The sequence below is a fragment of the Phasianus colchicus genome, chromosome 2 (assembly GCF_987193195.1).
Source record: "Phasianus colchicus chromosome 2, bPhaCol1.hap1.1, whole genome shotgun sequence".
NCBI classification, from domain to species: Eukaryota; Metazoa; Chordata; class Aves; order Galliformes; family Phasianidae; genus Phasianus; species Phasianus colchicus.
Window position 1 is genome coordinate 33,519,359 of NC_143437.1, and position 1,153,433 is coordinate 34,672,791.

At 39.6% G+C, this 1,153,433-nt stretch overlaps 16 protein-coding genes and 2 long non-coding RNA genes across 54 annotated transcripts; 9 read left to right on the plus strand and 9 right to left on the minus strand.

Annotated features, from left to right (window-relative positions):
• Positions 1-756: 756 nt before the first annotated feature.
• Positions 757-24,666, plus strand: MEMO1 (mediator of cell motility 1). Of its 2 annotated transcripts, none has more exons than XM_031592993.2 (9): positions 757-937; positions 10,508-10,589; positions 12,142-12,210; positions 14,122-14,234; positions 15,627-15,738; positions 16,213-16,355; positions 17,508-17,584; positions 22,697-22,801; positions 23,989-24,666. In XM_031592993.2, the coding sequence occupies exons 1-9, from the start codon at positions 877-879 to the stop codon at positions 24,118-24,120; spliced, it is 894 nt and encodes a 297-aa protein (XP_031448853.1). In that variant the 5' UTR covers positions 757-876; the 3' UTR covers positions 24,121-24,666. The 2 variants fall into 2 exon arrangements, with proteins under 2 accessions (XP_031448853.1, XP_089991438.1); XM_090135312.1 differs by lacking the exon at positions 757-937 and adding an exon at positions 2,658-2,829.
• Positions 17,817-65,202, minus strand: LOC149918955 (uncharacterized). Its single transcript, XR_016464161.1, has 5 exons — positions 64,479-65,202; positions 63,326-63,419; positions 28,420-28,506; positions 27,661-27,811; positions 17,817-17,880 (listed from the first exon to the last, which is right to left on the minus strand). It is a non-coding gene; the product is annotated as an uncharacterized LOC149918955 (long non-coding RNA).
• Positions 65,203-65,270: 68 nt separating this feature from the next.
• Positions 65,271-85,852, plus strand: SRD5A2 (steroid 5 alpha-reductase 2). Of its 2 annotated transcripts, none has more exons than XM_090135311.1 (5): positions 65,271-65,602; positions 80,324-80,487; positions 83,244-83,345; positions 83,902-84,052; positions 85,073-85,852. In XM_090135311.1, the coding sequence occupies exons 1-5, from the start codon at positions 65,319-65,321 to the stop codon at positions 85,125-85,127; spliced, it is 756 nt and encodes a 251-aa protein (XP_089991437.1). In that variant the 5' UTR covers positions 65,271-65,318; the 3' UTR covers positions 85,128-85,852. The 2 variants fall into 2 exon arrangements, with proteins under 2 accessions (XP_089991437.1, XP_031448841.1); XM_031592981.2 differs by having other exon boundaries at positions 65,272-65,602; positions 84,551-85,852.
• Positions 85,853-102,886: 17,034 nt separating this feature from the next.
• Positions 102,887-157,582, plus strand: AHCTF1 (AT-hook containing transcription factor 1). 6 transcript variants are annotated; one of them, XM_031592889.2, is made up of 36 exons: positions 102,887-103,237; positions 110,743-110,869; positions 111,971-112,224; positions 118,547-118,727; positions 119,465-119,672; positions 120,833-120,949; positions 122,127-122,211; positions 127,061-127,211; positions 129,170-129,302; positions 129,390-129,571; positions 130,020-130,081; positions 130,752-130,880; positions 132,155-132,245; positions 132,330-132,419; positions 132,584-132,724; positions 133,420-133,524; positions 134,267-134,360; positions 135,310-135,433; positions 135,599-135,655; positions 136,801-136,947; positions 137,657-137,844; positions 138,007-138,151; positions 138,242-138,373; positions 139,861-140,008; positions 140,093-140,243; positions 140,785-140,892; positions 141,430-141,625; positions 142,391-142,594; positions 143,869-144,283; positions 145,541-145,643; positions 146,510-146,616; positions 147,228-147,409; positions 151,237-153,076; positions 154,286-154,413; positions 155,392-155,498; positions 156,126-157,582. In XM_031592889.2, the coding sequence occupies exons 2-36, from the start codon at positions 110,749-110,751 to the stop codon at positions 156,316-156,318; spliced, it is 6,819 nt and encodes a 2,272-aa protein (XP_031448749.2). In that variant the 5' UTR covers positions 102,887-103,237; positions 110,743-110,748; the 3' UTR covers positions 156,319-157,582. The 6 variants fall into 6 exon arrangements, with proteins under 6 accessions (XP_031448749.2, XP_089991440.1, XP_031448743.2 ...); XM_090135314.1 differs by having other exon boundaries at positions 103,231-103,274; XM_031592883.2 differs by lacking the exon at positions 102,887-103,237 and adding an exon at positions 103,271-103,389.
• Positions 157,583-159,635: 2,053 nt separating this feature from the next.
• On the plus strand, positions 159,636-179,789 carry LOC116233146 (kinesin-like protein KIF28P). The gene is made up of 20 exons (XM_090136115.1): positions 159,636-159,740; positions 160,508-160,711; positions 161,678-161,713; positions 162,838-163,062; positions 163,345-163,499; positions 163,970-164,081; positions 164,742-164,809; positions 165,559-165,648; positions 167,765-167,875; positions 169,109-169,265; positions 169,830-169,974; positions 171,562-171,680; positions 172,396-172,503; positions 173,940-174,214; positions 175,102-175,236; positions 175,877-176,043; positions 176,438-176,544; positions 177,217-177,367; positions 177,592-177,782; positions 179,628-179,789. The coding sequence occupies exons 1-20, from the start codon at positions 159,636-159,638 to the stop codon at positions 179,787-179,789; spliced, it is 2,823 nt and encodes a 940-aa protein (XP_089992241.1).
• A 33-nt stretch (positions 179,790-179,822) lies between these two features.
• On the minus strand, positions 179,823-189,450 carry SCCPDH (saccharopine dehydrogenase (putative)). Its single transcript, XM_031592926.2, has 12 exons — positions 189,132-189,450; positions 188,924-189,036; positions 188,072-188,152; positions 187,466-187,595; positions 185,958-186,007; positions 185,316-185,446; positions 184,678-184,795; positions 183,100-183,219; positions 182,926-182,982; positions 182,317-182,428; positions 181,446-181,527; positions 179,823-181,012 (listed from the first exon to the last, which is right to left on the minus strand). The coding sequence occupies exons 1-12, from the start codon at positions 189,334-189,336 to the stop codon at positions 180,907-180,909; spliced, it is 1,305 nt and encodes a 434-aa protein (XP_031448786.1). The 5' UTR covers positions 189,337-189,450; the 3' UTR covers positions 179,823-180,906.
• Positions 189,451-189,849: 399 nt separating this feature from the next.
• LOC116228823 (uncharacterized) lies at positions 189,850-226,946 on the plus strand. Of its 3 annotated transcripts, XM_090135321.1 has the most exons (7): positions 189,850-190,032; positions 191,483-191,612; positions 198,468-198,557; positions 205,857-206,007; positions 218,461-218,584; positions 218,813-219,022; positions 225,098-226,946. In XM_090135321.1, the coding sequence occupies exons 1-5, from the start codon at positions 189,997-189,999 to the stop codon at positions 218,558-218,560; spliced, it is 507 nt and encodes a 168-aa protein (XP_089991447.1). In that variant the 5' UTR covers positions 189,850-189,996; the 3' UTR covers positions 218,561-218,584; positions 218,813-219,022; positions 225,098-226,946. The 3 variants fall into 3 exon arrangements, with proteins under 3 accessions (XP_089991447.1, XP_031448827.2, XP_089991445.1); XM_031592967.2 differs by lacking the exon at positions 225,098-226,946 and having other exon boundaries at positions 218,457-218,584; positions 218,813-222,067; XM_090135319.1 differs by lacking the exon at positions 225,098-226,946 and having other exon boundaries at positions 218,813-222,067.
• Positions 207,742-257,930, minus strand: CNST (consortin, connexin sorting protein). 4 transcript variants are annotated; one of them, XM_090135318.1, is made up of 12 exons: positions 257,628-257,764; positions 255,251-255,361; positions 242,994-243,431; positions 235,019-235,224; positions 232,679-232,709; positions 230,058-230,144; positions 229,497-229,611; positions 227,847-227,868; positions 227,573-227,669; positions 222,083-222,963; positions 214,429-214,564; positions 207,742-212,826 (listed from the first exon to the last, which is right to left on the minus strand). In XM_090135318.1, exons 3-12 carry the CDS (start codon positions 243,379-243,381, stop codon positions 212,621-212,623), a joined length of 2,169 nt encoding a protein of 722 aa, XP_089991444.1. In that variant the 5' UTR covers positions 243,382-243,431; positions 255,251-255,361; positions 257,628-257,764; the 3' UTR covers positions 207,742-212,620. The 4 variants fall into 4 exon arrangements, 2 of the variants coding, with proteins under 2 accessions (XP_089991444.1, XP_031448761.2); XR_016464162.1 differs by lacking the exon at positions 255,251-255,361 and having other exon boundaries at positions 207,748-210,166; positions 212,276-212,826; positions 257,628-257,759; XR_004166872.2 differs by lacking the exon at positions 255,251-255,361 and having other exon boundaries at positions 207,750-210,166; positions 212,516-212,826; positions 257,628-257,759.
• A 3-nt stretch (positions 257,931-257,933) lies between these two features.
• Positions 257,934-265,199, plus strand: TFB2M (transcription factor B2, mitochondrial). The gene is made up of 8 exons (XM_031592939.2): positions 257,934-258,228; positions 259,069-259,157; positions 260,037-260,190; positions 260,587-260,735; positions 262,258-262,347; positions 262,915-262,977; positions 263,417-263,568; positions 264,919-265,199. Exons 1-8 carry the CDS (start codon positions 257,934-257,936, stop codon positions 265,103-265,105), a joined length of 1,179 nt encoding a protein of 392 aa, XP_031448799.2. The 3' UTR covers positions 265,106-265,199.
• A 5,270-nt stretch (positions 265,200-270,469) lies between these two features.
• Positions 270,470-642,050, plus strand: SMYD3 (SET and MYND domain containing 3). Of its 4 annotated transcripts, none has more exons than XR_016464163.1 (13): positions 270,470-272,181; positions 308,040-308,103; positions 314,994-315,101; positions 316,200-316,257; positions 321,048-321,184; positions 558,426-558,493; positions 559,828-559,930; positions 567,119-567,229; positions 585,118-585,205; positions 588,574-588,748; positions 625,061-625,169; positions 630,455-635,863; positions 641,329-642,050. XR_016464163.1 is itself a non-coding variant. In XM_031592877.2 (12 exons), exons 1-12 carry the CDS (start codon positions 271,946-271,948, stop codon positions 630,554-630,556), a joined length of 1,359 nt encoding a protein of 452 aa, XP_031448737.2. In that variant the 5' UTR covers positions 270,470-271,945; the 3' UTR covers positions 630,557-642,050. The 4 variants fall into 4 exon arrangements, 2 of the variants coding, with proteins under 2 accessions (XP_031448737.2, XP_089991450.1); XR_016464164.1 differs by having other exon boundaries at positions 630,455-630,659; positions 633,021-642,050; XM_031592877.2 differs by having other exon boundaries at positions 630,455-642,050.
• Positions 642,051-643,965: 1,915 nt separating this feature from the next.
• On the minus strand, positions 643,966-926,332 carry KIF26B (kinesin family member 26B). Of its 2 annotated transcripts, XM_090135322.1 has the most exons (15): positions 925,078-926,332; positions 924,586-924,987; positions 839,107-839,640; positions 812,006-812,172; positions 751,310-751,493; positions 708,790-708,996; positions 707,071-707,164; positions 705,209-705,471; positions 702,303-702,486; positions 697,710-697,869; positions 669,302-669,464; positions 664,728-668,169; positions 652,458-652,660; positions 650,952-651,102; positions 643,966-649,296 (listed from the first exon to the last, which is right to left on the minus strand). In XM_090135322.1, exons 1-15 carry the CDS (start codon positions 925,138-925,140, stop codon positions 649,148-649,150), a joined length of 6,366 nt encoding a protein of 2,121 aa, XP_089991448.1. In that variant the 5' UTR covers positions 925,141-926,332; the 3' UTR covers positions 643,966-649,147. The 2 variants fall into 2 exon arrangements, with proteins under 2 accessions (XP_089991448.1, XP_089991449.1); XM_090135323.1 differs by lacking the exons at positions 924,586-924,987; positions 925,078-926,332 and adding an exon at positions 911,407-912,672.
• Positions 926,333-941,533: 15,201 nt separating this feature from the next.
• DRC8 (dynein regulatory complex subunit 8) lies at positions 941,534-965,668 on the minus strand. 3 transcript variants are annotated; one of them, XR_016464165.1, is made up of 8 exons: positions 965,512-965,668; positions 953,351-953,435; positions 950,346-950,418; positions 945,902-945,981; positions 944,204-944,246; positions 944,036-944,102; positions 942,832-943,287; positions 941,534-941,974 (listed from the first exon to the last, which is right to left on the minus strand). XR_016464165.1 is itself a non-coding variant. In XM_090135325.1 (8 exons), the coding sequence occupies exons 2-8, from the start codon at positions 957,224-957,226 to the stop codon at positions 943,157-943,159; spliced, it is 498 nt and encodes a 165-aa protein (XP_089991451.1). In that variant the 5' UTR covers positions 957,227-957,369; positions 958,386-961,040; the 3' UTR covers positions 941,991-943,156. The 3 variants fall into 3 exon arrangements, 2 of the variants coding, with proteins under 2 accessions (XP_089991451.1, XP_031448727.1); XM_090135325.1 differs by lacking the exons at positions 941,534-941,974; positions 965,512-965,668 and adding exons at positions 957,208-957,369; positions 958,386-961,040 and having other exon boundaries at positions 941,991-943,287; XM_031592867.2 differs by lacking the exon at positions 941,534-941,974 and having other exon boundaries at positions 941,991-943,287.
• Positions 965,669-972,464: 6,796 nt separating this feature from the next.
• Positions 972,465-985,589, minus strand: LOC149918956 (uncharacterized). The gene is made up of 3 exons (XR_016464170.1): positions 984,678-985,589; positions 974,419-974,530; positions 972,465-973,218 (listed from the first exon to the last, which is right to left on the minus strand). It is a non-coding gene; the product is annotated as an uncharacterized LOC149918956 (long non-coding RNA).
• Positions 985,590-985,801: 212 nt separating this feature from the next.
• Positions 985,802-1,030,404, plus strand: HNRNPU (heterogeneous nuclear ribonucleoprotein U). Of its 7 annotated transcripts, none has more exons than XM_090135331.1 (18): positions 985,802-986,773; positions 987,683-987,794; positions 987,926-987,999; positions 990,228-990,367; positions 991,776-991,875; positions 992,932-993,044; positions 993,427-993,690; positions 993,909-994,028; positions 994,480-994,608; positions 994,954-995,122; positions 995,657-995,896; positions 996,379-996,581; positions 997,789-997,860; positions 998,248-1,002,997; positions 1,010,607-1,011,746; positions 1,014,232-1,014,316; positions 1,030,147-1,030,271; positions 1,030,361-1,030,404. In XM_090135331.1, the coding sequence occupies exons 1-14, from the start codon at positions 986,029-986,031 to the stop codon at positions 998,299-998,301; spliced, it is 2,535 nt and encodes an 844-aa protein (XP_089991457.1). In that variant the 5' UTR covers positions 985,802-986,028; the 3' UTR covers positions 998,302-1,002,997; positions 1,010,607-1,011,746; positions 1,014,232-1,014,316; positions 1,030,147-1,030,271; positions 1,030,361-1,030,404. The 7 variants fall into 7 exon arrangements, with proteins under 7 accessions (XP_089991457.1, XP_089991455.1, XP_089991452.1 ...); XM_090135329.1 differs by lacking the exon at positions 1,030,361-1,030,404 and having other exon boundaries at positions 1,010,607-1,011,556; positions 1,011,695-1,011,746; positions 1,030,147-1,030,287; XM_090135326.1 differs by lacking the exon at positions 1,030,361-1,030,404 and having other exon boundaries at positions 1,010,607-1,010,676; positions 1,011,074-1,011,746; positions 1,030,147-1,030,287.
• On the minus strand, positions 1,002,940-1,012,475 carry COX20 (cytochrome c oxidase assembly factor COX20). Of its 3 annotated transcripts, none has more exons than XR_016464169.1 (5): positions 1,012,161-1,012,475; positions 1,010,152-1,010,266; positions 1,009,936-1,009,999; positions 1,009,197-1,009,415; positions 1,002,940-1,003,946 (listed from the first exon to the last, which is right to left on the minus strand). XR_016464169.1 is itself a non-coding variant. In XM_031592832.2 (4 exons), exons 1-4 carry the CDS (start codon positions 1,012,191-1,012,193, stop codon positions 1,009,274-1,009,276), a joined length of 354 nt encoding a protein of 117 aa, XP_031448692.1. In that variant the 5' UTR covers positions 1,012,194-1,012,475; the 3' UTR covers positions 1,008,684-1,009,273. The 3 variants fall into 3 exon arrangements, 1 of the variants encoding a protein (XP_031448692.1); XR_016464168.1 differs by lacking the exon at positions 1,002,940-1,003,946 and adding an exon at positions 1,004,754-1,006,595; XM_031592832.2 differs by lacking the exon at positions 1,002,940-1,003,946 and having other exon boundaries at positions 1,008,684-1,009,415.
• DESI2 (desumoylating isopeptidase 2) lies at positions 1,028,729-1,070,012 on the minus strand. Of its 11 annotated transcripts, none has more exons than XR_016464167.1 (16): positions 1,069,686-1,069,984; positions 1,069,262-1,069,313; positions 1,068,166-1,068,214; positions 1,063,453-1,063,541; positions 1,059,591-1,059,631; positions 1,058,410-1,058,516; positions 1,053,405-1,053,886; positions 1,050,317-1,050,369; positions 1,050,011-1,050,110; positions 1,048,670-1,048,824; positions 1,046,647-1,046,788; positions 1,037,113-1,037,185; positions 1,035,232-1,035,325; positions 1,034,755-1,034,896; positions 1,031,258-1,032,673; positions 1,028,729-1,029,891 (listed from the first exon to the last, which is right to left on the minus strand). XR_016464167.1 is itself a non-coding variant. In XM_090135336.1 (16 exons), exons 7-16 carry the CDS (start codon positions 1,053,444-1,053,446, stop codon positions 1,032,640-1,032,642), a joined length of 942 nt encoding a protein of 313 aa, XP_089991462.1. In that variant the 5' UTR covers positions 1,053,447-1,053,886; positions 1,058,410-1,058,516; positions 1,059,591-1,059,631; positions 1,063,453-1,063,541; positions 1,068,166-1,068,214; positions 1,069,262-1,069,313; positions 1,069,686-1,070,012; the 3' UTR covers positions 1,032,498-1,032,639. The 11 variants fall into 11 exon arrangements, 10 of the variants coding, with proteins under 10 accessions (XP_089991461.1, XP_089991458.1, XP_089991459.1 ...); XM_090135336.1 differs by lacking the exon at positions 1,028,729-1,029,891 and adding an exon at positions 1,033,627-1,033,733 and having other exon boundaries at positions 1,032,498-1,032,673; positions 1,069,686-1,070,012; XM_090135335.1 differs by lacking the exon at positions 1,028,729-1,029,891 and having other exon boundaries at positions 1,030,493-1,032,673; positions 1,053,405-1,053,523.
• Positions 1,070,013-1,070,125: 113 nt separating this feature from the next.
• On the plus strand, positions 1,070,126-1,102,256 carry ADSS2 (adenylosuccinate synthase 2). Its single transcript, XM_031592752.2, has 13 exons — positions 1,070,126-1,070,367; positions 1,081,117-1,081,219; positions 1,083,614-1,083,682; positions 1,084,424-1,084,474; positions 1,087,659-1,087,725; positions 1,090,590-1,090,697; positions 1,090,924-1,091,005; positions 1,092,323-1,092,449; positions 1,094,803-1,094,957; positions 1,095,782-1,095,906; positions 1,096,513-1,096,610; positions 1,101,317-1,101,466; positions 1,102,203-1,102,256. Exons 1-13 carry the CDS (start codon positions 1,070,200-1,070,202, stop codon positions 1,102,253-1,102,255), a joined length of 1,356 nt encoding a protein of 451 aa, XP_031448612.2. The 5' UTR covers positions 1,070,126-1,070,199; the 3' UTR covers position 1,102,256.
• Positions 1,102,257-1,103,616: 1,360 nt separating this feature from the next.
• On the minus strand, positions 1,103,617-1,115,939 carry SPMIP3 (sperm microtubule inner protein 3). The gene is made up of 7 exons (XM_090136116.1): positions 1,115,765-1,115,939; positions 1,109,252-1,109,406; positions 1,108,600-1,108,755; positions 1,107,614-1,107,684; positions 1,107,179-1,107,271; positions 1,106,353-1,106,537; positions 1,103,617-1,104,528 (listed from the first exon to the last, which is right to left on the minus strand). Exons 1-7 carry the CDS (start codon positions 1,115,937-1,115,939, stop codon positions 1,104,425-1,104,427), a joined length of 939 nt encoding a protein of 312 aa, XP_089992242.1. The 3' UTR covers positions 1,103,617-1,104,424.
• Positions 1,115,940-1,153,433: the final 37,494 nt, after the last annotated feature.

A 1,153,433-nucleotide genomic window follows, 5' to 3' on the forward strand; every position in this document is an offset into this window, starting at 1 on the left:
GAGCGGGAGCCACCGACGGCCGGCGCGCTGCTCCCGGCACGGGGCACAACCCGAGGAACGGGAGCGCGCCGCCGCCGGGCGCACGCCGGGACCCCGGGCCGGGACGCAGCCGCCGCGAGCCCCGCGCGTGGCCTGGACGGGGCCTGTGGGCGTGGCTGCCCGCGGCACCGCTCGCCCCCACCCCAGCCCCCACAGCCCCGGCGCGGCCTTCCCCTCATCTGACCCGCGCCCGTAATCTTCCCTTCCACCACGGAGACACGGCCCCGCCAATCAGCGCGGGCAGAAGCGGCAACCACGGCAACGCGGCCGGCCAATCCGCGGGGGGCTCTCGCTCCGGGCCCCGCCCCTTTCCGCCTTCCCCCCGGAGGCGCCGCCGCCGCCGCCGCTCCATTCCGGGCTTGTCAAAGCGGGGGGCGGGCGCGGCCGGGCCGGGCGCCCAATGGCGGCGAGGCTTTTGCTTTCGTGCCCAATGGGGGAGCGGCGCCCGCGCGGCCTTTAGACCACGGCAGCCGAGCCGGGCCAAACCCAGTCGCGGCCGCGTCCCCCTTCTCTCCGCGTCCCCCACCCGCCGGCGCGGAGTTGGCGGCGGCGGCCTCGAGCTTCGTCCCCGCCTCCCCCCCCGGCGCCTCCCGCGGGGCGAGCGCCTGCGGCCGAGCGCGGCCCCGCGGCACCGGCCCGCGCCGCCCCGCCCGCCGCCCCCGGGCGCCCCCCTCCCGCTCGCCGCCCGTCCGCCCGCCCGGAGGCGCCGCCGGCAGCGCCGCCTCCGCCCGCCGGGCCCGGGCCGCGCCGGGGGAGGAGGGGGAGCAGCGCCGCCGCCGCGGCCGGGCCCGTCCCCCACCGGCTCCCCCGAACACCATAGGCGGCTCCGGCACCAAGATGTCCAACCGGGTGCTCTGCCGGGAGGCCAGCCACGCCGGCAGCTGGTACACTGCCTCAGGTAGCGGCGCCGCGGCCCGGGGCGGGGGGCGGGGGCTGAATCAGCACTTTGCGCCGGGGCCGGGGAGCGCGGCGAGCCCCGCCCCGACGGCGCGGACCGGCACGTGGCGGGCGGGGGGTCGCGGCCTTGCGGGGCCCGAGGCCGGCGGCGTGTCGGCGGCCCCCCTCCCGGTCGTGTCACCGTATCGCTGTGTGCCCCTCCCGGCGCTGTGCCCGGGGCCGGCTCGGGGGCCGAGTGCCCTAGGGCTCTTCCTTGGGGCTTAGGGGGCGCGGAGCTTGTGTGCGGGGGCCGGTGCTGGGCTGGGGGAGTAGGAGGAGGCTTCGTTCTCTTCCTGCGGCCCGACTCGTGGCTGCTCCTCCTAAGCTCCTTGTGTGCTAGCGGTTCTATGGAGCGGGCTGCGTGCCTTTTTTAAAAGTGATATTTGTGCGAGAAGAGCAGAAGGGAGGTGGTGCGTTGGAGGGGGGAGCTCCCCACCCTCCCGTCAGAAGACAGAACCCCTCAGGAATGGCTCTGTTTCTATGCACGTGTGCGTGGCGGTACCCTCTGCTGGGTTTTGGAGCTGTGTGGGAATCCCACTTGCGTTTCCACGGCTGTTAGTGAAGTGACACGCAGCAGACAGTCCGCTGCTGGCCCTGGGGATAAAGACCGTTGCAGAAATGTGGGTGAGCGAGAGGTTCTTGTAGAGAACATCTGGGGTGTAGAGATAGGGGAAGGGTGCAGTCGAAGCCCTCTGTGTATTCAGAATCCTGAACTGACATTTATAGAGGACTTCTGGCTTTAAAGAAGCGGTTTCCTCTCTCCTTCACAAAGTAATGAATAAGGTATGAGGCAAAAAACTGGAAAGGAAGTAAAGAAATACGCTGGGGAGGTGATACCGGAAGATGCAGGCTGTGAGATAAGGAGCAGGGCTGTCGGCTGTGGCTGTGTGCTTCCAGACAACAATAGAGAATGATTGTCTTCCTTCTGAGCTTCTTATTGGAGGCACAATGGCTGTGTCCATTGCAAAACTGGCCTCAAACCTGCGTCTGGAGCAAACAGCTTGCATTTAGCTTTCCAGTTCTTTGGAGAGAAAGGCAGTTGCTCTCTAGCAAGCAAACAAGACTGTGTCAAAGGTATTTTTAAATGTGAGGGCATCAGAATGTTAAGACTGGGTGACAACACCATCACATCTGTTTGTGCTTCTCGTCGTTTCATTTATTAATATGGCAGAAAATTGCTTTGCAATGTGGAATTGCTAAAGGACCTTAGCTACATTTTATAGCTTTGATTTTGATGCTGGTTTCGTACCAGGTTGCAAATAAAACAATATCTACTGTTGCATCATAATTAATTCGTGAGGTATAGCTACTGTTTGTTTTTTTTCCCTATGCTAATTCAGCAGGTAGTTCTGTGAGACTGCATCTCTATAGGTCTGTGTGACCAGTTTGGCCAGTAGGACTTGTCTGCAGTGGGACATCCAGAAGCTCTCTGGCTGCGTGTGGCTATTAATGGCTAAGGGTGTAGGGGTAGGGTGGGGTGGCTGCCTGGGCACCTCCCTGCAGGAGAACAACCAAACAAGGATATTAAAGGGAATCATGTTCTAACTAGTTGTGCTGATGGTACTTTTGACAAGTTAAATTATAACTGCTAGTGTGTGCCTTTGGGGTTGTTGGTTAATGTTGCATAGACTGCAAGTTTTGGGTGGTGTTTTTATCTTTTGAGGGGATTTTTTTTTAAATGGAAGAACTTTTTATTAATGTTCCTTTTTGTAGAGCTGTTGTGTGCTGTTTACTCAGGGTATGTGAGGCAGCAGGATAGGAGCTACATGTGGTTAGCTGCCTGGGAACTCATTCTTGAATTCCATTTAGGAGGGTCTATGAAAAGTGAGCAGGAAACAGATGAGGACCAAGAGGGTATGCATTTACCATAGAATTAGAATTGCAATAATTCTTTGCATTCCTGTGATTCTGCAGGAATCAAGTCCTTCTACCTACATCCTTTGTGCTTACCATCCAGGCCCAGAAGGGATTTGATAGGTTAGCATTTAAGCTTCCCATTTCCTGAAAACTGTTCTCTTTCAATAGAGTTGAACTCCCTTGTGCAGAGCAAGCAGGTGCTTTGGGAACCCTTATCCCGCTCCATAGTTAAGATGACTTTTAGCATTCCACATCTGTCCAAAAGGGGCAAGAAGAAATGTGGTTCTTGAAGGGCATGTTCAAAAATTTGTAAGATGTCTGATCTGGGAAGGATTAAGTTAGCTGAGTGGAGGACCCTGAAAGCTGAGGGAGAAGAGGGTGAAGAACTGATCTGAAACAGAGAACAGTATTGTGGCTAATGGATATCCTTGAAAGGATGTCCTTAAAAGGGTTTACAAGAAATACTGTTCATTCTCATTAGAGACCAATCGTTTTTGTAGGGCAGCAATTGCTTCAGCTGAAAATAAACCCTCATTCCCCTTTGTTTTTTTCCAGCTATGGAATATGTACTGCTTGGGTGTTCTGCCTTGGAAAATATAAACATGCGCTGCATTCTAGTGAGAATACATCACCTAATTGTGTGGTGTTAATAAACTTCTCAGAACTGTTGAGACTGGCTGCCTGATTATGTGCATCTAGGCATGCCTACACATTAGTGTGTCATATCTAGCTGTAAGTAAACAACTTTGTTGTTGAGGGAGGGTGATGTCACAGGCAGAAAGCACTGCAACTTTTAGCTGGGGGTTGCTTCATGGTGGTCGTAGCGTTTAACTTCCAAAGTGGTCTCCATCCATACTATGCTATTGTAAAAGAAAACTTAAAAAGCAACTTCCTTAATAAATTTCGGCAGTTGAGTTCTAGATGATGATAATTATGATAGAATTTCACATGTCTTCTAGAATTCTTGGTGCGAGGAAGTCTGTGTTCGTTCCACATCAGTCTATGTAGTATATTAATGGACTTTAGATGTGGACTTGTGGAGCATTTGTCTAATGAGATGTTTGGTCAGACAAGAACAATATTCCGCCTTCAACTTAGCAGCAGCTCTGAAAAAGGGAAGCTCTGCAGGTAAGCTTCGAAAATGTACTGTTGTGTCCATTGCTAATAGTAGGCTACTGATCTAAGTAACTTTTTTTTTGTCACTTCGAGACTTTGATCTGTATGTCTTTTTTTTTTTTTATTGAAAGTCTAAAATAGTATGTGACATGCTGTTGCTTCTCTGGCCTAGCAACCTGATGTATGGTGGCTGCTAAAACTGCATGTGAGAATGAGATGCAGGCATACTAATGTAGACAAAACGATGAACCTGTTGCTCTGCTCTAACAGATAAATATATTTTTCTGAAGTATTATCATTCTGTGGTGAAAAATAGTACACTGATTTATTTTTGGAAGAAAATCCTGCTGGGTTAATTCAATTGCTTAGCATTCAGATCTCTTGAGAAATTGATTTTGATCAGCAGGGAAAAGGAGAAGATTAGGGACAACATGAAACAAAAATCGCATAATTTTCCATGGCTTGAAATGCGGGACAGATGCATTCCTAGATAGAATCATACAGTGGCTTAGGTTGGAAAGGATCTCAAGAATTGTCAGGTTCCAACACCTCTGCCAGAGGCAGTGTTGTAAACCACTGGATCAAGTACTAGATCAGGTTGCACAGGGCCCCAGCCAACCTGGCCAGCTCTGTGGGACATTGATCCATGCAGGCCTGAAATGAGAATAAATATTATTTTTTGTGTATCCAGTTATCTTTCCTCCTTACTTTATGTGTAGCCTGCCATTACTGGTGAGATGTCACAAGGGGTACTTAACACACTTCATTTACTGGCAGCCAGCCTGCCTTGCCTGGCTCCTGGAAGTGCTGATCGAATACTATAGCACTCCTTAATAGAGTGTGTGATAAGTCCTCTTGTCTCAACCTTTCTCCAGTCAGTGGCATGCTGATACGATCAAAACACAAAGGACTTGAGTGAGTTGTTCCAAATCATGTGAGCAAAATCAAATTGACCGTAGAGATGACAATACTGCATAAGCTGAAATTTGTCCTGTAAAATGGGTTTGTCATCGCGTTAGGTACGCTTTATTTCTGTTCTCTGTGACTAAGCCTTGTGATCAGAAGTGCGGCTCTGGTAGCCTGTACCAAATCCTTTGACCTTAATTTCCATACGCTTATTGATGCAAATGTAAGTTGGCATAGTAATCGCTGCATTGACTTGAAAGGCTGTTGCACTTCTGAGCTACTTTGTGTGATGAGCCAAGTAAATGGTCTATGTCTGTATAGATATTTGAGTGGGGGGTAGAACCTTATGGTTGCCTTGTGTTCATTTCTTATCGATATCAGAAAAACGTGTGTACATCAGTTACAGCCATTTCTACTCAGCCATTGTCTTCTTGAACGAATGTCATGTCTTTGCCAGGCCCGCTGCATGTGTTTTGAAGACAAATGTGGCTTCCCACTGACTTCTGGAGCCATGGCATCCTGCTTTCACTCAGCACAGAGCCGCTGCTCAGTGCTTTGCTGAGCCTGAGTGTCTGTAGTGGTAGAAGGGGCCAGAAGTGAATAATGCGAGTGGCTTTGTGAGCTGTTAGACTGTGAATGCAGGTGTGGGAGGGGGCTGAGGGAGTTGATTGCTGTTTCATCCAAGTTTTTTGGTAGTCCATAATCTGGTGTGCCAGGAAGCCTGGTGCGCTCCCATAATTTGGAGTAACTCAGCAAGGTGCATTCATAAACATAATGCAGAAGTAATGCATGTAAACATCGCCATGTTGTTTGTACATGGTCTTGGATAAGTGCGGTGAATCCAGGAGAAAAAGAAAACATAAGGGACAGTGAAATGAGAGGAAATAGTGACCTGATGCTGCTGTACATAGCTCTCTTCACTGATGTCTGCAAGATAATTAATTACTGGCCACAAAGTCTTACTGTTGTGACATTAGCTGGAGCATTTCAGGTGTAGCCAAACACAACTGTTCTTACCTTAAAATCTGTGAACAACTAATTGTACTATCTCAAAAACTCATTATTTGCTTTGCAAGGTTAAATACTGCATGCAATGTTTCTCTCCATTTGATCTTCTTTCTTAGAAATTTTATGGGAAACGTGGATGCATTGTTGCTGGATCTCTTACAAATTAATCATGGAACACAACATTAACATGTGGACTTTACTTTTGCAGTGCAAAATGTTGAATAGTATACTAAACTAACTTTAAATACGCTTCCCTGGCTATTGTTTCTAGCTGGACCTCTTAAACACAGTTGAAATCAAGGTACTCCAAGTAAAGAAAGTAAAGCTTCAACTTTTATGGTGCAAATAAAATTGAAAAAGAGCTTTATATTTGGTGTGCTCCTAAAACTGTCCTGCAAGTATCACCTTGTGAATAATTTCACAAGTTCTGATTACGTTTAGCACGTAAGTGTTTCACATTAGAGTCTAAATCACTTTCTTGGAACTACAAAACAGAAGGTCGTTTGTTTTGTCTCTGAATGGCCTAGCTGGGAAGGATTTCATAAAGTTAAGTAGGTGCGTGTTGGCTGATGTTCTTAATGGATGTAGACAGTGCTTGATTATTTATTTCCCAATGGCTTTCAGTGAAGCAAATTAGAACTGGTAGAATACAGGAAAGCTGGCACGTGCTCGTGGCAACTGCCACCAAAGCAGATTTCAGTGTTGTGGCTTCAGTTTTATTTTCCCTCATTCAAGCATTACCTGCTGTTTAATGTTCTTCTTGCAGTGTGTAAAGTAGGAATTTATGTATCGTAAGTATAATCTTCATTTGTATCTTGATGTTTTCTTTTGCAGTCCTATAATTCGCCTAAGTAAATTTCTGCCTTGCTCTTAGGCTGATTTCAGTGTTTCATCAGTATTCAGTCTTGAAAAAGTCTATATCACAGCAGCGGAGAATGTGCTCATCAATGCAAGCCTTTGAAAATCATTTCCTATTCCTGACAAATTCCGATCTTTGTCAGTACAAAGCCTGTTTTTTATTCAAGAATTTGGCATTTGCTGTTTGAAATAAACACTTTTTTTTTCAAGTGGGACCTGTATTCTTTAAAACAACCGCTATATTTTTCCAATTGTAACTAAGAAGAGAAACTAGTTAGGCTTCTGTCACATTCCAAACTGAAGTCTGCTTGACAGTTGGATTGGTTTAGACTCCCACTAGAAGCTGTGAGGATAGGAGTTCCTCCAGTGTATCATGAAACGGATTTGTGATAGTCCCCAAGGTTTCACTGTTACTGACCTCGGTTTTTCTAACCTGGCACAAGACTAGGGACTTAACAAGTACATCTGCTATAGAATTTATTAGAAGTCCTTCTAAGCTCTGTAGGCTTTCCCATCTATAGGTAAAGATAATGAAAAGATCTAAGGAGTAAGGTGCAGTGAAGAAGAGGTTTGGTTCCCGCAGAACAGCACGTGGCTAGATGGGCAAAAGCTGAAAGTGGAAGTGTAAAAGGTGGGGACAGGGTCTGCATTTCCTCATGGTAAATATCCAGTAACTAGCCATGTTCTGAAAATAAAGCATGGAACATGTTATAAACAGTGTTACTGTCACTGTGCTCCACCACTGCATGTACTGCTGCAGGTGCTATGTATGTGTGACTGAGAGATCAGACAGGTGTCCCATGTACTGCTCACAGTTTTGAGCATTATGCTCTGCCGATAAAAGTGACACCCACTGTAAATAAGACTTCAAATCACCAGCCTGAAAAGAGGTTTTGCACTGGTAATGGTGGCGGCTGTGTCCAGAGCAAGTTTCCAATATATTGTGCTGACCCATGGCATATGAGCACTTTAGTCTCATCCAACAATGTGAGGTTGGCTATGTGGAACATGTGTTGCTTTGGTGCAACTTACAAAGCCTGCACTGTGACAGGTCTAAATAGGGGTGATGAACCAAAGTGTGTGTGCCGTGTGTCTGATTCATGGGGTAAGAGTATTTAACATGGAATGGTTCTTTCCTGCTCACTGCTTTGGATGATGTTGGTTGTAAAAATAAGTGCAGCTTCTAGGCAGGGAACTTGAACCAATTGTGTCTGTAGTTGTCTCTGTACATCTGTCTGCTGGAGACTTGGTCTGTACTCACAATTATTCTTAGTTTGGTGGAATTTCTGCCAGTTTGCTAAACAAAACACATGGATGTGAAATATCCATAGATAATGTCAACGTTCTTTAGTTGCATACTTATATTTATACCTTATTTCAGAGGATTGAAATCCTGTCATAATATTACTTGTTTCAGCAAAGCTCATGGTTTTTGCTTAATCTTTCTTCAGTCAAGGACGGGTCTCATCTTACAGTATTAATGCTGAAGCATGCTGACTGTTCATAGAAGTAGAATCCAACAGACTTTCCGAGCCCTTAAAAAAACAGTTGCTCTATCTGCCAGCTTTCCCAGGCTGGGCATTCTACCTGGTACTGAAGAGGCAGGAACCTCTCTTCCTTCCCACCACTGCAGCACAAGGTTAGACAGGCAACACTGTCAGCTGAGGAGCTGACTGTTTCACTTATCTGGGGACTGTTTGCAAAAGCTTTTTTCTATTTTAACTCACATTCACATATGAAGAAAACTTACGGTGCTATTCATCTCCTATTATATCATCCCATATGGCAGAGCATACCTACTGTGATAATGTGGGTTTATTTATATTGTATATATTCATTTCAAATATTTTGACTTTAGCCTTAAGCGCTGTCATGTTTGATAAACTGGAAGAAAAATCTCTCTGAATGCTTTGAGTTGATGCTAACAGTAGCTTTCTGTCCCTACGTAACGTGGTAACAAGGAAACAACCGTGTTAGAATATCCCCCCTTAAAATATTTGTAAGAACAAGGAGCTGCAGGTAATCCTGTCAGTAATGTGAGTTCCCTTGGGGTACTGAGGTTTATTTAGGTTTTATTTTACTAAAAGGTTTTGGATGGGTATGCGTAGGGGGTTTTTTTTGGTGTTTTTTTTTTCATTTTCCTTTGTGTACTTCCTTTGGAAAAGGACTTGATTACTTACATGTTCTAATGCAAGTGATTTCAAAAAGATGTATTAGTTGATAGGGAAACTTGCACTAGATTTGAGCTAATGATCTCCAAAGTCACCATGTAATTGCATTAAAGGGGGGGAAAAAAAGTCTAAAAGCAAATCTGTTACTCCGTCCTTGAGTAAACACTGATAGAAATTCCATCCCTTGGGTTATGCAGACTTGTTAGTGATTTTATTGCCTGTAGAAAGAGGAGCTGACTGAGCAAACAGGACACCTTACTTCACTGCACTGTAAGAGCAGAAATTTTGGTTTTGGTCCTCTTTGAACAATCATATGAAATTTTAGAAAATTACCAGAAATCCTGCACCTTATCTCTAAACTGTTCAGTGAGTTACCTGATTTGTCTTAATGAAAGATAAATCGTCTTAACTGCCTTCTTAATCAAAAATAGCTGCTGGAGAGGGAATGAAAGAAGGCCAAACACGTTGCATGGCTGGGGGTGAGTCCAAGTCTATCTCAGGCTGCCTGAATGCTCCTGGCACTTCTGCTCTAGTGCTGTACCTAGTCCTTTTTGGAGACAAGGGCGAAGCTGGGGCTGATTCATGGATTGGTTAAGTCTCTGGTTAGTAGATGTTTCAAGGAGTTCTTTCCTAAAGAGCTTTTTTTTTTTTTTTAGAAAGTTCTTGAACGTGTTTTGGGAGAAGTAAAAAGAATTAAAAAAAAAAAAAAAAAAAGCTTTTTTTTTTTTTTAATTTTAAAAGTGTGCTGTAGGAGCAGTAGAACTAAATTGATGTGCGGGTATTTTGGACAGATTCATTGCTTTATAAAGTTACTGTATTGCAGCATGCCACTTGTGCCACATTAAAGTTGTAGGCTGCATCTGAGGCCCTGGAGGTGATCGTAGATTGAGGGAAAGGAGTTGCAGTAAGTGTTCAGCTTCTACATGTAAGAAAATGGCAATCTTTACAACAACAAAGTCCTTTCCCCCCTTACCATCCCCTTCTACAAAAGCTGACATATTGGCAGTGTTTTGTGTAGCTGTATGCAGCTCTTTAGAGCGCCATCAGCATGAGATCTGCTCTGTGGAATATGTAGATAAGTTAATGTCAAGAAGTATATGTACTTGTAGTATATGTATATGATTGGAAGCTGTGTTAGTATTAGCATTGTTTTCAGCTGTCTTTACAGTTTTTCCAGCTTACAGCATGCTTTACGTTGTGCTTTGTATTCTGTCGTATTACCATTGGCTATCATCTCAGTATGTAGGGTAAACCATTTTCCAACATTGTTTTTTCTTGGCATATGTTGTCTTATTACTTCTGAATTCTGTGAATATGATTGCTGGAAGAATAAATAATCTACTGAGCTTCCTTTTGAGATCAGTAGCCATGCTTTCTAATGATGTGCATCTATCCAGACAGCATGTGGATATAGAATAAATTGACTTCAAGGACTGGGAGTGCAAACTTCTCTAGTGCAAACTTGAACATTACAGGCACGTTGGTTTTTACACTTCGTTTTTCTGGACTGAGACATGGGTCTTGAAGTTTAAGATTACTTTAAATGTTGATTATGGAGGTGTTCTAGATATATATGTATATTTTTATGGCTTCAGTATTTTCTTATGTCTTCACAGGACCCCAGCTGAATGCACAACTAGAAGGCTGGCTTTCTCAAGTACAGTCCACAAAGAGACCTGCTAGAGCCATTATTGCACCGTAAGTTTGAAGTCTACTTCAGTGTATATAATATTTGGTTTGCTAAACACATACTTATTCTGAGTGATTTTGGAAAACTGTGGAAGTCTTGACTGTAGCTGAAAGGAATGTCGTGTGGTTTCTAAATAATATTTAGAAAATGAAATGGTAGTAACATAAATCCACAATCATCTTTGTATATGATCAGTTTTGTTTTTGCAGATGGATTGAAGAAATAATCTTTCCCTTGTGATCCACTAAGATAAGAGGTAGAGTGGTAGCCTAAGTTGATGACTGTTTCAATGCAATTATAGCACTGAACACCCATGCGTTTATTTGTTTCTGAAGTCAACAAAGAGAGAACATCTTTGCAAAGCTAAAACTGTATTGAAACATTTTGCAGCAATCAAAAATGGTTTGCTTTTGTTGGGTGTGTTTTTGGAGCTTTTTTTTTTTTGTTCTACAGGAGAAACAAGCATCATCTAATTTATTTAGGTAGAACTAAATTTAATGACAATAGTGAAGGCATGTATATAAGAAAGGTATGTTGATTATTCCAATTTGTTGTGAGTAGGAAGGAAATACTAGAAAATGCACCTTAATTCACTTCCTGTATTTCCTGTTGTATCATAGTGTTAACTTAATGTTAGAAGTATTTCGTAATAGTACTGAATTCATGAAAGAAATTGTCCCAAGTCTGCCATGCTCTTTTCTTGCAGGAATATCTGGAGAAAAGCTTTCTAGTTGCAGCTTAGATAACCTGGATTCTTTCTCCAGAACTGCTGGAGATACTTCTGTGGCCTTGCTGAATTCCTTCATTCACCTATGCCTTTGTTTTGACATCTCTAAAGTGGAATATGGCTAATAAAATTTTTGTGAAGGACAGAGAAACTTGCATCAGAGGGAACCTTTTGAAGGCTCTGTTAACCTTGCTGATTCACTCTGTTTCACTTTTATCCACCTAGTCTGCAGTAGATTTTGAAGTAAAATCCAGGGATAATTTTGAGGATAACTTGCTCCAGATACCATCTGTGTATATGCATCATGCTGCATTCCACTCCCTTCCTTGTGCCCATTTATTCTGTTGCTGAGTGTGGTGTTCATCATTGACCGAATATTTTAATTCTCCTTGCTGTTGTGACACATAGTCTGCTTTTGCCAGATTCTTCTACTGTCCTCCATGTTCAGTTAATGTATCTGGTTAGGAAAGCTTCCTCCTACATTGTATTGCTTCCATGTCTAATGACTGCACTCTCAACATTACTATGAGCTTCTGATAGTACACAGTTGTACAGTATACAGTGGATTTACTATATCTTTTATAAACAATGAAAGGTGCTTTGATTAAGGAGGCCTGCTTAATGCTTACTGCTAGCTCTTTTACAAATACATCATGCGTGCATTCAGTATTAGAATAGTGCTCTTAAGCTGTTCCAGGAGATGGTTTGGGGATTATTCTTGCTATTTCTAGTTTTTAGGGGATAAAAATGCTAATATTTAATAGCAATGTAAATATTATGTGTGTTTTACAAAAATGTTAAACATAGTTAATACTGTTTAACTTGATTTACAGCCATGCAGGATATACCTATTGTGGATCTTGTGCAGCCCATGCTTACAAGCAAGTAGATCCTAATATTACGTAAGTATTAAACTCTTTTTTAGTAATCTTACGATGAGGTCTATGCAGTACTTTGTGTTCTCCTTATATTTTTGGGTTTGTTTTTTTTTTTCTTTTATACATTCGTTTTCTACTTTTTAAATCTCACGGTGCTTGAATGGCTTGAATCTTAGGAGGGAAAAAAAAAGTGATATTGTTGAAGAAGAACATGTAAAGCAGTATTTTCAAAAAATTTGGAGATTTATTGGCAGCTACATTTCTAATAGGGAGATGTTAAAGGTGTTCTTTTAACAAATAATAATATAAAATTTGCTTTACTACTCCGTGTTCCATTGCTTTTCTAAGAGCCTGAGCTATTTTGTATCTTACTGGTCACAGGGTATCTTTGTTCCTATTTTTTTTGTGTGTGGGGGAGATTTTGCTTGTTTTTAAGTATACTGAAGTATTTGATCACAATTCCGCATTGGTTTTTCAGTGCAGGATTATGGGCTGAATGCTACCAGGATTCTCTTCTGCTGTGGAGAAAAAGTAACAATTGCATGTATATAATATTTAAAGTCAGTGAAAGTTATTTGTTGTAATGGTTTTAAATGGATTTGTGTTACTCATGGCACAGGCCCAAAAATAAAACCCCAAAATTAAAAAAAAAAAAAAAAAAAAACACCAACAACAAACAACCCCCACTGTAGTCTGTGTCTGCCTCTAAAAATATGAAGAGATTTTATTCTGGAAAGATATATAGTTCTTGCCTATTTTGACAGCAGCATTTGTTCAATGAGAATTTTAAAACATCTCCAATACTTACTCACTGTATGCATCTTGCAATGCCAGTCTAAAAACTGGCTCTATCAGTTGCTTATGAGATAAATGTCGTACTCCCAAAGACAATGTTAGCATACACTCTAAGCTATTGTAAACAAAGTGAAGATAACTTAGTGTGCCAGAGAACTGGTTTCTCTAAAACTAAATCAAGTTGCATTCCCCATGTTCAGTGATACAGTGAGTTAATTGAACTTTCTGGATCACTTGCTGTTTTATTGCATGGGATGTCTAGAATTCGCTAGAGTGTAATTAATCTTTCAACTGAACTATTGCACATTTGGATTTTTTGTTTGTGTGAGCTCTGTAAACAGCTATAGTATTTTAGTATTGCTTTTCTTTCTCATGCAAGAAAGATGAAAATCTTTTGATGTCTCCACCACTTTAATTCAGTGCAGAAATATCGTGTTATCCTGATTCTGAAAAGCTGAATTTCCTGTAGATTTTTCTAAAGTTCTGTGGCAGGAGAGCTCCTAACAGTTAAGCAAGAGCCAGGAACTGATGACTTCATGAAATATCTTGATGATGAGTGAAAGATGGCAATATCAGCTCAAGCTATGAGCGTGTAGATCCAAATCCCTATTTTTAATGCAACAGCTGGACAAATAGACCATTTGAGAATAGCTTAAAGTGGAATTTGGTAAAACTTGAAGTAAAGGCTCATCAAATCAAGTAAACTATTGAACATCTCCGATCAGACGATAAATCTATAATCCTCATTAGAGAGTGCATACTGTAATCGTTGACTGTGTATAACTGAAGGTTGAGTTAGATTTTCAATTCACTCCTTGGACCAAAGAGCTATAATGTATAATTCTGCCTTCAGATGACTTCAGTCAGTTGCTAGTTGATTAGCGTTGGTATATAATCTGGTTAAGAGGTTTAAAGCTATGTGAAGCATTACTGCACCGGTCTTATGATTGTTTCTGAGTAACTGAGTGAGGCTGGATCAGGGATTGATCAGTGGTCTGATTCATAACAGAATAAAACTCTGCTGTTAACCACCAGGTAACTGCTGTGTGTCAGCATTTTTATTAAACTTGTCACTCTAAACCAAGTCTCTGTACAATTGCTGTTGTCTAAATTCTGGGCCTTTTTTGTTGATTGTTGTAGCCGAAAAATTTTCATTCTTGGGCCTTCCCATCATGTGCCCCTTTCCCGATGTGCACTTTCCAGTGTGGACATTTATAGAACACCTCTGTACGATCTCCGAATTGACCAAAAGAGTAAGTGTGCAATTAAGCTTACTTGCTGTTGACTGCTGGGGCTTTAGAATTAGCTGTGGCAGTGCTGAGGACCCTTGTGGTGTTGGGCACGTCATTGCTTTTTTGTGGCATACAAATGTGAAACTTTTTACTCCAATGAATGGTAACTTCGTGATGATCCTGGGTGGTTGCAGGCAATAATATATTAAGATCATTGTCTTTTGCTCCTACATGTGAACAATTCTCAGTCTTTATTTAAATAATATTTATCAGTATGAGTTTGTGATTGAAGATTTGTGACAAATGTTAAAAAGCACTCACAAAACTAACTAGAGTTACATGAAATTAATAGTCCCTCCGTACACATGCTCCAGCATTCTCTGAAGTATCCTATCTGCAAAAAAACACAGTGCTTTAGTTGGTTTGAGTGTATTTCTAATAAAGGAACAGTAAACTACCTTTATTTGGATGCTCTATTGCATGTGACTGTTTTTTTTACATTGGTGCGGTACCTACAGGACTTGGTGTTAGTCCATGAAAGACTGGTCTTTGAGAGTAAGCTTAAAGATGCAGTGAAGATGTCTGTGATATTCTGAGTTGTGTATGTTTTAAAGCATATCTAAACTATACAGTATCTAATTAGCTATTTAATGGTAATTAGCCAATTTTATGTTGCTATCTCATTATCACTGATTAACCAAGTTAGTTCAGGCTTCCTGCGTGGTGCCTGTTAAAAAAAAAAAAAAAAAAAAAAAAAAAACTTCCTTAGGTGCCAAATATTTCAGGTTTTGCAGAACACATTTATGTAATGGAGGACGAGGCAGTGCTCTACATCAGACTACCCACCGAGTAGGGTTTTCGAACACAGAGATCACTGTTTGCATACCACCAAGTTCGCTTAGGAGAATGAAAGTTAACTTATAAGTGTGGGTTACTTAATCAGATTTTGCTGTCTCTACACTTCATAATTGAGTTAATAGTAAACTGTAGTAGTAGTAGGAATACATCCAGCAATGGCTCAGCTGTTCAACTTAAAATATAATATATATATGATGGTGTAGTTTGAGAAACTAAGAGCTGAAAGACTAGGCAGCTGCATGTATATTTTCTTATGTTCTACTATGCTATGAAGTCTTATTATTAAATCTTGTAGCATAACTGAAAATCTCTATACTAACAAGGTGACTGATTTAACACATCTTTATTCTGTGAATTAAATAGTTTATGACTGGAACGTAATTTTAGTCTTAAATTTATGTAGAAATCAAGTGGTTTATGTTGACAGCTCTTGGAGACAAATAATTTGATTTACTAGGCTTATTTCTGATAATGGTGCACTATATTTTGCTTTATTGTTTGTGTGGGGGGAAGAATGATATAAATATTGATATAACTATTTTTGATTCATTTCAGTTTATGGAGAACTGTGGAAGACCGGAATGTTTGAGCGTATGTCTTTACAGACAGATGAAGATGAACACAGTATTGAAATGCATTTGCCTTATACTGCTAAAGCCATGGAAAGGTACTGGGACTAATTACTTCTTGTACAAGAGTGTACGTGATGTGCGTTAAAATGCAATTGAGACATTTAAGGTACAGAAGGAAGAAGTAATATTCTTTGTAGGGATTTTCCTTCCATAGTTCCCCATCCCTCAACAAAAACCCTGGGGAGAAGGGGTCAGAGACAAGTATTATTTGCTTGGAAGAATAGTCTACATTTGGGCAGTATTTGTATACAGAGATTTTGTTTATTGGTTTCAATGTCTCTTTTCATTTGCCTAGTGTTTCCATTTTGCAGCAAAAATGCTGTTTTGGGGAGGGGTTTGTATTCTGAAACTGAAGTGGTTTCAGGTTTTAAAACAACTTAGGAGTATGATCTTATCAAGTGAACTATAGCTCAAAAACATCCTTTTAAAACATTCTGCAAATTGTTAGCAAGTCCTAAAACACCTTAAGATGTCAGTTAAATTACAGTCTTTTTTCTTTTGCTTACAAGCCATAAGGATGAGTTTACTATTATTCCTGTGTTGGTCGGAGCACTGAGTGAGGCAAAAGAGCAGGAATTTGGAAAACTCTTCAGTAAATACCTAGCTGATCCTAGTAACCTCTTTGTGGTTTCTTCTGACTTTTGCCATTGGGGTAAGTTTCACATCTCTCCATGACAGCAGTATGATTAATATTTTGTATTTACTTCTTAAAAAATGTCTTTCATTAAACATATTTTGATATTTTAACTTTTGGTAAATGTATATCTGAAACTTAAATGTTTGTAAAGCAAAAAAAAAAAAAAAGAGTTGGAGCAGTAGACAAAAACGAAGTGATGATATATTTTTCAGTGTAGCAAAGAAGTGGTGAAGAAATATGGGTTTATAAACATCTTTTCACTTACAATGAAATGTCTAAGTTTCTTGCTCTTTTTTTTTTTTACTCTAAAACATCTCAAAGGATATTGCAAAACTAACTAGTTTACGATTCACTGGACATGACAACATCCCTTTGGAAATAAGTTTTGTATATTTTATTGCTGGGTAAGTTAGCAAATGGAGTATTTATGCCAACTCAGCAGAGTTATCCCTGTTCATGGTGACAGAACTAGATAGATTCCAGAAGCCTTGACATCTGTCATTCTGCTTTAATGCTTTGTTTTCCCTTTACTGTAACAATTGCTGGAAAGGGGGACTGCTTCACAAAGATGTTTTATGTTACACAACAGACCTTCTTCCCTTTTATTCATGGTCATCTTCCGTCACCTTATGTAACCAAGTTCATGTTTTACTCATCTTTGAACTGTGGAATAGGTGGAGCTGTAGAAGAGTGACCTGTGTTCAGCTGTGGCCAATGAGCCATCTAGAACTGTTTAATTGAGTTATCATGGACTTTTTCTTGTAACCCTATTTACAATGGGTATTATTGTGTGAGCAGTAGTAGCTTTACTGCAGGGTTGACCTTTTTTCTGAAGAGGAATAGTGAAAAGAAATGTTACTTTACATGTACACTTATAGAAATTGAATCCAAGGCATTAACAGGCCATTACAAAGTGATACTGCAGTGTCAGTTCTACAGAACAGGTTTTTCTTTTCAAGTACAGCTGCCCTTCTCTTAAATTCTTTTGCTTAGCTTCTGGGCTGCTTCTGTGGTAGCCCTAAAATTTTCACAATGGAGCTAAAAGGTGTAAAGCAAATGAAGAGTACTACTTAGAGATATTACAGTTTCAATTAATTTGTAAGTACTAGGGAGTGTTTTAGCTACAAATTTTCCCTTTTTTATTTTATACATGATTTTTGTTTCAAGGTCAGAGGTTCCGTTACAGTTACTATGATGAATCGCAAGGAGAAATTTATAGATCCATTGAACACCTAGATAAAATGGTAAGTTTTCAGATTTGGTGGAACTAACAAGTTTCTCCTGTACTTTACATTACTTTGAACACGTCGGAAACTTCTCTAACAAAGTGTTACACGTTGGCTATTTTATTGAATGTATACTTTTCCTTTGCTTACCAGAGAAAGAACTTAGCTGTGGTTTTTTACTAATATCTTCTGTTTTACTGAGTGTGCACGATACATTGTGGGTGTAATCTAATAAGCATATTTCATGAGAATACATGCATGTTTACCTTCTTAGAATTCCCCCGGTGAATTCCTGTCCATGCACTTTCTTATGCCTATGAAAAAGAGTAAAAATTATTAAATATTGTGGTAGTTCAGACTTGATAGCTATGATACCTGTGTACTGAAACAGCTTTGTGATCTTCATGATTGTATTAATGGGTTCAGCATCATCCATTATGAAGAAGAAAGGCTGTAGGGGATTGTGCTCTTAAGGTAAACAGAAGTCCCTGTTTCTTGGGGGAGCAGTCTTACCTCTCTTCTACACTGTAACAGTTGATGGGGGGGAAAAATGCTAGACCATGCTATGTGCTAGGTTTGGCAAATGGTTAGAATGTATGTGAAATACACAAGAGATTATAATGCCAACTTTGTTACGTTTTCTTTGCAATCATAGAAGGCAAATATTTCCTTTTAAATAGAAAAAAAAAAAAAAACACTATTTAACTCAGAGTAGAAGTAATTTTCCTGCAAACACAGCTTCAAAATTCAACTAAAAATGTTGGATCATTTCTGTAACTTTGTAAATCTGTTGGAAGAGGCAGCTATTGTTATTTAGGGAGCATTTATTATCTTTTTTCCTCTTGTCTGAAATGAGTAAAATAAGAAATATGTTGGAGAGAGCTCTGGAGTTTTTTCTTTGTGTATCCGTATTGATGTCTTTGGTTTTCACGAATCGTTGCTGGAATAGAAGCAGTAAATTTGCCTTTACTCAATGCCATTTTTACTAATTCCTATTGTCAGTTGAAAGGTTTCTCTGTGTAGAGTCCCAGAACTTGCAGTTCTGCATATTTTTGTAGGAGAAAAGTGCGTTAGCAAACATGGTTTCCTCTTGCTTATTTCTGTGAAGAAGGCTGGACTCTGGAATTTAATTACTTTTGATGAATGTGCTGCTTTGGCCTGTTCTTTTTGTAGTTATTCAGCCAAAAAGAAATGACATTTTTGTAGCTCTGGTGAAATTGATGTCTACTGTACACAGTGTAGTGACTTGAAAAGTGTCTTTGTCTTAATTTTAACTGGAAAACTAACCATGCTTTGTGGCAGTGTATTTCTTTGCCTGTTGGTTCATATCATGCGTATGTGAATACATAATTTCATAATAAGACTCCATGTTCAAACTTGATACAGAGAGATGTTTTTAGCGATTTTAGGGAATTTCTTTCTAGCAGTAGGACGTTAAGCACAGTACCACAAAGATTTGCCTGTTGTATTCTTCCAGCTTTTTGGATGAGTCTATTCAATTTTGTGCCCCATTCAGTTACTACTTTTTTCTTTGCTTGTTTTTATCCCAAGTATTGAATTTTTTTAATGTCATTTGGTGTGCTGAAGAGACTACTGTTATAACTTCTGGGCCTATCCATAGAGAAAATAGTATAAAGTTAGAGACAAAACTGTTTAAAACCAGCAGAGATGTCCCCCTCTGCAATTGCTGATCCAATAAAATTATTGCTAGCTAATTTATGTACTAGCCAGCAAAGCAGCAGACTTTTCCAGACTTTGTAAGCAGGGAAGTATTCTGTGTTGAGATAAAATGACTTTTCTTTAGAAATAGCCTTATGGAAGGACTGTGATCTTAGCTGGACTTCACCTTATGCATGTGTGTGTGACGTTTTCCTAGCTAGTGTATAAACAACCCTAACCATTCTGGGCTTTAGAGCTTTCCCAACCTCTTAATCACTGTGAGAAATTTCATTTACTGTGATTCTGTTAAATACTTGAGACTCAAGCATAAAAGATACAGAGTTGTAAATATTGCTGGGCGAATGTCAATTTCTCCACAGCAGCTCTTAATATGCCCATTCTGTTGCCTTGCAGTGTGATCACTGAAAGGGATACCACACCCTCCTCTTTAACAGGGGTACCTTTGGGAAGAAGCCTCAAATGGAGAGTTGTAATTAAGCAGCGGATGTACAGTACTGTCTTTGTATATCATAACCTGATACTTGCCTGCTTCATAAATAAGAGCAGAGGAGTATTCTGCAATGCATCATTGAAGAATAATTATTCTTTGATTGTGGCTGACCAGAGAATTCAGACTATGCATTCCAACCTTCTCTGCCAGATTGTTCACTTTGTATCTATTTGTAAAACCTTGTACCTCACTTGAGTCAATAGGATTCTGTTACTCTGAGTACTGAAAGGGGAGCTGCTGATGAACAGCCAGCTGTCTTTGTGGAGAAGCAGTGCACAGCATAACTGGCTTTTGAGGTGGTTCTTGCTGACCACTCCAGTGTGTTAGTACCTTCCAGGGAGTTCCAACCTGAGAAGTCTTTTTAGCTTAGGTGTAATGCAAGACTTTCTGCCTGACTGCCCACCTCTTCAGTCTCTGCTGTGCCCAGCCATTAATTTTTCTGTTTATCTCCTAGTCTGAGTGACTCCTGTGTACAAGGAGAACTGGACTGACTAGTGCTGAGACCAAGTTTGTTTCTGCTTCCCTAGGTGTGATAATGGTGGTTAAGTGTGTTTAATTACATTATATACACCGTGCTAGGTTACTGTAGGCGCCATTTATCATGTCTGGTTAACTGATACATGCTGTAATACCTATGTGATAAACTGTAAAACTTTTTTTTGTCATATATTTTAATTCAGCTGAGCAAGGTTTAGAACAGTTACTCCAAATGTTGAAAGTTTCTGACTAGCTTCATACTTGTTTCTAGAACAAACAAAGCACCACCTGATTGAAGTATTTCTTCTGTTTCTCAAATCCATTTTAGATGAAGAACCAAGCTTGGTTCTGCCATAGTTCTTAAATTTGAAAGTTTGGAATGTTCAGTGCTGCTGAATGCTGATAGTGGTTACTACCAGTCTCCAATGGATTGTATCAACTCTGTAACGTATGGAGCTCTGTTAATATTTGCTGGGATGAACTGTGTAGCTCTAAATGCTTGCAGAGCTGATTTGTGCATGGAAATAAGCTTATGAGGCATTCTTATAAATCCTCATTCATTCACTTGAGACATGTTCAAATGCCCATGCACAGTATGTTCTAGTGATTTATGGCTATAAAGTGAGCCTCTTAGGTGAGCAGCCTTTCTTTTAAAGAGTCACGAAATGGTTCATTAATGGATGAAATATGTTCTTCTGAGCTCATTCAGTATGTGGTTCTGCTACCTTTAGTATATTGACATGTACAATTCAGCAGTAAATGCATGATTTGCGTATGTGCTTCTTAAACTTCTTAGAAATGCAGTGGTATCTATAATCATTGCTACTTAGAGAGGAGCTGCCTTTATTTTTGGCATTCATTTAAGTTCTGTAGATCTAGAGTGTGAGTAACAGCTGTGATTACAAGCCAGGGGTCTGAACACCTTCTCTGTGGCACTAGAAGAACTGGGCTCTTGCCAGCATTTAGTCAGTATAGTTTGGTTTTATTTTTCTGTAAAGTTAATCTTTTTATGAAATCATCTTATGTCTGTTTTTAATTAAAATTACACAAAGGTGATGGTTATGGTTGCTGCTTTCTAATCCTCCTGTGATGCTCCTGGGAACCTCCAGCTCCTTCATTCTAGCCTGTGATCCAGTCTGAATAATTAGTATATCTGCCAGATCAGTAGACGCCCTTACAGAGTATTGAAGAGGTTTCACTCCTGGCGTGGAGACTTCAGACAGACTTCTTCATGCATCATGATTTCCGCTTTTATCACTTACGCTTCACAAAATCAGGGGAAATGGTTGGGAAACAGAAACCAAAGAAATCTTTGGAGAAATTATCTCTGTTCTCCCTTTTTAATGTAGCTTTCTAATATGAAACTCCCATTGTTCCCATGCAAAGTGTATGCGTTTCTTCTGGTCTCTGAGGAAAACCTTCCTGCTTCTTCAGCTACAATTAAGAAGCACAGCTATGTGTCTTACTGATTAGTAAGTGTCTGGGGCTCATTTGCCTGGTGAACAGAATTAATCATCTTCAGGGGGAGGAAAAGCAGCAGAGGATGGACTCTGGTATAGCCAAAATAATGAAACTGTGATGAAACCCAGACATCAGTGGTGTTAGACCTGCTTTGAACTACTTTCATCATGTATGATTTGCTGTTTGGGGATAGGAAAAAAGTATGCTGTATGTGTCGTTGCAAGATTTTTTGCCTTTGAGAATGCAAATATTTGCATACGTGGAAGGTTTTGTTTTCCTTGCAAGTGTTGGCTTTTCTAGTAGCCCATGTCATCATGGATCTCACTGTGGTTGGAAAGGAATGTATTAATGTGATGGTCCATTAATGTGGAATATGGAAGCGTGGTCTCCTGGCTCTTAGGGTTCTGTGGTGTCCCAACTTGCCAGTGCTTTAGACATATTCTGGATCTGACTTTTATGCTCTGAGCAGATAGCACTCCTGTGCCCAGATCAACTGCCTTGTTTGTGTGCTTGATATGTCTAGGAAACATCAATCTTGCTGTGTGCTTGATTTGCGTATGTATAATTTGTCTAGAGCTTTTTGACATCCAGAAGTCCCAGGAAAGTGCTGTCTTGGAAGACTGTTAACAGAGAGAAGAGATGGAGGAGAAACTTCTTCCTGCTTTGCTTTTTTAGTAACTGTGTCTGCTTATTGCAGTACAAAATCCTATGAAAGCAGGGATCCTTGGAGGTGGGAGTCAGCTAGTCTATGAGAGAAGCATTTTTAATGTGAACTTCATTGATACCTGTAAGGATAATATTACAGATCTTTGAGTCACTGACAAATTTGGAAGAGTTCCTGCCTTTGTAATTTAAGGGCTGGCGGCAAGAAGGCTGCAAGCTGCAAGCTAGACCCTCACATGCTGAGATACCCTTGATAGAAAGTAGAGCACATGAGGAGTAAAAATCCTCTATGTTTATAAGTAGGTAATTACACAGCTTATGAATGTGTGAAATAATCATTGCTATCAATTCTTTTTCAGGGTATGAACATTATAGAGCAGCTAGATCCTGTATCTTTTAGCAATTACTTGAAGAAATACCATAATACAATATGTGGAAGACATCCTATTGGCGTATTATTAAATGTAAGTAACTTCTGATCTGTTAAAAAACATAATGTTTAGCAACATGTTTGCATTTGTTTTATATGTAATATTGCTGAAATATTCCTGGCAAGTCCTGAATTAATTTGTTTTTTCCAAGCGTTCTCAATTTGGTCTCTAATTTTTTTGTCTTGCTCATAGACAAATATTCCTTACAAAGCCTGAGGTTTTCAATTGCCTGAGGGAGATAAGGTACCATGATCCTTTTGAATTTCAATGAAATAGTCATTCACTTTCTCTTGGCACTTTAAAATAAAATCCATCTCTGTGAAGAAGTATGTTCTTATTCTTCTGAATCAGTACTTACAAATGCACTTTATGTGCATATTCTTTTTCAGTATTGCATTTAGTTAGCTATTGTGAATGCCTTGTGATGTGTGACAACATTGTTTTTGCAAATATGATGCAAGGGCACTTCTGTAAGAATGAGTGCAGTGCACCGTTAACTCATAAATTTATGGCAATTAGAGTTCAGCTTAACTGGTATTTTTTACTTTTTTTTTTTTTTTTGCTTTGATGCAGTGCAGGCATAAACCTGCCTTAACTTACTTGTTTAAATTGGGTCACAGCTGCTTTACTGATGGAGTGCTGTGGATTTATCATAATGCTTGAGTGAATCTCGCTGTATTTTTTTAAATACAACTTAAATCTAAAATATAAGGCATGCTAACCTTTTTACAAGGGAAAACATTATTCCCTGGAAATGTAGTCTTTGTAGAACATCTAGAAGAATCTTTTAAAGTGTGGTCCATAGAAGTTCATATGAGCAATATCAAGACTTGGTGATGCGAGTATCAAAATTCAGTATTATGGCTTAACTGCATAAATATCCAACTCAGCCTCAAATAATGATGAGTTTTGCAATAAGTCTGGGCTAAGCTCTGTTAGTTTGCTTTTGCCGGTTGTCACAAAATGCATTTCTGGTGTGTTCTCTTTCTTCAGTGGAAAAAATGCTGTCTAAGAGGTGTTAATAAATTTTTTATTGTCTGTATTTCTGTATAAATTCCTCATAGAGGGGTAAGTGGTTTGCAAAGGATCTATTTTAAAAGGTTGTTTGGTATTGCTTTATAGAGCTGTATGGATATGTAGTACATTGGGGGGCAAGAGCCCTCAAGGGGCTGGGGAAAGAACTGAGGTCTGATCCTTTTTTTTTTTTTCCCTCTCTCTAGGCTATCAATGAGCTCCAGAAGAATGGAATGAATATGAGCTTTTCATTTTTGAATTACGCTCAATCAAGCCAGTGTCGAAACTGGCAAGACAGCTCAGTGAGTTACGCAGCTGGAGCACTTATGGTTCACTGAACTGCTGAATGCTCAGGGATGGCACCTGCACACATTCTGTATACGGGGTCCCAGCCTAGCCCTTACAAAGATACAGTCCCTGGTCTTTGGGTATACTGAAACCTCAAACTAATAGAACTTTCTTCTTTTCTAGTAGGTGTAGTCCTTCCTTAGTTTCAACTCATTTAAAAATGCTTTCTTGTTTAGGACAATGGAAGGAAAAGTGGTATCAAAACATTTTGTGATTTTTAGGAAAGATAATAGCTGTGAAGGCATGGGTGGCAGACAGTCCTTACAAATGTGACATGTAAAGCATTTACCATATCCTAAATTTGCACTCTTTGCAGACCTGTGCACATGTACTCAGCTTTCAGAATAGTTTTGCAAGTTGTAAATGGGAAAAAAAGGAGTGGAAGCTTTTTAATAAAAGGAAAAAAGGAAAACAACGCATTTATAAATGATCCTGTATTAGAATATAATAAAACTCCAGTATAGTCAGTTACTACCCGTGATGTACAACAGATATCTTCTATTTTAGTTGCTAATAAAGGGCTACACAAACCAAAATAGTCTGATTTAAACTTATTGTTTTGTGTTCTGTACGTGGCTGCTTGTCATTAACATCCTTTATCCTCAGTTCTTTGCTTGAAATTCAGCCATTCTGTAAAATACTTTAGAATGTATTTTATATTCAACAGTTGTTATGCTTATTTCATTTATGGATTTTTTATCTTAAACCTGCACTGAGTTCAGCTATGTGAAAGAATTTTTAAAAACTTGTGTTTTAATTGCTTTACAGAATTATAAAATATCTTTTAATATGATACAAATTTGTATCAGAAATACTTTTAATGGCTTTTTTTTCTTGGTTTGATTATTGTAGGGGAATGAATGCAGTATTTTTTATTTTAGGTGACTTAAACTGAAAACAAGCAGCTTAAAATGATATTTTTTTAGAGTATCTGTGAAGCATTCATAGGCCACAGAAGCCATACAGTGGTATGCTCAAGCAATTATTCCTCAAGGATTTAACTGGGAGGGGAAGGTAAGGTTTCTCTCCTCTGTCCTGCAACCTTCTCTCTTTTTTTTTTTTGGTACTTTCACTGGGGGTTGAGTTCCTTCATGTTCTTTAAACAACAACATATCTTATGAGTTCTTGGAACTTTCTGCCGAAACAATGATATAATTGTTTGAGTTGTTATTATTCCTGAAGGTTTCCTTTTGTTCTAATAAGAAATGCAAAATAGAATGGCAGTTCTGGCTCATTATCTAAATGGAGATTTCATTCACTGATATTTGACCTGTTGTCAAGCCAACTCCTGTTATGTTCAGCTTTCCTGGGTAATGGAGGGGAAATTAAGAATTCAAGTTAGATTATCTTGGAAAGCTGTGGGAATTGCCACATGTAGTTTTCACCTGAAAGCATAGCAAATGTCCCGAGTTTTTGGAAGTGGGGGAGGGGGAACAAAAACCTCACAGCCAGCAACAAAAAATAACCTTTGCAATATTCCTTTTGCAAACATGCCTTGCTTGCACCACTTCTATTTTCCTTATGGCAGTTGACCACCATTTTAATAACAACAGGTGAACGCTCCATTTACAGAATGAACTACTTTGCAGATGTTCAGAATCCATCACAAATGCTGAACTTCCTTGCTTTGTTCTTTTAGTTGCCTTATTGCTCTGCCTTGTTCTTGAAAATTCTCAGCAGCAGACAGGTCAAACAATTTTCAGACTGCTTTTGACACAGCAGCAAGGAGGCTGTGCAAGTAAAACTGAGTTGGTAGCCAGTCTTTATAAATACATGTCTGACTGTGCCTTATTAAAAAAGTAATTTCAGAAGGTTTTTTTGTTTTTAATCTTTATTGAATATGAGTTTTAATTAGGACTCAGGTTTCTTTCAGTCTTAATGCCAAATCCTTAACATCATTACTGAAGCACACAGTTAACTGGAACAGTTAAGCGTGTACTTTCTCCCTAAGGTAAACCTAGTAATAGCTTCTGAATACAAATGCCTAAGTTGCATCTTAGTTCTGTAAGATATTGTTAATAAAACATATCTGGAAGAGCTTCAAGGAAACTGGTCAGCCATTTTGCTCAGTGCAATGTTTTGAAGTATCTTACAGTGAAAGCACTTCACATGTAAACTGTGTAATGTATTTCAAAATAAAGTTTCTAATTAAAATGGGACTTTCTTTGCCTACTAATACCAGCACTGACAGTTCAGAAACCCACTCAGAAGCATTTAAACTCTGTGAAGTATGCTCTAACTGGAAAAAAGATTTATATCTTTTTCAGTATTAACTATTTGTGAAGTCAAATGTGTCAATCTGATTTCAAAGAACTCAGTTTTTTGGGCCTGACTTCTGGTGGGGTTGGAGGGAGCTGACTTGGCCACTCAAGTTTCCTGGTGTGTCTGTTTAAAATGTCAGAAGGAAAAGCAACTAAAAATAACAACAAACTGCTGAAAAGATCTTGCCTGAAGACTGCGGTTTCTGCTGTTAGCTTTACTGCACACGTTGTTTTCACCCAAATCCACTTTAAACATAGCATTTTGAGACAAAGATTATCTGCTTTATGCAATAGTGTGTGTCCACAGACCACCTAGTCATATCTATGGAGGCCTCTCTTTGTACAGGATTATCAGGATTTGACCGCTCTTCTGGTGCAATGAATACATCCAGGGAAGTGATTCATGATTTCAAATTTTGGCTAGAAATATATTTGATTCATGAAAGCGTTGATCAAAATACTCATTTTTTCTGTTTTCATGCTGTTTACTGTAGAGTTTTATGGACTTGTTTTTAAAATATTGTCTTTAGAAGGTCTTTTAAAATATTGTCTACTTATTTTCTGATTCTTCAGCTCCACATTGTTGGCACTGAAATGGAGCGGTACTTCTTCCCCAGCCTACATTTTGGTGTAGATGTACAGTGTGTTGTGTTAAGTGTGATGGGCAGCGAGGGCAGCAAGAGCCTGCTGCTGTCTGATATTGGCACATGCAGACTCCTGGTCCTTTGGTACATGGTCCTTTGGTACATCTTCAGTGGTTGGTGCAAGGTTCTTCTCATTTCATAATGTGTTCTTTCCACTTACTGCCAGAAGAAAAATGTTCTTTCCTGCATCAAGAGAAGCTGTGCCCCTGGTGTGTGATCTGCTGCCGGAAATTGCCCAAACTACTCATAGAATGCTTGTGGAGAATTTGTCTGAAGTCCCTTGCACAGTGACCTTCCCTACTTCTGTGGGAAACTTGCTGAAGTTGAGCCTTTGGCTGGCCTGTGATAGGATCTCGTCATGATGGAGCACTGGATCCAGTTTACTGTCCCTTAGATATGTGGGATGTTTTATGGTTGGGCATACAGTACAGCCAGGTGGCCTCTTCAATAGGTGGTTGCAAAACTTTATAGCTTGGAACTGGTGTGTAGGAATGAGCTGGCTGTAGTCTGTCAGTAATACAAAATGAATTGCATTCTAACTAACTGTGGAGCTTTTTCTTCTCTCAAGATTATTTCTCTTACTTGATTTTATCCAATTCTGAAAACAATTTGTCCATGCACGTACCTGGCATTTCCAGATTCCTGGTGTTGTTTGAGGTTATCTTACTCCAGCATGAGTTGCAAACTTAGCATTTGCCTTTTCCTTGCATGTCTGGGTATCCGTTCGGTCTAAGCACTCCCTAGTGCAAGGTTCATGATGCCTCTCCTGTTACACCCTGGGAATGAAAATGCCATAGTAATGATATAGCTAAATTTAGAGAGATGACTATCAGTTTACTTGCTTGCTTTTTTTTTTTTTTTGAGACTTTTATCTTTTTGAGAATGACAGGGAAAGAAGAGAATAGCCAGCAATGGGAAGAAAATCAGTGCTGTTTCCTTTTTAGTGCCAGCAATGGGAAGAAAATGAGTGCTGTTTCCTTTTTAGTGCCATCAGCTGGTTTACAGTCGGGTCTGGGAGCTGATGTGCTGCTTCAAAGGGCAGAAGTTTTCTGGGGGCATTTTTGTCAAGTTATGCTCATGTTGGTGAAACTCAAGGGTGGCAGTCCTACACTGATACCTTCAGATTACAGGTAAGTAAAGGTGCCTCTGCCTTCGTGTGAAGATGGCAATGGAAACTCCTCACTGCCCCCATGTCACTGAGGTGATGGCGGCTGCATTTGGTGGGTTTAAGAGACAAAAATAATAGTTTCAGCCCTGTGATCTCTATTGCTACAGGTAATAAATACATATTCCCAATGAGCAGTTCTGTCTGCGTTTTTCATTGCTCATGGAAGGAAAATAATGTAATTCCTGTTTAAACAAACAAATCCCAATACGGGGTTACCTGGAGCATGAAATCTGCTGTGAACAAAGCCAGTAGCGACCTTACAGACTTCACTTGTACAGTATCTTCACTGTTTATAGCAAAGACCTATGAGAAAAGAGAATAAAACACTGTGGTAAAAGAGGAATTCTCCCAACCTAAAATCAGTACTTTTCTGCAGTGAATTTCAAATCAATGAAAAATGGCTGAGCTCCGCAAGACCTGAGAACAACAGTACTCTTCCTTGGGTTAAAAGTGCTCATCATATTTTTCTGCTGAACTCTTGCAGCACAGAGGGGAATGCTGGGGCCAAGCAGGCCCTGGGATGTGTTGACTGATATTCAACTGCTGACCTGATTGCTTTCCGTTTGTCTCCATAGGTAATTACAAAGGCTTAGACTGTGAGCCCCAAAGCTTAGCTGAGGTGAGTTGCTGTTGAAGTCCTGTGATTCTAGTAACAAAAAGCATACTTTCCTTCACGATCACAACTCAAGGAGACAATCCTGCCAAAGACAGCAACTGTAAGGGGGACAGCTGGAAGATGCTTACCAGTGTTGTGATACTTTCAGGGAGAAGTGATGCAGAAGTGGGAGAAATGTTCTCAATGGGGCTGAAAGCTGAGTGCTGCTTTCAAGTAGTTCTGAATTAAATGTATGTGGTTAGTGCCCAGTGCTGATTTGTGCTTGTGTTTTCTCTGTCAGGAGAGTTACTTGGGATGCAGAGTGGAACAATGCACTACGTGTGGCCCATGCGTTTCTGAGCCATCTCCACTGTCCAAAGTTCTGGGGTTGTGTGAGAAAATAATTCTAATTAAGTGGAAAGCACGTATTGCAACAGACACAAACATGTACTTTATGGAAATTTCAGGACTATTATTGTGTTCATTTAAGTATGTATTTATATAAGACATAAAGGATGTAAGCAGTTATCTGGGGGGGGTGGCTAACTGTTGCCATCCCACAGAATGCTGGGCAAGGCTGGTGCGTAGGCTGCTCTGTAGGCCTGTAGCTGGAGCTGCTCAAGGGAAATGGGTGCTCCTCTGTCCAGGCTCAGACCTGCTCTGCTTAAAGGCAAGTCTGCTGATCTGCAAGTCTTGAAATCCTGCCATTGCTCCAAGAAGAGATGTGTGACCTTCAGCTTAAACAAAGCCTGTTCTGCTGCAGGCGGAGTTTTGCCTAAGGTCTGTTGAAACTGCTGGGGGCTGGAGCTCCCTTCCTTCACCCCATGATCCTTGTGTGGAAGAACATAGGTGGCTGCTGCCACTGTGACCTCTCCCCCGCCATTTCCACTCCTGTGGCCCACAGGCCACCTTCCTCCGTGCATAATGGGAGGAGCCATCAGGACCAATGGCCTTGTGGCAGCCAGAGCAGATTGTGCATGGGGCTGGGCCCTGGGGCTCAGACAGCTTTCACATCCCTATGATTTTTACAGTAGTAATGCAAATAAACGTGCAGAGAAAGAAGTATAAATTTATTATTATGGACTTGTACGAAAAGGATGAGAAACTTGAAACCACATGGAGTTCTTTAGGCATGTAAAACAGAAGGCTGAAAACCTTCAGTAATAATTGTTGGCCTACAATTGAGCTCGTCAGTGATCTGATTGATGCTGATCACAAAGGGAGGCTTGGGTCCTCAGTACCTCTGTTTTAAAAAGTAGGTGATAAATTATATTAAATTTCGTTTTTGGAAGGAGGGATGGGTGGCCTGGTTGACGCTAGATGTCAGTGTCGGGCTTCTTTGGGCTTCTGTGTGCCTCGAGGGAGAGCAAGCTGCCAGTGGAGAGATGGGGATGTTCTGGTAGAGGTTTGTGATATTTCTGGTCCTTGCTTGTCCATAGAAGTTTATTATTTGCAAAATATCAGAATGTTTCATTTTCTAGTTTGTTCTGAATTTTGTGGCTAAGTCTAAAAGCTCATTTTTTAAGTGTCAATTTACAGTATTTGGGGAAAAAAAAATTGAGGAAAGAAATTACGTTGGAGATTTTCACCTACTGAATTACCTCTGTCACAGTCTACAGTAAAAGCATGGCAACAGCATCTATTACTTACGAATTTCTTATAAGCAATTGTTCAGAGTTGCAGTGATTGTGCAGCTTTGTCTCAGTCTGTGGACGTGAACCCATTTGTGTCTGGCGAATCGTGCATGGATTATTGGGTTTGTCTGGTGCTTCAGGGAAGCTATTTTTCAATTAGGGACTAGGAGGGAGTTCTGACTAAAGGCTGCCTTTCTCCTTGTCCTACGTGTAGTGTGAAGAAAGGCTTCCTGTGAGCTCTGGTGTAAGTGGAGTTAGAGGATGAGGCGTTAAGGATGCCATCTTATCTCTGCAGAATTCAGTGGCAAAGATGTGATGGGGTTTCAGTGGGCTGAGCCCAAGTCCTGAATCTTGCTGGGTACAAATCCTTGTTGAAGCCTGGTTATGGTACGTGGTGCAGGCAGGGCCTGTGAGCATCTATCTCTGCATGGGTACCAACTTCTGCAAAACTCTGAGAAGAACCTCTGAATCTGACTGAGCTCCCACTGACATCAACAGGAGGTGGATCAAACCCCAATGCAGCCATTGTGAGTTGCAGCGAAGGCATGGGCCAGTGCTACTGATGGCTCCTGCAGCTGGATGGAGCTGGGATCAAGGAAAGGCACTCCCGTTGCGTCCAGAGGCAAATGTTTGTGCCAACTGACCCCAGGCATGAATTTCATTTATCTGATCTGCCAGTTGATTTTACAAGATTATTTTGTTAAATAGGAATAGGAGCCAGGAAAAACAACAACAGCAACAACAACAATGCACTGCTAGGTTTAATTTTCTTGACAGATGAGCTTTGAGCTTTCCCATGACTAGGGTTTCTTTTAGCTGCTAAATTCATCTTATCTGAGAGAGAAATCTCAGGCTGGATCTAGCTCATATTTTAAACAAGCAGAACTTCAAAATGAAGTCAGAAGGTGAGATACCAATAATTTGGACTGGAACAGACAAAAAGAAAAGCCGTGTTCACATTTTTTTTTTTTTTTTTCAACTGACTCCAGCTGGAACAGCATTGGGCCAGTGAAGGCACTCTGAAATCCAGGATCCTCCCTTTCTATGGCCAAATTGCCCTTTCTGATGGTGAGCGCCCACCTCCGTGGCACATCATGCTACACCTAGCCCTTTCCAGATGCATGCTGCTGAAAGTCAAGCACGTGCCTTGAGCAGCAGGGAGACTTGTGCACATGTGGTGCTATATCAGAGCTGTGTCCCTGTAACAACAGAGGTTGCTGAGAGAAAACCAGGGCAAAGCTCAGCTTGGCCAAGATGAGTAAGTGAGCTGCACCAGTGCCTGCTGAAAGCAAGGTGGCTGGGCCACCCTGATCTTTGTCATGCTGAGCCCTACAGACTCCTGTCCTAGGAAATTTTGCCACATCTCTGGACAACATATCAAAGTCTTCAGCTGGTCTCATAATAGAGAGCTTTTTCTTGGACAAAGAGATGTAATTTGGTGTGAAACAGCTTGACCATTCCATCATGCCTTGTGAAGACAGTGCCTTCATCGTCTCTGCCCACGCATTTCAAGTACTGGAAGACTGGATGAAACAGCCTGAGCTCTTGCTTCTTTAGGCTGACTGGATGCAGTTACTTCAGTCTTTCTTCATACATCAAGGTCTCCAGCCCCATTTACCACCTCAGTTTTTCAGCGTCCCTCTGGAACATAGGGGATCCAATTGTGAATGCTGTGCCCAGGTGTGATGTGGGATAATGTCATCCTTGCATCTACTGACTGTGCTCTTGATGGTGCAGTGCAGCTGTGTGGTTGTGCAGTCACTGCCATGGGTGATTTTTCACCAAGGGATTTCACAATTCTTTTTATGTGTGGGTTAGGAATAGCTCTCAGGCTCTGCCCCCTGGGACTTTTCAAAGGAGGTTGAAGCTTCTTCAGCTCTCTCATCTACAGATCAGAATAATTGTCTATTGTTTTAACTGCCTTCTTCCCCTTGGCATAGCAGGCAAATACATCACCTCCTGCAGTGTGACTCTAAAAAGAAATTTACAGCGGAGAAAAGACTCCCTTGGAGAGGGGGGGCTGTGCGTCCATTTAATTGATAAATGAGGTGTAATGAAATCTTCAGGTATCTGTTACATGTACACTTCATGAAAGAGATTAAGATGTTTCTAAACTGTTATATAAATGAAACAAAATATTTTTCTAACAATTTCCCTGAGCAACATAGCAGAGACACAAAGCAGAGCCTAATCTTGATTTTATCAGAGTGGATTTTAGCTGGGCATCTGTTCCCCCACCCCTGACGGTGGGTATATAGAGTGGAGAGGAGTGTACTGGTCTTCCTCACAGCCTCTGCACATGGCTGAACACCCGGCGTTTGCCAGGCAGTGCCTCAGTTTCCTTATCCTTAAAAACAGAGGCAGAGGTACTTAGCTCCTTGAAGCACAGCACCTGAGAGAGGAGATGCTTCTGTTGAGGCCAGACTGGTGCCATGGGGGGGAGCATCACGTCTTCTCTTACACTTTGCTGCTGTGTGGTACAAGTTGGTGCGATGCTCGCCCTCCCCGCAACAATAAGGTGCTGTGACTTGCACTAACACCTACACTCCCCAGGAAAGCTATGTAGCTAGTTGTTCCTTTGTCAAGTGTTTTTTCATCCAGAAGCTCATGCCAGGTTCGCACAGTCTGTTGTCCTTTTCCCACTACCTCCTCTTTTTAGCCAGTTTCTCTACTTTGGCAAGACTATTTTGAATGCCTCAGCTTTCTCCTGCATGCCAGCAGACCTCCTGCCCCAGTCACCTGCAAACTCAATAACTGTATTCCATGCTCTCAGCCATGGAGCCCTAATGATTCCATGACCAACTCTGGACATATCTGACAGGGTTGATCACCTGACTCAGCCAACTGCCCTGGCAGGCACACCATGGAGGAAACTGAGCTGTTCTGCAGCCAGAGCACATCTGTTGCTCACATAGGACAACTTCCACTTTTACCCTCTTATAGGAGAAACCTGAAGTGGGTTTCGTATTTGTTCCTCATTAATCTGTGTTTGCCATCACTCATCTGCTTGGCATCTTTTGTGTCATCTGGTTTGTTCTTACAGTGTTTTTCTGGTCACTGAAGCGAAGCCAAGTGATCTCCGGTTGTCTTGCCTGTTCAAGCCCCCTTTATGCAGCGAGGCACTATGCCTGCATCTGGTCAGTGCTGTGACCTTGGTCACGGCTCCCAAATTCTCAGCCTGAGCTAGCTTCTGTCAGTGGTAGAAATGCATATGGTGAATTTTGCATTGAGCACAACCAGTTTGAAAATGTTTAATTTATCTAGATGGTCCCTTAAGATAAATTCAGCTAACGTTTTTCTTTTTTTTTTTTTTTAGCAGCCTGAAAATGGTGGCTGTTCTGTCACCTATCTGACCACACCTGCCCTTTTCAGTGGAAACAGAAAAAAAACAATCATGTTAATCACCATCCTAGCTGACATTGACATCAACAGAAACGGGAAAAACAAAAGTAGAGCAAGCTCTGCATTGCTGATATTATCTAGGGCTGTCTTACGAAGTTAAAGGAAAAGACCTTCCCCCTGTACTCTGCCCTTGTAAGGCCCCACCTGGAGTACCACATCCAGGTCTTCAACTCCAGCACAAGAATGATGTGGAGCTGTTGGAGCAGATTCAGAGGAGAGTCAGAAAAATCAGAGGGTTGGAGCACCTCCCCTATGAAGACAAGCTGAGAGAATTGGGCTTATTTAGCCAGGAAGACCGCACTGTGGCCTTCCAGTATTTGAAGGGACATTATAAGCAGGAGGGGGACCAGCTTTTTCACAGTCTGATAGTGACAGGATAAGGGGGAATGGCTTCAAACAAAAAGATGTTAGGAAGAAATTTTTTACTCAGAGGTCCTGGCTCTGAGCAAAGAGAAACTGTGGGTGCCCCATCCTTAGGGGCACACAAGATCGGGTTGGATGGGGCCCTGGGCAGCCTGAGCTGGTGGTGACAGCCCTGCCCACAGGGGTGTGGGGCTGGGTGGGCTATGAGGTCCCTTCAAATCTATGCCATTCTATGATTTTGGGCTTAAACCTTTCCTGCAATGATCCCTGATTTGCTTACCACTTACCCATATATGTGAGCCGCACAATCTCTTTCTTTCCAAAGTTTTTTGCAGAATTTACAGTGTCATCACAGACTAGTGGCCCTCAGAAATGTCTCTGTGCTGTAAAAATTGGTTAATCATGCAACCATCTCTTTTTTCGAGTTCAGCAAAGTATTATACAAGCAATCATAAATGCTGATCTTTGAAAACAAGAACAGTTTTGCATGCAATTGTTCAACCCATGTACAAAGCAAAAATTTTATTGGAACTCTACAGAATTGTTGTTTTTTTTTTCTAATACTAAGTGGGCCTTTAGTGAGTGTTAATCTCTGACAGATGGCTCCATCCATCTGGCAATACTGAAGTGTGTAAGAGTCTAATTTATATGGAAAACTTATTTAAAATTCGGTATTAATTAGAAACAACTAAAACAACTAATCTTCTCAGCCAGAGTGCACAATGGTGCCAAAACACCACCAATAAATTCCAGTGCCAAGAGGCAGAAGAGAGTTTGCAGACAGAGACGATGGCACAAGCCATTTTTCTCCTTCCATACTCAGGAGATATTTCTTAGGGAAACAAAAAAAAAAAAAAAAAAAGAGAGAAAAAACATTCATGAAGCACAGCATCCCTTGTGGGCAGTTTCACAGAGAACCATAAAATAGAGGTAGAAGGGACCCTTAAAGGTCATCCAGTCCAACTGCCCTGCAATGAACAGGGGCACCTACAGCTGGACCCAGTCTGACCTTGAGTGTCTTCAGGATCAGGGCATCTGGGCTCATGCTGATGGAGGACATCCCTTTGGCCTTGGTGCCTGGCACCGTTGGCAGGGGGCTCCCAGCACAGCTCCCAAAGGGTGGTGTTGCCCACTATCACTGGAGTCCACATCAAGTGAGCAGTTCTGTGCTCATCCAGCCTGATGCAAGGGTCTGAAGCATTTGCAGCTTGGTGTGTCAGGGCATTGGCAACAGGGGGAAGCCAAGCAGAGTGCCGGTGTGGGATCCCGTTCCCGTTGTGACCTATGTGATGATAAGATGGATCCCCTTGGGTTTAGGGGTAGGTGTCTGGGCTTCTTCACCACTCAGATAAACTGAAATGTTATTTGGATGTGGTGTCATGCTTGGAGAGTTAAGGACAACACTAAGCAACTCCTTGGCGATGACAAAATAAACATTTATCTGTTATCTTTTTCTCTTTTGGAACCATAAAATACTCAACCAGAAAAGAAACATGGTTTTTAAATTTATGCTGGAATAAGAAAACATTGTTCCATGTCAGTTCAGAAAAGGTTTTTTCTGTCTGCTGTGGGCCAGATTGCCTTATCTGAAACCACAAAGGGATGAAGATTGAGCACTGTTTCGTGCTGAAGTAAAAATATTATTTTGTCCTGAAGATCAGAACAGACTATTCAGTATTCCTGCAGCATGCAGTTCTAAATTTAGAGTGACAATGCACAAGGTTTTCTCAGCAGTGGTAAATCTTCTACAAAAACACTGTACTAAAAGTAAATCCTGGGACAAGAGAGCTTTGCATTACGAAACTGGTTTCTTTTCGGAGACTTTCCAGTGAGGTTAGCCTTTTAGATCTCTAAGAAAATGTCTTAGATAATAGAAACCTATGCAATAAGATTCTATTAAAATGTATAATTTTATTAAATGTATTTTCTGGTGGTATTTTAATCAAGAAACATCTGACAGCAGAAGCAATATTTATATTTAAACTCACTCATTTTACTTCCTTTTAAATGTTGTATGGCTGTTTCTTACCAGTGTAAGGTACCAGCTGGGGTCACTGAGTCCCATGTGAAGCTTCTCTGGGCAGTGGATGTTTGGGAAAGATCTGGCACGCTTCTCTAGAACTTTAGCACTTAAGCACGGTGTCCTACCTTGAGGACCAGTGGTAACACTTTGTATTTTCAGGACAAAACAACACTCATTTTATCCTTTAAAAGCATAAATATAAAGCAGGCGCTGTGGGTAATGCCTGAATTTTGAATGAGTGGTTTGAACACATGCTCAGGAAATGAGACACAAGGGTTTTGAGCCTTTCTTGGCTGGAGGATGTTCAAACCCACATCAGACACTGAAAGAAGAGGCCTGGCTGTGCAGCCGAGGGATGAGTGAGTGCACTCAGGGCATGGAGTACAGGTCTACTTGAACGTTGCTCTTTAAGCCTTCGGATGCAAAGGGAAAATAATTCAAGGAACACAGACCAGGCCCTTGACAGCTTTCTGAGTCACACATCCTCCCACCTGTCCTCTTTGTGCTTTACAGCAGATGCAGCAAGCTGCTGTTGTGGAATAAAGCTGCTCCAGTACAAACCTGGTGGAAACAAGGCCCTGTTGCTTCATAAGTGAGCGTATGTTACAGGCATTGGTTGCGTGCTCACAGCCTTTGTTGTGCCTTCATCTGTGATCCTTACAGAAGAACTGTGGGTGCTTCATCTCCACTGAGGTAGCTGTGCTGAACCCATCCATGGGGTGGCATGAGGTTTCCCAGACTGGCTGTCAGAGAAGGGAAGTTCATCCTGTAGCTAACAAGAACAAAATCCGAAAGCAGAATTGCCCTTCTGCTGCAGGTATGCTCTGTGGGGCTGAGTAGTTCTGCAATTATTGTAGTACTGGAGGGACTCTGAGAGCCCTGGCATCCACAACCCAGGGGACGGAAGGCAACCTCAGGCTTGAATAAAAGCAATAATTCAGTTTCTAGATGTCAGATGCTAGAGAGAAGCTGGAAATAGTTACTTGGTTTTGATTATAGGGTTCAAGCAAGGCAAAAAGTCACTGGTATTTTCTTAATCCCATTGCCGTAAGCCCAGTTCATTCATACAAAGAGAGAGCCTGATTTGAAATTTTTGGCTGTGTAGTTGGCAGTGCTGTGAATATGACTGGTCTGGCCCAAGATCTGTATTGGCTTGCTCAGTGAGCATGTACTTCATCATGGGCACATTTTAGAAATTACAACACTGAGGTCTATTTGTCCCAGATGTGGCTGCATCTGACCTGCAGGCATTTGTCAGGATTTGTGCTGCAGCACCTGGTGCTACCTATGTTGTCCCTGTCTATGGAAAGAGATGAATGCCCAGGGCAGCATGCACTGCCAAGCTGGCAGTACAGGGTCAATACACAAGTATTTTCAAGCTCAGTTCATTCCTGCACTTGAAGCCCTCCAAAGCCTTTAGAGCCACTGTACAGAGCAATGTGCAGTTATATCTACAGGTACAGGAGATGATGCCCTGTGTTTTCCCCTTGGGCAGGAGCTGTCTCAGGTGGAGTGTAGACTGCACTTCATAGAAATAGTGGTTTTCCCACGACAGCAGGATTTTTGTACTATCTTTAAGCATTGTAAGACTTGATACGCTGAGGCCTTGTGTACAGACATGAGAGAGCAACAGGAACACAGCACTGCTGGCAGAGCCCTCCATACATAGTCCACTCATTCCTCCTGCTCCTTAGCATAAAAAGAGTGGGAAAGATGGTTTTCTCTTCCCCCCCGCTTCTTTCTTCATGTAAAGAAAGTGACGTGATAGAGGTAGTCTGATCATGGATCAGTTGAATTAAAAAAGGAAAGTTTATAAAAACCAAGTGCCTTCTTCCTTTCCTAAAGATAGAAATGGTTTTGGACTTACACATTCATGACTCAAAAACTGAGAAAACAATCAATTTTCTGGCATGTGAAGCTCATTCCTCCTCAAGGAATACCTAAGGCAGGCAAGTAGGTCTCATACCCTGCCATATGCTGTGCCTGTGCTGTTTAATTGGAAGGACTGTGTTGTATGCTGTGATAACTCAAGCTTTCAGCTGCAGAACCCAGCTCTGTGGCTCGGACATAAGCTCAGCCATGGTCAGCTCCAAGTCACATTGAACTAGCCTCCGAACTGTTACCGAGGAGTCCTGAATAACAGGTCGGAGAAGATTTCTCTCCCCCTTGCCATCAGTCTGGTTTAACTCCCTTACAAGGGGATGTTGTACTCTCTAAGCATGGCGTTTGGGGGGGGTCATGACCTTCTCTGAAGTTGTTCTTAAGTGCTTTTGGCACAGTCAGTAAGAAGTGTGATGTTTCCTATCCCCTCCCCTTTGCAATAAAATTGCCAGCTGCAGAGACTAAACCTTTCCCCGAGAACAGCAGAAGGCTGCTCCCAGCCAGGTGCTGAGCTCTTCCCACAAGTCTGCCCTGGTTGCTGCTGGCCATTCCCGGCTCAGAGTGGCAGGCTAAAGGAAGCAGCCCCACGGCACTGGGGAGCCTAAACTCCAGCCCCAGTCAGACCCAAAATGCAGCTGAGCCAGGACTATGTGTGACTGGGGCTCTGCTTGGCACTGCTCCCAGGGCTTATGGTTCCCAGGGCTGCATGCAGCACAGTGAGGTCTGGACTAGGTTCTGTGTCCTGCCACAGGAGTGGGACATCCCTGGTGACAGCCCACAGCCCTCACCTCAGGGAACCCACAGCAAAGCAGCATTCCCTGTTCTCTCCTGAGCAGTGTGTACCTCTCGTGAGGGGGCTATTTATCTGAGTAGTGCTCACACAAGGGGTCATAAAGTATTAAATTAAGTCCCAGGTATTCACACAGGAGCTATGAATAGACCTGGAACCCAAATATAAAGTCTTTAAACTACTAATGTGACATATAATCTACCCATATGTAATATCTCAGCTGTGGTGACACAGAATTGAAAGATGACAGATGCAATACTAATTTTTAAATCAGGAAACAGATCAGCAATCCTGACTTCCACTTAGGGACATGGCACAGAATAGATGCAGTCACACAGACAAACACTGTGCAGAGTAAAGCCATGCTGTTGCTTTGAAGTTTTTGTAAAAGAATTCAATTGCATGGGGCTAAAAGGAAGACCATTTTATGTATTAATAACTGGTTGAGTAATAGAAAACAAAGTTTTGTCAACAGAGAGGAGACATCTAGGGAGATATTATAGTGATTTTCCAGTATCTAAAGGGGAATAAAAACAGGGAGAGGCTCTTCATCAGGGAGTGTAGTGATAGCAAAGAGGGGATGATTTAAATCTTAAAGAAAGGGAACAGATTTAGTTCAGACATTATGAAGGAATTCTCTATTCAGCAGGAGGTGAGGGCCTGGCACTGCCACCCAGATGGTGCCCCATCCCTGGAGTGTTCAAAGCTGGGTTGTATTGGGCCCTGGGCAGCTGAGCTGGTGGGTGGCACTCCTGCCCACGGCAGTGGGCTGGAAATAGGTGAGCTTTGGTATCTCTTCCAACCCAAACTATCCTACATTTCTATGGTTGTAAGATTAATAGAATCCCTCAGAAATCAGTGCTGGGACCCAGGCTCTTCAGCATAGAATCACAGAATGAATTGGGTTGGAAGGGACCTTTGAGATCATCTAGTTCCAAACCCCTGCTACAGGCATGGACACCTCTCTCTAGACCAGGCTGCTCAAAGCCCCACCCAGCCTGGCCTTGAGAACACCTCCAGGGAGGGGGCATCCACAACCTCTCTGGGCAACCTCATGGTATCTCATCACCCTCACGGTAAAGAATTTCTTCCTATTATCTAGTCTAAATCTACCCTCTTCCAGTTTAAAGCCATTTGCACTCATCATCATTTGGCAGCAAATGGATGCCTCAGAGCCTGTCTCTGAGGGGAAGGAGAATCTTAGCTGAGGAACTAGGAGGACTCATTGACAGGTCTTTAAACTAGGTATGAAGGGGGAAGGGAGCAAAATCAGGGCCACTGGGGTTGAGCAGGTCATTCAAGGGTTCGTACTGAACCTGATGGGCGATGACAAGTGAAGTACAAAGAGTACAAAGGACTGGGGCAGGGGGTGTTGGGAATGCTTCTGTTCTAGGGGAACCTAGATCCTCTATAAAGGCGGTGAGATGGAAAGCCCAGCTGAAGTACTTTTATACCAATGCACGCAGCCTGGGAAATAAGCAGGACGAGTTGGAAACCATGATGTGCTTATAAAGTTATGACCTTATTGCTATCACGGAAACATGGTGGGATGATTCCCGTAACTGGAATACCACCATTGAGGGCTATCGGCTCTTTAGAAGAGATAGGCTAGGTAGGAAGGGTGGGGGAGTTGCCCTCTATGTCAAAGAGTGGATAGACTGTGAGGAGCTTCTTCTGAGAAAGTCAGGATCAGGTTGAGAGCCTGTGGGTTAGAATTAGGGATGGGTCTAACAAAGGCCAGCTGGTGATAGGAGTATACTATAGGCCACCTGATCAAGGGGAGACTGTTGACGAGGCTTTCTTGCTTCAGATGCGGGAGGCTTCGTGCTCACGGGCTGTTGTCCTGATGGGGGACTTCAACCATCTGGATATCTCTTGGAAAGACCACACAGCGAGTTGCAAGAAGTCTAGGAGGCTCCTGGAATGTGTTGATGATAACTTTCTGGTCCAGGTGTTGGACAGACCAACCAGAGGTGAAGCATTGCTGGACCTGCTGGACCTCCAGTGCAGAGGAAATCATTAAAGGTGTTAAGGTTGGAGGCTGCCTGGGTTGCAGTGACCACACTCTGGTCGAGTTCATGATCTCGAGGGATGTGGGCCTGGTGAAGAGTGGCGTCAGGACCCTGAACTTTGGGAGAGTGAACTGTAAGCTGTTCAATTGACTGTTGGCTCAGTAAGGACCTGCTGGGCATGCTGAGGGTGAAGAAAGGTGCGTACAAGCTCTGGAAACAAGGGTGTGTCACCTGGGAGGAATACAGGGATGCCGTCTGCATTTGCAGATGTGGGATCAGGAAAGCCAAGCGCAGGCAGAACTGAACTTGGCGAGGGATGTGAAAAACAATAGGAAGACTTTCTACAGGTACATTGGCCAGAATAGACAGGCCAAAGCGAGTGTACCTCCTTTGGTAAATGTAAAAGGAGGACTGGCTTCAATGGACGAAGAGAAGGCTGAGGTACTGAATGAGTTCTTTGCCTCGCTCTTCACTGGCAGCCAGGATTCCAATACTTCTCACATCCCTGAGCCCTGCATCCCTACACCTCTGGGTGGGGACAGGGGTGGCAAATCCCCCCCGCTGTGAGGACAGAGCAGGTCCCAGACCGCCTCATGAGACTGAATGTGTACAAGTCTATGGGGCCGGATGGCGTGCATCCCAGGGGGTCTTGATAGATGAAAAACTTAATATGAGCCAGCAGTGCGCCCTTGCGGCTAGGAAGGCAAATGGTATCCTGGGCTCCATCAAAAGAGGGGTGGCCAGCAGGGACAGGGAGGTGATTGTTCCCCTCTACTCTGCTCTTGTGAGACCCCATCTGGAGTACTGCATCCAAGTGTGGAGCCCCCAGTACAAGAAAGACAGGGAGCTGTTGGAGAGGGTCCAGAGGAGGGCCATGAAGATGATCAGGAGACTGGAGCACCTTCCCTGTGAGGACAGGCTGAGGGAGCTGGGCTTGTTCAGCCTGGAGAAAAGAAGGCTGCGGGGTGACCTCATTGCAGCATTTCAGTACCTAAAGGGAGCCTACAAACAGGAGGGGAATCAGCTCTTTGAAAGGGTTGATAACAGCAGGACAAGGGGAAATGGTTTTAAGTTGAGGGAGGGGAGATTTAGGTTGGATGTCAGGGAGAAGTTATTTACAGAGACAGTGGTGAGGTGCTGGAACAGGCTGCCCAGAGAGGTTGTGGATGCCCCGTCCCTGGACGTGTTCAGGGCCAGATTGGATGGGGCCCTGGGCAGCCTGGTCTAGCATTAAATGAGGAGGTTGGTGGCCCTGCTGTGGCAGGGGGGTTGGAGATTCATGATCCTTGAGGTCCCTTCCAACCCTGGCCATTCTGTGATTCTGTGAACCTGTCACCATATGCCCTCATAAAAAGTCCCTCCTGGGCTTTCCTGTAGGCCCCCTTCAGGTACTGGAAGGCCACTATAAGGTCTCCTCAGAGCCTTCTCTTCTCCAGGCTGAAGAGCTCCACCTTTCTCAGCCTGCCCTCTGATCTTCTTGATGGCCCTCCTCTGGACCTGATCCAACAGCTCCACGTCCTTCTTGTGTTACGAGCCCCAGAACTAGATGCAGTACTCCAGGTAAGCTCTTACAAGAGCACAGTAGAGGAGCAGAATCACCTCCCTCAACCTGCTGGTCACACTTCTCTTGAAAACCAGGATATGGTTGGCCTTCTAGGCTGCAAGAGCACACTGCCAGCTTATGCTGAATCTTTTATCAACTGACAGTCCCAAATCCTTCTCAAGTCTGCTCTCAAGCCATCCTCTTCCCAACATTTATCTATGTTTGGGATTGCCCTGACCCAGATGTAGGACCTTGTACTTGGCCTTGTTGAACTTCATGAAGTTGGCACGGGCCCATGAACGTTTAGGATTAGAAGTGCATGAGCAGTGGGGCAACAACATCTGTTTAGAATAAAAGCTGTTCAGATGGACCATGCCCATCTGATTTCAGACAAGAATTTCAAGACACATGATGATGTAGAAGTAGATTGCTAGAAGCAAAAATGCACAAAGTCATAAAAAGTTCAGAATACAACTGAGATATAACCCAGGTACAAAACAAATAGCAGATACAACCCAGAATTATAAATAGTTCCATCTATGTCATTATCAAGTAAAATAAAATACAAACTCACTTGTAATACCATAAAGCAGTACTATGAAGAACTGCCTGTTGTAAATTATCCTGCCTCTTAAGCTGCAGACAGCTGGCTACATTTGCTGGCTGAAACCCTCTGGCAGAATTTCTTCTTAACATTTAATCTGGACAACTTCACAGGCTCCTATAAAGAAAGGCTGTAAAGGGCATCTGAGACCAGTCAATCCCTCACCCTAAGGTGCTCTTGCACCTTTGCTTCGAAGACCTGCAGCACTGGGTAGCCCACAGGCTCCACTTTATAACCCCCAGTATTGCAATATGTTTCTTAATGTTTATCTCAAATATTCTTTGCAGTAACTCATTCTTATTATTTATTATCCTTCTCATTTTGAAGCAGCTTATTTCTTTCCTTCATATATTTCAGGACACAAAGGAACTTCCTGAATTCTTCAGTCTTCTTTTCCTTTGGCCAGAGAATCCAGTTCATTCGATCTCTCTTCAGGAATTGCATTTTCTAGATCACTAATCATTCATGTTACTCTTCACTGGGCTTTTGCCAGCTACAGAGAGATAAGCCAGAGCAGCACAGGCAATATTCCAGCTGAACTATTACCAAGCACTGTGTAGAGTGGAATGGTCATTTCTTATGTCTTACAATCTATAATCTTGCTATTACAAGAACAGTATTTGCTCTACTTCCAGCAGAACAGCACTGTTGATAGAGTTCAGCTTAAGTTAGTGTCTTAGTCCTCTCAGATTGTTTTTTGGGGAAAGCTTCATACCTTTTTATTGTCAGCTGTGATCTGTGGCTCTGGAGAGCCGTGTACTTTACATTCATTAGCTAATAACATAGCAAATATAGAAGAGATTCCAACGTGACCGCCTCTATTTAACACTGGACCACTAGTGGCTTCCTTGAGGGCTGGTGTGCAGGTTCTGTACTGATCCTTGGTAGGCTGTGTAAACCAGTGATTTGAAATTACTGCCTTTAGTCTTCAGCAAGGGCTACCTTAAAGGGGTTTCTGGAGGACCCTGAGCTTTCTCATGAATCTACATCAGAAAAGTCTGAAAGTGACTCATCCAGCTCATGCTTCCCTAACTTTTATTGAGAGTATCAAATGAGACAGATCTAAGTAAGATTTGGATAGAAACTCAGTGTGAGGAAACTCCTGCTTTTTCCACTTCCACATGACCTATTTCTTTCGCAGAAGGACAGCAAACTAGTTTAACATTATTTATGGTTGGCAAATCTAAGCTGACACTCTTCTTTGTTTGGCAAATACTTGCAACTTGTTCAACAATTTCCATCAGGATTTTTTTTTTTCAAGGACAATTTCCTTCAGTCATTTGATAATTTCCCATCTTCATGCTATGCTTTTTAAAATTACCTATTACATTTTCCATTTTCTCATCTTCAGATCACCTTTTTTGCCAACTGCATTCTTGCAGTGATTGCATTGTCATGAGGTCACTTCTACCAGATCTTCAGTATCTCATGCTGAAGTTTATCAGTTTCGGTCCATTTGAAAACTTTTAAGTATCTGAACAATTTCTAATTTGCCTGAACTGAAAAAGTCTGCTCAGGAAGATGGTGTCATCAGGAATGATGGAGACAGCACACTTGTGAGAAACGATCCCGTTATCACTCTCTGGAAAATGAAACTTTTTCTTACATGCAGCCTAAAATGAGCAAAATGAAAAGGCCAGAAAAGCAATTTCACAATATTCTTAGCCAAGACTCAGTTAAAATAGGCTTTAATAATGAGTTATTGGGATTGACAAGGCCAAGCCCTGTTTCATTTCCTAAGTATTATACAATAATACAACAAAGGAGACAAATGCAGCCTTTACTCCAAAAGCACCTAGAAAAGAGACCAAAGATCACTCAGTTCACAACCACAATGCACCTCCCATCAACAGAAATCAACCTAGTGGAAGAACCACATGTGTTTTAGGCCAAAGCCACATATTTCAGAGAGAAAACCCAACTGAGAACAAAGGAGGAATGATGAGGACTCATAGCCAAACCACATGTACTTTGCAGTCTATTTGCCAAACTCTTCGCCTAACTATAACAGCCAGAGAAGGGACAAAATCCTTCATTGCTTCATTCCCCAGAGGTTCCTCTTTCTCGCCATAAGCCTCAGGACAGAGGCCTGGTAATCACTGAGTGGCAAGACTTTTCCCCAGGTCTCTCTCAGATGGCCTGAGAAAGAGGCCAACAGATCTTGTGAAACTCAAGCGACAAACCACTAATGTTGAGTGACATCCTGGGAATACGACTGCTTGGGTCAGTGGGCAATGTCAAGAGAATCAAATCCTGTCCAGTCCTTGCAGATCCATAGCTGAGATGCTGCAAGAATCTTGATGAGATCTGATGAGCCACAAGTGGATACATATTCTGCAAAATGTAGGTCCAGGAAAAGCCAGTCCCATAAGGGTCTTGACACTGCCGTTTGCCTTCTGTGCCCCACATTCAAGCCCAGAGTGAGGCAGAAAGGACCTGGTGCAGACATTTGGGGGTGCCAGGAGCCAAGCAAGCTTACCCCAAACTTTGTCATCCCACAGCTCCTATCAGATTATTCTTTGCTATTCTGTACTCTTGGTAGTGTTTAAGGTTACATCTCTTGTTAGCCCTCTGGATCCCAGAATTCCACACTGTGGCAAAGATCCAGGGCTGTGTGCTTACAGAACGTGAATATTCACTTTCATACTTCCCAGCACTGCTTAAACAGAGGAAAAGCTATATTGCAAAGCAAATACATCTATTCAGGAGAAATCCCAACAGTACCAAAAGTATGTGTATTGTGTATGCTGAATCTTAGAAAGTTAAGGGAAGAAAAGGTTTGAAAGAAATACAACCTATCAAGTACTAGTTACAACTCTTATCTACAGCTCTGTTAGAGTCAATAAAGACAGACAATAAATTATCTATCCCTGCATTAAAACTTGCTCAATGGACCACAAAGAGAGTGATACTAAAACTCGGTGAATTATATTTTCCTCAGGGTGGAAATGTCACCAACCATGAGCCAAGACTAAATCACTTAGCAGAAAGGATGAAGTTCCAAATGTCTCCTGTTTAACTTCTAGCTAAGAGTGTTTCAAATCACTCCTCCAGAATAAAGAATCAGCCACTAAAGAATTTGCCAAGAGAACAAATTATCTATATAAAAGAAGCACAAACATTAATTAAATATTATAGTGTTCAAAAGAGGAACTCAAAACACCAATAAACAACCTGGAACCACTTCCTGAACAGTAATCAAATCAAGCCAGAGCTGGAAGTTCTACACCACACTTAAGTAAAACATCTCTTCCCTACTCATTAAAACATTAGTTCAATTGTCTTTACTCAAGTGCATCTATGGCACAAAACATAAATCTATCTCCACTTGGCACTTGCACTATAAAAAAGATGAGTCTCTCTGATGAGGCGTACATGCAGAGACCCGCACATTGAATTGCTCTCAAGAGTGATACTTTTACAGAAACTAAAAGGAGCCAACCAGCAAGGCTCAGACTAACTACCAAAACTGTCAATAGGCACTACCCCAGCATCACCATTGGCTCAACATGCACAGCAGCTGTCATTCTCTTCAGTTTGTATCACTTCCAGTTGTCAGGCCCTAGGTACAGAGATATGTCCCAGGACACATCCATCAGACAACAAAAACAAGGTAAAATCCAGAAGCAAGTCTCACCTCTGTTCTATTTTCAGATCCATCCAACCAACCGGCTGAGCTTGTCTTCCTCCGGGCATGTTGTAACCAAAGCACCCTTGACCCCCTGTTCCCAAGTTAAGCCCTGCAACCCCCTGCTGAAGCAGACATCGCTAGGACCATCTGGAAGATGCCTGTCTTTTCTGAACTGAGGAGCAGAGAACCGGGCCCAGATCCTCTGGGTAAAATGGCAGTAGACGTTTATGCATAGGGACCTGCCTCCCTGGCAGGGACCTGCACTTCCTGGCTTCTCTAACCTCATAAGACATTCTCAGTTGGAGCGGGCAAAGAGCTAAGAAACATCAGCGCTGATGTTGCTCCTTCTGGAAACAGATGGCTCTCTCAGACCCCCTGCACAGCTCTGTTTAGCTTTATGGCAGCTGGATCAAATCTCCTCCTTAGGCTACATCTATGAGGAAAACTAATGAGATGCATCTGATGGTATTGCTTTCACCAGACTTAACAAGGTATTGTTATGGTTGTTCCCTGCCACAAAACACATTTGGGCAGGATGTGAACTTTTCTCAGGAAACTCATGACAAACTACTGAGACACCGTAATGCCAACAAAAAAAGTGATGCAGGACAGTCAAACATACATATATTTGCTCTTGCCACCACACAGAGCATCTGAGAAGACAACTGTGTCACCTACAGCAGTGCCAAGGCAAAGCATGCTGCAGGTGGGCAAATGCTTGTCCAAGACATCTATGTGTGGCTGATAGCAGGGTGGAAATCAACCCACAGCTGATTGAGCTGAAGATACATCATTCACTTCATTGCTTCCACACTCCAAAGTGAGACCAGGGGATCCATCACCCACAAGATCCTGAGCTCTAATCTGATAATGCCTCATCTTTGAGGTTTTTTAAAGTTTGAAGCCATGATAATGCTGAGAAAAAATCAATGCACAGGTGTCAATTGTGTAAAAGAATTATCTCTTACAACAGGACCTTGCAATGTTAGGGCTTCCCCAAGGAAAAAGTTTTTCTCTTTCAGAATGATTCCAAAACCTCATTTTAATTGGGGGAAGGAGGGGGGGGGAAGAAAAAGAAGAAGAAAAAAGAAAAAATGTTTTAAAAGTGTGCAGATAACATATACTATCAAGGAATGAATATGAGGAAATTTTTACAGAAAGACATAAGCTCTCATAAGAGAAACAGATAAATCACTGCAGTGCTAGTACAGTGCATGCTTCATATTTCTTTATTTTAAAAAAGGACAAAACATTTTCCATTAGAAGAAGTCATACATTGGGAGTATAATTTTTAATAAAATTATTTTGTTTTGCTTATTTTTGAAGCAGTCTACCCATTCTTTCTCCTCATTAAATATATATATATATTTAAGTCGGATCTGCCTCCAAAAATAGAAGCTCATTTGATATTCTTAATCGCGATATCTTTAAAAAGATAAGGTGATCAGAACATGAGGGCCAGACAAGGTGTAGTAACAGCAGAGTAAGAGTTAAGCGAAATTCTGTCTGCTTCTCCAGTAGTAATAGTGAATGATTCAAAGCAAACATCAAATCTTATCAGACCCATCTACTCCAGTAAAATGAATTCAGGTGACCAATATCCAAAGCTTTCCAGAAGAGATAAAAGCAAAAACAAACTTTAATTAACATGAGAAGAACAGCAGATGTTTGGACTTAAGGAGGGAGGAGGCACAAAGTCTTACAGTGGAAGGGTGACAATTTCTCAGCTATCCTCAAGGTCAGACGGGTGAAGATTTGAGATTGGGTTGTTATGTAAAAATTTGGCTTTTAAATCACTTCTGTCAGCCCTGTGCCCAAGGAAATTGTCATGGAAAAGGTTAGAAAGATTGTTTAGTAATAATAGCTAGTTGGCTAAAGGGTGATTTTCTCAAAGAATTTGTCTGGCTTCCCACAACAAGGAGATCCTAGAAAACAAGGAATTATCCTATTGGAGGCTGGGATGCATGCTGAGCGAGTAGCATGCACCATCTGCATCTGGCCAGCCTCCAAGCCAAATCTCCATCTGAGCAGCATCCTTGCATCACGTCTGAGTTTGAAATCCATATTGCACTACCTCTGTTTCTTGAACAAAGTTTTCAACTTATTCAGACAAAGGATATTGAAAGGAATTTCAGAAAAAGTCTTGATCAGAAAAAAAAGTCTTGATCGTACTGAAGAACCATCACAAGTTGCCCGGTCCAGAGATATCAGCTTCAACTGACTTTAAAGCCCAGCCTGAAGTGATATGGAAAGGGGAACCGCTGCAGAATCTCTCTGACCACAAACAAAGACTGGACATTTCCATCTGGCTGGGTAAACAATGGATATACAAGGGTCAGAAAAATGCGTTTCTCTAAGCAGGTGCCCCAGAGGGGCTGTGATAAAGTACAGGTCAAGGGAAGCTCTAGCCAGCCTGAAAAATAAGGCTTACAGACATATATGGGACCTGCTGTGGGTACATCAGAGCTCAGGATAATTTGTGTATAATTTTTTGAGGATATTTAAGTGGCAAAGGTGCTCTTTGATGTATATGCCTTGCATACATTTTTACTCTGTTATGCTGGAGGAAATAAGTGATGAGCTGTGAGCGCCCATGCACAGGTGGATCCCCAGGAAGGGCAGCTAGGCAAGGGCACTCTGTGACTACTGTGCTACCTGAGAGAGCCTGCATATGGAATTTCACATCCTAAGGAAAGACTGGGAGAAGGCACACCAGAGTTGCAACCAGAGATGAACTATAACAGCACTCCATCTGAGCCTCATGGACTCTCACTGAAAGATGTGTCCTAGTCCAGATTCACAGAGCCTGAGAGGAAAGCAGTATATCTGGAGGTGGAAATGCTCTGCAATCAATCTTTTGGAATCCAATGAGTAATACAAGATCAACTAATGAGATCATCCAGACAGATTTGTGATCAAATTCAGAACTAGAGAAATTCCTGTCCCAAGATAAACTTTTGCATTTTGAATCTCGTTTTCATTCTAACTTTGGATGAAAAGTCAAAATTTAAACAAAGAAAACCTAGAATACAAATTCAGAGGAAAAGACAAAAAGATACCAAAAGATACACCCAGTGACAGGACAAGGGGCAATGGGTACAAAATGGAACACAGGAAGCTCCAACTGAACATGAGAAAAAATTTTACTGTGAGAGTGATGGAGCACTGGAACAGGCTGCCCAGAGAGGCTGTGGAGTCTCCTCTGGAGATAGTCAAAACCTCCCTGGACATTTTCCTGTGCAGCCAGCTGAAGGGAATGTTTAAGCAGCAGGTAGGACCAGGTGATCTCCAGAGGTCCCTTCCAACCCCTACAATTCTGTGATTCTATGTTATGGAAATAACCTTTTAATGGCACATCTGGCATGATAAATTTTGCAGTGTAACAATAAAAGAGAAACTAAAAGAGACAACTGAAAAGAAATTGAGGTTTATGCTGAAATATCCCAATTTTAGGTTAAGCAATTCCACTTTAAATTTTGCATCGGGATTGATACATTCCCATTAAATAAAGAAATTTTAAGGAAATTAATTTCCCATTTCTTTTGAAAACAGTGGAGAAAATCATAGTCTTTAGTTGGAAGTAAGTGATAACAAAGAGTTCTCACCAATCTGAGCTTCAAACTTCCATTGAAAAGTATTGCACAGATTAAATAAACTGTTTGGAGCAATTGATTTGCGTTGAGTAAATCCCTGTTGTTGCCAGCTGAAGCCATAATTTGGATCAGATGTCTGGGCAATTCGCAGCAAGGGGATAGATGGAGAATTGTTGAGATTTGCTTTGAAACACATGATGGGGTGCATTTCAATTGTCAAAACTCCCATAAAGTTGAAGCAGGGTAGGTTCCTGCTGGCTCAATGGTTATGAAAAATAGCTTGCTGCAAAGGATTGGAAAAAAAAGGAGTGGTGAAATGCAAACCAAGTAATATAGCAAAAGCTTGTGCAGGAAGCCTAGTCCTTGAGAGGTATTTTGACACCCAGACTATGAAACTATCTTCAGTGGGATCTGTTGTCCTCATGTTGCTAGCCAGGGCATCTTCAGACCAGCAAGGGTCTTATTTTATAATGGCCCAGAAATGTGCCGTTACTCCCTGAAGCAGCACTGTTCCCATGCTGAAAAGAGAGGCACAAATGGTTAGAGACAGTCTGGAGCCTGCAAATGAGAGACATACAGCCTTTGCTGGAATGTGTGCTGACAGCCGAGCACCACTTGATTTCATAATTGTCTGGGATTTTCCAGAGCACCTCGAGGGGTTAGGTACCCGCACCCCACTGGCACACAGTGGGGCAATGGTGCCATGCTTCAAATATCTCCAGTAGCAATGAGTGAAAAGGGGCAAATTTCAAATCTTTTTTTTTTCCCTTCTGACATGGGCAGCCACGTCAACATAATCCTCATCAAAGTGGTGTAAAACCACACAAAGCAGAGTTTAGGGTAGCTCAGGTGCTCAGACCAGAAGCTCCCGGTGTCCGCTGGCCAGCGCAGAAGGCTGTGGTCATCACATTGTCTCACCATTGTTTGTAGCCCCAGGCCTGCATAGCCCTGGCACTGTGGCAAGCCCGCTGAGGGCCTTGTGAAGAGAGAATTAGAGGGGAAGCACTTGAATTTCGTGAGTCATGGCTTCATGCAACAGTCAGGGAGCTGGAAGGCTCCAGTGCCACCTCCCACAGAGGTAGCCAGAAGAAAATTCTTCTCAGAGCACTGTAAATTCAGAACCAAACAAAAGACATCAAGGCATTCTGTGTTTAAAATCTGCCAGATAGGAATTCTTCCCCAAAGCTTACTTCAGCATCCTACCACACGCATCTTAGAAATCACTGCAAGTAGGAAAAGGAAATCTCTGTGTGGAGGAGGAAGTCCTTCAGCATTTGATTTGTGACTCATGTGAACTTTTCTGCTGCAGCATCCCTTTATGGCAGAACCTTTCTTCTGCGATGAAAAACACAAGAATTGTTTGCATCACTGACAGAAATAGAAATGAAGGACATCAAATCTGGATGTGCACTACTTGGTTCTTACGAAATGAAGACAAAACCTGAAACTTAAATCTCACTAATGAAAAAACAAGTAAAACACAGCAGCTGCTAGATTTACGATGATATATTCTGATTAATCTAGCTCCAAGAAAGAGAAAATGAGTCCACATTTTGAAATTAGTGAACCAACAATAATGTACTCTTATTTTTTAACAGAAAAACATTCCTTGTATTTTTTTGACTTCTTAAAAGCTCACAACATTAAACCAACAGTTTTAGCTGATTGAAGATGTTCACTACAGTACCATATTATAAAGTAGGTTGTCATGGGTTTTAGTCATTTTTTGGCAATATGGAATTAATCTTTACTGATTACTTTTGTGTGTCTTTTTAATAGAGGAGGCTGGCTCAGAACAAAGCTGAGAAGGTTCTCTCCCCTGCCTGAGGAAAAAAAAAAGGAAAAGGAAGAAACATACCTATCTTCTTCTGGTCATCTTTCATTGTTAGATTCAAAGTAAGTTAAAAAAGCCATTTTTTTAATCTAAAAGGACAGGTGAAGAAGAAAGAAAATAAGATAGAATGTTTGAACGAACATGCTAAAATGGAAAGGGCATCAGAAAATGTCATATAGCAGCCGAGCTCAGATAGAGCTGTGCAAATAATTGATTAGCAGCTTTTTCTCTTTCAACAAAATGAAATCTAGGCAAAATAGGAGTTGCTTTTTTTCTCTTTTGAGTGATATATTAGCTTATACTTTGTAGTTTTCAGCTGTTTTACTATAATACTATTTTTTTCAATTTTTAAATGAAATAATTCTTTTGAAATGCCTAACTGACTTACATTAACTGCTTTTTTTTTTTTTTTAATCTTCATTTGCATCTATTTTGTTGTTGATGAACTGAACCTGAAGAATAGTTTCCATATTGCTCTGAACTTCTGGAAGCGACATGATCTGGCATAATTTCTGATGCCAAGATGTTTCAAAACTTGAATTTGCTTGCATAAATATTGCACCCTTCCATTTTCCACAACCCCACGCTGTTGTCATCAAATGCGGTTATCAGTGCTGCTATGATGAGAAATCTGATTTTATCTGCTCTCAGCATGATAGGCTTTTCTGCATGTGGCACTCTGAGAAAAGTGTGTTCTGAGCCACAGCATCAGTGTTTGAAGAATGACCACGAGTTCTAGAAGAGGGAAAGAAAAATGGAAATGTTAGGATGCTGCTTGAAGCATCCTAACATTTGAGAAATTTCTGTTTTGTGTTACCAATGCATATTGTGTTTTAGAAGTTTCTAGAGGCAAATGCTTACTCAGTGGGTGGCATAATCTCTTCCTAGCAGAGTACAGGAGAGAAGGAGAGATGTCTGCTTGGTGTCTGCATCAGCTGGGCAAGCGCATGGAAATGCACTTTCATCTTCAAAAGCAGGCTGCAGCAGCAATTAATGTGCGCCGGTGCTTGTTCATGCATCAGTTCACAAAAAACCTCTAAAACCTTTTATGAAGTTAAGTAGGTTGTTATGGCACATTATCAATTCCAAAGCTGCTGTACATGTGTTGTTAATATGCTATGGTATTTCTAAATGAATATGACCTCCTACGACATTAAAAATTCGACCGTCCGAACCAAAAGACATCCACATGTTTTGTGACGGACGTCTATGTTTCAGTAAACCTTTTAACCAAGAACATATGCCCAACAAACAAAAACATTTTATTGATTTCGTAAATAGCAAGACAATGTCAACTCTAAGCCAAGAAAACAGTTGCACAGCTTATGTGTGTGATAGAGAATGGTAGGTGTATGTCAGAGGCACTGCTGTCCCCATGTCATGGAGCCAGGACCAGTGATCCTCACCTCTCCCTACGGCTCTGTGTGAGATTCACTGCACAGGAGCAGCAGCTAGGGAGGAATGGGCAAGAGGCTGCTATGCTCACATTTCCACCTTCCTTTCATATTCCTTTCCCTGTACAGTCATTGCACAGATATTCCCTTGACAACTTTTCAATCATCCTTCAGGTCTAGTTCTTGTCCCGTTGCATGTTTCTTGTCTTTTAGTCTTTTAGTCATGTTTGGCATCTCCTGGGAACGATACATGAGATCAACAAGCATTTCTGCAGAGGCCATGCCCAGGCAGGGGTTACCAGAACAGAGAAACCACACAGTTACATGGCCTAACAATGTTAGCCAATTGCCAGCATAGATAAAATGTTATTTTCCCCTAATTTTTTTCAGTTTGGGAATTTAATTTCTTTTTGCCATTGCCATTGTGGTGAGCCCCTGAAAATGGAAAGGCTTTTTTCCAGCTAAATCTCCTGGCAAAGTTTCTTTCACCATTGTGTTATGAAATTTAACATTTCTGTGTCAGATGAGTTTTGTTGGAGATGTTCTGATGAAGATGGTTAAATGACATTACCCTCTCATTGTCACAGAGACCTACTGCGGTTCACTGGCTTTGTCACAACACCTGGTGCATTTTAGGGGTGGTTTTATTTCCTACCTATGGTTTCCTTGGGAAGAAGCCAATAGGGAGGCCTTTCTCTGTGGAAAGACTCTCAACAAGTTGTTATGGTAAAATCTGGTCCTCCATAGAGTTCCTACACAAGCTCTTTGATGTGTACCAACAGCATGGTCATGCCAGAACAACGTGACCAGGCAGGCCAATCTGAGTACAGGGTGAGGCCTTGTGGGATGGCTGAGGCTGAACTAAGTGCAGCAGCACTTGCTCAAACTTTGATATACATCCATATCACATTTGTACATATTTTGCTTTTGATTCCTAACAAAATGCCACAGTTCCTTCCACTTATTTTGAGACAAAATATGAGCAAAACTGGGGGATAAAAGGACAATCGCTAAAAGTCTTTCTACAGGAAAAAAAGTAAACCCATAGTTGCTAGAGTATTCCTTTTAGTTTCCTATAAGGTTTCTCATTCCCATTTAAATGCTCCTGTTATGTCATACATGAAGAAAATGAATTTGCATAAATAAAACAAAATAAGCACGGTGGAAAAAGCCCAGCTTATTTCCACTGTTCCAAAAGCTGACATAACCATGCCAACAATAGGCACTCTGCTCAGTGTTGCTGATGCTTCCCTATTTACTTCCTTCTCTATTTTCCCTGTTGCCTGCTTAAGACTGATCAAAAGATCCAGTGAAACATGGAAAACACAGTGAAACACTTCAGAAGACATCACTCAAATGGGAAACAAAATAAATTTCTTTCTGGTCTTGGGAACACCAAAATATTTTAGTTAAAATACTGTAAATTAAAGCAAAATCATTCAAAAATTAATTCTAAGAAAGATACAAGCCTTTTGAAAAATGAAGTGTAGGAAAAATGAATGTATTTTCCTTGAGATAGAATTCACTGAACCATCTTGTTAAAGTGAGAAAAAGCCTCCAAGTTTTAGATCTGGGAGTTTGCATTTGGCAGTAATTTATCCTGGTGACAATCCCTGACAAAATACACTGGAATGTGTCCAATTTCTAAGTGCTGGATGACTTGTGTGTTCTTTAGAAAGCCAAAATTTGCCTGCTAATTCTCCAAACACCTGTCTGTAAGGAGCATGGCATAGTCCCTGCCAGCAGGCTGAATACACTTGGTCTCCACTAACTGATAGAGCAGACTCCATTCCATGACCAAAAACTAAGCAGGATCTTTCCAAATGTTCTTAAGGGTTTTCTAAACATCACTGGTATCTGAGAGCGGAGTGTCTGCCTCCATCTCTCCTCGGGCAGCAGCAGGGTGACGTGGAAAACAGCCTGCTACTTGCAGCACTCATTCATTAGCTCAGCAACCAAGACTCCTTCACTTCTTTGGCTCTGTAGGTCCTAACTGCACCAGTGCCATTGCTGCACCTCCGTTAGATTAGTTCTCGTTTGCTTCTCAGTGCAACCAGAAGCTATCTGCTGGCTACATCTATTGACTAAACTACAGCTGCTATATGCAGTCAGATATCTGGATGGTGACTTAACAGCCACTCTGTGGCTACATCAATGAGAAGCACAAGTTTCTGTCCAGCTCTATCTTACAGCAAGGAAAAAGTATGGCTCATGCTGAGTCAGTGCAGCAAGCCTGCAGGCCAGTCAGCCACTCACTGGTAGACAGTAAACAGTTGGAAATTCAATGGGACTGATGGGTTTTGTATTAAAAGCATAATGTAGAAACATATTCATAATTTCATTTGTCAAATTGCCTCTGTATTTGTAAAAATGCATGATACTTCAACATTTAACACAGGAATTCAGAATTCTTATCTATCAGAAATTACTTTTTTTCTCCCAAATTGTTCTTCATTATGCACTTGTTTAAATGTGAGTTTGAGGAAATTTAATTTTAGTCAATTGGAATACATATTCCAAATGTTAGTACAATAAGACATTTCAAGAGCTTCCATTAAGCTGTAAATAGACATTTGCTAAGGTTTCAAAGTGCTTGAGTCCTGTAAGCTTGCCAATATGTAGAACTTCAAAGTTACCGGACTTGGCATCCAGACTCATGCAAGGAAGATTGCTTCTCTTCTGTCACCAGCACCAAGCAAAATGGCTCTCAGTTTGTTCTTGTTCATTATGTAGGTAAGCAGTGAAGTTATTGCTGTCCTCTAATTTTGCCCAACTCATGTTAATCTTATTGTGATTCCCTTAACAAAAGCCATGAATTTTGATTTTAGCTCTAGTTAATGATAGCAATACTTCTAACTTGAACAACTGCATGTGGCTCTTTAAAAGAATGTCAAATGCCACTTTTCTGAAAGAGACTCCAGATTCAAATACTCCCGAATAGCAAGTCTTTGTCTTCAGATGTGAGGGATATACAACTTAAAGAAAATGTTGCTATAGTGCTCTTAAAGAGGTCATACCTCCCTCATTTCTACTAGTTCTTGCCAAGTCTCATTGTACTGTTGAGATGTGTTGGATTTGGACCAGGCTTGTAAGATCAGTGAGGGAGAGTACAGCTGATGGAGGAATTCTGCAGACCCCACCACCATGATCCCATAGACAGCTTGCAAAGAGGGGCTCTGCTCTGTTTTGCTCAGGTGTTCAAGTAAGCTAAATCATTCCTCTGGGAATGATTGTTGGCAAACTCCACTTCACTGGAAGAAATCTGCTTACAGGGGACAATGTGGCTGTAAAGCATATATTCCAGAGATTTGGGTGATAAAATTTTAAGGGTAATGGAAACAGAGCTTCCTCTCTGCTGTTGCTTTCCACTCACATGGATTTCCTACAAGCCCTTGAGGATTAGTGAAAAGAATCAGGCACTGAAACTTATCCAGGCTTGCAGGATGTAGCTGAGTTGATAGGCTGAAGAAGAAAAGGCTCGTGCAAGTGCAAGGACAAGTAAGAACAATGGCAAACTGTTCCTAAAAAATATCACCTAAGTAAAATAAAAGAATAATGTTTCAATCAACGGTCACAAAATCAGTGTAGCCCATACTGTCTAAGGTCATGCCAGGAATTTGTCAACCTTACGAACTGCACTGTCAGAAATGTTCCTTCACAAACAACTTTGCTTCCTTGCTTAATGCTCCAACGGTCAGGCCATGAAGCACTGCTGGCAATGACAAGATATTGCACTGTTGTTGATGTACATTTCCTTCATTTTAGCCCCGTCTTTTTCTTTAAGCCAGTTGTGCTTAGTACTGTAGTGTCCTGAACACACTCACCTGCTTATAAACCAGGGAACTGTGACTCCACAGAATGCAATAGCTGCCATTTCCTGAAGTGTGGACTGGAGGAAAAAAGTGACTGAGTAGTTTGTTCAAAACTACCTGTGGAATTTCTGGCAGACTGAGAAGTGAATTCAAATCTACCAAGTGTGGGGTGAAATAATACTGAACTATTCCTTCTCTAGCTAAAATTCTATTGTCTGCTCAAGTATATACTTAGGACCAGAGCATAAGGAAACAATGTAAAAAAAACACGTCCTCTGGGTCTCCTCTCAAATTGCACAGAATAAATCCAATACAAAAGGGTAACCAATGACTAGAATAACTTGAAACCTAAGGAAATGCCATATCCAACGTTGCTGAAGTCAGTAGGAATCTTTCCAAGTAATCTCAATGATTTTACAATGAATTCATGGAGGAAGGGAGGAGGCATGTAGCAAATAACGGTTAAGAGTATATAAAATGTGTGATAGGCTGACTAAAATATGAAAACTACAGACACATACATGGCAAAAAGGCCATAGTATTTGGTTACAGCTTACAGTTCAGAAGATGGTATTTTTGGCTACATGTATGTCACCTGGTATCTCTGTAGCGAGCACTCCATACCAGGCACTTTCTTGTCTAGTCTGCAAAGTTATTTAATCATATGTTCAGTATGCTGATGCTCTGTCTCCATGTTACATATCTTTCCTTCCTCACATCTACCCTTTGCAGATGTAGCAGCTATTGCTGCCTGGGCAGTCTGTGACCAACCCTCCTTGCACCTGTCCTCCAGTTCCAGATGGTGGGCAGTAGATCTTTAGGTGTAGAGATAGCAATCTGTATTACCTTTTTCAGATTTTAGAACAAAGGTAACACATGGGTTTGAGTGCCTGGCAGTTAGAGTCAGAATCTGAGTAACAAAAGGCACAACTCAGTGCCATTTTACATGACAGTTTTGCAAGGCTTTACCTACTGCTTATTTGATTGCCAGAAGTGAAAGACAGTAAAAACAATCAAACAATGACTCTCCAGCCAGGCTTTTAGAAGTCACAGGACAGAAACGTAGCATACTTTTACTGGATCAATTCCAATACTACAAGTTAGCCAAAATCTAAACAAATTGACAACAAAATACACCAAGAATAAATTAAAAATACAATCAAGGAAATCAAGTTCCAATGGACCAAATAAAACAAGTTTTTTCTTTCCTGGCTTCTACATTTTGCAGTCTTTACTGTCATCACTGCCCTATTTAAATTAGTTATTTACATGTGGATATGTTACCACAAGCTACCATTTGCATGCAACAATCCACCTGATTATTTGATCACATAACATTTCCCAAATAATCTAATACCATATTATCTTTACTGTTGCTGCAGTAATCAATTTTAATTGAACCATTCAATGCAGTATGTGAAAAGTTGAACTTGAGAGGCTGAAGCCATTGTATTTTATCCAGCTACTCATATACTGAACTTGATAATTATACTGATCTGAAAAATACCTTCTGGAGCAGCCATTCTTAATTTTAGGGATCCACTCTAGGGCCAGTTCCCTTTAATGTTTTCATCAATGACTTGGATGGAGGACATGAATGCATACTAAGTTCGTGGATGACACTAAACTGGGAGGAGCTGTTGCCTCCCTCAAGGGTAGAGAGGCCTTGCAGATAGATTCTGATAAATTGGAGGGCTGGGCAACCACCAACTGCATGAACAAGAGCAGGTGCTGAATTTTGCACCATAAATGGGGCAAGCCTGAATATATATACGGAATAGAAGAGTCAGCAGTGTGCCTTGGCAACCAAAAGGGACAGCTGTATCCTGGAGTGCATCAGGCACAGTCAGTCAAGGTAAGGGAATGTCTCACTCTGCTCTGCAGTGGTGAGGTCTCACCTCAAGCACTGTGTGCAGGTTTGAGTAACACAATGTAAGAAGGACATAAAACTATTAGAGAGTGTCCAAAGAAGGGCTACAAAGAGGGTGAAGGTTCCTCTGTTGGACTCTCTCCGTATGTCCATGTCTCTCTTGTTCTGGGCTGCTCAGACCAAGGCACCACTGAAAAAAGCCTGGTTCTGTTCTTTTTGTACCCTCCACTTAGGAATTTCTATACACTGATGAGAAGCCTTCCAAGTCTTCTCTTCTCCCTGCTGAATAGTTCCAGATTTTTCCTCCTTTCTCCACAGGAGAGATGCTTCAGCCCTCTCATCATTTTCATGACATTTCTCTGGACTCCCTGCAGTACTGGGCAGCTCAGATTTAGACAAAGCAATCCCAGTTTGGACTCACCAATACTGAGAGAAAAGGAAGGATCCCCTCCTTTGACCAACTAGGAAGACTCTTGATGCAGCCCAGGATATCGTTAGTCATCTCTGACACAGATGCAATTTTGAGCTAGCTTACCATAAAGTATTGATTGACAAAACCCTAATAGTACTGTCTTATCACAACTCTGAGGGTTCAAGATACTACAGAATACAAATAGATGATCATGGAGTTATATCCATGACAATAGTCTTGAACATCACATTGAATTGCACCACGAAGTCCAGTGCCTTTCTGTGAATAAAGGCTTGAACTACTTTGACTTATTCCAGACAACATATAGTTTTCTAGCATCTGAGGACTGCTGTGGCTCAAACTTGACCTGTAGGTTCTCCTTAGATATGGAGAGCCATTAGGAGACAGTTTGGATACTGGAATGGCTCAGAGAAGCCAAAAAGGGACTGCAGTCTTCCTGCAGAGTCAATAGTCATAATGAAACAACATTGCCAGCTAGGAAGATGGGTTCTTGGTGAGAAAACTTTCCATGCCTCTAAGTTACACAAAACAATTGCTAGATGTTTAGCAAGCCACAAACCTAAAATATTCATCAAAACTCCTGCTTCTGAACTCATTGACCACTGTAAGAGCTCAGAAATCAAAACCTTTCCAATTTTTATAGTTGAAAACAGACCCTACACAGACAACTGAGGCTTAAATATATAACTTCAGAACCTTTGTACTTTGGGTAGACAATACAACCAACTCTGTATTAGGACAATAGCTTGCTCTGCTCAAGGCCTGTTCTTCCCTGGACTCAGAAGAATCAGCTGAAAGTAGTGGTATGCTCCATGTAAGACCCTGATTTTAACAGAACTGGGCCTAGAACCTGTAGGGAAGGCATCTGCCCTGAAAACCAGCATGGCCTGAGTTTCCACAGGGTGCTCTGCTGGCTTGGGCCACCCACAAGTCATGTGCTGGAACTAACAACAATCTAGAGGCAACCCTGCTGTGGAGCTGCAGGCAGGAAAACACAGCAGCATGGAGGCTGCTCTACCTCACTTACTGCATGACCAGTACATGCAGCACCAGTAGGGGAAAGAAATAACAAGATTCTTTAACAATGCATTTGGCATTGTTAATACCCATCTTAAGTTGTATGCCAACTTTAACCATACAGACTGACATTTTCCAAGTTTGGTGTCTGCTCAAACTTCTTGGAAAATGTCAGCCAATGATTCAACTGTTTCTAAAAGAAAATAGCTAACCATGTTAGAAAAGAAGTGACTTTTTTTTTTTTTTTTTTTTTTTTTTGAGCTACTTTAGCACCCCCAAGCTCTGAAGCACTCGCATGACATTTGACAGAAGGTGGCCTTCGCATCTGGGGCATGCCAAGTGAGAAGTCTTCAAATTACTTGGTTGATGAAGATCAGGAGGTGCATGTTTGAGGTTATAGTGATTTCCCAGGGGAGACTGCCTGCAATGATAATGACCCAGCCTCTGGTGAGCAGAAAGGCTGCAGTTCTCTGCGCTGGGGACTTGGTGCTCACAACAGATACCAGATGAGAAAGATTCACTTGTGCTCCTCAAGCTCCCCCTGCTTTTCATTCTGTGATTTTCTGACTCGAATTCAGTGAGCAAGACAGTTAACTTGAGGGTGTTTCCTAATCTCCTCGTAAAATTAATGAGCTAAAACATTGTAATGCTAATGAACTGGAATAGATTGGGCCTTGAGAGTATAAAGGTGCTTTCCCTCTCTGCTGAAAGAACTGTGTTCTCAGAGATTAGAGTACAAAAAAACAGCCAACATAGTAAGTATATCACCCAATAAAGTAAGAGCAATTAAAGTAGAGAACTGGTGGTCTGGATCTGGTTCTGTGGCAGATTTATATAAATGCCACTCACAAGAAATGGAAATGAAAAGAAAACCAGACTTAAAACATTATGTCTCTCCCATTTGTAGCCGTTTTGATTTATCCCAGTAGTGATGCAAGCATCATATTAAAAACATTTTGCAGCAAAACTGTGTGCACTAGATTCACATTAGTCCTGTAAGAGACTATGTTCCTCCTTTTTCACACATGTTGAGGCAATCTGTCTTCCTGAAGACCTACCTTTACTATATTTTCACCCAAACTCTGTTTCCTTAAATGAGTATTTCTATGCATATGCTAAGTAAGTATATGTAATGAAGAGCATTGAGGGTAGATTACAGATTTTACATGGGGAAGATTTGCTAATGGAGCTCTCGTTGCAAGTTACAAGCACTGACTCTTCCACGTATGAGAACACAAAAATGGGTACTTATTTCTTTCTACCAGGATTTGGTGATAATTTTATAGTTTTCTGAGATTTTCACACTGTCTTCGGCATCATGAATACAAACAAGAGCAGTAGTTAATTTATTAAAATTCACAAGCCAAGTTAATGCATGCTTCTGCTGTTCTAATTGCTTTTATATGCCTGCCTGCACAACTCACAGAACAGTGCTTCAGAAATGTACTTTTATTAACCATACTTAGTTTAGTTCCTACTCTTTCACCACACCATGACTAAAGGAAAATGAAGATTTTGTCTTTCTTTCATGTTTCTAATTTCTCCCACCAGTTCAAGTCTGAAATGCAAAGTGATGGTAATCCAACTTCTTGCATCAAAAGATGACAATTTCTGTCACACAGTAAAAGACTACTTGTGACTAAGAGGGAAAAGTCTGCATCAGCTTATGAACTCTGTGTTCTTTCAGTATTAAAAATGATATGGGGATAGCACAATAGAAAGAACCAGAAGTAAATAAAGTTTCTTATTCACATGGGATACATAGGATGTAAAGCAAATTGCTACAGCAGCTGATGGGTCCCAGTATTTTTCAACTCCAGCCCTGCTGAATTCCAGTCAGCACCAGAAAGAGATTTGTTCAAAATCGCATCAGTGCACACATAAATTCCAGAGATGTAGGGAGCCACCTTGGGCAGCTGTTTATATTATTGCATACTCTTCTGCTCTCATTCACAATTTAATCCATCAGTCCTTGCTACAGGTTATGCGTGTGCAACTGCCAGGACTGCACACCTAGTGTTACTCTACACTCAAGCACCAGGTCCTCTTGGAAAAAGTGACAGATCATCTTTTACTTCCACTGTGCTCTCCTGGTTTACAAGAGCTCTCAGGTAGGAAGCTTCTCTGGGGTACAGAAAGACAATCAAACTGAACTGTGCTGTTCTTACCCAGAGCTACCAGAGCAGGGACACACATAATGCTCTCAGAAGGCACAGCCATGTCAGAAAGGCTTGTGCTTTGGGAACATTACACTCCAGCCAGTCTGGGATTCTGCAGCAGGCCATAATGGCTCTTGAAGACTCCCAGATTCAGGGAAGAGACTGGCAGTAGTACAGAACCACCCTGATTTCCACTTGCAACTTTCTTCCTAAAAGCCTCTTAAATCAACAGACCTCTAGGTTTATAAACAACACAGTTTTTCTTCTCAAAATTTCTACCTCTGACATACCTCATTTTATACATCCTACAATTCAATTCTTCAGAAGAGTTGGGCTTTTCCCTTCAATTAAAAAAAAAAAAAACAAACAAAAAACAAGCCAAGCATTCTGAAGTATTCTCAGGCTAAGAGTGTACGTTGTCCCATGTTTTTTCAAAAAATATTTCCAGTGAAATTTTTACTGCCAAGACATAGAAAGCATTCTGAATAATTTAGTAATTTACTAGAAGAAAAGTCTGAACTGTATGAACTACCTTTTGTAACGTGATTGTGTTGACTTAAGATCATTTCAGGGCAGATTCTTCACCACCTGGTTGGGGACTGGTGAAACAACATCTGTATAGGCACCTGTAGAAAAAATAAACTTCATTTTAAAATTCAGTTTTAATGATGCTATACAACATGCACTCTTTCAGGAGTGTACTTTGCCTTCTCAGATCTATACACAGAATGCTTCTGCAGAACTGCTTTCACCCTCTCATCATAATCCCTGATGCAGAACTTAGTCAAGGAGGAATTGCTGGAGAAGTTCTGTCCAGTAGTTGAATAGGATGGATACTCATTCAGTTTATTTCAAACAATGAATGTAAACACTCTGGTCCTTCACCTAGGGGAACATCTGTCCACGGGAAGGCTTTAGATCTCTGACAATAGGTTTTTCTAGGTTACGATACATTTGATGTTTCATTCCACCTTAGGATGAAATGAATCTTTTCTATGTGAATTGGAGAAGGTTTCTATCTAACTAGCTCACTTTTTAAACATCAGATGAATTCCCACCCCAATGTCTTCCAACATAAATGAAAATCAGGCTCACCCAGCTTGAATCCAACCAACCAAGATCAGAGGACTGCCTGAAGCCACCAGCACTGTGGCATCTGGTCTTTATGCTGTCTCCCCATCATTTTTAGCTTGAATCCAGAGCATACTTTTGAAGTCAATTCCACAAACATACTGAACTACTAGTGAGCTTTGATTTGCTTCATGAGCAGCCTCAAGGTGCATCACTGTTTTGTTTTGTTCTGTTTTTGTTTGTTTGTTAGTTTGTTCGTTCATTTTTTATCAAACTAAGCCAGAAGATACACTCCATGAGTATACATAATGTGTTTCTCTGTTGCTAACGTGCCTTCAATCTATAGGATCAGACCAGAGGTCACTTAGATTCATAGAATCATAGAATCAATATGGTTGGAAAAGACCTCTCAGATTATCAAGTCCAACCACCAACCTATGCCCACCATGCCCACTAACCATATCCCTCAGTGTCACATCCACACATTTTCTGAGCACCTCCAGGGATGATGACTCCACCACCTCTGTGGGCAGCCTCTACCACTGCCTCACCACTTTCTGAGTTTTTCCTAATATCCAACCTGAAGCTCCCTTGGTGCAACTTAAGGTCATTACCTCTCATCAAACGACTGTCATCTGGGAGAAGAGGATGATTCACTTTCAGGTAATTGTACAGAGCAAAGGTCTCCCACGAGCCTCCTCTTCTCCAGAATGAACAATCCCAGTTCCCTCAGCTGCTCCTCATAAGACTCGTGCTCCAGACCCTCCATGACTTTGTTGCTCTAAAGTAGTTCCTTGTATATTATGAGTGTTACGTCCTCATGTCCAACTGTTTTACTATGGATTCATTTCTGTTTTATGTTTGGCACATCTGCACAGCTCTGCTCCAGAGCAGCTTTCTTTTTACACACAGCTGAGAGATGGCAAGTGCCACATTCTCCAGCACCTCCTGAAACAGGCTGAACTAAGCCTCTCGCATCCCACGTTAGCACATAACTGCAGCCAGTACCACTCCTGCTCCATGAGGGTGGCTTCTCCGGTAGTCTGCACGGCGTCCATCCTTTGCTGAGCTGCATCCAAGCGCTTTCTTTACAACGACACGGATGCAAGTGGAATTCACGGTCTTGAGCCGCCGTGCCCGTGCAGTTTGATGTTCCGGCAGTCCTTCTGCGGGAGCTCGACTTCCAAAGCTCACGCTTGCACCGGCCGTGTGAGCGGGAGCCGGTACCCACTCCCGTTACTCCGTAGCTGTCCGCTAGCACCCCGCTCCCCGAGGACGGCGTCAAGGCCGGCTGCGGGCAGCTCCCACGGGGCGCCTGGAAGCGAGGGGCTGCGCCCTCTGACGGGCCCGGGCGATGGGAGGCAGCGCGGCGGGGCGGGGTGACCGCCGCCGCTCTAATAAGACCGGGGCCGGCACCGCTCGACGGCCGGTCTCCTCGGTGCCCCGCGCCCAGCATGCAGTGCTTCCCCAGCCTGGTGCTTGCGCTCAGCTCGCTGCTGGGCGCCCTGGCGTTGCTGCAGCTCTCGCTCTACCTGCGGGTGCCGTCCCGCTACGGCAAGCACGAGGAGCGGCTGTGCCGTCCGCGGGGCCGGCTGCCGGCGCGCTGCGCCTGGTTCGTGCAAGAGCTGCCCTCCTTCCTCGTGCCCGCGCTGCTGCTGGCGCTGCGCAGCCCGCCCCGTCTCGAGCCGCTGGGCTGCCGCCTGCTCTGCTGCCTCTTCTGCTGGCACTACTTCTACAGGTACCGCCGGACGCTCCGCGGGAGGCCGCGAGCACCTGCCCGTCCGTGGGGGCGGAGGGCGGCGTGCGGTGGGCGCGGCGGGGCGGGCGCCGCCGGGAAGGAGCCGGTGCTCGGCGAGGAGGCGATGCTGTCCGCGCTTTCCGGCAGAGAGAGAGAGGTTTCGCTAAGCCGGAGCGAAGTTTGGAACGAAACGAAAGCAAACGTTACGCAAAGAAGCGTGCGAAGCCCTCGGCGCGGGCGGGATGCGCGTGGGGGCGGCCCCGAGGGGAGAACGGCCGCTGCGGTCCCTCTGGCCCGGAGCGGCACCGCAGCGGCGGTTTCTCCCGGTCCGTAAAATTCAGTGCGTGTATACGTCAGAAAGTCCGTCGTGCCTATGTCGGTGAATGCCGTCAAGCTTTGTTCTTGTCATCAAAAAGCAAAGCCGCGACCCTCCGTCGGTGGCAGCGCGGGCAGCGCGGCACGGCCCCGCGGTTGCCGTCGGGTTCTGCAGGCGGCGGAACGCGGTTCCGAAGCGCGCTCAGCGCAGCGCGGCGATGGGCCCTTCTGCAGCTTGGAGCAGCGCCGGCTTTACCTGAGCTCGCGCTTTCGTTCTGCCGCGGATCTTACGCGGCGTATCAATGATTTCCCGCTCACGAAAAAACGGCCTTCTCACAAGCGGCGACCGCCCCGCGTCCCTCTGCACGGCAGGGTGCGGAGCTTCTGCAGCAAAACCTTTCTCTGCAGGTTGTTCTTTTTCTTCTTCGTCGTCTTCTTTTTTTAATCCAAATTCCTATCTCTATATTTTTCTTTCTTTTCCTTCCTAGAATTAAAAAGCACGCAAGGAATAATGGTCCGTAAATGATTCTTTGCAATCCACCCGATTGCGATCTTAGTGCTGAAAGTCTGACTGCGGTATCTCTACAGGTAGTGAGGGATGGAAACAAACAAATATTGGCTGTAGGAAATGCATTTAAACCAGGGGGGAAAAATGGTTTCAAGTGCTCAAATATTTGAGAGATGTATTAGCCATCACCGCTGTTGTCATTTTGTTGCTGTGCTAAACCAGCTGGAGGATGCTACCCGTGGCAGGCACGCTGTGCTCCCAGAAATAGGTGTGTTGCACATCTAGTATAACGCACTCTGCTGTGCCCGTGTGTTTCTGGCTGTTTCAGAAGCAGAGGTAGATGAGCACCGCCAGGCATGTGAAAGACGTGCTGCCTTACCGCTACGCGCCCATCTCTCAGCCAGGCTCTGCTTGCCGTTGTTGCTGCGGGGCTTGGGGCAGAAGCCCCGTGTTTTCCTACGTTTTCTTTCTCAAATAATTTAGGGGCTCTTCTTACCTGCGGCCAGGGAATACTTATTCCCTTATAAAAGTAAAAGCCAAGTCTATACAACAACCTATTTTACTTCTAATATTGCATCTCACTCTGGTGTTATTCTTTACAGCAAACCATTCCGAGATGCTTTCAAACTGATCAATATTTGAAGTGCTGTGTTATGTGTCAGTGCTCCATGGTTGTGTAGAAAAGCAAGAAAAACAGAAAACGAGGAGTTTTTCTGGCTTAGGGCATTTCACCGGTGTATTTGAGGAGAGGTTCAGCGCTTTGATATAACAGCCACAGTTCATCTTTATATTTTTTCAAGTGATTACTAGAAATAAGCAAACAGGTTTTAGATACTTATATCTCATATAATAAAATATACAATTGGTCAATAATAAAGTTACATTAGCACAGTGGAGGTAGCCTACTGCAGTTCTTTTGACTTTAAAACTGTGATGTGAATAATGACGTTCTGCTTTTAGTTATAACTATGTCCCACTAAGCTATTCCTACTTTTCCTACCCATTGCCTGTCGTTTGTGTTTCAGCATTCTTTTATGCTTGTATGAAAATACCCTCTTTTATACAGAGAAAAGTTTCCTCATATATCATTACATATTTTAGTGGCATCCTAGTCTCTGCAGGGAAGCTCTTATCATTCCTAATTTTGTCAGATCTCTTACACCTAACGTGCCAGTTTCAAACAGAAGGATGTTACAGAAGGAATATTACAGAATATCACAGGCTATTACAGTAGCAGAGATTTTTCAGGGCCACTGAGCTGGCCGTTCTGCCTTTCTGTCCATCAGCCCAGCTGTGCTGCCTCAGGAACTCGGGTTGTTTGAAGCTGATATCTGAGTACCTCCCAGTCTCGGTCTGAGAGGTACCAGAAGACAGAAAATCCATCATTTATTCTACAGAGAATCTGCTGTTTCCTCTGGTAGTTTAGTCTTGTGAATTCTTCCGCTATCACTTCATGTGTTTAAAATGTGCTTGAAATTTGACCCCCCCTTGATTTCCTCCAAGTGATGCTTACTGTTTGTTGCTCTGCGCCAATTTAAAGCACCCCGTAGCATGCCACTGTATTTTCTAAGCGTGATAACGTTTACACAGAAATCCGATCATTTTTCAGCCTGCTTGTTACCGAGCTGTCAGGTCCTCCGCCTCGCACTTGTGTGATCCGGATAGCACAGGAGCACGTATCGTATTTCTGACGAATTGGCTGCTGCACACGGTAGGGCGTTTGTGAAGGATTGGGGTGATTTATCTGGTGTCCCGCTGCCAGCTGCAGGGAGCGGACATTACCCCGCCTGACACGCGGTACTCCGTCAGGCACGCAGCCTGTCAGGATAAAGTTACCCTTTCACAAATTTAGGCCTTAAGCCGGCGTAATGAGGGCGTCCCGCTTTCGCACGCGGTGTCCCGGAGCCGCGACGTTCGGAGGAACCGTTCCTAAAGCGGACCGAGCTCCGCCGGCCCTGTCCGTTCCCTCTGCCGCCGCTAGGCTGCAGCCGCCCTCTTCTTGGCGGGCGGGAAAAGGTGCGCGCCGTGCGGCTGCGGGAAGGGCCGGGGCCGGGCTGCGTCTGCCAGGGGAATCCCACATCGCTCCCCTCCTCTTTGCCTGCCGGCCTCGGTTAGCCAGCTCCTCGGTTCCCTCGACGCGTTCTTGATTACCGCAGCTCGGTGGGAATTTAATCGAATCCAAATGGCCCCGTGGCGCTAAAGCAAAAACTCCCATAAAAATCGGAACGTTATCACATCTGGTTTAGGTAAGCTCACAGCTTCGCTTTCGCACGGGTAGGCAGAGGAAAGGAGGGAGAAAGTGAGAAGAGCAGTCAATGCCAAGTCCGCCATCTGCAGCGGTCTCTGGGGAAAGCAGCCGCGAGCAGGAAACGATGAGCGTACAGGAATTGTTTGGCGTGAGCGACTTAGGAAGGATTTTGGGGTGAAACGCAGTTTGTAAAGGGGCTGTGTGGGAAGAGCGGCTGAAGCCCTCAGGTGGCAGGAGGAAGCCTGCTGGCGGCGTTTCCGTTTTGCAGCGCCGCTTCAAGAACCAAGTGGGGAAACAGGAAATAAGGGGACGAGAGGATGGCATCACCGTGGAATTCCGTACAGACCTTAACACTGCATTTCTCTTAGAACCAGAATGGGATAAAATTGGAGAAGAACAAGAGATGTCACCTTCAACAGTAGCAAGGGGAAGGTCTTGTCTCTCTGAGCTACAGAATGTTTTCCTCTGCGAGTACAGAAAAAATAAATTTGCTTTTTGAAGTGCACTCGAGTCAGACTGAAAGGCACTAAGAGGCCCACTCTTTCAGAGACAGCTGGATCCCCATCTCCCTTTGATTGTGGGTGACCCATTTGGTGTGCCTGTACTTGGTTTTCTACAAATCAAGATCTCCTTTAAAAAAATCAGGGAAAGTATTTTGTACTGGTTCATAAGGTCACTACCATTTTCATGCACTCTCTGCTGCCCAGTCCATGAGTTTAACTTTTTGCAAGTCATCTCAGTGAGTTTCAGTAATGCCAACTATATCCTATTTCTTCTCATGAGTGAAAAGACTATTCACTGCTGTCTTCAGTCAGGTTCCTGCATAAGTAGTCAACCAAAAAATCTCTTTGCATGCTTTGCCACAGAAGTGTAAAGTGTTCATGCATCCAGTGCTGGTATTGAGTTTGCTTCATTGCAGTCTCCTCTAGCATTACTAAATACTCTCCTGGTTAGTCCCTCGTAATAGAGCACTAGCTGACTGCCTTCCTTGCTGTTAGTACAAATGGGCTCATTTATATGTTCTTTTTCCACTGGAAAATGGCCTCACATTACAGACACCTGTGGTTGTTGCCCAGCCAGAAGTGTGCCAAAATAAATTTTCCTTTTATCCCTTGGAATGGAAGAAAATAGGTGGAGGAAACTCAGACTTTTGTCTTCCTTCACATCTTTTCAAGATGGCACTCCTGTTATTCAGTACATTTCTACATGATGCAGATTGTTCTGTGCTGTTTTGTCGTTACCATGCAGCTTTACAAACTGTTATGGTTCTGTATTTATAACCAAAGTTTTCTTCCCAGATGGGTACCACTGCATGCCTTTTTCTTGCTCTCTATTCCCTGTCATGCTCACCACTCCCACTGTATTACTAAGGCCTAATTACCATACCTGGCTGTTCAAGGTTTTGTACTCCTGTGTGCTGCCCTGTATTATTATTTAGCATTCCAGGTGATGTTTGCTGTTTTGCAGTCAGTCTGCTGCCCTAAGCTCCATATTCTTAGGGCCTGCTCTGTCCTCTGGAAGGGAAGTATGGTACACACAGAGCAGGCTGCAGAAGCTTTTCCTTTGTTCCGTCCATTACCAGATCCCTGCTGTTGAAATGAGAAGAGTTGTAAAGGGCTGAACTAAGACAGAAAAGAAAAAAAAAAGAGACTAAATTATATACAGGCATTTCAGTAAATGTTTTTACTTTAAAATAACATTGTTTCTACCAAAAAAGGAAATTTTGATCATGGGATGTCAGTGGTATTCCCTTATTAGGGCTGCTCGTTTAAGTCAGAAATAAAATGCAAGGGAAAGGAGCTAAGATTCATTCCATACATGCATTTGTTGAGGACTTTACTGTTTGAAGGTCCTCAAATTCTATTTTTCTGATTTCTTATCATAAAAGAGACAGCCTTTATGAGGGAACGTTGTGTTTTTTTTAATGAGCCACTAAATATAATTTGACAAAAGAAATTTTTCTCAAGTCCCTCTGTGCACTGAAAAGTCTATATACTTAGGTTCTTTCCTAGTTTTTGGGGAAATCAGGTGAAAATAAAAATCTATGAAGCTAACTTTGTAGTATTACCATTATAAACATATCCACGTTCCAGAAACTGCATCTGTTGGACGGCCAGTGATATAACTTATATTCTTGGTATCTCCTTCAAAATTGAAGTCATCACTTCACAGTCACCTCTTATTCGTGCCGTCGATTTTTGGCATTATGCACATTTTGAACAATTATTGTCAAGGATAAAGTGCAGGAAGAGTAAAATTTCATTAAAAATCTCTGAGAAACACCTTGAGAGCTCACTGCAGCCTGTGCAGCATGCAGGCTCCAGTCTGTCACTGGCAAAAATGCACAGCTAATGGTGGCAACTATGTTGAAAAACAGTGTTTTGTAGGTGAGAATTTGCTCTCCTATATAGCGTTACTTTGTTCTTTGTATCTGTTGTATTTTCCATGGAAATAAACAAAAGGCATTACTTTCAGGGAAACTTATATCTATACAGCCCAAAACAATTCCTATTCACTCAATGTGGGCTAGGCAAGCCAAAACGTTGGACACCCATGGGATGGATGTTGATAAGAAAAGAAGAGTTATGAGGAGCAGCTAGGGGAACTGGAGCTGTTTGTTCTAGAGAAAATGAGGCTGAGAGGAGATCTCATCGCTCTCTATGGCTCTACAACTCTCCACAAAGAAGGCTGCATAGAAGAGGGTGCTTGTTTCTTTTCTCAGATGACAGCTGAGACACAACAAGACAGTGGCCTCAAGTTGTGTCCGGGGAAATTTAGATATTAGGAAGAATTTCTTCACTCAGGGAGTGGTTAGGCACTGGAAATGGGCTGCCCAGGTAGGTGGTGGAGTCTTTGTCTTTAAAAATGTGTGGATGTGATGCATGGAAGGGAAGAGGAGATGTGAGAGGGCAGTATCTGTGTAAATCTGGGGAGCAAAGGACACTAACACTGATACTTTCTGTGTAACGAGTGCTTCACATAGCGATTTTATGTGCTAGGAAATCTTGCTAGGAAATCTCGTGTAATACGTACTTTGGAAAAAAGCAAAGATGACTGTGAATCAGAGATAGCTTATGGCAGCTCTTTTTATTACAGGATATTAGAGGATATTAAGTCTTTTGATCATTTTAATGTAAGTGCAAACTTGGGACATAACCTGGCCATTTCCGATTCTGTTCCTCGTTGTGCCTGTACTGCCGTGGATGACCAGAGGTCATAAGGATTCAGAAGCAGTTTGGACTCAGACATTTCAACCAGTGTTCTTCAAGTGAACCTAAGGATTTAGAATTGATAATCATTTTTTTACCATTTTGGAAGTAGAATGACTTTCTGTGTAACAGCTGTAGAAATCGATCAGACTGAACTGCTGTTAGAAGGATATGTTTGAGATTCTGACTTATAATGGCAGGATACTGCCAATAAACAGAGGTATTTAAAATTATTTAAGTTGAATGTGCTCAGTAATCCTCAAGACCCAGGATGCAAGTCTGTGCAAATCTGGGACTTTAGGACATTTCAAAAACTTTCTCTAATTTTTAGACACACAAGTTGGAGTTTCATGCTTTTTGCTCGTGTTTTCCATTTTCAAATTCTATAGTCTATTGGCAAAAATGATTACACTAATAATTTTATACTTACAGTTCTACAAACACAGCATGGGCCCCAAGAGTTCAAGTTCTTTCCTGCTTTGTCATCATAATGATATATTTGGGTCTCTGAATTTTTGTTTTCCTTCATAAATCAAATTCATCCTCGCTGTTTTTGAAATAGTTTGAATTAGAGATTCAACTGAGGACGGAGTTTGGTCGGAAAAGTGGAATGAAGCTTCATGTTTTTAATCAGATTATCCCAAGACATTTGTTTTAACTAAGCTGACAGTGCAAAGCTGTCAAAGATGAAAAATTATTTGAAATGTTGTTATTGTTCAACTAATTGTGTCTTCGAATATGTGCAGAGAAGAAGTCTGCTAAAAAGGCTTGAAATCTTATTTTTCAAGAAAGCACTAGGCTCCAAACCTGGAAAAAATATATAATGTTTCTGGTCATTATGGGTATGAAGAAGAATTTTCTGACATGTGACAAGTCTAAACTGCCGCAGAAGTTTAATTCTGAATCTTTCAGTTTCTCAGAGCATTCCCTTGCATAGTAAGAAATAAGGAAGATGACCCAGTGCTGCGTTTTTGAATCCTATGTGCTGTGGTGAAATGGTCAGAAATCCTTCTGCCATTATCCTGCTGCATGGTGAAAGACAGAAGCATTCTCAGCAAAGGTAGGGCCTTAAACTGTTTTTGACAGGCGCATCTGTAAAACAGAGCTAGAGAAACACTGCATTAGATTATGACCTCAGTTTTCTCACTATTTGTTTTTTTTACAGAATACATAGCTCACAGTCTCAAACTGCTTAATGTAGCTGAATAAACAACCCAGATGTGCCAAGTCTCCGCACTCAGGGGTGAGACTCCCAGATAGAAGCTCTCTGTCATCCTGTGCACTCATATCCGTAGGTCTGTATCTCAGTCTCTCATAGCCCCCCAAAATCTGTCCTGCTCTCTGATCTCCTGTGCTAGACACAGCTGCTGGGGCCTGCTCTCCATAGATGGGAGCAGTAAGCCTGCTGCCCCTGAACACATGCTCGTAGCTCCCCCTGAGTTAACAGTCTCCTTAGCTAAAGATGGAAACTAGAAAACCTCCTGCACCAGATACCACACAAACCAGTCGCATGGGCATTTAGGACAGGGGGAGAGGAAACCAGGAGGCCCTCACTTCCCCTGATATGCACAGATGCCTGATGCTTCTACTGGAAATACTGGACAGTCCCTACTGCAGCAGCTGCGTAGATCAGTGCTGTTATATGTCCTGGTTATGCTAGGGTTTTGTAGTTTATAGTGAACTACGGAGGCTGTGCAAAGCCAACAAAATTCGGAGTTAAATATGTAGTAATGCCTCCTCTTTACTTCCATGGAAACTACAACAGATACAAAGAGCATAATTAAACTATTTGGTAGAGTAAATCCTCAGCTACAAAATGCTATTTTTCAGCATAGTCACTATCAGTAGCTACCAGCCATGAACAAGAGCCTGCATTCTGCCCTTGTAAAAATCTGCATGACTGTCTGGAATGTGGCTTATCTTTCACGTCATTGTCACCACAGTTGAAATGCACCACCCACTGCCTCACTGTGCTCACATCCACTGTTTGGTCTCCAGAAACATTCAGCAAGTGCCAGTGAATGTCAGGGAGTGCAATTTTTTCTGCACAGGGAAATTCAGTAACACACCTTTGCTTCATACACATTTCCATGTCAGATGCCATTCTATCAGACTGCCCCTCTGCTGCCATCTGTCACATAGCAACAGCATGTAATGGAATATTTGCGGGAAGGTTCGACTTCTGCTGTCATACCACCAACATCCACCTCTGAAATTGTAGGCCAAAATAGTAAAATATGTGGCATTACTTTCAGAGCAGCCCTCTAATACAGCACAGTGCATTTTCATGTACAAGTCAATATAAACTACATGAACCCTGTGTCACTGTGGAGTCATTTCCTACCATAGGATCTGGAAAAACTGTTGTAAAGGAGACAAAGACCAGTTTGGGTGCTCAGGAGAAACCATTTTGTTGATAAAGATACTCAGCCATAACTACAAAGGGAGAAGGGCAAACATGAAAGAACTACAATGAAAGAGAGAGAGTGCAGTTGTTGGGTAGCAAGAGACAAAAACGTTAACTAGGTGAACAAAAAAATCTGAGGAACTGAGGAATAAAGAAAGCAAAGAATCTAAAGAAGGACAAAGAAAGGACAAATTCAGGAAGGCTAGAAGAGCAAAATGGAGAAAGATCAGGAGTTTAGGCATAGAAGAGAACAAAGAGAGAATTACTGGAGTGGGAAAAAATCATTAAGGGTATCTTGAAGACTGCTTTCAATGTATCTTGCATTTCTGCTTTCTGAACAGCTATGAAGTCTAGTGTATGTTGGTAGGAGGCAGTCTATTAGACCAGCATGTAGCTTTGGAGATGGTTAGTTTACTAAATGTCTAACTTTCTTTGGCTGTTTCTCAGCCCCATGTGGACTGCTTGTGGAAAATAATTAAGCTTTCTCTTATAAGTGCAGTTGTGAGAGCACAGTTTTTTGCATCCTTCAATTTTGTACCATTTTTTCATGCAGATGTGTCCTTTTGTTCTGCTCATACTCTGAGCCTCTGTGAACTCTTTGAACTCTGCTCCAGAGGAGTAGTGAGCTTTTTGAAGTGCACAGAATAGTGTCTGGTCAAGTTACTCTGGCACATGTTTCATTCTTTTGGCAGACAACCATAGTTTAGCAATAGGAACAAAGTGATTTATCTTCATAAATATCAAGTGGTTATTTCTGGAGAAGAAAAGAGGGAGATACCTTGCTGAAATATATGATTTGGCTGGCTAAGCCTTTGACACGCCATCGCTTAGATAAAACAACAGACATTATTGTAATCTTTAAGTACCGCTGTCCTTTAGATGCCACCAATTAGTAGAGAAAAGCATGAAATATTGTGGTTGGGTACAACCACATCTTGTCACGTTGACCCTAGTCCTGTCCTCCACCACTCATACAATTTTAAATCTGGATAAAGATTAGTTAGGGTTTCAGCTGAGGTAGCTGGCCGGGCATTGAGTTCAGGCTGCAGCCTGAGCAAAAGGTTTTGTTTGTGCTGTGGTTTATTTTGCTCAGCTAATTCCAGATCTCATCACTGCTCCCCAGCTCCCTGTCAGTGACTCCCTCTCACCAAGATAGCTCCAGGTTCCCATTCTCAGTTCCTTGAATTTTCTTCTCAGTGCTTTGGCCTATAAGGATAACATTAGGACAGGGAAGGCCTTTATGAGCTCCAGTGTCCCATAATGATCAAGACTGTGACAATCCGGAATTGCAATTGCAGAATAAATTACAGAGAATTAAGAAAGAGAATCCTAAGGATCGTTCCTGATGGCTGCTTGTGTGGCCCATTCTTAAAAACAATGATGGAAGTTTCTCAGACCCTCCAGCTAGTATTTCCTTCTTTGCAGTAAAGTTTTATACAATTGTACTTTGCTAAAAGGTCTTCTACAGGTTTTTTATTAGTCATGCTAAACAACCTTGAGGCCTTCAGTCTTTCTACGTAGGTCACACTTCCCACATCGCAGCTGTTTTCTCTGGGCTTTGCCTGTGTCTCTCATGAAGTGCAGGGTTCAGCTGCATACAATGTAAGTTCCTACTAGGTCCATGCAAAGAGGAACTAATTTGGGTGCCTCCATTAGCACTTCAGTTTCCACATCACATTTTAACAGTTGCTTTTTTAACATACCCTGACACACTCAGGTCATGCTAAGCTTGCTACCTACCAGTGCTCCTTCCTCCATCCAGCCAGTTCTCCAGCTCACCTTTTATGTTTTGTCAGACTTGCCCAAGAGTTGTTCTTTGCCATTGTCTTCACTGAACCAAACTGATTCTTAAAAACACGAAACCAGTATTTCAGGATTGTTGTTAAATCTATTTCTCACTCTTGATGTGCTCAGTATCACCCAGAGTTGTGCCAGCCACAAACATATTAAAAACAGCCTATTTTTTTATTATTATTTTATTTTTCCCAGACAAGGAGGCTGTTACAAACAAAAGCATTTGGCTTTTTAGACAAATGTTCATCATGTCTTAAGTTGTTGACTCTGGTACTTTGCTGTGTAGTCTCTGTGATTAAACCATGTGTCCATTTGGGACAGTCTTGATTCCAGGAGTGATCTGTACTCAAGCAATAGTTCCTTTGCTTTATTGGCTTCACCTTTGGTGGTATCCTTTGGTTATTAAAGGGCAAAATATTTTGAAAACAATATTTTGTACTTCAAAATGGAAACATTTGAGAAACAAATATATTATTTTAAGTGTACACTGACTGTATCTTGCTGACTGACTGTGACTTGCTGGTGCAGCCTGCTAATGTACCAAGCCCAAGAACTTTGTTCTTGACTTCCCTTTAGAAAATGCATAGTAATTGAAGTGTGGGACTTAGTGCTATACCTGCTAAAGCCAGTAGGAAAGACCAAAACGATTCAACATTTTTCAGTGCCTTTTTTGAACAGTGAAAAGGAAGAAATCTCCTTTGTTGGTTCTAAGTGGCTGTTAAATACTGGAAGATACCAGATTTTTCCAGTGACGGCTTCAGAAATACTGGAAGACAAGGGAAGCAAGGAAAGAATTTGTACATCGGCTTTCAAAATGCTTTTGAAACCTGGCTGCTGTTGTAATGAATTTACAAGAGTGAAAATTTGTTCTTTGGAGTCAAGCCGACCCAGTCCTTCCTCACCAATTAAAAACAAATCCCCATTATTAGGTCCTGTTCTTTTCCTTTCTTTTTTTCAACAATATGTATTTTATTAAGTATAGAACATCTAATAGTTCCTGCATGTAACTATGTGAAAAGAACTCACTTTCATTCCTATGCTGTATATATCCTTCTCACTATGCTAACCATATAACATACCTAAAATTTGTAACAATCGTGTGCTTCTGGGTAGTAGTACATTGCCAGAATGACTGACTTTAGGCTTTTGTAATGCTGGAATTTAGCATTATGTTACCCAGATTCCTTAGATTTTTCTGCAGCCAAATGGATCTTTTTTTCTTTTCTTTTTTCTTTTTTTCTTTTCCATCAATAATTGATAGTAATGTAGAAGCAGCATTTTGTTTTTAGGCACTCACATCAGACAAACATGGTTTTGCAAATTATTGTAGATTTCTTGCTATAATCTCACTTTTTTCACATGAATTGTAAGCAGCTCAGCTTTTCTGATCCAGCACCAAGAATTCAACCTCAACTCTGCATTAAGCTGTGTGGCTGGGAAATAGAACGCTGTTGCTTAACCCCTTTAACTGCAATCCATGGTGTCAGCCTTCCTGAGACAGTTTCACTCTGGAGCTTCACTCATAGCTTTGCTGGTGTTAAACACTTTTCTATTCCGAGGAGTTAACTCCATCTTTTTAACCTGTTTGATTTGTGTGTGTTGTTCTTAGATGAGGCATGAGCCGCAATGAAGCCCTGAAGTTACCTTGCTGGGTTAGAGTAAAGGTCCGTAACAGTCAGTGCCTGCCTTGGCAAAAGTCTTTCAAAAGAAAGTGCAGTAAATGGTGGTCAGCCATCCAGAGGAGATGCTGCCTTCTGCCTCTCTGAATTGGAATGTGATTTATCCCTGAAATATGAGAATGAATAGGCAGTTCAAAGCCCTAGACTTTTTCTCCTCTTTATTAAAGGACTTGCCTTTATTTATAACCTGTGGCTATATCCCTTCTTCTTCCAGTGATGTTTGTGTATTGTATTAAGTATGTTTATTAATTACATTTGAACTTGCTTCCTTTCAGTATCATGAAAACACTTGCACACAGTTATTCAGCTCCCTCAAACAGATTATTTTCTCATATTCACTGTTATATTTTAACTTTAATCTCTGCTTTTAATTCAGCAGCTCCAGTGGTGCAGGATGGAAATCTCTTCCAGGTCTCTTCTTATTTTGCCACTCTGAATCCTTTCCCATTTCTGCTGTCTTTCACTCAGTCAGTGCTGCCCAGGCATCCAATTCTCCATCACCCTTTTTCTCAAGGACTCCCGAAATCCAGACATGGTGCTGTCTGTCTCAGGGTTTCCTCATTCCTTCTCCTGTCCCTCGATCAGATTTGTACCTGCATCCCTTCCCCAGGAAAGGTGAGTGCTTCTACAAGAAGCCTTCATTCAGTCCTGAACCTGCTCCTAAGAGACTGCAAAAAAAGGGTGTTCTTCTGAACAGGCTTCAAGTTGGATGAATTTTCTAAGTGGGCCACGAGTAGCTCAGTGATTATAGATTGAGAACTTTGTTTTAGGTAGAATACTCAGAAATGAACCTGGCACGAAGGGTTTACCATTGTCTTATACAGCTGGACTGTGAGCTTGTCAGTAAAGTGTATATCCTTCTTATTCCTTAAACTATAGTGACTAAAAATTTGTCCAGAGATCTTTGGAGGAACCTGGAAGTAGGATGTTCTGCATGTGGTTTTTCCCTCAGTTCGGGTGAGAGTCTTCACAGTTTTCAAGGGAGCTGGTATACTCCATGTAAGCAGAAATTCGACGCAATTACACATCATTTTCTCTTTGAAACGTGCTAGTCTGGATAAGAAATGACAGAAAAGAAGATGAATAATTTATTATTCATTCATTTTAAAGGAAACTGCTGGCAATGGTTTAGTCAGATGCAGTGCATTTGGCCAGTAAAGATGATAAAGGACAAAAAGATTAGTCATCAATATTGCACACGAAGAAAAAGGTCAAATTTGTCATAGGTCTAAATCCAAAAGGCCAATTTTTGATCTGCTCCTCTGAAGTGGTGGCCTCTGATCCTCTTTTCATTTGCACAGCACAAAATAATCTCAGCAGTGATGCAAACTGTTCCATGTACTATTTAATCCTATCAAACATCCTCATTTTGTTTCAGTTGCTTTATTTGCTTTATCAAAACCCACCAGGAATAGTCCGTGTGCCCACAACTCAAATTGACAAGTGTTGTATTAAAACAGAAATTTCTGGCACTGTTCAGATACAGAGAACTGAGTCTGACCTCCGGATTTATTCAAGCAGATTTCCCTGGAAAAATTGCTTCACAACATGGATTCTTCAATGAAATCCTGATGTGGAATTTCAGAAGTGCTATAAGGTGGAATTTCACTGATGCCAGGATTTCACTCCCTCTACTAAATAAATAAACAAGTAATTGACATCCCTGAGATTGTGCATACACTGTGCACGCAACTTTCTTCTGTCCTGCACACATGGCGTTCATGTTGGATAGACCATGTGATTTTTCCCTCGTTGTACTGCTGGGTGAGCAATCTTTGAAGGGCTTGTAGCCTTTATACTGCTACAGCATATTCTGGAAGCTGAGAGATGCCTCCTCATGCTAGGAATGGTTGAAGCTAGGGCAGGAACTTCTGACAACCTCAGCTAGAGAAGTTGAAAGGTACACACACATACCTGTTTTTGATGAAGAATCTCACTCAAATCCACTGTGTAAATTCCTTTCCAAAAGTCACATTGCATGTTTCTTTTCTCTTCTGTGCAATTTGTTTTCTCCAAGTCTCCCTTTGTGAGTACCCTACTGTACAGCCCTGAACCAGTGATTAAGCACCTGGTGAAGGGGCATGGCCAGCACTGAGAGCAGTCTTGGTGGTGGGGTCAGGAGCATCTCCTGCATATGGAAGCTCCTCCACAGTGCTTGTGGCTCATTTGGGAAATGGGTATTGCAGTTGGCACTGCCCCTGTGTGTAGCAAAGGGCAGCCAAGATCTTAGCATGAACATGCTGTTTGTGGTTCAAGTTCGTCCTGCTACCAGCAAGGGAAAAGGAAGGCAGAGAGACATTCTTGAGGCCACAGCAATTCTGGGTGAGATTTCCAGCTTCCTGTGTTCCATCTCAGAGGACCAGAAAAATGTGGATGTGGGCAGTATTTTTTAATTCACATTTGTTGTTGGTCTTGCTTTGTTACAGTTGTTTTCCATTTCTTAATGTTTACTGACTTTTTCATATTTTTTGTTTTGTTAAGGTTTTTCTTCCTACAGCAGAGAAATTGCAAATACGCTGTTATCATGAAATGTGCTGACTTTGTTTTCTTATCTACCTTAGGACATTTATTTACCCCTTCTTCACTAGAGGCAGGCCTTTCCCGCTGCAATTGCTTTTCTTTGGCACATTATTCTGTATCTATAATGGCTTCCTCCAAGGGTACTACCTGATCTACTGTGCTGAATACCCAACCGATTGGTGCACCGACATCCGATTTACATCAGGTAATTACAGCTGCAGGATTCCCAAGATCTAATCTCCAAGCAATTTGTCAGCGCTTTGAATTACATCCTAATCTTCAGTGAACATGTGAGTCAGATCAGTTGTGATGGAAATCGGCATGAAAGCTGCCTGCTGGCCCAGATAAAGCAACTGAATGTGTGGTGACATTTATTCTTGCTAGGAAGCCACCACTGAAGGATTACGACCTAGGGTATTGGAGCACAGTCTCAAGTCACTAACCTTGCTTTTCTGATGCCACTTGAGAAGGAATGTGCAATTGCTCAGCCAGATGTCCACCAAACAGTGGCCCTGTGCAAGGGTAAACTGTGGCTTTCTCTCTCTGCCAGGGAGGTGTGCACTCAATGCAGCCATTCTGACTGGCAGAGCGCAAAGCCCCAGCATAAATGGGGCTTTAGAGACAAAGGTTTCTTTTTTCTTGCATAGGGCACATGGGCAGATTAGAGATCATGCACGGTCTGGTTGTATGTTAATAAGGTTCGCTTATGTTCTGTAATCTAATAACCTAGCTGAATTTCACCCTGTAAAAGCCCAGGCAGAATAACTGAGCAAGGGCAGCTAGGTGCATTACACAGTTGGTGCTGTGCAGATGATGGTTTTTAAATACAGACACGGAAATAAAATTGAACAGGGAGGTAAGAAGAAATGTTTTGCATATAGCAAGTACAAAATAACCAAGGTACTTTCCATACTCTGTTAAAAACAGTGGATAAAAGTTCAGTCTTAACTCACAGCATCCCATCTTAAAAACCCTGGACATTGTGTAGCAGCAACTCCTATGGCCACCAAAGAACACACTGCATTATTTAATTCTGATAATAAATATACATATATATGTGTGTGATGAGAACAAAGAACTAATGAGAAAACAGTAGTGGCAGTGCTTAAAACATCAAGTTAAAACAATGTATTCCTCTTCTATAACTTCTTCCCAACTTTCTGTTACTACTGGGAGTGCTGAGGTTTTACAAGAGCTTTGTTTTTTGCTCTGCTGTTTAGCACACACCACCTCTACTTGATTCCTGCCTTCCCAATCACTGTCAGATGTGGTTTTCTCAGTGTCTAATGTGGCATGAAATGTAGGGCATGTCACCTGCAGAGTTCCTCAATCTAGTTTTTCAGCTAAACAGAATCTGCTCAATGAATCTCTCTGGCCAGAAACAGTCAGCAGCCTTTAGCAAGTGAGCGGTTGCCCCATGTTCATGCCCACAGCTCTGTCCAAATGGCCTGACTTGTGGTGGACTGAGCAGCCCTGGGTTGTAGGTTCCTCTCCTTGTACTGATGATGTGCTGGATAAGTTTGTGTTCTCTGAGCTTCTCTTTTCACAGGTTTTCTCTTTTCTGTGATGCTGTCCATTCCTGGCCCCTTCCTTCTCCCAACCCTACCTGACCCATCCAATACCTGGCTACCTGATATCTCTGGGGACTGTGAATACATAGGTGCTGCTCAGGCTCCCCCTGGCCTCTCTTGAATGACTGATTTTCTAGATCATTAATGTACCCACTTGTGGGACCCAAGAAAGAACACAGAGGCCTCCCATAGGCAGTAGAAAAGAATTGGCAGCAGCAACCATCCTCACATCTGCTGCTCCAGCTGGTAGCACACAATACCATGAAGCTCTGTTCTTTGGCTGAAAATGGGACATACAGATATACCAGAGCACGATGGCAGAAAGCCCGATGAGCAACCACAGAATCTACAGACCTGTGTGCAGAGATTTTTCTTGACATTTCAGTCTTTCTTTCTATGATAGCCTCTTGGAAGCTATCTTCTCCATGTCCTTCATGAAAATAAAATCTTTATTTGGTTTTGGAACATGCACATGTCTCTGATGCACACATCATTTTTCCCTCCCCTTAGATGTTCAGTGACTACTAAAAAGACAATTAGAGGGCTGGAGCATATCTCCTGCAAAAACAGGCTGAAGGAGCTGTGCTTGTTCCTGGAGAAGAGAAGGCTCCAGGGACACCTCACTGTGGCTATCCAGTGCAATAAGGGAGCTTATAAACAGGAGAGAGGCTGACTTTTTACATGATCTGACAGTGATAGGACAAGGGGGAATTTAAATGAAAATTTCATCAAATAAAATTAAAATTAAATTAAATAACTTAAATTTAAAGAGGAGAGGTTTATATTAGGTGTTAGGAAGAAGTTTTTTACTCAAAGGGCGGTGAGGCCTGGGCACTGCTGCTGAGAAAAGCTGTGATGCCCCATCCCTGGAGGCACTCAAGGCCAGGTTGGATGGGGCCCTGGGCAGCCTGAGCTGGTGGGGGGCAGCCCTGCCCATGCCTGAGAGTTGAGACTGAATGATCTTTAATGTCCCTTCCAAGCCGTTCTACGATTCTATGCTGTTTGGTGACAATGGCCAGGTGAGAAATTTGGCTTTTTCTCACACTAGCTGAAAGTGTTCTGGTTGGCCTCACAGAACAGTCTGCTCAGGGGGGTCATCTCAATGTGCAGAGATGTGTCCACACCGAAGCTCTCCAGGATAGGTGATCTCATACCTGACACAGAGATACATGTTTACCTTATCATTATTCACTCATATTTCCAGGGATCTGCAACATCTCAGTAGCTGTGCATTTTTTGACTAGAGAAAAACCATTCACCCACATCACATTGGGCCTCATATCTGCCTGCTCCAAAGATAAACCTTACATGTTCTTGTATTCCTTGTGCAGGGATAACGGGACAGACCAGGAGCTATCTTTCTAATCCATTTTCCATTTCTCTTTCAAAGGCCTCCTCTTATTTCTTCTGGGAATGGGAATCAACATTCACAGTGATCTCCTGCTGCGCCAGCTGAGAAAACCTGGGGAAGTAACTTACAAGATTCCTCAAGGTATGTTTTTGTCTTAGTGAAAGAGACTGGGTGTAGGTCAGAACTATGAACCTGGAAATGCCCAGTTCTGTAGAGAAGCATGGATGGGGATCCAGGACATTCTGGTTTTGTTGTTGACTCCTGCTGGCTTGCTTTGGATGCTCGTATCTCCTCAACCATCACTGCCTCTGCCCCATTTTTCACCTCCAACACCTACCTTCCTCTTGCTGTGATTAGCTAAGATACAGAACTGAGATCCAGATTTTGTATTCCCCAGAGGTAGTGGAGATGTTAATAACTAACATTTATGTAATTCTAATAATGATTTCCTTAAGTTTTTCCATTTCCAAACGGAAATAAACAATTGTGAAGGTGCTGAAAACCTCTTGGTTAGAATAACCTCTGATTCTTGTACAAGATTCTTTGTAGTTTGTCCTGGCTTCAGGGAAGTCATTTTAAGTTTCTCATATGGTTTCTGAATAAGAAAGGTAGAGTATTCAGTTGCTGACCTTAAGGAAAGAAAAATTCCATGTGCATAAGTTGACATAAAAATTGCATATTTTGTCTTTAATTTCAGGGGGGCTGTTCACTTATGTTTCTGGAGCCAACTACTTTGGAGAAATAGTGGAATGGTTTGGTTTTGCCATTGCTACCTGGTCCCTACCAGCCTTCACCTTTGCCTTTTTCACTCTTTGCTGCATTGGGCCCCGTGCTTACCACCATCACAGGTATCAAAACTCAAACAGCTTCCTGCCTCTTGCTCATGGAACACATTTTACAAAATGCCAGGGAGGGGCAGGGCTGGAATCCAAAATAAAACTGAAATTTAATGCTATATACAAGAAGCATATTAGCCTGTTTGCAACTGGATGAAAGTACAGCAGAGCACTGGAAAAATTGTTAAATGGGACTGATGGTTATTTAAGTAGCTCTACTTATGTCACTACTCCTTCCACATTAAAACATCCTGTCACTGAGCTTGGTAAACACAACTTCTCCTGAGGGTTCCTTGCAGCACTTTGGAATATACGTGCTCCTGTGTGCTGAATACCCGAATTAAATAATAGTGTAAATCTCTTGGGAATGTTCTTTCACAGAATAACATAGAGAGGTTGCAAAGCAAGGTAGATTGGGAGGCATTTTAAGGTACCTCAGCTGAGCTGTATTGAAACTGTGCAGTTTTCTTGCTCATACACACTTTCATTCTCTTGCTTGTTCTCTTTCAGGTACTATCTCAAGACATTTACAGACTACCCAAAATCAAGGAAAGCCTTGATTCCTTTTGTTTTTTAATGACTTGGATATGGATTCTGTATCCTATTTTTATAGGGCTTTTTCCAATTCCTACTTTTAAAGTTAGCTCTGACTATTAGTAACTGTACAAATGATAACCTGGGGTTGTAACAGGCAAGAAAGTTGTACAGAACTGAAGTTCTTGTTTTTAAATACAGGGGAAAGGGCAGACAGTTTTGGGTAGAGGGATTCCCAAGTACTTGCTTGTCTGTGGAGTTCTACCTGTGGAAAATGAGTATGACTAGTATGACTCCACAGACATCATAGAAAGAACACTGGCTAAAATACAGTGCAAAAAAGGAGAAAGTAAGCCCATGACTTAAGAGAAAGTCTTGGGCCACTCCAATCTATAGCCCTTCTGCATCTGCTTCTTCCTGCCCCATGCTGTAGCACATATGCCCTCGTGGCAGTCTCCTTTGTCAAGAAAGTAACTCTACCCTTTATTTTTCATCTAGAAGCAAAGTTAGCTCCCAGAGCCACAACGCAACAAGAGGACACTTGTGGGCATGAGGCTGGGAGCAGTGTGTTGTGGCAAGAGGTAGCATGAACTATGTGGAGGTGCAAGCATCTTGAGCTGCCACAATGTCTGCTTTATTTCCTTGAGTAATACCCTTTTCACTGCTAGACAATTAATATTTACTCACCAGAATTTTTTTTTAAGATGTATGTCATTAAAATAGTTGCAGCAGCATTAGAAGTTTTTCCCTTCTGGCAAATTCAAAGGTCTTTTCAAAATAACATTTTGTTCACTCAAACACACTCAATTTTTATTCATTAAAAAAAAAAAAAAGAACTTGAAATGGTGATGTATAACAACAAAAACAATGAAAATAAAAAGCTCTGGGTTGACGAAAACATTCTCAGACACTGGCAGTACATTTTGTCTAAGAGGAACATTTTCAGATAGTCCTATTAGGAAACGATACACAGATATTATTGAATTTCCACAAGGACACAGTATGTTTTTTCATAATTTTAGAATATAGTTAGGAATTTTCCAGAAAAAAAATGTCATTAACCTTAATAGGAACAGATGTGTTCAGAAAACGGTGATAGTTTTAGTTACCCTTCCCAGCACAAAATCCTGCTAAGAATTATGCTGAATGGCTGAAATGGCTGGGGGGAAAAAAAAAAAAAAAGACCAGACCACATACTAAACATATTATGTGCTGCTAGAGTAACCTGATGGGCTGTATGCAATTTTCTCTGAAACACAATAAAATTTATGTAAAGTACAGAGTTGTGATGGTCTATAATTTATTGTTTACAGAAACAAGCCTCTGTGACATTTCTTACACAGCCCTGCTCACCTTGGCTTCCTTCTTCTGGGCAAACCCTCTCTGTTTTGCTACTGTTGTTAATTGTCATCATATTCTCAGCAGAGTGGCTTTAGGAAGCTGGGTCCCCTTGCACTGATCCCTGTAAAGCACGTGGCAGAGCTGCATGCTTTACCAAAGAGCCATGCAGGTAAAGGCAAGGGAAAGATGAAATAATGCGACAGAAAAATTGTTGTGTCCAGGGCTGCAAGTTACACGTTAGCACCACAAATTATTTTCCTTTGGTTTTCTTCCTTGTGCTTTCCACATGGAGATGCAGAGGGACGTGAGTTCCCCTTGCAGTGTTGGGGAACGAGGTGGCTGGTGGTGGCCAGAGCTCAGCTAGGAGGGAGCAGCCTTGCCTGCTGCCTGTCCTAGGCAGCCCTGAGGCTCTCATTGCAAGCCCCAGTGTCCAGGTGACTCCTACTTGTGCTTCTTCTTCTCCCAAACCTCCAAGTAGTGGAAGAGCAGATAGCCTGCAGGAGCCAGTGTTCCTACCTACTGCCTCCTCTATTTACTTCTTGGGTCTGGAGAGAAAGCAGTGGCCAAGCTCTGCCCCACTTTTGGACCAGAACAGTATTTTGCATAGACTCCTCCATCCCTCTTACCTACACCTGCTGTTAGAATCAAATGGTTCCCTGAATTTATTTTCTCTTGCTCAGTATTGTTGATCTAAAATGTCTTCACCCGTACTCTACTGAGTTCCTGTCACCTTGGCTCAATATTCAACCTACATTTAACTTCGCCTTTCTAGTTCCACTGCACAAGCTTGTCTCATCCATATCAAAGGAAAGTTGATACAAGGCCTACAGGATTTAAATATCCCCATCAGTTAGACTGTTACTGCTGGTTGACCCAGGCCCAGATGTTCACTAGTGATAGGTCCTAGTGGGGGCTATCTGCAGGCACTGGGGTGTGGGCCATGCAAGTCCAGTGCCTTGGCATCAGCCAAGGGGTGATGCTGGGGTGCCCAACACTTTGCCAGAGTAATTCCATCCTCTGTCAAGGGCTGTGAACAGGCAGAGTGGAAAAGGGCTGTGGGCAGGAATAGACTGTGTCATTCTTCTGCCCCACCCCTTGGTGTTTTGGGGGAGCAGAATGGTTGCACGTGCTTTAAGCCATCCGCAAGCAATGGATGATGTTAACTGTGACGGAGAGGAGAGACAACTCTCCCCCACACAGAGTTTCTCAGTGGGGCTGGTGGTTGCCCTGGGGACACCAGCTTGCTGTGCATGAAATGCCATGGGGAGCACACGTGGGGTAACAGTGCTCCCCATTCATTTATTTCATTCTCTACTTTTATAAGGAAAGATAGGATCTGCTTGTCTCTGGGAGAGAAACACAGTGGACATTTTCATATCCTCCTGCTCAAGCTTCTGAAGGTTATGTGCACATATTATGATTTCAGAGTTGACTGTAAAGTATTTTGAATACCGGCACCTTTCTGAATTTCTTTGCAATGCCCTTTCGTTCTGCTAAAAGCTAACACAAGTGTCCTCTGCAGTAACCATTTCAAATAGAATCTCATTCCTTTCCTCCTCCTTTTGCAATAACCTTTCTCTGTTTGTTTTTTTTTTCCCATCATCATTCACATTTAAGTTTTCATTTCTCTTTGAGGAACAATTAAGTTTTTGTGCTGTTCCCCTGGAGAGGACCTTCCTGAGGACAGCTCTGAGTTCGGCAGGGCAGACGTGTCACATGCAGAGCTGATCATCAGCCTTCATCTGTGCTGGCAGCTGATGGGAAAATGAATCCTTTGTCCCCAGGCCTCTTGTTGATTTAATTAGTTTTGTATTGTTCAGATGCTGTCTTCAAAATCTGACTTTCTGCAAACACGCGCTATATCACTGTGTTAAGCTACACAAATGGCTTCACACATATCTGGCATTTTCCTCCATGAAACACATTTTCTGCACCCAAGTGATTAGACAGACCACTCATTGATACCAGAATTTAGATATCTAATCTATTGTGACAGTGGAAAACTGAGTGAAACGCTGCTCACAGGGAGGCAAAGAGGAGAACAATGGCACTTGCCATTTCTTATTCCCATCTCTCTGTGCCACGCACACTTCAACCTTTGACTAGCTTTAGTCCATGCTTCAGATGAGAGGTCACAGAAGACAATAGAAAACTGGCTCCATGCAACATAGAGCATTTGTTGCTATTGTTTTAAAGTGCTTACTTTACATAATACATTTACTCAAATGTCAAACCCCCCAGTTTTGGCCCTTGAATGATCGTCTCCAGGAAAAGTACTTATCTAGGAGCTGTACTGCTCCCAGAACATGAAGCATTTTAGGCTTGGCCAGGAGCTCTGTGCGTTTCAGCTGAAGTACCAACCCACAGTGTGTGCTGGAATCAGAAGGGACTTTCACACATAGGTAGAGTGTTCTAATGGCTTGAACTCAAGGTGTCTTCTTGTACTCTTGATGGTGTCACTGATCCACTGACTATCTTAAGCAAGTTGTTCAATACTTTTTGGTTTGTTTTATTGCTAGTCTCTGGATATGGTCTTGAGGACCAGGATTTATTCTTGTTTCATAAGTTCTGTAGTACTTGACAAAAAAGGCCCAAACTAAGCTGAAGACAGAAGTTAGTGATATAACGCAAGATGCAGCCTGCTGCATATCCTTACGAGACATGGTTATTACAGTATTGTGTACTTTTCTGAAGATATATAAGAAATCCAAGTGGTGTGTTGAGATATACATTAAAGAGATATTCCGGCAAGAAAAAATGCTAAAACATGTCAACTGCTGAACATTAAGATCATTTGCTGACAGCAGAGGGATTACTTGCTTGCATTTAAATCTGTTGTCTAATTAATAAAATCCTTTGTAATGCAAATCACTATAGGGCCTCATTTAAATCTAAGCATAATCCTGGAAGCCTCATGTCCTCTCTTCTGTCACCTCTTGAGTCCTCCTGAATAGGTCTTCCTGCTGTGCTGTGCCCACCTGCCCTTGGGAATGAGCCACAGGCTCCTCTTGCCCCCATGATGCTTGGTTTCACATCTGCTTTCTGTCAGTTTTCTGGTGACTTCTGCAGAGCTCTCGTCCTCTTATTCTTATCCTCCCCCTCCCTAGTATGGAACTGCTGGATCTCAGGATGCTATATCAGAGCAAAGCCTCGTCCTCCTCTTGCCTAGCATGGCTGGGTACCTGCCTGCAGCCCGAAGAGTATGTTTCCTATGATGGAAATTCCAGAAACAACTCCAGTCTCCCTAGCAAGACAGCAGCTCGCAGATGATTTGGGAACTAACCAGGCCCAAGTAGCATCTCTGCCATTTGACAAGAAAGGCCATGTTTCAGATTTCTGCAGGAATCAAAAACCTGCTTTCACTCGTCACAAACTTTGAAAATGTTAAAATAGAGGAAGTGTTTGCACAAACAGGAGAGTGTTTGCAGGGAATTTCTGTATATGTGGAATGCTGGCTCCAGCAGACCTATGGAACAGACAGTTTTAATATACCACCAAATACCTGTTGGAATAAAAAAGCTGGTTTAAAATACACTTGCATCAACAGAGCCTCCTAACATAAACCTGCTTCCTCTGCTGGGAATTCAGAGCCAGCCCTTTGTTGGTAGATTGGGAAGCGTGCATTTCAGCACTGAACGTACTAATCCTGCCTCTTGTGCAGGGGAGTGAGACTGGGTCCTGGCAGCCTTGCACACCAAGAAATGTTTTTAGGGGTGTTAGCTGCGCTATGTCAGGCAGGCAGCCCTCCTATGTGTGACTCAACTTCGACTTCACAGCCAGCGAGATACAGTCAGAGCCCCAGTGGTTATTAATGTACCATAAACACAGCTGTAAACAGCAAAATGTGATGACTATTCCAAAACTGAGATGAATGCTCTGGAACTGTGGTGATGACATTCAACTGGAGTCAAGCTTGGCAACTGATGGTTCACAATACGTCAAATGGCAAGATTGTCCCTGATTTCAGCAAGGCTGTGGCTTCACCCCTATTTTCTCTGTTCAAACGTATTAGTGGCCCGCATTCAGCAATTTTCAACACTGGTCCTATCCAGCATCCAGCTTTGATAGCCACAGCAACTCAGGCAAGCTTTCTTATTCATTCTTCTCCCTTTTCCCTGGTTTCTGACTGAGATGTCATTTCACATGTATTTTCAGAGTTTCCTCTTTCCTTACATCTTGGTCTCTCCATGCATCATCTAAAAGAAGGATCAGCATAAATTCAGTGTGCACCTATTATGCTTTTCCCTTCTTTTTGCTATCACAGTAATGTGTTCCAGTTTGGTTTAGCCACCCACCCAAGTAGAGATGCAGCCCAGCCGAGAGTCCCCTTCTGGCAGGGTGGAGGCCAACCCAACTCCTTCTTCCTACAGCAGGTGGCTCAGCATCCTGGATTGGCAAAACCTCGCTCCATTTTATCCCATTTCATCTGCAAACTTACAGTTCACGCTGTTTGTTGTTGGTTTTTTTTTCTTCTATGTGGCACAGGAAAAATCTCACTGAAGGGTTCCCTCTTTCTCACTCCCTTACAAAAGTTCTGATGTCTTCTGGAATGCATGGTGTGCTCCCTAGGTCTGGACTGGCAAGTCCATCTTCCTTGCTTCAGATTCTCCCTGGGCTGGCAGCCCTATGATTGCTTTGGCTCTGTGGGGTTGATATTCTATCACCTCTTTCTAGGGCTTCCCACTGCTGCCTGTAAACTAAATGGCCAGGCTTCTTCACAGGATCACACTGCCTTAAGAGATGGCACCAAAGTCTGTTGAAAGTGCCTGAACTGACAAACCCTACAACTACATTACCTTGTCCACGTCGCACTGGAGATTCATTGCCGTCCTGTTGATGTGTGATTTTTTTTTTTCCTGAAAACATCTCAAATTTCAGCCCAGTTATGAAGTTATGATAGTGAGCAGGAGGGCAAGATAGAAGAAGTGCAAATGAGCAGGCACAGCAATTGATGCGCAGACCCTGTCTACAAGCCAGGGAGATAACTAATGAGCACGGATGAAGCAGTGGCCACCTATGACACTGCTCAAGCTGGGCTGGAGAGTTGAGGTTTCATTCAGCCTTGGAGAACTGCTCAGCCTTAGCAATTTATCCTCGTGAAAATCAGAATAGCATCCCACATCCAGAGCTGTCCTAGGGAAGCTGTTGTGAGAGTACGCTTACTCTCCTGAGGTGAGGAATGTGTTCTCCCTGCATTACTTGGAGACAGCACTTCTGTACAAAAACCTGCCAACCGGTGATGTCAGGGGAAATGCAGGAAGTAATAAGAAACTGATCAAAGAGTGCAAAGACCTGCACCCAATCCATGCACCCAAGACAGTACATAGACTTGTTTCCACCCCACTTACTTGAGATGAGGGCAGGTAACAGAAGTAATGACACTTTATCCTGAGTGGAAAGGGTGAAAGCAAAGTTGTTTGGGGCCTGTTCCCCTCTGAGGAGCAGAGAATGACTTAGGCAGCCAGACTGAAGAACACCTCACCAAGAGCCCATTTTCTGAGCTGGACCAGCCAAGGGGGATGAAGTCCTGCATATAACCTGCTCTTGACACTGGGTTTGAATCCGTTTGGTATTGTCTTCCATTTTCCCTCATCAGGAAGATGAGTCAGTCACAAGTCACAACAAAGTGTGTTTTGGTAGTGTTTTTGTCCTTTGGTCTGAGGAGATGTTGACAGTCACATTTCCTACTAACTGCAATTTTGCAACTGCTTAATGCAAAGTATTGTCACAAGTTTCTCACAGTGAACATTACGAGCTTCTAACCTCTCGTCCAAATTATTTGATGAAAAAATTGTGATTATTTTATTGCTATAGCCACAAACATTAAATACTGCACAAGTTTTAGGCCAAAAAGCCTAAAAATCCATTTTCTTCAATGAAATAACCATGTCTAAATTGTATCTCTCCATCTGAGAATGTTTTCACACATATAACGAATTAACTATTTCTGGGCAAAACTACTTATTTTCAGTAAATGACTACTATTTTGACTTGCATTAACATTTGCTAATAACACAAGATGAGAGAGAGGAGTAGAGGAACACATGTCTCTACCAGTTGTTGCTTCACTTGTTCCAAAAAACAAGAAGAAGTTATCTGCAGCCATTGAAAAAACATTTTCTTTCTTCCTTTCCAAGCACAAGTTTAACAGCTGTTGCTTCTGGCAAGTGTAATTTTTCCTTGACGCTCATCTCATAGAGAACCTTAAAAAAAAAAAAAAAAAAAAAAAAGCAAACAAAAAAGGTGAAAATTGTGCAAGAAATCAAACTCAGTTCACAAGGTTGGAACACTCATCTATGAAAAAGAACAATCTGGCTGCTTGAAGACATAACCACCCACCTCACAAACCTAGAAGGAAGGGCAAAAGCAAAATAAATGATCACTGCTGGTCACTCTGCAGGATGCTGTTTTGGATTTCTTACGATATCCTTCCTATTGCTTTGTCATCAACCACAATTCTTTCCCCCCTTGACTGCAAGTTGCTTTCTTGATGTATGTATATATTTTATTTGTTATGCATTGAGAGCCAGCAAAATGCCCATCTTGTGACAACTGAACTTGATGGCAGGGCTCCTCTGCACAGCTGCTGGTGGCAGACACTTGCAAGCTCAGTTTGGTCCAGAAATACAACATCTCCTCATCTGAACTGAAATAGATGAAAACACATCATTTTGGTAGCTTGCATAACTTTTACTTTCAATTATTCAACATCATGGGCACAAGTGCAATTTTCTCAGTGGAAGCTCTGTCAAGGCAGCCTGGGTGGTGCAACAACCAGCAACCCCTAGTGTTGTAGCCTCACAGGGCAGCCCAAACCTTCACTGAGCTAACTCAGTCCTCATCACTATCTATCACAGGAAGAAGTCTCTTCTCAGTACAGGGAACCACTCAGCTCTCATTTTTCTTTATTATTTGCAGCCAGGTTCCGATTTCCCTTGGTTAACTGTGGGATTTTAACATGTATATAACCTCTGTAATTTTGTTCTTTGTTCTCTCCTCTTTCTTCTGATGACCTCACCTTTGTCTCCTGGTTTATCTTAGTGGTACACCGTGTTGCATCTTGGTGCTGCCTAAAAACGCTGCAGGGTGTGGTGAAACAATTTGGATCACCTAAGTGCAAAATAGTCTTAAAGGAGATAAACTACAACAAAGGGCTTTGAATTCCCTTATAGAAAATGCAGCAGGTTAACCACAACAGAAACCTTAAGCACATACTTCTAAGTACATGCACAGGGATGAAATTTATCACTCTCTGGGGTTATTCTTGATAACAATAGTTTTTTTTCTTTCCTGGCAGACCTAATAGGCAACACAGACAAAAGCAAATTCTAAACCTAATCCTCCTTTATTGGGAGCTGATTTTGATACATGAAGTGAAAGTCACAGAACAGCTAGGATCTATCACATATTCAAGGGACTAAAATAATCCATGCCACTTTGAGTCAGGTCACATTCACTCAGAAAGGCAGGGGGCTTGGGAGGAGGGCTCCCACTCCCATGGTTTAATTTCAGCTGAGAGAAACTCTGCTAGCATGCATACTATAGCAGTGTCATTTGTCATTCCACCAAAAGTCATGATCTTGATGTGAAAATGACTGGGTAGAATCCAGTGATTTGCTCTCATGCAGAAAGTGAGACTAGAATACTGGATTAGTCTCTTAGGGCTTGAAAATCCTTATACTTCAAAGGCAGGGCCAAATCACATGCTTGTTTTTAGGTAGAATTCTCTGCTGCAATCAGTGGCAAATTTAGACTAGAAGTCAATGATGCCATCTGGCTCTTGGATAGATCCTTGTACGTTGTTAGCTTTGCAAAATTATAGGAAGGTGATGTTAATCATCCAGAAAGAGCAGCTGCTGCTGGAGCTGTTCCTTGGATAAAGTGCTAGTCAGCCAGGGGCTAGCAGCTCCTCCAATGCATATTTAATTCAGCAATATGCATTCTGAGCACATTTCTTAAGAGGCAACAGCCACTGCTAGCAATAAAGACAGAGATCCATCTGCCACCTACCTTGGAGCAAGCCTACTTGAGCATGTGACAGCAGGAACTGCGATACCTGGTCAATGCTTCAAGCTCTTCACTTGGGCTGTGGGGGGAATTTTGGCAAGCCACTTCTTCTTGCAGCTCTTTCCCTTCCAGTTCATCAAGTTGCAAGCACTTTGTGAGGCAGACTGAATATAATCCTGTCCTTGTATGGAGCCTCATGAAACAGGACTCTGATCTTAGCTAGCACATCAAGATAAAACTTGTTGAGTCTAATTTTTTTAGACGAGTACATCCAGAAGGGAGAGGGGCTCAGCACTCCATCCCACAGCAGCAGATAAGCTGAATGGATGAGGAGACCACACAGAAACCTGCAGTCAGATATATTTTTTTATATAGCCAGTGTTACACACAAGCCTCCTCCCTGGGCAGCCCCCATGAGGCCTGGGCAAAGGAGCATAGCACAGCCCAGCATAGGTGATGCAGTGCCCCTGTCTGCTGTCCCAAGCATTGGGCAAAGCACAAACCAACCGGTGAATGCAAGCTGGAGAGCAAAACATAGGGGCTAACATCCAGGACCTTTCTTGGAGCCCCGCTGGGCATCACCCCACACTTGATGGCCAACTGGGGAGACCCTAGAGCTGGTGGCACCTGGATAATATCCAAAGCAGCACTTCCAGAAACACATTTTCTATCTTTCAAATAGTAGAGAGGGAAAAGCTGAAAGGACAATTTATTCACAGTAAATCTTTGTCCCAGCAGCTAATGAACAGATTCAGCAGACTGAGTGATGTCTCCTCCTCCAAATTGCTCACATCAGAGGTCACAGTGGGTCTCTCAAGGGCATTGGCTTTGTGTTCACTGTGTCTGCATCAGGATGCATAGCCTCTATTTTTCAGCACTTGCCGCTCAGATCCCAACAAGGTGCTGATTACTTTCTGCACAGAATCAAGCACCCACTGACAAATGAGGTATGTTAGCACCTCTCGGGAGATGATGGGCATCTGGCAGAATAAAAGCCTGCAGGGTTGAGCTACCCAGACAGCCCACATAGCGATAAATTAGACACTGTACTTGCTGTGCTGGCAAACTTATTTGTATCTCTCACTCAGCAGCACTGCTCAACAGCTGGGTACACTGACCTTAAAGCTTACCTGCACAGGGAAATTACTCATACTCTCAGGCATATTCAGGAATCAGCCTGTTGCAGATAGTTTGAGGAAACACGGATATCCTGTGCTCCCCAGTGTGCTGCGAGGAAGAGCTTGCTTTGTCTGCCGAGGGAGGATGTTGCATGCTTCTTAAAAACCTCTACTTGACAGTCACTTAACATATGACCATGTTCCCTGTGAAAAGGAGCCAGCATGATCTATTTTCTTTCTACATTTGCATTTTCCAGCATTCGGGTTTTTGCTACACAAGTTTGGATTTGATTGCTGCAAGTTTTCTCATTTACACTTTTTGGCATTTTGACCGAAAGTCGCACACGGACACAGTAACTACCCAAGAAAATGCCTAATACCAGCCATCTCAACTTGATTTCTTCCCAGCTCGAGTTGTGCTATATTAGGGCATTCCAAATTTGAACACTGTGTAAACAATCTTACGCATACTGTGTTTGCACTGCAATAATGAACTGCAGACAGCAGAGTGACTTTGGTGCCAATGAGAGGACAAAATCCCACTTAATGATTGGAGTGCTTATTGGAGAAAACATCCGCAGGCTGCTTTGCAGCACCTCAGCACAGCAGTCCACTTCTCAACTTCAGTGTACTGCCTGTAGCTATTGCACTGCATAAATTGAGTGTAAAGATCCATCTGTAGCAAAAATCAAGGGGAAACTATCTTAAAGTTAGATTTTAAGACCTTACTCCTTAGGACTTTCTTTTTGTTTATTTATGTATTTATTTTGCACAAGCCCGTTCTTGTTTTGTTTTAGTGTGAGCAATAATGAGGGTTTGATGGAGCCCTAACAGAGACCAGAAATTCAACATCAAATCCAAATAAATTCTCTTGTTTGGAAAAGCTTGATTTAGGAACTAATGGCCATTGGGATTTACAAGCAAAATCTTGGGCACAAAAACCTGCATGCTTAAACAGGACAATTAATTCAGCCACACTGCACATGTGCTATCCAGGATCTTCTGTTCCTTTCCCATGCATAAGAGAATCCATTGTTTACACCATAAATCCAAACGCTAATTTTCTCAAGCTGTGCAACACAAACTGAGCACTACTGCTGCAATGTGAACATCCACAGCTGAGCTGCGGATCCTTCTGTTGTGTGATCTTCGTGTCACATCAAAAGGTACTTCAGTTATCTAAATGGTGGGGAAGTGAAAGGCTGATGGAGAACTCGAGAACTTCTTGTGCAGTCAGCTGACAGTAAGCTGAAACGAAAGGAACATATGCTGCAAATTATCTGGTACACAGTGCAGCTGCGCTGGCACAGCTAACCCATGCTTTGTTTTGATCTGCCAGTCTCTTCCAACATGTTTCAGCAACCACCTACCTTTACCTGCAAGAACCTGGAAACAGACATAAAAGAAAGTGTAAACGAACGCAGGTCATGAACTTCTCTGTAAGTACTGGGATATATAATTAGAAACTTCTGAGTCTGAGTGAGCTTGCCTTTATTTTATGATCCAAGTAATTGGAAGGTCTCAGAGCAGTCCAACAAGCACAGCACATGAGAGATTCTTGCTTCAGGGAGGTGTAGTTGGCTGCATGTTAAGCAGGGTGCAAGAACAGCAGCTACCCAACCATGATGAACAGCGAGATCCCTCCCAGCATGATTTGTCCCAGCACCTGCTGGCTGCCTGCAAGCAACATGCCTTTCCCCGAGCTTTGCCTGGGTTCCCTCTAATGTCAGAGGAGAGAGCCAGGCACTCCAATCAGAAATTCCTGCTGTCTCCCCTGGGTGGTGAGGGATCCACAAAGCTTCCTGACATGCCACCTCAATGCTTCAGTGACTGGGGAGCTCAGGTGACCTCTGCCATTTCTGGGAGCTGGGGTCATGTAAGGGTGGGCAGTCAGGCTTATGGATCAGTCAGCACAGCTGGAAGAAAACAGGCTGGTGGGCACCCAACCAAGACCCTCATCTGTCAAAAAGGTCGATAAGACCATAATCTAGAGACAATAATCTCTCTCAAATGTGGGGAAGTGAGGTGAGTCCTGAGCAATGTGCTGGAGTCACCTGTCTCCATGCTGAGTTGGGTGCAGTGCAAATCCAGAGGAAATGCTGACCCAGGCAGAAGCAGCTGGGAATACCTCTGGCTGTCAGGAGGTAATGTTTTACACAGAGGACATCAAAATGTGACCACCACATGGCGTGCTGCTCAGTCTTCTGGATCTCAAAAGATCTGCTTTTCTACTTGAACTGAAATGCAGGCACTTCTTTCACACTCTCTTTTCTAATGGCTGCACAATGAGTTAGTAACTGCAGTTCCAGTCACCATTTAATTTCCTCTTTCCCTCAGAAATTCCACAGTGCCTCTTGCTATATTAAATTACTGCCACTCCGGTGGAGAACAGAAGAGATGCTGTGATACTCCTTTTGCTCCATTAAGTTTCTAATCACTTTAGGTTTGATATTCAGAAGCACTAATTAATGATTTGATGTGCAGCAGTAGTAATGCTCTACAATTAAGTTAGTATCATTTTCAAGGAAAAATATAAACTATTTATTCCCAGTGAAAGATATCATAGAATGAAAGGTTGAGAATATCTATAAAATGTAATTAGTAGAATCTCACATTCCAAATCCAAGAAGTTAAATGAAGATGAATCTTAGGACTCATCTTGTTGATAGGATGAAATGTAATGGCTTGAAGTTGTACTAGAGGAGGTTTGGGTTGGGAATTAGAATTTATTCTCAGAAAGAGTGGTGAAACACTGGAATGGGCAGCCCAAGGAGCTGGTGGGGTCACCATCCCTGGAGATGTTCAGGAACTGTGTAGATGTGGCACCGGGGGGGATATGGTTAGTGGGCATGGTGGGAATACATTGTTGATTGGACTAGATGATCTGAGAGGTCTTTTCCAACCTTAATGAGTCTATGATTATATTATCCTATGATCTCCGGAAAAGAAGAAATCAAGAAACTCTCAGTTGAAACAATTACATTCGCAGTTCACAATGATACTCCTCAACCAACCAAACTCCTGTCTGCTATGTCACCGAAGTACCACTGAGGTGTTTTAACATTTAGCTTTAAAGACAGAGGGTATATTAGGTACATACAGAAGGAAAGTTTCCTCCTATGTCATTACTGAAGGGTGGAATTAAATTATATTTAATTCTTGTTTATAAACTTGTCTCTTTGTAATTACATGCTTAGATAAGTATAACATCTCTGAGCATTCCGTGTTTACAGATAATCCTGTGTTTGGAAATAATGACTACATTTCCAAAGCATTTTCTTTTTTATTTCACCTTAAAGTACAGTCTGAACTGTACTTTTAAACAAAGCCTTCTTTATGTGAGGATTTGCTTAATTCTGGTAAAGGTTACTGAAAATTTCAGACTGCAACTCAACTAAGAGCTTGTAGGGAATGGTACTGTCTGCTTTGCTCAGGGGCTTGAAAAAAAATACAACTGAGCACACATCTGCAGCTCACATCCACCTTCACGCTCCTTCCCAGCTCTCCCAGTCTCAGCGTGAGCCTGAAAGGTCTGTGGGCCCTGTTCAGGAGCTGTGGCGCTGCTGCAGATGTGACCTGCTCATTCCCTATACAGCCTTGGCAATTAGATTTGTCAGTCACTGACCTAGCTAAAGAAGATTACCTTTGAAATACAGCTTTTCCAATAGGTTTTGAACAATTTAAACTGCATGCAACCTCACAGACCAAGCAGCCTAACTTTTCCAGCTTGGCCAAACAATTTCAATTTGCAGACAGCCTTAGCTGCTGCTTCTCCCCCTCCCTTCCTTCCCTCTTCATTTGCACAGGATCCTGCTGCTTTCTTCCAGTGTTTCAACGTTGGACCCCTGCTCCCCACCACTGTTTCACGCCCACTCCTACTTATCCCCTGCAATTCTGTGCTCCTGACTTTTCTGTGCCACTGACTTTTAGCCCTCTCGGACAATTTTGTCCCTACCACTCATATTTGCTCCTGGTTCCACCCTCTCTGAGCTCCTAAATTGCCTCCCTCATTTTCTCTCTAATCTCTCACCCTTCACTGGCTCCTCAGCATTTCAGTGAATGCATCTGTTAATCCTCTTTATTGCTTACAAATGCCTCCACTCCCCCCTGCCTCAATAACAGCTCTTCCCACATTTTCTTTCCATCGCCATGCACATCCTTTATCCTCGAGTTGCAGGAAAGGCCAGAAGAGCCCAGAGTCTTCCTGCAGCTCCTGCCCTCTCACCCAGCCTCTGCCCCACGCTCAGCTAACTTTGCTGCTGCTGGACTTTGAGGCCTTCTTTCAACATGGCCTCCCCGATGCTGGTCTCCATGTGAGCATCACTACCAGTCCCAGCCCAAGCGTGGCTACAACAGATCACTTCATCACAGTGCTGCAAGTCAACAGTCAAGTATTCTACAGCTGGGACATTTTAACTCCGAACCTCTCCTGTGTCCTTATTCACACCTGTATAAGCCTTGCAATGTTCGTTCTCTGCAAAAACTTTTGACAGGAAGCTGTGCTACCGCTTTAAACCATGCTTACTACGAGTACAAAAGTGCCTTTCCTGACCCCAACAGATGCAGATTTATCCTGCACATGATCACACTTCTGTGAAGGACACTCCTCTGGTGTTGCCAGGCCTTTCTTTGCATTTTCTTTGCATAAGAGCTGCTGCTCCTCATTTTCAAGATCTTTTGTAATTCATCCCAGCTCCACCTGTCTCACATGTAGCCTCTCACACAGAAAAAACAGCCAGTCTTGCAATCACCCATCAGCCCATGATACAACCACTTTGGGACACTCCCATATATCGCCATACAGCCTTCATGATGCCCTGCAATGTTTGGGAGGAGTTGTTTGCACACACCTGCAAAACCAACACACCTGCAAAATTCTTCCTTTCCTCACTGCCCACAAAAACACTTGACAAGGGTCAGGCTCTTGTGCTGGGCAAACACCGTCCTGCTGGTTCACTGTGCTTCCAATCTGGCCACACACCAGCTCACACACCGTGTCAGGAGCCAGACTGTTCTATGGGTGATCCTGTGTGGAGCCAGGATTTGGACTTGGTGATCCTTGTGGGTCTCACTCAATTCTTCTTAAGATTCCACGCTACTTCCATGCTAGCATGGTGAGGTCCTCATCCACAACCCATGTTACAAATTAATATATTAAAAATAGCGACAGCAACCACTGAAACACGATGGGCATTTGCATGACAACATAAGGAATGGGAGTCTTAACCTTAAGAGAAGCAGCTGTAATTTAGGGATAACGTACGCTGTTCATTGTATAGGAGGCTGTGAGAAAATGTATCTGACACTCCTTTGGTGATCCTGCTACTACCTGGTAGCACTGTGGATTTGTTTATTAATATCTGATGATGCCTACTTTAACATAAAAATGTTTTGACCATGATACAATACCTACATTCCAAGGGATAGCAGTAGACTTGCCCTTTTTCTTTAATACTTACTTTCCACCCTCTCTGTGACTAACAGTGTAACTTTAATTTATGTTGACCATCTTTGTTTTCTATTGTATGTTTTCTCAATAAAATTAAAGGGCAATCTGCAGCTAAATATCTTACCCCCTTAAAGCCCAGACAGATGGAGGGTGAAGAGGCAGTTACCAGAACAGTTTTGGAAATCAGCAAGTGCTTCCTCTCCTGGAAAAGAGGAGGTGAAGAAAGTTGTGGGTGCCTTACTCTAATCATATGCCTGGAGTGGTTGCAAAGATGTCTTTGAGAGTGTTCAGTGGAAGTGTTTCATACAGAGGGTTTTTTTTCTGCTGAATTTTATGTCAAATAAAAGTCTGTCCTTAAAGAAACTCCTGAGGAGTCCTTGCTGTGATGGGGAACAGATGAGTCCTCACAAGAGGCTTTTGTTCTGAAAGAATATACTAGAATCTCAGGTAAGATTATTCAGTGCTGATTACCTGGTTGTTTTTTGTATTTTTTTCAGTCAACCTTTCTGAACATGTTTTCTTCTGTTTAAATATTTATCTCAAAGTTTAGCTGATTTTCTTCAAAATCCATTGTGTATATATTGAACAGGTCTGGAATGCAGGAACTGACTTGTATTCTGATTTTCACGTTTATTGTTTTTAGAGTAGCAAAAAGATAGGTATCGAACTGCTAGAGTGACACTTGATTGCTCTGGTATTTTCCAGACAATTTGTAAAATGTAATGGAAATGATCTCAAACGTGCTGTGTAACAAACCTCTGTGAAGGATACTATGTGAGTTGGAGGAAAAAATAGTTAAAATGCCAAACATCAGAATTTCAGCCTTTTGCTTTTAAAGTTGAAAACAGAATAATTAGTCCATCAGTTTAAACTGACAGATGAAAAAGCATACTAAAGACATTCCCTAGAGTTCAATGAGCTTCACTTAAATTCTGACAGCAACAAAACACTGGAATAAAAGAAATTAGGTGGCTGCCATTTAAGTGTATTAGTGACTGCATTAGGCTCTGTTGAATCTGGGAGGGCTAATGGATTTCTTTTTATTAAGTATAAAAGAAATTGAGCCCTAACGGTAGCTGGTATAAAAGTAGTACCATATAGTGAACAGGCACGTGCAGACTGATTAAAAACTGTCTTTCTGCTGATTGATAGATATTTAAACCCATATGAAGAAGAGAACAAAGCACGTTGCTCTTGGCTACCTTAAGAAAAATGTGGGAGTTGGGGAAGCAATTGATGATTGGGAAGGGGTTTGAACACATCTTCTGTCATCTAATTCTTGCTCACTACAGGAAAGTGGGAGTTCATTCATTCTTTGAACAGGAAGTGCTGCTCAAGAGATGTCTTAATCTACTATCATCTTCTCATCCTAACTGAAACAACATCCAGAACATCTAGGGTCAGGAACTAGAATTTTATAAGTACAGATACTTCCCTCTCCTTGTGTGGCTGATGTTTTACCTCCAAGAGGAGAAATCTGAAAGAGTAAATAAGCATCTCTGCCAATGTGATGGAGACGTAGCTTGTGGTACAAAGTAGATGGGAAGAAGGTCATAAATCAGTTTGGAAAACCAACACAAACAAGCAGCATCATCACAGTTGTAAAGATGAGCTTTATATAATTAAGCACCTCCAGCTGCCTTCACTTCAGTGGTAAATGCGTGTGATAGCCATGGTTTCTATCTGGAAAGGAATGTCCATTTGTGCTACCATTTGGGTATTCATTTAGACTAAAAAACGTATCTAATGTCTAGAATTAATCTATTTTTAAATAACTCCAAGAATTGCTTTTAAAGTTGAGAATTATTTCACTTTTGCTCACTAGAATTATTTCATTTTTGCTCCCTTGCCATGTAGACCTCTGTAATCACGTAAGATAAAACCAATGAATGCAATAAACTACAAACTGAGACTCAGGCACTGCCTGGAAACACGTTTATTTACAAAACTACAGCCCTCTTCTCATGAGCAGTTTGTGTTACTGGCAGTGATTCTGAGCATAAACCTCATTCAGAATTGCTCTAGCGTGGGCTTTAATGCAGAACTGCTGGGGTAGCAGACACTTCACATCCCGGTACCAGCTCGAGTTTCACTACAATTCAGTTGCACCTATACTTCTCGGTGACGCTGCTAACACTGCAGCTGTTGCAGATACAGCTGTGCTGGCGTTAAGTCCACGGCCAGGTGCCAAAGCTCTTAGTACAGAGTTCACCCTCCATGCTCAGCTTGCAGAGCCGGAGGGCCCGGCTCCCGTCGCCGACTGTGGACAGCGGGAGGATGCTCGACTTGGTCTGGAGGTCAGAGAGGCACACACAGGTGGGGCAGCCCCCAGAGCCCGGCTCGGTGCGGCCGCCATGACGGACTCTCCATTAGCGCTCAGGGTGAACTCAGGGACTCTCCATTAGCGCTCAGGGTCGCGCGCACTCAGCAGGCCGTGTTGCCGCGGGTGGGGTCGCTCGTCTTGCGTGCCGCCAGAAAGCTGGGGTTGAGGCAAGTGCCCGAGGCAAAATGGAGGTGGGGAACTACGCTTCCCGGCGTGCCCCGCGGCGGAAGGAAGCGGAAGCAGGGAGCGGAAGTGGCCGTGGAGCGGTACGCCGGGACACGTAGTGCGCAGACGGCCGCTGCCTAGGCCGCGGTTCCGCGAATTTGAAAATTCCCGCGACAGCGGCGGCAGTCATCGCGAGATTTCCGCCCCCCCTCCCAACCTCCGTCCCGCCCCGCCCCCGGCGCGGCGGGTGAGCGAGCGAGGTGGGTGCCGCGCGCGGGGGAGGGGCGCGGAGCCGAGGCGAGTGGGGTGCGCGCGCGGTTGCGCAGGCACGGAGGGCGGCGCGGGCGGGTGGGCCGAACGGGGCAGGCGGAGGCCGCTGTAACCGCTGCGGGAGATGCCGCCGCCCTCATCGGCACGTACGGGGAAAACGGGCCGCGGCGGGCAGGGGGCGGGCGGCGGCGGCGGCGGCGCGGGTTGGAGGCGGAGGTGGCGTTGCCCGCCCCCCGGCGGCAGGTACCGGGCGCTTTCCGGGCGCTAGGCCGCGGCGGGGCGCGGACCTTATGTAATTATGTAAGTGACCCCCGGGCCGCGCCGCACGTGGCCCGGCCGAGGCGGGAGGCGGGCGGTGCGGCCTGGGCAGCGTGTGGGGGCGGCGGCGGCGGGAGGCCGAGGGCGGAGGGGGCGGCCGAGGGCTCTCCTGTGCCCGCTCCGCGCCTCCCGCTTTCGGTGCGTCTCTGAAGAAGCCGGCCCTCCTTTCCCCTTCCCTCGCTTTTCTTTTTTTTTTTTTTTCTTCTTTTTCTTCTTTCCTCTCCCAACATCTCCGCCCCTCTCTCCGGGTGCGATTTCTTAGGAGGAGGTGGGATGTTGGCTCCCTATTGGGAGTAATGGGGGGAGGAGAACCGGCGGCGAAGCGAGCCCCTGGGGGTCGGCCCCTCCCTGACCTACGCCGTCCCCTCGATCTTTGCCACACCAACTTTCCCGGGGTAGTGCTGAGCGCTTTGCGGCCCTGGGTTGGTGCACGAGGCGCACATAACGCTGCTGAGTTGCTGACTTAGGCTAAAGTGACGGGTTTCTTCATAAGCAGTGACTTCAGGGCTGAAGCTTCTGCCTGAGAAGCATGGTGTTGGTCTTTTGGGTCTAATACCTCCTTTCTAGATTGTGTTTAGTAAAATAGTGTGGAATTTAGGGAGTACTGAGTCCTACTCAAGATGTGTGGTGAAATGTGGTGAGTACCATCCATGCAGGTGCTTGCACTAGCCCTGGCTGGCAGCTACTAAGCATTGGGGCACGGTTGTGACCTGCCTAGGCAGGGACAGCTCCTCATACTCTCTGCGTCAGTTTGCCACATTGCACTGATTTACCTAGAGATTGTTCTTCTAACATAGCCAAATGAACTTAATCACGCTTCACTTTATTTTGTGTGTTCTACCTGGAGACTGTTAGCTACAGATCTAGAGAAATGATGGTGATAGGCATTTTCTGGGGTGGTATTGTTTCATCACTTGTACGGTGGACAGAATGCTTAAACTGATATGAGAGAGTCCCCAAAAACCCAGGACTGTTTGCCAACATTGTGGACTCTCGTGCCACAATTCTGTCAGTGCTGCTCTTTGCCAAAAGTGTGTTTGGGAAGTCCTTGCTGGGGAGCATCTCGCCAGCTATCCTCTGGGAGCTGGGCAGGCTAAGCATGCTCTTTGCTGGGCAGTCCTCACCTGCACCTGCCTCGGGAGGAGGGGGAAAAAGTGTGATTTGAGGGCTGACTTTAGGAACTTCTCCTGGCTTAGCAGTGTTAGAGAAGGGACCATTGGACTTGGTTAAGCATTGTCATGTTAGAGAATAGTTGGTTTCCAATAGAATAGAAATGGTTTCCTATGCTTTTTCCTTTTAGAAGGGAAGTCAGATCTGTGGTCTGCATCAGATACAGGATTTTAGCTGTTGGAGGTTGTTGGGACAGAGGGCTGAAACTCTCTTTTTCTCACCTTCTCCTGGGGATCTGTGCTTCTCAGCTTCCCTTAAGCTCCACAGAGCTTGCAGAGCATCCACACGGCCTCTATAAAGCAGGCTTTAGGGATGGATCTGGAGTGTAAGTCTAATGAGGAGCAGCTGGAGGAACTGGGATTGTACAACTGAGCAGCGAAGGCTCAGGGGGGACCTTATCGCTTTCTGCAACGACCTGAAAGGGAGGTTGTTGTGAGGTGGAAGTTGGCCTCTTCTCCCTTATAACTAGCAATAGGGTGGGAGGAAGCGGTCTCAAGTTGTGCCGTGGAGGTTCAGGATGGATATTAGGAAAAACTTTTCAGAAAGGGTGGTAATGCATTGGGACAGGCTGCCCAGGGAGGTCGTGCACTCACTGACCCTGGAGGTGTTCAAGAACTGTGTGGATGTGGCACTGAGGGACGTGGTCAGTGGGCACGGTGGGGATAGGTTGGCGGTTGGACTAGCAGCCTTTTTTGATGTTAATGATTCTGTGAAGTTACCCTGTTTCTAGAATTCTGATATTGACTGTCCCTGTTATACTGGTGGCTTTTTAGACTAAAATTTAGGTTTTTAGTTAAATGTATGGTTTTTACTTAAAACATTAGGGTAAAAATTCTCTCTCTCAGTGATGCTAAATCATTGACTAAATTCTCTTTCTGTGGGAGTAAAACATGGCAAAGTGCTAATTTGCTGAACCTGACTACTGAAGTGCAGGAAGTGTCTTCCTTATTCTACTCCTCCAATATTCTGAGTTGCTTCCTGTTTTTCTGGAGAAAATGTCATGGAAGCAGTCAATGCTAATTCAGAAAATTCTGAAATTGTCATCCTTGTTTGTGGATGTTGTTTATCTCTAAAAAACATAACTAAGGGAGCTGGGCTTGTTCAACCTGGAGAAGAGAAGGCTGCGAGGAGACTTCATTGCAACACTCCAATGTTTAAAAGGGGATTATAAATAGGAGGGGAATTAACTTTTTACAAAGGTAGTCAGTAATAGGACAAGAGGGAATGGTTTTAAGCTCAAGGAGGGAAGGTTTGGATCGGATATCAGGGGAAGTTCCTTACAGAGAGAGCGGTGAGATGCTGGACCAGACTGCCCAGAGAGGTTGTGGTTGCTCTATCTCTGGAGGTATTCAAGACCATGTTGGATGGGGCCTGATCTGGAGGTTTTTGGCCCTGCCCGTGGCAGGTGATTGGAACTCAACGATCTTCCAACCCATTCAATTCTGTGATTCTGTAGCCTTTTTCTTATGTTCTTTGGTTTCTTCCCACTCTTTATCCTTTTTCTATAGGAAATGTGACCAGAGTAATGTTGTGCAGTGTTGTCTGTTCTCTGATTGCCAAGCAACATTTCCTGAAATCCCTTTAGCTTCCACGTGTGGCTGAGTGAAAGATAATGCTTGTTGTCTCCTACCAGCCCCCTTGAACTAGTGGGTCTTTACATGAAACAAGGAGTTACAAGTTGTCTGTTAGTGTCTTTTCTTAAAAGTAAAGACTATTTTGGCTTTCCTTGCAAGCTGAACATATCATTTCACACATGTATGAGCCGGCATAATGGCTTGCTGCCATAAAATGGAGAAGGCTAATTCCCTCTCTCTATTCTTGTTACATTGTCCTGCCTCCTTTCTTGTGCCAGGTTTTGTGCTCACTGAGGGCAGGCCTAGTTAACTCTCTAAACTGACAGAAAACTACCTACTTTTCTAGGTTAGTTTCCAGTCTGCCTAGGGAGTTACCTTGGCTTGTAAAGTCTGCCAGGAGGCATTGCAGTCAGTGCAGGGTAAGCTGCAGGAATATGGGGGAGTTGAACACAATGCAAATGGAGTGATGGGAGGCAGCAGCAAGGCCTCTCTCATGGCGGTGAACCCGCCGCGGTTCATGAAATCACAGCTGTGTGTGACTGACCATGTTTTGAGCTTTTTCTCCAGAAATCAGATAACACTTTGTATTTGAAATCAATTTTTATATACTTCAGTCTTTCAGAACTGATATCCCAGAACTCTGAGTTGGCTCCATGTGGTTCTACTTGAGCATGTAATTTCTCACCTTCTTCTGGAATCTCTTAACTCAAAATCCTGTCATGAGTCTGGGACTTCTGGCTTCAGGAATAGCTCATGGAGTTTCTGAGTCATAAGCAGCCACGGTGAAAGAAGAGTGGTGATTTGGGCGATGTATGCACAGGCCACTTTGGGTGTAGGATGCAGCTGAAAGGTTGGATTCTAGTTTAACTCCTGAACATGCAGCAGGACATTTTACACTAATTTAGTTTCTGATAGACAGGAGGAATGCCTGTCATTGTTTTTGAAGGACCAGAAATGCAGTTATTCTTGAATATATTTCTTTAAAGTCGTTGTCTTGTGCCTTCAGCCTGTCACTGGCTAACCTAGTCACAGGATTCTTGTGAGCAAGTATTCATCTGTTCTGATTTCCCAATAGTTATTGATCTAACTTGGTAGAATAATGCTAGTCAAACATTCTAATAACCAGATCACTCTGCATATTGTTGATAACTCGTTTATGGACTTTATCTTTCTAGTCCTATATGGCTGAGCCAGATATCTAAAAATGTCAAATTACCGTTGGCTTACCAGAGTAAATGTGGGTATGCTTGGTGCCATATGTATCATTTTCTCATGCTTCTATATGCATTTAAAATAGCTGCAGCGTGTTTAAATTTGAAGTTACGGGGATGATCCAGGTGTTGGAGCATTGCTTACGCTGTGTCTCTGGTGGCATTGGGCTGGTAAGTGCCCATGGTGTGTACTGTAGAAAGTACTTATCACACAGGTTTGTTTATCAAATGTCAGTGCTTATTTTTGGAAATGATTTATGGCTTATTCGCTACAATCATGCTCTTTTTTGAATTCCGTGTGTGCTGTTGAAATCAGTGTTCTCCCTCAAAGGATCAACCAGGTGGATGTTTTAAAGTAGGCTGTCTTGGCGTTTTTGAAGTAATGATTAAGAAAATCAGTACTTTTAGTAATGATCTGGATGACGAGGCAGTGTATCCTCAGCAGGTTTGGTGGTGCTCCAAATGGGGAGGTGTGGCTGGTACGCTTGGGTTGTGCCTCTGTCAGAGGGACCTGAGCAGGCTGGAGAAATGTGCTGACAGGAATCTGGTGTGTTCTCTGTTCTCTTTCGATATTTTTTCCATTACTAACTTTTGTTAGAATCAGGAGAGGAAAAAAATAATGCCTTCCCCTAGAGCCAGTAACTTATTTTCAAGAAAACAGTGAATTAGACTGTTGTTGTATGCAGTATACCAGTCCAGGGCTCTGAACACAGATTGTGTGTTTCAGATCCTTTTTTCTTTTCTTTATCTTCTTGTCTTACCTGTTCTTTAAAATAGGTAACAATTACTGACAGGAAAAGAAAAAAAAAAAACCACACAACACACAGATTAATAAGAACACACATTATATCCCAATATATCCTGTTACATGAAAAGCATTTTGAGTAGGTACAGTCTACTTTTCATATCTGTTTTATCTCCTGCTTCCATCTAGTCTGTTAATCTCCTGTGTGTGCTTTGCTGGGTAGTTTGTTCATTATACAGTGTATCCCCACATTACTTCATCAAGCATTTGACTTAATATTATTTTTCTGCTTGGCTGCTTCCTTTTTCTGCTCTTTCAGATGTATCAGCTGGCTGTCTTGTTCTTCCTCTCCTGAAATTTCTTCTCCTGATTATGGTCTCTGGTCATTCTGCCTTTCTTGTTCAGCAGCACAGTATTGCAGAGGCACCTATCAAGGCAGTTGGGCATTGAAGGCATTTAGAAGATACTATCCACCAGCCCAACATCTCTATTTTAGTGTTTGGGATTATGTGTTACTTGTAAAATGCAGTCATTAAATCATTGCAATTGAACTAAGCCAGGCTGTTGATGGAAAGGTGGAGCTCTTTGCTCTCTGGAGCAGCTGTACGCAGTGCAGAAATTTGTTCTGTTTTCATTGATAAATGATGATTAATTATTAAAGAGGGCCTAACAGAAAAGATGGAGGGAGAATTTTTCATGAGGAAGTGTGGTGGGAAATTTAAAATTTAAAAAAAAAAAAGTGTAGGTTTGGACTAGATATAAGGACGAAATCCTTTACTTGGGGTTGTGAGTCACTAGAACTGGTTGCTCAGATAAGCTGTGGGTGCCCCATCCCCAGAGATGCTCATGGCTGTAAAGGACCAACAGGTGGGATGTGACAGTAGCCACATTGGGTGGGACTTTATGCAACCTAGTCGAGGGGAAGGTGTCTGCACGTGGCATGGGGTTGGAACTGAATGATCTTTAAGGTCCCTTCCCCAAACCATTCTATGACTTGCCAAAAGCAAATCCAGCTAACTGACTGCAAATAGGTTGTCCCACTTGGAACTGTCTGTGGAAGCTGGCAGGGTGGTCAGGCTGACTGGCTGCAGCACTGACCTGCAGTACCGGCTTTGCCAGAGGCAGTGGTTGTTCTCGAGGTGTTGCCTTGTTCTTTGTGAAGGACTTTGAATGCTGTTAGGAGGTACAGTAACATATTCTCAGGTGCAGTGTTTGCGACATTAGTTAGGTACAGTAGATTCCAATGCCCAGATTTTAGGGGTTAATACTAACCCACAGAAGGGCAATTCATATAAGTTATGTTTATAAGGCAACATTCCCTTTAATACGTGCATGTTGTTAGCAGAGTCTAGTCTTCAAAACAGGCTGTGACCTGTGCTGTGCAGCAAATAGTTGTTAGCGCATGCTGAACAATAAATCTTTATTTGCTGGACAAAGTATTTGTTGCAGTTAATGCAGTATGCTTTGTGTGCATGTTGAAATAGCTGTCTCTAACAGTTTGTAGTGTGGGATAAGGATTCTGTTTGATGTCTGAGTTAGTGAGTGTGTGTAACAATCAGGAATGGGGTGTACCATTGTCCTTCTGAGACTTCGTGAAGAAAACTGTCATTTGAACAAGATAATCTATTTTGACTTCTGGAAGCTTTTCCAATAAATTACTGAACTTGCAAAATATGTTTGTATGTATTTTGTACTTCCGCATGTGTGGAATATCTCTTATTTAGCCACCTACTTCATCTTGTAAATCCCTTCATCATATTTAAAAAAAAAAACTAAGTCTTGACATACTGAAATGTAAGCTCTGTGCAGTATCTGTGCAAGTGTGGAGGCTGCATAGTAGCTCAAGAAATTTTGTATGATACTGCAAAAGTATGATAGGAACAGGTTAGTAGGAAGGAAATCGAATAAGGAATTTGGGAATTTGAGTACAGAAACAGTGTTTCAGAGTGCTGTGCTTATGTCTTAAGTATATGGAAAGCTATTTTCTAATTGACGAGCTGTAAAAGTGATGTGAAAATATCAACTATATGTTTTTGTGAAGAATTTGAGAATTTAACATTTAATGTTCAAACTGTATATGCAAAATATGAACAAGGCTTATTATGGAATTACTAGAATTGACATTACTGAAATATAAAATAAAGGACAAATGGAAGCTTGTTATGCAAAAGCTTTTTAAATATGATTTTTTTTCAAAATCCTGTCTTATTATCCTGTAGCTGAGTAGACTTGAGCTTGGTTTATTGCTGTTTTCCTACTTATCCTTGCATACTTGTGCATTACTTCTAACTGAAACTTTTCATAGGTAATAGAAAAGGAAATGACTCTCCATTTGCTCTGTTGTAAAGTCAAAAACTGTCCTAAGTGCATTTGCTTTCTTTTTTGAAGATTGTATGCTGTATACAGGTGAAAATTCTGTGAATCTCAGGAATAGTTATGTCTGACACTACTTTGTTTTCACTTTTTTTCATTAACAGTGAAGAATGCAAGACCTAAGAGCTCAGGTAACGAGCAGTCTGCTGCAGTTTCCTGAGGTGACTATTCAGGCACTTGGGGAGGATGAGATAACCCTTGATTTTGTGCTGCGCGGAAAGTTTTCGGCAGGTGAGCATTTTCCTTTAAAATTTGGTCTTCGTATAAAATGATTATTGTCTAGAGGCATTGGGTTATAGTGTCAACTGTGTCAGATTGGTGCTGTTGGGATACATCAGGCTTAGAACAGAAAGGACTATTAAAAATGCTGATGTATGAGCATTAGGTAAGTTTGGAAATTATAACTTGCATTAAAGGCTGAACCAATGCTGTGCTAATAAAATCAGTTACTTAAATATGCTGAATCAGTGAGCACTCCTCAATTTTTAATTGCATTAAAATTTGTCCTTTAGTTAATAGCGTTGTTTCAGGCTGTGTTTATTTGCACCAGCGGTATAACTGTCGTGATACCATGTGAGGAAGTAGTTCTACAATGTAATGAGCAAAAAAAAAAAAAGGATTTTTATTTTCAAAACTGAGTGAAACAGAAGGAGGAGGATAAGACTGTTAAGTGCTGCAGCCATATTTCCAAAGTGTTTAATAGGATGCGGATGAGTATCCAGTAAGAGTTTCTATAGCGGCTAAGCAGATTAGACAGTTCACTTTCTAGGTGATGAAAGTAGAGCTGAGAGCCTATCTGAATTTCTAGGCTTTTTTTTTTTATGGCCTTTTTTTTTTTTTAAGGAAGTAAAATCCTACTACCTTATCATAAGTAGAGTTCTACAAAGGAAAATATGTTTGATTCTTTCTGTAATCAACGCATGTAAAAGTTGTAATCTACTAATGCGTTGATGGCCAAATGCCAAATTCCAAAATCCAAATAGGGGTATATCAGTGAATTGTTTTAGGTCTGATACACTGGAAATATGCTTGAAGACTTGAGTGCCCTTATGTATTCAGATGATTTTCAGCAAAACCAAGCCAAATACAGTGTAAAGACTGTAGATCAATGTATTGCAATTCTTATCTCAGTCAAAATCATTCTTACGTGTAAATGCCAAGTAGCAATGTTGTTAATTTTAAGGTGTATTTCTTGAGAATTTCAAGGGGTAATTTTAAATAATTAGGTTAGTCAGTCTTCTTTTGTTAGATACATCTGTAGAAGGAAAGGGACAGTGTCTTGATTTGTTTTCAGTCTTTTGAAAAATGAACTCGGCTTTCTTGTCTTTACAGGGAGAAATGGCCTGGCGTGGTTGGCATGTGGTCCTCAACTTGAGGTTGTGAACTCTGTGACAGGAGAGAGGCTCTCTGCATATCGTTTCAGTGGAGTAAATGAGCAGCCTCCCACTGTTCGTGTGGTAAAGGAGTTTTCCTGGCAGAAAAGAACTGGGCTCTTGGTTGGATTGGAAGAAGCAGAAGGAAGTGTTCTCTGTCTGTATGACCTTGGAATATCAAGAGTGGTTAAAGCGGTTGTTCTTCCAGGAAGGGTATGTACTTGTTAATCAGAGAAATGAAACTTTTATCTCGCTATGTGCTGCATAATCCTGTTTTGGGTGAAGTTCTAAAATGTCTCTTTGTAGGAGGTGGTTTTTTTTTCTGTATCACATTAACATACTGTCACTGCAGAGTATCCAATAAAAAGAGTCTTGATAATCATATCATGTTGCACGTAGCAGTATCATTATATTTTGAGTTATACTAGTAGTAAAGTAGGTTCTATTCGTTTATTATTAAAAAGAAATCAGATTTTTTTTTCCTGGTAAGAGTGAAAAAAGGGGAAAAAAATGCTTTGAAGTGACTGTAGTAATCATTTCCTAAGTGGCTAATTTCTGTTGCAATTGCTGTCTTTAAAGTGTTTCAGATTTCCATAGCTGTTGTGGTGTAAACGATTTAGACATAGTCACATGAATCTCAAACTAGCAGAGAGGTGATTTTAGATCTGAATATTTATGTTGATCTAGGATAGAAAAAAAGCCTTTACAGGCTTAATTGACAGATTATTCAAAGACTGACTTTCAGTCTGAAGTCCTTATCATAATTTCTGAATTTATGAATTTGGCATATGAGTTTAGGTCCTGTTGAGTAAAAAAGAAAAAAAATCATATTTGACATGCATGGATTGTTTAAAAACACTCAAGATGATCATCAGTTTGATATTTTTTTGGTGAATCATAGAATCACCAAGGTTGGAAGAGACCTTTAAGATCATCCAGTCCAACCATCCACCTATCACCAATATTTCCCACTAAACCATCTCTCTGAATACAACATGCAAATGTTTCTTGAACTCCTCCAGGGTTCGTGACTCAGTCACTTCCCTGGATAGCCTGTTCCAGTGCCTGACTGCCTCTCAGAGAAGTATTTCCAAACATCCAACCTGAATCTCCCCTGGCACAACTTGAGGCCATTCCCTCCAGTCCAATTGCTAGTTAAATGGGAGGACAGGCTGATTCCCTACCTTACCACAAATTCCCTTCTGATAGCTCTAGAGAGCTGTAAGTCACCCCTGAGCCTCTTTTTCTCCAGACTGAGAAATTCCAGTTCCGTCAGCTACTCCTCATAAGACTTATACTCCAGACCCCTCAGGAGCTTTGTTGCCTTTCTCTTTGAACACACTCCAGGGCCTCAATGTCTTTCTTGTAGTGAGGGGCCCAAAACTGAACGCAGTACTCAAGGTGTGGCCTCACTAGTGATGAGTACAGACAGATGATCACTTCCTTGCTGCTGCTAGCAATGCTGTTTCTGGTAGAAGCCAGGACACCACTGGCCTTGGCCACCTGGGCACATTGCTGGCTCATGTTCAGCCAAGCGTCAACCAGTACCCTTCTGATCCATTTCCTCTACACAGTTTTCCAGCCACTGTGCCACAAGTCTATAGCATTCCCTGGGGTTGTTGTGGCCAAAGTGCAAGACTTGGCACTTGGACTTGCTGAACTTCAGCCCAGTGGTCCAGCTTGTCCAATTACTCTGTAGGGCCTTCCTACCCCCAGGCAGATTGACACTTCCTCCCAACTTGGTGTCATCTGCAAACTTACTGAAGGTGCACTCAATGCCCTCATCCCAGTCATCAATAAAGATACTGAATTGGACAAACCCCAATATCAACTTGTGCCCAGTCATCAGCTGGATTTAACTCCTTTCACCACCACTCTCTTCAATCAATGGTTTATAATAGTTCTATATTAAATTACTCCCCTATTTGAATGTTCTAAGTCAGCATCTCACGCTGCTCCCAGGTCCTTTCTTTCCCAGTGATCTTCCTTGAATCTCTAGTGAACACCTTTTGTGTAGGCAATATAGACCGATGTATTGACGATATATTTTTTCCCTGTTCCATGTGGGTCTTTAATCCATGAACTCAAATGATGTAACGTCACCTAATCTCATTTTGTTAATGGAAGTCTAAGTTAATAGGCCATCAAGGTTCACTATGTTTTTATCATATTAGCTAAATCCTTGTTTATTACTCAGCTTAGCATACCATGATTTGATGTGACATGCTTGGATATGGGTAGTTTTATTTTTTTGTACTTCATTTGAAATGCTGTAGTGTCAGCTGTGTGCTGACTAGTGTGTAATCAGTAAGTTGTCTTTATGAAGAATGTCATAGCATTGTTTCAGTTTTGTATCTTAAATCTAAACAGAATAAGCTGTGAATAGGAGGAGGAAAGTAGGTTAAGAGGGATCATTGTAACTTACCTAATCTATGTGTGTGAAAGTCATTTGAAACTGAATATAGTATGAGTTGTATTAGGGAGTTTTTCTGTTGTGTAACAAACTTCAGGAGAAAATGTGAGGAAGCTTTTGGGGAGAAGCTGACTGTTCTGTGATAAAGGTTTGAACTTTGGAGTAAAGCCAAAGCTTATCTGAATTTTTGATATTCTGCCCTGAATGTTTGTGATTACAAGCATGTTTGGTCTGTTCCTTTAATTTCAGTTCCTATCTTTTTGCTATTAGATTAATTAGATTGATGGACAGGGCATGGGTGTTGCTAATTGAAACATTAGATTCTAAGTTGTGAGAGGGAGTAAAGGTAAACAAGAAGAAGATAACATTTGCAGTGGATCACTGTCTGTCTGTTTCACGTTTTGTTATTCTGGAATTATTTCAGCATGTATATAATATATAACTTGATATTTTAATCTACCTAAGTGTTTCTGATTTTTTAACATTGATTGTTTTTAAAAAATGAAATGCACATCTATTAGCATCATTTCTTGCAGTTTGTGTTGTTACTTTAATAATTTAATGAGCACATTAACTTATGGGCTGTCTGGACTGTGAAAATATCTTCTGTAGACAGCTGTAAAGCTTAATTTATAGTACCTCTGGTCAAAGCTGCTGAACTATTAATATAGTATTACAGGGAAGTTATAGCAACTGTGTGACTGCCTTTTAGTGGAAGAGTGGATGTTCACTTGGTCAGAGTAAAGGATTCAAAAATCTTGCAAACTTAGGAAAAAAAAAATTTGCCTTTTCTGTTTTGTGGAGGCATCTCTAATTGCCCTTGGCAAAATGCAGCAGAAAGCTGAAAGCATTAATGCAGTAGTATTTGAATTATATTTCAGTAAAAGCAAATCTAAATTAAAAGCATTAATTAAATTAAATTGTTTTGTAACGCTTGAATGTTTCAGAACCATTGAACAGTATTTTCACAAAATTTCCTGGTTTGTATGAGGCAGAAGGGTAGCATTCAGATTCAGTGAGCTGAGAAGACTTCTCTTTGTTCATTCCCAGAATAAGTTGGCAATGTCTAGGAGGATATGAAAAGCTAGCCCATACAGTAGGGGAAAAATGTTCTGTTTCAGGGATTTTACACAGAAAATTGGAGTGTTAAAACTGGGAAACATTTTTTGAAGGCTCTATGCCAAAATTGGAAAGGGCGTGTTGTGTAATGAAAAAAACAATTGTAAAAGAAAAATTAAAAGTCATGTTTGAATTGTGTTTAATTCTTTAGCAAGGTGTGTACTGTGTTTTGCTCTTATCATGGTCATCAAGACTTGGAAGAGCAAGAATATGAATCATCAAAATGCTTTTGGTGTACTGCTTTGAATAGAGAAGATTGGAAATTTAGTTTCATTCATGGGAGAAATGGAACAAAATGAAGTTATCTAGATAACTGCAGATATTTCTAAGTTTAGAAGTGTTGTGACAAGGATAAAAGATAAATCCTGTAGTAAATTGTCAGGCAGTGGAGTCCTAACAAATATGGGACAGAGGAAAACTTTGGATCTTCAGTTATATTTTCCATCTCTGGAGAAAGAAATGCATGTAGGAAGAGGACTACTTTGATGACTTCTTTCAGTTTGATGTAAAGCTGTTGTTGATGTAAAGTTTCCTGTTTTCATGGACTTGTGTTTTGCAAGATAGTGGAACAGTGTTCTTCTATAGAATTGTTTGAGTTTGAAAGGACTCTTAAAAATCATCTAGCCCAACTCCCCTGCACTGAACAGGGATACCTACAGCTTGATCATGGTGCTCAGAGAGTGATGGAGCCTGACCTTGAATGTCTTGTTGTATAGCTATGGTGCAGGAGTTGTCAGGTGTTTGTATCTCTAGTGTAGGGGTGAGCGTTGTCCTGGGATGTGGTGTGGGTGCTGAAAGGCCTGCCTTCAGTTTAAAGTTGCATGCAGACTGCTGTATGTATAGAGGAACCAGATGGCCTTTGAATATCTGCAAAGAGGGAACTTCACAGCCTGTCTGCTCTGTGCAACCTGTGCTGTTGCTTAGTCATCTGCACAGTAAAAAAAAAAGTTTCCTCTTGTTCAGACAGAGCCTCTTGTGTTCCATTTTTTGCTCATTGCCTGTCGTCCTCTAACTGGGCACACTAAAAAGAGCCTGGCTCCTGACCTCTTTGCATCTTCCCTTCTGGAATTTCTGTACATTGATGAAATTCCCACAGGCCTTCTCTTCTTCACACTGAACAACCCCAGCTCTCAGTGGAGAGGTGTGCCAGTCCTTCAGTGAACTTTGCAGTCCTCTGTTGGTCTCTCTCCAGTATATCTGTGTCTCTCTTGTTCTGAGCTGCCCAGACCTGGGCACAGTAGTAGCAGTGTGGCCTCGTGATGCAGACAAGAAGGGAAGGATTCCCTCCTTTGACCTTCTGGCAACACTCCTAGTGCAGCCCAGGACCTCATAGCCCTTCTTTGTGATAAGGGCACGCTGCTGGCTTGTGGTCAACAAGGTTGTCCATGGTTGTTTGCCAGGGACCTAAGGTCTTTTCTTCAAGGCTTCTGTCCAGATGGCCTACCCCCAAAGTGAATTGTTGCCTGGGATTGCTTCTGATCAGATTGCTTCTCACTGTTGACCTGCCCAAAGTTAGTGCGTTTCTCCTACATATCTCTGTCCCTCTGGATGGCTGCATGACCCTCCAGTACATTTAGACTCTCCTCCCAGTTTTGTGTTGGTGCCAGACTTGCCGAGGGTGTGCTCTGCCCTGTCAACCAGATCAGTAATTACGTTAAAGAGGGTGAGACTCCTGGGATGCATAGGTCGCTCTGAAAGTAATGCTGCCTGTGTATTTCCATGGAAACTGCAACAGATACAAACAGTGCAATAACAGTATTTGATAGAGGAGGTTTTCAGCTACAGAACACTACTTGTCAAGCTAATCATCACCATTAGCTGTGCATTTTTGCCAGCAGTGAATGGGAGTCTGCATGCTGTCCTCGTAAAAATCTGCACCAGCAGAGGTGAACTGCTATTTCCACTGCTGAAACACACCACACACCACCTCACTGTGCTCACATCCACTGTTTGGTCTCCATAAATGTTTCAGCAAACACTGATTAATGTCAGAGGATGCCACTTTTTCTTCATGGAGTAACTCAATCTCTCCTCTGTGCTTCATATACACTTCTGTGTCAGATGCCATTGTGGCAGACTGCCCCTCTACTGCCAGCTGTTACACGGAAACAACATGGAATGGAATACTGTGGGGAAAGTTCATGCTCTTCTGCCAAACAACCAACATTCACCTCTGACATTATGGGCTATCATAATAAAACCAGAGACATTACTTTCGGAGGGGCCCTTGTATATCTCTTGATACCAGCCTCCAACTGGAGTTGATGACACTGATCACCATACCATGGACTTGGCCCTATATCTGGTTTTTAGTCCACCTTAGTCTTTTCTTCCAGCCCAAGTATAAACTGTTTGTGAGAATCTTATAGGAGACAGTGTTGAAGGCTATACTAAAATCTAGGTAGACACTATCCACTGCTTTCTCCTCAGCTACACCTCTAGTCATTTTATCTTAGGGAATCTACATTGTAAATTACTGTAATTCTCTGATTGTGCTGACTTCTCCTGATGATTTTCCTGTTACTAATATCACTGGATGATTTTCAGGATTAACTGCTCATAAAGAAGGCACAGACTGTATCACAGTGTTAATAGGCTGCGAGCACTGGGAGGACTAGTTTTCATTTTATTTTTTTCATTTGTTAAATAAAGTTTCTTACATGCAATTAATCTTAAAAGTTTTCTTAGCATAGGAAATTGGAGAATAGAAATATTCTAAGTTGGAAATAGAATTTGGTAAAGTGTAACAACAGTGCGAACCATTTAAGTTGGAGTTAATTCAATTAACTAACTGTAGGATATCTAGTAGACAGCAGCAGCTTTTTGTGCAGGGTTTTGATATTTTTTTCTTCAAATAATTGAAAACAGTGCTTTGCTTTTAAATATCATGATTGTGCATTTGCTTTCTTTTTTTTTCTGATGCACTAATTGGTGTTTCATTCTTGAGTGTTTTCTAGTTAGCTTGTCAAACAGCTTAAATGTTAACTTGCAATTTTCCTGTAGGTAACTGCTATAGAACCCATAATTAATCATGGAGGAGCCAGTGTGAGCACTCAGCACCTACATCAGAGTCTGCGATGGCTCTTTGGAGTGGCAGCAGTAGTTACAGATGTTGGACATGTACTTCTGGTTGACCTTTGTTTGGATGATTTATCTTGCAGTCAAAATGAAGTAGAAGCATCAGGTAAGCCTGCAGTTTTTCAGCTTGAAATATTCATTTAAATGTAAGAAAACATATGTCTTTCAAGTGAACATTATGTATCCAATTATGAGGATAGTAGCAGGTAGGTGTTTAGGACTACTGATTGCATCTAATGGATTGACATCATGTAGTCCTGAACTCATTAAAGGTGGGTGTGTCTTAATGCTCTTTCTAAAAAACACCCTCCCACTCTGACAGTTCCCTATGTCACTGATTTTTGCCAGTGAGGTATAGAAATTTTACTATTTGAGACAGTGCAGCTACATGATGGGAAGTTGTTAGAGGTGCCATGTTTCTTGGGATTGTTGTTTTGTTTCTGCTAACTAACATGGAAGCCAAATTATCGATAATTTTTTAAAACAGATCCAACTTGTCAAAAATCATGCATGTGGGTGGAAGAAATACCTGGTCTACCTCTACAGGTTGCATACATTTGTGTTATTATAACAGTAGCTTCAGGAGTAGTTGTCATTTCAGATAGTTTCACCAGGTGTCTCACACTTCTGGCGTAGAGAGTTCATGGGAGATTTCTGTGGTTACACTTCTGCCTCGACAGTTCTTTGTTCCTTGATACATATGAAATGGAAATAGTAAATTTGTGTTGCGTAAATGGTTATTTTGCTTGGGACAGTAGGATGAGATTATTTGTATTGTTGATGTTTAACTTGCACACTAACTGGAATAGTACATTATTTTATTACATGATTTTGTGTACGTAGACCTAGAAGTTGTCAGTGGAATTCCTGCTGAAGTTCCACAAAGAAGAGAAGCTGTGACCAGAGAGGGACGACATCTCTGTTTTCAAGTACAGAATCCTTCAGGAACAGCAATATCAACTTTGTGCTACATAAGCAGAAGCAATCTGCTTGTTGTGGGTTTTTCAGATGGCTACCTGTCACTATGGAATATGAAAACTTTGAAGCGGGAGTAAGTAGCCATGCATAAAAGCCTATGTCTGGACTTGTAGGGATCTCAAGTTTTAACTTAAGGAAATATGTTAAAGTGAACTTTTTCAGGGACTGAAATTCTTCAGTGTAATCATGGAATGTTTCATGGAGTGTTTAGAAATTCTCTTCTGAAATAACTCTGAAGTCATACACAGAGCAAGCTGTATATGTTCTCCCCAGTGGAATAGGTTTGTTTTCCTTATGTGCCTTTGAATTGAGAAATTGTGGAACTCTTCTTGGAGTTATTTTAATTGTATGACAGGGCTGATGCTTACATGACAACTCACTTTTAAGAACCAGTTACTGTAGGACATAAATTGTAAGCCTGGGACATGTTAATAACATGGTTACAATATTCTCTGAAGTGTTCAGGATGAAACTAGTGTGAAGTGAAACATCGGTAGCTGATCTGTATCTGCAAATGTTTTTGTTCCTATTTGAACCTTTTCTGAAATAGGAGATTGACCTGATGCAAGTAAAGAGGGCATGTGAGTGAAAGTTTGCTTAGAATGACTGGAGACTAGACTAAGGGATGATGGAAGAATTATGGGATGATTTCAAAGAACAGTCCTGAACTGTTTGACCACTTAGAAAGAGATTTGCTTAAGCAATTCTAAGGTGACCTTAGAAATTATTGGGCACATAAATAGACAGCAGAGGAGTGGTAGCAAGAATAGAAATAAGGTTCTTAACTCTAGAAGAAGAAAGCTTGTCTGCATATTCCAGGTAAAGAAACGAGAAGCTACCTCTGTTTGGCAGTGCTTTGAATTTGTAAAAAGAATTTTAGGTTCTATATTTAAGTAACCTGCAAGAGTGAGAATAATCTCTTGTGTGCCAGTTGAAGTAATTATTTAGGAGAAGCTGGTTTGAAGTATATCAGGCAAGGTAATAAACACGGGTTACTGCATTTGATAGGCAGTAATCTCCTCACTTCTTGACTGTTCTGTAAAAAAAAAAAAAAAAAAAAAAATCAGTCACTTTCTTGACTCAACTGTTTGAATTAGAAGTATGGCTCTATTTTGAGTATCCTCTGCTTTGTGTTTCTTTCTGCAGATAGGTTCTCCATCAAAAGATGTCTCTACTTTTCTGCAAACAGGGCCAATAGACACATCTGGTCTTTTTCTCTCTTTAAACCTATAGGTACCACTCTCAACTTGAAGGAGGAAGGATTCCTGTCTATGCTGTTACTTTCCAAGAACCTGAAAATGATCCTCGGAATTGTTGCTACTTGTGGGCTGTTCAATCTACTCAAGAAAGGTGAATATAAACAAGTATATATTTTATACTTCATTGAATTAAGTTAATATGTATATTTATTTTCTTTATGTATGTGGGAGATTCTCTTTAGTACGGAAGGTGTTAGGTTTACATTGCAGTTTTTTACAGCATTTAACAGATGTGAGAAGGAACTGCTAGTTAAAAGAACCTGACCTCAGAAATCCTTTTATTATAGAACATGTTTCTTCTCTTCTTAGAAGTTTCAAACCAGAAATAAGTCACGCCATGAAGAAACGTTGTCATAGCTGTGTTGCAGACTTGTTCCAGAGTTTGGGGTTTAACTAGGTACATAATACCATTCTACTTAGGCTACTCCAAAAGTAATGCCTCCATGAAAACTTCCACCTGTGAGGTCATAGGCCAGCATAATAAAATAGAGGCATAATTTTAGAGCAGCTTCTATAATTAAGTGCTAGTAGTCATTCGTATTTTGCTCAGTTTCTGAAAGAAGGTGGTACAGTAGTGAATAAGATTGCATTTTTTTGTGCTTGCAGTTGTTATTTTTTTTTCTTAATGAATGCTTCACGATTTGTGTGTGATAAAACAGCCCGTTCCTCCTAATGGAGTAGTATAACTGATTACCTTCTTCCAGTTGTAGCAGCCTTTGGAACCTCCGTGAGTTAGTTCAACTTGCCTGGCAGGACACTGTTGTTGTTCAGTGTAAGAATAAATGCTGTTTGATCAAATACTGGTCAAGCAGAACAGTACGTGGAAGAATTTAGGGTGTGTAAGAGAGGGATTGGAACTTTGTGATGGGGTTAAGGGAGAGATCTCCTTCTTTCAGCATCAACAAGCTATGTGGTCAGCTCAGCTGTTCATAGAATTGCAGTCTCTTAAATCTTGGCATAAAGGAAGTTTGGTTTAAGAAATTCTTCACTGCAGAGGACTATATCCAACAATTTTTAGTCTGAACAAAATATTGAAGCTTTCAGATTGTGTGTTTAGTGTTTGCTATTGAAGCTGTTAGTGTCAAAAGTCCTTTCTGTTTTGGCAGCTAAATGTGACCAATTGTCATATTTAGGGACATGGTGCTTTTCTTTTCTGCTAGAGCATGCTATTAAGAAAACTTTGATCTAGATCTGATTAAAAAAAAAAATGATAATGAGGACTATGAAACAGCTTTCTAATCAAATTTCTTAATTTGTACTTTTTTCAGTGAAGGTGATGTTTTGAGTTTACATCTGTTGCAGTTAGCGTTTGGTGACAGAAAACGCTTGGCATCGGGACAGGTCATGTATGAGGTAAGATGTGTGTGTATGTGAAAACAGAAAAACAGTAATTTTCTCTGAAGGAGTATCAGTGATGTTGACACAGTAAATTTACTATCAAAATTCAGAGATGCCCTGAAACAATAATTTTTTTTCTAAGTCTACTTGGTCATGAACTTTGTCCAGACTTTTTGAAAACAAGTCATATGATTTTAAACACATAGTGTTATGTGTCCCAAGTAAATTCGTCCGCTAAGAGCCTGTATAAACTCAATTCCTAAAGAGGAAACAAGTTCTACAGATAAAATCATTCTTAACCAAAACATCAAATTAATGCCAAGCAGTAAGAGAAGATAAAGCTACGAATAGCTTTGTTTTAGCAAACTGCAGACTTGAATTAAGTTTCTGTCTTCCTTTCTTAGGATACAGTCGTGTATCTTTATTTTCTTCTGATCTTTTCTTGTATATTATTTTTCTTTTTAATTTTGTCAGCTGAACTGTAAAGAAAACACACCTATTGTGTCTTAAGTGTTGGTCCTGGAGCATAGTAGCTATAAAGACTGCTCATTATGCTTGATGGGATTTCCTGTTAAATGTACTCTTAACGTTAGCAGAATGTGAATATAATAAACATTGGTGTGATTTGGTTAAAAGCATATACATAAGTAGTTGAAAATGGCTCCAAAGGTGTTGTGTTTAAAATATAGATGAAGTAGATTGTATGTGAGGTGGCAGTGTTAATTATATCTAATAGATAAGATGAATCTGTATAGTCACTGTGTGTGTATCAAAAACGTTCTTTTAGTACTATGCTTCAAAATCTTTTAAAATCCTTTTATTTAAAAGGAAAATAATCTTTCTCAGAAAATTAATTCTTCCTATTTTGATACTATATGTTTTCTAATTAAACGTTTTCAATGGGCTTGTAATTAAATAGAGTCATTCTTGTGTTATGTATTAGGTTTTATAGGGACTGTGCTCTTCGTGTTTTTTTTTCTTTTTGAACTAAGGCAAAATTTTGAGTTTAAATTCTGACATTTTTGCTTATGTGTAGCAAAGCTCCTTTGTCATTTGTAAATGTTACTTTTGAGTAAAGTTAAGGTGCTTGGAGAAGGTGGTGTTTCTTTAAAATGCGTTATCTCATGGTAACATATAAATATCTTTAAGTGATGCAGTGTGTTCTAAATATGGATGCCATCTCTTTATCTTCAACTGCTTTTTTTATGATATAAATATAGCTTGCTCTAGAGGAACAGAGCACACCTTTATTGAATTTTCAGTTTTAAAAGGGCTTTCATTATAGTTTGCTTCTGCTTTTGTTACAGTGCTCTGAGCACTGTGGCAGGTTGATAGGAGAAATCTTTAATCATTCTCCCTTTTTTAAAATTTGTTTGTTTTTTATCCTCTTTTAAGTTATTTTTAACTGCAGTCCTGACAGTGACGAAGATGGAACCAGATTCTGTGAGCTTTTTTTGGAAAAAAGTTGTCTATATCCATTTCTCTTGTGGCTACTTTGTTCTAGCTCAGTATTGCAGCGTTAGAAAGTGGGACCTTTTACTGCTCAGCATTTCTTTGTCTTCATCATCTTCTGTTCCTGAACAAGATGTGACAAGTGTTAATTTTTACCTCAGAGAACTGAAATGTTTCAGCAGATTTTAAAAATGGATCCTATTAACTAGAAATTTCAGTTAATAACCTTTTTTTTTTAAGTAGTGTGATCAAATACTTTGTGCTTGTGACCTGTGAGAACTGTGGCGTAGTTAATTTAAGACTTGCAACCCTCTGCAGACCTTACGATCAGTGATTCATTCACATGCTTCTTAGAGGTCTCTTTGGATCTGAGATTATTCTACGCCTGTGCTGTTTCTTCTTCTTAGTGAGTTGCAGAAATGTAACCCAAGGTGGTTAAAGAGAGACTTAAACAGCTGGAGCTACTGGAGGGGAAAGATAAGTTCTTCAGCTAGTTTCCAGTTTGAGCCATTTACACGTGTAGCTTGATGTCAAGAATGTTGACATGTATTGCCAAAAAAAAAAATAACTAAAAGATGCATCAGGACAGAATCTGTGCACTGCATTTAATGTCAGGCATACTTTACATGTAGTTGTAGTTTGTTCCCTACTGTTGTTCTCAGGGAATTTCTGAAATTCTCAATACTTAGATCTGCCTGCGCAACCATTTGAGAAAAGTTTTGTGTCCATTTCTAGTGACAGAAAATTTTTAGGTTGTTCCTTTTTGTCTGGCAAAGTTTGAATAAACAGGGATAAAAATACTGTTGACCTTTTGATTGTTGAATAAGGTTTATGGGAATTTGAAAGATTTGTCTGCTGTGTCAGTGCTTTAGTTTCCAGAGGTTAGTCTTGCAGAGAACTATATGAAAAGGATTTGCGTGTAGCGTGATGGTAATTGCTGTTTTCAACATGTTTTAGATAATATGAAATTCTGTTGGATTTATTTAACATCTTTCTACTAATCAGTTGCGATTCTGTATTTTAAATTTTATTCTCTGTAGTATTTCTGTAGCATTGTTCAGCAAGGGGAAATGCAAGGCCCTGCACCTGATCAGAAACAATCCCAGGCACCAGTGCGTGTTGAGGGTAGGCCATCTGGACAGAAGCCTTGAAGAAAATACCTTAGGTCCCTGGCAAACAACGAGCTGACCACAAGCCAGCAGCGTGCCCTTATCACAGAGAAGGGCTATGAGATCCTGGGCTGCACTAGGAATGTTGCCAGAAGGTCAAAGGAGGGAATCCTTCCCTTCTTGTCTGCATCACGAGGCCACACTGCTACTACTGTGCCCAGGTCTGGGCAGCTCAGAGCAAGAGAGACACAGATATACTGGAGAGAGACCAACAGAGGACTGCAAAGTTCACTGAAGGACTGGCACACCTCTCCACTGAGAGTTGGGGTTGTTCAGTGTGGAGAAGAGAAGGCTTGTGGGAATTTTGTCAATGTACAGAAATTCCAGAAGGGAAGATGCAAAGAGGTTCTTTTTAGATGTGCGCAGTGAGAGAACGAGAGGCAATGAGCGAAAAACAGAACACAAGAGGCTCTGTCATAACATAAGGAAACTTTTTTTACTGTGTAGATAAGTAAGCATTGGCACAAATAGCTTCATGCTAGTTTTCCAGGGAGTTCTTTTACTTTTTTCTTACATATCTGCACGTCTATTATTTCCAAAGTTATTTGATAAAATAGAATGGAATGTGCGTGCTTTGGAGTAAACATTAGTGTTTTTTGGTAATGAAATTATAGAACCGCAGAATATCCCAAGCTGGAAGAGACTCGCAAGGATCATTGAGTCAACCTCTGGCTCTTCAAGGGACCACACAATTCAAACCATATTTCTGAGAGTGTTGTGCAAACACTCCTTGAACTCTGGTAGCTTGGGGCCGTGCCCACCATCCTCTGGTGCAGACCCTGTCCTTAACCCTCAGCTGCCCCTCCCCTGACAGCTCCATGCTGTTCCCTCGGCCCGGCTGCTATCACAGAGAGCAGAGCTCAGCGCTGTCCCTCTGCTCCCTGTGAGGAGCTGCATCTGCCAAGAAGCCTCCCCTCAGCTCCTCTGCTCTGGGCTGGAATGCACCAAGGGACCTCAGCTGCTCCTCATACTCCTTGCCCTACAGATGCTTCACCATCTTTGTAGCCCTTCTTTGGATGCTCTGATAGTGTTATGTCCTTCTTATGTTACACCCAACCTGTGCCCAATGCTGGAGGTGAGGTCAGTGTTGGCTCTGGTGCACCCCAAGGTACAGATGGGCTGCCAGGGCACACTGATGCCTCATTTTCAACCTGCTGCCAACCAGAAACCCCAGATCCCTTTCTACATGGCTGCTCCCAACCTCTCATTCTCCTAGTCTGTATCTAGGTCCAGGGTTGCCAAGGTGCAGGTTCCAACACTTACTTACCGTTAATGTTCCTGTGCTTGGTGATTGCCCATTCCTCTAATGTTTTAGAGATCTTGACAAATTAATATCTTTCATAGTAGATGTTTTGAGCCAATGCTGCATTTGGAAAGTCTTTTTCAGTTAGTGTTCAGTTAGAATATGGCAGTATTAGAGGTTCAGTGCAGTTCTGCTGGGGTTTCTGAATATCTCAAAGCAGTTGGCCCATTCTGTAGTAATCTGTAATCTTAGATATATTTTGCACACGTGTCTTCTGTTTTCCTCTTCTGCTGTTAGCTGTGCTCTGTGAAGGAACGAAGGGAGATTTCACTCATTAGTCTCTGAGAAGATATAGCTAGTACAATTTTACTTGGTTAAGATGATTATTAATAAGTAAGAAGTTCTCACTGCTTCTGCAGAGGGATGTGTGTTCAACCTAGTGGTGTGCATATAGGTAATACCTTTCAGAATAACTTTAGCTACTGCAGTGCCACAACTTTTCTGATTTTATGAGTTCTATAATCAAAACAGGGAGCAAAGAGCTTTGCATCTGTATTGCATTATTTGTAGATACATGCATAGGTCTGAAAGAGAATCTTGAGTTTGCAGGACCTGGAGGCATTCAAAGCCAGGATTGTGCCCAGGCAGCCTGATCTGGTGATTGGCAACCCTGCCCACAGCATGGCTGTTGGAACAAGATGATCTTTAAGGTTATTCCAACCTAAACCATTCTGTGACTGTGAAATCTGCTAAACATCTTTTGAACTGAGTCAGGCCACGTTTTGAAAATGGGGAACATCTTCTCAACTTACCGTTCAACAAACCATTGCAGTTTTACACTTTTAAAAATTATCTTGATGGTTAGAAGTAATTTCTGTTTACTGTTGGAAATAATCTCTTGGGAAACAGTACTGTAGTTTGCAACAGTCTTATTTATTTAGGTGTAATGTACATTTTCATCTCAAAATGACCTTTTCTTTCTTCTCTTATTTTTCCACAGGGTTTTGAATACTGTGATGAAAGATACAGTTTAGATCTCACGGGTGGAGCCTTCCCCTTGAGAGGACAGACCAGCAATACTAAATTACTCAGCTGTCAGACCGTAGAAAAATTTCGCAACCATATTGATAGAGAGGACAGTGTTAACGAAGGTTTGTTCTGATGACCATGTTTGGTTATTCTAAAAGGAATGTTTTTGGAATCTGAACAATGAATGCTGTACCCACAATCTGAACGTCAAATATCAGTATAGAGTTGCTTGCGTGGCTTATTTAAAAAGAAAGACGTGTTGCTTGAGTTACATCTAAAAACAGAAATTGACATTGCAGTGAGAAAAATGTATTAAGTATGCAATTTCTGACATGAAGAAACTCATTTCTTAAAAAAAAATGTATATACATCTTTGATGCTTAGCCATTTTTAAAGCTTTTAAGAAGCAACTTGGCAGTTGTATATTGATGCACACTGCTAGTTTTTATTTTTCTGACCTGATGCTGGCATTAAAGGAAGGTTCAGTTAAACGTGTAAAGTAATTTTTAAGTGCAGTGAAAAGAAAACAACTTTTTCCTAAGGGTAGTAAATGTCATCGCTGTTAGCAATAAATACAACAGAGAGTTCCATAATCCCTTTCTTTCTGCGTTTCTTCAGCCAGTTTTTAATTAAACTCTTACATTCAGCTTCACATTCATGATGTATCTTTCTTAACTAAGTATCGATACCTGTAAGTAGCCAAGATGCTTATTATATTAAATTTGAAAGAAATAATTGTATTTGAAACGGAACTTCAGTGTGCCACAACAGTTAATGCCAATGATCTGTTTAAATGAAAAAGTGATTTTTCAGTAATAGAATGCTTATTGTTCTAAAAAAAATAAAATGTATATGCCTGTGGAAGATAATCTTTTTGAGGGAACAGGATGTGCTTTAGACATACTAATCAGGTAAAAATGGTTTGACTTTGAATGCCACAGCTTACTTTTATTCCACGAAGAAGTAAAGACATGTTTAAGTTAATATTTTGATAATGGGAAAGTTAAAGATTTTTTTTAATACAAGAGTGAATTTGCTTTTCTTAACCCTTTGTTAAAATAAGATATCAGTTGATACATGCTTGCATGAATTAGTTAGTATTTGTGATATGTCAGTTACTTACGATTTTTTTCTGGTTATTTTAGAGTTGTATTAGTCTGTTTTAGGCCAGGAGATGAAGACATTGATACGGGCAGCTGCAAGAACATAGAATGGGAGTTCCTTAGGGGAAAAAAAAAATATAGGTTTTGTTTTATGCTTGATGTCATGCTATAAAAATGTATAGTGTGGTAGTTTGCGTAACTCTTTTTGTTCTTCTATCTCTTCAGCTATCACTTCTGCTGGCTACTTTGAACAATGTTTGTTTTTTTTAATGCTTAGGATTGTTGTCTGTATATTTTTTTCTTTTCAGACTTACATCTGTATCTACCTTTCCGTATTTTCTCTAAATCTAATAGATTCCTGTACTTACAAGCTCTTTAGCAATAACTTTCTTTATATGCTGTTAAGAAAAAAAAAACTCATGTCTGTTGTGATGTTGGAAAAATTAAAGGTACATCTCTGGGTTTACAAATTCAGTTATGCCCTGTCCATATCTTAGAGGCTGCTGCAGTGATAAATTTTTGCTTTGTCTTTATTACCCTTCCCCTCCTTCTAATTTACTGGCCTTTACGGATGTCAGATGTTATAAGGAAGACATTTGCATGATGTTGCAGTGCTGTTTCTGTTTATTGTCTTTGATTTAATCCTGAAATGGCAACTTCCATCTGTAATTGTGATGCTAACCTCTATAAGCAATGTGTCAGAATCTAATGAACATCCTTGGGTTTTCTTCACTTGTCATATATTTCTGAGGAGCATTCTAAAATCTTTTAAAGAAGATATTTACAAAAGTAACTGTATGCATATGCGTCTAGCATACTATTTTTTTCTAAAGTATTTATCAAGCTGAGTATCTCAATCAGTTATTAATGTGTGGACTGAGTGATGCAACAGAATTAAACTAAAACAGAAAGTGATACTTCAAAAATATCAGACGTACAATGCTTTCTACAACTAAACAATTTCTTGTCTTTTTCAGTAATATCTCCTGACACCAGTGTATCAGTCTTCAGCTGGCAAGTGAATACATATGGTCAGGGAAAGCCATCTACTTATTTGGGTGTATTTGACATTAACCGCTGGTATCATGCTCAAATGCCAGATTCACTAAGGTAGGCTTTTACTAAGTTGTTTTCAGTGTTCTTACAAATAACTTATGTGAATGTTGATGTTGAACTTACACATTTGCTTCCCTGAAGGCCAGAAGAATTCCTTCATAATTGCCCCTATTTTGCTTTATGGTCTCTGGATGCTGTAACAAGTGTGACTTCTCCAAATCTCATTTTGGATGTTCTGGTACATGAGCGGAGTTTAAGTCGTGGAGTTCCTCCTTCTTATCCACCGCCTGAGCAGTTTTTTAATCCGAGCACCTATAATTTTGGTAGGTATATCACTGCTTTTAATAGAGATAAGTTTCAGAATTGAGGTCAGGTGTCGTTTATTAGTTCTCTTGTTTGTTGTTTGTCATTTTAAAAGCAAACAAACAAACCAAACCAAGACTCAACTATTATCAGTTTACCAACAAAGTAATTAATTTTGTAAAATACACCAGATAGTTTTGGGTTCTGGTGCATTTATAATGTAGCCTGTGAAGTGATGATGGTTATAAAATGAAATGACTTTAAACTGAAGGTTTTCCACACAGCAACACTAGAGAAAAAATTTGTACAAGGAAAATTTGTAAGGATACTTTCAAGAAGTTTATAAGTGACCTGGCAAAAAAAAAAAAAAAAAGCTATTGACTTGTATCTTGCTATGTTAAAAATATAGGCTGGTCTAAAGTGATGTTGAGGGTATAGAATTTTAACAGACATTCCTTGTTTCTGCAGATGGTACGTGCTTGCTGAACTCTGGAGTAGTTCACATGACTTGCACTGGCTTCCAGAAGGAGGTGATCTTTTATCATATCTTCATTGAGAATGTCAAGAAGTGTACATTTTTTAAGTTTTCTGTTGCACTGCTTTCAGTGTAAGAGGATATTTTACGCTCATCCTGCCCATCTACCTGCATAATTGCAACTACATCTTCCCAGTTTTAAGCAAATGTTTATGTTTGAAGTCCACTTTGGGGACTGTAAAACTTCCATTGACTCCTGCTGAGCATAGTAGATCTGGGTGTCTACAGAGTAATACTGTGTTCCTCTAGGAACAAAGAACACAGTTCATCTAGGAACAAGAACAAAAGTGTTGTAGAGGTTAGGGAAAACTGTTGCTTCTTGGTAATGAGTCAGGATATTCATCCATGATTATATTTTTGAAACAGGAAGACAGAGAATAGAGAAAGTGTGTGTGTTTGTATATATATATACACACACACACTTTTAATGGTACAGGCAGATACTTTATAGGTTTTTTATAAACTCTGAGGTTTTTGTCTGTCATCTTAAAGTCTACTTAGTAATACCTAGTCAGATTGCTAACTTAAAGTGTATTACTGATGCAGTCTTTGTGATAGTTTGTCAACATGGTAATTTCTTTTTTTTTTTCAGTGATTATTCAGAATATCATTCAGTGATGGAATAAAAATAATGCTGTCATTTATCTTTGTTATTGCTGTTTCAGACCTTGAATTTTTTAAAGAAGTCTGGTCCTTCAATAAGTGAAGCCATCTGCGATAGCTACAATAGATGTCTTGTAGCTGGCTTGCTATCTCCAAGACTAGTTGATGTCCAGCCATCCAGTCTGAGTCAGGTGAGCACACATCAAGAATCAAGGGGGGAATATATCTTTGTTCTCTTGACACCTTCTTGACACCTTCTGCTTCTTACCTGCTTTATCCTACCACAGCATCTTTGTAGGTTTTTGTTTTGTAGTACAGTAACAGAACTTTCTATCATCTGAAGAGCTTCCTAAGAGAGGGAGCATTTGTGATGTACAGCCCATTTTTATCCAAGCTGTCTAGCTGATCTGCTGCTCATCTAACGGTGGAGCAATTAACGGACAAAGGATAGCATTCCCACTGCCCTCATAGTTCTATCTCTTGGATTCTTCTCCAGATTTGAGGAAGTAACACTGGGACAAAAAAACTCTTCTACACAGTTTAGCAGCTAAAGGAAATTTCTCAGCAAGTTGACATGGCTATTAGACTGTTCCTTTTGCATTGAATTAGAGTTTTGTGTGTCACCAGAAGTATTCTTTGTTCTGTTGCCTTGTTTCAAACAGTTCTGAGAAAAAAAATAGAAATATAACATGTTTATTCTAGTGTATGGAGGTTTCTTTTGAAGTTAGTGACTTTACCTAGCAGAAAGTGTAGTTTTGAATATGTTTGAAACAACCATGGAAATTAGGAGTAAATTCAGTAAAATGATGCAAAGGGTCACTTCACCTGAAAGTATCAGTACACTAGCTGGAATAATTTACCCTTTAATATTCTGTGTCTGAGCATAGCTCTTATCCTCTTAAAGGATTACCACTACTTTGTTGTACAATCTTTGAAGAATTTAAAATGTAAATTTATTACAATGTAAATGTTTCCATTTTTTTCTATAGTTTTTGAAAACTATAACAGTGTTTTGAAATTATAACAGTGTTTTGATGTTGGAACTGCTTCATGTCTTCATAATCTAGAAAGCAGGCTGCCTTCAGTTTCAGTGTTTATCATTTGTTTTGTCCCCATCATACATTCCTGATGGAAAACTTTTGTGCACAAAATGTACAATGGCTATTAGAAGGGGATGTTACTAAAATTAGTTAATTGGAGCTCAGTAAATTAAGTTTATAGCATAGGCACATGCAGATAAAGGTGAGAATTAGCCTTTAGTAAGATGAAGCATCAGAGGACGAGTTAATGTGTTTGTCAAACCAATGAGCCTGTGATTCAAATTAAGGAATGTAGAATTAGTTGAGTTTGTGCTAAATTACTTTTTGGTGTCTGTATGACAGTTTTCATAGAAAGAAACACTTACTGTTGATGTTCAGACATTGAAAGTTTGTAAGATTCTCGTTTTATTTTGCCTTGCTTTTAGGAGGAGCAGTTAGAAGCTGTATTGTCAGCTGCTGTTCAGACAAGTTCTTTAGAACTTCTGACTGGATACATTAAATATTGGACATCTGAAGGTAATAAATACTTACGGTGATTTCGTTCTGTATTCTTGAGCTTGACGTTGTTTGCTCATTCCTTTTTCTTTTTCTTTTTTAAAGAGCAGCCAAGTTCTGCTGCCAGTTTACGGTTTGTTCTTGAGTGGACATGGAACAAAGTGATCTATACGAAAGATGAATTTGACCAAATCTGTGAGTAATACTGCAGGGATTTTGCAAATGTAAAATTACCCTTTCTAAATGAGTGTATTCAACAATTTGCCTCTATGTGATCGTGCACACAGTTCTTCAAATGTACCTTGAAACTTACTTGAAATTGCTCTGTATGCTAATGATTTAATATATATTCTGAAAAGGTGTCCCGCTGTTCGATGGCTCTTGCAACTTCATTGATCCACAAACAATGCAGTCTCTTCAGCACTGCCAGTTACTTTTGAGCAACCTTAGCACAGTCTTAAACTGTTTTCTCACTGAAGCACGAGAGCTTACTGAAAAAGGTTTGTAATAGTATTACTAAATCTTTCATATGTCTTAGTAATCTCTTCATTCAAGATGCTGTTGGAGTTTTTTTGTTTTGATGTTTGGAAGACAGACAGGTTTAGATAGGAGAGAGGCTTAAGTTTGAGTGAGAAATTGTAAATAGCACTTCATATGAATCTGTTCAAGGAAGTGATTTGTTCTGGAGTGTGTGAAAGTATGTAGGGGAAGTTAGATTCAGTAAGCAGATGCATAAGCAACTGGGTTGGAAATAGAACAGTTGAATATGGTGATACTAGAAATTATTCTTTACAGTTCTTAGCTAGCAACTTACTGAGTACAGATACTGCATTATGATTGTAAAGGAAACAGTTGAGTAAGTTGTAAGAATAAGATAATAAAATTTGTACAGTTTCTTTTTTAGTAGCTTGGCATATTGAAAAAATGGAAAAGTTTCTTTGCTGTACTAAAAATCTACCATATGAAAAAGAAATGTTTTACAAGTGTATTCAGTAGTTCAGACTTGATCTTTAGAATATTTTTTAAATTTTATTTTAAACAGTTAGTGAAGGTGGTGCTTTGCAAAGGGTTACTTTTGTTGTGATTGTGTTTTTTTCTTTAACTAAGACAAATTTTTACATATTATTTTTATACTTTCTACTTAGTATGATGAAGGGAGGTTAATTAAAAAATAATTCTTGCATGTATTTTTCAGGTGTTACAGATTTGACAAATAAGCAGGTGGTAACTAGCCTCATTTCTTTGTATGCCCAAGTGGTCATCTGGTTCTGTAGATCCAGTCTCCTACCAGAGGGCTTAGGTAAGCTTTAACTGCAGTACATCTCTAACAGTGATTCCTTGTGAACATGTTTAGCCACATTGTAAATGTTTCTTCACTAACAAGTGGTGTTATTTCAGTGATGGTACATGCTGAAGTTCTGTTGGTGAAATGAATATTTTAATTTTTTTTTGCAAATGTGTAGCATGGAATAATGCAGTTTCTTGCCTTGTATATTCTTTAAGAACAGCAAACAGCAATGAGCTTTTGACTTTAATTTTATTGACCCAAGTAATTCTTTAAGTAGTTGGTATTTTAAACAAACTGCTGTTAAAACATCCCAGCAAACACTGTTCTTACAGTAAAAGCATTATCTGAAGGTGTTGAATTTGTTTATTGCTTGAGGGGAAAAAGCAAAGCATTGGAAATGCTTTTTTATTTGTGTGGGATACAGATTTCATTGTCAGCCTTAATAGTTTCAGAAATGTTCATGTTATATGTTTATTTAAAAAAACAAAACAAAATCCCAGCAAACTTTTGAGGTTTTTTTTTATAATTGTGATCTTTACTGTTGATAATGTTCTGAATTTTACAGTTAATGTAAAATTCAAATGACAGTGGAGACAAGAAGGAATTGTCTTGTGATTTCTGTTTTAGTAAAAACAGAAACAAAGCTGGCTTCTTTCAAAGCTGAAGGCTTGCTTATGTTTCCTGATGTTCAGATGTTATGATCTGTGCAATTTATTAGTTCTTTAATTATCTTTTTTCCCTTGATTGCCTGTAGATGATGATATGCATTTATCTAGACCTTTCTACAATTATCCTCTGATTCAGAGCTACTATACCAGTCATCGACAGAAACTTGAGCGCTTATCAAGGTGAGATTTACTGGGGAACTCTGGAAAACTTCCACTACCAGAAGTGGTAGTAAATCACATTTATATATAAACAATTGTATTTACTGTGCTAAATGCATTTGCCAGCAGTACCCAATTCAGTGATGCGTTTGCTCTATTGAATACAGAGGTTACTTTCCTGTGCTGTAGTCTGTATGTATTTCTCTGCTAATACTGACTTTTAAGTGCATCTTGACTTCTCAAGTAACTTGCATGTAAGGAACATGAACCCACTTCATTTAGTATGGTTTTTTTGTTTGTTTGTTTTGCTTTTGATTGTTGGGAAAATGAGAGGGCAGCATCAGTCAGTAATGCTTGTCTTTGAAGAATGTAATTTTAAGAGTTCAGACATACATAATTGTAATGGTATGTCTCCATGAACATAAATACTGCTTGTGATGATACTGAAATTCACCTGTATGTTCAGCTTTGTGTAAATGAGTTTTTCAGTAACAGAAGTGAAGTGCTAAAAACAAAAGGTGAAATTTCCATCAAGTTATTTCACAGTTGCTATATTGTGACACTCCAATTTTAAGTACGAGATTAACATTAGAAAGAAGTTGTGGTGTTTCACTACTGTTAAATTTCCTCTTTTAGATAGTGTGAGTGATGAGTTTTGGCATTTAATCCGCAGTTTCTTCTGCATTGCAAGTGACGCAGGCAGGAACAGCCTGAAAACTAAAAGTTCATTGCAGATTTTGAATCAGTAGAAGAGCTTTAGGATTTCTATTAAGCTGTAACAATTGAATGCAACTTAATGAACATCTCAACTGTCTCAGAAATTTTCACATGTGTTTCAAGTGATGTTGACACCTCTGTATGTTTGTTGCTTTCTTTTCTTCAGATGTGTGTATTTATTTTGGTGTTTTGGTTGAGGTGTTGGAATTAGTGTTTGACTCTGTCCAAATCCTTGCTACTTTATTTTTTCCAGAGGAAGATGGGGTTCTGACTGCTTGATGATAGATGGAATGGTTTCCCAGTTAGGAGAACAAGCTGAGAAATTGTGGCGGAGGGATGAAGGAGGAACGGGCAAATACCCACCTGCTAGTTTACATGTGAGTGTTATATTCCTTTAAAAACAAAGCAAGAACAACAAAACACAAAAACAACAATAATAAACAATAATAAAGAATCCAAGTATATAATTTATGGAGTGTGGGAAGGTGCTGAGATTTCTTTGGTTGTGTTTTTTTTTGTGAAAAGAAAATTTTTCATTTCAGGCACTGCTGGATCTCTATTTGTTAGAAAACATCGAAGAAAACTACAAGCATGCAATTGTATCCTTTGTAGTTACTTTTTTTACACCTTCAGTATGTGCATGTAAATGCTTTTAAGTGTTTGCTGTGTATTTAATAATATTTTTAAATTTATGCTTCAAGCAGTGTATATGAAAAGATTTTGTTTAGAATTAAGTGGTAATCAGAAACAGTTTTGTTTTTCTGTACTATTGATTTTTTATTTTTCTTTCATACTTTATTGCAAAGTCTTTTCAGAGAAAACAGATACACAATTGTTAAAGTGTTTGTTAAATGTTAAAGATTAAAAAACCCTGGTTTTCCAAAAACTGAAGTAGAACTACTTAAAAGCAGCAATAGCAAATGGCTACATTTTACCATGATGCAATATAAGTGCTGCTTCAGAGCAAAATGAGTTGTAGTAATGCTGTATCACTACCTGTTTTTTTCTGAAATCAGATTGGTTTTTTATTTTTTTCTGTTTTTTCCAGCACTGCTAACAGTGCTTGCTTTTGTTCTGCTCGAATTGCAGGCTCATAGAATAATAAATAGAGAAACAAGATAGGACAGAGATGTTATTTTTAAGCTGCTGAAATACACAGAATTGTTTTGTTGCGTCATCAAACAGAGGGGAGCATAAAAAGGAAAGGTGTTCAAAATTGTTGTACCTCAGAGATCCCTAATTAAAGTATATCCCTAAAAACATCAGAAAGAGAAAATGACCTTACCAGAAAATAATACTGTTTTAATTCTATTTTTTTTTTTTCATTGGGAACTGATACGTGTTGTGAAATTTTACTTTGATTGCATGCACTGGAAATGAGGAAATAACACCAGGGAATTTATAAGCCCTGAGTGCTTAAATGTTTTAAATGTCCAGCTGGTAGCTCCACTGACTGAGGAGGGCTCTCAGTTTATAACTGGGGTTTTTAATTATCTGAAGTTAACCTTTTTGAAAACATTATAAAAATTAAAGAGTATTTCTTTCTGATTATTTACTCAGAATGAGAGGTTTAAATCCTGACTTTCTTTGAATTATAACAGCTTAAAAAGGCAAGACTAACTCATTAACATTTTCTTCTTTCTAACACTTTTGTATTCTTATTTCACTATTATTTTTCTGAATATATTGTGATGAATTCTTGGTCTTACAAATGTATTAGCCTTAATCATGTACTTGATATCAGACAATTTACTTACTGCTGGATATCATGCATTCCTTTCCAAATAAAACAGAAACTTCAATTGACTCCTTCCCAACTGTTTTTGCTATCCCCTGGGGTCTTGTGAAGCTTATTCAAGGCTTTTGGCTTCTGGATCACAATGATTTTGAAGTAAGTATGTTACCGCTTAATTAGGTGTGTGTTACAGTATGGAGCTGTAAACTGTGAAAAGATGTTTTCCTTTTGAAATTGGTGCTTATCTAATAACAGGTGATAAAAGATCAGAAGCTTTTTTTATAACACTGTTAAAATATTTTCAGCAATGAATTGTGGTTTGAAATTCGATTTTAATTACTTTGGGAAGAAATTGATTAAAAAAGAAATGAACTTTAATGATGTCTGAATTTTCAAAGCCATTTATTTCAGTCATTTTAGGCAGAACGACTGACCAATTTTCCCCCAAAAATGATGTTTTAGGTATTTAAAATGCTAAAACTGTTATGATAGCAGTTGTGTTTTAGGCAGAAGATTGTAAAAGTGGCTTTTGAACTTAATTCATGTTGTTTCTGTTGCTGAAGTTTTTTTTGTCATGATGTTAATAAAATCTGTTAACTTTCGAGAATAGCTATAAGGAGTTAAGTTTATATACAGAAACTTGATTAACCTAGAAATGTGTTTTAAAACACTTTGTTCTGTATGGCTGGCTTTTTTGTGTGTAAATGCTTAAAAAGTCTACTTACATTTCCTGTATCAAGTATATCGTTAGTGCTAGTCATTTAAAATTACCTAACAGATTTGCCACTACTTAGGAAGCTTTTGAGTACTTTTATTATGAGTGAATATTATATATCTTAACAAACCTAATTTCTGACTTCTACAGAATTCATTGGCCCTTCTCTTTCATCCAGCTACAATCAAAACTGTGCCATGGCAACATATGAGAATTATTCAATCCCTGATGTGCCAAGGAGAGCATAGGCGAGCCTTAAGATACATGCAGATGATGAAGCCAGCAATGTCAAGCAGTAGTGAAGTGCAGCTCTTCCTCACTGTGTTATTGTCCAATAGGTAAAGAAATATCTCCTACCATGTTAGTATTCAGTTATGATGGGAACGTGCAGAAAAAGTAATATAAATCACTGTCACTTTTAAATTTTCAATACCCAGCAATTTGGGGGCATCTTTTTGATTATATTATTATTATTGTTTACATCTCAAAATTAATTCCAGGTGCATGGTGGAGGCTTGGAGCCTATTGCAGAAACATTCCACTAAGTTAAATGTAGAAGAACTATTAAAACACATGTATGAAATCTGCCAGGAGATGGGACTAATGGAAGACTTACTGAAGCTACCTTTCACAGACACTGAACAAGTGAGTGTGGACAAGAAAGATATCTCAGTCATCTCTTTGAAAAGAGAAGAGACAGAATCGTAATAGTTTTTTGTAATGTGTTTCTCATAGGAGTGTTTGGAGAAATTCTTACAGACCAATGGTGGTATTCAGAACCACGAATTTCTTTTAGTCCACCATCTGCAGCGTGCCAACTATATTCCAGCACTGCAGTTGAATCATTCAATGAAGGTCAATCTTATGGTAAGCATAAAAGTTACCTCCAGGGGCGCAAATTTATTTTACATGTTGCTTTTTTTGATATTACTCCATAAAAATCCTGCTTTGTGGTTTTTTTGTTGTTGTTCAGTGTTTATTACAACATGATTTAAAATACTAGGAATGAATTTCTGAATCTTGAGTAAAAACTGAACCTAAAAGTTGAACAGAATATTTCACTTATCCAAAGCTGCTTTGTGAACTTATAATTGTTACAGACCAATAGACTCCATTTAAGGTAATTCAAATCTGATTAACATATGAAGGTTGCTCTGAAAATGTCGTCTCCTATTTTAGCATGTTGGTCCACAATGTCAGAAATACGTGTTGGTGGCATGGCAGTAGAGGTAGACCCTTCTCAGCAATATTGTTTATGTTTTATTGCCATGTGACAAATGACAGCAGAGGGCCAATGTGACATAATGGCATCTAACATGGGAGTGTGTATGAAGCAAAAGCGTGTCATCAAATCCTTCTCTGCATGAAAAACAACATTTATTTACATTCATCAGTGCTTGCTGAATATTTCTGGAGACCAACCAGTGCAGGTGAACTGAACAGTGAAAACTGAACTGTATGGGCAATGTTTTTCTAGCAGTGACAGCGTCATAGCAACTTTGAAACAGTAGCTTACCTCTGCCGATGCAGAGTTCTGCAGTTGTGGCATGTGGGCTCTAGTTCGTTGCTGGCAAAAAATGCATAGTTACTGGTGGTGACTGTTGAAAAACAATGTTCTGTAGCTGAGAATTTGATCTATCAAACGTTATTATAGAGCTCTTTATATCTGTTGATGTTTCCATGGGAAAAAAAAGTAGGAGGTGTTACTTTTGGAGCAACCTACATCTATCTATCTGTATAGTTATATACTATATTTATCTTTTTTTCTAATATATAACTAAGTTCAATTTCACTAGAGTCATGCATTACAAAAATCAATTTTGACTAACAGTATAGAGCAGAATATTTTTTTTTGCTTAAACATTCATTGAGAAGGGATTTTAACCCCATGAAGAACTCCAGGATTTCTGAAACCATAGTTTTCCAAGGAATCAAGCTTATAAGGTGGTCTTAGAATTTTTAGGTCCTGCATTTGAACACCTCCATCTTTTTGGAAGGTGTGTTTAGATAACATAATTTATATTTGTTTTGTATATTCAGTTATTTTTGGCCTTGATTTTTCTATTGTTATTGTGTTGTTCTGTAAGTTATTTGAAAATGGGAATTGCAGGTAACAGAGCTGCAATCAGGAAAACGTTTGGTAGAGTACAAACACTGTTTTAATTTAAAGATGTAGACTCTGTTGTTAGGCTAGTCTGCCATCCACTTTCCTAAAAATAGGCAGAATTGGTGTTTGCTGATGGATATATTTTAATACCTCTGTAGATGAAGTGTGCTTACTAATTAAAGTAGCGTAGATTCTCTGCAATGAACTTCTTGTAATTAGTTAACTTTTTCCTGTGCTGTTTTATCAGAATGATCGCGATCCTCGTTCGAGAGAGAGAGCAGTTGCCAGAAATTCCATATTAGACCAATATGGCAAGATCCTTCCTAGAGTTCAAAGGAAGCTGGCTCTAGAGAGAGCCAAACCTTACCGTTTGCCTTCATCAGTCTTCAGAGAAGGTAACTTAGGGAGAAAAGTATAATGAACAACTGACCGCCACTCTGATTACACAAGGATAATATTTTTTCCCTTTTCCTTTATAGTCTCAAGACCAAAGCCCTTATCAACAGTAGCAAAACAAGTTAATGCTGGAAATGTGCATACAAGAGCAACTTTCATCAGTGATGTATTATCTAAAATCGGGGAAGTATGGGTAGGAAATGAGCAGAAAAGCAGTTTCTCACAATGTGATAGGTAAGAATCCTTTTAACAAAGTAGTCTTTAGCTACATGTTTGGGTTTAAGAGACAGAAATCTATTTGAATTTTTTTAGTATTTGAGTGGAGAGGTGGGCCTAAGTAAAGCTTACTTTGGCTGCTTTGGATATGCAAAGTACAACATTCAAGATTCAATACGTGATAAGTAGTATTTGGCAAGAAGTTCTTCAGTTAGGACAGTCTTAATTGTGCAAAAACGTATTTTTGCATTATGGTTAAATGTGTTTACAGAATTTAAGATAGATGAAACAAAAACTGCCATCAATCTGTTGGTGTACAGATTTTGATAGATGTGATTGTGTGAACAAATAGTGATCTTTTACCATTTTGTGTCTGTTTTTTTGCATTGTATTAGCCTTTTTACTTTAAAAATAGCAATTGTAAAACAATTTAATGGAGACTAATAGTTGTCAAATGATTTACTTGTAGGTGGCACAGTCGATTCAAGTAAACTTGAATTCAGATATATTTGAACTGTAAGGGGAATGAAAGTAAATTACATTTTCCTTTTTATCCTAGTCCCAGAGTTGCAGAACCACCAGTCATAACACATCCTCTCTCTGATGCAGACTTGCCTGATGCTTTTGTTGGGACACCAATTACAAAATTTTCCCAAAAATGTTCCAGGTATAGTGGATCCACAGAGTGAAGATTTGAAAGATTTGGGGGAGGGAATAAGTATTATGCGGTCTATGTTCTAAATATCAAATGTAATTTCTGTTTTAGGTGCATTTTGTCTTAATAAGTAGCAAGTTAATAATTTTAGTATTACTGAGTTACTATTCACCAGTAGATTTAGTTAGTAATACTACATTTAAAATATCTTCATAACATGATTGCCATGTGTAATTCTCGTGTTTTCAGATTTCTTCATCTCCATATAGTTCTGTGTCCCCTGAAAAATGAATGTAGGGGCACAACTAAGTAGGGAATTTGAAGTGCAGATTAATTCTCTTTTGTCGTGGTACTTGTAAGTGTAAAATTGGATTTCTCTTGCCTCAGAGGCAGTGAGCTAGGAAACCATGCCAATTATTTGGACTGGGGCTTGACACACTGTCCCAGCAGTGAGGATGCATTCGTATATCTTGTCCAATCCATATTCTGATTATTTATTGTCTCAAATTTATTTTTATATTTATGGTTTAAAATGGCATATCTTAACAGATTGCTGGATTTGGTGGTTCGTCCTGTTCCTTCATGTTCTCCAGCACAGAATGAAAGCTGGCAGTCACCATGCTTGCCTTCTACTTCATACATGGAATCCAGCTCATTGAAATCAAACATACATGGTTCCAGCTCACAAAAAAAAATGTCAAGACCTTCAGAGCTGAATTTACTGGAGACTCCTCTTGTGGTTAAGGTTGGTATTTAAAAAGATAAACAGTAACAACCCACAAACCAAAATAAAAACCAAAATAAAAAAAATTTAACCACAGTATTTAACACAAACAGCACTGAATGCAAATTTTGAATTTGCACGCAGTTATTCTTTATAGAGTGCTTTTGGAAAAAGTACATCAGTAAGTCTTGAGAAGGAAATTTAAAACTAGCAATTCTAACTTAATAGCAGTATACATTTTGTCCAATAACTAACGAAGTAGTTATTTTTATGACGGTGGAAAAAAGTAAGTTGAAATTGGACTTTTCAATGTACATACTTACACATGTTCTTTGTAGCATAACCATCTCATTAAGTGCTTCATAGTTCTGTTTGACTTGCCTGCTTGGAACCCAGAGTGTATATGCTTCAGTTTCTTAATCCAGTTAAGTGAGTGGCAGCAGCTGTGGTTATCTGCAGGTTTTTTCTGTGATTCTTTAATTTTTAGAAGAACATTGCAGAAGCTGTAGAACTGGCATCAAGATGACATCATATACAAGAAGACACTGAATTCTTGTTTCTTCAGGAAATTAGTGTAAAAGATAACATTCTATGTCTACATTAAAAAAGAAGGAAAGAAAGCGGCCTTTACCTTTAGAAAAAGAGAAGATAGAGATTATACTTTGTCCTCTCTGCTTTTACAGATTGAGTTTTAGTTGAAACTAATGCTTTTGGCAAGTGAAGTCTTCCCTTTTAAAGAGACAATTGATTTTACAATCATTTTACAAATTTTACTTCTTTTCATAGAGAGCTAAAGTTTTGGTGACATCATCTTCTGCTTCTGGTTTTGCTGGGTTCACTCCTCAGTCTATTCTCAGATCCAGCCTTCGCACCACACCCCTAGCAACTCCTTCAGCATCACCAGGACGGTCTGTTACTCCTCCCCTACGAGCAAAGGAACCTAGAATATCTTTCAGGGATGTGAACTCTAATGCAAAATGGACTGTTGGGGTAAGCTGGTGTAAGACTTCTTTTACTGTTAAAAGTTTTATAGACTTTATATAAAAGAATTTTATATAGATAAAATTTGCCAAAACTTAATATAATAAAATTTTGAATTGCAAATCACATTGCCATATTTGTATTTACTAAAAAAAAAAAAAAAAAAAAAAAAGATTATGCTAGACCTTCAAGTATGTGACATTTCAGGAACAAACTCGTAATAAATATTAGTGTGCTTCAGAGCTTTTACTTCTGTTGATTGGAGCTGTGGTTGTTCTAGATTGTTTGTTAACCGTCCTGTCATACCTCATCATGTACTGATTTGGGAAGAAAGTAACAAGTACAGATTGAGGCAGTCATTCTTAACTGACAAATATTTTGTTAAGCTTTGCAAATGAAGCACCTCTGAAAGCATGTGAAGACTTGAGCTGCATTTACTTTGTCTGGTTTTTTGAGAGAATGTGTTTACTTAAATTACGGTAAGAATTGACTCCTGAGCTTTACTGTTGTGTGTTTTTCAGCCCTAATGTGGTCTTCAGCCCTGAAGTTCTCTTGGTTTGCACCAGGGCTGGTGTTCTTGTAGCTGTTGAGAGTTCATCTGTCTAAAAGCTGCCCCATTCTACTTTTCCCACAATTTCATTCTGTTGGCTTGATTCCCTGATCTAGCTTATCAGGTTGTTTCAGAAGTAGTACCAAAATGAGAGGCATGTGCTAGTATGGATGAGCTTTCCATGCATACATTAACAAATTGTCATTGTAATCTGTATTTTATTATCTTTAATTATACATTTTATTGCCTGCTGTAAATAGCTACTCAGTTATAACAAGAAGTTTTCCTCCTTTATAATGTTTTACTAATAACAGCAGCCAGATTAATTGGCTTGTTTCATGCTACAGGCATACTACACTCTAAAATATACTAGTAACACATATGGGTTGAAAACACAAGCAGTAAAAAAAAAAAAATCTTGTGATGCAATTTCTGGGTAGTTCCCTCTTCTTGAAAACAAAGTAGTGAGTGAACAGGATTGAGATGACATTAGAAGCAATCGCTTAAAAGACTAGTTTGTTCCAGTTCTCCAGAGTTGTGAAAACTCAATAAGCAGTCAAAGGAACAGTCAGTTTTTACTCTTAGCTTTGAAAGCTAAGACAGTGCTAGAGAATGGGCAGTAATTTTGCTTAAGGTGACAGTTTTAAAACTTTTGTTCTTTTTTCTTGCTTTGGCATAAAGCATATATGTATTACTGACTTAACTTTTTTGGGATATTTTGTTTTTAAAAAAGGTAACAGAAGATGAAAAAGCACAGTCTGGAGCTTCATCTGAGCACTGTCGTGGATTGGTGGAGGACAAGTGGTCTGGAAGTAGAGATAAAGCATCCCTCTTTACTCTGAGCAGTCCTGAGGATGATCGTGCTGAAATGGAAGAATCTTTAGAAAGCATTCCTGGAGATGGTCTAGAGAAAATGGATGTCAGTAAAGAAAATAGTAATATCTCTGTAAAATCAGACCAGACTACTTTGGAGTATCATGATGCAAAATCACCTAGTGACTTTGAAGATGATGTCATTTTTATAGCTGCTAAACCAGCTAGTTCTTTCACTGAAGAATCTGCAGATTTTCAAGAACCAGCAAAAGAGAACAATGAAATAATTGAAGATAAACTTTTCCAGGTGGAGCATACAGATTCATCAGAACTAGGTAAAGAAGCTGGTGTGTTTCATCATATAACTTGAAGTTTCCTTATTAATTTTTCAAATGCCTTTGAAATGTTAAATTACTGATGAGTGCAAGACTTGGTTCTGATGAGTGTTGAGAATCTATGTTGCTTGTGGCTGGCATTTCTTGTGTGCGCTTGCTGCTAAGATGCAGTAGTGATTTATGAGTGTTAAAGGGACAGAATTTGAAAACTTGATCTTCTCGCTGTATTGTAAGGGTACATATATATTTTTTTTATATATGTATATCTTTTTAATATACATACATCCTTCATATATATATCTCTTTATAGATAAGAGGTATATCTTTTTAATGGGAAGTTTAGTAAAAGCTAGACTAGATAACTATGACTAGATGAATTTTTACCTCCTTGTTATTGTTCATTTAAATAGTTTCCTTCTGAAAACAAGTCTGCAAGTGTGTCTGCTTTAATTACAGCTGTGTGTATTCAGTCGACTGGCAAACAGCTTTCTAGCCTTTTCCAAGAGTATTTCAGTTGGCCTACAGTATTAACATCTGTCCAGGCTGTTTAGGATGTGTTCATGCAAGCAGATCTGCTGGCAGATTAGAAGGGGTGTAACTCACCAGCTGGTGAGTAGTGACGAATAACTGAGAATGATGGCATTGAAGAATAACCTTGTAAAGAAACCATCACTGCTGGACTGTAGTAGAAATATTCTTGTACAGTTTCAGTGCTGTGGAAGCTTTAGAGGGCAGTCTGCATAGCTCTTGTTTGCCCTGAGCTAGCAGATTATTCCAGCTGTGCATACTATCTGCTGATGTAATTGCTGGATCTTGAGGAAGCATGCAATAGAAATGAGGGGAAGAAAAAAAAAGAAAAATTCTGGAATGGAACCTGTAAGGTAAGAACAGTTGAGTAAGCACTTGAAATGACTTATTTCAACATTGCTGAAATAATTATTCAAAGAGAAATAACAAAACATAACTATTTAACTCTAAAAAGAAAAGATGTTTTTTGAAGTGATTACTTATTAGGTTAGTAATATATCAAGTTTAGTTCGTGATCAAAATACCAATGATTTTGTTGTTTTCCTGACATAAAAAATGCAGCAGACTGTTCTTGTTTTACTGGAAAGTGTTTAGATTTGTGCATTTGACCACTTGCTTGCAGCATCTACTGTTGTGGATGAAATACGTAAAAGGCTCTCTTAAAATCATCAACATTTTAGAGGTAATTACTAAGTGAAACAGTGAAGTCATTCATGTCTGTTTTTCCAGGATTTTTGGAAGAAACAACTCCTGAATGTCCTACCCTTCCCAAGGATGGTAAATTGGTGTTTAAAGTTGCTGAGGCTGTTACTACTTGGACTTCGGGAGAAGAGTAAGTTTACAAAAAGCATCTTTGGTGTTGTACAGCATGTAACTACTGACCTTTCTGTTTAAAATTGTGATGTTTGTATTGGCTTTTCCCTCTGTTATTGTGTATAACAGTTTCTTATTCCTTCGTATCTCTGAATATATATAATTTGGCATGACTGTAGCTCAAACTGACTAGTTGTCAGCTGTCATCCTTCTCAAATAGTTGCAGACCCCAAAGTATTGTGATAAATACTTGCTTCAGCAGACCACGTAAACTTTTTCACACTCTGAGGATTATGGAGTAGATACTGTGAACATACTGCATGAAAAATAAATAACACCTGAGATTCCTGTAACTTCCGCAGGTTTATTTTGGCCTTTGAATTCTTTCTGGCACTATTTTGTACACTTAAGCATTCAAAAAAAGAGACTTTAATTAGCATCTACTTGTTTATGGAAAGTGAAACAGTTTTTCACTTGGAATTGTTTATGAAGACATGAAGAGGGAATGTTAATAATAAAAAGAACCCTTAATTTCATGTGGTTACTTGGACTGGTAAAACTTTTGTTCAGTTTGTTCTAAACATTTGACACAGTAGTTGTTCTTTCTGCAGAAGACAATTATGTAATTAAATTACATTATTAAATTACGTTATTTAATACAACTCTCTTATTATGGAACCAGTGTTAGCTGGAAAATGTTAAGTACCTCATTCACTACATAAAACGAATCACAAATTGGATGTAGGTATGTTGGTCAAGGAATTTTGAGTGTTTCTTTACTCTTTTTGAAACACTGAGAGAATATCCTGTTAAACCTTTTACACATCTGTTCTGAAGCTTTATAATGAATTTCTCTTCTTTATGTTTTTTCTCTTGTTTATAAAGTGAAACAGTCCACGCGGAGCCTAAAATGTCCGCCACATCAGAAGAGAAAGACACAGTGAATGTAAAAAATCCACAACTTTCTGAATTCCCAGAGGCAGACAGTGAATGTACGTATAGTGTGTTGGAGATGTTACATGAGCTAAGGTAGCTAAACTGAAACTAAATGTGCAGTTAGTTCTAACACTGTGTGTCTCACACTGAAATATCATTAAAATTCTTAGTGCTAATTTACATTAACCTGTGTAGACAACACACTCCTCAAAGAAGGTTCTTATAAAAAATATGTAGTCAGTTTTACTGATCTTGAGAAAACTGGTAAAAATATAAAATACTAGAAGGAGACCTTGGAGTTTCCTTTAATGTATAACATTAATTTAAATACTTGCTTCAGCAGTAATTTGTGTGCTATGGGACCTGCTAGTAACCTGAGTTACTATATCAAAACAATAATGTATTTGCAGTATTAAGGCTGTCAGTGTGCTTTTTGGCCACCCTTTCTTCTTTTCTTTTTCTCTACAAATTTGGCAGCTCATTTCCCCTTCTCAATTTTATTTTTATTGTGGGACTGCTTTGTAGATTTGGAGAAAAACGTGTTTTGAATACACTTAGCACAGTGAAGAAATCTACTGATTGTTCACATTCCCTCTGTTGCTTCCTGTTGCTTAAACCCATATGATTTATTTAATGGTTAAGTTAAAATGACATCAATCTCTTTCAGCTGTGATAAGTGTCCTTGACAGTGAGGATGTGATGAGAACCTGTTCAGAAAATCAACCTGAAGAAAGGCTTGTTGATGTACCTGAAGAGCATAACCTAGAAAATGAAGCTGAAGTAAATGCTTCTTTTCCACAAGAGGAAATACATAATTCTAACAATCTTCCTAACACTGAAGAAGTTAATGTAAGTGAATTATTTTCCCATTTTCTACAAAGCAGAAAACAGTAAATTTTAGGACTTTTTTTGTTTTAACAATTGTGAGGCATGCACGTGTGAACATCTTATCTTCTTTAGATGGTTAACTCAAGTTAACCTTACTGTGTAAGGGCAGAGATCATGTTTCACATTTGTGTTTACTGGGTATGTAACACAGAAGCGAAGCCATCAGGATTTGAGCTTTGAGAGCTGTAGTAATTTAAAACAACGTAAAATAAAACCCCATTTTTCTTTTTTTTTATAAGCATATGTTCATTTGACTTACTGTAACTTAAATCAGGTATGTCCACCTAAACCTGCAGGCTTGCATGTGGCCCTGAACAGCTAGTAATGCGGCCTCACAAGATCATACATTTCTAACATTACTGTGTGATTTGTAGTGGTATTTTTCATGATTTGACTGTGCCCAGCTCAAGCATGGACAATGGAATGTTGTGGAAGGGAGGGCACAGTGCAGTGCTGGCTCTGCCTCTCGCACCCATGACACACAGTCAGTAGAATCAAAACCCACACGTTACACATGACATGCACTTGTGCTGCTTGGCGCGCAGAATGCAGTGACTGCCAGTAATAATATTTCAGCCTACCTTGGAACATGTGTGCCTGTGAAGAAGTGTCTGTGTTGTCATTAAGCAGATGTATTTTATTATTAAAATTGGGTTTGTGTTATTTCATAAAGTAGTTTAAGAAGTTCACTGTGGAAAACATAGTAAGAGTAGTCATGCGGTGCTGAAAAATTTTATAATTTAAATGAGTTAAATATGCTTCAAGATGAGAAGTTGTACTATATTGCAAACCATAACAGCATTTGAAATGAAACTTAAATTATGTCAAGCTCTAGTTATGGCAAATAATTTTAAGCATTTTGATACATTGGCTGAACAGAGTCCTGTGAACAGGGAAAATATGCAGCCTTACTTTCTATTTTGATGAAGGAATTTGAGGATAGGTTTCAGGTTTTCAAAAAATTATGATCAGATTTTTTTCTTGTATGTTTGTGACTCCATTTTCAGTCAACGTAAAGACATTACCTGTGAATTTTCAAATGAAACTTACAGGGTTGCAGTCAGACATTCAACTCAAGGAAAAAATGTGATCATGTCTCTAGTACTAGACTATTGTAAGAGATATTAGGGAAAAAATGTCCCTCACTTCACAGTTCTGCCTTATTCATGTCATTGCTTTTTGGCAGTATGTGAATTCGTGAACAACTGTTTTCAAGGATGAAGTACAGGAAGAGTAAAATTAGATCAAAAATCTCATGAGCACCTTGAGAACTCACTAAGAATTGCAGCCACTTCCATTGAACTAGACAACTGATGCATTAGTTTCACAAAAATAAGGTCGAAGATCCCACTAGGTTTATGATTTAGTTGCCCTCTTTTTATGTTTTAATACAAAATATTAAAAATATTATTTAAAAAGCTTTGCTACTTATACACGTTAACTAAATTATATATTTTATATGCTGCCCAAAACAATTCCTCTTCACTCAGTATAGCCAAGGCAAGCCAAAAGATTGGATCCACGTGACTTAAATGTTTCTTAGTTGACTTAACATTACATTTCTCTCTTTATTTTTATGGTAGCAGGAAACGTTGGGAAGGTCAATTTTTCAATCCAGGGTACCATTTGCAAATGATCCAGGGTATCATTTACCAAAATAATAACCTTATTTTCAGAATGATTTAAATGCTTGTCTCTTACTATGATTTTTTTTTATTAGCATAAAATTCACAGTTATGAGTTAATTTCATTGTCAAGATATTTCCAGCTACTTCAAAAAATTTATTTTAAAAAATACATGTTTTAAATATCTAAACTTTGGTTAAATATGAATTTTCAAAGGTCACTCATGGATTGAAAATTAGACTAGAGGTGGCAGTTGTATCAGGTTTTTCCTGCTGTCCTTAGTTAAACTGGGGCTTGAGTTATTTGGATTTGTAGGATGTCTTCTATGTAATATACTGAATCCAGTGATTATTTCCTTTAGGATTATTCTCAGTATTCTCTTACATTTAATCTCAACATAGAAGTTTGAGTATTTCATATGCACCTAGAAGAAAAGAATTTTACAGAACAGGGAACTACAGTAAATGGGATGGAGTTACTTAGAATATGCATGGGTTCACCAGGGGGAGGTCATGCTTGACCAACCTGGTAGCCTTCTATGATGTTGTCACTGGCTGGGTGGATGGGGGGAGAGCAGTGGATGTAGTCTACCTTGATTTCAGCAAGGCATTTGACACTGTCTCCCACGACATCCTTATAACAAAGCTGAGGAAGCGCGGGATAGATGAGTGGACAGTGAGGTGGGTTGAGAACTGGCTGACTGGCAGAGCACAGAGGGTTGTCGTTGGCGGTGCAGAGTCTGGTTGGAGACCTGTAACCAGCGGTGTTCCCCAGGGGTCGGTGCTGGGTCCGGTCTTGTTCAACATCTTCATCAATGACCTTGATGAGGGGATAGTGGCCACCCTCAGCAAGTTTGCTGATGATACAAAGTTGGGAGGATTGGCTGACACACCCGAAGGCTGTGCTGCCATTCAGCGAGACCTGGACAGGCTGGAGAGCTGGGCAGTAAGAAACCAGATGAGGTTTAACAAAAGCAAGTGTAGAGTCTTGCACCTAGGGAGGAATAATTGCATGCACTGGTACAGGTTGGGGGATGACCTGCTGGAGAGGAGCTCTGCAGAGAGGGACCTGGGTGTCCTGGTGGACGATAGGTTGGCCATGAGCCAGCAGTGTGCCCTTGTGGCCAAAAAGGCCAATGGCATTCTGGGGTGCATTAAAAAGAGCGTGGCCAGCAGGTCGAGGGAGGTGATCCTCCCCCTCTACTCTGCCCTGGTAAGGCCTCATCTGGAGTACTGTGTCCAGTTCTGGGCTCCTCAATACAAAAAAAACAGGGATATCTTGGAAAGAGTCGAGCGGAGAGCCACAAAGATGGTGAAGGGCCTGGAGCATCTCCCCTGTGAAGAAAGGCTAAGTGATCTGGTCTGTTTAGCCTTGAGAAGAGAAGACTGAGAGGGGGACCTGATCCAGGTCTATAAATATCTAAGGTGTGGGGGGCAAAGTGGCGAGGCCAGACTGTTTTCTGCAGTGTGCGGAGACAGGACAAGGGGAAATGGCCAGAAGCTGGAGCATAGGAAGTTCCGCACCAATGTGCGCAAGAACTTTTTTACGGTGAGGGTGACGGAGCACTGGAACAGGCTGCCTAGGGAGGTTGTGGAGTCTCCTTCTCTGGAGATATTCAAGACCTGCCTGGACGCCTACCTGTGCGACCTGGTGTAGGGAACCTGCTTTGGCAGGGGGGTTGGACTCGATGATCTCTGGAGGTCCCTTCCAACCCCTACGATTCTGTGATTCTGTGATTCCTTGAAATGCAGGATCAGGTTTGCTGTGATGTTGAGCCAGTCTGACTGAAGGATGAATTGTTATAAGCAAAAGTTATAATCTCAATTTAACCTTTGGGGGCATGATTGTATTTTTACAGTTAGATGCAAAGCGTGATGATTACTGCCAACTGAGTGTACAACTGCTCCATTTGCTTGTGAAGGGTGGCAAATTGTTAGTCGTAAACCAAAATATCAGAAATGAAGCACGTGATTGCCTACACTTAATGTTGTGTGCTCTGTTCCTCAAATGTGTGAACTTTAGTAAAGAATACGTTGTTTCTAACTTTCAGTGGTTGATTTAAAAGGAAAAAACAGCATTTTACTGTCCTTAGTTTCATGTAGCTCAGTTTGCAGTTAATCTGGTAATTAATAATCCATTAACAGACTTTTCTTTAACTTTAGGTTCTTGAAGAAGTTGCAGTCAAGGCACAAACCTCAGAAGAATTACCTGAAACATCTCCATGTAGTGAACTACATCCAACAGGCAATCTTCAATACAACTATGATACTATAGAGCAACAGTTTGCATATGATTTGCCTGATAATAAAGATGGTGAATGCTATGCAGTTGAAGGAGATGGAGAACTTTTTATATCTCAGAGTAATTTTACTTTAGTGTTGGAGGGAGAAGAAGGTGAAGGAGAGATGGGTGACCTTGCATTAGCAGATGCTTCTAAAGCAGCTGTTACAACAACAGATGAAAAACCTGTGAACAGCTTAGGAAGTACTGGAAATGAAGAACATGTTACAAATTCAGTGTCTACTGTAACTAGTGACCAGGAGTCTCAAAATATTGCAGAGTCACTCCCATACGTGCCTGAGCCCATTAAGGTAGCTATTGCTGAGAACTTACTGGATGTAATCAAGGACACAAGAAGTAAAGAATTTACGTCTGAAGTTGTGGAACAGTCTATTCATGAAAGCATAGGCAAAAAGGTAACTAGATTTCGGAAGTCAAAAACTCCCTTAACAGCTGTGTCAGAAGGAGCAGATGATGAAACCAGCATCCATCAAGTAGAGTATGTCGTCACTCCTAGAACACGTGCAAGGAGACAGCTGAGTAGAACTCTAATTATTCCATCAGCAGATGATGAGCAAGTATTGAAGACAGACAAACCAGTTCTGTTTGGACTGTCCCCTCGAAGAAGTACCAGGCAAACAAAAGCATCTGAGACTTCTAGTCTTGTGACAGTAGAAAATACTCAAGATGAGCAAATATCTGTGATCCCTGCCACCCCTAGGAGAAGAGGTAGGAAGCCCAAACAGACTAATCTAGAAAAAGTAGAAAGCAGCCAATCTGATGGGCAAATATTGTCCAGCAGTACACAGTCCATAGCTGTTACTCCAAGACGATTAAGGAGAGTAAAGGAAGCTGCATCTGAACTCTTGGAAGAAGCTAGCGAGGAAGTGTCTCTTGCTGAAGGTACTGTTGTTGCTTCTACTACTTCCAGAAGGACTAGAGGAAAAACCTCAGCAGGAGATCAAGAAACTGGACAGAGTAGCACTGACCATAGGATAAAAATGGCAGTCAGTCCCAGTAGAGGTGTAAGAAAATTAAAAAGCAGTAGTTCACCACTTGTTGAAAATACTGTTATGGATCAAGAGCTACAGCCTAGTGACCAACTTCTTTTACCTGGGCCAACTAAAAGAGGCAGAAGAGTTAAAATGAGTTCTTCAGATGTTTCTGAAAATTCTGAGCTTGATCTGTCAAAATCATCACTTCCTCAAACAGAGTTGAACCTTCCTGTCACTCCCAGAAGAAGTGCTAGAAAGGCAGCACAGAATCTCTCTGCAGGCATGGAATCTGTCTCTGCTCGGGAAGACCTGCCTTCAGGTGGGGAAATGGAAATCCTTGATACTCCTAGGAGAAGAACAAGGAAAGTTGCACAAACTAAACCTGAAAAAACAGATACTATTGAAAAAACGCCTGATCAGCCAAATGAGCAGTTGACCACACCCAGGACTACAATAAGGTCAGGGTTTCGGGGCAGAAAGAGACAATTGCCATCAATATTGGAGGAGAACACGAAGGAAGAAGTCTTCCCTGAAGGAACTGATGGCAGTCCTTTGCTGCTTACGGACATAAACACATCGGGGTATGATGAGACATCGAGAACTGCAACAGATCGTGTTAGAAGAAACAGATCTCGTAAAACCAGCATGCATCAAGATCTGCCTGTTGAGGAAAATGAATCCTTTTTTTTCTCACCTCCTCTCACAAAGCTGACAAAGAAGTTCAAAGGTAGGTGTAACATGTTCATGTGTAAAATACAGTGTATTGCTCAGTTGTAAACAACATACATCATAATTACAAGTACAGCTTTTAGTATTGTACAACTTGTAACTGTACAAAAGTAAAAATTTGGAAAGAGGAAAACGGTGTTTTTACCTGAACTCTGTGCCTGGCTGGCTAGTTGTGGTGGAAAGAAGTGAGTTGAGGCTGAGTTTTGAGCGGAGCAAAGTCTAATTTGAACTTCTTGTCATTAGCTTAATTTCTATCAGATAAGAACACTGGAGGATGTCAGTTAATGTTATTTCCATCTCTTTCCCCCACAGTGGAGAAATAGAAAAGACATACTTCTAAATTATGTTCAATTTTAAGTTAGAACGAGTGCATCTTGTTACAGACTAGACAACTGTTTCTGCAATTGTTGAAATATACTTTGCTAGTGAGTTCTTTATCATAAAATCCTTGGAGTAGGGAGGGATCTCTAAAGGCCACCTAGTCCAACACCGTCTAGTCCTGCAATGAACAGGCACACCTACATTTACATCAAGTTGCTAAGAGCCTGGTCTAGCCTGGTCTTGAGTGCCTACTGGAACAAGGCATCAACCACATCTCTGGGCAGCCTGTTCCAGTTCCTCACCACCTTCACTGTAGAAGACTTCTTCCTTATATCCAGCTTAAATCTTCTCTCTCTAAGTTCAAAACCATTTCCTCTTGTCTTATCACACTACAGACTCTGCTAAAGAGACTGTCCCCTTCCTTCTTGTAGCTCCCCTTTAAATACCAAAGGGCAACTATCAGGTCACCTCTGAGCCTTCTCTTCTTCTTTTATATTAGACTGCATGAATAATTTTGTTTTGAAATGTTAGAATCATAAACTCATGGAATGGTTTGCGTTTGAAGGGACCTTTAAAGTCATCTAGTTCCATGTCCCCTACTATATGCAGGGGCACCCCTCTCCAGACCATGTTACTCAAAGCCCCATCCAGCCTGGCCTAAAACACCTTCTGGATGATGACTCACTTATTCTTGTTCCACGATTCACTATAAAATAATGGATCCAAAGAGGCAGTTAATAGGGAAAAGTACATAGACAGTGAATGTTTGTAAACTTGATTGGGCCCTTTATTTTAGGAAGCTATTGTACTGTTAATTTTCAGCTGTAATTTAACATCGCTTTCCTTTATAGTGTACGTGCATGTTAACAATTTATTGTTGTTTTAGCTGGAAAAGCAGACCAACATGTGCAGGATTTAGACCCAGACTTGTCTTCTCAATTTGTCTTTTCACCTCCTCTATTGAGGTCAAGGAGGAAAAATGTGTCTAGTACTCCCCAAATTGTGGAAGAACCGGTGAGTAAAAGCTGTAGTTGTCACATCTTTTACTTTGCTTCGTATCTCTTTCAAATACTTCTCAGTGCCTTGCCTTTTTCCTTGGAAACAACTAGGATGCTCTGAAAGTAATGCCTCCTACTTATTGCCATGGAAACTACAACATATTCAAATAGCATTATTGTTCAGTTTCTTAGAGCAAATTCACAGCTACAGAACGTTGTTTGTCATCATAGTCACCACTGTTAGCTACACATTACTGCCAGCATTGAGTAAGAGCCTGCGTGCCATGCTTGTAAAAATTTGCACCAGCAGAGGTGACCTGTTGTCATCACTGTTGAAATGTGCCACCCACTGTTTCACTGTGCTTATATCCACTGTTAGATTTCTGGAAACATTCAGCAAGATGAATATCAGTGGGTGCCATTTTTTCCACACGGAGGAATTCTTTGACATGCTTTCACTTCATACGTGCTTTCATGTCAGATGTCATTCTGTCAGACTGTCCCTTTGCTGCCATCTGTCAGATGGCAACAAAATGGAATGGAATATTGGTGGGAAGGTTCACCCTCTACTGACATGCCATCAGCTATCTCTGATGTAGTGGGCCAACATAATAAAACAGGAAACATTACTTTTGCAGCAGCTCTTGTGTACCTAAAAAGAGAACTTTAATAAGCTAAACAAGTTTGTTGTTTTATGAAAACTAGCTACAAAAATTGATTTTGTATCTATGTAGGTTAAGAGCTAATAAGTGTTGCCTTAGCTTTAACAGAGGGTACAGTGACTTTATTTAAATGTAGGTGGTGCGTTACTTGTTAATTTCTGAATTTTAGGATGATTGAATAATTTGATATGGAAAGTTTATTTTTTTCAGAGAAAAACTGTAATGCCTTTATAAATTGTAACTTTATAATAACTTCAGTAAACCTTCATTTGTATTCTTTAGAAGTGTAAGAATGCATTCATGTTAAAAACGTTCTTGTTGCTTTAATGCAGGAGCTTCCAACTAAAGAAGAGGAGGAAATCAAATCCATAGAATCTGTGGGAAAACAAAAATTGAAGAGAGGTAGACCTGCAAGATCGAAAGTGAAGAAAGTAAGCAGGTACGTAATTCTTTTTTGAACACTTATTTCATTATGGTAGTGATTCAGCTGTTAGCCCCTAATTTCATCAACCCCATTTGGTTGTGTAGTTCTGCCTTCACTTTAAGAGCCAGTCCAGCTTGCTGGTCTGATAGGCACGTTTTTCCGCACTTAATGATTTTGTGTTCTAACAGTAATAGAAGAAGGGGATGGATAGTGGTAAAAAGTTACTCCCTGTGGTTACTCGGTGGTGTCCTCTCATATCATCTGATTCCATCTTGAAAACCACACCCGTAAGGTCTTTAGTTCCTCATATAAGGCAGGAAGGGACCAGGGAATAAAGAGAAAACGTCTTGGTTCTGGACCTGTTTTTTTTGCTTTCTTCTGGAAACAATTTATTTGAAGACACTTAACCTCTTAAAAGCCTGCAAAGTCTCTAAAATCTCTTAAGAGTAATGACTGAGATTACATGAAGCAGTCCGGTAAGGAAAGAAAGCAAGAATAAGCTTTTTGATGTACTACTTCTGCTTTAATCCAATCTACAGTGTAGTCTGCATATTAATTTGTTGGTATTTATTTTGTAATTCCACTTTTCTCTACTTAATATTGTTAGTTATAAAGTCAATTTGACTCTTTTTGCATTCGCAGAACCACAAGAAAAGAAGTTTCTTGGTCACCTCCACCAGTGGAAATAAAGTTCATTTCTCCTTTTGGAAGTCCAGTGGATGAAATGAAAAGCAAACAGAAAGAAACCACAGATGTGACAGAGAAGACTGTACGAAAGAACAAAAAAAGACTGTCTAATTTTCCAAAGCCAGTTGTGCGCCGGAAGATGCTGTAACTGTTTTTTAAGTTTGTAATGTACACCACTGTTTATAAAGTCATCAAAATTGTGTGGATTAGTAAAAAGAAAAAATAATCACCTAATTTGGAAGAGATAATTTATATAAATTATTGTAAAATTTCATAAACAAATGGTCTTCAATAAGTAACTCCATATGGAGTATGATTTCCTCAGTCAATGCAGTTTTCTATTTTATATTAAGACTTCATACATTTATATAATATGTAAATACAACCTATTTTAGGAATGTTAAATAAAAATGTATACTTCACAATATGCTTACTGTCCGATAGCTTTTTGAGGGAATAGTGGGTTAAATAGTCTGTATTGTTCAGAAATTTTAATGTTGGTTTACAAGAGTTGGTGATGCTCAAAAGCGAGGCCAAAAGTTTTAAAAAGTTTGTTTAGAACTACTGTACCAGTTAAACATTTGAAACGTGCTAGTTTAAATTTTATAGATGATGTTTGACCTTCTTGAACAAATGATTGGGTTCCCAAATACAAAATGTTAATTCCTTACGTTCATGGTTAAGTTGTACTGTATTGAAGTCAAAATGTAAACAATTGTATTTTACGCTGTGCAATATTTTTTTGTATTTGTCTTAAAGTTTGGGAAAGCTGCTCTTTCGTTTATAAAACCAGATCACATCTCAGATGTTTTGCTATTTTTTACAATTTGTTGTCAGCAAAAAAAGCTGTATAGAAGAGTTGATGCTTACAATAGCATATCAAATTTAGAGGGATATTGCCCACACACAATTTTGGCACAAAATTCAAAATATTTTCATAAGACTAATACAAAAGCAACTATACTTGAAATAGTTACTGTCTAAACGTTTTGCAGTATTTGAAGCCTGCATATCACAACACTGAAGGTACAAAAATGTACAGAAATTACAAATCATATTTTTGAATAACGATCTCATTATCAACCTTAGGCTACAGAGTCAATGTCTCTATGAGGTTTCAGTTTGTAAGAATAGATGAAAAAGACTATTCTTTTAAAACTAGACATGGAAGTACTATTTTGATGTGCAGTCTTTTAGACAATGGATTATTTTTAATGTATGTTAATTTATATATGGATGCAACTTTGAAGACTACAAAATGGTGGAACCTGACATTAAACTTTTCGATTAGTAAAAGCTACTACAGTTACTTTAAGAAATAATTTATTGGTTAACTAACACCTTGTACATAATGAATGAACGTATTAATAATAGACTAAGCGTGTAAAAGAAATTTTTTGGGGGGCCATGACTTTTCTGTCTCAGAACAGGACATTCTAGAGAAGTGGCTGTGTGCTCTCTAATATTTTGCTTCTTGGAAGTATTCATGACTGAATGCTTCTTAAAAAATGCCTAATATTGACAGTGTGAAAGTGGCAGTTCGTGTGAGACCTTTCAGTCAGGTTAGTAATTATTTACTCTGGATATTTTTTTAAATTTGATTTACAGTGTACATATGATTAAAAGAGGACAAGGAGGGGAAGTTATAAGAATATTTTTCAAATATTTTTTAAATGTACATTGTAAGTCCTGCGAGTAGCTCAGAAAATTGGCAAAAGATCAGTATTGTGACAGGGAAAGAAAACCTGAACATTTGCTCTATGTAGCGCACAAAACTATGATGTGCTTGGATTCCTGATCAAATAGAATTGACTGACTTGTTAGTGGAGATTGTTTAGTAACATTTTATGATACTATTTTATATTTAGGGACTATTTTTGTATGAAAATACAATGAATGAGAACACATGAGGTAATTTTAGTAATTTGTAGTAATTTTTAGCCTCTTATTTTATAAGCAGCTCAGCTGAATTACCCTCACTTGGCAGTGCTTTGGCAGAAAAAAGAAAGCAATTGCAATACAAGAAAATTGGCATGAGATTTAATAACTTCCTAAAGACGTCTTCCAGTGATTTTTATTTTATGAGACTTTTAATCCTTTTAAATGTTAAAATGTTTTTCTCCATTTTTATTCAGTTACGTACATTCAATTTACATTTCTTGGAAGCTTAAACTCCCAGATTGCCCAGGGAGTTTAAAAAGAATGGGAGTGTTAGCGTAATAATGAATGAGATTTCAGAACATTGAAGGACATAGAAAGAAATGGAAGCAAAAGCAAGCTCTGGGATTTTTTTGTTAATTATTTTTTTCTAAGAGTCTGAGAAAACAAGAGCTAGCCTAAGAGGATAAAGACTGCAATACAAAGAAAGATGGGTTTATAATGAAATAGAGACAATAGATGTACTTGGTTTATTATGTGCAGCCTCGCAATCAGTATGTGAAGGAAAGAGTGGAAAAGATAATGTCACTTATATAATGGGGAGGAATATCCAGCATGTGTGCAATGTTTTTTTTTAACAATGAGGAGGAACAGAGGAGACTGCGGTTTTAAAAAGACAAAGTGGCTTGTTGTGTGTTGGTGAGCAATAGAGTCATCTGACAGAATTGCAGATGTCTGCAAGTGTATCTTGGGGAAGTAGTGGCTATGGTTCCAGAGGGCTTGGGGAGCCTGTAAAAGAAAGCTGTGGTACAGCATTGCAATGGATGTATGCAGAAGCCCCTAGGGGTGTAGAGAAGCATTCTTCTTAAGAAACTGCACAGCAGGCCTTACTGTAAACAAAATGAAAATTTCCCAGGGACTGTTCTGTGCTGTTTATCACTAAGTAGAGCAATTACAAAGTTTTTCTACAGAAAGGTACGCTGCTTAAGGATTCTTTGTTTTTGTTTGCCGAAAAAATGGCTGGGATTCCTCCTAAAATGGCAGCTAAAAGCTGAAGCTAAAACATGCATCTATACACTTGGGGCCTTGACCCCAAAGAAAATTCCAGTAGAACACTGACTTCCTCAGGGTAATATTCTCACCTCTCAGAAAGCAGAATAAAAAACATGCAATGGCAGATTCTGTGTTCAGGAAACAGAATAGGAGATACTCGTGGAGGGATTTTGAACATGAATAAAGCTACAGGCTGTTGTCAAAAGGGCATTTGTCAGGACGTGCTTTAGTAAAGACGTTTCACTGAGTTATCTCAGGTAATTGATGAAAATATCAGTTTTTTCATTAAAAAAACAGCTAAGGTTGGTGAAAGTATTCAGTTCAAGTTGTAACAAAAGGAGAATTAAAGCAAACCTATATTGCTTTTGACAGCCACTAAATCCAGACTAAAACATGGCTTGAGTAGATGACTGCTTATATTTTGACACAGCAATTATGATTTTGATACAGAGAGAGAAGGATGCAGGAAGTAGGTGTGTGATTTCTATGGACTCCAACAGTACAAGCATCTATGATCCTAGGAATCCAGGGCACATGAAAACCTTCACGTTTGACCTGGCATATTGGTCTCACAGTGGCTTTCTGAAGGATGAGAACGGTATGCTCATCTCAGCAGGATCTAACAGTTATGCAGGCCAGGTAAGACTTTACTCAAGGAGCCAACTAACAGCAGATGTAAGTAATACACAATTGTAAACCAGCCATTTATCTTTGTTATTTTGTTTTCTTTATTTTCATTGCGATTTAACGTTCCAGCTGAGCACTATGTGCAGGTATGGGTTCCGCAATGTAAGAAGGATATAAAACTATCAGAAAACAACCAAAGGAGGGCTATGAAGGTGGTGATGGGGTCTAAGGGCAGAGTGTGTGAGGAGCGGCTGAGGCCTCCGGGTTTGCTCAGCCCAGAGCAGAGGAGCTGACAGGAGGCCTCATGGCAGTTGGAGCTCCTCAAAGGGTTCTGCTCTCTGGTGATGGTGACAGGGCCCAAAGGAACAGCATGGAGCCACGTCAGGGGAGGGACAGGGTGGGAGTTAGGAACAGGTTCTGCACCAGAGGGTGGAGGGCACAGAATGGGCTGCCCAAGGCAGACATAATGTTTGCATTTCTGGTGGTCCAGAGTGGAGCACTCGGGAGTTGAACAGTGATCCTTGTGGATCCTTTCCATCTTGGGATATTCTGTGATTTTACGAATGCATTTGATTGCTATCTCTCTGTCTATCGTTTTGCAGCATTATCTACTTTTTAATTACATTTCTTTTATCCTGGAACTCTATTCTTAGCTGTGTTTGTAAATCCTGACCATTTGTTTAAACTGTTAGTGGGGACCCCCCTACCAAATAGCAGCACTTGTGTGTGGGTTTTCCTGTTCACCTTTGATGGTGATGATGTATTTGACCATTTTTTAGAGAGAAGTCTTTCATGATCTTGGCCAAGGAGTGCTGCAGAGTGCCTGGCAGGGTTACAATGCAACTCTTCTAGCATATGGCCAGACTGGCTCTGGGAAGAGCTACTCCATGATTGGGTATGGTGCAAACAGAGGACTGGTTCCCGGTGTGTGTGAGGAGCTCTGCAAAGCAGTCCAAAGTCAGGAAAAGAACAAGCAGTACCAGGTGAGATTAGCACAAATTGTAATTTATTTCCAAGATCTTTCCAGATTGTACTCTCAAGACTTTAAATTCAGATTAGTAAAATTAGAAACAGTGGGTATATGCAACAAATTCCTACACAAACTTCAGTGAATCCTATACAAATGTTGAATGAGATGTTGAATGAGAAGTTCACAGAATCATAAGGATTGGAGGGACCTCTGAAGATCACCAAGTCCGACTTCCTTGCTAAAGCAGTTCCCTACAGTAGTTGTACAGGAAGACGTCGAGGCAACTCTTGGATATCTCCAGAGAAGGAGACTCCACAGCCTCTCTGGGCTGCCTGTTTCAGTGCTCTTCCACCCTCAAAGTAAAGAAGTTTTTCTTCCTGTCTGTATGGAACTTCCTGTGTACCAGTTTGTGCCTGTTGTCCCTTGTCTTGTCACTGGGCATCACTGAAAAGGGCCTGGCACCATCCACTTGACATGTGCCCTTTAGATATTTGTAAGCATTGATAAGATCCCCTCAGACTTCACCAGTCTGAACAGTCCTAGGTCTCAGCCTTTCGTCAGAAGGGTGATGCTCCAGGCCCTTCATCGTCTTTCTGGCCCTCTGCTAGACTCTAGAAGCTCCCTGTCACCTTGCCAGCTAATAGTTCTGTCAAAAATTAACATTTGATCTTGACTTTTCTACAGATCTTATCTGGATGCTTAATAATATTTATTGAAATGCATCTTGTGATATAGCCTACCTAAGCAAAAGGACTATATATGCAAAGATAAATTAAAAATGCTGGAGAGGAAGCACAGTTGTGATCAAACATTATGTATCTGATAAATAATTGATTGAATTAAAATGATGCAATGGGTTGGGATGAAGGGAGGTTTTGATCCAGGTAACCTGTGTTATTTTTACAATGAGACAAACAAATCTATTCCAAGGATTTTTTTCAAATGCATTTTACCTTTTTGTTACTTCTTATCCTTACAGATTACTTTCAGCATGCTGGAAATCTATAACGAACAGGTAATGATCTCGCTCAGTTCCAGTACTAACAAATCTTAGTTTTCTATGTACATTTTTGTATTTTCTGTGTACTTGGAAAACAAGTATTTTGTTCTCCTTACATGACCCTACTGGGCATGATGACTCATGGATGTGGGCAGTATCTGGGCCTAGCAGCATCTTTTTGCTGCTTGAGCTACATGAGGGTCTGGTAGCCAGATCTTTTCAGATTCATAAGTTATGTTGTTATCCAACTACCAGAAAGGGACAGTGAGAGGTACACTGGGGATATCTCAGACCAAAACGTGGCTGTTCTTTGCAAGAGCCGTTACACTAGGGGGCACATTTCCCCATGCAGTGGTAGTTCAAGGGGGATCGGTGCAGCAAAACCAGCAGTGGTTTGGGCAGAAGGCCTCAGCTGCCACCATAAGCCCTTGCAAGCAGCATCCCTGGCTGCTCTGCACACCACTGCTTTTCTCCTTTATGTATTTGGCTTCTTTTTGAAGGGAAAAAAAAAAAAAAAGTGATTAAGGAGATGAGATTTTTATTTACATTGTTTTCCTTTCTCTCTTCATGTTATCTTTTTGTACTGGCAGACATAGGAGATGTTAGCAATTGCAAATGGGTAACCTGTTGGGAAGGAGGTTGTTTTGGAGATGATGTATGTCTCAGAGGATTGCATTTTTAGCTTTCCTTCTAAGGGTTATGCATTTTTGCCACTTGTTTGTGAATTTTTTCCCCTGAACTGTTCTCCTTATTAGTTTAGGGACATCTGGCCAATTTCAGTCAAATTTGATGCAGTTGACGAGAAAGAGGGAAAAAAAAATGAATACACAGGAGAACAAACAATTCGTTTTGGCAGCTCATGGAATAAGCTTTTATAAACTTCTAATAACAACTAATTAAATAATTTTGCAGACATCTTAAGTCCGCAGATATGAACCTGCAATATAGATTAAACTTTCCTGCAAAGTGGAACTCTTTGGGAATGAGTTTCTAGATGTGGTAAAGCTAAAACAGCTACCACATGGTCAGCTGTATCCTGTCTATTTTTTTAAATTATTCTATCTTTACTAGGAATAATATTATAATATTTTTTTTAATTATTGTAGTAGAATATTTTAACTATAAATCTCTCTCCACAGGTAATAGACTTGCTGTCTAAGACCAGGAAGCCTGGAGGGCTGAAGATTAGAGAAGACCAGCAACAAGGTTTTTATGTGGATGGTTTGAAGTTGGTGCCTTGTGATAATTACACACAGATTGAGAGGTTAATGGATCAGGGGAATAAGATGAGAACAACAGCTACGACCACCATGAATGCCTCCAGCAGTCGATCCCACATGGTTATCACGATCCAATTCAAACAGGTAGCGTGAAGGCACTGCTTCCACTGTGTTTCTTACCTCTGCCACCACAGAGCAAGTGGGTGAGTATGTGTCAGGTTTCCTCTCCCCAGGTTGCTGGGCCAGATATGACTGCAATTTTGACACATGCAGTTCATCACTGCTGCTCTGGAGTTGGCCAACATCGGTAAATAAAACAGCACAATTACTCTGAGAATCTGCACAGGGTATCATTTTCTGTAACTTGATAGTATCCGAAGCACTGATTTGGTGACCTTTCCTTATGTTGATGATGTGTTTTAACAGATTTTCCTAGATGAAGCTATCACTAAACAGTCAGTTATTAATCTGGTGGACCTGGCAGGAAGTGAAAGGCAAAAATCATCAGGATCTGAAAAAGACAGATTGAAGGAAGGAACACGTGTAAATCTAAGCCTAACCACACTAGGGAATGTCATCAGGTAGTCGTCATTTTTTTGTATCCCTGTCTGTGAGGTTGAAAACAAATTTCTATGTATGAAACAACCTGTCTCTCCATTGAGATCTTCCTTGCTGTGTGGTTAATAGAAGTACTTAATGAATAAGCACATAGAAATAAAAATATTTATCTATTTACTTAGTTATTTTTCCTGGCTCCTTGCCCTGTGAGTGCTTTCCATGCAGTGGCAGAGCTGAAGCAGCCTGACAGGACCACTACTCAGTGCACCGTATGTCCAGGCTCATCTGAAACTCTGAACTGAGCCATTCAGAGCAGTTCTTTCAGTATGAAAGTCTAACAATAAATTATTTAAGTTATTAAATAATACTTAAATAAGTTGTTTGGTTTTTTTAGTTTCCATAATGCATCTGCTGCAGTATCTAGTCTATCTGTCTTTTATTTCCAACAGTTGTCTTAATACATGCACTTATGTTGTTCACCCCTTTCCTGTAGTGCTCTGGCTGAGGTAGCAACAGGAAAGAAAGTGCTGCATATCCCGTACAGGGACTCGGTGCTGACTAAACTCTTGCAATCTGCTCTTGGGGGAAACAGCAGGACATTCATGGTAAATTGATTCTATTCAATATTTTTTCCTGATTTCTGAGATCATTGTTTGTACTGTGGACCAGATGTTGCATTCCTAAGTAGGATGAATCTCCATGGGATCTTTGTTTTGTCTCAAGTGAATTGTGTATTCCATCATCTTTGAAGGAATATATACATATGTATATGTATATATTAAAGTACCCTTAAATGATAGGAAAACATGAATAGAAAATTTGCATGTGTAAACATGTTGGCTTTATATGCTCATAGTCTTAAAACAGTTTAACTGAGTTCCTTATAATACTACCTTGCTTAGTTTAGTGATGATGATATGAACAAATTTGAGGACATTCTACAACATTCTTGTACAGGAACTATTAAAGTTTCTCTATTTCTGAGATTGTTGGGTTAAGCCAGAGACAGTAGGATTCTGACGCCTTAGTTGTTGTTGTTTGTTTGTTTTTTAACCACCTATATTTTCTCATCTTTCCTTCTTATTTCTGGCAAAAATGTTAAAGAGAGTACATTTTCAGACAGATTTCTAGGATTCTCCATCTATGTTTCAGGACTTAGTGGTATATTTTCCCATGTGAATCTTTTTCTGATTTTTGGAAGTATTTATAATTACGTAAACATCATTCAAAATCTAAGGACAGTCAATACTTTCGTATGCTTGCAGATTGCAGCCTTGAGTCCAGCAGACATCTGCTATGAAGAAACTTTGTCAACCCTACGATATGCTGAAAGGTGCACTTCTGTAATGTTTTCCTTTCTGATCTTGGTGCAAGTTGCAGTCAGATGGTTGGGCAAAATGGCAGAAGGTACCAATTCTAATTGATCAACAGCTCAGAATGGTGGAGGAGTGAATCTGTGAATAATCTAGAACAGCATTTCAGGAGATTATCTTTCATTCTTATTCACAAATAACACATTTTTAAAACTGAGTTGTGTGACAAAGGAAACTATTTTTTTCCCTGAGTCTCTCTTCTGAAATAGATGGCTCCTGTTCTCCTTTCCTTTCTGAGACTCAGGACTGGAAATCTCTCTTTGCAATCTTTTCAGTTGGACTTTGTCTGCAGCTCAGAGATCTTGCTCCCACAGCAGCCTGGCTGCCAGCAGGTGTCAGGAGTGGGAGATTTATTATTCCCAGTGCCGGTTCAGTTCTGCAAGCAGCTGAATTGCTTTCTGGTGTGCATGTCAGGGTTAGATGGAGAAGTGAAGGTTTGTACTCGGCTGGCAGGGGCAAAACCAGGGTGGTAGCTCTGTGACTGCTGTAGCAGTAGGAGAGAACGTGTCAGATGCTTTCAGCCCAGGGGAAAATTTTCCATCAGATTCTTTTTAACTTCTGAAGTTCCAGAGCTGCATGGGATATTTCTGAACAGGGAAAAAAAACAAAAGAGGGAGAAAAAAAGTCATGTTTACCAAGAAATCTTGTCCCTTGCTGAGACTGTGGTTTTGTTTTTGTTTTGTCTTTTATGTGTTTTCATATTGAAAAGGGCAAAAAAGATCAGGAACAAAGCAGTGGTAAATGCAAGCCCTACCGAAAAGCTTATAAGAGAACTGAAAGCTGAAAATAACAAACTGTTGTCCAGAATGGCTGGGCTTGGGAGCACAGGAAGAGCAATATCCGATGAAGCACATATGTATTTCAGCATAAATACAGCTACAGGTAACAAATACATTTTGAGTTCCCAAAGTGCTAGTGGACCTTTTCAGTAGCCTATGACGTGGAAGCAGTATGGTGGGAAGAAAGCTGACATAGGTCCACAGGTGAATTTCTTAAAAAGTGGATGTCAGAGATCCAGATGGCTTTTGGATGAGGAGGTATGAGATATGGTTTAGTGGCTTGTGGTAGCAAGGGTAATAGGAAGATGGTTGGATTTACATGATCTTGTAGGTCCTTTCCAACCTTTGATTCTATGAATCGGAGGGGCAGAGCGGTCAAAGCACTTATAAAATGCTGACCCCACTGTGCCGGTTCCCAGTAGTTCAAAATCACAAGCTGAGGTGTGGGAAGAGAAGAGGACACAAAGTGTTGGAGGCCTGTATTAACCTTGACTGGAGGATGTGCGTGGTGGTACCAGCCCTCCTCTGTCTGATTAGGACTCTGTGTCCCTGAGATGTGGCACTTGAGAATGGCACGTACCGAACACCTTGTCCTGGATGGGCAGCTCCACAAAGGGGATGCTCTTCTTGCACCCTCAGTTCACCCTCTGCTTTGTTTAGGCAGCCTAACAGCACTGTTGTATTTCTGCCTCTTGATATGTAAGCAGCATTTGATAGTTGTGATATGGGCTTCCCCCCCTCTCCCCCCCCAGACATTATCAAAACAGATGCTGCTTTAAAAATATAATTTAAAAACAAAGTTAGCTCTGCCTTTGAGAAAGAGTCCCTGCCTTCATTTGCATCCCTGGTGCAGGAACATGCCGTTGCTCACAGTCAGACCCCTTATCGGATGTTGATGGTTTGCTCAAGGTGAAAGCCTCAGACAATCTAAATAAGGACACAACAACAACAGGCAGGACTGAAAAGTATTTCAGCTTTAGGGATTATAGCGAGGTGAGAGCGGACAAACATCAGAGCCAAGAGAAGAGATGGAAATGTGCAACTGACTGGTATCTGCAAATTCTTTTGATGAGGTTTCACCTGAGTCGGTTCCTGTGCACACTCTGGGCACAGAATCTTAGTGCTCATCTTCTCGTTAGAAGAAGAGAATGAAGATGGCAGCTTTCATTTCATATTCAGATGGAGAAAGCGAGTCCTGTGCCACCCTAGGAGGCTCTGCAAGGCCAGCCCTCCTCCTGGTGTGCAGCCCTTGTCTCTCATGGGGCTTGCTTTTCCCATGCAGACACCCAGGTTCAAGCTGTCTCTTTTCAGCAGAGCAGCAACTGCTGGCTGAGGGCGAGGGGCAACCACGGAGCACACAGATGACATGGGAGGCTCGGCTGGAGGAGGCCCGGCAGGAGTGGGAGCAGCAGTACTCTGCCATGACGCAGGCCAGTGTCCCAGCATTATGGTTCCAGATGCCTTAAACTCCAGTCTTTTTAATTTGATGTTTTTTCCTGTCTTGTATTCTTTAAGATTTGTTCACACGTTTCAGATAAGTTCACACGCTTCTCTGCCAGCAATGCCCCAACACGACCTTCTTTTTAGCTTGGGAAAACTAGTGACAATTTAGTCCTTGGTTGTGGCTCCACGATATCATATTGAATTTTGCATGAGTTAAGATAACAGAATAGGCTGTCTGCTTCTAACACCAGTGTACATTATAGTTTCTGGCTTTTAGCTTGCAGTTTTAAGGAATCATTACTTAAATAAAACGTGTCAGTGAATGCATTGAGCTATGTCAAGTTAACTCTGACTTGTGTCATTTCAAAGTCCTTGACAAAGAGGACAGAAGATTTTCCTTTTAAAACCAGTTATATTATAAACACCCTGGAACTTGGACACTGTGAATATGTATCAGAATGCAATCTTCTTCGGAGTTTGACATTTGTATCTGGGGGGAATGGGGGAATGTTCTTATGTAAGCTGCTGTATGGTGATGATTTTTCTTGTTAAAAAAAAACAATACACACACACAAAAAAACACAAAATCCAAAACACCAAAAACTGGACCTCTACATGTAATATTAGCTGTTATTTCAAGATTTCAGATGCACCCACTGCAATTATATATTTCTCAATTATTGCACAGGAAAGGTGGATGATGGAAACATTCCCCTATCTCCTGAATATCAACGAAGATCCTCAGCTTTCTTGGGTTCTCAAGCATTTCATTCAGGATGGTAAATTTTTTTTTAAAGTCCCGAAGTCAACATATTAATAGTGTTTTCTGTGCTTTGACTCTGACATAAGACTAGTCACACTAGGTAATTCAGCCATTTGAGTCAAGATTATTTTCTTTATTTCTTAAGCTCTTAGCAACTTTTTTCACTCTTAAGTATGTGTTCCTTTTGAGATCAGAGCAAGCTGGCGAATTTTACTTTGAGAAGTATTTCTATTGCAAAAAAATGCTGTGATGCACCAGAGAAATAAATCATATACAATAGAAAAGTAAGTCATAATATCCAAGTCTGTTGGATGTTGTCCACTTCTTCTCCTAAAAATGTTAATTTGAAAATAGGAGCCCTCATTTTGCAAGCCGATGATCCAACACTAACCACGTTCCTCCTGCCTTCCTCCTTATTGCCTGAGCATCTACTCCTGTGTAGGCTGGTTTTTGCTGGTTTTCCACTGACTTAGGGCTACAGTTCAAAGACATAAGATATGTTATTTGTAGATCTGGTACTCTGTGGCACATGGGGTATTTAGTCTCGATGTGCTTCTCCACCATTTGCTGGTAGTGTACCCTAGGAGTTACTGAGGGCTCCCAGATACATTTGTAATTATTTTTATGCATTGACTCAGAGGCCACATGGAGTGAATCCTTTTTGTTTCTGACAATCGAGTCTTGTCTCTAAAGAGAGAATAACTGACTATATTGTCATATTCAAGTAGTAACACTACAGTGAAAGGCATAGCTCTTCACACTGATGTAAAGAAGAAAAGGTAAAAAGGAATGCAAAAATTTCAACACTGTTTACATTTGGTGTGTAAAGTGCATACAATTTATACTGGAAAAAGCCTCTCTTTTTTTTTTTTTTTAGGTACTTGTGATGTTGGTCAATCAGCCTCAAATGCTATAATCCTAAGAGGTTTGGGGTAAGTACACTAATGTATAGAAAACAAGACGTTTGCTATTGTGATCCTCTTGTTTTTTGGAGTTCTTCAATTTTAACTTTTATTACATTTCCTTAAACAAAATAAAAAGTGCATAAACATGGGATGTGATTATTTTGAACTTTTTATGGGAAGTGAAAAGCTGTAGCATATGACTAATGAGTTTCTTATGTTTCTAGGAACTGCCATTCTTGTAATGGCAAAGACGTGAAGCCAAATTAGCACTTAGCACAAAGCCTCACTGCCTTTTGAGTGGCAGCCCAAACGTATCATCTTTAAAATTATGATTTAGTGTTCTATGATGGTTCTCAAATTAAAAACAAGAGGTGAATCACAAGAAAATTTAACATCTTTCAGCATTTTGGACAAACATGCAACGTTTACAAATGCTGATGGCAAAGTTACCCTAGTGCCAGGGGATAAGTGCAAGGTTGTTGTGAATGGAGTGACCATCACAGGGGAAACAGAACTGCAGCACTCGGTGAGTATCTTCTTTGAACGTTGAATAAACCTCTGAAGGGAAAAAACACAAATCCAAACCAAAGGTTTAGAATGAGCACTGTGTCTTCCAGCAGAATCATGTGTCTAAGGGAAGGTAAATTTTATTTACTTATTTATTTAAAATCAATCCAATGAAGCAGTCTTGCTCTGAAGGAGATCAAAATCTTTGTTCAGCCACAAAATTATTTTTTTGGTACAGATGCAGATAACCTCTGTGCCTTTCTTGTGGAAGTCTTAAGCAATTTCTTCTGTTTTTATCATTAGCCCAAAATCACGTGCACATATCTACATGGTGAACATGACAGACCAGAATCAACAGACATCAAACAAATCTTAGCTGGGTCTATGCTCACCTCAAACACAGGTGTAGTTAATCAGTCCTTGCCGAGTACTTTGTGGAAATAGTAACTATTACTGTGTTCAGTGAAGGTGTAGTCTCTTCTTCTTTCACACAAGGGAGAAATCCACTACTGACCACTGAGTGCAGTGACACTTCACATGTTGTATCCCTGACTTTGGAGCATCCTTTGTCTAAACCTTTCAGGATCGTATTATTTTGGGATCAAACAGCGCTTACCTCTATGTCGGACCACCTGCACAAAGAACAGAGGAGGACCTGAGCAGATATGACTACGATTTCTTTCAGTCTGAGTTGGCAGCAGCAGAAGGTTTCAGTGTGGATAAACTTGGTGAGCATCACTGCTTGTGCATGGGGTGACGTTATTCTGGGGGACTCATGTTTCATCACCTTGGATCGTGTACAGACATCTTCAAAATCTGCCTTGTCCTTCTGCACCTCGCACACTGTTCTTGCTGTGGGCTGGAGATTGTGCAGTGCTTTGCGTGGAAACAGATGTGAGTCACACTAATTGCTTGATAACCATCTACTGCTTACAATAGAAAGAGAAATGTATTCTGTTTAAGTTTCTTTTAAAAGTTTGAATGTTGTTTCATGAAGGCTCGTCTAGTAGCTGTTACTTGTTTATACTGTTGTGTTCCTAAATAGTAATGTGTGCATTTGCCCTTTGTCTCAGAATGAGACTTTCCTGCAAGCCATTTTAATATTTTTAGTCCAGTAAAATGTTTGGTTTGTAAATATGAAATAGGCAATCCTAACATCCAGAGAGTATTTACTGTAGATATTCTGCATTCAGGTACTTATCATTCTTAAAGAAACTGGGGCTGCGTGTTATTTGTAATTGTGTACTAATCTGCCTGACCATTTTGAGTTATTAAGTGGCTCTCAGATTTCTCTCTTAGTTCTCCATCCCCATAGAAGCACGCAGTAGTTGTTCAGCACCAGAGAGCAGTCAGCATAATCATGCTGCTGCCTCCAGACATTTGGCTGAGATGCAACCCAGTGCCTGTGATGAGTGGCTCTGGGAGGGCCGAGGGCACACAGAGGACTTGGTTGAGATCCCTGGTGCTCCATGGTCAGTCCATTGCTGTCAGTCGCACAGTGAGGGGTGCAGTGAATGCTCATCTGATGTAACAAGCTGTTCTGAGGGAAGCTTGTGCCTCATGTTCAGCTGTGTCAACAAAGCTGTAGGTGTTCAGAATGAGCTGAGCCAGTTCTCAAAAATATACCTGCAGCAAAATCCTCTGCCTGAAGACCACTTTCAAATATGATCCCTTGGAGTGTGCCCAGAGCAGTGAAGCTGCTGAGGGTTTGGAGCACAAGGCTTTTGGGGAATGGCTGAGGAAACTGGGCTTGTTCAGTCTGGAGAAGAGGAAGATCAGGGGAGATCTTATTGCTCTCTACAAATGCCTGGAGGGAGGTTGTAGTGGGCAGGGGGCCAGCCTCTTCTCCTAGATAAAACGATAGGACAAGAGGTCTGAAGTTGTTCAGAGGAGGTTCAGGTTGGATATTAGGAAAAACTTCTCAGAAAGAGTGGTGAGGCACTGGAACAGGCTAACTAGGAAAGGTGGTGGAGTCACCATCTCTGGAGGTGTTCAAGAACTGTGGGGCACGGAGAGACATGGGCTAGATGGCATCGTAGGGATGGGTTGGTGGTTGGACTAGATGATCTTAGTGGTCTTTTCAATCCTAATGATTCTGTGATCGGCTTTTCAGTCTGATTCTGGAAGTGAGCTCTCACACTGCCCCTCTCCCTATGGGACATGAGCAGGCTGGATGCTGAATGTCCAGCTTGGAGAAGGACAGTGGCGTTGACCAGGGGCTTCTCATTGCTTTCTGGCTAAGAACAAGTGCCCCTTTAAAGCTGCCTGAAGGGGATGGCAGCCTGCTCACCTCTCCTGTTCATGTCCTCTTGAAGGCACTGTGAGCAGTGGGCAGGACAGAGCAGATCCCAGCGTCCTGGCGGTATTTCATGACTACATCAAACTGATGCCACTGGTGGAGGAGGTGAATCAGATGAGCCAGGAGCTGAGGAAGGTGAGAAAGGCTTCTCCCTGGCTTCTGTGGGTCACACTTATTTTTCATGTTATTGAGCATGAATAGGAAGAACTATAAGAGCATCTCCCTTTGCTTTTGGTCTTCCACTTGCTCCATTCTTTTGCTTTCTCAATCTCCTTCACCACCTCATGGGCAGAGGGGAGACATGGGGTAAATGTGAATCTAGGAGTGCAGGCTGCCAGCAACGTTTCAGGGCCATTATGCTGTATTAATATGCAAACAGTGGCCGATTCTGTGCTTTTTAGAGAACAAGAGGTCAAAGAAGGGAGAATTCCTTGTCATGCTTGTTCTGTAGCTTTGGAATAATGAGATAGATCCAAGGACAATCTAAATGGACAATAATAACTTCTGACCATTTAAACTAATTATGTAGCTTCTGGAGAAGTTTCTTGAAGAAAAATGGAAATACATTGGTTAGGATAAAGATTCTCCTTTCTCTTTGCAACCTCATGGCAGAGTGCTTTGTCAGTACTATATCAGCAGGGGAGGTAAAGGAAGCCTCATTCCAGATGGATTTCAAACATTTGAAATAGCAGGGATGTCCAATCCAAGCACTGCAGAAATTTTGTGGTGAGAATTTCTTCTGTACGTAATCACGTAAATCTCTGATTTTAAATGAAAATATTGAGCCCACTTGCATAACTGAAGGTGTCTTGGGTATGAATGTGCTGGAGAAACTTTTTTTAATTAATAGGACCTCAAATTTGAATTGAAGGTGAAAAATCTGGCCTTATCAGACTCCAGAGGCTATGACCTACAAAAGGAAATAACAGTAAAAGTGACACATGAAACTACACAGCAGGTAAGAAGGCAAAACAAGTCAGCCTGATGTGCTAAGAAAAGGCTTAAAGAGAAAATAAGGAATGTGTGTGCTGCACCCTCATTCTTGTGGAATTCTTGCAGTACTGTGCTGTGCAGCTTTGCTCTTCTACTCTCCCCTCTTTGATGCCCATTTTCTGTACCACCATACATGAATTACTCTCCTCCCAAGTCATTGCTGGATCTATTCACTTCTCAGAAGGAACCCATGTACTGCTTGTTCATGGGACGGCCATTCTCCTGGGTAGCTTGTATCATCTACAGGAGATCCCTGAGGAGTATTAATTCTGTCTTTAAATGGCTGATCTGCCCTGGCATTTCTGTGCACGCTTGGCCACCTTCAAACATTCTGTTGCCAAACTTCTCAACAGGGGTGCTCCTGTTGAAGTGAAACAGGCACATTTGGCGTGGACCAGGGCAGGGAGAACCTATTGGAGAACCTCACAGCGAAGGCACTCACTGCCAAGATCTCATTGGTGGGTCTCTGTAGCCACTGGTGGGCACCAGGTCACATCCTTGTCATTGAAACCTCCTTCAGCTCTGCTGCTCAACTGCAGCTGATCATTGGCTGCTTAGCAACCATGCTTCACCTTTTAAATGATGGAGGAGGGAGTTTTATTAGTCTGTTCTAAAACAAGAGGTTTTTCACAACTGATGGACAAAGAAAAGCAATTTTATATTTTTACTTCACGTGTTTAATAGCACATTTGTAATTGATTACACATTCTAATTCATGAATTGTCAGCTTACCGGAGTATTTGATAATGTAACTTATCCTCATTTTGCCATCATCAATGTCCATTAATCTTTCAAACCATCAAAGCTGCAACGTGTAATGATGTTGCTTTCTTGTGAAAGCATTTCCATAATGTTCTTGCATAAAATTAGCCTCTACCAAGCTTAGGTCATAGAGACGATGCTCTTATTGTGTTCTTTAAAAACATAGTGATGGAACCAGGAAGAGCCTCTAAATCCAAGCAGAGTGATTTATTTAGATTTTCATTAGTATTTCCTTGACTACCTGTTGTAAGAACAAATAATATCTAAGCTGAAAGCGAAGGAAAATAAGACCAAGTGAAAACTCTATTAATGCAGAAGGAGCAGATTAATGAGCAATACTGGGTTGGGCCGAAAGGCAGATGAAAGGTAGTTGTGTTCTAATAAATCTCTGAAATCTCCATTCTACACAATCTATGATCTCTCCTTGGAGCAGAGCCTTAAGCCTCACGCTTCTTTATTGTGGGTGAAAGTTCCATACACATGGCTTTAACAAAGATCTTCTCTTTCCTTTCCTCCATTCTGCTGTGTTTATATGAACTTTGAGGTAGCTTGGTGAGAACAATTTATCGTACATAAATAGGTGGAGGAGTGCCTTGCTATTGTTTGTGTCCATCATTGTCCGAGTCACTTCATCCTTAGGTGTGGGTCTGGTCAAAGGCCAAGTTCGTTAACAGGAAGTTCCTGATGGAGGAGCTTTACCAGCGCTTTCTGGAAGGGGAGAACCCAGCTGTGAATCAGGACAGTGATCCCTTCTGGGACCCAGTGGAGGCTGTCCATGTGGGATCTGCGCATGTTTGGCTGCAGGCACTGGCGTACCGCATGAGGCTGGAGGAACGGGCTGAGCTGCTCAACTCTGAGGGACTGGAAGAGGCTGTCATGCTGATAAACCTGTCTCCGTGTTCTAGTGACGGGAGGTAACCATCCACAGCCTCTGTCCTGGGGTCTGTTGGTCGTTCCTTGTTAAGGGAACTTAGGAAGTCCATCTGCTGAAATGCTTAACTGGAAATAAAAGCTGGAAATGATGAGCAAAATGTGGAAGAGGGAGATAGATCTCACTGGTCTAAGTGAGTGCAGATAGCTCCAGATTCATTAGATAAGATGATGGGCAGTCAATACTAATTTCTGCCTTTGCTGAATTGCTCTCGGGGGTCCCAGGAATTGAGTTTCTCACAATCTCAGCCCTGCTGCCTGACAGCTCTGTCCCTGTTCCCAGATGGAGTTGGCATCTCACAGGGAAGGGATGGGCAGAGCCAGATAGTCCTTCTGCAATGTCTGCAGTGAGGTTGATATGCCAGCACCTAGTCCTTAGGCCCTTTCTTTACACCTGGAAATCTGCAAGCTGGCATATCACACTGAGTTGCTTTTAGTTTAGCTGCACTACAGTCAACACTGAGGCTTTTTCATTTGAGGGAGGAAATAATTATACAGCAAAATACCTTTGGTTTAGTCCTCCTCTGCTTTGAATGGTTCTTGTGTCCATATTGTCCTTCTGGACTTCTTTGTTTTCTCTTTCAAGCACTGCTATTTTGTGTATCATAACATCTGATAATGAAGGTTACATTGCTATTTTGAATATCTGCAGGGGATTAAAAAAAAAACAACAACAACAACATAGCATACCAGCTGTCACATAAACCTGGCATTTTGTTTGCTACTAAGGGATAATTATCCACACGTTCATGTCACATAACAGCAGCTCTCCTTTCTAACCCCAGTGTCCCCTTCCTTTCTGTTATCACCCCGTTTGATGTTGATCGATGACCTGGGTCAGTTACACTGAGCTGTTCCTTTCTGTTGACAGACTCTTCGGGGAGGACGAGATGGTCATTGATCCACTGGAGCTGCTGGAAAGAAGGGTTGATTTCCAGATTCACATTGCAGAGTGCCTTGGAGTCAAATGGCTGCGAGGCGCTGTGGGAAGAGGCATTCAGATCGGGTATTGTGTTGCACCACTTCCCAGCCACATCAGCATAATGCCACTTTGTGCTTTTGGTGAAACTGACAGCACATTTAGCCTTGCTCCTTTGGAAATCATGAGCCCACGTATCTGTTAAGCTTGAGTCTTTGAGCTGCAGTAAGAATTTAACCTTGAATCTATGAAACTACAGAAGATATGTCACGTTGGCCTAAAAATATCAGTCCCATTTTTAAAAACTCTGTGTTGAGCAAGGATTTTCACAGCTTTGTTATCCACAGAGAAATGGGTGGGGTGGAGCTGGAGAAAATGCCCCATGGATTACTGAATAGAATGGGCAGAAAGCTGGAGGTCTCAGGGCAAACAAAGGAGTTATGAATATTTTAAAGCTTTTGTGCATTTTTTGACAGCGTGCCACAGTGCTCCTGTCAACACAATAAGTACTCAACGTTAATAAAGTACGGTGATATTTTCATATGTCCTGTGGGTGCTGAGTGACTGCACAGGGCACTTTATGAAGCAGGAAAGAAGAGCTGACCTTGAAATGCTACAGTAATTTGAGTTGCTGCTCAACTTCTGTGTCTGTTTTAATAGCTGGCCTTTTCAGAGACCAAATTGGGTTTTAATTAATTTTTTTAATGCTTGCATTTTATGTCTTTAGGTATAGAGTTTATGATCTTCCCCGATGCTTATACACAAAGCCTGTCTGGGAAAGCGTCGATCTGAAGATAGAAGAAACAGTCCATTTCTCAGCTCTAAAAGCTTCCTATGAATTTTTGAATTATTTACAGAAAAATGCTTTAATTGTTGATTTATGGGGCCTCCAAGGTATTTTTTTCCAAAATTTTCACTTTTGAAAGTTGTACGTTACGTATTTCATATTCAGTGATGGTTTGGAGATAGAATCAGACCATGCTGTCCATAATTATGGATACAGAACTGTTTGCTTGGTGGATGAACAGCTCAGTTATTCGCGCTTTTCAGTAAAATATTGATTTGGGATATGAAAAATGGTTAGTGGCTTCTGATTTCATTTTAAAATGAGGATGATGCTGACCTCCAGCTTGAAGTTTTAAGAAAAAGGCTCTGCCATTAATTCAAAGTTTAAGAGGAGACTGTTTATTTCCACCTTAAATATTGCATACAGTGTACAATAAGGGCACCAGCAGCAGAGAGCATGTGCTGGCTGAGCCCTGAGCACACTGTCTTTATTCTGCTGCAGAAGGTTGCACGGAGATGGACTCCTCCCTTGATGGCCTTTTGCTCACAGCTGAGGGCACTGTTGTGATTGATAATCCCAAAGATTTGACTGCAAGCAATGCTGGTCTGGTAAGTGTACTTACTGACACCACCTTCTGAGAAACCCACTTGATTTTAATGGGAATATGCTACAAGAAAGGGCTGTAGGGATGCATCTGATTAAGCAGAGCACAGTGCTCTGTTATACATGCTGAGTGTTCCCTGTGTACTGCTCTGGAGAACTGTGTGGGCTGACAGAGCCTGGCAGGGGGCTGAGAGTTACCACACAGCTGAGCTGCTCAGTACACATTTGCTGGAGCACCACAGTGCATCGTTATCTAGTTTTTATGTATTTGTATTTCTCTGTGTATAAATACAGATGTATGTATTTATATATGCAAATACATAAGCACATTCAGAAAGAGATGATAAAGCTAAAGCATTACCCTAGTAGTTGCAGAAATTCTTTTGCCACTTTTTTGCTAGTGAAGTACTATGACAACAGGGCATCAAACATAGACTTTTCAGTTGGAGAAATAATAAATGAATGTTTATTTAAAGGTCTAAGAAAACTAAAAAAATGTCCATCTCAAGCCACTGAAAAATTTGTTTTCAAAATTCAATATCTTGAAGAATGTTCCATTACCCCATTGGAACATCCATTTATCTACATACAAGTATTTTTGATAGACAGAATCAATGAAGATTTGGTGATAATTAATTGAACTGCAGTTTTCTAAACAAAAAAAAACACCACCACAGGATGCAGCTATGGAGGTGCCTGAACTGTACCGGAAACTGCTGCAGATGGAACAAGAGACAGAGCTGCTGAGGGAGCTCAACAGAGCTTTAAGAGAAGAAAATGCTCTCCTTAGAGACAAACTGAAGAAATGGGATGCAGAACACCATGAAAGTCAGTGCCCATCACAAACTGTCTCAGTATTGCATGCTTTTGCTACAGTTCTTCCTTACCAGCACTGCTCCAAGATGTAGGCTGTACAGAAAGTTAATTTATATCTCACTGGCATTTCTTTTCCTCTGACAAAAGAAATTAGCTTGCCACTTTCAATGGCAATAAATTCAGGACTGATTTATCACTTTTAGTTTATTAATAAAAAGTAATCTTTTCTATTTTAGAGAAGAAATCTGAGTCACCTACCAAGGCGATTAAGGTGATGAAGCAGTGTGAGTCATCAAGAGATGCTGAAGAGATGTGCAGCCATCGGACCAGCTGCGATGCAGAGCTTGCCAAGGCCCTTAAGACCTTCTATCAAAACATGAGTGTAGTCAGACAGCAGTTCCTTCAGGTGAAGCATTCCACGCCGCCAGTAAGTCCGTTTATTGCAATAGTTTAAGCATTCCAATTCTAAAGAATTTTGTCTTAAAAACTTCAGGAATTTGAAAATGAAGGTATCACAGTCACAGGATTGTTGAGGTTGTGCTACAGTAGGCTTTCTACTCTGGAGAGAAACTCACTGTTTCCATGTGTTTTGCACAGGACCAGAGGTACTGTCTAGGCCTGCAGACTCTGTAGTCTGACTTGCAGGTTAAAACCAAGAGAGCTGAACAGACTCAAACGGGCATGTTGCTACAGAATTGTTTGCCTACCAGGGAAGCCATGCTGTAACCAAGCCTGTTGTGTATCTACTCAGTGCTTTAGGGCTGTTATGTTGTCATCATCTTGTTCATAAAGTTGCTTCAAATGATGCAGATTGGCTCTTTGACCATGGTTGGCTCACTAGTCAGCAAGTCTTCCAGATTGCTTGACAATGAAGCTATTATTTACTCAAGCTGGCAAGGGGACTTTATGGTGTAATACTGGCTTTCTCAGTATGACCTTTTCGCAAGGGTTGTAACTCTTCCTGTTACTTCTCAACAGCTCCATTTCTTGCCAGTAACACCGTATTGTTCTGATTTTTCCTTCTCTATATAACCTTCAGTTACGCAGGGTAAGAAAATCTTCTAGACTGGTGTATCATTTTACAGTTTTCACTGCTTAAGGTTTTTCTGCACAGAACAAGTTACAAATAGCTAAACACGAGTTTGCTTTGGGCCGTTGAGTATTTAGCCTAAAACGCAGCTCAGAGTTGGAGAGCCATCCCAACTTCCATCAGTCATTTGAGCGAGCTTGTGTTGAGTACTGTAAAAGTCTGCATACGTAAATGCAGGCTAGGACATTTGTAACAACTTTTTAGGCCTTTAGGTTGTTGTGAACTGTTATCGCCCAGGGCAGAAAGCATCAGTGACTTAGAACCTAACCTGAGGAAAAGGCTATTTTTCATGTGATTGTAGGGGGGAAGGGAAAGAAATAAAGCACACACAAACCAATAACTAACTACTACTTTCCTCAATTTAATATTGTAAGTGCAGTAGTTCTGGCATCTGAGTTAGGAGTGGCATGATCTGAACTTTAATCCAACAAATACTTTAGGCCTGACTGTATTAAAGAACCACACAACATGTTTCTTTTGTTAGTAGCTGATCATTATTGCCTCTTACTCTGGCCTAATTCATAGCTTACAGAATCACATTGCAGCTGTGGGGATGATGATCAAAGTTTTTTATCTCATACTAGGAGACTTTAATTATAGAGCAAACGTGTATTTCTTCAGATTTTTTTTTTTTCTGCAACTGAAGAACAAAATTGTGTATCAACAAAGGTAGTAGATGCTTACAGGCTATTCATTTCTAAAACCCACTGTTTAATTTTGGGTTATATAGTAGCAAGGGTGCTTGGTGGTCAGCTCAAGGACAATACATGTTGTCAAGTCACAGGAGCTCTTCTCTGCCTACATTAAAAATATATAGCCCCTAGGTTAAAGTTAGCTATGAAGCTAATACACAGCCCTTCAGATCTAAATGGCTAGTGTCCAACCTTACTCCTTTAGATGCTGCTGCCAAGAGACTGAGAGGTGTAATTCATCTGGCCTGGATAAAGAGCAAAGCTATACTCCCAAGCACATCCTTTCAGCTGTGGTATATGCTATTCTTGGCAAAATAACATGTAATTATGATCCTATTTTAGTTTTTGAACCTGTAGTTTCCTACCATTTGTCTCCTTTTTGCTCAGATACCACCTAAGTTAACCGATGAGACCTTCAGGTATCCTTTGGTGTATAAGTAAAAAAATGACATGAGTGTTGAGCCAACTAATTTCTTTTATTATGTTTTAGCAGGAAGATAATTTGCAGGTACTACGTCTTTTTACAGAGACACAGTCACAAATGATAAGTGATTTTGGCCAACAACTTGAGTCTGCAGTTTATAAACTGAAAAGCGATGTTGCTCTTATAGTTAAGAAGAAGCGAGAATACACAGCATACAGCAAACCTTGAGGATCCCTTTCTAAGAATACATTGAAGTGCACGTGAGTTTTCAGTTTGTCTTTATGTTAAGTTCCGTCTCGAGCATTCTATGTACAGCACAGTCAAGGCAGCTTATTTGCTTATGATGTCACTCATTACAAATCTTTGTAAGATTTCTGAAATACTTCAACAGTGCTCTGATCTCAGCACATTGTATCACTGGGGAAAAAATGCTGTTATATATTATTAAATGTACATATACTAGAAAAAAAATATTTTGCTAGGTGTATTATCATTCAACCACAAAGAATCAGATGTAGACTCATGAATGGTAATTTAATATTTACAAACAAATGTGAAAGTTGTTCCAGCAGCTTAAGTAATTTAAGTAATTTAACTTCTCAGTTACTATACTGACAAGGCCACTACTTAAAACAGTCATACTGTAAATATGTCTTTCTTGATACTGTTTTGTATACTGCACACGTTCTTCTAGAATGACTTGTCAGTTGAAATTGTAATTGGTCTTCAGCTAACTATACTGACAAATTTTGTGCTGTTTTTTAGTATGGCAAGCTAGTAAGGCTGAAAAGTCAACAAACCTTAAGACACCAGTACAGGTCTTTAGAATAATACAGCAAAAAGACAATTCTATTCCTCAAACCTTAAGAGAAAAACAACTACTTTTGACTATGGGTAGTAATGCTTTCAAAGTAGTAACGCCACAAACTAATAGTGCCTATCCCAAACAGACATGAGGAGTAACTAGCGGTTTCCTCTGCTAAGGCACTTGGTATCCAGGGCCTGCCTGCTTTAAATAGTTGGGGTGAGAAGGCTGTGGTTAATTGTGAAGCAGAATGAATTAAGCAGTAACTGAGGCTGCTGTTCTGCAACTTAAGGTGAAAGACATTAAACAAAGTACTAGTACCTAATAAGCCACTGATTTTATATGTTCATGAATTAAGTCAGTATCCTTTAAAGGTTTTCTCACATCAGAAAGTATCACAATTTCAAACTCAAATTTTCACCTGTTTCTGCTGTAAACAACAGCACAATGCAACTATTTTATGAGGAGGCTTTTACAGCCCAATGACCTTTATTGGAATGAGGCGCAGGTAAGATGTTAGGTCACATGGCTGTTCTGATGTCAGACTTCTGGCTGGCTAATAACAGAGAACTCAATACCACGTCTGCTGAGGCGATCAATCAGTTTCGTTTTAGAGAAGGCAGCTCCTGGAGAATACACACCACCTCTGTTAACAACAATCAAAAGAGAAAAACCATTAGTGATACAGTGGCTCAGCGACACCTTTATTTGAAATGTGCTTCCCTATCTAGGAAAGGAAAAGCCATTTTGTCCCAGAGGATGTACAAGAGGAATTGGGCAAGCTTGTTATATTTACAGGTTCATTTATGCATCCACCAAACTCACAGAAATTATTCCTTGACTGAAAATATAGACTGGTTCAAGGGCGTGGCAAAAATATTAATAAAACTATAACTCATCATTTCAAATTGAAACGCAAATGAAGAACTATAATCTCCATTGTCTAGCAAGGATCATGTTTAATAGCATTGCCCTTTGGGTGAGGTAACAAAGCAATCCACAGAGTAATAGGGAATCTGTTTTATCAAAGAGAGTAGCTGTAAGGGAAATCAAGCTGTTCTGCAAAGGAAAGTACTCACTCTTTAGGCAGATGAGCTGAATCTTCCAGAAGAGCAACAGCTGCTTGAACCATTGCAATTGGTGTAGCAACATAGCCAGGCTCTAATGAAAATCAAAAACCAATGTGTTGAAACGTTGATTCACACTTCTAATCTCACGCTTGTATAGGGAATACTAAAGATAATCTCTTTGCCACTCTAAACTGATATCTGTTTAAGAACAAGTTTGTTACCTGGTAATCATTCCAAGAAGCTTTGAGAGTCCTGTAAGAACTAATGCGGACAAGTTCACCAAACACAGGCCTGTGATCACACAAGAACCTTGAGTATCACCTCTGGAGGGTCAGAGGGCTATCCATTTCAGCAAGAGCTCTGCCCATTCTGTGCTTAAATTCAGACCTTTTGGTGTCACACTATTTGCAGTCACTACATATTTTGTTGTTTAAAGTAGCAGTGGTTAGCTAACTCCCTTCTGTCATTGCTGTCTCCAAAACTTGATTTCAGAAACGGCCTGAACACTAGTATGCTGCAGCTAAAAACACCACCATATAACATATGGGTTTTAGATTCATTCACAGGGGACTGGAAATAAGTGTATAGTAAGCCCAGATTCTATGAACCACCTTAAATCACTCTCCCTTTACTATTCCACTCTGGCAAAAATGAGAATTAGTATGATGACAGGCAAAAGAAAAGAGAATGACAAGCAGAAAACACAGTTAGCTTTTTCAAAAAGCAGGTTAAAATGAATGCTGGTATCCAAGATCATATTCTGTAAAGACTTAGTGCATGTTGCAAGCACTTTGTAAGGGCAAAGGGATGGTAGTGGAACCACAGACTTTATCATATGAGGAAATGTGAGCCAAAAGCAGTTAGCTGCTAACATACATACCTGGTCCCTTCACTTGAGTGCAGATCTTTACATTTGGTTTGCCATTCTGCGGATCTTGCCCCTCACTGTAACCCTCTCCAAAAAATGTCATTGTGAAGGAGGTTCCATCCATCTGTAGTAAGACAAGTGGCAAGTCACCAAAACAGTCATGCACTTCTATCAAGCAAACAGAAGTAGTAAAGCACTATAATCCACGCAAGCATGAGGAGCAGTTATTTTGAGTTACTGTTTAAAAGGTACAATTGCATTTACATAATCTGGATATTCTGATCACTTCCACTTTAGTGGAACAGTTATTGCCCTGAAGTCCATTTATTCTCTCATTGCTTTCAGGCTTGATTTTGCTGCAGTCTGTATACTGTGAACTACTCATGTTAATACATCAGAGCCAGCAATATGATCCACTTTTTCCTTACAAGAGCTCTACGTATTTTGATGTCCTACTGCCAGACAACATGACTTTTTGAATAGTCAAAGCTACCTGAACAGGTATACACAGCGTGTATTCAGAAATGATTTATTTCTTTGAGACTATGTGGTGGATGCCAGTTTACAGCTGTACCATTGCCACAAATTTCTTATTAGGTGGGATGGAAAGCAGCCAGTTACCTGTTTCTGGGTTGGTCCTTTCTTTGTGAAACGTCCAGCAGAGAAAAATTCTGGGTACTGCATAATGAGAAGGAAAAGAAAAACAATTAAAAAAAAAAAAACAATAAATTAGAGGCAACAAAAAAACACTCCCACCACTTGATTCTTTAATTCTTTTGCACTTGGAATGCTTACTTTTGTCAGGAGTTTTCTTCCAAAGCTAAATTTCACAAGAAGAAGAAATAAAATGCCAGCAAACATCAGCTTCATAACAGAGCCAAGACCACCTACAGTCACATAAGCACCGTACTGTACCTACAACAGAAATACACCATCAGTGATAGAATTTATATAAGCATTTTTGCATTAATTCCCTTTTAAAGATTCAGTATGCAACTCTTTTTTATTCAACATCTGTTTGAAAAGAACCTTAAACAGCTGTCATAATTCTAAATAATGCTTCACTTCATAATTCTTTATCAGAAGACACTGTAACTACGGTAAAGAAAAGTAGAAAACTTCAAAGAAAGTTGTCTTTTGGTATCTCCTTTCAGGCCTTCCTGAGATCTTCCTTTCAGTCCCATTACGTTTTCGTCTAAGAGAACACAAGGCCTTGTATTGTAATTCTGAACTAGTAACAATAAAACTTTTTTCATTAATAGCTACAAGCCTATTTTTAGAGCACAGTGTCACTTCAATGATTCTGCACAGCTGTTAGACTGTCATTGCTGGTTTCCTCTGAAGGAACCATGGAAAACAAGAACTAAACATCCTGCACACCAGAAACCCAAGCATCAAAGAAGCCTCCAGGTACAAATAAGAAGGATATAACTTCTTTATGACAATATTTACTGCATTATATCAACCTGACTACAGTTATGATGTTTTTAAAATCTCTGTTGATACAACAAAAAGCCTCTGCAGTTACAGAATCAAAAACCTTTATCCTTTCCTAAAAATCAAGAAACTGCCCTTTTAAATATTTCTGTGACCCAAAGCTTCCATTCCTACAAATACACACCCAGAAATCAGAGAGCAGAGAAACTTCAGAAGAGACTCCTACAACACAAGGACATGGAGCTGTTGGATCAGGTCCAGGGAAGGGCCGTGAAGACAGTCAGAGGGGCTGAAGCACCTGCCCTGCAAGGACAGGCTGAGAGAGCTAGGGCTCTTTGGCCTGGAGAAAAGATGGCTCCAAGGAGCCCTTGTAGCAGCCTCCAGGAAAGCTGGGGAGGGGCTTTTTATAAGGGTTTGTGGTGACAGGACAAGGGGCAATTTTTTTTTTAACTGGAAGAGATGGTAGATTTAGACTAGATATTAGGAAGAAATTATTTACTGTGAGAGTGATGAGAGACTGTGGATGCCCACAACCAGAAGGTGGGGCTGGATGGGGCTCTGAGCAACCTGGTCTAGAGGGAGGTGTCCCTGCCTGTAGCAGAGGAGCTGGAACTAAATGACCTTAAAGGTGCCTTGCAACTCAAACCATTCTAGGATTCTATGAAGTGTTTTGTTAACAGCAAAAAAGCAGGCTCATCCAGCAGGATGTTGCGTAGTATGAAAAAGGGCATCCAGAAGAACCTACACATCAGATCAAGCAATTTGACAGAGAGGTCATCAACAGAACAAGTCTCCTTCTTTACAGAAGGAAAAAATCATTTTATCTAGCTACAGAAACTCTATTACACAGATCTCCATAAAGTACTGTTACTATGTCGGGGGAGGATTTGCTGAAAGTTATTATATATACACACTGCAATAGTAACAGTCACTTACTGGTGTTTCCTGCAACTGTGAATGCAAATAGCGCTGCGACCGTTTCACAACAGAAACATCAGATCCCATGAATGGAATTGAATACTGTTTGAACTCCTGACTGTAGAACACAAGTCCTCTGCAAATGGAAAAAACATTCACAAAAAGTGTTCAAGTCTTCACCAAATGGAAAGAAACAAACCATAACAGTGCTACTATTACTGACTTTCCCTCAAGCACTTTTAAAACATGATCTCTTTGCTGAAAGCAAATCAAATCAATGATTCAGATTTATCCTTGGCTCAATTCATAATTCCTTGAACTACAGCCAGGATGGATTTGATAATCAAAATAAATAAGATTCTCATTTATTTTTCCTGTTCTGCTGATCACTTCTGAAATGGAGGTAAGGAAGTTGCCATGTCTCTACAAGTCTCCCAGAATAAGTTAGCTGAGACCCAGAAAATGTTAACATGTTTTTTTACAATCAAATATGAATTCAGACCCTTCAGTTCTACCACACAAACATGTATGTGTGCAGATTTTTTAAAAGTTCTCTCTATATATCTTTTTAATATTTAGTAATATGTTAATAATCTATATCATAAATACTGGAACTGTTAGAAAACAATCTGTTTCACATCATGAACTTCTTATACCTTCTTTTAAGTTTTGCACCAACTACTGGAACAGGGGAATATCCGATCTTCTTTCGAAGTGCCTTCAGGTTGTCTTGATCTGCAAGGCCGTAAACAGCTGACTTCCAGGTCCCATCATGTATGCAAGCACCCTGATAAAGGCCAAGGAACAGTAATTAGTTCAGTAGAGGTTTCAGATATTACTTTAATAATGACCTTGGAATCATTACGTAGTATTAGAAAATTATTATGTGTATGCATTATAATTACATGCACTATGAAAACAACCCAAACACAAAAAGACAGCCAAACACTTTGCCATTTTCTGGCAACACACATGCACCCATTACAGCTTATTTGTGTACGAATCCTTCCCAAGTCTCTGTGCAAATAAATCAACAACAAATACTATTATTTCTTGAAACTGCTTAGTAGAACGAATTTTAGGTAGAGAGCAAGCCCATTGAAACAAATGTTACAAAAGGGTGCTTCCTTGGGATACTTTTATTAGCTTCTAAAGAAAAAAGTTCTTAGACTCGTAAGCAGAGAACTGCCATAGCTCATGTCTTGATGTGCACTAATGCAACAACAGCTACTCATATTAGCTATGCCAATGTTGCTCCAAATACCCCTGAGTTTCCACAAGGGTATAAACCAACTAACCTCAGGTCCAGTTTTCACTGACAGGAAACTTTCAACAGCAGTTAAGGTTCCTGTAAGAGAGGAGAAAACATGAAAGGTAATAATTGGAACATACAGTCATTTCTGTTCACACACCTAGAATATACTCTGGTAGCCTTAAATGGTAGACCAGTAACATCACAAGTTGAAGAGTTACATTGTTATCTCAAAGTAAAATAAACTTTAGGATCTAAAGCTATTTTAGTTAGAAAATATAAAATTTCATACATAAAGTACCTCAGTCACTTCACTTCAGACAATTAATATTGTCATCAGTCATTAAATGCTAGTTGCTTTATCTAATTAATAAGATTGTGTAAATAATAAATGAAAAAAGCAAAAGAATATTTGAAGGCAGAATTAGTTTTCCTCCAGGTTTTGAGATGATGTAGGCTGTGAAAACCTAGATGAACCAATGGGAGTGTGGTAAATGTTACTACAAAAAAAAAAAAAAGTAAATTTAAAAAAAGAAGAAAAATCACACAACATATCCTAAACTAAAGGCTTCTTAGTTGTGATAAACAGCAAAACAACAACTCCATATTTTGTTAAGCTCTACTTTGCTCACCTCCTTCTGAGATTAAAAGAGATAATTTAAATCTAACAGGCAACTGGATAGACAGGTGCTAAAACCAGAAAGTCAAAACAGGATGAGCTAAAAGACATCTTTATTCAAAAAGCATCAAATTTATTCACGCATGCAATTATAAGACTGTGAGCACTCCAGATACTCATTTCCACACCTCTTCCTTCTTCTCTCCCCCAATCAGGTTCTTCTACAGATTAAACTGAAAGTTGATGATACACTCCAATATAAAGCATGTAATAGCAATTTTAATAGTAATGAAAGTAGAACATTTGGACACTCCTACTGGCCCTTCCAACTGAAAGTCTGAGCCAACAAAGAAAGTATCCTCATTTGGGATTAGGATCAAGTACTGTCTGCATAGAGTTAAATCATCTCACACCTTTTCTCAAACATATTTACTCTCTGAGTCCAGGTGCTCTTGACAAAAAAGATATTAGCAGTGCTACCTACTTAGGTCCATATGACAACTACGCAGTGCTGGCAGTAGAGAAACAAAACTTAGGAAACCTGATTACTCACAGATTTGCAATCCCTTCCCCATGTGCACTGTGCCTTCCCACCTCATCCTTACAGCATTCTCACTGCACAAGTGGCAGAGAGCTGAGGATCATCTATGGGTGGATGCCCACACACTCGCAGAGCAGCCCATTCCTGATAGCTGAGGCTCCTGTTCTCTCTGTAAGCAACATGACCTTGAATCCTTCCTCTCCCTTATCACTAATTTCCTTGACTGTAGTGGGAATACGATTTACATTTTATTTTTTATCTATCTACCAAAGTTGAAACCAGTTAACTGGTAAAGGTAGGCAAAAAGCAGATTGAAAGACTTTCCACATAAGCACTGCTGTTTTACTATAATCTGCATGTCTTTTTCAGCCTACAGTCACACTAAATAAATCACCTTTCAAGTTGTCTCTGGTGTACAGCACTCCCATATCAGCTGGTATGGAGTCAAAGCCACAGCTTCCAATGACATACACTTTCTTCTCTGCAGCTTTTTCATTGTATTTCAGGTACATTCCTTCCAGAAACTAAAACACAAGCAGAATAAATACTTTAAGTAGAACCCCAAATTTGGCAATACCCAGTATTAACCACCAGCACTTTACTCTCATATCGTAGCACCCCACAGACTTCACATTATTCAGAAGTATCTTTACAACAGATGCACGTTATTCCTGTTTTATGGTATGAAAATGTTGCAGCAGTGCAAGAAGAAAATGATTGATCCAAAATTCATGCAGGGAATTGTAAGTAGGATTTAAAGCAGAATTCCAACATTTTGGAATTACTGAGAATAAGGTCCTGAGAAGCTCTTATCTAACAGTGATTAAACAAATAATACACATACACATATCCTAAAAAAATCAATGCACCTTAAAGCTGCACACTGGGAGGCAGAATTTGCCCACATATTCACAGACACAGAAACATGGAACACAACAAATGCTTTACTAGATCCACAGATCTAGCTAACACAGAGTAGCATTTTTCCAGGCTCACATACCTGGGGCTCTCCACTGATGTCAATGCAGCTTGCACCATTTTCCACACAAGCTTTCACTACAGGCTCTCCAAAAAATCTATACTAAAGGAGGGAAAAAAACACCACAGGTAACAAAATAAAGCCCACACAACTCACCCCGCTTGTTTTGTCTAAAGTATGTGTAGCTACAACAGAAGTAAACTCAGGTATTGATTTTGCTAAGTGGGGCAAATGTAACAATATTGTCTTGGTGGGGGGAAGGGGGCAGGAAGAGCAGAACAAACTGCATCACTGATAACTGTTATTCCTCCTGAGTTAAGATAAGATCGCCAGAGCCAACTGCACGTATGTTACCTTGGTCTATGCTTTCTGCATCCATGTTATCTGTATGTTATCTGCATACTCTGCGGCTAACAGCTTTCGCAGAGCTGGCCATTACCCAGCCACCAGGCTTCGTACTTTGATCTGCTCAGAGCGAGTTGGTGACATTGTCACTCCAAAGTTTAAAGCGGCCAAGAACTTACACCACAACTCCACGTGCTTCTTCCCTCTCCAGAGCCAGGCTGGATGTGGCTCTGGGCAGCCTGGTCCGGTGCTTGGCGACCCCGCACATAGCAGGGGGGTTGAAACTAGATAATCATTGTGGGTCCTTTTCAACCCAGGCCGTTCTATGTTTCTATGATCCCTCAGCGTTACTTCCAACCTGAACACCACTTACATCACCTAGCATAAACCAGAACTCCTCCCTGGCTTACAACGGCGCCTTTGAACGACGAAAGGAATAAAACCGAACTCTTCAGCGAGAGCTTTCCACGCGTTACAACACCCCAAAGGCTGGCGGGTCACCGTGGCACGGCAGATCCCAGCACTCACCGGGCCCACGCAGTTGAGCACTACCCGGGTCTGCTTCGCCATGGCGGCCAGCGAGGCCGGGTCGCCCACATCGCACAGCAGCACGCCGACCTCCGGACCCAGCGCCGCTTTCCCTGCGTACGGAGACCGCCGTCACATCCCCCGGTCGCCGACCCGGCCGCCGCCCCCCGCCCCGCTTCCCCCCGCGCCACACGGCCGCGGTCCGTACCCAGCCGCTCGGCCGCCCGCTCCAGCACCTCCTGCAGCTTGTTCCGGTTGCGCCCGGCCACGGCCCAGCGCAGGGGGCCGCGCAGCTCCCCGCCGCTCGCCGCCCGCGCCACCTCCTCCACCACGAACTGGCCGGTGAAGCCGCTGGCCCCGAACACCACCAGCTCGTAAAGCCGCTCGGGCGCCTCCCCGCTGCCGGCCGCCATGGCGAGGCGATGAGACGAGACGAGACGGGACGCAACGACGCGCCGCACTGCCGTTCGGCGCCTGGCAGCGGCCGGCACCGCGCGGCCCCGCCCCACGCCCAGCTCGAGGGCGGCCGTTGGCGGCTGGCGCTGCCGCCGTGTGGGCGGCCGCTCCCGCCGTTCTGTGCTCGCGGCCGGCGTTCTGCGCAACGGCCCAGCGCTCCGCTTAACAGCCTTTCAGGTCAGCCCTGGCGATGAGCTGAGAGCTGCTGTTGATCAGAAAGGAAAGCGGAATTACCTACAAGTAAAATGCAGTCGGTTTCCTCCCGAACGACAACAAATAGTTGCCCGGTGAGGCTGTGGATGCTCCCTCCCTGCAGTACCTAAATCAGCCCTGACAGAGGCCTGTGAGCTTAAGACCCACAGTGAGGGAAGCCTCACACCTCTCCCCAGGCCATCTCCTCCAGCGCTGATGGCTGTATCACTGCGAACGCAAACCTGCATCTCCACATCCTCGAAGCTCAGCCCCTGCTGTGATCTTTGGATGGTTCTGTGTGAAGCCAGGAGTTGGACTCAGTGATCCTTATGGGTCCCTTCCAACTCACAATATCCAAGGATTCCTCTTCCCAGAGGACAGACGCTGAGAAAAGATTTCATTCCTGAGGAGTGTATAGGAAGAAAATGCTGCTAAGCTGGAAACTTTCATGCTTTTCCCAGGTTAAAAGCACTTACTTTTTTCATCTTTCCTCACAGCTCGTTTCACACATCTACTTTTCTTCTTGTTTTCCCAACTCCCTGCAGCTGGTTTGCCTTTTTCTTGAAACTTGGTGTCCGTTGCTAAGCCCCATGTTAACTTTCCCAGGTCTAAATTGATTAAAAAGGTGATGTGATGTGCCAGAATGAATCACCATCTCTGCATGCCCAAACATTTGCCTTTTCTCTGTGAGTGTCCCATTGCTGGTGCACATTCAGGTTATTGCCAGTGTTACTCCGAGGCTCTTTCTGCTTTATCTTTTCCCATGTTGGATTTGTGGTGAAGATTGACCTCCTTCCTGAATACATTTTGAGCGTTCCATCTCCCAAGGCATGGGAGATCCTCACTCCGAGCACTGGCTCCACTCCTCGAGTTGTGCTGATGCTGTAGTTTGTAGGCCTACGCTATCAGCTGTGTTGATGAAACAACTCAGTCTAACAAAAAACAAAGGAGAAAAGGGGGGGGAGAACAAAGATGGGTTTTGTGTTCTTTATTAATCCAGATCATTTTGTTGATCTGATTTACAGAGCAGCATGCAAAACCAGTTTCTTGTTTGAGGTCACTGAACATCTCACTGGACGAGCTGGTTTCTCACTATCATCTCGTCCTTCCTACACACTGGGATAACTTCCAACTGTGCTCTTAATACAGCCTTAATTTTTCTCTCCTTCCAATTCTCAAAATAAAGACTATTTTCTTTGAAGACACTGCCTTCAGTCTTCCACTCTTCTCCTTTGCAAAACCTTTGAAAAGAAGTTGCAACAGCAAGAGAGACAGAGATTTTTCCCTATCTTGAAGTAAACAGGGCTGGTTAGGATCCTCAGTGAGCTTTCTTCAGCCTTTTGCTCCAGAAACTTGCTTCACTTTCTCTCTTGCCTTCTCTGTTTCTTCCTTTCCGTCATCCCTCTTTCATCCATCTCATCCCCACTCACCACCAAAAAAAAAAAAAAAACAACCAACCACAACCAAAGCAATTTATAAAGCTGCTATTCTGATTGGATCATTGTGAAGAATCAGGGCTGCACAAGCTTCCTTGAGCCATATGCAGTTAATAAGGCCTGCATTGCACTGTTGGGCAGTGGCTTGGCAATGCAGGCTTGTATGCAGGGCTGAGAACCCTCTCAGGGACTGAAATGTTACACCAAATCAGGTAGAATTACCCTGTTCAGCAAGTCACAACTCTCAAGATGTCCTCTACTCCTTTTGGTGTCAGCTATATTTCTTTAAAACACATCTACTGGAGCAAAATAGTTCATATAGGTTGCAGCTTATGTGAGCAAGAAATCAGACTTCTAGAGCTGCAGGGGGACACCTAAAAACCAATTAGAGGGACACTAAAACACGAGAAAAAACTATTATTTTGCTTGAATAAAATTTCATAATGGTAGCTCCAATTTCTTTTTTTCTTGACAGAGGTGTTTGCCTGGCAAGTGGATGAATCCTTCTGTTTGTAGACAACTGCAGTTTCACTCCAGTACCCTGCCTAAAGAGAAGAACAAAAAGCCAGTTTACAATCCTGACCTTGGAACTGAGAAGTGGGCAGGTAGGTTTCAAAATAGCAAACATCAAGGGAATGTCAAGGCTCTGATTTTACATGGAAGGCTTATAGCAGTCTTGACTAAAGGCAAAGGTTAACCTGTCTCCCTAGTTAGTGTCGCCAACGCAGGATTGCAAAAATGATTCTGTGGGAAAGCTGTGGGATGGCTTACAGTTTACCTGTGTCCAATAAAAAGACAAGAAATGCCAGATCTGCTGCCAGCTTCTGCTCCCCAAGGGAGGTTCCCACCTGGATCAGCTTTAGAAGCTTATAAAAATGAGCTGTTTCGTTTTAAATGTTGCATTTTCAGATTTGAAGGTACTGATTTATTTTTGTTAAACGCTCATGTGCACAGAGATATTTAAAGATTTAAAAGTACTTCAGTTAAAGCCTCTTTAAACCAGACTGCTTCAGTCTAAAATAACTTTGGTCTCTAGAGGGCCCTGCCCATTTCTTTGGGACCAAAAAGACACTTGGGCTCCCATACCAGCTTTATCTTTTCCAATACTTTCAGTAAAAATGGGCATGCCTCCTTCTGCTAGCTTCTGTTCCACCTAGAGCCTATGGCAAGATTTGAGTCTGCAGGCATTTACAACAGCACTTGTGTTTCTCTTCATTTTGTGCCATTGGTGTCCTGAGAAAATCCTTGCTTTCAATATTTATATACTCCTCGTACACCAATCCAGGATTAAATTTCTTTTACTCAGTTATAACTTCAAGATGTTTTGTTTATTAGAGTGGAAAATGAAGATGCTGTTCCACCACTTCAAAAATAAGGTAGCAGAAAGAGTGCAATTGCACAATGCGATAGGAAGGCAATGCTTTTAAAAACCTATTGTTTTAATTGTATCATACCCCAAAAAACAAAATAAGTTCTCTGAGTTGCATCACTGCCAAAGTTACTGCAGGACGCAAGAAAAGTACAGCACACGATTAGGCAGAGGTGTTGGGAAATAAGGCTATCTAATAATGCATGGATAATTCGTTGCAGAGTATGAAAAATTCTGTGGTGAGTCTATGTGGAATAAAAAGGAAAGGCAGGCACCTACCTACCAGCTGCAGTTACTCAGCACTGTAAGCATGGGAGAACAAATGTTCCTGGAACAAAGCCCACGTCTCTCAGTGCTGCAGTGTGTCTTATCCTGAATGTATGCAGAATATGGCTTTATAATCAGATGCTTCAAAAAGCCATACAGAACTTTTGAATATGTGATAAACCAAACCATTTAGAGTGGGAGAACAAATGATAGAATCATAGAATATCTGTGTTGGAAAGGATCCGTAAGGAACACTGAGTGCAACTCCTGAAAAAAAAAGGAAAAACTTGAAATTAAGAACTGCATTTCCTAAATTCCATTCCACAGGGAGTTGCTTTTCACATATTTGGTAATATTTTATTTTCTGATAAGCCAGTTTTATGGAATTAAAGACAAAAAAAAGTGAAGAACACAAAGCAGAATGGGTACAAATATTGAAATTCAGCAATGGGAAGGAAAGGCAAGTACTCTGAAATGCTTCACACTTTTTAAAATTAATGAATATGTGGTATATATACATATATGTATTCAGCCAAGTAATAGTAACTGAGCAAAGTTATTTCTGCCTATTTTACTTATTTCTAAATTCGGAGATTACAAAAGAGCAGATGGGAGTTTATGACACCTGCAAACCCCCTCCTCTTGTTTATAAGTCATGTGTATACGCTTTCCCATTCATACCCAACTCTAAGAAATCTCTTTTAAGAATAAATAAATGCAGACTTAACCCACAGAGGTAGAGCAGAGGTCATTCAACACATCCTGCAGTTGTCAGTTCTCAGTCTGAACCTGAAATGTGTGCAGGAAAGAAAAGACTGATAATCCCACAGTAGTGCAGTCACATACCAGCTTTCTTTTACAGAGACCAAACAGGAAAGCATGGGGGAAGAACACAATTCTCTAATAACACTGAACAACAACAAAACTTGCATCAGAGCACCATATAATACATGTGACCATGTTGTACATTAGAGATAAATAGCTAAGCAATGGTGCTCTTGGTAGGTTTTGCAGGGCTCTGTCCTACCTGACATCTCACCAGCCATTTTGGTGACAACAGTCTGATGTTTGAAATGTGGCCATAAGGTAAGCACTTAAAATACCTCCCTTAGGTGCACAGAAATAATTCACAGGATCATAGAATCTTTTGAGTTGAAAGGGACCTCTAAAGGTCATCTGAAGCTCCCAGAGTTGGACTCCAAATTCGAAGGCAGCTAAGAAATTACAAAGTGAGAAGATTAAGAAAATTCAGGCTGTACTGGAGAAGCAATCTGAGTTTCAGACATTCAGTGGGAGGTTAAAACATGGGAGGTAGTGGTGCTGAGAGAGACAGGAATAAAAGCTTTGCCTGATGAATGGCAAGTGTGGGATGTATTAGCTATGCAGAATCATGAGATCACAGAGAAGGAAATACAACGCTGTCAACGTTTGAAAGTCTAATTTAAAACATTGTGTTCTGGTTCAGCCGCTTCACTACAATGAACATACTAATAAGTTGCAGAGAGTTCCATGAAAATAATCCAGAAAATAATGAATTAGCCAGAAGGATGGAGGCTCCCACTGGGAAAAATCAAAGAGATCCCGTCTATATTATTAAGTTAAAAATAGCTACAGAGGCAGGAAAACGCTTTGCAAATATCTGAGGATGTGACTTCTAGGGACTGTGCACCTGAGCAAATGTGGCTGACACCACTAAATCCTCACAGCAAAAGATTTGGTGGGAGGATAAGGGCAGTGATTTGGTAAGCACCAGTGGATAGGACTCCTGGAACTGCACATGCAAGTATGCAGAGCAGAACACCAGGACATTGACTGCGAGGATGCAATGTGTTATTGCAAAAGTGAGCAGATGGACCACACAGCTCACCTGCTCTTTACCATCTGCAATCTGCAGCAGTGGAGTGAACTGTAAAATTCTCTAGCTACCTTTCCCTCAACTACCTCATGAGTTCAACAACAGGTTCTAAATAGTCTTTAAACTTAACGTTTCTTGTATCTTACTTAAGCCATGTCATTCTAGAGGGAAAAATACGTATTTGCACTAATGAGCTACATCTGCTTGCAGACACAAACATGCAGTTTCTCAGTCACATGCTGTGGTTTACTGGCTTCAGTTGCCTACAGAACTGCTTGGTGGCCAGCCAGGCCTGGTCGCACACCCACGTGCCTCTGTTCAGTGCATTTGAATGCTGTGTCAGTTTTCACACAGAGTACCCACAAATACTTCTTTCAGTTTGTACTCAGTCTGCTTTCATGCAAAGAGGGACTCAGATTGTCCAGTTTTACACACTGGCAGACATCTTCCTTGTAGAAAATATCCTAATAGATTTCTGGTGTTCTGTAATTTTAGAATTTTCCAAAATCTGCAACTCAGAAATACGTCCTACCAAGGAGGTTTTCTGAGAATTGCCACAAGAATGATAAACTATTTGCTTTTGTTTAATCTGTAGAAAACAGAAAGCTAGCCCTCGGACCACTGTCACGCCACAGACTGAGTTTAGATTTAGTAACTGGCACATGTAGCATTTGCTGTGAGATGGAAAGAACGAAAACACAGCATGTAATGCAGAGCCAGCAAATTCTCCTCATTTCATCTAGATGGACAGTTGAGCAGCATGCAGGGCCAGTAAACGGATTTTGAGAAATACTAAAGAACCAAGTAGTCCTTCAGTGCAGGAATACCTGCAGTGAAGCATACTTTGTCATTCTTGACATTCTTCCAACACCCCCAGATGACTGTTTGCAAAGTCTGTGTAGAGCCCAGCATTGGTTTATGTCACAGCGGAGCCTCGCTTACAGAGACAACTCTATCCTCTTTTCTGAATTTCTGACATGGAATCAGTGTGTCCTGAGTGGACTGAGAATCAGTTATTTAAGACTTTATCTCAGCAACACCATCTTATCTTGGCACTTGTAAAAACTTGCTTGACTCATGAAAAATAATGAGCTGAAGATACTGTTTTCTCTGTGCAGCTGAACATATGCAGAGTGGGTAAAGGACAAAGGCCACAGTCCAATATTCTCTCATCCTCTCCTGTAGAGCACGGTGCCTACAATTGCCCTAAGTGGTTTAGATGACTTCTCTAAATTTGTGGTTCCCCAGCAAAGAGACTTTCAAGATGTGGCACACAATTTTCACAAGAGTTTTTTAAAGGAAACAAAAAACAAACATCTTATGTATCTACAGTAGCAGATTCAAAGTCTTCATTGTGCCAGCTCTTATCTGAAGAGGAATAAATATTTCCATGTCAGCAGCTACTGTGTGAGGGGAGGACAGGGTCTACCTGACAGTTGATAACTTGGCCACCAGAGAAGCATATTTATAAAAGTCTTTGCTAATTAGTAACTTCCTGAACATTAGGTAAGTGCTTTCACAACAGCAATTACAGCCAGTCAACAGAACCTCACTGCTACACCTGGTGTTTTCAACTGCTCCTCTCAAACTGCCTGCGGCAGCAAGCCAGGTGGTGCAGCAACCTGCACTTGCGGCTCAGCATGGTAGAAAAAGAAAAGATAAGGGGAAAGGATAAAATGAAGCACAGAGTGTTGGTGAAATCTGATGTACTTTAGGTAAGTGAGTGGCTGACACTGAGGGCATGCAGTAGATGGGCAGAGGCAAAAGATTGGTATCTTGGTGAAGAGAGTTACAAGGACAGGAAGGTAGAAGATCACAGAATCACAGAATGTTGGGGGCAGGAAGGGAGCTCAAAAGATCATCTAGTCCAATCTCTCTGCTGGAGGAAGAACACAGAGGTCAGGTCACACAGATGTGGGGTAGTGCACCAGTTCGTGAGACTGGGACCTGCAGAAATATATGCATCTGGGGATCTGATGAAGGGAAGGAAAACACTAAGAGAGGAGAGGCAGGCAAGGATGGAAACGTACCACTTCTGACCCATCTTTATGATTTGCAAGAAACATATTCTGGTAATATCTACTGGTTCTGGCTCACAAACAAATTAAAATTTGAGACCTCCCTACTCCAGTTCAGTCTTTTACAAGTTATCTGCAACTGAAAGCTCGGTATGCTTTTCATCATACGATGTCTGCCGCTGCCCACACAGAAACCACACCAACACGAAAGGCTTACAATACACAAACAGACTGAGATAGAGCAGCTCCTTGCTAGTCTCAGAAACTGTGTCCGAGCTCCCTCTAGCGAGTTGTATTGTTTTTCTACGCTCAGGGATTGCTACCAGCAGCCATATACTTGCAGACTGAATAGCTAAATTTACATACATGCATATACATATGTATATTTTTTAATAAGCAGACAAAGGGTCTTTGTACCTGTCCAGTACAGTTTCTACTAATTCTACTTCACAAAGCTAAGTTCTTTTTTTCAGAAGTTGCTAGAGAAGTAAAAAGCAGAACAAATACAGTTTTAATGGCTTTAGAAACAAGTTGAGACTAGACTGTTTCCAAAGCTCCTGTAAAAGAAAAGCAGTAGCTTGATGTAACTTCCTACTTTAGATAGCACATATATTTTGTGAAGTAGCATTTCTAGAAGGGGAGGTGAAAGAGGGCTTTCACCATCATGTGTGTGGAACAAGAACTAGAAACAGGGCTGGTGTATAAATCAATTCCCTTGGCATTGTATGGAGCAAGAAAATGGGTAAACCTCTAACTTTTTGTAAAAGTCAAACTGCTCAGTTTTCTGAACTGGTGAATGAATTCTGGAACATGGCCACTGTGAGCCTAAAATGGAAAGACTACTTCTCATTTAAGTGTCGGAATATGAGGTATTTTCCTATTCAGATCTCCTTTACAAACTTTAAAATATTTCAAATTATTCCTTTTTAAAACGCGAGGTTTTAAAAACCAAAACAAGCATTTAATAACATTGTTTCTTTCTGTCTCATTGAAGACGTGGCTGAAGATGTGTTAAGATGGCATTTCTCCACCTACCAGTTTAATTATTTATTCTTGAAATCAGGATGTTTCTGTATGCAAAAAACTTCAGCTACAGAGGCTATGAACTGTTGCTTCAGCTCTTTCACACGTGTACACATGTCTACCTGTGTTTGTCCTCAAAATGGGGAGGGGAAGGGGGAGAATAGGAATATTTTAACCGAAACAACTCTCAGCTATCTAGTGTTCAGTGTAAGCATGATCTCCAGCTCTCCTGCTGTTTTGCAGGGGAGTTGTGCACAGCAAAATTCACCTGGCACTGACTTGGTGCAAGGTTGAGCACGTTGTCTCCTTTGTATCCACTCTTGTAGGCACTACTTTTACAGCAAGCTGTGCGTTGCTGTTACTGTTTCCTTTGGCTTGTTACCAATTCTGCTACACCCGTGGAACCAAGTTTCTTTGCACTATTCAGCCACAACAACCAATTAACTTTGTTCATATACTCATCCTCTTCAGGAGTCCCGTGCCACTAAATAAATCCTTACCTCTGAGATATATGCCACTGACAATATTCTACAGTCCTAGCTCTTCTAGAGCAGAGAAATAATTCCCTTACAGCTCTGTCTGGACTTCTGTTCCAAAGTTCTCAAACCTAGGTGCAAGTTTAGTAGTGGGCACACCAGCAGCCATGAAGTTGATGTGAGCTCAGTGAAAGGCTGTTAGCACATCTGACAGGGGAAAGCCAAGCTGCAAGGGAAGTTAATTTGCCCAAATGAGGAATAGAACAAAGAACTGGAGCTATGCATTTAACAGTACAGAGCAGTAACGTTTCCCTGATCACCGTATCAGGCTCATCACAGGTTCACCCACAGGAGGGTTGTGCATTTGTTTTTACAGAAGATCTCAGGTGGAGATGAAGCACCCAGGGGCTGGGTTAGCAGGAACCACAGCAGTCTCTTCCTCTCCTGTGCAGGTAGCCTGGAGCAGTATGGTCAGATTCCGTATCAGAGGAAGCATGTAATGTTGAAACCATTTGGCCTGGAGCAACGAAAGCACAGAAGAGGTATGAAACCAAGTTAATGACAGCACACCAAGCCCTGTTTAAAAACAACATGCCATTTAAACAAAGTAAAGGCTCTTCAGTGGACCTGAAAACAGAGCGTTGTTCCACTTCATTGTATACCTAACTGCAGTAAGTCCGAGAAGAAGAAAGGTTATCTCTAATGATCACTGGCTTAAGTCTTACAATGGTTCCATGCCCTTGGTAAACACTAAGAGTTCTAATTGTACTTTTTGCTCCCCTTTTTTTTTTTTTTTTTTTTTTTCCATTTCACTAAAAATGATCAATCTTTTCTCTAAGAACTGATAACAAGGTCCAGTAGGTGAACCTGAAGCTGAAACTAGGACATTCTAGCTTAAAAATAACTCATTAGGATTTAGGCATCTAAGTCACCTCTGAAAACAGGCCATAGATACTCACAATTACCAGTTAAAAACAGATGCTAAACTTGCATGTCTGGTTCAAAGAGTATTATAGATAACCTGAAGGTTACTCTCAGACATTAATGAGCTGTATTGGTGAGCATGGATTTTTGCACTGAAAACTTGGAGCAGAGAAATTGCTCAACATCACTTAGATCTGAGGAATGGCCCTGTGCTCTTATCAGTTATTATATATCTATGGTCAGGCCCATGGTGCTGTCCTGCTTTCAATATAAGCAGGAAGGGAATAAAAAAAGAACTCAGTGGAAGGCAACAAAGATGATAAAGGGCCAGGAACATTTCCCTTATGAAGAAAAGCTGAAAGACCTTGGGTCTGTTCAGCCTGGAGAAGACTGAAAGGGGATCTCATCACTGTTTATAAATAACTAAGTGTGAGAATGAAGTCCATGGAGTTGGACTCTTTTTGGTGGTGCACAGCAACAGAACAAGGGACAATGAGCAGAAACTGGAACATGGGAAGTTCCATACCGACACCAAGAGGAATTTCATTACTGTGAGGATGACAGAGCACTGGAACAGGCTGCCCAGAGAGGCTGCAGAGTTGTCTTCTCTGGAGATATTTGAGACCCAGCTGGATGCTTTCCTGTGTGGCTTGCTGTAGAGAACTGCTTTAGCAGGGGATTGGACACAGTGATCTCCAGAGGTCCTTTTCAACCCTTGTGATTCTGTGAAAAATCCAAAGAAGGGCAAAGTGAATGAAAAGTTCTATTTTGGAAACAGAAGTCTGGGAAAATCTTACTGTGCAGAGGTCAACTTCTGTTTTTACATAAAAAAAATCAGAATGCTCATTTGGTTTTGAATTGCTTAAGTCTGTTTAAAACTAAACGTTTCACTCCTTATCAGTGGTCTTTGAGATTATGGTTAGCTTTCGTTGGTCTGAGTTCTCAGTACTCATCCCTCTCAAAGCGTCAACCCATACGTATGTCTCGTTCTCTCTATTGGAGAGGCAGCAGAGATGAGGTAACGAAGGAGTGTGGAAATAACAATTTCTGCCAAAAATAAGACTGAAGATGCAATTAGCCTAAGCGCAATAAGAGGGCACAGCTTTTGTAGCTGGCCTCTTGCTTAAGCCAGATTGTCCCGAAATTTTCACTCCATCTTACTCCAGATCCTTGAAGCCATCCAGCTGTGCCCAGAGGTCACTCCCTCTCGTCCCATCCTCCACTTGTGTTCTCTTCTAATTTGCTCTCTCTTTGCATTCTCTTTGGTGCACCAGGGGGTGCCACATTTAGAGACAGAACATCATCACACACCCTCAAGCCATTACCCATATTCTACATCACACTGCTGATGAACATGGTGGGAGAGAGCAACTCCTCACTTTGATGTGGCAGCAAATCACTAAGGATTCATTCTGATTCTGCACAACTACCTCCAGATGCTGGAAGTTCAACATCTTAGCTGCAAGTAACTATCTAATACTTCTACATGTGTGGCACACATTTCTATCCCTCTTCTGAGGGATAGCATATTTGTATAAAATAAAATAAAGTCAGATTCTAGTAAGAATATACATCCATTAATTGAGACTACCAAAATACTGTCTGGCCTGCGATAAAGCACAAAGTGCTGAAAACACGACACAGAGAGGAAGCCTTCAGCTCTGATCACCGGTGTCCCAGTAACAGCTGATTGCATAAATGTCTGAAACTGCAGCTAACATTTTGTAATTGCTTTGCAGCATTCTGGGTGGCAAAAAGGATATCTCTGAAAATCCTTATAAATAAAGCCCTCAAAGAGCAACTCTCTCATTTGAATCCAAAAGTTGCATCTACAGTGTTTTCCACTTTGTTCCCTCCAACTCCCCTGGGCCTGCTTGCTTTCTCAAGGCTGAGCCAGCTCCCCAAGCAAGCCAGCTGCCTCTCCCCACATCCCCATGGCTCCCTTGGCAGCCAGGCAGAGCAGCCACAAGCTCTGCTGGATAGGGATGCCACAAAGGTCTCCATGGACTCTTTTGCAATACATGCCTGGGAGGGGAAACATGCAGAAATGTTTATGGTGAACATGTTATTGCAGCCCTCATTGTTAATCACTGAGCAGCTCCAGGAATGTTGCTCTGCTGATTTTGCCACCCTAGAAACCTACTGGAGGCACTTCAAGTGTACGTCCAAGAGTCTTCCAAACTTCTAGCCAAGCAGCAACACCTTGGATTTGCACCCAGTACCCAAATACCATCAAACACTGCTGAAATTACCTTAAGTCCACTGGAATACATAACCAGCAACAATTTAGTTTTCCTTACCTACACCAGAGTTTTATGTCAGCTCACCTGTCCAGGAAATTAGTCACACATTGATGGAGCCAGGTGAATTCCCACGATAGGTGGAACCAGAAAAGTCATAGCCATCTCCCTCAGAGCTCTTATTCAAGGAAGGCTGGATCCAGGTCCTCCCCAGAAACCTGCTAGAAGTCAGGTGAACTGCTTTGAGAAACTTTGCGGGAACTGATTGCTCCTCCCAGGACTGCTGAAGTGAGAGCAAGCAAGCAAGAATCAGTCACCTGGAAGGGATGGCAGGACAGGGAGGAGACTACACAGATCACTCAGTTAACTTGCTTTTCTGTCTTCTTCTACTTTTTAAAAAGGACACTCATTCTGCTCAGTGTAGCAAAACCAATTACACAACACAGGTTTCTAATCTCTAATTACAGTGAATGCATTTGCCTCATTATTGCTGGAGGGAAAGAAACATGCAATGAAGCCACAGTATCTGTGGCAACAATGTCATGTGCCATGCTGATCAAAATCTAGTTCACTGCTGAATTTCAGTGTCGCCCTTCCGCATAGTAATTACGCTTTACAATTAAAAAAGACTCACCATTAAGGCTATGTACAAACAAAATATTTTCGTATGAAGCAAGGAACTCAGCAAAACATTATAACATTTATTAATAATCTAGGGCAAATATTTTCAGAAAGTCTCATTATTTTAAGGGCCAAAGGATAAAAATTCTGTGAGAACAAATAGTCTCATATTTTACAACTGGAACTAGGTCAACAACAAACTGAATTACCCAGCCAGCTTGAACAAACAAACTGCAGCAAAATTAAAAGCTGCTATCAAATTAGTCCAGCCTCTCTTGCTAGTCCACCTCAAAGTGAAAAAAAAACCCAAACAACAGTAATATCAGAATGTCATTCTCATGAGAAGGAATTAGGAACTGTCATGTTGCTTTCCACTTTTTGAACTAGAAAGAGAGAAGATTTACTTCAGAACAACAAGACAGAGAAACAGCAGGAAAGTTATAGCAGCAGGGTGTGGAATTCTTTCAGTTTGCTTTTTACTGAAAAAGACTGCTTGAAATAAATTAATGTTGGTGTCAAACCATAGTGATACAAGAGCCACAAGGCATTTTAGCAGTTCTAGGTTGGTGTCTACTCTATTGGGAATGAAATTCCTCTAGAAGACTGCCTTGCAGAAGTAAGAGGGAAAGGATGAACCTTTGTGGTCAGAAAGATGGAGCTTGAGGCTGCTCTTGAGCTGTTATTCCCTGTTGTTATCAGGGAGGTAGGAGCAGGGATAGCAGCCTTTGCTCTCCCTGCTCAGTGGCTCTGCTTTATAGAGATGTAGAATATATAAAAAGTGAAACATATAGAGAAGCCTTGTGGTATCAAGTACAGAAGCCTCATAAACTGCCAAACAGTACGACACCTTGTGCTTTAAGCACTGATTATAATAGTATTAAAAGTAATAACTCCAAGATTAGAAAATTATCAGTAACAAACCCATGCAGGACTTCCTGGGCAAGAACAGCTGTGAGAATATCAAAATCTGGCTTAGCCATAGCTAGGAATGATGTGACAGAGTCAGAAGGCTTTTTCCACTTAGTTATGATGTTTTGGAAGAAAGTAGGCTAACACTCAAAATGTTCTAGTTTGGCTCAGAGTGCAAATCTTGAAGTAATGCAGCTCTGTGGCAGCTTTTCTGAAGAGCACTATTTAATAAAAGGTTGTAATGTCAGTGACTTAATAAGCCTGCTTGTACTTTATGACTTGGGCTTTCAGTACCTATGTATTTTCTTTAATTACACTAGCATATCCTGTTGTCCTTAAGGATTCCTGTTCATGCAGTCACTGGGAAGCTATTCAGTATTCTTTTCACATTTGCTACTCAGTGCATGGATCCAGGTCTCAGATATTAACTGAGTACCTCCTCTCCAACAGGTTCTGCTTATGAAACTGTTCACTTGAAGTGATGCATTAGCACTCATCTTATTGCAGTGCTTGTAGTCCTTCCTGTAACCTTATAAAGGACACAAAGATTAGAATACTTGATCTCTGCCAGTGAGTTTGCTAAATATTTTGAGAGAATGCTGCTCGACAATTTGCATTGAAGTAGTGCAAGTTGTTTCAAATGCAGGTATGGGGTGTTAATTTGCTTGTTTAGAGCTGATTTTGAACTCCCAATATAGTTTCAATGGAAATTTGCAGTAGATCTACATCAAACTGTTCCTGAGGAGAACTCAGAAGGAAGCAAATAAGATTTTAACAATAACATGAAGGCCTGGTATCATTAAAAGGCTAGTCTATCAGTACATTTCATGAAAAAAAAACCAATATTTCCCACAGAAGCAGCAGCAATAGGAGTCTCATTTTTAATTTCTTTTTTCAGAATGAAATATTTGAAATAAACATCCGATGAGAAACAAGAAATAGCTTGAAAAATGAACAGTAGCTACATCCCCCTCTCTCTCCTCATTACGTTTTAAGTAAACTAGCAGCAGTGAGCATTCCTGCACAAGGAAAATTCCAATCATAGAACCTATTTTCATCTATTTACATGACCTATGCATTCCCTCCCCTGAATAAAGTTTTGTTTGTTTAGTTCTGGTTTTGTCTTTAACCATTTACAAGCCCATGCCTTTGGAAATGGAGACAAGTGCTGAAAAGCAGTATCTCAGTTAGGTGAGCTCAGATGAGCATCTCAGCTCATGAAGACTGATTGGATTATTCATCTGCCATGTTCATTTCTGGTTTGCCTGTGTGTGATAGAGATGGACAGCACTACATGCTGGCTCCTCTCCATATATTACTCCCAGCATCTACTGAATTAACATGCATTAACATGCATGAGTCCCAAAATAAGCACACAGCAGTGCCTTACCTGCCTCCTGTGGACCAATTCCTTTAAAGTTTTGCTAAGGGGCAATGATGATATCATTCTATTCTGCCACCACTGGCATACATGCTTAGAAAGAGTTCAGCAAAAGCTGCAACCTCAGCCTTCTGCACAAAAGCCCACCAGAAAATCACGTGTAAATGGGGCAACGCACAGCAGCAGAGGGCAAGATGCCTGAATCTTCCTGTAGTTAGGGCCAGTTTCACAGCTAACATCTGTGATAGTGAAGTGCTGATGGAGGTGGCTGCTCTGGGGCACTGAAACTCACCTCTAGCTCTCTAAAGAAAAACTCAGCTGTCCTTAGTGCGAGCAGAGTGCTAAATATGGCAAAGCTGCAACCTTCAGCAATATCATAAGAAGCAATATAAACCCAACAAAGTGAGAAAAATACAGTCTTTGAAATATAAGATAATATAATTATTTATAAAAATAATTCCATGAGGTTTCACTGATCGTTTTGCATAATAGAGCCCTTAATAAGTTTTGGTTTCAGTCACTAATTTCTTCCTCATTCCAATTTGAAAACATGCTGATTGAAATAATACTGAAGCTGCTCTTTTGCATAATTTATACAGAACTGCTCAAAATTGTTGGTTTCAAAATCTTCAGACCCCAAATATCAAGTACACCAATAGGCAAACACTAGGGGAAAAAGATGTGAAATGTAGGCAAGCAGTCCCCCAGTAGCTTAACCCATAACAGCCAACTATCGCAGACTGATTATTCCCTGCTCCCTCAGCCACTCCTCATAAGACTTGTGCTCCAGACCCCTCACCAGATTCATTGCCCTTCTCTGCCATTTCTTGTAGTGAGGGGCCCAAAACCGAACACAATGCTTGAGGTGCGGCCTCACCAGTGCTGAGTACAGGGGGAAAGCAGCTGACTCCTCTTCTTGTTGCACTTTCAATTTGTGCCTTTTACTCACATAACTCCATGTGTCCTTCAGTGTCAGTTATATTCTATTTCTGAAATCCAATGGAAAGAGATAATCAAACTACAGCTGGACAATAAGCCCAAACTTCTATGGGATGTACAGCATACCTAAAAAAGCAGGACATCTGCCACACTGTATCCCATAGATGGAGTAACTACCCCAGGCCTGTGTGGGTACGAGACCATTCCTGGGACCAACTTGACCTCTGGCTGCAGGGAGCACAGGGAAACACAGGCTGTTCAGCCCATCTTACTGAAAACCCACAGGTCTTCACAGTCAATGCACGGCTGCTGGGGCAAAGGATTCACCTCCCTGGTCACTTCTCACCAGGATGTCACAGCTATGGAAGGTGCCACACAAGGATGAGCAGTGCCAGATAGATTGGGCAGCATGGCCAGGCTGTGCAAGGCTTGCTCTGTAGTGCAAAATTCTTTTGGTTCACTGAAGATATTGTTTCAACGTCCTACTTCATGAGCCAATATGGGTGGTTCTCTGTAATGGGGATGTTTTATAATACATGAGTTACTTATTGCTAATGGCCATCTATTTTGCCATTGTAGGTAAACTGTGGGCTATTACTCTGCAGTGAGTTGGCTTAGGAAAATAATGCCCTATTTATAGAAAAATATGAGATGATACATTCAATGTTTCTTTAAAAAAGGTTAGCCATTGCTTAATTTTCCTCCTTTGCCTTCAGCTAAGGGATAGCTTTAAATTACACAGAAGTTGAAAAGAAAAGAAGGTTAATGAAGGCATTTTGGGGGATGTCAAGAACATTTGAAATTATTTTCATCTTTCTTATTTGCAGACAGTGATGACAACATCCACTTTACGGTCAGAACACTTCTGTGCCTCACCCAAGCTCCATTTCTGCCGGGAGGCAGGATCTGGTGGCCGCTGCCTCTTTCCACATCGCTGCGTTTCTTCACAACTGATTTCCCCTCATGGCACAGTGACAGGTATTGTATGAAGCCCAGTGGAGCTGTGAGACTGTGGTTTGATTTTTTTAACAGATTTCTCAACCGTGCCTGCTCTGCCGAGCATAGTTGCTTTCCTGCTACTCAACAGAGCGCGAGCAGTGAGGGCCGGACAGCAAAGCACACAGCCACCACAGGCAGCTTCAGCCTCTTCTTCTGCCTACAGAAGCTGCAATTACATTGTATTCCCATGTGGTCTCTTGATACAATTTGTTTCAGTTCATGTAAATAGCAACCAGCTATCATGAGTATGGTGATATCAGCTACTAAAAATACACTGAAGTGGATTTACTGCTGCATACTAGAAAGGAAATTCATCTCCTGAATTAATTTAATTCCTTATAATCATTGCAGAATTCATAAGAATATTAAAAACATCTTTAAACAAAGTCCTCAAAGTGTGAAGTCAAAGACAATGTGAATTACAGGGTACTCATTTATCTTCCCTAACCCATGCTGTCCTAGCAGGCAGGAGATCAGAAGCAGGGTTTACAAGCTCTAGGCCTGTTTTGTTTCTGTCTGCTATATGACCTTGTGCAGACCACTGAAATACTCATAGAGAGTCCTGCAAAGAATCTAGTTATATTTTAATGATTACTCTCCCTCTTTCCTCTTCCCTGACTTGAACTGTTGTGGCTTTTTTTTTTTTTTTTTTTTTTTCTTCTATAACATCTGGTTGGAAAAAACCCACAAACATAGAGTGATAGACTCATCTGAGCTGGAAGAGACCCTTAGCAGCCATCTTTTTCAACTCCCCTGCAATGAATAGGGTCACCTACAGCTACATCTGGTTGCTCTGAGCTCCATCCAGCCTCAACTCAAATGTCTCCTAGGATGAAGCATCCACTACCTCTCTGAGCAACCTGTGTCAGTGTCTCACCACCCTTATTATAAAAATCTTCTTCCTTATGACCAATCTAAACCTCCCCTGCTTTAGTCTGAAACCATTTCCCTTTGTCCTATCACAACAGGTCCTGCTAAGAGTCTGTCCCTTTCTTTCTTATAGCCCCCCATTAATGATATGCATAATTATCAGAAATATTTCTCACCCTTTACCAATTTCTTTTTAAAATCTTTTTACATTAGATACCTTTATTACACTTTTTCTGCAGTCATTTAAATATAAAATACTGCCTTTACCTTTGTACAACCTTGAGAAGTTGTTTCCCCTTAATCATTAGCTTCTATTTAAAACCTCAGAACTTTGATTAATCATTAGGAATTCTCAGTGTATGTTTTTTTTTAAAAAAAAAACGATTCTCTCCTTTCAAATCATCTCTTACTTCCTATCTACTGTAAACATTCTGCTAACTTTTATGATGGTAGATGCTGACATTCTATCTAGCTGAAGTTTGCTGCTTGGATCCTTAGTGATTCAAACCTTTTGCTCTCTTTTCAGTGCATCCTTTCCAGAGTGCACTGAATTGAGCTACCTTAGAAAGGCAATGTGAAAGTCTCCTTGCTGCTTCCACATCCCCAGAGGACTCCTGTGGCTTGATTCCCAGTGCAGAATATGTACTGAGCAGCTCAGTGGTGCCCTGTAGGAAACACTGTGTTGCTTCCATGGGAGAGGTAGTAGACATGCCTTTGAAACTTTGGGTGTTTCGGTACAGTCTCTTATTCTTTTTGTTTTACATTTATGTTTTGATTATAGCCTCTTTTCCATTAAAAACAAGTTCAGGATGAACCCAAAGGCAGAATCAGGCCTCTGGCTGAAAATCACTAACATCAGTTCTGTAACATCTCAGCCTTTTTTTTTTAACTTAAAGAAAAAACAAAACAAAACAACAACAACAACAAAAACATTAAAACATTACTTTAAGCTAAATGGAGTTTATACTTTAAGCTTCCTTGGGTAGCTACATGAGAAGTTACCTCACAAGTTCCAATGAATTTCTACAAAAATCTCTCTTCTCTTTTCACATTATAATTATCCCTCTTTCTGGCACTTGAATTTAAAAATACAAAACAAAACCAACATGAATAAAAATGACTCATTTCCTCTTAGGATTTCACTACATTTTCAGCCAGTCTAAGATTCTGGGTGGCCTCATTTGGTGGTGTTGAGGAATGGGGATGCTGCTAAAGGCAGTGCTGTATGCTGCAAACAGGAGGCGGCTGGCTTGGGTTGGGTTGGAGTCAGTTTAGTTTATTTGAACTCAAAGAGCAAACTGGGTTGTGTCCACTAAGCAAGTCACCAGCCCCAGCATTTCTCAAACTTACCATCCAACATCTTTTAGAGCAGTGCAGTAAGGCAACATGTCAGTATTTGTACACATCGCCCTGGATAAACAGTGCTCTGTGTGGAGGCTGGGTTTTCAGTTAGCCAGTAAAAGAAAAGCAAGCCAACCAATCAACTCAAGAAACTTACATCATGCTAAAATCCAAACCAAACCTCATACATTTTATCCTCATCTATTCTCCTGGGTTTGGATTATATAATGAAATTCTCTTTGGAGATGTTGCTCATTTACTTAATTTCATAGATCTTCTCAGTCTTTTCATACATTTAGAAATCACAGTACCCAGAAAGGTTCATATGTTTTCTTTGGGACACTTTTTATTTTATTTTATTTTTGCTACAGTATTTAAATTACAAGCTTGGGTGATGGTTTCAAACACAGTTATTTACTCCTTTTGCTAAAGAAGCTAAATTTGTTACAAATAGTTATTAGTCCTTTCAGATGGTCTTGGCTTTACATTATGGTACAAAATAGGCAAACATATTTTCCTGGGAGGGTAGCATCCCCTTTGGTTATCAAGTGCAATCACACAAGAATTGGACTTCTGACCTACTCCACTCTTTTGATATTTCAAGCTTGCTCTTTACCCACAAGAATCCTTGAACAGGAGTCTCCCCTTTGGTCAGACTACTTCCCACAGTGTGCCACCAGCACTATGTATTTTCCAAGTATGAAAGCAAAATATTAGAAAAACATTTTAAAACATGAGCTGTGTCTAGATTGCAAATGTCTGCTGGCATATCTGGGCTGTGGAAAATGCTTCCTCACTGACACTGCTTGGAACCAGACTGTGGTACAGCACAGCTATGCTACAGCACAGCACTCTTCCTGGTGTACTTCACGTTGCTTGGGGTGAGGGTGCTAATTATACCATCAGAAAGTTCTTTTTGGCTCTGTGCACTGAATACACAGAAAGCCTTGTTGGTTTTGATCTATTGCAAGAATCTCTCTAAAATCATTACACTGAGAGGATAAACTGGAAGATGGGGTTTCTGATGGAGTGCGGCGGGTGGTAAGTGGTCACAGCTTTCACCTTTGAAGGCAAATGATCAACCCAACATCCAGTCATCTTTCTAGAAATGAGTTTTAACTAATATCATGTACTGAACCGTTCCCTGAATTTTCCTACTGACTACAAATGCTTTTACAGTGGTCTGTTTCTCCTTCTGCCTAGCAGAACAACCATCTATCCAGTGAAAACTTAAATGCAAAGGGCTTTACAATGCACAAAAGGGAAGGAAAAAGCTTCTACTCTTTTCTTCCTACTTATAACAGTCTTAGCTGTTGCTCAGTATTACTTGACCACAAACTCCTCAGATGAGGATAACTGTTCAAATCCCCTTTTAGCTTAGATCTCCCTGACCAAGGTTCTGACCCCTGGGGCCACCCAGGTGGAAGCAATGCCACCAGCAATCAAAAGGGAACAGAATACACAGGATAGCCAACACCTGGCCAACCTGCACGCTCTCTGGATTTCAAACAAAGCACATTTTTTATGGTTGATCACCACAAGTCTGATAATGTAGTGCAGACCACGCAAACCATACTGACAATTGTCAGGCAAAGCAAGAATTAGTGCCATCATCTTCTCACAAAGGAATGCCAACAGAAATCAGATCCAGACTCGAGCACTTGGTTGCAACAGCTCAGAAGTGGAGCCTGGCAGCCCATGCGTGTGTGCCCCATCTGCTCCCCCAGATCCTGAGAGATTCTGCAGCAGTGGCACCTGGGCACAGGCCTGGAGGCTGCAGAGATGCTCACACTGCAGTGCAAATACAAGGCAGCTGGGCTACAAGGAACACCTGGCTGCTCATTCTTCCTCCGGTGTGTGCAGGTGAAGCGGTGCCCTACCTTTCCGTGATCTTCTCATTGGCAGTTCTGCTGATATAAGCGAGACTCTGCACAGGGAACACAACACAAAGTTGCCATGCCAGGATTCAGACCACAGATTTTCTCTGAACTACTTATCAAAAATTGCTTTGACTTTAAATAGCTCTACCGTTTTAAATAAAATAATTATTTTTAAATAGTTCTAATTAAACAAACCTAGAAGATCTTTGATCTTCATATCTGATATACCTTTGAATAAATAGTTCTATATATACCTCTTGATTTTTTGGTGAGGAAGTGCACAAAAACTTAAACAGATTTTTAAGCTAAAATCAACAGTTGTCTTTTAGAAATAAACTTAATATCCTGAAACACTCAATGTGAAGTTACAGAAATGCAAAATATATTCTAACTACACAATCACTATAAATATATATTTTAAGTGAATGCATGCTTTTTAATTACTCTGTGAGCAAATTACCAAAAAAGAAAAAAATTAAGATTTTCTTTAAAATAAAAACTAAATAAATACATAAATCAGGACTTAAAATAATAAACTGAACCAGCCAGTAACTCTTTAAAATACAAAAGCATCTCTCCCTTTCTCCCGTAGATCAGTCCAGCTTTACAACAAACAGCTAGTTGCTCTGAGGCAACCAGCTGAAAATACACCAAACTACTGTTCTTAAGCTACATTCTGAAAACAAACGTTGTCATTAATTGGGGCATTTTAAATTTACTGTTTAATGAAGAGCTGCCACACGAGGCTTCCTAAGGTATCAAGTAAGCCTCAGTAGTGAGAACTGAAAAAGAAATCATATGTGCAGTTTGTTTCAGAAGAGTATGGTTTTAACTTATGCTTTAAAATCCCGTTAAGCATAACAAAGCATTAGGAACAATCAAGCTCGCTAGTAGAGGAACAATTGGCTTGCAGATGCCAGAAAGCATAATTGTTTAATGTTATAACTCTGAGCGATGCCTCGAGGATTTCACTTTGTGGTAGTTTACAAAATAAGCTTGACCTGAAGGTGCTGCATTGTACGTTAGTAAGCTGGAAACCATGGAGTGGAGCGAAGTGGACCCCCTGCAAACTGCTGTTTCCTGAGGCGTGAAGGACTCGTCTCATACAAGGCCTGCAGCAGGGCCAGGCCAACAGGCTCTGTGCCAGGACAGCTGCTGTGCTTGGACCACAGCGCAGACCAAGGGCCTACGTCACCAGTTCTGACCTTCACCGTCACGTCGGTGTCTTTCTCATACACCACCCAGGAAGGGCTGAGCACCAGGTGATAGAAACAGCCATTTAAAATGACTCTTTTTACTGATTTAAATTTTGTTTGTAGAGCTGGTAGAAAAAGAGAGCAGATTTTACAAGTCTCAGAACTGGAGGGCAAATAGATGCAAATGTGCTTTATCTGCTGGAACAAGCGCCCTGGACTACCTAGAGGCTGTGGGTCTGCAGCAAGCCTCTGAGCACCTCCTGTTGGATCAGTTTCACTGTACATTAGGAACTCACTGGGTGAGAGGCTGCAACCACACAGTCCAGCGATCCCGTGTGCTCCTCCGGAGTGTAGGGAATCAGACATGAGCCCTAATTGCAATAAGTATTCACAGACAAAGGCAAGGATCATTATTCCCCATTTATGGAGGAGAAACTGAGGCACAAAGTGATTACTGTAAGTCAGTGACATAGCTGGACAGAAATCCCAGCTAGCCTGACACCTACAACCAGGTGCTTTAAAATTGGCCAAAGCCACTCTGCTATTAATGTGAATAATTTACTGAACATCTTGCTCCTTTTTCTGCATTTAGTGAGACCAATTATTTCTTTTTTATCCTCCTCTTTCTAAAACAACACTGGGAGTAAAGTTCCAGGAAACAATGTGAAATCTGCCAGCAGATTTATCCCACACATGACGTTCCCCGTATGCTGTAAGGTGCAGGTCGGCCTGTTATCACTGAATGGGGGCTCCATGAATGCTGCTGCACTCTTCTCACTCCATGCAAATTATTACATGGCTCACCGGGAGAATTAAAATGGAGAAAAATAGTAAGACTTAGAAGAAAAATAATGTTTTCATAAAACACAGACTTATTGCATGATAGTTGGAGGCAACACCTTTGCACAAACAGTTTTAAATCAGAGCTGTTCTTTAACTAAGCTTTCAGAGATTGCTTACACAATGTGTGGCAATGGGAGAGCATATAGAAGAGAGTTAATTTTCTTCTTTCTTCTTCAGTTGCTCAAGCTGTTGAAAAGCTGCTTGTCTAATCTTAAAAGGATGTAGAGAATAACTTGTTATTCTCCCATACCACACTGCTACGCCTTAAGATGTGAACAGTTTGCCACCTGATTGCTGAAAGGGAATTTTTCTCAATTTCTAAGTAACAGTGTAAGTACATCATCAAATGCACATCACCTGCAGGTGGCAAGTGTTACAAAGAACTTGAAATCACAGTTTTTTTTAATAGCCTCTCCAGCAACCAGTGGTGAGCTGTCAGTGTGCTGTCTCAGTCTATTTCAGCTACGAGAAGGCAATCCAGTGCTTAAGTTCTTCCACACGCTGCAATATCTGGGTATAATAGAAATCCATGTTGGCTGCAAAGTCTTTACACACAGGGGATTCCATGTCACCAAAGGTGCAGTACAGTGCAGTTCCTCCGATGCTAAGGAAAACGGTTGCTATGCACAGCAGGATCAGCAAAATACAGGAGCCGCCAGCTACTTCATCTGTGAGCAGAAGAGAAGGTGAATAAGAGACCAGACAAAGCAACATGAATGTGTATGTGCCATAGTTTTATCAGTATTCTGTATCATGACATCATGCAACAGACTATTTGGGTGCAGAGGCACACTGCACTGCGGAGCTGTGTTTCCTGGTTTCTCTAGCAGCCTCACATGAATTCTGACTCTCCAAGAGGAAGATACGCTGGGATTTTCTGCATTTCCCAGGAGCTTCCGTGTGATTTTTACTTCTGGGTGATGGGGGAAGAGCTCTCTGATTTTTTCTGGGAGGCAAGCCATGAAGAGCCTGCTGATACAGACTCAGACTGACCCTCTCCCCTCCGGTTTTATTTTTGATTCATTTTCATTAATTACTCTTAATTACTCTGTATTAATTCACATTCCTTTTAATAAATCTCTATTGTCTTTTTTTCCTTCTTCCTTCCCCCCACTCTTTCTCCCAAGGGGACGGAAGGTGTTTGTGTGATTAACTCTTCAAAATGCGACAGTATGAGAAAACCTGAGATTCCTGAGATTTGTTTCAGAAACCTAAATAATTATGTAGTGCCTTTTCTTCAACCTGTGCCCCTGTCCTTGTTTGTATCGCTTGTGGAGTCAATCCACACTGAAGTATAACAGATTTGAATGAGAGAATGTTGCAAAACAAAAACCTTCCTTCATGGAAATACCTGAAATGAAATGAAAGCTTTGAAAATAAAACAGATGATTTATTCTCATGTTTTGGCTGTAAGGGTGGAGACAAATCCTTCACAGAAGCCCACTAGTGAAGGGTTAGTTTAAATCACTGTTATCTGTGGTAACTCTTTGCAAGACTCTTTATTGCCATGAGCATGCTGCAGCTGTGATGCTGCCACCCTCACTACTTTTCCTTGACAGACTGTTTGCATGAACAACATCTGCCTTTTCTGTTAAATTGAAGAGGCTCTAAGAAAATTTCTGAGCCTCTTTCACCCATCAGGAGGGGAAACGGGGGGAAAAATTGAAGCTTTTTTTTTTTTTTTTTAATTTGATATAAAATGATAATAATGAAAATCAGCTTCCCTTCTGAATCACTAAATCCATATAAAAATAAAAATAATATTAAAAAAGGTAACTACTGAAATTGTATTTCAAATATAAATTATTTCTAAATATTTTCAAGAAAAAAAATGTGACAAGGCAGCAAATGGATTTCACTTTTGGTGTGTGACACATGTAATGAAGTGTTAAAATTCTGCTCAGTTTCTCTAGCAGACTGTACTGAAGTATTATGAAACTACTCCAGCACTGCAGAGCAGAGTTGGACTTCAGTTAAAATGATCCTAGGGCAAAACAGTAAAGTATTGAAGGATTTTGCAATCTAAAGCTCTCAAAAAAAAATGAATAAATGAAAGAAAAGTACTAAATCTCTGAGCCTGAAATGACTCAAGAGCTTTAGAGTGCCTCAGCTATTAGAGACCACTGAAAATAGATAACCTTTTCTCATTTCAACTTTAAAAAAAACAAGGTGCAATGTGCAGTGAATGTTCGCTTAGCTCTTGAGAATCAAAAGTTCAACACCATTTGCATGCTGAGAGCACATGTTATGAGTTAACAGTATTAGAATACCTTGATCGAAAGTGTCTTCCATTTCTTGGAACCGGACTCTTCTCTTTGTTTGCCTTTGCTGGACTTGGGCAATTGTTTTTCCATCCCTGTCATCTCTCTTCTTTAGTATAGACACCAATCCTTCTGCAGGGGCAATCTATCAGGAAAGATTACCAAAAATCATTTGACAGTGATTAGCACAACAGATGTGAGAAATTAAAGCATAAGATCTTCTTAACAAAGGCTTTGAGGAGTAAATGAGAGAAATAGAAAACAAATGGTTTCTACTCTGCTTTTCTTAAACATCACAGTACTTGTGAAACTCTTCTTGAACAAAGAATTTCACAGCATGAAGGAATGCTGCAGTAGCATTCTGCTGTCTAGAAGGTGACTAAGATGACAATGTTTGCTTTGGTCACTATCAAAGTTAAGCATGCAATGAATACTTAGTATGATCTAAACCATACATCAGCTCCTTCATAAGCTCATGTTATTAAATCATGTGGGCTGGGGCAGTGGGCTCCAGTCAAAACCACTCACAATAGAGGACAGTAAGAGGTCAAAGACACCACAGCTGCCTTTCGAAAGACATAATCCTGCAGAGCCTATCAAATACTTATTGTGAGATTAATTTTTCAGCATTGTGATTGGTTGCCCAAGGGAGAAAACAGGCAATAGCAGAGGACAAACAAATAAAAACACCAGGGGAAAAAGAAATCTTTGTGCTTCTGGATAAGTGTCAGCTCCATATTGTTATAAGCTCTCTGGATAAAGCACCAGTTCAAAAATGCTTCTCTGCAGTGATACATTCAATAAGTCATTAACTGTCCTTTCTTACTTCATTTGATTTAGCTGCAATAGTATATACTTTTCTTCCCACAAAGCCATATAAAGATGTTAGATCAAGGAGAAGTTCATAATTTCCTAATGATTATAGGAAGAAAAATAGGAGAAATATTAGAATAAAAATGCATAATGGAGAATTAAGAATGCTGTCATGAACTGGCACTGTGAAGGTCCTCCGCCAAATGAATTAGTACTGATTACCCTGGGTGTTTGACCTTCTAAACGAAGCACAAGAGTTACTATTTTCCCCAACAAAACTTTCATCAATTAAAAATACAAACCAAACCACCTTTCTTTGTAAAACTGTGTCCAGAAAGTAATTTTTCCTATTTATATACCAGGAAATGTTTTTCCTAATTACATATCAGAAAATGTTTTTCCTTGTTACAGCAAATATACCACGCAACTAGATCCTTACAAACAAAAGTACCAGCCAATTTTCTGAAGTCAAAGAAAAGGGAAACAGAAAAAGAAACACTGAGTTGATACAGTAAAAGCAAGGGACAACATTCATGCAAAGGTACACGCTATAGGTACAGAACTATACTTATTACATTCAACTATCCCATCTTTCTTCCATTTCTGCCAAACATGGATGCAACTATACAACAGAAAAGGTCTTCAACAAGCAGAACTTAGGTGAGCAGTATACAGGAACATCTGAGTTTATAGACACTAAAAGTGGATTTGCAGGATACATTACTTGGGTACAATAACCAAAGCTAAAATTGCCATGGTAGCAGTATATGTTGGCTGTGAAGCAGATGCCAATAGGGGGTCACTCAATGAAACCCTGCAACTGGGTTTCCAGGATCATGTGCCAAACATGCTAACATACTGACAGACTGTGCTTTAGCAAACTAAAATGGTTCAAGAACATGCTGATATTTCACAGGTGTAACAATCTACATGCTAATGTTAGCATTCAGTTAAACTAAGTGTAAGAGTCACTGCTTGAGTGCTTCACAATTCTGTTTTAAAGCAGCTACTGTTTTTCTTTCATTACCATGCCCCTTTAATGAGAAAGCACATTGTTTAAAGTTATTACAAATACAATACCTTAAGCAAGGAAGAAAATTTATTGATGAGACAGAGGCTTGACACAAATATCACCTAAGCATTATCTAAAACATAAGTACTACCTAAGAAACACAAACAGAAGCAAATGCTATTCCTTAATCCTACAGTCACCATGCTCTTCTTATCTTGAAATCTTTCTTTTCTGAAAATAAGTCTTATTCATCTCTCCATAAATTTGAGTGATCCCTTTTAAAACCTATTTTGTATATCATTGATAACCTTTGCTACATTCAAAAGTAATCTGTATTCATTTGTGCTACAAGTAAGAAAACATACCACATCTGCAACTGAGTTTGCAACTCACGTATGTAGCAGACATGAGCCAAAAACTCATGGTGAAGAGACAACTTTCCAGACAATACTATAGTTGCAGACAACTGGCTGCCTAACCATCCCATAATCTAACCAATTTATAAGACCATGCAATTACAAGAGTTGTGGAGAACAAAAATGAGTGACTTCGTAACTTAAGGCCCTAACCTTGCTTATGTAATGCATCAATGCAAGCTATGATCAGAGAGATGGTGTGCTGAGCACAAATGGAGAGCACAATCCAATAGGCATTGCCCCAGCTGTGCTATTTGGCATTTAACTGATAAATATGACAATTAAATTTGATGTATCCACTCCGGTGGTATTTTACACCCCTCAGATGTTGACCACAACAACTCACAGAGCTGGTCACTGTGGATACATATTTATATATATATAAATATATATATTTTTTCCCAAAATGCAACTGAGAAGATAAAACTGATCTCTGATGCACTTCCCTTTCAATACTCACTTTCCCTTTTGATCATCTGTGTAAAAGCTTGAGTGGTTTAATGAAACAATGCAAGGAAGTACTTATAAAGTAGTGAAAGTGTGAAAAGAAATTGTTTAAATCAGAATGTGGAAGATTGCTAGGTGGTACCAATGAAGCAGCAGTAACAGCCTGCATGCTTCTCACCGCAAGAAGCGTGCTGGGTTGAAGCTCCTACTGGTGATGTTGAATTAGCTTTGCCGAGCTGCCATGAAAATTTATCAGGTCAACCGGAAAATAAATACTTATGCTTCCATGTTGTGACAAGGATGGGGGACTATGGAGGAGTGCATTAATTTGACTCATTTATTTAGGAGGGCAAGATGACATTATGTCCTTTAAAAGAGTGGATTATTTTAAGCTTCTGTGTATCGCATTGCTTTTATAAAGAGGATCAGTGGCTCCTCTTGAGCCACCCACACAGCACTCTAGCTGCTGCCAGATATGCCTGCTCACATTTGGTTCTGATAGCACTTGGGAACCTCACCTGGGTACAGTGGGGTATTTTTACCCCTGTCCTAAGAGTAGAGTGCAGCAGTCTTTTCCACACACTTCATTTTGTCTTTTGGCTCCTGCTAGTTCTTGTATGACTGTGTCACAGGCTCTGTCTCCTCCATGCTGAAAAGCAGAGGGCTAGGTCTGATGGGATTACCTGGAAATATGTCCCAGCGATTACAGTTATGTAAAAGGCTTGCTACAATGAAGCTCTCACTTCTGCTGCCAGCACCCGTGAACGTTTCAGGATTTACTTCCAAGTGTTAAAGACCTAACTGATACAGCACAGTTTCTCTACTCTAAACATATTCTTTCCCTTAAAAAGAGTGAGCAATGGCTTTTGATTTTGCAACACAATCATTATGGTAATGTTACGCTCCTGACCCAGCAAGAGCCATAGATCACACTTTTAAGGCTCTCTTTGATCAGAATGTCTTTACACCATATGCAGTTCATACCTACATTATTTCATCCACTTTTCACCTGACATGGCATCTAGATTTTCCTTTTGTTCTGCAAAGCAACTACAAAGCTATGCCTCCTATTCAGGGACAGCTTATTCTTAAAATGCAAATACAAATACAAGCATATGGAGTTCTGCACAAAACCATGATTACAGCTTTCTTTCTACCACATTCTCAACTGCAGCTGAAAACTGTCTAACACAAATACCACGTTCTATTTTTCTTATTTTCAGTCATTAAAATATCATTACTTTACTTAGGACTGTCACATAAGAATAGTGCCCATCTCACTACAGATAAAATCTCATTCAATTAAAACAACTTTAAGTAAAATATTTTTTCTTGCACCTTTCATTTAGAAAGACTTCAAAGCAGTATACAAATGGATTACATTACCATCTCCCACTTACTAAACAGCCATAAAAAGCAGCAGAACAGAGATATAGCAGCCATACAAGACTAGAAGGATTCCATGCCGGTGTTTGAGGTAGGAGGAATTGAAATTATATAATGAAAAAATCATTATATAAATTTGAATTTAATGAGGGAAGTGTGGTTAATACAGCTAACCACAAGTCAAGCCTGTGCTTGGCTTGAACTACAAAAGGAAAAATGCAGGCCTGCACCAGGCCATGCTGTGGGCTGTTCTGTGTGGCATAAAAGAGCTACAGGTAACAGACACTAATGAAACATGGATTTTTTTCCTTAATTCCAGGTTAAATAATTAACAACAGATGCTATTGGGCTTTCTATGTAACTGAGAGTAGTTACTCAGCCCTGCTGGCCTCGATAAAACTATTTGAGTGGAGCTTTCGCAACAGCCATCCAAAATCTGCCTGCAGATGATACCAAGCAAACTTAAAACTACAGGACCTGAGCCATACAACTGGATCTCAACAAAGCACTGTCTCCACACTTCATGCAGGTAGGTGAAGGCTTCATTTCTGCACCCAAATCAGCTGCCATTCAGTACATATTCAGTAGATTTTGAAATCTTTGTATACAAAAAGTGCAGTCCAAAGCTACTACTTTATACTGTGGTAAGGAGTCTCAATACTTCTACTTTCTGAAACAATTTCCAAATGATAATTGGCCATTAAGAAAAAAACCAAAATTTTATTCATTTCCCTAATAATCTCGTAGATACAAAGCTCTATTTCATACGACAAAACACACCTTACATTACTAAGGTTACAATTTGTGCGATTTCTGGTGTGCCATTTCATCATGTACTTCTGAAAATCTGTAACTGCCAACTGTTGATATGCTCTTTACTAGGTGTATGAAGGCACTTTCTATATAGCTTCAGTGATTTCCCATCATTTGCACACAAGTTTGCATGGATAGTATTAGTAAAGAAATACCTAGTCCAACTGACTGTAAAATATGTAAAACACTATTTCAGTTTTCAAGTTATTTAAAGCCAGAAAAACAAATTAGCAGATTTTCAATCTTTAATTAATTATTGCAAATAGTAGCCTAAAAGCAAGGGACATAAAGGATCTGAATTACAGAACACTGTGAGACAACTGTGCTCAATATGGGGTAAAAAAAATCCCTTCCGACACAAGTATTTATCATTTCCCATTTACAATAAATCAATTTTACACCCCCATTGAATAATATTGGTCCTACCACATGATTTTTGTACCTAGTTTGTTTCAAAACTGTCTTTATCTTTGCCCTCCATTCTAACTTATTTGTGACAATTTTGTAACTATTTGCTACAGGAAAAGTTTGGTTAAAGTCACACTGATCGACTTTTTTTTTTTTTTTTTTTTTTTTTTAATTGTCATACTGGCACATTTCATTTCATGTAAGGATTTGTTGTTGTGCCTGCTTGTGTCTACACAATGTATTTGTAGTACTTCTTTCATAATTATTGTATGAAAACATTGTAAACTTACTAGATGGCCACAGCCAGAACAACTCAACTTCAAAGGCAGACAAGTAGAACAAGAAAGGAAAAAACGTTATTGTTGGATGCAAAGATCAGTCTGCTTGTGAAAACATCATCAGAATCTTATTTTAGCACTAAAACAAAGTCAGCGTAAGTAAATGGTGGTCATTTCTGAGAGGTGCCATGCTCTGACAGTTCCTGGTGCCTTCCAAGGAAGTTGCAGGTGAACAGCAAGTCTGAAATGCAGCCCCTAGGGTAATGACTGGCAATAAGATTAATTGGGAAAACAAAAATGTATAATGAAACAATACAGGCTACACACCCTGCTACACCTAGCAACTTCAGGCATTGTAAAACAAGCCCAGACATTGCATATTACAAGTTCTAATTGGTGTCAAAATGAATGCATCTTTGCTTCTCCCTGATTTAATCCCCCAGCCCTACATAGTTCAGGTCTCTTCCTAAGAAAGACTGGAAAAGACTCCAACCAGTGACAGCCAACATCATGAGCTACATAGCAAAAATATTTAAAAAAATGCTATGGAAAGACTCAAGGTACTTTTTACCTCTCTAGAGATTCAGTTTTGCCATCAGAGTACTGGCAGTACTAGCAGTAGGACAGTGAACTAGAAATGACACTGGATTCCCTGTAAAGCACTGTCGTCATTGGCCACTGCCCCAATCAATACAAGCATCACTATTCTAACAGTATCAATATGCTCCTTCCTATGCAATCCTTTAAAATGCAAGTGGCTCAAGCATAGCAACTTAAAAATAGCTGCTATAGGGTTAATTTATGATTTTTCTACGTAAAACAATTTTCTCCTTGGAAATAAGTGAACATAAGACAGTGGATCCAGCGCAAAGTTTGATTACCTAAACTAATGTATATGCGGGATCCCACATGTATGTGCTGTGAAGAGCTCATGTACAGCTACCATTGAATCCAAAAAAACTGAAGTAAAACCAGCTTTGTATACAGGACCTTCTGTCCTGGTATGTAACATGCTTCCTGACATCCCACAGAAAGACAAGGTGTCTTAGGGGTGATCAGGATGCCTGATACTGCAAGGGAGAAAAGAAGCTACTTAGTGGGGAAAAAAAAAACCAACAACATAAAATGCTTTGTTTCCAGCTCTGGAGATTTTGCCAAAGATGTAATAACATCAGCATGCATCTCCAGTATTTAGTTCCCCGCTTGGCTGCAGTCTGTGGGTGATTATGGGTCTTGATCTACATGTATTATCTTCTGATCTGTAGAAAAGTACTGTTACTTTTTATTGCCAAGGGATGTTGCACTGTTAAATTCATTAAAAATAGAGACGAACCAGCAAGACACCTTCTTTTGTCTTTCCCCTTCAGCAACTGAAATCACATAATTTCAAAATAATCCCATCTGTACATTTAAAGGGAAAGCTTTTACAGTCCAATATTTGCAATTGCAACAAAACCAGAAGACAAAGTGAAGAAGGCATCACACACTCTCTGACCAAGACATACAGCAATAAAATTTAATATATATATATTCAGAAGAGCACTTCAGCTTGCGAAGCACTTATCCTTGTTGCGGCCCATGGTGAGTTCAGGTTTAGAAGTTCTTCCATAAGTTTGGTTGAACAATAAAACTGCCTGAGCCTGGCAAACTTAGAAGCCCATACATGCATTTATGGAGTTTATTGCATATGCAGCTCTTCTCACCTTTAGTCGGATTGGAAAAGTAAATTTTATTCTTTGAATAGAATAAATCCATGTTATAAATATAGGTATTATGCAGACCTCTCAAATAAAATCATAATTTAACAGGAACTCTCTCCTCTCTCCTAACAGTTTATATTACAAATAAAAATAGAGTTCACACTAATAAGTAAAAATCAATGTGATTTTTAGATGCACAGAGCAGCACTTACCAGAAGGACGCAAACAGAAAAAAGGGAACTTTTCCTCTGAATTAACTCAGAACAAGTAAATACATACAGGTTTCAGATTAAAGAAATTAGAGATATTGAACACATTTTGAAGTAGTCAATACCTAAAATATTTTAATTGAGATAACATGGAGGGTTTTATAGGATTCACAATATTTACCTCAGCAATCTCTATCCTTCTTGCAAGTTCATCAAGAGAAGAAAAGCTGTCATCCAGTGATAAAGCTTCCAGTGAGTTGTAAGATGCTCGTTCAGGTGAAATATCTGGGACAGTGTTAAATTCTTCTTGGTTTGCTAAGTTTGCAAATGATTCTTCAGTGTCTATTATGTTGCCATTTAAAAATCTGAGATAGACATCATCTTGTTCTTCACTTTTTACCTTTTCCTCCTGTCCTGCTGCTCTCTGCATTTCCTTGCATACTTGTGAATGGGCAGTACTCTCATGCTCAGATACTTTACTACTTTCAGAGCATACATTTGAAGCAGTTCTGTCCTGGGAAGATTTTTCATCATCGTCATCATTAGGCCGTTTCTGTTGCTGGTTTAAATCGCTGTTTCCGAAGTGGCCACTAGTGATTTCTGAAGAGCTAGCAACAAGTTTTGATCTGAGAAGATTTTTATCAGCTTGTACATCTTTATCAGTAGAAACCAAATCAGCAGGCATATAATCAGCATCTGTTAAAACCAAGGTGTCTACCATTGGCCTGGGAGAGAATCTCACTTCGGGTTTGCCAGCTGTCTCTTCTATTTTTTCCGCATCCTTAGAGATCTGCTTTTCTCTCAGCAGCAAACTGTTATCTTTGCCAGCATCCCCCGATGATAAACAGCCCGGGGAAGGCCTGCCCACTGTCCCTGTGGACTGGGTGTGTGGCTCCAGTGCTGATTCTGCACTGCAGTGCTGCTCCTCCATGTGGTCCTTTCCTGCAGCTACCAGAAGACTCACTGCCTCCTTCTGCTCCTCAGTTTGCTTTTCACCGCTAGGACGGGTGCTCGGCTGTTGATCTTCTTTCTTTGGTCGGTTGCCAGGACAAGTTTCAGTACCTAAGTGTGACAGGAAAACAGTTGCAGTGTTTTTAGATGATTCAAAGCATCAGCAGAGAGGAGAAAGAGTATACTGTGATTTGATAACGTTGTAATCTAATCCTTAAGATGCGCTCCCATAAAGGACAGGTCTTTGTGCTTCAGGCAAATAAAAATGTTGTAGTCTGAAAAGCTGACTCCTGATTTGACAGTGTTTATGTGCATTCTTACAGGCTGAGCGTACACTTCAGTGTCCACCTGAAAAGAGAGAGAGTCACTCTCATGCTTTCAGAAAAATATGTACTCAAGTGTCTTTCTGAACAGCTAGGTTCCTTCCAAAGCACATTTTAGTGGGAACACATTATGGAGGCCTGAAGCACAAATAAATGCACTTAATAACTACTGAAAGCTGTATTTTGATGCCAATGTATCTACTACTCAGGAAGATCTCATTAGTTCTTTAAGAAAGCTGAAATCATGCTAATTTAATATATTTTAAATTACATTCTTTTAAGTGGATAACGAGCTCCTTTGATTAATCGTAAATTAAAAATCCAGCTATAATATTTTATGTAACACTGTCTAACAAGTTGCTTTTTGGATGCTAGTTTACATATAAAAAATGGGATTCAGCTTATTTACATGTTCATATTTACATTACAAATAGAAACTGATTTCTCTTGTGAAATTTCAGAGAGAACTGAAAGGAACTCTACATAGCTTGTGATTCACCTACCATTGATATGATCTGCTAATGAAGGAATACATGGTTGGTCTGAGTTGTGCATGAAATTACTAGACATTAGCCATTATAAGAATTTCAAAGTCAAATCTTGCCCTTAAGGATTATGAAGAGAGAAAGAGTATTCAGAGCTAACTCCAACAGAAATGACCTTTTTTTCCATACTTTAATAAAAACTAAGTTAAGACTACATTGTAGAGGACTACTGTTACAGTAATAGTAATAGCTCCAAACAAAAAATTCCTACTTCTAAAAAATGCTTGTTTGCATTTTTTTGGGTCACATCCAAAAGCAGAAAGGTCTCATAAATAGATTAACAAAGAGATCAAACACTGCCCTCATTAACAGAATGTGTTTTGACAATGACTGAAGATTTCTACGATAACCTCATCCTCCCCCACCTGTTAAAACATCATTTTAAATCTGAGTGCTTTCCTTCACTTTTTACATGAAATAAGGTCACATTCTTTTGTCTTTTAAGAAATGTTCACATTAATTCATTTTATTGAACGATTTTATTAAATTCCATAGTATCCCCATTTTCAAAGACAATGAAGTACAAGGCAGCATAAAAAAAGACAGGCTGGGGAATTAAAAAAAAGAATATTCAGCCATCTCAAAATGCAGACAAAAATCAGAACGAGATTAACACTTGGAAGGGTATTGAGAACCTGGCTTATGAATGAAGAAATGGCTATGACACAGGGACTTTTTGAAAAATAGGCACAGATGAGTAGATAGCCCAAGGGATTTGTAATGGGATACTGAGCCTCTCACGTATAGGTCATGAGGTCAAACACAGCCTGGATTATTAGGACAAGATTTTGTTACCATCTGTCAATTTTTCCTAGTGAATACATCTATGTTACAATAGGCATCTTTGTTGGCAGTGCCAATTGTAACATCAAAGATTAAATGGAATCAGAAATTAAATCGAACTCATTACAGTGAAAGATGGCCCTTGAGCTCTACAGGCTTGTATTCCTAAGAAATAATAATTGATCCCAGCACCGCTAGCTGCCTACAGAGGTACAAGAATCGAGATGTAATGATCACTGCTACATCCCATGTCAAATTTTCAGCACCTTTTAATATGTTCTTTATACTCATTTCAAAACACTTCCTAAGACAACTCATACCTGCTATATGCTCAAGGCAAGTTAAGACAAATACTCAAAAGACTTAAATTAGAGAAGATGCTTTTCTTACTAAATGAAATGTACCCACCAAAGTGGCAGCAATTTTTATCTGTAAGAGACATAACAAAGGTTCTACAGAAAATTTTCTAGCAGCAAAAGCACTTGCAGCAGATTTTTTTTTTTTTTTTTCTGAACAGAGTTCCTATAAATCTGCCACTTGTTTTGTTCATGGCAGAAACCTGTAGTCACCACTTTTTCATTCTCTTAATACAAGGCTGTCTAGCAGAGAGTGCTGAGAATGCTACCTGTGAAGAATTCACACACCTCCATCCTTGCCTCTCCTCCCTGTGCGCCTTAAGACAACTAATAAGAAGTTTATCCCCACCTTGGAAATTGGGCTATACGTGCACGCACTGCAAACTGGTGCTAAGTGTGCCATTAAACTCATCATTTCTTTAGAGAATGCTTCATGACACATGAACTCGATTACCTTCAGTGAACACCAAGGTCATTGAAGTTTTCAGTTAGAAACCAAATAAATTGATGAATATAGAGTGAATCAGCTCTCGTCCTTTAATATATACACATAGCTTTAATGGGTCAGTCTCTCTGCTGGTAGAATCAAAGATAAAATCTTGCAGAGAGAAAAGAGCAATAGAATATGAATTCACATGAAGGACTGCCTTCAAACCACTTGAGTGTATCCTTTTCCTGTCTAGCTGTAAGTCATATTTTTACTAGCAGTTCAGTAGCTCACCCTTCATTTTGGAAGATACATTTCTATGTAGAAAGTAGGAAAACAAAAACAAAACAAAACAAGATTCATTCTGAGGTAGGAAAAAAGCCCACAAAAGCAGATGGTAAGCATTTTAAGTTTGCAATGAGAAGGCCCATGCACTTGGGCCAATGCTGAAGAGGTTAGTTTAAATATTATAAACAGTAGAGTTGTAGTAGCATAGGATTCTGCTGGAGTTCAGACAAAATTATGAATTATGAAATGCAAATATTGCTTCTACTCCTTATCACTGGAGCACTGTACAATTCAACCACAGTTTGGCTATTTTTTTATGCAGCACTCAGTGAAATATACAAATCCAGAGTTATGGATCATCTCTGTTCATTTTCTGCACTAAGTTCATACTGGTAACCTCCTTACACAAATCCTAACTGTGACAAAAGCCCCATGCTGCTGACATATGGACACTGCGAGGGGCAGCATGACCACTGTTTTTATTAAAAGATGCACTGCCTTAACAAATCAAGAGATCAGCCAGGGTAAGGAGTCGCCTCCTCAAGAACATAGTAACCTTGTGAGAGGTGTCTCTTGTAAGTCCTATGTGTTTAATCTTGAGTTACACTTGAAATATTCTTAACTTTGTATTGAAAAAGTATTTAGCACTGCTAGAACAGCTTTCTATTGATATACATAATTTTATTAATTTTCAAACATTTCACAGGAACCCAAAGATTTTGATGTTTTGAAAACACTTACAAAGGAAGTCCATTTATACCATCAATTAATTACACATTAATTTTAATATGCCTAGATGCTGTGATTTAACAATGAAACAAAATGGTACTTAACTTACAAGTTTCAAAAGTTCAGAACTTTTGCTCTCCAGAAAGCTGTTGTTCCCACTTGGAACAAAATCAATGACCAAATTGCAAGTGTCTAATGTTTTTCCATGTTCTTTCAACCATCCAAAACTAAAAAAGCATTCAGTGCTTTTGATCTGCTTTCTGAGTTGTAGAGAATGTTTGTTCTGTATTTTGTTTTTAGTTTGGTTTTATGAACAAAGACAGAGAAGGGGCAATATAGTGGTTATCGTAGAAGAGGATGAAGATGAAGAGAATCCACATATTTAGAGAATTGCCATTAACTCCAAATTCTACAGACCTTTCTGGATTCAGGATGAAATACACTTGTAGAATAGTTTACGTTGAAGGGGACCTCTGGATGTTACCTAGGTCAACTCTCATCTTGTGAGAAGTTACAGCTGTTTTTGAGGAAATGTCCTCAGTTTAGGCCATTTTTGGCAACTTGAATACAGCATTAAAAAAAACATTTTAAGCTGAGATAGAAGATGAAGTGTAGCATAGTAGTCAAACAATGCTCTTTTCCTCTCTGTCTCCGCTGTAACTTTACTAATTTTCAGTAAATTTACTGTAAATTTACTAATTTTCAGTGATTCCAACACCTTACACAAATAAAGCAGCTGCTGCCCCAAGGCAGGAGGAGGAAAATGAAACTGACATAAAAGCATGTACTGAAAAAAATTAGCTGAAGTATAGCTTGTTCTTCTAGACTAAAAAGCTCCTTAATTTTCTGTTCTGTTTACAGAAAGATGTGGCTTATAATCAGTATATTATACTGAAATAAAAAAATTTTCTAATACTTTTAAATATATCAAATGGCCACAATTCAGAACATTTATCATTGTTTATGTATCTTATCTTTAGTTTGACACAAATTTTAGCTTAGGGAGGCTGCTATAAATGCACATTCATCTACAAAAACCTTTTCTGATAGAGGCCAGAATTACTTTACTACACTTCTGAATATCAATGACTAATTAAAATTGCATAGTATGTCCATTGTGCAATTGTAGTGAAAAAATATGAAAAAATGAATCAATTTGTGGTAATCCAAAAGTAGCTTCAAATGAAATAGCTTTATATAGTATTCATATGAATACATCATTACAAGATATTATTTCAAACAAATGCATGTACATACATACACACATACCTGATTTGAAAGCAGCAGCTTCTCTTTCCTTTAAATGCTCTGATCCTATTAACTTGAGCAAACAACTGCTTTCTGATGTATTTTCTGCGACTCCTGGCTGTAAAATATGACGGTATTTCCTTTAATATTGGAGCTTAAACAGGAATACTATGACTTTTTGAAACATTCATGCTTCAAACAATTTCTATACTAAACTGAAAAAACTAAAATAATGTTAAAAAAGCATTTATTAGCAACCTTCAGTAAAGCAGAAGTTACAGAAATGGCTGCTTACCTTATTTTTGGGTGCCTGCGGCCTGTGGCAATAAAGAAAAAAAGGCATAAATTACATTACTCAACAACAGCATTCTTCATAACAAATGTCATTGAAATCAGTGGCGTGCAGTGACAGGACAAGGGGTAACAGGCAAAAACTGCAACAGGAAGTTCCATACAAATAAGAGGAAGAACTTTTTACTGGGAGAGTGCACTGGAACAGGCTGCTCAGAGTCTCCTCTGGAGGTGTTCAAGACTCATCATGATGCCTTCCTGCGCAACCTGCTTTAGCCATGATCTTCAGAGATACCTCCTAACCTTGTAGTTCTGTGATATTGTCATCTAAATTCCTGTACAACTTTATGCTAAAGGAGAACATTATCTATTAAAAAAATGTAAGGGCGCAATATCTTCTAGTATAAAAACATTGATCGCTATAACAGATGTCGAGGAAAGAAAAAAAAACAACACCTCATCCTTATTTCTGTCCTCCTAGACTGTTTACACTGGGACCTATTTCCTGGGTATTGTATGATATAGGAGCTCCCACTGGTTCCACTGGGATTCACGGGTGTGTGTCAGCACTGTTAATCGTGAGGACTTTGCAAACTGTGTAAACATTCATGCACAGCGTGTAAATTACAAAAACAAAAAGCTCATATTTTCCAAGACCCTGGCTTAAAGTATCATTTTAATTTCAAAATAAATTGATCTTAAAGCATTGAAAACAAATATGAAGCAAGAAAAGCAAATAGACTTTTGCCTGGAGATGTTGGAAAAGTGATAATATTAAATATGGAGAACTAATCATGACAAATGAACACAATCCTTAATTTTTTCTCAAGTTGCAGGCTTCCTCAGGACTAGGAATGACTTTACATAAATGAATTTTTGTATGTAGAAGTGAAGCTGCTTGGAAAAAATTAGAAGGAGAAAGCTAAGTAATGTTTAACAAGGCAACAATTCATTGCCCAGGGAGGTGCTGCAAGTAGCAGCACATAAATCGTAATAGTCTTGTGTCCTAATTTTTGTGTGAGCTTGCAAGGTCACGTATAATGAAACGTAGGTTGAGGAACCCTGCAGGCACTCAGAGTAACCTTGCAGAAGCAGCAGCTGTGGCAGTAAACTTGCCATGCTAGAGCTGCCTCTTCCTCTTGTGGAAATGCAGGCTTTCTGTAAATTCCTTCCCAAACAAAAGTAAATAACCTCAGCCTGGGTTCTGACGGACGGCCTGGGAGTTTTCCAATTTCTGCAACATCACTCAGGAAAAAAATGTGGAAGATAAACCATATTCCAGGAACAACAGTATCCAGACTGACTAAGCCCATGCAAATATATCTGAAGAAGTTCTCTCTCCCCATCTGATTGAGAGTACCTTTTGGCTGGTCATTCTTCAGTGGTAGTTAGTATCATTTTTTTCTGTCCTTTAAACTCAAGATCTAGCAGGTAGGACATTCACCAGTGAAATATCAGATCTTTCCCTGGGTCAATTGGACCCAGGGATTGGGTATAATCTCTTATGTGCTTATATTATCAAATTCACTGAAAGCAATGGGATGCAGATTTTATTTAAAATGGTTTTAAACAACCATTTTAAAACACACTGTAATAGTAAGCAGACAACAGCTACACTAATGTGTTAGCACTAAAGAAGTAACATTATACTTACTGTTGATGTGAAGAACAAACTTTAGTAAGCTTTTCCAACTCTTCACTACTCAATTCTTTAGCTGAATTCCTCAATGTTCTATCTGGACTAGAGACTGCTGCTTTCCATTTTCTTTCTGAATTAAATCCAAATATCCAAACTATTACAGAAGTAATATTTGCTTATCATAAAACATGCATATTAAACTAATTCATGGAAAAAAATTATCAACTACTCCACTGTCACGCTCTACAATCTTGTTTCAGACTGTGTAAAAAGGATCATATTTTGCCATAACATGCTTTATTTACATCACATCAGATTGAAACTTGAAGTAAAAATACACCCCCAAAAGCTATGGGGCTTATAGATAATAAATAAATTATTTGCACTTTTTTCATGAACCATGCACGAAGGGGTCCAAAGAAGGAATATTCTTCTCATAACAAACTAGAGTAATCTGGGTATAAATGTATTTCTGCTTTTTATTGGCTTTAAGCTTGCAAAACAAACACTCTGTTCTTTACAAAGGCAAAACAAGTGAACTCTTCCTACTATCATATTAGTTTAGCCTGTACTTACCCCACTGCTCCTGTATAGAAGAAAGATTTGCAAGCAGTTGTTCATGATACAATCGTTCAAGCTGAATGAACTTTATTGCCTTCTCATCTTAAAGGCTGGTTAAAGAAAAATGCACACTCATGCGGCCATGCTACTATTTCTTTATTTTTGACATCATATTTGAATGGAAAATTGTTATGTACCTGAAACATCATTAAGTCAGACTGAACAATAATTAGCATCCGGATCTCTGTGCAAGGGAGAAAATGAATAGAGCAAATAAGAACAAAGATAAGTTCCAAAAATGAAAGCTCTATTCTTTTCAGGAGTTACCCCTTTACATGTCTTGTAGCCAATGGAAGATTTTCTAGAAAAGAGATGAGCAACACAGAACTGTGCTGACTGTAAGGTAAATCAAAGCTCTTGGAAGTGAAAAGCAAAACAATGATACAAATGCTAGTACATATCTCTCAAGAAATACAATTTTGTGTCAGTAAACATAACTAACTGAAAATACAACTCCTTTTACTCATCAGCTGGAGATTCAACACTGTTGGACAGCCATAACACCTTTTTTCTTTTTTGTAAAGCTTCTGCTTCATTTTTTTCTCCATGAAGAACTCTTTCTCTCCCTTAGGGTTATCATCATATTTGTACAACTATCAGTGTATCTTTATAATCTGTAATAGTGAGGGTATTTCTAGCTCCATCAAACTCGAGTTATTTGTTGTTCTGCTTAAGGCCACATTTATCAGCTATTTCAAATTTAATTATACAGTGCAATGAGTATAGAAGTATTCTGAACAAACTTATTAACAATATAGAAAAAATAATTTCCATTATTCATTTTAATTAAAATATTGAAGTAATTATAAAAATATAAGAGGTATTTGTAATTTTTGTTAGGCTCACGCACCATATAAATGGCATGGCTTATAAACAACAATATTAACAGAAAGAATATTCCTTGCCCTCGAGAATTCTGTTACTGGGAACAGAAATAGAGATCAGAAAGATAGCCTTAGAGGATCACAGCAACAACCCTGAATTATTGTTAAATATGCAGTTCTACACTGGATGAATTAAAATACCCATCATGGATAATTAACACAATGTAACATGATCAAGTAAGTTCTTTATTAACCTTAGGAAACTGACGGCTGCAAGTACAGGGGAGATTTCCTTCATAAATATGTATTATACTGTGGTGTTGAATTCCACGTCAGGTATATATTGCACTTTAAATATATCCTTTGATCAGGTATAAATATAAGGCTCCTCCACTAAAGCAATTTCTATGACAGAGAAACTGTATTTCATCATAGAATGGCCTCAGAAGGACCTCAAAGACCACCTAGTTTCAATTCCCCTGCCATGGGCAGGGTTGCCAACCACTAGACCAGGCTGCCCAGAGCCATTTCTGTCATACTGATGGATGTTTTTTAAGATTCAGTGTATTTTTCCATGAATAGCCATAATGTTCCTGCAGAATTTTTCTATTCTGTAATTTGTACTATAAATTTTTGTTTTCTTTTTTTTTTTCCTTCTTGTGATGGATGCTTTTGAAGACAATGATGGGTAATTTCACATATTACCTTTAAAACATTGCTACAGCTGTTGCCCTGTTTTTATACCATTGCTAAATATAATTTGGCAAGATTTAAAGATACATTACTGTGTTTCTTTTGCTTTGTTATTTAATCATTATAATTGCTCACATGCTTCGTATTTTTTTACAAATTACATAATAAATAATGTGTATGCACAGACTTTGTTAAATTCATGACACACCTTAGTGAATCATATACACATGAAGGGCTTACAACTTTCCTCTTCTTTTTACAGCCTGAACATTTTTCTTCAAAAGCAAACAGAGAAATAGCTAGTCCAGATTTAAAATATATATATACTTCAAGGTTTAATATAATTATTAACTCCCAGAATTACTGAAATGTCTTAATTGTTACCAGTTTGACTATTCAAATTTATTGACTAACCTTGTTTACATTATCTAGGAATAAATCAAACTAATCACTTGGCTGTTCCCAGAGGCAGTCAACCCCAGTTTCCTGTGACAGTTTTTCAAACTACTTTGGCATGACTTTGAATAATTAGCACTTGACAAAGAACACGTTGCTGTTGCATGCAGGTTACTGATCTCCCTTAGCACAACATGCTTGGTATTTTTATTCTAATTGAGACACTAATCGTTCACAGTCTAGTCAACCACTGTGATAATCTTGTTCTTACTATGACAGTGCCCTGTTTGATATAACAGAACATAAATCCTATCTAGATTGGACATATTTTCAGTTATTAGAACATTGAAAAAAACTTTTTTTATCCTATAAAACAGATGTCCTTTAAAAACATTTACTTTCTTCCTCATTTCTGCACAACTATAAACAACTTTATCAGCACAGTTTCTGAAAGTGGACTTATTACTTAAATTATATTCCAGCTGTCTGATTAGGGAGGAACTGCTAACATACTGTATATTCACTCATGGGTAAATTATGGCTCTTTGTTTCTTTTTAACCCTGACCCACAACCTGTGAGTCACCGCCAAAGTATGTATTTTCTGTTTTATCATGTCAGATTATTTTAATACCACATAACAAATTTTACAGGTAAAAGGATACATTCCTCCTCTTGAAAATAGGTCTCAGCTATCTGAAAAGGAAAAAAAAAAAGCAGGAAAATTAGTATTCCTTCATTTTTATGAGAGTGGCAGGGATATAATTTGAACTTTTCATTATAGCTTTAAATGTCTGCTTTGCAGATTCATATTTAGTTTTGAGAGAATAGAAATATTTAGACTAAATGCATGTACTCTTATTCTAAGAAAGATGCTTAAAGAGAATATCAAACAAAGATATCGTAAGTTTACCTGCACAAACAAATTTGCTCAAATATATGTTGGGTTTTGTCTTGTTACAACCACATTTATTTCAGCAATTTTTAAAAATGATTATATTAGAAAGTTACAAGATGACAGAAGCACTGTGTTTAATGATAAATGAGTTTTATTTCTATTACTGATCACGATGTAACATCATTGTCAAGCTCTCCTAAGCATTACAGTGCAATGTGATAAAATGGAGAAGTAGAGGCTTCCTGGCTAATGATAAAACAACAATCTCTGGATCAAAGATACTGAAAGTAACACCTACAGCAAGATCAGAGATATACCAGCAAGCTTCCTGTTTATATCCCATTTACAACATTTCAGATTTTAAGCATTTGAAATTCATGAGATAAACATGAGAGAAATGAATTTCTTCTTTTTTTTTTTTTTTTGTTACTCCCAGTTCACCAGCAGAATCCAGACAATAGCACTGCAGGAACCTTCTTTCACTTTCTTTCATGAAGCTATTCTTCTCTGTTAAAAAGATCTAAAAACTCTCTGCTTCTTATGTCATTTCCCAAAGCATAGCACCTTGGAATCTGAAGCTCTTTCAGAAAAGAACGGGTCATATAGTTCAGCCAGACAGCAGCTGTTTGATTAGAATTGTTGCTGTTATGACAGAACAAAGGTGAGTCTTTTCCTCCTAAAACTGACATTTCTATAATTAAAACGGGGTTTGTAACAGGACAGCTCTACCAAAGAAGACCATCCTTCCCCTCTGACAAATGGTCTTAGAAATTTACAGCATGAAAAACTTATTTGTGCTTGCCAGAAAAGTAGGTAGACTTTTCTTAGAAATCAGAAGAATAGTGATGTGCTTATTGGTAAATGCAATATAAACCTCAGAAGTAAAAACATGTTTTTCAAACATCCCAATACAAATTGCTTGATATGTCTTTGGAAGAAAGAGAATGTGTTTGGTTGACATGTTTGAATACGGAAACCCAGACTGTGCTTTCAGTTCTGTCACAGTTTCTGTGTGACTTTGAAAAGGTTGTTTGCCTTAGGGTTTGGCTTCCTCACGTATGAAGCTGTGAACAGATTTCATCTCCACTGCGGTCAATGACACTCCTTCATGTTTGTCAAGAGTTTTGAAATTCTTGCCCTAACGGTATTGTTTTCCAAAGTAGACCTTTGTACTGACTCATAGATAAACACCAAATCTGACATGGCTGTAAGTACAAATGGTTAACCTTAATGCTAAGCTTCAAATAAATTAAGGAACGGTAAGAAATAATTTCACTTAAAACACAAATCTTAAAAAAACACCAACAAAACGAACAAAAACAAAAAACCCCTCCTATGTTAAATGTGAAGCATCTATAACTTGTGATGTGAAAAAGAAGCCTCTCCTAACATCATCTCTCATCTCTATCAAAAGAGAATAAGAATGCAGGTTTGCCATCATAGTGAAAATATTTAAAATATTACAGTGGTCCAATTTTCCACAATAAGGATAATGTAACTAAGTCAAGTCAGACACTACCATGTCTCTATAGCCTATGAGTCACTTCAGCCAAACAAAAAGTCTTCCAGCCCACTGTTAGTCCAACACAACAGAACTATGCATTAATAGTGCATTGAGTCCTAGCCACATACTTTTCAAAGTGTGCTTTTCAAATTACACAGTATTTCCTTCAGTAGTGCAGATGTGGTGACCGTGCTAGAAAAAGTATATACTAAGGAACCTTGAATCTTAGCATTCACACATGAAGTTCAAGCTAGAAAGAAGTCTGCAACAGCAAAAACAATTTCAGGTACAAAATGTGATTTAGACATCAGCTATCTTGCTTTTCTGTGTCCTAGATATTCCACTAGTGTCCTATATATCATGCAAAGCCTGTCTTTAAGAGTTTCCTTCAACAGCAGAATGTACTTCTGAGACAGTTTATAATTGAATATATATATATTAGAGTGGACATATTTGCCTTCATCCTCTGTTAAACAGCAAAACTTGAAAATACACTGTCCAGATATGAATACTGACATATGTTGAATCAATGCATCTTTTTCCTACTGAGAAAAAGTCTCAATCACAAAGTTGTGTGCAGCAATCCAGAATCATAGGAAGTACCTGATGGAGACACAGGGGCAGTGTCTTTGAATCCATCTGCTCAACCTCTTCACGGAGCAAAGAGAAAAGGGACTGCAACGTTTGTTTTTGTTCTTTTTGGTGAGAATTTTCATTTGCTTCAACAGCACCTTCAGAATGCACAGAATCTGTATGTGTAACAAGAGTATTTTCCTCCTTGATTGCTGTGGTTCCCACTGAAGGAACTCCTTTAAAAAGAACAAGTACTTAGGTTAGGATTCAAAAAAAATATGCTGAGCTGCATTTTTAGGAAATTTCAATACAAAAGCTGTGAATAAAATCTTATTATCTTAAATAATAGTCCTATGAGTAAATAAAATATTGGTCTTGTCAAAATTAGTTGCAATTGGTCTGTCTCAATGTCAGCTCACCTACCTGGAAAGACACAGTGACACAGATCAGCTATTTTTGTACACTACTAACTGGGACTTAACTTTAACTTGGCATGAAAAAAAAAAAATCACCTAGCTTAAACTTAGAGTGATTAAAAAGAGACCAGGAAACCAAACTGAAGTGTTGTTGCTGATGTTATCTTCAGCAGCTAAAATCAATACTTAGGATCTCAGACCCAAGACACCAAATTTCTGTTTTAAAACAGGTGAAAAGTTTTGCTCTGAATGGACTGAAAGAAGAAAAGAAAGAACAGTGAGTTCCTGAAAGGCAGGGAGTGCTTTGTGTTGAATAAGTACTCTACTTCCAGGAAAGAGCTTTGTTGGCTTGCTGAGACAAATGCCTGGAGAATGCACTGAATGGCTATGTCATGTAGGCTCTTGGCTGGTGTCTTCATGCCTGCTAAGGAGCTTGTAAAGGGAGAAGTCCAGGGAAGGAAGGGCTCCTGCTGAGAAGGTGAATTCAATCTGTTCTTTGGATGACAACACAGTGTCTCCTCACAGTGATGAATTTAAAGGATAGAAGGAAGCAGATGATGTGGGAATTCTGCTGTGGGACACAGACACTAGCAAGGATTGTACTGCTCAGTGAAAACAAAAATATCCCTCTATAGCAAGATTGTTTGGGAGTCCAGGAGATGAGCCAGTAATGATGATCCCCTTTGGCACCAACAACATAAGGAATTTAATGAACAGAATTTCTGTCTAGGCAGGAAACCAGTACCTTTCAATCCATTGTTGCCTATCTACCACTTTTACAGAAGTAAAAAAGGAAGGTAGTGTATGTGGCAGTGTATGTGAAGTATAATGTAAAGCGTGACAGCACAAAAATATTGCAGGAAAAAAATTCAGGGCATAAATTCTATATTTTATTTTAGAAATGCAAAGTTACCAGTGCCTTGGAGGAAAGGTTCTTGAAGGACTGGAAGCAATAGTAGGGCTTGATGGTCACTTTTCAGAATGGAGAAAAGTCAGTGATGGGATACTCATGGACCATTTTTACTGAGTATCTTCATTTCCTTCTCCAAGTCAAAGATGGCCAATGAAATCACAAACTGCACAAATGACGAAGGTCTTTGGGGCAGTCAAATAGTGCATGAATGGTGACAAACTCCAGAAGGACATCAAGAACTTGAGCTGACAAAAAGGTGGCTGATGAGCTGCAGTGTAGTAAAAGCAAACTATTGCCTGTACAATTCCAATTTCAAAACCGGATAATAAAATTCAGGAAAGATCTTAGTGTCATTGGGTAGCTCTGTGGAATCATTAGAAATTGAGCATGTGCCAAAAAAAAAAAAAACAATAAAAGTTGGGCATGACCAGACAGACTGTTGAGAACTAAACTGAGGATACAATTTTCTGACTTGGAATGCTGACTTTTTGGCAGTGCACAGTTCCAGTCTCTTCTCAAGACAGATACAGAGGTTTACAGCAAATACAGAGACAAGCTCAGAGCAAATCAGTAGTAATGTTTCACGAGGAAAAACTATTATGTTTGGACTCTGTGTCTTAGAGAAAAGAAGCTGAATGGGGATACCTAACTTGTCAGGTAGAGGAGGCAGAACAAACTGAGTGGACTGTACATCAACCTTGCACTGGTTAAGCCAGCACAAGATACTTCTAATGGGAGTTTAAAGTGCCTGCCAGCAACTATAAATCAACAATTGCAGTAGGTTGAAAAGGAGAAATTGATAATGAAAAGGTTCATAAATGGGTACTAAAGTGAGTAGGCAGAGGCTTACCCACTAATATCCATAATACAACTGTAGAACATGCAGAAGTACGTGGAACAGACTGCAGAAAATGGTCAGTCTTGCATACACTCCCTAAATAGCATCTCCCATTAGCTCTATCAGAGACAAGGCACTGGATTAAGTGGACTGGCAGGCCAGTTCTGATTTGTTAAATATCTCCTCCTGTAAGAATCAGAAAAAGGTTCAGGAACTGATTACACCACAAAATGAGACTAAGACTGTGCCATAAGTTTTGCTACAACACAGCTTCTAAGGGGTATGAAGAGATAGGATCTCTTGCAGACACATTTATACTATCATAAAGCTCTGTGAAATGCTTTCATTGGTAAGTTTGTTCCTTTAAGTGAACCAGTTTTAGCACAAAGCTTGGCTTTATTTTTGCAAAGCTGGCTATTTCACCATTACAGAACATACTGTATTAGTAAAGAATAGGTGCGTACCCAGTCCTAAAACAATTGATTTCTCAATTCATGAACAAACTTATTTTTCTATAATAACAAAATGTATTTGATATCTTTAGAGAGGACAGAATTTTACAAAATTACAAAGTTTAGATATTTGTTAAAATATCAGCATTATTTCAAATGTGACATTGCAGTAAGTGAATAATGTCCATGTTAGGAATGAAGTATGGCGTGGCCTAAAGTGAAAGTTAAAATTAGTTATTAAAGATTACAGTCAGCCAAGACTGACACTGCTTTTTCCATATAGAAGTGCATCTTGTTCTTAGAAAGCAGTACACTCTGCCCAAGAGTTTCTGAAAAGAGCAAATTCCATTTTGGAAGAAACTGTGAAACACATCATCAGTTTGAAGAAAAAAAAAAGCAAAAAACCACCCCAGAAATATTGCTATTTCTCAGAAAACACATTCTGAGTGTTGCTGCAGGAAAAACTGTATCCTACTGAGTAAGGAAATGCCCAACACTGTACATAAGAACTGATAGCAGTAGAGTGTAATAAAGGAATAAAAAAATAAAAAATGAAAAGAAAAACACAAAAGCTCCACCAACCTTCCCCGCAAAAACCCAGTGACAGCACCATGACTATTTTTAGTCCCAGCAAATATGCATGTGAAATTAAAGACTTCTTGAAATTAAATTAATTAGACAAAATACAAAAAGCAATTTTCACAGATGAGACAAATTCAAATACACTGAGACTTGTGCAACAAACCAGTATAAACTCAAACTATGGTAAGCATGTTCTTCCCAAACTACACCCATCTCTGAGAACTCATCAGCTAAAAGCAGGACACAGGGGGGCACCATGTCAAGCTAAGCCCTTCCCAACAGTAAGCCCCATTTTCTGTAACCATTTTGATTCTGTTGTTCCTGCAGCTCAAGCACTCAGTATATTCCAAATTCCTTTGTGTTCAATGCAACTGAAACTCTACAGTGATGATCCAGGTTTAAGATTTAGAGCTTAAGAAAGGCACTGAATGTCCATGGAGGGCTCCATCATTCTATTTTTGATTATTTATAAACTCTTCATTGTAAACTATCCAGGTCAGGAGTCCTAACAATCTCTGTGGGTGGCTATTTTTGCAGGGCTTATTGCCAGACAAAATATGGGTGTAATTTAACATTGCTTTTTCATTATTAATGTATGCTTCTGCTTTTCCAATATTTATTCATGCTTGCTATGGGCCAAATGCAACAAGAGACATAACTGGGTGCAAGGTACACCAGGTGTTTTTAGATAGAATGAAGGCTATATTTAAGAAGTGATGCATACATTTTTTCAGCACATGGTCATGAAACACAAAAAGAGGACACAGATGTTTTAGCAAATCTATCTCAGGAGAAAAAAGTAGCTTTAAAGTGCACTTTAATAAGCAGTTAATAATCAGCTGTCACATCAAAACATGAAACATGCTCAATAGCAACTACCACAAAACCCCTTCAGTTTAATGTAGTTATGGTACTTTTTCTACTACATAGTTAGACACTGCATATTGTTCCTGCATATAGTTGAGCTGCCACTCATTTGGAATCCAATTCTGCCCTTGATTTACTACACTGGATTTAAAACAATGCATCAGAGTCATTCAGGTTAATTCTACCTTGCTTTAATTTAAATACAAGACAATATTTGCGCCTTAGTAACAACATAACCAAGAACATTTCCTGAGGCTGCAACATTTAGTAACATTATTTTATCATAAAGGTGTTATGGGCTAAGATCCCTCTTCACTTACTTATTCTCCGTGTTCTTAAAAAGAGGACAAAACACCATTTTCTCTTGGAATCCAATCTTAATATGCAAAGCAGTTGTTTTTTGGTATTCTTTTAATTGTTTCCTAAAGACAGGTGTCTTATGTATATGTCTGATACTTTAAGAAGCAAAGATGGAAGGTTTCTTCACTTTGCAAAACATAGATATTAAAAAAAAAAAAAAAAAGAAGAAGAAGAAGAAATATTTCATTTCAAATATTTCATTTTAAAGTCTTTTTTCAGACAGGCATTTTGTAAGGGAACAGATCATTAATGATCTAACTATAGGTGAGTGAGCTCAAAATCATGTTTATCATGACAAACAAGTAAAATGACACTGCATGGCCCTTCCTACAATTGGACCACTTCATATTCACATATTTCATTTGCTGTAATCCCAAACCCATCCAAACCACTTCACTTTCTCCCCCATCTTTATACTACTTCGTGAAATAAATTGAATAATTACAGGAAAAGAGTGAGTTGCAGAATTTAACGCTGGGAAAAATGACCAAATGCAAGACACCATGTTATGCTATACTACATTAATGATACAATATGCAGTTACCAATTATGTCAGGGCTGATCTTCTGGAAAATTTTATTTTTTTTTTTAAGACAACAGGGACACTTTAAGATCCACATTTACAAAAACAAATTGAAGCAAATCACACTTCATAAATGACCGTTCTATTGCACTAGAGCTACCACGATTCAGCATAAGGAACCTAAGAATTATTCAATGATCAAAATTTAAATTTGTCAATTTAAAGTTACATCGCATCTTTCATCATCAGTGGCCTCCTAAAACAAGCTTTTTATTCATAACTAATACTAATATCCAAACAAATGTGATAAAAAAATCAGGACCTAGAAGCAATAAACTTGTCAATTCACTGTTTACTGCTGCATTAAGACAACAGAAAGAGGCTGCTTCTTTATACAGTACATAGTAAGGTTTGGAACTCCAAGGCACTAATGTGGACTCAAATAACAACTGCAAGTCAGGTGATAAATTCACTGTAAGCTGTTAATACTATCAATTCTCACTTGGGGAAGTCCTGAATGGGTACAGAATCACCAAAATTGGAAAAGACCTCCAAGACCATCTAGTCCAACTGTCCATCTACCACCACCAATATTTCCCCACTACACCATGTCCATGGCTTAGTCTCTTTGTTTTCTCCTGATGCTCTTTCTTAGCCGCCCTCTACTGATTGCTTTCAGTGACAGAATATTCTAGAAGGTGGATATTCAAAAAGCTAGAGTAATTTTTCATTTTGCATCTCAGTCTGTTGAGTGGAGAAGCTAGGATAATTCTTGCTCCTACACACTGCAAACAGAAATGTAATAATCAAATAGCTGTAACTATTTTTGCTTTGTAAGAAAATATTTAGAGAGTTTCAAACACACTGCAAATGGAAATATGTGCTCTTGTAAAATAAAAACGTATGTTCAGAGAGGAAGATTGACTTCTCTAATGATCACCAACTTGCTGCTCGGAAAACGTCCTGAATAAATGAAAGGTGGTTTTCCATATTCCACTTTCACTGCTTTAGTTACAAGCAAGTGACCTGATACAGACAACAAGTTTTTAAGCCAAAAATCACATTCTTCAGAATAATAATGTTTAACAGCAACCACAATAGGTTTGTTTTTATTGAAATAGAGATCTCTTCTGTATCAGTGAGTCAAAGCCAATTCATCCATGACCTCTCAATAGCTAAAAATAAAATTTTTTTTAAAAATATCACCATAATGCATGCCCTGCAAGTATTAACTTTGGGATTCCAACTTACTTGTGTGACTGTCTGCTGTCACCCATTCAGTGATCTTCCTTTCTGATTATTCTTTCCCTGAGGTGGCATAAAGCACAGAAAGCTAGTTTGGTTCTTGTATGTAGAGGGATACTCAGGAATTGGTTAAAATAGCTGATGGCAAAAATTAAAAAGGAAGGTTCTCACCAAAATAAAAATATTTGCAACATCAAGAAACTGCGACATAGTCATTGTGCTATGTGAAACCAGGAGAACCATCATGTGATGATAACTAGAAAGCTTAATGTACATTATCTGATAGTCAGTGGGAAACGTAATTTTGTTACTACTGTAACAGTCTAAGTATTAAGTGTTTTTTCATAGAGATTCACTTTTTATTCCCAGCCAGACTCTTAAATAAAAGCTTTGCAAGCAGGATATTCTACTCTATTGTATTCTGCATCTCCAGGTGTTTTTTTTTCAGGAAATTTTCTGTATTTCAGCTTTCTGCTTTTTATCTTAGGAGTGCCACCTACTATGCATAGCTGCTTTTGCAGTATTTTGCATCAGATGACTGCATTTATCAGCAAGAGTAGAGAATAATGGAAACAGAATGCATGTAAAATATAGCTTTCAGTGTTCAGGTAAATTTCTCCTTTTCATCCTCCCATCACACTTCATGTATTTCTGTCCACATATCTGCATTACATTTTTTTTTTTTTTAAATTTCCCTGCTGCTACCAATTACTTCATCCAATCTCTTGTTTTATTTTCTTCTCTTTTTAAAAATCAAATCTACACTTGAAAGATATACTCACTGATGTTCTGCATCACTTAATGAGCAATTCTCCTCACAATGACATATTTCGGTATCCTCTTATCTTTTCTAGAAAAAATAATTTTTCTCTTCTAGATCTTGCCTGTATGTAAAAGACATGGAACACAAAACTTCCTTTTCATTGCTCCACGTATTTTGCAATCCTTTCAGATCATCATTTTTCAGAATTAGGCCATAAAAACACAAGTCATTTGTAAAACTGTACTCTATTATTTTTATTCTTCCTAATTCCCCATCTTTTCAGCCTTTAGAAGGAAAAAAAAAAAGAAAAAAAGCAAGAGTGACTCAATTGTTCCAAGTAACTCTCAAAGATACTGATGGGATGAAACACACTGAATTTAATTAATGTATTTGTACAACAATGTCACATAAGCTTTATGATCTGTGGCACAAACCTAATATGCATGTTGATGCAGACAAATCCTACTCCTTTGAAAAGGAAGAAACATCTCAAAAACGGACATGTAATAAACTTTTACATATTCCTTCCCCAATTCAGATGCAAAAAATCTAAAGGGGAAGTAACAGCAAAACATACTTAAACAACTCATTACTTGAAATGCACATCCTAAGACTACATACCAAGCTTTAAATTCTGACAGCAACAGGTCTAGACATTATTCGTACCAAGATTTAAAATCTTGACTCTGTATCCAGACACCAAAATCTTGCACTTGAGCACTTCAGCAATAACATAATGCCTGAATTTCTGGCCACTCGGATTTGGAAGTCAGCCCAATTTCCATACTGAAAGTCTGTACTTGCTTGACTTACCCTTCCATGATGTGCTTCATTTGTTATAGAGCTGATTAATTAAAATACATACAATTAAAACATCTAGAATTGAATCTGATTTAGTAATTTTGAAGTAGAAAGAAAAAGCTAAATGAATTTTAAAAATAGTTAGTATGGCACATAAAATCTATCTTTAGTACTAGTTCACAGATTAAAACTATAGATTTATTTTTTTAAGTAAACAGAAAAGAAATATATTTTTAAGAAAGTACCTTTAGATTTTTTACTGGAGCTTCTTTTGCTTCTTGGACTTCTTTTTCCACCTGGCTGTTTTTCTGTGATAGGCTTTTCCTCCAGCTGAGGGTCCACATGGACATTCACAGATCTCCTCTCAGTCTCACTTTCCTTACAGCCTGGGGTACAGTCTCCACTGTCCATATTCTCATTATTATTGATGCTGTCCTGCTCACCTTCATCCTGTCTTCCCATAGCAATTCTACTACTGGTCAAAACTTCATTCCCATCGTTGTCAAGTTGATTTTCATTTTCGTCAGCTGAAGAAACCAAATGAGAGGTCAAACATTCAACCCTATAGTCAGCAGGAAGACTGTCCTTTGAGTCTATTTGTAGATCATTTGGTGGAAATTCTCTGTCGTCCATCAGAGCGTTACTTGTTGAACCACTTAATCCCCTTCCAGATATTTTTAGACCTAAAATACAAAACCAGAAGAAGCATTTATAAATGCTACTATAATTAAGCTCATGCTTAATTCCAGTCAATAAAGAATCACATTAGCAAAGTGATATAGTTTAAAGGTATGGGGAAATTCTTTCAAACAGCAACCCATTGCCCTGCTGGAAGTTTTGTAAAGCAAAGCTGACTACACACAACAATGATCTATAAATTTGTATTTTCATGCAATTATTATTGGTTCCAGTTACGTGACTAATAGCATAGCTGATCTTCACAGCAGTGCTCGGTTTATAACTGAAGTAACAAAAAACCAAAAAGATAAACAAAAAGTATCTCCTCCACTTAAATCCATGGGCAAAATAAAAACATTCTTATTGCATAAGATCACGGTTTGTCTGAAATAAAAATAAACCAGGAAGAAACAAAAGCCAAATAATTTTCATTTCTGTCACTCATGGCACCACACCAAACATGTAGATAGGTTAATTCTTTTACAAGATCTAGATGCAAATAGAATCTGTTTATTGACTCAGATTGTCAGTTTATTTTCAAGAGAACATTCAACGTGTCTTCAGTATACACACAAGCAGATGGTTTGCTAATAAAAAAAAAAAAATAATCCACCACCTACTCTCAACAGGGGTCAATTTTCCCTTTTAGTGAACATGCAGCTCTAATCAATGCTGCAATTAAGCACACAGTTACAAGAAAAAAGCATAACCCTCAGTAGCAGAGTTATGTGATACTTACAGAGGACTTTATTATTTGGTTTCCTCAGCTTTTAGAAGCATAGAAATACTGTTGGTTTAACTTAGCAATCTTATAGATGAAATGCAGCTCTGTTACATACAGCTCATTAGATTTATCTCAAATATTTTAAAAATTAAAGCAAAAAAATGGCTAGCACTGTTGTAGCATGGAAGAGCTTTGACAAGGTTCATAAGTTAGCTTCCTAACCTTTCCTTCAAAGGAAAAAGCATTTTAGGAAAACTGTTTCACCGAATTCTTAGATATTGTGTTCTGGAATATACAACTGGAATAACTAAAATGCACATTTACTAAATATGCAATATATTGTTTCATTTTATTTGCTAGAAGAATTCAAATTGCAGAATAAAAATGAAAAAATGCCAGGGAGAATAAATAAGCATTCCTCTGTAACCTTTGTAGTCGCTTATAAGACTACAAAAAGAAAACATCATTCTCATCTTAGAGAAGACAAGGAGAAGGATCCAGCTACAGGCTGCTCAACCTCCCTCAATCCCTGTAAGATGATGTAGAAGGTAATCCCAGAAATCGTTTTCAAAGCACAAGAAACAAAATCATTTTCTTGTAGCACAAGAAGGTCAAAAAGAGTATTCAGCATGGGCTTGAGATGGCTAAATGGCACTTAATCAACTTGATAGTCTTCTGTAATAATGTGACCAGTTCAGTAGATAAGTGGATACCATTTGCCTTGACTCTGGAAAGGCTTCTGACACTTTCTCCCATAACATCCTTATAGACACAAATAGAAAAACAGGCTAGATAGCCAGTGAGGTGAACTGAAAACTGGCTGAATGTCTGAGCACAGAGCACTGCAATCAGGCAAATGAAGTCCTGTTGCAGGCCAGTGACCAGTGCACACCCAGGAGCTATGAGCCAAGTCAGTACTATTTACCCCTTCATTAATGACCAGGGTTATAAGAAAGTCAATCTACAGTAAGTTTGATGATGATACAGTGGGAGTTGTGCTGCTATTCACAAAGACCTCAACAGGCTGAAAACAGATGGGATGATGGGAACTTAATGAAGTTCTACAAGGGAAAATGCAAAGTCCTGCACGTGGGAAGGAATAACCCATGCACTAGTATAGACTGAGGGTCGCTCAGATGGAAAGTAGCCTGCAAAAATGGCCTCGAGGTCCCTGCAGGCAGCAGTTGATCACCAGCCAGCAAGAAGCCTTTATGGAAAAGATGCCAGCAGCATCTTGGGCTGCATTATGATAAGCAAGTCAAGGGAGGTGATCGTTCCTCTCTACTCAGCACTCGTGAGATACATCTTACTGGGTCCAGTCCTAAGCTCGCCTTTAGCAGAAAAATATGGACATACTGAAGCAGCTCCGGGGCCAAAGAGAGGATTAAGAGTCTGAAGCATCTGTCAGAGGAGGTGAGGCTGAGAGAGCTGTAATTGTTCAGCCTGCAAAGGCTCAGAGAGAATTTATCAACATATATAAATATAAAATGAGGAAGTAAAGGAGATGCGTCAGACTCTTCTCAGAGTCTCTCTCTTTCTCAGAGAAAGGAGAAGAGGCAATTAACACAAGCTAAATATAAGAAACACTAGACATAAAAATTAGTTTCACTAGTAAGGGTGATTGAACACTGGATAGGTGTTACCCAGAAGAGGTTGTGGAGTAGCCATCCTTGGAGATATTCAAAACCAAATTGGACAGAGTCCTAACCAATCCATTCCTCTTTCTTCACTACATCAAGTACTCTGTCCCTCTGTGACTGCCCTCTACACTTGTCCTGACAAATTTGTTAGTATTCCTGAGTTTATTTCTAAAACACTTCCTTCCTAACACAACATAATTTTGTTGTGATAACAGCTGCCAGGAAGTGTGCTAAAATAACTTTTAGTAGTCAACCCCTTATTAGCAGAAGTTTACTTCTCCACTCAGGTATTCTTGGGTCACTCCATCAAATACCGTTCTACTGGTTCAACAGGAGTGGCAAGACATGGGCAGCTACACCTGCCCTTAGATAATACTTCAACCAGCACATGCTCTGTGAAGGTTAGGAATTGGAATGACTGTGTGCCAGGTGCCCATGGTGTTTTCAGAAGGAATGATCTAAGAGTCCCTTGTAAGCACACAGAGGCTGATGAGCCACCAGCAGCTGGGCAATGCAAAAGCAAAGTCAGTACAACTCATTTACTGCTTCCAACCTGAAAAGCTTGTTAGCCATTTCCAGCCATACCTGTCCAACAAAAATTACTGACTTCCCTATAACATATGTGCATCTTAAAAAAAAAAAAAAAAAAAAAAAAAAGCAACAAAACTCAGTCTCCAAGATTAATGAATTGTACACTGAAGTGGGAAAGATGCAAAGTTGTATTTTCCTTTGTAAAACTAACAAGAGAAATGGCTTTCCTCAAGTACCAGAAAGACAAAGGATCTCAAGAGGAGATGCCCATCTGAAGAATGTATCTGTCCATAAGAGGGATGCTTCTTATTCAAGCCCCTTTCTCTTCAAGAGTTAAACATGAAAAGAAGAGCTAAAAGGAGAACAGAACTTAACTATTCCTGTAAGAATCAGAACCAGAATATGTTTGTTATAGACTCCCACACAAAAGTAACATTTATTGATGGTAACTGTTCTAAAACATTTGGGAAAAAACAAAAAAAAGCCCAAACACCACGTTAAACTTGAAAGGTTTAATTCTTACTCTTCCTAGCACATGAAACAGTAATTATTGCTGCCCCACTCAGCTCATGGATTGAATGGTACATCAAATAAAAGAGGTTAGAGTGCACTGCCCAAAGCCAATGAGAAATTAGTTTTATCAGCAATAATTAAAAACCAGGATGTCCTGTGATGTTCTACCACTGTTTTGTATCTATCAGTAGACAACTGCTCTTCCTTTCAACAGCTATCACTGGGAAAACAGAAACATTTAAACAAGGTGTTTCCTATTAGATTGCAAAATGAGGAAAAGATGCTTTTGATAAATGACATTTTATACAGAGGAAGTTAACATTTTGATGGAAAATATTAAGTCATTTCCTTTTAACATGTGGCTAAAATGACAGTTCTCTAGCTGAGACACTGGACAGCCTTTGCAGCCAATGCAGGACAACTTTTTTTGGATTACAGTCTGAAATACAATACTATTCCAAATAAAATCAGCCTTTAAAATCTACTTATTACAAGTCAGGGAAAACCTAAAAAGAGCTAGGTCAAAGAATTTAGATTAGTCCTGCTCTTGAACTTCTGAAGGAATTCCACTTTCTCCTCCTTGCTCAACACATTTCCAAGTTATTTTGCTGTTACTACAAAAATGGAATTAAACCTACTAGTTATTTGAAGTATTTTTAAAGGGCTATTAACATACAGCTACTCTATTTACTGCTTTGCCATTGAAATAAATTGTATGCAAAAACATACTAAGGAAAAAAAAAAGTTTGCTTCTTTGGTCTTTTCCAACCTTGGTGATTCTATGATTCCCAAGTACGTACTTCCTCCCCTTACTGTCTGTCCAGAATTGACTGGAAAGCTGCCTGATGGAAAGGGACCTTGGTGTACTGATGGACAGTCGGCTGAATATGAGCCAGCAGTGTGCCCAGGTGGCCAAGAAGGCCAAAGGCATCCTGGCTTGTATCAGGAATGGTGTGGTGAGCAGGACTAGGGAAGTCATCCTGTCCCTATATTCGGCACTGGTGAGGCCTCACCTTGAGTACTGTGTTCAGTTTTTGGCACCTCAGTACAGAAAGGACATTGAGGTTCTGAAGCAGGTCCAAAGAAGGGCAACAAGGCTGGTGAAGGGCTTGGAAAATATGCCCTATGAGGAGAGACTGAAGGAACTGGGGCTGTTTACCCTGGAAAAGAGGAGGCTGAGGAGAGACCTTATTACTCTTTTTCAATATCTGAAAGGTGCTTATAGAGAGTGGGGTTGGTCTCTTCTCACTGGTGACAGGATGAGGGGAAATGGCCTCAAGTTGTGCCAGGGAAGTTTAGATTGGATATCAGGAAAAACTTCTTTACAGAAAGGGTTGTTAAGCACTGGAATGGGCTCCCCAGGGAGGTGGTTGAGTCACCATCCCTGGATGTGTTTAAAAACCATTTGGATGTGGTGCTCAGGGACATGATTTAGTGGAGGGTTGTTAGAGTTAGGGTAGTATGGTTAGGTTGTGGTTGGACCTGATGATCATTAAAGTCTTTTCCAACCTGAGCCATTCTATGATTCTATGACATAGAAGCTAACAAGGTAGAATCACGCTGACCTCAAATAAAAAGAGAGGATGAATGAAAGTGCTTCATTTCAAACTGTTACACACATTAAGCATATATAATCATGATGACTGTACTACAAATAAAAATAGGATGGAAAATACTTGCCAAGTGGCTAAAAGACAAAATCTAAATTGAAGAAATCAGTTATATGTTTCTTTGAATACAGACAGTACATATATTATAGAAATACCCTGGCACACGCTTCTTATTTAAGTAAATCAACTTCCATTTTAAAGAGGCCATACCCTTCAGTGTTCACTCTCATGTAGTTCCTATAATTCCAACAACTTTTTTAGTTGCTCATTTCTGTGTATGTGTACCGTGACTTCCTTCCATCAATCCTTACTAAGGAAACATTACCGCAAATACGGTAGTTTGGATGAAAAAGATGAAAGATCTGAGGTAAAAGTTCTAGAGGGAAAGGGACAACACAACATGCGGTAAGTTACTCAGCCTAGAAAGGTTGCCATATGAACAAGCAAGCAGGCTGTCTAGAGATGTGGATTCGCCATCTTCTTAAAGAAGAAATTAAGCAAAACTTAATTTTGAGGACAGGAAAAAAAGAGATAGCACCTAGGATTAAGGGAATTTAATTTTCTTTATTGTTGCAAGGCTTTTGTCTCTTGCTTTCATATATATTTATAATTATTTTTAATACAAACATCTTAGCAAGTCCTAGAGGAAAACAAAAATCATTTTGGTTCTGCTAAAAAATGGTATTTTTACAGAGTTAAGGCTTTTGCCTCTTAAAAAAAAAAAAGAAAAAAAGAAAAAAAAAGAAAAAGAAAAGGAGAACATCAGAAAATGTATAGTTTCAAGAATGACAAAATGTAACCTCTTAATCTCTCAAAAGAAAAATAAATGTGATGATCTTTGTGAGTGCCAGCATGGAGATACATTGTAAGACAACACTGAAACGTTACTATCTCATTTCATGTTGACAACAATCTTTCACAAATTAATCTCAACCAATGTGAAGACTAGAACGGCAATACAAAGTGAAATGTGTACTACAAATTATTACTACTGAAAATTAATTTCTGCATGCGTGTGTAACAGAAAAAACTAAGTCAGGTCTTGAATCAGTGACTGAGTACTTGGTGGGAAGGCAGGGCCAACCCAGGGGAACTCAGGTGCATGTAATACCCCTGAGTGACTGGTAGGGGTGGAGCCAGGATCCACCCCTTCTCAGACCTCATTTAAGGGTTGGCAGTGGAGGTGAGGGCATCTCTTGTTGGGGATTCCTGCTTGAGGCTTTCCAAAAGTAAGCAGCTTTATTTCTGTATCTGTGGCTGCTCATTTGGGCTTGTTTGCTGTAGTCAAAGTCTTTGCCACCCTGCTATTATTGCAGGCAGTACTTTCTATCCCGTTACAGCATGTAAGATGATTGATTTTTATTTAATGAACAATTATATTTATTTGTAAAATGAAGATGTAATGAGGGAGAGGAAACAATGCTCATTCTTTTGAGAAAATGAAAGTGTCATTTCTCTACAATTGCTTGCTCTGCATTGTGTTTTATGTACAGTATTTAATGGTTGGAATGCTTCTGTTTCTGAAGAAAGGGGAAAAAAGCATATAAATACTTCAATTTTACAGCCTGACATTCCTGCAGTAAAATACTGCCATGCGGTGAGCACAGGCTCATTAGTGGTTTACCATTTCACAAGATAGCCTTAGGTACAATCCCATTACTGGATAGCCTCTGTCTGAGAGAATCTTATTAACTTCCTTCAGTTGGCACTATGTCCTGACTTGAAATAAGGTACTAGATACAAAAATATCTTCCTATATGTTTTTTGCTTCTATTTCACTGTTTAGGAGGTCTCACACTCTTCAAACATGCTAATTCCAGTATTCTCCAAATTGTACACAAAAGCAGGAGTGGCTTATCTAATATCTGAATTTACAAAATGCCTGAGCATGAGCAGCTTGGTACGTTCTGACATTGAAGTGATACTTTAGGCTGATGATCCTCATGTCTGTACCTGAGAAGATTATAGAGCAGATCCTCCTGGAAACTAGGCTAAGGTATATGCTCAGTGAGAAGGGGATCTAAGACAGCCAGCACAGCTACATCAAGGGAAGATCATGTCTGACCAATCTGTGGCCTTCTGTAATGGAGTGACAGCACTGGTAGACAAAGGAAGAGCAACTGATGTCTACCTGGACTTCTGATGTGGTTCCACACTGCATCCTCATCTCTAAAATAGAAATACATAGTGTAGGGAAGGGGGGAGGTTATTCAGCGCTGTTAGGATGGTCACAGCAAGAGGGCTGTGATCAATGGATCCAGGTAGAAGTCAGTGACAAGTGGTGCTCCTCAGGAGTCTGTCTTGGGTATGGTGCTCTTTAACATCTTTATCAATGACACACTCAGTGGGACTGAGTGCATCATAGGCAAGCTTGTGATAACACCAAGCTGAGTGATACAGTTGATACAATAGAAAGAAGGGATGTCATCTGGAGAGACCTGGACAGGCTTGAAAAGTGGGCAAACATGAACCTAATGAGACTTAAAAAGGCCAAGTGCAAGATACTGTACCAGGGTTGAGGCAATCTTGGGTATCTCTGCAGACTGAGAAGAACTCATTGAGAGCAGCACTGTGAAGAAGTTGGGGGTCCTGGTGGATGGAAATCTGGACATGAGCCAGCAATGTACTCTTGCAGCCTGGAAGTCCAATAGTATCATGGACTGCATCAAAAGATGGCCAGCAGAGAAAGAGGGAGATGACTGTCCTCCTCTACTCTGTTTCCTAACTGGAGTACTGCATCTGGAGCTGGAAGAAAAGGCTCCAGGGAGACCTCATTGTGGCCTCCCAGTACTTGAAGAGAGCTTATAAACAAGAGGAAGGTGGACTTCTTACACTATCTCTTGGTGATAAGACAAGGGGAAGCTTTTCCAAAGTAAAAGAAGGGAGATCAGCTTAGATTTTAGGTAGAAACTTTTTACTCAGAGGGTGGTGAGGCACTGGAACAGGATGCCTATAGAAGCTACCCAGAAGCATTCGAGGCCAGGCTGGATGGTGCCCCGGGCAGCTTGATCTGGTGGGTGGCAGTCCTGCCCATGGCAAGGAGGTTGGAACTAGATGATCTTTAGTTTCTTCCAACCTAAGCCGCTCTATGATCTTTACAGTTTAAAAGAGCTGGGATGATGAGGTTTTGAGAGGAAGTTCTACATGCTATTTTCAACTTCTAAGCTTCCCCGTCATACTGCTTATTCACAGTTTTGGTAAACAATGATAAACATATGCTGCTAGGCATAATCTACTCTTCCAAATGTACTATTACTACAAGAGTATGTCTCAGTCACCAGCCAAATACAAGAGGTTTGTCTGGGAACAAATAATATGTTATTAGAACACGTGAGATTTTCATCCAAACTCTTTCATACAAACAAGCTTCTTCAGTACTTGAGAGAGAAAATCATCCCCTTCAGTGTGTGAAAAGTTTTGGATGTCAGGTTTTACTAGGCTTTATTTATGCATGAGAATAAGGTGGGACCTCACCATTAGCTAGAACGGTGACTAGGGACTTGAAGCATCTCCCTTATGAAAAAAGGCTGAGAAACCTGGAACTGTTCAGTCTGGAGATGACTGAGAGGAGGTCTTATCAGTGCTTACAAATATCTAAAGGGCATAACCTACTGTAAGGAATCTGTTTAACAGGTGTGTTGGACTCGATGATATCCAGAGGTCCCTTCCAACCCCTATGATTCTGTGATTTGATGTGTTAATTTTAACTTGCCTGCAGCAAAACACCCAAACATATTAGGGGTATCAAGGTGGTGGAACACAGTAGGAAGATGGAGAACTCTCATTGCTGCAATTTTAGAAGTCTATACAAACATGTGCAGCTGTTACTGCCTTGGGAAAAATTAATTTCCTTTGAAGTGTTAAAAGCAAAAGTAAAGCACACGATCCTATGATTCTAAAACCATTAAGAAAGAACTTCCAAAATGTACACTTTCAATTTCAATGACATTCCTCAAATAAGCCTAAAAATTTTTCTAACAGATGCTGTAATTGCACATATATACCATATTTTATTTTTAATGCCAAAAGCATTGTGAATCAATCTCAATTTTCCCTACAGTGTAATATTTTTCATAAAAAGAAAATCTGCCCCACAGATAGTGAGAAGTAGTGTTAAAGCTCACGTTATAAGCTTATGTGGTAGTCATTCTGTTTGGAGAGAGGAAGCAGTGTATTGAAACAACAGCAGAAAAAATTATTCCTAAGAAATTTTGTTCCTACAAACCAAGTATGTAACATACCAAATTTATCTATAGAAATATTTAACAACTACATCATTTCTTCTGTATACTTGTTTATAAGTTAGCAAAGCATTTTCAAAGATGTTACAGTTCTACAATAAAAAGATAAATAAATACTAAAGGATTAAAAATAAATCTTTAGCATGACAAACTCCTGAGCAAGACAGCATTGTCACAGTATTCAAACTAAAGACTTATGAGAATATATACGCACAAACCAGGTCTGGTGAATCTGAGAGTGCAGAATATGTTGATGTGTACATATAGGATTCAATGACAAGGAATTTTGAGATAAATAAGCAGTAGATGCACTTATTTGAAGGTTTTATTTCTGTCTGCAAAGGTTTTTAGAGCTGTTTTTTTTTTTTGCATGCACACAAAAACTATTTGCAGTAAACTTAATGCAGATGAAAGATGCCAGATTGATAGCCCTAGGGACTGAGTTTCTCTGTATACAGAGAACAGATATAGCACAGAGCGAGAAAAGTTGTACCCCTGCCAGAATGCCATACAATACACAGCTTATGCAACAGTCTTCACACCACAGAACCCTTTGCCGTGCCACTGAAAATGTTAAAAATACTGCTGCTTAGTGTTCATTATAAGGCAAAATATGATGTGGATGCTGTTATTAACATCTGCAGGGACACAATTCAAGCCATCAGCTCCTTTAAAAATGTTTATTTTTGTGCTGAATGGCTCTGTTGTCAGCTGTGAACTTTGCTGTGAACTGCACTATTTGACAGGCTGAAAAGTCAAACCGAACCGGGTATGAAAACAATTATTAAATAGGGTGTTATTCCAATAGAAAAATACCAAAGAAAAGTGATTTAACAGAGCTTTTTCAAGTAAGTTTATGGTCACATACATGAGTGTGCACCTAGTGCTCAGAATAACTTAATTGCTTCACTTAATTAGTATCTAGGAACTCTCTAGTGATCTGCATAGTTGATCTAGCTCATTTTAAAGGTCAGTAATTCCCCATTAATCAGGTTTTATCTGTTTGTAATGCTATGCAGCATTACAAGCTGGAAGCTACACTGTCACATGTAGCAGGCAAGTTTCTAAGGAACCTTGGACTCTTGCTTCTCTTACTACTAATAATTTGGCTAAGCAGCAAAAAAAAAAAAAAAAAAAAAAATCCAACCCAAAACTGAATCCCTCAAATCCAAGAGCCCAGCTGTTTTTCCACTGTCAACAGATTACACGTAAAATAGCAGTAAGTCAAGCTTTATAAAGCATAGTGGCTCCAAATGTAAAATTACTGAGCTCATTATAAGGAACAAATTTTCATTTAATTGGAAGATTTCCAACACAAAGTTTGTTACCTGTTGGTTGTATCTTAAACCAAATTGTGGCACAGAATTAAATTCTACTGCATCTCCTGGGACCTTTTTTGGTGCATGTATGGTATTGCAATGAAGAGGTGGTGATGACAAGGGAACAAGAGAAAATAATGAGACTACACAACAATTTAAAAATATATATATTCCTATGGCCTATTTCCAAAATTTGGATACTATTTTGCCATTTGATGAGTGCAGATGATTGCAGCACTTCTGAAGATATCTCTTACCACTCATCTATCATTTTCCTTGGTCACCATCAGAGTTACTACAACAAGATTAATGAAACAGACCAGGTAAAGTGCAAATGAAAACAATAATTCTGTGACACTCTGCATCTCAGTAAGGCACAGAGTTATTTCTGTCAATTCAAGCACACAGCAAGTTATTTTCTTTTCACACTACTGAAGCTAATATGATTAGGATTACATCTTACAATTATGCAATGACAAAATGTGTTATGATGAATAAACCAGAAAATTTCTGAAATAAAGCTAGCAAACAATCTGTATTCTGAGCCAAGGAGAGTCAAATGATGAGTATCACTACCAAGATAAGAAAAAGTATGATCATGCAAACTTCCTTAATGTATGTATTATTGTAGTACAAGACAGAAGTTCTACTGAATTTGTACATACAGTGTGGGCATAAGAGTTTGAAAAGCCTGAGATCAATATGTTTATACTATGGCAATTCTCCCCTTCAGAAGTGCTTGTCAATATTTACTGTTGTTGAGTACTAAATATTGACATAGCAAAATAACACTAAGAGACTAACTCTTTAAAACTAAAACAAACAAATTAACAAAAAACCTTGCTTGGAGACAAAAGTAAATGCAAAAGACATTTAGAACCACTGAGAAGAAGAGCATCCGTTTACTGATCTTCTTGACCCACACAAGTAATGAGCTCTTAAGGTTGAAACAGGCTGGAATGCTTCTTATTTGTTCTCTATTTCAAAAAACAATAATTGGGAGGAAACAATTTCAGAGCAACCAACAATAATCTGAAATTACAAAGACATGTGGCCCTATGACGTAAGTCCGTAAATTCAAATATTTGTTTGTGGTAATAACTAGATTAGAAAATATAAGCCATGTGATCAGCTGTTAACTTACAAATAACCCCAACTTGATTGTTCAAATGTCTGTGGGATATACATTAGCGTATTAAACTACTTTCTGCATTGTAATTCTAAACAAGGGATGTACAAAGCTTACCATTTTCCTAAGGATTCAGTGTTTTTTCAAGGGTGACAACTAGGTCAGAAAAAGGTAGTCATGTAGTCCTCTATGCATGCAAGATTTGGTATATTTAAATAGGGTAGACTCCTTTATCAGGGAAAAAAAAAAAAGACAATCATAAATGTATAATGTAGCAATCTGTGGTTAAATGTAGGCAAGTAATATGCTAAGTTAAATGAAAATATGGAGAAAAACAAATAGTTTCTAGTGTGCGAAGAATGTCAGGGCATAGTTTGGGCCTCACTGAGCAAACAGTTGAGAACAACCTCAATGATTCTGACCAGCCCATACGAAGAAGACCCTAATGCTCCCAGGCGATTTGAATCATAAAAACATCTATGTTGGAAAAGACCTTCGAAGTCATCAAGTCCAGTCATCAGCCTGACTTATTGAATCCCAAACCAGGACCCTCAGTGTCACGTCCACTCATCTCTTAAATACCTCCAGGGATGGGGACTCCTGCACCTCCCTGGGCAGTCTTTTCTAATGCCTGGCCACTCTATCTTTGAAGACATTCTTCCTGATACGCAGTCTAACCCTCCCCTGGTGCAACCTGAGGTCACTGACTCATGCCCTATCATTTGTCACCCAAGGAATGAGACCAGCACCCTCCTCACTGTGACCTCCTTTCAGACAGCTGTAGGGGGCTGTGAAGTCTTCAGATTTAAACAGCCCCAGTTCGTTTTGCTGCTCCTTGTTGGTCTTGTTTTCTCATCCCTTCCTCACTACTCTCTGCGCACACTTGAGCAACTCAGTGTCCCTTCTGTAGGACCAAACACAACATCCAAGGTGTGGTCTCACAAGTAATATGTACAAAGGGACAGCTAATTGTCAATAGATATTTCCAAAATTCTTTATTTAGTCTCCTAAGCTATGGCATAGAAAATGATGGTATAGTAGCTACAGTAAGCCATAGCTTACCATGAAACTTCAACAAGAAATGCTGAATTAGGCCATTACTAACCACATTGTCTAGGAAAACCAAGTTCCCTTTGATGTTCTGAAAGACCTACAAATTATAGAATTAACAGACTAATTAGTAAGAGAGGAAAAAAAGCTATTTAAAACACAAAGTCCAGTTTAAAAATGGATCGAAGTCTATCCCATCATCCCGTCCATTTCCCTTAAGGAAAACTATTAAATAGTACTCAGTACAAACAGCAGAGTACAGTAAACCGCAGACTGGAAGAAGTACTGCAGTCAGCAAAGGGTCTGCAGGCTTCACCCATCTCAGCCCAGCTTCTTGGCACACATCTGGCAGACAGGAGATAGGAAAACCACATTTCTGTGTCCCAAGCTCCGTGGGGAGGAGATATGTCAAACAGAATGACGCTTTGTTCAGTAAGTGGATGAGTGTCCATTTCTTATTTTATGAATAGGGAAACGAGATCTGTGAAGACAATCCCTAGGCAGCCTGGTCTAGTGTTAAATGTGGAGGTTGGTGGCCCTGAGTGTGGCAGGAGGGTTGAAGATTCATGATCCTTGTGGTCCCTTCCAACCTGGGCCATTCTGTGATTGTGTGAAGACGGAGAACTTGCACACAACGCACAGCATGTCTATTTGTGAACCACTGATCTGAAGACTGCTCTGTTCTGTGGTCGCAGATCCCTGTCACCTCCTGCACGACCCACATGCAGTGTATCTCTCTCCAGAGCTCCGTGTCTCGTGCGGTCATCCACCTGCCCACAGGTGAAGGCAGGATGCGATGAGTTCCACTCAACACGCACACATTTTTAGGAAAGCATTTGGGAAACCGGCGCAAGGACAGCACCGCTGCCTCCGGATTACCAGCTCCGCTGCTGCCCAGAGCGCGGACAGCGAGCGGGGAGGCCGCTCCGGGCCCGTCCTCAGCAGCGCCTCGGAGCACCTGCTGCGGGATCCGGGCCGACCGCTCAGCTGCGGCCGCGGGGATCAACCTCGTCGGAACGCCGAGGCGAGCTCAAGCGAAAGACGCAGCTCCTGGGACACACACAGATACGCACACACACCGCTCCAGCGCGGCGGGCTGCAGCAGCCCCCCGACCACAGCCGCCCACTGGGAACGGGCCACAGCGATCCTGCAGCCGGCGGGGCCGCCCTGCCCGGCACCGTTCCGGGGGAGGCGCGGGGCTCCGCTGGGCCCCGGGCACCCCCCGCACGCCTCGGCGGCGGCCTCCCCGCTTCCCCTCCCGGCGCCGGGTGGCCGTGCGGGACTCCGCGGTGGCTCCCGCGCCGCCTCCGCCCGCCGGGCGCCGCGCGGGGCGAGACGGCGGCTTCCCCCCGCCCTCGGCGACGCTCGCCCTTCGCTGCTCCCGGGCTGTCTGTCTGTCTGTCTGTCTGCTCCTCCTCCCGGGGACGAACCCCCCCAGCTCACCTCGTCTCGGCTGTGGCTCAGGCGCCCGCTGAGGGCGGCGAGGAGCGGGCGCTCGGCATAGCGCGCTGTGCGTACGTGTGTCGGTGGAGCCGGCGGTCCTCCTTCTCTCTCTCTCTCTCCGTTTCGCTCCGCAGCTGCCGGCCGCGCGGGGCTGCCACCGTAGAGACGACGGCGGCCAGGAGGACCTCTCGCCGACGATAGAGCGGAAGGGCGCTAGAGAGGCCGGCCCGAGGCGGAAGTGACGCTCCCCGTTGCCGCGGAGATCGCGGCCGGGGCTCGGAGCGCGGGCGGCGGCGGCAGGGCGCCATGCGGGCGGGCCGGGCTGTGCCGGGCGCCGCGGGCTGCGGCCGCCTCCTCGCGGCGGGGCTGCGGCCGCTGCTGGGCGGGCCGGGGCCGTGCTGGGCGACGGCGCGGCGGGCCGCGGGGCGGTGGCCGAGCCCGGGCCTGAGTGTGCCGCAGGCGGCCGAGGTGGAGCAGCAGGTCCTGCGGGCCGGCGGCCCCTGCGGCCGCTTCATCGCCCGTCCGCAGCTGGCGCGTACCGTGCAGCGCTGCCTGCAGGCCGGCTCCGGCCCGCAGCCCGTCGTGCTGGAGTGCGCGCCCGGTAAGCCGCCCGCCGCTCCCACCCGAGCCGCCGCTGGGGCTCGGCGCGTCCCGGTGACCTTGCGGGGTCGGTGCGGGCCGCGGAAGGGTTGCGGGGCCCCGCCGCTCCCTGCCCGGTTCCCGTCTGCGGTCCTCTGGCGGGCGGCGGGGGAGGCCGGGCTGCTCGTGCGGTGCGGATGTGGCGTTTGGGTGGTACAGAGCTTCGGGGGGAGCGTGAGTGTTTGCTTGGGGCTCGAGTCGCTGCCGCTAAACACTTCGCTATGGAGTAGGGATTGAATTCGTTCTTTGGGTGATGCGGCAGATCTTGTGGGCTGACGCTGCCTCTGCACAGCCACAGACTGCGAGCCCTTCGCAGATCTCACCCTCTGCAGTTGCCTAATGCTTTTACTCTTTTAAATTTGGTCAGCCCTTTCTTCCCCTTACGGGAGGGGCGTGACGAGCTCCACAGAGTTTTGTGGTGTCCCTGTTCGTTGCAGGGGAGTTGGACTAGATGGCCTTCAGAGGTCCCTTCCAACCCTTACGATTGTATGATTCTCTTCTGCCTGTGTGGATAATGTGCGTGAGGTTTCAAAATGTGTCTCAGTTGGCAAAAGAAAAAGCAGCAGGAAAACTTGAGATAGGCCTGATGTTCCCTCAATGTAATGCAGTGAGTAATTAGAGCAAGGCTGTGTGCAAATGTGTTTTCTAACTATTTTGAAGCACACTTAGGCAATGTGAGTATCTCCTTATGGTGACATGATCCAGGGGCTGTGTTGAGAAAAACACAAGGAAAATCACTTCAAAAAATAATGTGGGGTGTTTTTTGTTTTTTTGTTTTGTTTTGTTTTTTTTGTCCTTTCAGGTCCTGGAGTCTTGACCCGGACTCTGCTCAATGCAGGTGTCAGAGTGGTGGCTCTAGAAAGTCACCCAGTTTTCCTTTCAAAACTACAGGTATGTGTCTGATACGGTATCCTATATCTAAGACCTGAGAGGGAAGTAAGACATGAGCTAAGAAATGCATAGTAACTGTTGGATCAAAAAGGAACTAGCTAGTAATCATTCTTGAAACATCTGAGATGATGCTGAGTATTATTAAGTATTGTTTGGTTTTATACTGCATGTTTAGTAACAGTCTGTTTTATAACCTGTTCTTCTGACATCTTGTGCATGTGTGTACACATTCGAGTTTATTGTCTCCCTGTTCCATATATAAAGTAGAAGCTAATGCGCATCAAAATCATTGTAGCATTGTTTGCTTAGGCAGAATGTCTGCATGTATCTTTCAAAAATTTATGAACATAGTGTTGGTTATTATCTCACAGTATTATTTAATCTGTTGTCCTGCTGTTGGCTGGCAATACTGGAGCTTTGACAACTATTGCCTCTTCACTTTGGCATTGCATGGTTTCAAATGTTCTCAGACACAGAGCCTTAGAATTTGCACTGCATGGATTGTGTTACAATAGAAATGAGGAAGTTAAGACTCTCACCTGTTTTAAAATGTGCACTAAAGTCATATTTTATGCATGATTCTCTGCATATATGAAGATTTCAGTTGTAAATCACTTAAATGTAGTGGTTCGTGCAGATTAATACTTATTACTCGTCTGGGGAGGGTTTTAAAGCTCTAGTTGAGCAGCACAAAAATGCCTTGCGTAATAAAGGAGGTTTTTCTGCCTGTCAGTTATAAGAAGCAGCTCTGAGACCCGACTCTTTCTCACTGGATATTTATTTTCTGTAGAGCGTGAGTAATTTTTTGTCTGAGCTGAGTGTTTGGTAAGGCAGCTTACTGCATTCAGTTTTCTTCAACTGAAACTTAATTTGGTTTAGTCCTTAGAGAATAGCCTGGATGGACAGTTAAAGGTAATTTACGGTGATTTCTTCAGACTGGATCCTTTGGTTACTGGAGCAGTGAAACCACCTGCTGTGTGTTCTGACAAACTTTTTGAAGCCATGGGTATAGCAGCAGTTCCTTGGAGAGCAGGTAGGTGTATACGATCACGTTACAAATACATTTGAAAGGTGCGTAGGCATTTTGGCAAGATCTTTGGGACTTGCTTGAAGTACCTGTCCTGTTTTAATATACTTGTTGGATTTGTGGATGTTGTTTGCTCATTTCCTAATTTTCAGTTTTATTTAGTTATGTTCTTTGTAGCTTCAAAAAATGGCAAGATGAAGTCTCACTTAGTTGTCACGATAAAGATTTAGTCTAATGTCCACAGGGCTTAGCTTTGAATAAAGCTTGAGTTTTATTCGTTCTTGAATGAAGTGAGCAGACAGATCTTTCCTAGTTGTGTTGTAACATACACATTAATATTAATGAGATTGTCCTGTACCTATTGTAAAATTTTAAAGACACTTTTACACACTATTGAAACAGATGTACCTGTGAAAATTTTTGGAATCTTTCCACAAAGAAAGGAGAGGAACACGCTTTGGAGGCTACTTTTTATCCTGTATGAATGCAGTTCCATATACAGATATGGAAGAGTAGAACTCAACATCTTTATAAGTGAAAAAGAGTACAAGGTATGTGCAAGAGATTTTAATGGTAGTAGAGAATAAGCGGTGCTTCAGAGAACACCAAAACATTGCGTAGTCAACCTTTCTGCTAGGGAATTCTTTTTTCTGCCAGAATTTTTTAAATCTTGTCTATTTCCTGCTTGTTCTCTTTATGAATTTATAAGCAAAAAAAAAAAAAAGGAAAGGTCTGTTGTCACTTAACCATAAATCCTTCAAATGTGAAGGTTGGTCCTTGTGAAGGATATGCAGCAGCAACAGGGTTTCTTTTTGTTGTAGCTTCTGAGGTGCTGACAGTCTGTGTTACTTTTGCAACAAGATTTTTTGCAAGTAGCAGCTAATAGTCAATGAAGAGGGAATTCAAAAGACCTCTTGAAGAGGATACAGAATTCCTAAATAGCAAGCTGAATTTCCTGTCCTCTTGAGCCAGCTTTGCATGCAGTACTGCAAAATGTGGCAGTCTGAGGCAAAATGTGAATGATTTGCACACCTTTTTATTTATACACCTTCTTATTTGCATATTCTAAAATGGAGAGTAGCTTTCTGGGTTGTGTGTTCATAATTTGTGTTGTCCCAGTCTTTCAGAACTGTACTTCTAGTTCAAGGCTACTTTTTTCTTTTTATGAAACAGGTTCATAAAGCACTAAACTTTGATTACTTGGGGTAAGGAAAGACTCTGAGGTGTGTAGGCAGTATTCTGTTTAACACCCTACTGGAAAAAAAATTAAGGTCTTGAGTATATTTATCTGCAAAATGACAGATTGGATACTGCTGAAATACCAACCTGTTATCTTTCTAACGGCCACACACCTGAGCAAAGAATTTTGAGTTTCTTAAATGAGTTTTGAGAACCGAAGTAAGAGCAGTGAGAACCTTCTTTTAGTGGGCTCCTTTGGTTCTCTCTTTTTTTTTTTTTTGGTTGTTTATGTGTCAGAGCTCTCTAAATATTTTATAAGAAGTTAAATCTCTTTGTTATGACTTTTTTCTTTGGTTTATCTGAACATAACCATGAGAGTTTTCTTTTTGATTTTGTGTTGGTTTTTTTTTTTTTAACATGTAAAAGTTGTCAAATCTGTGCTGCTGTAATATCAAGAGGATGACTGCAAGCTGCTTAATGGTCAGCTTGGCTTACTGTGTATCCTAATGGGAATATTCTCCTACCACTGTGAATGAACTCAAGCTGTAAACGTCACCTCCATTGAAGTTTTAAAACAAAATATGACCCCTGTTTCTCCTCTGTGAGAAACTTGTCTGTGCCTTGTACAGTACAAGCTGGAAATTCCTACACAGTTCAGTTATCCAAACAATTACTGCAAAGAAATACTTAGACTGCCAGAATGTTTTCTAATCGTGCTTTCTAGTAGGACATACTAAAATAGCACAGATTTGAGGCCTAATGTGACTTCACTTTGAAATTTTAGATTTAACTCTGAAGTTCTTGCCACTTGTTAAAATTATAAGGATCTTTCTTAGATGAAGAAGCAATCTTGTTTTTTGAAATTAAAATGCTCTTGCTTTGTTGTTTTGTTAGGTATTAACAGCAAAGCCTGGGGAACTGAGAATTTACCAAGCACTTTCTGTGCTTTGGCAAGTGGGATGTGACATTCAGCTACTGCACATGGTAAATTTTTTGTACTGACTGAACATGTTTTAATGCTGTAATTGTGTATACAGAAAGGAATTTATACTGTTTTTGCTATTGTAAACTCATTGAAAGCTAATTTGGCTTTTAGATTAGTCTGAGACTACTGAAGACTGGGATATAGAAGAGTCTTTTCAGCCCTGCTGGGTGTTGTGTGAGACTCAGACTGCTTTTCCAGTCTCACAGTCTGCTCTTCATGCCCTCTGTATTTTGACTTCATGCATGCTTTTGCATTCCTGAGCAGTTTTCAGTAGAAATAATATTTTCTGTTTCTCTGCTTCTCATGAAATGAAGGCTTGCTTCTCCTGTTAGTTGAGAAGTACCATACCTTATCAAATGTGTTGGGGAGCTTAAGGACCTATTGTATAGGCACGCACTGCTCTTACACTGTCTTCCTTGAATGTGCTTAAAGCTGATTCTGGAGTGAAGTTGTAGAATAAAGTTTAAAATGAAGTAAATTTCTAATTTGATAGTATTGATGATAAATGTTTTTCTACATTGTCGCAAAGCACTTTAATTCTGTAATGTATTTGCTCCCTCTCTAAGGAACCTTGGTCATCATTTCTAACTAATCTGAAAAATGGGCGACTGGCAATTCCAAAGAGCACGGTAAGAGCATTGTATTGCTTTTTCTTCTTCTAGAGACCCAGCTAAACCACTTTGATATAGGTTAAAAATAACTTTATGACAGATCACACAGATCTCTTTTGATTGCAAAGAGTGTATTTTTTTTAACAAGTGTTCTAGTTAAAAGTCACATGTGGCATGCAGGTGCATCAGAAGTGTTGTCTGTTTCCACTAAGAAAATTAAGTCGTTATTTCTTAAGTCATAGCTTATCTGATTTTTCATTTCCTTTCTTGTAAAGCTATTTTAGTTACACAATGAAACATTATAGCTTTGGCATCCAGTGGAACTACCTTGTTATGACTTGTAAAAGTCTTTCAGAAATGTTACTGCTGGTACAGATGAAGCACTTTATCTAAGATAAAGATGGATGTTGTCTTAAAAGTGAGTTATTTTCAGTGGCTTGTTTCATTTTTCTTGCAGAGGCTGCCAAATGACCATTTGTGTTTGGTACGACTGACTCCCCAGCAAAACCTATTTACAGGGGGCTTGAAGCCTGCTAATTCAGCTACCTTTATTTTCATGGTGAAGCAGTGTCTTACTAAACCCAGGTCTAAACTTACTGATAGATTAAAGTAAGTATGGAAGAAATACAGTTTCTATACACTTTTTTTTTTTTTTAAATTTGTGGCTGAAATAGAACCTCTTTATTAATTATCTATACACAGATTAGAAAATTTCATCTTTCCAGGCCCAAATACACTATTCTGGGTACTATTCCCAGTCTTTGCTCACAATTTTGAGGCTTGGCAAGAAGACAGACAAGTACATAGAGTACAGATTTGCATTAAGCATCTGTTCTTCAAATGTCAGTGAGCTCATAGATGTGCAAGAAATTTTCATTCTGTTTAGACATAAAAAAAAAAAACCCACCAAGATTTTGCAAGTATAAAAATTAAAATGCTGAAGAAGATGTTTAGATTAGCATTGCTTTGGTATTTCTTATAATGAAATTAGCTGAAGGTTACTGAAGGTTGAGTAGGGATGTCCTCAAATGGCTTTCTGTCACTGAATTCAAAAATCAGTTTTTAGGGCTCTTTACCAATTATGCAGCTCTCTAATTATTCCCTTTGATACAACACTGGAGCTTTGCTCTACGGTCACTAGATTTCTGTTCCCATAAGTGAGACATGTTTGCACTCTCTAAAGTATTGAGTTCATCTGCTGATGAAAATAACATGTCTCACTTGTTAGTAGGGGTTTATGGATGTAAGTTTCTAGATAGGTCTTGTGGAGGATAAACAAAAAAGTTAGTAAATTCCAGTAAACTCATTTAGCAAAGACAAGTGCAAAAAGCCATAATGGATTTCCTTCTTAAAGCTCAATGATGTACCTGCTCTCCCCGATGTTTTTCAGCCAGGAAATGAAGCTAATCTTGAAGGCTTTTAATGTGCATCTTCTGTATATTTAGATACCTTTTATTGTCTGGGAAATAATTAATGTGTATGCACATTTTAGAAAAGGTCTCGTTTTCATATAAATGATGTAGAAACAGTTTATAGATCTGTTTATATATAGAAGAAAATACCTGGGAGGTGTAAGCCACATTAGATCATGCTATACCAAGGCACTTCCTTGAAAATGACCTTGGCTTTCATTTCCCAGACATGGAAGAGTAATCCCCTTTTTTTTCTGTAATGCCTGTTACTGATTTAGGCAGATTGAGATAGACATAGGTTGTTGTTTGTTATTCTGTCTGCTGGGTGCTTTATTTGTTATTTGCGTGTTGTCTTAGCAGGAGTTTCTTTCTGTTTGCAGTATGAATTGAAAATAACTTGTGTAATAACATGTTTTATGGGAAGAAATTGTTAACTTCTCAAAGCTGTGGAAGGATGAAATTGATCTTCAGATACTGCTTCTTGCTCTTTAATTTTTCACAGGAATAAGTGCTTCTTTGTGATCATCTTTTGCTTTGTTTGTTTCAGCTCATGGAGCTTGGACAATGCTGACAAATTATTGAAAGCTCTAGAAATTCCAGAATACATCGAAACGGGTAACGTATACCCAGAAGGCTACAAGCGTTTGTTCTGTGCTTTGCAAAACTCTAGTGTGTTCACTGAAAGCTGGTTCCATGATGAGGTCTTGGAAAGTATAAGGAACATAAACTTGTGAATCTAAAGCTGCTGTCTTTTGGAAGATCATCATTGCTTCTGGAAGATTACTGTGATAAGAAATGATTTGAATAAAATCGAGGTATTATTAGCTAGATGGCTTCCTGTCCAAACAGGAAAATAAACTTAACAAGTGATAAGAGCCCTGTGAGATTTACAATTAACTTGGTCACAATCCTATCCAGAATGGACAAACTTTGCATTTTCTCCAGGAGCATATTAGTGACCTGCTGCTGTTGGATGTGCCACTTAACCTGAACTTAGTACTATGTTACTGTGTATTTACAGCACTTGAAAAAAATAACAGACCAAATAGTGATGTGTGTGGTTTGCATTTTAGTGCGTGTGACTGGAATGCTCTTTCACAGATTCCCAAAATACACAGGTCTGTATAACCACTGAATCTCTTCTATCGTATGCTCTGAAAACCTTGCAGTCTAAAATAATATAATATAATAAAGTGGTTAATAAATGCAAGGTAATGACAGCATGGTAAAACATCAACAGAGTTTTGAATAAAATTGTTATATTTATGGTTGGGTAAAACAAAATAGCATTTTTTTTCTTTTGAAAACTTGAAATGGCTGAACACTGGGCAGTCTGTTGTAGTTTACCATTAATGCAAGCACCTGTATAAAGGTGGGCTTTATCTTATTTTTGGTCTGAAATCCAAGTCACCAATTCATTCAGTGTTGTATAAACAGTTGGGAAAAATAATTTTCTTAACTGCAACTTTCGCAATATAAATTTGTTTAATATGTATTATATGTATATAAAATCTTACTTTAAGATGACATGCTATTAAAATTGTCTTTTTAGCCACGCTCTTCCATACTGCAACTTGTTTCTTTTTCCCTTTATTGTTTTGACACATGATTATTCTGTTCTTTTCTGATGGTGTTGACAGGCTGTACTGGCTCTGTTTTCTCCATCCTCTCCTCTGGGAGGCTGAGTGAATAAAATGGTTTTTCAGGTGCTATCTACAGGATTTAGAAAACAATAACCAAAGCAGTGCTAACAGAGAATTGTATTTCTTTAAGTATAGTTGGAAGCATATGTGACAGGCATTCAGCTCTCTTTGGAGCTCTGAAAGTCTTTTTCTCCTGTAACTTCTGATGCAGAAGGAAAACTGATTTCAGGGAGCTTCAGTTCATTCTCCTAGCTAGGCTGCTAGTCACTACTGCATTATTACAATTTCAGGTCTGTGTTCTAAGCTGCTGTCTCGTGTCATGTTCGTATGATGAAACTAATGGGAAGGCTAAAGCTTAATTTGCATTCTGTTTTAGAGCACTATTGCTGTTATGATGTAAATCTTGAAGATCTATGGCTTTTTTCTGGTTAGATATCTTAGTATGTAGTTGAGATAATTTGCATTATGAATTGGCTTTAACGGAAGCAATTCTACCTCTTATCAGTTTCAGTAGATAGTAACTGTCTTATCTACTGGTTAACAGGAATGCAGTGTCTCCTGGGCTGATTTTTATTTTTGTTTCCTTGAATAAAATGTTTGTATCTTACTGCAGCAACATACCAGGGAAAATATTCAGTATGTAAAATATACATAAATAAATTTATGTATATATAAATATATTATATATTATATAATATATAATATATAATATATAATATATTAGATAAATTTATTTAATGTCTTGAACATTAACTGAAAAAAAGAAAATATTCACTTTTTTTTTTTTTTTAAGTGCTGTAGACCAATAGCCTTTACAGAGCCAATGCAGAGGCTCCCAAGATAACAGTAGGAGTCTGTAGGTGTATGGAGTAGTGTGTAACTGGGAACCTTTTTCATCTTGACCACAAATGGGAAATGAAGAGAGCAATGACTGTCATTACAAAAGTGGCTCAAAGAAGTAGAAAAAGTGAAGAATACTGGTGAATTATGACCGAATATGGGGATGTCAATGGATTTGGGTTATTGATGCTATATATTCAGTGATTCCTAGTGTTGGAGGTTTATAGTTTCTGTAGAAAAGTACTGAATGCAAAGTTCTGCTGAAATTTTTAACTGTGCATGAAAGCTTCTCATTTTGTTACAACTTTTAACTAAGCCTGTACTACTTGTGTTCCTTTCATGTTCAATAACAAGCAAGAGTTTTCAGTGATTTGGTCACAAATCCCCTTGACCATTTAGCAATTTATAGGCAATATTTTCACTATTCATTTTTTTGAGATTTCTGTTTTAATGTCTTAAAAGTCTAAACTACTTATTCATATCAAGAGGCTAAATAATGTTTTTGAGCTTTTCAGTGTACACAATAGTCTTGGATTTATTGTTTTCTATATTCTTCTGTGTGAAGATGAAATTTCACTTCTAGTGTCTGTAAAGACAGCGGTGAACGGTTTTCTCACTGAGCTTCTAATGAACTTGTAGAGGGATTATGCAGTTAGGACTCTAAATTTAATACGTAATGAGGGTTATTTCAGCATTTTTTAGACAGCCCAGGCTGCATCCTTTGCTTTGTAGGTATTTTTCATATTTTGCTTGTTAAATACTTGTACTCTTAGAGCATAGGTGGGCTAAGAATACAGAAACTGATCAAGAAAAATGGCACAGGGTAGAGAGGTATTCAAGTACCAGTTGAACTCAAAATCTTCAATGAGCATTACTGCTTAGATTTTGAATGGGGGTGGTAGCTTTCCTATCATGCATGAAGGGATGGCAAAGTTTCCCATTCCTGAAAGTACTTTACTTTGTGATTCATATGCCTGATACAGTGAGTAATAAATAGTATTTTGAAATTTGCACTAACATTGGGAAACGTTGCACAATTTTGTTCTGTTTTATATAGTTTTGCATTACGACACAATTTATATAAATACAAAAGAATAGATTTAAAAGTCACAGTAGTTAACTGTTAGCTTTTGGGGAAGATTTGTTTCTTCCCACATTTTGCTGTCTTTGAATTTGTGATCTTTGAGTTGATGGTTACAACATACATACAGTAGCTAATTGAAAGTCAGTTATTTCCTGTGTTGTGTGAATTTCCTTTATTATTTGTTATTGTTGACTGATCTAATTCTTGAGCTTGTAAAACATGAGACATCTATCAAGTGCAACCATTAAAGTATTGCCTCCGCCCTTCAACTACTAGTTAATAGAGGAGGAGACCAAGGGCTTTCAGCATACCACAGTAAGGCATCAATGTATCTGTTTTTACATTGATTGTAACTTCAAGGGCAGGAAGTCCTTCCTACTGTCCTCCATTTGTGCTGCCCATCTGCCTGTAGAGAAAAATCTCAGAATTGTAATTGCTTAAAGTTTTACTACTTAACTATGTTAAAATCTCAGCACACACAAATTCAGAAAGAAAGAAGCTTAGTTGTAATGCTAGCCAGTTAATGTTGATGTTTGGACTAAGGAGATCAGTCAAGTTGGATTTGATAGTAGCTCATTTTTGATCAAGAAGAAGGTTTTCTGACCTTGTTCTGGTTAACACAGAAGGTGATGTGATAAGGAGTCTGTAAGGTGGAATGTGTATATACTGGTTGCTAGGCTTGTTCAGCATTGGAGATTCTAATTACAGCTTAAACTTGCAGGTGATAATTTAGTGATAGAAAGCATCAACATTCCAGAAATAGGTTGCTGATGTAATTTAAGAAGTGTACATGTGATAGGAAGAACCTGAAGTTTCCTAAGAAGAATGCTGAATTAATTTTTCTGGCACCCTAAACACAATCTATGGGGCTGTAGACTGAAAACTCCATTTAAGTTTTGCAAGCCTTTAATTAACAAAGCTGTCCCTTTCTTCTAAAAAAAACTAAAAAAATAGAGAAAATAGGAATAACAAGTGACTTTTCCAAGGACAGCAAGTCAGTGGCAAGTGCTTATTCACTCATGTTGCATCCTGGTTCAATAGCTATTGCTTCTTTCCTTGTTTGCTGTTTTACAGGTCATTGCTAAAAATAGACACGCGCTATCCTCAGCTGATAGATCACAAGGCAAAGCAACCATAGGAAAGCTAGGTGAAATGTGGAGTAGCTGAAATACAGCAAATGGAACAGCCGATTCCTCATAAAGTAATCAGAACTTTAACACTCAATCTCAGTGATAACGCACTAAGTAGACCTTTAGCATTATCTGCTTACTTAAAACTTCTGTGCAGTGTTTGGAATGATTCATAAACTTGAATGTGTTGTAAGTTATCTTTCCAGGATGGCTGGTCCTAGTAACAGTCCTGCAGAAATGTATTGTCTTGGTCTTTGTTTACTGGGCATTATTTTTATAGTGATGGCAACACCATTAGCAAACACCATTAGCAGTAGCATTCTCCTGTTTTCAGCTGCAGTGTTGTTGACACATGCAAAGACTTACTTTTCTGCTGCAGAATCACACTCTGAAGAGGAAGCCATCAGCCAGTCTGACTTAGCAGTGATTTTGCTTGATTTTGTTTAGATCTCCAGCAAGTGATCCATAAATCAACTCAGGAATATTCAGCCATTTGTATTAGAACAGCTTAAATTACAAAGATCAGGTTTCAAAGGCTTGCAAATGCTGTATGTAGGGTTTTACTAATATTCCATGATTCCTGCCAGAAATTGCAGGACAAAACTATTTTAAGGATCATTTAACACATTCTTCTCTGTAAAAATGGGAGATTACAGTTTTTTTGTGTAACTATGCTGTGAAATATTTTTCATATAAAGTACACTTACAACTTTTGTCTTTTTGCTAGGAAATTATGTGGAGATGAGGTTCAGAAGCTTGTTACTTTATCTGAGGGAAGTGAATGCGTTTGAGGCAGGGAATGTTCAAAGAAAAGTAGAAACACTGTGAAGTTCATAGTAGAGAATCAACAGGTAATCAATCTGCCTGCGAGTAGAATTTATTATGAATTTGTGCTTGAAGTGCTTTTGCAATGAGTTTTTTTTTAATATTACACTTCAGAATAAATTTTTAACTAGTTTGACAACGTTAAACAGAGAAGAGACATCAGCAGGAGATTCTTGTGTTCATAAGAGATCTGTCTGTGCTTACAGGCTTTCAACTAATCTGAATCTTTACTCCATACCTTTAATGATAACTGTTTTTATACTGTTATAACTTAATATTTTTTTATTTGGCTCAAAGAAAATCCAGTTTTCCCTTCCAGTTGAAATGGGAATTGCATATTAATGACTAAATAACAGAATTTTTTTAGCTGCTCATATCACTTCATTACTGCAATTCTTCTTTTAAATTCATGTTATCAAATATACTGTCTTGAGAGGGAATAACGAACTTTTACTACAACGTCTCATCTACAGGTGCTAAGGAAGTGTGACTAATTCAGAAGCATCAGCCACAATTAAGTGGTATGTCCCACAACAGTGTCTCCAGTACATGCCTTGGCAGCAGCAACTGTGCAGAATGTGTCATGCATTTCATACAGTTGTTGGGAAGTCTGACCTGTCTAGCTCAGTGGATAAGTTGGTCTTGTGGGAAGAAAAAAAAAACCCTATAATAATAACAGGGATTAATTCAATTAAATACAGTCAAGTGCTAAATTACCATTTATAGCCACAGTATCATTATGCATTTTAGAAAATACTGACTGTCATTTCCAAAAGCATCCAAGTCGAACAGTCAGTTCTTCCATCACTGCTCTAAGAGCATTGAGTGGCCCTGCACAGGTAACCTATGTGTAAACTGTAGGTACAGACATCCAGAAACAGCTTTTCAGCCTATTCCTACAGATGTTGACATATCCATCAGTGCATCAGTAAAATCATTCATGCTGTGTTTCAGAACTTACCTATACTACAGAATGTCAATTCTCTCATTGTCCTATCAATTGAAATGCAGATCAAAGAAGTTTGCAGGAGTTTATTTCAGTATATGGCTTATGCCAAACTAATGAGAGTCCTGTTCTTTAGTTACTCATCCCTGGGTTTCTGCTACAGTAGCTGCGTTGTGTTACAGGATGTTTGAGTGAGAAATTTCTGGAATTGGAAAACGGGGAAATAATGAAAAATACATCTTGTATATTCAAATTAGCTCTTTCCTGAGTGCTTCCTCTGTAAGACTTGAAGTTCGTTCTTTATTTTAGCTGACCATTCATCTCTTAAGTTTATCCATCCAAGAGGCAGAAAGTCACTTCTGTTACTACTCCTCTTTTGTTATGGGTTTGTGTAATACCTGTTTAGAAACTCCATAAAACAGCACATACAAGGAAACATGGAACTTGAAATAGAGGAAGGAGTAACGCATAAAAGCAGAGGTGATAACTTAATATTGTAATAGTTGTTAAGATCTATTTTTTTTTTCCAGCTTTGCTTGGGAAACTAAAGGTAAACATAGTAATTCCCATTCAGTAAACCACAAATTGCTGTCAATTCTTTTGGTAATGAATTACACCACTGCAGCATTTAAGTGTATTAGTCTGAATAGATACGTTTTTCTGTGGCAATCCTGTGTTTTGATCTACTGTGGTTCTTCACAGTAGCAGTATTTTGTGCATGCTATCACCTCTGAGCACCCCGCTGTAGCTTGAATTAAAACATCTGCAGAGTAAAACAACTGTTACTGAGAAGCAAAGAGTGCATTTTAGAATTGAAAAGCAAAACTGCTAGGCCTATTTCTCAAGAGTTCTTTGGCGAGTCACTCCTTTCCAAAACAGAAGCACTCACTCCCTCCATAGGCACAACGAGGAAGAGCAGATGAAGCTTCTATTCAGCGCATTTCACCTGCGTCATGTAGCGCAGGTGAACTCTTAAATGAACGAAAGCTACATCGACCCAGAGAAAGCGCTGCCCGCTGTCCCCCAGGGCTCCTCAGAACCTCGTGCTGCCAACGTCAGCAGACCGACGAGGAAGCGACCATAGGGCGCCCCTGCCCTCAGTTAAGATGGCGGCGGCAGCGCCGGGTCACGTGGTGGGGGCAGGATCCCCCTCCTCTCGGTGGCGGCGCGGCGGCGGGATGGAGCTGGCTGCGCTGGAGCGCTTTCTCAGCCCGGGCAAGGGCAGCGGACTCCGCTCCCGCCGGCGGGTGCGGCCCGGAGAGCTGCTTTACCGAGCCGAACCCTTCGCCTACGTGGTGACCAAGGAGCAGCTGGGCGGCGTGTGCGAGCAATGCTTCCAGAGGTACGGAACGGGAGCGGGAACGCGGCATCGCCATCGTGTGCTGTCCCGCCTTAATGGGGGCGGGACGGAGGAGTCGCGTGCGTGCGGGTCGCGTGCGTCGGTACCGCCTGCAGTGGGGGCACGGGGCGGGTGTGTGTAAGTGTTCTTCCCACGGGTCCTTAGCTGGGTCAGAGGAGGATTTTAGAAAGGAAAGAAGGAATTTAACCTCGGTAGTCTTTTTGTTTTAATAAGTGTTTGGTTCTCGTCATGCTTACGCGTTCCCAGAACGTCGCTTCCCGTCCTTACGGTACATCTCAGCTGCCCCCTTCTCCCAGAGAATCACTTGCTCGCGTGCTCTCGGGCACGCTGGCATCTGAGCTCAGCGCATTAAGAACAGAAAAAGGCTTCTTACTCAGTTACTGATACATACATCCACACGTAGGTGGTCCTTTTAAGTTTTTTTTTTTTTAAACATATGGAAGTTAGAGAAATGATGATACCTGCTGAAGTGTGAAGTAGAATTGAAGTGTTTCATGGGTCTGGTTTGCATTTAATAAGCAGTGAGATCTTATGAAAGCTAGGTATGAAAAAAGTAGTTAATTGCTTCTTTCCTGCAAGGAAAGGTTGAGGGAACTGGGCTTGTTTAGCTTGTAGAAGAGAAGGCTCCAATTGCAGCCTTCCAGTACTTGAAAGGAGCTTATAAACAGGAGGGGGAACGGCTGTTTACGAGAGTGGATAGTGATAGGACAAGGGGGAATGGTTTTAAAATGAGACGGGAGGTTTAGGTTAGATATTAGGGGGAAGTTTTTCACACAGAAGGTGGTGACGCACTGAAACAGGTTGCCCAAGGAGGTTGTGGATGCCCCATCCCTGGAGGCATTCAAGGCCAGGCTGGATGTGGCTCTGGGCAGCCTGGTCTGGTGGTTGGTGACCCTGCACACAGCAGGGGGATTGGAACTCGATGATCATTGTGGTCCTTTTCAACCCAGGCCATTCTATGATCCTTGCAGGTAACTCATCTTGGGTACAACTTCTACTTTTTATTCTGATCTTTAGGTGGCAGTACAGGAACATGATTTAAAAAAAAAAACAAAAAACAAAAAACAAAACAGTAATGTTTCTTTCTCTTGAAAATGATTTAGCATTTATCAATCTCGTACAATACAATCCTTATACTATGAAGAGTAATTCCATGCTGACTTTTGTCTCTGTTGTGGCTTAACTCGGTAGGTGGCTGAGCACCACACAATCATTCACTCCTTCCCTCCCCTTCCCAGTGGGATTGGGGAGGGAATAACCAAAAAAAGCCAAAGTAGAACTCATGGGTTGAGATAAAACTACCTACTAAGGTAGAGAAAAGGAAAAAGGTAATAGTTATGATGCTTTATAAAAACATTTTAAAAATAAAATAAATATAATATAAATATGTATGTATATATATGTGTGTGTGTATATATTAATATATATATATATAAGTGTATTTAACAAGTGGTGCAGAAGTAATTGCTTACCACCCCCAAACGATGCCCAGCTGACCCCCTGAGCAGTAGAAGAGAGCAAGGTGATCTCCCACCCCTTCAAAACTCTTTCCATGTGATGTCATATGGTATGGAATAACCCTTTGGCCAGTTTAAGTCAGCTGTTCTAATTCTTTTCCCTCCCAGCTCCTTGAGCCCTTCGCTGCAAATGGCCATGGCACTCATCAGCTCTGCTTAGCAACAATTATAAACATCAGTGTGTTATCAGCATTGTTTTTCTCCTAGAACTAAAGCATGATATCGTACCAGACACTCTGAAGAAAGCAGTTCTGTCCCAGTTTGTATTATTATTATGTGTATTGTTAAATACTTATTATATATACAGCATTGCAGCTTTTGGATGTGCGAAGTGCTGAAGATTGATATTGATGTGCAGTGTCTAATTTCATCAGTGTGTGGGGGGAGGCAGCATGATCTGCCCTGGACACGGGGTCACAGACTTGTGTTACTTCTCTGACATGCTTTGTGGCCTTGTCTTGGTCCTTACAGCGTGGGGCTGAGGTGCTGAGCAGAGCATGTCCATCCAGAATGTGTCCTAGGAGCACAGATGACACAGTGTTGCATGGCCATAGGTTTTTGCCAAAGAATATCTGTGGCATGATGGGGTGATGCCTTGCTGCAGATTTTGTGCCATTATAGAAGTCTGGAAAGATTTGGTTGGCCAACATCTTTCCAACATCTTGCTGAGGAAAGTAACAGAAAAGATTCATTCTCTCCTGTTAATCAAAGATTTTCTGTATGGCTTTTTCCATGTCTCTCTTAGGTGGATTCTGTGACATTACTTCTCAATACAGATTTATAGCAGGGGATGGAGTTATGTAAAGAAAGCTCAGTTTCATCTAAAAAAACCCATGGGGTTTCATTGTGATTTCTGTTCTGTTGAACACTGATAAAGATGTTGAGTAACTGGCTAGTTGCCAGTGATCCCTGGAAACTTTTATATAACTTCTCTTTCTTCTGGAAACTGACTGTTAAGACTTTCCCCTTTGTGTCCTTTACCTGGCTACCAGTCTCTAAAAGGACTTCTCCTCCCCCCTGTCCCTGGAACGGAGCTATTTCTTAGCCTTTGCACAATTATGTACTCATCTGTGCATGGATGTCCTCATGAAACTTGAGCAAGCTGTTCCTTCATGGGAGCTGTGCTTGCTTTTCCCTTGCAGGCTTTATTCATCCAATTGATTAATAATATACTTTATTATAGTCTATTGTCTTACTGGGATTAGAAGCCAGGCTTAGATTTACTATAGTCAAGTGGGTGTAATGATGGAAATTTTTAATTTCCTTTGAAAATGGAAGCACTGCAAGCACTGGAATGCTTTATGTGTATATTGAGAGTTCTGCTGTTAATGTCCCATGAGATTATAGGTTGTATCAGAAAACACCAATGTCTTCAACTATCTACCCAAATTTTTAAGTTTAATGGCAAAGACTAATTTGGCCTATTTTTCTTCCACTAGTTGCTATTATTTTTAATATTCCCTTTTGCTTAATCTTATGGCTTATTAGAATCAGCTTTATATAGCTGATCAGACTAGAGGTTCTGTTAAAGTCTGGATATTGCCTATTACTTCTTGATTTAACAAAATAATAAATAATAACAATATAATAAATAATAACAAAATAACAAAATAATAAATAAAGTCAGTACTGGCTTTTAATGTAGGAAGACATAACATTGCCAAGTTTGCTTACGTGCACTGATTTATCATCCCTGTGTTTAATATGTTTGGTTGCTCAGGTTGTTAAATCTTCATGTTGATTTCGAAGATTTTCCTTATCTGAGAAGTGAATGTGGAAGCGGCATCTCTGCTTGGCAAAAGTTCCTTCCTCTGTGTATTTAATTAATCCTTGCTGATTGACTTCTCCCCAAGATGTGTGGTACCCATGGCACTGTGTAGTCTGACCTTTGGATTTTGTATTAAATCCATACCCAGTCTGTTATAGAAGTCAATTTAGGAGGCAAAAAAAAAAAAAGTTTCTGTGATGTATGGTATCATCGCAACAATCCAGCGTGAGAGAACCATGAAGATGATCTGAAGGTGGAAGCACCTCCTCTATGAGGACAGGCTGAGAGAGGTGGAGCTCTTCAGCCTGGTGAAGAGAAGGCTCCCAGGAGACCTGATAGTGGCCTTCCAGTACCTGAAGGGACCTACAGGAAAGGTGGGGAGGGACTTTTTATAAGAGCGTGTAGTGACAGGATGAGGGGAAATGGCTTTAAACTGGAAGAGGGTAGATTTAGATTAGATTTAGATTTTAGGAAGAAATTCTTTACTGTGAGAGAGGTGAGATGCTGGAACAGGTTGCCCAGTGAGGTTGTGAATGCCCCCTCCCTGAAAGCATTCAAGGCTAGAAGAAGATGGAAATTTAGCACATGTGATGCTTTCACTGATGCATGAGGCCATAGCACCTGAGCTGCCTACTAATTTCTCTCTAAAAACTACTTTCACCACTGTTTAATGTAGAGATAGCTTTGAGACTCTGCTAGCTTCTTGAAAACAGACTCTTGGCTCGCCTTGTGATTTTGCTTGCCTCTCTCAGCAACCTTCAGGGTGGCCAGGGAGTTTCTCATGCTCCTGTTAAACATATCCTGTGGGCTGCCTTTTTCTTGTCTTACGGTTTTTTGTTTGGTTTGTTTTTCCACCTCTTAGAGATGTGGTTTGGGAATCTCATTTTGTGTTCTGTTTGCTGTAAACCCTCCTTTCCTTTTGGCAGTGTTTCAGTACTCGCTGCCCACGTCCCTCCCTTCACCTCTAGTTCCAAGGCTGCTGTGATTGCCTTCTGCTGCCATCCTGTCCATAATATAAGAGTAGAAATAGAAAACAGAGAGGTGGTATTAAAAATGTTTGACTAGATCAAACATATATTGCTGTGTCTGTCATTTATGGAATATCAAAATTCAAGCTTAGATGTGCTTTAAAAGTCTGTAAAGATCTTGATGTGATTCTGCAAGTGTAGTTTTCATGCTTATACAGATCTGTAACTTCAAAGCTATATAACAATTGTTGTCTTCTCAAGCAATGGCTGACAATTTCAGTTGCAGCCTTGTATATTCTTCTGAATATACCGTGTGTCTGCTATGGACACCTGATGTTATATTTCATTTCTGCATAGTTCAGCCCATAATATTAGTTTCTTATATAACCTCCTCCATGGGAATGTTCTCTGCCGGTAGTAAATGAGAGCCACCAAAATGAGTCTGTGAATTGAATTATCTTTAGTACTCATTTTCTTATGTTAAACTGTAGAAGTGCAAGTACAAAGTTAAAACTAGTGCTATAAGGGAATACATAAGTGATTAAAATATGGGTAACTTAAGGTGAATGTAATATCTGAGACTGATTTTGTTACTACGTATCTCCTGAGGAGGAGATTTTTTTTTGTCATTTTGCAAAAATTGCTGGTAGTTTTACACTGCATTGGAGAACTTATTTAAATTCTTTAAGAACTCTTAATGATATCTTGCCTGTAGCCACTGGAATTTATTAATAGCTGATGGTTGCATCCATTGTGACTGTACTCCGAAGCCACTGTGTGCTTGTGGCTGCGAAGTGAACAGGGTGATGCTGTTCTGCCTTGAAGCACTTAGAGTAGTGTTCATAACAGCTGCTGTGGTTGTTTTGGGTTATTCAAAATTACATAGGTGAGGCTTACAGAATTTTGACATGACTGCACTTTGGCTGTTCAGGGCTTAAAGCAGGATGTGATTATGGGACTACACGGCGATCTCCCTGATGTGCTGGCTAGAAAGGTCTTATCCTTCATGCTGCATCATCCTTTTGCTTCTCATTTGTCAGCTTTGCTTCTGTCTGATACAGAGAACACTAGTACAGAGAACTGAACTGACATAAGCCATAGCTTACCAAACATACATAAACACATTTCTGTGTCCTTTAATCAAAATGTTGCATGTGGGGGAAAGGAGCCGAAGGGATTGTGGAAGGGGAAGGTCAGGCAGTCACGGCTGATTCTTGTAGTGGTGGCTTACTTTTGGTCTGCTGTAGCTAGAAATAAAAATGAAACCTTAAAAGGGGCAGAAGGGGAATTTTTGAGTTCTTATGGTTATCTGCAAGGGAAGGTGGGCTCTGAGGAATGCAGGACCAGCTGGGTTTTTAGTGTGGGGAGGATTCTTTTGCTTTTTGGCCTAGATCAGCCCTGGCTAACCCAGAGATTTATTCCTTCTATTGTATTGTTTTTTTTCTGTTGTATTGTGTTCTGTTGTGTGTTTTGCTACTCCAGAACTATTTCTTACCATTAGCTTCAGTTTAGTGGAAAAAACAATGCAGAAATTTTGCATTGTTTCTTATTACCAAGGAAATTATTATTTTTGATTAATGTCTTGGCTATATGGGAGTTTCTTTTCTGAGATAATTTTTTTTTTTTTTTTTGTGCCATTGGTTTTACTGATTTCAGAGCCCATGCTTAATCCCTGTGGTCGTAATTCTTAGTGTGTCTCTGTGCTGAATGGAGATCTTAGAGATCAAGATGAATTTTTGTCTCTTGCCTAAGAGCTTCCTGTTGACTGTAGGGCTGGTGCCAAATAGCACAGTTGTTTAAAACCATAATTCCTGTGCTAACTCAAGCAGTAATGCCCTGATCACAAAGTACTGAGCTTTTCAGTTTATTACCTTAACTATTGCCCACCTTCAGCTCAGGGTTAGCTCTGTTACTAGCTTGGTTGCTCAAGCTTAAATGAAATTAAAGACTGAAATTTTCTTGGAAGTAGATAATCTATCTCCTTTGACATTTGTGCATTAGAATAGCTGATCCTGCCATCAGCAGGTAGGAGATAAAACTTCTGGCTTTGCTGGGTAAGGCTTGCCTGGGTGCTTATGTGGGGCTGTGCTCTGCCTGTGTCACTTGGTGCCAGTGAGTGGATGGAGGAGCTGCAGGTGTCCACAAGGACCCTTTAGGTGAGGGTGATATGCAGAAGAGAACACAAGAGTCTTTGGGAAGGAAGACATAGTACAAACATGATCGTTACACCTGTTCTTATAATTCAGAAGCTGAAATGAGTAACGTCTGGCCTATGTAACTGCTGGGAATGTGTGCTAAGTGACCTGAAGAGATGATTTCTATAGTGGGGACATTCTTGCTGGTGGGAAGGATCCCAGCAGAATAATGGAAGTGTAATTCAGATGAGGTTTTTGAAGAAGCATTGCCCTGAAGGAGGAAACATTTGTGTCTTGGTTAAAGCTGGGTGTGAAATAAACTATGTATGCTTCCTCTGTAAAGTCGTTCAGTGGCCAGAAACCTGTTTTTGTTTCCTCATCAAGAAAAGTTTGAAAGCAGCTCATCTTAACGCACATGTTCAAGCTGTAGTGTCATTCTTTTTTGAAGACAAACAAAAAGCAACAGCAGTGTATTTGTCAATCTCAGTGTTTTCCAAATATTACAGCAGGGTGAAACTTCTCTGGAGGCATGCTTCTAGAAATGAAGCTCAGAAGGATGCAGACTACCAGTGTTTAGACAAATTTTGAGAGATAAATTTTACCCTCCCCATTTCATTGCAACTTCCCCTTCCTCACAGTGTCCTCAGTGTTCTTGGGGACCTAAAATATTCTTGTTTCAGAAGTAAGTTCAGATGCTATTTTGCAGGTCATTGTGCTAGGAACCTTTACTAATCATCTCATGGGGTGAGAGAAGTTTGTGCCAGACTCCTGCACTGCAGTGTAATTTTCTTTGAAAAAAAGTGAGATTTTTTGGGATTAAACTCTGGGACAGGTATTGAAAGAATTGGTTGAATGTTGCCATGAGTCTTTGTACTTTATGGAGCTTTCTTTGACTTCTGTGATACACCGACTGCAAGTCCTTCCAACTACTGGAATTATCTTAGTCCAGATTTCTGCAGGAACAAAACCAAACTAAAGATGGAGAAGAAAAATTGAAATGGCACTTTGTCTTCTGTGATTTAAGTTCCTAAATGACTGCGTTTTAACAAATGAGACTGACTACTTGGTTATTTGTGATTGGTATCCACTTGTCATGTTAAAATTGTCTTATTAATTGCTGTTGATTTACAACAGATGGAATAGGTGTGGAAACTTTTTTTTTTAAATATTATGTAAAACTAAACACATGATGACAGATTTAGATAAAGTTATTGTCAGGCATAATACTAGGAAGACAGTTATAATGGCCCTTAGCATCCGCATTATTGGAAGAAGTTAATCTTGCAGTGTTTAATAGAGACCTATCATTTTGTTAGACAGGTGGTCAGTATGCATACTGCTCATATGTGTGTTTTGCTGCCTTTCATGGCCTTTGCTGCTTTGGCAGTCATTTTCATGGAACTACCCTGTTTGACATGGCTAGTAGCTCAGGCAGTTTGGTAGGTTCCAATAAGCCAAAACTACTTCAATTAGATTTTAGGTGAAATGTTCAAAGGAATGCGATGGGCTGAGCATTATATGTAAAATAATTGGAATCCTCTGAAGACATTGTGGAAATTTGGGTAGGGTTGTTTTACTGGACTTACCTTTCTCCTGCAAAATGTGACTAGAAAATCCTATTGCACATATATAAAGTATAACACAGGCTCAGTGAATGCCACCTTACAGGATTCTGGACTAACAAATTCATTTTAAAATTAAATAAATGAATTGAAGATGTGTGTATCTGTGCTGAAATACATGTTCAACTAACATTGCATTGCGTATTGGGATTATCAAGACAAGTTTTATTTTTATTTTATCCCACATCTCAGGGAAGGCTTACCCTTCTTGTTTTTGTTTACCGCCTTTATGGAAATTCATGTTGCAATGCAATGTTCAGTGCCCCTGTGCTTGGTTTTGTATTTTTTATTTGGAGAGGCCATTGTAAGATTTCCCACTTGTAAGGGTTGATGTCATTTTCTTCCCTTTCTGCCACCAGACGAAGCCTTTATAGACAATCTTTAACAGAGCTTGGAGGAAGCGATAAGTGGTAGTGCTCATCTTCTTAATTGATCTTGCTCTTGTGTAAAGCTGAATATATTTTCAGCTGATAGGTATGTTTTAACAGATGCAGGAGGAATGCAACAGATGAGGGATGACCTTGTATTCAGAAATATGTCTGGAAAGTTAGTCTTTGTTTTGTCCCAGGCTTCATATGTGAATTTGAATAAGGTGTTTCATGGCTTATGGATTTGAGAGAGTTGTTTGATGTTTATGACATTCACCTTTATGCTCAGAAACTGCTGATGATTCATACATGAAATAGAAAATATTGTAACTGTGCAAATGTATATTATATCACCATACGGGCAATATGTAATCTGTAGCCCACGTGAGCATCTTAAACAGTGATTATAGGCAACAGAAGGCAAATCTGCTGTAAATTTCTGATACCAGTAGGAAAAAGTCCAAACACCAACTGGTTTATTCATACATTTAGAATTAATGGAGCTTTTTAAAATTGCTAAAATGTGTCCTACTTCTGCCAGAGCTGAAAGCTTTGCTGTGTGAAATTTTATGGCGTGTGCAATTTGCCAGATCAGAACGTCATTGTGCTAGATCATAGGAGGGTTCCTTCCAGTTTCAAAAGCTGTGAAACTTACTTGTCCTTAAGCCAAGGAAAAATGGCATGTGTGGAATGGAAAGAGGTTTAACTGATCCTACGGAAGAATAGAGAAGGGGGCAGAGATCTGAATAAGAACAGACTGAAGGAAATGTCAGTGTGAAGAAGTGTTTACCTGGGATGGGCTCTGGAGGCACAACCTGGGAGCTGATGAAAGGATCTTAAATGTCTCAGGGAAAAACTGATCGAAAGAGAAGAACCTGGAAACTTTTAAACATACTGATCTGCCAGTAATGATACAAAGTACTTACTAAATCAAACGTCAGTGGCTGGAAGCTAAAGCAACAACATATGCGTGGTGTGAAGGGTTTTGAAACATGCTATCTGATTTTTTGCCTGAATGTGTAAAACTTCAGCTGAGGTGTCCTGTACAATCAAGACCGTGCTCAGCCCCTGTATGTAGCTTACGGGAGCACTTGCAAAAACAAAAGGGAAGTGGAAAATACAGCTTTGGAAAGAGATTCCTACTTTCTGCTTGAATTTTCCGAAGCTGAGAAGCTTCTTTCAGAAAGGATAAAGGCATATAAAATGGACATGATTTCTTACTAGAAAAGATCTCTGAGAACTTGTGTGCTGCCTGACGTAGGTGTTGTGTGGGAAGCAGGAAGCTGTGGGCTGATAGCATGAGAATTGGATGTGTAGCTGGGGACACAGAGCTGGGGCTGATTGCGAGGAGCATCAAGTTATGCCTTCTGTTGGCTAAGAGCATGTGGGTATAGCGGTCAGTAGCAATGGATGTCAGTGTTAGCAATGATACTGAATATCCACTTTCAGAGTTGATTTTTTTAGCCTATTCTTTCTGACTGCCAGGAGGAGTTGAATTATTAAAAGACGTATTCTGCCTTTGAACGGGTACCTCGCAGCAGTGTCAGTGTTTTGTGTATGCAAAATACAGAGCTATTTGGCTTTCTCTTTTGAGAGAGCTGTTCTAAGAGTCTGGTCATTTTTTCCCCCGGCTTTCCTTTTTCTATTTGTCTGCTTTGGAACAGATGAAATAATATACAGAACTCCCAAGTGCTTCAGAAATAATTATGGAGCCAAATGCATTGTCCTTAGAGATTGCCGTGGGAGTTGTGACTTGGGGAGTATGTCTGTACAGAACAACTGTACTGTGGAGTTATTAATTTTTAATTTCCTTATCTTCTTTTTAACCTCCCCCCATGGAGCTTTACAAGCTCTAACTGTCTGTGCACACACTAGTTTATGACCCTTGTAGTCAGGGCTGCTTGTGAAGCACACTGTTGGTGCTCGTTCTCCTGTGCTCATCGCAGTTTTAATTAAAAAATTAATTTGTACTGAAGAGTAATATCTGTTTTTTTATTAATCGAAAGATTACACTTTTCTGCTTGATGACACGTGGGATTTTGGCATCCGTTTTTAAAACTGCGTTTGTTGGGACATCTCAATATCAAGCTGCTGTACAGCTGGAAGGGAACAGCATCGTTAAGTATTCATTTTATTTTCCAGCTACAAAGTCACCTGCACTGTGTGTTTTTACCTCTCTCTTATGCAATAAATTCTTTGAGGTATGAAATAGCTTGCCAGTTGTTTGTTCCACACAGAACCTAATGAATGCTTATCCATTTATTGCAGATAATAATGTAACTACAAACTGTAATGCACATGTAAGCTCACTGTGTAGAATTTTTGCCATTAAGACAATATTTAATCAGTCATTGCAGACTTAGCAATGTCATCCTAGACTCTGCAAGTCTCTGCAACAGAAGCTTCCTCCACTGCCAGCCTGCCCCATTCTGGAAGCAGATGGGATTAGAAATTTTTTACAGTTGATAAATATTTCCAGTTTTGTCTCAAGCATTCAGTAGCTTTTAAGTGAGCAAATATTTTTGACTTCATCTCACAATGAGTTCTTTATTAATCGTTCTGGCTAGTGGAAATAAATGACCTCTGGTTTCTCCCAGGCTTGTTCCTGTGAAGTCAAGTTTGTCCTTCATGTGTACACGTTGTGTTTACTGCTGAGGGTGCAAGTTCTCAATTGGGAGGAATAAAATCTCTGTGCATTTACTCCTGCAATTATCTGCTCTCAGGGCTTTTAATGAAGACGGAGCCATGCTCTCTTATGTCTCCTAGAATTAGTAATTATTAGAATTAGTAGAATTACTGATTTCCAAGAAAGTATTTTTTTTGTTCATTTCTGTTCCATTTTTATGCGTGTGTGCTTCTTATGTAATAAAAAAGCTGCATTGGAAGAACAGTATGTTCTTGTAAACTTACTTTGTAGCTGAAATAAAGAGAAAATTGTTTTAATATCCTCTAAATAATTTGGTTCTTATTTTTGAGAAGTTGTTTCCAAACAGCTTAGAAAAAAAAAATAATCATACAATTATTTCTTCTTGATTTTTTATTTTACAGTTATTGATGGTTTAACAAGTAAATATGGTGTATGTTTGTATACGATGGTAAAGTTACTGCTGGTAACATGTACTACAATACAATATGTTGGTAGCAGGCCCTCTAATCAGTTTGCAACTTAATGATATTTATCATGAAACTTTGTGATAATGGCTTCAGTATCAGGCTTCTGGGGGAAACCTTCCTATAGGAATGTCTGCTCGGGTTGTCCTGTCTCAAGTGCAGAATCTCACACTTGCTCATGTGAAACTTCACGTGGTTGGTGGCTGCCCAGCCCTCCAGTCTGTCAGGATCTCTGCAAGTTCTCTCTATCCCTGATGGAGTCAACAGCTCCTCCCACTGCAGTGTTGTCTATAGTTGCTATATTTTACTTTTCCCCCTAAATTTGCATTAGGTACTCAACATTAAGAAAGTAGATAGACTGTAAAAGTCGTAATAGGGAGCTTGGATTTTTTTATTTGCATTTTTAGTTTCACCAATGCTGACTGCAAAGATCAATGCCAGATGGAAAATAGTATTCAGATGGGATGTAACATCATATTGTAAACATAGATAGTGAGCTAGAAGCTAACTCAAGGATGCAAATAGTATATCAATAGAGAAGATTCTGTTAAATAGATCTCACTTTTCTGCCTAGTTTACACCAAATCCACCAAGTATAATTTTGCTTAACTAGTGCATCTTATATATTGAAATGTGGTATGGAAGCAATCCTTTTTCCCTTTGTGTTGGTGACACTGAATATTTATGTATAGCACTCACTTCTGTGGTGTTAAATTATTTGGATATTTTTGATCTTATAAGAATTCTAGGAATCTGCTAATGGACTGTATTTGGGAAGAGAAGAGCATTACACAAGTGTCAGTATATTGTTGTTGCATATTGTATGTTGTGCTTGAGGTATAGTCTGTGTAATAAAGTCCAATTAGTAGACAGATCTTTAGATGCTACTATAGTTCAAGTAGAAGCTGTTACATTTATGGTAGTGCTGTTCTTGATGTAAAGCCTAACATTTTCATAATTGCAAACATATTCATCTATTACCTCAATTGCTGCTTCTATATACATATAAATAGAATTATTATTATAATAAACCTTATGGGTTTTTTTTCCTCATGTGAGCTGGTGACTGATCTATTACTTAGGATTGTAAGACCCAAGAGGTACACAGCACCATCTTTCTGTATGGGTGTTGAGCTTCTCTCAGTGAGTATAGATAGCTGAGTTTTAAAAAGAGAGGAAGAAGACAAAATAATCAACGAAGTCTATGTGCTCACTTAAAAAATACCCGGTAGCAGCAGCAAAAGTGAAAACTACCAAAATTAAACTGTCTTTAGCTTTACTTTTTTTAGGCAGCAGGAATGCGAAAAATAGGGGTTGGTTCCACACACAATTGTAAGTTTGATTGATGTCTTCCATGTATATCAGCTAATCTGGAATTTGAAGTTATACTTTATTTCAGAGATGTTTGCAGTTGCATAGTGAGTTTTATGTTTGTAGCTCTTCTGCTGTGAACACAAGGTCTGATCTTAGAAGGTAGGGAGGTGTATCCATGCCTGTTGGAGTGAATGGGAATTGGACATAAGGTAGAAAAGATGCCTTATTTCATTATTTCATTGGATTTCTCTTTATGACAGGATTTCATCTCAGATTTCATGAAATGAATGCATACACTTGCTGTTTCATTTCCAACAAATGTGGGTAATTAGAAAACCATACTTTAGAGTACCTGAGAATTCAGAACATCTCTTACAGCACTGTGAAATCATGTGAAATCTGCATTCCCAGCAAAGGATAATAAATAATTTAGATCTCCATCTATTGTGCTATTACATTTTTATTTAACCCCTTTGCCTGTTTGCTGTTCCCTGGTAAATTCTTATTTGCAGAAGATCTGAAGCAGTATGCCTGCAGCATTTTTCAGAATCACAGGAGTATTACACAATTTCTTTGCTGAAATTACTTTTGATTAAAGTTTGGACTTGGGAGTTGAATTTTGATGCTTAGAAAATCAAGTTTTAGTGTTAAAGCCTGATTTATGTACAGCATGCATTCAAGGCATGTTAATTTTTCTTGGCTTTTTCATTTTCTTCATTTTTTGTTCTTATGAGTTTTTCTGTAGAACATTTTGTGATACAAGGAAATTTAGACCACTTTTGGTAACAGAAGACACTACAGTGTCTTTCTGACTACCCAAGCATTGTGAGGGTTTCAGTAATGGAAGAGAATAAGCTACAATCATCAGGTACCCTCTGCATATCTTCCATCATGCTCTCAATAATTTTCTCTTGAAACTTTGTCAATCACTTTTTAGCTGAAGTTTTGTTTAAGTGATAACTTTCTCATTGTATAGAAGTACTGTTATGATCTTCTAATAGAGAATATGAAAAAAGCGTTCAATTCCTGCTGGACTGCAGGTAGGATGTTGGCCCACAGTCAGCAGTGGTTGAGGTTGAACCAGGTCCACTTGCTCCTTTGTGGGTTAGTATGAGTGTGGATCAGGTTAATCTTGTCCTTGGTTACAGTGCTTTCTTCAACAGTGCTTTATAGAAGCTAGCTATAGTCTGAAGCTGTGTGTGTGTATGTGTAAGAAATCTGTATTTGCTTTGTGTCGCTACTGGGGCTTGATGCTTTTGGTGATTACCTTACCAGCCAAGAAATGAAACTGCTAATGACAAATAGAATGATGATGAAGAACTGACAACATGAACGTTGAGTTTGGCTCTGAAAAAGCTGTGCAGATTCCACTTTAATTAAAACCAAAGCCTGCTTCATTTTGAAAATGTGGTATGGAACATAAAACTTACATATACGCTTATAATATGGACCTCAAAGGTATCTAAATTGTGGATCTTATTAAAAAAAAAAAAAAATTGGTAGTATTGCAATCTCTTCTGTTCAGTTGTAACAGGTGGTGCTTGAAATCTATAGATATCAGCTGTAGTTGCTGTGAATAACTGAATGTTTTATGTTGTTCATGTCTATGTGAGCATTTCCAAGATAACAGATTTTTGTGAAAAGGTTTTGATGGCTCAGAATTAAAGTTTATAGAGTACAACAGTGGGACAGTTATTTGCTTGCGTGATGTACACTTGTAGAAAAAAAGTGATTAAAAAAAAGTCTATCAGCTATTTTCCTGCCTGTTGACAGATCTCTTGTATGCATGTATTTTAAGGGAGTTGAACGTTACAACAGTTCTGTCTTAACTTCTGCTGAAGTCAGTTCAGTATCATTTCTAGCTATTTTCTCTTCGTGGTTGTCATACAAACTGGATGAAAAAATATTGGTAGGATAGCACAGAGAGGGGTAGAGCTTCCACTGAGCTTCTGTTTTGCATTTCAGGGATATTTTTTACCCCACAGTGACATTCTCCTCAGACTGTTTTCCGTCAAGAAATAAGATACAGCATCATATGTTCTATGGTAACAGGCAACAAATCCTATTCTGTTGAGAAAAGCAAGCAGCAATGTGTGGTAAGAGTACTGGTGTGGTATATATGCAGCTAACCAGCAAGTTAGAAGGGGGAGAGCATTGTTCTCCTTCTATTATCTATATGCTGTAAGTGCAGGAGAAACTAGGCTAAAATAACAAAAGGCCAATCTTGTTCATGAAGCAAATGAAATATAGAAGGGCTGATCCAAAAATATTGCCTCCTATTTTATGATGTTGGCCCACAATGTCAGAGGTGGATGTTGGTGGTAGGGCAGTAGAGGTTGAACCTTCCAGCCAGTATTCTCTTACATTTTGTTGCTGCGTGGCAATTATTTGCTAATATTATTTTTTTAAAACTAGTGTGGCTCCAGAGCAGGTATGCAAAAGACCTGAGTGCTGAGGGCTATGTGAGGCTGGTGTGCTTGCTTGCTGACAACCAAGGGAGCTGGCTGATTTTATCAAGTGCTGGGCATTGCAAGTTCTAGGTGGGCAGCTAGCACTCAAGCTTTTTTGTTTCACCCTGCAACGTTATTTTACAATCAGATGAAAGTCAGATGAAGTCCAATTCTGCAGCTCGTCTTTCAGAAGAACAGCATGAATGTTGCTTTAGTCTCTGTTCATTCACTGATTTCCAGTTGTCTGAAATAGCATCTAGGAACATTTAGCAGGCAGAGCACTCAAAATGAAGATGGACTGCACGCACCAATGCGTGTCCCTCTGCAGCCAGGCTGCATCATCCTGAAATATGCCCAAGCTCTTCTAGGTGGAGTGCAGAAATAGGACCAGGAGTGATGGCCTGTAACTTGAACACAGGAAATTTGGTACTAACATGTGGATGGACTTCATTATGGTAAGGGTGAGGGAGCACTGGAACAGATTGCTCAGAGTGGTTGTGGAGTCTCTTTCTATAGTGATATTCAAGACCCATCTGGATGCCAACCTATGTGACCTATTATAGGGAACCTGCTTTAGGAGGAAAGTTGGACTCAGTCTCTTGAGGTTCTTCCTCTTGTGATTCTGTGAAGTAGCTGCAAGTTTCTGCTGGCCTTCAATGATAACACTCAAAGTATGTATTGCATTAGAGGAATGAAGAAATTACACAAACAATGTAACTGTAGGGAGGCCTAAGGAGACTTTTTTTTTAATTGACTGTGTTAGAAACTTCAGCTAAAGAACTGTGATGTGAGTCATGGCCCAGCAACAGCTGGCAGCCCAGAGGCGAGCTGAGATGAATTCTTGCTTTGTTCAGATATAGTGTGGTTAAAAAGCCAAAGCTTTCCCCTTTTTATCCAGAAACTGCAGGTATAGCTAATGGTAAACAAGAAACATAAAAGAAACCCTGTTTTATTTTGTTAGAGCTTGAACCTTGGTTTTTCAGTCAAATGTTGGACTTGTGCTTCTTGAAGTGCAAATAGTCCTGAACCTGTGCTTTGATTGGTGTTTCCTTTTTACAACTAACTCAGACGTATCTAATGCTGCATGGTTCCTTCTTTCCAAGAATTGATTATGGTATTTTTAAGGTGTTTTTAGGTGTATCTTGTTTTAAACCTACTAGAACTATTATGTTTTTGTCTCCTGTAGAATAATTCAAACCTCTGGAGGTTGGTGGCCCTGCCTGTGGCAGGGTGGTTGGAACTTGATGATCCTTGGGGTCCCTTCCAACCCGAGCCATTCTATGAAACCAATGAAAAATATATGCAAATTTATTCAGAGATTACAGGCAGCCCTGCTGCCCCATGCTATGATTTTACTAGGCTGAACTATGGGAGTTATTCCACTAGAGGGAAGAGATGGATTTGGAGTCCCATGAGTAGTTTTTGGTTCATTAAGATATGTTTAGTTTGAAAGAGTGAAATTTAAACTTTGATACCGAATTTCTTTTGCCATGGAACTGTCACTTCAAATACAGTTCTGCAATAAAAAAAGAGACCTGAGACTGTGTAGTTTCTGATGAAAAGCAATCTGTCATTACAAGTGGAGAAACTTTCAAGGGAGCACTCATCATAGTAGAAAAAAAAATCACCATGTTTTGAGTGAAGCACGTTAATCCGGGGTAATGAAATTATTCAGTTCTAGTATTTCTTTAATTCCTTTCATTAAGAAAACTATATCTGTGAGAACATAATGACTGACTTTATAATCAATGTAATATAGAGTTCTTTCACCGAAGCAAGATTTTTTTCCTTACAAGGCAGGTTTAACCTTGTAATCACTCTAATGGTTATTTAAAATGTGGCAGTGACAATAAGTGACAAATTATGACAGACTCTTTATAGACATTCAGCTACTGCTACTGCCATTGTATAAACTGTCCGAAATAAATTGATATAGGGCACCGGGAAGTCGTAGAACTTGAACAATTTTATATTCTTTTAAAGATTATAATAATGATAGTGTTATAGACACTGGGCAGTTTTTTTACGAAATGATCTCAGCTTATTTTTAGAGGATGTGTTTTTTATCCTGATTAAAATGATCAGCTTTGCAAATATGTTAAATATTTTCTATGCTACGGGCTTGGCAGCTGTGTATTTCCTAAATACGGTTAATAAGCTCCCATAAGTATTCTCTACAAGACAGATTTAAAATAAATATGAGTTGATTTCCCCTACCCCCAGTCTATGGCAACCTTGTGTTTACATGCTGTGAGTGTTGTTTAGAATGATCCAACCCGAATGCTTAATGCAGTGAAGATGCATGAAGATGTCAAAATAAGTAAGGTTTTCTTGTTTTCCAATTCTAATCTCACTCGCATTCAGTCTCACTAAATGTACCTTGCATAGACTAAAAAACATGCTGATGTAAGGACTTCTGTAAGTTCTTCTCTACTTTAGGGCCTGCATACTTTAATTACTTTCATAGATTTTCTTCCAGCTATTTTTTTTTCCTCTCAGAATATGGCTTGCTTTTTGGAATGCACACGTGGGCTTTGTTAATTGCTTGGTTTGCACAAGCAGGTCCAGTGCTGTGATGTGGAGATGTGTTCTGCCAGATCAGGGTGTGTAGAGCCCTTCTGTGTTCCACGCAGTTGCTGGGATGCACAACTTGAAATTGCTGAGAGGAAGCATTAGGTGGAGAAATTAGCCCTGGAGGCTTCTTGGAATGGGGTGGGACAGGTCAGTGGCTGTATGTGCTGCAGCTTTGCTGTGGTGGGTGTAGTTTGGGTGGGCATGATGCGAATGCCTGTAAAGATCATGTACTGAGAGTGGGAGCAAAGGGAGAGAAGCGTTTCATCCAAGAAAAGCTTTTCACAAAGAGCAGTGTCTTTATGTATTGCCAAAGGAAGGAATGAGCTGCAGTACCCTGGTCAGATGTCCTAGAATGGGGTTTGTCTATCTGTCTTTTTTGTATCACCACGAGAAGGCTAAATGTCAAATTCTTGAGATGGGTGTGCTTCTATTTATATGGAAACTGCACATTTTGGTAATAAACTCATCTAAGATTTCTTAAAGAAAAACTCTGAGAATGTGTGGCTTTCTGACCATGAGTCTGTGTTTATCTAAATCTCATTTTTGACATCTTTAATCTAAGTTCTAGATCGGTCTGATAAACTTTGAGAAATGAATTTTGGGTTTGTAAAGCTGCAGTGAAGAAAGCTTTTGTTGCAAGACTCATCTTGGCTCAATGGTCAAGTTAGGGCCGGTAAAGATAAGTACCAGCTTATTGAAGTATGTGGGTTTTTCTGTAACAGTGGGGAGGTAGGTTGCTCTGAACACAATTACAAGGTAGCTAATGCACGTGCTGGGAGAGGGAGGCTTTATGGATTCAAAACAAATCAGTACAGGCGTTCTGCCATCGGATAGGGGAGTCAGCATACGGAAGGCTCTTCCAGTCAGCTCAGGTAGATTTGCATTGCAGGTGCACCGACTTCTCAAAATTCCCTTCAGGTTCTGTGTTAGCTTCTGAATTCCTCCAGAGTTTCTATGTTGGAATCTCTGTTGGTTCATGTGTTTATCTTCATCTTTGAAGTCCGATTATCTGTGTATGGACTTAAATCGTTTCCAAAGTGTGCTGAAATAAAGGATTTTTCCCTAAGCATAAGCGTTCCTAAGCTGACCCATCTTCAGGTCTAAACCTCTATTGTAACTTCCCAAACTTGTAATATTCTAGTAGTTTACTTTCAGTCACTCTTTCATGACCACAAAAAAACAAAAGTATTTTTTTCCCTCTTTGTCCCTTGTGCCACAAGTATGACATTAGGCTAAGTAATTTAATCTGCTAATTTTCTATAAGCTTGTTCTGCTCATCATTTGATAATTATTCCCAGCAGATTTTGTTCCAGCTTTTATAATGATGGAAATAGTTTCTATACCTGAAACTACTTGGATCCTTCTTGGTGGGAGGATCCAAACTATAGAAATTTTGAAGCGAAGTGATAATAAAAAAAGAAATATCCTAAGGTTAATTAATGCCTTTGCTGTGCCAGTGTTCTCTGTTATGAGATGTCTTGTTATTCTTATAAATATTTTATGTTCTTTGGTCAGTTCAAACATCTTGAAATTACAAGCTGAACTGAGTAGTTGAATAGTACTAAATATTTATAGCTCAGTATTGCCTATAACTTTAAGGAAATGAAAAATAATTATTGTGTCCTTGATTGGGACTGCTAGATCTCTGAAGAAGGATTAGCCTGTGAAGCTTGTTAAATTTACTAGTAAACAGCACGTGCTATCTTGTTAAATTCATCAGTTTTGCTCCTACTGGGAAGATTTACATTCTGTAAAAGAGATGCTTCTTGCTGTAGGTGAACTTTAGAACGTTTGGATGCCATAACAGTGTGACTGTTAGTCATTTATGATTTCTTTTGTGTACGGATCTTGGTACTTTTGAAAAGGCCAATATATAGGCAAAACATTTTCCTCTTTCATCTTCCCCATGTTCCTGAAGGACTTCCAGGCTTTTTTTGGTGTATTTTTTTTTTTTTAAATTTAAAACTTCTTTTGTAGCATATGGTATAGAATGGGATGTAGCTGACTTTTTTCCTTTTTCTATTTTTTTAAACAGCCATCTCATAACCTTATCTATTTTATATTCTATTGAGTTAGACTAAAACGAAATGCTTATCCATAAATCAGACTCTCTGTTCTTGATTATTGTGAGCAGCGATGCAGGGACCGATTCTAATAGAATTTGCAGGGAAGAAGTCAATTGAGTTTCTACAGGGGTCATGGAGGATCCATAAACTCCCATGAGGCAGTTATCAAAGATGTAACTGTATGCAATGGAGCAGAACAGAGCTAACTCCTTTTACTTACTGCTTCTTGATTGAACAATTAATTTGACAGTGGTCACCGTGCACTATGCCCTTTTAGAAAGATTTGATTGTACAATCTTATAAGACGTTTATAAGCTTCAAGGTGATTTTAAGTTCACAAGTAATTCTTCCAAAAAACCTGTTGGGCATCAGTGGTCAGAAACTTTTGCTTTCTGCTCAGTGTGCTCTTTCTTAATACTATCACTGTTCAATAAAAAAACAACAAAAGACAGTTATGTGTTTTCTGAATAAGTCTCCATAGGTCTGAGACAGAATGGGGCTTTGGAGAATGGAGACTTAAGGGCTGTACAAGGAACTTGTTGACTCAAACAATAACTAAGCTTAGCAATGGTGAGAATGGAAGAATGGAGCCGTAAGGACCCAAGTTGGAAGCTTGTAAGGTGTACGGAACCTCACTCTGCAGAGGTGGAGTGATGGGCTTATGTTTACCTTCACTTCCTCTCATGTCCCCTCATGGCTTATAAAGATCAGAAAAGGGAGGAGGGTGTCCATGATGACCAGAGACTCATCAGAAATTCCTGAATCTTTTTGATACAAGTAGGGTGCTGCCCTGAAGGGCTGTCCCAGACAACCAGACTATATAATGCGAAACACGCATGTTTACCCAGATAAGACCACAGGCTCCAGACATCACTGGATCCAAGAGTGGTGAACTATACTGTCTTTAAGACTTTCTTTCTCTGTTTTTATTTCTTCTCTTTGTTCTTTGACTTGCTTTTCTTCAGTAGCTGTTGCCTAAATTTGCCATGAAGTAGTAGAAGGAAATAACATCTATGCAAAGTACCCTTATCCATGGTGCTTACTAACTGTTAGAAACTTGCCTAATTTTGCCTCAAAGTAGCCGATTAGTTGTTGTTAGAAAGCCCAATAAATTGCCTTGTATTGTATTGACTCTTAAATAGTGAGGGCTCTATTTGGTGAGTCTTTGGAATCCCACCTTAATTGCAACCTTCTGGGTGAGATGAGGCACCATATTAAATCTTTGTTTTAGTGGGTTGGCTGAGTTGCTGCCAAACGATTTCCTAAAAAAAAGGAGGAAAATCCTTTAATCCTTTGAGAAGAAATAAAACAGGTATATCAATATTGAGATGGCTGTGATTTTTTTTTTTTTTTTTTTTTTTTACAAAAACTACACTATTAATGACTACTTGTTGGTACCAGTGCAAAAAAAAGTTCAACTTATAGTCTAAAGGCACAGCATTTTCCACTTGAAAAATAGTTTGAGAGTTAAAAGAAAAAACTGTCTATTTCTTTTGGGGCTAGTGGCCAGAGTGTCTGTGCCTGCAGCTGATATTTACAGCTGATTAATACTGTATGACTAGAAGATTACCGTAGTAACAATCCCTGTAGCAAAAAAGGAATATAACATAGTTTTTATTCTGTACCATGTAACTCATGCAGAACTCATTAACTCTAAATTTACGGGTGATGATAATGAGTCATATCATTCGGTGTTTGGGTTTTGAGCCAATTTTATCCTGTTAGTCTTGTGTTTACGTGGATAAAGAAGCAGGAGGGCATCAAATTGTGCATCATTTTCAATGGCCGTTTTAAAGGACTGCCTTTGAAATTGTTTTTATAGCTTTTACACATACGCTTTTTCTGGCTAAGTATGGTTGAATGGTAGAAAGGTTCTTACATGCCAGTGAGTTAAAATACCGAATGTGAAAAAATGCAACGAGATCACTTCCAGATCTGGATATATGTAAATAATCTTTGTCTCTTTTTTAAATCATTCTGAGACAGTTTTTGTATTGTGCTTGAGTACTTATTTTAATTTCATTGAAAACTTAGTTGCAGGTCATTTCAGTGCTCGGACAGATAGTGACATCATCAACCTATTTTTTCTGACAAAAGTTTAGGCTCTGTCACACACAGCAGACTCATTGTCAGTTTCTGTGAAATCCTAATCTTCATACAGATTTGAAGGAAAAATAACCAGGAAGACAGCTGGGTGCTTTGTCTGAGACTGGTTTCTCCTCGTTCATCATTTGGACATAGCAGGGCTGCTGGTGTTTTGCTGTGCCAAGGTGCTGCTACTCCCTCCCTCTCCCTTTCCTGTCTGTGTGTTCCCATCCCTTTTGTTGTTGTAGTGCCCATGGCTCTGATGGCTCTGAGCTGTGACCTGCCTGCAGTCTGCTGCCCCTGCTCCTTTCCTCACCTCTTCACTGACCTGCTTTGGGGCTGACTTGCCTACCCTTTTCCACTGCCTTTAAAGTTCTTTGATGCCCGCTGCTATTTAAATGATATTGCTGGACATAGTGACATGGTAATGAACACATCATTGAAATAAGTGGTATAGGAAACTGTGGCTGTCAAGGTTGCTTGATGAGACTTTTATTTCTTTTTTTCTCCTCTCCAATTTTATGTTAATGAATGACAGAGCATCTAAAAAATTAAATGATGAGGGAGGTGTAGTGTAATAGTCTGTGAAATGTATGATGTAATCTATCTTGTTTTCCTTCAAAACAAGTTTATGTGGCCATCTGCTTCATAAACAGGATTAAAAGCCTTGGGTCAGGTTTTGTGACTCTTGAAACTGATGGAGAGGTGAGGTTCAGCCACTTCAATTTGCAGTTGCAGGACCAGGGGCAATTGCTGTTGGTAACACACATCAGGCATCACTGCAATCCCACAGTGGCAGGAGTTGCACCTCCATGAGCTACCATTTAGCTCACCAGGGCTGATGCCTCCAGATTTTTCAGTGAAGGGCTCCTTCTGGCAAGTCAGCATCCTGCTGCCCAGGCCGCAGCTGCTGGGCAAATCCTGGTAAAGCAAGCACTGGGATTTCTGTCTTCCCTCAGTGTCACTGCAACCCTTTGTGTTTTTGTTAACTTCAAGTATATAATCGTAGTATGGTTTGAGTTGAAAGGGACCTCAAAGCCCATCCAGCCCCAACATCCTGCCATGGGCAGGGCTGCCACCCACCAGCTCAGGCTGCCCAGGGCCCCATGCAACTTGGCCTTAAACACCTCCAGGGATGGGGCACCACAGCTTCTCTGGGCAGCAGAGCACCAGGCCCTCTGAGAAAGCAATTTCCTTATGACATCTAACCCGAATCTTCCCTCTTCTAGTTTAAAACCATTCCTCTTGTCCTGTTAGCATCGAATGATGTAAGAACTCGCTCTACACCTATTTTATGAGCTCTCTTCAAGTACTGGAAGACTACAATGAGGTTTCTCCAGAGCCTTCTCTTCTCCAAACTAAACAGTCCCAACTCCCTCAACCTAAGTTTATAGGGTAGATGCTCCAGCCCTTTGATCATCTTTGTGGCCCTCCTCTGGACCCACTTCAACATGTCTTTCTTGTGCTGGGTGACCCAGATCTGGATGCAGGACAGCAAATGGGGCCTCACAGATGCATAGCAGAGGCAGACAAGCAGTGCTTGCTATGAGGTAAGCTGCCCCATGGCTGTAATGCATTCAGCAGCTCTAGTTGAGGTCATAGTGGAGTGGGGGTAGAGCAGATGATGCTGCAGAAGAACTGGAAATGGCTGTAATGTCATTTTATTGTTCATACTATTTTCTATTTTTGAGATTGTTGTATTCAGGACATTTTTTGCTTTAATACTTGAGTGAACCAAAAATTAAGTTGTTGATGCTTTAGTAATTTATTAAATGGTGAAATATTCTGAAAAAGGTTCATTGTGCATGGATTTTTGTTTTCAGAAACTCCTGAATGTACAAAGTTTGAAAAGTTATAATGAAGATATTTAAAAAGCAGAGAAGCTAAACAATATTTTTCAGCAATGAGTGCCATCACAGAACTGAATTTTCCTCCATGAATATTTCTGATCTTCAAAATATATCATCAGACACTTTACAGTGTTTTCTAATGCTACTGTATTCTAAATTCATTTTCAAAATTAGTTCTCTTTTTATACCAGTGAGACTGTCTCATCTTTTTCTGCTGCTAATAGCTCAAGATATATTTTTAACAGCTTTTATGATTTTGAAACTAAGCAAAAGGATGTCTTAAAGCAAAATGCTGAATAATTTCCTGGACGTGGTTGCTGTTGTGGTTTTATGTGATATTGGAGTGGCACAGAACAGCTTTGTGTGTTATAGTTGGTGCTGCTGACCTGCTGACTCCTGTGTCGCAGTATGTCATTGTACACAAAAGGAGTAATGTCTAAATAGTAGTGATGTGCAGCAATTGTCTGTCTCTGTGATCTTAATTCTGAAATGTCTTTTTATTGTTCATTATCATCCATCATCTGGCTGCTCCATCAAGGTTACATTTGGCAACCCTGGCATTCAACCCCTTTGTATGTGAATGTTAAATGCCCAGTTCTTCTATCTGATTAAGGATCTTGTCATCTTTGTTAGAAAGCAGTTATATTCAAAACCAGAAACTGTGATTCTAAGGGAATCTGTTTCTGTTTGCCATAGCCTTTTGTTATTTATTCTCTGTAAACCATTTAGAAGGTGAGTTTGGACTGTCACAGATTACTCTGTAATTAGTGCTCACAGGCAGTATGGTTGGAGCCACATTAGAGGGGAAAATATATATCACTTGTTAAAGGCCACATGACTTGTATTGAAGGACCTAAGTGCAAGCTCCAAGGTGTATTAAATTGCAGTGCTTATCAGTAGCATAAATACTACCGTCGCTTCTCCAACTGCTTAATGTACGACCGTTCCTCAAAGTGAGGCAGTGAAAACGTGTGTTTCATTCACAACAGATTGAGTGTGTGGCAATTATCAGTAAGCCATGTGATGGTGAATCTTATTCCCCAGGTCAGGAAACTAGGAACAGGTACTCTGTGACAGATTGGGAAAGAGCTTTCCAAAATGACCACAGTGCCCATACAAATACACAGTGGAACATCTGTGCAGCCATCAGGCAGTCATTTATACACATTAGTGAGGGCACTGGTTTTGTGCCGCTCCTACAGGGCGTGCAAACACAGCACAACTGTTATTTTGATGGAAGCCTGTCTTGCCAAATTTTGTTATTATGGGATAATATACAAATGAGATGAGATGAAAAGCTTAAAAAGGCTACCTGCGTGTGTGCTTTAGTAATGCGACATGCAAGTATTTCTGCTGGGGTTAGTCCTCTCACTGTGATGATGAGCACAGGATGTTGCAGTGTCTTCACTGGAGGAAACTCACCCAGGTGTATCATTTTCTCTATTACTGCCTTCACCCTATGCTGTCACTGTTGGCAGAAATGTCAAAGACTTCAGTGGTACAAGAAATCCATTGCTGAGCAAGAGGATGGCACTGTGTGGCACTGTAAGTTTTGTCTGTGTTTGAGAACACAACAGTTTGGTTCCCAGAAATTTATGGTTTTCCTCCTTTCACTTAAATAATTTCTGTAGTCGGTGGTTTTACTGCAGCTGTTGACTTACCCAACAAATGGTTTCCTCTATAAATGATTAGATACATGCACCCTAACTATACTTTCATAAATAAAGAATAAAGTTTTTGTCATCTTAGAAACCTAAACAGTTTAACTATAAAATAAATAAATATTTGGGAACTTAATTGATTTCCTCAAGACATAGCTGAGTTGTTGCATTTTGTACGATGAGCAAATTCTAAGAGTTGAAGAGATACAAGAACGAGTAACTTCTTTATAAAAATATGCAGATCCCACACAGGAATGCACATCAGCTGCTTTTTGGTTTATTTCTTCAAAAGAATTCTAGTTAAGCATAATATGACCAATTTGTCTTTTTGAGATTAGTTTGGGGTGCATTTAATGTTATTTTAATGCTCTACATATTAAATGTAATGATGTACTGAATTTAGAAGTTGTTTTTCTTTCCAGTTTTAGAAAATGTTTGCATTTCTTGTTTTTTTTTTTCATTTTCTTTTCAAAGTCAATGTCCTTGACACCTTCTATAGTATGAAAATGTGTTGATAATGAGATCATTCTTCCTTGAGTATTCTACTGAGTTCATGTCTCAGTGGTACTCTTCCCACATGTAGTTTTTTGATATGTGATGGTACTGTTGAGCACATCATCTCTTTGCTGTAAAATAGCCACAGCATATTCTTTTACTGACGTAAAACAATTGACTTGGCAATGCCTAGCTTATTATCTGTTTAATGTTTTCATAGAATATATACTTTGGTTTAGGGTTTTGAGCTTATATATACTTAATGTTAGCAGATAAATGCATATTTATTTATCTTGGCAATATCATTAATTGTTCGGAAGAAGACTTTTATCACCAAATCCCTTAGTTTTTCAGGCAAGCCTAGAGCATCTGTTTGTAATTCTGTCTTGAACACTGCCAACACAAATTAGTATTCCTAGTTCAGTTACAGGCATTTTCAAAGTTCCTGAGTTTTACAAGAATGATTAATACTGAACTAATGGAATAATCCAGGTTTCTACCCCAAGTTTATTGAGGCTTCGTGAACATAAGCTTTCCAGTTTCCCAGTTAGGTAGGTGATGGAATTTCTGCTGTCTCTTTTGGGATGAATCTGCAGATTGTCACCTAAGACATGGTTTACAATGGGGATGCAGAAAAATCATTTAAAAAGTATATGTGCTGGGGCAGGGATTGATTCTTCAGTCCTTGGCCTATTAAACTTTCTTTTTCCTCCAAATTATTATTATTTGTAATGAATTGGGGGGTCAGACTCGGTTCTCCTTCTCCCACAGAAGAAGAGACATTCTCATTTCATTGGTCTGGGACATGGTTCACTTTAGAAATTACTGAAGGCTCATGTTTTTTACACAGGTGCTGCTGGCAGTTCTCTTACTCTGCACAGCACAGTATTGCTGTTAATTTTAACATTATTATTTGCAAGCCATTTCAGTTCTGCTCTATGTTAACAAAACCTGTAGTGTTCTTCTAGTTTTTGCATGTCACAATAAACCTTCATTCTCTCCTTTTACTAACAGGGAAAAATATATTTCTCATTTTCTTGTACCCTACTCTACAAAGTCTCGTTCCATGCTTGTTGAACTGAAACAAGTAATCTGATTTCACTCATGACCCGTTGCTAAAGCTACAGTACGATGATTAAAGGCTCACATTTCATGGCCATGAAGAAAATGAGATTTAACTGAAGATTTATAGTGATGTAAACATAATATTTTCTGGAGCTTAAAAAAAAAAACAAAACACAACAACAACAACAAAAAAAACACATGCACAAAAAAAAACCCAACAGTTTTAGCTGAATAATCATGCTGAGCCAACAGTCAATGCACATCAATTTATAATTCTTCATATTAGCTCAAACCTCCTTGAAGTATCAATTCCTCTTTTAAACGTCTTCCATACCTGTAGCAATGTTCGAAATGACAATGTGTGTGCTGATGTGTTGTGGCTGGGCCACCTCAGTAAGTAAGTAGATGACAATCTCTCATGACAGATATTATGGCTTTACAGTTCCTTCTTTTTTCATCGTTCACTATAAAATAACGTCGTAAGGAAAAAGAGGAGAACCAATGGCTATGTGTATGCATGTTGTATGTTGGAATTCCTGTAATAATAGTTTCAGAATTAAAAAAAAAAAAAACATTCCCTTGATTCTTCCTCTCCAAGTAAAAGCCATGGTCAGTCTTTAAAAGAAGGAGTAATTTGTGAGGGATACCAAATTATTCTGAAACCTCTGTACCTGGAAAAAGTATCTATTATGTAGATGTTGACTACTGTCAGAAATGAAAGACAGGTTGTGAGGGAAGGTTGCCATTTGCAGATATATTTAAGTGTGTGCACATCTTGAAGTGTATCACTTAGTGCTGCTGAGGTTTTTGGATTGAATACCAGTGTTATATGCCCTCCTGGTCTAACTGTTAATTCTTAACAAGGAAGGCTTGTCTTGAGGCTAGTGATTACTTTGTGTTCTAAAATACACTAAAGTACACTCTTGAATTTGATTTTTTTTTTTAAAACTTTTCTCTTGAAGATCAACAAATTTGGAAAACGTGAAAATTATACAGCTGTTCCCTACTGTCAAATTGGTATTTGGGATGGGTGGGGAGTGCATTTGGGCATCTTAGTAGTAGTGCTCTTCAATCTGTCAAATTATGGTTACTTTTTTTTTTTTTTTTTTTTTTTAACAGTGCTCTGTCAAACTATGGTTACTTTTTTTTTTTTCCTGAAAATAACTCGGCCTCACTGTAGTTGTACAGGCATTCCTTTTGACTTTTTATAATCTTGATTAAATGGAAAAGGGAAACTAGAGTGACTAATCATTGCAACTGAAGAAACATCTATTACACTTTTAACCATAGGATGTCACCAGAGTACATAGAGTAGTCTGTGTGATAAAGCGATGTGGAGCTGATTTCTGGCTCTCTTTGACTATTTGTTTTGGAGTATAAGCAATCCAGATGTGCAGAGGCTTTCTGGAATCAGTCATTGCAGCATTTTGGCCAGTTCCACTGTAGAAATCCATTCTGTCCTAAAGGGTTGACTGGAAGTGGGAGTGGAGTTACTGATGTCAGGAGCTATTTTGATAATGTTTTACTAGAAAAGTCTGTAGTGAGATTTTATGATCAATGCAGTTCATTACAAGAATCCTTTGGACACTGCAAGACATCTCATCTCAGATGACCCCTGAGCAGAGAAGAAATTGGATGTTTTCTCTGCGTTCTGTGCCCATACATGGGTCAACATGTTTCTCTTTGTCATCATCTTTCTCTGCTGTATGATATGAAATGTGCTTGCATTTCTTTCTGTTTTCTAGCCTTTTGGGTTCTCCAGCTTATAAGTAAACAGACTTCATGAATGAACTTTGCTGTTGTGTTCTAATATTCTGTGTTTGTATCTTAACTTTTGTGAGTTCTCAACGTACAAGTAAAACCAGGTGAAAAGAAGTTAATTTGGCTTCTATCCTTGCCAAATTTGAAATCTTCAAGAGACCGTATGCCATATTGAGCCCAGCCATAGTGCCATGTTGGTACGAGCTCTTTGCTTGGAGTCCTTCAGTTTTTATTCAGTGCTTTCCAGATTGTGTTCCATTAGGAATGAGAGGATTTTTGGATGTTTTGGTTCATATTTGGAAATGGAAAAGCAAATAAGGGGAATATTTAAATGAGGATTGCGGAGACTCTTAAAAATATAAACATGGGCAAGAGAGAAAAGAGCCAAGAAAGAAAAAAGGCTGGTGAAAGTATTCCTCTATGAGAGGGTCAGAGAAGTTTAAATTTTGCTGAAAATTGTGTGTTCCATGTGTTCCAGAATGCAAATGCTAGCTGGAAGAAAACATTCACAATAATAGTATGATATGTCAAAGTAACAGCTGTTTTTGTGTGTGTGTGTAATGTTGACGTGGGGACAATGCATTTGTCATTTTTGAAAGGGAGTATAGAAGGTGGGATACTTTGTAATATGGCCTCATTGGTTTGTAACCACATATTCAAGAAACAAGGCTTTCAAAGTATTGCATGTCAATTTTTGGGGGGCGAGTTTTTAAGCTGTACATATGATCTTTTAATATTGTGAAATATCGTAGTTTTCCTCAGCGTTTTTCTTTGATTAAAATCCCAGGGTGTAATGGAGGTGCTGTGTGACTGAAGTTAATTTGTTTAAGCCTTAAATTTGGAAAGCATGTTCGCATGCTGTCTGCAGGCAAGCACTAAAAATGGCCTTGATTTGAGGGAAAGTGTCCAGGTAGCTTTGCAGAGCACGTAGGTTTAGGACGCAACCCTAGGCAGTTGTCTACTTTCAGATCCAAACTTTCAGTGCTTTCAGATCCAAACTTTCCTGTAGTTTTGCATCATTGCTCTTAGTTGGGGATAATCACAGTACTTGCATGCAGCTGTCAATTTTGTTTGTGGTAGCATTTATTTTATTCATCAGCTTCACTGGTAGAGTGGTAGCATGTGTGTATGCATGTGTAAAATGTGGAAGGTATTTTATGTTAAAGCTAGTTTATACTCTAGAATAAATAAGGACTCTTATGGGAGATGCTGAATGATTCTCCTGAATTATAGTTTTGGGTAAAGGGGAAGAATGTGGCCTTGTACTACTGAAATTATTTTTGAAGCCTTCTCTTGGTTTTCTGTACTTTTTCTTGTACTTTCTTGCATTGCTTAGGATCAGAGGTAAATGTTGAACAAAGAGATAAAATTCAAAAGTAAATTTATTTCCTGTTCTGGTCCATAGTGTTAGGTGCTTGTTCTTAAAAGTTCCTTCATTTTGTTGGAAAGGATTGCATTTGAAGCTTTTCATCAGTTATCAGCTCATCGTTCAGTTATGAGTTTCTCTTCTTGGTTATAGCAAATTATTGTTTACTCTGCTTTTTCAGCAGCTGTAATTTAAGAAAACTATCTTTTTTTTTTTTTTTTTCCTAGTGCATCTGAAGGAGAATCTGCTACTTGTGGCTTTAGATAGCTTTTCAATTTCAACAAGTGCTCTTGCACCATTCTGTGAGTGTGGTATTTTAACAGATTATATCTTTACAAAATAGCATGAAGTTTTTGAAAAGTAAATGTTTTCTCATCACAATTTAGTGATGCTGCTAATGTTGCATGAACAGAAAGACTAGTTTCTGCATGAAAATAAATGAAAATCTATCCAATGGATGTCTTTCATTTATTGTTTTCCCAGCCTTGCTTCAGCCTTGATTCCTTCAAACTGCCAAAGAAGAAAAAACGAAATCTAACATAAATTTTATAGGAAAACATCACAGCGGAACAAAGAAGTGACTGTAAACTACAACAAAATTTTATTTGGAAATTTACTTGGACCAGTGATTCTTCAGAAGAGTCCAATTATGGGAAATAATAACCAAATCACAGAACTCCCAGTTAGCTGAAGTAATATGACATGGCACATTTATCCCCTACTTACTGTATATTTTTAAACAAAAAAAGAAGGTAGTACACATGTAAAGATGACAGTTGCTAAGATCTGAACAGAACTGAGGCTCATTCTAAGCTGAAGGATCCTCTCTTCCTTCATCTGTCTGAATTCTGGTTTTTGCTTGCAGAACGATCCAGAAACATTTTGAGGTGTTAAATACAAGGTTGAATGTAACAAGAATTTCTGCAAATTGCAGCATTCGGGATGACACATGAGATTTCAGAAGCCAAAACTAAAGCTGTGGGAGGTTTATTTGGTATGCTAAACAAACTGTACTTTTGTGTTACTGGGTGTTTCACGTGAGAGCACAAATGTCTGAACTTTTGCTGCAAGTTTTCTTTCTTTCCTGAGCAATGCAGTACCACTTCTGAAGTGTTTTCAGCTGTAAAGGAGATTATGCTTGTATTTGGAAATATTTTTTTTTCTCATATATAAAATCTCTCTTAGTTTTCACTTGAATAAGTCAGTCTAATGGTTAGCTGTGGTTACTGCCTTTTAATTCTAAATTTTGGACGTTCTAACTACCCCTTGAAATGCCACTTCTCTCAAGTGCTACTCTTAAGTTAGAAAAATAATTCATATGCTTTCTCAACACAGTAAAGCATGCAAGTGGAAAATATGGGGCATTTTTGTATGACTTTGTGGAACATGGATTTCCAACACTTCTTACACATCGTTCTTGTGTATGCTCAAGGGGTGAAGTGGGACCCTACACCTGTGTATGGAGAGGACCAGATGGCAGGGGAACTAACAGCTCCTTGCCTGCCAACCTGCCTGTAATGGCAGAGGACGTCTGGGGCCAGGGGAGAAGAGGAAGGGAAGCTGCTGTGGAGTAGCTTGAGCCATGTGATACTGGTGTCTGGACCTTGGGTAGGTGCTCTTGTTACTTGCCAAGGACTTGGATTTGGGATGTGCAGAAGCTTGGCAGGCCCTGGGCATGTTATCCCCTGCACAAGTCCTCCTGTGGTACCCTTTGCCTTTATCCCCACAGCTGTGCTGTCACTTTTGGTGTGCTGCAGATGCCCTCCAGCATTGCTAGTGCCCACATACGTGAGCAGCTCTGCTGCTATGTGGTGCTCTCCATCTGCTGGGAGGTGGGAAGAAAGGTGGTCACTGCACCACATGTAACCCACTGCTCACAGATCAACCAAGTTAAAAATGCAGTTTGTTGTAAGCATCTTTACTTTTATTATTGGAAGACTAAACTGTGTTAGCAAAATGATGAATGGCATGTTTGCTTGCTGTGGGTATTGATTTCTTTCACTCTGTGATGTGTCCGATATGCACGCACTCAGAGAAATCCAAGTAAGCATCATGCACTTGATGTGTTCGACTGAATAAAAGGCCTAAGAATTTGTTCAGGAAATTAGTTCTACATGATGTGCATGTGAAAGAGCACCTCTTCTATGACACGTATTATAGAGCTGGATTATTAACTGAAAAGCAGTATCAACTACAAAAATGCAGTAGGGAATTCATGTGAGGTTGCCCTTTCATCCTGCAATCTGTGGCAGCATCAGAAGTGTGAATAAACTGTACATCAAGGAGAGGTGAGCACAGCCTGGTAATCAAATACTGTGTTACATCTTGTGCTCATCTGGTGAGCAGTGGCTGAAAGTCAAGTGCCTGCAATCACCAGAGAAGTGTGGATGCATTTCCATTATAAATTAAGTAACCTAATTGTGTTTGCTTGGGTTTCATTGTGTTTTATAATTGTATTAGGCTCTTCCCCAGCAAACAAAAGTGCTTTCATTCACTGGGTTGTTGTTGTTGGATTGTACTTATTAACTGCTCATCTGATGCTTTCAGAAGGGCAAGGTTTTGCATATTGTAAGGGTGCGGGTGTGGTGCTGGTAGCACCCACTGTGCTGGCACTGCCTGGGCAGCCTTTGCAGTCTGTGTCTCAGGTGGGTCACACTGGGTGGAATGCAGTAGATACTGCATTTGACAGTGACTTTGTTTCAGTACTCTGTAATGTTAATAAAATATGCAGGACTGGAATAAAATAGGCAAATAGTCTCATTTTTTAAAAATATCCTAAAATGCATCAATCATATATACACGAATACATGAATCTTATTTTTGAATTCTTTATATTCAGAGTAAGTGTGTTGAATCATGCTTTTTTTTTACATTTAAAATGCCATGTTGCAAGATTCATGGATGCTATAAGTCTAAAGGAATTTCTTTTCATCCAGGAAGGGGAAGACTGGAATTAAAAACAATTGTTTCATCAGTAGCTGTGCTGTTCAGGTCTGTAAGTGGTGTCCTACATCTACTTGTCACTCAGAGGAACCCCAAAAGATGAATGGATTGTTGATTTATTATACAGTGCCAGCAAAGATCAACTTATTCAAGTAATCTGACTGGTACTGTCAGTCTGGGAAAAAAAACCAACAGATTTAGAGTGATAGTCCTTAGATTTCTGTGTATATTTGTTTGTTATTGCAGCATTGTTAACCCTTTGTGCTGAAAGATGCAAGGAATCTAATCCTGTGAAGTACTGAAACTTCAGAGGGTGCAGAAGAAGCTTGGTGCTTTGTGGTGCAAGGTCCATTTCTTTTTTTCTATTTTACAAAATGAATAAGACAGTGTTGGTGGCTTCGTCAGTGGTTACAGTAAATCATGGCATCTTTTGGAAAAAACAGACTGTGGCAAGGTGTGCTTGTAGTTTATTGAGGTTGTCAGATCTAGACTGATGGAAGGATGTGGAATCTGTACGAGACAGTTCTCCAGTACTTATGGGCATCCATTCCTTTAAAATCTGTCTCTAGAAAGTTATAATGACTCTGCTTTGAGAATCTGCCTTCTGCATGCTGATGCTTGGCCTTTTTGGTACTTTAATGTGCATGTCACTGAAATTGCTAATGTTGTATTAGCCAAGCCCTAACTCATTTTGTTTAGGTGGATAGCATTTAGAACAAAAAAAAAGTCTAGTTTTGAAAATGTTTTACTGAGTCATTCTACAGGAAGAGGTGATAAAGGAAAGTTTGATGGAGTCCGCTAGATGTAGAATGGTGGAACTAAAGAAGTTTTCTGGAAAAGGCTGAAAGATCCCTCATGTTGTCTGTGATTCTGTGAAGCTGAATAGAGCAGAACTATGGCAAAGAGCACGGGCACACTTCAGTGTGGCAAACTTAAGGATTACAACTGTGCAGGTGAACAGCTAAGCAGCATACCAGAGCTACCAGAGCTCTATCTCTTTTTCTTTCATTTTTATTTCACAGTTTGGTAGGCAGATTTTTTGGTGATAGCATTGCCTATGATTAATGTGTTGTGAAAAGTTCACTGGCAGACTTACAGGAAGAACAAAGCGACGAGTAAAGAAGTTGAAATTCTTGTCGTGTCATCTTTCAGTAATTCGAAATTTCTAGCTTCAGCAAAGTGTTCATCTGTGCTGTTAATTGCAAAACATCTAGAAAGAATTTGTGGGTCATTTATTAAAAATGAGTCTTTCATGTCTTGATGGAACATGCTGCTTAGCATGGTAGGCAATAGCAGAACATGTGCTTGTATCTGAAATACTTCAAATTTGTATTTCTCTTGGGCCCGGGCATATGTACAGACTGGGAGGAGCAGTCCTTGAGATTTGCCCTGCAGAGAAAGACCTGGGGGTCCTGGTGGATGAAAAACTTAACATGAGCTAGTTCAGTCTGGAGAAGAGAAGGTTGTGGGGTGATCTCATTGCAGCCTTGCAGTACCTAAAGAGAGCCTACAAACAGGAGGGGAGTCAACTTTTTACTGGGGTTGATAATAGCAGGGCAAGGGGAAATGGTTTTAAGTTGAGGCAGGGAAGATTTAGGTTGGATGTCAGGGGAAAGTTCTTTACTATGAGAATGGTAAGGTGCTGGAACAGACTGCCCAGAGAGGTTGTGGATGCCCCATCCCTGGAGGTATCAGCCAGGTTGGATGGGGCCCTGGGCAGCCTGGTCTGGTATTGAATGTGGAGGGTGGCAGGGGGGTTGGAGCTCGATGATCTTTGAAGTCCCTTCCAACCCAAGCCTTTCTATGATTCTATGATATGATTGTCTTGGTAGTCAGCAGGAATGCCTATGAAATATTGTGCAGCAAAATAGTGGTTTTCATACAGTAGCTATTCAAAGACTGTTACTTCTTTGTAATGATCTGTATGTAGTACTTTCTACAGAAAACTGAGGGGAGAGGAACATCAAAATCTTTGTCTCCTTTCTACTGCTCTAGAGTAAATCTTTCTTCTTGAATTCATGTATTTGAGGTGCAAGATGTTCTCTGTGTATGTTTTCACATTTAATGTCTGAAAATTTATAAAACTATAGTGATATTTTATTTTTAATTTGGATAATGTAAACTATGACAGCATCAGAAAATAATGGAGACACTTTTTACCCTTGGATTGTGCTGTGCATCTCTGAAAGTTATCCTTCTAGCTTTCATTAGATTTTCATAGTTTCACCTCTAAATGCATTTTCAGTTTGGTCTTACTGAGCACCACTCTGCTGTGACTTGTCAAATTGAGACTCTATAATAATAAAGTTATAATTTGATGTCCTAACTGCAGTTTGAAAATCAAGTCTTGCTTAACATGCGCTGATGCTGGAAAGAATGCTCAAGACATTTAATAAGCATACAGATGTAATTTATCTAAAAAAGCCAAACTCATTAGGATTATAGCTGTATGACACACCCACACAAAAGTCACATTTGATATCTCTGCTGTTAATTCAGGGTGGCCCCACATATATTAAGTCATATGAGTAATGAAATGTGAAAACAGCTTTGTACGTAATGCATAATTTCTTCTTGGACTGCAATGCATGATAGTTTTTTTTTTATTTCCTTCCAGGTACTTTTTTTTTGTTTGTTTGTTTTTAATATTTGAAAACTGCTAGTTATGTAAGAAGGATAAACATAGAGCTCTACTCATAGTATTTTTTTTTTTCTTAACAGGAATGAACATCTGCACAGATGCTCTCAGTGCAAGGTTGCTAAATACTGTGGTAAATCATGTCAGGTAAGATGAAGAATTACAGCTATAAAGTACTGAAGAAAAACAATCATTTAAATACTTAATTTACAGGGTCTCCATGAATCTTCCACATTGGCACACCTCTATATTTTTTGGTTTGCATTTATGGATAGAGAGTGTATTGCCTTGTTTTATTTTGATTATTCTTACAGTTACGAATATAAGATTATATTATATAAGATAAGATGAAATGTGTGGTGTTTGGCTGTGCTTAGAGGGAGAAGGAGGATTCTGCAGCTTGCTGGTTGCAGACTGGAGGTTCTGAGCCTATTGTGCAGTAAAACCATTTGTATTTCAAGAGTAATTTTTATTGTGGAAAAGTATATATTCTATTTATTTTAAGAGGAAGAAAGAGTTGAGAATTTGCAGATAAGAGGCATTATTGGACAAAATCATATCTTGAAGGATGGTATCAAGAAGATGGAGCCAGGTACTTTGCAGCAATGCATGACAGGAAGATGAGGGACAATGGAAATAAGTTGAAAGAAAAGAGGTTTAGATATGTGATAAGGAAAAACTTCTTGACCCTGAGGACAACCAAAAAATTGGAACAGGCTGACTATGGTGATTATACCATTTGCATCCTTGGAAGTCTTCAGCATCCTACTGGATAAATCACTGAGTGAGATCTGACCACAGAATTAACTTTACTTCGCAACTTGAGAACTCCAGAGATCCCTTCCAATTTGAATTTATCCTATTATTCTGTTGTATGAAACAGCTTGGAAAAGTGTTCAACCCTAAAAGCTTAGCTTTACTTTTTGTCTGATACTGTAACTGAAACTTGTGCGCAGAAGTTGGCAGGACTTAGTATTGAATAGTCACACATGGATAGATGACTGCATAAGGTGTGACTTGGCAGAAAACCAGACACCTGAAATTCAAAGCATGCAGGTTGCCTTAAAACAAAACAAAAAACAAACAAAACAAAATAAAACCAAAAAAAGCCCCTTTAATTTCTGCATAATTTCTCTTAGGTTTGCATGGTTATTTTTGTTTGCTTGTCTAAGTAATGAAAAACGAAGGAAGACAATTAATTGTTAAAAAAGACTAGTAGTGATATTCTAGTCTATTATAGGTATAGGAATTTAACTTTTTAATTCTTTGACCTTCAGGTGGTCCTTTCACACCTCAGGTGTGCCCTGTCCCCTCACACAATGCATTTTTCGTTGATCCTTTACAATATGATGCTAGAGGCAATTTTGCCTTAGTATGATTTGCAGTTTCTCAACATGCCAAAACCCATTCTTGTGGGGTTTAAAACATATGGAGGGGGAAAGGAGGAAGATAAGACATTTTGATTCATTGTACAGCAATTGTGTGCAACGTACATTAGGTGCTTACTGTAGCATCAATAATAGTGCCACAAAGAGATTTATTATAGGAAATCACAAGGAAAATATAACTGAAGAATATGGAAGACCAGAGTTATTTGTAAGGTAACTTTAAAACAAATATGTATCAGGAGAGTAATTGGTAAAGCTTTTGTTGATGACTCTCTAATGTGAAATGAGACACCATGGTCCCTATGCTGGCACCAACCTGCACAAGTGAATTTACAGGGTGTAATGCAATAGCCTCTTCTCACCTATGTGTAATAGCTACAAAACTAGGAAACGGAGTTTTAGCCTTTGGGAAGGCAATTAGGTGAATTTGCTTTGAGGATTCACATTGGATAGCCTCAGGTCATCTTGAATGTTCTTGTTTTTTGCTTCCAACTCTAGGGTTCTTATGCTTTAAGCCACCTTCAGTTTCCCTACCTCCACTGCTGTAGGTATTGATTTCAGGGAGACAGGGCTGGTTCTGCTGTAAGTAATCGGCACTTAACATGCTGTGTATTTACTGTCTCACAGCATCTTGTGCTGTTAATGTTATACAGAATTAATGTGTAATTAATATCACCCAGTCTCTTGGTAACAGATAGCAATTGATAATAGATAGCAATTGAGAACAACTGAAAAAAAAATTCAGTTATCTGGACAAAACAGTGAATTTATTGAGACTGACAATTCTGTGCAAATGATCCGGATAAAACTGAGACAAAGCAGATCTGTTTTCTGTTGAGTCCCCTAGTTCATTTTTCTCTCAATAAGCTGTCTAAAGTGCTGTGTAGCTCTTCTTACAACAGCTGTTAGTGGAGCTCTCCTCAGCCAAGGCGAGGGCTTTGTGCTCTACTTAGGCTCTGTAGCTGCAGTGCAATTCATTAGTATGTGCACTTACAATTGAACTAATTGCTGAACAAAATAAACAGCAGGGTATTGACTCAAATTGTAGTTTGCACATTTAAAAAGTGAATATTGGCAAAACAGGATTATTTTATTTTTGTAAATACAGACCAGCTTAGAAATATTAGTTGTGCTGTTGGATTTACAATTTATACTTAGCTGCAGAATGATTTGATTAATTTTTCACGTGTATTAAATAAATACCACTATACAAAACACTTAACTGAGGCTTAAGACTGTTAGCTTTATGGAATTTTCCAATTAATACAGTTAATGAAATCAGAATTGAAGTACAAATCTGACTTTCAAAAAAGAACCACAATGAAAGACACCAAAAACCCCCTATTAACTGAGTAGCTGAACTGGATTTGGGATAAAGCATACTTCAAAGTTTCAGGTACACTCAGCAGGGAATTTCTATTTGAGGATGGACCAAAATTCATTGCAGGGGAGTTGGGCTATATGGCATTCAGAGGTCTCTTCCAATTCTAAGGATTCTATGATTCTAAAATAAGGCATATTTAAGGCTGAAAATATTTTGTAGAAATCTTTACTTGGTTTCAAGTGTCAAGTGGTTAATAAAGAGTGTCTTTGTGCTAACCTATGGGGAGGAAATACCCTTGAAAAAGATATTTAGCTTCTTGGAACTTAGCTTGAAAAATGTTATCCTTCAAGGAGATGTGTGGGCAGAGCAAGAAGTTCTGAACAAAATATTAGAGGAATTGGAATTTCTAGCTTGTAGAAAATGTTAAAGATGAAAAATTTCAAATGTACAGTGTCAAATTTCAGAATTCCCTGTTATCTCTTAGGCCAGTTGAAGCTGCTTGCTTTCACTTTTAACACTTAGAAAAAAAGAAATATTAGAAATATAGGGCTGGAAAAGATCCTTTGGGCTGATCTTTATGATTGAATTCTCATTTTGGGATCATATAATATACGTATAATAGGCCTTTTGACTATTATGGGTAGGCCTTTTGATTTGAAATGTCTTTTTGAGTTGGACCTCATTTACTTTTGCCCCTTCTCAACACTTCTTTTCTGCAGCTCCTTTCTCACCTGCTTATGCCTTATTTGCCTAATTTCCCAGTGCTGTTTTCTAGCAGTGTTAGTCTGATGGGTATCTCTCCAAACATACGGAGTGACCATGTTTGCTTCTCCTCATAATTGCAGCTGTGATCTCCTAGCACTGTTTATTAATGTGGTGCATCCTACAGTTTGGGAACAAGTGATGTAGATGATAATCCCTGACAAGTGGGACACTTTAGGTAGAATTCAGAATGTGTCATTATGAAAGACTATTGAAATGACTTCATTTAATGCCTACCCGTGCAGCCTGCTTTGGCAGGGGGGTTGGACTCGATGAGGTCCCTTCCAACCTCTACAATTCTGTGATTCTGTGATTTAATTTAAAATAAATAAATAAAAATCCCACTTAATTTTTTTTTTCTTTTTTTTTTTTTTTTTTTGAACTCTAGTCTTCAATTGCTTCCCTTCTTAGCCACTGGTTTGGGAGGAGGTAAAAGGAAGGATTTTGTTTTTGAGATCCTAAATGCAGTGAAGTCCAGTGAAGCGGGGGGCACTGCTCTGCAGTATTTATTTGTCTTCCCTTGCTTCTTTCTGGGAGTGTTCATTTCTAATGGAAAAAGGAATTTGTTGGAAAAACTGGAAGCACATCCCTGACAGGGAGGGAGAAGGGTCAGACCAGGTGACCGTGCCTCTGCATGGCGGTGTCTGTACTCGTGCCATTTAGGGGGTATAAAAACCCTGTCTGAAAGCCAGGACATATGGTGTTCAGAGCTGTGTCACCAAGATAAGCCCACCAGTAAGTGTTGTTAGAGACTGCCTTTAAAAGTAGGGTCACAGGACTTAACAGTAACATGTAGTTCTGTAATTTCTGTTTGTTGTCTGAATAGCCAGAAGAAAGACTTCTGATCTCATCATACTTGATGCATTTGGAGCTTTGCTTCTTCCCTGGTCAGCTGCAAGGAAGTGAGCAGCAGTCCCTGTTCCAGCACCCCTCCTACAGAAGGATCTCACCAATTTCTTCTTGGCATCAGCTTTTGCCAAGCACTGCTTAGAAGAGAGCATCTGCTCTCAGTGTTATTCTCTTAGGGAAATGCATCCCTGAGAAGTGTGGCATATTATGCTGGGTGGTGCTGTATGTTTTGTCTCATTAGGGCTTTATTGGTTGGGTAAGCTATTAATCATTTTGGTGTCACATTCAGCATACTTGAAATTCTGTGCAGAATTTATGTAAGGAATGAAAATTGACAGATAAAGGCTTGCTCCGAAGAACAATTTTAGTTTAAGCAGTAGAAAAATGCTCATGTAATTATATTGCAGAGAATGACATCAGGACATTTACAAGAATGACCTTGTTTCTTCTAGAGAAGAATATTTCTATTCAGCAGTAGATTCTTGGCTTTTATTTGTCAGACAGCATGTGACACTAACTATATTTGGATTAATGCCTTCTTGGTGTCATTTTTTTTCCTTTCTCAAGTTATGGGTATAGGAAAAGAAACCACAAATCTCCCATGCAACTGAGAGAAATAAAAAATACCATTTATTTATTATATGTAAGCCAAAAGTGGGGGAAAACAGAATGAGTGCTACTGATGCTGAAGCCTGGCCACCTGAAATGTTTTCCCTTATAAACACAGCTTAAAAAAAAAAAAAAAATTGCATAATGACCTCTGTAATCTTTATAACTCAAATGTCAGTGTCTGTAGCTGTGATGTGCACTTGTACATATCACAGATGTTCCCTCTTTTTTTTTATTGCTGAATGTATAATTGCTTTGTATTAGACATGTTATCATTTCCTATGTGGCAGTTACCTTGTAGAAGCTGATTTTTTTGTTTCATTTTTTGTTTTCCTCACTGCATTAATCTGTGAGAGAAGTCACCTTCAGAAGCTCTTGGTTGTTCTCTGTTCTTATCACTGTAACTGCTGTTTATTGTTCTGTTTTTTCAATTTGCTTATAAAAATGTCTGAAAAATAGCTCATTGTCTTCAGATCTATACTGTGAATATATGTATATATTAACAATGTAAAGATGTACTGTATTAATGAGATGAGCTTGGAGATTTTGTAAAGTATGAACAGAATTTTGATCTTAGAAAGCCAGAAGTTAGGGGAAAAAAAGGTGATCAGACATTGCCTCTGTCTTCCAGCATGAGTTTTTCTTTGCAGAAGATTCATTGTTGTCTGTCTTCCATACTAGCTTGGAGGAAAAAAAAAAAAGCAAGCATAAAGGAAAAAAGGCATATTTCAGTATACAAGGAGTTTCCCTCCCTCCCCTTTTCATTCCATCTCTTCACCGATGTAGCATTTTTTCTCATTATCAGTGTAGCTGACAGGTGGTCCATGAAACAAAATCACAGAATCGTAGGGGTTGGAAGGGACCTCCAGAGATCATCGAGTCCAACCCCCCTGCCAAAGCAGGATCCCTACACCAGGTCACACAGGTAGGTGTCCAGGCGGGTCTTGAATATCTCCAGAGAAGGAGACTCCACAACCTCCCTGGGCAGCCTGTTCCAGTGCTCCGTCACTCTCACCATAAAGAAGTTCTTGCGCACATTGGTGCGGAACTTCCTATGCTCCAGCTTCTGGCCATTTCCCCTTGTCCTGTCTCCGCACACTGCTGAAAAGAGTCTGGCCTCACCACTCTGCCCCCCACACCTTAGATATTTATAGACCTGGATCAGGTCCCCTTTCAGTCTTCTTTTCTCAAGGCTAAACAAACTCGGTTCACTTAGCCTTTCTTCACAGGGGAGATGCTCCAGGCCCTTCACCATCTTTGTGGCTCTCCGCTGGACTCTTTCCAAGAGATCCCTGTCTTTTTTTGTACTGGGGAGCCCAGAACTGGGCACAGTAATCCAGATGAGGCCTTACCAGGGCAGAGTAGAGGGGGAGGATCACCTCCCTCGACCTCCTGGCCACGTTTTTTTTAATGCACCCCAAAATGCCACTGGCCTTCTTGGCCACAAGGGCACACTGCTGGCTCATGGCCAACCTGTCGTCCACCAGGACACCCTCTCCGCAGAGCTCCTCTCCAGCAAGTCATCCCCCAGCCTGTCCTGGTGCATGCAATTATTCCTCCCTAGATGCAAGACTCTACACTTGCTTTTGTTAAACCTCATTTGGTTAAAATTGCAGGTTCAGGTACATGCAACTATAATAATCTTGATTCCTTTCTCTGTTTTGGTAAATTTTGGTTATGAAAACCACTCCTGATCTCTGCAGTTTGGAGATACTATTGTTAGTCCTCCCAGCTTTGGGTGTTAGTGTCCAACAAGGTGGAGGATCTTTGAGGGTGGTTTATGCCACATAGGAAACTTAATTACTGTGGTAGAGTAGAGCAGCTGTGTTTTGATGATGTGGATGGAATCCAAAGGGCTCTGTGTTCATGATTTATGAGTAAACTCTTGCCTAGAGTGTTGTGTGGGTTGGCAGAACTGGGATAGCAGAGGGAAATGTAGCACCCTTTCTAGTCTTGAGAGTAGGGAGCTCCCTATCTTCTTTCCACAGTGAAACAGTGTGTGTATAAAGGAGTGTGTGTGTATATATGTATATATTATATATATTATAATAATAATACCATTAAGTTTTTCTTTCTCTTCCATTTATTTATTTTTAAATTGATAGAAAGAAGCTTGGCTGGACCACAAGCGGGAGTGCAAGTGCCTTCAGAATGTCAAGCCTAATTTTCCTCCAGATTCTGTCAGACTTGCTGCCAGGATTGTTTTTAAGCTAGTAAGTGACGTACTTTTCGATATATTCAGTGTAGTAGTTTCAGGTTAATACTTTTTCGTTCTACATTTTTAATGTAATTAAAAGCTAGAGAGCTGAAGTGACTGGAATCGCTGAACAAAATTGGACTGCATATTGCATTAAAATATTACTGATTAATTTGCAGAAGTGTGAAAAGGTTCAAGAGAAACTGAAATGGACATAATTAAGCTCAAGAGGTCTGTTTATGAAGTTTTTATTCCTATGGCTGTCATAGCATCCTAAACTTATTTCTGCCTAGAAGGAAAGCACAGAACACACTGTTTGTTGTTTGATATTATCAAAGTTATTGGTGCATCCATCAACTTCAGAGGGAACATTTTTTTTGGTTTTTTATTTATTTTTTTAATATATATGAGTGGTAAAGAGAAGCATGCACTGTTAGCCCTTTCTTTAGAGTGCGTCACATCATCCTTTTAATGTTGGGTTCTCTTAATCTCAGTTAGATATTTTTTTCCTAAATTTTTCTTGAAACTCCTGGGTTTTGACATTCCCACAGCTTGATTAATTTACACAGGCTAAATTTTCTGTTAAATCAATAGGCTGATGGCTGAGATTATAAATCCTTTTTTTTTTTTTTTTTCCCCTGACCCTGCCATGATACTGTTTTTCTTGAATAAAAATGTATTCATTTGTTGGGGTCTGAATGATAGAATGTAGTTTAATATCTTAATTTATACATTGTTGGGAACAGTGTGTGCATGATGGTTTTTAAAGGGCAAATATGTACCTAGAAATGCAGTACATTAATTATAGTCTCATGAAATCTGAGACTACTAACCTCATAAATTGCTTTCAATTACAGTATCAAGAGCCACAATAAATTACTAAGGGCAACCTGCCAAAGTCGAGAAAATATACTAGTAGAAAGTGTCATAACATCAGAAATTAAGTAGTATTTTATGATAGTTTACAGAAAGTATAGATTGACCAGATTTATGTTGATGCAGTTACCCTTACCTAATTATCTTACAGGCATATCACATTGAATAATCAATTTCGTAGAGTGTTTTCAAGATAAAACATGCCATGTAAGTGTTAATTATCTGTTTTTCTCTACAGCTTAGGCAATCAGCATGCCTTTCTGAGAGACTCTACTCTTTTTCTGATCTTCAGTCAAGTAAGTAATTGCTTACTTGCAATAATAAAAAGCTGTATTGCAGGTAATGCTTCTATTTTCTGTTTTACAGAATGGCCATGCTATCCTACTGCAGCCTGCCTTCTGAAAGTCTGCTAACATAGAATAATAGAACATGGCAGGAAAGTCTAAACTAAAGGCAAAACTGACTGTGTTTAAACCTCTGTGGGAAAGAATTTGATATTCAAGGATTGACAGGTTAAAAAAGCCATGTATCGTTCAAGCAAAATTTCCGCCTTATTTAGTCTGAATATTTTTCCTCATTTTGCACTATACATTTTGCTGACACAGCTTTTAAAGTTAACTGAATATCTTCCTTTTTACATACCGCTTCAATACAGAAAAAATTCATTAGTGGTTTTATTTTTTTTTAAATAGTATTACTGTTTAAAGATTCAAAATAACTTCCAGAAAAAGTAAATACATCTAAAAGTTAGACATGATATATGTTTGCTTTGAACATGACTTTTCAATGGAGAAAAAATAGTTCTGTGCTCCCACAAGTTTCAGCTGCTTGAGTAGGAAAGGAGGTTTATTCATCTCTCAGTAAAGCTGATAATTGATATAGGAAGCTTTTTTTTTCTAGATTTTGCAGTACCTTGAAGTTTGAAGACTTACAGAAGAGGAAATGCATCCTTGGTTGAATCCTGTGTCTTGTTTGAAGGGATTTTGTAGAAAATAGCATAAAAGTATTTATTATCTCAATTTTTTTAGTGTTATTCAGAGGTTTGGATTTAATACAATTTGAACTGTCTCTACTGTTTTTCATTTAGAATGGTTCAAAAGAGTGCTGTGGTATGATGGGAAAACTTGTAGTCACTGTCATACTTTTAACAGTTACTGCTGTTATTTCATGACACTTCTTCCTATTTACTGCATATTTTACAGATCATGTTGATAAAGATTTAAGATATACTGTCCTTCAATATTGGTAGAATGTATTTGAAAGTCATTTTTTTTCATTAAAGCTCTAAGTTTATAGGGAAAAGAATTTGATTTAATCCTCTGAGGCAAACAACTTCTCACTAAGTGTCTGTATGACACAGTATTGTTTCAACACTGTAATCCTTTCAAAGTCCAAAAGGTCTGAAAGTTGTTATTGTCACTACCCTGTCCTAGTCTCTTCAAAGTATTACTTTTTCAGTATTACTTGGTATAGTTGGATGATTTCCAATGTGGATTACCTGTATGCTTTTATTCATTTTATGTTCCATCTGATTAAGTAGGAGTTGTGTCTGTGTATATGGTGACTTTCACTAGTTGTGGTTTATCATACAGTTTGTTACTTCCATGGTTTTCCTGGCTTGCTGCATGTTAAGGTAATTCAAATGATGTAGACATCAACTTTGCTTACACTTAACAAGACTCAGCATGCATATAAGTGTTGTGTGTGGTGCAATTGGATGATTTTTTGCTACTTTACTCATATGTGTATCAGATCCGTCAGGCTGTGTAATTAAATCCCAATGCTTGATTTAGAAAACTTTCCATCTGCCTTTTGTGGCATTTTCTCTCCCACACCTCAGTTTTTACCATTAAAAATTTTCTTAGAAAAACACGATTGAAACATTCATGCATTTTTATTTCACTTTGTTTTCTTTTGCCTTGGTTTCATGAGGAGTTGTGAAAACCAGGTCTTGGTTGTTTGGATCCCATGGGACTTTTTGCAGAGATCATCAGCTCTAATGCCCTGAACAGAGTCCAGCTTGAATAATTTGCATTCTGTTCCTGTCTCTCAGAATTCTCCCTGATGTTCCAGTTGGATTTGGTATTCTTTTTCATATCTGTCCTATACTACAGTGTTCATTTAAGCTGTGTTGATTAGATTATGACTGTTCTCTATTCTAGAGGTACTAATATTTGCTAATAGCAAAGCAGATCATGAATGCCTCTTTATCACAATCCATTTTGCAGTATGCGTTAGCTTATAATAAATAACATAAAGACAGTCCAAAACTCACTGCTCTCTTGAAATAACACATTTGAAAGAAAAAGCCTCTTCAGTGTCAAAGGAATATTACACAGCAAGCACAAGTGTATGTTTATAACTTTTTTTTTTTTTAACTTGAGTTTTCCAGTCATCTAAAAGCTTGCTACTTTGCTTGAAGACTCAGTCTTCAAGCTTTTCTATACTGGGGGTTTTGTGTGTTGGAAAGAGCAGTACATACATCTGCGTTTCTGTCCTTGTACATTCATTCAGGTCTGCAAGATCGCCCTCAAATGTCCACGCTGTTAAGATGCAGAGAAGTAGTTAGAAAAAAAGCAAATCCTTCAGTTACGTAGTTTTTGTGCCAGTTAATGTGGAGCTTTATCTCTGTGTTCCTTTGGATGAGTGACACAGACTTTCTGAGGAGCTGAATCTGAGTGCTGTGGGAGAGCTCACCTGTCCTTCCTGACCCGGGTGGAGATCAGTTTTAGGCCATCCATAATATCTGGGGTCCCTGCCTGCTCAGCGCATGGCTGACTAAGCCCAGGTATAGCTTTTAGATAGCGGTGCCTAAACCCTAGAATGGGAGCAGGTCTTGAAGAAAGGGTTAACTCATACTGGAATGGAAAACAAATATAATAGCAGTGTGTAGCATGAAGATGCTCTAATACGGTGTGTTGGTAGGATTGCATCTTTCAGCTAACTAGAATGGTCCGCAGTGGCTCCAAATGAGTTTTCAGGTAAGAAGTCCCATTCCAAACTGGAAGGAAACAGTTGCTGTTCCTTGCTAGCTGGTTCCCCTGCAAGGAGTCTGGTTGGTAGATAGCCATGACTCTTTCTAGTAAACAAGTCAGCACACAGTGCTCTGCCAGAAGGGATTCATGGGAGATAACGAAAGCAGCACATTAATGTGTTGTGTATAAAGTGGAAGCTCCATCATAGTCACTTTCACTGTACTCTGGCATCAAGTGTGACACTCGTGTCATCTACTGAGGACTGCACCATTCTGCCTGCCCTTGTAAATTCAATTACTGAACACCAGTGTAGAGTGAATAAATGTGTCTTCAGGGCACCTGGTGTTTTACATTTCAAGATAAATTTGGATCATTGTTGTAATGTAGAAACGTGGCTCTCGCTGGGTACATCTGCTGAGTGCTGCTTTGGGGGTTCTGCTTATTTTCAGCTGGCACGGCTCATGAGATTGAATTCTGGCTTGAGACCTCAGCTGTGGTTTGCCAGACCAGGATGGTGATACTGTGTGTGTTTCCCAGGCTTATGGCCCAATGAATCCTATGATAAAACTTTTGACTCCCAGTGTGGCTTTCTGTGTGGAATTCAGAGTCCTTGGCTCCATTAAAAAAAAAGTGTCCACCATTTACTTATCTGAAATTCTGCAATCTGAATCTGAATATTGATTCAGGACACTCACACTGACATGGCCTTCATCCTTCACCAACTCTAGCACTGAATTTCGTGCTAACGGTCTCTATCAAACTTTTCCCACTTTTCTTTTTGCTTGAAGATTTGACCTTTCCCACTCTAGCAGCTGTCTTGCAGAACTGTGGTGCACTTGAGGCTGAACTTCTTGCAGTAACTGCTTCTCAGTACCTTCACTGTACCAGACAAGTGCCTTCAAAACTTTTCGTAAAGTTGCTGTGTACATTAAGATGTTTGCTACAGGTCTTTGCAGTGACCCTGCTGTAAGAAGCATCTTCAAGGACTGCATGACTGCTTTGGGAGCAGGCAAAACATGAAGAAGGCCATATGTGAAGAAACTCTGTGCATTGCTTGGATTTGTATCTACAGAACAGCCTGAACCTTCAAGTTCAGGGATGCTGGATGTGATAGAACAGAAGCCTGAGAACTGTAACATTAGCTGGCTGTTTAATCAAACCCAGTGGCATCTGCTTTAACTGCATCCTCTTGTTAAGAGTCATAAGAAGTAGCTTTAAAGAGAATCCTAAATCCTCCCCACGAGATCAGCAGTCTTGGATCTAAAGTATGGGGAAGAACTTTTCTTAGTGAAAGGTTATTTCTGTTCTCAATAAAGATAAATGTTTAAAATGTAATAACAATTCACTATTGTGCAGAGATGAAGTTAATTCATAGTGCACAATTATCCTCTTAGCCTTTTGTTATGGCTGATTCTTGAACCTGTCCATCTTCACATTCTCCATTTAGGCATTTGCTTTGTGCTAACTGGCAGGAAAAGAGAAATGTGAACAAGTTAGTAAGATGACACTGAACTTATCAGGTAGCTGAGTTCCACTTTCCGTGTTATCACTGACCTGATTCATGGGTGATCTCTTCATTAGAAAACACATTGCTGTATTTCTTTCAGGATTCATATCGCAAAGCATGAATAATGGTACTTTATTATTTAATATAGGAGTGATATTTGCTTAATATTCCTTCTTATCCATTCTGATTAGCAGCTGCTGTGTACAAAACTCCCTCTGTCTCTAAAATATTTCTTGTCTGTCAGAATAAAAGTGTTTCTGATGCATCTATGAAGAATATGTTACAAACCTAGATGCCTATTTTTTGTAACTAATGACTTATGTCTGTTTATGCATCTGCTTTATCTATTGGCTTTTGATGTTTAACTCACCATTTTCTTTATATCACTTGGTAGTAGCAAAGCGATAAACTCTTCTTTGCGTTGATAGATAGTTGTCAGGAAAAAAAACAACAAAAAAGATAAATGTTTGCCCTCTGTCAAAATTGCCCTCTGCCAAGATTAATTCTAAAACTGGAAATGTCTAGACTGTACAACTGCCATTGTACATTTTCAAGATGTTGGTGAAAGATTCTGTTTACACCTTGGTATACTTTTCCCTTTAAGATGCTGAACAACTAAGTGAAGAAATGAAAGAGGGCCTCAGGCACCTTGCACATACCTTGCAACTTTATCTGAGAGCAGAGATCCAGGATGCATCTCACTTGCCACCTGCAATTGACTTTTTTCAGATCTTCACAAAAGTAAGTATTAACATGTGATTACTTGACAACTCATAAATTATCCTTTCTTTTTGTTCTTGATTTATTTTTGAGCAGGAGTTCAGCGGATGAATCCGCAGAATGTGATATTTAACCCAGCAAAATCAAACTGTTTTTTTCTTTTTAGTCACTATTTATGAAAAAGCATAGGTTTATATAATTATAACACTTAAAAGTGAAAGTAGCATCCAGTGGGTTTTTTTTCTTTTCACTTTTCAAATTATCATGTTAATGTACTTGGGGAAAAAGAACCAACAAGCACATTGAACTGAAAAACTTAAAAACAAACAAACAAACAAACAAACAAACAAAAAAACCCCCACACAATTGAATAAATCAACCTATGTAATTTTTCTAATGGTAATGGAGAGCATATAGCATCACTCATTGTTCTACAATTTTCTGCGGAATCCTTCGTCTTTTGTTTCTGGATAGGCTTCAGTCTGTTTTGTCATTTAGTAATATGTGCTAATGGGTGTTCATGGCAATGGTGTATCCCACATGGGATATGGGCCATGTCGATCATCTGCTCTAAAATGCTACATGATAAAGTATTTGAAATTCATTTGCACAGTAAGCAAAATGTTTGTTTCATTACTAAATAAATGTAGTTGTTTTTCCCTTATTGTTTTCACTTTAGAAAATTTAACTTGAGCAGTACAAATAGAAGTATGTCATATGGAGAATGCTCAGTTTTAACTCGAGTAATTTTTAAAAATTTCTTATTGTTGAATTCTAGCATAAGATTTAACTCATGCACACTTCAGTAGTTTTACTTAGTGTTTTGTTATGAAAGAATCAAACTCTCTTCATGTTTTACTTCTAGTTCAAATAAGAAAGCCTCTTTACTGAAATTAAGAAATGCAGTTTTTTTAAATCTGTTTGCACACTAGTGGAATCTGCTTTTGCTGTGGGTAAATAGGTGTAATACAGTCAACAATATTGTTTATCTGGAATTTTTGTTAGTGATTGGACTGCTGTGATTTAAGGTTTCAATTTTCCTTGAAAAAATGCGCAGGCTGAACTATACTTACAGGGGAAAAAAAAACATGCAAGAACTAGTCTCTAGTCAGACTCTTTTACTGTCTTAGTTTGGCATACCTGATTTGCCAGATGAATTTCATATGGAATGTGTGCTGTGTGTTAACTGGTTTAGAGTATTTGTACAGATGAAGATAAGGCTGGATATCAGATAATGATCATTGCTTAAGTGGTTCAAGCTGAATTATAACTTGTAAGAATTTGTTTACAGATGTTGTTGCCCTCCATTTAACAATAAGCTTAAGATACTGGCCATGGCTCTTTCATTGATTTCTTTTAGATTGTTATTGAACGTATGAGATGAAATACAATGAGTGATGCTTTGGTAGACTCTCATGAAGATATTAAACACATTGTTATGACCTGTGATAAGTGGTGGTAATTTCAGCTCTTTTTGCTTAGAAATTGATAGAAATTCATTTTTTCTCAGTGAAATTGTTAGATTGAAGTGAGCCAAACAAGATAAGTAGGAAGACAGTATGAATTCTGCACTTTCCCTCAAACCACCTGTGAGTTTTTTGCCTGTGTTCTGGCTCTGGACCTCTCCCCACACTTAATCTCTGCACCAGCCCAACTACAAGAATATTTCCCATCAAAAGAAATTGCAGATTTGTTCTCTGGGACGAAGCAAACTCAGCAAAACTGTTTCTGACAAATGCAGAGAAGAGACAGGGCTGCACAAAGGGGGGAGAAAGTTTTATAGCTCTTCCTTTTAATGAACTATTAGCTCACAACTTCACACACATTCTCAACCACAGGAGAGACATTTGAATTTGGATAATGTGGTGACTTTATAGAAGCAATGTGAGGATTGCTCAGTATGTTGGAGCACTGGTGGAAAAAATATGTAAGATTTTAAATTTTTGATGTGCATGTATGCACAAGCATCTGCCTGTGTGCACATCCTCTTCCCTCCCATGTATTTTACTCAAGTGATGCAAGAGAGGATCAAGGGCAGAATGAAAGGTAGGACTTCATAGCTCCAAATCCCATTCTTCCAAATGAAGAATGGTTAGTTAATGTAGACAACATTTGCCCCATTATGTGAAAACAAAGATGTTTTTAACTCCGTGTATTTTCACTAGAACTTATTGAATGCACTGTGAAGTACCAAGTTTTCAACTTGTTGCTTCTTACTTTTTAAATTCTTTAAATTCAGAGGTGATCAAGTGATTGAAATCCTTTTCTTTCCTTCTCCCTTTGCTCATTTAACAGTTAGCCTGTGTGACAATTTTCCCTAAAAAAGGAAAAAGGTAGGGCAAATGACACAGACTTACTATGCCACAGTTACTTCATATTGCTAATTAAAAAAAAAGAAAAAAGAAAAAAAAAAGTGGCAAATGGAAGGGAAGAACCTGACTCAAACAAGTGAATTTCTTGGGAGGAAGATGTTGACTAAATATTCTATACGTGCAAGTAAAGCAAGCATCTTTCTTGAATTCCCGTTAGGCACAATGCCTTTGGAGACCTCTGATGTCACTGACTAATTGTCAGTGTGGTAATTTACACTGTCCCAATTTGATTGTCCGATGAGTGTTGCATTATATTTATCCCACTTCTATAGAGTGTTTCTTGGGAGATAAGCCGAGTGTCAGTCGAAAAAATCCTCTTTTTTTCCTTCTTTATTCCCCCCCTCCTTTTAGCCCCCAAGCTAAATAGGGTTTGGAATTGTAAGGTCTCTGATAAAAGTCTGATGTGGTCTCTTCTCTGTAGTGTAACTCTCAAAAAAGACCAGCTGTGATGACCACTCTGTGTGGTCGTAGAATAAAGAAATACTACATATACATGATTTCAAGATGTAATCTTGTTTTCCCAACCTCTTCCAACATTCCTTTCAAGTTCAGTAGGTGCCTATTCTATCACTGAACTTTTTTGGATTACTTTTTTCATTGCGTGCCACAAAATAACCCTCATCAGAGGTCATTTTTATTCTGTTTGGTGCTGGATCCTCAAGAAAGAAAATAAACAGACATCAAGATGAGAGAAAATCCGTCCTGCAGTGAGATGACAAAATTCCAGATAGTTATTGGAAGCTCTCCAACCTGATTTAGGTCAAAGGAGTTTTTGGAACCTCTTTTAAAGAGTCCTCAGTTTCTGCTGTCCATTGCTATTGTCTTTGTGGAAAATTAATTGTAGTTTTATTTACTTTCTTGTGATGTTCAGTAGGCTGAGTCCCTTTGAGTGCAATCTTGTGAAAAATCAAAGAAAATTCTGCTATTGCTTTAAGGGGGGACAGAATTTCAGCCCAGTGTATTTTTAGTTTGTGTGGAAAATATCAAGTGAACTGGATGGGAATGTGTTTCAGAAGGGTAATGTACCTTTCCTTTTTAGAGCTTTGCACTGTCCTCACTAGACAATTTGCTCTTATATCAACTTGTCGTTGGAGATGGATTTTTTTTTTCCTTTCTTGCTATCTGATCACTCTTTGGAAGCTCCAGTGTATTTAATGTGCTGTTCATCAAGGTTGTGGCTGTTTTTAAATTCTGATCCTCAGTATTAAACAGACTTATCTACAGTTAATTACATGATAAGCTTTTAACTCCACTGAGACTCTTTCAAACGTCAAGATAAATTTTTGACACCATGGTTTTATGGTCTAATGGTGTTTCCATAACCTTGAGATAAAATCAGTCCTTGTTTTTGTTAGTTTTTCAGCCTTCACTTACACATGTGTGAGGAGGTGGCCTGGAATCCTGTGAGACACTTAATGGATAAAGAATCCTTTTTTTTTTTTTTTTTTTTAATATGTATTTATAGTTCTTTTCATAATAATGCACAGAACTACACAAACTTTTTAAAATGCTGAATGAAATCTGTCCCTAGTATGTTGACTGTAAAACAGAGTGACTCCACTGAGTGAAATCAAACCTGAGAGAAGCTTTTTATTTTTGGGACCAAGTGCAGATTTGGTGGTTTGCACAAAATAACATCTTGTAATACTATGTCACAGTTAACTCTTTATGAACATTTTGAATGCGTCTGAAAACATTTATCAAGTAATAAGAAAAAGGTGAGATTTTGGTGTTGGATAAAATGGGTGGCCATTTTAAAGGTTTTATAATATCAAATCCTCGCATGTATGTGAACAATAAGATATATGCAGCCACTGTTCTGAAATAATAGTACAACAAAATCCAGCCAGTTTAATGAACTATAACATGACAAACTTCTAGAGCAGTTCAGTAATTGTAGAACAGGATGTTTTTGGAAAAAAAGGTTTCTGTGTTTTGATGAATGCCTTGATAAATTTTTGAGAAAGGGACAGCTGGGCTTAAGATCCTCACAAACCCCACAGAGCAATCTCTCATCTTTCTGTTGTACAAAAATTTTTATATGTAAACAGCTTTCTGGGCTTTGTCTTTATTGCATTGGGTTGATAGCGATTAGAGAGAGAAATTCTATTTTTCTGAAATTATTTTCTAGTGGTTCTAAGCTTGCTAATTCTTTTTTCTTACAAACAGATTCTACTTTTAAAGTAAATGAGTTCTGTATGGGAACTGTTAGCTCAAATCCTGAACCAGTGATTAAACACCTGGTGAAAGGGTGTGACCAGCCTTGGGAGCACAGGTGTAAGCAATTCACTTTGTGACCACCTGTGTGGACCCAAAGTCCACCTTTCCCTTAAGTCATTTAAGGGCTGGCTGCCAAAGGGAAAGTATCTCTACTTGCAGATTGCTTCCTTTTGGAGTTTCTAGGAAGTCCTGATCCTCAGAAAGGATAAGTAATTCCTTTGTTATTACTAAATTGTGACCAGTACTGTTCTGGGTGATCCAAAAAGCTCCTTCCATCTAGTTCATTGGAGAGATCGTATGCCTTCACACAGATCAGCTGAGCATGCCTCTTTGTGCACAAGATATGCTGCCCATACCATCTTCTCAGGTATTGTTATGTTGTTTCATTTTTAGATCCGTTCAGAATTGATACAGGTCAGTAATGGAGCAACAACAGGTCTAAATCTCAACAGGTCTATCTCTTCAAAATCTGTTGTTTAGTCATCCTATCAAAGTTTAAACTTATTTTACTTGCACGCTTAAGTTTTCAGTACTTGATTTTTATTTCGCTCAATGTTTTTGAAAGTTTCTTTTCAATGTAGAGGCTATTACTACTATTTAAGGGGATTTTGGTATTGCATCTGTGTAGGCAGAAGAGAACTGGGAATTCACTAGTGTTACTTGATCTTTATAAAGCCTGCATTCTATTTTATGATAATTTGGGTATAATTGTCTCACAGTGATAAAACTGCAAAAAATACGTTGGATCTTTGTATTGCTTTCTGGGATCTTATGGGCATCAGGTACATCGGTTTTCTGAGCAGACCTTTGTAAACAAGATGCATGTGCCTGATCAAGTTTCTTACTTTCAGAAGCTTACTCTTCATTAAGATTAACTGTGTTAGTAATATTTCAACAGAGAAATGAAAGTTATTAGTATCAAGAAAGGAAGTATTGGGATAAAGTTAAGAGTAAAGCTGTGAGTAAGTGAAGAGTTGCTAAAGGCACACAGGTGTAGATGGATTGCTTTCTGATGCCATGTTTGCTAATCTAAGTAGCATTAGCTGCATTTGTTCAGCTTTCATGTGATTAGGAGGACACAGAGTTCTTTTTTCTGGAGATGATAAAAGCGAATGTATGTTTATCCACCTTTTGCTCTTCAGGTAGTTCACATCTATTGTGCATTCCTACTGTTTCATGTGAAACTGTGAGTTTATGTTAAAACTGAGGTCCAGGCCAGTGCTGGCACACTTATTTTTAGGTGTGGCACAGGAAACTTTTGCAAAAGCCTTTTCGTTTTGTTAGTTTCATTTTTTATTAGAATTTCCAATGTAATGTAATCTCCAGAAATCATTATACCTGAAATATGGTTTAAGCTTAGACGCTCAACAGGCAATTACATTTACTTCAATCTTCTTGGCTCTTTCTATTTTCAGTTTTTCAGAGTTGAAGCGGTGTGTTCCAGCTCACTGAAGTGTATCAGAACCTCTTTCCCTGACTATTGTCATCCTTAAGTCAGTTACAAGAGATTTGTGATTAGCTTCTTACCTTAGATATTATGGATTCACTTATTTTTGCTGGTAAAGTTTTGTTTGGTGAAATACGAGTACGGTGTGTCCTCTCTCCCCTGTTCTGCATGTGGTTTTAAGCTATTGAAAGCACTTAGAGCTGCTAAGAACTACCTTTTGATCATCAGAAAAGTTGTGCTCAGTTACTGCCCAAATAATTTCAGGAGAATTTTTCTGTAATCTTTTTCCAGCGTTTTCCATCAGGGCATAACAAAACTCATTCTGACAAACCCTTATTTGTTTTCAGAGGACGTTAATTATCACTTTTCTAAAGTATACCATTGTTTCTTAGGAGCTGTTTTATCTAGCAAACAGGGAATAATCTAAGGTAACTGTCTGCTTTTGCAGTACAAGAAACCAAAGGAAATGGAAAATTCTAAATATATTCGAGGAAGCTAAGCGCTAGTTAATGCAGCATAACTAACTAATTATTTGAATATTGGATTTTATTGTTTACATACTTGAGTGTTTTAAACTCACTTTTTGTGATGATTCAGAAACTGAGGCATACTGCTCCCCTTGAGTATTTGGGCTGTCCTGCAGGAGCCTGGAGAAGCTGCTGTCAGCTGATGGCAAAGCCGTTTAACCTGCAGACTAGAGAACTAGAGAATCCTGAGGACAGGACTACAGAAGTCCATGATGTAGGCTCATTTCTGGCACAGTTTTCTCTGTGTATGTTAACTCAAATGGGGGAAGATTATATCTCGTTTTGTATAGAGGGTGAAGAAAGTTATTCTATGGTGAAGAAATATAGGGAGGTTCTTGGAGCTATTTAAGCATTATTTAATTTGGTTTGCAAGGTCACAGGGTTGTCTGCTTGGTATCCCTTGTTCTCCCATCAATTCAGCTACTACTGAAATATAGGAGTAAACAGGAAATTTGATAGTGACCTTCCTGCTTTTCCTTTGTTTTTGCCTGTGAATTTGGCATGTCTATTAGAAGGCAATAATGCTTGCATAGTGCTTCCGGTAAGGCTCAAGGAGAACTTTCAAATGATCTAGCAGTGAGTCTTCATGGTTTGAGTAGCAGACTAGCGGTCTTTTTAAAGAAGAAGGTGTGGTTGACACAGTGGAAGGAAGGGATGCCATTCGGAGGGACCTCAACAGGCTTGAAAGGTGGGCCCGAGTGAACCTAATGAGGTTCAACACAGCAAAGTGCAAGGTTTTGCACTCAGGCTGGAGGAATCTGAGGCATTTATTCAGAATGGATGGAGCAGTCCTTGAGAGCAGCCCTGCAGAAAAGGACCTGGGTGTCCTGATGGATGAAAAACGTAACATGAGCCAGTAGTGTGCTCTTGCAGCTCGGAAACCAAATGGCATTGTGGGCTCCATGAGAAGAGGGGTGGCCAGCAGGGACAGGGAGGTGATTGTCCCTCTCTACTCTGCTCTTGGGAGGCCCCATCTGGAGTACTGTGTCCAGGTCTGGAGCCCCCAGTACAAAAAAGACAGAGAGCTGTTGGAGGGGGTCTGGAAGAGAGCCACAAAGATGATCAGGGGACTGGAGCACCTCTCCTACGAACACAGGCTGAGGGAGCTGGGCTTGTTCAGCCTGAAGAAAAGAAGGCTGCGGGGTGACCTCATTGCAACCTTTCAGTACCTAAAGGGAGCCTACAAACAGGAGGAGAGCCAACTGTTTGAAAGGGTAGATAACTGCAGGATGAGGGGAAATGGTTGTTTTAAGTTGAGGGAGGGAAGATTTTGGATGGGTGTCAAGGGGAAGTTCTTTACAGAGAGAGTGGTGAGGTGCTGGAACAGGCTGCCCAGAGAGGTGGTGGATGTCCTGTCCCTGAAGGTGTTCAAGGCCAGGTAGGATGAGGCCCTGGGCAGCCTGGTCTAGTATTAAATGAGGAGGTTGGTGGCCCTGCATGTGGCAGGGGGGGTTGGAGCTCAATGATCCTTGAGGTCCCTTCCAACCTGGGCTGTTCTGTGAAAGGTTTGTCTGTCTTTTCAGAAGACCTGTAAAACAGTGAGAGCTAAATCCTGTCCTACCTGCCACAGGCTGTAGCAGGCTGTGCTGCTTGCTTTAATAGTGTAGTGCTGCATAAACATAGGGACAGCAGTAGCAGCAACAGCTATAAGTAGGAGTCTCCATCTTAGGCTGTATCACTCAGTGTTACAGGTGCTAGTATCATCAGAGTTTGGTTACAGTAGGTATTCTTTCTCTAATGGAAGACTGCAGAGGAAGTATAAACTGCTGTACATTAGCTTCAGAAGCAATGCCAAAAAAAAAAATTAAGGGAAAAAAACAGTAAATATGTGAGTAAAATGAAAAGAAATGTTGCAGCAGTACTCCAGATTGAGGATGATGAACAGCCTGAGAACATTCCTCTCTCTCTGCTTCACCAAATAAAAATCATATCTTTATGGGAAGTGATTTTTGTATAACATCCCTTTTCAAGTTTAATTATTTCCTGTTATTTTCCTATTGAGTTATGATTGGAGGAGATATTTCTCCATAGCAATTATCTCAATTTTTATTCACAATAGTTGCATCTAAGAGCAATTGGGTATTGTACCAGAACATGAAACAAGGATTTAGCCATCCCATCCGGGTTGAAGTTAGAGCAACATGGTTACACTTAAAGTATTAACTTTCATTAACAAAGCCTGGTGCTGTGAAACCATAGAATTACTATACTTCAGACTGAGCTTGTGGTATAATTTCTGTTCTCTCATCTAATTGTTGATTGCATCTTCTGTTTTACGTGTTACGTCTAGTATGGCAAACACCAGGTGAAGAAAACATGGTAGAAGAGTTATAAAGCATATACTGTCCAGGTGATATTTGTACTGACTTGGTTTTGTATTGTAGAAGAGAAAACTGGTAGAGAAGAGAGAGGGCCTTTTAAGGAGATTTTTTCAGTTCTGACTAAAAAGCAAAAGCTTCTGTAAAAGTTACTGACATGAGTAGACACTGAGGGGGAGACTGGGGGGTGTGGTGGGGAAAGTGTGTATGCATCTTATTCAGTTGACTATTTTCTCTTAAGCTGAGGTTGGAAGTACTGAGAGAAAAGAATCTAGAGAGCAAAATGGCAGGATAGTATAATGTTTTTTGCATCTCATTTTTTGTCTTCCTCTCTCTGGTTTAGTTTTAGAGCTGTGATAATTCTTTTCACAAATGACAAAAGATCCAGGTGGCCAGGGATTTAATTACCATTATTTTGCCTAATTCTGCTTAGAGTATTCACAAAACATAGTGTTTGAGAAGTTCGTGGTTCCTGACATGTGATATACGTTGGTCTCTTTCCTAATGTTCTTTTGGAAGTGAACTGGAAGCAGCAAAGATTAAAAAACAAAAAAATAAAAAAAAAACACCAAAAAAAAGCATACGTCAGTGGTTGTGCACTGGAGTACATGCACAAAATATGTGGGGTGAGGCACCTTCTGTGCTTAGAAGTCAGCATGGGCGAGGTCATGGGCACATTTAGTAAAGATTTGATTACTAAATGAAAAACATTTAAATTCTCTATCAGCAATTTTAAAAGCCTTTAATTGAGGAGGATAAGCCTGATAACTGCTTGTAAAGCTGTTGGCAGCAAACTGTTCTATCCTTGTCTTTAGGATGACCTGCAGTGGGGTTGCTTAAAGCTTTTTTGCTTGTTTGTTTTGGCTGTGAGCAATGCTGGAATTCTGTGTGGTGGGATTATTAATCAGCTCTGAGACTTGTTTAACATGTTTAATAGATGAAAAGGCTAAAAATTGATTTCCTTCCATAAAGACACTGGAGTAGGTTGATAGTCTGTTGAAGAGTACTTTGATCTTTGAACGTAAGATGGGGAACTAAGAATTTGTGGTGTTGCTATTGACTTACCGTTATCTCAGTTACTTCAGAGTTTCTGTGAAAAACGAGTTTAACTTAGTCCAAATGGTATCCTATAGAACTAAATGGCTGTTATACCCTTAAGCATCATAGAAGGTGAGACATGCTGTTCCATGCAGCTGTTTCAGTGGGTGTCAATTAAATAATAGTTACTGTAGTGGGAATGTTAAGTCATGACCTGAAACATTGATTGAGCACCTGGTAGGAAGGTAGGACCAACCAGGTTGACCAGAAGGGGGTGGAGCCAGGAGCCAGGATCCACCCATTCCCTGACCTCATTTAAGGACTGGCAGTGGAGGTAAGGGGGTATCTTGCTGGAGATCCCCACCTACCTGAGGCCTTCCAAGGGTAAGAAGCTTCTTTCCTTTGTTTTTGTGTCCACAGCTACCATGTTTGAGCATATCCTCACCTGTTGTAGCCTAAGACTTTGCTACTGTGCTGTCATTGCTGTGCTTTCCTTCATGTTACAGCTACATCCAATTGTAATAAATCTGCTCTCTCCCCATCTCCTTCAGTATGTGCAAAAAAACTAGACACGCATTGTTTTCTTAACTCTGTAGTTATGATGAGCTTTTTTTATGCTTGCTATTTCATCAAAACCCCTCCTCAGTTTTGGAAGTTTTTTGGGTACACAGCATGGATTAGTTCAAACGCTTCTCAAGCTGTGAGGATGTTACGTTACGATTTTTGAAAACACCATGTCATTAATCTGGTTGGAATTTTGAGTGGTATGAAGATGGAGAAAGGAGCAGTAGTTGTATTGTAGTCATAACTGCTATGTGATTGATCTCTTATTGTGTATTTTAGTATGGTTGAGCTGCAGTCACAAAGTGGTTGTAGAACTGGCTTGAGATCTCTTATCTTGTACCATCGCAGCTTGAATCTGATGAGGCTAATTTAGCTCTTAGGGATAGCAGTGGGTATAGGTAAACTTTTATTAGTGGTTGGCACCAGATTCTTGGAAGGGAGATGCAAGAACTGAGCAGTCAACAAGTTAATGATTTGTCATGGCTTTTTTCCTTGTGTCTTCCTGCATACACAGCCTGGAAGTTCCTATCCAATGCTCTTCTCAAGTAAATGTTGGAAGCTTAGTTTTGTATAAATGAACATTCTGTCAGTGTTGATTGTAAACAAGTTTCTGTTGGCTGAAGAAGTAGTTTATCTTGAGAATAAAATGATAAAATGAATGATGGATTTTTTTTTCTGGTAGTGGATTTAGACAAATGTCAGATGCAAATCTGAGCATTTGCTGATATTTCCTATAAGATTATGTTTCTTATAGCATTTTAAAATATATTTTAATTGAACTGACTTTTCACACGTTGGACAATCAGCTGGTCATTTTTTGATGCAGTTTGATTGAAAGTCAATGACTCTGAAGATAAGCTCTGGTGGTAAAGCTAATACAGCACTTCAGGTTGTTCCCTGTCAGTTTGCCAACAGTAACACCCTGGACCAACATTTGTACCATCACTTGGGTGACGCAAATAGACTGACACCACAGGAGCAATTCCTGCCCAAGAAAGGAATTCAGCCCATTGACTTAATAATGCACTTGTAGCTGTATGTTAAAATGTGAAAAAGTGTATTTAACCACCTCCTGTAAAACGATGATACATGGATCAACCGCAATTGCTGTGTATGGCTGTAAGATCAGAGAGAGAACTTCTCCAAAACCCCACAAATTGTGTGAATGTAGAGAATCCTTGCCAAACAAATTCAGATGGGTTCGGTAACTCATATATGCCCCCAAAAAGTCAAGTGTGGCTGACGCTCATCTGCTGTGATCCACTGGAATGGCTTTCCTGGGAGCATCATAAGAGCTGGTAGAGTCTGGAACTGTGAGTTGCATGCTTTCAGTGAGATATTTTTCAGCAGTGAAACAGACTGAAGTGTAAGGCAATGAAACAGAAGAAGTGTAAGCATGGACATCTGCTTTCCAAGCATGTATATGTTTTTGAAAGTCTTTATCTGCTAATCAAAAAATTGAACCACAAAAACAACAAAATGAATGTAAATTATGCTGGCAAACCTGCCCATGATAAAAATAAAACAACTGCTCTGTAACTATTTTTAGTACCATCTAAATCTTGTAGCTTCACAAGAAATTACATTTGCAGATTCAATTTTCTTGTCACTCCATTTCACGATGAGAGGGATGAGGGGAATGTGGAGTCTCACAAGAAAGGTACTGAAAGGGAAAATAAATCCAGTGATTAGGGGAGAACGTGTCAGTTGACATTGAGAAAACATTTGAGCACTGGTGTTTCCTGCTAGAGCATCTCTTGATTTTTCTGGGAGAAGAATACAGATATTTCAGGAGTTGGACTGGATGACCTTTAAGGATCCCTTCCAACTCAGACAATTCTATGATTCTACGTTTGAAGAAATTTATCTGAATGTGACTAAAAGCAGGAATGGATGAGGGGCAGGTGGGCTGGTTGGTTTCTTACTCAGTTATCTAGTTTATTGTTTTGTTGTGTTGCATTAGGTATTTGTATTATTCTGTGTATATAAGGGGAACCAACAAGCTGAATATGCTATCAATATCATCACTTTATGGTCATGATATAGGTTTGATGGGTGTGCTGTTGTCATTTGGAAGTAGGAAGATTTCCTTCGGCTAAAGTTTTGCTTTACCAGGATGATTGATAGGCAGAAATAAAATCAAGCTCACTGTTAATACTAGTTTGCTTGATCCAGTAATTTGTATTTATCTAGTTCCAAACTGTTTAACTCCATGCCTCTCTTTTTTTTTTTTTTTTGCTGGAAGACACCATCATCATATAACAGAAAGAGGTCCATTGCAGTACTTGAAACCTCAGGAACAGCTTTAGTATTATTCTTGCTGAAGAAAGCTTTTTTTGTTGAATCCTAATGACTTGCATTCTGAGTCTGTCTGAATTCAGCCAGGTAATACCACTTCTACAGGGATGGTTCATGTGGGAATAGTGGCCATGGGAAAGCATTGTTGCAAGCAAAACGGATCTATAGTTGATACCCTACTGTGGGCTAGAAGGAATTGGAAAGGACAGAAGCAGCAATCTAAAGGTTATCTGAGCAAGGTTATAAATGAGATGTATATAGTTTAAAATAAATGAGAAGAAGAAACTTCGCTACAGCATTCTTCTCTTCTTGCAGTGTTGTTACTAGATACCAGAAAACTGGGAATGGAAGTGGGAAGGAACTGTCCTGTACTGACCATGAGAGCTCCGGCTGGGCACTAAACAGACTTTCTTATCACAATCCTATTAGCAAAATTTGTTTTAAAAAAGGAGTAAGATTTTCACTTCAAGTTTGATGTTCTGCATATGGACATCTTCCCTGCCTTGGTAACTATACCAAAAAGTAAGAGGTTTATGGCGTTCTGAGATGCTGCAGAATATTTCAGATGGCATGTTACAGAGTCAAATCTGAATCTCTTGTTTCTGTGTTCCTGTAACAGTGGAATTATTACATCTGTGATAATTTACATTGGTTAAAATGGTGGAAGAAAAGTCATAAGTGAAGACACCCTCTGGCTCACCATGTACTTGAGAAGCAGGTTAGCAAAGCTATGAAGAGTTGCAGGCAGGTTTCACACAAATAGCAGCTGTCTTTTTTGCGTATGCTGCCCTTGATGCCTGCTGACGGACTGGTGAGTCCAATGGTCTTGGAGTCTCCAGTGGTAGAGACATGGTGTTTAGAAAATCTCTCAGGATGCTGAACAGCTGCTCTTGGGTGCAGAGATAGCTATACTGTCTTCCCAGAGTTCAGGGTAATAACACAGGCACCCAGAAAGTCATCAGGTGTGGGCCTGATCCTGGCCGTGCTCTTTGGCAACTCTGAGCAACCCTCAAGAGTGTTCAGCAGCTGTGTTTCACCAGACCTTCGAGATGGGGAGGAATTGCAGAGACATTGTGGTAGAGCTGTGCTGATGGATGGCAACTCATTTGTGTGTCTGAACTCTGATGTGAACAAGAAAGGCAGAAAAAAGGAAAGACAAGGAGGATAATAACATGAATAGGGGATTTTGTTTGGTGACTTTTCATTTATTTACTCATTTTGGTCCATATGCTTAGGCTTCAAAATACTGTGTAGCCACAGAAGTGTTATGGACTGGCAGGTCTGCACTGACAGCTGTTATCTTGGAATTTGGGCATTTTCCCTCCTCAGAGGTACCATCTGACTGGTCCGATCTGATCTCTACTTCGTTAGTCTTCAGAAAGCTGAGTGGAGTGATGCAAGCCCTTTGATCCTGTCTTTCTAATGCTGTGTTGCTGTTGTATAGTCAGTTGCACATAAGTTGAGAAGTTGAAAGGTAAGGCGTGGGGAAAGAAAATGTCAGGTTTGTTGTGTCTTAAACTGGCATGACAGCTGATCTGCAATTTTTAAACAAATATGGCCTTTGCCTTAGGAAATTCCTAAGGCACAGGTTGGTGGGTGTTGGAATGATGCATTAGTGGGAGGATCCCTCTATATCTGTGCCATAGTTTTTGCGAAGAATCTGACTTGAGTCAGACAGAAATGAGATTCTGTGCTGCACGTGGACCTTTGGTTCCATCTGAAATAGTCATCCTAAAACTGAGAGATGAGTTGCTAATCTGTGACATATTCAAAAATGAAACCTAATGTTTCTACCTTCTTCAAAAATTCCTCATGTATTCTAAAGATCTACTAGTAAAGAATTATTATTTCTCCCTCATTCCCTTTTATTAGTGAACAAAGCAATGAGATCTGACTTTTAAATGATTAGTTTGTTACGCTGATTATGGATCCAGCCCCTTCTTTGCTTGCAAGACCCTAGCTTAATTCCTACTGGGGCACACCTAGATTGGGCTACTTGCTTATCTTTCTTTTTTGCTTCTCTTGCTTTGCAACTCTTGGTGTAGAAAGTGAAATATGTATTTAACTTTCTGAAAGTAATGCCTCCTATTTATTTCCATGGAAACTGCAACAGATACAAAGAGCACAGTAGCACTATTTGATAGAGGAAATTCTCAGCTGCAGAACACTTTTTCACCATAGCCATTACTGTTAGCTGTGTATTTTCCTACAGTGATCAACAAAAGCCATATGTGAGGAGTCAACAGATAATTTTATTTTAAATGATCATTTCTGGTTCCTTATGTTACATTTTAGTACTGTTCTGGAAAAAGTTGATCAGCGCTCAAATGCTTAACAGTTGTCACTGGCCTTGGGGGAGAGGTTGCTTAAGGTGAGAACTATGAGATATTAGTGTTGGAATTTATGATGACGGGGGTAAGAATTAAAACTCTTTGGATTTAAACTTTGCTTTTCAAACAGTTGAAGGGTCACGTGCATGATGGATATGTTCTGAAGGAATGGAATCGTAGTGACCATTGTAAATCTTCATTGTGATAATTTCAGTGGACTGGACTCTATGCTGTCTACATTCATATGAAAAGTCTTTAATAGATATACATATTGATAGCTCAGCTGATTTCAGTGTTTCACTGCAATAGTTTGCATTAGCCACTTCTATGTATTTTTATTTCAGAAACTGGGTATAATGGTTCTTAGCAAAGGTTAATAACCTAGATTTCATGGTCAGTGGGTGGAAATGATCTGCATTTCATTTTTATGAGAGAAAGTAAACAGATTAAGTTCCTTTACTTTTGTAGCTTCCCAGGAATCCATTGCATGTCTGATGCAGTGAGCTTGCCTGTGGCTGACAATACTCAGCTGTTGTCTAAAATACTAGTCAATATTGTTGTATTTATAAACAAGGGAATTACAGGAGAATATGTATATGTTTTTAAGTGAATATGATTTCTCTATGTCAGGGAGGTAGGAACAAGAAGATCTTAAATGTCCCTTCTAGCCCAATCCATTCTATGATTCTACCTCTGTGGTGAGAGGGAGAAACTGAAGGTGAAATGTGTTCATTTATTATTTTTTTAATTTTTCAATTTCCTTCATTTCCTGTAAATAAGAAGTTGAAGAAAGCAAAAGAATTTTGGGGGAAGGAGTACATGGAAAACAATGTCTTCTGTTTTAATATATATTAGGAAACTATTTCCTCCCCCCAGTGAACAGATGAATGCCTTGCTGTATCTCGGTACATCTGAGTGTTTTCATAATTTTTGGAGGACCTTCCATGCTACTGTCTTTATTGGAGCTCAACAGTGTTTTTGTTACTGTATAACAAGGACAGGGATATGTTACTCACCCTGATAGTAAAGTTTTAATTGCTACTTGGGAAGGAATAGGATCACTTACTCTAATTCTTTGCTGATTTTTTTCTTTTTTTAATCAGATAATGAAAAGTTCTGGTCCTTCCAAAATCTCAATTCAGCAGAAATTCGGTTTTTGTTCTCTGTATTCTGAAGCTGTGAAGACTAAGGAAGATAAGGGAAATGATAGTTTTATTTCTGCGTTTAAATGTGTGTTCTGTCTTTTTAGGTCAGTTTCTTTTATTCATCCTTTGAAATGCTTAGTGCTAATGTCTTTTCTTTTTAAAGAGAATTTTGTATTTGTGGTGGATTACCACAGGAAACAGTTCAGACTCAGCATTATGAGTCTTTTCTATGATGCTGACGTGATGATAGAATGATGGCTTAATTTAAAGATAAATTGAAGACAGTAAGAAGGCTGCAGAGTTAAATTGTGACTTTTATATAGCTAATCTGAGGTACCCTAATACTCAGTGTGCATTCCAAATTCCATTTAAAAACTTTGGATTGCCTTACCTTTTTTGTCTAAGGCTAAGCTTCCTAAGTTTCAGTGGATAGTACAAGCAATGCAGACTGTTATGATGGATTTGTTGTGATCAGAGCTTGCAAACTTGAGCAGAGTTTTGATGAGCTTGCTTTCAGAAGTGTTCTAGGCAAGATGAAAGCATTCTTGCTGGTCTCTCATGAAGCAGCAGAAGTGTTCATGAGAAGCAAAGGCTCTTTGTTAGCTGATTGTGTGTGCATGTACTTAAGTTTTTTTCCTCATTCTTGCATTTAGGTGGAAAGCATGGCAGTGGTGGTATCTTAAAGCAGAGGATTGTTTTTGGGCGGGCAATACTGCTTTATGGTGCATACCATTGTGTATAGTTGTTGGTGTAGAGTGCAACAGAAGTTCCCTTCTCCGGTAATTCAGAAGTGAAATTATGCAGATAGAGAGTATGTGTATGAGTAAATAATTGTATCTTCAACCTCACTGTCTCTAAAACATAACAGACAACAGAAACAAAGAGAATAGTATCCCTGAGGAGCTGTCACATGGCTTTCTCACTGTGATCCTGCAGTAGAAGTAGTTCTTAACCTGACAGGATGCTGTCTTAACCTGTCTGTGAAGAGACTAGTAAATATTTTCTGGTTATAGTTCTATTGATGAGTGCTATGATTCCTTTTTGTACGTTTCCTTTGGCTATGTGTAACAAACTGTGCAGTTCTGCATGGGCAGATGTTTTAGGGAGCTGTCTTCTCAGAGTTGCTGAGTCCATGCTAAGTGTGCATTTCACTCAGCTGCTGTTTTTGCTTTTTTCCTTCTCTTGTGTTGTGGTGCAAGAAGCATCAGAAAATCTTGACAAAGCTGTGTCATTAGAAGGCAATGCAAATAATAATGAATAAGCACAATATGAATTATTAAGGGTGAAGTGCAGCATTCCACTACCTCTATGATTTCTATTTAAGAGTGTTTGAAACATTCTTACTTTATGTATGGGTAAGTTCATCAGACTTTCACATTGTTTGGACAAAGTCCTCGTTCTGGTATTGTAGCTTCTTGGTGAATTCAGAACTTAGTTCTTTAATGCTGCAGAACGGATCTTTTGATACGGTGTGATGTGAATGCAAATTCCACATCCTTGTGATTTAAGGCAAGACGACCCTACTTTGGTTGCTGTCTGTTCTGCTGTTTCTTTCCGAATTTGAGTAAGAGAATGTATGCTGCTCTGTTCTCCCTCTCTCTATAGTCCGAGTTCTTTGGGAGGAAACTCCGGTATATCTGGGAGGAGAAAAGTGATGGGATCTCTCTAGCTTATTTCCATATTTATTATTATTATTTTTTTTTGCTGCCAAGTAAATTAGGAAGAATTACAGTAGTTTGTACTGTTAGGTTAAGAGAATTTTAATTAATTGCCCAATTTAAGAATGAAATAATCTAATTTATGTATATTTATAAAGGATTTTTGTGGGTTTATTGATTCATAGGAATGCAGTGAATGGTCTTGATCTAGTAATTGCTTCAAAAATGGCATTGAAATTGTAATAATATTAAATGACTTCTTTGTAAACTTTCAGGTCATGCAAGCTGCTCTTTACTTGCATAACTAGATAAAGATGTTGCCTAAAATGTTTTATTTGGAATGAAGTCAAATGTTCATTCACAAATGAAAACAGTTAAGACTTTTCAAACATATTTAAGTTTTTCCAGTTATTTTGATAGGCAATCATGGGGCTGCGAAAATGCAAGCCTTATTAGGAAGTAAAAAAGCTGCTAACAAAAGGATATTGAATAAATATGTAAAAGCTTATTTTAAGCCTCAAAATTCTGGCTGCATAATAAAAAAAACTTCAGAATTTCTTGGTAGACTTGAGACTGTCAGAAAGAGTAGTTCAAAAATACAATATCCTCATTTCTTGTGGTTGACTGACTAAATATGTGCTGAGGTCATATTTAGAGATAAGTCATCTTTTGATGTTCTTTCCGAAAATCAAATTGTCTGGGAAAGTTCTGCCTTATCATAAATTCATGTCTTTACAGTCTTATTATGCAAACAATTTAATAAAGTAGCTTTTTGACCTGGTGGAAATGGAAATACTTTCTTAAAAACAAGAGGGGATCCTCACTGAGGAATGTTTGTTTGAGATTATTCCTTTTTAAAACCTGAAAAGTAGAAATTCTAGATAAAAATATATATCTATATAGCTTAAATATACTGCATCTTGATGTCGTATCCTTAGGAAAACTTTGATAGGCTCATTGTGATCCCAGCTTCCTTAGTAATTCTAGAGTTTGCCATGGCCTCCTGCGTAAGGGCAAAAATGCAAAGTTGGCAAGGCACTTCTGCTGCGAAGTGATTTCTGGAGGCAATGATATCTCATGGAAAACACTTCATCATTAACTCCTTTTATTTAAAAAAAAAAAAAAGCTTCATTCCTTCAATCTTCTGTGTATGTGTTTACAAAGGAAGGCAATATTTAGTCACAGATCATATACTGCATGGAAAATTCTTCCTGATGGATTTATTAACAACAGAAATGCAGCATTATCTCTTATTACTACTTTGTGAAATGTAATAGTTATCTCTTGCCCAGCTGACTATGATGTGTTCAGCACACCCTCAAAATGATGCTTGCCTTCTTGGCTGTCATTAGCACCCCTAGGTCCCTTTCTGCACGCACTGCTTCTCCAGATGCTCCAGCTGTTCTTACTGCTCTCCTTGGTTGTGCTTCAGAAGATGTGTTGTTTCCACACTTGGATATTCTGAAGCATGCAGTGCAGTCTGTTGTACAAAAACAAACAAACAAAAAAACAACAAAGAAAACTGAAGAAAAACTGAGATGCAGGAGAAAAGTGTTCAAATCTGCCCTTGGCAAACAATTAAGTGTTGTCCTCCCTTCACGTTAAAATTATTTTATTGAAAACAAACAGAAAGAAACCCACAGACCACACAGTGGTCTTAAGTTACCTGAATTAGCTTTATTTCCTTTTATGGATAAAATGTGCATTCTGATTTTTCAGTCTATTACAATCTACATGTAATTTTGTGTATCTAGCAAATGTGATCAATGACATTACATATCAAAGATATGAATGATGGCATGCACTTAGAAGCTTATTTCTAAATTTCAGACAATGAAGTTGAAAAGCATATTTTCAATTAGATCTTGAATCTTGAGAGATTTTAAGTGAAGGTAGATTGTAGAAAGTGCCAATCAGCTACCAAATGAATATTATTTTTAGATACTGATCTAATGTTGTTTAACTATAGCAGAGTGAAACTGACAGTTTTCAATCATCTTGTTACAGAAATAAGAGCATTTTGATCATGAGATGAACTATCAGTGTATTTCCAGTGTACTCCAATCACTACTATGATGTCACTTCAAGACTTTGGTTTTAAGTCTGAAATCATGAAGCAAAAATGCTAATGAGTTCTGTTGTGGGGAAGCTACTTAATCTTTGTCCTGCTGGCAATCCTGACTTATAAATACCTTCACAGTTATTAAATTGTTTCTACTGGGTTTGTGCTATATAAGTGAAGCATCTGGCTTGGCTGTTGAGTTTGTGTAGCTGACCCTGAGATAGCCTTGCAGGCTTCTATCTGAATTCCTATGACTTTGTATGCTGTTGAGTTGTGCTTTTTGTAGGGCCGTACTAATGAGGGGCAAGGCAATACTTAGTGACTTTTTTTTCTTTAACCATGTGCCAATGCCATAAGTGGAAATGAAAATATGCTGACGCTGTCACCTTCACTGCTAAACTAATATGTCTGCGAGTCATTGCCAGCTGGGAAAACAAATTCTCTAAGGGGAAGATTCTGCTATTGTCAGGCAGTGGAAGTGGACACTTGTGGAACTATTTAAGATGGGGCTGATGAAGTAGAACTTCACTAAAGCAAGAGATTGGTACTACCCTGAACTTGCTTTAGAGAGAGAATTTGAAATGCATATACTTCCATTTACAAAGAGAAGTTAAAGTTAGATTTAGTCACGCTGAAGTTAGTGGTAAACATTTAGATATGGTACTTCCACGTTACTGTTGGCTGGTTCTTTTTGTGGAGTAACAATAGTAGGTAATTTTTTCTTTCTGTTTCCCATCCTTTTTACAGTAACTAAAATTTGAAAGGAAAGCAAATCCTCATAAGCAAAATCATATGTGGGAATGGCTATAAACAATAATACATGTGGAGTCCCCATAGCTTAATTTCTGTGTCTGCCTTGGGCCTTATTTGTTAGTGTACCCTCCCATGCCAAGTATAGTAATGAATGCGGGCAAAAATTTATACTAGTAGTTAAAAACCACTAGCTTTGTGTTCCTTCTTGAGTAGAGTGTTTTTGTCAATTGATCACATCTGGCCTTTGACAAGACATACTTGTGTTTGATTACTTAGTTAAGATGTAACGCAGGCACATGCAAGTTTGCTGAGTGTGCTGCGTGGGCAGTTTCCTTACCTCCCATGAAGAGTATGCTGCTTAATAACTTGTTTGATAGAGAATAAAACTGTGGTTTCTGTCAGTGAAGGATTTTACTAAATGATTAATTATTCGTGTGGATTTGCATGCTGTTCTTCTGCTGAAAAATGGTTTTATTGTCTAATATTAGTGTCATGCTTATGAGTATATACAATCATGCATGTTTTTATGAGATGCTGTAAGATGTTAAAAGAAATAGGTGGAATGTACACTTGGTGTGTGTTTTACCTGCAGATGAGGCAATTACTCTGTATAAGAGTGTACGAAGAGAAGAGAGCTATAGAGGATGAAGTTTACTGAAAGATTTGTTGAGCTTGATCTTTGTACTGTTTACACGAGCAATGTCCACAATGGGATACAGGAAAGTCTTAATCAATAATGGCAGCAAAACACATATCTGCAGTATTTCCTTTAATATTTCTCATTATGTTAGTCATGAGAGATTTATGTTCCTGCCTCAGCTGTTTTTTCTGTTCCTTTGCTTGCTATTTCTTAAAAGGAAAGAAGATGCATAACTATGCATAATGACCTAGATGATTAATATTTCTAATGTAACGAAGAAATTTAAATAAGACTTGACAATTTGAGTTATGATGTGCGGCAGAAAGAAGGAAGAAATGCTTTAAGGGTACTGTACTGTTCAGAGACATTCAGAGAGCTCTGCAAATCAATGCTGAGAGTGACGGGCTCATATATCAACTATGACTCTGCACCAGCTTGAATGTAATGAGAACTTCAGTAATATGGCTCTGCTATGGTTGAATGCTGCTGCTTGGTGAAATTTCATGAGCGAGTTAAGAAAGAGCAGGCATCTTCAGCCTGTTCTGTCTTAGCAAGCAGAGGTGGTTTTAAAAATAGTAATACTGCCCTAGAAATAAAAGTTGGATGAATCTATAGACATATGAGAATAAGTATTTGCGTTACATTTCAACTATTTTTTTCTGTCTTTTCTGTAGCATTGAAGAGTTGACACTTCCTTATCAAATAGATTTGAAGGAAAATGTGTAAATGAAGAGATTAAGAAAAGTATTTACAGGCAAATTATGATAAACTGTTCAGATTTGTACAGGAAGGTTACTGGAATTATTCAGTTAGCAGGAGACTTTCAAATAAAATAAGGAAAAAACAACAACACAAAAAATCACCCAAACCAGTAATCCTAAACATCTTCACCATTTCTAGTGCTGCTCTCTTATACCTCTGTTATGTTTAAAAAGTGACATATTTGATCTTGTAGCTAACGTGAAACTTCAAGTAATGTGTCCTTTGAGTCTCAGCTGTTGCTCCCAGATACTCAGGTGGTCGTAAGAAGTCACAGTGGTTTTCTTCTACTTTTTTCTTGTCTAGCGAGTAATATTCTTCCTCTGTCCTCTCTTTTATGTATTTACTCATGGAGTAATCCATATCTGTCCCTTCCACTGCACTACTGCAGTCTGAGATGATCTTGTCAGCCAGAATCAGACGCTAAAAGTTTGTTCGTCAAGTTCAGAAATGGTTAAGTTTCTGATTTTTCATGAACTGAAATAAAAAGCTTTAATTCCAATTTAAAATTAGTTTAATGGTCTACAAAACAACTCTTTAAAGTGATCTTTGAAAACATATCTCAGCATTTGCAAGTTACATTTTTAACTATTTTTCATGTTTTGATTTTCTTTATAATGACATTGACTTAAAATATGTAAAATAAGTTTAATTGCAACATGGGCAGATGGCACTTCAGTATAAAAATGACCTTTGAATCAGAAAATAAATTTTTACAGAAGAATTTTCTGTCTTGCTCTTAGCTTTGAAAATTGAACTATTAGGAATCTGTTTACATTGAATATTGGTCCATGGAAAGATCTGACTTAAAGCAGTAATCCTGAATTGAAAATGTGTAGAAGGTTGAAATAATGTTTCTTTAATTCTCATCTTGTTTGATGATACTAAGGAGTAAATATAGACTGGATCTAGTATGAACATCTTCCAGTGCCAAGAAGGCACTGAGTTACTGCAGTCCCAGTGGTTCCAGGACATGTTACAGTCTCAATTTTTAATGATAATCTTTTCCAGAAATAGAAATGCAGATGAATCTCCTGGAAGACACCTGATTAAATGCTTGTTCCTGCAGAGTAGAACAAATCAATTAAGAGGAGGAAGGAGCTATGTGGCTTATTGGTGCTTGGTCAAGTTGATTTTCAATAACAGAGGTGACATCTGTATGCTGGAATGATAAGCACAGTTCAAAAAAAAAAAACTTGAATGGGCTTTGGCCCTGTTTCAGTAATGCACAGGTAATTAATGGCAGGAGAGAGCAAATGCTTCTCCATTAGACAGCTGCTCAGCATGTTAGATTAAAACATGAGTCACTGAGTAGGACAGAAATAGTCATTGCAGAGGAAGTTGTTGGGCTTTGACAGCTTGGACAAGTTAGGTTGTTAAATGTTCTGAGTAAGAATTCAAAATGAGGAATACTGAATACGTTGTCAAAATACCTTGTTAGTGGAATGAGATGTTTTGTATCCCAGCTTAATATTAATTTTGAAAAGAAGAAAGAAATTAAGTTAACGTTTTGCTTTTAAGGATGACTCCATTCTGCTCATTAGTTGTTTATACCCTTATTCCTTGCTTGGTAGGAAACCATCATTCTCTGATATATGCAAGCGAATGGTACCTGAAATTCAGCCCCCTTGTGTATTTCTCCTGGGAAGTGTATTGAGAGATACATGGACCAGAAATATTACAGTGAGGATTCATTAGTAATAACTTGCATGACCGTACTGCTACTGTTAGGCTCTTGTCATGAATAGCTCTTGCCTGACTATTTTAAAAATGGGTGAGATACTTGATCATTTCACCAGATGCCCAGAGAGGCTCTTCGGAGATATTCAAAAGGCATCTGGATGTGGTCCCCAGCAACTTCCTCCAGGTGGCTCCACTTGAGCAGCAGTTGGACCAGATGGCCTCCAGAGGGTACTGCCACCCTCAATCAGTCTGTGATTCATCTCTTTCTCCTGTACTGGCCTTATTTTTAACTAACACTTGTGTGATCTTGATGATCAAATTTGAGGCTTGTTTTCTTTATTGCTTGTGGTGGAACAAGCTGCACCATCCAGCTATTGGTTGTCCTGCATGGAAGCCTTGTTGATGCTGATGGCAGCATTGGACCTGTAGAAGGAAATTTCCTGTGGCTTGGGATGCCCTCCCAGGGAAACGGGAGTGATGGTTGGCCCTGAGGAGCTCTTCCTATCCATGGTACTTAGTACTGTTCCCAGCAGTTGTCTTCTCATGAGTCACAGCCTTGCTGACCTCTAAACAGGGTTCTTGTGCAAGGTTCTCTAGGGTTTTTAGTGAGAGATGAATGTAACTCTTTCACTGCTTCCACTGATGGAATTAAATGTGCTAAGCCAAGACTCGACATGAATCAAGTTGCACAGAGGAAACTTGTGCAGAGGGACAGAGAGCTGACCTATTCCCATTTGATTTCTTTTAAGAAATGCTGCTAGGGTATGAAAGATTACTGCTTGTCAGGAATCTATCTTCTGTTTCATCAGTGTGCAGTGGTTGATTTCCAGTCCCTCATGCTTTGTGGCAGACTGAGCTGCTGCTGTTGTGACTGCTCAGAAGAAACAAAAGAAAGGAACGTTATCTAGAGTTGTTTTCCAAACATAATTTCACATAAGGACTCCATTATGTTATTTACAGCTTTTATCTTCCGCTATGTGCTTTGCCTTTTAATCGCATCTTGTCCAATTCAGTTCTGGAGATCTGTTTGTTTTATTCAGTCTGGAGAAGAAGATTAATGAGCAATATTTGTGGCGGGTTTTTTCTTTTTTTTCTTCACCTGCTGTGTATGCAGTGCTGCATGCTGCTGCAGTTTGTCTCTTCTTTTTGCATCCTCCAGAAAACTGCCTTTTTTTCCTCCCCTCTCCACCAACATAAATCTTTATAAGCTCATTGATGTCTGCTAGGAGTATTTAGTCTTTCAAAAAGTTTACGTGCATGTTTGTTTATACCTGAGATGCATGTGCAGATGTTTGTGTAAATTTTAAATTAGGTGTGTACAGTATTTAGCATTCAGATACAATAGTTGGCTTTGAATGTGTAAAAATTAATTATGAAGCAGATCGTGCATGTTTTAAAGACAGAGAGCTAAACAAAAACCTATACTGTATTTCTCTTCTTTTCCTACAATAATCGTTGCAATTAAAATTGAAGTTTGCAGAATATTTGTCACACAAACAACTGTTCCTGTAGTTATAATTCAGAAATAATGGCAGCAATTAAATTCCAAACAGCCTTCTGGCAGATGCATCAAAAGAGAAAATGGTCTGGTTCTGTAATGGAGAGTCTGTTGTCCTGTGAGACGAGCCTGAGAATAGATTGTATACATATGGGACTGATATGGAGGTCACGTAGGGAAGACTTTTTAATTTAATTAAAAGCATAATTAATGCTGGGGAGATTCTGTAGTCCTCTGCAGTTGGATTTTATAGACCTGCATTGTTTCCAAGCCAAAAAGTAAGGGAAATTTGACATTTAAAGATGAAAGTATCACTCTTTTTTTTGCCAAGAAACTTATCTGATGGAGAAAAATTAGCAAAATATTAAATGTCAGTTTGCTGGCAAACACAAAATAGGCAATGTAAACCTTTGCTTCTCTCACTGAAAAAAAGCTGAGGGTAAGTATTTTTCTTTTACAGACTGTCTTAGTAAATTCTGTCTCAAGGATTTTCCGTAGTGTTGTATGCCACAGTTCTTGTAAACAGCAGCAGGTTCCAGTGTTTATATGTAGCATTATGCTCAAAGTTATGTTATTAAAACACGTATTTTGAAAATAATGTATTAAGAATGTCGCAAAATAATATTTGCATTTTGAAAATGCACTGTTTCCTGTGAACCATCTGAATAACAGTCGACTGAACTCCATTTTAAGAGAAACAATCGGTCTGTACTGAAGTCAGAGCTTTTTTATTTGATGATTCTTTGTTCTGTCAGCTGTTAATGAGCCTTAGTTGCATTTCTCCAGCAAAGAAAAGGGATTTGTGGCTTTCAATGGTCCGACACCTTAGCTACTGTCATGCTACTGGTTCAGCATTTCTTTTAATTGGCCTGATAGCAAGGAGTTGTCCTTCATAAAGTCACTGTGTCACAAACCTCTGTCTTGCTGGGATGACGTCAATTTATGTGTCATTTGTAAAGTTACTGGGCCAGCAGTTTGTGACACCAATGGCTTATTTCATTATATAGGTGTCTTGAGATAAAGATTTTCTTTTGAATTTTTTCGTTAGAGTAACTCAAATAATGCTTGTTCATTGTCTGTGACTTTTGAAGATGGTGTTTGCATACTTAGCTTTAATGAACGGTAGAAAGTTGTTTTTCTTTTTCCCAAATTCATGAGGGTTATCCTCATTGCTGAAAAAACTGTCGATTATCTTGAAATGAGCTATAAAGACTGATAGTTATCAAGGCTGTTTTAAATAAGTAATCAAGGTTATACCAATGGCTGTATTCTTGAGTGGTTTCTGGCTTAGCATCTTTGACTTGTTAGAGCGATTCTGCAGTAACATCATCTCTTCTTAGATCATGATGATTAAGCCCACCTTCCTGGCACTGAAAGTGTGAATGTCTGTATGTATTAGGCAAAAGGAGAAGTTCCTTGTGGGCTGTTAATTGCTAGAACTGGATAGACCCTTGCCCCATTTGTGCTGTGTTTTCTTCCAGCTCAAGGAAATGATTTTAAGCTTCTTGTTCCAACAGAATAGCATTTTCCTTCTGCGTAATCCCTTCTCAGGATTTCCTGACTATATTTTTCTTGGTTTTCACATTGAAATTTTTCACTGTGTGTTCAAACATAATTTTGTTTAAAATCACAGTGCTCTCCCACTAAAACATTGTGTTAGCTGAAGCTATCATGGTCTCCTCACTTGTGATGTATGGTGGGGTTACCATTTACAAGAAACAAAACTATAGTGTGATTCATGTATAGTAGTTCATCGTCCTTGGGATATTCAGGCAGTGGTGAAGGTCTGTGTAAGAGGTTGCAAAGCCTTAACAGTAGATCAATGTAGGATCTGATCAAAATTGATACATTGGTGTCATATCATTCCTGGTTGGGCTTTCCCACCTCTTCCCTTCTTTCCCACTCTGTATCCTAGTGGTTAAAAATGAGTCTGTATATTCAGTATGTCCCAGGGCTTGTGTCCATACTTCAGAAGGTGAAGTTGATAGAAAATAAAAAATGGCTATCTATAAGTTCAAACTGAAAATTTGTGCAACCAACCACTTTCAATACTTTCAATACAAAGGAACATAGTAGATGTCACATTTACCAAGATTCTGCAGTCTGGCTTGGTCTTTAAACAAACTGTTTGAGGATAATAATTGTTGAATATTTTGTTTAGCTGCAAGATTTTTACTTATTTTTAATTTCAGCGAAACAAGAAAACTGAAATAGAGAGCCAGCCAAAGAAAGTGGGATTTGAGTAAGTGTTTGAAAGTTACGTGATTGCTTCCCAGGATGGAAGAGGCAGTCTGAAATAGAGGTAGCACTTGCAGGACAAGCTTAAATTAGTCAATGGGTTATGAAGAGAAAAGAATGTGTGGCATATAAGAAATGCAGAGAAAAGAATAGTTGGTTGAAGAAGACAGAAAACGAAATAGTAGGTGAAGTGATGAAACTGGGAACGAGCTTAGGAGAAAAACTATATTGTTCCAATGATAAAAGTGGTGGAAATGCAAGGGTTGATCCCTGCTGGTTTCACATGGAAGTGCTGGGATTGCTTAGCAGATTGCTCTGTTAGACCATTATTTTCTAAACCACTTACTCAGTGTACGTGCTATACAGCGCACATTCTGTAAACGTGGTTTGAGTCATGGGAACTCAAATACATTAGTGCATATAGAAGTGCTGTTACAAATATTTAAAAAAATGAAGCTGGGAAGATCTTAAAGCTAAAAAGCACATCTTAGCAAAAAATTAACTTTAGTTGCAAAATTTTAAGACTTTTAAAAATCTATGTGCTTCCTTTGAGCACGCTGTCTTTTATTCCACCTTTCTGAATGAGGACCTCCTGTCCTTTCCTCCTCCTCTCCTCTCTGGCTCTCTCCATCATTTCACAATTTATCTTTGCTGCTCTGAGAACACAACCATCTGGGGCTTGTGGCTTCATGCTGCTTTGGTGTCAAGGTCAAAATCTTTTAATTTTGCAGGTAGAGTGGGTAGCATGACCCCAGGTGCTGCTGCGTGGTGGTTAAATCCTATCAGTGTTCTCCAAATGACAATTCCTTGGGTTTCTGCCTGTCAGCTGCTTTTTTGAGCTCTTCAGTTGTATTTTATCTAATTCTCGACAAAATCATAACATGAGGAAGCAGTAAACACTGTGATAGACTAGGTACTAGTATTTATTTGTTAATTAATAAAGCTGGTGGCATTAAAAACTTACAGATAAGTAAAGAGCTTAACAACATTCTTGGTACGGTCTTCAAATGGGAGAGTGTATTTACAGAAAGTAAAAGCGACATAATACTGGCAATGCAACAGAGATTAGTTTGCCCTGCTTGCTTTAGGAAGCTACTTGTTCTCTCTTTTCTACAGTTTCTTTAACACTTCTTCAGCTGACACTGGAAACATTAGTTACGTTATCCAAGAATTTAAATATATACAAGACATTGCAAAAGGGGAGAATTCTAAATATTTTTGTATATGCAGGGTTAGGGATTTTAGCAAGAAATTGAGACTTCTTGTAGTCAATTGTGTTATGGTAACCCAACAAAATAATTAAGGTTTTTATTCTTTAATGGGCAGAATAACCTATTTGTAACCTCAAAGATGTTTGAGATGTTATTGCCAAAATCTTGCACTCCATCATCCTTATCCCTGATCTCTTCCAAAAGAATGCACGAATCTGACATTTTGCATAGAAAACTTCAGCCAAAACAGATGGATGATGTAGAATTATGAGCTTCTGAGATCAGCTCATAGTTTCAGTGGCCTCAGAACTGTAGTTGCTAAGAACCTTTGCTTCTCTTTTGCTATTACTTGGTAGCAGATGAAGAAAACCTACAGATTTCTTAAAATTGTTTATATACACAGCTTTCTGGTTGATATGCTGTTTGAGCTGGAGACAAGCAGTTTTTTATTCATTGCATACAGGTGAAAATCTCCATTAGGCATTTATATGTTCCAGTAGAGTGAATATTTTGAAAGGTCAGTCAAATTTGCATATGCTGATGTCTTGTGGATAGTCTTGTGAATAACAAACTGTTGCATTTGTGGAAGCTAAACAAACCAGAGGAGGCAAGAGCAGACCTGCAGATGAGCTTTTTCCATTAGTGAGAAAGCAAAAAGAACCCTAATAAAAACTTTTTAGATTAAGTTTGGGTGAAAAGGTAACTGATATTTCAAAGCAAATGCCAGTATTCACAATAATTATCTTACACCTTTTTAACTGTTTTCAGTGACTTGGAGGCACAGCAAAAGATAGGTGCTTAAAAAAACTGGAGTTTTTTAAACTGATAAGACTATTTGCTTAAAGTAATTGAAGTTTTATTGGTTTTAGTCTCTTGCAGACGTAATCTTTCATATTGAAAGTAGATGCGGCGGTCGCCATGCCAAATCAACACTGGATACTAAACTTCTGAGAAAGCTGAAAAAGATCTTTAAAAATAGAATCTGTAGGCATCTGTGAGAAAACAAATCCTGCTACCATATTCAGTGGAGAAGCTGTGTTGACTTAAGATGAATTATTTCTGGTCAAAAATGTTTTTGTGTCTGCTCGGTTTGGAATAAGATAGATTACTTATGCTTTATGTGCAAATTGTGGTTCTACTCAATAGTCTAGACATATGGGCGTTTGTGTTGACTAAGCTATTGTCTCAACTCTGTCAGCAAAAGCTCACATTTTTAATGTGTTGATATTCAAAGTTTCTCAGCATCCTACCTTTCTTACCATCTGTAAAGAAGATTGCTGTGTTTTTTTTTTTTAATAATCATTATCTAATTCATCTTAATTTGGGAAGTTACTTTATCTGAAACTGAGCTGAAGTCTACATATAAATAACCAGCAAGAACTCGATCATAAAGAGAACCAGATGCAGAGGGCCTCTCACATTCCTTATGGCCTCCAAACATGTGGGCTAGTACTTCTGGCTAAACGGACATCACAAATTAGGCTTTCAGTACAAGTTCTGTCATTATACACCACTGCTCTGAACACATAAATAAAATTTACAGGACATCAAATTTAAGTTGCAAATCCTATTTTACAGTATTTTATATGTAGTGAAAAGTACAGAGACATAGTTTATATATAGCATACAGGTTGCAAATAGTACTACTCCAAACGCTCTATTTGCTTAATACTCATGGTTGGTCAAAACCATTGAAACTGTAGTGTTACTTCTGCTAATTTATTTCTGAAAAGTACTGACCCAGTCTTAAAATGTTTCCAATTAAGTGTCTCATTTTTAAATGCTTCAAAATGGCGTAACCAGGTGCTTGTCTGTTTTGGTGTGTCTGCTTTATATATATATATATTTAATTTTTAAAATAACCATAATTAACTCAAGTTTGCTTGATATCCTGAGCAAAAATAAGCTTTCTGAAGAAATACTTTTGAGTGTTTTGGTACAGTGCTTTGCAGGCAGTTTTTGAATGCACTCTTGTAAAGATCTCAGCTACCTAGATAGGAGGTTGTTACCAGCCATATTGGCATGGAAATGAACCAGAGCAGTTCCCTGGGCAGAGATGGTTAACTAAGGCTCAGTGCCGTGCTAATCTTGGATCCTGAGGTGAAGTATTGGCGATGTAATTTTGCACCATCCTTTTAAGGACTAAGGTTTAAGTGCCAGCGATATGCTTAAGCCTGTGCCTTAATTCAACGATGTGAATAGTCAAATGGACTTGCTTCTTCAGCTAGTTGGCTGAAGTAGTGCTTCATGTCACAAGCAGAATTAATCTGTTTATGCAATTCATGAGGTCAGTGGTCTATTTTATGTAAGCCTATCTATTTTTGAGTCTGCGCTTAACAGAAGACCTAAGATGACAAAGCTAGAATACAAGAAATTAAGCTTTTGTTTCTACTATGAAAGGATTTAAAGTTATTTGTATATTCAAAATGTTTAACTTACTGCTATTACTATTAAGCCCTTCAGTATTTTCTTTATTCAGAAGGACAAACAGAGCCAGAAATTTGATGAGTATATTGAGAAATCAATAATGCAAGCTATACTTCTTCTTAACCCATCTTTTACTTGTTGGGTCACTCTTTAATTCTCTGCTTGTTCAAGATTCTTCAGTAGTTCATCTTGCACTATGCTTTTCCCTGTTTCGGCTTTTTCTTTGAACTACAGTAGTTAACTTCAATGTCCTTAACTCATTTCCGTTTAGTGTATTATACGCTGTTCCACTTGAATGCTTAGAAATATAAAACTTTTTCCTGATAGCAGTGAGATTGACACAGCTAGAAGAAATATAAAACTGGTAAAAGCAGTGAACTTGTATTGTGAAATTGAAGGCTTATAGGTTTTGTTGCTTGTCCTCGATTAGTTTGGTCTTAGGTATTGCAAAAACTTCAGAGTATATAGTCTCACAAAAGGAGATTGCTTCTTTATATAGTCTCTGGAAGAATTCTTTTAGGCTACTCAATGTACCAAAGGTAGTACCTGTTCATCAAGGCAGAACTGCTGTCTGATCTTTTCATTGCTTCTGCATGCTTTGCAAACAAGTGACAAATTTTGCTTGTTGCTGTAGTTACACAGTAGTATATGTTTATTCAAACTGCATATGCTCCTGGATATACATATATCCAGCAACACTACAGAGTCTTGTAGTACTATGACCTGAATAATCGTGCAATATTGTATGTGGTGTTGGGTTTATGAGGGCTGATCTGAAAGTAATACCTCCTATTTTATGTTGGCCCGTGACATCAGAAGTGGATGGTGGTGGTATGTTGGTAGAAGCTGAACCTTCCCACTGGTATTCTCCTGCATTTTGTTGCTGTGTGACAGATAATGGCAGAAAGGCATTCTGATAAAATAGTGTCTGACATGAAAGTGCCTATGAAGCAAAGGAGCAGAACTGAATTATTCCATGCAGGAAAAATGCACCCACTGATGTTCATTGACACTTGTTGAATGTTTATGGAGACCAAACAGTAGATGTGAGCATGGTGAGGTGATTGGTGGTGTTTTCCAGCAGTGGTGACAGCAACAGTGGGTCACCTCGCCTGGTGTAGATTTTTACAAGCACAACATGTAGGCTCTTTTTCATTGCTGGGACAGCAAATAGTGGTGCCTGTGTTGAAAAATAGCGTTTTGTTGCTGAGGATTTTCTCTATTCGACAGTGTAATTGTGCTCTTTATGTCTGTTTTAGTTTTCATGGAAATAAATAGGAGGCATAACTGTTGGACTGAGCTATATACATATGTATTGGAGTATCATGTTAGCTCCAAAATTTGGAGTTGAAAATCTCTTGAAAGAGGAAAAATGTACTATTTGTTATTGACTGCCTGAGTAACTCAGTATATTTAGCTGGAGTTGTTTGTTAATTATAGAGCTATGGCTATAAAACTGTATTCTGCATATTTAAAGTAAATGATGGCTTAAAATCAAACTTTTTCAAAGAAATATGAGTTGACAATTTAATAAACTGGCTTTTATTAAAGATTTTTGATGTGCAGGAGTGACTTCCAGTCTTGAAGCAAAATGTGTTACCAATTGAAAATTCCAAGAAATAATAACTAAATTTGTGTATGTGCTTGGACAACTTGCAAAATGGTGGATGGGAATATTTAAACAGAAACGTTATTTTTAAGTTATGTTTTAAGCTTGGCTTTCATTCTGGTGCTGAAGACAGTCAGGATGAAGATACATAACTGGTGTCAGTCATTTCCTGTAGATACTAGAAGCACTACAATTCTGTACCTGACCTGATGTATTATTTTTTTCTTTAAAGATGTTTCTCTTCTAAAAGGTGTAGTGTTGTGGTGGTTTTTCCACTCCTGTTTATGCACTAGTAAAAAGCCTAGATGGTGATTATATCTCTCAAAGAGAATAAATACACTTGAATATATGTACCTGCAAGAGGCACCTGGCTTTCAAGATCTGACTTTCATTTTGAGAGGTCACTAAGATGTTTGATAATGAGATAAGCTAGAATGGGTTATATGGAAATTGATAATAGGGTTAGTTGAAGAATGCATTACTAGCTGTCTACTAAGATGCGGTTAATTTCATCACCTCCTCTTCGCTTCCCCCAGGAAAAAGAAGGATATCATGAACAGGCATACGCAAGTATAGTTGTTATGTGTCAAAAGCTTTCACTCTACCATTTCTGTCTGTTAAAACACTTTGTCTTGCATGGTGAAACTGTGTTTTGAGTTAAAAATACGTGGACTTTTAATGCCAGGAGTGGCTGTTGTCTATCTATTCTGTTTATTTAAACCACGTTAGGCACTGAACTTCATATGGTTGCTTCTGTGTTTATCCTTATAACTTTAATTTTTGTTGCAAGAAATACAATTCTTTTGAGAAGACTGTGTTCCCTTTTAATAAAATAAGGCATTTCAAAACTTGTTTTAAAAGGCTTTATGGTATAAAAATAAGAATGAAATATCTAAAGAAAATACTCATTTAAGGTAAGATTTCTTTTTAGGTCATTCAGGTAATCTCATTTTAACATTTCCCTGAGTGTGTGTTAATTTTGTACCGTCAACCCTAATACTCTTAAATGCTAAATAAAGGCAGGAAATGTTTTTGGACATTGAAATATGCATAACTGGCATATAACAAGTACAAAGCTTGGCTAAAGTCTTTAAGACTTATTTAAAAGTTCAGGTCATGTTTCGTAGCCTTTGTCTCTGAGTGTTACCAGTTCCTGGAGCAATCATTGGTTATCAGGAGTTAGTATCTGCTTTGCATTATATAAAATATGTGCATGTTGATATTGACACTTCATCAATTCCATCTATCCAAATGTTTCAAATATATTCTTGAAGCTTTTCATAATTATACTTTTGTGCACGTGACGCTCAAATGCGTATATAATGCCTTGTCCATGGTTAGTGGGGAGAGTGTCCATGTGTCTGTGATAATCTGTTCTGAGCCTGGTAGGATAAATCAGAACAGAGTAAAAGCCTTCTTCACACAATTGCTGCTGCTGCCTCTGCTTTTCCTAAAAGTGTATCAAAGAGTGTTAGTTTGTGTTGTCTATTAAATTAAAACTTCATCCTTCATATTGCTGTTCTCAATATTTTCTTAGCTTATATAACTTTGCATATTATAATGTCAATTACTTGAAAGGATTAGAAATATTCTGTGAGTAAAGAGGGTAATTTTTTTGATGTCTGAAATGCAGAAAAGCTATGCACTCTGAAAAGCGAGATGGTTCTTAACGCTGTTTTCCCCAACGCTGTTATTCCACTGTACTGTTGCAGAGTAGCTTCATGAATTCATGCTACTCTTTTAAATTATTACACCTAGTGAAGAAGCATTACTTTCTAACTCCTCTGTGATTTACTTCTGCTTTCCTTCTTTCTTTTTATTTTCAGTTCACATCCATTTTTGGTTGTGTTTTTTGAAGAAATATGTGATTTAGTTGATTATGCTCCATATTGACTGTCAAATAATCATTTCTCCTTCCCTGCTAATTGTCACCATGCTTAGAGGAGCAGTTTTCAAAGCTATTCCTATCACTTTCATGAAAATACGTGCATGGATGAGTAGGAAAGAGATGCCCTAGTGTTTTCATTAACAGCCATCCTAATATACCATTACACACAAGGTAATTCAAATAGAGATCACAGAATCACCAAGGTTGGAAAATCCTCCAATATCATTCAGTCCAACCATCTTCCTGCCACCAGAATGTCCCCACTAAGCCATGTCCCTCAGTACCACATCTAAATGTTTATTGAACTCACCAGAGATGGTGACTCAACCACCTCCCTAGGCAGCCCTTTTAAGCACCTGAACACACACTGGGAATTCATTTTTTCCTAATATCTAACCTAAACCTCCCCTGGCACAACTTAAGATTATTCACTATAGTCCTATCACTGGTCACACTGCAGGGAGGGGCTGCTCCCTCCTCACCAAAACCTATTTTCAGGCAGTTATAGAGAGAGAAGGTCTCCCCTGAGCCTCCTCTCCTCCAGACTGAACAATCCCAGCTCCCTCAGCTACTCCTCACAAGACTTGTGGTCCAGACCACTCACCAGCTTTGTTTCCCTTCTCTGGACATGCTTCAGGGCCTCAATGTTTCTTGTGTAATGTGGGGGCCAAAAACTGAACACAGTACTCGAGTGGCCTCACTAGTGCAGAGTATGATCATTTCCCTGCTCCTGCTGGCAATGCTAGTTCTTATACAAGCCACAATGCCACTGGCCTTCCTGACTTCTTGGGCACTCTGCTGGCTCATGTTTAGCTGAGCATAGACCAGCATCCCTAGGTCCATTTCCTCTACGGTCTTCCAGCCACTCTGTCTCAAGCCTGTAGTGTTGCCTGGGGTTGTTGCAGCTGAGATGTTATGAGTGAACACCAAGGAGACAAGGCACTGTGAGTTCTCCTGTTTGCAGATTTATTTTGTCTAATATGCAGTGTTTAGCACCAAAGCACACACACAATGCACATATCTTTATTTTTGTTTTTTTAATAGTGACCTTGCACATTATGGAATTGTGGAAAGGATTAGATGCCATCTATTTTGATTCTTTTTGGATTTTCCTTTCTCTGCTTCCCACAAACTGTAATTTAAGGGACCAGGAACAGTAATAAAGGAAAATAACTGAGGGAGAAACTCAGACCTATCTCAAAAAGCACTTTCATGTCTTGTAGGAAAACATGCCAGTGCTTTCTCAACTTTTGCATGACTTCCCATCATGAATTGTTTTGTTTCCATGGGACACTGAAGCCTGAGCCAGGCCTACAAGAATCATGTTTCCCTTCAAGTATCTATTTCTGATAAAAGTTTGTAATGGAATTCATGTGGGGTGATTTTATTACTCTGTAGCATTCTTATGTGGGCAATCTATGGGAAAAAAAATAATAGATTAGAGGCAAAAATCTCCAAAAAAAAATCTGTCAGTTTAAGTGCTTTTTGTTAGCTCTGTAAGACCAAAAATGTCAATTCTCTTAACCCTTGAGTAATATGACTTCAAAAATGCGGGGCTGTAGCTGTGTTTTATTTCATGTTTATGTGAGATGGTTATGAAGAGCTGTGCCCTTTTAAAGTTGGGGAGAAAGTGCTGACCCTTACATATAAACTTGCTTGGTCACTTAATCTTTTGTGTCTGCTTCCATTTTTCATCTCTGTTCTCTGATTACTCCTTTCTGGGTCATGTCAGAAACTAATTTTGTGAGTTCCTTTGGTTGCAAGGATTTGAACAAGGAGGCCTATTAGCATGCTTTTGGGTGCCATTAAAAAAAATTGTTTCCATCCTTATAAACCTTTTGAAAAAATCCAGATGTTTTCAACAACTACAAGTCACACCAGCAGGGGTCAGTTTAGCACCAATGAAAGCTGGAACTTAAGCACTCTGTACACATGAGGAGCTAGAGCAAATGGAAATATGTATGATCAGACTGCAAATAGATTGTATGTAACTTGGTACCTGTTAAAACCGCCTCTGCTATTGTTACTGGATTTGGAGTCCTTTTCTTAAAAATGAATGGAAAACTAACCTTTATTGTGAAGTTTCTTTATATTTCCCACAATATTTTTGGTACTTTTTTTGTCAGAATACGTGAGTGAATCATAGGATGCTTTACAGGTCAAGTGTGTATTTATTAAAACAGCATAGAAACAATAGAGTAGGGAAAAGAAGAAAAAAAATTCTATGATGACTGACATTTAAACTGTAAAAATGAAGTGTGACGTAGGCATGGGTAAGATTTTAGGTAAAATTTTCAAAGGCAGAAGCACTGTTATGTGCATAGAGAAATCACTACTGCCTTCATTAGGACCACTGGTGAGATTTTGAATTTCTGCTATTTTGCCTGAGATTGTGAGCAACCATAGCCGTTCATGAGAATAAATACACCTAAAATACTAAATCAAAAGGCAGGAGGAAGATGAAATAGGAAAAACAATAAATACGTGTTTCATTAACATCAAGATACTCTCTGTTGGCTTTGTTTTTATGTGCTATCTTGCTTTTCCTTCTGCTTGTGTTCCTTGCCTCTTTGATGCATGCTGTATGGAATGCTGGAATAACTGCGTAAATGCATCAATTTTGAGGCTATTTTATTCCACAGGAAAGTAAATGGTAGCATATCTTGTAGAATTCTTTAACTTCCTTGTTAGTTCGGTAGTGACGTCTGTAGATATTCCTAGCTTGCATTTGATTACTTTTATATAGTACACTTATGAGCAGTTTTTCCTCTTGGGAAGTTTAGAAACCTTGAGTGGAAATTAATAATCATATCATCGGAGGCCAGTAGAGTTGCTAACCTAAACTTATTTACAATAGTATATTTATAATAACAATGATTTAAAAGAAATATGCAAAATGAGTGATGCACAATGCAATTGTGCACTACTTGCTCAGCCAGTCCTTGAGCAGCAGCACCCACCCTGGCTAGAGCTCTTCATAGTTAGATTATTCATTTTATTAAGTGTGATGCCTGTACTGTACGAGACATCCTTTTGGTCAGTCTGTGTCAGCTGTCCTAGTTCTGTCCCCTCCCATCCCCTGATGAAAATTTAACTCTATCCCAGTTGAAATCAGGACACAAATTGAAATGACACTGCAGTAGTGGAAAGTGTTATAACTGTGTTTGCAGCAGCATTAAGTGTAACAGCTTTAGGTCTACCCTTTTTTTTTTTTCTTTGTGAGCTGTATCCTTCTGCTTCTATGCTCCAGATCATGTAACTAAAGCTGGTATTACTGAAATATATCTGTTTAAATAACCCAAGAACTCGAGATCCTAGCTACTGTTTCTATTTGCCTTCATTTATCAGAAATTTGTTACAGTGACTTTGACCTTGAGTGGCACCTAAAGCTAGTGTAAGATTCTCTGTACATTGAGACTTCAGGGACAAAAGTTAATCCATATATACATTTCTGGAAAGAGGCCATGTACTAGAACAGCATTTTACTCACTGCTACCTTTTAAATTACTTTAAGCGTTTTCTGAGTAAAATATAATATTGCTTAAAATGATTTTGTTGACGTTTTGTTTGATGCAAAAATGAAACACAGTGATCTTGGCTATTTTAAGACTAGTTGTATTGCTTTTTAAAAAGCACATTGTCAATTCTCTGCCTCTTGATGGACTTTGTGACAGAATGTTAACTTTTTCAAGTTTATGAGAAAAAACACTGGTTGGTGGATTGCTAATGCTTGCAGTATTTTGTGAGTGTTGAACGCATTTTCTTTACTTTCTGAGTTTAAAGATGAGGTGTCCTGATCTTAAAAAAATAAAATAAAATTAGCCTGAAAAGCAACTAGGGGATGTGCATCTCATGCTTGTCTATTTTGAGCTGCCACAAGTCAGACTTCTTTGCTTTCACCTAATTCTGTTTACCTGTTTGCATTAGCACCTGTGGGTTTTTCTGGTTTTTTAACCTTTGGATAATCAAGGAATATGATTATTGTCAACATAGTTTGATGGGGATGGATCTACATGTCTTGAACATAGGTCATTATTCTTTCCATTTTGTTAAGCCCTTGACCAAATGATTAGAGGTGACTTCCCCTCTCACTCAGTATCTCATCAGCCACTTGCTCTATTATGCACTTGCACTGAGTTAAGATCAGACCACTGGGAGTTCTACAGTACCTGACTTATGTGCTGTCTTCATCATTGCTGAAATCTTAGCAACGACGTTGCTTGCTCTGAAATGTTTGTGGTTCGCCTCTTTTGCAAAGGACAAAAATCTTTCTTAACTGACTGCTGATGTGCTTTTAAGTGAGAAAAGCTTATCCTATTAGGATTATTTTCTTTTCATCTTGTGACATGACAGAGTATTGTAGTGGTTTGCATTTAAACAATTCTAGTAACAAGACTTCTGGACAGTATCTTTTGTGTTTGTGAGTCTAAATGGGCTAAGGTTTGCCAGCATTTGATGTTAAGGTCTCAGTGGAGGACTGTTACGTTTTCTGTGGAGGGGAAGTAGGAAGGAGTACAGAACACCCCAGAGCATCAAGATTATTGAGACTATCAAATTCTTATTCTAACCCATGCTATTACCTTCAGCATCTTGCACTGGGAGTACAAATCCAGTATGTTCCACTCAGTGCTCTGTTGCTATGCAGATGTATATTGTGGTGCCTGCAAGATGCAGAGATGCAGAAAATGGTTCAAGAGGAAAGTATATTGCAAAATTGGCAAAACTCTCAGTGATATGGAAGTAATTTACTATAATCAGCAAGTTTTCTGTAGCAATCACTTGATAATTGTGTACTTTGAGGCTAATAACATATAGTAACAAAGAGCAGGAAACCTCTATGCTTGTAAGTGGTAATGTTTCTGTAAAATGTCTGTAAGCCCTTAGTGCATAAAATACCCCACAGGATGGGAGGTGGTATGTGGGAACTTCTCATTCTATTTATTTTGAAATGGTCTCTAATAAAGTAGGTGGTCTGAGAAACAATTTGCAAGGGACCCTGAAGGTCAAAAGATTCTCAGGAGTTTGGTGTTTCAGTGAAAATCTTGAAAAGGAATTCTTATGTGAAAGAACCGTTAGGATGGTGATATTGTCCCAGAATTTATACTGCTAGGTGAAAGAAATTTTCCACTGAAAAACAGAAGATGATACTCTGCACATCAAAACCAAAGAAACCTCCTGGCCATTGCAGCTCGTAGGCCATTTGCTTACGCCATTGCAGTTGTAAGATGGCTCATTTTAAGTGGCTGATTTCAATGTCTTCTACTGAGTGTGCTTTTGTAAATCAGAGGAACTGTAAAGCAGCAGTAACAATATGTGAACTTTATGACTATTATAAATTCATTTCTCAATCTTCATCAGCTATTTTTAGGCCAAAGAATCCATCTTAACAGGGCCTCCAGAAGCACTAGGAATTGAAGTCCTGCTGTGATCCAGGTCAGAGGAACTTGTACTTTCAATAAGGTCAAACCAATGGTGGATAAGAATGGTTAATCAGGAAGATAATCAAATAGCTAGAGGCCTTTAGTACATGTTCTTGATAGTATATTTAGAATTTTTTTTAAGGATATTGTTTTAAGCATCTACATGTTTTGACCCTGGTGAGAAGAAAGGTTTAAGTGCCCAAGGCCTCTTATATTTTTCCATTTATTTGTTAATCCAGCAAGAGAGGTTATTTTTCTGTACAAATCTTATCAGTTCAGTTTCAAAATCTGTACAAGTAAAAGGTAATCTGGCTGGATTACTTTGTGTAGGGGCTGCATGCATGAAAAGTAGCTGAACTAATCAACAGTTTGGGGTTGATTTCAGAGTAGGGGACTTAAATGAAATTCAAGATAGTTCTATTCCAGAAAAAAATTCTGGTACAAGAAATGAATCAAGATAATGAATTTTTTGAAGTGCTAGGAGTAACATGAGAGTAATAAATGGGGAGAAAGAGAATGGTGTTGACCAACACTTCTGAAAATGAGAGAGTTTTTTCTCAAGTTCAACTAGTTATTTCCTTTTGCTAGATTAGTTTTAACTTAATGTGACTCTCTAATCCAGTTCATTCCATACCTGTTGAAGTGCTTACAGCAGGGCAAAGGAAGGACAGTCAAAGGAACAAGATGGAATTGCTTTTTCTGGTAAGAATCCTTAAATATTCATGAAACTATGGATGAATAAAGCATTTTAGAAAGGTGCATTTACAGCTTTATCCAGAATGCTACTAATTCATTCTGAAACTCCATTAAAGCAAAGGCAGTTTATCTGGATGTTGGTAGGAATGCTGGATTAGGAAACCTTGTCATTTTTTCCAAGTTTCTGCTGCATTCAGATCAAAATATGCTGTCTTGCCAAAGCCATGTTTTGCTGTTCATAAAGGATCAGATCTGTATTATCTCTGGTACAGGATGGTTGTTCAACAACTGGTTTTATAACAGTTTCATTTCCAAGGCAAGAACAAAGTGTTAGAAGTTGTTTCTTTGTACACAGAAGGTGTGTTGTGTGGTGGTTAAACAGATAAAGGCTCTATGGCAAAAAACAAAACAAATTTCTTTGTGATGGAGGAGTAGTCTAAATTGTATTACAGGAAGCCTTCAGAAGAGAATCAATAGGACACTGCGTTATTACAGGCAGAAATTAGAGCAACCTTGTTTTGAGCATTTTTTCATATTATCAAACTAAACAAGGCAAAATCGAATCTTTCTTAGGGGACCTTTGTTACATTGATCATGTAACTTAGTTATTTACCGAACTGGTGTAAATTCATAGGAGAAATCTATGGTTTGGTTAATATTTTATACAACTATAAAAATTAAATAAAAAAGTTTTATTAATAATCATCAATATAAGCATAATTTAACATTCTCTAGGCAGCAGCCTTTGCAGACCAGAGGCAAATCAAAGGTATTGCTAGAATATTTTCTCATACTAGAATTGTATGCTAGTTAATAAGAGAACACACTAAAGTATTATTAACCCTGTAGACAGAAGTCTTCTTAATTCATTCTTATCCCTTCTGTGTTATACCTACTTAGATGTTTCCTATGTGTAAGCAGTAGAAAAATTTGATCTTTTTTTTCCTTTTGAATTCTTTCAGAACAAGCATGAAAGTCTTAAGATAGCCTTCCTGGCAGTGTCAAATCTAAAAGTACCAACTTCTGCCTATCTGGTCATTCTTGAACAACACAATTTGTTTGGGTTAGTTAAACTAGTGGAAAAAATCTTACTTGAACACATCTAGATTTGTTTACAGTTGACGTTAGCTAAATCAATATGAACTACATTACACTCCTTTAATTCAGACCAAATTGTTTTTCTTCAGCTTAATGAATCATTTTAAAACTAATTTCAGTCAGACAGGTGCACTTGAATGATGATGATGTACAGTAGCCTGGATTCAACTTTTTAATGCAGTTGAATTCAGAGGAGAGGTATGTCAGGTAATGGAACTATCCTAATGTTTTTTCATTATGTTTTTGAAGTTGAATTATCAAGTTGTGATTCATTAAAAAAAAAAAAGGCAAGGAAATGAAAAATTATATGTCCATAAATCCTCTGCTACTGGTGATCTGGGATAAAATATTTGTAGCAAGTGAGGGTGCACAGACTGCACTGGCTGATGCTCTTTCAACTTCATTTATGAGCATTATTTTTGTAATGCCATCTCAAAGAAACTTTTAAAAAAGCTTTTGCACTTTAAAGGCATGAAAATTATAAAAATACCTAGCTGTTCTGAAATTTATGAAGGCAGTTGGAAGAAACATTTTCTGTTACTTCTCTTGAAGTTGAGAAATTGGCTTCTTGACTTCTTTTCCTTCTCTACCTCTGGAGGTGCTGCAAAGAGTATGAGAATGGATGTCTGTTTGAATCATAGCAAGAGCAAATTAATTAATTTACGTCTGGTAACCATCTGCAGCGGTCACCAAATTTCAAGAGTGATTAACTCTAGCTACGTTGCTGGAAGAACGTGTGAGGTCTGTCTTAATAGACAGTTATTTGGACTTACTTTCACAAGCAATTGATTTAAGGAGGATGAATGTCTCTTCTGTAAATTAACTCAATCATATGGGTATTATTGATGAATGCATGAATTTCTGCTCCTGCTTTGAAATGTTGAGTTTTCCCTTGCTTTTTGATGGAAGTGCATTTAGGTCACATTATTTGGGGAAATTATTTGTTTTATGCATTTTGAAATTACACTCTGAAATTGAGTGTTCTCTGAAATTGAGAATTAATTTGTTTCATTAGGAGAAGCCCATGACTAATTTCTAGGCCTTCCACGATGTTACATGCTTTTTAAGTTTTCCCCTCTGAAGGTAACAGTAATGATTTTTGTCATGGATATAACTTTAAAGTGGTTTTCTTTCCTCTCATCCTTCATCCACTAACTCAGGAATGTCCTTCAGATTTTACTGCATGTGTTTTGCCATGATAGTCTTTAAGCATTGTTGTTTTTAACAGCTGCTGCATAGAGATTTTTCTCTGCCATTTCTGTCTGTGGTGCAGCTTCCTTAAACTGATAGTTTGGATGGCCATTTTTCTCCCTTATTTTGCATTCATCAACATTGAGTATACTGTGCTATTGCTTTGCCAGTTCATTTAGTGTGCTCTGAAGTGCCTCACTGTATTGTCAGGTTCTGTGCACTGTAATAACTTTCTCATCTGCAACTATTACTGGCATTTTTACTCCCCTTTCTTTCTTTGCTGTTCAAGATCATTGCTAAGTATACTGCTGATGGAGATCTAAATCCTGTCTGTATCATCTGTATTATAAAGGTACCACTGTGGTTCTTTCTACAGCCAATGTATATTTTTTGTAGGTTTAATATTACCTGTGTCAAATCAAAATTTAAAATCCAACAGAATTCACCATGCACCATGCTTATTGGGATGTTTCAATGATGAAATGTGTGGGAAAGCTAAAAGCTATGAGAGAGAATAAAACATGCAGCTTCTTCCTTCCTATTTTAAAAGCACAAAGTAGGTAATTGAAAACTGAGGCCTGAAGATTATAATTCTCTGTAAGTAATTGCTGTGTTGCAGAATAATTTGTTAAAGCTCAGTTAAAGAAAGAAAACAAGAGAGTGAGAATTGCTTTAAACAATGTCAGTTAATGAATTTGAACTTGAGGAATTGTTCTGTTTACTATGCTTAATTTCATGCATCAATTCAAAACCACCTACTTTTTGACGTACCACAATTTCTGAGGCAATTAATGGTGATACCCAGAATTACATTTGTGAATTTAGATGAGAAATAAACTGCTAAGATAGAAGATATGTGAAGCAACAATCAAGACTGTTCTCTTGCTGATATTTCTTGTTTGGGCTGGGGAGAAAGAAAAGTAAAAAGAAACAAAGAAAGATCTCTCAGCCTGACTATCTAAAGATGTGATGATTTTCAGGGGGTTCTGCATGTTGTTTGTAGCCATTTCATAGTTTTGTTTACATTTCATCTCCTTGTTCTAGCATTTGTTGCACTCAGGAAATACTGTTTGTAAATTGTAGATCAATCTGCAACCAAGGCCAAAGCCAGATATGCACAAATGCCCGTGTGTGTTAGCAGTGATTTGAAGCACAGCTCTATGCTGCATGCGTGTTTTGTCCCATTAACTGTGTGGATAACTGCAGGCAGGTATCCACATCCAATAAGCTTCCTTTTAAGTGACAGCTGTGGGGAATATTGCTGCTCTTTTTATCATTAATTAGATTATTTTAGAGATCTGTACTACATTTTCCAGAGAAGGAAGCTGGTATGCACACTGTAAGGAGGAAAAGGGATCACTTGTATCACCTAAGGTCAACTCATACCCTGCTAGCGCTTTTTTTTCACTGTCCTTTCTCTTTCACATTATTTGTATTTCCTTCAGTTTCTTTTTTTCTCCTAATTTTTCTCACTTCATAGAGAATCTGATAAGTATTTGTTAAAATTTACATATTGATAATCTTCCCTAGTTTAGTGAATGTCTTTCTTTTGAAGCTGATGTAGCTTTGATGGGAGAAAAGACACACTATTTTTTAAGTAGCTTTGTTGGTCCTATTGAGATCATATGTTAGATTTCTGGCAGAATGTGGTTTTAAAACTTATATTAGAGCTATTTCTTTAGTCCATTTATTTAAGAATAATCATAAATTAAAACATTAATGCTATGATACACTAAAGGTGAAATATTGACTTCTTCCAAAGGTTGATGATATTAGTATAAAAATTGATTAAATGCTGCCTGTATCAAACTGATCCAGCATTTTGAAATTATATTTCTTATAATTTTCCTTTATTTTTAATGTGATGTTGTTAACTGTATGTTAGCTATTTCAGGGTAGTTACTAAATGATCATTTTTTCATGTGGATGATTTAAACTTAATTTGTTAAATTGCTTAAGACTTGCCTTTGCCTAATGATCTTCAAAGATAGAAATTCTCTGGTTCAGGTCATCGATGCAGATTCTACTGGCATTTCTAATGATAATGTTAAGGAAATTTACAGTTCATTTTGTATTTACATTATTGCTTTCCCTGATGTCTTTTATTTATTTATCTATTTATTTTTGCTAGTCAAGCAATTATAGCGAAAGACATTAGGGTATAGAATGACAGTCTTCTTTTGGAGGAGGATTCAAGTGCATGTCCTCCACTGATGCCATTATGCCATATTAGGTTTTTATAAGTAAAACTTGCATAGATACAATGGAACTCTACAAAATGACTTTTTTCATTTTTTTCACTTTTTGTGTTTTCTTAGGGAAGTGCTGGAGGATTTGAGTTATGATTGGGATATGTAGTACATTGTTTTAACAGAAGTTCATGCTTGGATTGCAGATTTGAGTAATTGGGAGAATGGTGGTATTGCCCAGAGTAGCACAGAGGGAGGCTCTGTTTCAAGGAAAAGAAACAGAACTTTGTTAGAAGTTCTTGACAGAGTAAGTCATAAGATATCACTGAAGAGCTTTTAAGTACCTTTTTCCTCATACATAACATAGGCAAAGATGAGTGGAGTCTTTTTTTTTTTGGTAGCCTTTCTTCCATTTTTTAAAAATTCATAATTGACTACCAGTTTTGCAATGGGCATGCTCTTTGTATGTCACTGAAAATGGCAGACAGTATAATTTTCAAATATCCTATCATTGTATGGCTATGTTAGCTTTTGTCAAAGAGGAGTTGGTATCCAGTTATTTGACTGTTTGAAATTATATATGCCACAATGACTTGTGAAAATGAGGTGACAGGAGTGCTGCTTTCATTGGGAGAATTAATTTTTCAACATCGTAAGTTGCCTGCATGCATGTCTCCAGATGTGTACAGAGATGAGCGTGATTTTCTGAATTTGCTTGTGAAAGAGATTACTGTTTATGTTCATGAATTGGTAGGGCTGTCTACAAGCATCAACAGAGGTGGTAGTTAATGCCAGGAGTGATAGCAGCTATGTTGCAAAGAAAGCTGAGAGCAGTAGCTTATTGGTGTACGAAACATCTGAAACAACAGCACTTCATCCTTAGTGCTCACCTCTGTGATATATAATTTACGTGGGGCTTTCCCTGTGCCTTGTTGGTGACTACAGATAAGCTGATGAGCTTTCACTTTCCATGCCCAGTGTAAGAACTGCTGTGCTTGGGCAAAGCAAAATCTATCTAGACCACTCTTTAGTCTGAAAATACACATTTCAAGGCAAATGCAAAGCTATTTCCTCTGATGTACCTTTCCAGGATGCAGTATGCTATAGTTTGGGTCTTTTCAAACAGTGTTGTTTCTGGAGTGTTTTGTTCACTATGCCTCAACTGACACTTCCCCTTAATTGCCTTTTAGAAAAAGAATATATATGTATCTTTTTGTTTTTTATAGCATCCTACAGCAATGCAGTCTTTAATTGCACTTAATGTGAAGTTTAATTTGGAGTGAGCATTATTCATGATAATCATCTGCCTGTACCTTTTCTAATGCAAGAAAATAAGTGTATGGTCTTTGTTATCTCCATCCCATGAGTCATTTTGCATCATAGCACACTTTTTCTGTGCTTTTTCTGAAGTGAGTCCATTGATCTTGTCTCCCTGTAGAAGTCACTTCATACCTTCCATCTGCAGTATTGCTCTCTTCTGTGATGGTTTCAGTTTTGCTATGTTCCCTTTGAAGCAGGGTGACCACAGCTGCATGTGTTTATCATGTTGACCTTTTTCTGCTTTATATGTTGTCCCATTTGTAGAAACACTTAAGGTTGAATTTGGCATTTTCACCACTGCTTGGTTTTCAACTGATGTCAGACAACTTTAAAGACACAAAAATCTGTTTTTCAATTGGTGTTAGAATTTAAACTCTGAAGCCTACAGTGGTGTGTGCCTTGTGAAGGTTATTTTTTTGGTCAAAGTTGAATTCACCTGCCAGTTTATTTTCTAGTAAATCATTATAAAACTTCAACTCTTCATGGTCCGTTTGGGGCTTGATTATCCTGAGTAATTGCATATTGTCAGTAGACATTGCTAGCTCACCTCCGTTTCAGCAGTGTAGGTTCTGGCACAGATTCCTATGCGACTCCACAGACCCTTTCTCATGTAATGAAAACTGACTGTTTCTCCAGGAGTGTTGTCTTGCAGCCACTTAATTCTCAAGAAGTCTTTTCCTCCTCCTTGATGAAGTCTCAATTCTAAGAGATTTTGATGAAGAACTTAGGAAAAGCCTTTCCTGAAAATTCATATGCTGTCAATGAAATCACTCATCACTCCATAAGTTAAATGATTTTTCTGAAGATGTCTGGTAGATTTGTGAGGTGTCATTTCTTTCCAGCAGGCCTACATTCACTCTTGTCGTATTCAACTCTATATTCATTGTTCTCTTTTTTTTCCCTCTACCATGATTTTCATAGCATAGAAGTAAGCACTTGTAGATGTTGATTTCATGAGTGCCCTTTGAAGTATTTATAAATACTGGTTTCATATTCTGCACCATTTATTTTACTTTTCAATTTTCTGATGTTAAAACAAGAATTAGATCCGTCTCTTCAACGTTCTTGCTGTTTCGTGCATGTGTGTCATTTCTGTAAGCAAAAGTGACTTGTGTGTTCCCTGAACAGCAGCTGTTAGCAGGAGTGTCTTGGCTGCTGATCTCTGCACCGTGGATGCTGTGATGATATCTCAGTGATACAGGGGTTTTGCCAGCACCTTTCTCATGCTTTGCCTCTGTCTATCTGTACCTGCTCTACTGGGGTTGCACTGTTAACAACAACTGTGTTATCAACTGTCCAATGAAGTGTTCCACTTTGAAATTTCCTCCTCTCTGAAATTATTTTGCACTTGAGTCTTTCTCCTTTCTGGTTTATAATGGCCAGTGTCTATGCTGTGTGACTGAAGATTACAACTGGGAACAGGGGAGAAGGGAAAAGAGTTCATAAAATGCTATTGCTGTCAAAGTCTGAGCATTGTCAAATGAAAGCTTATATGAGCTGTAGTCTATGAAGAGCTTAGTATGAAAAGAATCAATTTATGAAGGAGGATGGAGATAAACAGTGCGTTTTACACCTAGCCAAAGTATACTATGAAAAGCTACACTAAGAAATGATAGTTACTAATAAATTATAATGTTTATCTCTTATTAACTATTTTGAACAATAGCCCAAATATTCACTGTCAGGGTTATAAAAAGTTATGAGTCTCCAAAAATGCTGTAAAATATCCTACTGAGCTCTGGCATCTGGCAAACCACAGTAAATCCGTGCTGCTCTAACATCCCCAGGTCAAATCCTGAAGTGGTTCTGGGAGTGGGGACTGCCTCCATGTAAAACCTTCTCAACTGATGCTGCTCATTCAAGGGCTGACCCCAGTATGTTGTTGGTTCAGGATCGATACTGCTTACTTTGAGGTTCCTTGGGTGGTGATAGATTTCCCATAGCTGCAGCGTATTATTTGTGTGAAGCTGGATGCTGTGAAGCTGGTTTTTGTGCTGAACTTCAGCCTGCATGCCTGTCAACTGCGTGTAACTTGCTGCCTGCTGTAAAACGCAGGGTGGTTTTTAGAGGAATTACCAGATCCGATTGACAGCTACAAGGTGGGGTTCTCTCCATGTGATGAAAGCAAAAATCTGTGGATCATCTGGTGGATGTTATTGTGCTCCTGCATAAAATGAGCAGCTAAGTTAGAAATAGTATTTCATTTTGATGTTTAGCCATAGACTAGAGACTTTGGATGAACTGTTACTACGAGAATTGTGGCCAAAAGGCCTCTCCCGCTTTCTGGTGGACGACACTTACTAATCCCTTGTACAGGTATGTTGCAGAGTCCAGTCTGCTCTGTACTGTGTTGTAACAGTATCTCCATCACTGACCACTTGTTCTATGCTGGTGGTGCTAATGCGTCCGGGTGGCGCTCTAAGACTTTTGTCATCTGCTTCTGCTTACAGCTTTTGTGATTACTGAGATTTGATTGCTGCCTCAGTGTGCTATGGGTTCTGCTAAAGATGACAAAGTCTGAGTATTACCATAACGTGTAAAGCTCAGTCTTTTGTTGTGTACTGATGTGGACATGAGCACAAAGATAGAAGAGTCTTAGTTTGATTGGAGAGTCCTCTGCTGGATGGGAGGAAAAAAAAAAAAGTATCTATACCAGTACGTGGTTGATTAACAGCTAATGTATAGAAAACCTGATAAGTCTTAAGTTTTGCAGGCTTTTGTGGTGCTCTTTTGTTGGCAGGGATTTTGTTTGGTTGTTTTTGGTTTGGTGTTTTTTCCCTACTTTGTTTTGACACAATCACCAGCGGAAGACAAACATCAGAATTAGTTCTATGTTTTAAATAGGTAAATTAGAAAAGATAAAAATAACAACATAGGGTAATGTGTGCCCAAATCAAAAGCAGGATCTACTCTGAGGTCAGACTGCATTGCTCAGGGCTTTACTCTGGCCCTGAAACTCTATGGGATGGAGAGACTGTACAGCCTTGCTAAGCAGCCCCTTCTGTAATCCATAATCATAAGTGAGGCTGCCCTTGCAAAGTGTTCTAGCAAGTCTTTTATTTTCTCTTTTATTGCTGAACTGCTGTCTAAATTTAGTTAGTGTAATGCTGCACCAGCTGCTCTGCCTTGGTGAGTTCCGATATGTTTTAATGAAGCTCTATTAACATCATTCTTAATTATGGGTGGGCCATACAAGTCAGGAGTTAAGAAAACTTAATGTTTTCAGTGATGCCAAAAGACATCTATCAGCCACTGTGAGTTACACTTTATATTTCCAGTCCTTACCATGTTTGTGGCAAAGAGATGCAGTCTTGTTTAGTTCTGTTGTGTGCCTGAACTCTACTCTTCTGCAAAGTTAAATTGAAATGAAGTTTAAGGGCTGATCCTCTGCAGAGCAGCTGAACAAGACTAGTGTAAACTAATGGTTTCAGGTAAACATGGGTGCTAAATGATACACCTATGTTTAATTTTTAAACTGATTTAGACCTGCAGACATAAAAAATAAAAAAATAATAGGAAGTAGTGTACTTCCTTGCCTGCAAGAAACTCCTAGCATTTTTTCTTTTGCAAGTTTAAGTGAATTATGCTTTATTTCTCTAGATTGAATACTCTTTCCCTTCCCCTGCCTTTAAAAAAAAAAGTCCCCCCAGAGAAATATACTTTAGAGTATCGTGAAGCTGATGTATATTCAACCAATATATTAAAAAGTGATACTACAGCAGTATTCTGAGTGTATATTGCAATTGGAAATTAGGAACCTTGGAGTCACAGAAATTTAATTACAACATTAGAAAAACGGGGTAGATATAAAACCTCCGAATACCTTCAGTTGGATTTCTAGTGATTTTTATGCTATTAAAAAAAAAAAAACACAGTTGCAGTCAATTTGTTTTTGTTGAATGTACATTAGATTACAATGACTTTTTTAATGTTGCTTTTGGTTGGTGGTGGTTGTTTTTTCTTCTTGTAGCCTCACTTCCAGTCAGAGTTAAGGCTGTGTTTCCCCAGTAGTGTATGCATATAGAGAATACAATAATGTAGATATACTTTTTTAGTGGTGATGACTTTCTGCTTATCAGCGGTCTATGTATTGACCAGGCAGATGGGTCTTTTGGTGTCTGAGTGTGTTTCCCTCATTGCCTCATTCCCAGCCAGTTCCTTTGCTCACTGAAGTCATCTCCTGGATTTTTTTTAAACTAAACTTTTCTTCTCTTTGGTTGCCCCTGTTTCTCAGCATTTTAATCTCACTTATGTCCCGTTCTCCCCATTTCCCTTTTCAAATGCAAATTCAGTGTATTGGCCATGTGTTCTTTGCTTTATCTGTTTTGAGGCTTCTGCTAGTTTTTCATCCCCTAATTCTGTCTTTGGAATTTTGTTCATTTTTTTCCATGGTTTGTGTCCTGTTGGAGCTCACTCAGCAGTGTGACTGTCTTTGCTGTCTGGCTGTTCCTCACCGTGCTCCCACCACACCTCACTGCACCCTATGCTCCCAGCTGTGTTTCCTCATGCCGCACTGGCTGGCACTGCTGCATTTGTACAAATTTAGCAACTGCACCTCACACTGTGTGAGTAGGGGGCAGGACAGCTGTATGCCTCTTACTTTTAGTGAGAGATATAATAGAAGTTTGAGTGTAACAACCATGAAAGGAAGATGCACTTCATAGGTTACCTGTAGGAGCGTCACATTTGTATTCGTTGGTTTTAGTTTTGTTTTATTTGAAGGCCTTTCAAACTGGGAATTAAACCAAGAAAAACTGAATTTGGGATAAATCTTTTTGAATATATAAAAGATTGTGTTGATAATGGGAAGAATTTGCTTGGATGTAACCTTCCTTGTATTTTTATTTCATCTCTCAAGTTTCCTTAAAGTCATCTCAGTCAAAGTGCAAATCAGAACAAGAAATAAGTAACTGATATGTTCAAATGAGCAATGAGTTTTTCTGTAACAGAATAAAAAATGAAATATAACTGGCTAGAAATTTTTTTCTAATAAGGAGGAATAGATTTTAAAGTGCACAATTGTACAGCATGTCATGCAAAATAATTCCATGCTGCTGTGGATTGTGAGATAAGTGAGGACTGAAGTTAAACTGCCTGAAGTCATTTTAATAAACAAAAGCAGAGATAATATGATGAACATTAATGTTAATTTTGCACTTCTCTACATAACCTGGGATAAGTACTTACCAGCACAGGTATGAATCTTATTTATGGAAAAAGAAAAAGGGCTGAAGGTGATGACAGAGTGTGACTGGAATGTGGATGTTCAGCATTAATGCAAGTGGGATAAGAGCACATCAGGTCAGTTTTGAGAGGTTATTCTTGCTGGTTTGTCTTGTGAGATGGAGGAGTTGAGTGAGCACATGGCGGACACTAGAGGGGTGTTTCATTGTCTGAGGGTTTCTCTTGGAGGGGTGTTCAAACTCAAATGGTCTGTAGCAAAGTCGATAGCGGAATGCTGTTAACAGCAGTCATAATAAAAGTGATATACAGCAAATAGTAGTTGGTTGTGAATGAGCGTTTAGAGGAATTAAACTCATTTGGCCTTCGGTAGCAGCTGCAGGATGCCATTAGGATGCTGCTGTGTCATACCAAGGCAGGTCACAGAAGGCAGCACCTGGCTCCTGGTGCTGAGCGTATACATACAACCCTGAGCTGCTGGGGGAAGGTGCAGGCTCCCGTGCAGTCCTGGGAGGCCTTTGGAGGGCAAAGGAGCTTGATGGCCCCATCCTTCAGGCAGTGTGGTCAGCATGGCTGGCTGGGCCTTGCTGTTCTCCTGCACAGCCTCAAGGGAAGGTCTGCAGTCACCAGCACTCTTTGAAATCAAACTGCTTGTTATGTTTTATGTAGTTTGCTATTCTGTAATATAAGAAAACAAATTTGAATTGCTTTCAAATACTAATGTGGAATTGAGAGAAAAGAGGAGGCTTGTGAGACTTAACAAGCTAAACCTTTTTTATTTTCTTCCTCTCATTCTATGCTGCGAGTGCACCTTGAAATGCCATTACCTGCTGTAGTTGAGAACAAGGTAATTTGTAATGTGAAGCAGCTAATTTTTCATTGTGGTTCCACTGGGGCACAGTGCAAAACAATCTGGTATAGCTACAGTGGTAGAGCAATAACCTGAATTCAGAACAGGCACTGTGTCAGTTGCTGTCTCCTCTCACCTTTGGCTGATAATGAAGCTCTTTGCAAAATTACGTTAGGCTTTTAAACATATTTGACATATTCTGCTTTTTCCAAAATATGTAAGCTTATGCAGAAAGAAAAAAAAATGATCTTGGGAAGAAAAGAATGAGTAAAAATGCAAACTATTGTTAGCCAGTGTCTTCCCCAGGTCTAGAAGCCTTGGTTATGTTGAGGAGCCAATTCTGTGTTCAGGACAGAAAAAGAAGCTTTCTGAGTGTTTTTTTTTTCCTGCCATTCTTATAATAAATTGTAGTACATATAAAAGAGCTGGGAAATGCCAACTCTTTTAGGCTGGCAGCGCCATGTGATGAATACATTTAGAAGAATCTAGCTTAGGGCAACTTCGAACAGTACAGTGAGCCTCTGGTGTTCAGAAGCATCAGTACTTTGACAAAGCTGAATTTATTTTGCTTCCTAAAAATAGTAAATTAGATTTTAAGCTCCTTTGTTTCCTCCGTTGTGTTTTGGGTCTCTTCCAGGTCACCTAAATACGAGGGTAAGAGGTAGCAGGCGCTGTGTCCAGCCAGAGAGCTGATGTGGGCATTCTGCTGCTGTTTCTATCGATAGACGATTTCTTACATTCCTCTTGTCTCTCAGCCTGTTATTGTCATGGAACTTCAAGTGTTGAGATGCTGTTCCATTGTTAAATTAAGCTGAAATTGGCCTGAAAAATCAGGAGTTAGATGGAAGCTGTGTGATTGTATAAGAATGTTTTCACATACCCTGGCCACAAAAACCCAGCCCCCAAACAGAAGGAAATAAAAAGCCCAAACTGCCATAAAGGTGATATCTAGTTGTTTCTGTGTGCCTGATCTGTGCATGTAGGTTTAACAATCAAAGTATTACAGTAGATAACAGCACCTGTATCACTGAAGTGCTAGTATTCTGCAGTGGATTTTTTTTCTTATCAGAGCAAATTTTGCTGTATTTTACTGAGTCCTTGAAAAACCTTCAAAGATGAGTAAAAATTTTGTATTTTGCATTGCATCATAACTTCTTCCTTGTGAGACAGCCAACAAACCCATGCTACAGACCTAGATTTTTACCTCCTTTCCATGGATAGCAGGAAAAATATTTTTACTGTGCAATCACAGTCCTTTTATAAGACTACCAGAACTAGCAATTCTGACAATCCTAAGTCGTGTCCTTCCTCAACCACAGTATTTACAAATGATTTACTTATTCAAGGCTTGCCTAGGTGAGTCAAAAACAAGAGCAACTAATTTTTCCTCATAGAGGATTACAGACACTGAAATCTTTCTAATATGGATTCTGCTGTTGTATGGAGCCGATTACTGTTTTGCTGGCATTAATCAAGGTTGCATTATTCCTGATATCATTTGATATGCAAAAGAAACTGAAAGCTCTTAAAAATAAAAGTAATAAGGAAAAGGTAATTTCTTATTCTAAGTTTCATTCAAAAATTTAAATTAAAGTCATGCAAGTTAGCGTGCCTTGAGTGAGAATCTGTCTCATTAATATTAATCTCTGGACTCTAATGAGGATGCTGAGCTCCTATGTAATACTAAAAGGGCACAGGTGTGACAGTCTCAGAGAAGGCAGCAGCCCTAAGTCCCATAGGCTATTAAACTATAAATTGCAAAACCTAATTATTAGGCAGTTTCTGTCTGTTTTTCACAAGTTTATCTGTGAAAAATAAATTCTGATGAAAGTTCACTTATCATATTTCTCTGTAACAGAAGAATATGATGGAGCGATCTGCGATCCCACTGTTTTATCAGTATACAAATTCATACTTCAGATATAAGAATTCCAGAGGATGTCGTCATTTTTCCTTTTTTATTCCATGGATTTAAAGTTTCCTGGACTGCTCTGTTTATGGCACAGTAATGCTGGGTTGGCACTGCACTGCACAGCTCCAAGTTGCAAGCCATTGAACTGAAATGCAACAAGAACTTAGGTGGAGGGCACCCATACCGAGGAAACTGCAGTAAATGAGATGCTTAGATGTGTGTGTACATAGTACAAGTTAGTCTCAGGAAGGAATACTCAGTTCACTGTTACCAGCTGTGCTCAGGTTTGAAGTGGTGAAAGAGAAAATAGACTTTGTGGTTGCTTTCCTGGGCAATGTCAATGAAAGCCACTTGAATACATGCAAACAGAGTATTTAATCTGTTCCTAGACTTTGCAGTGATGGATTCTCTATAAATAAATAAAGACTCAGGAGATTTAGTAAGGTGCTGGAAGAAGGTGATCACAATTTGTCTTGACTAAAAGCTTTGTGGTAGCAATATTCATAAACTGTATGCTAAATGTTATCCCCTCCGCCCTGAAATTAAATATGAAGATTTTTCTTTCCTCCCTTCATTTTTAGGTGTAAATGCTCTTTCGTTACTCTGCCTGCTAGTATAATTGTGTTCATTGCTGGTTCTTAATGAGTTCCTCTGGTGGTGGAACAGAATTGAGGCGGGAAGGCGCTGTTTGTTCAACCTACAAGTAAAATATGATTCTGTTGTCTTGAAAAGAGAATTATTTACATGGTGAACCATACAGATGTCTTGTAAAGGAAAATTACTCTTCCTTCCTGAAAAGCCACTTGATAAATTACAGGCTTCTCTTTACATTTGCTTCTCTCTTAAAGTCTGGAAAATCCTAAATTTATGCAAATATGTAGTACTCTAATCACACAAAACACCTGGAAAAACAGAATAAGTACTCTTAACAGGTTATCTTGATATGCACTTTATTTGTAACAGTTGTTGAAAAGCTCAGGAAGTCCTAGGCAGTTTTTTTTTTTTTACTGGAAAGTTTTCTATGTATTATGCAGCTAATGAATTTTGTGCCTTTTTTGACAGAACCAACCTTTTTGAACGGTTCACTAAATGCTGCACATTAATCTATTACCTATGAACAGGAGAAAGTAATAATAGTAGCACAAGTAAAAGTCAATCTCTAGGTTTGCCAAGACTGGGCTTGGTTTTACAAGTGTTGAACTGCTTGGGGTTTCAGGTAGGGCAGTGATTGAATCCAAACTCCTTATTATTTATCATAACCAATAGTACTGTGAACTGATTTTGAGTTGGAGGCATTGCAGTGTTGCTGTTGGGGAAATACAACACAACTGGTTCCCATGCTACAGATTCCTACTGTCATTCTGTACACAAATATAGAGCGTTCAGCACTGTCTCCTGAAAGATTCTATGCCTTCCTGCCACGTGTTGTTCCTGGATAGCCAAAAAAAAATTCCAGTATGAACTTTTTAATGTGCATTTAAAATATAAAGCTGTTGCTCTATTGTATTTCTGCCTTAAGGTCATCATGTATTTCAAGAAAATGTTGTTTTCGTGACATGCCAGAGCTAAATGCTACTGCAGTGAAGGGCAGATGCACTGCTTTGTTTCCATGCAGAGCTATAGGACAAGTATTTAAAAGCATTTCTCTGAGCTGTGGAGAGAAACAGAAATAAAATATAATGGATTGCTAGTTCATCAAGATTGCTTTTCTTGTGAGCTGGATTTCTGTAATTCAAAAATTAGTGAATAATAGTGAATTTCTGTTAGCATGCCAAGTGTGGGTACCTCCTCTGTCCTTGTTTTGCCATAGCTGTTTGGCTGACATTAGTCAGGTTTATTAGAAAGACAAAGCTTTGTAATCTTTCTGTGTTTCTGTCCTCTTTGGTAGCTTTTACAGCCATTGGCGTGTTCTGAATGACTTTGACAGAAGGGTGGAGGTCCCACAATTCCCATATTTGTGCACACTTCCAGTGATGGAAGTTCGGTGGGGTAGCACCCACTGGAGTAGGAGTCCGTCGCCTGGGAGCTGCCTGTTGCACTAGAGATACAGTGAATCAATGCTGGCAACAGCCTCAAAACTAAACTTTGTACAGACTGTATGGCAGGGAGTGCCTTAGGCTTCCTATTCTCTGAAGAGTAGGGCAGATTTTCTGGATGGGTCATCTTCTCTTGCTCAGTCCACCCATTAACGTATGGGTGTTAGCTTCATTCACAAGGGTCTCCATCATGAAATAAAACTTTGCTACAGTAGTTTCATTGGTGGTCTTATCCTTTGCTGTTCTGTAAAAGGGGACAGGAATAGACAAAACACACCAGGCATGTCAAAAGCTCGGGCTGCGTGTGACCAAGCAGTCCAGCTCACAATGTGGCCTACCCACTTCCCCACTAAGCAGCCCAGCATGGCACCTGGTGTGCACACATTGTTTGGCAACAACCCAACATTGGTGTAATATTAATGTTTTCTGTGCTGAAACCAGAGCAAGGGCAGTACAGTGCATTTCTAACTGAAGTTATGGTGGATAATTTTATATTGGTTTAACACAGTCCTGTGAACAGCAAAAATTATGCAGTTGTTTTCTATTTTGGTAAAGGAACTTGAGAGGTTTCAAGGTTGCTGAAAAATATCACCAATTGTTTTGTATACTTGTAACTCCACTTTCAGTCAGCATAAATACATGACCTGCACGTTTTCAAGTGGAATATATAGAGCTGCAGTCAGATATCCAACTCATAGATCTGATGATTTCTCTTTACCAGACTTCTATGAGCCCTCTCCTACCAGAGAGTATTATCCCTTGTCTCACAATCACTTTTTGATGGGCACATATTTGCGAATAACTGTTTTCAAAGATGAAGCACAGGACAAGTAAAATTTCTTCAAAAGTCTCTAACAAACACCTTGAGAACTCACTAAGAACCACAGCCGCTGCCATTGAACCAGACTGATGCATTAACTTAACAAAAACAAAATATCCCACTAGTTTTTGTTAGTTTGTTGCTCTTTTTTATGTTTTAATTTAAAAAAATGGAACTTAAAACAAGTTTTGTTACTTATATGTTAACTATGTTATATAATTCACAAGTGCTTCATTGAAAGTAATGCCTCCTATCTTATTAGATTGGCCGTGATGTCAGAGGTAGATGATGGTGGTATGGCAGTAGAGGTTGAACCTTCCCACCCATATCCTGTTACATGTTGTTGCCATGCAACAGATGGCAGCAGAGGGGCAGTCTGACAGAATGGCATCTGCCATGGGAGTGTGTATGAAGCAAAGGTGTGTGGCTGAATTCCTTCATGTGGCAAAAATGGGGCTCACTGATGCTTGCTGAGTGTTTCTGAAGACCAGACAATGGATGTGGCTGCAGTGAGGTGATGGGTTATGTTTGCGGGCTCTTGTTCATCACTGACAAAAGTGCAAAGCTAATGATGGTGTCTATGTTGAAAAATAGTGTTTTGTAGCTGAGCGTTTATTAGATGGTGGTGTTATACTCTTTGTATCTGTTTTTGTTTCCATGGAAACAATAGGAGGCATTACTTTTTGAATGACCTACATGTATGTGGTCCAAGACAATTCCTCTTCACTCAGAAGCTGAGGCAAGCCAGAAGGTTGTACAAACCTGTAGTAGACCATATGGTGTTCATTGCTTGCCTTGTGCATCCCTGCTTGTTCATTGATCAGAGCAACTCCATGACTTTGGTCATCCGTGCAGAAATACCCAATGTATTGGGTACCTTTTGGTTCCTTCTCTGCCATAAAGGTCAGTGAAGTTGTCACCATATACTAACTATATACACTAATAACTAAATGTATATACCCTAAAACAGAAAACAGCATTAAAAATTGATTCTTACTTTTTGAAATGTATTTTTTTCTTCAGTAAATATTTCATTTTAATGAGTTTGTAAATAGCTGTTAGGAAAAAAAAAGAATTCTCAAGAGAACAATATCAGATCATTTGTCGGGGAAAAAAAAAAGCTTTAATGCTTGTTAATTACATGTTTTGGAGTCTTCTGTTATTTGCATATCTGTTTAAAGACAAGTCTGTCTCTTTAAGCTTTACTGGAAAATATCATATAGTTTTAATTCCTTTTCTTAAAAAACAAGCAACCCTCCAGACATAGGGCAAGGCAATGAAACCTTAGAAAAAGATGATGAGAAAAAATAAAAATCAGTGCACAGTAAACGGACAAGGAGTGATGTATCTTTGTTTTGTTTACTTGTTCATTGTTTTGACTCAACCTATAGATTCCCCAAATTTTTTGGAAGATCAGGCTGAGGTCTGGATCAACTCAAGTCTTCTTTCAATTGTGAACGATGTATTTAATTCTTAAAAAGCTATCGAAGTAGAGTTTTCAGTTAAATAAGTAGTTATCTGTGTAAGACTTGTTATATTTTGATATATAGTCCACTTGTCCAAGTCAGTTTGATTTTTTTGTCCTTCTGATGAATAGCTAGATATCAACAGATCAACATTCCATATTAGATGTTTATATCAGCCTACAAAAATGTATAGCTTTGGTCTTTATTCATGTCCTTAATGTTATGTTCTGCAGTCGTTATAATAAAAACACAGTGCTTCCTATCTAGACTTAAAAATATCCTCTCAGTGAAGTATTTGCTGCAGAATGATCTTTCTACAGATTTATATTGCTGTGTATAGTTTTAAACAAATATTTAGCTTACAACGATGCCCATTTTGAGAGCTGCTAAACGTTTACTGTTTTGCAGGCCATATGCAGCATTCAGTAATGGAGAGAAATAGAATTTCTAAGTGCTGAAATGTGTACTAGCATATACAAACCAATAACCAGCACAGTGTGATTTGAAGAAATGACTTCCCCCTATACAGTGCATGTTCTTTAAAAAGAGCAACCACTGCTTTCTAGCTCATTGTAATTCATACTGCATCCAGCACTACTGGAAAACTAATGAAAATGCTGGGAGTACAAGGCTTTATTTTACTGTTGAGAATTCTCGGTGGTTACAAAATTATGTTGTGCCTAATTCTCTTGGTATCACATTTTTTAACAGTGATTTTTACTTTCAGCCCAGTGATCCATTTCACGCGTTAACCCCCTAACTACTGAATACACCAAGTAGCACAAAGGAGCTTTCATAACAAAATGCTTTTGCTAGATTAACTGTGAATGAAAAATTTTCTGAATCAGCTAGAAATCTTGTATGCATAGGCTTACTGGCCTGGTAATCTTGGAAGCAGGGGCTTTTAGGTCGGCCTCTAAGATCAAAGTGCTGGGTTATGAGGAAGAGGTGCTAGTGTTTTATCTGTTCATCCAAGACCGCACGATATGAAAGGATGCAACTGTTGCCATAGTGAACTTACATTAATTTGACTAAAAGCCAGTTCTCGCAAAGAAAAAAATCAAAAGCAAAGCAAAACAAAAACAAAGAAACAAAAAAGCAACACAGCAGTAAAGCCAAACCAAACCAGGCTCCTCTCCCCAGTAAACAAACCCAGAAGGATAAACACTTCTTGAATAATTTTGTTTCCCTCCCTTGTAGTAGGGAAGTGTAGGAACTCACTTTACAACTGTCTCTCTCCTTTAATATTTGATTGCCAGCACTGGAAAGTCAGTGAATAGTTCTGGAATCACAGAATCACAGAATCACAGAATCGTAGGGGTTGGAAGGGACCTCCAGAGATCATCGAGTCCAACCCCCCTGCCAAAGCAGGAATTTGAGATATGTTCTGTTTCAAATATAATTTACATTTATTTAAGACTTGTCATTCATGAACCCCTTCATTATCAACTGTATGATAAGAATGAGATCCTCCTTAACGGTCTAGGGAAGGGGGCTGTCTCACTCTGCCCTGAGCTGTGGCCTCACATCAAGCACTGAATGCTGTTTGGGTGTCGTGGTATAAGAACGGCATGAACCTATTAGAGAACTTCCAAAGGAGGGATACAAAGATGAAGATCTGTAGGGCAAGCTGGGTGAGGAGGGCGGGAGTCTGTGTGTGAGAAGGGCTGGAGTCCATGGGTTTGCCAAGGAGCTGAGGGAAAGCCTCATGGTGGTCTCTAGCTTCTCACAGGGAGTGGAGGGGCAGCACTGAGCTCTGATCTCTGTGCCAGTGACAGAGCCTGAAGGAATGGCATGAAGCTGTGTCAGGGGAGGGCAGTGGGGGTTAGGGACAGGTTCTGCACCAGAAGGCAGTGGGCATGGAACAGGCTGCCCGGTGCTGTGGGCACAGCCCTGAACTGTTGGAGTTCAAACAGCATTTGGACAGTGTTCTCAGACACGGGGTTTGAGTTTTCAGTGGTCCTGGGGTTCAACTCATTGGTCTTTGTGGGTCCCTTCCAACTCAGGGTATTCTGTGATTCTAAAATTCTGATGAGTATTAAGAAGATATTAGTAGAATATTATAAATGGTATCTTTGCACATCTTTTGAAGTTTTGGAGGAATTTACTTTCATCTTTGCCTACTTTTTCTTTGTTACTCTTGAGTAATTTAGACTGCATCTGAAGAACTGCGCTATTTCCCTCTCTTCTGTACACAACATACACATATCTGGGTCTGAGATAGGTAACATTACGTGTTCTGGTCTCATTTTCTTGGTGTCTAACTTTAGGCAGACTTTCAGGAGCATGTTGCTATGAAGTAGAAGAAAAATAATTTTTTGTGTTGTTTTAATTGTTATGGTTCAGGTGCTCTGTTAAAAGACTTGCAGTACAGTCAGTCTGCAGTGGTGCTATGTTGTTCATGAAAAATAAAAAAAAATCAACCGACAAGCCTGAATGAATTCTTGTGACTGGAACACGCAGACACAAAAGTGAGGAAACTCATCCATGTGAAGGTCTCTTTCAAAGAGATGCTTTCCTGCTACATAGCAGAAGGATGGCAGCCTTATTTCATGGCTCTTATTTTGCATTAGAGATTCTTAATTTCCTCCTGTTTTAGCACTTGAAAACTTTGAGTTAGATACTGCAGTGCGAACTTAAGCATCTGCTGCCACTTGAGTTGATCTTGAGTTTCGTACTTGGCCTTTGGTTGCTGGTTTCTGACAAGCCCTATGTCTGTTGGATGTGCAAGAACCTACGGTTGTTTCAGATGCATAGAACATCCTGCATGGCACTCAGGTAACTAATCTTCAGACTGCCAGTAACCTGACTAATTCAATTTGGTCTTTCAACTTTTTCTGAGAGACCTTTATAGAATCATAGAATCCTTAGAGTTGGAAGGGACCTCTGAAGACCATCTAGTCCAACATGCCTGCAATAAACAGCTAGATCAGATTGCCCAAGGCCTGAATCAGCCTTACCTTGAAAGTCTCTGGGGACAGGGCATCAACCACATCTCTGGGCTACCTGTTCCAGTGCCTCACCACCCTTACTTGCAAAAAATTTTTTCACTATATCCAATCTAAATCTACCTTCTTTGAGCTTGAAGCCCTTTCGCCTTGTTCTATCATGTTCTATCTACTTTTAATGGCTTTATGTTATTTGGAGGGGATTCTTGTGTTTATTTTGTGTGTGGCTGCAGGGAAGTAGGTAAATTAGATAATTGCTTCTTGCCAACAAAAGGCAGGAAGGCTGATGTTGTCGTAAATTTGTTAAGGAATTGTTTCCCTTATGACTGTATTGTGCAGGCAGGCTTCTCTGTTACTGCTGAAGGTTTGGCTGTGTCAGGGAGCCAGCTGATTTTTTCTTTAGCACCAGATGGGAATGGATATGAGGAATAAGCAACTGTATTTGTGAAAGCCAAAAAAAAAAAAAAAAAAAAAGAGAAGAAAAAAGATTTCCTCTTGCAGCCTGAGTTTATATCTGACAAAAGAAAGAATTTTCTTATTGCTGAAGTCTGCATGCATAGATAAGGTCTATGAAGTGAAAGAATTTGAATATGCTTGGAAAAATGGTCAACCAGAGTTTATTTCCATTTCAGTTCAATTTATTTGAAGCTTATGTCAGGTAAATAACACTTTCTTTCTTTTTTCTTCTCTTTGTTAGAGAAATCAAAGCTATGTCTGCTCAGATGTCCCCTTTCTTCAGGTGCTGTGTTCTGCATTCTCTAAAAGTACATTACTGCACTGAAGTGTTCAGTTTGTGGGTTTTTATTTAAAGCAGTTGGAGTTCTCTACATGTCTTCCTCCCTCATATAAAAATAAAGCTCAATTAGTTAAGGCTGTCCTTAGGGAGGTCTTGTCCAGATAAAACGCTTGTTATCTGCAGCATATATTGAATGAAGCTGAGATTTAATGTTACAGTTAAGCACATGCAATAAAATACAGGTACGATGCAGTGTTTGCTTTTCAGGTACTCCTGATGATAGTCTGTAAGTAATTTGCCTTTCTTACTTGTACAGCACAGTGATTTCATAAGAGAACACATTTCATGTTTTGTCTTTACAAGCCATGGTTTTCAATTTTATGGATTTCTTTTTCCTGCCACTTGCTTTTCAATTACAAAAGGAAGAAAGGAGATCCTGAAATTTCTGCCTTGGGGGAAAGCTTGTTTTGAATGAGCAACTGTAATTCTAAAATAAGTGAGTTCTGTGATTTCTAAAATGATTGTATTGCTCTAGCATTACAGCAGGTTGGTCTTCTACAAAACATAGTTCTACAAAACCTGAGAAGCCCATTGTATAGCACTGTCCCATTCCTTTACATCGCTGCCTTATAATCCAGTAAGCAACTTGCTTATTTACAGAATTAAACGGATTTTGTTATAATAGTGAGTTAGGTATTTACTGAAACAGTTGCTGAAGAAACATCTGATAGCTAAATTGTACTGACTTTATCGCTATTGATTAGCAAGTGTTTATTGTGATATCTATTGACTGTTTTTGTGGAATGGAGCTTTTAAGGGATAATTTTATTTTATAGCATCCTCTGACTACAACAGATAAGACAAAATCTTCTGTATTTAAAATAAGCTCATTCTTTTTTTTTTTGTTGGCTTTTCTAGTGCTGCCATTGCCTTAGTTCATGTAGCTGCAGTAGAAACAATATTTATAGGAGACAGTTCAATCTCTGCCATTAAAGGGAAACCCTTCTAGGTTCTACCACATGAGAAAGCAAGATTGTCATTTTTTTCAAAAGGGGATAAAAGGAGAATAAAGTCATATTCACCAAACAACTCACATGCCTTACAGAAACAACTTAGTAACTACTACTACTTTATAATTTGCAATCTATATTTCCACAATATTAGAGTAATTGGAGGGGCACCTTTTACATCAGTGTTGTACCAGGCTGTTACTAGGTCAGAATCGTCTGCAAAATTTCAGCATTCACTTGAGTACATGGTGATGATGTTGATGAGGAATGTGTTTATTATTAAAGACTTATGTTTATCTTTATGGTTCAAATTATACTTTAAAGATCAAGTAATCCCTCCAAAAAAACCCACAAGGAAGTCAAGAATTTTCTTGGCTCTTTTGGTAGCTTCCTAATTTAGAGGTTACATGGTGTTGTCTTCACAGGTAAGAGGATTCTGAGGATTCAATTCTCATATTCTGTCCTTGTGTTTGGAAGGAAAACTCAAATATAAATGTTAGTTTCCTTTGGTTATGGATGAAAGTTGTATATTGGGTGATAAAATGCAGAGGAGGTATGATCAGTTCCTTGAAAGAGAACAGTAGCAGCAAAGCTCTTGAGCGTTTCCCCCCATCTGTAGCTCTTACAGAGAAAGCAAACCTTGCTAAACCCTATGCATTGGTCAGTCTTCTCCTAGCCTGGGAATTGGTAATGAGAATCCATTTTGCCCTCTAGAAATAGCCAAAGGAGGAGAAATGAGCTGACTGACTGTTGCATGAATGCTGCTTTAAATGCAGACAGCTGTTTAAAGCCTTCTGTTATATAAATTAGGATTGCTGCTTATGGGATCATGTTTTCACAGAATACTTTCTTATAAAAATGCAAGGAGTCTAAAAGCCACATTTTTAGGTAACGTTTAGAAAGAACTGTTATGCTGTTAGGAAAAGAAATGCTATTTCTTTCACAAATACATTTCAGATTTGCAGTGCCTTCTTGCATTCGTTATGTCATTCATTGCATGAGAGTATGAGTTGTAGCAATGTTCTGATCCTGTAAGACAAAAAAAAGAGTGAAAAATAGAGCTTTTTTTTTCCTAACTGGTCCAGAGAAAGAATATTCATTGGTGGGGATTTCTGACAATAAAGGTAAAATGTATCTGTCTCACTGATCTGTCTGCACTTGTGAAATTTGGCTAAGGCAGCATAGTGCTTGATAACTGAATGAGGAGCTTGTCAGGAGAAGCAACTTTTTGGCAGGAAAAATGGAAGCTGAAATGGATTGTTTTCTTCTTTATTAAAAGTTTTTGTGTCATTAATTCAAGACCTTTATGTGATGATCCACATATGTTATGCAGGAAACACTTGCCAAAGCTTACTGGGAACTGTCATAAGCACCACATATGGAGGAATACTACAGTAGTTACTTTCTTAGACTGAGGAGCGTAGAAATATATGCTGTGTATGTTTATGACTGTTCTCAACCAGTAGAAAATTAGATCCTTGTTCTTCTACTTTGTCTATTTTTTACAGACATTGGAATTGGCAGAAATAATTTTTACATTCAAACTTCAACACAATAGACTAGAGGCTATTTGCCATGAAGGGAGATGAAGAAGATGACAGCATAATGTTGGTCAGCTAGCCCTTTTTCCCCTCTGCCATTCTGATTTCATCATTCTTTGATTCTTTCCAAAATTTCAGTCTGCTAGCAGTGTACTATTGTGAGTTCTTTGAGTGCACTGAGATTTTCTTGCTTGCTTTTCCTACGAAGGTTTATTTTCTTCTATCTACCTTGCTGTCTGACTCTCATGTGGCCTTGTTTTCTGTGCTACTAAACATAACAGCTCTTGGGCTATATTTTAGGGATTGTGGTTTGAAATCTTGGAGGACTTTAGAGAGCTGAAAAAATAGTGAAATGTCCAGCAGACTAGAGAATCTTAGAAATAATTGCCTATAAATCATGATAAATGGCTGTTTATCCCAAACCTTATTCTATCTTTTTACCTCTTTAGAATTCTGTAAGAGGAGTGTCGTGGCTGAGTGGAATCAGTCTCTCATTTAAAGTATGCCCTGAAATATTTTTTCTGTTTTGTTGAAGAAGCCTGGGAATTCAGGATTGGTGTTACTTCCCACTTCAAGGCACTTGCTTTGTGTGTCTGTGTGTAGATGGAGATGATGAGTTTATGTAGGTCCTATTCTTGTCACACACACAGAAAGGTTTGCTGTGTGGCTGTTGCTTTGTTTTTTCTGCAGAGGGCAGGTCTGAGGTGGGATAAGCACTGCTTGAGCCAAAGAGGGTCCTGCTCTGGGGAGAAGAGAAGCTGAAGCAGCACAGTGAGGGCAAAGGGAGAAGGTATTTGCAAGCATTTCCACTGTGGAAAGTGGAAGTATTTCCAAAACTCCCTACAAACTGGAAATAAAATAACACACGAATTAACTTGATAAATCTTTCTGCTACCAAACCAGAGTTATTTTGACATTTTAGTTTTTATATTTGTTAGTGTAATGAAAGTAGTAGCTGTTCTTGTTATTCTGGGCCCATCGGTAGAAGCCTACCAGTGATTCATTTACTGTCAGTAACAGAATATTTAGAACATTCATGAATAAGTAAAGTAAAATACACATTACAATAGAATTTGTTTAGAAATATATTATTTTGATTCAAAAGAAAGTACTTTGAATGCAATTTTAAATCAATCAATGATGTTTAGCAGAAGCACAATGCCCTTGAAGATATACTAGAATAGAAAATTGTTTTAAAGGAAATTTTTCAGTCTACTGTAGTAGTAGTTCTTCTTCAGGGATGTTCTTATGGCATATACAAATACATATAGATAGTGAGTCTCTCTGACAGAATTGTGGAAGTCAAGATGTGGTAGGTTAGCATTAGAAAAACAATGATAATGAATAATTATATGTATTGTGCTGTTAATGATGATTTCTACCTTACAGCATAGCAAAGTAAATCAGAAGTCACCAGAAAGAAAAGAGCAAACAAATGAACAAGAAAGACATAGTGAGCCCTCCTCTATCCCTCCTCCTCAGGCATCCTTCTTGGAAATCCTTTCTTGTGTTAGGAAACTAATTATACCAAGGTCACTATCGCATTTCTTTTTAAAGTACTAAATCATGGAGAATCTGTCTCAGTCCAGGTAGCAATTAGCAGTCACCTAGTCACAAGGCTGACACAACCCTGTTAATGGTCTGTTCAGCAAGCCCTTCTGCTTTCATGTGAATGGGAGCAGGCTGTTGCTAGAAGAAAGGTTCCCATTGTTTCCTGATGAGATTCTTGTGGTTTTTCGTCATATGCATGATTTCCCCTGTAGTGTACTGTTCTTTTTTTTTTTTTTTTAATGCCATTTCTTTCTGCTCTACTGCAACAGCTTATTTTCTTGTCCATTGAGTAAGTTCATTCACAGAGCTCATAGTTCAGCATGATGTATGATCTCTTCCCCATCTTTGTGGGCTTACATATATACTCCACCCTTAATACCGCCACTGAGTCTGTGGACTGTATTTGGGTCAAGAAGCTGTGAGCGGGAAGAACAGCCTGTCTGCATGCCTGTCTTTCTGTGACATGTCCAGTGTGCTTTTGGTGCTTCACGATGGCAAACTAATAAGCTTTAATAAATAAATTTAGTCTGTGGCCAACTCACCACCATCTGGGAAGACTCCTCCTAACTCTTAATGCTTTTGGAAAGCCAAAAACTAATTAACTCCATTCTTATTGGAAATAAGTCTCCACAACGGCTACCAGAAATACCTTTAATTATGGCACTTTCTTAAATCAGAACCATGTGCGACTTTTGCTGTTTTATGAAGTCAGCTGTCCTGCAGCAGTTTCTATTTTAATTAGTTTATTGAAATGAAATTTTAAAACTTAGCTTTGCAGCACACTGTTGTAGTTGAGGCTGTTAATCGTAAATGGTTAACTGATGTGTTCCAGTGAGTGTGTTCATTCCTTTCTTTGCTCAAAGACCATAACTGGTTGCTAGGACTCTCCTGCAGTGAAGGATCCTTACAGATCTCTGGGACTGTTCATGCGTGGACAGAAAATCCCAGGTCAGTTTTGGGATTTCCTTAAAATTCTTTAGTGGATTTTCTATAAACACAGCAAAAGAAAACATGAGATAACCTCTCACAGTCGTTTGTGTGTATGTATATATAATTTTTTTTTAACCCAAAAGATAAAAGGAACACTTGAATGAATGAAAATATGAAGTCTTTCATAGATTTTCTTCCCTCTTCATTCTGAGTAGCCCACTTTGAATGTTTAAATATTACTGAAAAGTCTGTGACTGAATTTCACTTTTACAGGGAAACACAGCAGGTGGAGACTGTAGATTAGACATTATCTACATTGAGATGAACTAATTACCTAAATACAGCTATTCATTTTAACAAAACATTATATAACAAATGCATACAATTAATGGTTAAAACTCAGAAGCCTTAATACTGTTGTGTGAACAGAAAACACCAAAGTGCTTCACTATCTTTGATAGTAAAGAAGTGGGGAATAGGAAAGAGTATTACTTGCTTTTAAAAAAAAGGATCAAATAAAATAAATTTAAATCAGACAAATTATTAGTTTATGGGATTCAAATAATATCAGTGTTCTGCTCAGAATTACTTAGTTTGCCTGAATTATATTTCCATCTTATTTTACTCAGTATGCTTTTTAGGTAGATGGCAGTGATATTGACTGCTAGAGAATGCATCAAAGTCTTGACATGTTGAGAAGTCCTCATGAAACCTGTGGCTCAGTGCCTCACCTCTCCTGGGAGCACTGTGGAACATTTTTGCACTATTTAGCATTGGTCCTTTTGAAGCAGGAATTAAGAAAGTGAGAAGAGTCTATATTATTCTGAAGGAATTCAGTGTCGCTGTAGAAGTGCTTGCAGCAGTCCTAAATTTTCTTTGTCTTAAAAGACAGCAATATGTATCTTCTTCCTTAATTCCTTATGGTTTCAGAATCAAACGTTCATGTCTCTTTGTAAATGATTCTCTGGGAATCATTTACAAAGGTACCTGAGGACCTTGAATCGTGGACTACTTTATGACCGTGCTTACTGTTGAAAGCCTGGGTTAGATTGCTGTCTTGTTTTATTCAAAACACTGTTTTGTTTCATTGCATTCGGACCTATAAGTCACAAGCATGTTTTTCAGTGCCCGTGGAGGACTGTTTATGAATCATTAGAAAATTGATTTAAAAGTTTGTGGGGCTTTTAGCATAGAGAGATGATGATGTGTGATTTTTATCAGTGCCAGGCTTGACTGGCTGTTGTATGACTTCTTATGTCTTTTGTGTTATTATACTTATCCATGGCCATAGTACTGTGCAGTGCTCTAATAGCTTATGTGAAATGCTCCATTTTCCTAGTCCAAATTTCACTGTATGAGATAACAGTTAAAAGCAGAATATTGTACATCATTCTGCTGTCAGCCTCGTGGACTTTGAGATGCTCATCACTTCCCTAGATGGCATTTCTTTTTCAAAAGTGGTGCTCACGTTTTATTTGTTTTTATAGATAAATGCATGTAGGACTTCAGTGGAGTTTCTCTCCTCCTCCCATGAGTGGTATGCTTATCTTAAAGTACATAAATAAAACCTCTTTGTTCTGTGGGTTGGTTTGGTTCCCTTTAAGTTATTCCTTTGGGATTTAAAATGTGAAATTTTGCATGTGTATTTTTACAAAAGCATATACTTGTGGTCAGTGAAATTTTTTTCAAAGTGCAGGCATTTTTCATTTTAATTCTGCCATCTGTAAAAATTGATATAATTATATTCAGTCTTGTTTTCCATTTTTGGTCATATCAGCTTTGGGTATCAACTTTATGCCACTACAATGTTTGGCAGGTATTCAAGCCTTAAAATAATTGTCCATCTGTGTAATTTTCAGTGAAACATTAACCATTTGGATATAGAAGCTGTGACATAATGTGAAATAAATTTGACAATATGTAAGATAAGAGAGGAAAATGGGAGGGAACATAATCCAGTAGCATATCAAGTAAGGATGTTCACAAATCTGAATTCAAGATTCATAGAAATGGCAAATTTAATAATCAAGAGCCAAAAAAATCCAGATGGAATTGAAAGAAAACTCTGCACGTTGAAGACAGATGTAACAAACATTTCCTAGCAGAGCTGTACAGGTTAAAAAAAAAAAAAAAAAAAAAGCAAAATCCAGCACAAAAAATATCTGTGTGAAAGGAAAAGTGTGCTTGGTGGTACTGAGCTTGTTACCTGTAGGCAGTCAGTGCTTTCTGATAAACAACCATTTCTGTGCAGTGATTAGGGGAAATCATGCCAACAGAAGCTTTTTCTGTGAACTCTTACCTTGTTATAGGAATGTCAATGTCCTGCTTTTTGTGGTTGCATTTCAGAATGTCACCTCTTTACTCCACTCTATTCAGGATGTACAAAAAAAACCACCAGCTTGAGTCTGGCACAACCACTGCTGCATGCAGCATCTTCATGCACTGCAAGTGGGTGGATGAGACAGCAGCTTCTGTCTTACAGAGACCATTAATGATTTTCTTCCTATCATAACCTGATGTTTCAGGGATTCAGGTAAGATGGCCACTAGGGAAATAGGCATGGGTAAAGATAGAGCAGTGGGGCAGAGTGTGACCAGCTGTGCGTCCCTGCCTGCCCTCTATTTTAGTTCCAAAGCTGCCCAGGTATATGCTTCAACTTCACATTACAGAGTACTTCAGAGTGATTGAAAATCCTTCAATCCAAAAATTCTACCTGTGTCACCACTGATTATTCTGTTTCCTCTGTGTTCCCACTGTGATTTTTGTTTTAATTGGAAATTACATTTATCTAATCATCTCTGCTATACATCTCTGAAATTGAGGTAGGGCTAGAATTGCCAGTTTAGAGTTGTGCCTGCTTTTGTAACAATGGTATAGCCATAGCTTGAGTGTTCCCAGTTCTCACCTCTTTGTCTTAACCGAAAATTGACTGGGATCACAAGCAATTGTCTTGTCCATTTGCAAATAATGCAGAATAATTTTGGAAAAGTATCCTAGGAAAATATCTTCTAGTATGCTAAATTGCCTCTCCAGTAAATTTTATTCTAGTATTAATGTTTTGCATTCAGTCTGGTTCCTGAATTGCTTAGATATGAAACATCTGTAATGTGAATGAGTCATTACTTTGCACGTGTGTGTATGTGATATATAGTCTCATGTAGGACTTGCATCCAAGAAGACCATATGTTCACAGACAGCCAAAGAAAATGGAGTTACTTGCTGGGCCCAGTGACTGATCTTCAGATCTGCAAATCTGTTTATATTCTAACTCCTCTTGTGCTTTGATTAAATAATCTAGAGTGTCTCTCTGAAGGTGTGTGCACATATACGTATATATATACATATATATATGTATATATATAGGTACGTGTATTTATATATGTATAGGAAATGTGTGTGTATGTGTATGCCTACACACACACACATCTTTATTTGTATGTACATATACATATACATCAGTCCCAGCCAGGAGCATCCATGAGCTGAACCACTGCTGCTGGTAAATTCTCTCATGTAAGACACAAGAAATCAAATCCATTTTTGTATGTGTAGGAAAAAAAAAAATCCTGAAGAACTTCACTTATTAACTGAAAAGTAACTTTATCTGTTTACAGGTTAGTAAATTTACTCATTTTTACTAAGCCCTAAATTTCTGAATGTCAAACAACTTTTCCCACTGTTTATTTCTCATTAGCCCTTTTATGAAGATTAACCTGTTGCATGAAGTAATCAGAGGGAAATGTCAAAATGAGTAAATGATGGAGAAGTGAATGAGTACATGTTACAGATGAGTCACCAGAGCTCTGATAAGACAGGAGAAAACGCTGCCCTGCTTCAAACCATTACTGCATTCTGGATGCTTTGAACAGTGTGTCAATTCCATTGACAACTTAAGTAGCTTGACTGCATGCAAAATTTTGCAAGAATAGCACATAGTGAATAGGTGTGTAGTGTACTAATTTAAACATTGCTACCTGATTTTCTCATTTTCATGCCCAGGAAGATAAGTTGTGGACAATAGAGATTACAATGGAGCAATAATTACTGTCATTTTTTGTTGAGATAGTAGATTCTTAAAAAGTTGTTTGAAGAATAATGTGCATAGGTAATTTTTTTCATGATCCATTGAATCCATGGGGCTGGAGAAGACAACAGATCTGCATTATTTTTAGTAGCTTTTCCTGATACTACTTCCTTATTCTTTAAAACATGGTGGGTGGGTGGGTTGTGTGTGTGTGTGTGTGTGTGTGTGTGTGTGTGTACTATTCTATCAGAGGTACTGCATGGGTTTGACATTGAAAGCCAAGCAAATTTTGTGGAGTTCTGTTTCTTACCAGCAGTGATGTTTGACAGCGCAGCCTAGGCAGTTCCCTAGGCGGCTAGAAGCAGTAGGCAGTCTCACAGTGATTAAAACCTCAGGCTTAGCTTGCTATGAAATTTGCCTGCCTTCATTTAGCAGAACTGAGAGTATACAACTGTTTGCTTCGTTACTCATCCCAGCGAGAGTGATGTTTCCCAGAAACTCTAGTTCTCTAAGCTGTCCTCTTTTTCCCACCTCTGCAAGTTGCAAGAATGAGTTGCTTTTCAGTATTTTAAGATGTCTGCGGTGGCAGTGGGACGCTGCCTGAGATGTGAGCTGCATCAGTGGTTACTTCACAGCAATGTGCACAGTCAGGTCATTTTTAAACTTCTTAAATGTACAAAGCTGGTTGGGTTTTGATCAAACAAGCCACGTTCCAGTTTTCCAGGCAATGATGACCTGATTAGAGCTGTAGCATCCACTACCAAAGACTACCCACAAGCTGCCTTCCACTTGCGCAAACAAAATCAATAAATCATGAAGAAGCTTTCGTTTTCAAACAAAGTGAGTTAATAATATAAATCCTCAGATGCCAGATTGTGTAATGCCACTGACAAGCCCTAAAGCCAAATAATGCCTTTCTGTAATGTTGTGATCAGAGCGGAGTAACCTGCCAATTTTAGATATAAAAGTGGCTTTTTTTCTATTTTTACCTTTGTCCAATTACATTCAGGAACCAGATAATACATTTTATCTCTGAAAATCTATACAGCAGTGGCTTTCTCTCAGCATTAGAAACTTCATGTGGGGACTTCTCTGGGTGATCCTTCTGTGAAGAGATTTATTCTGAAACCCATTTGGATGCCAGGTTTCTCAGGTGATTGGAGGTGAATCCTGGACCATCTCCAACCTGTTGCTGTTGCTTTTTAGAAATGTTAAGTGCTACTACAAGCCTTCTGCTGGACTGTGTGCACTTCCTCATCGAGGCTCACTGTGCCCAGCCTGCAACACTGAACCTCCCTTTGCGATGCTTCCTGGAGCAGGCTCTTATCCTGCTTCAGAAGCTATGCTTTGCTGTCTGATTTTTATGATATGCCTTAAGGGCAGAGTGTTCCCATTGTTATGTTTGCTTCTCCTGCATGTTCCCATCAGGGCCACCACTGGAGAGCTGACGCATGAGCTCTCTATGCTTTATGTGCACAGCTGAGAAGCAGTTGGTGTGGGAGGGCACCTGTCTTGATGCTGTCTTTCTGTCATAACAGGGCAATGGTGGCTATAGGGACCACCAGTGAGAAGCTTCCTCCATACCCCACTTTGTGTTAGCTTTGTATGAGGCTGTGCTCTCAAAGCCCAGATTCTGCTTCCCTTCTGGGCTTTGTGTGGCTTTCCTGCACGGGAGCTGTTTTGTTTCCTTCACAGCTGGTGCATTTATACATGCTGAAGAGCCTGCAATTTAATTTTTTCTAATAGATTAAATCTTGCATCACTTAGGTGTCAGCATCTACGTTTTTTTCAAATTTTAATTGCCCTTCATAAAGGGCTGTGAGAAAACATGCTGGGTCATGGTTCAGTTGTTAAAGAAATCAGATATAGGGGGAATGAACATACAAAAAAAAAAAAAACCAACAACAGTTCATAAACAGCTTAATAGTTTATGATAAGTACTGCAATGAAACAATGGAAGATGACAATGCTTATAGAAATAGCTCAGTAGTGTTCTTCCTAGATATAGTTATTCCCTGATTGCAAAATAAAATAATGTCATATAGAAAAGATGGAGGAGACTCCACAGGGAGTAGAAACAGATACTGTGGAAATATTTAGATGACTTTTCGGTGGAAATTGCAAGAGTAACTGTTGTGAAAGTAAACTCGTTTTGTGAAATTATAATCCAATACACCATCTGGGAGTGCGCGTGGTTCCAGCTGAGCAAGAAGTCCTAGTGGCTCAGTGTGATAAATACCAAGTCATTGTAAAATTCCATTTTCCTGATGCTGTTAATTTATTTCTTCTATCGAGGGGAAAAATATACATACGTGTGTGTGTGTGTGTAGCTTTATTTCTGAAAGAAGAGTAGCAGCAGTAGGAAATACAGGAAAATATGTTCTGTGCCTTAAATTTGCTGAAAACATACCATTTGTGAGGGGTGCTAATTAAAGGGCCTTAACAACATTACTCTGCGTGAACTACGTTAATTTAAATGTTGGTCTAGACATGCAAATTTTCATTTATATATTGTAACTGAAGATGACACTTTTGTGTGTCACCAAATTTGTGTGACACCAAAATTGGTTTTCAGCATTTATCAGAGGGCTGGGATCAAGTCTTTACATAAAATTAGTTAGGTTTAAATTAACGTTACAGGAGGAATAAGGTGTTCTGCAAATCAGAAGCTGCTGTCACCATCATTTCTTCTGTATTTGTTGCTCACCAGGTTGAAACCTCTCTCCTTCCCAGCTGAGCAGTGCTGTAGGGTTGCTTGATTCTTGCCCCCTTCCTTTCCTCACACTGACCTGGGGAACAGAGAGCAGGCATGTGGGGGCTCTCCATTGCCCCCCATGGTGCTTTCTGAAGGCTGTGCTGAGTTCTGCCAGTGTAGAAAAGAGGTATTCAATGCTTAGAGGAAAAAAAAAGAGATAAAAGCTAGAGGCTTTGAGTCATACTGGCAATTTGATTTGAATGTCTGAAATCCAGAGATCTGGGTTTGTTTGATCTTACGTTTTCCCAGCAGCGCAACAGGTCCTACTTGCCTGTCGAGTTTTTTTTTTTTAAATAAAACTGGCTTTTTTGATTATTTTTTTTGAGTAAAACATTACTGAAACTGTAAAATATTGATTATATCCACTATTTTTTAATAACTGGGCTTTACTTTCTCGTATTCTTATGGTGGCTGGAACTAGATTAGTGATCAATCTAGCTGCTCTTTTTTTTTTTTTCCTTTAAGGGTCTTTCTAGAATCATCAAGAGCCTTGATTATAGACAGACTGCAAGGCACTTGATAATGGAAAAACACAAAGTAAAATAAATCTGTGCACTTAAGCAGTTCACTACTGTGTCTTGCTCGCATCAGACAAGCTCTTAGGATATTAATGCTGTTAATAACAGATTTTTAATTGCCTGCTAATATTTGGAGATTTATAAATGCCAGGAGAGCTGCAGGTGAGGAAGAATAAGTAATTTGCCATCTGAAAATATTTAATTACAGTGCAGAATTGAGGCAGTGGTTCTCTTTGCATGCAGGGAGGAGTGGAAGTGGGAGCAGCAGCTATAATCTGTGATAGGTCAAGTCATATATGAAGAAAAAGCTTTCATTTGTGAACACTGGGAAGCCCAGGGGGAAGTAATTACTGATGAAAAACAACTTTCTTTCATGTCAATCTCATCGCGAGTTGTCTTTTGTTTTTGAATAAGCATAGCTCTCTTTTTGCTGTTGTCCCCAGAAACCAACAAAAGTGACATGCAATATAATGTAGATTAAGAGGGAATTCAACTGTCAGCTTCGTAAACAGATTAGTACTCATTAAACAAACTTAGGTCTTCAAACTTATTTCTTGTGCAGCTTTGGACTAGATTTCATTTCTGAGCACAGCTGCCAGTCAGTACTGCTCTGAGCCATCACTTGGCAGAGAAAGCTTGCAACTGCAGTGTTGCCACTGAGGCTGTTCTTCCAGGTATGACCCGGTCCTGTTTTCTGCCCACTTGTGCAGCAGATTTCTCTCTGCCTGCAGCAGTCCCCATGCTACAATCTCTCCCCAACCACCACAGTTGTCATGGCTGACTCTTTTGGAAGAGTGAAGACCACTGTCTGTCTGTACTTCGCCATTTTTAGGGCAACGCCTCAGCACTGTTGGGGCTCTTACTCTAAATCACAGTCCATCCTCAGGCAGGAGACAGGAATGTGGTGAAGGCTGGGTACAGAGACAAGTAAATGTTTGCTAACTTCTTTTTCCAGGTCGATAACATTTAGATTTCTGTGTTAGGCAGCTTGCCTGCCGCAGAAGTGTCTGCTTTTCTCCTACATTAGTTCAAAGGACAGAAAGTGTCCTGAGATACGAGCACTACCCTGTGTACCCCTCTGTTTATCTTGTCATTAGTTTGTATCTCAGTAGAGAACTCTCCACCAGCTCAGGGCATTTATGACTTATATATGTTTATGCACGTGGCTTTGGATGGGAAGTACATATATATGATGACGGATGTCTATAGCTGCTGCAGGCCTGTTCTATGCAAAAATTTCCTTAGCATTTTGGAAAACATGGTAGAAAGCATTAGGTGCCAGGCATTCTTGGTCACAAGAAAGATCTGTTTCAGTTTGAAGAGATGATAGAAAAAGTTGTGAATCAGATAAGCAAAATTAATAGGAAGAATTACCTGCACCACTTATTGTACAACTGCTTGTTTTAAACTGCTTTATTCCCTGGCAATTTCCAGAGGCCAGTGCTAGATGGAAGAAGAATCAACAGAGCATTTGTAAAGCGAAGTCATGCTTCAGAAGGTAGTGGATTCCACAGTGGTCTCAGCAAGTGTGCACAAGGGAAGTCTCTCGTTTTAAAGGGTCTCACAGAAATTAAATTCCTGTAAAAACAAGAGAATGAACCATTGGTTGAATGATAAAAACCAGCGGGTGGAGCAGTCAGTTCTGTCCAAGGAGAGGGGGCATCAGTGAAGTCTGACGTGGGTACAATGCAGCACAGCGTACGTACTTGTAAATGATACAGAAAGGAGTGCGTATACTGTAGTAATTATGTAATTGGCTTATAAAATGGTAAATCAGATACAATGGTGAGGAATCTCAAATGATGTGCTGGGGAGGAAAAACAAAACCTCAAAATGAGGTCTTGAAATTGTCAATATGGCAAATATCTTGTAAGAGCATCTTAAAAATTAGCATGTCTAGCTAGCCTGCTGGAAGGGAGATTAGCTCTGTTGTTAACTAACCAAATCTGTGTGAATGGGAGAGGCAGGATTTAGGTCTGAAGATGACTGCAAACCTCTCTACAAACACATAGACGTAGTTCACCCAAATGTAAAGGATGTACCTTTGTTCTGTTGAGGTACACGTTAGTTGGAAATATCCTGCATGTATCTAATGCTGTAATAAAAAGTAGTGCTTGTTTCTTAATACTGCGTTGGTGTTAAGGAGTTTTATTTGGGCTGGGGTGTTCCCCAGTACTGCCAAGGGAGCTGCACAAATAGTGTGTATTTTAGGAGTATGATAATTGGTATCAAGACCATGTCAAACAGAAGTGAAGTCTCCAGTAGCTTTTGGGGAGATCAAAAATCTATCTTGTATCCTACTGGGTTACTGATTTTGTGCAAATTCCTGACCTGGGATAAATGCTGTGTTATGTTAGTTTGCCCTTTAAGCAAACGATCACACAAGTGCAGCAGAAAAATCCAGGAGCTGCTTTTGTTGGAGCTGTGTTTGATCTTGGAGCAAGCAGAGTGCAGGGCAGTAACCTAGGAAGGGCTCTGCAGAGTAAAGCACTGCTGCTTCCTTGTGCTTTTGCAGTTACACTCAAAACAAACTGTAATGGTCTAGGCAGAGGCAGGAAATAATGGATCTGTAGGGATGCGAGGGCTGTTTAAGTATGGTCTTCTATTTGTGGCTTCTCTGCTTGGCTTTGCTCTCACTTGTTCTCACTACTTGTTTAACCACTTGCTGCTGTCAGGTGGAATGCTTGTCTCTGCCTCTGAGACAGAATGGGGCTTGACAGAATGGAGCCTTAAGGGCTGTACAGCGAACTTGTTGACTCAATAACTAAGCTTAACAACAGTGAGAGTGGAAGAATGGAACCTTAAGGACCCAAATTGGAAGCTTTGTGAGATCTATGGAACTTCATTCTGTGGAGGTGGAGTGATGGATGTGTTTGCCTTCACTTCCTTTCATGCCCCTCATGGCTGATAAAGATCAGAAAAGGAGGAGGGTGTTCATGATGACTAGAGACTCCCATCACAAACTCACAAATGTTCTTGACACAAGTGGGGTGCTACCATAAAGGGTGGTCTCAGACCAATCAGGACTGTATAACGTGGAACATACACATTTATCTTTGTCAACTTACTGCCCACTGGTCAAGACTGCAGACTTAAAATGATACTGGATTCAGGACTGGTGAACTATACCTTTCTCTAAAACTCTTCATCTCATCTCTTGTTTCCTCTTCTTCTTCTTTGAAACCTTTTCTTCAGTAGCTGTTGCCTAAATTTGCTGTAAAGTAGTTGGTAAGGAAATAGCACCTATGCCAAGTATCCTTCTCCATGATGTTTACTAATTGTTGTTAGGAAGTTGCCTAGTTTTGCCTCAAAGTAGCTGATTAGTTGTTTGTTCAATGAATTGCCTTGTATTGTACTTCTGGACCATCGTTGTCTGTTGACAGTCTGCTCTGGTGACCCCTGGAGAGCAGGAAGCGCCTTATTTGGTGAGATTCTAAAGATTTGCTGTACTCGCCTCCCACTGCGTGAGATGAGACGCTCTGGTAGATGGCAAAGCTATTTTTTCCCCCTAAGAATTAATATGTAGTGGAGGGTGGGGATGGAAGCGGGAGTTTAAGGAATTGTTGGAATACTCACAGACAACGTGTGCAATGTGGGAGATGAAGAAGTAAGGGCAGCTGCACCAAGTGAAGGAAGTGCTGGTTTGGGTCTGGTGATAGCACCAGATATTTCATGCAGAGGTGCAGACCTGGTAAAACTGTGTGAGGACAGAAGGGAAGAGAGGAAACTTACAGGCACACAGATGGGTTTTGTCAACCCATTTGATCTTTCCTCCTAGCAAAGAGTTGTTTTTGTAGTAAGAGGAGAATGGGACCTTTAATGTCCATTATTTGTCACTAGCAAGTCCCTTTTTTGAGATCTTTGGTAAAAGCCTTGAAAACCAAAATTCTGCTCCTGTTTCCTGTATAAAACAGTTGTACTGGAACTTAGTAAAACCTAATAAAATATATACTCTCCCAGCTTTCTCTACTCCACATTTGATTGATTTGTTCCCTCACTGTTCAACCTGTTTAATATCTCAGATACTCATTTCTTTTTTCCATGTCATCGTGCACTCTACAGTACATATTCTGATGTTCAGCCATTACACATATGATGAATGAACACTGATGTCAGGGACAGTGAAAATCATGGCTGTTAATATCCAAGCAAGTAACAGACCTGTAACCTCTCTAAAGGAGAAGCATCACAGTAACTACAGGAATCAAAACCTTTACAATTTGGCGTTATCTCATGCAATTTGCATTCAGAATGATAATTCAAGTTAATGGCTTCAGTTCCCACGGGGCTGCTGAAATAGATTCTGAAATGAGAGCATAAAAGGGTATAGTAAATAAACTCAATCAGCTGTCAGTGAATATTCCTACATCAAAGTCTCTGAACCTTTTTGTGCTGCATAATTTGACCTTTCTTGGTTGCTCCACTTTTTTCAACTTAGGCAGGCCATGAAATGCAGCACGTTAGATACAAAATAAGTGAATAAATAAAAATACATATACAGCAGTTAATGCAGAAAGTATTAGGAGATCATGGGGATATTCCTGTTAATTTTCAGTGGAATGATAAAACTTGCTTTGCTTCCAGTTGCCATGCAACCTGTCTGTGCTTACAGAGCCCCATCTGCAGTCTGTCTGCAGGGCAGCAGGAGCAGTGACCAAGAACCACCAGTTCAGAGCCGTGCTGTTAAAACATCCCTCTATCACATCCTCTAGGAATGAATAATAATTGTTGGGTTACATGGAGAAAGCACAGCATGCTGTATAAGATAAGCTTGTATTGGCTATGCATGCATTTCTACCTGTTGATTGCAAAGTCCTTTGAATAAAAAAATGTCATTTTCAGCATTCTGCACATGCGTGGAAATGATGCACAGAAAACTTGAGCTTTTCAATGAAAAACTAATGTATCTGCTTGCTGGGGCTGAGAGAGAAGCCCAGCTCTTCATGGCCCCATGCTTAGTGGCTGGTAGCATTTGCAAGGCTGGGTTCTCAGAGTACTTCAGCCTTGGCAACTACGTAGGGTCAGTTTATGGCTCTTCTCATGCAGGAAATGTTGTTCAGTCTCAAAGAATTGTACTAGGGCTTGGAAAAAAGATAACTGGAGTGCTTATGGAAATGTGATTTATGGTTCCATATAAACATCATTTTGAAGACGTGTCTTCCCTCTCTACTGGACTTCAGGCCTGAGAGCCTCCACTGCTTACAAGGCAGCAGCTTAGAGATCCACAGCCCCTCGGCCTCTTGCCACACAGCCTGTGTGGTATGGAGAACATTGATCATCATGGTGAACCCACAGCTATATCAAACAGATGTCCTGGAACAGTAGGAAAGTCTTGTCATTTGTACGTCTTGTCATTTGTACATAACTTGCAGAATGTGCTTGCGTAAGTTTTTCTACTCTTAGAATTTAATTTTTATTTTATTATACAGAAAGAGAGCAGTCTTTCTAAATTACTTGTTCTTCTTCAGTGTGCTAGAATGTGATGGGTTCCTCCAGTCTTGGAAGGCCAAGTGTATGTAAAACCATTTGTTTCTGATGGTCTTTGTTACTGGGCATGCTGGAAGTAGCACTGTATTTTTGTTGTTCTGCAGTGCAGTGGGTGTTGTGATGGCTTCTGGTCTGTGGACACAAATATGGCAAATAAAAAATGGTGAAAGGAGTTCATTTTTCCCACTCTATTTTTAAACTACAAGTATCTAGAATGTGACTTATGAGATCAAATCATTGGAGCAGATACTGAATGGAACTTCCAGGGTATCCTCAGTTGCTGTGAGGAGCACCTGTTTCCACTCCTGGGAGGGAACAGCAGGACTGAGTGCTGGGGGAGAACTGGAGGCAGAGGAGGTCCCCAGATGGATTTAGCTGCAGATATTTCTGGTTCAGTTTGCTGACTTAGTGTATGTCAGGCTTTCTTCCCAACTTTCCTACTGTTGGAGGATATCTGTTTGATATAGCTGTGGGTCCACCATGATGATCAATGTTCTCCATACCACACAGGCTGTGTGGCAAGAGGCCGAGGGCTGTGGATCTCTAAGCTGCTGCCTTGTAAGCAGTGGAGGCTCTCAGGCCTGAAGTCCAGTAGAGAGGGAAGACATCTTCAAAATGATTGGCGTAGAGTTTCATAATGTGCATGTTTTTTAAAAAGTTAGTAACAATGTATGCTATTAAAGGAAAAAATGGTTCTGTCTGGGAATTAAAGTATTTTGAAGTGGAAATTATATCTGGTGATGGGTATTTTTGAAGCTTATACAGATCCAGAGGAAAAGATCTGACCTCTTTAAGTTTATGCAGTAATACCATCTGTATACTGTGTGTATGGTAAGAAGAAATGAATACAGCTGCAGCTTTGCAAGCAGGAAGCATGGTTTGCTAAGCACTCACGTAAGGGCCAGTGCACACTGAATATTAACTTGTCCACCAGGTCATTATCATATACTCAGCAGAACTGACTGTGTAGATATCTTTATGAAGAAAAATGAAAAGTATTTAGTAAGCAGGACTTGCATTTTATTTCTGCAGTTAATAATCCTGACCTTGTTTTTTTGTCCAGTAGTTTTTCGTTTCCTCTGTGTTGTGCAATGTCTGCCTCTTCTGTTTTCAGTGAGGCAGTTTGTGAGGTGTGGTTTAAGTGCTGTATTAATCAGGAAAATTAACTAATGTTCTCCACAATGTAAATTAGAAAATAACCATACACTTAAATTTATGAACCATAATTTTTTTCAAATTGGAATTGAATATATTTCAATTATAAAGCTGAAAAGAATAATTCCATTCTGTCTGAGAGGATCTTTCAGAGCTCGTTTCCTGTCATCCCAACTATTAAAAGTCTATGAAAAGAAATGTCATAATGCCCTCAAGAAAACAGCAGCTCTGAAGTGTGCTTTAATATCAAGGTGGTATAATATAAAATAAATGCTCATACTTCAGCTGCCTGGTATGGAATAACTTTTTAGTTTAATGGAGCAGTGCAATTTTTTGGTCTCAAGGTATATAGTCTCCCTTCAGATGTGTGTGTACACAGATTACGGTTGGGATATTTTCATAAGACATTCAGTGTTTGTAAGGTGAATTTTTTCTTAGAGTTTCAAGTATGTAGAAGGGTACAACTGTCTTCAATAATAAGTCATGAGTATGATGTGCACAGCTGATGTGGTTGACAGCTTTTAAAAGGGAGAAGGGAGACAAAATTTAAGTGAATACAATTTTAATCTTCAGAAAAGAATATATATCTTTTTAGCCTAAGTTGTGGTCATTTTGGCTTCTTTGCAAAGACAGAGCTGAGTGAGAGGCTGCTGTTCCCTAGCAGACCCAGGTACCCGGGTGTCTGCTACCAGTGCAGAAAAATGAAAACGTTAGGAACAAGGAATACTTGCATCCTGGCTTGGATTGTCTGCCAGGCATATGCTTGCTGGCTGCAGCAGGAAGAAAGCACCTTGGACCTGAGCTTGGCATTATGCTGACATCTCAGCAGGCTGCTGTGCTTGGGACACCTTCAAGCCTCCATGCAAACGTGCAGAAGTCTGGAGAGCTGGAAACTATGGCTGCCTCTGTGATTTTGGAAGTGAAAGTGTTATATAAACCCAATTATCTTCTGTTCACACATGCAAGTAGAAATAAGGGTGAACTTACATAGTAGATTTAGATACCCTCAGAGTTAGTGCTATAGGTTTGTATGTTAACTCTCAAAAGTCACAGTTCGGTGTTTTTCAAAGTTATCGTACACCTTAAATTTTGCTGAGGTCAAGTATACCATCTTTCAACACCCAAACTGTTTTGTGCTGTGAAGTGACCAGAATCTTTTGATGAATGTTGTGTTAGAATTAATTTTAATTTTGTTTCTGTAATCCAGCGTAAAATCTTTCTTCTTTCTACGAGTTTACTCAACAGACTAAGTAATGTCACTGGCAGAGAAGCAATGGTGCTCTTTGCCCTGTGTGATCTGCAACATGCAATTATTCCAAGCTGTGATAAGGCAGCTCATCATGTTCCTGACCTGGCATAGAATCACCAAGGATGGAAAAAACTTACAAGACCATTCAGTCAACCATCCACCTATCACCAATAATTCTCACTAAATTCTGTCCCTCAACACAACGTCTAAATGTTCCTTGAACACCTCCAAGATTGGTGACTCGACCACCTCCCTGGGCAGCCCATTCCAGTGCCTGACCACTCTTTAAGAGGAGAAGCATTTCCTAATGTCCAGCCTGGCACAACTTGAAGCCATTCCCTCTAGTCCTATCATTAGTTACAAGAGAGGCAGCCAACCCACACCTCACCACAACCTCCCTTCAGTTTCCAATTTCCATGCTACAGTTTTTAGAAAGCCTATGGACTCCTGGCTTGTGGATGTTTTTGGTAGCTCGTGAGTGATGCTGTTCCTGATTTTTGCAGCTTTAAACAACAGAGACAAAATACATTTTTTCAAGAAAAGTTATTTTTCTTAGAAACTAACTTCTGTATTTTGCTTACATTTGTATTTTGCTTACATTTTTAGAATGCACTAAATACAAAACAGTTTTGATTTGCCACCTGTTATCTATTATTTGTCAGAGGGAATGACAAATATACTTGTCTGAGAGATGCTGAAGTAAGGATTTGCTGCAGCCAGTACCCAAATTGCTTTTGTATACTACAGTGGATAAAAATCTAGACAAAGAATTGAGTATTGATTTTCCTAATCCGTTTTGTGTGTGTTTCAACAAACAATACATACGTTGTTTGTTTGTGCAATATTTGTGCAATACCCATACCAAAAATCTTTGTTACCATATAAACTTTCTTATATATTTCAATTCATATATGCAAAAAAATAAGGATCTCTCATTTTCAAGTATTTACCATTAAATCCTCATTGAATTTGGTCTAGAAAACAATACAGCATTCCTTTATTGTTGTTAGAATTTTATTCATCATCAACAGACTCTAAAGCTGCATCTTAGATTTGCTGAACCCATCACTAAATAATCTTCTGGCATAAGATCTGAATCTCAACTTCCTGCTCTCAGTTACATATGATTTGTTTTCTTCATGCTGTGTCTGGAGTGGTAGGCACCTCTGCAAATGTCCAGTTCTGCTAATGCAGAGTTTTATGGATAGGTTATTTTCCCTCAGTAAAACACCAGAAATTAATACTATATAGTTGTTTTACCTGTTGTTGAAATAACTGTTTTCTAAATATCTGTGAAGTAACTAAGCAGAAAGCATTTATTTTGGTCAGCAGTCAATACATTTTTATATTCCCATAATATATAGACTGGCTGTAACCCAAACTGTAAGTCATGAGTAATTGTGCCTTTTGGGAAAATTCATTTAGAATACCATTTTTCTTTTCTTTCTTTGAAGATGATGGAATCTCAGGAGCCAGGTCAGGTGCTCTGCTGTGCTTACCTGCTCAACATCTGATGGGGGGGCAGTTTAGGCTTAAATCAACTTTCAAGGGAGCTGCCAGAGCCAAATGTGTTTGATCTGGAGCTTGATGAGAGATGGTGTCCAGGCTGCCAGGTGGAGCAGTAAACCCAGCAGGTCTGAACAGAGGTGGGCTGTGTATGGGTAGGTGGGGGAGAACTGCACAGTAAGGGACTGCAAAGGGGCTGCTCACTATGACCCTTCCCATCCCCAGGGAAGGTCTGAAGCTGATGTGAATCCTCAGCTTTGAGGAAATTGAGATTTGCCTTTATATTGTACTTCACAAGTTTATCTTCTTGAGAATAGCACCTCATTGTTCTAAACATGAGAAAAAGCAAGGTGCCAGCAGCTGGGTGTGATGAACACATTTATGCTGCTGATTTAACAGTATGCAGATGGTGTTCTTTGCCAGCTAGCTCGCTGAGCAGCACATGTGAGATGTCTCTCGGCAGAGTGCGAGTCCTCTTGCTGTAATTGTTTCATGCTTTTCATGAGCAGAAATGTAATTTGCTCTGTCTCGTCACGCTTTTTGCCACGTTTCTTTTAATTTCATAGTTGCTTGGAAAGAGGACTTCTAAATGAGTAATGCAAAACCAACTGGTAATAATTTCAAGAAAAAAATTGTGTGGAAGATCCACAATTATTACCTCCCCCCAAAGGCTTAGGGGCTTTGATTTTGGGATGGGTTTTCTTGTTTTTTTTACAGTAAGCAGAAAATGGTGGATTTTTATTTCGATCAAGCCAAAGTTTGAAGACCAGAGGGCTGCAAGCCCACACAGCTCTGACGGGGCCGCAGGTAGCATTGCTCCTGCAAGTGGTGCACAGGTAGTGGCAGAAGTGCTGCTGGCATTTTTCCTTCTCTTCCACTGGAAATGAACAAAGTAGTTCAGTGTCTTCAGGGATCTCATCTCAGCCCTTGTGATGATGGAGCGGTACAACGGGAAAAATTGCAGGTTTCTCTGTCAGATGGTAGCCCTCTGAACTCATACGAGGCTTTGGAATGCTTCACAGGTGAAGAAGTAGCACATTGTGGTTATTAGTGCAAAATTAATAACAATCTTTTCTGTATAACAGAAAAAAGCTGCAGGGAAAGTAGCCCTGTGACTTGCACAGCTATGAGCTGTGTGCCTTTGGGATGCCAGGGGCAGTGTTCTGTCCAGACCTTGATGATCATTCCTCCATCCTTCTGGCTCTTCTTGATCAGAACCAAAGAGCACCAGGGCTGTGTGATGTGGTGCTGTGCTGTGGCAGGGGGGCCCAGACATGATGTTTCCTTTTAATGGTTTTAAACTAAAAGAGGGAACGTTCAGGTTGGATGTTAAGAATAAATTGTTTACTCAGATGGCGGTGAGGCATTGGCCCAGAGAAGCTGTGATGCCATTCCTGGAGGCACTCAAGGCCAGGTTGGATGGGGCTCTGGGCAGCTGAGCTGGTGGGTGGCAGCCCTGCCCACGGCAGGGTGTTGGGGTTGGGTAGGCTGTAAGGTCCCTTCCAACCCAAACCATGCTTTGATTCTATGATGATTCTCAGTCTCTTGTCTGGGGGAGTGGATTCCCACCCTTGATAGACATTTTGGTGACACTTTGTAGCTCTACCAGCATGTGTAGAGCAGGGACTGCAGGGTCATTAAGGGAACTGGCTTTGGTTTGGAGTAACACCTTCAGAGCTGAACGTGGCTGTCATAAGGTATGCACAGTGAATACCTAAAGCTGTGGCAGGATTTTTAGCGCTGTAGCGATAAACAGTGGGGAAAGAAACTCTACTAAATAGCTGTTTTGCTTTTGCAGCTTTTGAAGGAGATGCATGCATCAGCCTATGCTTTGCACTTAAGGCTCTGCCTGCTTGCCTGTTTGAAGTATTTTCCCCGTTTCAAACAGTTTTCATGTGATTGTGTCAGATTCCTTGCCTGAATTTATAAGTCCTGTGCTTTCTGTGTTAATGATCTTAATCCACAATGCTGTCAGTGGTGACATTCTTGCGTGCGTGCGTGTGAGGCAAGCATGTGTGGAATTTGTGAGACCTGTGCACATCCTACATCGAAAAAAGGAGGCAGCCCTGAGTTTAGTGCAGCGTTCTGGATCCTGACAAGATGAAAGGCAACATAAAAATGTAAAATATTGTAATTACTTGAGCAGGATTGTTGCCAAGAGCCTCTCATTGTTCTAGTATGCAGGAACATGTGCTGCTCTCTTAATTTAAAAAGTAATTCAGATAGCTTAATGAAGGTTTATTGGCTCAGGAAGGGAGTGCTTCAGCTAAGAGGGATTTCAGGAGCACCCTTTATTGGTTCTTAAAAAACAACTGAAATCAGGAATGGGAGATTTCATCAAATTTTCTCAAAGGAAAGCATCGTCCACTAATGGCCATGTGATTTGGCCTTGCAAAATTTTTTCTCTACTGTTCATTATAGTGCTTTGCTAAATCTAGTTTTGTGCTGCATTGCATGTTCATTATAAAGAGATCTCTACTAACCTGAAATTCTTGAATATTTTTTTAGATTATCTTCTGCAAAAGTTTACAAACCATAAAAGCATTAAAAAATGAAGCAGGAGTGAGTTGTGTGTAGTAAAGTCAATATGAAGTATGAAAAAATGAGGAGGCTGGATTAAGAAATGCAGATTGAAATACCTTTCAAAAATTTTTGGATTAATAAACTTTAGCTTTGGCTTGTCTTTTAATTTCATACTGTTCTTATCAGCTGTTAAAGCTTACAAGTTTTTGTTGTTTCTGACTTTTACTGTCTAGGAGAAAACATTTTAGGAAAAATACATATCTTCAGGAAATTCACAGTTAAATGGGTAGTCTTACATTGGTGTAGGAGGGGAGAATTTTTGTAACTCCTGCTTGTTTCTGTATTAGCTTCAAGCTTAATGTTGTGAAGCCTGTCCGAAGGGCTCTGCCTGCTCCCAGGCTCTCTTGGGATGCTCACAGGTGGCAAAGCAGCATCCTGTGCTGTGGCATCCCTTCCACTCAGGGACTGCAGCTCTTTGCTTGGCTTTGCGGGCAGCCCATAAGGCAAGTGAGGATGTGGGTATTCCAGTACTGCTACCAGTGCATCACCCATGGTTTAACTAAGGAGGATTGTTTGTGATGGTATTTTCATCTTATATAATTGTAGCCAAATTCTTGTCAGAATTAATACACTATAGAGAGACTTGGCCATAGACCTTGAAAGGGCAATAAAGTTTGGGAAGCAGCATATTAGACTCAATCCCTACTTTTGGCTTCTGTTTGGCAGCCACCAGAGCAAAGGTGGACTCAGAAGGGCACAGTGGGACTACATTGTCACTTTCTTTAGTGTTACCTGAGCTCCACCTATGTCAGCAAGCTAGGACAGCTAGCTTAGTTAATTATTTTTTGTAAGCCTCATGTACCGTCATTTTAGTGATAAAATGGTCAAAATGAGAAACAAGGCATTTGCACCAGCATTGTATAAAATGGACTACAGGAAACAGACCTCTTCCTAGCTCCCACCTGGAATCAAATCTCTTGTTCTGATAAATTACTGTCCTAGAGAGCTGTGGGAGGCTGCATACAGTGGTTTTTGGTGCTGAACATTCATAGATATGTACACACTCACATTACGTGTCTGGCACTGTCAGGATTTCAGTAGTTCTTGGCTTTCACAGAAGTGTTTAACTAAGGTCACATTTCCAAATTGCTGAGGATCAGTGAGAACTCATGCCTGTAAAAAAAAAAACAAAAAACAAAAAACCTGGCTACTCTGAAATGAATTCTTTTTGCTGCCTAAAATAGAACAAATCTAGAATGTGCTTCTTGAAGTGTCTGCAGAGAGTGGGAGAGTTGTGGCCAGGGTGAGAGGGGATAGGCAGCTGCTGGTTGCTCATTTGAAGTATGTGCACTTGAACGAGCCTCAGTCTGTTCAGGAGTGATGACCTCCTAATGTGGCCTATTACACATAGAGTGATGATGATCTGACATGAAAAAAGTGTAAAACTCATGTTTTTAAGGACAAGTCAAATATTACATATTCTTTGTATTGTTTAGACAAATGCACAGCTTGTCTTCCTAGAAGCAAAGCCAATCTTCCTCTAAAACCAGGAGATTTTATGCGAAGTGTTAAGAGAAAACTGCCATTCGGATGTCCACTGAAGTGTCAGACAGTGCTAAAGTTAAGTTTACATATTCTGGCTCCTTGAGTTGTGCTTGTGCTTCTTAGAAGACCTGCATGCAGGAATAGAGGACTAAAGGACTTAGCAGCCACAACCATGACATTTTACCTCAACTTTGTTTGAGTTGAACCAGAAACACGTGGCATTTGATGGTGGATCATTTACTCTAATCTATTCTTCCAGTTCAGACAAATGTAGCAGAGAGGCATTAGAAGTCACTGGCAGTAATTTAGGCAGCATCTCTGATCTGTTCACAAACCTTCCCAAAAGCTTTCTGTGTATGCTGAGTGATAGAATGGGAGCAAAGGATCTCTGGAGCATGCTTAAGACATTGCTTAGAAGGAGGAGAAATTACTCAGGAGGTTTATCTCTGAATTTCCCTTTGAGGAGGTAACACGTAGTTTCTTGAGAGCTGTGTGCGTTCCTCTGTGTGTCTGGACATTAAGACATGGTTATAAAACTGCAGAGCTTAAAGTGAGCAGTATATGTAACAAATTAAAATCAAGTGAACTGATAGTGTTTTAATTTTGTATCTTGGTTCCAGTTTAATAATACCGATTTATTTAAAAATGTAATTGTTAGATGTGGTTCAGTCAGTAATATACTGACTGTAGTAGTAGTATACATATATATATACGCACACTTACATATTTGAAATATTTGTATTTGTGTGCAGTTGTGTTATGGGATCTTTGTTCTTGGAAATGTCTAATGGTTGTGTGGATATGAGCCTGAGCACCATTGTCGAACTTGAATTGCATCCACCTTTGCAGAAGATCAGTTTATATAGGTTCAGTAAGAAGCCAGTCCAAGTGGAGTACTTGAAAGAAAAAAATCCATGGCTATCTCTTTGTTCATACTTACCATATAAAGCTCAAAAAGTGCCTGGGCAGATATGTACCTGAGAGAGCACTAGGAGGAAACATGCTCTGCCTTTGCAGAATTTTACCCTTGCCTCCGTGCAAGCTCAGTTCTCCTTTTAGAGACCAGGTTTGTAGGTTTTCAGTTTGCCCTATGTCAGTCTTACCGAAAATGGCAACCAAAAAAACTCTTCAAACAAAAAGATAGTTTAGTAAGCTGGCAGTAGTTTATTACAGAGCTGGGTGCGTGGAGATCTCTCCACAAAGCATGCACGCCTCAGAGGTAAATCACCCTCATTGTATATTTTTAACAAATGAATCATACAGTTTCCACAAAGTTCCTACCTATCCCCATGGTTGTCATACATAATAAATCCAACACTGCACTTGCATCTGTCAATCAATTCTTGCACGGATCTTTCAGTTTGCTCACATATGGCCTTCATGTTAAGGTACACAGGTTGCTCTTTAGCATCTCCTTGTGTTGTAGATTGATCTTTGGCAGCTCTTTTTCTCTTAGATTGCTTTTTGGCACCTCCCCACAATGTCATCCTAAAGGGCTCTTTTGCATCCATTTGGAGCATCAAGGGGTCTGTTCTCTGAATACTTACTAAATTAAATCTATTAGTATCAGCAGTTCTTTTCAGTAGTAGTGGGCTAATAAAGTACAGTTGTGAAGGGAAGAATCTGGAATGCAGTAGAGTCTCTGTGGTTGGTTGTGTCATTTCCATTCTTCCCAACTAGGCACTGGAACAGGGCAGGTACAAAAATCTCCTTTCCACCCTGCATCAACCTTTTCCTGTTGCCCTTCTTGGCCACCCCAACACCCCAAATGTAATGGGTGTGGAATGCCAGAAGACTTTTGGCTAGCATTGAGGCACACGCTGATTCTAAAGCATGCTATCTTGCATGCTGATCCTGGTAGGACTTATCATGGGGGACTGCTCTGGATCAAGTGACCTTTAATTAGACATTGATTTTCACTTTTCTCATACAAACTGGTATTTACTCAGATTTTCTGCTATGGGATTTCCACAGAAAGGAAAAACAACAGAGCCTTTATTACATTTCTGCAGTGCCTCACCTGATTTAAGATAATAAATGTTAATATTACTGGAATATCTGCTTGCTAGTAATAACAACTGAAAATGTTTCAAGTGTTTTTTCTGTTTGTTTGTTCTGGTCAAGAATATCTTATTAGTGACTTCTAACAAAGGTAAGTATGTGCTGGAGGTACTGTGGAAATCCCAATTGACTTGTGGAAATTCTAACCTTTGATAATTGATGTCAGTAATTTATTTTTCTATTTTGCGTTGAGATTAGCACTTGCAGACAGAGTTAAAATTAATAATTTACATGTGCCAGAGGCACTGGTGGGTTATGATGACAAGGCTTTTAATGACTCTGGTAGATGTGATATTAAGCAAAGCCACTGGAAGTGCCACATGAATATTCATTTTAATGGCATATATTGGAAGGCAAAGGATTGCTACTTGCTTGATGTAGCTGTCTCTTAAAAATTAAATGAGCATATGGTAAACCATAGGCATTTTAAAGGAGCTCCAGATACTTCTATTATATTTGGCAGTATTGGAATTAAATAATAATGATGAGATAAAAGTTTTCCTTTTGTGTGTGGATTTGAAACACTGACTATATCAGTATCATGTGTGTATGATAAGTGGGAAGGGACTGCCCATACCATCTGAAGTTGCTGACAGCTGTTAAAATCAGTCTTGTAACATGTGCAAAAGCATTAATCTTGTTGCTGACTACATCTGTTCTTTGGAAAGAGGACATGTCTTTCCTTTGAGGACAGCTACCTGGCTATAAAAGGCTTGTTTGTAATTGTTATGCAGAACAGTGTGTCATCCCATTACCACAGACTGCAAGCTTGTGATAAGAACTAATTGACTAGCAATTCCTTATTTGCATCACATTTTTGATTCCTAGAAATCAATGAGTAACCTGAAAGTCGTGACATTGTAGAGGTCAGTTTGTGCATATCCAACCCGGCAGACCAGAGTTTGATGAGCTGAAACAGTAATGAGGCTTTTGTACATTTTTTAAACTTTGATGTGCTGAACATCCAGCTAAGTCTGACTGAGAAGCATTCACGTAAAATCTTTTTTTCTATCTCAGAACTGGAGGTGGTATACTCGGGTGTCATCTGCTGACATCAGATGGTGATTTTGGTGCATCTGATGAAGTGTCATGATGCCAAGAAAGCAAATTCAGTTATTTCTGACATTGTTCTATGTTAGCTGAAGGATATAGGATGCTTGTGGCAAACCCAGAAAAAGAAGGTAGTCCACTGATGGAGATAGTCTACTACCAAAACCATGCATGCTAAAAGCACGAGGAATATCTTTTTGTTCCTTCAGAACAACTATATACTTCATACTAAGCAGGATTTGTAATGTGGAAATTAATTTGGTTTTTCAGGTTCTGCTATGTGGTCTGCAGTGTTGTGTGTGAATAATGAACGCTTAAAAACAGGCATTCTGCAGCAAACTTAGAAGCTACAGTTGCTGATCTGAATATAATGCTCTTCACATAGCTATCAAAAATGGTCCTGATACGACACAGAATGTTTTTCTGTGTGACTCATTTCTATAGATTGATTGCATGGAAGAGGGAAGGTCACTAATCGTTTCCAACATCTCTAAATTGTCCATTAGAGCACTCGCTAACAGTGCCAAGTTTTTGAGAGGGTAAGACGTTTTGTTTATCTCAGTTGTTGTTAATACTTTGAATGGAATATTACTGGAAACCAGGAAGGAAAAGAAAGAGGAGCTGGGCTTCTTCAGTCTCAAGAAGAGGAGGTTCCAGGACAGGTATGAACTAAAAGAGGGGAGACTTAGTTTAGATGTCAGCAGGAAATTTTTTAATCAGAGGGTGGTGAGGCTCTGGCACAGCTGCCCAGAGAAGCTGTGGGTGCCCCATCCCTGGAGGCTCACAGGGCTGGGTTAGAATAGGGCCCTGGGCAGCTTGAGCTGGGGGGCAGCCCTGCCCACGGCAGGGTGTTGGGGCTGGATGGGCTTTAAGGACCCTTCCAACCCAAGCCATTTTATCGTTCTATGAAAAGAAAAAAAAAATAATAGAAAGTGGAAGTAAGTAGAAAGATGAGTGCAAATAGAAAGAGGTCAAGGCAGCTACAGATGATTCAGGCTGAGTGACAACAGGAAAAGGAGACCTTTGAAGTCTTTTGCTGGGCTTTTTTTTTTTCTTTAAACACAAGCAGAACAAAAACAAAATGAACCCAGAAAAATATCACCAAATACAAGATGAAACATTGAGGATAAAATAAGGAAAAGAAAGAAACAGAAATGGAAAAAGTGCTGTGGATAATGGTCATATTGTGTTGTAAATAGAAGAAAAGGTTATTCTCTCTCCTAGCACTTTCCTGCCACCCCCCAACAAATGAAGCAAGACACCCAGTTACAGGAAGATTGCCTCAGGAAGAGATTCTAGAGTAAAATCTAAAAGGAAGGAGGTGAAGTAAGGGAAAGCAGAAAACTAATGATAGGCACGTGCAAAAATTCTGTGTAAGGGATTCTATATGATTGCAAAAAAAAAAAAATTATTATTTGAGATATTCTAAATGGTATTGATAGGTAAGGTCTAGGCCTTAATATAGTGCTTGTAGCCTCAGAAACAGCAGATTCCAGATTGCATGAGCTCCAGCATCCTAAATGGCAATGGATGATTTTGTTTTTGCAGTAGAAAAGCATCTCAGAGGTCATGGTGTCCAACTAAGACAAACACTGCATAAATGTATGTGTGTGTATGGTATGGGCTTGGAACATGCCAAAATCAGTCTTTATGTTGTGTAATCATTTTCAACACATCTGTTAAATATGGCTGAGCTGTTAAAGCATATATATATTGAACAATCATGTGAGCATTGCATGTTTGTCAAGTATTTTAATCTGTGGAACAAATGTGGAATTTGCAGCCAGCTTGAACCTAGGTAGCCTTGGGGATTTTTTTTTTTTTTACAAGGTCTGATTTGTTTGTTTGTTTTTTCCCTATTTTCCCTAATTTGGTAAATGTTCTTGTATCCTATCATGCTGCTCCAAAATTTCCTTTTAAGAAGGGAAATTAAGTTTCCAGAATATTTTGGTTAAAGCAAACAACAACCCAAAACTGCTACCTAATTTGATATAGAGCAGTGTTTACATTGTGCAGTATGCACTAAAAGGGGAGGGAAGGATGAAATGTTTTCTGCCTTCAAACAACTTGCTAATGTGCGTACTAGGACAGATCTCTTTGCATCTTGGGCCTTTTCACTTATTGCATTAATATAACTGCAAGTTATATGTTTGTTTCCTATTTAAAAATTTCCTCTTTAGGGAATGAAATATTTCCATATTAGCATGGCAGAAAATTCCTCAAAAGAGTGCTATGGTTTTACGTGCTAATTAGGAAAATCTTTTTAATCCTGTAGACTGAAAAGAGACCAGAATGTTTTCCACATAAGTAGCTAGCCATTATGCACCACGTACCATAGCACAATATAAATAGCCTTTATTTTCCTTCATCCGTGGATTTTTTACAAAAATATGAAATTGTTCTCATTTGTGTGCTACCATAGATCCTTGCAGCAAAGAATTTCTTACGTTTTCTGAACTATGAAAATGAAGATGAGACCTCTTTTTAGCACAGCTGCTGGTTTTCATCAGTTGTCTGCAGAAAAAAGCCCAACAACGCAGTATTCTGTGGATTTTGAATTTAAAAAACAATCATGGAATACTGATTTTTGATTTTTGCTGTGTTTTAAATTCATTTAGAACAAGAAGAGTTGTCGCCATTTTGAGCAGCGAAAAAATCTTAAAATTCTCTTGATGGGAGACATTCTGATACTGCTAGAAATACATTACAAAATGGTGCTTTAAGTAGTCTGGCAAGAAGGTGGAGCATGATATATGTAAATACAGTAGCATTGCAGCTTAAAGTTACAATGCGTTTTATAATCTCTACTATGTTGAGTTGGTGGCATAAGTTATTCTATTCATTCCAGAACAAAAAGCTTCATAAGACAAAACATTTTTGTGAACTTATTCTTGCTGTGGAAAGCATCGTGGTACTTGAAAGTCTGTGGAGGTTAAGCTGTTAGCCCTTCAGGGGCATGGAATCAAGGCTCAAGCCCATGAATACTTTGAGCCAAAGAGTTTCATCATGGCTGCTTCTGTGACATGTGGAAAATCCTCAAAAATTGTGGCCTTGGGGACTAAGACAGAAGAGTCATTTTGTTGGTGCTGCTCCTTTGCAGCACTGCCCCATAGTACCTAAGAGGTTTTACTTAGTAGAGAAGGTGAGCAGCCGTTTGTCATGTGGTGTAAACTTTGCAGTATTTTGTGAGGGCTTAATGGGTAAAAAGTATACAGTATCACCTGCAGTACTGTTCAGCCTTGGATTTCTTTAAGCTGATCTTCACCAATACAGGAGGTTGAGTGAAGAGGCAGAACATGCAACAGCATTGTAGAGGTAGGAGCTAAGGGTCTAAGCTAGGTTTGTAGTGTGAAGCCATCAGTAGCTTCTTTCTTGAGAAGGCAATGTTTTGTTAAGCAGGGTTTCAGAGGAGCTTCTGTCAGCAGAGGAAAGAGGGCACTGGGCTGCCTCATTAATGGATCCAGCTGAGGAAGGCAGTCACCTTTAGTAGCTCCTTCTCAGTGTCCCCACTTTGTTTCTCTGTTTTCCCCTGGTGTGCTGTTAGAAAGAGTCAAGAAAGCCTTTTGCATTGTCTTCATCTGAAATAGAGAAGCCATGCCCCACTTCCCATGGGTAACCTCATTTTTAGCAGCTTCACTAAAGAAAGGCTTTGCCTCGTTCTTTAAGCTGCCAAGGGCCTCATCTGCTCTGTGAATGCTGTAAGAGAGAGAGTTGATCAAACATTTTGAGAGACCAAAGTAGAGATCTTCTGCAGCACCATGCTGATTTTTTTTGTGTAGAAATTGAAGTTCTCTCCTGCCCACTGGAGCTCTCACACTGGTTCAGGAGCGCTTGCTCAGATAACAGTATCAGGAGTTCAGATGTTTCTATGCAATGATGACCTTTTTTAAAAGATACAAAGATACTTTTCATTAGTGTTCCAGACTCTGTCGGTAACTTTTTGTTAAATATTTTGGCAATAAGGTTTTAGGAATGAAAGGATTTGGTTCTTTGGGGCTTTACTCTATTATTCAACCTTGTCAATTTAAGTAGATTTTTCCTTTATTCCAGCTATTTTAAAAGTTGAACAGTTGTTTTTGATTACTGTTCATAAACATACCCAATCTACTGTGTTTCCTCACTGAATAGATTTTGAATTCAAAATGTCCTAAACTATTAGTATTGGAATCATGTAATATCTTATCTCAAATATCCCTTGCTGTAATATGGTAGCTGGTTTCTGTAATACTGAAAGGTTCTGCCTCGTAAATAATGCATATGCGTTAGGCCTCTATTCAGTATTCTGTCTATTGTTTTGTTATCTTTCTTCTTTATGCAGTTCTGATGTAAAATGAAGATGATTTTAGACCTATTCCCCCAGGACAAGAAAACTGTTAGTAAAATTTAATTCTCTTTCCTGCAGAAATTTGAATATAATTCGAATGCATTAAAATTAATCTTAAAAGGCAGCATTCTTTGCCAAAAGGTATCAATAGTCATTTTTGCACTAAGTTAAAGTATTTTGTATGTACTAGTAGTCTGCTGCTATCTTTCAAGAGTCATAAAAAAAAACTTAAGGAATGACTTTCAGAGGTCATTTTACAGTCTCTTAGAATATTGGTATAAAAAGTTTTATTTGTTACAAATACAATTCTTGATGTCTGCATGCCAGTGCACTATCTTCAGTGCTGCAGCATATGTTGAGCAATTGCTTCTTGGGAATAGCAAGGAGGCAGGTTCAGTTTGGATTGGTTTGCCTTGTATTGCTGGCTCTCAAAAATCCATGTAGAGCTTCTGCCAGGTTCTCTGTTTTATAAAGATGAGGGGTCAGCTGAGAGGCACTGTGCTGTTTATTGTGTTATATATATAGTTTTCTGAAAACTTCGACATTTTTTAAGTAAAGAGATCTTCCCCTGAGGCTCAGCTTGGCATACTGTATTTGTTGAAGTAGTTCTTTAAACTGCCCCAAACGTAGTAATACAAAATCATAAAGACATAGAAGTGAAACAGTACTTTAATGGGCTGCGTATAAATGCAGCTCCCTGAATGAAATGGCAATCCTGACAGATTCTCATAGTCCATTATTCACAATTCAGAAGACAGCTTGCTAAATATTTTTAGTTTACAGCATACAAACAAATCATACACTAAAATAATTATATGTCAGACCATATGCCTTGAAAGTATTATTCTGCATAAGGGGCCTTAAAGAGTCTGTATTACTTAATCATTTTGGAAACATGTGTTGTCACTGAAGATGAAATATATGCACAGCAAAGACAAGGACTGTGAATGGTCCCAAATTGATGCATACAACAGTAGTAAATAATCCAGATAGCTGAGTTTATCTACTCAGGTATGCATATCTATCACACTTAGAGCTGTATCAAACTGTTACAGATAAAGCAGTATAATCTTTCTCTCATTGGAGGTAAACACTGACTCAGTTTCCATCAGTTAAAATCTATGATGTGGAAGAATGACTACTTTTAAATTCAGTTTATTTTTGCACAATTAATTATTGGTGCAATACTTGGCAATTTTGCTACTTTGTAGCTGGGTTGAAGTGCCTGTTTTGTCTGAACGTGGTTCAGTCACCAGTAGCGGTGATTTTTCATCACTTGTGAGATTCTTCAGTTTTGCACGCAGTCAGCCATGTAGGCAGAAGAAAAGAGTAGAGCATGGCAGAGAAAGAGTGGAATGAAGAGGTGCAGCTCCCAACATGATGCTGCAGCAGCAGCAGTTTCATCAAGCACAACAAAGCCCTGACTTGATTCAGTCTTAATTTAATCAAACGTGTCTCTTCAGAGTTGAGTGATGGCCCTTCGCTTTGTGTAACGTGAGGTGAGAATTAGCACAAGGCTGTCGTTTGGGTGGGTGCTGGGGTCTGTGTGAAGCAGGAGGAGGGCTGAGCGGGCACATGGGCTGCTCCCAGATCACACAGTGGGTGAGCCGGTGTGCGCTGCCCTGTGGTTTGGTCACACGCTGTGTCTTGTTCAATCAGGCTTTGGAAGACTCTGGAACAGAGGCTAGAAATGGGTCTCTGTTTAGCTCAGCTGTTTCTAACCTCTGAACCTCTCCCTTCTTTTTGATCAACTTCCTCTGAGAATTGCTGTATAGGTCCGTGATCCTAAATTAATCATTCCTGTGGAGGTGAGCCGTCCTTACGCTACAAATAACAAAGCTGCTTCTGGTTTTGTCTTGTGTGATGTCTCACTGCATCCGAGATGTGGAAACCTTTATTGCCTTTATGAAAAAAGCTCAAATATAAAAAAAAAAACAAAACAAAAACTAGGTTTTCTTCCAGCAATTTACCTAAGTTCCTTAACAAACATATTTTCAGTATTATAAATTGCAATCTATTTCCAGCCATATGTAATTAAGAAATTTCCATGACTTGCATAAGTCTTTAAAGGACTTTTATTAGACAATTAAAGAACAGAGGGGAATTTTAAGTATAGATAGGAATCTTATGCATTATACAAATTGGCTCTTCATTTGGTCAAGCATGTGATGCTTAGATCATCAGGTTTCTTAAAGCAAACACAAGATCAGGACTGGCGCAATCCGTACTTGCTTGATCTTGGTTTTATTTTTCAAACAGTGAAATGTAAAATGAATGAGGCCTTTGCCTCCCCTGGGCACCCCAGTTCTGGAGAAAGGATATAAATCTCTCTGATTCACATCTGGGCCAGGCTCAAGTCTGTTTGTTTCATCCAACTGATTTGTGACAGACCATTCCTGCCGTATACCTCATTTCTTTTATCCATCTCATGGAATCCTTTCCCAAGAACAAAGGGTGGAATGGAAACTGAACTGATTTCTTATTCTTACTGTGTAAAAGAGGCGAGGCCCGGTACGCCACTGTTATACAGTGCTTAGCAGGACCCGACTGTGTGAAGATACTGTGTGCATGTTTAGTTCAACTGGTTTTATTGTTACAAACAAAAATATTTTCTAAAAAAAAAAAAAATCCCTACGTTATTCTGAAGCATTAGCAAACCTTTTTTTGCATTTTCTATTTAAATAAGGCATAAAATAAAGAAACAACCAAGATGACCTATTGCTAGTAGAGAATTCATAGCAGGACCTCTGTGAGTCTGGTGAGCTAGCAGAGCATGGAGTTTCCATTACGGAAATTATTTGATGTGAAAGTTTCATCCTGAGGTGTAGATGCAGATACCTTAAATCACAGAAACTAAATACAGAGCAGATTTTATAATATTTAAACTTCTGCTTGTAAAATTGTGCCACTGTTGCTTGTAAATATGCTAAACGCCTCCTGTAGTGTCTTGTAAATATGCTAAGCACCCCCTGTAGTTAGTTCCCCCACTACCGTTATAAATGAGAGCAAAGAAAATGTATTTCTTCCATTATAGCTTCTTTTCCCAGGTGTAAATCTGCTGTTTTGTTTGGCGTTACCAGCTCAGCTGTTTGACTGACAGCTTTCGGAGTTTGCCATAATTGTGAGCTGTGCTCTCAGTCGCTGTGCTTTGGAGTCAGCAGGGAATGGTACTGCATGGTATTTTTTTTTAAAAGAAAGAGCACTGCAGCACCAACATCTTATAAATCTTGAAAGCTTTCTCCCCCTCTTCTTTCCTCTCTTGGTATCTTTCAAATTACTGTAATGGCACAGTTACTTATACATTGCAGCATTGTAGTCTGAGCTGCTGTAGTTATAATTGTCTTAGCACACCTATTATAAGCTTGATTTTTCGGTGTGTTATTGAAAGGTGTTTCTGACAGACTGTCTATCCAGTGCTATTCTGCGCTTGCTTCCTAGTATTAATAACTGTAGCAAAGCAGTCTAGGTAGAAAAAGAGAAAATTATTTTCAGAAAATCCTAGTTAAAAGCAATGTAAGTGAGACTGATATATAAATGCTACATTGGTTTAAAAAAAAAAAAAAATTGCAGAGTAATCCCTGGTCAGCCACAATGGGACAAAGCTGTCTCAGCTGTACATCTGATTTCTGGACCGTGTTTGTGTGCTGCAAAGCCCAGGCGTTGCTGTGGAATTACCTTTCTGCAAGGGCTGCCACATGGCACATTGAGCCTGCTGCCTGCAGCATCCCTGTGCCTCAGTCTGCTGTTGCACCATGGTCCAGCTGTGAGAGCCCTCTCCTGGCTTAGGCACCTGGGAAGAGCCAGTTATTCATGGGATCCTCTGAGGGAGGTTCAGGATAAACACAATAAGCCAGGTTCCTGAGGCTGGTTCCTCAGTTTGCAGAAGGAGGCCTTTCCAAACTCAGCGGTTTTGCTTTTCTTATTTCCCCATTGTTTGGGTGGGCAGCCCAAGAAGTACTTAGTGGGTAGTTTGTGAATCAAGAAGCTAATATTGCTCACTCATTGTGTCCCTTGATTTGCACTGAACAGTGCTAGGTTACTTGGTTAAAGTGGTCATTCGGAAATCATTTATTGTGTAAGAAAACTGGAATATTCCTATTGACTAATGGACTACGTTCAGTAGAGTTTATCTGAAATGATGCCACTTGATGAAGGGCAACACCGGTCATACTTCTGGCCATACTTCTGACTTCTTAACTTAATCATCTTTTTCTTCTTTAAACAGCTGCTATTGTTGTTGAGGTACAGTTTCTGATATTATTTTGACTGCCGTATCTTTATTTAATTGTATTGCTGAAAAATTATTATTTCACCCAAAATTTATTATTTCAGTTTTTTATTTGGCAGGTGTATGATTCTAGGTTTCTGAGCAGACCACCCAGTGTTGCCCTACTGTTCTGTAGGTTCTGCTAAAATGATATTATGTTTCTCTTATGTTCATTAATGTATATGGCATACTTCACATGCCTACATCTTTTCTGGTATTTATTAATTTCTGTGCTAGTTTTCTGCTTTCAGCATAAGCAAATATAATTGTCTTTATATACTTTCAGGTGAAGAATGGCTTACCAAGAAAAAAAAAAATGGTACTGGGCATAAATATCTTCTGAGTATTTTCTAACATCTCTTATTTATTGTGTGGTTAAGAGAGAGGCCCGCCTGGTTTAAGAGCAAACCTGTGCAGAAAACAGATTGGAAAAAGTACAGTGTGTGCCCAGAGAGTTTTCAAAAACACAGCTCTACTTGTTCTGCGAGGAATGAGGAACTGTGAAAGATGTGGTAAAAGCATGTAGAGTGATTTTTTTTTTCTTAAATACCAATAGTGCTAACACATTTAAAATAATGCATACCATTGAAGACCCAAATGCTAAAGGACTGTTAACTGGATGAAATTCTGAATAGGCTACAAAATGTTCAAAAGTACATTTTTAAAGACTTAAGAAACCTTGGGTCTTTTGTCTTTCTGCATCCCTTTTTGTGTGTCATTTGAGATTTCATTTACGTTTTGTACGCTGCGTTGCTTACCTTCAATTTTCTATAAAGTAATTCTATAATGATATGTCAGTAGAAATGAGCTAGATTTATTGCACTTCTGTAACTGATTACCAATAACTTGTTGCGGTACATTATTTCCCCCTGCTTTAAGCTGGTTGTCTCAGAAGATAAAGCATGAAGAGTGCTCTCGCACTTTCTACTTGTACTTCTTCCTGCTTCTGTTAAACATTTCTATTAAATATTTTATTCAACGTTTGGTGCAGTAAATTGGGTGGCTTTTGTAAAATTGGGGACTTTTCCTTTCTAGAGCCTTTAACTTAGTACTGGAGAGATGTTGGCATTACAAAACTGCAATTTTGTGTTATTGGTCTCATTTGGTCTGTTTTCTTGGATATTACTCCATGTACAGCTGTATTTCAGTTTGCCTTCTGAACTCAGTCTGGAGTGGATAGGAAATGCAAGCTCGCTTTCTTGGTATTTTTTCTTCCTATTAATATAAGAAGCAAGAAAATAGCAGAAAGTGGGAAAATTCTGATTTTTCTAAAATGAAGATACTTTTGGAGTTCTTTTTTCAATTCTAGTCAGAGATGAATTCAAGAAAGTGAATGAAGGCTTTTCCCTCTTGTAATACCTTCTATTACAGCTCAAACATGCATAAAAGAGCTATTCTACTAGCTTTTCCCAGTGTGTTGTGACAGGGAACTGTTTAACTGATAATGCAGTTTAAGCAATTTACAACACCTTGACAGCCTTATCCAGTGAGTTCTGACAGTCACTATGCCCTTTCTTTCCTCCAGCTGTACGCTGTAGATCTTTAACAGTGTTCATACCTGACCCTCAGGACTGGCCAAGCAGCAGGCCTAGGAACTGGGCCTTGGGGACAAAGGGGCCATGGGGGGTACAGAGCTCCTAATCTCTCGGTCCCTCCAGTGCTGGAGATACCTACAGTATCCTCAGAGAGAAACATGACTAATGGTAACTGGTTCCCTAAATGTATTAAAAGTAGGCTGCTCTGCTAAGCAGATACTACAAGAATGTACTCATGCAGTTGTATCATTGCTGCTCCAAAAATAACACCTCCCATTTTGTTCTGTTTGTGACAACGGAGGGGGATGTTGGTGGTGTGGTGGTAGAGGCTGAACCTTCCCACCAATATTCTGTTACATGTTGTTGCTGTGTGACAGATGGCAAGAATGGTGTCTGACATGGAAATTGTATGAAACAAAGAGATGGAATCGAATTATTCCAAAATTACACCCATTGACACTCATCGATGCTTGCTGTCCATTTCTGGAGACCAAACAGTGGATGCTAGCATAGTGATGTGATGGCTGATGCCACCACATTCAGCAGTGAGGACAGTGACAGTGGGTCACCCCTGCTGGTGCAAATTTTGACGAACACAGCATATAGGCTCTTGTTCATTGCTGGCAAAAATGCTCGGCTAATGGTGGTGACTGTTGAAAAATGGTGTCTTGTAGCTGAAAATTTTCTCTATTAAATAGTGTTCATGTACTTTTTGTGTCTGTTTTAGTTTCCATGGAAATAAACAGGAGACATTATTTGGGGTTGGTGCCCTCTGTATTATGTGGTATATATTTCATAAAAAAGAAAAGGCACTGGATGTGTCAGAGTTGAAAAGCTCCTTTTTCTTCCCTTCTCATCTCAGCTTTCTGATTAAAACTGTTAAACTTTTTTTTATAAACAGTACTTTTCAGTTCACTCTCAATATTTATTGATTTGTTTGTTTATTTTTGTAACTGGTGAAGATCAGCTCTAGCCTGCTGGTATGATGTTGGTAAATGCATATGAAGATTTTAATTGGCTGCCATACCTGCTGGCAGGGACAGGGTGCTCTGGTGACCTCTTGCTGTCTTGCCCTTGTTATCTTTGAGGAAACTGTGATCACTCTATCTGCCAAGCTTTTTCCATGCATATCAATGTACAGGCTGGCAAGGTGCTGAAGACTCATTCTTTTCCTTCTTTTCCTTCCTATCACATTATTTAGCCTTATTTTTTAATGTAAATTTCTTGGCTTCATGTGTCTCTGCATTTACAGAGGGAAGAAAAGCAATAAATAATTTTTCCTTCACTGCTTTTATTTGCTTTTCTAACTTCTGATACTTTGCCCAGGCCCTGAACCTTATAAAAGTTATGTGCACTGCATCAGGTCTCACTTGTGCTAATGTTTTAGGCACTAAGTTTTCAGTTTTTCTTTGTCAGCAACTGAAGTGCTTTATTCATCTAATTCATGAAAAAAAAAATTATGGGGGATTAAATAAGAAATAGATATGCTGCATTCTTTTAATTTTGAAAGCAAAGTGAGCATGAATTAGCCATTAGAATGAGGAATTGTATGTTGCTGCAAGTCTTTTAGGTCTTTAATTTTGCAAATATTACGTCATTTGCTCTAGACACAAAACCATCTTTACATTTCTATCTCAAGTGACAAATGCAAACACTGCTGCCAGTCCCCTGACCTCTGAAGCTATGTGTGTTTGAGTTATCCAATTCCACTTTACAAAGCAATATGCAGAGTCTGTTGTATTTGGCTGGAATCAGTTCCTGCTTGTAAATTTAAAGCAATAGGTTGCACTTCTGTATTATAATTAAGCATAGAGATGTTTTGCTGAGTTAATGTCCTATATAAAAATCAGACTGTATGGGAACTGCTGAATCACAGCCTGAACCTCTGATTGATCACTTGAGGCAAGCAATGAGTCAGCCCTGGGAGCACAGGTAAAGGCAATCCATGTGTGCTGCTGGAAGGGGTGCAGCCTGGCCCCTAGACCCATTTAAGAGCTGACTACCAGTGGGGAAGGATCTCTTTCTGGAGATCCCTCCTTCAGAGTTTTACAGCAAGCCTGCTTAGCCAAACTCTCTTAATTATGAAATAAACATAACAGCTATACATTCATTGTTTATACACAGACCAAAATTTCAGCTGATGGATTCCAGCGTATCTTTATTAAAATCAATTTGTTTTTCCATAGTACATCACCAACAATAAATTCTCCAGTTTCACTATGAGATAACGAATAATACCAGATTATGATCTCTGTCTGACAAAGTAGAAAAAGAAAAGATCCAGAGGCAGAAAATGAAAACTGGGTGATAACATTAAAGATACAACAGATAAACAGGTGAAGGAACTGTTACATTTGCAGTTAGCATCTAAATAGAAAACTGATAGAAGTATACCAGGAACTGGTAATGTAGAATAAAGAATGAGATAGATATGATGCAAAGGCAGAAATAATATTTGAAATAAATAGAAAATTTTAAATATTCTTTAAGATTTATAGGTGCTGTTTTCATAGAATTGTAGAAGCATAAAATCATTTGAGTTGGAAGGGATCCCTTAAGATCATCTTGTTCAACTCCCCTGCAATGACAGGGACACCTACAGCTGGATCAGGTTCCTCAGAGTCCCGTCCAGCCCAGCCCTGAGTATCTTCAGGAACGGGGCATCCATCTCTCTGGGCAACCTGTGCCAGTGCGTCATCACTCTTATTGTAAAAATCTTCTTTCTTATATCCTATCTAAATCTCCCCTCTTTCAGTTTGAAACCGTTTGTCCTTGTCCTATCCCGTTGTTTTATTCAACGCATAAATGTCTCGTGGTATGCTCTGATCTCAGAGGAGTAGATTTCGTTTAAGTATAAATAAGCTAGGTATGTGTCATGGAGTTAATTAGATCAATCTACGCCTGTGACAGGGGGCAATAGGCCCCTGCCCCTCCCCAACCCCCCTGGCCCCACAAAATGGGAAGGAAGGAAGGGAGGAAAAAAAAAAACAAACAGCGGCAACAATCTATGGAGGAAAACTTATTTTACTAACTATGATATTGGAATGCAAGATAACACGATATAATACAATCTAATTGAAATTGAGACTAATAAATCAAATAAGATAGGAGAGAGAGTCCCCGAGACTGAGCCAAACCTGAAAAGCTTGGAACAACTAGGAAAGCACCCTCCAGCACCCACTGCAAGGCAGTAAGAGACCGCCCCACCTGGAAGGGTCAGATCCCGTGACTTCCGTAATGTGTAGGAACAGGTATCTGGAATTGGAGCATTAACACTTTAATTCCAGTACATGATGTTTTGATGTGGAATACTGAAAACCAAAAAACATAAAAGTATGACAGTATGTATACTTAGAAATCTGTCTCATGGAACATGTTCCCATGTACTCCTTGCACATCAGGCTTTGTATGAATGTATTATAAGAGCAATGAGATCACATGAAAGGACTGAGAAGAAGTACTGTCCGTGCCTGTAAAAATAGCAAGGAAATACTCGAGTAGTAGAGATGAGGAGATTTTCAGCTAAAGGAATAAATTCTGTCCTTCTGACTGGAAATGTTGGACCTTTGTGTTGTGGATCTGCTGCAAAGCAGAGGAGTTGAGCTAGCATAGGGCAGGTTGATGTGCCCCAATTTGATAGGCTGGATGCACACAGGCTTGATTATTTCTTGTGAAATGCATCAAAATCTCTTTCTTTCTTTTTTTAAAGATAGGAGAAATGTTGTGGTTGCAAAACACGTAGCTGCATATTCGCTTACACTTCCCAAGCGTGCGAATGCATGCAGTGAGATGGATGACAGTAATTTTCGCAGCTTAACTTGCCACTTTATCACGAGGAAGCAAATAGCATCCATACGATGTACATGCTATTGCCGAGCATGTTCTTCCTGTAGTATTTGACTGCAGTTAAATCCCATCAAATCTCCTTTACGACTCCTTATATCTCGAGACTCTATTTATGTCAGATTTAGGGTGTGTAATTCACTAGTGGCTGTGTTGAAAGCAATGTGCTCCAGATAGGCGAGCAGCTGCTGACTGCTTCTACAAATGCCATCCTTGGATAGGGATGTAGGCCAGGAACATCTGTGAGAGCAGGAAACCTTGAATTCCTCGTGCTGAAGGAGATGTCTGATTCAAAAAATGGCTTTTCTTTCATAATTACTACTGAAGATTGGAATTTGCTATTTGTTAATCCCATTATGTGAGACCAAATGCTTTGTGGGAGTGTGATTCATACTAGGAAAAATCTATGTTAATATAAGTCTAAGCAAAATCCGTATAACTGATGAGTGAACACAGTTCTTTAGTTGTTGTGAGACCTGCTGGATCCTGGTTTCTTGTAACGGAGGGGGATAGAAATGTTAATGCAAAGTTTTAAATGCAGTGAAAGTGATTAATGATGGACTGAAATACTTGGTTTCATAGCAAAAAGCTGTAGCTTAGCTTTAGACATTTCTATTTCTCCTATGCTCAAAATAATAGTGACCAAAAAATAACCACGGGTGGCTGCCTTGGCTGATGTGAACGTGTACAGCATTAGTGGTATAAAATAACAGGATCCCTTTTAGCCTTGCAGTAGACGTGAGGAAGAGCTGTATTTATTTGTTCTGCTACAGCATCTCTTTTGAGCAAATGTATTCGCTGGGGGAAGGGGAAATTTCTCAAATGGTTAGCCTTTTTCACAAAGACCTAATATCCCACTATCAATGATTTTGAGGAATGTGGGAGTCAATGTATATTACAATATGCTGATATGACTGAAATACGGTTACTATAACAATGTGGTTTTTAGAAATGAAAGCAGTCTTGCTGTGTTTTGAATCTGCAGCAGCCAAAAGCCAACCTAATGATAAACAACAAGCAGTGACAAGTGTTTTAGGAGGATTTATTAACCTGAATTTCTGCTACAAAAGATTTTAGAGCTGTCGTGTGTCTTGATGAGGATAATCTATAGAAAACACATCTCTGCAGTATTATTTGACAAATTGTTTGCTGAGCTGTTTTTTTATTTTATCCTTACATGTGCAATATGTACAGTAATTCAAATTTACATAATCTTTTTTTTTTTCCCCAATACAAAACCAGAACATTTACTATGGAAAGCTCACTAACCTCTGGCTTTGGTGACAAAGAGGTATGACCACTCCAGATGAAATCCCACCCCTTGCTTTCCTTCTGTAGTGCCAGCTCCCCAAGTTTTGCAGCCACTGCCCAAGCATGCTCCCACTAATGTCTCTCAGGCCACACTTCTTGTGTGGCATTGTGGCATGCTCCCCAGGCTGATGTGAACTGTCCTGTCTTACTGTTACGTAACACTATCATTTTGTGGAGACAAAGTTGCAGTGGGCATTGTGGTGATGGGTTGATGGTTGAACTTGATGATCTTGGAGTTTTTTTCCAATCTTAATGATTCCATGGTTGTTTCCTCCGTGGAACACCAAAAGTCTTCTCTTCTTCTACTAATGGAAAATATTTCAAGTATTCAATATAAGATGCGCTATCTTTCCTGTGTCCCACCTATAGGTGAGTGTTGTTTTCCCTCATGATCACATCAGCTTTTAAGGTGTTTTCATCCATCTTCCAAGTATCCAAGAAAGGCCAAGAGTTGCCCCATGTGCTTCACACAGCCTTGCAGCTGCACAGTCTTGCTGGCTGCATGTGGTTTTGGGCTGCGTGTGCATTGAGCACAGGCCAGGAATGTGAGACAGGACACGGGGACTGATTCTGGAGAAGTCATGAAACAGCTGGTGACTTTTGGCTAAAAGGAGATTAGGGGGTGAGGTGGAGGGATAGTTTCCATGTGAAAGGTGAATGCTTAGGAAATACAGGGACAGAAAAATGAAAGGGGGAGGAGGTGGTGCGGACAACCTCTGGATATACTTACACAATCAAATTACAGACAGGTTTGTAAGAAATGAGTTATGAGCGATTCTAGGAAGCACTAATACAATGGAAAGAAAAAGATAATAACGGATTTCTGCATCTGAAGAAATAAACTTTGTTGAACTTGCTTAATTTTGTTTTGAATATTGACAGAAATGCTGTATCATGTGACAGCGGAGCTTCTAAAATGCTTCTGAAAGTGTGTGCCTAATCATCCCTTAATCAGTGGTAATTCATGTAGAAAATCTCAAAGGACTCCTGAAATGAGATCACATAATCTTTTTGGGGTGATGGAGGGTGGGGAATATAGTCTTGGTCAAGAAAAGAGAAGCTGGCATTAAACTATTTTGTGTCATTCTGATTGGGAATTTCAGTGGAAGCTGCGGAATGCCAGCCACATGCCACATCTCTGAGAAACTGCAACTTATCTGTATGCTTCCCTATGTGCTGTGTACTACCATGGCAAGTTCCTGTAATATCCGTATTTTCCAGCTCAAGCACAGCTTGTCTTCAAATATGGATCCAGTTGTAACAGGAGCTTTTATACACTCCACTTGATCTGTCCGGCTTTCATCAAAGAGGCTTTGTTTCAAATGCGTGCATGAGAAAACTTAGGGATCCTTGAAAAGATTTGCACTGTACATAATCTGCACAAGATGGAAGAGAATTTCTTTTTTTTTTTTTTTTTTTTTTTGCAAGGAGGTGGATTTCAGTTGTTGCAAACCAAAGATTTTACTGGTCTGTGGTGGTATCCAGAGCATATTCATCCTTGAGTAATTAGAAATACAAAAGGATAGGATATTTTCTATAGAAATAATATATCCTTAATAGAAAGGATATTTACTGTGGGTTTAAAGTAAAAATTGCATGGAAGTGTGTTAGCTTCATGTTTCTGTTCGTTTTGTTGATCTTTATGCTTCAAGCCAAGACATACATTTAAAAAAAACAACAACAAAACAATAATGAACAACAAAAAGATAAGAAAAACACTAGATAGTAGTAAGTAAACACATTTGCAAGAGCAAAATACAACTTCTTTAAATCAGCTAAAGTCTGGTTTTAACAGCTTTGTCTTTTTAAATATCTTCCATCCATAAAAGAACTAGAATGAACCATAAATACTTTTTTTTTCCCCTCTTATATCTTTTGGGGAGTACTGAAAAATTGCTTTCCTCATTTTTAGAATCAAATAAGGGTAATTTCTTTTGGGTGAAAAAACAGCACATTGTTTCTTGGTTCACCATATGCATTTCTTTTGGTTCGTATTGTTCAGCTGTTATTCTTATGCTAAGAAGCATCAGGTGTAAGTATGACTTTTCACTACACCACCTCTCCCATACTGAGATATTGCATATGCATATTGATCTGGGAACAGACCAAAACCAGCAAACAACCTGGGCTGCTTTGAAGTCACAAATAGAAACTCTGCTCTATACTATGTGCTGCTTTGATGACCAGCCAAAATTTTCATAGAGAGTCTTGATATCTGTGCTTTCCAAAGAGTTGCTGTATGACTGATCCAGAACAAAATTAGGCATGTACATGGAGCTGCTGGCTGCTGCTGAAGACCTGCTGAGCATGAAGCACATCATTTCGGCATCACGCACATCTGTTGTGGCTGTAGAAGGTGGACTCATCCACCACTTAATTAAGCTGTTGTCATGGAAAGTGGTTAGGAGAGCCAGTTCAGCTTTGCTGACGGAAGTAAAAGCTTTGTTTTCTCTCAGTCAGCAGATCTACCTGTGTACATGCGGAGAACAGATTTGCTGCATGATTTAATTCTATTTAAAAATTTTCACAATTGGCTTTTACTACATTTAAGTGGTGGGTTGGGCACTGCTTAAGTCACATGGAATGAACACCCACTGAAAGTTATCTTTGTACCCTGAGAAGTGTCCTGCTGCCATGGTGAACAAAATGGCCGAGGGTTTTGTTGCAGCAGCAGAAATTACAGAATCCTAGAATCACCAAGGTTGGGAAAGACCTCTGAGATCATCCAGTCCAACTGTACACCTACCGCCAATATTTCTCCACTAAACTTTGTTCCTCAGTACCGCATCTAAACATTTCTTGAATGTCACCGGGTTGGTGATTCCATCACCTCCCTGGGCAGCCCCTTCCAGCGCCTGACCACTCTTTCTGAGAAGAATTTTTTCCTGATGTCCAACCTGAATTTCCACGGTGCAACTTGAGGCCATCACCTCTAGTCTATGGCTAGTGAAGGGGAGAGCTCCATTGCTTTAGTTTGGTGAGATCCCCCTTGAGGATCATTACCACATCTGCCTATTCTATTTTTAAGACAGGTAGAGCAGTAATGAATACAGGGGAGAGAGCATGATCTGATACTATTTTTAGTATCCTGACAAAATGAGAAGCAAACTGTTATCAGCCCATTTGGTATGTGTTTTTTGTAGCTATGCAATAAGAGCTAGACAAGCTTGTGGGCTGGTGCAGGGCCAGGAGATAAGTTATCAGGGTCGTTTTTCTATTTATTGATTTCTTTTTGCCCTTCTGCTTAGACTAGCTATATAAAACATCTTCAGCATGCTCTGCTTATCACTTGTGTGTTTTCAGCAATTTGCTCTGTCTTTAGCATCCCATTCTCAGCTGCAATAGGCTGTCATTACTGCCTAATCTCACTTTATTGAGGATTCTCAGATATTATGTGTCCAGTTTCTTGGTTCCCTGTCTTGTACTGAGGGTGTATGGCACACATGCTTGAGAGCTGAGAAGGAAATGTGTGTAACTGATCCCTGCGTGGTGGTAGTAAAAGACAGAGCCAATGACTGACAAGTTTGGCTAACTTTCTTTTTTTCTTGTTTTGTGCAAACGTTTGGGTTTTATGATTCAGAGAAAAGCCTCAAAATATTGTCCAAGTGAACCACTGTGAATCAATAGCCAAAGAACAGGAATTTCAGCTTTATTACTCATAGAAAAATCCTTGTGATTTTTAATGGGTTTCATTACTGGTTTCCTTTTAAAGGAAAATGGAAAAAAATCTGAAATTTTTGATTGCTTAAGTGGTCTGATACTGCAACTGTGGTTTCCTCGTAACCTTTAGGGAACTGGGCAGGTTAGGTCCTGATCTGGCCTCAAAAATGCAGACGCAGACATACAACAGCTGAGAAGTGCTCTGTGAGGGCAGCTCTCCTATCTGCTGTCTGCTCTTTGAAATGAACCCAGGATGTTTCCTGGATCTTTTCTGGGAATTAGTCAAAAACAAGACTGCTCCTGGTGCAGCTTCCAGCCAGGCCAGGCTGAGGTTAAGATGCCTCCTGTCCACATCCCCTTCTGAGTAGTGAAGCAAGCAGTCTGTGGAAGGTTGGGCAGAACAGCAGCTCAGAAACACTGAATATTTTTAAGTAGAAACAGGCTGAGAGGATGTGGGAACTGCATTCTGCTCCTCAACTATGCTCTGGTGTTTGGAAGTAATGGTTATATTACCATTCTTCATTGAGAACCAGTCTAAACTCTCTACCTTCAAGGTCTTTTTTTTTCTTTTTAACATCTGGCTGAGTTTGTGAATATTAGGCAGTACAGGACTAATGAATCACTCATTTTTATCTTTTATTAAATAACATTTGAAGACACGCAATATAGTGAAAATGATGTGAAACTCTGGGTTAAACAGAATACTTCAGTCACACATCGGAACTTAAAGATGGGTTTTTCCTTCTCTTGCTATGCAGAAGTGTTGCAATACAGTTTTACTTTGGCCTAGTCTCAGTGTTCCCCCATAGAATTCACCCTGCAGGGGAAGAAATCTCTGCACGGTGAACGTGAACTCACAGCTCTGTGCTTACAGACCTGTACACACTGCCTACACTGCCTGTGACTGCCTGTGCGTGATGCACATGCAAAACTGAGCTGCAACTGCAGAGCCTCTTGTGAGGTAGCACAGGGACGTTCTGTGCTGAAGAAGCGTGATCAGGAAACAATGACGGCAGCTAAAACGTTGCCTGCGATAGAGAGAACATCATGTGCAATTTAAACACTGGTAGTAGTTCCTGTAAAAAAAAAAAAAATTAAAAAAAAAAATCTACACTCTGTTTTGTAGTCCTGTCTATTGTCCCTGTATTGAGGGAGTGGAAGAAATGATTCAAAAAAAAAAAAAAAATCATGGGGCATATTGAATAGTCTGACTTTACTGTTACACATGGCCAACAGTTCACTGAAATTTGGACTTTATGTTGGGAAAGAAAAGGCAAAGGGAATGTGCAGCACTGTTTGAGATGGGAGGGCAAAGGGAGATTTATGGAATTCTCACCTCCAGGCACCAATGCAGGGAGTTTTTCTGATTATTATACTGGAAATGTTGCCTGGAAGATGGAGGTTGATATTTACTATTAGTACCTATAGTAAAAGATCTAGTGTCTGCAAACTAAAAGTGATGTGATAGTAAAATACCAACAAATGCAAATACTGACAGATACCAACCAAGGAGTTTATAACCAACATTTTATTGGATAGTTTCCCAATTTGTTGTTTTGTATTTCCTTTTGCTCTCTAAATGTTCTGACATGATCTCTTCTGAGACAGGTGATGTGTGTAGCATCAGTAAGTAAAGACAGACATGCAGATGGTTTGGCAGCCCACGGAAACAATTATCCATAGTGCTAACAGCAAATCTGGTTTGCAATTCTGATTTATGCATTGTAAAATAGTAGAAGTTCTTAAGAACAGTTGCATAGTCTGGGAAGTTTCATGTTTGAGAACAACCTGCTCCTGTGTTGCTGAGTGCCTGCAGCTTGGCCAAGTCTGAGGACAAGTATTTGCATTTTGTTTTCACAGTCAGGTTCCTGTTTGTTGTCTGCCAGCTCTGAGTTCTCATTGACTCTCTGCCCTGTTTTTCCTATGATTTCTGAATGTTCTTCGATGGGTTTGTAATTGCTGTCTCTACTTTGATAATAACATCTTGGTGGAGGGCTGTTCCAATTGTTCATGGCTTTGTCACTAATGCACAGAGTGATGATTGAAACAATGATGCTCAGTGCAACGATAGCACAGAGCTCCTTTTCCTATTGACTGCTCCTGTGCACACAGTGGACACCGAGGACCACTATCACTGTCTTTGCTGACCCTGTGAAGAGTCTGACCTGGCCATGGTGAAGCAAGGTGCTGCTACTGGGTCCTTGCTTTGGGCTCCCTCTGTGCATGCTGCTGGGCTGCAGAACTTGAGCTTTCATCTGCTTGTATTTTTATCACTCCAACTGTTGCGAAGTAGGCTGATTAATCATTGTGCCTATAGTATTTTCTCCATCTTTTTACAGGTGTATAAAAGCTAACTAGTTCAATCTTAGTTGAAATTTTTCCCTCCAAATTGCATTACCTCAAAATTATCTTCTCTCCATCAGAGTCCTGTGGACTTTTGAATGTCCTAAAGAAGTATTTTTTTTTTTTTTAGAAGTCATCTGTCAGGCAGCAGGTAACAGTTGAAGGATCCCATATAAATTCTCTTAATGTAATGAGGAGGATGGCATTGATCTGCCTGCAGGCTGGTAGTGCTTGCACTGTGAGGAGAGCTGATCCAAACCAGATGGTATTCTGAAATCCATAGGCAGAGAAAGAACTTCTTGAAGAGGTTTTTGTTATGAATACCTTGTACTTATTATTATATTTTTGCACTTCACAGTCTAGTGTGTATATATATTATTTTAAATTTATTTCTATGAAAATCTGTTGCTTCTTCAGTGCCTTTTGCAGTTTGCAGTGATGGCTGTGGTTTGCTGCCTTGCTGTGAGACAAGACTGGGGGCTGTTCCAAATAGCTGGCAACTGCAGCTATCTGCAAAACAGAGACAGGCAACCTTGCTGCCAGCTGTCTCTGTCTGACAGAATGCCATCTTTGGTTACATGTAAGGAAAGAACGAATAGAAAAATGTGTTGTTTTTTTTTAAACTGAGCTGAAGAATCAAAGTTTTGATAGTTTACATGGTATTTAAAAGGGTTTTACATTAGAGTTCGTGCTTCACTCTTTAACAGATTCAAAGTCTTTGCAGTAATCTTTTCAAAAATAAGGTTGTTATTCTTATTTATGCAATTTACCTATTGGGAACAAAATAATTTACGCCCAAATGCTCTATAATGTAGAAGATGTTCACATAATTATAAAAAAAAAATACAGTCATTGAGAGGTAGGGAGAAGTTAAGATCAACATATATTAAATGTATTTTAAAAATCTAATACATAAACTGTATTTATTACTGTGCAGTTCTGTGTATTAGGACGCAAATGTTTTCTGAGTGCTGGAGTGAATGGGGAATTCAGTTGCATTTAAGAGTTAAGTAGGTTGTTTTAAAATTGGAGAACAAGATTCTTTGTCACTAACCTACATTTAAAAACAGTCATAGACGTTTCAAAGCAATCTGTCCAGAGCAGGAGATCCTGTCTCGTTCATCACATGTTTGCCTGTAAGTGGTGTTTTTCTCCTTAAAGACCAAGGAGTCTGGTGGGAAGGCCCCCCAGGTGTTGCAGTTCCTGGAGTTGCATGAGAAGCCTCAGTCATCATAAGCAATGCAAGTCCACTAGTCAGAAGAGAGATAGAAGTGAACAGACAGAATAAAAATAATAACAGGGGGCTTTAATCATTTCTGTTGTCTTTTCCCCTTTGTTCAGAGACATCGACTCCACTCTGTTGTTCCACGCCATCAGTGTGCTGCCATGCTTGCCTTCTGTTGACAGCTCAATGCAGTACAAGAACTACTGCTTCTCCTACACTTCTCTCTGTTGTCAAAGCAGATGATATATGGTAGAACGACATTTCTTGTTTGAATAAGATGCAGCCCTGCTCCTCTTCCTCAGCCAAAGCCCTGTGCTGCATGACCAGAAAAGCCTCCAGAAATAATGGTGTGTAATGACTGGATTTGTATTTTGTCATTGACCTCACGACTCACTGTGGAGCTAGAGCAGGTCAATTGCTGGCATTTTAAGGAGAGATATAAAACAGCTGAGTAAAGCTGAAGGTTCTAATTAATTACTGCTCAGGAAGGTGACATAAAACCTATGCATTTCCTCCTAGTGCTAAAAGCTGTGAATGATTCCTACTTGTGAGCAGAGCAGCTCTCCTCCCAGCAGAGCTGGAGTGCTAACTGTGCTGTTTTGTACGTCGAGACATTTTTTTCTTCCAATGGATCTGCTCAGCTTAGTAATGAATCAGTAGGCTACATATTTGGGGACTGTTTTTTAAAAGGCAGCCTCATTTTATGTGAGGCAAGAATAAGATGTCGAGGGGTAAACTGTCTGCTTTCCTTTGATCTCTGAAAAGTAATATCATTCGAGATGAGATTCTCCACTCAGGAATCCTTCTTACACTGGGTTGCTTAAGGAATTTGGCTTTTCTGGTTCATCCAAGGATTACCCACATTGTCAGTTTTTATGGAGCTTTTTTGATCCAAATCCTATTCATGAGGGGGAAAAAAAAAGCAACAACAAAATAGCTTGAGGTACGTCTACCCAGGGTATAGACTGATTTTATTATGTGTAAAGATTTAAACTTCAAAAGTCACAATGCTGCCTTTTGTAAGAGGTAGCTGCTTTGGTTAAGCTAAGCCAGAAAAGTGCATGTCTTCCAGTCTGATTAAGAGCCAAAAGATTTTGAAAGTGCTTCGTGTTATACTTGCATGTAGAAGACAGCTGATAGTCTATGCTAACATAAAGTGTGACCAGCAGGTCCAGGGAGGTGATTCTTCCCCTCTACTCTTGTGAGACCCCACCTGCAGTCTACATCCAGTTCTGGAGTCTCCAACACAAGAAGGGCATGGAGCTGTTGGGGCAGGTCCAGAAGAGGGCCACGAAGATGATGAAGGCTGGGGCACCTGCCTTACAAGGACAGGCTGAGAGAGCTGGGGCTGTTCAGCCTGGAGAAGGCTCCAGGGAGACCTTACAGTGGCCTTCCAGTTCCTGAAGGAGGTGTCCCTGCCTATAGCAGGGGGTTGGAACTAGACGACTTTAAAGGTCTCTTCCAATCCAAATCATTCTGTGGTTCTACATATAAACGAGATGCTTGTGCAGGCAAGCTAGGCCTGGGTACCTCTGGCTCCACCACAGTCTATAAGTGTGCCAGGGTACTAGCACAGAAGGATCTTTTTTGCTGCCCTCATGAGGGAGAGGACAGTACTTTTTAACCATTCTACACTTATGCGCTAAGCGTGGAGGAGAGGTTTGTTTGAAGCCTCCTCTATTTCTCAGGGCACCAAGAACTGTCTGGCAGCATGCTGTCACAATTTATTTTCGTCTAAGTCAGAAATCTGCATGCAAAAATTTACTTAGGAGTCTTCCTGCAGACCCTCCAGCGTTTCCTGGGGTTGATAAGGTCTTTATAAGCCTTCACTTCATTTCTTCATTTAACATTCCTATTGGAGTCAGCTTCACAAATATAATCTTTTATGTACTTTTTCTGCAACTCTGTATGTGAGATGGAAATCAAGATGGAAATTGATTCTGTGGAATATTTCAGTAACGCTACTTACACATTTTATTGCTAAGCTTTGTGTACAGGGTTTGATTAGAAGATTTTCAACTAACATAGAATAGAACAGGTATTGCTTTGCTTTAATGATTACAGCAAACAAGTGATCTGGTAGTTCAGCTAGAAGCAATGCTTGAATCCATAGTTGAAAGTTTTTCCATATACAACTTCTTTTAAAAATCTATATTCTGTATTTTCACTTGTGTAGTCTCTACCTTGAGATTTATGGGAAGTGGTGTTTGAAGAAAAATTAGTCATCCATCATTTCTTCTGCCAAATGTGGTAACAAATTATTCAGTGACTTTTAAAAATCCTGGTGATTTAAAAACAGAATTTCCAATATAATTTCTTCAGCGTGTGAAAAATGAGTCAGAATTTGTACCTTTGATCTCATCTGAATGTTCTGTTGTTGTCAGTTAGGCAACATATATATTGCAGAATAGCTGTCAGAGCCAGTTCTCTGGTTCTGCTGCCTGCATAACTTAAGATTTTTCTGTCAAAAATGAAAAGTGTGAAGGGCTCTCTGCCTACAGGTATCAAGGTGCCATTAGCATAAATTTCAAAATTTTGATCTGTCCAAATTCAAACTTGTGCATGATCTAATTGGTTTCCAAACCAAATATTGACCCGAAATCTAATTCTGAAATTTCTCAGTCCATTTTTATTTTACTAAACTGAGGAATTTTGCCACAGGCATCAAGTGAGGAACACTAACTTATTCCAGAAGACGTCAGTAGGTATATCCACTTTAATATTGAAAGTATTTTCCTGAATCAGTGCTGTACTAAGATTGATGTAATCTCTGGACCTACTTTATGACTTTCCTGAATGCTTTGTGACTTAACTGGGTTATGGAGATGTTTGCTTGGGACCTTAAATTCCTTGAATATGTAAAGAGGTTGATTAATAATAGGGCTGCTACAAAATAAGTGTCATAGTAATGCATAGGACCAGCTTCCAATTTAGGTGTGATTACAGGACTCTGATCTATAGAGGAGTGAGGCACAGCTGTACATTATGCCACCTCAGGGTAACGGGGAGGAGAGGGTTTCTTAAGTTCCCAAACTTCATGTTCAGAAGGGAAAACAGTTTTTACCAAGTCATGAAAAGAGATTTAACTCCTCCTTTTCCTGAATTTATACTTGCTTGTGTGTGCACAGCTGTACAGTCTGGGGAGTGAAAGATCTTGCAGTGGCCTCTTGTTGATGGGAAGCACTGGGACAAGTGGTTCTGGATGTCACAAGCCTTTGGCTCTGTGATGGCCAAATTGTGACAGAGCAGGAGCTGAAGCCAGCTCTGTGTCAGCTGGTGCTCAGACAATCAGCTGGTTCCACTGACTGCAGTGGCTAATGAATTCTCATGGAAATCACATAGACAAGTTTTTCAGGCTAGAAATGGCTTGTTGAATTTACCGTAGAACTCCACTAGAAGGGGGTTGAATTTTTACTCATAATAAATAAATTCTGTGCTACATGTTTCATGTATGTTCCTGATAGAAATTATACTGTGGTTAAAAAGCTTCCAATCTTTCACAGCGTGACATTGGTTAGAGAGTTACTAACTCTTCATGCATCCTGCAACCATCCTTCAGTATCATGGAGGACTGCTACTGAAAAACAAAAAACAAAAGGCTTTAAAGTTCAGAGGAGTCTTCTACTGCCATCTGCTATAGGAGTTTTTGATTTGATTTAGTGGAAGAAGAATCCTGAAATCGATGTGAATCGCATAAGCTACCTGTTAGCATCCATTTGTACTTCTACACGTAGGTGTGTGATTTCAGCTTGTTATCTTACCAGATTGCACTTTTTTCTACATATTTGAGCTGACATCCTGGTTTTTTACCTTCTGGTTGGGAAGCTTTTTGCTTGTTGAATGTGTTGGGTTGTTGACTACGGAGCCTTAAAGTAAAATATCAGAATGAAGTACAACAGAACTTGTGTACCTTGAGCATAACAGACCAGAGCATGTGTTTGGGGGGTTTTACCCTAGTCAAAGGCCAGTGTCCAAATATTTGAAATCTTTTGGATCCGTGTGATGTAGACTGTAATGAACCAGAGCGTCAGTTCTGAGTATCTCTGAACTGGGGTCACCTATTTGTGTTTGGTTTTGTTTTTTATTTTTAATTTATCAAATACATGTTTTCTGTATATTTTTCTGAAGTATCATGATACATTTTAGAAGAAAGAGGATCGTTATAACCAATGGAGAGGAAGAGGACAGGATATAATGCAAACACTGAAATCAGCTGTTCTTCATTGTGCAAATGGTAGCATTTCAGAAGAGAGGAGTGGGCATGTTTCAGCTTGACCTAATGCATCTGAAGTGTGAAAGTAATCTGAAATAAGACCCGTTCATCCTCTAAGGATGTTTTATGACGTTACTGAAAACAAAACAGCTTAAAATCTTAGCATTTAACAGAGGAAGATTCTTTCTCACAGACTGGAGCAGTTTATTTCTTTTGATTTGGGTAGTGGAACTGACCACTTGTCTGAGGCGTGTGAAGTGTAAAGGGACAGAGCAGGAAATTGTTTCTTGTTTTGGTGGTGAGTATAAAATAGTTTCAAATAGTCATGGGAAGTGATTAAGGTATCAAATATGAATCTTGCAGAAATGATATGCGTGTATGATGATGTAAAATGGTAAGACTATCAATTACAAGCAAGAATGCAAAGATATAGATTGTAGTTCTGTTGATAAATCTTTCTACAGAATCCTTTATTGCATTCTAGTGCAATCCTGACCTAATGGTTACAACAGAAAAAAATCCTGGAGAATTCAGTAGAGCGTAACTTCCAGCACTCTGTTGAGAGCTATGTGAGAAACCGTCTACAGACTTTTACAGAATTAGAGAATTAACCTTGCTGTTTTTTTCTGATAAAATTTTCACAATGTAGTTGTCTTTTTTTTTTTTAAAGTTTTCTTAATAGTCATGAGTATTTTGATGGCTCTTTTTGTTAAGACTAGAGGCAAATGGCTGGGTTCGCTTAGTGAAATAACTACTTGTTTGTGCTTCTGGACATGAATAATCTAATGCGAACTCTTAGTATTTTACCCTTTGTCACCTTCAATACAGCAAATGCAAAAGAACTGAGATTAGGGAACTTATTATATGAACAAGTCCAACAATTCTGGTTGGATTTTCAGTTTTTAATGCTCTCTTTTATTTCCTTTGAAAATTAACATGTTCAACAATTTGTTCCCTATTGAAATTCTAGTATTTGATAGTTTAGACAGAGACTTTCTGACTTTCTTCTCCTGCAGAATGCAGTTTCTCTTCCTATCCTAGAATCTTTAAAATGCTCAGTTGGCAATTCCTATTACAGTTGCTTATTTGGACCAGGCAAATTGCCGAATAAAAGGTTTGTAAATTATCTGCTTTATATTTGTGCTGTCCTCAAAGGAGTGAAATTTGCTTTGGGGAAAAGCAAAGGACCAAGTAATAACATTTTCTTTTTTAAAGCAGTGCCAGAAACTTAATTTCAGAGAGCTTTTTATTATTAAATTTCCCAGCCTTCCTTTCAAGCACTTTATTAGGAACATGCTCATTTATTTGGGAGCAGGAGTAAAGCACTGAGGAAGGGGGAGATGAAGATGAAAAGCAAGCTCATTAATTCGTATTGTGATCTAAGTGTGCTGTTCATGTTGGCAACAATTTCATTTTTCTAATGCACAGTCATTGTCAAAGACCAATTTTAATATGGAAACCTTAAAGAATTGGGGAAATAGTTTCTTTTGCACTATTTTTTGTTTTTTGAAGATATTTTATACAGAAATGTTTAAGGAATTTGAAATTTTTAAGTGATTTTTTTCTACAACAGGTTAAAAAAGGTAGACCTTTGTTGCTTTATTGGAGGGAACAAGAGAAATCATAGATTTGATTGCTTTAATTATGAACTATATTAAGCTAGAAATGTGAAGGGGAGTCTGAATAGTAGATACAGTGTTAAACGAAATTGATCCTGCTTATGGATTGTGTTCTGCAAATGTTCTTTTGTTCATTTATATCCAAGCCTTAGCAGGTCTTGTCTGGATTTTAAGATTTTGTTTCTAGGCTGCAAAATAAGAGTGTTGTGTTAACATGCAGCAGAAGAGCAGCTCAGCGACTGTATTTTGTTATACAATAAGTGCATAAATTTTCTCTATCAAAGACAGAAGAAAAGCTGTGAGCCCACTTAAAGAAAATACAAAAACCTCAGGTGTGGGGAGAATCCAGAGTGTTGGTCAGTCTCACCCACATATAATTTGAGTCTTGACAGCAAAATACTGATTCTGTGTCAGTGCACTGTTTTGACAATACATATCAAATTCAGGGGTTTCTTTTGGTGGTGCCTGAGGTTGCTGACTGGAAATGAGAATTATTCTTTCCCAGGAAATCTGTAAATTTGGAAATCTTGTATTGTTACAGCTTAAGACCAAGCCTAGCAAGATGAAAATTCTATGATATTCTGGTTTAGGATGAAAGAAGCCTTTCAGCTTTAGTATTTTTTGAAGAAATTAGAACGCTATTTCTGTTTAAATGTTTACCAAACTTATGATTAAATTTTTCAGCAGCGAAACATCTCTCTTCAGAAGCACCTTCCCTATTTGATATTCTGAGGACTGATGGCATGCTCCTGTGAGAAAAGGCCTTGATCTTCTGCTCTTTGAATTTCACTTTCTATCCTTTCTACAGGCTGTGCGTACTGGGCTGTGGTTGAGCTCTAAGCCATCCAGCTATCCTTCTTAGGCAGCTTTTTCTGAAGTGCAAGGTTCTTGTCAAGGAAAATGATGGAATAAATTTCCACTTCCCTTAGCACTCGTTAATGAGTTGTTTCTAGCATCCTGAAAGTAAGACATGAGGAGACCTCTGCAGAATCATGTGCCTCTTTGATGCTTTTAGGACTCGAGATGAGGAACGTTCACTTCTACTCTACTTTTCATTCACTTGCTTTAACTCTTTCTCTAACATAATTGCTGCTGCCTCGTTATATCACTTGTTAAGCCTCCATTACTTGTTTCTGGTTTTGTCTATCACAGGGTTGAGGTTTTTGACTGCGTGATTTGTATTTCACACGCTTCCTATCTCTGAAAGTGAGGAGCAGTCCTTCAGCAATTATTGTGGTGCAAGGCTAAGGGCAGGATTGCTTTACATCTTTGCTCTCTTGTAATGGGAAAGGATTTATCTACCATGGTATCAAGGTGGAAGGAGCAGTGCAAATGATGTAGTTCTTCTAGGTGTGGCACATTGCATTATTTGTAGGCTAGAGAAGTGTGACAGGCAGCACAGATATGAAGGAATACACCATACTGTTTTATAAATTACAAAAATAATAGTAGTCAGCTGAGAGGATGCAGCTGGAGAAAAGCAGAATGGGCACATCTGATTTCCTCTGTTGCAGAAAGCTTATGTGGGGCACAGCATGAGATGAGCTGTCAGCAGTACCTTCAGATGTTGGAGCAATATGCCATTACAGTGTTAGTATGTGACTTGAGAAGCTATTTCACTTTTGCAGGAAACAGAGGGGAAAAAGTTGCTACTGCTCTGCAGAAATGCTAAGGAGATTATTTTTGTTGGATATTTGCTGCAGACAAAAAAAGCTGGATAATAATCTGATGCTAATATGTGGTATAGATAGTGTAATTTTCTTACTGTAAATGCAGCCCTGTTTCATCAGGTTTACTCTTAAAGCCTTTCTATGAACTTTATAAACCCCACCTGATAATTTTGAAGCCTATTTCTGGCCTCATTTTCACTTGAAGGACTTATTATAGAACATGGCTGATACTTTGCATTATAGTTTCAGAGCAGGAACTTCTAAAGGGGCCTTCACCATGGAAAATAATCTTTCTCTGCTCTTCTGAGAATGCATCACCTGATGGGTTTACTCTTTTCATGGCGGTATCATACTGATGACATACGGACATCCTGTATTCCACAAATTTACTGCCTTCTATGTAGCTCATCTAGCTGACAGCTTCGTAGTTATAGCAGAAAGTCTCATTATTAGTTCTAAAGCTTATGATCTTGCACACTACTATTAAATTTCATCCCATTTCTATTACCCCTCCTAACCATCCAGCTCTTTCTGAGCGAAACACCAATCTTCCTGGTACTGACAAGGCATCCAATCATTTAAACTTGGGGAAATTTGTTAGCTTTTATACTTCTTTTTTTTTCCCAGTGTCATTAATACAAGTATTAAATGAGACTGGTCCCAACCAGTCTTTTAGTATTTTTGTTATTAACCAGCCTGGACTGCACCAGTTTCCCTCCACTTGCAGGCCCTGTGCTCCTTCAAAAGGCTATGGCTAGCATGCAGAGAGGAAACTTGCCCAACCCTTGTGCTCCTGTTTCGGTGGGTGCTTTGGGACCAGAGCAGGCTGCCCCATCCTCAAGCACCCCAGCCAGTGGAGGAGTCACACTGGCTGCCACTGGTTAGAGCACATGGTGAGCAGTGCAGACAAAGCAAGGTAGACTTTGTTTCTAGGACAGGTAAAGGGATGCAGCCACTCAGACTTCAGATATTTAAGGCAGAGATGTTTGCATTAGGCAACAAGAAAGTTGTTACAGAATTTGCTTTGATCCAAAAAATAGTTAGATATTGGTCAGCTGAGAGCTGGACTGGAGAACATGACCTGCCATGGTGATTCAGGAGAGACTTAGTTGTAATGCCACTTGCTTTTTCTCTTCCATTTCACTGAGCTGAGGATATGTACTTCTTTTGTTGATATTGTTTAATGTTCTAGCTGCTGTTCAAACACAACTTACTTTCTGAGATGCTGGAGTACTTATTGGAGACAACATATCTCAGCATATCTCCCTAAATACTTGTGTTGAGATCAGGTCTGCAGTTATGAAAAGAATTATTCTGAATGTTGTCTTTTAATCAAATTAATAAAAAAAAAAAGGAAAAGAAAAAAAGTAGATAAATGAGGAATAATCTCCCTGTCACAGTTGAACAATATAAAATATAAGGCACCTGAAAATGACTGAAGATATTTTAACAACTTAGCTGGGCAGCTCCAAATGTACAGGTTTTGTGGGTTGAATTTGTCAGCTTGTAGGTGATGGCGGACACTTTGTCTTTTGGAAGAAACGAATAGCTCAGCATTACAGTATCTGCTGCTGGTATCCATTTCTTTCCTGTTTTCAATGGCCAGAAATGATGTAGAGAGACAATATGCTAAACTCTGTCTTCCATGGGCATTAATTATTATGATTAAAATGCGTTTTATTTTGTTACAATGCTTGTGAACATGTCAAAGTGTAGAGACGTTGTTGATGCTTGTGCTGATACTTAGTACTTTGCTTGTTTACAGCCTTGTACAAACATTAATGAACCAACATAAACAGTCATTTTCATAATGTGGCTTAATATAATACAGTATCGTGAACCTTGCTTCACCTCTGTATACTCAAGGGATTGTAATTTATACCCTTCTGCATGTGTAATGAAGGCTGTACCCAGCATTTACCCTCTCCAATTCATCCATTTCCTGTGGCTTTCCTACAAAAAGGGAGAACAGCTTTGATTTTAGACAGAGCTCCAAAAAGCTCAGTCCATAATTTGGCTGGCTGGCTTCCAAGTTCCTCAGTGGTGCCAGCTTGCTCCAGGCTTCCTCTGGTGCTGTTTCATTGCAGCATTTGCTGGATGGAGTAGGGGACAGGAGTGGTAGTTTCCCCACATCTGGAACTACCACTGGCATTGCACTGGAAGGCATAAAAGCCCACCTGCATTTCCGAAGTGCAGGCCTGCTATGTTGTCTTAAGCACAAGACAGCGTTTTGCATTTGCTTTACTTTTAAAATGCTTAAAATGATCTTTTTGCCTTGAGTTAAAAATATGAGCATCTATTTTGACAGCATGACTTCAAACAGCTGTATTTCAGATGTTAAAAAGTGTGTGCTTTCAGGACTTGCAAGAACTGGGAGCAAGTGAATGTGAAATTAGCAGATTGGAACAAAGATAGTGAAATACTGAAGGGCTCGAGTCAGGTTTGGGTTAGAGCAGAGAGTGCAGAGTGAGGGACAGTTCTTCCAGTTGTTGACAGTGTGCTTATAGAGAGCTGTGAGAAGAAAAAATCTCCTGCTACTTTGCCCACTACTGCAAACTAAGGTGGGGAATTGTCAATTTATTTTACTGCTAAGAGACTACAGATTTCTCCATTGGCTAAATGTGATGAATTGAGCAGAAATTATTTAAGCTTTCATCCTACAGTTTGTTTAGGGGAGACGTGCGCCTGACAGCTGATAGAATTAAACATTTGCAGCTTGAAGGTGTGGATCTTCAACACTTCTGACAAGCAAATGGGAGTTGAATTATTTACGTTACGGAGTGCAGATGTCTGGCTGTTAGTCTGATTGTTCATCATTGCTCAGTGAGCACCTGTGTTCAGATACTGCATCATAAATACTGCAAAATGAATATGTAATTTTATATTCCTTGAATATGACTCTGACTCACAACCACACAATGACGTGCACGACAGCCATATTGTATTAGTTGTCACGTATAGCAGAATGATGACTGAACCCAACTATTCCTGTATATGAGAGATTTCTTTACTTAATAGCCCCTGTGCTAGCAGAGGTAGATAGTATGTAGGTTGCTCTGAAAGTAATGCCTTCTATTTATTTCCATGAAAACAACAACAGATACGTAAAGAACCGGACCTCAGGATTGAAAATAGGAACCCTGCATAACAGTATAAAGCTGATGGTCATCCTTTTGCATACCTTTACCTTGTCGAGGCCACAGGTAGCTTAGGAAGGTGCAGAATAAGAAAGGAAGTGGAGGAAGCATCACAAAGAAGCCCAGAGGTGCACGTGAAGCACTGCTGCCAAGCTCAGGCTTCAGGCCTAGAAGCAATTTGCACGTGTGGGGGCACAGGAGCAGAGCAAACACTTGCCACGCTTCAAACACACACGCTGCTATTGTGTCCTCCAGATAATCCCTGAAACAAGCACTGCATCTTCAGTACCATAAGCCTTTCCTGGTAAGTCAGACCCATTGGTGCCTGCGTGGGCTGGTACCACGAGCTGCCTCAAGGAGAGCCTTTCTCTCCTGCCACCACGAGCTGCCTCAAGGAGAGCCTTTCTCTCCTGCCAAGAGCTGATCTGGGTCTCAGTGCCTTGTGCTGTGTTCAAAGCAACACAACGATGCAGCAGGTGCTATCCAGGGAGCTTGGATGTTGGGGCTGTGCTGATGCCTTTACAGCACTGCTGCTGCTGGGCCAGCACAGTGCTGCCAGCAGGATGCAGGGCCGGTGCTGCTTGCCTGCACGTAGCCATGGCACAGATGGAGCTGGCAGAGGCTGCAGCCTCACTCTGAAGCACAGTGACAGCAGCACTGCGACAAAGCTCTGCTGCAGAGTTGCTAGCAGAAACCACAGTGGAGCACAGCTGCACGTGTTCTGTAATCCCTAAGGAAGACCTGTTCACATAAAGGAGTTCTGTAACAAGCCCAGGTAAATCTGCAGCAATGCATCAACAAAAACATTAATACAGTCAAATTTAAACTGATGGAAGAAGGGCAGAGGGATTTATTTCCAAACTTCAGGAAGACATGTTACCATCAGCCTAAGACTGCTCTAGGGCTATTGCCATTGATCAAGCTTATCAGCAGACAAATGTTCCAAAGGCTCTTCTAGCATCTCAACTAGAAAGGATTGCAGTGTCCAAAATCAGCAGAGAAAACTGCATGATATACACAGAGAGAGGCTGGTAAGGCAGATGTCATCCTGAGATGCTCCAAGGGAAATGGATGCTTTGATCAGCACTGTGCAGGATGGAGTCACCTGTTGCCAGTACTGCCCCTGATCTGCAGATACTAATACAGCCCTGGGATGCAAAATTTCTCTGCAGAGGTTCTTCTGCTTCCTCTGTATAGACGTCAGGTACATCTGTACATGTTTCCACAACATGGTGAATGTCAGCTCCTGCTGAGCACTGTGTCTGCCTTCTTCCATAACTAGAGCACATGGAAGAGAGTATTCTACAGCTTCCAAGCTAAAGACTTGAAGAAACAGAACACATACTATAGATAGGTAGGATTCCATGGAAACTGCAGCAGATACAAAGAGCACAGTAACGTAGATTGATAGAGCAAAACCTATAGAAAGCTGTTTATTCAGCATAGTTACCATTAGCTATGTATTCTTGCCACAGAATGAATGACCGCTTCCAAACCAGACATTTAGGCGTTGACAAAAAGCCAACAGCAAATGGATAAAACACAGTTTTGCTGTCGAAGGCAGGAAATACAAGAAAAAAATGAAGTTACTCAAGCAGTTTAAATCCTGCAAAAGAAATGTAAGGAGTATCTTATGTATGACAACAACAGTAAATTAACAACTAAAGAGACGTGACCTCCTGTATCAAGAAGTGGGTTAGGATTAGGTTTTGGCTTATAATCAAAACAATGAAGACTAATATTGAACTGTTGGAATTAGCAAATTTTGTGATGCTGAATGTGGGAATAGAGTTAGTATATTTCCCAGAATGGAAATGATCACAGTAACTTCAGAGGGGGAAGCATGTATAACAGTGGATGACGTCCATCCCTTCATTCTGAACAAGCTAGCACATGACTGTTTAATATATATATATATATATATGCACGTAGTGCAAATATATTTAATAAAATACTGATTTATGTGTTCTTAATTATTTGTTAGCAGTGGTTTCAGGAAAGGGAGTGGCAAAATTAAAAGTTACCAGCAAGAGAAACAAAGACTTGGATGGCATTGTTCACCAGTCTGAAGAAATTTGCTAATCAAGTCTGGAATAGAAGAACGCCACAATAATTTAGGTTGAAAGGCATCTCCTGGAGTCCATGTAATTAGGTCAGGTTACCCAAGGTTGTGTCCAGTCTGGTCTTGAACAGCTCCAAGGATGGATTTCTACCAGTCTGGACAAGCTGTATCAATATTTAACCATCTTTTGGTAAAGAAAAAAAATTCTTAGATCTAATTGGAATTTCATGTGTTCTAACTTGTCCGTGGCCTATTCTCCTACTGTTGTACACCTCTAAGAACTTAGAGTCCGGCTCTGGCTACTCTGCGGCTTAGGAGAGGAAACAGTTCAAGTTGTCTTGCAGTGGCCATGGACAGAGATAACAAGTGGAGTGAAAACATCAGCTCTGGGGATTTCCAACAGTCTGAAAATAACTGCTCAATAGGTACTGATATATACTGCTCAACCATAATATGAACCACCTACATCAATCACTGGTTAGATGTCATCATAAGAAGGAAAATGTATTCTTGTAATGTACTGGCACAGGAATTTCCAGGGATTCTCCTTAAAGGTGATTTGAATTGTACTAAAGGTAGATGAAATCAGAATGAAACAGGAACAAAGAAGGGACATGAAAAAGGTTGTGGGGAATAGAGAGGAGTAAGACAGCTTTATTTTTTTCAGATAGGTGAAATGAAGACTTTGAAAGGCATCTAACCTTTCTCTTCTAAGTGCATTAGTGCCATCAGTATAAATGGGAAGGGATAAATGAAGACTTTCATGTTGAAAACATTTTTCTAAGTGAGGCTTTTGAGCAGGCTTGGGTAAAAGCAGTTGTAAAAATATGTGAAAGAAGCAGCAATCCTTACTTTGGCATGGGAACTGTACAGTGGTAGCCTTTTACTGAATACATGACTTGTTTTTTCAGGGTAGACATTCTGTTCAGGAGGAGTTAGCCTGGCATTTCAGGACACTTGGTTGCAAGGCAAGGTTGCTCATGGATTTCTATGGAGAGAGTGCAGGATAAAAATATAGTAGCCCACAGCAAGAAACATCTGTGAAAGAAATTGTGTAATGTTTACTTAGTTACCCTGGGACTTTGTGTTTTCCAAGCCAGGTCTGTCTTATCCTTGAGGAGTTGCAGTATCATGACAACATAAAAATAACTATTTTCATAGAATGTAGATTGTTGGTTTTGGTTTTTTTTTTGTTTTTTTTTTTTCTCTAAGAAGTTGTTTAATTTAGCAACATTCTATGCCCTTACAAGCAATTTAAACCACATGATGAAACTGTAAGTTGTGTTAGTGCTTGTTAATCCCGGTAAGATTTTGTTTTAGATACCCTGGTTCTAAAGCAAGCTCAATTAAATTGAATTCCAGCTGAGAGTCAGTTCTGATGTTTCTATTTCTGAAGTCATGATTTTGAAGTTCTCAGTTGTTACAGCATTTTTGTATTTTATATCTAATTTAGAAACTCTTACGTAATATGTGGTGCAAAATTGGATATAGGACTGTGAGAACATGCTGCAAAAGAAAGACATTGAGGTGTAAAATAACAGGTTAGTGATAAATGTATCAAGAGTAACAGAGCAGGATTAGATGGAGCACAGAAATATCAATAAGCAAATGGATGAGTGGCAGTAGGTGACATTGAAGCTTAAATTAAGCAAAACATGGAAATATTAAAGGGATATTTATGACTGTTTTTTTGTTTGGTTTTGAGCAGGAGAGCATTAAGGCGGTTATCAATAGAATAGTTATATTTCTATCATTTAAAAATCAAAAGCAGACAGAATATAACAGTGCTAGTGAGAGGTGGCATGAAGAATGATTTGGAAAGGTATATGATGCTAAAAGAGAAACAGAAGCTGCCTGCTCATAAAGAGGATGTCTGACAGATAATCAAGTGATGTTTGCATCAAGGTCAGTCACTGGCAGTGACTGCAGTGTCTAAGTTTTTAGATAAAAAGTTTTTCCCCTAGATTGATCCTTAGGTGTATTTTCACTGAATTAATGGAACTGTACCCTGGGTTGAATGAGCCCCTGTTGTTTTGATTTAGATCAGATTTTGCCTAGCAAAGCACAGCATTATTGTATTTTGCATCACCGGGAGAATTTCTAATGTGCAAAGGTAAAAATAATGGGATACCTGCTACGTTTCATCTAATCTTTCAGCTTAAACACAGACTTCCAAAACCCAGTCAATGATTTTGCTTCTGGAATTATGTGTTGGGATGCATGATGTTGTCCAAAGAACATACTTGATAAATCCGTACATATTTGCCAACTTCCCGAACAAAACTTTCATCATTTTTATGTAATGTACTTGTGCATATGATCACAGCTACTACTGAACTGTTTCTAATTGCTTTTTCAGCTGGTAACATGTACAAACAAGTGTTTGATGTTTGGAGAAAGGAGTGTTTTTGAAAATGAAATCTGGAGCTGTAGCATTGTTGTACTGGGAAAAGGTGGAAGCAAGCAGATCAACAGCGCTGCAGCTTTCATGTACCTGCTTTCATCTTCACACTGACGACTTTTGACACAAGGGAAGGGAACTTGTTTATAGGGAAGAGACGCACGATTTCTAAAGCTAATTGACTGAGTTTGTATAATCAGAAATAATTCAGCAATACACGTGAGAACTTAGCCAGATTAAACCAGATGCATAATGCAATATATTACTTAAAGATCTGTTGGCAGGAGGAATTTCCTTAACCAGCTTTCCTTCTGAATTTGTGGCCCAAACCTGAAGCCCTTGATCCGGTAAAGCTAAATGCATGATTTTGTTTTGTCTTTGACAAAGAATTATAGAACTTTGCCCTATAAGTTAAAGAGATACAAGGCTTTTTAGTATAAAGAAAAAAGAAGCTCATTATTATGATAAATGTTCTGGTAAGGAGTATACACTGAGATCTACATTTAATTTACAAACAATTTTTTATTTTAAACACTGTTGATCAAGAAAGTCATTAGGCTCGATATCTAAGTTTTCACTCAGTATCAGTATGTGGATAACAGTTGCTGACAGCTTGTAGGTGGAGAGAACAATATGAAAGTTGTTCTTTGGTATAAATACAGTGTGGTTATTCCTCTCTGTGTGTAAGGCTATATGCTTGCCCCTTCTGAACCTCATAAGGTTCATCTCTGCTCAACTTTCCAGCCTGTTGTGTTAAAGGCAGATCAGGAAGACTCCTGGCTTTTTCTAGCAGGTTTTCCTGTCCTCCAGATGTGTTGTAGATTCAACGGATTCAAAGTTTTTCAGTTCCCTGAAGACTCTTACCTCACCCTGTGACATGAGCTGCAGTCTGGTGTGCCACCCTTTAGCATTGCTTGCTGGCTCCTTTCCCAGTCTTCCCAAACTTCCCAAGGTGCTGGATTGAGCATAAGCATTATAAGTAGCCCCTGGGGCCACAGGGGTGTCGGGCATTGGGATGATGTTTGCCCGGAATCAGTGTTGTGGCAGAGCTCTTCACAGAGTGAGGCTGAACCCTTCAGGGCATATTTCTGTTTTTCATGGTGAAATGTCTTTCTGAATACTAATCACCAACTGTTTTAATGTCTGCTGAGGGACTTAGCTCAAGGGGAGCAAAATGATTGCGATAACAGTTTGAAAAGAGTACAAAGGCCACATTTTTAGCAAAGCAGTTGGCTTGTTTTACATTAAACATGCCCTCAAGTTCCATATTTATTTTTAACATATTCCTTCTGCAGCTTTTCATACTCAACAGTGATTTCTCCTTTCTGTATAGCAGCCGCTCAGCTTTCCTTGTCCCAAGCAGAGCTGTCAATCTTAAAGATTAAATTGGCATCATCCTTTCCCCAGGTCCAGCTGTCCTTGGCTTTCTTCAAGTTCTTGTCAGCGCAATCTCCTTATAGTGCACTATATAAATACAGAATATATGTAATTTAAAATCTATACTGGTTTTGTTTCCTTTGGATTGTACCCAGTCTATTACAGTAGTAATTTTTTTTTTTTTTTTTTGCATCCATGGAGGTATTTGTAGTGTATCATAATGTTTTCAACTTTATAGTGCATTAATCTCCTTACGTCACCAAGGGAATTCTGAATATGGGTTTATAGTCAGAAATCTAAAGACTGCCTTTCTTTTGGAACTTTTTTTAGAACATGATTGATAAACAAATTTGGCTTTAAAGAAGAACATAAATAGACCTATATGGGTCTGTTTTGAATTTTGAGCAGAGATGAAATGCAATGAATAAGAATCAGCCTAAGTTAATCAACAAGAATCCTGGAATAATGAATGGCAACACCACTAGGGTGAATGTCTTTCTACTTTTAAGTCTGCATTGCTGATTCTATCTTCACCCCAGTGGGTTTTTTTCCAATTTCTATTTCTTCTCAGAATATGACTTTGGTTTCTGACCTTTTTTTTCTTTTTTTTTTCTTTTTTTCTTTAAACAATTCTTCTATTTTAAATGTTAAAAGTGAAATATGCCAATAGGAAATTGTGACAGATTATATTCCCAGTTGTTTTTCTGGCCCACTAGTCCATGTTATGAAAGGACCTCAATATGAAGGCAGGATGGGTTTGTGAATTTAGTCTTTGAACACTGTGTATGCTGTAGAAATGTAGATTTGGTACATGTGTAGTTTGTAGACATATTCCAAAGATTTGTGTCATATTCATGCTACCTTTTAAAAGAAGTAAGGTATACTTCACATAGCAGTGCCAAAGAGGTTGGAGTATTCAGATAATTTTCTGTGAACTTTGTGTTTAGATGAAGAACCTGTTACCACCATTAACCTCAATCCATTCTATCTCTAAGTACTACAGTAATAGATTGCCCATTTTAATAGGCTGCAGTGTAGTCCATATTTAGAAAAGCTTAATTATAGGATTGTATCAATAAAACATGGGTTGTCTTTTTATTTAACTTCTTGTTTGTGGTTCTATGTCAAATAACGTCAGCCACAAGAATTTCTTTAGTTTTACTAAAACACATTTAGTTCTGAAAAGGAACGTACTAGAGACTGTATATCTGAAGGAGCTTGCATCCTGTGTTACAGAGGATGTGTGGGCAGAAGCAATGCTGAGGCAGAGCAAACAGCTTCTTGTGCACGATCTTGATCTCAGCAGTCTCACCATCACTTTGGGGACAGTGCAATTCAAAATATGTGGCTTTTTTTTTCTTTTTTTTTTTTCTTTTTTTTTCTTCTGAGACTGATCTTTACATAGCCCATATGAGTATTCAACCTGAAACTTGTAATTCATGCTTCTTTTTTTTTTTTTTTTTTTTTTTTTTAAATCTTTGTTCCACTCCATTATTCCATCTAACTCTAGTATTTTGTTTTAAAAATAGGAATGATTACCAAACCAACTAACTGATAGTCACTCTTCTAGGTAGTATACTGTGCTTTTAAGTAACTGTTTGTTTTATTTGTTTTTCAGGTAAGTAGTGCTTACGAACTATTTATCAACAGTTTATGGTAAGTGTATTTTATATTTAGGAAAGACTGAGGTTAAATTTGTGTTTTGTTCTTTAAGGGGGGGATAATATGGAAGTTAGTCATGCTATAAGATTTGTTTCAGGTGCTAGCCTATGCCCCGAGTCCTCACAGATGTGGGTTTACAATGGTTTTCTCCTCATGGTATTACTCATCTATTGTGGGAATAAATAAATATAAGTAAATACTCAAGGCAATATTTAAGGAAGTTGATGAAGGGATGTTTACTTCAAACAAAACAAAGAAATGTTTCTGTTTTACTTCCAACTCCTCTCAACTACAGTAATGTTGGAGATATTTGTAACTAGAATAAATAAGAACCTCACCAGCAAATGCATTACATAAATCTTGATGTCCTTGTAACTTTTTGAAGCCTTGTTGCAAGGACATTTCCTAGACTCTCCTACTTATCCTGTGTCTGTGCTTTGATGAAAATAACATTAATGCTTACTTCTTACCTACCTAATTTAATTAATAGATGTCATTGTGCCTCCTGAAAGATGCTAGAGTCATCATCCTTATTGTCCTGTTGGGGAATGAGTATGGTGAAGAGACTTGTCCCATATTGCTAGCAAGGCTCTGACAGCGCTTAGTATCCTCTGTGGGAGCACATACACTCTAAAATAAAACCGATTTTTCTAACATACATCATTTGTCCCATTAGTTTTAAATCTTAATGTATTTACTTTCTGTCCAAGCAGATTTTGATATTTAATTTGTCCATTTATAGCTTTTTTTTTTACTTCCTAGCCTTTCCAGAGTTAGCTGTTATACTGTTGATATACTATGAGGTATATAACAGCTTTAGTGCTGCAATGTTTGAAATTTAGTAAGTGTACAAGGTATGTTTTTTCTTGTGGAAGCACTGACAGACTCTCAGCATTAGGCACGGTTGCTGTTTGAGCATTTGAAAAAAAAGTTTTAAAAAATGTTTCTGTGTCTTTCCTCCTCATACTTCTAATTTTCTAGAAGGTTGTTGTTGTTGTTATTGTTTCTAGACTACATGCAATTCTTACTTTTTTTGTTCAACATCTTCTTTCTTCTCTTTGTAGGTGCTGTTTCTTGTCCTGGGGCATATTTATTTTGAATTCATATTGTTATCTTCAACTGATCACACAACGCAGTCCTCCTTAGTCACAGAGGCTTTTTCCTTACCATACCGTGACAACACCTGTAAGTTTATGATCCAGTCTGTGTTGATTTTAAACTCTGCTCCTTCAAAGGTGTTTGCAATACCATGGCTGATTTAGATGATTTTGCTTGAATATATTTTCTTGTTTTCTCACAGCATCTTCTCTAGAGGTTTCTTTAACTTGTGTTGCTTTCTTTCTGTCATCTTTTGTAAAGTGTGTTGCCAGAGGTTTATTACTCTATGTCAACTATTATTTTCTTCCAAAAGATTTTTCTAGTGCATACTTCTGCATGTGCATGCAAAAGCAAGGTAGTTGTATTTAAACCAACAGGGATATAAGATGTTTGTGTGTGGACGGATGTAGCAGACCTGGATGCAGAGCTGCATATTCTCTCCAGAGAACAAATCTGAATTCCTTCTGCCCCATGAGACATCATTATCATATTGCGTCCCTATTCTCTCTGTTCTGTGCGAAGTTGTCTGGATTGCTGTAATTTCTGTAATTTAAAGTTTTGACTCCATGTTACAGTACTGGGATGGGGAAATAAGGTGGCAGAATGGTTGCTTTTCATTTGGTTTCTCCTTCGTTCTACCCACTCTGGGGTGGGGAGCTTTCTCAGGAGCTTATCTTCTTTGTCAGTCTCGGCTCACGGTCCAGCTGCAGGGAAAGGCTTCAAGAGGTGGTTTCCTAGGCCTGATGCCTCAGCCATAGTGTCTCTATGTTTACAATGAGTTTTAAAGTATTCAGATGTATCAGGTGATTAGTTGTGACAAATGTGCTGTAGCTCTTCAAAACAATATTCCTTATTGTTGCTGAATATATTTTCTGCAGGTTTTTCAAAATAATCATCATTCAGAATGAGATAAAAATAATGTTTAAAAATTTTCAAGAAATTCCTTGCATCTTGAGCTGTTTTTTGTTGTTGTTGCAAATGATCCCAGCCAAGAGAATACTTTACATGCATAAAAGTTCCCAGAAAAGTAACTAGTGAGTATACTTAAAAAGTTAATGAAAATATTTCTAGAGGTACTCTTATTTCCTTTTAACTAGGAGCTTCTGTGCCGAAGCTGTTAAAAATTACCTCTTCAAACATACTCATAAAGCATTGTCAGCTCTGAAAGTGTTTTTTACTTTCTATTCTGGATAAGTATATTAATTAAGGACAGACATATTAATCAAGAGCATCTCTGTACTGTGACCTGATCACTATTATGTATCTTCCTCGGACAGGCTTTCTGGCTGTGTCAGTGTGGGAGAAGAAAACCAGTCTGTTCTAATTTCTGTTGGCAGCAGGAAGCAGCCACAATCACCTGTCCATTCACCATAAAATTTTGTGCAGTATTTATCTTTCCTGTTTTTCCTTAATATCTATTTTGCTGTTGTATTTTTTTGCTATGGAACAGTATGAATTCTGGTCAGACATTTGGATTCACATTTCCCCAAAAATACTGTCACCATTACTCTTAATACAGTGAGATTGAACATTAATGGAAGTAATGGTCCTGTTTCTTTTGTCCCAGTAGTTTCACAGTACTTCTCTTTTCTATGCAGTCAAGATTATATCTCCTACTGGCTTTATATGGCAGGGATTTACTCTAATATAGTAGCAAAAACCATAAGCAGGTTGTTTCAATAGAAATAATTAAACTGAATCCAACACATTCCATTTCACATCTTATCTAAGTAAAGCAGCTAGATTATTAATATATTAAAATAACCATAAAACACCAGTTCATCTCTGTGTGACTCTCTTTTAATACACAACTGCCACATCCACTGTTATATAATTCTTTCACTACTCTGGTTTCTTCAGTGAAGGAAAGAATAAAAACGGTGGCTGACTTATATATTCATGACTCTGTGTTCTAGATGAGTTACACTGTTACATTTATGTTTGGAAACCATAGTGTTAACTGACATTAAAACATGAACTTCAGTGTATGTGGCCACAAGACTTTGCTAGCTCTAATATTTTAAATAAATTGTATTTGAATGCCATGGTACATCTATTTTTTTTTTTTTTTTCTGGAAGAAAACATAGGATTTCATTAGAGTTTACGTAAAACGCATGTAAACTGTGAAAGACATTTGAACTCATTTATAATAACTTAAAATATACTGACATTTTCTCTCCTGACCTTCCGTGTTTAAATGCAGTGTTTTGTAGGCCACCTTCTCTACTGCTAAGCTTTTCTTGGCAGACTTTTACTAATACCATCAAACTGAAAAAATATCTGTAATAGTCTTGGGGTTTTTCTCAACATTTTTTGCTAGCTGCCTTGATGAGTTTATGTAAGAATTCATATGCAATCTTGAAAGTGTGAAAAGTGCTAACAGCAAAAGTAGATAACCTGCCTTCCTTAACATAGTTTGGTGGGATTGAGACTGCATTTCAACCTTAGTGTTCATATGACATCTTTGTGTGCTTTGTGATTCTTTTTGAAACTTCATGGTTATTCAAAACTTTCAAAATGAACTATGAGTTTGCTTATAGTCTGGACAATCACTAGGAATGAATCTCTCTCAAGCCCCCACTTTCACTAGGCTTTCTGAAAAGTTTGGGAAAAGATATGAGAGCAGAAAAGATATTTTATGTAGCAAGAAGACAAGGCACTAATTTCTAACATCCAAAAATTAAAAATCCTTCTTTCATATAAGACAGTAACTTTTGGAAAGATTGATCTGATAAATGTTTGTAAATATCTAAAGGGAGGTGGGTGGCAAATGGATAAGGCCAGGCTCTTGGTGGTGTAGCGATAGGACAAGGAATCATGGCTTAAAACTTGAACATAGGAAGTTCCATACAAACATGTGGAAGAACTTCTTTATGAGAATGGTGACAGAGTGCTGAAACAGGTTGCCCAGAGAGGCACACCTCACTGTGTGACCCTATTGTAGGGTACCTGCTTTAGTGGGGGGGTCAGACTTGATCTCTTGAGGACCCTTCCAACCCCTTTGATTCTGTGATTCTGTTATTGCCAAAATGGAAGAAAATGATCAGAGGTTTTGTAGTTCAGTAACTGTGGAAATGTAACAAGTTACTAATATTGTTTTAGTTGTTCCAAGTATTTCATTTGGCATCCTTTAAAACTTGTACAGTTTTGACTAGTTTACATATTAAAGCTCATGCCAAGCAGAGATAAGCATGATTGGTTTCCTGAGAGTGACAGGGTCTCAATCTGATATTTTTAAAGTTCCCAGTCACCAGATTAAAGGACGATGTGCCATTTAAAGAACAGCGCTAGTGGCAATTTCTCTGCTCTGTATCATCATTATGTCTTAGGAAGCAGGTCTGAGGGTTCACATCTGGATGCGTGAGAGGATGTTCCCATTTTATAGCATTCACCCTTCTTACTGTCTGCAAGACCTTTCCAAAAGGTTGCAGATTAATGCTAACTTCAGCGGTGACTTCGATGCTGGGTACTTGTCTACAGGCTGGATTGATACTGCCAAGGTGCATTTACTGAGCAGTCAGGTTTTGTTGAATTGTAATGGTGATTAAAATGGCTCATTGGGCCAGATTCACACTAGTAGCTTACAGATGATGTTTTGAAATTCTTTTCCCTTTTATCTTTTTTTTTTTTTCATTTAAAATGTTTTTTTTTCTTTTTCTTTTTTTTTTTTTCTGTCTAATTTCTAACACTTTTGAAACAACAGCCATTTTGTTAACTTCACTTTAAAGCTGAAAGCTTCAGGTTGCAAACTAGAACCAACTGGTGTAATGCCTGCAACATTTAGAGCTCTAGGGTTGCCTGGATTCTGGTGCTGCTCAGGTTTTCTCCTCTGCATCAGTATTGCTCTATCATGTGCATGAGAGCAGTGTAGACTGGATGTGAGTGGGGGTGCTGGTGTCTGTGGTACTCAGCTTGTACCTGATATCCTGTGCCCTTTACTCCATGCCTGTGAGTAACTAATGTGCACAATTTGGCCATCTTTTTGCTGATAAAAATAACAAGTGTCTTGGAAAGAGGATAAGCAAATTGCAGCATAAATGTACTTGGTGATATGGTAAGCTGTGGTGAAACAAAGTTTGACAACAATTCAGTTTTATGTGGAAGGAAAGAATTCAGCATATATATGCTTTACATTTTGGGGGTTTTAGTTGTAATCTTTTCTGGCAACAAAAAATACAAAACCTTTCGCTATGGTGAGTTTCCATGTGGTTATTACTGAGATACATTTATTTGTCAAAACTTAATGGCCTGCAAAAAATTGGAGTGTCTTATCAAGTGCATCTGAATTCATGTTGTAATTTAGACTGGGAGAGCACTTCTGAAGTGAATTCCCCTTTGGTTGATTTTGTTTGAGCAGGAGTCATGAAATGCGTGATCTTGTTGTGTTTTTGATGAAACTCAACTGGAAGATGTGCTCTTGGAGTCCTGAATGCAGTCCAGATGCAACGTAGTTTCAGGCCAAGGCACTGGAGCAGAGCTAGTATGAAGGTTAACCAAAGAAATGCAAATACACTAATGTATTTGTATGTACAGTAGGGATAATGTATTCTCAGCAGTATTTTTTTCTCTATGGAGCTGTTGTTATTTGTCTGTAATACCTGATACATTTATCTAGCCAGTATGACCACATGTCTTAAGGGCCCTTATTACCTTGTCAGTTAGAAGCATCTCTGTTTGGACAAAGATACTGTGTCTATTTTTATACTAACACAGTTCCTGTGTAAGGTCTTAATACTTTTCGTTATCCTTGATACCGATGCAATACCATGAAAATGTGCATCAGTCTTCAGATGAGGAAGATGCCTGCTAGAATATGTCAAATCTGAGTGTTTCTGACCAGTGTTTAAATGGATTCAGACATATTTCCATTGAAAAGCCCAGTTGAACATTTTGTCTGCAAAGATTAATCAGGATCCTCATACTAACAACAGAGATACATGAACATCTTTCTTCAGTTGCAGGATAAGTGCTGTGTGTTGGTTACTCCCAGGGAGTGATCTGTACCTTTTTTACATGTCGTAGAGTATAAGTCCAAAGGAAGAATGACTCTTTGGAGTTTGTGGCTGATGGGTCAACCCTTGCCTCTGTTTCCTCACAGGTGTCATTAATATTCAGAAAAACTGGAGTAGCTGATTGTGTTACATCATTGTTGCTGTTTCTTTGGATTTTTTTTTTTGTTTGTTTGTTTGTTTTAGTAATTTGGAGAATTAAATGAGGCTGCTGTGGGTTTTTAGTGATAGCCTATTCTAGGCACAGTGCAAAGCTTCAACACCTTTCCATATACCAGCTGAGTGTACGCTGACTGACAATGCAATCACTGAGCTCATGACATTCTTGAATGAAGTTGAGCATTACTGAACATTGAGGGAGGATGTCACGAAATTGCCAGTGTGACAAATGTAACCCAGTGTGGTAGTGTTCAGCCACTGGTGAATGAAAGAGAAAAACTGAAAAAAATCATAAGTAAAAAAAGCAGAGGAGATAAATGCACTGTAAAAAAAAACAAAACAAAACAAAAAAAACCAACAAACAACATATATGTGTGTGTGTGTATGCATATAGCCCATAACAAAGATTTTTTTTTTTTAATTAGTAATGCTACAGACAAATTAAAAACCTGTCCCTGAACCATTGTTGTTCACATATGCAATGAAGATGATGAGAATTTAATTACAGCTATAATTATTTCCTCTTACAAATAACAAACTGCTACACAGAGGAGATTGCTGCCATTACCCCATTCATTTGTGTGAAGAGATGAGAGGATGAAGGGGTGAAATGGCTGGACTGAGGTCACTCAGCAGATCCATCCATGTTGAGCAATAGTTCCCATATATGCCTAAATCTCAGGCCAGTGCTCAGTGCTCACAGTATCTAGAAAAAAAAAAACAAACAACCAAGCACCAGCTTATGACCCTGCAAAGTAGAACGGGTCTAGAAGGGTCTTCTCATCAAGCTTCTGGGAGCTGCGGCTGTTCTGGCGACTTCAGCCTATGTAGGCTGCATATGACTGGTTTGTGACAGGGAGGAGGACAACTAGGGTTGGATTCTTCCTTCTTCTCTGATAGGTGGCCACTGCCATCGAGGTGCTACTGGAAGTTATGTGCAGTCATGCAGAATTCATACATGAACAGTCAGCTGGTTTACTTGAGTTACCAGGATGTTCAGAGTTTGATGAGTGGCAGTATTGTTAGCAAGTTGTCCCTCATTACTTTGTAGGTATTAATAAGTTAATTTTATGTTCTTTGATAGTGCCTCATTTAATTTATTTTAAATGGTTGGTGTCAGCTCAGTAAATAGTGGTTCTGATTTAAAAGTGTATTCACAGGTGCTTTACTACATTTGTATCCAAGAGGAATATACTCTGAATCCATTGGATCCAATCACATGTGTGAATTATGTGGATGTGCAGTTATTTTCAGAAGCAGATGTTTCCATCTGCATACTGATGGATTTCTGCAAGATGAAGTAGAGTCTTCTCTATCAAAGACAGAAGCATTGTCACTGTCAAATTCTTTATTTTTGTCGCTCTCCTTCATCTTCTTTTTAAATTTGATTCCAAAGTGAGCAAATGACTTCCAGATGTGGAAGGAGGTGATAAACATCTCCAGGAAGCCCTTGTAACTTTGCATCAGGAACGTGATCCAAAGGTTTCCTTTTGTCAGAGTTAGTGGAAACTGAATAATGTGTGTGTAGCTTACCAAGGAAGTGTCAGGCTTTACATCACTGTTCATGTTAGCCTTACGACTGAAACTATACTCATGACTTGATGGTGGACTATAAGCCAGCTACCAGATCCACACTGATACCTTTAGTCTGGTTATTTTGTAAAGTTCAGAGGTAGGTCACTTTGTTCAGATAGGTGTGTGGAGGGTGAAGGTGAAGTTTGGCTATAAGAAGGCAGCTTTACAGGATTTCCTGACAGATCTGACAACTCTTTTTTTCAGTCCGGGTGACCATTGCTTGGTCTGGTTTCTCATCTGCATTTTCCTTCGCGTCCAGTAGATGGTGATGACATGTTTAAAAACACCACATCGTCCATATTTTGTTCGGAGGAAATACTGTTTTCATAACCATGGTGTACTAGGTTCCAAACATTATATTTAACTGATTCATTTTTACTTTTCTTTAGAAATTGTTCTTAGTTTTAAACTTTTTTCTTTTTATTATGATTCTTATGAATGAATCGAGCTGGTATGGTAGCAGGGTATTTTTCTTCCATAATTTTTTGGCTTAGATTTTGTTAATTGGTTTCACAGGTGCCACTGATTCTGTATTATCTGCAAACCTCTTATGAAATATTATGATAAAGGAGGATGAGCTACGTGATTTAGTAGTCCCTTTACAAATCTTCCTTTTATGACACATTGAAAAGAAAACCAGCTCTTCCTATACTACAAAAGAAGAAAAGATTTTCTCAACTAAAACTTGCAAATGTACGTCTCCTTGTTTCACAGAACTGTAACTTGCAGATGTATGACTCCTGATTTTGCAACCTTGGAGTCAACAAATTTTGGTAACACTGCTTGCTAGAGACAAGCTTTATATATTTACAAGGCATGTCCAGGACCTTAGTGAAGCCATAAACGAGCTGCTCTTGGGAATAGATTCTGACATCGAGCTTTATATAAGTATCCAAAAATACCAGAATTTTGCAAATGCTGGGATTTTCCATGTACTGTTCAACCACATGAAAATGAGACTACATTTTGCAAGGCTTCTCTATAAACCATTCTTTCCATTCTTTAGAAATATTAACTAATAAAAATGAAAACAAAGCAGACAAAAACTAATAGCACTGAGTGCATTGAGAGTGAACTTAAAAGTAGAAATAAGATAGAAATATATCTCCCTGAAATGTCTGTCCATCTGTTTGTTTAGGCTTCTCTAAACTGTATAAAAGCATAATCCCCAGGACATTTAATATAAAATCAGCATTATAGGTTTGCTGGACTCTGATATCTTTTACAGGAGAAGAACATAACCATTGAAACAGATATTTATGTAGACGCACATATATGCACTGTTACAAAGATAAGTATCTTTGACTACATTGACTGCTAGTATTCTTACAAAGCTGTTGAAGTTATTTTTGTAATGTGGCTCTTTTAAAGCCATTCTGAAAACAGGTCCAGTCACCATTATTAATTCCTGTGTAAATTAAACATAATCACTAGGAGAAGAAACCCTTTATTTAGTGAGTTTAAAGCTCATTATACAATTTTGTAGGGGGAAAATTACCATGCCTGTAAATTAACTGCATTTCCTAATGAAATAACTTGGCAATTTTTTTCAGCTTCCTTTGATAGGAATAAGAATTACAGTGGTACTGCAAAGTAGAATCATGCTATTCCTACTGGCAGTTTTCCCAGTTCTAGAAGAAATTATAACTGTGAACACATTTTTGATTCAGATTTATCTCATCTTCTAACAAAAGCATCTTTTGTTCTGGTGTTTTTTCATCTTCTCTTTTCCACCTCTTTTATTAAAGCCTAAATAAAGCCAGCTCCACCAGCCTTGCTTGTGGCTTATGACACACATTCTCTGGGGGGCATGTGGCTTTCTCAAACAATAAAGTATCATTACGCTCCTAATTCCTGAAGATAGTGTATTTTCAAGGGACAAAATAGCAGAACTCACCATGCTCTTTTCCAGCAAAAAATGAGGCTTGCACCTTCCTATCAGGCTTGCAAAGGCAGGCATTTTTACGATAGGTGTTTGTGCTTATCTAGTTTTGTCATTATATTCCGTTTTAGATGGCAGCAAATGGATGAAATTGACGGTGTTTAAGTGCGTTGGATGCAGCCACTACCAACAGGTATGGGAGAAGACAAAGTAATTGTTCTTGAGCAGACTGTCCTCTCCCTCACATGTAAATTAACAAGACAGCACAGTGTAACCCTGCAATGTGCACACAGCTGTCTGTGAAGCCAGTTGTGGCTGTGCATCAGCTGCTGATCCATGGACCTTCTGCAATCTTAAAAATAATTTTAAGAACTCTAAATAATTCTATTTTCCTGAAACTGGTTACACTTTATAATATGAATATTAATTATATATGTAAATAGATTTTTTCTCTCACTTGGGCTAAGAGTAAGTACATTTAGTGACACATGGATTAGAATCCTCAAAGTTCCTTTTTTCCAATACCACTTTGACCAGTTTTCAGTTGTGTAAAATAAGGGTTGAGAATAGTTTAGCTTTGGAAAGTAGCATTAAATCAGACCATACAGGTGTTGTCAGAAGTAGACGCCTTTTTTATTTCTTTACACAATTCTGTTCTATGGTAGCGGCAAGATGCAGTGTTCCTTGGAGTCTTTTGCAGTGTGGTAACATTAGTGAAAAATCAAATGGGTTTCTGTTTCATTTGATCAGGGTGAGACTTTCCGTTATATGTCAGCAGCTAGGAGCCTCTACTGAAATTCTACTGCTGGCCAATGCTTACAGGTTGGGATATTTCAGGAGGCTGAGAACTCTCTCTGGACTTGCTCCTGATCAAGCACAGAAAAGCAAGGCTTTCTCTCACTTATTCCATTTACTTTTTTAGAATTAGTCACATTTGAAATAGGTGACTATCCATACTTTTCAAACTTGTTGGCAGGGCAGAAAAAATCTTATTTCTGTTTGGGATATCGGGATGTAGCTTCCTGAAGTTAGTCAACATAGGTCAGAGTTTGCAGTGCTGGTGTATCTGTACAACTACCACTGTTTTTCAGTGCTCAGCAGTGCTCATCGTGTCTAGAAAGTGAAGTAGTTCTGCTTAGCATTTTGGGCATCTGGAAATGGGCCCCTGAGATAGGGGGCTACTAAAACCCATCTTGTTTGGAAATGTGATGGAGATAAGATGATAAAAATTTCCTAAGAAATTTCCCCAGCTATTTTGGGGAAGGAAAAAAAAAAAAAAAAGAGAACAGGAAAAAGGTAAGGTTGAAGTGAAAAAGGTAAGGTTGAAGTATATATTTTTGACATTGTTGACAAAATTGAAGGTATTTTTGCATTGATTTTAGTCTGAACATACTTCATCTTTTATGAATTGAAAATGAAAATAAGTTCAGCTGTTGTGCAGAGCCAGCAATTAATATTAGTTCTGTGAAAAATACTGCATGTTGCAAAGCAGAGAGATTACAAATCAGCATTAGGGAAGGGACAGGGTGGTCTTAGGTTAACAAAGCTTTAGGATGGAGGGATGGAAGAACAGAAATAAGCAGATTTGAGGTCAAAGGTGCATTATTCCATTGCTACTCTACTAATTAGAGGGAAAAAAAAAAATTAATACTTGCCATAAAATATTTTAAATATGAGAGTCTGTTATTAGGTTCTTCCAGAGTGCAATTAATCACTTGCAGCCACACATGCTCTTTGTATAATGGTGTGCAGTGGTAGCACTTCATCAGAAATGAGTTTAGTAACAAAGGGTCACTTAAGCTGATGCTTTCTCTGAAGAAGGCCTGGAACTGAAAGGGCATTTCTCCCTCATGCTGAGGTGGAAGGAGAAGGAGAAGGGTGGTGAAGGCCTATTTGGAAATTCCCCAGCCCAAGGCATGACTGTTGGTGGGAGCCCCAGGGGTGGTGGGATGAGCTTAGGACAGTGGAATGGCAAGCATGTAGTGCTGCAGCTGGGCCAAACCAGGCCATGTTCCCTTGTGCTCCTGTCAGGGTCCCAGCCATCCCCATTGGGCACTGCTGTCAAATGGTGATGGAAGAACAATCACTGGAGCTGCTTGACGATGCTTGTTCATTCTTGTTGTGCAACTAGATGCTGAATTCAGTCAGGTTCCTATACCAGAACACCAAATTAGGCTGCTGAATTGACCTAGCTGTGTGTTGGCTGTGCCACAAAACTATCGTGGTTTTGCCTTTCATAGGCATCTGAAAAAGAGACTGCAGATCACAGTCAAATTCCTACCAGAAGAATATCTGCTATTATGTAAAAATAAATAAATGTCAAACCTAATAGTAATTTAAAATAGATGCAGGTAACTATAGCTCTTATTCAGTTTTTTTGGCTGTAACATTTATTTTAGCAACGATTGTAAAATATATAGCCCTATCTGTGGATTGTATTGGAGAGGACTAGTGGTTGCTCACTATTATCACTCCCTCAAGGAGAGAGACGCTAATAAATTCCATGTTACTGCCAAGAGATGGAATGAAATGTGAAGTGTGAATAAGGGCAAGAAAGTGACTGGAGTGTTCACTAGGACTTGGGAACTGAGAAACACTTTGACAGTGCTCAGTGGCTCAGCTATTACAGGTTACCCGAGGGAAGCCTAACAAAGCGTTGTACACTGCTTTGCAAGCTCATCATGATCCTCACAGGTAATGCCATGGTCTCTCATGAAGTAAGCAGTAAATGAAAGATGTTTTCCCATGCAGCTAATGGAACTTAAAGCCTCATGCTGCGCCCATCTTCTACTTCTGAGTTACCTTTCTTTTGAAACATATTTCACTGGTATTACAAGAAAACACATCAAACGCTTTAAGTCATGTTTGCAGTAAATGAAGAACAACATATGTTGTGTAGACACACCCCAACATTTTATATTTTACTTCAAGAATTTGTAGCAATTAGCTGTCACTAAAGTCCAAAACTGTCGAACAGGGGGACCAGAGTGTTCTTGATGGGGAGGGAACCTGTCAGTTGCTGAACAAGGATTTATTTTTTTAATCTTAAATATGATTTAATGCTCTGTGAAAAGAATTAAGAATTGCATTTTACACTGAAGCATGCTGTTAATGTGCATATAAAAACCTCAGCAATTTTATTGACAGTTATAAATTCACAGCTGCCACTGATGGTTTTTTTTTTTAGACTCCTTTCCTTTCTCCATCTCTTTGCAGACTGTTGTCATAGCTTGCTATTAGTTAAGGCAGAGCCTTATTTAGCAGAAATGCATTGGACTTCAATTTCACTGTATACATCAGGAAAAAAAGAAAATCAATGTGAAGCCCAGTCTCTGTCTGCTGATGCTAGAGATGACTATCTGTAGAACACAGAAAGGAAAGCAGGCACAGATCATTTTTTTCTTACACTTTCGATGTTAAAAACGACAAAAGCAGGCTACTGCTGGTGGGAGTTATTATGACTGTTATCTTACACTGAGATTGGAGGTTATGTCTGGAGACTGTCACTGTGTGTATCAAATATTTTAAGTACTTCCTATTAATTTATATTCTAGTAAATTGATGGAAGGATGATTATTAACATGCAGTATGTGCATTTGCAGTTTTATCTTTGCATTGCATATGCAACGTGTATGTGTGTAGATGATTCCCATGCACCCAGGGACATGTCTGCGTGTATATATATAAATCATATATATGTTTATATATGTACATATACATCTGTCTAACCTTCTGGTCTATTTATGTGTAAGAACATGGGGGCTAAAAGACTCTAAATTGTGCATCTATGAAAAGTATAAATATCTGAACAAGAAGAGGTGAAGATTATTTTTAATTTTAAACAGGATGTTTGAAAACCACAACGCTCAGCCTGTGGCCTGTTAAAGCTTCATCAGTGAGCTCTTTGTGTGTTACGCTGCAAACACAACTATAGCCACACAATGTGACCTAAAATTGGAGATAACAGCTATTTGCTTGAAGGTTGTGTGTTGCTATTAATTTTTGAACTCAGTGCAGCTTATGTTAAGTTGACTGTTGCTAAGAGAGATCCTTATAAATGCTGTCCGTAAGGAACAGATTTTGTGAATCTTTAAAAATCTTAGAAGTTGTTCTGTTAGTGGAGTCAAATGGACTTGTTTTCTTTCTGTACAAGAAACATATATATTCTTCTAATGATTTATCCTCCAGAAATGTCTCTGATATACGTTCTCCTGTGTAACATGTTAATGGGAATTATTCTTCTTACGAAGAAATTGTGTTTGGTTGTGAATGATGCTCTTCAGTAAAACACTGAGAAAAAATATGAAACTTCAAGAAAATAAGAAGGTAGCAATTTTGCTTTCAAAGAAAAAAAAAGGTCTTCATTTTTTTTCTTAACCCCACTGACATTGCTACTCTGGTCTAATGGAAAGTAGTATTGACTGGCCTTTCCATGAAAGTATGGAGATATTCTTTATGAATCTTCATCAATGAGAAGTTGAAGCTTCCCAATAAATTATTTTCTACCGATATATTTAACAAAACAAACAATCCAATAGACTTTTCTAATGTTATTTCCAGTGTTTATAGTTGATACTCTTCTAATGGGATCCAGGACCTGTGTGTCTTATCTACTAGCATCTACAATATTTTTAATTTAGAATAGTTACATTTTAATTCTGAAGGAATTACGTATAGCTTGCAGTGGACTCTAAAGAAACTGAATTCAATAATTAATTTCAAGGGAATTCTGAACAATTTCTTGTCCAAACTCATTCTATGGTTAGAAAAAGAACTTGGGTTTTCATATATGTTAACTCTGCAGATGTTAGTAGCAAACCTGCTTATGAATTCTTAATAAAAAGAGCTGGAAACTGAATTTCCAGCTGTGCATAAATGTGCATAACTAGACTTGGGAACCCAGTTCTGAACTGGAGCTTGAGAGATGCTGATCTTAGACTCAGCTCTGACACTTGCCAGCTGACCCTGACCTCTTTGTCTCATTTCCTTGAAGTGCTCCAGGATCTCTGTAAAAAGTGTGTTGTTTGTTTTCTATGTAAAATTATCTCCTCAAGATGTTGTAGTTTGCCATAGTCCTTCAGATTTTAAGATAAGTCCGAGATATTACACGCTTGAGATAACTCTAGTGAGAGAGTTTTTATAAACTGTTCTCCATTTTAACTTTCTCCATTCCAGTCATGTTTCTTTCCAAAAAGGAATGTAGAGTTTGATTTTTGAAGGTGAAGGATTTTGAAACTTCTTTTAAAGGTTATTTTCTTTTTTCTTCTAGAAAACGTTTTCATGAAGTTACTTTTTGTAAGGACTTACAAATAACTTAGAGGTGCTAAGACGTTTTCTCATTCTTAAAAAGAAATACAGCACCTAAAAGAAATAAAACCCATGAGAATCAAGACTTTTGGTTTGTTATTAGTTATTTAGGATATGCATGGCAGGGGAAAAGAAATGCAGAGTCAAGTGTTGCACACTATATAAAATACTTTCCTATGCCTAGTAATCTGTGATCCTGTCCCAGTGATGTCTGTTAAATTTTAAGTGAGCTATGCTAAGTATATTGATTAAAACAGCAAAAGAAATTTATATTGTATTTGGAATTTGAATGGTTGATTGTTTTTTATCAAATGTAGTTCAACAATGTAATCTCACTTTACAGAATCACAGAATCACAGAATCACAGAATGACCTGGGTTGGAGGGGACCTCAAGGATCATGTAGTTCCAACCCCCCTGCCTAGCAGGGCCACCAAACATACACCTTTACTAGATCAGGTTGCCCAGAGCCTCGTCCAACCTGGTCTTGAACACCTCCAAGGACGGGGCATCCACAACATCCCTGGGCAGCCTGTTCCAGGACCTAACCACCCTCCTAGTAAAAAACTTCCCCCTAACATCCAACCTAAATCTTCCCTCTTTTAACTTAAAACCATTTCCCCGTGTCCTGCTATTATCAGCCCTTATGAAGAGTTTACTCCCCTCCTGGGAGTAAGTTCCCTTCAGATATTGAAAGGCTGCAATGAGGTCGCCCCGCAACCTTCTCTTCTCCAGGCTGAACAAACCCAAATCCCTCAGCCTGTCCTCATAGGGGAGGTGCTCCAGCCCCCTGATCATCTTCGTGGCCCTCCTCTGGACCCTTTCCAAAATCTCCATGTCTTTTTTGTACTGAGGGCTCCACACCTGAACACAGTACTCCAGATGGGGCCTCACAAGAGCAGAGTAGAGAGGGACAATCACCTCCCTATCCCTGCTGACCACCCCTCTCCTGATGGAGCCCAGGATCCCATTTGCCTTCCGGGCTGCCAGAGCGCACTGCTGGCTCATGTTAAGTTTCTCAGCTATCAGGACCCCTAGGTCTTTCTCTGCCGAGCTGCTCTCAAGGACAACTCCCCCCAGCCTGTACAGGTGCCTGGGGTTCTTCCGGCCCAAGTGCAAAACCTTGCACTTTGCCTTATTGAACCTCCATTGTCTTTAATAAGTTTTTTTCTGACCAGATAGGACTCTGAATTTAGTTCTTCAGCTTTCAAACTGTAATTGTGTTTATGTATTGTAGGGCATTTATGATAATGTTTGCAGAATTCCCAACAATTCCCCGTAATATTCCAAATGGATTTTGATTCTTGCAATGATCACAAAATAGCATAGAAAATTGCTGCAGTAACATTTAGAACAGTTTTATAGTAGTGCTAATAATAAGTGCATCGTGTTCTGGGATTTTTGGGATTTGATCTTTTGGAAAGACTTGTTTCATGCACTCAGTTTCATTCAGTATTTCAAATATGACAAGTTTGGATGGAATTTATGATATTGAATTCTCAATTCTTTACCTGTTTGGTAGAAATAACTTCACCCCAACAGGATTAGTTATGAGCACATCTTCGTCAATGAGGAAATGAATCAAGCCTCTATTTAATCTGTCTGTCAGAGGAATCTGCATATCCCTCTGCACTCTGAACAAATCTTCAATGCATAGTTTGATAAACCAAAAAGAAAGGATATTTTGGGAACCTAATGCCTTAGTTTTTTTTCTGCCTCCTTACTATCCTAGAACCTTAATCTCATAAATGTGCAAGGACCTGACTTACAATGAGGAAATCAGGCAAAGAGAAATGGGGAGCTCTTTGGAAACATTATATGAGAAAGATTTAAATGTTATTATAGCAACCCGCAACTTGAGGTTAATATAGACCAGAAACACTCCTAAACAGTGGTTCTGCCAGTTGAGTGGTAACATGGGACTCATTCCAAGTCCGCAGAAAATACTATGTTCAGGCACTGGGCCATGTGAAGTAATTGTGGTCCCACAGTGAAACATATATTTAACTCTGCCACCTGGCCTTCTGTTCTCATTACTTCCAATTTGTGGTAAAATAGCAGAGCGCTCTTGTGCTTGTGGAGACCAGGAGAAGCTGGTGGCTGTGCACCGTCAAGAACTGTGGTGGCTGATTGCTGGGCTCGCTGTGTTTCTGGGAATGCTGAGGTTCCCCAAGCTGCCTTGGTGCAAACTAGACGGTACTGAAATTAGGTTGTATTTTACATTACTAGCAAGATTTTGCGTCTTCCTCTTCCCGAAGGGGTCACTGTTGGTACAAGCACCAAGTATCTGGCACTTACTCAGCAGTGTGTCTCAGTGGTAACATTGGAGCCCTATAAAATGCCAGGCATCTTTCTGGATGTTTTAAAGTAGTGTGATTCACTGGCTGAGCACCTTGTGTCTCTGAAGATTTATCTTTTGACATGCTCAATTTCTTATACAGAGCCATTTTTAATAATACTATAAATGAATCATTTTTAAAAAAAGCTGTCAAAAGGGATCAGCGCTCTGAAAACAATAATTTCAAAGTCTTTTAAGGGACTAAAGAGCAAAATAACTCTTCCCCCTCCCCCCCCAATTTTTATTTTTCTTTCATTTCCTCTTTATTTGCTCTAACGTTCCCAGAACTTTTAAACCCAGTTAACCAATAGTTCATGCTTTTTAATTCTCCTTTCAGAAACTCAGAAATTCCACAGAAATTGGTCTCAACTTTTAAAATGAGTTTTAGAACTCCCACTCTGTTATTTGAAAATATTTAAAACTCCAAGAGACATCAAATGAACATTTCCCTTTGTTGTTTTTTGCTGTCTTCAAAAAAAAAAAAAACAACAAAAAACCCAAAAACCAAAAGCTCATGCTGAACAATATTTCCGGTATTTAGACAATCAATTTGTAAAGAGTTTTTGAATGGTTTTCCATTAATAATTTCCACAAAACCATAGCAATTTATTGAGTTTAAATTATCCATTTTGCTTGACAAAAAGATGTCATGATGTGATTTGCATGTGAAGTCAGATATTTATTTTGATCTCAGTGCAGGGCTAGCTTTGTTACTACTGATGTTTGAGTAACAAGTGCCGAGAGTTTTAAATGGCAAAGAAGTATTTGAAAGTGGGTAAAGGATTGACATCCATGTATTGCACAATAAATGCCTGTGATCTGTTGGAGACTTTCTTTTCTGCTGTTTATCTTTTCACTAATTAAGGATCCAAGCACAGCGTTTGCATCAAGGCTTATTATTCAAACTTCAGTTTACTGATGGCAACATACTTTCTGAATTTGCAACCAAGCACCTTTACCCTGTTACAGTGGCATGAAGCACGCTTGCCTGTTGGAAAGAGTCTAGGGCTTCCTCAGTGTTTCAGATTTCTTCCGTATTCAACTTCTTTCATTGTTTTCGCTGTTGATTTTCTTCATTTCCTGTACTGCAGCAATTTTTAAGAGAATTGGTTGATTTCTCCATTTGTTAGTTCCCATTTGTTAGTTCAAAGCTAGGGTGTTTGCTGATCAACATAAACTCCTTTTCTTGCGCAACATTTATTAGAATCTCTTCCCTTTTCCTACCTCACTATAAGTGTGCCAGTCACGTTATGAGACTCTCAGGAGGAGCCCCTATAGAAACCTGATCAGTAATAATGAGATTGTATTTGAATTTCATAAAGTAAAGGAGTAACTTTAAAGGAGTAATTTTTCCAGCTGTCTGTTCTGGACCTCTGAAGCAATAAGGTGTGGTTGTTCTCCCAGTTGTAATGTCTGGTACTGCTAAGGGGAGTTCAATGCTGCTGTTCTGGAAACCGCCCTTTAATTAGTTGTAGGCAGTTATTAAATTGCCCTGTGGTTCCCAGCCTGTGTTGACTTCCTCCTGGACTGAGTCTCTAACATTCAATGGTTCATCTATTCCCCACAGCTCTGTCTGAAAAATTGTGTTACCTTCCTATCTGAATGGAGGTCAGTCTGTAAAAGCCTACTGATTAGGTTCATTTCATTTTTATTGTCATAGCCTCCCAAGATTCTCAGCAATGGCTTTAGGAGGAAAAATTTCCATTATCTTTAAGATTATACTCCTGCTTACCTAAAAAGAAGGAGGAACTCATGAGTACAGCAGAGCTTGCTATTTCATTTCTTATGCAGAAATGAGATATATTTAAGTGAGCGTATGATATTTTAAAATTCACATATGTGTATGTTTGTTTGTTTGTTTTCCATCAAAGCATTTTCTTTTTGTCATTATTTCACTGTCTGTTTAAAGAGTCTTGTCTGTACATTTAGGAATAATTTCTTTTTTTTGGGACATGAGTGAATGCTTTGTGTGACAAAGCAGTGAGTTGTGAATTGAGAAGGCATCTTGGGGTTAGACCCTCTTCAAGAGGTAGAAATGCCAGCATCACATTTGCCCTTCTAAAATCTTTTATCAGACATCTAGTTTCAACATATATGTAGAACTTTGCATTACTTCAGGCAGTAGTGGGCAGTTTTAGTCTGAATAAGGGAAACTGCTTGAATTTCTGTTCCATCTTAAAAATGTTTGTAATAAAAATAGGTTTTATATACCCTTGTCTTGTTCTTCAGCCCTGCATTTATTCAGTCGCTTTTTTATTTCATACAACTTACCAGTTTTCTGGAATCGTGAAGAACTTAAAAATCTATTTTACCGTATCTGAGTGCTCTGAAATTTTTTGTACTCCCCTATTCAAAAGGAAAGAACATAACACAGATGAATATTCGCATTCACGCAACATCATACCAGAGTATAATTTAATACTGCTTGGAAGAGTGTTCCTTGGAATCTGACCTTAGAAATAATCTTAAAAGGGTCACAAGGTAACCTTAGAAAACTCAGTCTCATCCTGCAAAACTTTGAAAATTTAGATATTCCCACTATGTAACACGAGGGGTACAAACCTCTAATCTATTGTCTGTTCCACCTACTGGGTCTTTATATGGCATGAATTTGCAAAGGCCAGATCTAAGGAGAAAGTTAAACAAAAAAATTATTTCTAGTTAAGCATGCAACAATTTTTTTGAAAAAAGTACTCCCTACATAACATACTTTTACAAGAAGCGTGTATAAAATATACAGGGTCCCACATACTAAAGCTTGATTGAATTGGCTTAGTTCCAATTTGCAGCATATATTCTTACTTGGTAATACAATACAAAATCTTGTCTGAGGCAAAGAATGCATCTTTCATTTTTATTTTTTATTTTTTGTGAGATACTGTTTATCATAGATGCTAGCCCTAAGCCAGACACATTTATTAAATCTTTTATATTTGCAAATTTTAATTCAAGCTGGGGAAGAAAACTCTGGCAAATCATGAAAAGCTGCTTTAATCTAATGTATTTGTTTGTTACGGTGTTTTTTTTGTTGTTTAACTCTCATTATTTGAACCCATTAACCAAATGACCAAGTGTTTCCAACTCCCAGTTTTAAGATAGATGATGGATGTTCTTGTATTATAGCCATTATTCTGAAAGTGCTGCTTTTTACAAGTTAAGAACTGATACTTTTTGACTGAAAAATAATTGTGCTGGAGGGAAGAGGAAGTTCTATAGAAACATAGAAGGGGCCTTTCAGGACCCTACGGAGGATCTCATGGAACTGATCCCAGTGATGGCCCCTTGCTTACTCTTCCTAGTGACTACCAGGTTCACCTGAATGGCAAAGGGGGCTTCTGGTCTTGTGTGGAAGATGCATAGTTGTAAAGTGGGCTGAAGGGTATCTATTGGGCAGGGATGGAATTTCTGTGATGGGATTTGAAGTTAGTTTATCAGCAACACTTAATTTACATCTAAACTCACGTGCTCAACATACAAATTACCACCAAAGCAAGGAATGCATTTATAAAAGACCTTCCAAGAAATATATTACACTGTGTAAGTTCTTATTTTCTGCCAATATATCAAGTCATAATAGTGGAGACTGTATAAGTCTGTCCAGTAATGTTAAATAAAATGAAGAAAACTGCAGCTCAGTTTACTTCCCAGAACTACAAATACATTACATATCCTACAGGACCACATTAAGAACTGTAATATAATGTATATCCACATGATTTAAATACCCAGTGTGGGTACTTATGTGTATGTGTGCATTAAAGAAAAACCTAATGTAGGAGTTTTATTATGGTGGAAGATGGCAAGTTGAAGCAGATGGCAGTAATTATCCTTTGGAGTCTAGTTTCATTGTATACAACAAAGTTGTAAAAGCCCAAACCACCCGAAGAACATATTGTGTCCTTCCTGGCTACCAAAATCAACAAAAACAACCATTATTATTAGCTGAGATTGTACGTTGGTTTATTTCCAGCAAACACAACCTTCCACCCTACTGTAGAGAAAATGATAGCATGGGCTGTTATTTGAAGAGGAAAGCATTATTCAATCTAAACTATTTCTCACAGTGATTCTTTTGCCTTCAGCTACTTATAGCTACACAAAACTATTGAGAAAATAATGGCAAATGGGCTCTGATGGTAACAGATTGTTGACACCAAGGCTTCAAATGAAGTTTAAGGAAGCAAGCAGGAAGAAACATAACAGGTGAAGATATGCTCTAGTAACACTGCATAGGCAACATATCTGGAGTTCAGTACTCCTTCACCTGAAAGTCACTGCAGTCACACCTGCTGTCTTGAGTGCTAGGGTAAGATATCCAGGTGGTTTCCCTTTTCCTGTACAGGCTAAAGGATTTTCTTGGCCATGAAAACAGCATGTTGGCTGCTGGCTGCTTGTTGGCAGTCGATGATATGCTGTAGTCATATTCACTGCTTTGTGACATTGCTGGTAGTGTCACTGCATTTTATTTTTTATTTTAATTCACATACAGGACTTACTTTGTGGATTTGCTGTTTAGATTAATATTCTTAAATTGAAACAGTTTTTAATTAAAAATATAAAATATAATATTTGAGCTTGATAAAATATTTTGTTTTATGCATTTATAATTAAACACAGGCTAACTTATATAACTATAAGTTTGCTGATTCCCTATAGAACAAAGAATGCAAAACCAAATTGGTTTCTCTTGCAAATTCATCCTTTGTGTTTCATGTTCCAGTACTTTCAAACTCTAGCATCTTACAATAAGCCACTGGAAGCAAGTGTTAACAATGGAAGCCATGTTCTAAAGTAAAAAGCAAATTTTTTTGTCTTTGTTAGAGAATCTCCACAAAAGATGAGTGACTGCCATTGCTTTATACTGGTGTAAGTGAGGCAAGACATAAGTCCTAACAAATATCAACTTGTTACCTTATGGAAGGTACTGAGATACCTTGGAATTAACTGTAGTATTTTTTTGGATGAATATATGCACGTCCTTTCATAAGATTATATTCTGTCCTCTAATTTTTCAATTCACTAAACTCAAAACAATACAGACAATATTTTCTAAACATAGCAGAGTAAAACTTCCCTTTAAAATACCCTTTCATAACAGCACTTAGAATAAATTAATTTAGTTTTATTCTCAATTAAGACTGAATAGTCTCAAGGACAATGCTAGAAAAACGCATGCCATTGTGTTGAAGTGTGGATGGAAAGAAAAGGGAAGTGTTTTTGCAAGAGGCAGTTCTGGGCAGTTCCCACAGAAATGAGAAAGTCTTCTTTTACTTTCTCAAAAGTATCTTACTTGAGGACAAGCAGACATGTTATTCTCAAGTATGTCTATAGAAGAACATAAATTTAATTAGCATGCTGTATGTGTTGCATATTTTTTTGTTACTTAAAGTAACAACTTAAGCTTGCAGACTGTAGATTGCACCTATCCATGTGCTCTAGTTATGGAAGAAGGATGCAGATACAGTGCTCAACAGGAGCTGACATTCACCATGTTGTGGAAACATGTACAGATGTACCTGACGTCCTCTGACAGAGGAAGCAGAAGAACCTCTGCAGTGAAATTTTGCATCCCAGGGCTGTATTAGTATCTGCAGATCAGGGGCAGTACTGGCAACAGGTGACTCCATCCTGCACAGTGCTGATCAAAGCATCCATTTCCCTTGGAGCATCTCAGGATGACATCTGCCTTACCAGCCTCTCTCTGTGTATATCATGCAGTTTTCTCTGCTGATTTTGGACACTGCAATCCTTTCTAGTTGAGATGCTAGAAGAGCCTTTGGAACATCTGTCTACTGGTAAGCTTGATCAATGGCAATAGCCCTAGAGCAGTCTTAGGCTGATGGTAACATGTCTTCCTGAAGTTTGGAAATAAATCCCTCTGCCCTTCTTCCATCAGTTTAAATTTGACTGTATTAATGTTTTTGTTGATGCATTGCTGCAGATTTATGTCAGTCATTTGAGTATGGTGGGAGTGGAACCCAGCATAGGAGTGTTAGCCACAAACCTTGAGGGGATGTGCCTGCTCTTCTGAGATTTCTGGACTTGTTATGTAAACTGGTCTTTCTCAGGGATTACAGAACAAGCACAGCTGTGTTCCACTGTGGTTTCTGCCAGCAGCCATGCCTCAGGACGCTGCAGTGATCCTTGTCACAGCCACAGGGATCCTTGTCAGAGCCAGTGCTGCTGTCACTGTGCTTCAGAGCGAGGCTGCAGCCTCTGCCGGCTCCATCTGTGCCACGGCTACGTGCAGGCAGGCAGCACAGGCCCTGCATCCTGCTGGCAGCCCTGTGCTTGCCCAGCAGCAGCAGCGAGTGCTGGTAAGTCATCAACACAGCCCTAGTGTGTGTGCTCACCAGAAAGCATCCAGGCTCCCTGGATAGCACCTGCTGCATCGCTGTGTTGCTTTGAATACAGCACAAGGCACTGAATCCCAGATCAGCTCTTGGCAGGAGAGAAAGGCTCTCCTTGGGGCAACTCTGCCCACGCAGGCACCAATGGGTCTGACTTGCCAGGAAAGACTTAAGGTACTGAAGATGCAGTGCTTGTTTCAGGGATTACCTGGAGGACACAATAGCAGCGTGTGTGTTTGAAGCGTGGCAAGTGTTTGCTCTGCTCCTGTGCCCCCACACATGCAAATTGCTTCTAGGCCTGAAGCCTGAGCTTGGCAGCAGTGCTTCATGTGCACCTCTGGGCTTCTTTGTGATGCTTCCTCCACCTCCTCTCTTATCCTGCACCTTCCAAAGCTCCCTTTGGCCCTGACAAGGTAAGGGTATATACATTTTTAACTTTGCATTTGTTGTAGTTTTGATGGCAATAGATAGGAGGTATTACTTTCAGAGGAATCCGCTTTCTATCTGCCCCTGCTAGCAGGTGAATTTTTAAGTAAAGAAATCTCTAATATACAGGAATAACTGGGTTCAGCCATCATTCTCCTTTTTATATATTTTATACACAGCAGTGAAGCCCTGGCACAGCTGCCCACAGAAGCTGTGGGTGCCCCATCCCTGGAGGCACACAGATTGGATGGTGCCCTGGGCAGCCGTGCTCATGGCTGGGGTTGAGGCTGGGTGGGCTTTGAGGTCCCTTCAAATCCATGCTGCTCTATGATTATCTTGAATTTTTCAAACCTTGAGAAACTTGAGGAGACAAAAACTGGCGTAATGACTGTTATGCATACACATGACTAGTACTGGATGCCCTTTAAAACTTGCATCTTTCCTTCGGTATATGGCTGATCACAAAGATGATTAAAATTCTCTTTAAGATATATTAAATTCTTATAACTTTGAGTCATGCATCACTGTATCTAGCTGTAAGAACTATTACTAAGTACAAAAGGCTGTCCATTTTTAATGTTGTTAGTGGTAGACATTTGCTTTTCTGTATTGTAGTGTGCCATAAGACATGTTTTATTAAGTTCAAAGCTAAATGTCCATACAGTGTGCTTGCACTGGATAGTTTACAGGAGTTTTGCATGAAGGTATTTTTGCCTAATGAATCACTGGTGTCTTGTGTTTATCCATGCTTCCCTCAGTATTGTCATGCAAAGCTTCAAATCAGGATGGCAAAAAGTCTCTCGAGAATTAGCAACTGGTGTGCAGCCGGCACATTAGCCACAGATTTTGCTGCCTGGAAATGAACAATAAAAGCAATCTTCATAATCGTGATTGCTCAATTTGGCTTTTTCATGCAACTGGAAAAGGTCTTTCTGCTTGATTCTGAGCTAGTATTTCTATATCTCTTGATAATATTTCCGCTTTGGAAATGATTTTTTTTTTTTTTAATAATATACACTATTAGCAGCAGTTGTATGTACGTTACTGTAATTATCATAGGAAAATGAATCCAGCTTTTTTCCCGAAGTCTTCTTTATGTGGAATTAATCTGATTCCTCTTCCAAAGGATACTTTCAGTTTGAACCTCCTCTTTTTCCTTCTGTGAGGACTAATGTAGCCATGTATGCTTAAGCAGCTCTGAGCTAATCCTGTATTCCCTCGCAACAACTTCCTTTTTATTTCCTTATCTTTTTGAGATAATATAAGAGTTTGATCCAAGGCATCATTAGTAGAAAAGACACGATGATTTTATCAGCTGATTAGAGACATCTAATGTATTTGCAGGACATCAGTTACTGCTCAGCAAAGGAAATAGTTCAAAGGAAGAACTGGTGAATCTGGAAAAGGAAAGTATTATCATTGAAGTTAGAGGAATGGTACTTTTCTTAGAAGGATGTAGGCAATTTCCCATGTCCTCTGTGAGGGGTCACAGGTGGAACTGTAGCTTGTCTTTTGGTTTAGGTTTATCCGTGTTTGGAGTAATTTGTGCAGCTTCCAAGACATAGTTACCCTCCGGATTCTCAGGAGGTGATTACATTGGGATTCTCTTTTCCCAGATTGCATTTGTCTTACTTTGCCAGAGAGGTGAGCTGGTGGTTACCGCTATGAATAATACTTAAGGATAACACTCACATATTGTAATTGCATCTCTGTGCCAGTGTGGAAAGTTGCATATCTTGTGGTTTCAAACTTCACAGTGGTAACAAAGATTTTTCTAGTATTATTTGCTTTGATTTCTGTGGAGCCATATTAATTAATGGCTTATATTTCTTCTTTTTCCCCTCTAATTTGCTTGTGTTACTTATTTTCTGGCTCTTGCCAGAACTATTTCCAAACAGCAACATAATTTAGTGGAGGAAATCAGCTCAGCTGGACTATGAAAATGTTATTAAAAGGACTGCTCTCTGCATGCAGTGAATATTTAATCACTGCCTTTATTTTCAGCTTCCATTCTCAATTCAGTGAATTCTGTAGTTTTTAACTTTATAAACGAAGATGAAGATATACTCTTCATTTTCTTTAATGTTCCAAAGAGAGTCTGATTTGAATTTGATACTGAAAACTGTATTTTACTGCTTTGATGGTTGGTTGTGGAGTCATCCAGAGTCTCAGAATTTTCTATTACATTCAGTATTTCTAGATCCAGGAAAATACTGAAACCTTGTTGTTAAATTCAGTGGATAATACCATTGACTTAAGTAATAATAGAATTTAATTTGGATTTACTTATTTATTTGGAGCTAATTAATATACCAGCACAAGTTCATGATAATGTGCAAAAGTGATCCTCTCCTATGAGGACAGGCTGAGGGAGGCGGAGGAGTTAAGCCTGGGGAAGAGAAGGCTTGGGGGAGACTTTCAATATCTGAAGGGAGGCTATAAGAAGTAAGGGGCCAGTCTCTTTAGCAAGATCTTCTGTGATAGGACATGCAGAAATAATTTCAAACTAAAGGAGAGGAGATTTAGATTTGGATATAAGGAAAAAAGTTTTTATAATAAGGTTGGTGAGGCGCTGGAACAGGTTGCCCAGAGAGGTGGTGGCTGCCCCGACCCTGGAGACTTTCAGGGTCAGATTGAACCAATCTCTGAGCAGCCTGATCCAGCGGTAGGTGTCCCTGTTCATTGCAGAAGAGTTGGACTATATGATCTTTCAGACTCCCTTCTACCTCAAACAATTCTTTTCATTAGTGGATTTATGGATTGCTATCAGATAAGATCATTTGATTTAGCATCTTAGAAATTTCAAATTCTGGTAGGCACAGTATAGATTTGGAATATATTTTTGGCACCTACTGTCTCCTCATCTCTTACAAGTGGTATGTATAAGCATGTATATTGGTTTTTTTTTTTAATACTATGGATTTTATTAAAAAGTTATTATAAGAGCTGTCATTCTGCAGTCTGATGGATCTTAATAGTATCAGCATTTACGATGGCCTTTTGTTCATCCATTGCCTAGCAAACTGAACAAGTAACAAATCAGTACTCTGCGTTACAAATGGTGCCTAAATGTTCAAATCCCCAAAACATTTACTGCTTATCATTTAGTATTGGGATTATCTTAACTGAGGTACTCAAACAATCAGTGCACGCTACATTCATCAAAAAGAGTTTTGTAGTGACTTAAACATAAATTATTGAACTGATTCCCACTGATGAACATGGTTTTGTGATTTACCTGGAGACAGCATTGCATGTGTTGGTGAGAGGAATGGCAGCAGACGAATTTCAGTTTCTGCTTGATGATTCCTTTGCTTGACATGACTCTAGTGCTTTACTACTACTTTTTTGGTAATCATTTACAAAAAGTAAATTGGAAGATGCAGATGAGGAAGGGAAAATTAATTATTGAAGCTCCTGCTGAGACATTCTTAGTCTCAACACCAGTTGCAAAAGTTTGCCCGCCCTCACCTGTTTTTGAGATTCAAGACTTGTAAAGTGAATATTTGGTGGCTGCTAAAAATACTACTATAAATGAGGGTACATGGGAAGTGGAATGAGTTTTGTGGATTCTGAGCTAAAGTATGCATAATATATTGGGAAAATTCATAGCTACCTCGGCATCATAATATTTGCAACATGAAAATAGAAGCTGCGGTTTGCTAGGAAACCAGAAGGCTGAATATTGATTTGCTTTTATTATGAACATTTGTGCTTATATCCCTGGATCACCAGTAATTCTGGCAAGTGCTCAGTATTATGAAACTCAATCAATAATTGCTTATTTGTCCCTTCATAATTAATTCAAATTGAGATAACAGAGTTTTGGGATTTCTGTTTTTGTTTTTTCATTTCCATACATCAGTTTGTTTTTTAATTTGACACAATAGAATTAGAATTGATCTTGTTTTGAAAGGATGCTGGTATTACCAACCACTGATGATACTGAAGAATGAAAGTTGTCAATACTGCTTGTAAGTCTCACATGGACCTAATTGGGAGAATAGGATGACTTCTTGCTAAATTAAACCTCAGTAATTTTTATCCATGTTAAAGTTAAAACATTATAGAAAATAACATTTATAAGCTTGAGAACTTTTATGAAAATGTCTTTTGTATCACATCTGAACCATGCAAAACCTGGTAACAAATATTATTCAATCATTTTCTTTACTTTCTCTATTAACATAATTAACATAATACAAGTTGCAGTGTGTATTTCATTCTGTGTATGGAAATATTATATATGCCAAGCTATGTTGATAATGTTGTATAAAGCACTGAATGTGCAAATACATTTGACAGTATCAATCACAGAGTACTTCAGGACTGCAAGGAATCTCTGTATTAGAGTAGATCTCTTGTCCAGAGAACACGAGGCCATATCCCCTCCCAAAGCAACATCAAGGAGATCAGGTCAGCCAGAGATTTGCCCAACTGAGATAATAGCCTCAAAGATAGAGATCCTGCATTTGTAATAATTACATTTTGGAAATGCCATTCAGCTTCGTTTATTTGAACATGGTATTTTGCCGAGGCAAAAAATGATGAAGAAAGTCAGTGCTTGAATTGAGTTAGCACTCAAGAGTAGTACTGTACTCTTTCTTCTTGCTCCTGAGATGGAGCCATGATCTTATGCTACTTTCATGTGTTTAGAGTCCAAAGAATTGTAGAAGTGCTCTTTATTTTTTTTTTCTGGGAAAAAAATGACCGAACTTGTTTTAGGTTCCTGCAAGCATTTTTTTTTGTCACTCCAAAAAAAAGTCTTCACAAACTAGCTCCTTAATGAGAAAGCTTCTGGCATTGCTGGTAGCAATGAGAAAGTGTCTGACTACCTGTAGCACTTTTTGTTAGTTCATTAAAAAGCTCGCCTTCCTAATTATGTTTGCGTGTCTTCCCATAATTTGTACTGACCTCAATAATTAAATGGTTGATAATCTGTCTGCAGAATTGCAGAAGACTTCAATCTTTACATTTGCAATGCCTCTGGCAGTATTTACAGTTATAGAATGGCGTGCTGCATTTCTTACTGGATTTTTAACTGAATATTAGATGCTGTTGCTATTACTGTCTCTACGGATGTTGTTTGTGAAATAAGTGAGGATTGTTTGGGGCTCATAAAGGCATTCTGTCCTCTTGTTCTCTGGTTCTGCCAAAGACAGATCTCATTTATGCTTTAGTTATTTGAAACTGTCAGTTATTTTAAAATGTAGAATCAATGTTATTTTGGGGGGATTTGAAGGGCAATTCTCTTGTGATGCTTGGGTGTCCAAAAGACAATGAGTAAAGCATGTAGTAGGCTCCTGCAACATTACTTCTATAGTTGCAGAGGTGAAGCTTGGAGATTGGTGCTCACCCTCTGAAGGTCAGAGTGCAGATTGAGCTGTGGGACTGGAATTGCTCAGGGCTTACAAAGCTGTTCCAAGTGCACTCACCTGGCTGCTCTTTCATTTGTTCTGTGGAGAGACCAAAACAAAAAAGGTCATTCACTTATATTTTCGTTAGTCCTTTATTTATTCTTTTTTTGTAAGTTGACCTTCAATTTTAGTGTAATTTTACCTTTTCTTTAACACTTCTGTGATTTAAATGCTTTATGTTGGTATTTCTTGCGAGAAATCCCTCCATAAACATTAAATGTAATAGTTTCAGTGCATTGCTTTCTGAATAATTTAAAGCAAATCTAGCTGTCATTAGGTACATTTTGTACATGGTTATCAGTGCAGTGGCTCTCTTGCTAAAAGCTTTCAGATACTCATCCGTGAGTCCTGCTGCCATCAGAGCAGATTTGGTAACAGCATCTCTGGGTCCATGTGTGCCACCCGCTGTAGCTCCCCAGCTTTCCTCTTAATCTTCTCTCAGAGCAATACGGGGTGGTTATCTTTCTAACCATTTAGGTTACATCTTGGAGAGTGAGGTCAGAGCTTTATGCTTGCCTCATCATCATGTGAAATTTTTCAAAACTATACCATTTTAGCACTATATTATATATTCTGTCCCCGGAGGGAACTAAATGGGAGGAAGGAGAAAGGAAGAGAACCACTGTGAGGAAGGCACTTGTTGAGGTTGCAAAGACATATCACAGGCTGTAAGTGTGGTTTCTGACCACCTGTTTAGACAAAGTGATTTCATCTGGGATTTCTGCTGCTGGAATTGTCCCTGTGTGGCTTGGCAACTATTTGCAGCATCCTCTTTAACTTATTTCAGGTTTTGTACATGTTGTGAATAAAAAATAAACCAGAATAAAATAAGTATGGCTGTCTTCCTTTCCAGAAAAACTTGTAACCTATGACTGATTCCCTCAAAACACTACTTTTCTGTGAAGGGGCAACCATATATTGTACATAACACAGAGTAATAATAACACCACTTAGGTAAGGCCTATACATTGAAAAAAAGTATTACAGTTATTAAGGTCTGAGAGATTTGATAGTGTGTAAAACCACGTGGTTTAAAATTTCAGTATTTCAATTTTTTAATCACATCTCATTAGACATTGATTATTCTGATTGAAGAGATGTATCTCCTACTTATTACTTATATTTGTCTATTCATTACATAGTGAACTTTAGTGTTGTACTGAACATTGTCAGGTTATAGTGTCACATGGATGGAAGTGACCATATAGTTTATATATGTAAGAATTTATTGGTCCATAGCAACATTTCCTCCAGCATCCTGAGAGCTCTGCAGCATCACTTGCAGAAGAGTTGAATGAAATTCAGCTTTTATTTCCTATACGCTAATGAAAAATGAACTGTAGAACTTATCAAGCAGCTAACATAACATGATATGTAGACTGATATTAGGTGTAAAAATTTGGTTTGTCAGCTCTAAAATATAAATCAAGTGTCTTGTAAGCAGTTGATCTATGAAAAATATTGCCTACCTCAGTATTTCTCCCAGTATAGTCCTTGCTCTTCAGTTTAGGAGTTTTGGAAACTTGCCTACCTTTTTACTATCACAAAACCAGCGTGAGGAATTAAAATTGGGTGCCAGCAGCATGATAGCATGAAAAGGACTGCCCTTTGAATGATGCTGAGATAGCATGCAGTGGACCATACTTGTTAATGAGTTGAGTCAAGGCTAAAAACAAACTTAAAGGCATTAACTTTTAAAAGCATGTTATGCTGCTTGCGTGAAGGATTTTATTTTATAGTCTAGTGACCTCTAATTTGGCTTCGGATATACTTCAGATCAAGGCTTCAAGGCTTCAGGAAGTAGGCTACTATGGCTTCCATCTATGCCATATTACAGTCTTTTTATAAAATATTTAGAGCCAGTCAAGCTTATTCTTCTAGAAATAGCAATAATATTAAATAAATAGTATTAAAGATAAAATTTTCTGGCACTTCCTACCAATTTTCTGCTATAAATGTCAAACGGAATAAACTTATTTTCCAGCCTTCATAGTTAGTGTTGGTTAAGGTAGAATTAGCTACAGCACTGTCTTGATATATCTAAATTTTAACTGTATGATTTAAGTTCAGGTACATCATTAATGTGTTTTGTTTTTTTTTTCCCAGGAGTCAGCAAGGCAGTTTACTGTAACTAGAAGCAAAAGCTAAAATGTTGGGGTTTGTACATTAAATTGACTTACAGTACTGGATTATGAATCTAGCCCACATTCAATTATCTTTTTATTCTTTTCTCCTTCTTTGGTAAGACTTGCTTCAGTTTACCAGGTGTTGGCTGAGAGACACTGGTGCAGAATTCCCCATGAAAGCTCCAGTTTTGGTGTCCATTGTTCTGCAACATTGTGTGTCCTTTGTGGTCAGTCCCACCAAGAGTGTTATTGTACCAGTTGTTCCAAGTTTTTATAAATTACTTTTTTCTTTCCTGAATTGAATCCAAGGCATTTCAAAAAATTAGTCTCAAGGGCACAGTTGATTTGTACGAGCTTTTCAAAGCAAAAATGGTAATGTGACTAAATTTGGTTGTTCTTCTACGGGAATAGGGCACAAGAAGGATTCTGTGCCTTTGAAAGTCCTCTTTCTCTAAGTTCTCAATATATTTTTTTTTTTGATTGCTTAAATATTGCCCATGAAATATTTGACAATTGTAGTCTTTGATTACATTATGGATTGGGTAAGCTAAGAAAGCATTTTCTTTATTGTTTCTTTGTGTCATCTGATAGCTCAGAACTGACTTCTGAAATGTATTTTGAAGTTCTTCTTGGAGTTTTATGAGATCACATTTGTACATTTAAGTGTTCTGAGGCAAATAATGATCCGATTCCTTTAAAACAATTAGTCTGCTCAAACAGTAATGTTTTTTGTTTTGTCTGTCTGCTATATGCTCAAATACATTCCAGCATTTTATTTATCTTATGGACTTCGTTTTGAATTATAGTATTATGCTGCTAGCTTGTAGGCTTTATTAAACTTTGTACGGTATATCTCTGCTGGTAACAGCTGCTCCTTTTGCTGTGCACCTGGTACTTTTGGAAATTTTTTGTTAACTTTGAATAATGTTTCTGTTCCTGGACATCATTTTAGTGTCAAGTCATTTGTAATTAACTTTCCACACAAATACAAATGAAGAGAAGCTTGAGATGAGATAAAGTTATTGTGAGAAATTCATTCCTGTTGAAACTTCTTTTCTTCATGTCTACATGTAACAAATCATTTCTTTACACTCTGCAAATTTACTGCCATGTGCTTCTCCTGCAAACTCTAACAGGAATGACTCAGAGAAGTTACATGGATTACATTTTAAGAGTAGTCCCTAAAGATTGTTGCCAGAGCAGTCCCTGAAGATAATTGCTTGACAATTGTTTTCAAAACACTACACAGACAAAAGCTGTGAGAAAACCCCTTTACAATGTAGTCAAATTTTTCATGGCGCTAATGGACATGGATAAAACTCTTTAAAAAGGTAGATAATAGCAAGGGGAAATGGTTTTAAGTTGAAGGAGGGAAGATTTAGGTTGGATGTCAGGGGGAAGTTCTTTACTATGGGAGTGGTGAGGTGCTGGAACAGGCTGCCCAGAGAGGCTGTGGATGCCCCGTCCCTGGAGGTGTTCAAGGCCAGATTGGATGGGGTCCTGGGCAGCCTGGTCTACCATTAAATGTGGAGGTTGGTGGCCCTGCATGTGGCAGGGGGGTTGGAGATTCATGGTCCTTGAGGTCCCTTCCAACCCTGGCCGTTCTGTGATTCTGTGGTTTAATAATGGGACTTGGTAAGTCAGGTTGCTGGCAGGACTTGATGATCTTGAAGGTTTTTTCCAACCGAGATGATTCTTTGATTGATTTTGGGTATATATTGCTTGCGCACCTACTCCAGCACAGAACAAAAGAAATCATCATGAGATTGCTACCAGTACTTGTGTAATGTGCCTCATCAAAATAGTGCTTCCTGCTTTAATCAGAGAGTTCAGTCAAAAATTGAAATGAGGGATTTCAAGGATTTGTATATGGGTAGAAACGTGGGTTTTTTTGTTTGTTTGTTTGTTTTTTCTTTTTTGTTTCTTTTCCACCTTAGTATGAAAGAAGTCATCCAACAATTCTAGTGAAAAGATTTACTTCAAACACTGAAACTGAGATATTGTGCTGGGAACAAAAACAGATGACATCAGAATGAATTAAGTAAATGCAATAATGCTTCAATCCATAATAATCTTAAATTAGATATTTTATTAAATGTTAATAACTTTGGGGACTTCATTGGTTTTTACTTAGGTCTTTCAAGTAGGAGTTACTGTGTGTAAAAAGATGCCTGCAATGTAAAGAAGGTGGAATGTGCACCATGGGTTGTTTCTGACTGCTTAAAACCATTTGAGATTTATTAATTTTCTGGATTTGAGTTAATATGGTTCCATGAATAGGCACAAGGCCTGGAGAGTGGGATTAGGAAGGTTTCCAGAGGCTCTGAACTCATGTCAAGCAAAACTGTCATGCCAAGCAGCTAAGTCAACTGCAAAGGGAAAAGCCTTGAAAGTGCTTTATCGGTGCATAATGTTTGTAAATTTTATTCAATTAATTTACAGCTGCAGGGCTCATGAGGCTGAAATTAAAGTTTTGTAAAGTTTTGATAAGGAAGCAGCCAAAAACAAACAAAAAAGTTTGATTAGCTCTGGATGTTTTTTAAACAAGTTGGCAGGGGAACAAAATTTCAAGCGCTGCAAAAAAAAAGATGCATTTAGTCTTAGGAAATACTGTAATCAACTGGACTGGTAGAGGAATGCCTACTAGTACCTCATATAAAGGGCCTGCAGGTGTGCTTGCCATTTCTTTCCCTTCTACTTACAGGTGCCACTAAGAAAAATCATTGTGTCCCAGAGAGAAGCCTTTGGAAGCAAGAGCTATGAAAAACACTTAACAAATAAACCTGCTCAAAATTACTGTTATTTCATTTACAAGATTGAATGGGGTTTACTTTAGGCAATAAATGATAGTGAAAAAGAGCATGTGCCAGAAAACAACCGGAGTACTAAAAGACCCACTTTACCCAAAGTATCAGTGCCTCTTTTGCAGACATGAAGATGACTAGCTCTTGAGTTGACACCAGCTATACTGCCGCTTCTTCACTTGATTTTCTTTTCATGGGAGGAGTAGAGAAACCGCCAACTGCTGCAAGAGCCCTTAAAGTACCCCTTGGGAAGACTGGGGCTGGGGCTGCTGCCCCAAGTGTGAGCTTTTTGCAGATGAGTTAGGAGGAGTGATGTTGCTTGTTTCTGTCTGGCTCTTGTTCCTCATAAGGGATCAGGTCAGACCAGACTTGTGGAAACAAGCCAAAGTTAGGCCATCCCTCTCACGTAGGTCATGGGTCACTCAGGTAGATGTTTCTATTACTTTTAGTCATGTGTCATTTTAAGTTATGTTTGTATTAGTGAAAAAGAACAGTGTTTTTGTTGTTTTCTTCCATGCACATTTTAGACTTGAGATCCCATTTCAAGTATTATTTTTTAAAGTAAGATTAGCAAAGCGGGTTATGCAGAGAGCTCGTTCATTTCCAGTCATTGTGAAGTTTATATTTTACTGGGAACTGCCTGTCGATGTATCTACAATGAAAAGGGGAATTCTGTTAAAACTGAATTTTCACATGGAAATGAATCCTTTTTTCTGAAATATTTTATTTTACTTTAGATGAATCTAAACAAAATTACCCCTGTTTCAGTCAGGTCATGTATAAACAAGAATCTCAGTTTGTTAACAGCATGAGTGGGATAGGTTTGATGCATCCCAGTCATGTCAAAGCTGTGTCAGATGCATTTAGACAAGGCTGGTCTGTCTGGAAACAAGCACTTTAACTTAGAATCTCAGACTGTATTTGGGCAATATGTAAACTGCATTTTCTGAGAACAGAGCAGAATCTCAAGGGAGGAAATGTGGTATCATTGTTGCTTGAGTCTCTCCTGTGCCATTTAGGTACTGTGATTTTGCGGGGGGCCTAAAGACAACAGGAAGTTACTGAAGGTGGTGGCCTTTAGAGGTTTTTTGCGGAGGACGCAGCTGCTGCCCCGCTTTCAGTCACTGCCAGTCATCACCGGTTCACTGGGCTGTTGAGAACTTCTTGCCAAGGTAACTCAGATCATATCCGTACACCAGTGCATTGCTTTCAGAACTTGGATTAGTTTCTGAAATGACAGAAATGATATCAAGTTATGATCTTTTCCTGCAGTGTTGGTCTGGAAGAACTTGAAAGATTCATAGTGGTCAATGTCTCAATGACCTGATGGGGATCAGCAGTGAGTACTATCCCTCAGGGGACAGTACTGGGACTGCTGCTCTTTAACGTCTTCATCAATGACATTCACAGTGAGACTGAGTGCACCCTAGCATGATTCTAAGCTATATGGTTATGTATATGCAATTCAGAGAGACCTAGACAGGTTTGAGCAGTGGGCCCAGGTGAACTTCAGGAGATTCAACAAAGCCAAGTACAAGGTCTTGCACCTGGGTCATTGCAGCTCTTACTATCCGTACAAACTGGGGAATGTGAGGATAGAGAACAGTCCACTTCAAAAGACTTGGGGTACTGGTGAATGGAAAGCTGGACGTGAGCCAGTAGTGTGCTCTCACAACCCAGAAGCAAACTTTATCCCAGTATGCATCAAAAGAAGTGTGGCCAGCAAGTAAAGGAGCCTACAAACAGGAGAGGAATCAACTCTTTGAAAGGGTAGATAACTGCAAGACAAGGGGAAATGGTTTTAAGTTGAGGGAGAGGAGATATAGGTTGGACGTCAGGGGGAAGTTCTTTACAGAGGGAGTGGTGAGGTACTGGAACAGGCTGCCCGGAGAGGTTGTGGATGCCCTGTCCCTGGAGGTGTTCAAGGCCAGGTTGGATGTGGCCCTGGATGTGGTAGGGGGGTTGGAGATTCACGATCCTTGAGGTTCATTTCAACCCTGGCCATTCTGTGATCCTGTCCCTCTACTCTGTGCTGGTGAGGCCTCATCTGGAGTACAGCATCCAGGTATGGAGCCCTTAGTACAAAAGAGATGTAGATCTGTTAGAGTGCATCCAGAGGAGGGCCACAGAAAAGATCCAAGGGGTAGCACACCTCCCCTGTGAGGACAGGCTCAGAGAGATAGGATTGTTTAGCCTGGAGAAGAAAAGCCTCTGGAGAAACCTGATAACAACCTTTCAGTATCTAAAGAGGGGTTGTAAGAAAGAAGAGAATGGACTCTATAGCAAGATCTTCTGTGACAGGGCAAAGAGAAATGGTTTCAATCTAAAGGAGGGGAGATTTAGATTGGGTATAAGGAAGAAGGTGTGGGGTTTTTTTGTTTCTTTTTGTTGTTGGTTTTTTTTTTTTTTTTTTTTTTTTTTTTTTTTTTTTTTTACAATAAGGATGATGAGACACTGGCACAGGTTGCCCAAATGTGGTGGTGGTGAATGACTCATCCCTGGAGACTTTCAAGGTCAGTCTGGACAGGACTCTGAGCAACCTGATGAAACTGTCCCTGTTCATTGCAGGGGAGCGGGACTAGGTGATCTTCTAGGGTCCCTTCCAACTCAAACAGTTCTATGATTTTATGCTTTGTAAGTACAAATTTTGGCATACACTATCTATATTTGACTTTGAACTCATTGTTCATGGTTGGATGCTGCATGTGTTTTGCAATCTCATCTTCGTACATATTTGAAAAGAAGCAAGCCTTCTTTTGTGAAGTAATGCTTCCCAGAGAAAATCTCTCGGCATTCATAGGACTAGAAATGGAAAACAACAAGAACAAAATTAAAAACAAACAAACAAAAAAAAACAGCTTTCAAAAGTACATCCTTCTGATCTTAGAAGTATAGTGGGACTGAGTGTCCAGATTTTCTGGTGTGGTTTGCATGCCTTCCAGTGATGCTTTTCCACTGGGACTGCTTGCTGGTGATAGGCAGCTGGTCTCATGGTTGGAGGTTTTATATACTGTCTCAGAGGACATTTTAAGAAGTTCTACTGACATTTCTTTAATTTTTCCCACGTCCTGTACTCAATTTCATGGTTGTGGTACATGGCATATGGGCGAACATTCATTTGCACTCAACTGTGTAATTTATTTAGATTTCAGAGTGTGTGAATGGTAGTTAAAATTTAAGCAAGTATGTAAAGAAACTTTGTTTCCACAAGACTGCTTCTGGTGTTTCCTTTTGTATAATAGTGATAATCCTCAGGAAGTAAATATATATGTTATTCATTATCTTTGCCATAGCTTGGGTTTTGGCTGCATTTTTAGAAACCTACTTCAGAGAAGCTGGTAATGTTTTTTTCATTCCAGTCTACCTCTGCGGTATGGAATAGATGCACAAAGTCCATAATCTTCAATAGTTTGGCATGGCAGTTTTTCGTTTTATGTACAATTTGCCCTGTTTGATACTGTTTTTCTTTATTTCCTTCTTGAAATCTGTATGTGGATTGGTCCAAAATACTTTAGAACTCGATAGATTACTATCTTAATACTGAATCCTGAGAGTTTTCATACGATGTGACAGCTTACTCATTGCTCTCTTCTGTATGTCACCACTAGGAGCAGAATAAACTAGTGCTATAAAGTTGCCTACTTAAAATCTATTCCTGACTTTATGTGGAGCTGTACGTGAACTGGAGTTAAATGTATGCCATATCAAACTTTGGACAAGATAGAATTTCTTATATGCTAATAATGCTTAAAGTAGAAGCTTTTTCTGAAATCTCTGAAAATATTTGATTCAAGACTGTATATGTATACATACAGATAGCTTCAGCACTTGAAAAATATGCTCTGAAAACTGTATTTCTTTTGGAATCAGTGCAGTAATGTTTTGTATTTCGCTGAAGTAACAAAGTTTTTTAAAAAGTACTCATGACGTATTTACTCCTTAATTAAAGCGTTAATTGTAGATGATTTTTCAGTGTGTTGTGGTCAGCCTGTTAACTTTTGTGTTAAAAAATATTTCCATGTAATATTCGTTAATGATAGGAGAAGAAACATAAAAACTCTGCTGTAACACTCATCTATGATTAAGAATTTCAGAGGATTAGAATAATAGCCTGTTACAGTAAATCTGTGGTTGACTTAAGCCCTCTTATTTTAGAGGGAAGAAAGCCTTGTTTCAGTGTTCAGGAGTAAATTCATGGTACAGAAACTAGTTATTTAATATTATATAATACAGTGATTCTATAAAAAGAATGAAACTTCAAAATTAAAGGTATTTAAAGAAGCCAGTCATGAACCCTCTGAAATACCAGAAGTCATGAGAAAGACTCATAAATAGTGATCTGGTCAGAATTTTAATGAGATCAATTTATAGTCGAAACACTAGAATATAAATCATACTGAAAATATTACGAGATGAAAAATGTTATACGCTTGTACAACGCACCTGCTTTTGACAGTGGTTATAAGATGGCTGACTGGCTCAGAGCTCCCAGGCTCTCTGGTTTACAGTTTGTGTCAGTCTGAAGAGCAGCATGTTTTTGTAGACATACTTTTTTTTTAAACTTTGAGATGCAGGTATGTTTAAACGTGCTGTCTTCGTACAGTCCTATTTGCTCTGCCTTTATCCTTTGATTGTACAGATACTGCAGCTCTCTGTAGGCTCCATGCTGCATTTAGGATTGATTTTCACCTGGCTCTGGCCATGAAACAACTCAGAAACTCAGGGATGTCAAAAAGCTGCTGTTCATTCTAGCCCAGAATTTATGTCCTCAGCTTGTCAGATTTGGCTGGTGCTGTTTTGACTGACAGTGGTGCTTGGAAACATTAGTGACTGTCAAAGTGCTGTCTGAAAAAAAGTGTGTTTGTAAGAAGATATGGAAGTGGACATTGGACAAAGACACTGCTGGCATCTTCATTTGGTCTTAAGAGGTGTAAGAACAGTATCTGATTGAGGCTGTCTTTCAAAGCACACCTGCTCAGTGTGGAGGTGCTCAGTGAGACATTCATTTAAGAAATGTCCTTCTCAAGGGAAAAGAACAAGATAAACAGCCAGGCTGATGTTGTTTCAGGAAAGTGGCTTATTGATTAATCATGACAATTAATACTCTGAAGTAAAATTGCATTGGGATACAAGCAGTATTTTAGAAAGCTGTTCTTCCAAGGGATCTCTGACAGCTGTACTTATTTGTCTTACAGCTAAGATTTCACCCTATTTTGTAACCTGTGCTTAAGGAATATTGAGCTTTTCTTAGGATTTCAGGAAGGAATATTGAGCTTTTCTTAGGATTTCAGGAAGTTACTGTGTTCTGCAGCTATCCTTTTCCTTTTTTTTTTTTTTTTTTTTTTTTTTTTTTTTTTTTTGTGCTTTTACAAAGAATAGGTATCCATTGGTAGTAGATAGTGTAAGAAAGATAAAGCTGCCTGCAAACTTTTGTCTAGAGAAATGTAAATCTCTGTTCGGGGAAGTGTGAACGAAAACAAGTTAAGTCATAGTCAGAGGTGTATTTATGAGTACAGAGATCTTCCTGCTACAGGGGCACTTGACAATAACCAGAGAAGGCATGTGAAGAACCAAACACTGCAAGATTGTTTATATCTCTATGAACACTTCTCTGCCTAAGCAGAAATCTCTAAATTTTCCACCTTTATTCTTCTCCTTGATTTTAAGTAGCTTAATTTAGGATTTCTTATGGCGATTTACTGTGCCTTTATAGTGTAAAAGTTTTAGTCTCTGTTTGCTATGACAGGAGTTTTCCTTACTGAATTATTTTCCTACTTCTGTGCAGCCTTGGCCCTGCCTAAAATGGGAACTAAGGGAGCAGATCTACCGTATATATGTAGCTTCCTCCAAAAGTAATGTCCCCTATTTATTTCCACAGAAATTACAACAAAGAGCACAATGACACTGTTTGCTAGAACAAATTCTCAGCTACAAAACACTATTTTTGAACACAATCACCACCATTAGCTATGCATTTTTGCCAGCAATGAACAAGAGCCTACATGCCACGCTTGTAAAAATCTGCATCAGTGGAGGTGACCTGCTCTTGCCACTGCTGAAATGCATCACCCACCACCTCATTGTGCTCAAATCCACTGTTTGATTTCCATAAATATTCAGCAAATGTTAGTAAATGTCAACAAGTGCCATTTTTTCTACGTGGAGGAATTCAGTGACACACTTTTGCTTCATACACACTTCTATGTCAGGCATGATTTTGCCAGACTGCTCCTCTGCCGCTGTCTGTCACATGGCAATGACACGTAACAGAATATTGCTGGAAAGCTTCAACCTCTACTGCAGTATCACCAACATCTGCTTCTGACACCATGGAACAACGTAATAAAATAGGAGGCATTACTTTTGGAGCAACCCTCATACTTTTCCTTTCTGCCTGCAGTAGTCTTCTGTTCTGCTTCTGTCCTGGAGTAGTAGTTTAGTCTTATAGCGGTTTATGTAGGAAAGAGGGAAGTAAAGATCAACAAAAGCTTTATTAACATTATCCTGTAAGTGATGTAGATTGTTGGCATCTGTATCAGCACTGGAGTTGCATACTGTTGAGAATAAGATCTTTGGCTAAAATCTTTGTCTACCAGCTATAGAGTCACTTGCACTACTTTTTCAGAAATATTAGACAAAAGCTTGACCCTGAAAGGCATTCTGGAATAAGGGTCTGCTTCATAGCAGCACTGACAGCATGCTGCAGAATTTACTTGCATTCAGACACGTTAGGAGAACTTTAAGTTCATTACTGAAAAAAGGCAAGTGAATAATGTTTGGTAGATCTCTCTATCACTAGGTGATCTATGAAATATATTAATTGAAATGATGAATTGGACTTGCCTCCATTTAGTAGTTGGATAAAATAATTCAACATCTGCCAAGACCAGGGACTAAAGCATATAGTTTTTGACAAATCTGTCTTTACACGTGATAGCTCATAGACACGGGGTGGGTGAAGGTGCCTGCAGCATGCTGTTCATGATCTGTTCCTCGGATTGGGACAGTGTGTGCTGAACATCATGTTATTACTGTAACTGACTCAATCAGATTTAAAAGACATAGTAATGGACACGCCAGAAAGAAAGACTGGCATCCAAGAGGTTAATTAGAGCGGGAAAGAGCAATTAAAGGGACTTGGGGAGGCCTTCACAAAACTGTAACTGAGCACTCTTCATTCCAAGGATCTCATTAAACTAGGCATGGGATTTTTTGTTGTTGTTGAAATTGTGAACCTCCCATTCAGCTTAGCTAATCAGCTTTCTGAAAGAGGAGTTATTACAGTACTATAGTTTTTGAAACCTTTTGTTGCTCTCAATATACTACCGTGTATGTTTTATGTGGATATGTTTTGCTTTGCCTCAAAATAAGAGAATAGAAGTGAAAACATCACTTGGATGTGAATGTCATGAGTCTGTTATTTTTATTTGCCCAGCCTATGAGACAAATGAAGATTTAGCTCTTACTTTCAGTAATTGCATCGTTTTATTATGTATATTGTGTGATAATGTGACTACATGTACAGAATACAAATCAATGCCTCAACAGCAAGTAACAGATGGATGGCTTCTGTGAAAGAACTTTGTTGTCCATTTATTGATTGCAGTTAGTTTATGTTAGCAGAGACATACCATAACTACTGGTGCCAAAATAAACATCAGTCTGAATAGTGGTCCAGTGAGAACAGGTTCTTGCTGGTTTACTCAGTAGTGCTGACTGCCAGACTGTCTCATTGGTTGAACTTAAATGGAGTGCAGGGATCCAGAGAGGAAAATGAAGGACCAGATGCTATAAGAAAGCTGATGAACATTACATTTGTATTGATATAAAATGCCTTAGCTATTGTGAAGAAGTAAATTACTTAAATCACAACAAATGAAGTTTGTCAGGAAAAAATAGAAATAAAAATAAGCAGAGGGCAATACTGCTGATTTAACACTGAACAAACAATAAGCAATAGCTTCATCTACCTAGTATGCCATTTGTATTACTTCTGTGAATTACTGTGTCAACAATTTCTATTGTTTTTCCTTTCTAACTCTGGATGAAAGACTCACAGAACTGTAGAAGCACAGTGTGCACAAGAATACTGGCATGCAGAATGAGCAAAACAAAAGCAGAGGAAAAAACGTGTTTCTTTATCTCCCGTACTGTGGTCTATGGTGCTGTGTGCTGTAGTGTCCTCACAGTGATGTGAGGATGAATGATTCTTGAGGTCCTCAGTATCCTTTTAAAGCTATTCACACACGTGAGCATGTGACACGCATCTCCAGATGATGTTGATGGTGTCATTTTGGCTCACTTTGTTTTGTGCCCTGGCCCCAGCTCTCTGATTATCTGATGTCAGTTATCATCTACCCGTCTCTTGGCTCAAGATCTGTTCCTTCCCTCTTAGAGAAAACCCTAGCTGCTGCACTGATATATTGACATATTTTCCACATACCCATGGGGGCCTGCTTTCTACAGAGTAGTGTAAATATAACAAACCTGGAACAGTATGGAAGCAGGCCAAAATATGCCATTTGCTGCCAATTTTTCTTCTATATTGCAAAAGTCATCTAGGAGTATCTACACTATATCCTTACTGTAAACAGCATTGCTATGATTAGGCACAGGAATAAGTGCCCATTTTTCTTAAATGACCCTTCAGTGAAGTACTAATTAAATTTAAGGATTTGAGAATTCGCATAGTGTAATGTGTTTTCTATTACTGACATATGTAATATATTGAAAAAAATACATGAATGGGAGAGGAGAGAGACGCTGTACATTTTAAAAATGAACAAAAGTAGGTTTTATTCCCAAGCAAACTTCTGGATATGAACAAGGAAGAGCCCTGTAGGAAATGTGGCTTTTCCTCTCATGTCAGTGTAGGAGATTTGAGGAGGCCTTACACGTGTTTACTCTTGCCTTTTTGCTTTCGAAGGCCAGCAGGATACCATCACTGCTCAGTTGTGTTTTGGCAGCTGCAGTGGCTGCATTTGCATTCTCACCATTTGGGGAAAATGGCTAATTATAGGGGGGGAAAGAATTGGTGGAAAAGTAAATCAAACTTTTTTTTCCTCTTCTTTTGGCATTTATACCTATTAGCTATTGTAAGTAAATTATCAAGGAAAGTAGGCATATATGGACTTGCCATGACTAACCATATGTACTGGAAAGTGATTGTGGTGAATACAAACAAAAACCATAGCAAGTCAATTCTTTCCCCTTCCCATAGACATGGCTGCTTGTTTAGGCTGAGTCTCTCATTTTCTGGTGAGGATTAGGAAGCTCCAAAACACTACTGAATAGGTGCTCTTCTTTTGTTCCCTTCTTATTGGAGAGCTGAGGACATCCATCAGCCACCTTGGTGCTGTGCCAAGATCATGCACAGAAATAATGAGAGCCACTACTGCTGCAAGCTTATGGAATATACAGTCAGAAATATGGGAGGAAAAAGCAAAGCCCAGACTCTGTGTTTTGCATCCTCACTACATTGGGTTGTGAATTATTCTCATAGCTGGCTGAATTTGACTTAGAAATTGATTGGCATTATGTGTATTCTTGGCCCTTTTTTATCTTCTGATGAGAAAGAAAGAAGCAGCTACTCCATCCTTGAACAGAGATCTTGAATAGGGAAGCCAGAGGCATGCAGCATGTAAAATTGAATGATTATAATAAATAAAACTTGGTACTATTTTTCTGTATGCTTTTGCCACATGCTCTTTCCTGATGCTTTGCCAGCTAATTAGCATCATGTGACAGTAATTTCATTTCTGGGTGATAGCAAAGCTTAATTTGTGCTGTTAATTAACTGCTTCCCATCAATTTTCTCATCTTTGCATGGACAATATATATATATCTATACTATTACTGAATAGAAAAAAAATCTCTCCTAGATAAAGGAAAAAAAAAAAGGCAGTTTATCTGCTCTCAATAATTGTAATGTTTTAGAAGATTTAGACTGGATTATGACACATGTAATTTTAAGTATAAAAGCTAATTCAAATCAATTGTAACTTCTAGAAAAAAACATAAAGGCAGTATGCAACTGAGAGAAGTATTTCCAAATTAATTCCTGGAATCGTTCAAGATGCAATTAAAATGTTCTAAAACATTAAAATATTTTAAGTTGTTTACAAGCAAAAAATATTGGCTCAGAAAAATATTTTTTATTTAATGATTAGCCAGAAAATTTATTTTAAAACATCGAGTTCTGTAAAATATGACCTATTAATGATTTCTAATGGAAATCATCGAGGAGATGGCATAATGCAGTTATTCAGCTAATTCTCTGAAATATAGAATGGTCTGAACGAGATGACAAACTGGATAAGTTTGCTGTGTAGGTATAACACAACTTCAGAGCGCAGACATATCTGCACACTTAATTGCAGGTTTTGATTTATCTGGGCTCATACTTTATTCGTGCTTATGCTTTCTCACAGACACAAATGCAGCTCTTTGTGAATATCTCTATTGTGTAAAGGTTTGCCTTGCTTCTTTGCCATTCAGAAGTGAGGAATTGGGCGCAACTGGTGGATGGAGGAAGGCTGCCAAAGTGGTTTGTGTTAGTAGGATCAGTACAGGCCTTATGGAGACTCCTGCTGAGATGCTACCAGGATAGTTGCTGGAGCCTGTTTATTTTGGGTTGTGTAACTGTGGAAGTTTGTCAGTAGCACTCATGGGTGAGAACCCAGCTTTTGTGCTTTCTTCTCCATGTATGAATTTGCAAAATGGTTATCCACCTCCCAATCTGAGGTGATGCTGATTTCTCTGAAGGATGAAGAATGCTGTCTACAGTTTGCTGTTGCTCAGCTTGCCAGCAGGGTCCCTCCCAGGGAGAAAATGTGCCTCGCCCATCAGATGTCAGAGGGGTACAGAGGCTTGTGCTTGCTTCTTTCCAAGAGTGTACTGGCAGTGTGTGTGGAGAGGATGGCCAGGCCATTCATCCATGTCCTACTGCTTTGAACAGTGTCACCAAGAGTTCACCTGTTCAGAATGGTGAAAGCTCCGCTCTCGATTTCAGATAGCTTTGGACACTGGACTATTAGAGTAAAGTGTGCTTGCTTTTTAAAAGTACACTTGGTATTGCTAGGATCTGCTTCTGATTTTCTCTAACCCAATAAAAGATATATGTAACCAGAATTGTCAGTGTGTGTACACTGCAAATACCAGAGTCAAATAAATAAAGCACAGCAGGCAAACTTGGGAAAAACCAAGGTAAGGTATGTCATTTGGACCAGATTTTGTCTTCCTCATGATGTGAGAATAACTACTTATAATGCAGCTGTTGTATTAGAGTAAGGCAAGTTATTCATAATACCTATTCCATAGGCTCTGAGAAATGTATTGTGATGCCATGGGCAGGGTGCCAGTTCCTTCATAGATGACTAAAAGTGTCCCTGAAAAATCTATCTGAGTCCTGATGACTCCCTGCAGATGATGGAATTTGTGGAACCTGCCCTGAGAGTGGGTGGGAATTCCTGGGTCCTGTGCGTAGCAAATTTGGGATGAATGGTTGGTTGAGGCTGCTTTGTTGCTAGTTTCTATTCACCCAAAACTAAGAAAGATGTGGAGGTTAGGTTTCAATGTCATTTATCCTTCTTTGAAGAGTTATAGGTATTGAATGATGGTAAGCAATAGTAAATGAAATTTGCAGGTGACAAAACAAACAAAAGAAAGTAGTTCTGCACACGATCTGCAGAGCATGTTACGTGATGGAAATTGCTGCAATGGGACACACTGAATATTTAAAGATTACATGAAGTCAAGCTGAGATGTGGCAAATTGAGTATTCAAGAGTATTCTCTTGAAAACTAATAAATGCAGAAAAATGTACTTGGCTTAAGAAAACCTCTAGTTGTAAATGTTTGGAGAACATTTGACAGAAGTATAGTTCTTTATGTATGGCTCTTCCCTGGGCTTTCTCTTACAATCATGAAGAATATAGCTATTCTTGTGCTCTCGTTGAATGCCTTGCCTGCTGGATTGCTCACAAACTTAATTCTGTAGATATTTGCTTGTAGTTTTGTGCATCCAATGATTTCTAGTCCTGAGCAGATGACTGTGTTTTTTTTTCTTCTTTGTTTAAATATGATAATTTCAGAATCTCGTTTCTAGATGAAGTATTGCAGGAAATAAGTAAGAGTTTGGGAGACCTGCTATCTACAAGTATTTTAGAGAAGAAAAGTTTAATAAGAAGAATACAAAAGCAGCAATTGTTTTCACATTCAGAGTAGAAGAGGAAAGCGAGGACACATAGGGCTCAAGGGCTCTTGACACTCCTTTCCTCCCACAAGTATACTTACGCAGTTCTTGCTTGTATACTTGCCACGGTCTTGCCCTCAATATAAAATCAAACAACTAGACTTTGCAAGGGATAATTACACGTAAAGTATTTTTGAAGTATTCTAAGAATTTTCAAAGCTAGTTTGACCATGCAAAAACAAGCAAGCAAAAAAAAAAAATCCAAAAAACTACACCTTAATTTCAGTTTATAGTATCGCAGAATTATATTGGAAATAGCTGAATAGGTAAAACTGGAATTGTTACAGCCTGTGAGCAGCTTACTATTGATTTCACGTTCCCAATACTATGATCTGGTCACTGTAATGATAATTTATATAATTTATTTACCATTTCTATCGGCTTAATTTGACTTATTTTAATATGTTTTTTTAGGAGTTATTTTGCTATGTATTTATCTTGTAGACTGAGCTATCCCAAAAGGCACACACTTTGACTTATCTGGAATCATTTAAAAAACATTTTGATGGTTATTCCCCACCCTTCCTTCCCAAGCATGCCAAATTTTCCCAGTTTGTGATAAACAGGCAAGAGAACCTGTAATGAGTATCATGCCAGTCACTTGTTTTATTTGAATCATCTGCTTTTTAACAATCCAAATGGATAATAAAAACGGAGTCATTCTCCTCTTAATAAAAATGCATTCACATTGTGAAAATAGATGTTAAAATATCCTAACAAAAATCGAATACAATGAAGAATTTATATGATCTTAGTCTTTGCTATATGTTTTGGCTTAAGTTGACAACCAGACTGATTAGGTTTACTTCTAATAGTGAAGATAATATTAAAAGTACCATAGATTAAAAAGTTCTGTAGCCAAAGGTACAGTAAAGAACTTCAGTTATACCTTTCATAGTATTGGACAGTAAACCACGAAAGTATTTGCTATGTCAAGCCCATGGTTGTGTGTCTGAGTTATAAAACATCACTGAAAAGATTACCTGCTTCTTTTTAAAGATATCATCAGGTAGTGGTAGAGCCTCTGCATTTAAGTGTGTTGTTGCAGCAACTCAATTTTGTTTGGCCCTTCTGCTTCCACTTACGTGAATTGTTATGAGTTTGTCAGAGGAAAAAGAGTCACTTCCAGAAGTCACTGCTTGCAGATGGTAATTGGAAAGCACATATAACTTGAGTCTCAGTTGTTGGAACTCATTGTCATAGACGAAGAATGCCCTCAGATTTGCAGGTGTGAATTAATGGTCCCTAAACTTGTGGAGAAGGGAAAGGAGCTTCTCAAAATGGCACTTTTTTTCCTATATATTTTCTGTTGCTGGAGATATCAGCAGCTCTTCTCAGCGAAGTAAGGTAGACTCATACTGCAAGTCTCAGTCTTCTGATAATTGGAAAGCATGAGACTGAAAGATACAAACATTTTCTCCCTGAATGTTGACCAAAGTTGATATTACTCTCCACAGACCTCCTGGGTCATGTGCTTATTTTTCAGTTTTCTTTCTGATCTAATTTCTTCCAAAACTTTATCAATTCTACTCCTAATCTGCTGTGAAATCCTGCTGTTTTGTGTTTGTAGAGCCAGGTGGGTGATACATCCTTTGTGGTCCAGCCTCACATCCTAGGAAATACTTATCCCATAGGCAGATCTATTAGTATCAGTGAGGACATGCTGCAAAAAAACCAAATGACTATTTAGCTATTTCCTGTTTAGTCTTTATCTGATTTAAGTGACATTAAATGTTCAAGGGATGGTTCTTACAGGTTTTACCAGCTTTTACCTATGATCAAGAAGCCAATAAAGGAGTTACATTTTTTCCCGCCTTCTTAACACAAGGAAAGAAATTTTTACATTTTTATGTAAAAACATTTTACATTTTTATGTAAAAACATTTTTACATTTTTATGTTTTTCAAGCAACACATTTTTATGTGTTGCTTGAAAAAAGTGCCAATTCCTCAGTACATTCCATTGTTCATGCTGAAGGGCAATATGTCACAGTTTGCAGATCTATGAAAGCTTAGTCTGCTTTTGAACTTTTGAGGTATGATGGGTTTGGAGGTCACAATGATTTTATCTGAATCATCTGTCATGTGTATCCTGCAGTCACAGGTAAATTTATCTAGTCTAACCTCACACAAGGAAGAAGAGAAAGTAATCTGCTGAAGCTGACATAAAGGGTAGAGATGCAGGGAGTGAGTGATCTTTCCTTTCACTTGCCAGTTGGCTTGATGGAGGACATGTAGCTGTCCGTTTTTCTTGCAGGTCCTTGTAGTGGCCCAAGTGTGGATTAGTGTACTTTGAGTGGATTAATGGATTTGTTCTTTTGGGCTATATCACTTCCTTGCAGCCACTCATGTGGAAAGGAAGAAGTGACTCTTCCATGTTGGTTCATCTGGGTAGGTTGTCATTGCATTCTTCTATGTATATTTTCATCCGGTTATGTTCGTTAAGTGGAACCCCAGTCTTTTTGTACAATGTGTAGAAAAATGTATGTGGCATAGATATTCATGGACATCTGTTGAAATTTGTTGTCTGTAGGAAATCCTGCAGTGTCAATAAATTCTGGAGTATAAATAGATTGTACCCTCCTGGATATGTACTTACTAAGATCAGCTGTAAGTTTGTGAAACATCTTTGTTTATCATATTTCCAAATGATATATTTAATTTATATATACACAGTGGAATCTTAGTTTTTATGGATGTTTATCCCACAGGCTGTTGCAAGCAGATCCCTGTGCTTTTCACAGCTTTTGTTTCTCTGTACAGCTCACTCATGCCTGGGTCTCAGCAAAAGAAATTCTGTAAATGCACAGTGCTTTGACAGCTTATGAACTGTTTATCTTTAGATTTGCATTTTTTGTGTCTGGTTTTTATGGCTCAGATCAAAATGACAGATTCTGTAATTTCATTACCTTTGTGTTCCACAACTTTTATTTGTGCCTGTTCTTAATAGAATAGCACTGGGACCAAAACAGAGATTTGAAAAATCTTTGAAGTTTTGAACATATGGGAGGAAGAATATTCTTGTGACAGAAGACTTTGCTTGAAAGCAAAACAGATAATCTAATGTACAGACAGCATTATGGGCACCAGTCATTTTTAACAGCATGAACAAAGCATCAGTTCTTAAACAAAAACCAAATTCTGTCTTAGATTTGTGCAAACTCTTTGTACTTGTTTTGGCAATGAATGGGCATGGAGTCTCTGTTCAAGACCATGGTGTTTTCCAAGCTTAATTGAATTGTGTTCATTTGGGAGAGTAGAGAGGAGTGAAAGATCTTTGCAGAATCAATTCTTCACAAAGAAAAGCAACTCTTTTACCCAGATTAATGAAAGTGAACATATGTTACTGATTTGCCTATTTTTCTCAAAAGGATAGAATCAAGGAGGAGCAACCCACTCCCATCCACCAATAAGATTTTGGTATATACATATTATCCTAGAACCATCTTCTGAAGTTCCTTGTTGCTTTGTATTTTGTCTAGTTACAAGCAGCAAACTAGATATAAAGTGGCCAAGAATTGCTGCTGGCACAGAATCTAAGCTCTGGATTGCATCCTTTCGAACATGTTTAAATGATACATAGAGAAATGTGCTTCCAATTCAGGTGCACAATACTAATACACATAGTGCAGCAAAGTATGTAACATGAAAAGGAATCCCACAAAAAGTATGGTGTACTTTTAATTCTCCTTGAAATCAGTAATGGGAATTAAAGATCACGCTTGAGGTTGTCTTAATTTTCTTGGAAAATCAGATCCTTAACTCTGTGGTGGGATTGTTATTTCCAAATTTTTGCACTTTGAACTGTGGTTTCCCTGAAAACTAAGACAAATATAATTAATAAAGTATTATATTGTTTTATCAGTAATTGTGGAAGTATGTGTAGTTTAGAAGGGCAGATTTTTATTTTAGAGTTCCTAAATGCAAAGTAATCAAATGATCTTTTTTGTGTTTCTTCTGAAGACATTTTACAGATTACGGATAGACCAAATTGTAAAATCAATTAATTTTACTTCAGTTTGTGTAGGTACAGATGGTTGAGCAAAAACTCCACAGGTAAAGTTTGTTATCGTAATAACCTTCAAAAATAACGCTTCATGGATCAGTACTTAATCCATGAAGCTGATTTATCCAGCCGTTTTCAGTGAGACCAAGTATCCTACATTCACTGTGAAACTTCAGAGAAAACAAGGCTTAAAAGGGGGAATGAGTTAAAAGAAAAAAATTGAAAACAATCCTCGTATTGTTAATATAAGTCATCTGACTGAGGGTAAAATTTTATATTCAGATGTGTCTCAGCTATTGCAGTGAGAGCTCTGTATGTCCAGGAAAATTGTGAATATTTGATTGATGAGTAGTGTTGGCCACAATGTAGTTTTCCATACGAGCTTCTTTTAAATTCAGGAAAAAAATAAGCGTTTTAGTTTTGAGAATGTTAAGGCTGGAAATAGATGCAAAATAGACCCTTATTCTGATCCCATTTCAGATGACATTAAAGCTAACTTTAAAGTCACTGCTTTGGCAGGTGATGTATTTTGAAAAGAGCAGTTTATGAAAAAGAGCTGATATGTTTTCTTATTTTGGTGTTTCTGAAAATAGTTATGTGACATACTGCAATAAAGAATTCAGTTGTTTATTTTCAAATTAAGAAACTAAATGTTATGTATTCTTCTGAACTATGGAAAATTCCCTCTCCGTGTGCTATAGGAAAATCTAGATTACTTGATTGTTATCTCCTAAAAATAAGTAGTTATAAAATCAAGCTGTGATTCATTTAGGATTTAGTGATGTGCAGTGCTTTCTCTTGGTGCTTCCAGCCTCAGCCTCTTCCTGCCTAAAGGATATTATCACTTTTAGAGCATGTAGCTTCTCTTCACCACCTCTAGGGCACTGTATCACCCTAGTAGATATAGACACAATGCAGCGATGGCCATAATTGACCCAAAACACTCATGAAATGGTCTTAATTTTTAACTAAAGGCTACACCTAGAATTGGAAGTGGCCTCCCTTGTACTTTGTGGAAACAGAGTCCATTCCTAATTTCAGTGGAATAATAAGTGGAAAACTTGGAATGATGTAATAATGTTGCCTGTTTGTGGAGGATCACTGGGGTGCAGGGAGTGCTTTCATCCTATTTCAAAAATCCAGGTGGTCCTGTATCACCTGTATTTCACAATCTTTCTTCACATGGCAAATGAAGGTTTGGGTCTTGCTCCCTGACTTTGTGGAAAAGAGTCTTTTTTCTCTTCTCAGGAGCTGAGTTGAGATATGTTCTGTCTTCTAAATCCTCATCTCAGGTCAGTCAGTTAGACAAGCTTCTCAAGAGTGCTCTCCCAAGTTGTATCACTCCCTCCTCCTATGCCTGTCTTCTTGATATATATCCAAAGTAACTTGCTATGCCTCCCAAAGACTGTGTGCTCAAAATAAGTGACGCGACTGCTTGTTATTGAAAACCTGCTGCTTTCCACTCATGTAGGACCAGTACTATGGTGCTACAGTTAGCATCACAGAAACAACTTCCTTTCTTGCCATATATCCTAGAATGTGTTTCTGAGTTCATACACATGTCAATAGATGCACCCTTTCATTTTTACTGGCATACGTACACATAAACGTCCAACAGGGTGGAACTCTGTTTATTTCTAAAAGTCTTATTTGCTACTTGCATAGCAGAAAAATGTACATATGAAGATTCTTTTTCCCCCCAGATAATCACATTTTGGTTTAGTCTGAAAATTCTGTGTTTGTATCTGTGCTTTTTGTTACCGATCTATTCTGACCTCCTGTGCCACTCCACTGTAATGAGATTTAGATGTCTGGAATATTATATTTCAGATATATATTTATTATTTCATAACTATATATTATATGTGTGTATATATATTATATTTCATAATTATTTCAGATAGAACTGATAAAATATATACAGCTTGTAGATTTGACTTCTTAGATCTCTGAATTCTGAGATTTCGCAGCAGTTTTGTCCTCTGACAATCTGCCTTCATGAAGGAAAGTGGAAAGTAAGATAAATTTGAATATTTCAAATTTTAACACTTTTTAAATTCTGACTTGTGTCTGAATACAGAACAAGAATACTCTCATGACTCCTATTGGTCCTGAACGCCCTTTGTGAGCACAGATGTTAACACAGTAAGAATGATCTCCATCAGCTCTGTCTATAAATAGTGGACGGAGGGCAATTTTTCCTCTGCAGAGGGACTCAGAACAGTTAAATGAGGCTTCAGTCATAAATGCTTTTTCACTCCTTTGACTGTTGAGGCTGGTTGTAGATACATTAGCCACATGGATTTAATTTAGCCTCGATGACTGTTCTTTCTGATGGCTTGTCTAATAACTAAGTTCTAGTCATTAGGAAAGATGATATCCAAACAGCATCTCTGTATCTTGGACGATTTGTTCTAAAGATGGGCAAATTAAACAGCATGATGAAGTTCTTTGTAGCTGATTTTTATAGAATTGCATATTTCATAATAGATTTCACTCCCTATTACAGGATTGAAACAGGATATTTTAATGAATATGGGAGAAAGAGAAGTAAGTATTAAAATAAATGTAAGAGAGAAGGGTCTTTCTTGATCTACAGGTCTGTGAAACAAGATATATTTTTTTTCTTATTAGTCTAGATGTACATATAACTTTCATTTGTACAGTAAAAATTGGGAGGTAGAAAAAGTACTCTGATAACTGAAGGAGATGTTTGTGCTGGGAAAACTCTCTAACAGCTAGAAAATCTTCAGGTGGAAGCTGTCCAACATCTTGAAAACTGACCCTGCATGGCCTCATGAACTAAAAGGGGACTTATATGAAATAGCCAGGGCCAGTGTTGGATGCCAAAGGAATGTTAAATATAAAAAGTTAAATTCTTGCAATGTTATGACTACAATTATAAATTGAAATTGGAAAATGCAATACAAATTATCCATAACATGCATATTATACATTATTTTCATAATTTATTACTTTTGGAGCTATGAATGTTTATGTATTATGTTACTAAAGAAAGGCATGCTTTTTCTTATCATTTGTGTGGGTGGTTCAACTCAGTATTTGTATCTGTTATTTCTTACATGAAGATTTATCCATTACATGGAACTTGTAGAATAGAATGTGGATGACACAAAGACTCTGTTTCATATCACTGTAAAATTGAAGTATGTTGCTTTGCATGACATGGTTGTTTTTTGTTGTTTTGTTTTTTAACGTTCTCTCTGATATAGAATGACTTTATTTTAAATGTAACATGACTTACCTTTCTGAGGGTGTTATGGGAACCCCGTGCCTGGGGGCTTCCCTGGAGGGGCGCTGATGCAGGGAATGTGCTTTCTTGCGTGAAAGCCCAACTCATTTGCAAAATTGAGAATGTCATGTGCTCAAACCGCCATTCCTGTGAAAGCGATGCATCACAACGAAAGAACAGTACTTGTGCAGTATTCTTAGGCACAGGTTAATGGGAATATTGTGTCAAACCTTGTAACTTTAGTATGATATGTAAACCAGCAAACATCTTGTGAAACAAAGACATGGAAAGGACTGCAACATTCTACCCTCAGACTGCTGTAGTACGAGATTGTCTCCTACAGCACATACATTTGTGTCTGACCTGGGATTTTATTGTAGTTCTGTGCTTCCCACATATAGACAGGGCAACAGGAAACATTGATACTGACTTGAGATAAAATATTTCAGATTGGCATAAGAAATAAATATGAACTGTTATCACTTTGGGAGTCATAAAATAGGTTTTAATTAGGAGTGCTCATATTAAGCACTTGTTACTTGCTATTTCTGGAGAAAGTATAATGTAAAATATCAGAAATTGTATTTCGTATTTGTAATTAAAAGAGGGAAATGATTTTCCTGCTCTTTCTATGTGTGTGTGTGGATATGTATGTATATGAGGCATGTTTGCAATTCAGTGGCCTTAAGACTTTTTCAGTTGGATAGCACTTTAGTGATGCTTCAACTAAGCCCTGAACTCTATGCTAGTTTTTACTGGGATTATAGCACCAGCAATATTCAAACATTTTGGAGATTTGATTTGATGGTGTTTAGGAGTATTGTAGAGAGCCAGATTTGTATATAATAAGATACTTTTGGGAACGGTGTAGAGACCTTGTGATTCAGTGACCTCTATGTAAGTAAGATCCCATGAAGATCATGTGAAGCTGATCCATAGACTGATAAGGATGCAGATCAGCAGGATTTTAGCTTTTAACGTGCCTCTTTTCTACTATTAAACCTTATATTCTCCTAGTTTCACAGTATTCACAAGAATGAATTACTTTTTTCGGTAATAACAATGCATTTTGATTAAAGACCAGAAAGACAGAAAATGGGACAAGATACATGGATCGTAGGTCTTACTTTTATGAGAATGTTTCTTGCTTAAGAAAGGACCACTTTTATATTTAAAATATTATTCTCTGACAAGGGATTCAGAAGAAGAGATAAATAGATGAGCAGATTTGCCTAAGCAAATGCCATTTTCTCCTGCTCCTGTCACAATAAAATACTGATACTTTTGAATTAAAAAAAAAATAAAAAATGAAAACAGATCCAGAAACATCTTTAAAATGTTTTTATCAGCAATTCAACCTTCACCATTCATTTCTCATCCCTTATACAATTGTAATAATTAAGCAACTCTTTATATATAATAAAATTGCTTTTCCTATAATGTTAATAAATTGGAAAAAAAATCAAGAAATTTACAATATTTCATCTTTTCAGTATAGTTCGTCATTACAAGAGTGATGTATAGGACGATAGCAGTCAGTATACCAAATACATCAGGACAGAAATGGTGAAAATGAGAAAACATCTTAAGCTTTTATTCTTATATTCTAATTAATTCTGCCATAGCATCTAGAGGCTTTGAGTCAGATTTAGTGCTCTGCTTCTCTAGCACTGTAATTCAGTGCTCAGTCCATTACTCAGTCCTTTACATTGTCTTCACTCTCATTCCTACTCTTTATTCTGGAGTTCGCTGTTTATTCTAAGAATTTTGATGTTGGCTCAAAGCAGCATGAAGTACTTTGGGTGTTGTGTAGAAAAGCTTTACAGTAATTTGATGGATTCACTATACGTAATTTGATACTGACGCACAACAGATAAGCTGAGGTACTAGCATTTCAGTTTAGCATGTAATAATTCAATTGAATGTGAATGAAATCAATAATATATTACGATCTCACTGAGACAGATGATTATTAAAGAGTATAATTACACCACTGGGACAAATTCTGGTTAAATTTCCCCAATACTATATGACTCCGTAAATCTGTTCTTAGACCTTTATATACTTTTGTTTATTATTAGAGCAGACAGAAAACCCAGCACTGTGACTCCTGTTGTCGCTGCTAGAAGTCCGTTTACACGGTGGCAACTAACAATCTTGAGGTTCACAAGCTGTTTTTATCGGTTCCGTGAATCATATGTGCAAGAAAAAGTTAAAAATGAATAAGGACCTGAATAATGATCCGTGCCTGCTCTGCAAAACCAAGGCAAGTATGTGCAATGTATTCCAGAACATCCTGTTGCTGTCCATATAGAAAAGAATTTTTCTTTAGTGATAGGACAAGGGGGAATGATTTTAAACTGAGACAGGGGACGTTTTTCACCCAGAGGGTGGTGACACACTAGAAGAGGTTGCCTAAGGAAGATGTGGATGCCCCATCCCTGGAGGCATTCAAGGCCAGGCTGGATGTGGCTCTGGGCAGCCTGGTCTGCTGGTTGGCAACCCTGCACACAGTAGGGGGTTGAAACTCGATGATTATTGTGGTCCTTTTCAACCCAGGCCATTCTATGATTCTATAATTAAATGGGGGGGGGGGGGGGGCTGGACAGATCTCTGAAGTGTACATCTAGAGTTGGTTTGACTAATCCTACCCTTTTATTTTTATTTACTCATGTTAATTTTCTGTGAGTATGTGACTTTGTGAAAAAGAAAAACCCACAAACATTTAGAGGTATTCTTCTGTCTTTGATCTGTAACTCTGGCTTTGATCTCTTTGTGTCTCATAGTCAGTCTGTAAACACTATAAAACCCTCATTCATGAAACTTCTGATGTTACCATTTTTGGCAGTTCCATGGTCTATAGCGTGTAAACAGGCAATGAAAAGTAAGAAATAACAATATTTCCATTACCAAACGTTCAGAAGTCCTGTGGTTTTTTTTTGTTTGGTATGTGTGGGGCTTTTTAATCTCTGCATTATCTGTAGTAGACAATCTGGACTCTTCAGTAGATGTGGTTCATATGACAGTAAGAGCATTGCAGCTCATTCCTGCTTCAATTTCCTTCCAGACAAAAGTCTGTATTGCAATTTCTGTCTTTTCCCACTATTTTTAATGCATCTCAAAGTCCTTAATTTTTAAATTTGCTTTAGGTTCTACTTTGTTACCTTGAGGACTTTTAATTTATTCTCTTTGTAACTTTAGACATGGTTTTACCAATCTCATTTTTTTAATCTTATGCTGTGCATTCTAGCTTTGGCCCAGAAAGTTTTTGGTTATCTTACTGAAAAAAGATCTTACTTAAAAAGATCTTACCTAGCATAAAGAACTGTGGTAGGGAATGTTGGGTAGCTAATTCACCTAATTCATTCTCTAATTCAGTTATCTTTCCTTTCTGGAGGAAGAAAGCATCACAGTTAAATTACTTGCTTGGCATTTAAACCCAAGGCTAGAAGGAGATGGGAAGAGATATCTGTAGCTGCTTTACAGGTTAGCCTACAAAGAAATATACCACATGTCCCATGTCCACTTCCTAGGATCAGTTCTGATGAAAAACCTAGTTATGAAACCACTGTTGATTCCTGGGCTGCCATCTGGGGGGATGCAGAAACTTGTGCTCTCAACTCAATTTGAAAAATGGTCAAACCAGGTCATGATGAGTAACTTGTCAGCATCAGAACAGCTTTATAGGTGGCAACAGGAGTAGTTCTCTTTTGGAGAAGATGGAGAACATATACTCTGCATAATTTGTGCCATCACCTAGCCTGAAGTGTACTTCTAGTCGTTGCCTGAGAATTAGTTCACTTCTCTCTGGTCTGGTGCTCAGAGAGCCCTACACCTGTTTAGGTAATTTACACTTGTTTCTAGACATCCGGGACCCAATGTGCCTGTCTCTTTTACTTTCTCCTGTTGCTTTTATCTTCATTTTAAAAAGAGATTCCTGGAAGACCGTGGAATTCAACCTTCATAAAAACAGAGAATTTTAACACTGGAAAAATAGAGATAAACACATCCAGTGTCCAGTTGTTGTGTCTTTCGTCGTTTGCGTTCAGAGCTCTCCTCTTGATTGATCTAAAAAGAGCTCACTTGAGGAAGCTTACTTAGAAAGTAAGTGCATTAGAAATCTTACTTGTGCATTAGAAATCTTTTGCTTGTCACACACTGTCAGGTTGCACATGCTAAGAAGCTTAAAATGGCTTCTACTTCTGGAAGGGTGACCCATTGTTTTTTCAGGTCTTTTTTCCTAAACAGTGTGTTTCATTTGCAGAAGTAGTTACCTTCTGAAAATGAAATGTAGCTGTTAAGTGTGTGTTTCTGTACTGATGGAACAGAACCCTTTGGAGGACTGCTCACCTTTTTGTGTCTACATTAGGAAAATCAGGCAAGGACTTAGTTTCTTCAAAAGCATCACTTTTTTATTTTGTTCACAGCATAGCTTTAGCAATCCCTATGGAACTCCATGACTGGAGTTGCAGGATTCTGATTGGTGCTGTCCACAGAATGGTTGCCCATACAGACAGACATTCAGAAGAGAAGGCTCGGATACTTGCTTGTGTCTCTTCTGTTTTGAATTGTGCCACGTGTATCTGCAACCTTTCTACATGTTCAAGCTCCCTTGTTGAAAAGTATGATCTGATCTCCAAGTCCTCTGCCTGAGAGGAAGGGTCCCCTCTGCTCCTCTCATTACATCTTGTCATGTACTCTCTGCATATGCAGCTGGGATAAAAGCCCTCCAGGTGCCAGACCCATGCCCTGTGTGGGAATTGCACATAACAGCACATCTGAAAAGAACTGTTAAAAGTCAGCAGCATGTTTTTTTTTTTTTTTTTTACCTTGGTGCCTACCTTTACTTCCAGAGCAGCATCCAGACCATTTCTGTGCAGAAGCCTTTATGTGGGTATGAATGCAAAAGTTTGAGTTGTCAGTTCACCTGAACTAAGTAGGAGTCAGTCAACTGTTTAGAAAATAAATGACTATATATGGGTGGCATTAGTAATCTAGGCAACTACCTACGATTTATTCTACTTCATTTCAGAAAGTAAATCTCCATCATTTATATCATCAAATGTTCCACAGAAGCAGGTAAAGAATAATTTCACTGACAAGCCCTGGCAGCTCAGTTGAAATTTGAAACGGTTAAACCTGTGAGATGTGCCATTTCATAATGTTGTATTCTCATTCCCATTGTTTGCTTATCTGCACACACCCACACACTTGCACACACATACTTTAAACTGCATGGCATAGCATGAATATGCAGTGAATATCTGCCTGCGGAACGACCATACCAGTATTTGCTCCCCATAATTCCCACCTGAAAGTGTGGCATCTACAAACTTTGCTAAACTTAGTGATATCTTAGGGAAGGCATGTGTAGGATACTTAGCTTTCTTTCACATAGCGTATGTTGACCCTTTATTGAAACATTTTTCATATATGACGCACTTTCCAAAATCCCAGTTGTTTCCTATTTACTCTATTACAGAAGTTCATTATGTACATATGTTTTTTTATTTGAATGAGATAATAAGGGCTGATTTAAATAATGTATTTTTTGCAATTTTTTTGTTAATGAAGATTATCTGCTTTAAGTAGTTTCGTGGCCAGCAGCAATGTCACCTTCAGTTAGTATATTTGGAGCGAGCTTCTTGTTCAGATGCCTAGAAGGCCTCAGCACAGAAAAATGTTGCCTAATCTTAAATAGAACTCAGAAGTCTTGCTGAGAAGTTGAAACAGGATTAGAAAACTCAGTATCTGATCCTTTGAGGACAGCTGCTTCAAAGCAACTATGCAAAGCTGGGAAAAGAGAATGAATGAGCAAGCTTGAACCCTTTGAAATATTTACTGTTCAGTGAGTTTGGAGTGAAAGGCAGAACACGATGAGGCCCTTCCTCTCTTGAAAGTTGACAGCATCTTCTTGTTTTATTAATAGAAAAAAGTTGATGCTACTACTCTGACGTTTCTTTTGTGGACAAAAACTGAAGACACTAACCTAAGTATTATACGTTACATATATATATATATAATAAGTATTATATCGTATATGTGTGTAGTTCAAAGAGGCTGTAGGAGCCCTATTTGTACCTAAATACTGTCAGGCTGTTTTGGGTTTTTTTGTTGTTTTTGGTGTTTGGGGTTTTTTTTTGTTTTTTGGGGTTTTTTTTGGAAATACTTAAATTCCCCGCAAAACATATTCAATAACTGGATGAAGAGACATCAAAAATCGAATATGAATTGAATGATTTGCAGTGTTGGCCAATGTCATGTCAGCAGTTCATAGCAATTTCAGCTCAGTGATAATGAGTGGCCCAGTGATCATGCATGCCCTTCCTGTGTGCATGGCATTGTTTCTTTAATTGCATTTAGTGTCAGTGTAATCAGAGTTTTCTAATAGAATTAGGAAAATAATTATTGAAAAGAGAATGTAATCTTGAGTCAAAAGTTTGTTGATTTTGAGAGAACTGGAAAAAAGTATTTCAGGGTAGGCCTTACATTCTTGAATGGATCGTTATTTATCTGTGGTCTTGCACATGCTAAATAATGATATTACATAAATTACTCTCCTGCTGTGTTGTCTAATAAAGCAAAGCCTTCCAGTTATGTAAACAACACCTTATTTTTCCAGAATTATGGAATAAAACAGGGAGAGTTGGCCTTCTGGTTTGACTATTTGAAGTTCATGACTGCATAGTAATTTCCGGAGCTGTGCCTTATTGTGATAAATCTTGCCTTTTTGCTATGCTCACTCATGTGAATTATGGCAACTTTTGAACAACCTGCGCACATTAAATTTCATATTTGGTAAGCCTTATGTGTTTCCCATCATGGTGGATGAAGCCTCCAATATTTTAAAAAAGCAATTTGTTTTGCCCTCTTTGAAGTACCTGATGCATTAGTAACCCTGTCACCTTTTAAATTAAGCAGGATTTTGTCTGCAGTTTAAGCACTCTGAAGTGTCTTCTTGTTTTTAAATTTTATATGAGTATGGGAAATGCCTTTAGCTCTTTTGCAAATGGGTTTTGTTTAATGATTGCTGTTGTTTCTAAATAGGTCTTGGCATTTTCAGACACTTTACAGTGAAGTAATTATTTTTGCTAATTGAATTTGCAGGGGAATGACTTGGGATAGGGAGCAAACAACATCACGTTGTCATGGGCACTTTAGGGTTGATAAGGTCATTCAAAATATGGGATAGCAGCCTTTTTATTTCTGCTCATAAATATCTCCATGAGTAGTTTAAACATCCGTGATCCAAAGCTTCACTGCTTCCTCAAAGCAGAAGTGAAATATTCACTTTACGTATGTAAAGCTTGCAGCAGAAGTGTCCTAAATGATGTGCACAAAAACCAGTGTGTTTTGGCAAACTGCTTACTTTCATTAGCTGCTCAAGGCCTACATTGGCAGGTGCAAACACTATAAAGATAGAAATGGTTCAGATGCCTCTGATCACCTGAGCTTCTTTTCACCAGGAAATCCAGGCAATGGAGGAAAAGATGGCATTGCACTGGACCTGCAAGTCTGTTTGCAGCAACAGTAGATGTTCAAACATGCTGGAAATACAGAAATGTCCCAGTCTGTTCCCTTCCAGTTTCCAGAGGAAAGGAACAAACCCATTGGCTTTGAGCAGTGTTAAATATGCCCAACACACCTGCAACTCTGGGTACGGACTACCAGAAGTCATGGATTAAGAAAGGGAAGAAAGGAGCTTCCTAATTGCATAGCAGTTGAGCAGTGAGATAGCCAAGAAGTGAAGGAAAGATAACAAGGGAAGACCAACATATATTTTTTTTGTGAGAGCCTCCTAACACTGCAGTGCATTCTGCTGAAATCTGCTGGGAAGTTTCTAAGAATTGCAGATTATAAAAGACTGATTCTTAGAAACTGCCAGAAAACAACATGAAAAAGAAAAAAAAAAATCCCTTTAAAATATGCTAAACAAATCAAGCAAGGATAAGAATCAGGTGACAGAAATTGCATTTATTTTCATGAATGGGCAAAAATGAAATTTTGCTTTAAGCAAAATGATGCTTTGCCATCACTTAGCACCATTATGGCTGCACTAACATTGCCTGAACAAACTCTCTTTGTGAATGTGTTTCTGTTAATTTGACAGCCTCCAGTAACATTCACATCTCTCTTGGGATGTTAATGTGTCCTGGGCTGAAATGAATAGTGTGTTTAAGCATAGTTTAGAGCTCATTTTTAAATAATTTTCTTCTTCGGCAATTAAAGAAATCTGTGCATGGTTTGAGATCTCCACTATGCAGATGATGAAGGAAAGGAACAAACACAAATCAAAATGGGTCAGTGTCTGTGAAGCACGGTGTGGGACAATGTGTGGTACTGGGAGGGCTGCATGAACTCAGCTGTAGCACCCGGTGGGAATGGGGACACTGCCAAGTAAGGCTCCAGGTGGGGTTAGATCAGTGTGTGTGGAGCTATGATACAAGTTTTCTGCTGTCTGCCCACAAACGCTGGTCCCCACATTCTTGAGGGTGAGCTTGTGTACCTAACAGCTGCTTTGAAAATATCAGTCCTTTGAAAATACCATGGCTAAACTGGCCAAGTCATTGTGCTCCTAAGTAAGGCAAGTGCCAGTAATGGTTTTTGTCTTCCACCTGATAGTTGTGGTCTTTCCACATTTCACACTCTTGTGAAAACGAAGCTAGGATGTGTACAGAAATGCTGCCATTCATTTTGTATTCTTTCCAGTGTACTTTTCATCTACACATCATGAAGCAGAAAATGAGAGACATGCACTAACCCAATTCTCACAGGGTATCATTAGGATTCCCCGCTGCTGTCTAATCATGTGCTGTCCTATTGATGTGTAGTCAATTGGTAGGGTAATTGTGTTTTGTGCACCGGATCTTGCCTGAATACAGCACTGTTTTGGTTTTAGTTATGAAAACACGGTATGATTTTAAACTTTAAAATGAACAGCAGATCTTTCTGTGCTTGACAAAGCATAAGCACAAATTAGGGAGGGATTAAGTAGTGGAAAAAGAAATGCTTCAAATACATATGTTTGCAGATGGGATTTTTGTGTTAGAGTCTATCAGATGCATGCCTGTTGTGGTTTAACCAGGCAGGTGGCTCAGCACCACGCAGTCATTGGCTCACTCTGCCCTTCCAAGTGGGGTGGGGGAGAGAATCATGGGGAAAAAAAGTAGAGTTTGTGGGTTGAAATAAGGCTATTTACTAAGATACAGAAAAGGATGATATTTATGCCTATATATAGAATATATATATATATATATACACACGCACACACATAATCTATATATATAGAGAGAGAATGATATCAATGTATATAACAAGGCAATTGCTCACCACCCCCCGATGATGTGCAACCAGTCCTCCAATCAGGGCAAGAGAGTGAGATGCACACCCCTGCTTTCCCAGCCCCTTCAAAACTCCTTCCACATGATGTCATATGGAATATCCCTTTAACCAGTTTAAACCACCTGTCCTAATTCTTTTTCCTCCTAGCTCCTTGGGCCCTTGGCTGTGAATGACTTTGGCTCTGTACAACACTGCTTATCAACATTGTTTTTCCCCTAAAACCAAAACACAGCATCATACCAGACATTCTGAAAAAAATTCCATCCCAGCTGAAACTAAGATAATGCTAAATCCAACTGAATTTTCAATTGATATAATGCTTGGAGGAGTTGGTGAATGAGGCTGTTGGTCAGTTAAGGTGCTTCCAGAAGGCTAAAGTGGGTCTGTCCCCACAGCCCGAGTGTGTGGGAGCTGAAGTGTCTGCTGCAAGCCTGGGAACTTCCAGCCTGAGCATGGCCATAATGGGCTGGTGGGCAGCAGGCAAGAAGGACATTGTCTGGAGCCTTTTCTTCCTTGTTTAGAGTTCATATTCCAAGCTGCAGTGTATTATCCTACAGGGGCTGTGAGTAGACTGTGCCACTTCTTAACTGTCACTGACTTCAACTTATTACCAGGTTACCATGGGCATTTCCTCGTAGTGACTTTTGAGGTTGTATTTGAGATGAAGACACAAAGCAGGGTAGAATGTCAGCAATGGCTTGATGAGGTTGTTATGATAATACATGAACTAGCAATGGCAGAAAAGCAGGCAGATAATTGTTGCATTCTTGTTTCCTAGTGGTATGTTACTGTGTTTGTGCAAAAGCACATAAGCCAGAATGTTAAGGACTGCTGATGGGAAACATGCAAATCCTGGCTTCAGTTGTACACAGAGATGCCACAGTAAAGACTATGAAATTTGCTTTTAGCAAGTTTTTCTTCCTGTTATTTTAATGTAGTTTATATGCTAATGTGTTCTATTATAAAACTCTATTTTCATTTACCATACGTTTTCCTTTGATGTGTGTCACCTTCTCAATCAAAGCAGGCACTGTTGTTTTTTTTTTTTTTCCAATTGTTTCTGCAAAAGCAGGGGAAAGAAGTACATGGTGACAGATTTTGGATGCAAAACTGCATGAAAAGTTTGGTAGAAATAAGATTTAAATAATAAGTTGCTCAGTTGTAAACAAAAATAGCTTTGTTTTATCATAAACTTTATTTCCTTTACTCCTAGTTCTTTTGTCAAGATTGGGAAATTCATAATAGAAGATCATTGTGAACACAGTCTGATTTCTGCTGCCCAGGCAAAATCATCATGACATGAAAATGCACAATTACATCCATCTGCTGACTTAACTGATTAAAAAAGTATATATATATATATATATATATATATATATATATATATATATCACAGATTCAAGGAACTACAATGGTATTATAAGATTAAGAGGCTTGATTTTTTTGTTGTGGATTATGTTTTTGAAAATTTAATGACTGAATAAACAGGTCTCAAGAAACTGATTGAAACTGATACCAAATGCTAAATTTAACTATTGAAGTTGAATTCATAATTCCTCAGAGAAGTTTTTTTTACTGCTCTAACAGTAAACTTTACTGTACTTTACTGTTACTTTATTACAACATCAGTGCCTGTTAAACGTGGAGGTAAAAGCAGAGTATTGATGCTTTGTGTAAAGGTGGAGGAGAAATACAAGAGATTTGTGAACATTATTCCATACTTTTATTCCTTAAGAGAGCTGCTGAGGGAATATAGAATTACTATATTGCTTTTTTGTAGAAAATACTGGCAGATATGCCAAATAGAAATGGTTCTACATTGCTCATTGCGATATTTTCTAGATATCTCCTAAGCTTGTGTTCCATTCACTGCTCTCTTACTGCCTGCAGATAGTTTTGCTAACGTGCAGTGAAGTCATCATCTGGTTTCTTAATTAAAAAACAAACATTCATTTGATGTGAATGAGGCTCTTCACACCAAGAGAACTTTGTGGTTAGTAGATTTGTCTCAAGTGTACATGTTGTGTCTTCAGAATATGGCTTTATATGTTTATGTAAGGATGAAGAATGCAGTCTATTAGTACCTCTTGACAGATAGCAAGACCAACCTGTTGACAGGAATGGTTGTGTGTTTGAGGTAGCCAGCATAGTAATTACCACTTCATCAAATTGGGAATTTCTGCTTGTTCATCACATACAAAATATCAAAGTCTGACATTTAACATTTTCATATTATCATTTCCACTGTTGTGATACTGTTGTTTTTTAGGTCATATTTTATATGACTAGCTGCAAACAAGAGCTGTTTTTTGGTGTGCGAACAGCTGGCAACAGCAGATTGGGAATGCAAGAAAGCAGAGACAAATTGCCCAGGCCTATCAGTTGCACACCAGAGGGACACAGGAATTAAAATGTCACTGCTCTGGAGCGGAGTTGATCAGTGCGATTTTGAAGCCTGCCTCCACCTCACTTCAGGTTGACAAAATATTTTTGACATCAGTGTTAAAAAAAAAAAGACATTTCTATTATGCTGTCTGTGAATTGGCTGAAAACATCCTTGTGTGAAGAACCCTTTGACATGTCATCAACTGAAATTGTCATCAGGCTTGTAGGAGAATTGCAGTAGTGTTGATACAAGCTCACTAAAACTCAGCATAGAGAAGAAAATGGAAATCTCAGTGGTAGACTCATACCGCAGGATAAGTCACTAAAGGGTGCCAAGCCATCGTGTGCGCCCCAGTGCAGAAGCCTAAGTTTACACCCAGAAAGTGGTCATCTGCTGGCTGGAAAAATATAAATGAAAATGTAATGCATTGGGGTTGGTGTAATGCTATGTCAGAATCGCCAGATGTATAATTTTTCCATCTTACCATGTTGGAAGATAAAACGAAATAGGGAAAAAAGAGAGAAACGCCAAAAAAACAAACCAGAAAATATCTTGCAGTCTTTTCAAATGAGCTGTTGCTTAGGACAAATCAATTACCCATTTTATATATATATATATATATATATATATATATATATATATATATACACACACACACACATACAATGAAGTATTTAAAAAATCATTACAAATCAAGTACATTTTTATTTCCCTGCTAAATCTTACAGTCAAGATTTCTTCCTTCTATAAGGTGTAGTAAAATTATAAAAAACATTGTGCCAGGATGTGCTGGATATGTATATTCTCTAGGAGTATACAGACCAGCTAGGGGTCACTAACATATTCCATGCATATCATTGAATATTCCTTGCAGATGGTAGCTGTTTAAGTGATACAATTGACTTGGGTGTATCCATTAAATCCTCATACCTCACATCTTCTTACCTAAATAAGGTCATGGACGTAATCTAAAAAATGCTCATGGATTTCACCGACTGATAGAGGCATGTAACTGTTAAGACACAAACAAAGGCTCTTGGTGCCTGTTCCTTTCATACTTTGATACAAAAACCAATTATAAAGTAGAGCAGGGTACCTGCTGGCCAGTATAAACTACCTTTATGATTAGCTATTTTAATGAAACTTAGAAGAGTGAAGTAGGTTTGTAAAAAAGTTTTGAGTAGCTAATATAGGTGAAAGACTAGTTCAAAGAAACATTATTTCTTTCAGTGTGCAGAAGGCAATAAAGTCTTCCAGATATCCCCAGTTGCCTTCTTGATGAGGATGGTGCTTTGCTGTTACACGGCTGAGAAGACAAAAACATGTCTAGGGTTGTGAAAAGAAAACACTTGGTCACATATGCCAGTAGATTGGATTGCCTTGAATATCCCATGAAGTACTGGTCAAAGGTCTGCTGCTCCTGAACTACCAGAACAATTTAATTAGAGGTGAATCTGCCCTTTCCCCACATTGAGGTGGACACTGAGGTCAGGAGTGCTTGTACATAAACAATCCAGGAGGAACAAGGAAAAGGAACAGTCATGGGTGACTCACCTTAGGTCAGAGTATGGTGAATCTTTATCAGATTGAGTTGACTTCTCAAAATGTCAGTCAAAAGGCATGCCCCTTCCTGAGGACTTCTGTGAGTCATAAAGCTCGTAAGCATGACCAGCTCTTTTGCCAGCGATGCTCTGGTTGGAGAGCTATCCTGAACCAGCTTAGGGGCAACTTGCCCCAGTGCTATCCAGAAACAGAAGACCTAATTTACTAAATTCATAAGTGTAATGCAAATCTGAAATTCAAACTGGACAAAACCACAAACACGCATAAAGACTTGTTTGTATTGGTATCCTGGTATGCAGAGGCCAAAAAAGAAGGCTTTTGTTCAGCATAAGGCCAGCTTGTTTGTTAAGTCCTAAAATATTTGTACCAGTAAAATTTCCCCAGATATCAGTAGGGATGGATTTCTGTGTGAGCAAGGACTGCAAGATATGGTTTACAAATGTCTATACTTTTTGAGATATATCACTGCTTAAGTCTGTGAGGATTTCTCTCCAAAGCCAGATGAACTGTGTACCCTTTAGAATTTATGATGGTTGTAAAGTTTCTTGACCTAAATGTAGTCTCTCCTGTGAATTATTAGTTAAAGCCTTCCTAAGTCTCTTGCCTTACATTTATGTTTCCTAAATTCATGGCAAAAATGCTAGACTTTTTAGGCGTCTATATCAAAGGTAAGCATGGAGTTCTGTCTCAGTTCATATATAAGAAAAATAACTGCAAGAAAGTGTTGTTTTCCGTTGTCTTTTCTGTGTATCCATTTCTTATATTTACTTCATTTACACATAAGTTTTCAGAATGTAAAGCCAAAGGAGAATACTACATCAGCTAGTCTCACTTATACGTAACAAGTCCTTAATCTCTCAGTTATCCTTTATTTTGTTCCTTAGTTTGTATTTGACAAAAGGATTGCTTTGAGTAAGACACCTGAACTCAGTATGAAAGTGTTTGGAGATGAAAAACCTGTCTAATCATTTGTTCCCAGCTCCTCAATATTCCTGTAAAAAATAGGCATCATTTAGAAATCTGAGTGGACCTGGTTTTGCCATACAGCTCATTCTTGTGTTCTAAAAGAGTTTGAAAGCATACAAGAATTCAGGCTACAGAGAGTGAAAAACGTAAGTGATTTGAATGTTAATGGTGCTTTAGAATTTTAAGACTTCTCACTATAGATGTTATTAACTTTTTACCTTGTTGCATTTCTGTGATCTGATCTGAGAGAGTGAAATAATTCTGCTAGGAGCAAGTATTTTGGTGTTGTTTTCTTTTTTTTTTTTGGTGTGTGTGAGTGTGTGTGTTTTTGTTTTGTATTATTATTATTGGAATATCTTAACAGGAATTAAGACTTGTTGCTTTAAAGACATGTGCATCTAATAACAAGGATGTCATGCGTTCTGATTTCAGTACCCATATGTAGTCTCCTATGGATCAGAAGCAGCGCACAGCTGCAGATACTTGTGCACATTAAATATTCTACAGGATCACTGCATGGCTGGGTATATTTTACGTGCTTTCCTTCTGATTTGGATCTTAAGCTGCCAGCAATAGCGTGGGAGCAGCAGAACTGAAAAAGAAGGGAGTAACGTTTTCATTAAAACTGACTCCCTTGCAAATTCTAAATGACAGTAAGCATTCCAACTTTGAGGGCTTTCAGTTGGCAGTGTGTTCAAAAATATTTAGAAGTTGGAAGAAAAAGACATACAAAAGTAGGGAGGAAAGGACTGTGGCATCACTGGACTTCATTCAGATTTGCAGCCAAGGTTGTGTGATGACAACTGGGGGTGATGACAACTGTGAACTTATATTTGTGTTAGTTCAAAGTTTCCCAGACATACTGTCACCCATATCACAGTAAGGGGTGCTTCATAACAGAGGCTTAGGTTCCTGTCATTAGAGAGGCAAGGCCAACCACAGAGTTCAATTCTGGATCCAAACTTCTTCATGTTTTGGAGTAGTTACTCCTCTGGTTTGCAATTCTTCTCATCTTAACAATGCACAAAAGTAAGTAACAAAGATTGTTTTCATATTGCATCTGCAATAGTGCAAGTGCCTTAGAAATTTTGATTAACCAGGGAGTTGTGTAAACTCTTTTATTTTTCTTTTTTAAACAATTCCATTGTTGTTTTTTAAACAATTTTCCTTTATTATATGCCAAACACTTGCTCATTTGTATCACATTTCAGCTTCAAATAGGCCTGACATAAGGTTTTGAGTAAGCATCTCTTGTACCTCCACATTTGATCATGAGCTATAGGAGCACCTGGTTATCTGCAGGAGAGAGTGAGCTCCTGTCCTATACTAAAGCCATCTCTTAAGGCCTAGCTAATGGAGCAGAGACTGGCCAGGAGCCACTGTGCTAGCAGTAGTGGGGCAGCCACTGGCCCTTCTCACCAAGCTGTATTATGTTGTGGGTTGAGATGGCTACACTGAGGAGTGCCATGTTGTGGAGCATCACTGCCCCCTTTCTGCCTGATTTCTACCCTATTTCTGGGAACTCTGTCTTCCTGACTTGACTAAATGAAGTTGGCAGAAGATGAAAGATTGCTTTATTTATTTATTTGAGCTTGAGGCTTTGGTTGCTGGAGTTGGTGTGGCAGCTGCCTATGGTCTTCTCTCTTCTCTCTTGCACTTCTGTTAAGATAGAAACTACTTGGTTCTTAGAGGTTCTAAAGATGCTCTGTTTCTTGTAAAGGAGACTCACTTTTGCCAGAGCTTACCTGAAATCCGAGAGAAAAAAATTCACTGCAGACTCAAGTTCTGCCTGATTTGAGGTTCCAAGCATGTTCAACTGTGGACCATCATGTGAATTTTAACAAGCTCAGGTCAACCTGACCACTCCAGAGGACAGTGGGCGAGAGAGGGGCTGAATTCATATTCAAGCTTTTCAGTACTTTATCCCATATAGTCTACCTATCCTAACTGTGCTGCATGTCTCACCTGCATAGCACAGCATTTCAGATCCAAACTGAGATCGTTTTAGTAAATGGTGTTCATTAGGGCTGAGAGAAGTCCAATATAGGAACAGCTGGAGATACAAATGTCTTGAAAGCTGGAATCTATTGCTGAGGCCATTGAGCCAGAAATGATGTATAACAGCAGATACACATATTGGCAGTTTGATAAGAGAAGTCTTTAAAAAGTCCTTTTGTCTTTATTTGCAAAAAGGAGAAAACTTATTAGAAAAGAACTTTTAGTCCCCAGGTTTACCAGGTGAACATAATCATTCAGTGTTTTTTTTTTTTTTTTGTGGGTTTTTTTTTTTCCCTTTTTCTCTGGATAGTTCTTCAAAATAATAAACAAAAGAACTGAAGAGTATGAATAAGATGAGAGATAAAGTTAAAGATGCTGGAACTGTCCCTTGCTTTTCATTTCATTCCATTTGACTTACTGATAAAACTACCAATGATTAATATAAACTCTCTTGTAGTTATTCATCAGACTGAAAGTTGTGGTTAAATTATAGCTACAGTGATTCATGAAATGTTGCATTGAGCAGATTTTAAAGATACAGTTTACTTTGCTCTTGTTTTTGTAATAAAAGAAATCTAGTAACCTTTCTTTGTAAAAAAAAAAAATAAAAAAATCAGGTAGGTCTATGCAAATGGTGTCTGTTCTCTATTTTAAGAATACTGTTGTCTCATGTTACCTCATGTTCTGGTGATTAGGTCACACTGAACAGACAGTTGGGCAAGCACAAATCTGACAGTAGCTGCTTGTGAGGAGTGGTTCATGGGTTATGTTTTTTTGGTTTTTTTTTTCCAAGCATCATCTTTTTAATGTAGAACAATTTTTTTTTTCTTCTGATCTTTCAGGAAGATCACTCTCGTCCTAATTGCACTAACTGCTGACTTTGGATTAATATAACTTATTTCAGTACGGACTGTTTACCTTAAGATGCAGATGGAATCAAAACGATCCTATCTTATGATTACTGCTATATATGATGTGATTTAGTTAAGGGGTGATCCCTTTTGAAATTGATCATTAACATTTGCTAGCAATTACTTTGTTTCAAAAGCTTAATGCTGTAGCTATGGTAAGCAATAACTAATTTCATGAGGATTTATTACTATTAAAAAGTATGATCAATTTCTAATAGCAATATTTTTTTAAAGGCTGTAGGTTGGTTGAACGCACTCAGATGACTTTGCAATGGGTATTTTTCTGAGAGATGAATAATTCTCTGCTAGTCAATTCACTTTTGAGCTCTCAGATTTAGCACTTCAATTATGCATTCTTCATTTGTTTTATTAATTGTTTGGTTATATTTGACTATGCTGAACTATACATGCGTGCATAATATATGACTTATTCATGAAATTTTCCAATATGACAGGCTCTGGCTACTCATGAGTAATGCAGTATCTGTCACATAATAAAACAGAGTAAAACTACTTTATATAAGCTTGTTCTAAGTACTTAAACATAATTATCTGAACTATTGAAAGGAAATAAGTGTTTAAATTACTCTAGTGCACAATGCAGTAATTTGAGGAAATAAATTCTTATGCATCAGGTAGAACCCTCCTAAATACATTTATGACAAGAACAAATGAGATAAATAGAGATAATCTTTATTTAATCCCAAGACTGAAGCTGGCTGAGACTGTCATGCCAACCCTTGATCTCAGTAATTAGCAGTTCATTTTTTTTTCTGGGCCAAATTACCTACTGCTGTAAATGTATGCAGCTTTATTACCTTCAGTAAAACTGGATTGAATTACATTGGCGTAGAATTTAGTTTGTGAAGAAGGAATTACTGCTGAAGCGTGGAGCTAAAGTTCTTGCAGGTTGATAACATCTAGCTTTTTTCATCTCTCTTCCTGTGTGCCTTTCCTGAAGTTAGTAGGTGTCAGCTGTATGCCCCATTGGAGTTAGTCTGTTTACACTTGCTGTTTCACTGGAAAAAAATAAAAATAAAAAATCATGTAATGTCTTTTCATCTTACTTCTAGCTTTGCTTAAAAGCAAAAGAATATTGAGGATTTGGCTACAGAGCAATCAAGAAAAAGCATTGCTTTGCCATGAAGAGTTGCATCAGTTAATTTCAGGAGGTTATCAACCAGCTGGTCACAGGCTAGATATAGCCTGGCCATGAGTGCATCGTGAGTGCTGGTATTCCTTGCTTTGTGGGCAAGATTTGGGGTGCTCACTGACTCGTTTTTCTCTGTAGCATAGGTATACTCTGGAGAGTCACTCCAGCTTCATTAAGACAAGGCAAACAAAATAGTGTGCTTCTGAAAGGGAACTAGAGAATTGTATCTGTTCCCTTGGAAATCTTAAAATTTTATCCAGAGATGAAAGCACTAATAAAAACAGATCACTTGTAGGGTAGGTTCTACTTTAGAGAAGTATTCAAACAGGTTTTCTTTATGTGATTTTAGTTTTGGTTCCCCTTTTGGATTGTTGTGTTTAAGACAAGCTGATAACCATGAAAATGAAATTTAGCCCTGCAGTAAACTCTGCTGGCTGAAATCCATGTGTGTTCATTAATATTGGAAGTTAATTTTGGAAAGCTTCAGACATACTAATACATCTTCAAATGCTTCTAATGTATGCTGTTACTTTTGTTCCATTATTTTCTGGTAGTGAAAATTCATTTCATTTGTTACAAATGCAAACTACTGATTGTGTTGTTCCCGGCACAGGTATGAATGCAGTCATGGCATGTTCTGTTTCAAAGAGCACATTGTTGCATTAGTCATGAAGTTACACAGCAATATAGCATCTATTATTTTACAGAGAAATATCTATGAATGAAAAATACACTGTTAGCATTGAATAAGAAAGCATCGCCATAGCAATTTTTATGTATGAGGAGTATGAGAGGGGATTTGTCTTTCTGCAACACCTTGAATAATAATCCCCAAACCTGCCAAATTCCTAGTAGAAATGCGTTTCCTGGAGTGCTAAATATAGTCTTCTGAGATGGAAGGATTAAATCCACTTTCAAAGAATATTAGTATTAGGGTTGTTAAAAGATTTACTTTCCATTCACTAGCAGCATTTTTGCTCTCACATTTTTCATCTGTTTACCTACAGACTCACCAAAGGGCCTCATTGTATGCCCTCTTCCTTCACGCCTATGTACTGGCTAACGGAAAACCCAACATGAACATTACTGCATTGATTTTCTCTCAGGCCTGAAAACCATGAAATTTCCATGATGAATATAAATCAATATTTGTGGTAGAGCAGAGGGTGATCTGCATAACTGCTGATGAAAGAGAGAACACTGAAACTTTCATTCAACAATCTTTGTTATGTGTAAATACTCATCTTCAGAGAACTTCTGCTGTACTAGGCTTCATACTGTGGATCCTCAGGTTTTTAGTGTGATATTGGAAGAATTTCTTCAGCTCTGACCCTCTGAAAAGATTTTTACAAAAAGTAATTAAGAAGTAGAACCTGCCCAAGATGCCCTGCTTTCTCACTGCTTGTTGGAGGGCAGATGCAGTGAAGGCCGTTAAATCATTCCTTGAAGACTGACAGAATTGTGCACATAGTGATGATGCTGAGCTTTTTGCAGGCTAGAAAATTGCGATCCTAGCTTATCTGGTCACCTCTCTCTGATAACGGGAGGCCACATTCACTGTTATTTCCTTTTCACTTTCCTCATGTGGATTTTTTTTCAGTCTCTTTTTGCCAATCTTCTGCAAAGAGATTTGAAAACAACAATGGTGAGCTTTGGAATTGTCACTAATACAATATTAAACAATCTGTTGAAGGTATATCATATATTGCATGTATAGAAGCAAGCAGTTGTTACACAAGTGATGGAGATGAATGTGAGATAAACTAGTTATAGGTATTATAGATGTGATTCATAGTTAAGGCTTCAGCTAAGAGTTCACTAGAAGTTTTTTTCTTCCTGTGCCTCTTTTTTTTTAAGAAATAAAGACTCTATTCCTGTGAATTTGGCATATAATCCTTTTGATGCTTAAATGAATGTGTACAGATTTTGAAAACTCTGGTTTTCAAAATGGAAGTACCTCAGAGAGTGGTTATATCCCACTTTTTTTGGCTACTTGTGCAAATTCTTGGTGGAAAACTGACCTACCACACACATGGCATAATGTGTGTTAGAAATGGTTTTGCAATACTATGCTTTACTCACTGTTGCTGACTGGTTTCTGTCAACAAATCCACCTTTTAGAAGGTTCACATGTGTATATTTTAAGCACGTAAGTGGCTCAGTTATAACAGGGTTCTTTATGGGCTGGGAGCTGGGCTTACTGGAATTAAATATTGGTTCTGTATCTCTTTAAAGTTAGTTGAAAAGTGTTCTACAGCTAAGTTTGCTACACTTTACGGATACATGTGTTTTTAATGTATGTATTTAAGGAGCTTGGAGTAGCAAATGGACTTATCTGACTGTCACAAGCTGTCTTTTGACTTGGTTAAGTATGTAAAATATCTGTACTCACAATGATAAGCTTTGGCAGTTTGTTTTGCATGAAAAAGTGTCCAATCTTAAACTGCCATCAGTATTGTAACATTTTGTATATATTCAGCATCTCACTATTTAGATGCATAGTTTTAAATGTAAAGAAATTAATAAGGAGGAGATGGTCACATTGTTCTTTCTACAGCATGAACCATATATCTAGATCAACCTGATGTAGATGTCTTCCCTAATGGGTCTGTGTGACAAGGAAGAATTTTGATTCTTTGTTGCTTGCTGATAGAAATGGAAATTTTGTGCAGGAGGGTGCATTATTACTGAAGTCAGACCACATCTATTTTTTGCTAGAATTAAGATTGAGCAATGTGGAAGTTGAATCCTTGCATGCTAATGTTGCTAATTGTGTGAATTATTAAATATGCAAATTACATGTTACTGTAGGCAGTGATTTGTTTTTAATGCTTAGGATACTTCTCTGGTAGCTCTTGTACTTCTGTAATTTGCATGAGAGTTGTAACAACTTGTGCAGCAATCTTAATGTTAGACTTATTGAGCTTGTGGAAGATTGCTGCACAAGTCACCGTGTCCTAGGAACAAGTGATTTCCCCGAGATGGAAATGAGTTTTCTACAAATCCTGCCCATCCACACCAACAGTTTGACCACAAAGCCTTCTTAAGTTCCATTGCTTTTTTATTTCTCTGTTGTTTTATTTTTCTTTATTTTTTTATTTTTTTTTAATTTTTTTTTAAAGCAGGGGCAGGTGGCTGGGTAGTTTCCAATCAAGAAAGAATGCTAATGAATTACACAGAACTTCTGACGTGCATTAAGCAGCACCATGACATGTTATAACAGCCTGTCAAAGCCAGCATGTCCTATAAATCACGTTTCAAGGGGCAAAGGTATCCACCTGACATAGCTAAGGTCTGTGCAAAAATTGGTGTTTGAGTGTGACATGATTTGCAACATCTTGTAAAGTAGTACTCTTTCATGATATATAATTACTTTTTTTACCAGAAAAAAATAATTTATTTTTTTATTCCTGCTGCCCAGCCAAGACAGCGGTGTGCACTTCTCCTTTTTCCTGAGAACCCTCTTGTTCTTTCACAAGAAGAAAATCCATTTCAGGGATAGTTTGAAAAGTCATTGGCAACACGCTGAAAATATTGATGCTATCTCTTCAAGTCTCCATATGTCTGCATGTCCATGCAATGTCTCATCTTACTTAGCAAGAAATTGACATAATATTTTTTAAAATGCTGACTGTTCCTGCATTACTTATCTTAATGGCCGTGTAGAGGACTTGGAGCCTACAAATACCATCAACAGAAACATTTCTAAAAATGATGATTTATATCTTTACAAATGATTGTACAATTTGTAGGTGTAACATATGGATTGCATTCTGCTTTTTCACTAGGCAGTGATATGTACCCAGCAGCATTAAATCAAGCAGGTTGGGTGATTTTCTGATGTAAAGCGGGGAGTGTTTGTTCCACAATTTTTCCTCAGGCATTTGGGTAAGGAATTATTAATCATTTTCAGTTTTCAAAGGAACATAGCTATAAATTTTCTTCTGCAATTTGACCTGATTAACAGATTTAGGTACAGAAAAGCTTGTCTTTTCAAAGAGGTCAAGTCATCCAAGAGTTATTTCTGTGTTACAAGTGAAATGAGCAGGAAGGAAGTGTCAGCACTCTGAGGAAATGTTCAGCCATCGTAGACTTTTCTACATTTTCTGTTACATAACTGTATAAAAGATCCGTACAGCTCTAAGAGATAATGTTTTACTTCATAGCAACAAGATAGGTTAAATCCCCAGCTGATATGAATTATCCTTGTGTTACTCAATCAGTAAAGTTGAGTGCTTGCTATACAGCAGCAGACAAGCTGGGTGAAAGGGGACAATAGAAAAGGAAGCTTATGTGCATGCATGTATAACTTATGTTATGTATTAGTGGTAATAATCAGTAATATAATCCCAGTGGCTTTGGGAATGCATTAATAAATCTAATAAATAATTAAAAATATAATATAAATTAAAAAAAGAAAGACAAAAAAAGGAATGAAATAAGGAAGCAAGGCCACAGTAGTGTTCAGCTGCCACTGGAAGCATTTGTACTTTATGTATGACCTGTGCTGTAATTTAACTCAGACTTTGGTGTGGGTTAGTTCAAGGCCTAATTTCTTTAGAGATGAATTGCATTCCTGCGCATTTTGATCTACTGTCAAAATGTTTTGGATTCTTCAGAACTGTAATTCTCTATTAGTTCCTCAAGCTGCCTCAGGATTTATTAGAGGAATGAAAACAGGATGCCAAAGCCATGCTAGAGACACATAGACATCAGCTTTGTTGGGAATTCCTTCTGCTGAGATTTCTATCGCTTTCAAACAGTGACAAGCTTATCATAAAATGGCTTTTGTGAAGGTTTTGAGAAAGTGTTAAAACCAAAAGAAAGAAAAAGGAATTGTTGTCACTTCCGCTTGTTTTTCAGTGTGCCCTGTTGGCTTGCAAGAAAGACAGGGAGCTGTTGGAGAGAGTCCAGAGGAGGGTCCAAAAAATGCTTAGAGGGCTGGAGAACCTTCCCTGTGAAGACAGGCTGAGGGAGCTGGGCTTGTTCAGCCCAGAGAAAAGAAGGCTGCAGAGTGACCTCATTGCAGCATTTCAGTACCTAAAAGGAGCATATAAACAGTAGGGGAGTCAACTCTTTACGAGGGTAGATAATAGCAGAACACAGGGAAATGGCTTTAAGCTGAAAGAGGGAAGATTTAGGTTGGATACTGGGAGAAGTTCTTTACTGTGAGAGTGATGAGGTGCTGGAGCAGGCTGCCCAGAGAGGTTGTGGATGCCCCTGAAGGTAAAAGCCAGGTTGGATGGGCCTTGGGCAGCCTGGTTTAGAATTAGATATGGAGGTTGGTGGCCCTGCCTGCGGCAGAGACATTGAAGCTTCATGATCCTTGAGGTCCCCTCCAACCCTGGCCATTCTATGATTCTGTGATTAGTCTTGATTCAGTTATCTTCGTTCTTCCTAAGAACAAGTTGGGGAATTTTGAGAATATCGTGTGCAGGCAAAACGAGGTCGCTCCTGCCTTCTCTCCTGTGGATCCATCCTCAAAGCTCTCACAAGACACATCTCTTGGCAACACGTAGATCGGACTGACTCATCAAATGATGTTGTCCAGCAGAGAAAGATATCATTAACTGGGTGAGTGTAACTTATACCTAGCAAGCTGTTTCCTGAAGTCTTTGTCATTACCCTATCTTTTGGACTGATGTGTATGTTGATTAACTAGAGAGAGCTGATGTGAGGTGGAGTTCACTGAAAGAAGGAGATTGATAGAGTTGCAATAATAAAAAACAGGACACAAAAAAGAAAAAAATGTGTGAATACATACATAATGAATTAATGGCAATAAATCTATGCAATGAACTCCATGTGTTTAAAGATGATGAAAAAATACTTTGAATATTTTTCAGTTTCCCCATAGAGTTTCACTTTTCCTGTGTCACATCTTGATCTACGGTTCTATAAACATTGTATTAATTAATACTAGTTTCTCTTTTGTTTTTGTTTTTGAGGGAGAGGGACAAAATAATGAGAAATTCTGAATTTAGGTTCAAAGCCAGACCCTTTGCCTTTGTTCTGAAAGTTTAGTCTCTTATGGGGAAGAACTGCCTGGTAATACTGTTGAGTACATAAGTCAGTGATGAATCACCCACTGAATTAAATGGAGCCACAGTTTCATCACAAGATATCAAAACAGATCTTTATGTATGTGTTCATTTGCTTTCCACTGTAACTAAAATTGAAAGCTTGGTATCCTATAATGTTTCTAGATTATGTTGAGGTGTGGATTAATGATTACCATTTGGCATGTACTTTAACAGGAATAGACTAAACTGTTTAGCTGCTTTCTGGAATGTTTTGGATTGTGTTCTTGGTCTTTTCTGAAATTTGTTTCCTCTAACAGAGATCTGTTTTTCCTACTTCAGGGCAACTTGGTTTGACCTATGTTTTTTCTACTTTACTACTCAGTAAGCTTAGAGATGATGCTTGTGTTTATACAAACAACATATAAGATGCATGTGGTACTAAACTCAGTATAATGGCTGTTGTTTTCAGCATTCATGAGCTGTGGTGGTGGAAATTTAGAACAATGTAATTCACTCACACCCAGACAGGGAAAGAGCAAGCAACATATATCATTCGGGAGCTAGTATCCAAATGAAAGAATGTTTTTATGTGACAGGCAGGTCTGCACAGGTGTTCAGATCCAGCTGACAGTCACAATATATGCTACGCAGGTATTTCTTTTCAGGAAAGAGAAACAAGTGTTTTACGAGATCCTATTTATATTCTGTCTGCTTTGCGAGAATCCTACAAGCCCCTTCCTGTCAACCAAGGTCACTGAGTAAGCATCCCATCCTGTGCATGTATAACACAAAGCACTCTTTATAATGTATCTCCATGTAGCTCAGATGTGTGCATTGCACCTGTAAACGTGCCCGGGTGGACTTGAGCCATGTAACTGTCATAGTATATACTCCACTATAGGCAGTAAAGCCTTATCTGGCCATGCCTAGCTGGCCAGCATCATAGTTCAGCTGCTTTGGCTGCTTCTGGAATTGAACTGAATGTTGATTTTTGAAGTTAATCTGACTTGCTTAGATGCACCTGCGTGAATTGCAATCCAATTACTTTGTCAATACACCATGAAAGGAGCTGAGGGCAGATGTGTTAGGCAACAGTTACAGTAAGGCTGCCTCTTTGCTTGCTTGGAGCAATCTTGTAGAACATTTAACTCAAAATCTCTATCCCTAAACACCATGTTTCAGTTACAGATACAGATGAAATACTGAAAGTCACTGAAGAGTGCCCTCAGTGTCATTACAACAATGCGATCTGTTACTGAAATTGAGATTCTAGTTGAGTTTCCCCTTTTAGGAACAAATGTTATGATTCACTATTAGAAAGAATGAATATTAGAGTTGCTAAGATAGTGATAGCTGATACTATGATAAATAATACTATGATAAAACGATTAGCAAATTCAACAAATTCAGGATTATTGCTGTAAATGCAAAACTAGCTATTGTCAAAGATAAGGACGATTCTCTGAAGGTGTATTCTATCTTATCAAAACATTTCCTATATGAAGAAATAACATAAAAGATAAAGGGATAAAGGCAATATTAAGCTGTACAAAGATGTGATATGCAGACAAAAGAACACGTTACGAGGAAGGATCCCAGTTATGTAAGACATAATTATGACTGTTTGGTCCCCTTGGAGTTCATTAAGAAACACTTGGGAGCTCTGATTAGGGCTTGTATCTCTGTGTTTCCAGTGGCATAACTGAAATAATTAATGGTAAAAATGTGAAAAGTTTGACTAAGTCCTTGGTATTAATTTTTGAAGTATGTTCTTAGAATTAAACTAATTATAGTGAAACTTTGAAAAACTGCTGCGCAGGTTCAGTCTGATGATCCTCAACAGTTGAAAATATTCTCTTTTATGTTGTTTGGAGATCATTTAACAGTACAGATAGCATCTGGGAATAACAAAATGCTTGCTTAATTTACGACAAATTAGTCTTTACTCTTTCCCTTCGCTGTGTATCAGTTGTTCTGATGAAAGGCAATAGCTTTTTTACAGTTCTTGTCTCACTGAAGTACCTTATTCAGCGAGAATAGAAGGAACGCCACTCCTTGGTCTCTGGACTTACCCTTTTCCGTATTGACTGTGTCTTAATTTTGGCTGGAATGACTTTGTCTGTCCTTGGATTGAAGCTTCTGAGTGAGCTGCGCGTTACCTCCCTGCCTCAGAGCAGTTTCTACTCGGAGCTTCGCTCCCTTTCTTTCTCTTTTGTTCCTTTTGCCATCCTTCTTTTCAACTTCCTTCCTAGATCTTTTTCAATAGGAAGGCTGCCTGGGGACTTGCGCTAAATAGAGATGTGAAGGATCAGTGTTTCCCTCCCCTGATAGCTGTAACTGGGCCTTGGGATATAATATGCATATCTAGCTGAGGGTACACTCCCTCCTTCCTTCCTCTTTGGAGCCAGGGTTCTCCCTTCTCCGTATCTGCCTTTTTTAAAGTAGCATTTCACTTGTATTCTTTAATTAGCATATTCCTTCTGGCTTGGCTGGCTTTTTCCTGTTTACAGCATCTCCTCATTGCTACTCAACTTTATAAATCACACATTTAATGAGAAGTGCTCATTGTGCATAGGTTGCTGGCCAGGCTGAGGGAAAAAAATGAAAGTATAAGGAATGGAAGCAGGGAGACAAGCAAAGGAGAGTGTACACCCTTCAATAAATGATAAGGGAGAGCTGCTCTCCTCAGACATGAAGAAGGATGAGGTACTTAATGAGTTCCTTGCCCCAGTCTCCGGAGGCAGTCAGATTTCTCGTACTCCTAATGCCCCTGAACTTCTAAATGGGGGTTCAGGGAGCAAAATCCTTCCTGGTGTAAGAGCAGAGCAAGTCCATGACCACCTCATGAGGCTGAATCTGTAGAAGTCTGTGGGACCAGATGACATGCTCCTCAGAGTTCTGAAGAAACTGCATCTTAAACACTTACTTCGGTGGGGAATGTCACCACTTCTTAAAGGTGGAATTTGTCTGGACTAGGGGGAGTTATGGAGAAGCCAATTAAAAGTCTGCAAGCAGTAGTATAACTTGAGAGATAGAAGGTAGGAAAATGAATGTAGTAGTGTTTTTTTTGTTTTGTTTTGTTTTGTTTTTTGAGAACAGTGTGACAGCTTGTGGTACAGAAATATGTTCAACATTGGTTGATGCTCTCCAAGATGTTCTCGTTCAAGAAATTTCGGCATTGAGCAATGAGCGTGTGAAATACCCTCTGTAGTAAATTTTAAAATACTTTAAATAGAAGACTGTACAAATGGTAGATGGATTTTTTACTTCTTTAAATGATATGTAAAGATTATGAAGAGGTCCTAATAAAGTCTCTGAAGTCTTTGTATGTGAGTTAGCAAATCAGAAAGCTAGATTACATCTCAGAATGGTGGAATGTTTTTGAAAAAGAAGTTAATCTGTGATTTTATGTTTTAAGATACATGTATTCCTCACATAAAATACATTCAAAATGGTGTAGTTTCACTGTAAAATAGTACTGCACAGGTCATAACAAAGTCATGGGTATGTTCTTAAAGGTAGAATTTTGCCTGTGTTACTTCTGCAACTCAATTACAAATTGTGTGTGTGTACAAGCAGGAAAATAGGAATATTTGGCATTGCAGTTTTGAGCTGTGCTTACCATACAGCGTTATGAGATTCATAGAATCACCAAGGTTGGAAAAGACCTGAGATTCTGTATTTAGGAACTGTGTCATAGGCATAAATGTTGAAATGTTGAGGTAATGTCTTTTGCTAGATCATTTGATATCAAAAACTTATCAATTTTTCCCTCTAAAGTCAATCCCCCTTTGAAAAATAATACCTTTTTCCTACGAACCTTTGCTGTTCTGTTGCCAAGTGTAGAGGAATTATATTGTCATGCTATATGTGCACTTTTTAATATTGATTACTTGGGACCTTGGATATGACAAAGGTGAAAGAAATGAAGAAAAGAGCTTTGGTGAATACATAGCAAAGTTTAAAACTTGCAGGATCCCCAGGCTGTGTTTATTATACAGCACGGATCCCTGATGTGCAGAGACTGCAGTGAAGTAGCTAGAACTGAACTATGCAGTGATATGAAGCTACGTTTTAAAAGATTAAAAGTGAATTTTTCAGATTTTATTTTGAATTAGTTGTCAAAGCTGGAAAAGAGGTCAAAATGTTGTTTTACATGTTCAGAAAATCAGAATACTCAGTGTGATTCTTCAGCTCTTCTTTCTGTGAAACACACACTGCAACTTTTTTTTCCACATCCTTCATCAAGAACGGTTATTTAAGGCTGAAATAAAACAGCCCTATTTTGGAAAGATATATTGTCTAGATCTAAGAGTGCAAATGCATGAGAACTTATCCACATCCCTCAGAACTTTTCCAGAATTGACTCTGCTAACTTGAACTTTAAACCATCTGCATCTTTTCCCCTGCAGTTGAGAGCTTTCTGATAGTGAAATATTTTTGATAAAATAGATTTAAAGAAATGCCTTAATATTTCTGTTGTTTGTGTAGCTAGAATTTAGCACATGATTCTTAATGACTTCAACCTGTACTTGCAATTCCAGCACTAAGCTCCCAAGAATATACTTTCATACTCCTGATGTTAGACTTGCTGTGCTACACATGCTTTGAACAGCCCTTGTCCTTATGTAGTGCCAACTAAATGGGAACTAGAAGTATCTGAAAATGTTGGATTTCAAGCGTGCTGTGCATACTGTAGCTGACCTGGATCACTGGCTGGACTCTTGTTGATTTTGGTGCTTTCCAATGTGTGAAACAATAACTGAAAAATGTGAGTTTTTGGCCTTTTAAGGATAAAATGAAAGATCTGAAAGCTGAAGCTTTCACAGCTCAGCTGAATGACTTGTTTGCTTGCTGAGTGAAGTTGAGCAGATTCATCTCCTGTTTTCCATCAAAATTAATTTAAGACCATAGCTAGCATATTAAAATTGTAAGAAACAGGAATAAGCAGGTCATCATTTGAAAGCTTTGAGGAAGAAATGTGTTAATGAGACAATTTAAATAGAAAATGATCAGGTGGTCCCTGACAGTTGGGAAGAATGACATAAAAATGTAGGAAAACCAAAAAAAGTCTGTAAAGAAGATTTATTATACTGGATTTTGAAAGTCGGAAATAAATTTTTAGTGCTGAGAGAAGGAAAGATAGGAAATGGTAGAGAAGACAGACACAGCCAGAGGAAAAGAGGAAGTCTTTCATGTTTTGAAAAGGAGACCAGCAGTAACATTAGATGCCAGTAATTCTATGCACAGAATGCAAAATAAAATTCTAATGATTGGTTGCCTTGATTTAATCCCTATTATAAAATATTGAGCCAAACTTGTCTTCTGTTACTCTTCTGATTTCAAATGGAATTATATTCAGATTTGGTTTTGCCAATATGTTACCCCAGGAAAATTCACTTTATACAAAGTAAGCAAATAAAGAATCAGATTCTTCATTTTTAAAAGTATCTGTAGGGGTAAAAAGAGGTATTTAATAAATGCATCTGTTTTCGTATAACCAATTATTAACTTTTCATGACTCTATTGTGATGCTGTTGAAGTTGTTGCTGTTAAAGTACTGTGAAGTTAAATGCCAATGTACCAGTTCTGCCTTATCTTTCATAATATGTTTGCATAGTCCAATCAGATTTTCTTTCCATGCAGTTGAATAGAACACAGTCAGAAGTGTTACTTGTGTGTGTGTGTGCTTGTTTGTTTGTTGTTTCTGTTTGATTTTGTTCTTGCCTTTTAGCAGATAGACTAATTTTTAACTGTTCAATAATTACACCCTTCCATTATATCTACTTGTAGCACTTAGAATTTACTTTCAGGATGACATCGTAACTGAATGTCTGTCCTTCAGATTATTTCACTCGATGTACCCATGCAACCATAAAGTGCAATTTAATCTTTGAGGAACTATTCTCCACAGGAATAAATAGTCATAAATGTGTTCTCTAAGGTAGAGCAGAAAGAGCAAAGGCACTTGGTACCACATCTAAGATTAGCAGAGGTTATACTGAAGGGTTATTCTTTGTGTAAGGAAGTGTGTGGAGTCCTAACATGATGACAGAGCAATTAAAAAGCAAATGGAAAACAAACTGAACACAGTTAGTGAGACAGAGAAGACCTTGCAGCATAATTCAGAAGATCAGTGTGATTTCATCTCCAGTTTGCAGTTTAGCAAACTTTTCTTCATTTGTCTGAGTTTTCTTGTGTTTGTTTGATGACTGTTTTGCTGTATACACTCAGTTTGAAAGGGTCTAAAACTTGAAATCACCACTTTGATAAAGTAGGTCTGAACTTTGTCAGTCATGGGCAATTCTAGAACTAATTTTTTCCTGTATTAATGAACAAGTAGCACCATTTGGTACCAGTCTGGATGTGACTTTTAAGGAGAGCAAATGTGTGAAATGCAGTTGTGTTGGTCTCAGTAGTTTGTGGCAAGTGGTGGTAGAAGTGAACCTTCAATCCCTACTAACCAAACATAGACAGTTTAGAGGAAAAGTCCTGAACAATAGAACAGCTATCTTCTTTTCAGAGCATAGATGTTTCTCAGCCAAAGATCTCTGTAGATAATACTAAGAAAATGTATTCATTTTTGGCAGAACATCAGCTCTCAGACACTGGATTAACGGACTTTTAAGACCATGAGACTTTTCCATTGACTGCCATGAGCTTTGTGTCTGTCACTTTTGGTTTACAGTTTGTGCTGACCTGCTGGGCATGGGGAATGTGTTTCTCCACTATTCTAATGCTGAAAAATGGAAAAATATTATTGTTTTTCTTTAGCATAGGATGCAGGATGGAAGATAGCACATTCTGTGCTGATGAGCAAGCTAATATTTCGTGGTGTCTTCTTTCAGTTTGTGAAGAAATGAAGTCTGACGTTTGTTATTCTACCTCCAGCACGTGATGGTTTTGAATGTTATAGCCTAAATATTGAAGACAGAAAGCTTAGTCACAGCAGTACTGGGCATCTGCCTGCAACAGCAGTTATTATATTCTTCTCTACTTCTTTTGGTGGCACTGCACTTCATATATGAAAGGGCAAAATGAACCTTAGAGACAGGATTTACTTCTCAATACTTGAGCTGGTTTTGCTCGGGGATGCTTAGCACAAATTAGTAAGAAATTGCTTGCAGGAATGAAAATTTGATGCTTATTACCCACACATTATGGTACACTAAAAAACATGTGAAGCTGCTTGATATTTGTGGTTTAATGAATACTTCTCTGTGATCTACTTAAGGCAAGGGAACTCCTTATTTCAGTAGGTTTCAAGGATGTAAAGATGCAGTAAGGATTCAGGGCCTCTTCAGAGAGCACTACCACTCTTACCATTCTTCCCATAAACCACTGAGGGCTTCTTTAAGCACTTAATGTTTGACGTTTATACTTTTTTTTTTCCTCATGGATGGAAGTATAATTGAGTTAAAACAGTCATTCACTGATGAATACTTCATTTATAATAGGCACAACTGTAGTAATTTTACTGTCACTCAAGATGCTGCTACCTTGTGAAGCTGCACTTAGGAAAGCCTGCTGTTTTCTTTGCTAATTGAAAATAACAATTGGTTCTGAAGCATTACAGAAGGTCGCTGTTCTTGCAAATGAACAATGGGAGATAGAATTATCCAAAATAGTTGATATCTTTTTCACATAGACTTACATTTTTGTGAAACAGTGTTTGAGAAATTGGCAGCTGTGTATCAAACACACAAGGCAGTCTAATCAAAGTCAATAAATCCTGCTTTGCAGCTGAGATGCATTTCAGGCAATAACATTTAGTTTGCTTGTGTTTGTTACAGATGAACACTTTTGCATTCCAAGAGGTTTGGCTACAAGCTTGACTCAGGCTTACTTGCTGCAGAAAACAGTATGACAGGGCAAGGTGTAGGAAACAAGATTAATGCTCGGAGAAATACAGCTAATTTCTCATTCTCTTCTGAAAGACAATATTTGAATTTATTTATTGCATTTTTTTCTCGTGACAACTGAGATTTTTTTTTTTCCTGTGAATTTTAGTTTGCTTTGTTTTGTAACATTGCAGAAGAAAAAAATAATTTTGGGAAAGCAGTAACTGATATGTTTTTAATGATGAGCCACAGTCTTTGTAAGTCCCATTTGCATGTTTTATATTCTCATTCTATTCCACTAGAATAATGATTTGTGACTGAATGTATAGCCAGGGGCCTGTCCTAATTTGCATTGTTAAAATTTTAACTAATACTGTAATATCCCTGCAGGTCATTTACAACCTGCGTAATCTATTTGCTGAAGCAATGTCATGTAAATTAGAATTGTGAGTAGATGATTGTAAATGATTAAGTTAGCATGTCTTAAGAAGTTACCACCCTTGAGCTGAGATGCAATAACTGACTGCTGCATGCTCCTATTTCATGACAGGTGAATGTTGGCTAATTTAAGTCACTGTGTAGTGCATGATTGTCTGATCTTACCATACAATTATTATTTTTTTAAATAGGTAATTTTTTTTCCTTTTTTTTTTTCCCCTTCTGAAGTTGTTACAAACTATCTGAAACTGTCAATACAAGGGTGCGTACTTGACTCTTAGAATCTGTTTCTAAAAACAAATTTTGTTTGGGAGGTGTTTATGGCACTACAGACAGATGTTGTTTTCTTCTGTTTCCAGTGCAAGTGCATGGCAATACAGCAGCCAGGCCAGTGGCTCTGGTACAGACATTGAACTCTCTGCCTGTGAGAGCAGTGTAGCTTCTGTACCCTCTCTACTACCTGTGAATTTTCTGATTGCTAAAGTCGGTGAAGTGGTAGACGTTGACATGTTTATATTCCAGTGGGGAACATGATAAAAAAAGATGAACAGCCAAAGAACAGGGGAATTTTCTTGTTAAATATTAATAATTAATATTTCTTTGTTAAATTGATCTATATAATGTTGGTACACCTTAGGAAGAAGAGCAAGGCATGAGCCAGAATGCTCGTGTAGTATTCATTTACTCAAGACATACCACTCAACATAGGCACTGTGTTTTCTTGGAAATCGGTGAATTACTACATGGCCACAGAGCTCTCAACAGAAGAAAGAGATCTGTTGAAGGGGACATGGAAATGTACTGGATGGGTCAGCTTTTGGGACAAGATGGTCTTCCAGGGTACAGAGCGTAGGCTGACGTTCAGTCAGTGCTCAGACACTACAACAAGGCTGCTGAAGTGGGACTCCAGCTAGACATTTTAAAAACCTAGACAGAGATTATATCTGGCTTGTGTCTAGAAAATAATTATGCACATTCCTTAGAATATTTAAACTGATGGTGAAAATTCTATCATTCATCAGGCATGTTGGTTTAAAAACCAATAGATGTGTTAGTGCCTCAGAACAGAGATGTATCTTACTGAGAGGTTCACAGGCACTTGATTGCATTTATCCACCCACGCAGACTGAGATAAGCATAAGAACATCATTCCTAAGTTTCAAGACAGCAAGTTAGCTGGTTGTAAAAGCTATTTTGGAAGTCATGGGCCCCTTACATTTTTTTATTTGATCATTTTGATGACATTTCTTAAAGACCATATAAGAGCTGCTTAGGTTTATTTTTTAGTTTTCTCAGAGCAGAGAGTTCACATGTTGAGAAATGTACTACTGCATATTAAAAAAGGATGCTATCATGAATCATTATGAAGTAATGTTCTTATTACCAGTTTCTTTCTTGCGAAAATGTTTAATTCATTTCAACCTTGACAGAGATTCCTGTCAAAATGAGAGTGAGTCTCAGACAAAAAGAATTCAGCAGATGAGCTGAGTCTATGTAGAATATTGAATATAACCAATAAAGCAACCAGCTTCCTCGCCAATTATGTTAAATTTTTTGTTGCTGTCTGGGAGATACTTCACTGTTATAAATTGTAACAGAATCATCTGAAATCTGCTTCAAATATACTGATACACCTCAGCTGAGGAACCAGTAATGTACAGCAAGCACCTTAAAGGATGGATAGGCCAAAACTTTGCACATATGGCTACATTAGTGCTATTTAACTCAAAACACTAGCTTTTCATTAAAATTGTACTTTTTTAATAATTAAGATTCTGTTCTTCTAGTGTAAGTGTTTTTGTACTCTTTCAAATTCATGGCATCTATAGAGCTGTTTTCAGCTATGTCTTGTGTGAGGATTGAGGGAGGTCGCCTAAAAGTAACATGAATTATGCAAGAATTTCTGCTCGTCATTTACTTGGTGCTGTTATTGAGGCTTATAAACCATACCTAGGAAGGAAAACTCATATTTCTGGTGAGACAGTGATTTATGTGCAGCGTATTTTAACATTTCTCTATGGGAATCATCTTATTATCCTTAAAAAAAAAAAAAAAAAAAAAAAGGCCTTGTACTTTTGGTGTTATTAATGGAAGGCTCCATGGTATGCTTTAACAGCAGTATGCATACCTTTCAAAACATCTGTGAAGGTTTCAGAGCTCAAATTCAGAAATTTGTTGAAATTATTAGATTTTGAGCAATGATGTAAAATTTAATAAATGGGTGTTGCCTGTGTTATGAAACCAAAATACACTATGTATTTTTCTGATGTTTTTTTAAAAAAGGCACGTATGGGTTTGAATTAATCTCTAGCTGGGCCCTAATGTCAGAGCAACTCATAGAAGTAAGTTATATCATTTGTCCCAACCTGGTCCCCTGAGAGTGGCAAATAGCATAGATTTCATAGTGCACTTTCAATGACTCCAAGAAAAACAGCTCATATTATTTGTCCACTGAAAACGAGTAATACTGAATGTTTTCTTACGTGCATTATTTTCCCACATGCGTTGTTTTTCTACATAGCTATTATATGCTCTACACATATTAGATATACTTCTCTTGCTTTCTAGGCTGAGAAGTACTTAATTTCTTTTAAATTTCATTTTGCAGGGATATTACCGTATTAGTTAAAATTTTAACAATGCAAATTAGGACAGGATATACATTCAGTCACACAGTAGACACTTTCCTATAGAGGCTGCTTCAGGGCCTCCTGGTGCCCATCATGATGAGGGCCCTTGCCAGAAAGTCTCTGCTCGTGGAAACAGATGCATTTATCAGCTCTATGGAAGACAGAAGTGGACACAAAGCTTTTCAGTTGCCCGTTAGAGTGTTCTGAGAACCTGAGTTCTAGCAGGCATTCTAGCTGTGTTGACTTTAGTATGAAATTGTAGGCCCGATAAGTTCAATGCTGGAAGCCTTCCTGCCCAGATAGAGCTGTTTGTGTTTGAGGGTGTAGGCTGGGCAGTCCCTACAACTGCATCTCCCTTACGCAGTGTGGCCCACATGGGTTGTTCCTCACAGAGGGCATTCATTCAACCTCAGTGCTGCAGGTGCTGATCTCCCCATGCCAAAGCAGGCTGCCTGTTGGGGTGGTGGATGCTCCACAGGAAGAGGGCAATGTGGGCTGTGGGAACAACCTGTGATAGTTTGATTGCTGTCATCTCTGATTCTACAGGGTTTTCTCTCATGGATTTATGATTAGGCTTTACGAAGAAATCTGGTGCTTTATAAATTTTGGCATCTGAAGAGATTTCTTCCACTACCCTTTTTGTATTATTTTAATTTTTGCTACATGATGAATGTACTCTCAGCAGTGGCGGCTGACAGCTAGGCTGTAATCAGCATGAATAAAAGCAAATGCAGACTGACTATGTGCTAGAGAAATGCATTGGAGCTACCAGCTGATTTCACAGTGTTACACAGTTGAGACTGAGGACATGAAATAATACACAGCCCCCTAACTGGCATAACATTACCAACACAGTGCCTGCAGCACGGCACCATCAGTGTCTGCCACAGAGAAATGTAAAGCCAGAAATCCAATTTCAATTGCAGATTTTATGCTTCTGTTACTTTCCAAAGAACATTGAGCTCATTTGTTTGTTTTCTCCTTTTAACTGCAAACCATTTGAATACACTCAAAGACACTGAACAAAATTCTTTCGTACAGCGAAACTGCGACTGGTTTGCTGTGTGGCTGTGGTGTTACATTCAGCCCCTCCGTGATTCAGTTCTGCACTTCTTCACTGGCCTGTTATGATGCTTAACTAATTAATGCCCATATATTGCTTGATGTCCTCGAGAAAATAGGAATACAAAGCTACAAATATACATGCAAATAATATTTTATGCTACTGAACTCTGTTTTCAGCTTGTAATTACACAATTGAAGTGCCAAAAAGAGAAGCAGGAAGGAGAAGATTTGAGAGAAGCTGTAATGAGAAAAGGCTTTCCAAGAAGGTTCTTTTTTTCCCTCCTACATGATGTGATATTCTCTTATTTTGCTTTTATGTATTGGATGTATTATTAATTTTTGATTCCAGTCCTACTCAGAAAGCATTTAAGAAGTTGTTATTCCAGTAATGTGAAAATGATGGGAGAAAAATATTCCCCAAAAAATACTTGAAATCATAGTTCTCAGGATTCTAGGGTAACAATTTGTGTGAGCTAAAAAATGAAGAATTAACTTTTTCCAACATTTATTGTTCCATTAACCGGTACTATTTTAGAGTGAAGCTATCCTCCAGAGAATTCTTCAGTCTTACCTTTGGGATTGTAATCTACATCCAGCATCTGTGCTGCACAGTATCTATTACAATAATAAGCCACAGTATTTCCAGCTTTTAAGTCACCCAGTGTGTTTGCAGACTTAGCAATTGCTGGTATTCGAGTATTTTTATTACATTGTTCACAATTGATTTATTGAGTTCAAAAGTAGTAACAAGAAAGAAAGATTTGAGCTGATTCTGAATAAATTTTGACAGATTTACCATCTAATTTCAGGCATTCCAAAAGTAAAGGCAGAAGCTGCTTTTGGAGAATAAATACTGAAAATGACCTGCTCATCTTTAATTAGGATAAATACTTTTTTCATGGAAACAAAGGAAATGTATAGATTTGTGTGTTTATTAATTCAAATATGTAGCAAATTAATTCGTGAATAATTTTGAAATGGATAAATGCTCATGTTATGTGGTTGTGCAGTTAGTTACTATAGATTCTTGGTTTGCAAAATGTGTGGTGTTGTGGCTAAATAACATGACTTTTTAAGGCAAACACATGGAATGATGTGATAGTATGTTTGGAGTTGTACACACAGATATGGCAGAGTAAAGTGATGGTAAATGTCAGTGAGCTTTATTTTAGTGCATCTTCTTGGAACAGATTTGTACGAATTTCGTTTGTTTGTTTTTTAATAAGGTCTTTATGTAGAGGTTCAGTCACTAATTTTATTTCCACAAAATTATCCTTACTTCCATCTCCCCATGTTAGCCAGTGCTAATGCAGCTTTCCTAAAGGCCTGACAGCTTTCTTGCCCTTTGCTGTTGCTGCATGGTCTCGTGGGAGTATTGCAATATAAAGAGATTATCCTTTAGATGCCAAAACTGAGTGTGCTATGCTTGATTTCTCACTGTAGCATACTTGCTCTGGTAAAAAACTTCTACATTCATTTCATTAAATGTTGCCTGATATTACTCAGTGATTCATTTTTCAATGAGCAGTGTGTACAAAAGCCATCTCACATAGTTATCGTTGTCTCATTCCCATCTCTTGCACAGGTCTTGGGACTCTTATGGATTGGGAATCCTCCCAGTGGACAGATTCAGCATGAAAATGAACTGGTTGTTCAATTGAAAACTAAGTTTAGTTAATGATACTTTAATATTATTAGAGTCATCACAATACACGATCTTTAGATACAATTCATCATAACCAGAACCTCAATACCCGAGTGAATGACTGAACTTTTCATAGGACGTATAGTAAAATGCTGTCAGCTTTCTGGCAGATACAAAACATCCGTTGTTAATAAGAGGCCATTTTTCTGAATTGTTGAACATGGCTTGCAGTCTAGGACTTTGAGAGCCAGAGGTGGGTGAAGCTTCAGCTTCACAGAGCACAATTTAGCCCTTTTGTTGTCATGCTGGCACCTTTGAGAGCATGACAGTGTGGGCAAATATGTCAGAACTGGTTTAATGCTGAGCAACTGAGCAAATTAAGATGTATAGTAATTTTTAAAAGTGATTAGATCGTGGAAGCTCAGTGCCATAGGCCTCTGTTGCCATTTTATCTGGTCGTCTATGCTCCTGCCATAACTGAACTGTTGACAAATGGTCATTAAGAAGCGAATTATCTGTTTGAGCTTATACTTTGAATGTATTATCTTCTCTAGTTTTTAGTTGTTTTATAGGTTCTGTCTCTTTTTTTTTAAATAACAAGTGTGTAACTGGAGAGTTGGAAATGCGATTTGTGGAAAGAGATTCAGAAGTATGAATTTTCCCCTAAGGGATGATTTTTGTGTTTTTTTCTTTAATATTGTACACACATTGAATGGTTGATTTATGTGATTCAACAAATGATAATAACTCAATAGGGTGTTTTATATGGTGCTGTCTTCACAGTGAGAAGGAAATGTAAAGATGTAATAATGAAGTTAAAGAAAAGTGGGTTGCTTCATTTGTGGATAGGAGAAGCTCCACCTGTGAAAAGGGGTATCTTTCACAGTCACTACATAAGTGATTCTATTGACTCTTAATGGGAGAAAGACTTGAACTCAGTGTGGAAAGACTGGTCATGAGTCAGACTTTGTAAATAACTTATGTTTGTATTGGGATGAGCTCAATATATTTAAAAAGAACAACAACAACAAAATAGGAATTTATGGAGTAAATTACTACTTTCTGTCAGAATGTTAAAAAAAAGTATTTCCACATTTGTTGGAGAAGAAAAGAAGTAGAAATGTACTTTGTTTTCATATGGCACGTATCACAACAGTAATGGTAAATGAGACCTTACCTAGTGTGGTTTATTTTTTGTTTCAAACACATATTGGAACATGAATGAAAATTCTGGATTTTAGGAATTACTTGAGGGTTTTACTTCATTCTATTCATGAAAAAATAACAATTTAAAAGTAACATTTTCTTAGGCAGTCAAATCAAATTAGAAGCAATCCTAGATGAAAGGAAAATGTGTTCCTAATAGTAAGTGCTCGAATGATCATAATGAGAATATTGAATTTTAAAGAATTCAATTAATCAAGTAAGAATATATTTTGGCATGTGGCTTTTTGGCATTGTGCTTGTGTACAGAAACTGTATGAACATAAGAACCAATCTGAGCCAAAATGCCAACTGTGTGGAGTAACATGGCAGTCAATCTGAATAAGATCATGCCTTGTGGCTCATGTTTCTAACCTAGTTTTATTCATTCTCTGGTTTATATTGTTGTTAAGAGAGCTGTGATGAACTTAGACTATTGGATGTGGTGGTGGGAAGTTTCTTAGGCTCCACTAATGTAGTACTGACTAACAATTACTATATTCTTTCCTGTCACCCTGGTTTTATCAGCTGTGGTAGAAACACCAGCTACTTTTTTTTTTGCTTGCTGAAATCACAATTCCTCTAGCTGATTTGCTTTTCTTAAGCGTATCTAAAGATCTGCTTTGCACAAAATAAAAGAAAAATTCAAAGGAAGGGATACGTAAAAAGTAAATAAAGATTTGCTGTGTGTGAATCTGTATCGGTAGAAAAAAACAGTGTGAAACACTAATGGTGTTGTGAATTAGAGGGATATTTTATAAATCTGTAATTAGTATTTTAAAACTAATACAGTCACATTTCTTGCTTGAAATATGAAATGCTACACCACTGTAATTTGCTCAGACTGTAATGAATGTTAGGACTTTGAGGTATAAATATTGTGTCTGTTCTAGAGTCTCAAAATTAATCCAGATTATGAAACAATTGAATTGGCTTTAAAAATCACAAGATAAAGAGAATGAAGTGGAAGCAGAGTGGCATTCAACTGCTTTCTAGAGTTTACTGGTGATATTTATTTTTCTTGTCTGCATGTGAGAGGGAGATTGAAACAACTTTTCCTGCAAAGCAATGTCCGTACTTTTTGGTAGGCAGAAGTCTCACTTTAACTTGAAAGATTACAAAATTATGGAAGTCACTTAGTGAGAACACGGGTGTTTTTGGTAAGCATAGTTTCAGTACCTTTCAAGGTATCCCAATGTTACTTTTAAAAATGTGTGCTCAGCCGTCAAGTTTGGCTAGGCACTTCATTTAATATCATCACATCTAACGTCTATTAAAAAAAAAGAAAACAAAAAAAAAACCCCACTTCAGTTTTATTTAGTATTACATGTGAACTTGAGGCATTATTGGTGAAGAGCTTAGGTTAAGAATTAAGGAACCTAAAGTCTGCAGCTGTTTAGTGGTAAGGATTTGTTATGTCGGAAATGCGCAGTTAATCGCACTGAGTTAGATCACCCAGTTTCAATGCTCACAGAAGTTCTAAATCTAGTTTGACTTGTAAACTTGCTGTCTAATTATTGTTTACTATAATTCATCTAATGCCACTAAAGTTACTATCCATTTACATAAATGCAAGTGCAAACGTTATGTTAAAAACTTCAAAAAAGGACAAATGAACATTAGTCTAGTAGATGGATCATTCTGTTTCTAGCTTATTTGTATAAACGTGTATTCTTGCCTATTAATACTTGCTAAAGTCATGTTTCTGAGTGGATGACAGATTCTGTTTCTGGCTGTTAGATTTAGTTCATCTCACACAGACACTGTTCTGTTCATCACAGAAATGCTCTCAGGAGATGAAATGCTTCTTTGCTAGTGAGTTTGTGGAAGGGCAAAGGTGAAAGAGTGAGGAGAAAATTCTCTTTGGCATAAGTATTTCCTTTAGATAGCAATTGCATACAGGTCTGTGAACTTTAGTTAGCTATCCACAAGCATTTGAATGGTGAGCTCAACATAGTGTTTATTTAACCTTCCTTTAATTCTCTATTTCAAAGGCATCTGATAAAGATGTTTCAAAATTAAATACTTTTTTTTTTTCTTTCCCTCTTTAGAGTGAAAGAGCAATTAATGTAATTGTAGAGGTGGAAAGTTTTTTTCAGCATCACTGTTATTATTTACAAAGCCTAATTTAAGTTTTGTTGTTTCAAGTACTCATGCATATCACATTGGGTAGGAAGTGAATTAGAATCTCATGTTATTTCTTTGAATTACAGGAAGATAGTTTGTATTTGCAAATTACTTTCAGGTATCTTTCTATCTGTTCTTTGTACTCTTGCTTAGTACTTCAAAATTATTGTTCTCTAGTTGATTTCCAAGAACTAAAAGAAAGACGTGCTGAATGGTTTTCAACTTTCATTGTGCTGCGGTACAAAAGAAGGATGCCAGTGGTAATAGAAAATCAGTAAAGAAATTGTTGGCTGATACTATTTTGAGTGTAGGTAAGAATTTTGAACTTGCAGAAACCATAGACAATCTGAAAGTTTCCTGATACCTTCTATTTTCTGATTTTCCCAGGAAGAAATATTCTCTACCAGTGGCTTGTTTAGTTACAAACTTTATGAAGAAAAACTCATGGAACATGGCAGATCAGTAAGGGCAAATAAGCTGATTCCGTTTTTTCCCTCTAAATCAGGCTTTTAATGTTCTAATGAAGACCATACGTTTCTTTAAATTAGATAGATATGATATTTAAGTTTACATACAAAGAATGTGTGGGAAATCAGTGGAGATGGAGTTAGAGGTTGGAAGGAATCTGGGGAAGTCATCTCATTATGTCCTTCTTAAAGCTGGGCAACACTGAATTTGGAGCAGGTTGCTTACGGCTTTGTCCAGTCAGGTCCTGAAAATTGCTAATTCCCAGTGTACCTAAAACCCTAAGGACCTCTGAAACACTAATTTTTTGCTAGTTAAATGTCTTCCAGTAAATTTCAAGTTGTCCTTGCATTCTTGGGAAACAGGCAACTGGTTGTATGTTTCAAGCAGCATCTCTCTCTCTAGAAGTGGAAATATAGATCATTTTCTCACCAGTTGAAGTTTGTATACTATGAGTTCATTATGTAGAAATCAGGACTGTGGCATTTTTCCTTTGCGAGCAGTGCTGTTAAAAGTTACTCTATATTTAACTATTTTGCAATTAATCAGCTCATTGTTTGATGTCACACTGACAAGGAGTTCTGTGTTTGAACTTAATTTATAAGCTTATTTTGCAGTAAGTCATTATAATTTCTTTAATCTAATTACTACTTTAGTGAGTGTAGCTTAATGCTGTTTCCAAGTGTTATCTTTTTTCCCAGCTAGTAATAGCATATAGTAACAGTACAGAAAATCTGCAGTACTAATTTGATACAGTAAAGAAAGATGCTATTTTAAAGGAAAAATCTATTCTATTCAGATATAGGTAGAACAATATATTGGAGTCTTTTTTTCTTCTGTTGAAGCAATTGCATTTCTACTAAGGAGTCTTGATGAATTGGACATTGATATTTCCTCCTACTAGTTTTTGGGGCACAGATATTGTGAGTATTTCAAGTCTGGTTCACCCAAAATACGGCCATGGTTCTTCCTATTGGGGAAACTGAAGAGTTATCTTCTCCCACTACTTTCAAAAGGAACAAATAGCTCCAAAGAAAATGTGAAATGAGCTTCCTCTGTAGCCCTTGCTCTGTAGCAGCTATCCAGGCATTTCTGAATGGAAGAGATTTTACTGTCCAGAGCTTCTTTAAGCAAAATCCCCTACCCTGGCCAACTAACAGGAAAAGAAGCTCTCTGTTGGTCTGGATTAGATCCTTGGTGTCAAATGCACCCTCAGGTCCAAAGAAGTAATGCATTTTTTTTTCCTGGCTTACTCTCTGTCACTTCCCAATATGGTCATATATAGCACACAGTGCTAGCAAATTGTCTTCAGTAATGCTAGATGTCATTGGCAGCCTATATTTTATTATCACATAGAATTGTCCAAGAATGCTGGACTAACATTATTATGGGAATGAGGAAACTAGTGGCATAAGCATGAAAGCTATCCTCACAGTAACTAAAAGCGTATGTCCTCTGTTGAGACTAAACATGTCCAGTGTTGTGGAATTCCAAAAATTAAATTATTTAAACTGTTTCCTGAGTAGAGCTATGTTTGAAATAGCCCAACAGAATAGAGTTGTAAGATAAATACAACAAAAAGTCTGTCCGGAAACCCTTGAGGAATTGAATTTTTTTATCTACTAAGAGTTCACGTGTCCTATGAAAATCTGTGAATACTTTGAACGATGAGTACTTCAGATATGCAGGCCTCTATATTATTACGTTAGTTTTAATTTGCTGTGTATGCATTACGTCTTTACCTTAAATGTAACAGTACTTTCTTTTGACCCAAGAAGGAAATTGAGTTTGACTTACATTTTCTGCCTTTCTGTATCCTGCTAGTTTCTGATATGGTTTCTATGCTAGCACACACACTTATAGTGCAATCAGTCTTTCCTTTCAATCAGATAGATGTCTAGAACTGTGGTCTGGATTTAACCATCTCTTGAGTTCCTGGATTTCTTAAAATAATCTCTAACAGGCAGTTACCTTTTTTTTTCTCCCCAAAAAATGTCTGACTAAGGCAATCAGCTGGGTGTTTCATCATTTCAGGGCTAAGAACATAGTGAGCTTTTTGTTTCAATTTTACATGTCCTGTTAAACTTCTCATTGCCACCTTAATACGTTCAATCAATATCATTTGGCACTCAAGTCCTTTTCACTGGCCACAGGCAGCTCTAGCCTGTCTCGTGCAGAACACCTTCTATGGTATGTTATCATCATTCACTATATATGATAACCCCGTTCATATATACTTTTTGGAAGAAAGGAGTAAGAGTGAGCTTACTAGCATTTTGCAGGGATAATTTACTAGTTTTTACTAATGAATTGCTAGCAAAGTTACAAATGTTGCAAGTGTTTTATGAAATTCTACTTTGGCCTTTCATGAGCAGTTTATATGATTTTCAAATTATTGTTTTTTTGTGTAATTCAAAATGCTGTTCTCCGCAGATGATTGATCTGCTAGCTATCTGGAAGGAAACGTATTTGCAATTACCTTATGTACTTGATTTCTAAGTCTTTAATCAGGAAAAAGGGCTTAGATATCTGACAGAAATGAGCTTACACAGAGTTATAACTAGCCAACCAGTTTTTAAAAGAAGTAATATTAATACTTTGATAGGTAAGAGTAGGTTACAAAGTAAATTATGTATATATTTATGTTTTGCTATAATGATTTTGCAAAATAACAAAAGTACTCCGTTTTATAGAACTGTACGTCAAATAGCAAAGTGGAAATAGATCTGGTTAAAAAAACACACAGTGCTTATGAAAAAAAAGGATTTAAAAAAATTGTGGGAATTTCTCAAAAAAGTGCTTACTACTTTTCTAAATGGATTCATTTATTTATTGCCCTTTTTGGGAAAAAAAATCAAATTTTAAATGTATGTGTTTTGTTTTTTTTTTTTTAAAGAATTCAAATATTTAATTTTATGTGATCACATTTTAGAAGAGAGGTTTTAATTTGTTTTTCTCCTCATTTTGAATTTTCTTCCTCTTAAAGAATTCTCAGCTTTTGTGCCTTCAGAAATTTCCTGTTGCAAGTAATTTTGAAGAAATTATATGAAAAGCTTTATCCCCAGACTTTATCTTCTTCCCACTTCTTTTTTTTCCCAGTTCAAAATACATTATTGGGAAATAGATGAAGACTGCAAGAGGAAATAAAGGCAAAAATCCACGAAGCTCAACAGATCAAATGAACTTTTGGTCAATGAACTTTTGGTCAATGAGCTTTAAGATAGAAATGTAATTGAAGGCCTTGCTCATCAAACACCTCCAGAAGGAAAAGCAATAGTTTGAGAACTGTAAGAGAATGGTCAGCAAAGCCTTGGTTTTGTCTCAAGAAGTAGTAAATAATATTTGCAGAGGTGTAAAGGTAAAAGGTAGAATTTCAACAAAAGGAACATGAGGTTTGCTGATTGTTGTCAGAGTAGAGATTCATGAAAAGATGGGACCCAAAATTTTTAATCGAAGTTCTACAGTGCTTCAAGTTACTTAATTTTACCCAAAAGGTGCAATGTTTTTCCACATTTCAGGCTCAAGATCTTCATTTCTTGAGTTAGTAACTGCATCTTACACACACTCTAAAAAAAAAAAAAAAAAAAAAAGTGCCCATAGCAAACATAACATTTATCTTAGTAATGATACCTTTGAAATTCTTAGTAATCAAATATATTTAGCTACCTAGCTAAATGTTTTTATTTGAAGAATTGGAGAAGTATGTCTCGGGTAAGAAGAGAGAAGGTAATTTGCCATGACCTATTTTCATTCCATTCCAATTGAAATTGCACCATTTAGCTGAGTTCTAAAAAGAGATGCCTGAAGCACTCTTGCATTAAATCATCTGTTAATGTCAGGACAAATTTATCTGGTCTACTGGCTTGTAGGTGGTGACATCCTTCTGCAAGGAAAATTGGTGTTCTGCACACTCATCAGAAACTTTTATGTGCTAGGGCAACAATAACAAAAAAGACCTGATATTTTGACAGTTGATGAGGAGAAAGACTTAAGTTGAAAAACTAAGAAAACAGGTGGAAATACACATCTTTGCTCTTAGTAGCTCTGATGTAGTCATCTCAAATTCAACCAAAACCTTAATGATTTGGCACAAGAGGTAAAAATGTATTGTTTTTAAAGAAAAGTGAAATAATTGCAAATTCCGTCCTGATGTAAAAGAAGCGTAACTTCTCTGAATTTCCTAGTGTTACAGCAAAATTTGGATTCTAAGCATGTGTCGCAAACAATTAAGTACTTGTCCCATTTCCTTAGTCTGAAAATCTAAATAAGATAAAGTGTTCTGGAAGCCATTCTAATGTCTCTCACCTTCTCCAGTACCCTGTCCACTGGACACAGCTGAGGTTTCAGAGCAAGGGAGCTCTGTGTCTGTCTGGGTGCTGTGAACTCTGGCTATGAGCAGCTGAATGAAAGACATCAAAACAGGCTTAACTGGTCTGTCACTACTATGGCGTGCCATGCATTTGCTGTTGAGCCATGTTGCAGTGTTTGGTACGGTTTCTCTAGCACTCTGTGTGCCAAATACAGTCATTGGGAGAACTGAGATCTGTCAACCATCTGTCTGGTATTTTTTCATCCTCAAATGGGAAAGATATCAGTACAGAGCTACTGGGTGGGGGATGGTGGTTCTCGGAGGTCTCTGGGGCTTGTCATTTGAGTTACTGTGCCCCTTGCACAGCATTTACTGTCCAATCCTTGGACCTGACATGTTTGAGTCTCTTGAGAATAGTGTCACAATATGACAACTGGTTACAGCATCATTTCTTAAATATTTGCCAATGGTCAGGAATATCCAGACAGCTTTCATGTGAACGAGAAACTTACTAATCCGTGAACTTGGGCTTTGTTTTATTTTATTTTATTTTATTTTTAATTTACATTACATTGGGGAAGAAGTTATGGCTTCTGTCCTGGTGGTAGGTTAGAATGTACCAGCTGTGACACACCATTTACAGAGGTGGATTCATTCTGCAGCAAAGCTGAAAATGGTATTGATCAAATTTGTGCAAATACCCTTTATTAATTCTTGTGCATGTTACTTGTGTATATTATAAGAACTATCTCACTGTGTTCTAGTAATGTATGGAAACATGTAGAGACAAAATGATTATTAGTCCTGGTATTTGTAATTTGATTTGTGCAGCAGGCATTAACCAATACTAATTTGTTTTCTTTCTCCTTTCTCCCTTATTCTAATTTTCCATGTTCTTAGTGTCTGAAATTCCAAATCTAGATGGTCATGCTATCAGGTCTGAGTCTGCTTTGTTTAACCCAAGTACAAAGATGTAGTGTAAAGTGATATTAATGAAGACTGAACTGGGACCTAGTCACCCACAAGCAGTAGGAGAGCTTCATATTAGGATAGGCCTAATAATGAACACAAACATAGTGGAATATGGTGCCAAACTGAATCCTTCATACTCTGTCAAATGAAAACACCAGAATAAATCTTCGTGTCTCTCTGTTGGACTGTGGGTTTGGCACAGGGATTGCTCAGACAGTAGCTCCAGATGCCCTGAGAACAGAGACCTCCTTTGAAGTAAGTTGCAGAGTTCTCATATTCCATTCAGAGAAGAAATAGAATGTAACAAATTGAAGCAATTTTTATTTGCTGCTGATCAAGTATATTTGAGAATAGTAGTCAGTTGGACTACTCTGTGTCTTTGCTAGTTTGGGAAAAATTGTCTTCTTCCTGAGTTACCTTACTGAGTACAGAATGCCTCTCTAAAACACGCACAGTCTCTTAAAAGAGCAAATCCTTTTATTTAAATCCATCAGCGTATGTAGTATTGTTTGTTGTTTGACGTAGCAGTTTCTTTTAAATAAACTTGCAAGATTTATTGCCACAGTGCAAACTCAAACACTGAGGGAATGATAGTTTAAATTGTCAGTGAATTGTGTGGCCAATCAGTCTATGATTTGAAGCCTTGAGAACTCCAGGAAAGCCCTGAAAAAAATGTTGCCCTGTGGAGACTTGAAAAGTCTGTGAATCTGCTGTGAGAATTTTCCCTCAATTCTCATGCTGGGAAATGTGTTATTTCAGAAAATTTAGAAGTGACAGAGGAATTTGACTTTTCAGCTTTGAAGTTCTGAAGTATGTGAACATTTTTCCTTATTTGTGAGCATGACAAACTCTGAATACTCTATTCTGTCTCTATGTGTGGATATGCACTTACAGTGCTATGGCACTGTACAGAAAAGAATGTTTAGAGGAATCAGAAAGGACAAGTTGAACTGCAACGTAAATTAAATAACAGAGATAAATGATGCTGCAGGAGTTAAGATGACGAAGACCATGTGTCTGTAGGGAAGAAATAATATCCTCAAGCAGCAGATTGCCCTAAATTGTTTATTCTTCCTTATTTTAAAATCTGGGTTCACAGAGAATCAGAACCTTGAAGATTATTGTACTGGGACTAAGATGTGTCTGTTAAGGCAGAAAGAAGGCTATACAAGGTGACCATGAAACCTGACAGAAATACACATGAGAAAGGCATTGTTTGCTTGAATTTTATTTTTCTTGGGTTTTTTGTTTGTTCGTTTGTTTGTTTTTTGTTTTTTGTTTTTCCTTTGAAAATAGAGTCAGTTAACTTTCAGGCACAACAGGTTTTGATCCATAACTGATTTTTTCACCTTATCTGGGAATAGGCAGTGTACCTGTACTCTTTTGAGCAATGTTGGATAATGCAGTTCATCTTTCTGAGCGACATTGAACCCCAGGAATCTAGGAAAATGGATTTTTCTTCAGGTCTTGTGTAACAGAAATTCCTTCTTCCTCTTGTTTCATGCAAGGCATTGTCTACAGCCTTAACTCCTTGGTGGACTGGAACTCTAGCAGTCCCCTTGGCAGGATTCATCTTTAACTTTAGGAGATTGGAAACCTCTTAAAAGCATATGTGAACAGAAATGTGGGGGATATTCAGATGATTTTTAGAAACTTTGTAACAAATCTAAAAGGAAACCAACAACCCCACCCTCAGTTGACGGAGTATGATAGATATTTTGTTTTTTATATCTACTACCAGTTGAAAACTCTCAGTGGCAGACTGTCAATATATCAGAATTTCTCATGTCATAGGTGATATTATTTCTCACCACTCTCTCTCATCCTCTCTCTCCTCTTGCAGACAGAGCAACCATAACAAAGGGCAGCATCTGTGTTACATTTTGCATGGACATCACTGGCTAATTTTTATCCATACCTGAAATTAACAGTGGGGAAAGATTGTCTGTTAGGAAGCTAATCTGGTCAGACTATGAGCAAAATCATGTAGCCTAAAATTCATGGGAGCAGTTAGACTTCTGCCCGTGTTTAGGTACCTACATACCTTTTTAGATGTGACTCTGAATGCTTCTGATTCCCAGTTTCATATTGGAAACCACAAATAATTAGAAATTAGATGATATTCCACTAATTCATTAGGATGTTGAGATGCAACTGCATACCATGAAAACATATAAAACAGAGAGGATAATAAGTGCCTCACAGAAAGCTACTGATGAAAGATATTCTTGGTACCTGAATCTCAGAGCATCCATTTATTTCACGTTGTTCTTTAAGTATGCCCTATAAAAAGCAAAAAGTAAGAATGTTGTGACTTCTGTGTGTAAAACTTTTCACACAGATAGTAGAGTACATACCTTTACTAGAAAAGGATGGAATTGTCTCTACAGTGATCAAAATTCCACATTGTTAAATATAAACAGTTTTATGGTAATAATAGGAGATTTGCAAGGAAGAGGGATTCATTTACTTCTAAGAAATGCCTGACCTCTGCTACTTCATAATCCATTAGAGAAAGCTAAGGTCCACATAAGCTGGCATTCTTTCTCTTTTACCTGGAAGGCGTTATTTTTTCAATAAGTACCAAAATCAAGTCAATATTTTTAGAGCTAGTGTAATTACCACTTGAAATGGTCTAATCTTTGCACTGAAGTTGTCTGATACTTTGTATCCAATGCCAGTTGGAAAGAAATAATTAAGATGTATTTGGTAATTTAACTGGAACATTTGAATAGGTTACATAAATAATAGACTAATCATAAAATTGTCTAACCATTTAAAATAACATAAACTCTACTGCATATACTTTTATGTGAATTAATGTTGCTGTCAGAATTTATGAGAAATCTTGAAAGAGGATTTCATTCTTACCTTATGGTTAATGCTCTCATAAATAATAATTCGTCAGTTCTGTAAGACAATATGTGCTATTAAGTTGTTCAGTGCACCTCTTTGAAATAGAGGTGTGCATTTAATGTTCTGCGCAATTACTCTATGGATAAAACTGCAACTTTCAGATCTCATTTTTAGAACTGCCAAATCATACTCTAACTTATCTTTTAGTTCTAAAGAGAATAAATGGCACTAGTAATCTAATGTTACATAGAACAGATCTGGGACTTTTCTTGTATGTGCAAGTATTGTGCAGTCTTTTTCTGCATAAAGTATTATATGGGTGTATCATTGATAGCTGACCAACAAATAGTCAAAAATATAAATAAACAGCATTAAAAAAAATAAATATGTTTTGCCCCCCAAAAACCAATCTGATACATTAAAGGACCATTAGAAATTGTGTTCTGGTTCTTGCTTAGGCCCATGAAAGTGATAGTGGCTAATCATTTACAAATTGCTGATCTTTCTTAGAGCTGAACACCACTACTCCTATTTGATATTTTGGAATCTGACTCTATCTCCTTGCATGGAACTTTCATTCTTTTCTACTCTTTTGTAAAGCTACTTTAATTTTGTATGAGTGAGAGGGAAGAATGCAGTATCTAGTGGAATATTTGAGATGAAAGTTTAAATTTATCTTTAATTATAGTTTGAAAATTATTTTACGTGATCTTGTATATGCAAACCAAAATATCCAGAGAGTAAAAAACGGGCAATTGTGACATTTTTGTATGTATTTTTGCCTGTATCACATTGCCAACAGTCAAAGCTGCTCTCTACTTTAAAACTGACCCAGCTATATTTGTTGGGCTCCAGCACTCATTATAATGTCTGTGACAGCCTGGCATCAGTAGAACATCGGCATGGAAGCAGCCACTTCTTTTCATCTGCTGTCACTATCATCTGTTCTGTAGTCTCTGGGCTGAGCTTCTCAGTCTCTGTGTAGGGTATTTTTTTCCCTCTGGACAGGAAAGTAGGGCCTCTGCATGTATTTAACCCCACATTTTTGCAGGATACTATTATTTCTGCTTTTAATTGACTGCAGTTTTACAGGAGAGTGTGTCCCAGATGTGATTACTCCTAAATGAAAGAGCACTAGTGTTGGACTCGAATGTTTCCCATCCAATTACCAGTTGCCCCTTCATTTTATTTTGAAAGTTTTTTCACTTGAGTATGGGGTTTCCAAATGAGTCTGGTAATCCTGGATTTTTTCCCTTGTTTTTACAGGTGACCTGTAACTGTTTCACCATCAGTAATGGAGAGATGCAGGATGTTGGTGTTGGCCTATATCCCAGGTACCGTGGACACTGTTTCATTCACAGGCAAAATCCGTTAGGTTTTTTTTTCCTCTTTTGCTAGGTACCTATAAGCACCATCAAAGTAACAGGTAACGTGTTCAAACAAGAAACTGGGAAATGCAAATAAATTAGAAGAGAATAAAAAACAGTCATCAAATTGAAAGCATTCTTAGAAGTTCTGATTACAGAGTTAAAGCAGGCGAAATAGGATGTGTCTTTATTTTTATGGAGATTGTGGTCATTTTTAAGTAAGAATAAATGCTAACATTAGAAATGTGTCACTAAGGCTTCCTAAAAAAATTGAAAGGAAATATGTTCTGTGTTGCTTTGAAGGATAAATATTTTGCAACCAGGAGCCTTCTAAATGGTCAATTAAAAGAAAAAAAAAAAATTGAATGTGTTTATTAGTAAATTACCATAAGAAAGTAAGGTAAAAAGTTAAACCCCTTGAAAGATGATATTCGAATTCTTGTTTGTACTGGTTAAGAAAGATGTACCAGGTAAGGGTTTGCATTCATAGAATTTTGTTACTGTGACTATCAATGTTGAACATGAATAATTGAACGTTTTATCTTACTATATTAATTTCTTTGTGTGAATGTAGGGTTGAATTGTATTGTCGGGATCTAAAGGGGCCTGTTGCTGTTTTTTCTTTTCCTACTAATGTCATACATGCACGATTTGACTGAGGACACAATCTTGAGGCCTGCTTTGTAACAAAGAAATATAAGGGAAAGACTGCTATGAGGACAGGGAAATTAATGTTATGAAAAACACAGGCCAGTCATCTGATTTCAGAGTGGAATGGAAACAAATCTTTTCACGTACTTTGGGAAAAATGGAACAGTATTTTGGAGCATTATTATTAGTTAAAAGTTTTCTTTCCATTTAAAAAAGCCCCTGACTGGCAAGAAGGTAGCTGTGTTCTTTAATGGTGCCCTGCAAAAGGATGCAAAAGATTTTTTCCCATTTCAGTTCAAAGCAGCTTTAATTTTGCTATTTCAAATCACTCTGAGCAGTGAAAATTGTGAATTTGAATATGTAGTTCCCAAATCCTAGGCAAATGCCCTTCCATCCTCTTGCTCCCATGCAGATTTTAAGGAAGGCAAATTCAGGCATGGCTTCTATTTGAAGACAGACATTGATAAATGATATTTTTTCTTCCGTAACCATGAGCAGCCCATCTTTCAAGGATTTTATTTATTGATAACTTAATTGCTTGATATGTAAGATGTAATATAGTTATTATACTATATACTTCTAAATTATGTCCACGGTAATGACAGTGTACTAAAGTTTTTTTCTTTCTCTCCCTCTACAACCCCTCACAGCATGTCTTTGCTGAATCACAGCTGTGACCCAAACTGTGTGATTGTTTTTGAAGGATACCAGCTTTTACTTCGCTCCGTCCGAGAGATCCAGATTGGCGAAGAGGTAATTAACTTGTCCTCCCTTCCATCACAAACACCTGCAACAATGACATTTCCCTAAATAAATTCCAGACTGCAGGGTCACCAGCTTAATATTTTGATGATATATTGATGCCAATTTTTAGCACGTAGCTATCAGGGAGAAAATGATTAATAGAATCATCTCTTCACACTGCCTGGGCCCCATAATCATTACTTCCCATAAATCACTAGCAGTCTTGATAAATTCTTGTTCCTCCTTTCCTCCTCTGGGCACTTCATTTTGTTTGTGTTTGAATGTCTTTACCCTGTTTCCATCATGGAAACACTTAGAATATTTCTGAGTGGAATGCAGTGTTCACCAAGTCGTTGCAACAATAAGCACTTGTCAGGCTGCAGCTATGCTATAGTAGTAAACCCTTAATTGGCAGTGAAAGTAGCAATGCCAGGTTTGTTTTTTTGTCATTTCACTAGGAAAGACTTCAAAATATCACTCACAAGAGATTTCAAATTCTAAATTATTCACAGCTTTGTTTTTAAGACAGCATTCGTATTTATTTTGAAAACAATTCATTTGTAGCTAGGTAAGCATTTAGATGTAAATGTCTGTCAGAGAAATGTAATGCAGAATTTGCTTAGTAAAGCCTGTAAAGAGAAATACATAAGTAATTTGGTATGTAACAATGACCTGTGCAGTTCTAGCTCTTAGTTGTTTCATAATCATGACCTCATGTAAATATGGTTCACATCAGTAATTCGATATCTAGGAAGATCAAGGGCATACATATTATAATTTGGGAGCAGCATCTCTTCCTCCCTATGAATTGTTGTTCTTTTTTTTTTTAAATGCATCCTTTCTCTACGATCAGAATATGTAAATGGTAAAATATATGGTTAGGCAAAATACTGTGGAGAACCAACACCAAAGCTTTTGCTTAATTTTTCTGACAAGAGAAATCTTGTAGGATGCAATATGCTTTTGTGGAGCCAGTAAGTGTAGCCATTATTCTGTCTGGCATTCTTGTTCAAGCTGAGTTATATGTACTTACACACACTATTCATTTATCTTGACTTCTTGATTCACAAAGATGGGTTATTTATTTAAAAATACAAGCAGACTGTAGTGTCTTCCCAGGATATAAGTGCATTAATCATTAGAGCTCTACATTTTTATTTTTATGTACATGAGTATATTTTTCCAGCTGTGATGCTGTGACCCAAATTTTAGACCTTTATGTATCTCTAACACACAGAAGTCTCCAGGTCAAAATCAGTGGTGAGGTAGATATGGTGCAAATTATAAGACACTTGTAAGGTAATCAAGGGAATAAATATAAATGATAAAGTAGAGCAGTTCAAACTAACTTCTTAGCAGTGACTTGGATAGTTGTGTGAATATGGACATCAAAATGATTACACCTTGTGGGTATCATGTTTTCTAAGAAACTTTGCCTCAGAAAGGCAGAATTTTCTGGAAAGCTCAAGTTGTTTTCTTTGATACTTTAATGGCTCCTAGTTTTGGTTCTTAAAGGAAAACTTAAGGAACATATAAGTGCATATAATAATATCGTATAAAACAATATAATTACACATCTTGCAACCAGTTTCATATCCATTGAACAGTCCACCCATCAAATCCATACCTTTCCAATTTGGAGAGAAGGATGTTGTGGGGGACTGTGTCAAAGGCCTTACTGAAGTCCAGATAGATGGTATCAGTGGCTCTTCCCTTGTCCACTGACACAGTTATATCATCATAGAAGGCCACTAGGTGTTGGTCAGGCAGGACCCGCCCTTAGTGAAGCCATGCTGATTATCCCATATCACTTCCCTGCCTTCCATGTGCCTTAGCATAGCTTCCAGGAGGATCTGCTTCATGATGTTCCCTAGCACTGAGGTGGGCTGACAGGTTGGTAGTTCTCTGGGTCATCCTTTCTACTATTTTTTAAAATGGACCCAACATTGCTTTTTTCCAGTCACCAGGGCCTTACCGATCTGCCATGACTTTTCAAATATTGTTGAGATTGTCTTGGCAATTACATCAGCCAATTCCATCAGAACTCTGGGGTGAATGTTGTTGGGACCTGTAGACTATACTGTCTATGGTATTATACTGTATAATATCAAAAGCTCTGAGATGGTATGATCGACATTGTGTCAAGTCAACAAGAAATCTTAAATAATTATGAGCAGTAGAAAACTTGCCTGATGCTGTTCAAGCATAAAGATTTAGAATGAAATCCTATAATAATTAGTAGTGAATAATCACTAAGATGCATTAGAAATAAGAAGCTTAGTAGCAAGTCAGCATGAGATTAGAAGAGCTCTGGGGCATTACTATTCATAGAGGGCAAACTTGATAGGGCTTCTGGGCACTTGCCAGGAAAGTATCAAACTCTGGAATATGATGTATTCACTATGGCAGTGAAAAGTCAAAAATATTTTTGAGTGTTTTAGTGCTTTCTGTAAAAGAATGCTACAACAATTTACTCATATTTATCAGTTGTTGATCACCTGTAATCACAGGGAAATCAGAGCCAGAGTGACTTGAGGCAACTGCTTGTTGTGGTCATCTCACAATTATAAAGAAGGCACAGGAGATGTTTAATTGTGCACCAGTAGGATACATGCTATTATACTGAATGTGTCTGCTGTGGTGTGATGCAGACTTATTCTGGAATCACATTTATGCCTCAGTTATACTTAAGAGGGTTCATCCTATATACAATAATTATACTGGTCACCACTGATAAAATGTTTGCAAGACCATAAGAACCTAAAAAAATAATAATTTCCTGATGGAAGTTTTCTTGTTTTAGTCTTGTGTCTAGGCAGATGTTGGCTTTGCATGTTTTTCACTGGAGGACATGTAGCATTTAATGGGTTTTAATTTAATTTTTGTGTGGGCTTTCAAATTTATTTAGGGCCAAAAAATAGGCAGTAGGAAATTAGGACTCATATGGCAGAAGAAAATTTTGGCCTGAGTCCCTGTAGAATAAAGATGCTAAATCTGATGATGTTGTGTATTTGGAAAGCCAATCACTTCTATAATCACATGCAGAAATTCTAGCCTCTTTGGTCCTCTTTTGTGGCAAAGGCAGTGTTACCAGTATTACTTGAAGCACTAAGAAATCACGAGTCATAATTATTAGTTTTTAAATAATTTAAAATATGTGATTTAAATATGTGATTCATGTATAATCACTTGGTTTCCAGAGCTAAAGCTTTAAGAAAGCAAAATGTGCTTCAGGGATCATCATAAATACAGAGATCTGGGAAGATGGAGAATTGTCTGTTCCTTAGGTGTTACTTTGCAAGACAAAAGTTCAGATTTATCATTGGGTATATTGTTTGGATTTTGTATTATGGTTCTATTATATTGCATACTCTTTGAAGGCAGAAAGTTACTGTTTTAAACAAAGACACTCTGTGTTCCCTTTGGCTTTCACAATTTTTAACAATTTTTTTGTTAATTATTGTGTCTACTTGGAAATTTGCAGACAAACATTAATTCATTTTGCCTACTCTCCGATCAGAAGTTGCATAGCCGTGGTTAGTTTGGTGAGTAGCTCAAATCAATTAGTCATACTCAAGAGACAGGATGTATGAGAGGATGTTGAGCTCTGCTCCAAAATGTGTGCATGGCTTCATGTCTACTTCAGAGTTCAGTAAGAGCAAATTTGTGTATTTTCTGCTGAAAACCACATAATATACAGTCCTCTTAATTTTTAAATGCATACTAAATAAAATTTGTAATTTCCTATGACCAGCAGTAAATATATTCTTGATGAATTTTCAACAAAGATGTATAAGATTTTCCTGGAATTCAAAGTCATGTTGGTCATAAATGCCAAAAGAGAAAAATCACAGCCTCGTGACCTACGTAACTCTGTCTCAAGAACAGATGTTTCTACACAACCCTAAGACCCTGAGACTCATTGCAAAACCAAGATGACTTACTTCTTTTTCCCCTGCCATTTGCATTAATTATAAGTGAGTTTAAATTCTTACAGAATCCTGTCTAAAAATTCTGTGGCTTATATGAAACAAACAAACAAAAAAAACCAACAACAAAAAAGACCCCATAAATTGCAGCATGGCAGTACTGGAAAATCTTGTTCATGTCATTTGGGAGATGAGGAACATGAGAAACTATCCACCATACCCATGGTTAAAGAATTTCTCTGTTGGAGCAAGAAGTATGGCTTAGACAGTGTTGCATTTCCAAAGAGAAGATCTTGAGAGTCAATACATCTTCAGGCTTTTAAGCAATTCCCCTGCCTTCATAAATGCTATTTATGTATTATGTATTCTTCAACGTGGGGAAAAAGATTTACTACATTCTTCATAATCACTTCAATAAAGAGGCAAACTTTGGTCAGCTGAAATAATGTTTTAATTAATCCCACACATCTCACATGCAAATACCACTAAGGCAACCTTTGATAAATGGGCATGTATCATAAATATGTACAAGTTAAATGAGGCTTGTATCTAATGAAGAGATCCAAAATTTAAGCAAGTGTAGGAATGAAACCTGAATACAGAATTTTTATGTTTAAGCAGTTAAATGATTACTATAGACTTAGTCACCATTAGGTTGGTCGTGTTTCTAAATATTCTAACTCCATTTTCCCACTCACCAGCTACAGACGTTCTTTTCACTTATGGCAGGAGTGGGAATTTGGACTTGGGCTTCTAATGGCAAGAGAAACCCTAAATCATTAAATTGTTAAAAGAAGATATCAATGTGATGAAGTCTTTTGTCCTCCTCCTCCTGCCTAGTCAGATGTTCTAATCCAGAGCAGGTTGTTGAGTGGTTCATATCCACTTCTCTTCAGTAGCCTTTGAGAGAAGAAATTACTGGTTTCAAACTTGTTCCTGCTTTTCAACTTTCTGCAACACATGTGGCAAGAGAAAAAAAAAAAAAAAAAGGAAAAAAAAAGAGAGATTCAGAAATGGAAAGGGAGAAATGATGAAGCCTTGAAACCTTGAGGTTGAAAATAGAGCATGTCTGATGCTAGCTGTGTGTTTGCTATGCAGCATTAAAACTGAACTCTGCCTGTGGAGAACAATTTTGAGGGAAACCATTTGTGAATTGCAAGAAAGCATGGAGATCAGGGGCTTGTGCTGGGAGAGAACAGTTGGGCTTGGAATGGCTGAAGGATGAGGCCTACAGCTTGACTGGAAACTGCTTTGTAGGAAAGAAGAGACAGGTCTTTCTTACCACACTAAGGAGGATTCAGAGCAGGACCCTCTAGAGGAAGAAATGAAGACATATCATCATTGGTTCACTGAAGTTGCTTAAGAGACCAGAGTAGGGGAACAAGGACTGTAAATTTGGCATAATAACAGTTAGTGATTAAGTGTGGGGAAAATGTGTAAGATGCATGCAGGGAAAGGAGAAGGGCACAGCTGAGACTGACTGTATGACTTAAGGCAGTCATTTGTATCAATAAGAGCTACATAAGGAGCTAGAACGGTGGGCTGGAAACCAAGCTTAGATTGGTAGGTGTGAAGAATAAGACTGGAAAACAATACTCGTGTCCAAGGGCAGAGAAGAGAGAATGAAAAGAAGAAGAGGTTGGAGAGAATGAGACAGAAGAGATGAAACTTGGCAGAGAAGACTGGAAAAGAAATAGGCAAAGTGATTTCCATCCATTCCCCACAGAAAGCTCAGGAGGAAGCCCACTGTTTCTGTGTAAAGGATTAGTACAGACTGTTCTGCTTTCCACCTGCAGCAGTGAAACAACTCTTCTCTCAGCTGAGAAGTGAACAAGCTTTGGCAGAACATTATTTAGAAAGCAATATCGAACAAAATTCTTTAACTTTCTGACTTCTGATAATGTGTGGAACTTAATTTGTCTCTTTAATAAACTACACTGTCAATCTTCAATTAGGTGACCGCATATTTTTTACACAAGCTTTCTGCGTATGGTTGTTTTAAGTGCTTGACTTCACTATCTCAGTAATCTTGTTTTAATACAGTCCTCCTGCAATAAGTAATCACAGTGCATTGTAATAATAAACGAAACAGAAATGCACGCATTATTTTAGTTGCTTGCTAATTGCTTGTTTAATTAGAGTACTCACTAATTTGAAAAATGCAGGTTCTAACAGTGGACTTCATAGTCATTAGTAGAAATTGGTCAGGTTTTCCTGTGAGTACTTTGAGTGGACTCTCATGGTTTAACTGAGAACCATGTGAAAATTCTCCCAATTAGTTGAAGTGGGTAGGCTCAGGATGAAATAATATGACCTGATTTTTTAGCTCTGACCTCTCTGGAGTGTTTCAAAGCGTGATGGGTTAGGTGTACAGTGTAATCACTATGTAGCGTTTATTTCTGAATGCTGGTCTGAGATGGGCTGTTATTTCTTTATATTTGTTCCCTTATCATTAGTTTGTGCCCACACAGCACTTCAAACATTTGAAGAACTCTACAGATGGTTAGCCTTGAAAAATTCCTTCTGGCAGATGTCAAAGTCAACAAACAAGTGTTCTCTGTAATTCACTGGAATTTGTTATGGAGTATGAGGAGTTTAAAATAGCACAAATTTAAGCATTTTCTTCTATTTTTCATTTTAATACATTTTCTTTTCAATAGTTTCAACAACTTTGACTGCAATTCTTTTATGGTTTTTTTGTCATGAGAGAAACATCACAGAGGGACTGGAGACAGGGATGACGTAAGAGAAGCCTAGTGCAGGCTCATGTATAACACAAAACATATATTTGCAAGAAAGTGACTGTTTCCAATTTCCAATAAATTTTTTTGAGATAATCATTATTTGTATAACACAGATGTTACATGCACACTTCAGCTTTAGAGCTAGACAAAAAATGAGTTTTCATGCACAAAGATCTCAGCTGCTGAAATTCCATTCTTTTTTTCTTTCTTTTATGTTCTGTTTTGTTTTTGTGTTTTTTTGTGTTTTTTTTTTTTTTTTCCTCCAAGGTTGAATGAAAATCCGGAATAATGATTTTTTTTATTCTTTTTTTTTTTTAGGATTAAAAGTTTCAAACATTATTAATCTGGAAATGTGAAAAAGCGTTCCTCCAATGGAATTTGTATTTGTAAAAGTTGACTTTTTTTTCTATATTATCTGTTAAGATTTCATGTTATGCAGAAAAAATGTATCAAAAAATGTTACCTTAGCTGCGTGTAAAATTTCTGTAAAATGTACCAAGTGTTTCTGTATCTGCTGCACACAGCTCACCGTCAGCTATATTGAATCACTGATGCCCACCAGTGAACGACAGAAGCAGCTGAAGCGCCAGTATTGCTTTGAATGTGACTGTTGTCTCTGCCAGGATCAAGAAAAGGTAGGTTGAACAAAGAAATCTCTTGTCAGTGCAGCAGAATTTTCCAGGGGCATTCAGCACCTTCCCTACCTTTATGTGGTACTTATATTCTGCTATTAATTGAATCACCAGTATAGTGAAGGAAGTAACCCCTGACCTTAGTTATGTTTATGTTGACACAAAAAACAACCGTGAAGGAGAGCAGGAAATACTGACCGTGTTATAAGAATTTCTTGCTAAAACGTGCAAGCTAGGAACCACTTTCTGTTCTAAGATGTAATTCAGATTATTTTGAGATTCAAGGAACTCTGAAAATGAATTGGTATGCCTTTCAGCTGAAAGGAAAGGTTGATTTTTTTTTCTATTAAAAAAAAATAACATTGGAACAGAAACTCATTGCTTAATGCAAGAGGAAGGTTTTGCTTATCTTCATAATAATGTTAAATTCTGACAAACAATTGCATCAGTGAATTTTCAAGAATAACCACATACATTTAGCAAATGTCAGAGCTAAGTGACACCCATGGTGGTGAATCTCCTTGTACAACTACTCATGGCTTTTATGCTATCTTTTGGAAGTTCTGGGAGCAGATGCTGTTGTAGATAAAATTTTGTTCAATAGGACCTAAGGTTCAAGCTGGCCTTGTTTAATCCTTTTTGGGTTTGCTTCATATTTAGACAGCTCAAGCAGAATAATTCTGGCTGCAAGCCTGAGGTGAGATCAAATGGAATATCTAAAATGAGGCTGTAAAATTTATTCATAGCAATTCATGCACTTTGTCTCTCTAGTTATAGATACACTCGTTCTAATTTTCAGGAATGAATATTTTTCATAAGTCACATGCCACAGCTTGGTGTGTTCACAATAGACCAAATGTGAAAGATTTTAGTGAAATTGTGATTCTGAAGAGTGTGGCTTGATTCATGAAGTGATTGCTGAATGGATAAAGATTAAAAATTAGTCCAACAACAACAGCATTTTAAAAATGTTTGAGGCAGGACAGCTGTTTTTTATTTTTGTTCAAGTCAGAGTATGCTCATTAAAAACATAACATATCATTTGAATCATAGATAACCAGCTCAGAAAAGAGACAACAGAAAAGTTTCAGGTTTATGACATAATACTAATTGACTTCCTGTCCATGTGTAAAGTTGCTGGCATTTTGTGCCTGACGAAGATTGCTGCAATGCTATTTGGAGGGAATGAAGGCAAGCAAAAACCTCTGTCTGTATTTAAAGATGCTCATTCAAGTGCCTGCCATGAAATCTCAGATTAGCTTTGGGGAATGGCATCTCAACACAGATGTAGTGATGATTAAGAAGCATAAACATGCTGACGAGTTTTTATGGATCACTTAACAGTCTGTGGAAGGGGAGGCAAGTGACATACAGACCGTTCAGCATGTCAAATGTTTTAAGGAATAAGATCCACAGGTTGGAATACACTTACAGTCACTAATACTCAATATACGCTAATACTCAATCTACAAATGCTGTATTGATGTTATATGTATGCACATTATGGAAAGTAATAACCTCATAAATAGGTTAAAATTATTTTTTTTTTCTCTTTGAATGTTTTTTAAATGTGTTTTCAATTCATCTTCAATAGATTTTTTTCTTTATCTTTTGGGAACATTCCCTGTGAGGGAAAGGTCCTTCTGATTGCGTTCTGAAATTCTTTAAACTTTCTCATTGTTACCATGTAAAGACATCCCTGAAAAGCTAGGATCTCTTCTCAACATTGTTGATGTCTAAGACAACATCTTCTTTGTCCTTCATTTCGATAGAGGATAATTAGATATAATCTTCAGCAATCTTCATAGTACTGCATTTCTTTTCTTTGCAACAGAAATATTACTGTTGTAACATTTTTCATGACTAAATTGGTAACAGGTGCATTTGATCTCAGCCTCTGATGATAAGCTGGGAGACATGCAGCATTATAGGTACAATGGAAGAGAGAATTTTTTTGAAATCTTGGTTTTTGACATTACATCATAGGTGGATTGACATATCTGAAACTAATTGAATGGCAAAGTTTTTCAGTAGCATCACTTCTGAAATACCCTTGGTACTGGCAAAAATTTACAGGACACCTTGGAAAATTTTTTTAAAGACAAAATTTAGTTGACAAAATAGGCAATGACTGTAGCTCTGTGTGATTGAGGGTGGAAGCTTTAACTTTGTTATTCAATAAGTAATAATCAGCTAACAGTAAATTTCTGTATTACAACAACATTGCATAGTTAATACAGTGGGCTTAGTCAAACAGCAATCCAGTTCATAAATCTTCGTTATAAGTAACAATGTAAGTTCTAGTTTCCTTAGAAATGCCTTATACCTTCAAGTTCTTGGTTGGCTTACTTGTTTTTTCCTCTTTTCTTTTTTTCTCCCTTCTTCCCTTCTCCAGTTGTACTTATCAAAACTCCCTACATTTCCAATTTTAACACTTACAGAGATTGTATTTTCTTGCTGCTCCCAAGTTCTAGTCTTGCAGAGTATCTCTGCCAGCTGCTGAGTTTCTACTAGAGACCAGTGGAAGTTGACAAATCACTCTTGAGATGCACAGATTTATTTACAGTAAGGTCAAATCCTTTTCACTGTACCTTTATTCTACATCTTTTATAATTATTTAAAAGTGATCCTGAGAATCCTGGGGGAAATACACATTAAAGAGCATATAAAGCTTATATGTAGTTGTACATGCTTACACATCTGCTTATTTATGCATATTTTTCAAGATACTTTGCAGCATCTCTTCTGGTATATTTTCTAAAGAGTTCTTCTCCATATCCAAAGAAGAGACAAGCAACTTATTCATGCTTTCTTGCAATAGGCATATACTGGAATGGCTTTGAGAGGTTAAAGAAAACCTTAGAGCAAAAACCCGCTGTTTAAAAAGATCAAGTTAGGTGAGATGGATTACATTACTCCACAAAAAGAAGAATCTTATGATTACATGTCTCTATAGTTCCAGATGGCAGGGAGTGCAGTTTCAACTGCATAGGTTATGCTTCAAATATTTGTCTCTGGTTGCTACTTTAGATACATTTATAATATAGCTAGTGTAGCTGCTTCTTCACTGTTATTTGAGCTTAAATTGATTAAACTAGGATGATGGTTACATAGTACTTCTTTACTACAGTTTAACTATGTATACAAAGAAGAGTAGCATACCAAAGTGCTCTATTGCTATTCTAGTTTATGTGATTCTACCAGGGGTTTTTCTAATTTCCGTTTTTTTTTAGATTTCTGGTAAGCTATGATTTAAGATGCAACTTATCTGTGGAGAAACATTTTTTATTTCTCATTTACGTTTAATGTGGATACGTGTAATATTTTATGCAATAGCTATATAAAATAGCAACATTCCCTCTGACACCATCAATGGCATTAACATTCATAATCACTTTGTCTTTATGGTAAGATATCGAGGCTTTATACAGTGTAGCTACTGTCTCTATTTGCTTCCCAATTACAGTTCTTTTGCACAATTGTTCATATCTCAGACTGTTATATGTCAAATTCTGCATTTTCAAGTATACTTGTACCACATCCCAATCACAGGGACCCTACTCAACTGTTGTTGAGACACAGTGACTCACCCAGTGTAAGCAGACACACGGTGCTAGAACTAGTGGAGAGGACCATGTCTGTGCAGATGGCCTGGCACTGCATATTGTATGAGCTAGCATTCCTCTTTGGTCACTGCTCTTCAAAGGGATTCGTGGTGAGTCTCTGCTGGCGAAGCATTTTCTGGCAAACCCAGGTTCATAGCTGTCATCAAGGATTAGAAAACATAGAAGGTGAACAGGGGTGACTAGCTTTAGCTGTGGATCTCAAATAACTTTTGGTGCCTGGGTCCCAGTGTTGGCTTCACTTTAATTCTTGAACATCATACCATAATGCTAGCCATTTCATTTCAGCAACTGGTCAAGTGGCCTGGCTACTGATTTAATATGGGAAGAAAAGCATGTGTTAATGCACCAGTGTAAACAGGTTAAGATTGAGGTGATCCTTTTTACAGTACAGCTACTGCCCCATTAAATAGTACTAACTGCAAATCTATCCAATATTTTTAATTGATTGTGACTTGAGATGAAAAACAATTCAGTAACTAAAAGAGGGAGAAAGATGACCTCTTTTTAAGTCACTCTCAGAATGTTCGCTGGCTCTCAGTATTTCAAGATTTTGCTGCTGTAATGTCTTCATTGTATCTCTGTTGTATTTATACATTATTTACTCGACATTTTTAGGTCAATCTCCACTGTAATTCTGAAGTGTATTACTTCCTAAAAGCTGAACTTCTGGCACATAAAAGCCCCTTACATTAATTATAATTAAAGATGGGATTACACTGATGACAACTATTTTAAAAGGAGAATGTTTTTTTCCAGAGCCAGATTATTGTTCACCTTTTCAGCCAAGGATTTACAGGAGATTTGTGCTTATAGAATCACTTCACTATGAGTTGTCTTTCTCCTTGGGAGCCAGGATTTAATATTTTAGTCTAGCTTGGTTTTTGGAATGCTTTTATTTATTACAAGGTCAAAAGCAATGGATTTGAATCATTTATACATTTGGCCAGTGTTTGATACTTGCCAAAGCTAATAATAACATAATGCCAGTAAGTACTTTATTCCTTTAATCAGTTTATTGCTCTGCTTAGTATTCAGTCATAGTGCACTCTGAGTTTTGGTACGGAACATCACGAGTCTACTTTCCAACTTGAAGATTCTCAGAATTAGGTCATCTGAACAGTAGCCAGACCATCTGCTTCCATACGAAAATGTCATCTACAATTCTTTAGCTGGTATTACCCTTCCATGCACTCACCAACTTTTTTATAAAAGCACTGAACAAGCTCCTGAAGCTACTAGATTTTTGACTTTTTTTTTTTTTTTAATATCCTGAGAAATAATGAAATTGTAGCTTATGATTGTCATTAAATGTAAATGGTCCTTTAACTCACTCAGTCGAATTTGTTGTGGAACATGTCCGTGGTTGACTCGTCTCAGAGGTTTCTGAGAGTAATTTGAATATGGTTTTTACCTTTATGTTTCATGTCAACAATCATGTTGAAGAACATGTGCTTAAATCACAGGAGAATTGTTACATGGGAAAGAGGAGGCTGAAGGGAGACCATATTTCTCTCTTCAAATACCTGAAAAATGATTGAAGCAAGAATGAGGCTGTTTTCTTCTCACTGGTGACAGGTGACAGGATGAGGGGAAATGGCCTCAAGTTGTGCCAGGGGAGGTTTAGGTTGGATCAAGAAAAACTTCTTTATAGAAAGGGTTGTTAAGCACTGGAATGGGCTCCCCAGGGAGGTGGTTGAGTCACCATCCCTGGATGTGTTTAAAAACCATTTGGATGTGGTGCTCAGGGACATGATTTAGTGGAGGGTTGTTAGAGTTAGGGTAGTATGGTTAGGTTGTGGTTGGACTTGATGATCTTTAAGGTCTTTTCCAACCTGAGCAATTCTATGATTCTATGAAAAACAGTAGTATTGTCTGTTGTGAATTAGCATGTGAAGGCTTCATCTAAGATTTTTACTCCCCTCCCTCTGGGAATTTATATTTAGGACACAGGAAATATAAAATAGTGTGATAAGAATTGCTATTTTAATTGGCTGGGTTGCAAAGTTACTGAAGTTTGTTTCTCATCTTCTGTAACATTCATTTATTTTCAGGTATTTGCATTTTCACTTTTCCAAGTATAACATGAAAGATGAGATCTCCAGACTGATTCGAAAAATAAGGCCTGGGAAGCAAAGAGTAAGCAAGATTGTTGAAAACAAGTCTGCTTGTTCAGATAACTGAACATAAAACCCTTTGATCAAAACAGGGTAAAGTGGGAGCATCTGTATCTCTAATGATTATTCTAAGGCACTTACTATTTAAGGGTATGTTGAAAAAGAAATCAAAAAGCAATAGATCAGGACTTTGTTCCAACAAAAAGCTGATTTAATAGACCTGCTAGCAAAATATAGGGTTATCTTATAAAATAGGATATCTTATTTTATAAATACTGTGTTCATTCCTCATCTTTTTATTTGTTTACCAATAGAACTGCCTTTAAAGCAAACTACATCTGGAAGTCAAATCATCTCTATCATATTTCACCCACCCACCCTTTCAGCTGAACATTAGTATTGCCAGTGGCAGTAATTAGCTGCCCACTAAGATACAATGTTAATTCTTTCCATAGGTAGTTGGCTGATTAACTGTTCCTTCCTTCTGGCAAGACATTTGGTAATGAAGTAAATCCTGGATCAGATCCTGAAATCCATCAATCTAAGAGTCTTCTGTTCCCTTTCAGGGATCTTACTTTCTTCATGCTTCGTAACAGCCAAGGACAAATGCTTTGGTTTTTTTTCTAGTGCCAAAAATGCCACTAAAAACCAAGGCAACTGTTTCTGGACTCTCTTGTTTGTTAACAAAGGCATCTTCTCTCCAGCCTCTTAACATTTCATACACGACTTCTGAGGCTTCTTCCATCTTTCAACATTTTAATTGTTTCCCCATCAAAAGGCAGTCCCACAAACAATGTCAGACAGTGACAAATGGTCTGTGATCATTTTTCCGTGACAACTTACCTCTCCTGGTTGCTTCAGGACTGTGCTCTGGTCATTACTTGGCAGCAGTCAGCTCGAGCTTGCTTAGATTGTCAAAGGTCATGGAAAAGATACTGCTGCTCATAGAAATAGACTGGAGCTCAGAGCTGTCTGCAGTCTCCTTTCTTTTTTGGGGCACCCTCAATAGAGAAACCAGAATCAATTTGGGCCAACAGTTTTGTGTTTGGAGCCAACATAAGAGAGACTTGGAGTGCCAAGTAGTCCAGCTTTCTGCTCATCTGAGGGGAGCAGAACCTCATTCTTTTCAGGCACAGCCATCTAAATGGAAATATAAATCTTTTGGCAGATGTCTTAAGCAGAAATATTCTGTCGCCGAGGGAAGGGAATCTGCTCCCATTGCTGCTGCACACTGCAGCATCCACATTTAAGTGCCCAACTAGTATTCTCCTTTCCAAATGTCCAGCTTATTTGGAACTGTCATTAGAACTAATTAGTATTAGGTTTTTTGTTTTTTTTTTTCCAGTGGTATCATTCATCTAGCATTCACTTTTTCAACTCTGCTTGGAAGATAAACAGAAATAAGAAGAGTCTGGATAAGCACTTCAAAATAAGCTTAAAGAAAATAGAAACAATTTCTATTTTCTTTTTGTTCTTTCTGAGAGAAACAACAGTAATTTATAACTAGATCAGACAAGGGCCACAAATAAGATCAGAGGGCTGGAGCACCTCCTCTGCAAGGACAGGATGAGAGAGCTCAGGCTCTTCGGTCCTTCAGTCCAGGAGAAGAAAAGGCTCTGGGAGGACCTTACAGCAGCCTTCCAGTACCTGAAGGGGGCCTAAGGAAGGCTGGGGAGAGACTTTTTATAAAAGCATGTAAAGATGGGAGAAGGAGAAATGGCTTTAAACTGGAAGAGGGTAGATTTAGACTAGATATTAGAAAGAAATTCTTTACTGTGTGCATGGTGAGACACTGGACCAGGTTGCCCAGTGAGGTTGTGAATGCCCCCTCCCTGGAAGCATTCAAGGCCTGCCTGGATGGGGCTTTGAGCAACCTGGTTTAGAGGGAGGTGTCCCTGCCTATAGCAGGGGCTTGAAATTAGGTGATGTTAAAGGTCTCTCCCAACCCAAACCATTCTATGATTCTATGAAATCAGACAAATCATATTCCAAACACCTTTTCCATCGAATTATTACATCTAAAGTTTCTGCATATGATACTTGAGATGGGAAGTTAACTTTGCTCATGGAAGTTAAATATACTGTTAATGTACTGTCACTGGACAGTGTATTACAGCCCAGAAATATGGTGAAGAGATGTTGTACTCTGAAGGGAGCAGCCTGAAAACTTTTTTATCTCATTTGGATTCCTAAAATCCCACTGTAAGACAAACCTTGAATTCTCTTTCAATGAGGATGCTATAATACCTTGTGTGTGTGCACCTGTAAAGGTGCTTTCTAATATCAGTAGGACCTAGGGGATGCTTTTTTTCTTGATCTGTTTATCAATCCCTTTCATCTCAGCTCTGTAGAACTGTTCGAGATGTTTTCTCTAGAGTGTTTTGTTGCTTTTTACACAGCTGAAATGGCTCTCCAATGTTTTCTTTCCTTGTATTTGTTAAAAATCAGCACATCTCCTCTTTCAATTTGATATTCTTACTATTTATTTGTTCATGTTTCTGTGGACCCTCTGGCAGAGGGCAAGAAACCCAAGACATTTTGTCCTTACAAGATGTAGGAGTCAAGAGCCTCTGAACTCTTAATCTCTCAGTGTTCCCATAAAGAGGATAAAATTTCCAATTTCCTGTGACAAATAGAAGTTGGGGGTGTGTAGAGATGGTTTTGGAGATTTTTTTTTCGAGTTTCTGTACAGAACAAAAAGGAATCTGAGTCGTCATTTGCTAGAACATTTAGCAAATCAATTATCTCCCTGAATCATTTTGCTTTTAGATAATTTTAAATGACAATGAAAAGCATTGGTCACATTTAGCAAAAAAAATATTGATATTGATCTTCATAAATCCCATGAAATAGATGTTAAAGTTGAAATACAATAATTTTTAGTTCAAAAAATACAGTACATTTTTATAACTGACATGCAGTAGGTTTTAATTTCCTAAGCATGTCATGTAACTTCTGGGATATGAATTTAAAAAGGGAAGGGAAGGAGGGAGAAGGAAAGGGAAGGGAGTGAAAATCTTTTTCATCAGTTATGTGGATGTAGTCTAAATCCTTTTCTGTGAAGGAATGAATGACTAAACACATAGACACTCAGGAAACATTACTTTTTAAGCACCAAACCAAGACATCAACAGTAAAGGTAACAAACATTCTGAATCACACCAGTGTAAATAAAAAACAAGGTAGAAACAGGTTCTTCATCAACAATTTTCAACTTGTAATAGCGTACAGTTTTATGGTTCACTGATTTTTTTTTTCTTTTTGCAATAAGTATGTAACAAACATTGCAATGAAAATGAAGTGTAGGTAGAAAGTTACTTTTGAATCATGAGGTATTGTCAGTCATTGGCTTGCTATACTTAGCAGTAATTAAAACAATGCTAAAGTGTTGTTGTTTATATCAGATATCTTGCCTGTAGATACACAAAGGCAAAAACAGTCCTTTCAGTGCCTAAATCAATTCCAGTCTTTAATTAATATCCTCTAAGGTCTATTAAAACAAGAGCAATGAGCTCATGTGAATAGCAAGGAAGTCTATAACTTTTGAGATTGTAAAGATACAGCCAGGCTGCTTTGGAGTGAAAAATTGCTATGGTAAGCAATGTGCTGGATCAATTTCTTGCCAATAATTTAATTAATATTACAATAGTGTGGTAGTTGAAGCTGTAATTATAAATGTTTGCATTTGTGAGTTCAGTTTAGATATGAATCAGAAATTTGTGTACTTGTGTGTGTGTGTGTGTGTGTGTGTGTGTGTGTGTGTGAAAGGCAGCAAGCTTGAAAAGGCTGAATTCACTCTGGCCATGTGAGTTACAGCAGAGGAATGTGTAAATTGTTGACCCTCTGCAAGATCTCCTGTTATTTTCCACAAGATTGCTCAGTCAATTGTATTACTCAAGCTGTTGATTACATAGCAAAGTGATTTGAACTGAGGAGTGTGGTAGAATAGTGCATCAAAACTCACAAGATTACCTAACCACAAACATTAAGTAAAAAGTGCTGCTGCATCATATTGCTTTAGAAATGATAAGAAAATGTTTTAGGGCTGACAAGTGTTGGTCATAGACTAAAGTTTCTGCTGTTTCTTTGACAATGTCTGGACAACTAGATTTTTATTCTTGAAATGTCTCTGTATATTAGGGTTGAATCATTCTCAGGCACAAAGAGTCTTTCTGAGCTTTGAAAGCTTTTGATGTGATTCCAGTTCTGTCTAAATAATGGGGTAGTTTGAACATAGACATTTGTTATAGGGGAGAAATACGCAGTGAGGCTGTGTTACTTAGGACGTATTTCATTAATGAAGGTAGGGTTACATGTTCAGAATGCAAAGTAAGCTTTTTCTCCCCAACCCAAACCCTCACCTGCAAAAGAAATACTTAAAAATGAGGTGCTGAGATACCAGGCATTTCTGAGTGACAAAACTCATCCATTTGAATGGGAAAATTATTTTAGGAGAACAGTACATCTCTTCTCTAAGCTCCAAGTGAAATAGTGCAGAGTACTTATCAGCTGACAGAGAAATACATTACTAATACTGTGGACTGTTTTAGACAATTGAAAGTCCAATATTGAAGTATCACTGAATAATATTTTTCCAGCAGGTTCCTTACATGTGAGTCAAGACGTCTAATGTTCTGTACGTATTTTAGAAACTAGGCTACCTCTTCTTGCTTTGGATCACTGTCCACTGTGCTGCTGGCTAGAAGCCAACTGCACAATAGATTTTCAAACAGTAAATAAAGACCCTGAAAATAATTCAAAGGTGTTACAGTAGTTTCCATAACATTATGTCATGTTAGATGATGTCCTATTCACACTTTGGATTATGGCCATTTTCCTATTTTTCATGACAATTACAAAAAAAAAAAAAAAAGTCAGTATTATTGAATCAGGATAAGTAGAAAGGTGCTGACAACAGGTTGTGTCGATCAATTGCTTGCTTTACAGAACATTTTTAGCTGCTACTGTTAAAGACCTTGGATAGCTTCTCCAGTTTAACTTAGATGGTCATTAAGAATTCTCCAGAGTAGAAGTTCTTTAAATGACTAAAATGCTGTATGACATCTTTTAAGGGTATTCATATACCTCTCCTGTGATGCTATGAAACTGATACTCAGCTACAAAGCAGTCAAATTTGTTGGCAACAATTCTACAGGAGGAAACTCCAGGTACTGTCCACTCATACGAGCTCTAATTGTACAAAATGAATTCAATCACTTTATTAATGATTTTCAAAAAACTGGTAGACTAGTCAATGTGGGTTTGTGCATTGACATTGAAGAGGCAAGCAGCATGATAGTGATCTAGGTAGTCAATTTTGTCAGCTGTCCAGGAATTTCCCCTTTCACTTTTGAAATCTGTCTAATATTTTAAGGTATAGGGTAAACGGATAACTGTATATGATCTTAATTACCTTGCATGTGTTTTTTTGAATCCTAAATTCTGTGTATTTCATATCCATTCATTCAGAAAACAGTGAATTTATGCTCCAGTGAATACTGTCATTTTACATTGCAGTTTACATTAAAAAACCTAATTACTAAAGCTACCATTTTATCAAGTGATATATCATGCGTTAAGATATTAAATTGTTTTCCTGTGAATGTTCAAAATAAATACATAACTTCGTGGTATATATGTCTTCAGGTAGAATCAATTATTCAGTGGCCATACATTCTTCAAATCAGTGAAGCATAAATGCAACTTTGATGCAGAAACAACTAAACTCAGCAAAATGTTTAGTCATCTGCACAAATATTAACTTCGATGGAGTTTAAGCATGCATGAAACTTAAGTGTACTTATGATTGTGGATTATGTGTGTGACTAACTACATATTCTGAGAATTTAGGACCTGTGTGTCTCATGCAGATGTACCTGTTGCATCTTCATTTGTAGACTCAGGAAACAGTGTAGATTTGCCTGACGCTTGTCAGTTAAATTGTAGATAGACCATAACAAATGTGCAGTTTCTAAGTCTGAAATCCCAACAATCCCACAGTTGCTATGGATTAGGCTGAACAGTATCCTTCCTCACGTAACCAAATTACCCATGAGAATTTTTGGTCTGATAATAGAAATTACAGTGGAATTACAAATGTGTCAAGAATTTTTGGGTGGTCTGGTATAAGACCCTGTTTCTCCAATGCAAAAGCGTTAATACTTTCATTTTCCTCCCTTCCCCCATCCTCTGTTTTTTGTAAGTTGATAAGTAGTGAACTTCCATTTATTACTCTTCTCATGGTCTAATGTATTTTTATTTCTGCATGTTTGGGTGGAAATTTATTGGTGAGAAGCTTTAAGCATCTGAAATTAGGAAGTTTATAATGACAGTGCTGTCACAAACAACAAAGCTTGGTCCTGTTGCTCATGAAATGAACAACTTCCATCATAGACGCTGGGGTATTGGGCCTGCAAAGAGCCAGTCATCCCACAGTGGTGGGGACCTACTAAGTTAGACGTCCCACAAGGGTTTTGTGAAACAGTTTGGAGAAAGAGCAATGAAAAGAATTGGGATAGCCCTTGTGCAATCATGACTAAGTAACCTGGTATCCTACAAGTATGCTGCTTTTTGAGAAAAGAAATATTGCCTGCAGTGCAGCTTAGATTTTTGTCACAAAGAGTGTATATAAAACAGAAAATATTTCATAGTAACACTTGATTTGTGAGTGTCATCAGTATTGAAAAAAATGAGGTGGGCTATGAGATTCAAGACTAGTGAAAAGCTTTCAGTTTTTTTGGTGTCTTTTCTTTTCTTATTACAGGATTTTATACATATACACTCTAATGATTGTTCTGACACCACACTTAAACATTAAATCACTATAATCATCAGTTATATATAATGCTTACCAGGTAATAAGTGTGTGTCCATAATGACTCTGTTCCTACAGTACCCAGTATTTTCATGAATGAATTGAAAGTAATTGCAGAATCATTGCCAGTTATATTTGTGGTTGATAAAGACTGAGAAAATAATAAACATATATGATGACAGGTAAATCATACAGAGTAACTGGAATTGCTTAGTAAATTAGACCTTGAAATAAATTATCCCTCCACTGTGAAGGTAGGAAACAAGTCCCACATCTAAAATGGAGTTCTAAAGCTATGATTTATTTCATCAGATCTTGGACAGCTATAGAGCATCTGAGCTAGTTACTCTTGCCTTCTGCTATGGGTAAAATGGAGAAGAAAGGACTCTCTTTGACTGCTATTCATCTGATGTGTGATGACTGCTCAGAAAGTAGTGCCTCCTATTTTATTATGTTGGCACATGATGTCAGAGGCAGACACTGGTGGTATGACAACAGAGGTTGAACCTTCCTGCCAGTATTCATTTACATGTTGTTGCCATGTGACAGATGGCAGCAGAGGGGCAGTTTGACGGAATAATGTCTGACATGGAAGAACATATGAAGCAAAAGGGTACCACTGAATTCCTCCATGTGGAAAGAAATGGCACCCACTGCCATTCATCTACTCTTACTGAATGTTTATAGAGCCCAAGTGGTGGATGTGGGCACAGTGAGGAGGTGGGCAGTGCATTTCAGTAGTGGTGAACAGCAAGTGGATCGATCACCTCTGCTGGTGCCGCTTTTTATTGGCACAGCATGCAGGCTAGTTAATGGTGGTGACCATGTTGAGAAATGGTGTTTTGCAGCTGAGAATTTGCTCTACCAAATAGTATTATTGTGCTCTTTGTATCAGTTTTTGTTTCCTTGAAAATAAATAGGAGACCTTACTTTCAAAGTGACCGTATGTATTTTAGCACTTTGCTTTGGAACAACACAAGTTGCACCCTGAGAGTGCCTCTTTCTCTGTTGAATAGAAAAGTAGACCAAATATCTACATTTGGTCAGATGAATCTCAGCATGGGTATCTGAACAGAAGTGAAAAATGTTGTATTCTGCTCTGTCCAAGAAGGCTAAGATTGGATTTACAAACAGGATATTCAGTAGGAGGAGAGATGTTGTTTTACTTCCTCTGTAACACAAAATATATAGATACAATGGTCTTTGAAACTGCAATTTTAAAAAGTTTGTCTAAAAAAATCACAGAAATGAGTAGAAATGGGTTGCAATGAGTAAGAGTGGAGTATGATTCTTAAAGAAATGCTATTTTTTGTGTGTGTGCAGAATTGTGAGTCTGACATACTGGATTTGAATTGGAAGAGGCTGCAAGCTGTTTCTCTATTTGTTTCTTTCTAAATTTGCACTTTAAAACTTGATTAACTCCAAGGTGTTGCTGGGATAAATTTATCTTAGTCCCATTTCATTTTGTTAGATTAAACTTCTTGAGATGGATGTTGATCTTAATTTTCTCTTTCTTAAAAGCATGTCATTGTAATAAATTTCCTACTGTAGATTTTGATGCTTCATTTTAAGTTGCTGGGGAAATATAGTGTGTAGCTAGGTTAAACAATGTTAGGGGAAGGATATTCATGCAACTATCTGAATGTACTTGTTTTCTTTCCACTGATTGTATGAAGGGTGTGGAGAAACTTTCATCTTGATCTATTTGCCTAAGTGGAGTCCTTAAACATGAATAGCGTGAAGGACTGTTTAATATTCCAGTACAATTTAGAATATTACTAGCATCAGTTCTTCTGCCATTCCAGACACCGGAATCTGTAATGCGTGCAGATAAGTGCCATATGAAGCCATTATCAATGATGTGAGGTAATGCAGCCTGCCTAATATTGAACAATGTACTTCACAGTTGCAATATGGCATGCAGCCACAATGTGTATTGTTTTACTTTCAGAATTCTAAAATAAAATGTACAAATCCATTTTGTTCTGAATTAGGGCTCACCTCTTCATGACAGTCTTACTGGGAACGGAGCACTTTTTTTTCTGTGGAGTAACCTTGGAATTACTACATATCACAGCCACCCTATTCAGAGCTGTATGGCAAAAAATATGAGGACTTATCTTTTGCCAGCTCTGCTTTTGGTGAGGACAACCTTGTACCAGTTGAGCAGGATAGTTGAACTGGCATTTGTGCATCTGGCATTTTTTTTCTTGGGGGAGGACAGGGGAGCTTTTTAGACTTATGTCACAATTAAATCTTGGTCATGGCAGTTCATTGGGGCCAGCACTGTGCACTAAACCTTCCACATTTGCATAGCTCTTAACAAAGTCATTTTCAAGACTTGAAAGTGGGTGAAAATTTAGGATTCTGTAAAATGCAGTCCATATTAATCATGTAATGCTTTCCTCTTGACACCAGGTCTAAAACTGTGAGTTAATGTTTTTACTACAAACATGCTGTCAGTTGTTGCTGCACTATTAAATAGAATTAGAAAGTTGTTATTTGTGCTTTCAGAGTATAATGTACTAGGAATCTACTTTAAAATGTCATGCCATTATTTAAATGTCTGAGCTCTTCAGAAACCTTCTTCAAACAAAACCTGAGAAAACCTTGTCAGTTTTTAAGTTGTCAGAATTGTTCTTTCAGATTCACATCTGTAGTTGACACTTAAATTTTTTAGAAATTAAGCAAATCATAAAATTGTTGCCTGCTCTTTATTGTGAAATGCTCAGATATTTGAGGTGTCCATAGCTTGTAAACTTAAAATATTAAGTTTCATAAAGTTTCCTTATAAAGATATTTTAAAAGCTATCATGAAAAGAGACTTGCTGCTGCCTCACTGGATTATAATTATTTAGTCACAGATTTTGTGTCCAGAAGAAACCACTATCATTTAGTGTGGAGGGCAGAAGTGTTTTCGGTGACAGTCATTTTTGGTGGCCTTGCAGCTCTTACTTGGCTGCCTGTTTGGAAGCAACCACTGTGCCTTGAACAAGAGTGTTCAGGAGGGGGCAAGTCTTCTTTGGTGTATGAATATCTGACGAAGAATAGGCAAGACCGTGTCTTTGCTTTTTCTTACGTAAGCCAGTCCCCAAAATACCTCTTCTTGAAACCAAAGAAAATATCTCTTTGAAACTTGTGACTTAAATCCTTCCCAGGGCTGGGCTGGGTGCCCAGCTCCTTCCATCCTGAAGTGTCTTACAAAAGGGATAAAGACCATAAATCCAGAGAGGGTTTTGAGATTATTTGACCAACCGTCACTCCTTATTCTCTACCTGATATTTTTAAAGCCTGTGATTACTTTTCCCTATGCTCTAGTGTAAAGGTTAGAGGAAACTCCAACCTTGGACTGCTTTGTGTTGTTAATGAAATTCTAGAAGAAAAATCAAAGCAAATGAAAAAGTCGTCAATGAATGTTTTAATTTGATTCATCCATCAATCCCACAGTGAGCAAATCAAATCCTGATGGTGCTTCGCATCAGTCATTTGCCTGTGACTTGTTACATAGGTTTCTTTCTTTGATTTACAAATCCATTTCATTTCCCTTGTTTCTGAGTTTTTAGTTGCAAGGCTTACTACATGCTACAGAAACACTGAGAATTGTATTTGGACTTCAGTGAATTTTTGTTTTCCACATAGCTCCTTAAACCATGTATTTCACAGGCATCATTATTAATATCTAGGTTTATCTTTTAAATCCAACAGTGAACAGGACTTATCTACAGAGGTGTTTTAGAATTACATTGCTACCTATTAGCAGGCTGAGCTCAGAAATGGAGACATATTCCCTCAAAAACTGGGAGAGGTTATGCTAAAGCTAACAGATCAGTGTAGGTTTCTTGCAAAGCAGGAACAGAGCTCGTTATGTCCATTAACTGTACTGACATTTCTACAACATATGATTGCTTCTCCTGACGTTCACCTTATGTTCTTCTGGTGGCAAATTCAGCTATGTGCAGAATTATTTCCAGATGAGCTTTTTGATCAGAGAATTAATTGCGTGGGAAGTACACATGCCAAATGCACTGAGGTAAGGCTTCCCTGCTTGTAATTTGTGTCCTACAGATATGTGGGGCAGCTGATAGCAGTCCAATTTAATCTTCCCAGGAATACACAGAGGTCTGGGGTCTTATGGAGTACATGGAAGAACAAAACTGCAAAACTTGAATGGGAAAATGAGTGCTGATTCTTACTATAAATATTTTCTGCTTTGAATTCAAGGTAAATAAGGAGCAGTGGAGTATGAAAATTATGTTTTTCTAGACAGATACAAATTGCAAGCTTTTTAATAAATAGAGGCAGTCCTCTCATAAACAGCGAGCATCTGTTGGTTACAGAGCGCTTGGTTAGATTCTAATGCATGTTCTCTATTAATCTCCAGGCTTCCATCCCTGCTGAAGGCTGATCTTTCAGAACTGTATTTAAAATAGTCCCGAATTTACACTTAAAAAAGTCTTTTGAGAGTAGCAGAGCCTTTTGTAAGGAGAGAGAGATAATGAACTGCAATGTCTTAAAGGCCAGATTTTTAAAGGTATTTAAGTGCTTATAGCAATGGAAATTGAATAGCTGGATGCTTTTGGAAATCCCTCAAGATGCTTAGCTGTGTCTGTAGGATGCTTTAATAAATTTGTTCCGAGTGGTTTGCCTGAGGTGCAGTTAGTCCCTGCTAGAGAGCTGGAAGAGAAATTGTTTCCCTTTCTGCTGTAACCATTAATCATTTTTGCCTTCTTTATAACAAAGTGATAGGAAAATGTAACTGTTTATATAATCGGGTGGAATAAGAAAGAAATAACAATGAATTATAAAACAAAACCAAAGTTCAGCTTTTTCTGAGTTGTAGACATTTCCTGTAAGCTCATGCTTGCAATCGTAGCCTTCCTCTGCTTGTGAAGTCTCAATAATCAGCATGTGGTTAAACAAAATTATTTGCTGAATACCTTCTACAGTGTGGTTAAGAGTCTGTGAAGTATTAGGTATCGGGTTTTTGAGAGAAATTGATCTTCTCAATGTGTTTTGTAGGAAAAAGTCACATGCCACTGGTTCTGTTTCCTGAGTGATCATAGCTCTTATTGTAAATCTAGCATCTGGTTTGAGTATTTGATGTTTCCATGTCTGCATTCACTTTCCTTCACATCTTCTCCTTTGCTTACAAACACTGGCTAAGTGAACATAAAGTAAAATCAATTTTTGTGTTCTTTCAGAAAAAAAAGTGATCAAATTCTTCAAATTTGCTTTTGTCAGTGTGTGTTTTCGGGTTTTTTTTAGATTACTTTTCATCACTATTGTATCCTCTCATTTACTGCTTTTCTAATCAAATCCTTACTTCTCTTTAACCAGGATGCTAAGAAATTGGCAGGTGAAGAGCCTGCCTGGAAGGAAGTCAAAGATGCTGTAAACGAGGTGAAATATCCAAAATCAAAAGAAGGTATCCTTTCAGTGACATGCAACAGTCTGTCATTCTGTTGTGAACACAATCATGAAGTAAAGCAGTTAATCTTTTGAGATTTCTCCCCTAAAAGTTTTTCTTTTATGTTGTTTTAAAAAGAATTTTAATTCACTTGATATGAGTACACATAAACCATGTAATATTCCCAGTTGTGCTAGTGATAATAGCGTCTCTGATTTCTTGGAATGGAACTGCTTCATGGCAGGGGTAGCAGGTATCTGGGGTGAAGAAGGTATAATTTGGCTCTAATTTAGACTTCTGCCATCACAGTCTTCATATTAATCCATTTCTAAATGGAATAAAACTCAAACTGAAATGTTGTTGTTTGTCCCATTACGCCCATGGTGAACAATTCAGGTTCTCATTCCTTGCATAGCAATGACAGTAACAAAGCCATAATCATTGTCAAGGTAGCTGCAAAAATTATTGAATCATTGTAATCACTTACATAAGAGTAAGTGATAATTAAGCAATTAAATGTAATAACAGGACTGGAACCTAATGGCCATCATGTATACATTCAATTCAATTAAAACTCCAGTGAACAGCAAAGACCAAAAAAGATAAGTAAAAGAGAAGTGGAGATTTTTTTCTGGAAGAATTTGTCCATATTGATCCATTTCTCATTTTCATCTATTCAATGGAATTTCACTGATTGTGAATTCCTCTATATTGTAGTAAGGTGTCTTGCTGTTTTCTGAAACCTGGGCTCTCTCTGGAGCCAGATAGAATGACATCTTTGAGTACTCTGTTTCATCAGCTTAAAGAGCAATTTCGTGCAGTGGTATTCCAAGCTAGGAACGAAATTTCTTTTCTCTAACCATGTATAAATAAATAGATTTTCTCTCTATTCCAAACATACTCAGTTTTCTAGCAAATGGACTGTTGCTAAGGGAAATGATCATCTAAGCTACATTCATACAGTCTGTAAACTGGTTTAAGTTTCTCTGTAGTCACTGACTTGAGATGGGCAATAGTGAACAAGATCTTCAAATGTAATTTAGGGCCCATGTTTTAACCTGGACTTCAAATCATAAATATACAACATGAGACTGAAATAATTTTGTTACCAACTGATAAGGAGCCAAAATACCTTGCAATTTAATGTCCTTATATTTAGTTGCAGCAGAAATTGCACCTACTGAATTTCGCTAGGATCTTTAATATTGCTCATTTTGCTAATATTTACAAGTGAATCAAACACAACATAGTAAAAGCTATCAGGCCTGTTTAAACATTATGCCACTATTGTCTGTTCAATTTCTGTTCTCAGGTATGGGAAATTTGAAATGTCACCTATTCCACTGCAGCACAGTTCTGTTCCACTGCTAATTGTCATGCATTAGTGAGCACAGTGCATGAGGAAGGGGCTTTACATTGGTCCACTTGCCAAGAATGAGCAGATTGAGCCACATTGTGATTCCTTTCTGCAAATGTTTTTGTTTTTTTTTTTTTTTTTTTTTAGCAAATTAAGTGAATAGTTTCTACAGTTTAGAAAGGTAGTGATTTCCAAAATCTGAGCTACTGGTAGAGTGTTGCAATGCTTAATCTGCAGTTAAGAGAACAGGAAACAACATGTGTGTTTAAAATTGTCTCAGAAAATCCAGTTTAAGCACAAAACTTGGGATATTAAAGCCAAGTGCAGGGGGATTATTGTGTGCTGCTCAATAGCAGCAGAATTGCTTGAAAGCTGCTTCTCTAGTCTTGGGACTAGATCTAGGATAGCCAGCTTCCCCTTTTGTCCCAGTACAGTTGGTAGTGGATTTTCTAGTTTGCAATTTATGTACCTGAAAATTTGTTCCCTACAGCTTTTGTGGTATAACGTTTCTCCTATTAGATGCAAGTGAATGAACAAACCAACATAATGAGAAATAAAAGCAGAGCAATGCTGCACATCAGCTAAAATGGTAATCTTTCAGGAATATCAGTGCTTCCCACCTTTAAATAAAAATTGTATCAAGTAGAAATAATATCCCTCAATTCTTCTGATTGTCTGTCCCTATCAGTTGTAGAGAACACATTAATGTTGGTCAGAGATATAAAGGTTGACGTGGACTTTTATAATAACACATTCCTTCCCTTATCGTTCCTTCAATCCAAGGACATGAGAGCAATTCACAAATAATTAGTTTAGTCTCATAACAACCATGCTATAAATCTGGCCCAGACATATTGTGGTCACATTCTTAAATTTAAGTATGTAAATATTCCCATGTTCAGGAAGGACTAATTACTTTGTCATAGGGTTATCATTGTGCACTTACATCCATTGCTGGATTGGCATGAATAACATTTGCAGTAATGTCATGAAGATAATTGCTGAATGTCCTTGAGTTGATTGTGTAGAAAGGACTCTGATACAAGCAGTGCTGTTACTTCTCTTACTGTAACTCTTGCTTGTTTGTTTAATTTGTTACACTTATGCATGGTAACAGTTTTTCGTGTTCAGACTGCTTGCATTCTGGGACTCCCATAAGGTCCCAGATGACAGTATTCATTTAAAATCTTGGAAGATCAGTGTTCAGTTTAGCTGTGGTCAAAGAGTGAAGAAGCTGGTCCACTGAGAGGCTAAACCAGTTTAGAGTATAATAAAAATAAGTGATTTCTGATAAGGCACATCCAACTGATGTGAATGCAGTTCCCAGCTTACTTTTCCTCTCTGCCAGACACAAAAATCTTCTCGTAGCATTGGAGGTAAAAATCATCTTCTCTGCCAAGATCCCTAAACACGAGCTGTGCTCAGACATCAGAACTGTGATGCTTTTTTTTCCAGTGCAGGAAGCATGCAGCAATACATGGAAAAAAGCGGTGCTTCTTGCAACTGTTTCAAGGAAGAAAAAATATTAATTGCAAAAAAGGTTCTAATTTATGAGAATTTTGAAAAAAAACCTGTGCAGCTTGGAAGTATGTGTCATTATTTTAGTACATAGGAAATTAATTTTCTTTTTTTAGTTCCTGAACCATTTTGTGAAGGCATATTTCCATGGATTCCTGCTGTTGAGTGTAAGATTTAAGGGAATAACTTAAGTAAATAATGATTCTTCAACAGCTAAAACAAAAGTAACTGAATTTTAGTTTGTTATCTATTAAAGTATCTTGTAATTTTGTTGGTTTTCTTTTTTTCATTTACTTCTTATCACTGAAATTCTTACGAGTTGTTTTGCTAAGTGTAAACAAAGCCCAGTTACCTAAGCTGCCACTCACAAGTATGTTTTCAGGAATGGAAGCAGTCTGAAATGATGGCAGCTTTTTTATCTTAACACCCTGTAGCTCCCACAACTTTTTAACAAGATTTAGGACCTGGGGTTTTGCTGTAAGGATATTTCCTTGACTATGGCCAATAACAGAGTGGGAGAAGGTTTTGGCAAAATGCCAGCATCTCCTGAGCAGCCATGAGAGTCGTCTTCCAGATACAAATATCTATCAGCTGAAACTGCTGGACTGTGCCATGGATGCCTGTATTAACCTTGAAGCCTGGGAACAAGCTTTGTGTTATGGCAGCAGGACGCTTGGACCATACAGGTAAGAGCTGCAGTGGGCTCAGCTGTTTCCAGCTATGAGTGTGTGTTGGAGAGTGTCTCATTACAGGGTAAGATGCTGACTAGATGCTGTTTAGTGGTTTTTACTTCTTGCTGTAAATCTTGATTTGCTTTCCAGATAAATAGATGAGGCAGAAGTTCCATTCTGCTTGCATAGTTAGGCTAAGAGTAAATAAAATGATAATAGAAAGTATAATAACTGATTATCAACTCCTTGAAATGTTACCCCACCACTCTGATCAGAAGCTGACTTTCTGGTTCAGACCATGTTTTGTGAGGCTATCAGTGTTTTATGCTGAGCTGTGTTAAGGCTGGGCTATAGTGCTGGCTGGAATGTGTATTCTCACTATGCTCTGTACAGAGAGTTTGCAGAAAAAAAATGTTTAATCTTGTAAAGTGAAATTTCAGCTCAAAGCAAAAAAGACTCTCTGTTATTTTGGTAACTTGTCAGTACTTGATCCTATACTGTGTGCTGGGGGAGTTTCTGAGTCCAATGGCCAGTCTTTGGAATTCAAGGATGCTGTAGAAGATTCTACTTCATGTGATAGATCTTGAAATTGATTGGAGCCTGGAGCTGTAATGCAGCTTTGGTTTTCTAGTGGAGATGAGCAGGTATTGCCTTCTCTAGTATGTGTTTGCCCTGTTTTAAAAGGTCTGTTTTGAAAGTCTTTGGTTCTGGATATCTGGGTTGTTTATAACCTGAGCTGAATGTCTGGATATAGTGTTATTCATACATGAATGTTCCTTTTGGGGAAGGTATTTGATAGAGCGTCCCTTTCTTCAATTAGATTCTACTGCACCATGTACATCAATATCTGCTGCTGTGAATATCAGCATTTCAGATTTTACAGATTTTGTAATCAAACCAGGCTGCCATCAGCACGCAGTATTTTGCCTGAGGAAATTTCATCTGGAAACCTGGTTCTGCATAAAATTCTGGGCAGCAGCTGAGAAACAATGCAGCATTTCAGAGCTTTCACCATAAGGTAGTTAGTGAGAAATCTGTGTGCTCTGTGCTAAACCAGTACTGCAGAGAAGTGATGTGTTCGTAGTCACTGTTACCTCTCATACAGGTGGGCAGGAGTGCCAAGTTCTCACATTTCTTTGGGGTGAAGCTCACATCACACATGTCCTGTTTAGCCTTCTGAACAGGTACATTAGTGCAGCAGGACACAATTCCTGCTGGTCTTCCTCCTGTGCCAACTCTGGCTAAGCAGAGCAGCCTCCTGTTTTCAGTACTCTCTCTTGGGTTTTATTTTGTAACTCGTTAACTTGGTTCTTCACAACTGAACATTGAGGATTTTTTTACAGCAAGCAAAGATTATAGGGAGACCAAGAGCGATTTTACCAGATTGTGTAATAAAGCTTTCTCTGTTTTGCTTACTGAATCATACTGTAGTTTTCAAGCGGTTTAATGCAGGAGATTGGATATGAAGGAAAAGGTTTGACTTTGTTTGTTCAATTAGTATCTCTTAGGAAATGGCGTTTGCATGAGGTACTTGACCTTTTTATGCAACTTAAAGAACTCATCCTTATTCTCCCTTCATCCAGAAGCTTATTTAAGAGTGATTTGCACTTGTATTTTTTTTATATATATACCGTAAAGTCATCACGATAAGCTCTGACACACCTGAAACAAAATCCTCAGTTTCTCATTACAACAAATTGCACCCTAAGCAGCAGGAGAGCAAATCCTAGGAAATCTTTTGGGATGCATTGAATTTTTCCTGTTGAATCAATCTACTGCTTGGCTGCTCCTGCACTTCCATTATAGCTATCTATTTTTCTTTCCTCAGCTCTGGAAAACATATTCATGGTGCTCTCCACAGGGAATCACCTGAGATTTCTAGCAGTCCATATAAATAGGAAATCATTGTTACAACCTTAAAGGCTCAGGAGAATTGGTCTAAAACAATTTTAATTTCTGGTAATCTATTTATTGTGCATTTTCCATTTCTTTAGCAGCAGGATTAATTTTCAGTGCTGTGTGATGCACTGAATTGCTTTGCATGTTTTTATTTTGCTAGTTGCTGACCTTTTATGAATCGTCACTTCATGCAACTGGTGGCTAAATGGATGGCTGCACTGCATAAAGCTGATTTGTCACAGTGAATACCAGCCCTGAGTTTTAGGTAGCGACAATGACATTTGCCAAGGAACATTGTTTAGGACTTCTCAAATATTTTTAGAACTTTCAAAGGAAGGGAGAGATGGTTGCTCTCAAAATGAAAAAGTGCCTCCTCTTCTTGTGCTGAAACGTAACTGTCCATTATTTGTTACACGATGTACTTTCACTGAATAACCTAAACCAAGTGTATCTACACAGCTTTTCTTGTAAATGTCACAGTAATTGCTGTCTGTCTAAGAGCCTTAACAAAAACTGAGGCATTTGCGTAAGTGAAAGCTACCCCACATCAGAGTCAGCACTCAGCAGCTTGTAAAAATAAACTTCCTTTCAAAAATCCTCCAAACACAGAATAGCAGAGTATCAGCAAGAGGTGTTGCATGGGTTTGTCATGTCTCAGCACATTCGTGCTCTGGGCTGACTGCTGCTCATGAAGGCTCTGATTCAGAGATATGCCCTCATCACACTTTTCTTACCTCTGGGGAAGGAGCCTGGTGTTTGGTCCTCCGATTGCAGAGAAGGCAACTGTGTTCTTGGTGTTCAGCTTGGGGTTTTTATTGCTTTTCTCTTCCCTTTGCATCAAGTACTCAGTGTTTGCACTGGAAACAGTGGCAGTATGTATCTGTTATAAAACTGTACTAGATGTCCTCAGCTGTTGTTGTATGAGAACCAGAGACAGGAAGTGTCTAGGTGACACTGTGGGCCTTTTTTGTTTAGAAAACAGAGCAGATGAGATGAAGCTGTGCTGCCTCTCTGGGCACCTATGGCATCAGGTCTGGTGAGATTCTGATGCACCTCTGTTTCCCTGCATGCTCCCCCCCCCTCCATCCTCCCTCTGCTGAATCAGCAGCAATGCAGGGCTTGTGCTGATGTGGCTGTTCTGATTCATGGCAGGAGGAAGCTGGGGAGATGCGAGCATCATATTAGGTGTGCATCATTTGTCTGCTTTTCTCACTTCTACAATGCTCCATCCCTTCCAGCATCATTCTACAGTATTCCCTTGGCTGACCTTTTTTCAGTGACTGACGTGTTTCAGGAAACAGGGAAGGCAGTCCCAATCAGCACAAATTCAGATTATTTTGCAAAGGGCTGTGAACAGGATATGGTTACTGCAGAGTACTTCCCAGAATGACTCCTGTAAATATGGTAGGTCACAACAGGGCTCAGGATATATTTAAGAACATAGTTGAATTTTCACTGTGTGAATGAAATGTCAGTCAGGAATTTTTGATTTAGAATTCTATTTCAGTAGATATGATGGACAGTAGTTTCTAAGTCTATGAACTTCTACCAGAAGGCAGGTTAAAAATTAATGGTTGCTATAGTATCTTCTCCATGAGTCATGATTTTGTAATTAAAAAAAAAAAGCCAAAAGTAGCTGTAGAACCTAATATTTTACAAAGAGGCTCTCAACCTATTTTTAATTCTTCAAATGCAGTGTAATAATGAACTTGAACCTGATAACTCTAAGTACTGGTTAGTTCTGAGGCACCTTTCTTGAATTTACATGTTTGCTGAATGTTGGGGTACCTAGGAAAAAAAAACACACACACATACTCAAATGAGCTGCAGTGAAGCATGGAACCACTGGGGGATGCTGATGCTTAAGGGTTAAGGTCTAGACTAAGCACCAGTTGGCACCTCGGTTATGGGAGGTCCCCTGGGGAATAGTGCATGGCTGGCAGATGTCTGAACCTATAGATAGGAGTCATTCAGTGACCAAAGTTCAGTGTCTTAATCATAAAAGATCAGTAGTAAACATACCTCTTACCTGTGGGATTACCTGAGGGAGACAAAAATGTGAAGGTGGAGAAACAATTTAGAGAAAAAATGAAACAACAGAGAGAACAACAGCTAGTCCTGCTTTCTTTTGTACGATTTTAGAAAGTGGCATTTGTCTCTAAAAATCAGAGAACTATGCATGGGAAGAAAAGACAACTGCAAGACATGAAAAACTACAGCTTACGGAATCATCGGAATGAATAGATGAGGTGGCCTTTCTTTGTGATATCTAAAAACAACCATGAATTGATTTGTGGTTCATCTATGGTTCCATTTTTCTGCCATCTAGAGATACTAAAAGGCCAAGTAAACATAAAGAATTTGAGTAAGAAGGAATGAAGTACATTTACAAAAAACAATTGGTTGTATTTTGTGCAAAAGTGTAAGGCTGGAGACACCACAGCCCCGTAAGGAGCTATTGCAAGAAACCAAGTGACGAGCAGCACGCATTTCCCTTCAAGGTAGGGAAATGAACAGAGGGAAGAGAGAGCTTGGTAGTGACAAATTGCTAAAGCTGGAGAGAGGGTGGGCAGCACTGGGAGCATTTCTCCACTTTCCTTTCCTTCTTGATAGCAGACCACGGATTACAGATTTGGTGCTTGTTGGGTTATATGAAATTAGTTAGCATAAATCAGTGGAAGCCAAACTGTCTTTACAAGCTCAAGAAACAATTAGGTATCCTCATGAGAGACCATTGTGAGTTACCTTTCTAGTCTTAAGAAACATTCTTCATCTCAGTGACCGTTTCTTAATACTTTTGTATACATCTTCATTGAATCATATCAGAATCATTAAGGTTGGAAAAGACTTCTAAGATCATCTAGTCCAATTATCACTGCTGCAAAGTTTTCCAAGTGTTCATCTTCAGCTTCTAGATTCACTTTTAGTTGATAGTTTCACCTTTCACTTACACAAATATGAAGTGTCTCCTAGTGTAACTCAAGCCTCCCAAATGCACAGCACACTGTATATTGCCATCTTACATAGGTTTCCAAAACCATAGAGTATATATGAACATTTACATCATCTGTATGATCATTGTCTTTGTTCCTATTTTAAATGCTAAAAAAGGAGGTAACGCAGGCTTCACAGTAAAATTTAATGTTGCATATTTGATATTTGGACTTTACTTTTGGAGTGATCTACTAAGATAAATCCTCCAAATGACTATTTTTTTGCAGCTATATTTGCAGAGTTTCTGGCATTTTATACCTATATAAGAGATAAACAGGGAGCGTGCTTGTCCCTGGTCAGCATCTTTCAGGATCCCTTAAGAGGCTTCAGCCACTCACTCCTACCTTTTCTTCCTCCCAGCTTCCTCCCCATCAGAGCCTTCCTCCCCTCCAATCCCAATAGCTTTCTTCAAAAACGAAAGAAATGTTTTATGTCTGAGGTCTGGTGCCTAAGCTATCTATGTCTCAATCAACTCATTTCCTCCTTAGGAAATGGATTTTCTGGTTTACTGCTTGCTTGATGTCTGCACAGCACCACCACCTTTGATGCCTTGATTCTTTTCTAGGTGTCTTCTATCCTTCTATTACAACCATTTGTTTTTCCCAAAGTGAAAATAAGGTACATAAACTTAATTGACTTCTGCAAACACAAGTTCCAGTTAGTGTTTCACTGTCTACTTTTCTCCATTTTCACATATGTGCATGATTTAACATTTCTTTGCTATTCTTTCCAGACATAATTTATATATTTTTAGGCTGTCCAATATACTATATCACACATAAGAAGTACAGCAACATTCCTGCTAATTCATTAGGGTTGGAAAGATCACTAAGATCATCTAGTCCAACCATCAACCCATCACCTTGGTAGTATTTTGCCCCCAGTATGTGTAACATTTCTTATCAGGTAGCCTGACTAAGAGCATTTCCTAAACAGCTTCATTGCTGCAAGTTGTTCCTAACAGTGCTCAGCCAGTAGCTCTATATGCACACACTGATCCTTTCAAACTTCAGTTTACGATTCTGGTTTCAGTTTTAGTTTCTTGTTTCACCTTTTCCAATGACAACTTCATCTGTGGAGATTTTCCTTTGGCACTACTCGATCTCTTTCAGATGAAGAATTCTGCCTCCCAGAACTGAAAGATTCAGATTGTTTTCATAGTCCTTAAGTGGGAATGCTTGATATCTTTGTCTTGTAATCAAAAGATTCCCCCCCCCCCCCCCTTTTCTTTTTCTACAAAATAATTGCAATATAATTTATGCAGTCCTTCCTTGAACTCCTTTCATTAGTAGTAAAGTAAACAGGTGGCAAAAGTAAATGTAAGTGAATATTATACATTGTAGAAGCACTGAGCAGGTACGAATGTCTACTATACTGACCTACAAATACACGAGCAGGTGTTACAAGGAATCTGACTGCTGTGAGAAAAATGCAGCTTAGTTTTTCACCCGGAACAATTTGGAGAAAGCTGTTTGGGAATTCACAATGTCTGAACTTTGTGAAGAGTGTGAACTTTGGCAAGAGGAAAAGGGGAAGCTGATAGCATATAGATTCTAAGCATCTAGATTCTAAGTTTGGTTAGAACCTGAGCTGGAGTAGGATTGGGAAGTGATGTCAAGGGAGTAATTGACAGGTAAAAATATATATGCATGGGGCATTTGCAGTTTTGGATTGCTTTGACAGTAGCTGAGTGTTATTTTGAAACTCGTGGTGAAAAGTGAAAAGAAAGATAAACTTACAATGCTATCTTTGATTAAAAAGTTAAAAGAGAGAGGGCACACAGAAAAGGGCAGTAGAGAAGTTATAAGGAACAAAGCATTCTCTAGGGAGAGAATTAGGAAGAGTCGGTGACTAATCTTCTCCTTACTTCTCTGCACATCTAAAACCTGGATTATGCAATTTAGAGTGAAAGAGATGACAGTGATATGACATGACCTTATGGTTACTTGCAAAACTCTTTTGTACGTATTCCCTTGATTGCCACTAAAGCTGCTGCTTTCTTCCTTTCCTCTTCATCTTTTGTACAGAAAAATGTGTCAGCTTTTGGCTAGAATCCCCAACAATGCTGGTATCTAACCCTGAGATGTCTGCTGAGCAATAGATTATCAATTCCAGTGGTTAAACAGGTGATTTGGTGATTCACTTCTCCCAGCCTCCTCTTTCCAACCTCCTCCTGCAGGTGCCCTACTCTTCCCTTGAGTATCCTGGGAGCTCTTTTCTCAGATTCAGTTTGTCATTTCATTATCACGTGAGCCACAGAAGCCTGAAGCACCTTCAGTGGTGTGACTTTGAAAACGAAAGTAAGATATAAGAAATGGAAAGCAAATGACTATTGGTAAAAAGCTGAACTAAGACAATAACTAATAGTAAATGTTGGAAGGATAACAAAGGACATAGCATTGCTAAGAAAAAAGGCTTCAAGAAATAGAAATTAGGTTGCCCAAAGGACCATCTAAACTGTCAAAAGTGAGAGGAAGATAAATACGTCAGACAGTAAAAAATCACCTTGAGAAAACTATGCAAGTCTACTAGAAAACAGTGAAAAAATACTTTATGAACAAAGGTCATCTGGAATGAAAATTGAGGAATGCTCTGCAAGTTTGACCAGTAAAGGGAGAAAGGGAAGAGTACAGGCAACCAAAGGATAATTAGAAGAAGCACATAAATATCAAAATTTGAGAGGAAAACCCTTCCTTTTAACATCTCCCTTAATCACATAAGATAACCGAGAGGACAAATAAAATGGATATTGCCATGTTTGCTAATAGTTTCCTTAGGAGGAAAATCAGCTTTCTTCAGCAGTGCCATATGCTCTTGGATCATATGGTTGATGGACTGCCAGAAGTGAAGATTCTGGAATCAAAGTGTGTTCATTACAACCACATCATGAATACATTTTCATATTAATTCAGGTATGTTGAATAATGTACACCAAGGATTTAATGTGCTTTTAGGACTGGTCAGCATTTCAGAAGTCTTTTTAAAACAGCGAAAAGTGACAGCCAATAAGTAGAAGCATTCTAAACCAGCTTTTCTACATGATTAATTGTTGATAAACTAGAAAAGAGGAAAAGAAAATATTTTCATATGGCAGTGTTTTTGGAAGACTTGGAAAAATTTAATTAGATCCTACATTGCAAAACAAAACAAAAGGCTTGGTATATGCAGTCATAAATAGTGAAAACATTTAGGAGATTAATTTTATTGTCATAGAGGGAATTTGCAAGATTTACCGTAGCATTTTCTGGGAAACTTTACTTTAGACAGTGGCTCAAAATACACGTTTTAGAAATGTTTATGTAGATACAGCTGGAGGTCTTGCTTGGAAAGAAGGGAAAATTGTTGTACATTGTACTGTCTGAGGTGTTGTGAAACACAGACGTTTTGGCTGATTGAACACAGCATAACTTCTCAAATCTTTTAAAGTTCACACAAAATAAGATATGATAGGGATATGTTTTACTAGTTAGTTATTTGCTCTCATGACAATAGCTATAGATAGCTTATCTTAAAAATTTGTCTCAGTACTGTGCTGGAGTAAGCCCGTTTATTTTTCAACATATTTCAAAACGTGTAACCAAGTTGGGTAATATTACCTCTACCGATTCAGCATCTCAAAATTTTGAGATGAAGAACAGGTTTACATGCTTGCAGTGAGATAACATCCTGAATGCATAGTCAAGCTTTATCTGCTGCTACCCATCTGGAGTCAGTTCATCTGTGTATTGTCTTACTGGCATGTTGCAGTGCAGGTGAGCTCTACCAATACTTAATATTTATCAAGAGATGCTATCAAATTGTGCAAGGTTGCTTACGCCAGTGGAGTGAAAGAGTATGTGTGTGTTATAAAAGAAAAAAAAAAAAAAAGAAAGAAAAAAAGGTATTTTTCCAATAACAGAGCATCAATGTTAAGCTGTGAAACAAATAAAAATATATTGATTCTCAGTAAAAATAGTTAATTTTTCTAAGTACTCCATGCTTTCAACCCATTGTACTCTGAGAGCAGCATTGTCCCAGGGTAAATATATCTTCTGATACCTTGAAGAGAATATGAAAGTACAGTGGTTATACACCTGGCTGTTTTAAACTGTGCCCATCCATGAGAAACCAACTCCACATATTTCAGTGGAGCATGACTCTTCCCCTCCTGTTTGCAGTGACAAGGACTGTCACTGTGCCTGAACATTCTGAAAACATGAGGGACAGATTATCTAATGCATCTAGTGATGCTAGTGAGGAACTGCAGCAAACTGTACTCTGACCCTACTAAATTAAATGATGAATCTGTGACATCAAATTTGCTGATAAACAAAAAGGACAAAGATCCATAGAAATCTACGTTGGTTTGCTGACCCTTATTTAACAGATCTCAGCCATATACAGTTCAGTTGCATAACCACCTTTGCTATTAGTAGTAATGGTGTGTTGTACATCACAGGGCAGGGCTTTGTCTAGTAAGAGAATCAAGCACTATTTTTTCTTCTGTTCCAGGTATTTTGTAAGTCAGAACTGGTTTAATATTTGCCAGATTTCAAGCAGATTAAAAACCATCTGACTGTAGAAGAAAATATTTTTTTTTTTTTTTATACTCATTGTGAATCTTTCTTTTTTTCCCCCCTACATTAAAAATAAAACATGGTCAGGTTCTTGGCTATTCTGATCTGATCAAACTTGTTCTACATCAGGTAAGGATGTAAAGGATTTTGCATGAAATTCTGCCTTTCTCCCAGACACTGATCCAGGTACTCAGAATGTATATTTCAATTTGCATATACTCCTTCCATATGTCAGTTTTTCTTACTGTTGTTGCTACCTAGCTAGGTAAATTCACAGTTGACAGGATTGCTGATGACTTTAGCAAGATTATCTGTATTTTACTTCAATTTTATTGCTGTTGATTTTTATATCTGCCTCTTTTCACAGTAATTTTTATCAAAAACTCTTTGTAATGGTTTACTTCAAACAAATGTATGTGTACTTAAGCCATACAGTGTGCATTCTAGTAAATAGCAAAAGCCTTTGACAACTTCAGAACGTGTCTCAGGTGGCTCATCCCTAGCTGACAGGGCTACCTTTTGGCAAATTTCTGCTTGGTTTTGTTTAACTGAGGTTTATGGAAGTGATCTGATTTGCAGGGTCCTTGGCAGTGCTACAGAGAAATACCTTAGGCTGTTTTTGAAACAAAGTTAGCGCACTGTATTTAATACAATAACAGTACCCCAACTTGTGATTAAGTGCTTAGTGAGTTCCATTTCCTTATAAGAACATGTGTAAGAACCCAAGAATGTATGCCACAAGTGAACTAAGCATTAATCTATCAGCGGCTTAAGTGTGTTTGGGATAGTGCAATGGAAATATGCAGTATAATGACATGGTGTTGTTCTCTGGGAAGCATTTAAGAGCAGATGGAACCTGTAAAATAGACTGATTCATGAAAGTGTACAGCTTCTATCAGATTTGTTGGATGCTTCCTTGATTTAACCTAAATAAACACAGTCTCCATATGCTTGCGTTATCAGTAAGGTGCCTGTAGCTGCATGTGAGGTACCCAATATTAATGGATGCACAGAAATTCATCAGGGAGGGAGTTTTACTGAAAAGGCATGTTTATTTCCTAGAATAGTGAGATGGGTAAACAGTATGGTATCTTTGTGGCATTATCCAGACAAACTGAAAAAAAGATTAAGGGTTCTATAATAACATAAAGGAAAAAGATGCTAGAATCTCATTCCAGCTTAATGAAAAATTAACTCTATAGCAGGCATCTCTTAAAATTCTAGCGTTCATTAGCATCTCTAAAAATGAGGTAGGACTCTACAGACATGACCATACAAGTCTTCAACATTTAATAGAAAAAGGTTAAGCATCTTATCAATCTGCTGATGCACACTAAAATTCTGCAGACAATGGATATAGCTGCAAGTGTGCATGTATGTAAGACGTAACATTTGTGTCCCTAAAGAACACTTTCTAAGCAACATCTCTTGCTAATCTGAAGAAATACTGAACATCATATCAAGATCAGGGAAGACCCCTATAGTAAGCACCACCAAAGTCACCACTTTATGAATTTTGAGTTACATGCCATTGTGGCCGTTGCAGTGTTTCAATTTTGGTGTTCCAAAATCTGAACCAAGTTGAACCTTGGGGGTGGAATTTGCAGAAAGCCTGCATTGATGTTTATCTCTCTATTTTATAATGAACTGAATCAATATATTAACTGAATGAAAAGAAATGTTAATCTTGTTTGTTTGGTAGCTATCAAATCAATATGTCTCCAAGACAAATGAACAATTAAAAAAACTTGTGGATTTATGAAGCCTTGCATTCCGTGTAGCACAGTATTCCTGTACCCCTAACATAGATCTTGCTTCAGCTGATTTCAAGAACTTTGCATATGGTGAGTAGACTAAGAAATAATGTAAAAATGTTTCCCTGGAAATATAATTCTGCTCATGTGAGTTGTGTATGCTATAGCCTTTTGTTATCTTTAGAACTACATTTTATGTATTATTCAGAGTATAGTATATAGTTCTGATCATGCTTGTTTGTATGTTATGTGTTTGTAGAATGACAGATCATCAGCATGCTTTTGAAAGGCTCAAAAAATGCCATAACTCTTTAAACATAAGTGAATCTTGACTATGCAAAAACTGTATAGGTGCAACAAATAACAAAAATAAATACCAACAACCATTTTTCCCAATGATCTGTTTCTTCTGAAGCCTACGTTTCTCTTAGAAATGATGTAATCAGAGTTTAACATCTACATTTTACAAGCCATTTTACAATGGTATTCCATGATTTTAAATCTCAGTGAATGCTTTAGATTAGCAGAATTTGCAGTGTCGGTGGAAATGTGTTTTTCTTTCTGCTTTTTGTGCTACAGAACTGTTGTTGATTTTGTTCCTTTGTTTTGTTTCATTTTTAATGTCTGGAGTAGAAAAATAACTATGGTAAAAGTAATGAGGAAATTCTAAAAGCAAGGAAAATCTTGAATTCTGTCTTCAGATAATTTCTTTTCAAGTAACATGAACATAAGGAGAAAAGGAGTCCTTGCATACACTGGAGTCCTTACTGCACTTTTTGGACAGAGTTGAAAGACTTTGTCAAGTCTGTATTCCTTTATACGTCAAAGTAAACACACTCTTTGGTTTATGTGTTTGGAAAAAATCAAAGCCATGAGGAAGAATCCTTGGCACTGGTGTATTCATTGATAAAATTCTCTTGGCTTCATTAGGGCTAGAGTTTGATCTGTTGGGTTGGTCTTAGATCAGTCAACTGGAGAGTTTGTGGATGAGTCATATGGAAGTTCCCCCAGTATCTTCAGAACTGTCAAGTCTCATAAAGTGGATAGAAAACTCGTTCATCTAACCTCCCCCTTGTGCTCCATAGCCCTGGTGCAGTGGCTATTACTTGTCTCCAACTTCATGGTTGTCACATCCAACAGTCAGAATCCTGGGAAAAGTTAGCTGAAAGAATTTGTTGCTAGATGATGCACTATACAGCAGTAATGCAGTGATAGACCCTCTCTTCTCGTGTTCCTGAAAGCACAACCACACACTCGTAATCCATATCTGATGCGTGATTCTGGTGTCTGTGGATTCTGTAGTGTTTCTCTGATTTATTTGTTTAAGGCTAAGGATGCTTTCATAAAATCAAGACCTGATTCTCTTTCATGATTCTCTTTCATCATTTTTAAATTAGCAAACTTCTCTGGAAGTGAGATTGTTGTGGATATGACTTTTGTTCACTGTATAGGTTTTTGTTATGATCTGTTGACAGATTTTTCTAATTCTGCCTGAGTTCCGTGAAGCATCATCTGCTATTTAATTTTAGTGTGTCCATGTTTTGCAATTTTACTTTGTTCTCAATAGTTGAAAAGAATCGCTTTTCACAGTTTCATGGAGATTACAAATTATTTTATCACATAACCCAGGCAAAGCTAGGATTTAGAATGCAAAGATAAGATTTCATGAGGCATCAGTAGAGTATTCTTCAATGTATTACACACTCTTCTGTTAAGTAAAAGGGTTTTTGATAATACAAAGAAAAATGCATTATCAAGTCTGTTTTATTTATCTTGTTAAGTTAGTAACCATGAAGAAAATACTAAGGGAGAGCTCAGGGAAATAAAAAGAAAACTTACAATAAACAATTTTGAAACTGCCTGACTATATTAAAGAGCATGTTGTGCAGTATAGGAATTTATCCTAGGTTTTGGACTTTACCCAAATGGCTGTTTTAATTGAATGATCTGTATGTACTTAAGTAACATTTTTCAGAAACTTTTTTACAGGGAGATTATATGTGGCTAAAATCATCATAAAGTTGTGTGTCAAAATTGGTTAAGAGTGGTTCTTATGTGACTGTTGCCTTCTTCTTTAGTGTTTCCTATCTTTTAGCTTTCACTGACTTCAATGCAGTGGCTCTTGCTTTCAAAGTATTTTAGAAGAGAAGCTGAAGAGATGCTGGTGGATCAGAGAGACTAGAGTTAATGATAGCATCTAACATTGTGATAGAAAAGTGAAGTGTGTGTATAGTCTAAGTATAGGTGTAAATAGTGAAAATAAATCCTACCTCTGGCTGACACTGGGCAATGGATTTGGTAATGAAAGTGTTGGGAATGGCTCATCACAGTCTGAAGAAGCAAGACTTGATTTATGTACTACTTTGTTTTTAATAGCTGCCACCACTGTTCCTTCACTAGTGTGAAAATACCACTGATTTTGTACATGATCTGTCTTCTGTATCACTCTGTTTTGCCCTGTTTCATTCCTGACATCACTTAATGTGTGCTCTTTGGCCAAGTTATCACTGACCTTCAACTCTCCACTGATATAAATCATACCATGACCACAGTCACATGATACCTGTATAAGATGTACCTAGTCCTTTAAGTGTCTAATAAGAATAATACATTATCTCAGGAAAATAAAATAAATTATTATATAGACATAGAATGTTGTCTGGTTTATTCTCCTCTTGAAGACAGCTTACTAACAACTGTCCCTCAGGAGATCTGTTTTTCTTCTTTACATTTAAATGTTTGCCTTTTGTAAGCAACAGATTTCCCTGAAGTGCTGTCCATAAATGTACAAGCATACGGAAAAGTTGGCTTCAGGCATATGCAGTGCACATATTGGAAACTTGCTGTCTGTGGTCTCTGCAAATCACAGGGTATCAGAGCCCAGAGCTTAGGGTAGCCCACTGCGTTCTTCATAGCCTCTCATTGCTACACGCAGCAGTCTTTCATACTTGCTGTAGGCAGTTCTGCCTACAGGTTCTGCCCATAGAAACTTAGGGCAGTGGCCTGCCTGCTCTAAAGGAAAAGTATCACCAACGTGCTCTAAAAATTCAGATGTGCTTAGCAGACTCACTCTCCGAGCAAATTCCTATAGAAAATGAGCTTTATTCTACTTTAATGCATGTTGACATCACGATAGCATTATTCCAGTGACTTGCTATGAGTTCATCATTTGTACATTCATAGCCATAAAGAGCTCTAGGCACAAATGTTATGCAAGTTTTTTTCCCTGGCCTCCAGAACTAAGAGAGCTATTTTTCCATTAGATTTTTGTTTCTGACTGACTTTTTATGCTGATTGACTGAATGATAGCTGTGCTTCAGTGTTTCACACAGTGTTTATTACACATCAGAGAACTCACACCACAGAGAAAGCATAGTGACTTTAATCGTGCACAAACTAAAGTTTCACATGGTTAGAGAATTTATAGCATTTTTTCCTGCATTCACTCCCTCAAATCTAACTTGAGGCAATCTCACACCGTATTCCTTACCTTGAGGAAAGTGGTATTGGTATCTTTCTTTTTTTTTGAGAATTGTACTGCACTCCCAAATTTAGTTGAAATTGGACAGTGAACTCAGAAGTTAGTAGAGAAGCACTGACAGACAGATGATGTCCCCGTAAATCATGTTATCAGGCTGAAAACATTTTTTTTTTTTTCCCCTAAGCTGTCATGGGAGAATATAAAATTAGCATGTCAGGAAAGGAGCTGCTAACAGTAAGATGGAGTATGACCAGACCCTTCCAGCCTTGGGCAGCCTGACTGTTGTGGGCATGAGTGATCTGTTAGTAGTTCTTGTATGATCTAGATTTTATCCAGGAACTGTGACAAGGAGGAGTTTTAATGAGAGATTTGCTGAAAGCTAATGAAGTAGTTTTATGGTTTCTCATAGAAAGCTTCTCACAAGTATTAGGAAATATAGCAGGTCAAAATGGAAAGTTTAATCTCAGGAGGGTTGCTTCTCCTATTAGTGTAGGCAGGCAATGACTATTGGATGTCACAGTTTGTTAGGTGTCCTGGCGCTCTTTAGATAGCTTTAGCTAATCAGTATACTGATGGCAGTGTAGCATCAACTTCTTTTTGCAAAGATTGTTTTGCTGCTGAAAAAAACCTCCAGAAGTTACTTACTTTGCCACCTTTTGACACTTATTACTCTATCTCATGTACCAAATGATATCTTTCTATTTTCCCACTGTCTTTCAGACACTCTCTCATTCCTTCCCTGCTTTTCTTTTCCAATTACGAGCCTTTTCTCTTAGAAGTTAGGCTACAAATGACAAGTTTCCAGCCTCTTCATTTACTCAAAAATACTGACTCCACTTCCTGACTCCAACTTATTCCCTTTTTACAGACAGTATTCATCTTTCAGCTTTCCCAACTCTTAAAATTGAGGTATTTGATTCAAGAGAAAGACTCTTTCATAATCCAAAACCATGCCCAAGGGACCACACCCTGGGACTTTCTACATTAGCATATATCATCATCTTGTGTTTTGTAGTTCCCTGTAACCTGTAAAAAAATTTTTCAGAAGTTTAGTGTGCACCAGTTCCTCACAACATGACCGAACTAAGCCTAACTGAGTTAAGGGCCTCCATCACTGATGCCAGATCTGCGCCTGAAGAAAGCAAATTATGACTAGAGCTGAGCAAGCAAGGAATAACAATCAATTTGTTTCCCATATTTCACTTCTGCTTTGCCCTCAGAATATCCACAAACAGACCTCTCAGGTTTATTTCTATTGGAATTCTTTAAGCAAATGTATTTCAAAATATTCGTGACTGTTTTGTGAACATTTTTAATCCTTAGCTCAGGTTTTCTCTCTTGAATAAACTGCTTCCTTCCATACTAGCTTAACACTGAGGCAGTGCCAGCCAAATGCTGGCATTAAAAAATGGAGATAAGACTTCAGCAAGTTTCTGTGCAAGCACAAACCCGTCTTGAAGTCCCTGCTAATGGCTTTAATTATGAGAACCAAGCTTAAGCAATTCACACATATGACTGGAATATGAGTGCTATGAATATTTATTCCAGAAGAATTCAAGTTGTCGTGGACTGTGAAACAAAAGCAGAGATCTGATAAATTCAGTTAAAAATGCAGGGAAATATGTTCCACTTGATAGTGAAGGACAAAATATTTCTTGCTGTTTCTAGCGCATTTCTGAAATGAGGAGAAAAAAAAGAAACAATGTGTACATCTCCAGATGGCTTTTTGGGTCCAATACTCTAAATGTTTAGTACAAGACTTTTTTGTGACTACAAATGCACATTATCTGTAGAATAATTTTCTTTTCTTGTCACTATGTTCTGGCTTACTATATGGTCTCATTTGCAGAGATAGCTTATGTTTCTTCTGTGGTCTTACACTTCCTGAATTACTGACTTCCCTGACCTAACTAAGAAACTCCTAAGCTATTGGTAAAGGCAGTTTGATTTTTCTACAGTTCCACAGTGAAGGTTCTTCATTTCCTCTTTGTCTCAGCAACTCACATCAGGGAGGTCATTTGGACTGGCCTTCTTCCTCTCCCAGATTCTTACACTCCTTACTTCTTGTCTGACCCCAGCATGTTATCTTCTTTTTTTTTTTTTTTTACTCCTTTAACATGATAAAGGAAGATTTGGGGGGGGTGGGTTGTTAATTTCTGTTCCTTATCCCCCATCACCTCACAACCTGAGTGTATACATCTCTGTCATCACTAGTGACCCCTCCTTTTACTGCAGTCTTCCTTCCTTTCCCTGCTCAGACAATGTAGGAATGAGGAAAACAATTGTGCTAGAGTATATCTGCTTCATTCCACGTGGGCAGATGAGCACCTTGGAATTTAATTACAGTGAAATGAAACTGTGTGAGGATGTGATCCATGGTCCAAACCTCATTAATTTCTGTGGGCTTTGAATATGGCTGACGGAGGGTTGCACTTCACTATGGCCTGTGTGTTCCACACCCAAACGGTTTGCAGATTATCATAAGCTAGAAGAACAGTTTCAAGAAAGACACTGTTTTGGAGAGTAGGTGTACCTAATCGTAACCCTTATCTGCATCCACAGGTTCTAGGTTCATCTGCTGTCTGGATAGGGGCAGGGGGAAAGAGAAGTTTAGCATACAAAGAGGTTTCTTATGTTATAACTGCTTAGTCCGTTAAATCAAGTTTTGGTCTGTGTTGAAATCTCTGTAGATTGTATGCATTTTCCCCCTTTACTTAGTTCAAACAAGCCATTAGTTCTCATGGAGCTACAAATTCTGGCTCTATATTACAAAGCAATCTTAGGCTGTAGATGATGTAACAAATGCTCATCCCATAGTGCTGCTGTTGGATTGCAGCACTTCTCTGTGTGCTTCAGTGGACAATGGAGTGTTAAAGGTGTTCCCATGGGACACATGCTTTTTTCTGAGTTTTCAGAGGTTTCTTTATAAAGATGTTTTACTTCTTTCATCTATTTGTTGTGTATGTCTACATGACCTCCTGAAAATACAAACACAGTCTTCTATTTGCAAAGCCCATTATCAGCTCTGTTTCTAGCCTCATGATAAAGGTCGAGTAGATTAGTTAGGGAGGTCCTTGCCTTTCTAAATCCACATTGGTTATCTCCCTTTAGATAATTACTATCATGTACTTCTCTAATGTGCCCCAGGGTATTGTATCCATTCCTTGAATACTGCAAGGTTAAATTCATCTACTTTTGACACATTTCATCAGGCTTCAGCTCTGCTAACTGATTCAATACCAGTGCTTTTGTGATTAGTCATCTTGGACTGGGAAAATAGAGCAAATGCTCAGGAAGAGTATTATTCTCTAATGCAAATCCTTTAAGAAACACTTGTGTTAAAGCAACTAATGTATCTGATTTCTCTTGTAACTGTTCTTCTGTTATCCATGTTCTAATCTCATATTTCAGTGCTGTATTGCCTATGCAAATTCATGTTATGCACAGAAAACCTGTGGGAATAAGGGAGCACAACAATAAGAAAAAGATGACTAATATTAACCTCTCTGTAACCTCTAGTCAGTCTTTGAAATGCCACAGAAACATTGAAGCTTTCCAGGTTGTCATTTTAAAGAATAATATTCTGCTATTAAGAACTCCACATTTCATACCTCTCAAAAAAAGAAAGGAAGAAAACAAGAAGGGGGTTGGAACTTGATGATCCCTGAGGTCCCTTCCAACCCAAGCCATTCTGTGATTCTGTGAAAATAAAACTGAAGAAAAGGGAGATACATAGCAGTTTTGATTATTTTTTCATTTTGCCTTTTTTTTTTCACTGGTATATTTGTTTTCATTGAATAATTACAGCAGAAACTTGGGGGCCTTAAACACACCTATATATGCAAGATGCAGCTCAAAGTTACTTGCCTCTGGTGAATGACCCTTATCTACTGAATGATCAGTCTCAATAATGGTGTTTTAATAGGTGCTTTATCAATAGGTAAGCATATGCCTTTTGCCTGGTTTTTATTATTATTAATCTTAATAACCACAGGATATTTAAGTGTTACATAGGATAATATAGCATAAGCAATATGGAGAAAATACAGTCTTCTTTCAAGATCTTTCCTCTTTAATTTTCAAATGAAAATATTTAGTTCTGTCTCATTTATACTTTCAGTATAATATTGATTCCTGATGTGATATTAAAGTGGGAGCACTTTAATATTTCAGCTTTGACAGTTCTCTGTCTTCAGAGGCCAAATGTTTTCCTGTGGGAGGTATCTTTTCAGCAAAGGAGTGATGAAGATTTATCACAATGAGCAACACTGTTTCTTCATCTCCAAATAATTTATAATGGCTACGTGTGACTATTTCACTGGTTAACTTCTCTTTTAAAAATGAGAAAACTCAATAAATATATAAAATGGTACATATTTTCTAAATATCCCCATCCCCAGAGTGCATTTTTTGCATTTGTAACCGATGTTCATTTGTAACGAATGCATGTAATCCTGTGGTCAAACTAATCTATTATGGTAAGAAGCACAAAGCTTCACACATACTCTTTCCTTCCATCCTCATTCCCTGAGAATGGATGGAGAAATTATTTCTCCCTATCACACACTTTCTGTTCTTTCAGATTCCCCAGTGATGTGACATAGTACGCATTGAATTAAATAATTCAACAATACTCTTATAGTTAAGAAGCTCTCCTGTGCTTGAGGTCAACACGAACAAAAGACATTGGGGCCAAAATGAAGACGTGCGGTCTTGTCTCAATTTCTCCATTAAATCTAAAGAGGAACCCTTTTTAATGTATTTTTTTAATTAGTTGTGGGAAAATTTAAACGCTACAGAGACTTTGTCAACATGTTGCCATCTTGCATGCTGTTCCATTGGTGCTCTATGTGGTGTATTTTTAAAAAGCCAGGCTAGATTGCAGTGTATCCAGCTTAAGGTCTTTCATTGGCTATAAATCTGTTTTAAAAAATCCTTCTAAATGCTGACATATTTTTGTTGCTAAGGGTTTCCTTATGTAAGGCATATTCTGTGTTATTCCTGAATGATCACAACTTCTCTGTAGAAGGATATATAGTATCTATATACTGCATGATACAAAATATTTTTCAAATGCTAAAACTCTGATCTTATAAAACAAAGAAGTAACCTTGAGTCAGCCAGCCAAGGGCTTTTTATCAGTTTAATGTAGCAGAACTCAACCAAAGGGGCAAATTTTTGTTTTTGCTTGCCACTGATGTGAACACTGCAGCTGTGCTTGTGTATCAGTGTTCATTATTGCTAGTGTTCCTCCTGGGTAATGACTGATCCAGAAGAATTTGAATCTTCATTTGATTTTTTATTTTTTATTTTTTTAATTTTGGTGGAATCAGACAGAAATAAAACTCTATTATTTCTTTCCACAATTTCCTGGAAGAAGACAGAAGCTATTAAAAAATGAAGGCATACATATCTCATGCTATTCAGCTAACTGATAATTAAAGTGCAATTATATTTTTCATGGTGCAGATTGTGTCTCTTTTTCAAAGAAATTAGAAGCTGTAGCCCTCTGAGGATTGTGTTCTTTGTCTATAGGCATTTATAACTACAGCATTTACTAAAAGCAATCACTTATGAAGTTGGAACATCCAGCAAAACTAAAGGAGGAATTTTGCAGCTAGTTGGCTTCTCTTTTTGGAGGTGTGATATTCCTATATGAAGGCACTGTCCTCAAGCTTCTGTGTCAAAGATTAGTAAATTACAAGCAGAATTAATCATTTTGTCTCCATTTCAAGTCAGAGAGTCAGATTGTGGTGCAAATTGCCCCCACAGTGAGAAGTCTGAATCGACATGACAGATAACTCAGCTCACAATCTCATCTTGAATTATTAATGCTAGGAAGTATTCAGCAGAGTGAGTTAGATTTTCAGGATTTGCTTTTCAAGAAGTCCTTGACTCTGCTTTGACCTGTGAACCTGCGTATATTAAGCTTCCCATTTGGGTATCAAAAGTTTGATACCTGTTTGTGTGAATATCCTATTGGATAAATCTTACTGTCACATGAAATTTTTCTGAAGTGGTGTTCAAGTATAGTAGCAGAACTGATTATTTTGTAACTGTGGAGAACCAACAGCAGGTAATTCTAGGAAGGGTTTAGATGGGAAGATAAAGCTCACAAAGGTAAACTAAGCAGCTATTTCAGCACTTCTTTTAAATGCTTTCTTAAATAGAGGTGGAGTTACAGCTCAAATGTTTAGATGATGCAGTGTAATGTACACTAGAATGATATGAAATGACTGCAGAGCAGAATGGAAGATAGACACCAGAAGACAACGTTTCTCAAAAAACTCAAGAGGCAAGAGTTACTAGAGGATGCCTAAGTTGTAGGAGCTTGGAGGAGTTTCAGACTGTGCTTTCTTCACGCACTGCATAATATGTGAATTCTGAAGAGGGGTTTAAATGAGGCGACAGTGATATTTTGGCAATTTGGCATGAGAGGAAAGAAAAAGAGATACAAAGAAAAATGCACAGAAATGAAGTTTAAAATAAATGGAAAAGATGTCTCAAAGGTGTCTCAGGTCTGTTACTATCGGATGATCAGGTAGGATCCAATAGGGAAAAGCCTAGTGGAATGCTAACTGTGATTTCTGTAGCACTGTCAGTACAACTTCTAAATAGGAAGTATCTGTTTTTTTCACTAGGAATTACAAGGAAAATTACTTAGGTAGATTTTTATCTTTTTTGGCAATTTTATGTGCGTCCAAGCAATTGATGACTTGTCAAAATGCTTCATGTCTTGAATAGAAAGTTTGTTTTCTGTTCAGTTGTTGAACTTAGTAGAGATTTCAGATTTTAGAATTTTTCCTTTCATGAATCCTAAATAATTCTTCATCAGGGATCAAATTTGAGCTCCTTAGATCCTTCGGTGCAATTTAATCATGCATTTAAAGTCATATTTACAGGAATAAAATAGGTGATTTTGTATATAGCCTTGTATACATCTGGTGCTCAGTACAGTGTTTGTCTTGCGCTTCATTTCCTTGCATAAGTTGAGTAGCACTAAAACCTGTTCCTTTAAGAGAAAAAGAGAGAAACAGTCTTTTTCTTCAGAGAGTACCATCCATCTTCCTGTTTAAAGCAACTTAAGTGAGAAAGTTTAGTACTGAAGCTGCAGTTGCTGGCACTTTCCTTGTGTTATAAGCACTTTGTTTTGCTATAAGAAACAGTGGGGACAGTGTCTGAGAATTTAGATTTTGATTTGCTAACAACCTCCTTAATGTTCAGATTTCAGCTATTTTGACAGGTATGAATATGGAGGATGAAATTCACATGCAGACAGACAGCCCTAGGCTTATGCACCACATAAATCCCATCTAAACCTTTAAAATGTCTTTTAAGTAGGCCTAATTGATGCATAGGACCTGTGCTGGCCCCGTACACATGGGAGAATTTCTCTCAGATTTTAGGTTTGCAATAATTAACCAATGTACTTTTCTTTAAAAATCTTCTATTATTTTTTGACGTGATTCCATTTTTCCTAGTGAGCTGCTTTCAATGCTTTCTTCACTTTAAACATAAGCATTGAGGAATATTTGAGATCACGATGTATATATTAGATATGAGCAGAAATGAAATGTATATTGGAAAGGTCAGCATTTAATAAAAATTCAAATATACTTGAATTTGATTAGACACCGTGTGATGTGTGCAGTGTGCACATGGGAATTGTGCAGAAAATCCACTAAATGAGGTGATGAGAAAGCATATTTTGTAAAGGACTAAATTCGTCATAGCCCTTAATGATTCTTAAGACCTCGGAGGAGCATAGAATTACTATAGCAACTGACTGTGTGTTTGCTGGTTAGCATTTGCTTGTACGTTTAGCACAATCTCCATTTCTAATTAATAGTTCATAATTTACACTTATTGTATCATCAATTTTGAATCAGAAGGTAGCACAACAGGAGTATTAACCCAATAATGCAAAATATATTCTTGTATCTAGTTTGTGCCTTAATCCATTTTGTCTAGTATCTAAAAACGCAAATCTTTTTTTTTCTTATCCCACAAATGAATTTTCTAGCTACCTCCTATCCACTTAGAGAAAGAAATCATCAGTTATTACTCTGAAGAGGGGAGCAATATATGATCTTTACCATTGGATTTTATCTTCACGTGCATTTCTTGAGATATGTGCTTTCTTGTTGTGTGTTTGTGTTTTTTTTTAAGGATACTGTTTTTATTTGTCCAGTACTTTGACCTCAGTAGTAAATAACCCAAATAGACTTTAAGGCACTTTAATTAAATCTTTTCAGATACTTATGTTTCTCTTGATTTAATGCAGCATGGCCCAATTTACCTTGGAAACAGTTCAAATTAGATGTTAAATAGCTTTATGTTTGTTTTCACTGGGAGCATTTACACCATAGCAGAAAGAATCCAACTTAAATTCGTACATTATGTAGTCATAATTTCAAATCAAGTCAACTCAGAGTACATTCAGATAGGCACTGTCCAATGGCAAGTGTGGAACTGACTTTTGATCAGATACCCTATAAAGTATTTGTAAATCATCTTTCAACCTATTTTAACTCATTTACCTATCCGTAAGGCAGAAATTTGTTAGAGCTCTTTAACTTTTGAATAAAGTAGTAAATGTGATACAGTAGAACACATAAGGTGGGTAGTCAATAATAATTTTGTACTCATAAAATGGTTAGTGGGTGACAAAGATACTGGGTGACAATGATACTGGGTAAAGTGCTCTACAAGTATGGAAGGCCTGCACTGTCATCAGTTTGTTCATTGTTTTGATTTATGGAACATATTCTTCACATAAATGGTTATTGACTGCTTTTAAAAATAGAACTGTTACTTGTAGGGTCATGCTACAGATGTGCTGACAATGAGAGCATCTGATGTTTTGATGCCCTACTCTGTACATAGGGCTTGTGATGCGGATGGCAGGTCTGATGACTGTGGAGGTTAGTGATCTTGTCAGGAACACTTTCCAGGTGAAGATGTAAGAATGATATTCAGAGAAAGGAGCCTTGGAGGTGATCAAGCCATAGTGAAAGCTAGAGAAGATTTGCTGGTGAAGGGTTTGGAAGAGGGTTGGAATAGAAAGACAAAACTGCTGAATGAGGAGATAAAAGGATGAGATGAGTGGAAGTGCTCTGGAGTATAGACAAAACAAGACATTCCTATACTCTTTAAGCCAATAATCTCTCCATTTATTGCTTCTCTGTTAAGAAGAGAGGCAGATAACCATTTTCATTGTGTTTTTTCTTGTATAAATATTTATCCACATGAAACTGGCTTAAAATGTTATGTCTTGGATGTTGTATATCATTGTATGACATACTGTATGAGATGACTTAATCTATGTTATATAATGTAGGAATCAAAAAACTGTAGTGTGTTTATATTTAATCCTTTTTCTCATATTTTAAAATGTCAAAGCAATCTGCATATCTGAATGCATTCATTTTAAATCTGCTTATGTCACGGTGGAAATACTTTTGCTATCCAGTAGTGTTCATGCTGTCAGTGTACTTCCTTGCACAGCAAAATTTCCCTTTTGGCTCATCTCTATTCATAAACAAATGTCATAGAGAAATTAAACTTCGCAGTTTTTTTAAGAATCTACTCTATAATGTCTCAAACTAGCAACAAAAGGAAAAATTCATATTTTCCATAACTGACTTGCCTGATAAGCATTATTTGTACTTTATAGCAACATATAAAGTCTCATTACATGGATACATTATCCAAGCCTTCTACTGAACTGTAATTTAGAAACTGTGTGCTTGAAAGTAGATATCATTCATACTGCTTTTCTGGACATGCACTGGTAAAGAGAATGGTAACATCTAGCAATGCATAGCTTTGGTGGGGTTTTTTTCATGGACTTATATTTTAACTTAAAATTTGATTTGTACAAAAATTACCATGGTGCTTTCTAAGGAGACTGGAAGTTAAGTCTCAAAAACATGGCCTAAACATCAAAGCAGTGGTCATTCAGCTTTAGGATGGCATCTAAAACATGACTGGAAAACATAGACTAGAGATGTGGCAAAGCTGCCAAGAAAAGTCAAACCAGGAGCACAGCCATCGTATTCATCTTGTTGCATATCCATAGCAGAGCTGGATGAAAGCAGATCTGATTATTCAAGACTAAGGACAGCAGCTGATGGTAGCACCAGCTAAGTAAAGGCTAAAACTGAGGCATATACCTTATCATATGAAGGTACAACTCATCAGCTGTTAATCTGATAAGGGGAAATGTAAAGAACTGCCCTAAATATCAAAGACTATGATAAAGTAAATCACAGGTTTTACCCACAAAAACCTACAGGAAGCCAGAAAATAATTAGCAGAAACCTTTTAAGTACTAGTCTTTCCTGTCAGTCAAAGTTGTTTTGACAGAGTCTTGTTGAAATAAGGAGGGGATGGATCAAGAACATTGTTTGGTGTAACACTGTGAGCAGAAAAAGAAATAACGTATCTCAGAAGAAGAGCAATAAATCTGTATTCAAAAATTATGTAGTAGCATCAATATGTGGCTGCAAGGTGACCTCAGGAAAGATCTCCATGTTTCTAGGAAATAAATTGTCATCTGATGGGAGAGCATCATTTTGTTAGAGGTCTTTTGCTGCACTGTTGAGATGCATCTGGTTCAGCACAAGATACAAACCACTACAGAAGTCTTGAGATTGAGTGCCGTGAAAATCAAGAGATATCTAAGTTATATTTCAAAGAAATCACAGATTGACAATGAAATGGTGAGATCCCATTGTGCTGCAAGCTGAGGCTGTAACATTTTGGGTTTGCTCGAGGCAAGTAAATGCCATTTTTTATTTTGATGCCTGTTTTATCCCTCATGGATTCGTAGTTAAAAGTGAAGACTAAGTATATGGTTTTCCTATATTTCACAAAAGAGTATTGACAGATTTTTCTCATGTCTGCCTCCTGTACCAATTTAGAAAGATGCCCTTTAGGCTACAGAAATTAATGGACATGTCGTAGATCAATGGGTAGTTTCCTGAGGCTTTATGCACAGTACACTGTTGCATGTCTTAACATGTTATAGTTTTTATTGCATACAAAGAGTTTGAAACAGCTGTTTGCTCTTGCTTCAGAGGTATGTATCTTGCATGTAACCCAGCCAAGCAAGCAATCACCTTCTGTCACTTCGGTTATGTGTAGGTGGACAGGTCCTAGGAGTGGAAGAAAAATTGTAACAGAGAAAAGATGATGGAGGAGGTGAGGGGAAAAAACAATCTGGTAGGATAAAGAATAGAGAAAAAAGGAAATGTAAGAAGAAGGGTAAATAGCCAAGGAAAGAATGATACAGCAAATACAGGAGGAAAACTGAGAAGAAAATAGGAGACAGTATCTGGGAAAAGATCATTCAGAAATTAGAAATGTTAGACATGACTTGTGAGATAAACTGGAGGTCTTGCCTAAGGAATAACTGGTATGTGTAATGGCAAACCAATTGTAAATACTGTGTTAAAGGGTTTTATCTGGCAAAGGGGTATGACCTGTGGCGCAAGTTGATGTAGTAGGCCAGAACCTATCTAACCTAGATAGGTTACCCTGGCAGCCTTGCTGCACTTGTACAACAGCTTGCTGGAGCATTTCCCTGTGTGCTAGCTGCTAGTTCAGAGCTAGATCTATGAACCTTATCTCAGAGTGCAGAAATTGTCGGGGAGCCATGGGCCAAGTATCACAGTCTTTCTTCAGTTCAATGGGACATGACTAACATTTGATAGAAAAAATATACCTGATAAAGTCTGTCTGTTTCTTTTGCTCATTTTCCTTCCTATGCCATAAGTCAGTGTGTTAATTGCCTCTACACAATTGACAAAGAGAGAATGTGGTTGCTCAACGTTTCATAATTTTAGGCTGTTGTAAGTCTTATTCATGTGCCTGTATTGCAGCTGAAGGTCTTTCTTTATGACTGCTGCCCTCAGTGAATGGAATGCAAGGTTAATGTTTACCAGATTGTTTCAGATGATTCCTGTCAGAATTGGGCCAGTGAAAGTACTGTTGTAGAACCTGGGTTGATCCTGTCCCAGTCATCTATCTTCTCATAATTTCTTGTCCAGATCAAAGTTTTTTTCTTTGATTATATTTGTTGTTTTTATAAGTCTAATGCACTCACGGCCATTTTCTTCCATGTCATGCTTGGTCGCTGCAATTGTGGTCTGGCAGGTGGTGTTCTATGGCTCTCCTCTCAGTTACTAGAGTTCCCATAATTTGAGAAATGTTATTCTCCCAATAGACCCATTATGGATGTTTATGTAGGAGCCACTAAATGAGAGATAAAACGGTTAAGTCCTTGGGAGCTGAGTTTGGGCATATTGTACCCCATATTTGCAGCCTGCAACCTATTTGTTTCTGTTTATAGTTGAGAGATTTACTCAGTATGTACCCAAATGCATTGCACGTCAGCTTAAATGAATTGCTCATGCCTTGTCTTGCCTATAAAAGTAACTTCGTCATGTTAAGATGCAAACACTAATGCCCTAATCTGCATATACAATCTAGAACCTCATAGTGAGGAAATTCTTCGTGAAATTCTATTCTGTTGGAAAGTATATTTTATCCCCTTGTCTCACACGTCTATAAACAAGCTCTGGGTCACTAGGCTGCGTAGCTGCAACTCAGTATAATTTTGCAAAACCTCAGAAACTCTTTGAACAACTATGATTATATATGATTACAGAGTGGTTGTCCCAGTGAGCATTGAAGAAAGAAAGCAACTTTTGAACAAAAAGTGAAACAAACATCTTTTAACCCAAAATACTACACATTTTGGCCAATGCTTTGGAAATTTGATTTTGATTCGGTGATGCTGACATTAACATTGTTTTATAGCTCTTAGATGCATGATGTTCCACGTGCTAGCAAAAGCTGATGTCACCACGTCAGTGAATGCACCAAGCATTAAAATCAGTGGTATTATACCAATTTATATCAGTGGAAGGTGCCTTGAGATGTTCTGCTACCTGTAGCATACATGTTGGATTTAGCCATTGGAGACAGTAGCTCATAAAGTAAACCTGGTACTGATATAGGATATAATGTAAAGCATGAAAGCTTGAAAATTGCTTTACTTTCTGTGAACTGAAGTATTTGTTTCATGGGTCCTTTTCTTCCTCAAGCAAACTTCTCTTAAATTTTTTTGCCCCCTGCCTGTTCTTCCAAGATACAAATGTACCCATTAATCAAGATGTACAGCAAACATGACTTCACTTGAAAAATACTTGTTCAGTGAACATGCTGCTTTCTATTACAAATAGAGAGTTCAAACATGCCTTGTTCTTTTGAAGGATTGCACCATTTTCCACCTATGAAGAGGTGATGTGGCATTGTTTGAAAAAATCTGTTCTTTAAATTCAACTAGATTTCAGGCAGACCTTTAGAGCCTTGGAGAGATAGTTGCTCATGATTGCTATTCGTAAAGTTCATAGCCAGCCTCTTTTTTTTCCCTGTAAAGAATGCTGTTTCCCCCTCCACTTTCTTCCAGATTGTTGTATTTTCTAAGAAACTCTGGAGCGATTTACATGCTTTTTGGGTCATGCAAGAAATTTTCTAGCTGGCTGAGTGACTAGACAGAGGTTAGTGTTCTCCAGCACAGACAGAAGATCTTGTTTAGCTGTCACATTTTAACCATGTAGCTTCCTATTGAATCTCAAAGCTCTTGACAAATGTCATTGAATTTAACCTCCATTGAGTAGATTGTTTTCCCACCTTAAAGATGGAAAATTTGACATAAAAGAAGTAAAGCCAGATATAGAAATACTTATCTGTTGACCTCATTTGAAGTGACAGGATCAGAATTGCATGCAGATGTAGGGGTATCCTGTAGTTTTACAACACTTTTCTGTTTTCCTAAAAAATATCTTAATGTTCAGTTGGGTTTGAATTTTTTTGACCACAACATTCACAGAGCAAATGTTTTTGTAGAAGTATCTATTTTAACTCCAAAATCTCTTCCTCAAGTAATACAGATTACTTCAGAACCACAACTGTATATGTAAATGCTTACAAGAGCACTTTTATGGGTAAAAATAATAATAAAAACAACAATAATTCTCTCATTTCCAGAATTGGAAAGTGACAGAAACTCAGTGAAAGGACTTGTGATTCTTTCCTGACCCATGGCTGTCATGAGAACAATGTCTCTCCAAACTGCAGCCATCCTGTCTGACATTAGTGTTTGTAATCCTTTATCTGAAGTTATTGCACCACATCTGATAGTTTCTCTACAGAATTATCTGGAGGTATGATAGAAAAAGAAAAAAAAAAAGATAACTGTTGCTTAAACCAGTGATCTAACTCACATTATCAGCCTTCTGTATTACAACACACTTCTGAGGTGATCTGAGATACTGATGAGTGGAGAAAAGGCCTTTTGCACTGATGCTGGTGACACTGCCAGCCGCATCCTTTGTTGTGCAGTTTGCACCTGCATGTGCTCATGCACACTCACACCACCTCTCTGAGGTTTACTAACTGTAGTTACAATTAGATGTGGGTTGCACTAATACTGGGGGGACTCCTTTCATAACAAGGGGTCAGGGAAACAATTAGAGTTAAGTTTTCTGCAGTGAGCATAGGAGTTATGGTAGTGCTTCTCATTCTTTCCCAGGTTGAGCTCTCATTCTGTGGCTGAAAAGGAAATGTCACACAGACGTGTAGATTCATGATCTTCTTGCAGAACACTGGAGTCTAAACTTGCATTGCTTGTATCTGCATCCAGTTTTGCAGCTGTATTCTAGGCATATAAGATACCAAGGGTAGGCCAGTTTTCTTAACATCAGTAACTTGCAATAGACTAATTGCTCGGAGTAGAATGTGAACATCAAGGTCTTTGTCACAGATTAATATTTCTCTAGTACACGTTTCCGTTCCGTATTTTACATCTCTTCCCATGCATGTTCTTAGTAATAATTGTTCTCCCACTCTTCCTTTGCTGTCTTTCTTAGACTTCCTGAGTTTTCTGGCTTTAAACATACTCTCTTTCACTTTCTAATTATTTTTTTAATAAGTTCTTTGAACTAAACTGTTGACCCTGTCCTCTTCTTCCTCTGGATATGCAAGGACTTAGGCAGTGTATTCCTCTCTGAAGTAACAGTTCATCCTACTATCTTTAGATGGTGATGTCATGACAAAAATAGCAAGAGCTTCAAGATGCTCTGAAGATCAGCCAGGACGCAGGGACAATTTTTGTAAAGTCTTTTCCTTCTTCCATTCCAAACTAAATATTGTTTCTTACCCTAACATTTCCTAACACCAGAAGACAGAACACTTGACATGGACCACTCAGACAGCATCAGCATTTTAAATTGAGTAGTTTGATCCAGAGCCAAGAAGAAAATAGTGGTTTATACCACTCCATCATTTTATTAAAGTTATCATTCAACACGCCAACATCTGGAACGAAATCCATTTTGATGTGGCATAGATTGTCACCATAACACAGGAAAATAGCAGAATGATCAGCAGCCAGAGAGAAATGATTTCTTAGATGGATAGCTAACATTTCTTGCGAATTCAGTTGATTAAGAAGTGTGATTGCTTATTTGATCACATCAGTTGAATTACTGAAACAAATACTAGTAGAAGACTATAAGACATAGATGTGATGAAAAAGATTTTGAACCATGATTTCACAGATCTAAATCCTGAATTGTTTTTAGTGGCACTTATTTCACGGAGATAAAGGGACATGTCTGGAGTGAGGACAGAATAAAAAAAAAATGAAGAAGAAATTGGCTGTCTGTCACAAAAATTTCTAAACTAATACTACTGTTTCTGCATTTTGTTTGTGAAATACAACATGCCTTTTAAGCCTAAAAAACTGTATTTACTTTCATTTGGCTTGGCAGAAACAGACAGACAGCATGAAGCTGAGAACCAGGCCCTGCATGAACCATGAAAAAATCATATTGCCTGAACCTGCACACAGTTCTTGAGATCCAGGTTCAAATCTTGGCTTTCCTAGGGTTTTTTTTGTTTTGTTTTGTTTTGTTTTTTGTAACATTTGAGAAATCATTTCATTTACCCTTGCCTCACTTTCTCAACTATGCAGTGCAAGGACAGCCATGCTGTACTTTTTAGTATGATGGTGCACTTAAATGAGTTGTGGTCTTTGATGAAACTTTCAATATTTAAGATAACAGAGGATTTTGTTGGCAAAGCAGTAATACAGATAGAGAGCACATGTAATTTAGACTGTAAAAATGTACAGCCAAGATGTATTTTAGTCTTATATATTATATAAGATGTATATATTACAGAGACTTCCAAAGGAGGCTTGAACAGAGATGCAATGTTTACGTATCTCTACTGATAGCTGACCATGGCTGGCTCGAAGAACAAGGCTGACTTTCTGTTGTTAGCTAGAGATGTGCACTAGCAGTTACCTCGAGGAAATCCTCCATGCTAGTGCTGAGGGATTGATCCCACAAGTGACAGAGGTAATATCAGGGGAAAAAAAATAGAAAAAGCTGATGCCTGCGTTAAAGTGTTCAGTCGTGCTTTGATTGTGTCAGTGAGACACTGTGATGGGGAGATCAAATGGACAATAAAAATTTCAGAGCAGTTGGAGTATACCAACTCTACTACAGATAAAAGATTTTGTCTGCTGTTCCAAAACTGACATGATTGCTACAGAAAGATATAAGGGGAGTTGTAAGGTCCTGAACTGATTTAATCATTCCAGGTCATCCATAAATAGGGAATTGAGATAGGGAGGAAGGAATGTCTGTTTAAAACTGTTCTTATTCCAAGAAAAAAACATGTGGTAACATGAGAACAGGGCCAGACTTCCATGGGGGAACTCTAAAGATTATACATCAGTTAATATAGGCATACTGCCCTGAGAAATTATACAATTACAATGTGACTTCTAATACTTAGCATGGAAAACAAAGTCATTTATTCCAGTATCAATAACATTTTCTCATTTCCTCCAGAAATAACCCTATAGCCTTGTTTTATTTCAGACTAAGCTCTTGTGCAGGGCCAGTGTTTATTATAATATTAAAGTAATTATTTATAAAAAAAGGATATTTTCTATAAATACAACATTGCTTTTTAAGCACTATTTCAGCTTTAGATTCCCATTTTTGGTGTAGGAACGGATAGGTGAAATTCAGAGATCAGAATGAGCAGCTGTAGCACAGTCCCTTTTTTTAGGTATTAAGATCTACGAGCTCCCAGATGATGAGCACAGGTAGTTTACCTCTTCTATACTCTCGAGGGATATAATTTCTTTGACTGTTCATAAAGCAACTGGACCATTCTTGGAAATGTCAATAGATACCAAACATTTTGTACTTTTTAGCGTAATTAACAATTTGTCCTTAAATTTGTCCTAAAAATCATCCCAGTCACTGAATGGAAAAATTGTCATGTGAATTAGATAACCAGTGTCGCATCAATAAATAATGAAAAAAAACAAATAGCTGGACACCATAAAAATAATTCTTAGACAGCAGTCATGTGAACAGCTTTAATGAATGTACTCAAATATTGATTCAATCTGAAATCAAGAATAAGTAAAAAAAAAAAAAAAAAAAAAAGAAGAAGAAGATAAGAGGGTCACACTTATCAGGTGCTGTATTTGTGTGAACATTTCCATCCAGCATAGCTAGTGCATTTCTGTCTTAGAGGCTGATGCTTTCCTCTTTGCATTCGGCTCACACCTTTCCTGAAGCCCAGAAGCCTGTTCTTAATTCCTTCTCTGTTGCCGTGGCTCCTAAAACTGCTTTATGTCTTTTATGCTGTCATATTTACTTGCACTAAAAGGTACTACAAAGCAATTTGCAGTCATGTATGGCATCACTTTTCACGTGTCACCATATTAAAGAGCCTTGTAACATTTCCATTTTAAACCCTCATTTCAGGTTTTACAAATCCTGCCTGCTTCTAATTACGTCAGGCTGAAGACAAAGGTGCAAATGTTAACCCTGCAGACAGATTTACAGAGACAGAGGAAATGGCAGGAGTTTATTTTAAAATATGAGGTATCAGAAAAGACATTGATTTTGCATATTTTTTCTTTTTTAATAGTAGGCTTTAGCTCCTAGGAGAACACAAAATTTCTGATTATTCATGCTCTAATGGGAGATAATTTGAGTGAAATTAGAGGAATCACAGTATTAAGAAGTAGAAGGAGTTGACTAAAATTTGTCAAGTTTGTTTCTGTTGATTTTTTTTTTTACATTGTTGTATATAAAAGAATGCAGATGATTGCTTGAAGGGATTCAGAGCTGAAATAGAGATATAGAATGAAGAAAATTTTTCTTTATAAAGTGTATGAACAGTGACTGCTCTGGAGGTTAATCAAGGCAAATGTCAGGGCTGAACTGCAAATAGGGGCTATTGAATTCATGGTGTATTAGAAACTGCTATGGCTTTACAGAGTATTGGCCTTATCTTTGTCTACTGAATATTGATATCCTTCTATTAAGTGAACGAAATGCAGAAATTGCTGGTTCCTGGAACAGTGAAACACTGAAGTAAGCTACCTGGAGACTAAGTTATAGTTTTCATTTGAGGTTTTGAATAGTCAGCTAGACAGTGCTTTCTTTGCCTCGCTCTTACCTGTGCAGTATACCTGGCACAACCCAGAAAGAGAGTTGAGCTGGGGACTTTCTGAGAGAGTATGACTCAGACAAACCCGTTGGGCTTGATGGCTGCCTCCAGCAAAGGCACTAAGAGAGCTGGCCACGTTACTGACTATCATATATGAAAGGCCAAAAGGGCCAGGGAGTTGTCATCCAGGTTAGAATATTACAGTGCAGATGAGCAGACAGCTTGACAGGTAACAAAAGAGTTGGATGGTGGAAGTCAGAGGGTTTTGGCCAATATGTTGCTGACTGAATGCCAGCCAGTACCATTTAGTGCTGCCTGGGTCCTATTCAGGACTGGTCCTAACACCTCCACCAACAACCTGGAGGGGGCACTAGAAGCTGCTTTGCTGTTATTTCAAGTGACACCAAGTTGGGACTAGCAGATAGGCAAGGGACAGGCTGGCTTGGGTGCTGCTAGCCAGAGGCTGAAACAAAGTTGTACTGTCTTAGATTAAGTCTGGGGTTTAAAATTTAAAGATTTCTCCGAGCCTCCTCCAGTTGTCTTGCTTACAGTGCAGCTTTAGTTGATAGTTATTGTAGTCTGTTTAATCTCTCTTTGCAAGTGAATTGCTGTGCATTGACCAGTGCCAAGGGGCAGGAAACATCACTCCACAGAACTGTCTTCCTTTATTTCATCTTTCAATATGATGCTGTTCCCCTTCCCGTCCCTCAGGCCTTGGTAAATCTCATAAAACCCTTTTCAGATTGAAATCCTACTCTTCCCAAGCTGTACCGTGTTTTGCAGGATGTATTCCTCTATAGTTGTGTTATTCTCATGTTGACAGTCTTTAGGTACCAGTTTCTCTGGCTGGTAAATGTCTCCCTTAGTATTAAACATATCCATTTGTTTTGTTCAGAGCAACATACAAGGATAACAGATTTGCTCTCGACTACCTGACACTGCTTCTTAATTCTTTTTGCCATGCCATATTGAATTCTGGGGATGCCTGGAAGAAATGAATGACTTTCTGCCCACTTACATGTCTTCCAGAAGAGCTGCAAGCTGCCCAAATTTCTCTTGTAAACTCACTCAATGCAGATGCTTTCATGAAAGGTGTTCCAGTAGTTTAACAGATTTATTCCGGAATATGATAATAAATAGTAGTTTCAAATGTCAATTTTAAGACTTGCAAATGTAACTATATACATGCACAAGATCTGAACATAAATCAGTGCAGTAAAATAGCTTTGTAAATATTTATGAACTCAGAGCTCGTTGTTCCACACTTAGTCCTCCTATGTCCTCATCTTAAATTTTCACTTGCTTTAGTTTATGGTTGGTAGTCTGGACAGAGTACCTGACATTGTTAAATGGCCTCCTGTTTTCTCTGGGTATTGCCCATACCACAGTGGTAAATCTTCACTGACTGCAAGTGAACGTGTGAGCTATAAAGAGAGAGCTGTCTGCATGCAGGGACGGATTCTGCACTCTGGTGGATCCCCATGAAGTTCAGCAAGCCACATGTTGCCAGACTGAAGCGCAGCCTGCATTTGTCCATGTGATCTCATGAAGGACCAGACAGAGAAGAATCAGAGCAGGGAGCAGCAAAGTCTACCAAGGACTGCAGAAACTTATCCACACAAAACTCTTTGCTGCTGCTTCTATGGCCATGATTGTTGACCAAGGCATCCCAGTATTTCAGTAGCCCTGAATTAAAGGGGGAATTACCTTTTTACTCCATCCATAGCCACAGTCACAGGTGAGGGGAGAAATATGCACCCATAATGGTATCATTGTTTTGCAAGTTTTAGAAAGTTGCGCACATCATCACTATTCCCATTTGTGCCATGCTATCTCTGCAATTCCTATTTACTCTTTGCTAATCCACATCAAAATCTCAGACTTAGTTGCATTTTTTTTCTTTAACTATTAGCAGATAGCACCATGTTAGTTGATACAGTCATCAGAAAAAAAAAAAAATCTAAAAATAACCCTTCTGATAGATTTCTAGTGTCTATTCATCTGAATCACTGAAATTCCTTAATGATCGGTTAGGACTGAGACAAGTACTGCCATTTTTCTTCTCTTTAGCCTACTGACTCTCCTTTTTGGGCTGCAACCCCCAAGAGGGCTGAGAACACCGCTGTGCACTTCTTGTAGTTCTGTGGTCTGAACAGGTGGTGCACATGGGAATTTAGGATGAATTCTTCACAAGAAGCTGGTTTCTACTGCCTCAGAAGAGGCCTTCATAGATCAGGGTACAGAGATCCTACTGGGTGTGCTTCCCATGTGTTTCTGTGTCTCACCGAAATTGTGTGAAATCAGCAGAAAAAGGAATTTGGGGTGTGCAAGCATTTTCCATGATGCTTACTTATTTTCATTTTAGACTTACGACGTTTCATGAGTGTCTTGAAGGGAATTAATGATGACATTGCCCTCCATCTACATCCTCGGGAAAAGAGAACACAGTTCTGCTTTCATCTCAACATATGCTGTTCTGAAAGTAACTCCAGTGAGGTTGATGGAAAACTTCTGCTTCTGTGAAATTGAGAAAAGGAATTTTTCCTCATTTTAGCAAATACCCTGCCTATATTCACGAGCCAAAACCAAAATGTTACTTTGAACATGCGTTACCAGTTCTTTCTGCAATAAGGAGCAGCAAGCAATCCCTCAGAAATGATGACACACTTGGTGTCGTGTGCAGTCCTTCTCCTTCATCTTATAGGACCCAGGACAGGTTTTCCTACTGAAGCTTCCTTAAAAAAATTATGCATACCTCTTCGGGAATGTAGGATTGTGAACGACCTCTGTTTGCAACACTAAATATACAGTAAATGCTATTGTGCTATCCAACGTAGCAAATGAAATAATCCCACTCCAGTCACTTCCTAACAGGATAATGTTAAAGGCATTCCTCTGAGATAGAGAGTAATAATTTTCTAATTCCCCTCAGTATTTCATGCTTCTTGGTAGAGCAGCTAATTTTCTCTGAGTACCTTATTAACATTCACAAGGACTTTGCAGTCTCACCCTAATAGCTCTCCACAGAGAAGTGACTGTGAAGGTGAGAGCCGACACAGTGACGCATTTCCCTCCCTTTTCTCCGCAGGCTGTATTATCCTGATTTCCATCCACTGAGGGCTGTGCAGCTGATGCGAGTGGGCAAACTGCAGTACAGTCAAGGCATGTTACCTCAGGCACTGGAGACCTTGAAACAGGTCAGTACTTTGGACTGCTTCTTCCTTCCCCACTCTTTTGCTAACCCCAAACCCACCGTGGATTCCCTTCCCTCCTGTCCTGACTGTAATTTGTGCCTTTGAGTATTCCTCACCACTTTTTCTATCATCCGTGCTGCTTCCTCAGGCTGCAGCTGAATGCAGTGATGGGTCACTGTTGCACAGAGTTTCAGGGACTGCCTTTCTTTGGTATCAGTAACTGCTAATTACAGTTTGATAGCTCAGAGGTGTCTGAATGAAAAATGACTATTAGATCTAAGAGATAAAAATATCGCAGTGTTTTCTACTCTCCTTACCACAGAGTAGAGAATCTGGGACCAATGAAAGTAAAGAGCAGGAGCAGAGCTATGGTTTCCACCCTCCTTCTTCCCTGTAGGTATCTGTGATTTTGGATAGAAGAACTTTGCCTTTTAGTGCTTGTAGTTTATTGTGAGTCACACAATCAACAAGCATGCTTCTTCATCCCTTCTATTTCTGTATCATTCACCATCTTCTTCAGTCTGTTTCTGCAGTTTTTTTACAAGACACTTTTTGGTTTTAAGCTATCCCTGCTGGACCTAAACTGATTTTGTATTCATCTCCTCCTACCCTAGACTATTTGTCCTGCCATTATATTGCTGTTACTATCATCTTAAATATATCGAAGAATCCCCTTTCAGGAGTGATGTATCTTCAGAACATGGGCTCACTCACTTCCCATCTCAAATCCTACATCACTGCTGGGGTATTTTTCTCCCCTGGACAACATACTGCTTCAAGAAGTGCCAGGCTCATTCGTGTGTGTTACCAGCTCTCCTTTGCTGAAGTTAGCCTGAAGGCAATACCAGTTCTGTGAGGTTCTCCAGCTCATCTTCCTGCCCACCTCTGGTGCCTGATGCTCTTTACTGCCTTTGCTCAGTGCTGCAGACAAGAGCAGCCCCAGGGCTGACAGTTGGATGAAGCTGGTGCCTTGCTTTAAGTTGATGTTTTGCTCCTGTCTGGGTCTCCTTTAGATAACATTCATGACTCTAAAGATAACTTAGTATTTTGTACTTGCTTTTTTAAGCCCCATAACTATTAGGTTTTAACATCTGATCATTTATACAAACTGGATAACTGATAATTTTCACTTGTTTAAATAATAAATTTGATAGTGCTTTTTTTTTTTTAATTTTTACTAAATCCTAGTAACTTAAATCTTCACTTGATATATTTAACTTAAATTGTGGCCAATTCTGATGATTAAGAAGCTGATGTGACAGTAATCAATTATATTTCCCATTCATTATTCAGCAATAAGCTATATATCTGTCATGTGCCAGGTAATCTGCTGTGCTATTTCCCCTATCATATTTATAATTTCCAAACATTCAGACCTTCGTTTTTAACAAGCAGAGAGCTCCCATACAGAGGAGAGATCTTCATAGAGATTTCTGCAATACATCAAGAGGTGTCCTTCTAGTAGCTTTTCTAATATGATACAGCATTAGATGAAAATGGAGTTAACTCTCCTAGAGCCATCTCTGTCTACATCTACATCTTCGCTGCTGTCGATGAAGGCAGAAGTTGTGATAGCTTTTTGTATATATTTACTGTTGCCCATTGCAAGCCAGATTGTTACTGCATTATTCTTCAAGTGCAGAGCAATACTTAACACAGAAACCTTCTTTCAAGCTTTGATCTCCTCTATCCATAAAAAAAAAGGGAAAGGAGCATGCTGTTTACTGTTCTTGCCATGCATCGGTGCATCTCTAATCTTGGTCTCCAAGCCAAAAGGATGCAGTAAGGGCTTTGCAGCTGGGATGCAGAGCCATTTACAAACTAATTCTATTGCGTCTCTGTCTGCTACCCTCTCCATCTCCCCCTTTCCACTCATACATGTAAGTCAGGGAGAGCCTAACCTCCCACTCCCATGGCTGAACAGAAGGGAAAGATCCCTGTCACCCTGCATCCCTGTGCAACCTGTACACATGGGTCACAGTGCTTCTTTGAGTGGAACTGAAGCTGATTCCCTTCAGTGCTGTCTACTCTGAAACAAATTAGAGCAAAATATAATTCCCAGTTTGTTGTGAGTAAAGGATGTGATTCCTAATATAACTCAGATAATGTCCTGGAGTTATATCGGAACACAGTTTGGTCTTTTGTGATTAGATGTGTCAACAGAGCATGCCACATGCTCAGAGCAGAAACTCGATTGCCTTCTCTGCTTCATTACTCTTCTTAATACACTCTGACATTGAATAGCACCCTGTTGGAGCCCTCGTCAGACTAATTTCAGTGTGGCATTAAGGAGAAGGATGTGGAAGTTGCAGAGGAATCAAGATCTGAGTGAAATTCACCTCACTCATATAAATCCTGTTTAATCAGGCACAGCCGCAGAGCTGCTGTGGTTTGACAGCCCCTCTGCATCAGATGTGCAGATGTGCAGGACCCATGCACCTTCACACATGGCTGTACAGCCTAGCCTGTACTGCTGTTCTCTCTGCTGCCTGGAAGTGAAGCACTAGCACAGCCACTGTAATTGCAGAACCCTTTGGTTTTTTTACCAAAGTGCACTCAGTAACACCGATGTTTGCTATGTGTCTTTGTATACCATAATAGCACTGCAAACTCCCTGCTTTGGTTGCCCATAACTTGAGTGCAGTTGGACTCTGTGAGGGCAAGCAAGGTAAAGGGGGGAGGCTTGGACCTGATTTCTGACCCCTGCCTCCTCACAGCAAGCGTCTCTATCCTTCTGTGAGCTGATGGGCATGATTTTCTTGCCTCGTGAAGGCCTGCAGGAGGTACGACATTGTTACCTTTCTTGTAATTCCTGGTATGAAGGCAAAAAGTGCAGGAAGAGGAGTAAAATCCCTCCCAGGTTTCACAACAAAGAAATTCCCTTCTTCTAGGTGTTTACTTCAAACGCTGAAATGTTTACCAGCCCAGTACTGATTGGCTTTGTTTTAGCTCTGCCGGCATTCACAAGGGCCCCCCTCAACAGGGAGACAAGGAGAAACACTCTCTCTTACGTGTCAGCCTTCACTTTATGCCATCTCAGCTCATGGCCATTTGCTTTCTGCTTTCACTGTGATGGAGTGGAGCCATCCTGCATCTGCAGGGAGCTGTGACAATGGGCATCCCATCCCATCCCAATGCAAATCAGGAGAAAACGACTGTGCTGCATTTCATTTGCATTCATGGAGCAACAGTCATACCACTACTCTAATGGGTTTTATATTCTTCAGGGAGACTGTATGGTTGATGATGCTGCGGCCTCTGCTGCTGCCTTGCAATCACTATAGTTTTTCATAATTAGAATTGTGGCGTGTGTGGTCTTCCTCTCAGATGCAAGAACAAGACTCTGCTCAGCCTTGGCTCTGCTGGTTAGCTGTAAGATTTAGAGAGTAAGGGGTATCAGAGAGTTGGCTTATTTCTCCATACCTTTTATACATTCTCAGTAAAAAAAGTCTTTGCTTTGGAGGTGAAATTATTCTAAATTTTGTGCTGATCTTTGCAAAAAATTAGCTACATAACTTCATGCCAGTGTACCTTCAGGATTACAGAAGTCATTGTTATTCTGACTTCAGTACAGCCTGGTTCTTACTTGTAGTTCAGTGTATAGGATAGAATATTGCATGAGTATGATTTTCTCTCTGAAGGAGACAGAACAACAAAGACTGGGTACATTTATCTGCCATACTGAAGAAAGAAAGGAAATGGAAACGAACAGTTGCGGATGAGAGAGAAGTCAGCCATGGTAGTGTTATCTCAAGGTTAGGCATGAAGTTAGGAAATTTTGTCTTACAACAGAGACATATCATCACGGACATCTCCAGCTGTGCATCAGGTTGCTCAGGACCATCACTACTCACCAGGCTTTTGTCTTGTATATGGGATGAAGATCGAGCTGGGACCTGGCATGCTTGTCCTGATATCCAGACATGTCCAAATGCACAGCTTGTTAACACAGGCCATTCACAATAGGTCCATCACCTTTTTGACCAGGCCATCCAAATACCAAATGTGTCTGGATCTATGGCCGCCAATACACCTTGCCATTTCATCCTGGAGTTATCTGGTCCATGCTTTGCCTGACTATGGCTACATTGTGCTGCACAGCAGCATGCACAGGCTCCAACCTTCAGCTGTTCTGCTCTGCACCATCCAGGCATTCCTACACCATTCCAGTGTTTATCTTTCTCTATCCAAGCTGTCTCTGACAGGTAAGGACTGGCTCTTACTGCTTTTTTATTATTTCATTATATTATATTATTTATATAATATATATATATATATTATTATATATAATTTTATATTATTCCAACTCTTCCATTATTTATATTTATAAAGCTCTTGTGTAGCCTAATACTTTATGCTCAACTATAATACACATAAGGGCCTACTGTTTACAGCATTTTCTTAACATGCTAAATTAGGGAAAACAAGCACTAAAAGCATTTCAGCAAATCTTTTCAGGGAATATAATTATGTCTTGAAAATATTTTGCAAAACATGAAGGGCTTTTTTATTTCTCCTAAAACAAAAATTCGCAAAAATTGAGGATTTCTGATTTTGTTTAACATTTCACAGGCATTTCTAAAGAAAGTGAACGTGAAGAATTTCCTTTGTTGTGTTTAACAGTGTTATATCATGTAGAAGTAAGGCATTGTGCTGCTCAGAAGTTAACTTTGTAGAGTTTTTTGCACACTGATTTGTTTTGACTGCTATTTCAACTTGTTCTTCCAACATTTTGCCACCTACCTCTTCTTCTAAAATAGTAGCTAAATGAAAACAAAAATAAGTGATGACAGAATTTCCATGTGCTTGCCCATCTCTAGAAGTTTGAAGTAGAATTTCATTTGTTCCTCCAAAGACTCTTTTTGTTTGAAGCTGTGCATCATTTCTCCATTTATAGTCTGAGCACTTAATTCCATTTGTTAAGCACAATTCATTTCTACTTATAGGACTTTGTGGCTACTAAATATCACATAAATATCACAGTCATTTTTGAAATAATGTATCAAAACCTTGAGAGCCATAGGTGATCAATCTTAAAATTGCCTTCATGCCTCAGTGCAAAAGCACCTTCTTCTGCTATGCTAAACATCCTTCTGTGCAATACATTAGCAAGGATTTAACATCTAAGAATAATGCGCCAGTACTTCCTTCTTTGTCAGAGACAAATTGTTATGAGTTTTGAGATACTTAAGATACTGTGCCATGCACTAAAGCCCCCACCTTGAGAGCTGGCACTTACATCCGTGCCCCGTGCCCTCTAACTTGTCCCCTTCTGTTCTCTTCTCCAGGCCTATGATATTATGAAAGTGACCCATGGGACAGATCACAGCCTGATGCAAGCCTTGATGGACTTAAAGGAACAGTGTGAGGCCATCATGAAAGTACACTGAATAAAACCCCAATCTGGAAAACAAGACATTCAAGGAGAAAGAATACGGAATTCTTCTTGTTACATTAGGAAACTTCCCAGTGGTTTTGGTATATTTTCATCAGGTCCTACTTTCTTTACAAAAATATTTAGTGTTTATTAGTTTTTCTCTATTATCTTCTGGATTGAGTTAAGGTTTGGAGGAATATGTGATGTTTTCAGAAAGTATTTAACTTCTACAAGTCAAAATGGTAGTGAGTAAGTCTTAATATTTGCTTTTAAGACATGCTGATAAAACTACAAACTTAAACATAAAGCAAGGATAAATTTAATTTGTTTCTATTTAATAACCAGAACCTTAAATCCAAACACCAGTGAAGGTAGGAAGAATTGAGAATCAAATCAGAATCTCAGTGATATAGGACACAACTTCCTGCTGAGCTTCTCACACATGCTTTCTAGGTATTGATTTCTGTATGTTTTCTGTTATCTCTGAATGATCACAAAGTCAAACCGTACGTCTTATGCTTGTTGACTAGAACACAGCTGTATGTTTTTTTCTACCAGACACCTAATTTAGATGGTAACACTTGATTATCCATTTACAACACATGATTTAATTGATAATAAATACTGAGAAACACATCCCATCCTCATTTGCAACAAAATGATATAATTTCATTGAGATGACTAGTCAATTGTTTGTGCTGGTGTATGCCAGCACTTCAAGATATAGTCATAAAAATAAGTAGAGAGATCATATTTTTCCCTTTGACTTCCCGTTAGATGTGGCTTCCAAAAGCCAGATCCACTGCGCTTTAAAAGATTCCCAATATTCTAAATTGCATCTTGAATTTTTAGAGGTGAATTTATATATGCAGTATGTGTCTGCATTCAATATACAATGAGGATGACTTGGTTTCTAGGGTGACTAGGTTGTGAAAGCATCCTTGTGTCACTGTGAAGTTCTTTTAGGGCTGAAGCCAAACCTTCTGCTAGTGCACAGAAGTGCTGCTTGCCTCTGAACCTCCATAATCTACAGAGTCAAATACCTAAAGAGAAGTGTGGCATCACATTTGCATCTCCATCGCAGACAGTTGCACTGAGCACGTGCTCAGGAAGCTCATGGTGTGGTTTGTAGACCTTTCTGAGCCTTCAGAGTTTGGTTTTACTGTGCCCACTTTCCCCAAATTGTACTTCAAATTCGAGAGTATAGGCACTGTAGTACACACTAAGTAGGATTTTCTTCTCAAGCAGGGAAGTGCTCACCCTAATTGCTGCTGAAGACTGGGGCTCAAGCATGTGAGCAGTCCAGCATACCAAACCAGGCTCGGATCAACCTGATCTAGCTGTGGATGTCCCTGTTTATTGCAGAGGAGTTGGATTAGATGACTTTTAACGGTCCCTTTCAACTCTAAGGATTCTATAATTCTATGGCACTGGTTAACTGTACTTCTAAGAAAATTCACTTCCATGTTTCTATCAGGCCAACTATATGTCTTTTTCCCTCTTTTCCACATCTCCTTTCTTCTCCCTCTCACCAAGCAGACATGACTTTGTGTTGAAGCTGTAAGACCTACAGAGATCCGTTGAACCAGGATATCAGCCCTGGGGAAGAGGAGCATTTCTTGGAAAGCATATGTGCTCCATTTGCCCACACTCATCTACAGGGGAGTTGCTGTTACCAGAGCTGCTGACTTCCACTTTTAACACAGAAACAAATGTTAACAAAAGCCAAATATTTATGAGGAACATTGAAACCTAGATAATTTAAGGCCCCTGAAAATATCGCTCCAGGTGTGTCTCTCCTCTCAACAATTTATTGCTGCTACTCCAGCCATGACTGTTATTTCATTAATCTGTAGTTGTTATAAAGTCAGGCTTTCTTCACACCAGTCACTTGACACCATTAATTATTATGAGACGGGAACACATTTAAAAAGAAAATGAACACTCTGGGCATAATTTACAGCCCCAGCACAAGAATGCCAACACTGAGGAAGATATCTCTTTTCAAGGCATTTGAATTTGTTCCAGTGTATGGAGTGTTCACTTGCCCGGTAGTAATATGCAAGCAATAACCTATGAAATGCAGTGCACTTCTGGAGTATGTAGCATGGCTTGAGGCCAGAGGCCAAGTCGTATCAGCCACTCAAGAAGTGCAATAATCCTGACAGAAATTCACTGCTTGGTTGGGTCTTCTTGCTATTATGAAAAGGAAATTGTCTGGGAGAGAGGTCAGACCTTTGCATTTATTGGGATTTCTGACAAAGCCATGGCATCACTGATGGACAATGAGGAAATGTGAGAGGTGCTCAGTCTTTTAGAGCTATTTTCTGGTTTTAAAAGGACACATTATATTTGAAATGTATGTCTTAGTGTAAAGATGATACCTGCGTTATCTTATAATTCTATATCTACTACTAAGACTTGTAAATGAAAAGAACTTCAGTGTGTGAGCTAAGATGGTGCATTGATTTATACAGCAGGAGATACCCACCAGCTCTTATGGATGCAGACACATCTGCAGCACTGCCTTTTGGTACAGGACACCACAATGGTGCAAGCACAGCAGCAGGAAAAGACAGGTACTAGGAGAGGGTCAGATTTACCTGGCATCGGATGAGAAAAGCTACAGAGCATCCTGAAGGTATGTGTACTACCATGAGTAGAGCTGTAGGGGACATATGCCCAGTCATAGAATCATAGAATGGCCTGAGTTGAAAAGGACCACAATGATCATCTGTTTTCAACCCCCTGCTATGTGCAGGATCCCAACCACCAGACCAGGCTGCCCAGAGCCACATCCAGCCTGGTCTTGAATGCCTCCAGGGATGGGGCATCCACAACCTCCTTGGGCAACCTGTTCCAGTGTGTCACCACCCTCTGTGTGAACAATTTCCTCCTGATATCTAACCTAAACCTCCTCTGTCTCAGTTTAAGACCATTCCCCTTGTCCTATCACTATCCACCCTCATAAACAGCCATTCCCCTTCCAGTTTATATGCTCCCTTCAAGTACTGGAAGGCCGCAATGAGGTCTAATCAATCAGCATTGCCCAAACAATGCAAGCTGCTTGGTTGGCCTTAGGCTGGTACAAGGCTCAGGATTTTGAGTCAGAGTCCTGTGAGCACTTCTTGCCTGCCTTGCTTCTCTGGGCTGCTCTGCAGAGATTCCTTAGTGCAGGGGTGTAACTAATGCTTCACTTTCATTATTGTTAACACAAAACTTTCATCTCTTTCAGCTTGGTCAAGGAAAGAATCAGGTGTTCTGGTTGGTTTCAGTCGATTATTGAGTGGTTTCATTTGGAGCCTCACATGTCCCAGCACTGCCACCAGGGCTGCTAGTGCTGTGGGGACATGTTGCTGGCAGGTTTTCTCTCACAGCTTCCCCACTCCAGCTTGTCTTCTGCAGAGAAGGCTGGCCTGTGACTGCAGGAAGATATTGAAAGTGCAGTAGAAAGCAAGTGTGCCAGGGATGAAGGCACGTTGGCTAAGCAAGCAGACGTGCTGGTTGTGCCACTTATGAGGATTTTTTTTCCTGATTCAGATATGAGCAGCAGCACCTAGCTGCCACATTTTGCAGAGAGACCCCATGCTGAACCAAGTAACAGCTGTCTTGCATCAATCATTCCAGCCTGGCTGCAGTGCTGTTGTTACATGAAGCTCTCCATTTTGTCCTGCCATCACTGATTGTGCGGTGCAAGGGATGGAAAGGCACCATCAGCTTTTCTCATTGCAATTACAGTTCCTCCAAACCCAAGCTGCAGCACACAGGGAGCATTCTGTGAACTGCCCATACCTAAGCGGTGTCTCTGCCACCTTGAGAGAGCAGTGCAAAAGCATCCCAAATGCTTTTGGGCATTTCAGACCAAACCCAAGTTAGAGAGCCTCTTTTCTCTTTCCTGTTGGCCTTTTCATTTCTTATTTTACAAGGTTAATCGTGCTGAAAATACATTTGAGATGAATGCTTTGCAAAGTGGTCCCTACAAGAACAACTGAGTGATTTTTTCTTGCCACAAGCATAATGAATACACGTTACCTGAAAATCTGCTGTCCTCTATTTCCCAGTCCTGTCATTCAGCACAGTGATTTCTGTTTTTCCCAATAATAGTGATGTGTAAACCATACCTATATGACCCCCATTAGTGTTTCATGGGGTGAGTTCAACATTTTTATTTGCTCTGCGCTTGTGATCAACATGGACAATCAATTCTAATTCCATCATTCTTTAGACTTTTGTAGGTTTTAATAAGGACCTTAGAGATTCCCTCCCCCTCCAAAAAGAATAACTCAGGCTCAGTAATTAGGCTTCATACAGTCACAGCTCACACAGAGGAACCTAACAAATTCTTTATTGCTCCCAGGAGACCAATTAACCTTCTTTTAAATATATCTCTATATAGCTGCAGACACACACACGCAGAGGAACATACATATACACAAGTTTTCCAGTAGTCTCAGATGCTGCAGTTCCTTGTTAACCAAATTCTGATGGGGCTTCCAGCAAGAAGCCAAGGCTGAAGCAACCTGCTCAAGTCCTTTAAACTCCAAAGATGCCAACACCTAAAGAAAAGCACAATATCTCCTGCCTCTGGAGGAAGAGGAAGGGGATAACCACATGACTATCATGCTTAATTTTCTCCTCCATCTCCTGAGCTTGGATAGGCAGCACACAGTGATCTCCTTCATTCACAGCTAAGGAGCCCGTTTCCCATCTGCATTTCAGATAAGGGCTGATAAGAATTTAGAAAAGAGCAATGCTTTCTGCCTCCACCCCTTCAATTCAGTAGCTCTGATTCCCTGTCCCCAGAGGCTGTAAATAGGAAGGTAGCAGTTTTACATAGCTCTTGGAGGAAAGCTTCTCTTTAAATCACAGGTGATTCCTCTTGACAATTCCACTTGACTTTCAGAGCAGAAGCCAGGAGGCAGTTATGGAGAAGGGTGTCTGATGAGAAAATTAGTAGAGCTCCACTCTTCCCCTCCCCCAGGGTCTTTGCTCTGCTCTTTCCTGTGCTTGCCTGTTGACATTTAATGAAGGTGTTTCTAATGAAGCTATTAGAGCGCTGTCTTCCTGCTGTAGGAGGGGTTAGGTGAGATGATGGAATAGGCTGAGGTCTGGCTTGTTCCTGCTTGGTGTTGTCCCTTGCGCTACTGCAGATTATCCCAGTAGTGCGTGCAAAGCACTTGCTGAGCAACAGAGCAGCCAAACAGAGGATGGAAGGGGCTTCTACAGTCATCACGTTGCATGAGGATGTACCAGTCTCTGTGATACTGAGAGGCAGCTGGCAGCCTGTGAGCTGAGCTCCTGGAGATATCAGGGACTAAAGGTGAGTGACCATGGACCATTGGGATTTGCCTTTGGTTTCTCTTTAGCAATCCAGTTTCTCTCATTTAGTTCCCTACATAGTCTTTTTTTCAAAATCACTTCCAGCTCTGGAAAAAATTCTTGTACCCACCTTAAACCCTACATAGAACTGTAATCAAGGTGCCCATTGCTGTGGAGTGATGCTCCTCATCATGCTGACAGGAATGCTGACTGAAGGTGATTCCCTATTACAAACTGGGAATGTTAATTTAACATCTGCAGTGGAAGGCACCAGTAAATACTGATGTTTTAAAAGGTCAATGTAATGCAGATATACAAATAATTATTTTCTCTTGCCAAGTGTTTTCAGTGGAGACTGTGACATAACTTGTAAAAAACAAACAAAAATCTGATTTTGTATTTTCTGCAAGTAGGTCTGTGCTGATTACTGACCTTTCTGGGTTTTGTTTATTTGTTATGGCAGCCTGTAGCGCAACAAGAAAATGTGTGAACTGGGAAAGGTACACTAAACTGTCAATAGAAGGCCTCTGCAAATCAAAAAGATGAGGAGTGCTGGTTCCAGGTCTAGGACAGGTCTAGGACAGGACTGCCTGCCAGCCACCAGACAAGGATACTGCCTTTATGGCTGGCAGATGGAAGATGGACCTGACCTGAATGTCTCTAGGGATGGGGTATCAACCACCTTTGTGGGCAACCTGTTCCTGTGCCTCAGAGCATTTATTGTAAAAAAACATCTTCCCTTATATTCAATCTAAATCTTCCCTCCTTTAGTTTGAAACCATTTTTCTTCTCCTGTCACAGCAGACTCTACTGAAGAGTCTGTCCCCTCCCTTCTTGTAGCCCCCTTTGGGTATTGAAAGGCTGCTATCAGTTCTTCCTGGAGCCTTCTCTTCTCCAGCCCCAGCTCTCTCAGCCTGTTCTTGTAGAAGAAATGCTCCTTTTCTTTTTTCATTTTTGTGACCCTCCTCTGGATGCACCCCAACAGGCCCACATCTCTCCAGTACTGAGGATGCCACATCTTGAACAATACTCCAGGAAAGGTCTCATGAATGCAGAGCAGAGGGGCAGGATCACCTCCCTCTACCTGCTGGCCATGCTTCTTTTGATGCAGCCCAGGGTATGGTTGACTTTGTGTGCTGCAAGGGCACGTTGCTGGCTCATGTCCAGCTTCCTGTCCACCATTACACCCAAGTTCTCTTTGGCAGGGCTGTGCTCCATCCTTGCATCCCCTAGCTTGTTCTGATAGCAGGAGTTGCCACAACGCGGGTGCAAGACTTGCACTTACTTAGATTTGTTGAACCACATGAGGTTCACCTGTGCCCACTGCTCAGTCAGCCTAATCTCTCTGAGTGGCATCCTGTCCCTCAGGTGTGTCAACAGCACCACTCAACTTGGTGTCATCCTAAAACTTAAGGGTGCACTTGATCCCACTGTCCATGTCATTGGTGATGTTAAAGATCACCAGTTCCAGTACTGATCCCTGAAGGATGCTGCTTGTTGCCATTCTCCATCCGGACACTGAGTCATTGATCTCCATTCTCTGGGTCTCTCATCCATTGAATGGTACACACATCAAATCCATATCTTTCCAATTTGGAGACAAGGGTGTATGAGGACCGTGTCAGAGGCCTTACTGAAGTCCAAATAGATGACATCAGTGTTTCTTCCCTTGTCCACTGACACAATAACACCATTGAACTTGTCCTGCATGTCAAAAAAAGGCTCTTTGCTAACAAGCTTCTGGCTAATGTTTGCAGAGCTGCAGAAACAGTGTAGGCTAAGGCCTCTGGTAGTATACAGACTTGGCTGAGCCTGGCCCACAGCTCAGACAAACCTTCAGCTGAGCAGTTATTTCACTTCAGCTACAGCCAGATGAGAAGCCAATGGGGTAAAAGAAGGGATTTTATTATTCCTCCTTGATGTGGTGCCTTCAGCTAACACGTTTCCTTACTTTTGGTAATGCAGTAACATACAAGACAGATTCAGAACATACTGTGTTTCCCATAGTCCAGAGGAAAGGTGCTCTGAGCCTTTCATATGATGCTGTACCCAGTGTTTTGGGAGCCACCTGGAACTTCCCACCTCTGTTTCTGCAAGAAACTGGTGCCTTGCTGACTGCGTGCTGCCTGACACGCAAACACTGACTGGAGCCAACAGCCCAGTAACCATTTTTGAGGTGACACAGAAATGTTTTGCTTGCTGCTCTGTTCTTGGCAAGTGTAGGAGAAAAAGGCAGAAGAAGACCACAGCAACTGTACTGGCTTTGCACCACAGCTGTTTCTCTGCACCCATGGCTCTGCAGTGCCATCTGCCATTAGGTTTGAATTCCACGTGCCATCTGCAACTCCTCTGAAAAACCTCAAGCACCCTGCCAAACTGAAATGGTGGGAACCCCAAATTGCTTTGGGCCTGCAGATGATCCCAGACACAGATTTGTTGGCAGGAGAAGGAGATGGCAAGTGATACTTATTCTTCCTCAGAAATCAGTCTCCATGTCCTGCTAGGCACCATAAACACACTCATCTCAAAGCAGCCATCCTGAGTGCCCCTGCCAGAGCAGCAGCTTGGGACCAGAAGGGATCCACAATCTCACCCTGGCCCTGGAAGAGATGCTTCCATCAGCTGGCAGCTCAGCTATGCCCCTGCCCACCCCTCATCCAACACTGGAGCCATCTGAATTTTCTTGTAGCAGAAGCTCATGCAGAAGGTAACCCTCTGCAACTGGGCCAGCTCCTCATAAACCTGTATGGCCTCACATCTGAGTAAAATCGGGATGTGGCCAGATTTGTGATTTCTTAGAAAAATCGATTTGTGGCTTGCCCATCTGAAACACTTTGGTTATTTTGGGTGAAGTTATGTTGGTGTGCTCTAAAAAAAAAATAAAAAAACAACAACAACAAAACCCCAACGCATCCTCTGCCTTGCCCAGGGAAGAATTTCTGGGGTCATGGAGGCAATTTGAAGCTCAAAGGTTTACAAGCCCAGTGAGATAAGGCAGTGTGATGGCCTCCACGATTTATGGTGAGAGCTTATGGTGAGATCAACATGGCTTAGTGCATGGGTCAATCTTACACAAAGTTCCTGTTTGAGCAGGGAAAAAGATAAATCAGTGAATCTTCATAGCTAGTTTTGACATTGCTTTTGGATGATTGAAGGTTGGTTTGTTTGTTTCTCCTCTGCTCTTAATCCCAGTGAATTTTCTGCTCTCAGTGTGATGAGATGAATTCCAAAATGAGATAATATCCCTACTGCAGGCCATTGGCAGTGCAGTGCCATGGGGTGTCTGAGGCTTTTGCAGAACCCAGCCTTCAGGAAGAGGCTGCCATGCTTTGTCTGGAACAGGCTGACTAGAGAAGTGGTGGCTACCCTGTCCCTGGAGACATTCAAGGTCAGGTTGAACCAGGGTCTGAGCAATCTGATCTAGCTGTAGGTGTCCCTACTTATTACAGGCAAGTTGGACTAGACGGCCTTTTAAGTTCCCTTCCAACTCAAATGATTTTTTGGCTAATGTCACATGGGAAACCTGCTTCTTGGACCAGTGTGTGTTGCAAAAATGTGGAAAAAAAGTTGGATAACAAACTTGTAACAACACGTACAAGCAAGGTAGGAACTGTTCAGAAGGGCAATAAATAAATATTTCACAGAATGAATCAGTCCTAGTACAGTAGTTGCACTGCTGCAGTATTACTGTAGCACTAACTGCAGTCTTAGGAGAGAGTAGAGGTGAGAAGCCCTCTTGCTAAGCTGGGTTTTTATTTATTACACATATTTGTTCCTGCTCTGCAGATCACTTGATGCCACTGCAATGCTAATTGTCATATAAAAAGACTAGAACTGGTGCTTCCATTGTTCCAGCCTGATCAGCAGAAAGAGTCCAATGACTGTGAAGTGCAGGCTTAGATGCTTTCCAGAAGCTTTTCTGTGGATTTCACAGCATCTTAGTGGCTTTATATATAACCTTCAGAAATATTCTCCAAGCCTTTGGAAACTCATGGCAGGCAGGAGTCCAAACTATTGCCCCCTGGGGCAGCACAAGTCACTAACTGCAGGGTGAGAAGATGAACTGTTATTTTTCAATTATTTGCCTAAATGCGTTGCCTTCCATTGTCCTTGGAAATTAGGAGAGAATGAAGTTTACAGTGTTTTGTTTGGCTCCTGAGGTGAAACTTGCTGGGCATTGTGGGGTTGCCATCACATACAGTTTAGGAGCAGACAGTTTGCTCTTTAATAAAAACAGGGCTGTGAATCTTCTGCAGCTGCTCCCACTCTCCACAGTTTATCCCTGGGCACCCAGCTAAGAGACAGGAGTGACTTAGTGCTCTAGTTTCAAGCAAGCAGCAGGGAAGCTAGCAAAGCAGCATGCTGGGTGGGTGGCACAAAGCTGCTGAAGGCAGCGGTGTGAAGGAGCACAGCCATGAGCAGCCTGGCTTCTGCACTTATGCTTTCATTCTCTGCATTATTGTAACTGCAATGAGGAATTCATCTTTTAAAAAACTGAATATAGAGAAATGTTGCTTTCCTCCCCATTACCTTGGTTTGCAGTCATTCAGAGAATGAAGTGGGGCAGGGATGAGACAAGGACATTTCCTGGTCCCTTTAAAACGCATGACAAAGGACCTCCATATTTGGAGGTGTGAGACTTTCTCTCCACAGCAAGCTCGGGAGTCCCACACACCAACACCCACACGTCCTGCTGTACTTGGGCAGCTAGGAGCTAGAAATGGGAATATGGATGTGTGCCAAATGCACACAGCTGTATTCTTTGGGTTGCCAGTTGGCTGGCATGGAATCTGCAATCTAATGCAAAGCAGGGATGCCAAACCCATGCAGTAACGTTCCATGAAAGAGGCACCCGTAAACATGTATGAAGATGAATGCAAATCTTTTCCCTTGGCAAGCATCCATTGGGGACTGACTATTTTTGGCCATTTAGGGCTGTACCAATGTTGCCATTTGCCAGAGTTGCTCCTGAAGGGAAAGCAGGCAGGACCTCCATGCTACTTACACCGTTTTTTTTGTGTGTTTTGGTCTTTGGGCTCTGTAGAGCATTTGCCTGGTCATGCCCAGCATAGCGTTGCTCAGTTAAATAGCAGATGTCAGCCTCCAAAACTGCCAAATTGGCAACTGTCATGAATGCTAACAGATATCATAAAACATGAAATCCACTCACAGATGGTCTTGTTCTAGAGGAGATAAGCATTAATTTCGTGTTCATACGAGAATCAGTGAGATTAATTTTTTCCCTTCCAATCTCAGTGGCTTAAAGACGGTCAGTATTACCAACCAAAATGAGGTGAGATTCCATGGCCCTGCTGCATTACAGGCCAGTGTGAGAGAGGAACCAGCTATAGTTTCTGGTTCTTCTCACCCTGGTTTTCCAGGAGTGAGGAAGCTTGCTCAGGACCACCATCAGGAGACAGCCCTGTCAGGTTTCCTTGCTAAACCCTCTTCTGCTTTTATCTTCAGACTGGAAAGTTGTTGGCTTCAAAGACTTGGTCGTGGCTGAGATGTTAGTTTACAAGAGGTACCAACCATTTCAACAATGCCTCATTAGGGCACTGTGTTTTGTCAGGTATGTGCCTCTGCTCTTGTTCCATGTCCCAAATCTTTCCTGACAGTCTTGCTTCAGACCAGAGCTGTGTAGCAACAAGCTCTCCAAGGCTTCAGCATTGGCTAGCAATGAATTGATTTTCTTTTCAGTTTGTATAGAGATCACCATCAGTTCTCTTAGACAAAGTCTAGGACTTGTGCTAACCCATTTTTCTCTGGTTTTGTCACTGTAAGGCATGTTGGGCTCTTTAATACTGATGTGGCTGCATGATAACAATGCAGCAATGAAGATAAATTACCTCAAAAATAGGCAATAAGCCTTTTAGCTCTTTAGAGCAAATCAAAGCTACTCTGAACAGCCCACAGATGAAAGAATGGCTGTTTATCTTCATTTACAGCTATCGTGGAGAGGCACCAGTGTGTAAATTCGTTGGCCGAGGGGCAACAGCTGAAGTTGTACTAGAGTCATAGCGTTTGCAACTAAGAGAGGAGAAACCCCCTCCTCCCCTCTGCCAACCCATGTTGTAATGTGCCAGGCATTGTGTCTGTGGCCACCTCGAGGTTTTTAGTTAAGAAGTGGCAGTCACTGTAGGTGATGACATCCCCTGCCACTGAGGCTGCAATCTCTGTCACTGAGCTGATATAGTGCTAACTTGTCCCTCCTAGCACAGAGCATATGAGGGAATCATCTGTCAGCATTTGACAAGTCTTAAAGGAGATGTTTAGTTGCTTCCTTTTTTCTCCTCCCCACAAGAAGTATGACTTCTTGTTTCCTTCCAATGTGAAGAGGAGAATTTTCTTATTGGAACTCACCCAATGGTTAACAGGCATTTTAGGTTTGCCCATTCACGTCTTGTCTTGCAAGTGAGGCGCTCTTGATTATCAGTAGGGAGTACCATATACAAGGCAAGCACCTTACTGGAAGCTCAGGGAAGGGCTGAACCTGAATGTACTATTGTCCCTCTGAGGGAGTAACATGTCTGAAGTAACAGACACAAACTCCTTATTACATTCACCTTGTATAATATACCTGCATGGCAGCCAAGGGAAATCTGACACAGATGTGAGAGTGGGTAAATAATTATAAACACATTTTTATAATTTTTTTATCTCAATTTTGTTTCCTTGCTCACAGATAATGGTTGAGCAATGCCTGCTAATATGAGGAAGCACATATCCACAACCACCTTATATACAAAGATAACTGGTTCAGGCCTGCTGACTGTTTTCTTTTTGTTTCCAGACAGCAGCAGGGGAGAAGTTAATGGTGCTATGCTTGGTTGCAGTGTTTCTGTCATTGCTATCATACTCTGCAATTCCTCATTGTTATTTTCTGGCAAATCTGCTTCTCAGCAATACTTGTTTGGTAGAACCCCTTTGGGTATTTCAGCTTCAAGTTTGATCTAATTCAATCTTACTAACAGGACATCACCTTGTGTTAGGTCAAAAGCACCTTCTCTGCCATTTCGTAAATGTTCTTATCCAAAGCAAAATAGGAGGGGGAGGCAGATATATCGGTAAGATAAAAGTAAACATTTAATGCCACTATAGTTTGATTTTTTTTTTTTCCAGACATCATATTTTTGACAATGTTTCACACCTCAGATACCACAAAAGGGATATTTTTTTTAGCCAGCAAACAATAAACTTTACAATTTTAATGGCAAAAGGCTCAATGCATTTGTTGACCGACTTGGAAATGGCTGTGATGTTCAACATTTTGAACTTGTCCTCATGCTGTTCTTTCTTTTTCTTTTTTTCCCATAAAATTTAGTTGATAAAATATATATATATATCTACTACTGATACATCCTCTTCTGGAATCACCCATTGGTGGGGCCAGCATATGTTCTGTATCCATCATGTCTCTTCCTTAGCTCCATTTTATACCATTGTTATAATGAGAAAGAACATAGCCACAGACAGAGTGAAATGAATTTAGCAAACATACACTTCAATGCATAGCACTTAGATCAGCATTTCCAACCATGATGTGTAAATAAATTATAAAATACAAGCAACTCTATAAAACAAGAACATCCTGAGTTTACAAATAAATTATATCCTTCATACATAGAATATGATGTGGATGTTAGTAACCAGCAGTTTCAGCTATGGGAGGGAAAAAAGTAAAACTTAGAAAAGTTAGCATCTATGCATACATAAAATATATATATGTATGTGTGCTATATGTAAATATTCACACATACATATACAATAGAGAGGGTGAATACATCCATATCGATAGTATATAGAGATATGTAATATAGCTGAAACTGCCTCAAGCACCATTTTATTACCATTATTATAAAGTTTGCTCAATACTTAAGTAGGACCACTCAAAGTAAGATGGATTGGGTTGGGGATTTTTTTTTCCTGTCTGAGAGAGTTTTGAAGGTGGTTTGAAATATCACGGTTGTTACTGTTTCACTTTCAGCACCTCTGTTCCTTGTACAATAATCACTCCCTTTATGAGCTTCAAAATGTTCCGTAAGTGAGACCGAGTCTGCTGTTAGTGAGGCTGTTGGTAAAATCCATACTGACTTCATTAGGGTCAAGGTAAGAATGCTACATTTTCAAGGGAAAAATGATTATTTTTCTTTTTTCTTTTTTTTTTTTTTTTTTTTTCTAAAGTTGCTTGAGAAGGAGAAAGAAGAAGAGATAAAGCCAATAATAAAATGGTTTATAATTTCCAAGAGCAGGTATGGAGGCTTAGATAACCCTGTGATGAGCACACAATAAATGCAAGAGCTAGAGATTATTACCTTTGCATTGACAAATCATTCACAGTTTTGTTTGCCATAGTTATTTGAAAACCTATTTCAAATCTTGTAATAGCTAGCAACATCCAGTCTTGTGTCTCCAAAAAGTGCTGGGTGTTGCCAACACAAAAGGCTATGGAGTAACAAAATAAGGGCTAGAAGGACATCAGGATTAGGCAAGGTATGTCATCTATCCATGGTTTTGGGAAATCTCTTACTCCTATCATTATGCAGTGGTATAAATTCTTTGATCTCTGATGTGAGTTGGTGCATCCCTGATACTGTGTGACCATTCTCCCATAGGAATGGGCAGCAGAGGGTTGCTCCACCTCTGGTTTATGAGAATATTTGCTATAGGCAGTCATCTGCAACACGTTACAATTTTTAGAACAATGAGGACTTGACAGAAGCTTTATCTCATATGGGGCTAAGAGGCCTGGCTTTCAACTGATGTGACCAGGGTATGTGCACTATGGTAAAGCAAAATTGTTGTATTTAACAGTGGTGACTGTGAGATATCTTGCCTTCAACTTGTGACACTCTGAAATACAGAGTGATTCTTTTGGATTACTCTGACAGGCCTTAACATTTCAATGACAGCCTCTGTGTGGGAACTGCAGTAACCTAGCTTTATAGGCTGAAGAGCAGCAGGAATAAAGGCCCTTTGAAGGAAGCCTTTAAAAGCGTTTCAAGCATAAAAGTTTTCCCTGTAGTGTGGAATAAGTCAACTTCATCTTGGTGAGTGATAGGAGAAAGGTTTTAAAGGTAAACCTTGGAGGAGTAGAGGAGCAGTGTTGTTACCATTTGTGAACAGTTAAACAATCTCCTTGCAGTAATGTGTGTGGGGTTTCTCCCTCAGGCTATGCTCATATGCATTTCTTTGTATGTATATACTGCCCTTTGGTTTTATCATTAGTTTTAGCTCACAAAAAAAAAAAAAAAAAAAAAAAATCACAAATGTTTGTAAAAGGCAGTGTTTGTCAGAAAGTCTATTTCCTTCAGCTGTCATAAAATCTGAATCCTGTGCTATGGATAATAGTGGTATTTTAAGATAAACCACATTATTGAGATGAATGAAAAAGAAAATATTTTTTTAAAGGACCAAGTCTATCCTGTGAGCATACAGCTTTAGCAAAGAGCAAAGAAAGGACAGCTTGGGTATCTGTTTGCCGCCTGTCTTTCTGTGAAATAATACTTCTGATTGCTTAGGTCTGAATGAATTGACAGTAAGCCATTCTGAAGCAAATACAAGGCATGGATGGTGGGAGAAAAGCCACAGATGACTATGACAAAAGCACTAGGAATTAGGGTTCTTCTACACTCTGCAGGGAAGCAGAGCTGGTGAATGACCCAGGCTTTCTGCCTACTCCCAGCACTTATGGGGACCAGTGGAATGGGTGAATTCAGATTGCAGCCAAATCTCCCAAATCTAGGGTCTCAGCTGAAGCTGTTGTTGTAGAACAAGTTCTGCCCCTTGTAGAAATAACATTCAAGCATATTAAGATGAAAAGTTTTCACAGTCAGGCCCAGACTACTCAGGCAGTAGGTCTGAACATAGCTATGGTAATGCAGACTAATGGCTGCTGCTCTGCAGTCATTACAGAACGTGATAATAAGGATATGTAGTCCTCTGTTAAACAAGGGAACAAAGATTTAACCTTCACTTCTAATTGCATTAACATTGCTGTTTCCCACTAAAGCTGTTCCAGGGAAATAAGATTGATTTCTGAATATGCAAACAATTAAGGACTCCATTCACATTGCTCTTGTATATTTTGGGTAACTTAAGATGACTTTTAAAGAAATCAGGAAAAAAGCAGCATTATACTGGCAAATGCTAAAAGAATGGGACTTCCTGGGTGACTTGCAGGAGCGTGTGGGTCTTCTGTAAAATGCTGGCTGCTATATAGTCTAAAGCAATTTTAGTAAGGTCATGATATTTTCAATTATCTGTTTTGCAGATATTTTAAGTACAATAAAAGAAATTCTAGAGTAAAAAGCAATTTTAACCAAGAAAATGTCAATCTCCTAAATTTGCATTCCCACGTATACATTAAGCCACCACAATTCCCAAAAACATAGTGGCAAATTTTGAAATGCAGTGACAGAAAGTCAAAAAAGAAGAGATGACTATTGATTTTAGGATACAAATGTGACAGAAATGTTAATGGCCATTATAATTAAGTCCTCAGAAATAAAATATTTGTAAGGAGTGTGATTCTGCTCAGTCACTACATAATTTTCAGTATGCCAAATTCATACTGATGTAATCCATTTGGTTTCAGGAAGAAATTTTGATCCATCCTGATAATAAGGGCAAACGTATACTCTTAATATTTAAAATTATGGATAGGTAGACACCATTTATATGATGCTTCTTTGTGAAGCATTTATTCACTTTACCTGCACCACAGGAGCACCCCAGTGCACGCAACACCCACATTTTGGTCAGGTAGTTCTCAGCAGGGGAAAAATAATGCATCCATCTAGCCCAATGATCGTTTTCTAGTAAATACATTTTCTCAAATGCTTAAGCCTAAAGAAGGTAACGCATAATTTCCTTTTGCATGACTGAGGTAGAGAATCTAATGTGGAGGAGTGACAAGGGAGGGAACAGTACAGAAGTAGAACAGACACAAGTGACAACCTGGGAAGCCTACAGGGCTACCTGTGGACACAGGTGAGTGAGAGATGGGAGCTGCTGGGAATGCCTGTTTTCTGTGTATGCAACCTGACAGCATGAATCTGGGATTTTGCAAGACTGAATCCACAAAAGAAGACACGCTCCATATCCCAAAGGTCCTAGGTCTTCACCCAGAACAGAACTGCAGAGGCAACTGCCATGGCTTTGTAGAACTGTACTGAAATCATGGAGATCTATGGAGTAGAGATGCCCCAACAGAACCAATACATAACAAGCACCACTAAATTCATCGCAAAGAGAAACAAACCAGAGAAATTGCACTTGTCTTTTTCTTTTCAGACCAAATAAGAAAATACTGTGGAATAGAACAGGAAAGAACTTTCATGTATGACCTTTTTTCACTCCTAAATAAGCCTATGAAATGTTAAAAGGATTTTCTACAAAACACAGTGATAAAGCTTGTAGAATGAATAAGATTTGATAATATACATTATAGAGAATTTGAAGAAAATATATAAATGTGGGTTTTTTTGTTTGTTTGTTTTATTTTGTTTTGTGTTGTTTTTTAAGGTAACCAGTAGTAAAATCTATCAGTATTTTTGTGGATTTTTTTTTCCACCAGGAAATGGTGCTTGGCATACTGTAAAATGGCATTAGTATGATGAAGTAGGTAAAGAAAGAGCTACATGTAGGAACAGTAAATTGATGAACTGATGCATACTGAGTATATGTCAAATGCTGATCTTACTTTTTGACAACCAACAGGAAGGTCAGACAAGGATATGTGAGAGGATTGTTTTGTGAAAGGAATTATTTCAGCATAAAAGAAGAAGAAACCTATACAAGAAAAAATTCTTTATGCTCATACATAAATAACATGCAAATTTCACACACTTTTTTAAGTAACACAAAGGATGTTTTTCCCCACATACTGTTTTATAGATAAAGATGCAAACAAGTAGAATATCCGGTTGTACAATGAGGCCCAGACCCTCATCCTTTTAATCACAGAATCATAGAATGGGTTGGAAAGGACCTTAAAGATCATGCAGTTCCAACCCCAATGCCATGAGCAGGATTGGCACCCGCTAGATGATGTCACCCATTGGTGTCAATGGGGCTTTTGTCATAGTTGAAATAAGGGAGTGCTGATTAGGAAAACATCATAATCAACATGCCTGAATTACTTACTAGATCTGCTTACTCATGACTCCTGCTTATTTCTGGACCAGCTGAGCTGAACAGAGACTGCACATCTCTGCACCTTTCAGGTATGTCTGGGCCAGGGACATAAAGAAGGCAAAGTTAAATTTTATCAGTCATGGAATCAAGAAAGAAGGACAAAAGAAATCATTCATTTTTGGACTGATAAGCATGAGAGCCCTCTCCCTGAAAAGTAGTTTCCCATTGAGTTATTAGCCCCAGAAAAAGGGATTGGGATAAAAACACCTCCTCATCCATAGCTCCAGCCAGTAAAAAGCTAAAAGTACATGAAAAATAAAGGGGGAGATTAAATCAAATGCAAAAGATACTTCACCATAATGTCACCTCTCCTCCCTCACATACTGCAGAACCTATAAGATGGGAAAATTACTGTGCCCTCTAACACTTAAGATTGTACAGAAGAACATATAAGCAAACCTTGCTCACTGCTAGAAATATTTATGTGTCATCTGGGAAGCTAAATTTCTCTTTGAGTGGCCTTACTCCGTTAACAATAAAAGACAGTTAACATTTATTCATATGTTGTACTGATTAGGAAATATCTCTACAAACACAAGTTACTTAGAAACAGCAAGTCTGAAACAGGAGAAAACACCAAGAGAAAAACAAGCTGTAAGTACATTTCAAAAGTGTGTTTTGTTTTTTTCCTTTTTCATCTTTTGACTAGCACCATCTGTACACAAGAAAGTATGAACATAAATGTTTGGATAATAAAGATTTGCAAGGCACTTGAACAGTCTTTCTAGATAGGATTTCTTCTAATGAACCTCTCAAGTGGAAGTCCTACAACCACCTTCCCTCCTCCCTCAGCGAATGCAGGGAAAGAAGTCTCTTCTGCCAGCAGTTCTTATTTACAGACATGTCCTTAAGGGTTCCTCAAAGTGCTCTTTTAGGCTAAGAGAATCAACATCCTTCTATCTCCATTTTTTCATGCGTCTTGTTATTTTTTAATATTACTCTTCTGTATAGTAAAGCAAATCTCTCATACACACAGTTGAGACTTGACTCCAACCTTCATCCTCATTCTGTTGTCTTTGGGATGCTACTCAGAAGGGAAAAGGAGGATGGCAGAGATGTGCACTGAAATTCTCTTGAGGTTCACTCTTTATCTGCGTCTGGAGGTGATGTCAAAACAGGTGATCATCATGAGATGAGCCTTGCAGAAGTTGACACGGTTTTCCAAACGTTCAGTCACACACTCCAGGGCTTCCAGGTATTCCAGAGAATCCAGCTCAAATACCTGCTCCAGATCAACTGTAGGGAAGAAAATACACAGATAGAAAAAGCATACAAAACCCAGCACTAGTTGCTGAGAGATATGGATCCAATTCATGCCTTCAAAAACATCCATACTGTGTACAATGTTATCTTTAGCTTCCCACTGTCACTGAAAGTTGTGTCTATTATTTAATGGCTATTAAAATGACTTGTCAGTGAAAATACCATTAAGATTGCACAGAATACTTTCTTGAGTGATATGCTTTGCCATCTTCTCTATAACAGCAAGTGAGTTTTGCCACACTCCATCTTTCCCTAAGAAAAGCCAACAAAACTGCTCCTCCAGCAACCACACAGCTCACTGTAAGGAAACCAGGTGGGCACAAAACGCCACTGGGTTTAAAGTTAACAGCAAACCCACAAGTTGAACATGATGGAGAAATTCATCAGTGAAGTGTGAAACTGGCCAAGTTGATTTTAATTGTTTCCATTGGTTTTGTTTCAGCATCATGCATTTATGATACATATTGACTATCTCCTGCATTCTTCTGACCAGAAAAGAGATTGATGTAAGTTCTCTGCTGAATTCATAACTCAGAGTCAGAAACCATCCTCCAACTTCCTTGCTCATCACACCTCTCCCTGTTCTGGGCAATTTTCACTAGCTTGTTCAAGAGTGCTAACGGAAGGTGTGTACATCACACTACCATAGGTTCCCTTTTGCTGCCAGAGACAGCTGGCAGCTGCTTCCATGGAAGTTGTGTGGGAACTGTGTGATCGTAGCCAACACGTCACATCTCATCTAAGCCCTGTGGTTTGTGCTATCCTTGAGGCTTCCTGCATTTATCACACTGGAATCAGAAGCAAAGGCATCACATATCAGTATGCAGATGGCGTACCTGTCTTTAAATCTGTCTCTTTTGCCTTATATTATGGTTGTTTTGTAGGGTGTACAAATCTAGTATTAACTTCTGACAGTTGTTGAGGGAAGAGTTGGGACACAGCACCCAACCTCCTTATACCCCATGCAGTTATCATTAAAAAAACCCACTAATATATTTTTTTGGAGAACTCTTTAACATGAGTTCATCTGTTCATTAACACTAAAAAATGCTGTACAGTTACTGCAGTATGCTTTTAATCTTTTTCCTTTGAGGTGTTAAGGTTCTTCTGCATCTCAATGTGAATGTCCTTTAAGGTCTGAACTTTACACATTTACAGTTATGAAAAATGGGCCAAATTCATTCTTCATGTAAGCTCACTGGTGCCAAGGGACAAGTTTGATCTGCAGTGTTATTTTGTGGTAGGAGAGTAGATTTATGATACTGCTCATATGTCTTAGTGATCTGAGGACAAAAAAATAAATATCTCATTTTTATAATCTGTGGACTGAAATGTGTGAATGATAATCTACCAATGGCAATATTCACTATTACAACGCTGTACCATTTTAACATTCAGCTCTCAGGCAAAAAGGATTGTTCAGTTCTATCATCAAGATTTAGTAAGAATTATTGGGACTAGTTCTAGAAATACAGTCAACCTAAATTTTGTCCTTAGGTCATATGTCAGCTCATTTCAGTTTACAAACACAGTAGCACACATCTCACTCTTAGCAAATCTTTCTACCTCCTCACAGTGAAATAAAGCAAAGGAAACCTATAAGTTCAAGCAATAAACAACGTTCTTACATTCACTGAGCCATTTATTAGGATCCAGCATCAGGTACTGTTTGGTCACCTCCAGTTCTCTCATTAACCACTCGTACTTGGCCTTGACCTCAGCAATTCTCTGCTGGCGATGCTCCAGGATTTTCAGCTTGGCATTAAAACATATCACTTCCTGCCAACCAGGAAAAATGAGCAGGGAAGGAACAAGTGAAGAGGAGAAGAAATACCCAGATCCATTCAGCGAAATGATCTTCCGATCAATAATATTAACTTACTCTGGAAGCATATGAATTACTGCACAAAATAATCTATTATCTGTTTTATTTTTATTGTATTTTTTTCTTTAATTATTATTTTGATGCTTTTTATCAGTGAACTTTGGAATCTTTGCAATGATATTTAATAATAAACAGTAATTGTTAACACCACACAGCATCTTGAAATGAGATTAACTGTAGCAAAACATTTCTGTTTTTTGTCAACAAAAGTTTGGCTAAGAAAAAAACTAAACTCTTGGGAAAAGGAAATCCATTGCTTGGTGCATTAAAATCCTAAGTATATCTCTGCTTGGTGTGTAAGAAATGCATCACTCACATCATTAAATAAGAAAACTGGTAGCGATATCGAGTTCTAAACAAAAGGACGATATTGGTGTGAAAAGTTCTATCAATTCATAATCATTAAAAATGAAAATACATTTTCTTTAAAGACAACGGGCACAGTGACAGCATAGGATGCAATACTGTCTGGATGCACTCCTCTTGGCTTCATATGACTTTTGAGTGGCAGTCATCAAGATGCGCAGTAGGTGAAGCCACGATGAGGGCTGGCTATCATTACCAGTCTGGAGGCAGCTCCACTACTGGAATTTAACTCCTCCAAGACTGTGCTAGAGGCTCAACACTGCTCTATCTTCTGTTCTGTAGGCAAATCTGCTGTGTTAATCAAGCGTAGTAGAAAACACCACCCCAAGAAGTGATGTTTTTTCTCCATGTAAAACTGTATCAGATGACACCACCACGAACAACCTAACTGAGTGACAGGAGCCTGGAAAGGAAAAATGCCTTAAAATAATAATAAAGCTTATATACACAGTTACTGTAAAAACACTTCATGATACTCTTCATGATTGTACTTCTCAAGAGCTGATCTTTACAATTCTCCAACTTATTTTTAAGTTTTGAGGGGTGAGGTTGGCAGGAGAAGCTTCGCTATTCTGGAAACAATGTCATCAAAGCACTTGAGGCACCAGTACTGTGTAGATAAATGTGAAGAGCTGCTGGAGCACAGGAATCACCAAGACCATTAGCAAGGACAAAAATACCTGAGACCAATGTCTGCGAGCTGTTACTGAAGAAGGCATAACTTGAGTTACAACTGGTCTTAAATGAGATACAAGCGTTGCTGCCAGTTGAATTGACTATGTACAATACTACACAGTTCTGATTGCTTTCCTATGAATTTGCACTTCCAATCTGAATTCCTCTCTCCAAGAGGAGACAGACAGCACATGAGGATCTCACTCACCTTGCTGTCTCCACCTCGTCGCCGCTGGAGCCTCTCCACATCATCTATCTCATAGACTTTGATCTCAAAGGGCTCCCCCAGCCCCCTCTGTGCACTTCGAAGGGGCCCATCCACCCAGCGGACCCCAGGGCTATTGGCAGGTTTCCTTGCTGGGGAAGCAGTGTCAAGCGATAAAGCTGGGATAAGCCTCCGTCTCTGGGAGCCTGCAAATGCAGAAATCACCATGTTGTGTTAGCACAGTTAGATTTGATCCTCAGAGGGCACATGCACCCTACAGCTTCTGGAGGTTGCATCTGCTTCTGTTAGCTCAGGTCTCAGTGTGTGCAGGTATAATGATGAAGGGCCAGAGCATCAGATGATATCTGGTCTGGCTTTGCAATCCTCTCTCTTCACTAGTGTTGGCTCTTACAGCCTATGAGTAAGCATCAGCCAGCCTGTCCACAGCCCATCTCTAGGGGAGGTATGATTGTGTTGCTTTCATTGTTGTTGTTTTTTTTTTATAGTAGCATGAAAAAGCACTTTGATGTCCAAGTTCCTCTACTACACAGGCACTACTATGGCAACACTCAGTCCTTGGCACACCACCACTTTGGAGTGGCTAAGGCAGTAAAACCACTAGCAAGGACAAAATGCCCGTGGTATGTATGTCCAATCTCAGCAATTGCACGGAATTGAATTAGCCTTGTTTCTATTCAGTACAGTATTTTTCTAAAACATTCCTCACTTACATGCATAGCCTAGCACTGGCGAAGGGCAAGACAGCAGCAGTAACAACTGACTGGCAGAAGGGTTAGTCACTGTGTCTGCATCAATAGCTCTGCTTTATGATACCAGCATGCTGGATGGGAGCACTGCAATAGCAGAATATTTACCATGGTTGATAAAGCCTAGCCATATGGAATGCATCTGCCATGTGAGTTGCCAAGTCAGGGCCTCAGGTAAAGCAAGGGAGAAAAAGTACATTACTGGCCTGATGGCAGCAGTAGGGAAGTTGAGCATATGGTTTGTTGGGAGAAAGAACAGACGTGCAAAAAAAAAAAACAAAAAAACAACTGGTTACATTTCCCTGCTCAGTTTAGTTCAGTCAGAGCAGTGGCTGGGTTACAGACAAAATAAAAGGGTTTGTAGCCGACAAGTCCTGCACCATCTTTCCTAGGAGACATCAGTGATACAGGGGATGGGAGAAAGAGAAACAAAAGCAGAAGCCAGCAAGTCCAAATGAAACTATCAATTGACTCTCTTGGCTGCAAGAACAAAACTGATGCCAAAAGGGATGGGATGCAGAATGATCATGCAGATTTCATTTTAAAAACAAGATAAAATCATCATCTAAAGGAATCCTTAGCACTGTATTCATTGAAACTTGAATGTAAATAGCTTCAAAAAGTCTGCCAATTTCATGCATCAATGAAAACTAAAAAAAAAAAAAATAATCCATTGGTTGCTTAGTTTTTGCATTTGCAACTATCCAGCATCAGTTTCATTCATAGGTGTCAGCTGACATTTTCTCAGCTGACAACTTTGTGAACTATCCTTGTTTTGTGAGTGCAGCAGTCTGTGCTAGAAACCAACATCTAGTAATCAGCAATTAACCTGTAAATGCTAGCTTTAACATGAAGGAGAATGGTCTGTCTTGCTGCCTATTTGCAGAAACTTAGTCTACAGAGCTTTTATTCCAGTGCATCCAAAATAACTCCCTGCAAGAAAAAACCAAGTCATGCAAACAGGCATTTTATACCAAATGGCCTCAGCCCTGACCTGCCCATCCCATCACATCCATCATACTTGTGCTTCTAATCAAACTGCAGCCCAGCAAATGAGCCCATGCCAGAACAAATGAAGCCCTACAAATACCAGCAAGCACAAGTTTTTTTAGGCCTTTTGAAACACCACTGGAAGTCAATGTCAGCATAGCTAACAATTGGCAACAATAACAGAGAAGCAGTCTGGGAAGGCACCAACAAAATGGTGTACTGAGGGTGACTGTCATCAGTGATGCCAGAGAGAGGCAACTGAAGGGCAAGAGCAGCTGTGTATGTGAAGGGAGATGAGATGGGCTAGCAGACCATTACTATTTGCTGCATTCAAGAGATCCTGCAAAGGGCTCAGCCCCCCTGGGAAATGAGCCCTTTGCCTGCTTTTTAGCGAACGGTACTGAATTCTCAAGCTGAGATAAGACCAAAAGGATTTAGGCACTAACTACTTCTAAAAGCACTTTTTTTCAGGGTTTTGGTCTTGGTCTCTCACAGGAATAGTCTGAGTGTGAAAGCAATCTCCTTCCTACCTTTGCTGCTCCTCAGCTTTTAGAGGCAGCAGTTCCCCTGGAGATGCAAATGAATCTGATTCACCTTGCCATGAGGTCACCACCAGGCTCTTACTTGGAGCAAAGCTAAACAGATGTCACTGAAGTATTAATTACAGTAAATGTTTTTGCATTGCATTTCTATTCATACCCATTTAGGTGAATGACAACCAGAAGCCTTGGGTCTAGGAGAACTCCAGCACAAGGCTCTGTCTAATAGGCCATATCCTTCAGTGAAGAGGCAGAGACCACAGCTGTGGCAAGATGTATGCTAACATAAACTCATTGTGCTTTTCGTGTCTGCACAGCCTGTGGGTTATGCCCCCATCGCAGCCAGGCAGTGTGGCAGGGCTGAGCCATCAGGCAGAGCATTGCGTGTTTGCAGGGAGTCAAAACTGAATCTAGTTATCTGAAATATGCACTGATGAATAGGCTGCTCTTTAGCCCAGGTACAGAAAATGAGTGTCGTCTGACAGGAGACTCCTGCCACTGACTTCTCTGTTCAGTCCCTGCTTTTTCTGATTACTTGGGATCAGCCAGGAGATGCAACCTAAGCAATGCCACAGAGCAGCTGACAGCTTCCTCATCCATATCAACAGAGACAACCAACTGCTGAAGTGAATGCAGTTTTCCAAGTCTCAAGCTTAGCTTCAGCACAAACTGTGAAACAGCCCTGAAAATGCATAGAACACAGCAGATCGGTTTTCTACTTTGAGCAATTGGTTAAGGTCTGCAGGTTCAGCTCTGCCAAAGACCAGACGGGGTTTAATTAAGATAAAAGGAGCAACAGAGGAGTGAATGTGTGCAGTGTGAAAGTGGATCTGGCTGAAGAGCAGCACTGAATCTACAACACACCGCAGCGCATATATGTCCAGAGAAGCCTTCATCTTTAAAGTATTAGAAATACAGACCAAGCTAGCTGAGTGTGGAAGGGTAACTTCAAAGATAAGATGACTCACTGACCTCAGCAAAACTTGCAACTTCACAACGGTATGTGCTCATAAAAGCATCTGTTAACCACGGCAGAACTCCTAAGAAAGCTGGTTTTGTTTAACTGCTGTATATTTTGTGGTGTTCCCTTTCTATTACTTTCTAAGAACATATTCCAGTTAGAGTATCTTTTCTGTGGAAAAGGTAAAAGCAAAAAGTATATAGAATCATAGAATTACTCAGGTTGACCTTAAAGATCATCAGGTCCAACTACAACCTAACCACACTACCCTAACTCAAACAACCCTCTGCTAAATCACTAAATGCAAAATACCCACAAAAAGGAGCATGATGTACATTTCTTCAAAGCAGAATGCATCTGAATTGGATACAAAACAATTGCTGCTCCTCGAATTTCAAGTTGTTGAAGATGAAACTATCATTTGATATCGTATAATTCCAGGAGTTTATAGTGTGATCTTAAAGGCAGGATGCACAGCCAAAGCTATTCTCACTGCACTAAAAGCTTTTGGAGGTAAAACTGCCTTTGTGTGCAGTTCTTAAGTAAGCATTTTGTTGTGGGTTTTTTTTTTTTTCTCACCAGAAAGTTCCATACAAACTGAAGGTGATTACAAAAACCTAATCTTGGCTAAGGAGAGCAGTATCCTAAGCCCACATCATTCCTTCTGTGGCTTCATTTCCGAGGAACAATAGCACCAGCCTCCAATCAAATTGTTTGCTGACTGGCAAAGATTATTTGTCTGTTCCCCCTGCTGCTCTTCCCTGTCCAACAATGGGGCTCTGCTTTGTTTGAGCTGAAGATGCTATGCTGACTTCTCTCTTTCCCATTTCCTACAGGGTCTGCCTTCATGGGCAATTATCCATGACTGAACCAACTCCTCCCATTTCCTTTGACCTCCCTCCTCCTAGTTTATTTTACAGTGCCCTTTCCTCAGAGAATAGAACAGCTACTCATTCCTCCTTGGATTTTCACAGAATATGTGCAATGCTAAGATCCTCTCCCAGTTCCTCAAGTCATTGCCATTGCCTTCCAATGGAAACTTGCTGCAATGGCATAGAATCACAGAATCACAGAATCACAGAATTGCCAGGGTTGGAAGGGACCTCAAGGATCATGAATCTCCAACCCCCCTGCCACATGCAGGGCCACCAACCATTCCACCTAATGCTAGACCAGACTGCCCAGGGCCCCATCCAATCTGGCTTTGAACACCTCCAGGGACGGGGCATCCACAACCTCCCTGGGCAGCCTGTTCCAGTACCTCACCACTCTCTCCGTAAAGAATTTCCCCCTGACGTCCAACCTAAATCTCCCTTCCCTCAGCTTAAAACCATTTCCCCTTGTCCTGCTGTCACTCACCCTTTCAAAGAGTTGATTCCCCTCCTCTTTGTAGGCTCAAAGGCATGGAGGCTTCATCAGAAATATTTAGGGTGCCCACCTTGAGGTTTGTACTACAACCAGTAAAGAATCCTGGCATTTACTGCCAGAAAATCTAAACTGCATTTGCTCATCCTGGCAACTCAGATTGCACCTGAAGAGCTGGAGAAAGAAATGCCAATGGGATTTGTCATTAAGAATAGAGTCTTCTGTGACCACCTCCCCGTAAAACAATTCAGCCCTTATTCTGAGATGGCTTATATGCAATCCTGCCATTGCAAATCAGTAAGGAGTACAAGGACACTTGAGGCTTGAAAGAACTGCTTGCTGTGTGCAGGAATAAAGCAACCCTTATTTATAATTTTCCATTCATAGCTATACTAGACATGTTGCTTCTATATATCTAAGGAACCTCTATATGTATAATAAACATGCTGAGGTACAGCCTACGTCAATTTTTTTCTACCCACCCTGTTCAGTTTTAACCATATTTCTTGAATTACAATCTCACTTTAAAAGGAGCCTTTCAGGGCAGTTTAGAGCTGGTGAATGAGCACTGCTGAAACCAGATGAGGAAGCAGCCCTCCTGCAGCGTGGCAGGTTGACAAGTAATCTGGGAGACGCTTCAGGGAAGATGTACATCACAGGGGCTGCGCTTTCAGCACCCGCAATCCCTAGCAAGAAAAAAAAACAACCAGAGTCTCTTCTACATCTTTATCTCCCCTTGGTCTGGATTTTGGTTTGTCAAGCATTTCTCAGCATTGGGGTGTTATTTAAAGAGCTGGTTACTGTTACTGCAGTACTGCGCTAAATGTCTCTGATGCTAGTGGCTTAGCCAGCAAAGACAGAGGATGGAGAAGGAAAGAGCTCTGCAGCCTCAGCGTTAGATCATGATGAGACAGCGGTAGAGGCATTCCAATGAGCTAATTCTGTGGCAGGATAAGGGGCAGGTTTTATTTACACTCAGCCTAATGGCGTGCGACTCAGTCATGCATGTTACATGGAGCCTTCACTGTGCACAATAGCCTGCTGCCATTTCCTCTATTAAATCATTCCTATGTTCATGTGGCTGAAAGCTCAGTGCTGGCATGCAGTAGTCAAGCGTGTAAAAAATGATTACTCTGATCCCTTTCAACACAGATTTGCTGCATGAAATGGCCTCGCATTGACCTGGGAAAATCAATGCTGTTGTTTTAATGAACAAAAAAAAAGTGGAGCTGAAGCCCACAGTGCCCCTCCTTCTGCTCTCCCAGCCGGCAGTCATATGCATAAAGGGGTCACCTGCAAGCAAACGATGTCTTGCTGTATGGCTCTAACATCCTTTGTCTTGGTAAGGGAATAATGCAGGATATCAATTAGCTATCGTCAATTGTAAGCAAGTTAAAGTGGAAATGCTGGAGAAGCCCTACAGCTTTTTGATACAAAGGGCAATTTTCAGCTCCCCACAGTGCCTTCGGCAGTCTAAACATGAACCAAACTCCTTTTCACTTGGATTCAGCAAAAAAAGTTCAGATTCTTTTTGTGGTATTTTGTTTCAGCATTATTATTTTGGCCATGTTTCAAAACATGCTGCTTTGTAATATTGGTTGGAGATGGACTTTCATAATTTACAGCCCCCAGATTCAGCGTCTGGCTTTTTCTGCTGCTTTCATGGACTGGGTTAAGTACTACCAGAGAGGCAATGTGTGTGAATATGAAGTTGCCAGGGCTTTCCAGGAAATCTGAAATCTCCATCTTCAAAACCAATCCAGCAGTGAAATCCAGAGCACAGAGGCAAGTCAGGCAAAACAGGCATCCTAATTGCAGATAATTATTGTCATGTCTTAACAGTCTGTCTTTTTATGAAAGTGTTTAAAATCATGTAGCAATTTGTTCTACTTTGGTAGCAAAACTCAGAACTGCAAAAGAGCCGCAAGGAGTCATGAAACTTTACTGCAAAAGCAATAAACTGCTGCAGCAAGAAACTTTAATTATCTACGGGCAGACAGGTTACCTGTGCAAAGAAGATTAAAGCACAGACACACACATACAGAGGCAAATCCTATCCTGGACAAGTAGGAGCACAGTCCTGCAGATGCCAGGAAATACAACTAACTGCAGCTCAGCACACACATTCAAACATCAGGAAGCCAGCATTTGGAGGCCTTGGCTTTCCCCAGTCTTGTTCAGACTTGGCCTTACCAACAACGCATCCCTAAATTTTTTGTTTCCCAATGTTCTGTTTCCAGTGTTCAGGAAGGCTGAAGTAGCCCAGAGCAACCCCACACAGAAGCCCTTTACAAGAACTCTCTCCTCTAGGTCTTGACTTTTTTTGGCAGTGCCTCCTTCTCACGCAAGCCACCTCTTCCTCCCATGTCTTTGACCTTCACTGCCAAGTTGCACTGCATGCCAGCTGCTCCCCCAGCCTGCCTGGACACAGAGCACAGCCCTGTGTGCTTTACCCTGCTGCCATCATTCAGACTCAGGCTCAGCTCTGACAAACCTCAACTGGAGGGCACAGAAATTAAAAGAGAGAATCTCTCAGGCAGAGGAGGCTCCGGGCTCAGCAGAGTGCTGCAGGCAGTGACACACAACAGCCCCTGTGCCTCACCACATGCCACCTGTACTGGGGCTCTCTCAGGCACCCGAGCCTGCTCCCAAAAGAAACAACAAAGCAAACAACCTCGGGAACATCCCTATATTTTCCTCTGAAACCTTTATCTTCTAACACCTTGTCTCAGAGCCCCTCCCCTTCTGTCATCCCCAGGGGATGCCTTCCGGCAGATCTGGCAGCCCTGAATACTCTGCAAGACAGGGCAAAAGGCACAAGCAAGGCATCTGAGCACGCTGCATGGGAATGCAAATGGTCTGGCTATGTCGGGTAAACCTAATTAAAGCCTAGGCTCTTGCACAGCTGCTAGCTTAGAGCTGATGGGATCACACACCTGGAAGCAGCAGCAAAGCTGTATGGCTGAAAGCACCCAGTCGTGTTTTGCATTGAGAGCTTTTCCACAAAGCCATGATCCAGTTTTGTGAGCTGGTTACAGACAATAGACATTACAGGGATGCTCAAGGTGACAGAGCGAACCAGCAGCACCATTGGGAACACAATACAGATCTTGCAAGTCCTTCCCTGCCGCCCTGCCTGCCTCCTGCTCATCCCTGTTGTGTTCCCAGGGTACAAATACAGCTTGGTTAAAATGGAGTTAAGCCTGAATGCACTTCCTGATGACACAAGAGAGTTTGTGCTATAAAAACATTCTTGTCGTTGCCTTTCCATGGAGCAGCATGAGGCCATTGCACTTGAAATTTCTGAGGTATTAAAAAATAATATATAATTGGTGCTAGTGATGACTGTGCTGTAATACTTCAGTGCTCTGCTCAAGACAGCATTGCCTCCCTGAGAGAGAGACTCAGGGCAAGGAAAATGGCTGAGATGCGGATTGTTTCCTACAGGAAAAATGCTAACAGAGTGAGCAAATAAATGGGAGCAAACACAGTTGCACAGATGCATGTGAATGGAGAGGGGGGAGGGACTGCCGCAAAAAATACCCTCCTCTCTGGTGCTCAGCAAGGGTAAGGGAGGATGTGCAGCCAAGTCAGTCAGGGTTGAGGTTAGGAGTCAAGAGTGCCTGCAATTTAATCCTGGATCTGGCTGTCACTTAGTGGAGGCATTGCGTAAGTCAGTAAAGCCCTCTGCCTTGATTTCTGCACCTGTAAAATGGAGTCTATAGTAATACGTGCAACACAAGGTGGATTAAAGGGTGGCTGCACAAAGCTTTGAAATATACAGTGATCTATCAGGGCTAAATAGCTCTGTTTTGCTATAAGTGGTCACTTTAGGGCAGTATCTGCTGATGCTGCATTATAGGACCAACGTTAAAAGCTACAAAGACAGAAATGTTTATGAAAATAAAAGGTTACTTCAGGGGGAAGGCTTAAGTGGTTCATGATATATACACATGATTTTCAGTAGATATCAGAATATATTGGGCTAATAATTCGGATGGTTGTTGTTGTTGTTGTTTGTTTGTTTTTTTACTTTTGTTTACACAGCATTGGGCTGTCTGTGAATTGTACACATACCCATGTAGAGCCCAAAATTTAACCTAGGGCTACACTGAAGGATATAATCTAGCTTTATCTTTCAAAAGCTGCCAATGTAGGTCTGATGCTTCATGTATGACAATCAGCACAGAAGCACCTACACATAAAAATAATGCACTTAAAAGCATTGAAAGACAAGATCTTAATCTCAAGGAAAAAATGATGTCTCCCCAATGTGTCAGAACTTCAAAAGTAATTGTGAGATCTGACAGGGCTGCTGGTGATTCTGCTAAAGACTCTTTATAGCTCCTCTTAAAGGGGCCTTGGGCTGATTCATGATGATCGTGTCTGACAGCTAGCATTTCTGCTAATAATAATCATAAATAAAACGGACAAGGTTGCCTGACCTGAAATGAGCATATCTATAGTGCCATATCCATTACAGCACAGGATCTGTGACTGCAAATCAGGAAAGGTCCAATGCTCTTGACACTATGTATTAAAATAATATCCATCTTTCAAGAGCTCAGAACCTTTGTACGTTATCGTTTTCATTAAAAAGTGTTCCTTGTGAGAGATCATTCAGATGAGAACAGACTTACAGACAGGAGAAATTACAGAGGATAAAAGATTGCAAACCTTTGCATATTTTTTTGTTTATTATGCAATAAAAATATGTTTGCGAACAACTCTATTCTTCCTTATATCTCAGATCCTCCTTCATGTTCTCCTGCATTGAGGTAATAATCCCAATTTTATGCCATCATAAATCTGCTGACATGTGAAAAATTATACTATTATCAAACACATCAAAACAGAATTATGATATTACTGCTGCGGGATGAAATTCAAACTGGAACTGGGTTACAAGAAAGTGAAGGATTATGAATTTCTGGGCAGTGGTTTGCTGCTACAGATATAGAAAGTAATAAAGATCTTTTTTTTCCGTTTGCATTAAAAGAACTGGTTCCTCTTAGAAACACAACTCACTCAATATAGGAATTACTTGCAGATATAGGGAATCACTCTCAAAAGCAAAACAACAACAACAAAAAAACACGCTTGCAAACTCTCCACATCAGGTGACAGACTCAATTAAGAGAGAAGCTTTGCATGTACTTTGAGGGATGTCAACATGCCATGTTTTGCTGTGCCTACCAGAACAGGCATCATCTTGCAGGGATGGCAATGCACAGAAAATGCTCCATCACAGAGGTTAAAATCTAGCAATGGTAAACACCTGCAACACTGCTGACAAGGGAGAGAGGAACTAAGCCACAATAGAAATTAGACTGAACACATACATTTGTCAGTTAGAGAGAAAATTGTACTTAATGAAAAAGATCAGATTTTACTTAGCAGTAAAAAAGTGGCAAAGCTGAGACTGTCCACGTTCCTTGCTAAGGAAAGCTTCCTGCTTGACTGCCTTTGCAATATCTGCACTGCATGACAAATCACCACCACTGCTTGGCCAGGTAGGATCAAAGCTGGCTAGATCCAAGGGAGGGGGGATAGTCTCTTGTGTTTGATATGGATGAATCTACACTGCAGTTTTCTATGCTTTACCTCACCTGCACAGTGTCATGGTTTTGGTTTTTGCTTATTTGATTTTCAGTATTCAACATCAAAACATCATGTACTGGAAGTGTTAATGTTCTAATTCTACGTACCTATCCCTATACATTGCGGAAGTCACGGGATCTGACTGATCAGTTGCCCCTGACACACAGCTGCTCTACTTTCACAGAAATTGTTATTTTTTTGCATCTATTCCTGGTTCAAATAATGTCTCCCCATCCTGGTTTGTTGAAAATCACCATCTGTGGCGTAAGCTAAAGAAAGGGAAAGTGACCCTTACAGAGTCTACTGCAGATGGATTTCTCTCAAGAATGGCTACTGGATGCCTTTAAATGTCTCACTATCAAAGCAGTGGGAAAGCAAAAGACTCAACTTTTGCTACAGAATCCAAAGAAAAGCAAATGTCCTATGGAAAAAGTCCATATCATATGGGCAGCTTCTCCACAGCACACAGTCAGTTGACAGCACACACTCAGCATTCTGTGTGGTCAGCTTTGGATTCTTTTTCCACAGTATACAAAATCATCTTTCTTTTTCTTGCAAGTTACCATTAAGAAGTTTATATTTGAAAGGAGCCGTTAGAAGAGCAGCTCATTAGAAAGAGAGAAATTAAGTTATTGCCACATATGCAGAAAGGATAGAACAGAGTCTTTCTCATAGGATGCAAAGTTAACATCAGGGAGATTATTTCATCACGTGGCCTTTGCTTGCACAGTGTAGAGTGACTTTCAGATGTATCCTCAGAACAGGTATTATCAGACATGTATTTTGAATATGGTTTTAATTGTGGTATTCATTGTGTTCACATCCGTGTTGCACATGTTCTTCCTGCTACTGCAGCAAAAGCTTAAGAAAAGAGAGGGTAATGCCTCACTCATTTCATTCATTCTAAATGAATCCCAGAGGTAAGTAACCCAGCAAGTGAGAATGGCTTGTGAATCAGGAACTCTATGAGAATTACACATTTCTGCAGCCAGAGCTACTGCAGAATATGCAGCCACTGATATTTTAAATACTGGTATATACCAGTTCCAGTATCTATATGCATTTTTTAAAAAAGGAAGTTAACCAACTTTGGCAGGACTTACACTTCTGGTTGGGAAAATGGAACCCAGAAAAAAAGTGAGGTGACCAGCTGATGGATGTTCCTCATCCCTTTCCTGCAAACCTATGAAACACTGCTGTCCTGGTGAGAAGTACAAGCTGCAACACCATGCACTCCTGGCATGGACTAGCATGCTCTTGCTATCTGATTAAAAAGTGTAGTAAGAAAGCTACTGGGGATTCTGATCCTCTCTGTGGTGACTAACTGCTCTCAGACTTGCAAGTACTTTAAGGCAACAGTGCCCATGTTTATAATATTACTAGTATACTTTATTAATAATAAAATTACTTGGAGAGGAAAGACTTGTAACTTAAAAGTTAAAATCCAACAGACTCAGCAGCAGGATATGATCTTTCAACAGCATGGGCATAACTTTGTTCCATCTTCTAAAATGGGTGGGAAGAAAGAAGTGACAGATCCAGCGGCAGGGCATCTTGCACCTTATGGGCATTCAGAGGGCACAGGGAGCAAAAGGGAGGTCCCAGCAGGTACTGCTGTTGAGCAGGACTCTGGCCTTGTGCTGCTGAAGAGAGGAGTCTTTGTCCAAAGTGCTTGAGGGTAACAATTACATTTCACCACCTCATAAATGCATCTTTTTGGAATCAAATCAGAAGAATATTTGTATAAATAAATACTTAATTGCAACTAGCAACATGAAATAACTGTAGAGATAAGCGTTCTGTTAATGTGAAATAAACCTAAGTGAAATGGGTGGGAGAGAGACTCCACTGCATATGCAGTGCAAACACAGACATTTGTGCATGTTGCTCGGAAGAAGCCCAGGGGCTGGGACACTTACCCTGGCCTCTCATCTCTGCTGCAAACACAGCTGGCACTGATCTACTAGCCCATCTTCAGGAAGGGCCTCCCCACCATGAAGCAGTTAGCTGCTTTGGTCTGTTTTCCCCTTTCACATCACTTCAAGCTTACCTGTGGTTGATCGTTTCTTCGGTGTTTTGAGACTCCGGCACCTGCCGCTGGCCGAGCTGCTGTTCTCGCTCATGGAATCTTGTGCAGAAGAGGCACTCCCTGTTGCCTCGCTGTCCCTCATCATGCTTTCATAGCCGCTGCTGCCTCCGCTGTGGTAGAACAGGGCAGTCTTCCCCATGGCGGGGGGCAGCTCCCCACTCAGGACACTGCTGTTGTCGCTCCCATGACCGCTGCTGCAGCGATGAGGTTTCCGGGGAGGAGTGATCTTGCTGTAAGGAGATGGCAGCACGTGAACTGCTGGCTTCTCCTCTCCATGAAGGCCACCACGCTCATCTGTTTCCACGTTTCCTCGGAGCTGCAAGCCTCTGGAGCTGGCACTGCCTTGGAGCAGCTCTGAAATTCGTCCATTGACAGCCCGAAGAGGCAATTTAGAAGCAAGGCTAGAGCCTCGGTTTCTGCTGAGGGACTGTGTTGACCAGGACATATTCTTCCCACTTGGAGGCAAACTGGAACTCTGCCCAACAGACTGAGGCAGAGACTTGGTCGAAAAGCTGAGTGTTTTGGTAGCAGAGGCAGACAGGCTTCGGGCCTTGGGACTTGCCAACAGGAGCTTGCTGACTGCAGAGATCTTTGACTGTCCAGCTTTTGGCGAGGCTCCTGCAGACTGGGAGAGAGCTGAGTTGGTTGGTGAGGACATGACACTGCGACTGATGCTCCTTCCAGTCCTAGGCATGGTGGTGTCTTTGCCAGGGTTCATTTTGGAGTTCACGGAGGACAGGCTTTCTGCTCTTTCCAGTGACAGACACTCATAGTGACTTCCTGTGGACCTTCCAAGGGAGTTGGTCCTGCTGGCGAGCTGCTCCAGCTTGGCACTGAACAGCTTGCTGCTGCTGTTGCTGCTGCTGTTGTCAATGCCAGGGCCCTTTGGTTTGGCATTCAGTTCCTCGGGGAAGCTGGCCTGGAAGGACACGGGCTGGCCAGAGGGACTGCTGGTGGTGCTGCTGGCAGCACTGTGCTGGGGGCTGGCTCTGTTCTTCTGATCCAAACTTGACTTTCTCACTGGAGGCAGAGGAGGTGTCCCTTTGGGGCGAGTGAGGACACAATGTTTGGGAGAGGCCACTTTTTTGTCTAGGCTGGCCTTAGAAAATTGGGTGTGGGCAGGAGAAACAACTCCATTGCTGTCGGAGGCAGTAGAATGGAAGTGACTATCAGACTCCTCTGGCTTGCTTGCCTTTGGAGGCAACCCTCGAGGGAGGCTGCCACCCTTCAAGCCGTCACTGGAATGAACGGGACTCTGCGTTGCAGAGCCAGATGCTGCCATCTCACACCCATCCACAATCCTCTTCAGACTATCACATCCTGGGGAGACAGAGGCATCCCCACTGCTGCTGCTGCTGCTAAACCTGTCCGCTGGGGACTGCTTTGTGCTCTGCTCAGATTTGGCTGAAACTGTGGTCATGTCAGACCTCGACCCATCACTGCTCCCAGAGCTGTCATTTTTTACATCATCTTGTCTCTTCAGCCAAGGATCTTCAAATTTGATATCTTTTTTAGCACTGGGTTCTTTCCCCTCATGGGGGTGAACAACCTTTGGGTCTGCATTTACTGCCGATACAGCATCATCAGTGTCTTGTGCTTTGAAGGAATTAACAGCAATACATGGATAAACAGTAATGTTTGTCTTCATTGGGAAGTAGCCCTCACAGCTGTTGAGGCTTGCAGTGTTTTTAATTGTGACAGTAGTTTTCCCTAGAGCCGATATTTTACAGCCTTTGATGGGTGGCACTTTGCTGAAAGCTTGCTCCCCCATTTCTGACAATATAAGCATGTTGTCCGTCACTGGCTTCTGTTTGTCACCTACACAAATCATGCTGGCGCTTTGTATGGTGCTTGCGAACTCAGAGACAGGAGGTTCTGCCATTGCTTCTCCATGCCCATAGCATGCCTGGGCAATGAAACTGTGGCATGACTGTTCACCGTCACTCCCTGTGCTCATTTCACTCAACCATGAACTGATAGATGAGCGTCTGCTGCCATCATCCTGGGACTTGTCATCCAGGCCCAGCTTTGGAAGTGGAAGGAACTGAGTGATGCTGACTTCAGACACAGGAGCTGCACTGGAGTAACATTCAAGATCTTCAGATATGCTGCTGATAATACTGACTGGCCTAGAACCAGAGGCCAAAGCCTGCACAGAGCAGTCACTGTTAAAACTGATGATACTGGTTGGGCGCCCATTGTCAAGGACTCCACTAATGGTTAGCTCTTCTACAAGGGTGAACACCAGCTCGTCCTCCCCGTTCAGTTCCAGTGGCTGCTGCACAGTCACCATAGTAGTGCTCAGAATCTCCTTCTTGGATTCAGGAGAATGGTTTTGTTGCTGGTCTTCACTGAGAATGGTCTCTTCAAAATCCCCATTGCTGGAAGACACTGACTTCTTCATGATCTGAGGGCTCATTCCTGCGGGTGGAGTCCGTATTTCTGACTGTAACAAAGATTCAGTAGATGTCATCTCAGTGTCCTTACTCAGGGAAGCTGGTGGGGGTGTGGTGCTGGGAAGAACTCCTTTCTGCGTATAGACTTTGCACCTCTGGGAAGGAGAAGTTGGTGGCTTGTACTCAGATGTCTTGGAGAGGCTCGCAATGCCAAGCCGGGGTGAACCCATTGGCCTTGGTTTCCCTTCCACAAAGCCACAGGTGTTGAGACCTTCTCTGCTGCTCTGCAAGCTGGTGCTGTGCGCTAACTGGCAAGAGCTAAGCTCTTTACTAGAGCTGCCTGTTACACTCCTGGGGGAAGGAGGAGTAGAAATATTAGTAAGAGCTCCGGAAGGAATGGGGGAGTGATTTCTCTTAGTTTTGCTGGGGGTTACATTTATATTTTCCTTGGCTTCTCTATCAGGATGCTGACATTCTGGCATCGTATCTTCCTTATCTGACTCTGGTAAGTGACTAAGCTCTGCCAGTTGGCTTGAGACAGAGCACTTAGACATCTGGTCTGAGCTAAATTGAGCAGGCATCTCTTCAAAGGGAAATTTGTTGGTCTCTTCACTGCCATCTATACAATCCAGCCTCTCCTGGAGCTCTGCAAAGGTGTTGCACTTCAGGCAATCTCTTTCAGATGTGCTCGGCCCTGATTCACTACCTTCCTCCAGCCTGCCCTCATTTTTTGTCTTCTGCAGAGCAGGAACTATAGGAACAAAGTCGGGGGGACCTTCATTATCTGTCAGTTCCTTATCAGACAGGGCAGTGCCATTGGGGCCAACATAAATCACTGTGTCACAGGACTGCTCGCTGCTGGATGAATAATCAGGATCACTTGATAAATGCAAAATGGGGAAGTCTGGGTCAACGGTGTTTCTAGAATGGAAAGGTCTCAGCTGGGTTGGTCGGCGCATCCTACCCTCCTCACAAGAGCTCTCTCCTCCGGAAGAACTCGATGTGTACTGCAACGTCAGAGAGATAGAGGTCACGACATTTCAGAATTGCAAACAGCTCCTTGCACAAACCATATCCATACACAAAAAATTATATACCTAAACCAAGGCACAAGACTCTGAAGATCCTTATATCCAGTATTACAGCAAGCATAGAGCAGTGTTCAACAGAGTACCCAATGCCCCAACTCTAAATGTCCCACACTCAAAAAAATAACGTACTGAATAAATAGATCAGGAGCCCTTACCTAATTTAGACCAACCAAATAAACTGGTTATTTGCCAAAGGCATTCCTATTTTTGTGTGTGAACAGGAACAAGAAAACTCTTTTCAGAAATAAGGCACAAAAAATAAAGACAGTCCCTTTTGGTTATAATGCCAATGTGTGAAGTTGTATAATATGTTTAAGGGAGTCCTTGGGTACACACTGCAGGGATGGTGTGTGAAATGAATCCCTTCATGGGGACACACTGCTGTAATGGTGTGTGGAATTAATCCCTTCAGTTGTCTCTCTTCAAAGTTTTTTTCAATCCATAGACTGTCAGTTTAAATCAAACATTCACTGGTTGTACGCAGTTCACGTTGCAAGCTATACAGAATGAACCAGGACTCCATAAACATGGAATTAGATATAGCCCACCATCACTTTACTTCTTGGAAAATCTATCCTAGATGGATTTAGAGGCAGTCAGGATAAACAGGGCATCAGTGCAGGCAATGGACACAATGCTTTGCATTCATTTTGCTCCTACTCTCTGTGAGAAGCACAGAGAATCTAACTCTTCATTAAAGCCAATTTACTGTACAGTGGTTTCATTCCTTATTATTTCATTAGCACTAGGAACATAACTGAAGATTTACACTCTCAGCTATATCAATAAATATATTTATTTATAGTTTAAAAACCTGTTAAGACAGATATGTTTGAAAGCGCTCCTCTATTTGATGCTGAAGCGTTTGCATTCCCCTGTCTCTGCTATGTGCTCTGAGCCACTCGCCTAGGACAAGGTACGTACAACCTTTGCACTTCGGAATTGGTTACTGATTTTGCTATATGCCTCGCTGCCCCATCAAGGATCTTTTGGGGTCCTTCCTGCTCCCTTTTCCAGCATTACAAGAAGGAAGTTATACGTGTCTTACCTTAGTTTTCTTTTTCTTCATCCTGAGGACTCTGGATGCAATCTGGATGGTGGACAGCGTCTCAGCGTAGTTCCCCGCAGTGGCTGAAATGTGAGCTATCATTGTGGTGCGGCAGTTCATATTCCCCAGGGACTCTCGAAGCAACATGGTGAGCTTGCTGTCTCTGCAAAATAAAATGAATTAAGGCTGCATTAGCCAGCGAGGTTTCACTTCGACCATCGTGATGTGACTTGGGTCTCGGCAAAATTTTTTCTCCTCTTTTTAATGGAATTCTAATTAGTTCTGTTCCTCAGGTTTGCACTATCCTGTATCTGCAGCTGAGCACGCTGAAAGACTCTGGACTACAACTTAAACTTCTTTTATGTTCCCATTCCCCTTCTACGTCTTCATCTGGTCTCATTCCTTCAGCACTGTTACCACTGGTGAATACAGAACAGCAGACCAGCGTTGCAGACTAAGGAATCACTGCAGCAGATGGCAAAGTGCTGCCCTTTTCCAATGTACAAGCAGACTCTGAACGAGCTCCAGTAGACAAGAGTGTAGTGGATTAGATTAGAGGACCCAAAGTTTCTCTTGCCTGCTGGGGCACTGTGTAATTTAATAATGCTGCTACTTAAATCACTAAAATAACTTTGGATGATATTGGTGAAATACAAGTCAGTCAAGCCTTAAGACTTTTCACAACTGTTCTTTCATATTAGATCTTTTCTTCTGCTGAAGTGGGAATCAAATTTTCTGTTCTTGCCATTTACTCTATTGTTCAGAACAGGTTAGTTTTTGAAATGCTGATGCCTTACTGTGGGACTGTCTGTGACTAGACTAAGAACTGGAATCGTCAAGCACAACAATTCTAACAGCATGATGATGCATATGTAACTTTTGTGTGGTATTCATCTAATCCTGTAGTCAGAAATGCACAATATATAGTTTTAAGGGATCTTTAACCATGAGGAGCACAAATAAAATTGACCAGTTGGGAAATGGTATCTTCTTGAAAAGAGCCTCTCCTGCACTAAAGGTTGTAGATAATAGTTACACATGGCTCAAAGCAAAGACAACAGCCTGATATTTACTTGTGCTTGATAAACTGCACACAGCAATTGCTTCTTGACAGCAATACTATCAATGGCTTGGGATTAGATTTTTGTGGGTCATTGTTCAACCTCTGCTAATACTTATGGTGTATGTGCGTCCTTAGTCTTGCATTTAACATTCCTAGCTCATGGGAGTTCTGCATAAAGCTGCAACCTGTGGGAAATTAACCTATATCCACTGGATAGAACTGCTAGACAAACATCAGAATTCTTGAATCCCTCTTTTTAATTGGGTAAATCACAGCATTTGGGATTGCGTATTTTGTTGCATTTAGCATTTACGTGGGGCCTATAGCTCTAGGAGAGCCACACCGCAATGAGCTGATGCTGGCTCATAAAATGTGCTACTCCTGAGCTTCATAGTACTTGTGATTTCTGCAAGGCTAGCAATACTAGATGGAAAATATTTTCTATTTCACGATTTCTGCTTCCTTCTGCTCCAGACACACTGAAGACAATCTGGCAGCTTTGAGAAGCAAGCAAACATCCACAAAGACTACAGTGAGACAGCCTCACTCATTTCTCTTGTGACCTAAGGCTGCTTTGAATCCACAGATCCCGAGTTAATAGGCTGCTGTACCTCAGGTTAGTGGCCCTCCTTTCCATCAAGGAATAATTAAGATGTCAAATTTTGTACATCAGTTACTGCCACTCTGATGCAGAGTAACATGGAAATTATAAACATCTGTACAGAAATCAATAACAAGCCTTTCATTTGCTAGTGCTTCTATCACAGCAAAACAGGAGTCGACGGGGGAAAGGGCAAAAGAATGCATTCTGAACATGTAGATCTCCTGAGAATACATAACCCATGCAGCCATAACCCATCAGCACACTGCAGTGCAGCTCTCCTAAAGCTATATGCATTATGAATATGAAATAATCTGTCTCATCTGCCTTGCATTGAAATACATGCGTGCGAGAAGAATGATGATACCGAAGAAATTCTTATTCTGTAATTCAAATGCTATGACATCTATTAGAAAGAAACTACAGGACGGATTTTTTTTAAGAATTAAAGCAAGAAAATTAGCAGCAAAAAAGTCTAGCCAATACTGATTTCTAATTTCAGAGTTTCCTCCAATACTGTCTGCATCTGAATTATCAGTGTAGCTTTAGACATAGACAAAATAACTCGCCTCCTGTCAGTATTATACATTGAGGAATACAACAAAGAGGAAAAAAGTTAATGATCATATATTTTTGACAATTTTAGACACTGTCTTAAAACATTCACCTGCTCATGGTTCACTGATGTCTCACTGATGCCCCTCCTGACTCCTAAAGAAAGACTAAAAATCAAAGGGAACATAACACAGATGTGTGGCTTAGTAACTATTAATTTTTAACTCACTCTAGCTTCAGCAAATAAAATTATTGATATTTTGAATATCTCACTGAAATTAGCTCGCCATACAGTGTGAGACATGAAGTAAAAGCCTTGTTTTTGTGTGTGCTGACATGACATTTCTACATGAAAAAGAAAATTATTTCATTAGGTGATTCGTGAGCTGGTACTTGCAAAAGCAAAATTTCCTGTGGAGCCACAAGCTTTACAAAGGGAAGATTTGGACTAAAAGAACTTTGAGAGGGAAGAACATTTTTTTATCTTCTGCCCTTGCAAAACAAACTTAGGCATAGGAAACATAGAAGAGCTGCTGTTCCTGGGTGCATGTTGCTCATGCACCAATTTCTTCAGAGCAAATAGGAGATCTTCAGGGATGCATTAGAAATAGAAATGATCCATTTGTGTTCTGCTCTAAGAGAAATTAAGTGGTATGTCAGAGCAGCACACCAACCCCATTTTATACATCTTTCTTTTTCTTAAATGTAATTCTATCCCATCCATTAATGTTTAGGAAATTTATTGTAACTCCTTATGAATTTAGGAATAAAAAACACGGAGAACAGTGCATGAAGGTGAGGACAGAAAAATACCACTCCTCAGATGCCAAAGCCTTTATATCCGCAGCCTTTTCCATACTTAAAGGTTATTTGATTTTTCTACCTGCAGCATTTGGTCAAACAAAATACATTGCCCCTACTTGTAAACCCTTCCTAGCCATGGTTCTTGTATCACCATGGCTACACTAAAACACTGCTAACTATTTCCTATATTCCACACAGACTAAACTCCAAAATAAACTACACAAAGCTCTATCTTTGGAAAAATCCAGAGGCAGGAGCCCTGGGGAAAGAAAGCTACACTCACATCTCTAAAAAGAGCGTCAGTAGTTATGTACAAAGAAGAAAGAAAGGAAGAACTGTGCAGATGCCAGACAGAAAGGTTCACTTCATCCCATGAAGTAGCAGCTGTCTGTGCTGAAAAGACAAGAGGGGAAGTTGTCTCTTCTCCAGGCTACTCTCTTATCCTCACCCTCTCACTTTACAGCAGACCCTAGAAGACCCATATCACTGTCTTCTGTCTACTGTCTCTTAATAGCTACTATTAAGGATCCCTAAAAGATATTAAATCTCCTAAAAAGAGATCTGTGCTGCAGTGTGCACAGTGTTTTCTATTTCTTGTCTTCTGAGACAACCACGCAAACTGGGATCAATGTAAATTAGTATTTTCACCTCCTCAGCAAGAGGGGAAAAAAAAAAAACATATACCTCAATGCTCCTCATAAATATATTTGTATTTTCCTTCTTCACAATTGATTAATTAATCAAACTCAGATTCAAACAAAATAGAATTGTATATCAGAAAAATGAAGTACTCAAGATCATGATAAGTTTGTTTGGACAATGCTTAAATCCCACTTGACTGTGTGCATTAAGACTATGTCTTTTAATTTCACAACTGGATACCAATCTTCCACTAGACCCCTGCCTCAATCCCTGCACAGGATAAACAGTGCTCACTGAACAAGAAGTCATTCAGTCTTTCATTTAATCTCTCTCTTTTAATGTGTGGACTTGTCCTTTGCCTGCTGTTAGGACTAAATAAATGCAGCTCTACATCCAGAATGACTTATTTCTTCAAAGGCCTTTCCTTCTTCTTTCTTGTGGAGCTCATCAATGCAGTTTCTGATGAATGCCTCTGAGGTGAGGTATATAATCCCCTGTTAATGCCTGCTGCACTAAGTGTAGGTGTTCGGTTTGAAGCACTGATCTTTCAGAGTACTGAGCATTACACAGTCTTTCATATTCAATGTACATCTTCCTTTGACTTCTGGTGCAGAGAAAATGGAAAAGCTGGTTCTAAGTCTGGTCACTCAGCAAACCAAAAACACAGTTAACAGTCCACCTACAAACACTAGGAATGCATTGGCAGAACCAGTTCTGATGACTGTACCAGCTCCCATTGTAATACCTCTCCCTTCTCTTCCACACCTCCAACTTCTGTATGCCTTCCAGCTCCTGTTACAAGTCAGGATGGAGTTTACTGATGGCAACCACATCCCAGTGCTGTCCTGATTCATCTCCAAAGCAGGTCCTTCATTTGCCTTTATAAGATGCTAATTTTACAGGGAATAAATGTCCTGCAAAAAAAACCAACCATATGCATAGCTCATGAGGCCAAAGTAGGTCTGCTAACACAACCTTATTTCTGATATTTCCTGCCTCTGTAGTACTTAATTTCACAATCTCAGTGTTCTTAAATATTTTATGTAATTTTATGTGGATTTATGCTTACATTTCACTGAGATATCAACAGGCTCAGAGCCTTCCTGTGTATTAAAAAGCCTCAAGTGCTGAACTAGCCAACTAGCTGGCAGCAGCCAGCTGCCACTTTCGTACAGACAAGCAATAGAGCAGGAGGAGGTGACTCACAATTTACCTTGAGGTATTGCTAGCATTTGCTACTGGTGAGGCATGGTGAAGTTCCAGAGTACTGCAGTCCTTTCCTGCACTATAGAATTTTGCTCTCATGTACTCACATCCTTTTTGTCTTTTTGTCATCAGACAGTCCTTTTCCCTCCTATCAGAATTTTCCTTGGGCCTCCTTGATTCATCCTTCTTCAGTCTAAGTCCCACACTATGATTCTCACCCCAAGCTCCCTTTAAAGTACCCCAGCACTGCTCCATTTTATCCTACTTTGGCCTAAATATCTGCACCTGTCTTTGGCAGTGTCCAGTATCATTACTAGCTCCTCTCCCAGTACTGATCTTCTCTTTCCTCAACTCTTGCTCCTATTAATGTCCTTCACTGGTGCTGTATAACCATAAGGGCCACTATCTCCACTTACATCCCTCAGCTTCTCACTGATACCCACTGAAGGCACCCTATAACCCCCACATAATTTGGCATGCTCACTGCACTACTCTGAATGTGTGCAGGCTGGATGAGGGGGCACAGTTTGGACAGAGCCTTCTGACATCTTTCCACTGAATGACATGAAGAATCCGTGCTGGTAATGTGTTCCAAATGTGTTACACAGAGCAGAGGCAAACGATAATTGCTTTTGTTTAGGGCTTCAAAATAGAATTCATGAATGGAAATGAAGGAAGAAAATTTTATGCTCAGCAAATTTGAAGGAATTTGCATTGCCCAGCATCTTTTTCTTTGCATGGGAGTGACAAGTACAGGGCTTTTCCACAAGTGGAGGGATTGCTGGAAAGGAAGATCCAGCAATTGGAATCACAATTTTGCTGTGGAGCTATTTAACCAATCCTATTATACACTTCACTAATTGTTTTTTTTTTTTTCTTTTTCAACTACCTTAAAGAAAATATTTTCCTCATCTTCCCCTTCATCTCACTCCACTAGTATAAGGATTTTGGCTATTTAATGACAAAAGCAGAACTATCAGGAATAAAAATAACACTCTCAAGAGGTAGAATGCAATATTATAAATAAGCATTGGGACATACAAGGGTGTGTGCTTGAGCTCTCTATTAATCATACACCTTGGTGTCTTCCTAGGCACTTGGCCAAAAGAAAAATGTTGTCAACTCTCTCAAGGTGTTATTGTTACAGGATAAGATGATGTATGCCCTCAGGTGTCTTGTAATCTAATTATTTATAGAGTTATGTAAAAGGAAAAATCTCTGGAAGTATGGCAGTTAGTTTTGATCATGATGTCTTAACTCTGATCCCTTGTGCTAATGCAGTGCTTTGTTCATAGCAATAAATGCTTGCATAATGAGAGAACCACACAAATACTCCATTTGGTTTTGGCTCTTATTGCACAGAAATAATCTCTACAGAGGACAGTTCACAGCTTAAAAGGTACCAAACCAAAATGGTATGTTACTAACGGCTGAATTCAGGAAGAACCAGTATTGTTTGCTTAGCTACATCCCTCCTTTCTGTTAATAATTTTGATAGTAGCAATGAGGAAATAAGAGCAGTGTGTGTAGGCACAAGCAGAGTGAGGCCAAGGGGACTGATAAAGCTCTCAGTGGAAATTTCATGTTGCAGAACAATCCTTGTGCATGTGATAAATGCATAAGATAGCATCTTTTCTTTCCTTTCACTAAAGACTGAAAACTAATAAAAAGATAATCCAAATAGCTTCAGCTGCTCTAACATCCTGAACTGACTGTCCCTCTGACCATAAATGGACTTGTATAGAAGTTGCTCCACGAAATAGGCAAGGAGTAGCTTGTTACCCAAAAATGACATAGAAGTGCCCCAGTCTAGAGGTTCTGCTGACTACTCTCAGCAGTTCATTTTTAGTCCTACACTAGACCTATTTCATAATAAAGCAGTTGCTATCACAAAAGTTGCTCCTCTGTTACCCGTGCGAATTAAAGAACTCAGAATTTCTGACACTTTCAGCCCTGCTCTGAGCTGCACATCTCTGTATCAGCCCCAAGGAAGCACAGAGAAAGATGGCCCCACCACCTCCTCATTTCTGCCTTGTGCCAGCAGTAGAGCTGAACCAGCACAGGCTTCAATAAATGATTAATCCAATGTGAGAAAGAAGTTCCTCAGAGTCTTCACCACAGCTACATGAATATCTGTGGTTTGGTACAGAAGAACTCATTTTGGGAATATTGAAAAAAGACATAACCCTTTATTTACAGGTCAATACGCTTCTCAGATGAGAACTTAGAGATGCGAACGTCTTTGACACCACAACCAGAGTACATCTAAGGGGTGGGCAGTAGGGGAGGGCCTGCAAGGCAGCTCTGCAGTGTCAGAGAGAGGACAGCACTTAAAATGGACTCCATCTCCAACTCCAAGCACAGAGCCGAGCTTCATTCACAAGGAACCATTAAAAACATGCAAACAAAGCACAAAGATAAAAAGGATCCTACTGCTCTGTCTCATTACAGTGCCAGCTCCTCATAAATTCTCAGCTGAAAAACAGAAGCTCAATTAATCTAGGGAGCTAATTAGGCTCTGCAACTGTATGCTGAAGTTAAAGCCAGATTCCCCACCAAACCAGCAATGCCAGTGGTTAGGAAAACCTGAACAGTAAATAGACTGTTATTTACAGGAGAAAAAAAGATCCACACAGTTAAAACCAGCATTGATACAGATTTTAAATAATTTAAAGATTTTGCATGTGACAAGGCTTTGTTCTAACCTGCACCGAGGTACGCTCACAAAGGGAAAGAAAAAGCCTTCCTCCTTCTGTGCCCTTTCTTGTTTGGCTCCCCTGTCTGGAAGCATTGCAGGTACAAGTTTGGCTTGATTTATCTCATTGAAGCCATTTGTTTGCTTTCAGTGGGAAAATAACAGTCATAGCCACTGCTGAATAGCCCCTGGGGGACCTGAGGAGCCTGCCTGCCTCTCCTGCGCTGCTCATCCTGGGTACAGACAGCATGGAGAGTGCCTGGCCAACACCTGGTGCTATAGGGCAGTGACAGGGGAATAGGGATCCTTTCTTCCACAGCAAGACAATATAGTGAGGACTTGTCTCATTTCCATTCTCTGAGGACAGGATCCAGAAGCCACCTTCACACCAGTCCCTGTGGGGGCTAACTGGGGAGATGGTGGCCTGAGCACAGCAAGGAGACATCCAGCAAGTGCACTGGGATCTCTTCCCACCACTCAGCATCTTTGCTGTCAGCACTACTTTCTCCCAGCACCCACAGCCCTGCAGGGTTGAGCAGTGGTTTAGTATGGGCCCTTGCAAAAGGCTGCCATTTTCATGCATGGCCAATTAATGCAAGGCTCTCCTCTCTGTATTCAAGAGGCTAAACAAGGGGGTTTTTTTTTGGAAAGTCTCAGATCCTGCAGCTCAGCTGCTGCCAGTGCCATCAGCAGAGGTGACACATGCTGAAGAGCTACCAGTGGTGACAGCCCCTGCAGAGAGGGCAGGGCAGCAGCCACTTCAGCTCTCGTCTCAGTGCAAGCAACAACCACGTGCCCATCCAACCGACACGACCTGTGTTATGCATGCCCCACACAGACAGGCAAACATTTTGGCCAACACAGCATGACAATTTGAAAGGGGTCAGAAAGGCTGCTCACTGCTGCACACAGTGCTACCTGTTAGCCTGAGGAGCAAGCTATAGTACTGTGCCCTTTCAAGGAGCATTATGATTTTGTATGTAGTGAGTGGAATACCAGTGTTATTTCCTCACACGAAAACAATGTTTGTACTTTAACCATGAATATTCATGATCTTTTAGGAGGATTTCATAATTACTTCATTCTGGTTAGGCTCATTTGATCTGCAGCAGTGACAGCAGTAGTTTACACTCCTTCATCAAGATGCCACCATTTGGCAGCATAAGCTTCCCTATGCTGGAGAGCAGCTACAGTTATCCTAATTGAAATCCCAAATGGAGTTGTACCTGAAAATAAACTGACTTGTTCAGTTTTAGAAACTACTCCACTTAGAGCTACTGCTAGCATAAACAGATGACATCTCCAGGAAATTGGAAGGTCATCTACCAAAATATCTTTTACTTTGATTAGGAAGATTTTATATGCCAGCCCCCTGCAGCCTTCAACCCACAGCATTATTGTAGAGCATGCACATTCCTGCACAGAATAGAAAGAAAACAAACAGCAGGTTTCACCTGTCACTAACACTATGAAAATTACACAGTTCACCTACGCTACTCACTAGAGACATTCCGGAAGAAAGTTAAATGCAAAGTTAATTCTGCCCACGTTTCTGTGCATAAGCTTACCTCATAGCAATAAATGTTAAGCCTGTTGGCCAATTTCAAGAAGCTCTGAGAAAACAGTTTAAAAGCCTCAAAGATACCACGTCTCTGTAAGCTCTGCAAGAATTGGTGGCTGTGTGGATGGGTAGAAATCTTACCTGTGCTTCCACAGTGACAAAACTGAGACTCTTTAAACTCTAGCTTTGAACATACCAGAGAGAGCACACACTTAAGAGAAATTTCTAACCACAGCCAGTATTTATAACTTTTTGAATTCCAAAACTAAGAGAGAAATTGTTAGAAACATGATTTTCTTAATGCTGATGATCTCAAAATCATTCGTTTAGATCAACAGACTAGAAAATATGCACTCTTGTGAAAGCGAGTCCTAGCTATAAACTTTCAAAACATGAAATAATGAAGAATGAAGTGAAAATACTGAATTAACAACATTAAAGCAAAATATACAGTCAGAGGCCTCAAGGCTTACTATTATCCCTGGTAATCAATTTATTAGCTCTTTAAAGCTCCAAACTCTTCCACAGAGAAGGCTGAAATTGTTAAGTGCTGCTAAAAGAAGCAGTTTCTTTCAGTAGCAGGGAAGATGGACTTTGTTACAGCCAAATGATGCTCTTAGGATAGGAATAAAGAAGGTGAAAGAAATTCCAAACGGGAAATTTTATGTGCCATTTTCCATTTATCAGTTGGGGAACAATGCATACAAGTTGCTCAACTCCAAATCATCTAGGAGTAGATAACAGCAGGACAAGGGGAAATGGTTTGAAGTTGAGGGAGGAAAGATTTAGGTTGGATGTCAGGGGGAAGTTCTTCACTATGATAGTGGTGAGGTGCTGGAACAGGCTACCCAGAGGTTGTGGATGCCCTGTCCCTGGAGGTGTTCAAGGCCAGGCTGTGGCCCTGGGCAACCTGATCTAGTATTAAATGGGGAGGTTGGTGGCCCTGCCTGTGTCTGGGGGGTTGGAGATTCATGATCCTTGAGGTCCCTTCCAACTTGGGTCGTTCTGTGATTCTGTGGACTTGGTTGTCTACTTTACGTTCTTTCTCTGGACTAGAAGCCTGCAACTTCCACATTTGTACAGCCAGTTGGGATGGGGTGAGCTCCTTAGGAACTGGAGAGAGATGAAAAACTCATTAAAAAAAAAAATGAATGGCTGTCAGTCAGCAACTTCTGCCCAAAGATGGGTTGAGCTACTCTCACAACGGGCTGATACAGAGATGTGATGAAACAGACTGTGTAACAACCAGTGAGGATGCTGTCATGAACTTCAACTAACGATCACAGATCAAAAAAAATCTCTACCCTTGCTTGGTTTTGGTGATGTCTGAAAACAAGCTCCAATTTTGAGATTTTATGAGCTGAAAGCCATGGGCAGTGTGGTCCAAACCCAGCTGTTACTGAAGTCAACAGAAAGGCTCCCATAAGCTTCAGCAGGATTTAAAACATCCTTCTACAGATTTAGTGACAGGATGCATGAGATGATGAGTAGAATAATCCCTTCTTGAAGTCAAATACATGGGAATGAAGTTAAACCATGGAACCACAGGCAGTTTTATGATGTGTTTAAAAAGTTTTGGCAGGATGGGGCAAAATCTAGCAGCTGCTGCAAGGCAATGGGAATTTTCTCATCTATAAACATGGGCACAAGAAAAGTACGTGTTTGGTTCTTAGACCTCCTAATACTTCATCATACTTCATTCAGAGAGGACTCCAAACAAAACCCAAGGGCCCCAGTCTCCATGCAAATACTTCCTATTCTAAATGTGGACAAGTCAATATGTAATGATTTTAAATGTATATAGATTTATCATGTAAACCGTTTGGAGATCATCTGTACCAAACACATTTATCTTCATCTATGCAACAATTTAAAATATTAATGATGCACATATATTTTTCATATCACATAGAGTTTTTTTCCTCCCCTTTAAAATGAATTCTTTATTTTAGTGGGATTTATTTTGCCCCCTATAATACCATTAATTAGACAAGCTCTTCCATAGACTCTCATATCTCTAACACTTCAGAGATCTCTTAGTAGCCTGTGACAGAAAAGTAAAGGAATTCTTTTAAGCTTGCCTTGTAGCAACTGTCAAATAGCTTGCAGTTTTACCTGAGGTAACCAGAGCATGCTTTGGCATTCAGTAGGCATCTATTACACCCAGAAAATCAACTGTGAATTCAAGTATTTCCATGCTAATAGCTACCTCTCCACAAGATTGGCAGTCAGAGCAGGCTTGTGAGTGCCAGACATAAAATTTCAGCTACTACCGTTTGTATGTATTTAGTTTTAAATGGTAAAGAAAAAGATATCTATTGAAGAGTTAGCTGTTCAAAATCCCAGAAGCATTAAAACAAAATTTCAAACACAAGCTGAGTCAGTCTTTCATAAAAAGCTCCTTTTAACCTTCAACTCTCTTCAGAAAGCCTCAAACTGGACTCATTTACACTGTGCCTGGAAGGTTCCTCTTCTGTTTACAGAGCTGCTGCTGAAGCTCAGTAATTCCTGCAGCTGAAAATAGTTGATGTTGCAAGAATATTTTGGCAAAGCTCTAATTTTACACTCTCTTCTTGGCATCTGCTATTGAATTCAGTCAGACAGGATACTAGGGAACATTTGGTCTGAATCAGTATGGCCTTTCTTTTATTCTTAGTGTTGTGCCATTGTGGTTTACAGCATAGCTCTACAGCCTCCCTCCTGCATCCTCTCTGCATGCCTGCTGTGCTCTCCTAAGGATGAGCAAATGCGTTCCTCAGAATCCCATCAATCCCTGGTCAGTGCATTTGGAGACATAAAAAGCCAAGAGGAATTGAAATTGTTCTGTTAAAAGAGAGCATATGGACAACAACCACAGAAGAAGAAGGGAAGTGGAATGCATCGCTTGTTTCTGTGAGCATGGATTCCTGTCACTCTATCATTAAAAAGGGGGGTGATGGCTGGGATGAGAAGACACTGAAATATCACTTTCTGCCCCAACCCAGTAGAGAGAACCATATAATCCTCCTTATAAACATTTATAAGATCCATCCATAAAAACATTAGGGATTTCTAGCAGTGCCCACACAGACTTCCGCTTGAGAGCAGCACGCAGGAAGCCATCTACTCCCCTGTTTACCCATGCTCCAACACAGCCCTTTATTTTCCAGTGCTCTCCCTTCCCAGGGATGGGAATGTTCCTGCTGCAATTACAGACATGTTGCTGCTCACTCTCTATTCCATCACTCTATTTGAGTATGCAAGACAAATTCATTTAATCTTCTCTCACAAGAGTTATCCTGCTTCCTTTGCTAGTCTTTCTTGTACTTGTTTCAGACTGAATTCATCCTTTAATAATTAATATTTTTCTATTGTCAATCCTAATGCCTCTGCAGACTTCATTGTAACCTTCTCACTGTTACATCACCTGTGAACATCTGTCATTCTTAACCAATACACTTAAATTGGCACACACATCCCACTCTTCTGTGTAGCTGATGGGCTCCCAGATTTCAGTAGAAATTGTTAGTAGTCCGTCAAGGCAAGCCCTTGCTCAGACCATTATTGCCCCTTCTATTCTCCAACACTCAAGTCCCACAGCTACTTCCATCTGATGCTCTTCTTTTGTACAGAGGAAGGCTTTAGCTTTGTGCAACCAGCCAGGGTGATTAGCATGCTTCTGCTTTATGCATCGAGGCATAATAATAGCACTAAATAAAATCTCTCCCAAAACTGATCCTTGTGGATCTTCCCTGGTGGCCCTTCTTCTACACTGATAGCTCCCACTTCAATGCAAGCTACTGCTGTCTCATCAGTCTTCACTATCAGATACATTTTACAGCTCCCCGTCTTCTTCAGCTTAACAAATAATTTCTCATGGGACACCAATTCACTTATTTACTCAGATCTGGACGGATGACATTTACCACCTCTCTTTCACCTAGAAAATCAAACGTTAGGTATCATTATGTGTAAAAGACAGTAAGAGTCATATCCAGGGTTGTCAGGAAGGAGTGCTGAATGCAAATGCATAAATGGCTATTTTATATTTCCGTACCTTGGGAACAGTCTTTTCAAGGCTCCCCCTCCAAGAAGACAATATCTGGCGTCTGTATTTACTCCACAGTGAGTTTCAACTCATCCAGGCCTTTGGGACTTCTTCCTCCAACATGTGAATGCTAATATTGAATTTGTATGGTAGCAGAACTTTCTTAAAGTTTCAGTGCTAACTTTTGCAGCTACTGCAATAGCAAAAATCAATCATTTAATTCAGACGATTCTAGCAGTGAACTCATTTCAGCACCTCTCTTCTCTCTATCCTCCTATACACACTGATGAGCAAATCATTTAGAGAGGGGTTTGTCTGCTGGCTGTATGGATTTTACTCGGCAGGAAAATACATTCATCTAATTGCACTTCAAACAGTGAGGCTTTGAATAAATGAACAAGTCGTACTGTGAATAGAGGAATTAATGAAGAATGGTTTCTTCTGGGTTTGTGACTGATGTTTCTCCATTTCCTACACTTATGCTGTTCCCTTTTCTCCATACTCCCTATGACCTCCCCTTGCTGCATCCCAGCCTGACTCATCTCCTCCAATTTCAACTCCTTGTGTAATCTTGCACACAATGCATCATGTAAGTGCTGCCTCATACCTTTAAGGCCCAGCCTGAGCGGGCACCTGCTTCTGCAGTGTTCCTTGCCCAGTCCCAGGAGCATAGGCTTCAAAGATCTGAAGGTCTATCCCCATGTTAAATTTGATTGGAAATGGTCAATTAAACAGCCAATTAAAAAATCTATTGGGATGACTGGAAAAGGGATGGTATGATGATGCTATGCTTCAGTCACTTAGAAAGTGGCTAAAAATCTCTGCAGCACGTATTTCAGAGCCAGCCCCGGTCTTGGAGCTTCTCAGACTCCACAGTTTTAAAAGACAGCACTGTGCAGAGAAGTCATTCCCAGTGCCAGCTACTGAGGACAGGCAGGACATTTCCCATATTAGCATTATGGGAATGATTAGAGTCACCTAATTATAGATGTGCAGTGACAAAAATCTCAGCTTGCAGATGTCAAGTTAGCCAAGCTTTTAAGTCCATCATGCCCTGTGGCTTAAATTATTCCTGCTTTATAATTTTTCAGATCCATATTATGATTTTATGTCCAATTAATTCTGTGGGAGGATAGCAGTTCTCAAATGAACATGGAGTAAATACAGTCAATAACAAATGGGCTGTTATGAGAGTTCAAGTCATTATTGCTTTGTTAATATTTTCCAGTAGCCCAGATTTAGGGTTTGTGTGCATGTGATTTATGATACGTTAAACACATAGTAAATAGTTTAAAGATCCTGTTCTGGTTTTTGCAAAGATGACACTGTATCACTTTCCAAGAAAAGTAAATTATGATACAAAAGGGACCAAAGATGTTTTGATGACCAACGAATACTTCCTTAGAGCAACAGATTTGCATACAGTTTAGCTAAGAGGTGTATTTAACCTAAGTGTTTATAATTAACTCTTAACTTGTCATACATAAAGAGAAGCCTTATTTTAATTTCAATATTTTTGTCGCAATGTAATTCCAAGGAACACCAATTAGCTATCAAATGCTGACAACTTGCACTTATCACTGATTAGGGCTAGATATGAACTATAAACCTAGCACATTACTACAGTGCAACAGCTCATTACCAGTATAGCTTTCCGAGCTAATCTCTTCTACTAATTTTTATTTAGGGACCTTCTGGCTAGCTCATCTGAAAATTATACGCTAATGATCTGAGAAGAATTGAGAGCTTTAAACTGTAACGGAGGAGAAAAAAGAATTCTGTTTGATCTCTTATGTTATGATAGATGCCATTTAATCAATTAGCACAGCAGTACACATCATCCCATTTCAGACCCAGCAAACATAAAAGAAAACATAAAAGGATGAGAGCTTTACACATCTCTAGACTTTCTCCACCATGTAAAAGAGCATCATATATTATAACAGAGAATGTTTAGGAGTGTAATCACCGAGGCAGCATCAAGACACTATTTCCATTAGGTCTCCTTGTATGGTAACTGCTGAGTCATGGTCTGAACCACTGATTGAGCACCTGGGGAAAGGACCCGGTCAGCCCTGGGAGCACAGGTGAAGGCAATTCAGCTGTGTGACTGGAAGGGGTGGAGCCTGGCTGCACCTCTGTCAGACCTCATTTAGGGGCTGACTGCCCCTAGGAATGGATCTCTTCCTGGGGGCCCCTCCTTAGTGAAGTGTTCCTCTGTGAACCTGAAATCTTCTGAGAATCTTCTGATACAGGTGAGCAATCTTCTTCCCTTCTTTTATAGCACCTCTCTATTGTGCCAGTTCTTTTGTCAACACATCTTTGTTGTAATGCCTTTCCCACTGTATTGATCTGTCCAATTGCTATGCTCATACAAGTCTAGTATAGGAGACTGCCAAGGATATGACTGCAGAAAGCACATAGAACATGTCAGATAAGTTCATGGCACTGTGTCCCACAGGGACACCAGGCAGGAGGGAGGTCCAACAAGCATGCTGGAGTATCTGCTGCCAGTTAAACCTCCAGAAGATTTTAATTGGGCTCCTGGAATAGCCCTGAATCAGAAACATGGTTATCTGCTTCATTCTCTCCCAATACTTGCTGAGATTATGAAAGTATCTGAGAAACTGGATCTAGAACTTGGATTCTGAACAACCATGGATTACAGATACTGCAGTAAGAACAAGTCCTTCATTGTTATTTTCTAGAATTATATGCCAGAATTATTTAAAAACTATATGATAAATAAGAACTACTTCTGAAATATATTTGTGAATAATCCTGTTATTTCCTTCTTTATCTCAATTCTTACCACTTGTTAGTGAGTGCAAAAGTTTAAGGATGGTAAGACGTGGGTAGGAAAATGTCTGATCCATATTCTCTAAAGTCTAAATGTTCTATATCTAATAATTAACATAAACAGATGAGAACAATCTCAGGAAAAATGAGAAGCAGCATAAGATTACATTCAGAGTCTACCTCATTCCACTCTAGCTGTGTTGGAGTTTCTTTTCTGAAGAGAATGAGATCGCCCAACAACACCAATATTGTGACAGTGTTTATATTTAACTTCTTTGGAATCCTATAGAGATGGTCAATATGCATACTAATGCATAGCATACTTTGAAAAAAAGTGAGTCTAATTCAACCATTCAGACTCTTCCATTGCAGATTGCTACTTGTGCAATTCATACCTTTAGTAATGGCTGACAGCCAGCAAGCAAGTTTTTGAAGCTGACAACACTCATTTAGGCCTGACTTTAAGATTATAAGAGCATAATAGTTGATCTGGAAGAAGCTAGAACTTTTTCCTGAATAATGGTCGAAACCTTTTCTTCATATTGTGGTCAAAAGGAGAAAACATTTCTCAAGACTCCATTTAATGGATTCTGCACAGTAAGATGAATGAAGGCTTGCAGTTCTCTTCCCATTTTTCTAGATCTCTCAAAAGAATGTTCTCTATTTCAATATGTAAACGTTTGCAGTTTTAACAGCAAGAAATTTCTCAATATGAACATAATCAGACCACAGGGCAGACAGATATTCATTTACTATAATAAAAAAGAAAGGAGCTGGAGGAAAAATGCACAGTACATATCTCATAATAGGCAACAGGAATAACAAAAGATGAGAAGAACTTACTCCTGCAGTCAGGTATTGGAAAATTCCATGAAATGCGATATGGGCAGCATATCATCTACAACATCAGCATAGGACATAAACTTATGACCTTTTAATTGTAATAGTTGCTTCATTGTAATAGTTACTATATTTTATTAGTAAGTATTTAATATTTGTGAATATTTGTGAATAATCCTGTTATTTCCTTCTTTATCTCAATTCTTACCACTTGTTAGTGAGTGCAAAAGTTTAAGGATGGTAAGACGTGGGTAGGAAAATGTCTGATCCATATTCTCTAAAGTCTAAATGTTCTATATCTAATAATTAACATAAACAGATGAGAACAATCTCAGGAAAAATGAGAAGCAGCATTATGAATTTTCTTGGGAAAATGAAAAAAATTCATTTCCATTTTTTACAATATGCCTAACAAGTGTGTTTGATATCAGCCAAGAGGCTAAGGAAGTTCTGCTATGCTGCAGAAGCATCATGGCCCTAACTGGACAAATTGTGATCCTACTGGGAACAGAAGTGACAGCCCCTGGTAGTGTATACAGAGACATAAAGCATCATATTCAGAGTCACAGCAGCAACAGCCTTTTCCCAGACAGCACCCTCACTGTTATGGGGCTTGCTGTGCTGAGAGGAATGTTAGAGGACCTGACATAGTATCTGCAAACAGCCACTGAGGACTGGTTATGTGTAACCTACTTGAATTTTGTCTGATGCACACAGAAATAATTTCAGGTGAAGGAACTTATAAAGGACTGTAACCAAATGTATCTTAAGACCATTAAATGCCGCTATACAACATTTAGGCATCTATAATGGCAACAGTCAGCCAACAAGAAAAAAGAGAAACCTGTAAAAACTGGTAACTGATCATCTTATATTCTGTGTAATGAAAAAATCTTGAGGGTTACCTAAGCACATCCTCACTTTGTATGTAAAGCACACTCTGTAGTAGTAGACTCCTGGCTTAAAAAAAAAAAAAAAAAAAAAAAAAACAGGGCAGGGTTTCACAAATCTCACTGGAGCAAAAAACACCATTGCCTGGCTCTATTTCATAGACATACATTTTCAGAGTCAAATCCTGTTCAGTTTTGGTACTCCAGCAGCCCCTCTTTCACCTGAGTGAAAAATACATACTATAAATAGAAGACACACTCTGTGAAGATATTCTGTGTGTGGCAACTATAGCACAGTTACCCTGGCTTTCCTTTGGCACAAGAATAAGCATCTTCCACTGCTCCAGGAATGCCCACACATGAAAGTCAGCAGGGCTCAGGAGATGCATATTGGTGTGGTCTGAGCAAGTACAAAGAGCTTCCAGTACACTGCCTTTCTGCAGAAGTACAGTTATTTCTGTAATATCATTAGAAAACATGATTTTTTTTTTTTCCCATGTAGTAAACACCATCTAGGTAGCAGACCTGGATGCTGCATCTAATTCCTCTTGTGCAGGTATATAACTTCAAAGCATATCACAAAGAGCCATGAAAATCCTTGTTTGCAACAGAGAGAAAACACGGTCTAGGACAGAAAAGCTGCTTCTACTGTGTTTATGTGTGGAGGCAGACATGAAAATTGTTTTGTCCCTAAAAGACTATTCCAGGGAGCTTCAGGTCCCAGGTAGAGAAATGATGAGGTGCTTTTAGTAGCTTCTGCTGTAAGTGGTGGCCCTTGTTTGCTGTCCAGGTACAGGAGTTGACTGCAGCCTGAGCTGCCCTCAATACAAGGATGTGGGAGCTGTAAGAATCACTGTCCTCTGGTACTGCTGCTGCTTGAGGGAGGTGGGACACCTGGGAGTGCTATAAGCTGTGAGATGTGCCTGTAGTGCAGGCAGCAGGACAGAGTCTCAATCAGTGAGAGCCCCTGCTGCTGCAGAGAGTAGAATACATCATACTACTTCTCCTGAGCCTTGGAATCCCTTTGTATCTACTACAGCTCCCAATTTCTCCTTTTGTTCTGATTATAGAGATTGGAGTCTGTATCTCTAATAGGTCCCAGATTGTAATGACATCCAAAGCAGCCACTGACATGGTCCTACTAGTCCAGCACTCTGATCTGCAGAGCAAGAAACCAAAGGGAGGCAGAAAGGCTAATATTTTTGCCGGTACTGGTATACGTTTTATCACTGATTTGCAAAATGAGAAAAGCTCTTTTTCTGCCCAATAGAACAAACTAAGGAATAGGGAGAGAAACCATTCGGTATCTCCAGTCTCCTCAGAAATAATCCATGATTATAAATATAGCAGGTAGAAGTTTTGCTGATCGTGTACAAAATGGGATGAGACAAAATGCACCTCAAATAGTTAAACCTGCTGTCTGAAATTAATTCTAGCAAATCTCATCACATTGCTGGAAAACATGTTGCCTGATAGCCTGTACAAACAAACAAAAAATTAAAAATTAAAATAATCTAACAAGTTTGGTTCAGCAGCAGGAGAGGGAACTAATTTCAATATTTTAGAAGTTAGTTCTAACCAGCCTGCTAAACTCTGAAAAGTCAATGCATATTTTAAAAAACTCACTTCACATCTGTTCACTGTGTACAGGCCCAGAGGCAACAACCATACAGAAAACTTTGATCATCCAGCAGAAGCTGGTTGGTATCTGAAGGGCAGTGAGGGGATTGTTGTCAATGCTTTCCTCTAAAACATATTACAAAAATAAGAACATCAGTATAAGTTTGTATGGAAAAAAAAATCTTGTGGGTGCAGTCCTGTTCCAATGCTCCTGAAGCAATCTGACAAACTGGTTGATGTATTCAGCATTTGCTACCGTATTATTCTTCTCAAAGCTTCTAAGGTCTGTCACTCCACTGAGGGGGTTCAGTTAAGCTTCATAATGGAGAAATAAGAGTCAGAGAAAAGAAACAGTCTGAAGAAACACTGTTCAACTATCTGCCTACAGAATGAAGGGACGTTTTTGTTTACTTTGTAAGTTAAGGTCACAAATACCATTTATATGTATTTCTGGCTTTGAAGATGAAAATTGCATAGTCCTGCTTGAGTTCCAGATTCATGATCGCAGGCTCATTTGCAACAAGTCATCAGATGACTACATTTCCAGTCTTCATGTTCAGTGATTCACTCTGTGGGACTCATTCCTTGCAATCCCAAACAATCTCATCACCAGGCAACACTTATCTACACTCTACCTCACTCAAAAAGTAAGCCATTAGTCATCAAATACTGAACATGAACTACATATACAATATCCCCTAGCAAGGATTTAAGGATTATCTCATCTAATTAGATATAAGCATGTTTTCTAATCTCCAGATTTAAGTCAAAGCCCAGTAGAAAGACTTCCACTGACTTACACAGTTTTGGATCAAGTGCTATGAGAACTTGATTAAGAGTGTCAAAGAGAAAGAGACCTTAATAAAAGTATAACTAAACAAATGAGAAAGAAACAGTTGAGTTAAATCATCTAGTACAGAAATGCCTTAGATATCTCATGTCACTAGGGCACAACTCTTGAGAAAGAAATCAAATCACTGAAAACTTCTAGATGTCATGCACTTGTAACAGCCAACTGCTAGTTTTTGGACTCCTAAAAGCAGGAAGATGGACTCAAACATGCTTTAATTTTTATTATTTGTATGACTGCTTGCCATGCGCAAGCAGGTTGATTCTACCATTGAAGTAGTCACTTGGGAATTCTGGGAATTTATTCCATCGACTCACAGATATCACTGGTAACATGCATTCAACTTTATAGCCTACTGTCCCATTATTTAAGGATAAGAAATGATTCTTCACTATGTCTCATAAGAAGCAGTATTCCCTGGTATTAATTAAGCAGTATTCAATTGTCATCTCCTCTCTCAGAAATCTTTCCCTTGCAAGCTCTTAAGCTTTATTTCTGTTACAGTTTCTTCCAGATAAGCAACTCTCAGGCCTTTCATAATCTTTCTTGCTTCTCCTTTTAATTCTCTCTGGCCTGTAACCTCTTCGTATAGGTGAGATGCCCAAATCTGAACAAGACATTGTAGGGGAAAAGATATTATCTTTGATTTTCTGCAGAAGATGTCCATACTTTCTTGCCAGAAGTCATACCAGTTTTGTGTAGGGAAAGGATCAGTAGGGAAATGAAAGTTAATTTCACAGATCATATTTGTATGTAACTGTTCATGGAACCGGATATAACCAAAACAAAAAATGTGAATTAGGACTAATTAAAATTACTACTACATGCTTTTTGATAATTTGCTACACTGCAAAAGATCTAGTTATTCCAAGAATATGGCTATTTAAAAATTGTTCAATTATACATGAAATGAATTAGCACCACATTGCCATGGAAGAAAATGTATTAGTGTTCAATTGAGCCTATACCAGTCATGGATCAGGTGGGAATAAACTGCTGGATACCCTTAGTGAAGCAATATCAAGGTTCAAAATGGCATTTTAATGAATTAAGTATAGATTCATTTGTATGTGAAATCATCACAACTGCCTGTTTGAGTCCTAATCAAGTTATATTTCAGCAATAACTGCATGCTCCTGGATTGCTTGTTCATTACCAGTCAGGGCTGTGCTGGCCCTGGACCAACATGGTGTCCTTCACTGATACGGCTATCTGCTGCTGATAGGAATGGCTATTTAAACACAATTAGTAAATGCTATTAAATCTTGCTATAAACCATAAGCACTTCCCTTTCCCATTTCATTTTGCAGTTCATCATTATTTTCTTATTACAGTATCCGTAAAGAAGTAACTCATTGAATGGCAGAAAGAGAATTACAAGAGCTAACTCATAAGGCCTGATTCTTCCCACGTGAACATTTCTGCAAAATGGGGCCATGTCAACTGAGGTCTGCTGTGAAACTGGTGTAACAGGGGATCAGTGAAAGCTACACACTCACTTGTATACTCCACACACACACATACAGACACTTCTACTCCAATAATTATCACATTGCCAGTCTGAGAGAACTGAGTTGAAAATATGAAGCTGGGGAATGGAATGTTGTGACTTTGTGTTTCACTGAAGCTTTCCTTGAGAATTTTGTCTCCTGCCTCTCATTAACCTGTTGATGAATCACAGTACTGTAAGATGTGCAGATGAAGCTCAAATCTACACTATTAGCTGTACAAACTGTCCTACAGTAAAGTACATTGCTGATGAACACAACAGTGATTGCTGGAGCATGCAAAATCCCTTACCCTCCTGCTCCAGAGCTGTAGATTAAATTACTCTAATAAAATGTAAAAAGTTCTCCTACATTCACAGACTGCACATCTATTTTATACAGGTCCCTGGAATATAGAAGAAAATTGACAGATATTCAGCCTAGTAAAACTACCAACTAAGAAAACCCCCAAAGGTGAAAATAATTGCCAGATGCTCCAAATCCTCATTATATCTATGCTGACAGTGTTTCAGCACACACCTCTTACTAGCAACTGCATTGCTATTGCAAGTTGCCAAGGCACTCTGACTAGTGTCAAAGAGCATGGCACCTAAGGCCAGGTCCTCAGCTGGTGTAACATGGCAATGCTCCAGTGGCTTCAGCGCCTTTTAGCCAAGGCTCTGGCCCATATGATCTGGCTGCCAACATCACAGAAAACTTCTTTTGTTTCTGAGCAGCTCACGGTTTTGATAGCTAATTAGGAACTATTTCACATTAAACAAAATCTCTATTGACAGCTCTCCTACAACTGGATCACTCGAGGGTACTTCTTAGGCTTATTCCTCTTTTTGAATGGGCTCATTTCATTTTCTCCTTTGCTTCCCGGTTCTTCTCTGTGGATTGGTGCCTCCTCTATGTCTTATCTCCCAATGTCTCTTGGAGCTCTTCCATCCATTTTGGACTACTTCCCAGTCCTGGGGTTCTGTTTCAGTTGTCACTCATGTCCTCATTTTCCCTTTTTATTCCTCCATTTATCTGTTTTCACATTTTTTGAAGTAACGCAGCAAAAATGTTCTTCACCTGCTTCTAGTATATTAACTATTAACGTAGAAAGATTGCAGATTCCAAAGACAGCACAATTTTTTTTTTTTTTTTTCTGAGGCTTTCTGTGACCTTTGTGCCATGTCCTTATTGGGAAAAGCAAAAACAAGCAATAGAAAATAGTAATACAGTAGAAAGCTTAAGTAACTGGAATCACTCAAATAAAAACATATGTAATTTTTGGTCTAGACTCAGGTGAAGTAGCCAATAAATAGATTTTCCATTGAGCATGTAGTTCAATTTTGCCATTAACTTCTTGCACCCAGTAAGCAGGCTCAGTTGTATGAATCCCATAAAACTAAGACCTAGTATAAGCTTGTAACTAAGGATAAAACCTCCAGTACTAATACTAATAATTGTCCAGCAGTCTTCCTGGAAATAAGAACTCCAACAGGCAGCAATGCTGGCCATTAAAAATTTCACTTACACAGAATATTCTTCCATATATTGTTATGGCCTATTCTTTCATCAGCAGCTGCTCAATTTGCTCTGCAGAGAAATTTTTTTCAAGAATTGCATTAGTAGGAGCAACTACTGGCAGGGGTAATCCCAGAGACAAACTCATGATGCTACTGTACGCTTAGAAGCAGGCATACTGAAAGCACTGTCAGAATCTTCCACTGCTGTACACTGCAAACTGTCTGATTGTCAGTGTCCCACCAGCATCTTTTTTTTTTTTTTTTTTTTTGTGCTGCAATTCCATTGATGCCAATGAAACCATTCCTGATTCATACAGGGATGAAAGAGAGCATAAGAAAATTACCACTACTGTATGAGTTTGCTTGCTGTAACGGATTCTCTTCTTCAATCATTTTCTTCACATCAGCTTAATACTTGGTTTATTTTTACAACTTCACTTTTCCCCAGTTGACATCCATGAGAGAAACCCTAGTTCACACTTTTCTTAGTGTAACAGAGGAAGCAATGTCAAAGATGCAAGTAGGGTTTGAAAAGCACAGCATACATGCTATTATCAGTTAATTCCAGGTGTTGCATTCAGGTTTTCTTTAAATTTATTTTGAAGAGGTTTTTAGCTTTTCTTATCTCTTCCTGAAAAGTTTTCACTGACATTTTGTCTGAGAAAAATATTTTAGTTCATGCTATACATATAAAGGTAAGATGTGTAAACAAAATATATCTCAGTTCTTTTTGCATGCAATTCTTCAGAAAGATTTAACAATGTCAGATAGGTAGATATCGCATTTAACCAATAAGGTAATCTGACATACTGGATTCAGATTCATTCAAACTTCAATTCTGTTTTTATCCCAATAATCAACAATTTAAAGAAAATACCTGACATAAAGCATATTCTTTAAGCTCTTTTTTTATACAAAAATACTGTAATCCAGCACTTTCCCTTTTCTCCTCTCCTCTTAAAAGTAGTAATAGTCTATCACTCCACCTTTGGGCATAAAAAAGCCAGATTTCCCATGCCATTAGAACCATCTGTGCAAGCCTTTAACTCAAAAAACCTCCAGAGTCCTAACATTTAAAATGTCGACTGTGTTTTTCACTGAGTTTCAAGGTCCTTTACAAAGTTCTGGTTGTTTTTTTTTTTCTCTCTCTCTTGTTATAAATGTGTTATAAATGTGGATAAATAAATAAATACATAAGTAGATGATTTTCCAAAGGTTAGGCAGAAAAAACAAACAAACAAACAACTTAGCCCACTGTTTAAGAAACAGATTAGACTTTAAAACAGGGTGGTTCTGCCTCTTATGTAACCTTGTATCAGTGACTTAATATCTTTCATTCTCTACAGACAGGATGAGGGGAAAAAAAAAAAAAAAGCAAAGCACACCAATACCAGCATGTTAGATATGTGAGGACCTGCAAACATCTGAGAGAGAAGCAGAAGTACAGACTAAAAATTCATGCTTTTAGCTCATTCCTAGTTACCTTACAAAGACGACTTCCTCTCTGGATAAGCATGAGCATCATCAAAATACAGGATGCCTCCAGAAACACAAACACATTGGGAATGCACATTAAGAGGAAAGTCTACTAGGTAAAACAAGCAACAATTTCTGAAAAAGGAATTCATACAGCTTTGCAGTTTTCTAAACAGTTTTGTTTCATTCTCATAGCCATTAAAATGTATAAAAATGATTATTTCCAAAACAGCATTGCCATGAATTATCACCACTCCTGTTGCCTAGCAACTGGAGTAATTTTTGAATAGTGAGCTATATAAACCAGTAGTTGGAGTTTGTGCAAATGTGTATTCATTTGAGGGTTTAAAACACATTCTTCTTAGAAATCAGAGGCTGAAAATTCAGCACTAACGTAAAGCAGAAACATTAAAAAAAAATACAAAATGGCATCAGTAATTACTACAGCTTAGGAAAATCTCCTTTAGCAGACTTGTGCTCAGGGACAAGCTCCTTGCTGCTCCTTGGGGTTGCAAGTATTTTCATAAAAATTGGGAAGTTATTTTAAATTCCTGTGGAGGAAATCATTTTTGCCCAGTTTACTGACAATGGAAACTGGTGACATGAAATGGTGATGTATTAGGTCAAATAAATAATTCTATTTTTATAAGACATATCTTGCGCTAGTAGAACTCACTAGTTCATACTATGACAGAATGGTGTGCTTTGGAAGGTTCAAAATTGGTCTTGACATTATTAGCAACAAATAGGTAGCCCACTGATATATTAGAGAAGGCTTATAAGTACACAAATGAAAGATACAATCTTCCACAAACTACAGCATAGTCGCTTATTAGTTACAAGTGTTGCCTGTTACAGGGATTCTTGCCCATTCCTTGGACCTAAGTGGAATTTAACTTGATTGCAGGACAAGATCTCATTTGTATTATTATCTGTATTATTATTATCTGTATTATTTGATGTTTGAGAATTTCTATGTTACTTTTTTGCAGCTTTAATGACAAGTAGAGTCAATCTGTATCACTATCCCCAAATGTTTTCCCAAGTGAGAAAAAGAGAAAGGAGAAAGATTCCAACTTTGTGGCTTTCCAGGCTCCCTAGCCTTGAAACAAATAGAAAAAAAAGAAGAAAAAAAAAAACATACAGTAGATCAGCATATGTTTTCCAGAGAGACTACAGACAAAGAGACAAATTAATCCCTGGTATGAACACACTGCCCACTGAAGGCAATGTAGCAGCATCTGCTTATACCAACAATAAATCTGAACAAGCTTTTCCCTACAACTGCTACCTGTGGAGAAAGGCCAGATACAGCAAAGAATACAGTTTAAGAGAACGCAGCTTGGGAAACTGTATTTCTCCAGAAAACAAAACAAAACAACAACAACAGAAAACACCTATCTACATTTTCAGATGTTGTTTCAGGGCTCCCAGGAAGCCATACACTGCCTACTGACAGACTGCCACAAAATTCTTAATGGCTGTTTAATAGCTCTGATAGAGAAAAGATGCTTCATTTTCTCTGCTGCTCTGTGGAAATTAGCTGAGACCACACACACAGTGCACAGTGCATTCACATAAGGAAAAGCTTCCCTTGTTTTCCTTCAGTATCATTCAAAATGTTCATTGACAACATTATAATTTTATCCTCAGTGATGAAAGAGAACACTCCTGCAGGAAGGGAAGTTATCTCAACTAGATAGGCGAGCTGTTGCTGTAAACAAGAGGTGCTACTGAACATTGATTGCACCAGCCTATGGGATTCAGTTTCTACAATGCAGCACACACACCCCTCCTTCCTCACTTCTCCACCTGCACTGACAGATCATTAAGCAATAGTGCTTGCTCTCACAGAACCAATGCTCTTCTTGTAGGAGCAGACAGAAGAGAAGATTCTGGCCTGAAGAGAGCTTTTGCCTTTTTTCAGCACTACGAAGAAGCTTATGAGCAGGTCTGCTGGCACTCCCGCCTGTGGAAGCTCCGAAGTGCAACTGCTGGGAATTGCTGCAGAAAGAGATGGCTAGAGCAGCAAGATGTTTGGTAATGCTTTTCTCACAGCTGGGCATGCAAGGAAAGACAGCTGTTGTGCTTGGTAGAGACTCCTTGTATGTTTAGTTCTAGCACAGGAAGCATTGTTAACATCATCTTTCTATATCTACAGTTTGTCTTCCCTTCCATCCATAGAAGCTACCAAGAAGGACAGACTTTTGATAAGCACAGACCAAACTGCATTTTGTGAATTGTAGAGTTCAAGCTATTTTCACACTACAACCAGGTGAATGAACCACAACACACGTTATGAATGATTATATGTACAAATTTGGTTGACCCTTGACTAAATTTCAGTCTGACTAAATTCCAGAAAAAGGAATATTTCTGAACAGAATGTTTTAAGACCAAACTGCCAAATAATTTTGGAAAATAAACGTTAAAATTAAAATTACAAACACACTCATTTCTTCTTTATTTTCCAAAATGAAGACAAAGCCAAAGAAGTAAAACTAGTCAATATCTTACAGTTTTGAATGAATTTGAGAAATAACCATATTTACAGCCTTCAAAATGGTTAAAAGGGTAACCTCAAGGACAAAATATACTCTGTGAATGACTTTCTTGGTTCACTCTCCATGTCATCCTACTGTTCCCAATTCCAGGTCTGATACATATCTTCCATGAATGGTGACATTCAATGACAGTTTGATTAGAAAAGGATACTGCAAGCCATTTCTATAAAGCTGGCTGTTTCTCTCTTGGATTTAGGCTAGAGAAGAGCAGTACCTTCCACAATATCAGAGACCTCTCTGAAAGAAAAGCTCTGTGACTGTTTGGACTGGATAATGTAGCCCAAACTTGCTTTCAGTCCTATATACATGACAAATGGTTCGAGACAACAATAAAGAGAAATGAGTATAAAATTTATCTACCAAGTGAGTATTTCTTCTGATTTCCCAGAAGATACCTGCAATAGCAAAAGCCACTTTTCTACTGTGACATATAGGGCCTAATTCTTTTTTTCAAGTGAAAGGCTGATAGATTCAAAGCACATACAAGTAAAGTGTAAAGTATCTTTGCATCACAGTAATAATCTCATGGAAAAGATGCAAGTTTATTGTGACAGATATTTTTGAGAAACTAAAATCTGCATCATGAGCAGTAAAATAATGTCTCCTATAATTATTTCTCTCCTTCATGGGAGCAAATTTTGCCTCCATGGAACTCATACAAAACTGGATCTCAGATGCTTTGAAGCATTTGAAGGACGAGGGGAAATGGCCTTAAGTTGTGTCAGGGTAAGTTTAGGATATCAGGAAACACTTCTTTACAGAAAGGGTTGTTAAGCACTGGAATAGGTTCCCCAGGGAGGTGGTTGAGTCACCATCCCGGATGTGTTTAAAAACCATTTGGATGTGGTGCTCAGGGACATGATGTAGCAGAGGGTTGTTAGTTAGGGTAGTATGGTTAGGTCATGGTTGGACTTGATGATCTTTAAGGTCTTTTCCAACCTGAGTGATTCTATGATTCCATGATTAAATGCTTTTGAACAATCCTATAAAACAAAAGAGATCATTAAGGCAACCCTAACATGAAATAGTGTAGATACGTGACATAAGGTTAGATCAGGGTTCATTGAACCTTCGGGAGGTTTTGTCAACTGCCTCAAGAGGACCGCGCTGACCCCAGGAGTCTCTCTGCTTACAACAAGTTTGCCTCAGGGCCAGACAAGCAACTGCTTGCAAGCATTCACTCATTAAGTGCACAGAATATCACTTACTTGTACGGGATATGTTTGCTTCCATTGACGAGGGCAAGGATGACATTGCCCAGAGCTGACAACGAGAGACAGAGGCCAGAGCTTCCCTCCCGGTTTTTGCTGAGCACTTTCACACAGCTCCCCAGGTCAATAAGGTGCAAGCGGCTGCGACCTCCAGACACTGCCATAAGCAAAGAAAGTGGATGGTTACCATGTGCCTCCAACAGCAGTTTCCCAGGAAAGCAAAAGACTCGCCATGACTCGCGAAGAGGAGATAACCCAGAAACTCCTCCTAATTCATGGCAGCAGTAACAAACCATAAGGATCCTGTTAGTTCACCTTCAGACTGTATTGCTGTCCACTGCTGACTCATTCAAAAACTGCTGAGGTTTTCACTACTCATCCACTCCTGCAAGTTTAACTCTGGGGCAGGCAGTCACCACTGTCATTTTTTTTATTCTCTAATACAGCTGTATTCGCCTATACCTGAGCTGGCCCTCTTTCCATCTCTGTGATTACTGTACTGATAGGAAAATTACAGATTGGGAACTGCTGCTTGGTGAGCAGTGTCTTTGTGGTAGCTCCAGCTTTTCCTTATCTTTCACAACTTGAGTAACGGAGATTCAGAGGAACCATGAGACCTGCAGGATATTCAGCTTTCCTTTAAGCCTATTTACTCTTCCATTATCATTTGGGCTAAGACAAGGTTTGCTGATTTAATGCGTAGTGTAGTGTTAAAAAGTTGTTTTAATCTAAAAGTAGTTTCTATAAAACTGGCAGAAAATCCTGGTTTTCCCTCTTGTTTACTCTGTATCAATACCACTACACTTAAAATGAAAGGATGTTACATTTGAAACAGCAAGCTTAACAGAGGTGAGAAACCTATGGTTACTTTATGAACTCAGGGATGGGGACTATGTAGACTTTACAGAGGCATTTCTGTAATTCCCTATTTTCTCAAGAAAATTTCCTAGATTTTTTTTTAATTTTTTTTTTCTTTAATCTGATCTGTGACCAGTTCTCCCTATTCTCAAGACTTAGTTTAGAAGCAACCTATAGGAAAATACTTAAACGTTAAGAGTGCTGTTTGAGATTCTGAATATAAACAGAAGCGGAAATATTTTCACATCTGTAGGCAAATAAATTCACAGCCATTTCAACACAGCACCTTAACTTATGCACCTTGCCTCCAAATAAATAAATTAATTAAAATTGGGAGAGATCTGTTATCAAGAAAATACAACATCGGGAGCATCTACATGATGGAGACCTTAGAAGCTTCCAGATACATTTCTTTGCATTGGTAATCTCTTAACAATCACAAATATGTTTTCATTGACAAAAAACATGATACATTATATTATTTTGCAGATTTGCTCCTAAAGGTATATGAAACAACTAGCTGTAACTTCAAAGATGTTAATCTACATTCAAAAAAGAAGGACAGAGAGAGATTTTGTTTTTCAGATACTGCAAAACACAAAGCTCACTGCTTATTAGCACTACCTTGTACTCTCTTTAAAAATACAAAGCCTTTCTGTGGAATGTGTCCCACAAAATTCTGTAATTCTCATTCAGTTGTAGGTGACAGCTAATTAAGATAAAAAAGAAGTGGGCTTTTAAGAAAATAAATATGAATAAGGAGAGGGAAGTAGAAATAAACTAGGGGAAAAAAAAAAAACAGAAGAATACAAGAAAAAAATAAAGAACAGATACATAATGAAAAAAGACTGAAAAAAAAGAAAAAGAAGAGAGGAAAAAAAAGCAGAATGAAGGAAGAAGATTTTTTTCTGTGAGGGTGGTTTATGCAGTGGAATTTGAGAATTATATTCCAACAGTGTAGCCAGCATCTGTCAACAGCTGACAAAATAAAGTACTTCTTTTAGGCTTTGTTAGTTTTTCAGCTGCATCAGGTATTTCGAAATAGAGAACTTCCATATATCAGATTGCAATACTGGTAAAGCCATGCAGAGTATCATGAAAAAGAAGAGACGAATAAGTATCTGATCATAACAAATACTAGTGGCCAGACATTCGAAATGCTGCCCCTAAATCACAGTATCATCTACTAAAGATGCCTGTGGGCATTTCACCACTATGCTCTCATGGGGAAGTAACCCTAACTTACACATGCACCAAACGCCTGAGTTCACTGAAGGAAGTCAGGCTTCCCTGCCATGCAGGCAGCTGCACCTTCACTGCTTCTGAATCTTTGCCTCCCCTTTAAGTGTCCTCCTCTAGGACCACTACCTTCAGAAGGCTGATGTTACTTTTTGTGAGAAACCCCCAATGATTTTACTTAGAAAAACAAGTTTAGTTGCTACTGAAAATGACTGCAGATGACTTTACTGAATTAATTATATTTAATAAATAGTTCTGTTGCTAGGATTACCAGGCATTAAGGAAACAAAACAAAATGGAAGCAATCACTGCCTTTTAAACTTCAGTTGCTCTGACTGCACTCATAGTCCTACTGCACAGGCTGAGGAAACCCAGAACAAGAGAAAGGACAGGATCTTTTGCACTTATTTAGTTTACAAGACAAAATAAGACCTGTGTTTAAGATAGTCGGTCCACTTGCTTTATCTGAAAATGAAGTTATTTGTTAGGCAAGTTCTCCACTAATGTGCCTGGCAGTATAGAGAGAAGTGTAACATCCTAGAACTTGTTTTTGTCTGTGGCCACAGAGACTTTGCAGAGCTGAAACTGAAAAATGATGGCCACTTCTGCCACAGTTCCATTCTTTCAACAGTGCTAAGCCTGCTTCATGACATTCCTGGTAATTAATCCAACCAGGAGGTAAGTACAGTACTTACGTATTAATCTAGCTGTCATTGTTTTGTCAAAATCAAGAATCAGCCAGCTTTTTAATCTCATCCTTTAGATGCAGTGTTTCTTTTCCTTTTTTTTTTTTTTCTCCTAGCCCTTTTTAATCCTGTTACTGGAATCTGTATATCTCCACTGTCTGCATGCTGTTTTCTGAGAAGTACTTCATTACAGCAGGAGACGCTGCTAATCACTAGGTGCCGTTTATGAGCGGCTGGAATTCCCCTCCATTCAATTATCAGCCAGATCTGACCCTGCCTGGCTTGAGAGGCCACTCAGATACGGAAACCTGAAGACAGGAGTTGGTATGGCCAAAAGATGAAAATGTAACTGCAGACAGTGGGGCAAAACATGTTATACTGGAATTTTAAAGGATAGTGTTGTCTTCTTTCTTTTCTTTTTGTTTTCTTAATGAGTCTTTATAGTCACAGGAAAATATTCTTTCCCATTTTATTAATCGCATTTGAAAACAGTAGCAAAGAACTGTATGTAGGTGTACTTGCCTGTAGTAAAAAGCAAGGAGTATTAAATAACTGTAATAATAATTCCCTTAAAATCAGCCATCTTTATTCGTGTGCACCAGCCCGTTTGAGCATTCACAGTTTTCCTTTCCACCGCAGGGTGGTTAATTAATAAACCTTTAGTTAATTGAGTTTTCTGCCAGCCAGTTCCACTGGGGTTATTACTTAAACACATGCAAACTGTATTTCCATTTAGAGCAACTTTCTGGTTTTCTCTCTCACATTGTAAGTACAGTAAATATAAATTTTCTGCATTCAAACATTATACATTAATGCTCCAGCAATGTTCGCCCGTTACACATAATTGCATGCAATCTACTCCTTAATACAAATAACCAATGCAGAGACAGAAGCTGAAGTATGCATATCTGCAGAACTGCTTAAGCCCATCAATTCAAAAAGCAAAGGTGTCTTTCAAACAAATACTACTTCTCTGCTATACAAAAAAGAGAGATTATTTTAATAAAATGTAACAAATTAATTACAGAAAAGTTTGGCTTTTAGATGGGGATGCTCCTTGCACTACACAATTCTTTTATCACTGGAATTTACTGCATATATCTCCAGCTATAAGCAATTAGGGAGACTTGAAACAGAAGGTAAATGTAATAAAAAATATAAAATGGTGCAAGTTGAATGAAACCTTCGAAAACTATGGCAACATGTAAGTAGACATGGCAGATACCATCTTCCTCATCTACAAATGGAAAACAGAAATACTCAAGTCAGAGAATCTTTATTTTTGGCAAAGAGAGGGAGCAAACCCTCAGGCTGGAGCCTTCACAAACAGTTGATTTATAGTAACTAAAATGTTGTGTATCTCCAGGAAAAGCTGTAGTTCGTGTATTGCTGAAATCAGCTCCCACATGCTTCTGTACTGAGGTGCTGGACTGGAATAGCCAATATGAGGGTGGCAGGGAATCCCCATGGCTACAATATTTTATCAGCGATCTCAACCCTGGAGCTATCAGTAAAGATAATTCTAAAAGTTAACCCGGAGAACACTTTTGCATGTAAACACAGTGCTGAGAACTAACTGTTAACATCTCCAGAAAGACAGCTCAACAGACAACTGATGGCAATGATCCCTAGCAGTCTTTCACGGACTTTGCTGGATCTTCACCAGGCGGGCAAGCAGTCTGCTGGACCCACCCCACTGCAGACCACTGCTAATCCTTACCACTAGAGAACACTGCTTAAAAGCCTACTCAAAGCCCATCTGTAGGCAAGTTTGGAGGAAAGAGAAGGGAGTGAGGGAGCAGCTTACTTCCGCCTTTGCCGCTCTTCTCCATGCGGTACTGGTAGATGTGCAGGGTGAAGAGCATGTGGGAGTTGCGGTGATCCTCTTCGTCGCAGTCCCGCTGGCTGCCACGCCGCGAGGCGATAGCGGCATCCAGGAAGAAGGCGGCCTTCTCTGCTGTAGGGGCACGGAGCTCGCTCTGGTTCTGGAGCTAAGAGTTAACACAGGGAAGAAATTACCCAGAGGCTCCCACAGGAGTCAGTGCTATCAGACATCCACTGCAGTCAACTCATGCTGTAGAAAAGCCATCTTCTGATGGGACTGGAAAGGAGGAAGCGGCCTCTTGAATGAGACCCTCCCAACACTGGCAGGAAACAGTCCTATGGGTTGGATAGATACATACATTTTTTCCATCACTTTCCCACAATCTTAGGCCATTTATTAAAGTTTATTATTTTTGCTACATCCTTTTTCTTGCACTGGCAATCACTGTGTCCTCCTGACAGTTAAAAGAAAAATAAGCTATTGTGGATGACACATCAAACCCAACAGTTGGTGAAGACTAGCACGGTGAGCCTGCATGTTACCCATCAGAAGGTGCTAGAAAGGAGCAGTCTGCAGCTAAAACTGTGAGATAACAGGATTGAATCGTGCTCAGCCCCACAGCAAGTGAAGAGAGGCACAGGCAAGAAGCCACTTTCATGTGCCTTCATACCACACAGCCATGCACCTGCACAAAAGACAGGGCAAACCATTAACCAGAGAAAGACAAGTAGTGCACATACATTCCCATTTGCTGGACCTCAGTCACTGCCACCAGTCTGCTCTTATCTCTCTGAAGCGATAGACAGCGTAGGAGGGCAGATATAATTAACCCACCATGATGTTAAGGAATGTATGTGTGTTTCACATCAACTAAGATTTGCTTGCCTATGGAAGGCACATGTAACAGTGCAAACTGATGGCATCAGTTTTAACAGTATGCAAAACTGGCTCTCAGCCCACAGGATAGACTTGTTTTGTCTGGCATAAATACAGTGATGAATTCCCATTCTCAGGGTTTTCTTCCCCCTACTGGCTAATAGTGCTAAAAATTCTCCCTAAGGAAGACAGTGCTTCTGTCTCCCTTTGTGGTCATTAATCAGCCTGGGGCAGGATAATGCCAAGGCTTTGCAGAGGATGAGGTAACACATCTGCAGGCTGAAGGGCAAGAAGGAGTTAACATAGCAAGCAGAAGGTAGGCCTCTCTATGGATGGATCTCACTTATGTAAGCAACAAGAGAATGTGCATACTTGGAAAGGCCCAATGACGAACACTATGACATGTGGTGATTACTCATTTGCTATACACACTGCTGATTTTGCATATCTGTATGATTATAACGTCTTCCCTTCATTGGAGGATTTCGAAAATTCAGGTGTAGGACATGACTACAGAACATCACTGTGTCTTACAGACACACACAAAGATAGGTTTGGGTCCTATTTTAATGCAGTATTTTATGCTGCAGAGAAACATAGACCTCTCATGAAGCTGCCTTTTCTCCAGTGGTGTAAAATAATTAAGTTAGTCTATGGCTCCTGTGTATATATGTGTATATATGTATATATATATATGCAAAAATAGGCTACTAATATCATATAAGTGGAATATTTATCGTTAATAACGTTATTGTGCTTAAATACCTTTGTAAAGAATTTAGCTGTAAGGAAGGGTCACACAGTTATGAAACATATTAGTATTCTATGCTAATTCAGACCTAGATTAGTCATCTGTCACCCCAATGGGAATTGTGAAGAACTTGAGTCTTTCTCTGTATACTCTCTGTACTGCCCCCGTTACTGGATACCAGGGAGTGAGATCTCTTGTGACAATGTAAGTATTTCATAACGCACTAAAATCAGGATGAGAATTCTAATTGTCATTTTAAATGACAAAAAGCTTTCTAGTCCTTGAGTAAAATGGGAAGTTTTGCTGTGGCTTCACCACAAAGAGATAAAACACAAACTTTATTACTTGCTGTTTAAAATCTCATAATCTACAACTTAAGGGATGTGAATCATGACTGCTGCTGGAAATAGGGTGCAGACAGAGTCTGTTCCTTCCTCCCTTCATTTTCCCATACATGGAGAGAATTGCTTTGCAGTTTCTGGATGGAAGCAGCCATTACATTTAAGGCTAAAATAATGTACTAATGTTCCATCCTGCTATTTTGCTCTCTGTTCATTTGATCATACAAAAATCAGATTCACTCCATCACAGACAACAAGTTGAAAGCACAGCCCTTTTTTGTCTCCCAAATCAAAATTAAACTTAAAGGGCTGCTGAGCCTGTCTTGTGGTTACCCAGGAAATACACGAGCCAGTTACTCATTCCTGATAAACCTCCAAACCTGAGAAGAGTTGGAGTTATTCTTGGCTTGCCCAACTCAGGAATTTATGTCTTGGCAGCAATTAATAAGTAGCGATTAATGCTTCGTACAACACTCCTAATGCAAGTGCTATAAATAATGTTTATAAAGAGATAAACAGCCATATTAATGGCCTCCAGCTATTTGTGCAGTATTGTAAATATTTTATCTTGTTGTTTTACAAAAGAAAGATCACACTTTCTTTTTTCTTTTTTTTTCATTTTTTTTCTTTTTTTTTTTTTTTTAAGAATGAGGTGAATTTTTGTTTGCACTAATGCTTTCACATTTTATTGCAAACACAAGTTCCTGCTCAACATCAGTTATACCAGAGGTACAAATATTTAGGCCAGGAGAGCAGATGGCTATGCAGCTGCAGGTCATAAAGTTCTTGCATGCTTTAAAGTAAACACTTTCAACTCTATAAACTTTACATTCTGGGTAGTTCTTGAATTCAGACCATCTCAATAGATGAAAATAAAAATCATAATGCTTTTTTTCATGTAAATTGAAGACTGGATTCACCTGCATGCCACAAATGGGGTCCTCACAAAGGTAGACACCTGGGGACTGGCCATCCTGCAGGCTTCCTGTAGCCACTTCAGATAACAGGTCTCTAAGATTTTCTTCTTTCCCCCATACTTCCACTGCGGAAATTCGGACTGAGAAGCGTGCTCCTGTCTTCTCTTTGCGTTCATTAATCAACTTGAAGAGCCAGGAGATGGCACAAGGGATTATGCCGAGGTTTTGCATGGAATCATCTTTGCCGATCATGGTGTATGACTTCCCTGTCAGGAATGGGAAGTCAGAGAAAGTCTTTCATAGCCTTCTGCAAAGTGATCTTATCATACACAGCTTCATGAAAACAACTTCTTCACTACAAAAAGGACATTCAGAAAAGGGAGATAGACAGACAGACAAATAATTTTTGGAAAATGGAGAATATTTCAAACTGACAGATGAAATCTTGAGTTGCTTTCAACAAACTGTTATCTCATGTGTTCCTCTGACGTGCCCCATGTCCTATGCAGGGTACGGCAGGTCCCTTCCACTCAGCACAGCAGCTACTACCGTGGCTGAACAGCAATGTAAATTGAGCAGAGCAGGAATGCCATAGTCTCTAAAATGTCCTGTTTTCAACACTGTGAGTGCGGTGTATCCTGAATGCCATTTTAAAATCATAGAATCCTTAGAGTTGGAAGGGACCTTTGAAGGCTATCTAGTCAAACTACTCTGCAATGAACAGAGACATCCACAACTAGATCAGGTTGCCCAGGGCCTGATCCAGCCTCACCTTGAGTCTTCAGGAATGGGGCATCAACCACATCATCAGGCAACCTGCTCCAATTTACTACAGAGCTCTACATTATCCCTTATACACTGGGTCTGGGATAGATAAAACCTTGGTCCCAGCAACACAAAGATATAACTTTATATAGAAGAAGAAAAATCACAAAAATTATAGGCACATGTGATCATCTGGTGCAGAAGTAGGTGCACAACAAGAAATATTGCATCGGGGTGTAAATTTTTTCTGTTTCATTATTATTTGACTCTTCTCTGGCTTCTTAAAACTTGTAAAAGTTTGTTGACTGAGAACAGAAACAGTTCTATCTTATGCTGTCTACATATCAGTATACACAGACAAGTTCAAGAACTGTCCTAAATTTGTAAGACAAATAATAAAGGTATACATAATTTTAGGCAAGTATTCGTGATTTTTTTGCTTTCTTTTATTTCAAACATTGAATCTAGGTGGAAAAAGACCAGTGAAAAAGACATTTTATGTATGCATCTGTGGCAACAGCTGGTTGATGGACTGGTGAAGACAACAAAACAACTGCAGAGACTCAACTCAAGCTCCAGCAAAGCCCTAGCAGGGTCATCTCTCTGGACACATAGCATTGTGAGACACCATTATCTGGTGGCCTTATTTTCCATCTCACCTGCCATCTAGACTTTGGGAAGTCAAAAACATTAAACATTAAACATCCAAGTGCTCAATCTACTGTTACTTTTGCTTGGTCCGGAGCTGTCCTGGAGTTAGCTGTATAAGTGGTCTCGATTCTTGGCACACCTGTAAAACTATAGGTCCCTGCTGGATCATTAATTAAGAAGATACTAGAATACAAAGAACTGCTGTTGTAGTAAGGGGACTGAATGAAGCAACAACTCAAGACAATCTCTGCTTCAAAGAGAACGTTGTCCAACATTTATGCCAAATTGATAGACGTGTAAATGAGAAGCAAAGGTGTGGTGTTAGGTCATGCATGCAATGTATCAGCAATGCAAAGATAAATGAAGGTTTGTTTTCCCTAAAGTATTAACAATCTTGGGTTACAAATATTCACTTTGCTGCTCAGATAGAGACATTTAACAATACCAACCAAGTTTGGCATGGCCAAAGCAGAACACGCAGCCATCTGCACCGTTGACCACTGACTGGATCACCTCAGCCACAGTCCCAGCACATACTTCGGCCTGTCATATGTACAAAGAAAAAGAAAAGAAAAAAAAAAAAAGAGAGAGAGAGAGAAAGAAAGAAAACTATCAACAATAATAAGAAAACTCAAGAGAGTGTTTTCAGTATAAATGGCCATAATGTTATCAGTGCCCCAGATACCATGCTGAAGTATCAAAAGGTCTAATCCTGCTCATTTCATTTATGCGATCAATGCTCTGATGGTAGTGACATTACTTATGTAAGTACATGAAACAGGATTTTTGTTCTGTCCAGGAAGTTTCATTTTATCAACATCCTTTCTGGGGTTAAACAATAAACACATCCTGTAACGAGACAGAGGGATGCAATTGGTTTGTTAGAACTGCCTAATAAAAGGCTTTTTTTTTTTTTTTTTTTTTTGTAAATTAAATGGCAAATACTGAGAAATATTAATAGGCTCTGTTACTTTCCCAATTATAGACTGAATTCATTTTCACTAGCAGGTAAGGAATACAATGGGAAAAAAACAGCCTCTGGTATTAGCTAGGTGACATTTCTTAGTTTTTCTCTACATTTTTATGAGTCTTCGTTGCCTTTAGAAGGAGTAGACTTCATCCCAAAGACTATAGCAGTATTTTAAGAAGTAAAACATAAATTTACACTTAGATTCTGCATTCTTAGATTTAAGGTTCAGGCACTCTGTAAAGTCTTCAGTGCTTCTGCAGTAACTAGCTATCATTACAGGGTTGAACAAAATCAGAAATAACAATTGAGGGTTTTCTGGGAAGCAATTTATTTTTAACAGTAAATCACAAATTCTTTTAGTAGATATCCATTATCTCCCAGGTATCTTTGGTCCGTATAACAGCAAAGGTCACAGACTAACTAGTATCAAATTACTCCTGACCATAACCTGAACTTTTTTACTGCCCCAAGACAGGGCAGCCTCAAAAAAGCACCCTGTGTGTGACAGTACATTATATCCCTGAACTGCGTCCAGGCAGTAGTCTGGGAAGGCTAGCTGCCTGGAACAGAACTTGTTCAGGGATGGAGCTACTGATCTGATCATATTCTGGTTCTTCCACCAGCCCTGTCTCCTAGTTCTGTTTAGTTCATGGGTACAGAAGCAGCACTGCAGTATTGTTTTCTAATTGTACTCTGAAATGTTACTTTATTCTTTTACTGTCTTCCTTGTGGCATTTGGATAACATGGTTCATCAAATCAAGGTCTAATAAAAAACAAGAAATCAATATTTATATTTACATGATTAGAGATTTGTGGACTAAAATCCCAATCCTTCTACTGTGAACTCTTCAAATAATCCTTGACTTCATAATGAGCCTTGCATTGAAGAACCACAGTTCTGATCAGATTGCTGGATACACCAAATCAATTTAAAATATGCAAGTCGTAACTTGCATTCTAGGCAACAATTAGCACTTTCATTGCACATATGCTTTTAGGAGCAATTGTTTACAGAAAAGAATAAAGAAAGCAAACAATTATTTACATATAATCTAATACATTTATTTCACTATTAATGACATTGACAAAATTCAACTCTAGCTAACTCCAATGAAAGTATGGCTATCACAGCTGAAATCAGTTTGGCTCTGGTGCAGATTATTGCTTAGATAACTATTTTTATCATATTTTGCCTACCTGTGATGCATCTTGGGGGAAAACTGCATCGAAAGCAAACATCTTGGGTGGAACCTGGTTGCCCCTTTTCTGGAAAGCATTCTGACCTCCACAGGTTACTGGGTCATAGAGCGTGATTTGCTTCTTACGGGGGTCAACTTTTAGGAAAGAGCTGGACTCAGATGTGTCTCTGGCAAGCATGGAAGAAATGCGCACCATGACTTTGACCTGTCAGCAAATACAAGAAGATGACCTCATTTGACGAGCTAGACTCTGATGTGTTGAATGAACTTACCATAACACTCAACCAAATCTTACTAACTTTACTATATCCCCGTGGAAGTCAGTGTAAGATGCAAGAGCGATTGCACACAGAATTTGGTCAAAAATGCCTATTGCACAAAGCCAGAACTTGTCTCTATCTAAATCAACAAGCAGCTTGTGCATACAGAATTTATGAGGAAACTCATGGTGCTTTAGTGCCCATGTTATTTAAGTACAATGAAAAGGTATTACATCACCTTGTCTTACTCTCAATATAAATTGAAAAGTAACTGTACCCTAGTGGGCCAATTTAGAAGCTGGAAGGTAATCCAGACTGTTAAACTACTGGAATTGCTCCGGTTTCTATGAAGCAGTTTGATCAATAAAACAAGCACATAAAAGCCAGATTTGTAATTTACACCTTTCAAATTCTACTCAAATTCAAAAAGATGAACTGCTCAGTTTTAAGTGTCATTATCAAAGAGTTGTGAAAAGAGTACTGTTTTAATGGCCAGATTTTGAAATCATTGTCAAGAGAGTGGAAAGTAATACACAATAAAAGATTTGTTAAAACATGTTAGCTCACAAAACATTAAATGACTACATAATAAGATATTTCTATGACAAAAATACTTCTTCGCGTATTTAATGAGATTATACTGCATTCTTAGCCCCGTTAGTAAGCAATTTAGATGTAAATAATATGGACGACTATCAGTCTGGCTTTAGTTCTCCCCATAAATTCACTGCCTGCAGACAAATCAGTTCCTGGACTTTACAAGGCAAACGTCACCTCTCTGCCAGGCCTTGTCTTCTATTCACACCTGCACTTATTTTGTTCTATAGCAGACTAACTGTCATATCAGCCAGCCAGAACTTTTACATAAATGTTCTTCAACTGTCAGTTGTATCACATCCACAAACAGCTAGCATACAAGTGACCACAAAGAGACACTTCAACACAGAGTTGGTACAAAGCCACTGCTGAGATGACAGAAGCACACTGGGAGGAGGCTATAGCTCTGAAAGCTAGACAAAAAGCTAAAGTTCCTGATGGCCTCATTGAAACTGGTGTTTTCCATATGTAGACCTCATTTAATGCTTGTCCGAGCTCATTCCACATTTAAATAAAGTATCAATGTGGAGAGGTCAAATCTGAGCATGTATTTTTTACACAAGTCCTCTGAAGACAATCAAATGAGAATAAAAAATAGCTAGTTGAGACTAGCTTGTTTAGTACTTTTGTGATGTCATCCTTACGTGTCTATGAGTCAGTGATAATTTGAATCCTATTTTAAACCACGAAAACAAGATGTCATTAGATGGTGAAATGGTTAAGAATCTGTGCATGTGACTCCAGTTTTACAGGATTACTTGAGGACTTGAGGGGAAAGAAGAATACTCCTTGAGTGTGAATGGGTTCTCTTCTCAACTGCTTAATTCAGCTGTTTATGAAAGCCAATGCGTAGAGAGAAAAAAAAAAAAAAAGCACTTCCTACTATTGCACTTCCAGAAAATCATATAAACTCAATCTTAAGCAGAGCTGATTTCTATGGAGGACAAAGGCCACCAACACCCCTAGACAACTCAAAAAGAGCTGGGCCAGGTTTGTATGTTTATTCTAGCTCTAGTTGCCCTGGCAGCTCAGAAGGGAGACACTAATCAAGTAAGCATGGAAGGAGGGAGGACAACACTGATTCTGGAGGAGAAAGAAAATAAAGCATAGAATTACAGAATATTTGAGCACAAAGAGACCCATAGGGACCATCAAGTTCATCTCTTGGCTCCACATAGCATGATCCAAAACTCACACTATTTCTAAGAGCACTGCTGTTCCCTGTGAGGAGCTGCAGCCACCACGAGGCCTGCAATATCAGTCCTCATCAGTTTTCCTATTTTCAATTTTTCATGAGCTGGATTTTCCTACTGTATACTACTTTTTTTAAACAGACGTCACTTATTAAGGGTACTACACTGACCTTCTGAAAACCAAAGTAACTGTCATTCTCCAATTATTTTAAATAAAATTCTTGTTCTGCTTTAGAAATCCATTTACTTATAAGTTCACGTACATTTTGGCTGCTACGAATCCATGCCCTCCTTGATCACTTGTGTGAAAGAAAGATAAGTGAACACACTGAAGATAAGTTTCTTCGGGCTTCATACAATGAAAAGGAGACAAAATTTACCAACATTTCATACAGAGGCAGTCTAAGAGTCCTTTCTAGCCTCCGACTGCACAAGCATTTCATTTCAACTTCAGCTACCAGTCTTGTACCAGAATAGCATCACCAACTCGGGTCCTGATTAAGCCTCTTCACACAAAACCAGAGTAATACCTGTCACATACAACTGAAGTAATACTGCAAATCCTCCTAACTTCCAGCAGCTATAGTGACAGAAGCTCAGGCATCACGTTTGACTTTCCCTGGAGTAAAAGACCAACTTAACTGAAATCCTAAAAATTTACTAGCATCAGATAAACTGAATGAATCGCTATAAAAAAAAAAAGGAACTCATCTCAGAAGCCCCAGGAGATGTCTAACAGCATCAACTGACCAGTCGGCTTTTCAACTCTGGCAAATACAGACATTTCTGAAGAAAAATACGCTGTTAGCATGAACCCTTCTATTTTCTGTGCATTGGGGATTTCTGTTTTCAGATCTTTTTTTTCCTGTGTGCTATGGCAGAGGAATACTACAATGACTATCTGTGGGTATCCTGACAACTGGATCACTTGTTCTGAAGCTAGTTGTATGCAGCTGGTACAAAGAGAGGTGTGCACCCAGGCTCACAGAACATGCAGTTGCAATTACATAGACCCTTCATTATTAAATACCACTACGCACAAGACCTACACCCAAGGATTCATGCAAACATTTCCCAATAATGGTTAGAATGACAGTAAACTAAGCAACAGCATTAGAAACAATGGAAAAAGATAGCCTCCTGCTCTGCCATTTCATAGTCTTTTATGCAATTTATCACTGGGGGTAGGGGGGTGAGGGGTTTGGAGTCCGTGCTGGCCGCCGCAATCCCTGCCATAGGGAAGGCAGTGCAAGTGTGAGAGAATGTAAATTCAGTCAGGTATGGGGATAGCAGAGGAACCTAATGGACTTTATAAAAGACTTCAATTAAAGGAACAGGCAGGTTGAAGATCACAGTGCTGCTCTGGGGAAGGCAGAAGTACAGTACGGTTAATTTGAAGCTAACTGAACAGTGAAGTTTAAGAACTCTTATACTTTATGCTTGCAATTTATATTTAAATAAACTGTAAATTGAACTTCTTCTTAAGAAAAAAGCAGGTTTTCTGCTTCACTTCCTATGTGTCATTACTGTTTTAGCCTAATGCTACAGTTCTTCACTAATCTCTTGTAATTGAAGGGTTTAAGAGATACCACTTGTGATTAATGGGACCACTCTGTCTGCCAGAAATTCTTACTTGAATCCCAGTGATCAGGCCTTGGCAGCACCCAGCCTTAGATGCACCTCTGACTGTTTCTGCAGGGAAAGATGAAAGCACTCTCTCAAGACATGTGCTGAAGATAAAACAAACAACCTGGGCCTAATTTTTATCTAAGCCTACAATCTTATAAATCTGGCTGAACTCAGCTAGAATTAACCTAGCTTAAGAGTGGAGAGAGAATAAAAGAGAAGGTTACTTGTTCTGCATCATTATTGTGCCTCTTCTAGGAATAAATTCACTTCTTAATTCTGCTCACGCTGAAAAATTACTGTATTTTCTCCTGTGAATGTTCACAGGGTCTGATTTGACAGCTATTCAATCCAGCAGGACTCCATTTCCTCCACTGGACTATCAGGTTCTACCTGCAAAGAATTGTTCTGTTCTTGAAATTTGTAGTCATTTACCTCCACAGTATTACTCCTGAGTAGAGTTTCTTTATGTTAACATATATATACATACATATATATATATATATATATATATATATAATGTGCACATTTAAATTACATAAGCTGTTTTTCAAAAAATGCATGGATATTTTCTGTATCTTTATAAGTAACTTTATATACACACTTTTATTTTGTACATAGTAATTGTTAGCATTACAAAATTACTGTTCCTTTCTGGCTTTCCTTCAGTAGCATCAAGGGAGCACTGATGTGATACCACAGTGCTTCTCTACCATAAAAATAAATGCTTTTAATTGTTTCTATTGCAATTTCTGATGCATTAACCATATTTGTTTCCTTCCTCCTTTTATATCTCGCACATCTCTATGAACACATCAACTATTTATTGAAGATGGTATTTTCTAATTGCAAATTTTTTTCCTGGTAAACACAATTTGTGACCTACCAGGTACATTTTGTTATGTTCCTTTTCTGAGGAGAAGGACAAAGGTTCAGCAGGCTCTGCAAATTTGAACAAGTGGTGCCATTGGAGAAGAAAAAGAAAAAGAAAAAAAAAAGAAAGAAGGGAAGAAAGAAAACAGAGCCCAGCCTCAGCAACTGACACTCCTGTGTCTCCTGTGCCTGCAGGGGTCTGTCTGCGGGACCAGCAGTGAAGTGAGTGTGGAAGAGGGGAGAGGTAAGCTGTGTCAAATCTGTACCAAAGACGGATAACTACAAACAGAGCAAACAGAGGCTGGAATGAGGCAACAGAAGCAATGGGGATATTATCACTTCCTTCTACTCTTGCCTGTAAGATTTCATTTGGGGTTCATTCATCTAATTACTGCAGGGATAGGGCTAGACAGCTGTTGCTTTGGGCACTGTGCTTGCCTTTATGAGCTGTTTTTCTCATCAATCATTTGAGCCGCTTCTGCTGGACGTGTGCTGGGTAGTGGTGGGAGGCAGGAGCTGTGATGCAGTCACGGTTGAGACAGGCCAACCGGGGCTATTGAGCTGTATTAGCACTCCATCAATGTAATGGCAATCACTGGCTGCAAAAACAGCCTTATTGGAGGTTAATGAAGAGTGGGTTTTGTAATTTCTCACTGTTACAGTTGTAAATAATGGTGGCAGGCATGCATTTTTGTCTTAGCAGCCACAAAATACTACAGCACAAGAAAATCTATGGCATCCCAAGTGCTTAAGCACATACATCTTTAGTGTGATGGATGTAAAGCTAAAAATCTGTCTACAGTGTCCAGAGAATACAGAAACAGTCTGTTAAGTATTTCAAAGGGTGTGCCTTACAGATCATGAGACAATTAACTGATTGTGCTAAAATGAAATGTGGACCATTGAGATAAACAGACTAAGCAAGAATGAGACAAATAGATTGCATAAGTGGACACTGTTTTAATGGAAGTCCCCTGGACACATGTGGCAAAAAAAAAAAAAAAAAAAAAAACTAGGGTAAATTATGCTGATGTAAACTGATCAGGAATGTAGGTGCACAAGCCTCATTCTCAGTGCTACATGTGGCGTGGAAAGGCTGTTACTTTTACTGCAAGCAACAAAATATTGCCTTGGAAAAGCAGTGGAAGCAACTGAAAAAAAATCATTAGGGCTCACAGGTCTTTTTTTTTTTTTTTTTTTTAAACAATTGTGCCTCTGTTTTTTTCTCATGATTGCTGAAACTAGCAATTAAACATTTCCTTTACTAGCTCATTAACCCCATCCTGCATGTCAGTAAAACTGATTTGCACTTCCAGCAATAATGGAACGTAGTTTAAGTGTATTGTAACCAAACACCAATAATATTGTTCTTATCTTGAGAACTTAACCTTATCAAATGCATGATGCATCTTTATTAATAAACTCAGTAAAATCTGGTGTGAAATATGTTCAGGTCACAGGGCATGGCTCAGTGACCTCTGTCTTGTTTATGTCAGCAGTAGCTTTGAGTTTTGATCCTGTAATTTGGTGTAGTGACGCGCAACCACACTGCCTGAAACCAGCATCTATGTCCCATCAGCCCAGTCACTCAGCTGTCACATTGCTACTTCAGCATTTGTTAGATTACCAAATTACCATAAGGCACTGCAATTTTGTTCTGTTCTTAAAAAGAAGTCGTAAGAATCATCCTGTCGCGGAATCAACCTTTCCCTAAATTTCCCTATGTACCACAGACACTGCATGTTCCTTGTTTTCCTTTACCTTGTTTCTGATATATTTGAGGGAAGTCTGCACCTCAGACCTGCACAACTGGAACAATCTGTGTTTTCATAGAATCACAGAATGACCACAATGATCACCTAGTTTCAACCACCAGACCAGGCTGCTCAGAGCCACATCCAGCCTGGCCTTGAATGCCTTCAGGGTTGGGGCATCAAGCAGGACTTTTTTGCCTCAAGTTTTGCCTCAAGCAGGAGGAGTTTTCCCAGCTTCCAATGCTCTCCACATGCATTCAGAGAACTGTATCTGCAAATACGATGGGGTCAACAACAGCCTAACTCAGATGATGTATGGGGGTAAATTTCACCTTTTTATGGAGAATATCCTTAAGTGGCACTGTTACTGGTACATTCTTAGGAACAACAACAACAACAAGCAAACACAACACAGAAGAGTTTACAACAATCCCAAATGAAAACACAGAATCAGCTGGCAAATCTTGTCTTCTCTGCCATGGATCTGCGGATATGTAAGTATAAACATACTGGTAAAGATAGCAAATGCTTTACTTAAACCTCTAACATACTACTTCTGAAAAAAATTTCTCGGCTTCTCTCACTCTGATAAAAATTAATTTTTCTGAGTTGAGTAGCAATCACAGCTGGCTGCCATGAATTTCAAGTGTTCCCCATTTCCTTGGCATCAGATTTCTACCTTTCAAAATCAAACATATTTTGCTTTACTTCAGTAACTTTTTACAGTAGAACTTCCTGCCTCCTTCTCTCTTCCTTTTTTTGCTACTTAATACAACCACTTCACAAGACTCTTCAGATACAGAGTACCTATCGAGCAAATAAAACATGACAATAGCTGTCCTCTGGCATTTTGTGTTCTCTGGCACAAAATGGCTAACACCGTTTCCTGTAACTCTCATTCTCTGATATGGTAAAGCTATATCAAATGGTCTATTAAGATGGTCTTGAAAAAGCAATCTAGTGGCCCAACATCCTGCTGGGGACCTTGTTATCAATGCACAAAGATGACTGAGTGCTGTTGCACAGGAATGCTGCCTGCTCCTTTTTAATTTACATCACACTCCCAGCCAGAGCACACTGCCCAGCTTGTCCATGCTTTCTTTTAAGTTAAATACAAGAAACTCAGGTGGTACAGTACTGACTTCTTAAGCAAATGATTTGTCAAGTGTTGTTCTGTTCATATTCCAGCCTGGTTTGGCATCTGCAGATCCTACAAGACGATCAATAAAACCAGCAAGCACATCTATGGCACCAGTGAGACAAACCTTCCTAAAGCAACTTCTTTCCTCTATCTCCTGATCAGAGACAAGGCTGCATTGTTCTTGCTGCCTACATAGGGCTATGATCAGCCCCCAGAGCACACGGGAGCAGGCAATGCAAGTCACTTGGCTCTTTCTTATAGGCAAAGCTCATAACCTGCTGCAGTACAGAAAGACTATAGGGATTTTTGCTTCAACCATTCAGAGTTTCCTGTAAGAAATTTATCAACACCCTAGAAACTATGCTGACTCCATTGCCAGAACAACTGGTGTGGACAGAATACAGCAGCAACATCAACAGTAGCATACCTCATACATGCTCACTGATAATTAGGTTTGCTACATTACTTCTAAGAGACCCAGTTCTCCTTTCTGTGAAGCTATGGAAAAGGTGAAAGAATGTGGCCCAGCAATTTTAAGCATGCAGGTTATCTCACGTCTAATTAGAGAGAGGGTGGCACTGAGGGCTTCACATTATATACTTTCTCAGGAGAATAAGAACTCCCAGATGAACAAGGCTCTCTGTTTTTTGTCTCAGGAAACAAGAATTTCTGTGGAGAGAACTCAGATAAAAGACAAAGTTTCTCTTACACATGCCTTTGAGACGACTTTTCAGTGCTACAGGGACAAAGTATATACAGGTATTGCACAGAAGATGTACAACCACAATTGTAGGCTTTTTCATTATTTATAAAGATGATCCCCATGACTGCATACAAAAGATTTGCCAGTCTGCACATAACGCTATACGGCATAGCACCATAAATAATGAGTCACAGTGCAATCAAATAAGGATTTACATTATTTAAGCCAAGCTGAAGGAGGTGACAAATTGGACTTTAATGCATATAAATGTGGAAAAAGATGTGGAGAGCTTGGGAGTGGCAGTTGGTAGTGACAGCCAGTATACAGAAGGGATGGTTTATGGTACTGACTAGGAAAAATATTTGGGAATTCATGGGGGGAAAAAAAACCTAAGGAAAGCAAGGGGCTGACATTACTGAAGAGAGTCCACGTAAATGGATGCAGTTATTGTATTAGGTGAGATATCTAATATACACTTAAGTATCCAAAGTAGAAACCTAGTCTCTATTAGGGGACTATAACCATACAGCAGAGCTATATGTGGCATGAAACATCTAGTCAAGACTTCAAGGATTAAAACTAGATACTTTAGAAAGAATTAATACAGTATAACATCATTTATTTCAACAAAAATTCCTTACTTACCTGGAATTATAAGTGATCTGAATTTGACCTCTGTTAGGAACAAGCATGAAAAAAAGGAAACTGAAAAAAGGAGGAAACAATAAAACCATGTTTCTGACTCCAAGCAATGAAAATTATTTATCTTATTAGTAAACCTTCCACCTGAAGCCCCTGCAGGGCTTGCAAAGGCTTTTGACAGAATTATGACCTATTTACAATTGCACTCACTTTCCAACTATAGAAATAAAGCCTAAGAATAAAGGAATCATCCAAGATCCCATCCTATATGACTATATGAACTCTATTTCTTCCTCTTCTTATGCCATAACCATAGGCTATAATGTTCCCCAGGGTGTAAATATTACATTAAATATAACTTCTCTTCCATGTTATATCCTGTTTAATTCTGCCTGCATGCTTCCATTTTGGCAGTGGCAAAGGGAGTCACAATAGCTATAGAACCTAAACAGCCAAACACTTAGAATTAATTAGATCCATTTGTAACGTTATATATTACCTATAATTAGAAATACATTTATTGAACCTTATAAGAAATCTGTGGAACAGATTTTTAAGCTGGGTTTGATTCTGCATGCCTCCAAAATGAAAAGGATTATTTACTGTGCTTGGGACAAGAGAACAAAGGACAAGAGTCTACAAGCTGAGTCTAAAGGCTCATGGAAATCTGAAACATACCATCTCCAAAAGGGATCAATTCTTTGAGCCTCCCACTGCTGCAGGCTGCACTGACATCCCACTGGTCCTCTGCTGGCTCTGCCAGGCCAATACTCCCATGGCTCACCATGCTACTTGTTCCACTTCCTTCATTCTGCGCCACACAAAGACACAAGATGGGGGGAACTCATGCGATCAGGGGAAAGCCACAAGCCATGATGATCCACCTTGTGGATCTTGTGCTCTGCACCAAATCTTCAGTCCGCTGGGGACATTACTTGATTTGTGATTTGTGGGATGCTGCAATTTCTTTTAGGCCTGGAGAGAGGAATACTCCCCAAAAGTCTCCACTGGGTACATAGAGCTTATCAAGGTGCTTTCCTCAGCTCCTCCAGATTCCCTTTCTGATGCTCTCTTCCTCAACTACTTTTTTAAAAAACCTTCACCAGCTGAAGCCTCACTCAGACGTGGGATTTCTTCATGATCCTCCTTCTGTCTGCAGCTAGATAAGCTAGCCATAAATATGAAGGAGGGATTCTAGTGACTGTGAGATTTATTTCTGGTCCCTCATCTTATCACACCCCTGAGCATGCATCCTTAGGTAGCATTCACACCTTCAGGAAGTAACAGAAAAACATCAGATTTCTATTTTTAGTGTTTCTCTTTGTTCCATGTTTTTTACTCCTTAACTGCCCACTCTCCCTTCTTTCACTTGGTGCCCTCATAATCATTGGCTTTCCCTCTTTCCTAGTGCCATCCACATTTGAGGCTTTAAGCATTGGGAACAATAGTAAGAACAGCAGTCAGTGATAAATTTCAGGAAAATAATGAAAAAGACAGCAACCTTGAATTGATATTACCCAAGAGAACTCTCCTAGTCATCAGCAGCTTGCAACTTGGAAACACTGTGAGCAGGAATCTTCACCTTTAGTGACTCTCAATGACTTCCACTTCCCTGAATTCCCTGTTATTTTTTTGAGTCTACATAAGCTTCTAACACTCTCAGCATCTTCTGCCAAGGATTCCTACGCCTTATCTACATATTTCTCTCACTCTTTTTGTTTAGTCTGCTACCTGCTTACTTTTTTTTATGTTGTCCAGTTCTTTCAATTAGGAAAGAGAACTGCCTTCGGCTGTCTGGATCACTCTGAGTTTCACAGCACTCCATAATGTTTCCTTTCACCTGTCTGTGATGTAAGCAAAGACTCTCATGAAGAAGACCTCCATATATGTTATTATTTCTACTGCTCTTTATCTCTTTCAGCTCCACTCTGTCCTTTTTGGCATGGCACACAACTTCTGCAATACAAATGTTCAATAGATTTGTTAATAACAAAGCAGCACACAGAGCCTTTTTACTTTGTTCCTTATTCCTTTTAAACTAGTCCTAGCATTCAATTGTTTTCTGATCAGTAGAGAACACAAGAGTTGAAATTCTCCATGCCATTACAAGGCACAACAACCTGACTTTTATGCCTGAAGGCAAGTAAAGCAAAAAAATAATGCCTGAGAAAATTAGTTTCTAATACCCGAGGATCAGTAAACACATCTTCTGGTGGTACAAAAATCCAAAGACATGTTAGCTAGGCCTACACTGCCAGTGCAGATGATCCTGGCATGCAGTTACTGGGCATGCACCTGACTACACAGGTATGGTGCAACTCATCTCCAAGGAAAGAAATCCAGGTATGCAGTCAAAGAGTATGCCCATCGCTGATTCCAGTCCATCTGATTACACAGACAAGGTATTAAGGCTAAATAGCAGTAGTGAAGTGATAACAAATCAGACAAAAACACAAAGAATCAAAAAAGAAAGAAAACTAAGCAGGATCCCCCAGGGGAGAACTAAATAAAAACAATTCTTAGACAAATGTAGCTTGCCTCATGGTACAGGGAGCCTCTGACTTCTTTAATGCATAGTTGTGATTAACAGCACAGCATTGCTACTGACACTTACTTGATGAAAACATTAATGTGGAATCAAGGAACAGCCAACAAAGCACCAATGCATCTGGTGACTCTTACCACTAACGATCTCATGCATTGCTTTCTGCCTTGTTAAATGTTTTGACAAATAAATAATGGTAATGTTTGTGAATGAACTGGATAACTATAACCACTTGCCCTACTATGAATATCCAGTGCTTGTTTGCAGTCTTTGTACATGCCCTTAGAAGACATTCTGCAACCTTAATTCAAGCAAAACTTCCATTGTTTTCAACTTAAATGCTATTTCCTGATGCTTGCACACTTAACCATGCAACCTTAACACTGCTTTAATGCTGATGTTCACCAACAGAGTAATTCATTATGTTATGTGTAGGTTAAGGACTGTGTAATTCTTCCTAGCAAGTAGCAGCCTTTAATGAATGGCACTTGATCAATAATGCAGAATTCAACATTTGAGAATAAATAAAAACCCTTTTTCATGAGGAGTGTCTGTACAAAATGTCAAAACCATTTGTCAAGGGCCCAGACTGATAGCCTGCAGCTGCTGTTCACAAGAACTGTAAAAAAAAGAATTTTGCTGAGACCTGCAAATATGTTTTTTTATATTGAGCATAATTAGCTTTTTCCATAACCAAAACATAAAATAAGGACTTATTGAGTGTGAACTATGGTCATTACCAGAGGGTTTTAAAGCAAAACTTTGCCATACTACTACTTTGTCTCTTAAGTTGCTAGCTATAAAGGATCAATCTGCCTTGGTTTCCAGGTGCAGGCTTAAAATAGTCCTCACTGTAGCTGACAGACTGAGCTGCTTAATACAAATGCAAAAACACACTCATATTCAGGTTTCAAAACCTTGGATTAATAAGGCAACTGGACAAACATTTCAAATCAAGAGAATGGTAAAAATGCTTCCTCTTCCTGATATCTAGGTGAAGCATGTCTCAAAGGAGTAAGTAGTTTTGACTGTTATGAAAAGCTTATGTTTTTTCTAGTAAATGATCTAACAGAGAAGCACATGGCAGCTTCACTTTCTTTGCTGATAATGTACATCCAGCAATAGCAACAGTTAAGGGTCATAGCCACCAATGATAAACATGAGCAAGATGATGAAAGCAGAGGTTCACTGAAGTTTGCTTCAGTCCTGCAAAGCAAAAAGAATGTAGTCATAGGTGCCAAAGTGATCCAGCCTTGTCAAATGCTAAGTCTAATCTGATCAGTTTTCTAGATATCTTACTGACTCGAATAGCTAAGACTGTAATCTCATTCTGGACCTGCCGAACCCAAGCAAGGTCCCCACACCGCAACTATTGCCAGTATGTGGACTGCATCACCCATGGAAAGTTTCTAAAGATCAAGCTTGTGATCACTTAGGAATCAGTCAGGAAGCCTTTACCTTTAGCTAGCCTGAACCACACTAACGATTTATTTCTTCCTGATACAGACAGAAAGAATGATCTGGTAGTACAAGTACAAGTACAGGAACTCAGTGAAACTAGGCAGGCAGCACTTCTATGACTCCCTCCTCCTTCTTGGAGCTGGGAGACAGAGCTGGCTACTTAATCTCCTCTGTGCTCTTATCAACTCCAGTCTGGTCAGAATGATGTCACCGTGAGAAACAATGAGGCTGCACCGTTCTCAGAACTGAGTTCCCTTGATTTAGAGACCTTGGAGCCTTTGGTGGGTAACAATTCCTGCAGACACCTCATCTCTACTGATACCAGTGGAGATATCCCTGCTATTACACAGAAGAATTTGTTCCTAAATCCATCTCTTTAAAAAGTCCTTTTTCACCCGCTATAAAAATTTCTATGGTAACACAGCTATTTGTCATGGGTGGCACCGCATGCCAGACAATGGCTATGAAAGTAACAGTCAGTGCACAGGTTTCACAAATGATGGAAGCAACTAGTCTTCTCTCAAGCAATAAAAGGATCTTTCATTTTAAGATAATTCATCTTCCATGCCTGTCACTACTGTAGCTTAGTATCAAGGAAGAAATGATCTTTGATGCCTTGTAACATTTTGTCATTCAGCACAAAGTAGAGAGATTAATGAAGACAAAAAAAGGTTGCTTTTTTTTTTTTTTTTTAAGAGCAGTCTTCCCACAATAGATTAGGGGATAGACAGAACAAACAAGCAAGGAGAAATATGTCAGAAAGATAAAAGGGAGAAGATATTGAAACAAATAACACACAGTGATTTCTAATGCGCAGCATAACATGAATCTTGATGAAGTATTCACACTCCAAATCTACATGTGATCCTCAGTATGGTAGGCAGCAAGACAGCTCTTCTGCCTGCATGCCTGGTGAAGAATGGTTTTATACCACAAAGCCAGAACAAGGTCTGTCTTGAAGTAAGTGACACTGCCTGAGTACAGACTGATCATACATCAGCATCAAGTGTGAGAAACACAGAAAGAGAGCATGGCCAGGTTTGGGACAAGATCCAAATGAGAGTCGTGCCAACCACAACAATATTCAGATTTTTCACTGGTGGAGCCAAAGCCAAAACTTGGATCAACTTAGATTTTCCTCATTTCTTTCACTACATAAAATCATTCCAAATAGTTCCTGGAATTGGCAATACCATGTTTAGACTGAATGGACCAAATATTTGTCCAGCTGGAAAGCCTAAGGTACCGTCGCAGACACAAGGGCAAGTGTTATAATGAAAAATTAACAATGTGGATTTTTAATTGGAGCCACTTATCTGTATCCCTTGTTGACCAGCATTATAGCTGTACATCAGTCCTGCATTTTTTTTTTTTTAGAGACTGTCATCACAGCACTCATCTGGGAGGCAAATCATGCATCACTGTGCTTGTTTCTTTAATAGCCCCATACTTTTTATTTTTATGTAGTATCTTTGCTATACAAGGTAAAATAAGGACACATACAGATCTTGTTTTGGAAAGAGGGTGTTTCTACTTTTGATATATCTGCTTTTGATTCAGATGCTCACTAATACAGACCCTAATAAATGGTTCATACAATCTTGTGTATACCACTACCCTTACTGTATTTCTGTTAAATGCTACATGTCTTACTTGACTGCATGTGAATGTTCATTAGCTAATACTGAGTACAATTTATGATAACAATATGTCATGCAACATCATCAAACCAAAGGAAGTTCACTCTGTCATTAACTTTCACCAGTTTCCCTAGATGTTGCAAGAAATGTGTTCTCCATCAAGATGCTTGAGGACATCTATTCACTGTATAGCACAGAGTAAATTTCAGTGGACTGACTAACTCTGGATGTCCTTGGTAGTCTAGGATTCAGTAAACCTCTCAATATTATTTTAATTAAGCTGTTATAGTCTATCATGTCAAAACATAAAAATAGAAATTATATAGAACTACATTAGGGGATCTCACAAAGCCCTGATTAATGGCCTGATAGGTTGTAAAATGAATCCAAACTGTAAATTTATACTGAGGGCTTTTCTAAAATGTGAATTATTGACTTGACAGATTGTAATAACTCTCCAAACTGTTTTGGTGTCTGGTTCAAATCTTTTCTGTACAGCTCACTGACACACAGTAACTCTAATTTACTATGTCTCTTACTGCATGAACATCCATAGACCATAATATACCCTAGAATATATTCTAAAATATTGCAAGTGACCAAAGAGACAAAAGCATGAGAAAGAAGTCATTTTTCTATAACAAATTCCAAATAAGGATAACTCAGTACCACTCCCGATAGCTCACCTGGCAGAAAGGTTTCTAACATTAACAAGATACACCAACACCAGAATATGACGCATAGAATCTGTTCTACACATCTACTACCTTGGTTCTGCAGTGATTTGACAACCTGGCCTAGTGGGAAGTGTCCCTGCTTATAGCAGGAGGTTAGAACTAGATGATCTTAAAGACTTCTTCCAACCCAAATCATTCTACCATTTGCTATTTCAGTAAGTCATTACTTTCTATAGTCCTCACACAGGAGATAAAGTACCTAGCAGATTACATTTAAAATGTTATATTAACATATATCTCAAAAAAAAACCCCATTGGAGTCCACAAACTTCTTATATCTGGACATATTTTAACCACCTTTAAAATACCTCTGTAGACAGGATCAAATCTCTGCTTACCATGTAGGAAACACTGCAAGGGGAAAAACGTATTTCAGATTCCATGGTGCTCAGCCCCTATAGTCAGTACAGATGAAACTCAATCCACTCAGCTCTGCCATCTGACATGGTAGCAAATATTTACAAAAGGCATTAAAATGCAGTATGCCATCTCCTAGTAGGAGGGATGGATCTCAAAGCCTATCTTGCCAAACCTCTGCAACATGGCATTTATTTAACTGAAACTCAGATCTTTTGGTTTTTTGTTGATGTTGTTGTTTTCCTTTTCAGAGCAGAGGCTTTGACCAAAATACAGTTTTATTTAGCACAGAATACAGTTTTATTTAGCACAGAAATAAAAGCGTCCATGACTGAAATTTTCTGAGAAATGCTAAAATTATTTTGTACGAATTTAAAATGAATGGTGGACTGCCATGGACTGGGCGTGCCACCTGGGAAGAATACAGGGATGTTGTCCGGACTTGCAGATGTGGGATCAGGAAAGCCAAGGCGCAGGTGGAACTGAACTTGGCGAGGGACGTGAAAAACAACAGGAAGACTTTCTATAGGTACATTAGCCAGAAGAGACAGGCCAAAGCGAGTGTACCTCCTTTGGTAAACGTAAAAGGAGAACTGGTTTCAACGGACGAAGAGAAGGCCGAGGTACTGAATGAGTTCTTTGCCTCGGTCTTCACTGGCAGCCAGGACTCCAGTACTCCTTCCGTCCCTGAGCCCTGCATCCCTACACCTCTGGGTGGGGACTGGGGTGGTAAATCCCCCCCTGCTGTGAGGACAGAGCAGGTCCGAGACCGCCTCATGAGACTGAATGTGTACAAGTCTATGGGGCCGGATGGCATGCATCCCAGGGTTCTGAAGGAGCTGGCTGAGGTGGTTGCCGAGCCGCTCTCCATCATATTTGAGAAGTCGTGGCTGTCTGGTGTGGTCCCGGATGACTGGAGGAAGGGTCACGTCACTCCCATTTACAAGAAAGGGAGCAAGGAGGACCCTGGGAACTACAGGCCGGTGAGTCTCACCTCTGTGCCTGGGAAGATCATGGAACAGATCATCCTGGATGACATGCTTGATCACATGAGGAAAGGGCGTGTGATCCATGACAGCCAGCACGGCTTCACCAGAGGAAGGTCATGCTTGACCAATCTGGTGGCCTTTTATGATGGAGTGACGGCATCGGTGGACAAGGGAAAGGCGACCGATGTCATTTACCTGGACTTGAGCAAGGCCTTTGACATGGTCCCCCACCACATCCTTCTCTCCAAACTGGAGGGATGTGGATTTGATGGGTGGACCACTCGATGGATAAGAAACTGGTTGAAAGGCCGCAGACAGAGGGTGATCATCAATGGCTCTATGTCCAGGTGGAGGCTGGTAACGAGCGGCGTCCCCCAGGGGTCTGTCTTGGGACCGGTGCTCTTTAACATCTTTATCAATGACATTGATGACGGAATTGAGTGCACCCTCAGCAAGTTTGCTGACGACACCAAGCTGAGTGGTGTGGTTGACACAGTTGAAGGACGGGATGCCATTCAGAGGGACCTCGAGAGGCTAGAAAGGTGGGCCCGGGTGAACCTGATGAGGTTCAACACTGCAAAGTGCAGAGTTTTGCACTTGGGCCGGAGGAATCCCAGGCATCCCTACAGACTGGAAGGAGAGGTCCTTGAGAGCAGCCCTGTGGAGAAGGACCTGGGGGTCTTGGTAGACGAAAAACTTAACATGAGCCAGCAGTGTGCCCTTGCAGCTCGTAAGGCAAATGGGATCCTGGGCTCCATCAGAAGAGGGGTGGTCAGCAGGGACAGAGAGGTGATTGTTCCCCTCTACTCTGCTCTTGTGAGGCCCCATCTGGAATACTGCGTCCAGGTCTGGAGCCCCCAGTACAAGAAAGACAGGGAGCTGTTGGAGAGGGTCCAGAGGAGGGCCACAAAGATGATCAGGGGACTGGAGCACCTCCCCTATGAGGACAGGCTGAGGGAGCTGGGCTTGTTCAGCCTGGAGAAAAGAAGGCTGCGGGGTGACCTCATTGCAGCCTTTCAGTACATAAAGGGAGCCTACAAAGAGGAGGGGAATCAACTCTTTGAAAGGGTGAGTGACAGCAGGACAAGGGGAAATGGTTTTAAGCTGAGGGAAGGGAGATTTAGGTTGGATGTCAGGGGGAAATTCTTTACGGAGAGAGTGGTGAGGTACTGGAACAGGCTGCCCAGGGAGGTTGTGGATGCCCCGTCCCTGGAGGTGTTCAAAGCCAGATTGGATGGGGCCCTGGGCAGTCTGGTCTAGCATTAGGTGGAATGGTGGTGGCCCTGCATGTGGCAGGGGGGTTGGAGATTCATGATCCTTGAGGTCCCTTCCAACCCTGGCAATTCTGTGATTCTGTGATTCTGTGATTCTGTATGATAAAACAAATTACTTTTCTCTTATTGACTTTAGTAACACATTATAAAACATTACGCTAACTGTATCTTCATAAATAAAGCATAATTTTGAAATAAAAGTACTCTTTACCTATAGAATCCTGTAAATGTGATTTTAAAAAAAAAAATAATCTGCTATTCCTAGCTCAATCATTACTCCAAATTTCAATCAATCTAAACCCTTTCTAAATAATCTGATTTGGTGATTACTGAGGACTAGCATGACAGTGAAAAGCTATTCAGAAATATTGCAACTAATATAAAAGATGATGTAGAATAATTAATAGAACTGGACCTACTAACTAGACATGTATTAAAAACTTTAACACCAGAAGCATAAAGCAAAACTCAGGAGAAAAAAAAATACTGTTTCCTAAAACTTTATATTAAACTTAATAAAAATTGAGGAAAATAAGACTGAGCAATTTGATGTCTATAAAGAGAGTACTACGCACATAATTATGTCTTTTTGAAGTAATATTACATGTGTTTTGTAGAGCTAATCTACACTTTGTCACTCTCTAGAGATGCATGTTCAAACTCTACATATATCTAACACATTTCCCCATTAATAAAACCAATTTATCATCTTTGGATGAAACAACATGAGCTAAATAAAAACTGCCCCCAAAATCCAGCCTAGAAGCCAATGTATTTTTTTGTGCAGAAAACTTTGAATAGGAACTGGCATACATGACATATTAATCCAAACCTACATTTTCCAAGGGGGTCTGAAAACAGGCACGTTTTCATGTGTAAACCTAAAAAAGCATACTGAAATCTGTATTATATAGCCTTTGCAAAGACTGCACAAAAAGGAACTGAGGTTGTTCAGCCTGGAAAAGGCTGTGGGGAGACCTCCTTGCAGCCTTCCAGTATTTAAAGAAAGCATGGATAAGTACTTACAGGACAAGGTAGAATGGTTTTAAATTAAAGGAAGGGAGATTTAAATTAGATGGCAGGGGAAATTCTTTACTGAGAGAGTGGTGAGGTGCTGGAAAAGGCTGCCCAGAAAGGTTGTAGATGCTTCGTCCCTGGGGGTGTTCAAGGCCAGGCTGGATGGGGCACTGGGCAGTCTGACCTAGTACTTGATCCAGCAGCTGGCAATCCTTCCTGTGGCAGGGGTTTGGAACCTGATGGTCCTTGAGGTCTCTTCCAACCCAAGCCATTCTATGATGCTATGATAAGGATAAAAATGTAGGAGCACTCAGAACTGTTACAAAGAAAAATGACAGATAGATACTTAAAATCTTTTAAAAATACTAGTTAGTATTTATGCACAGACAAGCCAAAATATACAAGATGAAATCCTTGCCATACTGATTTTAACTACAGGCAAGATAGATAATCATTGGATCTCATCAATGTAACTCTTGAAGACTAACAGAATTTTTTTTCAGAACAGAAAGAAGAGATTCCACTACAAATAATGATTTAAAAAAAAAAAAAAAAAAAAAAAAGAAGATTATGGTCAGAATATTCCCTCAAAATGGGCTCCTCTCAATGGAAGAAAAGCATATAAGACCAATCAAACTCTTTAGAAAGAAAAGAGTATCTGGAGATGGGGACTGAAGGCTGGACTTGGCCTAAGTCTTCTCCATCTCATCCACCACTTTTTTTCCTCACAAAAAAAGAGGAAGGGCTAGCTAGAGATCATCATGCTCCAAGGCTTGAATACAGCCAATTGCTGTAAGCCTGCTGCTGACCTAGGAGAAAGGACGGATGAAAGCCTATGCATTGCTAAACACTTGGAACATCTTCTGCATCAGTATGGCCAGTATGATTCCCCAAAATGGGAGCTAATCCCGATGCCTAGGCTCAGCTAGTTTCCATTCATTGGGAACGCTGCTGCTGCATTACGGAGGACTACAGTAGGGGAAAGGTTTGCAAGTGACAAAGTGATGAAGATGTCTTTTTTTTTCCTAATATCCCATGGATAAATGGTGAAATAAGAAATTCACTTTGAATTCTTAAAGCAGGGCAACTCTAAGAGTGATAATGCCAAGTATTTCTTTTCAGTGTGCAGTATTCCCTGCTGCATAAGGCTATTAATGTAAACACTAACTGGATTTATGGACAGTTTCTAGTATCTAGATGATGGTATGATCTTAACAGAATTTGCTCTTCAGTTATGGTTCCAAGAGGGTGCTAGGAAGAATCAAGCATCTTGCCACATCATGTCCCCTAATTGTCCACAGATGTTAGTAAAGAATCCGTCCCTGCATCTCCAGCATTGCTGTCTTCTAGAGCAGGGTTTCTCCTCATTCCCTCTACTCCACTATATAGTCATATACAAAACAATTGTTCAGGCCTTACTACTATGACTCATTAACTGTACGCTCTTAATTACTTTACAAGATACACTAATATTTTTGAGGATGAAAGATCAGCTCTTTGCTTTGAGCATTTAGCAGTCAACAAATATTCCAACTCTCAGTCAGGCCAAGTGCTACTCTCTCTTGATGAATTCTGCAGAAAGAAATTTTTAAAAGTAAGGCAGTGTACATAGCCTGAAATTTCAAAATCTGCTCCTAAATTATCAAGAGTGTAAGTGCTAGATAGTTCATAAACTTGCAGAACCTTCTTTACAGTATCATTCATGTTCACAAGGAAAACATAAAAATACAGACTGTAACTGTCTGGACCAAATGGCATGAAGTGTCCACACAACTACCAGAAATGCTGCATGTAATGGGTGGAATACCTATCCATTTGCCAGTCTGAACAATTTTCTTGAAATTCTCTATCAGCACTCTTCATTTCTCACCTGAAAAAGCTCTACAGCTATTCCAATCCCTAGCCTCTTCTGGCCAAAGATGGAAACCTTCCAGAATACGCAGGAGTACTGTGAATGAGGTGTGCTAAAGCATCTGCTGGGAATCCAGACTCATTTTTACACAAGATTTGAGCACGGGTGTGAACCCAGACGTCTAGAGATAGACTATGGCATTAACTGACTGTGCTATTTGTCTGCTTTCATAACAAACTCATGCTGTATCAACAAGACTGCGCTTCATTTCAGCCCCACAGTGAAAAAAGCAAGGTTGTAATAGTAAATTGCACTTAAAACAAAATAAATATTCGGCACTGGGCTGTCTTTTGCATTGATAGACAACATACCTTCCACTGATACCACAGGGAACAGCCATCAGACATCAAGAAGGATTTTCAAAATGTCTTCAGAGAACAAATTAGGCTGCTACTGAAGCCAAATATGGGTGCAGGAGTAGACCCTTGCCATGCTCTTCTGTTCTCTCATCCATATGTTATGCCACAGTTCAGACTCTTTTCCTCTATCTGGATTTTCTCCATATCCTGGTCCTACATGTAATCTGTTTTCTTAGACTGATGTAGAAAACAGGATCATTGAATCAGCACACTGATGGCAAAGATAAAAATGACAATAACTGCTATTGAATATCAGTTTTTCAGTGCATAATGGAACAGAAATCTGTCTCATCTGAGAGCTGTAGAGAAGTACTGCTCTGAAAACATGGAGACTGACCACTGGTTGAGTGCTTCTTGTTTACCACTCTTATTGTGACCAGCTTGAAAATAGATTTATTGAGTGGATTTATTGTCATGAACTTTAAAAAAGAATAGACTTTTTTCTTTTTTTAATAATTTCAGTCCATAATAAATTCCTCTTTTTATTATACCAGGTCTTTCACATTGTATTAACAGAACTTTATGAAGTGTTTGCTAGGCCAAAGGCTAATCTAATTACATAGAATCTCTGGATCAGAATCATTTATTATAGACTGTTACAGTGAGTTAGCTTCTGACTGCGAATGTATATGTCTACATAAAATGATAAAATCAATCTTCCCTCCACCAAGCTCTGAATCTTCAAAACTTTTACATACAGCCCCTTCTCAGATGGTTCTAAATGTATGAAAAAGTGGGAAAAGAAATAGGGAGTTTATTTTCTAGCATGAGTTCATTTGAAATGATCATTTACACTAAAATTACTATGCACCAATTTAATATTGCCCTTCATTCAATAAAGAGTTTTTAAATATCCATACAGACATATGTTACTTCCTTTTCCCTCTTCTCTATTTTTCCTTCCTCTGAGTCTGGGCTGCTCAAATAATCACAGCTCTGTTACAGAGCCAAATTCACAAATTCTATGGAAGACTGGTGAAAGACTGTAAGTAAATAAATGCTGAAAGGGTTAAGAGAAAATCTACATGGGCATATCCATGAGGATATAAAATGTCTGTCAAGAGAGTCAAAAAACAGATGTCTGGTTAGTTCAGCTTTCTTCTGTCTCAGAGCATGTAGTTCTACATCTCAAGTCACATACTGACGCTCTGTGCACACAGAACAGCGTGGATGAACATTTACTCATATGGCACAAGAGCCCAGAGTCAGACCATGAAACATGTATGGCTCAGCCACATCTCTCACATCTTGGCCCACTACACTGGGAACCGCTAATTAGCACTCCAGTCAGCAGGAGGGAAAGCTGGAAGGAGGCTTCACTAGGCTTCAGAACCAGGAGATAAAGTCCTGGCCACAGGGGAGCTTGAGAAGACGTTCAGCTGCAGTTGGTCTCACACACTCTTCAAGACTTCACAAGCTTGCTTAGATCTTAAGCCGAGTTAAAATTGTTTGGCACATCTCCGGCAGTGCAACCATATTTAGGTGCTGTGCGACCAGATGTAGATTCATCCAAAGTGTGGAAAGTCTCTGGAACTGTAAACATGGATTTCTGGGAAGAACACCAACATTAAAAGTGTTCAGCTAATCGTACACACTGAAAATCCTATCAAGTTCAAGCACCTAGTACTTAGGAGACACCTCTAGATGGTCTTGAGAACTCATTAGCTAACCCCAGCCCAGCTAGAACTGAGGCTTTTCAGGTATCTAAGTTGATAGTCCTCTGCTTTGTTACAAGACGATTTCAGTGAAGATGTTCAGCTACCAACCTGCCTGTATTCTACGAAAGTAGCTTACTACTGCTTCTCCTGCTCAGTCTCTCCTCTCCCTCCCTCTCCTTACCACCAATCAACTAATAATTTTGCTACAAATTTGAAGACCAAAAGGGGCAGAAGATTGCAACGGTGACATTACCAGAAAGAGAGGTGGTTAGTTGCTGAAGTTCATAACGATATCTGGGGAAGAATGATGGTACAGAGTACCAGAGAGCCTGACTTCTACCACTGTCACTTTTAATACTTTCTTTTCAATTTTTTGTTAAAATGTGAAGATGAAACCTTTCAATGCAGATGGTTGCTAGCAGTCTGTCTGTCTGTCAACCTCAGAAAGTAGTTCAGTTTCTCTATTTCACTGCAGCAGCCTGACAAAGTCATTGAGCTGCTGAATTCAATCTTCACATAATAGCCACAAAGTATGGGTCTCCCAAAGTACAGCAGCATATCTGAGAAATCTATTCTCAATGCCCAGCCCCAGATGGGATCACTGTGTTAAAGGCATGTCATGAGAAAAGAAAATGCTGAAGAAGTACATGCCACTCCAAAAACTCTCAGGTAAAAAGCAAAGGCTGCTGGAAGGGGCACTGAAAGAACACCAGAGCAGTCCTGCATCTGTCCTGCTCTTGCAACTGTTAACAAACCACGCACTAATACAATTCTTCCAGTCCAAATCTTGTCCCTAAGGAGAGGCATCCAACTCTAAAGTCCCAACATAAGCTCTGCACAGATGTTCCCAGGCATCATTCAGGTAACAGATTCTGAAATATTACTCTGAACTCCATCAACTGAGAAGTGATTTCTGAGAAACCAAAGAATATACAGATGAGAAACCAAAATATTCTATTTAAGGCCTTCTCCTGTTGTCAGAGGACATTGGGTGAGTGCAAGGCACATCACAGGAAAATACTTAATCCATATTTGGTTGGTTTGTACACCGGAGAGATCTAAAGATTTTAGCAGTCACTGTTACTTACAGCAGCCATAACATCCTGTCAGTTTAATGACAGAAAATCCACTATTACTCTTTTGTCTGAAAAATGAAGATTGTTGTTTTTTGTTGTTGTTGTTGTTTTGGTTTTGTTTCGAATATGTATAAATTTCTACCCAACTTCCAAACCAATATTATAAATAAACTCTGACCTGTGATATGATATTAACTCCAACAATATCCACAACACATGAATTAACTGTGCTGATAATCTCCAGAGAGTTGCAATAGAAGCCATGATTTACTTCAATTCTACACGACAACAGTTCTCTTGATGTGGAAGGGTAGGCTGGGAAAAGTCAAGATTTGCCTGAATTATTCTCTAGAATTATTATCATACAGCCTGACACAACATCTACAGTTATATACAACTGGAAAAGCATGAGAACTCTGCTGTGTCCCACTGTGTATGTAAGCCAGAAGAGCCAATTCAGCTTTTGTTGCTTTCAGAGAAAACCAGCACACTCTGTAGAAGTGAAAATGAGGTTCTTCATTTGTAGTCTCAATGTCTCCACATTCTAGGTGGGTCATTTCTGGCCTTTTTCTCCTTGGCACACTGTTTAGACAAAGAAGCGTCCGTATGCTTCACTAACCCTGACAGTGTACTAATTCTAGGCTTTAACTTTCAGGTGATATTTTTTCCTTTCTCTAAATGAATGCCTTGTTGAACACTTTGTTGATATAAGGCTGAAAAGAGGTATATTATACCATAAGGGACCAGTTTATATACAGCAATACACTGGTATATTTTACTATTGCAATCCATCATTTACCTAATCCTCTCTATGAACAAAACAAAAGGTTCAAATTTATATGTAGCTGCCCAACACAGAGATTTTTGTAAGGCTTGTTTATGAAAAGAGAAACCAGTGTGGGAGTTAAATGTAATCTGTAACATATAAATACATCCTAAAGGTACAGTAAAGATCATAGCACCAGCTGAAATAAAAAGTGTTATGGGAGAAATAGTAGCACATCCTCACATAAGAAGACGATAGAGAGAGGTCAGGAAGGGAGGTAATGAGGAGTTGGTAGTATCACCCTGGTTGCATAGAGAGAACAGCAGCATTAGCTGAGCAGGTGGGAAGCTTCTGTCTCTGATAAGTCCATTAATACACTATTTCTAGAAAGTCACATCTCAAGTAGGAGATAATACAGACATCTGTTACTGCATCAATGGCATCTGAGCCAAATACAATTCTTCTATAAATCTCTTTTCACATAATAAGGGTGAAACCAAATATTTGTCTGCTTGTCCTATCTATTCATAAAGAAAATGAGACATAGTGAACTAGGCTCAAGCGTCAGGAGGTTGGTGGCCCTGCATGTGGCACGGGGGTTGGAGATTCATGATCCTTGAGGTCCCTTCCAACCCTGGCCATTCTGTGATTCTGTGATTTTGTGATCTAAGATATTAGTACCTGATCTTTACCAGATGTAAGTAGGTATTGATGAGCAGTTGCTCTCACAGAACTATGCCGTGATCTACTCAATCACAGTCTTCAACTATGGGTCAGACACCCATAGACACTTTCTATAACAGAGTAATGTCAGCAGGTTGCACTGGGGAAGCTGGATGGAAGTAAAGACACTGATTAGTGTAAGAGGAAATGGCAGATTCCAAAAAAAGGAAGACAACACAGATAGCAGTTCTGAGGGGAATGGGAGAGAGGGAAAAAGTGGCATTGAGAAAGACAACGCGGATGGACCGTATTTCTGGAAGTAAAGGCATAAGGCACAAAACAAGATGTAGTCAGAGAACGTGTTATGTACAGGGAGAGCGATACTGCATCCTGAAAAGTAGGCATAGAGCAAAAGGGCAGGGTGGAAGAGCTAAATATCACAGTCATTAAGGAAGTGAAATTAGATTATAAATCCTTTGGGATCTGTCACCTACAGTGGTAATGACATGCTGTCTCTCCATTTTATTGCAGAGACCATTCTGCTTATGATACTATAAGCAATTAGAACTAGAGCCCTAACCATTATCAGAAAAACAGCTCACCACAAGCTATATACTTCTGTTGCAGCTCCTACAAAGTCTATGAGAAATGTCATGAGATATGATAGTTTCAGCAGCTGCACTCTGCTTTCATCAGAAGTGAGAAATATAAAAAGCAAGCAAACTAGAGGGTGAGAGGCTGCATAGACAACATTTCTGTAACAGAAATTGAATGGAAGGGAGACAATAATGCCCTACTTCAGTAAATCAAGAGTTTATCACTTCTTTTTCCGTTGGTGTAATAACAAGCATTTCTCATCAGGAACACTTAGTTCTGTTCAGTTTTCATGTACTATGGGCCGCCCAAACTTGTCGGCCCTCTGAAAACAAGCCTTCTGAGAAAATAAACAAAGAGTTGAGGGGAAAAAAAAAAGGGACACTTTCTACAGCACTTTCTACAACAGCTTTGGAGCACTGCTGCACTGTGGGCTGGCAGCTTTCAGAAAGAGAAGCCTCTAGGTCTGGGGTTTGTAAGCAATTTGCCACACTTGTCATCCTTGCTGTATAAAAGCCTTTCCCGAAGGTTATTGTTCTAACAAAATTATCCACTGTAAAGGCCAGCAGCATGCTCTTCGTGTCTCAATCAAGTCAGCATAAAGAGGAAAGTCAACCATGCATGTCTATCATTTGGACGATTAGCCTTTCTGATGGCAGACACTATTCTAAAAGGCTAGTCCACAGAAGCACCTAATTTCTCAGCTGGAAATTATTTTTCTTTGTCTGTCAAAGGCACAGAGCAATGAATGTCCTCTGAGAACAATATTCAGGGGCTTAAAGCAGAATCAATGCAAATATATCAGAAATATCCTTGTAACCTTTCTAGGAACAAACAAAAAAAACCTTGGATATTTGTGATATAGAGCAGCTGCAAACAACAACCAAAGAAAGCATTTGAGCACAGGACATTAGTCCTTAACACACCTCCATTTACACTTCTGATACTTCAGTTGTCAGTCCCATCTTTTTTTCTGCATCTCATCATCTGCACTAAATTACAACTATTTTTAAAGAGAAAAACCAGACAGTCAAAAGGAAGAATTATTTCCAAGGAACTCTTCATAATTACACTTTACTGCTTTAATCTCTGACCTGTACTCTGTGTCTAATTCAGATTCAATTACACTACCTTCTATTATCTCTAATTTTTTTTTTTTTGTATTGTCTCATCTGCTTCTGCTCCCTGATAATTCAAATGACAGTAAACCCAAGAACTGTAAGTTAAGCCCTTACAGATCCACAAATTAAAGGTCTGATGAACATCAGTGGTGAAATAAAGCAATTTACTCAACAACATAAAAAGTATTCCTTAGTCTGTGATAATGATTTAACTGTCACCTTGTGTACTTTCTGCTAAGGCAAACTACTAAGCCAGGCAAGGTCTAAGAATTTTCAGTTCATTCTTTACCTTCTTTCTTTTGTGACATTTTTAATGGTGACTCAAAGAAATTCTTCAAAGGAATCAGGTCTGAATCATGATGACAAAGGCATGTCTAGATGGAGCTAAGGGTAAGGCTGTTCTTTTTTTCAGTCTGAATTGAGAGGAAGGTTTGATTCTTTTCCTATCTGTCTTATCCCTAAGATCAGTAAAACACAGACAAATTGGATTCCTAGTAGGGGGGGAAAAAAGCAGAAGCAAAAGTAAAAACTAAGTATATGATGGAGTTGCAACAGCCTTTACTTCCAAACTCAACTAAATATCAGCAAATGCAAATTAACATCTCACTTAACATGAAGCTCTTCCTGCCAGCCTATAATCCCCCTTCATTCTTTCTCCTTCTCCCTGTTACTCTTGAACTTGATGTGGTCTCTGGCAGCTATTTGGGTTATGTAAATTAAAAGGTAGCTCTGTATGACAGTATGACAGAGGTGTTTTTGTTCGATTTCTGCAAGCACAGGTTAGGATTTGAGTTGAAGGCACGATTCCTGGGACAGCCTACCCAACATGCATGAAGCAAGATTTATTTTTGTAATATTTTTTCAATGCAGTAAATTAAATGCTACAGAAGATGCTATGCTGACAGTTTGGAGGCCAAAATGTTTCTCTAAACAGACCAGGTACTGAGCATAATCTGTATTAACATCAATTTACCTATTAACATACCTCAGCTCTATTTAGCCAGGGCCATTTCAAGGGGCAAGAGGATTGTTTAGTGTCTCTGCCTGTTTAATCTTAGGCTCTCAGTCAAGACTGCTAATTCATATTATGACTTTTCTGATCTATTTGTCTATTCAGTGAAAGACCACCAACAGCCTTCCCTCCACTGCTCTCAATCTTGAGCTGCCAGGATTTTGAAAATATCAGAGTCTAAAACTCTCCTCTACCATTTTCTTTTAAGAAAGCATCTTTCCATTCTGTTTCCATTTGGGGATGTAAAAAAAAAAATTGAAATAAAACGCTTCCATGGTCTCCCTGAAAAATTTGTTTCCAGCATAACATCTCTCTGAGGATCCAAAGAACAGAATTCTGCACAATGCCACACAGGAAAGGGCAGCTGCTTGAGGGTCCCTTGCTCACTATGGGGTGACTGCTGTCCCATGTACTCCTTGAACTTCAGTTACCACACACGATGCTACCGTGAGTGGAGGGCAGCAGACATGCCAGCAATCAGCAAGGCTTGCATAGCCAGGCAAAGCAAGCTACAATTTACCTTTCCATTCTTCAAGTCCCAGTAGCTGGAGCACACTGTGATCAGGAAGCACTCATTGCAACATCTGCCTTCTACTTGTGAGAATCGCAGCTGAGTTCATATTGGTTCAGAAAGCCTTACACAGGTATAAAAGCCTTTATATTCCACTCAGAAGACTGTTTTGACAACTAATCTTAAAAAAAGATAGTGACTTCAAATGGTAACATTTGCATGACAAATACTCAATTTAGCTTCCAGTCCAGAAATGCAACTTGTTGCACTTCCACAATTTATTGAAAATACTGCTTGCTGTGAAGTATGAAAGGTTGATATCCTGAAAGTATGAAAATCAGTTGCCAGCCTTTAACTATTCGTGGCTTGATTTTCTTATCAGTTGGACTTTGAACAATAATCACAAATTTGGACTTGACTCACTTGCTTCAAAACAAGGAAGTGCACTGCAGTGTAAGGTGTGCACTTTGACCCTGCTGTTTAAGGAAGAATGCTAACATTCCTCCAAGGAGATGAATGAAGGGTATGGGGGGGCAGCAGTGCTTTAGGATTAAGGTGGCAGGAGAAGGGAGAAGGGAGGGAGAGAGCATGTTATCACAGCTTTATCTGTCTTGTCAGGTCATTTGATCCTGGACTAAGTAATGGACATGTTTACTTAGTTGCATATTTTTAGAAGTTTTCCAACAGGGGGCAGAGAATTGTTGAATACTATATCTTACAGTAGTAAAGTAAACTAAAAATAAGAGAGGAAAAAAAATAATTGGACCATGAGGGAAAAAGTTAAACATAAGTGGAAGGATGCTTGAGAGAGATGAATGTAAGTGTAACTTGCAGAGAAAGGAAATCTGAGCTTTATACCTGGTCTTTTAGACAGGACATAGCCTCTCTAGCCATATGCTCTAAGACAAACTGATATACATCACTGTGTAACAGGCATGCAAAAACAGAAAATCACCAAAAAAAAACCCACAACCCACTGAGAGATAAAAGCTTGGTATGAAAACAGCCTGGGAAGTATTTTTGTTCTTAAAAAACCCTCCATGAGAAAGCAATATATATTTGTATATGCAGGCTAGGCACCCACCTTTTACATTAGCTGTCTAGATAGTAACTGGAATTTTTTAAAAAAAGAAATATTAATAGCATCATTCTTGGTACAGTTTACAGGTCTGACTGAATCTCCACAGTCTGTCCTGCAGAGGATATTAATACCTTGTAACAAGTAATGTTTGATTAACTGTTGTTTTGGGATGATTGTCTGAGAATTTACAGACCAAGCATATGAGAAAAGCAGCTTCAATTTGCATGCTTTATCTCCAGTTTTTGGTGACTGACTACGCATTTCCATTTTCCATCCTCCAGATGCATGAGAAAGAGAAAACTTTTATTGATGCATATGTAAATCACATAGGGGGAATAAGGAGAGAAGGCGGTTGGAATGAGAAGGAGCATCAATATTTAAGATGCATTGTTCAGACTGGAACAGACACAGGTAGAAAGACCACTAAGGATGCAGTGATGGCCAGAACAATATCCCAGTCAGTAAAGCTGCAACAGCCAAACTGAGATCAGCAAGTGACATCAGAGGCAGTTAGTGGCAATAAGATGTGCATCAGACAAGTGGACGGCTAGATGGAAAACATTTGTGAATCATTTCTGGGGAAATGAAAGGAAGAGAGTTTGGATTTGGATTGGTAGACTAAGTGGTATGACACCAGCTACCTTTACACGGACACTCAGCTTATTTGTAGGCAATGATCCCTAAAAATTTTACCACCCACCTTAATTCATACACTCAGTGTTTCAGTCATCTAGTTAACAGTATGAAAACATTCCACACATTGTTATTTCAAGAGTAAGCACAGGTGAATGGAGTCTGCCCACTTATCATTTGGCCAGTATAGTTTACCTCCTTGCACTGCATCACCTTAAGCTTTGGACCACTAAAACCACGGTAAAAGCAGGATGACAAAAGATTTATAGTCTTTGACACTGAGCTTCCATATTGTTAGTTTCACAAATTTCCAGAAAAATGGTGAAGTAACATTTGCACTACAATCCTTTGCTAAGCTTCTGCTCCATCACCGCATCAGGCACTTAATCAAATGGGCTTGTTAGCCTTCTCTCATTGGGTCAGCATTGCTTGCATGGAGCTGTGCAAAGCAGCTGTACATTGCACCTGTTCCATCACCTATCCTGTAGAAAAGCAAAATTAGAGTATATTGAAAATAAGACTTGAAATCAAAGCAGTGGTAGTTTCACGCCTTAAGAAAAAGCACATTTTGGTACCCAGCAGGTGACCAAAGGATGGTTACAAGTCATTATTTTAATAGTATTGAAAGGTATGCTGCAGAGTCCTAAAATCAGGTAAAGCCCTGCGAGGCCAGCAGCAGACAGACATGGGCTACACAAGAAAGGACAGAGGGAGACCACAATCACCAGGTGCTGGATAACCGATTGCTCACATTTCTCTCTGCTCAGCCCACCTACTCTGCCCCAAGAGACTTGAGGACGCCAGGGATTTCATGCTGCTATGATTCAAAAGGAGCTTACAGACCTCCAGGGAACAGTCAATTCATTCCGAAGCCTGAATATTTCACATTTGTAACGTCTTGTCTGCCTTTATGTTGTGGGCTGGAAGTGGGAGGAGAAAATGATAAGCGGTTTATGTAGAGGAAGGCTAATAATCAGAATACTCTTCTTATTCAGCATTATTAAGTCTCTGCTGAATTAGATGGATCAGCAAAAGATACTTCATTTCTTTGGAGATAAAAAAAGAACAGTCTAAAATTGGGAGGAAATAGTGTGCCTATTAGTCTCTTTGTAAAAGCCCCAGAAATAATGCTTGCAGAGATAAGATGAAGAGTAAGAAAAAAAATAAAGGCAAAACAGCTAATGCAGATTCCCTTATGTGCTGCTCTGCAATTAACTGTTTGAAGCAATTCCCAATCCCCTTAATCACAAGAATTCTGCTTATCTGCCCATCCAGTTATTTTTAATTTGTGCTTCTATTATTACTGCTGCATTATTAATACCCTGATAAGATAGGAAATCGCACGATGGTGTTCCATTCCAGCAATGCCCCACATGGCATAATAGTCTTTATGATGAATAACGCCTTTCCATCCAAAGAGATTCATGACTTCCACTGCTCACCGAGCACGAGCCCTGGGGGAGTCCCACGTCCTCGACTCTGTTGCTGTTCGGCTTCCCAAAAAGCAGTCTGGGCCTCCTCACATTTATCACATCTGCACATGCTGTTATCAATCAGGGTACATGCCTTCTCCTTCTGTGTGTGGCCGAGCAACCCACAGCCTCGGTGCCTCTGTCAGATCTCTTGCCAGCACATACCTTAGCACTGCTCCTCAGAGCTGACAGAAGTTTAAAGACAAAAATGCAATGTTTAAGGTATTTTCCTGGGGAGAGGGAGGAGGAGGCAGCTACTTTAGCCATGCTGCTTCTAGAAGCTGGGCTGGGGTGCTGAGCTAGTAAAAAAAAATTTCTGCTGCTAATCAAGATCTGTATTTGGCTAATCCTCCAGCAATACAAAATGGTGGAAGAAGGGGGCAAGACATTAATCACAGCAAAGATAGGCTTACACTGTACAGTTGGAAATAACTGTGTTATATTTTCTGTGGGAAAAAGGAAATAAGGAAGAAAGGATCAACAATTTTCAAGTTTTCCCATATCTACGCTTCTGTAATAGAATATGTGCTGCTATGAAGGTTACTGTACAGAATTTCTCCTGGCCTTTTAATACACACCACATTTCAACACCACATCTTTTTCTAACTAAGCATCTGCCCTTCAGAACAAATATTATAAATTGAGCTGATCTGTGGAAAAATCCAGCAGCTATTAATATGGATGAGACCAACTGAAATCTACAGAAGGGTAATAGAGCCTCACAGATATCTAGAGAATGTAATGTAAAATGCTGCCATTTGTATGAGCATTTTCAATCACCACATAAGAGAAAAATCATACAGTGTAGGGGAGGAGGACTAACCTAAGCAAGAAGGATAACATTCTTGCTTAAAATGCATGAGAAGTTACTGGGAATATCTTAAAAGAGAACACCAAACTCTTCATCTTAAAACAATCCACTAGCTAATAAACAAGTGCAAATCTATAGCTAGTTATTCTCTCGGTTTTTCAGGTAACTTGTTAAGCATACACAGATCTTTGCAATGCTTTCCCATTGTGCTGAGGGAAGGTAAAGATGAATATCTGCATATATACACGCTTATGCATGTTAGTAGATGCATCTATACACACCGTGCCTATCGTGTGTGTTGCACACATACATCTCCATCCATCCCTCTTGCCCGATTTATCACTTCTGAGACCCACAGAAGATGTTTTAAGGGACAGAGACCTTAAAAGTTGTTCTTATCTCCTTTTGAGTCAATGGTCAATGATTTTAAATTGTTTTGCCTTTAAATTATGTATAACTGAAATACTGTTTCATATCAAAAATAAGACCAGCTTTACAGGTTCATCCTGGCAGAAATAAATTTCTGCAAGTATCTTCCTATTATTTCTCCTGGTAACTGTTTTCATGTTGAAGTTAAAGGTTCAGAGCAGAACACAAGACATGTTCATAATAATGATTTTTTCACCTTCTTTAAGGGAGTAAAAACAGTTATTCTAAGGCAGAAGTCTAAAGTCACCCCTGCAATCAATTGAAAAATAAAGCAAGCATCCTGTAGGCAAGTCTACCCACCCTAACAGAGGCAGCATTTTTCTCCATTCATCCATAGGAGGAGTTTATATGACTAGCTTATATCAGAAATGCAGCAGTCAATTTACTTAACCTAGCACCATGAATCCCAGCCTAAGAAAGTGCAATAATTGAGGCTCTAAACAAGGAGGAAAAAGAGAAGTAATGACTCAGCATGGAGAGAGAGCTTTCTATAAAATAATAATAATAAATAGGTAAATAAGGTAAATGTATCCAAGGAGATATTTCCCCAAATTGGTTTGATTCTTAAACAAAGAGGTGAAAAAGAAAAGTGAATTAAAAGAGCTCTATCTAATGGTATTTCCAGCATTACAATAGAGTTCACACTAGACTCTTTCTCACTTGGGCTGGTTTTCTATTTAAGTCAATGTCTTACCTGATAAATGAGATAAAACTCAGACTTCTAGGATAATGGAAAGCAGAACAACCTTGCATCTGAATCAAGAGGCTCAGCCCAATCATTAGTCCACGATGTTACATCAGTGCTACAGCAGAACCTCTGCAGTGTCCCTACTGAGCTCTGCTTTTGAACACATGCTGAGAGGAGACAAATACAAAAGGAAAAGTGGGGAGGAGAAGAGCTTTAGGAAATTTTAAGAGAAAAAAAAATGTAGTAAGGTCTACAGTTGAGAATTTAGAGTACACTGCTTGCAATTTGCCTAAGATCTCAGAAAACTTAACCACAATCCAGATTTCAGCAATTTGTTCAGCATTTAGGTTCCTTGCTCTCAGACAGTGATGTCTGAGAAACACCTTCATAATTTTAAATTTCTTTCATCTTGACTTTCCTGATTTATATTAACCTCTTCTTCATGGATTTAAACAGCAATTTAATGAGGTGAGATATTTTGGAGGGGGGAAGGGCAGGGGACATTTCAGAAAGCACTACTGAGTCTTTGAAATGAAGCCCAAAAATATCAACAAGCAGTATAAATGAAATTGAAAAGCGGAGGAAATGGAAATACAATACCTCAGAAAACAATTGAAGAAATCAGTCTTAAAAAAAAAAAAAAAAAAAAAGAGCTTTTATTCTAGAAAAAAATCCAGTAGTTTTCACTCCTATTGCATAAACATTAATGTTTAAGAAATTTTAAAGTGTGGCCACTGTGCTGTGATACTTCTCAACGGCATGAAAACATGTTTAAATCACAGTTAGTATGTGATCAATGTTAGCGATTTTTGCAGCTAATGAAGATTCACAACAATGGAAAAGTCAAAACTAATTGAGCCATCTGACTGTGCTTCAAAGCTCCTAATCAAATTGTGATCATTCATAACAACAAGTGACTTTGATATAAGAACAAAGTTGCCTAAAAGTCAAGGACTGTTGTGCATAAAATCATGAATCCATGACAATGCAGGGGGCACTGTATACATACAGTCACTCAGGAATGTACAAAACTTTGTGCCACCAGCCTGAATTGATTTAAGCAATCTCATTTTCTTTTGATATTCAATGTTTACAAAAAAATTCAGCAAAACAGGCCAATGCAAACATTACAAAATTAAGTTTTTACAGCTCTTTCCCCGTGTGAAGTGTACTATAGTGAAGCACTATAAAATAACCACAGAAAGGATTGATTCTTCTAACAAAGAGATAGATAAAATATGAGAAAAGCTGTACCTCATTTTGGTATTATTTTCTCTTTCAATTCCATCTGGCAACATCCTCCATCTCTTGTGCTCACAAGCTCACCTATAATTTCTACACATATAGAAAGCTGTCACTAAAAATAACATTTTTTTTTATTACTTTTTGAGGCAAAAATAAGTTAACTGAGCAACACTGTTACCCATATTCGTTATCTCTGACAGTTGATGCTCAAATAAGAGTACTAGTTCTGCTACAATAACATATGGAAATAGATATGCTTTTTTCAATAACCAAGGAGCTTCATTTGAGGGCTGTAAGTTTCTCTCAAGAAAAAAACTCTCTTTCTTTCTTGCTCATTTCATTCTCCCCAGTGAAAAGGGAAATGTTTATTTTATAGAAGATGATCAAAGGCAAAGAAAGAAAGAAAGAAACAGATAGCAGAATCTAAGTACAGTACTTGAATTGGTTGAGCATATCACCATACCACCGTATAACAGAACTGCTCCACTTGTGGACTGAGATGTAAGGACAGCATGTGGATCCCGCCTCCAACTTCCCCAATGCAGATATAAGCATATTCGTTGGTGTCAGCTCCATTCCCCTGCATGCAGATGCAGTGCTCTAGAAAACCATTTCCTTCTTTACAGGATTTGCTCCTCACCAACTAACCTTGGCAGTCCTGTTACATGGAGTGACAAGTTGCAAGCTGTTGAAAGCTTGAGAAGTGGCCTCGCATGTAGGTGGGCCAAAATGAATTGCTTATCCACAGGCTGGCTCATTAACGGTCTGAGGCCTAATCCCCTCTGAAACAGAGCAAACTATATGGCAGAAATGCAGCCCTGCTTTTCCACACAGGATTTCTGTCTGGTGTGGGCAGAGGGACACGTTTTCCCATACCAAGCTTGGCTGATATGTACTCGTTTCCCATGAAGCAGCAGCTTCTATGCTTTTCAAAGAGAAGGAACAGCAATTACTCTCTAAAGTGTGAAAACGTGACTAAGTGGAAATTTCTTTAAAAGACACCTTTCTTTCAACCTCACAGCCAACCTAAATGCAATCTGACAGACTCCTGCAATGGCACTTGCACAACCACAACTGACTTTACAGTAGAGAAGGACAAAATAACTGCATTAAAGATATGAGGTAAACAATTATTTTTTATAGTAATTCCTGCAGGTTCTATTTATCTCATTTTTTTTTCTTACAGCAACTTGAGGTGTTAAAACTCCTCTGAAAAGAAGGATACCTAGCAGAAATCTAATTGAAGTGCAGGAAGGCCTCTGCCTGGATCTGCTGAAACATTTGAAGAGGAAAATTCCCAATTCTGAGCAACTCTGTCTGAATGGCAAAAGGCTATCTGGATTTAATTCCAAGTGGAAGTAACTAACTAATTTATACAACAATCATGTTGACAAGAATGATGAACACATATGTCTCCTTTAAATGCCTCAAGGGATCATTCTTTTTTTCCCCCTTTCAGTAACCATGGTAACTTTGGACAAAAACAGTTTCCACCTCAGAAATTGCTTTTCGTAATAAAGGGTTTATCATGTAACAGTTAACTTTCTCTTCCTATACACCTGAATGATAAAGGAGAGAGAACCTCTACTTTGCAAAGGGAAGAGAACTGCTTCTCTCTGAAAAAGCTTCAAGATGGATGGCAGTAAAGTGAGCTACAGAACGTATCTTGCAAGTTGCGTTGGCTTTTTTGCTGACCACAACACAGGTTTTCATAGACATCTATTTAATGTATACAGTAATGTTGCCAAAATAGTCCTAACATCCGCATCAGATGGTCAAAATGCAAACTCTCAGAATAAAAAGGGATGTCTCCTGTCTCTTGTGAGCTTAGTCAAAACACGCACCAATTTTGCTCCCTTCGAGTCATCTTTGCAATCATGATTCACTGAACTGATACAAAGATTGAACACAGCTATGAAAACATATTTTGACAAATACTATTCAAATTATGATTCACACAGGCTATAGCCAATAGAATAATTACTATTAACATATGTACTGTACTGTTAAAACTTGGATTAAAGCATGTCCAGGCCAGTGCAATAATTGTTGCCCTATCTAGTGAAAAGTCCAATAGATTATTTTAAAGCAGTGTCTAGCTGAGGAAAAAAAAGTTTGCAAAGCCAGAGAATTGGTATGTACTTCTGTTCCTCCAAAGACAGTTCTGAACCTACTCAGAAACCTGAATGGCATGAGCAGTAAAGCTTTGCCACTGACGAAAGAAAGTCACAGAAAGTCAAGTAGAGAAGCAGAAAGAAAAACCTGGGCAAGAAAAGCTTGGTACTGTAGAATCAAGGAAAAGTCCTAAAACAGGTGAAGGAATGGGATATCAAAGTCCTGCCTGAAAGATCACGATGGTGTAAGAGGGAAAACTCTAGTTGGTTCTGTCCATCTACATGCAAGAATTTGTATCACTTTGTAAAGGAGTTGAATCGTATTAAAAATACTTGATCCATTCCTTTTATAATCACTTTCCTTAAATGGACTAACTGCAAAGCACTTTTTCATTAGCCACTTGGATGAAAAGAATAATAGTATGTTACACAGTCAATACACAGAGTGGGATGGTATGACGTAAGACCATCTTTTGATTTTTAACACGATACTACTTAATGGAAGATAAAATTCTTACAGGCCAAGCACTACAAAAAAAATATTTCTAATTGGATCTTCTTTAGTATGTCATACATAGACATCGGAGAAAGGAGAACAGTTCAGGAGTGTCTATCACATCACCAGCTCACCTGCCAGCATTTTGCAAGCATTCCTGGCATTTCGCTACAGTCATTGTTCACCTCCCACTCACGGCCCTTCCTAGATAGGACAGGCTCCATGCTCAGTCCCTGCCAAAACAATGGCTCCTGCATCTCTCACTCAGTAGATTATCAAAACAGCTCTGTCTGTGCTGCCTCCTACCCTGCCCTATACACTCAGAAAGAGCTCCTCAGAAGTATCTGCAGTGTAACCTATTACTCCCCTTTCAAAGGTTTTAATAATCTCTCTTCTACAATGCCTACCAAAGCTCAGCAAGGGGTATCTAATATTAGACTGTTTACGGGTTGAGGACACCACTATGAAGGTGAACAATAACATCTCTTTGTTTCTTCTTGCCTTCTGTCTCTGTCTGTCTGATCTTCCTCCCTGCAGAAATTGTTTTTTCACTGTTGGCTTTGCTTGTTTGTTTGTTTTTTCCTGTCCGAATTTATACATTATCTAGCAAAATGGGACTAGGCTCTTTAAAAAGGAATCCCATTGCTACAGAAAAATAAGAAGTAAACACAGTATTGCGAATTTCAGTCCATTTTGCTAACAGGTTGAAATGACTTGCCAAAGAAACCTCAGTGATGGCTTGCTTCTCCCTAACATCCACTGCAGAGGAGTGATTTTTATGGGCAAACATTCCTGTTTTATTTTCTGATTAACAAGCACCAACAAGTAATTCACACAGAAGAATAATATGTAACTGAAGTTCAATTATTCTCTGCCCAAACATATCAAATACCTTTTACTTGCAGAGTTCTTTAATAGGATGCATAGGAAAATAATAAATGAAAGAAACCACATCCATTCATCCTAAACTTTGTGCCACCTGAAAACAACCCATTTACTAAGGCTGGCAGCAAATTTTTCATTTGAGCTGTTTTTCCACAGGGAATGGGGGAGTCAGCAAAACATGGTTTCTGACAGAAAGAACCTTTCAGGTTTTCATTTAAAAAAAATCTGGTTTAGTTTACTTTTTGTTTAACATAACATGGGGGTTGGGAGAAAGAGGGAAGCAGCTTGGGGAGCAAATCCAAGGAAACTTGAGTCATGGAATAATTTGTTTTTCCTGCATGGAAAGCGTGCTTTTTCTCCCCCCTATTTCTTGGCCCATTGTCAGAAAGAACAAAACAGACTTGAGTATGTTCTAGAAAATGAGGGGACTTGGAGAAATAGCATTACAGTCATCCAGAATAGTGTCACTATGTCTAAGTCCAGCAAAAGCAATCTGCCACTCTCCTTTACATAATAGCTCAGAGTTCAATAACTCAAAGGCAGCATAGAGAGAAGAAAAAGCGATGCTTGAGCTGTGGTAGCTTACAGAGCTGGAGCGTCATTTAACCCAAAAGAAAACACTGCTATCAAGAAAAAACTGTAAGGAACAACAGACTGCTTCCCTGGGGATCAGCTCCCTTTGCCAGGAAATGCAAAGCCAAAGCAAACGTGTATGTCACAACTTGTACAAGCACCACTGCTAATTTATTTGCAATACAACCACAAATGTTTACTTTGGGGAGAGATTCTGGAAATTAGAACCTTCACTACTTTGCTTTGACAATGCTGTATTTCCACTAGGGTCAAAGGTGTATCTAACATCAAAGTGAAATGCCAATTTTCATTATTTCATCCTCCTCCTCCTCCTACAAAGCTGAACGCTAGCATTCCCTATGCATTTCCACCAGCAAATAACAAAAGCCTGTATACTATACTTGTAAAAACCTGCACTTGCAGAGCTGACCTGCAGTCACCACTGCTGAAATGCAGAACCCACCACCTCACTGTGCTCACATCCACTGTTTGAGCTCCAGAAACATTCAGCAAGTGTTGATAAATGTCATTGGGTACCATTTTTTCCTCATGGAGGAATTCAGTGACACACCCTTGCTTCATTCACACTTCTATGTCAGATGCCATTCTGTCAGATTGCCCCTCTGCTGCCCTCTGTCACACAGCAACAACATGTAATGGAATATTGGTGGAAGGTTCAAAACCTAATGCCATATCACCAACATCTGCCTCTGACATCGTGTGCCAACATAATAAAATAGTAGGCATTACTTTCAGAGCAGTTCTTATATTCTCTTTGCCACTTCAGACTTTTCAGTTTTATCCATATCCATATTAACTGAGCTGGCTAATAAACTTTGAAATACTTTGTTGACAGTAGAATCCTCCCACTCAAAAAAAAATGTCCATACAAGACAGTTGATCCATTCGTAAGCAACTTTAGAACTTTATGTGAATCATTGTCATCAATTCTGAGACAAGATTAGAATCTTTGTAAATTCTACTAATCGAAGATCTGTGCTTCAAAGCTCCCAACTTTCTGTTGTGCAGCTTCTTCGATATCCACCAACCCTGGCAAGTAGAGAGGTCTCAAGTTGAGGGCAAGTCAGTAACATATCACTTTTGTGCTGGGGTCCCCGCCCCACAGCTAAGATCCTGCCTTCCTGGAAGCCAGTTCTGAGGTTCTTTGTATGCTATCATCCCTGGGGACACTGGAAACACAGGACTTTGGCAAGTCCTAGCCTTCCAACTCTTTTCAGCCAGGATTTCCAGTAACAAACTTTCCTGCTAGAAAATTCCCAGTCCATTCAAACCCAAAGTGAACCAAAGTTTTATCACATTGGGACTGTTGGTAACATGCTATTTCAATAGAAAAAAAAAAAAAAAAAAAAAAAAGTTAATGAAAATAAATATTAGCTTTCCCAAACCCAGTTCTTCCCCACGGGTCCACAAATTACAGACTTATAAACTTAGAGAAAACATTATATGAAAGGAATCACTGAGAAAATTAACAGATTTTTGCATGTTCATATCAAAACATATGTCCAAGTTGAACATAAGATACATAAACAACAAAAATTTAAAGCAATTAAAAGCAAACAAGCCAAGAATTCCACTGCTTCATCTGAAGTTTTCCCATTCTGACAGTTATGTTACATTGTTATCCAGCAGTTACCCACTTAATAAGTCTCACACCTAACTCAGCCATATTAAAATGTAAATTATACTACATATGATGAGAAACTGATGAAACTATATGAACTTTAGGTCATAATTACAGGAATTCCTGGAAGAAATCAGAGAGGAAAAAATGGAACAGAATTTAAACTGCAGGCTAGACATACCGTTGCTAATGAGAACATTGTGGGCAAATTTTAGGGTTGGACTCGCTGATCTCTAGAGTTCCTTCCCAACCCCTACAGTTCTGTGATTCTGTGAAAAAAGGGAGTTCTCTATTATGATTACATGAACTAATCCAGTTTGGTTTCCTACTTTGGATAAGGATGCGTTAAAACATTTTTTAAAACTCTTAACTATTTCTTAAATACTTTGATAGCTCTTTCTTTTGCTGGAATGCAAAATTTCTGTTTTACTTATACACCTGAAAAGCCTGGATCCTGTTCTGGCATATGGTGTTGGTAGAGGAACAAATTGGGCATACTGTAAAACTGGTTTTGCTACAAATCCAAAGTAAGAGGAGCAAGAAAAGTCCAGGATAAGTTTATAGTTCTTTCACAGATTTCCATATGCAGGAATATAAACTCTTTTCTCGGGAAGGGTGAAAACCAACTGGAAATGTATCCACGCTTTTCAACAAGGAAAATAAGTCCCTTGTTTTTTTCCTGAATATATCCTTCATGATTGTTCAATTGAAATTTTATTTGTGCTCAGATATTACAAATCTCAAGCATAGAAATTTAAGAATTCTCAGAGAAGATGTTCTGTTGTAACTATTTTTCTTAGCAGGTTCTTACACCAACAAACTTATTCCTCTTCCCCCTGAAATCAGAGTAGTCATCACTACTTTTATCACATTGTGACAGATCTGTACTTTTGTTCAGGCCAGAAGAAAGAAAGGGAGCCTGCAGGAAAGGAACAGAACATACTCTTTTCAAGTGGGCACAGTGCAGCTACAAAAGTAATACCGCTGCTCTATGAAAAAATGAGAACCGTGCAAATTCCCAAAGTCCACATCCAAAATCAGCAACAGAAATGCTGAAGCACATCCTATACTCAGTACTCCTAGATTACGCATTATAGATTCTCTTCTAAACAAAAAGATTTGCAACAAACTCATTGTCTCTGCTTTGTATCCAATAAATATGGAAAAGCCTTGTACACAGATGCTTGCATAGGAAAATCCTCTGATTAAAAAACTGCCGTCCTCAGCAACTATATGCACTCATTCCCAGATGTAATGCACCAAGCTCTCCGTTTGTGACAGGGAATAAAGGACGCTCAGACAAATTAGATAGTAATAGCAAAATATATAGGCACCTTCTCCATTGCTTCAACCATTTTCCATCACAAGTATGCACCTAAACAATATCTTAAGAGGATGTGATCCTACAGAATGGAAGGAAGTAACATGACAGAAGGAAAAAAGGAGTAATTCATCATTATTAGCATAGGTTTTGTTCAGGTGTGTGACCAAGCTTTGTCCTGACTGCATTGGAAGAAAGCCAGGATACATGAGTCAGAAGTAAATTACAGTCGTTCAGCCAAGATACCAGCCTGAACAACAAGGGGATCGGGAACCCAGAATATGCCACAGCAAGCACCTGCTACACAGTTAAAACACAGCCACAGGGACCAACCCACACCACAAATGCTAACAGAATGGACATCATCACCACTAGGTACCATAGAGGCTCCAGTGCAACTGCACTTTGTGTAACCAGGAGCTCAAAATGTACTGCTGCGTGATATGGGCTGCCTGTGTTCAAGACAACTTCAACCCAATCACAAGGTCACACATTTAAGTAATTAACATTGCCAGTCCTTTGTCCATGTACAGGGATCAACTGTACACTTCATGCAAGAAAGGACATACTCTTCTAATTCACTGGATATTTTACCCCAAGAAAGGAAAATCATCTCCCATAGATAATAAGAATTTTGAGATGCCTACCTTGCCCACACCAGGGGTGTCTTTCACTTTGCTGACTGCTCTCAACAAACAAGGTGGTGCAGGGGGTGGGGAAGCCTGAAGGATACTGCTGAAGCTGGTAGTGAAGAGAGGAGATTCAGGAACAGATGATGCAGAAGGCCTGTGCTTCTTCTTTTTGGAGGACAGGTTCAATTTCTGAGCAGCTCTGTGGGAAAAATGACAAGAGTAAGATAAAACAATCCAAAACTCATCAACACAAGCAGTCAAGAATAAATAAAGGTTATTACCAGGTTACCATCCACGTAGGATCTATCTCAATGTTGACCTCTCTGATTCCAACAGTTTTATTATTCTCATTTTATTCTGGTATAATTTGCATTAAGCAGGGTCTGAACCAGGCCTCAGTCACTGCCTCATCTGTTTAAATAAGTCAGCTTGCAAGAAAGCTCCTGAACTTCCAATTAAATCAGTGAGCTATATGTCAATTTCTATTATAAAATTCAGTTCAGTCACCAAGTGGTTGACACAGAACTGTTTGTCATTCATAAATCTCTGGTTGGAAAATGAATACCTGTGCAGTGTTTGGATATAAGCAGTCACTGTTAATGCTAATTAGTATTAAATGCTCAGGCAGATTTGCTGACGCATAGGAAGTGCACAAGCTATTGACAATAAGAATTGACACAGCGATTCTTAAAATACAGGACAATCTAAACACTGAACAAACTGTGACCAATGAAAATATTACTCTTTGCAATGAGATTGAGGTAATCATACCAACTGCATTAACCACTAAATAAGGAAAACAACAAAGACTGATTTTGAACTACAATATTAGATAGGAAAACCGAAGTTTGTATAGATTAAAAGTTTGACTGATTAAGAAGCTAAGATTTTTTGGAACAGAAACATTCAGTACTTAGTTTTACAATTGACACAATTCAACACAGCCTTTGTTGCAGCTGTTTTATTCCAACACAAATTCATTCTGCATTATCCAGAGATAGTGTTGATATTAATGATGCTGCCCCAGGGTTTCCCTTTTGCAAAATGGACACTTTAAACAGTGCAGATCAACTAGAGCATAATTTCCAAGGAAAGCTGGATATAATAATTCATGAGGCTACTTTCATGCTTTGTTTTGGCAGACAGATTGTGACTTGAGGCAGGTATAAAAGAAGGCTATATTGATAGTAGCTCTCCTTACCCTGCTAAAGTGTGACAGTCAAGACTCAAAATCCTACTAGGTTTTAAGAAACTTTTGCTCCATTACACTGGTATGTTACCCAACTCTGAACTTCCAAAAGTGATTATTTTGTCTCAAGGAGTTAGGGGAAAAAGACTGAATACATGTGTTTGTGTGTGTGTATATATATTTTTTTTTTTTCATTCTGGTACGTAAATACCTCGTGTTTGTATCAGATGTCTCAAACGTGAACAAATTACAGCTGGGCATGAAGCTGCCATATGTCAGCTGATCATAAATGCACTGCATGCATTCCCAGTGTGTATTCTTTTAGCCAATGGCAAATGCAAAGCAGTTCCAGATAGATTATGTTTTAATAAAAGAAAAGTAGGGGATTTTAATTTACTCGACAACGAATTACAACTCAGAAGTTTCTGTATTATCTCCTTGTCTTTGCCCTTGCCCCTTCCTTCTTTATTAAGACACTGGTATTCATAACTTGATCCTCTCTGTTAAGATTGTCTGTTTTCTTTGTTTTGTTTTTTCTTTTAGAAAATGTAATCAGAATGAGTAGGTCAAAACCAAATGGAAAAAAAAAAACAACCCAGGTTCAGTGATTTCAGCTTCCACATACTTCATAAAGCTGAATAAAGATCTTTTATGTGTCTTGGCTCTATTATAACATTTAAAGCAAAGTCTTTTACTACATGCAACAACTGAGCATACAGGTATTAAACAAACATAATGAAAAATTTACTATGGTTTTTACATTGTCAAGCTCATTAATTCAGGTGCGAATAAAGGCTCTACCTACAATGGCTTTGCTGACTCACCTCAGGTAAATATGTATTTCCTAGAAAACATTTTCTAGGTTGCCTGAACCATTACTTCTCTCTCATCACTAAATGCTTCTGTACGTTATGCTGTACATTATTCCTTTTACAAAGCTGATAGTTTAATACAAGCTACTTATTGAACCAATCAAGCCCATAGGTGGCATTTTTCTTAAAGATACCAGTCTATTCAAAACCTTGAAGTTATGCTCTAGTTTGACAGGTACAACCTTTGAAATTGCATTCAAATAGAAGAACCTGCATTTTACTTCATATTTTTGGTCTTCAACTGGTAAAATGTACAAAAAAAAGCAATGAACTATATCTCACCACTTTGTAGGGTTTTCTGTTTTTCCCCAAGGAGAGAAAAATCAATGAATGGAGGGCAAGAAAATCATTTATGAGCCATATTAGACTTCACTGAATTTTGAAAGAGATCAAAAAGGCAATAAGCCTCAGGTCATTCCCAGAGCATTTAACTAGGAAGGAAAGTATATCTTAACCAGATGTAGACTGCAAAGCAGCACAAACTTGCACAGTGTGGCTTTCTTGTAAGCATATTTCCATGAATAAAAGCATTCAGATTGGGTGGCTAGCATTACTTTGAATGCTGCTGGTCACACAAGCTGCAGCTGATTTGGCCATGTGATCTAGCATAGGATAGAAATTGTCACATTTTTTTTCTTCCAGGCAAGTCAGAGGCCTGGCTCTCCCAGGCTGGACCTTGGGAGAGCCAATATTGCTGCAGCTCACTGCCAACCAAGCCTAGCTAGCAGCTGTTCATACTCTGCTCATTGTACAGGAGCCAGCTAATTTGTTTTCATTTAGTCTCTATTATAATAGGACTCTGATTTCTGCTTGAGACTATGCATACTGCTGCAATAATGGCAATGATGGCAGCCTGGTTTCACGTACTGGCAATAAGCTGGTTATACTCTTAGTTACATCTCACTTGAGCCAAGAAAACATCAGCTATGTGATGTGATGTGAACTACACAGGGATGCATGGTGGGCTCTTGTATGATGTAGGCTGATATATACTACATGGGGTACAACAGGGAGAGGGACAGTGCCCACAGAAGCACTGAAGAAACTTGATCCAAATTAAACTTTTTCAGTGCGTAATTTAAACAGTATTGAACCATGGTGTGGACACGCTCATTCACAACAGAAGTGTCTTAAATGTATTTAACTGAGCTGTCTTCCAAAGGAAGACCGATTTAAAGCCCTTTAGCTTCACTGAAGTAGTCACACCTTCAGTTAATTTATAATGTTTTTCTGGAAAGTCTCTGTATAAACAAGCAAATTGAGACTTTTTGAAAGCTTAGAAGATTTGTGGCAAAAAAAAAAAAAATATCTCAAGATCAAGATTTGAGATTGCAGGAGGATGTTAGAAAGCTGATTAAAGTTCACTCCAAATCAAACTGATGGATTGCTGGCAGGTAAGGGGAAGTGGTTTGAATGTCCAGCCAGTTCACTGAAAAGACTGAGTTTTTTTCTTGAAGGAACATTCTTTGCTTTTTTCTTCTTGCAAAATACAAGTTTAATAGGGTATATCTTGAGGCAGTTAAAATTCTTTGCACCTCCCACCTATGTAGAAATGGGGACATATTTTTTTCTTCTCAAAATTCCATGGGTGTGCTGAGATTGTCAGACACATACACTGTAGAGCTAACTCCCTTAGGGTGGAAGCCAATTCAAGATTGATGAAAACTTTCTGAAAGCTGAAGATCATCTGTGGAATTTATAGAAGAAACAGAAGTACTCTAGATAAGTTTCCAAAGAGTACACTTTATCTCTAAACTCTCAGATACCTTTCAGCAAGTCTAGAGAGATGAATTAATAGAAATTGATTAAATAATCAATTTTTAATATAGAAGAAAGGCATTCCTATGGGAGACTCAAGCATCTCTACTAAGAAAATTATTCATACTACTTGTAGTAATGAACTAAGATGATGATTAAACTTTTCAGACAAAATAAAAGACATTGTGGAAAACTGTAAATACTTTGTTTGGAAAGATATCTGAGTAATACAGATACAGCATTTACAAGGAAACAGGGTAAAAGTAGCAGCTTGAACATTCATGGTTTCTAAATTAACTTTGGCTGCTCACAAAAAGCAGTTTCAAGAAACTGAGGACAACTCCATATATCATTTCTTTGCTAAGCAATAGTCGTGGGAGAAAAAAAAAGTGAGAACAGATTTCTGTTGCACCGCTTAAAGGAAATAATGCCTCCCTGCAATACATAATGCTCACATACATTCAGCTCGAACAGAGTAGCATAGGCATAAGCGCATGTAAGATATGAACTCTGTGGGACTTGGCTGTGACAGCTCATAGCATATTTGTTTCCTATCATTTAATAAGAAAGAAGGTACTGCTAATAAAATTCAAGAGACACCTATTTAAGTTTTCAATTACACATCATCCAAGGCAAAATTAAAACTCTGGGGCTTGCTGTCAAAGTAGAGGTCAGTCAGGCCAACAGATTGTTAGATTCAGAGGAGATTAGACACCTAGGTGAATAATTAAAATATTATTCCCATTTGTGTCAGCAGAGATCATCACAGACAAGTAAAACTGACTCATACTTCAGTGCCTGACAAACCCTTTACCATTGACATGTGAAATTTCCTTAGGTGCATATCTCTGTATAATTATTCATTAGTGGAGTTTTATATTACACTATGTTGCATCCAGTATTTATTATTCTTGGAAACAGAATTTGAGATCACAGAGTCCAGTGAGCTGATATTTCAGTTTTTCTATGACAAAATAAAAATTGAAATTATGTTCACTTTCGTATTTTATTTTCCACAGAGAAAATGGCACTTGAGGGAGGCTAAATAATCATGCACTAGCTAACTTTGATTTCAACATCTGCATTATAACTGAAAATCTCTCTCTCTTCTTTGTTTGGAGGCATACATTTCATTTCATAGGAAGAACACTCTCTGCTAGGTGCAGTTCTGAAGGAGCAAGGCATGAACTTCATATGTGGAAGGATGTCTTACTTCAAGATGATCTGGTTTCATAACCTCAAAGGCGATTAATGGTCTGCTCTAGTATAATTAAAACACTACCTTTAATAATGCAAAACTGCCTTTCCTGATGTATCTTTCTGCTGAGTTAGAAAACAGACATAAGTTTAGTTTGGAAATCAGTCTCCTGATACAAGTCCCTAAACATATATGTACGAATCCACCAGTAGAGGTAACATAAATCTGTAACCAATTGTGTTGGTTACTCAGTGTGAAATGTTCATATATATCAATTTCTGTGGTCTCTGATTGGTCACCTACCATGAAAGAAAACACTGCTCAAGCTCATTCTCCATACTGCTGATGACATGTAAACAAAAAAACAGGCCATCATTCTTCCTGGAGAAAAAGTAGAAATTGTTGACTGCCACCTACTAAGTAAATTATAGTCTACTTAGAATCCTAACTAACTGATGGAATGTAAAACAAGAACATCCTGGAACTCTGCCAGTATTTTTTACTACTTCCAACTGACATGTTTACAAACGTGGGTTCACGGTGTATTTTCTGTTTCTAGTAAACATATTTATTTAAACGAGTCATCATATCATATAAGTCCTCCTGTAGCTATATCATCAAAACCAATGTGATATAGCAAAATTACAATCATGTAAGGCCTTTTTCTACGAAAAACGACAGTCTTGATTTTTTGGCTACATGGGGTCCATCTACAGCTGCCTCTTGAGGATCTTTAGATACTGAATTTTATCAGTTACATGTTGCCTTTACAAACTGGACTCTGATAGTGATATTCACATTTTCCAATTACAGGGACATAATCTACCCCAAAGAGATTCTGGTTCTCCCAGTCATCTATATAGATCATACAGGCTCACTGAGGTGCCATTAGAGCTGCGATGACCTAGGTACTATCACAAAAATGGGAGGCTCCATATGCACCAATGTCCTGTCTGTATCATTCTTTCCCGTCCTTTTCTTTTCCTCAAACTTATTTAAGGCTGACTGCTACTGATTTAACCTACTGAACTACTTCACGCTACTGAGTGCTCTGAATCATATCTACTTGACATGGCTAATATATCTGAATTACTATGGCAAGCACTTTGCCAACCTTAAAATCATGTAGTACTAAATACAGTTTCATGCAAAATCTCATCTCATTCAGCCAAGCATTAACCAGTGCCCCTAGGTCCATTTTCTCTACACAGTCTTCCAGTCACTCTACCCCAAGTTTGTAACATTGCCTGGGGTTGTTGTGGCCAAAGTGCAGAACTCAGCATTTGTTCTTGCAGAACTTCATCCCACTGGCTTCAGCCCAGTGATCCAGCCTGTCCAGATTCCTCTGTAGGGCCTTGCTATCCCAAGGCAGATCAGATCAATGCTTTCTGCAAACTTAGTGTCATCTGCAAACTTACTGAGGGTGCACTCAATGCCTTCATCCAGGTCATCAGTAAAGATATTGAACAGGACAAGGTTCCAGCACCGACCTCTGGGGAACACCATTCATGACTTGTCACCAGCTGGATTTAACCATTCACCACTGCTCTCTGGGCCTGGCTATCCAGTCAATTCTTTACCCAGCAAAGAGTCCAAGCCATGGGCTGTACCGTACCACCTTCTCCAGAACATGCTCCACAGGATGTTTAACTAACAAGTGAATGGTGTTCTGGTGCAGACAGACCAAAATGCCTCTTCACCATCTGCTGCAAACATGTTATCGCCTGAGAAGCTTGCTACAGGAGCAGAGAAAGAATGATCTCAAAGGCTTTTATCCTATACCTACACGAAGTTTTTATCATCCAAAATGAAAGGAAAATGACAGAACTACAAAACTTGCAGTTAAGTTGCCATGTCCCAACCCACAGACCCTGCCCTCCAACAGAAATTATAAGCTAAGAATGAAAATCAGGGCAACTTCACACTACTGTAATTCTCTGTGTGGCTAAATCCAGGGCTGTGGTATTGCAGCTTAGTGAGTAATGTAAAGAATGAAATAAGAATCCTCAGAGGAACATTTTCTAGATTTGTAGTTCCAGGAAGATCCTTAGTATTTGTGTTTAATTATTTTACAATGCCTTTAAAATCTGGAGATAATTTGCACTTTCTGCTTATGCTGTAGAAGGTATAATAAACATCTCTCTAATGCCCAGTAAACACTTGCCCCTTATTGTTCTCATTATTTGTATGCATGCCTTCAATTTCATAGCAACAATAAAGCTATCCCAGGCTGCAGTCTTTTACTTCTTGGGTGGTTAATTCAGATGTTTTGACCAGAATGCCTTAGTGACTGTGCTCTCCCCTGGAACTGTATTAAAACTGTCCAGAAATTCATTATTTTTAACTTATTATTTAATTCACTCAAAATAGGGCTTATTCAGAACACGCCTTATAAAGTGTGAGGTTTGTTGTACATAGGTAATCTCAGTGGAATTAACAGCTCAGCCTTGCTCTTATATCAAGTTCAAATTTGTGTAAATCAGAACTCTTAGTTCCTCCAAGATGAAGAAAAATCAATATGCTTGAAGATCTATAGCTTAATGGGAAGCTCAAGTCTAACAAAAATACACACTGCTGGACAGAGGACTCTGTTCTATACTACTATTACTTGGGTGAAACTCACTTTTATACAAGGATATAACAAGATACTAAACAAACTGCTTCTCATCCCATTACTATTTGATCCACAGAACACCAGATGAAAGAAACAACTCTTAAGAAAATGCTCAGCACCAAAACACAGGAAAAAAATCACAAGTTGCTTAATTTATTCTAAAGGCTACACACAGAGGTTGTTTTTATGATTAATCTAATTTTTTTTTTTTATCTGAAAACTGCTTTTATAAAAAATGGTAGTCACACAAATAACTAATCACAGCATTATCCCATTCCTGGAAAATCTTAAGGATGAGTTGAATACCTGTCCACTGCATGCTTAATGCACGAGGCAAACTGAATCATTACACTTGGATAAAATAAAATCCGGTGTTTAGCCCTAGTTTAATACAGGAAGAAAAACAGCTACATATACTCTAACTCAAAGAAATTCAAATGTAAGTAGTTACCAATTACTGCCATGGTTACTTGGCAATGCACTTTCAAGCCACATGGGAAAACTGCACAGGCAGGAGCTTGACAGGCCACGGACCACAGTAGCCCTAATTTCTATCTCACACTGCTGAAGAAAGGGCAGTAGTATCTTTCAAGGAAAGGCCCTAAACAAGCTCCATTCCAGCTCATGTTTTGTGTGTTAAGCAATCTTGCCTGTATACGCTTAAGATTTAGATAATAAGATGTTACCATTGCCCCTAAAAAACTGATGTGCACTGTTTTATATTTGCACTGTTATTTTGTAAAACAAGAAACATACACAGATCTGTCAGTCTTCAAGCATTAGCTGGAAAAAATTAGGGACACAGATGTACTGTTACACTGTTTTCTGCTGGAAGTACCACCAGGGTTGGCTGGCAAACAGCTGTCCCTCATGTCTGAGATCACCCAGCAAACCTCAACCCCCGGGACAGGACTTCTGGTTAGCCAACCCACAGCTGACTGCTCATATCAAGAAATAATTATAGTTATTGCCATAGCTCAGAAACGTGACTAAGAGAAGCTCTGCAACAAGAGGCCGACAAACTGTTGGCCATTTAATAACAGTCCTTAAAATCACATAAAGCCATTCTTTTAATTTTAAGTTTTATGATCCTTATAAGATTGAGGTTATTTTATTACCTTCATTGCTAAAACCTGGACACACACTGTGAGGAAAACTAGTCTGCATTATTTCTGGCCCATCCTATCCCTTTCATGATACCAGGAAGGAAAGCAGCCCGCACACAGATTCACAGCCCAATTTGTCATTGTTTAACTTTCTGGTTGGCAGAACAATTAAAGAGATACATGAAAAGGCCAAAAGGCAGGTAAGCTTTATCATTTTCTTTGCCTCGTTAATATTTCCAAGGCCAGTACATTTAAAGTAACACCTGAATACAAATGATAAAATATCCTGACAATGTAGATGCACTGAAATTCAAGACACTTAAGCCCAGCTCTAACGAGCAATCAATCTCCTGTCATAGTCAGAAATATTTCGTTTGAGAGTTCCTTGAAGTCCTATCTTTTACTTAGGTCACTACCTAGAAATAATTATTCAAGAGAGGCTTTTTTTCTTCCTCCTCAGCGGTGGCATAAAACAAGCACCACTATAATGAAGTGTTTTGAAATACATCCATATTTCATTTATTGAGTGGTATTTTTTTCCAGCTCTAACATGTAGCCAAGGTTTGCATTTGTTTTCAGCTTTCTCTTGGCCCTTCCAAATTCACCTTTCTTCTACTGAGCCCAACAGAAGCATACCGGAAAGACACACAGCACACAATTTGAAAAGGTACCAGCTTAAAGCACAGCATGGGTTTTACAATGTGTGATTTGTTTTGTGCATGTTTCAAAGAAGCTCCAGCCTATTAAATAAGTCACCTTGTACATCTTTTCCTAAAGTAATTTAGTTCTTTAGCTACTGGAACCTATATATAATACATTAAGGTCCAAGATTGAGGTCCTGCTATTAACAGGCTGCACACTTGCTAAAATCAGTACCATGCCAATAGCTTATAAACGAAGCAAAGAAAACAAAAGAATATTATGACCCCACCTTTACTCTGCTGAAACATAATTCATGAACTATGGCAAATAGTAATTTAATCTAGATCTCCTCAGCAGAGTCACACAACTGCTTGCTCTGCCTTTGGGGAGGCTGAGAGCATGCCCAAAGTACCTACAAGAAGGGCATAAAGATGATGGAGTCAGGAATTTCAGAGTGGCGCACCGTGGGAGGACAGAAGGTAATGAGCATATGCTGAAAAATGAGAGTAAGATGGGGTTTAAGGAAAAGATTCTATATTTTGTGGACAGACAAGCAAAGCTGTCCAGTCTCTGGCATGGGTTAAGACCCAAACAAATCAAGCCCTGGACAACCATTTCATCTCAGAGATAAACTTAATCTGAGCAGACTCTGAAGGAGTGGGATTTGAAAGACCCTGCAGTACCTTTCAGTTTACTTGATCCAGCACTACTCTAAAACACGTTAATGCATTTCTGAGAGCAGAATAATAAAAATATCATGCCTTTTTGTCTTACAAAATATCTTATTTCTGAAAGTTTTCAATTAAATCATTCAGCATCAGTCTCAGCAATTTATTCAATCTAAAATGAAAGGTTTTGTTTTTAGAATATTAATTTAAATATAACCGAAACAGATTTTCAGCTACAAATGGAAAAAAAAATAATTTGCAAATGCATAACCAAAATACGTTTTTAAAAGTCTTGATCCTTGATCTGGGAAAAAAATAAACTAAATCAGAAGAAGATGATGAAATAATTTGACTGAAATCTACATTTCTTACAGGGGAAAAGTTGGATAAAAAGTTCACCCACACCACTTCCAGTGCTCTGAGAAACTTCCCTCTCTAACTACTGAAGCCTCTGAAATCAGTTCTACAAGGAATCAAATGTCCTCATCTTACAAGGCACCTATGCCCAGCCTCTTGCTCTGCATTCTGCTAGCTCCTTTATGACCTGGCCTTAACATTTAGCCTACATTAATCAGGTTCCAGAATGAACTATTGAAAAAAAATTATGAAACTGGAAAACACTAGAAATAGTTGGCAATTATTGTTACTACTTAAGCAACACTGTTGTACTTTTTTTTTTTTTTTTTTTTTCCCCTATTTCCAGCCAAGTGAAATGAAAAACATGGAATTAAACACAAAGTAGTAAACCACTGCCAGGAAGAAGTGAACAGTAGAGAGGTGTGGACCTGACGTAAAATCATAGAATAGCCTGGGTTGAAAAGAACCATAATCATCTAGTTTCAACTCCCCTGCCACAGGCAGGGTCAACAACCACTACACCAGTAAGAGAAAGACTTCAATCTGCAGCTTTTCTCTTATTACCTGTACAAATTTCAGCGAAAGCCAATTTACTTTCAGTTCTGAAGGTACTTCTCATGCAAACTGCTAAACAAACAAGCATTTGGCATGTATTTTTGTTTCTTAGCAAAACTATTTATAAAAATACCTCTTTTTAAACATTATTTATAATGGTTCTGAATTTTAGGCAAAAAAAGGAATCTTCTAAATGCATCCTATCATAGATCAAGAAGAATTTGTTTGATTTCATTTGAACATCAGCCTCTACTGATCAATTCGTACCCACATGCAATCCTCTGTTCTACATGAATTTATCGTCACTAGATCATGTTAAATATTAATAAAATACAGCAAAAACTGATTCTGGAGGGAGGGAATCAGACAAATTAAGCAAGGGTCTTGTTGGCTCTTCTAGATTGTTAAAGGGACCGCAGCCCTCAGAGGCCCATGGCGAATGCACGCCAGAAAAATCTTTTCTCTCAAGATGAAAACTAAAAATTTACTTTCTTCTGTGACAGATCTTGCTGTTGTGATACACTTTTGTGATATATTTTCGTCATCCACACACTGGAGTGTTGCATTTTGCTCTAATGAGAACTAGGTGTGAATGTTTCATGCAGTACAGCCAGAATGAAAGCCCATTCTCCAACCATGAATCCATGAGAAATCCACCACCAAGGAGGTGATTATTCAAACATTTTAAATGATTTTATGCAGCCACCACAAAAAAAAAAAAAAAAAGAAAATTTGTGTTACTGTTGATTTTTAAAACTGAAGCATTCTCTTTCTTCCTATTTTCAACAGGCATACAGATACAATCACCTTCCAGAATTGTCTATCTCATAAGCAGGTTGCCTCCTCTTTCCACAGACATGGCATTCTTGTCATCACAAATCCTCACAAGAATTCTGGTTCATCTTTTTTGTATGTTTTTCCAGGATATGGTCTCTGTGGAAGAAGGACTGGAGTATACAGTGTGCAGAGTACTACAAGGTATCAGTTTGGTCCTGGGGAGGGACCCTGAAGCCCATCAGCTGGAATTAGAATTGTTTGATAACCCATTTCATAATGGGAAATTGAACATCTTGGATGAAATATATACACAACGGATTTTTTCCCATCTTTTTGAAAAAAAACATTGTCTATGTTGACACCTTGCAGCTTGTGTTATTGGTAAGCTGGAAGATCAAATCCTGCATGCAGAAAGATGCTTTCCAAACAAAAAGATAACAGGGAATCACATTGTTCCCTTTTGTTCTACCGTAGCTATCTAAAGCAGGGCACACGCAATTCAAATGCTTTTCCACTCTGTATTTACTCCCTTTTTTCCATTCTGAAAATCTGATCATCCCTGATAGACTTGGCATATTGATCATTTTAACTAACTGTAAACCCCTATACACAATAGCTAGCCAGAAGAGAAAACAGAGAATTCAGCTTCCAGTGTCATGAGACTCTGCTCTCAACTGATTTTTTTTTATCCGATTTAAACAAGAGAGGACAGCAACCTTACTGAATGGGCAGTGGAGTTAATATGATGTAACCCAATGGTGATCTGACACATCTGAGGTCTCCTCTTTGTATTAAACTCTCCATCTCCTCTACTAGTAAAACATTCTTCTGTTGAAGTTTAAGTTCAAAATGAAAAAGTCATTACATCTGTAAGGTATCCATTTGAGACTTATTTAGGCTGCCTAGCTTTATCAGTTTAGATCTCCTGGGCTCAGAACAAAATAGTGAAGAACCCTGAGGAGCTCCAGGCAGGCTTCCCCTTCATCTTCCCTCTTGATTCTTCCATGTCCTTAGACCCAGCAAACAGATTACAATCAGCCCTTTCTAAAAGACTGTTAGCAGATACCAGAATATTATAACATTTTCCCTTCTCATGACCTAAAAAAAAAAGCACTCTCAACAAGCCACAGAGTTTATAAACTAAAGTTACACCACTTTCAGCAGTATGGTTATAGCAAACAAGCTTCTTAGTGTGAAGGTATTTATTCTGGCACACAGTTTATTCTCATTCAGCAAAGGGAATAGCAAAATATAATGTAAAGTACCAACTAATGGTAAAATTGCAGTTATGCAAGAGGATGTTGTACTGACACAATTGCTTTGGCAAGAAGAAATATACCTCCCAACAAAAATGTCCTTACTAGGTTATGTCTGAACACACAGACACGATGGAATCAGCTTACTTTGCCCTGAACACATCTCCATCCATGCCAGTCCTGCTTGCAGAGGCTGAAGAGCAGTAATACTGAAGAACGTGGCACAGGCAATGGGTCTTGTTAGCTTGGACAAACATCACCTCCCTACTTCACACTTAAGCTGGGATAGAACAGCACCATGCCAGACAAAGCTACCAGCCCACAGATCTTTCTCTCTGACTCATCAATATCAATGGTTTCTTTTTCCTGTCATTTTATTAGATGATCTCGTATGTTAAAAACCTATAGGTTTTTTTGTGTTTTTTTTTCTTTGTTTTTTTTTTTTTTTTTTTTGGGGGGGGAGGGGGTGAGAGGGAGGGAGGGGACGGTTTGCTTTTATTTTGTTTTTTGTTGTTGTTTTGTTTTTTTTTTTACTTTTTCCTATTACTGTCCCATCAAGTCATTTAATCAAATAATACTGTCAACTCAGCAGGTGGATAAAATGCACTCGGCCCATCACTAACACACACCTGTGGCCACTCAGGAGTGATGTTGCAGCCCTTATCCTATTATCAGATCCTGCTCACTACATGAAGTCAGACTTTTATTTGCCATTTACTCCAGGCTAGAGCTCATTTATACTCCCCTTTGGATTTATTTGAATATTATTCTAGATAACGGTCTCTGAAAATGAAGATACAGAAAGAAAAACTATGGACTGTGTGACACATAATTAGACAGCACGTTGTACCAGGAGAAACAGTATACCCACAGGGGCTTTTTGTACCTTTATATTTCACATCTTTACTGCTGCATGGAGGTGCACATCATGTTAAATGCAAATCGATACCAATAGGGGCAGTTTCAATGAATCTTGGGAGACAGCAGCGTGCTGTGAAGCTCACCGAGGCCAATCTTAGATTCACTTGTTTCTGAATGTACAATAAATTTGCTGCACAAGTTCAGTTTTGCAAGAACCTCACCTCTTGCGATGTGAGCTGTGATGTGTGCTCAGCTCCCACTGAGACTAATGGGATCAACATTTCAGGAACAACACATTTCAGGAACAGGCATTTTCTGAGTTACTAAACAAATTCCTTTTTGTGGGCCCCATCCCACACACTGATGTGTATCCTTGTTGCTACTGAAGGAAGCAGAAAACACTCAGTAACCTGAAGGGGGACATTATAGGAACCCTGAGACTAGAAGACAAGACAACGAGGCAGTGAACAGAGCTGGTTAAAAATGACAGATCTGGTAAGAAGTTCTCAGGCAAGTTGTCCAGTTGGGTAGCCAGGCAAACTGGGATTGAGAGGGCAAGACTTGATTACACTATCACTGTTTATCAAGCTAGCCACATAATTTTTTCAAGCATGACTGAATTACATCAACTCCTACGTACCTGGGAGTTCAAGTGGGAGTTAAAGTGGCTTGCAAGCACATGGAGGCTGGCTGAACACATTTGGGAACCAAGGGAGTATGAAAGGCATGTGACTACACCATGTCTCTCTCTCTGATGATGCAAGAAAAAGTCAAATTACAAAAAAGAAAAAGCTTATTTTCATGTTTCTTTTCACCAAGATTAAATAAGATTTCAGCAGAAGGGCAGTCACAATGGCTTATTAAATAAGGAACAATTTTCTGATATTCTGAAGCTCGCTGAGTAGTAAAAAAGCTCCAACAGAAATTGTCTCAGTAATCTATTTTAAGGACTCATCTTATGTAACAGGAAGCAGGCACAGTTATTCTGGATGCTTGAACACCGTCTGTTACATTGCCACAAGCTAAAGAAGAATAAATAACTACGTGCGGCCACTTGAAGATTATTAGTTTTAATTAGTCTGTAATAATATTGGTTACATAAATCCTTGTAGGCTGAATTAGTGGAAGAAAGTGTCAAGGAGATTAAGCCTCCATAATATCTAAATTATTTCAAAGCTGAGGGAAAGACAGGTCTGTGCTTCAAATGACAAGCCAGGAGATAGGGACAACACTCAGTGTGTTGTACACAACTAGTCTGAATTCTTTGGACAGAAAAACCACATTTTCAATGAGGCATGAGGTATGTGGCTGCTTCTTGGTGAAAGAGGACCTTCCCATCCAAAAACTAACAAGTAAAGAATCACCTTAGCCTATGAGTGCTACAGTGCTGCCCAAGGTTGCTGGTGGAGAGATTTAATGCTCCCTCTCAACTAATACAGAGAAGCAACATGGGGCAGGATATGGTCCTTAGTTTCCTAAGCTTCTAGGTTAGGGGTTTTTTTACATCGCTTACTGTGATGACTTATTTTAACCACTCAGTCAACAGCTTAAAACCTGACATTTGTGAGCCAAGGCATCTTTTAGCATTTACTAAAGAAGCTGGAATATCTTCATATTTTGGACAAATAGCCAAGCTAAACACAATTTGGCAGATGGCTTTGGTCACAAGAAGAGAATCATTAAGGTTGGAAAAGACCTCTAAGATCATCTAGCGCAACTGTCAACCCATCACCACTATGGCCATTAAATGTGAAGGAAGAAGAGATGTACTGGAATTTTACAAAGTCACAGAATCGCCAGGGTTAGAAGGGACCTCAAGGACCATGGATCTCCAACCCCCCTGCCACATTCAGGGCCACCAACCTCCTCATTTAATGCTAGACCAGGCTGCCCCTGAACACTTCCAGGGATGGGGCATCCACAGTCTCTCTGGGCAGCCTGTTCCAGCACCTCACCATTCTCTCTGTAAAGAACGTCCAACCTAAATCTTCCCTCCCTCAACTTAAAACCATTTCCCTTCGTCCTGCAGTTATCTGCCCTTTCAAAGAGTTGATTCCACTCCCCTCTGTAGGCTCCCTTTAGGTATTGAAATGCTGCAATGAGGTCATCCCTCAGCCTTCTTTTCTCCAGGCTGAACAAGCCCAGCTCCCTCAGCCTGTCTTCATAGGGGAGGTGCTCCAGTCCCCTGATCATCTTCGTGACCCTCCTCTGGACCCTCTCCAACAGCTCCCTGTCTTTTTTGTACTGGGGGCTCCACATTTGGACGCAGTATTCCAGATGGGGACTCACAAGCCAGGGAGAGGAAGGTGTGGGAGTCCTGGGGAGGGACACCCAGTGGCAGCATTATTGGCAGGATCAGCTGCTTCCTCCTCCTCTCCTGACACCGTGCACTGGTTTCCTTTGAGAAGCACCCAGAAGCCAGACCCCATTGTCACATCTGTGGGGTTAAGATGTAGGGTAAGTTCAGGTTGGATATCAGGAGAAACTTCTTTACAGAAAGGGTTGTTATGCACTGGAATGGGCTGTCAAGGGAGGTGGTTGAGTCACCACCCCTGAATGTGTTTAAAAACCATTTGAATGTGATTCTCAGGGCCATGATTTAGAGGAGGGTTGTTAGTTAGGGTAGGATGGTCAGGTCATGGTTGGACTCGGTGATCTTTAAGGTCTTTTTCCAACCTGAGTGATTCTGTGATTCTGTGAATAGAGGGAGACAATCACCTCCCTGTCCCTGCTGGCCACCCCTCTTTTTGATGGAGCCAGTACCTTAAAGCTACATATGCGTAAGTTTTTAAGCTTCAGCATACATGAAAAGAGAAATAAAATAATCCATTCTGTGGACACTACCTAGGGTTGTGGAGCTTTCCTCCTGCAAAACACTGCTGCTTCTCCCCAGGCTGCTCAGGTGTACAGCTCAGAAGTACTAACTTACATAGAAAGGCAGTGCCACCAAGAAACTTTACAAAAAGAAAAAAATATTTTATGCACTAACATATAACTATACAAAGTACATCTGGGACAGATTTTGAGGAAATCTAAGTTGGTGTCACTTCACATACTTCTGCATGATTTCATAGCAGCTGGTTCATGGAGTCCTTGAAATCTGTCCCACTCTTTATCCTGAATTACTATGAAATTGCCTCTTTAGATGTGAAACTAAAACCCTTTTAATTCATAAATGACTGTTGAAGTAGAAGGGAAAAAAACAAAGGATGAAAGTTAGTTCAGCTAATAAAAATAGCAAGTTAAAATAACCATGAGTATTATTAATGGCTAATGTAATGTTTAACTATTTTGATCCAATCAATTCTTGCTATGCTGAACCAAAAAGAGAATGAGTCATGTAGGCACATCTTTTACACACAAAAAAACATCTGCATAGCTCCATGTTAGCAACTTTTCATTGTGACTAATGCATAAACCAAGAAAGCAGGCTGTTTTGATTACACTTTAAAACGGGCATACTGGAAGTTATTAAAAAAAGCAAAGAACATAAAACTTCTCTGATTCAGCATCCAAATAACTATAATGCATTACTGACACTGCTTTCCAATCCATCACTGTCATTACTACATTATGGCTAGATAATCAAATGCAAGTAACTCTTCTTCATGTGTGATAATAAAACATTTTGTTCAGATGTTCCTGGCTGGAGCTGCAGCTTTCCTCAAAGGCAATAGTTCCGAGATAACAAAAGACAGCCGCTTAGATCCCCAAATCTACAGGGATGGTGCAAAGCCAGAAGGAATGGAAGAGCTGAAACTCCCTTGGCACACACTGCCAGTGCTGAAAAGACTTCATCCAAGAACTCGGCCCCACTGAATTTCACAGGAACTTCCCATCACCCACCCCATACCTGCTCCTGCTATACGTTTCTCATGTGGAAGCAGGTTTTGAATTGCACTTTGCAAACTTCTCCCTTCAGCTTCCTAAAAGAAGATGCATCTGTTTCTCTCTTCCCACCCATCTAATGTGTGAACATGGATGTGAAGGACCGAGGCACACAAAACACGTGAGTGGAGAAGCAGGGAAAGAAAGGCACGCTGAAACTCCGTTTAACTTGTAACTTGAGATTTCCCTTGCAGACAGCTCAAGAGGTTACATCTTTAAAATATACACTGTTCTCATACACACATGCACAAAATGTAATTTCTACCTCTGCAACTAAATGAGCTAAGCATAATTTACATAGCAAAGAATACATAATATACCTGGCTGCAGCACATATTTATTTTACATACTTTCAAATCTGGGCTGTCAGAAAGGTGGCTATGAAGGGCAAATCCAATCCTTTGGGTGCAAACGCCAGCACTCCCAGGTCCCAGTGAAACTGAGCCACAGGTGCCCTGCTGGCTGCAACCTGTGGGGCAGAGGAGCAGTGAGCACAGCACAGACAGCTGCCTTTCCATCTCAATGATCCAGCACACATTGCAGACCTGCACAGAGCTGTGTCCGTACAGCAGGGGGAAGAAAAGGGGAGACAGGTCAGTGTGCTGTGGCAGCCAGAAGCAGTGCGAGAGATGAGTTCCTGTGATCCTTCTGTGCCACTGTGGCCCTTTCTTTTGTCTCTACCCACCCCCCTCCAGCCTGTTACTTTTCTCTCAGCTGTTGCCATGACATATCTTTCAATTTCAGTCTTCAAAATGCAGTTTGATTTAAGAGTGTTCACAAAAAAAAAAAAAAATCTACTGAGAGTTTAAAAATCACTGTTGCATGTCTCCTCCTCATTCACATACCAATGGTGCCTGCTCAGGGCTGATGACACACCATGCAGGGCTGAGGAACTGAGGCCTAATTTTTCACTGCCTTGCGAACTCATTAATTGTTTATACCTGCGTAAAATTCAGATGTTAAAGCAATTTATCCTCAGCTGGTCTGGGTATAATGGTAGCACAAGAGGCAGAATGTCAGAGCAAGTGAAGCACGATCTCCTACCAGCAAAGAGATGCTCTGTGCAGCACTGCGCCATCTCTCTACATGTGTGCAGGAGCCCAGAGAGACGGCATTTGCATAAGCTGCCAGCAGAATGGCAGCCTGCACAGCCAGCACACCGCAACTCGCCTAGAAGAAAGGCACTGCCAGCAGCATCACCAGCACAGAGGGGATGTGTGTGAGAGAAGCAGTAGGAATATGTCATCAAGGGAACATCGGAACAGTGGGGACACCACACACCAGTGACAGATGCATGGCTTAGACAAACAGAACTGCCTCAAGGATTCAATGCTGTTTACACTATTTCTGCATCAGTTTTCTTTCTTTCCCAGGAAAAATCGTTTATCAGCGTAGCCCAATGGCATGGGTTCTGTACAAGGTAAAAATGTGAAGACCTTATTAACAAGAAAAAAAAAATCAGAGCTGGCCTTATACCAGTAAAGTTCTTCACCCTCTTTCTAACCTTGTACATTAACTCATACTTTACTGTACTGGAATGAATCATCCTTAGAGAAACTTCTAAAGATTGTCTGATGTACACTGCTGGCATCCAGCAAAACCAAACTAATGCTGCATAAGACCACAGGACAATTCAGTAGGAAGGGTTGTCTCTGTCTATACCCCTGGTCAACCCAGGGTCTTGGTGGTGCCCCACTGAGCTCTCTCCACCTTCTCCATGTATCTTGTACTGTGTGCCTGTGCAAAGTTGGACACAGTGCCCAAACACAGTCATAGGGGATAACTTCTCCCCTTGACCCACAGCTGTCAGCACAACCCAGGGTGCGGGTGTTCTCCAGTGCTGCCAGGGCACACTGTGACCCATGTCTGCTCACATTTATACTTGCTGATGTACTGTGAAATTTGAAATGATTTCTCAGGAGAAAAAAAAAAATCTGGAAGAAAAATATGTCCAGGAATGTTTTATTCCTTCAGAGAATCAAGGGGCAGTAAGCCCATGGTGATACCACCCTCTCTCTTCCCACTTGTAAGGGTTAAGACAGTTCCCACTGAATATTTGTGTTTTTTTCAGCCAAGTGTTTAATACAGGGAGAAGTCAGGCTCCCACGCTTCTTTGGGCTTATTGTTCCAGGGAGCAACAACAGGGCTCTCATTCAGGAAATTGTTCTCAATATTCAGATTAAGTTTTTCTTTATTTCTTCCTTTTACTTATAACTAAAACTCATCCTTTATGCTAAATAATAATTCTTCTCTCCCTCTTCGAGAGGAGTTCCATCCCTCAAGTATTTGTGGGCTGTTCTTTCCCCTCAGGCCACATTAGTCACCATTTAAGCAAACTATACATATTTAGTCCTTTTTATTAGATCTCATTAATTACTTTTAATCCCCTCCTCTGAACTCCCCAAATTCTTCAGTTGCTCTCAAAACAATGCAGTCAGTATTCCCCGTGTTCCTGTATCACACCACTGGAGAGAGGAACTCTCCTTTCTACATACCAGTGTTTCTAGAAATGCAGAATATAGCTTAGCTGTTGCATCCTCCATCTCTCTGTGCCTATGCCTTCCTCAGCATTATTCCTTCCCAGTGCCAAGTCCTGCTTCCCTTACCCACATGGCTGGCCCAACTGGAGCCAAGCCCACAAACAGGATTAAGAGTTGGCTTTTTCCATCATCTGTGTTCATTTCTCATAGTCTTTTTTTTTTTTTAAATGCATTGCTCTCTCTTTCAAGATGTAATACAATGTTTGTTTTTGCAATAAAAGGGCCAAATTTTGAAGTTTCTACATGATTTCAGTAACATCTAATATGACTGAATATTAAATGTCTAAATACACAATACCTGACTTAAGTACCATTAACCACACATTTAATTTACGAATCAATTTCTTTTCCATTACTGTATTTTCAGTGCTGCTCTAACATGAAGATAGGCATAATTATCTCCCACTACTGTCCTACTTTATTTTTAGCAATTCAACTGTTCTGTCACCACAGATGCTTTCCTTAAATGTTGGATGTAAAAATAAACTGACTTCTGAAAAACAGCAGCAATATGCTTCTGCAAATAATAATTCTAATAATCATCAAGGATAATAATAAAAATAGTGATTTTGAGCATTACATAATTACAGAGGCACTGCCTCAGTGAAACAAGGGGATTCACTGCCAGTATCAGTAGATTGGGCTCGTTCATTAAGAGCTCTGAAATGCTAAGGAGATAGTTCTCAACCTCTTGGGAGCTGAGTAGAGAAACCAAGACTGGGGAGCAGGTATGGCACATCCCTATGGGTTACATCTTACCTCACAGAGAATCAATGCTCCTCAGTGGATGACAGCACATGTCAAGAGAGTGAAGAACTTACCTTTGTGCCTTTTTCCACCTCTTGGATAATTTGTACCCCTTGACAAGGCAAAGAGAGAGGAGAGGAAGCAAGTTTACTCCTATCCTTCCAAAGCATAGAAGGAGAGAATGCTCTGTCTCATTATTCTCACAGCCTTTAAACACACTTACATAAATAAGGCCTGAGCAGACTTATACACAATTTAAGTAACAAGAAAAGGTACAAGCCTGGCAAGACAAGATGACCACCTAATTTTTTTTTATGCTGCACAGCTACACAGCCCTAATGGTTAATGGAAAACATTTATCAGTAAAACAATTTGCCAATCCTACAGAGCAGCTTTGAGTAAGAGTATAGGAGTTGTATCTTGTTCACAGGTGTCCACAGATACTAATATAACAGTCTCTGACAAAGATGACATTATGAAGCAGTGTCTAAGGATAAACTTCAAGTCTAAATTCAAATGTCAAATCAAGAGATTTTCAGGTACTGCCATGTCAGAGTATGCCAAAGACATGAAAAAAATCTGGAAAAACCTTAATTACTGCACCAGTGAAGGACCTTTTCTACTGACATTTGTAATATTTTCATTACTATTTAATAAGAGGTCAAATTATTAACCGAATATTCTTATCTACTGTTATAACATGTAATTCTCTAGCAGAAACCTGACTGTTCTGACCACAAAGTCCAAATGTTAGCTACATATGCTGTGTCTGTGCTCGCTGTCAAAAACCTCTAAACTTTGCTTGAAATCCTGCCACACTTTGTCTTTCATGTCTTTCTTTCATGCTCACACTAGTCTGTTTCTGAAAAAAAAAAAAAAATATATATATATATAGGGCTTTTTTTTTAGATTCTTCTATGTCTACAAATGTTTTTTCTCCAATTTGACTGAAGATGTGTACAAGAGGTGTCAGACTGTAATATATAGCACTGATATATTCCAGCATTCATTAGTAAGGCTGTTCTATTGTAATTGCATGCAGCTGCAGAAGTCCTTCTGACAAGGGACTTGGGCTTTTTTGTTGCTAAAAGAAATTCCTTTTTCCAAAAGGAAAATCTTCATTCCAGCTAATGTTTACTGGTTTTTGTTTTTGTTTGTTTGGTTGATTTTTTTTTTGGCTGAAAACCTAGTGTAGACTAGAATATTGGATAATGAAGGCTAAGACATAAAAAAAAAAAACCAAAACAAACAACTAAACGAAAGAAAAACAACAAGAAGAAAGGCTTTTAGATCCTGTTAATATGTTCTCTAAAGCTGAGCAACTGAACTAGCAGACCTTTGTACTAAATCCATACCATTGAGTAAATGCCACCCTAACCCAGCTGAGGACTTGGATACACAGTATTTCCTTCATTTCTCCAAGATATTTCTTTCCTTTACCTCTCCTGTTAGAGAATATTCTCAGCATTATTTCTGTTCTGCAACAACTGCTGCTTAAGGCACCAGTTCAACACTTGGTTACATGCCAACATATACAGTCTTCCACACGAATGGGAACACAACTGATACTGCTTTGTCTCTGCCTACTTCATTGGGTTGGCCTTTGCTTCATTAGCACATCATTCTTGTTTCTTAAGAGCGTAGTCTGATTTGACAGGCACGGCCACAGAAATCTCTACTCAGTGACAGTGACCACCACCTGACTCCTCAGACCTGCCGTTCTAAACCACAGTTCGTAGCAGACCTATGACATTTTGTGTTGTTGCACGGGGGAACAGATAGCATTTCATGTTCAACAGTCAGGCCAGTTAAAGTTAACAAGTAGGGTTATTTATCTTTTACAGAAAGAGGTTTTTATATTCCTTCTCCTCAATGACATGACCAGGACACAGGTAGGAAAACTGCAGAGCTAGGAGGATGTCAGCCAGAAATACCACAGGGAATCTATCACAGGGGTCTGTGGCAAGAAAGGTATTTCATGGCAAGAACAGGATCCACGAATAATTACATTAGAATTTTCTGCTGACAATCCCCATGAAAGATAAAAGAGGCAGAAAGACAGAAAAATGCAAAGCAGTATTCAAAGGAAATTAGGAAAACAAACAGAAATGCAACCTAAGGCAGTACAAGATATCTAATTGTCACTTTCAAAGCAATAATACTATTCCATCTTTCTTCATTCTTAATCGGCAAAATCTGAGGCAAATGATAATAACCTAGATTAATTTACACTCTAAATAGAATGCAGGAAAAGAAAGCAGTCTTACCGTAAGCCATGTAGCAGCAATCAGTGAAAATACCATTTAGAGGCAACTATTCTAACTACAACTATGGAGATTATTTAAGAGCTTTCATTAAAATTAATATTTGGGAGTGCCTAAGATTTAAAACAGCAGCTACGCTGTATGACTAGATGGGGCTTAGCAACTACTTGTTGGTTAGCCTATTGCTAGTGAATTCAACAGATCCATTAAGTTTACAACAGTGTCAGAGCTTAAAAGCATAAAAGTTCTTCTCTGGCAAGAGCCCTATATATTACTAGAAGAGTGCTAGGGTGTCCCTCAGACAGTACGGATGTACAGACTACATCAGAAAGGAGTCCAAGAGCAGAAGTCACAGCTAGGATCCTCTCAGAAGGGTTTTTCTGACAGCAGTAACAAATAATTGGAGTGCCAAATGCTGAATCAGTAACTTTCTTCCCTCTTCCTAGATCCGCACTTAAATTCACATTTACGTCATCTCCACTGAGACAAAGAGCACAGAAAAGTGAGTACATACGTAATGCTGAAGCACGTGAACCTTATTTAGCTTCTCAAGTAGTATCTCTAGCCTCTGTACAGTCTACAGAGAGAGATAACTCCTCCAAAAAACTGAGAGCACCTTCATCAGATTCTTATGCTAAGTTAAAACCTGTCAGAATTCAGTTTCTCCAGACATTGAGATTTTTATCAGCTGGTTAATCCTCCATTACATATAATTTAATGCTTAAACATACAACTAATACAGCCTACTCAAGAGAGTTGCAGAAAATACAAAACTATTACTTCCTTCCTGAGTTGCACATGCAATTTGTCTCCATTTATTCAACTTCAGAAGCACCTCTATGTGTCTGCTGTTCTTTATAATCATATTCCATAAATTTGTCTTTCAAGAAATCAGTTTTCTTTTCCTGACTCAGAATGAATTTTTCTTTCATACTGGCTCCTTTAGTCAAACATCTGCCCACATCTCAAGAAGTAAAACACTCAGTTTTCATGATAAGACAAGCAAACATTTATTCATTAGTGTATCCACCAGGAACTGGAATATATACAATCACACTTTCCATTCCTGAGTGTGAGTTCTCTATAACTTTAAAATGTCAGAAAAAAACAAGAGGTCTTCACATAGTATGGTTTTCAGCAGCCTGATCTTGTTAGAGCTGTGGGTGCTAGCATAGCAATCATAGAATCACAGAGTGGCCTGGGTTGAAAAGGACCACAATGATCATCTAGTTTCAGCCCCCCTCCCTTGTTCTATCACTATCCACCCTCATAAACAGTCATTCCCCCTCCTATCTATATGCTTCCTTCAAGCAGTATCAAGCAAGCGGTATTCAGAGGAAACATGGGGAGAGAAGGGAGCTGGCATGTCATCACGACACCTGGTATGTCAGTGATTACTACAGAGGGGACACGGAAAAGAAATAAAAGCAGAGAACAATGCATGAAGAGAATTTTGTGAATTATAAATCACAGTACAGACAAGCAGAAGCAACTGGAAATCATGAAGGAGCACTGAAAATGTGTCAGAATGCAATATATAGTTAAGCACCCTGCAGTCCAATGGAGCTGGTGTTACCTGCCTGATCCAGAATGATTTATCTGCTGCAATTCTAATGCATATCGCATTCACAGTCAACACAGTCAGTGCACTGTCAGGAGATACTTTCTGTGCAGAGCTGTCCCAAAACAGAAAAAATAGAGCAGCCCCTCTGTATAAAGTCCTTCACAGAGAAATCTTTCATCATAAACTCCCTTTGCACACAGAAAAACCATTCAGCAGCAAAACCCAGTCACGGTGAATGAACAGATTTGCCCAAAGTTTGCAGAAAATTCCATTTGCAATTATCTGCACCATCTAAATCATTCTTTGTCGACAGCCACAATGTAAAACCACTCAAAGCCAAATAAAAACTGCAATGATATTATTTTTAAACACAAGTTTCCTTCAGTTATATCCTCCTATTCCAGTCATTTCTGTACAGAAATAACAGTTTCAGTGGACAGAAACAATTTATTTACTCATCATGAAAACTTGTCTCAAAAATTTTTAACTGTTCTGACCCAAATCTTCTGACCACAGCTGACTATACTCATGCCATTTGTGAAAGATGTTTGTCCACTCCCATTTTAAAGACATCTAATGGTGTCAGCTTCACAATCTTCCTAAGTAATTCACTTCAGTTCTCCTATTAGGAAATTTTCCAAATGTCTAATCTGAAACATCCTTGCTATATAATTTGTCCCATCCTTCACAAACACGGAGGAAATGTTCTCTTTTTTTTTCCCCTTCTCAGTCTTCATTTTAAACAGCCCTGACTCTTTCAGCATACCTTTTGAGATTGTGTTTCCTGTACGTGAAGTAAAAGGCCTAGACACAAGACCATTCTCACCACAGCCAAAAGTTTGATTATTTAACTATTATTTGTTTCTGTTCTGTTAAAGACTCTAAAAACACAGAAAGGAAACACAACCCTCATCACCAAATTAAAAAGAGGTAAAAAGTTCCTGGCACTAAAAAGAAGCGGTAAGGTGCATGGTTAGATGGTATTTGTTTTTTTTAAGAAATGTTTAAGCAGGCAAGGAGCGCTTATATTCACCCTTAATTTGCTTCTTTACCTAAAAATAGATCTCTAGGAATCCATTCTTTCAGTATTAAGCAAAGCATTCTCTCAGCCAAATGACATTTTGCTGATCAACAGCATCCACCAACACTCAGATGTGTTTCCTGCACTTGACTACTGAAGAATCCTCCTTTGGAACTTAAAAAAAAAACTCTTCTAGTAATAAGAATAACAGACAAGGGTGACAGTTCTGAGCACCACCTCCTGCAGCACGTGTGAGGAAGATGCACCAGGATAAGTCCTTTAGTGCCACCAGTCACTAACTGAACCTATTGCTGTATCTATGCTCACACCCAAAATGGGCAAGGAAGACCAGTTGGTAAGGAATTTATATAAACTCTGAGCCCTTAAAACTGGGTCTCTGTAAGTGAACACAGCTCCTGGGGACAACCTCTGGTCCATGTTATATCTGTCAATCTTTTCTCAGAGTCTCAAATAGCCATGCTAACTCTTAAAAAGCACAGGCAATTGCTTATCTTATGTCCATCCACACTACAGTCAAGAAGTCCATAAGTGAACAACAGACTGTGAGAGATGGAGACAAGAACAGGTTTTAAGGATTTGATAAGGTATGCATAAAAATAGAAAGACTGACAAGTGGGTAAGCACATGGAAATACCGCTTTCATCTATTCATATCAATTCAGCATGGCCTCAGCTGGTCACTCAGAGAGAAAATTCTGCCTGGGTTATAGAAACAATCACTGAAGGCGCCACTTCTGGGACAGAAATAGGAAAGCTGCTCCTGCTGGAAGGAGTTGGAAAAGACAAGAAGGAAGAAGACAGGGGCAGCTGCTCTGCAAAGTCCCTCACCCCTAGCACCCACCTGCTCCTGTCCTCGTAGACAAGGACTGTCAGGGGATCCTCAGTGAAGGAAAGAGAAATCATCAGACTATAATCAGCCCTTACGTTTCACACGCAACTAAACAAAGTCCTGAAGTCTTCTTTCTTCAGTGCTTTTTTTTTTCCCCTTTGTTTTTCTTCTTACTCCCTCTTCTGAAATGCTCTCTTAGTCTTTCAGGCTGGAAGTTTTCACTCTGTAAATACTACCTGCACTATCCTGCATTTTAAAACAGTGAATCATAAAAGCTGAACACATTTTCTCCTCAAAAAATTGAAAAAAAAATCTGCATCTTTTCCCTTGAAGATGTGCCTATGGTCCTCAGTGAGTTTATTCTGTATTGTGATCTATAGTATTAAATTCTCAGTGTAACTTTCTTGGATTACAAACTATTTTATGTTTCAAATAAGTCGTTACGCTACATTTTGTACTTTTTTCTTTAAATGGGCAGCCTCAGCCACATCAAATGCATTGTTTGTAAACAGAAAACTCATTCCTGCAGCACAGAGCTTGGCTCAGATAGAACGCCTAGCATGTTGGTCAGTTAAGCAGGTGAATTTGACAACATTAATATTGAATGCGATGTTAGAGGACACAAACAGCATTCGGCATACGGTGCTGCAAAACAGAACAGCCATCGACTTCTTGCTCCTGGCACAGGGGCATGAATGTGAAGACCTAGAAGGAATGTGTTGCTTCAATCTTAGCGACCACAGCGTATCCATCCATAAAGCGCTGAAAGCCCTGCGAGACCATACAGAGAGGATCCAGGTGGACGACGACCCCATCGGAGACTGGTTCAAGAAGACGTTTGGCAACTTCGGGAGTTGGATTGCGAAGATCGTTAAGGACATAGTATTAGCACTCTTAGTAATTGTGTGTATTGCCGCTATTCTGCCGTGTGTGATTATGTGCTTTCAGAATTGCTTGCTAAGGATTATGTAGCAGCTTATAGACCAATGCATAGAGTATAGAGTATCACAGGTATCGGGAACAATTGTAGCGTTTGCGTTCGCGCTGTTACGGGATATTACTGAGCATAGGGAGGGGGAGATGTAGTAGGCGTGGCGAGGAGACGGTGTGTGACGGGGTCAGGTTCCCTATGCTCAGGGCTTGCCAGGTGCTGTCCCATAATAGGACAGCGTGTATGCAAGGGGTGTAGACAAAGCGGGACAAGAATATTTAAGTGCCTGCTACATTTTAATAAACGCCATTTTGCTTCACCTATACTTGGGGTCTGTGTGAGCATTTGGCCCCGACCTGGTTAGGGGTCGGTTTCGCTGGCAAAGCAGCATCTTATGGGGTGGAAAACGAATGATGCAGAGAGAGCGGCAACAGACCTGTAAGCAGACAATAAGCAGCCCTCAAGCAAGTTGTGAGCCAAGTCAGAAAGCCTTTACATTCAGTTTGTAGCTTTACTTTTCCTCCTGGACTTGTAACTGTAGAAACCAATTTAGGATGAGAATGATTAGAATCCTGAGAGCTGCCACTAGCATGGCTGTGCAAAGCAAAACTCCATTTGATAGAGACCACACACAAAGAAAATACTGTACTCGTCTCCCCAGCCTTGGCTCTCCCAGTCATCTTCACATGTAGTGCTCCCTGGTTCCCTCTTCTTTCATTTCCAGTTATTCTTCTCATATTGTGCTTGATGAACAGCACAACCAAATGTATTTTAGACAGAAAATTAGGGGAACCAACTGGAGGAATGCACCTCATCATCTACTTGATCACTTCTGATCTTTTTCTTCAAATGTCTGTTTTGTTAACTTGAGTTGGAATCTCTGAAGCAGAATCAACAGCTTCTATTTCTTATGCTCAGTACACGGAGTCCATTGTGGTAGACACTCAGAGCTCATAGAGTACATGCCATAATAAAAGCAGAAAGACTGAAAAAAAAAATCAACCGAACATGTATTTAATTTGTTTGTATTACTTAATTTTTCAGATTTTAAAATACCCTGATTTATGTTTAAATGATTGGTGAAGTGATATTTTGGGAGAATCTTCAGACAAGACTGGGAAGATCTTTTCTGCTTCAGAATATAATAAGACTGACCTGCTTCACTATTAATTTTTATCAAGCAGCCAATCTAGCCACTTAGAGAATCTATCATATCAGGACTCAATGTTATAATCCTACAAGTATCTGAAATTACATTATGTCTAAATGGAATAACCAATAAAAAATGTCACTCTGCTCTGATTCTTTTTAAGGATGACACTAATTCATATTTCCAGAATTCCAATTACATCACTAGAGCACAATTAACCAATACAGTTGAATGATCCATAACATGCATGTGGAAAAACGATCTCAAACTTCCTCATTACAGACCCTATTCCTCTGAGCAATACTGGCAGGATTTTTATCAGTTATCACGGAGTAGAGGCTCTCCAGAACAGGCTATGTGTGCTGAGAATGTCTAAAGGGTCAAGGACTGTCAAGGGCACCACATCTACAAGCCTCTGAAGTGTTCAAGAGGCTCTATCCTACAGATAAGGCTCTTTACCCCTTCCCTGCAATTGTGCGCTGCTTGATATGATGTTTTCAGCTCTCCTTGCAGTCAGGGACTGCTTGAGAAATTCTTCCCAAGAGTACTTTTTCTTTTTTTTCTGTGTCTTAGCAGCATGGCTGGTTAAAACCAATTATGAAGGAAGGGATATAACAGAAAGTTTTTATTTAAGAACGTAGAAATAGTTGGGGTATTTACTGGACAATCTTTCCTTCACAGAAGGCGCACACAGCATTGTGCCATCAGCAACACCTTGTCTTTAGAGAACTTAGCTCACATAAAATCATAAACAGCTTTTTTAAGGGAGAGGAGAAGGATTACTTCTACCATAAAAAGCTTAAAGTAAAATGCAATATAAAATGTAGGCAACAATAAAATGTTTTAAATTCCCATAAAAAGTATCTACACACTTTGTATTCCAGATAAACCCTTTTCACAACTGCTCTGGAAGTAAAGACATGCTACAAAAGTTTTAAGTGAGATCTTTTATGTACAATCATTGCTTTAATGCAGATTATCTTCTTCCTATGGCTGAACTAACAAAGTATTAAAAACTACTTATATGCAGTTACAGGACTGATTCCTTCAGCTCAAGTAACAAAACAGGCTTTCTGAGACCAAATTCTCATAAGTTTAGTCAGTCTTTCCTGTATTTCAGAACAATTCAATCATCTCTGCCCTGCCTCTCCACGACCTGCCAGAGCTACAAGCCCTGGTGCCCACTAAACACACAGCACCAACAGGAGAGCCCTTTAAGCAGAGCCCAGGAAATTAGCTCCTGCTGGATCCAGTCACAGAAGGACATGCTGATGTATGCTGCAGATTCATTTGAATAGCTCTGCATGGGGCCAGGCTATTTTTCTGTTTTGCATGGGCAGTATCCATCTGGTGCTAACAAGACAAGCCAGACCCAAACTGACATGCCCCCAACATGAGCAACACAGGCAACATTTCCTCAGTCTGCAGGTTTTTGGAAATCATCTTAGTTGCAATGAAGAGCAGCACAGATGGATGCTCTGGGTGAGCAAATAATCCTGGATTCCTGTCTGAGAAGCAGAAGTCAGCATTAGATTAGTAGCTCCAGCACACTGCTAGAAACACTGTCAAAACGCTGGCTTCGTATAGTGGCCACTCAGCTGCCTCCCCTCAATACTGCATTAGCTGGGTTTTTCAGCTTATTTCAACTCCCCACTTGTCTTGAAAAGGGACAATCAACTGCAATGTGGAATTATGGTAAATACTGGTAAAAGTTTTCATGAGCCAGGCAATAACTTTTGATGTAAGATGGGTATAGTTTCCAAATGCAAGAATATTTATTTCTTTAAAACAATGTATGCATAAAGTAGCAGACAAATTCACTGAATTTATGTTTGAAATTGGATATTTGGGACAGAAACACAGGTATAAATGATTGCCATGCATGTGTGTGTATTAGCTTGTATGCACTTACTCATGCACTGCAGCAAGTGAAGTTTCTCAAAAATAGTTTATTATGTTGTCACTACTGCTCAGTTTACAATAATTACCATGGCAATAGTCAAACGTATAAAATGCATACAAACACTCTTCAATGTACAACCTCTGTGTGAATCTGCCTTTTGAAAGCTTCTATGAAAACAGCAGGATGCAACAATACCAGCCTAATTTGTGAAATTCTGCACAAGGGAAAAGTAGAGCAAGTTTCTGAATAAACCATATTATAGAAGAGACTTTTTGGTATTAAAGTCATAAGTATTGCCCTATGATCCTTCCTGACCTGCATAACACAAGCCACAGAAACTCACTTAGCAGGTACTGCACTGAGCTCATACCTTCTGTTTAGGTATCGCATATCATTTAAATACATTAAAGAAATAACTCATTCACTGTAGAAATCTTTTCCAGTTTTCACAGGCTAACAGTTTTAAACCTCTTTTTTTTTTTTTTCCTGTACACAACTACTGCAAATTCTGATGGTGTACATTTGTGACCAAGTAGCTAACCAGAAAGTATGTAAACCAAATCAGTATCAGTATGACACTATCAACAAGCACAAGTACTATCTAGTCCAATACAGAAGATGACTGTGGAAAACAATTTTACTGTGTATGAACCATAAAATGCACTATGCATTCATTTAAGCATATTCAAACACTCGCCTAAGATGGTTTGCATGACAAACGATCATAATTGTACTAATAAACACAAATCCATTTGTGACATCTATGTATGGTCCATGATAAAGCATATTGAATATGTTCACCCAGGGAATGTTTTTCTATGTGGAGTCTTTTTCATTAAGTAGAAAAACTGAAAAAAAACTTGCCAATGGGCAGAGAAGACTTCAATTCGAAGTTTCATTCTAGAACTCGCCTTCATGGCTAAGTCAAAGGAAAATGGCTATTAGTCCCAGCTGAATACATATTATGCAGCATGCAGTAACAACTATAAAATTAAAAGTAAACAAATAAATAAAGGGAGAGGTATGCCAGCAAAGTTAATGTCTCTGGAATCCACTGGACAGATTCTTACAAAGCATGAATTGCCTTCACTGTCACAGAGCTAGAGCATCTTTACGCTTGTTCCTAGCTCTCAGAGAATATTTCATCTTAGCTTTTCTCATTCAGTATGGTCTCAGGGCTGGACAGGAGCCTATCTCTATTCAGACAGGCTTAGAGGATCACCAGATTCCCTTTGAGATTTTTCTGGGGGTTCTAAAAGAAAATGAAGTCAGTTTTTACAAGTTGCTGGCAATAGTACTTATAAGTACTACCAAGATGCCTGAGGCATTCAAGATCTTGGCAGGCAGCAGACCAGGTGCCACACACACTGCTTTTGTTGAACTTATGTTTAACTTCATTAGGAATCCAGCAAGAAATACTCTCCACTCACTGGCATCATAATCATTGTCATCAATACGCCACCGCCACCAATCCAGAAAGCTCAAAAAGCCTAAGAAGGGAATGATCCCCAGGCATCAGCATATGCCTGACCTACAGAGCACAGACAAGACCATCTGTCAAGGCAATTCATCCACCTACAAATGATTCCCTGACACTCTTATCTTCCTGTCCAGTCTTTGTCCAGGGGCTGGGAGCAAGCTGTAGGAAGACAAATTGTTCTAGTGTCATCAGCTAGCTCCTGGCTGTTCTGCTCCCTCTCCTTGTTTCATGGCCCAAAGCACATCCATTACACGAACAAGACACAGCACAAGGTCAGCACTGGGAAGTGATAGATGCAACCTACAGGCTGATTTGGGGGGGTATAAACATATTGAGCACAATGTGATACTTCAGCTTTCTGCTAAAGGCCTTTGACTACTTGGTTTGTAGCTATCTTGATACATTTGTAATCATGGCTCTCCCTGGGAACAGAAAAAGACAAAGAAGGACTTCTTCACACAACTATCAAGTCCACCTGCTCAAATTAGTTCTGGGAAGAAAAAGTTGAAGCTTAGATCTCCACAGTGCCAAGGATAATACTTTGCCTTTATTTGTTCCCAAAACAGGAATCCCCAAACAGGGCTGGACAACACATATTTGTCTCTTTGGGGTAACCTTTATTAATTGTAACCTCAGTAGTACTCAGTACTCAGGTGAAAGGCTGACTTCTGAGAACAAGCAACAATGAGTAAGGCCGTTATTTCTTGCTGCCTAATAAAACTATCCAGCATTTGCTCAAAGAATACTGCAACAAGACTTTGTTCACCTGTATTGCTCCATTCAGAAGAAACACCATAGCTCCTCTCTTTCAGTTTATACTAAGATGTTCCCTTTGAAGCTGGTAGCAGCGCTAGCGTTAAGAGCAGAATAGAAATCCAAATCAGATATGTAACTCTTGCCCGTTAGTATTTGAAAGGACATTTCACATTGTTTAGAATTGCTTTGCTACAGAATAGTCTGCATTAAGGGTAAATGAGGACTTTTTGCTGTTGCTTCACCAGCAACAAGTAGATACACCAGTTATCTACCATAGATAAAGAAAAACTAGAAATCACAGAGAAAACTGCTCTTGCATTATACCTTCTTTTGCATCCAATGGTTAATGATTTTAACTAAAACATTGAACTTCTTTACCCACAAATCTCACTCTGCTCACCTAAGCTATTGCAGGTTTCTTAGTGACTGCTCCTCATCTGTCTGTTAGCTCTGTTTAAGTGGGCTATCTGATGTGAAAGCAATAGAGTAAATCAGCCGCTGAGGGTGAAAATTCAAATGCTGTGGCTCTGTTAGCTCTGATAACCAGTCTGTGTACAAGACTTCACATGCACATAGGAATGACTTTGCTCACTGAGGCTTGGAAAGGCTCCATCATGGTAAGCCCAATACACACCACACCAACATTCACACAACAGTAAAGTGTGCAATTAAAGCTCAATTTTTTTTAAGCTAATTTGAAATTGCCTGAGCAGGTATTTGCAGCTCACTAGCTGCCAGGTATGAATAAGATATAGGGAGTACTGGCAGCTGGAGTTTTGAACAAGGGCTCAGAAATGACATAGCATCCTCATAGTGAGGAAAGACACCTAAATTCACTGTTGGTTCACAGACCCTCACTACTTGTATCTGGGTACTGGTCTACATTGGGCTCTTCTTGTTTGTCCTTAAATCATTTGGTTTAAGTATGAAGGAAATGGCAGCAATCAATCAGTATAAAGACTTGCAAACTCTCCCTTCTCCCAGCCCCCACTCCATAAAAGTGTTGTTTCAACAGCTCCCCAGAAGTACTAACTCAAATTTATATTTTATTCACCCAGAGTACGCCTGCCTCAGCATTTCTTTCTTCTCATTCTTTCCAGTCATTGCCCAGATAAACAGACCTTAGTTATGGTTCACAGATTCTGTTCAGCACATGCTCCTCTTCATCACAGTTTCATTTCTAATGAAGGTTTTGACACTGGTAAAATAAATGATAATCTGCTACTCAACTTCTAATTAAGCATACCAAGCTGATAGTGATAACCTTTGCATCTCTGGCTGACTTTTCACTTTAGAGACCCTTGAGGTTTCCAATTCAATTTCTAGCTTCTTCAATCACACAAAAATAATTAGGTTGAAAGTGCAAGTAGTGCAATATGGCCGACGCCCTGAGTTGTACTGCAATACTGATAGTAAGCCTTAGATGGCAGAAACAAAATCCCTGCAAGTAAGAAAATCTGAAACACAGGAACTTCAACCAACAGGATAAAGATGCATTTTCATTTCAGTTATCTATTTAACCCATGACAAAGTATCAACAGACTTGCAATCACGGCTTTCTCTTTGTTTAGAGGCCTTGTTTCCCTCTGAGCTTCCGATCTTTGTTTGGTTGTTCCATGTAAAATCTAAACAAAACTGCCACATGTTGACTGAATTAGCATCCAACATGTTAAGAAATCTAAACATTCTCCTGTAACTGTAGATTCTGTGAAGTTTGTTTGTTTTGTTGAAATTGTGTTAAATATTCTCTAATTTTGTTCATTTCCCTCACAGGTTAACTGGCTATAAAGCGCAAGAGTGTTATTTGATGGGAGTGTAAATTATGTGAAAATAGCACCTATACATCATACAAAAAGGATATTCAGAAGGATAAGATTTGGAGTCTCAACATAAATAGAAAACACATGGAAGAAACAAAGTTGGTGTCCTTTTTGTCTACAGAATCATAGAAAATTTGACTTGTAAGATACCTCAAAGATCACACAGTTCCAACCCACATGCATCTTCCAACAGACCAAGCTACCCAAAGTGCCATCCAACGCGACCTTGAACACTTCCAAGGATGGGGCATCCACAGTTCTTCCAGGCAACCTGTTTTACTGCCTCACCACCTTCTGAGTAAAGAATTTCTTCCTTATATTTGATCTCAATTAACTGTCTCACAATTTAAAAACATTAACCCTTTTCCTGTCACAACAATCCCCTGTAAAAAGTCTCTCTTCATCTTTATATAAGCTCCCTTCTAGTATTGAAAGGCCGCAGCGAGATCTCGCCCAGTGCCTCCTCCTTCCCAGGCTGAACAACTTCAACCCCCTCAGTCTGCCTTCTGAGGAGAGAATGATCAGAGGGCTGGAGCACCTCATGACTGCCCTCTGGACTCCAACAGGTCCATGTCTTTCTTAAAACGGAGGCCCCAGAGCTGAATGCAGTACAGCAGGTGGGGTCTCATGAAAGTGGAGTAGAGCTGGACAATCACTTTTCTTGACCTAATGGCCACTCTTCCTCTGATGCAGCCTAGGATATGGCTGGCTTTCTGGGCTGCAAGGGAACATTATCAACTCACATTCACTTTTTCATTGACCAACACTCCCAAGCCCTACTCCCCAGGGGTGCTCTCAGCCCATTCTCCACTAAGTTTGTATTTGCGCTTGAGATTGCCCCAGCCCAAGTGCAGGACTTTGGCTTTGTATAGCTGTATAAATTTTGCACTGTCCCACCATTCAAGCCCACCAAGGTCCCTGTGGATGATGCTGGTTTCCTTCAGTGTATTGACATTACCACAGATCTTGGTATCACCTTCAAAACTAATGAGGGTGCACTCAATCTCACTGTCCATGTCAGCAAAGATATTAAATAGTGATATCCCCAATATTAATCACCCAGGAACACCATTCTTCATTGTTCTTCATTTGGACATCAAGCCATTGACAGCAACACTTTGAGTGTGAGCATCTAGCCAATTTTCTTATCCATCAAGTGGTCCAGGTACATGTTTCCATACAGCATCAAAAACTGCTGAATGTTCTGTGTGTTGGGTCACTGGAGTGCAGAGCTCAAGAATAACTTGGAAATTCTCAACTTGTACGGGAATGCGAGACTTAGAGCTCAAATCGTACCTTCATATTCATTGCTAATTCATCCCCTATGCACAGTCAGATGGCTGACTTTGGAAAGGTCTGAATCGCAAATAAAGTTACAGCAACCCTAGATTATACTCTTAAAAAGAGAGCAAAAAGACATAATAGCTTAAAACCGAATGGAAAACCACATGCTATCCTTTTAGAATTTTGGAATAAAGTACAACAGAAAACAAAATTCAAATCCTGTAAAACACATACTGACTATAATTATATTTACAAGGGCTGTTCCAAATGTAATGCCTCCTATTTTATTTTGTTGGCCCATGACATCAAAGGCAGATTTTGGTGGCTTGGAAGTAGAGGCTGAACCTTCCCACCAATATTCCATTACATTTTCTTGTTGCGAGACAGACGGCACTCTGACAATGGTGTCCGACATGGAAGTATGTATGAAGCAAAGGTCATACAATTTTGGTGGCAAAAATAGCATCCACTGACATTCATTGACACTTGCTGAATGTTTCTGGAGGCCAAACAGATGTGAGCACAGTGATGCAGCGGGAGGTACGTTTCAACAGTGGTGATAAATCATATTCTGGATGGACATATAGATTTGTACAAACATAGCATGTAGGCTCTTGTTAATCACTAGGGAAAAATGCATAGTGAGTGGCATTGACTATGTCAAAAAAAAAAAAATAGTTAATCGCAGCGGAGAATTTTCTGTATCAAATAGTGTGATTGCTCTTTGTATCTGTTGTAGTTTCCATGGAAATAAACAGAAGATAGTACTTACAGAGCAACTCTTCTAAATATACATAACAACAGTAGTGTTTTTTTCAAGTTGTGAATTATGTTGTATATATTTCAATATATATTGAAAGGCACAGGAAGTAGGAAGATTCACTAAAGTCCCAGTGCTAGAGTCTGTATTGTTATTCTCCCTCTCATTTACTCTGACACTATGTTTTATCTTACAAAGTACATATTGTATGTAATACTGCATATTTTATATCGTAATGTAAATTTGACATTCAGGAGGTAGAGGAAATTAGTGAAGCACATCTGTGCTACATTATGATATTTAAAAAAAAAAATTTTACTCAACCTTATAGTAAGCTTTTTATAATTCAAAAGTGCTTGTAATTTCACATTTTTTCCCAAATGAAAATCGAGAATGCAGGCAGATAAATCAATTTACTATGTTACCAATTAAGAACACAGTTCTACATTTCTTCTACAAAGAATGTATACAACTAGAGGGTATTTTTTTTTCAAGCCATACTTCATTGGATTTTTACCCTTGTCTCATGGGAAATTCCTATCAAATATAATAAGGAAGAAACCAATAAAAGTCTGAAATAAATTAAACTCTATAGAAATTACTCCAAACTACATATGGGTCATATGAGAGTTCAGAGAGATATTTATGTAACTAATCGAGTTCTACAGCACAGTGGCTTTACTCTTTCAAATCCTATAATCTGGTTTAAGAAGTCTATCAGTTGGAGATAGCCCTCTACCAAGTTCTACTGGACTTTTTAATTAATAAAACAAACACCTCAGCCCTCATCAGAAGCAATCTAAAAGGAAAATGTCTGAAAACTTTCCTCTGCACTTTCCTCCAAGTAAGCTTCGTATTATTGCATGTTTCTATTAGCAGCCGTGCAAGTAAAGGCATGAAGGCGCACACAGGAAAAGACAATCATGAAAGCTCATTTCTTACATCTTAGTAGCTGATAGGAAATGGTGAAGTGCAAAGCAAATGAATGAATAATTTGAAATGTCATAATAGAGCACAAGATAGAAAGCTATAAGTGAAAAGGACTCAATAAGAGATGACGTATATTAGCATAAGAAAATACTGAACTGGCAAAAACAAAAACAAGAGGCATTCACGCTGGTTCTTATTCTATGGGTTCAGTCAGACAACTTTCAGAAAAAAAATCAGCAGTTTTGCTTAGTTGGTTGTTTTTTTTTCCTTTTCTTTTTGACAGACAGTGGAATGGAGTGGGAAATGAAATTTTTAGTTCTCTTTTTTAGCTAGAAATATATTATAAACCAATAAGTCAATAACACTGAAAAGATACTTTACAAGCCAACAATTCAAACACACTAGGAAAATAAGAAATGCAGAAGTGGAGCTTTATGAACAAACATTTCTGAAGGCTTTCTTGCTTCATTTAAAATGCAAGTCGCTTCTCTTGGAAATGATAAATTGAGACAATATTTTCAGGCTCCCTTGGTGCCATTACACCCAATCACACAGGGTGACATTTCTTTGATTTCCACTCTAAAACTTCATAATATCTTGTATAATTTCCCACCAAAAAGAACTCAGAAGAGAATAATTCAGCTAGCGTACAAGTATATTTCTCTATGTCTACATCTCTGTTCCATGTATATTAATAATTGACATGCTCACGTAAATTGACACAATTATTAAGCTTTCTCATTCAAGTTTGACTTTGGAATTCAAGCTGCAGCCTTCTTTAGGTTATGCTTTAAATAAAATTACCATAGTTTTATAAAAGAAAAAAATATCATCCTGTGCTTTTGGTTCTGATGCTTAAAACTGCTAACATAACACTCAACCACTTCTGTCAGTTGCTGACCTAGCCCACACAAACCATCGGTGCTGAACTTGTAAGGCTGAGTACCAGAAAATCCACCTCCAGTACAGGCACTTTCTCATGGTCATATTCAGAATTAATTTGACTTATTAAGAGGCTCCCCAATCAAACAGTGAACCACCAGAAGTAGAGGACTGTGTAAAATGGGGTCTGATGGCAATACAAATCTCAGTACTATTGTATTATTCTTCTAGACAACTCTCAGAAATGCATTTGAACAGATCTCTTGTCCATTTATCCGCTAAATGTCTTTCCTGCCTGAACACTTCATTGCCCTTTACATCCACAATACGGGGTTGTAGTGTTGTGGAAAAAAAAAGAATTGTTATCCATCTTCAAAGGTTTTGCTGCGTTCTTCAAAATCCAGTGAAGCGTTATGTTACAATGGAAAAAAATGTAAACCAAGAGCAGCATGCTAACCACCAACACAGTAGGGCTGCGATTCAGAAAGGATTAACAATTTCTTAACACTGTGTTTGCAGTCACTGTCAGTTACAGCATATTGGGGAGATTGTTCTGAAACCATTATGATTGAAAGTAGACATTATCCTGGAAATAAGCTGCAAGTTATCAAATAGCGGAGCTCCCAGTACAAAGATTCACTCCTTTTCACAGAGAAAAATATGTATTTATATCTTCATTTAGTTTTTGTCTCACTTAATGTATGTCTCAGTGTATTGACTGCTCTGCTACTCTGTTTTAACATCCATTCAAATCTGCACAGCTGCTTCTACATACATACACAGTTCTCTTTTACTGGGACTTGTTAAACACCCCTACTGCGATAGCAGCAGACCATGACCCACACCAAAGAAAAAGCAAAACAATACGTGAAAGTTAATCACGCCAGCAAATATCCATGACAGTCTTGGTTTTCTTACCTTTTCTTTTTCCCCCAGCAAAGCTTTACAGATACTTCCTCATCCCACAAGAGTCATGTCACCGATTAATCAGCATCTTTTTACCCCTGCACCCTTCCTGCTGCTTCCTGCAGTGCCATGTAGAGCCCAACTAATACAACCAGCAGATTTATCAGCTTGGACTTCACTACATACCCATCATCTCATGTGGGTGGGTTTTGACAGAACAGCATGCAGACCCTGCTAGGAACTGATAAGCAACAGACACATTTGAATCAACTCATCAATTTAATTTTGTTTATGACTTCTGTCATAATTGAGCCTCCATACTTTCTTACGCTAATCCTCAAAAATTACCATCATGGTTACACAACTGTTAATTCCACATCTGCTTAATCTCAATTTACCTGGCAGTACAACTTGCTCTGATTAGAAGAAAAACATGCGATTACATTTCTCTTGATCCAGCTAAATCGTTAGAAGGAGCATTCCATGCTGTGTTTTCTGAGAATGGAAGGAGAACAGGTATTATGTTATCTAGCCAAAAAAGCTTGCAAGGGCACATAAACCTTTTACATACCTTAAATAAGCATGAACTGGTAGAGTATCTTACCACTGTTTCAGTGATTTGTACCACTTTGGAGTAGTTTTCATATATTTCCAGATGGCCTCAAGATGAATTTACCCATTCATGAAATCAGTACCTAGCATTCTTTATTAGTTGATGCTTCCCCATGAAAGAAACACTACTGATATTGAAAGATCTCAGTTCAAAAATCACTGACATACATCCTCAATATTTTGCAGTTTCACTACAAACTCCAACAGGTGGTGAAAATAAGTACATGCCTGTAAATGACAATGGGATGATAACAACAGGGTGGCAAAGTCTTTGGCTACAGCAAATGAGAACAAGCTCAAATACAGCAGCCACAGATGCAGAAATGAAGAAAAAGAGCTGCTTACCTTTGTAAGGCCTCAAGTATGCAGGGATCTCCAGCAAAAGATGCCCTCACCTCCACTGCCAAACCTTAAATGAGGTCTGGGAAGGAAAGAATCCTGACTCCACCCCTTCCAGTTACTCAAGCACAATGCTTGCACCTGAGTTCCTCTGGGTTGGCCCTGCCTTCCCACCAGTTGCTCAATCACTGGTTCAGGCCATGACTTAGCATTTCCACTACAAAGCCTTAGTAGGCTAAGGTACATAATGCCTTATAAGGTACATAGTGCCTTACTCAGACGTGCAAAGAATACATCAGTAAGAAAGTACTATAAAAGCACCTGGTTTTATTCCTATACTTCTCATACATGTTTACGTTAAGTAGAGAATGGGAACACCAGGAACACAGAAGCTTCAGAATGAAACTGATAAAGAGATCCAAAATAGGACAATTGTAAATGCAGTCCACACATATCTGTGGTTTCATTTATTCAATGGAAACTAAAAATACTCACATATACAGAAATGCAAGTGCTTTACTTCAAATACAGTTCCACCAAAACGTGTAAAGGTACCACCTTGCATCAGGCAAGATAATCAAGACAATTACTTATTGCATCTGCTGAACTGTCTTGGGAATCTTACACTCAGTTGGCATTAAGGAAGGTGCTAGAAACAAAACCATATCTAGCTCTGAAAGTAATGCCTATTTATTTCCATGGAAACAACATTAGATACAAGAAGTATAATAACATTATTTGATATAGCAAAATCTCAGCTACAAAATACTGTTTTCCAAATCATCACCACCATTAGCTGTGCATTTTTGCACAGCCTGCATGGCTGTTCAGAATGTGGTTTGCCTTCCACATCACTTTCACCACTGCTGAAACACTCCACATCATGTCACTATGCTCACATCCACTCGTTGGTCTCCATCAACATTCAGCAAGTACTGATGAATGTCAACTGGCACCATTTTTTTCTACATGGGAAAACTCACTCCCATTCCTTTGCTTTATATGTGCTTCCATGCTAGACATCATTTTGTCAGACTGCAATTCTAGTCATCTGTCACGTGGCAACAACATGTAATGGAACACTGGTGGGAAAGTTTAACCACTACTGCCATACCAACGACATCCATACCACCAAACAGGAGGCATTACATTCAATGAAGACCCTGGAGAATCATAGCAATGTTTTGGGTTGGATGGGACCTTAATGTCCACCCAGTTCCAACACCCTGTCTTGATAAGGGCTGCCACCCACCAGCTCAGGCTGCCCAGGGCTCCATTGAGCACGTCCAGGGATGGGGCACCCACAGCTTCTCTGGGCAGTAGTGGCAGTGCCTCACCACTTTCACAGTAAAGAATTTCCCCCTAACATCTAACTATGCCTTCTTCTAGTTTAAAGCCACTACCCTTTGTCCTATCACCTGTGTAAAAAGTCAGTCCCCATCCTTTTTGTAAGTTCCCTTCAAGTACAGGAAGGCTGCAAGGTCTCCCCAGAACCTTCTCATCTCCAAGCTAAAAAAGTCTAGTTACCTCAACCTGTGTTCATAACTCTTGATCATCTTTGTGGCCCTTCTCTGAACCCTCTCCAACTGTTCCATACCTTTCTTGTGCTGGCGCCCCATTCTTGTACACATTACTCCACACAGAGCCTCACAAGGGCAGAGTAAGGGGGACAATCACCTCCATTGCCCTGCTGGCCACATCTCTTTTGATGTAATGCAGGATACTGCACAGTTTCTGCTCTAATTGCAGCTTTCTCTTCAGATGCAATATAGAACAGGTCTTAACATAAACCCTCCATCTAACTTTTTCTCTTCTCCAGAAACCACATTTCTATTTCTCACAAAGTAGCAACACCCTAGTCTGATTATTTCATGTTACTGCAGCTTTGTCATGTTTAGAGATAAGGAATGTTTAACCTGCCAATAGTTTCTTGATGCTGTTTTTTCCAGCTGATATGTCGTTTGCACTAGAATTATTAATTAGTTTCATAGCCCTGCCAGAACTAGAGAATCCAGTAAGTTTTACCCAACCATCTGCAACACTGCTTAGGAATTTAATTTCCAAAAGGGATTTCTTGTTCCCTTCAAGAAATACTAACATAAGTAATTTTTGAGTGAGGAGTGAAACAGCTGGACAAGGAAGCTCAGTAATAACCTCCAAACAAAGAGAAGCTAACCATAGTGTCTCAAGCACCATTTAATTTTCTTTGCATATTATTCAGGTTGGTAAGCCCTGAACCCTCCAGCTGTTTTCACTCCGAAATGTTGCTAAAAGAGGCAGCATGAGGTTCCTTTTCCACTGTCTTTCAATTATCCTCAGCAAATTAACTCTGGCTTTAAATTCACAAGATTTTTCTTCTCCTACTGCCAGCCCAAAACACTCAAGTCAAAAGAAATTTGTGCCATTTCTGGCTCACATGTTTACTGCCAATGGGAGCTCTGGTATAGGTGAGCTGCCTTGTGCTGCCTCTGCCTTCATGCCTCAGAGGAGGCACATACAACCCCATGCCTCCTGAAGGAAAATAATGGATGAGACAAAGAAACCCTCTTTTCTCATGGTTTTATGGGTTCTGTAATGCTAATAGGTTTTAAAAGTAGCAAAAGAATATAACTATCTTTATAGGTAAGGATTCTAATTTGGAATGTGAAGGGCAAACTGAAGAAGAGGGGGAAAAATCCAGCAAGAATAGAGTTACTTAGATGTAAAGCACAGTTTATTTATAAGGTAGCCAAAAAGAAGTGATAATCATGCATGACAACTGTACTCTGTCTCAATCTCTGTGCAAAATTTGACATTTAATATAAGCTACAATCTTTTAAGAGCATCATAAACTACAAGGTTCACAATTACAAAAATTTTTTGTGTATTTGTAAATTGATACAGGAGCCAAAAAGCCTTTTTCAGTGATCTCCTATTTGGCCACTTGTGAATCTGTTGATTCTGAGGAGAAAAATGACTGAAAATAACAAGGTACTGGCCCAAATTCTCATGCTTCACTTTTATTTGTTTCAGCTTACTAAACAAGTCTGGCCCATAAAACTGGAACTGAGTTTCCAATGCAGCAGAAAAAATGCAAATAGTTTTAGCCTTAATTCCAAGACACCTCTTGTTTAAAAAGCAAGTCATATCCAACTATTCTGGCCATGCTGCTCAGTAAGTCATGTCCCAGGTGCAAGGGAAGCTCCACTAAAGCTGATAAACATAGGGCTATCTAGCTAAGTCTGCAGAGTGCATTATGGAAGTCAAGTAGGAGTCTGTCAGTTAGTAGAACAATGATGCACAATTAATGTATTAACAACAACTATATAATTGCATGCAAATATCACTCCACATTTTCCACATACTGAGCCCATAGGCAGACAAGTGGCAATAAATCTATAGAGAATTTTTCAGATCTTATCTGCATAACTAGAAAGCACACAGGAAGACCCCAAAATTTATAGTGAAAAGATACAGAGACATGAATTAGTAAAAATCCTTATTTCAACAACAAAAAGATGATAAATCAATAGCAAATAGATAAAATGTCACACCTGATCAGAAAAATACTAACCGAAGCACTATTATATGTAAATACACACACATATATACATATTTTAGTTTATTTTTTAAAAGGTAAAACATCTAAGAGATGTTAGGGCTGAGATTCTTCAATGCTGAGCTAATGCCAAATCCAGAAGAAAATTAAGAATGACCTTGTACAAGTGAATGGGCAAATGATGCTCATTAACAGCCAGCAATCTTGGAGGTAACTTAACATACAGTGAGCGAGGGTTACCATGGCCACTGGTTCAGGGACATTTAGGAGACATGTAAGAACAGTAAAGGGAATTGTGCTGAAAGCAAATATACGTGATGAAAATCACACATTAAGAAAACATTGAGCTAACATTTATTTAATGGAGAAAGCCTCTCCATTGATGCAATTCAGAACTGCTTTCTATGCAGAAGCAGTGATCTTAGGTAATGCAATGGCTCTGTGTACAAGTGGTGCCAGAAAACTCTGTGGCAGATTGATTTTCTCTTTTTCTTACTGACAGATTACGTCAACTGAAATACCTCTTTATAATTTTAATTAGTTTCTTCCCTTTTTTTAGGTCAATTGAAATTTAATTAAAATTATCTCTGTAAAGGAATGAGGCTTGCCTAGGACTGTTCAGTATCATTTATTCAGAGCAAGCCACACTCAGATGACTGTCCAGTGGCCCATGACACTGTGTACAATTTATAATCCAAATGCCAAAAAGAAAAGAGAGAGAAAATAAATTTGATTTTAATAGGAATATGGAGTTAATGAGTATGCACTCTTCTTATGTTACTATCTAAACTACCTTGACTGGCACCCAGTTAATTATCAGCTATAGCTTCAAACAGAGTTTCTGTACAAAGTTTCTGTAAAGTTAAAGCTTTCTTTCTCTGGAAAAAAAAAAGAAAAGAAAAGAAAAGAAAAGAAAAATGAAAAGCAAACAGAAAACCCACCTTATTCCATGTAGATTAGACTATAAAATGAAAGAAGACAAAACACTCGACTAAGAGGTTACCTCTGAGATTAAAACAGCCACAGGATCTTCACACTGAGCAGTTTGGAGAATTTTGTGGTACACTAATGAAAATCATACCACTTCTAACATACACTGTCCTTTTTCTGATATGAATGGAAGAATCAGCCCTCCAATGCCAAGTTACAGAAGTTCTGAAAGGCTGAGAAATGAAGAAGCAGAAGAAAGCCATGTCAAGATCCCTTTGTTTAATTATCTCAGGGACAGAGATAGAAAGAGACACGGCAGCACCCCTGAATTGGAGGCCAGCCAAATATGCTGACTTTGAGGTCAGATCCATTCGGCAGTGCTATATAAAGCAGTCAGATGACAGCAAATGGGAAGATGTGATCAAAGTTGCATATGAAGGGCTTGTAATTTATCAACAAAAACTTTGTAGACAGTGTAGATATATGATAGATAGATAGATGATAGAAGACTGACTGTTTTTGGAACAGTTTATCACTGCTAAAAGCCAGACAGACTTTCCTCTGGAGCACTGTAGACTCAGTCTGTGCCTTCACCTCACAAAAAGTGATACATACAGACTGTAATCTCAGTCCCCCTTGGCATAAGAAAAAACTCCAGTCCTACAATTCCAGTTACAGTAAACAGAATCACAGAATCACAGAATTGCCAGGGTTGGAAGGGACCTCAAGGATCATGAATCTCCAACCCCCCTGCCACGTGCAGGGCCACCAACCATTCCACAAACAAATCCAGTAGACAAAAACGACCAGTATAGACTTACACCAAATCTCAACGGCTGCATTATTTCTGATCAGATTGTTCCCTTGGTTCATTCCTTGAACTCGTTAACTACTCCTCCTCGTTCATCACACTGGAAAGATTATTATAAGGAAATACATTTCCTAGAAACCCAAAGATGGAATGGGAATTTCTTCATACCTAGCTTGTCAGTTCAGATCCAGCTTGTTCTGATGTGAGATCTGAATGTTACATTTATATAAAGTTCATCCTATGAGCCATTATTGCCAAACTTCTGAAATAACGAGGTTATTACAAATATCTTCCTTATTGAGACTACTCAAAAGCATGCTTTTACAGACACATAAAACAGTCCATAGATGATTGAAAATTTATCACTGCTCTTTCTCAATAACAAAAAAGGAATTGATTGGTGAGATAAACTACATAATGTAAATTTTGCCTCCTGTCTGACTCTCAGGCAAGCAAGGAACATTTTCAGAATGCCCACTTCAGCTGCAAACACATACATCAGCAGACACTTGTTTCTTCAAGTTTTGCTGACAAGATCTCTTTGCATAAATACTTATGGAAAACAAGTCAAAGTTGTTTCCACTAGAATTGAAAAAAAAATTTATATAAAATTTTAATCCAAAACAATGCACTATCTATTAGTGTTATTTTAAATGTAATAAATACCACCAAACAGATTTATATCTTTTGAAGAAAGTGACCCAATTTCCATAATATTAAAGAGTTTTAGTGACTCAGTGGGAGCTAGATCAGTCTCTACAACCTGTACTACCTAAAATGTTTTGTGATATTTGTTCAATAAAAAGCTCTGAATTTCTTCTATTAAATAAAACAATTCCAAAGAAGCAAAATGCATTTGCTTACACTCATTGTGTATGCACATATGCACATATATCAACACGTATGCCCAAATAGATTTTATTGCCATATGTTTAACATAAAAGTCTTCTGAGGTGATGTTCATCTAGGCCGAAGAGCTGAAGAAATACTCGAGCACAGAAAACACTCGGGGGCTTCCACAATGAATCAGCCTCTTCATCCTGATGACCAGAACTCAAGGATGATGATTCAGATCTAATATTTGCATTTGCACAAATACGTTATGCAGACAGATGTGAACATGAAGTGGTACTAAAGCTGATGATAAAAACAATGTCATCAGCGACAGGACTCAGGAGGTTGGCTGAAATCCTAGTTATTTAATTACCCTGACATCAGATGTCTAGAGCCACATTTGTGGAGTGACTCAGAAACTTTCAAATAAAAACAAAAATAAGAAACCAAGTAACACCTTTTTCTTCCATAGAAAAATATAAAACACATTCCTGTGCTAAACAATTATTTATGAATACTAACTAGAGTGTGCATTTAAAAAAACATAACACTCAGCATTTTCTTATTTGTTAGTAGAGTGTAAATAAATCAGCTGTCAGGTCCATCTCTATATGTATATACTGTTAAAAGGTTTAAAGGAATATATTTAGAATGGCTACAGGGTACACTTCTTCAGGTTAAGTTTAGAGTAAAATAATTTTTTACTGCATCCCTTGAAGTATAGAGCAGAATCCAGATACAACGTTTCTGCTCCTTTCTTTTGGAAACAACTACAAAATACTATTGGACAAACTGTATATTTATTATGGAAATTCAATTTTGTCCATATCTGTATTTGAAAGAAAAAACCCTGTTTACCACATATACTTGCCTTCCTGATTTTACCTAGCAAACTGAAGAAGGCTTAAGATGATTAAAGAAGATTACAGTACAACTAATTTTAAAGTTTGAGCCAAATACAGATATTTTAATCCATTCAGTTGAAGGGACAGATACCATACAGGTAACCAGGGAGCAGGCAAAATAATCAAAAACACCTCAAAACTTAAACAACTACTAAATTCAGAAAAACTGTATTTATAGGAGGTATCATGAACCATGAACAACTCTAAGCAAAGACACGATGGTAACAATGCAAGAATAATATAAGCTCAGCAGCAGGAGAGACACAAAAGAGTAATTTGGCATGCAAACTAAGGTAATGCCAAGGAAGGACTCTTCATTTCATCAATTTTTCACTGATCCCAGTAGAAGAGCCCATGACGTGGTAAAAGAGCCATAACAATAAACTGCATTTTACTATACCTTTCCACTGTTAGCTGCTGCTTAAGGATTAAGAAAGAGAAGGCAGGTCTGGCCCCTTATTAGGATAAAGCTTGACCAGCAAAGCTGATAGGAAAAACTCCCACTGATGTAAAAATGGGGACCATTTTAACTGTTAATTATTATTCCTAATTATGCATAGTTGGTATCTTCATCATCCTCTACTCTAACTACAACTCTCAGTAAGAAATGAGGATAGCTTCAATGCTCTGACACAGGCTCATTATCACACTGTCACATATTTGCTGAGGTCCTTGTAGAAGGCACTCTAACAACTGGGTAATGGAAGCAGCGATGGAGGGAGGGCAAGTGAGGGACAACATGTGGGAACATGACAGGAGCATGAGAGCCTTGCTAAAGGTGGGCTTGATACTTCCCAGATAGTTAACCCAGTAGATTAAAATCAGAAAATTAAAAAAGTTCTGCACTGTAAATAGCTTCAAATTATTTAAGCTGCTTGACAGAACCACAGAAAAATACACTTCTATCTCTGAATGAAATTAGCATTACAGTTGGCTAGAAGAGAGATTTGCTATCACAGTGGAGGAAAAAAAAAAACAAGCAAAAGCTTCCCCCCATCACCCTGAGTGATGCATCACTGAGATGCTGAGCTTGCTGAAAGCAAAGGGCACACCTAGCTGGCATTCCTCCCTCAGAACCTTTCATAAAGGCAATCACATCGAGCAAAAAACCACAGCAAGCCTATCAATTTGCACTTATACTCATTGCAGTTTTGTGTCTCAAGAAAACAAGTCAGTCTGCAATGTTTAGTTTCCAACCGCTATAAACCCAGTTTGTTCTTGGCAGGCAACCACAGTAGATTGGTGCAAAAAAATTCCGTGCAGGAGAACTTCGTTAGCAAAGCTTTTAATTAAAAAAAATAACAATAATATTTTAGTCAGAATTGACCCTTTTGTGCCAGACTTAGATGGTTAGGACTGGATAGAAAAGTGAAAGAAAGGGATTATTTCCTTGAATTTTTAACCCTTTTGTGTTTGCCAGTGCAATTGAAATGCTTAATAAACATTAAAACATGATGATGCTGATGGAAGTTAGTTAGAAATAAATTACAAGCTTTTAAATCTAACCTACCATAAAGACATAGAAAAGAAATTGTGTCCTGAAGGAATCTCCATAGCTCTGTTAAGCTCAATTTCACTCAAATTTCAATCGTCAGGTAAAACACTCCTTGTGGCTCTCTTCTCAAAGTGATGAAGCTTGAATGCCCATGTCCTGCTCAGACGGATATCTTTCCACAGACTTAAATAGTACCTTCATAGTATTACTTATTGTAAATAATAAGTGGCAATAAACAATAATTTAGATTTTCCTTTTTTTCAGCAACTAGTATGACCTTCACGTCAACAGAAAAATTTATACAAAATACAAAAGAAAAAAAAATCAGATACCAATCACAGTGCATCATGACAAAAGGTGGAAGAGACCCAAAATTCAATAACAGGGAATTTACTTGACTAATAAACATTTAGGAAAACACTTTTGCAAACTAAATATTTCATTAACTGTAACATAAATACTTATTCTTTGAAAAGCACACATGCTACTTCCCAAGTTTCACACTGTTCCTTGGACTACACTGCTTCTGAGTTTGTCTCTTCTATCCCCATCCCTGACTCGGTTACAATTTCCTTGCCGCTTCTTTTTTCAAAGATACACCTGCCACTCTCTTCTAAGAGCTTTTCCATTTTGAAATATGTTGGTTTATACAACAAGAAAAGAGCTACATCATCACCATGCTTCCTTTCTTATATAACAGGCCACAGAACTCCGCTTTAAATTTTTAGAAATCATCCTTAAAAAGACTTACTATTCTTTCAACTGCAATAGTTAAAACCGTCTTACAGTATAGACATTACTTCAACTCTGAGCTTTTCTTCCTTCATCTCTTAGCCACTGCCTCCTTTTACACACCCAGTAGGCTTAAGAGTCCTCAACTTCCAAATTTCACATCAATGCAATTATATTTAATCAACTCCACTTGATATTTCTTTCTGATGAGATTACAAGTCATTTTGACAAGAGCTATTTTCCGTAAGTTCATGTTGATTGGCATTAATTATCTTTCATTCTTTTAATTCTTTACTAATTAATCTTTATTAATTTGAATATGGTGTTCTGTTTTGCAGGGTACATATCTGGATTGGCATGAGCAACAGGGTGCTTTCAAAATGCTGAGGGAGATTGAAAAAACAGCAGAGAATTAATCACATCACAGCAGCTAGGCAGCTGTTCAAAACCAAATTTAATGTATCCTTAAGTTCACAGTTCAGTCCTAAAAAAGCAACTCAAATGCACAGTGCAGAGCAGATAGTTTCTTGCAGGAAAAGCTGCTGGATGGCCAGAGTTGAGGGAAGACACAGAAGAAAACTGGGAATCCTCACACACAAGGAACAGGTGAATGTCTATTACCAGGACAAAGGGGATGAATATCTGCCTGACTGCAGAATACCTGACGTGCACTGACATCCCCAAAATCTTTGAGACAACACCCTAAATTTTTTTGCTATTCCCCTGGTCATGACCCTGCAGCAAGAAACTCCATCATCCCACTGTGCACACACAATTTATACTAAGAAATCTGCTGCTATATATATGGTCACCATCACCTTATAATCAGGCTTTGCTATTAACTCTGGTCACCAAGTGACCTGAGACACTCCTCATGCTCCTTCACCTTTGTTGCACTCCTTTGGCCACTCTCTTATTGTTTTATGTCCTTACATTGCGGCATCCAAACCTGCACCCAGTGATCAAGGTGAGGCGGCTCAGCACAGAGCAGAGTAGGACAATCCCTCCCCCCACTTGTTGGCAAGTTCAACTTTCCATGAGCCAGAAACCCTGGTGCCTTTTTGTAGGGCAGCTATTCAGCCTCTTATCCCCCACTCTGAACATATATCCAAGGTTGCCTCTCCTCAGGAACAGAATCAACACAACCAAAAGGAAGATGTAGTCAAACCAGGGAAAGAAGAGATATCTGGTGGAAGATGACAAAGAGGAATAGTTTAACTTTATTCAACCAACAGGATTGCTTTTTAGTGTCTGCCATGGTTTTCACTGGGATACAATAAATTTCCTTCATAAAGGCTTCTATCATACTGTGTTTTAAATATTCAGTGAAAGCAGTGGTGCTAATCCACTGATATTTTCATTCATTGCAGAGCAGTACTTACGCAGTATGAAAGACTTTTCTTCATCTCATGCTACCCTGCCAGCCAAGAGGCTGGGGGAGCAGTAAAAGTTTGGAGGGGATACACCAATAGAGCTGACCTGGTCTGAGTGAAAGGATATATTCCATACCATATGGCAGCATGCCCACCAATAAAAGTTGAGGTAAAGCTGGAGGAAGGCAGATGTTCAAAAGTAATGGCATTTGTCATTCCAAGAAACTATTATGTGAGATGAACCCTGCCTTCCTTTCTGTAAGCGTCTGAATATGTCTTCCAATGGAAAGTAGTGAATGAATTGCTTTGCTTGTGTGTGCTGCTTTTGCTTTACCCAATTATTGTCTTTACCTCAACCCATGAGTTTTCACACTTTTACCTTTCTAATTCTCTCTCCCATCCAACCTCAGGAGAGTGAGCAAACAGCTCTGTGGTATTTAACTTCCAGGGTTAACAACAGTGCTAACATTCATGAACAAAGAACAGCATGGAATCAAATGCAATATGAGAAAGAGCCAAGAGAAGGCAATAAGAGCACTTGGAATATATAGTAAGAAAATTAAGGAGAGATGATTGGGGAACCACAAAAGGCTAAAGAATCTCAGCAGGCCATAGGAAGTCTCCAAAGGTGAGAAACTCTTTCAGAGGATGAAGATGTATGTAACGGGAGTATCATTCAAATCTGAAATGATCAAATCATTAAACAATTGTACTGCGTTCCAATGAAATGCTGTTGGCAACATCATTACAAACACTGAACTTCAAACCAACGAACTTAAAGTGGTGCAGAAGCACCAAGGGAAAAAGAAATCATTTTCATATTAAAGCACATGGGAAGGAGTTGAATATCAAAGAGCACTTGACCACTTCAGATTTATATTGCTGTGCTTGCCAGGTCAGAAAGTGTTGGGTAAATCTAGGTAGATCCTGCTTGTCAAGACAGATCGAGTGACCAAGCTAGACAATCTCCTGTTTTGATGGTCATATAAAGGAGAAAATAAGCTTATAGAAAAATATGTATTTGCATGCTCCAGTATCTTCTTTGTGTCTCCAACATGTGGGTGTGGAGGGAATCTGCTGTTTGGAAACAGACACAAAGAAGAAACTTTCAACTTGAAATTTGTAGTTAGCACTTGCTGCTCTTTTTCTGTGACTTGTGTGAAAAATGAATAGTGCCTGGGCTGAATTTCTCCACCCCCACATTTTGGTAATAGCTGAAGCAATGAGAAAATGAGGGCTGTAGTAATTACTTCCTAACGCAATAAGATTCGCGGAAACAAACACCAATACTATACACACCTCCGATGACTCTCCACAGTGGGAGTCAAAATAAGTACGAAATCATACTGGTTCTAGTGCAAAAATAAAGACTTCTAAGCAAACTAAATAGACCAATGAAAGTTACAGTGCGTGCATGTCTTGTTATTAATCTTTCATATGCTACAGACATAGGATTGACACCAGCACTGAGAAACTGACGGATGCTTACACTTACAATTTTGCAGACAATACAGCAATTCCTCCCTCTACTGTATTAACTGACTCAGCCAAATTACTTTGCGGGTCATCAAGGGAGAAATTCAGAGGGAGAAATGTTTTGCAGCCTATTCCATCACTTTCCAGTTTCTTGTCAGCCTCATGCCAGAAGCAGATCGGTGTTCTTCTTTCTCCTAACCCCAGGCCTTATCCAAACATTAGCTCCTCAGCACCAGAACCATGGCCTGCATGAACAAGCTGTCAGAGAATAAACCTTTCCACAGCTTGCAGTGTTGCGCTGCGCCCCTTTTCCAGCCTCACACCCACTGCTAGCTCAGGCTTCACCCCTGCTCCTCTTAGTCCGGGTTCCAAGTCCGACAAGACCTCGAAGGCTATCACAGATCTTACAGATCCTTCTCTGGTCTCCTGGGCCTGACTCCAAACCTGCCCAGGCTCAGGACTCCATTTAAGCCCCCCTGAGACCCTGTGCTAGCGAGGTTGCATCAAGGCCAGTTCCCCACAGTCCCCCACCTCAGCATAGCCCTGACAAGACCGTAGCACTGCCTGAGTCTTCTACCCCCTCCAATCTGTAGCAAGAGCACCAGCAAGCATGCATAATAAGCTTTCCATGGAGAAATCCTGTTGTGGCCTACACAGTCATCTGATGTCCAAATCAGCACAATCTGTGGTGATGGCTTTTTTCATGAACGTCAATGTTTAATGATTCCTGAGGATATGAAACATAGGCTGGGGCTGTCAATGCCGTTTGATTCTCAGCCAAAGACTCTGCAAATATTAATGAACATGGATGTTCCACACTAATATTCACTACGAGAACAGCAGAGAAAATATAGCTGTAGAAAAGACTGCATCTGAAACCTTACATTTTGCTAAGTCTCAGAAAAAACTGATTTGAGTTTCACCACAGACAGGTTTCCTATATAAGAACTTTATATCTCTAGAACATTATCTCACTGAAGGTATATTTCCATTACCTTCTCTCCAATGCAAATTATTTCTTTGTCCACAGAGACAAACATCTAGGAAACAGTGGGCTGGAGCATGTAAAGTACAAGGATATGTTGAGACATCTGGGTTTACTCAGTCCTGAACAGGTAAATAGGAGATCTTAGAGCTGTCTACAGCTGATGAGAGAATTTAAAGAAAACCAGGCCAGATGCATTCCTGAAGATACATTGGGACAAAAGAAGAGGCAAAAGACAAGTTGCAATGTGGGAAATGCCAATCACACAAAGATCTTGTTTTCACCATGAATGTATGGCCAACCAACAGAACAGGGACTCTGGGAATTTGTCCAAACTTCATCCATACACATTCAAAGCTCCATAAGACACAACTGTAAGCAATCTGATGCAACTGGGCCTGCTTTGAACAGGGAGTAGGACTAGAAAACCTGGAGGGGTTCCTTCCAACCTGGATTATTTTGTAATTTTATAAACATCAGTTTTTAAGAGGTATACAAAAGACTACTACTGCATAGTTGAGTATAAGGCTTTAAACATTTGTATGTTTGACAAATGCAAAGCCAGCAAGGGATAAAACCAGATTCTGCTGTAAATTAAGGAGGAATTTTGTTCCCAGGAACATCTGGAATATGCATGTGCAATTGCCATACTACTAAACAAAGAGTTGGCACAAAGAAAAAGAAAAGGATCTGTTTCCATTTAAGATATTGTCCCTTGGAACAAGCATATTCTATAATGCGTTTGGAGTTTTATTCTAGTTATTCATTAGGAATTAAAAATAATGTTCAAAATACAGGAATAGTGCTTTATGACAGAACCAGAGATAGATCTGAATGAGAGCACAACTATAAAACCTGTCTCATGGAAGGAACGAAAAAGTTGTAATCATCACAGGTACAGTTTTCAGAGGCTACCTATAATTTCAGGAGTCTGGGTTTTAGTGATAGTCACTGTTACTTAAGCTCATAAGCACTCTCTTTTTAAAACTGGGACCTAGGTTTTCAAATCATTCTCACCTCAGTATTCTTGTAAACTTGATCTCTTCAGCAATTTTGAACATTTTACTCTAGGAATTTACGGTTCTTGTATTCATAACGTACTTATTTGTAATGCAAATTAAAGCTGAAACTTTTAGTCTGAACGTATTCTTCAGTCTCAGTCCATAAAAAGCCTTAATTACAGGGATTTCCTAGCAGCTCAGACAATGATAAAGTCATGAACTCATGTGAGGAACCTAATTTTACATCCAGGATATAGGAAGAGTCAAGAACTTTGCTCAACAACATTCCAGCTTCGCACACCAGAAACACAAGCCGATCCAATAGCTAACACTGAAGAAAGACATTTCTGAAATAACACCTCTTTCCTTGACCACAGCGTTTTTGTAGCACAGAACTAAGGACCTGTGTGAAATATGGAGTCACAGCCTCAGCTTTCCTCTTGGGAATGAGTTACGATTCACACACAGTGGCTGGCACTTCTTTCTTTTAGAGGTGGCAACTGAAGGAGGCAAACAGCAGCTATAGCCTGCCTGATCTTGCTCTCTGAGCCTAGTGAAGGGACTCTCCCTCCTTGTCAGCAGCCTTGTAGATCCTGCCACTCCTTTCTAAATTACTGGAGCAATGATAAGGCATTCTTTTGGGTAGCGTGAACTACCTACCAAGCTACCTACGTACATTTCAGGTTCAAAGGAGACTAGAATCCAGTTCTGCAGTTCCCTGGACAAATGCACAATACTATAGGTTACTACACACAGCACAGTGGTGGTCCTCTGGGGATTACAAGGTATTTTCCATCATCTCTTCTGTATATATTTGCATAAGCAGGTGCCCTAGAATGATGTAGTGTTTCATTCAAGTACAGAGGTGTTTTTAAGTGCAATTTATAATTAATTCTACTGAGGTTGAGTTCATCTCCACCCATAAGAGAAGCACAACATCTACATGGCCTCTCCATTACCTGTAGCATATTAGTAATTAAGCAACAACACAGTGAACACACTGAATATGGACAAGAAAATCAGTGCTGTATCCAGACTCATATTCGTGGCATCCTTCCTGAAGACTTTGCTTTATGTGACACCAGATGTCCAGTAACATGTAACAAACTCTTACCATGAAGTAACAATTTCATGTAAGATAACAATATGATTACTACTTATACATAAATTCTGTTTATAGAAAGGGTAAGGCATTAGAATGAAAAATGTGATAAACCAGAAATGAAGAGAAATTCATCATTCAACATTAACTAAATCCAGTGTCGTTATTCATAAAAGGGCACTTACATTTCAGGCTCAAATCTGTTTACAATTATTCTATCCATTCCACTGTTTGAACCCTCCATGAAGGATATAGCCCCAGTAAAAAGCCATCCAGTCCTCTTGCTATGCCTTGCTTTCCTTCTCCAGCTGATTAATCTTACTGACTCAGGTGTTGCTAGCTTAGCAGTCCCCTCCTTACAGAGGGGACTGAACAAAGGAAGTTTTATGCAAGGTCTGCTCTTATTGCTTATGTCACTGATTTAGATTTCACCTCTTCCCTGAAAACAATGACATCTTTCCAGCTTGCAGACAATTATATTACATATCGAGCACTTGTCTCAAAGCTTGCAGAGCTTCTCTGCAGCAGACAGCATGTCGGTGCCTGTGGATTCTCTGAATTCCCAGAGATGGGAAACAGATGCTGCTGTAACTATACAAAAAAAAAAGTCTCTCACTATAAAAAAAAAAAAAGCCCTTGAAGGACCTTATTCAGATTTTATGATCCATCAAGTAAAACAGCTGGATTTGTATTGCTTTTTTTTTTTTTTTTTTAAACATTGGTTTCATCCCAGTAATTTTCAAGTACATACATTTACCCCAAAGTCTTTGACTTCAGATACAGTACGTTTTTTATTTCAGCTTTGGCTGCTGACTTCTCATCGTAATTTTGATGTGAAAATACTAAGATGTTTTTTTCTCACACACATGATTTAGATTAATATGCTTGCGTCAGTGATAAACACCCATCATCTTTGCTGACTAGTATGCTTAATCCAAATGCAAAGAAAAAAGCAAAGAATTAATAACTTCTTAGAGTTTTTTTTGTTTTGTTTTTGAGGTTTTTTGTTTTAAGATATACAATGATACACTTTCTGAAACAGACAAGAGATGGCAGGATGAGGAAAACAATGCATTTCTAAGCCAGATGTTTACCCAGGGAAGCTATGAAAGAAAACAGATTCCCACATCTTCTTGCATATAAGGCAAAAATGAAAATTCTACACACTGATAGCTAAAAAACGTAAAAAGCTCTCTGAAGTTCAATTACAAAAAAGAAAAAAAAATCTGACATAACCTATTTGCTAATCATTCCTATCTAAATTAAAAAAAAAAAAAATGAATACTTCTTTCTTCATGGCAATTTTATCTTTAGTTTCATTACAGCATTTTTGGCTGATAGAGGAACAGAAATAGTACTCTTTGGTGTTGTAACTTGAACACAAATGAATATGCCTTCCCAGATTGTTAAATGAGGTTATTATGATTCTTTAATGTAACTTCCTGCATAGAAAAAGCAATGGATCTTTCCTATATTGAATCTCTTAAAAACCACAGACTGTGGCTAACAACAGTCTTTTTTTTTCTTGTTCAAATATCTTTTTTAATTGAAAAAGCACACACTAAAAGCAAATGCACTGCTACTCTTGTTCGTTTCAATGGGTCATTGCCCTTTCTTAACTATGCACATCTCATTACAACACTAAGTTTGTCTAGATTCAACTTCCTGCTATTACAACTTGACAAGCTTTTGTCTGCTAGACTCAAGTCCTTTAGTATCATATTTCTGTTCCATTCTGGGGTTTCCTGTGCACTGCAAACATCTCTCCCTAAATCTGTTTGATAAACTAAAGAAGTCAAGCTGCTGGAAGGCATATTTTCCAAATTTCAAACAATTTCAGTGTCTCTTCTAAAGCCTCTTCATTTTTTCAGCATCTTTCTTGAGCTGTACACATCAGAATTAGAGAGAATATCCTAGCAGTGCTAGAATATCTATTCCAAAAGCAGAGTTAAAGTAACGTCCCAATCTCTTTTCATATCTTCTTATTCTTGCAGATATTGAACAGATACATTAGCCTTCTTGGCCACAGTGGACCTTTATGCACTCATAATGCAACTAATTAACCACAACATACAGATCCTTTCCAGTAAGTGCTTCTCAGTACACAGACCCCTAATCTGTAAGCGTGGTCTATATTCTCTATTCCTGAATTTATGGTATTATATTTGACAGAGGTATATAACACTGCCCGGATAACAATCTTCCCAACACCACAATTTGAGCATCACCTGAAATGTGAAATATTTTTCCAGTTAATGTCCTGTGACATCCTCTATCTCTAGAAAATCCCAGCACGAGTAATTTAACATAGTAATTAATTTCATCTAGTTTTGTCTTTAAATGCATTCCAAATTTTGTTTGCTTACTTTAATTAAGAGTCCATAGAGTATTAATCCAAACAGCTCAGTGAAATCCACATGCATTGTACCAGTTGTGCTTTATTAACTAACACTGTAGTAACCTCAAGAGAAACATTTCAAAACAGTATGATCAACATGTACTTTCCATAATTCTAAACTCATTGTCATTTATTTATTCATTTATTTTTGTTATCATATCCCAATTACAGGTATTCTCACCTACTTGCATTCTCTACTATGCAGTATTCTGTGGAGACACCCAAGATGACTCAAAATAAGCAAGATTCAAATCTTAAGTCCAAAGCTAATTAACTGTCCTAAACCAAAGGTCATTGTGCTCTTAGGAATCTCCTGACAGTGCTGTCCCACACACAGTTGGACATAACTCAAGCAAGATCACATCGATGAATTAAAGTAGTTCTGTCATAATAAAAGGTCAGTGTTGCCACAGAAAGGCAAAAGCATGGTAACAGAGAAGAACTGGAAATGAAACAGCTCTTGAAATGAAAAGGCTTAGATTTATAGTTTCCACTTCAGTAATAAAAAAAAAAAAGCAGAAGTAGGCAACTTTGAAATTTTGTACAGTGTTGATATGCTCTGTACTGGACAGATTAGAAACTCAGCTTGCTTACAGATAGCCTGAACAAAAGACACAATGCTAATTTCTATGTACTTTTTCCTTTCTGAAATGATGAAATGAAATGATGTCTGATTTTACCCTGTATTTGCATACAAAGAGATATTCTGACAAGAAACGGAAGTAATTTCTACTGTTTTTTTTCTCTCTTTGTCTAGATTTCTACAGTTTTCACTTAATTGTCATTCTTTATTAAATTCAAAGAGACTATTGATGTAACTAGCACAATAGAGTAACTTGGTCTTTCTCTCATAACTGCTGAGACAGCAAAACAAACAATTGTCTTTCTAGTTACCAGTACCAGTCTTTAGTCTGGTTACTCAAATGAGGATGATTAATACACAATCTAAGTGAATGTCTTTGTCTATACCCTAAATGGACATTTATATCCATGGAAGAAATTTAACCAGAAAAACAGAGATTTTAAAGAAACTGAATATTTATTCATCTCCTGAAAATAGGCAACTGAATAGAAGAGGCAGACTACATCAACATTTCAACTGAATCTTTGAGCAGCTGAGTGAATAACTCTGCAGACAGGGTATATCACAGCTGGAGTTTCAAGGCTACTCGGACAGAACCATAACAGTACTTCTTGAAACAGGAAATCAGTAAGTAGAATAAAAAGTTTGCTGCTCTGAACTTCCAGGTGTTTAGGAAAAAGTCTTGTTACTACGGATTTATGATCTCTTTGAGAGAAGGTTAGTCTCGTGGTGTTAAAAACAGAGAGAAAATAACTGGCGCTGCCCATAATTTTCTTCTATAGACAGTGCAACCACATCCATTCATCTTTCTCTCTCTCCAAACCAAGACAGAGACACCATAAATCAGATCTCCTACATCAAGGTTTAAGGGAAGCAAGAAATATGCAAAACAGTAAATCAAAATGAAGCTGCATCTACTATAGTTGGCAGTCACAACTACGCTAGAAGTCAGAAGATTAATGCTGTCCATTTTTATTTCCAATGCCCTAAAAGCAAAAGCCAAGATTAAACACCAGGGGTCTTTGGTAACAGGTGCTGCAGGATTACTGCATATGCTACACGCAATTATTCTCAATGTTCATGTCATGTGCAGCAAAAGGCAGTGCTGAGAAGTTGTGAGAAAAGGAAATAGCCTCATTTTCTTCTAAGTTTTCCTAAAATCAACAGGGAGCAGATGTAGACATTGCAAATAGACTAGCACTCAAAAGCTCTTAGAAATTAGAAGGCCAAACCCATCCTTAGTCATCTTCCCCCTTTGAAATTTATTGAAATCAGCAGGAAATCACACTGGAAACCACTAAACTGAAGGAATTACCACTGTTCCAACATAAGGTATGGAGAGCAGAGTTAATTTAGCCTTCATACACTTTAGTACTGAATGTTCAAAATCACTTGTGAGAATTACTTATTACTTATTACCTGTAATGCCTATTTACCAAATCATTTTACCAACAAATTAATAGAGATAATCATAATATTCCTCAATTGGAAACACTGGCTCAGTACTCAACAGAAAGGGTATTCTGAGGCTGAGTTTAGACTGTCAGGTCAATTCAAAAGCATGGCAGAAACAGAAACATGACATAAAAACATTAAATGATCCATCTGTAGGTATAAGTCTTGATAATTTGCCTAGATGGAAGTAAAATTCACTACAGAAATCAGAAGGTTGTCTACCAAAGAGAACTATTCCCCTCCAGACAGCAATATAATTTATTGCCTATCTCAAAAACTAACTCTGATGCACCCTTCTCTTTCAGAGAATCTCCACAAAAAAAATCACACTAAATCTGGGATTGTTCTGCAAATGCAATCACATTTTAACCCAAATCAAGAGTTTAAGTGTTATTTTAAATAAAAGAGTAGAAGCATCATCCCCATCTTAGAGACAAATGCACATAAGTGCATTAAACATTTTCATGGTAATTCAGCAAGACTGTATAGAGTTGTATTTCTAGATACACCTCTTGACATGTGCTGTAGTTAGTCAACCCCATCTCTTCACTACAGAATTTCCTTTGAAAGAAATTATATTTTCAGAGAAGTAAAATCTGAGAGATCTTTCTTACCTGGCAAAAAAAGATGCTGCCACCGAGGTGCCTGTGGATACATCAGCAGCAACATATGCGCTCTGGGAAGCAGGGAAGCTGTACAAGGAGGGTTTATCTGCATTGTAGCGGTTCAATGCTGCTTCAGTCAGGCCCTCTCGACTAGTCTCTGTCATAAGCTGAGATATCTGAAGACAGAAAAAAAAGCAGTGAGTGTAATCAGCTAAAGCTCACTAGCTGACCCCCTCCTCATCCAGTAGTGCCCCTGGGTTGCAGACAGAGTGAGAGAGGAATTTCATTCACTAAATCTTTGCAGTTCTGTGAACAAGTTTTTTGCATCTGTCACGCTAATCTACATTACTTAGTCTCAGACCTAACCCTGTTTGCATTAAAATTAATGGGATAAATTAATCCCATCATTACAAATGTCAATAATGTCAATGGATTTCCATCCATATGGAAAGAGTAAACCGTAATCTTTTTTAGGTTTCACATTAAGGTAACCAAAAGAGCTTTGAAATGCGTAAGATATTTATATTTTACTTCAGGAAATAGAAAAAAAAAATTATTTGCCTTTGTAAAATAACACAGTGCTAGCACATAACTATTTTTGTTGACCTTTCTTTAGGAAAGCCAACACAGCACAGGAAGGAGTCCCTTGGGATCCTAGATTGTTTATCATTACCGTTCATTTTCATCGGCTTACCTAAAAGGTTTTAAACACCCCATGATTTCATACTTCTGATGGCCAGTCAGCATTTTGTCTCTGTTACGAAAACTCATTTCAGCCTTTCTCTGTCTGGAAAAACAGATATCCAAGGCATAGCTTCCTTCCTCCTGTAAAAAGTTTGCTAGAACCAGACCCCTGCATTTTATTTCATTTCTTGTGCCTATCTTTATCACCACAATAAGGAGGTGATATCATCACAATAACAAGAAGATATCTCTGAGGCACATCAAGAAAATTATTTGAGATCACCCTGTTGCTAACTCATTTTCCAATTAAGCTTGCTTTAGTTCAGCTGTTATTTTACTACAGCTAGAAGATAGTCTAGAAGTTCATCCATATCTTATATATTTGAGGTCAATTAACTGTGATGCCTCATGGAGTACTACACTAGCTGCTGTATTTTATGAGGAACCAGAAAAATTACTAAAAGTGCCCTAATCACTTTTCTTTCCCACTGCCTCTTTCTGATTCACAGGTTCACTGTAAAGACTGAGCAGTGCTCTCAGAAGCTACCAATGAGATAGTGGACTTAAAATCATCTCATGCTACTGGCAAAACTCAGGAAATTAGGCTACCTGCCAGTACCTCCGCTTATTTCCTGTGCACAGGTAACCCGACTCTTCAATGCTATACTAACCTATGTAAGTCCACTTGAGGCATCCAATACACTTGAATTCACTAATCAATGAATTGCCAAAGCTTTTTGTTAACTCAGTTATTTGTATTTGCAGGGAATTAACTAGAGATGGTCGTGGTTGGACTTGATGATCTTTAAGGTCTTTTCCAACCATAGCAATTCTATGATTCTATGGACCATGGCAGAGGTATTGGAATTAGAGAATGTTTAAAGGTCCCTTCCAACCCAAACCCTTCTATCGTTCTGTGATCATTATTCGATTCAGACAGTGCTGAGTGTTAACAGGAAGTGACACTCACTCCAAAGGAACCTGATAGCAATTAAGCTAACAAGGTGTCTTATCTCAATGACAGTCTTAATTGCAATCATAACTTCTCCATCTATTGCCAAATATAAATTTCCATAGCCACTGCAGCATATTTCTATTGCTGTCAGCAGATTCCCTGAAAGTGCAAGATGGCAGAGCTTGAAAGAGGTACTTCAGCCAACTGCATAACGGGAAAGGACTTGAGATATTCAGAACATACACACCATGCCATGGTCATAAAAGGAATAGCTAAATAGCTTTGGAGAATTTTAGGTGATCCAAACTCATATCCACAAATGCTATTACCAAGAACACCACAGAGCAAACATGAGAAATAAAGAGCCACTAACTGAATGTGAACATTTCCTAAAAAGCACGAAAGTTTCTTCAGAAACTGATTAGATGCATTAACACAGTCCAAAATCAAATACTCCCTTCCTTAGGAGACATGAGATTGTTTTAGAAAAATACATACATAGACCATTCCTTCTCACCTATGCACTCAAACAGGAATAGATATTAGCCAGGAAAACATACACTTATGCCTTTTAATAAATGGGGGTAAGAATCTTAAAAAAGACTGTACTTCGGCCATACTTTTTAATATTAAAAAATGCAAAGGAACTGAATAAGAAACTGGAAATAATCAAATTACATATTCTGCATTTGTGGAGTACCATACAACCTGTAAGACAGAAAATGTACGAATAATACTCATTTTAGAAATAACATATATTTCTCGACACGTGTGGGGACATTTCTATGATTTGTCAGCAGTACTACTATTTTTATCACATCATACAACAGCCTAAATACAAGGATAGTAAAGTTGCTCAAACTGCAAGCTGTGAAACATCTGTATGATACTGACCACACGAGTCTATTGGAAAGGCAGCAATTCCTTGCACCTCTCCCTCTTTTTCATTCACACAACTTGCTCTGGTGCAGAAAGCTATCGTTGATGTTGACAGTGATGCATCAACCATGAAAAACAGCATTCCAGTGTAAACAGCTATGGATAGAAAGCCCTCCCAGAACTGCACTGGACAGACACTCATAATGGGGCAAATTGGTCTTAAATACTTCTTAGGTCCTGAGGGTCTGACACCACTGTGTGGTTTTCTTACCCACAATGACACAGTTTCTGGGCAAAACTCTACTTCTCAGTGTGAGCTTTCACAGAATCAAACCCCCAAAAGTATACACTAAAAGATACCAAAATGGGACCATATTTTATTTTGCTTAAAACAAGGCATAGATAAAGTAAAACAAAAGAATTTGAGTAAGCCATAGTCCAGGATCTCCTAAACTAGGAATAGTTTCCAGTTTCCTTTGCCTGCCAAAGATGAATTTTCAACAGTCTCCAGAAACAATGAAATATTTCCCTAAATTTCAAAAATTTTACTGTTTCTCATCTAGGAAGTGTGCAATACTACTCCCTGCTATACAAGTCAAAACACCCCATAGTACGTAGTGGTACAGTAAGACCCAGCCTCAAATGGAACAACTGGTTTTGCTTGAAAAAGCTTCTCATGTTGCTATCTTTTCCTCATATGAAGGCAAGAGCAGTAGAACAAACTACGACATCTAATTAAGGAATTGTCCCTTTGGAAACTCAGCCATTGGAAATGAAGCACAAAGTGTGATGCCAAACCTTGGCCAGGCCGGGAGCCTTTTGGTGTCCAATGCTCATTACAGCACTGCTTATACTGCAGAAGTTTCAACCTCTGGGTCAATACACAGACTAAGCACTTCACCTGAAACCTAGACACACACAATATCTACAAAATCCTCATATTTTCCAAGAGTTCAATATATATATATACAAGACAGTGGACAGAAATAAGTTCAGATAATTCATACCCAAGTATCCAGAGACTACCAACTAATTCTACTACATTTCCTTCTTTTGCTTCATAGGCTGGGGAGTGTGGAAATGATTTAAACTGTTGTACCAAACTGAAGAGTGGGCTTGTGAAGTATCTTCTCGTCTCACTCCCTTTGTCCTTCAGCCTTAGTATCAAAAAATCCCTTTCTACTCTGACACTTTGCTGAAGTTCATGCATCTACAGATGTGACTAAAATAAAATAGTAAAATTTTATAGAAAATTTCTTTTTCTCTATCCTAGTTCAAAAGACACAGTTGAAAATCATGTTTTGATTGTTAACAAGCACAATTCTTTGGGAGTTATCTACTTGATTTTTGAGGGGGAGGGTGTGGTGGAGAGTAAATAACATATGCCTGGCGAGGATGCTTCCCAAGTCTGACCCTTAAGCTCTCGCTATACTATTTCTGGATTTAAGGGGGAAAAGAAAAACAGAATCCTCAACTCTGTTTCTCTTGCTTTTTGATTACCCACATACCACATGCATGAGGTTTAAGATAAATTAATAGGACACGTTTTAAGAAATTCCTTTATTGAATTATTGGCAGCACATCAGTGAACGGATAAGCGACAAAAGGACAAAGCACGGAACAACGCAACCTTTCATGCCTCAATAAAAACCTTTTAAGTGCACATGGAACAAGACAGATGTCCCTCCTCAGATCCCATTTTTTCTCCTGTCTCATAAAAGTGAGGCAGCCATTAACCTCTTCTTTCTCTGCTTTCTGACAGTATACAGCAAGAGCTGGAGATAAGTCACAATTTAAATTCTCAATTTCATAGGAAATAGAGTTAAACGACAGAGGTTAGCCAGGCTAGAGTCTCTTCCTATTCCAATTAAGGAGAGATTCTGTGAATAAAACTTGCCATCTGCAGTATGAGGTTAATTATATTTACATAAGGGCATTTTACAGCCAAGCTCATTAATGTTTCTAAAGCTCCTTACTGAAGACTCCAACTGGAGTGCCAGAGAAATTGAAGTTAACATTTATGAAAGAAGTGAAACACTCTTTGTTTTGGAGAATGTGAAGTACCCATGAACATTCCTGAAATCTAGTACACTTCAGTGATTGCTGAATGAACTACATGTACAGAAATGTATGAAACATATCCATATCTGAAGCCAAATTCAAGATACAAATCTGAGGGGAGTTTCACAGTGACACTGGAGACTGTGTAGAAGATCCTGTTCTCAGAAGAGAAGCCCATTAGCAAGAAGAAACTAACAGCTTTCATAAAAAATCAGGCTCATGAATGACTTCTTTGGCAGCCCACTCTTGATTCAGAGCAGCACTGAATTTTTCACTTGATATATCTTGAAGAAATAACTTCCAGATTTATTTTAGAAAGCAAACGTCTGGATGTCTAAATGTCAAGAAACAGGTTCTTGTGAAAGATTCCCCTTTATAAGATGGGAGGGAAGCTATAAAAAAAAAATACCTCTCCAAAAGCTTCAACACTCCAAAACCATCATAAATTCTTATATGTCTGCTTAGAACACAAATTTACTAGCTTTATTGTAAGTCTTCCATTATGCACAACCAGGTATTCTGGCTCTTCTTCTGTTGAGCTTTTACCTTCTGTTCAAGTCCGTTTGGCACATCAGAATTTTGAGTCATAACAAGATACAGTTTTTATTCTTGTTTGGCCCAAATACTCTAGATGATGGTCTGTGGAAGTGATGAAGACAACAATAGGAGAGGCATCTCACAGTATCTCATTCATTTGTTCAAGAAAAATCAAGTAAATGCAGAAAGACATCTCTCAACAAGAGGATACATCAATTAATAGTGTGTACTCTTCCTACAGTATGACTCCTTCATCTGAGCCCTTCTTGAAATACTGACATCATCCCTTTTACCAAACACGTAAGTTTGCATACAAGCATGCAGTAAGTTCTGCACAATAATTTTCAGCTGCACTTTTTTGGTTTTTTTTGTTCTTTATCATAGTATTCAAGGAACAAGGTAACAGCTAGGATCAACTGTGCTCAGCGCCACAGAGCAAAAAGTGGATAATTTGACATTTATGTATTTCATTTTCCTAACTCTAGTGTGTTACTGGGACCAGTTATCATGTGAAAATAGCCGACTTTAGCATCAGTCAGCTTTACAGATCACCATTAAATGATCCAAACACTTTGAGGTAAATCTGATAGTATACTGAAACTGAAGTGGAGCTTTGGGAGTGGGGAAATAGAGGAATCTTTTACTGCCTACACAACTCACAAATTAATTTTTACACATCTGTCACAAGGCAAAAAGGAACGTTGTTTTGATTGAATTGTGCCAACCTGAAAACAGCAGTGATTTGCAATCTTTAACATGCCATGGAGTAGGAGGGACAGCCTCTGTATCTACCACAAAGCACACACTACAACAGATAACATTCAGGACAAAATCCACCTATAAAAGAAATCATTTTTGAACAGCAACAAATTCCTGTAGCTAAGGGCACTGATGCAGCCTCATAACATCTTGGCATTTTATTATGACCTTTTTCTCACATGGCAGAATACTAAGCTGCTACAGAGGGAGATCACTAACTGCTGATACAGAGACTGAGAGAACAAGAGCAAGACAGCAATTCTTGATAGTCCTTTTCTGTCAAAAGAATAAGAAAAAGGCTGAAAAAAGACATGCACAATATCTGCTACATTCATGATCTTAGTTGCAGTATGTGATGTAGACATACCAAATGCTGCTTATCAAAGGCACTGTGAAACTGAGAGGGTCCTCAGGCATGCTTTGCTCCTGCTTTATTAATACTTTCACACAAGATCTGAAATATTTTTGAATACATCAATACTTTGTATTGAAAGACAAAACAGTGCACACTTAGAAATTATAAAGTTTTAGAAATCACTGGGATAGCAAGAATGCTAATTATGGCACTGGTGAGGCCCAACCTCAAGTACTGTGTTCTGTTTTGGGCACCTCAGTACAGAAAGAACACTGAGGTGTGGAGCAGATCCAAAGAAGGGCAACAAGGCTTGTGAGGGGCTTGGAGAATAGGCTGTATGAGGAGAGACTGAAGGAACTGGGGCTGTTTAGTCTGGGAAAGAGGAGGCTGAGGAGAGACCTTATAGTTCTCTTCAAGTACCTGAAAAGTGCTTACAGTGAGAATGGGGTTGGTCTCTTCTCACTGGGGCCAAGTGACAGGACAAGGGGAAATGGCCTTAAGTTGCCAGGGTAAGTTTAGGTTGGGTATCAGGAAACTTCTTTACAGAAAGGGTTGTTAAGCACTGGAATGGGCTCCCCAGGGAGGTGGATGTGTCCCTGGATGTGTTTAAAAACCGTTCTGATGTGGTGCACAGGGGCATGATTTAGTGGAGGGTTGTTAGAGTTAGGGTAGTATGGTTAGGTTATGGTTGGACTCAACCTTTAAGGTCTTCCAACCTGAGCAATTCTAAGATTCCATGATTCTACTCTATGCTTCACTCCTAAAGAAGAGTCAGACTGTATCTAGCATAAACTATTTTTACTAAAACATTACTACTTCGTAACCATGACAGCACCTAGAGCTTAATTGCAGACTCCAGGCTCCCTCTGTCCAGAAGAAAGATGACCTTTGACTGTGGCAGCCACTTCTTATGTCCTTCTATAAATGAGATAGCTATTTAACACAGATCTAATACACTCCTCAGCACTGGCAAAATCACAGTTTTTGCAGACATCGAAACATCCTCCCATCAAAATTGTTATGATATAGTTACATCTCACACTCAAGAGCACATAACATTAAGTACATTGGAGCAAATCACTGAATGTCTTAAGGTTAATTACTTACAAGCTGATCTCACTAATGCTGGGTTTATCCCTCCTGAAAGACATATTCCTCTGACTCCTCACCCCAAGAGTTCTACTTCATGAAATAGTATTTCTGAAGTTTTATTTATACCCTGTTTTTTTCCATAATAAATAACGATAGCATTTGGTCAGCTATCCGGTACTCTCCTTATTTCCACCTACTCATTCAGTGTACTTTCTTGCCCTAGCTTTTGTACTGGAAAAAAAAAAAAGTAAAACAAAAAAAATCAAGAACATGCAAAGCAATGGTGCAGTCTCTTCAAAAACAATACCTAGTAAACATTACTGGTAAATTTTGGGTTTGTTTTGTTTTCTGGAAACGACTGCTCTATTAAGTCTGTGGCAATAGTTCATTTGCTTGATCAGCAAATTTCCATACAGACCATAACTCTGTAAATATAAATCAGTGCACATTCCCAAGCAACCTTCAGCACTGAGGCATGAGGGACTAAATTGATTTTGCTTAACAATGATGATTTGACTTAGCAATGAACTCAGTGTTCCCAGATTGCCAATGCTCTCCTAAGCTAACTACACCATGGAAAGAATGGTTAGTATTCTACCTACATTAAAAGGAATCTCTATACTGAATATGAAAAATACATCGGCCAAGCTTAACTCTTGCTCTCTCCATTTTTTACAGATACATTTATTGAGTAAAAAGGAAAACAAAAATGTAAAAATCTTACAGTAGGTAAATTGTGTGGTTTTAAGTATTCAGAACAGTAATAGACTCCAGTCTATAGTACTCCTATAGCACAATATGCAGGTCACATCCTGCACATTTTATTTATTGGTTACTACTTCATTATCAACATTTTTTCTGAAAGGTAAGGCCTCCACCACATTACAGAAAAAACCCAACAGCTATTATAATTCACCTTCCTCAATATTCTATATCACCTGACATCCATTCAGGATTGCATCAGCCTCTCCTGTTACCTCCAAAGGAAGCCATTGGAAGGACAGCTGCCCCAAGGTGCAAATCTTCTCACTCTCTACACTGCAGAGAAGCAGACTACCCACGGACAGACACTTGCAAACTGTCCCTTACTAGTAAGGCAGTAAAGTACTAACAGCTATATCCAAATATCCATCTCATTCATTAAGCTCCACAGGTCAAGCCTCTGTGGACAGAACGGCAAAGCAAGGCTTCCAAGCTAGCATATTCCCATAATTACTCTGCAAACAAAAAAAAATAGAAGCAGCAGACTAATAAAGAGAGGTTCTAGTCCCAATTTTGGGTGGCTAGGCATTTCAGCAATGCAAAAAATGATACTGTGCACATGCACAATAAAATCTGCTTACTTTCTCATCAAGGAGATAACATGGCAATCTATAAGAAAGCTAAGGCTGCTTCTAGCTTTCTTTTTTTTTTTTTTTTTTTTTTAAGTCTACTTCATTAAAGTTCGTAATTATTTTAATTAATTCCTTTAATGTGGCTTCTGCATTACCTGCGCCTGGAAATTAATTGGATTTTTTTCTATTGTGACTTTTATTTGCTATCAGATTTCTAACATATCATAAAAGAAAGAATCTCACATAATAAAAGGACTTTCTTTGTGTGGCTCATTTAAAGTTGACTGCATACATGTAGATAGAGCGGTCACACAGTAAACCTTTTCTGCATCAGCTACCTTTCAAGACATCAGTGGCCAGGCTAATTGTGCTAAAACAACTAGGGCAGACGCGTGTGTGTGGACAAGGAACAGTGACCACACCTGACTTCCGCCTGTACACATAATGCAGCAGACAAATGAAGTGGATGTACACTTGCAGCTGAGGCAGAATCCTTTCAAGTTCACGGCGTGCAGGAGCAATACATTTGTTATGAAAACAAACTTTCATTTCTCTGATCAGTTACTATCGTGCCAGCAACATCAACACATTATAAGGAGTTCAAATCTTACCATAGAAGTTTCCCTATCACAAACAGCAATCTGTAAGCCATTGACCTTTCACTGTCAGTTGACAAGAGCAGCTCTAGAAGCTACCAGAGTGTGTCAGCATGCGGGCCCAACTTAAATGGCATTATTGACCCAGAAAGCAACCTCTTTCTATAGCCAGCAAGGGAATAAGCAATAAAAAACACCATTACTTTTCCCACAGATAGGTGTGGGAATCAGACCATCAGTCTTTATTTAAAAGATATATGATAAATTCTACCATTAAAATGCGGGGAAAAAACTACTTCATTTCCAATGTGAAAAGAAAAAAAATCTGACAGGCACAAAGATTCCCACTGATTGCTTCATAAAAATATGGCATAACAAAGTAAGGCAACGCACACCATCACCACAAGAGCTCACATTTTGGGCTAATAGGATCAGTGAAAGCCTGACACATCTCTTATCCAGCTATCACAGAAGACTGAGTGAGTTTAACCCTCAGAGATCTAGCAAATGTCTTGAATTTGTTTGAAACTTGCATTCTCCACTGCAAAGAATTACAAATGTCAGTTTTTCTGTAAACCGCAGCCAAAGGTTTAACTAAAGCAGTACTAGCAGATAGTAGCACAGTAATACACAACGTCTCTGTGCATTAACTAATATGATCATTCATAAAATACTTTACAGTAACCAGAGGACTTGAATCTTGCATCCAAGGCATAAACTTTTGCACAAGCACAAAATAAACTAACTTCTCAGCTACATTATTTTTCTTAGTTACTTTTTTTCCCCAGCTCATATGAATTTTGGATCCTATTTTATTATGTTGGCCTGTGACATCACACATACCATCATATTGTTGGTACGGCAGAAGAGGTTGAACCTTCCCACCAGTATTCAGTTACATGTTGTTGCTGTGTGACAGATGGCAGCAGAGGGGCAGCCTGACAAAATGGCATCTGGCGTGGAAGTGTGTATGAAGCAAAGGTGTGGGACTGAATTCCTTCATGCAGAAAAATGGCACCCACTGACATTCATCAATGCTTGCTGAATGTTAACAAAGACCAAACTGTGGATGTGAGCAAAGTGAGGCAGTGGGTGATGCGTTTCAGCAACAACACTGTCATAGCAGCTGTGAAACAGCAGGTCACTTCCAATAGAACAGCTTCTTACAAGCACGTCATGCAGGCTCTTGTTCATTGCTGGCCAAAATGCATAGCTACTGGTGGTAATTTTGAAAAACAGCATTTCATAGATGAGATTTTGCCTTATCAAATAGTGTTGTTGCATTCTTTGTATTTGTCATTGTTTCTAGAGGTAAATAGGAGGCATTACTTTTGGAGCTACCTGTGTAGTTAATAATTTAGAAATACAATTCCCATAAATTTACCAATTAATCTCTGAAAAGGTTATAAATCTAACTGCCCTTATCATGGAAAACTACAGCACTAATAGGTGTTTTGCCTTATTTCAACAGCAGAGACATTATCCCTACACGAGAGTACAGTAAGTTCAGACTGGATTTCTGTACAAACAAAACAAAATCATTTTGGGAAGTGCATTATGAAGACTCAGACTGTTCCAGGAGAATCCTATCTCCCAAAGTCTGTAAAAACTTCAGCCCAAGACACAGAATGCAGCAAGTTTGTGACAATCTTTTTTTTAAGCAAAGAGTCAACTCACTTAGAAGCCAGGTATATTTTGGACAAAGTAATACAGACATGCAGGAAGTTTAAGCTGAGAGACTGAAAATCCTCCTTGATTTAAGCATTTTAAGTTGGAAAATATCCTTTGTAGTATCTTTTTCCATGCACTTTCCTAAATTATCTCTACGTAGAAGTACATTTTTAAAAGCTGATTATATAAAAGTTAACCTCTGACACCAGTGATTATCAATACTGTTCATGCAGCTTTCTCTTTCGCTGCTGCTATGAAAAATTACCCACTCATCATTTGAAAGGATTCGAAGGCGAGTCTTGTATGTTCTAATCCAGCACTTAATAAAATAAAAATTAAAATGCATATTTCAATGCTTTGTTAACTTCAGGACAGATCTAAGGTTCCGAATGTTCTCAGCTCGTTTAGAAAACTCCGTTGAAGCCTGCAGGAGGATAAAAAGGGTTTAAAAACTGAAATATTATGTTGAAACCTTGCTGTCTGACCATTATGTTGACATATTCCTTCTCAGCATTTCAATTTAACTTGATCAATACTGCAACATGTCTTCCACTGAACACCTGCATTCATTGGAGTAATATCTCTCCTCTTCAATAGAGAAATATGTCTCATTCCTGAAAGAGAAAACATTTTTCTCTGTTTTTGTTTGAGCTCAGTTCTACGTGAAGCATTTGTAAAGGAAATACAGCTACTCTCCTGCATGAGATTTAGTTATTAAAATGCTTCTATATTCATTTAAGTGCTCAAAACAAAATCAGCATCACTGAAGTTACACATATTCAGGTGACCCATTCAGCTTATCATTTGTAATATTGTCCAAGGAGCCAGTTGGCTTTCTGACTGCCTCCCATCTCATCAAAAGATTATAACAACTCAGGCACGGAATTTTTTTTACTGCATCATGACAGCTGTCCACATGCTGTACACAGCCTGTGGCAAGTGCAAGATAGTCTGGTTTATTTTGCAATTTTTTTATTTTTTTATTTATTTTTTTTTTAGAGTTAAGGAAAAGAAACAGTCTACTCATTGAATTTCCTAAAACCAGGCATTCACATCTATTATGTGTCTAGTGAGTTTGCTAATACTAAGTTACTTGTGTGTCACAACCCTAAAAATGGATTAAATTAATATTACAATGGCATTGGGATTAAACTATTTTGAAGCTGATGCTGTGACATACTTTTCATTCAAAATTGTTATTTTCTGATGTAGTCTTGGATACCCAAATAGGAGCAATTATTCGAGGCTGCATACAGAGTTGATCAAAAATTACACCCTATGTACAGAAGGGTTCAGCAGGTCAAAATGTAAATACAGGGAACTGCTATTACTTAGTCAAAAAATGCACAGATGGTGTGTAGAAGTGGAAACAAGATGCACCAACAGTCGGGTGTTGCAGGAGAGGCACTCTTAGGGGCTAGATTCCACCTGGAAAAGGCTCAGGGCTGAGCCTTGCACTTGTCTAGGAAACATTTCTATTTCCTTCCCAAAAGCAGAGATGCTGATACAATCTTCTGAAGTCAGGAGCATATCCTTTCAGTGCAAATTCCTTGCAAGACCTTGATCCCAGCCAACCTCTCAAGTCAAAAAGCATAACAATATAGTGTTCCTCTGTCTCCACAGGGAAATAACATTTAGCTTCAACTTCCATGCTGAAAAATTCCACTTTCTGGTGGATGCACAAACCACAGACTAATTTACTGTCTCAAAGCGTAAGTCATGCTGAATAGCATTGCCCTTTGGCTTTGTGTAGCTACCTCACCCTTCTGTGTTGTCAAAACTGAGTTGAAGCAATAGTTAATTTCACAGTTATTGGTGCTAATAGGAGCTGCCATGAAATTATCTCATTTCCGAAGGAGTCAGTATGCAGTTGATATAAAAAGTCAGCTCTACAAAGCTATGCATCAGCAGGAGTGACCTCTCAATTTAACAAGGTTCGTTTTTCTAATCTTTGTCACAATACCTGAACACCTGTCTTACTTTCATGTTAATAATAAAAATGTCCTGCTGAGGTCTTAAAATTATTTTACGACAGCAGCAGCCAACAGTTTTAACAGGAATACATGAAAAGGATTCAAAAGGTGTCAGAAGAGCCTTCAAACAAAACCACTACCCAGACAGAAACAGCTCCTTCCTGGCCCTGAAGGTGAATGCCTTAAGGCATAGGTTTGATTGCCTTGTTACCTTCGTTTGCACAGCACTACAGCTGTTATTAGCTATCATAAAAATCACTCAATTAAGTATTTGACTTAGAGGCCTCTTCCTGCAGTGAATTCTATAGGCATGACTAGGTGCTGAGTTATGTTGTTTTCTTCTGTTTACTCTAGATTTACTGCTGTCTCAGCTAATGAAAGCAAAAAGAAGGAACACATCCTCAACAACACCAAATTAAGCTCCCTGCATATGTTGTAAACTGCCAGGGACTGCGCCTCCTTCTGTCCTGGTTCCCTTTCAGTAGCTCTGCAGAGGTCAACTTGTGAGCTTCAGGCTATGCACTTGCAGTGATATTCTACCAAATAGAATGGGTATTCCCTACAAAATACCAAATGCATTGTCAGGCTTTTACATACACTTCTAGTTTACTTTTATTTTCCAAGCTACTTGCATTTTTGCAACCTGTCATTGCATGCAACTTCTGTCACAATTTCAAACACATCTGTTTCAGTTGGCCATTTTCAATTCACAAGTCTTTTTTTTTTTAATAAAGGGATTCAACTTGAACATCACACTAGCCAAAGCTGGCCTAACATTTAATTCAAATCCATGCAATCATCATTTTTCCAGTACATTTTGGTCTGCAGGAATCATCATAATCCATCTTCACTATAATAGCTTTACAGTAAGGAAATCACACTCCCAATTTTCCTTGTAGGTCCCTGTTAATCTGAGAACTTTAAGCATGCTGACTATTAGTTCTCAAGTGGAATTTAGTGCACATTCACTTGCAGACTGGGCAATTAATACCATTCTTCATCTCTTCTGACCAGTTAAATAATATCAGATTAACAAAATTTTCTTCTCACCACAGACTTAAGATTTAGGTTGCAACTCCTTTACTTTCCTCAGACAGCATTCAGAAAATCGGTGATCAATTTGGAAAATACAAACTACAGACATTTTCAAACTTGCATGGTCCTGAAAAGCAAATGATAGAAGGAAAGGGGCCTTTGGCTGTGCTCTGCAGCACTTTCTGAAAAGGCAGGAGGAGAAACAGTTTAACATTCTTAACCTGCAGCACTAGGACTGAAAATCCCTCAAAGAAGATATTCTTTCAAGTTCAGTCAGTATAAACTGTTATGAGAACTTGGATGAACAAATAATAACCACTTAATTCCTAAAGGATTATTTTCCAGTAAAACAGAATTCAGATCAACCCAAGGGTAGCTTCCATACAGCTTTAATGAAGCTGATCTCATATCAGCCACTTACTATCTAGAAGAAGGACAAAGGACAAATAAACTACACTCACATGCAAAGTCTTATGCATCTTCTTAGTCAGTGTTTAACTTCAGAATGCAGTGCTCACAGCAAATACCGCCATTTACTCTTTCATTCATAGGCACACTTGCTGTGCATTTTCATGGCTAAAGCAGCTAGAGTACATAGACAGCATGTTTTTCCAGTTCTTGATATTAATTATTGCCTCACTGCAGCCTTATCATCCCGTAACTTTTATTAACATCTGCTAATATTTATTCTTGATCCTTTACATACCCTGGTCACTTTTCCCATTGTTAGCCTAAGAGACAGGAGTACACAATAACATTTAAATTTAAACAATTAAACAAATAAATGTAATGGAAAACTTAACAATAAGAACCCAGAAGCTTAAGAGCAAATATCAGCTTATGAAAATTATCTGAAAGCATATAGTCATGTCTTATAGCTACATTTATTTCTTCCTCATAAAAGTCACCCTAAATAATCTTTAAAAGGTAGAGAAATAACTTGTTGCTCATAGCAGCAATGAGTATCTTTCTTCTACACAGCAAAAAGTCACGGCCCCAAGGAGCTTGCACAATAACCTAAACTGATAAAGCACACTCCACTAGGGCCTAAAGATAAACACTGATTAAAATTAGTGCAGGAACTGTTGCTTGATATTCTTTATAAGCAAACACCAAGATTACATTAACTGGCCCACTAGGAATAAAACAGATTTACAATAGATTTAATTAAATGCATTTAATGAAGTCCAAATATAACAACAATAAACAAGCTATTCATCTGAAATATAGGAAACCACACTGAACTGTAATAAATGCCTTATGGTTATCTTCCATTTTCATTTTGACTTTCAGCACCCCGCTGAGAATTTGTATTTGCTCATGAGATGTTCTGGATTTTTCCTCTTCAACTTGTTTACTCAATTTGTAACATGAAAGTTTCAGAAGTTACTTTAAAATCAGTTTTTGAACGGAAGCCTTTATTTTAATTAAATTTTAATAGACCATCATGAACTGATTTTCTGCTCCACAGTGACATGCCAAAAGAAAGATCACCAATTCAAGGTCAGTGGGAGTGCAGTGATGTAATCTATATACATGAGGAAAAAGGTCTCTGTCATTTTGTAAAGTATTCTGCAGACATATTTAACAGTAAATAATCATTTTTTGCAGTCATTGACACCAGGACAAAGGGAATATAAGATAGACACGAATCAGCTCCAAACAGGAAAAGACCATTCAATGCACAGGATAATTAAGAACCACTCTTGAAAAACTTTCTAGAACCACTGCTTAACAAGTATTCTTAAGAGGGGCTGAAACATTCCCTATTACATAATATTGACTTTTAAATCTCACTGCTCTCTGATTCTTTGATCAATTTAAAACTTCCAAAATCTTGATCTTTCCAAGAGTATACATTCAAGTGAATTCTTTATAAAACAAAGCAACAAAGCCTTTTTTTCTTTTTTTCTTTTCCCTTTCCTTTTCAGAAAACATAGGAACACCTTGATGTAAATGCTGAAGCGCACAAACTCTGCACAGATGATAAAAAAAATCCACCCAGGTTTTATTCAAACCAATCAACCTCAGTTTCCCAGCACTGACTGTGATATTTTTGGCCACTCTCCTTTCTAAACATTTAGAAATCTTTGTCATCTTTAGAGGCCCTAGAACCAGCAGCCTCCTTGTCCTAGTGCAGATCATCCTACTTCAGGAACAAAGCACTGAGGAGGCCTTGCAATTTTTCTTCCTGACACTAGTTACATCTTTAGAAACTACTGCAAAGATGGAAGACTTAAATAAATCCACCTGCAGAATTCATAGTGATTATCAATCCTTTCTTATACTTCTACTGGCATTATATTTCCCTCTGACTCAATGAGAACATTATCTTCAGTCCTTCAAACTGTTTGCATAGCTATGGACAACTGGACATTCTGACCTAACCAAAAGTATTTGAGGCTAAAAAGCAAAACAATTATCTTATGAAAATAGAACATTCACTAAAAATCTTTTCGTTCTCTAATTCTGAATGAAATAAATCAGTGACAGAAATCTGAGTCTCACATTGGCTTATATTTAATTATTAGCTATATCTTCCTTAGAGGGAAGAAAATATCACAGTACACAATTATAAAAGAAACCTTTTCAATAAAAGCAGAGTTTAGGCTGATTTTTAGTAGCCTTGATCTTCTTAAAAAGCAGTATGCAGAGCAGTAAAAGATACAATGAATTGCAGAATTCACATCACAGGACTGCATTACAACTATCCAGTGAGACACCAAACCACGTTCACTGGAGATCAATGCAGCTACCATGAAGCTAGAGGAGCAAAAGCAATGTCATTAAGTATAGTTCTCACCCTTAATTCTTTTTCCCTCTTTCAAATTAGTCAAAAGTCTGTGCATAAATTTAGCCAGCTATGTAGCAAACACATATATATGTCATTTTCACTAATTTAAAAAGAATCAAACAACTTGAAACCCACTTGTGACAGACATTTACTTGATTCAAAGAGCTTTCCCAATAGGAACACCTCATTTGCACCCCTACCTACGCTACTAATAGCTTGCAATTGTTGCAGAACAGTCTTTGGATGTTCACATTTACCAATCAGGTTACCTTTTTTATGTATAAAACCAAAGTCCTCAAGTACCTTAATGAAATGAGTGATGGTGACTGCTGTTTTCCCATGAAAGCAGAGCTACAGATGGTTCTGCTGAGATTTCCTAGTGACAAAAAGTACAGTGAGCACAGACCTATTTCTTGGAAGATGAAAACTCATTACTCTCCTTTCCCTTCAATCTTTGGAGCAGTTCTAAGTTCAGTTAGAAAGGTAAGTTGGGTGCAAAAGGTGAGGTGAAATTTCATTTCTCCTCAGAAAACACTGCAGATGTTTTAAAAAGATGGGTTCAATAGGTGAGAGCTTTTTTTTTTCCTCATCCCTGTATGGATGTAATCTTTCCATGCTCTCCACTGTGTTATGCAGAAGTTGCTGTGTAATCAGCTTTCGTTTGTCAAGAGAGCAATTGCAACAGACTCTTCAGATTAGGGTTAGATTAAAGGCATGTAGAAGGAAAAAAGCCTTTCCATCCACCAGCACAAAGGGAAGCCAAGACTACTTGGAGTGCAAAATTCTATGTCCACTTCCATCACCACTGCTGTTCTCACACTTCAGCTGACCAGGTTTTATATGGTGAACATTGATCTTCATTCTCATCTCTACTACAATGATGTCATGCCAGCTGCAAGACAACTATCCTGGACTGAGAGAAAATAGAGTTAGGCCTCAAATTTATTTTATCTGACAACACTCACATCTCAAGTTTATAATGGTTCGGAACATAGAATAGTCCAGCAGATGGAAAGAACCTACAAAGAGCACTGAGTCCAACCACCTGACCACTTCAGGAATAATCAAAAGTTCAAGTATATTATCCAGGGTGTTATCCGAATGCCTTTTGAACACTGACAGGCATAGGTCATCAACCACCTCCCTCAGAAACCTATTACAGAGTTTGACCACCTTCACAGTAAATACATTTTTCCTAATCCTAAGTCTGAATCTCTCCTGAGTAACTTTATGTTGTTACCAAATGCTGTATTGTTGGTTACCTGGGAGAAGCTAGAGAAACACAAGTGAAGCACCTCCCTCTCTACTTCCAAGCCTCAAGAAGTTGCAGGGAGTGATGAGGTTACCTCTTTTTTCTACAGACTGGACAGCTCAAGTGTCCTTAGACTCCCCTCATAAGATATGCCTTTCAGCCCTCTTTATCAGCTTTGTTAGAATCATAGAATCACTCAGGTTGGAAAAGATCTTAAAGATCATCAAATCCAATCACAACCTAATCATACTACCCTAACTCTTACAACTCTCCAATAAATCACGTCCCTGAGCACCAAATCCAAATGGTTTTTAAACACATCCAGGGATGGTGACTCAACCATCTCCCTGGGGAGCCCACTCCAGTGCTTTACCACCCTTTCTATAAAGACTTTTTTTCTGATATCCAACCTAAACCTCTCCTGGCACAACTTGAGGCCATTTCCTCTTGTTCTGTCTCCTGTCACCAGTGAGAACTGCTCTAGATGCTTTCAAGGACCTTAATATCCTTTTTATATCATGGAGCCCAGGTTTTCAATATTCAGTGCCATACCACTGCTAAATATAGTGGACTATCACCTGTTTTGATTGGCTATGTTGTGGTTTAATGCACCCCAAAATGCAATTTGCTGTCTTGGCTGCCAGAGCATAATGCTGATCCACGTTAAGCCCATTATCATTCATCATCCCTGGGTCTTCATCTGCAAGGGCTGCTCTCCAGCCGTGCGTCTCCCAGTCTGCACCTCTGGTCTGGCATCATTCTGTCCCATGTACAGAACACAGCATTTACACTTACTGAATTTCATGCCATTTCTGACTGCCCAATGCTCCAATCTAGATCTCTCTACAGGAACTCTCATCCCCTACAGGGAATCAACAGCACATCCCAATTTATCATAAGCAAACTTGCTAAGGATACATTCAATTCCCACATCCAGATCACTGATAATGGTGAACAGAAATGGCCCCATTTCTGAGCCCTAGGAAACACCCCTAGTGATTGCCCACCAGTCAGATCTATCATTACTATTAAAAACTGAGGCAAAAAAGCCATTTCCTCATCCCTATTTGCTTTGTGACCATCTTCATCAAGTACCAGTCCAGTATTTTCTTCAGACCTATTGTTGAAATACTCAAAAAAAAGCCCTTTTTCTTGTCTGATACCATACTGACTCTAGTGTCAGCTCAGACTGAACTTTGGCTTTTTCCCTTTTCTCCCTACAAGTGTGAACTCTAACTCTACAAACTCCCTGTGAATTGAATCCTGATCTTGTTTCCAGAAATCTTTTCTTTTTTCCTCCTCAAGTTCCAAGACTAGAACCCTATTCAGCCAAGTTGGTCTTCTGCCCCACTTGCACAGCATGATTGCCTCCCATTGTGCTTTTAAAAGAAGTATCTTAAAAAGTGTCCAAAACCCTCTAAAGCAGATTCCCATAGGACATCGTTATCTAGCTTCCTAAGTAGCTCAAAGTTTTTTCTCAAAGTCCAGAGTGGCAATTCTACTGACCTTTTTTCTCATTACACCAAAAATTTTCATCTCAACTATTTCATGACAGGAGAAAAACCAACTGCTTTTTTCCAAATCTGCTGAATTAAAAGAGTTATGCTAGGAGTGAATTTGATGCTCCATTTCAAATACTGTTTCAGAAGCAGTTCAGAGAAAAGGAAACAATGGCTTTACATAATAACTGTGCAGAATCACATTTCAGAGTTACATCAGCCCCTAACTATTTGATCCTTTCTTCTCAAAAGCATAGCATCAAAGAAAAAAAAAAAAAAAAAAGCTTTGTTGGTTTATTTTTTGCACAATAATGTAATTCTTCATAATTAAAAGCCCAGCTCCTAATTCCTAAGCAAAATCAAAGGAACAACACATTTATTATGATGTCCCTAAATCTAATCTTAATTCCATGCATCAGCGTGAGAAACAAATGTGTCTATCATGGAGACAAGACATTGATTTGTGTCTCTTTGTGTGAAGGCTGAATCCCCTTAGGAATCTAAAGGAAAACTACTAAAAATTTCCTAATTCTTTTGTCAACCTTTGTTCTTCCTATATCTCAGATGGAATGTGCTCCCCTTGAGCAAACATCTCTATTTTCTGTTTTTGCAATAGACGTAGAACAACAGAAAGACACACAAGTAATATCAGTCTCTAGGCTGAATCGTGCAGCTTTAAAGATCAGCTCATTGCTCGTACTAATGATTCAACTCAAAGTTATAGAAGTAACGAATCTTCACATACTGCAGTAGGAACAAAAATAAAAAAGTATGAAATGTACAACTACACTGAGCCCCAGCAATACTGTTGAAATTTTTGGAAAAACTCTTCACTAATCTGTTTGTTACAGGAATCCATCCAAAACGCAGCACTTGTCATCTGGTGCTCATCCTTCTCTAGGTTCATGCTCTAATCTAGGCTCTCTCTCCAGCTGCCACTCAAAGGCCACTTCTAGAACAGAGAGACAAAGAGCATAAGAGCTAACTAAGCACATCAGAATCCCTCTCCCAGGCAGCCTAGTTGCACCTGTGTTGGAAAGCTTCCGTGGTGGTTTCAAGAACACTAGTCCTTAGCTATGTCTTTAAAGGAAAACTTCTCCCTAGAATATAAGATATCAATCACCTTACACTATATGAAAACTTATTATTATTACTACTACTCAGGTAGCAGAAAGATTTTGGTGGTGGTTTGTTTCTTTTGGTTTTAGCTGCTCACAGGAGCACATCTTTTATGTACTTTCCTAAGCTTTTGGCATCAACACTATTTCTATGGTAATAGATTCCACAGAACTGTATATCACTTGAAAAGCATCTTCTTCTCATTTCTGAATATGCTGTCTTAATTTTTGAATCTCTATGTTCTTGAACTATAAAATTAAGTACAAGGAGAAGCTGATCATTTTTGGTTAGTGGTTCTGTGCCAACCTTATTTACAGTATAGGAAACAAAAAGAAATGTATAATGAATCTGTTTGTCATCTATCTCCATCCCATTTCTGCACCATTTATCCTCACTGTTAAACCATATCCTCTCTCAGTTTATTCTTTTGTTCAGTGATACAAGCAATGAGCACAGATATTATTTCAGAAAAGAAACTGGTCTCATACTTGGAAAAAATTCTTAATCTATAAAGGGAAGAAAACCAAAACTCCAAATCCTCCTTAATTGTGTGATCTCCTGGCTTTCACTAAGTTACAGGATTAACTCACTCCTGTAATAGTCCACAAATTTCTTCCTCACATCACATCAGAGTCATGGGGTTTTCATACTCATAGGATAAGCCTACTTAGCTCTTTTCAGTCCATGGGATACCTTCTACTTCTTTCTTCCCTTCATCATCCTGGTATCATGAAGAGGGAAAGTAACGATTCTAAGGTCATTAAGTCAAGCAAAAAAATGCCGTACAAGATCAAATCACCCCAGAGCAATGCAAAAAAGAAACCCCTCCATCAGTTAGCAAGGACTTCAGTTTCCCCTCCTAATGGTGTTAGAGAATCCATACACAATTGGGCTGTTAGTTGAGGGGATGAATAGAATGAAATACAAATAAACAATTTGTCTAATATACAAATTGTATGATCAAATAATCATGACAAAACGTTAGCTGATGACATACTGTGACTTTAGTAGGGTCATATCTTATTACTAATGATGTGGATTAAAAAGGCTTTTAGTCAGAAGCAAGCTACTTCAGAGATAACAACTAATCCATGAAGAATAAGGGCAACTGAGATATTAAAGTGAGGATGTTAATTTGAGTGTCAATGAATTTGTTTGACAATCTGTTTCTTGGCCCAGTCAAACAAGCTTCAGAAACAGAATTCCTGCACTCCCAGTCTACAGCCTGCCTCTGAGTAAGTTCACTGCTAGAGTCCAGGTCACTGAATATTAAAAAAAAAAAAAAAAAGTACAAGAGTTTCTCAGCATTGTCATTTATGATAAGTCAGTAAGAGGAACAAAATTTTCTACGTTGTTCAGGGAGCCACCACACTCAAATGTAGATCTCACACATTCAGTGACTGAAAATAAGCCAACAAATTCTGGACCAAAACCAAACTGCACACAGACAAAAAAAATCTCCTGTATTACAGAGCTTGTACAGAATCATGTGTGGTCATACAAGAATATGGTATTAGAAAAGACAGTATATAGATCTCCTTTTGCTTTGTTGTTAAGATGCTTTGGCAAAATGGGTCTGGCTCTAGGAAGACACCTGTCAACCCAGAGATGGAACAAGTAACACGATTTCTGTATCTTGCACTATATGTTTCAAAAGCTGCTTAGATTACTGTGGCAGCGTTGTAGCAATCACTAACATTTTAACTTTATCACACTGAACACTTGAAGAAGCAAGTGGACACAGCAGCAAGTGGAAAACAAAGAAATTAGACAGAGACTAAAAAAAAACTTGAAATCAAAATCCTGGATGAGAACACCCCACACACAGGCTTTGGCTCTGTATCTGAATTCTTCATCTTGTGCCCAACCCTAACCATTACCAGTTTCTTTTTAAAAGTCTGTGCCTGAAAGAACTGATGTGTTATGAGACAGCCATGACCTAAGTAAACTCCAAACAAATCATTCATCACTGCAGAACTCCATAAAAAGCTGGTTCTTTCTCAGAGAACAGTGTTCTTCTAAACACATATTTTAAATAAAGAGGAAACAGAAAGCACAGTAGGCTTTCATCAACTGTACACAAACAAAGCCTTTGATAATTTTCTCAATAGACTTGAGATCATTATGCCTGAGGCCAGGAGGCACTATGTAGTTTAAGATTTCATTTTCCAAACTTTTGGTCAAAAGGGTCTTTTCAAGTGCAGTAAAGAAAGAAGCACTTTTTCACTGACTATCATTAAGATCACAATATCCCCACTGAAAGCCTTACATATACATCTTTTTCTGTACCAAATTTAAACATTACAACCTCAAGATCAGAAGCAGGAGGTACTCACCATACCCACACCAACAACCATGTTGTCTGTTCCCCATCCTTCCCTTCCACAGCCTACGCTGTTCCTGAAGCTGTTGGCGCTTCCTAGATCTGTTTATTCTCTTACCTTCCTGTCACTAGGATCTACAAACATGCTGTTGCTGATTTTATATTGAATTTTAATAATCTACTTAAAATTTAAAACATTAAAAGATGAAGTTTTAGTAAGATAACCAGAGGAGCCCTGGGGACCAAGGAAATTTAACATTCTGCAATTCAAACCACAAAGCAACTAATGCCACTTTAGAGGTTTAGAAGTACACCAACACAGGAGAACTATGCAGTTAATTCAGGCTAAAAGAGGATGCTGATTGTAAAGAAGAATGACTACTGCAAAGCAGAGGTGCACTTTTACTCTGAAGCATTTTACTGCACTTTACACTTCAATCTACTCACCTATTGTCTACTCATTTCTCCTCAAAAGCAAAGTCTACGTAAGTCTGAACTACTGAAGGACTCAAATCTATTTCATTAATCTATTAACTTATTTAATCTGTTCTTTAACACAGTGGTATAATAGCTGAACCAGCAGATTTTTAGCAGCTAATTCTATTACTAACAAAGTAATAGAAAAGTTACACATTCAATTTAGAATCACAGTCTGTAAAAATGAGTAGCAGCAGTCATCTCATCATGGTGTTTACAGCTCCTGCATCCCAAACTCAATAGTTCCTCAATCTTTAAAAGTATTATATGATAACTGGTAAGCAAGAGAAGTGTACTTAACACTGTGATTTCACATTAGCAGTTGCACAAATAATTACAGGTAAAACCTCAACAATTTCAACAATTTTTTCTCAGCGGGGAAGGACTGAAATCACTTTGAGATATAAAGAGCCTTTGCAAGTGTTAAATCGTAGCCTGATCCCTGTGGTATTTATCCAAATGCTCTCCTCTGGTGACTGAAAGAGCACAGTTTCCAGACTCTATTCATTGTACTGAATTTTGGCTGGTATTTTCTGACACACATTCGACAGAAATGGGTTACAGTTACCTCACAAAGTAACCATTTCAGCATTCCAGTGTTAATAGGAGATTCTTAATGGGTCACACATTTTAAGATTAATCAGTTCCTTTCTCTGCATGCAATTCCCTGTTTCATAAGAGAACCAACTTGCCAGAGAAGTTTGATTCAACTCCTTGGAGAAACCTGCATCAGCTGCTCATTTGTGAGTTGGGTTTAGGGAAGATCACAAGTTTCTGGAAGTAAATCTTTAAGTCTAGTCAAAGTGTAGCTAAATGTGGAATTACATAAAACAAGAATGGTGGGGACCGATGGGGTCATTTGGAGTAATTGCCAGGTAGGGTCAGTTTTGCCTAAACTATTGTGCGTAGATAGTTCTCTGACTTATTCTAAAGAGGTACCAACAGTGAGTTCCCAACACATCTCCAAGAAATGTATTCCAGTGTTGAACTGTCTGTATCATGACAGAGGTTCTTTTACATCTGACAAAGATCTCCAGTTAGACATTATTACTTCTATTTCTCAGGCTGTAAACATATGCTAAATTACTAAATCGACTAATCTATAAATTTACATGTTTTACTCCTGAGAGCAACTACTTTTTCTGCAGAACTGATTGAACAGTGGGTATCATTTAAGACTTACCCTATGCTATTGCAGCATTGTTGACCCCTACAATACCACAACACTTATTTATTCCAGCAGAACTGAAACAAAAGCTGCAATTCATCCATCCTGAAACAGTCTGGAGAAGATCCTAAGAAACAACCAACATCCTAGAAATTACAATAATAGGAATATTTTTAGTGACTAAAATTGTAATGAATCAAGTTCTGAGGCACTGCCTCTTCCAGTCTAATGTGTTTCGCTTTCTGCTGATAATGCAGCAAGAAAATAAGGTCATGTTTCAAGGTACTCAACCATTTCTGTCAAGTTATCTGGACTGTCTAACAGAAGCTAATTTACAATGGGAGGTGCCTACAAACAGGCGCCATTAAGTCTAGAGCAAAGAGACTGAGTTCTCCCTGAACATCAGTTTGACAAAATTATAATGCAGAAAGAAGAGCACTGTACTTCTGTGTGAGGTGCAAGACTTTCTATCCCAATAGATTCTCTCCATTATTTTCTATTCTTCTAAACTAATACATAGTGAAGTTTATTTAATCATTATTCTTAAAGAAAAAATGAGTATACATATTTAGAAATAACTAGTGTTTCTTTTTTTTTTTTAATTCTCCTTTAAATAAATAAAATCAGGGTTCTAATTGAGATAGGATAACAGATTCATCCTCAGTGCTCTTCTCCAACAGGATTTTGTAACTACAATGGTAAGAAAATAACAAAATGTGTACATATGGGGGGAGGGAGAGAGAACTAAAGTGTTCTGACAAAAATATGCAACACGTTTAAGAAGAACTATCATCGTAATTCCCTGACTAGACAATTAAATGTGACACTTGAGTAAAGTGAGAAATTCAGTATTTGAAGGTTTTAATCTTACAGAGATTATAAAATTTACCTCTCAACCCTTCCATCACAAACCAGTATTGCTGGGGTAGTAGGGTTTTTGGTGTTTTTTTTTGTTGTTTGGTTTGGGGGGAAGGTGTTGAACCTGCTAGCAGACTGCAGCTACTATCCTTTCTATTTCAAGTTTAGCTAAAGGAGAGGAAAACGCTAGGGAACAGTTTTGTGCTAAGTAGAGTCAAATGGTATTGTTCCAGAAAGTTTTGAGTATTAGATTCTCCTTCATGAGTATTTTTAAGACAAAAACTGCCTAGCAATCATGAACATTACTAAAAGATAAAGACATTTTCATAGAAGATGAAACTATCATGAATGCAATGAGACTCAACTAATTTTCCTAATAAAAATTATTGCTCAGTTTTCTTAACATGTTTTTTTGGTTTTTTGTTTGTGTTTTTTTGTTTGTTTGTTTGTTTTCTCTTTAGATCAAACTGTGATTAGATAGAAACCTGCCCAAATGTGATTCAGGTTCACTAGGGCATAGATCCACAAAACTATGAAGACACATTTTCCAGGTAAAATAATTGTAATGCATTACTAGTTTTACCACGTCTTCTTCAGTGCATAGCAACAACTTAACACTTATGAATAACATTGTTTTATTTCAGGCAATGATATTAGTCACTCTCATACCAAGAAACTTTCATGTATTAATTTAGGGACCTATCTTGTAGTTGGTTCATAACTTAATAGAAAGAACAACTTCCAAAGATACTTATTCATGTCCAACAGGGATGGCTGGGAGTGTTGAAACAGAATAGGCTTCTGTTGCAATCTGTAAGTCCTTGGGCACACTAAAATTCCCACAACCTACAACTAAGTATTTTGCAAAACCTACTTCTCCCTTCTGTGTGAGTTAGCGTGGATGGGTTCTACAGGTACCCATGAATGTGGATGGTTAGCAAAAGCAGCAGATGAGAAAAGAGCAAAAGAACAAGCTGATAAGTACAAGAATATCTTCCTAAAACATTTAAGCTCTGGAAATTACTGGTCCTTCTGAATTCATGAGAATACTACAAATCAAAACATCAAGAATCAGTTTAATCTGTTGAAGGCCACCAGCACACACTAGCAAAAATAGAACGTAGGTAACTTTGAGCTACATCAACACATGTGGTAGCTGCTACCCAAAAACAATAGGACCATATATGCAAACGATGAACTAAAAAGTCACTATGAATACTTCACAAATACCTAGCCAGAAGTACAGGTACATCAGCACTGCTTCCATAAATAAACAAGTGGTTGGCCTCCCAGCCATAAGCTCAATCTCCAACCAAGCATTATGAGTGAGATGCATGATCTGAGTGGAAGAACAAACGAATAGACTGTGTGACTAGTTATTGGTTATTAATAACAACAGTTTGGTTCTATTGTTAATAACAGCTGCATTAATAAAAGTTGTTCTAATGAACATTGGTCGTGATCTCTGTCTCTCAATGAACATTGGTCATGATCTCTGTCTCTCACAATTCCATTCCCTACCAGGTAAAAGAGAATTTAAAACCTTTCTTCTTCCAGTCCTTAGTATGTGAATGGTTCTGCTTCTCCTCAACAGGACCAAGCAGTGTTAGCATGCCCCTACAAGCTTCTACAGGGAAAACAAAACAAAAAGAAAAAAAAGAAAAAGTACTGTTATTTAAAACTACTTACTTGGTAGGGATATAGAGTAACACCATTCGTTCTCGACAAAGACCAAGTGCCATCGAGGTACTGATGAGCTTGGATAGCCACAGAATTGAGAACGTTACCATTGCTGGGGCTGGTGGCCATTTGAAAGCTGACCTTGGCTTGGTGTCCAGGAGAGCCATTTTTCTTCTCCACCCCATTAACAATTCCTAGACTGTTGGGTTTTCCACTGTGTTTGTTGGCAACAAAGCCTGTATAATTAGATGTAGCATAAGGAGCAGGCATGTATGCCCAGTCCCTGGGCTGCAAGCTGCCCACGTGCCGGGAACCCACTAGTGTGGGAATATTAGAGAGGGGTGGGGGAGATACTGGAGAGGCATCGTAATGTTCTGAGTTGGCAGCCTGCTCTAAGGTCAGCACCATCTGAATGGCCTCTTGCTTCAGCTGGTTCAAATGTGTGGCACAAACGTCGCATCTGTTGTCCTTCTCATTCCATGCCTTCCGAATAGTATTGGGAACTTGAAGTTTGTCATGAATCACTGAAGAGAAACCTGGGTCCTAAAAAACAGAGAAGGAAGGGGAAACAGACGAGAAATATTTAACTACTGTCAGCACAGCGAAACATTATTACTGCTGATTGTGCATTTCAAAAGCCAATTTATGAGATCAACTTAGCAAGCAAACAGAAGTCATTAGATACAGTTAATATATGCCAGCAGCAGGTTAAACAAAATGAGAAACTAACTTATGTTGAAAAGAAATACTTTTTACTTTTACTGATAAATTACAAGTATTATAATTCCACTACAAATTTCACTGCATGGCAGGGAAAACGAATTAACTTGCTTCACACCACTGCACCTAATTTCTAACTTGAATGAAATCTACTCTTAGTTACACAGGTAAGATCAAGAGCAACTCCAGTGAAATCAGCAAGGTTCGCTATCTTTTCACCATTTGTAATGAACAATTTTCTCCTTGGAAAATGTTATTTTGGGGGCAAAAATCATGTGACTGGATTGCTCTTGCCTCATATCCTTAACTAATGGATAGATTTTTAAATATGCCACTCTAATCTGACTACAGTCATTGACTGTTGGCTCAAATTGCACAGCGCTTCAGTAAATCATGAAGCCAAACTGCATTCATAGCAGGGCTTCTCACCAAACTTGATTAGTTCTTACAGTATCTTGCAGTCTTACAAATGCAGAGCAATTATGTGCATGTTAAACAGAGCAAACAATAACAGCTATGTAATGGAAACTAATATTTTTATGCACTAGTCTGAAGTTATCTCTTATATGCAAAAAAAAAAAAAAAAAAAAACAGGAGTTCTAAATCAGCAGATGTGGTAAAGTAGATGAAGGAATAAAGCTTCATATTCAGTTTATTGAATTTCACTCAATTAAATGCTTTTACAGGCCAGGCTTCCCCTCCTTAAGTTTTGGGGACACAAAGGTAGACTTTATTGTAACTATGAAAAAGATTTACAGGCAGTAATATCAGAGTCTATTTTTCTTTTTCTGCTTTGAAGCTTTATCAGATTTGGCAGCAAACTGAAATCAAACCAGAAATTGAAAAAAAATCATACAAATAGAGACCATTTTTGTCAAGCAATTGGATGAACTCAATGCCAAAGACAAACAGATTTCATATACCAATAGTTTAGCTGTATTGGAATAAAATGAGTAGAGGAAGAGAATTCAGCAGTAGAGGGCCGTATTCATTATGATCCATCTTTATTATATACTCAAGCATCTTATTTTCATTGTTTAACTACCGTGAACAACCCCTCAGCACGCAGTGATTAATTGATTCATAAATCACAGCACCTCTTTATGCACAGCAGCAGAAGAGCAGTTTTAGCCCCAGAAGCCCAAGAGAGTCATATCAGTTGATGGGAAACAACAGGAGGCTGAGATCTGATCAGGTCTCAAGGTGGATGTTACTGTTCCACGTACAAAGGGGGTCAGAGCATCACAGTGTATCAGAAAGGCAAGAACTGAATTCTGCACCAACCTCCCAGCCCTTAACCATCAGAAAAAAAAGACTGATGGATATCAGGAGGGAAAAAGCAGGAAGGAAAAGATGTCAAATCTTATTTTCTATCCAAGACCATAACTAGGTCAACAGATCACATCAGATATCACATCATCACCACCCATGGTGCCAAGTATGCAGGGAGAGGCTTCTCTAATTTTCCCCTAATACATCGGACAAAGCTATCCATACATGTGAAGTGAGGTATAAATCTTGTTTCCAGGCTGCTCAATGTCAGTCCAAGAAAAATCCTTGCCAGCTCTTACTTCAGCTAACTAATGCCACAGAACTGGTTCTTTGAAAATCAACTTCCCTTAGGCAACTGGCCTTGAACCTAGGTAATTATATACAACATTCAGATCCAACAGCAGTTTAACATGGAAATTCCTAGATACTATGATAAATATTCCAAGGAAATAAAGCTTTCTCTAAAGTAAGCAAATGTCAGTATGATATAAATATTCAAGTAGCACACCAGTCCTAAGGAGTGCTGGACAGCAGTGAATTCAGCGTCATCTCATTGTTAAAACAAACATCAGATCATTCTTTGATACAACAATAAACAGAGAGAGAGGAAGGAATACAGTTCCTCCTTGGGAATAGAAAGGAGGAAAACAGACACCACCAGAATTGATTATTCCTATAATTGGCTCTACTAATCAGACTCTACTAGATGGATTGCTCAAAACTGGATCCAAGTATGGAATGTGAAACCATGAAACTTCCTCAACAGCAAATAACTTTGGAGAAACCTAGGTTCCAGAAACATACTAGTAATATTTTGTTGTCAAATATAGAGTCCAAAAGAAAGTTTACTTTGTTAATCTGCACTAGACAGCTCCAACATAATTTCATAGAAGAATTAGCCAACAGATTTGCAACAGGTATAGGAGGAAGGTCAAGTCAGGATGGTCCATGTTTGAACAGCAGAAAAATGTAGCTACATGACATTTATGTTTTAGTACTTCATCCACAAGCAATCATCTGCACATATTTCCCCACAGAACGCTTATTATTTCAAAAATTAATATCTTGTTCTATAGGCATATATGACATAGTGATGGGCAAATCCTATTGGGGAAGCTGCACTAAGCAGCAAGAGTTAGGAAGCTCACTACCAAAGCTTGCAAGGTCTCAAACTCCATAAACTCTCTCATGACAGTAGATACGCTTGTGAAATCTGAGGCTGACACTGGAAATACAATTTATATTTTGGCACTTGTTTCCAGTCTTGACAAAATGAAGTACAGTGACACTGAACACTGAAACAGGACTTTAAAGTCACAAAGTTTGATTTGAGTTCAGGGCAAAGGTTCATGATGATCTCTCCACTTGCTATAATAGTTCACCCATCTTTAGTATAAACAGCATTACTATAAACTCCCATTCCAAGAATAAACAGATGAAACCACGTAAGAGGCCTGAAAGTTTCAGGAGATCAGTCACAACATGGACTGCAACACAAATGCACAAGACAAGCAATGAACTAAACTGAGCACACACTGTATTTGGTTGCAAGGAGCATTCTCAAAAACTAAGTTTTCAAGCTTACATAAATTCAAATGCCAGCTATGCTTGGTTGTTCATCTTTTCCACTCTGACCAGTTACTAATAATCCTCCATATTTGGTCCTAAACTAAAAAGCAACACTGGAAATACAGAAGAGGGAAGGAAGTTTTGCTCTTTAGAAACCAGTCACAGACAGGAATGCTGAAGAACTCTTGATTTGCCCAGTAAAAGTGTACCCAGTGAGCAGGCAGAAGAAACACTGAAGTACACAGCTGTACCATGGTAAATTCAGTCCTGATCTCACACAGAAGGGACAGCTATACTGTACAATTTCCACGATACTGTAAATTCATCACTAAGAAAGCAGATCAGAACAAAATATTTCTTTCCTTTCTGTTATCCACCTAGGTGCCCATTTTCCTCTTCAGAAAAACATTCACTTTTAGTACAGATGTTTGTTTCACACACACACACTTGATTCAAGCTCATAAGACAGAATGTAAGAGCTAACCTAGTAGAAAGCATAAGGGGCAAAAAGTAGGATGAGTAATTTGCACTTTTATATGTTACAATGGCTGCTCTGAAAGTAATGCCTCCTATTTTACTGTGTTGGCCTATGACAACAGAGGTAGATGTTGGTATGGCAACAGAAGTTGAAACTTCCTGCCAATATTCCATTATATTTTGTTGCCATGTAACAGATGTCAGCAAAGGGACAGTCTGGCAAAATGATGTCTGACAGGGAAGTGCGTATGAAGCAAAGGTGTGTCACTGAATTTCAAGCTAACAGTGTATATTTATATATAGGGTATGCAGTTTCGTGCTAAATCTTAGAAGAGTATTTGATTCAAACATAGGCTACACAAGTTATCCACTGTAATTTTGTTATTACTTCAGAGAAAACTCAACTCTACAATGAATCTCAAGACCTTCCTAGTAAATTTTAATTTTCAGCACCAGTATTATTCACAGTTCCTCAAGGAAAAAAAAAGCAGCCAACACTAGCTAGACAGAGGTCAGCTTTTGCTTGGAGATGCTCACAGAAAATTCATGGATTTATTTTGCTCCTGAGAGAGTATAGGCATCATTAACTGCTAGTATGTAGTATACCTCACAAGGTAAGGGGAGAAGCAGGGGGAAAGCAATGAACTTCTACCCTAGAAGAGGTGTGTTTCCAGACACACCAGAAGGTTGTGCTGCCATTCAGTGAGATCTGGGCAGACTAAGGTGCTGTGTGGAAAGGAACCTTATGAGTCATCTTCTGGTCTCTGTAGAGTGAACATTCTAATCTAATAAAGAGACTAGACTTACAAATTTACTTTCCAGAGCCACTTGGGCTGTTTTCCAAGTGATCTGCACCCTAAACTTAAGCATATCCTCTCATCACCCAGTCCACATTTCAGATTTGCTGCTTTCAGCATCCCAAAATACTAACAGTTGAAAAACTCTTCACGGTTACAACAGCACCACTGACTATAAATTAGTAGTACCATACACTGAGCTGAGCACCTTCAGATAAAAGTCAGTTGGTTTTGCAAGGACTGAATAACCTGAATTATCTGAGGAGGGTAGGAACTTTGCTAGCACAAGCAGTGCTTTGCTAAGTAAAAGCACAAGTTCTGCACAAGCAAGACTAACAGCACAGTGAGATGGCCTTTTTCTTTTGCTCCATACATAGCAACTAATACCTTCTCTGTGCAAAACCACACTGCCTTACCCCCTCTGTTATGAGATTTACCTTACTCCCATAATCTGCTATATTCACATAAACTATCCATTACCATTATGTCAGCTGAGCAAATGAAACTCTCTCAGATAATTTGCTAGAAAGGGAGACCATTTCCCTCTTGTCCTTCTGAAGCAATCTCCTTTCTCCAGCAGAAACATCATCCTGTAAGCATTGTTACTGTACTCAAGAGTTGTAAGTAGATTAGAAGGACACAAAGTTCACAAAGAAAGTGTAAGAGAATAAGACAGACCTTTTACATCAGCCTGTTTTCAAAAAGCCTTGCAAAGAGAGCTGCAGTAAAACATCCAGTGTTACTATATCCTGCCTCTGTAGCTATTACCATTTATGTCCCTTAAGTTTGAGGAACTGCTTTTTCCTGCCGATTCGAGCCTTCACCTTCACAAAAGCCACAAGACTGCTTCCTATTCTACAACTAGTCTCTCTAAAACATTTTTGCATCCCACAGGTATAATTTTCAGAGAGGTGAGGGAAGAAAATTATAATCCTGCCTGGTGTAACTCTCACAGTACTGTTTTTCAAGGAGCTTATAATACTGACTTTAATTTATCATTTGTCAGTACAAATCAGCCACTCTACAGCCAGAAAAAGATTACTCTTATGGTTTAGGTTCTTTGCTTTATTATCTGAAAGAGACAAAGTCCTAGCAAGACTCGTCCCAAAAACCTGCTGCAGCAGGAAGCAGTAGAGAGTAAACACTGAGAAGACAGGAAGATAAAAAATGGGCAGGAGGGATAGAAAAAGGGGAAAAACAAATTGTTTTCTAACTGCCCAATGAATCAGCTTATGGCTCTGATGACGGATCAGCACTGACAGTCTTACAGCTGTACACATCTGCCTCACAGGTGTTTGTGTTAGCATTCGATAGCTAGACAGCAGCCAAATTTTTAATTGGGTTGGGAAGAAGAAATGGAATAGCAGCAGGAAAATCTAAATATACACTCAGTGGTGCAGATCCAAGCCTTGCCCCAATGAGCTCTACTATACAGATGCCTGGAGCTCTGCAGACCAAGCTGAATCTGTGGCCTATGCAAAAGGTATCATGGAGAGACACTTCTACAGGTATGTGGTAGGCAAACTCAGCCCTTGCTGTAGGGGCAGAGTTTTTCAGCTGCTTCTTTATGCACAAAGAAGAGAAACAAACAAAAATAGCACTAACCTCTCCAGTTGTACCATAAAAAAAAATAGTAGCTCCATTCTCTACTTCCTATCTGGTGCTTTCCAGCCTGAATGCTGAAAGATTGCATTTGCTTTCTTAACCACCAGAGCACACTCTGAGCTTGTTTCAACTTGATTATTCACCTTGACCTAGTACTTCCCTGCATCATCGCCACTAGTCTTGCATCATTCATCAAAACTAAATGCATCACAGATACATTTTTGCTCAAGTTTCCAGCCACCTCACAGAACTCACTTGCTACTGTTGCCTCTTCACCAAACTAGGGACTGGCTACAAATTTGATCAATTATATTAGAATTAGATGATTCAGATGCTCTTAAAAACTTAGGAACTATCAGCATTATCAACTAGATATTTAGACTTTCATCACCGGAATGGCAAATGTAAACATACTTTCTTTTCTCTTCTTCCCCAAAAAACCTTCAGAGTGCCATTCACAAAGACACTGTCTTTATGTTATCCTATACCCACCCTTTCAAATCCATCTGGGTCAATCATGAAACATGACTGACCTATATGGGTCAGATCTTTAAAATACTGTAATAATCTCCATTTTAATTCGGTCTTTTCAAACTTTCCCATTATTTCAAGCTTTGATGATCATCAAACAGATAGTGTGAACCTCCAACCAGACTATGGTAACAATTACTCTTATAAAACATCTCCATATTTTCAAAACTTAGCTTGCTTTTCCTGTGACAAGAGCTTTTCAGTTCTTTGATGAACTCCAGTACTGAGCAGCTATTGACACTATATCCAGTGATTGCTCAAATAACTCTTATACCTGAAGAATGCTAACCAAACATCACAAGTGGGGAGGTCAGGACAGTGTTCACGACACCTATGTGCTTACTCTATTCCTGATTTATAAATGGATTTGCAGCAAGCTGAAATCTCTTGTAAATGCTATTCAAACATAAGAATCACATCCTTTTTATTTTAAGCAAACAATCATTAGCAGAATTATTTCAAAGTTTTCTCATTCTCAGAAGGGTTATTCAGCATACAGTTTTATCAAATCTTTTTTTCAGATTCAGCACATGCATAATTGACATTCATCAGAAAATCAAAAGATTTCTGTCCTATTCTACTTACTTTCATATCATGTTTTTTAAAAAACTATCCCTCTGCATGCTCTTTTATGTACTTTTCTCTCCACACTAAGAAGAAAACAATATCCTCAAACTGAAGGCAAATTAACTGAAATCACTGTTTTGAAGAAAAAAAGCAATAGACTGATAGAGGTTATTGATAATTTTTATAATGGCTATAGAGATTCACTTTTGCATGTCTGATAGTATTTTCTCCACTTGGTTTTGTTCCTGAAAGCTGAGTGAATATATATATATTTTTATCTACACTTACCTGCATTTCATGCAGAGATTCAAAGCTGAGTTACTCTTTGTTCATCTTGGATATGCTCTCCTCAAGCAAAGATCATTTTCTCCTCACTCAGAATCATTTTCATAGTTTATTTTATGCTGCTATCAATTTTCTATTCTTCACAGCTTGGCTGATGAGGAGTTGGGAAGGCCAAAGGTATGAAACAATTGGGATCAGCACATCACAAGCCTTTTTGCAACTCTTATTAAAGTCAGATAACACCTGAGGTGTTTCTACATGCAGAGTTTTGTTGCACTTTAACAAAGCCATTTGAAATTCACACTTAAATTTCGCTTTCTTTTACATCCTTGAATATAAAAACACCAGACAATTCAAGTGATCTTAATCTTAGCAAAATTTCAAGTAAAAGCCTACCAATTTTATTCAAATCAGATGGAGTTCATCTGTGTGCCATCTAGGAAAAGAGATGAATTTCCTTCCTAACCTCTGGGAAAGTACATCACAAAGAAAACAGTCACTTCATAGCAATAATGAAGTTTCTCCCATGCAAGCTCACCGTCAGAGATGCATGAAAATTTGAAATATATATCTGCTTCTCCACTGTTTTCAGTTTGCATTTGATAGATAACATTAAAAACATAATTTGGAAAGAGGAATAAGTCTCCCTTCTGAAATGATTTTCAAATTATTGCATACGTGGAGCATTCTAAGCTGCACACAAATCTGTTGTTATCACTCAGCAGCAGTCATATCTCACACGAGTCCTGACTGGGGATTTCCAACAGCTTTTTTTATCCCAACTGAACTAAAGAACATAAATCTCAGCAACTGCAGAGGTGTGACATGCCTTCCTTAGGAGCTATTTCCTTCACATGACTAGACCCAAGATCAAGCAAGCAGGCAGTGTGAAAGCTGGAGGGCTAGGTAAGACTGTAGAGAACAGTCCCAAGATCATTATGCAATCTATGAAGATGTGATACCTACTTGAAGCTGATGATGAGAAAGAGGAGAGGGGAAAGCAAATAAATACTTTTTTTTTTTTTCAGCTGATTTCTAACACAAACAATTTTAAGGGCTAACTGACAGGGTCAGCAAAGATCTAGAACTGCAAACTCAGAAGGAAGATTACATCTGATAGTGTGTTGTACCCTACTCTGCTTTCCCAAAAGGTTTCATACTGCATTTCAATTGGAAAGAAGTTGCATAAGAACATCCCACAATCAGCTCTGAGGTTTGATGGCACCTGTTTGAAACATCCTCCTTGACACATACCAGGCCTGCAGCAGGCTGCTGCTTTACGTAGTAGCCACATACCAGGCATTGAAAGCAACAATCCCCACGGGCAGCTAGTATCCCCTGCTGTCTAGCCATGTCAGCTCTCACTGTCCCACTTCCATCTGTTAAATTTTTTTCCCCACCATAATATTTGGCCAGTTACCATTTTCTACCTCCTTATCACTTCAAGTTCTCTACCCATAAAAGGACTGCCCTGCTTGGTCCCACCTCAGGATTTTTCAGACTCTCACTGTACCCAACATCAAACTACATTTCAGTGACAGCATCTTGGAAATCTTCTCAGAGAAGAGCACACCACCATCCTACTTTTTTCCTTTAAGCAGAACAATATCTATATTCTCTCCTCTGGTTTGCACAGCCTCTTGCGGTCCTGCCCCAGGCTACCTATGGCTGTTAGAGGTACAGAAGCCTCAGACCAAGCAAACACCTTCTGCCCTTGCCACTTTGAGCGTGCCAATCTGTTTCACCCTGTGCTTTACTAATCCCACATTCAGGCTAATCAATTCCATACCAATGCACTGGATGTGTATTACTATTATTACTAGTATTTGGTTTTGTTTTCATTAGTAATTTGAACTGAACAAAGAAGAATCCTAGTGCAAGACTTTGAAATTTTATTTTAACAGTCAGGGTGGGTTATATTTGCACATGAAAGCTTCCCATCTTTGTTATAATACCAGAAAATAACCAGATACAGCTTTGTATTTATAGCTGTTCCCATTAACACAATTATATTAACAGCTTGTTAATGATCCAATTATCAAGTTATCTAATCTACTTTTTGCTTAATTCCTTTTGTGAGCATGGAGTAACTTGTAATTATTGCCTGTGATCCCTGGAACCTTTTAAACGAGATGTAACATATCAAAGACATTTTTCTTTAGAAGTGAAATTCGGCACGTAAATATGCTTCTGTAGGATTTTATCATTTCCAATGGCTCCAATGAGATGCAAGAGACTCCTATATAGTACACATTTCTCACGTAAAGTATTTCAGATATATTTATAACTGTATAAAAACATTACAAACACATGAAAAACTAAAAACAAGAAAAAAGCACACAAAAGTTACAATCTATCTTAAAGGGTGCTGAATGTCTACAACTCCATGCACGATAACCCTAGGGCATTATGGCAATCCTGAAAGAACATTTATTTCACTTAGAATACAGGGCAGGAAGTAAAAGCACAGCTCAGCTTTTCAGCTGGGAATAATTTCAGGAGAAAAGTTGCAGATTTCCACTCCAGTTGCAAGATCAGCTTCTGTTTTGTTAGCACAGTATATATATTTGGGGTAACCAAAAGGGAAAGAGAAGAAAAACCAAGAACATGAAAAAAAAGAAGTAGTAAGAATCTGCCAATTCTCTCAATGGGAAAAGAACTACACTGTCATGACTGTTTCATATACAATATGAGAATGGGACATCTTAGCATCAGGCAAAGCTCTATTCTCCAACAATGGGCAGTTATGCTATTTTAAATATGTCAGCATAGCTCAAGTGGTAGAATGAGTGTTATGACAAGTCCTCAACACAGTCCTTTTCTCTGAAGTCTGCTGCAAACATGCCTGCAAATTTCATTAAATTGTGTGTGTGTGTGTGTGTAAAACTCTCTACGCAAACTAATTTGTATGCTTCAGCATATGTTTCAGTTCTAATTCAGCAGACTGCATCTGCTACAGTGGAGCTGGGAGAAGGGGTTGCACAGGATTTGACAGTCTGTGCCAAGGGTAGGTGACAGAGACATGTTGAGGGGCTAATGAGTGCAGGAAAATTCATGGAGCAGACAAGAAGCTGTGGTCAGGATGGAATCTGTTGGGCTGCTGAGTGTAGCTGTATGTGAGAAGAGCTCCAGTGCCGTTCACTGTGGCTTTTAAAGATGCCTAAGGACCTGCCTGTGGCTACTTCCACCCAAAGTGATCCAGAAGGCACCTGCCACACCAGCACTGATCCAGCTGTCCCCAGCAAGAAGGTACTGGCATGGTTCCAGATAGGTCACTTGGCTACCAAGCAGATCATGCCATGGGTCCCTTTGTGGATCTGAAGCCTGACTGAAAAAGCAACCATGTGGACAGAGCTGCTAAGGACAAGAGGGCAGCAAATGAATTATGAAACCTTTGTTAACTATTGGTAACTCACCTGGCCACCTTCCACAGATAAAACACATAACATATAATGGCTTGGGTTTGAAGGGTCCTTGAGAATCAACAAGCTTCAACCCTACTGCCACAGGCAGGACCAATCTCCATGTCTAATACTAGGCCCAGGGCCCCATCCAACTTCTGAACACCTCCATAAAGGGTATGTCCCTTAAGTTACTAGCAATCAGCAGCTCTGTGGGTTAGAGGAATGGAACTTTTATAAACTGCTTTCTCAAAGAGGTATTCCTGTAACTATTCTGAACCCTATCCATGCCATTACTACACAGCATAGGGTGCAGTAAAATTCTGTGGGCCTTGATGAGTCCTCAGGGAACATTGCTGCTTCTGACTTACAGCAAGAAGTCAGCAACACGGTCTAACATTTACTACAGCACTTCTCCAGGCTGGTAAATGCTCTGCTTCAATGTATATCTTCACAGCCAGACACATGACAATAAGGGAGCACTGAAGTAGCTAATAAACTCTGTTGTTGTTGTCACCAATTTAAAAAAGCAACAACTTTAACTCAGAAGGTAGACATAGCATCAATTCAGGACTATTACATTTGTTCAAAAGGACCCACATTATGTAGATCCAGGCTGTCACACCCTCCAGAGCCTGTATTCCATTCTCTGCACCCTCACATAATCCCAAGACATTCCAAGGATGAAGGATGCAACAGGGCTCAGCTGGAAAGCATTCTCATCAGGGCCTCAATGAAAGCATTCAGAGCCAAAAGAGGCCAAGCGTTCCCCTTCCTTCCTTGCAGGCATTCAGTGAGAAAAGAAGCCTCAAGCCCTTGCTGTGGGACCACAGGGGACAGTTACATAATGAGCCCTCGCTGCTTAACAGCACGGTGTTGCTGGCCCCCCATGACACTGATCTACAAGTGTGGGCTAAAAACACAGCTCTCCCGCTCCTACCGCAGCTCACATTCAGTATTGAATAAGCTGACTGCTGACAAGCCCAAGAGGGGATCAGCCTCTTGACTTGTGTGGTCTGATGAAGGCTAAGATTACAAATCTTTTTTCCAAATAGTCCCCAAGTGAGACACGCAAAAGGAAGAAAAAAAAAGGGGGGGGGGGGAGGAAGAGGGAGAGAAGGGGGAAAGAAAAAGCTTCCAGTAGAGCTTGGTAACACTACCCAGCCTCAAATCAACATACAATGTTCATCAGGTTACAGTGTCAACTGAAAAGCTCGCTAACCAGCAGGGAGGAGAATGGACTTCCAATCTTTATAAAGATTAAAGATACTGATCATGACTTCAGTCTAATACAAGGCTCCTTGTGTACCAGGCCACCACATAATCAATAGGGAAATGGGATTGGGATCTGAAAGAATGAAGCTGCTAGCTCTAGAGGCAGCCACTGTGGCGCTGCTCTTGAAATGCACTGATTAAACTTACCTACCCTTTTTCTTCTACCAAAGTGTACCTACTGCAATTAACTTATCACTTTGAGACATTCTCTGTAAATTCAGGCTCCAGCTTCCTCCTCTACTGATTCAGCTCAATAGGTACAGAAATGAAACCCAATTGAAGAAAAATTTGATATACTTCCTAATACAAAAATGGATTTAGAACCAGTAAAGTAAACCAGCGGCCCCCTAAAAGACCTTGTTAGTTGTTTCTGGAATTCTTACTAATAAACAAGTACTAAAATTTACATATGTACAGAATTAACTCTACATGAAAAAAAATATAATCTTGTCTGTCAATAAAAAAGTATATCTTCCCATTATAAAGCTCCAGAGCTGCGTTCAACTCATTAAAGCCTTCCCAGCTGCTAAGGTTAGTACACTATTCTCTCCAGGAATCAGCGAGGCTGCACCCCTAAAGGGGAACAGAACATGACAAAGCAGCTCTCTAGGGTTTTAAAACCTCCATCCCTTCAGAAGTATCATCGATCGTCTAGAGGAAGATAAGACATTCTCTATTCCTACTGCAGAAGCTGTGCTACTGAGCAGACATCACCATGCTACTTTTATACCCAAAGTCCAGTTCACCAAAGGGAGCTGCAGACACAGAGAAGTTGTGAGTGAAGTAAAGTCAGTGCCATCAACATCTCCCCCTCTTTCACACCCTGCAAGCTCCCTTTCTGTCAACCAGCGCACTCACCCTACTCACTGCTGGTCTTCCTGAGGGACCTAAGTCCATGAGGTACATTCTGCCTTAGGTAGCTCTCATTGGAGCAAGTCAACTGTGAGTACAAGTACAGGGATTATAGAGGAAGAATGCAGTACCAGAGGATGTGAAAAAAATCACTCTCTGCATGACGTGATGCTGTGGCATTAGCCCACCTGTCCAGTAGAAAGCCATCTTCCATGATGAGGGCATTGACCTGAGCTGGGAGCCTGAGCTCCTGCAGACCTTTCTGGACACCATCACACAAGCTGTTTTATGACAAGGCTGCTTAGTGCAATGCCACCAGACAGAAGGTCAAATCTCCTTTTCTGACTCAGGTCACTACTTAATGACTTGTCTTGCACAGAAAATTATCAGTACAATCATAGACAGACCCCCTAATTCAACTGGCTTAATCTGAAACACCCAAGAGTAGACTTCTAGATCAGACTGTCATCTTACGCAGTTTCTTGAAATTCACTGCAGCTACCTCTAAACCTGAGGCCTAACATTACACATTCCATGTGTTAAATTAGAAGAGAAAAATATATCTCTGACACCATCTGAGGGAAGAGAAAGGGACAAAGTTGGAGGTGGTAAAGAAGCCAAGCAATCAAGATTCTCCCCCCCAAAAAACATGAATAGAATGTCCATCAGTTTTTTGAACCAGGACAAAGGATAGGGACTGCTCTACAACCATCCATTCACTATTTTGTGTTTGTTTCTTCAATGAACAAACTAACATGGGAACAAGAGTCCTAGAACACTGCACTGCTTAAGCTAGCAAGAACACTACATGCATTCTATAAGAAAAAAATCATTTACACTCTGGAAGCTATAAGGACATAGATCATGTTAAGAACATACTGTGGTCCTGGTTATTATGATTAAAGTACAGGGGATTTTTGTTACCCCATACTTCAAGTTTCTGTGTAGAAGAACAGCTGCACTGCACAAATCTATCACTAGATTTTAATTTATTACAAGCCTTTTAGTTAGTTTTCCACATATCTATGGTTTCTTATCAGAACAGTTTTTCTAGCTCACAGGCTCTATCTGAAATTATTTTACATATTTTACCAGTGCTACACAAGCTACACGTACAGCTTTTCCAGAAGTGATGCTAGAACACTAATAACACAAAAAAGATCCTAATATTTACATTGAGGGCTGCACTGATTACTACTGGGACCAGCAGGCTGGAGTTGCTGAGAAGTCAACCTACTTCTCCCCAGTCTTTTTGACCCCCCGTTTTAAATGCTTTTCGTTCTCTCAAACTGTACATTAAAGACTGTAAGTTAACTCATTCCCCCATGTCACTATTCAGAGAATGCTTTATGGCACGCTCCCAAAATTCCACCAGATACCTTTTTATTTTTAGCATCTACTTCTATATCATTTTGTGAATTTACGATGTGAAACTTAAGAGATACAGAAAGAGAAGGATTACAGAGCCATCACTTGGTAGGCAGTGCAAATATAACTGTAATAAACTCTGAATGTGTCTACATATACATTCAGAGTTTGTATGACTACATATACACACACACTGTATACAATACTGCACGTTAAGGTCCTTTCTATGGACATCTTAACATCTTACAGAAACCTCTGACATCCCACCCCATCTCCTGCACCTGTATTCCCAGCTAGGCTTTATAAACAATTGCTTTCACATTTACTTTTAGCAACAAATGTCAGATATGTCAGATGGGCAAGGTGGGCCATGCACTCTAATACACACATTAAGCCCTGAAATGTTTCTGTCCTGAATCATTGTGTCTAGTTTCCTCATATCAAATTTAGCATTTTAAAAATTGACAGACATCTCCTTTGCTACTTAAACAACATATAAAGTCAGCTTTCAGAGGACAATGTGAAAATGAATCTAAAAGGTTTGAATTCAGTGTATGTTACTCTCCTTAATCACATTTAGAACTGTGTTTAACATCAAGAATTTATCGTTCAGTGAATAAAGAATAACCATCTCCTCCTTGACAAAGTCAGACTCAGGGAACGCAGGAAGCGTACTCCTTGCCCAAGCTCCCCATTCTGACTGAGCCAAGAAGGTTGAATTTGGGTGAGGGAATCAAAGCAACAGAATCACAGAAGGGCTAAGGCTGATACCTCTGCAAGTCACCTGATCTGCTCAAGGAGGGTCACCCAGAAAAGGCAGCACCCAGGACTATGTTCGAGTGACCTTGAATATCTCCACGGAAGGAGACTCCACAACCTCTCCAGAAAGCCTGTGCCACTGATCAGTCATCCTTACAATGAAGAAGTGTTTAGTGATGCTCAGATGGAACCTCCTAACACATTTTTTTCATTTCTTTTAGAGCATTCTAGCTTCCTCGTTGGCAATAGTACTCAACAGAATATATGTAGCAAACTGAGCAAGGTGCCAAAAACTGAGTTAAAACCATTACTTAGGACACAAGATTCCATTTTTAGGCATGTACCTGGGAAATGAACGCGAAGACTCATCACAGCAATGAAAAGTCTTTCTCCCTTCCTCCTCTGGGAGGAAATCCCCTGGCTTCCTTTACAGTGACAGGGCAGAGATCACTGACTGTACATGTATAAATGGTCACAGAACAGATAATATTTCACATTAGATGTGATCGTATGGCACATTTCAAAGAGGGAGAAAATGTGGAAACAGTGCAGCTCTTTGGCAAATACGCAGGTAGAAAATAGCTGTCACTGTTGAGAGATCCCATGAGGTTTCAGCCAGTACCTTAAGTCTTTAGTTCATGTCTTGATTCAATACATTAAAATACCTTTCAGGTCCCAACCTAGAAAATAATTCCTGTGTTACATTTCATTTGCAGCTTTTAGCACGTTATTCATTAGATTAACCCAGAAACAGGCTGCCTAGACCAGTAGGTGCAATCAAAAAGGAATTTTAGGATAAATCAAGGAGCTTACAGTCAGGTGGTTCCTCATGTAGCCATACAAGGCTGAAAAGGGCATCTACAGGTAGGGACATAAATGTAATGGCTCAATGTGCAGTAACCTACTGAAATTAGGTGACAAGACAACATCTGTAAGCAGTGTCACAACAGTCCTGTGTGGAAAGTCCCACAGAAAAGAAATGGATGTCAGACCTGCCACTAAACTGTGGAAAGGCTATGCCAACACAATTGCTGCAGACCCACTGCACAACCAAGAAGTTCCCCGACTTGGACCACTAAGGACATCTCACTGACCCTTTTCCCCAGTACAAAATTCAGTTTTCAAAAATATATTCTCCATATCATTCTCTCAGTTCTGCTCTCACAGACCACAGAGGTATTATGTGAGTAAACAGAATGGGGTGCTGGATTCCCCATCCCTCCTTCAGCGCACCATTTTCATGGACACCTTCCTGGTCACTCTGAATTCCAGCTACTTAAGTCTTTTCAGAAGTCAAAATAATGCTCCAACAGGTAAGTGGCAGAGAAGAAGGCAACTATGAAGTTAAAAATAAGTGTAGATTATTCACACATTGGTTTGGTGAGACAGGGAACAAAGAACATTAGCAAACGTAGATATTATGCAACTTACCCCATGGAATATCTTTTCTTGATCACGTTTATTAGAGAGCTCCTATCTGAAAACCCAAACTACCTAAATTTGAAACACATTAGGCTTTTCTAATATAAAGTACTAACCAAAAGTAACTAAGTTTTGCGAGAGCCAGAAAGTGGTGTTTTCCCTTGGCTTCTAACTATAAACAACTTGCTTTGGTGTCTGGCAAAAAGAGCATGTCTTTTAGTCTTTAAAGTGTTCTATACCCTTGTAACAGTTCAGGGCTAGTCCTGCTCACAATAATTCACTTAGGACCAAATTCTGAGGCGACTATATCTCTTGCCATTTTCCCCCACATGAAGTCCCCCAGTTTTTCTTTACTTCTCCATCTCCTAGAAGTACTTCACAAATTTGCAAAAATACTTCTTTTCTTTCCAATCCTTCATCAATTCAAAAAACCTCCCATAAAACATATTATTGCTTAATATATGGCATTTCAAGCTTTTATCAGTGAATACAACACACAACAGTCACTGTGAAGGAAATGCTAGAGGACAGTAAGAATGAACTTCCCCTTTCTCACGTTTGCAGACAAAGCAGAAAGTCATGTTGTAATTTCAAATTAGAGAAATTTACATTAAGAAAACAGAAGTGGTTTCTTTTTTTTTTTTTTTATTTTCCCCTTATCCAGAAGTAAATAGAAAAAGCAAATTCCTAGGCTTTTTTCACTAGGTTCTCCTTATATAAGCAACCTTTGATTACCTTTAATTAGTATATTGTTTCCTCAACATCTGCTTCTTTAAAAAACACAAACCCAACAAAACAAATTTACAGACTAACAAGACTGTCACGCAAGTTGCTCTCTCTTATGTTACTATGCAGATCTTCACTGCATTTGACAAATGATCAAAGCCCAGTCATCAGGAATCAGAAATAGAGACCACTGTAAACACCCATCTTGAAACTTCCAGATCAAATATTCTCACTTAAAAGACAAATGTTGTCCAGATCAGTAAGTTTGCAAAAATTTTTGTGAGGAAAAAAATTTTTTATCCCCAGCCAATATTACCTCAATGAACTGATGAGATACCCATTCCTCTCCATCCAGAGAAAGGCTTATGGTGTCTTGTAAGGCAGGTTGTTGATATAAGACCAGAAGCTCAATGTAGTGAGGGGAAAAAAAGAATGCAAATGGAATTGATATAGAAAGCTGAAATAAATGGAATAGAAAATGAAAACAGCCAGCAAGGTGAAACTTTTATTTGCTAAGGAAAGGTTTGTTCATTACATAGAAAGTTCAACATAGGAACTATTAGTCTTCCTAACCTGTGATAAAATCATTTTAAGAGATCCCTAAATGACAATACAATTTTATCAGTGCTACTAGAAGACAAATAACTGGAAATTGTTTCAACTGGTGGTAGCAGATTTTTTGCATTTAAGGAACCTACACAGAATCTGTGAGAACCAAACCTTTATAGCGCAAAAGCCTACACACACTGCACATTGAGGCACAATCATAAGTTGAATTATTTGGTGATATATAGTTCTGTTGGTGAAGTTTTCACCTCTCCTGGAAGGCTATCAACTACCTATCCCCAAAAGCTACAGCTATTAGTATTAGCAGTTTCTCAGTCACACTCAACTATAACCAGGAACTCTCACAGGTAAATATCAGACACGTGCAGGAAGGATGGTCAGGCACTGGAACAAGCTCCTGAAGGTAGTGGTCATAGGCCCAAGCTGCCAGAGTTCAAGAAGTGCTCAGACAACACTCTCAGACATAGGGTTTGAATTTTGAGCAGTCCTACACAGAGTGAGGAGCTAGATGCTACAATCCTTGTGGGTCCCTTCCAACTCAGGATATTCTACAATTCAAAATGTCAGTATAACTCCAAAAACTAAATGCAATTTATATCTGAATGGCATTTCAACAGCATCATAAGGCCATTAAATAAACAAACCACAGCCACATAAACATGGGATACTCTAATATCACTTGAACCTTAGTAAGCCCACATAGTCTAAGATGGAAGACAGGTTACTTAAAATAGTTGGTCTGAGTTTGTAAGATTTACCTCCTGCTTTGAATCACTTCTAGTGGGCTGTGTCTTTCCCTCCTGATTAAAAAAACACCCTAAATCCACTGAGTGGTTTGAATGGACCAGAAGGATGTTCCAAAAGCTAAATTCATCAAGGTGTTCCAAAACATCAACATCAAAAACTGAAGTGGTGTAGCAACCCTGAGATGACAGGAAAACACCACACTCATCCAGTCTGGGGCCTGCAGAAAGAGGCAGTGATATCAGCTTCTGACTTTCCTTAGGCAAAAGAGCAGAAGATAAAGCATGGTCAAGCACCCTTGCCCTTCTGGTCCAAGTAAGTAGTGGCAAGTACTGAAGAAGAAACACAGTCTCTGTCATCAGAGGATAAACACACAACTGCTGTGACAGCTTTATTTATATCCAAGAAACATCTCAAGATCATAGTCAAATTAAACTCAGAGCCTGGACAAAGCCAGCAACTAAATCAATATATTCCAATTCCTATAAAAACCTCATTGGCTGTCTTCAGCTAAGCTAGGAAGATGTCTTCAACACTGTGTTTATACTGAACAATAAAATTGTTTCTGTTCTGTTCTCCCTCAGTTGCTGTTCATTAACTTTAAAGCCATTTAATTTACTAAAATATAGCAATCACTGTGAAAACAGTAGATACATTTAAGCTTAAACACAGATTTCTGAATTTTGAAATGAACAATACTCTCACAGCAAATACAATGCATTAAATGCATACGGTTCACTGGGATGTAGAAGCACAAGACCAAGTTATGTAGATGTTGGGCACTGAAAAAAAAGTAAACAGCAATGGTACGTAAAAATCATGTAATTCATAAAAATGAATTTTTGCAATAATTTACAGGCCAGTGTACCTAAAACTTTTAGGATAAACTTATTTCTATACAACACAAAGAGGTTTTTGCTAGCTGTAAATTCATTTTGCTCTGTCTTATCCTCAAAAGCGATATGTCTACCTGAATGGGCCTGTCTTTCTCAGCTGACCGCAAGAGTAGTGGGTTAACAGTCCATTCAGGTTCTTTGGCACAATGATACTGATTTAGTAATAGCATCATTCACAGTACAGGCCCCTACAAATGTCTAGAATTAAACATATATTCAACACAGACGTGAGTACAACTAGCATTTTGACTTGAAATTTGCTGATCAACTGGCTTCTCCTCATTAACCTTGCAAAAAAAAAAATTCTTTGTCCCATTGTAGAATGTGAAGCCATTTGCACAACATTTTATAAAAATATAGGCAGATCTATTTCATAACATACCTACCCTGCCACTTATTATTCACATAGCAATAAAGGGGAAATATTTATGTTGCCTAATGCTAACTGCACAGGCCGTCCATCTGACAAAGATGTGGCAGCACAAACATAGTGAGGTTCTCAAGTCTAAATTCATTCTGTTGAATTCGGCTTATGAAGTAAAGCACAAAACAGGCAGTTTTGTTTCCGACAGTCACACTCCTCCACATTAACTGCATGTTTTCCTTCCTTTCAATATCATTGCCAAACCTGCAAACGTGGCTGTGAGCCACACGGCCCACAAACCACACAAGTGGATGCCAGCACTCCTGTGTCTATGCTGCAGTGATACCACCATGTGCTGATGTCCTTCAGAATACAGCTTGTTACATCCTAATATCAAAAGCTTTCTAGAAGATGGACATCCATACATTTCAGACAGCTACAGCACTGATAGAGATTAGAGGAAAAGTTTAGGTCATGAGAGGATTAAATCACCCTCAAAGCACAATGCCAAAGTAGGAATCCACATGACAGGAGAGATCAGACTAAGACCAAGCCTCAATTTAACATCAAGGGAATGAGAGAATAGAGGTAAATAACTAGCTCTAAAAACTCATCCATACTCTCTCATTACAAGAATATGTACCTTCTGTCTATCTGATCTTAGAAACAGAAGAGGCCTAGCTAACACTTACATGAGAAATAACTTGGAAATTCATGGAAAGTTCTGCAAAAATGAACTTCCGAATGTTGATGCTGCCACCACAGAACTAACAAAAAGGGTATGAAATTGAAAAGCCCTGTGCAATGGTGTATTTGACTTCAAACACATTACAACAGAAGTCCGTCAATTTTGTCACACTTGAACAGAAATAGTACCTTTAAAGAGTAGAAGAGCTACAGCAACAGTAAGAATCAAGACTCAACTCATTTTCACAAACCTTCACAAACAGAAGGCATAGCCAGAAAAAGCAGGAAGTTAAAATTATGACCCCGCATTTTTTCCGAAGTGGCACAAGGGCAATCAGAATGGTGCTGAGAATGGTGAGGATGACAAGCCTCAAGTGAAAAATAAACTACCAACCTGCACAACTTTCCTCAAGAAAAAGTCTACTGTCAGTTAAGTAACCCAAGGTCCTATGGGATTAGTTGCAGAGCTCCCCTCTTTTAAGGAGCAGAGCACAATCTCCAGCAACAGCGGGTCCTTCACAGAGCTTAGATACTCATTAAAAAAAAAACACAGCCAGGAGGCACACCACTTCCACAGCTGAACACAAAGACAACCAACCTTCAATTCTTATCCAGAAAAGCTGGAGGAGCTAGAGCAAGTTGGTTTTAGCGGTTGCTTTACAAGCACAGTAGTTGATACACAGTCCGACATACTTAAAAGCAAGATATTCAAACAAATAAGAACAAATACTAAAACAGACTCTTACAACTATCTAATACGTCTACCCAATGAATACACCACATTATCTTGTTAATTTGCTCCAGTGCTCTGCCTTCTTAGTAGTACCACATGGTAGCTAAAATGCACTGGTAGCACACAAGAGTAAGACATGACTAATTTACAGGATTTGCAGAATTAGGCTGCAGTCTAAAAATAATATGGCAAAGTTAAAGGAAGATAGACCTCCTCTGGTATATACAGAGATGTAGAAAATGAAGAAAAGGTCAATCAGTGAAATCATTACGTGCCATGAAGAGTGCTTTAATGAAGCTCTACCAGAGTAGAGTTGCTGCCCATGTTTGTATGTTACTTTAAAGTGATAGATATCTAGTTGCCAACAACATCAAAAAAAAAAGAGCAGTAGGAAAGGGGACACAGAAGCAGCAGCAAAGAAATACTTCCCACTTGAAAAGTGCACAAATCAGCCTCTTATACTGCAGCTTTTCTCAAATCATTCCTTTTGTTTTCAGCAATACCTACCACAGTGGACCGTCACATTGTTCACAGATTCCAGCTAGATGCGGCAATAACAGCAAAAATCTGGGGAGATGGAGGGAGGGAAAAAGGGAGAGAAGTAGGGATAAAAACGAAACCTCATCAGCCTATTCTCCATCCTTCATCACTAGAAATTCATTTGCTTCAAGCTGTCCTCTTACACAGAGGTGGAAACTTAGCACCTGACTTTAGAAACACGAGGTTATTTCTGGGGAGCGATTTCTGCAGGGCAATCAGGCTCCTTTTCAACAGGGAACTGCTTTGCAGGAGGTCACAACAGAGGTCTCAGGAGGGGTGTATGCAGCCTGGTAGATGTTCTTTAATTTGTGCTCCCTGAGTGGGCAGAGAGGCAGGCTAATAAGAGTGCTTTCAGGAACAAAAAGAAAGTCTTCTTGCTTCTTGTAATCCTTTTAAAAGGAGCTACTGTGTCAATATTCTTTTTTGTTTGTTTGTTTTTTCTTAAAAAAAAAAGAAAAAAAAAAAGTACAGCAATTATCTTACAAAGGATATTATAGTAAAGAAACCTCAAAGTGCTGTGGGTGAGAGTGGGAAAGAAGAAAAAACCCTCAGACCTTGTTGTCAAGCTGCTTTCAAGGCTGGATGTTATTCCTGGCATAAGACCAAAAAAAGGAGGGGTTTTTGGGTTCCCCCTCCTCCCCCCCCCAGTGGTAGCGGTTGCTTGGTTGTTTCTCATTCGTTTTATTTTTCCCCTATGAAAGCTGAGCAGCTACTAACTGCCTCTGAAGCAGGTGACAAAATGGGCACAGAAACGAAAAGAATAGCTGGTTTGGGGTTTTTTTTTGTTTGGTTACTGTGCTGTTTGTAGTTCTGCTTGTTTTTAGTTGTTTGTTGGTTTGTTTGTTTTTTTTTTATGAGGGGGAGTTGTTAACTGAAAGCCAGTTTCCCAAGCTTCTTCTGTAAACTTAACTGGGAAAAGATTTCTACTGTAGGAAACGGTAGCAAATTACTATCGACTCAGAGTTAAGGCAGGAACTTTGCAAGCAGTGCTGCAATGGCCAGGGGATCTCTTTCCTTTCACATGTAGAACACATCCCAGCCACCTATGGAAATGTCTCAGCTTCAGGAGGTGAGGCATCTTGCCCTAGCACAATACTAAGAAGCAAAATCATAGGCAAAAGTCAACAGGTTCACCAAGCTGCAATTTCAACCCAGCTATCATTCTGCAAACATCTCACCATTCAGCCATAGCTCCTTTAAAACCATGCCTACATTTATGTTTCACATGTTCTGGTCTGGCTCTCTGATGCTTGCCAAAATTGTTAAATGTCTGAGAATAACTGCTGTCCCCATGCAGAATAACCATAACAACAAGCTTATGATGCACACATCAGGACTCAAACGGGTATGAGACTAAATCTTCTTAGGCTGCATTTATCAGGTGAAATTTTAAAGAGAATCTCAGTAATGAGAAGTGGGATTTAATTCATAAATAAATGCTTTCCTCTAATGCAGGTATTGCAGAAAACACTAGGTGCAAATAGAAAATGCTCTGAGGGAAATAATACATAACTACTTTGTCATATGTGCATGTTATATGTTGAGTACGTCTCAAATAACATTGTCTCTGAACAGGTCGTGGAAGAAATTATTCTGACTATATTTCAGGCATCCTTACTAGCACATTGCCCCAAAAAGAAAAGCGATTGTAAACCCAATGCAACTAGTCACTTAAACTTAGCTCACAGTAATGCATCACAAGAACAGTGCAAATGTGACCAGAGCTAGAGAGAAATCTAGGCTGCTATCCTTCTCAAGAATGAGACTTTCAAAAGGACATAGCCAATCAAAGCCAGTGATAAAATTCACATTGAGGTCAATGATCAATAAATCAAAATAATTTGTTGCTCACTCAGGAAGAAGTTGTTATTCTCCTAATAGAAAATGACTCTAAAAAGAGAATCCTTTCTCTGATGTCTGACAGTAGGTAGTATGCCTTACTCAGGCTAGGCAAGTTGAACTTATGTTTGTAATAAACATAGCTGAATATCCTGATGTGTCTGATTCTATAGTACTTTGTCTCATATTAGGAAATACTACTTCTCTGAAAGGGTGGTCAGGCATTGGAATGGGCTGCCCAGGGAGGTGGTGGAATCCCCTTCCCTGAAGGTGTTCAAGGAACGTTTGGATGTTATGTTGAGGGATATGGTTTAGCGAGAACAATTGGTGATAGGTGGATGGTTGGACTGGATGATCTTATAGGTCTTTTCCAACCTTAGTGATTCTGTGATTTTCCTCAGATGTCGCACCACAGACTCCAGAAAATAATTTTCCTTGTGGAAGTCGTGTGTGGCCACTTCCCACAGCAAGTTGGTTCTGGTGATGGCACTGTCCCACAGAAAGTTCACTCAAAAATCACTTGACACTTCTGACTGTATAGAGAGGGGGTGAATTAAATCAGCAGTTCCCAAGTGCAGAAATGTGCATGAATAATTTGCTGTCTCATGCTACAAAAGCAATAGGGCTGCTTCTATAATGAACAGTTGAGGGCTGGTGAGTACCTACACACTCTTACACAGTGAGACATGTTGCCCTTTCACTAACAGCAACAGTACTCACATGGAGTACAACTTACCTGCACATATGAACATTTCATAGAATCATGGATTCATTTAGGTTGGAAAAGACCACTACGATCTTCTAGTCCACCCGTCAACCCATCACCACCATGACACTAATCCATGTCCCTCAGTGCCACATCTTCCCCTTACGTGAAAGCTTCCAGGGATGGTGACTCTACCACCTCCGTAGACAGCCTGTTCCAATATCTCATTATTTGTTGGATCAGGTCTTTAATATCCAAGATGAACAATTTTATCTATCTATTCTTATTCCACCTTAAGATGCAATTTTATTTTGAAAGTTGGAGGTAAAAATTAATATTAGTTTTTATCTCTTTTTGCCAATCCTCCCATAAGTTTACTCTAAATTGAGAAAAAGTACACCATAACAGGATTTGATATCACTTCCTTTGATATGTGAAACAAATTGTGACTCCAGGAGATTGAGAAATGTTAATGGAAAATTAAAGGTGATGAATAGCCCACAGGAAGCCTCACTTATTTCCCTGAATGCAAGACTAAGAATCAAAATAATAATAGAAAAGAAAGGCTACAAGATCAAATCACATTTTGGTTCCTACCTAAGCATATATTCATTCCACATCCCATAACACTTTCCATCTGTTAGTTCCAAAGCTGTGCTTAATCACGTACAAAAAAAATTCTGAGGAAGCCATAAGATCTGATACTCTATTTCTGCTCAAGCTGTAAGTATTACAAATTCAAAGAACAAAACCTGTTTGCCTGGCTCACAAATACTGTCCTGTTGCTTTCCCTTGGATTAGTCACGTGAATACATAAAACAATACTTTTCTAAGACAAATATATAATTGGTACCATAAATATCCCACTGAATTTAGTCCTGTAAGAAAATAATTTGTTCTCATTGCTAATAGAAGACCTCTATGCTTTTCTCAGAGAAGAAAGCATTAAATTTTTTACTGAACTACTGCAAGAAAAGGACAGCTGTTAATTGTTTTAATTACCTGACACTTGCCTTTCACTGACTGAGAAGGAACAGATTTAGGGGGCTACTTCTGTGTTCCAACTACAACAATAGCACACCTTTAAAAATGGTAGGGAGTGAGGGGACAAAAATTGAAAGTTCTCACCACCCCTCACTTTCATTTGACCAAAGTAAATTAAAAAAAAGGGGTAATGGGGGTGGTATTGTGCCATGTCTGCATCTGCTCACAAAAGGAAACTGAGTCTCATATCCTGCTGAAGACCTCTCATAGCACAGGATCTCTGGAGGCATTACATCACTGCTGATCATGGAACACCATTGCACACATCCCAGTATTACTGTTCATCTTACTTTTACTGCTCCAGCTCCCTGCTATATTGAGACTATCCTTGCTGGCATGTTTCAGTTTTGGGTCTACATCAGTAAACATAATTAAGGTTGATCTTGGCTCAGATCACAATTAGTGAGGCATCAAGATTCCTGTAATTCAGACCTACACTGAGTACCTAGAACAGTAGAAGCATTAGGCACAGAATAGCATATATTCTGCTAAATCCCCTAAAAAGCCAGCTCTTCAGTATGATAAAAATGCACCTTAAGTGTTTCTTGTCATTTTTTTTTAAAACATGACGAAGAGACAAAGCAGTGCCTGCTCCAACAGCCCAGATTTCTTCAGTGTGCAATTTAAGATGGTTACCACTGAGAAACATTGAATAAGCAGCCCCATTCAACTTCCCATTCTTCAGAAATGGATCACTCAGTACAACAGAACAGCAGGGCTTTACTAAAAATGGTATTAACCATAAAGTCTCTCTTTTTGGTTCCCAGTCAAGAATTTTCCTGTCAATAGATAAATGAAAATTTAGATATAATTAGACGAATTTAAGGCATTAAATTGTTGCATTTTTGTGTTGCGTGCTAGTGGGGGTGTTGCACGTAGTCCCAATGTATCTGCCCTTATTACATAATCAGATGAGAAACCATTTGTTCAAGTCATATATCATTTGCTTAGAACAGATCCAATATAACATCCAGACAAAGTCATCTGTTATCAGGCTTGCACTGAAGACTTCAGGGAACACACCTTCATCACAGCAGTTAACAGCTCAAATAAATCTTCTGGTGAAATCCATGGATTTTTATTATTTTTTAAGCCTCCATGTCATAAGAAACAAAATTCAGCAATTCAGTGTCCAGAAAGGCTTTCACCAGACAGTTCATGGCTTATCAGAAGAATCATGAGGGCAGAAGCCCTACAAGTTCCCACTGTACAAAGTCTCTCTCTCCAAGTCACAGTTTTCAAACAGCCCAGCGATGATGGGAGCCGGAAACTGAAATTAGGCAAGTGTGTCCTGTTTGTGCTTTTCTCTTAATGTGAATTGCAGCTGGAGACAGTGCCACAGAACTGTACTGCTCCCCTCAAACTACTAACAAGCATGCTGTAAGCCCACAGTTTAGGAACCACTGTCAAATTTCGAGCTAAGAAAAGCAAAGACAAAAGAATGCATTAAGATTACCCTGTCACATTAAGCATATTCCATATGTTTAAGACCTCCTGTGATCTTTTGACTGTGAACTAATGCATTACATAGACCTAAATTAAAATAATCAACTCAGTTTAGAACTAATTTGTGTCTGTATATTTGGCTGAAATCTAGTCACAGGATACATAAAATAAAAATCAGGCAGCCACTTCATCTAAACATTCCTTTGGCTACCTTAGATTATTTTGTTCCCACATCTCTTCATATTACTGCTGCCTTCATTCTCACTAGCCCTAGTGCAGCTCTTAACTAGCACTGCCAAACTACCACAAGTAAACTCAAAGCTAAAAGAAACTAAAATGCAGAGACAAAGGTAAACTATACAACAAAATCAGCTTTGCTCAAGACATTTTAGTCCCACTGTGAGTCCAAAGTAAAAGTCATCCTCTTTTGAGTATGACTTAACATTGAGATGTTTAATGTTACTTCACTTTTATCACAAACCCAAACAGTTTGTGAACACTTGAGAGATGGATATTTACCAGTTCTCCATCCGTCCTTACTTGAAGTTTTGACCACAGTAAACAGACAGAGTTGTCTTAATACAAAAAAAATAATAATAATACAGAATGCTATTAAAAGAACAAAAAAAAGCACAAAACCTGGATCTAGTCTCCCTCCAGAGAAAAATTGTTTCCTGGTTTCACAGGCTCTCCTGTCTGATACCCTACTGCCAAGTTACAGAAGTAGAAGTACACTTCAACATCCAGTTTCCATTTCAGAAGAAACCAGAAAACTTCAGACACATATGCATGAACACAAAGGCTATCTCATTTTACTTGAGCTTTGTACTGTGGATTTATAAACAGTGAGCAAAATCCCACAGAGACAGTACACTATCCACATGGAGTTTTATGCAGTTTTAAAATGACAGTCTGTTGCCTGAAGAAAACAAAAGACACACATCCCTTTAAAGGTAAATTATATACAAGGTTTGCCTTAAATGCAAATTTTTTATTTATTTTAACATACTACTTTAGCTTTAAAAACTAAAAAGATTACAAGCCTATTTTCAATCTATAACGGGCAAATTCTCTTCTAACACACAAAATGCCAAAATCTCCTGACTGGCATTTTTTAAACAAAACAGTTACCTTCATTCTTACTAATGATTCAAGATCTAAACATATCCCTCATACACCTCTCTTCCTAATTAAAGTCAGAACTAAAACTGTTATCAGAATAGCAAAGATTGTCAGTTATCACTATGGACAATTCAAAGGTATTTTGACAACGTATCCCGCTCAGAACTTCCCTCTCAAGAAAGGAGTAATGAAATCAGAGATATGACTCTTAAAGTGCTAATAATCATTTGCTATCTGTGATTACATTCACTTCCCTTGGAAAATTCATGGCTTAGAGAATACCTCCACAGAAAGATGCTACAAGACAGAAATCAGGATGCAGTAAGCCACATACAAGCTTACTCTCGATCTAAGCTCCTAGACCAAACTTCTTCACAACACCTCCCCCACCAACTCACAGCTTTACTGAAGGCTCTTTGCTTCTCATTCCATGCCATTCAAGCTGACCATCAGGATCCTGAGTAATAGCCACCCATTAAAACACAAACCGCATAGTTACGCAGAGACTTCTCAGAAAGATGAGCTGTCTCAGTTGATAACGTAACACGAAAGGTTAAAAAAAAAAACTTAAGGATAGGGCATGGAAACAGCAGATAAATCAGTGCTACTTCAAACAGCTGCAGGATACACAGGATGGCATCGTCATCTCCATCTTATAACAAAGAACAGGACAAAAACTGAAATAAATTGTGACTCAGGCTATGGTGTTGTGGTTTCATTACAAGATCAGTGGGTATAAACAAACACTTAAATATCAGAACATCTTAAATGAAATATGGACTTATCACTGCCTTATTTAATTTACTGCAAGATAGAGCTATCTTTACTCATGTCCCTAACCTCAATCTCCCTACAGCCACCCAGTATTGAGTCAGGATTGAACCAGAGGCTCTTCTCATTGGCATGTTTCCAAACGCTACAGCTCTTAGTCAGATGCAACTTCCAGTTATAGGGGCTAATACTAACCACAAAAGTATACATAAGCTGTAAAGTCACCCTCTCATTTTTGCAACAGTTACTCTTTTACATAAGAAGCAACATTTCGTCCTTGGAATTTCAGATACTTGTTTTTCAAGCTAGAAAAATAAGAAACGTTTAACTAGTGGTGATGAGCAGTAAGTGCACTTTTATAAAGAAAAAGATATTTAACAGACTAAATTTGACTCTGCACCAACAAGTGTCCTCCAACTAATAGTTTCTAGATAATTTTCTCTTATTAATTCAAGCCAAGATACTGATTCACAATAGGTGTAATTTGACAAATCTACTTTGTATTTTTCTACAGCAAATTGACTAGGATTTTCTTTTCAGATTTATCCCATAGTGCTTTATCAGGCTTTTTACTCCACCAAGTAATCAGTGTGCTGACTTGTATTTCCCATTCATGGATTCAAATTCTGACCTACGCCGGTTAACAAAGAGTGGTAAAAAAGTAACTTGAAAAAGTGTCTTGTACCTGACTGGGCTGACTTTTAAGCATTTTCAGAAAGAACAATTGTGCTTAGAAATTCCAGAGAGGATTTCTGAAAACTGATACAGATGCTGTTCTGAAATTGAAGTTACACTTAAGCACTGAGAACTTTTACTGAATTATTTCAGCATCCACAGACAACACCACTTTACTATTATGAAAACAGGACCAAGTTTAAGTTTTGTGTGTAATACTGGGAAAGAAATTCAGCAAAGGAATGGAGGAGATTTCCATATATTCATCTGCCTGTTTTTGAATTGGGTCTGCTTTATCAGAAGTTTGGGAGAGAGAGGCATTTCCCACAGAGAATCCAAATTCATTAAGGTGTTGCTGTATTTCTGAGAATTATTTACATGAAGAAATGTCCTGAGGTAAGACAGTTGAAGAAGATTGTGAGGAGATATTGAAGATAGGGAGAAACAGCAAAACAAAATTAAAAGTTTATTCAATATTATGAAAATGTAAATGTCAGTAAAGCAACCAAAGAGAATGGTTTAGGAAATGAATCAGTGTTACTCCAAAGTGCTGAAAAAACAAGGAATAATCACCTCATTCAAGGAGGCCTCCCAGCAATATCTGCAGGAATGGAAAAATGTTATTTAAGTCTAAAACTGCAGAGCAAGAAACTGTCATTGTCACAGCTACTTTAAAATAATAATGTTTTTTAAACCATTGCATTCAACTATTTCTGAGAAACCCATCTGCAGCTGGAAAACTCCCATAAAAGACTAGTAGAAATGACAGGGCTACACTGCCCTTCCCAAGGCATAGACATTTGTGAGAAATCCCCCCTGCCTCAAATTCCACTGCTCTTCTACCTTCTAAATTTGACAGTCTTGCTGCCTTCTGGTGGGACAGCCAGAGCCAGTTATGTGTCAGCACTAGACAAAGGAAAGGTAGAAAAGCAGTCAACAGCAACTCAACACCCTGCCCCTCTTGCCCACTGAAGTCACTCCAAAAAACAACCATTTGGTTCTCTAGGGATGGGTCTGAATACAAAAGGCTTTCTTATTTTTCCACGTTTCCAATATCTCTATTTGGGCACCTAACTGTAACCTACTGTTAGATTTGTTTCAAGCCCGTATCAAAAGTATAATATAGTCCTCTTCCCTGTAATTCACCAAATCTTAAGATTTTAGCAGGACTGTACAATCACAGTCCAACACAATGGCCTCTCTCTGTGCTGCAGCAGCTCTTAGCACAGCAGCTATACTACAAGAGAAAGAACTCTTGGATGTGTCTATAGAGATAGCTGAATGGAGCAGACCTACACACAGAGGCCATCCAAGCAGATGATGTATTACTCTTCAAGAAGCCCCAAAAGGCGCAGACAAAGTAGAAGGAATAAAATAAACAAGATTTTCTGTGACCCTAAGGATGAGATTATAACGTTTTTATTTATTTATTTATTAAAGCTTGAGCAGGAAGCCTTTCTAAATTGCATTTCTTCGATTTTATCATATTATCTTCATGGCACAGTTATTACACATTAAAGGTAATGACTCTCTTCTGTGAGTAACTTAATATTGAACATGATTGATAACCCCTATCTGGGCTTTGGAGAACACCAAATTTCCTAAATGGAAGGAGGGAACAGAGTCAGCTGAGGAGAACAGGGAACAGCTTGAGTGAATTATTTGCATGCATATTGAAAAACAACTGCTAAGATTTCACTAGAACATGGCATTCTTTTTTGAAAGCACCCATTAATGGCAAACAAATAGAAAAACAAATCTCTTCCATTTTTAAGTAATTCTACTGAAACTACAAACCAATGTGCATTTGTAGTTTTTAGACACATGGTACGTAGACATAGGCACATCAGTGATCAGGAGTTTATGGAAGAAAATGCATATTCCAATTTTACATCCCAAGGGAAATGTGGCTATTATGATTCAAATTACCTGTATGGGTTGAACTCACTGAACAGACACTGCTGCCCAGTTATCTTGGGCCACTCTAGAGCACGTTTTATTCAGGCACAGAAGAAAACATGGTGAGACAGCCCAACCAGCGTGTGGAACCACAATGGAAATTTCAATTAGTTCCCAGAAACTGTGACAGAATCTGATCCACTTGCCTTGAACAAAGTGCCCACATTGAAATAAAAATGAATTTCCTTCAGATATTCAACAGAAACATGACCAGTATGGGAAAATAAAATGTATTCCAGCAATATTTTCTGTAGAAAAAAAATTCAGAACATCTACTGGAAAATCTTACTGGCTAGCTCCAGCAAATGCCAGCACCACTCATTTTAAGAAAACTCTCAGTCTAAAAACTGTACTGTGACAGGGAAATTACAATGGTTACAATAGCATCCTACAATAGTTTCTTGATAATTAAGATGATCATCCATTTCCTCTTTGTGGACTTGCAAAAAAATGGCTTATACATTTGACTTTGCTGGGTCTGATGACCTTTTAAGACAGGAATAAGCATTATCTCCAGAAAATAAAAACAAACCCTAGTCCTAGGCCAAGAAAGGATCTGCTCTTTTAGAAATAGGTTTTCTTCTCAATTGCTATTAATAAACCAGGATTTGTCTCTGTATTCATGTACTTGTTCATTCCCCCTGTAATTTACTGACTCTCTAGCCCATCACCTTGTTAATTATCACACTACTTAAGCAAGCCTAGCTACCATCATTATTTCTTTGGAACTGCAGAAGTGAAATCAATGAGCAAGAAAATGATTTTTAAAAGCAACATTTGATTTCAGCAAATTGTCCCTAATAGAGCAGATGCATTCACTGCTGAAGAGAAAAAGTGTTTTTACTTTTGGGTGCTATTCTCAAACGTGAGTTTGATCAGAGACCAAACAACTCTCAAGAAGTACTAACGTATCAGACAGTAGCTTCTAATCATATAACTAGAGCAAGCCATAGTAAAGGAACAGTCTCTGACATACCTGTAAAGCAAAATACAGTATTTGTTGACAAAATTATCTGGCACAGTTGTACAGTAATTCAGTCATTCATGTTGTTAAAAATAAGTCCCCTAAACATAATAAGTCAACAGAAACACTAATCCAGCAGAATGATTTGATTGCTTCTCAAAATTTTGGGAAGTGCATTTGTCCCTTCTTGCAGGCAGGAAGAATGTGCTCTCCTTCTCTGCCTAGTGGAGCACGCCTGGTGAAGCAGAACAACAGAAAAGTCACTGGTGATGATTCTCCTCATCCCCACCATTTGCCAAAGAAGGAGCTGTCAAGTAGCTGCTTGCCCACCTGAGAAGGTCCAAACAAGTTGTGGAGCAGGGGACAACAGACTTGCATGGGGCCCAGTGTGGTGATACCAACAGCTGGACATCACCAGGAGGTGGCAAGAGCTATTTCAGAATCACTGTAGCAAAATTCCAGAAGAGCAAAGCACTATTCCAACCCCTCCTCTTCTTACACGTGCACTACCACACTAGTAAGCTTCAAAATTTTAGGAGATTTGAAAAGAGATTTAAAAGGAGTCATATTATGAATGACATTGTGTCAGCCATTTGATTTTTGATGACAAGACAACTTTAATTGCCATCATTACACCAGTCTGTGGAAGAATTTTGTCAATTTATAGATTCGTTCCGGTAATCATTTCCTAAAATAAGCTATCATCAATAGTAGCCCATAATAGTTCTTATTACAAAACCCAAGGAATTATTTCTCCTTTACTCTTAACCTTTTGTCAGCAACAAATATGGGCATCTAAACTACGACACAGGATATTTTCCAAATTCAACATTTTATCAGTGGAACAAGTTCATGTGTTCAAATACTAAAGAAAGGCAACAATGAAAAATAAAAACAAACAAAAAACTGCTTGGAACTATGGAGAAGGAAATAATGTCAGAAGCTGCTGCAAAATTCCTTATTTGTTCTCCTGTTCATGTTACAAGGTAGGACATTACAAAAGGGGTTAAACAACCACCTATGAACTTCAGTTTGACAGCCAGAGAAGTTTTGTCCCATGCAAGCTCTGTTGCTTGTCCATTTTCACAGACACTGGCTCCCATATTCTGACAGATGTTTGAACTTTTAATTGTGACTGTTGCAATAGTCTCTTCAAGCATATTAGATCTTCTAAAATAGAGCAGTTCATTTTATTACTTTGAATAAGCAAACTACGAAATGCCTCTCAAATCCAGAAGTAGGTGCCTCCATTTTTATTTAGAAAATATATATCTACACACACTCTCAGAATCCTTACTCACTTCATTATTTATGTCCCATTTAGTACATCAGAGAAAGTCCCAGGTCTGAAATCTGAAATTCTGAGTACTCTGGGCTTACCTACAGCAGTAGGTACAAGTAATGTACAAGTCAATTCAATGAAATCAGTATAGCATGAAGCGTGCAAGAGATATCATGAACCATACAGTTTGCTGTTCATCTGTAAGGCAGTGTGGAACTCGGTGAGTATTTGAGAGCAAGTGAAATGAACTGAGAATGTTATCCCATGATAATGAAATCAACTTGGATGACAGAAAAGCTGTCTGAGGTAAATGATATGAAGAATGTGTCACTAAAATTTATGCACAAAGACTGAAATGTAGTCCATGATAGTAGGCTAAAAAATTACTACAATTTCTTCTTTTTTTTTTTCCCTTTTGGAACTGCTCCTAAAATCATTCTACCAAATACCATCTTCCTTTTCAGACTTAAATAATTTCACTTTTCTTATGAACTGCCTTTCCAGGCTTCTTTTCTGATGCATAAAAAGAGCAACACATGAGCACGGCAAGAGTTTGTCCAAACCATGCTCTCATCACTCAAGTTAGAAACAAATACACTCATGCTAAATTTCTGAGACTTGATTTTCTTCTTATGCTGGATTTAACACGGTAAAAACTTTCCACATATTTAAGTATTGTTATTTACAGCTTCTTTGTGTATTAGCTAAGAAATAGCAAGTGACACAGGGAAGAAAAAAGCATCTCCTGACTTGGCTCCTTACCAGAAGAGCAAGAGCATAGAACTGCATCTTCATCACATTCACTGTTGAAATGTAAAAAGAAGCAGCCCATAATAAGAGGGAGATCTCAACTAACAACTAATTCTCCGCTGGAAATTAATCTGAAGGAGTAAGTTTATGCAGTATACTAAAAAAAAAAAAAAAATACAACCCACACCTAAAATGTGTCATAATAAAGAAAAAAAGGAAATAGAAAAAGAAAGCCACCTGCACCCACTCCTCATTCACAAGAAACCAAAGCAGTACACAGTCCCCCCCCCAAAAAAAAAAAAAGCCATTCTTGAATGCAATACATTTCCAATAAAATTGAAGGAGTGGAAATAGGAACAGTTACATACAGTAGAGTTGTTTTCACTCTACTTCAGTCACAACCTACATTAACAAGAGCCTGCAGTTACCAATCATGGACACTCAACCAGCTATGGAACTTAGCAAGGTATTTCCATTACGAGGTCTATTATTAGCCTTAGGGTGTGCAGGAATATAATATGGAACTGCAATCTCCAAAGAGTAAATTTAATTTTGCTTGACATATAATGAATTCAAGTTAAGAACTACTATAACATTTTAGTAAATTGAGATATTGTAAATAGCTTGTAAATCTGAGTAAAAAGACTCAGTTTTAAAGCTAAGTAAAAGACTATCAAAAGTAATTTTAATCTTTTAGCTTTCATTTCCACAATCATTTAGCAAATGCTTCCTTATCATACACAGGCAGTGTGTTTGAAGGTAACTGAAAGTGAGCTGTTGAGCTCTCAGACCAAACCAGCAGTGATAAATGATAAAGATTTTGGAAAGGGGTAAATCTGTCTTTTTGACAGCTGAGTTAAAATAGGGGTTATTGAAGTCTCCCTCAATCCTACAAATTATTTTTATGTTCTCAGACACAAAAATTCAAGGTTAATTCTAGTAAAGCCACTGTAATAACAGCTCCATAGAATCCTTTACTGAGGTTTAAGTAAGTATAATTTTCTACAGTGCACGCAAAGCTCATTTACTAATAAGAATAGTTTTGACTTGATTCTCATCGTAGAGTAACCTCCTCCAAGCTTTGCTATCCCAACCAGGGGACTTTCAACATGCCCACTTCAACCTAATTTATTTCTTACGGATCTTCACTTCTGAAAATCAGCTTAAAAACTTAGTCAAGCTGCCCATATTAATGTTAAACTAAATATTAAAATTCAAATAACAGCTCAAAACTGAAATTGCCTCATACACACAAACAGGGATTCAGAGCTTGGAAGCAGAAATCACAGCAACCTGGGAAACACAGGCCAGGAGATAACCATCCCTGCAATAAATAGTCACTTGTGGATCGACTTGTTTGGGGCAAAAAACTAACAATAAGTTGTCCAAAGACTTTGAAATACCAAAGAAGAAATAACAGAAATCCAAACATTTGCAGCTATGGTCAAAGAACTAAAAACCAAAATCTGAAACAATCATTTAAGTAACGTGGCTTTCTCAGGTTTAAAATTTTGTTGTATCCAGACTTTTCCTACATAAAAGATATCACAAATTACTGGAGACAGGGAGGAATACTGCTAAAGGATAGGACTGGAGTGGCCAGAAATCCAGTCGCCAATAATCTCTCTTCATAAGAGTATTCTTACCTTGCGCTTCTAGATTTAACTACCCCCTACCCGCACTCTTTATAAGACAGATGCATGGGTAAAAGCACTTGCAAAATCACTGCAGAGTACATGACATGTAGTAACTTACTAATGAATCAAACACTTGGTAACTGGAATTATGAATGTTAAGATATGGCACCAAAAGAAAAAGGATTTCTACACACACACAAAAAAAAGGAATCTTAACTAATACATTTGAGATTTAATCTAGGGGATAGTTTTCTCCAGTACAGCGTTCACATGAGTTACTGAGTGGATCAGGAGCTATATCTAATCAATCGTAATGTAGAAGAAAACTTATTTCTACACTAAAAACTCTTTGTTTGTTTCCTCTCCTCAAATGAAGGTTTTACTATGGTAATAAACATGGCATCTGTAGTTCAAAGCAAAGCTCCAGAAGACTTTGAATAATTAAAGAAACTACTACAAGATCCACTTTCTTGTATGTGATCTTTTGACAAGATACTCCTCCCTTCTCACTACGCTGATGCTAGCAGCTCCTTAAATGAAAAGAATACAAGCAATAAGGGTAGGTTTGAAACCCAGACTCTGCTCAGGCCACCAATACACATTAAAATTTAAAACTGACAGCCAAGATCCAAGAGTTTGTTGGGAAATAAATGCCTAAAAATCCCTAAGAACCCATCACAGCAAGCTTGAGCAGACTTAACTTTTTAATTAGAGGAGACCATCCCTTACACAAACTTAGCTCACTACCTGAAAGGTTATTATTCTGTAGAGAAAATGTGCTCTCTCAGATTTCATTTCTACTATTTCTAAGCATAGAGGAACGCCTTTCCTAAAGAGTGTTGAAAGTAAGCAAACAGGACATTTAAAGATACATCCAGTAGAAATACATCCTTTTACTGTGTGACCAGTACTTACCATAAGTTTATTTTTAATAACTGAATGTTTTCCACACTGCTTGCTATCCTCCTTCTGCTCCACTTTGTTACTTAATCAGTACAGCACTGTAACAACGCACTATATCCAATATATCTTACTTGCATTAAATGTATCTCAAGAATATTCTGAGCTCCTGAATCCTATGGAAAGAATACACTTTACTGTTATTTAAACTGACTTCAAAACAACTTTTTATCTTTCTTTTTGTCATCCCAGCAGTTACGTTGAAGAGAGTCAGCAATAACAAATACTGTACTTACTGTACTTAAAAATCAAACAGATCTAACTGAAAGCTCCATGCAAGTAGATATATGCAGTAAAAAGCATAATTCCTTCAGCGTATTCTGATTTAAAAAAAAGAGATGCACAGTATCTCACACATAAATTAATCAAAACATCAGATCTCCAGGATATTTTAACTTCCTTCTCTCTCAAAGGTTATGAACAGCAACTCATAGCAATCCATAAAATATTCACATAAGTCATATTTTTAATTGGCTATTTCTTTTCTGTGTAAGGCATTGCCACCTCTAAGTAAGCATCTCTGAACAACTGTGAACCCACTTAAAACTTGCAAAGCCGAAGTATGGTTGTCCTGTAAATCAGCCTTCAGATCTCTACACTTTCCTTCAGAAAACCAAATCTATCTTCCGGATTTAACTGAATCACAGAATACACATGTAAGGAAATACAAGATCCATCAGTGGCATTTCCCACTGGATTATAATCTAGTAGTTACATTTGACGCATACCTCTTTTCTCCATTCTGAAAACTAGTGAAGAAGCATACGAGTGAAAGAAAATCCATTCAAAGCCATCTCTTCCTGCTATGATCTTACCTATATCTGCTAATTAAGGCCAAAATATCTTATTTACTTTAGAACAGGTTGCTCTAGAGGTTTGAAAACTGCTGCAGAGTAGTTTCCTTTTCCAAATGACAGCAGGCAAGCCTTTGGGATACTAACTAGGCTCCTGATTCTCCCTAGTAACAGAGGATGAACTGGCTAAAGGAGATAAAATAGTTAAGATTTTTTTAAAAAAATCTTCACATTTAAACAATATTTTGTGCTTAGTGTCAAACACTAGTGTTTCTAATGCAGGAGGGACTAATTTTTTTCCCATATAATCAAAGATCAACTGAACATTAGAATCTGTATTTAGTGCCAACAGGTTACAATACCACTACAGAAAAAAAGAAACCGACAGACTGGACTTATACAAGATATATAGATTCCTCAAAGGTAGAAGGTATGCCAAGTTTGCCTCAGGAAGAGGGCCAACAAGACCATACAGGTTTTTGTTTGTTTGTCTGGCATTTTTTCCCTCTGTAATTTTAAGAAAGAAAAAGTTGAGGGGATAAAAACACCATGAAAGTACAGATCTTCAAATCAGTGCTCTAGTGGTTCTATGGTAGGCTAATGCCAAAACAAGCTTGGGAGAGCCCACAAAAACACTATCATTACCACAGAAGGAACTCTACAACAGAGTTGCTTTATTCAGTTTAACCTGTGACGTACTATTTCTTTTTAAGAGGGAAACAGTAGTCAGTGCATACATTACCACAGGGCATCATCCTCGTTTCAGTGCTGACCGTGTGCGACTTTACCCAGAGGCTTGCTATAGGTGCTTTGTGACTTTCACAACTTCCATCCTACTGACAGCCTTGCCCTAAGATGCAGCAGTGGGAGGCTGCACTGCACAGATACCTCAGATCAAGACAGTTTGCAAGCAGGGAAATGCCTTCTGTTAGCAGCCACAGAGGCAGAAGTGTCCACCCGCACAGGAAAAAATTCCTCACTGGTTTGCTGCACCCGAGCATGTGCCATTACCATTTAATCTGTAGCGGGTGGAAGACTACAGAAAAGCTCCTTCCACACAGCAAAATGTGCTGGTCAATTCAGACCATGCAAGGCCTACAACTGTCATCTGTTCAAACTCCTCAGCATACAAACAAAGTAGTGAATGGATTGCAAGCAGTTTCTTATTTCTACTTCTAGAAACAACATCAGGAAAATTTCCCAGAAGAAACTAAATCATTGAGTAAGAAGTAAAATATCTTGCATCAGCAGTCAGCCAAGAGACAAAGAGAAGACAAAGAGAAAGCAGAAAAAGTTCCTCAGTGCAGCAAAAGATCACCTGGGAGTTTTGAACAAGTACTTCGGCTTATTTTAAGGTATATTTTCCTTCAAATGAATCCCTAGAATAACATTTGCTGAATAGTCTTTTGCTTTCCTAAAAACTCAGCTGCAGAACCTGCAGGCCCTACAGTTTGGTAGCTCCACATATAAGAGGTGAAGTCTGGAAAGCAGACTGCTGCTAATCACACAGACATGAAATGACTAAAATGAATGTTAATCTCTGGTCACTGACCTGTTCATTCTTTAGCCATTTAAAACACAGCAAAAAAAAAAAAGCATTGATCCAGATCCAACTCAAATACAGCTGTTTACATATAGTGTAATAGCGCTCAATATGTTGAACGTTGATCTGGAATTATTTCAGAGACTGACCGCATATTTTGCGGCTCTTATTAGCACACAAGACTCTCCTGGTAGAGAAATGCTGGACTTCATTTCTCACAGGTAAACATTTATTTACCCGTAAGAAAAAGTGTACTTTAACAGTTGCTGCCATGTCTACTGAAAACCACTTGTAAGAATAACCTCTCCAGAGACATAAAGAGTGCAAAGACACGACTGGCACCAGTGACTTTTAGAAAGTATTTCAGTATTACAGATAAAAAAAAGGAGCGGTCTTCGTGCCTACTGTTTGTAAAGCTGTATTGGAACAGTTGTTTTCTTTCATCCCAATGAAAACATACAACAAACTTTGATGGAAATACAGATTTTGAAGGCAAAAGTAGCTATGTCTTAAAGCACAGCTGGAAGGAGGTAAATATTTTACTATATAGTTGTTGACTTGGTGTGGCAGCTTTGAATGTACTTTTAAATTGGATAGGAATCACATGAAGGCTCAATGCCTACTATCAACAGCTGTTTTCTTTTTAGCCAGAACATAACGTTTTTAACATGGACAATGAGATTCCCCTTGTATATTTAATCTAAACCAAAGCAGATCTCATATAGTACTTACTCAAGAGGGAAAAGTGCTTCCCAAAAATTCTGGTCAAATACAATTCTTACTTGCTCTAAGTGACAGATGACAAATAGCAAGAGAAGAAGTGAAACCTGCTCCCTAAAGAGAGGCTGTTTTCAGATGCAGTAATTGGTTATTGAGGGAAGAGCTAGGAATATTCTGGAAAACATCTGAGACTAGAAAAGGTATCATGAAAAAAACTAAGGTGAAGTAATAAGGAAAAAAAATAAGACTAATGGTGCTTAAAGAATAAGAGGCACTTGTAGCCAGAGTCCAAACTGCGTATGGGAGAGAGAGAGAAAAAAACTACAGGGATTATAAAGTTCTCAGTATATTTAACATATGTTATTGATTTTACAAGTGAGACAGAATGGATAGCACTGCAACTGATACCACTGAGGGAGTCTTAAATAAGATCAAAAGAGAGAGAAACAAGTAGAAGTTTTTCAAGACAGACAAAAAGTTCACCAAATGCAAGTATACTTTATTTACTTTTCATTATTCATTCCTAAAAGGAACAACTGATGTCTGCTATTCTTCATAGAATTTCAGTGGCTTGGATCCATAACTTGCAAAACCACCTAGAGACCGTTCCAATCCCCTGACAAGACATAAGTTTGCCACTGCAGCCACTGTCATTTGTTCATGTGAAAGACAGTCTTCATTCCCCATCAGAAATGCCTATAGAAAGGGTTTTTGTGTACTTTTGTTGTTGTTCTCTCTTTTTTTTTTTCTTCCTGAAAAAAATTCCCATAACTGCAGCGTGAATTGAAGCAAAGATCCTCTGCAGAACAGCCTTCACCCAAAAATGCCTTCAAGGACAAACAAGCCGAATGTCAGCACTGGGTGCCCCAGCACTACAGTTGGTCACTGCACAGCCATGCAGCTTTACATCCTACAGATCAGCAATACCACTTCCAACTCCCTAAAACAATCTTTAAGCCTCTTTCCAGACAATTAAATGCAGCAGATATTTCAGAGAATAAGGTTCCCAGGTTGGATGATAAAATTTACTTTGATTAGCTAAAGCAATCTTGTGTGCCAGAGGACAGCATGCTCCACAAAGAGATCAGACATAAGCTGATAAAACCTAGCCTTCCCATATCTAAAGAACCTCTTGAGGAGCTGACCATTACAGCAACATGGACACAACAGCAGCTTCTGACAGCAGAGATTTCCAGTAGCGAGGGTGCCCCTCTGGGAAGGGACCTGCACTTTTCCAGGACTTGTCAGTCAGATCCCACAGCAACACATCTTCAGTCTTGAGTCAGGCAACATCAGCCTTCTTTTCCCTCCCTCACAACACACACAAGTCCTGACAACTGCACTGCTGGAGACTGGCTTGCCTTGGGACAACTTCTCTGCAGAAATGCATCTCTTCCCTGAAGCACGGCTTCTGCACTCACCCCAGGCTTTAAGCACCAGGCATATAGCTAAACAGTAGATTTTTGTCTGCAGCCAAGTGAAGAAAAGGCTAAGAAAACTGTCCAGAACCCCCTACCTGACCACAAATCTTTCTTTTATAAAGCTTATTTGTAGCAGGAAGGAGCTCACAACTTTCACTAGAACAAAGCAAATCAGCAAAAAATATAACTATTTGCCACCACTTATTTGCAGCTAGCACTTCACCTTCTGAAGCCCTCCATTAGAAATCTCTTCCTACTGCTTCTTATTTCACCACTAAAAAAAAATAAATCATTAACACAATCTTCCATCTCTCCTGTATGCCAAATTTGTATCTTGCCACCTATCCTGACAGCTGTAGATAACTGTTAGGAACAGAAGATGTTTTGAGTCAGAGTACTTTAGAAGACACTGTATTTTATTTACATTCATTTTCTATGACTTCACAATTAAAATTCGGGATAGATCATGTTCAGCTAGTAGTAAATACCTTAACTTAAGGCAATCTGTTTTCACTCTGGGACTGCAGTCTCGAGTTTAGCTTTGATAAGAGAGCTTTTAGGTTTCATAGAATCATAGAATCATAGAATGGCTCAGGTTGGAAAGGGACCTCAAGGATCACCAGGCAGGGCCACCAACTTCTATATCTAATACTTCTAATACAACAAGAGTATAGACACAGCTGAGAATGGAGTAAACTTAAAAATTTGTACTTGAAAACAGAAGTAAATAAATGGTACATGTTCAAATTAAAATCCATGCTTAGCGACTGGCATTCAGGAGTGGTAAGGAAACATTCAATACCCTCATTCTCAATGCCTGCCTCACCGAACTACTTAAGGTTTTAAGAAAAGCTGCTGAATTTGCGAGTTTAACTTTTCAGTTAATTCCTAAGAGGATGGAGGTCAATGAGAATTTAAATGTTTAAGAAAACAAAAGGCCGTGCCAACTTCTTATACTTCTCCAACCAAACACAGGATGTCTATTAGATTAGCTAGGAGGCACGATGCTTGTTAAGTACACACTATTTTAACACAACATGTTTTTATTCTGTTGTAAACACTTAATAGCAAGTGTGCATCACAAGACACAGTGGAAGAGCTCCCCTACTGGGCTGATTGCTCACCATTCAAAAGCTTACAAACCACTTGAATTAACTGCCAAATAAATCAGTCTAGCTCCCCTTTCTCTTGCCTCCCACAGTATTGTAACCCTCAGTCGCTGGCAGTAATCCAAGCCAGAGCTTGAATTACTGCATAGCCCAAGAACCTCTTCAGTTCATACCCACTCACTCTCCTCTCCATTCCTTCACCTGGGTCCTTTTGGTGGGGATGTGGGCTGTTGCTACCAAATAGTTGCTGGTTTGGTTTTTGTTTTTTTCTTTTTTTTGCAGTTCCAGTCAAGAATTGGAGAGAGGGAGAATATCTAGAACCGGAAAGCAATGAGCATCAAGTGCATTTGGAGAGCCACAGCTGGGGAAAAATGATCCTCATCTTGGCACTTCTTCAATTTCCTCTTGGAATTTTAGTTAAACACAGAGATATAAATGGGTTTAATACAATGCAGTGAATTTTTTTTTTTTTTGCAAAGTTGATGCCATTTAACAGATCAAAACCATACTACATATTGAAGCTGTGAAATATTTTCCCTTGCACTAAATCAAAATCTCAGAAGTCCCACTCAGGACTGGAGGCTAAAACTTCTAATAATTTTGTCACTATCTAATGCCTACTCAGATCTTCCTCTTCCTTTTGCTTTCACACTAGCCCCTTGTAGCTTTACACAAGGCATACCTGGCAGCAGTTGAAGCCAAGTCACATTACAACTTGTTGAGGAACACGAGGAGGATGGAAAAAAAAACCTGCTATGCCAGTCATTGAGTTTCCAGAAACATGCTCTAAACCACAAGGGGCTCTTCTGAGGATGGCATAAAACTTAAAATGCAGTCTGGTGTATAGCATACCACAAATGACTTCCTCCCCTTCTCTCCTCTAGTGACTAGCCTTTCTCCTTAAAAAAAAAAAAAAAAAAAAATCATTTGGCTGATCTGAGACCACTTCTATCCTCACTACTGTCAGCACAGCAGCAGCGGTCCAAGAAAGTATATCTTGAGAGATTGTTTCAGAACTATATCCTTACAGCATGTTCCATAAGTCACCTACATCCTACATCTGGCTTTTTTTTTTTTAATTGCAGATTTCCTCTCACTTGTCCCCTTCATGGTCCAATGGCTTGAGAGCTCAAAAGGTAGGTTTTGCTACTGCATGCATTCAGAAAAATACCAGGAACACAGAATAAGGTAAGAATTAGGAATGTAGATGCAAATGAACAGTCAGAAACAGTACCACTTTGTTCTTTACTTTTTTCCCATAAAAATAAGAATACTGGAAGATTCCATTTCTGCAAGGCTCCTGCTCATCAACTCTTCAGCACACAAAAACATTGATGAGACTTCTAGCTGCAACCAATTTGGAAAAGCAACAAATTTAAGAAGGCTGTAAGAACAATACAGGCAAGGTTAGCTTCCTTACAAATCGAAGTCCATCTCACTACCTAAAATCCCCAGCAAGTGAAGACATTCAGGTTCAGAACACTGACCAGTTTCCACACTTTGCAATCAGTAGTAATTAAGATTTGTATGACGCTTAGTAAAGCTCAAACAGGAACAAATACAATTCTTGTCTGTGAATCCCAATTTATAACACGAAAATTCTAGCAGCACAAAATCATGAATTTTATCAAAAGCCAGGTCAAGTTTTACCTCTGTTTACTTACAGCACAAGACTACTGATACCAGTGGAAAGAATCTCCCTAATGTCCTCAGATGATATGGCTTTAGTCCATATTACATGTATGGTGGCAGTGTGCCAGAACAGATCATCAGCAGATGGCAGAGTTGACTGCAATCTATTTTGAACTTAAACCAAATGGCAGTGTCTGCATCTTCTGAGGGAATGAGACTTTTGAAAGAAAAAAGATAGGATTCAGAAGGCTCTAGAGATTATTGCTTCTCCCCTCCTTCAAAGGAGCAAAACAAAGATAAATTACGTGTAGGCTACAGAGATGCTTCCTGGATGGGAAGCTTAAATGCAAAGAACTATTCACTAAAAAGTTTGTTCCTGATTTCTATGCAATTATTGTGGACATATTCCTGGCCAACCAGATTATTCATGCTTTATCTCTATTTGCTCAGGTGTCTAGAGGTGATTACAGAACAAGATACCCAGCAAAGACAGGGTCAGAATTAACAAATTCCCACATACAGCACTGTCACAGTGTCAACTTTGGCCCAGGATTTAGAAATATCTGTTAACAATATTTGAGGTGGCTACATTACCACTGACTTCTAAATCTAACCCTTCCCCCTAGATGATCCTTGTTTCTAGGTAGCTATCCACCATCATTTGGTTACAGTTTAGAGAAATCAACTTAAGTCAAGGGCACACGCACTACGTGCTGTTCGAGTGCCCTGCTAAAGACCAAGCATTCCCCGAGCACCTTGCAATCCCTGAAAAACAAGGAAGCTATCACTCACATAATTTATTCCACTGTTTCTTCCGCTTTTCAAAGACAGAGAAAGTGAGGCTGATCATCACTGTGACTTTCTTAGCTTCAAAGCCTGTCAGAGGTTTTACTCCCAAATCTCAGTCTCATAGCTGAGTGAGAAAGCCATGCCTAAAGCAAACTCAAAAAGTCCAGAGGACCAAGCTCAAGATGACAGAACAGAATGAAAAATTAGCAGTTTGAATGAGCTAAAAGCTACAGTGTGCATAAAAGTGCACGTTACAGAGGAGAATTAAGTGAAAAAGAGGAAGAATAAGGGGAGTGGGAAAGAGAAATCATTAGCAACATTACTGCTGGCTTTTCTTAAACCATTTCCCAAAAGCCTTAGACATGATTGTCTGAGTTGATGTTTTTCAGATGAGGTAACAAAACTTTGTAAAGCTAGGGATCGTAAACAGTCTACCACTAGCCAGCTAATTTATATCGTTATTTGCAGTTTTTAAGCTTAATCAGCACCATGTGTCCCCATGAGATGACTGAGTAGCATTGCACAAGGTTAGACCATCTGGTGCTGGGTTGTACTTTCTTTTGATTTTAACTGTTACCACTAATTCTTGCCTGCCCGCTGTCTCCCTAAACTTTAGTCTCTTCTTTTGCCAGATCAAGATCCCAGGTGTGGCTGTAAATGCAGACATGGAACATTTTTGCCTACCACTTCCACATTCATGCACAACCACTATTTCTTAAACACTTCCATGCCTTATATACAATTTCTTTGCTTTGTTACATTCACCTTCTTACTCTTTATTTCTTCTGTCCTCTCAGTGAAGGAACTGATACCACTCCGTGGAAATGAATGCCATGACTTCTAATGACAGTCCATGTTGACCACATGACCCTTACTGAGAGTAAATAAACAGAATCTGGCTTAAAAGTTCAACACGACCAGTTCTGTTTGTCTTCTTTCCCCAGAAGAAAATCCAGTGCCTGTTTAAGACGACCGAGTATTTTCCTACTCAGTGTAAGAGCTTGAATGGAGGTGATATGTGCATAGTGCTCATCTCTCTTCCTTACTCCTGCAAGCATCTGTGCTCAGAATCTCTCATTAACTACCACTATAATTTTGTAAGTGAAAGAGTTTAAAAACAATGCATTACATATTACAGAGTTGGACAGGATTCTTCATCCCACTGCTTCCGTCAAAATATTAAAACTAAGTCTAAAACTAATTTCACTAGACATAAAGCATCCACTACCAAATAGCAGTGATAAATCCTTTTTCCCTGTGTGCTTTGCAATCTGGATTTAGCCACTTAGTTCACATTAATAAACAAGTTACTCACTCAAAGGAAAATAAATGAAATGCTTTGCCTTGAGGGACAGCTTTACTTAATAGTTCAGTGTTATAATGACAAAACATATGATCTGTCCATATGAACATCTTTTGTTCTCCGGAACATTTTGAAAATGGGTGGACTGTTTCCCTCACAAATAAGGCTGTATTAAAAAGCACAACACCCCTTCCTCCACAGAAATGCCCTTAAAAACATGGAAAAAAAACATTGTTAATTGGTAAGGAAATCAGACAAATCCCAGAACAAACAAAGCGCTCCTGGGGAAAGCAATTTCCTACTTTCTGAAGACCAACGTGCACTATATACCGAGTGACAGACTATTAAAAAAATTAAAAACACTCAGTGTTGAGACAAAGCATGTTAAGGGAACATAATTTAAGCAGCATTAAAAAGCAGCTGAAGGACTGCTAGTACTTTTTTTTAAGCAGAACTTCAGAGTGATATTATGGATGAAGTCTCCATTGCTGTTTGCCATGCTCTTGACTAACACAGACACAGTATAGGAAGCTGAGTTTCTGTGCTTCAAGTAGTCAAGCACCTGAAGGTGTCCATGGCAAGAATACAACTGAATGGACAATAAGCATGAAGCCAGTTGTGATGGCTAACACTGAAGGAACGTGTCATATACCAACTATGATGTTAGAACTACAGCATCTTTCATTATCTTTAAAGAAACTACTCCTGTGCCTGCATATATACACATTCTAGAAATAGCTGTATAAGTTGGTCACTCCAAAAGTAATGCCTCTATTTCCACGAAAACTAGAACAGATGCAAAGAGTACAGTAACACTATTTAATACAGCAAATTCTCAGCACAAAACACTGTTTTTAAACAGTCACCACCAGTAGCTGTGCATTTTCCCCAGCAGTGACCAAGAGCCTGCATGCTGCACTCCTAACAATCTGCACCAATGGAGGTAGCCGATTGCCATTCTTGCCACTGCTGAAACACACCTCCTCACTGTGCCCACATGCACTGTTTGGGCTTCAGAAACACTCAGCAAGCATCAATGAACATCAAGGGGAGCCCTTTTTCCTGCATGGAGGAATTCAGTTCCACACCTTTGCTTCATACACAATTCCATGTCAGACATCATTTTGTCAGACTGCCCCTGTTGCACAGCAACAACATGTAATGGAATATTTGTGTGGGGGTTGAGCCTCTGCTGCCATACCACCAACATTTGCCTCTGACATTGTGAGCCAGCATAATAAAATAGGAGGCATTACTTTCAAAGTAACCCTCATTTTTATTTCATTTACAAATAAATTGATTGCTATTAGATTTAAAGCAGCTCCACCAGCTCTGAAATAAATTCCTCTGGATGGAGACCACCATTAGATATACTGGCATCTAATCCCATATATAGCTCACACATACACAGACAAAGTGATTCCCTACTGTAGCCAGTAGCAACATTGATGTTTATTACGATTATTTAATCCTTGTCCAGAAACGCACACATATTGACAGGCACTGGAAACAGCAGTTGTTTTCACCCTTCTTTCTGACAGCCCGTACACCGATCTTCCACCCCTCAGGTTATCAGCAAAGCACAGAAATAGCTATATCTGATCACAGTAATGGTCCATCCATCTCTTCTACCAGTTCATTTAGGGGTTCATTTATGCCCTGATACATGAGAGCGTCTCCCCTTCTAGATATTTAATCTGATTGTGAGTAACACGAGCCCTTCCGGATTTTAGTTTCTCTCAGCTTCCAGTCACTCTACTTTGTCAATTATATCAAAATTAGTGATCGCACTTGTAACACTCTGGCCACAGATGCCACTAGTTGCCAGACTCCAGGCATAAAAGGTATTTTAGATTTAAGACTGGAGCGATCCTGAAACAATGAGCAAGAAAGGGTGAGGGGGAGGTAGGCGAGTTTGGCTTCCCATAGGAAGCAAATCAGAAGGGAAAGTGAAAAGCAGCTCTTTTCTATAGGAGGGTAACATTAACAGCTCCAAAAGCAAAAAGTTCTGGGAATGAAAGTCAAGACATATAACAAGAGCTCAAAGCTTCATCAAGAGCTCTTTCAGAAACTTAAAAGTCAAAAAAGGAAGTGGTACAGAAACGCAAACAAAGATACATTGATAAGGGTGAATATAAAGAGACTAGTACAAGCATAGAGAAATGAAAGTCAGAAAGCTGAGGCTATGAATTGCAATTACCAAGGGAAATTAAAAAGTGACAAGGAACTTAGCTTAATATTTAGATTTAAATTAAAGAGTGCAGAATACACTGATCCATTAGTGTAGGAAAGTCTTGTTAACCAACACAGAAGGTGGAGAAATACCTGAAGGCACAAAACAGTCTTAGATTTCGTTACTTTTGCGTTTTCTTTTTTAAATCAGAATTAAGAACTAGGGAAAAAAAGAGGAAAAAAAGAAAATACAGGTACGTTCACAGAACACATTTAGGCTGACATAGTTTAATGAGAAGTACCATGAACACAAAGAATAAAGTAGTTTTTAAAAATTCCTGCAGGAAAGGTGGGAATCCCCAAAGAACAAACCTTACCAGACAAAAATAACATGCAATGCCATTTGTGCATTTCCAAGTAAAGGTATTTAATTGTTTCTCCAAGCAACAGTGGTTAACCCAGTAAATGGAGAAGGAAAACACTCAAATTCAGGAAGGAGCACAAGCACTTGAGCAGTAGCCTTGCAGCATTCTGAAAGGAAGCAATCTAAAGTTTTCTAGCACTTCTTCATCCAAGTTTGAGACTATTTCTAAAGCTGCTCTTGCTGAGAAAAAATTTGATTCTGCAGGCTGAATCTCAAGTTTGGAAATCATTCTGTCAGGCAACAATTAACAACAACCTAATGTAAGCACTGAATAATGTTTTTTTATGGAAGCCTGAATATGCAAGTTTCCTGAAGCTAATAGTAGCTGAACCTTGTATTGATAAATAGATTAACTGCCTAGGCCCAAGCACGTATATTAAGAGAGCTGTCATCTGCCTGAACAGAAATACTCAGAGATTGCTAGCTCCATCACAATTGTGAAGAAGTTGTGAGAGTTTCAAGACTCCAGAAATATCCAGGTATTAAGCATCTTAAAGCATCTGAAACTGGCATCAAAACTCAGAGGGACACATAAAAGAATGCTTTAAAAAAAATTCTTATCCGTTTTCCCACAAACGGCACTGACCTTGGGCAGAGAGGATTACATCACAAACCACTTGAGGTCGATGTCAAAGCTTCATATGAAGCATAAACTACGTCTAGATAACAGTTAGAGATCCGGAAATGCCTCATTTCTCAGGCACAAGCAGCAACTGTATGCACTCCCATACCTCATGAAACACATCACTGATCATACAGCTACAGGAGAAGAAGTAGAATAACAGGATAGGTTTTGGAAAGAAGGTTGCTGCAACACTCAGAGCTCAAGATTGTAAGCTGTCAAACCAGCTGCAACCAGACAAAAGAGCCCAGCATGAAATGTCACTTAATGGAAAGGTTTTGGAAAGACTTTTCCTATTACTGTGTCTTCCTCATTAGTTACTGTTCCTGAAATGAAACAGCAGAAACGAAAACTTTAAGCTCCATTCAGATAGAACAGTAGTTGAGAGCAAGTGTTTTGCCTCTCTAAGCAAGATTTGCACATCTCTCTCACCCAATATATGCTTAAACCATTATCCTCCCTCCCTACAATTGCGGAAGCTACAACCTCTGAAGGTCAGTTTCTCCTTCACTGTTGTAATCAAATCATGTATTTCAAGGCCCCGTGGTTCCCCTGGGGAAGCAAATCAAACAGAGGAAGAAGGGAGAGGAGATGCTCTTTGTTTGCAGTATCACAACTCTAAGACAAACATGTAACACTATTTCAAAAGAGGGAACTACCTATTCCACCACAGACTTAGGCTCTTAAAAAAAACTTGTGATTTAAGATTTTAGAGAAGGGACACAACTTCATGATAGCAATCCCAATCCTTTACAGAACCTGCAGTTTGAGGGCAAAAAAAAACCAACAAAGAACTCTAGAATAAAAAAAAGCACTCAAAATGACTAAAGTTTTTGAAGTTCAACTCCACTACTTTATACTGTTCAAACAGAGGAATCAGAAGACGTGCACCAGATGGCATGGCGTCTTACTGCTCATTCTACAGATTCCTAGGTTCCTGGGACAACAAACTTCAGAGTTTCTACACAGTGCTGTTCATTTGGATTCAGATGTGTATTTCCTGCCTAGTACCAACACTCTTAAAAGTTACAGAGGATATAATTGTCACAATAAAAATAATAATTGGAATAATCAGCACATCAGTATTTGTAAACAAGTTATCAATCTCTCCCCCAAACAAAACAGAATTATCTGAGAGAAAGCCTAGCCTTATATGGATGTGTGAGACAGTAAAAAGACTTAAGTACAATATATTCTCTCAGTCTCCTACTCACTCTCCTGCTTCACTCCAGCTTAAATGCAAGCACATCCCACATGCACATAAAAAAAAGGGTGTGTAGTGCAAAATGAACGGTGCATAATTGCCTAAGAGGAATTAAATTCCACTTTATTTCTGGTTTTTCCTCACATTCCTATTCAACCACTGTAGAATCTGAACTATTTTGCAAATAAAACGATCTTTCTTTAATAATGGAAATACTTCTCAACTTTGTCAAGGAGACGTCACACCGAATGACTGAAAAGCTTATTTTTGGAAAGAGGAAAGAATTAATGATTTTCTATGAAAAAGCACAGACTTATGTTTTACCTTCTAGTTGACTCTCGCTTGACAAGCCTTTTTGTTGTATGCAGGCCTCCTGAGGATATGCATAGTAAAGATTATTTTTAAAATAAGCATACATCCATGACTACAGATTGAAAAGCTCCAGCCCATCCAACCTGCACTTCACAGGAAAATCAGAGCAAAGAGGTACCTCTGCACAAGATAGCCATTTTTTCCTGCAAGTAACACTACCCATACATTTATTATATATATAGCCTTTGATGTTTGTTAACAAAAATATTTAAGGGCCTGCTTGATGGACAGATATTTCTTCTGTGAATGAGTCATCTGGGTGCAATCCTCACATCAAAAATTTTAAGAATACTTCAAAATACCAAAGGCAGACCTACACAGAAAATAAAAATGAGAATTCTACAGTAAGCTCGGAGAGAAAAAAATACAATGGTTCGTATTTTGTTATTGTTTTGTTTTTAAATAGGGGTTAATCACTCTGCTCTCCTGCCCTACAGCCATCAAAAAAGATGTGTTTTAGCTACAGGGTTCAATTAGATATTCCCTGTGCCAGAAAGAGACCATAATTTCTCACCCAGTGATTACTATTGTGATTACTATTTGCAGGTCTGTGTTGATTATACACCTGTTTAATAGCACTTCCTTCAAAGCTAACCCAACAAATCTGCAAAATTGAAAACCATTTCTTTTTATGTTTATGCATATATAATTATTATGATATATGCAGCCTTCTAGAAAAACTGAAGGAAACTGTGATTAAGTCAATAAGTTCAATTTAATCAACTGTTCCCAACTGTCATATCTGCAAGCTTTTTGTGCTTTAGTCCATTCTTACCACCAGTTCAGTCCCCTGCAAGAGCTACATTTTTTGCTCATTCAAGATCTACTTTTTCCTCTAGTCTTCTTTAAAGAAGAGGGGAAGAGTCAAGAGGTGTTAAAACTCATTGTTGGGAGACACTGCAAGCAAGAAATTCCAAGAATCACAGCTGTGTTTAGGTCAGCAAGGACCTCTAATCATCATTTGTTTCAGGACAATGCTCAAGCATGGCTACATAGAGCAGATTGTACAGCACCACAACTGGGTGACTTCTGAAATCCCCAACGAGAAAGACTCCACAACCTCTATGAGCAAATAAGAGATGCTCCAGTCCCTTTGTCATGCCAGTAGCCCTCTGTTGGACTCTTTCCAGCGCATCCATGTCACTCTTGTATTGGGAGTCTAAAGCTGGACACAATACTTTACGTGAGGCCTCATAAACGCACACTAGAGAGAAAGGATCAGCACCTTCAGCTTGCTGGAAACACTGCAGCCCAAGGACACCTTGATGTCTCATGGTCATCTTGGTGTCTATCAAGAACACCAATTCCTTCTCTGCAAAACTACTATCCAGCTGGCCAGCCCCCAGCACGTACTGGTACATGGGATTGTTTCTTTTCCTCGTGTGCAAGACTTTGCACTTCTCCTGTTGAACTTCATGAACTTCATGCCAACTCCCAAGAAATTATTCATAAATTTGCAAGCAAAACAAGTCACAGCAAATATTTTCTCATCAGCTTCACAGATATAACAGCTGTATGGAATGCTTTCATTTTGAGCATAAATTTCTGTTTCTCTTGAGCGAGCCAGCACAAAGGCAGAGTTAGCAGCAATAAATTGAGAGTGGAGAAAATAGAGGGAAGATGTATCCTCCATATTTAATTGCATTAGTTAGCATCTGCAGAAGTATTTCTGTAAGTCAGCAGGAAAGAAAGAATTTCAATTGTCTGCATAGCTGTTTTCCAGAACTGCACAGTGACACACCTTATTTATACCTCTTTAGAAAGTGAAGACATTTTTTCCCCTCAGCATACATTTCCCCAGCTTACAAATACAGAGTAAAAAAGATACCAGTTCCTGCAACAGAGGCTGAGAAATCAGAAGATCATAGCATTCCTGCTAAAAAAAAAAAAAAAAAAAAAAAAAACAACAACTCTGATTAGCATAGAAAGATTTATAGAAACACACAATTTTATTTACCTAAAGATATAGAAGTCTGACAAAGGCTCAGCAATTAAGATAGACCTATGTCAGAAGTTTGCGGAATTCTCTTTCCTGGAGAAGACAATATTAAGGCTGTGGATGGAGTTCCTGTAGCACCAGTTAGGTGAAGACCTGAAGTTGACTGATACAACTGAAAAATTAATGCAATTTCTCTCTGTCCTCCTCTGCAGTTGGGTAAGTCATCTTTATACAACACTTAACACCACCTACAGGAAAACAGCAGTAATACCTCTCAGAGTAAATAAATTGGGACAAAAAAAAAAATCAGAAATCTCTCAACTGTATGTACTTCTATAGAACCTGACAAGTGGGGGAGAAACAAAATGTAGGTTTGCTTCAGTGTTTCCCCTATCATGAAACAGAGTGCTGATGATCAAAACCAAAAATTAAGTGCAAATATGAAAAAATCATCTATAACAGAAAAATTAAAGGAACAGATACATCTAAAATATTCCTGAACATTTATTGGAAGAGCTGCTGCACATAAAAGCCTACTTTATTGAGAGGAGGCCTCTGACCCTAAAGAAGGGCCTGCTGGTAGGAATATACTCAGCTGAATCGTTATGACTGATAGCATCGCCCATAGCAGTTTGGTAGCTACTATTCCCAGAATGTAAGGAAACAGATGCATTGTAAAATCTTCTACTTACATTCTGGATAAGATTGATCAATACAAGTCTAAATTATGTGTTTATATCCACTTCTTTTATGGGAAACAGCAACTAAAAAGCAACAACTTGTATCTGAAAGATGGGTAATTAGGGACAGCAAGTGTCATTTCAATATAAATAGGGAAAATAAACGCAAATTACACAACACTTAACTCTTTACGAATTGGCTGTTAAATGAGACAATAGTCTACAAGATGTTGTTTGGAGTATCTCATTAATAAAATAAAAAATTGTTTTCAGCAATTATGTGCAATCATTGTCATTTTATCACTAGCCAAAAATAGTCCCTCACTGCATGATTCAACATAATTGTATCAGAGATTGCCAAGAAAATCATCCTGTCTGTAGGGAAAGAATTAAATCCACGCCACTCTGACACAGAAACATCACACTAGCAAGAGGAAATAAATGTTTGGAGATGACTTGCTGCTAGAAGAAAAAAATAACGTTCAACAGAAGACAAGTACAGCATTTTACATCAACAGCGCCTGCTCCATCTGAGGCCACCCAAAGCCTGAGTGGAATAATGTAGGTGCCTACTCTTGGCAAATCTGATGAATGTTTACTTCAGACCCAATTTTGCCTAACATTTTTTTCATGTTTTGCTGAATCTTTTATTCCTCACAACGTAATCTGCTCCTCTCTATATAGCTCAGAACTGAAACTTCATGTCACCGAATTAAACATATGCATTTTATTTTCAGGAAAATGCATTTTGCTTTTCAGATAGTAAGCGTAATTTCTAGGCAAACAGGTGCACACCTAAACAAATAGTTGCACAGAATACATCTGTAATAGAATGGTTAAGCTCTCAAGTTTGTGAGTGATTTCCTAGAACAATCAGTGAACGTTGTCTGTGATTGCTACTTTCTGCATCCAATTCTTTTTCATCAGCAGTACAACCCTCACAGATTTCATCCTCCACGTAGATACAATCTGACACGTGAAAGAATAGGAGCTGTCTTTGTCAACTGCCACTTGCTAATTTTGTGAGGAAAAAATTGATGTTATAAATTAAATGAGAATATGTCTTTGCAAGCATGAGTTTAAATACAAAAAAAAAAAAACACATTAAAAATCCCCTACATTCAAGAATATTTCTTAATCAGACCAAAAGCATTAACTTTTTTTTTAAAAAAAAAGCATACAGTACTTTTGCAAAAGAATGGAAAAAAAAGTTAGAAATAATAGATTCAAAAGGACATATGAAATAAATGGAGAGGTTCATCTTCCATCTTAACTCAATTAACTCAAAGTTAATAGAATTGTTCAAGTAAAAAAGAAAGTGTCATCAGCATTCTTCCATGGGTTCAAGAACACTTCTTCCAGCACTACAAACACTCCCATCAAAAGTCAATCGATGCATTTGGGGAGGGACAATTTTAGGCAACAGTTGCTACTGAAATCCAGGTCAGCTACGCTGTGCTTCCCTAGGCAAAGAGAGCGGACCAAAGCAGGAACAGTCAGAGTATCTGCCTTACATGGGGATAATGACAGGTAGTTTGACAAGCGCCATACTGACTTTATAGAATGTTTCACACACAGGAATTATGCAGTGCAGCTAATAATGTGGCGGGGGTGGAATGAGGCTGGAAAAGCAGAACGTTGCTCGTTCATTCTGATGCAGTGTTGTTCATACATTACAGAAACGTCTGTCTGTGTTTTGACAACCTGCCAGTCCATCATTACCTAAAGCACAAGACTCGCTGTAGGCAATGTGACCCTTTTCTTCCTTTCCTACGCCCTCTTGCTTATTCTAAAGAATATAGGCTCTCCAGTAATAGTATTTGATGTTTTTAAAGGCAGGCTATAGGTTAGGGTTATTTTGCATGTTGAAAAGAGCCTTAAGGTACAAAGTATTTTCCATGCAATTGCAGCTAGCTCTCTTTTACAATGAAGAATGCCAATTGCAAGTCATTATTCAGATATTTTTCAAACTTAGGACTCGGATGAGAGTGGGACCAGAACTTCATCAATTACTTGATATCTTTAAGTAGCTTGAGGTAAGTAGGTTAACTGCATGTGGACTTCGGCCTTATTTTTTTCCCCCCCACTTCTACTGGCTCATGTTTTGGGGGATAAAAAAATTTCCTCCAAATGTAAGTGTGGTATGCATTACTTTTTCCACAAGTAGTAGCATCTAAGCAGACTGACAGATAAAGATGCGTATCTGTACCAAGACTTTCAGTTGACATTCTACAGCAAGGATTAGAAATATGAGTGAGCTACATGAGTTACAAGACCTAAAATAAAGAAGTAAGAGGTAAATCTCCTAATATTTGAAAGGGGAAAGGAGAATAAAGGGGAAGTATGCTTTCTCCCTCCACCTCGTGTATAAATCAGATATATATAGTTTGCAGCCACAGCTAATTCCAAATAAAATACACTAGCAAACAAAACAAACAGCAACAAAAACCATACACAGAGCCTTGCATCCTTCCCTCTCCATCTCTTAGATCTGTTTTGGTTTTTAGTAATGAAGTCCTCTCTGCTTTGCTAATTTAAAGAAAAACATAGTCATACAGAAAGAAAATGTAGAAGAAAGTGTACTTTGGACAGCTTGGCAATCTTGATTATTGAGGTTTCTCCTCTTCTTTCCTCCCAAGGTTAAGTCTCAGCTAAACCAAAGTTACAACACTATGAAATCCAGTATTTATCTTGTTACTCCCACAGTGAGACTGTACTGGGTTTACCTAAGATGGAGATAATTTTCTTCATAGATGCACACACAGTGCTGTGTTTCAGCTCGCTGCTCAAAAGTATTGACACGACGCCAGTGTTGTTGCTATTGCTGACCAGCACCAAGGCCTTCTGTGCCTCACACTGCTGCCCCAGTGAGAAGGCTGGGGATGGACAGGAGGCTGGGAGCAGATACAGCTAGGACAGGTGAGGTACCACCCAAAAGGGCATCCTATACCATACATTGTACATGACAATGCAGCAATGAGGGATAAGCAGGCCAGCATGGCAGTTGTTCAAGGTCTGGCAACTCATTGCTTTTTTTTTTTTTTTAAACCATGTATGTTTATTTGTTGTACAGATTTTTTTATTATTATTTATTTCTACCCCCCCCCACCTCCCCCATCACCTTTATCTCCCCTATGTTGTTTTTATCTCTCTGTGCTCTGATCCCTTTACTCATCCCACTAAGGTGGGGAAAGAATGAGCAAGTACACAGGGGTAGGGTCAGCCCAGCACAAATGGCCTTGCAGCTCTGCTGAATCTTTTCTGGATGCTTGATGAAAATGAACAGGTAATTATATTGCCCATCCATCCTACTTCCAACCTTCCCTGAACCAGCCAAGTCAAATTTCTCTCCCAGTAGGTCTGTGATTTCTTTCTACTACTGCCCATGCAACAGCACCAATAAAGCACTCAATGCTTTCAACACAGATAATGCATTAAATCTGAAACTCTCTTTTAAATAGCAAGATAGTGCCAGTATATCTCCTACTGATGTGACCTCCCCTCCAAAACATTTTATAGCCATATCCATCAGGCTAAATCTCTGATATTATCATTCAAAGTGAACTTATTTTGAAGTTATGAGAATTTCTCCATATATTATTTGAACAGCAGACTAGACATTAAGCTCAGCACAGTGCTGATTATAGTCAAGAAATTCTGTAGGTTTTTTAAGAAAGAGAGCACAGAAAAGCCTGCAGTTATAAGTATTCAGATGTGCATTCATCTTCCACTAGCCCACGTGACCACAGAGAATTAAGGACCAATGCATGTCTGCATCCAGACAAACTGCTCTGATTCACTAATCAAGGATTTCCTCCTGCAGTCACCATACTGTGGCTTCTTAAAGACTGAAGAGTCATATTCATGCAATCATGAAATATATGATTTTATCTGAGACTTCCTGCACTAGATCACATGATGGCAAGAAGCAGGAAAAGGGGCTTGTGCATTAACGTCACAGAAATAACACCATTTACCTTACTTATGTACCAAGCAACAAAACCGATGCCATAATGCTATGCTGCCTTTGAGCACAGGTTACCAATTTGGAATAAGTGAAATACAGATCAGCACCATAGTTCTGGGGAGCCTGTTATAGGCAGCTGTGGGACTGCTGCAACAGAACCACACTGCACTAATTGTGTAAGCTCCAGGTATCCCAACTACCATCACAACAGAGAGAGAGAGAGAGAGAGAGAGAGCTGGCCAGCTAAGTGCTTGCCAACGTATCTGGCTTAGTTGCACACACAGCAGAACTTCTTACACCTAGGCACCATTATTGACATGTATGGACACATTGACACAGAACCAGCCTGCAAGTTTAAGCACTTGCAGATCAGAGCTATGGCCATATGCACAGACCCTTATTGAAGAACAATCCCCAGAAAAAGGCTGTCACAATGTGAACACAAGGGTTTCACTGTGTTGCTGTTTTGAGGTAATCTGACAGTACGGTAACAATCTGTGAGAGTATTTCACTGCTTTTGATTTCTCAGTCTAATGGCTTCCCCACATCCATAGGCACAGTGGAAAGCAACAACACAGGGCAAGGTGAAAGACCTAAGACCTCGAATTATAGACCATTTACCAAAGTTATCTCCTTTTGCCTCTGGGTAGAAACATCCTAAAGGTTATAGCGTTATAATAACCCAAGTGGTGAACAACCCTTGCACAGTAGTTTCCCTGCAGTCGTAAAAAACAGCTGCCCAGAAGAGGAGAAAAAAAGAGTGCAGAGATTTGAGAAAACATTTTCTTTCCCTCCACTACCAAAGCCATCATAAGTTGAGGGACTTTGGCAGAAGTTTATATCAATACAACAACATTTTCCCTCATTTGCTTCTGCAATAAAAGCAGAACAAGCAGCTGCGTTTACAGTTTGCAACCTAAAACTGATATTTTTTTTTAAATTAACATCAAATTTGTCATGGTGACTTAATCATCAAATCCATTTAAACTATTACAATTATGATGATAGGTTAGAGCTATAAAACTGTTAAACCACAGAGTGTTGAAGCCTCCCAACACCTTTCACCTGAAGATTTCTATAGAAAACATTAGTAATACTAAAATTTTCTGAGGCCCCTGTATAATGGGCCCTTTACTTGCAGTACTTGGATAGAGAAACTCAGGCATTGGTATTTGCAGAGTGTTATATAGTATGTTAAAATCCTATCTCTCCAGTTCATGGCCTGAAATCTTTTACAGGTCTTACTGCCTTCTCTGGAAATGCTGACAGACTATAACTTGGGCTTGGTAACCGCATTCTCTGGGACTACATAGTATTTCAGGTTGGATGTTAAGAAAAATAATTTCTCAGAAAGAGCGATGCATTGGAAAAGGCTGCTCAGGGAGGTGGTGAAGTCCCTAACCCTGGAGGTTTTCAAGAAACATAGAGATGTTGCACTCAGGAATATGGGTTAGAGGACATGGTGGTGTTAAGTCAATTGTTGAACTACATGATCTTTGTGACCTTTTCCAGCTTTAATGATTCTATGATTTACAGGTGTTAAAAATGCAGTCTTAACCTACCACAACACAAAGCTTTCTATATTAGATGACTACAGCTTTAAAGTGATTAATCAGTATTCTCACGTTTTAAGCAGGAGAATAAATCCTGGCAGCTACATCCTCAGACTTAACTTAAAAGCTGTTGCTGTTGACAGTGGTCCCTACTGTGTACAAAGCACATGCCATCATAGAACCCTGCTTCCACAGGCACCTAGGTTTTACTGTAAGACAGAAACAATAAGGTGCAACAGCCAACATGATAGAGGCAGAGAGACATGCAATGGCAAAACAAAGCAGAAGACAACTCAGCTAGTGTTAATGAAGCAAGAAAGAACATGACATTGTGTACAAACAGTAAACAATTTCACTGAGCTGTATTTTTTGCACTCCTAACCTGCCTTATTATGAATATGACAATCAAATAACATACTAGAAAATGTTATGATTGGCCTTGAAAAAAATGCATTGTTAAGGAGTCCATCATTTTCCTTTAATTAAGGCCCTGCTGTGTCTGACAGGCAGCAAGTGTTCATAGCTCACATCTGTGAACTTCAGCTTTGAATGCCAAATAGGTGTCAACAAATACAGATTTTTAATGGCAAACAAATCAAAGGAGAAACTTTAAGTGAATCAAAGAAGCTTGAAAGCTCAGCAATGGCTACAGATTAGAAAACATGTAGTGGAAATCTAAATATATATCAGAAAAGATAACAATTCTGTCAGCTATTCCACTTAAAGATTTCAGAAGAAGGTAGGTCCAAACAGTGTCAACATCATTCCAATGTACAACCAGCACAAGATTGAGTCCCGTCAAGCAGAGGCCTCAGTCTTGTGCAGTATTTCACCTTCTGCCACTGAATGTTTCTCACTTGCCCACTTCCACTTGGGGCCAGAAAAGGAGCAAACTGCCACTAGCCCAAGGAAAATGCAGTTACAGCCCAAACCTTTTGTGTTAATAGTCAAAACGCAATTTGAAATGCAACTGGTGATTGAATCACAGCAGCAGAAAGCAGTATGTTCTCTATAATAGCAGGTCCTCCTAACGCCACAGAACAGCAGCAGCTATCAAACAGTGGATATGACACTCATGCACAATGTTAATGCCAAATTGTTATTTGTACTATTGAAACATGAAATAACAACACGTAGCAATCATAACACGGATGCCTTAGAACCAATTAATCAGAGAATTGCAGTGGTGACTGGGAGCCTGCTATCCACTCAAAAGCCAGGGAAAAATTCTCCATTCACAGTCAACAAAGCCCCTTAATGTCCATCCAAGATACCTAATTATTGTAGTTTTTCTCCAGTCAGCATTATTTTCTACATCAAGGTTAGAAGAATTTAAGCAACAACATGCTGCATTCTATATGGTATGTTTGTGCAACGTGTAGCAAACTTGAATCACAAGGTTGACTACAGAGAAACAAAACAAGGACTGGAAAACATACCTTGCTAGCTGTAAGTCCTGAATTTCACTGGTTGTTCTGCTCTAACAAACTTAGTACTCAGCTACATTTGTAGCTAGATATCTTGCTGGTAGCACAAATATGTTATTAACTTCCAGGATGTAGCAACCTATTAGAGCACACAAACGTGTGCAACTAACCCTAAGATGATGAACAATGATCCACTACCCTTTCATAGCCTGCAACACAACATTATGATTTCACCACGCTTTTTCAAAAGTATCTTGACTCTTGTTTAATGAAAAGGATCTGGAATTAATGCATCAGAATACACTGTAGGTCCATCGCATTAGGGATGGCTTGTCAGGTAGAAGTGCTTATTTGATTATCATTTCTCACAAGAAATGGGACTCTTATATCATTAGATTGAGTTAAACAGCAGAGACTCCGGAGGAAGCAGTGGGTGTTCTTTTTCCAATGTACTTCACTGAAATGTTGCCTGTTCCTCCCCTACTCTGCATGCTTCTGATACTTCTTGTTAGGGGTGCAGGCAATATCAGAGTGCTGAAAGATCATAAACAGATTTGGACTGGGCTACAGATGGGCCTGCTGGAATTAATATTTCTCTGCAAGGTACATAATTTGCAGGAGGCTGGATGGTTTAGGAGACAGGCAGGCCTGCAGAGAGTTTTCCACACCTCTTATAAAAAGCAATAGGGACATTTCCAAGTTTTAAAGTAACATACAAAGAAACATTGTTTCTAGTGTATACAGAAAGCCTACTCATTAGTTGTGTTTATTAGTTATTCTTCAAATGATTTGAAGTTCAAACTTGGATCAAGTCCCATTATTGTAATTAAGTACTAGAGAACAGCTCTGCTCAAAATGGTATGAATAGGTAAGCACTGCTCAGTTGCTTTAAGGTTCACATAATTTTAAAGTGCTTAGAATTGTCATCAAAACCAATTATAACTGGGGGGCAGGGAAGAAAAATAACTATTCACTGCTTCCTGTGCTGCCCTTTCATTTACAGAGCTCATTTTGCAGTCAGGTGTGGTAGACAATGCAAAAAGACCAGCGACCTCACTGTTATTTGTGTCCACACACCATCTAGTTCCTTCAGATATGTTCAACCCATACACAGAAAAAAAGTTTTATGGCTCTGGGATAAAACAAGAAATGTTTCAAGTGTTATTACAACAAATACAGCAGCTTGCATATTAAAGATCTGTGTTTTAAACATTGCTTAATAATGATCTTTTCCCTGCACAGAGAAGAATCTCACATTGACTCACAACTCCCAAATAAAAATATCATGATAGAGTTATGAGAGTAGTTCACCACACCAACGAATAACTGCAGTTTCTCTGAAAATAAAAGCATCAACTCATTTATGTTTATGGGCAAAATACGTTTATTCTGTCTCCTATACACACAGCTCTCACACTGTTAAACAAGCAGTCCAATATGTGCTCCACTGATAGCCGGCACAAGGAAACGGCTCTGCCTCACCATCCTGATACCAGGCCTACACTAAAGTCTCAGGTTAGCCCTTCAAAAATGTGCTGATACATGTCATACACCCACCATTCCCAAAGACCATGAAAATACCTGATTAGCTTATATTTCTAAAATCTTATTATAGAATTGAAGTAACAGCAATGAAAAAAAAAGTGATACAATTCCAAGGGTTCAGAATCAAATCCTCTATGGTGCTGTTTGCCATGCTGTCATTTGCTGCCAAATTCTCTCTCTTTTCTTCTCCTATGCCCAGCAACAGATCTTCTTTTATATAAGTGAAAATATATTTAAAAACTCTTTCTATTCCTTTTCTAGAAACTCATTACACTCCATTATCAAACAGTTCCTTCTCAAAAAAAATTCCTACTTTACTATGTTAGCCCACAACATCAGATGCAGATGGTTGTGGCACAGCAGTGGAAATTGAACCTTCCCACCAATACTCCATTACATGTTGTTGCTGCGTGACAGATGGCAGCAGAGAGACAGCGTGACAAAATGGTGTCTGACATGAAAGCGTGTATGAAAGCAAAGAGGCATCCCTGAATTCCTCCACGTGGAAAAAAATGGCACCCACTGGCATTTATCAGCTCTTGTTGAGTGTTTCTGGAGCCCAAACAGTGGGCATGAGCACAGCGAGGCAGTGAACGGTGCATTTCAGCAGTGGCAACAGCAAGAATGGATCACCTTCACCAGTGCAGATTATTATGTGCACAGCCTGCAGACTCTTGCTCATCGCCAGCAAAAATGTACCCAGCTACTGGTTGTGACTATGTTTAATAATAGTGTTTCAAAGCTGAGAACTTGCTCTATGAAATAATGCTATTGTGATCTTTGTTTCTGTTATAGTCTCCATGAAAATAAAGATGAGGCATTACTAGAATCAACCTACAAACTTCTCACTATTGTACAGAGGCTTACAGCAGATAGTAAAATATCACGTGGGGCAGGAAAATTCCCACAGAAGTACAATCTGATGCTCAAAGTACATTTCTCTTCAAAGTTACTGAAGACTGCATGAAGATTTCTCTTCTACATTTGAGATGCTCTGCAGCATCTTTTTATATAGAAGTTACAGAATCATTACTTAGCCTTAGTTAACATCTAAAACATCTTGCACAGTTCAAGCTAACAGATAGTTAATGCACTTATAGAACAACTCTCAACGGTTTGTAGGATTTTTTGCTTCCTACTCCTGTGGAAACTGCCACAATTTGCCATATGGTTACAAGGATGCAGAAAGTAGCTTTTGATTTCTTGGTCACAAATGCATGCTGTTTAAATTATTCAGAGGGAGTTCCTTCTAATCTCATGAAGGAAAACCCATGACACTCAAATGCACGTTATTGAATTTGTCCTTAATGTTGTTATTAAAATGAAATTGTTAGTGAGCCAAAGCCATCCTCTGCATCCAAAAGAACCATTTCCCTTATTTGTTCCTCCTAACAGGAGTTATGACTTTATGAACTCCCAAAAGCAGGGCCAGTACACCGCCCAGGAGGCAAATGTCTCCCCTGACAATCAGGCATGCAAAACAAAGTCTCTAATTAAAATAAACAAACAAAGAAAAGTTTTAAAGTGTGAGAAGAGAGCAGTAGAGGCCCTCAGTGTTCTTTTAGCATACCATCTCTTCTAAGAAAAGAATATCAACATCATGAAAGAAGTGAGATTATTAAGAAAAAGAAGAAAGAAAAGAGTATGAAGCTACAGCAGTCATACTTAGTGGATGCCTCTAACCATCTCTGGCTTGAACCCCCAGAGCAAAGCAAAACACTAAACATGGGCTGAGATACTGCTATCATAGCTGGGGCAACATGGAGCAAGGCACAGGGCAGTTATAAAGAACACTGGTCCAATTATGGAAGTTTGAGTGTCAGGCTGTTGAGTTCCCTATCATTTCCTGGCACCACTGCCTTTAATTAGGCCTTAGATTGATTACTGCCTTTGTTCTCCACTGACCCACCACTGGCTCTGACTGGGGTTGTATTTTCCCCTGCTACAATTAGAAGGCAAAGTTCTGAGTGTCAGCAAGCATTACACAGGCAACCAGCCGGCTTGAAACTGCTGAGCTTTTAGAGAAGAGATGTGTTTGTGACATTAGCATGCACGCTTTTTTCTTTAAAGAATACCAAAGGCTAGAGTCAGTCTTAGTCCAGCATTAAATTACATTCAAAGTTAAAGCTTGATGCTGTCATGTAAGCAGTATATTACAAGAAACACAGAGCAGGACAGCATTATGGAACTCACCTGGTTTCTGTAATCCAACAACGTGGAGAAGGTAAGGCTGGAAGAATACAAGCATACTTTCAGACTGCTCCTTGAGCATTTAGTTTGTAAGCAGCAGCAAGACTAGAAAAAAATCATTCTGTGTGTAGGGGATAAAACTTCATGGCAATTTAGAGGACTAGCAACTCTTACAGAGCTAAAGAAAGGCAAGAAAACATTAAAGAAATTAAAGCCTGGAAGAGTGTGACTCGTGGTAAATCTCTTCACATTCCCTATGTTCATACTGTGGTAGCACTTAAGAGTAACAGCTAATTTTTTTTTAATTTAACCAAAAAACAACCACATAAGAACTCTTATGCCACACCCTGTATGAAGACAGCTTTTTCCCCCAAATGAAAATGTACAGTCTTAACAGAGAGGGAAAGTAATCAATGTAAATAAACAAAGGTAAAAATAGCAGATAGGTAGCAAAATTTGTTCAAGGCCATATAGCTTGTCTGTACTACCACAGGAAAGAGAATTCCTGTTTCCACATACAAGATTAGCAAATATTCACTGTGCCACAGTGCTTCTCATCCTTGAAACGGGCCCTGGGAATCACACTATCAAGACCCTTTTGATTGTGATGAGTCATTTTGCTCCTTCATACCTCTAGTCATGTATCTCCCCAGCATAGACAAAAGGCTGGAAGATGATACATTAATATCCGTGAATTATTTTGGTGGATTTCCAAACTGAACTACTGTAGTTATTACTAGAACTGAGTCCAGATACTAAAAGATGTCTTAATGTATTTTGACTAATTAAACTGTCTGAACACAAGAAGGCTCCCATTAAGGATGATTTCTTTATTACAAGAAGAAACCTCAGAAAACATGAGCTACTGAGGGCAACAAAAAGAGTGATTTGCAGTTCCTTCATTTTATTTTGTTGTGATTTTTCTTTCCTTCTCATCATTCACACTTGGCAAGCTCTCGCAAAGCAGTACAACAGCCACTTGTAGAACCAAAACAATGCTGGTCAATTCTGCCAGCCAACCTACATTACCAGCCTGTAGAGGATTTTCCCAGTTAGCAAACTGACCTATAGCACCCACGTTCCCCTGGTACATCTCTGCAAGCATACACATCTTCTTTCAGAGGGGGAAAGCCACTGTCAGGGCTCACTTCTGACTTGCCAATCTATAATTACTATTTTGGTCTTAGACATAATTGCAATTAAGCGAGCCTGAAAAGCTGTCTAGGTTGCTATTTTTCTCTAGTGTCACATTTACTCATTGGATTCCCTGAACTTGTTGAAGTATCTCTAGCAGATAGAAACAGCCATACATTTTTTTATTAAACCCAAAAGCATGAACAGCAGTTACAGCCAGGGAAGTCGCAATTGGTTCTCTCCACCCACACTCCCAACACAAAGGAAATGAAAGTGAACAGCACAAGCCACAAAGACAAATTCTGTCTCTTTTCCTGTCTATCCCCTGCATCACTGGACACCACAAGCTTCAGCAGAAAAATCTTTCCCTACAGGACCACAAGATCAGATTAAGGTTTGTGGCTACTGGAAAGCTATAACAAAACTGAGTTTTTGCAGCACTATAAACTGCCCAGAATATAATTTTGAGAAGTACAGCAGTAGCCCACAGTAAACTCACAAACCAAAGAGAAACTGGTATTACAAGGAGGTTGTACTTCGTGGGTAAAAGATTGGAGTTTTGTTTGTTTTCCAGTAAACCCCTGTAATCAAATTGCAGGTGAGTTAAATACATCTCATTGTGCTTTAGGAAGAGTCCTTGTCTTCTATAATACATGTCCGTCCATATTTTTACATAAATTGTTCCATCATTTTCCAGTTAATAATCCAGATCTTGCAGATCTGCTGAACATCAGGTATCTTTCAGTGACTGTAGATTAATAAGTGATGCTGAATTCGTTATAATTGCAAGAGCTTAGTGAAATATGAATTCACTCTATTGCAACACAGATGCAGTATTTGATCCATCATCCAGATACTCCTCTTTGCTCATAGGTACAGCATGGGGCAATTGAAGGAGAATAAGGCACATATTTCAGAGGAGCTGAGGGGTTCATCATCTATACTGACCAGATGTACAGAATCAAGAGCTCCATGCACTTGGTGTCACAGCTCCTTTCAAAAGGGGCAAATGCTGCAGCAGATTGTCACTTAGTAAGAGTAGCTCAAACAAAGTAGAAGGTCTTCATGTTCTACAGCTGCAGAAAAGAAGCCTGCAACTTGCTGGTTGTTAAGGAGACACTGGGACAGCTCAGCATAAACATCTCAGTATCAGCAGAGTTAAATCAGATCTTTTCATAGTCTGCCTCCTTCCATTAGGTGGTATTTAATTTGCTATTTGTAACTCATTTGTGGACACACCGGGAGACTACAAAACACTACTATATTTAGACTTAGTACCATTAATACTGGTCTGTCTCACATTGCCATACTAAACTCACATACCTTCAGACCAATTCTAAGTATAAGCATTATGATAATCAGATTGGCATCTCTGTGCATTTTTCTACCACCTAGCAAAGAAAAAAAAATGTGAAAAAGACTAACAAAGGGGTAATAAGACTGATGTCTGAAATGTCTGATTTATGTTTTCCTCTAGTTATAAGTACATTTTTTCATGATGTAGTCAAACTAAGGGTAAAAATTCCTTTGCCTGTAGCTATGTGTAATCACAGTTTACAAATACTCTGATGTCAGATGAGCAGTTAATGTCTTAGTCACTCAGCTAGGAGTAGATATTTGACTCTAGGAAACCACTGTCTCCAGACCAAAAGAGAACGAAGGTGAAATAAAGTCTGATTTACTGAGTAACACCAGGCACTGATCCTCCTTTTTGCTGGTACTAGGGACTCAGGGTGGGGGTGCTGGTTTTGTAGTGTCAGCTCACCAGCAAGTTAACCATGAGTTCAGACAGGTAAGCATTAGCAGAAGCATACACTTGGTCAGACAGACTGCAGAGGCAAGGCAACAACGACCCAGAGAGGCTGCACAATCTCTTTCCTTGAGGATGTTCATAGTTTGGCTGCATAAGCCCACAAGCAAGCTGATTCTGGGAGTACAAAAAAAATACATTGCAGCTTTACTGAACTCTGCTGGTTCATTGGCTGCATGAGATGGTAGGTCTGCCTATTCTGGAGGCTGCTGTTAGCCCAATAAAATTTGAATTGTGCCACATAGCCCCAGTTCAGACCACTTGTTTGCATTATCACCTCTGATGTTAGTTGAGAGGGTCTCACTGAGACCACCTGGTACCTTGCAAGTGCAAGGCTTGCTTTGAGATACCTATATATGCACTGCTTACTTTCATTTTGTTCAACATTCAGAGCTTTTAATTACATGCCTGCTTTCACTTAAGTATGAACAAGCTTTCTAAAGCTAGTAATATCCTTTAAAGGCCTTAATTTGATTTTAAGTTGTATTTTAAATTTCTCTCCTATCAAATGAGGGATGCTACTAACACTTGACAAAAACAAAGCAAAATCAAGTCAAACACGCAGAAGAGATTGCCACAGCAGCGATTCTGGTTGTAGCTCTCAATTCCATTACAACAGGCTTAGGAAGGCCCTACCAGAGCCCTTGCAATTTTGCTAGAAACTGTAAGGAATTCACAGCAACTCTAGAAAAAGAAAGGCAACAGTTTTTGCAATAATCTTAGCCAATATGAAAATTGATAAAATCCTCCATAAGTTACTTTCCATGCTAATTATCAGAAAAATTAAAATGAAGAAAACATGAAGTCCGACATATTATCAGCTCCTGTAGAATCTGGCTGCCAAGAAACACAACAGGCTCTTTTCTTAGAGTTAGTTGCTATAATCAGGGCCAGCAGCAACCTTCTCCAAGTAAGCCATTAGTTAGAGAAAATAAAACTATCAGAAGCAGAAAATGGGGCAGAGAGAATAAAAGTTTTTGTTTTAAAGGGAAGGGATATATGCAGGGTGTTTGGTGGTTACAGGAAGAGAAACAGCAGCTTGTAAAGAAAGCACGGGATTGTAGCCAATTAGCAACTCCATGTTTTGAGTGATCTAACAAGACTCAGACTGCCTCACAGGGTCTTTCAACACAATAACAAAGGAAAACAAACTCAGTTACTCCTTCACCAAACTCATGGGAAGCCTCTAACAAACACCAAAGCACCAATGTAATTTTTACCTTTTTTACACCCTTTACAGGAGTCCCTACAGTTCCCAGAAAAAAAACTGAGCATGGTTCAGGATGTACAATTTACAGCAAACACAATGATTTTCTAATTAATTGTACATCCACCTCAATATGTTGCTAGTGTTGCTTTTTTTTTTTTAAACCTTAATTCTCAAGCTGGACTCCAGATCACTCACAGCATGCTGCTGAAAGTCTGACATAAAAGCACTATTGTAACAGAGCACACAGGTCACCACAGATGGTTCAAATTAAAGGCAGCCTAATAAGCCATTCCACAGACAAAAAAAAGTACATCCAGTGCTGCCCATAGTGAACAGCATCTCCAAACATGCCTGCTTCCAGACACATTGCAGAGCATGAAGCATAGGTGACATCCAGTCTCAAAATCCACATTTCTTCCCATGGCTTGCATCTAGGAATGAGAGCTAGAAGACTGAACTCTCCAGGCATCAGCATCTCAAAACAAGCACATACCTGTAAATCCAGCCATCCAACAACAGCGTTGTCAGCCTTATATGAAGTTACTCACCTACTTCAGGTCTGCTTCCTAACAGACAAGTAACAAGTAGATATCAGGGCAAATACATGACTGTGAGACAGCAGCTCTTGCCAAGCATGGAGGTGAAAGGCACAAACCTCCTTTCTTCACCCTTGCACTTACAGAAACAAGATACTGCCCTGCAACATCTTGCTTTTAGTAGACATGCCCCTGATAAGTGCTCATCTCAGGAGCCATTAACTTGCACTTCCCTCCTTGAGTTCCTCCAAGGCAGCAGTTGGAGCATTCCTCATAGGAGAGGTCAGCCAGTGAGATCTGACAGAGGGAAGGTTCAGACTAGTGCCTCCACCTCCCGCATGAGCCGGGCAGTCTTGTTGCAACAGCTGCTCCTCCCCAGCCATTTCTGGCTTGAGTTAAGCATCCACTCTGTAAGGATTTCTGCAAGGTTGAGGTGACATACAGAAACCCAGTCACATAGATTTGGCAGAAGTTAGACAATGAACATGCATTCAGCTTCAGAAGCATTCTGCATAGCCCTGCACTCAGCAGAGGGTCTGGGAACAGTTTTATGAGGCCTAGAAATACACAATGGACTCTGGTGGCCTACAAGAAACAAGGGAATAAACAGCAGCTGAAAGACTACTCTCAGTTCAGAGACTTTGAGCAGCTTTGCCAAGATATCTACAGAAATGTAGATTGTAAGAGCAGCAGCATGCACTTAAGTACAGTGCACTCAATGAGAGAATCAGGGACAATGAAAACACCAGCGTTACCCCTCTTAACGAGTTACTGTTAACATAATGCCTGCTTTCTTGCTAGCCATTAAGTGATTAACCCACAAGGGCAAATCATTTCTTTTTCTTAACATGATGCATCTGAAGGATGACACTTTCTTAGAAGGGATATTCATGACTGAGACCACTCTCTAGAGAAGTACAGTAAAGTATTAGCCTGGTTTCTCATTCACCTGGCAAAACCACAGGCAACAGGGTAGCTTGGGGTGTGTTTTCTGCCTACTGAACTCAGAGTCTGAGCCTAAGCATCATAAGAACTACAAACAGGGTCTAAACAAGTGTTTGAAATACTTATTTTTTGGATCAGAAAGGAGATAAAAATATTTAAATGTTCTGGGTAAGCAAAGAAGATCATAACAAAAGAAATTAGAACAGAACAATACTCAGTGAAAAATTTTTAAAAATAGAAAATGGGTATTTCTGCTATTTCAACCTTATTAAAAAATATTAACAAAGAATGTTTAGGGCTAGGAAAGCAAGGGAATACATCTGAGGCACCTTATAAGCCAGTACGATTTATTACATGACAATGACATTCAAAACAAACTTTTTATAAAGTAAAAAAATGCATTTAAATAGTTATTCCCCCACTAGAGAAAAAACAAACAGTGAACAACCCGTACCAATTAATATTGTAACTAATGAAATGACAAAGGCCCCCTTTCTGTGCTCTGAAATACAGTTTAACAGCATTTACATGTTGGGAAGTCTTGCATCATCTATTTGATCTCAGCAAAGGCAGAGAAGCAGACAGAATACAAAACAAACATTAACAAACACCACATGAATACAGAATGCTTAACAGCATGCCATTCACAACAGCAGACAACAAAGGACAATGAAATTATTCATAGATATGAACTGTCCAAGGTAGGAGAAAAAGAGAATAAATACTCTTTAAAAAAAAAACCTATGCTACAAAACACCCAACCCATTAGCATTTTTTTTTTCCTTTGTTGAACTAGGAGGTAGCTTCTCTTAGCAATCATAGAATCAGAAATCAAGGTCTTCTAAAAAGCTCTCTCATCATAAATTAATTACTACATATTTAACTGCCATATTCCAATCCCTTCAAGGCTGACAGCTTCTAAATACAAACTCCCTTCTTCCCCTCTGCACAGAGTTAAAAGAACCAATGCATAGCCAATACACAAGAGCTGCTGCAGAACAAGATATCAATATTAGTGAGAGGAAAAAAATTCATTTTATCTACAACATAAGCATGTATAAAATCAAGTCTGATTCTTACAACTAGTTCATTAAGTTGTTCTGCATCTCTCCTCCTCAGCCATAGAAACAGGAGCTGCCCTGATCTACATTTTAATTAGATGATACCTACAGGTGTACTCCAGTAATAGGTACATCAACATGAGTATTTGCAGCTGTGTACAGTCCTGTGATTTCCACAAGCACTACAAAAGACCTGAACTTAGCAGAAGACAAAGTGTTCAACGTAAGTGAAGAAAAAGTCTCTTACTATGGAAAGTTCAATCCCACATCACAAAGACTAAAAGATTTTTACAAAAGCCAGCAAAGCAGATGAAAACAGCCTGAGCTGCATGCAGACTCCCTCCTTGAATTATTTATCATGCCAGTGAAGGCAAGCTTCAACTAAGGTGTTTGTTACTAAAATCTGGTAACTAAACTACATCTGCATGATGTGCTTTTCTGTCCTGACACAGTGCTACCTTTCTGTTGCTCTGTCAGAGGTACTATCTCACATACTTAGCAGCTAAATGTAGAAAAATTAATTTCTCAGAGTTTTGATGCATTAGCTACAACTAAGAGGAGCAAGGAACTTATCTTTTTGATAATTTCCAAGTATCAAGTAACCTCAGCTTGTTTTCTAGGTTAGTCAGAAATTCCTGATCCCAAAAACCTTTCCATCAAAGCTTAAGTTATCTGAGTTTTAGTTTCAACAAGTTATTCTAGAAAACCATTCTTAGGTTTCAAGTCCAAAGAATATACATAGAAGCAATGCAAAAAGCAACTCCAACTCTTCTCATGCATCAGTGGTGTAAAGCAATGGAAAGCAATAAGAGCACCTTCTACCATAATAGGAGCATGCTTGTAAAGGTATTTATCAAGATTTCGTTCAGAAAGCAACACAAGAAAAGTGGCTCACCTTTCCCACAGGCCAGCAGAGTCTTGAGAAGTGCACCATCTTCAAATGGAGGTGCTGTTCTCTCAGCTGCTAACTTTTAAGTGAGGGTGAGGAAGGGCAGACCCCGGCTCCCTTCTAGTAACTCGGGTACATTGCTTGCACCTGAGCTCCCTGGATTATCCATGCCTCCTCACCTGGTGCTCAATCACTGGTTCTGGCTGTGACTTAGTAATTCCCATGCAAAAGGTAATACAGAAAAAGAATGAGAGGCTTCAATGCAGAAGGATTTCTAGACTATCTCCCTGCCTTTTGAAGAGAGCAATCAGGATTCTTAAAAAAAAATTAAAAATCCAACTTTCCTCTTTCTCCCCCAGCCACCACACACTATCAAAATCACAATAAATCATCCTTGTTACTTGCCTTAATATGCATGTGTTTGATCAAAGAACAGAATATGTAGAAGTTATTTCAATTTTAGCTTCTAGAAATAAAAGACCTGTACTTTACTCTGAAAGTAACTTTGTCCTATTTCTAAGAGCTGCACAGCTTGTCAGCAGGAAGATACTGGAAGTTCTGCAGCCATCATTGCCAAAAATGCAGCAGAAAAAAAAAAATGTGCATAAAGAGAGCAGAATTGCATGAAAACTGCACTGAAGTAATGAATCCTATCCTCTCATTTCACATGGAGGTGGGTAAGTAATGGCACAACAGAGATTTCATTCATACAGAGGTTCAGGATACACTGGGAAGTCTCAGTCTGGCAATTTGCTGCAAATGCTTGCTTAGAGGAGCCATTTATCAGTGTCACCCATGCACATTACTATACACTGCTTCCTCAGCAGCATGATTCCACACAAGCTTCCCACATAGCACACTCTGGTCCCTGATATTTCAGGCACCAAAATAATCCTTATCTGGGCCTTACCACTGTGTGCTTATTGAAACGATTCTTATTATCCAGTGTGTGCGCATTTGGAGTGGAAACAGGAAAGAATTTATTTCCTTTGCTGATAAAAAGAACGGCAAATTAGGAGAAGCCACAACAGTTTCCCATCTCCTCCTCCTCCTCTTTATATCCATGTTTAGCTCATTGCTTATAAACAGCTAACATAAGTATTCACATCAGTAGAGCTGACTCCTGGAGGATACAGGCATCTTGGATGTTTCATCTCTTATTATACTTAAGTGGAATATTAAACAGGCAAGACAGAGACAGGCCTACCTAGAAAGAACTAAGTAACTAACTAGGAGTGACAAAGAAAGCTAGCAATTTAAAGCACTCCGATCTGCAAAACGCTTCATTTAGAGCCATCCCTGACAGTGCACTCAGTCCTCAAGAATAACACGCTCCCTTTCTTCAATTCTCCTTTCACACCTTAAGTCTTTTATATTCTGCTTGTAAAGTATTTGGAACTATTACTATTTAATAGCATGCCCTTAGAGCGTCTGGTATAGTATTACCATAAAATTTGTGAATTCAATACCTCAAGAATTCAAATTAATGTGAAAGTCAAACCTTCTTTATTTTAGAGAGTGTTAAAAGGAAAGGAGAAAAAACTGAACTCCTAATGACACCCTGGAACGTCCTATCCTAATACTGATGCAGTAAGACATACCAGTTTTGTTACATTGGGCAAAGCTCTTAATGCAACAGGTCAAGTCCCTGTTTTATAGCAAGCCTCATACTGAGAGTATGGAATGCATGAGACTCTGAGAGTGGAAAGCAGAAGAGAAACAAATGAATTAGATGGAAGAAAATCCAGTTATATCTTTAGATCACAGGATGCACCAGTACCTTAGCTTTTGAAAAAGCCAGTTCAGAATTGAAATACTGAAGTGCATTAAACCAAAGGCAGCTCCCTCAAATTGCTCTCAGCTCCTCCAGCTGCTTGCTGACTCCTGAACTGTTCAGTAGCTCAAAGAATAAGAGGAAAAGCGATAAAGAAAACAAAACCTTTATATGCAGTTCTTCTGTAAAGCTTTAAAAGACACCTGGAAAGTACCCTGGTGATGAGCTCAGCTTTTTAAAGTATCTGTGTTTGTCATCCATTACTCCTCATTTCCTCAGTGGGAAACTTTCCCGTGGAAACACTGCTCCTTTGCTGCTTGTCCCTTCCAAGGTACAGTTTGTTTCCCACCGTCTTCATAATTGGTCTTCTTCCTCTCAAAATCCTGCACTTCTTGCAGCATGCCTTTCCTATTCTCACCTCAGCTTACTCCTCACACCAGAGGAACGGATTCCACAGCTTCAAAGGCCAGGCCCTGACCCACGCGAGCAGTTGCTGGTTTTGCTTATATCCACCACCATTATCGGGCCTGTTGTTGCATGGTTGCTATTCCTTTAGTCTGTTTTAGTTTTCCCTTCTGCTTTCTCCGTTGGGTAATTAGCTGTTTGAGGCTGTAAGCATCCAGAACAATCATGAGAAGCCACCATCTGCTATTTCTGTCCTGCGGTACGTGTATTTGCCATGCATTTTCATCATCAAGAGTCATAAGTTTTCATTCTGCAACTACCATGACTAGAAGAGAAACCATATAAAACACCCAAATGAAAACAACATCAAAATTCCTTCGGGATGCCAAAATGTTTTGCACCATTTGCTGCAAGTGCTTATCTTTACCCTTTGCAGCTTTTAAAATTATTCACGTCAAAGCCAAAAACCCAACAATACTCCAGGCAGGGAAAGGACAGATAAGAGATGTGATTGGATACTTCTAACAACTAAAAATGATTGCACTGGGCAAAGAAATTCTGAAGACTTCTTCAGAATACCAATATCATAACTCTTACCAGAAATTTATGAGAATCAAATACTAACTCTTCAGTTAAAATGAAAAGGCATTTTTCATAAGCTGCTTGTCCCATCATATATCCACATATATTCCACATCATCCAAATTCTTTGTAGGAATACCAGTCAATGAGTTCCCAAAAAGCCAGTCTTGTTTTCATGGCTGTGGGAAAATATATTCAAAACCTCCCTTAAGCCAGCTTCCTCTCCTTTTTTCCCACCTAAAACTTTTCTCCCACCTCAAAACCTAAACCAAAATCCACACAATTTGTCAAATCCATTATTCAAAACGGATTTGACACAGGAAAAGTAGGCAGTCTTATTAGGCATGCTAAATGAGCAGCTCTGGATTTAGGTTTACCACCCATGCTGCAAAACTGCTTACAAAGCCATCAGTAATGGCCTTCCAGCTACCCATCATTTCCCCAGGTTCAGCCTGCCCAGACAGCTAGCTATTCCTTTCTAACAAATACCATTTTAATTGCATCTCCCACTTTGTTAGCCTTCTCGACCTCCAGCAAAAGCCATCTACAGTCTAACAATCTCTTAAATCTGACACTTGCACCAACTAGCACAACAGCACACTTGTATGCCTTCCTGCTAGGTTCACGTGTATGCAGGCTTATTGTCAAGAATTTCTTTTAGAAATCTAATGTATATGAAACAACAGCTTTAGGACTAGTAGGGAGAGAATGGGGAAGGGAGAGAAAAGGAAAGAATACACGTGTATTGCAAACGTCCCTTGTCATCAAAGACTTCATTGTGCCTTTACAGCATCAGGGCTTTTCCAGTTTCAACACCTCCCCCCCCAAGCAGCAGACACAAGACACCAGCTCCAGCAAACTCTTAACTCTTCCTGTGGGAATGCCACCAGCAATTTCAGCAATATTAACACTGGGAATACCAACATGATTTAGGTGACTTGTTAAATTTTAATGATACCCATTAGAAAAGAGGAAAACGTACAAGTCACAACTCCCAGTTTGGTGCATTTGGCTGCTGAATGGGATATTAATGTTTTTCTTTGGCCAGCACTATTAAATGAGCAGTGAAGCTAATAGAGAAATGAAGAGTAATGACTTCTCTTCTTGCTGATCAGAGCCCGCTTAAAGCCAAGACAGCCTTATTGCCCACTGGGCTTTCTGCTGGAATCCATCAGGTAGATGGAGTCAGAGGATAATTCTTTCAGCATTCAGCACTTAGCAGGTCAGCAGTTCATTTAGCTACGAGGCACAGAAAAATAAAACTGTCCAATCGAAATAATAGCATACAAACGTCGGCTGGGAGGCAAAAGCCCACAGTCCAAAGAAGTCCAATGTAATCAAGTCTGAATTTGCCTTTAGTAAGACAAAATTTTGCCCAAGTGATTCTTCAGGAGCCAGGACAGAAAGAGGCAAAGGCCAAGTTCCGCCTCACTTTTAGCAAAGGTCTGCAGAACAACCATTCTCTTCAGCACTGCAGGAACCTCTTTTTCATCTTGAAGTACACCTGTGGTGATCAAAGGAATAAGCACTTCCCAACAGAACCACACAGGGGCCCACAGAAATAGAAGAGCTCTATTCCCGAATCCTTATTTATCTTCAGTTAACTGTGAGGTTGAGGGAGAGAGAGGGAATGAAACATAACTTTGGGAAAATAAATTCCATTGTTGGAGAGATAAGCTCTGACAATTATGAGCAAAGCTGAACACTCAAAATGCTGAATTTTCTTTTTTTTTTCTTCAGAAAAAAAATATTTACTGTGGTGGATGTCAAAGTCTCCTTTCATTTTCTTCTCCCCTGACATTCATATGAGCAGAATTTTCTTCCTGTGCAAGTCCATGGCATAGAGAAGCTATGGACTTCCCAGCCCAAATTTGATCATGATCATGTCAAAGTACCCATGATTTAGGGGGCAAGGTGAAATACAAACTACAATAGAGGTGTGCAATTAATTGAACACAAAATTCGCAGGTTGAAACATTTGTAAATGGCAAATGTATATAAAGCTAATTCCACTTGAAGTTACTTTGAATGCTTAAGTAATTCTATCCCTAATTAAAGATTTTCCTACAGATACTAGATCTAGATTGCTTTCATGTCAGTCATCTTTGCCCAGCACTACCTTTCTCCAAAGGACACGGTTCCTCTGATACACATCACTATTTAAGATGAGCCACTCTCACAGCAGGTTAGTATTGTTTGTCTGGTTTGGTGTTTTATTTACTAGAAAAAAAATCATTTTAAAAAAGGCATTTGATGCCCTTTCTGAAACAAATCCATCGACTAAGATCACGCATTAGCCCCTAACAAAACATACGCTGTATGGTCTTTAAGTAAAATTATCAACTTGCAGAGCAGCAAAGTGAGGAGACAAACCTTTGTTGGAGGATGATACTACAAGTTTAAATACGCAATATAGAAGTATTCTACCAATTCTGGATTCTTATAAACAAATCCTGAAGCGTCAAATTCCTTCTTAAAAGAGGGTTGTCTTCTGTTTTTCTCATGAATTGTAAACCAAGATCAATTCAAGACCCTATTAACTCCCTCAGGTCTCTCAAACTTCCTTTGCATTTTCTTTCCCTTCTACAAAGAGTACTACTGAATACTGCTTCATGGGAATGCTGAGAAGAAACAGCCTGAAGGGTTCTCAGATCAATATCTGTTTTTCTTCCCTTTCAGAAAATATATAGTATTTGATAATGCAAGATCAACCATTGAACAGAACAGCAAGTCCAATATGGAAACAGAATTTAAGAAGCTGAGTAATGTTGGAACGATACGTAGCTCTTAGCCTTAGTATGTTGTATTTAGTACACAGGAAAAACACTGTTTAACTTACATCCAAGGTGCAAACGAATACACCATTTTATTATAACTGATGCCTTCACATAGGTAGCATCACATTTTCTTTTAATTTCGCTTCTGTGAAGTAGTTACAAAATACTCCTATGTTCTGTATTGGTTACAGCTGAAGTTAAGCTTTGTGCTGCTCTCATCACTACCCTTCTCAGAGATCATGGCCTCCTCTCATCTGCTGTAATAACAGCATTCCCTGACCTTTCAATAGAAAGGATTTGATTTGAGAAAGTAGCACTATTGAAGATGTTTGAATTCTCTATCATTTTGATAAGAACCAAGACAGGGAGCAACCACCACGTATTCACAGAAGAGATCTGCAGGGATGGCTAACATGTGACGTACATGTGGAGAAGAAAAAGAAAGCATGTTAGGAACCCCACATGCAGCCAGGACCTCTTAGCCCTGCTCAGCCTGATCATCACATTTGACTGCTACTTTAAGGGCATGCAAATATTTCCTGATAAGGTATGCAGCAGGTAGAGCTGTGGCCTGAATGAAATCTTGTGGATTCTGTCTTCACTGAAATCAACTCACTAGTGCCAATTTCATAGGAGCCAAAAGATGAGGTTCAGATGTTGACCACTGTTTCCTTCTTCTCTCCCCCCCAAAGAAGCTTTAAGAGCTTCTTTGCTCTTAAAGTAAGTGCTCAGAGATCATATTTTTAAAAGCTAGCTTACAATATTCAACATTTCTTGGACGATCTTCTAAAAAGCCACCACCTGAAGCTCAGAACAGTCCAGTCAACTTTATGAAAACATCATGGGTTTGTGCTTTACTTGGAAACCTAAAAAATTGCCCTCAAAGCATCGCTAAACTATACTGTGGTATCAGCTAAAAAGGGAAGAGGGAGGAAATAAACATAAGCACTACATATTCTGGTTGAAGACATTACCTTCTTGGTACAACCTATACCTGAAATATGTCATCAGACATAAGATATTATAAAACAAGAAATTTAAAAACAGTTCCTGGTCTAATTATGCTCACTTATTTCTCAAACCCTGCTTTAATGTAGAGAGGTTGCATAGAAAGCCATTGAAAATGAAACTAGGCAAAGAGCCACTGAGCATTTGTGTCCTTCAAACCCATAAATTAGGATGCAGCTGTAGTATGATCATCTAAAACTTCACGTTGCTGCAACAAGCAAGCTCTTGTTAAGAAACTGCTAAATGAAACTGTCATTTCTTTCAAAGCTGTAAGCTAAAGCTTTCAAAGAAAAGAAGCTTTTCAGCATGTGACCACAGCAGACAGTTTGCAGTTACTGCCATGTCACTGCTTTCTAGAAGAGCTTCATTAATACCTTAATTAATGGTTGTGGCTTCAATCGGTGTCACAGCGCAACCAAAGTCTGGACCAGTAATAGGAAAGATTTTGGAAGACACATTTCAAACTTCTCATGCTTGGGTTTATCATTCTGCTTACAGGTTGCTGTTGCACACTACTGCTTGCTTAATACAAAGTAAACTTGTAAACTGCTTTTCTACAGGTAGGGATAGGCTTCTGAATTGCAGCTTCAGCAACAAATGACATAGGCCAGGAATTACTCATCCAGTCGTAGAGGGGAAGCCCACATGATTGTATTTCCAACACTTCACTAACATACATAAACCTCCCAAGCTACAGCATGACATTTCACTAAGATCTAAGCTGGTATTTTAAGTCAGAACATCCCTGACACTTTTGACATGCAGATCACACATCACAAGATGCCGCAGTTCCTACTACATCATTACATAGATCATGATAGTCAAGTTTATTGCAGAGGCAGGCTGCAAGTTCAGTGCTTGGAAGCACCCCAATGGAATGATGTCAAAGCCTATGTACCGCTGATGTGGCAAAACTGCAGATGTCTTTCAACCCTATATAAACAGCATTGCAGCTTTCTAATGATCTGCTGGCATCAGCACGAATCCCCCATTAAATGCCAATGTCTGTACCAGTAAAACATGACACTTTCTCTAATGCTGCCTGGGGAATTCAGAATGGACTGTCTCATCATCTTCCCCTTCCCTTCTAAAGCTATACACAAAAAGTCTTAAACTCACTATATAAGATTGCTACCAATGTTGCAACTTATACTTCCAGGGAGATAAAACTATCTACAAATAAAAGATGATTTCAGATATCAGCACAGCTTTATTAGCATGTATAAAGCACCTCAAAGGAACTTTAATAGCGTGCCATTAAGAGGCCCACTACACACTAAGTACTGTTGGTCAATGTAATGTCTTTATATGTACAGACAAGTGGAGAAAGAGCCATCTAACCAAAATTTTGCTCCTCCTTACATACTTACTTGAGGAAAAAAATTGTTTTTTTTTTTGGTTTTTTTTTTTGGTCCTAATAGCTCAGTCTGTGTGTGATCTCTTGAAAGTATTTTCTTTTCTCATAGGAAAAACACCGAAGTCTCAATTCACTAGATACAATCATTGGAATCTATTCCTAAATTCAAGAGCACTCTGTAAGAGCCTTTATGAGCCCATAGAGAAAGCTGCAGAGCTATCAGCTCCGTAGAAAACAGTCTTTAACATACAGCATCTTCACCTTCACCTCAAAGACATTTGCAAAGAAACATTTACATCATTTCACACATTGGCAGTAAGACAGGTGACCTTCAGCTGCTTCTAGAAAAGAGTTTACATTCATTTCTCAGAGGTGAATGCATACCTCTTTGTCTCCTCTGGATCTCCTAAAGCAGCTATAATTCCAGGGCAAACAAAGTAGCCTATGTTTTCCCAACTTGCCAGCAAACATTCAATTGCAAAAAAAAGATTCACAGATGCGTTATGCTAAATGATTGGTACTGTGACCTGTGATGTAACACAAAAGAATAGTTGTTGTTGCCTAAACGTTAATGGAGTTAATCCTTCCAAATGCTGACAAATTACTGCCTCGGGCCATTTAAAATCACATTTCTAATGCAATAATCCTATCTGCATTGCAATGAGTTGGGATGAAATGATTAGGTGCCTGAGATTTTTGCACAGTGAATTAAGTCACCATACAGCCTAGCTGTGCTTGTTCACAAATTAAAGGTCTGGACAGAACTGACATTCCGTTATTCTGCCACTTGCTCAGCTTTGAGAAAGGGTTCATTACTGTCCTGTCTACTGAGACTGCTCCTGAAGCAGCTATGAGCCAGCAAGAACTATTAGTAATTAGACCAGCTTCAGGGCTTTCTTCATTATTAATAATTATTGGTCAAGTCTTTGACTACCAAACAGCCCTTAAACAGAAAAGACTAATTCAACAACATGCATTCAAGAAAGCATGAGATAGAGTTTCAGTAAATTGTGGGGAAAAATGGACCAACCTGTATCCCTCAACACAATTCCTCCCCCATTCACAGCCAGACTGCAAAACCAGAGTTCAGCCACTCCTTATACTCCAAAGCACAGGCTAGGAGAGGGTTCAGAATACATCACCTCACAACATCAACCTAGCACTTACGTTAGTATCCTTACTTTTGGACCCCATCACAGCACACCAAAGCAGATATTCACATCTACACAACCAAATTACCTCTGGCTTTAAAGGCTGCGTTCGTGATTTTTTTCAATCTTACACTAACAAAGTTTGGGACTGCTCATTCTTAGTATTCAATTGATTAGCTGCACATGATATAATTTCATATGCATAAACATAACTACTTTTTAATTACACTTACAATCACTTCTTTGTTGGACAGCCACAAGGTCAGTGTTCCAATGAAGAAAGAGGATGTCACAGGTTTGAATTCAAGGCAAACAATTTTTAGTTCAAATTCTAATAAGCATAGAGTGTGATGCCATTAGTTTCCATGCTAAAACTCTGAAGGATGCTCTTCTGAAAATACAGTTTGAGAAAAAGCTCAAGATAGCAATTTAAGACAGCTTTTATTACCATACAAATATTTGTAACAAAAAAACAATGGTCACCAAATATTCCAAGATTCTTTCTGTCACCAACTACAATGTGCATCTATAACAGCTTCTTGTGTCTGCCACTGCCCATGGGAGTGCTTCATATGGGGTTTACAGCAAGATTTAATTCTCATAATACAACCCCTGGTATGCAGATGATTGCTGCACATCAGTTAGGCACAACTGTATCACAGAAGAGGAAAAAGGAACAAGATTTCACCTTTTTTTCCCCCTTTGTGTTCTTAGCTTTTTTTCTTTGTTAAGGAATGTTGTATTTTAAACAGTTAAAATAAAGCAGCACAACTATAATTATATATTCCTCATCCTTTTGCCAACCCCCCATATTCTTCTCAAAAAAATAAACAACAACACACCAGTGTTTTCATTCCGCTGCTGTATTAAGAGAAAATGCTTCTATTTAAAACTGAAAAGCTCCACACCTGGGCACTAACAATGAGCTACTCAGCAGCAGTTTGCTACAGGTTAAGAGATGTTTTTCCATATGAAATGAAAAGCTTCAGTACATAACTTCATACATAAAGTGTGGTCTGTTTACACAGCACTGAAGTGTACTGTTGCACTTTGCAGATATATACAAACCTTTACATGATAACACACTGTAGAAAGCATCAATTTAAGTTCACATTCAGAGAAGCTTACTGCATATTCCAATGTTTGCTATGACAAACTCAGATGCCCTCATATTCTGCTTGTTCTGCAATACAAAGTTATGTGCCATTCTAAATACAATGTAAATGTGAAACAGGTGCCACTGACTATATTTATCATGCTAATGACATCTCTAGGCTGTCTTCAACAACATCAAGAAGAATTGCCATACAAGTCAGCTAGATCTGGCAGACAAGAAGATCACAGAATCACAGAATTACTCAGGTTGGAAGGGACCTCAAGGATCATCAAGTCCAACCGCAGCCTAACCATAGTACCCTAACTCTAACAACCCTCTGCTAAATCATAACTCTGAGCACCACATCCAAATGGCTCTTAAACACATCCAGGGACGGTGACCCAACCACCTCCCTGGGGAGCCTATTTCAATGTTTAACCACTCTTTCTGTAAAGAAGTGTTTCCTAACGTCCAACCTAAACTTACTTTGGCGCAACTTGAGGCCATAAATGTTAAATATTCCATTAGAAATAATAAAGATGGACACACGTAATCGATAATATGCTGGACACCACAGTCTTGAGCTGTAAAATGCTTTGCAAGTTTAGAGGGAATAGCCTGGCTCTGGAATAGAATCTGTTTCCTTTTCCACTCCGCCCAATGGCTGGATCAAACCCACTCCTAAAACCTACTTCTGCAGCAGCAATCAAGAACATGCTTTGCAGTTCCCTGAAGAAAATGCCAGCTTCAAGCCAAGCAGGAATAATTTTTTCCCCAACGTACATGATCATTTCAATTCCTATAAGAGGCTTTATATCCCCCACCCTCAGAGAGAAACCCCTGTGTGTTACTGCACTTGGCAGCCACAGAGGCAGTGCACAGGCCCTTGCTGAGCTGGCACAGCCCACATCAACATCCCACTGTCACCGCAGATACGGTTAAGGCTCCCAAATGCAGGCCAATAACAACAAACTTGAATATGTGGTCCTAAGAAGTCAACGATACTAGCCACAATATTTGTATCCTACGTTCCCTAAACTAAAGCCTCACTGTCTTGGGCTGTGTTTGCTGAGGGCAGAATTCACAAGCCCAAAAAGTTCCTAAGAGTTGTAAAGACAGAAAGGAATGTTTCTGCAAATACACACAGCCAGGTAGCAATCAGAAGGGAGCTGAGAAAGACTGGAGAACCAGAACAGGATTGAACCTGCAAGCACTGTTAAATACAGTGAATGAGGGAGAGGGTCTCTGGAACCCTCAAAGATCTCCTTACTTGTGTCTCTCTCCTCCCCCTAACCCTACATCTACACATCAGATAACAACAGTTTTGTGAATTGTGAATAGCAACCCTACAGAACTGAAAGGTTCAGAAAAGAGGTGTCAGAAAAGGAAAAAAGCATAAGGTAAGGGAGGCTGAAAATGGATTAGTACTGTTGTGAATAAAGATTGGCCCGTACAATACCATCAGCTAAACTCTGAACAGAACAATTAACAACAGCAACAGGATGGGAACATCTCAGGAAGGCTAAGCATGGCTATCACTAAGAGAATACTTCACAAATCTTTATCACTGCAAAAGTGTCTTGCAAGACTTACATCTCCAATCTGTTATTCTGGTGGCTTTCATATCTGTACCCATAATTTATCATCTATATCCACAGCTATTAAGAACTGCCAAATCACACAGCCTGAAATTTGTTAAGATTTTGGTACAGAGCTGCTTTCCAGAGAACCAATTCTGTGTTAACAACCAATTAAACCATACTAACTTTTGTGGTTCCACCTTTTCCTTTTCATGAATAATTCAGTTAAGCCAGCCCTTGAGAACCTACCTTTTGTTCAAGAGAGCACCAATTCCCTGGCAAACAGCGCATAAATAAATAATGGAGAGCACAACACAACAGTAATATCAGGGACCTTTTCTGAGCAGTCGGCTCTTTTCCACGATACCTCCTTATCGTAACTGCTAATGAAAACTCTTTGAAGTGGAAGAGTAAATATTATCATTTGATAGTACCTGAGCCAACAGGGCAAATGAAATTGCATTGTATTACATTCTGGGAGCTGTAGACCAGTTCACAATACAACACTCACCAGGTTGCTATGAAGGAGCTCACTGCTCACTATTTTGGTAGCATGGGGTCAGCCAAGGGCTGCTGGGGACTCTTGGAGGGTCCTCAGCCTTAATCTTTACATGCAAAACAAACAAGAAAGAAAAAAAAGAAAAACCAACCCATGCAAAACAAAATAAAAGCAGGGAATTCCAGAGTATGCCAGCTTTTGGCCTCTGGTGAGAACCTGGTCCTTCCAAAGACCTCCAGCCTCTACTCATGATCACTTAGCTCCAAGGCCAGATTTCAGAAGTGCTTGCACGCTTTGGATTATTCAACAACAGCTCTGAGGTTTTTTTTAGATCTCCTTTGATAAAAAGGAAATCTAGCGCTGCTTTGTAAGAAAACACCACCACCAAGTCGCCCTGATGTTAACAACACCGTGGATTCAATGCAAAGGTCTGTCACAGCCTCCTGTGTGACCTTCAGGCTCACGCTGCATTTCAGTGCCTCATCTTGGAAGCGCGGGAGGATCTCTGCCACGCTTGGCCTCTCAATGGAAACACAAGGCACAGACATGAGATCTCAGGACCCTGTGGCTGAAGTCGGCTCCCGAATCTCGGGCCATTTTGTAAAGTCATGCTGTGGGATCAAAGAGAGCAAAAGGGGATGGGACCACCGACTCCCGTGTGGAGTTGCCACCCTTTCCCGCCCTTCACCGGGCTCAAGAACACGGGAAATCACAACGCAAAGCCACCACAGTCATAAGGAAAGAGGGAGGCAAGAAGCAAGCTGAAGGTGCTGTCACAGACACCCCGGAAGCGCAGCAGCCCTCCAGAAATGGAAGCAAGAGCAAGAAATAGGAAAGGAAAACAATACCAAGAAGGAACCGGCACAAACAAACCCTAAAAACGTCAGCGGAGGCACCGGCAAAGGCGCGGCTGCGGCACACGGCGCGCCCCGACCCCCGGCGCGGCCCCCCGCTCACCTTGCTGCTGACGGGCCCGGGGATGAGCAGCTTCAGCGCCTGCCTCTTCAGCTCCGCCAGGCGGGCGTTGCAGTGCTCGCACCAGACGCCGCGGTCGGAGCCCGGCGAGGAGCCGCCGCCGCTACCGGAACCCGGCGAGCCGGTGCCGAAGCCCGGCGAGCCGCCCAGAGAGCCGGGGGAGCTGGTGCCGATGCCGGGCGAGGCGGGCCCCGGGGAGCCCGTGAAGGAGCCCGGCGAGGAGGTGCCGGAGCCGGGGGACGGGGTGCCGGAGGAGCCGAGCGCCGAGCCGGCTCCCTCCGGGACCGGGCGACTCCCGGCGCGGGACTCCTCGTAAGCCTTGCGGTACCAGCTCTCGGGGGAGAAGGGCGCGGCGGGCTTGGTGGGCGAGCAGGGCTCGGTCACCTGCAGCGGGAGAAGGAGCAGCGGTCAGGGCAGCCCGCACCCGGACACCCCGCAACCCGAGCGCCCCCCGCTCCCGTCGCCCGCACTCACCCCGTATTTTCTGCTCCGCGCCGTGACCGCGACCCTGTCCTTATTCCCGGCCACCGAATTCATGGTGGCTCCGCGGGTGGGCTCCCCCGGTCAGCAGCCGAAGGGAACCGTCGGTCCCGGCGAGCCCCCGCGCCGGGCGCTGCCGCCGCCTCAACGCTGAGCGCCGAACGCCGTCAGTCCTCGGGAGAATGCCGGGGAGCGGAGCGCTCGGCCGGCCGGCTTTCCCTCATTGTCTTCCCGCCCGGTCCCTTCCAGCCGACGCTCTCACAGAAACAGCCACATCCAGAGCGGGAGCGCTCCCTCCGGCAGCAGCCCTCCTCCGCGAGCGAAGCATCCGAGGCGGCTGCGGGGAGGTGCACTCGCGCCGTAGCCTCCGCTACGACGGCAACTTGTTTCCCTCAGTCAGGTTTGGAAGTGAGTTACAAGAAATCCTCCCAAAATCTCGGCGGCCGGGCTCTGGGAGGAGCCTCCGCGCCCTCGCAGCCAATATCCTCCCGCCCGGCCGCGCCTGGCAGCCCCGCGGCCCCCCGTCTCCCGTCGGCGCGGGGCTCTGCCCGCTCCTGGGGCCGCGCCGGCTGCGGGGAGGGCCCCGATGTTTTGCGGTGCTCCTGATTGACACCGCCGATTTTCCCCTTTTTCTTGAAGCTGGCAGGCGGGGCTGGGGGGAACCTTGTTGCTTCCACCGCAGTTATTGGTTAGTTGCCTCCGTTCAGGGCTTTAAAGGACATGACTTCACAAGGGTCCTAACCGCGAAAGGAAAGCGAGCTGCGTCTCCGATTGTCATAAGCGTTTCTTCTCCGCGTTGTAATTTTACGTGTATTAATTTAAGTTTGCGATCAAGGGCATAGTAAATTGATCTCTTAACAATAACAACCCGCAGACTTCTTTCCCTTCTAACTGCGATTTTTGCTTTCCAGCTGTGGCTTACGCGCACCTGGTTGCAGCTCCTTTCTGATGCCTACCCCTACAGATAGCACGCTCATTCCTTGACTCAAATCAAATTGGCGACCTTCTCAGAAAAGGCTGCAGTAAGGAGCTGGGTGCCAGTTCCCCCGATACAGCCAAAATGCAAAGGCGAGCAGGGATGTAGGTGGGAGGGCAACACGGACAGGGGTTGCATCCACCTTCCCACTCTCCCCTTGGTACCTCCACTGTACCCCTATTGTGCCGGGGCTGTATGGGCCACGGGCACCCAGAGCAGCCTTGGACCATTGAGAGATTCCCGCCAGCAGCGAAGGTGCTGTGCTTTAACTTCACCAGGCTGTTGCTCCGATAGGAGAGCAGCCATTCTTGACAAGAAAGCTTTCATTTCGACCGACACCGGGCTGCATCAGCTGCCCCCTGTGCACCCACCTACGTGCCCAAACACCTGGCACACAAAGGCTCCCGCCGCACACCGCTCTGCCCCGCGCTCCGTTCCGTAGGCAGACGTGACCGGGATGCCAAGGCGCTGCTCGACGCGCCGAGCGGCGTGCGATGCCCCGTGGGCGCCTAACTTCTGCTTTTCCGCGCTCAGCGATTCTGGCGGCGAACAGGCAGGTTGCTTTGTTTCTCAGCAGACCTGTTCCTGCCAAGCAGCCGCCGCCACATCCCGCGCCTCGGCAGCAGCGCGCCCAGCCGAGGCCGGCGCCCGCACTGGGGCGCGGGGCAGCCGCGAGCAGACAACTTTGAGAGCGGCGGAGCCCTGCACGGGCCCGGCGTCCGCTCTCCCTCAGCCCCCGTCGGGCGGCAGCGGCTACCGGAGGCGGGGGAGACGGCACCTCGGGGCGGAGAGGCCGCTCCCCCGCAGCCCAGCGCGGGCGCTGTGGGGCGGCGGCGGGTCGGGCGGGGCCGGCGCATCCTTTTGCGGGCGGTGGGCGCCCTCTGCTGGCGACGAGCGGCAGAGGCGGGTTCCGCCGTGCCAGCTTCCTGCTGGCTGCGGTCAGCGCTCCTGGTTGTTTGAGTCAGTTACAAAAGGCTTCTATTGAAGTGTGAGAACTTCTGGGAGCAGAGATGCACCGAATTCTCCAGCTGGAGACGTTTTGCTGCTAAACGCTCTGCAGTTCTTGTTATTTTGTGCTAGCCTGAGTATCACGCCAGCAAGAAACTGTACCAAGAGCCCATTCTCTGGGTTAACACCTGCTCTAGGGAGCACTGACGTGCAATGCTTTCTCCCTCTCTTTGGGCTCCCCTGTGTAGTAGTAGTTCATGAGGTTTCCTCTTACAGCTCCTTGTGCGGGCAGGGAAAGCACCTTAGCATCAGACAGGCCAGCAGCTCAGAACAGCCATCAGAGCAGGACCTGGTGGTGGCCAAACTTCTCTTTTCTGCTGTCTCCAGTATCGTGCCACATGGGAGCCCCCCTTTGCTACATCTGTTCTCGTTCAGGCAGCTGAGCTTCAGTTAGGTGATTTAGCAGCTGTGTGATCCCAGGTGCAGACTGATACAGGGCCATTTATTTTAAAAATCTAGGAGCGATGGCTGTGGAAGATGCTGCAGGAGGACTCTGCAAACAATTTTAGATTTGTTCTCCACCTAGGGGTGTTTGTTCTTGATTCTAGATGCAGAACTGAAAAAATGTGGTTGTTCAGACATTTATAGGTAGGTGGACAGAAGCAAAAACCCTGGATACATTAATTGCTTGAGAGGTTCAGACAAAAGCCAGTTTCAAAGCACTGAGTATGGACTCTGATCTCAAACTATACATTACAAGCTCTAATGATAACGTGTCTTTCAGCTAGTACGCAAATTTCCAGTTTCTCCATCATACAGCAGCATGTTTGCTCTGTTGTGCTACAACTGCTGCTTTTCATTGGACTTTGTCTGCATATATCATGCTGTGTGGGTGCAACTGAATGTAACCTAGAAGTTCAGCTTCATCATTCAAATCTGAGGTTCTGGCACAAGCCCAGTTCTACCAATAAACAGCAGTCTATGAGAGCTGGAAATGTTGGTTGCATCAAATAAATTCTTTGAGATACTCATATTTGTAATAAATCTCAGGATTCAAAAGGTGACAGCAACTGTAACTTGAAGACTCATCACTGCCTGCCCAGAAAATTTGTTTCCAAGTTTGGTGCTAATAAGTCTCAGTATCAGGTCTTACTTACAATTTTAAACAGCTTCCTTGGGGAGATTTGAAATGCATGACAGCTCTGATACTTGCTTAAAGCAGAATATTAATGAGTTGGAGGCCATTGGGGGACAGAGGGAATTGAAGGTATTTGTAGTAATAGTGACAAAGAATTAATAGACACAGCTAACTACTGAGGTCCACAAACAAAACCGCCAGGACTTCTCAAGTTTTAATGCATTTCTTTTCTAAAAATCTTCCCAGTTCTTGTTTCCAATTCCTTGTTAAACTATAGGATCACTTCAGTGAAAAGCTCTGTTAAGAACATCTTGAATCCTTTATCTTTTGTATAGCAGCAACACATATCCACAGCTTGTGTATTCTGCAGGATTTAAGGATTCATGCAGTACAGGAGGATGTCAGACATAGGGACTGCAGCTGTAATTCTAATGTTGTGTGTAATGCCCTTTTATATGCTCCTGGGATATGCCAGAGTGCTGGAGAGTGTTTTTCTACTTGCTCTTGACAACTGTTGAGTATGATACAATGGAGAATTAAGTCTGGGCATTTCCTCTGTACGATCTGCTTTCTGAGCTATTTTCTGTAGCGTAATGTCAATGTCAGCCTCAGTGCTTACCTTGTGTGTCAGCAAAAGAGGTACTGACACTGGAAGGCATGTACATCTCGAGCCCCATTACAGTGCCTAGTTCTGGGACATAACAGATAAGGGACACTCTAAATGGTCCCTATTACAACTTCCACTTCTTTCTGTTACCGACAGATCTGCATCACTACATTTTAAATGCTTTTTCTTACTCCAGAATGCTTTATTGTCCTCCTGACAGGGGCACATCTCCCTGTTAGCTTAGCTTAGCCCTTTTGCCTCAGGGTTCTTGCACAGGTGTTTAGCCTGTAGTTCCCTCGGTCCACTGGGAGTTTCCTTGAATCTCTCCATAATATAAAAGGAAGCCATTTGTGTTCAGATTTGGACCAAGATGCATGGTCTGTTGCAAATTAAGTGCCCTTAAATCTTGCCTTTGCTCAATACTCAAAACAAATTTATTACTCACAAAAGACTTTCTTATTTGGATTTATTTGGAATGGATTTTTTTTCTATATTTCAAATATAGAGCATTTCATACATTTTCTAGAAACCTCTTTCGTAGTTTCTGCCATGCTGCACTGCCTACTTTTATAAATCTTTATGTTCTCAGTAGAAAATCAATGCCTACTTATTAATACAATATTGATATGTGTTTCATAAGTAATAAAGGATGCATAAGCATATACTCACAAAGCAGGGCTGCATGGAGAAGTTTACAGTCGTTCTGTGCAGTGGGATGCATTGCAATGACAAGTCTGCAGCCAATTTCTGTCAAGTTCATAAATTCAAATACTGAAATTTGACAGAACCCCATTTTCTGTTACTCAGACACAATCAGCATTCTCCAAACTAAAGACATGCCTGAAAAATGAAACCAACAGTGAGTACCTGTGACTCTGAAAGCACCAAGCCCTACCAATACCAATTTTTAAACAAAACAACAATGGAGCAGGAAAGTACTGGAGTAACAACAACCAGAGTCACGGTATTAAAAGGAGAAAGATGTAAGCCTTTTCTCAACTCTTGTTGCCTCTGCAGGCACTCTGAAAAGCTGTCAGCTGCTTGCTGTGCTGGGCTTGGTGGATTCACTTCCCGGATAATGCTGTAGCTGCATCCTGCATCTGTGGGCTCTGACTGAAGTCCCCAGTGAAGCTGGCTGCTGGCTGCCTTGCCCAGAGGAGCCATGCAGAGGGGGTCCATGGCATCCCGAGCTGCCAGCAGTGCTTTCTTAAATGCCAAAGGCTGGCTGGAGATTTCAGGGGGTAAAGGAGTCCTTTCAAACATTCTTCAAAGACTCTCCTGTCTCAGGAGCCAAGGAAAAATGTGTCTTCCGAAAGATCACTTGGTGATCTTCTTTGGATAGAAGAGAAGATGGCATTCATGCTATTAACAAATAATGTTATTTCCAGGAGGAATATATACCAGAATGTGCCAAAGTTAAAAAACTGGCAAAGTAGTTGCTGGAGGGAAGCAAGTACAAAGATACTGCATGAGCTTCCTTCACACTAGCAGCCAGGGACTCAGGCAAGCGGTACAGATGGTGTGGAAGAGGGGTGAGCAGAGGTAACACAGTGAAGTGAACAGGCAGCCCTGAGAAACAAACACTGAAGTGTTTATATCATCACATTTTTATGTTAAATCCTTTCTTGCTGCAGGAATCATTTATAGCAGAACAGGCCAACAAAGAGCAGGCATCACAGGCCCTAGCCTGTCGTAGTACTGCATGTGTAAGTGCCTTACAAGAAACACTGCATAAAAGGCAGCAGGTATTTCTTTTCTGCCTCTCAGCAAAACTGCGGTGAATGTATCAGCGCTCAAATAACAGAGAATTGTATTAATGATAAGTAAAGACAAAGGTCTCACCCCACTGTGTTCCTGAGACTTTCCTGACAGTAGGCACACCAGATCTATGAGCTTTTTCATCTGAAACTCTTTTTCAACACTTTTTCAAACATTTCATACATTTCCTTTACCACCGAGTTTGGGATTAAAAGTGAGCCTTACAGCATGCAGATTTCAAAAAAAAATTAATGTTTCATTTTTCTCTTTGCTATTCCATACTTCATGCTGATTTTACTCTTCATAAAGAAACTGGAAAGGGATGATGATGGACTGACTCATCTGCCAGCCTTTCTCCTTACCTCTTTGTTACCTGCTTCTGGTTTCCTATTGCCTTGAAAGTCACGGGCTGGTCCCTGCATCACTCTCTTCAGCTTGCTAGCAGCTGAAGAGGCAGAGCCATGCCTAGAGATGGCATCTCTGTGAATGCAAGTTAGTGGCCAAGAAAGGTACAGAGCCACCTTCTTTGCCCTTTCTTGCCCACCACAATGAATTTTCATGTCACTTTTTCATGTTCTCCTGCTCTAACTACACAAATTACTCGTAGGTAGAGTCCAAAAGGATTCATCACTAGACCCAAAGGACTGCAGTGTTTGTACCTGTTCACCAAGGGATGTTCAGACTTGAGAGCACAACTCTGAATGCTCAGTGTAGAATAATAGCAAGGCATGCATGTTCCTCAGAGGGACATCATGAGGCTGGTGCTCCTAGTGAGCTTGGTTTGGTTTGCAAAGAGCTGCACTCAGGTTTAAACAGATGAGCGGTTTTGTCACTGAGCACAGAAGTCAGTGTGGGGTAGATGACTGCAAGCTCCCACAGCCTGACTGCATACCCAGGCTTGGCTAAAGCATTGCTGCACTGTGTCAGGGCAGGCTTTAGGGAGTCTCAGGCTGTACCCCAGGCTGTGCTCTGTCCCTGGAAGCAGCACAAACAAGGAGCAGCTGTACTCAGCAGCATGTCCTTGCTCACTGCCTTTATGATGTGGCTCTTTTCTGAGCAATAATTATTCTGTCAAGTACCATGACAGAAGGAAAACAATCCCATACCTTGGCAGCTACCAACACAAACGTGATTTCTGAGTCTGGCTGGCAGCAACTGACAGGCAATTTTTCCTACTTGCTGGAAAGCTTTGGCAAGGTGGAATGCATTTTCCTGTGCTACCGAGTTTAACAGAAATGGGTTCTTTCATTCTTTAGAGATGGCTTGTCTACTTGTGAAAGTTCTATCAATTTAACATAAATAGAAGTTTAAACTGATTTAATAAAATCAGTATGACCTTCTTGGATGGTTATCTTGATTTAAAGTTGCCTTGTAGTCCTTCAGCCTGTGTCCATTTAGTTTGTGCTTCTGTGTGAGCAGGTGCAAGTTCAACTAGAGTGAGCCAGTTTTAGGATGGTGGCAACATTCAGACATAAAGCTGCATTAGTTTGACAAGATCAATTTAATATAACAGTCATGACTGCAGTGTAGAAAGATGAATGCTTGGCAAAAAAAAAAAAAAAAAAAAAACCCTGTGCTGGTAGAAGAGGATGCAGATCCTCTTAGTCTGCCCTAGTGCTCCACTGCTCCTTACTCACTCTTTCCCAGAGATTTATCGCACTTCTGACTCATCTGGATGTCTTTTATACATAGAAAGTTCTTCAGAGTACTTACAATCTCCTAAATTTTAATTTGGTTATTTCTCCTTGTCCGTATTAAAGAAATGTTCACCCAAGCAATTAGTCATATTGGGCATTTTAACCAATGTTAGTCTCATTGGTGCCTTCATCGCACAATATCTGATCTGCACTGAGGCAATTACATCAATTTAAAATAAATAATTTTGTCCAAACCTCCTAGCACAGGCAAAGTGAGAGTCTAGATAGTGGTTAATGCTGCAGGAATTCCTAAAGTCACAGTGCCAGAGGATGACCAAAAAGTTTTGAATGGCAGTGAGGTATTCAGTACAAAATGCTGCAGGGACACCTTAGGCTGCTCTCTTCTGAAAATACAGAGCAATATTCTAGGATGAACATTGCTACGTGAGGACCAGGTGTCATAACTGTAAAGCTTACTTAGAAGCTTTACGTGCCAATGAGTTCACACAGTTATTTCCATAATGAGACTGCAAACTGAAATAGGCTTTTGGGTGAGAAGAGTTGGAATCTGTGCCCTGGAGCTGTAAGATTCTGTGTCTGTGAGCGTGCATGGAAGGGCATCGTGCACTGCTGGGAACAGCTGGGGCTTCATTATTCTCTAGCAGGATCAGAGCAGAGCTGGGGAGGCAGCTGGAGGACAGGATGCCTTTGGGTCCCAGAGGCCCAGGTGATTTTGTATTGATCCGTGTTCTTGTTGCCAGTGGGAGGCGGATGTTTGCTACATTGTTATTCACTTGTGAGTGTATGACAATTGTATCTTTGCTAGGTGGAGGAGATGCTGTAAGCCTCTCAACTTTCAAGGTTGTTTACATATAAATGAATGAACTAACTAGTACCAGTGAGTGGAATATGTCAGGAGAAATGGAGCATTTCTGGAGCATAATAGGCTTTTAATCAGAAAAAGGAAGAGCATAAAGTTTCTGATATTTTTTTCTAGGAAAAGCTGCATTCTGCCTCTCAGAGTGGTTTTGAGAGTAGATATAAGGATCTCTGGAAAGGAATATATGCAAGGATATTTTGTTCAGGGAACCTTCATTATATTTGGGCTTCAAGATGATGTAGTTACCAGGAAGAAAACATTTTCATTGCTAAAAAGGATGAAGAAAGCTCCAAAGAGCCCAGAAGGAGTATTGCCAAAATTACTAACACTGAAACAGTCCTGCTGTTTGAATCAATCTGGAAATGGGTGGGCAGCCAGGCCCATATGGCAACTTCAAAATTACTAATTGCCACACAAATAACAATGTACAATTGCAATGGAATGAAGGCTACAAGCTCGTAGGCTTCTCCAAGGGAAGGTCCTGATGGCATTCAAGAACCTGATAAAAGGTGTGTGTGTTTCCTTGTGTGTTTCTGTATTTGCCATTTTCAGTGCTGAAATAAAAACACATATTTCTTCTCCTAAGTTGAACTGTTTACTATTAAGGAGTGCCTAGACACCTAATTCTCTTTTTGTCTGTAGCATACTAATGAAACGAAACTGGGGTCAATTAGGCACTACAGTTGCATTCAGATTCACTAAGGAAATATTAAAACTTTCAGAAGTGAAACAAAAAATCATTATAGATACGTACAGTGGGTTATTTTACACATTTCTTAATTTTAAGCACTACAAATAATGATTCTGTAAACCAGTATTGAATAATGGTCCATTCACACTCCTTTGTGCAAATGGGCCAAAGAGATGTTTTTTTAATGGGCCACATAATTGAAGTCAACTAAGCACACTCAACATCCTATTATAATCAAGACAGTTCTCTCTCAGACATATTCTCTCTGAGCTTTTGTTACATGGAATAGTGTTAACAGCAATCCTAAAACTCAAAAACCTAACCACTCTTGTCCTCATAAATGAGGATCACTTGCACAACATGTGCAAGTCACATCACAAAGATTTTTTTTTTTTTTCTGGAACAAAAGTCTAATCCTAAAATTCTTCTGAATGCCATCATCAAGCAGGTATGTAGTTGCTTTCTTTTAAATAGGGTCTTCATTTTCTAATTCATAATAATTGCCAAAAAGCTCGGGCCACGACATGACATTTTAATGCCACCTGTTTGCAGGTGCACTTTGACATCACATCTGTAGCAAGAAAGGGCATCTTCCTTCTCAGACCCATTTTCTTTTTAGGGTCTTAAAAATGTCAGTAAGAGGAATAAATATGAAGGATCTACTCTAAGGAACTCTGCTTACAAGGAAGTAACTTTCTTTGACCCCTGGATTGGCAAACACAGACCTTGCCAAGAAAGTGGAACACAAAGCCCCAATTAATGAGTAATTGAAGGACTGTTCTGCAAAAGTGGAAACTATTTCTAATCTATGTATGTAGCAGTGCGTGGCGGCTCTACAGACTTTTGTAATTAGCAGGCATTCAAAGTATGCTGTTGACGGCACCAGAACTCCTGCAGAGTGTGGCATTTTCTCCAGGAGGAAGATGGCAGTCAAAGGTATGTGAGCTTTTGACCCAAACAAGTACCTGCTGAAGAAGGCACAGCTTGCTCCTTGCTCTTTTAGTATAGGAAATACCAATGTCCTTTGAATTGAACGAGTGTGATACAGATCAGATATGCTGAGGCAGCAGTTTGGCATTGCTAGTTTGCTAACTGCATGTCTGGAACATCACAGCAATCAGAACAGGCAAAGACAACTCAAAGAAACAGAAGTACCAAAAGCTAAGGTTTTCATGGCAGTAGGGAGAGAGATCTACAAAACATCATGAAATTTGGCAGGTTGACCATACTGCCCTGTTGTGCCTCTGGTAGAGAATTTGTCTCCAGAAAACTGCTCTCCTTGATCAGCTGGGATCAACGATGGCCATTTCTGAACAAAGTCATTTAATCCACCTGCTACCTGAAAAATGTCATGCAAACAGAATCTTATCTGTTGTTTTGAAACAACTATTGTAAGGCTTGAAGATTTCATCAGCAGAACAGACTTTTAGTGCACAACTTTCTACCTTATGGTCTATAACCAGCATAACAAAAGGAAAGTGAAGTCAATGGTCTCAGCTCGGTGCACATAAGTGCTGGACAAACAGCAACTTATTCCAATAAAGAAAGGAGAAGAATGTTCCTCTGTTGCCCTTTTTATTATCCTTGTTATGAATTTTCATTGCCGAAAGGTAAGTTACAAAGTTAAATTTTAGCAGTGATGAATGCGTTGTTTCTTCTCATGCTTCTTGATATACATTCATTGGCTGATTCATAGATCTGGTTCTCTGCCAGCTGTTCAAAAGGCCAGGCAAGCTGTGTGTGTGTGTTTGTGTGTGTGTGTGTGTGTGTACACCTCTCTTTCCCCCATCACTATTCATCTGTCTTTTCTGATGATACACCTCATAGACCTCACTGATTATGGAAATGTGAATCATGTTTGAACAGCAGAAATCAGAATTTGGCTTCCAACAAAGGTCAATATGACAAATATTAATTGTGATTAGAAAGGCACACTGTAGCCTTCCAGAGCTACTTGCTTTCAGATTGTTCTTATTATTCTGTAAACTATTGCCAGAAGTGAGGAAGGCAGATTATTTATTTTTTCTTACTTAAATGAGAACTGAGTGCAAGTTTGACTGTAACTTCTAAAACCAGTGCATTCACAAATTCAAAAATGTGGCAACACTATAAGAGGTATTACAAATTCTTTAACCCAGATAGTTTCTCATAGATGTCAGCGAGAAGATATTTTGTAAAATAAAATAAAAAACTGTTTGTACAATAAATGTCTCTGGACAGAGTAATACATATATTTTTGCCTCTGAAGGGTTCTACAGTTAACATTTTTCCCCTCTTATCTGAATTTCCTTACAGATTCATTCCTTTCACCGACATTTCCATGGCTACTCATCTCTAAAAGGATGCAACGGTAGGCCAGGAAGGCACTGTTTCTCTGCATGCCTGACTTTGAATGTAGGTGTTGGTTCTTCCCATTTTGCACAGATCTTTTTCTACAAGTCCTTGCCACTTCATTGGACATTACTCCCCATCTTGATTTGTGTATGAAGAACTTGTTCTCTGAATTAAAATACTTTTCCTGAGTTCATCTCTTTGTAAACTGTGATTGATATCAGCTCTGCTGGGAGTGAACTCTGCATGTAAAAGAAATAAAGGTTCAACATATCCATTGTAGATCTTTTTCTAACTTCTACATTTTTCTCAAAATGTCCAGAGTTTATCATTCATCATTTCCCCATTGTGACTCTATCACTGTAAAGCTTTTCTTCTTCAGAGAGAACTATAAGCAGAGATCCAGAAATTGCAACTTTATGATACAATACTTTGCCAGAAGGCAGTGTATGTCTTCTTGTTTGAGAAGGCATACAAGAAAAATAAAAATTTCAGTTATTCATATGAGAAACAGCAATGTTTCAGCCATTTATGTGAGGAAAAAAAAAACAAACCACATTTCCATGTGTCCCCTTTCTTCATGGTCTCTCAGTTCTACCCAAATGGACCAGAAGATCCCTGTGAAAACACAAATGTTGCCAGTAGGAAATGAAGAGAAAGAACCTCTGTCTTCGCTTGGTGCAAAAGCAATGGTTATGTGCTATGAACAGCTCCTTATATCTGTTTCCAGCACATTTTTATAGATGCTATCAGTATATGTACTAGGTGTGACATCAAAAACAAACCTGTCTTGGGAAAGGAGCAACAAAGGAAACTCATAAGTTGTTTGTAGAAATTGTAACTAACTACAATTAAATAAAATGATAGAACTACAAAAAAAGAGTATGTACCTGGTTTTATCAACACCCTACTCTACCTTGCGTTTTATGTGTTCTTAAATCAGATACTATTTGTTATTAGATCACACACTGTCATGAAACAACTCCCAATCTGAGCCTCATAGTGCTCCTGTAATAGAAAAGTAGGAAGAGATAGCAATGCTCTAGATGAGGAAGTACTGGAGGAAACTCTCAATAAAAACAAACTACATTCAAACTAAACCTCAATCAAGACAGCCTCTATAAATCGAATGAAAGCTATCTTGAGCAGCTACGTCTTGCAATGTCCTCTGACTCTGGTGGAGCAGGACAGCTTGATCTCTCTCTCTCCTTTCCTCCCTCCCTCTCTCCTTTCCTTCCTCCCTCTGGAGGAGGCAAAGCCCTCTATTTTCAGTGTTCTGCTTCCACTAGTCATAAAACTTTGTCAGGTAGTTCTTCCCTGACAATCTCATCAGTTGACAGTAATACACTGCATCCAGCTTAAACTCTGAGAGTTTGATGAAGCCCAAAGAACTAGAGATAGGTTCTCAACTTTAAATCAAATTTGAGCTGAATTTTAATGCAACTCTCAGTTTGGGGGAGCACTGAAGAATGACACTGCTTATCAAGGCAATAACTTACCACAGTGTGAAAGCTGGCTACTGATGGGTTTCTCAGTTTTGTCTCTGGAGTATTAAGTGCAGCTTCACTGTGCAAACAGAAACTGCTGTTTTTTTCTTCAGTGTGTTACTATAAATTAAAATGAAGTTAAAATTCAGCATTTGCTACTAGCTTCCACCTGGATTCTACCACATCCTTAGTATTCCATCTCTGTAAAACTTAAACTACTGTAATGCATAAAACTTGGACAACTTGCAAACGTCAGAGACCTCAGACAGCTTTAAATGCTACAGGTCCATTCTAAGATTGCATCTCTGGAAGCCTGAGAACTCCACTCAAGTTATGTTAATCACAACGCTGGTCTCCAAGGGAAATTATGGATAGAAACCTTACCATGAAGCTTAGAGCTCATTCAGCACTGAAGGATACTGCTGCTACCTTGACAGGAAAGAGACTGCTGTTGGCAGGAAATAATACAAGTCTTTCCACTGTGAAAGAATCTTATTTCATATTGTCTCCTTTCATGCTATCGTTAGGGCAAGTACTTGGAACAGGAGGGCCTGTTTTAAACTACAGTCTAGGATAAAAGAAAATTTTTAATATATGAAGTCACAAATGTGTGTGTGTTCTTATGGCTGCAGTGTTTCCAAGATAATGGCAGGAAAAAGTAATTTTAAGCCTCCAGTAGCAGTAGCATCCTTCCATTTGACCTTTTGTAGTCTGAAAAATATGGGAAAGTTCTGTCTCCTAACTCTTGTAGAATCTTGTTTACATTAATACAGACAAGAATTAACTACCCACTCCCATGGTTTTATGTTTCCGGTCATCTCAGTGGCACAATTTGCATGCTCGTTGTACATCTGTTAGATTTTCCACAGATGAGACTTCTTTTACAGAGACTAAAAGGTTTTTACAGCACCTTGTGAGCCAGTACATCACTATTTGTGAAGCTCTTCTGCAGACAGAACTCCCTTTGAAATCAAAAGGAGATCCGTCTGAATAAGGACTGCAGGATTTAGGCCTCAGATACAAATGCTGTGATTAATCTTTTGAGCATGATGAATAACATTTCCTTGGCTTCCAGAACTATATTAGGCCAAATAATAGCCCCACAATTCAAAATGGGTTAAACAAGAGAATCTGCTTTATTTCAACCTACATCTTTCTTTAGCTTTTAAATCAGCCTAGTCCCCACACCTCATACTGATGTGCCCTAAAACTCCTCCAACAGTAAGACCAAATGTTTCAACAGTTACTTTCACAATCAAGCTTATCACAGCATGAGGCACTATGAAACAGAGCTGTGTTCAATGGAAACAAACATATTTGCTGCATGCTGACCTGTTTAAAAGTTGTGACCCGAGTGTACAGTCTGAAACAAAAGGCCTGAAGGTTGAGAACTCTGTGATATGGCAGAGGTTTGTAGGCACTGATTTTGATCAGAACATCATCGTAACAGACATTGCACAAACATCAGAGCTAGTGATACAAAATTGACAGTTCAGGTAGATAAGATAGGTATTCCATGTCTCTTTGTAATTACTCAGACTTTATAGACGGAAAGTTCAACTAAGGAGAGATTATATGACTTATCCAATACCTCTTACAATGTCTAAAATGAAAACTGTCTGCCAAGTTGATGCCTTACTATTGAAACTATGTTCCCCAATTTTACATGATGATAACAGTATGTTATAGAACTTAGAAAATCATAGCTTCTCCTTTCCAGTCCCAGCCCTGGCTGGCCTCCAGCACCTCCAGCCAAGCTTGCCCTGAAACTAAATGTCTCAGTCCTTCTCCTTACTATTGACAAGTTTTGCCAGTGCTGATTTCAGGGGCAACAAATCCACTGATAAATGACATCCTGAGATCAGCAGCTGATACTGTCTTAATAATTGTTGTCAGACAAGCAGTAAGGCATTGGCTGTGTGAAGGAGAGCGAAAGGCAGCAGATCTCCCCATGGGTCAGGACTGGTCAGCATATCAGGCTCTCTACTCCTCTCAGACGGGACACATCCATGACAACCACCCATATTTAATCAGAAGAATCTGACAAATGGCTCCACAATTATAAGATCGTGTCACAATTCATGTTAGAATGGACTTCACAAGGTCCCTTGTCCAACCCCTGTTCAACGCAGGGTCAGCTCTGCAATCAGAACAGGGTGCTCAGGGCTTTATCCTTTTGGTCAGAGCTCTGTACTTTTCAATCTTAAAAACATCCACACATAGAGACTACATAACCTCCCTGGGCAGCTTGTTCCACTACCTGGCTGTCCTCAGAGCAAAAAAGCTTTCTTTGTCCCTTGCTCTCGTCTTCTCCTCTACCAGACCCAGCATGTCAGGAAACATGCTTCCCCTTCCACAACAGCTACTTGCTGCATCTCTCAGTCCCTAACTCCAAATACCATCCTGATATATATTACAGTGGGAGAATGTTAAAGTCCTCTGCTGTGAGCAGAGATAAAGCATTGCAAACAAACAGCTATGAAGCTGATGATGGAAACATAACAATATACTACCTGGAATACAAGCAGCTGGACTTCAAACTACCAGTTCAGCTTCTAGAAGAGTTTCTCTGCATTAGCAGTAAGACTGGGGAGAAGGTCTCCCTATATACAAGATCTGCTCTGACACAGCTGAATCTACATAATGTTTTGAACAAGTAGGGTCTTGTTCAGCTTATAACTTGTAGCAGTGGTGTAAACAGCCTGCTGATTCAGTTATATCTGTAGATGGTTTCCAGTATTTGATTTCTTGTATTCTTGACTTCCAGTATTCTTTGATTTTTTCTTCTCTACTTTTTTTTTTCCTTTTTATATCTAAGTAACAAGTTCTCTCTCCCTCCCACAACTAGGTCAAAAAGCCTCTGACTTCCTCAATTTCTGCAAAGCTTTGGCTCTAATTCCTTGTGTGGATCTAGTCCAGGTGCTAGGCTAGTTTCTCCTTAGAGGCTTCCTGGCACAATCCACTCCTCTATCTCGGTTCCTGATCTTGAGGGAAGAGGGAAAAGAGCCAGCATGGACAGGCAGACATGTAGCAAGAGACAGCTCACAACCACTCAGCAGCATGAAGTTAAATTTGTCTACCTCAAAGATGAGGATGATTTTCTCCCCCTGAATTTAAAATTTAAAAACAAATTATTTATTTAGTGTTTGCAAAACGATTCCCTAAGCCTCTCTCTGACCAGCAGTCCCTAGGGTACAGGACCCTGCTCACCACCAGGATGCACAGAGAGCCCAACCTGGGATTTTCAGGCAGCCCAGCACTACTATGGGGAGCAGCTGGGCACAGCATAGGCCAGGATGGCACAGAAGACAAGTGCAATGGAAGAATTAATACTAATTGGCTACTTGCCAGGGAACCCATGGGGCAGCTCCTTTACAAGTCAATCAGGCTACTGTTAGGTGATCCTAGCTGACAGGAAGTGCTCTGCTCTTAGGACCTTAGAGAGATTAATACTGTTTTTTGATCCTTCCTTCATCCACAGCTTGGAAACTGCAGGTTACTGAATTTGGTTGCTTATGCCCAAAGTCAAGACTGCAGTTTGCTTCTATTTGTTTTACTTACACATTATCTTTTCAGAGGAGTAATACCCTTCAAAAAGGCCAGAGTACCACCCTCTTCCTTTGCATTTGAGACTGTATGATAAAAGTTACATATATATCAAAGGATGTATGTTAGGACCCTGCCTTTGCTAGGAATTGTAACTGTGTTGCACATGGGCATCCCAATTTGATGCAGCTGTAGCTGAGGTGGCCTCTGGGGTAGCAGCACCAGACAAATTGTGTTCTCTGGAGCACTGTGAGCTACCAAATGATTTCCTGAAATGAGCATCTTTCTGCTGACATCCAAGATGAGGCTGACAGTGGCTCCCAGACTGCAGAATATGAATGAAACTTGTATTCACGCCAGCTGCATTACAGATCTAGTACAACACACCATGTATCAAATGGAAGAAGGATTCATCTAGGGAAAATAACAGCAGCTTCCAAAGAAAGATTAATGGATCTTTGCTGCTCTTACTTTAATCTTCAAAAATCTTCATACATTATAACCCCGTGATTACCTTTGTTTTTCATTCTTACTGAGAAAGAAATGAAATACATAGTAAATGTATTAACAAGAGCATACTGCATAATGCCATAGTGATTCCCACGTGGAAATAAAGCTAAGATCTAGGCAAATGTTTACTTGTATTAACACTCTGCTGCCCTACTGTTTAAGAAGAGGTCAGTGGAATACAACTCAGGATACAGAAATAAAAAGAGAATTTAAAAAATGGGCTCTTTTTGATTGCCATCACCACATTAAATAAGCTAATCTCTTCCTTATGAAGCACAGCAGCTCTCTTGCTCTCGTATCTAAGAACACCTTGAGTTTCCAACTCACATGGGTAGAACAGAAGATATAAAAGCTGAAGACTCCATTGCCTTGTTCTCTGCCACTAGAAGAGTATAAAGGGGAGAATGCATTTAATGTCTGTGTGTCAGATTTCCCCAGCTTTTATCAGCTGATGAAGTCTGATGATGACACAGAGCTGGGATACAAAGTATATGCAGGAGTGATAAACATAACAGAAATTAGAAGAACAGAAACAGGTCATAAAATGTGGAGCACAAAGTGCAAGATGCTGCCCTAGTGGGCAAGTCTTCTCCAACAAGCTAAGACCTCTGCAGCAAATGCTCATCAGTTGTTAGAACACACAGTACACAGAACTCAAGGGGAAAGAAGTGAAAGTCATGTTAAAGGACAACAGTACAGTAGCAATCAAGAAAATGCTAAAGAGCAGTGAGGTCTGCAGCCACCTTCCAGGAAAAGCACTGGAGAGAAGTATTGTACACTAACATCTTTCAAAACACGATTCTTTATCCATTTGTGAAAATCAAATTCCAGGCCTATGTTCCTAAATTTTTAACAATTCAAGCTCCTGATTTTCAAACTGATTATAAAACAGGATCTGTTTATTGAGTATAGTAACAAAGTATTATTTTGTTTTAAAATGTGATTCTTGTGATGGTTTGAGTGTTAACTACATGTTTAAAATGGAAGCAAAGCACTGTATGCCAGTGGATAAGTAGCACACAATGGAACTAACTGGTCCCATTTAATCGCCCATGGTGAACAAAATGCAAGTATTTGGTAAGACCTACAAACCACAGAAAATTTAATTCACCTGTGATATTATTTCAAATGTAGCAATCAATGCCTCATTAGTTAAACACAAACAGGAATCACATTTAAATACAAAAGCTTTATCATATTAGTATGCCCTCACCATTCCAGCTGTATTAAAATACTCACCTTCTTATGATCTGTTTTCCCAGGTCTCACTTTTCCATTACTTTTGCAGCAGCAATTGTAAAGTCATTTCTGGACTCCATTATTTTTCCTGTTATTTTTCAAACCAAATTCCATGATTTCTCTTCCAGATCTCAGATACCATTTCTGTCAAGAACTCTTTTTCCAAGTATGAATAGATTTCAATATACAGTCAGAATCTAAGGAAATATAACTACACAGATTTTATTTTAATTATAAGCACAAGGTCACACACTGTGTTTTGTTATACTTGAAATTTCAACTAACTGAAAAGCTACACTGCTGTTACCAAAAGACACCTCAGAGTCTATTGTGGAAGATCATCAGTTTCATCTACTATCATCATTGAAATGTAGTCTCTGTAATGAACTGCATTTGTTTCTGGATTTAGAGCACTGGAGAGCATCTTTTCCATTTCTTCCTCAGTAAACGGTTCACCTGAAAAAGAAAGGAAAGTAACACTTTGTCTTGGTAATTATTCCTTTCAGGGCTGACAAATTACAACTTCTCTCTTGCAAGGATATTTTTTTCAGTGTTTATGTGCAGGAAAAAAAGAATATAAGTCCTGCATGCCAAGCCAGCTAGTTTAAGAAAGACGACAGAGGACTTAGATCTTTTGATCCACATTTAATTCACAAGCTCCAAAACACCCAGTCTTGCACAAGATATGCTTGTCAGTTTGTACTTGAGGTAGGCAGGCATGAATCAGCCATGCAAGAAAAGCAGGCTCTTCAAGAAATATTGAGAATTACACGATATACAACTTAAATCTGGTCTTTGAATCTCTTTGCATAGGGCACTAGAATTAAGATCAAGATAATGCAGGAATAAGTACTGAAATTACCTGGAACATTTCAAAATCTAAACTGAAGTTTTAGAGGGAGGAAAAGGAATCACATCCTTAGAAGCACAAAAATGTGCACAGAATCACAAAATACTCACACAAGACTGGATTATGACTCTATAATAAGATTTTATAATATCTGCAAGAAGGCAGAGATATGTTCTTTCCCTGCATTATTCACCAGGGGAATGTTCCAGTCTGTAGACACTCATAAAGGCAATAGGATTACTTGAAGATGGTGTACCTACTCCTGCAAGTTTTGGCTTGAAAAATTAGGACCACGAGGTGCCATATACACATGTAATGTTTACATAAACAGTGATATTATAAAAATCATATTACCTTCTTCAGTCATGTGTTTTACCAGGTCCTCTTTAGTAATGTATCCACTTTTATTCTCATCTAAAGCCTTTAAATAAAAAGGATAAAACTGTTGTGCTTTTAATCATACTACATTAAGAATCAGCTATTTTTTCCAGCAATTAGGTACCCGAATATTTAGTTACAGACCTCAAACGCATGTAGAAGAACATCTTCTGGAATAGGCCTGTAGCTGAAAGCATTGAATCAGAAAAATTAAGAGTTAAAGTTTGTAAGGCTGCTGTATCATTCTGAAATAATAAAGTATGAGTACTAGAAAGGAAAAAACTTATTTTCTAGTTTGTCTATCAAACATTTAATTCCAGTTTGACTTTATGAAAATTTCTATATCTTCACCCCCTGTGTCTTTCATTGTGCTCCTGTTTCATTCTCCTTGTGCTAAGAAGTCAAATGAGTTGCTTTTGCATGTCTGAGCTGGCAGAGTGAGTTAGTAGGAATCAATAGTTGCTGAATCACTCCACATAGCAAATGCAGGGAACAGAAAATTGCCAAACCAAGAAAACAAAGTTTTGTCCAGGTAGGCTGGTAGCTAAGCAACAGCACCTAGTGGGACTTTGACAGTCTATTGAGCTGACAATAGGCAACAGTTTCACAGAGAAAGCAGCACTGGATGCATGTGTGTGCAGATAACTGCACCCGATTTCACAACTTACATTTTAAAATGCTTGGTTGTTTCATCCAGACCCACTTCACTCTTTTACTATCTAAAAACCAAATTGTTCTTTATGATTCCGATCTCACATGCCCTTGGATAAGTGAACTACAGACATGGCACAAAAAGATAAACGTGAGTCTCAACAAGCCTGAGCTAGCCTGGTAAAGTGTGTGTTCTTGTGTGTACGTCTATGGGGTGGAGGAGGAGGAGAAAGTCCAGGGCAGCAAGGCATCACTCTATGAAGGGTTGAACATCAGCGTGAAGCCAGAAATAGGCCAGAGAAGGCAAAGGTGCAGAAGTGCAGAAGACTGAGCAAGCAATGCACTTGTGCCAGCATGCTGGAACCAAACACCACTGATTGGTCCCTGTCCAGGTACAGGCACAAGGGCTCAACACAGACCCAGGGAGTGCCCTGTACCTCAGGATGCTGTGAGTTGAGAGAGATCCCATAGCTATTTCATGTGTAGAACACCAAAAGAGCTCCATGTACAAAATAGCTTCTGAATTTTGGACAAGACTAAGTCTCCCCAGACCCCTGGTTACTGCCTTTAAAAAGAAAGATAAACTCCCTATAAAGTGATAAAGTCCCTATTTTACTTTACTCCCTAAAGAAAGATTGCTTTTTAGTGCAAAATATCAAAATAGCACAAGTTCCTGTGTACATCCAAAGATTTGTAGGTACCTTTCAATAATGAATAGCACTCTTTTTCCAGACTTGTAGATCAGCAAATATTTTAGATCAGCAGAGTGCTGGTTGTGTATATTCAACAGTACCTGGCAGTCACTTTGAGACATGAACATGAAGCTGATTTATAGAACTTATTAAAAATACACTTTAACAGACTGTGCTTCTCAGCAACTGAGACTCAGATAAAGTAATGGCTGTGACCTTATTTGTATATAAAATATTTTCAGAGTTGACATAGCAAAGTAATTCTGATTCACATTGAAAATACAATAGCTAGACATTATCACAATTCATTATAAGCTGATATTTGTACCAACAGTACAACACAATTTTATGTAGACTGTATCATTTTGAACTAAAATCTCACTACCTAACTTAATTTTTTTTTTTTTAAATCTGTATTCCTTAGAGTTACACAAAATTACTGCAGAGAAATTCATTCAGAATCAACCATGGAATAAACTAAAGACCCAGTTTACATTACCTTCTGTCAAGTAATACTTTTATCATCACTGGAAGAAATTTTTCTAGATGAACATATCCAGTTGGTTCTTCTTCTTCTACCTAAAAATAAGATTTAAGCACAGTAAGTTATGTGAATCACTAGCAAACTAATAGAGCAATCAGAAAATTGAGGTCAGGTGAGTCCTGCAATAAAATTACAGATTTAGACTTTGAGTACTTATACAAAGTTTTTTAATGTCACATGGCACCATAACATATGCCTGAAATACTTGTGCTCAACTAGAAAGAAATTCAAGGAAGAAATGATCTCCCAGACAAAACATATGCCTGCTATTTCAGAAACTTTCAACAACTCAATATTGCCCTCTTGTGCTTAGAAACCATTTGGCCACCTAACTGATCTTCCACAATAATTCAGCAGCAGTTTAAAAATTCAGACCGCAATTATATTAGTGAAGGCAGGTATGACCTGGAGCATCCCCAGGATGTGCAACATGATCATCCATCACAGCACACTGTCAGCACATTCCCTGTCAGCATGGTTTTGGCCTATGCCATCAAAACTTTTGTCCAACAGCTACCAGGTCCAGTTTGGGCATCGGGTCTGTGGGCACTTCTCCCCAGCAGCCATTTTGTACAGCCACCCAGCATAAAACATTTACTAGGGTACACATGGGCTGTTATGTGCCAGCTGGCTTCAGTACCTGAGGATATTGCTGGGCATGTTTAATGTGCTAACTGGACATAGCCCCAGTCTAGTACATCAAGGATGGAATTTGTTGCGTCCATGTTTCGTAGCCAGAGAGTCATGAAGAGAAGGTCCAGAGAAGCAGATGGATGGAGTCAGGGCAGTCTGAAACAGTCATAAGTCAGTCCATAAATTACTGCATGAAGAAAAGCTTCCCTTTGCCTCTCAAATAAATTAACAGATTAGTCCCAAAACATTATGGACTTCTAGTAGCATTCTGATGGCATTCCTACTCTAAAAGACTGCTCCCTATAACTTGGATGCATCTCTTTCCTAAAAGAGGAAAGTTTTATCCCTAAACAGAGCTCTTAATGGAGTTAGTCACATCCTGCCAGGCTCTTTACAGACACAGCTCAGGTTGAAAGACAACTCAAATAGGCACTGATTTGAAATCGCCTAACTGAGCCAGGGTGATCCAAAGTTATAAATCTTCCTCCTGGGAGCTGGGTCAGAGAGTAGGGTGTTGTCTAATACATTAAGTTGCTTAAACGTAGAACTGCATCACAACTTTGAGAGCTATCTGTACACAGAATGTATTACAAGACATCTGTGCTTCAACTTATATTAGTTCAAAAGTCCACAGACAGAAAATGAAATAATAGCTATAAGAAATATATACATCTTACATTAAACAGAACAACAAAAAACAAGGACCCAGAACATCCATGAAAATGGTAAGTTACATAGACTATGCTGAAGAGCCCAAAACCATTCAGTCTGCTCATCCACACAGTTCAATATTATCCTAATTTCCATAACAGAAGAACTCACCAATAATGAACCCTCAACATAACAAATACCTGTGAAAGAGTCAACCCTCACTAACAAATGTCATCCAAATTTGTCTCTTTTTTGGTGTGCTGTTTGTACTCTGCATCCAGAATGCAGTTTGTGAAGAATTTCCTGACAACTGGCCTAACACTTTGAGGTAGTAAGAAACCTCAACTCCCTCTGACCTTCTAGAACAGCTGCCATTCCAGTGGCTGTACAGGCCCAGCAATGTCTTCAACTGCTAAAATTAATCCTATTACTAATATTAAATAGATATGAGAGAAAACTGAATGTATTAACTTTAAGTCAGTAAATACCTAGATTTACTTTTTTACATAGTGGCTGTTAAAATAACGGTGCTTGGATGTTGCTCTGTTCCCTTCTTTGGGTACATCCACAGCTCCCATAACAGATGTACTGTAGCATTCATTCTGTCTCATATCTCCACCAACTCCCTGGGCAACCTGTTCCAATACCTCATTAGACTTTCTGAGAAGAAATTCTTTGTAATATCCAACCTGAAACCTGCTCTGGTACAGCATGAGGCCAATCTTTCTCATCCAATCACTGTTACCTGCGAGAAGCTGACACCCAACTCACTGCAACCTCCTTTCAGGGAATTGTAGAGAGGTAGTGAAAAACAGAAATAATCCACAGTTCAAAAAGGGCAAAAATAATGGAGAAATAGTTTGATGAAAAACCGGCCACCAGAGAAAATTTTTACTTTATCTAGATAAAGTGGTATTACCATAGTCAATGGTAATTGTACCTTATATAAATTCAGATAAATTGATATTAGTGACTAGCATAATACACTGAGGATTCCACAAGAAGACAGTCTTCTTCTGGTACTGAACCTATGTCAGGGTTTCATTTACAAACAATGAAAACTTTAGTTTCCTACCCATACAAACAAACAAGTTACATGTGTTATATCATTGCATCAAGAACTTTCCATCTCATAGTTGCATTGCACTGTACTTTGTTACATTACTTATCTCAAATTTTCAGTTATGCTAAAAAGTGGGGGGAAGAAAAGATTGGTAGGAAGAGCCAGGACTTTAAAGTTCCTCTGGACTGGAAGGGAGATGTTCACTGCAGAGGAGTCGGACTAGATGACCAAAGGTTCCTTCAGCTCTAAGGCTAAGATTCTGTAATTCTATGTCAAAGCATCTCCTTCTTAAATCTGTATGCTGAGTCAGTTACACTGTCCATTTACTGTAAACAAAAATCTGTTGGACAGTAAAAATCTTTCCTAAGCACCATAATCTTTCCACTTTATCTTGTTTGTCAGTGGAAGCTAGAATAATCTACTACTGACAGTAGAGAACAACAGACAAAATGCAGCATCACGTTAAAAGATCTTTCCCCTCCAATTGTTACTTGCACTTCATTATCTGAAGCAGTTAGCACTGCTAGATCTAAGACTTTGCATAAGATTTCTCTCATTAAATTCTGATCTACAAGAGATGGAGCAAGTACTGAGGAGAGATAGGCACATAATCATACAAAGAAAAGAGAGAGACTCTCAGCATCCTGACTGTCCTAGTTTTACCTGGGCTGGAGTTAATTCGATGCCATGTTTTGTCTTTAGGAGAAAAACAAAGTTGATAACACACCAATGTTGTACTTGTTGCTGAGCAGTACTACACATAACCAACTATGTTGCAGCTTCTTCAGTGATGGAGCTTTGGGTGTACAAAGAGCTGTGAGGTGACAGAATCAGGACAGCAGACCTAAACTGGCCAAAGGGATATTCCACATCATATCACACTAAACAATAAAAGTGGGGAAGTCAGCCAGAAGAGCAGTCTAGCTGGGGACTGGCTGGGCATCAGTTGGTTAGTGGTGAACAACTGATTGTGCATTACTTGTTTTGTAAATATTGATATATTATCATTACTATTATTTTTCTCTTTTTTCTATATTAGTTTTTATCTCAATCCACAAGTTCTACTTTTTATTATTCTCTTCCTCATCCCACTGGACAGCTGTGCGGTGCTTAGCTGCCTGCTGGTTTAAACCATGACACTAATGTATACATGAAAAAAGAGAAGACTCCTCTCTCACTTTTCAGCTCCAGAACTGTCCATTCCTTAAGGTATACTACTATTCAAAAACTACATGAAGTCTTTTTCCCACTACTTTGCCCCATGCATTAACCCCACCCTGCCATGGCAGCATAACTCCAGCCTTCCCATTACAAACATGTGTTGAGGAGAAAAATGTCTACAGTTTTTTCCTGTGCTGTAAAAGACAGTAGAAGTTCCTTATCTCTCTACATCTTTGGAAGGGCCTCTAAGTCTTGAGAGTCTTTATGTTTGAATTCTGACTTGCAGACTTAAGTAATTAAGAAAGAAAAGATTACCTGAGAAATATCAAGACTGAGATAGGCCTCAGAGGGACAGAAAATTGAGCAGGCTGGCTATAAGGTGCAGTGGTAACAGAATCTGTTGGAGAAAAACTGCCATGTCTGTTCTCTGCATATTTTTGGATTTTTATGTATAATTTTAATACCTGTTCAAGAATAATTTTTTGTTATTTAGTCATCCAGCATTTGTCTACGGCATGTCCAGAGAGCTAGATAGTTAGGGCTTGCATATCTAATCTAATCTGCAGTTTAGGACAATCATTTTCATCAGCCAAAAACATTCTATCCCTCCATTTTCTAAAGACAGCCCTCCACCATGGCTCAGTATCACAGTAGCCTTCTGTGGTAAACGACAGTCAAACTCCCCATTTTAAGCCATCTGTGCTGTTCTCTCAATGGCATAAGGGTTTGTTTCACAGCAACCTGAGAAACTGCCTAGTTCACTTCCATGACACATGACAATTCCTCTTTTTACCTGTGGAAAATAACATAGCTCCCTCATACAGCTAGGCAGAAGGGTCCAACTTGTGCAAGTTCAAGAAAGAAGATAATAGACATATGTAAATCCTTTACCTTTGCAAGCAGTTCATGTAGCTCTGCCTCAGTTGGGAAGCAACCCAGCGATCTGACAATTGAACCAATCTCTCTGAAAGAAAGTAAAACATCTGTGTCAGTGATTCTGCAAAACAAGAGTGGCTGTGGCCAAGACAGCCATCAGTTCAGAGCTTGCATATAGGAGCATGCATGTATAAGTACCCACATGCATAAGCCTATCTACATGAACTTTTAAAATAATGTCTCAGTAAGCAATGCCTACTTTTACAGATGTTAAATATCTTGAAGCTTTTGGAAGAGTATGATTGTACTTGTAGGTTTCCCCAAAAATTCCTTATTACTCGTGTTCATTACTGTGTGTAAGTTAATTTTCAATTGATTTCCTGTAATTATTAGACTTAGCTGCAATAAAGTCTACATTTACACGTATTTACAGTTAATAAAGCACTTTGAAATTTATTGAGATGAAAGGTGACAAAAACATAGGTTTACATTAAATGCTATAAAGATACAAATTCTAACTGCAGAAGACAACAATTACAAAAGCGAGGTAGCCCTGCTGTGTTCCTGCTGCACAAATAGACAACTATTTTCCTCCTGACTGTCATTTTGTTCAGCAAAACTGAAACTGCTGTGTAGTTTCCGGCATACAAAAATATAGTTCAAATTAGCTTATGTTCATATAAGTTTTGTAGATCAGACAGACACGATGACAATTTTGTCATGGTTTTCATCTTAGATATCATACTCTCAACAATAATATTTGCAAAATCATGGATGCCACTGACGTAGGATATATTCTAAGCAGAATGAAGCACTATCCTCTTCAGGCTTAATTATTTACTAAGTCTTGTATTTGCATTAGGAGTTACCTAGCACTCATGTTATTCTGTCAAGCCAGTGTAGCTTTCTGTATTCTTCACATATATCTGATATTTCAGGAAATAACACTCATTTCTACAATCATGGCTAAGAATTGTGCTGTGCTGCCACCTTCTGATACAAGATAATCATACATTAATAGTCACATTACTGTGACACAGCCCTGCAATGCTAACATAGGACAATAAAGAAGGCAATAAATTGTTTTTCACTGTCATAACTGTTCTTTGATTATAAAGAGTTGTGAAATAGTGCATCTACAGTGTTACATAGACTTTGAATGTTCCTTCTCATATGTTATAACTTACTGGCTGAATGAAAACATTGAAAAGAATTATATTTGAATCATTTGATTGTTCTAACATTTTTCTCAAGCTCTATATGCACTGCAGAGTGTAGAAACTTTACATCTATGCAGGCAAGACTGCAGATGTAAATTACAAACAAATAAACAAGTATGACATGGTACAGTGAGGGTCAGGGGTTCCTTGGTGCCACCAACCCAGCCAGGAGCAAGCAGCTGAGGGAACACCAGGGCAGCTACAGCTCCAGGCACTGAGCACCTTCTTGATGATGGAGATAAATCAACAGATTTAAGAAAATAATCTTAAAAAAAAACTTGAGGGAGGATGGAACAGAATTGAACCAAATGTGAAGACTTGTCCTGAAATTCCCCCTACCACTAAAACTGAAAAGTCATTTCACATGTGAGTTCCTCACACATCCTGTCTAATGACAAAATAATTTCATCATCTCTCCCCCCTCCTTTGTAGAGTTTAAAAAATTGAACTAATTGAATTATAAATAAAAGATTTGGTGAAATTCTTGTGAAAACAGTAGTTTGAAACATGTAAGATTCCTTTGGTAATCTTCAATGACAATGGCTTGTAAAATTCAAGGAGACATAAGTGTGTTTAATTTTTTATGACAAAAGTAATATTGTTACATGTTATGAATATTTATGTTAAAATGAAATTGAAGTAGCATTGTCAAATATTCAAACTCCAAATATATCAGTATTAACATTAAGAACTTTTAAATTTTATATCCATTAGCTATATATTGCGTATCCTGTTATGCCTTGATGAGTCTAACAGTCCACGATCTTTTTATTCCCTCAGATGTATATTTTTGTTTCTATTTCCACAACATTGCAGGCTGAAGCCATAACAGGTACAGTTCCTGACTCTCCTGGCCATCCCAGGCCCCCAGTTCTGGTCACGCCATTTAAAAAAAAGACATCCCTATAAGAAGCATCACAAAAATGAATGACTAGAGCAATGGAACAGTTTCTCATTAAAGATTAAACATATCTAGACTCTTCAGCATTGAACTTCAGTGGTGGAGGGAGGAATGCAACACAGAGCTATGAAATCATCAATGGTGTTCAGAAGTTAATAGAGAACACTTATTCACTATCTAACCTAAAGTACATCAAGAGTCACTCAAATCCATGTGACGGATGTACAACAAAGAAGAAACTGTAATTCCTTACTCCTTCCCCAGCTAACAACTACTAGCTTGACTACGTGAACTCTTAGTACAGCTAAGTGTGTTCACCCTTATATTCATTATTACTGTACAGTAATACATAGTACTGTTACTGTATGGTTATATAATACACCTACATGCAAGGTACATGTGAGCTTCCTAAAACACCTCCCCATGAGAGCAATATCCACACATCACAGTACCTCAGAGAAGGAGTGATGTGCGCACTGCACTGAAGTAGGGATGACCTACTGAGAGCATGTAATCATGGCAGAGACTGGCAGGGACATGCCTTGATGTGCAAAGAATATTTTGAAAGTGAAGGTATCCATTCAGTACCCAGGACATAGAGCCAAATGAGCTATTAGAGCAGAGATTTGCTAGCAGCAACTGTAGCCTGAGACTTCCTGACTGGATTCACCCTCCTCTTGCCTCTTGGCCCCACCAGTCCCAGCATCCCTTTCTCAAGTCAGTCTCAGCCTCCAACCACTGAGCAGTGCAAAATGTTTATTAAACAAAGAAATACTTGTCTGATCAGTGTCAAAAGGACTGTTTAAGTTACATTTTCTGGTAAGGCAGATGCAAGTTTGGGGAGTTACTTATCTCCGTACTACAGCCTGTAATATCTCTATGTGAAGATATTTACAAACCTGACATCCACAGTTTCATTTCCTTCGTGATCAAATACCTTAAAAGCTTCTGTAATCTTTTTCTCAATTTTAGCTACCACGCCATCTGCAAAAAGAAACACAGGAATAACATACCACTTCCTTTTTTATGCTGATAAACTCCTTCAGATACTTGTCACATGTTTTAGTTTTTTTCTGCATTTTCTCATTCTCATTTATTTTTCTCTCACATGAGGTATGAGAATAAGTGTCTTAAAAGCCGTCCTTTAGAAGCTGTATCTGAAAATTGTAATTCTGTATCAGTCTCCTTCACCATACTACCCTTTTCTACTTTTTCCAGTTCTAGCATGAACCACTTAAGTAAGACTGGCAGGGAGTTCTGCTTAAGTCTTCTGTTTTTTTCAGAACAATTATTTCCTATTCAGCTTATCCAGACTGTTCACCAGCACTCGATGCTCATCTGAAGACAGGCTGTAAGCAGCACACCTGTCCCAGCTGTGACATTTCTTCTTCACAGACCACAGCTTCAGTCTTTGTATGGAACAGAAACAATTAAATAGATGTGGCTCTGCCAGACTCTTGAGCAACGAGCATTTAAAAAAGCTATTTCCAGTTAATACAATTTGCTAGATGCTACCATTCATTTAACTATATGAGCTTCCTTTTCTTCCCTGGGGCCATTTGCTCTGTTAGTTCAAAAAGTCCTTTCACAGAAGAGAAATTACATGCAGAAAAAAATCAGCATCAAAAGAATACAACCTTAAACAACCACTTACAATGCTAGAGAGCAGTATTTGCTGCTTACCAGAAAAGATTTAGTTCCACTGCAGTCTGATTAACCCATTTACACAATGTGATACCCTGAAACTCTTTTAAGCTATGTAAAGACTAAGATTAAGGTTTTATTGATGGACACACCCATGGACTTCATTTTGTTATTTGATGTTACTCAACACACCTGAAACATCAGTCTTTATAAACATTAGTCCAGGTATATTTTAAATAAATATGGTCAATTTTATACTTAAATTCCTACATGCATGTAGGCATCTCATTAATTACTCCATCTTCCCTTTGTGGTATCATATTATGGTTAAAAGCAGGTGTAATGAAAACCTGCAGTCTCTGGTGACCTCTGGTGAACCTTTTCTCACATGGGGTTGCCTCTGACTGAATGGGCCAGTCCAAAAGGACAAATGATACAGCTTCTATCCAGTGACAGCCAGATTTGGAGTCATTTATATCTTGTTCTGTTTTTTAGCTGAACAGGTTCTTATCAACAGCTCCTTTGTAGATCTCCCCATCCACTTACGGCTCACCAGCAGAAAGTACTGAATCCTATCAGTGACTACACTAGAACCCCTGGCTACTCTAGTATCATTTAATCTCTACCCTACCTGCCATTATTTCAACCAAAAAGATAGGAAGTCACTTTGATCCCATAGGTTGAAATATTCAGAATGAGATGCCCCCTGCTATCTCCATTCAACTTCAGTGAACCTTCTCCTGCTTATCAATCCAAGCTATAGGATCTATAATCACCCTGCTAAGACTACTCCAACACTTTTCTGTAGGATCCCTACAACTAACCTTTACAAATTCCAGCTCCCCCCCATCATCCCCATAACCGCAAGCAGTGATTGTCTCACCATGCAATGCCAAGCAAACAGGAGAGATGAGAAGGTGGTTGGGCTATTGAGAATATCAGAGCCAGCTGGAGATGAAAAAGGTACAAAAAAGCAAGCGTGAAGTCTCTGCTTAAGATCTGAGCCTACTGCATGCTCCAGAAAAGGGTTTGGCCAACAAGCAGAAATAACTAATGAAGTTTTTACTCCTCTCACAAGCAACAGCTTTAATATGGAGTTAAAATTCTATAAACGTGTCTAGATGCAATAACAGTTCTCCAATGGAACAGGAGAGTGGTGCTGTTCATAAAGATGTGAAGTCTGTACCACACTGCCCTCAATAGGAATTTCCAATTTATTAAGTAGGTGTGCAAGCCAAGAGAATGAAATAAATGAACTAAAAGGCAAAAACAACTGGTCTTTGATGTTTGCAGCCATTCTTTCATTTGAACTCTTCCAAAGTACTTCACAACACTTTTAAGGGATATTAGAGCATAAAGATTTTATATATAAATCTCTCTCTATATGGCTGTAGTTCTAATTAAGAGAAATTTATAACATTTACTTCCTTAAATATGTGGCAAGAATAAGCAGCTTCACAATTGCAACTCACAGGAGGTTGTCAATTAGCCCTTACAAGATCTAATCAGGCTTTTAAACAACTGTTTACTGAATCACTACCTACCTCAAGATACCAAAAAAGCAGTCATAATACTAAGTACAGGTGAAATCTCACTCTGAACTAAGCACATCACTTTTATTAAGATTTTGTTTTCAGAGCAAAAAGGGAAAGCCAGTCTAGTTTCCTAAGATTAATTCTTGGTGATGTAATAGCAAGGCGTTGTCATGCCATTTCTTTTCCCTAACTCTAAGGCAAAATATACCACTCCTTCAGTTATTTCACCACGAACGTTTGGATAGCCCTTGTGAAGTTTGTTCAGGAACCTAACTGACTTAAAAGCAATGCAGAAAGCTCTCCCCACTCCAAAGAAGAAAGCCTTACAGTATTTAACTTCTTCTATTTTAAAGATATTACTAACAGAAAGGAACACAATCTTGAAGCCTTCTGGATCTGACTAATTGACAAAACCTTTCTGCTCCATAGAAGAAAACACATGCATTAGATTTTGTCTAGTAACCTCAATTCCAGAGGAAATGTAAAATACAGTCAATTCAGTATGCTGAAACATTAATTTTATGCTAAGCTCTAGAAATAATTGGACAAGAGAAATATTTTCTTCTCTACTCTGAGCATCCAACAGCATGCAAAATACAAATATAGCAGATATTAGAAAAGGAAAGAACAATATGATTAAGCTGTAAGCTTGTGAAATATGAAATGATTGAGCTGAAGTCTTTGCAGACAGTGGTACCTAGTCCTATTAGGGGTCCAAGCTATGGTCTACAGAGTTAGGAAAGGGATAATGCTCTCTCCTAGATGTTATCACCAATTAATCTGTAGGCAAACTGAATTTTAGCCTTTCTCTTAGAAGAAGAAAGGAGTTTAACTGGTTTCTGTAGAAATCACTTTCAAGCATTCACAAAGAAGTAAAATTAAGACCCACTGAGATTCAGCCCTTCACGATTAGACTCACTTTGCACTAAGAAGGTGATTAGTTTCTCCCCTTCACTATAGGCAAGAAAATCTTTCCTTCCTGCTGTTCAAAGCAGCTCCTGAGCAGCAGCTGACTGCTGATGACAAGCTAGCTCTGGGACATACAGGGGAATGATGCCAGAGTTCTTTGGTGTGCCAGAGTAAACTCCGCTCCCTGGTAGGCAGTTAGTCTGAGTGGTGAATACAGGCATACAGCAATCCACACAACTCAGGAAATGCACCAAAAACATGCCCTGATGCTTTTACTGTATGTGATCTGTGCACTAATGTTATATCTACAGAGATATATAGATATATTGAAGCACCAATCTTCATAAGCATCAGCAGAGAAGCCTATAATCCTGGGAAATGATCATGGAATATTACCTACTTATACTCAGCTGGAGTTCAATTTTCTCAAATCTGAAGCACCTGCTGAAGTTTGTGAGTTATTAGCTTTTATACACCTATGTATTTTTCGTTGTTGTTGGATTTTGTGGGAGGAACCTTCCCCACTTTCACTTTACAAAACAAATTTGTGACTACATTTACATCAGAGGAGAAATGGAGATGCAGAGGCTGGTTTATATGACAGGGCTGCACGTTGGGAAGTAGAGCACACCACATTCCCAGCCAAAACAATTTAAAGCAAGACAGACTCTGGAGGAAAGAAGGCATTCCTCATCTAGGGCGAACCCTAACAGCAGCCCACAGCAGAATCCAGCCAAGAGCAAGTGTGGGCCTTGGAAATGCAGATGTGCAGACTGGAGCCAGGACTTGGCTACTGGATTGGATCCTCCTGCTGATGAAGTGTTCTGGACCTAGCAGAAAAGAAGAAAACCACAAGATCAACTAATCCAGGTTAAAATTGCTAGAGATTCAGGCATTTTCTAGTGAGTAATTTGTAACCTATATTACAGCCTTCTTTTATACCTGCTAGGAGAATGGCCCAGTGGAGGCTGTCAGCAGCTGCCACGCTGGTGTTAGTAGGCAGCAACTCTTCCTTTCAGGAATAATGATGCAAGCTGGATCCCCCCCATATGCAGCACAGGAGGCAGGTTTTCTGCTTCCTGCTTTGACCAGTCAGGATGATACTATGCAGCAAGACTACTGCCTCTAAACAGCAGGAAAGCGCACAAGCAAATGAACACTCGGCCCCCAGCCCTCTCCAAGGTCTAGTCTACTGCTGTGAGGCTGCTGCTCTGCAGACTGTGCACAGCTCCACCTCACCACAGCCCTGGCTGCCTCTGCCATCTCCTACTACACCACTGGGTGCTGCAGTCAGGTGCATAGAGTAGTGCTCTGCCTGGCTCCTTGCCTTGAGCTACAGCTTAGAGATTTTTATCATCCTAGTACTAAGTCCCTCTGGACTCTGAAACTGTCAATAGTGAGAGCTAATGCCCTGACCTAGCCTTCATAAGCACCTTACTCCTTCTATCTTAACCCATCACTGACCCCATATTAAGGAGTTAAGGGCTGTGAGCAGTAACACAGAGCTTACTACCTTGTCCTCTGAAGAAAGCACAGCACTGCTAACAAGAAGAAACACATGATGAATACATCCCACATACATCCAAACCTCTAGACAAAAAGTAGCAATAACCTCTTAGAGTTTCAAAGAATCTGGAGTCATCATTATGTACACCAGAAATGCCTGAGCATCTTTCAAAACAGCACCTGCCATGACCTTAATGGTTTCTCCAGCTTTTGCACAAGTCTGTTCTCACACACTGTACAATCAATCAATGTACAGATGTTATAGCTATGAGGTATACCAGAGAGCTTGGCTATATAGTTATTACATCAAAGCAGAAAACAGAAAAGATAAGATGCTTACCTGTATCCTGGGCTTGCTTACAAAACTTCAGCAGAGCAGATCTCCACAAGAGACCCTTCCCCAGTGGTAGTCAGCTCTTAAATGGGTCTAGGAGAGGTGGAGCCAGGCTCCACCCCTTCCGGCAGCAGGTGAATTGCCTTCACCTGTGCTCCCAGGGCTGATTCATTGCTCGCCTCAGGTGATCAATCAGAGATTCAGGCTGTGATTCAGCAGTTCCCATACACACAATTTGTGTATTTGTTGTTGCAGTCTTTGCAAAAAAGCCACTTTCTTTTTCTTCCTCATATTTTGTCATGTGTTAAAACTGTATTACCTCATCACTATTTTGTCTTTCTGCATTTCTTGAAGGGAAGGGTTGAGTGAGACAGTTCTCCAAACTCTGAAGTGAGACACAGTGACCTGATATCACACAAAAGGTTTCTAAGTCCTGGATCATAACGACACGCATTTTCATTTGATAAGCTGTCAAGTGGTTTATGTCAGGAGCAGCTGTGGCATTTTTAGAATGGCTATCAGAACATAGCATGAAATATTCAGCTATGGTTCCCAGAATTTGGCCTCACCTGTCTCCTCCAGCAGTCGGCCTTGTTTGCTACCTTCTGCTCCCAAACCTTTAGCTGGATGTTCACAACAGTTGCACATTATTATTTTGGAAGCAGCACCAATAAGAATTCTCAAGAAGAAACACACATCCAAATTGGACCCAACAGGTCTCAGTTCTGATCTGGATTTCAGCCAGCCAGGCTCATCATCTATTCTGCAGCTACTCAAGTGGTAGTTGAGTTTGCCTTCACGAAGACAAGCGCTCTGTGAGCCAAAAATGCAAGCTCCGAGTGATACTGCTCATCCTAACCATTTGCACAGGTCTAGCTCTAGGAGTAAAGCATTCCTTCTGCAATCTGGTGTCTGCAGACAAGTTGCCAAATACCTGTCACTGTATACAAGCGGCACTGAGGGTAATGAAATAACACACTTTGCCACAGTGACCCGCACAACAACTGGGGAAAATCCTTCCCTTTTAATATAAAAATCTTCCTTGTCTGCTGAGCAGAGTATGTGGAGATAGCTTCCAGACATTGAAAGAGAGCAAAAAAGACCTTTGCATAGATGTGGATATACGTGATTCACAGGTAATATACAATTACTATCTTCTACTTCTCTTGAGGAAAGTCTTAACGTTATCCTTCCTAGACAGAACTGAAAGAAATGACAGCACTTGAGGTTTGTTAGCCTGCAAAAAATAATTGCTATACTTTCTTTGAAGTCAATACCAGCTTCGTGCGGTCTCCCTTTTCATCAGGCAGAGATAAGCTCAGCATAAATCTCCATTAGCAGTGTCCTGTGCATCCCTAAATTCCCAACTCTGGCAGTTGTGTCAGGCAGTATTCCTGTTGCAGCTCAGAGCTGGCAAAAACTCTAATCTCCACTGCTGCAATTTGTTCCATATCTTTCATCCCAGTTACACCTGGGAGCTAATGAAAGAGTTATGTCTAGCCCGTACTTATATTCTCTTTCATCACCAGTGGCAAACTGCCCTGCAAGGATATATAGCTCTCCTGGCAACGCTGGGACTTGTGCTATACCTTCAGCTGCTGCTGAAAAGTAAGAGCCAACACAGTCTGCCACAGGGCCAGAAAGCAGCTTGTGCTGTTGTAACGTGTGCTCTCTGAAGGCAGAGTCTCCATTCCTCCTGGACTCTACATAGCCACAAGGGACAACTCCAGCACTCACAGCCTCACGCACTCTCCCAAGCTGCCCAAAAGGCAGCGTGCTGTGGTGCAACCCTGAGACATGGGTTGGGCTGCTGAGCACTGGGGATGATGGCCCTGGTGGGGCACACTGACCTGTCACCAACAGCACACACGTTCACCTGCCTGAACACGTGTCAGCACAGAGCGTCTCATAAATGTGGTATGCTCACTAAACTGCCACTGGGTGATGAAGTCATCAATCAGAGATCAGCATAAAGTGGATATTAAAGCTCTTAGAAGTAATTTATTACAAACACAAAGTAGCATGAAGTGTAACTACACTGCAGTAGCCACGCTAGAATACAGCAGTTAAACTTCCTTCATTTGAAAGACATATAATTGTCTAGAATATCATGGAAGAAGGACAGCTTTTCAGTATGACTTCTAATACACACTGCCAAAATATAACATATCACAAGTTGCCTGAAAGGGTCTTAAATGGGATTACAAAAATACAGCTTCTGTACTGGTTGCCATTCTATCTGCACTGCTCTGGCCTGAGGACTTGGACCAACCAAAGCAGCTTCAAAGAGAAATAAAACAGCAAGGGATTAGAGGGGGCTTGCTGCAGCTACGTGCTTCTTAAGGAGTTCTCTTGAAAGCATTACATGCAGGGCTAAACCCACTTCTTTACACATTATGAATACATATGAACCTCCAATTATCTTTTTGTTTGCATAAGGATCATAGTCAGAATCTGAACAGTATTTTAGCTGATAAATTTAAGACATTTACATTTATTGTCAATATGGGAGAAGAAATTTCTATAACCATTTGAGGCAGAAAAAAGAACACATGCTGCTCATGGATAAATTTCACAACTCACGTCTCATTGTAACCTAACCACCAGCAACAAGGTCCAGGTCCAGAATCTCCTGCCAAGTTAAACAAGCAACACAAAAATCCTTACCATACTGAAGATGGAACTTCTTCAAAAAACTTCAAATCTGATAAGTTTTTGAAAGTGATGGCTGTATGCAGCAGCAGGCTGGACTCAAGGAAATTCTGCCCCATCTCACATCTGCAGGACTTCTTATAGTACCCACACCTATATAACATCGGGCAGGAAATATTTCATATTTCCAAAGAGCTGAAATCTGTATTTAATTTTAAAGATTGATATTCACAGTTAAAGGTCATTTATAAAACCATCCCATGGGACCAACACACAGTGCAACTTCAAAACCCTTGCTGGCCAGGTTTGTGTTTGGGAAGCCCCTGCCTTTCACGTTGCAGCAGGTCCCTGCAGGCTCACACAGTAGCCACAGTTACTGCCCCTTACCCTCACCCTGCCAAATCCCACCACCAATAGCAACAAAGCAGTATCTGCTCACACAAATTAAGGTGGCTTGAAAATAAAGAAATAAAGAAATAAATCCTCAGATCTCAGAATAATTAGTATGCAGTCATGGAAATTCTTAATAACATGTTAACTACTGCTAGAGAGAGAATTTGTGGGAGTTCTCCAGCTCCCTGTCAGCGCTGCATATCTGCTGGTTGGCATTGTTTAAAAGACAAAAAAAGTTTAAAGCCTTTCTGCAAACCAGCTAATTTTGTACTCGGTAAGTCAGTTAGAATTACAGCCAAACTGAATAACTTCTGCTATTTTATGTGCCATGGAAACAAGAAATCTGCCAATCTGCAACTACCTCTTCTACATGCATTTGAGATAACTTCTAGTGCAGGGCTATAGCCAAGAGGATTAGACGTCTACAGCCTGTGCTGATCTATAAAAGATGGGCACAATTTATTCTTTGTCTCAGTCTCAAGTACAAATATTAAAACATAACTCAAAGTGATGTCAAGGCGCATGTTAAACCGCATTACGACCTAATAAAAGATATCAACTTTCCTCCTCAAACAATTTCTCACAGCGATGTCAACAAGAGGAAGCAGTATTTATCTCTAAATCCTCAAGTGGTAAGACTACACACTGATTTTTTAAGGGATCTCATATATTCAGGTTTTCTTCTACAGCTGAAATAGTCCTTGCTTGAGCCCTATGAAGGCTATTTGTTTTAACAACGTATGCTAATGTATTTTTTTCCTCAAAAGAAACACTGCTTCTTTTACAATTAGAGATAACTCACCCAATGAAATACTTTAGTCTGAAGGTTTATCGCAAGTGTTTAGTCTACAGCTTTTGTACTTCATATGCTGATGCTTAACCCCTGAAAACCCCCAAAACCAATTTTAAATCCTCAGTATAGCAAAATATTTAAATGGACTCATGTTCTTAACATCATATGCCTCATATTATCACCCTCAATGGAATTCTCCAAAGCCGTACACAGCTTAAGCACTTTGCTGCATCAGGTTTGAAACTCTCCTGCTAGTTAAGTGAGCTGTGAGCACAATTAATGGTTACAAATGCCTACAGCACTCATGGCAGCCACCAGGCTCGCTAATGTTGGACTCACAACTCCACAAAAATACAGTGAACAGCAACAGAGCGCTTTTAATCTCTGTAATGAATACAGACTCAAAGCAGACCAAGGCAATGTGAAGAACATTTAGATCCCACTCACAGATGTAGGAAGATTCAGAGGGGCAAATGAAGCAGTGGCAACTCTGCTTTTTCACAAAAGGTAACAGATAAATAGGATGTGCAGCCTCTTCTTAACAGAAGTAAACTGCAGTGCATCTCTAATTTCACCAGCACGCCAGGTGGCAAAGCAGGGCAGCTAAAGAGCAGGTGTGTGTACAGCTCAACACAATGGTACTATATTTACATAAGGCTCTAAAACAGAGGTAAAAACTCTTTCCCATCTCCACTAACAACCTCAATGTGAGTTTCTCACAAGTTGGGAAAAGGATCTGTGAAGACTAATTACATATTGCAGCAGTAAATTGAATTCTCCAGAACCACTACTATTTACCAGAGAAAATCCTCATCAGAGAATGGCTATTGTCCATCTCCTTAAGTCTTCACATCAGAATCAGGTATGCATCTGGAAGACTTCTGTTACCCAGAATCAGTTGTACAGTTCCATATGGGTGTGCAACAGGAGCTCAGAATATTTAATCTACTTCCTTTTGGATTCAAATTCATGACTTATTAATTGCATTTTAAATATGCGCTAACTAGCACAAAGAATATGGTGTGTGTAAAATTCTCATAATGATCACATACACAACATTACCATAATGATAAAGTCACACTGAACGTTCTCTCTTTTATGTACTTCCATGTAATTTCTTAAATCTCAGCAGGAGAAAAATATGTCTTGTCTTCCATCTAGTTTTACTTCAGGCACTACCGGTCTGACACTTTACTTTCAGGTTCTAGTAACATCAGCATTGAGATCAGAGATACGAAAACTTAGAAAATCTGCCACGTTCTGTCAAATTATAAAGGAAGTACCTGAGAACAAACTGAAGAACAGACAGATTGGATTAAGTAGCAAAAAAGGGGAAAGAAACAGAATGATGGGAAGAAAGATACGGACGAATATGCAAAAGAGAAAGATGAAGCAGTCTAATATAATCAGATGGGCATAAAGGAAAAAAAAAACATTAAACAACATTGAAAGCACAAATCTAGGAATATAAATTCATGCATAAAACATACAGCTCCATATACTGTGCGCATGATATTAACACTCATGCACATGCAAGATTTTATTCACAATTATGTAAGCTAGAGGGTAACACATTAGCAATGTCATGCAAAAGAGGCCTTGGCCTTGCACTGTTTTTTCTTGTGTACATCCAGTATATTTTTAAACATTAAAGTAAGCATTTTAACTTTGAAGAAGACAAACTTGAAAATAATAGGACCTAAGGGAAACTTTTACCACAAAAGCAGGTAGAACTACAGTTCTACCAAGAACCAAGGGGAATACCCTAAAGACTAATTATTTGACAACGCAACTAATGCTTTTCTTCTGTTTGAGACACAATAAAGTAAAAGCTGCAGTTTGTGTTTACATAGAATGCTTGTTGGAAGCATGATTGCTGCGGAAATCCAGGATTTGAGAATTCTATTTAACCCCCTAGCAACTATCTGCAGGAGGTCTAAGAGCAACTCTGACATGGAGATAAGCCACCTCCTCTTATGTGATGCTTCTGCACTTCAGTGAGACACTGACTATTAGTTTGCCTCAGTGATGAGACACTCTATGAGGCGATAAACAACTCATCTGCTCAGTAAGAGCATACAATTCTCATGAGTGACCAAAGGGAAGCTAGATGCCATGTCTTCACACTATCCATGAGATACAAGTCATTGTCTTCTTCCTACAGACAGGAAACCAAAGCCCAGCTTGCCACCTTCCTGCGATCTGACAGGAAGGGCCAGGAATGGAATCCTTGATAGCACAGTTTTCCTCTAGAAGATAACATGTGGTGGTCTCCTGGGAACAGTTCTTTACAGGATTATAAAACACCTGAAGTAGTTAAAAAATATCAACAAAAGGGTGTGTCTTCGGGAATACAGTGCTTCAACTTCTTTAAAATTACATTAGAACTAAAAAAATGCATTAGAAGCTATTAATCAAGCAATCAAAAAAAAAACCCAACAAAATCCACCACCACTACCAAAGCTTCCTTCTCCAATAATTTCTGCCAATGGATAACAAATTGGTGCAAAAACTCAATACCATAAGAGTGGCTGCCAGAGCTTCCCAGCACACCAGACTATGTCTTCTCCAAAAGTTCAGATTTCCAAACCCTTATCCTTCAATCTCCAGCTTCCTCTGCCAGCACAGTGCCTCAGCTTCTGTGGCAATAATGGGATGATGAAGAACACACCTTTTCAAGACTAAACGTAAATAAAAATCAACTTTGATGGTCAGAACAGACCTCACTGCTGCAAAATTGGTCCTAACCCTGAATTTATGCAATGCATCCAAACGGCTCTTACAATACTACCAAAATCAAACTCCTCACTCAGCGTTACCCACGACGACTATTTATACTTTCCCACAGAAAATACCGCTTTTGCTCACTAATACGAAATAATCTATTCTCTACATTATTTCTATTACGGTGTTCGCAATCTCCGATGCACTACCACGTCCGTGTGTTTATTTACACAAAAGACGGCATTCAGAAGTGACACTGTGGCGAGCTGCACAGAAACTACAACCTTCTGGAAACGACACTCGGACACCCCTGCAGGAGGAATTACCTTTCGCCTTTAAATCACACTTTCTGGCAGCGCTTCCCGAAGCAGAACATGCCTGCCTCTAAAAATAAACCCCGGTGCCCCCAGCGGCCCGGATCACTTTTCCTTGGCGGAGGGCTGGCACCGCCCCACGCCGTCACCCAACGCCGGGCCCCTCGCTCCCCGCGCCCAGGCCGGCTGCACGCCGCTGGGGAGGCCCCGTCCACCTCGAGCTCGTGGCCCCGCATGGTGGACCTGCCGGCCTTACCCTCACTGCTCCCCTCCTCCGCCATGGCCGGGACCCGAGCCGTCGCCGTGGCGACGCGGGGCACGGCGGCCCGGCTGGCGCTCCCCTCCCTCCTCCCGTTCGGCCGCTGCCACCGCCACCGCGGCTTCCTCGGGCCGCCAGCGCCATGCCGAAGTGACAGAACCCACCACTGAAGTCACACCTGGCGCATGTGGCAGCGGCGGGCACAAGCACCGCTGTCCTGGCAGGGAGACTTGGACGAGTCCCAGAATTCTGCCGTTTCACAATGTTCCTTTTTTTTTTTTTTTTTTTTTAAATAAACAGTCTTCCCAGCAATTGCAGAGATTTCTACGTCTCAGCTTTAGAAAGTGAAAGAACATTTTATCCTAAATATCGTCACTCAGAAACTCTGAAATATTCTCAGTGATATTAAATAAAACACAGTTTAAATATAGCTGTGTATTTTAGCAGACGTACTTGCAACGCGCAGTTCTTCTGACCAAATGATTGTGGAAGTGGGGAAAATACAAATATGAACGTTCCAGCAGGATGCAACCATATATGCATAGGAACTAATTTTTTAAGGAATTCCTAGAACCAAAGCACTGTCTTCCCCACAGTAGGTATTATTTATCAAATGTGAAAATATTGCAAAGCTAATTTGGATAATGCCTCTTCGAATGCTCATAGATACTTCCGGAACAAACACGAGGTGTTCCCTATTCATGGAGGCCTGGAATACAAAAACGATCCCACCAGTATTGAACAGAAATAGGGCTTCTTTGCTCTAGAAAATCACTTACTTATAACATTTGCTATTTGCAGGAAATAGCAATCAACAATGCCTTTCAACGACGTATTTCTGTTTTTATTGAACGTAGCTCAGAGTAAAGAGGGTATAATATATACCCAAGAGAACATACAGTGTTAGTCTGTTGGGAAAACAGCTGATTATGCTCTCTAACAAAGCTGATCCCTCCAAATGGTTACCTATAGATTTGAACAGTTTATTAAAGTAACCGAATCACAGAATCACAGAATCACAGAATGTCCCGGGTTGGAAGGGACCTCAATGATCACGAATCTCTAACCCCCCTCCACATTCAATACCAGACCAGGCTGCCCGGGGGCCCATCCAACCTGGCCTTGAACACCTCCAGGGATGGACGAGGCATCCACAGCCTCTCTGGGCAGCTGTTCCAGCACCTCACCACACTCATAGTAAAGAGTACTCCCCCCTGACATCCAACCTAAATCTCCCCTCCCTCAACTTAAAACCATTTCTCCTTGTCCTGCTGTTATCTACCCTTTCAAAGAGTTGATTCCCCTCCTGTTTGTAGGCTCCCTTTAGGTAGTGAAAGGCTGCAATGAGGTCACCCCGCAGCTGCCTTTTTCTCCAGGCAGCAGGGGTGCTGCTTAAACACTCTGTTTTAGACACAATGACTTTGGTTGTTTTGTTTTGTTTACTAACTCCCAGCATCCAGCAGCTGAAAAACCCCTGCTTTGCTCAGGGGGCGGTAAGGCCTTGCCCTGCTGGCCTGAGCTGGGGGTGCCCCAGGCCATGGGTGGGCCCTGAGCAGTTGGGGGACACCCAGCTCAAGGCTGGATGGACATGAAGGCGATCCATCCTGTGAGCGCATGACTCATTCAGTGGCCGCCGCCATGTTACCACCACCACCAGTCTATACTTCAAAGTACGTGTTTTGACTACATGAGTGACATGGATTTGTTTCCTCTCAAGCAGATAACAGAAGTTTCAGTGAGAACAGTGCAAAAGCTAAATCTAGAGAATGTAGCAGAAACAGAAGGAAAGGCCATTTATCTTTCAGTGTAATGCAGTCCCATTTCTTGTTCCCTCAATGTCTCCAAATACAGAACCTTCATCTTTGCTGGCTGTTGATCTGTTGTGGTAGATCAGCCATGTGTTTGAAACTGAAGAACAAAATACATTGTTTGATGAGCACAGAGCTTTCTTATTACTTCTCTCATCTTCTCACTGTGAAATTTCTTGTTCTTAAGTATTGTGTCCAAGGATTAGATTCCCTGTGTCATTTTCCAGATCACCTGATTTATCACAGGATGTTCAGAGCCATTTTACAAATGCTGAGTTAATTCAAAGTGTTTTCTAGATACCCCTAATGAATACTTTAAAAAATGCTTTTTCACTCATTCAGATTTTCATGCCCAGCCCATGCCCAAAATACAGACAACGTTCACTTTTTAAATACATATTGCTTGCTGTGGAAAGCTGAGAATCTTGTGTTTCTACAGCAGTTTTTGTGTAGATCTGAGCCATTGTGAACATGAAGTGGTAAGACAGTCATTCCACTCAGGCCACTTTATTTTCACATCTTCCCAGCAATCTCAGCAGTATTTGGGCTTGGCTTTCCTCACATACTATATTTGACACACATTTATCTCAGTTTCCTCCAAGAGTTATGGTAACTAAACAATAATGTGTAAAATTCAGAAAGAAAGGGGAAATTATGAAGTCTGCAACATATACTACATGTTGTGTTTGCCACACTTAGACCTACTGTAGCAGCTGACTCAGGCCCTCATTAGCTGCCATAATAGCTCCTTTGGGAAAGCATTATTCCAAGTATATAATAGTGAAATCCTGGATATTTTTTTCTGTACGTTTGGCACCCCTAGCCTAGGTGCAAAATCTTTTGTCTCCTACAGATATTATTAATTTCAGCAAACAGTATTTCACAATCTCTTGCCCATGTTATTGAGATTCCACTCAGGACAATTACTGTAAGTTTGCATCTCCTGCTCCAGCCTGAAGTTTCCTTTTACTTTGAACAGTTTGCAGCCAAATGTCAGCACCTGTTTCCCTTTCTTCCCCCAGTTCCTGACATACAGGGCTTTGGTGTTTTGTCTGTCTCCAGGAACAGAATAAAATACAGAATAAGAAAGCACTTCAAAATGAGAACTCAACACTTTAAATCTCCTGGCAACATGTAGGAAAGAAATGTTAACAATTATAATGCAGATCAAATATTGGACCTGAACCACATGACTATTTCCCTTCTAACTTAATGCACAGACATCTCAAACCAAGGGTATGAGTGGGCTGAAACAACTAATCGCATTTTGGCACAGCCAAGTACAAAAGGAAACCCAGAACTACTAATTCAACAGCTTGAAATATCAGCTGCTGCATGCAAGATCCTTAAAGAGCTCCTCTGAAGAGAACATACCCTTTTAAGCTTGTAATTTTTCATTTTTAAAATGTCAAAAAATATCTCAGGGAAAAAAGTGTTGATTTAAAGCCTGAATCCACTGATGCCTAATAGAGGTAAGGTACCTTTGCCTCTGTAAGTATTTTAATTACATTTATTCCTCTCAGTTATCACAGACTTATCCCGCGTTTTGTATATTTTCCATGCGTACATTCAGAAATTTTGCTCAGCATATAAAAGTATCTCTAAAATGGGAGAAGTGACATAGAAAATAGAGAAATTGAAGGAGTGATGGTAATGTCCCACAAATCACTGCCCCCCATGTTTCAGGACTCACCAATAGTGTTTGGGCACATCTTTGCTCTGACCACTTGCTGAAGACCTTCACTGTGGAACTTCCTCTGTGGGTCCATTGGGCCATGAAAATGAAAACATAAATAAGTGTATTTGTTTGCCCTTCACAGGTAAAGTAACTAATAGCTATGATTCCAATAATGATTCCATGACAGGAGTCTGCTTGTAACTCCTTTGTAGTTAAAAATGTATAGCCCTACCAATCAGAAGGTGTTTCTGTGTTGCAGAACCATTTTTCACCCATATGGTACGAATGACCCAAACTCATTTGGCTTTGCCATTCTTCTCTTTCTCTGGGATCAACTGCTGATTTGAGTGATTTGGAAACAGCTTCTTCAAAAGTATTATCTAAACACATTTGCTCACCCAAACTATACACAGCAAGCCAATAAAAATGAGAAAAAGACTCCACCATGCCTTGCCTAAGCTGTATCTCTTTTCAAATTTTGGGAAAATGATAGTAAAAGCAGCTACCTTGTTCCTTGCAGTTTCTCTTCTGTCTTCTTTACTCAAAAGTTCACCCAAAATCTGATCTTTTAAATACATCAGAATATATGATTCCATGGGACATGGATAGTTCATTGATGCTGAAAAGGGGGAGGATCCAGCTGTTTCTTCAGTTTTTGTCCTTTTTTCTCTACTGCTGGCTACACAACCTCCTACCTCATGCTGGCTGTGCCATTCCTTGAAAGTAGGTATGGGTCACTGAAGTAGTAGAAAAACAATCCATCAAAAAGTGAATAGGCTTCTGCAATGTTAAGAAATTTGGAACCAGGGTCTGTCAAGCATCTGAACTGGCACAAGCAGGAAGTTAAATCATGCAATTAGCAGTGAGAGACAAATAGGAATGCAGGCAGCAAGGGAATTTGTTTTAGAGGCAGTAAGTTCCATTTTTTGCTAAGGCTGTAAGTAAAATATGGAAGGAAGGGAAATATAGGTTCAAATCTGCTTGCAATGGCAACATCTGAAATCATTTTCATTCCACTGTATGGCATCATCATCAACTGTCCTGGCAAATACCACTTACTGCTTACATACAGCTATGATCCTTTGGATTGTTAGATGCTCCTGTCCAGTTTCTGGAAAGCTGCATTTGGGGAAAAGTGGCTGAACGTGCATTTTTCAGCAGTATTCCTCAATGGCAAGAAACTACTGACAGTGCTTAGTCCCTGGGACTATGCCTGAAGAGTTGCAGCAGAAAAAAACTCTCACTTTTATATGCAAGTACAAGGTTGCTGTTCCCCATCCCACCCAGGAGCAGAAATGGCCCTAGAGATCCATATATTTTAACCTTCAGACTTCATTACCATTGATTCTATCTAGAAATGGAGCCAGGATCTCTAAGAACACTGTGGCAGGAACAAAATACAATAAATAATCCATCTGCCTAGCAACACAGGTTGCCATGAGTACTTCTCCCCATGCTCCATGCTCATCAGTGGCTTGCCACTGAACACTGAGACAAGTTCAAGGGCCTTATACTGGTGAAGCAAACCATCTTCCTCCACTGGAGACCTTGCAAGACACCTGCATTCCCCTGGAGCCTAGAAGGTGCCAGCCAGCAGAATGAGGAGACATGACTTCCAGAGCAGCAAGATTTGGTCACTGGAACTGTGGGAGACAAATTGGACAACCCCAAATGAAGACAAACACTGATTTTCATTTCTTTGTTTATTTTGACAGACTTCTTCACATTTAGTCTGGACGTTAGGAAATACTGCTTTTCTGAAAGAGTGGTCAAGCACTGAAATGGGCTGCCCTGGGAGGTGGTGGAGTCACGGACCGTGGAGGTGTTCAAGGAATGTCTGGATTTTGTGTTGAGGGACATGGTTTAGTGAGTACTAGTGGTGATAGGTGGATGATTGGACTGGATGATCTTGAAGGTCTTTTCCAACCTTGGTGATTCTGTGATTCAATGCCCTACCAAAACATCCTCAGATAAAAGACTATTAAATCAATAAGTTAACTTTATTAGGAAGAAAAAAAAATTAATATATGAATATATTAATATATTAATATACCCGTAGCTCAGGAAGTCCGTGAGCCACTCACAGGAGGCTGAGAAAGATTATTCAAGTTAGCTATTTGCCTTGTTCACTACATAGAGAAATACTCAAAGATAAGGTCCTTTGATCTGACCTAGGAAGCTTGGTTTTCTGTTCTTACAGGAGAGAGACATTCTTTGATTATAATGTAATATTTAAGGGAAACCCTCTAATAACGCAGTCTTCTAGAAGCTGTGTAAAAATAGAAATATATGAGAAAAAGAGAAAATCACAGGTTTCTGTCTGACATTGGAACAATCATAATCAAATGAGCATATTGAACACTGGACTTATGATTACATTATCAATACTTTGAATACAGTCTTTTTAAAAAGTTCTGATTTCATTGCTTGTTATATGATAACATTCAATTTAAGGATGTAAAGGCCATTGCTTGTGTAAATAGGCCCAATGTATATTCTGCAAAGCCATCAGCCACAACACAGCTTTCAGAGAAAGAACTTAGGTTACACATCTAAATGAGCATACATGGCACTTGATTGAGATGATACACGATTGTAATATTCAGCAAAATCTTCCAAGTGTATAGGCAGTTCCAAGTGTATAGGAACTACTGTTTTTTAGATCTTTTACTAAGATTATATAGGCAGGGAGACATTGCTGTACTCACTAGGTTAGTAGTAATAAAAATTAATATAAAAAAGCCCATCAATTTAAACACTTAACATTTGTTTTCTTCAGAATGCAAGTTTTCATTAAAAAAAAAGAAAAATCTAGCCCATCTGCTTGTGAAGATAATGTATTGAGAACTGATGTAGCATTATTCTTTTAAGTCTACAGTGGGAGAGTAAGGGAGAAAATTATAACAAGTGACAGTAACTTAATGTGTTTAGGATTTCACTTCATAAATCTGCCCCTCTACCTGAAGTTCTCATGCCAACTTCAGAATCTGGGAATAACATTGAGGTCTCTTGGATTGTTTTTAATTTGATTCACAATTTATTCATCTCCACCAACATAAATGGCACAGGATTAAGTCTAATTTCATAGAATAAGCATCATCTCAATGCTCATTCATCACAGCAATTGTCTTTTTTTTTTTTAATTCAGAAGGCTAATTGCATGGTTAGCTCAATTGTTCCAGATTTCTGACATTTTCTTATTACTTAAAAATAAGCCTTTACTTTGCAGGGATTAACTTCATTTCCATATTTAAATGATGTTAACTCCAACCTAACTAGAGGTACTTACTGCACAAAATATGTTTTGTAAACTTTTCTGTATAGACTTAAAATTGTAAGATATAAGTTCAAAATAAAAATACACTTTGTTCCTGTTTTACAGGAGGGAAAAAATAGAGCACAACTAAGACACTTCTAATGAGTATTATCTCTACCTTTAGAATAAGAAAGAAATTGAACTCCTATTTGATTCCCTTGTGAGTAACAGGGGTTTGATGCACTGTGGCTAAGAGATATATAACTATATTAATGAAAATCTAATCTGTGCTCAGAGACTTTGCGTGCTGGCTATGAATGTAAAATAGTCATACCACAATAGACTGCAATACTGTCAAAAGCTGAAGTTCAGCCAGTTTTACCAGGAAGAGTTGACATTTTGCTGTTTTTCATCCTAGGGAACAGGAAAACTGTTCTTCCACTTCTAATTCTTGTCATAGTAGCTATTTAGATATATCATTAATCTAGAAATAAAAAGCCTTTGTCTACTGAGCCGCTTAAACACAGTAGCTCAAGCTGAGAGAAATAACAAATGCTTAGGGTTGGCCAGGAACTTTCAGTGGCACTGTGCTAGGGTAAGCAAAGGCATCATCTGCTTTGGACTGTGCAGTCTGCTATGCTCCAGGGCATGGTTATCATAGGGCCTGAGTAGGAAACTGATTCAGCTAAAAAAATATCCTTTTCTGTTGTTGTGGTAGCCTGGCCACAGAAGCAGAAGGGGTAGTGTAAGAAAAACTGACTGAGGCTGAGGTATTTCATACCTGCCACCAAGCACTGTCCTGGGCCTTTGGACATAATCGTTCATCAGTTGGTGGAAGGAGCTTTTGATCCATCGCTGGCTTTCTTCTAACTCAGGTGCCTAACATCCTGAGCTTGCATCAGTCATACTGTGTTCATGCAGATCCACAGAGGAAGAAAATGCAGGCATCATCATTTATTAGACTAGGAGAAAAAAATAAAGTTGCTTTTGGACATATGAACCTTTCTGAGCTCTGAAACATAGTGTGGAAATTGCTTTCAAACAAATTAATTATGTTATTATGTTAAAACATTTGGACCATTGAAGTGAAATGGCTAGTTGGTACTTGCAAGGTAGAGGTGCATGATTGCAAAGGAAGACACAATAAGGACATTAAGCTTTAGGGACAGTATGACAAGCAGTTATTACCCTCAGAGCCCTGAGGAGCAAGAGAAACTGCAACAGATTAAACTGATTCTACGAGATACAGCAGATAGATGCAAATAATGGAGAGTTAACAGTAAGAGACATTTAAATATCCTAATAAAGCCATTTAAATTTTCTTAGGATTGGACATTCAGTGCTGCATCACTTCAGCAGTTATGGGGCAGTGCAGTGAACCACATCAGGGAAATTAGAAACAACCTGAAAAATAACCCAGGAAAAACAATAGACAACAAAATACTAATGGGTTATTTCTCCATGAGATGAGTTCTCATTTGCTGAATAGCCACATAAATACTTGCACAGAATGCAGGACGAGACAACTGCGTAAGCCACTGTTGCTAAACAGGCATAGTGACTGTCAGTGTGTATGATTACTCCAAAATGTAAAAATTTGCAACATTAGGATAGCTGTGATCAATCACCTGCTCACATAAGGAAGTTATGCCTAAGATCTTGCAGGTCAGTGCAAATGAGCTACTAATATATGCACAAGTTTTAACTTTAAGTTCAGCTGCTAACTGAAATTTACAAAGTGGAAAGTTTAATAATCCATCTGAAACTGAGGATCAATAAGCCCTAAACTGGTGACCTCTTCCCAGTTTTATGTCACTAGCACCATGGTTTACCATCAGGAATAGGTTAAAATGTAAATAAAGCTAAAAGTGTTATCATTTACAGTGTGAGTATATTCATTGAATAATGAATTTTCTTAGAATTGCTCACTGAAGTATATAATCAGAACATATATTTTCTCTGTTTTATATATATACTCCTGTGATACAGCAATTTTTATTGATGTTGCAGTGTCCATCATCACCACCTTGAGACGTATAGTTACTGCCAGTATAAGTTCAGCCAAGCATGGCACTTGAGAGGGAGTGTAGTTCTGGAACATATCTGGAAGCCTGAGGACCAAACTTGCTGCAGTGATTTGAAGCAATGCTTGGTAATCTTACTTCCCACTGCCAGCTGCCATCTCTCCCTCTGTATTAGAAGAATCAGGTTGGAATGGCTGTGGATGCCCTGGGTACACCTCCTTCTACCTTTTTTCACTTCTCCCAGGCTGTTCTGCAAAATACAGCATAGTTGATCCTTTAGATTGATAAACTAATCTGTGACCCAGGAGTGATCACACATCCCATTTTGTCACTTCTCAAGTACTGCAGCTGCTGGAACAACAAGCTCTTCTACTACTGTAGCTAAAGTAGACAGAATTTATCAGTTAAATTATTAAGTGCTGTCTGTTACTAGACGTCAGCTGTGACCCCAGGTACGTCTTTTAACCCCCATTTTTCTAACACTAACACATGTAAGTGACTTTCCACCTGTAATTATTTACTGGACTAAGATCAAACCTCAAAAAATTACATTTCTCACCTTAATATATATATATATATATATTACTATTGCATGTGGGCTGGATAAGTAGTGTTAGCACTGTATATTGTACACAGCATTTGTTAGCATTTGTACCTCTCTCCGCCCTCTTTGCAAGTATTATGTCTCTTCAGACATAGTGTGGAACATCGAAGACATGTTGAAGGTACATGATTGAAAAGAGAAATAAAATTAATTATTCAATAAGTGAAGCTGAAGTTAATTTGTAGCCACAGAAACAAGAAAATGTAGAGCACGTTGCACAAAGGGAGGCATATGTGAGGAATGTGGGATCTAGGGCAGACAACACACCCAAGTGCTCAGCCTTTTGAAGAACTTTTTATGTCCTCTGTGCTTCCACACAGATTCCAAGATGATCCTGAAAGCAGACACATCCTTGGTGCCTGCCCTTTGATGGCACTGCTCCACTTCCCCATAGTGAAATAGTTGCATGCTAGAAGTCTGTATTGCACAAAGATGTAGACAAGGCCATGATTGCCAGGTCACAAGACACTGATGAACCATCTTGATAATCTTTAATTCTGACACCAGCAAGTTCAACAAGGTGAAAGAACAAGGTGATGCAGTAACATGTCCTCTATTTTGACTGATGATCACATCTATACAGCCTGTGTCTCACAGGCAAACCAGCATGGCTATGCAGTTTATATATGAAACTTTCCAAAATGGCTACCAGGAACCTTCCAGGATGCTCTCAGACTGATCTGGTAGCCATGGAGATCCACATAATTCTTCTGATCTAAAATTTTAGAAGTCTGAGAATCTCTTGTTCTCCTAAACAACTCTAGCAGCCAAAATTTTCAGCATGTTTTCAGTAATCTGAAATCTGGTTTCCAGAGTGACTGAAGACCTCTTCAGAAAATAGTACAGTCCCTGACAGGTCAACAGGAGGTTTTCTGTCTTTGTGGCATTACTTTGCTTCAACAATAAAAGAATAAGCCGGTTTCTAGAGCTCTGTTTTTATCCCTTTCCAACTTACATTGATTGTCATAAAATATGAATGCATAAAGTTATCAGCCTAGAGCTATTGTCTTCCCCATAGACTTGAGAAATGAGAAACACAGAAGAGAATCTCTGATTCCAGACTTTAGAAGAAGTAAATATTCATCTCATTTTTCTCAGCAGGGATGATCTTCAATAATATCAAATTTGCAGTGGAGAAAAACAAACAAAAAACAAACAAAAAAACCGATCTTCTCCATAAACTCACAGATCACTCAAAGCCCCAAGCCTGGCATTTCAATGTGCATAAGACATGACTGGTTATGAAAGAGCCAGTGCCACCAACAGCAATTCTATGGTTCTCGATTTTGGGAAGATGTGTTCTGTTTTTATGATAGTTATCTCCATATTCTTTTCTCCATCCTCTCAACAACATCCTTTAATAATCTGGTAGATTGCAGCAGACAAGAGATAATTTTATGTTAAGCATGAGTTTTCAGAGACAATCCTTGCTTGTAAGGCCTTTTTGTCAACTTGGTGATCACAAATAATTGCACAAAATTAATCATTTCTATTGTCACTTGAAAATCAAGAATAAATGTCCTAATATCTGGTAGCTGGAGAGAGAGAAAATATGTTACCCGTTGAGAAAGACAGATGATATGCACTGGGAAGAAGAAAGATCTGTGAGTTAACTGTTAGAAGAAGAATTAGAATGAAACCTACACAAGAGGATTTCAAAATAGAACAAAAATGAAGAACAGAAGTGAGAAAGCAGTCAAATGCTTGAACAGAGAAGCAGCAGAAGCCAAAAGTATGAAAGAAAAATTGATTATAGATAATTAGAAGAGTTGTATTTATTAGCATTATATAAAAGGGAGCCTTATATTCTGGGAAAAAAAAAAAGTTGGGGTGTGGGAGGGGAGAAGATGGAAACACCTGAAGAGTGATAGAAAATACTAACAGACCTAAATGGCTAATGGAAGAATTCCAGTCTTGGGGCATATACTCATATTCAGTCCTAGCCATGAGGCATACATGTAAGCTTAGCTTCACCTCACACAAGTAATGCCAGTGAATTCAGCAGCAAGCTCCACCAGTGTAAATCACACTTCTCCCTCTCTCCACCCCCACTTTCAGCAGATGCAGCCACAGTGAAGACTTAGAAAAGGGAGGGAAAAAATGGAAAAGAAGACAGAAATCAGATGCAATTTCCAATTCAGATAAAACACAGACTGTGAAAAAACTGAAAGAAAATACTTTTCCTTTATAATTTAAAATGTGGAACTAGATGATCTTTAAAATCCCTTCCAACCTGAGGCATCATACAGTTCTATGGTTCTATGATGCTGTGATTCTATGAGTTTCAGTGTTACCCAGTTTTCATCTCTGTATATCCAAATTGTCTTCTGTGGATGTTACCTGTTTACAGCCCCCCCAAAAAAGTGGAAAGAGAATCAGGACCCACTTTCACTTTACCCTCTGACTATCAGTTTGGGGGTTACGTGGAGTAGCGTTCTCCAAAGCAGCCCTTGTTAACTAGGAAGAAGACTGAGATCTACAACTCACTTCACTCAAGCGGTCTGCCACACTCTGTGATTATAAACTTGAAGTATTTGAAATATATGGAAGTATCTGAAATACAAATGGGGTAGGAATATAGAGAAAGTTATAACCAGTAAACAAAAAGTGCAGAGTGAAAAAAAAAAAAACGGAGTGGGGAGAGAGTGGAAAAGAAAGTGAAAGAACAAAAGAATAATAAAAGTAAATGCTAACAGAAACATCTCCTCATAATATGGGCTGTTCAAATTTACAATAGACCAAATTTCCTAAAGCTGGTTTCTGATTTATTCCTGGTTGCTAAAGCATGGCATTAAGCACAAGCACTGGTATTGTCTAGCCCAGGAATTTAGATAGGGATCGCTAAGGCTGGTTACTATGGAGTTAAAAAACCTGTTGGCTTTTGTGATGAGTCCAGCTTCTCCCTACCGTGAGAGAAATAGAGGATTAGGGGAAACAGTTGATTTTAAGCATTCATCTAAAGATTCACCATCTCAACACTGGGCATTCGTATCATTTAAAGCTGATAAGTTACAACATTAATTATTTCCTCGTGTAATTGCTTCTTTTTCAAGACTTTCATGTGGGTTTTCCATGTATTCTTCTAATTGCCTGTTTTGTGTCAGTATATCAGAATGTCACAGTGTTGTCCATAGCTAAACTAGCTGAACCTTTTCTATGTGAAATACAGTGGCAATTAAAAAAAAAATCTAGAATATTTGTGGATATCCAGATTTTTTTTTTTTTTTTTTCTGTTTTGAAGGTGCAAGAGCTGTGTATGTGCTTTTTTCCTTTCTATTTTTCCTTTTAAGTTTTGAGTTTGTAAATGTTAGGATAGACAAGCACGTTGTTGTCACTTAGCAACCAGCCCTTATTTTATTGCAGCAACACTGTCCTGTCTATGCTAATAGGAATGCTAAGGCAATTCCTTGCAACAACCAGCACGCTGTGCTCACCTTGCTTGGTATTTACTTGGTTTTGTCTTAATTTTGGCTGTTGGTGAGTTGCAGGGGGGGGGACAGCAGGACCAAGCGCAGATGCTGTGTCTCGCAGAGCAATTGCCAGGCAGTTCTGTTCTCTTTCATACAAATAACAACTCATACAATCCAGAATCTCATTTAGGCCCTGACCCTCTGATGAACTCAGCAGAGTCACAGGGGTCCCAGGACATAGGAAAAGCTGCCTGATAGAAAGCCTTGAATTGTAAACACTAGTAATTCGGGGTACTGCACAAAGGATGTCGGTCTGATGCTATTAAAAATGCCTCTTTGCTATACTGATTGACATCAGAAAATTTTAACTGGAGAGTTCAGGTGCTTGTTAGCTATTGGATTAGCTACTTTACCAAGAACAAAGAAACAAACAAATGAAAACAAATGAAAACAAATGAAAACAAAACAAATGAAAACAAATGAAAACAAAACAAAACAAAACAAAACAAAACAAAACAAAACAAAACAAAACAAAACAAAACAAAACAAAACAAAACAAAACAAAACAAAACAAAACAAAACAAAACAGAAACAGAAACAGAAACAGAAACAAACAAAACAAGGCCACTAAGAATGCCTTCTTCTTTCCCTTCACAGCTCTACTCCTTTAAAGTAGCTGCTGAGGGGCCACCTGGCCCTGGGCTATAACACCTGCGGCAGGGCAGCCCTCCAGGTGTGGAGTGTCATTCAGGACTGCTGTGGGCAATGGCTGAGGAGCAGCAAGGTCAGGGCAGTGCTTTCCTTCTTCCTGTGGGTAGGGGAGTGCTCCTCAGTCTGATGGGGCTCACAGGGGGTTGGGTGCCTTCCTAGGAAATATCCTAGGGCTGTTTGCTAGCAGGCACTGTTATTGTTTGGTCAGAAGGGTCTCTGTTGCTGCCAGTCTGTTATATGGAATAATGCCACTTTTCCTTATCTTGAAAATAAAGGAAAGCAGGACAGGTTTGCTCTAGCAGAGTAAGTTAGAGAGCAGTCTGTGAAAAGTTGTCCTGATCTAAACTGGCTTTTCTTTCCAGGTAGCATTTTTCAATGAGGTAAACTGAGGTAATCCTTTTAAAAAAACAAATTCTAGTATCTTACTTCCTTATACTTCTTTTCTTGAAGATAATATAGTGATGCTTGTGTGCTGCTTACTAATACATAATGTGATGTTTGTTTTGCTTTCTGAGTCAATACGTTTGCAATGGGAGATGAGAGGGTGGGAAAGAGAAGGGTGCTTTCATCTTTCACCAATTATGCTGAGTGTTCTTTTCTACTCTTTTGTGCTGGCTGGTTCTGGGCTACAACAGACAAGCAGCCAGGTTTCAGGATGCTGCTTCCAAAGGTATGAGTGGAGAGATGCAAGGCCAAGATGCTTGGGAAAGGCAGTTTTGCACTTTCTCAGTTGATTTCTGGTGCTTTTTTACTTCAGCAGACATCAGAACTTTGTAACATCAGCCTTGTAGGAATGCCAGATGAGTGCCTGGAGAGGAGAAATCTCCCTCGTATCTATTTACTTATTTCTTTTTATTTTTTTCCTCTCTCTCTCTCCCAGTCAGGCAAGTTTCCTATGTAGGAAACACCTCTGGGGAGAAGTCTGGGGGAACTGCCTCTGTCTGCCCATGCGTCTCCCGAGGCTGTTCAACTTAAAAGCAAAGAAATCAACAACTTCAGGAAGAAGAAAACAGAGTTTCCTGTTGCTGAGGCATTGAATGCCTGTAAACGTGGGTTAATGAATATTCAAAAACAGGTTGCTTACTGTTCTTTGCCTGTTGCAGAATTAATGTATGTGGCCAGACTGTAGCAGTATCCTTTGTCAGCACACAATATTCTTTTAAGCTTTAGGGTTTTCATGTGGGTTTGTTTAGCAGCATCTGTTTTATATCTATCTATCTTTCTATCTGAAATGGTATGTTGGAAATAGAGTAGATAACCTAACACCTCACAGGGCTCAGGTGCCACAGAAGGTGTTTGGCTGGTTCCCCTTTTGTGGAGGGAGAAAGGTGTATTAAAAGAAGAAAAATCACACAAGGGATGGAGAGAAAAAAGGAAGGAAAACCAATAAGAAAGTCACTGGAATGTTCAGTGTGGGTTGTTTTTCCTGTTTGAAAATTAGGTTGAAGAGAAAAGTGGCATTAGGCAAGAGGTGGTCTGTTAGCTGCCAGCTGAATTGGCCCACTTAGGGTTGTTGCTCCTGAGATCCTGTAGTTTCAGTTACGTACATTGACCGTTCATTTCTTCAGGTATGTGAGCAGGAAGGTACAGTGGAGCTGACCTCAGCTACCTCCTGTTTCACTGTCTGACCTCTGTTCAGAGTGACTTAGTTGATCTAATTTTCCCAAATTCATAGCTGCACTGCAGTAAATAGACATGCCACCTGTATGTGGCAGGTTACAAGCAGACCCTAAAAAACCTGCAGATGTCTTTTTCTGAGTTGAGTACCTTATGAATTAGTTCATATGTAACACTTGGTATGTGTGTGGTCAGTAAGTTTTCAAATGACTCCAAATAGAGCCAAAATGACTTCTGTTCTTTATGTTGGAAGATGCAGCCTTTTTTTTTTTCCCAAGGCTTGGAAACTGTGTGTTTATTAAAATGCTCTAAATTGAGAAGCTGTTTATCAGAATCCTGATGTTTTGTTGGTCTATTATTTATTTATTTTTTAACCAAGAGAAACTACTCCCTGAAAATGGGGAAGGGGGAAATCTTGTCTCTGCAGAGTATTTGGGTTCTTGAACACTGAAAAGTGACAGGCATGGGCTGGGGTTAACCTATGCCATGAAATTCAGATTCTTTAGTCAATATGAAGCATTCCTGCTGATACTGAGGAGCACTTCCTCATTATTTATTACAAACATAGCCTTATTCCCTGTTTTGCATCACTACTAATTCTCTTCCATCTTTCATCTTTTTTTGCTCTTTGTTGATTCATGCTGTGGAGGGTGAGTGTAGACAGCCAATATGTGGAAAGACGGAGGGGTAACTGGTGGTCCCAGCACAATTTTGCAGCCCCTCATTGTGCTGGTGGGACTGCTGGAGCGTTACACAAACAGACCCTCATTTAAGCCTAGCACAGCTGAAACACAATCACGTTAGGGTCTTAAAAAGTAACGATGAATTGAACCTTAACCGTGAAATTACGTGGAGGCCTAAAGAGTATTGTGGCAGAAGGGGAGCATTATGCAGAAGTATAAGAGGAGAGATGCTACCAAGGAGGAAATGGCTAACCAAGCCAATGCCAGAAACTTCCATTTTGGTCTCTTGAATGCTGCTAGCCCTGGCTGTAATTGGGCATTAAACATCCTCAGGTATGAAATAAAGATCCTGTTCCTGTGCAATTAATAGGTCTTATTATGGCAGATGGCCTTTTTGTTTCCAAGATGACTTGGACCTCATTGGGTATTAAAATATCATGAAGAGATTAGAGATAGTACAAGGTGAGACCAGTCTAGTTCAGCATCCTGATTCTGACAGTGGTAATGAATGTCAAAGGAAAAGGAGAACAGGGCAAGTATATAGTGGTATTTCTCAAAGCAGGCTCCTGTCCTCCTGGTAGTGTCTATGGATATGTATCTGTATAAATAGAGCCTAGGATTTTATGGCTGAGAAATCATCAGAACTGATTCTTTATCAAGCAACCCTGCTTGTGACAAATTAGTGCTTAAAAAAGTCTGAATTTATGGCTGGCTGTAATAATGATTAATGAGGATTTCATGAGAGGAGATTAAAAGGGAGAAAGCAGGGAGCATGTGGAGCAAGTCTTTCTATCATAAAAGGCAGCAGAGTATTCTGAGAATGATATTCTCCTTTAAAGTAATGGTGTGTTGAATGCAGAACTCTAAAGGCAGTGTTAATTGAGGGTAGATGGGTTGAGGACATACAGAAGAAACCAGGACCATACTGTGATGGTCAGAAGTAGGGTAAAGCATTAGAGGAACAACCAGAGAAGGGCAAGGCAGTAAGAGATATAGCTAGGCAACAAAAAGTGTGTGGGTCTTCCTGTAATACTGAAGATATAAGGAAAGGTACAAATGCCTCTCTCACTGATGGGGAATTATCATTATTTTAAGAGCAGTGTGATCTGTGCAATGCAGTTTTGCATGGGAAGTTATCTCCAGTGTAGGATCAGCCTAAACACGACTGGCCCTCACTGCAGCTGGTACAGTTGCAGTAGATATCCCTCAAAACACAAAACTTCTCTCAGCAAGGAACAGGTCCTATGTGATGCATTCTTAAAATCAAGTGTAGAAAAGTCCAGATGGGTAGGAATCCCAAGACTGTCAGATCATATTTAAAAGCCTGCTCTTCTTTTTGTCACTCCTTGGGAAGACTGCCATTCCTTTGTCTGTGCTCTTGGCAAGTGGGAGAAGAGGGATTTTGAAGGACTAAGGGTAAATAACGGAATGAACACTAGAAAGGGGCACAGGAGACAATCTAATTAATATTGGAAGAAGTACAAAAACTAGATAAATTAGAATAATCAATCTGTTAAAGGACAGAGCTGTAGGATGGGAATCTCAAATTGAGCTTGAGGGAGAAAATATTACTTGGAGAAAAAACCTTCTAACCCTCCAAACTTAGGAGGTAACACAGTTGCAAAGAAAATGTTTTATGATTAATAAATGAAGTGCAAGGAATTGCATCTCTTATGTATGGGTGGATGTCCCATGTCATTTTTCTCTTAGATAAAGAAGAAATTTGATTTTTATATTTTGAGACCAGTTCCTCTAATGAATATTTGTGATACTAATGCTGATAACCACATTTTTCATGTGGCTATTGCTATCGTGTAAGGAGCAGTGCTTTCCTCTAGAACTTTGTTTCAGGAATTTGCATTATCAAGCACTAACTGTTGATGTAAGTAGTATCTGAATGATCTGGGAAATGCTGAGTTAAAGGATATACTCTCTGAAATGAGGGAGGGTCCAATAATAAGGAGATAGTAACCCCTTAACTTTTTTACTCCTCTTACTTTGGGTAGGGAAGAAACAAACTTATTAGCCCACATGTCCTCTTTGAGTTCTGTGAATATCTTAGAGGTTTTCCCAGAGGCAGATGTGTAAGAAAAATATTTAAAGAGAAAAAAAATAATTTGTATTTTAGATTGTGAGGTAGTCATAAAGTACATAAAACTGAAAACCTTATGTACTTAACTTTATACTTTGCTCTTCTTACCACAACTAAATCACCTGGCATCTGAAATATCAGCTGAGATTTCTTACTGTTATAATGATGTGTAGCAACATACTCTAGTCAGAAAACATGGTACTGGTAAGCATGGCTCACTGTTTGACAGTGTAATTGTCATTAGATGGTACCTTTGCTACTGTTGTATGGATTAATCTACATTTTTTAAAAAGTTCAGCCTTATTTGTGGTTTAGTGAAGAGTTAGCAGCTTTAGAAGCAACAAAATCACCACTTCTCAGGCTGGTGTTATTTTTAGTTTATGTACTTGAACCTCTATGTACAGGTTTGAATGCTTTAGGGTAAGTTATCTCTTGATGTGCCTCAAAGCTGTTAGCTGTTTTGTTTCTCCATGGTAACAGAAATATAAAGCCGTATGAGCATGTTACTGAAGCAGGCAGACATAACATTGTTTAGGAATGGGATTACATGTGAAGGCTGCAACTCTGATATGATTCTGAATAAGGCAGTTTTTTAACAGGTGCTGTGAATGTGCGCAGATGCACTAATTTAAGGCATTTTTCAAGGCTCTAAAATTGGCTTAAATGAATCTACCAATCCTTAAAGTTTTCTGTGGTGAGAGGGATTATCAGACTACTCTAATGGATCTTTTCTAGAAACATCGCTCAACATGTGACAAGGGCTGGGCCAGATCAAGGTTTCAACATAAGGCTCTGAGATGCAGATAAAAAAAGCCATAAAGACTTGGCAGTGTATGTTCTTAAATTTTTTTAATGTTCAAAACTTGAAAAAGAAACCTGGATGTCGGACAGACAGATGACATCTAAATTTAATGCAGTTTTCTGTATTCTGAAAGTTTCAATAGTAAATTATCTTGCAGCATTAACCAGGTAGACTCTTTATTTTTGTTCCCACCTTGGCAGAATTGTCACTCAGACAAGTTTAGATAGCCCTTTTGCAAAGAAAGGAACAAGGCTAATGATTTATATCTGTTCAGCTTGATTGTGCACTGAATACCTTCTGGTATTCATGCACACTATTCTTTTCTTCCTCTGCTTAAAAGGCTCTAACCTAGCAGAGTGCAATAGAACCTACTAACTTGCATTCATACTAGGGAAAACTTATAATCTAGACACATTGCATGAGGCAACTCTTCCTGTCTCTGTTCCAGCAAGACTTTGTGTAGTTGGGTTGAGCTAACCTTGCAGAGTGAGTCACATTTCCTCCAAAAGCGATCAATCCAGCCTGACTGAAAACAGAGCTGTGTGTGAGTCCGTGAGCACTTTCCTTTCACAGTTAGAACAAAGAGACTTCCTCATCTCTTCTCCCTTTTGCTAGCCGTAAGTAATGTGTTCTAGTTCAGAAGGCCATGTGACCTGTACCTGCACAAGGCACCTGCATGCCTTCAGTAGGACTTCTATGAACTACACTTAATTGTTTGGCTTGCCCCTTCTGTGAATTTTTAAAATGCAAGTGAAAACTAGCTTTTTCTTCAGCCTCCATAAGGAAGCAGAATTGCACACTGAATATTCGGTTCATCTGTAGCCCTCTCTAGTGTGGTTGTATTTTTTTTTTTTCAAGTAACTTTTGGTCAAATTGTGTATATCGATAAATTATTAAATCCCCACCACACAACTTGGTGGCTGAGGAGAGATCCAAGTAGTGCTGTGCAGAGGGAAAGATGGGCATGTGTAAGCTGTTTAGCTCTGTGCTGAGCTCCAGACTGGTGCTTGTTGTGTGTGGAAGAGTTAATGCACTTGAAGTGCTTTCGTTGGCCCCGTGGCGTGCTGAAAACATCGTCTAAAGATCAGGTCAATGCATGCCTCTTGCTGCTGCAGCCCGTAGGGAGATGGATGCCTGGCCCTACTGCTGTCCTTATGTAACTTTTCAGCAGGCTGTGTCTGGGCAGCTATTTCGAAGTGAATCTTTGTTGTCGAACCTTCGATGGCCTGAGCGTGAGGGGCAGGGGCAGCTGTCCCGTGCCGCGGCCTACACGCAGGCCCGGGTTGCCGGCCGGGTTAAGGCGGCGGCGCGGCGCGTCGGGGCCAGGCCTCCAGCCGCGCGTGCGGCGGATTCCCGCCGCCTCCCGCCAACATGGCGCAGGTACGGCCGCGGAGCGGGGCGAGGGGCGCTCGTCCCCCGACCGCGCCGCGTCCGGGCGCGGCCGGCTGGGCTCGGCAGGGCCCGGCGGAGCCGCCACGCGCCCGAAGGCGGCGGGGGCCGCGCGGCGCGCTGCGCTCGGACGGGTATTTACGGTACGGGCGCGCGCGGGCGGCCGTTACGGTAGCGGGGGGGAGGGGGAGGAGGGACTACGTGCGCGGGGGCGGGGCGGGCAGTGCTGCGTGCTCGGCCCCGCGAGGCGCGTCTCCCTCGCGAGCTCGGTGAAAGGATTTGGCGCCAGGCGGGTCCGCTCTGCAGCTGCCGCAGCCGCACGAACCAGCCGCGCCACCCGCCCACCGCCTCCCGCCGGGGCCTCGACCCAGAGCCGCCGCCGCCCGCCCGAGCCCAGAGCCGCCCGCGCGCCGCCCAGGGATCGAGCCGCCGCCGCCGCCATGAGCTGCTCGCCCGTCAACGTGAAGAAGCTGAAGGTGTCGGAGCTGAAGGAGGAGTTGAAAAAGCGGCGCCTCTCCGACAAGGGCCTCAAGGCCGACCTGATGGAGCGGCTCCAGGCCGCGCTGGACCAGGAGGCCGGCGGGGGGGGCCCCGCCAGCAGCGCGGCTGAGCCTGGCAACGGCAGCATGGAGGGGGAGGCGGCCGAGAGCGGCGGCGGCGCCGCGCAGCTCCGCCAGGGGGGAGGCCTCGACCAGGCCGCGGCTTCGGCGGCGGAGGACGACGACGAGGAAGGGCTGGAGGCCGCCGATGGCGACGCCATGGAGCTGGGCGAAGAGAACGGCGAGCGGGCGGGGGCCGGGGGCGGCCCGATGGAAGAGGAGGCGGGCGGCGAGGAGGAGGAAGAGGAGGAGGAGGAGGACGAGAACGGAGACGACCAGGGCTTCCAGGAGGGGGAGGACGAGCTGGCCGACGAGGAGGAGGCCGCGGCCGGGGACGCCAACGGGCACGGGGAGCAGCAGCCCCAGGCCCAGCAGCCGCCCCAGCAGCAGCAGCAGCAGCCTCCGCCGCTCCTCGCCCCGCGCGCCGCCGCCAAGGAGGCCCCGGGCAAGAGCGCTGCCGGCGGCTCGGGACCCACGGTGGCTGCCTCCGCCGGCACGGCCGGCCCCGCCAAGCAGCAGCAGCAGCAGCAGAAGAAAGCGGAAGGCGGCGGCGGCGGAGGCCGCCCCGGAGCCCAGGCGGCCGGGGGTGAGTGTGTGCGGCGGGAAGGGGGGGGGGAGGGAGCCGTTAATCCCCCCCCCCTCCCCACCCTCCCCGGCCGCGAGGAGCGGGGCAACGGGCGGCAGGGCGGTTTCCGGGGCGCGAGCGGGCGCCTCCCCCGGGGGAGAGGGCGAAGGGGATCGGGGGGTGGCGGAGGGGGGGGGGCTTCTACTGCCCTCTCGCCGCGTGGTCCCCTCGAGGCCGCGCCGGGTCCGGAGCCCCGCGGGGGGCGGGGGTCTGGGGAGCGGGGCCGTGCGCGGGGCGGGGGGAGGAGGGGCGGGCGGGCGCGGGGAAGGGACCGACGGGGGGAGGGGCGGGCGCCGAGGGGCCGCTGGGGCGCGCTGTATTGTGCTGAGGAGCGCCGGGCGGCGTGACGTCACTTCCGCTCGGGGCTCCGCGGGATGGCGCTGGGAAGGCTTGGTACAATGGAGGCGGGCGGAGGCGGAATCCCTGCCCCGCAGGCGGCCGAGCGGCCCCGTGCGGAGCTCCCGCCGCGCACGGCCGCCGAGAGGCGGCGCCGTCGTGCTCGGCGCGCCGTGCCCCTGCGGGCGGCCTGGAGGCGGCGGGGTGCGGGCCGGGCGGCGCCGCGCTGCTTTGTGTCCGCTCCTCGGCGCTGCGCACGGCAGCGGCCCGAGCTTTCGCTCAGCTTCGCGGTGCATCGGTGGTCGCGTCCATCGCGGTTCAGGGCGGTTTAGCGGATGGGTTTTGAGTCCCCGGAGAAAACTTGATATGATGTTGTTATTATTATTATAGTGAAAAACGGGATTCTTCCGTGGGCTGCTATTGTTTTGCCGTAGGTGCTCTTGCGGTTTCCGAAGTCGAAAGCGTCGTTATATGGATTTTATTTCCAAGTGAAGGGTTCCTTCGTGGTGTTAAAAATCACTGATTTTGTTACAGGAGATGGCAAAACAGAACAAAAACCTGGTGAGAAAAAGAGGGGCGTCAAGAGACCACGTGAAGACCATGGCCGAGGATATTTTGAATACATTGAAGAAAATAAGTACAGCAGGTAAATAAGCTTTCAATGCTGGGTACCATTTTATGAATGAGGACAGGTAAGGTGGGCTTACTCTAAAAACAAACAAACGTTTCCTCTTGCGCTGGGAGAATGCCTGGCTTCAATCTTCACTTTTTTTCTAGGGCCAAGTCCCCTCAACCACCCGTTGAAGAAGAAGATGAACATTTTGATGACACAGTGGTGTGTCTCGATACCTGTGAGTACCCATACTTTCCTTTGGTCTACAAAGATACAGTATTTAATCTTAGATCCCTACATTCCAGAAATGTGGAGTAAAATGTTTGGTGACTTGCATTACCAAGCAGCATAGAAATGTTTGTTCCTTTAGTCTTAGCATACAAAAGGGTACATGAGTCTTCGTATTAACAATATGCAGCTAAATTTTTACCAGGAAGTATGTGACATAATAATTTGCTGAAGAAATCTTTAAATGAAATACTAGCTTTGCATATGGAATAAGTGATTGAGTGTTCAGTGTGTATAGATGATACTTGAAACAACTGGAGAAATTGATAACGTAGCACATCAACTTCTCACTTAAAGTACCAATAGTAGATAGTTATGCTAGTAAAATGCCTGGACTGAGTTTCCTTCATAACTCACTGAAGTCTTATTTATGTATCAGCAAGTTTGGGGTTTCTTCTGCTGTTTTCTGAGAAATTTAACAATCAGCTTAAGTCTCCTGGAAAAAATAAATGACCCATTCATGTATTCTGAGAATTGGAGGTGGTGTGGAGGTGATTTGTGTAAGTACTACTGTGGTATACCATGACCAGGGTAAAAACTTGTTTCTTTTGGGTAAGTATAAGAAGTTACTGCAGAACTTAAAACTTCAGGTAATGCACTAACTTGCTGGATTCTTAAAATGCCGTGAAATGAGACCTTAAGTTTTGGCTTCATTTGGCATATTTGCTAGTAGTTTCAGGTTTTTTCTTCCTGAGAAATGTTTTGAAATGGAAGGAGGCATTAGTTTACAGCCACGTATTTTGCTGAATATGCCATTATCTTCTAGCTGCTAACTTGGTGAGTAGCCATCTTTGTGGGAGTTCTTAACTCTCCTAATAACTGACTAGTTGCTACTTGTGATAATTGTATCTAGTAGAAAGTTCTGTTATGGACAAACTGTAACTGAAAGTATCAGCAGGCTGCTCGGAGCACCCAGTCAATCACAGCTTTAAAGAGTGAATTGTGTAACAGCTCGGCTCTGTTTCTTGACTATCACAATCCAGACATATAAGAGGTTTAGTGCTCTTAAGTGCTTCTTTTACTGGTGTCTCAGAAGAGCATTTTGACTAGGAATTCTTTTCTTGTGTGTTGCTTTAAAAGTAACCTACACCATTTTATTCTGCAGATCTTTTTTGTTTGGTTTTCCTGCAGCAATTAAAAGTATTAACGGGAATGCTTAAGTCCTAACTATAGCTGCAGGTGGCTTTGTGCAAACAAGATCTCCTGTTTGAGAATTACCAGTAATAAAATGCAGGGATAACTGCATTTTAGTGCTTGCGCATCATATAGGCTTTCTGCTAGGGCAGAAGATACTCTGGTTGCTGATTTTACACCTTTCTTGTAACTGTTAAATAGGTTCAGAGTTTCTTCTGTTGATTTCCTTACTCTGGGGAGTTCAAAATGCCATATCCTGCACCTCACGTTACCATTTTGCCTTACCATTTTTAAAGCTACTGGAAGATAAACTTCAAACTTTACAATGCAGCAGCCCTGAGGATGTCTATATAACAAAGGTTCCATTTAAGGTTCCTAGGGTTCTCTTGAAATGATAGTTGGGTTCATGCTGCAGATCGTGATTGGTTGGGTTGTTTTTTGTTTTATTTCTTCATACAAAATGAGCTCACTTATCACATGCTGTGTGCTTATCTGCACTTAACTGACTTTATTTTATTGGCTTAATCTAATTGGACTTGCTAAAGGACTGTATGTCTCCTGAAGACGACGGTACTACTTTCAGTACTTAAACAAAAATATCCATGTTTGCACTTACTGCTTTCAGACATGAGGAATAAGGCTTTGCAAAAAGGTATCTAGCAAGTAGCTCAAAGAGCATCATGCATATTCCAGATATCCTGCTTTGGGTAACTGACAAAAAAGGTTGAGATAAGTGGGATGGAAGCCAAGTGTTCATGCAGAATGGGGGGGGGGGGAAAGCCTAGGAACTTAATGGTGGAAGATGGCACCTTGCAAATCGTGTTTGTTGTTAGTTGTATTTTCCTCAGATTTTTGTCCAAACCTCAGTTTTTCAGTTCAATTTGTAAAAGATGGTTAGCATTTGCCAAATGGCAGCCATTTGTCTTAAAATCACCTTGGAAAACTAAAATCACTTCTAATGCATGAAATTGGAAAGTTGTGCTTCGTTGTTTTTTAGTGGCATTTTTTTTTTTAACTGAAGTGCACAATGATTTTTGTCAACAGATAACTGTGACCTGCATTTTAAAATCTCAAGAGACCGGTTTAGTGCTTCCTCACTGACCATGGAAAGCTTTGCTTTCCTTTGGGCTGGGGGGAGAGCTTCCTATGGAGTTTCTAAAGGCAAAGTCTGCTTTGAGATGAAGGTAAGACTTTAATTTTTGTAGGAGGCTGTTTTGGGTAGCTAAATGTTTTACTGCTTACACTGTTTCAGTCTTAGATCTTAAAGAAAGCGTTCTGTAACGAGGCTGAGAAATGACTACCAGTAAGAGATGTCTTAATTTGTGAAACTGCTTTCTCTTTTTAAGAACTTAATGTGAAAAGAAAGTTGTATTTACAAGAAGTTGTATGTTCATGTCAGTTTTGAACCAAGATTTTTAGATGGCACTTCATGCACCCAAACATAAAGAATAATAGTCAGAAGCTCACTTGTGTGTACTTTGTGAAGATTATGGGAAGTTCAGATTTTCCAGAAATAGCAACAAAAACAAAATACTCAGGGAGTTTGGTAGCTGACCTGCAGAGGTTCCTTCCAACCTGAATAGTTTTGCCTTGTTTATGAGAAACGTGAGTACTTAGTTGGGCTCTTGAATGTAGAGGGTCGGAGTTCCCCTAAAGGCTTGAAATGGAAAAGAGCAATCAGCCTTACAAGAAACAGATGCCTCACACTTGAGAGGGAAGAAAATCGGGAGTCACAAAGTCAAATATTTTTATTTGAAAGTGCATTAAAACCTTATTTGCTTAGAATGTATGTGGATATGTGTTTATTCTGTTCACTTTTTCCACTACTTCCAAATCTAACTGGTAACATATTAAGTTGGTGGTGATCCTATTCCTTGGTGACTATAACTTTGGGAAGACAATAACTTGAAACATTGTATTTATTGTCCTGTTACTTTTTAAGCTTTTCCTTGGTCACATGACTCAAATATTTGTGGAAAGTGTTGGTATAACGGCCATGTAATTTTTTTCCCACTTCAATTTGGTGACATTTTATAAAAAGCAATTAGAGGAAAAGCTGGTTGCGTTCAGCTTGCAATGCTCTTGGGTAAGATTTTTGAATCTGGTTATGTTGTTTGGTAGTTGGCAACTTGCCCAAGATCTCTGCTTTCTCTGGAAAAGGGATGGGTGTAGTATTTCCCCAGCTCTGTCTAGAACTGTGTTTTCGTTTCATACCGCACTTCATTGGCAAAGCAATTTGCTGTTAATCCCAATGTTGTAGCAGGGTTTCTAATTGATAAGGATATATTCCCTGTAGGCTGTAATTTTAATATAATATCAAGAGGGTTGATATTTGTGGTTACCAAAATAGTGGAGTGCTCTGAAAGTATACGATGTCTTGCATCTCTATCAGTGAAGAGATTAGAATGTTCAGTGTCTGGTTTATGATTTCACAGATGTGCTTAAGTCTTGTATTTAAGCAAAAAAAAAAAAAATTATTCAGATATGTAAAGATGTAACCAGAGAATAAAGGTTCTGGGTGTCACTGTTGTTTCTTTCTTGTTGGAGTCTTAAAAAACACAACATAACTTTTAATGAATAATTTAAAAATAGGTTACAGAAAAGATTCCTGTTAAACACCTGTATACAAAAGACATTGATATACATGAGGTGCGAGTTGGCTGGTCACTGAACACAAGTGGAATGTTGCTTGGTAAGACCTCAAATATTTATTTAATTCTGTGTTATATATTGTCTGTGTGGTTGAAGCTTTCCTGTCTGGCTAAGAGAAAAGTGGCTGTGAAACTCAATGACTGTAGTCCACGTGTTTTGAAAAGTGATCTTGAGTTATTCACTGGACATTGTGGGAATTTATTACTGGCACAAACAAGCTTAATTGTTCAAGATTTTTAGAAATATGTTATTTGAGAAATAATTCTATGTAGGTTGTGAAAAACATTCTTTAAAACTTGACAGTTTTTAAGAATTTACGTATAGTGTCATAATAGCAATGGCTTTTTATTATTATTTCTGTTTTATGATTATAAGGCTTACTCAAGGAAGAAAAATTCGCAGATAATTATTATTCTCCTGGAGTTGGGGGGCAGAAATATTTCTAAAAGGAGCTGGAACAACAAACAACAGTAGATAAAGTACTTTATCAGTAGATAAAGGGGGCAGAAAGTTACGGTATTTTTAACTAATAGCTGCTGATGAGATATGTCTGTGGAAAATGTGTATGAATAAGGACATTCTGATACCAGCAACTTTCTAGTTATAAGTACTTAAATTCCATCTGAGTTCTTGTGTTTGACATTTGCTGTTAGCTTGTTCCTTGCAGCTTCATCCTCAGCTGTCGCATAGGCTGAATGTCTGCTAAACTCCCTTTAAAATGGGGAGGGGTAAGTGCTACTGGAGACTTAATTCAGAAATGCCTTTCTGACTAACTGCATTACAGGTATACTGATGCACAAACAGGTCTTCAGAGTTTAAAAATACTTACTCATGTCTTTAGGTAGAATATCAGCATTTTGTCACCAAGAATCTAGAACCAGTAGCATAAAGCTTTTAAGGTTAGGGTGAGGAAAACACTGCTGTTCAATTTTAAATGAGAGTATTGAATTCTTCAATGCAAGAAACAGCTGTAGCTATTCTGGGGGTGATTGTTTTGGCATCAATGAAAATATTCTGAACAGCAGTTCACTTAAGTAAAGTGATTGCATTTCTCGACAGAGAATACATTTTTAATAAGTTGAAATTTCTTCTTCAGGTGAAGAAGAGTTTTCTTACGGATATTCTCTAAAAGGAATAAAGACATGCAATTGTGAGACTGAAGACTTTGGTGAGAAGTTTGATGAAAATGATGTGATTGGATGTTTTGCTGTAAGTTTTCTCTTAAGTATTCTCTTGAGGAAAAACATCCTTTAATTCTCAGGCTGCTTTGATGTGAGAAGCAGTAGATCAAATCCAGAAAAACTTGAAGAAAGACAAGTTGTTTAATATATTGAGAAGGTAGAAGTAGCATGTATAATCAGCAGTGGCTGCTGTCAACCTTTTTCATGTTTTCCAAGGCTTTGAAAAAAATAATCACATCTTAACATGATCATTGACATTTAAAGACTGTCTCCCAGTTTAAGATTGACTTTGTTTTATAATGGTATTATAAAAATTAAATAAACATAGTTAATATGGTGAAATCATTAATCCACCTTAACAACACGATGCGAATGTTTTTACACAAACTAATGCTTTATCTGTAAAACAGAATTTTGATGGTGATGAAGTGGAGCTCTCATACTCCAAGAACGGACAAGAGCTTGGTGTTGCATTCAAAATTAGTAAGGAAGTTCTTGATGGGCGCCCGCTCTTTCCACATGTTCTCTGCCATAACTGTGCAGTTGAGTTCAACTTTGGTCAGAAAGATGAACCTTACTTTCCTGTACCTGAAGAGTATACCTTCATCCAGAAGGTCCCCCTGGAAGATAGGGTTCGAGGACCAAAGGGACCTGAGCAAAAGAAAGATTGTGAGGTAAGATTCCTGCTTATCTCAGAAGTAGTTGAGGAGAGATGAACGGAAGTGTTGGATTTTAAGCTGTTATAGAAAATTCACTTTTTTATTTGAAGACTTTAATACTGAATAGCTTGTGGCTCTCCCCATACTAGATTTCTATTGGGTTTGCTAGGCTAAGTTGCTTATTAAAGAATATCTGTGAGCTAGCATCTCAAATATGGAACATGTCGTAATAGGTGGTGATGATGATTGGATTGCCTGGAGCTGGCAAGACTACATGGGTAACTAAACATGCAGCAGCAAATCCTGGGAAATACAACATTCTTGGGACTAATACTATTATGGACAAAATGATGGTAAGTTGATTGTTTAAAGGCTTGCTGTAAATCCAAGGTCTTGGGGTGCCAGGGAATTCCCTTCAAGCTAAGTAATCTAAGGAACACATGATCGTTATTTGACTGACTGTGACTGTTAAAGATTTTATTGTACTGAGCTATTTCTCATGCACAGCACAGCCAGATTCTGAAGTTCTTTTGTAATAAGTATCAATTGGTCAATAAGTAATTGATGGTTACCCATTTATTTGTCCTCAGTACAGAATATGCAGCTTTGAATCAGTAGTACGATGTGTATACTTTAGACTCAACTGTGTCAGTTCACCCAAATTCTTTGTTTATAAAGAAATTGAATCACAAGTTCGTATATGTGGTCTAGAATTGAAAAACCCTGAAGCCACTGGAAAATAAATTCATCAAAGTAAAATCTCAGTTGTATGGGTTGGGTCTAATATAACTCAAATTTCAATAGGTCGCAGGTTTTAAGCGGCAGATGGCAGACACTGGGAAACTGAACACACTGTTGCAGCGAGCTCCACAGTGTCTTGGAAAATTCATTGAGATTGCAGCTCGTAAGAAGCGGAATTTCATTTTGGATCAGGTAGAAGCTTCAGTAAAAAATTGTTAAGGAATTTTGCTATAGGCTGTAATGTAGTAATTAAGTGGGATTAAAGTTATATTTTAATAGCAGTTGTTTCACTTACTGACTTAACGCGCGAAGTTGAGATGCTACTACAGATGCTTTTCTTCTTTGGGATGTGGGAGGAATAGTGTAACACTTTGATATGAGCTCGTTCGTAACTTTGCATTATGCAGCTTCTTTATATCCAGTTATTTGTAAACTTCAATGCAAGCTCTTGTAGAGGTGAAGTCTATACACCATAAGTTGACTTCCTTAACTCTTACAATGACAGCTACGTGTAGTAAGTTACTGCATTTTTTTCAGACAAATGTGTCTGCAGCTGCGCAGAGGAGAAAAATGTGCCTGTTTGCAGGCTTCCAGCGCAAAGCAGTTGTTGTTTGCCCAAAAGATGAAGACTACAAGCAAAGAACACAAAAGAAGGCAGAGGTGGAGGGAAAAGATCTTCCAGAGCATGCAGTTCTCAAAATGAAAGGCATGGAACATAATCCTATACTGTGTTTTAGGATGCTGAATATCTGCTTAAAGGATTAAGTAAACCTGAAATCTAAAAATTTACGTTATCTTAAACAGCTGTACTTAAACAAAACTGGAAGACTATTGTAACTTGTAGGACAACACTATATTGTGTTCCCTCTGCTGCAGTCCTTAACACTACTCATTTATGCTGATATGCTTCATGCAGATGCACAAAGCTGTCTTGGCATAAAGTGCCCTATTTAAGTGACATATTTGGCAGAAACTGATGTTCTGAGTGGAGGCTTATAAAAGAAAAAAAAAAAGCATAGGCAGAATGCTTTCAAGGTTTGGAACAGTACTGGTAACTCCATGGAGACCCTTTTATTTCTTTTGTCACTCTTACCTTTCTTTACTGCTCAAATTACGTAATTTTGTCCCTATGCTGAGAGAATGTTGGGGGTGGGAGGAAGAATGAGAGAAAGGTGGTTAAATACAGCTTGAATTGTAGCTGAATGGAGATGCTGAATACTCAGTGTTTTTGCAATTATAGGGAACTTCACACTGCCAGAGGTAGCAGAGTGTTTTGATGAAATAATCTATGTAGAGTTGCAAAAAGAAGAAGCTCAGAAACTCTTGGAACAATATAAAGAAGAAAGTAAGAAATCTCTTCCGCCAGAAAAGAAACAGAACACTGGCTCAAAGAAAAACAAGAAGAGCAATAAAAATCAGTTTAATAGAGGGCAGAGGGGGCGTGGAGGATTCAACATGCGTGGCAACTTCAGAGGAGGAGGTGAGACTAGAAATAAGCGTATGAATTTTGGGGATAACAGATACTTTTCAAAAATAAGAAAAAGAAAAGCTTGTCCTACGTGAATTGCAGCCATTATGTGGCAGTAACATAGATTTCGGCTCCAGTAAGTTCTTAATAGCCTGACCTTTAGTGCAAAGCTAATTTTCTGATGTGTAACTACTGAGGATCACAAAAAATTACACTGCTTGTGTAGTTTGAGGTACAGTTTAAGTTTTTACTGTCAATTTAGTGCTTCCTTGTGTCGAATGCTATATTAAGAGGGTATTTTGTACCCTTACATCACTTGGCCATCATGGAGAAAAGCTTATTTTGAAATCTTTGCATTGGAACTTTTGCAGTGAATTTTGGTATCTTGTTTTTTCACCTTCATTAAGAGTCTCTATTTTGAGCTGTTTTTTTTCTATGTGGGAAATACTTAAGACTTGACAGTTACTTGATTCGAGCAAACGTTTTCTCTGCAGTCCCAGGCAATCGAGGTGGATACAACAGGAGGGGAGGCAATATGCCACAGCGTGGTGGTGGAGGAGGTGGCGGTGGCGGCGGCAGCAGTGGTGCCATTGGCTATCCTTATCCTCGTGGCCCTGTCTTTCCTAGCAGAGGTGGCTACTCAAACAGAGGAAACTATAACAGAGGTGGAATGCCCAACAGGGGAAACTACAACCAGGTAATGCTTTTGATGGAGAAGTTACTAGTTGATACGCAGTATCTGGGTTAGTGTTCTGTTGTTGAAAGACTTGTTAGCTGTGGGTAATGGCAAGCTTGGTACACTTAGTTCCATAGCAAAAGATTTATCTTTCTAGCTAAGAGTACGTGCCTAGAGCTGTAAGAAGAGCTAACGCTGATGCAGTGGTTTCCTAGTAAGACTTCGTCCTGAGAAAGCTGAAGATTTTTAGGGTTTCTGTTCCATTGTAAGGCAGTTCATAGTCTGAGTTTCTGTGATAGTCTGTAGAGTTGCCCCATGCAGTTCATGCTTAAGTCTGGTTTATAATCCAACAGTTTGATTTTAACTAAAGCTGGGCACTGCTTTTGATACTGCAAAGTTGTGCAGAAGTCCATATAGGAATAGCTGTGCTAATAAGTTGTTTCCCCCACGGCCTCTTACCTACAATATCAGTAAGCGTTGTTTGACCTTAAGGTCAGAGTGTATCTGTGTTGAAGGTAAAGTCAGAGGCATTTAAAGAATTTTCTGAAAATAGCTCTGTAGAGTCTTTGTTTTGACATCCTGTATCAAACTGATCAAAGACATACTAGTTTCAGTCTTAAAACTGACACAGTATCAGTGAAAGTGCTTGAAAACTGTAATTTTGATTACTGAAGAGCCAGCAGATGGAGCCCAAGCTAATAAACATGACACAGGTTTGCCTAATACAAATAGGAAATGCAGTATTCTATCTACCAATATCAAGGAGTCTTTTGTACCATAGCTTTTATTTAAAGTTTTGTGACCTAACTCTTCTATTTTAAGTTGTATGACCCATATCCTTTTGTCCGATCAGATAACATCCTTGTAGCAACTACAGTCTTTCCTAACTAAAAATAGGCAAGCTCTAGTATTTTTAGTTGTCCTAGTGCAGTTTAGTAGCTGGATATAGGGTGAGTCAAAACTGGATTAGCCAGCTTTCCAGACCATTGGCAACAGTAGTCTGAGTCTGGGGTAAAACCACCAGCGCTAAACAGCCAAGTTTTAAGAAGCAGCTGCTTCAGACAGGCATTTGGTATTACGTTTTTGTTTTAACCCAGAGACCTGATACTGACATTTGAAAGATTGGGTATAGCATGTGATGTTTTGGTGGCAGTAGAAGAATTGGTGTTACTGTATTTCTAAAAAGCCTGTGTGGATGAGGTGGCTCAAAACTGTTGTCCTCTTGCAGAACTTCAGAGGAAGGGGGAATAATCGTGGCTACAAAAACCAATCTCAGGGCTACAACCAGTGGCAGCAGGGTGTAAGTAGTAATAACCAAATTTCTTCCTGTTAATTTGACCATCGGGTGTTTCAGAATGCTTAGAAATAAATGTGTAACCAACACCAGATAGCAGAATCTTCTAATGCCAAATAATATTATAAATAGTTTTCTCTGCAAAACTTAATCTGGCTTGATATATCGGGTATCAGCTATGGCTTATCGGTCTTAATGGCATGAAGTACTTGGCTGTATGTTACTACTGTGAAGTGAACGTAACCGCCTCCAGTTGTTTTGGAATTTGCTGCTATTTGAGAGGATTTTAATCTCAGGTTCCTGGAGAAGTTAGATATCTGTTTAAAAACTTTTTCTGTGAGGAGTGTGTTATGTGATAACACATTAAATTAACTATTTATCCATTTATTGCAGCAATTCTGGGGTCAGAAGCCATGGAGTCAGCATTATCACCAAGGATATTATTGAATACCCAAATAAATGAACTGATACATATTTCTCCCAAACCTTCACAAGAAGTCGACTGTTTTCTTTAGTAGGCTAACTTTTTAAACATTCCACAAGAGGAAGTGCCTGCGGGTTCCTTTTTTAGAAGCTTTGTGGGTTGATTTTTTTCTTTTCTTTTTTTTGTACATTTTTAATTGCAGTTTTAAAGTGATTCGTAAGAGAACCTCAGCATTGTGCACGATAAGAGAATGTGTCAGTATTTCAGGGTTCTACATTTTATCTGTAAAATGTGACTTTTTTTTTTACCACAACAAAAGTAAAACGTTGCTTTGTACCTGGTGTCTTTTTATTAAAGAATTTTCTCCTTTTTCCCCATTTACCCCAATTTCTAAGAAACAGTCGTGAGTCGTGTCACAATACGATCGAAATATGAGCAACCAGATTCGTGTGGAGGCTCCTTCGTAGCCCTCATGAATATATAATGTAAAGCTCCATATTACACTCCATCCTCTCTATAAAGCTTTTGGGTGGGGAGGAGGGAAGGGGGAGGTGAAAGTTTCTGGCAATAAACTAGGACTTTTTTGTAACATTTGGAATTCAATAAGATGGGGGTGAAGAGGAAACCTGGAGCTAAATAGTGAAGGTGGAGTGTATGTAGAAGCTCTTAAAGTTGTAAAACTTGGTTGCATTACTTGTGGAGGCTCAAACTTGTGAAGGTACACCACCATAATTTCTTTTCCATTTGTTCTGCATTTTGATTCTGAAAAGAAGCTGGCTTTGCCCATTTCTTATTAAACAAAACTTGTTGTAAATCCAGTTGTCTAATGGGATCTATATGAAGTTAGCTGTGTGTCTGTATAACTTCCCCACAAAATACTGTATACCTAGTGTGCTTGTAGTAGTTACTCCACCATTTTGTAAGCTAATGAAACTGTGAGTCACCCATTTTATATCTAATTTTTAATCATGTCGATTATCAAATGGGTGTATCTCCTTAGCCTGCTGATTTCTTTTCTCTTCAAAGAAAGTGGGTGGAGAAATTTAACTCTAGACGTTTGTTTGCAATAAAATAAATTCATTTTACTCTTGTTTTGGGATTGTTGCCATCAAGGTTTAAATCCCTTTAAGGCTATAAAGAGGAAGAGAATGTATGGAAGTGACAATGTTGGACAGTTCTGAACTCATTACTTTGTACATGCTGAAATACTTGTGTTTCTTTAAAAAGTTTCTTTAATAATCTAAACCAGTGGTTGCTCTGTTAGAGGTGTATCACGTGTATAATCTCACAGCTTAACGGTTACATGTGTAGGGCAGAAGTCTTCTGAGTTTCACTTGCATCATGTAAATCCACTTAATCTATTTATTGTAAAATAGAAACTAGGGAAGGAGTAGAGGAGGAAACCGCAGGGAATAGAGAAGGAGAGTTGTCACAGAATTAATCCTGGAGTTAAACAGAGCGCTTTAACTGCTGTTTTGTTCAGACTTACGCTTTTGTAAAACTGTAGTGATAATGTTAGCTAATAACTTACTGCATCTTAATGCCATGAGTCAGGGAAGAAACATAACTGTTCTAAGTTGGCCTGACAGTGTACATGTGAAGACATTGCTGCCAGCAGCTGGGAGTTGGGATTTGTGTGCCGAGTTCCTGTTGGCAGTGTACAGACTGCAGAGGCTTACCAGCAGCAGCGTAGACCTAGAGGCAGTGTAGTGTGCTTGAAACTTTCCTCAAATGTTAGTCAATTTCTAATAGTCCTTGAAAGTAACGATAAAGTTGTGTTGCTCTTCTAGCCTTTATAGCAGATGACATTGCATATTGACATTAAACATTAACAGCACCACCTTGTTAATACTGCTTTAAATCATCCCTTTACTTTGAACAAGAATAATGTAAGCTGTCTTTAAAGAAACATTATTTAATGAACTAGAAATACGAGAAATATAAACCCAACTCTGTTTTTGCTGAAATGGAATTTTCTTTACACTTGCAAAGAAAATCTTAGTGTAATTAAATCCCATCTCCCTTCTACCTTCCTCCTAAGAACCTAACACTTTGTATGGAGTGCTGATCCTTTGCTTATTTTGGTACTCTATAAAATTATATAGTCTTAAACTGAAATATAAGAGCCTACACTTACTATGTGCTTGTAAAGTTTGTATTTTAATGCAAAAGTCTGGGCTGTTTTCTTCTCTGTTCAACATGCGGTGTTAATGCCACAGTGGAGAGGAAGGGCTTTAAGTGGCTTACAATTGAAGCAGGAGTACATTTCAACTAAAAATACTCCTAAATGAAGAATATTGCCTTAAGGTGCTAACTGCTCTGTGTTTTCAGGTACAGAAGCCTAAAGCTTCTGCCATAAGTACCATCGAAGTACAGTTAGTTCAGAAACGTCATATGTGAGTTTAAATACTTGCCTTGCTCATGGCAGAGCAGGCCTTCATTTGTGTGAGGTTTTGTTCAGCCTGGGTTCATCCACAAAGGAAAATTTCCTTCAGTTTATCTTAGCAGTAGTTACTGCTAAAAGGGAGATTTATATTTATTTTCACATAATTTGTTGACCTAGAATATCACTACTCTTGTGAAAAACTTCGATTTCCATTTATTCCCCTGAAAATGCCTGGTAACTTAGTAGCATCAGTGCAAAGAAAGCACAGCTGCATGTTGTCAGCATGGGAGGGCTGAACCATCTGTCATATTGAGTAACTTCACAGCTTATAAGGACTTGTTTACAGGAGAGGTGCCTGTGTTCCAGCAGCCGTGGTGCTGGCAGGGGTGTAGCACGTTGCTCGTGGCATATAACACTGTGGCAGGAGGGTGGTGAGGATGTGGCCTCCTTGTAATGCAGCCCAAACCTGGAGCGCCTGGGCTACAGCTCCATGGCAGTGGGGGCCTCAGCAGCAGGGCTGTGCTTCTGCCTGTGTCCTGCAGCCCGGCCTGAGGCCTGCTCACATCTCGCTGCTGCTGTGGCTATGGCTGCTGGCTGCTCTACTGTGGAGCCGTGTCTAAGAGGCTGAGCTGGAGACTAGGCAGAAAGCTTCCATTCGGAAAGCAAAGCCAACAAATACTTCTGTTGTCTTTGAACCTCTGTGTGCAGCAGATGCTAGGACACACAGGGTATTCCCCTTGTGGGCATTCCCCTCGTGCCCTGCTGTTGGCACAAGGCTGTGTCCTTGGGGCTCCACGACTACGCATTCTCAGGTTACCTGAGGATGGGCTCTTACCTGTGGGATGTCAAATTCTAGCTTACTCTCTGTAACTCCCTGTGAGAGCCCTGCCCTCAGAGACAGACCCTACTGCAAGGAGCCAGCCTTGCTCATGTGCTGGGCTGCTTGGGAAGTACTGGGCAGTGGCGTCTCCGTGTGGTGGAGCCTATGTGCCTGGTGCCTATGGCAGAATAATTTCTGATTGGCTAAAACATTCCAAAATTGCCCTTCACCCTTAACACTGCCCCATTTTTTCTGATGGTGGAATCAACTAAACCAGAATTCTGGCAATGCTGTGTACAGTCTGTGCCACTGAGATTTAAAAAAGTATTGGTGGCATAAGCTGCTTTTTTTTAAATCTCCTTCTATGCCACTATGTTTTTAATAGAAACAGCTGATGAAGTCATCTTTTACGACGTGGAGGTTTCCTTCTCCATGACCCTTTGGAAAACTAGGCCAATGCTTTGTGAAAGTGCAGCTGCAGGCTGAGCCCTGAGCTGTCTGGCTGAGTTACAGATGGAGGTACTGAAGGACTTCCACAGATGTTCCACAGCCACATCTGAGACTCTCACAAGCAAAAAAGTGCACGCACACACACAGTTATGCAGCTTGCACTGCTTTGGCCCTGAAATGCTGCACAGGGTGGGGACAGATGCAGGACAACCCAAAACTCCGACCGCATAACTGAGAGCACTGTCCAAATATGTCTTAAACTCTGGGACTTGGGGTCGTGCCCACTGCCTTCTGGTGCAGAACCGTCCCTAACCCCCACTGCCCCCCCCAACGCAGCTCCATGCCGTTCCCTCGGGCCCTGTCGCTGTCACACAGAGCAGAGCTCAGCGCTGCCCCTCTGCTCCCTGTGAGGAGCTGCAGCCGCCATCAGGCCTCCCCTCAGCTTCTCTGCTCTGGACTAGCAAACCCAAGGGCCTTGGCCGTTCCTCACGCACCTTGCCCTACAGACCTTACATCTTCGTAGCCCTCCTTTGGACACACTCTTGTAGTTTTATGTCCTTACGTTGTGGCATCCAAACCTGCACCCAGTGCTGGAGGCAGCCAGGAAAGCAGGGCCCGGCCACCATCGGACTGTGTGTGACTCTCGCCTTCATTTGCTTTTCTGCCAGTGCTGGGAGTGGCAGGAAGTTTCAGCAGTCAGCAAACTGCTGCATAAACTCAGAATCAGCTTAAAAAGATAGTTGCTAAATGCTTAACACATTGTAAACTTCAAGAGGGAACAAACAAAGGCAAGTGTAGGAAACCTGTAACGCAGTCATTCACACTGTGTGCTTTCTGTCCCTGCACACAAGCTACCTTACAGCAAGTTTTTGTTCCATTTCCTGCTTCAGTACATAATCTTTGATCTGCAGGATCACTTAGGTGCTAAGTTATTGAAATCGAAACTATTTTCAGACATAGAAAAATATTATGACGTGGTAGCGCAGGAAAGATGCGCCAAACAGTGATGGTGGATCAGACAAGGCCCTCACTGGGACACCACTGACATGGGATACAAAAGCAGGTATTTCTTTTCTGATCTGTACCTGGCCTTAGTTTATGTTACATTAGCCTACATTAGCACTTCTAGAGCTCTTTGCTTACAGAGTTTTCCCTAAGTTCTAACAAAAACTCTCACTGGATGTGTGGAGATGTGTGCCTGGGGGGAGCAGTGTGGAGTGCTAGCTCTGAAACAGTGTGGGTGCCTGCAACAAACTCAAAAGTAAGAAGGTTCAGCAGTACCAAGAACTCCCTGAAAGAAGTCCTTAGTTGTAATCACGTGCTTGAAGTACTGCTAATTGCTTACAAGGTGAGGGACACAGGAAGATTAAGTTCTCTTTTCTTCCAGCCTTCCTGTATGCCACTTATGGCACGGGCTGGACTTGCATTTGGGCCGCACTGAACTTTCAGCTTTGCGGGGCTGGTGAGTGAAGTTGATAAGATAAGCTCTTGTGTTATAAAAGGACTTTTGCCTTTGTGGTAAGAAGGTAGTAAAAGAGGAGGGGGAGAGGTAATTAGTAGGACTTGCAGTATTTTTTCTGAGGGACTTGCAGCTCGTTCACATCATGAGAAAAAAAAACAGACTGGGAAATCATTGAACTAGCTGAGGTGGGGCCACACGCAGCAGCAGCACGTGCAGGGTGTGAGTGGTGGAGCTACGTAACCAAAGCCCGATCTGCACTGTGCATGTTTGTCTGTTCTGCTGTGTGGTCCCTGCTGCTGTCAGCACACCCACGGGGTCCTGGGGCCTCCAGCACAGCCTGGGACTTCAGAGATTTGATTCTCTGAAACTGAACTGGGCATTCTTTGGGTGAGTGGACCCCTGCGCTGCCTCAGGTTTTGTGGGTTCTCTGAGTTGCAGAAAATGTTCACAAGAGCCCTCCAGAGATGCTGTCCATCCATCCATTGAAGCTGCACAGGTAGCAGTACTCAGTCAGGGCAGATGGGGCTTCATCTAGCAGAATCTTGAAAACCTGCAAGGACAGAGACCACACAACCTGTCTAGGCAACCCATTCGCATCCTGTGCCACTCTCTTAGTAAGTAAGAAGTTGCCTGGCCTATTGCCTGGCCTGAAGCCCCTGCTGCATCATCTCCCACTACCAAGAGGAGTGTGGCTGCCCTACCAATAATTCTGGCCAGTTATTAGATCACCCCATAGTCTGTTCCTCCTCAGAATAATCCAGATTCTTCCACCTTTCTTCCAGTACCCTCCATGTTTTCAACAACCTCATTGATCAGGAGGCCCAAAAATGGACAGCAGTATTGCACACAACATCATGCACTGCGAGATAATCACAGAATGGTTTGGCTTGGATCTTAAAGCCCACCCAGCCCTAACCCGCTGCTGTGGGCAGGGCTGCCCCCCACCAACTCAGGCTGCGCAGGGCCCCATCCAACCTGGCCCTGTGTGCCTCTAGAAATGAGGCACCCACAACTTATCTGGGCAGCAGTGCCAGTGCCTCACCACTCTCTGAGTAAACAATTTCTTCCTAACATCTAACCTGAATCTTTCCTCTTTTAGCTTCAAGCCATTCTGCCTTTTCCTATCACTATCAGACCATGTAAAAAGCTGGTCCCCCTCCTGTTTATAAGCTCCCTTCAAGTACTAGAATGCTGCAATGAGGTCTCCTTGGGACCTTCCCCAGGCTGAACAAGCCCAGCTCTGTCAGACTTTCTTTGTAGGAGGGAGAGGTGCTCCAGCCCTCTCATCATCTTCATGGCAACCTCTGGACCTGCTCTAACAGGGGCAGGTCCCCTGTGCTGGGGCCTCAGACCTGGATACAGTACTCTAGATGGGGCCTCACAAGGGCAGAGTAGATGGGGACAATGATCTCTCTCACCCTGCTGGTCCCCTCCTCTTATGATGCAGCCCCTTGATTTGTTGGCCACCTGCTTCCTGACATAGCCCAGCTTGATATGCCCTGTTTGCAACAAATACACTGTTCGCCCATATCCAACTTGGCATCCACAGTAAGCACTATCCATACAGCAGAGCTGCTGTACACAGCAGCCTCTGTTGTACACTCCTGTATAAGCAGCTTTCCTGTTATAATAATAAGAGTAATAATAACAGTAATTTGTATTCATTAAGTCATTAAATAGTAAGTCAAGCATCTAAGAAATAAATATTAGACATAACTTGTGCAAGTTAAATGTCTTGTGTATTTTCTCTGTTTGCTCTGGGAGACCTCAGAGGAAGAGGCTACGATAGAGCAATAAAAACTATTTTAGTACTTGCATATCAACGACCGTAACAGTTAAACGTTACAAAATGCATTTGGGCTCCAGAAGGCATTCTTCCAGGCACGGCCTTTGCAGGAAATTGCCTGTTCACAGGGAAGGGGAGGATCTCAGAGGAGCACAAGACAGGATTTCAGTGCTGGAGCTGAAGGGTTCAGTGTGATACCTGGCTGCCACAGCAGCCACCTTCTCCGAAGCAGTGAGATGAAATGGGTGACGGTAACCTGGCACTCAGGTCTGCTGGGTGCCGAGGGACTGAGAAAAACCTGTGACCTGCTAGTATGGAGCCAGGCGTGGAGGCCGCGTGGTAGGAGCAGAAAGCGGACAGACTGCAAAGTCTCTGGCAGCTCCCGGACATTCCTCAGGCAGGGGCTGCTACTATTGCTTCAGCAGCAGCTTGGCTCAGCCCTGGGATATTTATGTGGCTCCATGGTTTGGCAGCCTGCCACTGCTTTTCTTTTCTTTTCTTTTTTTTTTTTTTTTTAAAGAAACGGCCATGAAAGGGAAGTGATGGATTCCAAGAGTTTCTTTCAGCAGACTACTGAAGCAAATGAAAAGTTTTCAGGAATTAGCTTGCTTTTATATCTAGTTACTGCCTTGGAAAGTACATTATATGGCACTGAATATAAGCATCACTATCTTGTTCCAAAACAAAACATGAAAATCGCACTACTGAAAGCAACTGAAGGCTGGTGGGGGAAGGGAGCAAATGGTCTCCCCCCAAGCAGCAGCTGTGTCTCCTGAGTTTCAGTTAGTATGGATCCCACTGGGGATGCCTGGTAGATGGAAGACATTTCTGCTGTATTGGTAATAGAACTCTCCTGCATTCTGTGAGTTTTGCCACCACACCAAGAGTATGCAATGTAATAAAGATCTGTCATTTGTTGCATGCCATAACCTTGCAGTTCTCAGGGACTGGAGCATGGATGCAGGCGTGCATATTGGACACAGACACAGAAAAGCAAACACATCAAAACGCTCAGTCTTGATTAGGTTGCATTAACTAAACTCAGCTCCACTTTTGACCTATTAGTTCTTTATTCTCCAGATTAAAAAATCAGAAGCTCATCATTTTCACCTTCTGAACATACTGTAAAACCTTGTTTTGATCAGTTTTCCAAGGTAATTTTACCTTCAACCTTTTATTATTAATCACCAAGCTCCTGCCATAAGCTACAGAATACAGGTATGAGAGAAGCATGGGAATTAATCTACTGAGCTGGGGTAATTCTTTTACTTTGGAACTCACTAATGCTTCATTCTTACTCCCTTGAAAAAGTCATCCTACCAAAAGCCAGAGTCATTTATCAATGACACCAAGTGGCCTTTCCTTCACAGCACTCTCGATCTTGGGTTGGGTGGTAACAAACAGCCTGGAAATCTGCAAAATGAATGGAGAAATCAAAGCCATCATCTCCTACAAATCTCTGTTTGGGTAAAGCTGTAATTGACAACTTCGGAATGACAGTTGTAATTGCCTCTGCTGTCAACTAAAACATTTTAATTCTTGGCTTTTGAGTCTTTCGCAATTTTTTGGTGGCTAAAGCATTACCTCTGCTATAGAGAAGAGTGCTGGAGAGTAGTGGCAATCTGATTACACACAATTCTATTACAGAGCTGGCAATTCACCTTACTTAGATTGCCATATTTCTGCCTGTTACCTTGACAGTGACTCCTCCCTGGAAGGTTTGGAGGGTATGACCCCTTGTGTGGTGTGCTCCTGTCGCTGCCAGGAGCTCTGAATGCAATCCTGCTGGAAGAGGGCTGGTGAACACCAAGAGAGTCAGTAGCACAAGCAGCACGATGAGTAAGGCGTGCAGGAACTGAAGATGCCGCAGGCCCATTTATGTACTTTGGTGGCACTTTAGATTGCCTTAAAGTAGGGAGACTTTGTGCATGGTCAACTCTCAGTGCATTCCTTCTCTGCTGTTGTAGACCCATCCCTTTCACATCAGCTAAATTCTTCTCACAGCTTCCTTTTCTACCCCCTCTCTCCATTCAGCAAAAGCTCCGACTTTTTGTTAGCTCTGTTTTACCCCAGCTTTAAATAATGAAACTCAAACATGTTAGCCAGACTGCTGCGTATTACCACTTATCCCATTTTTTTCTGCTAACATTTGTGTGAAACACACTCATTTTATATTTTGTAGTAATGTGAATAGCATTAGGCTGGTGATCTAAGCAATGCAGATACATCTATGTAGAATTTAACAGTTAATGGCCAGAATTACTAATACTGTAGCTAAGCAGCCATAGGGGTAGTAGTCATAACTACAGTAGCACAAAACAAGAGCCAAATAACACTGGAGATAATCTAATCCTGCTGTCTGCTCCTCATCGTGGTCACAGTACTTAATCATTTTGAAAGATGCCCTTACATGCATGCTACCTTCTTTCCTGTCAGTACAAAACCACATTCTCTTCTTTCTCAACAACTGATGATTTTTGCCTAAAAGTAAACTTTAATCCAGACGTTTTTGTCTTCTCCCAAACTGAATTATGACCTCACAGCAAGAAGACCCCTGCTTAGGTTGCAGTTCCTTTTCTTAGTCAGATAGGAAAGAATTCAACCATGTATTAAAATAGGAGCATGCGCTAAGTACTCGCTCAGTTTCCTACAATCACTCCAAGGGCTTTATGATGCAATGCCTCCTACCTGATCCAAAGAGAAGGAGCACCTCTCCCCTCACAGCACAAAATTAGGAGTAACACTTTCTCCTGTAAATTAGAGCTAAATACGAGGCAAATTCCAAGCTTGAATTCTCCAGAGAAGGTAGTGTTTCACTGTGATAACTCAAGGTCTCTGGGGACTTTTTAATACCAATTACTGAACTGAAAGTTCTCCATAAAACTTATCTTCATTCTTTCACATCCTCCAGAAGAAACAAGAGGAACAGGGTACAAATAGAAATGGTAAAGAATGCAAATTTGTTTTCTTCTTCTATGAGGCAAATCCATAAAGCGTTCCAAAAGTTGAATTATCTTTGTTTTAGCAGCACGTTGGTTTAGTGCTCTGACATATACTTCCAAATTGACAGAGCCCATTCTGCTGCTTACAGCTGGACATCCCCGCCCCCACCAACCTGAGTCACAAACTCTCTCAAACTAAGTCCAGGGAAATGCTTATAACGTAATATACTATAAGTCATTTTGTGAAAACCCTGAATATACTCTTCACTATATAGACACAAGCATGCAAACAAAGACATACTACACCATCATTCATATTCTTGTCAGTACGCAATTAGAGCTAACACTATTTTCAAATAAGACAATTAAGATACTTTCTATGAAAGTATATGTCTATATTTCTTTTAACTGAAGATTTACAGTGACGTATACTAATGGTGTGCCTTTTTAGATGAACCATCACCACTTATAAATCACATCAATTGTTGTTCTACCAATTGTAACAAAATGTCTTAAGAATCTTCTTCAGTGAAGTTAAAAAAAATGTTACATAAGTATGTGAGATTCCTCCTGAAGTGATTTTATTCTTAATTTTGCACAGATGGAACAAAGATGGAAATTCAGCTTCACAGTCTCTAAATTATTTCAAGTTACGGAAGCTACTGATATCTTCCACTTTGCGCAAGCAAAGCACTCACCTACTGCTTAAATATTCCCGTTTTCCAAATGCTACACTTAGCAGCAGCACTTCAAGATGCATTTATTCAGAACAGCTGATGAAAATATCTTGCATTTAAACGAGATGAAATTAGAACTTTGCTTTGTTTGTAAGTTAAAGCAGTCCCCAAATGTTGTCATTAATTCTCTGAGACTGCACAACACAGCATCAATTGCCAAATGTTTAACAAGTCAAAAACAAGGAGGTCATCGCTAACTGTGTACACAGTCACATACATACATACATGAAACAAAGGCTTATATACAGATTTAACAAATTCACTCCGAATTTCTTATTTAAATCTTCTAGGAAAAACAGCATGATTTATCAGTTTCAGTTATCTGACATACTTACAGGGCACACTGCCATTTTTGGACCACCTTCTCTCAGCGCTGTATTACAGCACCTATACAGATTCCCCTACAGTAGGACTACGAATTGCTTCTTTCATTGCCAGTTTGTTTTTTTTCTGGATCAAAAGAACTGCCTTCAAATAACATTTTGTTTCTCATTCCTTCTTTAAGCATTCTTTGCCGAATCCTCTGTTGGGCTAAATTGTACCTGCAGTAAAACCTAGAAAGGGAGACAAAAAGAAAATGGGATTCACTCTTTTCTGTGTCTGACAGTATCAAATCAGTGTTATTCAGCCAGCTGAAAAGTTGAAACTGTACATACATAGCAGACTTCATCATAAAATAACGCTTAAAGAAAATACCAAGATACCTGATATTTCTTTAAGGCAAACATTACTTAGCCATTGAGAAGGAGAACATACAATTCCAATGGAGAATTCTCAGTTTTATAGTTCAGACCTTGACCTCACACACATTTAGTATCCTGCCTTTATGATCAGGACAGAAGAAAAACAACCAGTTGTTTTTTGTTTGTTTTCCTTAGTATACAGAAATAAGAATTCAGAGATACTGAATTTTTTTCCCTTAAAAAAAAAAATATCTGCAGAAGAAAGTAGAGGATAGTTTGCTAGGCAGGTTATTTTTGGTGTTTCAAAAACAGTGGGCAAGGTCACACAAGGATTGCATGATACAAAGCAGCCAACAAAGGTCTGCCAAAATTTAAGGAGCATTTTACATACCAGTATCCTAACATTGTGCAAATAAAGCCACCGACTGCAAAGTCACAAGATCTTCTAACTCTACCTGAAACAAAGACAAAAATGCTCAAAAAATTAGAGAAATAACTTGGGGGACTTCCCATTATTCATAAAGTCTAACAGAAAAAATGAATGAATTTATCTTTACGAATCAACACATGGGAAGATACAGAAGGTGTACTTACTAGAAGTACTTACTAGTTGCTAAAAAGTGTCCAAGACCCACAACTAAAGATCCCAGAGAGCCATACAGCACTGATTCTCGTGCACATGGGACATTTTTAACATCAAGAAATCCTAGGAGTTTGAAGGACTATAAGGAGAAAAAAAAAAAACCACAAATTAATATTTCAATGAAAAAATGACTTTGGTAGACTTCTACCATGCCAATTTCACACTAAAACTGACTCATCTTAGCAGTCAACAATAAACACTGGAGGATTCTTTGCTTCCAAGGCTCTATTTATATTTGAACAAAAACAACTTATAGGTGAACATGCACAGCTCCATCGAGAATTGTTAGGAAAGAGTTAGCAATTGATTTATCATTTGCTCATTTTGTACATCATTTGTTATAACCCTGGTGATCTATCATTCCTATTAAAAATTATAAAGGAACTACTTCACTTCTTCCTTTATATTTCCTCCCTTAGAAAGAGAAGAGAGAAAACCCACAGGAACCCAGTTCTTTTGTCCAAAACCAACCCACATCAGGACAGACAGGTAAGGTCACGACCAACCAGGTAAGGTTATGCTGTGTCATTTTAATAACTGAAAAAGTAAATGTGTTTAAAAATAAATTTAAAAAAAAACTGAAAGAAATTACCAGAAAAGATGCAGATACCAGAGAATCTTATACTGAACAAAGAATAAAAACATCATTCTTATCCTAATCCTATGTATTGGCACAACTTGCTCAGATAAATTCCTCTGTATACCACGCATGGGTTCTTAAATGAACCTACTGGTAAAAATTACTCAAATTAAGCCATACGCTCTTTCCAATTATAACCCACACTGACTTTTATATGTCAATTTTCTATTTAACCTTCAAATGGCAATTACATGTGGCATTCATAAACACAACTGTGAACTGACAAATCCGTTTTTAATTTCACAGATGCTTACACTGGCTTCAGCACACTCTAAGTCTCCTAATTTGAAAACCACTTGAATCTCTCACCCGATAGACATCCTCACAGGTGCACAAAACCTGAAATGGGAAACTACCTCTATACAGGCCTCCAAGCAACACGGTCAGAACGCTGCCCAGAGAGGCTATGGATGCCCCCTCCCTGGAAGCATGCAAGGCCAGGCTGGATGGGGCTCTGAGCAACCTGGTCTGGTGCAACTTCTAGCAAGGGGGTTGGAACTAGATCATTTCAAGGGTCCCTTCCAACCTAAACCATTCTATGATTCTATTAACTAGAATAAATCCACTCTTCTTTCTTCTCATTCGTCTGCTAGATTTTGAAGATGGAATGCTGCAGAAAGCCACGTGGGAAGGGCCGGCAGCTCTGGAAAGAGGTCAGCATCACTGTGACACAGCGTGGCTGCGCTAACAGGGACGCAGGCATGTGCCAGCAGCTGGATTTGTGGGCGGGTAAGGGAATCCCCACCAATAACCGTGCCTGTGTCCTCTGTGGACAACCATCCAGCCGTTCAACGTAATCCCTGCGCACATGTGAGACAGAAGGGATTTGGTCTATATCGGTCTAATCTCCTAATGAATAATTTCAAGGGCTCCCTTATGGAAGAGGTCATCCGATACACTGCCGTTGTGTACCAGGAAGGTACGGTGCTACATCTGTGCTGCATGAGGCACCCTTTTAAAATAGTCCTTCACCTGTTGCCGTACTGAAATCATCCGCTGCGGCTCCAGCCACTGATAACTGCTGGGGACACAAGAGCTCGAGCGGCACGGCAGCTTCACCCAAAAAGAGAAGGCCCGGCAGAAGAGCAGGCAAAAAAAAAAACAGACAACCAAAAACCCCAAAACAGCAACAACCAATCCCCCCAAAACCACGCAGCCCTTCCCGACGCGGTTCCATTCAGCCTCCCGCTCCGCCCCGATCCCCGCTCTGATCACGGCGCAGTGACCGCGCTCCACATCCCGCTCAACAACCGCTTCCTCAGCACTCAGAGCCTCAGCCGAGAGCCGGCAGCGGAGCGGAGCGAGGCGAGAAACACCCGCCGCTTTCCATTACCTTCCCCGGCTCAGAGTCGCCCTCGCCCGCCATGCTGCGACAGCGCCGCGCCGGCCGCGCACCACCGAGAGCGGGCTGGGGCCGCGTAGAGCAGGCACGAGGAGCGGCCGCTCTAGCCGCCGCGTCTCTATGGTGCCCGCGCGGGGAGAGGGGGCGGGCGGGAGCGCCGGCGCCATTTTAGGTCTAGCGCTGAGATTCCAGCAAAATCCTTTGTTCGGTGAAATGGGTCACGGAGCAGGGGGCGCGCGCGCGTGCTCGCACCTAGAGGGCGGGGGCACGCGGGCGCGCAGCGGGAAGGGAGCGAGGGCGGCGCTGGCGTCCGGCCCGACCTTCTCTACGGCGCACCTCCGCCCGGTGCGGCCGGCGGCAGAGTCCCCCGCGCCCCGTCCCCGCTACGCGCAGGGCAGCCCGTTCTCGCTGCTAGCGCTGCTAGCGCTTCCTGGCGCGGCCCCGCCGCTGCCCTGCGCTGCTACCCGAGCTGTGCTGCTTGGCGGTGCCGCGTACCGCCCGCCCTGCCGCCCTTAGCGGGCCGCTCGCTTTATTGTCGGTGTTTGTGACGGGACGGGACGAGCACACGCGCAGCTCTTAGCGCCCTGCGCCGACTCGCTCGTGCCCTCGGTCCTTTGTGCAGAGGGAGGGTGACGCGGCTCCCCGTGCCTCCCCCTGCCTTTGCTGTACCATAAATCCTCGAGTAGAGGCCCCCCGCCGTCCCGCGGCTTGAGGCCCAGCCCCAGCCGGGCGAGCGGCCGAAGGAGCGGGGCAGGGCTGAGGAGCGACAGGAAACGTGGCAAACGCTGCGGAGCGCACGGGGGGAGAAGGCAGGCGGCTCGGGCTGCCCGTACCTCTGCCGTAGCCGGCAGCTGGGGCGGGCTGAGGGCGCCGGGCAGGGCGGTGACGCAGTGCAGGAGGGCATCGAGAAATGGTAGATTGGGGAGGACGGGGATGAATTGTTCCAGTAAGTGCTTTTGAAAGAGGCCTCGTTTGGCTCGTTTACAACTAAATCACACGTGTAATTACACACTGGGGGTAAAAAGTTGGCCTCCTACAAATAATGCCTCAGACGTATAATTTTTCTTGCGGTAAGATCTGAAAAGGTAAATTGTAGAATCGTAGAGTCGTAGAACGGTTTGGGTTTGAAGGGATCTCAAAGCCCGCCCAGCTCCAACCCGCTGCTGTGGGCAGGGCTGCCCCCCAACAGCTCAGGCTGCCCAAGGCCCCGTGCAGCCTGGCCTTGAGTGCCTCCAGGGATGGGGCATCACAGCTTCTCTGGGCAGCTGTGCCATTAGCTCTCTGCCCTATGAGTGAACAACAACTACCTAACATCTAGCCTAAATCTCCCCTCAAATAGCTTCGAGCCATTCCCCCATTGTCCTGTCACTTACTACCTGTGTAAAAAGTTGATTTCTCTCCTATTTATAAGCTCCTTAAAGTACTGGAAGGCCACAGTAAGGTCTCCCTGGAGCCTTCATTTTTTTGGGGCTGAACAAGACCATCTCTTAACCTACCTCCATAAAGAGAGGTACTCCAGCCCTCTCATAATTTCTGTGGCCCTCCTCTGGGCCAGCTCCAACAGCTCCAAATCTTAGTGTATCAGCAAACAGGTACTGATACAGGTCCCTACCTCCTAAGTAGTGAACCACACCGTAGGTTCAGTTTAGGGCTTTTTATATCTCAGCTTTGAAGTAAAACAAGGATGAAAGATGTGAAATACTGCTCTTTCATTTAAAATAAATAGTGTGTTTTGAAATACATTACTTTTGTCTGTGGACTTAGATATCTTCAGACCTTTTATAATAGTTGTATTATGGATGTATTTTGTTCTTTATGTTGAATAGAAGAGAATAGAATAGGTCTTTTGCACTCAGTGGAATTCAAGTTTGTTTGAACATTATGTTTTCAGGATTCTGGAAACAATGTCCTTTTACACAGAATGAATTTTTGTATATCACTGGCTGAAAAACGCTGTTCTACATTTGCGTAGACTGCTTGAAACCTTTGATTGATAGGTCAGAAACAGTTCTCAATCCTTCCCACTGGTTCCAAATCTATAATTGTTTTATTATCTCTGTAGCCACGAGATCATGCTCAGAATTCATGGAACGAACAGATCCAATACATCTACAATTTTGAAAGGATGAGGAAATCTCTCTAGAACGGTGAGTTGTTAAATCTTTTTATCCATAATGTAATTTATATATGTACAAACATAGGATATTTACTATAATAAAATGTGGAAAACAAAATAATTGGCATAACCTCTTCTTGGCAGTTGTAATATGTTTTTATCTTAGTTGGTTTAAGAAACACCATATAATTGCATTTTATTACACAGCTGCAAGCACTGAAGAATATAGTAAGAATTGACACGAGTATGTTAATGCATCTGTAATTAACAGAGCCACAGCATTGAAGGCACTGCTTTTATTGGTGATGACTTGGCCTGTCCTGCACAAGTTAATATTTTGAAGGAGATGAATGAAAGAATCTGATTTTTTGGCTTTAAAACAGAAAATTGGATTTGGAATGAATGTGCTATGGACTAGAGTACACCAATAGAACATCCTCTGTCTGATAGTCAAGAACAGGCAGAGGAGAAGCATATGTATCTCTTTTCCTAACAACATACCTTACACTGAAATACCCACTGGCAATGAAATTCAAGCTTTTTGCTCTCTCTTTGATGTCGTCTTTGGTCTGCCATACTGCTGCATATCATAGCTTTGCTTCTTCTGTTTTAGAAGTCATCCTATGATTATTAACTGTTGTCCTTTGTGGAATTAAAAGTAGATAGAGGGCTGCTTGGCATTGCTTGAGATCAGTGAGGATGTGTCAAATGTGTGGTTCACTTTCCTTCCTCATCTGTTTTGACCTGGCAACTCAGGGTGTGTGGTAAAGGACAGCGTCCTCAGACCCTTAAGGAGGGCAGTGCTTCAGTCCTGCTTCTTTTCTCCCGACTTGTTTTAGAGACTGGAAGAGGGAGCTTCTTTTCTCATCCTGGGTTCATATAAAAATAAGTCATTCTTAAAATAAAATTTATTCTAGTGACTGAGTCTGCTAGTTGATAAAATTGGAAAAAATTATATTTTTACTAGACCATAAATATTTTTTGTTACAGTTTCAGTCAATTCTGATGAATTCAAAGTATCCAAAGTATGAAGAACTTTATTACTGTTTTGAGCAGTTTTTATCGTGTTTGGGGTAAATGTGAAATGAGTCTAGCTTGACTCAGTATTACCAGACCAATACTTGGCAAAGCATGCCAGCATTATTTACTTGCAGTGACAACAAATGAGCGTGTGCAGGCATGCAGTAGTTGCATTTATGAGGGTACAGGAAATGTGAAAGCTGATGAAATATGCCCTCTACTTTGCCAAAATGATCTGCTGCAAGGGCAGCACCGAGCTTCTCCTAAACACTTGGTGCCGCTGACCCAGCAGAGGCACATCTCAGAGTATCTGCCCTTGTACCCTGCAAGTGAGTCCTACAGGGAGGGAGGCAGAGCACGAGCATTGGCACACCAGCCTTCCTCCACTGGTAGCAACAGTATGCCATTTCTGGAAGCCTGGCACATCATGCATGGATTTGGAATTGCTGCTTTGGTTTTCTTTCCTTAAAGACATGGCTGATATGGAAAGATACTTTACCTTAAGGACATTATTCTTTGATGGAAACTGCCTATGCATGCTCAATTTTATCCATAATAGCATGCTGGCTAACACTCACTCTTAGAAATTTGAGCTTTTCCTACATTTATGCAACCTTTATTTTCATTAGTTGATCAAAAATTCATAGCACCCTTTGTTGTTAAGCTGCAAGTCTGCCCTCTCGTCCCTGAAATTTCTAGCTTGGGATTGGGTTTGGATCAGGTTTAGTGGTTTGGGTAGGTCTTTGGCAACTATCCTGGTTCTGGCCCATTAACCCTCACCTCTGCACATAAAGACCAGGCCACACAAGACTCTTGTCTTTTCAGTGGTGGCAAACTGGCCATCACTTACTGCATACAGAGCAGTGGACAAAAGGTACTCCTGTCATACAGTGCAGCCAGGCATCTGGCTTGTTGACTTCGTCCATGCTTATTTCCTTCATCATGCTGAATGCTTTCTTGAAGGGTCAGAAGCTACTTAGTTTTGTCACCTCTGGTCATGAGGGAAGGCACACGTTTGCTCTTTTGAGGGCAGTGCAGATTTAGCTTGAGTGCCTAAAGTTGTTCTGTCACAGATGTTGCTAGGTAGCAGGCCAGAAGATTCCCGGGTTGGTGGTCAAGGCATGCCTTGAAACAAATTTTGATGATGTGCTACATTTTATCTGTCTTCATAGTCAACCTGGAGCTGCTTAAACAGAAGTCAGGCAGTTGCCTATGGTGACCAGGTGCCAATTCATAAGCCATGAAAGCAACAGGTACTACATTGCCAAAGGTCAGGAAGAGTGTGGCTATTCCACTCGTGTCCCCAGTTTTCATGAGGGTGTTTGTCCTTCAGGAGGAGGTCATCATATTATGGGATGCGGGTATGTAGGAATTTTGGTCTTGTATTTTGGTAGTTCTGTGGTGGTGTTTGCTATGATGGTTGTAGAGATACCATCCAGCAGGTTATGTCAGAGTAACCACACCTGTGGGAGCAGAGTTGAGGAGAATGGGGCAATCACAAAGCACGTGTGTAGGCTACTTCTGCTGCCAAGGCAGTCAGGAACAACACTGTAATTAAATGAAGCAAATTGCCTTTTTTTTTTTTTTTTTCATTTTCCCCAGCATTAGTGCTCATGAAAATTAAGTTTCAGCTGCAAGACAGTTTTATTCTGGATTGGCTTTGCTGATGTTTTCTGTGGGATAACTTTGCCTAAGTTGTTCCTAGCTACCCATACAAATGATCTTTTTAGCCACAATGTGTAAGAGTTGTTAGTTCAACGCACTTCTCTTAATGCCAAGGAAATGAGGACAGGCTTCTATGGCTTTATTTCTTCCGCCAAATCTCTAAATCTGTTTATCTTATTTAAACACCTGATTCAAAAAGAATGAGGAGCTTCTATTAAAAAAAAGGCTTATATAAAACCTATATAACTATAACTATAAATTCAGTTAAACTGCTGAAGGTAGAGTTACATTTAGAATTTCCTGACTTCTTAGTAGCAACTGGATTTAAGGATGTATCTGACTGAAAACAGAACTGACATTTTCCTAGTTAATCAACATCTTTCATGTGATGAAACTATTTCTTATTTTGTCTATAAAGCATTCCTTGAATGTATTAGTGGCAAATAGAAAGACACTAAGCTTTCTTATACGTCATTATAATCCACTCCAAGCAGATAACAGTAATATTTCGGGTGGGAGAAGAGGGGGGGGTTGATCCATTATTTTTTTCAGTTGCAACTTTCTAACATGTAGAATGTGTTTTCTGAAATTGAAGTCATGAGGAGATGTCTGTTACTTCTGAGACAAATCTGAATAATACTGACCCAGTGATTGTAGGGTTATAGAAACTGGAGGTGGAAGGGAACCTGGAAGATTTGCTCATCCATTCCTTTCACCCAGAGCTACTTTAGTTATGCTGTCTCTTGCTTGTCTGTTTTAAGGTGTTTATCTAAGTGTTCCATAGAGAGGGATCCTCCCAGCTTCCCTTGACAGTCAGTTTTCTAATTGTAATCAGATTGAAATTAGATAAGTAATTAAATTATTAGATAGGTACTTTAATAGGCTTTAGATTACTCATCCCAATTACAGATCAATTTGCAGAAAATGAATTTTTTATAAATCTGCCGTATTTTGGTCATGACTTTTTGGCATGTGGGTTTTTTGTATGTTATATTTCTACCAGTAAAATCACAGTCTTTTACATTAAAAACTGTATTTTGCTATGGTTCTAAACCTATAAACATTCTATATTCAGGTCCCACAGATCAGTGTTGCCACTTGTATTTCTGCCAAAAATTCCCAGAAGCATTCTAATTTTATCAAAATAGAGTGGCTGTCCGGAGGTTTCCCTCATGAGCAGTGTGAGGGGGGGAGATTATTCTGAACTCTAAGCCTCGTATTCTATGTCATATGAATGTGTTGGGTTTCATCTTTATTAATTCATCGGGGAATAAAGAAAACTAGATCTAATAAGATATTTCTATAATTGCTTCTTTTGGGATGTGATTTCTGAAAATTCTTAACAAGCTGAAGAGCCAAGAAATTTATTTAGAAATAAGCTATTTAAAAATTACTGCAAAATTCAGAGAGAGAAAAAAAAAAAAGTAATCTATTGAAGGCTGCTAAATACTCAGGTGCCCTCTCAGGCTTAAGAATTCCCTCACCCGGAGGTTGCAAGGGTATTGTGAAGAAGTATTACTGTGTGTTTCTCCTGTCCTTATGCTTTTCCCTGTATATCCAGCACTGGCTAAAGTAGCTTTTTTATTACTATTGCTCTTTAATTTTAGCTGAGATTAAATCTCAGGGAAGGGAAAGAATGTTCTTACTGCATTAATATGCTAAGGTCTTTGCAACTGGTTCATTTTTAACACAAGCAGCACTAGAATATAATGGTATTACTGATTGAAGGGTAAGAGAGGAGTGAAGTAGTGTTCAAGAGCTGCTATGGTGCTGTGCTCTGCATGCAGTGTGCTGTTAAAGTAGGTATATTTTTTTTCTGTGAAACTAATACATCAGCCTGGTTCAGTGGCAATGGCTGCAATTCTTAGTGAGTTCTAAAGGTGCTCATCAGAGATATTTGATGAAATTTTACTTGTCCTGTGCTTCATCCTTGAAAACAATTGTCACAAATGCACGTACTGCCTGAAAGCAATGGCAGGAATAAAGTGTGGTTGTGAAGGGATATCTTTCTCTTATGAAAGTCTAGTAGAGAAATGTGATCACATTTTTCTGTAAGTTAAATATGTCCATGCATTTGCAACCCTGTGAGCCATTTTTCCTCTTCATGTTCTGGCACAAATTTCCATTTTGATTCCATAAATGATTTGGTTTCATGTTGCAGGTCATAAAATCTTTTTAGCATTTTACCCTGACTAAGACACCTTACTTCAGAAAAGTGAATAAATGTTCCCATAATTGGCATCCATACTTTAAAAAAAGGCTGCTGGAAATGGTGGCAATTCAGTCCTTTGAACTTTATGAAATTCACAGCTTTGATGACAATTTGCAAACATTACCAGTTTTTAAAGTAAATGTTCTTGATTTACACTGCAGTGATAATTCACTGGATGTTTTCCCAGCCATCACTGAAGTGCCACAGGTACACACACAGGTAGTTAAGTTGAATTATTATTATCAGCAACCACTGTGTTTTACTCACCAAGACCACAAATGCATGTGATGTGTCATGCACACAGGTTTTGATTTGACTGTGTGTGTGTGGCAGGTGCAAGAGGGAGAATCAGTGCTGCGCTGTGCCCTCCCTCCCACTGCATTCCATTCGTGTAGTCCACTCTTGAGCTACTCACAATCAACTCATGAAAAATATCACTAAAAATCATGTAATAAGGCTTAAAAGTTTACCATCTTGTGAGGTTGCATTACTAGCTGTCCAGGATCATGTGCTGCCTGCAGGCTGTGGGGTCTAGCATGTAAATATTTCTCTATGTGGTAAATTTTCTGCTGCTTTCTGAGAACGCTCAGAGATTAAACACTTCCAGTGCTTTTCAACCCAGCAAAAAATTTTGCTCTCTTTCTGTTGCCACACTGTGACCTGGCTAGGCCAGGCTGTTGGTGACTGCCTACCAAGGGCTGTGACCTCCTGTCACATTTTAATTTTGGAGAACAGTAATTTCCTAGCCTCAGGTGCTGGGCTAAAGTCATTACTCTCTGTGAGCTTACAGAGCACCTGACGTGAGATGGCTGGTGGCAGAGGCTGTTGGTAGTCCAAGGTTTGGGAAATGGTAGGGCAGCTGGAGCTGTTTGGGGTTCTGGGGCAGTTGTTCCTGGGAGACTGGTGGGATCTGTGTGCATGTTCTATTCTGCTGGAGAAGCCCTTGGAGTCTCCCTAATATAAATCGCGTGTTTGTCTTCACCCATGCCGTTATCCTCATCAGTGAGATTGCCAGCTGTTTAGTGAATTCAGTTGCAGAGCTCTTGGGATGGGCATTCTGTGGTTGCCAAGCTGTGCAGAGGACTCTTAATTTATGCTGATAGTTTTATTTTTCCAGTATGTTGAACTGATGCCTTCTCAGTACTTCTGCAGGAACAAGAGTAGAAACTAAACATACAGTTCATTACTTTGCTTATAGACTGTTCAAAATTCTTAGAAAGTTGGATATAACTTATGTCTAATAGATCAGTTTTTCTGGTCCATTAAAGCTAAAATAGCCTAAACATCAATCAGAGGCAGCTGGTGGTGGTGAGTTATTCTTCCAGTTCTGGAGAAGTCTGTGCTGGCAGAAAGCTGCACAGCTTACTTCACCTAATCTTGTGCTTCAGAGAGGAAAAAAGGGCCATTTCTTAGATGAGGAAGGGAAAAGAGTGCTTATTTTGATGAATGGTCCTTCAGAGTGCTAGCTTGGGTTTACAACAGTGTAATTCTGAATAATTGTATCAGTACCATCTGATTCTGTCTCATTCTTGCTCCTGGGAGTGGCATGTATATTTTATAATTTCCTTTTTACATTTGTTTAGCTCCTGTGAGGGTTCTTTAAATTAGTTGATTGAGGTGATTGTTGTGATACAGCACTTTATCTTAAATCTCTCTTTTTTTTTTTTTTTCAAAGACTTGTTCATGAGTATTAAAAAACAAGTGTTATTCAGAGTTCTGTTTTTTCCAACCTAATTGTAGGCATGTCCAAAGTAAAAGGAGGACCAGAGGCGGTAACACTGGTCTGTTCCTTATGATCACCTCACAGACAGGGACAAAGACAAAGCAGAGAAGTGTCCTCAACACTGTCTTCAACACTGATGACAGGCTGTAGCACTTTTGAATCCCCGAGCTGGAGAGCTGTGAATGCAGTAACAGTAGATTTCCAACCATCCCTGAACTTGTGCAGAATTTGTGGCTCCAGTTGGATGTGTATAGGTCTGGGACACAGTGGGATTCATCCCAGGGTATCAGAGAGCTGACTGATGTCACTGTGGGACATCTCTCAATTATTTTTCAACAGCCTTGGCAATCTGTAGAGGTCCTAGTCAACTGGAAGCTAGCAAACATTGTTCCTGTTTTCAGGAAAGGCAAGAAAGAATACCCTGCTCAAAACAGCCCTGTCAGTCTCACATCAGTGCCTGACAGAATTATGGTGAGTTATTGTAGAACACCCAAAAGACAATGCAGTCATTGGTTACAGCTAACACAGATGCACAGGGATAAACTCTGTGGTCTTAGTTTCTTTTTACAACAAGGCTGCCCATCTGGTTGACCAAGGGAAGCCAGCTGACGTAATCTTTTTAGATTCCAGCAAAACTTTGGATACTGTTTCTCCCAGTATTTTTCTGGACAAGATGTCCACCATACAGCTAGACAAAAATATAACGCCATGGGTGGGTGGACAAAAAGTTTCTGAAGCAGGAGGGAGCTTTCAAAAAGGGGATCAAGTTGAATATTTCTGAACTGATCCACTAAGCCTGGAATCATTGTGTTAACTCCTAACCATGGAAGATCAGCATCTAGCCTGGGAGGTTCCTTCCTCCCCTTCAGGGCAGTAGCAGCCACCAGCTCCACCCCTTACTTTTCCAGCCTTTATTGAATATCCCATCTGTGGTGATTGCTTGTAGAACCACACACTTGACAAGATAACAACATTAAATTGTGTTCCCCTTCCCACTCATTCTGTCCCTGATTCACCTCGTGCTGATGGCCATCATCAGTGCAAGAGCAGGGAGCATCCAGGACATGAGTACCATCCCCAGGGGCCTGCCAGCCTTCCGAGAGATGGGGAGCTGTGCACATTACTGGTGAAGAAAATGGTCCTCCTGACTCCAGCACAGTGGGGGAATTTTCTTCCTTTGCACAGGTTGTGCAGGGAACAGAAAACACCCATAATTCAGAGGCCCTAGGGATGAGTGGCAACATGGTTAATGTCTGGAGCCCGCTCTTTCGCAGGAAGACAACTAAATACATGTTTAGCCTCCACATTGCAAATGGTAAGGCCAGAATTAAACAAAGCACAGGCTTCTTTTTTTAAAAAAAAAACTGTGTACAGGGGTGTGGTCCTATGAACAAAGTGATATGTGGCATCTTCCACGATATAAAGTAGCACCCTAATGCCACAAATGATCCATTCCCTGCTTGGAGGTACCATGCTTGTGTACTTGCTGGCTCATGGGTGGAGTTAAGGAGCATGTGAAAGTCTTTATTTTTTTTCTAGCGAAGCTCATCATGTTTAAAAATTCACAAGAAGTAAATCACCTGAACATCAGGCACGTCTATCTACTGATTCAGACACATTGCACTGAGTTAATTTCTAATGTAGCCATAGCTTCACTAGCACCAAGATCACTCAACAGTAAGAAAAGGGGTAGCAGATATTTTACTAGCAAGATGCAGGACAACAAAGCAACCAACAGCAGCTCCCTGTGAGAGATGGTAGTGCTGATAGAGCTGCTCTTCTGTGGCTCTAAAAACCAAAATATGCTGACTTCTGGGACTTCTCTAGCAACTTTGCTCAGACTGCTCGTGGTTTCTGTGCCATGCAGGCAGCCTTAGTCTGCATGACTTGAGAGAAGACATTTAAGGTGAGGTACCTGACTCTCCAGATCACATCTTTCCTGATGGTATGGTTTCTCTGGTTAGTCATGTTAGCTGGATCAGGCTGCATCAGTAGGATTACAAATATTGGTACAAAAAGTCAAATACATGAAATATAATTTTTCTTTCACATCAGTATTTTATGGAGGCATTTGATTATAGAGATGACTTGGAAGTGTAGTTATGCAAGGAGGATGCTAGAGGCAAATAGGATTTGTGTGAGGTTTTTATCTAATCTCTTCTTCCAAGATGATTCTGGGCAAATAACTTCTTTGTTTCTAAGTTCCCCAGCTGTTCACAACAGGGATCAGAAAATTTCCTATCCTGTGAGAGCAACTAGGCAAAGTGCAAGAGGAAGAAAACTGCTGTTCCCCTTCTGAATATTACCAAAGGGGCACTGACTTTTTTTATATCTAAGGAGCTCTCCAGATTGAGAGATTTTTAACTGATTTATTCACATGTGGTTCCTAATGAACACAGATGGGGATGAGGATGAGGAATCTGTTAGTTTCCAAGCCTCCTGCTGAGGACAGATTGATAAAGGCAACAGGAAGCATTTCCTTATGGATGGAGCAACAGTATCCCTCACATGAGGTCGCAAGGACAGTAGAGGCAAGCTGCTGGAATAAATGATTTTGCATTAGGATAGAAATCTGTGCAAAATTGCACCTTGGAATCCCTTTCAGACCTATCTTCCCCAAGAATGTAGTGCCATTTAAATATGTTAACCTCTTGCTGACATAGAAGCCACGTAACAATTTCTTATTCTTCTGGATAAGAAAGTAGGATTTATTTAATGATGCTGTTGTGTATTGATTGTATGGTATTTTAGCATTTATCAAAACTCACAGTGTCTAACATCTGCCCCCCCCAAACAACGAATATTAATAACCATAATCAATCTGAAGCTATTGATAGGCTATAGGGCTCTGGAGAGCTCTTTGTTTTGGTGAAATATTCAGGAATATATGTTAAAATGAATTCCAGGAACTTTCCAGAAAATGAGCCATCCTAATTATAAACAATTCTGTTTTAAAAAGCGTTTACATAACCTTGAAGATTCTGAACAGTTTGCCTTTAAAAATTAGCTAAAAAATCAGTCTGTGTGTCTTTCTTTATAAAGTAAAATTGCATATGAATGTGAAATGATTGAAAAAAGTTGCAGCATATTTGTGGATAATGACAGTGTCAAAATTTAGTGCTTTTCTCAACTGAAATCTGCAGGAGTTCATCAATTACCTGCTTTAGCTTTGGATCTGGTAGTTATTCTCAAAGTCATATTCACTTACAAGCATGCTGACATGTGACACTGATGTTAGGAACACCCCTAATAACCAAGGAGCTGAAAGGATGGTTACTGAAATATAAATAAAATGCTTAAATGGTACTCCTCCAAATGTCCAACAGCTCCGTTTTTTTTTTTGGAGAAGATCTAATAAATAAACTGGTGAGGATTTGGGAACTGTTTCACAATTTGACTTAAACATAATGACATAATGCCTGGCATTCTTTTTAGAGACTGTTCTTTTACCATGTCTTGTTAGAACATAAAATTATGCCTATTATAGGTAAAATTTTAAAGAGACACCTATTGTGCTCCAAATAAATCTGGGACTTAAAATCTGTACATCCAGGGTTGCTGTGAGAAACTGTATCAGAAGCTTTGCTGAAATCTAAAAAGATTACATCAACTTTGGTGAAGCAGATGGGTAACTTTGACATAAAGTTTGGCAATACAACTCTCTGAACTGCCTTTTAAGACCAAATAAAGAACATTTTGAAAGCAGCTCTGTCTCCTGCTGTTTTCCTCTGATGTGAGCTGGAAGGAAAACTCAGGTGGACACCCAGGAAGAGCTACATGACAGGGAACCTGCTCAATCCTGCAAATCTTGTCCTTGCCAAACAAGTTCCTTTCACATATATGTGATTTTCTTTGCTTCCTTGGCAATAGTAAGTCAGCTGGAAAAGTGCCTTATGTTTTGGTGGCTAAACCAAGAGGGACCCAATGCAATTGAATTTAGGCAACTGAATCATGCCCTAACTGTCCATCAGCTTGAATCCAAAGAACCAAGCTACCGCTCTGTACGTTTCAATTGGTGCCTCATATGTTCTATATGTATTCTTTTGCTGTCCTCATCTATGGAATGACCACTGTGCTGTTTTCTATCACGTTACTGATAATCTAAGCATACATTTTAAATCAAGCACCGTGAGGCATTTTGCTATCTGTACCGTACCGAGGCATTTTCTGAGCTGCATCTTTCTTCCATGAACTACCAGAGCTGTCTGCCATGGGACTTTGTTCCTCCTTTGATGGACTGTCAGTCACTAAATTCTGCTTCTTAATGTAGCATCTAATTGCTTATTTGTTGTTTTGTATGTTTCCTTATGACTTCGGTTACACAACTGTAGTGATTAGTGCTTATGTTCCTGAGGCTTGCATAGCAGTGCTTTAGCACTGCACAAGGAGATGAAAAAATCCTACAACAGAGCAGGCATTGCACTCCGAGGATTTCTAGCTTTATCTCCTCAAGTTGCATAGAGCTTTGCTACGGGAGTGTCTCCACAAATGAGGTCAGGACTAATTCATTATAATTGTTCTGAGTGAATTTCACAGAAGAAATGGAGAAAAATGTTCATTTATAAGATTATGTGGCCTTCTCTGCACTAGGGAACATGGGAACTTCTCAGTAATGAACACTTATTACTGCCATGATCAGCTGTAATGTTTGCATGATGAACAAAAATGCCTTGTGTTTGATTTGGCTGCCTTCAGTATTTCTGTATTCTTGACTGCATTTTTGTAAAATATTGGAGCGACTTTGACAAAATTTATCAGAACTTACGCTAAAAATGAACTTCAGCCTGCTAACTTCTGTTTCCAGATGTTTCCTCTAATTTGCCTTATTATCACCCATTAAGAAGGTTGTTCTTCCATTGAAGTGATTTCCTGCAGGTGCCAGCGCTGCATGGAAAGCACAGTTCTCATGGCTCCAGCTGCTGCTGCTGGGGCAGAGCTGGGGAGCACACACCAGTTATGAGCCCCAGCTCCAGACATTCTACCTAACCTGAGCCCTGCCATTTCTCTCCTGAAAAAGCCTCTGTATTTTCATGGGCTCTTTTCCAGCATCTGTAGTGTCAACAGTGGGTTTCACCTTCAGCAGCAGCAGCAGTGCTGCCATTTGTACTGATCTGACCCACACCTGCCAGGAGCTCTCAAAACCTGGAAGTGCTCTGGCTCTGTTTCCTCTTCCACCTGCTAAACCCTACCTAGATCTGGCAGTGCCACACTCGTTTCTGGGGTTTGGCTCGGGCATCTGTGATGTTTATGAAGGTGTTGTTATACTGTGGGCAGGAAAACACAGGAAAAATCCCTTTCCTTGGAGCAAAGCATTTCCTTGAGTTTTAGTATTATAGGATATTTTTCGTAACAGTATCACACAGCAGCTGGTTCCCATGGAAACCAAGAAAGGCCTTGCCACACACAGGAGAGAAGGTGGATGTTGGGCTGGCCTGGCAGTGGGCTGCCTGGAGCAGCGCAAGATGTCCTTGTGGATGGGCTAGCCCAGGGCACTGCCACTTTCAAAAGACAGCTCCAAAACTGCTGGATTGTGGAAGCTGAAAGCCAGTGGGTCACCCTTCTACTCTCCCTGGTTGGTTTGTCATGGCCACTTCAGCATTTTTAGAACAGATAACCGAAGCTACCCTGACCTACAGTGCAACCAAGTGAGGCTTCTCAGAAGAGTGCAGAGATGAGAGGCCCACCAAAGCCATCTGTCATCCTGTTTTTAAACCTCTTACTGTGTGTGGAAGCCATAAGACTATTGAAGGGCAGAGGAGCTTAAAAAAAACAACTACAGAGGTGAGAGCATCCTCCAAGGCCTGGGAATCCTCCCCCAGAGCAGGCTGCCTTGGCTGACTGGCAGGAGTTTGGGTGTGTGGCAGGTCTTGCTGATTTCTTTTTTTTAATCTAGGAACAAGAATTGGAAGAAACACAGAAACATACTCACACAAATCAGACTCCTCTTTTATGAGTCTTATCTTCCAATGCCATCCAGAACAGAGAAACTGAAAATGCAGTTGCTGACAGAGAATTTTGTTAGACCAGTATCTGGTTTGCTACTAGCATAAAGCTAAAAGGACAGTGAAACAAGATAACAGAACAGCTTTGCAGCCATTACGAACAGTAGACACTGTTTTGCATTTCAGGAACAGTTTTTGGCAGTGCTTTATTGTTGCATTTTGTTGAGCACTATATGGACTTTCATTTCCACTTACTACAAAGCCCTAAATCATACCTATGTAACAGTAACTGCGTGTAGTGGGAATGCTCAGTCACAGCTTGAACCACTGATTGAGCACCTGATGGGAACGCAGGGCCAACCCAGGGGAACTCAGGAGCATGCAATGCATCTGAGTGACTGGAAGGGGTGGAGCCAGAATCCACCTCATCCCATACCTCATTTAAGGGTTGACAGTGGAGGCTAGGGTATCTTGCTGGAGATCCCTGAGGCCTTCCAAAGGTACGTGGATTCTTTTCTTTGTTTCTGTGCCCACGGCTCTTGCACTTGAGCAGGTCCTCACTTGCTACAGCCTAGGACTTTGTTACTCTGCCATCATTGTTGTGTTTTCCATTGCATTACAGTGGGTACAGTAGCTATGCAGCCTGTTTCCTCCTGGTTCTCATTCAGTGTCTTTACTGTGCTTTTTATGTCTCTTCAACATAAGAACATCAGTGACTTTTACATTTGAGCTGGCTATGCTATCATCAGCTCTTGCTAGTCCTTACTCAAATAATACTGCTTAACACATGTGAATTAATTTGTTGAAAAAGAGGAAAAATTCCAGTACTCTCGAAGCCCTCGCTTTCAGGATCCTGTAACTGTAGTAATGAATAAGTTGAAATATAGAAGAAAAATAAACTCAGCTGCAGCTATTTAAATGTTCAGCAGCTCCTTCCAGGCAAAGAACAACAAGCTATTGTGTACTCGTGCTAGTAAAGTTGGGAGGAGGCAGTGTTTCCCACAGGCAAATTGGGAATGGGAAAAGCAGAACAAAACCCATAAGCTTCAGAATCCCAGGCAGGAAATGCAAGTCATTTTCTGTTTGAGATGATTTGTTTTGTCATTAGGTGGTTTTAATTGGGCTTTATTCTTATTCTGGGAGGAAAGCCCTGTTTTGCTTGAGCAAACACTAAGGACCATTCAGACCTGGGAAACAGGATAGAAGCAGCCTAACCCACATTCACCATCACCCTGGAGCAAAGCACTTACTGGGAACAGTCTTCTGCTCCTGACCCTCCCTGCTGGGGGTTGATCACGTTTAGCTGTAGCCTAATAGGCTTTGCCCATGCCCCAGCTCAGCAGGTAGGTACCTGACACACATTTAGCCTATATATACCTTTTGGGTACCGAATGCTGCCTTAAAGTGGATAAGCACTCTTGGCCATTGGATGTCACAGGTGTGTTTTCTGGACCAACAGCGTACAACAACTTCTCACTCATCTACATTTTCAAAATTTCTGCTTTTAAGAGATGACAGAAGTGAAATCTTGAAGAGTGTAGAGCGGAAAATCCCCAGGCAGAAGAGATCTTTCTATTTGCATTATTAGTTTTAAGAGAAGTACTCTGTCTCCTTTGTCAAATCTTGTTTCAGTAAGCTCCTCGCACCTCTGCAGCTCTCACGGTCATTCAGGTCCAGTTGGACAAAGTAACGCACCTATACTTCAGCAGCTTCTCTACCAGCTCCTATCCCAGCCACTCCTCTTCAGCAGCATACGTGGAGATGCCATGCTTAGCTCACAAAGCATAGCTAAACACAGAGCCCAGGTTCCTTGCTGGCTGTCAGTGATCTGTCACTAACAGCTGAGCCCCTTGGGGCATTACCTAGTACTTGTTTAGTCTGCTGCAAAGCCAAGACTACAGATCTGGGTTTTGGAGCACATCAGCATGACATGTAATACCTGCAATATAACCCAAGTGTACTCCAAGTGGCTGCATGCCCACAGGTATTGGTTGGCATGCAGAATACGAGAACTTTCAGAAACTAGCCTTTTAAAAACTAACAGCTTTTAATTAATTATGCTTCAATCAAACCAAACTGCCCAAATGAGAATATAGCCTATATACAGCTGAAGTAACTACAGCAAAGCTACCCACCTTTCACGTAAGGCATCATTTGAAAGAAATGTCAGTTCACACAGCACTGATAAACACAGGCTACAGGTACCGGGAGAATAAGAAAAGCACAGTCAACTGTCTTTTTTATAAAAGTATTTTTAATAAACAGATGGATTTAAGATGCTAGACAACTTGTTGCCATGTACAAGGTAACAAAAGTCAAAATTCTTTGAATTTTATACAAATACTATGTAGTACAGTAAACTTGAATACAAGTTTACAAAACAAAATGCATCAGTGATTATTCAGCTTGTAACCAACTTCCAACAGTGAAAATTACTATGTATCAATAGTGATCAGAATTGCATTGCAAATTTTAGAAGTAATGCAAGTATATTTTTACCAAGCCACTCTGAAGTATCTGGTGCACGCTGACAGTACATTGGATTTTTTTGGCTTGCTGAACAGAAAATGGCATTTAAATAAAATGACAGAGTTAAGGAATACACTACGTATCAAAAGTATTACCTTACAGAAAACTAAACGAGAATGAGAAAGTAAACAGAGCAGAACCCTGAAGTAGCAAATTATTTTTCTACCCGTTTTGATGGAAAAGACTCCACAGGTGTCCAGCTTTCTCACAGCATTTTGGAGTGTTCTAGTCCTAGCACAGTGTGGTCATTAGTAGACTAAAGTAATCCCTGCTTGGCAGTAATGCTGGTGAAAGGTAACTTGCTCTATTGCTAACAAATCGGAGTAACCGCTGGCAGGGTGACTTCTTGCGGGCATCCAGCGGAGGCCAAGTTCACAGCACGTGACTGAAGTTACAGTACCACTTGCTTTGATGAAATACCCAACAGCTTCAGGGTTCAGGTGTCAGTTTCCTCACAGGACTTACAAATGGATGTATTTAAACAAAAAGTGGAGACAGTATTTTCATCTGTACAGCTACCGATAAAATGAACAATTGTTACAAACTTTCCAGTCTGCTTTATAAAAAATATTCTTAGTTTTACTTCTAAACAAAAACTGTGCTGTGATCTGTCACTTTCTTGCATTGTACATACTGTAGTTGTGTTAATGAAGGTGTAGAGACTTGAGACCTAGAGCTCTGGATATCTTAGAAGCCTAAAAAGCTGGTTTTGGTACAGAAGAGTTAGGTAGCAATGAAAATTTATTCTATTTATTTTTCCTAAAACCTAGGAAGAGCTACAGTACATTGCTAGATCAGTGGCCTCAACCCTGAGCTGAAATAAAGGACCTGCCTTGGCCAAGAGAGTCACGTTACTACTACAGCTGCACAGGAGAGACGGAACGACCTACCTATGGTCTGTCACCTTAGCTGTGAGTAGTGCAATATTTCATTCTGTAATGCTTGAGAGCTGACTGGAGACCACCATGTTCATTTTCACACCAGGAAAAAATAAACTGAAAAACCCACCTCCAATTCAGAGATTCAAGTGAAAAACAAAACGAGTCAGTATGTGCAACTTCTGGAGACCAAAGAAATATCGTGGTAGACTTGTCAGTCTTAAGCATTTCCCACTTGGCAGAAGAGATTATTAAAACACGTACCAAAGCACAGATAACAAGACTTCTACAACTATCCCGCTCTTCTGAAAAAAGAATGGCTCTTGATTTTTCCCTCAATATTGAATATTAGCTTATCTTTCTGTCACTACGATGCATCACAGAAGATGAGTGAAAGCTTCAAGACTGTCTTCCAAAGGATTCAGCCCAACTGCCAGAAGAAAAACAACTCGCTTTTTTCAACCATTAGTTGAGTTGGCCATCATGCAAATTCTTACTAGAACATAACCTACTGTACCTTCCTGAAGGGTTCATGGCACTGACTACCCATGGCCTGGAGAATACACAGCATTAAGCATTCTTGCCTCCTAAGATTTTTTTTTTCCCTTTTGAACAACAGAAACAGAGTCAGTATTACCCTTGATGAAAAAACTAAACTGAGCAACAGATCAAAAATAAAGCTTGTAGAAATCCTTTATGCTTCTAGTAATGCACACTTCTTGGAGAGCTCATCAGTTTATAGATGTTGTTTAGTTACAGTTTAAGGCAGCGAGTCTTACAACATACACAAGCTCACCTCCCTCATATTTGTGCTACTGTACCCTTATGCACACAACAGAACCTCACTAATTCACACTAATGACTGGAAGAACCATTAATTCTCTTGGTAAGTGAACAAGAATAAGGCATTCCATTATATATTCTGATCACTAATTATAATTTAGCTCTAATTATAATCTACCAGCAAACATACTTCTGTGTTTTAGAAAATAGCATCTCTTACCTTCAGACATAATTACGTGTGCAGATTAGCAGGTTCTGCTGTGTAAACACGCAGGTGCATAAGCAATTTTCAGGTTTTTCTTCATTACATCTGACAGGAAAGTTAATGCCACAGATAGAAACTGTGGGAAAATAAATTAAGATTTCTCTATAATTTGTGCAGATATGCACAACCAGGTGGTAATATATCAGTTAAAAAAAAAAAACAAAAACAAAACCCACTGATGTTTACAAACTTAAATGAAGCAAAAATCAGCAGCAGGAAGCAAGGCCATTCCCCAACCATAAATGGCTTGTATTATGCTATTCAAACTACATGAATAATAATAAAAATTAAAAAAAAATAATACAAGTACTAACTTTGTATATACAAGTTTTAAATCAAGTAACACAAACAGTGAAAAAACTGTTGATGTTTTTAAGAGGCGATAATCATAAATCTAAATTCTGGTTGAAGTAGACTGTAAATATGGACAGAAGATACTATGCAAACTGCATGGCTGAATTTAAAAGAAAAAACAAAATGTGAGGGATCAATGTGCAGTGTAATGAGATAGAAATTTCACTTCGTATGTGCAAAAATCCTCAACTTCATGAATGTAGAGGTCATACTTCAATAACAGATCTTACACAAAAATCAGTCTCCCTACATCCTGGAATCTACCTGTTTACATCAGCCACTTTGAACGTACGGTACCCTGTTCACATGGATAGCATTCAGCAGTTTCTAGCATTTCTCAGAAATTTAAGTTTCACCTGCCTTAAATCTTGAAAACAAAGGGGAGAGTTCATAGCCAGGGCATCATACCACTGCCTTCGAGTTACGCCAGTAAAACTCACATTCTCTCTTCTTCCATGGTGGCAGGAGTCCTTATAGGACTTGTAAACAGCAGTACACAATACTGTAAACAAATAATTTAAGTTCTACTTTATACAAGATGTTAACTCAGGTCTAGCAAACAGGTGAAAATGAAAAGGGTGGCTTCACATAAAATCCTTCCCTTTTCTCCCAGCAATTCTTTTCGCTACTTAAATAATCCTGAGCTGAAACAGGGGCTGATGAGAGCCATTTTTGCATATAAAAACAATGTTCTGGAGTCAGCTCTCACGTTCTGTCAGAAAGTCAATTGCTGGAGAGATTAAACTGAAGTATTTCAAACCATTTAGTACTTTGGAGGAGGACTTATAATTTGGTGTGGCGTCCAGTTCTAGACCCGGATGCTGAGCTTGCCAAGGAAGCAGATGCTGCTGCATCCTCAGCTTCCTCCAGCTCATCCTGTAGCTCCTGGCTGACACTGGACTGGAGGGCTGCAGGAGTCAGCCATTCCTTCGGCAGACAGCTCTGGAGAAATGGTATACAAGAGCTGAAGTAGGCGAGACGATTCACCCATCGTGGAATCTCTTTTCCACACAGAATCTAGAAGAAAAGGGGAAAAGAAAGAATTCATATTCTGGACAGAGCAGTCATGGATGTTAGTCACACTGCAGCAGCTTTTGCTGATTCTTCACAGTAATTATCTCTGTATCACAAAACACAAGTTAGCTGCAGGAAGACAATTTCCACCAAAAGTAAAAGCAGTGTCCCAATTTGCAGACAGTTTTTTCCACTGCAAGTTTGACATGTGGTTATACTCTATTTTTTATTTTAAAAAAATAATCATTACTGCTGTTAGAGTTCTAATAAGCCCAACCACCTCATTTTGTGAATAATTTCCTTAAAAGGCAAATAAATGAGTTAAGGTATTTTTCATATTCACAAATAATTCCTCAGAAACAGCAGCTGAAGGAGAGCGCTCACAATGACAAAAAAACACCCAGAAATGAAGCAAAAAGACAGTGTCAGTGCTACAGTTATGTGGAGTTATGCATGTGACTGGGGAAATTTTTATGGCTTCAAGCTCAGAGAGGGTAGATGTAGGTTAGATATAAGGAAAATTTTTTTTTACAGAGAGCGTGGTGAGGCATGGTACAGGTTGCCCAGAGATGTGACTGACACCCCATCCCTGGAGACTTTCAAGGCAATGCTGGATCAGGCCCTGTGCAACCTGATCTAGCTGTGCATGTCTCTGTTCATTGCAGGGGTGATGGACTAGAAGGCCCTCAGAGGTCTCTTCCAACTCTAAGGATTCTATGATTTACTGTGATGGCCTCTGATAACTCTGGACAAGAGATCAGTGTCTTACAGCACACAGACTGTAAGTTCACTACAACAAGAGTGGCTATACAATGCAAAGCTGCTTTCAACTCCTCAAAGAATACATACAAGTTGCATTAAATGGTCATTTTTACTGCACATCAGTCATTATACGTTTTTGTTGACACTACTGAAGAAGTGACCTATTTTACTTAACTGCATCTGGTATTACTTACCCCAGTGCAAATCTGGAATAAATCACAGCTAGCAAGAGCATTACTCTGTTGTAACTGAAGAGCATTTTACTTGAAATTATATCCTTAGTTTTTAGCCAGCTTGAACACTAAATAGGATGAGTTAAAACAGAAACAACATGAGCATGAGTTCATGAGCGCAGGAAATGCCTGGCTATATTGGCCAGGTTTCATGCCAACTGCAGCTTCATCAGTATGTCACCAGACTTATTCCTACTAGCTTTGCACACAAATCATCTCAAAATGTTCCAGCACCACTGGAAATCAGACATGACGGCATACTCATTGTATAGCCTGTGCTTTGTCAAGACTGAATATTCTGAATAAAAAGCAGCTGAGTTTTATGGAAGTTTCTCATGGAAAACACAGCCAGTCCTTGTTGGGAAAACTTCAGTGAGCATTAGAATAAATTCTGATGAGCACAGGTTAGCAACTACTAGTAAAAACACAACTGTCTTTCCCTTCATTGTCCTGGGTTACCTGTTCCTGACTTTTTGTTTTTCCTGTGTCTGTGCAAGCATGTAAGTGATCAGGCATTTGTTTGTGCTGGCAAACTGGAAAGGTTAAAGCAAAGGTGAGAGGGAAATGCCAAGCCCATTCAATTCCTCAGTCAGATATTCTGCATGACCACACAGGTATCTACCAGGACACAGGCAATGGCAGAGGGACAACTTGACAAAAGCCCCTCAAACAGAAGCTGAATATCATCTGTGAAACTTCAATGCCTCTGTTATTCTTTAGCAAGTACTTGAATGCAAGGGCACTGTGTAATGGAAATTACATCTGGTTCTGTCTCCCACACTTGTCTCTGAAGTGTCTGTAAAGATTTTGGAACCCTGTTACTACTTGCTTTACTGGGTCTCTCAATTAGGAGCACTACCTTCTGGAACACAAGCTGCATGTAACAACATTCAGCATTTTTGGCAGCACAGGCTTGCATTTTTCTCCCAAGAACACACACACAAAATATCTGAAGAAATGGTAACATTTACACAAGGTAACAGAGATAAGAGGCTGGAAATTATGCCAAACAACCCAAAGGACAGGAAGGAGATGATGCTCTGTAGCCACCTGGGACACACCTTTCTATAGACCCCAGTGTTTGTTTACCTCAGATAAAGCTGAAGAAAAGTGATTGCAGTTTTTGTGCATTAGGTGATAAGCATTTCCTTTGAATTCTTTTCCAAGCTCTTCTACTATTTTTTCTATATCATCTTCCATGAAGTCAGTGCTGCCTAGAACCACAGCCTCTCTAGAAAGAGAAACAGAGATTAGGATGATCAGGCGTTCATGAAATAGGTGGGTAACTGTTTTCACATTGCTCAAAATACACCCCTTTGTGGGTGGTAAGATCTTTCTGCCCACCCAGAAGGACAGATTTTTTTCTATTCCATTTTACAGCACTATTTTCATCTTATATGAGATTCCTTCCTTGCTAAGTGTACACCTGTACACTTATTTTTCAAAACAAAGAAAACAGTCTTTTCTCAGTCAGAAATTCTGAAGTGTCATTTAACATATCTATCCATGCAACAAACTGTTTTTTTAACCTATTTTCTCAAAAACAAGAAGAGAGATTTTTCTTACTTGAATTTAAATGTCTCTCCTAGCTCGGAAGCATTTCCTGGAGAAATTTCAAATATTCCAGAAAAAGGGTATGGATGACCACCATAGGCAAATTCTGAAAAAGAAAACTCAGATTCAACAAAAATGATATGAAGTAAAAGTAAGAAAAGCAGACCTCTCTGACTGGTGGATCAACTGCAGGGATCTTCCAGTCAATGAGAACTTCACAAGGATCTAAAGCTAGACATCAGATGCCACATTTACACTTGGAGAACAAAAGCAAGGAGCTGGCAATTAATTGTTTTGTTGATTAGTAGTCGACCTCAGCAAAAACTGACAAGAAACTTCCTATATCAGCAGATTTAATTAATAAGCATGTAGTTGTTTTCATTGTAGAAGTGAAGATTTAAAAGTTAAATTGTAAATTCTACCTATGTGTTTTACATGTGTTGATCTCCAGAAATCCTCTTACATATTTTTAGATTAGAGATTTGAAGTACTGCATCCTCAAAGGTCTGATGACGTGCTACAGCTGTATGTGCAGCAACTAGTATTAGCCTAATACATTTCTGAATCTCTTGCTAAGCAACAGTTAACCATCCCAAGCTCTTTTCTAACAGAAAAATAAACCCGTGCATGGATCTGCAGTCAGCACATGACATCTGCTGGTGTTAAGTCCTTAGAATTCATGGAGGTATCACAGTATGCTTCAACTTCCTTCTGTGTCTGTAAGATAACACAATGTGCCACTCCCAAGGTAATAATAAAAAGCTTTAAGTATGACTTCATACTTCCTTTCCTAAAAACTTGCACTAAACCATCCATGTCTAGCATGCAGTTCTGTGGATAATCTTTTTTTTTTTTTTACAACAGGTAAAGAAATAATGTGTGAGGTACTTTGAAAAATGCAAGTCATTGTTCCAGCAGGGGAATGATCTCTAACATGAGAAAGAAAGCTGTCATGACCTGAACAGGAAGTGGAGGCACATGCATCTAGCACAGCACAAGCGTGTTCAAGACACAACACTATTACAAATCAGGTCTTTCTGGTTTGAATTAAATGACATTTTAATAATTTTTTAACAATAAGCATTATATTTCATCAATTCACCATTGCAAACCCAACGGCAGTATTACTGCTCTGGCCACTGAAACACCTCCAGCATAAGATACTTGGCACAGCATTGGCATTGCATCACATGCCACCACTTTTGCTGCTCCCACTCACCTCCAAACAGTAAAAAACAAAACAAAACAAAACAAAACAACCCTTGAGGCTTATTTACTTTTAAACAGACTACTTATAGCAATACCTTCACCTCCCAGGCTGGTTTTCCCAGAAGGTGTGAAGACCTCAGATCCAAGCCTATGCTACAACACACTCATAAACACCCTTTTTGGCAGCAGCAGGAACTGAAAGAGGCCCAAAACAGCTCAGGAAGCTGCATCCCACAGTACAACCCATTTAGCAAATTCAGACTGTGCTGCTCTATTTATCTGAGGTCTATCTTTTTTAAATAAACAGCAGGCACAATCTACCTTTTAAATAAACTCTACAGTCTCTACAGTTAAAAATTAACTCCTTGCACAAGTGCTGGCAGAATACAGATGAAACGATCTCATTTCATTTATATGAAGCATACAGCTGATGTTTCAAAACCTGAGCTACATACTGCTATTTCTAGGGGAAGAGCCTGTAGACTCTTATGTAGTTGCACATACAGCTTTACACAAGAATGCAGGATGATTCCAAATTACTGACACCCACGTGTTCTTTTTTTCCAGAGAACTCTGAAAGGAAACTGATAAACAGGTTTCAGGAACCAGACTTCCCTCACTACCTGACATGCATTTGTTTGTTTTAGTAACACTGCTAGCACAAAAGGCAGGTTATGTACGTACCTCGGCCATACACCTCTATACCCGAATGGAATACTCCAATTCCAAGGGAAGAAGTATACTCATTCATCCAATACTAAAAGGAAAGAAGAACAGAAAACACTCCAGTTAGTTTCCAATACAGATTTGTCCTCAGATAGCAGACTGACAGATAGTCATCGCTCTATATCAAAAGCATGAAAGTCAACCAAATAAAACTGCAAAATCTTTTCTTTAACTGGAACAGTGTATGCCATTAACTATACATGGTCAGTTAATTCCATTAGGTTTTACTCCGTGTCTTAGTGCTGCTAGTCACTGTCTGTCAACCAAGGAGCCCATATCTGGGAGAAATCCACTTTTTAATTATTTTTGATCTTTGACCAAGTTAAAATTTTAAAGTTTTCCCCTAACAGAGTACATACTTGAATCAACTGCAATGATATTGCATGAGCAAAATTGTTTTTGTTGCTTTTTTTTTTTTTTTTTTTTTTTAGAAAGGACATCAAGATGTAGGACCAGATTATCACAACTCAAGAGGTATTTAAGATGGAATGAAATTAGCTTATATTTTGCCTTTGAATATTAGATTGCTGGACCATATGTATGGGAGCTGCCGAGTCACAGCCTGAACCACTGATTGAGCATGTGGGGAAAGGACCTGGTCAGCCCTGGCAGCACAGGTGAAGGCAATTCACGTGTGTGACTGGAAGGGGTGGAGCCTGGCTGCACCTCTCTTAGACCTCATTTAAGGGCTGACTGCCACTGGGGAAGGATCTCTGGTTGGAAATCCCTTCCTTGTGGAGTTTCCCTTGCAAGCCTAGATCTTCAGAGATGGCTGAGCTTTTTTTTCCCTTTTGTAACACCTTTCTACGGCACGGGTCCTTTTGTCATCGCACCTCTTGTATGACCATTCCACCACACTGATCCTTCTGATTGTTAGAGCATACAACAACCTGAACTGCCATTTGGCTCCTGATATATCTGACTCCATTTATCAGATGTCCTTTGCATACCTCCAGTATGTTTCTAATCTATCCCTGCTGATCACTTCTATGATGAGAAACATAGCTGTACTTTAGCACTGTTGCCACTCACCTCCTGAAAAGGGGGGAAAAAAAGAAAAGAAAAACCCTTTCCTCAGTGCTTTCTGTTTTCTTTTTTGAAAGTAGCAGTGCTGAGTGCCTGTCAGCTAACAATTACCCTCAGCACCATCAAGACGCACAAAGTTTGGAAAAAAGAAACCCTCAAAATGACTGGCTTTCCTCTGCTACGTCACAACTTTATTTTTCAAATTGCTCCTCAGAGAGTGATATTATGAATCTCCAAGAAAGGCTCAAGAAAAATAAAGACTCTCAGGTGCGTCCTTAAAGCTTAAATAGACTAGGAAGAGAAACCCCTCACCAAAACCCATCAATCTTTCTTTATCCCATCAATTTCTCCCTCAGAATCTTCCCTCCCACCTCATTCACTCCCAATGCACACAGCTGTGGGGCTGCAGGGCAGGCTGCAAGGAGGCAGCTCAGAGGGGACATGGACGGGGGGAGTACCTTCAGCAAGTTATTCATTTAGTAAATGGGAAGAAAAAGAAAAAAGCTATCTTACTCACACAAACTGTTGACATAATATGTGCTTTCTGATAAGAAGTCACTATTAAAACAGCATAACTGATAATAAAAATGTAAAAGGGGACAGGTGTCACGCTGTCAAGTGTGCTATCTGGAGTTAGTACATAATTACAGACATTTTAGTTGGCCTGGCATTTAATGAACATTTCTGAAAGCCATTTTTCTCCCAGTAAGAATGATCCACTACACTTTGGAGTGAGATGCCACTCATGAAATCAAAGTTAAATGGCAAAAAGAATAGTTCAGGCCAATAATGTTACAATCAGAAATAGATGTATGTGGCTTCTAGAGTCATCCTTATTCTAAGCACCACCAAATTCAGCCCCAAATTCAGCTACTAGCAGTCACCAAACATCACAGTTGTGCTGGCAGTGGTAGGACATGATAATTATCTACATAACAAGACACCAAGGATTTGATGAGCTCTTCAGACATGCCAGCTGGGGGAATTCTTGTCAACAGAAGTTAAAAGCAGACAGATTTTGCTCTTTGCACATATTTAAGGCCAAGGATCATTGAGATCTGTGGATACATTTTGCTTAAGGCTGAACTTTGCAAGTGGCCTTGATGGCTGGCTCTGTTAATCCATCATTACATTAGCTAGTGGGATGTGGATGACTGTACTACACCATCACCTTAACAAGGGTCTAACAAATTGTTTCCTTCTCTCTTCTTAGAAAAGAGCAAGTGCTGCCAGTCCATTTGTATCTAATCCAACTTCTCAGCTCAAGTATATCCAGAAACACATGGGGCTAAACCTAGTTGGTGTAGAGAAACAGAACAGAGAAGGCCAGGTGAAAGTTAAAACTACCCAACTGCACTGGTAAAAAATAGATTCTGTTCACTGAAGTGAAATTAAAACCAGAACAATTCAAGAGCTTCTTAAACGTAAACCTACCTCTGAAGCTCATTTTCTACACTTGTCCACTTCATCATTTCAAAATAGTTTTGTATTTATACTTATAATCAATACCACAGGAATATTCAACACAAAGTTTGTCAGCACAGGCAAAAAGTGTGCTTGCCTAATGAGAATGGTTGTCCAGCTCTATGTAACCTCAAACAGATGTGGACAGGGTCCGCAGAACTCTAGTCCTCACCAGGACACCCATTTTGGCAGAAAATTCTGAGTCTGGCCGCTGAGTTCCAAATAACTCCCCCCATCACACACATGTCAGATCTGCTGCCTGACAAGGGGACACAACTTACACAAGATACCCCATAAGCACTGGAAGTAATAAAACTAGTTTGTTACTGGGCAGGAAAAAACAACTCTGCTCCTACAACCTTGCAAAACCTGATGCAAGAGATGGGAGCACAACAGAAAGGCAGACACCGAGCTGCCTCGAGGAGCCATACAGGGGCAGGTGGATGGGATGGAGAGCTGCTGCAGTGCACTATTCAGCAAGCCCGTGTTACTTGGGTGAGCAGTGCTCACTGCTGGTAACACGTAAGTATGTGGATGCAGATTACCTGACTACAGAAATGGAGCAGTGGCAGCAGATTAAACACAAATCAGCAGCTTGAAAGTAGTGCCAAAAGCACTTCGCTTTGTATTTCCATAAGAACAGACTAGGTGAACTGAAGACAAAAGAATTTCAGTAAGGCAGAATTACTTTCCCCCCTAGGAACAGTAATTACATCTAATTATTACTTAATCTGAATCAGTTATTGGAAGGTCGGTGGCGTTCTCCCACTGAACAAAATGCCTTATCTCGGTGAAGAAAGAAATGCAGAACAATCACAGCTTAAAGTACACTGAGTTTGGCCGCAGCTGAAAAGATTACATACAGCTTACAAAATAAAGATCACAACAGATTAAATGACATACAAGTAGCTGGCTGCTTCAGTGATACGCACTACAATCTGGAAACCCAAACTGATCTCAAAAGCTATACTCATGCTTCCACTGCACGAAACAGACTCCCTTCATTTAGTCCTGAAGGATTCAGTCCTAGATCTGAATTTTACTGTAGAAAAAAGTCTAAGAGCACAGCTCCACATCCTCAGCATTTTGCAGCAAGGCATTTTGTGAAACAGGGATTCATGTTTAATGCAACCATCAAAACAAAAATATTAAGGCAGTATATTTCTATGTGCATAATAAAGTCATGTCACTGCACTGACAGAGACACTAATCCCACTGCTTCAACAGCATCCTCATTACATTCTTCAGAGCTCTCATTTATGCTAATAGTTCAGATCGTTAACGCCTTGTTTGACTTGGAAAAATAGGATGCTACTTCGGGCACAAAAAACCTATACTGCTACAGGGACAGCGGTTTGTGATAATGAAGATACAAAGTACTCCAGCTCCAAGCACAGTCTATTGGTCTTCACGTGCCCCTTTTAATGATCAGAAAGCATTTCTGAAGGCATGAGCTACTACACATAAACATGCCCTTAAGGTTCTTTCCCTCTGTAAAGTTACCATACAAGTGAATAAACTTGGAACCTCTTCACCCTTTGGTTTTACCCCAGGCTTTCTCCTTATCGAGTGATAAGGAAAATAGAGGCGTATATGCTACAAAGCAACCAACTTGGTCCTGTGCAGACTTGAACAGCAGCAATACCCTGCAGTCCCTGCATGGAAGGAGCTGTTTTTGAGATGGAGCTACAGGCTGACACCAAACTGTTTGTACAGTCTTTGCAGTTACAATAGTGTCGATCCCGTTAACAGGACAAATAGTGCTCTCTTGTGCCCTCCTACACATCCCCTAAAAAAGAATGGGACAAAAAATATGCACCCCACCAAATAAAGAACTCCCCCCCCACAAAAGTCCAAATACCCAAACACCCCAAACCACAACCGTGAAATATCAAAAGCCAAAAGTACACAACTGGAGGCACCTGATGAACAAACACAACCCCAAAACAGCTGCACTTCCCCCTCCATGCCACTGCTTTCAGCAGGCTCTCAGAGTGATAACACTAACACTGCCCAGGAAGCCAGGCTTCACTGAGGTGCCTGCTTCAAGCAAGAATAAAATGGACCGAGCGATCATTCTGAGAGAGATTTCAAGGCTGCATGCTGATGATATACCTCAGATACTATGGGAACCTCAACTTTTCTTTCCTGTTTAAAAGAAATCTGCTTCTTTAGCAGTCAAATAACACAGATGTGATTATAAAACAGCCATAGCTGAGGTGAGATAAACAAACATCCCAGTTAGTGGTCTATACATAGCTCGTGCTATGTATAACTTGTGGTGATGTACAGCTTCAGCAGATACCACAGCTGCAGACCAGCACACAACAAGCACCCCAATCTGACCAAACACCCACAGGTAGCTTTGCTGGCCTGCTTCTTTTGGAGAATGAGATCTTTCCGCAGGCGGTGGGCCTACAGACTCTCCTTCTCCTTGACAAAGAGACACAGCTACTGAGCACATCCCAAGGGAAAGCACAGCCCTCCTGCTGCTGCCCGTGGCTCCTTGCAGCCTTCCCAGGATGGCTCTCACAGCCAAGGTCGCTGCACCTCCCACATCAGAGGTTGCCATGCCTTCGACTTCACGGGTAATTGCTTGCGTAACAGCCTTGGAACTAAAGTCCTGCTTCATTCTCCATACAAGTATTTATAACTAATGCACACAAAACAAGCTCTTTTAAGACTACAAGAGCTTCTCCCACGCACATTTTTCAGTCGCAGCCCAAAGAAGTCCGGCATATCACATCCTTCCCACTTGGGTCTACCATAACACAACACAATGACCGCACCTCGCAGGCCCTGTGTGTGTGCTCGGCCAGGTGAGCAAGGCCCCATTCCTCTGCCCGTCTCAGCAGGTCATAGCAAAAGCTGCTCCCATCCCCGTTAACCCCCCATGCTCCGCACAGGAAACCCAACGCAGATGTAACAGGTTGCATTCACTGGCAACAGAACACAGGCATGGGAAGTGGAAGGGAATCCTTTGACTGGGACACTGTTTTCTTTCCCTCTGATACCTACCACAGAAACCAATGGCAACAATCAGATGCATAACTAAGTCCAAGCAAGACAGCTCTCTATCAAATGCTAGCAAATACTCAAGCACCCGAGTACAATACTTTCAAGCAAGATGATGCACTTCTCTGAATGAGAACCTGCACTGTGCTCCTTCACCCTCCCAAAGCACCAGAAGTTAACTTCAAAACTGGTGGTGGTTCAAGGAGAACCCGTCCCACATGGTTCCCACTGCTGTTGTGAAGCCTCCCTGCCCCTCACCACAGGGCCAACAGTGCTCAGAGGACAACCAGTGGCAGTCGATCTTATTTCCAGCGACTGAAGCGCATTAAGGGATAATATTTCCCTAATATTACTTATCCTGTGGCTGTACCATACTGGTGCTTCCGCCTCATTTGTTACTATGGCAGCTGAGCAGCTTCCAGCTGCATGCAGGGCAACGCAACAGCTGCTGGAGGTGTCAGCCAGGCATCACACGGGAAGCCAAGGTGAGCTCACAGCATCGCAGATCAGGATGAGGCAATTCCTTTATTCCTGCCAAGTTTCGGCCATGCCAGAGCAGTTCAAAAATACCGACAAAGCACCCAGAAACTTTTGCCTTTCCGAAGACAGCGGTTACCCCCAGCCAGCACCCTGTGCAGCGACACGTGCGGAGCAGGAACCCTCTGAAGGACGAGGACGAACTCCTCGCACAAATTCACGCTTTGCTGCTACTGCGGCTACAGCAGGGAGAGGGAGGAGGGGAAGAGCCCCTCTGCAGCTGCGGACCCCGCAGCCGGGCGGCGCGACCCAGCCGCACGCCAAACTTTCACTGCCGAGCAGAAGCGACGCGTCACCCCCGCACAGAGCCCCGCGCGGGTCGGAGGGAGGGAAGGAGAAAGGGAAAGTTCCCGGCCCCGCAGGCCCGGGGCCGCGCCGCCCCCAGACCCCCTCCCGGCCGCCGAGCGGCCCCGGCCCGCGGGCGCTCACCATGTCGTACACGTTGAGGATCACCAGCTGGTTCGCCATCGCCGGCGGCCCGCGGGCGCCCCGAGCCCGCTGGCTGCTCCCGTGGGGCGGCGCGGCTCAGGCCGGCGGCGGGGCGGTGGGCACCCCTGGGGGCCGCTTCCTCCTCGTCCCGCCTGTTGCTGCGGGGCGGGGGGGGGCGGCGGGCACCATGGAGCCGCCGCCGCGGAGGAACGGGGCCCGGCCCGCGGGAGGAGCGCTCAGCCCGCGGCCGGGGCCGGGCGGCGGGGAGCGGGCCCCGCCCCGACGGCGGCAGCAGGAGGAGACGGGGAGAGCGCGAACGGCGGTTCCCGGGCGGCCCCGGTACCGCCGGCGCCGGGCAGGCCGGGAGCCCCTCGGATGGGCGCAAAATGGAGCCGCTCGAGCCCGCCCCCACCTTCCGCCAGGAGCGGGACGGCGGCGACTACAGCTCCCGGCGTGCGGCGCGGCTCCCGGCCTGCCCGGCACCGCCCACCCCGCGTCGCTCCGCCGTTCCGCGTGGGAGGGGCGCGCCGTGCCGCCCGTGTGCCGGGAGCGGCTCCCGCGGGACGGGCCGTGCAGGTGCGTAGCCCTCGGGGCCGTCGGGGCTGCGAGGACTGCCGGCGGTAAAGGCTCGCGGTGCCCATCGAGCCGTCGGCCCGTGCGGCCCCTGACTGCTCGGCGCCGTGCGCTCCGTCTGCTCCTCTGGCTGGCGGCTGGGACCGGGCTGGTGGCTGCAAACCAGAGGTTTGGTAGGCAGAAGCCGCTTTCGCATCAGGGGGCGCTGAGGAAAATGGGCTTGTGTCTTAAAACAGCAGTAGTCGAAACCTTGTCTGAAATCTGTGACAACCAAAGTTCTTGAGCTCACGGGCTTTTCTTCGTTCCTTGCCGATCACCTCTGTTCCTCGCAGTTTGGAAGGTGTTGAGAAAGAGCTGGGGAGGAGTCAGGCCAGCATCTTCTTTCCATGCTCAGCAGTAGGCTGTAGGCTAGGCAGCTGAAGGTACTTCAGAGGGACCGGGCTCGGCACGTAGCACAGGCTGCTCAGGGTAAGTCTCCTTTAGGTACAGCTTCTCTGCTCTAGGCATCTTAGGTTCGTAAGGTCATTTGAGTTGGAAGGGATACTTAAAGGTCATCTAGTCCAACTCCCCTGCAATGAACAGGGACATCCACAGCTAGACCAGGTTGCTCAGAGCCCCATCCAGCCTGACCTTATGTGTCTTCATTCAAGGTCAATGTAAGGGGGTGGGGATCAGGAGTGGGCACTGTTACTTCAAAACTGTAATGTGTGAACTCAGGGACTTTTAATTGTAATTTTGGAAGGTACTTGGGCCCTGAACAGGAACACAGAAAATCTCCTTCAAGAAAAACAAAACCCTGAATTGTTGTCTGACTATGAAGCTGTACTACATTTATTTTACTTCTGCATGTTAACTGTTGAGTCACGGCCTGAACCACTGAATGAGCACCAGGGGAAAGGACCCGGTCAGCCCTGGGAGCACAGGTGAAGGCACCTCTCTTAGACTTCATTTAAGAGCTGACTGCTGCTAGGAAAGGATCTCTTGGAGATTCCTTCTTTGTGGAGGTTTTTCTCCATGAGCCTATATCCTTGGAGACAGGTCAGCGTTCCTTGCCTGTTTGTCCTTTTGCTATTTCACTCCTCTATTGTCTCCACCGTGCTAATCTTTCTGACTGTGACAATGCTGTAACATTTTACTAAGCTTGTATGGAGAGATCCGTTTAAAGACCAGTCTGATTTTTCTTTTGTCTCCGTGGGAAATGCTGTTGTCTGCTTAGTTTTCACAGGTGTAGAAACAGCGAAGAGTAGAGAAGCAGCAACTTTCGGCTGTAGCAGAGAGCTGAGAGAACGCTACGGCGGCCAGAGAAGTGCAGAGCGCCCCCCACAGGTGTTGCTATGACCCTTATGCATGGGGTGTATATGCAGGGAACATACAACAGCCCCAGGGGGCCGTCCTGCCCTAAGGGAAAGTTGGCTTCAGTAGGAACAGACTATTACTGGAGGTGAAACTTCTAAGCTGGTTACTTATTTTTTTCCTGATTTCCGTCTTGGTGCAAACTGTACTGAGATACACAGGGTATGAGTCACACAAAATGAATCAGTAACAGTATTTTAAAATGTGCTCATATTCAAGCTGGATTTCTACAGATTTTATAATATTTATGAAAATTTTTATAAGTAATGAATGTTGAGAGCAATTGTAGGAATTTCAACATTTATTTGCCAATGGAGTTCTGTTAATTTGTTTTGGAGAAATGGAACAATTGCCATTAAGAACATAAGCTTTGCAAGGTATCTTCATTAGATGATAAGAAAATTCAGGCTTGGAAGCCTGACACTTTTAACACCTTCAGATGGTGTTAAAAATAGATGCAAGTATGACTGCTTGCTGATATAACAAATGTTGTAACTTCTGTAACCAACTATAACTCTTACAACTATATTATAACAAACATTTATATACTGAAGAAGTGAATAAGCTTGAGAGGACCAAATATGTATGATCCAAATACATACAAATTGACATTCTTTAAGCAGAAGTAAAATATGTAGCATCAAAAGACATCTCCATAAACACAAAATATTCCCACTGTGGACTGTGCTGAGCACTTTCAGAACTCAATTGCTGCAGCTCTTCAACAGAGCAGAATCTTTGCCTGCACTGTTCTATCAGATTTCACACTGAAAAATTATGCTGATACCTTAGTTGAGTCAGTGTAAGCCATAATGTGAAGCCAACTCAAGCATGAGGCTCACTGTTGCAGCTTAACTTAGCTTGGCTTGGAAAATGTCTTTTAAAAACTATTAGCCACACCAGAGCTCTACTCCCATAGGAGCTCAGATGCGTTGACTGGCATGCCCTCTGTATATGAAACTAAATACATTAAATAGTATTATAGAGCTATAAAAAGTACTTGCAAAACCTCTGTTAATAAACAATGTATCACTTGTCCCAAACACCACTCTATTTTAAGTTTTACATTGTTAGTGTTATCAGTGAGATACTGGCCTTTAGGTTGATTGAGTTCTCTGGGAATCCACCCAGTGTTTCAGACTTCCAAGTGAGGCTGTATCTGTAGCAGAAGGTGGTGCAGACCAACAAGATGCTGAGAGTGATGAAGGAATAAAACTTAGCCATGGAAACATCCGACCTGGAATGCAAATAAAAATATAATCATTTTTAGATTCCTGTCAACAATAAGTGAAGAATATCTCAGATTTCATCATAGCAGTAGAATCATAGAATCACTCAGGTTAGAAAAGACCTTAAAGATCTTCAAGTCCAACCACTACCTGACCATACTACCCTAACTCTAACAACCCTCTGCTAAATCATGTCCCTGAGCACCACGTCCAAATGATTTTTAAACACATCCAGGATGGTGACTCAACCACCTCCCTGTGGAGCCTATTCCAGTGCTTTACCACCCTTTCTGTAAAGAAGTGTTTCCTGATATCCAACCTAAACTTACCCCAGTGCAACTTGAGGCCATTTCCCCTCATCCTGAAACCTGTCACCAGTGAGAAGAGACCAACCCCGCTCTCACTGTAAGTACCTTTTATATACTGTATACAGTACAGTCACTTGGTACAGTAACTTAAGACAGTATTCATCTGGTTAATCGTTATGTACTTCTTGTAATCTGTATGGTCATAATATTCCAAATTCAATTGGCATGTACCACAGTGAGTTGCTTCTTCCAGTCAGTGGCAAGATTCCTTTGATTAAAAGTCACAAATAAAGCCTCCTTTTAAGTAAAACCACTGGAGCAGTTAGAAGTTCATTTGGTTTAAAAACCTCACCAACTCCAGCTATCTCTTATACAGAAACAGAAGATAAAACACCACAAGAATTGCAGTGTGAAGCAGGTGTTATCTGTTGTTTACTTTCAGCCTGCAGGCTGGGATATAAGGATTCTCTCTAAACACTTCTTACATAGTTAAATAAGTTTGTAAACGTGGCCAAAGCAATCCTCTCAAGCGTCTGGTGTGCTGGAGAAGTGCAGATGGGATAATGTTCAAATTTGATTTTTATTTCCATCCATGGAAATCCTTTATTTTCAGCAGGGGGCCATGAAAATAGGATTTCTGCAGGATGGGTGCGAGTGGCACAAACTGAACGTAAGCAGTCACAAGGGAAGCATCTGGCTCTGTGGGTCTTGCATGAACATGGAGTTACACCATATGAGGCCTCGCAAGCTGAAAAACACTGTGCTTGCTTTTAAGCAGAGGTTCTGAAGAAGCAAAATCGTTAAAAATGTGCAGGTAACTTCTGTCTGTATGAATCATCTGCACAGAGAAAGAACACAGTATCTTGCCTTCTTGTTTGTACTATCAAGTATATTTCAAAAAAAAAAACCCACCAACAACAAAAACACAACAACAAAAAAACAATCCAAACAAAAAAATGAGCAAAAAAGGAAGACCAAAAGGAGAATCTAATATATTAAATAAAAATCCATTAAAAATATCCACTAGCTGTTATCTTTCTGTTACACCATATGTACTGACTGCAAAGACTGTTTTTAAATCCCAAAAGCTGAAATAGATAAGAAAAGCTGTTAGGCTGTTTTCATCATTGAAGCAAAGGCAGGGGCAGGCTGGATGGGGCTCTGAGCAACATGATGTAGCTGTAGGTGTCCCTGTTCATTGCAAGGGAGTTGGACTAGATGGCCTTTGAGGGTCCCTTCTAACTCAAACAATTCTATCATATTTCCAAAGATTCTTAGCTCACCTATGTTTATTTACAAATAGTATAGTTCTTTTTTTTGTAACTTCCTCATTGTTTTAGAATATGTAGCAGGTGTTTATGTTGTAGACTAGTCCAGAAAATGGAAAAGTCATGGATTCCAAGAATGACACCCGAATAATTTCTGAGTTAGAGCTAGGTTGAAGTGGAAACATTGGAAACACGTAAGCTGAAGGAAATCCTGAGGAAAAATATTTTTAACATATAAACCGTCGGCATTTTTTTCCATTTTGATCCCACACCATCACCCTTTTTTTTTTTTAACATTAAAAAAGACAATAACCTGTAGTTTCGAGTTAATATCCTCACTCTGAACGTGTAAGTGGCATCATCAAAAGGCCAAGCAATGTGGTTTTGAGAAGTGCTGTTTAAAATCTGATACTGCTCATTCAGTCCTTCCTTTGAACTGTTCTCAAGCTCAAAACAGGATCTGTAATCCTGAACAACAACAGGTTATTGCTGAACTAGCTCTGAAAAGCAATTCGACACAAAGACTGATTTAATCATTCTTTGTTTTTTTGCTTTTTAATTTGTAGGCAGTGGCTAAAAATGATCAACAGATTCTGTTGTGTAAATGTACAAATTAAATGTCCAATGAACATAAATTATCTAATTCAGTCCCTTCACAGCACTATTAAGAAACTGCCAATAACTTACTAAACACAAATATGAGTTCTTAAAGTAACTGTATTTCTCCTAAGGTCATCATCTTAGGGAATTTGCTGATCTTACTGTGGTCAGTCTGCATTCAGTTTATCTTATTCAGCCTCTACTATACAGACCTTGTCTACTACTACACAGAAAAGACGGAATGTAAAAAAGTGAGTGAACTTGGAATTGCCCCAGAATTTATGTCTGATGCTTCAGAAAATATTTTCCTTGATCAGAAAGGGTGATGAAGATGAAGATGCTGAATTATGGCTGAATTCCAGATGAGAAAATCTCATGCAGACAGGACAAAGCAGTAGCAGAATGTATTCTATCTTTTCCTATCCAGCTTGGATGCTTGATGGTTAAAAAACAAAACAATATGTCATGGTTTATACATTCTCTTTACGTTCTTTCAAACTCCTAACACTTGTGAGTTCCTGGCATGGGAATCTAGTCAATCAAACAGCAAAAATAAAATTATTACTTACTCTAGGTTTATTATGAGGTTGTATTTATCTGTGTAGATGTTGTATACGGTGTCTGTGTTGATGCTGATTTGGCTTAAATACTGATTGTCATTCTACTGAAAAAGGAGGAAATGTCCTCACTTTAGTCAGAGAGAGAATGGGCACAATTTGTTTGGACAAGACCATATGAATTAGTGGGTATTGTTTTATTTTCTCTATGGAGAGAAGATGGTTTGAAATTTCAAGTTTTTTAAGTTGCATTTTCTGAATAATATTCTAAATGCAGATTCTTCTTCCTTTTAGTGTATTGCTTTGATAACTCCCACATGCTTTATTTTTTATATTGAATACGATGTTAAATCTAGTATACTAAGTGTTAAAATGTTAAACTTCTAAATCCATCCATTCAGATTAAAGAAGTCTCAACATGTGTAAGAACAGTCATATTTTGCATGCAGACCATTATGCACAAAATACTTCAATTGCATTCTCAGTAGTTGGCTTACTTTTTTCATGGATGAAGTGTACCCATTGTCAGTTCTGCCTTTTATCTCCCATAATACAAAATTTGCTTCAACATTTCTAACATAAATATCACCATCATATCTGTAAAACATGGAATGTGATCCTTATTAGAACAAAAGAAACACACATACAGCCTTTGTATTTCTAACTGTGCATGGTGCAAGCAGGCATGTAGAGCTGCTGTGGCTGCAGAGGGTAAGATAGATAATCGGTGTCCTATCTACACTGTGCAAGATGCTAAGGTGTCCTAGGGCATCTTAGAATTACAGTAAATGATTAAAACTTACATCTTAACAGCAATGCGCCTTCCTGGAGGGCAGCCAACAAAGAAGTGAGAGACCTGAAAAAAAAAAAAAAAACAAATCACAAACCAACATATTTTAGTTTACCCAGGAAATTTTCCAGAAATGAGCTTCATCCACAGACTTGAGGGAGTCTGGTCACTACTAGTGGGTATAATGACTACAGGAACTATTGCACAAATCTGCATGATAATCCAGTACTGTGGCTCCCTTCTAGTCCACAACTTACACACCTTACTCATCTTGGACACTTTGGCATCAAGACTATTCTGTGAACTTTCCTCTTTTTATATTTATACTTGAAAAGTCTTTGTTATTTTATGTCATGTTAGTTAAAGGGGGGTGCCATACAGTGAAATCCTCTTGACAGTAGGTCAGGAATTGGTGGAAAGCATTGTTACTATATTTTTTCCAAGCTACATGCCTACCTGATGCTGTAATTTACGTGCATTTTCAACAGCACGAGGCTTCAGTTCAGCTGACGTAACACCACTGGTCAATTCTTTACAAAAGAATCCCCCCACCCAAACAAGAGTTCATCTTATAATTTATTTTGAAATCAATCATTAACACCAAAGTAACTTAACTACAGTAATAGGAAGGTAATTTCATTTGGAGGCAAGAAGCACTAGTTATTATTACTTGCTGTTACTTTATTATCACATCACCTACAATGTCAATGTCTCTTTTGCTCCCACTGTAGTAATTCAGGCATTGTTGTGGGATTACAGGTAGATGTCTGAAACTGAGAGTCAGCTCTAGTAGTTAGTAATTTTAAATGCTTATTGATTCCAGAGAATCAAGTTTGACAGTATTAGATCTCTGGGTTACTTTTAAATAACGCAGTAGCTACCCAAGGATGGAATGTTTTATTTTTATTTGAGTTTGCAGGTAAATGATACTGTGAAATGCAGAAAAGTGAAGTTTGGGTGGGAGACTGATCAATGTATTGGGAGATTTATGCTTATCATTGAACCCATTACAAGGGTCAGCACAATCTGGAATTAGGCAGATGGAGATAAGCAGAGTTACAGACATCCTATCCTATTTCACATTTTATGAACTCTGGCTTCTACTGAGGTAAAATTAAAGACATGAGACAACCTGCTGTGGCACTGAATCTGAAGTCTGTCAGAGACTGCTGACTGAGGCAGCCCTGATATGCACTACTTACTGGGTTGCTCCTAACTGTAGTTTTCCATAAATAAATCAATTTCAGAAAATCATCAGACCTTGAAAAGTATACTGAAGACACCCAATGGTATTTCCCATCTATGATCTGATATTCTGAAATGGCAAGGCTTGTTCATGAGTATTTTTAGCACTCCTTGAAGGAGAATATTAAGAGTTGAATTGGCAGCTTGATTCAAAACTTTGAAAGCGTAACTATTTTTGACAAAGAAATAATCAGGCTACTTTGTGCTTTGATGCAGAACATAGGGATGATATCATCAGATGCATATAGTGCTCTTTATAGCTCTATACTTCAATATATTAATGTTAAGACATTTGTCCTTGAATCTTAGCCTGAAATCAACTGCACAATATTTATAACTTGCCAAGAAGAAATCCATTTTGACTGATTTAGATGGAGGGAAAAAAAAAGGCAGAATGGCATATCTACATAAATTTAGTTTAAAAAAAAAAGTCTTAAAAACTTTTTTTAAAAGTTTCAAAATCGTCATTGAAGGCAACAGTTGATACTGAAAGAAAACTGAACAGCATGCTTTTTGGAGAGAACGGGGAGAACAAATTCTGAAGTGATGAGACAGCTCCAAATGAAGGGCTTAAAGATGGACTTTCATCACATGGACACTGCGGAAGTCACATGCCTGAAAGAAACCAGATTTGACTATATAGTGATGCTTGCACAAAACACAAGCAGAATTGTTTCAAAAACCACAAGAAATTTTTACTTATGAAGTAGGCTTGATTCATACTCTTGAGTTAGAAGGACATACAGGCATCAAATCCCTTACAGTCTTTCTTCCCAGGTGGAGATGTAAGATGTCGGGGCCTGCCAATGTTAGACCTACCGATAGATTTTAGGTTGCTTCATTGAGTGGCAGTGAGATTCTTGTGGGTGATAGTTGGAAGCAGTGAAAATATGTGCCCACTGAATGAACTGGGGGAGCTGGTTATACAGGTCAGTGAAAAGGCAGAGGAACTGAATGCTTTCTTCAGCTCAGTCTTTACCAGCAAGACTGGACTTCAGGAATCCTAGGTCCCAGAAATCAGGGGTAAAACTGGAGCAAAGAAGTGCACTGGTTTATCATATTGGATATCCTATTAATCTGTGCTCAAACTCCAGTGTTTCAAAGGAGAGTGAAAAGAAGCACACCTTTCCCTTACAGTAATTTGGCCATTAAGTGTTGGGGAAAACCATACCTTTCTAATTCCTACAGCATATCCAGCGGAACACTTAAGCATTATATTAAATTATATTCATTTTCTTGTGCAAAGTTGTAAGAATTATGAAAATGTTGAGTGCAACAGCCTCTTTTATTAAAATACAAAAAACAAACTGATTTCTTAGGCATCAGATTGTAAAACAACTGCTTCACTCACCAAATCATTTTGATTGCAAATCCTTCCCAGTATTTTTACACTCCTTTTGAATGGTGAGTATCAGAACTGGACACAACTATCTAAGCCTCAGCTTTATCAATACTATACATCAGTGCAACTTGATCTTTTTTGTTCTTATTCATATTCCCTATGTTATATGTACATAAAATCCTTATAAACCCTTTGCCAGGGATGTACCATAAGAATCAAGATGTTCTGGGATACATTTTCAACTAATGCAACTGGCAAAGCTGCATTGAAATCAATTTACAAATTTAACCCATGAGTCTAGAAACAATTTCAGATGGCTGCATGAGCTCACACAGAGCCACAGTGTGTGGACCCTATTTCAGAATGTCTTTAAACAAACTTGTTGCTCTCTGGTAAGTTCTACTTCTCACCCTAGCATAAGAACGATTTAAAAGAGATCTAAAATAGATGTATCCAGACATTTAATGAAGATCATCCATATTTAAATGTCGAATGAGAACTATGAATAACTCACCTGCACTGGATAGACAGATGAACACCAGTATCTTGAATGCATTCCAAGTATTTCACTCTCAGGAAGCTTGTGTTCTGCTTCAACTTTAAAAATGTCTGGCTTCTCTTTTATAACAAGTGCTGTTTATTAAAAATGAGATTCCATTATCTGACAGAGCCACAACAATTATATTCTTATTTAGGCCTTTGGTCAAAATATCTGAGAGCACTTTAATTTCTATGTGTGTTTTGAATGCATCGTTTGTATAGAAAGTTCCAAAATTTGATAACAAAACTGCTGTTGATGGAAAAAATGCAGACCATTTAATAGAGAGTTCACTATTCTGAAGGGAACAAAGTGAGATGTCATTTTCCTTGCTAGGAAATGATTGTTTGGGCCTTGGAACTACAGAAGAAATACTTCGAACAAAGCACTCCTGAAATACTCCAGGTATTTTTATGATGATGTCATCAGATATTTCAGGTATATCAGCTACCCATAATCTGAAAATGAAAGAAACAAAAGATGAAATCTTACTGTTGAACTGTCAGAAATTGAGGTACGTTAAGTAATGTCATACTCTTAGAAGAACTGCACCAACAGCGGTACAGAATTATTTCTTAAGTTTCTTCTAATTTCCAGAAGGTAGACAATGAAATCAAAACTGGGAGAAAAAGATAAAATACTGCCTGTAATTTCTAAGCAGGCATATTCTATATCTCAGTGATCTCTGGGAACTTTCTGTGTATGCTTTCATACACATACCTCACTAAGAATCGAGTATCTGAAGTTAAAAATGAATGGCTGTAACATTATTATAGCTTCAGTGAGTAATATAGCTTTCCCTGTTACTGAGAGAACTTCTCCCCCACCTTTCCTATAGCCTCCATTGAGCCACCTGCAATACACAGAAGAAAACAGACTAACAGGAGCTAATGTGAAACTACACTGCAGTTGATGACTGGGGCCACTGATGATACTGCAAGAATTGTGTAGATAAGCAATAAGAGAAAACCATGCATAAAAGTAATAGTCTATAATAATATGTCCAGTTTCTGAAGTATACCGGGTATTAACAGATCTGATGGATGCAAGAGGTCAACATCCCTGAAGAAGGTTACTTCTTCAAAATTAAGGCCCAAGTAGTTCTATTTCACTACATCAGGATATAGCAGGGCTGATACAAAACAGTTTTTAGAACAAACACAAAAATTCAGTTCAGTATAAAGGAGATCTAGGAGGAATATAAGCTTTGTAACTTTGGGTTCTGAAGAAAATGTGATACAGGACAGAGACTTTTCCTATACTTGCAGACTGTCTGGGTTTCCTAAGATGCTGCTGACCTTCAGAGGAGACAGCTAATTTTTAGCAAAAATTTAGTGAAACTGTGAGTCCATCCAAAGCCCCAAAAGTAAGAGAAGCTGGCAGATCAACTGAGGTTGGTTTTGCTTTTTCTTCTCTCTTAGTCTGAAATCTCAGACAGTGGTAATCATCTTGACTAGTCTGACTAGAATTTGAATTAGTCTGCTGGCCCTGTGGTCTCAACAATGATGCTGGATTACTGGACACTTGTTGTTAAACCTCAGATGTGTTTTTCTGCTAACAGATGCATCAACTTTCAGACTTATCACAGTAAATTAAATATTGGAAAAGAACAAAATGATTCAAATTCTGTTCTTGTTGATATGAGTGCTGCTGGCTTCAATAAAAAAGTTGCTGCAAAATATCCAAGTGTGTATGAGAAGATTCAGGTGAATCAATAGACTCCCAGTTATAAAAAAAAAATAAAAAATTACAAAGCAATTTTATTTTCTCTTACTTGATTATTCTGCACTTCAGTTCTTTAAAAAGGAACAGTTAAAAAGATAAAAAAGAATACCAGAACTCATATAAGTAAGAAACAGTCTACTGAAATGGCCAGAATGTTATGTTCCCATTTCACCAGGTGGGGCAGAGGGGGATTAGTTTAGTTCTGCTGTGAAAAATGTTACAGAAAAAGCCCGTCTCTGATTACAGAAGCTTTTGATATGGAGTGTTGCTACGCTGCCATCTAGCGATTACACAGTCAGATACAACTGATGAAGATGTCTGAGAGCAAACCAAATCTACGGAACAAGTACTTAAAACACCCCCGTTAAAATCATACTCGCTTCTTGCAGTATCACACCCAGTTATATGTTAGCTATATGCTGAGAGTAAACTCTTCAATAAATAGGAGGTACAGTCACAAAATAGTAGCGAGAGTGTTATAACTGATGTTCAGAGAGTATATAAAGCAGGAGTAAATGGAAGACAGATGGCAAATACAGTTGCAGGGAATGTCTGCAGTTGAGAATCCCTTCTAAAATGTAAACCCAGAGTAATTTTCATTATCTTGTGCAAAAATTTAGCTGATATATTTGGATTAGCTTCACTGGAGGTCTATGTAGGTTTAAATTTTCCAGATAATAAAACAGGTGACAAATACCTTTGCTAAGTATTAGTCCTTGTACTTTCACATGACTGTTATTTACTGGCTTGATCTATTTTCTTATGAACTCACAATCAAATAAAGTGTAACTTTTTTTCTCACTGCTGATTTTTTTTTTTTTCACAGCACGTTGGAATGTATGGTGAATAGTACATATTTGTGGAAAGAAAAAGAAGTAATTGTCCTAAAATGCAGTTAGTGCTAAAAGTAGAGCAACTGACAGTACGAGAGACCTCATATTAAAATTATTCTTCTAAACTACTTGAAAAAAAACAACAACCTGTGCAGAAGTCTTTCATCAAGGGCTCCAGCACAGAAAAGATAGGAATAGAAGCAGATGGCATTGCCTCAGGAAACTTTTCAAATGTAAATTATCAGATACATTAATTGCCTTTTTGTCAATGTCCGTACTCAAAGTCTTACCGTAATTTCTTTATTTCCAACTAAACTGAGCATAGTTGTCTGTGTAATGAAAGATACATAATAATCTTTTGGAATCCTATATAGCCTTTGTAAGAAACTCCAACAAATGTCACCTGCTGGTGGATGCTGTAGTATAAGGAAGCACTTCGGTCCCTTTCAGATTTCCCTCAGCTTCCAGCCACTTTCTTGCTATCCTGTTTCCTATACAGCACGTGCAAACACCCAGTAAAAGCACGACTGTAATGTAAACAAGCTTTAAAAGGATTATCAATACTTTGGGCATTATTTTATCACAAATATTTAGAACTACTGCCCTACTACTAATCATGAAGAGTATATATTTAAGATAACGACGAACTCTTAAGCAAACAGAAGATGTCAAAGATGTTTTGCACAAATACCAGGTCTCAAACCTGAAGAAGTGCTGTGGTTTAACCTGGTAGGCGGCTAAGCACAACTCAACCATTTGCTCACCCTTTCTCCCACAGCAAGAACTCCTGCTCACGTGAGAGGTGTTCAACTCATCAGCTCACGGGATGAGATAAGGACAGTTTAATATGGAAGAGGGGAAAAAACAACAAGAAGAAAAGAATAAATAAAGAATAAAAAAACAAGCGATGCAAAGTGCAATCGCTCACCACCAGCCAACTGATGCCTGGCCAGTCCTCGAGCAGCAGCAGCAGCCCCTCCCCAGTGAACTCTCCCCAGTTTCATTGTTCAGCATAGTGCTATATGGTATCTTGTCTCTTTTGCCAGTCTGGGACAGCAGTCCTGGTTCTGACCCTTCCCAACTTCTTGTGCCCCCCAGCATTCTTGCTGGCAGACCAGTATGAGAAGTATAAAAATCATGAGGAGCTGAAAAGTCCTTGACTCAGCACAAGCACTGCTCAGTAACAACTAAAACATTGGTACTATCAAGACTGTTTGCATCCTAAATCCAAAACACAACACGCCACCAGCGACTATCAAGAAAAATAACTCAATGAGAGCAAAATTAGGACAACAAGCCAGCAGAGATACTGGAAGCAGTTTAGTTGACCCTGAATGACATTCTACCTGAGCTACCTTCTTTTTGTGTCACTTAAGGTAAAAATGTGCAAATCCCAGACCTGGAAGCCTAGAGGAGGGTGAATAACAGCTGGCCAATATTTTTTTTTCTAAATGAAAAAGAAATGTTTAACACAATAGCTCACATAGGTTCTAAAGTTCCAGGAATGGCATGACTGAATGGAGGGACATTGAACTTCAAGCTGGTAATCAAGATAATTAAGACTCAGAGACCATTTGTTACAGTAAAACTGTAGGTGATTTTGGAGTCTAGTCACACTTTCTACTACTTGGGCTTCTGTATATACAAAGTAGAACAATTACATGCAGAGAGTTTTTTGGCACTGAACTGCATGCTTAAGTACTACGGTGATGTAATAAAGGGCAGATAAACCTGCTTAACATGACAAGCTGTCTTCAAAGAAAACCCAAAAGAGCAAAATTATTACTGAAGCACAAAGTTATCCCACTGCACAAAAAAGAGGTCCAGACATGGCCACAGCCATATTTTGTATTTTGAGGAGTCACATCTCATTGCTCTGAAAGCTTACTGGACACCCTGGGTTTTTAAAGCCAGGTACCTAGAAGTTTCTCCAAATCTGGAAGTTGTTTATAACTTGTTATCAATCCACAAAAGTGCTACGTGACCATGAAAACAAGAATTACATCTTCTTGAAGAGAACAAGCTATTCCCTAAAGTACTCAAATTCACAAGACTGATATCACTAGTTCAAGATTGACAATTTCTAGCTTGCATGCATTTGCTTTTTTCCTTCAATTATCCTTCTTTTTCTGTGTAGCAAAACTGTTACAAAGAAATTCTTTGGGTACTGTGTCCCTCCTACTTTATTCTTGTTGACATGTCTGTTGACATACTTACGGCTGAAATAACAGATACTCTGATATGCTTCCAAGAACACTTTCTATAGTGTAGGTGAAAAAATCAGAAGAAAAATGACCAAATTATTTTATTCATCGCTCTCTCTATACTTACTCATTAACAACTGTCTATAAAGCCATAAATGTAACAATTTTAAAGAACATTCAATTAAAAAATAAAAAAACACCATAAATAAATTACCATACCCGAATTTCAGAAGCCTCTCAGAATGGTATGTTTTTTGTTTGAAATAGGTCTGAACAACAGGTTTCTGTCCCAAAATCTGTAACAGCTTGCTGAGTATCTGAGATCTCTGTGTAAGTAAAACAAACATTTTTATTAATTATCTGTTTTGTCCAATTAGGATAAGGTTGTTTATGACAACCTTTCTTTTTAGAATTTCTTATATTGGAATCAGCTCTTATATTATAAAATATATTTTCAAACAATGGCATAATACCAAAACCATATTTAGTCAATCCATTTTAGCACACACTACACTCAGAATATAATTCTGTTATTTGTGGGTTTTTTTTCTGTCACGTCAGAGAACAAAAAACACTTTCTTAACATCTAGTTATCTAATAACAAAGATGCCTTCAGAATGCAATTAGTATTGCTATTTTTTTCTTCTATTTTATTCTGTGAGATAGTCATGTCAAATATGAAACAAACATGAAACAAATGTGAAAAAATCAAGATCTAATGATGACAACTTAAAATAAATAAACAACTTGTGGTGCCATGCATGCTTACTCTGTGTCAGATACCACACCAAAATTAAATTCTTTCTGCCATTTGTTTTGATCAGAAAGCCAGTCCTAACAAAACTTACTGTACATATTCATCCCTATAACTAATCCATGCTGGATAACCTCGTTAGTAAATACCTAACTCAGTCTAGAGATCTATCTATACAGATAAGCCCATATAATATCTCATTACATTTTAGGTATGAATTAATTTATCACATTTATCACATTTATCACATTTCATGACTTCCATAATGCTTTTAACTTAAAGTATTTTCCAACAGTTTGGGATACAGGGAATCTGAAGAAGAGACTTAACTGTTACATGATATTACCAGTTACAATGAGTTCAGTATCATTTTCAAAAAGACTTAAATGTGACTGTATCACTAAAACCTGCTAACTCTTCTATCTATAAAACAGACAATAGGTTTCACCTCATTCCATACTCGTGTACTGCTGCAGTATTAACTGAAGAGAAAATCTTGCAAATGTACTTTTCCTAACAGTAAAAGGAAGTAAGTAAAGATGTATGCAGATACAGTATTTCAGCAAGACATTTCCATTTTCAGCTGGTAAATTTTCACAAGACATACATTTTCACTTTTTTCTAAAGTGGCATAATTTCAACTTACTTTTGATGGAAAAACTGCAGTGTGATTCAATTCAGAGGCATCTGCACTTTCAGGATCATATATCCACAAAATTAACTCGTAAATACAAGAGAGACAAGAGTTAATATGTTTTTAAATATATATTAAAAATCTATTAATGTGACAATATTTCTTCTTCTGACAGCACATAAAACAAGACAACAATAATATCAACTTAAGCAATGCTGATCCTGCAAACTAATCATATACATCTTGTTTCTTATTGATGTCAATGGGCAACAGCTACCGAGGGAAACAGCACCCATTTTCTCAGAATTAAAGGGGGGAAAGAGTAAAATTCATGCAGACTTTTTTTCTCCTGTGAGGCCTTCAGGCTTCCTTCAGAAGCCTTTCTCAGGGGTGGCACAGTTATATACAGCCTGTTCTGCTGCAGCAATGGAAGAGAGGTTACTCACTATTAAAACAAAACAGAATTTGCTTCTTGTCAAGGAAACATTGCAAAACTGCTACTAAAATGATGCTTCCATGACTGACAAGGAACTGACACACTGCTCTTTCAGTCAGGTAGAAGGCAAGCACCTGGAATTCCCAAGTACATGCAAAGAGAAGAATCATTCCATGAGGCGGACTCCCGCCATTTACCACAAAGTAGAGCAGTGTAAGGATGTGCACGGAGGCAGCTATAAAACAGCAGACATGCTGTAAGTTTGCAGCCCACAGTTCATGCGCTGCAGTTTGCTATTCATCTACTCAGATCAAAATGCCAAGTTGTACAATCTGTCCTTAGAACAGTGCAAACTGAGGAATCCTACAGCTGCTTTCTCAGAGGTGGGTGAATAGAACTTGAACAGAATATAAGCTTGCTTCCACACTTGGGAGCTTCCACCATTTCTAGCAGGCTGCAAACCATTTATAGAACGGTTATTTCAATTCACTTTGTTAGCATGGACATGTTTATAAGAAAAGTTTCCATATTTCCTCAAATGATCCCAATCTCTCTCACAGTCAAACAAAAGGGGGGAGAGGTAGGAAATAATTTATCTTGTAATTTCCTTATATTAAATTTGGCAGATGTTATGAAATAAGGCATTTTATAAATCAGATATTAATTTACCATACCAGTGACATGTTTAATCATATTCACTGAATGGGACACTTTTTAAAAATCTCAAGTAAACACACAAGTTCAAAGAAATGAGTCCAATAGGTTGGCCAAAGTCTGTCAGTAGTAAGCATGAATTTGTGTGGAAATTGTATTTCATAAAAAATGTAAACAATTAAAGATCTAGATCCAAATATAAGGTCAAAGAACACATTCAAAATTAAATTCACCTGGTGCTCATTTAAGAAGAGTGGGTCTGCACCACAAAAACAATAAAAAATACAATATTATTAAGAAACTTTATATTAAAAAAACTATATACTTTATATATGGTTTTACATAAAAATTGTATATATATTATACAATTTAAATCAATCTGCTTGTTTCAGTGTGTACATTGTCCACAATGTTCTAATACAATGTGTTTAGCATTGTGGCATTGGCTGTTCCATTGCATAACTGTTTAAAGACAAACATCTATGTTTGCTGGCGGTTCTCCTTTAAAAATATACTCTAAGTATCATTCACAGGCTTTTTTATAATGTAGTTTCCCTCTTACCAAAAATACGCGCTGTTTAAAGAAAGCATGTCTTCTGCTAAAGTTCATCTAATTTAAAGTTAGCAGATTAAAAAGATCAGATTGGAAGGAAGGATGCCTGCTGTATCACAGCACGCTATGGAGACTGAGCGTTGTGCAGTGGATCAGGAGAACAATCCCCCTTTCCAGTAAGGAAAACATATCCCTCTTTGCAGTGACATGACAGGGAGCAAAGCGCTGGTCATGTTAGAAACAGGACCTCTATGTGTCCTGCACTTGTGCTGCAGCTGGAACGGGGAAAATCCATGGGCTGCAACTTAAGTGGGAGAGGTGGGGAAACTGTTATATCTCTGATGTCAGCCATACATTAGGATTGCATTACATCAAACTCCACTAAACATCCTGGATGAAATGCTAACTCCCATAAAGTCAGTGCAGAAACATCAACTGCTTTCACAAGAGGTGGTCAATCATTCTTCCAACAATTTAAGCAGAAAAACATAACACAGAAATGTGTTTTCATCAGTGTTTGAATAAAATATTTAAAAATTAGCAATTATATTCAAATTTGATGAAAAAAAATTCATGCAAGCTTAAAACTAAATTTGCAATTTTCAGGTGCAGACGTGTAACTTCAAGTAGTGTAACTGATGTATAAGAGCAGAAAGAAGTGTGATGTACAGTTCTTTCAGGATGAGAGACATTGCTGCCAAGGCTGTTTTTGGTTTCTTGTCAATCATATTTAGTGTTCATTTTGTAAATGTACCGAGTGCATTCCTTTCAGCAAAAGAAAGCAGAAAAATCAACAGGGTGCTCTATTCTGCAGTAATGTCTGGGAAAGACATTCTCAAGCAACATTAACATGGATCAAAACAGAAAGCATGCACGGAAGTTTGCTCTGGAATTGATGGAAATAATCCAAATACGGAACTTGCTGGCTTTCTATTTAAATAAACAGATAAAACAGCTTTGAGGACAAACATACAATGCTTTATATTATACAGGAGTTACCAGAGGGGTTCAAAAACTGAAAAGAAACCTACTGCTATGTTTACAGAAAGAGGATTTTGTATATTTATCTAATAAACAAATATATGCCATCACAATATTCCTGACTGGCATTATAGACTTCTTCCTCCTATATAAATAAAGGGAGCCAAATATCGGCGAACTCTGTGGATGAAAGGAGCAAAATATGAGTTACTATTATTGCCTAAAAACTACTGGTTTTATGCAGGATCTCTATGGAACTTTTGCAAATTTGATGATAATCAGACTTCTCTTTTTCTTAAGGCTTTGGAATATAAGGCAATCATATCTCTAGCAGGGCTTCCTGCCCTGATGATCACCAACATTCCTGTTTGGACTTACTGTATTAAAACATATACTCTCATGCTTCATTACTAGTTTTTTTTAATTGATCTGCCTGGCACACTTGAACAGCAATGCACACTCCCTCCGCACAAATGGCAACTTCTGTTTAATATTTTAAATTCCTGGTTGAATACACACTTTTAGCTGCAGCTTCACTCTGGCATAGTATTCCTCATGGACATGAGGAGGGGCAGACAGACATGTCTGCATTCTGAAGTTCAAAAATCATTACTTTAACGAACATGAGAAATAAACATAGAGACTGCCTGACTTTCTTCCTCTCTCTGGAACGTTCTTTGGAATGCCACAATAGCATCCAAGATACTATGTATTTCTACAATTGGCTTCTTCCAAAATACATATTTCTGGACCCTGCAAGCAAAACACCTCCACTTTCTACACTGAAGGGGAGCTTCTACTGTAACTTGTTAACCTGTTAAGCATATGTCCTGCAAAGTCTGAATCTTTTGGTAATTAATTCCCCCAGTTTTCTTTGTAATCTATTGCTAGTTAGCTGCCTTCTGCTATTGCCTTGAAACAGACTGAGCTCAGGCAAAGACTGGCTGCAAAATACTACAGTGCTACATATAATCCATTTGTCAGTATCCTTCATTTTTAGGCCTCTCCTAAGTACAAAATCTTCCCTTTTCCTCTTCCATGAATTTTAATTCAATATAAAAACAAAGAAGTTCTAAATCTGACATATATGTATACACATATATATGCACACAATATCCAATATTATCCAAAATTTAAATTCCAAACTGAGATGTTTTTCATTCCTCCAAACAGATCATTAAAAAAACATATCATTTTTAGTAAATATTACTATTACATATTTCCAAAAATATTCACAGAGAGAAACCTACCCTTCCATTTCTGAAGCTATGGTTGAATAGCACGTGAAACAATTAGAAGGATCAGAAGCAGGCAAATACTGCTCTTCATCTTCAAAGCTCTAAAAGAGAGAGAGATGTTCTGCTTTGATACACTGCCTTCCTAATGCTGTGGGCTTATGTTTTACTTATAGCAATAAATGTGCCTATATGATGCTCTAAAACTTACAGAAAAAGACTTTGATTTATGAATAAACCAAATGAATTCAGTGAGACTATTTAGGAACTCAATGTCCTAAAACCTTTGTCAATGATCACATATGTAAGCTAGGATTCATGAACACAGATGCAACAGAATATTACAAATTTCTTGAATCCATTTAAAAGATTCTGCAGTTTCTTCTGATAGGTAACCATAATCAGAATTCAACACGAGCATCATCAGGACCAATCTCCTAAATTACCACTTAAATTCTTAACAAAATACTGAACAAAAAAACCCTAATTAGTCAAATCTCGAGGGGGTTTTTTGTTGGTAAACATGAAGGAAATCTGTGACAATATCCACATAATCTGTGCCAATCCCGTTTAACAGGCAGGAAATACCATTATTCTGGTTCCCCTTATTAATCAAGACTTTTGACACAATAAGAAATGGAATAACACAAGTACAATGGTTTCTTATCTCTCATTTAGGATAAAAATCCATAAAATTGCCCCATATTTTTTAGCTGCAATCATACTCCAGAATGACGTGTACAAGTGTACAAAAACAACCAATGGTCATTACAAAAACTGTTTTGAAATAGCTGAGGGTTTTTTTGTGATTATATGATAAGCAACTGCCTCACCAGAGAAGATACAGTAAGCAAACAGATCTCTATAACAAGAGGAAATGGACATTAAAGGGATGAGTGTAACAAATTTAATATTTTAATAAAATAATAGGGGCTATCAGAAATCTCAGAACTCACTGATAAAGCCTGCAACCAAATGAACCATTATTACATTAGTTAAACTCCATTCTTACTTGGAAGCTCCTTTTCACCACCTTTATCTCTAAAGACAGAGTTATATTGTAAATAGCTTATTCAGCTCAGGAACTCCATTCATAACAGACTATGGATGCTATGAGAGACACCTGCATTCAAACCAGCACTGTGTACACACTAAGACTGCGAAGAATTTTTACACGATTTATTTTGGCAGCTTACCTCAGTCTTTACTTTTGGTTTAATGTGCTAAGTTCCAGAAAACTGACAGTTCAGTGCTGTTTTGGGAAAACTACAATTATTTAAAAAAATAAAAACCATACATAACAGAGTAGTTAACAACAGATATTTGTCTGAAAATCTACTTAGATTAAATCATGAAAATTTAGCATTTCGGGGTTCTCTTCAAAAGTCTGTGCAAGAACTGTCTCTTAAACAGAGAATACAATCTAGCAGTTCAGTATTCAGGTTACAGGCAATCTACATCTCTAAGACTAAAAAAATAGATAGTGTAGGACATTATTTAAAAGCCAAATTAAAAAAAAAAAAAAAAAAAGTGTGAGAGAAACGTGAGCCTAAAAACATATAAAATATGCATTAAGCTTTTGGCTCAAGTTCTACCTTACCGTATACGAGATAACCTTGCTCCTGTACAGAATCAGAGTGACACTTGGAGGAAATTAAGAATTACATGACCAGTCTCTCTCAAGAGCTCTATAAACAAGTCCCCAGAGGACAGCCAGCTGGCAGGGCACACTTCCCAGTCCTTAAACTATCTAAGCATGCGGAATGGTATGGGCCATTCAAGAGGCTTGCACATCCTCACTGCCTGTCTTTAAGGTCACACTTCATCTCATTAATCGCCTGTCCTCATCCATCTTGTCCAAAAACATTGGGTAGGATTAACATCAAAAGAAATGAAGGATTTAGCAGATAATGCAGGTTAAAGATTAGCAAATAAAACAGAGAAAAATGCATATTCTAACCTATATTTAACAACAGATACATTTATAGTTGGTGTAGTAGATCTCACCCACAGTTCTTAAGGCACTTCCAAGAGATGGTAAAGGCTGCTGTTTTCAAACAGATAAAGCTGATGTAAATTTGGAACTACTGTGCTCCCCTCTCAAGGTGATACTTTTGCAATGACCATTTTAAGGGAAAAATTCTAACAAAAAACAGACCTTTGAAGAAGCTTTCTGCCAATTTAACATCATTCTCAGTCAAATCCTGCACAACATTTGGGTTCCTAAGAAATGTATAAACATACTGCAGAAAGTTAATGACCCAAACTATCTATGACATGATGCATTCTATTAAACTTCTAATGTCTGATGCTGTGAAAGGCCAAGATAGAGATTGAGAACAGTGAAATCCTGGGGGAACATGGTAGTAGAAGCTAATCTTTATTTGATACGTCTACTTTCCCACTTTCCTATTTAAGTTTTTATGGTAAATATTGAAATTAAAATGTCATCCATACAAAAACTCATTTCTCATCTGTAAAGACAATTCACTTGCCATGCTTTCAGGGAAAATGGAATACACAGATCTGAAGAACTCACTTAAAATTTCTTTCCTCATTTTTCTTAGTATTATTACATTAAATAGTTGTCTTTGCAATTCATAATCTACAAATCTCATTTCCAAGCAAAGCATGTAGCTTTGCAACTTTTCAAAGAACAAATCCCAGTATTTTATTTTCCTGGGAATCTTTAGTCTTGCCTGTTGCTACCTTACTTGCACTTGCATAGAAAGGGACACCTCTCTAAAGTAGGTGGTTTGAAAATTTAAAAAGCATACTGTATTATCTTAACTATTCTCTCATTGAATTCAAAATACTGCTGTTGTGATGATGTTTCTCATTTGTAAAGTCTTTACCTTTTATCTTCAATAGCACATATATCATGAAAATACCACTCAGTGAATAAAGTTCCTTCATATTCTAGATCTATCTAACCAGAGTTGAAACAATTGCTGTGTGATAGATGTATTGATTATGATAATACATACAACTATTACTTTATATTGTGCTTAACCTAGTTTTTATCATGACAAAAAGACTACTGAATTTACCAAAAATACTTAAGGAAAAGTTTAACCTGAATAGCTAATTTAAAAACAGGAATAAACAAGAATGGATTACATCAAGCACAATGTTCAAATAAAACGACATATCTTCTTCCTGTATAATCAGTTCTTTTCACTATAAAGTAATTATAAGATGAAGTAACAGCATTCTGGAGAGTCTGAAGTGCTAAAGATGCCAACATTGTCTGGTACAGTAATTCTTAAGGCTTTTCTGAACTGTGGCACTATCAACACATAATTTTTTATCTTTTTTTTTTTTTTTGTGAGCCACAACATATCTTAGATAAAGATGCCATATATGAACAGGAAGCAAAATTAACTAGCCTTTCATTAAATATTTCAATGACTTAATGTGATAAATTTCAACATTTTCTTATTTCACATAGTTCTGTAGGATACCTACAGATCACTTTTCCACAACCACTATTCTAGTGCAGGTATTTTACTCTGTGTAAAATATCTGAGCAGACACAACTAGTTTTAACAAAAAACTAGTTGGGCCATGTGCTCTGACAGGCTCTTCATTGCTGTGGTCTATTTTTTCTATCTATATTCTTTCAAAAAAATAAATCAAACTGCTTACAGTAGGAAAAACAGTATCAGAAGAAATATTCATATCCTTCAGTTGTCTTTCAACATGTTTAATAAGTATGAGTAAGGTCAAAGAAATAACACTCTGTGAGCCATAAGGCATGCTGAGCAACAGTTAATAACATCAGACATTCTTGGATTTTTACATTCATGTTCACCCTTGATTGATTGAACTACTGAAGTTCTTAGCTAAATTCTGCTCTAAACAATGTAGACAAATTGTTCTATAACACTTCAAAAAAAATCAGAATATAACATTTCCATGTATATCTTCAACTCACCTGAATGAAATACAACAATTATCTCACATTGCTTCCAGTTTGTGTTTATTTATAAAAGTTCCTGTTGGAGCCTCTTGAAATGTATTGAGGCAGAACATGACTGAAGTCAAAAGCCTGAATGTACCTGAGTCACAGTGAAATCTATCCTAACTATAACTTTCTCCAAGTAGACACACTGAGCAATTCAGAAGACAATAAGACCTAAACTTTATCAGTGTACATTTCTACCATGGGTTCAGTTTTACAAAGTCTATACCAGGCTTGTTAGTTCCAGAAAAAGCAGTCACATCTCTTCATTCCCTCCTTCATTTCCTCCTTTGTATCACCTCAAAATGTTCACCCAAAGCAGATTTGGCTTGCTGAACTAGAAAAAAGTTAATAGTTCCCCTCCATTTCAGAAGAAAAAGATCACTACTACAACATTGCAAGCTCTTGCTGGTTCTCTTGATCATATTAAACAAAATCAGTGCAATTGGGTACTTCTGTACAGTATTATTCTGAACTCCTTATACTACAACTAAATGACTGTTTTTGACAAGGGGCATTAGATGCCTGTTGTTTTTGTGCTTTGGTCAAGAGTTAGTGTTTTTTATAACTATACTACAAACACAGTTAATGAATTGCGCAAATAATGTAGCATCTTTAGTGGTATTAGAGTAAGTGCCTCCCTTTAGTTTGCAAAGAAAAGAAGGTGGGGGGGGGGGAGGGATGGCAGATATATATTAACTAGAAATTCTAAACTTCGCCATACCAATCAGCACTGATTACCTGAATCCTCATTAAACACTTACATTTTTCCTGGAAGTAAAGAGTTCGTGGTTTTCTTCTGCAGTTCTATACCTACCAAGAAATCACAACAAAATATAACTTCAAAACTCTTTTACAATGAAAAATTTTATAATAAAAATAGTAGTAGAATGACAATGTGCTCTAGTACCTCTTTGGAAAGTAGCAATACACTAATACCACGTTATCAGAACACTATCCAAAAAGACTCAAATATATTTTGAGATTCAAGAGAATGTTTGTGCTGGCAATGGTTTAGCATTAGAATCATTCAGCTAAACTGGAAAATCATATCCTAAATCAGGACTGTGTTTTGGGGAGTTATGAGATGATGTACAGTCTCTGTTTCTTATTTCAAAGCGACTGCACTAGAACCAAGTTTGCCATTGCATCAGCAAAATGGGTGAGACAGACTTCAGCAGCTCCTCATGCTTGTTACTGACTTCCCCAAGGCTCTGTCCAGTGAAACACCGTTGCTATGGTTTTCAGCAGTCAAAAGTATTAATACAATGCACAGTATCAAGTGTTAGGGGACCATTTACTCTTTGAAGTGCGTACACACAATTGTCTCATATCACTTGCAATTGATCAACATCTTTCCACAGAACTCAGCCAACTTTATCACAGAACCACAGAACTGTATGGGCTGGAAGGAACCTCTAGAGACCACTGAGTCCAATCCCCTGTCAAAGCAGGCTCCCTACAGCAGGCTGCACAGGTAGGTGGGTCTTGAATATCTCCAGACGAGACTCCACAACACCCCCTGGGAAGCCAGTTCAACTGCTTTGTCACCCTTACCGTGAAGAAGTTCTTCCACACATTGAGTGGAACTTCCTACACTTCAGTTTGTGGCCCTTTCTCCTTGTCCTACGTATGATTTTATTATAAATCTTTCTACCCTTACAAGCTGTTTAACCTTCTCTCTGGTGAATTGTACAGCTCCTGCAGTTGTTGAGGGGAGCGAACCTGAAGGAACACAGATGCAACTAAAACCCGATGTAACTCCATGACCTGCCCGATAGCTGCAGACTGCCAGCGCCTGCTCGGTGACTCAGGTTTCTGAGTAGCCGTCTGAGCAGTAATTACATCATTTAGACTTACGTCTTTTTAATAGCTGCTTTCAAAAAAATTCTTTCCCCTAGGCGTGTTGATTCTGTGAAGCAGGAAAGAATGAAAGCCCCTGAGACACTAGTTCCACTTCTAAAGCCTCAAGTATGCACGAGGAAGGCATTTCTCTGAGATGGGTTTTTTCCATTATTGTTCTTCCTCATGAGTAAGCTTGGGGCCATGTTGCGATGCCTCTGGAGAAAATGGCTTCTCACATTCACCCCGTGTTCTAAAAACGCTCATTTCTGCGGCTCTGGCGACGCACAAGCACACCTGTAGCACCTCAGCCACGGGCTGCTGCGTGCCTGGGAGCCAGAAAGAGGACCTGAGGCACCAGATCCCGTGTGACCCCGAGCCGCGCTCCGGGCCTCCTCCCGCCCCACAGCCCCGCTTGGCGCCCCTCGCCCCCTCCTTCCACCTCCCCAGGGCGCAGCCTCTCTCCGACCGCAGCAGGAGCAGCACCAACAGCGCCCACAAGCAGCACCATGGCGCCCCACCCTGTCAGTAACGGCCGCGGACTCGCGCCGCCGCGGTGGCGCCTGGGGCGGCCGCCAACCAACTGTTCGGTTACAGGTGCTGTTGGCGGGGACTACGCGCCCCAGCGTGCACCGCGCCCAGCTCCCGCGGCAGGCCGCCAGGCGGGGACCGCGGGGCGCCATGGGTAGCGTAGTCCACGCCGCGGGGCGCGCGGGAGATCGGCGCAAGGGCGAAGAAGGCGCCGAGAGCGGCGGTAGCGCCGCGGGTTCCCGCGGAGCAGCGGGGCGGGCCGCCGCCGGAGGGCCGGGGGCGGCTCGGCGGGGCGGGCGGTGCCGGTAGGCGGCACCGCCACCTGGATGCGGCATCCCCGCCCGGCCGGGAGGAGGCGGGGGCAGCGGGGCCGCCGCGCGCTGCCGCATGTGCCTGGAGCGGCGCCGGAGCGGGCAGCGCGAGCCATGGCGGAGCACGGCGCCCCGGCGCCCGCCATCCCCAACGGCGGGTGCGCGGCCCGCCTCCCCGGCAACAAGGTGACCGTCGTGCTGGGCGCCCAGTGGGGCGACGAGGGCAAGGGCAAGGTGGTGGATCTGCTGGCGCAGGACGCCGACATCGTCTGCAGGTGCCAGGTGAGCGGAGCGCGGGAGGCCGGCCGGCGTCGCCGGGTGTCACCTTGAGGCCGCCCGCGCCCCTTCCCCTCTCTCCGCCCGGCGCGGGGCCGCCGTGGGCTGGGGGCCGAGAGCGGCGGCCGGGGCCCCGCGGCTCGCAGCCCTCCTTTGTCCCCGCGCCGCGCGGGGAAGGCGTCTCTTCGGCCGCCCGCGGCCGGAGCGGGAACGTGCCCCGGGTCGGCGCTCCCCTTCCCGCCGCCGCGCTCCGCTCTTTGTCTGCGAGGCGCCGGGGAAGGGAAGCGCGCCCGCCCTCAGCATCGCGCCGCGGCCCCGAGGCGGTGAGCGGCGGGAGGAGGCGCGGAGCCCCTCTGTCTGCCTTGGGAGTTCCCCCTGGGTCGCTTTGTGGAGGCCTTGTTCGCAGAAGGGTTACAAAAGTGAGTGCAGCCTGCAGGCAGGGCGCTCCTCAGTGCCTGCATCAAAACAAACGGAGAACCGAGAGGAGAGCTTTTTTTTTTTTTTTCCTTAATATTTCTCTCGTAGCGATTCTGTGGAGTACCATAGCGTGAGCTGGAGCTGCGTGCGTTTTTTCCCGAAGTTAGAGGTACGGCTGCACGAAAGGCCCGAGGCACGTGTGGGCTGCACCTCGGTTCTGTTATCTGCCCGCTGCCGCTGGGTGCACGCACGAAATCCGTATTTGATAAAAGCGTTTGTGGAAAGAGCGCCTTTTTCCGAACAGAGTGGACACTGAGACGTTGTAGGGTCCAAGGAGAGCCGTGCATAAAGCTGGGGTTGTCAAGGCTGCGGCCGTTGCAAAGCAGAGAAATAAAAAAAACTTGGCAACTCGGAGACGGATTTGGAAGTCAAGAGATACAACTGGTTTTGCAAATGAATGACTTTTCTCATGCCCTGTGTTTACACAAACCAAAATGTGCTGCGGGGCACGGAGCACGGGACTGGTTTTTTCTCTGCAGCCCTGCTCTTGGGGCAGGCGATGCCAGGTGAGAGGCACGCGGTGCTGGTGCCTGCCGGGGTGGGGGAGGTGGCCAGGCTTCATGGATGTGCCGCTTTCTTCCAGTCAGCTGAGCAAAGATCAGGAAAGGGGAAAAACTGTGGTGTGATCTTGGTGGCTGTTTCAGCCCTCACTAACTGCTTGTGGCTGCTGCTGAAGGAAGGAGGGTTTTTTCTCTCCTTTCTTCCGTTTCCTGTTGAGGGCCTCATGCTGTCAGGGCCTCCTCCCATGTTTGAACTTAAATTAAGTCATCAAAATGGCAGGAAACTGTTTTTTTGGTTAGTTTTACTTTCTGCTGTTTTAAGTAAGCAAAACTGACTTGACCTGGCTCTAGGGAGCACAGAAGGATGTAAGCACGGAGAGGGGTTTCCCAGAATGAGAGGGAAGATAGGGCTGTTCTCTTCCAGCAGTGCTGACTTGTGTGTCATCTCACTGTGTGTTGTGCAGGAATACCCCTGATGGTTTTGTTGAGTAAGAGCATAAAGATGACTCTTGTGTGTCTCATAGTAGTGCAGCCGGTGAAGACAGGCTGTACCTCAGTCTGCCCCTAGCTAATGGCAGCTTCCTACAGTCTGTACTTCTAGATCCTGTCTTCCTGTTGGACTCTGTTCAGCTGTGTAGTTGCTAGAACACCTGTGGGTGAGGCCAAGTATTTCTGTCGTGTTCCTATGAAAGTGTGCTAGTACAGCTACTTCGTTGGCAGACTCAGTAGGTTGTAGCTGATCTTAGGTGGCTTAGAAAACTACTGTATTGGAACTGAAAGTCTAGGAGCTCTCACATGGCTTCATACCACCGTGCTTGGTTTTGCACAGATGTGGGCCATAAAAACAGTCCTGCAACAGAGCCAGTTATCACTCACTTTTACAACTCCTGTAAAGGCAATGCATGGAGTTACACTTGCCGTACTTCCTTGTCTCATAGGTAACAGATGTCCCCATTACTTCTGTAGCTGGCTGATGCAAGCTGGGGCACTTGGAACGGGGTGCCTGCCTAGGTACAGGCAGGACACCTAGTGCTGTGGCTGTGCTTCTTCCAAATATGACCTTGGGTTTGGAGGTTGTTCAAAAGATGTGAAGTTTTCTTGTCGTATTTATGAAAATTAGTGATGTGGTTTCAGAAACACCAGACTTTTAACAAACAAGGCTAAAGCAAAGACACGCCCAGAGGCTGCAGGTACGTAGTGTTAATGCAGCTGCTCTGGCAGCTGTGGTTGTGTAATGATGGCACTGCCAGGACAGAGGACTCAGTTGCATTTAATGCTAACACATCTGCAATACAGGCATATTATGTACTGGTTCTTCCACTGTTAAGTTTGAGTAAGAGATACCTGGTAAAATGATACTTCCATTAAGGCAAATACATCTGTGAGACTTCTGCACTTAAACCTACATCTGATGCTCGGAGGCTTACAGACTAAAGCCTGCTTACCTGCTGTCATTTGAACTGTAGTCCAGACAGTAAAACAGAACAAGAATTGGTTTGGGTTTCTGGAGCAGTTGTCAGGAAAACCGTGCTTTTGTGGTTTTTTATTGTCATAGTTTCCTCTTAGTAAGCAGTCAGCCTCGCTGCCCTCATAGCTGGCAATGTTTAAACATGTATGTTGTGTTTTTGCCAGTTCCGTGGGTAATGGAAAGTTAAAAGGAGAATGTTCATTGTTCTGATTAAGGGACTTCCTACATTGCAAAGTGCAACCAAATTAGGAAATTTGATTACTGTGATTTCATTCCTTAATGGATATGGGAATGGCAAAATAATACAAGCAAATGATATGAAGTAATTGTCTCATCAAAACAAAGAGTAAAAAAACCTTATTATGCATCTCTTGTATTACCTCCCTCCAGTGTACCCCTGTACACAATACAGCAAAAAAAAAAAAAAAAAAAAAAAAAAAAACAACAAAACAACCAACCAGCCAGTATGCTGTCTTTGCTGCATGATTCTCATTTGTTCATTTCTTCAGCACACTTGCTGGTCACTGTCTTAGTTCTACAGGTAGCTGATTTATTTAGAGTAATACCTCAGAGATGAAGAAGTCTTCCAGAATTTGAAGTCTTCTAGAAGAATTAAGGCGTGCTCACTATGCTGGAGAACTGATCTTCTTGCTGCTTCAAAACTGAATTGAAGCTTCTTACCACATCTTCTCAACTGATATCAGCTTGGCAGAGATGGGAGCGGAAGTTTCCATCCGATCAGGCATATTCATATCCATTCTTTATTGCTGTGGAATGTAGAAAACAACAGTGGGTTCTGTGCTCTGAAGCAGTGTAGCACTGGACCCATCTGTGCTTTCAGCGTTTTTCTTCTTCCTTATTGGCTTCCCTCCCTTGATCTCATATCTCTTAGGGATAGATCAGTCCTTTTTTCCTTGACTTGAATGAAGACTTGCATTATGAGTCCATTTTCCTACTTTTATGGCATTTTTTTGAGATGAGCAGAAGAAATTAATGCTGTGATGTGGTGGCAGGAGGAAAAAAAAAAAAAAGGCATGCACACCCACACACCTCCAATAGGGAGAGCTCAAGGAAGTGCATGACTCCTTTCTGAATACAGGCATTAGATAACATCTTTTTAAACTAGACAGCTAATTTCTGTTCTAGAGGAGTTAGCTTGAAAGCTGCCTTTGCTCTACCCGGAGGCATCCTGTTTTAAGGTAGACCGCTTGGCATTGCTGTGTCATAAGGAAAGGCAGTGACTGTTGCAGGCTTTGGGGGGCTCTTTAGTGCATATTTTAGTATATCAGAGCTGCTTTAAACAATTTTGAGTTTAATGCCAGTATCAGAGCCCTCACAATGTACTTCTGGTAGTAATTTCAGTCTGCTTTTCTAATAAATCCTCTTGTGCGCTTCAGCTGTTGGGTGAAGTTGTGGTACTGTAGGTCTGGCAGTGAGGAGGGTGCTGGTGTTGGCAAGGTGTCAGGGTTTGAAATACTCCCTTGCCTTGGTACATACAGATATGTCTTGGTTCATAACAGATTTTAGCGCTCTGGCTACTGTACTACACAGACAAATTCTATACACCAAGAAAATAGAGTAACTGCAAATCCTTCTCAGCAGAAAGACCAGCCCTAAAGTCCTGTAGGTATTTTTCAGGTAAGTCCGTGAGATTGATTGCAAACTTATGAGCATGGGAATTTCCAGAGCGAACTCATCAGAGAAGAGAGTTCTGGTTTGGGATTTTTCCTATAAACATTTCAAGGTGACTTTGTACTGTTTTTGGTCATTTTGGAAAATGAGATTCCATGCTTTCTCAATTGTGGGCTTCACTTTGCTTCAGAAGAGCTCTTAAGGTAGCAGACATTATATTAGTGTTATTTTTGTCTGCTTAAATTTTTTACATCCTGAGTAAACTTTAATATTGAAATGTATTTATGGAAAGCTAAATGAGTAACTAAATAGGAAACACTACTCGTACCTGCAGACTTAGCAAAAAACAAACTGAGAAATCAACAAAAGGAACCAAGCACGCCAACAAACAATGAGTCATTTCAACTTCAGTATTTTGTAATGCAATTCCAGGGAGGAGAAGGTGGGAGAAAGGAGCCTGACAAATATTATAAATGCTCATTCTCTGTGCTTTGTAAATGGCCTACCCTGAAAGGTGTTATGACTGGACAGCATGTAACAAGTTGAAGGGCTTGTAGCCCACCGGAAGGCTCCAGGTGAGAAGGTGGTTTTGCTCAGGGACTCAAAAATAACAGAATCACAGGATGGCCAGGGTCAGAAGGGACCTCAAGGACCATGAATCTCCAACCCCCCTGTCACATGCAGGGCCACCAACCTTCACATTCAATACTAGACCAGGCTGCCCAGGGCCCCATCCAGTCTAGTCTTGAATACCTCCAGGGATGGGGCATCCACAACCTCTCTGGGCAGCCTGTTCCAGTACCTCACCACTCTCATAGTAAAGAACTTCCCCCTGACATCCAACCTAAATCTCCCCTCCCTCAACTTAAAACCATTTCCCCTTGTCCTGCAGTTATCAACCCTTTCAAAGGGTTTTTAAGGGTTTTTTTTTTTTTCAAAGAGGGTGATTTCCCTCCTGTTTGTAGGCTCTCTGTAGGTATTGAAATGCTGCAGTGAGGTCACCCTGCAGCCGCCTTTTCTCCAGGCTGAACAAGCCCAGCTCCCTCAGCCTGTTTTTGTAGGGGAGGTGCTCCAGTCCCCTGATCATGTTCGTGGCCTCCTCTGGACCTTCTCTAACAGTCCTCCTTGTACTGGGGGCTCCAGACCTGGACACAGTACTCCAGATGGGGTCTCACAAGAGCAGAGTAGAGGGGGACAATCACCTCCCTGTCCCTGCTGGCCACCCCTCTTCTGATGGAGCCCAGGATACCATTTGCCTTCTGAGCTGCAAGGGCACATTGCTGGCTCATGTTAGGTTTTTCATCTATCAAGACCCCCAGGACCTTCTCTGCAGCAAAAAAAAAACACCAAAAAACAAAAAACCAAAAACAATAATTACATTGTAGTCAGGTGCTTGCACAAATATTACTCAGTTCTTTAACCCAAATATTTTAACTGCCAGTGAAGGTATTTTAAAAGCTATATCGTGTGTTGCCTTCCAATGCTTTGATGGCGAGTCTTGGCCAGTGGGAGTCACTTATTTGATTTGTTGAACTTTTGAGTTTATTTCCAGTAAAATATCAGCTAGCAGATAATGACTTTTTTCCTTCAAAATTAGTATTTTCAGGCACTTGAAACTATTGCAAGAAGGGTGTTTCCTAAGAATGTTTATCAAGTGACACCCAGATGTACAATACATGCAGCTGCCTTTGCTATCTTAAGCCCCCTCTGTGCATGTGTAACTGATCCTGTTCATATTTGTCAGGATAGGCGTATTTTACAGTAGTTCCGTGTGTAGTGCTGACTGGCCTATCTATAGTGAGTACATGGGTACAGATTCTTGGGTGTGGTACTTAAATTGAGAAGGATTTTTACGCTACTTAATCTTCTTAAGCAGGTTAGAGGAAGAAAAAAATTTTTTTTTTCCTTAAAATCTCTCTGAGCAGCTTATTGCTCTGGAAGGAATATTTCAAACAGGTATTTTATAGGGATTGGTTTTTGGGATAAGGCTTCTAGAGAAAGTAGGTAAATAGGTAGTTTGTTGTTGTTACCATGATTGCTGTCAAAACTTGTCTGATAATTTGTCTGTTACTGTGCACCTTCCCCTCAGATGCCTGTATACTTACTGGTTCTACGTGCTGAATAGCTTGGATATTGTGGGATTACCCGCTAGTGGCCAAGGATCACATGCTTTTTCAAGTGATGTAAGCATACTGCAATAGTAACACTGGAAGAATACTAGGAAACATGTATTAGGGCTATGTGTTTTGTTTGTTTTTATCTCAAAAGTATGACTGAAAGAGATGTTTCTGAGATTCTGAGCTTCACAATTCCATGAACTGCTCAAACTGATATTGTTGGGGAGAAAAAAAAGAGGTGTTCAGTTCATGTTTCATATTGAGTAAGCTCACATTTCCCAGTTACCAGCAGAAAGATTAGGTGTCACCCAGTGGCTGTTACCCTCCCAATTTCACTAGCAGTGGTGCAGGCAGCAGTGAGTAAGTTGCAAGTTGGAGGCTGCATCTGGCCGTGAAGCCAACCCTGAGAGCCAACAGTGATACTAGGTATTGACCACAAGGAAAAGTGAATAATTAAGGAAAGACAGTTTTGTTATGCAAAATCCAGGCTCATGGCAGCTGAAAAGTTGAGGAAATCCTATTCAAGACACAACTTAATATTGTTTATAATTTGGCAAAACTCTGGGCTGCTTTGCTGAGAGGGCTGATCCCATTGGCGCTGTAGAACATGCTATGAGAGAAGAGAGACTTTCCGAATACTGTTTAAAAGATGTGGGTAGAAGGGGTAGCATAAGGAAGGGAGAAAAGGACAAGTGGAAAGTGAATGCTTTTAGCTTTTCATTCACCTTCCTCCAACACAGTTATGTGGAGATTGCTGACTTCTGAAAATGAAATTTTAGAAACCTCAGAGTATGCTAAAAAATACGCAGTGCTGTGCTTTGATAGAGGTGCGCAAATATAAAAAAAAAGCTGTCTTTGAAGTAAGCCTTATTAGAACACAAGATTGTTTGTATCCTTACCTGACAGACTCGTAGCATAACTTTGAGAGTTATTTCAGTGTTAAATAAGCAGAAGTTAAACTCTGCAGCATCATGTTGTTACATATAGCTGTAATACACTCAGAAGCCATGGAAGCAGGGAGAGAGCACATAGCTACATAAAAAGGTTCCATTGGTTTGATTGTGTATAGCAAGGGTCTTGCAGACCTTGAAGGCTTTCTTCTATTCCTACGTAACTGTCAATGCTGACCTGTTTTTTGGTCTTCTGTGACTTTAGTTTGCTTAAAAATAGCTAAAATGTTTGTTCCTTTTTTTTTTTTTTAAAAAAAACAACTTCCTCACTTACCTTTTGCGTTAAGTGTTTGTATCTTTGCTGTCTTACAGAATGTCACTTCTACATAATTTGGGGATTAAATATTGCATACCGAGCACGTAAAGTCTTGAGTCTGTTAAATGTTTCTCAAGAAATGACCTCTGTGTTTTTCTTCCCCTTTGGCAAAAACTTCATGAAACTTTTGAAGTTTATTTGAGCATAAACAATGAAATTTCTTTTCACTGTTAGTTAAACACAGGAGTTCTCCATTGATGTTTAAATAATTGAATCAAAGGAGCATTGGCTTGAATGACCCAACTGATCCCTTTTGGATCACTGTGGTGAGGGAGGAATGAGAAATACAGATAGAAAGGACTGAAGCCAGAAGCGACTTCCTCAGTTTCTACGTTGAATTAAGCCCGGAGGCAACAGTTACGAAGATGATGTTGGTGTTACTGTCAGTTTTTGGATGAAGGGAAAAAAGAAACAAATACCGCCAGTGGGGGAGAAAAAGAAACAGACCCAAACCAACACTGTTAACCAACCAAACTCAAGAACTCAACAAGCCCCCTGCTGCTAGAACTCTGAATTTGGGTTTTTGTAAAACAGAATTGTTTACCAAAGCTGTGTTGTGCAATATCTAAGCATAGAATATGAGTACATTTCACTGGTAGTTCACTTTAAGTATACGACATGAATCATTCTCTTCGTTTATTACAACTCATTAGTTATGTAACAGTACACTTGCATGAGGTTAGGGCTTACCTGTAAGTCAATATTTTGAAGACTGACTTAACTGAATGCTGCTGTTGTAGTGCTCTCTTAAAATACAGTTTGAAACTTTAAAAATTGAACTTTTTGATGGACTGATGCTGAAAGCAGGGTGTGAACTGACTGGACACTCCTACCTATCAATTGTTCTACTGGGCAATCAGTAGCTCATTTGGAATGAAATCTTTCCATGCTGTAGGCATTCTCCTAACACAAACAAGTGAACTCTGAGATTAAAATTTGAGTATAATCTGCAAACAGGCATAAAGAAACCGTGAGAACTAAGAGTGCATTCAAGTGCTGGTTCATCATACACAATGCTGAGATTTATTTTTTACTCGTAAGCAAAATCCCTTGAAGTATAGCTGCTAATAGCAAAGATATGGAAGTTTATATAACTTGGGTGACTAGCTTGCTTTTGGAGAAAGTATGAGCTGTGCTATGCCTGCAGTTCAAGGCTTAAAGGATAAAATGCCAGTTTTATTCTGTCAGCCATGAGGTATTTTCAAATGAGCATGGGAACAACACACCTTTGTGTATCTTGACGTCATTCAGCAGCAGAAGGGAAAAATCTTGATACTGCCAACAAACAGCAGCTCTGTTCTTACGCTGTGCACCTTATTCAAGGTGACTGGCCACTGAACTTTATGTTAGCACATCTAACTGACACCATGAGCGTGGCAATCTTTTAAGAGACTAAGAAGCATAATATACAGTGGCCAATTTTTTTCTTCTCTTAAACATTTTGATTCTAGAAAAAAATGTTATTGCTAAGTAACTTGAGAAGCAAAACATGAAATTTCCTGTCAGTGTAGGATTTCAGTTTGGACTCATCTTCCTATTGGCAAATTGCTGGTACCTCAGTGTTCCAATATTGTACTTAAACCTATTTGTTGAATTTACATTTGAAGTGTGTCAGTCTCTAGGTTCAGTTTGTTTATATTGGTATTACCAGTGGATCTAATGGGAATAAATGGAAGGAATCTGATGAGGAAGAAGGTAACTACCAATTTCGACAGCTTCACTTTACTGTAAATCCTCTTTTTGTATCTAACTGTTCTTTCTTCAGTGCTTTGCTTAGATTTGCAAACATAGAGTAAGGGAACTCATGTTTTTTATTACTAAAATAGCTTGCATAATTTATGTGTGTAATCTAATAGTTCATCAAATACAGTCCAGTTTTTGAGTAACCTGCAGTAGCTGAGGAGTTATCAGCATTGTGTTTAGAAAATAGTTATAAGTCATCTACTTGCTAATGTAGCTGTTCAGCATCCTTTTAAATCAAAGATACAACTGTGGAGGTGGTAGACCTCTAAACCTTTCTTAACTGCTACTGTTGAGAGGATGGGAGGAAAGTTATTCCTGAACTTTAATTAAACAAATTGCTTTATTTTTGTGTATGTTTAATATGTTGTGAATGGGAAATTTGGACTTTTCTGGTTAAGTCTCTTGCAGTAAAAACCATCTGTATCCAGAAATTTCCAATTTTTTCAAGGTACTGCATGGAAAAACTGTAATATATTACAACTTTTCTTAAATTCAGGTGTTCTCCTTAGGTGAAGGTCTTTAAGTCTTCCCTCTGTTTCCAAAGAGTGTCAGACTGTTATAAGCTGAGATGAGGCATTTACCTATGGCAGAGAGGTTTGAATATCTAAGAATATTCCTTACTCGTAATGCCAGGTATATGGCTTTATGTATTTGTGCTTTCTGAGTGTTTTAGAGGTAGCAAGTAGGTTTGGAGTCCCAAGAGAGCGTAAGCTTATTTTCAGAAGTATAGCAAATAAGAACTGGGGATATTTTGTAATCTTTTTAGTTTCATAAGACTTAGACACAGGGCCCTTTTTGTATTTTTTGAAGTATTTCATGGTTTAACAAATCTCTTAATACTCTTGTACCTCATGGTCATGAGAAAAGGTAGAAATGCCGAATATTAGTTGGTGCAAGGGGTCTTCTGGAACTTAACCACAGTTGTCTTGGTTGTCTCTAGATCACTTCTTAATAGTGGGCTTTGGATACTAATGCCTTGTACTGGCTGAGGAGGCATGGAATAAACTTGTCTTGTTATTGTGGAAAAACATGAAAAAGACTGAACCACAAATTCAAAACAGCAAGCTTGTATGTTGCCAAATAGCTGACATTATCCTTCATAATTACACTGGGGCTTTATCTACTCATTTTTAACTGGTATTTTTTTCTTTGTTAATGTTGCAGTTTGACTATTAATGTTTATTCTCCATAGGTGTAATAGGAATGTAGTGAAACTGTTGATGGCTTTTAGAAATGATTGCATGTTTTAGTATATTTATAGCTCTATCCAACAATTTCTAGAAATACATTAATTTTACTTTTGATAAATGCCAACCGAAATCTATGACTGATAATACGCATCTTGAATTTGTCAAGCTTGACAAACCAGTACAGCAGACTTACTGGGAGAAGGAGGTCTCTAATAGATCTTTTATCAGTAACAGAAATGAAAGCTGCAAAGTTGAAGATGGAATGAGTTTATTCCATATGTGTTCTGTTTTCATTTGTCTTCTGTATGAAGAACTATTAATATGTTTTTTTTTTTTTTAATTTCTTCCCCTTGCCATCTCAGGGAGGCAATAATGCAGGACACACAGTCGTCGTAGATTCTGTGGAATATGACTTCCATCTTCTGCCAAGTGGGATTATCAACCCAAAAGTCACTGCATTTATTGGTGAGTAGGATATCTCTAAAGCAAAACCAGACAATAATGTGGTTTCAAACTTTTGACACAATTAAACAACAAAACATACTCAAGGACAGACAGAAATGGGACATTTTTCCCTCAAATTCTTGCAAGCTTGAGCTTTGCTTGTAAAAACAGAAGTTTGGATTATGGATGTTTCTTTCATTGTCTTTGATAGGTCATTTTTGTTGTTATTGTTCTATCAATGCAAACAGCCAAGCATATCTTCATTTTTCTTTCCCTCTTTTTTTTCTTTCTATCAGTGATTTCTTTTATTCTCACAATTCCTCCTCTATTTTATTCTTCAGCCTCCATAAATGACTACCAGTACCGCTAGCCACTTTCTTCCCTTTTTCATTGGATTGCAGAAGGAAATGTTGGTTCCAAGAAGATCCATGTACTGTGTAGATCTTGTCACAAGGTCTCTTCAGCAGAGTGCACTAGAAGATTTGGGCCAGTGACAGTACTAAGTGATGTCAGGAGCCTACGGTTTGTTTGCTTTGCAGAAGGAAATTGGAGAACAGAGGCTGTCCTCTGTTGCTCCATGCTAATACACTTACCCATTTTTACTCTTGGAATCCTGTTTCTGGTCCTACTCATTTTTCTTCAAATGACTTGTATGACTAACCTACTTAGTAATACCGTATAGCCTTTAAAATTTCTTCCTGAAAATGAAGGTGAGCTTAGAACAATCCTATAACTGTGCATGTGCTCATTTGCTCTTTCACAAATGAAGTTGTTTCTGCGTTAAAGACTATGACCTACCAAGATTTCCAGCTAGCTTTTTTTGATACCACAAACTCCTGTCCCTTACACAGTTAGGGATTCTCTTGTTATGCTCCTTCCCACTACTTCTTCCTGCACATCTCATTTCTTTGATCCTATAGTTATGTGTCTCAACTTGGGCCTTGTGCAAATAGTAAGTGGTTGTTGTCAGTTTGCTAACTAATACAGCAACTGAAGTGCTTCTGTCAGTACCTGCTGAATTCTTGGGATTGATTTGTAGTGGCCGTTTGCTTGCAGTTAGTGTTAATGCTGTACTTGATGGGAATGTTTCAGTGATGTGCCTCTTTTATATTATGAATTCTTAGTTGAATTACTTTGGATTAACTCTCTGTCTAGTACTTCTGTGGGAAGTGACCAAATGGACATGGAAATATAGGTTCCCTCTGATGGAGGGGAGGTTGGGATGCTAATTTCTCCTAGTTTTGGGGTCTTACTGCTTTTATTTTCTTTTGGTATGCTGTTGTATTATGTTTCTTTTAAATGTTGTTTCTAGAAGCCTGTGAAAAAGGAAGTCCATTTGCTATGTTCTCTTTGCTGGACTCAAGTCAAGTAGGAAAAAACACCTTATAAAAATGCAGTGGGCAGGAGAGAGCTTTTTACAAATCTTTATATGCCCATCTCTTGGCCTTGTCTATTCGGAATTTTGTTGTTCTAGTTTCTTTTAAGATTGTTGTACTGTTGTGTTTAAAACTCTTCTGAAGGTTCTAACGTGTTTAATAGGAAGAAAAAAGTACGCCTGGCTTAGGTTGCACTAAAAGGGTATATAATTTTGAAGAAGAAAAAGTGCAAGAAGAACAGAGGGAAGAAGTGATTAGGATTGTACCCCAAAAATTTTAACTAAGTTGTTTTCAGTAGTCAATATTTTCATGTTCAAAACGCTTGTATTATTAGATGATTAAATAGAAGACTTGCATATAATTCCAAATGGCAGGTCCCTTCATTCTTTTATAGACAGTCTCATACTGACAGCTTTAAATCTACTGACTTTGGCATCACCTGAAGATGGTTCAGTTCTGGTGTATGGAAATGCTTCTTAAAGCTGTTGGTGATGCTGGTTAATTGCGTAGTCTGTTTCTGAGCATTGTGACAGTGTGGCAGTTCTGTTTCCTGTAGGAAAGTGAGTTTGCTTCTGATGGAAGTTTTTAATGTTATTTTTGCTAGTCTCCTAATCACCCAAATTCTCTATGTGGAATATTGTGAATTTACAGTTGAAGAGTACCTGAGGGAGTGCTGATGTTTATAATGATGTTTTAAAAGTTTTGCACATTTCTAACTATTGGGTGATTAAAATTAAGTGTAAATAGGGAAGTTAATTTTAGAAATGAGGAAGTGGAAGTTGCTTTCTGAACGGTCCCACACTGTTGTTACTATTTTTTCTGATCTAAATTGAAAGTTTGAGCTTCTCAAAAAGGCACACTTTGGGTTTAAATCAGTCTTTTATGGATTAACTCCTAAAATGAAAATTGTAACGTATTAAAAGTTTAAAAAATAAAATACTCTGTGTGGAAAGCATGAAATGTCTTTGAATTGGTTGAAATATTATTTTTCTGTGTTCGACATGATTCATTAAACTTTGTGTAATGGTCTTTTTTCCAGGAAATGGTGTTGTAATTCATTTGCCAGGACTCTTTGAAGAAACTGAAAAAAACTTAAAGAAAGGAAAAGGTGAGAAAATCATAAGCTACTACTCCTAAAATAGCTTGTGGATACTTCCTACTGTCTTTTGAGATTTAGAGTGAGGATGCCTCTGTAGAGGTTGCGTATGATAACTTTTTTCCAGAGTTCCGTTTACTGGCTTCTTTCTGACAGAAGTCTTGCTAAAAGACCCGGGGCCTTGGTGGGAAGTATAGACAGCCAAAAGGTATCTGTACAACTTTGGAACAGAACGTGTTCTAAATACGAATTATCTGCAGACATTTGTTGCTTTAAGCAGTGAATTTAATAAGTAAAACAACCTGTTCAAGTACGTTAGCTATTAAAAGACACTTTACCTCTTCTAATCTCAGCATATACTGTGATGATGCGTGCTAGGGGAAGTAAGTGTGACAGTGATCCTCTTGATTCAGAGTTCTCTCTTTGGCTTCTTGCTGTCATGTCTGTGGCCATATTTGGTAGCTGTCTGCTAGAAATGAGATAAATCAACGGAATTATTCATAAGTGTAAAACTACTAGTTGATTGCTGAAATTGAAGAGCTAGTAGAATATCAGGAATTCTTTATCCCAGCTTTGTCTCAGTTTTATGGGCTGGTGTTTAGTTTTAATTATTGAAATCTACACTTCTTTTTTCTCTGAAATGTGATTGCTCATTAATAGACTATTAATAGATTAAAAGTATTCTTCCTTTACGCATCAAAAGAGAAAAATGCTATGCAAAGCATAATTTGAACTATTTTACTTTCTTTTAAGGGCTAGAAGGCTGGGAAAAAAGACTAGTAATTTCTGACAGGGCTCATATCGGTAAGTTCCCAATTTTACCTTTTTCTCTGGACTTTTCATGGCAGTAAAGAGGGTGACTGTTTTTAGCCATCTCTCTACATTTATAGCAAAATTTCTTTGGGTTATGTCTCTGTATACTAGACATTATAACTGCTTTGGTTTCTTGAGGACACTAAAAAAAACTTGCCTGTCATATGGGCACCTCCTACTAGGTTTATATTGTGAAGTGACTCTTTGGTCCAGATTTGTAATCATAGTCTGGAAAGGGGGTTCACTTTGAAGCTGAAAATGAGACATGAGAAGCAGTCAAAAAGTGCTTCTGAAGTTAATTCACTGAAGGACTCATTTCCTCCTTCCTTCTAAAAGCAGTTTTACTTTCCTTTTATGAAATATATCAACTTCTTTTGGGAAACCATGTGACTGGATGTGACTTCCGAACTAATGAGCTCCATACCAACTAAAATGCCATCTACTACGGAAAAGAGACTTTATCTGTTGGGATCAAGAGAATGGCATTTCTTCTCTCAGGGGGCTCATGAATCAGGCTTTAATTCCGGTTTGTTCCAGAAGACTCTTCAGTTTAGAGCCCGAAAAAAAATGTTGATAATCCAAACCACCAAAACAGAGCTTCAGTATTAGAGGCTTTTTCTTTATCTCTCCTAGGCTGTCTTCACTACGTAAATTCCTGCTGTAAAATAGATTTTGTGACATAATAGTTATATAACTGCATGAATTAGGAAATAGAGTTATTGATGCTGTGGTAGTTATCTTCTGAAGATGGGAACTTCTGAAGTGTTTATCAGACAAAAGCTTATGACATGGGGAAGAAAAAGGATTTTTTAAAAACTTATCTGGAAAACAAATAGCTCAGTGAGTGAACTTGTTATTTCAGATTTAATATCCACTTATTTTGGAGTAATTACTCTTCACTTGAGATAGTTGAGTAACAGTTCCTAAATTTCTAAAATTCTTTTTGATAGTGGAATCACTGTATGTGAATTCTTTGGGGTGATTAGGTTGTTAGAGGAACTGTTCTGCAGTGATTATATTACAATGGCTGCACCATGAAATTTTCATGGGTAAACAGGTCCTGAGCAAAAGGGACTAGTTATGACTGATCATTCAGCCTTTTGTCTTAATGGACTAGCAGAATGCTTCTGTTTAGAAAATTTTGAAGGGCAGTCTTGAGATCTGGTTCTATTATAAATGTCTTCTCCAAAATGGATGTTGGCAGTCTGTGAGCAATTAGTCTGTGACAAAAGATCAACCTAAAATAGGTTCAAGCTGGTGATCTAATCCTTTTAAATTATGGGAATGCGTGAAAAGAAACATGGAAGTAAATTTGGTAAGGAAAGCAAGGAAGATCACTTTTGTTTCTAGAATGAGAAAGTACCTTGCAAGATTTCTATCCTACCTTTGCAGGAGTAGATTAATTCTTTTAATTTTGAGGACATAGCACTTAAGAATCACAGAATCACTAAGGTTGGAAAAGACCTATAAGATCATCCAGTCCAACCATCCACCTATCACCAGTGGTTCTCGCTAAACCATATCCCTCAACACAACATCCAAACGTTCCTTGAACACCTCCAGGGAAGGGGACTCCACCACCTCCCTGGGCAGCCCATTCCAGTGCCTGACCACCCTTTCAGAGAAGTAGTATTTCCTAATATCCAGCCTGAATCTTCCCTGGCGCAGCTTGAAACCATTCCCTCTAGTCCTATCACCGGTTATACGGGAGAAGAGGCCGACCCCCAGCTCGCTACAGCCTCCCTTCAGGTAGTTATAGAGAGCAATAACGTCTCCCCTGAGCTTCCTCTTCTCCAGACTGAACAATCCCAGCTCCCTCAGCCGCTCCTAATAAGGCCTGTGCTCCAGACCCCTCACCAGCTTTGTTGCCCTTCTTTGAACACGCTCCAGGGCCTCAATGTCTTTCTTGCAGTGAGGGGCCCAGAACTGGACACAATACTCAAGGTGCGGCCTCACCGGTGCTGAGTACAGGGGGACAATTACTTCCCTGCTCCCGCTGGTCACACTACTTCTGATACAAGCCAGGATGCCATTGGCCTTCTTGGCCACCTGGGCACACTGCTGGCTCATGTTTAGCCGAGCGTCAGCCAACACCCCCAGGTCCATTTCCTCTACACAGTCTTCTAACCACTCCGCCCCAAACCTGTAGCGTTGCTTGGGATTGCTGTGGCCAAAGTGCAGGACCCAGCATTTGGTCTTATTAAACCTCATTCCATTGGCTTCAGCCCAGCTATCCAGCCTGTCCAGATCCCTCTGTAGGGCCTCGCTACCCCCAGGCAGATCGACACTTCCATCCAGCTTGGTGTCATCTGCAAACTTACTGAGGGTGCACTCAATGCCCTCATCCAGGTCATCAATAAAGATACTGAAAAGGACAGGCCCCAGCACCGACAAATGAGAAAAATGAGTGGGCACCAATTAAACTGGAACAGAGTTTGACTCTGTTCAAATTTGTCATGAATCTTGTCAAATTTATTTTTCACTTTTACAGTGGACAGAAAATTGATGGAAGGAGTATTTTGCATAATCCTTGCCTGTCATTAATAATATGTAATACTTGAAAAAATAATAAAAAAAAAATAATCAGGGCTTGTGAAGATGACTTCTGTTATCTTTGAGGAACAGTTGTACTGGTTTTCATGACCAGTGTTCATGGGATATTTACCAAATTATTATTATTTCCAAATATTTTTGAATTTTTACTGTAAAGTGATGTAAGAAATCTTTAGAATGAGTGAGTACGCTTACTTAAAGTTCCCACCATAAATTTCAGCAGGATGACATTTTTGCATAACCTATTGTCCTGGATTTCTTTTACCTGCATGTTTTCTTTTCTGTTCATTTGCTCTTTTGAGCCACTGGAAGCTTGAAATGTCTTAGCTTTTCTATGGGAGATGTGTTATGCAGCTTGCAAGTATTCTACTAAATAAACACAGAATCTCTGAATAACTGCAGAACTTGGGGTGGGGAGGTGGGGGAGTAGTAGTTTGCAAAAGAGGTGGAAAAAACTCTGGACATTTTATTTCCCTCTCATCAGTGTGTGTGTGTGTGTATATATATATATATATTTTTCACATTGATGAACGTGGCTAAAATTGGTTTGAACAGAGCATTACTGATGGTTGTTTGTTTCATGCAAAATTTATACTTACAGAAGTTACTTTTATTTTCTTAGTATTTGATTTCCATCAAGCTGCTGATGGTATCCAAGAACAACAAAGGCAAGAACAAGCAGGAAAGAAGTAGGTACTTTAATGGATGGCTTAGTACAAACAGGAATTGATGTATTGGATTTTCATTATTGATTGTCATAAAATTTAAAATGTTTCCTTGTAAGTCTGTAATGTGAAGTGTTCTGGAATTGCTTTCTCTTTTGTCCTGCAGTGGCTAGTAAAATGTTATATTCCAAATGAAAGGGTTTTATCTAGATATTTTGCCTTCTGAAAAAGTTCCTGGTTCCCAGATTGACTCATAAAAAAGGGTTCCTGCTCCTTAGCATTTTCATTGATTACAGGAAATATGTTGCTGCAGATCTACTTTTAAAAGTACCACTTTACTGTCTCCAAGTAACTAAAAGGTCTGATAGCACTAATTTTAGTTTCTCAGGATGCTTCAGTTTTAGAATTGTGTTTCTATTTCTTAGTTCATGTTCCTACTGACTCCCTGAGGATTTTGAAAGTTTTAGAAACTAGATGCAATGTTTCTTACACAATTTCCAAGTAGCTCACTAGTTCTTGGGAATAGAGAAAGAGCTGGCAGACTTAAATGTGAAGAGTCTACAGCTGGCAAGTAATGTAGGACTTCCAGGGTACTGGTAAATTTAATCTCTCTACATGGATGAGAAGCAATAGTCTTCTGTACTGAGACCTGTAAAGCATTACCATGACAGTAACCTTTCAGAGTGTCTGATTTGGGCATATCTTGCTTCACACAGGCTGCTATTGTGCGTTAACTCGTCAATTGATCTTTAGGTTGGGTCATTTTCACACTTGACTGTGCTGTACCAGCTGTCTTGTTACCTGTTCTGTTAGGAATCAAAAAGCAAACAGAGTATGTGTATATATATATATTTTTTATGAGTCTGTATTTTCATATCAGCTATTCTAGAAGAATGACTGTGGAGTGTAAACTAAAACTGCTATATGGTAATATCTGATTTAAAAATACCAAGAGTCACTGAGCTACTTGTGAGATGGAGCTATTTCATTAGTCAACGTTAAAGATTATAAGGGAAAGCGAAGTAATGAACACCTTCATGAATTAATTTATTTAAAAGAACTTTGGCCTCTAAAAAAGTTACATTTAAAGCTAAGAAATTTAAGCCACTCTTAGAGGTGCTGTGTCTGTTCTTCCTGTTAGCCTTATTATGTTCTTGAAGTTCTGCAGTGATCATACAGTTCCCAAACTTATTAAATCTTCTGATGGATAAAAGCATTAAGCTATCTACTTCCTCCAAAATATTAAGGCTAACTGACTGTAGTGGGGGAAGTATTTTACAGATTGGCTAAGCACAGGATCTCAGAAACTGATCATTGGAAGGCTTCTGCTTGTGGGAGGAAGAAATCTGGAAGAGATCGCTAGCATGTCTAACTGTAGGTTTGACTGTTTTGTATGCTATGTACAAAACATAGCATGTTTTTTATTAAACTTTTCTGTTTAACACTTCAGACTTGAGTACTATAAATAGTAAGTTTAATTTTTATCTGAATATTTCTGTCTGTTCAGATGTAGTTTCCCTTCCAGAAAGGTTGTTGAAAAGGTAATCTAATAGAGAAGTATATATGCTTATACAGTTTTTTAGTATCAGTAAATACAGTCTTCTGAAAGCATAACTCTCATGAATTGATCTGTCTCAATAAATAGAAACCAACTCCTTTTAAAAAGTTATCTGAGAGGGGAATGAATTGAGGTGGAGGCTAGAGTCAATTATTTAAAGCCATAATCTTATGATGTATTTAAACAATACTGTGTTAGGCAAAGTTGATTGGAATGTCTTACATATTGGACTGCAGACAAATGTATCACACCCTGAGATCAATCTAATCAGAACATTTGTTGGTTTGCTTTTTCCAAGGTTACTCTTTTGAATCTACTTCAAGCTTGTAATGGTCTAGCTAAAAAGAATTAAGTACTGATCATGACTGTATTTCAGTTTACTTGCATATCAGTTGCTACCTGCTACCTTTTAATATAGAGTTTAGACATGACCTTGAGAAGCTTGTACCTTCTACTTATGGAGAAAAATGGAGTCTTTCTTGAATTGAGTTATGTTACAACCTTCAAGGCAGTTTAAAGGAATCAAACTTAAATTTGATGTTCTTGCTGTTCCAGTATCAGCTGGAAAGATCCATATAATATTAAACAGTAAAAATCAGATTTTTTTCAGTATTGACTTTATTCTTTATAATGATACACGGCAAAGATTTATTTTGCAGTTTTTCAGGTTATCACTTAATTGATATCGGACTATTGCTCATATTAAACTGGTCAGCTTAAGAATCAGTAGGTGGGGAGGGATAAGAGCAGGAATTTAGTATTCAGAATCAGCAACAGTTGGAAAATGTTTCTCAGACATTTTTATGTATGTACAGCATATTTGTATGTGCAGCATTTTGGGCACCAATGTCACTCTTAGATGTTCGACATCATTTGTTTTCCAGGCTCCAACTGAGACTTTCAGAATTAAATGAAGTATTTCTCACAAAGATTTGAACTCAATACTGTTCGTATTTTTCTTTAGCTCTTCATAAAATAGGCATCTTGGAAGGAGTAAGGTTAGTTTCAGTTCATGGCGTTTCAGGATATTGTTCTACAATTTGCTTCCTTGGGTAGAAAAATTGGGATTTGTGTACAAATAGATAAAATTGATTGAAATACTTTTGTTTTCAGTGCAGTAGCTTTTTGTATGTAGAATGTGAACATCTTCATGCCTGTGAGCAGTGATGTTCAAAAACTGTTAACTACTAAAAGTATCTGGTGTTTTTAGATGTTTAAAACAAGGTTCTCAATAACCACATTTCATTTTATGCTAGTGATGTATTAAATTTAAGGAAAAAAACAGCGTAGTTTTATATCAATCGTAATTTCTCTTACTATCTTTTCAAAGTTTGGGAACTACCAAAAAAGGAATTGGTCCAGTATATTCTTCAAAAGCAGCTCGAAGCGGACTCAGAATGTGTGATCTTGTATCTGATTTTGATGAATTTTCTGAGAGGTAACTTTTGTATTTTAATGCATGTTTCAAGCATAATTTTTAATTTGTGGGTGTGCCCTCGTGTAAACAATTACAGCAGGTTGATGTTTATTTATAACCCATTCTGCTCAAAAATGATTTAATTTAACAAAATAATTGTGGATAATTGTGTCTGTAGATCATAGGGTCGGTGGAGGTAAGAGAAGGAAAACAAATGAAACAAACCTTGATGACTTTTGTTTTCCAGATTCAAAGTGTTAGCCAATCAGTACAAAGCAATATATCCCACCTTAGAGATAGATATTGAAGGAGAATTGAAGAAACTCAAGGTAAGCCTCTTTCTGTCTGTTTAGTGATGTAGACACTGTATGCAGTTACTGATACATAAATCTTGAGGTGACTGACTCTCATTCTTCTGTGATGAGCTAAAATACCTATCATAGGAAATTGATATTTACCCATTTAAAAAACCTTCTAACATCCTTGAAAGCACCTTTGACACCCTGCTTTATGCAGCATTTTAAAACTCGGTTTCAAGTGAACTATTGTAAATTTTAAGAAGAGGTCTTATTTTGAGAGAATTATTATTTGGCTTTCGCTTACTCAGACATACTGGCTAGAAAAAACAAGCATCAAGGTTGTAGTTGGGAAAGGCACAACATTGGAACCTTATGAACTGAAGTAATAAAGCCTTAAGGGGGAAAAAAAAAGGCTTTTTTCCTTGTTGTTAGTCGGTAGGTTGATAGCAGCAGAAGTAAGGAAGCCTGATTATCAGCAAACAACTCTTGTGGTTAAATATGAAATCTGATTTGATTCCCCCTGCACCCACCTGAGACACTTGTGAGATTTCTCAATTGTGTTGATTCTCTTATGTCTAATAGTACAATTTCAGCATGCGATGTTCTTCTTTGTCTTCTCTTTTCTCAGCATTTTAAGAGTTTAATTTTCTGAGATATTTTCTTACCCCTTAGAGAATGTCAACCAAATTTGACATGACTTAAAATTAGTGAGGTATTTGTGGAACAGAGGAGGGCATGCACAGTTACATATGTTTAATTCTTACAGAAAATCAGGCTGAAGAAATCATCCTTCTCCTATCTTTAGTTAGTTTAGAATCGAGTGTGTGGGAGTTCTTAGAACTTCAGCTTTGTTCACCTTAAATCATATCTGTTGAATTGAAGTACTTATATCAATATGTAGGACTAAAAATCAGTTTCATTTGTACATGTTGTAGTGGTTTATAGTTTACATAATGCACATTAGGTTTACAGAATACCTAAAATGCAGTGGTAGGATGGAAAAACACGTAGTTGCAGCTTGAGGAAAATTACTTGCTTTTAATACAGTATGGTGGTTATGCTCAAGCTTGAGTATTTCTAAGTATTTAAAATTCTTAAAGAAATTGGATTTTCTTTCTTTTTTTTTTTTTATTCCATAGACTCTGTATGTTCTGCATATGTAAAGCTTGAGTTTAATATTCTTCCTTCCCTTGTTCACATATTGTAGCGTATTTCTTTAGCATTTATTTTACATCTTTGCATTTGCTTTTCCTTTTCAAAAAGAAGTGAGAGTACAAACGTAAGCACTTACACCCTGATTGTCTTTATTATAACAAAATTATAATATGCACTACTCTTATTCTTTAGGCCTACATGGAAAAAATAAAACCAATGGTAAAGGATGGTGTTTATTTCATGTATGAGGCTTTACATGGACCACCAAAGAAGATCTTAGTAGAAGGTGCAAATGCAGCGCTACTGGACATAGATTTTGGTAGGTATAACCCTTCTGAGATGCAGGTTGCTATACATTTGTTGCTATATATTTTATATAGATTCAATATAAACTCCTCTGTGCATACCTGTTCTTGTGGAATAAATGTTTTGTATTCCACAGGAACTCTACTCTCTGTGGTTACCAAACAATCAGTGGAAAAAATAATGTTTTTACATAAATACTGTCAAGGAGCTCAAGAGTTTCCCAAGATCATTTCTAGATTGTTTCTCACTCAAAGTGACAGTAAGGATTAGGTGATAAAATTATTTTTTTACAGAGATTGTAACTGGTACTTCAGTGTAATGTATATTTCATGCAAAATAGCTCACACGTCTATAAATCTTAGGAAAACACTTAAGAAGGAAAATGGAGGTCTCCATAATAGAGAGACAAAGCATGTATGCAAAATACTTACAGTACAGCTCATCAAAAGCCAGTGTTTTCAACTGCATATAACAATGTTTCACTGTTCTACAATGCAAGAAAAGACACTGAGAATCTGGACTGTGGTAAGAATGGTTTTCATATAGGCGCAGGAAATGCAGATCATGTCTGAAAATCATCAAGTGTATCTGTAATATTGACAGAGTTATATGGATTTTATCCTATCTGTGCTATGAGAAGCAGATTGACACAGGAATCTCTGTTCTCTCTTCAGACAGGTATTTCCAGTCGGTTGGGCACTTAGGTTGACAACAGTCAAGTCTCAGTCAAAAAATTTGTTGATATTAAATTTGATTATTGATTGTTCCTGATGAGGCTATTTTTTGTGCGTTGTTGCAGAGAAGTTTTAATACCAAAACAAATGTTATAATTGTGCATGTCTGTAAGTGCAAAAGATGGTAAATCCATAGTCTTGCATTTCTGCCACTTTTCTGAAGCCTGTAATGATGCTTGCACATGACTCTGCTCTATGACTGTGTCTGATTTTCTGTATTTTAAACACTGGGTGAGGATAAACCACTGTCAATTTACCAATCTGGGAGCTGAAAATGAGCAAGAACTACCTAATTGACTCCAGCTGTGACATGCACTAGCTGTAGAATCTGGCAGTAAAGAGAAATTCAGCTACTCTGTCACAGAAAAAGACGCAGACTTAATTAGTGCTTGTGAACTGCTATTGTGAACATAACATTACGCACGTAAACCAGTGTCTTTCTCTACAGAGATTTGAATTCAGCAAAAAAAAAAAAAAAACAAAAAAAAAACCCACCAACCCAAAGCTAGATATACCTGATGGTAGGTACGTAGTTTGTAAAACCTTACTGAGCAGTTTCTAATTGCTTCCATTTTTTTGTACTGTTGTATTGCCTTGTCTTGATTGTTCTTTACCCATCTCTGACCCTTACTCTGGAGAAAAAAAAAAAAAAGAAAACCAAACACCTGCAGCATGAGGTAGGAAGCTGATTTTTTTAATAGGAAGTTTAACTCTTTTAGCTATATTTTGTTATCCAGGCTGAAGGCTGAATATTTAACCAGAGACAAACTAATCACCAGTCAACTAGATTATATTCTAGAAGTTGGGTTGCTTTTTCTTTATTAATTCCTTTATTTTTTATTTCACTTGTGGCAATCATTTTTTCCAATTGATTTTTTTAAGCAAAACTCTTCTTTCCAGAATTCTATTCCTCCTTGTGACTACTTAGCATTATATTATGTTGACCAGTTCATAGAGCGTGTTATTTTTCCGCCAGAAGTATAAAATGATAAACCTATATTTTCTGACCTTTTTATATCGTTTTCATATTGATCTCCTTTCAAATTTTCACATTGTTTTAATAGTGAATCTATTTTATATAACACGAGGCATGATTTCCTGGAATCTTATTCCAGTTTTTGACTTGTATTATCATTCAGAATCATTAGATTCTGCTTTTGTACCAGTTGGAATCACAGATCTTCAGATCATAGAATTACAGAATGGCCTGGGTTGAAAAGTACCACAGTGATCATCTAGTTTCAACCTCCAACTGTGTGCAGGGTCACCAACCACCATACCAGGCTGCCCAGAACCATATCCAGCCTGGCCTTGAATGCCTCCAGACGTTTAAGTACTTGGAATTCTGATGAAGTAATGACAAAAAGGCTCCTAAAGTGGTAATTCTATTTCACTGTTTTAATAAAGAAGGATCAGGCAATGTACATAGAATCTAAGAGTTATTAAATCAGATTGACTGCAAAATACACATAGTGTATATGGTGTTGGTTTTTTCTATTTTTTATGTATTGTAGTATCTAGGTAATTGCAGTGTTCCAGTGATCCTTACCAGGTTTGACATGTAAAACCTGTTAAAAACAAACAAACAAATGGTGTTTATGTGATTTTTAAACTCAGGTTTTTTTTTAATAGGCACGTACCCGTTTGTGACTTCATCAAACTGCACAGTTGGTGGAGTTTGCACAGGTCTGGGCATGCCACCGCAGAACGTTGGGGAAGTGTATGGAGTTGTGAAAGCATATACAACTAGAGTTGGAATTGGTGCCTTTCCTACAGAACAAGATAATGTGAGCATTATTTTCCTTTGGCTTGACGTATTACTGAGTTAAATAACTCATTGTGTCTGTCTTACATTAAGTCAGTATTGCTTCTAAAAAAGATGATTATGTTCAGATATCTCATTCTTCCAATTCTGTTATTTATGTGTTTCTTCCTACTCAGTGTGTCATAATGACTAGAGTTCCTATGTTTGTTGTCACCAGTAAGCTGAGTTCCACATTACTGTTTCTGGTATAAGAATAGCCTTGATTGTAAGAAACTGTAATATAGTTCTCTTCATTTTCAACAGAAAGTGTTTGGGCAGTGAGCTGAAGCTTTTGGGATGATTAACAAAATTTCTTCACTTAGGGGATGGTGAGGCCCTGGCACTGCTGCCCAGAGAAACTCTGGGTGCCCCATCCCTGAAGACGCTTAAGGCTGGGTTGGATGAGGCTCTAGGCGGCCTGAGCTGGTGGGTGGCAGCCCTGCCCATGGCTGGGAGTTGGAACCAGATGGTTTTTAAGGTCCCTTCCTATCTAAGACATTAAATGATTCTATCATTGTAAACTGTGCTTGCGAGACTGCCAAATCTGATTGACAGCTTACTAGATCTTTCTGTGGAATAGAAGGCTAGAGCAGGAGGAATTTTCTAGAGACTTGTTCAGATAGCATTCTCTTGAACGGGGAGTAGGATTCTGTATTTCTGTTTTCATTCTCAGCTGGCAACTTTGTGAAAAAATAGGGGAAAAGTTTTAAAGTAATTTATGGTATTATAAGATGGCGTTAAAATATATGATGCAGATGTATGCTTCCTGTGAAAAGAGGCTCATGTAATAGTACTACTCTTTGCTAGGAAATTGGAGAATTGCTGCAAATGCGGGGTAAAGAGTTTGGTGTTACCACTGGTAGAAAGAGAAGATGTGGCTGGCTGGACCTCGTGCAACTCCGATATGCCTACATGATTAACGGCTTTACTGCGTAAGTTGTTTTGACAGCTTTGCTGGCAAATTGACATAAAAATTGTGATATGTTACAGATTACTCTAAACCTATCTAAATACATGCTTTACTTACATTGTCCTGTTTTTCTTGTATCTTGTTCTTGTCACTTAAAATACCATGCTTTGGTTTCACAGCCTGGTGTTTATACAGCCAGTGTTTCATAATTTTTATATTTTCACTTTAAGATAGGGACATTTGGCATATGACGAGCAGACAGCAACAGGCATTGTGCTATGAAACCAAGTTAAATGAATGGTTATAAAGTATCTTGGTAGCGTTCTGGCCAATTAAAATTCTACCACTTACAACTGTAGCCCACTCAAGAATGCTCGTTGTTTGAATTTTGCACTTTCCTTCCAGTGCTAGATCTAAATGCACAATCAAAAGGCTGCTTTTGTTGCTTTTTTAAGCCGCCAGATAAATGAATGGTATAGTGTCATAGAGGCTGTTTTTCTATGGGAAAAAAATGATTAATTGCAGTGTGCTCATCGTGCAGGAGTCAGTTTTCTCCTGTGTTTTTAAAATGTGTTGAAAGTTGAGAGGAGTTAAAAACATATTTAAACGGAGTAACGTTCCTTTATAGATTGGCTCTTACCAAATTGGATATCTTGGATGTATTTCCAGAAATCAAAGTTGGTGTTGCATACAAACTAGATGGTGAAGTCATACCTCATTTCCCAGGTAAGGCTACTTGTTCAACAGTTTTAGATATTGCTGAAGTGTAACCTGCTAATTAAATGCATTGGACTTTTACTTCTAAAATTTATCACAGGAATTTGTTACTTCAGCACTAAGCCTTCAAGGTCTTCTGAGATACAGTCTGCACCATACCTGTACTGCAGTGTTATTTGCCTACTGGAAAGACCATCTAAAACGTCTGAAGTTTAAATGTTACTTGCTTTAGCCCTTTCCTTTGAATCAGCCTGCATTTCCTTTGGGCTATATCTGAAGCTATTAATTCCCATCTTCCAGCAGGACAAGACTATTTAGATGTGCAGTGAAACAGATGAGGCTACTGTTCCAGCTGAAAAGCCAGATAAAGCCAGATCTTTTGTGCATATTATTTTTTAACAAATCAGTATCCCTTAACTCACAGAGCAGCCAGTAAGTAACCAGGCACACCTGCACAATGGAAAAGGGGAAGGGAGGAGAGGTACAAGGAGGAAATAAGCAGTTAGTTCTGGAGAAAACAAGACTGTATTTCAGTGCAGGAGCAGCATAGCATGATGGAAACTATAGTCCCTCTCTGGGGAGGACAGTGGTCAAAAATATATCTGGCTGCTAAAATTTTTAAAATACTATTTTTTAGGTAACACATCTTTTTCAGTTTTCTTGTACAAATATTCCAGAAAAAGGAAGAATGTTGTTCAGTAGTAAGAATTGGGCTTTCTGGTTTTCTGATGTTGTGTATACATACATTTTTTTTATATAGTTGCTATCTTGGGGTTTGAGGCTGGTCAGAGATAATAAAAAGCAACTCAGCAAAGACTTTAGGTAGTTTACATATGTAATTATGTATAAAGACATAAGCAGTGATCTATCAGAATTCCTTGAAATTAGTATGTCTGGGGAAATTTGTAGTTCTGTTCTTCCGTGTGCTTGAGGGAGTTCTCTAATTGATTTGCCCTCTGTAATCTTCAAACAGAAGTGCCTGCTAAAATATGAGTACATATTGAGTAACACGATGTGTGATTTATTCAGGAAGATTAGTGGCCATTTTGTACTAAACCAGGAAATGGTTTTCCCCATGTAAGACTCGAATATTGTTTCCTTGTTATCTTTTCCAAAAAATAAAGGAAACTTTTGTACTTGAAATTGCCTTTGAACATTATGGACATCCAGTGTGCATTGGAATTGAAGACTTCCCCATAGATACTCATCTGTAGCCCTGTCATCTAACCTGAGGATTATTTGTTCTGTCTTATGTTCAGGAAAGAAGACATCCTTTGGTGGTCCATCATTAAGGATGACTTAAGTAGATGGCCATGCTTTACAGAATGAATACTTAATTCAGTGATTTATATATATATATATATTTTTTTTCTATTCACTGTGTCTCAAATGGGACCAGAATCTTGTTAAGGCTCTTGAAGGCAGACTTTGCTCCGTGCATGAGCCCATGTAACAGGAAGCTGACCTTTGGCCACTGCAGTACAATATGACTCATCTACCAAACAGTATTTTTATTCTTTTAACTGATTTAGCTGTTAAGATTTCAATAGAAATGTATTAGAAGCTGTTATCTTTGCTGCTGGCATGTCTTCCAGAATTGTCAGGAAGGAGTTTGAGCTGATCATCCCCTAAGCTGGAAGATGCTGTCTCACACAGTGCCCTGTGTTCCCCATCTCTCTCTCTCACTGCTGTACTCTTCAACGTTTGATTGTGTTTTCTGAACCTATGCTGCAGGTTTTTTGTAACACCAAGCCCTAGCTCTTTGTAGGAAAGCAAAAGGTAACTGTCTTCTCCTTTTGTTTTACAGGCTCTTAGGTATTTCTTAATTTGCTACTTTGATATTTTGAATTCAACGTAGAAAAGTTCTTGTCTTGAAATCTTTCACTAGCAGAGTATTTCTCCCTCATTTCCTTCCCCACATCTCATTTTCTTGGAGATGTTGATTCTTCATGTGAAATGACTGTCTCCAAATTAGAAGCGGAGCATTAACATCTCAGGAAGAAAAAAAAAGATGCTTATTAAATAGATTCTAGATTTTTCTAGCTGGATCTGAGAATTGTAGGAATCTTTTTTACTTTTTCAGGTTAGATTTCTGTGGTCAATTCATCACTTGCTGTTAAGAAAGAACTAATTATGTCTTAGCAATTTACATCTCATCATGTCAGCTTGTAAGTGGCTCCTGGGATGGAGCTGGCCAGTTGTCTTCCTGCCAGTTCTGTTTGCTTCTATGAGCTTAGAGAAGAAAGATAGCAGTCCCTACCAGCTGTAGGATGGTCCAGATTAAAAGCAATGTGAAAACCACAGTCTAGTCCTGCTAATGCTTCCTGTATAAGCTCAGGTACCATTTAATTTCATCACAGATGCAACCTCTTGCTCAGAAGACTTGGAAAACACAGATGATTAAACATTGGGAGAGTATTTTTAAGAAACCTTTATTTCATACTTGCTTTTTTTCTTGTGCTCTTGTCTTGAGCGTTTACTGGTGATTGCAGAGCCAGGATGCTATGTTAGGTGCACCTTTCATCTGATCTATGTGACTGCATGTTCATTTTCTGGAAATGGCTGAAGGATCTTCTACGCTGAGATCCTTTTACACTGATGCCAAGATCCCAAACATCAGCTATTCTTTCTCAGTTGAGAAGTAATATCACACCGCGCTTTCTCAAAATTCAAGTATCAGACTACCAGCTGTCATTATATCTGTGCTCTCTGTTATCTAATCAGCTGTTAATAAGGAGTGTTCCAGAAAGCCTGAAATATGACTCTGCTCAGAGAAGAACTGGGAGAAATCTAGATGGTTACTGTATCAGGTCCTACACTGAGCTGAGTTAATGGTTCATTTTTACCTCACATCTTTTACCACGTCTGCTGGAGCAACATGAGAGAATCACTAGGAGCACCAAGAAATTTATCCCGTCTTTTTCTTCCTTTCTTTTGAGGAAGTAAGGAATTGAACTAAGAGTAATAGAAGAATGTAGGTGAGATTAGGCTATTCAGTTCCAAGTGATTTCAGCCTTCTCCTACCCATCTTAGTCAGTGAGGCTTCAAAGTAAAACTGAACTGCTTGTAGGCTTCCAAGCTGGCACCTTATTCTGGACCATCTGCAATGCCTGGAGATGGGTGTGTGGTTTTGCACTTTAAATATAGCTGTTTTACAATTTACCAGGGCAGCACACAGCAGCTTAGTTGTTACTGCTTGTCACATAAAGGAAAGTGCTCATCCTTGGCCTTTACAATTAGATATCCTTATTGTTCTTGCCTGCTTGTCAAGGCTAACTCAATTCCAACAGAAAGTGTGCATTTTTTCACTATTCAAGCTTTGAAATCAATAGAACATAGCATGTGTTCTTTGCCCTTACTCAAAAGGGCCTAGTTCATAGAGGCTTTACTTAAGACATCACTGCTTTTGAGCACTCACATTCACCAGGACAAATTATTCAATAATTTGGGCCTGGGTTTGTTGGCTGCACACACACTGCGGGGGAAGGTTAGCTGTGATTCTGTATTTGCATATTTATTATGCCTTTTGCACCTACAACACCTTCCCAGTTTGACTGACTGTCTTTGCAAGAGTGACTTGATTGGGTATCTGAGAAATGGAGCCTAAGTAAAATTAATTACGAGGTCTTTGGTAGAATGCTGCCTTCTTTCAGGAAGGCTAGAATATTGGTACCCTCCATTTTTTACCAATGTGTCTTTGATATCGTCAAGTTTAACATTTAGCCAGGTTTAAGGCTTTTGTTTTTTGCCTCAGAGTGTCATTTCAATGCTCATATTCAGAAAATTAATAGAATGATTCAGTTCCAGAATAACATGTTTTTCCAGGGCTTGAGATCACAGGATTCATAATTGATGGACATCATTGTAGCAAGGCATTAAATGACTGACAAAATGGAATAGGGTCATTGGAAGAATAGGGTCATTTCTATTATTCTGGGAAGTAAGTAAAACAGTGGAATATGTGACTCCACCTTTAGGTCTGCAGTGGTGATTTGATTGATAAATTCTGTCCCTTCACACTGCTGACTATTATGGTAGATGCTGAAAGGTTCTTTGTACATCTTTTGCATACAATGATACCAAGAATAGAACATTCCGTGTCTGATCAAGATAAGTGCTGTGGGCTCTGCTGTAGAGGACTGGTGATGTTGGATACCATGTTGGCAAACTACCTTTCTTCCAGTATTCTATATCTAAGACCCTTAAGAACTGAATTAGACAAACTATTCTGTTGTAAAGTTTTGGGGCATGGCAGTTATGTTCTGTATAAACAGTACATGTTTATTACTATGTTTATTTAATAAAAAGTATATTCCTGTGCCATTTAAAATACGTACTTTAACTGTACAGTACTCACAAACTGGTACATAATTTTTGCTTTTACATCAACCAAATTCCTTCATGAGAGAATTGGGTCTTAATATTTGTGTAGCAAAAAGAATGAACGTTTTGAGGAAACAGATTTCCTGAAAATCACGTTTTCCGATTTAAACAAAATATATGTGACTGTTAGTACTAGAATTCCAAGTCTTGATAGTTGTTTGGATTTGCTTTCTTTGCTTATATTAACAAAAAGATATGTGTAAGCACCTTTAGTGTTGGCATTGTACTTAGAGAAAATCTCTTCTTATAGGCAAAGAATAAGAAGCTTATATCTACATGTTTAGTGATAGAGAATGTATGAACTTTGTGGATGTATCTTGTTTGCTTTTCAGCCAACCATGAAGTCTTAAGTAAAGTAGAGGTAAAGTATGAGACACTCCCAGGATGGGATACAGACATATCAAATGCAAGGACATTCGATGAGTTGCCTGTAAATGCACAGAACTATGTTCGTTTTATAGAAATGGAATTAGGTGTTCCTGGTAAGTAAGGACTTATTTATAAATTTTTCCCAGCTCCATGAAACTTATCTTTCATGCACTCTGTCTTAATGAACATTCACTGTATAGAAAATAGAAACTGTTGTACCTGGTGATACTTGTAATTACTATTTCACTACTTTTTATTGATCTGTTTGTCTATTGGATTGAAAACTTTCAGAAGTTACAATAAGCATCCTTTCTTTGGCTTACGCTGTAGCTCTCATTCAACTGACATTCTTAGAAGTTAAGCTTAAGTGTTTTTCCAATTGGTTATAATAGGGATGTAGTCCTGCTGCCATAATGCAGTCAGTGAAACTACTGGTGTACTAATGAGATAGTAAATATGTGTGGCAGTAGGAGATCGTAAGCCAACAAATCACGTATTACTCTCAAGCTTTCTAATAAAGATGATCTGATTCTATCCAAAGCTGGGAACAGCATTGAGGCAAATCTTTACTTTTCTAACAGTTTCTGTATTTTTTTTTCTTATGATCTGGAAAACAGACTGATTCATTACAAGAGCCTGAAGACCTTTCTTGCTTTTCCAAATTACCAGTGCATTCTTACTTCACAAACACTAGATGTAAATATAACTTCTTAACCTACTTATAGTATAATATTTCTCTTTGTAGCTATAGAACTAAAGATCTTAAGTGTTTAAGAAGTTTGTATCTTAAGCTGCAATCCAATCTTGCTTTGTATTCTTATAATAAAAATTTACTTTTCTCTCCTGCAGTTAAATGGATTGGAGTAGGGAAGTCCAGGGAATCAATGATCCAGCTGTTTTAAAGATTTCAGATGCATGGAAGAAAGCACACTCCTCAAAAGACTGCTCATTCCTAAATGCATTAGTAGCCCGCAAAGCAAAGATGTTGGAAAGATAGTTTTTTGCATGGAAAGAAATGTTAGAGTTGATATCCTTAAATCAATTGTTACTCCTGAAAGAGACTTTAACTTGAACCTGTATCTGTTCTTATTCAACTGCAAATTCCAGGACATCTGTTATTTGTTCAAGGTGCCATCATTTTTTTTTCTTTTTCTAATATTAGTTCATAATGTAATTCCTGTTTGGAAATCTAAGGTATCATTACTTCATGACTGTTTGTTATCCTCTCTGCTTTTGGCGGTGTTACTTCCCTGAAATTTTAGACAGTAAAAATAATGCAGTTTTGCACAGATAGTTTTACATCCTCATTATTTGTATTCCTTATGGCTGCTCTTGTGAGTGATTAAAGAGAGGGATTCTGATTTTGTAATGCTATAAATGCTGTCTAAATTATTGTGTGATCTGTTTTTTTTTAAAAAAGGTGTGATGCCAAGTTTTTTTTTAGCTGTATAGCACAGAAAACTGAACTCTTTGTAACTCACAGAGGACACTCAAGTGTTTACCGGAAAGTGTGCTCGGGAAGTTAGGAAATCGATATTGTAAAAAGTTCATTTGCGATTATTAAAGAACAGTTCTGATTTTTGAGTTAAATGTTTTATAATGTTACTTTTTTTAATTATTACTTTTAAATCCCTGCACTTATCTACTTCCAAAGCATGTATTTCAGCAAACTGTTTCTCTAATTAAAAAGGGTTATTTTTGGTGAGAATTCTTAATGTTCTGATGCCCTTTTAAACTTTTTTTAATATAACCAATAGAAGAACTTTTGAGAGCTAACAAAGCACAAACAATTTTGTAATTCTAAATTGAGATGCTTTAGAAATAACATTAAAAATATTCTGTGCATTTGTCTTCGATGTGGAGAAAATAGTAAGCATTTGCCTTATGACATAAACATATTTTATCTTACTAGTGTTGGAAGATGTTTCAGAATAATTTTCATTTATAAGCATTGTGATATAATACAAAGAATCTGATTTCTTTTGGCAGTAACCCAAAAATTACATGTTCCCGTTCCAGATTTCTGAGAGCGACTTGTTTCTGTATGCTGTACAGTGTTACTCATGTGCTTCCTTTTCATTCCAAATAAAACTTAATTTTCCTTCACAAAAAAAAAAAAGAAGGAAAAAAAAAAACTTGTGTCAGGATAGGGGGCAGGGGATGATTCAGTAGATTTTTGGCTGTGAGACAAATGTAAGAAACCTTTAATATAAAGTGAACTCTGTCAGGCCTTCCACATTATGGGTTAGATAATCACATGCCTGAGATTGGATAGAAGGAGCATTTCCTGTTAAATCCCTGGCATGTGACAGGGCAGTTAGCAAGGTTTGTATTTTAGTGGTGTGACATGGAAAGAGGAGGTTGACATGGAATACTGAAAAAATGGCAAGTATTTCAAGAGGCCTTTGTATCAGCATTACATGTAAAGATTATTTTCCTCAGTAGCAGAAAACAAAACAGCTTCATACTTTTTTTTTTTCTTTCTGACAGGAGGCCCTGTCTTCTCCTAGTTTTGTTCTCTTCCTCACAGTTCAGGAGAGAACCATCCTATTCCTCTCCTAGCTAAAGCAAATCAAAAAATGAAATCTGTGATGAGAGAGAGCGATGTAACTGTTATACATAATTTACAAAGTTTCTTCAGAAGGTGAAAAGCTGGCAAGTTTTCCTTGTCCTGAACGTGAAAAATAGGTAATAATTAGAGAGTGTTCTTGTCTTCTGTGTAGCTGTCACCAAAACAACCAGCCAGGGAATGTAGGCATCCTTGGCTTAAGGAATAAAATAAGGCGATGCTTTGCTTCTGCAGAGAGTAAATAAGGCTTACTATATACCTTGTGGAAGCAGAGACCTTCGTGTTCAAGACCTTCAGTTTTCTCGCTGTCCTAACTCCACTGTACAAACCACCCTTTTGTACAGTTGTGGAATTCATATTCCTAGGTTAAACAGGGTTTCTAAGCACTATAACTATAGCCTAAAATGATACGAAGTATTAGTGCAGTTAAAGAAACAACAATTGCTGTGAATGCAAGAGTGATTTATGCTCCTTTTCCAAGATTTTTCTTTCATTCTTCCACTCAGGTGTATGCTTGGGAAGTAGAAAACATCCTCTGAGCAAATACCCTATTCCAGGTAGTATATGGTGCAGGAGCTATTGTTGATGTGTGTTTATTTTCACAACCTGGAACAAAGAATTTTTCTCTTTAAATTATGGATGATTAAACTTAGTTTTTGTAAAGCTTATTAGGTTGTCCCTGAATGCCAGTTTTGCACAAGCAAGCTTTGTTAAATTCTTGGGTTGATGCACAGCAGCTTTCCTGGTGTCAAAAATGGTTATAGAATTGTTATAGCCTATCTAATTCCTGATGGTTTTTGTTGTTATTGGGTGTTTTTTTTTTTGTTTTTTTCTTTTTAATTGGTACTTTTCCTACCCCATCTTTCATTTGTATGTGTGGAGAAATGGGTCTTTTGGCCACACTGGAATGGGTGTCTTGTCCACCAGCCTGAATGTTGTGGAAACAAGTGGTGAAAGTGAGGGAGATTTTCAAGCGTTTCATGTTTTGCTCTTGAAACTGTACTGCATTCAACTACAGAAGCAAGGAGGAGAACAGCCTAACACTGTACTAACAGCAGTGTGCCTGTATGCTGCCAAGTTAAGTAGCTTTCAAAGGCTCTTATAGTTTCTTCTGGAGCCAAAATTACCATTCATGAAGTCAAGAGCTGCTTTAGCCTCAAAACAGATTGCCACAGTCATTGGCAAAAAGCTTTCAGTTGTCTGTCATAAGTTACATTATAAGCTGTAAAAGAAAAACAACAAAAGACGAAACCACTGTACTTCTCCTACTTTAGACTTTTTTTCAATAACAAGTATACATTTCTCAGGCCCTTCCTATACACTGCTTTCCTTCTAAAGTCTCTTCTTTTGCTAGTGTGTGAGGGGATAGGCTGGCTGCATAGAACAGTAGTTGAAATTGATTCTCTACCAAATGCCCCTCTCTGCTAACGGGATGTGTTCAGGACAGTGACAAATACCTGGAAGACCTGACAAGGCTGATGACAGGTAAGGTATTCTGATCTCATGCCATTCTTGCCTATGCTGAAATATTGATGAGGTTGATAGTCCTGGGCCTGTGCTGTACTGCAGAGTTTAATAGCCCTTATGTCCCTGTGGTTTGGTGAGCCTGCTTTATTAACTTAATAGGAGAGGAAGCAAGGGACACTTATGCTTAGCCTTTCCATTTGTATTACACATGTAATTGGGTTTTGGCATGCAGCTAATGGACAAACCCTTCAGATAAAGAGATGGACAGTTATGGTGATGTAATGCATAACAGCTGCTTCGTCTGTCATCATCCTGGAAATGATAACTTGGTAACTTCCCTTTTGCTGTCATAGCAGACTCCTTTATAACAATATCTTTCAAAGTATAAATTATCTTGCATCTTTAAATATCTTGCAATAAGTTCACGTTCAAAGGTTTTTCGTGCAATTTTAAAAATATTGAGTTAAATCCTAATCCTAAATCCTAATCCTGCCACTTAAGAACTCTTACATTTATTTAATAAATACAATTTGTTTGCACGTACCACTCTATTATTTCTTCAGTGCTGAATCAATTTGCTCATAAACTTGGGTGCTTGTTCTTCATCTCTTTCTATATACATTGCTGTCACTATCTGCAGTGCATTCAGCTAATATTTTTAGATAAGTCTGCACATGTATCAATAAGTTGCCTCGTTCTCATCCATTGGCTCCCTTCTGTCTGTTACAGAGGGAACTGGGATACCTGAGTGTTGATAGTGGAAAGAGAATGGCTTTGGAGGGCCAGTGGTGCTCACTTTGGGGGGGGGGGAGGAGAAAAAAAAAAAGATGAGGCATTGTTCACTGTTCTTTTTCAATGCAATTTAAGCTAGTTAACACTTGCAGCAGAGTGAACCTCTCTGGTTTATCTTTTATGCCTTTCTTGCCAAGAAGTAGTGTGTGCAGTACAGCATGGGTTACTTACTTGTTTTGAGATAAGGCAAGTCAAATGCTGCTTTGTAGGAAGTTTGGTTGTACCAGTCAGCTGTGGGCTTTCTCACTATTTTTTGAAAATGAACATAATTCCTGAGAGCTGAATTGTCAAAGTCAGGTTGAAATGGAGTTTTGGCTTTATAGTTTACTGGAGCTGGCTGCAGTCTACTGAAAGGCCTAGGCAAAAAGAATGAATCTTTCTGTAATCTCATGCTGACATATGGTATGTAAATACTATGATCCACCCAAAGAGTAGCCAGCAGTATAAATACACTTTCTAATCTTCAGCTGAAATGAGCACTTGGTATGATGCACTGTAATCTAATAGATGCTAACAGCACATGTAGTAAGACCTTAATAATTCAGTATTGTTCTGGTGGCTCCATCTGACTTGTAATCAGCACGATAAGAGTTGTGTATCTTGCAGCTGAGCAACTAACTGGATTAGTTTAATATTATTAGGATTTTTAAAGCCTTGACTTCTCAACTGAAATAGTATGCAGCATATTAAATAAAATGTAGACAAGTTTTATAGTTTGTGTGCTATTAAACAAATTTTCTTGGAGGATTCTATGCCCTCCACCCTCTTACAGCAATTTTTGTCCTGGATTCTCAGTTACTTAATACATTCAGGACATGCATCAATTCTCTTATGGCCAAAAGCCTTTGGATTTAATTTTGTTTTACTCTACCTGGATTCTCTTTCAGGCCAGAGTCATAAGAAATCATTGAGTTGTTGTGATGTTGCTCGTTATAGGCACAAGTAGGAAAGGTATTTTCCAAAGTTCCTCTAGGTTTACTTGGACAAGCAAGCTTACCCTGGAGCTCCTCTGAACACGTATGTCTGGTGGACCCGTCCCACTTGTCCAGGATACAATCCACGGACATCTTTTCCAGGGCGAACAACCAAGCTGACAAAGCAAACAAACAAGACGGTGATGGTATCAGCAGGAGGCAGAGAGCAGGATCCCATTCGTTCTGTGGAAAAGCAGGGTTGGTTCTGCTACTGAGCTTACTAGCAAATAAGGGAATGGCTTTGATAGCTAGGTACAAGCTTGCTTGCTTTTTTTTTTTTTAAAGTCTGAGTTTGTGTTGATGCACCTTTTTTTTAATTAAAAAAAAAAAAGAAAGCTGGGCAGACTTCTTTACCAAAAATACCCTTGCAAAATAGTAGTGTCAAGCAGTTTTATTGTATGACTAACAATAGCCTGGCCTGTGTGCACAAGGTATGCTGTGTTGGTCAGGAGCCTTACCCTGGTGGCAAGATTGGCGCAGGATCAACAAACTCTCTTAGTTTGATTGCAGAGTACAACATGACAAATTCCTATGAGCAATGATGTAAAAAGTTACTTTGGTTTGATAAGAGTCTACTGATAGATCTAAAAGAACTTGCTGTGTGGCTGAATGTATTAATCTCTGTTTTGGTACCCAAACCCTCTGTGAAATAGCATATCTATTAGGGATCCCCGAGGAAACAGCTACAGGAAGAACTGGAATATACGTGTAAAAGTAAAGGTTCTGTGAAATGCTGCATCTTCGTAGAGGTATGGGTGTTTGTAGGATGAGCTGCATGATATTAGTAGCAAGTCTCAAAACAGAAATAAAGGCAGGAAGTAGTTAGCTTACTCAGGCATTGTTTTGTAATTCAGGCCAGCAGTGCTTTTCTATGACTCAAAGCAGAATTTCTTTGCAGACTGCTTTATTATATCAGTGAGTCTGATAGTCTACTTATTTGTCACAATTAAGTTGTAATTTATTTTACCTCCTGAGGAATGAAATTTGGCTGTTACATATAAAACAGTGACTCGTCAGTATTTGGAAAACAAAGTAGATGTTTTCTGTGTTTTGTTGCCCATTGGAGTCAGTGAATTGTTTTGGCCTCTCCATGGCAACTACTTCAGTGAAGTGTGAATTAATGTCGCAGCCTGAGGAGTTTGATGTTAAGATCAGTTCTCAGTTGCAGACTATTGTTTTGGATGGCATTGTGGCACTGCTGCCTTAGAAACTCCTTGAATACATCCATAGTTTGATTTTTGTCTAAAACTAAGAACAGTGAGTCTTCCTTAGCTGTACAGCACTATGTAAAATCCTCTGATCCAATTCAGTCTACAAAAGAATGTATTTTCATGCTTTAGATAATTTCAGTCAATCTTGGAAAATGTAGCTATACAACATACAAAAGTGACAACTCCAACACTCACACACAATATGAGCTGTTGAGAATCACTGTTATATTTACTAACATTTCCATATCCCTGTCAGCCAGTTCTGCACAACTGTTGTCCTCATCATAGTCAGCAGCACCAACAGAGATTCCTCTCCTTTCCCTGGCTCCTCCCCATGGGTGATTCTTCTCTGGTTTTACCCTTAGTGTGACTTTAGAAAGCAGTCCATCCTGGATACAGCAAAGAGTATTTTCAATATCTGCCATGTGCACGCCTAGTTTATAGCTTTCTTTTGTAACTTTGCTATGAGTCTCAGAAGCCTTTGAGACTCAGCGTGCTGTGAGCAACATGGCTTTGGTCTGAGCTGACAAAGCATGGAAAGCGCAACAGAAAGGGAGAAAACCTTGGGCAGGTGAAGTGATTCATGCAGGGGCCTACAGGAAGCCTGTGACAGGTGAGGAAAAGAGTACATGCAAACACAATTAAAGTTACAGGACCATTTGTAACTGCCCTGATAGTGCTAAATAATAAGCAGACATTGAAAAATACCCTGAACCTCTTTTTGGAAGTTTTCTAACCTAGCACACTGGAAAAGGATTTACATTTTGGGATGAAATCCATTCTGCTTTCCAGAATTGGGAAAGCTTTTCCCAGGTGGCATTTCTGTTTGCAGATTGGGTGAAGATGGAGGCTGTAAAGCAAGCTTTCCTTCTCTAGTTCACGCACCGTGATGTTATGGATGAGATGAATCACAGAGGAGTGGTGAGGCAATGCAGAGCATGCTGTCTGCCTGGTCTCCCTGCCCCCTAGTGAAGCCGATGGAACAAAGCCCCTTACCTCACTGTGTGAGACTTTGTGATGCTTCCTCACTTCTTTGGGTTCTAGGAGTCATGTTTAGCTGTGAGCAATGACATTGGCTCTGACAGCATTCAAAACCACAAAAACACTTCTGCAAGGCAAACGCAGCAGAGTCCAATTTGCTAGCAGTGCTGCAGTTAACGATAAGCGATGTAATGAAGGACCTATGTCATACTGAAGACGAGGGTCAAAGGAGACAGAGCTGGATGGGGAGGGGAAGTCTGATCTACCAGCAGACTACCCAGAAACTTGTGTCTCTGCACTCCACCGCCCTGAGCTTTGGTGGATAGATGGCTGTGTCTTCTGGTCTTCAGGCTGCATGGTCCTCACATTACTTCTAGGTTTGACAGTAGGAGCATCACCTGACAACAGTGAAATTTAAAGAAGCTTCAAAGATGAGAGAACAAAGTAGGTCTGACACAATCAGCAACGTGTTCAGGGCTGGATCTTAACAGTCATTGGATGTACTCCCCAGTGCATCTTTCTTGCTGTAGACAGAAGGTAAAACTTTATTTAACCTTTCTGGAATTAGAAGCGTAGGTGTAATTTGAGTCTGGGCTTTTTTTTTTTACACCATATTCTGTCATAGAAGCTATAAGCTACACCTCAGCAGTGAATGGGGAGACCTCAGGGAGGATGGGGTAGGGCAGGGGAGAAGGCAGAGATTCATTTGCCTCTTTGGAGAACAACGAGGACCGTGAGGGGTCCTCCGGTCAGTGAGGGTGTGGCAGGAAGCACTAAAGGATGGCTCTGCTGATCGAGGCACATACTTGCCCAGCCTCCTGCCATGAGACTTTGTAACTTCCCAGAAGATCAGCTGTGGTGTTTTATCATTGAAAAACTTCTCTTGCTATATATTTGGATCCTTTCTGCTGCCTTTTTAAGCTTGTTGTGTGGTGCTCCATTCACTGGACATGGAGGACAGATAATCCCCCTTTTTTGTCTGCAGCAATGTTTTGGATACTTGCTAAGCTTCAGTTGTTTTTTCCCCATGCTGATCAATTCCACTTCTCTCAGGCTTTGTTTGAAGGTAATTTTTAGAGATTTCTGAGGCTGTTTGTGACTCTCTCCTAACTCTGGGAGTTGGGACCTGATAGTAGACTTGGTTTACCCACTGATGCCTGCAATGCCAGATGGAAGGAATGGATGGCATTGCATATCGATCTTATTACATCAACAAATCTAATTATCCTGTGTGATATTTTCCACCTTTTCGATGGAATAGATTTGTCAATTTATGTCTCATCCCATTTTGAGTTTGCTAAATCGATATTTTGTTTTTGCTTCCATGTAGAGTCTTGTCCGCAGGCTGTTTTTTTTTTTTCTCAGACCACTTCTCTGATTTGTTGAAGCAATTTTGAACTGTTACACTGTTCTCTAGCATCCTTCCAGTTCTTCTTAGCTTTATTACACCTGCACTTTTACTGAGTGTGTTCTCTATTCTGTTGCTGCCTTCACTAATGAAGAATTTGAACTGTAAGGAAGCAGCGCCTATTTGCTAAAAGTACGCTGGTTTGATGGTGAATCACTTCCCAAGGTGTGATTTTTTTACTCTGCTGTCCTTTTGTCCACCTGCCCTAACACAGGTCTCTGTAGACCGCATTCCTTTGCCTGCTCACAATGGTACCCTGCAAGCAGGGACGTGTTGCTGTTGGAGCTGATACCAGTGGTTTGTTAGTGCTTGAGGAAAACATCCTGCTCCCCGCGTGGGGATTGCTGAGCAGAGAGGCAGAGGATAATGGAGGAAGCGCACAGGTCCTGGCAGGCCAACATGGTGCTGTGAAGGGCCCAAGGGATGTAGCGAAGGGGCCTCTGGGAGCACCAGGCATGGGGCAGGGGCTCCCCACCGCTGTGTCAGGCCTCAGGCAGGGTGGCTGAGAGGCCTCTGCCTGATGTTCTTTCTCATCAGGAGAAAGGTTGGGTTTGCTCACTGGATGAGGGCTTGGGAGGCAAACACAAACAATGTTTTGATTAATTTCTAACTAATCATGACTTATTTGTAAGTAATGATTAAATCTGAGGTGACTGTAGGTAACCTCTAAAGAGATGATTTTTTTTATTTGTGTGAGAACACCCTGAGCGTACTTGTTTGCTCAGGCACAGCTCGTTAATAACGTGGCTGACAGCTCTTTGTGCTGAGTCACAGAAAGGCAATTCCACAGCCCTGCACAAGTCTGTATTTGGTGCCTCTCACCCACCCAGCGTCCCGCTGGCTCTGCAGCACCTCATGGCTGTGGTCACAGCTGCAGAGCCCGCCTCAGAAACTGGCTGCGAAGGTCAGAGCTGATCGCTTCGTTTTGCCATCCCTCTTCCTTCAGTTTCTCTCTCCTTGAGCAAAGCAGTGTTTGCACAATCACCCTGGTACAGGTGGGGGCTTGTCCCCCTGGTGCTGCAATGAGAGGGCCCAGCTGAGGCCCTGGGCCCTGCAGGGTGGGTGTTTCACTCAGCCCCAGGTCTCAGCCCTTGCTGGGGGTAAGCCAGGCACGCCTGTGCCGCACGGGGGCTCAACTTGCCGGAAGAAACCTCGCAGTTCTTATTTACCAAATTGACAAAATCCTATCATCGCAATTAAGGGGATATGTAATTAACTGTGTCTTAATTACAGCAGCTGCCACTTCATCTGAATGCAGCAATTTGCGGAGATGCTTTAAATCCGTGTGTGCAAACAGGGAGAGTGCGCACAGCGTGGAGTGCAGGGCTGCTGGGGTGGATGGCAGACCTGCCGGGGGGCACGGGCTGGAAGCAGAGCTTTGCTGCCTGCTGTCCTGCATGGAACCTGGTGCCTGTGGTTGTTGGGAGTGTTTTTTCTTCACCTCGATTTCCTCAGCTGCGGAGCTGAGTGCGGGCCAACATCATGCAGATCCTGTGGTGCAGAAATGTTTGTGAAGGGCTCCTTGTTCCTGACCCCAGCCTCTCCCTGGCGTGTGATGAACTGTTCTAGGCCAGGGTGAGGCTGTTCTGTTCCATTTGGCGTCACCCCTCCCACTAGGAGCATGTTATGGGGATGGGCAGCATGCTCTCAGGAGGGGATTTATTCATGTCCTGGCTGTTCTTGGCTTGTGCGACTCTCATCTGGGGATCTGCTGTGGGTCTCCCAGGCAGCTGAGTTCTTCCTGCTGGGTTACCTGGGCGGCACTGCTGTGCACAGGGACACATGCCAGCTGGGCTTTGTGCTACACAGGAGAAAGGCTGCAGTCCCTGTGGCTCCACAGCCACCATTTTGGCTCCATAATGCAGCAGCATGAACATGACCTTCATGTTTCACATGTGAAATGAGGTAGGAGCAGGAAAAACATCCTGCTGCACTAGGAGTGCTTTTTGGTTTCATAACCAGTACCCAAACCTTTTTCTGACTGTTTCAGTACCGTGTGTTGCCAGAAAAGATTGTCTTATTAGTATGCACATCAAGAACATGAAAAGATGGGATGATGACCCACTGCTATTAAATTGAGGGCATGAACTCCTGTTGGTGCATCCTGGGACTGGGATGTCCCCAGCAAATGCTGCAAAGCTGTCCTCATGTCATGCTGCAGCCCTCCAGACTGCAACGTCACCTTATGGAAAAGAACAATACAGATTCGTTCAAGCTTGTCCATACTAATCTTGTTCCTAGCATGTTTACTTACTCCTAATATGTCTGCACTCTGAATGAAGCTTCACAGAAAAAAATTAAGTGCATTTTACTCTTTGTGTGATTTAGGGTCAAGCACCAGCCGCATGCTGTTGTTAACAGCAGTTTTATTTGTATGGAAACGTGCTCTTTGCTTCACTGACCTTTGAGTTTGGCTACCTACCTTGTTAAAGGTGAAATAATAGAGTGTTCTGGCTTATTTATTTGCACTGCAATTGTGATGTTACTGGCTATGTTTTGGGTATGGTATTAGAAGGAGATATTGATAGGAAAAAAAAAAAAGAGAAAACAAAGCAGTCTTTCAATGTGTTGAATGTCAGCAGTGCTTCTAGGCAGAAGTGATGTGATTTTTGTAGCCATCCAGCACTTGACCTTTTGCTGACGTCATCTGTGAGCTCCAATACAGGTGCATTTAGCTTTTGGTGACACAATTTGGAAATGCCACCCAGAGGTTCCATGTTGTCCAAATGTCTTAGCAGCAAGCAGAAAAGAAATGCAAGAAATGCAAGGTGTCAGAAAGCTGTTTTAGCTTCAGGTTCCTTGTAGGTGCAGGGTTTCTATAGGGTGCACAGAACATTGCCAGTACAGCCACCTGGCGAAGACCTCCCACAGGTTGCATGAATTCCATTTGCTCTCCCACTCATAAAACTGGCGAGACAAATCTGCAGCTGGTCACAGTGAGGTAGTTTGTCTTCAAACATCTGCTCCGCAGTCAAAAATGGTACTTTTTTGACATCAAGGTGTCTGAAAACAGCTCGCGTTTGACATCCTGGAGGTGGTGTGAGGTGCTGCCTGCTCTCTAGACACACTCCCTGCCTGAATCTTGCTCTCAGGGCAGGGATGGGAAGGGCTCTGGACCTGTGCCAGGAGGAGCTTTCTGGCTTTTGCTAACACATCCTGCATCTGACCTGCAGCACCTCTGTGGGCCAAACAGTGGGCTGCTCTCTGCATGAGGCTGCTGGCCGTGTCACATCATGGGCTGTGAACAAAGAGCTCGGAGGAATGGGAATGTGATCACCAAATCCATTTGATTTATTCAGGATTTGAACCCAGGTCTTCCAGGTGAAAGTGAGTGTGTTAACCCACGGTGGAAGTTAATTCCTTGCCTAGTGATTATTCAGGCATCATTAAAGCATGCATTGTGCTGGAGGTCAAATGAGATTACTCTAAAGAATTTGGAATGGGAAAAATGTTGGCATTTTTTTTTCATTGATCTAAGTGTTGAGTTATCTCAGTGTTTAGCTATTTACATTGAGCCTGTCACTATGGCATGTCGCTGAGTAAACACGGGGATGCTTTAAATCTCTTATTATTTTAATGCCATTTATGTTCTTCAGCTGGGGAAAGAAAATAATTTCCCCCAGCAGACAATGGAATGCGTGACCTAAAGTAAGCAGCAGCTCTGGGAAAGCCACTGGCACAGGCATGCCCAGGGAGCAGAGTGCTGGGTGCTGCCCCAGTTGGCCCCTGGAGACATCTCTGCCCACACACCCTCTTCCTTTGCCAGCTGCCAGCAAGGTGCCCTGCAACAAAATGTGGGAGCATAGCAGCCCAGGTCTGCCTATAGCTCACATTACAGAGAGAGGAAGGGAAGCAGCACTGCGTTATTCTGAGCTCGCACACCCAAGTGTTACTTTCAGCAGAGCTCTCCTCTGCAGAGGTGGGCTGGGTGCCTCGCTCACATCATATGCTCTGGCACCAGGGGGAAGAAGCAACACATGGGCTGGATCAAGGAGCATTCGTTTCTTGGCGATTCACAAAGATACAACTTGTAATTGCAGATCCAGACATATGCTGTCCTTACATTTCAGAAGAAAAATGCTAGGATAATAGCATTGAGTTGGAGGGGGAGCCAGGAGGCGGCAGCAGACCTTAGGCACGTGGTCAGCCCCTACCCTGCAGAATCCTGTCTGGCTTTGTTGTTGCAACCATGGGAGAGGGTCTAGGAATTGGGAAGCTCCATCATGAACAGTGCAGGAGCATGCAGGAAAGTCAGAATGCTGAGGCTGGTCCAGAGCTCAAGAGGCAGTGCTTGGAGGGTCCTTGTGCCTGCTAGGCTTCTGTGTGGACGTAAGAGAAAAAGTAAGTGCACAAACTGGCCAAATCAGTGACAACAGACAAAGGGATCCTAAGCAAAAGAAACCTCCATTAAAAAAACAGCATAAAAAGCTGTGGAGCTTTTAAAGCATTGTTTTGCATGGAAACAAAGCCTAGATGATTGTTGCCAGCTCCCTCCAAATGACTTCTGAACTTTCCAATCAACTTGACTGAAGGTGATGTTCTTGAAGGCTGCAGTTCCTCAGTTCAGTTCCTTTGTGAAAAAACATCCATGAAGAAAAGGTAAGTCCGAATCCCTCAGCTCAGATGCAGTGTTAGCTAGGAGCCATTAAGGAGAGAGGGATTATGAGCACTGCCCCTACAACAGGAGCACTGCAGAAGTGGAAAGTAGCGTCAAAGCACATTAGACAAGTGATCCAGGAGCAGTGGTAGGGATTCACACTCCATGCACTCACCTGTTCAGCAGTAACTATTCATAATTCATTTCAAACCAGATCTGAAATTTCTATGGGTTTCTAGATCCAGGGACTGAAATGTGCTTGTGTGCTTTGAAATCCATAAAGGAATGTGTCCTGACTCAATGCAAACCCCACTCTTGAGGCATTTAGAGAACATCAGAGATGTAATGGGCTGCACTACGTGGCACAAGAGAACAGCACCAGGATGCAGAGACCAAACGCAAGAAGTCTCACCATCCACTCCTGGTGAGATAAACTGGGAGTCATCTGGAGAAACTTTCAACCCCACTGGTTTTGAATCTGTCACACAGCTGATGTAGTGCATAGCCAAGGGTCTTTGTTCCTGGCCAGTAATGCAGAGAGCAGAGACCACTGAATTCTGGGCAAGGATCCAAGCTACATCATACATGTTTCAACCTAGAATGGGAAAGACTAATTCTGCACATTAAAGCAGAGAGACAGACTGGTGCCATGTTTCTAAATATCGTGAGTTAGCTCTTCACCCCACAGCAAGGGATCCTTGAGATGCAGTGTAAGAATAGTTTCTGAGAAGGAAATGATTTAGTGCATGGAACCTTAATTGTGAAAAACACTTCATGCAGCATCAGAGGAGATCCTGCTCTTGCACACATTTACATTTCACCTCAGGCAAAAGAGTTGGTCCATGCCCCAGGCAGAAGCAGCAGCACTTCAGCTGCAATATGCTCCCAAGCACCAGAAAAGACAAAATGGAGCGTACCTGTGTCCTAGTGTGCTGATGCAGCCTGAAAAAATATCCTTTGTGGCTGCTTTTTCCTTCTCTCCTGGTTCATCTGGACCAGCTCCTCGTTGCCCACCTGTTCATTGACTAATGGCCTTACCTCTGCTATACAGTGTGTTTGCAGAGTGCTGCTAGCAGTCACCTGGGGTAACTGCTTCTTCCCGGTTGTATGCAGTAGTATATGGGGCTGACCTTCCACAGGTGGTTGGATAGAAGGGTTGGGAGCAAGCAAAACTCTTTGGGACAGGAAAGTGCAAATACTTGCTGAGCAGCGTGGCTCTTTTCCCGGAAGCACAGACTCATCTTACAATCGAACTAGGATTGCTGCACTCCTAGGGCATTGAGTCTGCCTGCTTTGCCTATCTGCTCCTGCCTGACAGGTTGCCACACTTCCGGGCATATCAGTAATCAGCCTGCAGTGACACAAAAAGGGAGTCCTGCCCTAGTATCCCACAGGGCAAGACTGTCTGGAGTGAGCTGACAGTGGATGCTGTTGGATGCGCTCATGGGTATGTAAGAGCCAGCATCCCTGTGGCAGTCTGCCCTGCACAATTCATTTTCTTTCCTCAGCTTTTCTTTAGAAATATTACAGAAGAGTTACACTGGGACTTGCTAATAGAACCTGTGCTGGAGCCCACTTAACACCTCAATGGAAGACTCTGATGTTTCCCTCTTGTTTTCCAGTGGTAACAGGATCCAGTGTGTCTCATAAAGGATAACTGGAGCAGAAATGATGCTGATGCTGTGAAATAGGTCAAACGTGACAGGACACCTTATCTGCTTATCTGTGAACCCCACCATTGCTCCTCTGCCTCCACATCGATTATGTGACTGCTTTGAAATGCACCGGAAACCTTTGCCTGTTGCCTTGTATGACTGCACTGTGCAGTTAGCACAGGAGAGGCAACATGTCCTGTGAGCTGGGAGATCTGATTATCATCTCACAGGGAAGTTGAGAGGGCCACCTTACCACGCCTGTGGTTTACATCAGGAGCCAGGGGTTAGGAAATGTCTCTGCCAAGAAAACACGTTAGGTCTTCTTTTGTTCAGCAGTCTTCAAATGATGTGCAGTCCAATCCTGGCCACCTGTGGCCACTGAAGATCAAGCGGTGCTTCTTGCAAAACCTTCATTAACATACATATCCTGAGTGTGTTTGAGGAATGTGTATGGAAATAGTTTCCTGCTTCCCAAATTCAGCTTCCTCGTTCCCCTGCAAGCCAGAGGCATCATCTCCCTCCTGCATTGAGTTTTCCCATGTTAAACCACAAGCACTCAGTGACAGCATAATGTCCCAGAGCTCATTAATCCAGCTGTGGATTCATGAGATCCAAATGTAGCACTGCAGTTTGGCAAGTGCCTGGGAATAGCAATTACTGCCTTGAGAAAAGTTCTTCAGCCTCAGAGGCATTTTCATGAGTCTGTAAAATGTCCGTGAGTCTGCTAAAGACTGAAATATTAGCAAAATTAATATATATATATATAATTGAGTGCTCTCTTAAGCTTCACCTTAAGTAACTGGATCTGTGCAAAGGATCAGAACAGCTGCCTGGGGGTGGGCTGTTAGCAGGAGGCTCAGCTCCAGTCACAGAGGTTATGCTGTGCGGTTGTGTGGAGTGTTGTGGTGCTGGGAAGACGTGTCTCAAAGAGACACCAAGCACTCTTGGGCTTGTTATTCCCCTGACTACACGGCTTTCATTGAAGAACATGTGAAAATGAGTACTTCAAATTAGACTCCGAGAGCTCTTGCTTATACTGAGAGACTGCTGGGATTTGTGTGATGCTGGGGCTGTGCTGAGCACACCACACCTGAATGGCTGAATACATGGATTGCTCTCTTCCCTTTATCTGTTTAATAGAAAACAAAAAGGAAGAGCCTGACTTTGCTTTTCAGATTCATTTTGCTCATGTTTTTTTCCATATGTTTCTGAATTTGGTCTTTTCAGCAACTGCTTCAAATAGCAGATTCTGCACAGTTGCATGCCCTGGCCTAAGACTATAGGAAACACAAAGCAAAAGGAAAAAAAAAGACTTAAAAAAAAATACGGTAGATTTCTGCTTCTCTTGTCTCCCCTTCTTTCTGGATTGTCAGATGAAACACCCAACACACTGTTGGGCACCCAGGCACTGTTTGTTTTTAGAAACAGAGCAGCAACATGTTGTCTGGGGCCTGAACTCAGTTGTAACATGGCATGATCTTGCCAGGATGCCTGAAGAAAGCTTCCCATCCAGCACTCTCCTTTCCTGCACTTTTATCACAATAAATGATAATTTTGAAGCTGCTGGGCACTGCTATCTCAGGTAACTAACATCTTGTGGTGAGTTTGTTCTGGCACATGACAGGGTGGCAGGACACTGGAGCATGCTCCCTGCAATCCCAACCCTCCCCAGCAGCACTGGGCACTGCTGGAGTGAAGGCTTCTGTCTCTTCATCACCCTGTGCTCAGAGCATTTCTCACTCCTCCCTGAGCTCTGTTCCCTCAGAATCTCTGGCTTTTGCATCTGCCCCCCCTCGTCTTCACCGGCTGGGGAGTGCTTACCGGCCCACACCTGTGGAAGGGCACACAGTTCCCAAGCTTGGTTTCCTGGAACAACCCGGCCATGCAAGCACGAGTTTCTGTCAAATTTGGTCTGGCACAGACTGTTCAGTGCAAATCTTAATGCAAAGAAGAGAAATGTCAGTGCTAAAAGAAAAAGAGTATTTTGGAGGAAAAAAAATCTTGTGCTGTTTTGTGGCATTTGTGCATAAAATAATGAGACCAAATATATCACCATTGGATTTAAGCCAGATAAGTTCATACCGTCTAATCCAGCTGGTGGATCATGACTCCGTTCATTATTTAAAGCAGTGCTGTGGGAAAAGACACACAGCAAAGCTAGCAAGATGGTGCTTGAGCTGCCATCCTCCTGGCAGCTGAACAAATGCAGCGTGCATTTTCTCACACCGGCAGGGAAAGGAAAGGGAAACGTGGAGCTAGCAGTGAGCCCAGCATCCCCGCGCAACACAGACGGAGCCTCGCCCCATGTTTCCATCCCCCCTCCAGTCTGGTTCTCTCTGTCTCAAGTGACTGAATCAGTTTCCCTGCTCCTTCTGACTGGTCTGGGAGTTTGTGCAACCATCCAGCCAGGAGGGCAGCACTGGGCAGAGTGCTCCATCTTCCTTTACCCCTCACCCCCAGGGTGTCCAGAGTCAGGCAGCAATCCCCTGCATTTCCCCAGCACAAACTCCCAGCCCTTTGCACACCATCCTCTGTGCCCTTCTATAGGGTCAGAAATGAAGTCCTTTATTGGCTTTAAAGTTTCTCCTGGAACACCTCCAGCAGTCTTCTCCTCCTTTGCATCCCTCTGGCACCTCTGCATCTTTGCTTGCATCTTCTCCAGGGCAGGGCTGATGGGGCTCCCCATCTGTGGCACTGAGGATCTGGGGACCACATACCAGACCTCACCCAGTCAGTCACCCCACCCATAAGCCAGCCCCCACCCACCACCTGCCAGGGTCCCCTCACAGGAGCTGGTGCACATTGTGCAGGACCATCAGCACATCTCCAGACATCATTCAAGCAGCACCTCCATCATCATGCAGGTGCATCATGATGCCTTGCATTGAAAAGACCCTTTTCTACCAGGTAGGTGCTATGGGTGCAGCACGACTGCTGTGGAGACGAGTGCACAAGTGCTGTGTGTATCTGGGGTTCCTCTTGTGTTGTGCTCCCGGGCCACATGTGTGCTGTGTGTGTGCCTCTGCCACGTGCAGGTGGGGACATCCATCAGGGAGTGATGGCATTGGCACACAAGGCTGTGCTGCTCCTTCTCACACATCTTCCAGCTCCTCTTTGCTTGTTTCAAGATGGCTTTGCGTGGAAAAAATAGGGTGCCCTTTCTTCATTACTTGTGACAAATAGCTGGTAGGAAAAAACATCTTTTATTTTTCTAGTTAAAATTAACAGAAACACCCTGGTCACAGCACACCACCTGTCTTCTCTCCAAGGCTCATTTTTCATGAGCACAGGTTCAGGTCTTGGTGCTGCCAGGTGCCTTCACAGAGTCCTGGGCAGGGCGGCATGGCAGCTTTGGCACCTTCCAGACACACTGAACACAGGTCTGTAGAAGGGCTCAAGGTGCAACTAAAACTATCAAAATATGATAAAGGAACTTTCCTGCAAACCAATTTTCACTTGCTTGTTGTCTCCTGAGTCTCAGTCTGACAAGTTCCTTTGTCATCCATCCAGGTTTCTGAGACAAAAAGCAGGGCAAGACAAACAGTGCCTTCAAAGATGTGGAAAACCAATTGTTCCCCCTTTAAGTAAGCCTCCTTTTGCCTCTCCCTCCTTGCAGCAAAACCACAAATTGACCATTTCAACCAGCCATGTTTACTGTGAGGCTGCCTGCCCTTCTAGTGGCTGGGCTGTGGCCTCTTGCTGGTGGAGGCTGGGCATGAGGTGTTGGCAACACACCACCATCATTGTTGCTTCTGGGCTTCCCTCAGAGGAACCGCTCTGTTTTTGCTCCCCTTCTGCTTTGTACATAGGTACATGAAGGTACATGAAGGTGTGGAGTTGGCAGGACAGGGAACAGGGATGGGGACTGGGACGGGGACAAGGACAAGGTGGTCTGTCACCACCTAGCTGCAGGGGAATAAGACAAGTCTTATGAGGAGCATCTGACGGAGCTGGAATTGTTCAGTCTGGAGAAGAGGAGGCTCAGGGGAGGCCTTATCGTTCTCTACAAGTGCCTGAAGGCAAGGAAAGGGTCAGCCTCTTCTCCCAGATAACAGAAATAGGATGAGAGGTCATGGCCTCAAGCTGTGCCGGGATGGTTCAGGTTGGATATTAGGAAAAAATTTTCAGAAAGCGTGATGGGGCACTGGCACAGGCTGCCCAGGGAAGCAGGGTGTCACCGATGTCACCATCCCTGGAGGTGTTCAGGAGCTGTGTGGATGTGGCACTGAGGGACACGGTTAATGTGCATGGTGGCTGGTGCTTGGGCTAGATGATCTGAGAGGTCTTTTCCAACCTTAATGATTCTACGAAGGCTCCAGGCCTGCCGCTGCAGCTAATTATCAGGGCTGCAATTACTTTGGCTTGCTTTGACTAAAGGGCGCCCTGTCGCGACCCGGGGCACGACACGGACATTGCCTCCCCGTCTCCCCTAGCCCAGCCGCGGCGGGGCCGGGCATGCGGCGGGCGAGCAGCAGAGGGTGCCGCAGCCCCGGCGATGGGAGCCGGGCTCGGGCGGCTCGGACGCTAGGGGTCCCTCACCGCCCGCCGTTGCTCCGGCGCCGGGGGGAGAAGGCGGCGGCCGCCCTGTGCCGGCCTCGCCAGGCCGCCCCGCAGCTGGAGAGCGGCCCGGGGCTGGCCGGGATCGAGCGGCTGCGCCCGGGCTGCGGGGCTCGGGTGGCCTCTCCTTGCAGCAAGTCAGCGCAGAGGCTGTGCGGTTGCTCCCTGTCTTTTTTAAGTGCCATAATCTACATGCTATTTTTTTTTTTTTCCCCGAAATGGCACGCGCAAATTTCCTGGCTTGAGTGAACGCAGAGGTCTGCTGAAACCGCAGGTCGGGCAGCAGAGGGGCTCCACATCTGCCCGGTTTCCTGGCCGGCCGCTTTGTTGCTTTGTTAGCGACGCGCCGTGCGCGCTGCGAACGGCACTTAGAGACGCTGCACCTCGGAAGGGACAAAGAACAAACTCACGGGCCGGTTTGAAAGGGGAGCTCCCTTTGCCAGTAGGGCTCCAGTCAACTCAAACTATAACACCCGACTGAGAACAGAGCGACAATCGGGAATGCAGGTTTTTTTTTTTTCTTTCTTTCTTTTTTTTCCTTTTCTTTCCAGAGACTCGGGGTTTTGTTTCAGAAACTTCCCAGGCGTAGGAGCTGGCTGTAAAGGTTGCACTAGATCGATTCCAAGTTTTATCTGCTTCACAAAAGTCATTTTGGCAGCCAGGAACCGACAAGACCTGAATCCAAAACCCAGCAGAAGTTCCGTGTTAGAAACTTTAGAGAAGGAAAATGTCTAGCACTTAGGAACAATGTAGGCTTTCATGTGAAGCTCTTTGAAAAGTTATAACACGGTGAGAAGTCCTTGGATTAAATCTTGTTTACTCGCAGTGCCGACTGACACCGAGTCGGGGTCCGCTACCTAATGGGAAGGGGTTGTGGTTCTGTGCAGAATAGGCTCTAAGTGCATATTTGTGTATGGCACCAATACAGAAAGCTGTGACAAGTGACTGAATGAAGTCAGCGCTTTCCCCACCAGAGTAGTTCAGTGAGTGCATTTAAGGCCATTCCTGCTCTCCCCTCTGGCTTGACGTTTTCCTGGCCCGGTATGCTAATGGAATCCATCCTAAGCTAGCAGGTATCACCTACCCCTGCGGGGAAGCAGCAGCATCCTGTCCTAGTACCTGCCACCAGCGAACATTTGTGGAAGCAATCGAGAAAGCTCAGTTAAAAGGCTTTATCTTGCACTTGTTACACTTCTGCTGAATGCAATTCAGGCCAGTGGGAATCTGAGGCGGATTTAAAGCTGCTGTTTGAGCACCGTGTCCCAACATTGCTCTGCTGAGGTCACCAGCGTGGGGCTTTCCACTTACTACAGCCTCTCTGATGGGGCAGCGACTGCTGAGGGTGAAAAAATGCTAGCTGAGGAAAGTGGAATTAGCCATAGTACAGATGGGGCTTGTGTACCACCAATTCCCCTTGAAAAATATGTTCATCCCCCTTGTCATTTGTGTGGTGGCAGCAGCCAGGAGTTGCAGCAGTGGAGCAGGTCCCTCTGTTCTGCACTGTGCACAACTGCACAGCAGCAGGATGACATGCACTTTGCTTGATTGCAATCTGAGTTGTGTTCTTCCTCATCCCCCTAGAAGTGGCCCGATCCTAGGGGTATCAGCCTGACTGCGGAGGAAAATCTGCTCCCTCTGGAGCTGTGGCACAGTAATTTGTAAGGAGAAGAAAAGGAAATGGTACTCTTACTTTGTGGAAAGCTTAAGGGTATACCATAAGAAGCTGTACAAACCCCAAGGTGATTCAATAAAGGATGCTGCACTGAGGGGTTGAGCTGGAGGATAGTTCTCAATCACAGAATTGTAGGGATTGAAAGGGACCTCTGGAGATGACCTAGTTCATCTGAGGTTGCATGGTGGCCACTAGTAAGAGGGCTGTGGTGATGTGGGGACATCAGGACTTCGTGAATCCTGGAAGGTCTCAGGCTCCATCCAAAGAGTCCTCTGAGCCTGCTCCATAAAGAACGCCAATTAAAATTAACATTTACCTTCATCAGTCATATTCTGCAACTGCTTGGACATGGTAGCTCTTAAAAGAACATGCTTGATCCTAACAGCATGTTCTGCCTCCGTAATCAAAGGGCCCAGCACATGACCTCATGGTGTACGGGGCAGTGGAGCAGCTGGTGTCTGCAGCAATCCCAGTCTGCGGCTGAGAATGCCTCACCCCAGTACTTTCTGTGCTGGTGTATTTTACTGCTCATGTGTGCCGTGTAAAGAGCACAGAGACATTGGAATCTGAATTTTCAGGCAGCATTTTGCGTCTTGGTCTGAGAAGCCTTACCTACTTCCTGCTTCAGCTGTCCATCTTTTCCTGTATAATATTTGTTGTGCTACAGAATTCAGTTTTGAAAGCAGGAAAACCATGCAGACACATGACCCAGAAACTTTCTGGAAGCATGATTGAGGCAGACATCCAACTTCTTTGATGACTTTTTATTTTAAAGTGCTTTCCTCCTCTGCTTTATTTCTGGGTTCACATCAACAAAGCTTTCTTATTCTTCCACTTCAACTGTGATGTTGATGTCTAGGGCCGCTATTTAATTATTTTCCTGTAATACGCATCTGGAAGCATTGTAGTTTCTTTCCTCTGTATTAGGATGCACGTGATTTATTTTCTTGCCATCCAGCTGGATCATACTCTTTTATAGGCCGAGATTTACTTAAGTGAGACTCCTGTCTCAAATTGAACTTCCTCACCGTGTAGAAAATCATTCTCATTTTACATGTAAAAGGGTGTTGAAGCCAGTTCAGGCAGTAACATATAATCAGTGTTTCCTCCTGGGTGAGGTGTTTTCTAGTTGTTTGTGTTCCATGAGTGAGAGTTGCAGGGGTCTGGAGAGCTGTCTGCTTAGGGGTAATTCATAACTAATGGACTCGTGGAGATGTTGGCCATCAGCTGAAATCAAAGCATGGAAGGAGCTGGCCCATGGCTGCTCATGGGGCTGCCACCAGTAGCACCTGCCCCAAACCCACTTTTGTGTGTTCCTGGTGCCATGCTGGGCACCTCAGTCCCCTGTGCACTGGCTGCAAGGCACATGTGGTGTAGACAGGGGATGGCAGTCAATAAGGAGTTAAGCCAGCAAATAGTGTTACTGTTGGGTTTTTTTATTGCCTCACCCCAGGCGTTTGCTGCGAATCCTCTATGTGAAATGTGGTGGAATTATTGTGAAGACGTGTTGTTTAAATATTAAACATTAATGTCCTTCTTTTGATGGTTAAGCCAGTATTAAAACCGTTAATTTTTCATTAAAGCACCTTAAGCCAAATTTGTTTAAACTCTCAGTTTGCTGTCATCTTCGGGGTAGAAAACAGAAAGTAAAAGCTGTGCAGACCTCAGGATAAATGGGAGAGAAACGCAGGAGCCAGATCCAGGCTTCCTCACACTGCGGAGAGGAGATGAAGGGGAAGGGAGAAGCAGCAGGAGAGGAAGGAAGGAGAAGAGCAGATCTGGGAAGAGAGGACAAGGGAGGAAAAGAATAGCACGTACAGAGCCATGGGAAGGGCAGTGCCATACTATGGCAGGGCTTGGTCCCAGTTGCAGTGTTTTATCCCAGCTTTATGGTGTGATCGCCAGCTCCTAACAGCAGCGATAAGGGGGGACCTGTAAAATCACTCCACATCTTCACCGCTGCTCTGCGACCGCCAGCGAGGGATGGCAGAAAAATAGCTGCTAGGAGGTGTTTGTGCGTGATCCTTTGGTGCATAAATGGCTCAAAGCTGTGGTTGGCGGGTAAGGTGGTGGCTGGGCAGGGAGATGGGAGAGGAAGCGCTGGCTGAGGCTGTCTTTGCCAAGCAGGGAGAAGGATTTTGCAGTAATTGAGATGTGAAACGCTGAGAGTCTTGACAAGAGTTTTAGCTGTACAGATGGGTAAGGAAGGCCATATCTCAGAGACGTGATGCAGAAAGAATCTGCAAGCAGCAGAGAGCGGGCTTGGATGGGAGCCCAGGGGAGGCGCCCGCAGGAGCCGCTGCCCAGGTGACACCGCATGCTGGGATGGAGCTGTGGAGGGGTGCGGAGGGATGCATGGAGGGGTGGTGGGATGGAGGGGTGAAGGCACCACAGGGCAGTGAGATGGAAGGAGGGGTGGTGGGATGGAGGTTGTGCAAAGCTATTGGAGACAAAGGGATCCACAAGAGGGAGAGGAGAAATACAGGCAGCCGTGTTTTAACCCTGCTGGGCACATGTTGATTGCTACTCATTCATGAGAAGATGAGAGAGATCAGATTTTGGTACAGGTAGGAGGCAGGTCTCCAGCAGAATGTTAGCCCTAGGACGCAAATTAGCATGTCTCCAGAACCAGCATCAGTGAAAAACTTCTGTTTATGGGTATGAACATCCACCCAAAGCCTTGCCAGCTGCACTGGGATGCATGGAGGTTTTGTGTCTCTCCTTACCTTGGGCATGTGCAGCTATCAGCATCCTTCATAACTGAGGACTAACATGACATCCTTCATGCTGTGAGATTTCCAGCTGCAAGAAGACCAAAAAGTGGACCATTAATATTTAATGTAGACTATTTTATCAGAAATAATAGGGAGAACAGATCCATATTTAACTTTGGTTATTGGACTCTTCTTTTTAAACATCACTTTTTCATTGTTTTACCTTCCAATTAACCCTTAGGAGAAAGTGCTAGTTGATTTAATAAGGATGACACCAACAATGGCTTTCAGCTATGTTGTAGCATTACTCCAAAATCTGGGGGTCAGAACCCACGATTGGTGCGAGCTGAGCTGCAGGCACAGCAGCACTGAAGTAACAGATGGGGTGGTTCGAGCAGTGCTGTTTTCTGTTGGATTGTGCAGAGAACTGCATCTGTGCTTCTCACCTGAATTATTTAAGTGCCTTCCTGTAAGGGCTGGCTATGCGTGCTTCTCCCCTTTGCTCTGTACATCTCCTCTTCCCTGTTTCTTCTTCCCCTTCCACCTCAACGTGACCAGCTTATTTACAACATTTCTGCTGCAGTCCCGCCGAGATTCATTTTCACTTTTTCATTGAAAAATCAAAATCTTTGGAATTAGAATCTCCCAATATTGAATTGTCAGTAACAGGTGAAAATTGCGCTCTGTGTGACAATGGGAGAAGGATGCACCAAGCTGGCGGCATGGCGACATGGGCGCTGGTGGACTCACGCTTGAAACACGTGAAACAACTGGGGCAAGTATTGAGAAAAAAAGAAAAAAAGCAAAGGTAATGTGGGGAGTGCTGCAGAGAAGATTTGGGATGGAAGTTTTCCATCTGAAGAATGGAGGAACAATTTCCTTACTGTCTGACTGCAAAGCAATAGCAGAAGCAGAGCACAGAGATCCTGTGCAATGGGTACATCTGTGGGAAAACACTGGGGACTTGAGAGGGTTGACTGTGGAAAACTAACAGATATTTTCTTAAATGCCTCAATCCCCAAACTAAAAGGCTGGAGGTGCAGCGCTGAGCCTGATCAGAAGGGAGCAAAAAAAAAAGTTACACGTATGTATTTGCAAAGGAATCCATGTTTGTGTGGATTATATGTGGAGTGTGGCTACTCATATGCATGTACAAATACATATAAATGGTGTTGGAAGTCTACTTGTAGGGGGCTTGTCACTACAGAGTCTGCCCTGACCATCAGAAGACTACCAGTGCCTTCAGGAATGCCCAGAAAGAAAAGGGGCTCCCTGGTTTAGTTCCCAGCTCTTGCGTTTCCATTTTGGCCATGTGTGTCTGGGGGGGAGCACAACTCAGTGTTTGGGTCACATGGATACACGTATACCTGCAGCAGAGAGGAAAGGCAGACAGAGTGCTGTTTAGGGGCAGAATTGGTAAAATAAAAAATGTTGGCTTATTACTTTATGAAGTTACAGTTAAAGGCAATTAATGGGGTTTTTCAAAGCATTATTAATAGCAGAGACCTGAATAATGGTGTGTCACTAAACAGAAGTCATAAGTTACCAGTCAAACATTACACACAAAGACCTCACTATCATTAAACGCTTCTCCTGTGTGTTTGGGAATAAGCCCACAGCACACATGTTCCAGGAAGATGAAGTGAGGAGGATGCTTGGTTCCTAGCACCATGTTGGATGACAGCGCTGTCAAAGGCCTGCAGGCCTTCAATGACATTTGTTATCCTTTTTCTGTACAAGGACCCACTCAGTTGCCTTCTAACAAATGAGTGAGCAAATGTGTATTTTTCTGGCCTGGTCTCATTTGTAATTTTATCACTTATTTTTTCTTTCATTGAAGAGTCTAATTTCTCAAAAGATACTAATAGAAATTACAAAGAAACTTTATTTAGGTTAGCTAGCTCCTAACCATTAGATTAAATCATCTTTCCTTAGACATTACCCCACTATGCTCTCTGCAGGATTGCCCCTGTGTACAAGATTACTGAGCCGTAGGAAAGTGAGAGATGTCCGGGTGCCAAGTTGAGCCTTAGTCCATAATTCTAGCCATAATTCACCCTGTTCAGCCTGAGATGTTCACATGCTGCCCATTCCCATCATACCCTGTAACTCTGGCAAGTTGGAGATGGTGATCTCGTTTTCCTTGCCTTGTGTTGCCTCTGGTTGATTTGGGTTGCGCTGTGTTGCCTTGCCTTGCCTTGCCCTTCCTTCCCTGCCTGACTGCTCCCTCCCTGCTTGGGGGAGGACATGGCCAAGTGCAGCCTGAGGATGTAGAGGGAACACTTTGGGCAGCCTGATGTAGTGGAGGCAGCTGGAAAACAGGCTGGGAGAGCAGTGAAGTATGTTGATGTTTGTGGGAAAGGCTTGGACATGAAAGCACAGCCAATTGCTTGTGTGCAGCATTGCAAGAGACCTACAAATTGCAAGGTAGAAAGTTTCCTTTGGGTTTTCCAAAGGAGAGGTAACAAGAAGCTCCCATGGCATCCATCAGCATCTCTTTGTACCGTCACCTTGTCCCTGGCTCAGGGAGCACAGGTGGGCCGAAAGCATTGGATGATTTGCCTTACTGAACACCTGAGCTTCAATTGCTCATCTGAAGAGTGTAGGTCAAAAGATAGTACGCCTCTCTTTTGACAGGGGATGATGTCCACCACACTCCAGTGAGGTACTAAATCCTTCACAGTTCTCCCTGAAGTAGCAAGGAGATCCTTTTCTGTCACCAGTCCATGGCCCAGCATGTTAAGGAGGAGTGAGGCTTTGCAGGGAAGGACCTCTTCCACCTGGCTGAAAAGTCAAGATGGCAGGGCCTGGCTGATTTCTCTGGTCTGACTGCCACAGGCTGGGCTCCTCACATACCTGGGTTGGCCTGGCAACAGGAACTTGGAGCCGACAGCAGCACCTGCTTTCAGCCCTCTGCTTTCAAGGAGGCATGGGAAATGGGAAACTGGTGTGTTCATTCCCCTCTGCTTTCCCTGCCCTTGTGCCCAGAGTGCACCGCTCTCCTCAGACATAAGTGGCATGGCCAATGGGCATGGCTGGGACGTGATGGCATGGAGCAGTTGATATTATGGGCCCTGGGAACTTCCCCTGCACCCTTCCCCTGGCACGAGGTGCAGTTCTGGTTTCCAATCAGTATAAGCACTGGGAACCTCCTTGCAGTGGCTGCTAAGGACCTAGAGTGTCCTCATCCCACTGGCCAAGTCCTGCTGATGCTTGCAAGGAGGGGCAGTTCAGAGGTGTGTGAAGGGATGGGCAGGGGTGGGCGCTTGGGACCAATTTTGGCTCTGGATGGTGCTGGGATTCATTTGGGCTGGCTCCCTTGATACATCTCCTCTGCAGGGATGTCCTGTTGAGATCCAGCCAGAGCAGAGGGACTTGGAGCTCAGCCCTGGCTATTAAAACGTTCATGTTTTCAAAACCTAGTTCAAACCCAGGGCTGAATGAGGCTGAAAAACCATCAGATAACCATTTGCTCAGTGGCTGTGTTGGATCCCAAAGAGGCCAATCCAGGCTACAGGACCCTGGGCTTCATGCCACTGACGTGTCTTGCTTCCTAAAGCGACCTCACTGCCTTGCTAAGATATGAAATCCTGTCCTTTTACCTTTGTACACTGCAGGATAAGGTCCCTACAAGCTGATGGGGAGCAGAAGCGCTCCCATCCTACAGAAAGAGACGGGGAGCTGGGCTGCAGCATGCAGCCAGGGCAGCCAGGCTGAGCCCTGCAGCCAGCGGGCAGCGGCCCCAGCACCACACGGGACTGCGCCCAGGGTGCTTAGCGTTACTGCTGGCTTTGGCAAGGCCCCTCTGGCTCGCCCAGTAGGAAGGATAAAGAATAAAATTTCACGTTTCCCCCCATCCCAATTGTTTGTCATGTTTCTGTTATTTCATAGTGGCAATCTGTCATGACAGTGAGCGGGGCCGGGTGGGGCTCGCCTGAGGCTCGTGTCCCCTGCACTGCCCGGCGCAGCCCAAGCAGCCCGATACAGCAGGAGCGGCGCGGTGAGGGGTGCAGCCGGAGCCTTGGCACCGCCGCCTTCATGCGAGATGGCAACAATGGGGAGCTGCAGGCTGCCAAATCTCAACACAGCAGGCACGGCTGGGTTCAGCTCAAGCTGAACGCAAGCCGTGCAGGACCCTCCATTTTGGAAGAGAGCTAGCAAGGTCTGGCACTTGGAATTCTTGGCATCCACAAGTGTCTTCACTCTTTCTTATCCCCTCCTGTTCCCAGTAGATTTTGCATCCTTTACAATGGATAAATTATACATGCAGAGTTTACTCTCCTAACCGAGCTTCGAGAATACCCCGGTGCCAGCCAAGGGAGCTGGTGCATGGGGGAATAGCCAGGAATGTTTAAAATAGTCTGGCCACGTGACTTTGGAGTTTGGAAAAAAAAAAAAAATCCTTCCCCCCAGCATTTTAAATGTAAGCGAACTTTCTTTTATTGCAGGAGAGAGCCATGGGCTGCTCTGTGTGAGAATCCCGGGCCAGGAGCTCTGGTTCCCCTCCTTCTCCCAGCTGTGTCTGGTCCCTGGGCACCCACATGTGCATCACTCCCTGCTGTTTGCTGCAGCCCTGGGCAGCCCTGAGCAGGGACACAGGAGCAATGCAGGTCGTGGGTTGTGCAGGGGCCAGATGGGAGCTCCTCCTCATGTGCTGTCCCCCTTTGCCTGTCCTCATGTCTCCAGTGCGATGGCACCCTCCAGACCCAACCACTGTGGCTGCCCCAGGTCAGTGCTCCCACTTCTCCGGAGGCAGAGGGGAGGCTCTGTTAACGAACCTTTTAATTATGGCTACCAGCTTGTGCTACAGGCCTCTGAGTCTCATTTGAATGCAGGCAACTTTAAGCTCTTTTGGCAGTATGAAAGGGCCTCAGAGTGGATTCCAGTCACATGTGCACTTGCTTTTAGGCTCCAGCGCGGTGCCAGTGTGATGTAAAGGGGCCTCCGTCAGCCGGAGGATCAGGCCCCGCATATTTTACACTCTTTTGTAGCTTGCTGTGACTCTGCTTATCTCTAACAGTTAAAAACCGAGTGCCAATGGTCTACACGCTGGATACGTATCATGCAAAACCAAATATAGCACGGCTCAAGAACACTCTTTGCATAATGTACATATGTATTTCATTTATTTTTGTAAAAATTCTGCTTAAGCATATGGAAGGGAAGGAGTGATAACACTGCCTAGAGGCAGATATAATGTGGTCAGGCAATGTGCAAGCTTCCTCACACAGCTCGAGGAATGTGCTTGAGTTTGGAGTTGTTATATGAGTCCTGGACAATTCCTTAGCAGCAAGTAGGTCATACAGATGATTGTGTGGCAGGGGTCTTCCTTCCCATCGGGTGGTGAAGAGCCTCTAAATGCATTTCACCTGGAGCTGGTGTTTCTCTAACCCAGAGCTATGGATGTGCAAGACTCTGGCTGAAAATAACCACGTAGATCCATATTTAGGAGCCTGTATGCATGGATTTCTCTTCAAACTTTTGGCTTGCCACATCGACGCTGTCCTACCAGTGATTCTACAAACCCTCTATTTTACGTTGCATTTCAGAACTACTACAGCCAATTGAAAAAAAAAAGAAAAAAAGAAAAAAAAAGAAAAACGTGAGATTGACAGAATAAAATACCCACGCTTAATAAAATTTAAACTTTTTGTTGATAATTCTCCCTGCGTGAGGACAACCAGATCCCAGTGAGAGATGCTGAGAGGTGCTTGTTTGAAGTACTGGCTTCAAACAAGCTTTGGTCATTTCCAGGCATATCTCTGTCCATGCTTTTCCCTACTTTTCTTTTAGGCAGATGAAACCATGTTTCTGATAAAAGGAGTGGCTGCTGCTAGAGATTGGGGTGTACCATGCATTTGCTGTGAATTGTGCATTCTTTCACATCAAGCACTGTAGGAGCGTGGGTGTCTCTTTGATGCTGCATTGGATGTTACCAGCTTCTGAGTGCTTGGTCAAAGCCATCCCCAACCTCCAGGCCCTTGACCAAGCCCTGTGGCCTAGCTGTGCCAGGGGATGCTCCCATGTAAAACTCATTACAAAATGGGAGAGCACACCTAAGCTATGCTGGAGCCAGAGGGCTCTTGATTGAGCTACTGGCAGGGTCAAGGTCTGAACAGCTCCAAGAGAAGGAAAGGGAGGAGAAAGAGAGGTACAAAGATATCAGTATGTGGTTACTCCTGGGCATAGGTGCGAGTTTAACTCCCAGGATTTGTTTTAGAAACTGGAGGATTTTTGTGTGCAGTATTATCTCACTGGCACAGGAGCACCTTCTGCTGAGAGGCTGTTTTGCAGAAGCAAAGAGAAAGACTGATCTGAGTGAGAAGAGGTTGAAGCACAGGCATTTCAAGAGGACAAAGAGCTGTGAAAGTGCATAAAAGTAACAGAGGCAGCAGCATCCAGCAACAAAACACATTATTGTCTTATGCTCTCCCTTTCTATCCCAAGACAAATTTTAACCTAATTTTTTTACTCACACAGATTGATTTTCTTTATATAATATTGGGCAGCTGTAACTAAGAATAAATTAGATCTTGGTCTGCTAGCAGGGGCCCTGACCAGAAGAGCAGTTAAGCACACTCAGCATGAAGCACGTGAGTTGTTCCTCCATGTCAGCAGGGCTATGCCTGGGCTTTAAGCTCAGCATCTTTTCAAGTATTTGAAGCATATAGTTCACAAGAGCTGGTCTCTAACCTCCTCCCTTTTCCCACTTCTGTGTGTCAAACATTCAGACATTTGCATGTGAAAATAAGTATTGTTGCAAAGGGAAGTATTACGGTCTTTCTACCTTCCCTTGAGAAAAACTGGCCTCCAGACTGTGAGGTGAGTCTCAGTTTAGGAGATCTGCTTTGCTTATCCCCATCCCCATAGCCATGGGTGGACATGGAGGGAATTAGAGCGAGGTGTCTGGGAATTCTGTGGCTCCCTGTGCTGCACAACGGATGGGATGGAAGAACTGGATTTTAATTTAAGCAATTAATTCTGAGGGAAGTAATAGAACTAAAAAGAAAGTGAAGATGTATTTGCCCAAGAAACCTTCTGAAATGTCTCCTATTTTTAGAATGCTCTGCAAATGCTTTTCATGCAAATGTATACGCACGTATACATACGTATGTATATCACTGTTATGCAAATCAGAGCTGGTTTCTTATTGACTGTGTTAAGAAGCTTTGAAAAGGCTGTGACATTTCCTTTTCTGCAAAGGAATTTTTGTTTTTAAAGAAATAATTGAACCCGTGTGTCATAAAGGTGTTTGGAAGCCGCCAGGCTCTGATAGCTGTATTCACACTGAATGCGATCTCATTGAGCGAGCGGTCCGCTGTAGTGCTGTGCTGAATGCTGATCAACTTCCAGTTGCTCACTCAGACCTAATGCCTGCCTATGGCAGCCAGCAGGGCACTACCCAAAGTGTTTACAGGTGGCTCCTTGAGATGTGTTAGAGCTGGAGAGCCCAAGGAGCAAAGCAGGCTTTGAAGATGGTCTCACTGAATGTTCCCCTGCGAACAGAGCACTAGAAGGGATGGAAGAGAGACATATCAGAAACTCACTCAGACTCTCCACACTGCCAAAAAGCAAAGATCTGGCCTATGGAGCCACAGGACAGCCACCACTTTTGGTGCACAGTCACACCAACCCTTGTGCCCTTGCTGTGTGTGGTGCTGCAGCCACATCTCCAGTGATGGCACTGGGTGGGGTCTGGAGCATCCATGCACAGGGAGCACAGTGCCCAACTTGCTGGGGTGTCTTTGGAGGGAAAATTCCATTCTCCAAACCACTGTGCAGGCCTCCATCCGGCTGGCAAGCTGTTAGGAGATGACTGCTGTGGACCTCTTTGGTGCAAAACCACCTCTTATGAAGTCATCAAAGCCCAGCGGGAAGCCAAGAATTCCTGAGGCTGGATTGCATCCCAGAGTGTCCAGTAAGCAACGATGTACATTACATGAATGCCTAAAATGGAAACATGAGCTGGTGCTTATTTCTACAGCTTCAAAGGCAGCAGCCAGCAGATCCTCTCTGGAGCCCAAATGCTGGTCCCAGCCCACAGCCCCTGTTGCCGGCTGGGATCAAAGGTGAGCGCCAGGTCCCAGGCCACCGGCGCAGGAGCATCTGCAGAGCAGCAGCCAGATGGGGAGAGCTGCAAATAGAGGGAGCCGCTCCACCACATCTGCATGAGGACAAAAACGTGCAACAGTCAGAAAACATCTTGGCAAATCTGATTTTCTTTCTGGAAGTGGAAGGATGTTTCTTAGTAGCAGCTTCTGCCCATGTCCGTCAGCTGCTTTGTGTGACTTTCCTTTTCACTTTCAGCTGTCTGTTCTGAGTGCCAAAGGAAATGAAAAGGGATTATTTTACACCCAAGTCGTATATCCCTTAAGAAAGGGAGCACCCTGCTGTGCCAGCTAGTGGTTTCTATACAGTGGCAAGACATAGAAAACAGACACTGACTTTGAAAAGTAAAACTCTCCAGGGAGTCACTGCTCTCCCTGAGGAAATACCATTTACTGTGCACCAACTCCATTTGTTCGAGGAACACTTTTAATGTGTTTTCTGGATTTTAATGCAGTTCAGGTTGTCACAGCACAGGAAGATAGGAGCTTTGGTGAGTACGAACAACGGGCTCAAATATTGGGTTTTGTGGCTGTAAATATTGTTTATCTAGAAATATCAATGAATGAGTACGCAGTGTGGACCAGTGAGGTAAGTGAGGCAGAGCAGTGATGTCCTTTCACCACCAATGTCTCTCCTGGTATACTTGGACAGGAGACAGGAGGGACAGTCATTGGCATGCTGGAATTCCACTGGGATTTCAGCTCTGAGCTCCAGCCACAAAGGTGAAACTAAGCTGTTTCCATGTCATCTGCATTTGCTGAGAATTCATCCCTTCTGTTCATAAAGGGGGAAAAAAAAAGGAAAGGAGAAGAAAGAAAACCTCACGCTTTCTGTGGCATCTCAAGCTGGGGGGAAAGGCCAAGATAAATGGATACTTTCAAGGTCATTAGCTTGTGGAGCTCACAGTTTGTATTGCCCTGCCAAAGCTCTGCTTGGAGAGGTTATAAATGTATTTCGACTGGAGCAGGGAGCTCATTGTTGGAGTTTGGATCCTCTGCTTGGCTGACAGTGAAAAATCCCAATTCTGGTGAAGCAGCCCCCCTCCCGCTTGGATGGTCTTTTGTCTATTCATCTGTAGCAGAGAACACAATGAATTAGATGTGCAATCGAAGATATCGCAATGCCTTGCCAGTATGGATGCCACCATCAGAAATGCCTTTGGGAAGCTGACCTTCCCGGCGGCCCACCAAAAGGAACGCAAAGTCAAGCCTTGTTTGCTGTCCTAGGAAATTACCTTGAAATGATGGCCAGCCCTCTCCATCTCACCAGCCAGTATCCCTGCAGGCTGTCATGGAGAAACAGAGGAAGGGACAGAGCCAGAAATGAAGGGCGTTGGGCAAGGCACTGTTCCTCTCCCAGGCAGACATTGGTGCCACCCACGCCAAGGCATGGCATGTGGGTGTTTCACAGCCTGCCTGATGATGTGTGAGTGCACAGCTGAGCTGGCTGCCACTCTGCCTTACTGTCCACATTTTTTCTGCCTCTTCTGACTACTTTGCTACCCAGCAGTGATGCTGGGTGCAGAATGGGTGCACTTAAGGGCACACGATATGTTGCTTTGTCATCCACATGTATACCTGCAGTTCTCAGTTGGAACAGCATCCTTCAGCCTCCTTGACCTGCCCAAATGCTATATATCGTGCTATGTGAGACCTATGTATGTCTTCCTTCAAAATCAAGATTTCTCAATTTCCCCAGGTGCAGGCTGGTTTTGCTTGGCACGTGGATGCTGCTCCCGGCATCATGGGCTCCACAGGTGCCAAGGGACTCAGAAGTACTGCAGATAAATTGCTATTTAGGGTCAATGCCACAGGCTGAAATGGATAGAAATTTCCATCTATTTGGTGCACAGTCAAGCCAGATGTTTTATAGCCTCTGGTGGAATATCAGTAGACGTATTTCACAGCAGTAAAGGTCAAAGATGGACTCTAAAATAAGTGGAGCCAGCATTTTTGATGGCTCTCAGATTAGAGGAATATTTACTGGCAGAGAATATCTGCAGAACAAGAACATCTCATTCAGGAGCTAGAGAAAACTTTCAGCAATAGCCAGCACCCCTCAGAGCCCGCCAGGTCTCCCTGCACCTTGAGCCAAAATGGAGGGCCTGCAATGCCTCCCCGGGGCAGCAGCACTTCTCTCTCTCCATCCAAGGTGTGAAAGGCACACTTTTTTCCTCTTGACTGCACCCAGCTGAAGTGTGTTGCTTGGGAAGTGATTTCTGCTCATCATTTCCAGGCTGTGAAAGTGACGTATGGGAAACCTGGGAGCTGCAGCTTCTTGGGTCTCCATTCCTGCAGCCCATGGAGCCTGCAAGACCTGCGCTTTCCTCACAGCTGTGAGGTGATGCCTTCCAAGCTCTTTCTCCTGTCGCCTCCAGAAGCAAAGCTCCAAGGGCCTCTCCAAAGTGGCCTCAATGTGGAGCAACTGGCATTTACTCACAGCAGGCTTTGCAGGACAGTCAGAGAGATCTGAGATTTAAGTGCCACAGGTCCGTTTGACAACAGAACTTTTTCCCATGATAATCTTCTCTGTATGTTTTAGTTAATGTAAGAACTATCCCAAAACCTATATAAAGTAAGAGCTGCAGTAATACAATTTGAAAGTGGACAGGGCATGAATTAATACTCCTTCAGACGTATTTCTTAAATGGCATGCAGGGATACTGAGAACAGATGTTTTTAGAGGACAAAAATGGGTCAGACCTTACAGTGAAGTCTCTAACTGTCGCATAGTCTCTGCTGTCCTATATTTCTCAGGATGGAACCACAAAGCACTCGCTCTCCTGATCCAGTTGTCTGAAGCAGCCCCAGTGTGCAGGAGGGACTTGTCCCTCTGGGAACCAGAGGTGGGTGGGTGGCAAGTTAGTGGTGGAAAGGTGGGGAGGAGGTTGGAGGCAGCCATGGGACATTCTGAGGATGGCCCAGCAACACAGCCAGTGGGAGCATGAGAGGCCGTGCCTGTTTGCTGGTGTCCTGGGATGACCTGGGGACTGAACCATGTCAAGCTAATAATTTGCTGTTGCTTCCTGAAAAAGCAGCCTCCCGTCATATGACATTTGTTGGAAAGCAAGATTTCCCTACGTAGCAAGGATTAAAAGACACGCTCGTGTCACTGTGCATCTCTGTGCTGACCATAGGCAACCAAAATTGCTTCAAAGGGCTTGCTAATACCAGTGGAAGCCTCACCAGTCTTTGTGCTTTAAATAAACTGACCTAAAATGTCCTAGTAGCAAGACACCCGGCCAGAAAAAGGCCAAAGAGCAGCAGAAAGCTTACTGTGGCAGGCGACAATGCAAAATAACTCAGCCATTCAAAACCATTCATTGTTCATGTCAGCCCTTGATTAATAGGCGCTTAAATTAAGTTTTGTTTGTTTGTTTGTTTGTTCTGGGATTAGCTGCTTTGCTGGGAAGGAACACAAGCCCCTCACAAGGTAAACAGGGGTGACGCAGACTTCTGGCTCTCCTGCACTCTCACCTGCCTGAGAAGTGAAGGAATCTTGCGGGGCCGTGACTGCTGACATAGCTGTTCTTTGGTGACTGACAATGCAGTGGGCAGGAGACCTTGGGACTTCCCCTGATCGTACAGAACCAGTTCTGGGAGGTAATGCCAGGCTCTGAGTGCTTTGCCGGAACAAAAGTTGGATGCGCTTCCCATCACGGTGAGGGGAACAGAAATTAAACTTCATGAACTTGAACAAAAGACGAATGACTGGGAGGGGAGAGGAGAGAGAAAGGGAGAGAAACCACAGACAATTAGTACTGTACAGGCTCTGACAGAGTCATTAATGAGGGATAATGTCCAATTAAGAAGGAGGATGGAAAATCTGGGGAATGCCTGTACATATTCCAGTAAATTGCTCGCAGATCCTCCCTTTTCCCCTCCCCAACTCTGATGATCATCTAAACGAGAAGAAAATGTTGGAGTGAAATAGAGTTGATGGAAATATCTGGAGCTCCTAGGCAGGTGGCTGGCTTCCCGGATGTCCTGGGAGCGCGGCCCCAGTCACATGCCTCATCAGAAATGCACGAACCCAAGGGTGTGCGAGAGGCAGCCTGGAAGGCTCTGGCAATGATTTAACTCAATTAAAGTCTGTGGGAGGGCTCAGCTTCACATCATGAGGCAAACACAGGATGAGTAACTGATATAAGACCGAACAGCACTTTCCTTGTGCCTTTTGTCTTTAGAGTGGCGGGAGGTGGATAATATTCCTGCATTGACATGATAAGGCTGGAGCTGGGGAGACTGTGGTAAAGCATTAAGGTTTTTTTGTTGTTGTCAGAAAGGTCATCAGCAACTTGGAAATGCAGATTTCTTTCTAACAGGAAGCCTCTTTTTTAAACTTTCTACCCATCTCAGCATTTCTTTAAATGGAGCTGTTAGTCCTGTTGATGTGACCTAAATCAGCAATGTCCTGCATAGGAAAGAGAAATAATTCACAGTCCCCAGTGCCTCAGAAACACTTGTTTGAATTGACAGAGCAAGGATGTGTTTCCAGAGAGCCTCCTATAAAAATAGCTGGTAGCAATTTTCAGAATTTCAATTTGTCTGGTTTTGGTGTTTTTATGGGCTTTTCTTTTTTATTTAATCTTTTAATTTTATTTTGAAAGTAAAGCAAAACAAAACAAAGCAAACAACAACAAATGAAAACCCAAACTTAAATTTTGTCAGCAGTATTGTTTTCTATTTAGCACCCATGTCCTTTTATTTTTTTATTCAGCACCTTTCTTCAAGTGATTCCCAAAGCAGTGTTGAAAGCAAAACATGCACATAATGTATGTCAGGAGAGATGGAGGAAATCTGGAAAATTTTCTGGACCTTTATGGCCTTTCTGAATGTCTTCTGTAAGTCCCTTTTCCTCTTAAGCTCTAAGACTAAATTCATCTCCTCTGTTGCAGTAAGGCACAGGGACAATTACATGCCTGCATTTACAAATGGCTTCTAAACAGCATAATCACTGAGCTCCCAAAGGTCTGAAAGATGGGGCTTCACTTGCACTCTCTCCATTGTTTCTTTCCATCACAGAAATACATATACTTAATCCCTTTCAGACACAGTGTATACAACCGGTGGTTATTGCATCTGTGAAAGTTACAGATCCCATTTTTCCCAGGACAGTGCTGCTGTTGGTGTGCACAAAGGCACAATACTGGCAAGATTAATATCAGCTTCTGCTTTGCCATTCCAAGCCCCTGCTAACTGTAAATAATATTTTAGCAAAGATCTTGATGCATCATGATCTATTGTGTTGCAGTGATGATGCTGCTTGTTATGTCTTTAGCAGTGATTTATCATCCTCTGCAATGACACAAATCACGGATGGCTCATGACACTCCAGGATGTATGATCTCTTAGTGGTGGCAGTGATGAATTCTGCGCTTAGATCATAACATTTTGAAACCTGGGATGTGGAGCTGCTCCTTTGCTTTTTACTTTTAAAAGGTACCTAAAGCAATAAAATCCTCTCTTTGCTAACAATACGTCAAGGAGAACATCTCTTCCTTTCACGATAGCTTGTTATGGTTCATTCTAGCTAAGCCTCAAATGGTTATCAGGCAACTCCAGATTACTCATTCCTTTTGCTTTTCCCTCTACTATCTTCTAACCTTTAATGTCCTCCTCCTGCATTCTGGTCCCAGGGACATATTTTGAAATTCTGCTGCATGTATAATGAGTATAAAATGTTCCTCTCGGAGCTGGAGAAAGCTCAGATGTTTGGGTACAGTAGGCCCATTCCGACACAACAAGCCTACGCTCAAGCTGTGATCCCAACAGAGAAGAAAGCTTTTCAGGTCTGAGCTGCTCTCCTCCAGTGAGCTGCAGCCCTGCCGGCTCCGCTCCCAGGAAGTGGAAGCACTTGCTCTTGTTTATTTTTATCTGAAACATCTCAGGTAAGAGAGGATGGAGTGGGGAGGGGGAGTGTCAGAGCTTCATTCTTCACTGCTGGGTCCCTCCTGCTGTCAGGACAGTGTGTTTCTACCTTGAGAAATTCATAAATTATGGGAAGATTTCAGATTTTGGGATTTTAGAGATGTGAAAGAAGAAAAAAAAAAAAAAAAAAGATGAAGAACTAAAAGAGAAATTCCCTAGCAATCAGATAGGGTCAAGTGGTTCCCTCCATGGTGACCACCACATGTACTGGCACCCCAGCTCAGGCCTCAGCTCTGTGGTGGGTCCTGATCAGCCATCCTCCGTGGGGGTGACAGCAGCCAAATGGGTCTTTGTGCACCTCTGGGAGCACGTGGGTCTGCCCCAAACCCTCTTCTTCACTGTCAATGCCTGCAGGCTCTGAGGAGGCTCATCACCACTGGATGGAGCACAAGAGGTGAGAGAGGAGAGCTGAGGAATCCTCATGGGATGCTGGGCTGGCTGGCTGCCCTGGCCTGGGCCCCAGCATGGCATCCAGGGAGCCCATTAATAACCCAGAACCTGCTCATGGGGATGGGACGCCTCAGGGTGCCCTGTCGCTTAGTGCCAGCCCCCTCAGCTGCAGCTGCTGCCCACCAGCAGGGATCTGGGCAGCTGCCAGTCATACAGGTGCTCTGCCAGACAGCGGTGCCCTGCCAGCCAAGAAGTCCTTGGTGGATGGATCCACACCAGCACCAGACATGTTATGGGGCAGAAGCAGCCTCTTGGCAGTACGGCAGTGCTGCCACAGCAGCCAGGGCAAGGGGCAAGGCCAGGGGCAGGACAGCAGTGAAGCTACTCAAGGCATCATCTCTTCGAGTGTGCCCAGAGGACTGAGGTGCTGGCCCCCAACCTGTCTCTGCAGGACATGACCAGCCTGGCCACTTCAAGGCTGTAGCATGATTGGAGTTGGTTGTGTGTGACCATTTCATGGTCAAGTCTCAGAGAAGTGGCTTTTCTGACCTATTCCTTCCCTTGCAGAAGAGTTCTCAGACAGTTCACCAACCATAAGAATTCACTTCTCAAGAGAAGATGGTTCATTTTAAGAAGGGAGATTTTTCTAAAACTTAGCAAAATAAGAACTTAATTATCAACCAGAGAAAGCAAAGCATCATGGAAAATATTACCTCTAGTGATGAATGTTCAGCCACATTTTGATATAACAAAGCAAGATTCTAGAATAGAAAATCTTAGGCTATTCTTTAGAGCTCATTAGTGCCTATGTTTTCTATAATTCATTGCATGACATGACATCAAGATATAATATTGCTGCAGTAGGAAATGTTGTCCCCTAAGAAAAGAGTTGTAATGACCAAGACACAGATGCATTGCAATACATACTTTCTAGGTTACATGCTCTAGAGTGGTCAGCTGTGACAACCCATAGTGGCCATTCAGACTGAACCCTTCCTTATTACTGGTCTTAAATGTCCATTTCTAGAAAGGAAAACATTTATCTGTGGTTTGCAAAGGTAAGAGAAGCCATTTCTGCTACACCTTCTTATGGTATCCCATTTCTTCACTTTCCAGTGCATAAGTGTGGATGTCACTGAAATTCTCAACAGTGGGGATTTTACACATCTAATAGATTTATCACATCTAGCACTCTGTAAGTGTAAATATCTCTTTGAAACTTAGGGAGATGCACCAAGAACAACCTTATTTCTTTTCATATTTAACAGTTCACAATATACTCTTCACTATATTCTTGTATTACAACAAACATTTACATACCTTGTGTTACATCAAGTATTTTCAACTTGATTTGTTGAAAACATGTGACTGACCGTGTACACTGGAAGTATGAATAGTTGAATTTAATAAAAAAAAATGAAATAGATTAGACTGACCAAAACCAGATTAGAACTAAAAAGTAAAGTCTAAAAGTGGTTTGATTCAGGTGAAGAAAATAAAACAATTTCCTAAGCCAAAATAATTATAATAAAATTAGTAATGAAAATCAAGTGTATTCCAACTAGTAAAAGTTGGAATCACGGAACGGCTCAAAGTGCTCCTACAAGCCAGTATCTCAGCAGCTAGGGCAGCCTTCTGGCACGGAGGGCTCATGCTGACATTCAGCACTCTCCTGCGTGCAGAAGAGATGTGAAGCTGCACCACAGCCCCTTTCAGACAATACCCTGTGCACTCATCTGCAGGTTCAGCTGGAGCTGTGTCTCCGTGTCCTCAATGGCTGCTCTAACCATCGTGCATCAAGTTAAAGAGGATCCCTTGTTCTTGATTTTAGTGGAAGCCCCTTCTGTAATATGCATCTCAGTCTTCTGACTGTGCTAAAACAGCTAGCATTAGAAATAATTCAATGGATTTGTCCACCAGCGTCTGATGTGTTGGTTTCAGCTGCAGTTCTCTAGATAATTTGACTTCAATTTGCAAATATGTTCATGCAGCCCTAACATACCATTTGTGGAAACCCTTGCTGTTTTCCAGAATACTATATGATGATGCCAATGATGATGATGATGATGATGATGATAAGAATAATGATATCAGTTGTTATTATTCAGATAACTCTACTTTCTTATTTCTTCTTTTACACCACTTTTTACTGCTTTCTATTTTTTACCTTCTTTCAACATATCATTTTACACCCACTTTGCTATTTATTTTGCTTCCTCCTTTACACTGCTGTACACGATGATGCTCTCATCTCTTTATAGATCTTCAAGTATACAGCTCGACTTCTTTTTGTATTGCTGGGTCCAAATTCTTCACAGTGTTACTCCAGCTTCCCCCAGCTGCATTGCCAATGGAATTGATACATGGACACAGAGCTGTGTAACTCTGTGGAAAAGCAGTGCTCTTATCTGTGTAATGTCTTGATATAAATTTTTTTGTTTCATAATGTCTTTCTCTGCACATATCCTTATTTTTATTTTTTTTAATTCCTTTTTTCTTTCTGTGCACCTTCTTTTACAAACCTGGCTTCTTTACATTCAATAGCCATCACTGTGATCTATCTGATCTAGACAGCTGTGCCGAGACAGAGGATTTTGAAATATTGCTGTAAAAAACTGGAAGCTTTTTGCCACACTTGTATTCATTTTAGTGGTTATCACTGTAACAGTTAACAAAAGACACAAAGACATCCATACCCAAAACACAGCATATGAAGATTTAATTTTTTTTTTCAAATGGCACATACATTTAAATAGCTACTACTTCTCCCATTTGGCAAGGCCATTGTTGTGGCTAATGTATGTATTTCTGAAAACAATGATACGTTTCCAATACTTTCTTCCACAATTTTTTTTTCAATGAGCAATAAAGGAGGTTGAGGTGGGATGTGTTTTATCCCACCACATTATATCATTCCTCTTTTTCCTCTTTGTTGGATGGCAATCAGGAACCCTCATGCCAAGCTTGGGAAGCAACAGCATCTGGCTCCTTGGCAGATTCTGCAGGCGGTCTTGTTGCCAGCCTTTAAGCTGTGTCTGGGTCTGCTGCATGGTTTGGCTGCAGATGGGCTCTCTGGGTTGCCTTGTGCTTATGGGTGCCAGTTTTGGCTTACCTTTGATTCTGAGGACTTTACTCATTTTTATTCATTTGTGAATAAGGACCCATCCAAATGCTTCATGAAACCAATATCAAAGTGTGCCGATATTTAAAATGAAAAGGGAAGGAGGCTGCTTCCCTTCCCCCTCCCCTCCCCAGGATGAAACATTATAATAGCATCTGCAAATGGATCTGGATCTATCAGTATTTCCATTATAAATCAGAGGCTTAGAGCTCAGCCATGAATATTCCTCCCAGAAAGAAATGCAATGCTGCCGTCAGTATCAAAATAGCGCCGAAGGTTTTCAGACCACCTAGGCATTCCTGTGCTTGGTTTTCCCTCCTTCAAGGGAAATCATTTTAAAGACGTGACAGTCTAACATTGAGCATACGTCCAAAAACTTCTGTGTGACAAAAATTGTTTCTCGCTGGTGTATCTGGAAGCTGAGGTTCAGTGCAATTTTGGAGTCACTTTCATCCCCAAGACTGGAAGAAAATCTTTGAAGCTGGAGAATCAGTGGGTACCAAGCTGTGGCCGTGAATACAATCCTCTGTGATCACGGTCTGTAGACCTTGGAGGCTGGGAGGATGCAGCAGGGAAGCTGTTTCCACGTCTCCTGCACTGAGCTAGAGAGGTCACTGCTCGGACCCTGTCTGGCCACCATTCTGCCTGAGTTTGGGCACCCTGATGGGAACTGCCTCTCCCAAAGGGATGTGGGGAGAGGGGGATGCAGGAGGCTAATCAGAGGTGTCAGGCTGCACAGCAGCGAGTGAGGCGGGGGGCAACCCAGTACCTCTGCCCAGCCAGTCAGGGCTGATACTGCTCAGCACAGATGGCTGAGGGGGCTGCCCAGTGACCAAATTAAGCCTTCAAAACACAACACGACTTCTCGCGGTTTGGAAGGAGCCTTTTTGGCCCCCAGACCCTGTTGCCCGCACCTCCCTACCTGTCCTGCTAGACAAGGAAAAGCTGCATGCAGTCATCCTGAGATAGGACCTCGGGGCAGCTTAATTTCTTGGGAAGCAGCATTCCTGCTGCATCAGGAGTGATGCGAGGACTTGGTGTCCTAGAGACATCAGGTGGGATGGGGCTGGAGGAGGCGGGTGAGCATAAGAAGCTTGTTGGCACCCTGCTAGAGTGCGCATACGGTAATATAGGCGATGGTGCTTGGGGACCAGGACTCTTCCCGTGCCTACAAATGGGCCCTCTCGGTAATGCTGGCTGCTGGGCAGAGCTGGGTCACAGCTGGCTGTGCTGATTCCCAACATGACCCTGTTTCCCCGCTGAGTGTTTCTCAGCGCACAGAGCAGCTTCCTAGCAGCCGGCCAGGCACTGGGGACAATGCACGGCAAAACCGCTCCCGATTACAGCAGGATCCACAATGTTCCAATGCTAATAATAAAAAATGGAAATTTAAAACAAAATTCAAAAGAGTATATCTTCTGAGATTTTTCTCTTTGCTATGCGCTATGCAAAATGCCACTGCATGGAATATTTTCCCTATGTATAATATATTGGTGGAGTAGTCACATCAGTGACACATAGTATTACACAAAATCTAACCAAACATAATGAAACATTCAAAACAGCAGCATCCCCATGTCCCTTGCTTCATTTTTTAAACCTATCTTTTCTGTATTTAGGAAAAAAGTATGTTTTCTCTTCTTTCCATATTTCCCTGCAGTCTATAGACAGTCTCTGCATGTGATTTATAACATTCTTTCCTGTGCAATCTCTTCCAAGAGTCATCTTTTCGCAGTTCTTTGTAACAATCTTTCTTGCAATCTTATGTTCTTGCAGACTTCCTTAAATGAATCAAGGCAGGATGTCAAATATGCAGTCTAATGGCTGGCACCTTTCCCCCTGCACTCCTCCCTTTCTTGTTACCAACGAGGGCAAGAAAAGTTAAATCACAACAGAATTGTTATATGTTCTCTTTGCAGGCTATCTGGGGAGAGATGGGGATTCACCTTCAAAAAAAGGATTGTTCCTGTTCTGGAGAAGGACAGGAGTGCTGAAGCAGCAATAAGCATGGGAGGAAGTTACGTGTGTTTCATGAGATGGCTCACCTTTGAAATTAAAGTAGTTAATAACTTTCAAATGTCAGGTCTCATTATTGCATGTCGGTCAGAACCTTGTCTAAAGTTCATTTGATTTTTGGCTAGTAAGAGCGCACACTACAGATGAAAATAATAACCTAATAAGTAGTTAGGATTTTTAATGTGAACCTCTCCTCTCTCCTGTGTGAGTGCTATGAGAATTCATCAGAAAATCACACACTAGCAATAAAAATACACACGAATATTATCTCCAAAAAGATTGCAATATGAGCAAAAGGTGAGGGTTCCAATAAATAAAGAAGGTCAAAAAACAGATTTGGTGATTATTTAAATTCCATCTGATTTCTCTTTCCAGGCTGTCTCTGATGCATTTTGCTTAGGGAAGCAATGGATGTCTATTGTTGGAGTGGTTAGTTCTTCTTTGTAATGTCCGTCTGCACATAAAAACATGACTGTTTATATGGTCGCGTCAGTATTTCCTTGTTTACTGTTCTTTTTGACGAGTTTCACCCATCCAAAGGAAAACAGAAGGATTAGTGTGTGGTTTAGGTGATCGGCTGAATACCATGAGGGGTGAATGGTAAATAGGAAACTGTCAGCCCAAACAGCTCATAAATTGGGCACAAGACGAAAATCATGACCCTAAATCATTAGCAGCTAGAAGTAAAAATAAACCAAAAAGTTATGAACATGCTCAACACAGCTCTGGCTGGTCCATCAGCCATTCACCAAAAGAAGTGCTGCAACTATGGCAAGTGATATTTGAACAAATAATGTTACAGTTGCTAGCTCTGCTATGCATGCCCCTCACCTCACAGAGGAGGACAAGGCAGGGATCACATGCCTTGAGTTTAGACCACATCAGAGATGCTCTGCTGTACCAGTCAGAGATGTGTACTGCCTGTTCAGAGCCTCATCCTCCTCAGGTCATTGCTACGAATATGAGCACAAACATACAGGATTTAGTCATTGTTGCTGGTGTTTTGCTAGGGATCTAGGCTTAGTGGTTGATAAAGACATCTTTATTGCTGTCTCGCCATCCAGCTTCTAGTGGGCCAAGGAGCACAGCACAGAAGCTGTCATCCCACTTGGCTCTACTTGTTCTCACTGTTGGCACCCACAGCTGGAGGCCATGGACTGAATGGGCGCAGGGAATGAATCCTCTGAAAGCTTGCAGATCAGGGGTGAGATGTGTTGGAAGAGCAACGCCGTACTCCTTTACACCTCCTTGTAAATGGAACTGCTCTCTGAATAAGGGAAGGAATTATGATCCCAGAGGGATGATGTTTCCTCTACCAGTTTTGATATTCTTCATAATGGTTTGTGAATGTGCTCATTTAAAAGCTGTATTTCAGCAAGAAGCACTTCTGGAGCAGACTGGCCTTTTGACTGACTGCAGACCACTGACTTCCTGCCCAAGGGTAATTTTTTTAAAGGAAAATCCAGAGAAACCCATGTCAGATTTTTAAATCTTTCTTTAGTATGATTTTCAAGCAGTGCTTTGCCCTACTTTGAACAGTCACGAACAGAACATTAAAACAAACACCTTCTCATGTTTTTAGTTGAGCTTATCTGTTCATTTCCTTTCTGTGGCATTTTACCTGCAAACTTAAGGCTCTTGCCATTTGCCAAGATGTGTCCTCAACTCCTCACTGAGCAACATTGCATGCACACATGAGCAGCAGCTGCTCCTTTATGTGTCTGGAGCAAGCAAAATCTGGAGAATCAGAAGAGCCATGTAGTGCAGCCCAATGTATTCAGAACAGGGGTGTTTGCCTCACAGTATGCCAGCTATGTACACTTTGGCCCCACAGAATGGCAACATCCCTATGTGCCTCCTATGTCTGCCCACTTTACTCCACGTTCCAGCTTGGAGAAAGCAGCTCAGTGTGTACCAAGTTTCCATGGTGCCCCCCAACCATTCTGCCTGTGGGACAAATCCACTGCTCCTGCCCTGGTTCCTGAAGAAGAGGAACCATCTGCCAGCAGCACAAAGAAAAACTATTGAAGCAAATCTCTAAGTTTTATTAGTTTCCACTTTTCTACTGTATAAACTCTCTCATGTTTTTATTTTCCACAGCTTTGGCAAGCAGTTTGCTTTTACAGATCAGGCTTTGCCCAATCACTGAGCTGCATATAGGCTTTGCTTAGCTTTTGACTGGCACGTTAAGCGAGCATTAAGAAATAAAAAGGGATATTATTAGGGTTTGGACTTTCCGGTTTTGAAGACAAGAGGAGCATTTTTGTCCACTCCCGGCAGAAGAAGATGGAGCATGGGCTGCCTCTCTTTAGCACTGTAACTTAGTAAGTTTGTAGTTTGTCCTTGAAGCAGGTACGTGCTCCCCAGCTGATTTCCTTTTGCAGCCTGATTTTCAGCTCCTGGCAAGAAAAAGCTCTTCCTTTACGTTCACAGCAGCAGGATAGGGTCCAGGATGTTTAAATCCTTAAAACTTTCTGTTATTTCCTGACAATACCCAATTCATTGGGCCAAGATTTGAATACACATCTTCCTTGCACCATTTCACAAAAGGCTTGGATCCCAAGAATAGAGAAAACCGCTGCAATACAACAAGGACATATAAATATGAATGTCAAACTGCCCCATCAATGAAATGCTTTAAAATGCAGGGAGTGCCATGGTGCAGTGGGCCACAGAAACACAATGAAATGATAATGAGGACAAGCGGAGATGAAGACCACCCACCAGTAGTTTTATGACTGTGACTTGGAACGACAGTTCTCAGCGGGGCCATTGCGACTGGATGCCATTGTCATTTTTAGCACATGCTAAAGTAGCAATTGTGTACGGACATTTCAACTGTTGCCTCTGACAAACAGCAGCCAGACTATTTATGAACAACCCCCAACCCCTTTCTTGTGCATTTGGCTGCATCTGTAGGTAGGAGAGAATGGAAGACTGCTACTTTGTTCTGACAGGTTTTCCCATAGTCACTGTCTGCTACCCCTTGCATATGCTTAATTTTCTGAGGAAGAGAAATGATTTACTTCGGTCCCTTCTTTAGCCAGATCTCCAGTGTTAATCTTCTCTTACACAAACTTCTGCTCGATTTCAGATGCTGTCTCCTTCATGTTCCATTGTGTTTACGCTCCTATCCTACCGAAACCTCCAACACTGAGAATTTGGGCATCAAAGTAATCTTTTTTAGGGCTTGGTTGCGCCCTTTTGATATAACTTAGGTTTGGAAAAAGTAAAGAGGAAGGGAAGACGAGGCACAGGTACTTTCCATATCAGCTGTTTTTTCTCTCCACCCAGCTTCCACTTTAGAAACAGTTTGACTCAAGTTTTGGAAAAGATACATATACCCATAACAATAATACAAATATAAATATTTTGTTTTGTATCTGCACAAGAAAAACTATCAAGTCACATTCAGAAAACACAGTCTTTTAGGCTTGGTCATCATTTCAAAAATATCTATAGAGTTCACAGCTCCTACCAGCTTGCCTTTGAGTCTTTTCATATCAAGAAACTTGTCAGAAGAGCGTGAATGAGAAATGCAATCCTATACCTTCATTTTCTCTTCAGATCCTTCAGTTTCAGTCAGAAGATGCATAACTGAGAGACTATCTGTACAAACTTCCCGTAGTTCCAGGCTATTGCTCCCTAGGCTTGCATAGGATATCACTGAAAGGTGGCACCTTTACACCCAATAATGCCTAATTTATCCATTAGTTATTTCCATAAATAGTTGTTTAAAGTAAGCATAAATTTAAAAAAAATAATAATAATCTATGTTTTGCCAAGAAGACAGCTACCCCCTATCTCAAAACACAAGTACTCATTATTCTTAATGACTTGGGCAGAAGAATTTGTTTAATTGCATGCACATGATAGCAGAAAAAGCTGACTCAATGAGCTATTGGTAACAGGTGCTTCCTGATGATCAGATTTAAGGGATTCTGTATTGGCTAGAGCCCTGTATATCTGGGTGCTGTTCTAAATATTTTATAATCCTTTTAGGAAAAGATAGGTATGTGTTTGTCTCTGAAAAGAAAAAAAAATATATGAGATAGGAGCTAGAAAAGCACGGGAGAGCATATGAGATACACGGCCAGCAGAAATGCACAGTTGAAGGAGGTGTGAGAAGACAGGGCCAGCACACCCTGCTGATTAACTGCTCTAAGACCATTGCAGGTTCAGGCCTGGTGCTATCCTACCAAAAATTTGGTACCAAAAATTTGGTAGGAGACTTGAGGCATCGCCTGTGACTTGCCCCGTGTTTTCTGTATAGTCAGAGGAGGGATGGACTGGAGAGAAGTAGTTCTATAGCAGTTCAGTGAGTCTCAGATAAGAGTGCTTTCTGGAGACCAAGACAAGAGCCCGGTGTCTGAAATTTGAAGGACTATACTGTCACAACAGCAGAGATATTGGCCAATTACCCTGGCCAAGGAAGTTCCCTATCAAAATCTTAATGAGATTGAGAATCGTGAGATATGTGGTGGGAAGCTGAGGAGGGAGGAGATCCTGAAGCAGCCTGCAGGTGCCCACGATTGTGCAGGAGGAGTGTGCTCTGTTTCTCGAGCCTTCCCCATATAGTTCCTGGACTGGGCTGATAGCTCAGGACCACAATCACAGCATTTGCATCAGAAGAGTGTCTGGGTAGTCCAGACCTCTGCCTGTGAAGATGAGAGCCAGAAAAGCTTGCGCTGCAAAGTTTTGCAGATCAGGCACCTGTCCAACCAACCCCATCCCATCATGAAGCAAGGAGACACCTACAGAGTAGATTTCATCTCCTGCCTGAGCACCCCCTCTTCATCTCAGCTTTTCAGGGCACAAGACAAGGAAGGAGTTTCCAGTGACTTTCAGCTACGAATGAGATTCTGGTTTGCAGATCTTGGATGGGAAACTTGCCTTCCTGTGCAATATGTTTTTTCATCTATAAAGCCACTTATACCTACAATGGCTGCAGAAGTGGTTGAGAATCACTGAAAATTTAGTGAATTTTTTCTTTGGTTTGTGATGGAAATGAGGTACAAAATATGGCAGTGGTTGTTCACACTTCATGGGATATTTGCTGTTGTGTAGAAACAAGAAGAGCCACGTCACAGGAAGTTTGGTAGAACGTGGTTGGCAAAAATATTGACACTCTTTGCCAGGCACAAATTCTCAGGCTGATGTTTCCAGATCTTAGAGCCTCTGCTTTCTTTTCTGCCTGTTTAGTTAAAGCTTCTGTGGTGCTAGCCAGTGTGGGATCTGAGAAACTCACTAATGTGCATCAGGGACACCCAGCAAGACATCACGGTGTGGGGTGCCTGGTGTTTCTAAGTGACATTTCCCAATCAAGATACACACTGGTGAAATGGGATGTCAGAGGCATGCAGGAACTCAGAGAATGACTTGAGCTTCTCTGCTTTAACCCTTGCCCTTACTTCCCCTTCATCATTTCTTCTCTCTGAATCCCCATTGCTCTTAACACCTCAGTGTATGGATTCAGTAGGACTTATCATATGAAAAAAAAAAAAGATACTTCTGGCTGGAAAATACTGTGTTTAAATTCAGCAAAGCTGTGAGAGCAGGCAGCAAGAAATGGGATTACAAACAGTCAAGCAAGTTCACACATGTTAGTTAGGTCCAAAGAGAGTTGCTTTCCTTTGTTGCAGTGTGCTCCGCTCATCTGTGCAGCTGTGCATCTGGCCTTTTGTTTCTTACCTATTCTCATAGGTGACTGTTGTAATGAGGAATGGCAGAGATGAGGAGCTGACGATCAAAATCCTCCCAGATGAGGCCAAGCAAGGGACTTGCATGAATAAGGAACTTGAAGCAAGGGAATTTGGAAAGATATTCGAATATATATGAGTACATAAATGTTGTGAGCAACAATGTCATATGTCAGCCTCTCTTTCCAGCAAACCTCTGTATGCATTCCGCCTCTTATTGCCCCCTCTGGTATGTGTTTCCTGTTTATTCTGTGCGTGATTTGATGCCGTGGCGGAGACCACTCAGTCCCCATGTTGAGCTCCTATTGCCAATGCAGCGCTGGTCCTTTCTCTGGGCAGTGTTAAGCTGTGCAGTTTGCTCTCTGTGCTCAGTGCTGACCAAGTGACATCTCCCAGTGTCTTTCAGAATCTGCAGCTCATCTCTAAATGGTGGTTCTGATACATTCTATGGCAGTTTCAAACCTGATTGCCGAGGAATGTTTATTTTTGTGTTCTTGCCTAATCATTGTCACAGGCAAGAGTAGAACGACTACTCTGCCTGAAAAAATTCTGCTGGGGCTTGCTCTTGTTCAGTTTGAGGTGGAAATGAAAAAAAAATAAAAGAAAAATGTATCTCAGTGCTCCCAAAAAACATTTCTCTACATTTCGAGGGAGGAATATTGAGCTAAAGTTGGAAAAACTGCACAGGTAGAAACATAATTAACATAATTAATGGCTTATGTAAACCAGGAATAATGTTGTCTGGAAGATGCTTTGCTGTCTGCAAAAGCCCAGAGACCTAACAGGTATCTGAAATTCCACTTCTTCATGTTATTTAGCCAATTTTCTCATGCCCTGGGGAGGTCAACAGTCAGGTACCTTCTGTGTTGGACACTGTCAAGCCTTGTTTGCTGTGATTAGAAGGTCCCAGGAGAAAGCTGGTGAGTTTTTGGCAGTTTGTGGCAAATGAGACAGCTACAGCTGCAGAGCAGTTGTTGTCATAACACCTATTCATCATTATCCCTCTCATCATGAATCACCTCCTGATAACCAACCTCTCTTTGTTTACATCCAACATATCTAGAAAGCCCGTGTTTGCTTCCAGGGCTCACATCTCTACCTGGGAAAAGCCTGGCTGATTTCAAGCCAGTATTCCTTTCCCAAAACCAGAAAATTCTCGATGTCTCCCTGCTGAGAGAACGGGGACAGCTTTTCAAATGTTTTGTTCGCTTCCACTTAAAATTCAACCAGAGTATCTAAATTAGGAATGCTGCTACATTCCAGCTTAGAAAGCAGCAGTGCTCTGTTATAAAGAGGGGCTCCGTCTCCTTCTGCTTATTCAGAACCATGTTTTTTGGGTTCGAGCGGTCCACTCGCTTAGGTGGAAGGCTCGGTCAGGGGCCTGTGTTGTGCCCTTCCTCCAGCATCCGGTACAGTGTGGAGCACCATGTCAGCGACGCACTAATACACAAGAATAATCAGCTCATCAAATCAGCTTCATTAGTTGGAGCTGGAGAGCACAGCTCCGCTGCCCAGCCCCGCAGACACGCAGCCTGCCTCCCTGCTCCATCTGCCGCAGCCGAGCAGGAGGGGTCTGCCCAGTCGGCTTCTTGCGCAGAAGTGAGAAAGCCTGGGACACTGGGGTATCAATGTGTGCACGTTCTGCCTGACATGAGTCACCAGGGAATGGCTGCTCCTCCCCTGTCTCTCACAGGTGAGACAGAATCCAGCTCTGAAGCTGCTGGAGTGAGTGTTTAGGCCTCAAAAAGCATCGCTGAGGATTTTCCTGTGTTTTCAGGGAGGGGGGAAGTGGGCTGGTCCAAAAAGTCTGAATTGCATCCCTGCCACAGCATGGTCTCAGGGGCCACCCTGTTCCTTGCTGTGAGGGGCTGTCGGAAGGTGGTTCAGCCCCACAGCAGCTCAGGACTCTACGTTCCAGAGCAAAGGAGTGTCCAGCAGTAGGTCACAGATGCACAGGTTTGCTCACTGCTTGGTGTTTCCAAATGAGATTATTTATGGAGAGCTCTGGAGTTATATTTATGGGAACAGCTCTGTAACCAAGCATTTCAGAAAAAGATCAGGGCACCATGCAAATGAGAAAACAGGTGCAGAGGGCCTTGTTTGGGCTCAGCCGGCTTGGAAATGGTTGTGTGTGAGCACCTATTGGGTTCCTGCTGTGAGCCCCCTGGGGCTGGTTATCTTCCTCACAAAGTCTCTTCAAACAATGATGAATAATAAC

What these genes read in the sequence shown, in the direction of transcription:
- SCCPDH (XM_031592926.2), bottom strand. Translation starts at nt 189,336, where the DNA reads ATGGCGGCCGGCAGCGGGGAGGCGCCCGAGCGGCTTTACGAGCTGGTG. An exon ending in CACAGTTGCAGGAAACACCA is followed by an intron (nt 183,220 to 184,677) that starts GTAAGTGACTGT and finishes TTTCTGTTGTAG; the next exon opens with GTACAGTACGGTGCTTATGT. An exon ending in GAAGAAAACTCCTGACAAAA is followed by an intron (nt 182,983 to 183,099) that starts GTAAGCATTCCA and finishes CTCATTATGCAG; the next exon opens with TACCCAGAATTTTTCTCTGC.
- COX20 (XM_031592832.2), bottom strand. Translation starts at nt 1,012,193, where the DNA reads ATGGCGGGCGAGGGCGACTCTGAGCCGGGGAAG. An exon ending in GCGACTCTGAGCCGGGGAAG is followed by an intron (nt 1,010,267 to 1,012,160) that starts GTAATGGAAAGC and finishes TTCTCCTTATAG; the next exon opens with TCCTTCAAACTCCTAGGATT. An exon ending in TGGACACTTTTTAGCAACTA is followed by an intron (nt 1,010,000 to 1,010,151) that starts GTAAGTACTTCT and finishes TCTTTGTTTCAG; the next exon opens with GTAGAGTTAGAAGATCTTGT.
- LOC116228823 (XM_090135321.1), top strand. Translation starts at nt 189,997, where the DNA reads ATGCTGCTAAGCTGGAAACTTTCATGCTTTTCCCAG. An exon ending in AACTTTCATGCTTTTCCCAG is followed by an intron (nt 190,033 to 191,482) that starts GTTAAAAGCACT and finishes TTTTCTTGACAG; the next exon opens with AGGTGTTTGCCTGGCAAGTG. An exon ending in CCCTCATGGCACAGTGACAG is followed by an intron (nt 206,008 to 218,460) that starts GTATTGTATGAA and finishes TCATTTAGAAAG; the next exon opens with ACTTCAAAGCAGTATACAAA.
- TFB2M (XM_031592939.2), top strand. Translation starts at nt 257,934, where the DNA reads ATGCGGGCGGGCCGGGCTGTGCCGGGCGCCGCGGGCTGCGGCCGCCTC. An exon ending in CGTGCTGGAGTGCGCGCCCG is followed by an intron (nt 258,229 to 259,068) that starts GTAAGCCGCCCG and finishes TTGTCCTTTCAG; the next exon opens with GTCCTGGAGTCTTGACCCGG. An exon ending in TTTTCCTTTCAAAACTACAG is followed by an intron (nt 259,158 to 260,036) that starts GTATGTGTCTGA and finishes AATTTGGTTTAG; the next exon opens with TCCTTAGAGAATAGCCTGGA.
- KIF26B (XM_090135322.1), bottom strand. Translation starts at nt 925,140, where the DNA reads ATGAATTCGGTGGCCGGGAATAAGGACAGGGTCGCGGTCACGGCGCGG. An exon ending in TTACTCTATATCCCTACCAA is followed by an intron (nt 812,173 to 839,106) that starts GTAAGTAGTTTT and finishes TTCTGTCTTCAG; the next exon opens with ATATCTCAGCTTATGACAGA. An exon ending in AGCAAACATATCCCGTACAA is followed by an intron (nt 669,465 to 697,709) that starts GTAAGTGATATT and finishes TTTATTTTGCAG; the next exon opens with AGACAGCAAGCTCACCATGT.
- SMYD3 (XM_031592877.2), top strand. Translation starts at nt 271,946, where the DNA reads ATGGCGGCGGCAGCGCCGGGTCACGTGGTGGGGGCAGGATCCCCCTCC. An exon ending in ACTGTGGTAAATCATGTCAG is followed by an intron (nt 308,104 to 314,993) that starts GTAAGATGAAGA and finishes TTAAATTGATAG; the next exon opens with AAAGAAGCTTGGCTGGACCA. An exon ending in AGGACGCTTGGACCATACAG is followed by an intron (nt 588,749 to 625,060) that starts GTAAGAGCTGCA and finishes TTTTCTCCGCAG; the next exon opens with GCTGTATTATCCTGATTTCC.
- SPMIP3 (XM_090136116.1), bottom strand. Translation starts at nt 1,115,939, where the DNA reads ATGTATGATGTAGCTTGGATCCTTGCCCAGAATTCAGTGGTCTCTGCT. An exon ending in ACAGGGATATGGAAATGTTA is followed by an intron (nt 1,107,685 to 1,108,599) that starts GTAAATATAACA and finishes CATTGCTCATAG; the next exon opens with GAATTTGTCATGTTGTACTC. An exon ending in CTTGCCTTATCTCAAAACAA is followed by an intron (nt 1,104,529 to 1,106,352) that starts GTAAGTAACCCA and finishes TCTTTGTTCCAG; the next exon opens with GTTGTGAAAATAAACACACA.
- DRC8 (XM_031592867.2), bottom strand. Translation starts at nt 965,536, where the DNA reads ATGGCGGAGGAGGGGAGCAGTGAGG. An exon ending in TTCTTCTACATGCGTTTGAG is followed by an intron (nt 944,103 to 944,203) that starts GTCTGTAACTAA and finishes TTTTATTTAAAG; the next exon opens with GCTTTAGATGAGAATAAAAG. An exon ending in AAAACACATGACTGAAGAAG is followed by an intron (nt 943,288 to 944,035) that starts GTAATATGATTT and finishes TTTCTTTTTCAG; the next exon opens with GTGAACCGTTTACTGAGGAA.
- ADSS2 (XM_031592752.2), top strand. Translation starts at nt 1,070,200, where the DNA reads ATGGCGGAGCACGGCGCCCCGGCGCCCGCCATCCCCAACGGCGGGTGC. An exon ending in GCTACTGGACATAGATTTTG is followed by an intron (nt 1,092,450 to 1,094,802) that starts GTAGGTATAACC and finishes TTTTTTTAATAG; the next exon opens with GCACGTACCCGTTTGTGACT. An exon ending in ATGATTAACGGCTTTACTGC is followed by an intron (nt 1,095,907 to 1,096,512) that starts GTAAGTTGTTTT and finishes GTTCCTTTATAG; the next exon opens with ATTGGCTCTTACCAAATTGG.
- DESI2 (XM_090135333.1), bottom strand. Translation starts at nt 1,053,446, where the DNA reads ATGCATTCAAGATACTGGTGTTCATCTGTCTATCCAGTGCAG. An exon ending in CATCTGTCTATCCAGTGCAG is followed by an intron (nt 1,050,370 to 1,053,404) that starts GTGAGTTATTCA and finishes TTTTTTTTTCAG; the next exon opens with GTCTCTCACTTCTTTGTTGG. An exon ending in ATATTAACTCGAAACTACAG is followed by an intron (nt 1,046,789 to 1,048,669) that starts GTTATTGTCTTT and finishes TTTGCATTCCAG; the next exon opens with GTCGGATGTTTCCATGGCTA.
- LOC116233146 (XM_090136115.1), top strand. Translation starts at nt 159,636, where the DNA reads ATGAAAACCTTCACGTTTGACCTGGCATATTGGTCTCACAGTGGCTTT. An exon ending in ACACTAGGGAATGTCATCAG is followed by an intron (nt 163,500 to 163,969) that starts GTAGTCGTCATT and finishes CCTTTCCTGTAG; the next exon opens with TGCTCTGGCTGAGGTAGCAA. An exon ending in TGATTTATGGGGCCTCCAAG is followed by an intron (nt 176,044 to 176,437) that starts GTATTTTTTTCC and finishes ATTCTGCTGCAG; the next exon opens with AAGGTTGCACGGAGATGGAC.
- CNST (XM_090135318.1), bottom strand. Translation starts at nt 243,381, where the DNA reads ATGGACGACAGAGAATTTCCACCAAATGATCTACAAATAGACTCAAAG. An exon ending in CTCCAGTAAAAAATCTAAAG is followed by an intron (nt 235,225 to 242,993) that starts GTACTTTCTTAA and finishes TTCTTTTTAAAG; the next exon opens with GAGTTCCTTCAGTGGGAACC. An exon ending in CGCAGGCACCCAAAAATAAG is followed by an intron (nt 227,670 to 227,846) that starts GTAAGCAGCCAT and finishes CATATTTTACAG; the next exon opens with CCAGGAGTCGCAGAAAATAC.
- MEMO1 (XM_090135312.1), top strand. Translation starts at nt 2,673, where the DNA reads ATGTTCCTTTTTGTAGAGCTGTTGTGTGCTGTTTACTCAGGGTATGTG. An exon ending in AACAGATGAGGACCAAGAGG is followed by an intron (nt 2,830 to 10,507) that starts GTATGCATTTAC and finishes ATGTCTTCACAG; the next exon opens with GACCCCAGCTGAATGCACAA. An exon ending in ACTGCTAAAGCCATGGAAAG is followed by an intron (nt 15,739 to 16,212) that starts GTACTGGGACTA and finishes TTTGCTTACAAG; the next exon opens with CCATAAGGATGAGTTTACTA.
- AHCTF1 (XM_031592889.2), top strand. Translation starts at nt 110,749, where the DNA reads ATGCAAGACCTAAGAGCTCAGGTAACGAGCAGTCTGCTGCAGTTTCCT. An exon ending in AGATGAATTTGACCAAATCT is followed by an intron (nt 132,420 to 132,583) that starts GTGAGTAATACT and finishes TATTCTGAAAAG; the next exon opens with GTGTCCCGCTGTTCGATGGC. An exon ending in GCTGACAAAGAAGTTCAAAG is followed by an intron (nt 153,077 to 154,285) that starts GTAGGTGTAACA and finishes TTGTTGTTTTAG; the next exon opens with CTGGAAAAGCAGACCAACAT.
- SRD5A2 (XM_031592981.2), top strand. Translation starts at nt 65,319, where the DNA reads ATGCAGTGCTTCCCCAGCCTGGTGCTTGCGCTCAGCTCGCTGCTGGGC. An exon ending in TGCTGGCACTACTTCTACAG is followed by an intron (nt 65,603 to 80,323) that starts GTACCGCCGGAC and finishes TATCTACCTTAG; the next exon opens with GACATTTATTTACCCCTTCT. An exon ending in CGACATCCGATTTACATCAG is followed by an intron (nt 80,488 to 83,243) that starts GTAATTACAGCT and finishes TCTCTTTCAAAG; the next exon opens with GCCTCCTCTTATTTCTTCTG.
- HNRNPU (XM_090135331.1), top strand. Translation starts at nt 986,029, where the DNA reads ATGAGCTGCTCGCCCGTCAACGTGAAGAAGCTGAAGGTGTCGGAGCTG. An exon ending in CGGAGCCCAGGCGGCCGGGG is followed by an intron (nt 986,774 to 987,682) that starts GTGAGTGTGTGC and finishes ATTTTGTTACAG; the next exon opens with GAGATGGCAAAACAGAACAA. An exon ending in TGGCAACTTCAGAGGAGGAG is followed by an intron (nt 995,897 to 996,378) that starts GTGAGACTAGAA and finishes TTTTCTCTGCAG; the next exon opens with TCCCAGGCAATCGAGGTGGA.